Source organism: Lissotriton helveticus, chromosome 12 (genome assembly GCF_964261635.1).
Source record: "Lissotriton helveticus chromosome 12, aLisHel1.1, whole genome shotgun sequence".
NCBI classification, from domain to species: Eukaryota; Metazoa; Chordata; class Amphibia; order Caudata; family Salamandridae; genus Lissotriton; species Lissotriton helveticus.
Genome location: NC_136073.1, coordinates 654,569,886 through 655,424,515, shown reverse-complemented (window position 1 = coordinate 655,424,515; position 854,630 = coordinate 654,569,886). Strand labels below are relative to the sequence as shown.

The 854,630-nt window shown below is 45.3% G+C and overlaps 1 protein-coding gene across 1 annotated transcript; it reads right to left on the bottom strand.

Moving 5' to 3' along the window:
- Positions 1–69,847: 69,847 nt before the first annotated feature.
- Positions 69,848–683,135, bottom strand: LOC144798086 (uncharacterized). The gene is made up of 8 exons (XM_078668856.1): positions 682,981–683,135; positions 654,451–654,502; positions 448,514–448,701; positions 442,266–442,400; positions 432,252–432,377; positions 403,433–403,594; positions 271,964–272,074; positions 69,848–70,047 (listed from the first exon to the last, which is right to left on the bottom strand). The coding sequence occupies exons 1-8, from the start codon at positions 683,122–683,124 to the stop codon at positions 69,934–69,936; spliced, it is 1,032 nt and encodes a 343-aa protein (XP_078524982.1). The 5' UTR covers positions 683,125–683,135; the 3' UTR covers positions 69,848–69,933.
- Between the last annotated feature and the right edge of the window lie 171,495 nt (positions 683,136–854,630).

The window sequence follows — 854,630 nt, the reverse complement described above, 5'->3', positions numbered from 1 at the left end:
ATACTGGCATGCCATTGTCGTCTTTGGTTCTATTTGTCCCTCCCTCCAATGTTTTCTGATCGCTGCCACCGCCGCGGCATGGAGCAGGAAGTCACCTGTGGGCAGGTCGTATCTCTCTTGTAAGGCCCCAAAGGACAGCAGCTCTCCCTCCTCGTAGAGGTCCCCTACCATCTGAATTCCCAGCTGCTACCATTCTTCAAGAGCATACCAGTCACTCCCATGGGGGAGCGCAGTCAGCATCCCCAATGGGATCTCCGGAGCATATGGATGCAGACTCCTGATTTACGCTGGCTACGGTTCCAACATGACCTCAATGTATTCTCCTCTAAGGACAGGTCCCTTGTTAGAAGCCAAAACAACAACAGGTAGCAAGGGGTCAGCAACTATGCACGCTGAGTTAGAATCCTACGTGGTGAAATAGAAGGAAAAAGAAGAAGGGAAAGAACTACTATAGTGTTGTAAAAAATACACATATGGTCTCTCATCTCTGTGAAAAGATTCCCATCAGTCACCACTCGGATCCGCCCTTCATCATCTGGGATCCCTCTTCACCGAGGGTAGATTTTGAGACCCACTGTGGATTGGCAGTTGTTGTAAAGCCTAATCTTACAAGTGGTACCCAGTGTGAAGAGAACACATGATGTATAGTGTGGTGACTGAAAAGCAGTGCTCAAACTGAAGTGCAAAGTGAATTTGTGAAGAAAATATGAAGAAAATGTAAAATTAGGTAAGGAAGAGAAAAAGTAGTTTATTGGGATTCTCTTCAATCCTAAAGTAAAAAAGTGCGTAGTGGTGTAAACAAATAACCACTAATATGGATGTAAGGTCGACATGTTTCTGCAGACTAATTGGATCCGCATGGTATCTAGCTGCTTCCTCAGGACCATTACCGCTACTGCTTATAAAGAAAAAAGTGAAGAAAAGATAAAATATCACCTGATTTTTAGTGATACAATCCTTCTCCTGACTGTATAGTTCAAACCAGGTAGTGGATCCATTTCCAACGAGACACACATGTAGGAAAAAACAAAGGCACATACAGAATTGAATAAGGGTCACTGTATTGAAGCACATCTTTCTAACACAGTGTGATCTCTCAAAATGATCTCATTTCATGACAAAAGAGTGGTTTCTTATATATAAAAAATCAACCACACCCGTCTCCAGGCACACATATTGTCGCTGCTCACTCACCAAATCGGCAGGAGAGAAAAGTCCCACCTCACCTGGCTACAGCGCAGGTAAAACAGGGCACCGCTCTAAGTAGCGAAACAAACACATAAAAAGAAAGTTAGGACACACCAGGCGTCGCTCGTCTCCAACACAATCCATTAAGTCAAAAATTAATTTAAAAAGTGCACTTATTGATGTTCAAACAGTGTTACCACTTTGTATTGAAATCAACTATATGTATCACAACTATATAATGAAATCAATCCTTAGGGTTTACGCTCATTTACTAGTGACCATTACTAAAATTTACATAACAGCACTGATAACCAGGAGGGTAGATACTACTGGTTGCTAAAGCTATTGCTTCGTATGTCGACTGTAACCAGGCTCAGAATGCTCTCTTCGAAAGTCAATAAATGGGATGTACCGGATACATGACACTAACCCAGTCACAAGGGACTACGAGTATCAGAATGAACATATCTATTGCAGCTACTATTGTTATAGACACGGCAGGTGAAGAGAAATGCTGCAGTGACAGAGATTCATGTTGTACACACGCATCTCCCCCGCACTCTGCTCGCGTCTAGGCCGGGCCGAGAAACACCGCCCAAACGTAAAACGAAGCGTGTAATGTGCTTGCCTGTCCGTCGGTACCCCGGGCGTCCCTCTGGGCTGTCGTGGGAGGTACCGACGCGGCGCACAAATACACGTTTTATTTCTACAGAGTCAGCGTCTAAGAGTCGCGCGAGTGACGTCAGGGCGCGCGCGACGCGCATTTCATCATGGGAGAAGTAGTTTGTTCAACGTGAAAAAAACTACAAGTTAGTGTCACTTGTCTATCGTGGGTTGATGTATATTAGGTCTGAGGGAATAAAATCCCAATAATTACTCTCATCTACCGCAAAAACATTTGTACCCAATTTAGAACGTAATTATACTGTTCAGAGCAAGCAATTGCATAGCACAACAACCGCTGTGCTGAAAATTAAATATGTACATACATTAGAGTGTTAGGGCGCGCACGACGCGCATTGCATCATGGGAAAAGTAGTATGTTATACGTGAAAAAACTACAAGTTGGTGTCACTTGTCTATCGTGGATAGATGTGTTTTAGGTCCGGGGGAATAAAATCCCAATAATTACTCTTATCTACCGCAAAGACATTTATACCCAATTTAGAACGTAATTATACTGTTCAGAGCAAACAAATGCATAGCACAACAGACGCTGTGCTAAAAACTTAATATATTAGAATGATATGAGATACAGTTGCCAGGAAGCCATGGGAGTCGTCCGGGGATCAAAAGCCAAAAAAATATATATAAATTAGGCAAGGCAACAAACCTCCTTTCAAGATTTCTCTTAGGTTTGTGCAATATTGTAAACCGTTTTACCAGCATGACAAGCATGGCAGTCTTGTATTCTAACCCCAGAAGAATAACAACCAGACAGAAAGTTACAGTAGATCTAGATGTCACCACAACACCAAGGTTTATCGGAGTGACAACCATGGGATGTCCTCATTGAGTCCCACTCTATCAGTTTTAAATTTATACACCCATCTTTGTTCTTTTTTAAATAGGAAACTACTGATGTCTGTTATGTGGGGTGGGATCATGGGTTGTTCGATAACAGTCCATTTCAAGTCTGTGGGTAAGTGGCCGACCTCCCTAAGGATTGATTTCATTATATAGTTGTGATACATATAGTTGATTTCAATACAAAGTGGTAACACTGTTTGAACATCAATAAGTGCACTTTTTAAATTCATTTTTGATTTAATGGATTGTGTTGGAGACGAGCGACGCCTGGTGTGTCCTAACTTTCTTTTTATGTGTTTGTTTCGCTACTTAGAGCGGTGCCCTGTTTTACCTGCGCTGAGGTGGGACATTTCTCTCCTGCCGATTTGGTGAGTGAGCAGCGACAATATGTGTGCCTGGAGACGGGTGTGGTTGATTTTTTATATATAAGAAACCACTCTCCTGTCATGAAATGAGATCATTTTGAGAGATCACACTGTGTTAGAAAGATGTGCTTCAATACAGTGTTCCTTATTCAATTCTGTATGTGCCTTTGTTTTTTCCTACATGTGTGTCTCGTTGGAAATGGATCCACTACCTGGTTTGAACTATACAGTCAGGAGAAGGATTGTATCGCTAAAAATCAGGTGATATTTTATCTTTTCTTCACTTTTTTCTTTACAAGCAGTAGCGGTAATGGTCCTGAGGAAGCAGCTAGATACCATGCGGATCCAATTAGTCTGCAGAAACATGTCGACCTTACATCCATATTAGTGGTTATTTGTTTACACCACTACGCACTTTTTTACTTTAGGATTGAAGAGAATCCCAATAAACTACTTTTTCTCTTCCTTACCTAATTTTACATTTTCTTCATATTTTCTTCACAAATTCACTTTGCACTTCAGTTTGAGCACTGCTTTTCAGTCACCACACTATACATCATGTGTTCTCTTCACACTGGGTACCACCTGTAAGATTAGGCTTTACAACAACTGCCAATCCACAGTGGGTCTCAAAATCTACCCTCGGTGAAGAGTGATCCCAGATGATGAAGGGCAGATCCAAGTGGTGACTGATGGAAATCTTTTCACAGAGATGAGAGACCCTATGTGTATTTTTTACAACACTATAGTAGTTCTTTCCCTTCTTCTTTTTCCTTCTATTTCACCACGTAGGATTCTAACTCAGCGTGCATAGTTGCTGACCCCTTGCTACCTGTTGTTGTTTTGACCGTACTTAGGGATAGTAGCATTGATAGGTCGTAAAACCGTCCCTTAGACCCCCACCCATCCGTTTAGTTAATGTTCTTGTGCAGCTGCTGAGCTGCGGGTCTTTTTAATTCCCAGATCGCACTTAGGATCTTGGTTACACGGAAAAGACGTTGTGTGACGCTCCAGTTTTTCATCTCTTCCAACATAGCTTGTTTTGCCTAAAACAAATAAAGAAACATTTTTACTAAAGATGGCCACTTGCCCTGGGTTGGCGTTTGACGAAATGGAAATTCAGTCAATTCTGTCAGAGAACCCAAGTGTCCACCAGCTCAGGTCACCAGCGAAGAAGGTTGGGCCAAAATCTTGATACTGAAGAAGAGCCAGGCGAGGATCTGTGTCCATGGCATCTCCATGGCAGAATACCTTCGTGGCAATGGTGCCCCTAGTGGCCTTATTGTCACCAATGCTCCTCGCCTTTTTCTGGATGATAAAGACTTCCTACGCGATTGGTCTCTGATCGCTTGGAAGTGCACCAGAGATTGGTTGGTGCTTATCATTAAAACAGCCAAAAAAGCTGCCGACAAGATCTTAGTAGAGATCCAGCTTCTTGAGGGTCAGATTAAAACAACCCTCACAACTAAGATATTCTCTAAGAATCAGGATGAGAGCAACAAAGCTGGCAAAGAGTTTAGAGACTCTATCTTATTCACTAAACTCGAAAAATGTAAGAAAGATCTGGCAAAATTTGCCATGGATAAGGTTTACCCTTATACTAGCGACAATTATACACCTGTACCTTTCAATAAGAAAGGCCACAAAGGGGGCTCTACTTACGGCACTTCTGGCTCAGATACTGAGTCGAGTGACTCTGACACACCAAGCTCTGCCAATACATCTAACAACAGGAGAGGTAGAGGATACAATAGGAGAAATTGGGCTGGCCAGAATCAAGGCTACGGCCCACCACCCCCCCCCCACCATGGTGGCAACCAATGCCGTGGGGCACCCCTACCTTTCCACCGCCAGGTCCCTATGGACCCCCGCATTTCTATTCTGACTATACTCAGCAGCCTTTTTTAGGCTATGGCCAAGGGAGAACAAGAGGCCGACGCCGATCTCAACAGCAGGGAAAGGTTCAATGGAATCTACCTCCCCAGACGATGGACTTGAGGAACGGGAAGAAGATCCCCCAAGAAACACCAGGGACATCAGCGGGACCTCTCTCGTAATTAATTTGAGTTCCCATGTTCTGACAGCAACCGAAGAACATGTATTGAACAGAGGCCTTGGGTTTGTTGCTACGAACTCTGCGGATCCTTTCCTCACTAATGTCGAAATGAATCAATTCTTCAGGAAGATCCGTCTGCATTTTCTATTTGCCAACAAAGAGAGTCAGGATGCAAATGTTGAAACCCCTGATGACAACACTAGGTTAAGAAAACCCTCTAGATTCAATCCTACCACAATAGGTTTACCCGCAAAGGTCATGGCTTTTGAAGAAGCAGTGGATCACGATTTACAGTTGCTACTTCAACAACACCACAAACCTTTTGTCAACTTGAGCAAAAGGGAACAGGAAGCTCTGAACGGGTTGGCAAACAACTCATCTATCACAGTCAAGCCGGCAGACAAAGGGGGTGCTATAGTCCTTTTGGATACCAGCACCTACCATGATGAATGCCTGCGACAACTGAATGATAAGAAATCTTACCGCAAACTAAGTACAGACCCCACATCTAGACTGACCACTATCATCGGTACTATTGTGGAAGAAGCTTCTGCCGAAGGATGGCTCACGGACAAAGAGGCACAATATTTATGTGCCACTAATCCGGTGATGCCATACTTCTATGTACTGCCTAAAGTACATAAACCCCAGAGACCACCGCCTGGGCGCCCCATAATATCGGGCATAGGCTCCTTGCTTGAACCCCTCTCCACGTTTGTGGATTGCTTTCTCCAACCGCTGGTACTTGAAATGCCAACTTATTTGAAAGACACCAAAGCAGTACTCAGAGTTCTACCAGAGGTCACATTTGACACTGAACTAGACTTCCTGGTCTCTTTCGACGTGGAGAGCCTATACACCTCCATACCCCAAACTGAAACCTTGGAGGTGATAGAGAGTCTCCTCGCAGCCAGAGATTCAGATTCTATTACACCTACGAGACTGATTATGAATCTGGCCACCCTGGCCATGACGGAGAACTTTTTCATGTTCGAAGAGTCTGTGTATCTTCAGATTAGCGGGACTAGCATGGGCAGTGTTTTTGCCCCTAGTCTCGCTAATCTGTATGTGCACAGTTTTGAGCAACATCATGTGCTTAATGAGAGTAACCCCTTCCTTGAATGTGTGCGTCTATGGAAACGTTACATAGACGACATTCTGGTAGTGTGGCATGGCACAGTGAGTGATCTGACCGAGTTCCATAGGTGGTTGAACGAGAGGAATCCCTTTTTAAAATTCACTATGGAGTATAGCAGAAACCAGCTTGCTTTCTTGGATTTATTGATTACGTCAACCCCCACTGGTTTACACACAGAGATCTACCGTAAACCCATATCTAGGAACTCTTTGCTGAGCTATGAAAGCTTTCACCCTAAGGCACTTCTCAATAACTTGCCTTATGGACAATTCCTTCGAATCCAACGGAATTGTTCTACCAAATCTGCATTTGAGGAACATTCTCTAACACTGGAGAAAGATCTGATTGAGAAAAAATATCCTAAAAGATTGGTTAGGACGGCTAAGAAACGTGCCTCGAATAACACCAGAGAGGGTCTATTGGAACTACTGCCTACCAAACCGGCACAGAAAAGAATAACATGTGTCAACACCTTTAGCACGGAGTCCAATCGTATTCAGAAAATTGTGAAGAAACACTGGGCTATTCTCAACACCGGTAACAACACTGCTAATTTACTGCCCCCATTGTTCGCCTTTAAGCGCGGACGAAATGTGAAGGACCAGCTGGTCCATACCAGACCCAGAAACACAATTACCCGCACAATAGGGACTCTGTGGGACATGCCAGCAGTTACAGGCCACCATCCGTGTGGCAATTGCGTATCTTGTCCACTCACATCCAAATCCACACAGATTGACATCGGCACAGGTCGCCCCTGGGAACAACGAAGCTTTACCAATTGCAATAGTCACAATGTGATTTATCTCATTACATGCCCCTGCAACAAACAATATGTAGGGATGACTACACGTAAAGTTAAAACAAGAATTTCAGAGCACAAGAGCTCGATCAGGTGTTGTAAACAGGCAACCAGACTGACTAAACATTTTATGGAGGTCGGCCACTTACCCACAGACTTGAAATGGACTGTCATCGAACAACCCATGATCCCACCCCACATAACAGACATCAGTAGTTTCCTATTTAAAAAAGAACAAAGATGGGTGTATAAACTTAAAACTGATAGAGTGGGACTCAATGAGGACATCCCATGGTTGTCACTCCGACAAACCTTGGTGTTGTGGTGACATCTAGATCTACTGTAACTTTCTGTCTGGTTGTTATTCTTCTGGGGTTAGAATACAAGACTGCCATGCTTGTCATGCTGGTAAAACGGTTTACAATATTGCACAAACCTAAGAGAGATCTTGAAAGGAGGTTTGTTGCCTTGCCTAATTTATATATATTTTTTTGGCTTTTGATCCCCGGACGACTCCCATGGCTTCCTGGCAACTGTATCTCATATCATTCTGTGATGTATTCCTATAGGTTCTGTATAGATCCCCCTATTCCTGACCCTATTCTGGTTAACAAATTAACTAGCAGCCATCCCATGATGCAGAAACCGTTATCTGATTAAGCCAGACCACGGCACAGGAGCGCGTTATCTGATTAGGTCATAACGCTTGCCATCTAATTAGGCAAGCAATATTCCTCCAGCCCCTGATAAGGCATACGGAGTTCTCAAAACAAATCAAACCTATGACAACCTGGGAAAATCCCTGCGGCCATTGTTGTGATTTCTCAAAGAACTTCAGTAAAAGAATGTGCTAACGACCAGCTCGTATGACATCCTTATTGACGTATCTATGTCCATCCTTACGTCAATCTCGGCACCTTACAGGTATAAATATTACCGATATTGCCTTAAGCAAACACACGCGGTGGTGACGAGATCGGAGCAGCGAGACTTGCCGAAGCCCAGCAGAGAGCGAAGCCCACCGGCGCTGCCCCGCCTTCCTGACGCGCTGAGAACGAGACGCTGCTTTCTCCTGCCGAGAAATCCAGCTCCGGCGCTTCCTAGCAGCCCTCGCAGGCAGCTTGGAATATCGAGACCACAGACGAGAGATACCATCCCTCAACCATCCTAGATTCAAGGTACCGAACTGAATAACCCTTTGCAGAGAATTCTTGAGTCAGGCACTTGGCAAAACAAACTTAACTTAAACTGCTACTTTCTATCCCCGCCCACGTATTAGGCTTAGGTCAGGTACACTGGGGTAGGCGTAGTTAGAAGCACCAGTTGAGTACGATTAGTCAAATGATTTATATGTATGTATCTATTTTATCCATTTTAAAACACCATATGGCTTAGAAACCATATAAATGTTTTTACAGTATTATTTTATACTTCTGCTTTTATTGTATGCACTTTACTTAACCATAAGTATTGCAATAATATCGATTCATTTCTCTTGTACGAGAAAAGAGACTGATCAATAAATAACATCTTTTATTGAACACGCCCGTCTCTTCCTTTTCTCTACAATCTGGTGAAACTAAGAATGCACGTACTGACTGAGTAAAATAAGTTGTCTTTTGTTTTCACACGACTCTAGAGATATACTCTTGATTAGGGGAGAGCAAAGTTGTCATGTTCTATGGTTGTCAGAAACTAAATCCCTTCTTGTCTATCCAGGGAGGTTCAACTCCTCCTTGCCTATTCGAGAAAGTTTCTAGTGAACTCTGAGCTAGCTGGCAAACCCAAAACTTTAAGTCTAATATCGACAGTAGAAGACCTAGTTAACGTCTGGTCTAGGTCTATACTATTGGAGGTATTATTCCAATGCGCAGAGCCTATTGGGATAATAGGAACTACACTACATAGCGCCCAACGTGTTTGAAAAGGCGATAAAACTAACGCAAGACTTTAGAGTAACTCAGTCGTGCTTTTTCACTCAGACCCCTTTTTCCCATAATACTCAAAAGACGTCTGGAGTGGGTGAGAGGTAAAATCCGCCAAACCTCGCAGGAGGGAACTCCTATGTATGGTTCTTGGTTCAATCAACGTTGAAGGATACACTGTTCCAAAATATTGTGCATCTAATCTTTGTTTCCATAAGGAACCTGATCTGCAAACAAACAGAATAACCTTCCTGACAGTAAAATGCCAGAAAGTGATGACGAAAGAGAGAGAGCTAGATTAGCAGCTGAACTAATAGAAGCTGATAATACTATGCAAGAAGCAGACCCGGATATAAAACTCATCCCGGTCAACATAAGAAGATCTATAACGTTAAAACTTATAGACAATGGACTGACACCAAGAGGTGGTACAGTCATATTCGTAATTGAGGCACACGAATATCGGCAGACAGAGGTATTCTATTCATGGATAAACTTTCCAGCAGCAAATGCTGTAACAAAGGAGTTCCACTATTATAAAATAGAGGAACCTCCTAATGAGTACACTCCTTTCGAGGAAGTGGAAGTACCACTCAAATTCCAAGAGCACCTGCTCTTGTTTAATGGCGCCCTAAAACATAATAATCACATCACCAGGCTCGGTCCACTAGGTAGACCAGGAGCAACGTGGCCGGTCCTAGCCGGATACACACCACATCCAGACATCGAAAGAATGTCTGCAGCAGATGTTTTAGTACAGCTAAAACAATTAATTAAAATATATAGACAACTAGTCCAATATGTAATGCGGACTTCAACTATCCAACCAGTAATTAAAATTCCACAGCTGACCCCACATCAGGGGAACACAAATAAAATTACACCACAGAACATACAGTCCTGCCTAGGTAAAGTACCAGCTAAACGGGAACAAATACCATTCTGGTTAGCACAAAAAATCACCCAAATAGAGGCGGTGTTTCCAGACACCACCCCTGTGGATAAACACAGGATTCTGACTATCTGTCTTCCAATGGGAATCGCACCACACGTGGAGGACTGTGACACTTGGGGTACAGTCTTTGCTTCCATTTACACAAAAACACATGGAGTTCCATCCATGTCAGTAATACCAGATGAGCTAAAACAAATTCAAGACGAATACGGTCCAGAACCCGCTTTAACTCTCGGCATGAAATTACTAAAAGACTTCAAGCAGGTCTCGGCAATATTACTAGCCAACATAAAAGGAGAAGCAGCGAATGTGGCGATCCGCCAGAGGTTAAAAGAGACAGATATAGCAGACCAACCAGCTGAAATTGCCAGAATTATAGAAAAATACTATGAAGAACTAGGTAGAGATAGTTTGGGTGGAATACCAGTGAAGCCCCAACTAATTGAAAGTCCTGAAAAAATATTTATTAAAAATAATCTAAACAGTCAAAAGAAGAACTGGGATGGAAACAAACAATCCAATCCAAAAGAAAAGAGATTCCAGTCCAGAGGAAGGTCTCCTCGGCGGAGAGAAAGATCTCCGGACCAAGGACCCAAGTCTCCCCAAAGGGAGCCCTCTGTGAAAAGACACAACCTTAGAAATAGGGATAACATAAAGAAACCGGATAGATATCAAGATTTTGATACACGTCCCTCTCAATCTTTTCAGACTTCCTCGCAGAAATCGGAAAGAAGAGGACGATCGGAACCCAGGGAAGGGCACGTCAAGTCCAAAGACAAGGAACCTGCTCATCCAAATAAAAAATTACAGTTTCCAAAGAAGAAGGTAGCCAGTATTAAAGTATTCAACAATGCCGAGAATACTGAGGACACAGCTGAAAAACGGAGAGTGGGCTCAGACAATGCTAGACAGCGCAGCAGAAGTGAGCATAGCACGCAAAGTCCTTATGAATCATCTGGAGACAGTGGACACGAATGAATACATTCAAGTGGAAACTGCAGACACCAGAGTTAGCAAACCTCACAAAATATATGAAATAACTTTACGTATAGAAGGGGATAAGACTAGAAAAATAAGGGGCCTTTTTTGGGATAATCTCTCCAAGGGCAATGACATCCTTCTAGCTGAAAAAGATTGGCCACCAGAGTTTGTCAGGGAGTGCCCACATGGCGAAGAAATAATTATGCCTGCCTTCTCAAATCATATTCCAATTCATAAAAAATATACACTTGCAAGAAAGTGGGCAGTAGCTCAAGCTCCTGCTTTATATAAAAATCATGTGGGATGGGATGAGGAATCTCCTCCACACAAAATCCAGTTAAAATCTCAACCTACTGCACAAAGGCAGTATCCAATCAAGCAAGAAGCTAAAAAACAGGTAAAAGAAATTCTAGATCAACTAGAATACCAGGGGGTGATTGAAACTTGCACCTCACAAATGAACAACCCTTTGTTTCCTGTCTCCAAACCAGACAATTCATATCGTCTAGTTTTGGATTACAGACACCTTAACTCATGTTGCAAAACTTTTGCAGTACAAAACTCGCATAGTGCTGCACTAATGAATAACATAGTGCGCAAAAAATATAAAACAACATTAGACATCTCTAATGGATTCTTTTGTCAAAATATAGCACCAGAGAGCAGATACTTATCAGCGTTCTCAATAAATGGCGCTCAAAAAGAATTCTGTTGGTTACCCCAGGGGTACAAGAACAGCCCAGGATTATTCTCAGCGAGAGTAACAGAGTTACTACAAACATATGATGACGAAGCATTATCTTATGTCGATGACATATACCTAACAGATGATGACTTGGATACTCACTTGAAGAGAGTGAACACCATAATACTTGGGTTCGCAGCAGAGGGTTACAAATTCAACTTTAAAAAATCTAGAATTGCCCATCTAACAGTCCTGTTCTTAGGATATGAATTATCAAGTGAAGGCAAAAGCCTGGCTGACAATTTCCTAGAGAAATGTGCCGTACTCCAAGCACCTAGAACACTAAAAAACCTACAGTCAATTCTAGGTTTCCTAAATTTCGGAAGAACATACATTGCAAATTACGCAGAAAGGGTCAAACCCCTTTATGATCTAATAAAACCAGATTTAAAAAAAAACAAATTGGACTCAAAAACACACAGAAATTCTGAGATCCTTACAAACAGATATGTTAATTAAAACAAAATTAGAAACACGTGATAACACACGCAACCTTGTGATTCGAGTCATCCCAGGAAGATGCGGATTCACATACCTGACCTCTAACGAGGGAGAAAAGGTACCAATTGCATTCAAATCACACTTGTACACAGAAGCTGAAAAGAAATTCAGCATTAAAGAAAACATTGTTCATGCAGTTCAAACCGCAATAGCTAGAGAAAAAGATAAAGCTGACGGTAGACACATCACAGTCAGAACAGCAGAATCAGCCTTTGAGGCATTAACAACCCCGGGTAATTTACCAACAACAGCATTGAATCCGGAATGGATACAATGGGTGAATTCCATTACAATGGACAAAGTAAAATACTACTTTGATCCAGAACTAGAGGAACTAAAATATCTAGAATATGAAAGAATATTCCCTCTGCCAATCGACATTCTGCCATTGCGACAGTACGCTTGTGTAATCTATACAGACGGACATGCTCAACCATCCGTTTGGGGAGAACAAGCATACAACCCCACATGTGGGATTACAAAAGAAGTGTGGCGCGGAGGTATACTAAGACCTCTATTAACAAAAACACACTCAGTAGAAACTAATTCAGAACAGCAGACTGAAATAATAGCATTGAAAATGGCGCTAGATAATGCAGATCGCGAATTCCCGACACTCATAGTGTCCGATTCGTATTACTGCGTCAAATCATATAACAGCGATTTACAGAAATGGATTCAAAACGGTTACAAAGATGACACAGGTGCAACAATAAAGCAAAAACTGCTTTGGGAACAAATAGTTCTTTTACAGAAAGAACTACCAAAGACTCACGTGATACACTCACTGAGTCATCAGCGTGATGGCGTTCACGTTGCAGGGAATTCATTGGCTGAGAAAGCCACAGCGGTAGCAACTGAATCGGCTTCCGTAGCTAGAAAAAAGCGTGCAGTAAAATACATTGACGGTGAAACAATGCTGGCGGTGAAAACGTCATCAAAAGGCGACTGCTCAGCGTTACCGATCAGTTACCCACTCAAATATACATACATAATCGATGCGAACTCCGTTCCTTTTGCTCGAATCCCTGGAGTGGGGGATAGAGTGATTCCAAACATGGACAGGAGAGGCTTGTTAATAGCAGACGCACATATGGGCGAGGGTCTCAGACACCTCAAACTAAAAGATTCTCTGGAAGAATTACAATCAGTGTACTGGTGGCCAGGCATGAGCCTGCATCATACCATTTTTGTAAAAAACTGCCCAAACTGTAACAGAAATCGCAGTGGTGAAAGAAACGGTATATTACCTTGGAGTTTCACACCAGAAAGGATCAACAATAAAAAATAAATCCCAATATGAAAAATGCGTCGTATTAACATACAGAGACTACTTTTCACTTATAATGTAGACCCCAACTTTCGGCTGACGCCAGAACTGTTATATCAAGATTTGCAAGTCTATAATGGCATATACGCTAGAAGCATGCTACGTACTGACCAATATCTTCCCATTTGCCTCTCGGGTTTGTGAGGAGCGCTTGGCCAGAATGAGCATTGCATTTGCGGAAATCTTCTCACTTCCTTCCTGAGGGATACGGGATGGTGTAAAGAAAAAACCAAAGGCATAGAGCGATCTATAACAGCTGAGGTATTAGGTTCGGGAGCTGGGTGGGTCAAACATCTAATAAGTGTCCAACGTAGTCTAAATAACTTGCCAAGAAATTCTCTGAAGGGATTCAGTCCGTACGAATTATTGTTTGGAACTAGGATGTTAGTCTTAGATCTTGACAGTCAGACTTCAGTGGTGAAAGAAAAAAGCTTTGATATCAAAGATCGTTTGGCTATTTTACAGGACTTAAACGAAACAAGAAAAGACCTGAGCAACATAAAGTTGAAACAACAGCCAATAACCACTGAAGAAACACCGCCTGTCCCAGCAAGACCTGTCTGGATTCCAAAAATCGGGGATCTAGTCAGAGAAAAGATCGCGGTAAAGAAGGAATTTGGGCCTTCTTACAGAAAAGCAGTTCCTGTCTTGTCTATCAACGGGACAAGATCAGTTGTACTACCGCCGCTTGCTGGTAAAAAGGAGAACCGAGTTGTATCCATCGACCTGGTAAAACCACAATCATGTGGCCGATAACAAACAGTAGGCCAAGTGGACTCCCGATAAGTAGCAGAACACCGAGGTTTGCTACAAATACAGAGGTGCTAACTAAAAGGCTAATCACATTCAAAACACCTACATAACAACAACAAGGACTATGCAACAATGCAATGGAACTCACACCTCTGAATACCCAAATAAAGACATTTAGTAGAGACACATCAACCTACAATGAAGTAACAAATGAATATGCTGAAGCTGCAAGAAACAGTAATCCTGAAGCAATTGGAACAATTGATAGAACAGCATCCGGCTACTTCATAAACTTCAATGATTCCTCTGAAGACCTCAGTGAATCAAAGGCACAGCCATCAACAAAAACCCTTAAAGTCAGAGCTAAGGAGCTTTTGAAACAGCTGAAAGAAACCTATCTGATTTCTCCATGGATTGAATTTTGGGTGTCCTTTGGTGTATTTATCCTCATAGTTTGGCTCATCATGATACTATGCTTGGGACGCTTCATTGAGGGAAAATATGCAAAAATGGACACAGCAAGCCAGAAAATCAACTTGATCCTCAAGCCACACTCGTCTTCACACGTCAAGAAAAGAGAACTTTCTTCAGTCAACTTCACAGCCAATCCTATACCGGGTGGGGTAGCATGGGACAATACTGACTATGAAATTTATGGTCCGGTTGAAATCCTCAAATATCCACACCAAATCAAGATCTCGTTGAGTGACTTTGTAAAACCAAACTCATTTGCTGATGATTGGGACTTTGAAAGTATTAATGACATGATGTCTGATCTAGTGATGTCTGCTAAATTTACCAAACATGATTATTTGCAGGGTTCGTCTAATTATGATAGTATGTACTGCTACAACCACTATGGTAACCATTTTCTACATAAATCTGCACAACCTAGAAATGTTTTAAATTATAATCAATGGGAACATTGTGCAACCCCTCCAAAAGGAAGCTCAAGAACCGTTTATGACAAAAATTCATATTTTTCAGGGTTCAATACAAGTAAAGCTGAAACATTTTATTTTAAATTGTCAAATAAGACAGGAACAAAAACCATGCTTACAAACACAAAATTGATATATTCGGACTCATTTTTTGAACAGATGAATACATTTGGTTTTGATTATTGGAATAAAAATGTGGAAGTAAAAAGTGTTTGGGGTACAAAAGAATGGCAAGTACAAGGTATAGAATCATTGTTTAGAGCCTGCATGATCCGAGAACAAATTATATTCTTGAATGAAACTATTCAACAAACTACCCGTCTTGGCCTAGCCAAAATCAAAGACTTAAATAAACCGTCTATTCCAAATCCAACAATGAACAGCAATAACTATGCAAATGTAGAGATAGTCTTAAACTATGTATTAAACCAAAACAGAACAAATCCTGATTGGAAACAATGGTTAATCTGGCCCACAGATACTAATAACTGTCAAGACAGATTCCTGAACAAAACACAGGGGTTCACATTGACCAGGCCAGACCCTAGATATTCCCAAAGACAACACCCAGGGATAATCACCACCTACAGTGTGGGCAAACTCTGCCTTCAATGGCTACAAACTTCCACACTGACAGAGATTAAGCAACACCTAACTTTACTTACTGATGGTGCTGACTTGCGTGATTTCATTATGGGACCGCGCAAACAGCGTCAAAAACGCTTCATAGCAGCCTCTATATATGCAGCTTACAACGAAGCCTGGAAGATAATTCAAATTGAGACAGCAGAAAGTATACGGGAAATTGACCGTATCAATTTGGAAAAATCGCTTTCTGTAGTGGACAATGGGTTAATGACTCTGTCCTCCAGAATCTTTTCATTGGACAGTATTGTGTCTTCAGCAATCGACATAATATCGCAAGACTTACTGTTGTTACAACACGGTCAGTCTCAATTGCGTTCTATTGTACAGCTTGGCTGGACGTTACAAAATCTGCGTTCAGGCTATGTGCCTTGGCGTTTAATCAACACAACGTCACTATTCAATATCTTTAACCTTACTGATAAACAAATCAGTATGGCACAGAAGGGTGCTGATTATACAATCCTGAGCATTGAGAAACTCAAGAGATTACCATTGACAATGTCAGAACGACCTGTCATTGAATGGATAATACATGGGATAATTAATATTCCGATATCTACTTTCAGATTTCAATACTGCCAAAAATATATACAGGCTGGCATGTATGAAAAATTGGGAAAAGGGTACATTAAGACAACATGGAACTTGCCCTATTCACATGCATGTGTCAGTAATAAAGGACAGAAAGTGTTTCTTAGTGGCAATAATTGTGCAATGTCACTAAGCGGTACACTTCTGTGTAATGGAATTAGTTTGCATGGAGCCTGTGAAGGGAACTCAAATAACCTTTCATGTCACCAGCTAGGCGCACCTGCAACAGAGATAGAACCATTCTTTACAAGACTCTATAACGGGAGTTACATTCTAATTGTGGATCACAGATGTTGTAGTCTACTGCCCGGGGTTCCTTATCTCGTAAGTACGACTGCGAAGGTCATGTGCTGTGGACGCTTTTTGTTCCCCAGCTCCTTTCCAGACAGGGAGGCAAGGGCATGGCCTAACTTGAAAATTACTTCTATTCGAGTTGATACTTTAAGCAGAATGAAAACAGTGCTTCTTCAGACGCCGACCAGGCTCACGTCATTAAAAGAAACGTATGATCTCCTAGTCGCAAGGACGACTGCAGAGATTCATTCATTGTTATCAACTAATTCCCCCATACATTTCGCAGAAATCCTGAATGAAATCTTAAATATTTCTGATACCAGTGGAGTCTCAAATGTATTTAAGACAGTATTTTCGATGGCATTAACACCATTCAAATCCATACTGGGTATTTTTCCAGACCTCGTCCATTCGATTTTTGGAGGAGTTCCCCTCATTTTGGGACTAATTGCATGATTACTATTCTTAGTCCTCATATTTCGTTATGGCAAACCATGTCACAGACAAAACACCCGCAACAAGGGAAGAAACAATCCGAGCCATTGGATACCGGGACCGGATATCAAAAATCCTGGGACTATCCCTGCTTAGAGACCTGAACATGACTTGGTTTCTTTCATTTCGGCCGATATGGCAAAGATGTGTTTTACCTGTATTAAGGTGCATGCTGTGCGGAGAAGAATGCGTGTTGGACACCTGTCTGACGCTACAATCGGATGCGCCAATGGATGCAGAAACATTGTTGGGTCCGGTAAAGGCTCATGCATTGTGCTGCCCTCAATGGCTGCCAATCCTGATGACGGCATTCGTGGAAACTTCACCACTACGATTAAGGGGTAGTGAAGATCAAGATGAAAGCAGCATCGATCAGGTACAACCTTCTGTCAGCAATACTACTCAAAACGTCAATGGAGACAATCATGCAAATGAATGCATGGTTACATCCTTTTCCGAGTTAGTGGAACTCTCACAGGAAGCTGTTGACACCTTTTTCAGCAGTCTCAATGATATGATGTTCTCACCAGAGCAGAAATAACGACTCTTGAGCAAGCTAGCACACGGCGTTCCCGACACCTTGAATTTGGCCTTCAACTTTAATAATAAAGTAGCAAGATCAACTTTTCCTCCAGTCCACGGACAGCAATTTTTTTAGCAGCCCCAAAATATTTTTTATAATTTTTCGGGACACTTATCTTCTGCTTAAAGTAAGAACTATTCTTAGAGAACTAATTTCTGTTTTTAGAAACTTCATAGACATTAGCTGCCCGCTGGTATGTTCATAAATATTTTTTGAACTGTGATGAAGTGGACTCGAACTTTTCTTCTGTATTAAGAGTCATTTCATGTGTAATTCTCATATTCGATTACTAATAATGTATACATATGCGTGATCAATTTAGCATTATTCTACTGCTTGAGTGCATATAGTACATGTGACTATTTTTTTCCCGTATATTACATAATTTCGAAATGCATTATGTGTATTTTGGGGTGGTAAGGTATACACGATACTCTACAGTATGTTTTACTATGCCTAGATTCGTAAATATGGCCATAGTTAGCGTGGAGTGGGTGTGATGTATTCCTATAGGTTCTGTATAGATCCCCCTATTCCTGACCCTATTCTGGTTAACAAATTAACTAGCAGCCATCCCATGATGCAGAAACCGTTATCTGATTAAGCCAGACCACGGCACAGGAGCGCGTTATCTGATTAGGTCATAACGCTTGCCATCTAATTAGGCAAGCAATATTCCTCCAGCCCCTGATAAGGCATACGGAGTTCTCAAAACAAATCAAACCTATGATAACCTGGGAAAATCCCTGCGGCCATTGTTTTGATTTCTCAAAGAACTTCAGTAAAAGAATGTGCTAACGACCAGCTCGTATGACATCCTTATTGACGTATCTATATCCATCCTTACGTCAATCTCGGCACCTTACATGTATAAATATTACCGATATTGCCTTAAGCAAACACACGCGGTGGTGACGAGATCGGAGCAGCGAGACTTGCCGAAGCCCAGCAGAGAGCGAAGCCCACTGGCGCTGCCCCGCCTTCCTGACGCGCTGAGAACGAGACGCTGCTTTCTCCTGCCGAGAAATCCAGCTCCGGCGCTTCCTAGCAGCCCTCGCAGGCAGCTTGGAATATCGAGACCACAGACGAGAGATACCATCCCTCAACCATCCTAGATTCAAGGTACCGAACTGAATAACCCTTTGCAGAGAATTCTTGAGTCAGGCACTTGGCAAAACAAACTTAACTTAAACTGCTACTTTCTATCCCCGCCCACGTATTAGGCTTAGGTCAGGTACACTGGGGTAGGCGTAGTTAGAAGCACCAGTTGAGTACGATTAGTCAAATGATTTATATGTATGTATCTATTTTATCCATTTTAAAACACCATATGGCTTAGAAACCATATAAATGTTTTTACAGTATTATTTTATACTTCTGCTTTTATTGTATGCACTTTACTTAACCATAAGTATTGCAATAATATCGATTCATTTCTCTTGTACGAGAAAAGAGACTGATCAATAAATAACATCTTTTATTGAACACGCCCGTCTCTTCCTTTTCTCTACAATCTGGTGAAACTAAAAATGCACGTACTGACTGAGTAAAATAAGTTGTCTTTTGTTTTCACACGACTCTAGAGATATACTCTTGATTAGGGGAGAGCAAAGTTGTCATGTTCTATGGTTGTCAGAAACTAAATCCCTTCTTGTCTATCCAGGGAGGTTCAACTCCTCCTTGCCTATTCGAGAAAGTTTCTAGTGAACTCTGAGCTAGCTGGCAAACCCAAAACTTTAAGTCTAATATCGACAGTAGAAGACCTAGTTAACGTCTGGTCTAGGTCTATACTATTGGAGGTATTATTCCAATGCGCAGAGCCTATTGGGATAATAGGAACTACACTACACTTGTGGTGACATCTAGATCTACTGTAACTTTCTGTCTGGTTGTTATTCTTCTGGGGTTAGAATACAAGACTGCCATGCTTGTCATGCTGGTAAAACGGTTTACAATATTGCACAAACCTAAGAGAGATCTTGAAAGGAGGTTTGTTGTCTTGCCTAATTTATATATATTTTTTTGGCTTTTGATCCCCGGACGACTCCCATGGCTTCCTGGCAACTGTATCTCATATCATTCTAATATATTAAGTTTTTAGCACAGCGTCTGTTGTGCTATGCATTTGTTTGCTCTGAACAGTATAATTACGTTCTAAATTGGGTATAAATGTCTTTGCGGTAGATAAGAGTAATTATTGGGATTTTATTCCCCCGGACCTGATATACATCAACCCACGATAGACAACTGACACTAACTTGTAGTTACGTTGAACAAACTACTTCTCCCATGATGCAATGCGCGTTGCGCGCGCCCTGACGTCACTCGCGCGACCCTTAGACGCAGACTCTGTAGAAATAAAACGTGTATTTGTGCGCCGCGTCGGTACCTCCCACGATAGCCCAGAGGGACGCCCGGGGTACCGACGGACAGGCAAGCACATTACACGCTTCGTTTTACGTTTGGGCGGTGTTTCTCGGCCCGGCCTAGACGCGAGCAGAGTGCGGGGGAGATGCGCGTGTACAACATGAATCTCTGTCACTGCAGCATTTCTCTTCACCTGCCGTGTCTATAACAATAGTAGCTGCAATAGATATGTTCATTCTGATACTCGTAGTCCCTTGTGACTGGGTTAGTGTCATGTATCCGGTAAATGCCATTTATTGACTTTCGAAGAGAGCATTCTGAGCCTGGTTACAGTCGACATACGAAGCAATAGCTTTAGCAACCAGTAGTATCTACCCTCCTGGTCATCAGTGCTGTTATGTAAATTTTAGTAATGGTCACTAGTAAATGAGTGTAAACCCTAAAGATTGATTTCATTATATAGCTGTGATACATATAGTTGATTTCAATACAAAGTGGTAACACTGTTTGAACATCAATAAGTGCACTTTTTAAATTCATTTTTTACTTAATGGATTGTGTTGGAGACGAACGACGCCTGGTGTGTCCTAACTTTCTTTTTATGTGTTTGTTTCGCTACTTAGAGCGGTGCCCTGTTTTACCTGCGCTGTAGCCAGGTGAGGTGGGACTTTTCTCTCCTGCCGATTTGGTGAGTGAGCAGCGACAATATGTGTGCCTGGAGACGGGTGTGGTTCATTTTTTATATATAAGAAACCACTCTTCTGTCATGAAATGAGATAATTTTGAGAGATCACACTGTGTTAGAAAGATGTGCTTCAATACAGTGTTCCTTATTCAATTCTGTATGTGCCTTTGTTTTTTCCTACATGTGTGTCGCGTTGGAAATGGATCCACTACCTGGTTTGAACTATACAGTCAGGAGAAGGATTGTATCACTAAAAATCAGGTGATATTTTATCTTTTCTTCACTTTTTTCTTTATAAGCAGTAGCGGTAATGGTCCTGAGGAAGCAGCTAGATACCATGCGGATCCAATTAGTCTGCAGAAACATGTCGACCTTACATCCATATTAGTGGTTATTTGTTTACACCACTACGCCCTTTTATACTTTAGGATTGAAGAGAATCCCAATAAACTACTTTTTCTCTTCCTTACCTAATTTTACATTTTCTTCATATTTTCTTCACAAATTCACTTTGCACTTCAGTTTGAGCACTGCTTTTCAGTCACCACACTATACATCATGTGTTCTCTTCACACTGGGTACCACCTGTAAGATTAGGCTTTACAACAACTGCCAATCCACAGTGGGTCTCAAAATCTACCATCGGTGAAGAGGGATCCCAGATGATGAAGGGCGGATCCGAGTGGTGACTGATGGGAATCTTTTCACAGAGATGAGAGACCCTATGTGTATTTTTTACAACACTATAGTAGTTCTTTCCCTTCTTCTTTTTCCTTCTATTTCACCACATAGGATTCTAACTCAGCGTGCATAGTTGCTGACCCCTTGCTACCTGTTGTTGTTTTGACTGTACTTAGGGATAGTAGCATTGATAGGTCGTAAAACCGTCCCTTAGACCCCCACCCATCCGTTTAGTTAATGCCCTTGTTAGAAGCGCCTGCTGTAGAACTATATACGATAGTACATGCCTTTGCATCCCTGTCCCTCTCATGTGATCAGGGCCCCAAAACTCCATTGCAATCGCCTGTGTTAGAACCTGTAGCTGCCCTCTAACTTCGGTCACATCAGTTTGTCCAATGCTATCCGTTTTCTACCAGTTCCCCATAAAAATCCTATGATCATTGTTCTCAATTCTCTGAACAGCGTTGGTGGGACCCACACAGGGAGTGTCTGGAAGTAGTACAGTAGCCTCGGTAATGCCACCATTTTAAGTAAGGCTATTTTCCCCATGAGTGACAACGGGAGCGTGGCCCAGAATGCCATGCTCCCCTTTAAAGCTCGTATACATCGCCCTATGTTTCCTTCCAGGATGTCTGCAGTGTCATGATATATCCTGACACCGAGATAAGTGATGCACCTCGGCTTGTTCTAGATGCCCATGACTCGGATATGAGTCTGAAAGCATCTGTCAAAAGCCCTGGAATTCGCCACTGTCTCCTGAAATCTTCCATGCCTTCAGGACCAGAAGACCCTGTTCTACAAGAGGATGGATGTCTCCCTCTGGACCTAGGAGTAACTCTCTGAACGAAGGAATTAAAATAGGGAAGTCTATGCTCATTTCCAAGACAATTGGAAACCAGGCTTATGATCTTCAAAGGGGAATTATCACTACTATGCTCTCTCTGTAACGTCGAGTAAGAAGGAGTAGGCAAGGCAGCATTGCAAATGGCGGGAAAGCATAGGAAGCTAAACCTCTCCAATCTTGGAGGAAAGCATCTACCGTCAGAGCTTGAGAATCCGGTCTCCAGCTGAAGAACTCTTTCAGTTAAGTGTTCAATCGGTCTGCAAACAAGTCTGTCCTGAAGGGGCCCCATCTGGATTGGATATTCAAGAATATTTCTCTGTCTAGTCTCCAGTTGCTGGAGTCCTTGAAATTCCTTGAGAACCAGTCCGCAAAACAATTTCTCAAACCAGGAATGTGTTTCGCTATAACTGATATTCCTTTTTTCAAGCAGTATCCCCAGAAACCCTTTGCCAGATCCGAGAGACCATTGGAATGGGGTCCACCCAGCTTGTTGACATACCAGACTGTTGACATATTGTCCATACGTAACATTATACAGCAATTCACTGACTTCTGGGTGAAGCAGCAAATTGCAAATGAACCTGCTTGTAATTTTAAGCAGTTGATATGCAATTTCTACTCTTGATCTGTCCATCGTCCCCCTGTTGTGGAGTTTCCACTTCTCGCTCCCCGTCCTTCCAAACTTGCATTTGATTCTATTATTAGGTCTGGATCTTCCCCAAAAATGGCTCTGCCATTCCATACCTCTGAATTCCTCAACCACCAAAGGAGTTCCCTCCTTGACTCTTGGTCTAGAGAGATCATCTGGGAATACGATTGTGTTGATCTCAGAGCCCCTACTTTTAGCTTCTACAGTGCTCAATAGTGTAATGGGCCCGGGAAAATAGCCTGAATTGTGGATGATAGAAGACCCAGGATCCTTGCTAGAATTCTTAGGGGAAAAGTCTTTTTTGAGACTATCTTTCTTGGTTCTTTTCTTACTTTCCTTACTTTGCCTCCTGGTAATTTCAGCTCTGCTCTTATTGTAGCTACCACAGAGCCCATGAATTGTGTCTGTTGGCTTGGTATTGTACAATATTGTTTCTTGTTTATAATATACACTAGATGTTCTAAGAGTCATATTGCGAGGGCTTATGAAGGGAAACAGTCTGTTTTGATTGAGCCATTATAAGGATGTCGTCAAGATATATAATTAGTCTCACTCCCCTTTTCCTGAGCCAAGTAGTCAAGGGGCGTAATACCTTGGTAAAGCACCAAGGAGCGGACGAAGGTCCGAAACGGAGACTGCGGAATTGATAAAGCCTTCCCTCCCATTTGAATCAGAGGAATTTCCGATGAGGTTCCCAGATTAGGATTGTCAAATAGGCGTCTTTCAAGTCTCATCAGCCAGTCCACTTTCCTTAAGATGTCTCTTAAAAGATGTATTCCTTACATCTTGAAGTGATGGTAGATTACCCAATGATTTAAATCCTTTAGATTTATGACTGGTCTTTGTTCTTTGTTTTTCTGCTCTACCAGGAAGATATTGCTGACGAAGCCTAATTGTGTGCCCTCTACAATTGCCCCTTTTGTTAAAAGGTCCTTTAACTATTGAGAGACCAGTTTCTTGCCTTTAAGTGAGAAAGAAATATCCTGTGGGCAACTTGACTGTGAAGGGGTGTCGAGGAAATCTATCTTGTTCCCCTTCACTGTAGTCAAGATCCATGGATCTTGAGTTACTAAGTTCCAATTGCCAGAAAATTGGCGCAATATCCCTCCTACCCTTAGAGGGAAATCTGAATGGTCTTTCAAGGTTTCCTACCTGTGGAAAAAGAGGACTGTCTCCCTTCGCCTCTGAAGGGACATCCACGGTTCCTCTGTCTTTGAGGGTTGAAATGCTGGGTGTTGTAGGTATTTTGAAATTTTCCGCCCCGGTCCAGGAAGGGTCTTGAGGGAGGTAGTCCATGGCCACGGAAATGACCCCGCATTCTCCCGGCCCTGCCAAAAACCCTATTGTGAACAACCTTTTTAATTTCCTTTTGTGATTTTTTGATGGAGCAAAAGACTCCAACATATTTAGCCATCTCCTTTATAAATTCTTATCCGAAGAGTTAGACCCTGAGAACTAAGCACTCCATCTTTATTAGCTAGTTCAATAAGTTGCACATCAGGGGCGGGCGCCTCTTTCATCCCAGGCTTCTTGCAAAGGGTATGACAAATGTGCTGTTGTCATCTTCATTGTAAGCAACAGCTCCTTGGTCTGGGGGTGCTCCAGGGTTGTGATGTGCTACAAACGCTGGCATAGTGATTGGCCTTGCCACATTTTGAGCAGGTTTGCCCTCTCGCTGGACACCAGTCCTGTTCTCTGTGGTCAAAACTGCAGTGTCCGCACTTGCCAGCGGTCAACTTCCGGTGCCTTGCTTCTGGTTTGGGGAGGGTCGCATCTGCACAATTTCCACTGTCTCCTCTACAAGATTTCTGCATAGATGCCTCCTGCATGTTCCACAGTAGGACGGCTTCCATTTCATCAGCCCGCTTGTCTGACAGCTCGTGAGAGCGGGCTAGGCCAGGATTGCCAGAGCATTTGGCACCACAGCGCAACGTACTTGCTGCCCTGAAGGATCTGTGCCCTTATCTCTTCAGTCTGGCCGATGCTGGTGCACATGCGCACCAACTTCCGGAGGCGGTCGTAGAACATACCTACTGTTTCTGCCTTGGTTTGCCTGGTGCTGTTTGAAACGCTCATAATCTGGGTTCATATGGGGGTCGATGTATTTGTTGAGGGCAGCATTGGCAGCTTCATACTCGTGGACCGCTCCTGTATCGGGCAGCACCTCAAACAGCTCATAGAGCTCGTCTCTTGCGAAGTGCATTAGCAGGGAGCGCTTCACCATCCCATCTGTTTCTCTGGTCCCTGTAAAATAGTGGGTGAGGCGACCCACCCAAAGCTTCCATCTGGGCGCTGCAGTGGCAGGGTCAGCGAGCTGGCTAAAAGGGGACATGGGTGTTACTGCCACATGTGAGTGTGGACCCATTGGTGCCTGGGCCTGTGGCTGTGGAGGGTCTCCCATAATGCGTTGGGTCTCATCCTCTCAGGATGTGATGGCACCACGCAGCGCAGAGGGTGGGGTGGGCTTAATGATTGTCCTTCCTTGGGATGGTGTACCCTCTCCCTTTGTGTGCCCGGGGTGGGCCCCTTGTGAGCCTTGAGACTGACCTTGCTTATCTACTTTCTGGTGAGGGCTCTTTGCAGATGACTGGGCCTCCCTGCAATTGATCCTTCTTTTATTTTCCTCTTTGTCTGTGCTTTGCTTTGTTTTCTTTTTCTTTTCTTTTCTTACTTCACTTCCTTTTCTTTTTTTTCTTTGTCCTTAGTGTTTCTGTGTGTTCACTCTCTCACGCTCTCAGCACGGTGACTCTCGCTCCCTCAGAGCGTCCATCAGGCCTCCTGTCCCGGACTGTGGGGAATACCTCCTTCCCAGGCCCTGGAGCCCCGCTCTTGCATTGCGAGACAGACGCGAGCAGGCTCTTTAGCAGCAGGAGCAGGCAGGGATGTGGATCCTGGTCACAGATGCAGGCGCTCTCACAGGCGGTCACTCGTGGAGCATGGCTGCGCCCCAGATTGCTATCATGATGACAACGAGCAGGGCAGGAGAGGGCACAGGCTGCGTAGGACCTTCCAGCAGATGCGGCTACACGCTTGTAGCTGCGGCAGCACTTCACCGTGGCATGAGAAAAAGACGCAAGGGTCCATTTACCCCTCGTCGCCAGAGTAGCGCGCCAACCTGTTAGCAAGCTAGGACTCGCAGTGCGCAGCAATAAAGCACAGAAGTCACTGGATAGCACTCTCAGGCCGAAGGTCACGTGCGACCTCTGACCCATTTATTTATGCCTTCAAACCGAGCCCAGTCATGAGAAGTTGTGCACACTAACATTGTAGGGTACTGGCGGGGTGGCCTCTGTACACTGACTTCTGGAGCAGTTGCTGCCTGCCATTTTAGCAGTGTGGTGTTTCTGACGACCTGCTTAGGGATTGTTATCATTCAATTCATCCCCTTAGTGGAGTCGTATTTAAGTAGATACCCTCCGATATCTGCGGTCCAGGTCGGGTCCCTGACAGCATCAGGAGAGTGCGATTAGGGCCGGATTATGGGGCAACGCAGCTCCTCAGCTACATGTCTGCCATGTTGGCCATGCTCCCGACCATGATAGTTTGCTTTGATGATATTCTAGTATTGTATAAGGATCCTATGAAACATCCTAACTGTGTTAAACAAGCTCTACAATGATTACGAGATAATAAGTTACTAGCCAAACCTGAAAAATGCTTTTTGAGAAGGACTCATTTGATTATTTAGGTTATTGTTTGTCTTCCAAAGGAATTGCTTTGGTTAACCAGAAGATTTAAGCTAACCTTGATTGGCCCATGCTTTCTTCCCGAAACAAAACGCAGGGTTTTCTGAGTTTAGCAAACTAATATTACAAGTTCATCAGGGGTTTTCGAAACTTGTCTTACCTATTACTGATTTGCCAAAAAGAATATACCATTTAAGGGGATAAAGATGCTACTGTGGCCTTCACAAAGCTGAAAGCTGAATTCATTTGAGCACCTGTTCTACAACAACCTGATACCTTCAGGCCCTTCATTGTGGAAACAAACTCTTCAGGTCAGGCTACAGGAGCATTCTTGATTCAGCCGGACCAAGATAGAGAAGAGCTCCCATCTCCATTTACAGAAAGAATGGACAAACTTTTACTTGGCATACAACAGTGAGTAATTATTTGTACAGTTCACAGGAATCCTCAAATATTTTAGCAAGCGGAATGCCAAAATAGTAGACAACCTCGTTGGGTGTATTCCTTTCAACAATATGATTTCTTCCTCACTTACATTCTTGGAACTGAAACCCCGGTATATGACTCTCTCTCTAAATGTTATCTTGAAACAGATAATTTCCAAACAATGAAAAAAGTGTTATCACTGCTGAAAATTCCACATTTCTTAAGTCAGTTTGAGTGGAGATTGTTAGTGTCAGGTTACAAAACCTGGAAAAAATCACTTCCCCATGTTCAGATAAAAAAATATCACCTGCCTGATTTTTGTCAAAGGCAAGCTTTTCATTTCCATCAGAAAGTCCTAGAAATATATATTGTAGTTGTGCCATGATGCACTAATGCCTGCTGACTTCATTGCCGCCATTTGATAACTACACTACAATCATGGTCACACCAGATTCATTCACTAAGAAGAGCCATTTCTTTGCTCTTCCCATAATAACATCTGCTTCTGAAATGGCTGATGTTTTGCATTCTGACTTCATGGTTGACCCTTGAAAATCATCTCTGATAGGGGATCTCAATATATCTCCATGTTTTGGAAGTTTCTTTTCGTAAAAAAGAACTAGGCATTCAGAGGGCCTTAACTTTCAGCTTCTATCCCCAGTTAAAAGGGCAAAGATAATGACTGAATCAAACTCTTGAAGAGTTATTGAAGTGTTATATTTCTGCTACTCTAGACAAATAGAAATCCCTCCTATCAGTACTGAGTTTGCTTACCACAATTCACTCTATACCTCTACCAAGTGTATTCCTATTTTGCCCTAACTGGGTTTCATCCCCAAACACTTCTCATTCTCTTGGAAAGGGAAAACCCTGTCCCTGCAGTCCAAGACTCTTTAGAAAAATTGAGAAAGGGTCAGGAAAAAGTGCTTCATAATTTACGAAGGCTAATCGACATAGATGAACAGCTCATATTTACAAAATAGCCAGCAAAGTCTGGTTGTTCTCTCTAATCTACCATGATCTATTTGTTAGTCTAAAATCTCTCTGAGACATTATGGTCCTTTTGAAACATCTAAAATATGAAATCCTTCCACTGTATGTTTAAAACTTTCTTCCTCTGCATTCTTTCTTTCAGGTTTGCCACTTAAAATCTTATTTTTACCGTAATTATGCCAAAAGAAAACCTCCTCCTGTACCTGTTGACAGCCAAGCCCAAGAAATTTGTATCTTCCATTATTTTAAGGGGAAATTACAAACTTAAGAATGAAGATATTGTTGGGAAAAGAAGTCGCTGGAAAGCGTTGCGGGCAGAAAACGGACGGCAGCTGCTGCCGGTGACGATCAGGGAGAGCACACTGAGCCGCAAGCAGTTCTGAGTGAGCGTGACACCATAACGGCAGAAAACCGGTAAGCGGAGGCGGGCGGGAAGACCGCGACTACGGTAATACCCGCTACAGACCACGCAAGCAGTAACAGACATTGGCTCTTAGGGAGTGGATATGAGATCGGGTGATAAGCCCGCCACTACCGGCTACTCCTTAACTGGGGCATAAAATGGCGGCACAGAATTGAACGAGGAAACAAATGATAGCTAGCACAGCCTCACATTCATCGCCTAACAACCCCGGGATGAGATCACTGCTGTTCTCCCTATTCATGATCACGATACTGCACACAGCTCCTAAACATGAATGATTTGAAGAAGACGGTATTGTTTCATACCACACTAACAGGATAGCAAGCGCTAACAGCAAAATGGTGGCGGATAACTAAACGGGGCTGCAAAAAGGCGCGTACTGCTGGGCATGAAGGAAAATCCTACCAGATATGTGCATTCGAAAATGAAGAGCTGTGAGATGGGCTATGAACGTCGCTAATACATACCACGGCAGTCAGGGCTGCTGCAAGTCACAACATAGAGGTGTCGCAAAGGCGCAAATATGAAACATGGTGCCCTCGCATGATAGGAACCCAACTCCGATCCGATGCCTAGATCCTGGCAATTCACTATGACACTACGGCCTAAGACACCTGTGTACCACTGTGTTGCCTGGTGACGAGATCCCTATTTCATCGCTGGACTTCGGCATCACCCGGATGGTTATTTATATATTTGACCCTTCAAGCTAGATAAGGAGCATATGTAAAGGTGAAGTGCAAGAAGGGCCTAGTGATTTTAGGAGCCTAGGGACTAGCGACGAAACACAAAAGTGAAAATACCAACAGTAAATAAGTAAAAAACACCTGAAACCATGGGGAAGCCAGACAAGCAACAACCTAAACTTAATTTTGAATCAAGAAAACCACCCAGAGACGCGGCATCGCACTCAGACACAGAGATGGACCAGGAAACTGCTTCGGGAAATGCCATGGAAAATGTTCTCAAAGCAATACAGGTGAGCTTACAAGACATTAACGGGAAACTTGATCATTTAACCCAGCGAGTTGATTGCATGGCTGCAAAATTAGACAAGCAAGGAGAGAGACTAGACAGCGCCGAGGTCCGCATTGCAGCGGTAGAAGATCAGGCAACCACAACTGCGAATAAATGCGCAGGAATGGAAAAGGTGTTAGAAGTACTTAAGAATAAGGCGGAAGATTTGGAGGCAAGGTCGCGCCGCAACAATATACGCATAGTGGGTGTGCCGGAATCCACGGACACTGGTAGGCTGGAAAAGTATGTAGAAGACATGTTACGGTCAGTGTTTGAGGAGAGTAATTTTTCAAATGTCTTAATTGTGGAACGCGCACATAGATCCTTGGCGCCACGACCAACTCCAGGAACGGCACCACGTCCCATTATTGCGAGGATCTTAAACTATAGGGACAGGGACACAGCACTCCGTCTGGCAAGAGAAAAGCAGAACATATAGTATCAAGGAAACAAGTTGGCGTTCTACCCAGACTTCACCATGGCAGTACAGCAGGCTCGTAAGGAATTTTCGCAGGTCAAGACCAAGCTGCGTGAATTAAAGGTGGAATATGCCATGCTATACCCTGCACGTCTGAAGGTGACATGGGAGGGGAAAGCGACAGTGCTGCAAACTCCGAAATCTGCACAAGACTTCCTCAAGAAAATTATCTCCAAACGAAAAGAACGTCGACGGGAGGAACAGAACAACGACTCGGACTGAGGTGTTTTACATAGCTATGACGATGTAAGAACTGACAAATGGAATGGGACTGAGACGTGAGCAGATTTTAACACACGCAAGTAGTTGAAAGGTTTGTGCGCTTGATAGGTACTGGAGTGAAGCTACCGAGCCACGGCTGGTGTAATGGAGGATAGCAAATGTGACATATGAAGCTGGGAATGAAGCAGTGCACTGGTAAGAATACACAAACTGTGATTGCTTGTGACATTGCAGGCATGCTTCGTGCACTAACCCCTTTATGCTGCAGATATGAAGCAGGTAGCAAGCTAAGGTAACAGCATTGATTGCAAGCTGGTTGCATGTGCTTTGTTGTTGACAATATGAGGATAATACAAAGGACACAAGGCAGAAAATATTGGGTTTCTCTGTCACTGACTAATGTTTGCCAGAAGCGTATTGTCTGTTAATCGTTGACTGCCAGGTATTACGCTGCATTGATAATGTTGACTTGGCCACATCCACCACGGTGGATGCTGTTGTGCACCCATGGCTGACCCTCCAAAGGGTGCTCCCCAACTTGGTTATGTTTGTGTTGTGGGAAATGCAAGGGTTTGTCTTTGCATTATTGGGGTGCTAAAGTGGGAGGGGGGTGGGGGATAAGGGTATGTTCTACAGATCAGAATGTTTGAGATGCAACACCACAATCCAAGGCTGTTCTGTACCTAAATGTTGGAAAGATATCAGTGCCTCTAATATTTATGTCAAGACTGATGCATTGTCCGCCACAATTACTGTAAGGTCTAAATTCTATAAACAAAGGGCACGGCTGAGGACAAGTTAAGGCCGGTAGCCTTGAATCTTTTAACGTGGAATGTGCGTGGGCTAAACAATCCGAAGACGATAAGGCAAATGTTTGCATATTTGGATAGGTTACATGTCGATATAGCTATGCTCCAGGAAACCCATCTGGCTCCAAGCTCGTCTTGCAAACTGGGGAGTAAATGGGCGGAATCATCCTATCATTCGATGTACTCATCATATGCTAGAGGGGTGACTGTACTAATCAAAAAAGGCACAAATTTTTCCATCAAAACAACTATGGTCGATACAATGGGAAGATATGTCATTCTCATAGGGAGTCTGCAGGGACAGAGAATGATCCTTATAAATACAAATGGCCCAAACACGGATACGCCTGAGTTCTTCCATGATATTTGGCAGAAAATACACTAGGTGGAGGACAGGGAGATAATATGGGGAGGTGATTTCAATCTGATGCTACAGGAGCACTTAGACAGATCCGGGCCGGCTATAGAACCACACCGGAGAGCCCTGCAGAAAATGAATGACATCATGACAGAACTCGTACTATATGATTTATGGGGTATTAAAAATCCGATGGGTCAAGAAGCAACGCATACTTCTGCAATGCACAACAGCTGGTCCCGCATAGATTACTGGGTAGGCTCAAAAAATGTGTCACACTGGACCAACGTCGGTAAACCTCCCAAGGACGTTATCTGACCATAACCCTGTATTACTGTCCATAACACTTCCACATTACTTACCCCCACCATATAGCTGGCGTTTTAATGCAGGGGCATTGACTGACACAGTATACATGGATACGATAGGAACTGCCATATCTGAGTATTTTACTATTAATGAACCTACCACAGAAGACCCAGGTCTGTTGTGGGAAGCATTTAAGGCCACCCTTCGCGGGGTCTGCTTGAGCACCACTGCGGGTATATTGAAGGACATTTGAGGACAACTAGCAAAGAGTGAGGATAAGCTGAGAGAGTTAGAGCGCGCATACGAACACTCCCGAAGTCCGCAACTACTAGGAGATATTAGAGAGGTGATGACTGAGGACCAATCCCTAGCTGGAGATGAACTCATATATACGACGAAACGTGCTAAGGCCAGGACTTTTGGTGAGGGAGGGAGACCAGGCAGGGTATTAGCATTGAAAATATGCGATGGTCGCGCTGCGCAGACAGTGATGCAGATCAGGAGTGAGGACGGGGAGCTGCAAACAACAACTGGGGGAATACTGAGGGAATTTGTAAAAACGTACAGTGCATTATATAAGTCACGACACACTGCAAACCCGGAAGAAATTATGGCGTATATGGAAGATGTGGCCATTGTATGGCTTTCAGATACCCAGAGGCAGTACCTATCCCTCCCAATAACAGTAGAAGAGGTCACGGACATTATTAAATCGTTACCCAATGGGAAGGCACCAGGCCCAGATGGGTTTACATGTGAATTTTATAAAGCGTTTGTGGATTTGCTTGCATCGCATATCGTAGCAATGTACGGGGACGCATTTGAAAAATCGATACTCCCACCTACCCTGCGCGAAGCGATCCTAGTGGCACTGCTGAAACCGGCGAAAAACCCCATTTACTGCGAATACTACAGGCCGCTCTCATTAATAAATGTTGACTCCAAAATATTGGCCAAATTATTGGCAGTACGGTTACAACCGCTAATGACAGCACTGGTCCTACCAGACCAGTCAGGATTTATACGAGCGAGATCCACAGCGCATAATACGAGAACGCTCTTTGCATTGGCACATTATTTAACGCCATCCACTAAAGCGGCTGCGGTAATGCTGGATGCAGCCAAAGCGTTTGACTCGATAGAATGGCCTTACCTTATGGCGGTGCCTAGGCGAATGGGATTCCCTCCAATCTATCAGCAGTGGGTCCAGTTATTTTACACCAAGCCTATGGCCCGAGTTCGTGTTAACAAGTATATATCTGATATAGTCCCCATAGAACGCGAAACACGACAAGGCTGCCCACTGTCACTGCTACTATTTGTGCTGGCATTGGAACCTCTGGCCTGCAAAATTCCTCAGGGTCATCACTACTCAGCATTGCAATTTCTAGAGCGACCACTTCAAATTTCTATGTACGCAGACGATATGTTACTCTACGTACGAAACCCAGAAAGTAATCTAGCACCACTGATGAGAGAATACATTACATTTGGCCGACACTCAGGGCTCCAAATAAACTGGGATAAATCGATCATACTTCCCCTCACAGATAGCACGAATCCACACACGACAGAATTCCCTTTAGAGTGGCAACAGGATCCAGTGCAGTACTTAGGCGTGTGATTTCACAGAGACCCGGAACTTGTCATACGGGAAAATTATGGCAAGGCTGTTAGCACTATGGAGACCAAAATAGACTACTGGATGCAACTGCCCCTTGCGTTAGCGGACAGAATGGCAATAGTCAAAATTGTGGTGCTCCCAAAATTTTTATATTTATTCAATAATATTCCCATCACACAACCACCTGAAGTCTTTAGGCAAATACAGTCGCTACTCATAAAATTATTATGGGCAGGCAAACAAGCTAGGATCGAGCTACGAGCACTAACTCTGCCATACTCAAAAGGTGGTTTTAAAGTACCAGATTTCCGCCTCTATTATTTGTGTGCACAGGCCCAGTACGCCTATCATTGGTATCACCGGACTCCCTTTCTAACACACACAGCCATAGAGGAAAGCGATGCACACCCTATCCCACTAACAGCGATAATAACGCATAAGAGACCTGCACTACATGATAAAGACATTAATACTATAGATACAACGAACACTGCGTTGGCTCAAATAGGGAAATTGGCACATAAGGAACCTTTATATGCACCTGCCCTCCCATTACACCATCATCCCAACTTATCTGTTACGCAAGAGGAGGTGGGCATGGGGCTGTTACGCCAGGTGGGAATTGACACAATGGGGGAGCTCTATAGTGAAGGGACATTTAAACAATTACAGGACTTTGACTACGTAAAGAACCAGACACTCCTCTTTCGCTTCACTTTTCATAGCCTCCAAGGGGCTGTCAAACAACTCTACCCGACATATCCAGCGGAACCACTGTAATTGAATGCGCTACAATTAATCATTACATCACCGAATGATAAAAAGTTAATATCACGACTATATGCTGTAGTACAGGACGAGATAGCAAACACAACGCATAGTGCATGTGCAAGGTGGAACGAGGTGTTGGACACCCCGTTTACGGAGGAAGAATGGAGCACTGCCTGCTCAGTGACTGCCCTTTTAACTCCTAATTGCAACTTGAGAATATTACACTATAAATATTTGCACCACACTTACCATACACCAGCACGGCTTCATAAGTACGGTTTAAGACCAGATCCAAGATGCAAGAGATGTGGATGGGACTCTGCTGATTTCGTACATTTAGCGTGAAATTGCCCTCCTGTGCTTCAATATTGGGGGAAGGTTGTGCAAATGTTGAGTGATATGGTTGGGTTATCCATAGACTGTACAGTTCGCACATGTTTGCTAGGCCTATTGTAAAATGTCAGAGCTGCAAGAAGGAAATTTTGTTTAATCGCGCTATTACTGGCTAAAAGACGAGTTTCGCTAGCCTGGTATAGTAAAAATGTTCCGCAAACAAACCAATGGCTCCATGACATGACCTATTGTCACGAAACACTGCTCACCTATGAAGAAGAGCTACCGGCAAGATCACGCCCTGGAGACTATTGGTCACTTTTGGTGGCATATATGCAAAATAACACAAATGTATGAATATATATGAATGTACTGGGTATTTCCTTAGATAATGTACAAATGGCGATATACTGATGTCTTATCTACATAATATGTACAAATGACTACCATGCTGGGATGTGGGATGCGGTAACATGATGATCTGTATGGTTGTTTTTCTTGATTATGTTTTACTTTGCAAATTCAAATAAAAAGAATTATAAAAAAAAATAAAAAAATGAAGATATTGTTACAAGGCAAAACCTAAACCACTGAACATCACCAGTTATGTGTCATTTATGCATAAAGCATTACACGTTTTGTGAGAAAGAACAACATTAACAATCCAAACAATACTTTTGAGGACATGTGCCTGTTCCATCTCTACTAGTTTTTTCAGGGACGGGGTAAAAAAAAAAATAACTTTATGGGCTCTTTCATTTTTCATAACACTTTGTCTAACCTTTTGTAATGTTACATTTCTCTTCCCTTCGTTTTTCCATCCTCCTTCTTCCAAGACAATTGTCTATGAGCTGTTATGACAGACAAGCTCCATTCAAGGACTAGGGGGTACATTGTTGGGTAAGTTCACTGTACTACTTTTCACCCTGAAGATCAACCATTTCCTCACACTCACACACATGGATACCAATACACATAAGCATAATAACTCACTGCTCAACTACACTGGAAGTTCAGTCAGTCAGTAAAACTTTATTTGGATTGTTACAACCATAAAAGTATAAACTTTACATATTATAAACCTTTATCAAAACACATAACATAATATATTATTAAAAAACTGATGCAGCTCCTAATCCTTGCATAAAAAGTAACCCAGCTCCTTTAAGTGCCGATCAGATTTCTTCTTAAAAATATTAATATCACAATGATTTCAATCATATATACACCATCCTTCTAAAATACATTACATTACTATTAGTCTTTAAAATACACTCTCATATTATACTCAGTATCTGATGCACCTGTTACTCTATGCCCTGCAGAAACACCCTAATTGTTCTCATAAATTTCCCCAAAGCGCAGGCTACATCTAATTCTTTCAATTCCACTAGAAGATTAGCAGCTTGCATCCTATTCATAATTCTATATTTTTTAAATATCGGGCATAAAATCTCTTTCCGTATATCTTTAATCGACCTACAGTCCAAAGAAATATGAACAATATCATCGTGGGTACCTAACATACAAGTACATTTACCATCGCTATTTATCATGCGGTTTTTAACCCTATTATTTCCATAACAGGGGTTTATTCCCATTCTCACTTTTAGAACCTCACGTCTTAGGTGGTAATTAGGTAACCTATCCAAATAGGGATACTGTTGTACTTCTGATTCCTACACCTGTATCATGTGGACCACCGATGTTTTCCGCAAGAGATATTCTCGAACACCTGTTCGGGAGATGTCGCCTCTGTAACAAAGTAGGAGGACACAGGATATAGTTAGTGTAAGAGGTATTTAATACAACCTCATCCAACAGCCAGAGCATCTCAACTCATGTACAGAACACAGTGGAGTAGAACATAGAGAGGACATGGTTCCACGCTGGGCATTCCAGCAAGGGAACAAGTGACATCATTACACTTCTTCCTCTTGACATTTAAATAAGTAACAACATAGCTAAGAACAAGTAAACATAATCACGCAAGTGCAAAGGCAACCTGCGAACTCTCACACTCCTACGAAAACCAGCAGACTCCAGAACAGGAACCGAAGAGGGACCTCCAGAAGAAGACCTGTCATGAATAGAAGAATCACATCCAGCAAAATGAGAGAGTCGACTGTGGTTCCATATACGACCATCCTCTGTCTTAACAGCATTTTTGAAAAGTTTCACAATGGTTCTAGGAGCAGAAAACTTCGACCAATTTTGACATCCAAAAGGTGCTTTTATCTTAATTTTCTCCCCAACTTTAAAATTCATAACCTTGGCAGACTTTTTCTTGTCAACATACACTTTCCTTTTCATTTGCAAAGATAATTCTTTATCTCTCCAAGCTGCAATTTCATTGTTTTTAACACCTTTGTCAGACAACATCCATGCAGGACACAAACAAGTGTTGGGAGCTCTACCCTTGAAAAGTTCAAACGGAGTTTTACCCGTAGAAGAATGCGGGGTGAATCTGTAAGCGGTTATCCGGTTCTGTAACTCCCTCCTCCAATCCAAACAATTAACCTTTGCCAACTGAATACACTCCTTAAGTGTCCTGTTAAACCTTTCCAAAGCACCATTCGCCTCAGGATGATATACTGAAATTTTCTTATGAACAACTCCACACTTGACAAGATAGTCCTCCATGACACCTGAACAAAACTGAGGACCGTTGTCTGAAAGAATAGAGTTTGGAAAACTCTCCCTTTTGAACACAGAATCCAGGAAAGAAATCACAGACTGACTTGTGACCTCCCTTACCAAACTTACCTCCACCCAACAAGAATATAGATCTAACAAAACCAACATGTAAGGAGTCTGTCTTTCACCATGTAAAGGACCCACAATATCTATTGCCAACTCATCCCAGGGAGATCTAGGCAATTTTCTACAAATCATGGGTGGGCTTCTTGTTTTAAGCACTTTGTCACTGATCTGACAAGGAGTACGCTCCCTTACTAAACGTTCCACCATTATATCCAAACCCGGCCACCAAAAATTCTGACGGATGCGTTCTTTTGTCTTAGAAATTCCCATATGTCCTTCATGGGCCATGTCCACAATAACCTTTCTAATATTCAAAGGCGGAATCAATCTGGTTCCTCTCATAAGTAAGCCATCAACAACAGCTAATTCATTTGCCACCAAAGACCATGGTTTGTTAAGGGAAGAAGACTTATTCTGATGCAAAAGGCTGATAACACTCATCATTTCATCATCCTTTACCAACTCATCCTTCCATTCACCTTCCTTCACAGCTCCCAGAGTAACATCACAAACACTTAATTCACAATCAAAATCTACTTGCTCACCAACATCCTGACCACCAACCTCGCCTACAACACTCACCAATCTAGACAAACAATCCGCCGAAACATTAACAAAGTAGGAGGACACAGGATATAGTTAGTGTAAGAGGTATTTAATACACCCTCATCCAACAGCCAGAGCATCTCAACTGTCATGTACAGAACACAGTGGAGTAGAACATAGAGAGGACATGGTTCCACGATGGGCATTACAGCAAGGGAACAAGTGACATCATTAGCCTCTTTGAGACCTTAGATCTTTTTTGCCTTTTATTGCACGACCTAGCTGCAGTCATAACTTTAGACCCAGCCTTCCATACTCTTTCTTCAAAGAGGCTCTTGTTTCTTTTGCCCATGACAGCTCACTAATGGCAATATCACCTCTACGCCTAAACAAAAGGAGAGGCAGGGAGAGTAGAGTGACACTCTTATTCCCCGGTAATAGCCAATAAACAAGAAAAGAGTGACCAATGGTTATTTTCGACCACAAAAAGGAGCAAGTAAACGGCTTCACTTAAGACGTTAAAGAAAGCCCTCACTCACCACCTTAAAGAAAGCCCTCACTCACCACCTAGTGCTGACATGCTTCAACACCGGGCCCCACCAAAGAGACCGAGTGTCTCTTTGGTGTGCTGCAACGCCAGATTTACTGCGGAGCGGGTTGGTGAGTTCAGGCAGTGTTGTGAAAAGAAAAGAAACTAGTGAGTGGTGGATGATTAAAAACAGTCCGTAGTGTATCAAAATGTCTTTATTTTAATGATCACTAAGGACAGGATTATAAAAATGTATGTGTTGGAAATTTGTCCACAATTATTTGAGTGGTAGTTTCCTAAATATCAGTTGACATGTTTCAGCCATGAAACCGTGTGAATTTACCTGGCATTCATCAGGACTCTGCGTGTGCTAAACCCTGGCGGAATGGACGCGCTAAGGCCCACCCTTACCTAGGGGCGTGAAAGTGAAAATTAACAAAAAAGTGTGAAGTGCAAAAAATTAGGAAGGAAAGATTGTCTTCCTAATTACTCCTGGTTTAGGAGGCTTCCAGCTTAAGGGTTTCTGCACCTGAAAATAGAAATGACAAGGACATACAGACAGGACAAAACGTACATTCAGTAATGATGCTGATCACTTATGTAAATCCAAAGTGCTCCAGTGCGTGGTTTTAGAGACATTCGTGGTAAAATAACATTATCGTCATCACCATCATAGTCCCTGGGCTCTTAGATACTAAGTAATGGGTAGTGCTGTGTGCTACTCGTGCTATGCAAAAATAAGGTTGATTAAAAGGGGAGGATATCTCCCTTGTTGCTATCAAAGTAAAATGCAGGCACGATCGTGCTAACAGATTAAAATATCTCACTTTCGTGGTGTGAAGGATTCGCACCATGGGTCACAGGAGGGGGGTGGGAACGTAATTGGCACACCCTGTGATTTGTCAAAACAAAGTAAGTAAACGCTCAGTAAGTCGTATAGCATTAAATTAGTACTTTGCTTAGTAGTGAAATCGTGAACAGATCGCTGCCTCTACTCACGCCCTCGACGCTCGGCACCCGCTGTGTACCTGCATCTACCCTCGACCGGACCCCGAAGATATGGACGCGGGATCAGGAGAGCATTAAATGGATGTTTGCAGTGATCGGCTTCTGGGTGGGCATGGTCGAATTCTGTCGATGCCCACGTGTGGGCCAATCAAGGAGTTCTCACGTCATCTGACGTTGCATGGTCATGAGGTTTGTACAAGCCAATCAAACAGGCCCTCACGTGTTCTGACGCGAGGGTGTTGTCTGTTGGTATGGTGACCACAGGCTTTTGCACCGGGGCGGCCGTTCGCTTCAGTGAAATGGAGGCTTGGCCTTGTGCTCCAATCGGAGGTCCGTTGTTGCGGTGCCCGGGGATTTGTTTACATTCACGGGCAGTTAGGGATGTCAAATGCCAATACAGCGCGCAATAGTTTAGAAGGTCAAACTTTAATGGTGCTAAAGAGTTAATTAATTTACCTGATGCTGGTGTTAGATTATACCATGTTTAGGTGCTCGATTAAGGGCTTTCCAGTTTCCCATATATTAGTAGCCAGTGAGCCTTCGTGACACAGGTGGTGGGTCCGATATGGCAAATGGGAACAAGAACAGGGGGGGCGCAGTATCTGAAAGATGGAGTGAAGCTCATTGCGCTATGCTGTTCAACAGTTGCAGGGGTGCCTGCATAACAAGGGTGTCATTTTCACTTGATCACGGAGTTCCATGGGATATCGTCGTTTAATCCAAGGAGGTGGGTCCCAAGCCAATAAACCCACCGCTGTTCTTTTTCAAAAAGACGGTGATTGATGTTGTTGCCACTACTCACATGTTTGATAACTGTCCATTGAATGTCATTTGTTGTGTGGTTGAGTTCGAGAAAGTGTCTGCTCATTTTAGTAGTAGATTTCTTGCATCTAATGTTTGATCGGTGTTCACAGATTCTCTGTTTTACCCTTCTGCCGGTCATGCCTACATAGCGCAATTCGCAGGGGCACGTGATAAGATAAATCACGTTTTGGGTGTTGCAATTAGTGTGGTCTTTCTGTATCCATGTCTTGCCAGTCTCGAGTTCTAACGTTTTTGAGTGTGCCATCAGGTGGCAGACGCTACAATTTGAGCATGGGTAGTGGCCGACCACTTTTGATAGGCCCCAGATGTCTGTGACTGATCTTATTGTCTCTGTAGTTTTTGGTTTTGGTCGTGTGTGGACCAAGGCATCCTTCAGGCTACGTCCTTTCTTAAAGGAGAAGAGCGGTTTCTCCCACGTTTTGTTAGTGCTGGACAGTATTCTCCAGTTCTTATTTATTGATTTCTTCACAAAGTTTGACAAAGTACTGTGTGTGGTTACACATGTCAATGGGATGTCTTTTGTGTTGCTGACCCTATCCTCTAGGAGCGCTTCCCTTGGCTGGTTACGCGCTCTTTTATAGCCCTTGTTCAGGATTGCATTTGGGTAGCCAAATTAGCTTCGATGATAGATCAGCAGATTGAATTTTGAAATCCTGTAATTCAGAACAATTCCGTCGTAGCCTTAAATACTGGCCGTAGGGGAGGTTTTCTTTAAGAGGGCGAGGGTGAAAACTGGTGTACTCTAGGAGGTTGTTTTTAGCCGTGGGCTTATGGTGTGTCTTGGTGGTGAATCTTGTTCCTGTGACTTGGATTGTTACGTCCAAAAAGGTAGCCTCAGTTTTACTGGTGGCATAAGTAAACTTTAGGTTGGGTCAAGAGTATTGAGAGTCAAGAGTCAAGAGTACTTGATTGGCCCACACGTGGGCATCGACAGAATTTGGCCACACCCACCCGGAAGCCGATCACTGCAAACATCCATTTAGTGCTCTCCTGGTCCCGCGTCCATATCTTCGGGGTCCGGTCGAGGGTAGATGCAGGAACACAGCGGGTGCCGAGCGTCGAGGGTGTGAGTAGAAGCAGCGATCTGTTCACGATTTCACTACTAAGCTAAGTACTAATTTAATGCTATACGACTTACTGAGCGTTTACTTACTTTGTTTTGACAAATCACAGGGTGTGCCAATTACGTTCTCACCCCCCTCCTGTGACCCATGGTGCGAATCCTTCACACCACGAAAGTGAGATATTTTAATCTGTTAGCACGATCGTGCCTGCATTTTACTTTGATAGCAACAAGGGAGATATCCTCCCCTTTTAATCAACCTTATTTTTGCATAGCACGAGTAGCACACAGCACTACCCATTACTTAGTATCAAGAGCCCAGGGACTATGGTGGTGATGACGATAATGTTATTTTACCACGAATGTCTCTAAAACCACGCACTGGAGCACTTTGGATTTACATAAGTGATCAGCATCATTACTGAATGTATGTTTTGTCCTGTCTGTATGTCCTTCTCATTTCTATTTTCAGGTGCAGAAACCCTTAAGCTGGAAGCCTCCTAAACCAGGAGTAATTAGGAAGACAATCTTTCCTTCCTAATTTTTTGCACTTCACACTTTTTTGATAATTTTCACTTTCACGCCCCTAGGTAAGGGTGGGCCTTAGCGCGTCCATTACGCCAGGGTTTAGCACAAGCAAAGTCCTGATGAATGCCAGGTAAATTCACACCGTTTCGTGGCTGAAACATGTCGACTGATATTTAGGAAACTACCACTCAAATAATTGTGGACAAATTTCCAACACATACATTTTTATAATCCTGTCCTTAGTGATCATTAAAATAAAGTCAATTTTGATACACTACGGGCTGTTTTTAATCATCCATCACTCACTAGTTTCTTTTCTTTTCACAACACTGCCTGAACTCACCAACCCGCTCCGCAGTAAATCTGGCGTTGCAGCACACCAAAGAGACACTCAGTGTCTTTGGTAGGGCCCGATGATGAAGCATGTCATCACTAGGTGGTGAGTGAGGGCTTTCTTTAATGTCTTAAGTGAATCTGTTTACTTGCTCCTTTTTGTGGTCGAAAATAACCATTGGACACTCTTTTCTTGTTTATTGGCTATTACCGGGGAATAAGAGTGTCACTCTACTCTCCCTGCCTCTCCTTTTGTTTAGGCGTACTTAGCAGCGCAGAGCTGTGAGAGCTTTTCTTATCTAGGCCTATCCAAATTGGGTTTTTTAAGAATTGTATATCTATATTGTCTCACTACCGTGTGGTCACCATGTCAAACTTAGGACTAACGTACTCTGAGTCTGAGATAGCTGACATCCTGTCTGACACGAACCTATTTGCTGATCCTGCAGTCTCGCAAGCAATAGCCCACACCTCCGAATGGGAGAAACTTACGGAAGTCAAACGCGAGAGAATACGCACCATCCTCCACGGAACCATACTGGAGCAGTACCTCCTTAATAATACGGCTCCTAAAGGGCTACTAGTCACCAATGCCCCTAGGATCTTCCTGAATGACACCACCTTTAGGAAGGAATGGGCCATGATCGCGTGGCATTGTACCCGCGACTGGCTCGTCCTTATGATAAAAACAGCCCTAAGACTTTCTGAGACCCTACTGGTCGAAATTCAAGAGACTGAGGGTTGCTTCAAAACAACAATAACTGGTTTTATAAAGAAGCTGGATGAAATTAATAAAGACCTAAATGAGTATAAAGAGAACTTAACACAAGCCAAAGTCACCAAGTTTCAAATAGATTTAGCAAAATTTGAGTTTGAGAAGGTTTACCCTTACTCAGCGGCTTCTTTCACACCCCCTACACGGAACCCAAGTAACAATGATCAATCGAATGATGATTCATCCAATAGTAGTGGTTCAAGTACCGGGTCCTACAAACAAGGAAGAAGGCGAGGTAATAGAGGAAATCGCAATAACAGAGGGCGGACCTCTTATCACAACCAATCACAGAGATGGCTGGCACCACCGCAAATGATGGGAATGGGACAACAATTCCCCTTCCATCAGCCACCTTATCCCATAATGGGATGGAACCCGGGCTTCATGCCACCACAATTTCACTCCCCAGTATCGCCAGCCTTTTTTAGACTCGGCAGGAGAGGAAGAGGGAGGAGAAGAGGGTCCAACCAAGTGTCTTGGGAAGACAACGATGCGGTGAGCAATCACACCCGCAACAAGGACCAACAACCAGGAACGAGCAGCATGTGAGCTTAATAACCGACCTCTCTGACAAAGTTTTGTCACCGGTCGAAACCAAGGTTTTAAAAAGGGGACTAGGCTTTGTGCCTATGTCCCGTCCGGACAAGTTCAGACTCCACTGCGAGCTTGCCGCTTTCTTTAGGAAGCTGAAACTTAAGGCTTTCTTTGAGGGCAAAGAAGACCCTAACGAAGCCTTTCGAAATGGGGACACCGGCCTCAGACTGAGCTCCACTTTCAACCCCCCACTACACACAGTGCCGGCTGCTATCACTGCCTTTGAACAGGCAGTGTTTCTGGACCTTGAAACTTGCCAAAACCCAACTACTTTTAATAATTTCAGTACTGCAGAATACCATGCACTACAGGCTTTGCAAAATGACCAGAGCATTACAATTAAGCCAGCAGATAAAGGTGGTGGCCTTGTCATACAGAACACTGTCGACTATGACAAGGCATGTGAATTACTTCTGGATGACAAGAAAAATTACAAACCTCTGATGATAGACCCTACAGAAGATCTGAGAACACGAATTTCGGCACTGGTCAAGAGAGCAGAAGAAGACGGGCAAATCTCAAGAAATGAAGCAGATTTTCTCAGTACTAATGAGAGCATAACACCCTACTTTTACAAGTACATAGTAGATGGCGGAACCTTCATAGAAATGCACCTGATACATAAATTGCCACTATTGTAATTTTTCCCCTTGTCTAAACCCTTGGGCGGGGAATATGTGCACACCGATACGACACCCGCCAACACAATGCCAGTTCTAGCCAGAACTTTAAACATGAATTGAATAAAAGCACAGGTGCACCATAAATTAGAAAAGTGCTAAAACAACACAATTATCGCAAAAGCACAAATAGTGATGTCCAGAGGTCTGGTTTGTTTGGATGATTTATTTGTCAACAGAAAGAAAATGAACAGCCGACGCGTTTCGTCCCGAATGGGACTTCTTCAGGGCTGTATTTACAAAAAAACCCATAAACATACAATTAAAAACTTGGACCATTAAATAACTCAGCCGAGCACAAAATAGTCACAATTTTAAAAAACATTGTAAGAATGTCATACAAAGAGCAGTTTTTGTTGCTACATTCCTGAGCTTATCTAGTCAGCAATACCCCAAATAGACACAAATAGACATTGGTTTAAGGTACAGTACTTTAAGGATGAAACTCATTTATAGAACAAAAATACAATATAGACGGATACATATTTAGAATTGCATTTCTAGAGATAATCTCATGGATTGGATGGATAATAAGGAGTAAGTAACCAAGCATCGCTTTTCAATAAGGAAGGAAATGACAAGTGAAGTAGCATATGGTCACCACTAACGATTGAGAGGTAAAAGACCACACCTACCAAGAATCTTATATCAACTCCTTGGCGGTGTTTAGAGGCCAGAGGGTTGCAGTCCGTTTCGTAACTTCTGTTCAGAGACTGAGTAAAGAAGATAAATGAAAAAGTAAGAAGAAAGGGAAGGAAATTCTATTTAGAAAACACCTGACAAATTCAATGCTTTGCAAAAGGAACAGTATCAAGAAGACTGAGAAAAATGAGAAACGGGGGGAAAGGTGGAACGTACTGGGTGGTTGAGGCATCATTGATTGCCTTTCCTAATATTCTCGAAATAAAGATCGGGAGGAACTTACTGTTAGAATGTGTAAGATATAAGGGTCTTTAGGTAATTTCAATCCTATGGAGTCGTTTGTCCAGCTGGGCTAGGAAATATACTGTAAAGAAGAAATACAAACAATGTATGAAAAATCTAAATTAAGTATGTATAGTACTTGCTGGACAGACTGAGACAAATGAAAACAGTCCTCTTATTAGGGGACTGCTCTAGCAGAGTGGATAGCTAATGCGGTTGGTACAACGTGCTTGTCACATATGGATTATAAATATTATTTTGCGACTCTGGCTTACCTAAAACAAGCTATCAACGATGAAATAAAATTTAATTTCAGTCCAAATATAAGTGAGTATAAGTGGGGTGCACCAATCATGAAATGTGCACCTCAATCTAAATGAAAGAAGAACAACGACTTGAATTAAAAAACTGAGATAAGTAAGTTGGATAGCACAAAGAAGAGTTGTAATGAAGACACGTATTCACCTGAAAATGTCCAATCGAACCTTTCAATCTGTGATAGTAAAGTATATGAAGGTCTCTCTTTATTCCTCCACCAAGTTTCTAAAATACCAAACAAAATAATTTTGTACGCATTATTCAACATGAAGAACAGTAAATAAATATTATGAACAATATTGTTCCAAAGGTGAAAAGCCGGTCGATATTTTGGACGATTTATTGAACCCCAACTACGAAGAATGATGAAACAACTTAGAATAGAAAAGGCGCTTAAAATCAACTACAGATCATAATTAGCATAATATATCTTTATTATACGTATATTATGGGATAATTGCTAGTAACTCATAAAGATCAAAGGGTAATGTCGGAGAAAAATAAGAAAAACTCTCCACAATGGTGAGGTCGCCAAGGAACGAAAACAAAACTAAATGGACATGAGAGAGGATCTTGGGGCATATTATCAAGGGGGTTTATCTCCGCTTTTTTGGCTTAAAAAGCCAAAAAGTCGGAGATAAAATTATCTCCCTATTACCTAGCTGTCGCTAACACCAGTTAGCGACAGCTAGTAGGAGATAGTGACCATCTTGGGCCCCGCTTTGCATGTCAGTGATATTTATCACTAATGACATGCAAAGTGGGCGTGACAAGATGTTAGCGACTGGAAACAGTCGCTAACATCGCTATCTCCTATTACCAACTTTTGGAGATATTCGCGCTAAGCGCGAATATCTCCAAAAGCTAACACCTGCCCCTGAGCAGTTCTTAGCCATGTTATCCAGTGGTAGGTGGATAACATGGCTAAGAGCATTAGCTCGGTAATGCATGAATATCGCTGACTTTTCAGCGATATTCATGCATTTCGGCCGATTTTTTCGCTTAGGAGATAAACCTTGATATAGCAAGGCTCCTAAGTGATAAAAATCGCCGCAGCTCGACGATAAAAATATCCCTGCTAAACCAACATAGCGATAATTATCGCTAGTTGTTGGTAATATGCCCCCTTGCTCCTACAAATACTAAATTGATAGCTAATTTTAATAAAAAAGGGGGAAAGGGGAGCTGAGTTTTTGCAAGTTCACTTACCGCGGAAAAAGTAAGAGCTGGAGATGGAAGCCCAGACATGGTGTCCCCTCAGTCCGTATAGCGCCTGATGGAAAAGATCCATGTCTGCGCTCGTATTTATACCCAATTAAATTGATTAAGTGCGTTCCCCTGTGTGGTGTGGAACTGAGCTTGAACTAGATAAAGTGGCGTACGACGGCGGCCATCTTGAAATGGTGTAAGAGGCTATAACTTGATAGTAATATAACAGGGGATAACATCCAGATGGCGTTATAATAATTGATGATAATGTGTATATATGTAAAACTGACCTCCAAAAAACGTCTATCAGATGAATGCTTCTGTAACTTAATATAATGTATATAATCCGTGATCATATTGTAACTAGGACTAATAATCGTGGCGGCCATGTTGGAACAGTATACGAGCGTGTATAGAAAAATCAAGTATTATCGGCGGCCATATTCGAGTGGTGCATACGTCAAATTTGCACAACTTTATCATATTTTTAGGGAAAATCAAAAGGCAAATTGGGCATCCCAAAAATTTGTAATAATAACCTTAGGTTAATTTAGAAATTCGCGGTTGATCAAGATACATCGAAAATTAAACCTGTGAGGAATGGCTGAGATATGGTGGAAGGACTGTGCGGAGACTCAATCACTAGGTTCTGACAAAGGAAACAGTGCCATAAACAATGGCCATGTTACAATAGTGATGTGTAATTATTGCATTTGTGGATATAACTCCTATCTAACAAGACTCTATCTTTAGAAAACGGGGATTGTCGTTAATAGAAAAGTCAACGACAAGCCAAGAGGGAAATTTGTAGAAAAATATAAAGAGGAAAAAGAAAATAGAACATAGAAAATGAAATGCAATCCAGACCCCAGTGGCGTACCATATCTTTTCATTCACTTGTCATGAAGAAAAATGGAGGAGAAGGGAAAGAAGGGAGAGAATAGAGATTTCAAATATATCATGAAGAAGAGTAGATTATAAACATATATGCATTAATTTAATTCGGGAAATGTGCATGTTATGCTAAGAGAGACTGAACTTCTTTCATTCGTAACCAATAATTTCATTAATATGATGCATATAACAGATCTGTATAACATGCATAGATATATAACCGGCACAATACCCCACTGCTCTAGGTAGTTTGGAAAGTCAGCAAAAAATGCGGTGGACTATATTACATGGGAAAAACCTGTATACATTTAAACAGTTATAGCAGAAGATATACAAAAGAAGTGTATACATCATACTAGAGCAACAACCTGGAGCATGAGAACTGAACCTTTGGATACATGTTGGTCAATTCACGCCAAGAAGTGATGCAATTCATCATCGAAATTGTGACCAAATTCTAACGTTCTCAATCTGCAAATCCACATCGCTTCCTTCTTGCGTAGGGCTAATAGCCTATCCCCCCCCCTAGGATTTACTGGGATATGATCTATGCCCAAGAACCAAATGGTATCACTGGGTAGATGTTTTTCTTGCATGTGATGTGTCATCGCATAATTAAAGTCCCAATTCCTGTGTGCCCTGACGTGTTCCTGTATTCTAATTTTGAGTGCCCTCTTTGTACTACCCACATACATTTGATCACATGGGCATCCCAGTACATACACCACATAGGAGGTATTGCAATTTATATAGTGATCAATTTTATACCTATGTGTGGTGTTGAAACAGAACTCTTTTGTTTTATCTTTACCAAGGCCGCACATATTGGACCCCCTACAGGTATAAAAACCTGTTAATTTATTGTTGAGCCAATCCACCCCTTTCTCTCTGGTGATATAGCTAGGACAGAGGATATTTCTCAAATTGGGTCCACGTTTATATGTGATCCTGGGTTTTGCTGGTATAATTCCTTGTAAACTGGGTATAGAAGTGAGCAAGTGCCAGTGCTTCCGCAGAGTATTATGAATTCTCGCACTCTCGTCAGTGTAAGGTGTAACAAGTGCAATAGCAGGGAACTTGGTCTCCTATTTTTGACTGGAATCAGAGTGGATTCTCTAGGGACATCATTGATTCTTTTAAGTGCTTTATTTAGAATCTGGGGGGGATAACCTCTATCGCGAAAACGATTTGTGGTCTCCCTGATATTTTCAGAGAATGTTTCTGAGGTGCTGCAATTGCGTCGCATTCTGATCATCTCCCCGTAAGAGATGTTCTTGATAACATGGCGGGGGTGTGCACTGGTGAAGTGTAGTGTGCTGTTGCAACTGGTGGCATTCCTGTGGGTTTTGCTATTTACCTTGTTATTCTCCACAAAAAAGGTTACATCAAGAACATTTATTTATTTGGTGTTATATTCCATAGTAAAATGGACATTGTAAGGGTTATTGTTCAGGAAATTGAAGTAGGTCAATAGGGCTGGGACAGGTCCATTCCATAGCATAATGACGTCATCAATGTACCTGCCCCAAAATATCACTTGTTCTGACCATTCTGCAGCCCGGCGGTTCCAGGCATGTTCCCGCTCGAACCAGCCCATAAAGAGGCCGGCGTAAGCTGGAGCAAACCTGGAGCCCATGGCCGTGCCCTGGATCTGTTGGTACCACATGGAGTTGTATAAAAAGAAGTTTTTGGAAAGGATGATATTAGTCATTTCAATAAGAACTTCATTATGGTCCAAAAATCCTGCTGCTCTCTGTCCAAAGTAGAATTCAAGTGCTCTAATGCCAAATTCCTTTTTGATGCAAGTATAGAGACTCGTGACATCCAGTGTCACGAAGATCAAATTTTCGGCCCATGTCAATTCCTCAAATTTTGCTAGAATGTCCTTGGTGTCCTTTATGTAGGACGGGAGGTTTTCTACGAAGGGTTGGATATATGTGTCCACATATTCCGAAAGGCGTTCAGTGGGAGAATTTACCCCTGAAATAATAGGGCGGCCAGGTGGAAAGGGGCCGCCCTTATGGATTTTGGGTAATATGTATATACACGGAAAGGTGGGCTCTGAGACCATGAGGTATCTGCATTCTTCTGCACTGATTAATCCCTCTTCTCGCCAATCTGTGAGTCGCATGTTGATATGGGCACTAAGGGCGGCAATGGGGTTATTGGAAATCTTGGTATAGCAGGAGATGTCGGAAAGTTGTCGATCAATTTCCGAAAAATAATCTGCTTTTCTGATCAAAACAACATTACCCCCTTTATCCGCTTCCCGGATGACTATATTGCTATCTGTTTTGAGGTTGTTCAAAGCTAAGCGCTCTTCAACTGAGAGATTATGTCCGCGTGCATTAGGGCGAATGGGATGGTCCAGGAGTTGATGTAAGCCCTGTGTGACTTTCTGTTTGAAAATGTCAATGTTGGCATGGGTTCCTACCGGAATAAATTTGGATATTGGTTTTAAGCCACTATCAATTGTAAGTTTTTCAACTATACCCAATTCCGCACAAACCATATCACTGACAATAGATGTATCAAGTTCAACTGACATCATTGATTGAATGACTTTTATTTCGGTTGCTGTGTAGACAGAAGTGATATCAACATTACAATCAGTGGTCACAGTGGAAGGGTTTCTCACAAAATGGTCTTTTAGTTTTAAAGCACGGATAAATTTAAACAAATCAACAAAGATATCAGTATCCACACCCATATTATTTGGGCAAAAGCCCAAACCCTTATTCAAAACAGATATTTCTACAGTGTATAGGGCCCTATCCGAGAGGTTAACAACAATACTTTTTTCATTTTCCACAATGTTATTTACAGTCATATTCATTACTTCTTTGTCCTGTTCGACCTCGTCCGCCCCGCCACCGCCTCTACACCTTGACCTCTTCCTCTGTTGTCGTTCCTGCCAACCCCTGCCCCCCCTTCTGGTTTTTGTTCTTTTGGTCTCGCACCCAGCCTCAGTCTTTCCATTTCCAATAAAAAATTATTGGTAGTGGGTCTTACTTCCCCTTCTGTAGTGTCAGGTATGACATCTATGGAGATTGTGCTCGCAACTGATGACAAGGACGTTATACTGCTAGCGGAAGTTAGCTCTAAAGTTTCTTCCCTGCCTCTTTTGCCCTCCCCTGCTATTTTCACATTGTCGTATTTGTGGGCAAAGGTGTAAATTCTACCTTCTTTATAGTCCTTGTCATCACGTTTGATCTTTTTAATTTTTTTATCCCTAAGATAGAGTTGGTGACTTTCCAAGATTTTATCAAGGATCGTGTAGTTTTTCTTAACCACTTCCTTGAGAGGTGAATCCTCTATTTCCTTTTCTAATTCCTCAATCTCCTTTCTAAGTTTTTACCCTTTCTTTTCTGCATTGATAATTAAAATCTTCATCATGTTATATGAAGCATTTCTAAGATTGCCCTCCCAATCTGTTAGTTGTTCAGGATCTAAATCCTCAAAAGTTGGAAATATAAGGATTCTCAATCCTCGAGGGATTTTTTCGTTTTCAATGTATTTTTCTAAGGTGGTGCCGTCCCACCACCTTGACATTTCACTTTTTTTGAGATGTTCTAATCTTTGGAATTTCATCTTCAAACCCTCCGTATTGGGGCTTGAGATAGTACCTGGTTTGGGGTTTGTAGCAAATAAATCCTGAGCTAACTCTTGGCGTCTATCTTTAAACCCAGGCATATTGAAACCCTGGCAAAAATGCCCACGGTTTCACTAATTTAAATATAGGTCAAAATCTGAGGCTGATCAGTGCAAACAAGGTGAACAGGAAATACTAGTACATAGTAGATGGCGGAACCTTCATAGAAATGCACCTGATACATAAATTGCCACTATTGTAATTTTTCCCCTTGTCTAAACCCTTGGGCGGGGATTATGTGCACACCAATACGACACCCGCCAACACAATACCAGTTCTAGCCAGAACTTTAAACATGAATTGAATGAAAGCACAGGTGCACCATAAATTAGAAAAGTGCTAAAACAACACAATTATCGCAAAAGCACAAATAGTGATGTCCAGAGGTCTGGTTTGTTTGGATGATTTATTTGTCAACAGAAAAAAAATGAAGAGCCGACGCGTTTCGTCCCGGATGGGACTTCTCAGGGCTGTATTTACAAAAAAAAATACATAAACATACAATTAAAAACTTGGACCATTAAATAACTCAGCCAAGCACAAAATAGTCACAATTTTAAAAAACATTGTAAGAATGTCATACAAAGAGCAGTTTTTGTTGCTAAATTCCTGAGCTTATCTAGTCAGCAATACCCCAAATAGACACAAATAGACATTGGTTTAAGGTACAGTACTTTAAGGATGAAACTCATTTATAGAACGAAAATACAATATAGACGGATATATATTTAGAATTGCATTTCTAGAGATAATCTCATGGATTGGATGGATAATAAGGAGTAAGTAACCAAGCATCGCTTTTCAATAAGGAAGGAAATGACAAGTGTAGTAGCATTTGGTCACCACTAACGATTGAGAGGTAAAAGACCACACCTACCAAGAATCGTATATCAACTCCTTGGCGGTGTTTAGAGGCCAGAGGGTTGCAGTCCGTTTCGTAAATTCTGTTCAGAGACTGAGTAAAGAAGTTAAATGAAAAAGTAAGAAGAAAGGGAAGGAAATTCTATTTAGAAAACACCTGACAAATTCAATGCTTTGCAAAAGGAACAGTATCAACAAGACTGAGAAAAATGAGAAACGGGGGGAAAGGTGGAACGTACTGGGTGGTTGAGGCATCATTGATTGCCTTTCCTAATATTCTCGAAATAAAGATCGGGAGGAACTTACTGTTAGAATGTGTAAGATATAAGGGTCTTTAGGTAATTTCAATCCTATGGAGTCGTTTGTCCAGCTGGGCTAGGAAATATACTGTAAAGAAGAAATACAAACAATCTATGAAAAATCTAAATTAAGTATGTATAGTACTTGCTGGACAGACTGAGACAAATGAAAACAGTCCTCTTATTAGGGGACTGCTCCAGCAGAGTGGATAGCTAATGCGGTTGATACAACGTGCTTGTCACATATGGATTATAAATATTATTTTGTGACTCTGGCTTACCTAAAACAAGCTATCAACGATGAAATAAAATTTAATTTCAGTCCAAATGTAAGTGAGTATAAGTGGGGTGCACCAATCATGAAATGTGCACCTCAATCTAAATGAAAGAAGAACAACGACTTGAATTAAAAAACTGAGATAAGTAATTTGGATAGCACAAAGAAGAGTTGTAATAAAGACACGGATTCACCTGAAAATGTCCAATCGAACCTTTCAATCTGTGATAGTAAAGTATATGAAGGTCTCTCTTTATTCCTCCACCAAGTTTCTAAAATACCAAACAAAATAATTTTGTACGCATTATTCAACATGAAGAACAGTAAATAAATATTATGAACAATATGGTTCCAAAGGTGAAAAGCCGGTCGATATTTTGGACGATTTATTGAACCCCAACTACGAAGAATGATGAAACAACTTAGAATAGAAAAGGCGCTTAAAATCAACTACAGATCATAATTAGCATAATATATCTTTATTATATGTATATTATGGGATAATTGCTAGTAACTCATAAAGATCGAAGGGTAATGTGGGAGAAAAATAAAAAAAACTCTCCACAATGGTGAGGTCGCCAAGGAACGAAAACAAAACTAAATGGACATGAGAGAGGAACTTGCTCCTACAAATACTATATCGATAGCTAATTTTAATAAAGGGGAGCCGAGTTTTTGCAAGTTCACTTACCGTGGAAAAAGTAAGAGCTGGAGATGGAAGCCCAGACGTGGTGTCCCCTCAGTCGGTATAGCGCCTGATGGAAAAGATCCATGTCTGCGTTCGTATTTATACCCAATTAAATTGTTTAAGTGCGTTCACCTGTGTGGTGTGGAACTGAGCTTGAACTAGATAAAGTGGCGTACGACGGCGGCCATCTTGAAATGGTGTAAGAGGCTATAACTTGATAGTAATATAACAGGGGATAACATCCAGATGCCGTTATAATAATTGATGATAATGTGTATATATGTAAAACTGACCTCAAAAACGTCTATCAGATGAGTGCTTCTATAACTTAATATAATGTATATAATCCGTGATCATATTGTAACTAGGACTAATAATCGTGGCGGCCATGTTGGAACAGTATACGAGCGGGTATAGAAAAATCAAGTATTATCGGCGGCCATATTCGAGTGGTGCATACGTCAAATTTGGACAATTTTATCATATTTTTAAGGAAAATCAAAAGGCAAATTGGGCATCCCAAAAATTAGTAATAATAACCTTAGGTTAATTTAGAAATTCGCTGTTGATCAAGATAAATCGAAAATTAAACCTGTGAGGAATGGCTGAGATATGGTTGAAGGACTGCGCGGAGACTCAATCACTAGGTTCTGACTATAATCCCCATGTTATACGGATAAAGGCATAAAGGAAAAAGACAAAGGAAACAGTGCCATAAACAATGGCCATGTTACAATAGTGATGTGTAATTATTGCATTTGTGGATATAACTCCTATCTAACAAGACTCTATCTTTAGAAAACGGGGATTGTCGTTAATAGAAAAGTCAACGACAAGCCAAGAGTGAAATTTGTAGAAAAATATAAAGAGGAAAAAGAAAATAGAAAATGAAATGCAATCCAGACCCCAGTGGCGTACCATATCTTTTAATTCACTTGTCATGAAAAAAAACGGAGGAGAATGGAAAGAAGGGAGAGAATAGAGATTTCAAATATATCATGAAGAAGAGTAGATTATAAACATATATGCATTAATTTAATTCGGGAAATGTGCATGTTATGCTAAGAGAGACTGAACTTCTTTCATTCGTAACCAATAATTTCATTAATATGATGCATATAACAGGTCTGTAAAACATGCATAGATATATAACTGGCACAATACCCCACTGCTCTAGGTACTTTGGAAAGTCAGCGAAAAATGCGGTGGAGTATATTACATGGAAAAAACCTGTATACATTTAAACAGTTATAGCAGAAGATATACAAAAGAAGTGTATACATCATACTAGAGCAACAACCTGGAGCATGAGAACTGAACATTTGGATACATGTTGGTCAATTCACGCCAAGAAGTGATGCAATTCATCATCGAAATTGTGACCAAATTCTAACGTTCTCAATCTGCAAATCCACATCGCTTCCTTCTTGCGTAGGGCTAATAGCCTATCCCCCCCCTAGGGTTTACTGTGATATGATCTATGCCCAAGAACCAAATGGTATCACTGGGTAGATGTTTTTCTTGCATGTGATGTGTCATCGCATATTTAAAGTCCCCATTCCTGTGTGCCCTGACGTGTACCTGTATTCTAATTTTGAGTGCCCTCTTTGTACTACCCACATAAATTTGATCACATGGGCATCCCAGTACATACACCACATAGGAGGTATTGCAATTTATATAGTGATCAATTTTATACCTGTGTGTGGTGTTAAAACAGAACTCTTTTGTTTTATCTTTACAAAGGCCGCACCCCCTACAGGTATAAAAACCTGTTAATTTATTGTTGAGCCAATCCACCCCTTTCTCTCTGGTGATATAGCTAGGGCAGAGGATATTTCTCAAATTGGGTCCACGTTTATATGTGATCCTGGGTTTTGCTGGTATAATTCCTTGTAAACTGGGTATAGAAGTGAGCAAGTGCCAGTGCTTCCGCAGAGTATTATAAATTCTCGCACTCTCGTAAGTGTAAGGTGTAACAAGTGCAATAGCAGGGAACTTGGTCTTCCTATTTTTGACTGGAATCAGAGTGGATTCTCTAGGGACATCATTGATTCTTTTAAGTGCTTTATTTAGAATCTGGGGGGGGGATAACCTCTATCGCGAAAACGATTTGTGGTCTCCCTGATATTTTCAGAGAATGTTTCTGGGGTGCTGCAATTGCGTCGCATTCTGATCATCTCCCCATAAGGGATGTTGTTGATAACATGTGATCAAATTTATGTGGGTAGTACAAAGAGGGCACTCAAAATTAGAATACAGGAACACGTCAGGGCACACAGGAATGGGGACTTTAAATATGCGATGACACATCACATGCAAGAAAAACATCTACCTAGTGATACCATTTGGTTCTTGGGCATAGATCATATCCCAGTAAACCCTAGGGGGGGGATAGGCTATTAGCCCTACGCAGGAAGGAAGCAATGTGGATTTGCAGATTGAGAACATTAGAATTTGGTCACAATTTTGATGATGAATTGCATCACTTCTTGGCGTGAATTGACCAACATGTATCCAACGGTTCAGTTCTCATGCTCCAGGTTGTTGCTCTAGTATGATGTATACACTTCTTTTGTATATCTTCTGCTATAACTGTTTAAATGTATACAGGTTTTTTCCATGTATTATACTCCACCGCATTTTTCGCTGACTTTCCAAACTACCTAGAGCAGTGGGGTATTGTGCCAGTTATATACCTATGCATGTTATACAGACCTGTTATATGCATCATATTAATGAAATTATTGGTTACGAATGAAAGAATTTCAGTCTCTCTTAACATAACATGCACATTTCCCGAATTAAATTAATGCATATATGTTTATAATCTACTCTTCTTCATGATATATTTGAAATCTCTATTCTCTCCCTTCTTTCCCTTCTCCTCCGTTTTTCTTCATGACAAGTGAATTAAAAGATATGGTATGCCACTGGGGTCTGGATTTCATTTCATTTTCTATTTTCTTTTTCCTCTTTATATTTTTCTACAAATTTCCCTCTTGGCTTGTCGTTGACTTTTCTATTAACGACAATCCCCGTTTTCTAAAGATAGAGTCTTATTAGATAGGAGTTATATCCACAAATGCAATAATTACACATCACTATTGTAACATGGCCATTGTTTATGGCACTGTTTCCTTTGTCTTTTTCCTTTATGCCTTTATCCGTATAACATGGGGATTATAGTCAGAACCTAGTGATTGAGTCTCCGCGCTTTCCTTCCACCATATCTCAGCCATTCCTCACAGGTTTAATTTTCGATGCATCTTGATCAACCGCGAATTTCTAAATTAACCTAAGGTTATTATTACAAATTTTTGGGATGCCCAATTTGCCTTTTGATTTTCCTTAAAAATATGATAAAATTGTCCAAATTAGACGTATGCACCACTCGAATATGGCCGCCGATAATACTTGATTTTTCTATACACGCTCGTATACTGTTCCAACATGGCCGCCACGATTATTAGTCCTAGTTACAATATGATCACGGATTATATACATTATATTAAGTTATAGAAGCACTCATCTGATAGACGTTTTTTGGAGGTCAGTTTTACATATATACACATTATCATCAATTATTATAACGGCATCTCGATGTTATCCCCTGTTATATTACTATCAAGTTATAGCCTCTTACACCATTTCAAGATGGCCGCCGTCGTACGCCACTTTATCTAGTTCAAGCTCAGTTCCACACCACACAGGTGAACGCACTTAAACAATTTAATTGGGTATAAATACGAGCGCAGACATGGATCTTTTCCATCAGGCACTATACGGACTGAGGGGACACCACGTCTGGGCTTCCATCTCCAGCTCTTACTTTTTCCGCGGTAAGTGAACTTGCAAAAACTCGGCTCCCCTTTCCCCCTTTTTTATTAAAATTAGCTATCGATATAGTATTTGTAGGAGCAAGATCCTCTCTCATGTCCATTTAGTTTTGTTTTCGTTCCTTGGCGACCTCACCATTGTGGAGAGTTTTTCTTATTTTTCTCCCACATTACCCTTTGATCTTTATGAGTTACTAGCAATTATCCCATAATATACGTATAATAAAGATATATTATGCTAATTATGATCTGCAGTTGATTTTAAGCGCCTTTTCTATTCTAAGTTGTTTCATCATTCTTCGTACTTGGGGTTCAATAAATCGTCCAAAATATCGACCGGCTTTTCACCTTTGGAACAATATTGTTCATAATATTTATTTACTGTTTCTAATGTTGAATAATGCGTACAAAATTATTTTGTTTGGTATTTTAGAAACTTGGTGGAGGAATAAGGAGAGACCTTCATATACTTTACTATCACAGATTGAAAGGTTCGATTGGACATTTTCAGGTTCATTTAGATTGAGGTGCACATTTCATGATTGGTGCACCCCACTTATACTCACTTATATTTGGACTGAAATTAAATTTTATTTCATCGTTGATAGCTTGTTTTAGGTAAGCCAGAGTCACAAAATAATATTTATAATCCATATGTGACAAGCACGTTGTATCAACCGCATTAGCTATCCACTCTGCTGGAGCAGTCCCCTAATAAGAGGACTGTTTTCATTTGTCTCAGTCTGTCCAGCAAGTACTATACATACTTAATTTAGATTTTTCATAGATTGTTTGTATTTCTTCTTTACAGTATATTTCCTAGCCCAGCTGGACAAACGACTCCATAGGATTGAAATTACCTAAAGACCCTTATATCTTACACATTCTGACAGTAAGTTCCTCCCGATCTTTATTTCGAGATTATTAGGAAAGGCAATGAATGATGCCTCAACCACCCAGTACGTTCCACCTTTCCCCCCGTTTCTCATTTTTCTCAGTCTTCTTGATACTGTTCCTTTTGCAAAGCATTGAATTTGTCAGGTGTTTTCTAAATAGAATTTCCTTCCCTTTCTTCTTACTTTTTCATTTATCTTCTTTACTCAGTCTCTGAACAGAAGTTACGAAATGGACTGCAACCCTCTGGCCTCTAAACACCGCCAGGGAGTTGATATACGATTCTTGGTAGGTGTGGTCTTTCACCTCTCAATCGTTAGTGGTGACCATATGCTACCACATTTGTCATTTCCTTCCTTATTGAAAAGCGATGCTTGGTTACTTACTCCTTATTATCCATCCAATCCATGAGATTATCTCTAGAAATGCAATTCTAAATATATATCCGTCTATATTGTATTTTTGTTCTATAAATGAGTTTCATCCTTAAAGTACTGTACCTTAAACCAATGTCTATTTGTGTCTATTTGGGGTATTGCTGACTAGATAAGCTCAGGAATGTAGCAACAAAAACTGCTCTTTGTATGACATTCTTACAATGTTTTTTAAAATTGTGACTATTTTGTGCTCGGCTGAGTTATTTAATGGTCCAAGTTTTTAATTGTATGTTTATGTTTTTTTTTTGTAAATACAGCCCTGAAGAAGTCCCATCCGGGACGAAACGCGTCGGCTGTTCATTTTCTTTCTGTTGACAAATAAATCATCCAAACAAACCAGACCTCTGGACATCACTATTTGTGCTTTTGCGATAATTGTGTTGTTTTAGCACTTTTCTAATTTATGGTGCACCTGTGCTTTCATTCAACCCTACTTTTACACACTGCCGAAAACTCACAAAAATCGGATGCCCCCACCTGGACGTCCGATCGTGTCAGGGATTGGCTCCTTGTTGGAGCCATTATCGCGCTTCTGTGACCATTATTTGAAGCCGATAGTCCAGAGCACCCCAACCTACCTTAAGGACACCAAGAGCTTCCTTCAGTAACTCCAGGACCTCAGTTTCACTGAAAATGCAGTGACACTAATTACGCTTGACATCGAGAGCCTATATACCAGCATCCCCCAGGACAATACCATCAAGGTCCTGGGGGCGGCTCTAGAATCTGTCATCTGGAACTACCAGGCTTCAAAAAAATTCATCTTGGAGTGTGCTACTTTGGCGCTCAAAGTTAACTTCTTCTCCCACAAAGGCAACCTTTTCCTTCAATGCACTGGGACTTCAATGGGCAGCACATTTGCCCCGAGTGTGGTAGGCCTTTATGTGGCGGACTTTGAAGAGAAATACATCTCACAACCAGATAGCCCTTTCTCCACGTCCATCCAAGATTGGAGACGCTATATTGACGACGTCCTGGTCATATGGACCGGTGACGACGATCAGCTACAGGTTTTCCTTACCTGGGTCAATACTCTTGACCCCAACCTAAAGTTTACTTATACCACCAGTAAAACTGAGGCTACCTTTTTGGACGTAACAATCCAAGTCACCGGAACAAGATTCACCACCAAGACATACCATAAGCCCACGGCTAAAAACAACCACCTAGAGTACACCAGTTCTCACCCTCGCCCTCTTAAAGAAAACCTCCCCTACGGCCAGTATTTAAGGCTAAGACGGAATTGTTCTGAATTACAGGAATTCAAAATTCAATCTGCTGATCTATCATTGAAGCTAAAGGCGAGAGGCTACCGAAATGCAATCCTGAACAAGGGCTATAAAAGAGCGCGTAACCAGCCAAGGGAATCGCTCCTAGAGGATAGGGTCAGCAACACAAAAGACATTCCATTGACATGTGTAACCACACACAGTACTTTGTCAAACTTTGTGAAGAAATCAATAAATAAGAACTGGAGAATACTGTCCAGCACTAACAAAACTTGGGAGAAACCGCTCTTCTCCTTTAAGAAAGGACGTAGCCTGAAGGATGCCTTGGTCCACACACGACCAAAACCAAAAACTACAGAGACAATCAGATCAGTCACGGACATCTGGGGCCTATCAAAAGTGGTCGGCCACTACCCATGCTCAAACTGTAGCGTCTGCCACCTGACGGCACACTCAAAAACGTTAGAACTCGAGACTGGCAAGACATGGATACAGAAAGACCACACTAATTGCAACACCCAAAACGTGATTTATCTTATCACGTGCCCCTGCGAATTGCGCTACGTAGGCATGACCGGCAGAAGGGTCAAACAGAGAATCTGTGAACACCGATCAAAGATTAGATGCAAGAAATCTACTACTAAAATGAGCAGACACTTTCTCGAACTCAACCACACAACAAATGACATGCAATGGACAGTTATCGAACATGTGAGTAGTGGCAACAACATCAATCACCGTCTTTTTGAAAAAGAACAGCGGTGGGTTTATAGGCTTGGGACCCACCTCCTTGGATTAAACGACGATATCCCATGGAACTCCGTGATCAAGTGAAAACGATGACACCCTTGATACGCAGGCACCCCTGCAACTGTTGAACAGCATAGCGCAATGAGCTTCACTCCATCTCTCAGATACTGCGCCCCCTCCCCCCCTGTTCTTGTTCCCATTTGCCATATCAGACCCACCACCTGTGTCACGAAGGCTCACTGGCTACTAATATATGGGAAACAGGAAAGCCCTTAATCGAGCACCTAAACATGGTACAATCTAACGCCAGCATCAGGTAAAATAATTAACTCTTTAGCACCATTAAAGTTTGACCTTCTAAACTATTGCGCGCTGAATTGGCATTTGACATCCCTAACTGCCCGTGAATGTAAACAAATCCCCGGGCTCCGCAACAACGGACCTCCGATTGGAGCACAAGGACAAGCCTCCATTTCACTGAAGCGAACGCCCGGTGCAAAAGCCTGTGGTCACCATACCAACAGACAACACCCTCGCGTCAGAACACGTGAGGGCCTGTTTGATTGGCCTGTACAAACCTCATGACCATGCAACGTCAGATGACGTGAGAACTCCTTGATTGGCCCACACGTGGGCATCGACAGAATTCGGCCACGCCCACCCGGAAGCCGATCACTGCAAACATCCATTTAAAGCTCTCCTGGTCTCGCGTCCATATCTTCGGGGTCCGGTCGAGGGTAGATGCAGGTACACAGCGGGTGCCGAGCGTCGAGGACGTGAGTAGAAGCAGCGATCTGTTCACGATTTCACTACTAAGCTAAGTACTAATTTAATGCCATACGACTTACTGAGCGTTTACTTCCTTTGTTTTGACAAATCGCAGGGTGTGCCAATTACGTTCCCACCCCCCTCCTGTGACCCATGGTGCGAATCCTTCACACCACGAAAGTGAGATATTTTAATCTGTTAGCACGATCATGCCTGCATTTTACTTTGATAGCAACAAGGGAGATATCCTCCCCTTTTAATCAACCTTATTTTTGCATAGCACGAGTAGCACACAGCACTACCCATTACTTAGTATCTAAGAGCCCAGGGACTATGGTGGTGATAACTATAATGTTATTTTACCACGAATGTCTCTAAAACCACGCACTGGAGCACTTTGGATTTACATAAGTGATCAGCATCATTACTGAATGTATGTTTTGTCCTGTCTGTATGTCCTTGTCATTTCTATTTTCAGGTGCAGAAACCCTTAAGCTGGAAGCCTCCTAAACCAGGAGTAATTAGGAAGACAATCTTTCCTTCCTAATTTTTTGCACTTCACACTTTTTTCTTAATTTTCACTTTCACGCACCTAGGTAAGGGTGGGCCTTAGCGCGTCCATTCCGCCAGGGTTTAGCACACGCAGAGTCCTGATGAATGCCAGGTAAATTCACACCGTTTCGTGGCTGAAACATGTCGACTGATATTTAGGAAACTACCACTCAAATAATTGTGGACAAATTTCCAACACATACATTTTTATAATCCTGTCCTTAGTGATCATTAAAATAAAGTCAATTTTGATACACTACGGACTGTTTTTAATCATCCACCACTCACTAGTTTCTTTTCTTTTCACAACACTGCCTGAACTCACCAACCCGCTCCGCAGTAAATCTGGCGTTGCAGCACACCAAAGAGACACTCGGTCTCTTTGGTGGGGCCCGATGATGAAGCATGTCATCACTAGGTGGTGAGTGAGGGCTTTCTTTAACGTCTTAAGTGAAGCCGTTTACTTGCTCCTTTTTGTGGTCGAAAATAACCATTGGACTCTCTTTTCTTGTTTATTGGCTATTACCGGGGAATAAGAGTGTCACTCTACTCTCCCTGCCTCTCCTTTTGTTTAGGCGCACTTAGCAGCGCAGAGCTGTGAGAGCTTTTCTTATCTAGGCCTATCCAAATTGGCATTTTTAAGAATTGTATATCTATATTGTCTCACTACCGTGTGGTCACCATGTCAAACTTAGGACTAACGTACTCGGAGTCTGAGATAGCTGACATCCTGTCTGACACGAACCTATTTGCTGATCCTGCAGTCTCGCAAGCAATAGCCCACACCTCCGAATGGGAGAAACTTACGGAAGTCAAACGCGAGAGAATACGCACCATCCTCCACGGAACCATACTGAAGCAGTACCTCCTTAAAAATACGGCTCCTAAAGGGCTACTAGTCACCAATGCCCCTAGGATCTTCCTGAATGACACCACCTTTAGGAAGGAATGGGCCATGATCGCGTGGCATTGTACCCGCGACTGGCTCGTCCTTATAATAAAAACAGCCCTAAGACTTTCTGAGACCCTACTGGTCGAAATTCAAGAGACTGAGGGTCGCTTCAAAACAACAATAACTGGTTTTAAAAAACAGATGGATGAAATTAATAAAGACCTTAATGAGTATAAAGAGAACTTAACACAAGCCAAAGTCACCAAGTTTCAAAAAGATCTAGCAAAATTTGAGTTTGAGAAGGTTTACCCTTACTCAGCGGCTTCTTTCACACCCCCTACACGGAACCCAAGTAACAATGATCAATCGAATGATGATTCATCCAATAGTAGTGGTTCAAGTACCGGGTCCTACAAAGAAGGAAGAAGGCGAGGTAATAGAGGAAATCGCAATAACAGAGGGCGGACCTCTTATCACAACCAATCACAGAGATGGCCGGCACCACCGCAAATGATGGGAATGGGACAACAATTCCCCTTCCATCAGCCACCTTAACCCATAATGGGATGGAACCTGGGCTTCATGCCACCACCAAATTTCACTCCCCAGTATCGCCAGCCTTTTTTAGACTCAGGCAGGAGAGGAAGAGGGAGGAGAAGAGGGTCCAACCAAGTGTCTTGGGAAGACAACGATGCGGTGAGCAATCACACCCCCAACAAGGACCAACAACCAGGAACGAGCAGGATGTGAGCTTAATAACCAACCTCTCTGACAAAGTTTTGTCACCGGTCGAAACCAAGGTTTTAGAAAGGGGACTAGGCTTTGTGCCTACGTCCCGTCCGGACAAGTTCAGACTCCACTGCGAGCTTGCCGCTTTCTTTAGGAAGCTGACACTTAAGGCTTTCTTTGAGGGCAAAGAAGACCCTAACGAAGCCTTTCAAAATGGGGACACCGGCCTCAGACTGAGCTCCACTTTCAACCTCCCACCACGCACAGTGCCGGCTGCTATCACTGCCTTTGAACAGGCAGTATTTCTGGACCTTGAAACTTGCCAAAACCCAACTACTTTCAATAATTTCAGTACTGCAGAATACCATGCACTACAGGCTTTGCAAAACGACCAGAGCATTACAATTAAGCCAGCAGATAAAGGTGGTGGCCTTGTCATACAGAACACTGTTGACTATGACAAGGCATGTCAATTACTTCTGGATGACAAGAAAAATTACAAACCTCTAACGATAGACCCTACAGAAGATCTGAGAACATGAATTTCGCCACTGGTCAAGAGAGCAGAAGAAGACGGGCAAATCACAAGAAATGAAGCAGATTTTCTCAGTACTAATGAGAGCATAACACCCTACTTTTACACACTGCCTAAAACTCACAAAAATCGGATGCCCCCACCTGGACGTCCGATCGTGTCAGGGATTGGCCCCTTGTTGGAGCCATTATCGCGCTTCTGTGACCATTATTTGAAGCCGATAGTCCAGAGCACACCAACCTACCTTAAGGACACCAAGAGCCTCCTTCAGTTACTCCAGGACCTCAGTTTCACTGAAAATGCAATGACACTAATTACGCTTGACATCGAGAGCCTATATACCAGCATACCCCAGGACGATACCATCAAGGTCCTGGGGGCGGCTCTAGATTCTGTCATCTGGAACTACCAGGCTTCTAAAAAATTCATCTTGGAGTGTGCAACTTTGGCGCTCAAAGAGAACTTCTTCTCCTACAAAGGCAACCTTTTCCTTCAATGCACTGGGACTTCAATGGGCAGCACATTTGCCCCGAGTGTGGCAGGCCTTTATGTGGCGGACTTTGAAGAGAAATACATCTCACAACCAGATAGCCCTTTCTCCACGTCCATCCAAGTTTGGAGACGCTATATTGACGACGTCCTGGTTATATGGACCGGTGACGACGATCAGCTACAGGTTTTCCTTACCTGGGTCAATACTCTTGACCCCAACCTAAAGTTTACTTATGCCACCAGTAAAACTGAGGCTACCTTTTTGGACGTAACAATCCAAGTCACCGGAACAAGATTCACCACCAAGACATACCATAAGCCCAAGGCTACAAACAACCTCCTAGAGTACACCAGTTTTCACCCTCGCCCTCTTAAAGAAAACCTCCCCTACGGCCTAAGACGGAATTGTTCTGAATTACAGGATTTCAAAATTCAATCTGCTGATCTATCATCGAAGCTAAAGGCGAGAGGCTACCCAAATGCAATCCTGAACAAGGGCTATAAAAGAGCGCGTAACCAGCCAAGGGAAGTGCTCCTAGAGGATAGGGTCAGCAACACAAAAGACATCCCATTGACATGTGTAACCACACAAGGTACTTTGTCAAACTTTGTGAAGAAATCAATAAATAAGAACTGGAGAATACTGTCCAGCACTAACAAAACTTGGGAGAAACCGCTCTTCTCCTTTAAGAAAGGACATAGCCTGAAGGATGCCTTGGTCCACACACGACCAAAACCAAAAACTACAGAGACAATAAGATCAGTCACGGACATCTGGGGCCTAACAAAAGTGGTCGGCCACTACCCATGCTCAAACTGTAACGTCTGCCACCTGACGGCACACTCAAAAACGTTAGAACTCGAGACTGGCAAGACATGGATACAGAAAGACCACACTAATTGCAACACCCAAAACGTGATTTATCTTATCACGTGCCCCTGCGAATTGCGCTACCGGCAGAAGGGTCAAACATAGAATCTGTGAAAACCGATCAAACATTAGATGCAAGAAATCTACTACTAAAATGAGCAGACACTTTCTCGAACTCAACCAAACAACAAATGACATGCAATGGACAGGTATCGAACATGTGAGTAGTGGCAACAACATCAATCACCGTCTTTTTGAAAAAGAACAGCGGTGGGTTTATAGGCTTGGGACCCACCTCCTTGGATTAAACGACGATATCCTATGGAACTCCGTGATCAAGTGAAAACGATGACACCCTTGTTATGCAGGCACCCCTGCAACTGTTGAACAGCATAGCGCAATGAGCTTCACTCCATCTCTCAGATACTGCGCCCCCCCCTGTTCTTGTTCCCATTGGCATATCAGACCCACCACCTGTGTCACGAAGGCTCACTGGCTACTAATATATGGGAAACAGGAAAGCCCTTAATCGAGCACCTAAACATGGTACAATCTAACACCAGCATCAGGTAAATTAATTAACTCTTTAGCACCATTAAAGTTTGACCTTCTAAACTATTGCGCGCTGAATTGGCATTTGACATCCCTAACTGCCCGTGAATGTAAACAAATCCCCGGGCTCCGCAACAACGGACCTCTGATTGGAGCACAAGGCCAAGCCTCCATTTCACTGAAGCGAACGCCCGCCTCGGTGCAAAAGCCTGTGGTCACCATACCAACAGACAACACCCTCGCGTCAGAACACGTGAGGGCCTGTTTGATTGGCCTGTACAAACCTCATGACCATGCAACGTCAGATGACGTGAGAACTCCTTGATTGGCCCACACGTGGGCATCGACAGAATTCGGCCACGCCCACCCGGAAGCCGATCACTGCAAACATCCATTTAATGCTCTCCTGGTCCCGCGTCCATATCTTCGGGGTCCGGTCGAGGGTAGATGCAGGTACACAGCGGGTGCCGAGCGTCGTGGGCATGAGTAGAAGCAGCGATCTGTTCACGATTTCACTACTAAGCTAAGTACTAATTTAATGCTATACGACTTACTGAGCGTTTACTTCCTTTGTTTTGACAAATCACAGGGTGTGCCAATTACGTTCCCACCCCCCTCCTGTGACCCATGGTGCGAATCCTTCACACCACGAAAGTGAGATATTTTAATCTGTTAGCACGATCGTGCCTGCATTTTACTTTGATAGCAACAAGGGAGATATCCTCCCCTTTTAATCAACCTTATTTTTGCATAGCACGAGTAGCACACAGCACTACCCATTATTTAGTATCTAAGAGCCCAGGGACTATGGTGGTGATAACTATAATGTTATTTTACCACGAATATCTCTAAAACCACGCACTGGAGCACTTTGGATTTACATAAGTGATCAGCATCATTACTGAATGTATGTTTTGTCCTGTCTGTATGTCCTTGTCATTTCTATTTTCAGGTGCAGAAACCCTCAAGCTGGAAGCCTCCTAAACCAGGAGTAATTAGGAAGACAATCTATCCTTCCTAATTTTTTGCACTTCACACTTTTTTGTTAATTTTCACTTTCACGCCCCTAGGTAAGGGTGGGCCTTAGCGCGTCCATTCCGCCAGGGTTTAGCACACGCAGAGTCCTGATGAATGCCAGGTAAATTCACACCGTTTCGTGGCTGAAACATGTCAACTGATATTTAGGAAACTACCACTCAAATAATTGTGGACAAATTTCCAACACATACATTTTTATAATCCTGTCCTTATTGATCATTAAAATAAAGTCAATTTTGATACACTACGGACTGTTTTTAATCATCCACCACTCACTAGTATCTTTTCTTTTCACAACACTGCCTGAACTCACCAACCTGCTCCGCAGTAAATCTGGTGTTGCAGCACACCAAAGAGACACTCGGTCTCTTTGGTGGGGCCCGATGATGAAGCATGTCATCACTAGGTGGTGAGTGAGGGCTTTCTTTAACGTCTTAAGTGAAGCCGTTTACTTGCTCCTTTTTGTGGTCGAAAATAACCATTGGACACTCTTTTCTTGTTTATTGAATATCACCTCTACACCACTGGGAGATCTTTTGAAACACCCCTAACCCTAGGCGCTGCCAAAAGCGTATCAGGGCAGTGCTGGCAGTTACTACCCAAGAGGTGAGTCCCAGCTGTAATCTTGCCGCTTGTACCATTGATGCCTTTGGTAGTGAGAACAAGCTTTTCAGGATATTGCCCTCTTCTTTATCCCAACATGTTTTCCCACTTAAAAGAAGTACCTCTGCCCCATATAAAAATTGTGCAGGAATCATTGCTAAGTAGGTCAAAGCCTCCAGTTGGGTGGACCATTTCAGATTACGCATAAACCATATTCCCAGGTATCTATATTCTGTCACCCTCTCTAGAAGAACTGTGCCAAGGCACCAAGGGAACCTAGGGACATATTACCAAGGGCCTTATCGCCGCTTTAGCGGGAATTTTTCCCGCTAAATCAGCGATAATTTCATCGCCCTATTACCTAGCTGTCGCTAACACCAGTTAGCGACAGCTAATAGGCGATAGCGGGCATTTAGGGGCCCACTTTGCATGTCAGCAATATTTATCGCTAATGACATGCAAAGTGGGCGTGCCAAGATGTTAGCGACTGAAAACAGTCGCTAACATCACTATCCCCTATTACCAACTCTTGGAAATAATCGCGCTAAGCGCGATTATCTCCAAAAGCTAATGCCTGCTCAGAGCAGTTCATAGCCATGTTATCCAATGGAAGGTGGATAGCATGGCTAAGAGCAATTGCTCGATAATGCATGAATATCGCTTACTTTTCAGCGATATTCATGCATTTCGGCCAACTTTTATCGCTTAGGAGATAACCTTAATAATATCAAGGTTCCTAAGCGATAAAAATGGGCGATGCTCGGCGATATAATTTTGGCCGCTAACCAAGTTTAGCAATATTTTTCGCTCATGCTTGGTAATATGTCCCCTAGTCCTGCTTTTACCAAAACATAATGGGGCATATTACCAAGCAATAGTGATAATTATCGCTATTGCTTGGTTAGAGAGAAAATGTTACCGCTAAGCTGCGGCGATTTTTATCGCAGATAAACCTTGGTATTACCAAGGTTTATCGCAAATGCGATAAAAACGGCCGCAATGCATGAATATCACTGAAAAGTCAGCGATATTCATGCATTACCGAGCTAATGCTCTTAGCCATGTTATCCACCTCCCATTGGATAACATGGCTAAGAACTGCTCAGGGCAGGTGTTAGCTTTTGGAGATATTCGCGCTTAGCGCGAATATCTCCAAAAGTTGGTAATAGGAGATAGCGATGTTAGCGACTGTTTCCAGTCGCTAACATCTTGGCACGCCCACTTTGCATGTCATTAGTGATAAATATCACTGACATGCAATGTGGGGCCCAAGATGGTCGCTATCTCCTACTAGCTGTCGCTAACTGGTGTTAGCGACAGCTAGGTAATAGGGAGATAATTTTATCTCCGCTTTCTTGGCTTTTAAAGCCAAAAAAGCGGAGATAAACCCCCTTGATAATATGCCCCCATATTTTGGTCTTCTCCATATTCACTACTAGTTTTTTGTTTAAGCAGTATTTATTAAACACATTTCATTTTCTCTGGAGACCTATCGCTGTCTGGTCCACAATCACCAGGTTGTCCGCATATAGCGGGCAAGATATATGGTTACCTCCTACTTTTGGGCTGGCCCCTCTGACCTCTCCTAATTTAAATGGTAGGTCTGCAATAAACAATGAAAAAAGCAGGGGGGCCAGTAAACACCCCTGCCTCAGGCCATTTCCAATCTGGATCCTCCCTGACAATCCCCCCTCCTCATCCAAGATTGCCTGGGCCCAGTTGTCTGAATGCAGGGCCTGTATAAGGGCTAGCATGTCATCATGTATTTTATAATCTACCAGGGTTGACCACAGCTGCTCCCTGCTCACAAGGTCGAACGCCGCGCGGAAGTCCACAAAGCAGCAAAAAAGATTACCCCCTCTGCTCTATTGACTTCTGCGCGACCAACCGCCCAGAGAGCAAAGCAGTGGTCCACCGTTGAATGCCCTTCTTTAAATCCACCCTGTTCAGGGGGTACTATCAAGTTATCTTCTGCCCAATCTTTCAGTAGCCCTAGGATTCCTTTGGAGAATACTTTTTCCGCAATATCCAGAAGATTTATTAGGCGATAATTTTTAGGGGAATTTACATCTTCTTTTTTATGTATCGGTCTTATAATTGCCCCTTTCCAACTATCCGGCATAATTCCTGTATTTAAGATCCTCAAAAACATCTTTGAAAGGAATTCTGCCTACCACTCTGGATTGGTTTTTATAACAACAGCAGGTAGGTTATCTGGGCCATCAGCCCGTGTTAAATTTAATACGGCTATTATGGTCTTTATATGGCCTGGGGAGAACTGCCCAATAACGTCTTCCCGGACTCTTGGACAGCTGGTTACTGGTGTTTTCCCCCTCCTTGGCCATTTGCCATAGACTGGAAGTTAAACAATCATTGTCAAGTTTCATAATATTAAAAGATGCTTTATTTAGTGAAATTTCAAATAGTGGGCTGTCAACCACAGCAGCATATTCTTAAGGTGTTCTTGATCTTGAAGGCAGGTTGGTTTTTCACCAAGGGATGGACTTTCCTTCCCAGTCCAGCAGACATCCATTGTCTTTTTCAGTGAGATGGTAGAGAACATTCAGGATCCCTTTTACGCTTTCTTGTGGTGTCAAGGGGGCCTAGAAAAGGGCACACAATGTTTATTACTGTTGGTGACAATTCTGCTGTAAGGCTTAGTTAAAACTGTTATATAAAAAGCCTTAGAATACATCCACATTTTTTCGATTTCTAATATGCAGGATGAGTACTGGCCCAATCCCTAACATCTTAAATTTGTGATGAGGTAACTTTATTTGTTTTCTCTAGGTACATCACAAACTTCACACTTGTTCAATAGTTACATCATAAGCTGCCTGCCTGACTCCAGTGACATCATACCTACCTGCAGTGATATCGACCCCATCCCTCACCCTCTCTTCCAATAATGATAGGGCAGTGATCTAATCAACCTCTTAGGAAGTGGGAACACTCTAGCCTCTCTGATACTTATATCATAATACACAATTCCAGTGGTACAGAAAGGCTATTTAGGTCCCTAAAGCATACAAGATAAATGCTACATCAATCAATAGCTTAGATTTCATCAGCCACCTCCTTAGTTGGTGGATTCCTAGTTTCTCAATTGGTAGTGGTTCTGTTTTTCTGTGGTCTCTATTACAAGTGCCTTGTTAATTAACAATAACACCTGGTGGCAGATAGCTCGCCATTACCAACCAGGCAATGTTAGTCACACTCAGTGATTGCCGAATGTGATACAGATGATGACGTCATTGTTTTTTCCATTGATAAGGTTCGGCAAGTCAAAACGTTTGGTGCATATTTTGGTGCAGAAAGCACCAAAACACCATTATATGCCTCATTTGTGCAGACATGAGTCCCTTGCTCACTTTGCCACTGGATTCAAGCAAGCCGGGCTGAAGACGGCTGGAATGCCAGAAACCGGTCCCAGGATGCTTGTTTCCGGTCCAGGGAAGACATGGCTTGGCAGTTCGGGCTGGACTGTTCCCATAAGGCACAGGGTCAGACTGATTTGCATATAGCCATGTCTGAACTGGGGTGGCTGAGTGAACTAAAGAATGGTGATGGATTAAACCCAGATCAGTTGACTGGGGGTGAGTGTTTGATTTGTTCAAACGCTCCGTCCATCATCCCCTTTTGTATCGCTGTGTGTCAAAGCAAACACCCTTACATTATAGTGCAGGGGGTCTGCGTTGTGGTCAGCATAGTTTTCATGCAGAATAGGGTCACTTTGTGCACAAAACCTATGGTGAAATGCAATATTTTCTTTGTATGTGTGCTGTAGAATGCAGCACACATGCAAAGAGGAAAAAACAAGTAGAAATACAAACATTTCTCCTTGTTACTCCAGCCACAGGGAAGCACGTTATTCTGGAAGAAATTCATGTCTGCAAATCAAGGATTTGTGTCAAAATCCAAGGGTGGATGCATTGGAGAGCCGATGCACCACCTGTACGACGCGTCCTTGAAGCAAAATGACGCAATATATTAATATGTGCTGAGTTGTGTTACTTTGAGTTGCAACGGACATCAAACTGTGAATTGCATTGGAATTCCAACCCAATACTTTGTGTTGTGTCTGTGTTACAAAAGTAAGTAAACCCAACCCAAAGTGTATGTAAATTTGAGGGTTCACTACTGAGCATTTCTTTCCAAATTGTTGATGAAAATAGTGTATTGAAAGTGCTCCGGTCCATCAAAATTGGATGTATGATGTTACAACGCATACCTTTACAATGCATTTTTTACAACACAACATCCATTACAACGTATTCCATTACAACGCATGCCATTACAACGAATTTTTTTAAAACTACCTTTACAACGCATTCCATTACAACGCATACTGCCTTTACAACGCATACCATTACAACGCATAACATTACATTGCATGTATGGTAAGTATTGGATAGTGTAGGGGTAAAAATTACTATTCTAACTCCAGGGGGGTGCAACAGTAGGGTAAGTGTTGGATAGTGTAGGGGTAAAAATAACGATTATAACTCCAGGGGGGTGCAACAGTAGGGTAAGTGTTGGATAGTGTAGGGGTAAAAACTAATATTCTAACTCCAGGGGGTGCAACAGTAGGGTAAGTGTTGGATAGTGTAAGGGTACTATGCGTTGTAATGTTATGCGTTGTAATGGTATGCGTTGTAATGACATGCGTTGTAGTGGTACGTTGTAGTGTCATGCATTGTAATGGTTGGGTTGTAATGGCATGCGATGTAATGGATGTTGCATTGTAAAAGTTTCGTTGTAATGGTAGAGCGTTGTAAAAGTTGCGTTGTAAAGGTTCTTTCCCATCAAAATTGGTAAATAAATGCCTAGCATTCAAAGTCAATTTTACAGTGGAGTAGGCACTCATTGTCACTCCAAGAATGTTTCGGAATTGGAAATGTTGTGGCAATTGGTTCAGTTTTGTAGTGGAGCAATCATATTGTTCAAAATGGACATAAATTAGACAGATTTGCACACGGAAACCCTCTGTTCAAACCTCTGAATACTTTTTGGGGAACATTATTGCCGAATGTTTACTTGGAAATTAGAACAATTCCCAACAGGTATCAATTAGAAGACAGTTTCAAAAGGTGTATGCAATATGCATTACAAACAAAGAAAAGAACAGAAAGGAGTCTCTGCAGTTTTTTGAAAAAGGGTATTATTCACCACTTTAAGAGCAAGGCGGGTCTATTGCATAGTAATACAGTTAAACAGCACTGTACAGATCAAATCGTGTGACAACCCGATGGCACTTGGTGAGAGGTGATATATACATAAATATATACAGTGAGTGGTAGTGATAGTGCAAGTGCTGGGGTGAAACAGCGTGGTCGGCGCGTAGTGACAATTGGTGAAATTTGTAAAGTAATGGCTCCAAGGATCAAGTTGTAATCACTTAAAACAGGAATAGGGCAATTTTCCAGGAGTACAAAACATAATGGGCGCCAAAGAATTTAAGCTGTGTGGTCGACGGCGTTTCGATCACCGTCAGTCGGGATCGTCATCAGGACAGGGTTGTCGATGAAACAGTGCTGTGGGGGAAGAGAAGGGCTGGTCAGTTGGAGGGCAGGGAAGTGATTACGGGGTGGGAGGCGCGTGTGCGTTAGTTAGGAGCGGGAGGCGCGCAGGTGACTAGCAGGTCAGGAGACACTTGGCTAAAAGAGTCTAATGGTAGTAAGTGAACTAAGGGCGAGGGCTCATGGTGCTGAGCGAGCGCGGGAGCTATGCATTGATAATTAAGGAAGGTATCTCGTAAATAACTGGCGCGGTAGCAGGAGCGGTGGGATAGGTCAAGGACCCAGTAACAGAGGTGCTAATTTGGACAGCACACTTACATGGCCACCCAAGGCAGAATCGTGCGGGTGGAGATACGGGTGTTCAGTAATGGGTCCAATGCTGTATGGAGAGGAAATGGTTAAATACAATTTAGCATGGGAAAGGGGGGTCAGACGCTAAGGGTATCGTAAGCCCGTGAGGAAGCCAGTGATTACCTGAATAGCAATTCGGATGGCTTGGATCAGCGGGGGTAACCGGCGTCTGTGGAGAGGAAGGCAAGGCGGGAGTAAGTTGAAGGCCGAGTGTAATAAACTGGCCGAGCAAGATAGGATCGCACATAGAGTGCGTGTGTTGCCACGTACCTGAGTGAATCCGAACGGCGGGGCGATGAATACTATCGCGGAGGGCTGAAGCTCGCAATGAATGCGGAAGCAGAGCGCGGCTCGGTGACAACGCTAGGGATGAAAAGCTGCACTGCGCGCGCACTCGGAATGGAGGCGGGGCGGGGGGCGTGACTGTTGGTTGCAATGGCAACGATAGAAACAGGAAGAGTAATGGTGCTAGCCAGCGCGTGTGCGGTTCAAAGCTGGTCATAGCAGGGTGCGCGGAGACCGGGTCAGGGAGAAAAGCGGTAGTTGGTAAATTCGGGGTTACGTCATCCATAGAATTGAACTCCAAAATTACATATTCACGGCCACATGTTAAATAATTTAGACATTTTAAACATTTTAAACATCTGTTCCAACGGACAAAGTTGCATTTATAATAACAATGAAAGTTCTACTGGTACACCCGAAGAGTGGTGCAGTTTTTAGCAGGGAAGGTTGGGGTGAAGGAAAACTGATCCTTCTACCATAAGGTAACATCATGCCGAGTTGTAGGAAAAAACAGTATTTACATAAATAAAGACCATATTAAGCAAGTTCATATTATGCAAGTTCAAGCCACTAGTGTCAATAAGTAGACTCCATAATTAAATGAAAGATCTGCTTATACAATCATGAGTAACAATGGTGGGCAGCCAGGCAGTGTGGTTTTAAACTGGGGGGTTAATTACATAGAGATCTAAGGGTGGCTTAGTGTGAAGGTGGCCTAGTATCACATTTCAGATTAAGTGGAGCGGTCTGCATTCTGAGGGTATGTGTCCAAGAGGGTACATTTTAGACAGTAATCGTGTTATTCCACTCATCAAAAGTGTTAAGCCCATGATTGACAGAGTCCACTCGTGCAATCCATTTACATTCCGCTCTATTCAGAAGGGCAGTCATGTTGCCCCCTCTAATGGGTAGTGTGGGTTTTTCGATGACCGTCCATCTCAGGTCTGTGTCAGCATGTGATTTCTCCAAAAAGTGTGAGACCAGGGGAGCTGTAAGAACCTTACAGTTGATCCTACTTTTATGCTGGATTATCCTCTGTTTGACCATTTGGGTTGGTTTGGCCAATGTAGAGGAGGTCACAGGGACAACGGATTGCATAGATGACATTTTGGGTTTTGCAATTAGAGTGGTGTGTGAGTTGATGGGTTTGCCCATTATAAAGAAACTCTTTTGTGTTAGCAGTCAACTCGCAGACACTGCAGGATTGGCATTTGAAGTGTCCAAGTACTGGATCCAACCCCCAAGCGGCGGTGATGGTGTGTCTTTCCGTGGATGTAGAGGGCCATGTAATGGCTCGTACCAGATGGTTGGCGATGTTGTTGCCCCTTTGGTATGAAAATAGAGGTGGCTCCTGGAATTGTTCTTCAGAGCGTAGAATGGGCCAATTTTTCTTAATTATTTTGGAAATTTTGTTGCTGTCCGGGCTGTATACTGAGACAAAGGGGATTCTGGTCATGGTCTTTTTGTTGTCATTTGGTACCAGCAGATCCTCGCGATGATTGTACCAGGCCCGTTTCTTGGCTTTTGTGACCAGGCGTCTGGGATAGCCTCTGTTGGTTAGTTTGGTGACCAGTATGTCTGCCTCCCTGAAATAGTCTTTTCGCCATTTGCAGTTACGGCGAATCCTTAGGAACTGGCCGTAGGGTAGGCCATCTCGTAGGCCTCTGGGGTGGTGGCTTGAGTAGTGTAGTAGAGTATTACGTTCTGTGGATTTTCGAAAGAGCAGAGTACCCAGGGCGCCGTCTTCAGCATGAATTGTGACATCAAGGAATGGTAGATCATTATTTTTCCATTCACTGGTGAATTTTAAATGTTCCTGTGCAGTATTCAACCAGTCAACAAAGAGTAAAAGGGTGTCTGATGTTCCGTTCCAAATTAATAGAATATCATCTATGTAACGGCGCCACAGATGGATTTGGGGCCGGTACAGATTGATGCAGTTTAGGATCAAAGATTTTTCCATGTCGTGAACAAATAGAATAGCAAAGTTGGGTGCGAAGCAAGCGCCCATAGATACTCCTTTCACTTGTAGGTAGAAGCTGTTTTTGTACATGAAGTAGTTGTTCTGCAGGGCAACACGTAGGAGGTCCATGATGAAATCAGTCGGGATCTGGGTGGGTTGTGGTCTGGAAAGTAAAAGGTTTTTGATTACCTCGAGTCCTTCACGGTGGGGGATATTAGTATACAGCGACTCGATGTCCATACTAACCAATAGCTGGGATTCTTGATCAAAGGGTAGGTCTTCTATGGTGTTGATTAGGTCCATCGTGTCACGTATGTATGTGTCTGTGACAGGTACGAATTCTTTAATAATCGAATCCAAATATTTACCAAGAGGTTCCAGTACCGATCCGCATCCAGACACGATGGGGCGTCCAGGAGGATTCCTGGCATCCTTGTGTATTTTGGGAAGGACGTACAGGACAGGTGTTCTAGGATGTGGGTTATTAAGATATTCAAATTCCTTCTTTGTTATGATATTGAGATCCTTGGCTGTAGTTGTAATTGAAAGGATCTTTTGTTTTATATCTGTCAAGGGGTCTTTTGTTAGGATTCGATAATGTTCGGTGTTGGTGAGTTGACGTTCGATCTCCTGATCGTATTGCGTGTTACTGAGAACAACAATGCCACCCCCCTTGTCTGCGGGCTTGATGACGATCTCGCAATTGTTTTTGAGGGAGTTAAGAGCTTCTTTTTCTGTTAAGGGAAGATTGTAAGGAATGAACCGGGGTGTAGCTTTGAGGTCCATAACTTCCTTCATTACTAGTCTTTCAAAGGCCAGTATTTCGGGTGGCATCTGGTTGGACGGGGGGTTGAAAGTGGAGGGCAGCCGGAAGGGGGAGATTAGGCCCGTACTGGAGTCTGGTTTGTCGGCAAAGAATTGTTTTAGTCGGATTCTCCTGAAGAATTTGAGAAGGTTTGATTGCAACTCTAGAAAATTGGTTCTTACAGTAGGTACAAAAGATAATCCTCGGGACAGTAGAGTAGTTTCTTCGTGTGTCAAGATGTGATTAGACAGGTTGAAGATGGGGATTGTCATCTCGATTGTGCTTATAGCAGTATTTATTGAGGGGGGCCCCATTGGTAATAGCGGTTGCGTGTTTGGCGGTTGCCTGGTACTTGGGGTTGATATTGTCTTCCTCTGGTTGTAGGGTTTTGTGGTGGTGGTTGCCCTCGTCCTCGGCCTCGGGCTACAAAACCGGGTGGTAGGAGTGGTTGTGGTCCTGAAGTTGAGGCGGATGTAGAGGCGTCTGTATCGTCTCCCGAGCTGTTGGATGAGACGGAGAAGGTAACCCGTTGGTTATTTCTAAAACGTCCCCAGTTGCGTGTTCTGGGAGGGTTCTGTTGAGTGTTATAGAACTCCTCGTTTAGATAGGGGTATGTGTTCTCTACTTTGTAATTTTTAATGTCTTTTTCTATTTTGTTAACTTTTTTGTTTACTTCGAATGTATTGAAGGTAGAAATGGTATTGTTGATTTTTTCTAGTAGACTTTTGGCGTCAGTGATGGTGGTATCTGCTTGGATTTGTTTCTCTAGTTGGTCAATTTCCTCTAGTTCTAGACGGCTGTGTTCAATGGCCGTATCTATCCCTAGGACCATCCAATGCCTGGAGCATGTAGTCGCTAGATAGCTGAAGTTGGTTCTAAACTTTGGGTCCTGGGTAAAGATGGCTGGGGTGTTGCGGATTTGTAACCCTAGGGGGATAACTCCGGAACGCAGGTAATCCGTCAGCATACGTGCATGTAGATCAGTCCTGATCTGCTTCTTTTTAAGCTTTTCAAGTTTGTCCAGAAGGACACGAGAGGTGTTGGGGGCAGGGGTGGTGGAAGTCGAGAGTTGCGCTCCCGAGAGTAAAGAGGGACCGGCCAAGCGTGATTGAATGTATTCTTCTGAATAGGTGAGGGACTCCTTAGACATCTTGTGTAAGCCAACAGGTATTATACAGATGTGTGCCTATATTATTGAGGCATTAGCAGTGAAGTACACTGAGGTACTACTCTTGCAGCTGTGCAGCTGCTCCTAATATGTAAAAGACTAACAGGAGGGGACCCATAGGCCACGTTGGGATGGGTGTATACTGAAAATTAGAACAATTCCCAACAGGTATCAATTAGAAGACAGTTTCAAAAGGTGTATGCAATATGCATTACAAACAAAGAAAAGAACAGAAAGGAGTCTCTGCAGTTTTTTGAAAAAGGGTATTATTCACCACTTTAAGAGCAAGGCGGGTCTATTGCATAGTAATACAGTTAAACAGCACTGTACAGATCAAATCGTGTGACAACCCGATGGCACTTGGTGAGAGGTGATATATACATAAATATATACAGTGAGTGGTAGTGATAGTGCAAGTGCTGGGGTGAAACAGCGTGGTCGGCGCGTAGTGACAATTGGTGAAATTTGTAAAGTAATGGCTCCAAGGATCAAGTTGTAATCACTTAAAACAGGAATAGGTCAATTTTCCAGGAGTACAAAACATAATGGGCACCAAAGAATTTAAGCTGTGTGGTCGACGGCGTTTCGATCCCCGTCAGTCGGGATCGTCATCAGGACAGGGTTGTCGATGAAACAGTGCTGTGGGGGAAGAGAAGGGCTGGTCAGTTGGAGGGCAGGGAAGTGATTAAGGGGTGGGAGGCGCGTGTGCGTTAGTTAGGAGCGGGAGGCGCGCAGGTGACTAGCAGGTCAGGAGACACTTGGCTAAAAGAGTCTAATGGTAGTAAGTGAACTAAGGGCGAGGGCTCATGGTGCTGAGCGAGCGCGGGAGCTATGCATTGATAATTAAGGAAGGTATCTGGTAAATAACTGGCGCGGTAGCAGGAGCGGTGGGATAGGTCAAGGACCCAGTAACAGAGGTGCTAATTTGGACGGCACACTTACATGGCCACCCAAGGCAGAATCGTGCGGGTGGAGATACGGGTGTTCAGTAATGGGTCCAATGCTGTATGGAGAGGAAATGGTTAAATACAATTTAGCATGGGAAAGGGGGGTCAGACGCTAAGGGTATCGTAAGCCCGTGAGGAAGCCAGTGATTACCTGAATATCAATTCGGATGGCTTGGATCAGCGGGGGTAACCGGCGTCTGTGGAGAGGAAGGCAAGGCGGGAGTAAGTTGAAGGCCGAGTGTAATAAACTGGCCGAGCAAGATAGGATCGCACATAGAGTGCGTGTGTTGCCACGTACCTGAGTGAATCCGAACGGCGGGGCGATGAATACTATCGCGGAGGGCTGAAGCTCGCAATGAATGCGGAAGCAGAGCGCGGCTCGGTGACAACGCTAGGGATGAAAAGCTGCACTGCGCGCGCACTCGGAATGGAGGTGGGGCGGGGGGCGTGACTGTTGGTTGCAATGGCAACGATAGAAACAGGAAGAGTAATGGTGCTAGCCAGCGCGTGTGCGGTTCAAAGCTGGTCATAGCAGGGTGCGCGGAGACCGGGTCAGGGAGAAAAGCGGTAGTTGGTAAATTCGGGGTTACGTCATCCATAGAATTGAACTCCAAAATTACATATTCACGGCCACATATTAAATAATTTAGACATTTTAAACATTTTAAACATCTGTTCCAACGGACAAAGTTGCATTTATAATAACAATGAAAGTTCTACTGGTACGCCCGAAGAGTGGTGCAGTTTTTAGCAGGGAAGGTTGGGGTGAAGGAAAACTGATCCTTCTACCATAAGGTAACATCATGCCGAGTTGTAGGAAAAAACAGTATTTACATAAATAAAGACCATATTAAGCAAGTTCATATTATGCAAGTTCAAGCCACTAGTGTCAATAAGTAGACTCCATCATTAAATGAAAGATCTGCTTATACAATCATGAGTAACAATGGTGGGCAGCCAGGCAGTGTGGTTTTAAACTGGGGGGTTAATTACATAGAGATCTAAGGGTGGCTTAGTGTGAAGGTGGCCTAGTATCACATTTCAGATTAAGTGGAGCGGTCTGCAGTCTGAGGGTATGTGTCCAAGAGGGTACATTTTAGACAGTAATCGTGTTATTCCACTCATCAAAAGTGTTAAGCCCATGATTGACAGAGTCCACTCGTGCAATCCATTTACATTCCGCTCTATTCAGAAGGGCAGTCATGTTGCCCCCTCTAATGGGTAGTGTGGGTTTTTCGATGACCGTCCATCTCAGGTCTTTTGCCCTTCTGAATAGACTTTTGATGAGTGGAATAACACGATTACTGTCTAAAATGTACCCTCTTGGACACTAGGCCACCTTCACACTAAGCCACCCTTAGATCTCTATGTAATTAACCCCCCAGTTTAAAACCACACTGCCTGGCTGCCCACCATTGTTACTCATGATTGTATAAGCAGATCTTTCATTTAATTATGGAGTCTACTTATTGACACTAGTGGCTTGAACTTGCATAATATGAACTTGCTTAATATGGTCTTTATTTATGTAAATACTGTTTTTTCCTACAACTCGGCATGATGTTACCTTATGGTAGAAGGATCAGTTTTCCTTCACCCCAACCTTCCCTGCTAAAAACTGCACCACTCTTCGGGTGTACCAGTAGAACTTTCATTGTTATTATAAATGCAACTTTGTCCGTTGGAACAGATGTTTAAAATGTTTAAAATGTCTAAATTATTTAATATGTGGCCGTGAATATGTAATTTTGGAGTTCAATTCTATGGATGACGTAACCCCGAATTTACCAACTACCGCTTTTCTCCCTGACCCGGTCTCCGCGCACCCTGCTATGACCAGCTTTGAACCGCACACGCGCTGGCTAGCACCATTACTCTTCCTGTTTCTTTCGTTGCCATTGCAACCAACAGTCACGCCCCCCGCCCCGCCTCCATTCCGAGTGCGCGCGCAGTGCAGCTTTTCATCCCTAGCGTTGTCACCGAGCCGCGCTCTGCTTCCGCATTCATTGCGAGCTTCAGCCCTCCGCGATAGTATTCATCGCCCCGCCGTTCGGATTCACTCAGGTACGTGGCAACACACGCACTCTATGTGCGATCCTATCTTGCTCGGCCAGTTTATTACACTCGGCCTTCAACTTACTCCCGCCTTGCCTTCCTCTCCACAGACGCCGGTTACCCCCGCTGATCCAAGCCATCCGAATTGCTATTCAGGTAATCACTGGCTTCCTCACGGGCTTACGATACCCTTAGCGTCTGACCCCCCTTTCCCATGCTAAATTGTATTTAACCATTTCCTCTCCATACAGCATTGGACCCATTACTGAACACCCGTATCTCCACCCGCACGATTCTGCCTTGGGTGGCCATGTAAGTGTGCCGTCCAAATTAGCACCTCTGTTACTGGGTCCTTGACCTATCCCACCGCTCCTGCTACCGCGCCAGTTATTTACGAGATACCTTCCTTAATTATCAATGCATAGCTCCCGCGCTCGCTCAGCACCATGAGCCCTCGCCCTTAGTTCACTTACTACCATTAGACTCTTTTAGCCAAGTGTCTCCTGACCTGCTAGTCACCTGCGCGCCTCCCGCTCCTAACTAACGCACACGCGCCTCCCACCCCGTAATCACTTCCCTGCCCTCCAACTGACCAGCCCTTCTCTTCCCCCACAGCACTGTTTCATCGACAACCCTGTCCTGATGACGATCCCGACTGACGGGGATCGAAACGCCGTCGACCACAAAGCTTAAATTCTTTGGCGCCCATTATGTTTTGTACTCCTGGAAAATTGTCCTATTCCTGTTTTAAGTGATTACAACTTGATCCTTGGAGCCATTACTTTACAAATTTCACCAATTGTCACTACGCGCCGACCACGCTGTTTCACCCCAGCACTTGCACTATCACTACCACTCACTGTATATATTTATGTTTATATCACCTCTCACCAAGTGCCATCGGGTTGTCACACGATTTGATCTGTACAGTGCTGTTTAACTGTATTACTATGCAATAGACCCGCCTTGCTCTTAAAGTGGTGAATAATACCCTTTTTTTAAAAACTGCAGAGACTCCTTTCTGTTCTTTTCTTTGTTTGTAATGCATATTGCATACACCTTTTGAAACTGTCTTCTAATTGATACCTGTTGGGAATTGTTCTAATTTTCAGTATACACCCATCCCAACGTGGTCTATGGGTCCCCTCCTGTTAGTCTTTTACATATTAGGAGCAGCTGCACAGCTGCAAGAGTAGTACCTCAGTGTACTTCACTGCTAATGCCTCAATAATATAGGCACACATCTGTATAATACCTGTTGGCTTACACAAGATGTCTAAGGAGTCCCTCACCTATTCAGAAGAATACATTGAATCACGCTTGGCCGGTCCCTCTTTACTCTCGGGAGCGCAACTCTCGACTTCCACCACCCCTGCCCCCAACACCTCTCGTGTCCTTCTGGACAAACTTGAAAAGCTTAAAAAGAAGCAGATCAGGACTGATCTACATGCACGTATGCTGACGGATTACCTGCGTTCAGGAGTTATCCCCCTAGGGTTACAAATCCGCAACACCCCAGCCATCTTTACCCAGGACCCAAAGTTTAGAACCAACTTCAGCTATCTAGCGACTACATGCTCCAGGCATTGGATGGTCCTAGGGATAGATACGGCCATTGAACACAGCCGTCTAGAACTAGAGGAAATTGACCAACTAGAGAAACAAATCCAAGCAGATACCACCATCACTGACGCCAAAAGTCTACTAGAAAAAATCAACAATACCATTTCTACCTTCAATACATTCGAAGTAAACAAAAAAGTGAACAAAATAGAAAAAGACATTAAAAATTACAAAGTAGAGAACACATACCCCTATCTAAACGAGGAGTTCTATAACACTCAACAGAACCCTCCCAGAACACGCAACTGGGGACGTTTTAGAAATAACCAACGGGTTACCTTCTCCGTCTCATCCAACAGCTCGGGAGACGATACAGACGCCTCTACATCCGCCTCAACTTCAGGACCACAACCACTCCTACCACCCGGTTTTTTAGCCCGAGGCCGAGGACGAGGGCAACCACCACCACAAAACCCTACAACCAGAGGAAGACAATATCAACCCCAAGTACCAGGCAACCGCCAAACACGCAACCGCTATTACCAATGGGGCCCCCCTCAATAAATACTGCTATAAGCACAATCGAGATGACAATCCCCATCTTCAACCTGTCTAATCACATCTTGACACACGAAGAAACTACTCTACTGTCCCGAGGATTATCTTTTGTACCTACTGTAAGAACCAATTTTCTAGAGTTGCAATCAAACCTTCTCAAATTCTTCAGGAGAATCCGACTAAAACAATTCTTTGCCGACAAACCAGACTCCAGTACGGGCCTAATCTCCCCCTTCCGGCTGCCCTCCACTTTCAACCCCCCGTCCAACCAGATGCCACCCGAAATACTGGCCTTTGAAAGACTAGTAATGAAGGAAGTTATGGACCTCAAAGCTACACCCCGGTTCATTCCTTACAATCTTCCCTTAACAGAAAAAGAAGCTCTTAACTCCCTCAAAAACAATTGCGAGATCGTCATCAAGCCCGCAGACAAGGGGGGTGGCATTGTTGTTCTCAGTAACACGCAATACGATCAGGAGATCGAACGTCAACTCACCAACACCGAACATTATCGAATCCTAACAAAAGACCCCTTGACAGATATAAAACAAAAGATCCTTTCAATTACAACTACAGCCAAGGATCTCAATATCATAACAAAGAAGGAATTTGAATATCTTAATAACCCACATCCTAGAACACCTGTCCTGTACGTCCTTCCCAAAATACACAAGGATGCCAGGAATCCTCCTGGACGCCCCATCGTGTCTGGATGCGGATCGGTACTGGAACCTCTTGGTAAATATTTGGATTCGATTATTAAAGAATTCGTACCTGTCACAGACACATACATACGTGACACGATGGACCTAATCAACACCATAGAAGACCTACCCTTTGATCAAGAATCCCAGCTATTGGTTAGTATGGACATCGAGTTGCTGTATACTAATATCCCCCACCGTGAAGGACTCGAGGTAATCAAAAACCTTTTACTTTCCAGACCACAACCCACCCAGATCCCGACTGATTTCATCATGGACCTCCTACGTGTTGCCCTGCAGAATAACTACTTCATGTACAAAAACAGCTTCTACCTACAAGTGAAAGGAGTATCTATGGGCGCTTGCTTCGCACCCAACTTTGCTATTCTATTTGTTCACGACATGGAAAAATCTTTGATCCTAAACTGCATCAATCTGTACCGGCCCCAAATCCATCTGTGGTGTCGTTACATAGATGATATTCTATTAATTTGGAACGGAACATCAGACACCCTTTTACTCTTTGTTGACTGGTTGAATACTGCACAGGAACATTTAAAGTTCACCAGTGAATGGAAAAATAATGATCTACCATTCCTTGATGTCACAATTCATGCTGAAGACGGCGCCCTGGGTACTCTGCTCTTTCGAAAATCCACAGAACGTAATACTCTACTACACTACTCAAGCCACCACCCCAGAGGCCTACGAGACGGCCTACCCTACGGCCAGTTCCTAAGGATTCGCCGTAACTGCAAATGGCGAAAAGACTATTTCAGGGAGGCAGACATACTGGTCACCAAACTAACCAACAGAGGCTATCCCAGACGCCTGGTCACAAAAGCCAAGAAACGGGCCTGGTACAATCATCGCGAGGATCTGCTGGTACCAAATGACAACAAAAAGACCATGACCAGAATCCCCTTTGTCTCAGTATACAGCCCGGACAGCAACAAAATTTCCAAAATAATTAAGAAAAATTGACCCATTCTACGCTCTGAAGAACAATTCCAGGAGCCACCTCTATTTTCATACCAAAGGGGCAACAACATCGCCAACCATCTGGTACGAGCCATTACATGGCCCTCTACATCCACGGAAAGACACACCATCACCGCAGCTTGGGGGTTGGATCCAGTACTTGGACACTTCAAATGGCAATCCTGCAGTGTCTGCGAGTTGACTGCTAACACAAAAGAGTTTCTTTATAATGGGCAAACCCATCAACTCACACACCACTCTAATTGCAAAACCCAAAATGTCATCTATGCAATCCGTTGTCCCTGTGACCTCCTCTACATTGGCCAAACCACCCAAATGGTCAAACAGAGGATAATCCAGCATAAAAGTAGGATCAACTGTAAGGTTCTTACAGCTCCCCTGGTCTCACACTTTTTGGAGAAATCACATGCTGACACAGACCTGAGATGGACGGTCATCGAAAAACCCACACTACCCATTAGAGGGGGCAACATGACTGCCCTTCTGAATAGAGCGGAATGTAAATGGATTGCACGAGTGGACTCTGTCAATCATGGGCTTAACACTTTTGATGAGTGGAATAACACGATTACTGTATAAAATGTACCCTCTTGGACACATACCCTCAGACTGCACACCGCTCCACTTAATCTGAAATGTGATACTAGGCCACCTTCACACTAAGCCACCCTTAGATCTCTATGTAATTAACCCCCCAGTTTAAAACCACACTGCCTGGCTGCCCACCATTGTTACTCATGATTGTATAAGCAGATCTTTCATTTAATTATGGAGTCTACTTATTGACACTAGTGGCTTGAACTTGCATAATATGAACTTGCTTAATATGGTCTTTATTTATGTAAATACTGTTTTTTCCTACAACTCGGCATGATGTTACCTTATGGTAGAAGGATCAGTTTTCCTTCACCCCAACCTTCCCTGCTAAAAACTGCACCACTCTTCGGGCGTACCAGTAGAACTTTCATTGTTATTATAATTGCAACTTTGTCCGTTGGAACAGATGTTTAAAATGTTTAAAATGTCTAAATTATTTAATATGTGGCCGTGAATATGTAATTTTGGAGTTCAATTCTATGGATGACGTAACCCCGAATTTACCAACTACCGCTTTTCTCCCTGACCCGGTCTCCGCGCACCCTGCTATGACCAGCTTTGAACCGCACACGCGCTGGCTAGCACCATTACTCTTCCTGTTTCTATCGTTGCCATTGCAACCAACAGTCACGCCCCCCGCCCCGCCTCCATTCCGAGTGCGCGCGCAGTGCAGCTTTTCATCCCTAGCGTTGTCACCGAGCCGCGCTCTGCTTCCGCATTCATTGCGAGCTTCAGCCCTCCGCGATAGTATTCATCGCCCCGCCGTTCGGATTCACTCAGGTACGTGGCAACACACGCACTCTATGTGCGATCCTATCTTGCTCGGCCAGTTTATTACACTCGGCCTTCAAATTACTCCCGCCTTGCCTTCCTCTCCACAGACGCCGGTTACCCCCGCTGATCCAAGCCATCCGAATTGCTATTCAGGTAATCACTGGCTTCCTCACGGACTTACGATACCCTTAGCGTCTGACCCCCCTTTCCCATGCTAAATTGTATTTAACCATTTCCTCTCCATACAGCATTGGACCCATTACTGAACACCCGTATCTCCACCCGCACGATTCTGCCTTGGGTGGCCATGTAAGTGTGCCGTCCAAATTAGCACCTCTGTTACTGGGTCCTTGACCTATCCCACCGCTCCTGCTACCGCGCCAGTTATTTACGAGATACCTTCCTTAATTATCAATGCATAGCTCCCGCGCTCGCTCAGCACCATGAGCCCTCGCCCTTAGTTCACTTACTACCATTAGACTCTTTTAGCCAAGTGTCTCCTGACCTGCTAGTCACCTGCGCGCCTCCCGCTCCTAACTAACGCACACGCGCCTCCCACCCCGTAATCACTTCCCTGCCCTCCAACTGACCAGCCCTTCTCTTCCCCCACAGCCCTGTTTCATCGACAACCCTGTCCTGATGACGATCCCGACTGACGGGGATCGAAACGCCGTCGACCACACAGCTTAAATTCTTTGGCGCCCATTATGTTTTGTACTCCTGGAAAATTGACCTATTCCTGTTTTAAGTGATTACAACTTGATCCTTGGAGCCATTACTTTACAAATTTCACCAATTGTCACTACGCGCCGACCACGCTGTTTCACCCCAGCACTTGCACTATCACTACCACTCACTGTATATATTTATGTATATATCACCTCTCACCAAGTGCCATCGGGTTGTCACACGATTTGATCTGTACAGTGCTGTTTAACTGTATTACTATGCAATAGACCCGCCTTGCTCCTGAAGTGGTGAATAATACCCTTTTTCAAAAAACTGCAGAGACTCCTTTCTGTTCTTTTCTTTGTTTGTAATGCATATTGCATACACCTTTTGAAACTGTCTTCTAATTGATACCTGTTGGGAATTGTTCTAATTTTCAGTATACACCCATCCCAACGTGGTCTATGGGTCCCCTCCAGTTAGTCTTTTACATGAATGTTTACTTGGCTCATGTAAAGTTTGGTGCGTGGCCATGTCATTTCTGCTGGTCAGAAAGCACTATGGGTTTCGTTCCCCCCGGTCCATGTCCAAATGCAAGATTTAGAGATACCCACTTGCAACAGCTCCATAGAAGGAACTGATCCTCTACCGACCGAGCATTTGTTTTTTCAGAACAGTATAGCAGTGGCTTAACTAACAGAGGGGCATATTATCAAGAGAATTATCGCCGCTTTAGCAGCCGATTTAGCAGCCGATTTCGGCCGTTTTCGGCCGAAAAGCGGCGATAATTCGATCGCAGTATCAGCAAGGGCACGCTAACGCACGTTTCCTGGTTTTAACAGCCCTTTAAACGCCACTTTGCATGTCAGCGATGAATATCGCTAATGAAATGCAAAGTAGGCGTCCCCTTAGATATCTCCCTTGATATCCGCATTGACATGGCAGCGCCAGATTATCAAGCCTCAAGCAAACCCACGATGCAATAAAATAAACCACGCAAACAGCGGTTATCGCAGGTTTGTAACGCCTGGTCAGAAACTGACCTAGCCCTACTATTAATGGCAGGTGGAATGTACGGCTGAGGCAACAGGGCATTTTCAAAGAAACGCGATAATTATCGCATTTCCAGCTTTGCGCAATTCTGTTTCAAGCCGCTATCGCTGGATTTAATCGCCGTGGAGATATGCCTTGATAATAATGCGATATCTCGGGGATTAAATCCGGCGATACGCGGCGTTAAACAGAATCGCACAAAGCAGGAAATGCGATATTCATCGCGTTTCCTTGATAATATGCCCCAGGGAGTTTTCTTCCTGTGAGTCGAGGTCCTTGTGCAATTTCCCAACCAAGACTGCCAAGTCTCTCATGGTGGACCTGGATAGGAAAATGAGTAATGATCTTTTCTCTCTAATTAGGCACGATTACGAGTTTGGTTGGCCAACGGCACCAGACTAGTGGGGGCACGGCGTTGGCAGTCTCCAGACTGCCCGATTACATGTCAGGCGGTGGTACTGACCTGGGACCACCCCAGCCGCCAGGGAACCGCCTTTCCCTGGCAGTGTTGTGGTCGGTCAGGAGGCCACAATATGCTTGGGAGGACCGCTACGGTCCCACCAAGCATATTACAAGTTTCCTCTCAGCCAGAACTTTTCAGTCCACACCATGCAGGGAATGTTTTTGGCTTTCCCATTGAGGTGACTGTTTTTTAAGGTACCACCATGGGAACACCAAAAAAAGCCCACAAGACACAAGAAATACTCTTGGCAGGCGGCCTCAATGCAGGATTGGCGGAGGGCCGAGCTGGCACCACATCGTAAAACTCGTAATTGGGCGCTTAGGGTGGGGTGACCGTCACTATGACCCGAAAGTCTATGGTTTACACTAGTACAGCAGGCTGAGGATCAGCTTGTGAAATCTAGCCGTTTCCCCACCTCTAAATGCGAAGGAAGGACCGTGATTTTGACACAACGGTGTATTTACCATTTTATGGTGGATGCCCCATTGCACCAAACTGTAAATAATTCTTTATACGTATCTTCAAATGAACCCTGGATACAGCGATGCACATATTAGTTCTAGCTCTATATTATGGTCTAGTTTCTACAATGTTATATTGATTCACATTTTCCAATGTCCACAATTGTGCAACACTGCACTGATTTGTCCAAATTCAAATATGATGCAGTAAAGCATCTTACTAACTTGCTTTCGGAACACACATTAATGCATACAATTTCCCAATTTCCACTGGGTTGTGCTTATGACAATTTGACTGATGCTCTTTTTCTTTTTAACAGTGGGCATTTGTTACAGTGTGATTCACACTGAAAGTACACTTCTGGTAAGAGCTGTCACACGACGATTGGAACATGTGACATACAGATTTCAAACACAATGGGCCTCGTTTATGAGAAATGACGCATCGCTGCGTGAAAGCAGCAATGCGTCACTTCTCAGTTCGCACTCCTTGCGACATGATTGATGAGTCATATTTAACTGTATGACGCATCATGTCGCAAGGAGTTACAGATACGTCAGTATTTCTGACGTATCTGTAAGCGCAAAAGTCACGCATTGCTGGGGTGTGTCACAAAAGTGACGCAACTCCAGCAATGTGTCCTTTCACATGGGGAAAGCCCAAATATGAAAGAGCTTGCGTCAGTCTTAAGCCTGCTGTGAGGCAGGTGCAAGATTTTGACGCAACAGCGCCCTAAAAATGACGCAGTGAAATCTCATAGATTTCAATGCGTCACTATTACGAGGCTTTTTGCGGGGGAACACCCCCTCTGCATACATTATACCTGACGCAGGTATAATGTAGCGCAGGGGTTTACAAAGTGACGCATCTGCTTAGATGCGTCACTTTGTTAATAGTGCGCAACAGGAGGCATGTTTTACGCTGCCGATGCGTCCCAAAAAGAGACGCATCGGAAGCGCAAAACTGACGCAAGGCCTCATAAATGAGGCCCAATGACTTTAAAGAAAAACTAACAGCCAGTTTGAAGAAATGCTAGAATAAAAGTGATTTTCAAAAAAATAACATAAACTCTAATGTGATATAGCAGATTATTTCAAAGGAAATTTCTGACTGGTAACTTTTAAGGCACATTGGACTATTCAAATTGGCAATAAAAGGACAGGTGTTATAGATAAGTTGACAGGGTGCCGTAGTTTACAGCCTGATCAAGGTCACTGTGCTCCAGCGCATATCCCAATGCTTCCTATCAATCTGAAGCATTGCTCACTACATTGGAGTCTTAAAAATGGGGATGTAAACTCTTCTTCGGATTTCCCACCTGCCTATATCAGAATTTGACCCAAAATAAGAATTACAATTGATGTAATGAGTTTCGCTCCGATAAGACCTTCATAAAATGGCAGCCTCCAGCAGATAAGCCTGCCTGCCCTCAAGCCTACTTCGCCCTGCTCTTGACCTCTTTCCGCATTACAGCTGCTGCTTCAAACTTAGGGAGGCCTCTCTGACTAACAAAAGACCTGGGTGATCTGTATGGCTCGAGTGTGTGTGCTGGTAGCGTTGCAGAGCGAAGCGGAGACAGCGTTGTGGAGTCGGTGTGGACCCAGTGCATACTCACGGCCCTAGTCTCCCTCTCGGTCTCTGCCGTAATGAACCACAACAGAGAGAAACAGTGCAGGACAAGACCCCCCGGAGGGATAGCGGACTAACTGCCTGTTGTGTTGCACGCCGGGTTGGCGCCAACACTGAGGTGACTATGGTGTGGGCCTAAGGGGGCACAGTAAATGAGACACGGGAGGCAGGTTGTAGGTTGCTACTGGGACTCTCCTCCGTAGCCTCAATGGCGTACGTTTGCGCGTACCTTACTTTTATTTAATCTAGGTCACATGACCTTAACGTAACGTACGTGACTGTTATGTCACAGGCACAATACAACATTCCTCCCCAACAAATATCAAAACAACATTAGCTTCAGACCCCCAATACCAGACCAGTTGTCAAACCACACATTCCAGGACCAGCATCAATATTCAGTCAACAACAAATCAAGAACAGTCTTATGTGAAATAGCCCTTCAATCGATATGATGGTTCAGGATTTCTTCGCAGTCGATATTGGGACTGGCCTCGGTTTTGAGACCCAGCAACTTCAGCTTCAGATGTGGCTTAACAGCAACCAGACTAGAAATTATCACGAGAGACCTCCAGCCCCGCACTGCGAATGCCATCCTGCTGAGGGGAACTAGAGGTGCCGGATTCACCACCTTCGTCCAGGGGACCCAGCTCCATCACGTCCTCTTGACTTTCACCATCCTCTGACAGGGTGTCGTGATCAACCTCAGGCTGAACCTGGGATGCCGCTGACACCTCAGAGTAATATTTCTTAAAGTGGGACACATTTCGGTCCACAGTCTCTCTACTTCGGACTGCAATGATCTGGGTTCCTTTGACATTAACCACAGTCCAAGGCTTCTTTTCATATGGCAACCAAAACTTGCCAGTGGCGAAACAATTCCTGAGCAGCACCAAGTCCCCCCTTTCAAACTGTCGGGACTTGGCTTTCCTCTGCTGACTGACTTGGGCGTAGGCCTCTCGACGTCGGGCGTCAATCCAGGTGTCATCGGCGTCTTCGGCTGCCACTGCGGGTGGTGAGGTATTGAGTACGTGATCACCCGGCCCATGAGCAGGTGAGCAGGTGCGACACCAGTGGTGGTGTTGGGCGTCTGGCGGTAGCTTGTGAGAAAGGTAAAGATAGCCAGCTCTATTGACTGTCTCTTGTCGTGGGCAAGTCGGATTACTTTATTTAGAGTCCTTATGAATCTCTCCGCGTCACCGTTGACTTGGGGCCATCTGGGAGTGATTCGGTGGTGAATGCCAAGATCTTTGAGGTAGGTGGCCAGTTCTTGCCCCTGGAAGGGAGGCCCATTGTCTGTTCGCAGTTCCTGTATCAGGCCATGTGTGGCCATGATCTTTTCAATCTTCGGTTTTATTTCAGTGGCACTAGGAGCGACTATGATTTCAACCTCGGGATACATTGAATGTTCATCAATAGCCACAAATGTATGACGGCCATCAGAAAGACTGTCGAAATCAAGATTGACGCAGGACCACGGAGACCTCGGCTGAGGTTCCGCAATGACAGGAGCAGGATGAGGCATTTCCCCGGTCACTTCACATGACGAGCAAGAACGGACAGTGGCCTCCACCAATTCGTCCATCAGTGGGAACCACACTTTTGTTCGAAGACGGGACTTAGTCTTTACCATGCCTTGGTGCTTTATATGGGCAAGCTGGACACATCTATCCATTAATGACGTTGGGATCACCAGCCGATGTCCCCTCAGCAAGCACCCCGTAGTGTCTTCGGTGAGCTCGTCCCTGACGTGGTATAGGCTCTCCATGATCTGCTGGGCAGCTATCGTCAAGATCTTCCATTCTTCTTTGGCCTTGTGCCAATCGCCACTCTGAAGAGCCGCCTTAGCTCTTTACAGACAATCATCGTTGGACGTTGCTTCTGTGAGATCCCCCATGGAGAGGTGGAGGGGAAACGAGCGGGCCGCAATGCACCTGACATATTCTTCCGTGTCGGCCGCGTCTTCCATCTCCTTGGCCGTGGCCGCGCGGGTGTGCCGAGACAGGTAATCCACAGGATTGCGGTACCCTGGTTAATATTCTACCTTGCAGTTATCTTAAAGCTGCAACATCCACTCCTCAATCCGGGGAGGTGGTTTGGTAGATGTCCCTAAAAACAGAGCCACAAAGGGTTTATGGTCCGTCTGTAGTATGTTAGTCCATACATACATGTAATGATGTAGCCGAGGCAGATGTAGTAGAGTTAAGTTGTAGGTTTATTAAGCCATAGGTAGGATAACAGGAAGTATAACTCTGGAACAAGCAACCCCACCAGGAGCAGCCTCCGAGCTGCTCAGCCCATCTTTAACTGCCAACTCTCAAACCAAGCACCCAAGCGTTCCATACATGTCATCACATCAACATTCTTACCTGGAACACTCACACAGGCCCTTGAAAATGTTTCAATGACAATCCTGAAGGAAAACTTCAAGAACTTTGCAGCAAGTCAGAGTGCTGGGCAGCAGACATCATGCCCACCAAATTTGAGAACGTGTCGGGGCAACATGACAACAAAGGAAACCCACCACGAAGAATTTCGGCACTGTTCAATAACAGGGAAAGAAGAGGCATACTTCCCAGACGTTGAAGCTGAAGAGAGTCCGGTGTCCCTTTTCCTGAAAAGAAGAATATTTTGCCCAAACGATGTGTCCAAACGATGTGCCAAACGAAGCGGAGACTTGAGAAAACGTTCCGATACTGGAGAGAAAACGTTATTGAGTGGACAGAGACTGGCAGAATACACTAAATGCCTGCTCGTACAAATCCCAAGATGGCGGCACGCTCAGGAGACACCCACAGAGTGGCTCACGGCACGCTCCTGCTGCCAGACGTACAAGTGCAGCCACGCCAACCATGAAGGAAGAAGACGTCACAGAAGGTTGATGCAAGGCTCCGCGCGGCACTACATTCAAGGTAAGTTACACGAGCCATTTTTAAATTTTAAAACAAAGTCTAACTGCCAAATTGAGAAGCCTTGCAAAAACACACGAAGACGACTTTTAGATCACGAAGAACTCCACTCGCCATGTTGGCCTCCTCCCAATTAGGCAAAGATGATCCTGGTTAAGAATAAAGAACAACCGTGACAACTGTCACAGAGGCCGTTGACAAATTAAGCAGGCAGTCACAAGAAAATCTCTTCCATGTACAGTGCTAGTACTGATGAGAACACGCACACGAAAATGGTAACACATCCAACATCCTGTGTAAAAGGGAGTCATTTACCACGCACTTGTCCCAAAACGCAGATAGTCACCAAATACCTTGGTTTCACAGACAGGTTACGTGTTGGCACCGTTTGCTTCTAAAGGCATTAGAAATAGGATGTTGCTTTTAGAAATTAAAAGAGATGTTGTATCCTCTGCGTCACATAGGCAGCTTCAGAGATGATTTTCGACGCAGAGACCTTGTTACTGGATGACATGACAGCACGACTGGACTAGGGCTGCCTGGTGTGTACGGCACTGGTGGGGCTTCTTAACGTGCTAATGAAGATTACTTTCTTACTTTTGATGATGCTTGTTCCTCTAGCGTAACTGGATACTCCCAACTCTTTCTTGATGGCATTTTAGCGCAGGAAAGTCTCCTCCAGATCGTCGCCAAGAATAATGTAATATGTTAGTCCATACATACATGTAATGATGTAGCCGAGGCAGATGTAGTAGAGTTAAGTTGTAGGTTTATTAAGCCATAGGTAGGATAACAGGAAGTATAACTCTGGAACAAGCAACCCCACCAGGAGCAGCCTCCTAGCTGCTCAGCCCATCTTTAATTGCCAACTCTCAAACCAAGCACCCAAGCGTTCCATACATGTCATCACATCAACATTCTTACCTGGAACACTCACACTGGCTGAGCAGCTAGATGCAGTGAAATGCAGGAACGTAAATATACAACTCAGAATACTACACCGTCGCCACTACAAACGGCTTGCCGTAGACATACAGGTGAAAGTGACGACACCCCCAATGAATGGCAATGGCTTATTTCTCTGTTTGAGAATACCTCTGTTCGGTCTCGGTAAGGGACCGGCTTGCAAAAGCCACAGGGGCCCAGTCATCCTCCTGATGTTATCTTTGCAGCAGTACAGCCCTTAAACCCATGGGACCCGCATCCACCACTATCTGGGTCATTTTCCCCGGGTCGAAGAAGGCAAGCGTTGTCGCCTCTGAGAGCGCATTCTTGATTTCCTTGAAGGTCTTGGCTTGGTCCGGACCCCACTTCCAAGGAACCGAGTCCTTGGTGAGCTCTCTCAGCGGTAGTGTCAAAGCGAAGAGGTCACGGTTGAACCTGCCGCAGTAGTTCACCTTGCAGAGGAAGCTGCAGACTTCCGTCACGCTGGCAGGAGCTGCAGCGTCTTTAATATCTCAGACTTTTTCTGGATCTGGGTTGACTCCTTCTGTGGAAAAGGTGTAGCCAAAGAATTGTAGCTTTTTGTTCAGAAACTCACACTTTTCCCGGTGCAGGGTGAGTCCGGCGTCCCGCAAACGGCGAAGCACTTTGGTGAGGCGAGAGTTGTGCTCTGGAAGTGATTTCGCATGGGCCATGATGTCGTCACTGACGTTGATAATACCTGGGATGTCCATGATCAGCTCACGTATGATGTTCTGAAAGACCTCAGCGGCACTAGACACCCCAAAGCTCAATCGGGTATAGCGTTGAAGCCTCACATGAGTTGAGAAGGTGGTGATGTTTCGGGACGCTTCATCTAGCACCAATTGATGGTATCCGGACCGTAAGTCAAGCTTGGAGAACCAGCAGGCTCCGGCCATTTCCCCAATGAGATCATCTATGGATGGGGTGATGTGGCGTTCCCGTATGATTGCGGCATTAGGTAGTCGCATGTCTACACATATCCTCACCGCAGAAGACTGCTTGGGCTTCTGAGTGACAACGATGGGAGAAACACAGGGTGTGGGTCCCGTCACCCTCTCAATGAACCCTGCTGCCTCCTGCTTTTTAAGTTCATCCTCTACCTGGGGTCTCAGATGAAACGCTATCCGCCGATGTCGTAGCGCCACGGGCTGACCCTTGGGTCGATGTGTAGATGAATTTCTTTGCCCTTGAATCTTCCATTTCCCTCAAAGACCTCCAAGAATTCATCTAGTAAGTGTTGGATCAACTTGTGATGCACACTGAAAGCAAACGTCACCACTCCTAAGTCTTCCGCAGCACGGCACCCTAGCAGCATACCTTGGCCATCTTCGGTGACGTACACATTGGTGGTGATAGAGTTGTCTCCATGGGAGATGGACGTTTGGAAATGACCTTGTATTTTCAGAGGTGTGTCTTAGCCATAGGCAAACACAGTGATCGCTGACGGGCACAGTTTGGGTGCTGAACACACAGTTTGGTGGAGAGCCGAGGCCATGATGTTGATGGTGGCCCCGGTATCCACTATAGCCATGACGTCCTGGGACCCCACGCGAATGTTGCACTGCGGTAAACCTTGCGCTTTCCAGGTAGCGGTGCCAATCATGTGTACCTTGTGGACTACCCGCTCTTCTTCCTCATCATCGTCTATATCACTTGGTGTCCTTTCCCCCTCGGGTAGTGCGTTGACCACCTGCCGTGGTTTGCGATACCGTTTGGATCTCCATACCTTCTCAAAATAGTTAAATCATCCGCATCCCAAGCATCTTTGCTTGTCCTTAGGTCGTTGTTCCAGGCCCCTTCTTGCTCCACCTTGTTGTGGGCTTGGTCATAACCGCATTCACCGGCTCTGTCTTCACCGGGGCTTGGAGGGCGCCTCCATGTGTGCTGCACGTGCCTTGGACAGTTCCCTGGTGCGCCCCAGGGTCAGAATGTCGGTGAGGGACTTACCGGATTCCTCTAGAATTCATTCACGGAGTTTGGCGGAGGCACAACCCTGAATCACTTGGCCCCTTATCTCTTTCGTCTTGTCTTGGAACCCGCATGTGGATGCAAGGTTTTTGAGTCTTGCGTGGTACGTGTCCAATGACTATTCGGGGAGTTGGCGTGCTTGCCTAAATATGAACCTTTCATAGTCCTGATTGGCCATTGGCTCAAAGTGTCCATTTAGGGCATTTATTAATGTGTTATTAATGTGTGGTGATTCTTTGGCGTGGCTTCTACAAGCGTCTTAGTGATGTTATGTATGTCTTTGCCCCCGAGATGTAACAGCATCGCTCTTTTCTGGTTCTTGTGAACCTTAGTGCCCTCAAAGAATATTAGCAGACAGTCCACCGAATGTTTCCATTTTGGTGCCAGTGAAGAGGGTGACCCTTCAACTATGAACAGCTCTATGGGCGGTATCGTGGACATGGTTGGTGCTTTGGACCTTGTGAATACTCACTCAGTGGGCGCCTTGCCCTTTCGTGTCGCAGCTGCGCTGTGCTAGTAGCGTGGATGTTCTCTCCACCCTCTGCTGGGCTTCCAGCTGCCTGGGCATGGTGAGGCATGCACCCTGGTATGGTGCGTGGTGTCCTTGTCCTCTCCCTTGTAGGGCGTCTGCCCCTTCTGATAATTTGCGCTCACTGTTAAGCCCCGTTGCTAGGCCTGAGCGGAGGCATTTAACTGTGTTGTGTGAGACCCTGCGGGGCCTGTGTTAAAGCCTACTGTCTTCCCTCGTCTGCGCTCCACTAGGCCTGTGTTAAGGCCTTGATTTCTACTAGGCCTGTGTAAAGGCCTTGATTTCTCCCACGAGGTGCAGCGTGTGCCTTCTTTCCACGCCCCCAGCACTGCCGAGGTAAAATAACCACCTGCTCATCCTCTAGGCGGCGTGGCGCGAGCAGTCAAGGCTTATTTCAGAGGCGATGTAAGTTAAGCAGTTGTGACCACATACAGTAACCCAGTGACAACACTACAAATGGACACCACACAGGTTTTATATAAAGAATAAGTATACTTTATATAGAGTTATCATAAGACAAATAAACGACAAAAATAATCCACAGTACTATTAAGTTTCAAGAGTTCAGGTTAAAAAGGCTTAATTCAAGGTTCTGTGCGAGTCGGTAGCCTTGTCCGGCTACAACGTTGCTTAAAAGAACACAGAGTCTAACAAATCCAGCAGACCGGGGTGGTCTGAGCCCACTCACATGTTGACAGACTCAGTCACTGTACCTGTTCCTTGAGGCTGCCAGCACGGACGTGCGAGCCGGTTCTGGGGTTCGTCGCGGTGTAGAAAAATCAATCTTTGCAGGTCACGGTGTCCTTCCAGTCACGGTGCAGGCTACACCTCGTTGACGGCATCCAGACGGATCGGTGAGCTCAGAGCTTGCGTTATTCAAGGCGGACGTTGCTCGTTGCGGTGCTTCCAGCTTTACGGTGCGGCGACAGAGCCGGAGTTTGGGAGCTGCCATCGGTCCGTCCGGATAGCGGTGCCAGTCGAGCGGTGCGTCGCAAAGCGGTGCGCAACTCCAGTGCGATCACAGTACTCTAAGTCTGCAGCAGTGACCGCGTCGGTCCGACCAGTTCGATTCAGTGTAGCGAGGCGTTGCACATCGCGGTGTCTTTCCAGTCGCCATGTAGGCTACGGCTCGTTGACGGCATCAGGACGGAGCAGTTGAGCGCAGAGCTTGCGTTATTCGAGACAGACGTTGCTTGGTGCAGTGCCTACAGGATACCGGGCTGGTTGTGAGAGTCAGTCACAGCTCCCTGCCTCTGTAGCCACTTTTTTCCAGCAGCAATTCACAAAGGCTGGTGAAGTCCACTGGTCCTGGGACTTCGGTCAGGGGGCAAGCTCTCTTCCAAGCCCTTGGAGGTCTTTGCACAAGTTGAAAGTAAAGTCCACAAAGTTCTTTCTCCTCTCTTTGGCAGTCAGGCAACCACTGCAGGCCAACCCCCCAAGCAGCACTTCAGCTTGGGAATAGTCTCTCCTCAGTTTCTTCAGGTTCCTTCTCCTCGGCAGAGGTTTCATCTTGTAAGTCCAGAAGTGATCTAATTTCATGGGTCCCAATACTTATACCCCTAAATCCGAGGGGAGAGGGGCCTGTGCCCAGTTCAAGCCAGTTCTGAAGTACTCTGTTTACCAGACTTCTCCTTTTCTTTCACCACGCAGGGCAGGCACATCAGACGTCCCACAGGAGGTGGAGCCAGCATTGTGGAAGGCAAGTACAGCCCAGGAGCACTTTGTTGACAGTCTTCCTTCTCTTCTTTCAGTGTGCAGGGCAGAGACATCAGACACACCACAGGGGGTGGAGCCAGCATTGTAGAGGGAAGGCCCAGCCCTATTCCGGTCCCAGGTGCTACTCCTCCCTCCCATCTAGTTGCAGATCTCCCTATTCACCACGGGGCTGCCTCAGCCTGCCTCCTGGAATCCCCCATCCCTGTAACACACAACCTCGCAGAGGCAGGCTCAACTGGTTAGGCAAGCAAATACCTACTTTCTAAAAGTGGTATTTGCAAACACAGAATATTAAAATAAACTTCACTAAAAGATGTATTTTATTATTCTGAGTCCAGGCATACTAAACTCGAATTTCTACCATGTTCTCTGAGTCTGTTAGGATTATAAACTGTAATAATTCTAACAGCCCATTCTGGCCTATGGAGAACAGGTAGCCTTGCAATAGTGAAAAACTAAAATGGCTGTAATTCACTATTAGGACATGCCACAGACATCAGGGCTTGTCCTACCTTACTTACAATGCACCCTGCCCTTGGGCCTACCATAGGGGTGACTAATATGAAGAAAAGGGAAAGTTTAGGGACTGGCAAGTGGGTGCACATGCCCAGTCAGCATGGCAGTACCAGACTGCACGCAGGCTCTGCAATGGCAGACCTTAGACAGGTTTTACAAGGCTGCTTCTTTGGGTGGCACAACCAGTGCTGCAAGCCCACTAGCAGCATTTGGATTTACATGCCCGGGGCACACTCAGTGCACTGTACTAGGGTCTGACAAGTAAACCAAACATCCAATCATGGAACCACTAATCAATACATCAATTTAATCCAGGGGTCTCCAAACTGGTCCTGGAGGGCTGGATCCATGCCAGATTTTTGGGATATCCCCATTGAGATACATGTAGTAATTTTAATGGATGGATCCAGCCCTTCAGGACCGGTTTGGAGACCCCTGATTTAATCAATCAATCAATCATAACATTTGTATAGCGCGCTACTCACCCGGAAGGGTCTCAAGGCGCTTGGGGGAAATGGTCCGCTACTGCTCGAACAGCCAGGTCTTGAGTTGTCTCCTGAAGGCGAGATGGTCCTGGGTCAGCCGAAGGTGGATGGGGAGGGAGTTCCAAGTTTTGGCCACCAGGTAGGAGAAGGATCTTCCTCCGGCGGTGGCTCTGCGGATGCGTGGAACGGCGGCGAGGGCGTGGTTGGTCGATCGTAGCTGGCGGGTGGGAGTGTAGAAGGTCAGGTGGTCGTTGAGGTACTTGGGGCCCAGGTCGTGGAGAGACTTGTGTGCGTGGGTGAGGAGCCTGAACGTGATCCTCTTGTTGACGGGGAGCCAGTGCAGGTCCCTCAGGTGGCCGGAGATGTGGCAGCGACGGGGGATGTTCAGGATGAGTCGGGCGGCGGCGTTCTGGATGCGTTGGAGTCTTCTCTGAAGCTTGGCTGTGGTTCCGACGTAGAGGGTGTTTCCGTAGTCCAGTCGGCTGGTGACGAGTGCCTGGGTGACCGTCTTCCTGGTTTCGGTCGGGATCCATCGGAAGATCTTGCGGAGCATGCGTAGGGTGTGAAAGCAGGATGAGGAGACAGCATTGACTTGTCTGGTCATCGAGAGGGAGGAGTCCAGGATGAAGCCCAGGTTGCGTGCGTGGTCTGTTGGCTTGGGAGCGGTGCCCAGGGTGGGGGGCCACCAGGAGTCGTCCCAGGCGGAGGGCGATGGTCCCAGGATGAGGGCTTCCGTCTTGTCTGAGTTCAGTTTCAGGCGGCTGGTCTTCATCCACTCCGCGACGTCTTTCATCCCTTCGTGTAGGCTGGTTCTGGCGGTGTCGGGGTCCCTGGTGAGGGAGAGGATCAGCTGGGTGTCGTCGGCGTAGGAGATGATGTTGAGGTTGTGTTGGCGTGCGATGGCTGCAAGAGGTCTCATGTAGACGTTGAAGAGGGTGGGGCTGAGTGATGATCCTTGTGGTACGCCGCAGATGACTTCGGTGGCCTCGGATCGAAACGGGGGGAGGCAAACTCTCTGTGTTCTTCCGGCGAGGAACGAGATGATCCACTCCAGTGCCTTCTCTTGGATGCCGATGTTGCTGAGGCGTTGAACTAGGGTGCGGTGGCAGACTGTGTCGAACGCTGCAGAGAGGTCCAGGAGGATGAGTGCCGCTGTTTCCCCGTTGTCGAGCAGGGCTCGGATGTCGTCGGTGGCTGCGATCAGGGCGGTCTCGGTGCTGTGGTTGGCTCTGAAACCGGACTGCGAGGGGTCGAGGGATCCGTTCATCTCGAGGAAGGCGGCCAGCTGTCTGTTGACGATCTTCTCAATGACTTTGGCAGGAAAGGGGAGGAGCGAGATGGGGCAGAAGTTCTTGAGGTCGGTGGGGTCCGCTGTTGGTTTCTTTAGTAGGGCGCTGAGCTCGGCGTGCTTCCAACTCTCCGGGAAGGTGGCGGTGTTGAAGGAGGAGTTGATGATGTTCCGGAGTTGGGGTGCGATGGTGAAGTCGGCCTTGTTGAAGACGTGGTGGGGGCACGGGTCGGTCGGAGATCCGGAGTGGATGGTGTTCATTGCCGTGTGGTGTCTTCGGTGGTCACTGTGGTCCAGGTGCGGAGGGCGGTGGTGGGAGGTGTTGGTTCGGCGGTTGGGTGCGTGGATGGTGCGCCGAAGCTGTTGTGGATGTCGGCGATCTTGCGGTGGAAGAACGAGGCGAGAGAGTCGCAGAGATCTTGTGAAGGAGTGATGTTGTTGTTGCTGGTGCTGGGGTTGGAGAACTCCTTGACGATGCTGAAGAGTTCCTTGCTGTCGTGGGCGTTGTTGTCCAGTCGGTCCTTTAGTGATTTCTTCTTGGTGGTACGGATAAGCTGGTGGTGCTTTCGGGTGGCTTGTTTGAGGGCGGTCATGTTGTCTGTGGTCTTGTCGAGGAGCCAGGCTTTCTCGAGGGTGCGGCAGGTCTTCTTGGAGTCCTTGAGTTCGTCGGTGAACCAGGAGGCCTTCTTGCTTCTGGGCCTGCTGGGAGGGTTCTTCAGTGGAGCGAGGTCGTCGGCGCAGGCGATCAGGCACTGTGTGAAGTTGCGGGCTGCTTCGTTGGGGTCCGTTGTGTTGGCGGGTGGGCTCTGGCTGAGGGAGGTGGTGAGCTGGTCGGCGGTGATCTTGCTCCAATTCCTGTGAGGTACCTGTTGCGGGTGGTGGTGGGTCGTGGTTCTTTTGAAGCAGAAGTGGACGCAGCTGTGGTTGGTCCAGTGGAGTCCGGTGGCGTGGTTGAAGGTGATGTACTTGCTGGAAGAGAAGACGGGATCGAGCGTGTGGCCGGCGTAGTGGGTGGGGGTGTTGACCAGTTGCTTGAGTCCGAGGTTGGCGAGGTTTTCCAGCAGAGCGGCGGTGCTGCGGTCCTTGTTGTTCTCCAGGTGGAAGTTGAGGTCCCCTAGGAGGATGTAGTCGGCGGAGGGGAGGGCGTGTGGGCTGATGAAGTCGGCGATGTCTTCGCTGAATTGTGTGCTGGTCCCGGGGGTCTGTAGATGAGGGTGCCTCTGAGGGTCGTCTTAGGGTCGGTGTGCATCTGGAAGTGGAGGTGTTCCGCGGTGGCGAATGTGTCGTTGGCGTCGGTCGTGATGCGGATGGTATTCTTGTGGACGATGGCGATGCCTCCTCCGGTCTGGTTGACGCGGTCCCTCCTGATGATCTTGTACCCGTCAGGTATGGCGATGGCGATGTCGGGGGCTGAGGAGACGTTCATCCAGGTTTCCCTGAGGAAGGTGATGTCAGGTGATGTTGTGTCGAGGAGGTTCCAGAGTTCCACGGCGCGTCTGTGGACAGAGCGGGTGTTGAGCAGGATGCACTTCAGGTGGTTGCTGCTGGTGTTTGGCTTGGTGGGAGCGGTGCCGGTTCGGAGACAGGAGAACTTGCAGCTTTTGCAGGTGAAGGGTCCGTGGGTGCGTTTCGGGGTCGCTCGGCAGCAGGCGGGGTTCCGGCCGGCATTGAGTGCGTTGAGGGCGGCGGCGTCGTAGGTCTGTCGGGTCGTCTTGCAACGGCGAGGGCCAGGGGTCCTGGCGCTGGGCGCGGGCCAGGCGCAGACGGGCTTACCTTTGGCGCGCCTTCGGCGTGCTTAGGGCGCGCCCGCTGTGCATCAACACTGCGCGTTTGCCGCTCTGCCATATGTGGAGAGTGGGGGGGGGCGGAGCGAGGGAGGAGCAGCTGGGAGGCGGAAGCGGGGCGGCGAATGGGAAGGGCGACAGAGGGAAGGGGGTGGGGCCGCAGGGGGGGCAGCGGCGGGGAGCGGGGAGGTGGCGGGAAACGCGGTAGGGGCTGGGCGCAACAAGGGGCAAACCGAGGGAGAAAACACCAAAAATAAACAACAAGGAACAAAATTAATACAACAAGGGGCAAACAGGGGGAGAGATACACCAAAAATTAAACAAATAACGAAATTAACACAGGGATAATACAACGCAGCGCAAGCAGGGCAAAATGCAGCAACAGAGGACGAGGGTCAGGAGCCCAGCTGCGGGCAGCGGCGGCACTCGGCAGGCACGGGGGCAGCCTGGGCTCACTCACGGGGAGTGTGCGCGGTGTGTGGGGTGACCGGCCCAGAGGGTCGCACTCACACTGTGGCACTGGACAGCAGTGGCACAGTGCCCAAAGCATCTAACACCAGAAAAACACATGAGGCAACAGAAAAAATGGAAGGGAGACCAACACCAATGGTGCCAGGTCTAACACCAGCCTAACATCCACACTAAATTCTCATTTATGAGGAATGCGGAGCTGTACTATGTTCAAGTAATGAAAGTCTTGAAGGCCTCCCTTCCCACCTCTTCCCAGTGGTGGCAAACTAACTGAGCATCAAAGCAGATAAGACAGAGCCAGTAACGGAGGAGAACACAAACAGGGCTAAAAACGCTCCATGCTCAGGCGGCAACCAAGGAGGGATAGTCCAAGAAAAGGGTAACTCTGAACTAGCAAATGGAAACTTCATTGTCTATAATACAAGCACTCAGGTTTAACCTGAGAACAGCAATTGACAATCATCAAGGTAACGCACTTTCTGCTCTGAACAAGCCCGACTTAGGTTTACCCCTTGAACCAACTGTCAAAATTCTTCCAAGAAGCACAAGTCCCAACCTCAAAAAAGTTCAAACGCCCGCTGGACTTTGACTTCCTCATCTACAACTTACAAAGAACCGCGTTGTAATCGCATTGATTGTAACGCATGCAATGTGATTGCTGTTTCCCCTTCAACATATCCTAGACGCAGCCAAAAGCTTTTCTGCTAACAATGGTCTAAGCAGCAACCTAGATAAATCAAAGGTAATGCAACTAAATCCAAAAAAGAACACATCTAGTCACCGGTGGCATTTGGCTGAGGAATATAAGTACCTGGGGGTGATAATAGATAACACAGGCATGTTCAAGGCACAAAAAGAACCCATCAAGAGAAGAGGCAACTCAAACGTGGTAGCTTTAAAAACCATCAAACAGAAAACTCCCAGATCCAAGCCTCAACCCACTGCTCCAGGTACTACAAGCAAAACTTACCCCAACCATTACTTATTGGAGTGAGTGCCTGAGGGGAAGAGCTGTGGGCACTTTGGACAGCATAGTCATAAGTAAGTAAGTAAGTAAGTAAAATTGATTTGCACAATTAATTAAAATCATTGCAATATACACACTCATAATTAACAATTAAAAAAAAGAGAAAAAAGGACAGTTTTCAAGTCTAGTAAAAAGTCTATGAATTTGTGGGATGAAAAAGTGGCACTTGGGGGTTTAACCACTTGGATGCTAAGGCTATTTTAGATCTTTAATGCAATTTCCATTGAAACCAATGGAAACTCCATGACGAGCTGGGCTCGTCATGAGCGTCGAAGGGGTTAAAGCTCAGTCTTGGTCAGAAGGTGAGATCAGAGAATTAATTTCGGTGATAAACTTTACAAAGCGCGTCGCCATCTGAGGTGAATCGCCCCTCATGCATACATCGAGTGCTTCTTGGCATGTCCTGATGTTAAGAAAAACACAAATTGGGCGACGCCAAAAAATTCTTTGGGCTAGTAAGCGCTGGCAAATGCACAAGATGTAAATGAGATTTTCCTCTTCCTGGTTACAGAAGCGGCATCTAGAGGAGGCTTCTTTCTTCTATCCTTGGCCAAACTTGTATGCCATCAGTGGAATTAAGCCGAAACGGAATCTCATTAGTTGGAGTTTTACATGAGATTTCATGGAGGATGTAAGATAGGACGGTAATATTTTTGGGCCATACAGTTTGGAGGCCCAGGAACCATGGAAGAGCTTTAGTACTTGTTGTGCGTCGAGATCGTTTGATAGAATTTTTGCTTGTTTGGTTAAGAGCTTCGATTTCGCCTCAATGGGCAGCGAAATTGACCATATGTCTTTTGCTTTAAGCGATTCAAGGCAAAAGGTCAGATATTTATTCCACGATGTTTTGGGGTTGCAGAGCAGTGACCATATACAGCTCTTTAAAGTGTGGGGGCTAGCTTGTTTTGTTTTTAGGCAGTAGGCGATGTATCCTGCACTCATGATCCATCGCTGAGAAGATAAGGAGAATTCTTTTCGAATTTGAGCATGGGAGGTCGAGTTCGGCAATTAAAAAACCCTGCGGAAGCAAGATGATTGCGCTCTGTCTAACCAATTAATCATTTTGTCTATGAAGAATATTGCCCCGAAAGAGATTGTAGGAAGGAATTTTGCAGCAATCAGTTTTATTAGTGGGGCAAAGAGCTGGGAGTGGAAAGCACTCTTTCTTCTTATAAAAGCTCCATCGAGGCTACGAGCAACTGCCTGCATTTCAGTTGTGTGCACGGATGGTCTCCCTTTATGGTCGATCCAGACACCCAGATACTTTTATGCGGTGACGGTTTCCAATGGCTTCCCTTCGATAAACCACATGCTCTTTTTTGTTTTCAGGGAAGTTATTGGCATTACTTTGGATTTGGTGGCATTTATCTCTAACATATTGTTATTACAATACAAGGCAAGGGAGTCAAGCAGTCTTTGAAGGCCCACCTGGGTTTGGTCTAGGAGAATGGTATTGTCTGCCTATTGCAGGGTTTGAATTTTTCTTTGATCAGTTCCCGGGGGAAAGGCTCGAGAGCGGGACAGCCATTCAGGGAGGTCTGCAAGGTACAAGTTGAAGAGTAGTGGTGCAAGAGTGCAACCTTGTTTTAGACCTCTGCTTGTATAGATATTATTAGAGGATGACCATCTCGATGTAATTCTTACTTTGACCCAAGTGTCTGTATGCAGGGCTATTAATGCTTTCAATAGCGTCCGAGGAATACCCCATCGTGCCAATTTTTCCCAGAGTTTAGCCCGGATCATGCTATCAAAAGCTCTACGAAAGTCTATGAATCCCAGGTATAGCGATTTACCTTTTACGGCTAGAGTGGTTTCCATCAGGTGGGCTATACAGATCAAATTGTCTTCAATATGGCAGCCTCTTTGGAAGCCGGTTTGGGTAAAAGGGATTAAGTTGTTATTTTCCACCCACTTTGTTAATGCTGTTAAAAGGACGCTTGCGTATGCCTTCCCGTCCACATCAAGAAGGGCTATCATCCGATAATTGTCGGGATTAGACCGTGAGCCTTTTTTATGGAAGGGAACGAGTAGTGATCCTTGCCAAGAGGCCGGGATGGGGCCTCCCAGTATTGCAGCCTCAAAGAGGGGAGTCAACATCAAAGACCATTTCTTTGCGGAGGCTTTGTATACTTGAGTGGGAATTCCGTTGGGCACTGGGGTGCCACCTGAGCACATTTTCTTTATTATTCCCATTATTTCATTTGTGGTTATCTTGATGAGGGGAATTGTGTCATCCTGTTGGATTAATTGATCAAGGGTGGAGAGACTACTGCTGTAGGTGGCGTGCGGGGCTGTATAGAGAACTTTGACATAGGCCTCCCAATCAGCGGGGGAAATATTAGTTGCGGTAGAAGGTTTGGTGGCTTTGGTGGCCTTGTTTACCCAGTTCCAAAATTTTCTTTGGTCTTTAGATTTTATGATCTCAAAGGCTGTTGCCCAATGGTGCTCTTCTTCCAGTTTCTTTAGAGTGAACCTGGTCTTCCTGTACTCTTTTCTGACAGCTGATATGTCACGCCTCAGAGATTTATATTCAATTTCGTTATTGGCGTTGGTTCGTTGCAACTTATTTGATTTACTTTTTGTGATGGTTGTAATTTGTTTTTGCTCTAGTAAGTTAGTTGATGCCGGGAAGTCCTTAGGAGTGCTATTTGATGATTTTTGAGCTAGTTAGTCTCTGAAGTCGGTCAGTATAATTTCCCATAGGGGTGCCGTCAGGTGGCTAATGCCAGCCGGAGCCCATTTGTGGTTATCTTGATGAGGGGAATTGGGTCATCCTGGGGGATTAATTGATCAAGGGTGGAGAGACTACTGCTGTAGGTGGCGTGCGGGGCTGTATAGAGAACTTTGACATAGGCCTCCCAATCAGCGGGGGAAATATTAGTTGCGGTAGGAGGTTTGGTGGCTTTGGTGGCCTTGTTTACCCAGTTCCAAAATTTTCTTTGGTCCTTAGATTTTATGATCTCAAAGGCTGTTGCCCAATGGTGCTCTTCTTCCAGTTTCTTTAGAGTGAACCTGGCCTTCCTGTACTCTTTTCTGACAGCTGATATGTCACTCTTCAGAGATTTATATTCAATTTCGTTATTGGCGTTGGTTTGTTGCAACTTATTTAATTTACTTTTTGTGATGGTTGTAATTTTTTTTGCTCTAGTAGGATAGTTGGTGCTGGGAAGTCCTTAGGAGTGCTATTTGTTGATTTTTGACCTAGTGGGTCTCTGAAGTCGGTCAGTATAATTTCCCATAGGGGTGCCGTCAGGAGGCTAATGCCAGCCGGAGCCCATTTGGTCAGGAGATTATCCACTTCCGCTTCTATTACTTCCCGGTTTCCCTCAGACCATCTCAGGTTTCTTACACTCTGTAAGTTTGATTCCGTTCCGATCAGGGGAATATTCGGGCGGTGTAGCTGCCTAAGACCGATCTTACACGTTAAAATTGCGTGGTCGCTATCTGCGGAGGGTGTTACCAGGAACTGTCGTACTAGATGAAAATCAGTTAGTGATATCCATATATAATCCAGGGTGGCCATTCGGGAGGAGGATACATGGGTGTATGCAGCTGGTTGGTCCGAATCAATCCTTCCGTTTAGGATGCGCAAGCCTTATTGATTTAATATTGTTGCCAGTTTTATTCCATTGACTTCCTTCCTCTGATACTGAGATTTTATCTCTGGAATTGCCCACATATCATTAACTGAGAGAAGTTGAGAAGGTTGGGTGGTAGCAGTCTCCATTAGGTTGGTGTTGAAATCACCCATTATCAGCCATATATCGTTTGGGAATAAGGCTTCAAGATTGTTTATTACGGGTAGCATATTTCTCAGAGTAGACTCACGTCTTGTTTTTGAGGGGTGCAAGTAAACACAGCCGAGGATGATTTTTTGCTTTAATTTTCCCTTTTTGAGGCTCTTAGCCTCGATGCTGATGAAGATATAGTCGCCTTCACTATTATAAAGTGGTTCTAATTTTGCGACCAGTGTGTTCTTCATGGCAATCAGCACGCCTCCAGATGCATGACCGCCCGCAACAGATGGGATAGCGAGAGATTCGATGACGGTGAAGTCTTCCCAGATGGTGTTCTTCAGGGCCCAAGTCTCTTGAATGGCAAAGATGTCGTGGGTCTTCCGGAGATCCCTGGTTAATCGTCCAATTTTCTCTCTTGTTAGACCCCGGATGTTCCAAGAGCATATATTTAGGTAGTGGGCTATATTGTGATTAGGTTTGTTTTCGTTCGATGTTATCTGTGCACTACCCTAAGGCCTGGGAGAGCCAGGGCCAATCTTGGGATTTGTGTGGCTTAAGTACACATTTGGGCGGACCTCCTGCTGTTGTAGCTATTATTTGAAGCGGGTTCTCTATCCAGGGTGCAGTTTTTGGTTCCTGTCCGTAGCATCGGGGATAACTGCTGGTTATTCTTGTCCTGTTTTAGGTCTAGTCTGTTGTCGTCAATCATTAAGGATTCGGAGTGTTTTTTAGGAAAGTCGGGTAGTTAGTGATGGTGTAAAGGCTAGCCTGGACGCCATTCACTCAGTTGTTTTTTATTCTTCATTAATGTTACTACCCGATCTGGATTGTAAAAGGTTACCACAGTTGATTCATTTGTCTGTCCCTGTACGGGGTCTATAAAGGACACTGTTTCAATGTCCGCTGAGTTAACGCTTTCTAAACCTGGAAGGTGCAAGAATAGCTTTAGATTATTTCTTCTGTTTAGGATGTCCCATTTTCCCAGGGATTCATATTCCGGGTACAGTAATATTTTTTTATGTTGTTGCGACACAGAAAGAAATTCATGGTTGTTTGAGTTCAGTTTTTGTGGTAGTAGCTGATTTGGGCTAGGTGCTAAAGGGTCTGTCAATAGCTTTTCGTTGCGTGGATGCTCTAGGTTGTCTTGGTTAGTCGATATTAGGATCGAGGAGCAGGTGCCTGTAGGCAGGTCGCTTCCTATCGCAGGTTCATGAAGGAAGTGCATCGTATTATCGGGTCTAGACGCCTCTATAAAGGCCTCAGTGTAAGACTGTTCCTCTTCTATTTTTGGCAGTGAGAGTTCTTCAGTATGAGTTGTTGCTTTTTGACTTAGTTCCTGACCAATAGTTTTTTGGGGGGTTTTTTCGCCTAAAGAGGGCGAGGAACTTTTATTGAGGATTTTAATAGAATTTTCTTTTTGCTTGGGAAAATTACTATGAAGTTTTTTATTGTTACTGCTATTATTAGTTATTATATTTTCCTTTTGGTCTGATGAATTCTGCTCCTGGTGTACGATCGCTTTCGATTTTTCCGTTTTTTCTTCTCGGTGGTCGACTGGTTTTTCTGACTGGTTGATCGAATTTTTGGATGTCTCACTCGTATTTGTTCCGAGCCAGTGTAGTAATGCATTTCCCTTTTTTTTTGCTTTGTTTAATTTCTTTAATTTCTTCTTGTTCTTTCTACACAAGGAATTTCCTTCCTTCAGGTTTTGTTTAATCTTATTTGAAGGCGTAGGTGAGTTCAGTGAAGTAGGTGGCACTTCTTCAGTGATACATAGGGTAATCGTTTCTTGAGCATTCGATGGTTGAAAAGTAGAGATGATAACTTTGTCGGAATAAGAGACATTTCCTTGAGTACCTAAAATGGTTTCTTGAGCTGCAATGAGAGGCTGTTCGTGTTGAATATTTGATTTGGCATTAAATGGTAGTTGTTCTAATTTCGTGCTACTATTGTTGTTGTTCGAACAATCTGGATTATTTGAGCTTGATTTTGGTATTATAGGGATTCCATAGGTTTTATGTTGAGAGGGAGTACTTGGTTTCAGTGGTCTAGTCTGGGTCTTTATCCTCAGATCTTCAATTAGAGTGGACATAATTTCTGGCAGAGACTCAAGTTTTTTTAATAGAGGCTCGCAATTGCAGCAAATTTGAGCTTGGTTTAGATATAAATTTGTATTTTCAATTGGTTCTTGACTTGAATTCAAACTTGTGGGGTGGTTTTGAGCCACTTTTTTGGGCTCTTCGTATCAGCGAGTTTAACTGATCCAATTTTGAGTCTATTCCCATTATTGAGTCTGCTACTAGTTGTAGGATGGTTATCTGGGTGTCTAGTTTGTCAGCGTGCATATGGGCAGCGTTGGCCATTGAGTTCAAAGCTTGGTTGGTGGCTGTGAGAAGAGCTTCGACTTTAAGCATTCCAGGCCTGGCATGAGGGTCCCCTTGCCTAAGACCTGTTGTGAAGTGATTATTTTCAGTGGAGTGATTAAGGATGGAAGGTGAGCTGGTAAATGAATTAATTTGATCCTTTTGGAAATTTTTGTTAGCGTCTTGATGTGAACTACAGGCTTTAGTTCTGGTTTTATAGCTACTGATGGTTGCTAAGGGGGCCTTTAATGGAGTCACTTTGGTCGTCCCCTCAAGTGAGTCATTATTTCTAGAAAAAGTGAAGTGAATTACCCCGTTAGGGATCGGAGTGGATGTTTGCGACGAGGAGTCAAGACTGCATTTTTGAATGGGATCATTCAGTGGGCTCTTTAACAGATTTAACTCGTCTTTGTTGAGAGATAGCCTTTGCGAGGGCGAAAGCTTGAGTGATTGAGTCGGGAGTGAGTTGATGACATCCAGATTATAGAGTCGGCTAAGGTAAGTGCTATAGTTTTGTCTGTGTGTTGGTCTTTTTGCGTCTGGGAGATCGTGTGTTCTTTTGTCAGGGTCTAAATCGTTGGCAGGACTGTTGGCGTTCGACAAAACAGAGGAAGCAGATATAGCCGAGGAGAGCATGATTTTGGACGATTTATTTGGACTTAGTTGTGGAGGGAGTTTATCTGAAGGAGTTGAGGGTGGGATCGGATGAAGGGGGGAATAAGTGGCTGGTGAATTAACTGGATCAAGGACTGTGGTCTTGCGACAAATGATTGTTTCAGGATAGAGAGAGATTGGGTTGGGGGGAGCTGTCGGAGTAATTGGTTGGTGGAGGGACTTTATATTCTTGTCTCGTAGGAATTGAGGGGCTGAGTTATTTAGTTGGTCAATCCGAAGAAAGTGGTCTCTGATGTCGGCAGTGCCGTTGTTTTTTGGTTTAGATGAGTGTAGTGCAGTGTGTTTATCTAGGTACCTATATTGATACTCCTATTTCTGACCCTTGTCCGGTTAATAATTCACTAATGTCCATACAACGGCACAGAAACCCGTCTTCAGATTAGGTCATAGCGCATGCTGTCACATTAAGCAAGCACTATCCCTTCAGCCCCCTAGAGAAGCACACCGAGTTCTCAAAACAAATCAAACCTCCAACAGACCTGGGAAATCCCCGCGACCATTGTTTTGATTACGCTCGAGAACTCCTGCAAAGAATGTAAGAACGACCAGTCCTTATGACATTCTTGCTGACGTCTTATGTCCATCCTTACGTCAAACACGGCACCTTTCAGGTATAAATATACCGACGTTGCCCTAAGCTAGGACACGGTGGTGACGAGCTTGGAGCAGCGCTACTTGCCGGAGAGCCGAGCTGATGCAGAAAAGCCCACGGACGCTGCCCCTCCCTTTTGACGCGCTGAGAGAGACGCTGCCTTTTCTCCTGCCGAGAAATCCAGCCTCCGGCGTTTCCAGCCGCCCTTGCGGGTAACTGGGATATCGAGTCCTGAGACAGAGATACGAACCCTCCAGCCTTCTAAATCCCAGGTACTGAACTGACTAACCCCTTACAGAGAATTCTTGAGTCAGATTCTTGGCAAAGCAAACTTAACTTAAACTGCTACTTACTTACTCCCTCCCAAGTATTAGGCTTAGGTCAGGTACACCGGGGTAGGCGTAGTTAGAAGCACCAGTTGAGTACGATTAGTCAATGTATATATGTATGTATATCTTTTATCCATTTTAAGTATCATATGGCTAAGAAACCATATAAATGCTTTTACAGTATTATTTTATAATTCTGTTTTTACTGTATGCACTTTACTTAACTATAAGTATTGCAATAATAGCGATTCATTTCTCTTGTATGAGAAAAGAGACTGATCAATAAATAACATCTTTTTATTGAAGCACGCCCATCTCTTATTTCTCTACAAACTGGTGAAACTAAGAATGCACGTACTGACTGAGTAAAATAGTTGTCTTTTGTTTTCACACGACTCTAGAGATATACTCTTGATTAGGGGAGAGCAAAGTTGTCATGTTCTATGGTTGTCAGAAACTAAATCCCTTCTTGTCTATCCAGGGAGGTTAAACTCCTCCTTGCCTATTCGAGAAAGTTTCTAGTGAACTCTGAGCTAGCTGGCACACATACCTTTAAGTCTAATATCGTCAGTAGAAGACCTAGTTAACCACAGTCCTACGTCTATACTATTGAAGATATTATTCCAATGCGCAGAGCCTATTGGGATGATAGGAACTACACTACATGGCGCCCAACTGTTTGGATAGGCGATAAATCTAACGCAAGACATTAGAGTAACTCAGTCGTGCTTTTTCACACAGAGCCTTTTTTCCCATAAAACTCCAAAGACGTCTGGAGTGGGTGAAAGGTTAAAATCCGCCAAACTTAGTAGGAGGAGACTCCTATGTATGGATTTTGGTTTATTCAACGTTGAAGGATACAGTGTTCCAAAATATTGTGCATCTAATCTTTGTTTCCTTGAAAACCTGATCTGCAACAAAAAACCTTCTTGTCAGTAAAATGTCAGAAACTGAAGAAGATAGGGAGGCAGCTAGAATAGCAGCTCAACTCCTAGAGGAAGACACAAGTCTCCTACAGCAAGACCCGGGTGCAATACTCATCCCGGTCAGCATAAGAAAAACTATAACGTTAAAACGTATAGAAAATGGACTAACACAGAGAGGTGGTACAGTCATATTCGTGATTGAGGCACACGAATATCGGCAGACAGAGGTATTCTATTCATGGATAAATTTTCCAGCAGCAAACGCTGTAACAAAGGAGTTCCATTATTACAAGATAGAGGAACCTCCGGATGAGTACACCCCTTTCGAGGAGGTGGAAATACCACTCAAATACCAAGAGCACCTGCTCTGGTTTAAAGGCGCCCTAAAACATAATGATCACATCACCAGGCTCGGTCCACTAGATAGACCAGGAGCGACGTGGCCGGTTCTAGCCGGATACACACCACATCCAGACATTGACAGTAACAGTAACAGAACAGAACAGAACTTTTAACACAGTTAAAACAACTGATTAAAATACACAGACAACTAGTCCAATATGTAATGCGGACTTCAATAGTCCAACCAGCTATTAAAATTCCACAGCAGACCCCTCATCAGGGGAACACAAATAAAATCACACCACAGAACATACAGTCCTGTCTAGGTAAAGTACCCATTAAACAGGAACAAATTCCATTCTGGTTAGCACAAAAAATCACTCAAATAGAGGCGGTATTTCCAGATAACACACCTGTGGAGAAACACAGAATTCTGACTATCTGTCTCCCAATGGGGATCGCACCACATGTGGAGGACTGTGACACTTGGGGTACAGTCTTTGCTTCCATTTACACAAAAACACATGGTGTTCCGTCCATGGCGGTAATACCAGAAGTGCTAAAACAGATTCAAAATGAATACGGTCCAGAACCTGCTTTAACTCTGGGTATGAAATTACTGAAAGACTTCAAGCAGGTCTCGGCGATATTACTAGCAAACATAAAAGGGGAAGCAGCAAATGTGGCGATCCGCCAAAGATTGAAGGAAACAGATATAGCAGACCAACCATTTGAACTTGCCAGAATCATAGAAAAATCCTATGAAGAACTAGGAAGAGATAGTTTGGGTGGGAAACCAGTGAAACCCCAACTAATAGAAAATCCTGAAAAGGTATTTATTAAAAATAATCTAAACACTTCAAAAAAGAACTGGGATGGAAATAAACAATCCACTCCCAAAGAAAAAAGATTCCAGTCCAGAGGAAGGTCTCCTCGGCGGAGAGAAAGATCTCCGGACCAAGGACACAAGTCTCCCCAGAGGGAGCCCTGTGAGAAAAAATACAACCTTAGAAATAGGGATAATTTGAAGAAACCTGATAGATATCAAGATATTGATACACGTCCCTCTCGATCTTTTCAGACTTCCTCGCAGAAATCGGAAATAAGAGGACGGTCAGAACACAGGGAAGAGCTCATCAAGTCCAAAGACAAAGAACCTGCTCATCAAAGTAAAAAGTTACAATTTCCAAAGAAGAAGGTAGCCAGCATTAAAATAATAAAACATGCCGAGGATCCTGAGGACTCAGCTGAAAAACGGAGAGTGGGCTCAGACAATGCTAGACAGCGCAGCAGAAGTGAGCATAGCTCGCAAGATCCTGATGAATCATCTGGAGACAGTGGACACAAATGAGTACATTCAGGTGGAAACTGCAGATACCAGAGTTAGCAAACCTCATAAAATATATGAAATAACATTACGTATAGAGGGAGATAAGGGGTCTATTTTGGGATAATCTCTCCAAGGGCTATGACATCCTTCTAGCTGAAAAAGACTGGCCACCAGAGTTTGTCAGGGAGTGCCCTCATGGCGAAGAAATGATTATGCCTGCCTTCTCAAATCATATTCCAATTCATAAAAAATATACACTTGCAAGAAAGTGGGCAGTAGCCCAGGCTCCTGCATTATATAAAAATCATGTGGGATGGGATGAGGACTCTCCTCCTCACAAAATCCAGGTAAAATCTCAACCAACTGCACAGAGGCAGTACCCAATTAAGCAAGAAGCTAAAAAACAGGTCAGGGAGATCTTAGATCAACTTGAATAACAGGGGGTGATTGAAACATGCACCTCGCAAATGAACAATCCTTTGTTTCCTGTCTCCAAACCAGATGATTCATATCGTCTAGTTTTGGACTACAGACACCTTAACTCATGCTGCAAAACGTTTGCAGTACAAAACTCACACAGTGCAGCACTAATGAATAGCATAGTGCGCAAAAAAGTACAAAACAACATTAGACATCTCTAATGGATTCTTTTGTCAAAATATAGCACCTGAAAGCAGATATTTGACCGCTTTCTCAATAAATGGCTCGCAGAAAAATTTCTGTTGTTTGCCCCAAGGGTTCAAGAACAGCCCAGGATTATTCTCAGCAAGGGTAACAGAGTTACTGCAAATATATGATGATGAGGGATTATCTTATGTCGACAACATCTATCTAACAGACGATGACTTGGATACTCACTTGAAAAGAGTGAACACCATAATACTTGGGTTCGCAGCAGAGGGTTATAAATTCAACTTCAAGAAGTCAAGAATTGCCCATCTGACTGTCCTATTTTTAGGATATGAATTATCAAGTGAAGGCAAAAGCCTGGCTGACAATTTCCTAGAGAAATGTGCTGTAATCCAAGCACCTAGGACACTGAGAAACTTGCAATCAATTCTAGGTTTCCTGAATTTCGGAAGAACTTACATTATAAACTATGCAGAGAGGGTTAAACCTCTCTATGACCTAATAAAACCAGATTTTAAAAGAATCAATTGGACTCAAAAACACACAGAAATTTTGAGATCTTTACAAACAGACATGTTAGTTAAAACAAAACTACAAACACGCGATAACACACGCAACCTTGTGATTCGAGTCATCCCAGGAAGATGCGGATTCACATACCTGACCTCAAATGAGGGAGAAAAGGTACCAATAGCATACAAATCACACTTGTACACAGAAACTGAAAAAACAATCAGCACAACAGAGAGGTTCAAACTAAAAGACTAATCACAATTGATAAACCTACAGTAAAACAACAAGGACTATGCAACAAAGCCATGGACTTAAACCTCTTGAAACCCAAATTAAAATCTTAAATCAAGAAACACCAGTCTATAATGATGTAACCACAGACTATGCTAATGAAACTGTGGTAAATAAATAATTAATTACCGGTACTATTTTTGAATATAATGAATAAAACAGATAGCTCAATAAATAAGAGACAGGATTCGAGGTATCTTGAGTCTACAGGCTTTAATCAGGCATAAGGGACAGGAACAGGACAGCCTGCAATAGCACGGGATGGCAGCTGCACACCGACAAGTAACATGATACAGTATATATACTTAAACAAATACATTACATTCAATACAGTAGGCGTTTCTCGTAGCAGTCGCGAAAGATAAGGGCAAAATGATGTAACAAGAAGGCGTGTACAGGGCGTATACATAGACATGTGATGTAAACGTAACAGAAGTGTCATAAATGGGGCGGAAACATGGAGGGGGCTACCTGAGCAGCTGGGACCTTTAACCTAGTGGTGCGCGCAAACGGGCAATGACGTATTACCAGGGAGAACTGGGGGCTATGACTTCTGCGCTAGAAGAGGAGACTAAAGTCTGGAGTGTCAGAGCGACATGTACCTAAAGCATATCTAGTATCTGGTGTTTGGAGTACATATTGATAGAATCCAAAAGTTATCAGGGCAAAGGCTACTAGACACTAAGACTGGTGCGTGCATAATTCTACATGTATTGCGTGTGCTAGGAATATTCTATGAATATTAATACAGTATTTCTCTTATATGGAGACAGAAAGGCTAGACCATGACTGAAACTATTGATGCGATTCAGTAGTTTAGGAATGCAGAGAAGGAGGGCTGGACTGATAACTAGAAGCATAACATACTCTTGGCAGACTGGCAGGCAGAGCCAGGCCGGGCCGGGCACTGTGAGGCAGGAAGTAAGTGAAGGGTCAGGGATACAAGTGGGGGCTGTATCGCTCCTCGGAGAGGGTTCAGGAGACTGGAGCTGAATCTGATGTCCGGGCCCTTTTGAGGCCTAGAAACGGGGACAATTCAATGAATTAACGTGCACACTGTAAAATGTGGCAACATAGGTTTACATAGGCCTAATACTCGTTGTTTTCACGAGAACTGGAAACTGGCATACTAGAGATGGACACAACTGTAATTGCGTCTTTAATTAATCATAGGGGGATACATGCATATCGATCATGCACATATAGCATAAGATGGGGAACACGTAGGCACATACAACATGGCAAAATTTACTTTTCCACATTCCCTCCTTGTGCCCTACGTTTCCATCAGGAAACATCAATATTCATGATACCATCTATCTGTTCATATAGCATCATTTGCTCGTCTCGAATTGTCTTGGAACGGGATTTAGGACTAGGAATACAAGAGGTAGCACACATGCCGCAAATCGCAGGACCACATTGTATACAGAGGCAGCAACTGAATATAATCATTACTGCAATACCTAGGAATGACAATACTTTCCATCCCCAAGCAGATATAATACTCCAGAGCCAAACCGGACCATGTCCAGGTGCCTGGATTCTGGTGTAACTGATGGGCAATTTTATGAAGTCTGGTTATAGCTGAATAAACAGACGGTGCGTTATTAGGAATGAAAATGCAGCAACTAGATCCGATGACTCTACATGCTCCTCCTCTATCGGCCAGTATGACGTCAAGAACGAGACGATTTTGGAGCACGACAAAACGCATAGCAGATTGCTCTTCAGTTAAGTTACCTAGAGCGGAAGTAGTCTCATTCACTACTGCTTCAAGGGTTCTGGTTAACCTACGTATTAACTTACTATTCTGGACAGGTCCTATAAAGAAGAAGAAACCTTTATTGAAGTCTTGATATTGTTCTAGAGTAGTTTCAGTTTGATCGACAATTGGGGACTCGATCTCCCTTCTATGTCTAACGTGTACTAGATGTGTGTTTCTGTGATAATCGGATGGGGCTAGAAAAACTGGTGGCAGTAGGAAAGCAATATAACATGTTCCATCCCAATCGAGGGGCAGACGAACATATGCGGTCTGACCACAAACAAAATAAGAATGACGTGAGGCTTTGAAAATAGATTTCCCACTGTCACTATACTCGACAGTAGTAGTACAATCACTATGTCCTACATGTGCGGAACCATTCTTTCTGATACATAATTCGCCTTTGACTGGTAGTACTGAAATAGCAGGCAAATCTGGAGTAGTATCGGACTGAACATTCAGGACCATGAAATTCGAAGAATAATTACCTAGATCATATACTTCATTTTCTAGATCTAACCCTGTTCGATGGGAAAGACCGTGCTTGTCTGGGAAACATGTTCGATTCAGAAAGGACATATCATTTGAGGATGACGTTAACGTGGACCATGCTCCACACGAACCATTATGTGAAAACGGATAAGGAAAGAGTGGCAGAACTCCCTCGACCACACACCCAACAATTAGTGGCATTGCTGGTCTGGTGTGAATAGTGTAACATTCGGATGAATGTGTTATTACGCATAGCGAGACGATAGGATAGCTCGTGAGGAGGCAGATCACTAAATGTGTGCTCTACTGTAGCATTAGAAAACATATGTACATGTGAAATTGGAAAACATAAATATAAAGCATAACTTGTGCAGGTAACCATAAGACTCAAAAATAACAAGAAGAATAGAACAATAATACATCTCTTAGAGTTTTGATTACCTCTCTCACTGTGTGGGTCTGTCTCATACATGTCAGGAACCTGTCTAACCGTTTCACCCGAGAGGGACTTAGACAATTAAACTGGCTGACTTATTTTACTAGACCTCAATTTATCTTTATACTCCTGCTGCGGAGTTTTCTCTAACAGGGGAGGCTTGAGTTCAGAGTCTGTTTTTAGGCAGTCTTTAGGAATAAGGCAGTCCTTAATAAATGTCTTTTCTCGTAATCCATGGAATTTTTTAATATGGCTGAGGTGGACCCACCCCTTCCTGCCTTCAAGTTTCACCGCGGTCCTTGTTGTCAATAACACCATTCGAGGCTCCTTCCACCGGGGCTCCAGCGGACTTGAACGATCAAAGTTGCGGACCAAGACATGTTCTCCAGGAACGACTTCATGCGGTTTCACCTCGGTGTTGTCGGGAAATGCGGCGGCAACCTGTGAACGACAAGAGTGTAGGGCAGACATCAAGGAAGCTAGGTAATCTGTCAGCATATTACTGGAAACATCTGTAATACTACGGGGTCTAGGTGTACCCCACATGTTTGGAGGGCGGCCGAATACGACCTCATAAGGGGACAGACCTGATCTGGAATGTGCAACCATCCTCATATAGAATAAAGCAACTGGCAGGGCAACTAACCAATCTACACCTTTCTCTCTACAAACTTTATCAATGCGGATTTTCAGAGTCTGATTATGTCTCTCTACGAGACCGGCTGCTTCAGGATGGCGCACACAATGGAACTTCCACTGATACCCTAACAGAAGGGAAACATGTTTCATGAGCTCGGATGAGAATGGCTGGCCGTTATCTGAATACACGACCCTCGGTAATCCATAGCGGGGGAAATACTCACGAACCAACTGCCTGGCAGTGGTCGCAGCTGTGTAATCTGGAACTGGATATGCTTCTGTCCACCTGGACAAAGCGCATACAACTACGAGGACATACTTGAAACCTCGACATCGCTCCATCTGAATATAATCCATCTGGAGGACTTCAAAAGGGTGGTCAGGAGGTTGGAATCCCCCTTGTTCCACCGGGACACTTTTACCTGGATTGAACTGACAACATATCATACAGGTACGGACTTTCTGTTTGGCTGCAGCTCGTAAATGCTTGTTGAACCAAAGGTTCTGAATACTGTCTAACATAGCTTTTTCTCCTAGATGTGCTGGACTATGTGCGGTATTAATAATGACTTGAACCATAGAGTCGGGGAGAAACCATGTGGCTTTTCCCTTCGTCAACCATCCTTGATCTGTCTGGACCCCTCCTTGTTCGGACCATTTCTTGATTTCTTCGGGAGTAGCATGTGACTGGATATCTAGTACATCCTGTGTAGGGTCCTTAACAGTCATACAAGTAGTCTGATCTGGAGTGAGTGTCTGTGTCGTGTTAACTGGAATGTCTGGAGTCTGAGCTGTAAGCTTGGCTGTTCGATCTGCTAGATCGTTACCTTGGGAAATGATGTCAGTGACTTTCGTATGTGCCTTGCACTTCATGATAGCGATAGCTGTCGGTAAATGTATTGCATCTAACAGAGCTTGAATGAGGAGACCATGCTGAATCTTGGTTCCATGAGAAGTCATAAAACCTCTTTCTTGCCAGAGCACTCCGAAGTCGTGTACGACTCCGAATGCATATCGTGAATCTGTGTATATGTTTACTTTCAGGTTCTTGGCACGTATGCAGGCTTGGGTCAGAGCGACTAGCTCTGCTGCTTGAGCAGACAGGGTGTCAATACGATGTGTTTCTATAACTTCGGTTTCAGTAGTCACTGCATACGCGGCTACTAGTTCTCCTGTACTTGTTCTCATACATGAACCATCCACATAAAGTGTCAGGTCAGGATTAGGTAATGCAATGTCTGTCAGATCTTGTCTTGGCTTAGTCATAGTGTTAACAACTTCCACACAGTCATGTGTGGCGGGATTTGAAGTAACTGACGGTAACAGTGTAGCAGGATTTAAAATATTGCAGCGTCTGATTTCTATGTGTGGCTGGAACAGTGTCAGTTCATAACCTGTTAAACGTGCAATTGTCAAGTGCTGAGTCTGTGTTCGATTTAAAAGAACTTCCACGGAATGTGGAACTTGTACTGTCAGGGAGTGTCCTAACACTATGGAATCACTTTGTCTGATAGCTAGCGCTGTGGCTGCAACTGACTTGAGGCACGCAGGCAGCGCCTGGGCCACTGGATCTAATGTGCTAGAAAAATAAGCACAGGGCTTGTATTGTCCTGCTTGATCTTGTGTGAGAACAGATAATGCAGTACCATCACGTTCTGTAACAAAAAGTGTAAAAGGCTTACTGTAGTTCGGTGTTGCTAGAACTGGTGCTTGGCATAAGGCTTTCTTTAACTCATTGAAAACAAGTGTATGTTCTTGGGTCCAAGGGAGGACAGTCGATACGGCTGCCTCCTGCGTCGTTAACTGTATAAGTGGCTTGGCTAGAAATGCATACTGAGGAATCCATTGTCTGCAGTAAGAAGTGAGGCCAATAAAGGCTCGTACCTCCTTCTGTGTCTTGGGCTGTGGAAGACTCGCTATTAGCTGGATACGGTCAGGTGTCAACTGCCTACCCCACTTGGACAGCAAGTGTCCTAAGTATACCACTTGCTGGACACAGAATTGTAATTTGGAAGGGGACACCTTGTGCCCCTGCTCGGCCAGAAAATACAGAACCGTAAGTGACGCACACTCGCAGTCACGTTCAGAACGGGCTGTGATCAGTAGATCATCGACATACTGGAGCAGGGCAGTGTCAGTTGGCATGTGAATATTGTCTAGTTGTCTCTTAAGTGCTTGACTGTAAATACTAGGACTTTCTGTAAAACCTTGAGGAGCTCGTGTGAATTTATAGCTTCTTCCATTTAAACAAAAACCGAAAAGGTACTGGCTGTCTGGATGAATGGGGACACTGAAAAATGCGTTCTTGAGATCGATAACTGTGAAGAACGTAGCTTCAGAATCAATGGCTGTCAAAAGTGATGAAATATCTGGGACTACTGGGTACTGGGGTATGATACATTTATAAGTTATCGAAGGTCAATCACTAATCGATATACTGGAGGTGCATTTGGATCAGTACGTTTCAGGACTGGAATGATAGGAGAATTACATACATTGGAGTCAGTTTCTACAACTACTCCTTGAGCAATAAGCTCGTCAATAATTTTGGATAAGGCTGCTACAGCCTCGGGTGGCAATTTGTACTGTCTGATTCGTGGCAAAACTACACCTTGCTTTAGAGTCACACGATAGGGTGTGATATGCATACAACCTACATCAGTTAGACCTTGCGCCCATAAATGCTGTGGTACATTCAATAATCTTGGATCAAAATCACGTAATACATAATGACCTTTAAAGTCTCTTAAAAACAAACGGACCCCTTCTGGGGAGCAGCAAATAACTGCTCCTAATTCTTTCAATGTCTTAATGCCTAACAAATTTTCTGGACAAGATTTCGTGAGTAACAAATCAGTAGTTCGGGACAATGGACCGACTTCTAGAGTAACTGGTTTCGAAATTTCATTAACAATAGGCTTTCCTGAAAATCCAAGGGAAACATTTCTAGAGCCTGAGAGCGGAGCCCCTGGAACCTCGTCATGACTAATGGTAGTCCTACTTGCCCCTGTATCAATCAGAAACTTTCTGTCTTTCCCTAATACTTGACTGTGTACGTAGGGACCCTCTTGATCTACAGGTATCTCGATGAGAGGCAAGCCTACCTCCCTCTCTAGGCTGTTTCATGAATACGGCTGATAATCTGGGTACTCTGACTGTGCGTACTGGTACATCTGTTGTGTAACATGCTGTGTGGCAGCGATAGGCTGCGGTGCTGTAACTGTCTGTTGTGCATTCTGTGGTGGCTGGGAAGTCTGTGAAACTTGTTCTTGTCTAGGCGGACGTGGTCTTTCTTTAGTTTTACCAGTAGCTATGTTGTGTTTCAGAACTGCACACTCGTTTATAAAATGACCTGGCTGTTTACAGTAATTGCAAGTCCCTTTAACGTGAACTGCAGGATGACTAGCTTGATTCAGACCCCTCTTCTGACTGTCTTGTGGAACAGATTGTGCAACTAATACTTTCATTTTCGTATCTTTCATACGTCTCCTTTCGTGTTCTTGCTCTTCCCTTATTCTGTTCTGGTGATACTGGAGCATTTGTAACATTTGTGACGGAGTATTAGCTTGCCAGGTACTTTCGACTTTCAATACTCGATTTTTAACTTGTGGACTTGAATTTTCGACTAGTTTGGTAACAAAAAGATGAGGGTACGATTCACTACTTGTTTTCAGACCACTATTAATAATATAACATTTTTCAAATCTTGAATAAAAATCACTAGTATCTTCATCTTGTTTCTGTTTACAGGCTGAGATTGCATCCCAATCTTCCTTTTTCGTGGCTAGTAATCTTGGCAAAACTTGTATCAATAACTCGGGCAAATCTTTACATTTCGCCCCAAGACCGGTACCTGCTACTCGTGTGTTATCTTCAGCTTCTAGAGCTGTCCAATCAATCTTTTTCTCTCCCACCTCCCATTCTTTTTCCTTGAGCTTTTCATATACCCCTGCGGGCAACAGAACCTTTAACATTTTAATGATATCAGGATACGTGTATTCTCCCATACGGAGCATGTCCTTTAATTCACGGTGGAACCCTGCTGGATCTTTATCGTGACAGGGAATTAACTTCTTCATCTCTAAGAGTTCCATTTTTGTGATGGGGGCGTAAACAAATACTCGTTCTAGATCACCACCCGTTGTCCTAACTGGGTGTACTTCTCGTAACGGATTCTGTCTATCTATGTAAAATGATTTACTTTCTGGAGGTGAGACATGAACAAAATGCGGATTCAGAAACGTTCGATATTTGTGGCGCTGTTCTAGGATGACACTAATTAGATCGGTACCTAGACCTCTCCATCTGTACTGGAGTAACTCGTTCAAAACATCATGTAGTGGACCTGGATCAGAATGTTGTTCCTCATACAGGGTAATGAGGTGCTGGATCATATACATACCCACCAGTCGCTGCTCGGCTGGGGGCAATTTCAGAAACATTTGTGCCACTATTTCGTCTGGAAAAGTGGTAGAATCAGTAGTCCACCGGACTGCTGATCGGGCTAGTTCTTGTTCATGCATTGTACTAAGCTCACTATAACCTATCCGTGATTTCAGAATGTGATCGGTAGCTTGGAATACTTGTTCAAGAGAACCTTGTTCTGGTACAGGAGGAGGGAAAACTTTCTTGTGATCTAGGCGTGAATGTCGGTCGGGAAGTCTAGTTCTACCTACATACGCTATTCTGGAGGGATTCTCGTTGTCTACCTCTTCAGTAGGGGAGCCGTCTTCTTTCTCGGTTACTTGTGCTGCTTCCCGTTTCTCGTGTAACTTTATTATTTCCCTACGAATTTTCTTGTACATACTCTCTATACAATTTTGTGTCTTGTGTTTTCCCTCGGCTATATGGTCACTCCACCTAGTCAGGACTTTCATTTCTTCCGGATCTTTATCCGGATAATCTTGTTCCCTTATTAAACAATTTATTAAAAACTTTAAAAGCATGAGCTGGATCTCGACTTTTCTTTGAATCATAGCGTCGCGAACATTTTCTGGATCTACTCCTGTACGGATAAAACGATATATTCTGTCTAGATATTCTTTCATATTGGGCAGGGTGTCCAAATATTCGGTCACCCGTCTTACACGCAATGAATATATGACCATGTTACCATCGCCTGAAACTGGATCATAACGGCATTCAGTAAGTGCTCGCTTGATATCTGCAAATGTCTGAATTTTTGGCGAACGCTGTGACGCTCGTTCATGTAGCTCAAGTATCGTCATACGTCTGTGTTGAGGTGGGGTTCCAGGAGGACTTCCCCCCGCGGCTCCTAAACTAGAATCGTCGGTGTGTACTGTACGTGCTGGTAGAGTGACTGATGTAGCGGGTACATGTACTGTAGGCTGGACCGGGGGTACCGTAACAGGTGCTGCAACGGATGCCCCGGTGGCTGGAGGAACAGGAATTACATTATTTACGGGAGCAGGCGGAACAGGATTAGCATATTCTGGGACTGTGTCGTCCAAATAGGACGAGAGAAAAATATCAGCTGCGGTCGGTTTGTGATGTAGCTTAATCGGAACCAAGGGCGGCGGAAAATTACATGGTGCTTCCGGGGTTGCTTTTGGCAAGCCCTCGGCAAGAAGAGGATACATACCCTTAATAAGGGCATTTCTCTGTCTGTCTGACTGTTCTGCTCTAACTCGTTCACCTATTTCGATTAATTCCCTTTCTTGGGCTCTTTCTGACGATTCCCTACTTGATTCTGTTTTTCTGATTTCTTTTTCGGTTCTTCTATGAGATTCTTTGCGCCATAACTCGATGGCATCTTTCTGGGACTTTCTGGCTTTCTTTTTCCATAATGCTTCTTCTACGCGCATGATGCACTCGGCATCCCATGTACCCGATATGGGCCATCTATATTTCTCTTCTAATTCCTTGGTGTAATCCACCCATAAGTCTAGATATAATATGGCACTTAGGCCATGCTTGTGATACATAAAATGACCTGGACTGTCCCTAGGCGGGACAGGAACTGCTTCCTCGAGCAACCCTTTTCGGGTTTTTAACTGACGTAACTTGGAGAATAGAGGCATTCTAATCTTGAATCTGAACACAATACAATACACGATAAACACAATAATGACTGGAAAAACAAATCACTCATACCACGACATTGGAAACACATTAAACGACATTTAAAATAACAGTTCGGACAGAATACATGAATTTCTCGAGAACGGAACTTACTTACTTACTAGAATGACTAGATGCACTGCTAAAACAGTACGAAACTTACCGGTCCCATAAAGAGACACGTCAGGACCCGCATCCACCTAGGTGGACACTTCGTGTTGGATCTGTGTACCCAAACCCACGGACCAGAGACAAATTAATTGACCCTGTCTAGATACTACCCCAGCAACGGTACTCACCGGGCAGCAAGAACGGAAGGCCTCGGACTGGACTGGACTGCTACGACGACAGACTACGAACTTCAGACTTCAGTTACAGGTGGGCCTCCGGATACCTCGGACCTTGGACTCTCGGCTTGGGCTCTGGTCGGGACTCGCCGCGTTCCTCACCGCCTCGTCTGGATGCTGGACCGCAACCTCCGTCTCCTCCGTGGGCCTGAGGGATACTTGAAGCAGAAATATCTGCACGTGCACGGTATGGTTCCGTCACGGCTGCAGAGGATCAGGGGGCCTGCGTGGCTTCGCCGGCGCGTGGGGAAAGGGCAAGTCCCTATTCGGGCGCCATTATGTGGTAAATAAATAATTAATTACCGGTACTATTTTTGAATATAATGAATAAAACAGATAGCTCAATAAATAAGAGACAGGATTCGAGGTATCTTGAGTCTACAGGCTTTAATCAGGCATAAGGGACAGGAACAGGACAGCCTGCAATAGCACGGGATGGCAGCTGCACACCGACAAGTAACATGATACAGTATATATACTTAAACAAATACATTACATTCAATACAGTAGGCGTTTCTCGTAGCAGTCGCGAAAGATAAGGGCAAAATGATGTAACAAGAAGGCGTGTACAGGGCGTATACATAGACATGTGATGTAAACGCAACAGAAGTGTCATAAATGGGGCGGAAACATGGAGGGGGCTACCTGAGCAGCTGGGACCTTTAACCTAGTGGTGCGCGCAAACGGGCAATGACGTATTACCAGGGAGAACTGGGGGATATGACTTCTGCGCTAGAAGAGGAGACTAAAGTCTGGAGTGTCAGAGCGACATGTACCTAAAGCATATCTAGTATCTGGTGTTTGGAGTACATATTGATAGAATCCAAAAGTTATCAGGGCAAAGGCTACTAGACACTAAGACTGGTGCGTGCATAATTCTACATGTATTGCGTGTGCTAGGAATATTCTATGAATATTAATACAGTATTTCTCTTATATGGAGACAGAAAGGCTAGACCATGACTGAAACTATTGATGCGATTCAGTAGTTTAGGAATGCAGAGAAGGAGGGCTGGACTGATAACTAGAAGCATAACATACTCTTGGCAGACTGGCAGGCAGAGCCAGGCCGGGCCGGGCACTGTGAGGCAGGAAGTAAGTGAAGGGTCAGGGATACAAGTGGGGGCTGTATCGCTCCTCGGAGAGGGTTCAGGAGACTGGAGCTGAATCTGATGTCCGGGCCCTTTTGAGGCCTAGAAACGGGGACAATTCAATGAATTAACGTGCACACTGTAAAATGTGGCAACATAGGTTTACATAGGCCTAATACTCGTTGTTTTCACGAGAACTGGAAACTGGCATACTAGAGATGGACACAACTGTAATTGCGTCTTTAATTAATCATAGGGGGATACATGCATATCGATCATGCACATATAGCATAAGATGTTGAACACGTAGGCACATACAACATGGCAAAATTTACTTTTCCACAAAACAAAGAAAATTCCAAAAACGAAAAGGAATCCTGAAGCAATTGAAAGAATTGACAGAACAGCATCAGGCTACTTCATCAACTTCGATGATTTTTCTGAGGATCCAAGTGAACTTGAGGAACAGCCGACAACAAAAACTTTTAAAGACAAAGCAAAGGAAAGCTTTCATCAACTACATGAAACCTATCTGATTTCTCCATGGATTGAACTTTGGGTGGCACTAGGAGTATTCATCCTCATACTTTGGCTCATCATGATACTATGCTTGGGACATTTCATTGAGGGAAAATATGTTGCAATGGACACAGCAAGTCAGAACATCAACTTGGTCCTGAAACCACACAAGTCTTCACACATAGAGAAAAGAGAACTTTCTTCAGTAAACTTCACAGCCAATCCTATACCCGGTGGGGTAGCATGGGACAAAACTGATTACGAAATCTATGGTCCGGTTGAGCTTCTGAAGTATCCTCATCAATTTAAGATTTCATTAAGTGACTTTGTAAAACCAAGCACATTTGCTGATGATTGGGACTTTGAAAGTATTAATGATATGATGTCTGATCTAGTAATGTCAGCTAAATTTACAGAACATGATTATTTACAAGGTTCATCTAATTACGGTCAAATGTTTTGTTACAACCATTATGGTAACCATTATCTGCATAAATCTACTCAACCTACAAATGTTTTACATTTTAACCAATGGGAACATTGTGCAACTCCACCAAAAGGCAGTTCAAAGACATATTTTGATAAATATTCATACTTTTCAGGGTTCAACACAAGTAATGCAGAATCATTTTATTTCAAATTGTTAAATAAGACAGGAGTGAAAACCATGCTTACAAACACAAAATTGATATATTCAGACTCATTTTTTGAAAAAATGAATACATTTGGTTTTGATTTCTGGAACAATAACATTGAAACGAAAACGATCTGGGGCACAAAAGATTGGCAAGTGCAAGGTATAGAATCATTATTTAGAGCCTGCAGGATCCCAGAACAAATTATATTTTTGAATGATACAATTCAACAGAAATCCTGTCTTGGCCTAGCCAAGATTAAAGACTTAAACAAACCGTCTATTCCAAAACCAACACCTAACAGTAATAGCATTACGGAGGTTGAGATAGACGTATCCCATATTTTAAACCAAAACAGAACACATGCTGATTGGAAGAAATGGTTGATCTGGCCCACAGACACAAATAACTGTCAATACAGATTCCTGAACAAAATAAAGGGGTTCACATTGACCAGGCCAGACCCAAGATACTCCCAGAGACAACATCCAGGGATTGTAACTACTTATAGTGTGGGAAAACTCTGCCTTCAATGGCTACATACATCCACACTGTCAGAAATTAAGCAACACTTAACTTTACTTAAAGAAGGTGCTGACTTGCGTGATTTCATCATGGGACCACGCAAACAGCGTCAAAAACGTTTCATAGCGGCCTCTATATATGCAGCTTACAACGAAGCTTGGAAAGTAACTCAAATTGAGACAGCAGAAAAAATACGGGAAATTGACTGTGTTCATTTGGAAAAATCACTTTCTGTTGTGGACAATGGGTTAATGACTCTGTCTTCCAGAATATATTCACTGGACAGCATTGTATCTTCTGCAATCGATATAATAGAACAAGACTTACTGATGTTGCAACACGGTCAGTCTCAATTGCGTTCTATTGTACAGCTTGGCTGGACGTTACAAAATCTGCATTCAGGCTATGTGCCTTGGCGTCTAATCAACACAACGTCACTATTTAATATCTTTAACCTTACTGATAAACAAATCAGTTTGGCACAAAAGGGTGCTGACTATACAATTCTGAGCATTGAAAAACTTGAGAGATTACCATTGACAATGTCAGAACGACCTGTCATTGAATGGATAATACATGGGATAATAGATATTCCGATAACAACTTTCCAGTTTCAATACTGCCAAAAATATATACAGGCGGGCCAGTATGAAAGGTTGGGTAAAGGATACATTAAGTCCACATGGAACTTGCCCTATACACACACATGTGTCAGTAATAACGGACAGAGTGTATTTCTTAGTGGTAATAATTGTGAAAAATCACTAAGTGGCATACTTCTGTGTCAGGGTATTAGTTTGCATGGGGCCTGTGAAGGGACTTCAAATAACCTTTCATGTCACCAGTTAGGCACACCTACAACACAAATAGAACCATTCTTTAGAAGACTTTCGAACAGGAGTTACATTCTAATTGTAGATCACAGATGTTGTGGCTTGCTGCCAGGAAAACCTTATCTCATAAGCATGACTTCCAGGGTCATGTGCTGTGAAAGAGTATTGTTCCCGAATGATGCTCCAGACAGGGAGGGAAGGTTATGGCCCAGTTTAAAAATCTCTTCTATTCGAATTGATACTTTAAGCAGAATGAAGACTGTGCTCCTACAGACGCCAACCCAGTTGACGTCATCAAAAGAAACGTATGATCTCCAAGTTGCAAGGACAACGGCAGAGATTCATTCAATGTTATCAACAAATTGCCCCCTACACTTCGCAGAAATGTTGAACGAAATCTTAAATATTTCTGATACAAGTGGTATCGCCAGTGTATTTAAGACAGTTTTTTCAGGCGCTTTAACACCATTCAAAGCGATCCTGGGTATTTTTCCAAATTTCGTCCATTCCATCTTTGGCGGACTACCACTCCTGTTGGGACTCGTAGCAGGCATTTTATTCTTGCTACTCTTGCTTCGTTATGGCAAGCCATGTCACATACAAGACTCCAGCAACAATGGAAGAAACGATCCTGGCTATCCGCTACCGGGACCGCATAACTAAAGTCCTTGGCTTAGCCCGGCTACGAGATCTAAATATGACCTGGTTTCTTTCATTCAGACCCATCTGGCAGAATTGTGTTATGCCTGTATTAAGGTGCATGCTATGCGGCGAAGAATGCGTGTTGGACACCTGTCTTACACTACAATCAGACGTACCATTGGATGCAGATACTTTGTTGGGTCCAGTAAAGGCTCATGCATTGTGCTGTCCCCAGCGGCTACCTATCCTGATGACGGCATTCGTGGAAACTTCACCACTGCGATTGAAGGGTAGTGAAGTACATGATGAAAGCAGCATCGACCAGGTACGACCTTCTGTAAGCAGTTCTGATCAAACCATCAGTGAAAGCAATCATGCGCGTGACTGCATGGTAGCGACATTTTCTAACCTAGTCGAACTCTCACCAGAAGCTGTAGACTGTTTTTTCGAGAATCTATCAGAAATTATGTTTTCACCGGAACAGAGAGAATGATTTTAAACAAACTTGCACACGGCGTTCCCTGAACTCTGAATTTGGCCTTCAGTCTTTTGAAAACCAAGTGACTGTGAACTATTTTTTTCTCTTCTCCTCTGAATAGCGAAAACTTTTTTCCAATTCCAAAATATTTACCTTTTTGGCACGTATCTTCTGCTTAAAGTAAAACTATTCTTAGAGAACAGAACTTTTATTCTTAGGAATACTAGAGACATTACATTACCTCAACCTCTAGTTTATATGCAATTAATTGTGTTTATATGTGATGAGATGGTCTCGCAATTTTTTTTCTGTATCAAGAGCCATTTCATGTGTAATTTCGCAAATCATTCATGCCGATATAAAATGTGCATCTCCTTTTGAATGATTATACTGCTTGAATGCATACAGTACCTATACTCATTTCGTGCATTTTGCATACGCCATTTTAAAAAAAATATATATATATTTTTGGGGTGGTTCGGTATACACATGCACTATTAGTTATGTTTACTATTGCTTAGTTTAGTAAATATGTACATAATTTCGTGGAGTGTGTGTAGTGTGTTTATCTAGGTACCTATATTGATACTCCTATTTCTGACCCTTGTCCGGTTATTAATTCACTAATGTCCATACAACGGCACAGAAACCCGTCTTCAGATTAGGTCATAGCGCATGCTGTCACATTAAGCAAGCACTATCCCTTCAGCCCCCTAGAGAAGCACACAGAGTTCTCAAAACAAATCAAACCTTCAACAGACCTGGGAAATCCCCGCGACCATTGTTTTGATTTCGCTCGAGAACTCCTGCAAAGAATGTAAGAACGACCAGTCCTTATGACATTCTTGCTGATGTCTTATGTCCATCCTTACGTCAAACACGGCACCTTTCAGGTATAAATATACCGACGTTGCCCTAAGCTAGGACACGGTGGTGACGAGCTTGGAGCAGTGCTACTTGCCGGAGAGCCCAGCTGATGCAGAAAAGCCCACGGATGCTGCCCCTCCCTTTTGACACGCTGAGAGAGACGCTGCCTTTTCTCCTGCCGAGAAATCCAGCCTCCGGCGTTTCCAGCCGCCCTCGCGGGTAACTGGGATATCGACTCCTGAGACCGAGATACCAACCCTCCAGCCTTCTAAATCCCAGGTACTGAACTGACTAACCCCTTACAGAGAATTCTTGAGTCAGATTCTTGGCAAAGCAAACTTAACTTAAACTGCTACTTACTTACTCCCTCTCAAGTATTAGGCTTAGGTCAGGTACACCGGGGTAGGCGTAGTTAGAAGCACCAGTTGAGTACGATTAGTCAATGTATATATGTATGTATATCTTTTATCCATTTTCAGTATCATATGGCTAAGAAACCATATAAATGCTTTTACAGTATTATTTTATAATTCTGTTTTTACTGTATGCACTTTACTTAACTATAAGTATTGCAATAATAGCGATTCATTTCTCTTGTATGAGAAAAGAGACTGATCAATAAATAACATCTTTTTATTGAAGCACGCCCATCTCTTATTTCTCTACAAACTGGTGAAACTAAGAATGCACGTACTGACTGAGTAAAATAGTTGTCTTTTGTTTTCACACAACTCTAGAGACATACTCTTGATTAGGGGAGAGCAAAGTTGTCATGTTCTATGGTTGTCAGAAACTAAATCCCTTCTTGTCTATCCAGGGAGGTTAAACTCCTCCTTGCCTATTCGAGAAAGTTTCTAGTGAACTCTGAGCTAGCTGGCACACATACCTTTAAGTCTAATATCGTCAGTAGAAGACCTAGTTAACCACAGTCCTACGTCTATACTATTGAAGATATTATTCCAATGCGCAGAGCCTATTGGGATGATAGGAACTACACTACAGTAGAAGGAGAGTGGGTAGTGCGGGGTGGTTTATTGGTGTTTTTTCACCTTTTAGAGCTACCGTAGGGGCCTTGGAAGGCGTCTCGTCGGCCTCTTCCATTCGTTCAAGGCGCGGCGGGCGGGAGGGAGATTGGAATCCACGGCCTGCCTCTTGAGGTTACAGCAACTTTGATTTCTCACGTTTGGCAGATTTATGAGGGCGGTAAGTCGTTTGCATTTGGGAGCTGCTCCTAGTGCGCATCGTAATAAGAGCAGACGTTTCCTTTAGTTTCTGGGCAGTGTTATGGTAAAGTGTGATGTAGTTGGTGCCCACAGTTTAGTTGGAGTTTTCTATTTTCTGGAGCCTTACAGGGCTTCCATGCCCTCTTACTAGGGAGCCACTGAGGGGCAGACGAGCGCGAGCGGAGCTCACCGGGGGGGGGCACTGGCGGTGTCAGACCTAGTCGGACCTGCCTTAGACCTCCGCCCCGGGCTCTTACTTCGCAGCCGCCTCTATTGGCAGCTGCGCTCGCGTTTTCCTGGTCTAAACTAAGGCGGCCCAAAATCGCCCCTGTATACTCTCACCTCATTGGTAGCTTGGTTTGTAGACGCTGGGCCCCCCGGTGCAAGAGGTCCTCACAGGAAGGATGTGGTAGGGGCTGCACTGCCGCGGCCCACCCCTGGTTGCCACCTGGTTTCGGGCAGCCACTGCGTGTTACTGATGCAAGTTACTGGTGCGGGTTGCTGGGGGTTGCTGGCACGACTGTCACGGCTTCTTCACGGCCTTTTCGCGGCTTTTTTGGGATCCCGAAAATCTTTTTTTCTTTTAGATTCCGAGGGATTGGGAGCAGAGCGGAGCTGCCCCATAAAGCCGCGGTGCCCACAGCAGCTCACACGGGGCTCCCGCGGCTCGGTTTCTCAGCTCACACGGGGCTCGCACGGCAACGGTTTCTCTCAGCTCACTCGCTCTCCTCGTCCCTCACTCGCTCGCTCGCTCCTCGCTCCTCCTCCACCTCCGGAAGTAGAAGACTGGTCACAGTTTCCTCCTAGGATGCTCAATATCCGGCATCATCCCTCACCATAGTCATAGTCATAAGATCAGTAAGAATTATATTTAATCTAGCTAAATATGCCTCGCCCGCCCAAATCATGCTGGAATTTGGTCTGCAGATCCAAGAAATTGTCCGCAAAGGGGCCGTTGTTAAGTACTCGCACAAAATTAAAAGGGCCACCCTGGAACACTGAATGCCGACTTATGGAATGACATACACTCAAAGAAGGAATGTGCAGCAATGTCCTATTTGAGAGCTTCGATAAATCGTTTGGTCCTTGTGGATCTTTTGGAGGTCCCAGGGACACACAATAGCTTAAAAAAACTTGTAAACAAGGCAGTGAAAAGGTAGTCTCTGGTGGCAGAGAAGGCAGTGCTCAAAGAAAGGGCCCATGGATTGTTTGCCCTGCAGAACTACACCAAGCCATCTCCTCAATCATATTTAGGTGCTCCATTTACCAGGAGAACAAAGGAAAAATATCTTCATTTTTTAATGGGCATTCTACCGACTCTGCTGTACCTCCCACCCTGGAAACAAACACAGACACTGATTACCTGGCGCCTGTGTGGAAAAGCGGAATAGAATGTCTTACACCTATTGTGAATCTGTGGAAAGCTGCAATTTGATTGCCGATTGTTATTAAAGCCCATCTTTAAAATCAAGGGGATAAGATCCTGTAGGCAAGCAGTGAAAGCATGCTTTGGAGGTACAGATGTTCAGCAGATGTGCCGCTGTGTATAATACATGGAGACAGCGGGGGGAAAAATCCTAAGAACAAGTAGCTAGTAATTTCCCTAACTGCAAAAGATCCCCACAGTGACGCTGCTCTGGCAACAACAAGCAATTAAGCCCTGTCTAATTCAAAGCCATCCAGTAAGATGGACAGCCTTTGCTGTGTACCCATTGCCAAACAGCTCACTCCCCCATCCACCACATTTGGCTCCTCTCAGTTTTTATGTTTTTACACTTGTGCTCTGACCCATCACTTTGAACATCCAGAACTATCTGGACCTGGTACCATAAGCTTGCTGTACAAAGCCCTCCAACAAAACACCATCCCGGCTGTCCAGAGAACAATCATGTATGCTGTTGCCCTCCCTTTCTTTTAGAGCAACGAGCAGTGGCTCGATACTACTGAATTATGTATCGCTGTACCCTATCCCTCTTTTTTACTTTCCATTTAAGAAAAATACACAATTTTAAAATTCAACATTTCATTGCAATGGTTTTAATCAACCATGCAAATAAAGTTATCTATCATCATCTTACAATGCACAATGTACTTTATGTGCTAGCAACAACACGCAATTTAAAAATGTCTAAAATGAAAAATGGCGTTTGTGCTTGCCTTGCTCTTTTTTGCAGATTGGATTAACTCTTAGACAATGCACTTGTTAAGCTGCTATTTAAGATTGAAATTTATGTGACAATTCTAGTTAGCAAATGCACCTAGGGATTCAGCAAACCAGGCCTATGTTTATATTGCTCATTTTCCACATTGAATCAGCTGCCTAATGTTTCACATCTAATTAACCCACTCACTCATCACCAGCAGACTGGACTATGGAAACACTCTCAACGCTGGCATCAACAAGTCCCTTCTTCGCAAACTTCGGACAATACAGAACACCGCAGCCAGACTGGTCTTTGGCATCCCCCGGAACGAACACATCAGCCGACACCTGCGGAGACTCCACTGGCTCCACTGGCTCCCCGTGGAGAAGATAATCATTTTCACGCCTACAAATGCCTACACAATAACTGACCCAAATACCTCAACGACAGAATAAACTTCCACATACCCAAAAGAAACCTCTGATCCGCCAAACTCGCACTGACTGAAACCCCTCGCATCCATAGAGCCAGAGCAGGCAGAAGATCGCTCTCGCACAATGCAGCCAGAGCCTGGAACGAGCAACCGGCATACATCAGACTCGCTCCCAACCTGAACACCTTCAGGAAGACCCTCAAAACCTGGGTCTTCGGCTGAATGGATCTGCGCACCCCCTCCCCCCCAGCGCCTTGAGACCCTCACGGGTGAGTAGCGTGCTTACAATTTCCTGATTGATTGATTAACTTCGATCAAAATTTTCATTACACTCCATCTTAGGATTGAAGATTATGCTTTTAAGCTTTTTAGCTAACAGTTATGGTTTTAATTAACTAAACAATAAAATCTACTTACCTACTTACTGTGCAGCTCCCAACTCGAGGTCCTACCTTCAGGAACCTTTTCAGATCTTGGGCTCATGTATGGCCCTAGTGAGCGGTTGGCTCACACAAGTTGATAATTTAGTGCCATTCACCTCGGAATACCTGACGATGCCTCACTGGATAGCTCTATTCCCAGTGGGGCTCCAGCTGACAGGCTGGTAAATACTCATACTTAGCATACAACACTTTTTGGCAATCCAAGCCACCCTCCCTGGCAACATTGGGAAACCCACATCTTCTTGGTGCCTCTCTGTGCTAGCGCCGATCAGTATTTTAGCTATCTGCCTACGCATTTTGGGTCCTACTTTCTGGAGCATGACCAACCAGCACTTAGCCTTATCCGGGAACCGACCAATTTTTGTCTGCAGAACTGTATTTGCCTTCTCACGCAACCACTGCTCACTGGAACAACTATTACATCTCACATTCGTCACAACTATTATATGTCAGACACCTCCTCCCATACTTACTGGATAAGCATGTGGGGAGCGCTCTGGTTGGTCTTGAACAGTGGTCCTACCATCTGTCATCTTAGTGAGACTTGTGAGGTGGTGATCTAACCTCTGGCTGCCTTTGCCCTCACCTGCTCTCTCCATCCTGTTAAAGTCTAAGGATCATTGGGAGAAAAAGGGTGAGGGATCCCTGAAAAGAAGTAAGAACCTCCGATCCCTGGCTCCTTGAATAAAGACAAAGATGATCAGTCTTTGATGTTGGAAGCAATTGAAAAAAACAGAACATGTGCACTAAAACTAACACAGACCTGTTGCAAGTTGAGGTTGCTAACATTATAAAGAATCTTAAGAAACTGAACTTAAGGATTACAAACACGGAAAACAGAATTAGCACTGTCAAAGATCGCAACAATCTACATTCCAAACAACTCACAAAATCTGAACCTCTAATCAGCAGCCTAAATAACAGCATCACTGAACTGGAGAACTGCAAGAGATTGAGTAATCTCCGAAATCTTAACCTGACAGAGGGCACTGCGGATGGAGCCAGATCAAAAATTACATTGTAAGAGGAGTGGCCACTATTGACCTTGAACACCTCCTTTCTTAGAAACCTTGAACTAGAAAGTACCCACTGCATCCCATCATTCAAGCCCAGGAATTTGATCTCTCCGAGACCGCTGATATTTAAACCACTGAGACACCAACACTAAGAACTCATCCTGGCCCACATGAAAAGGTCAGATCAATTAAATGGCTAGGCGATAAATTCTCTATCTCAGAGGATTTTGCCAGAGACACAGTCACTTGAAGAAAATACTTTTTGGCATTAAGGAAGATGGTCATTGCTAAATATATTAGTTTTTATTTGTTGCCCCTCGAAATTACAATCTTCTTTTATTGCCTACCTATGCTTTTAAACCAACTAGCTGACCTCGACAAGTTGGTAGAGAGTAATTCATAATCCAGATGGAACATGATCCCAGTCAGTCCCCACTGTACACTCCTGAGCAGAACAGTACTCAGTCTGATGAGCTAACATTTCGTCTGAGTTGGTTTAATTGTTTCTTGTTAGCATGTCCTTCAATACCTGAAAAAATAGGGTCAATTAGGATGGCGGTCGGAAAACTATTCCGACTGCCGTTGTAGCGGGATTTAACCGTCTGCTGGTACTGCGGCAAAACCAGCGGTCAGATTAGGACCAAACGCCAGAAAAGTCAGACCACGGCGGACCGATGTCATGAAAGACCGCAGTTTGCGTGCTGAGCTGGTGAAAATCCATCAGTGGTGGTCGGATTTGCTGCAGAAAAACCCAAAACTGCCGCATGGTCACCAGACTGACCGCACGTGAAATGAGGATACAATTGAGGTGACAGCGGAACGAACCGCTGTTTCCGACTGCCGCAATCACACACATTGATGAATGGGAGAGACAGCGGAAGGGCTGTTGTATACCCACTGCCACGGTCACTCCAGAACAGTAATGGCGGTCGCCCAAAAAAAACACAACAAGGCTACCAAGTGTACCCATTAACCTGGCTCAGCCTAAAAAAACACCTAACACACTCCAATGACACATCCCCATGGCAAGTAAAAAAATACAAATCCCAGGTCAACCCACACAACACACCTGACATCAATACTTCATTTTGACACACCCACATAGCTGAGTATAGAACCAGCCCCTTCCCCGACCAGAATCATTTTCTCAACTCCACTACTGAAGGAACCAACCCCACAGCACAAATTGTATTAAGTCCCATAATTGTATCTCTTGTACCTTGCAAAGGTTTCTTTTTAAATCATGCAATAAAGATTACTACACAGCACAAAGGAGAGGCTAATCTGCACACATCACACCATCACACCAACACACACAAAAGTGAAAAGTTAAAATGCTTTACAGTGGTCCCAGTACCCGAGGGTAAATTAAATGTTAATAACTGGGCCTCTATTAGCGTTTAAAAACAAGGTTGGTGGATTTTATGCGGGTAAAATTAAGACCTCCTACATCCAAATGTCGTCTACATGTTTCAGCCAGTGCCTTAGATTAAGCTGGCTTACCTCAGGACCATCAATAAGTGTGGGTGCAAGTTTAAAAGTAAAATTAAAATGAAGTGAGTGTGTGGTTAGATTATGTGTCGCACTCACTAAGGTGCTATAAGTGCGCAAGGGGGATTCCCTCACCAAGCATATGCCAGCGTTTTGCAGCGAATGCTCCCTGGAGTGATTCGGCAGAGGGGTATGACCGATATTGTCGGTCAAGACCTGCGGGGTAACTGTTGTGCCATCATCAGTCTCCGGACCATACAGTTCTGAGTCCTGTAATCCGTTCACATATAGTTAGTCGTTCTTGATTACATATAAATCCTTGGGAATACGGACTAGCTATCTAGTCCTCTCTCTCTTACTTGATACACAAAAAAAGTGCATGGTGTTACCCATTCCCTGTGCAGGTTCTCATGCACAAATATACATACTTTGAACTATGGACTGGCTAATGGCCTTGCTGTTTGTCACTTTGGATTACCATTCCCTGTGCAGGTTCTCATGCACACATGTACATACTTTGAATAATGGGCGGGCCAATGGCCTTGCAGTTTGTCACTTTGGATGCCTATTTCCTGTGCAGGTTCAATATTAGGTAAAATAAAGCAAGAAACAAACGACTTTTTTCCTCAAAGAATAATAATAGCCTTTGATAAATTCTATCCTTCAATTTATCCCCACACATCTATACAAGGATGTTACTTCCATTTCAACCAACGTTTATGGGGACAGTTACAGAAATCTGCACTTAGAGGTCTATTAGGATGGCGGCGGAGGCACCACCGCGGCACTGGCGGTGCGGTAAAATGCAATTTTCCGCCCGCGAGTAGCGGACCTCACGCCCTCCATAATAGAATGGCCAAACATTGCCCATTTGCCATCCGCCGCAGTGTGACGCAAACCGCCATCAAAGTGCGCCCGCAACCGCGGCGGTGTGAGCCAATGGAGACTCACCGCTGTGGCGAATGAAGACCGCTCCGCTCTACAAATCAGAATGCCCCAAACAACCAGTCGCACCGCAGCGGAGAAACCGCCCAATCAGAGACAGTGGAAGCTCAACAGTGGAGCGCGAAACGAGAGTCCCGGTCCCTTCCACCCGTCACGACTGCAATGGACCCAGCCCTACACGTCTTTCCAGTGCTGTACCTGATACATCACCAGCAACTCATGAATCCTCGCGGACGCCGCCGCAGGTACGCACGAACATAACCCCGCATACAACACACAACTCATGGGCTGATACAGGGTCCTTATCCACATCAGACATCCTGGTGGGGACAGAAACACATCCACAAGTCACCCCTCCGCATCCAGGTCACACATTTTCCGCGATCTTGCAGCAATGTCCCTCCAGGACTACATGCGCACAATGCAGAAGGCAGGGCCAGCACCAGGCATGGGCAGGGCACAAAGACCACAGGGCCACACCTCTACTCTCCACACACTAGCCCCCCGAAGGGACATGCCATGTGCTCCTCCTGTGCACCCCCATGCACAACAACAAGTCAGGTGAATCCACACCCTGTACCACATACCAAAAGACTAGGGAGACATCCACAGCAGGAGTGGCTGCAGAGGAACACAGAACAGAAGCGCAGGGACAGGGCAACACACACACCACAACAACACCACACTCATGGCAAAAAAACTAAGTACAAGCACTAAATGAACACACACATACAAGGAACAAACATCCTACTGGACACACAGCCTGCCAAGTCACACAGACATATCCCACACTGACACACAGACACATACACAGACCACATGCCACCAGTAATGGAGCACAACAAATTGGAAAGCCAAAGTGAGGTGCTCCCAAATGGAAGGCCAAGGAGACAACCACCAAGCATGTGTACATCACATGCAAGACAAGGATCATAGAACAACACCCTCAGCCCATCAAAGCACACATGGCTGGCACAGTGAGTGAAGTCAAACCACAGTCACCTCAGTGCAACAACCCAGGGAGACAGCAAGGCAACCCATGTATAGGCACAAGGATGAAAGGAAGGCCCTGAAGTCAAACTGTGAACAGCCACACATTTGTATACAACTACTTCACATGAGTACGTCAGCAGCACAACACACAGGGCCCATTGACACACTCCATGACTGTCAAACTCTAGTAGGAATCTACACACACACACACACCCTCATACTTGCAGCACACAACACCAGTGTCAAACACACAGAAGGGTGTCTATAATTTCCAGTCTATACACAGACAAACAATCACACACACTGGGGGTAGCGACATACATCACACACACACACACAGGGATGCCAGAACAAATGTCTGGACAAAAACAACAGACAAACACATAACCCAACAGAAACACACACAGAACCACAACAAGAACAGACATGCCATGTGCAGCAAAACTGTGGAAAGGCAGTGGGAGCACAGACACAACAGGAGTGCACAACCTCATCAGTAAGGAACAATGCACAGACAACATACAACAAAACAGACAAGAAGCGCACCATCACAGATAAACACAGCCACATCAAACAAACAACAGATGCACAGGCCCAAAAAATAACCCTGGGCGTAGGACTACGATACGCTCATGGAGCGTGCATAGTTCGCGCTACTACACGCTTCACGAATTGCACGTAGCACTGTGCAAAAACACATAGGGGGCATTTTTTGCTTGCTCGCGGTCTTCAACACAAGTTGGCAACCGCGAGAGATCAAAATCAACATCCCGGCGAGACTTTTTCCTCATTCGCGAACAGCAAATTCAAGTTGCCGATCATGAGCGTGGAAAATATACCTCCCGGCGAAATTATCAACGCGGGGAAGTCAGGTTTCTCATTGCGAGTGGTCGTGTATGCTCGCGATGAGAAACTACCAGTCCGCGTTGAGAAAGTTGCCGCTCAAGTACATATCTACTCGAGCTGCAGAAAAGGATCGCTTGCACTGTGCAAGATGCCTTTTGCAATGATTCCACAGTGCGGACAAGCATCTGGCACTGTGCAATCAGTGAGAACAGCATTTTCCCTACCGCACTACGCAGTTCGCGTAGCTTGCGTACTGCGAAGTGCACTTCGCATAGCTACGCATAGCACCACTATGCAAACTACACCCAGGGTTACAAAAAATCACAACACAAACACAGCAGGACATCAGTGGATGTACACCAGGCAATGACAAGGCAACATACACCCACAGCACTGCATGCACAACAAGCAGTGTGTGCACACCCAGCATACCAGCCTCACACATATATGAATGACACAACATGAACCCACGCACCACTAATCAGCACAGCACAAGACAACATCACACCCAGGAAGTGAAGCAGTACCACAGCAAACACACATACACCCAACACAACACCCACCGATGCACAAGTCTGGGACAGAAAGGCGGAAACAATTTGACCAGAGGACTGGGCAGCACACACATTTCAAGTGCACATGAGCAACCATGACAGCTAAACAGCACAAGAACATCGCATATAACCAATTGGAGATATGCCCCCGCTAATCCAGGAGAGGGCTAGAACCGATTCTAGTATAACATCATTCATCCCCACCCCCGCAATGATAACTAGGGACCATCAATTAAGAGATAACCAGGATGGAGAAATCCTAAATATAGTTCAAGGTACTTCTAACCAGAAGGCTTGCAATACTAGGCCCCTAACCATCAATAGAACAAAAGAGCCAATAGACAACAGAAGTCATGAGGATGCGAACTGTCTCGTAGCACCTGAAAGCCAAAACAACACACAGATAGGCCCAGGTAGTTACAAAGAATCAAGCTTTTCCTTGAGCAGCCAGCCAAACGACATAAAAAGTTTACATCTACCCCTAGCAGCTGCCCCTTGGTGCTTAATTTGGGAAATTTACCTTTATTGCGGAAGGGGCAGATAGAATCAACATCTAAACTAATGCCCAAGCGCTTCATTGGCTAACCCAAAACCTGGAAAAGGCGGGGGTACAGGCAGGAACATCGCAAGCCAGTTGATCATGATGAGATTCAATTGTGCCTAGACCCGGTAGCTGAGCCAGGGTTAGTGGTTTCAGCCTTTTGGAAAATTCTACCATAAATAAAATCAACCTTAACAGGATCAAAAACAGTGGAAGTGGCAGTGGTTGGTTTGACTCCCCATGTACAAGAGAAAGAAAGGCTTTGTTGTGTGCTTTAAAAGCCAAGCCCAAGAATAATGATCAAATAAGAACGGTCCGGGCCTCATATAAATTGGCAAGGCAAACAAGAGAAAAAGAAATTAGGGAGGAATTATGGGCTGACCTGGGAAAGGCAGCCTCCTCTGGTAATATCCGTGAATTTTGGAAATTAGTCAATGCACCATACTTTAAAACTATCAATGACCCCACAACAGATGTAAATGTTGATGAGGAGTCATGGGTTACACATTATGAGAATATTTTTGCCCCAAATTCTGATATTAATAACCACCATCTGATTACGCAGGTAACGTCTTATGTACCGGTATCTTTTTCGCTAAATGAAGTACAAGTAGCGCTGAACTCTTGTAGCTCAGGAAAGGCCCCAGGACCGGATTGGGTTCCTATTGACTTTTTCCAAACCAACCCCGACTTGTGGATCCCTCTTTTAACCAATGTCCTAAATAGTATTGCCCTGACAGGCCCTCCACCCTTGTGGTCTTCGGGGGTTATTGTGCCCATCCATAAAAAAGGGGATAGGGCTGTCCTAAAAAACTACAGACCAATATCCCTGCTGGACACAACATCGAAGCTCATGGGGCGCCTATTTCTCTCTAGGTTAGAGAGCTGGGCTAGAGAAAATAAGATCCTGATATAGGCCCAGTATGGCTTCCAGCAGGGAAGGGGTACTGTGGATCAATGCTTGAATTTAGCATTGACCATCGAAAAATATACAACCATGAAAGCGGGAAAATTATACATGGCATACATGGACTTAAGCGCGGCCTTTGACTGCGTGGACCATGATAAACTATGGAATATAACGGATAATATGGGGGTTGAACCGGCTATTTTATATTTCATCAGGCAATTGTAAGCAAATGCAATGGCTTCAGTGCGATACACTAAAACTGGGGATTGCACACGACCTTTTAAAATTTCCCGAGGTGTAAGACAGGGCTGCGTATTGGCCCCATTTCTCTTCTCCTTATATACAAATGGAGTCGAGAAGGCGCTCAGATTTGCCACTAGGGATGTTCCCCTCTTCGAAAACCAGATGCTACCAATATTGTCCTATGCAGACAATGCTGTTTTAATTGCCAGATCGGCGATTGGGCTACAAAGGCCCATAACAGCATACGTCTCTTTCATGGACTCTTTACACCTAAAAGTAAATCAATCTAAGTCATTTATAATTATAGCTGGGGGTACTAAAAGAGACAAAGCCCCACATTTTAGAGCTGATACAGGAACAATCGAGGTCGTAGACTCCTTCCCCTATTTGGGCATCTTGTTTGACAAAGATCTGTCATAGGCAAAATTGATAGAAGGAAGGAGGTTGGTGATGGAGAGGGGTATTATTGCCGTAAAATCCTTTGCAAAGAAATTGGGTGCTGAACCTCTACTTCCAATAAAAAACATATACCAGGCTAGAGTAAAAGCAGCAGTAACCTATGAAGCGGTGGTTTAGGGCACGGTTGCACCCTTATCACTACAAATCACCGAAAACAAATTTTTAAAATTTGTAATGGGCATCCCCTCTTCCTTTATGAATGGGATTTGACATACGGAATTGTCCCTTCCCTACATATCGGATCAAATACGATTAGCCCCACTCCTCCTGTGGCATTCTATCTGGAAGAGAGACACACTACCTTTGACCAAAACGGTAATAGGGAGTTGTATAGCGATGGACAACTGGAAATGTGGCTAGCCTACGTGGAGTCAGTTTTAAAAGAGATAGGGCTCCACAAACTTTTCTATGATCCCCTGGCTTGTAAAAAAGTGTTAAGGTAGAAAGTCACCAACATGTTTGTGTTGATGGCTGAATACAAGCTTAGGGACCATTATAAAGAGAAACACGCAGCACAACTTTATCCTCTTAACCCACCAGCAAGGGAGGGAGATTTCTCATATTTAGTTAACATAAATAGTGCGCAACACAGATTCATTTTGCTAAGATTCCGTACTAATTTGATTCCCATTATGCTTGGTTATCCTGAGAAAACAAACAACCATTCTAAACTAACTTTGTGCCCGTGTGATACCTTATCACCCCAGACTGAAATGCACATAGTTTTATTTTGCGGGCTCTACGAGAGCGAAAGGAAAGCCTTTTTGAAACCGATTTTTTTAAAAAAAATGGGATTTAGGCAGTGTCAGGTAGCAATATTCTTCTTATAAAACACTGCCAGACTCTTTGGTTTGCTATTCAGTGGTAATATTCTTATGGGCCTGCATGAGGAAGAGGAAGGGGATGACATATTGCTCATTGAGCATGATCAGCAATTAGAAACGCACCTAGACTTGCTATATGAATTGTTTTATCTTTTATACTTTTTACTTTTATATATTCTCAACTTATTTTAGGATTGTGAAGAAACATTTGGAATTTTTAAAAATAATGTTTTTGTAATCATAACTTTTATCGATGTATTTATATGTGCTTTTATGCCATTTTCTCATTTGATCAAATAAAGAAGATGATGATGATGATGACAACTGGGGAAATGTCGTGAGTGGCACATTGATCCTGGCCAAAGAACTGCACCATAAAGCACAGTGTCACAAATGTAGTGATGGGGAGGCACACACACATGCAAACCAAGGGGACAGCTGACATCAAAGTGAAGTGTTTTTCATGTCAGTAGTGGACATGGCAGGAGTGTACCACACACACATAGAGGGAGTGCACACTCACAATGGGTATGCATCTGAAACACAGATAGGGGATGGTACGACACCACACACAACATGCCATACTGGAGGCAATAAAGCACCATGTGACAGAAATGCATGAGAAAACACAACCACAATGGCAGTGTGGATCAGCAGGTCTGGACAGTCTCCACAAACAGTATCAAGACACATGGATGATCAACAAAACACAACACTGACTTGCCAGTCACACATTCTGCATACTCACAATTGACAAAAAAAACCAAGTAGGAGTCAGCCAGAACTGCATGGCCACACCAACACACTGCACAGTTCACAACATAGAACTCACACATGTGCATATAACCACATCCACAGGGCTGAACTATCCAAACAACATGCACTCAACTCCTGGGTGAAATATGGGTGTAGTTGACAATGCAGGGGTACACACACATCAACACTCCCGACAAAGTCACCTCTTTCACACTGCACACTTCTTGACCACCCAAGAGCACACATTGAAAGTAAGCCATGGGACTAAGAAGACTGGTCATCACAAGATGACCACACATATACACTCTTTGGCACACATAAAGGAATAACACACATACATGATGACCCTGGCCAGCCTGCCTGCAATCCTGTTCATAGAATCCCACTCTGTGCTGGCAGTGCCCCCCAACCTGACATGTGTACAATATAGCCAACATGAACAGATTATGAAAATGACAACTGCATCACAGGTAAAATTGACATCAGTGCCCCCACAAGTATCAGGGTCAGGAAGAACTGAAGTCCCTGTCACCCCTGTAAAAAATAGAGTAAGTGAGCCAAGACATTGGCAATGTTGAAGTGACACACAGAGCATGTGGCACAGTTAACCATATACACATAGCAAAAAACTTTCTTCAGTAAGGGCACTGAAAAAACAGACAACAAAAGCAACTGGCTTTACTCACATATTGCACGGGTAGGCACCAAGAGTAGTGAAGAGCAAGGCACAAAATGCAGAGCATGTCCATGAGAAGCTGCACAGGCAAGGGCAAAACAGCAAGGCCAGTGGCCAGTCTAAGGTGCAGAGTATGTACATGAGAAGCTGCACAGGGAATAGGTGAACACAGCAAAGGGCAACAAGGCCAGTGGCCAAAACGAAGTGCAGAGCATGTCCATGAGAAGCTGCACGGGCAAAACAGCAAGGCCAGTGGCCAGTCCAAGGTGCAGAGTATGTCCATGAGAAGCTGCACAGGCAAGGGTTAAACAGCAAGGCCAGTGGCCAGTCCAAGGTGCAGAGTATCTCCATTAGAAGCTGCACAGGCAGGGGCAAAACAGCAAGGCCAGTGGCCTGTCCAAGGGACAGAGTATGTCCATGAGAAGCTGCACAGGCAAGGGCAAAACAGCAAGGCCAGTGGCCAGTTCAAGGTGCAGAGTATGTCCATGAGAAGCTGCGCAGGCAAGGCCAAAACAGCAAGGCCTTTGCCCCTCCAGCCCATGTTTACCAGGTGTTATCCCTACAGTGCCCTCTTACCCCTGCTTCACTGGGTTTGGAATGGGAGTCAAGTTGGTGGGTGAACCTGGCTTGGAACCCTTCTTAGGTGAACCCTTGGCATGCACCACCTTCTCAGTAGACACAAAAACAGTATGCTTCTCCTTGCAAGATGCTTTAGGGACAGGAGAGTCCTTAGCTGGGGATGCCTCTGAGGCATGTGAGCCAGAGGTCTGCTTCTTTGCATTTTGGCCCCTGGTGTCGCCTGACGGGCATTTATCTTTGCGCTCTGGGGTCGCTTTAGTCTTCTGTGGGGATGGTGTCTGCACCCTGGACTGCTCGGGCTGCTGCTGCTGCTGCTGTGTGCTTCGTGTGCTGTATCGTGACTTTGAGGTTTGTGGAGTGTGGTCACTATCGTCAGACGTGGCCACTGCCAGGGGGGTAGACAAAGGGACCAGAGATAGACTCTGAGTTTGTGCCAATTGAAGGGCTGTCTTCACTGTGGAGGACAAAGACTGGACAGTCCGGTGCAGCCAACCCACGTCTGAATGTATGCCCTCCATGAAAGCAACCACCTGTGCCAATTTTTTGTTGTGGTCTATGAATGCGTTGAGGAGAGCTGTCTGGCCTATACACAGCTGGCGCAAAAGGTCCACAGACTCAGCACTGATGGCAGCAGGGGGGATAGGGGCAGGGGAAGTGGTGCCCGGGGTGAAGGATACTCTTCTCTTCTTACTGAAGCGAACACGGGCAGCACTAGAGGAAGTGGCTGGGTGGGCACTGTTTGGTGTGTGGTGGAAGATGATGCAGAGTCACCGTTCCCTGTGCCCGCCAACATGGATGCATCACCACTGGCATCAAATGACGTTGCACTTTGCGTCTCAGGCTGTGATTCCTCTAGCAGACTCCTGTCCCCCTCCGAGCCGCTGGTCACATCTGTGTCACTGGGCTCCTGTGAAGCTGTTGTGTTTGTTTTCCCACCACTGGTGTACGTCCCCTGTCCCTCTGTGACCACAGGAGAGGCTGAGTGAGAGAGAGATGTAGGATCAGTTCAGTGGCAGCAACATTACAAACATATGCAAGCAACGCATCACAGAAGATGACTAAATCTACATGTAGCACACCACCCTGTGCAATGACATTGTGCCAACTTACTTTGACTCAAACAGTACGTGTAAACTGGAAAATCAAGCATAAGTGAGCCATGTGATGACCATTCAGCACAACACCCTGCTGGTGGCTCCGTTTAAACAGACACCCAAATAGTTCTGAGCACACCTAGGGCCATGATGAGGGCACACAACTTGTTGCCACTGACAGCTCTGGATGGAGCAGGAGGGGACAACACAGACTACAACATGACATTCCACAATGGCCATGAACCCATGCCACCCACCATGTAGTACTTTGGGGCCCAACTATTGGTGCACATTGGTGTCAAATGTCTAAGCCTCCCAAATCTGAGTTCAGGCAACGGACGCATTGATGAAAGCACTCTCTGATTGGACACACTGCCGTTCCCTTCCATGGGATTTCCCAGACTACCCCAATGCAGACGATACCTGAAGACCACAACTCAGAAAGCAATGGAAATGCACAGTACTCAAATTACCTTAGTAAGTACAGGTAGGGAAAATGCATAACAGCTGCACCTAGCCCAGCGGCCACTTACAAGCCACTGAATCACACTACCAACATCACATAGGCCAGCCCTGGCACAGGCTCTGTACACATGCAGCCACTCCCAGCCAAAGTCACCCTTCCCAGAATACTCACCCCTAGCTTGCTGCTGATGCTCCTTCAAACGTGCATCCAGCTCAGGCTGTGTCACAGCCAAGATGCGTCCCATTAGTGGTGTCATGCTGCGTCGTGCCAACCGCCAAGTGCGAGGGAGCAGCCCCAAGGTCATCTCCATCACGTTCTTTGCCAGCCGGCTGATGTCTTCCCACCTCTTGTGGCAGTGGGTGCGCTGTCGATTTGAGACACCCAGAGCCCGCACCTTGGCCGCAATGGCCCTCCACACGGCCTTACGCTGGTGTACCTTGAACTGCAGGCATGGGAGACAAGAGGGGGAAAACATCAGTGACACAGTGTTATGTACCTACATCTCTCAGTACAGTAGCATGATACAAATGCATCCCAAATCCACAGGTATGTCTAACATAGACAAGCATGCATCTCACATGAAACATCTGCATGGGCAAAGCTGATGTAAATGCATGCAGGTGTGAGGGGGAACACAGTCCCTGCACGTCTCCCACACATGCAGGATGCCAGCACTGAAAGACCTGTGTAGCCTGCCCTCATCTCCTGTCCGTTTTTCCGTTGGGCAAGACATACATCACATATCAACATGTGTTTGGGGGTAGACTCACTGTGTCCAAGACTGCGCAGCTCTCAATGTCCTTGCCCTATGAATAGATAACTGTGTCATGGATGTCACATTGAGGGACATGATCTCACAAATACATAATCCTTTTCATAAGGCTGGTTGTGTGCAATATACAGGGCTGAGTTGGCTCAGAGCTGGAGTGCAATGAGAAAAGACAGATGTAATACTCTGTAAGTTAAGTGATGTGTCCTTGTCTTTTTGGGCAGTGACTGTGCAGGCCAGGTGGGCTCACACTGAGATGTACAACAGGGGTACGCAGCCATTCAGCCAAGCAATCACTGTCCTGACTCTTGCATTGACAACTTGCTGTATCACTGTGTGGCTGACAAGACAACACAGGTCACTTGAATATTCATGTGCAGGAAGGAAAACCTGTGGAATAGGGTACACCCACCTCCTCCCTGGAGACAGCATGTTAGGCAGTGCATGACACAACCCCACACTCTCAGGCACATACTGCATCAGCCCAACTACAGGTGTGCCCCCCCTGTACTTCCCCCCGCTGTTGAAGACTTACCATGACATGTGGGGCACCATAGAGCCTTGGGTACTATGTGAGGACCCCCAGCTCCTCACTTGTGAAGGGACTGGCATCACTGTGGACATGAGACAGCAGCGGCGGAAGTGGGTGGTGAGGGGTCTCAGGCAGCAGTCTCTGGAGGCAGCAGCAGATGAGGGGTCCCTGGCAGCCATCCCAGGAAGCAGCAGCAGATGAGGGGTCTCAGGCAGCAGTCCCTGGAGGCAGAAGCAGATGAGGGGTCTCTGGCAGCAGCCCCTGGAGGCAGCAGCAGATGAGGGGTCTCTGGCAGCAGGCTCTGGGAGCAGTGGAAATGTGAGGCTCTCTCCCACGTATATATAGCCCCTTGGGGTAGTTTCAGTGGTGCTAAGCTGCTGCAATTGGTGTTCCAGGTCTGCCTTTTTCAAATGCATCCAATGACCGGCTCCGCGGTGGTAGAGCACGCTAACCGCGATTTTCAAAATTGCATCATGCTACCGCGATTAAGGTTCCCGTTGGGTGTAAGGGCATGGTCCATGGCGGTGACACACCGCAGGGGCCAAGCTGTAGCTGTTGTGATTTGGGTGCCACACATTCACATGAGGCAACACGATTTGGGTGGCGGAGCATGCCAACAGCCATTTGGGCATGTCTCTATGGCTATCACTACCGCACTTGTGTATTGGGGATTGTTGGGGAAACACTGCTGGGGCCAGGCGGTAGCTACCGCGATTTGGGTGCCATACATTCACATGAAAACAACAACAAGAATTGCCTCCACCATACTTATTAACTAGAAAAACTTAATACAAAGACCAAACCCAAAATATTTAAGTTTGACCCGGTATTTTTATTTATACCCTTCTACTTTAGGATTCTTTCAGGTCTATTTTTTCATGTTTCAAGCAAAAAAGGGGAAAGGGACTGTACATTCAAATAATTACATTAATATACAATGCTATTTACAAACATATATTACATTTCAAAGCAAAATAAATTGAATAAACATCATACATATCAAAGGGAACAATACATCAAACAAACAAACATCATACATTTATGTTTTTATCTATGTATAGAATGAATCTATATCCAAAAAAGAAAAGGACAAAGTCTTAGATGGGAACACAATCACCAGAAAAACGATTACTTCTTGTACTAGCACATGCCAGTTTCCACTCTTAATGTTATTATTGGTTCCCATAGGTGTGCCAACGCGTTTCAAATCCAGGGAAACAAGTTCCCGGATTCTCTTCAGGGCCTTGACAATTTTCTGTGTAAGATGTAAAAAAAACAATAACGTTTTATTTACAACCAAACGACCTTTAATCCATCTAAAAAATGCACTGCAAGGACTTTATGTGTACCTGTAACGGACTGATTTTACACCTTCCAGGTGTCAAAGGGAGGGTCAACTCGACCTTTCTATCTGTATCCTTATTATCAAAGTTGTTTATCGTTGATTCCACAGGGTTAATTATTCCCTACAAGGACAAAGGATATCATTTGTGTGAGACCACCTTTATTATTCATGGACATACCTCAGACTGGGACCAAGTAACAGAAATAATAAATTCATACCTCAACTTAACTGCACGAGGCTTCTTGTGGGAGCATTGTTTTATCCTGAAACTCGGTATTTTGGAGCGGGTTCTGTCAAAAACATGGTGCAATTAGAGCTGTGCTCTTAGCCAACATACTCGGTTTAGATATGCACAATAATCAGAATGACAACATGAGCCATATACCTCAGCGATAGTACAATCCGCTGAAAAAGCCCATTTTCATCGGCTTAAGAGTTATTTTGTAGTCCCCACAGAATACAATGACGAACTACTGGGATAAAAAAATTGGTACATTTGTAGGCATCTTGTATACGCGTCTAATATTTACTTCCCATGTTTCATTACATTAACCAACCGCGTACCTGTTCGTGACTTGGTGACGGCTCTTGACTCGACCACTGGCTATACCTTGACTCTCACTCGGTAACTGCCAAAATAATACAATGTGTTTAGCTATGAACGGTAAAAAAGCCGCGAGTAGCGCACGCATCTACTTTAGCAGAGGTTGACCGGTAGCAACATACCTTAAGCTCAACCTCCCATGTAGAACAAATCGTCAACAAATGGGGTGGCAGCCATCTTGAGAGGCCACATCTTAACACTACTCTTACTGATGCAAGGCATTATGGGACACGTAGTGTCGGACTGTGTTCATAGGCAGAATCAATGACTACACTATTAATATTACTTCAATTTGTGAGCCTGATGTTATAAGCATTTGAGCAAGTCCCGTTACGGCACTATTTTTACATTTTAAAACCAGCATCTCCCATTTTACCCTTAATGAGCAATTCTATATGCAAGTGAAGGGGACCGCCATGGGATGTCCTTATGCCCCAGAAATGGTGGTCCTCTTCATGGCACAATATGAAGAGAAATTTGTGGAGATGAATAACCCATTTGTGGACCACATTAATCAATGGTTACGCTATATAGACGACATCTGGCTCCTGTGGCAGGGGAGCCAGTGTCAGTTGTTGGCGTTCCATGAATGGCTTAATGCCAGACATGAAGATATAAAATTTTCCCTGGACTTTAGTAAATCTAAAATGACTTTTTTGGATGTCGAGTTAACATGCGCAGACGGGCATGCATTTAAAAACATCATTGTATAAGAAGGCTACTGATAAAAACACCATCCTGCATCATAGAAGTGCCCACCCCAGAAATTTCAAAGCGATTTTACCATACAGGCAGCTTCTACGAATTCGTAGAAACTGTACGGAGTTGAGCGATTACTATGATCATGCCCAAACCTTCTGTGGCGAAATGATACAGAGGGGTTATCCTAAAAAACTCTTCATTTAAAAGGGCTCGATTTACACCTCGATAATGTCTCCTCAAGACGAAAAAGAAATAAGAACTAGACAGACTAGTGTGTGTGACAACTTATGGCCCAGACACACACAAAATTAGACAGGCGGTACTTAAAAATTGGCACCTTCTGGAAGGGCTGGAATGCCCTTTTCCGCGACCCATTTTTGCGTATAAAATTAACCAAAGCATTGGGCAGCAAATTGTAAGGGCAGACGTCACAATACCAAAGGCCAAGAGCGACTTATTGTCCCTTTGGAATATGAAACCACTGGAAGGCCACCACAGGTGTGGGGACTGTGTGTCGTGTCCCACTACAATTGGAGGAAAAGAGTTTAACCATTCTGATGTCAATTGGAAACATCAATTTTTTTCAAATTGCAGGACGAAAAACATTGTTTTCGTGATAATATGTCCGTGTAAAAAGATTTACATTGGAAAAACAAATCAGCAAGTCAATCTCAGAATGAGCCAGCACAGGTCACAAATTAAAAAGAAGATCATGACAGCCCCAATGGTTGAACACTTTGTAGAGAAAGCTCATGGGGAAAACGATTTCAAATGGTCAGTTTTATTCGTTGCCAACAATATAAAATGCTCTGCTGATGTCGACAAAGTGCTACTACAAAAGGAAGCGTATCTAATTCTCAAATTCAATAGTACAGTCACAGGACTTAATAGCCTGTCTGAATTATCTAGAGTATAGGGCCCGTTCCAGTCTATATAAATTCACTACACATAATAAGTAAGATAAAAGTGAAGTGATTGGCCTGCCCACGACTATATTTTGAGATTATGCGGCACACAATGTTCCCAAATTCAATAGTACAGTAACGGGACTGTCCATGCTGGTTTTAAAATGTAAAAATAGTGCCGTAACGGGACTTGCTCAAATGCTTATAACATCAGGCTCACAAATTGAAGTAATACTGATAGTGTAGTCATTGATTCTGCCTATGAACACAGTCTGACACTACGTGTCCCACAATGCCTTGCATCAGTAAGAGTAGTGTTAAGACGCGGCCTCTCAAGATGGCCGCCACCCCATTTGTTGACGATTTGTTCTACGTGGGAGGTTGAGCTTAAGGTATGTCTCTACCGGTCAGCCCCTGCTAAAGTCGATGTGTTCGCTACTCGCAGCTTTTTTACCGTTTATAGCTAAACACATTGTATTATTTCGGCAGTTACCGAGTGAGAGTCAAGGTATAGCCAGTGGTATACAGCCTTTACAACGAAACTTTTACAACGAACTACCATTACAACGAAACTTTTACAACACAAACCATTACAACGCATAGCGCTGGGGGGGCGCTCTAGGATAGGGAATAGGTTTAATGTACTATCCAACACCTTCCCTACTATCCACGGGGACTGGAGTTGGAATAGTAAATTAAACTATTCACTATCCAGCGCCCAAAAGCATTATGCGTTGTAATGGTATGCGTTGTAAAACTTACGATGTAAAGGTAGGCGTTGTAAAAGTATGCGTTGTAACGTCATACATCCAAAGTGAATATTAGGCGCGTATAGAAGATGCCTACAAATGTACCAATTTTGTTATCCCAGTAGTTCGTCATTGTATCCTGTGGGGACTACAAAATAACTCTTAAGCCGTTGAAAACGGGCTTTCTCAGCGGATTGTACTATCACTGAGGTATGTGGCTCACGTTGTCATTCTGATTATTGTGCATATCTAAACCCAGTATGTTGGCTAAGAGCACAGCTCTAATTGGCACCATGTTTTTGACAGAACCCGCTCCGAAATACCGAGTTTCAGAATAAAACAATGCTCCCACGAGAAGCCTCGTGCAGTTAAGTTGAGGTATGAATTTATTATTTCTGTTACTTGGTCCCAGAATTTTTGGATATAGATTCGTTCTATACATAGATAAAAACATAAATGTATGATGTTTGTTTGTTTGATGTATTGTTCCCTTTGAAATGTATGATGTTTATTCAATTTATTTTGCTTTGGAATGTAATATATGTTTGTAAATAGCATTGTATATTAATGTAATTATTTGAATGTACAGTCCCTTTCCCCTTTTTTGCTTGAAACATGAAAAAATAGACCTGAAAGCATCCTAAAGTAGAAGGGTATAAATAAAAATACCGGGTCAAGCTTAATTAGTTTGGGTTTGGTCTTTGTATTTCGTTTTTCTAGTTAATAAGTGTGGTGGAGGCAATTCTTGTTGTTGTTTTGATATAATATGGTCCAGCCTACCCCATGCCCCACAAGGACCTAACTCCTCAGTTTTATAAAATACATTCACATGAGGCACCGCGATTTTGGTGGCAGAGCATGCCAACCGCCATTTGGGCATATCTCTATGGCTATCACTACCGCACTTGTGTATTGGGGATTGTTATTGACACACCTCTGGAGCCAGGCGGTAACTACCGCGATTTGGGTGGCGGAGCATGCCAACCGTCATTTGGGCATGTCACTATGGGTATCACTACCGCACTTGTGTATTGGGGATTGTCGGTGACACACCGCTGGGGCCAGGCGGTAGCTACCGCGATTTGGTTGGCGGAGCATTCAAACCGCCATTTGGGCATGTCTCTATGGCTAGCACTAACACACTTGTGTATTGGGGATTGTTGGTGACACACCGCTGGGGCCAGGCGGTAGCTACCGCAATTTGGGTGCCATACGGTGACATGGGTGTGGGGATTGTGGTGATTAGTGAAGCAGTGAGTTGACAGGGATGGTAAATGAAATAATCGACCACATAGATGTGGTGACCCAGTCCAACAGACAGATGCCATTCACAAGGCAGTATGGGGAAGGACAGTCCAAAAAGTACCCACACCAACTATAGATCTGCAATGTGTCACACTCAAGTTCCCGACCAATCTCAGGGTAACCTTTATTAATGTGTACTCCCGTCCTGTTAGCATAGGGAAAGAATCTGTAATACTGGCCCTGCTTGATACTTTTATTCCCACCGTTTCTGGAAATAGCCAACTGATTATTGCTGGTGATTTTAATTGTCAATACGAGCCCTTACCTGCTATTGGTAACTCTATTACTATAGAAGAAGACGAGCAATGGTCTATACCTGAGCTCCAAATCACTCCAATTAAGGTCTGGTCACCACTGGCTGTTCAATTGATTTAGATAACTATGGCCCCTTCAATGAGAGCCTGCAATGGCCGTACCCAGTCTGACCGTGAAGGAAAGGCCACGTTTAATCGTATTGGCCAAACATCTCTGATAGATTACATCCTGGTCGAGACAAGATCATGGCCTATGGTCACCGATTTTAAGATTTTATCTCGATATGACAGTGACCATAACGCTTTGGTTCTATATTTGAGACTACCTGACACTGGTATCTCCGACGGGAGTAAACCAAGCCAGAACAGTGAATTGAATCTCTCAAAAACAGGAGAAGGCTTAAATGGCCGGTGGTGAAACAATCTTTAGATAAAATGAGTGCCTTATATTCACTTGTATATAAGACCTTTATGGAGATTAGTGGCTGTATCGAGCTTGGACAAGAAGAGGTGGCAAATAAAATTCCTAAATTACACCCGGGGTCGGTGGCAGCACTGGCGGATTTACTTAACCCGGTAGTGACTAGGCATAGAACAAACCAGAAGTCTCAGTCATGGTTTAACGATAACTGTAAAATGGCGAAGTCTTTTTTGATTGAGTCAATTAAAGCTCCATCCTCGAGTCTAGTAAAACTGAGGAGGCAGGAATACAGGAAGGCTATTGCAGAGGCTAAGCAGCATTGGGAAAATAATAGGTGGGATAGTATAAAATGTGCCCTGGGTAATAGGAATATGCGGGAGTTTTGGGCAATTATGAGAATGGGCAGCAGTTATGGGTATGCTGCAGATGAGCCGAGTATCACACCCGAGAGATGGATGGAGCACTTTGGCGCGCTATATTAGATGGAAGTTGGCTCTTGTTTGAGCCAGGGGACCCCCCAGAATACTCACAAGGACCTTCAACATAGTTTAGAAGATAACCCCGCATTGATTACCTTTAAACCAGCCCTAGACACAAAGATCACACTGCTCGAGGTGGAGGGTGCAATAAGAAGACTACCCTCAGGAAAAGCCCCTGGCATTGATAAAATCCCCGGGGACCTTTATAAAGACCAACCCGAGATCTGGACTGCTTACTTTTGTCTGGTCTTTAATGCCATACTGCAGGGCTCCCCATACCTGAAACGTGGCTGGGGGCGGAAATTGTCCCAGTATTTAAAAAGGGGTGCCCACTAATCCCTGCAAACTACCGCCCGATCAGCTTGATCGATGTGAGTCAAAAACTGTTTGCACAGATTATTCTCGATCGCCTCCAGACTTGGATGGAGGAATCGGAGATAATGAGCCCCTACCAAGCCGGATTCAGGGAAAAAACATCTACAGTTGACCAACTTTTAAGATTGCAACTATTATATTGGAAAACAGTTAAAGTAGAGGGTGGCAGCCTCTACTTAATTTTTGTTGACCTCAAGATGGCATTCGATCTGGTACCCCGGGATACTTTGTGGGCGGAAATTGTCCCAGTATTTAAAAAGGGTTGCCCACTAATCCCTGCAAACTACCGCCCGATCAGCTTGATCGACGTGAGTCAAAAACTGTTTGCACAGATTATTCTCGATCGCCTCCAGACTTGGATGGAGGAATCGGAGATAATGAGTCCCTACCAAGCCGGATTCAGGGAAAAAACATCTACAGTTGACCAACTTTTAAGATTGCAACTATTATATTGGAAAACGGTAAAAGTAGAGGGTGGCAGCCTCTACTTAATTTTTGTTGACCTCAAGATGGCATTCGATCTGGTACCCCGGGATACTTTGTGGGAGGTCTTGGCGGACATGGGGATTCCAACCTATCTCCTTAATATTCTTAGGAGATTCCATTTCAACAATTTTGCGCAGGTTAGAAGTGGCAAGAAGGGTGCCTTGACTCCTAGGTTTGTGGTCAACAGAGGAGTGAGGCAGGGATGCGTCCTGGTGCCCACCCTTTTTTGTCTCTTTGTTAATGCCTTAATTGCCCATCTCAAAGGGGTCAAAGATATTGATGCACCTAAGATACGCGGTGAGCAGGTAGTGGCACTCATGTTTGTCGATGACACTCTCCTTCTGTCCAAATCCCTGATGGGAATACAGCGTGCCCTAGATAGTTTTGCCAGTTTCTGTCAGAAAAGGGGGTTGAGATTAACATCTCAAAAACAAAGTACATAATCTGTAATCCACCAAAGATCACTCGCTCCAATCCCTCTTTAAATGGCACTGCTCTGGATAGGGTCACGGTAATTCAATTCAATTCAATTCAATTAATTTATATAGCGCGCTACATACCCATAGGGTCTCAAGGCGCTTGGAGAAGGATGGGGAAATACTTGTCGAATATCCAGGTTTTAAGTTGCTTTCTGAATGCTAGGTGGTTCTGAGTGATGCGAAGGTGAATGGGAAGTGAGTTCCAGGTTTTTGCCGTCGGGTAGGAGAAGGATCTTCCTCCCATGGTGGTTTTGTTGATGCGAGGTACAGCAGCAAGGGCTTGGTTGGAGGAGCGTAGCTGGCGGGAGGGGGTGTAGAAGGAAAGTCGTCTGTTGAGGCATTCGGGTCCAAGTTCATTAAGTGCTTTGTGTGCGTGGGTTAGAAGGCGGAATGTTATCCTCTTATTGACGGGGAGCCAGTGGAGGTTTTTCAGGTGACCTGAAATGTGGTCTTTACGCGGGATATCTAGTATGAGTCTGGCTGATGCGTTTTGGATGCGTTGGAGTTTTTTCTGAAGTTTTGCGGTGGTACCGGCATATAGGGTGTTTCCGTAGTCCAGGCGGCTTGTAACCAGTGCGTGGGTGACCGTTTTTCTAGTTTCGGTGGGGATCCAGCGAAATGTTTTTTTGAGCATGCGAAGAATGTTGAAGCAGGATGATGAGACGGCGTTGACTTGTCTGGTCATCGAGAGTGAGGAGTCCAGAATGACGCCCAGGTTCCGTGCGTGGTCTGTTGGGATGGGTGCTTTTCCAAGGTACTCTGGCCACCACGAGTCGTCCCAGGCGGAGGGGGAGGTGCCTAAGATAAGGACTTCTGTTTTGTCGGAATTCAGTTTCAGACGGCTCTGCCTCATCCACTCGGCAACTTCTCTCATTCCTTTATGTAGGTTGGCCTTGGCGGTGTTAGGGTCCTTGGTGAGTGAGAGGATCAGTTGAGTATCATCAGCGTAGGAGATGATGTTGAGGTTATGCTGGCGTGCGATGGCCGCGAGGGGGCTCATGTATACGTTGAAGAGGGTGGGACTGAGTGAGGATCCTTGTGGCACGCCGCAAATGACTTCAGTGGCCTCAGATTTGAATGGTGGGAGGCGGACTCTCTGGGTCCTTCCGGAAAGGAACGAGGTGATCCATTCCAGTGCTTTTCCTTGGATTCCGATGTTTTTGAGGCGTTGTAACAGGGTGCTATGACAGACTGTGTCGAAGGCTGCGGAAAGGTCGAGGAGGATTAGGGCGACTGTGTCTCCATTGTCCAGTAGAGTTCGAATGTCGTCTGTTGCTGCGATGAGTGCGGTCTCAGTGCTGTGTTTGGCTCGGAAACCGGACTGAGAGGAGTCAAGGGATTTGTTGGTTTCGAGGAAGGCGGCGAGCTGGTTGTTGACAGCTTTCTCGATGACTTTGGCCGGGAATGGGAGGAGCGAGATGGGGCGGTAGTTTTTGAGTTCGGTGGGGTCAGCTGTGTTTTTTTTTAGAAGGGCGCTGAGTTCGGCGTGTTTCCAGTTTTCCGGGAAGGTGGCGGAGTTGAGGGAGCAGTTGATGACGTCTCGGAGGTGTGGTGCTATGATGGAATCTGCTTTGTTGAAGATGTGGTGAGGGCATGGGTCTGTGGGGGATCCTGAGTGGATGGAGTTCATCAGACGGATGGTGTCCTCAGTGGAGATTGGGTTCCAGTCATTAAGGATGCTCAAGGGGGGTGACGGTACGGCAGAAGGTAGGGTGGGTTGGCCTCCGGGTTGGTTGTCAAAGCTGTTGTGGATGTCTGCGATTTTGTCGTGGAAGAACGAAGCTAGGGAGTCGCAAAGGGCTTGAGAGGAAGTGATGTCGTTGGAGTTGGCAGTGGGGTTGGTAAACTCTTTGACAATGTTGAATAATTCCTTGCTGTTGTGGGCGTTGTTGTTAAGTCGGTCTTTGAAAGCGGCTTTCTTGGCAGTCCGGATCAGTTGGTGGTGTACGTGGGTGGCGTTTTTGAAGGCGTCCTTGGTGTTGGTGTTTGGGTCTTTTTTCCATGCCTTCTCAAGGGAGCGACAGAGTTTCTTGGATTTCTTAAGATCATCGTTGAACCAGGGGGCGTTTTTGCTGCCTATTTTGATATGACGTTTTTTCAGGGGAGCTAGGTTGTCGACGCTGTTGGATAGCCATTGAGTGAGGTTAATGGCTGCTTGGTTGGGGTTTGAAGAATGGGCAGGGGGGTGTTGAAGAAGCGATGAGGAGATCTGGTCGAAGGTGATTTTGTTCCAGTTTCTTTGCAGAGTAGGTTGAAGATGGTTGTGGACTGTGGTCTTTTTGTAGATAAAGTGAACGCAGCTGTGGTCCGTCCAATGGATAGCTGTGGTGTGACTGAAGGAGATATGTTTGCTGGAGGTGAAGATAGGGTCGAGTGTGTGGCCTGCGTAGTGAGTATTGGGAATTTAACAAGTTGTTTGAGTCCGAGGTTGGCGAGATTGTCCAGAAGGGCGGTGGTGTTGCTGTCGTTGCTTTTTTCCAGGTGAAAATTGAGGTCTCCCAATAGAATGTAGTCCTCGGAGGGGAGGGCGTGTGGGGTGATAAAGTCAGTGATGTCTTCACTGAATTGTGCACGGGGTCCTGGTGGCCTGTAGAGGAGGGTGCCTCTGAGAGTGGTCTTGGGGTCGGTGTGGATCTGGAAGTGAAGGTGCTCGGCGCTAGCGAGGTTGACGTCTGATCTGGTTGAGATGCGGATGGAGTTCTTATGGACGATGGCGATGCCTCCTCCTGTTTGCTTGATGCGGTCTTTCCGGATGATCTTGTAGCCTTCCGTGATGGCAATGGTGATGTCTGGGGCTGAGGAGGCGTTCATCCATGTTTCTGTTAGGAAGGCGATGTCCGGAGAGATGGTGTCTAGTAGATTCCAAAGATCGATGGCGTGTCTGTGGACTGAGCGGGTGTTGAGCAGGATGCATTTAAGGTGGTTGGTGTCAGGTCTCTGTTTGGTGTTAGTGGATGAGGAGTTGGTCTTGGTGCCGTCAAACTTGCAGGAGTTGCATGCGAAGTGTCCATGGCTGTGTCCAGGGGCAGCTTGGGCGCATTTGGGGAGTCGACCGGGGTTAAAGGCTAAGAGGGTGGAGGCGGCGTATGTAATGCGGGTGGGGTGGGTAGTACGGGGGCCAGGGGGTCTGGCGCCGGGCGCGGGCTTGGCGCGGACGGGCGTAGACGGGCTTACCTTTGGCGCACCTTCGGCGCGGCCGCAGCGCGTGGACGCTGCGCGTTGGGTCACCAGTCATAAATGGGGAGTGGAGGGGGCGCGGAGCGTGGGAGGGTCAGCTGGGAGGCGGTAGCGGGGAGGGTAGGCGGCCAAGGGAAGCACAACAACAAGATGGTGGTCGGGGAGAGAAAACGAAACTCAGGCGAGGTAAACAATCTGCAAATCCAAAAAAACAGTAAAAGCAAGAGCAGGCTGTTTCAATGTCTCGGTACTGTCACGCAAGATCAGATCAATTAAGTGCGGCACTAAGGTGAGATGCGCTATGACCGGCAGAGTGGGCTGACAATGGTAATATACAAAGCAGCAGGCTACGATACCAAACGCCGATAGCAGGACAGTGTAGTTCACAAGTTGCAGTAGCGGAGAGCAGGGAAAGCGCTTCAGGGAAAGCGCTCCAGCAGTAGGCGCTATGTTCAGGAATCAGGAGGCGTGGGGAGCGACCGCTATGGCACGAGTCCAGAGTATTTGGGCATTACCCTCAGTGATACCATGGAGTGGGGCCCTCAGGTAGCCAAGGCCAAACTTAGGCTGGTGCAGTTGACAGGGGGTGTTCTAAAATTGCACCAGGAATCGACAGCTAAACCGGTTGCTTCTGTCCTGGAAATGTATAAAGCTCAAGCCCGAGGAGCCATTTTGTACGGGGCAGAACTGTGGGGTCACTGCCGAACTGAAGATATCCTTAAGGCGGAAAACAGTTTTTTGAGATCTCTGCTGTCCCTTCCAGCTAGCACTCCCCTTATCCCTCTAAGAATGGACCTAGATATCAGACCCATAGACGAGGTGTAACCGGGGCCAGCCATCCTGCCCCGAGGAGGGCTCTCAAGTAATCACATGCGACCCCCCCTCTTTTCTCCACAGCCTCAGCAGCCCCCGGTATGGTCGGGACCTGAGAGATACAGCTGCGACGATGAAGAAGAAGAGGACTGGGGGCCCTTTAAGTGGACAAGAAGTCTGATGGAGGAGGAGCCTCGTACGGTACTTGAAGACGGCATCGACAGTCCACAGGTGTGTTACTACACCGGAGGAGCGGTCAGTGAGAAGGAGAGCGGAGAGGAGGGAAGCAGCGTGGAGGAGCGGAGAAGAGGAGAGGAGTGGCGAAGCGAGGAGAGCGTCCTAGACCCCGAGAGGAGCGAGAGCAGAGAACGGAGAACGGCGCCTCGAGACCCAGCGGAGTCAGAGGAGGACTCTGGAAGAACGGGACGAAAATCCCCAGGACCAGCTGAGCCCGGAGGCCAACACCACGATCCGCCCAGCCGTACGCCAGGAGGGGTACGGCTCACAGAGGTGCGTGAACGCTTCCTGGGGTGGTGGAGGAAGGGGCGAAGCCGGCCTTAAGTTCCCCGTTGTATAGATCGTTCTGAGCCCCCCATCCTCTAGTTCTCACTTATCCTCACAATCCTGTGCACTCGTTCCGCTGGGTAGAGTGACAATGCACCGGGGGTAATCAGCACGTCCCTCACTTTCCCCAGTCCCAGTGCACTGAATAGCAGCTTAGCTTGAATACTTACGTTTCCTCATTTCTGTTTGTTCCCTCGGTCATTCGGCGAGAGCGGACACCACGGAGCCTCCGGAGCCAAGCCGAAGGAGGAGCCCCGGCAGAAGGAAGGAGGAGGGCGTACTCCGGAAGACTCGCCCCGAGAGGAGCCGTTCACCCCGTAGGGGATCTTCAAGAAAGACATGTACTGATGCACTGCTCTCTAAAATAAATCGATCAGCAACTAAAACCCGTCTGCTTCCAATTCCTAGTCCCGCGCTTACACGAGGTAATTGGTCTTCGCCCTTTAGCATACTGGCGTAGACTATGGGTGACCCCTGAATTAAGGTACTTCAGAGAGGAAGTCAAGGAACTTATGAGACTCCCTGGAACAAACAAAATCCAATGGTTTGCTCACATAAAAAAAGGAGAGCAAGAGGCTGGGTTTCCCGTATCTTTGGAGTGAGCCTGAGGTAGCGTGTATGAAGGTGTCCCGAACAGACTTGGTGAAACTCCATCGTAACCAACAACTGGAGGATGTTATCACCAACTCTGCGCTGGGATCCATAACTTTAGACTTTTTGACTCACAAAGATGAGTATAAACTTGAGCCTTTTTTGGATGAGATTGTCCCCAGCCAAGCAAAGAAACTCTACGTCCAATTTATTTATTATTTATTTATTTATAAATTTGTAAAGCGCCTGGTGACCCGGAGGCATCCCCGCGCTGTAGAAGTGCGATATCCAAAAGGAGGGGGGGGGCCGGACGATTATTTGGGGAATAAGAAAGTCTTAAGTTTTTTTCGGAAGATGGCGTGTGAGGGTTCCAGTCGCAAGTGGCGAGGCAATGCGTTCCACCCTGACGAGGCTTTGACCGAGAAGCGGCGGCCGCCGGTACGAGCCTTCTTAAATTTAGGGACGATGGCTAGATGTTCGTCATCCGAGCGCAGTGACCTTGGGGCTTTGTAGGGGGTGACAAGGTCTTTCAGGGCGGCCGGGCCGGCGCCATTAATGAGTTTATGACTGGTGCACATTGCTTTAAAATCAATTCGCTGGCGGACAGGTAGCCAGTGAAGGGCCTTAAGGGCTGGTTTGGCAGAGGCTCTAGGGGGGAGGTCCATTATGAGCCTAGCCGCAGCGTTTTGTGCCCGTTGGAGTTTGGCTAAGGTGAACTCTGGTGCCCCAAGGTAGACGGCATTGCTATAATCAAGTCTGGCTAGGATGAGCCCTTGAACCAGCAGCTTCCTGGAAAGCGGGGGGAGGAGGGGGAGGATCTTGCGGGTAGACCGCAAGAGGCCAAAGCATATTCCAGCGGTCTTGGTCGCCTGGGTTTTCATGGTAAGGCTTGGTTCGAGCCAGACGCCTAGCGTTTTGACTTCAGTCTTAGGAGTGGGAATCTCGCCAAAGGTATCCGGCCACACCACGGCGGGGATTGAAGACCATTTGTTACCCAGGAGCATAATTTCGGTCTTAGCACCGTTCAATTTTAGGGAGGATTCGCACATCCAGGCATAAATGTCCTGGAGACAGTTCCGCAGGCTGTCTGGATGTTTGTCCAGCTGGGAAAGGGAGACGACCAGTTGGGTGTCATCAGCGTAGTTGACAACCTTGATCCCATGGGGGGTCACAACATCCTCCAGGGGGGCCATGTAAACATTAAACAGGGTGGGACTAAGCGAGGACCCCTGCGGAACTCCGCATGTGAGTGGAAGGGGGTCTGAGCGAGAGTTGCCGTCCCACACCTGAAAAGTACGGCCTGATAGAAAGGAGTTAATCCAGGCGTGTGCAGAACCCACAATTCCTGCCCTGGCCAGGCGATGGAGAAGGACACGATGGTCCACCGTATCAAAGGCGGCACTGAGGTCCAGGAGGATCACCGCCACTGATCCTCCTGAATCCAGAATGCGCCTTGATTCCTCGATGACGGAGAGGAGGGCTGTGTCCGTGCCCTGGCCGGGCCGGAAGCCGGTTTGAGATGGGCGCAGGATTTTGTTGGTCTCAAGGAATTGGGAGAGTTGGGAATTAACTAGTTTCTCTGCCATCTTGCTGATGCATGGAAGGAGTGATATGGGTCTAAAGTTAGACATGTCGTCAGGATTCAGATGGGGTTTTTTTAGCAGGGCTTTGACAACCGCGTTTTTCCAGCTGGGTGGCACTGTGCCTTGGCGTAAGGAGGTGTTGATAAGATCCCTGATGGTGGTGACTATGCTGGGGGCGGCAGTTTTTAATATTCTAGCAGGGGCTGGGTCAAGAGGTGAGCCACTTTTCATTTTGGATAACGTGGAGGTGACCTCAGTGAGAGAGGTGGCTCTAAAGGAGGACAGCTGCGGGCTGTTCGTGCAGACCTCAGTATCCGGGGGGTTGTGAGGGGTAGTCATGGGGAGGGAGTCCAGTATTCGTGTGATTTTAGAGTCAAAGAAGGAAGCAAGGTCATTGCTTCTGTCTGGAGGGGCATGGGAGACGCTAGGGGCCGATGGAATGTTGGGGAGTTCTTTGACGATCAGGTACGCTTCTTTTGAGGAATTGGAGGCGTTTTGGATTCTGTTGTCATAGAATCCTGCCTTTGCAAGTTTGAGAGCTGATTTATAGCGTCTTACTGAGCTATTGTAAAGGTCTTTGTTGCTGTGTAGCCAGTCTTTTCTCCATTGCCTCTCGGCCTTTTTGCACTCTTTGCGTAGGTCCCTAAGGTCAGCATTGTACCAGGGGGCTTGGCCCTTTATCCTGTTTTTAATCTCCCGATTTTTTATGGGGATAAGTTTGTCAAGAGTGGACGATATCCAGTCTCTGACTTGGGAGTCAGCGATGGCGGGGTCCTCAGAAAGACTGGGGATCGAAGCGTCTAGGGCTGTGGACCAATCTTCCACCGAGAGTCTAGCCCACGCTCTGTCTCTGGTGAAGGTGGGGGATTTTTGGGGCCTTTTAAAAGTTCCAGGGAGATGGGTCGTGACCAAAAAATGGTCAGTCCACGGGAGGGGTTGGGACTTGATGTAAAGGAGGGAGGGAATATTGGAGAACACCGGATCGAGAAGGTGCCCTTTCAAATGAGTGGGATCAGAGTTGGCGAGAAGCAGGCCCAAGGCCGCTAGGTCGTCGATGAGGTCGGTTGCCCCCGTATCGAGGGGATCCTCGAGATGGATGTTTAAGTCACCAGTTATGATGAAGTTAGAAGAAAGGTGAGCTGTGGAGGTGACGGTTTCCAGCAGGGCAGCCGTAAAGGGGCCCGAGTGACCGGGCGGCCGATACACCAGGAGGCCTGACAGGGAGTTGGTCGAAGACAGCTGAATCGTGAAGAGACAGCTCTCTGAGTCTTGGATCGCGCAGTCTTTCGTTCGACAGGTAAAGTGGTCCCTGTAGATAATGGCCAGTCCACCTCCTCTACCTAGGGGGCGAGGTTGAGACATGATGAGGAAACCCGGGGGGAGGGCCATAACAATGTCAGCGTTGGAGTGCTCCGTAATCCAGGTTTCTGTGAGTAGTATTATGTCCAGGTTAAGGTCAACAATAAGATGGTTGATAAGCAAGGCGTGTTTAGGGAGTGATCTGCAGTTAAGAGTTGAGATTTTGAGAACAGGGGGAAGGGCCGGGGGTTTTGGAAGTGAGAGATTGCTTGGTTTGCATTTATCGCAGCGAAGAAAGGGGACAGTAGGATCGAGTAGTACCAGGCAGGCGCTGTTTTTAGTGGGTCTAAGGCTGAGAAGCTCTCTACGAGAGTAGCTTAACTTGGAGGCGACTGGGACAGGCATAGTGTCTGGCCCACGGCCCGGTCGTGCGCGGACGGGCGCAGACGGGCTTGCCTTAGGCGCGCCTTCGGCGCGCAAACGGCGCTCCCGCTGCGCTCGTCCGCTGCGCGTCCTGTAGTTGCACATTTTAAGGGAGGGGGAGGGGGCGTGGCCTCAAAGTGGGCGTGGCCTAAAAGTAGGTGTGGCCTTAAAGTGGGCGTGGCCTTAAAGTGGGCGTGGCCTCAATGTGGGCGTGGCCTCCCTTCCTCGCCGGAAGTCGCTTTTACTCGTGCGTTTTGCGTCGGTGCAGCGAAGGAGTCGCTGTTCAAGAGCGTCTCTACCCGCTGAAGAAGCTGGCAGCCGGGTGAGTAAAGAGTTTTAAAAAGTACAGGGAATACAAGTGACACACAAGTGAATAATAGCAAGAATTTTTTAAAAATGAGCGTCTCCCGGCTTTCTGCCTCAGGAGTATAGCAGTTTCTGACTAGAAGCGCTGATGGCGGCGCTTAAATACTATGGCGGGTGGGCGTGGCCTCAATGTGGGCGTGGCCTCCCTTCCTCGCCGGGAATGGCGGTGCAAAGTCGCTTTTACTCGTGCGTTTTGCGTCGGTGCAGCGAAGGAGTCGCTGTTCAAGAGCGTCTCTACCCGCTGAAGAAGCTGGCAGCCGGGTGAGTAAAGAGTTTTAAAAAGTACAGGGAATACAAGTGACACACAAGTGAATAATAGCAAGAATTTTTAAAAATGAGCGTCTCCCGGCTTTCCGCCTCAGGAGTATAGCAGTTTCTGACTAGAAGCGCTGATGGCGGCGCTTAAATACTATGGCGGGTGGGCGTGGCCTCAATGTGGGCGTGGCCTCCCTTCCTCGCCGGGAATGGCGGTGCAAAGTCGCTTTTACTCGTGCGTTTTGCGTCGGTGCAGCGAAGGAGTCGCTGTTCAAGAGCGTCTCTACCCGCTGAAGAAGCTGGCAGCCGGGTGAGTAAAGAGTTTTAAAAAGTACAGGGAATACAAGTGACACACAAGTGAATAATAGCAAGAATTTTTAAAAATGAGCGTCTCCCGGCTTTCCGCCTCAGGAGTATAGCAGTTTCTGACTAGAAGCGCTGATGGCGGCGCTTAAATACTATGGCGGGTGGGCGTGGCCTCAATGTGGGCGTGGCCTCCCTTCCTCGCCGGGAATGGCGGTGCAAAGTCGCTTTTACTCGTGCGTTTTGCGTCGGTGCAGCGAAGGAATCGCTGTTCAAGAGCGTCTCTACCCGCTGAAGAAGCTGGCAGCCGGGTGAGTAAAGAGTTTTAAAAAGTACAGGGAATACAAGTGACACACAAGTGAATAATAGCAAGAATTTTTTAAAAATGAGCGTCTCCCGGCTTTCCGCCTCAGGAGTATAGCAGTTTCTGACTAGAAGCGCTGATGGCGGCGCTTAAATACTATGGCGGGTGGGCGTGGCCTCAATGTGGGCGTGGCCTCCCTTCCTCGCCGGGAATGGCGGTGCAAAGTCGCTTTTACTCGTGCGTTTTGCGTCGGTGCAGCGAAGGAGTCGCTGTTCAAGAGCGTCTCTACCCGCTGAAGAAGCTGGCAGCCGGGTGAGTAAAGAGTTTTAAAAAGTACAGGGAATACAAGTGACACACAAGTGAATAATAGCAAGAATTTTTAAAAATGAGCGTCTCCCGGCTTTCCGCCTCAGGAGTATAGCAGTTTCAGGCATTGCACACTACCCCTCAGGGCTTTCTCGTATAAATGGTCGGATAACAAATCACTAGAATGTCCAGCGTGTGGAGCAAAGGAGGAGTCTGTGCCCATATTTTCTTTTTTTGTCCGTCTTATAAGAATATCGGACATCGATGGCTTGTTCAATTATGTAAAAATTTGGGGCTTAAGCAATACCATCAGGCACTCAGGATTTTAAAATGTGACACTTCCCAACCAATTGTATTTTCTGTTTCTTGTTACTTACATGCCATGTGGAGAAGGCGCTGGTTATTTATCAAGAGCTAGTCCGGTGTTCAATGTTTTGCTTAGTCCTGTCCGCTGTGCAATATCTCCGTCCTGATCATGTAAAAATTTTAACTTGTATATACCCTTTTTATCTTTTTTAACTTCCTTTTTAGTCTCTATGAAATGTAATCTGTGTCTTTTTTCGAACTAAGTGAGTTATTTATACTTGCCACGATGCTTTTTATTGAGTGTTTCATGTATTTTTGCATCTTTTAGGGTCTTTGACCGAAATAAAGATTACTTGACTGACTGTTATGTTGTCCCATTTGGCTTTGTTTTGTGACACATCTGTATGTGCGTGGTGGAGGCTTACATCCTGCTTTGCGGGCACAAGACAGCGTAGTATGTCTACCTATCTGTTAGTTTGTTTGTAGTGATCAATTAGCTGCCATATGCATCTGGGTGGGAGGGAGAGCTCCATCTTGCTGAACTGTGGGAAACGGGTGCATGGTGTGAGTAGGAGTGCATGCCTCTTACCCCCAAACACCCTCACTGTGAAGATGACTACCTACCTGTGAGTTTGTTTGGTGTACTGCAATGGCTTCCGACTGCTTCTGGGTGGGGGTTGTGCTCCATCCCGCTGAGGTGTGGGACAGGGGGCATGGTGGGAGTAGTAGTGCAGGCTTCCCTCCCTCAAACAGTCCTCGCAGGGAAGGTGGCTACATACCTGAGAGTTTGTTTGTGGTGGTACAATGGCTTCCAAATGCTCCTGGGTGGGGGAGTGCTCCATCCTGCTGAGGTGTGGGACAGGGGGCATGGTGGGAGTAGTAGTGCAGGCCTCCCACCCACGAACAGTACAACCTTGGTCACTGGCTACCTACCTGTAAGTTTGGTTGGTGTACTGCAATAGCTTCCAAATGCTTCTAGGTGGGGGTGGTGGTGCTCCATCCTGCTTAGGTGTGAGACAGGGGGCATGGTGGGAGTAGTAGTGCAGGACCTCCACCCACAAACAGTACAACCTTGGTAACTGGCTACCTACCTGTAAGTTTGTTTGGTGTAATGCAATGGCTTCCAACTGCTTCTGTGTGGGGGGTGGTGCTCCATCCTGCTCAGGTGTGAGACTGGGGGCATTGGTGGGAGTTGAATTGTAGGCCTCCCACCGCCCAAACAGCCCTCCCAGGGAAGATGGCTACCTAGCTGTTAGGTAAGGGTGAACATTACAATGGCTGCAAACAGCATCTGGGTTGGTGTGGAGTGCTCCATCCTGCTCAGGTGTGGGACAGGGGGGCATGGTGGGAGTAGTAGTGCAGGCCTCCCACCCACATACAGCCCTCCCAGGGAAGGTGGCTACATACCTGTGAGTTTGTTTGTGGTGATAGAATGCTTCCAACTGCTTCTGGGTCGAGTGGTGCTCCATCCTGCTCAGGTGTGGGACAGGGGGCATGGTGGGGGTGGTAATGCAGGCCACCCACCCACAAACAGGACAACCTTGGTAACTGGCTACCTACCTGTAAGTTTGTTTGGTGTACTGCAATGGCTTCTAACTGCTTCTGCGTGGGGGTGGTGCTCCATCCTGCTCAGGTGTTGGGCAGGGGGCATTGTGGGGGTTGAAGTGCAGGCCACCCACCCCCAAACAGCCCTCCATGGCAAGATGGCTACCTACCTGTTAGTTTTATGTGGGTAATGTAGTGGCTGACACATGCTTCTGGGTGGTGTGGGGGGTGGGCTCCATCCTGCTAGGCTGTGGGACAAGGGGGCCTGGTGGGAGTTGTAGTGCTGGCTGCCTGTACACATGCCCCCATGATAATGTTGTTAGCTACGTTTGGGGTGAATGGGAGGGAGTGAATGTTGGATCTGTGATACATGTTTTTGAGAGTGTATGGTACAGATTAATGGAATTTGTCCTGGGAGGTGTAGCTTTGTAGTTGTGCAAGACAGTAAATAGCAGTGTGGTGGTAGTCATTTGTTTGTCCTTACCAGCCTCCACTCCCCCAGCTATTCCTGTGATACTCTCTGGATGCAGTATGGCAAGCACCTTCTCTTCCCATGCAGTGAATGCTTTGGGTGGAATGGGAAGGCCACCGCTAGTCCTGTCAGCCAGCTCACGGTTCTTACTCCTCTTCTGTTTGACAACCCTCTTCAGGTCATGCCACTGCTTGATGATTTTATTTTGTGCTTGGATGGTCCCTACTGCATTGACCTTCTCAACTATCCTTGCCCCCATTTGTGCTGTAGTGTAGTTCCTATTATCCCAATAGGCTCTGCGCATTGGAATAATATCTTCAATAGTATAGACCTAGGGCAGAGGTTAACTAGGTCTTCTACCGACGATATTAGACTTAAAGTTTTGTGTTTGCCAGCTAGCTCAGAGTTCACTAGAAACTTTCTCGAATAGGCAAGGAGGATTTTAACCTCCCTGGATAGACAAGAAGGGATTTAGTTTCTGACAACCATAGAACATGACAACTTTGCTCTCCCCTAATCAAGAGTGTATCTCTAGAGTCGTGTGAAAACAATAGAAAACTTATTTTACTCAGTCAGTACGTGCATTCTTAGTTTCACCAGTTTGTAGAGAAATAAGAGATGGGCGTGGATCAATAAAAGATGTTATTTATTGATCAGTCTCTTTTCTCATACAAGAGAAATGAATCGCTATTATTGCAATACTTGTAGTTAAGTAAAGTGCATACAGTAGAGACAGAATTATAAAATAATACTGTAAAAGCATTGATATGGTTTCTGAGCCATATGATACTTTAAAATGGATAAAATAGATACATACATATATACATTTGACTAATCGTACTCAACTGGTGCTTCTAACCACGCCTACCCCAATGTACCTGACCTAAGCCTAATACGTGGGCGGGAGTAGATAAGTAGCAGTTTAAGTTAAGTTTGTTTTGCCAAGGGACTGATTCGAGAATTCTCTGCAAGGGGTTATTCAGTTCTGTACCTGAGATCTAGAATGATGGAGGGCTGGTATCTCTTATCCCAGGTCTTGATATTCCAGCTGCCTGCGAGGGCTGCTTGGAAGCGCCGGAGCTGGATTTCTCGGCAGGAGAAAGGCAGCGTCTCGTTCTCAGCGCGTCAGGAAGGCGGGTCAGCGTCTGTGGGCTTCGCTCTCTGCTGGGCTCCTCAGCACGTCTCGCTGCTCCGATCTCGTCACCACCGCATGTGTTTGCTTAAGGCAATGTCGTAATATTTATACCTGAAAGGTGCCGAGATTGACGTAAGGATGGACATATATACGTCAATAAGGATGTCATATGAACGGGCTCGTTCGCACATTCTTTTGCTGAAGTTCTCGGTGAAATCAAAACAATGGCTATGGGAATTTCCCAGGTCGCTGTAGGTTTGATTTGTTTTGAGAACTCCGTATGCCTTATCAGGGGCTGGAGGAATATCGCTTGTCTAATTAGATGGCATGCGTTATGACCTAATCAGATAACGCGCTTCTGTGCCGTGGTGTGGCTTAATCAGATAACGGTTTTTGCACCGTTGGATGGCTGCTAGTTAATTATTAACCAAACCAGGGTTAGGAATAGGGGAATCGATACAGTACCTATAGGAATACATCACACCCACTCCACGTAGACTATGTCCATATTTACAAATCTAGGCATAGTGAATATCAGTAGCGTTTGTGTATACCGTACCACCCCAAAATACATTTATATGCATTCCGAAAATTGGATTTTATAAAATATACGAAACACAATCACATGTACTGTCACATATACTATAAGCACAAGCAGTCTAATAATGCTACTCATATGTTAAAATTTCAGCATAATCTAAATGCGAAAACCACACATAAAATGGCTCTTAATACAGAAAAAAAAGTGCGAGACCATTTCATCACAATCATAAATTTATGTATAACAGTGCTAGCATAGCGAATGTCTTGTGACTACCTAAAAATAGAAATTTAGTTCTCTAAGAATAACGTCTACTTTAAGCAGAAGATAAGTGTCCCAAAAATCGTAAATATTTTGGAATTGGGGAAAAAGTTCTTGCAGTCTGAAAAAAATTATGAGAAAAAATTTTCATATCGCTTTTCTTTAAAAAGTTGAAGGCCAAATTCAGCATGTAGGGAACTCCAAGTGCTAGTTTGCTCAAAGTTATTCCTGCTGCTCTGGTGAAAACATCATATCATTTAGACTGTTGAAAAAACTGTCAACAGCTTCTTGCGTAAGTTCCACTAATTCGGAAAAGGTTGTTACCATGCATTCATGAGCCTGAGCATGATTGCCTCCATTGATGTTTGGATCAGCATAGCTGACTGAAGGTCGTACCTGATCGATGCTGCTTTCATCTTGTACTTCACTACCCCTCAATCGTAGTGGTGAAGACTCCACGAATGCCGTCATCAGGATTGGTAGCCGCTGGGGACAGCACAATGCATGAGCCGTTACCGGACCCAACAAGGTATCTGCGTCCATTGGCACCTCCGATTGTAGTGCCAGACAGGTGTCCAACACGCATTCTTTGCCGCATAGCAAGCACCTTAATACAGGCATAACACAACTTTGCCACATTGGTCTAAATGAAAGAAACCAAGTCATGTTCAGGTCTCTAAGCCGGGATAGTCCAAGGATTTTAGTTACCCGGTCCCGGTAGCCAATGGCTAGGATCATTTTTTCCCTTGTCGTAGGTGTTTTGTCTGTGACATGGTTTGCCATAGCGAAATAACAGGATCAAAAATAGAATACCCGCTACTAGTCCTAAAAGGAAAGGAAGTCCGCCAAAAATGGAATGGACAAAGTCTGTAAAAATACCCAGGATGGCTTTGAATGGAGTTAAAGCACCCGAAAACACTGCTTTAAATACACTGGAGATACCAGTGGTATCAGAAATATTTAAGATTTCGTTCAGTATTTCTGCGAAATGTATGGGGGAATTAGTTGATAATAATGAATGAATCTCTTCTGTTGTCCTTGCAACTTGGAGATCATACGTTTCTTTTGATGACGTGAGCCTGGTCGGCGTCTGTAGGAGCACAGTCTTCATTCTGCTTAAAGTATCTATTCGAATAGAAGCAATTTTCAAATCGGGCCATAACCTTGCCTCCCTGTCTGGAGAATCGCTGGGGAACAATACATGTTCACAGCACATGACCTTCCTAGTCACAGTTATGAGATAAGGTTTTCCGGGCAGCAAACTACAACATCTGCGATCTACTATTAGAATGTAATTCCCGTTCGAGAGTCTCCTAAAGAATGGTTCTATTCGTGTTGCAGGTGTGCCTAGCTGGTAACATGAAAGGTTATTTGAAGTCCCTTCACAGGCTCCGTGCAAACTAATACCCTGACACAGAAGTGTACCGCTCAGTGATCTTGCACAATTATCGCCACTGAGAAACACTTTCTGGCCTTTATTGCTGACACATTCGTGTGTATAGGGCAAGTTCCATATTGACTTAATGTATCCTTTACCCAACCTTTCATACTGGCCTGCCTGTATATATTTTTGGCAGAATTGAAACTGGAAAGTAGTTATCGGAATATTTATTATTCCATGTATTATCCATTCAATGACAGGTCGTTCTGACATTGTCAATGGTAATCTCTCAAGTTTTTCAATGCTCAGAATTGTATAGTCAGCACCCTTCTGTGCCAAACTGATTTGTTTATCAGTGAGGTTAAAGATATTAAATAATGACGTTGTGTTGATTAAACGCCAAGGCACATAGCCAGAACGCAAATTTTGTAACGTCCAGCCAAGCTGTACAATAGAACGCAATTGGGACTGACCGTGTTGTAACATCAGTAAGTCTTGCGATATTATATCGATTGCTGAAGACACAATGCTGTCCAGAGAATATATTCTGGAGGACAGAGTCATTAACCCATTGTCCACCACAGAAAGTGATTTTTCCAAATTAATACGGTCAATTTCCCGTATTTTTTCTGCTGTCTCAATTTGAGTTACTTTCCAGACTTCGTTATAAGCTGCATATATAGAGGCCGCTATGAAACGTTTTTGACGCTGTTTGCGTGGTCCCAATATGAAATCACGCAAGTCAGCACCTTCTGTAAGTAAAGTTAGGTGTTGCTTAATTTCAGCCAGTGTGGACGTTTGTAGCATTGAAGGCAGAGCTTGCCCACGCTGTAGGTGGTTACTATCCCTGGATGTTGTCTTTGGGAATATCTAGGGTCTGGCCTAGTCAATGTGAACCCCTGTACTTTGTTCAGGAATCTGTCTTGACAGTTATTTGTATCTGTGGGCCAGATCAACCATTTTTTCCATTCAGGATGTGTTCTGTTTTGGTTTAATATATGGTTTACGTCTATCTCAACATCTATAGAGCTATTACTGTTCACTGTTGGCTTTGGAATAGACGGTTTGTTCAAATCTTTGATTTTGGCTAAGCCAAGACAGGTAGTTTGTTGAATAGTGTCGTTCAAAAATATAATTTGTTCTGGGATCATGCAGGCTCTAAACAATGATTCTATACCTTGTACTTGCCAATCTCTTGTACCCCAAACAGTTTTTGTTTCAATATTATTGTTCCAGAAATCAAACCCAAATGTATTCATTTGTTCAAAGAATGAATCAGAATATATCAATTTTGTGTTTGTAAGCATGGTCTTCATACCTGTCTTATTTGACAATTTGAAATAAAATGTTTCTGCATTACTTGTGTTAAACCCTGAAAAGTATGAATATTTATCATAAAATGTTTTTGAGCTATCTTTTGGAGGAGTAGCACAATGTTCCCATTGGTTATAATTTAAAACATTTCTAGGTTGAGCAGATTTATGTAGATAATGGTTACCATAATGGTTGTAGCAGAACATCTGATCATAATTAGACGAACCCTGCAAATAATCATGTTCTGTAAATTTAGCAGACATCACAAGATCAGACATCATATCATTAATACTTTCAAAGTCCCAATCATCCGCAAATGAGCTTGGTTTCACAAAGTCACTCAATGAGATCTTGAATTGGTGTGGATACTTCAGGATTTCAACCGGACCATAGATTTCATAATCAGTTTTGTCCCATGCTACACCGCCTGGTATAGGATTGGCTAAGAAGTTTACTGAAGAAAGTTCTCTTTTCTCGATGTGTGAAGATGTGTGTGGTTTAAGGACCAAGTTGATTTTCTGGCTTGCTGTGTCCATTTTAGCATATTTCCCTTCAATGAAATGTCCCAAACATAGTACTAAGATGAGCCAAAGAATGAGGATAAATGCACCGAAGGCCACCCAAAATTCAATCCATGGAGAGATCAGATAGGTTTCTTTCAGCTGTTGAAAAAGTTCCTTAGCTTTGTCTTTAAAAGTTTTTGTTGATGGCTGTTTCTTTGCTTCACTCAGGGCTTCAGATGAATCATCGAAGTTGATGAAGTAGCCGGATGCTGTTCTGTCAATTGTTCCAATTGCTTTTGGATTTTGCTTTGTTTCATTAGCAAAGTCTGCAGTTACATCATCATAGGTTGTTGTTTCTTGATGAAAAGTTTTAATTTGGGTTTTAAGAGGTTCAAGTTCCATTGCTTTGTTGCATAGTCCTTGTTGATTCACTGTAGATTTTCCAAATGTGATCAGTCTTCCAGTTTGAGCCTCTGTATTTGTAGCAAACATTGGTGTTCTGCTATTTCTCGGGAGTCCACTTGGCCTACTGTTTGTTATCGGCCACATGATTGTGGTTTTACCAGGTCGATGGATATGACTCGGTTATCCTTTTTACCAGCAAGGGGCGGTAGTACTACTGATCTTGTCCCGTTGATAGACAAGACAGGAACTGCTTTTCTGTAAGAAGGCCCAAATTCCTTCTTTACCGCGATCTTTTCTCTGACTAGATCCCCGACTTTTGGAATCCAGACAGGCCTTGCTGGGACAGATGGTTTCTCTTCAGTGGTTGTTGGCTGTTGTTTCAGTTTTATGTTGCTCAGGTCTTTTCTTGTTTCATTTAAGTCCTGTAAAATAGCCAAACGATCTTTGATATCAAAGCTTTTGTCTTTAACCACTGAAGTCTGACTATCAAGATCTTGGATCATCATTCTAGTCCCGAACAATAGTTCGTACGGACTGAACCCTTTCAGAGAATTCCTTGGCAGGTTATTTAGACTACGTTAGACACTTATTAGATGTTTGACCCACCCAGCACCCGAACCTAATACCTTTTCCGTTATAGATTGCTTTATGTCTTGGTTTTTTCTTTACACCATCCCGTATCCCTCAGGAAGGAAGTGAGAAGAGTCCCGCTATGCTATGCTCATTTGGCCATGCTTCCCCATAAGCTTGAAGGCTAAAAGGAATACATTAGTCAAAACGTAGCATGCTCCTAGCGTATATGCCATTATAGACTCGCAAATCCTTTTATAACAGTCCAGACGTCAGCCGAGCGCTGGGGTCTACATTATAAGTGAAAATTAGTCTTTTTATGTTAATATAACGCTTTTTTTTCATGATGGGGGCTTTCTTATTGTTGTTGTTTATCTGGAGTGAAATGCCATGGCAATAGTCCTCCCCGCTTGCCACTGCGATCTCTATTGCAGTCTGGGCAGTTTTTTACAAAAATGTGATGATGCAGGCTCATGCCTGGCCACCAGTACACTGATTGTAATTCTTCCAGAGAATCTTTTTGTTTAAGGTGTCTGAGACCCTCACCCATATGTGCGTCTGCTATTAACAAGCCTCTCCTGTCCGTGTTTGGAATCACTCTATCCCCCACTCCAGGGATTCGAGCAAAAGGGACTGAGTTTGCATCGATTATCTATGTATAATTGAGTGGATAATTGATCGGTAGCGCCGAGCAGTCGCCTTTTGATGACGTTTTCACCGCCAGCACAGTTTCACCGTCAATGTGTTTTACTGTACGCTTTTTTGTAGCTACGGAAGCCAGTTTAGTTGCTACCGCTGTGGCTGTCTCAGCCAATGAATTCCCTGCAACGTGAACGCCATCACGCTGATGACTCAGTGAATGTATCACGTGAGTTTTTGGTAGTTCTTTCTGTAAAAGAACTACTTGTTCCCAAAGCACTTTTTGCTTTATTGTTGCACCTGTGCCATCTTTATAACCGTTTTGAATCCATTTCTGTAAATCGTTATTGTATGATTTGACGCAGTAATACGAATCGCACACAATAAGTGTCGGGAATTCACGATCGGCATTATCTAGCGCCATTTTTAACGCTATTATTTCAGTTTGTTGTTCTGAATTATTTTCCACTGAGTGTGTTTTTGTAAGTAGAGGTCTTAATTTACCTCCGCGCCACACTTCTTTTACAATTTCGCATGTGGCCTTGTAAGCCAGCTCTCCCCAAACTGAGGGTTGAGCATGCCCGTCTGTATGTATTACACAGGCGTACTGTCGTAAAGGCAGAATGTCGATTGGCAGAGGGTATTCTTTCTCATATTCTAGATATTTTAATTCTTTCATTTCCGGGTCAAAATAGTATTTTACTTTGTCTGTAGCAACAGAATTTACCCATTGTATCCATTCTGGATTTAGTGCAGTTGTCGGTAAATTACATGGTGTTGTTAATGCCTCAAAAGCTGATTCTGCTGTTCTGACTGTAACCTGTCTACCGTCTGCTTGGTATTTTTCTTTTTCTACAGCTGTTTGAACCGCATGAACAATGTTTTCCTTAATGCTGAACCTTTTTTCAGCTTCTGTGTACAAATGTGATTTGTATGCTATTGGTACCTTCTCTCCCTCATTAGAGGTCAGGTATGTGAATCCGCATCTTCCTGGGATGACTCGAATCACAAGGTTGCGTGTGTTGTCACGTGTTTGTAATTTTGTTTTAACTAACATATCCGTTTGTAAAGATCTCCAAATTTCTGTGTGTTTTTGAGTCCAATTGATTTTTTTAAAATCTGGTTTTATTGAGAGGTTTAATTCTCTCTGCATAATTTATAATGTAAGTTGTTCCGAAATTTAGGAAGCCTAGAATTGATTGTAAGTTTTTTTAGTGTTCTAGGTGCTTGGATTACAGCACATTTCTCTAGGAAATTGTCAGCCAGGCTTTTGCCTTCACTTGATAGTTCATATCCTAAAAACAGGACTGTTAGATGGGCAATTCTTGACTTTTTAAAGTTAAATTTGTAACCCTCTGCTGCGAACCCAAGTATTATGGTGTTCACTCTTTTCAAGTGAGTATCCAAGTCATCATCTGTTAGATAGATGTCGTCGACATAAGATAATGCCTCGTCATCATATGTTTGTAGTAATTCTGTTACTCTCGCTGAGAATAATCCTGGGCTGTTCTTGAACCCCTTGGGCAAACAACAGAAATTCTTTTGCGTGCCATTTATTGAGAACGCCGTCAAATATCTGCTCTCTGGTGCTATATTTTGACAAAAGAAACCATTAGAAATGTCTAAGGTTGTTTTGTATTTTTTGCGCACTATGTTATTCATTAGTGCAGCACTGTGCGAGTTTTGTACTGCAAATGTTTTGCAACATGAGTTAAGGTGTCTGTAGTCCAAAACAAGACGATATGAATTGTCTGGCTTGGAGACAAGAAACAAAGGGTTGTTCATTTGTGAGGTGCAGGTTTCAATCACCCCCTGGTATTCAAGTTGATCTAGGATCTCTTTTACCTGTTTTTTAGCTTCTTGCTTAATCGGGTACTGCCTCTGTGCAGTAGGTTGTGATTTTAACTGGATTTTGTGAGGAGGAGGGTCCTCATCCCATCCCACATGATTTTTATATAAGGCAGGGGCTTGAGCTACTGCCCACTTTCTTGCAAGTGTATATTTTTTATGAATTGGAATATGGTTTGAGAAGGCAGGCATAAATATTTCTTCGCCATGTGGGCACTCCCTGACAAACTCTGGAGGCCAGTCTCGTTCAGCTAGAAGGATGTCATAGCCCTTGGACAGATTATCCCAAAATAGTCCCCTTATTTTTCTAGTCTTATCCCCCTCTATACGCAATGTTATTTCATATATTTTATGAGGTTTGCTAACTCTGGTATCTGCAGTTTCCACCTGAATGTATTCATTTGTGTCCACTGTCTCCAGATGATTCATAAGGACTTTGCGAGCTATGCTCACTTCTGCTGCGCTGTCTAGCATTGTCTGAGCCCATTCTCCGTTTTTCAGCTGTGTCCTCAGTATTCTCGGCATTGTTGATTACTTTAATACTGGCTACCTTCTTTTTTGGAAATTGTAATTTTTTATTCAGATGAGCAGGTTCTTTGTCTTTGGACTTGACGTGCTCTTCCCTTTGTTCTGATCGTCCTCTTCTTTCCGATTTCTGCGAGGAAGTCTGAAAAGATTGAGAGGGACGTGTATCAATATCTTGATATCTATCAGGTTTCTTTATATTATCCCTATTTCTAAGGTTGTATTTTTTCACAGAGGGTTCCCGTTGGGGAGACTTGCGTCCTTGGTCGGGAGATCTTTCTCTCCGCCAAGGAGACTTTCCTCTGGACTGGAATCTTTTTTCTTTAGGATTGGATTGTTTATTTCCATCCCAGCTCTTTTTTTGAGTGTTTAAATTCTTTTTTATAAATACCTTTTCAGGACTTTCAACTAGTTGGGGTTTCACTGGTATTCCACCCAAACTATCTCTTCCTAGTTCTTCATAGGATTTTTCTATGATTCTGGCAATTTCCGATGGTTGGTCTGCTATATTTGTCTCTTTTAAACTCTGGCGAATCGCCACATTTGCTGCTTCTCCCTTTATGTTGGCTAATAATATTGCAGAGACCTGCTTGAAGTCTTTCAGTAGTTTCATACCGAGAGTTAAAGCGGGTTCTGGACCGTATTCATCTTGAATCTGTTTTAGCACATCTGGTATTACTGACATGGATGGTACACCATGTGTTTTTGTGTAAATGGAAGCAAAGACTGTTCCCCAAGTGTCACAATCCTCCACATGTGGTGCGATTCCCATTGGAAGACAGATAGTCAGAATCCTATGTTTCTCAACAGGGGTGGTATCTGGAAACACCGCCTCTATTTGAGTTATTTTTTGTGCTAGCCAGAAAGGAATTTGTTCCCGTTTTGCGGGTACTTTACCTAGACAGGACTGTATGTTCTGTGGTGTAATTTTATTTGTGTTCCCCTGATGACTGGTCAGCTGTGGAATTTTAATTGCTGGTTGTATTGTTGAAGTCCGCATTACATATTGGACTAATATTCTATGTATTTTTATTAATTGTTTTAGCTGTGCTAAAAGTTCTGGTGCAGGCATTTCTTCAATGTCTGGATGTGGTGTGTATCCGGCTAGGACCGGCCACGTTGCTCCTGGTCTACCTAGTGGACCGAGCCTGGTGATGTGATTATTATGTTTTAGGGCGCCATTAAACAAGAGCAGATGCTCTTGGAATTTGAGTGGTATTTCCACCTCCTCTAAAGGAGTGTACTCATTAGGAGGTTCCTCTATTTTGTAATAGTGGAAGTCCTTTGTTACAGTGTTTGCTGCTGGAAAGTTTATCCATGAATAGAATACCTCTGTCTGCCGATATTCGTGTGCCTCAATTACGAATATGACTGTACCACCTCTTGGTGTCAGTCCATTTTTTATAAGTTTTAAAGTTATAGATTTTCTTATGTTGACCGGGATGAGTATTATATCCGGGTCATTTTGTAGCAGAGTATTATCAGCTGCTATTAGTTCAGCTGCTAGTCTAGCTGTCTCTCTTTCTTCTTCAGTGTCTAACATTTTACTGACATGAAGGTTATTCTGTTTGTTTGCAGATCAAGTTTCCACGGAATATAAAGATTAGATGCACAATATTTTGGAACAGTGTATCCTTCAACGTTGAATAAACCAAGAACCATACATAGGAGTCTCCTCCTGCGAGGTTTGGCGGATATGACCTTTCACTCACTCCAGACGTCTTTGGAGTATTATGGGAAAAAAAAGGGGTTCTGTGTGAAAAAGCACGACTGAGTTACTCTAATGTCTTGCGTTAGTTTTATCGCCTATCCAAACGTTGGGCGCCATGTAGTGTAGTTCCTATTATCCCAATAGGCTCTGCGCATTGGAATAATATCTTCAATAGTATAGACCTAGGGCAGAGGTTAACTAGGTCTTCTACCGACGATATTAGACTTAAAGTTTTGTGTTTGCCAGCTAGCTCAGAGTTCACTAGAAACTTTCTCGAATAGGCAAGGAGGATTTTAACCTCCCTGGATAGACAAGAAGGGATTTAGTTTCTGACAACCATAGAACATGACAACTTTGCTCTCCCCTAATCAAGAGTGTATCTCTAGAGTCGTGTGAAAACAATAGACAACTTATTTTACTCAGTCAGTACGTGCATTCTTAGTTTCACCAGTTTGTAGAGAAATAAGAGATGGGCGTGGTTCAATAAAAGATGGTATTTATTGATCAGTCTCTTTTCTCATACAAGAGAAATGAATCGCTATTATTGCAATACTTGTAGTTAAGTAAAGTGCATACAGTAGAGACAGAATTATAAAATAATACTGTAAAAGCATTGATATGGTTTCTGAGCCATATGATACTTTAAAATGGATAAAATAGATACATACATATATACATTTGACTAATCGTACTCAACTGGTGCTTCTAACCACGCCTACCCCAATGTACCTGACCTAAGCCTAATACGTGGGCGGGAGTAGATAAGTAGCAGTTTAAGTTAAGTTTGTTTTGCCAAGGGACTGATTTGAGAATTCTCTGCAAGGGGTTATTCAGTTCTGTACCTGAGATCTAGAATGATGGAGGGCTGGTATCTCTTATCCCAGGTCTTGATATTCCAGCTGCCTGCGAGGGCTGCTTGGAAGCGCCGGAGCTGGATTTCTCGGCAGGAGAAAGGCAGCGTCTCGTTCTCAGCGCGTCAGGAAGGCGGGGCAGCGTCTGTGGGCTTCGCTCTCTGCTGGGCTCCTCAGCACGTCTCGCTGCTCCGATCTCGTCACCACCGCATGTGTTTGCTTAAGGCAATGTCAGTAATATTTATACCTGAAAGGTGCCGAGATTGACGTAAGGATGGACATATATACGTCAATAAGGATGTCATATGAACGGGCTCGTTCGCACATTCTTTTGCTGAAGTTCTCGGTGAAATCAAAACAATGGCTATGGAAATTTCCCAGGTCGCTGTAGGTTTGATTTGTTTTGAGAACTCCGTATGCCTTATCAGGGGCTGGAGGAATATCGCTTGTCTAATTAGATGGCATGCGTTATGACCTAATCAGATAACGCGCTTCTGTGCCGTGGTGTGGCTTAATCAGATAACGGTTTTTGCACCGTTGGATGGCTGCTAGTTAATTATTAACCAAACCAGGGTCAGGAATAGGAGAATCGATACAGTACCTATAGGAATACATCACAGTGCTCTTGTGGCTAATGGTGTCTGTTGGACCAGGCTACCAAACAGTTGTGGTTCTACTCTGACTATCTCATCTACCATAACCCTCAACTCACTCTCTGTGAATTTGGGCATTTTATGTGTTGCCATGGTGTGCAATATGGTTGTGGGTGCAGGGGTATTAGTGGTGGGTGTGGGTGTGATATGTATGTTGTGTGATGTGCAGGGGGTTAGTAGTGCAGGTGTGGAAGCAGTGGTGGTGCTGTGTGTGGTGTGAGTAGTGATGTTGTGTTGTTTGCCTCTCCCTTGTGCTCTGGTGTTCCCTTTGTGCTCTGGTGATCTGCCCCTCAGTTGTGGAGTATTGCAAAGGATTGTGGTCAAGGAAGGGGCTGGTTTTATACTCAGCTGTGTGGGTGAGTCCAAATGGGGGAGTGCTGTCAGGTGTGTTGTGTGGGTTGTCCTGTGATTTGTATTTTTAGATTTGCTATGATGCTGTGTCATTGGAGTGTGTTTTCTATTTTTGGGTCGCATGGCTAGTTTGCTGTATGCACTTTGTGGCCTTATTGTGGAGTTTTTCTTTCGACTGCCATATTTGTCACGGAGCATCCGCGGCAGTGGCTATGCTGCAGCTCTTCCAACAGCTCTCCCATTCATCACGGTTTGCGACCGCGGCGGTTGGAAACAGCGGAACGTACCGCGGGAGCATCGGGGACATTCTAATTTCCCGTGTGGTGTTTGAGCTATCCTTGCGGTGGGTTGGTGTTTTTCCACTGCTAATCTGCCCGAAGCCGACATGTTTTGGCCATCTCGGCCCACTATGGGCGTTTTTTCTTTGCCCCATTCCGCGGCGGTCGGTGTATTTTGCCGGTTGATCCTAATTTGGCCACCGTTTTTTCCCCGGTACCAATGGGCGGTTGTTTTCTGCTTCCATAGCGGTCAGAGTGATTTTCTGACGGCCATCCTAATAGACCTCTTAGTGTGGAATATGCAACAAATATTTCCTTTGCATTCCAAATTAAAAATCTAACTGCCCTGGCTTATGTGCCAGTGACTGATGTGGCTGAGCATTATAGCATTTTAAATGCAAGCGGATTTTACCAACAAAATGAACAAAAATCATCTCCTCTCCTAGATTATTTTGAGGATACCTGGGTGGGGAGATTACACAGATCAGGCCATAGACGTGAACCAAAATTTCAAATTCCTTGGTGGAATGTATATCTAACTACACTTAACCAAGAAGCTAAAACAAACAATGCAGTTGAGAGTTGGCATAATGCCTTCCTATCTTCTACAGGACGAATCACTCCTACCCTACATAAACTATTACTTGCCATACAAAAAGAACAAAGTTTCCAAGAACTCAGAATACAACAATCTGTCATCCAATTAAAACCAAAACTATCTAGACAAACTACTCAAATGATCAGTATCTCCAACATTCCAACAGTAAGTTCAGCAATACTCTTCCACAAGAGGCTTTGAGTACCTAAATATGATAGCCAAAACTCTACTCTAAAAAATATGAACAATGTAATTGGACAATTCTGGCTTAAAAAAAAATATTAGAATAAAAACAGTGCATTCTTAAAAATCAATTTTTTTTAACTTTTCTAATATATCTTATAAATGTATATATACATATATAGACAAATTAATTAAACAGCAAAGCAACTAAACAACAACTACAATTAAATTAAAATCATTTCCCTCCCACAATTAGAAAATTTTAAAGCAGTTACCTTTCCCACTGCTCTAATACGAAAATGCCACATCTTCCAAACTAATTCAGGTAGCTCACAATCCATAGATATTAAAAAGGAACCCCAATAAAATGTAAAAATACAACTGTATCAAAAACGTAATTCTCCAGGTAAAAAGCGACAAGCCAGAAACCATGAAAACCCCGAAAAATAATATAAAATTAAGAACCGCTCCATGAAAACTGAAAAATGAAGGAAGTATAAAATAATTATTAGTTAATATAACTAATACACGCTTCCTTAAAAAAAAATCTAATTCCAAAAATCTTCGTCGTAAAACCTACAAAACAAAAGAAAACATTCCCACCCACACAAATGTACACATAATACACTTAATAACATGACTACAAACATTCACACAGTTTTAACTTAAAACGACATAAATAAATAAAATAGAAAAAATCTAACTAGGCTCCAAATACGGAACACAACGTTAACAATTAATAACTAAATAAACAAATACAAAAGGATATTACCCATCTAACGGGGCTGGTCACAACCTTACTCTTATAAAACCTGAGCCAGAAGCCTTTGCCTAGTAGTAATCCGGCTACGAAAGTATAAACTGTTCAAATCTTTGACAATGGAGTAAAAAGAGACATAAGTAACTCAAAACTGAGGAACTGACCGGAGGTGTCTTACAGCACTAGCGCTACAAAAGATGGGGTTAATATTACACAAAATCTTAAAAGGAAGCCAAATCTTTCAATGGAAGATGCAACACGGCTCACAAGGCACCCCTCAACTTACCACCCCAGGCTACCCCTTATGTTGTAATTTTTAAAACATTCCTAAATTGAGGACAACACTTCAGAATCTTGGGGGTCATCGAAGAATCAAGTTGTTATTTGGTTTTCAACAACTACCTGCTGTAGCTTAAGTATTCTCACTCAGGAAATAATTATGTTGAGAAGAGTGAGTTGGGTGGACAATACACTGAAAGCATGTGAAGGTGATTGCATCGTTGTAATTTTCCGTACCCCTGGGGCCTCATTTATGAGGCCCCTTGCTACATCATAACATCACTTCTTGTGACGTTCCATGGTGCAGAAGCCTGCGTGATAGTTATCAGGCAGCACTAAGCCACTTTTTTGGCTTAATGCTGCCTGATAAATATCAGTCCCTTTAACGCAGTATTCTGCATTAAAGGGGCGTGCAATGGGTGTTGCTGGGGGCGTTCCTAGCAACATCCATGGCCTTTTGACACTGCCCCGTTTTACGAGAAATCTTAATTCTGAGGCAGTGCCAAAAGCTTACGCCTCCCCAGGAGAGGCGTAAGGGAGGCGCAACAGGGAGAAGTATATTTATTTCTTCTCGTTTTTCCTTCATTCTGCAGCACACATAGAAAGAGGAAAAGCCTCTTGTGATTATTTTTGTACAGAAAGTTTTCCCTTCCTGTACAATAATAATCATTCCCGCAATGCAGGCACCCTTGCAAAGGTGCCTGCGTTGGTGCAGGCAGCCCATTGTGTGCCGGCGAAGGGAAAAAGGACAGGAATGCGCTGTATCTTATAGATACGGCGCATTCCTGCCCTATTCTTTTGGCGTACGGAAGCGCAGCAGGAAGGCCTGCTGCACTTCCCTACCGCAAAACCTCATAAATGAGGCCCCTGAAGTGGTAGGTTCCATTTTAGAAGAATTATCAGTAAAAGATACATGGCTATCCGTTTGCCCGGATGAGAGCATTATCACAGTCCCCCTTGGTTATTTTTATAGACCAAGAATGGAGCCTCCCCTTCTAAGAGGTAGACCCAACCCTAGCATTGCAACACAAATGCTACTGACCACTAGGAATGGATTTGCCCCGTTGGGAAGCTGCTGTGAGGTCGAGTGACTGAATGAGGAAGTTGTGCAACCAATTGAAAGTATAAACGTTACCCCTCAAATAATATTGTTGGTACTAATCTATTTGGTAGTATGTCACACGGCTCACTAAAATTTATGTCCTGGAATATCATAGGGGTTAAAAACAAGCTACACAAAACAGATTGGCTCAATAATATTCAAGACTGTACTTTGATCCTATTACAAGAAACTTGGCTCACTGAATGTTTTTTTATAAACGGTTTTAAAATTATTTTTACAGAAGCAACCCCATCAAGGGCGAGGAGAGCCAGTGGAGGCCTTGCAGTATTATCTGCGGTGACCTCCCCCTTCATTTTAAAGAAGTTTTAAACGAAATCACAGTTATTTCAGTTTTTTTATTTTTCCGTTAAAGGGAAGCTGCAATCCGTTGTGGTGATTGACTTTTATAATGCATTTTTTGATAAAACGAAACACGGGGTAATTGTCAAAATGGAAGAGGAGTTGGATGCTTTCCTGAAGGGGTAGGGGGAGATTTTATACTGATTTGGGCAGGGGATTTTAATTGTGAGGTATGTAACCATGGAGACACTCACAACATTTGCATTTCCCACTCCCCTCACAACCCTTATGGTGAGGCAATCAATCATGCTATGAACAAACATAACTTTGAAATAGTGGAGCTTGTTGAACATGGGGGGGGGGAATATGTAAATAAATCTTATGAAGGGGCTAGATCATCGTCATGCATTGATCACATTTTGGTATCAAGGAATTGCAGGCCCTTCGTGGAAAAGTGTAACAGGCTAGTTTATATAGTAATCATCATCCCCTGCTCTTAATGCTGACCCCAAACTTCTATCATACAGAGAAGGTGTTTGTCTCTGTTGGAGAAATTAAAACACAAGGCGAAAATGGGATCTCGGTCAAGTGGTCGGGGTCAATCCGACAACCTTTATGGACAACATAGTCCAAAATAACAACCTCTCTATTGATATATACTTGGACAAATCATCCACTAATATAGAGATAGTAACTGCTTTCCAAAATATTGCGGTACAAAAGGGGGTGGTGATGGACGGAGCATCTGAACCAATCAAACACTCACACCCAGTCAAAAGATCTGGGTTTAATCCATCACCGTTCTTTAGCCCACTCTGCCACCCCAGTTCAGACATGGCTATATGCAAATCAGTCTAACCCTGTGCCTCATGGGAATAGTCCGGCAATTGCAAAAACAACAAGTGATGGACTGAATGTGGATCAATGTCACACACTCCCCCAGTCAAAAGATCTGGGCCCAAATCCATCGTTTTTTTGCACTCCACACCACCCTGGGTTAGACAATGGCGATATGCAAATCAGCTCTGACCCTGTTGCCCCATGGGAACAGTCCAGTCCGAACTACAAAAGCCATGTCCTTCCCAGAACGGAATCAAGCATCCGAGGACCGGACCGGTTTCGAGGTAACACCTCTCTTCAGCCCGGCTAGCTTGACTCCAAGTGGTGTGGAGTGCCTGGGACCCACGTCTGGGCATCCCCAGCGCACTTAGGGCGGCAATTGCAAAAACAACAAGTGATGGACTGAATGTGGATCAATGTCACACACTCCCCCAGTCAAAAGATCTGGGCCCAAATCCATCGTTTTTTTGCACTCCACACCACCCTGGGTTAGACAATGGCGATATGCAAATCAGCTCTGACCCTGTTGCCCCATGGGAACAGTCCAGTCCGAACTACAAAAGCCATGTCCTTCCCAGAACGGAATCAAGCATCCGAGGACCGGACCGGTTTCGAGGTAACACCTCTCTTCAGCCCGGCTAGCTTGACTCCAAGTGGTGTGGAGTGCCTGGGACCCACGTCTGGGCATCCCCAGCGCACTTAGGGCAGCAATTGCAAAAACATCAAGTGATGGACTGAATGTGGATCAATGTCACACACTCCCCCAGTCAAAAGATCTGGGCCCAAATCCATCGTTTTTTTGCACTCCACACCACCCTGGGTTAGACAATGGCGATATGCAAATCAGCTCTGACCCTGTTGCCCCATGGGAACAGTCCAGTCCGAACTACAAAAGCCATGTCCTTCCCAGAACGGAATCAAGCATCCGAGGACCGGACCGGTTTCGAGGTAACACCTCTCTTCAGCCCGGCTAGCTTGACTCCAAGTGGTGTGGAGTGCCTGGGACCCACGTCTGGGCATCCCCAGCGCACTTAGGGCAGCAATTGCAAAAACAACAAGTGATGGACTGAATGTGGATCAATGTCACACACTCCCCCAGTCAAAAGATCTGGGCCCAAATCCATCGTTTTTTTGCACTCCACACCACCCTGGGTTAGACAATGGCGATATGCAAATCAGCTCTGACCCTGTTGCCCCATGGGAACAGTCCAGTCCGAACTACAAAAGCCATGTCCTTCCCAGAACGGAATCAAGCATCCGAGGACCGGACCGGTTTCGAGGTAACACCTCTCTTCAGCCCGGCTAGCTTGACTCCAAGTGGTGTGGAGTGCCTGGGACCCACGTCTGGGCATCCCCAGCGCACTTAGGGCGGCAATTGCAAAAACAACAAGTGATGGACTGAATGTGGATCAATGTCACACACTCCCCCAGTCAAAAGATCTGGGCCCAAATCCATCGTTTTTTTGCACTCCACACCACCCTGGGTTAGACAATGGCAATATGCAAATCAGCTCTGACCCTGTTGCCCCATGGGAACAGTCCAGTCCGAACTACAAAAGCCATGTCCTTCCCAGAACGGAATCAAGCATCCGAGGACCGGACCGGTTTCGAGGTAACACCTCTCTTCAGCCCGGCTAGCTTGACTCCAAGTGGTGTGGAGTGCCTGGGACCCACGTCTGGGCATCCCCAGCGCACTTAGGGCGGCAATTGCAAAAACAACAAGTGATGGACTGAATGTGGATCAATGTCACACACTCCCCCAGTCAAAAGATCTGGGCCCAAATCCATCGTTTTTTTGCACTCCACACCACCCTGGGTTAGACAATGGCGATATGCAAATCAGCTCTGACCCTGTTGCCCCATGGGAACAGTCCAGTCCGAACTACAAAAGCCATGTCCTTCCCAGAACGGAATCAAGCATCCGAGGACCGGACCGGTTTCGAGGTAACACCTCTCTTCAGCCCGGCTAGCTTGACTCCAAGTGGTGTGGAGTGCCTGGGACCCACGTCTGGGCATCCCCAGCGCACTTAGGGCGGCAATTGCAAAAACAACAAGTGATGGACTGAATGTGGATCAATGTCACACACTCCCCCAGTCAAAAGATCTGGGCCCAAATCCATCGTTTTTTTGCACTCCACACCACCCTGGGTTAGACAATGGCGATATGCAAATCAGCTCTGACCCTGTTGCCCCATGGGAACAGTCCAGTCTGAACTACAAAAGCCATGTCCTTCCCAGAACGGAATCAAGCATCCGAGGACCGGACCGATTCCGGTCTTTGAAAGATATGGCTGTTGTAGTTCGGACTGGACTGTTCCCATGGGGCAACAGGGGCAGAGCTGATTTGCATAAAGCCCAGATCTTTTGACTGGGGGAGTGTGTGACATTGATCCACATTCAGTCCATCACTTGTTGTTTTTTGCAATTGCCGCCCTAAGTGCGCTGGGGATGCCCAGACGTGGGTCCCAGGCACTCCACACCACTTGGAGTCAAGCTAGCCGGGCTGAAGAGAGGTGTTACCTCGAAACCGGTCCGGTCCTCGGATGCTTGATTCCGGTCTGGGAAAGATATGGCTGTTGTAGTTCGGACTGGACTGTTCCCATGGGGCAACAGGGTCAGAGCTGATTTGCATAAAGCCATTATCTGACCCAGGGTGGTGTGGAGTGCAAAAAAACGATGGATTTGGGCCCAGATCTTTTGACTGGGGGAGTGTGTGACATTGATCCACATTCAGTCCATCACTTGTTGTTTTTTGCAATTGCCGCCCTAAGTGCGCTGGGGATGCCCAGACGTGGGTCCCAGACACTCCACACCACACCACTTGGAGTCAAGCTAGCCGGGCTGAAGAGAGGTGTTACCTCGAAACCGGTCCGGTCCTCGGATGCTTGATTCCGGTCTGGGAAAGATATGGCTGTTGTAGTTCGGACTGGACTGTTCCCATGGGGCAACAGGGTCAGAGCTGATTTGCATAAAGCCATTATCTGACCCAGGGTGGTGTGGAGTGCAAAAAAACGATGGATTTGGGCCCAGATCTTTTGACTGGGGAGTGTGTGACATTGATCCCCATTCAGTCCATCACTTGTTGTTTTTTGCAATTGCCGCCCTAAGTGCGCTGGGGATGCCCAGACGTGGGTCCCAGGCACTCCACACCACTTGGAGTCAAGCTAGCCGGGCTGAAGAGAGGTGTTACCTCGAAACCGGTCCGGTCCTCGGATGCTTGATTCCGGTCTGGGAAAGATATGGCTGTTGTAGTTCGGACTGGACTGTTCCCATGGGGCAACAGGGTCAGAGCTGATTTGCATAAAGCCATTATCTGACCCAGGGTGGTGTGGAGTGCAAAAAAACGATGGATTTGGGCCCAGATCTTTTGACTGGGGGAGTGTGTGACATTGATCCACATTCAGTCCATCACTTGTTGTTTTTTGCAATTGCCGCCCTAAGTGCGCTGGGGATGCCCAGACGTGGGTCCCAGGCACTCCACACCACTTGGAGTCAAGCTAGCCGGGCTGAAGAGAGGTGTTACCTCGAAACCGGTCCGGTCCTCGGATGCTTGATTCCGGTCTGGGAAAGATATGGCTGTTGTAGTTCGGACTGGACTGTTCCCATGGGGCAACAGGGTCAGAGCTGATTTGCATAAAGCCATTATCTGACCCAGGGTGGTGTGGAGTGCAAAAAAACGATGGATTTGGGCCCAGATCTTTTGACTGGGGGAGTGTGTGACATTGATCCACATTCAGTCCATCACTTGTTGTTTTTTGTCATGGGAATAGTCCAGCCCGAACTGCCAAGCCATGCCTTCCCTGGACCGGAAACAAGCTTCCGAAGACCGGTTTCTGGCATTACAGCCATCTTCAGCCCGGCTTGCTTGAATCCAGTGGCAAAGTGAGCAAGGGACTCACGTCTGAGCATACCCTGCCACACTTATGGCGGCCAAAAGCGGTACAAAAGGGGGTGGTGATGGACGGAGCATCTGAATCAATCAAACACTCACACCCAGTCAAAAGATCTGGGTTTAATCCATCACCGTTCTTTGGCCCACTCTGCCACCCCAGTTCAGACATGGCTATATGCAAATCAGTCTGACCCTGTGCCTCATGGGAACAGTCCAGCCCGAACTGCCAAGCCTTGTCTTCCCTAGACCGGAAACAAGCTTCTGAGGACCGGTTTCTGGCATTCCAGCCGTCTTCAGCCCGGCTTGCTTGAATCCAGTGGCAAAGTGAGCAAGGGACTCACGTCTGAGCATACCCTGCCACACTTATGGCGGCCAAAAGCAGTACAAAAGGGGGTGGTGATGGACGGAGCATCTGAATCAATCAAACACTCACACCCAGTCAAAAGATCTGGGTTTAATCCATCACCGTTCTTTAGCCCACTCTGCCACCCCAGTTCAGACAAGGCTATATGCAAATCAGTCTGACCCTGTGCCTCATGGGAACAGTCCAGCCCGAACTGCCAAGCCTTGTCTTCCCTGGACCGGAAACAAGCTTCCGAGGACCGGTTTCTGGCATTCCAGCCGTCTTCGGCCCGGCTTGCTTTAATCCAGTGGCAAAGTGAGCAAGGGACTCACGTCTGAGCATACCCTGCCACACTTATGGCGGCCAAAAGCGGTACAAAAGGGGGTGGTGATGGACGGAGCATCTGAATCAATCAAACACTCACACCCAGTCAAAAGATCTGGGTTTAATCCATCACCGTTCTTTAGCCCACTCTGCCACCCCAGTTCAGACATGGCTATATGCAAATCAGTCTGACCCTGTGCCTCATGGGAACAGTCCAGCCCGAACTGCCAAGCCATGCCTTCCCTGGACCGGAAACAAGCTTCCAAAATATTGCTGCTGATATTTCCAATAATTTGAAATATAGGAAACAGAAACACAATGACCTTCATCCTATATGGTTCAACAAGCTGTGCTCCAAATTAAGTAAAGATTTGAAGGAGGAATTAAAAGTAAGACCTAGAAATGCTGACAGAGTTTGTATCCTCAGGAAACATTACAAAGAAGCAATAAAATCAAGGAAATTAGGGGCATATTAACAAGCCCATTATTGCCGCTTTAGTGGCCATTTTCGGCCGAAAAGCAGCGATAATGGCATCGTAGTATCAGCAAGGACACGCTAGCTCGTGTTTCCTTGTCGTAGCACCGGTTTTGCTTACGCCTTGCATCGCATCTCTGAGATGCAAAGTAGGCGTTCCAGAGCAAACCCACAGGGAATAAGTTGCTAACCGCACATCGTGGTATTTACAAAGCCTGCCCTGACACACATAGCGATGTCAAAACCCGCATTTACCGCTGTTATCGCTGAAAGCTAACATCTGCTGAAATTCAGACTTAGCTATATGTGTAATGGGGGTGGAATCTCCATGGGCTATTTACAAGCGATTCTCTATCGCTGCAGGAATATCGCTGGATTTCCAGCGATATTGCTGCATTTCGCCGGCTATTGCTGGATTTTTATCGACAGGGTGATAATCGTTAATAACGCGCTACCCAGGCGATAAAATCCTGCGATAGCCAGCGATAATTTAAATTTCGCTACTCGCGCATAGTGATATTTAGCGCCCATTGTTGGTAATATGCCCCTTAGAGATTAGGGAGGCTGCCTGGGATAGCTTGATCCAAGCGGCAGAGACCAAGAACTCTGCACTATTCTTTAAAACAATAGATCAACCACTATTTAAGGACTCTACATCCACTAAGGTTGAAACGGTAGTGAGTCCAGAAGACTGACTGTCCCATTTTGAGAACATTTTTAACATCTCACATGAGAGCATTGAGATAGACAAAAACTGTAAAATTATATCCTTAAGTGTTAATAAGATAGATCCCATCGTTATTGAGGAGATTAAAACGGCCTTAAAGAATAGTGTTAGCGGCAAAGCCGCAGGCCCTGATGGGGTTCCCAACGATATTTTTAAGCACACTGTTGATTTCTGGGCTCCCATTTTAGTTAACTTTTTTAATGCTAATATTAGTGGGACACTGCCTATAACCTGGGCTGAGAGTGCGATCATCCCTGTTTTTTTAAAAGGTGATAGAGGAAGCGCAAAATGCTACCTACTAATATCCCTTCTTGATTCTACGACTAAACTATTGGGTAGAATTATGTTGAACAGACTGGAATGTTGGGTAGAGGAGAAAAGTATTCTAACAGCAACCCAATTTGGTTTTAGAAGGGGTATCGGTACAGTTGAGCAATGCATCAACCTTGAGATGCTAATAGGTAAATATACGATAGTTAAGGAAGGCCAGCTTCACTTATGTTTTGTTGACCTCACCAGGCCTTTGATTTAGTGAATCACGCAAAGCTTTGGCAAACGATGGATGGGATGGGCGTCCCACAAGATATAATAAGCCTTTAATCTCAGCTATATGACCACCTAACTTCTAACGGGGAATGCACCTCACAATTTTAAGTTTCCCGTGGTATTAGACAAGGCTGCCTCCTCGCGCCTCTTTTAGTTTCTCTTTATATTAATGGTATCGACTCTTCATTACAAAATTTAAGGGCAGACGCCCCAGTCATCAGAAAACGTATAACCCCTGTTTTACTATATGCAGATGATGCAGGTCTAATTTCGAGGACTGCAAACGGTCTGCAAAGCCTGATAGATAACTTCTCAGATTTTATGACTGCAAAAGATCTAAAATCAACTTGAGTAAAACACTAGTTATGTCTTGCGGGAAAAGTAAGACTACGATTAGAAGACATTACGTCGATGGAGTACCCATCGAACGGACTACTACTTTTTCATATCTGGGGCTTCTTTTTAACAGTAATGGATCATGGAACGCACATATTAACATATGTAAATTAAAATTTATAAGATTAAGTGAGGCAATTTTTAGATTCTCTAAAAAAATAGGCCGTAAGCCAGTGCGCAAACTTTTTAAGCTATACGGAAGCAAATGTATAACCGGGGCCACTTATGGCGGAGCATTATGGGGTAGCACAGATAATACTGCACTACAAACCCTTGAAAATAAATTTTTAAGGAGGGTACTATTGGTACCAAACTCAACGGCCACCTTCATTGCTCACAAGGAACTAAACGCACCTTATATTGGCGACTCGATCAGTATGGCTGCACTCACATTGTGGTTTAGAATATGGTTCAAAGATGAGACGCATTTTACTAAAGACATAATAAAGGACTGCCTTACACTAGATCAATACAGGAAGATACCATAGTTTAAGCACATGTATAGCTTTTTATCTGAGTGCAATGTGATAGTTGATCCCAGCGACTCCAACACTATTGTGAATTATACCAAAGGGGAGTTAAAAAAGAGATTACTGGAATCCTGAGAATCTGTAAGAGAGGTGGAAGCAAGGAAAACATCACTTGTTAGCTCTTATTGTGAAGGCCCAATTTTAGCCAGCATTCAGCTATATCTAACAGCAATAGGAAATCCACAACATAGATTTTTTCTAACTAGGCTAAGGTTGAGCAATCTGCACTTTCAGGTCGCTTTCCCCAAGACGGGCAAGTGGAGTGCCATTCTACCCAAATGCCTGTGTGACCGTAAAATGCTTCTGTCCACCTTGCACTTTTTACTTTTCTGCAAATTTTACAGGGACATCAGAAGTTCACATCGCATTCACAGCGCATCCCGCATTTTGTACATTGCGGTGGGCAGTGCTGTAAACAGCACCCTCCACAATGTACAAAATGCATGTAGTGCATTTGCATGCACAACGTGGCAGGCATTGTGCGGTGCCTGCCACCTTGTGCATGTAAATGCAGGGGGGTACCATAGGTACCCCCCATGTGCACCCCCCACCCCCACAACACTCTGGGGGCCCGCAAGGGGCCCCCTATAGGAAGGACCACATGCCTTTCCATGGCAGCAACGCCGCCATGGAAAGGCTCTCCTCCGCATGCATCAGAATATGGATGGCGGTGTCTTGCAGACACTGCCACCGCATTCTGCCCCTTTTCCGCCCGGTGAACTCATCGACGGGCGGAAAAGCGGCAGACGGTCTTCCTGTCCGCCGCAGACCCCCAGCCATCCTGATATGGTGGGGGGTCATTCTGGCATGGATGGCGGGTGGATCGCCCCAGCCGGGTCGACGGGGGCTACAGCCGGCCCGTCGGGGGCAATCACCCCACCATCCTAATAGACCCTCAAGTATTTAATTGGGTTAGGTGCTGGACAGTAAACTTAATTATTTTACTATTCCCACTCCAGTCAGTATTTAAATGGTGTAGATGCTGGACACTAAACTGAATTCATTTACTATTCCCACTCCAGTCAGTATTTGATTGAGGTAGGTGCTGGACAATAAACTGAATTAATTTACTATTTCCACTCCAGTCAGTATTTAATTGAGGTAGGTGCTGGACACTAAACCTAATTTAATTACTATTCCCACTCCAGTCAGTATTTAATTGGGGTAGGTGCTGGAGACGAAACTTAATTAATTTCCTATTCCCACTATAGTTACTATTTATTTAACACATGTTCATACTACAACATATAGGGGTCGATTCCGATTCGGGAAACGAATCCGTATGACGATTCGAATTAGTAGCCGTTTCCGTACGAATCGTACGAATCCGTCCGAATCGCGTAGTATGATCCGTTGCGAGAAAATACGTCTGAATCATTGTGAACCATACAAAAATGAAGGGTAAATCCGTACGACATGGACCCGCACAGTGAACCGTACGATTCGTAAAAATGCCGTACGACCCGCCAAGTACGATCCGGACCGGGGAATGAGTACGCGATTCATAGGGTAAACATCGCGTATGAGCAATTCATATGGAGGGCAACACTATCACATAAGCACCGTACCCCTAAAATCAAGGGGTGTACGCACGGGGTCTACGCACCGTACACCTACGATCATGGGGTGTACGAACCGTACCCGTACGGTCCGTACACCTACAATCATGGTGTGTACGCACCGTACCCCAGGGGGGTCCGTTTCGTGCGCATTTCGAGGCGAAATCTGCTTTTACTGACGTTTTAAGCTCCCGTAGAAAAAGAGTCGTACAGAGTGTTGTCGATACGATTCGTACTTGCTGGGACGGAAAATGCGGCTTCGATCCGTAAGGACATCGCGTACTGCACGTTCCGAATGCGATTCATATGGATTAGTGAGTTGTACGGTCTTCGGTATGATTCGTACAGAGAACTGCTTTGGGTACACATCGTACTACATCGTACGTATGGGTACGGTTCTGCATACGATTCGTATGGGAAAAAAACTCCGTACGGCTATTCGGAGGGCATTTTACCGGAATCAGGCCCCTATTGTATAACATTAAAATTGATTTTTGGTAAAATGTTACAATTTTCTATTTTTTTTATTTCACATACATTTTTAAAAATGGTCCTACATTTTTAAAATTGTAAATATTATTTATACTACACATCTAGCAATTTTTGGGGTTCTTAACATTTTAAATTGTTTTACTTTTTCAAATAACCACACGTATATCCTATAAATCCAACATCCTGCTCATAAATTTTACTTTGAAATTCAAATATATTTTCAAAATAAACATTTTAATTTTTACAATTTATACAAATTAAAATAATATTTTTTAAAACACTCCCGACCCTTATCCCCAATAAACACAACATACCGCTCCTACATTTTTATTTGGAATTTGAAATTAAATTAAAATGTCATAAATAAATTTTTAAAAATCTAAAAAATGAAATTATTTTTCTTTAAAACACTCCCCACCCTTATCCCCTATAAACCCAACATCCTGCTCCTAAATTTTATTTTGAAATTCAATGTTAAATTGGAAATGCATACTTTAAATTTTCAATTTTATACAAATTATTATTTTTTTAAACACTCCCCACCCTAATCCCCTATAAACCCAACATCCCACTCCAGAATCTTAATTTGAAATTCGAAATGAAATTAAGACTTCATACTTTAAATTTTCAATTTCATACAAATTAACTAAAACAATTTAAAACACTCCCCACCCTATTCTCCCATAAACTCAACATCCCGCTCCTCAATTTTAATTTGAAATTCAAAATGTAACTATAAATTCATAAATACATTTTTTTTAATTTAAACAAATTCAATTATTTATTTTTAAAACACTCCCCACCCTTTTCCCCTATAAACCCAACATCCCTGTCCTAAATTTTAATTAGAAATTCGAAATTTTATTATACATTCATTCTTAAAATGTTATAATTTAATACAACTAAATTAATTTTTTTAAAACACTACCCACCCTTGTCCCCTATAACCCAACATCCCGCTCCTAAAACGAATATAAAAAAACTTTTATTTTATAAAATTACAAATAATTACTACATACCATTAACTCTAGTTTTGTAGGGAAGGATGGTGCACCAGAATTAGCAGTTCAAAGAGGCTGTTGTATTTTTGAAAAAAGTCCTTTATTATTTTCAATCTTTAAAAAGGCCTCAGCCAATTCTGGTGCACCATCCTTCCCTACAAAACTCGATTTCTGTCTTGACATTGGAGCTTTTTGTGACCAGCTCCGGATGTTAATGTGCACAATGTCATACTGACAATCCGACATTGAAATTTATAGTGCGAAACCTTGGTCAGCCACAGTTGTGTTGTTAACATAACATTAACTCTGTCATATTTAAAAATGCATACAAAAACAATATTTTGACATGTCAATATTTTTACTATCGATATTACTAACGTCAATATTTACAAACACACCTCAAAACAATATTAACTACATCGATATACAGAACATCGATATTTCATACTGTTGAATTTATGAACTCAATATTTCTGTACATCGATATAAAAAATTCGATATTTTGACTGTGCACCCCTAGTCACATGGGTAGATTTGAATGTGTGCAGTTGAGTAGTCATACAGTGTGAATAGGCTGACATTGTCATTAGTGTTGATGTGTGTGTGCCCCTGCAATGTCAACTACACACATATATGACCCAGGTAATGGGTGCCTGTTTGTTTCAATTGTTAGCCATGTGCTTCATATTGTGGGCACATGTAGGAGTCATAGGTTGGGCACTGTGCAGTGTGTCGGTGTGTCCTTGCACTCCTGGGGTACACCTACTTGTTGCTGCTGCCAGTTGTGAGTATGCAGAGTCTGTGACTGCCAAGCCTGTGTTGTGTTTTGTTGATCAGCCATGTGTCTTGTTACTGTTTGCGCTCACTGTGCAGATCTGCTCAGCCATACTGACATTATTTGTGGGCTTTCTCATGCATTGCTGTCATTTGACCCATTTTAGGCTACAGTATGGTATGTGGTGTCATGCCATCCCGTATCGGGGCTTATGATTCCTACTCCTTGTGAGTGACTCCTCTATGTGTTTGTGTACAGTACACTCCTCACCTGTCCACTGCTGATGTACACACCACTTCAATATCATGTCTTCCACCCCATTGCTTGCCAGTGTGTGAGCCTCCCCAACACTTCATTTGTTACACTATGCTTTGTGATGCTGGACTGTGTACAGGATGAATGTGCCACTCAGGACAGTTTCCCGATTAGTTATGTGTTATTTTCTTCTAATGATTTGCTGTCATGGTTAGTCATGTGCAGTGCAGTGCATATGTTTGAGCATTACAGTCCTCTAGTCATGTTGTTTGCATCTGAGTTTCCCTGAGTTGTGCATCTGTGGGTGAAGGCTAAGCTGTATGTGTGTTTGTTGAGGTACTGCTACCCTTCCTGAGTGTGATGTTCTCTGCGTGCTGTGATGATTTGTGTTATGGGAGTTCATGGTGTGGCACACCGTGTGTGTGCTACTGATTCGGTTGGTGTGCACACACGGCTTGGTGTGTATACAGTGTTGTCAGTGTATGTTGCCTTGTACTTGCTTGTTGTGCATCCCCCTGATGTCCAGCGGAATTTGCAATGTGATGGATTGGTTATGTGCATCTGTTGTGTTTTTGTTGTGGATGTATGCAGTGTTTGGCCTGTGTTGTCTTTTTCTACTGACAGCTGCTATGTGATGTTTTCATGACGTGTTGAGTAGTTGCTGTGTGATACATTCAGATGTGTGTTGCAGGTGTAGTGTGCATTATTTATGTGTCTGTCACATGAAGCAAGGTGCATTCTTGTTACCGGGCTTGTTTTGAGTGCACATTGATGGTTTGTCCTCCTATTTTTGACCTGCCACTTGCCAGGAATGTGCATGTGCATGCTTGTTGTACATTATGGTACCTTGTTCACTTGATGAATGGTGTGGTGTCTCTGTCTGTGTTAACATATTGTACCATTGATCCCAGTTAGTGTTCATGATTGATTTTTAAGGATGCACTTCTTGTTTGTGTTGAGGTAGGTGCATTGGCCCTGAGTGACAATGTTGTGTATTCTTGTTCTGTCTAGGGTCACATTGCCTTTCCACTGTTTGGCTGCCCAAGTGTGGGCTTGTTGTACTTCTGTGGATGTTGTTCGTGAGCTTTGTGTTTGGCTATCATTTTTGTGTCTGCATTGGTCCAAGCATCCCTGAGTGTGAGTGTGATGTTTGTGGATGCACCACAGGGAGTGTGATTGGTTGTCACTGAACTTACAGGACACCATTTTGATCATTATGTGTGTTTCTCAGAGGTGTTGAGTGCTGCAGGTGTGAGGTGGGTAGAGGATGGGTATGTGTGAAGGTTTTACTTGTGTTTGACAGTCAAGAAGTGTGACAATGGGCCATGTGTTTTGTACTGATGACATATACATGGCAAGTAAGTTGAGACAGATGTGTGGCTGGTGACTGTATGACTTCAGACACTTTCCTATCATTTCTGTGCCTATGCATGTCTTGCCTTGATGTCTCCCTGAGTTGTTGCACAGAAGTCACTTTGGTTTAATTTCACCCACTGTGCCACCCATGTCTGATTTGATGGCCTAAGGGTGGTGTGATGTATTCCTTCTCTTGCATGTGATATACAGATGCTATGTGGCTTGCTCCATGGTTCTCCAGCACTGGCCACTTTACTTTTGGCTGGCCCATTCATTGTCCTCCATTGCTGCTGGGCTATGGTATGTTACTAGGTGTCAGTGTTGGGTGTTTGTGTGTGACTTGACGGGCAGTGTAAACAATTCAGTGGATGTTCATAGGCAGTGTGAGTCATTTTGTGATCATACTCAGTTTGCTTCACATGAGTGGGAGGTAGGTGTGAGGAGAAGGATTGTCCAGGCCCCTGAGCTTCTGTGCAGGGTGCAGGGTGTTCCTCTTCACCCCTACCTTCCAAGTCAGGCTCCCTTGTTCTTTGGTGTGTGAGGTGCAAGGTCTGGCTACACCTGGCAAATAAATTGTGCAGGGGGGACAGGAGGAGCACACAGCATGTTCCCAAGTGGGTGTGCGAAGCTTAGTGTGGGAAAGGTGGTGGTGGGAGCCTGTAAATCTTTGCGGACTGCCCATGCCTGGTGCCGGCCCTACCTACTACATTGTGCACAGGTTTTCCTTTGTGTTCATCGCTGTGGTGACGTGACCAGGACATTGCAGTGATTTCACAGTTGATTGGTGACCCGTATGCGGAGGGGTGATTTTCTGACAGGTAGGACATGTATGGGTACACTGTGGGATATGTTCCTGTCCCCACCAGAGTGTCCGATGTGAACAGGAACCGTATGTCAATACAGGAGTTGTGTGTTGTGGTTGTGTGCGGAGTTGTGTTTTTGCTTACCTGCGGCATTGTCCGCAACGGAGCATTAATTGCTGCTAGTAGATGAGGTTCAGCAGCGGAATGGCTTGAAGAGCTGGATCCATTGCGGTCAGGACCGGGTGGAGGGGACCGGGAGTCTGCTTTTTCGCACCACTGCCGTGCTTCCGCCGTCTCTGGGTGGGTGGATTCTCCGCTGCGGAATGATGGGCTGTTTGCCCATCGCGATTTGTACAGCGGACAGGACATCATTCGGCACGGCGGTGGGTCTCTATTGACTCCCTCTGCCCCAGTGGCGGGTGTAAATTTCTGGCGGTTCACATCGCTCCACAGGGGACAGAAAATGGGCTATGTTTGCCCATTGTAATATTCAAGGACCGCTGCTGGAGTGTGGAAAAGGTCATTTTCTGCCAGCACCGCGGTTGTTCCTCCGCCCCTCATATTAATTAGCCTCTATATCCTAATATTTGTATGACCTTTGCTATATTTGCCGCCCTTATAATGTTGTGTTATGGAGCCAGCATATATGGAGCCAGCATCAGTTTTATTGGCCTTCAATAATGTTTGTTCACTGGTCATCAAGGGCAGGTGGTGCATGGTGTGTGTGACTGCTGCGAGCTGCCTTTGACTTCCTGAATGTCGATCATTGTCGATCATTATTTTAACTCTGGTTCTCACTGTTGTTTTAGACATGAGAGGCCCACTAGGACCTGGGTTTGGGTTTCCTGTTGAACATGGTTCCTTTCTAGCTATTGTACCTAATTAAGATGCATAGTATCTTCAATATGTGCATCTTTCTCAATGTTATTTTCATATTCTGTTTATATGTACAGCTTTGCAAGCACTTCAGTGTTGTTTTTTTAAAACTATAACGTGGTTGCTAGAACTGTTATCCTCCCAGTTTCTCTCCAGTTTCTATCTCCATGATTATATCTAACCAACAACTCCATTATTTTCATGAAGCACTTGAGGGGGCCCTTGCTTGGATTTCTCCACAGTCCCGACAGACCAACCTCTTCTCTTTTGGACATAACCAACCCAATCCGCGAGGTGCATTCCCGGTTTCAGATATTTTTTGGGTTTTGTTTTTGTTTCACTTATCAGTTACTCTCCTCTCACTTTTTAGTGTCCTTTTCTATCACTCCCTTCTTGCTTTCTTCCATCTCCCTTTGCCTTCTCTCATCTATATATGCCTCTAGCTCCCTAAGCCAGTTCTGCACGAAGTGGCCTATGACCCACCATTTTCTTTCAATCACTAGGTTCTAACCCAGTTCTATTATCCTCCATCAACACTTATATCAGGCTCATATTTCCTTAAAAAAAATAGTCTTCCTTGAAAGTTATCTTTCTGAATTGCGAGGGCCTCAACATCCGGTGAAGCATAGAAAAATCTCTGATTACTGTAACTCCCTCAAAGGGTGACATAGTTTTATTTCAAGAAACAAAAATAGGATATAGAGACATTCTGCATTGGTTGGGTCCAGGACTTGACTTGTTCAGCCGTAACATCAAAGCAAAATTGTGTTATCACCCTTATATAAAAAAAGGACAATAAGGGAAGGTGATATATTACCAGATGTCATTAAAGTCCGGCGTACAGGTTACTCTGTCACAAATGAGACAGATTTCCTGTCCATCATATTCCAAGTGACCTTGGATATAATGCACTTGTAATATGGCAGATGAGATATCTCTCATGTTTGTGATGGAGTAACCCGTCAGCCAAACTCTAAGGTGTCGATTCCGATCCGGTAAAATGCGCTCCGAATGGTCGTACGGAGAGTTTTTTCCCCGTACGAATCGTATCCGTAGACGTCCCGTACGTACGATGAAGTACGATCCGTACTAGGTGCCGAACTCCGTACGAGTCGTACAGGACTCCGTACGACTCAAATCTCCATACGAATCTCACTCGGAACCCGCTGTACGCGACATCGCGGCACGTTTTTACGACCCAGCAAGTACGATTCGTGTCGGGTACGCGCCGTACGACCCTTTTCCTACGGGAGCCGAAAACAGTCGTAAACGCAGAGTTCGCGCCGAAACAGGTACGGAACGCCCCCCCCCCCGGGTACGGCACGTACCCCCCATGATCGCAGGGGTACGCGGCGTACCCCTGTGGTCATGCGGGGTACGTGCCTTACACCCAGCGTACATGGGGTACGCACCGTACCCCATGTACAGTGGGTATACGGCACGTACCCCATGTACGCTGGGTGTACGGCACGTACCCCGCATGACCACAGGGGTACGCCGCGTACCCCTGCAATCATGGGGGGTACGCGCCATACGGTGTGTAGGTGATCGTGCGCTTTTCCGTACGAATCGACGTGTACCGTACGAATCGCGTACGGGTCGGCCGATCGGGATCGGAATCGTCCGGTCGTACGGCGTCCGTACGAGTCGTACGGAAACGGCTCGGGATACGATTCGTACGCCGGATTATTTTACCGGATCGGAATCGACCCCTAAATCAGGGTCTTTCGCAACCTCTGAAATATAAGCTGTACACATTTACGCACCCAATAATGATAATATTCAGTTTAGGATCACATTAAACTACAAAATCGCAATTCTCACATGTCTCCCATTTCATTTTGAATAGGGACTCTAACTTGTTCCGCTTTTACAAGTAATAACTTCAGCTTCAATTGAACCCATATAGATCTCCGATCACGCAGCTATTATGGTGACTCTAAGTGTTTCACCCCTCTAACGAAATCCTACTCATGGAGCATGAACAATGAAATCTTGGATAATGAATCTGATGTTCATGAACTAAACCAGGAATTAGAATTTTTCATTTAAGAACATTTAACTTTGGTCTAATCACCTGTTCTACTTAGAGATGAGCCTAAATGTTACCACAAAGTAAAGACAAATAAATCCATAAAAAGCTCTTTGGATGCCCTGTCTAGCAAAATCAAACAAAAATAATTACTATATAGACATTCTAAAGACTCCACTCTCCTGAATTCGATTAAAAACCTTAAATACGAATATAACAAAACCATTAGTAAACATGCTCACCTCTAGGTTCAAACCCAAGGAAACTAGGAAACTATTTTATCTAAACAAAGCTGGAAAATCCTTTGCCGTCTACTTTAAATTTTTCAAAAATATGAATCTAATTTCTAGGATATAAGCCACTACCTGACTAAGACAATAACCAAAGACATCATTAATGCTTTCAAGTTTTTCTATGCTAATCTAAACCCTCCTTCTACCTTCACCTTTCGGTTATCCTGTCTTGAGTTCTTAATCTCGATACCATTCAACTCCGTTTCAGAGTCTGACAAAGTCAAGCCTAATCGACATTTGAAAAAGAAAGAGATCTATTCTATTCCTGGAGGTAAGAATCCATGGCCAGATGGCTTTCCCATCTCCTTCTACAAAACCTTCTCATCTCTGATTATCATCCCTTTGAAGTTAGTTCTTAATCAGTTTGGTGTCTCTAGCAAGGTGTAGAGTACAGCAGCAGAAGTAACCATAGTAGTTATTTAGAAAGAGGGCAAAAATCCCTCCCAATCAAACAACTATAGGCTGATATCCCTGATAAACACAGAGGTGAAACTTTATGCTAAATTTCTGGCTAAATGTCCAGAACCGATCATTATCAAGCTGCTCTATGTTTCTCAGGTGGATTTTGTCAAGGGTCAACTTGTGCATGACAACACCCGTACTTTTAGTCAAATAATTGAAAGAGCTTCTCTTTCAAACTCCGCTGCATGTGTAATTGGCTTGGATGCTGAAAAAGCATTTGATAAGGTTGCATGGCCTTACTTAGAAGCCTGGTGATTTGTTACCTGCTATTATTAGAAGGTCTGTTATTGTTTCTCCTTATTATTAGTATGCATAGTTATCATTTGCGGTGTATCTGATTTTGTCGTAGTCAGTTTTTATAACAATGTGTTTGAGTCTTCCCTCAGTGACATCGCCTTTGACCTTCATGTTGACTTGGACACGTTTTTTTCTCCCAACTCCCTCTAATTGGTCAATATTTTAGGCTGGGGATTTCAACACACAATACGTTACTTTTTTTAGCGAGGCACATGTGCAGCCTAACTGATTCAGTTGGTGCAGGAATCCCACATTTCCCACACTACGCCTATGGGAAATCCCTAAATCCTCTAATTTTCAAATACTACCTTTTACTATTGGAGAGTGGTAATATAAAGGTTAACAAACAGACCTCCTATTTTATTGGTAGAGGGGCACACACTACTATTGACAACATTTTGATATACTCTGATGTTAGTGACCTTGTTCTTAACCTTGGAGCAATGTCATCCACTGTGAAATACCACAACCCATTAGTCCTATCCATGTTCTTGCATTCAGAAAGCCCTACAGTAATCCCTTGTGTTGCTAATGTTATCCCAGTCAGGTCAAACGGTGTCCGCATCAAATAGGAGGGGTCGACCCTCTGTTTGTTACAGAAGTTTCTAACTATGAACGTAGCTGAATTCAATTATTGTTTGAGTACTGAGGTGGACCATGGCAGGTTGTCTATGCTTTAAATAACATCTCTAGGTCAATTAAAGTCCTCTCAATCCAATCCCCTAGACCAGGGTTCTGAAAAGTCGGTTCTGGAGGGACAGATTCATACCAGATTTTAAAATAATTACATTTATCTAAAGGGGTATGTGAGAAGTTGGCCTGGCATATGCTGCCCACTATTCTAGTGGGCACCTTGCACCAGTCCAAACGACCCTTATTGATGGTAGGTTAAACACAACCTTTATAGAAAGCTATCCTAGTGGTATCTGTGGAGAGCATCCTTCAGGCTAAGTCTTGGAGGAATGTAAAGCAGCTTGTTTTACAAGTCTATAATCTCATGAATGACCAAATGAAAGGAGAATCTCACCATGTATTACCTACTGGCGGTCGCCAGTAGGTATATATAGTTAGGATTTTTTCCCTATGGGATTTTTGAAAATTCTATGTCTAATAACTTTGGCGTTTGTGGACGGAATTGGCTGAAATTTTCTGGAAAATGGAACATTTTGTTTCTGAGCAGCCCTTGGAAATTTGGGGGGGTTTCGTCAAGGGGGGGCCGAGAAAAAAGGGGGGTCCCAAAACGTGTTTTTAACATTGAGTTTTCCATAGGGCGGTTGGCCTCACTTTTAGCCCGAACGGCTGAATGGATTTCCATGAAACTTGGCAAAATTGTAGGGACTGGTAGCCCGATGTGCCTTTTCTAGGTCTCAATATATGTGCTCCAGTGGATTTTGAGAAATTAACGTTTAAAAAAAGATATATATCTGTAAGCGCGCTCTGGGCAGCGCTCCGGTCCGCGGACCTTAAGCGTACCGGAACTTCGCGTAGCTAAGCTGATTGGCTCTCCGGTGTCTGTCAACATTCTAAACAGTCTGGAGCGGCCGCCATCTTGTCTCTCGGTAGGATTGAGAGACAAGAGGAGGCCAAAACAAAGGCGAAAATGACCATAAGGGGGCATACTAGATCCTCCCTGACCCCCTAGGTTTAATGTGGAGGTTTTAAAAGGGCCCCGCGGGGCAAAAAAAACAAAAAAAAATTTTTGTTTTTTTTGCGTGGGGAGCGCCCGGTCCGCGAACCGGGAAGCGTTCTGGGCAGCGTACTGCAATGAAAAATGAATGATAGACTTTTCAAATGCTGTATGTTAATTGATTGTTCTTTTTGTTGATTATTTTTTATTTTCTTTATTTTTTAAGCATTTTTTTTAATGTGATTGTGTTTCATAATTTATTAAACTTTCTAACATTTCATTGTCAGAAATTTCATAATTATCATGGAATATACATTGTAGTCTCTGAGGGTGTAAAATGTCCTCATTTGCAAGGAGGTTATCTACTGCTTGTACACATTTCAGTAGTTCATTGTCCCAAGTTTCATCGAAAAATTCAATGTCAATTTGATCAATTGTATCAATCAATTCTTGGCTGCTCTCTTGCAGGTCCATTTCAAAAGAAACTTGGTTTTCGCCTTCCATTTTGCCTGAAATTTGGATTAAAAAAATATATATTAGTAGAGATAGGGCAATGTTGGGAATAATTTTAGATAGGCATTTTTTATCAGTGAATTTATCTTTGGGCAGTGTATAGTATCAGAGTGGAAGTAGGAATATAAAAAAGTGTATGTGATTTAACGTAAGTAAATTCATAATTATACAAGAGAAGCCTAACTCCATTCATAACTATAACAGAGAAGTCTCTCTAAATCTATAACTACTACAGAGGGATAGTATATATCTATCAGAAAAAGTTTACCATATTAACTTATAGTGCACAATATACTTCAGTTTTAAAAATAAAAACTTACCTTTAGAAAGAAGTTGAAGGAATTAGTGAAAATACTATTGAAATGTACAGCAAGAAGTAGTAGTCAAAATGGCTGTGTTTTCTTCTCTTCCTTTATATATATTCAGGTATATAACCAATGAAATGTCAGGTAAAAAAAGTAGAAAATGAAAGTAACATTTTCATTGGTTGTCAATTTCAACACTTCAGATGTGTTTTGTGAAGTAATTTACCTCAGGGTATTTAGAGAGGTCTACAGGCTAAATGACTAAATGGAATTCCAATCAAATTTGTGAAAATGGTAGGGATTGGTATGTAGTATGAGCTAATCTATATTTGGTGAAATTGTCTCCAGTGGCTTTTCTGTGAACTACTTTCCCACCTTTTTTGATGGTGCGCTTCCCAGGGAGCGACCCGGTACGCGTACCGTTGAGCGCCCCGGTTCGCGAACCTTAAGCGTTCCGGGAGTCCACCATTTTGTGTTTCGGTCGAATTAAGATACAAGATGGAGGGCAAATAATGTTCAGAATGGGTAGAAGGGGGCACGGTAGAGTTATCTTGACCCCCTAGGTTTTCTGAGGGTGGCTGAGGAGGCTTATATGTGCGAAAAAAAAACATTTAAAAAAAAAATTCGCGAGGTTAGCTCCCGGTTCGCGTACCGGGTAGCGCCCCAGGGAGCGTACTTTGTTGGAAATTAGTGAAAAATGTTAGAGTAAAATAATAATTGTGAGTGATCAGATGTAGGGTAGCTCTGAGAAGAGCTTTTGGGTTTATGGTACATTTAGGTACTTATAAGTAGGTACCAATGCACATTCTTAAATTCAGAGTGAAAACTCTGTTGCCCTCATCTGAGAAGTGAACTCCATCTCCTCTGTAGATATCTTGCATGTAGTAACGCAAGTTATTGTTGTACAGGGAGCCCATTCCATGGTCTCTCATGTAAGCTGAAACAGATTTGTTTACATGCTTCCTCGACTTCTCAATTTGTGGACAACATTGGTTTGACCACCTCCATTTCTGTCTTTGGCATATATTTGAATATACCAAGGCAGTCTGAGGAAAAAGTGCCATTAATTGCTCAAAGGTGTCCTTTAAAAGCATTTCCAGACCTACACCAGTCAAAGTGCCCAAGTCATTACCTCCACAGTGCACAATTAACAGGTCAGGTTTGGGCAAATGCATAAAGGTTTTCACCAATGGTATCAATTGGTGACATTTTAATCCTCTGTGGCCAAACCACTTAATTTCCACATCTTGTAAATTGAGGTTAGGTAATTTCCTGTTTTCAACGTACCTTTGAGCCCAGTGAATATAACTATGTCCAACAATCCAGACAGAAAACATGGTGAGAGAAGGTTCTCCTGCAGTCAGATGAAGTGTGGCAATGAAATGGCAGTTGAAAAAATGAGAGTTTAAAATGAAAAAAACTGTGGAGTTTCTGTGTTCATGAAGCAGTAACAGTGATTGGTGGATTTTGATTGCTGAAAACAGAAAGTTAGGGTGCACGGATGTGTTCTTTGAAAGATGTATTTTGAATGGTCAATAAAAAATCATTAAATGAAAGAATGCACTGGATATGCAGGTGCACTGAGAGTTCAGAGTTCAATTGCAACAAAGTTGTGTGAACTTGCAAACACCAGAAGTCTTCCAAGAGGTGGTTGCCATGCAGAAAAGACAGAAAGGGCAGAGGGGGGAAGGGTTTTCATTTGAAAAAAAGTGAGGGAAGAGTTTTGATTGGGTGACATGAGAAATATGTGTGAAGAATTACAGCATTTCTGTGCTTTTGATAGCTGCAGACTCTGGAGTGCATACCTTTTGCTCTGCTGAAGACAAATTGGTGTGTTTCTGAGAATGTTTTCAAACTCAAAGTATTTGCTAAGGTGAGAAAATATTTCTTTAATTTAGATAGAGAATAGTGTGCTTTAAGGAGAAAATTATGAATTATGTGGCGCAAATTGCTTGTAAATATGCTCCCACCTGTGCATGGAAAATTTAGATTTTGAATGTTTGTGTTACATAGCCATGTTAAAAGTGACCCAACCATGCAGGAAAGGCAATCAAAAAACGCTTTTATGTGTCTTAAGGACATTTTAAGTAATTTTCCCATGTGCAGTGTTTTGAAATTATGATTTGAAAATCGTTTTTGAGGTAAAGGAATTGTTTTTAAATTTATGACAAGGACATAATGGTGTATGCTTCTTTATAAGGCAATTGACTGTCCCTGATGTTATTTTCCCATTTTAATGTAAGACTTTTCTCTGTGGCGCAAATTGCTTGTAAATATGCTCCCACCTGTGCATGGTAAATTTAGATTTTAAATGTTTGTGTTACATAGCCATGTTAAAAGTGACCCAACCATGCTGGAAAGGCAATCAAAAAACGCTTTCATGTGTCTTAAGGACATTTTAAGTCATTTTCCCATGTGCAGTGTTTTGAAATTATGATTTGAAAATCGTTTTTGAGGTAAAGGAATGTTGTTAAAATTTATGTGCGCCATATGCCCCCAAATTTCTTTTTCAGGGGTGCAGCAGGGTGTTATTGAGACACCCCTGCAGCTTTGGAAAAATTCCTAATTTGCGATGAGCAAATTGTTAATCGCAAATTGCACCTTCATTTATATGAGCCTCCTAGCCCATGGAAATGAATGGGTAATTTGCAATTAGCAATTTGCTCATCGCAAATTTGGAATGGTAAAGAATCGCTATTTATTCCTTAAAATTCGCTATTTTGGAAATGCAAAATAGTTATATGATACATATGGCGGTTGATGTCTAAGAAGATAAGAAGCTTAGGGATACATTTATGATGACTGGCGCAATGAAGTTGACATCACTTACTTCATTGGTAGAGCTTTACATGTATTATGTCCTCTGTATTCTTCATCAAGCGTAACTTTAATCTGCAATCCTGAGTAGGCCTCACCTTAAACAAACCTCTGGATAGGCCACATCTTATTGTCATCCTGAATTAATCATTTAAAATGCTAGGGACAGATTTATGATAGGTGTATGCCTCTTTTGCGCCACTTAGAAAACACTGTCCATGGGGAAATGACTTAAAATGTCCTTAAGACACATGAATGTGTTTTTTTAAAACGTTTGCAATTTTTTTGGGTCACTTTTAACATGGTTATGTGACTCAAACAGTCAAAATCTAAATTCGCCATGCTCAGGTGGGAGCATATTTACAAGGAATGTGCTCCATGGGGAAAGGTCTTATAATGTAATATGGGAAAAATGACATCAGAGACACTGAAATGCCTTATAGAGAAGCATACACCATTATGTCCTTGTCATAAATTTGCAAACCATTACTTTTCCCCAAAAACGATTTTCAAATCATAATTTCAAAACACTGCACATATGGAAATGACTTAAAATGTCCTTAATTTAAAATTTGCTATTCCTTATTTTGCGATTGCACTGAAGGATTTGCAAATTTTACGATTCCTTAAATGCAATGTATCAAACAAAAAATATGTAAAAAATGATATTAAGGATTTGGAAACTACCACCAACTTCTAGTTTGTGGTAATTTGCGAATTCTTTTCAAAAAGCATTTTTTTCTAAAAAACAAAAGGTCCCATATGACGCCCATACATGTCCTTAGGGCATGTATGTGTGCCATATGCCCCCAAATTTCTTTTTCAGGGGTGCAGCAGGGTGTTCTTGAGATAGCCCTGCACGCTTGAAAAAAATCCTATTTTGTGATGAGCTAATTGCTAATCGCAAATTGCAACCTTCATTCCTATGAGCCTCCTAGCCCATGGAAATGAATGGGTAACTTGCAATTAGCAATTTGCCCATCGCAAATTAGGAATGGTAAAGAATCGCTATTTATTCCTTAAAATTCGCTATTTAGGAAATGCAAAATATTTTGATGATACATATGGCAGTTCATCTCTAACAAGATAAGAAGCTTAGGGATAGATTTATGATGACTGGCGCATCACCAGGGATGTGCCAGTCATCCTGCGCTGCTGTTCCGCCACCCATGGTGTGCTGCATTTACAATGCGGCGCAGCATGGGGAAAAAACGGCACAGATGCGTGACGCATCTGTGCCGTTAAGGTGGCGCATTGCTGGAGTTGTATCGCAAGTGCGATGCAGCTCCAGCAACGCTCAAGGGTGCACCATCTCCACAATGTTGCGTCAAGACCTATGTCTGCTTAAAGCAGGCGCAGGGTTTTGACGCAGGTTTCTCCTATCTGATTGTAAATGCGGCACACCATGGGTGGCAGAGCAGTGGTGCACGTTAACTGGTGCATGCCTGGGGATGTGCCATTTAACATAAATCTGCCCCTTTACATTTAAGTATGTGCAGGGGACACAGAGTCGGTGAGGCTTATCCAAGGTTAAGAAGAGATGAGTCCTGTTCAGTGAAAAATTAGACATAGGCTTCACCTGCTCAGCATCGCTGGACATGGCTAAATAATAGCTGCAAAATTTTACTCTTGTTAAACAATTTTACTATTATAATCTCTGAGATTTGTCTCTTACTCTGCAACATCTCATTGTTGTTATCTTTCTTTAAAGATAAAGACAACCTCAACATGAGCGACAATCTGCAATCAGTTGATTTTGACCTCATCATTGAACTTGTAATTGAAACATCAGTGGATGTTGATCCCTTGGATGATTTAAATCCTGAGGATGAAGAAGAGCGTGATGAGGATGCAGATTTGTCGGAATTATATGAAATAGGATGGGAAGCTGACCTGCTTGAGCCTATGGAAATATAAACATTTATTTTTAAAATTTATAATTAATAAAAAGTAAAAAGGTAAACCGTTTAATTTAAAAATAAAGACACCTTCAAAAGCAGGTTATGTGTAGTGTCTTCAATAAAATATTAAAATATGCTCATAAAATTAGATCAGATTCACATATAAAATAGCATAGGTAACATAAATATAAATGTCATTTCTTTTCTGGTATTTCTGTATTGTAAATTTGCAAGGACTAAAAAATCTTCTATTTAAAATGTCAAGTAGTGTGTTAAGTTTTTGATCACTGTTATTGTTTTACTGTTTGGTAATAATGGTTAATAACATTTTTTATTATATTTTACCACAGATTCAACTGCAGATCATTTCAAGATTTCACCATGCCTACAATAGAAAGACAGAGAAAGGCTGCAAAACGTCAAAGACAGCAGGTGAAAAAAAATATGCAGCAGTCCTCTAACAAAAAGATTTGTCAAGTCACGAAGAAAGCACCGGGTAAGAGCACAAAACAATTCATAAGAAATATGTGTAGTAAAAAAAATATTACTACAGAAAATGTTTCAGTCCATAAAACGAGAAGGAAATCAAATGGAAAGGAAAGGCCAATGAAAAATGTTACTGCTAGAGCAAGAGATAACTCTGTGCATGATAGTAGAAGGAAACAACAGTTTAGGGAGATTCGTAAACGAATGTTCCGCAACAGGATAATTGGCAATTTGTTAAAAAATATTAAGAAACGTCAACAGAAACTGGTTTTTTATAAGAGAAAAAAAAAAGTTGAGAAAGTTATTGATCAGGCATTTGAAATTAAACGTAAGTTATTTATTTTGATAATCAATAGAATTAGGAAGCTAAACAAGGCAATTTATGATTTCAAAAGAAATAGTAGATGGAAGAGAATAGTTAATCGTAGTAATTTTTGTGAAGTTTTTTCTGGAGAATGGATGCATAGTTCAAGCTGTGAGGCATTTTTTAATGAGGAGAGTTATTTCCAGGATAATGATTTGGTGCATGCAGTTGACACCAGTGGTCGTGCTTATGAAGTGAAAGATGGTTGTCCAGTTGAAAAAGAAAAACTTGTGACAACAGAGGCAGAAGAGGTGTTAGGTAATGAGGTTTTAGGAAGACGTGCTAAGGGTCCTGTGTACACCTGGAAGTGTAGTAGTATTTGCAGTGTGCGACAGGATTCCATCAATTTGCTTTGTGATTTTGTACGGTCATTTAATAAGAAAAGTTTGAAGCAGAAAATAAGGTTGTTGCAAGAATTAGATCCTTGCAGAGTGAGAGAAGTGACAGGTTTGCATGGTCATTCACTGGCTTGTCTTTCCAGGAGAGTATGCCAGAGTGTTTTTCATCATTTCAGGATGCTAGCAGTGCATCATAATAAAGTGAGGAAATTAGTTAGAATGTTGTATTATGCTAAGAGTCCAGCAATTATGCTTAAAAAATTATGTGCTGCTCTTTTGCATGGTTCTGAAATAGATGTGAAGAATATATGTGAAGAAATTGAGTTTTGTTACTTTGGAAGTAAAGAGGAGAATGTTGAAATTGAGCAAGAAGAAGAGGGTCATGTGGAAGATAGTGTACAGGTTTCCAGTACAGATAATTTCCAGAGGGAGATTGCGACATTTGAGGTGAAATCAAGTGAGAGGCCTAATTTCACTTGTGTGTGTTGTCGACGCACTTATTATAAGAATCAGACTAAGTTAGTGGATTTATATGCAAAAAGTGAAAGGGAAAATAATAGTGAATGGAAGGATTTCGCAACATACTTGATGGTAGAAAATTGTTTTGATTTGGGATTGGATCAACGTGTGTGTACTTATTGTTGTTGCAAATTAAATCAAAACCAGATGCCTGCTAGAGCAGTTCATAATAATCTGGAATTGGTTGAGATTCCTTCTGAATTGAAGGATTTAAATACTTATGAATCTATTTTGATTCAAAGTATCCATCACTTTCAGGCTATTGTAAGAATGGAGCCAAAGACAGGGAAATTGCCTCCATCAGATTTACAGAGAGGATTAAAGGGAAGAGTTGTTTATTTGCCTCTAGATTTGAAGAAAAACATTAACACAATTGGAGTAGAAAAAGTGGAAGAGGAACCTCTGGTTATCTTAGTTAATGGGGTTCCGACAAAGAATAAGAAAATATGGCAAGATTTAGTAGATGTTAGGAAAGTTAAAAAGGCAACATTGTATTTGAAAAAAAATAATAAATACTATAAGAATGTATATGTTGCAGAAGAGGAAGTAAGTGAGGAAGAGGATAGCGATTTGTGTGCTGGTCAAATTGAGAAAGTAGAACCCTCTACTAGTGAAGAAATATATGAACATTATAGTGTTCATCCTTTGCATTCCAAGGAAGTCATGGGGAATGCTATTGAGTTGTTTCAAATGAAACAAGCCAAAGGGAGTCCCATTAGTGTTTGGGAGGAAAGTTTGGAAGCTCGGTGTTTCCCACAGCTTTTTCCAACAGGTCAGGGAGGAAGATATGATGAGCGACCTCATCAAATTCCTGCTTCTGAATACCGGACTTTGCGATTGTATGCAGGAGATGCTAGGTTTCGACAATGCATTCCCTATTTGTTTCATCTCCTGTTTGAAAGCGATCTGTCTGGACTGTCATATGCAGTGAACCACATCTTGAAAAGTGGTATACACATGCAAAACATCTCGGCAAGTGACTTTATGGATAAAGTCAATGTCCAAGACAGTATTTTGGATTCTCACCTGATTAATCTCATGGCGTGTCAGCGTGGTACTAATGAGTACTGGTACCGTCGTCATGGTGATTTAAAATGTATGCTGAGGAACTTAGGTACTCCCACATGGTTCCTCACTCTGAGCTGTGCCGAGTATGGCTGGGAAGACTTACTTGAATTTCTACGAGAGGCAAATGCTAACGTAGATAACATCGAATTCAAGACACCTGGAGAACTGTGCTCTTTGGATCCAGTCAATGTATGTAGGTACTTCAATCATAGATTTGAAGCTATGATGTCTTTCATCATGAATAAGAAGAATCCACCTCTTGGAGAGGTGTTGGATTTCTTCTGGAGAAAGGAGTACCAAGCAAGAGGTGCTCCTCATATACATATGTTGCTGTGGATCAAGGATGCACCTAAATTTGGAACGGATCCAGAAGACTCAGTGATGAGTTTCATCCAACAGTATTCTACGTGTGCTGTTCCAAACGCAAAGGAGAAGAAAAGCCTAAGAGAAAAAGTTCTGCGTTTCCAAAGCCATCGATGTGGAAAGTACTGCCGTCGTAAATTCCGAAACAAGGACAAGTTCTACACTAAATGTCGTTTCGGCTTTCCACGACCGGTGATTTCTAAAGGGAGAGTAAACAGTTTGATGTCTTCGCTGCGACACAATGTCATGAAGAAATCACCTAAAAACACTTACAATTTGAAGAGGAACCAAGAGTCCAAGTACATCAACGACTACAACCTGGTGATTTTGTCCATGTGGAATGCTAACATGGATATACAGTTTGTGGCTGATAACTGTATGGCTGTGGCTCGTTATGTGACGTCTTACATCACCAAAAAAGAGAAGACAGAATTGAAGGATATGTGGGAGGACATTTCCCATGAAAAGAGCCTCAGCAAGAAGTTGTACAGTTTCAGTCTGAAGATGTTGTCGCATCGAGAAATTGGAGCGTACGAATGTTCTGACCGGTTGTCTTCAGCAAGTCTCTATGCCAAGTCCAGGAGTATCGTTTGGGCGAGTCTTGGTCTTGCAGCAACGCGTAATCGAGTTCTCAAACCTGTGCGGGAAATTGAGTATTTGGCGGAAAAGGAGCCAAACAGTACCGACATTTTGAAGACAAACATGTTGGATACATATTATCCAAATCGAAGCAGTCACCTCGAGAATGTTTGTCTGTATGAGGTTCTGCAAAATTACATATTCAAGAGGAACATCAAAGAAGATACTGAGAAAGGAGTGTATGCTGTAATAGGAAGTGAGGGATGTCTGGTCAAGCAAAGAAAATGGCACTTGGTAAACCATCGAAAATTGAGTGGTGAATCTCCTGAAAAAAAGGAGTTTTTCTATTTAGCACTTTTGCAACTTTTCAAGCCTTGGCGTGCAGAAGAGGAACTGCTTGGAGATTTCCTCTGTTACGAAGACTCTTTCAATGCCGCCAAGGAGACCATAGAATGTCCTGCTTTTCCCAAATATGTAGAAATGTTGAATGCGGAAATTGAGCAGGAAGCAACGATTGCAGCCGAGATTGCCAGAGACAGTTCTCAGGACAGTCAGAGTTCTGCTTCATTGAGTCAGGATCCACTAGGAGGACCTGTTATCGAAAATGAAGCTGCCACTGCTATGAATGAAGTGGAAAGAGCCATGGCACATGCTCAAGAGGATGCGGTTAACTTAGAAGAGTTGGAAAGACAACTCAACGTTGAGCAGAGGAAAATATATGACGAAGTTACCATGCAAATTGATCATGGATTAAGTCATGATAAGAAAGAGTGCTCATGTACGTCGTTGAAGCCTGTCCGACTGTACGTGAGTGGAGAAGCGGGAACTGGAAAAAGTTTCCTCATTAAAGCAATTTCATGCTATTTGCAGGAAAGGACAGAGTCATCGCTGTCTTGTGTTGTCACTGCTCCAACTGGACTGGCAGCACATAATATTAAAGGGATTACTTTACATCGTTTACTGATGCTGCCAGTGGAGCATGACAACAAATTACAATATCACAAGCTATCTGGAGATGCTTGTTTTGAAGTTTCAAGAATCTTGAGGAAAATGAAACTTCTTATCATTGACGAAGTAAGCATGGTTTCCAATGTCATGCTTGCCTTTGTGCATTTGAGGATGCAAGAAGTTCTCAAAACAGAGTATGATGTGTTATTTGGTGGCAAACACATCATTGTTTTCGGAGATCTTCTGCAGCTGACACCAGTGAAAGGGCAACCTGTGTTCAAAATGCTCACGCATGAAGATACCAGGAAGTGCCTAGGCAGCATTGGCAACGTCAATATATGGTTAAACTTCAATTATGCTGAACTGCATGAAAATATGCGTCAGGCGAAGGATGAAGTTTACAAGACTATTCTACAAGATGTTAGAATTGGAAAAGTGACCGAGCATGGGAAAGAAGCTTTACATGCACGATTACTGTCAAATTTATATCCAGAACAAGATGTTGTGCCTGAGAATATTTTTCAGAAAATTACTGAGAAGAAATCTGGAATATGTTTGATGCCAACTCTTGCAGAATGTGCCAAATTTAACAACAAAATGTTGCATTTAGAAAAGCAAGAGATTGTGAAACTGGAAGCTATTGATAGAGTAGAGCATATGGGATCAACAATTATTTTGTCTGAGAATCTGAAAACAAAATTGGATTCATTAGAGAAGAGTATATCTAAAACTGCAGGTTTTGAAAAGACTCTGAATGTGTGCTTGAACTGCCGTATAATTTTAAGAAGGAATTTACATGTTGAAAGAGGTCTGGTAAATGGATCAATGGGTAATGTTGTTGATTTTGTGAAATACAGAAATAGAGATGGAATTGAATTTTTAAAAATTAAATTTGATGGCATTGAGGAAGTACAGCTAATTGCTCGTTGTTCTGCTAGATTTTTGCTTGTAAAAGACTTATATGTTCGCCGTAAGCAGTTTCCTGTTTGCTTGGCATATGCGGTGACAATTCATAAATCGCAAGGTTTAAGTGTAGACAGTGCATTGGTGAATATTGGCAGTTCTGTGTTCAAGGAGGGTATGGCATATGTGGCATTGTCACGAGTTAGAACTTTATCGGGATTGTACTTGATTGAGTGTGATGTCACAAACATTTGTGCGGATCTAGATTGTGTTAAGGAATACAATAGGTTAAGAAGAGAGTATGCGCCACATTTGCCTCAGTATCCTTTGTTTGAGAAACGTGTGGTAGGCCGGAAACGAAGAAATGAGAACAATACTGGGGAGGTTGTAGCAAAAAGACAAAAAGTCAATGAACCTAAAATTACAAGCAGAAACAAAAAGGATTCTGTTGAAGATGTTGTTGGTTTTCAGTTTGAAAACAGTTCTGGTGTCAACTGCTATGCTAATGTAGTGGTTAATGTTTTGTTTTCTCTAAAAAATGTAAAAGAAGAGATTGTGGTCAATTCTGATCAAAGATTTTGCAGTTTGTTAAATTCTGTGTTAGAGAAATGTACCACTGATAGAAGAAACATAGAAAGTGTGTCTGAAATTCGAAATCTGTTAGACAGATGTTCAGGCCAAACACAATTCTCTCAAAATATTCAGCAAGATTGTCAGGAGTTTTTAATGTATATGCTTGATGTATTGCATGCTGAAGGTGTAGATGTAGATCAGCTGTTTGGGCTTTCTTATCAATGGCAGCATGACTGCGAGAACTGTATGGTATCAAGTACTACTAGTGTAGACTCAGAAAGATTTATATATTTAACTTTGCCAGACAGTAAATCAGTCTCCTTTAATAAGCTAGTAAAAGCAGCTGATCACAACATGGAGTGTAGCCAATGTAAATCTGAAATGATGTCCACATTATTTATACGAACATATGGCCAGTATGTCATTTTAATGTTCCAACGATGTAGGCCTGATGGAACAAAATTGACAACTTTAATTAAAAATTTTGTAGCTTCGCAGTTGTCAATATCAGGAAGGACTTTTGTAACTGCAGCAATTATATATCATGACGGCCCTTCAATAACATCAGGACATTACACAGCTTATTTAAAGTCTAGAAATGGCTGGTCATTCTGCAATGATTCTGTTTTAATTTTTTTTTAAAAATTGCCGTATGACCTTAAAAACTCTTACCTGGTGTTTTTAAAACCAAAATTTTAGGGAAATAATCTCGGGATGTGCTCTGTGGAATTTCAAGAAGTTCTAATGGCTCCTACACAATTTGGCCTTGAGGATAAGTGTAGTTCAGAGACATAACTTCTAACCATAGGACTGGACATTATGGAGAAATACGTGCACTTTGAATGAGTTCAGAAAAACTGTTTCTTTTTATAAGCTAATTGAAGCAGCCAATCAAAACATGGAGTAGAGGGAATGTAAGTCTGCAATGCTGTGTACTGTTTTACATTGCTTTGTGATTAAAAGTGATGTAGAGAATTAAATAATTGTAGTAGTCATAGAGGTAGTGTAAGTCTGCTTGTATCAGTGTCATAGGAAAAGTAGAACATGACTGAGCAAGAAGGGGAAGATATTACTATTCCAGGATTGTGAAAATGATCTTCAACATTTTAATTCTGAAAGTTGCGGAAATGCCAAATGACGGGATTGGCTTACAAGAAATCCAAGAGTTATAAATGGCTCTGACCAGATTTGGGCTTGTGGAAAATTGTGGTAGAGAGCAAGAAGTCATTTATTGCATGTAACGTGTTTTTAAAAACGATGGAGATTTTCTTTCAGAAAGTGGCGGGCTGAAAGTAATAACAGCACAAAAGAGTGTAAGCTGTTCATAGGACATCCTTGGACGTCATGGAAAGTAAGTTAACTTTAAGGAGTTCTGAATTTTGATTTCTGATGTTGTATGGGTTTTTTAAACATAATCATTTTGATTGTGTTTTTTTTCCCCCGCTGTTACATGATGAATACCTTCAAGTCACTGTTTTTAGTGAATTTTGATACATTCTGAGAACAGCAAAAATAAACCATTTAACATGTATAATTAATTCTGTACTGTTTGCATTTATGATGTATATGTAGAACTGTGTAGGAGGCATGGAGAAGGTGAGGCTTCTGTAAGTGTCAAAGTTATTGCATGCAGTGCTGCACTTCTGCGTATTCTTTCATATGCTAGACTACATCTGCACAATGAGATACCTAAGCAAAGGAAACACAAGTGATGTGATTGTGAAATGAGCAAAATAAATTGCATGTATTTCAATTACATCACCTGTGTTTCCTATCATTACGAATCACATTGTGCAGATCAAGTTTAGGTCTGTCCAGGGAAACATAGGAGTTTTGGACTTTGTTGAAGAGTGCAGTGGACATGACTCACTTCATTGGTAGACCTTCACATGTATTATGTCCTCTATTCTCTTCAACAACTCGAAATTTCATCTGCAACCCTGAGTAGGCCTCACCTGAAACAAACCTCTGGATAGTAGACATCTTATTGGCATCCTGAAGCAATTATTTAAAATTTTAGTGTGTTGCGACACTTTTCTGAAACAACAGCAATGCAAAAGATGCACCATGTTTTAAGATAGGCCTCACTTCATCTGCATCAAGATACTGTTAGTTTAAAATGTATATCTTTAGGACTGTGTAGGGGGCCTGGAGAAGCAGAAGCTTCTGTAAGTGTCAAAGTTTTTGAAAAACTGTTTGTCCTTCAATCTTTTCCCTTGTCTTTTCAAATTTTTAAATACATGTTTTAATATTTTTCAAATGTTTGTTCTCTCTTTCACAGATTGAAAGTATAAAAAGAAAAAGTGAGTAATTTAACGACAATTATAAGGTAAATATTTTGTACTGTTTTCGTTACATTTATATCACATTTAACTACTATTAGTTCCACTGCTTCATTTCTTTAACCCTCAGTTTCCTGCCTTTGCTACTTCCCTCATTCCTTTCTCTATTAACTACTTACTCAACTCCTTCCACTCTTTTTCTCAGTCCCTCTCTTCTCATAGTTCCTCACTCTTGTTCACTCACTGCGTCTCTATTACTCTTACTGTCTTTGACTGATCAGTCTATCACTACTTGTTCATAATGCTTTCTCTGTGTAGTTGAAGCACACTAAGGGGAATATTATGAACACAGCCAATAAAATTATTGCTCTTTTTATTGGCAGAAAACTGGTGCAAAAGTGGTTTTAGTGGCAGTTTTCTGCCACAAAAGCAGCTTTAGCGACACATTTCTGCCAATAAAAGCTGCAAAACTTGTATTGCCTATGTTGATGATATGGCTCTATGTTAATTACATTTCTTTGCTGTTTCAATTAATCTTTTTCTGTTATTTTTTGTTTTCTGTTTTCTATTTTTTCTCTCTGTTATTCCTCATGTTTTAATCTTATTTTGAACATTCACTCACATTCTCCAAGAAATTCTTCTTTGTTAATGTTATACTTTCTTTTTTTTCTTTCACTTCCTTATCTATTTTGTTTTTCACAATTATACCCTCTTCTGTCTTTTCTTCGGTAAATAGATCTATTAAACAGTATCTCTTCTTTACTCCCTATAGCTGTCTTTCTTTTAACATCACTCTCTGTTTCCTTTCCTTATACTTACACTTTTTTTTTTTTTTTAATTTTTTTGGTTAGCTCCCGGTCCGCGTACCGGGAAGCTAACCCGGAAGCGAACCAAAAGAAATAGAGCTTGCAAGAGTGCTAAACATTCTAGCAATTTTTTTGGAAAGGGAAGGTAGTTCTGAAAAGAACTTTTTTTTTTATATTTTTGTTGTTTTATATATATTTTTTTTTTTTGAACATTTTTTTGTTTTTTTGTATTTTTTGAACGATTTTATATTTTTTTTGGTTTTTTTGGGGGGGGGGGAAACAACAAAAAACAGGCGTTGAAAATGGCTCAACAGGAGCAAAATAAAATTACTGGGGGCGGTTAGGGCAATCATGGTGTTCATATGCCAGGTTGAGTGCATTGATGCTCATGTTGCCACAAGCTAATAATGCACGACAGTGCATACATAAGTGAATCATGTGCCCAAAATTTTCTTGAATATTTGGCACAGTTTCCCGTGCCTCTTCTGGTGTTAGAGAAACCGGTATTGTTGGTCTGGCCACAGGAGTTGGTCTTGGATTGTCGTGCATATCCCTTAATTCTGCCCGGCTGTAATTTAGGGGATGTTTCCTCGTCATGTGCCTGTGCATTGTGTGATTTCCAAAGCTATATTTTTTGTCCGTCCCTCTGGACAATTGTTCCTTGCATATCAGGCAGGTGACATACCTTACGTTGACCTTTTTTTGGCCACGAGGCATTGAAAAAAACTGCCAGATGAAACTGGCTTTCTTTCTGGAAACCCGGGGCAACTCTTCTAAAAATTGTGGTTCTTCTCCCTCCTCATCCATTTCTTCCTCTTCCTCCTCAGTGTTGATAAGGACCTGGGGAGGTGGTCCTCTCTTCCCATGAGGAGGTGGTGGTGGTGGTGGGGGTGCACCAGCTGAAGCAACCAATGAAGCCATTTTCACACAAGCAAAATAGGTCTTTCAACAAGCAAAATAGGTCTTCCTCTCACAATGATGAAAGTCAGAGTGAGGAAAGAAGGAGGGGTTTTCATCATTTGGGAAAATCAATACTTCTCAACCAATGAAAAGTGTTATTTTTAAGTCACCTGACCTAGCCTTCCATCATTATGAAACCAAAAGTGAAATGAACCAATGAAAAGTTTTATTAACAAGTCACATGACCTCTCACGCTCATGTTACGCGCTTCGGAACGCTCCCCGGTTAGCTTCCGGGTCGCTAAGCTTCGCGCCCCGGTCCGCGCCCCGGGACACTTCCGGGTGCGCTAACGCGATACGTCACAAGACGCATTTCGCGGCAACGCGATACGTCGCGCTTTCGCGCCGCGGATCGCTTCCGGGGAGCTGCGTTTCGCGCCTCGGTCCGCGCCCCGGGGCACTTCCGGGTGCGCTAACGCAGTACGTCATAAGACGCATTACGCGGCAACGCGATACCGTCACTATGTTGATTTCTTACCGGTTCGCGGACCGGGTCGCGGAATTAAATTGAGCTAACGGGAAGCTTCCCGGTTCGCGGACCGGGAGCGAAACAAAAAAAATATTTAAAAAAAATTATTAATAAACATATAAAATATATTTTTGGATTTAAAGAAGAATACAATTTACAGCTATAGATATTAGCTTTTAAAAAACCAATGAAATTCACTGAAAAAACCATAGGTTATAGACCATATATAGTTAGGAATTAGCATTTACAAAACCTTGAAAATTCACTGAAAAAACCATAGGTTATAGACCATATATAGTTAGGAATTAGCATTTAAAAAACCTTTATTTTACTCACACAAAACCATTGAAATTCCATATATAGTTAGTTGTACTAACTATATATCGCGCACCCGCAATCCACTGCTGATCATGTCACATATTACATCATTCATGACATGGTCAGTGACATCACTGATGACATCACTGATGACATCTCAAATGACATCACTGATGACATCACTGATGACATCTCAAATGACATCACTGATGACATCACTGATGACAACATCCAGTGACTGTGTGTTTCTGTAAAGTTTAAATATGTTTTACATATTGAAGAATGAGTAGATGTAGAAGTGTCTGGATGAAGGATTTAGTAGGTGCGTGACTGACTGTATGAGTGAGTGATTAAATGTGTCTCACTGAATGCATGGGTTAGTGACTAAACTGTCTTAATTTGTGCATCATTATGTCTGTTGTTCTGTAAACTGCTGCATGTGTTGATCAGTAGCTATATGAGTAACTATATGGGTTATTGATTGGTTGCCCAAGCATTTGTATGGGAGACTGAGTGTGTGTGTGGGTGGCTGGGAGGTGTATGACTCTGTGCATATATGTGTGAGCAGTTGATTCACTAGATGTATGGGTTCAAAAGTGCATGTGGAAACAGCTGTATGGGCAGTTGACTGTGTGCATGAGTGTATTGGTGAGTGAATGGATATCTCAGTGCTACATGTCAAAGTAAGTACATATGTAAAATACAGTACATGTGAGAGTTGACATATATAAATAACTGTGCATAGGAGCCAGTGAATGTGTGAGTGGCTGTATGCATCATTGTGAACTTGTATCCAGGATTGTATAAGAGAGTAAATATGTTTTAGTATATGTTTGAATAAGTAAGGTGTGTATAACTGTATAGTTGAGAAAATGGAGGTGTGATTGATTCTTTGCATGACTGACTAGGTGTCTGAGTAACTCCATGGATGAGTGACAGTCTGTGAGTGTATGTTTACACTGAGTGTATCTAAGGTTATATTAGAGTCTGAAGAGGTTCATCGTATCATCACATGAATGATGTCATCATTGATGTGATCAGTAATGTCAAATGAGATGTCATCAGTGATGTCATCATTGATGTCATTTGAGATGTCATCAGTGATGTCATCAGTGATGTCATTTGAGATGTCATCAGTGATGTCATCAGTGATGTCACTGACCATGTCATGAATGATGTAATATGTGACATGATCAGCAGTGGATTGCGGGTACGCGATATATAGTTAGTACAACTAACTATATATGGAATTTCAATGGTTTTGTGTGAGTAAAATAAAGGTTTTTTAAATGCTAATTCCTAACTATATATGGTCTATAACCTATGGTTTTTTCAGTGAATTTTCAAGGTTTTGTAAATGCTAATTCCTAACTATATATGGTCTATAACCTATGGTTTTTTCAGTGAATATATATATATATAAAATATATGTATTTATTCTAAACACATCCCTCAAGTGTCATTATGAAGCTAGAGGCAAAAGTACATTCAGTAAACTTAATATCACACAGTAAATTAGCACAATATATGTTGAGCCCTAGGGTCGTACCAACCCAAAGCAACCCTTGACCCTGTCACCAGGCAGGTCGCTCCCCTCACCGCCACACAGACCACTTTATGACCTGAGCCGCCTTGTGCTGCTGCCACTCCTTTTGGTGTGACTACTGCCTGTATATTTTCAGTAATTGTACCACTGTGCTCCCTCGATTTTTCTCTTTCTATTTGTCCAGCCTTGTGCCCCCTTGCCCCCTTGTGTTGCTGCCGCTCGTTTTGGGTTTTGTGCCCACTACCTGATATTACTGCCACTGTATTACTGAGCCCCCTCTGTTTTTCTCTTCAGGTTCCCACCCATGTGGCCCTTTTTTCTTGTGCCTCCTTTTTTTTCTGTGTCCCCTTGCATTCTGTGACCCCCGCCCACTCCCCCTTCAGGATTCCCACCGCTGAGAATCCTGCGGCCCTGCCCCCCTGCAAGCCCATTCGCCACCCTGCTCCCGCCTCCCAGCTGCTCCTTCCTCCCCCATCCCCTCATATGGAGGCCACACAGCGAGCGTGCCTAAGGCAAGCCCGTCTGCGCCCGTCCGTGCCTGGACCGCACCCAGCACCAAGACCCCTGGCCCCCTCACACACTACGATGCCCACCTCCGTTACAACTCCAGCACTCAACGCCGGACGATACCTCACCTGCTGCCTGGCCTGCCTAGAAACGCACCGAAGGACCCTTCTCCTGCCGGAACTGCTGCTTCACCAGCATCCGGCCCACCAACCCGCCCTCCGAAGAACCCAACTTCCTCAGATGCATTCTGCTCAACACCTGCTCCGCCCGCAAACACGCCGCTAAACTCTGGGACCTACTCGACACCAACACCCCAGACGTCGCCTTCCTGACAGAGACCTGGCTGACCCCTTCTCGGCACATGACATCGCCATAGCTATCCTGGAAGGCTACAAGATCACCCGCAAAGACCGCACCAACGGAGTAGGAGGTGGAATTGCCATCGTCCAGAGAAACACTCTCAAAATCTCGACAGACGACGATGACACCCTCAGCACCGCCGAACACCGACCGCAACACCACCCTCAGAGGCACCCTCACATCTACAGACCCCCCGGTCCCCGACCACAGTTCAGCGACTCCATCGCCGACTTCATCAGCACACACGCCCTCGCCTCCACGGACTACATCCTCCTCTGGGACCTGAACTTCCACCTCGAGAACAACAACGACCTCAACTCCTCCACCCTGATCGACAACCTCGGCAACCTTTGACTCAGACAACTCGTCACAACACCCACTCACTCCGTCGGCCACACGCTTGACCCCATCTTCTGAGCAAGCACCGACCTCTTCTTTGACTAGACCACCGAACTCCACTGGACCGACCACGCAGCACCCACTTCACCTTCCAGAAACCCACCACACACCACCACACCCAGCAGATGCCTCACCGCAGCTGGGGCAAGGTCATCGAGGACTAGCTAACCACCGCCCTCGCCCAGAGCCCACCTGCAGACCCAACCGACCAGACGCTGCAGCCTCAGACAATGGATCAACGACTGCTCCAACACCCTCGCCCCGCTCAAGAAGCCCCCCAACACCACACCAGCAAGAGAGCCAGCTGGTTTACCAAAGATCTCCAGGCCTCCAAGCGAACCTGCCAAAAACTAGAAAAAAACTGGACCGTGAAAGTACACCGGAAAGCTACACAGCCCACAGGAACGCCACCCGCCGACACCTCCAACTCATCAGATCCGTCAAAAGGACCGCCTTCAGAGACCGCATAGACAACAATGCACACAACAGCAAAGAGCTCTTCAGCATCGTGAAGGAACTCTCCAACCCCAGCTCCAACACCAACGACATCCAACCGTCACAAGACCTGTGCGACTCACTGGCCACCTTCTTCCATCGCAAGATCGCAGACATCCACAACTGCTTCGATGCCGTCACCACCCCGGCTACTGCCGACACCCCCGCTCCCACGACCACCACCCGCACCAACCGCCTGCTCGCCTGTACCAAAATCAACGACTACAACACCATCAAGATCATGAACACCGTCCACTCCGGATCCCCGGTAGACCCCTGCCCACACCACATCTTCAACAAAGCCAGCAGCTCCATTGCACCCCACCTCCAGAAAACCATCAACATCTCCTTCGTGACAGCGTTCTTCCCAGAAAGCTTTAAGCATGCAGAGATCAACGCCTTACTAAAGAAACCCAAGGCAGACCCCAAGGACCTCAAGAACATCCGACCCATCTCCCTGCTCCCGTTCCCAGCGAGGGTCATCGAAAAACTGTCAACAAACAACTGACCAGCTTCCTCGAAGAGAACATCATCCTGGACCCGTCCCAGTCCGGGTTCCGCAGCAACCACAGCCCCGAAACTGCCCTCATCGCCGCCACCGACGACATTAGGATCTTGCTCAACAATGGAGAAACTTTAGACCTCATCCTCCTGGACCTGTCAGCCACTTTAGACACAGTTTGCCACTGCACACTAAGAGCATGCCTCCACGACGCCGGAATCCAAGAGAAGGCCCTGGACTGTACCACCTCCTTCCTCTCGGGGAGAAGCCAGAGCGTCCGCCTCCCCCCCTTCCGCTCGAAGCAACCGAGATCATCTGCGGCGTACCCCAAGGCTCATCCCTCAACCCAACGCTGTTCAACGTCTACATGGCATCGCTTGCCCACGTCGCTCGACGGCACAACCTACACATCATCTCCTACGCCAATGACACCCAGCTGATCCTCTCGCTCACCAAGGACCCCCACACCGACAAAACCAACCTCCACGAAGAAATGAAGGCTGTCCCCGACTGGATGAGCAACAGCTGACTGAAGCTGAATTTGGACAATTCAGAGGTTCTCATCCTCGGTAACAACCCCTCGCCCTGGGATGACTCCTGCTGGCCGACGGCACTAAGAGCCCCCCCCACACCCACTGGCCACGCACGAAACCTAGGGGTCATTCTCGACTCCACACTCTCCATGACGAAGCAGGTCAACGCTGTCTCCTCCTCCTGCTTCAACACCCTCCACATGCTTCGCAGGATCTTCAAGAGGATCCCCACCGAAACTAGAAGGACGATCACCCAGGCCCTCATCAGCAGTAGACTGGACTACGGCAACGCACTCTATGCAGGAGCCCCGGCCAAACTCCTGAAATGGCTACAACGCATCCAGAACGCCTCCGCATGCCTGATCCTCGACAACCCCCGCCGCAGCCACAACATCACACCCCACCTGAGAGACCTGTACTGGCTCCCCATCAACAAGAGGATAACCTTCAAGCTCCTCACCCACGCACACTAGGCACTCCCCGACACCGGACCAGCGTACCTCAACAGCCGACTCAGCCTCTACACCCCCGCCCGCCATCTCCGCAGACCGCACCCTCGCCACCGTCCACCGCATTTGAAGAGTGACTGCCGGCGGCAGATCAGTCTCCCACCGCTCCGCCAAGACGTGGAACACCCTCCCCATCCGCCTACGGCAGACCGAAGACCTCCTAACTTCCAGGAGACTCCTCAAGACCTGGCTCTTCGAACAGTAGCAGTGTTCCCCCCCCCCAGCGCCTTGAGAACCTCACGGGTATGTAGTGCGCTTTACAAATGCTATGATTGATTGATTGATATATTAAGAAAGTGGTATAAGAACCACGACTTGCATAGACACAAGACCTAGAGCCTTTAGAACCGCTGGGGCCACCAGGAACCACCCAAGGTAGTGACACAGGGGACCAACGGGGGACGCGTGCAGTGTCTGAACACAGCCGTGGATCACCCTTAACTCCACTGGGAAAGTCGCGGTTGGAATTTTAAAGATAAAGGACACTTAGGAGAGGACTTTAAGCAAACCCCTTTAGACTTAAGAGGTTCTAGGGCCAACACCCATGCAAGCACCGGAGTACCCGAGTTACCTCACCCAGGGAAGCCGGGTGCATAGGTGTCTTTTGGTGTCGGATTTCGTCAACGTTTTCAATGGCGTTCTTCCGCAAAGTGCGGCTGCCGTCGTAGAGGAAAGTGTTTGGAGTGATCCAAGCCTGGATCAAAGATGAGAAGAACCTGAAAGCAGAGGGGACAGAGTCTGGGTCACTAGCCAGTGACAAGGAGCATGATAGGCGGATGCCCACCGATGTCTGGTGATATCAGGTAAAACAGGTGAAGCTTGATTCTTCAGCCATGAGGACCAGGAGGCATCGACGACAACCAGAATCTGTAATCCAGCTGTCCCACACCGGATGTCTAGTGCCGCGGTATTGGTGCCCGGATTGGACCCAACAAGCCTTGGCAACAGCAACCCATGCAGGAATCAAAGAAATGCTTTGGTGCAGACCAGAAAGGTCTGGGGGACTCACCACGTGGTGGAGAATCAGGGCACATCTGGACCAACAAGAGAAGCCCAAGGAAAATCAGAATGGCCTTCGTGGGGACCCACCAGTCAATGGACCAGGGATCACAAAGGAGCCTCAAGCAGAAATGCAAGAAGCAGGCTTACGGAACACTTGTGGCGTGTAGGCCCACAATCTTCTGTGCAGATGGTGCTTGGGGTTGGGCTACAAGTAACCTAAATCACAATTTCAGGAAAACTTGGGAAGTTAACGCACTAGCAAATGTGCACGATTACCAGGAGTTCCAGTCCCACATCACTCGTGAGGGCTGCGGGCCTCAGCTTTGCTGGGGACTCGGGTTGGCCTTTGAGAAGTCTGGAAATCCTCTTCCTGTGCTGCGGATACTTCGGAGTCCATCAGGAGCTTCGGAAATGCAGACCAGCAAATGCGTTGTTGGTGCCTGCTTGAGCAGGGGAGTCACACCTAGGCCCCAAGGGAGATTCTTCCATCCTCTAGTCTTTAGTAGAGCGCAGAAGTTCCAGGATTCAGTTTCAGAGTTTTGTCCAGGTGTAATCTAAAGTCCTTTTGCCAGGGGTCCCTTACTTATACTAAAGAAAGGAGTGGACATACTCTGGGGACCCACCTATGGGAGGGTTTGGAAAGAGGGGTGGCTACACCCATGTCCTTTGTCCAGTTTCGCACCAGAGCAGGAGCTGAGTGTCCCCGCTACCAGTTTAAACACGACTATGCACAGAGACACCAAATGTGCCCCCAGTGCACCCACCCAGCCCCAATACACTAAAGCCTGTCTGGGAGGTGGTTACACCTATCTGTGATAGGAAACCTATTGTCCAGGCCTCCCCTGATGGAGTTTCGTCCACCAGCATGAGGTCAGACGCGTGCCTGTGGCTGCAGCATTCATTTTGTGATGCCAGGGCTCGTTTAAACTAGTACCGGGCACACCAGTGTGTACATGTCTCTACCTCTAGAAGGGTGGAATTCGGGTAGGATTCCAAAGCGTTTGACACCAAACACGACATGTTTCCATGCAGCCATTCCAAAGTTAGCATTTACGACAAGGTTATAAAGCACTTAAGAGTATATGGTCTGGCTGCATCACAGAGCAGCCTCAGAGGATAGGCTCCGAATGCTGCAGAGGGGTCCTGCTCATGCATGGGCACCCTCTCACACAAAACCAAGCACTCTGCCTTCAGGATTGATAAGGCCTGCCATAGGAGTGAATGATAAGTTTATATGTGTCAGTGATTAAAGGTAAATAGATATAGGTAACCTATATTTTAGTAAGGGGTGCATGCACCACCTTACCCAGGCTGCAGAAGCAGTCCTGTGGTGTCATTTTGGAAGGTTTTTCAGGGGTGGCATAATGCATGCTGCAGCCCCTGGTATGCCTCTGTGTACCTATGCCCTTGGTATCTAAGGTACCATATACTAGGGACTCACAAGTACATGCAATCATTTTAGAGAGGAGGCGGCTAGGCTGGGGTCCTGGATAGCATAGCCCCAGCCAGACTAAAGTCGAAAAACAGTGAAACACTAGCAAAAAGTGGGGGTAACCATAGTAAACAGATCCTACTCTCCTACAGGGTATATGCTAAAAATCTGGCATGGATCAGGCCTACCAGGACCGACTTTGGAGAACTCTGCCATAGACCAAGAACTACAAAGAGATATGGCTGGTTTGATCATTCGTGTACCAAGGCATCTAAGCTCCAACAGATCGTCTTGGACAGTTCTCATAAGAACTACCTTGTTATCAAGCTATTAAGGAAGAACTATAACCTGGTATTAGCCACCAGAAAAAAGGTTCTCAGGGAAGAGGTGTGGTCAAACCTGGCCAATATCAACTACACAGCCCCTGATACTTCTCACACAGAATTTGTAAGTGTAAATTTCTCAATGGGCAACCATATTAATGTTTTACATTAGGGAAGGGTCCTGCTCCAATATATATTTAGAGACAAACCCAGTGCCTAGGTGTGCTACTTTTGCCAGGTCCAGTAACAAAGGACTTCCACATCCATACAATTCATACAGAATATGTATAAAAATATAGTAAGTGCCTCACGTAAGCCACCACAATGAGCCTGTTGGTAGTTACTCACCAAACGGATCACCCTTTCATCATTAGCAACTTTCCAATACAACCGGAGGAACCATCAAATGTTTTGATCAGTGGATAAACCACAGGAAATGTTGGTTTCCAGATACACTTTTCCTATTGCCTACTAGTAGGCATTCATCCGGAGATCATACGGTTAATATTTTTAATATTATAATTTCATGCTGGAATTGGCTTACACAGTGTCTCCAAGAAGAAATTTTATTTTCCTGTTGTCTGTCCACTTCTTTTATTACAGGTCCGGTGCAAACCTGGGTGACTATTGGTTATGGTCCTCGCGCCCTGATGAATTGTTTGCTAGGAAGTTAATGTTTGGCAGTGAAACATGTTAGCCCTTCTTATTGAAAGGTCAAAACATGTGATTTGGTTTTAATCTTAACTACGGGCATGGAATAAAGACATAAGCTATATGCCACATTCAATTCATTTCCAAATAATTTTACAAGGAAGACAGTGCAGACACCTCTTCCTCTGTGAGGACCCAGGGAGGCTGATGGGTGTGTTTGACTTGATAGGGGTGCACAAAAACAAAACAGCCTTATGTGATTCAGTATTGGTGTTGGTTTCTCCAGTTGTATAGTAAGTTGCCAATGAGGATGCAAGTCAGTTGGTGAGTAACTGCCAACAGGCTTATGGTGGTCACTTACGTGAGACTCTTCCTATATTTTTATACATAATCAGTATGAATTGTATGGATGTGGAAGTCCTTTGTTAATGAACTTGGCAAAAGTATCAGCTGATGCCCCCTTTTGAAAAAATTACTTCACCTGAACTGACATAATTTGTACCTCAACAAGTGTGGGTTGATCACTTTTCGGGCATTTTGAGTCCCATGACGGTAAAGTTTCTCTGGGCGTAGGTAAGAGTGCTAACCAACTCTGTAGCAGGTCTCTCGACATCACTTTGGGCAAGGTTCTTCTTGCCTTTGACCATAGTGTTGGGGGTGAGGCACATGGCCATAATAATGTCCCAGTTGATACTTTTAGAGCAATGGGTGAACTATGCTGCCCCATTCTGATTTGAATGTTTAATGCAGCTCAGAGGGTATGACTCCTTCTAATTGGGGCCAAATCAATCATAGTGCCTATTTTTAAGAAGGGGGACAGATCTTACCCGAAGTGCTATTGCCCCATCTCCCTTCTGGATTTCTTGGCTAAGCTGATGGGTAGGGTTCTCTTATAGAGATTAGAGAAGTGGGCCGTAGACAATTCCCTTATTTCGGAGGCCCAGTTGGGATTCAGGAAGGGGTTGGGGACAGTGGAGCAGTGTGTGAATCTAGACCATTGCTCATTGGGAAATACTCTAGGGCTAGGCCAGGGTCCTCTATTTATGTTTTGCCGACCTCAGCAGCACTTTTGATTTGGTTGATCACTCAATTCTATGGCTTGCATTGTGTCCACTTTGGCCCCCAGAGAACATTGTCCTTTTTTTGTCCAGTCTGTATGAGAATATGTCTGCCAAGGTCCACTATGGTCCCAATGGGAATGTTCCCCAACGTTAAGGGTTAAGAGGGGAATCAGACAGGGTTGTGTCTTGGCACCTTTCTTGTTCTCTCTTTTGATGAATGGGGCTGATGATGTCCTTCAGGCCCTGCAGGCCTTCGTGCTCATCATTGACAGATGTTCAGTTCCTGTGTTGTTGTATGCCGATAATGCTGTGCTGATGTCAACAACTCCCGTCAGCGTGCAGAGATGGATGGACAGATTTGTGGATTTCTTGGACCATATCATGTGGGAAAAAATGCAAAAGTGTAACACCTTCTAATTAGGGGCTATCCAATTGAGAGGGATAACCTATTTTGTTGTTCAGGAATTATTTTTCTTAGTAATGGTTCAGGGTCCCAACATATCCAAAATGCCAGATCGAGAATTTGTAGAGTCTGTGAGGGAGTCTTTAGATTCTCCCAAAAACTTGACAGTTCTCCTGTTAATGGAAGGATTAATATATACAAGGCGAGATGGCTGTCAACTGGCATGTGTGGTTGAGGCCTCTGGGGCTATACGCCCTGTGGTCCTCTCTAGGTTGAGGAGAATGTCTTTCTTGGTCGGGCTAATCTACCAGGAGGACCTACGTTTTGGTGAAGCCTATATTACTTCGGGATTCTGTATGGGTAGAAGCTGAAACAGATTTTACAAAATCAATCCTCTTGGATTGTTCAGCATGATACCATGATTTTAATATCCCTAGCTTTCTTACATCGATTAAACTTTAAATTGTCATTTGGTCTTCTATGACCCCATGACCCAGATAATATGCTTGTTTTCCATAAGGTGAGGTTAAGGTCTTTCCTAAGTGCTAGATGTGAAAACAGAGCCCTTGTTGAGTCAAAGAAACCTATTCTCATGTTTTACACATCAAATGCTTTCCAGGAGGTTTGTTAGCCATATTACTCTTTGGTGACTAATACCCAACACTGCTTCATAGGCTGCGTTTGGGTATAGTACATTTTCTTGATACCTTCCCCAACATGAAGCAACGGCCTATGAAAATGGTCCCATGCCCATGTGACGGTATTTCGAACCAGAGCACGCAGCAATTAATTTTATTCTGCAACTTTTATGATGACCTAAAGAGATATTACCTGAACCCGTTGTTTCTTGCACATAATGTTAGGAATTATATTGCTGTTTTACTACATCCGTTTGCATCTTAATGCTTCTTACATTTGGGGTGCGATTCGAACTAGGAAAAGTATTATATTCTAACTTGTAGTACGAGGACAGAGCGTGGATTTTTAGCCATATAGTTCCTGATATTGTACATTTCATCTCTGTTTTTGTGTTTTGTGATTCTTTATTGTTGGTCACAAGAACGTCTTACATTAGAATTTCAAATGCAATAGACATGTCTAACTGAGTCATGTTACACCATTAAATAGTACAATATAGAGAATATATGAAACTGAGGGAAGGGATGGTGGGAGGAGACAGGGGTAAGGAGGGTGGGAGGCCTGGAGGGGGGGAGAGGCTAATTTGTAGTAGGAGGGGTGCTGGCAGTTGTGTAGGGCTGTCTTTCGGTCCATCTGCCTTTTAACACATGGTGGGGCATATCTGTTTTTAAACATTTTAATATTATTTAATTTTGGTTTTTGCTCGCAGTATTTTAATGGCCAACTTTGTGCTGAATAAAGATTTTTAATTGAATTGAAGCCACACTCCATCAACATGGTCTTGGTGATTCTTTTACTACAATGGTCATAGCCTTATATGGAAAACCTTCTGCTAGAATCAGAATAAACTGACACGCCTCTGACTCTTTCATTGGACAACAACGAACCCTCCAGGTTGTCAGTTATTTCCACTACTCTTTCTCCTGGTGAACAGACATAGGGGTCGATTAGGATGGCGGACGGAAATGGGTACTGTCCGCCATGGTGGGGGAAATTTTACTCCCGGCTGCGCCGCGGAGATTCCGCGGTTGGGATTAGGATAATCATGTCACGAAACTCCGACCGCGGCGGACGGATCATAACCAACACCGTCCGCGGCGGACGGAACACATCCAACTCCGTCCGCGGCGGACGGAGTCCAATGAACAACCACTGCCGCGGACGGAAATGACCGCGGAAAATAACACATGTACCGCCATACCTGTGAATACTCCGTGGCCGCAATTAGGATAAATCCGCCCGTACCACGGAACGCACAGCCATCCACGTCCGCGGCGGAAAGAATGCAACGATAACCACAGCATCACTGCGGAAGGCCAACACGCACAACATCCCTAGCGGCAAACAAATGTTAGAAAGTGTACCGCAAGTCCAAAGCAAACATACGAACATTGACAACGCCCCCCCCATACACCAACACCAAGCACAAGCCACCATGACACGTCCCAAGTATCCAATAATGCACACTAGTCAACACGCCCACCTACCACCTGACTGCCAACAACCATTGAGACACGACTATAAAATGACACCCACACACTACCACAATCCTTTGCATCACAGCATTGCTGCTAGCAAGAGGCCACATTCGAGATACTACTAACTCACATAGAAGACACACAACCACCACCCTACCACACCCACCACACAAACACCCACCACACAAATCCTACACATCACACACCACACACCTGCACCCCCCAACTCACTCAACTCACACACTGAGCACCACACACCATGGCACCCCAAAAAAAACCTAAATTCACGGAGACAGAGTTGAGGGTAATGGTAGATGAAATAATCCGTGTTGAGCCCCACATCTTCGGGGCCCAAGTCCAGCAGACGTCCGTGGCGCAAAAGAACCACATGTGGGACAGGATCGTCACTCGGGTGAATGCGTCGGGGACTGTGCCGAGGACAAAGCATGACATTCAGAGGCGGTGGCATGACCGGAAGACCAGGGTGAAGGGCATCCGAGCTAAAAACTTTGCTAGAGCCAATCATACTGGCGGTGGCACACCCCCGGAGCCCATACCCTACACCGATTGGGAGGAGAAGGTGCTGGTGATACTACACCCAGAGAGCCTAGACGGACTTGACGAAGGAGAAGAGACTGGTGAGTACAAACCAAGCACCACGATCAGCACAACATGGTCAGGCTCACACAACTGAGAAGAAACATCTCCTACGCCCCAACCCATGCACGTTGGACACCAACTCACAAACATGTACATGGCTCCCAACAGGCCCCCATGTTCACGGGGAGGGTGGTGGTGGTGGAGAGTGGGGTGTGTGAGAGGCCCAAACTACAACTCCCAACAGGCCCCCATGTTCACGGGGAGGGTGGTGGTGGTGGAGGATGGGGTGTGTGAGAGGCCCAAACTACAACTCCCAACAGGCCCCCATGTACACGGGGAGGGTGGTGGTGGTGGAGGGTGGGGTGTGTGAGAGGCCCAAACTACAACTCCCAACAGGCCCCCATGTTCACGGGGAGGGTGGTGGTGGTGGAGGGTGGGGTGTGTGAGAGGCCCAAACTACAACTCCCAACAGGCCCCCATGTACACGGGGAGGGTGGTGGTGGTGGAGGGTGGGGTGTGTGAGAGGCCCAAACTACAACTCCCAACAGGCCCCCATGTTCACGGGGAGGGTGGTGGTGGTGGAGGGTGGGGTGTGTGAGAGGCCCAAACTACAACTCCCAACAGGCCCCCATGTTCACGGGGAGGGTGGTGGTGGTGGAGGGTGGGGTGTGTGAGAGGCCCAAACTACAACTCCCAACAGGCCCCCATGTACACGGGGAGGGTGGTGGTGGTGGAGGGTGGGGTGTGTGAGAGGCCCAAACTACAACTCCCAACAGGCCCCCATGTTCATGTGGAGGGTGGTGGTGGTGGTGGAGGGTGGGGTGTGTGAGAGGCCCAAACTACAACTCCCAACAGGCCCCCATGTTCACGGGGAGGGTGGTGGAGGGTGGGGTGTGTGCGACAGGAAACAGAAATGTCTACAAATCTATATGACCATGTAATGTCCACATTACTGACCAGCTCTATCTTGTCCCTCAGGTGATCGTCAACTGACTGGGGAAACCAGTACCCGGCCGCCAGCCTCGCCTCCCACACATACAGGACTCTCTGGTGACGAGGACACAGGCAGCTCCGGTGCGGAGGATGGAGCGGGACCAAGCACGCAGCCAGGGCCATCTGGCTCACAGGGACTCCCGGGACCGACCAACGTCGCATGTGTGACTCCAGCGACACCTGTCTCTGTGATCTGCACAGTCCCCACCACCACCAGTACCACCAGTACCACCAGTACCACCAGTACCACCAGTACCACCAGTACCACGACTCCTGCCTGTGCCACCCAGCATAACCCAGCGCACGACGCTGGTCCATCGGCCTCACACACAAGCAGGGTGAGTGGGCCACAAACACAGGCAACGGGACATCAGCCAATCAGGCGAGCCACACACCGCCGTGCAGAGGAAGGACAGCTACCCCATCCAGTGGCACAGTCCCTACAAGCCCTTGCCAGGTGTCAGGCGTCATACGACCTGTCCCAGGCAAAGGCTGATCGTGCACATCAGGACTCAGTGGACAGCACCAACATCCTGCGCGAAATCTCTGGCTTCCTTGGCCAGATGGTGCACATCATGGGCCAGCAGGCAACGATGTGGAGGGAATGGGTTGGCCGGAACAACCCCCCCCCCTCCACCAATTGTCGTAGCGCCACCGCCACCGTCACCTCCGCCTCCACCGCCACCGTCACCTCCGCCTCCACCGCCACCGTCACCTCCGCCTCCACCGCCGCCACCACCACCTGTGCCCCTGGCGACGGATGTGGCCCATCAACAACCTGCCCTCCCAGCTGACTCTGTTCCACCTCAGAGACGGAGGGGCCGGCCGAGGCAGGAAGTGGCTGAGAGCAGTGTTGGAGCGCCATCCACACGCTCCAAGAGGGGACGCCAATGACAATGTCACTGCCTGTGCCAGGCATTCACCCTGCTAAGAATCCTGTCCCACAGACAATCATTCCCACTGGTCTGCTGGACTACCCTGACACCCCCCAATGTGGTGTCAGCACGGACATTTCATCTGCCATTACCTTCAACTCCAACTCCCTCCACCCCCCTTACTTGTAAATATTCACCAGCACAAAAGCACAACCTGTAAATAAATTGCACTTACACACACAATGATGTTTTGCCTCCATGTTTATTCACATGATTGCCTTCAGAAACAGACGTAAACAGGTTCAGGGATCATAGTCGTACATGATCATGGCGCTGCGGGAGTGACCTAGGGAAAATCAGAGACAGCAAACACACGTCAGGAAACAGATTCACACACATCACAACACAATGCACAGCAACATTACACAAACGACAACCATCACAAAAGCATGGGATGAGAGCACACACATCATGGAGACTTGTATGTCCAAAGACATGAAGACACACATATGCAACCATCACAAACAACACCCAGCTGATGAAGCCCACATCCACACAACACCAGCAAACATACATGAGGCATTGTCAACCGCCACTAGAGGTAGTTACTCACATTCAAGGGAAGTAGCGATCTATGAGCGGCGCCTCTGGTCCACACCTTCCTCCTCACCACTATCCTCATCAGTCGACATGGGTGGGATGGGAGGCCGAGGAACTTCTTCGTCTTCAGGGTCCAACAGCAGTTCAATGTCATTGCGTACTGCCAGGTTGTGGAGCATGCAGCAGGCAATCACGATCCTGCATACTTTTCCTGGTGAGTAAGGCAGGGCCCCTCCGGTCTTATCGAGGCACCGAAACCTAGACTTTAGCAGTCCAAAGGTACGTTCGATGACTCTCCGTGTCCTTCCATGTGCATCATTGTACCGCATTTCACCCGCTGTTGTAGGATTACGTAGGGGACTGAGGAGCCAGGGCCGGTTTGGGTACGCCGAGTCGCCTATGTAGGGCAATGACAGACACAAACATCACAACAAGATATGGTGGGTACCCCATGCAACACAGAGATCACAAGAGTCCCCACTGCACACTCACCAACAAGCCACGCTTGACCGGGTCGCAGATTTGCCATGAGTCGTGGGACAATGCTGCTCCGCATGATGTGGGCGTCATGTGCGGAGCCAGGAAATCTTGCACACACATGGGAGATGATGTTGTTTGCCAGGCACACCACCTGCACGTTCAGCGAATGGAAGTGTTTGCGATTCCTGAAAACTTGCTCCCGTGCCCGTGGTGGAATGATAGCGATGTGTGTGCCATCAATTGAACCCACAACGTGAGGTATGTGGCCCAGTGCATAGAAGTCAGCTTTGACTGCTGCCAACTCTTCCGGCCGTGGGAAATGTATGTAGTCATTCTTGTACAGCATCATAGCTGTTAAGACATCCCGAAGAACCGTGCTGAACATGGCCTGTGACATCCCCCCGGCATGTCCAACTGTGTACTGAAATGTGCCAGTAGCAAAGAAATGTAGTACCGCCATGACCTTTGCAGTGGGTGTAATCGACCCAGGATACGTCCTACGTGGCTGCAGATGAGGAGACAATTGAGCCACAAGCTCCAGCAACCGACGTCGATCGAGCCGGAATTTCCGAATCACCTCCTCGTCAACCATATCCTCCAGCACAGTGTATGGGCGATGCACATTTGGAGCCCTCCTGTGTGGGAGAGAGATGTAACTTAGGTCAACTTACAAACGACGCATACGTGTACAACTCCATCACATGTGAACCTTACTGACAAAACTTCAGTCTTCACCCTAATGTTTAGTAGCCACATCACAGACACACATGCAACTGCATGCACACAAACGATAATTATACACACGCCATGTCATCAAGCACAAATGCCAACACCAATAATGTTGTGCATACGGTAATTACATGCATGGTGACACAACGTCCAAAACACATACACGGAATGCATGTGTACCACCACCACTGTAGTCACCTCGCCAGAACAAGACACTGACAACAGATGCATAATTTGGCCATACAGCGGTGATGTACTGTGTAGTTGTGAAGATGTAAGAACGTCTGTAGGGTCACACCCGACGTCAACACGTACAAATGCACATCTATTGCCCATTGTGTGCCGACCGATGGGCATAGTATGGACACACATGCTATATTGTATGACATATGACCTTTCCCTATCACGCTCACAACCCTCATGACGCAACTGCACACAACACATCACGGTGCAGCGTCTGACAAGATAACATAATTGGCGCCGCCATGGCGGTGCACAACTTCCGCTACTTCCCAAAGGCCATACGCGGCCAGCGTCCCTCTTCCCATTGGCTGCATGTGCAGGGACCGTCACGGGCACACATCGGCAACCGCACGTGCAAGCTTCAGGCACGGATGCTTCAGTTGCAACAATGTTCTATCACTGGCGCCTCCATGGCGGTGCACGTACTCAGCGGGGGAGGTGCAGGCCTATACACCCTGTAGATGTACTCAATGGACATGCCAGTTCATGACCCCCCTTACAGTCACATTGCATCATCCACCGTACACCGGCCGGAGCGGCCGGGCCTAGGACGGCCGTGGCCGGCCATGTCCACAACCGCCGTGCTAACTCACATAGAAGACACACAACCACCACCCTACCACACCCACCACACAAACACCCACCACACAAATCCTACACATCACACACCACACACCTGCACCCCCCAACTCACTCAACTCACACACTGAGCACCACACACCATGGCACCCAAAAAAAAACCTAAATTCACGGAGACAGAGTTGAGGGTAATGGTAGATGAAATAATCCGTGTTGAGCCCCACATCTTCGGGGCCCAAGTCCAGCAGACGTCCGTGGCGCAAAAGAACCACATGTGGGACAGGATCGTCACTCGGGTGAATGCGTCGGGGACTGTGCCGAGGACAAAGCATGACATTCAGAGGCGGTGGCATGACCTGAAGACCAGGGTGAAGGGCATCCGAGCTAAAAACTTTGCTAGAGCCAATCATACTGGCGGTGGCACACCCCCGGAGCCCATACCCTACACCGATTGGGAGGAGAAGGTGCTGGTGATACTACACCCAGAGAGCCTAGACGGACTTGACGAAGGAGAAGAGACTGGTGAGTACAAACCAAGCACCACGATCAGCACGACATGGTCAGGCTCACACAACTGAGAAGAAACATCTCCTACGCCCCAACCCATGCACGTTGGACACCAACTCACAAACATGTACATGGCTCCCAACAGGCCCCCATGTTCACGGGGAGGGTGGTGGTGGTGGAGAGTGGGGTGTGTGAGAGGCCCAAACTACAACTCCCAACAGGCCCCCATGTTCACGGGGAGGGTGGTGGTGGTGGAGGGTGGGGTGTGTGAGAGGCCCAAACTACAACTCCCAACAGGCCCCCATGTACACGGGGAGGGTGGTGGTGGTGGAGGGTGGGGTGTGTGAGAGGCCCAAACTACAACTCCCAACAGGCCCCCATGTTCACGGGGAGGGTGGTGGTGGTGGAGGGTGGGGTGTGTGAGAGGCCCAAACTACAACTCCCAACAGGCCCCCATGTACACGGGGAGGGTGGTGGTGGTGGAGGGTGGGGTGTGTGAGAGGCCCAAACTACAACTCCCAACAGGCCCCCATGTTCACGGGGAGGGTGGTGGTGGTGGAGGGTGGGGTGTGTGGGAGGCCCAAACTACAACTCCCAACAGGCCCCCATGTTCACGGGGAGGGTGGTGGTGGTGGAGGGTGGGGTGTGTGAGAGGCCCAAACTACAACTCCCAACAGGCCCCCATGTACACGGGGAGGGTGGTGGTGGTGGAGGGTGGGGTGTGTGAGAGGCCCAAACTACAACTCCCAACAGGCCCCCATGTTCATGTGGAGGGTGGTGGTGGTGGTGGAGGGTGGGGTGTGTGAGAGGCCCAAACTACAACTCCCAACATGCCCCCATGTTCACGGGGAGGGTGGTGGAGGGTGGGGTGTGTGCGACAGGAAACAGAAATGTCTACAAATCTATATGACCATGTAATGTCCACATTACTGACCAGCTCTATCTTGTCCCTCAGGTGATCGTCAACTGACTGGGGAAACCAGTACCCGGCCGCCAGCCTCGCCTCCCACACATACAGGTCTCTCTGGTGACGAGGACACAGGCAGCTCCGGTGCGGAGGATGGAGCGGGACCAAGCACGCAGCCAGGGCCATCTGGCTCACAGGGACTCCCGGGACCGACCAACGTCGCATGTGTGACTCCAGCGACACCTGTCTCTGTGATCTGCACAGTCCCCACCACCACCAGTACCACCAGTACCACCAGTACCACCAGTACCACGACTCCTGCCTGTGCCACCCAGCATAACCCAGCGCACAACGCTGGTCCATCGGCCTCACACACAAGCAGGGTGAGTGGGCCACAAACACAGGCAACGGGACATCAGCCAATCAGGCGAGCCACACACCGCCGTGCAGAGGAAGGACAGCTACCCCATCCAGTGGCACAGTCCCTACAAGCCCTTGCCAGGTGTCAGGCGTCATACGACCTGTCCCAGGCAAAGGCTGATCGTGCACACCAGGACTCAGTGGACAGCACCAACATCCTGCGCGAAATCTCTGGCTTCCTTGGCCAGATGGTGCACATCATGGGCCAGCAGGCAACGATGTGGAGGGAATGGGTTGGCCGGAACAACCCCCCCCCCTCCACCAATTGTCGTAGCGCCACCGCCACCGTCACCTCCGCCTCCACCGCCACCGTCACCTCCGCCTCCACCGCCACCGTCACCTCCGCCTCCACCGCCGCCACCACCACCTGTGCCCCTGGCGACGGATGTGGCCCATCAACAACCTGCCCTCCCAGCTGACTCTGTTCCACCTCAGAGACGGAGGGGCCGGCCGAGGGAGGAAGTGGCTGAGAGCAGTGTTGGAGCGCCATCCACACGCTCCAAGAGGGGACGCCAATGACAATGTCACTGCCTGTGCCAGGCATTCACCCTGCTAAGAATCCTGTCCCACAGACAATCATTCCCACTGGTCTGCTGGACTACCCTGACACCCCCCAATGTGGTGTCAGCACGGACATTTCATCTGCCATTACCTTCAACTCCAACTCCCTCCACCCCACTTACTTGTAAATATTCACCAGCACAAAAGCACAACCTGTAAATAAATTGCACTTACACACACAATGATGTTTTGCCTCCATGTTTATTCACATGATTGCCTTCAGAAACAGACGTAAACAGGTTCAGGGATCATAGTCGTACATGATCATGGCGCTGCGGGAGTGACCTAGGGAAAATCAGAGACAGCAAACACACGTCAGGAAACAGATTCACACACATCACAACACAATGCACAGCAACATTACACAAACGACAACCATCACAAAAGCATGGGATGAGAGCACACACATCATGGAGACTTGTATGTCCAAAGACATGAAGACACACATATGCAACCATCACAAACAACACCCAGCTGATGAAGCCCACATCCACACAACACCAGCAAACATACATGAGGCATTGTCAACCGCCACTAGAGGTAGTTACTCACATTCAAGGGAAGTAGCGATCTATGAGCGGCGCCTCTGGTCCACACCTTCCTCCTCACCACTATCCTCATCAGTCGACATGGGTGGGATGGGAGGCCGAGGAACTTCTTCGTCTTCAGGGTCCAACAGCAGTTCAATGTCATTGCGTACTGCCAGGTTGTGGAGCATGCAGCAGGCAATCACGATCCTGCATACTTTTCCTGGTGAGTAAGGCAGGGCCCCTCCGGTCTTATTGAGGCACCGAAACCTAGACTTTAGCAGTCCAAAGGTACGTTCGATGACTCTCCGTGTCCTTCCATGTGCATCATTGTACTGCATTTCACCCGCTGTTGTAGGATTACGTAGGGGACTGAGGAGCCAGGGCCGGTTTGGGTACGCCGAGTCGCCTATGTAGGGGGATGACAGACACAAACATCACAACAAGATATGGTGGGTACCCCATGCAACACAGAGATCACAAGAGTCCCCACTGCACACTCACCAACAAGCCACGCTTGACCGGGTCGCAGATTTGCCATGAGTCGTGGGACAATGCTGCTCCGCATGATGTGGGCGTCATGTGCGGAGCCAGGAAATCTTGCACACACATGGGAGATGATGTTGTTTGCCAGGCACACCACCTGCACGTTCAGCGAATGGAAGTGTTTGCGATTCCTGAAAACTTGCTCCCGTGCCCGTGGTGGAATGATAGCGATGTGTGTGCCATCAATTGAACCCACAACGTGAGGTATGTGGCCCAGTGCATAGAAGTCAGCTTTGACTGCTGCCAACTCTTCCGGCCGTGGGAAATGTATGTAGTCATTCTTGTACAGCATCATAGCTGTTAAGACATCCCGAAGAACCGTGCTGAACATGGCCTGTGACATCCCCCCGGCATGTCCAACTGTGTACTGAAATGTGCCAGTAGCAAAGAAATGTAGTACCGCCATGACCTTTGCAGTGGGTGTAATCGACCCAGGATACGTCCTACGTGGCTGCAGATGAGGAGACAATTGAGCCACAAGCTCCAGCAACCGACGTCGATCGAGCCGGAATTTCCGAATCACCTCCTCGTCAACCATATCCTCCAGCACAGTGTATGGGCGATGCACATTTGGAGCCCTCCTGTGTGGGAGAGAGATGTAACTTAGGTCAACTTACAAACGACGCATACGTGTACAACTCCATCACATGTGAACCTTACTGACAAAACTTCAGTCTTCACCCTAATGTTTAGTAGCCACATCACAGACACACATGCAACTGCATGCACACAAACGATAATTATACACACGCCATGTCATCAAGCACAAATGCCAACACCAATAATGTTGTGCATACGGTAATTACATGCATGGTGACACAACGTCCAAAACACATACACGGAATGCATGTGTACCACCACCACTGTAGTCACCTCGCCAGAACAAGACACTGACAACAGATGCATAATTTGGCCATACAGCGGTGATGTACTGTGTAGTTGTGAAGATGTAAGAACGTCTGTAGGGTCACACCCGACGTCAACACGTACAAATGCACATCTATTGCCCATTGTGTGCCGACCGATGGGCATAGTATGGACACACATGCTATATTGTATGACATATGACCTTTCCCTATCACGCTCACAACCCTCATGACGCAACTGCACACAACACATCACGGTGCAGCGTCTGACAAGATAACATAATTGGCGCCGCCATGGCGGTGCACAACTTCCGCTACTTCCCAAAGGCCATACGCGGCCAGCGTCCCTCTTCCCATTGGCTGCATGTGCAGGGACCGTCACGGGCACACATCGGCAACCGCACGTGCAAGCTTCAGGCACGGATGCTTCAGTTGCAACAATGTTCTATCACTGGCGCCTCCATGGCGGTGCACGTACTCAGCGGGGGAGGTGCAGGCCTATACACCCTGTAGATGTACTCAATGGACATGCCAGTTCATGACCCCCCTTACAGTCACATTGCATCATCCACCGTACACCGGCCGGAGCGGCCGGGCCTAGGACGGCCGTGGCCGGCCATGTCCACAACCGCCGTGCCCGGCCATGTACACAACCACCGTGCCCGGCCATGTACACAACCACCGTGGCCGGCCATGTACACAACCGCCGTGCCCGTCCATGTACACAACCACCGTGGCCGGCCATGTACACAACCGCCGTGCCCGGCCATGTACACAACCACCGTGCCAGGCCCGGCGGTTGTGTACATGGCCGGCCACGGTGGTTGTGTACATGGCCGGCCACGGTGGTTGTGTACATGGCCGGGCACGGCGGTTGTGTACATGGCCGGCCACGGTGGTTGTGTACATGGCCGGCCACGGTGGTTGTGTATATGGCCGGGCACGGTGGTTGTGTACATGGCCGGGCACGGCGGTTGTGGACATGGCCGGGCACGGCCGTCCTAGGCCCGGCCGCTCCGGCCGGTGTACGGTGGATGATGCAATGTGACTGTAAGGGGGGTCATGAACTGGCATGTCCATTGAGTACATCTACAGGGTGTATAGGCCTGCACCTCCCCCGCTGAGTACGTGCACCGCCATGGAGGCGCCAGTGATAGAACATTGTTGCAACTGAAGCATCCGTGCCTGAAGCTTGCACGTGCGGTTGCCGATGTGTGCCCGTGACGGTCCCTGCACATGCAGCCAATGGGAAGAGGGACGCTGGCCGCATATGGCCAATCGCAAGTAGCGGAAGCAATGCACCGCAAAAACAGGGCCAGTCATTGGCCCATTTCACGAACACGCTTCCAGGGCTGACCAATTGCTGGCGACGTATGCCACTGACACGTGCTGAGGGCCCTATATATGTGTGTTGGCCAAAATGACACTTCCTACCCTGGGGACCAGTGCTGCCTGTTCACCTCGACCTGCTGCTACTGCTGAGCTGACCACCGACTGCTGCCTGTGACCATCACCTCCACCTGCTGCTGCTGAGCTGACCACCGACTGCTGCTCTAGTGCCATACTCCGTGATCTTGCCATGTCGAGAGGCAAAGAGATCCGGTCTCGACCCTTCACCGCCGCGGAGCTTGATGTCCTCGTGGACGGTGTACTCCGCAACTATGGACGCCTCTACGGCGCACCAGGACGGGTGGTAAGTGCAGTGTGGGACATGTTGGTGTGCATGAGGGGGCCAAATAATCAGGCCTATTTCTATCTTAGCTGTGTAGTGTGGGCTAGGCATATGTTCCTGATTGTGCATGGCTGCTGACAGTTACGTCTTGCCCCTATGTGTGTGACAGACCAACTGTCCACTGACTTAAACCCTTTTGTCTCCCATCATGGTAGGTCAAGCTGCACCTTTGCAAGGACCTGTGGAGGAGCATAGCACGGGAAGTACGGGCATTGGGGGTGTGCAACAGACGACATACACACTGCCACAAACGCTGGGACGACATTTCCAGGCTGAGCAAGAATGTAGCGGAAGTAACACTGGGCATGATTCCAAGGACGCCCCGTCTGGCCCGACGCTCCATGACCCCTCTCATGCACCGTATCATTGCAGTGATGCATCCTGAACTGGCCGAACGTCTGAGTGCCGATCAACAGCAAACTAGCGGTGAGCATACTGTCTGTGTAGGAAACCTGTGAGTGCTATGCATGTATTGGTGCACAGACACAGTATTGAGTTCCGTGTTGCGTATGTATCTCTGTGATGCCATTTTGGTCCCATTGGGTGGTTCTCATTTGACATCCAGGTCCGCCATGTTGACACGCCACTTGCTTAGTAGTTGAGTGTTGAAGCACATCCCCTAGTGGTCCATGTCCCCATGGCAGGAAATGTGAGGATGACTGGTAGAGGTGGCCCGTGTGCAGGATGAGGGCTACTAAATCTTTGTGAGCTATGTAATTTGGCAATCCTGGTCCTTCTGTACGTCAGTCTGCCCATGACTCACACATCTTTTATGTGCATTTCAGCTATGACAGAGGACACTCAGCCACAGACGGTGGAGAGTAGTTGAGGAAATGAGTCCGGCTCAGACTTCGCACACACGCAGACTGACACAGAGGAGGCCAGCGCCGTAGAGGGGGACAGGACCGTCCCTGAGGACTCGCATGTGGAGACACCATCGTCCTCCTCGTCGGACACTCTTGGTGAGCCTGCACTGTTGTCACAGACTGGGAGTGGGCACTCATCACCTTCTGTCGGAAGACAGCACACAGGGCCCACACTTCCGCCAACTGCACCATGTACTGTTCGTGGCCGGAGTAGTAGGGGGAGCAGAGTGGCGTTCGGTGCAGGCACCGCTGCCCCTGCCACGGTGAGCCAAAATGCACTGTGTGCTGAGGCCGTTGATCTGCTGCGACAGCTGTGTGTGGGGCAGACCAATATGACAAATGCTTTCCAGGACCATGATAGGAAGTTGGGGCAGGTGGTGGCATTCATGGAAGGGATGCATGGCGATCTTGCAGGTCTACACAGGACAGTGCAGTCATTGGCAAGCAGTGTGTCGTCTGCAATAGTACAGTCGCATGAACAGGGTGCTACTTCTGTTTCCCCATCTACACCACTGGATGTCTCAGGGGGTAGTGATTATTCTGAGCAGGACTCAAATACAGGTTATTGCACTAGAAGCAGCGTCAGACAGCACGTCAGGGCACGCAGGGCACAGACCCCATCCCCTAGATCAGCTAAATCTGTTCACGTAGACAACATCAGATACACTGGAGTACACACACAGGATCCACAAGTGTTGTTGGGGGACATGCCTTCAGGAGCTACACAGGCATTCAACACAAAAGGTACTCCCAAGGCAAGGGATACTCACATGTCCATGGACTGTACCTTGGACAAGGCCAGTCAGAAGACAAAGGCACCTCCTAAGAGCAGGGAGACTCCCAAGGGCAGGCCCACAGCAGAGGAAAGGGACACTCCCAAGGACAGTGACAAGACAAAGGCACCTCCTAGGAGCAGGGAGACTCCCAAGGGCAGGCCCACAGCAGAGGAAAGGGACACTCCCAAGGACAGTGACAAGACAAAGGCACCTCCTAGGAGCAGGGAGACTCCCAAGGGCAGGCCCACAGCAGAGGAAAGGGACACTCCCAAGGACAGTGACAAGACAAAGGCACCTCCTAGGAGCAGGGAGACTCCCAAGGGCAGGCCCACAGCACAGGAAAGGGACACTCCCAAGGACAGTGACAAGACAAAGGCACCTCCTAGGAGCAGGGAGACTCCCAATGGCAGGCCCACAGCAGAGCAAGGTCCATCTCCCAAGGGCAGGGACACACACAGAGAGCAGGTGTCTACTGGAGACAGGTGCACCACAGACGACAAGTCTGCTGGCAGGAACAGGGCGGCGACCAGGGCACAGGCTACATCCAGAGACAACACTCCACCTAAGGATAAGGCACATCATACGGACAAGGCATCTAGCATGGACAATGGCGCAATCAAGGACAGGCATACTTCACCCCTGGCTGCACTGAGGCTGATGTTTTCTACTGAACGCCAAACAGATGTCTCCGTGGCGGAGTCCCCCCATACCTCCACTCCCATCCAGGCCAGTCAGAAGCAGAGAAGGGTGTCCCCTGTTGTTGCATCCCCCATTACACATGATTCCGAGTCCAGGCGGCAGGCACAGAGCAAACGACAAGCAGTCTCCAGCACGTCCCCAGAAACCAGATCCCCGGCTGCAGATGCTCCACCTATGGTGGGTGGTGATTCTTTAGAGTCCCCATCACTTGGCAGTCCTGTCCTGTCCAGGGTGCACTCACACATCCCTAAGAAACGCAGACACACACCATTGACACCTGCCAACCCCGATTTGGCTCAAGGTCAGCTATCCCCAGCTCCCAGGCCCACCCTGCCTCCTGGCCCATACAGCCCTGTGGCTCATCATTTCAGTTGTCCCAGTGGCGCTGGTGCAGTTGACTCTCATGTATCAGATGGTGGCACTGTGTCTGTTGTTGGCTGTCATGCATCATGTAGTGGCACAGTCTCAGTTGTGCCCTCTCCTGTTGCAGGTCCTGGCAGTGTATCTGGGTCTATGGCTCACGTGTCAGTTAGAAGATCTGTGGCTGTGTTGCACACTCCTGTTTCTGGTGCTGGCAGTCTGTCTGGGTCAGTGGGTCACGTGTCAGTGACTACATCTGTGGCTGTGTTGCACACTCCTGTTTCTGGTGCTGACAGTGTGTCTGGGTCTGTGGCCCATGTGTGTGTCACTCGGGCTGTGGCTGTGTCTCACACTCCTGTTGCTGGTGCTGCCAGTGTGTCTGGGTCCGTGGCCCATGTGTGTGTCACTCGGGCTGTGGCTGTGTCTCACACTCCTGTTGCTGGTGCTGCCAGTGTGTCTGGGTCCGTGGCCCATGTGTGTGTCACTCGGGCTGTGGCTGTGTCTCACACTCCTGTTGCTGGTGCTGCCAGTGTGTCTGGGTCCGTGGCCCATGTGTGTGTCACTCGGGCTGTGGCTGTGTCTCACACTCCTGTTGCTGGTGCTGCCAGTGTGTCCGAGGCAGGTAGTTCACGCAGTCCCCCTGATTCTGTGATGTGAGGTGCTGAACACTTCACTCAAATGTTATTTCACATGGTGTGTCCATTGAGAACTGCGTGGCACTCTTGTGGTTCCTGTGACGGGTTGGTAGGGACACGTACTTGTGCTGCCTCTGATGGACCTGCTCTGTACTGCACAATGCCCTGTTGATGCTCTATGCTCTGATACTGCATTCTGCCCTCTCGTTAACTGCCTCTGATGTACCTGCTCTGTACTGCACAATGCCCTGTTGATGCTCTGATACTGCATTCTGCACTCTCATGTGCTGCCTTTGATCAACCTGTTCAGTGCAATGGACTGTTGATGCACTTAGCCCCTCTCACGTTCTGCCTCTGATGGACATGTTCTGTGCAATGGACTGTTGATGCACTTAGCCCCTCTCACGTGCTGCCTCTGATGAACCTGCTCTGTGCAATGGACTGTTGATGCACTTAGCCCCTCTCACGTGCTGCCTCTGATGGACCTGCTCTGTGCAATGGACTGTTGATGCACTTAGCCCCTCTCACGTGCTGTCTCTGATGTACCTGCTCTGTTGGGCACAATGCCCTGTTGCTGTTCTGATACTGCATTGTGCCCTCTCACGTGCTGCCTCTGATGGACCTGTCCAGTGCAATGGACTGTTGATGCACTTAGCCCCTCTCACGTGCTGCCTCTGATGTACCTGCTCTGTTGTGCACAATGCCCTGTTGCTGTTCTGATACTGCATTCTGCCCTCTCGTTTACTGCCTCTGATGTACCTGCTCTGTACTGCACAATGCCCTGTTGATGCTCTGATACTGCATTCTGCCCTCTCGTTTACTGCCTATGATGTACCTGCTCTGTACTGCACAATGCCCTGTTGATGCTCTGATACTGCATTCTGCCCTCTCGTTTACTGCCTATGATGTACCTGCTCTGTACTGCACAATGCCCTGTTGATGCTCTGATACTGCATTCTGCCCTCTCGTTTACTGCCTCTGATGTACCTGCTCTGTACTGCACAATGCCCTGTTGATGCTCTGATACTGCATTCTGCCCTCTCGTTTACTGCCTATGATGTACCTGCTCTGTACTGCACAATGCCCTGTTGATGCTCTGATACTGCATTCTGCCCTCTCGTTTACTGCCTATGATGTACCTGCTCTGTACTGCACAATGCCCTGTTGATGCTCTGATAATGCATTCTGCCCTCTCGTTTACTGCCTCTGATGTACCTGCTCTGTACTCCACAATGCCCTGTTGATGCTCTGATACTGCATTCTGCCCTCTCGTTAACTGCCAATGATGTAGCTGCTCTGGTGCCCACTTTGCCCATGCTCACGCATACACTGTGATTATACCCCTATTTTGTACAATAAAGGTAGTCTATCAAGTCTCGTGGTCTGTCGTTGTCATTCCTGCTTGCGTACTACAAATGTGTATTCGTATTTGCTTCTCATCAGTGGTTTCGGTAACATGACACTCCCCCTCCCTACGTCACGTCCCTTGCTGGTATTCCCCTCCAGACAGCCAATGGTTTGTGCCTTACCTGCGTCGTCGTCGATAGTGGGCCATGACTAGGACGTGGTGGATCGCGAAGAGCATCGGGAAAGCGTGTAGCGCTGGGTCCATGGTGGTGGTCAGCTTGCGGTGGGTATCTCTGCTATGTCACCTACGTTCGCTGTGGGGATTCCGCCGTGTTCAGACAGGTTGTTTTTCCACTGCGGTTTTATGTGTATTTTCCGCCATCTTGATTTGGGGGACGGTCTTAGACGTCAGTACGTACGGCGGGGCCTCCGGATGTGTTCCGTCCGCCACGTGGTCGTGTGTAGTTCGGCGGCGGTGCGTGCTTTTCCGTCGCGGACGGAAATTGGACACGTTTTCCTATCCTGATATGGCGGACGGAGTATCCGCGGCAGGCGGACACGGAAAAGGCTTTTTCCGCCTACTCCAGGGCCGCGGTGGCTCTTCCGTCCGCCATCCTAATGAGCCCCATAATATCGAGTTGGAAATATTGAGTATCAGTAATATTGAGTCCAAAATCTCAGACTACATAAATATCAACATTCAGATTATCGTTGTCAAGAATATCGAGTTGAAGGTAAGTAATATCGGTTTTCAAAATATCGAAGTAATTAATATTGTTGTTAAAAATCTTGATGTTAAAAATATAGTTGTTTGATTTAGTGTTATGTATTTTAGTGAGTATTTTACATGTGTGTGTTCTATTTTTTGTGTAAGTATTGCATTTTTAATATATGTGTTTCATTTTTAGAAGTTATAAAAAAAATGTATAGTAAATTTTGCGTTTTAGTTCCGTAGAGGGTTGTGGATTTATAAGGGAATAGGGTGGGAAGGAATTTAATTATAATACATTTAATAATAATTTTTAGAAGTTATTAATTCATTTTAATGAACTTTTGTGTTTTTGTTCCGTTGCAGGTTGTGGGTTTATAGGGGAATAGGGTGGGAAGTAATTGAGTTATAATTAATTGATAAATACATGTGATTAATTAATATTTATGTTTTTAATATTTAATACTGTTAATTGTGGTAATTAATTTCTTATAAACTAGTTATTAATTGGTTATTTAAAATAAAATTATTAATTAATTATTCATGATGTTATTTGTGTCATTCTTTTTAAGAGTGGGTTGTGGGTCGATAGGGGAGTAGGCTGGGAAATAATCTAATTGTAATATATTTTTGTACATTTTTAATTATAATATTTATTTTAAGTTGTTTGATAGTGTTAATAGTGTGAATTAATGGGGCGTGCTCATGCACTGCGGCGAGATGGCGGCTTTCAGCTGAGCGCCGCTCGAACGCGGAGCTCTTCTGAAGACTTCAGCCTCATTTTGGGACTTTTATTAAAACGGATGCATGATTCTGACGCTTGAAGGGTCGGAGCAGCACATGGAGCCGTTCTGACCACATTTCCTCCATTTATAGAGCCAGCGGCAGCGGCGGAGATATTACCTCAAGCTAACGCGAATGGCTGCTATTTTGTAGCTGCCGCTCGCTGGATTCCCCTCAGGTAACCGGCATTTTTGGCTTTCAAACGCACAGCAACATGTTTTCCACTCTCTTCATCAAATTTGCTTTATGAACTGCCTGCTATAAATTTTGACTTTGCCAAAAATACTAATATCCCAATTATCAATATGCAAGGCTTTTTACAGTATATTGACCCTAGTATGTAGAGGCTGTTCATTTCAATAGGTTTTCTTTTGACTTCAACTTTTTCCAACAACAATACCAGTCAATGTGATATTATATATGGACATTCTCTATGATGTTGCTACTTTCTGCTCTTTTGAATTTCTGACCTCTTCCTCATACAAAAATAAATGTGAATACATTTTTCTCCTTGTCACACCTTCCAGCCTCTAAGATAATCAGTTCATTGCTTCACTAAATGTATGACAACATTGTTTTTCTTGGTTCTTTTTTCAACAAATGTTAGAGTGCGTATGGAGGGTGACATAATTTTTCTCTGATTCACGTCATTTTTTTCCGGATCCTCACTGATATATGATGTGTTTTTACTAAGCTTTTGGGCAGACTGAAATCTGTCTTAAAAGTTACCTCTCGCACTGCACATCATTTTAAGATGGCTAGTGAAGCTCCACTCTCGGTCAGAGCCTCGTCTTCAGGTACTAAGCCAAAGAGAGCTAAAAATGTTCCCCCCTCTCCCTTCTTATCTTCTCAGAACCCTGTTCTTGATACCATTTTGATGAGGTGAGGGGATTGAAGTCTCTTATGTCCACAACGAATGAAAAACTTCAGCAAATTGAAGATAGATGGATCAATATGGAAGCTAAGGTACTTGATATGGAGCAACGCATTAGTGATCTACATGATGTATCTACTAAGATTCCATTTTAGAGCAGGAAATTCAGCGTCTCAAACTTCACACTAAGGACATTGAAAATCGTAATAGAGGCAATAACCCACGTCTTTATGGTCTACCAGAAAATCTTGAAGGTCCGGATATGCTTATTTTCCTAAAGAGATTCCTGTCAGAACTTTTAGATCTTCCTCCAGAACCTTCATTAAATATTAAACGTGCACATCGTCTTGGACGTTTTCAATCAAATGCTTCCAGACCCAGAGGAATCATTATGTTGTTGGAATTTACTGATCTCAAGCATGTCCTTTCAGCAGCTAAAGCGAAACGTCACCTCATATGGTCTGGTCACACCATTTATCTATCACAGGATCTCTATAATGCCACTAAAGCAAGGAGAAAATAGTTTTTGGCTCTTTGTCCTCAGATGAGACAATTGAATATTCGTCATGGTATTCTTCATCCTTGCCTATGTAAAATTACTCACGAGGGTTCTACACGCTCTTTAGATGATCCTACTAAATTGAGGTCTTTTCTCTAAAACCTCTCAACGAATTTTGCAACTGGTTCTTCTCATCTTCTCTAAGTTTCTTGTATCTTTTTTTAGATCTCATTTGTTATGGCTGTTTATAATTCTACTCTTTTTTTATCTTCCTCTCTGTAGTTTCATCTGTTGTCGGTGCTACTGTGCTCCATGCTTCGGTCATTGCGGTTTCCTCTTAGATCTGGACCTCCTTCCTTGATCTATCTACTTTTTCCTCTATTCTTTCCTCCTCTCCCTTTTTTCTTTCTTTTTTATGTTTGTTCCTTTTATTTGTTGATGTTCCATTTGTTGCATGTGTCTATTAGTGCTGTTTATTGTTATATAATGTATCTTTTCCCTTCACCTCATATGTGGTGTATTTCTCCTTCCAGCTGTTTCCCTGAAGTGTACCATCTTCCTATATGTATTACCCATCCATCCATCCCTCCAATATGTGTAATATAATCAAGTGGAATGTTCGTGGTCTTGGAAACCCTTTCAACAGACCAAAGGTACTTTCTCATTCATGAAAATTAAGAGGCATATTATCAAGGGGGTTTATCTCCGCTTTTTTGGCTTTAAAAGCCAAGAAAGGGGAGATAAAAGTATCTCCCTATTACCTAGCTGTCGCTAACACCAGTTAGCGACAGCTAGTAGGAGATAGCGACCATCTTGGGCCCCACTTTGCATGTCAGTGATATTTATCACTAATGACATGCAAAGTGGGCGTGCCAAGATGTTAGCGACTGGAAACAGTCGCTAACATCGCTATCTCCTATTACCAACTTATGGAGATATTCGCGCTAAGCGCGAATATCTCCAAAAGCTAACACCTGCCCTGAGCAGTTCTTAGCCATGTTATCCAATGGGAGGTGGATAACATGGCTAAGAGCATTAGCTCGGTAATGCATGAATATCGCTGACTTTTCAGCGATATTCATGCATTGCGGCCGATTTTTATCGCATTTGTGATAAACCTTGGTAATACCAAGGTTTATTTGCGATAAAAATCGCCGCAGCTCAGCGGTAAATTTTTGTCTCTAACCAAGCAATAGCGATAATTATCGCTATTGCTTGGTAATATGCCCCTAAGTTCTCAGGTTTCTTTCATTCAAGAAAACATTGTAATGAAGCAGAATCACTTAAGTTTAAAAGAAAATGGGTGGGTCAAGTTGTTTACTCTCCTTCGTCTAGTGAGAAAGGGGTGTTGCTATATTGTTCCACTAGCAGCCCGTCCCGACGTTGTCCGGGTATGAATTGCTGCCGGCCAGTAGTATAATGTTTTGTAGGATTTCGTTTAGATAGCATTTCTTATCTGTGACAGGCCTGTGAAACGCTCCGATTCACAGTGCACTGCTGATGCACTTAAGAGTGCGCGTTCAGTAGTGTGTGAACTCGAGTTTCCCTACTTTATTTTTCCTTGCAATATTATATAGCGTGAACTCGACAACATGGCATGAGCACAATTTACATTACAGAAGAACACATTCATTTGTGGTAGGCACGGGGAGACAAAGCGATTTGCCTGGAATCACAGGATGTTGAGCTGATGCCGAGATTCGAAAGTAGTTCCCCAGCTCTAAAGTTCGCAATTCTAGAACTTGTGGCGGGAGGTGTGTCTAAAAGTGTATGTCGGTGCTGGCCATCAATGAGGGAGACCTGTGCATTTTTCAAATGGGTGGTGAAAAAATATGATTATGTTGCTGGGGATGTGGGCCGCCGTGCCACCAATGTACTTACCGGGGGAGGGTAAACAGCCATTATTCAGCAACTTTCTTTCCGCATACCATCACTCCGCATACTTTCATTACGAAAGTACCATGACTCCGCATTGCTATTATAACGCATGGCATTACATTTTATATGCTTTTACCACGCATACATTTACAACGAAATTCGTTGTAAATGCATGAATGGTAAAAGCATTTTTTTATGTTTGGATAAGGTAAGTATGGGTATAGGGGTATATGTTTTGGGGTACTGAGGTATATGTTTTGGGGTGTTTGGGTATTTTAAGGGTTCAGATATAGTTTTGGGTTATGGGGTACAGGGGTAGTTTTAGGGTTTAGGGATAGGTATGGGTTTTGGGGTACAGGGGTATTTTTAGGGTTTAGGGCTAGGTTTGGGTTTTGGGGCATAGGGGTATTTTTAGGGTTATGGGGTAGGTTTGGGTTTTGGGGTACAGGGGTATTTTAAGGGTTCAGGGCAAGGTTTGGGTTTTGGGGTACAGGGGTATTTTTAGGGTTCAGGGCTAGGTTTGGGTTTTGGGGTACAGGCGTATTTTAGGGAACATGGGTAGGTTTGGGTTTTGGGGTACAGGGTTATTTTTAGGGTTCAGGGCTAGGTTTGGGTTTTGGGGTCCAGGGGTATTTTTAGGGTTCAGGGGTAGGTTTAGGGTTTTGGGGTACAGGGGTATTTTAAGGGTTCAGGGCTAGGTTTGGGTTTTGGGGTACAGGGGTATTTTTAGGGTTCAGGGATAGGTTTAGGTTTTGAGGTACAGGGGTATTTATAGAGTTCAGGGCTATGTTTGGGTTTTGGGGTACAGGGGTATTTTTTGGGTTTAGGGATAGGTTTGGGTTTTGGGGTACAGGGTATATTTATAGGGTTAAGATGGGTTAGTGTTTAAGGCTGTAGGGGTATTTTAAGGAGTAAGGGTGGATTATGATTATGGGGTGCAGGGGTATTTAAAGGGAGCAGGATGGGATTAGCACACGATATGAGACATGGCATGAAGGGCCGAACGTACCACACGCCCCCAGCGTTTGTGACGCCACAGCACACTCCCACAGCACAACGCAGAAATGCCCACAAGGGACTACTTTGCTGGCACAGTTCTTTTACATTTTAAATGTATATGGTCTGCATAGCCTATGTCCTTCTGCTGCAACTGCCCTTTCCAACGCTGTATTGTGTGTTGTGATTGGTGCTGTGGTTCCTGAGATTACCCTCCTCAAAGGTTTGGGCCCTCTCTTTATTATATTAGTATGGATAAGTCATTGCATGTGCAAATTTTATCTACACAAAATGATGCTGATGGAAGATGGGTAATAGCTAAGGTTTTTATACAAAATAAAGAACTAGTTTTATTGAATATTTATGGCCCAGTCAGACAAGACGCATAATTTTGGAATGGCATTAAAATGTTACTATCTTCCATTGATTGTCCGAATATTATTGTTGCTGGTGACTTTAATCAATGGATAGATCCTTTCGTTAACAGACAATCTAAGTGTAAATTTAATCCAGACAAATCCCATAAAGCTTTTCAATCTGCCATTGCCTCTTGTTCATTATATGATGTTTGGAAGACTAGTAACCCTGATTCCCTTGAATTTACTTTTTTCTCCAATGTTCATCAAACTCGGTCTAGAATTGATTATATATTGGTTAGTAAATTCCTACTCCCATCTATTCAATCCTTGGAGATTGGATCTATTTTTATTTCTGATCATGCACCCGTCCTTACGGTTATGGACCTTTCCCTAAGTTCTCCCAAATTTGGTTGTTGGAAGCTTAATAATTTTCTATTAGCAGATAGCATTTTTATTATTGAAGCCACTGCTTTTATTAACACATTTTTCAAATGTAATAACCCCTCCGATACTTCTATTTCTTATAATCGAGATGCCTTTAAGGCCTCTTTCCGTGCCTTTACTATTTCATATGTAGCAAAAAAAAAATGAAAATTGGATGAAATAAATATACATCTTTACTACAACAACTCAAATTATTGAACACACTTATTTTACTTATAAATCTTCCTCTACTCTTCATGAATTGATTAAGGCCAAATCTGAACTTAACAAACTTGCTATAGTTGAAGCCTGCAATGTCCTTCTTAAAATTAAATCTAAATATCATGGGGGTGAACTTAAAGCTAGTAAGATGCTGGCTAATTATTTAAAAATCAGATCTGAACGTAAGTATATTGGACCCATTTTAAATGAATCATCAAAAAACCTAGCATCCTTGGATGAGGATATTGCGAGTATATTTCACGAATACTACCAATCACTTTATTCTGATGTTACGAATCCCTCTAATCAAAATTTAAATACCTTTTTTACAGGTCTTCCCACTCCCCCTTCCTTACATGATGAATTTGACTTATTAGAAAAAGAGGTTACTCTTAAAGAGATAACTCATGCCATTAAATCTTTTAAAAAATCAAAAGCACCAGGTCCTGATGGCCTTTCTGTTTAATGTTATTCTACTTTTTCCTCTATTTTTGTTCCCAAACTTTTGGCTCTTTTTAATTTACTCATTGTTGAATCTAAAGCCTCTGGTTCCTTTATGGAAGCCTTGATCGTTCTTATTCCCAAGCCCGATAAGGATCACTCACTATGTAAAAACTATCGTGCCATATCAATAATTAACTATGACTGTAAGATATTCGCTAAAATTCTCGCTTCTCGTATTGAGACTATTATCCCATTATTGGTTAAAACTGATCAAGCTGGTTTTGTTAAGGGCAGATTGGCTGCGGACAATGCTTGAATGTTTGCTAATGTTATTTCCTTTGGGAAACATTTAAATCCCCATTTTCAGTGTTGTCCTTAGATGCTGAAAAGGCTTTTGATTGAATTAATTGGCAATTTATGTTCAAAACACTTCAATGGTTTGGTTTTGGTCCAACTTTCATTTCTTATATTAAATTGTTATATTCTTGTCCCTTTCCAGAATTTTTGTAAATAACTTCTTCTCAAATGTTTTTCTTTATTTAGGGGTACACGTCAGGGTTGTACCCTATCTCCCTTTATTATTTGTTTTATGTCTTGAACCCTTCCTTGAACGTATTTGGGTTAATACACATATTTCTGGCTTCACACATAATTCCATAGAAACCAAAATGTCAGCTTATGCTGACGATATATTGATATATATGTCTAATTCCCACACTTCCCTTCCCCATTTTCTGGATGAGGTTCAGTTATATTCTAGTATTTCTGGATATAAATTGAACTTTTCTAAAACAGACATTTTACCTCTGAATTCTATGTACTAGCTATATATGTTAAATTAAACTAATTATACTTGGTGTCCCACAAAAATCAAATACCTTGGTATTTGGTTTTCTGCTACTTTGTCTACTACAATTAGATACACGTTTAATGCACTAATTACCAAAATTCAGTCACTCCTACTTTCTTGGTCCCCTCTTCACTTGTCATGGTGGGGTAGAGTAGATGCTATCAAAATTATGATTGTGCCTCATGTTCTCTATACATTATCTATGTTACCTTTTTGATTCCCCATTTCATATTTTCCACAAATTAATTCTATTTGTACAAAGTTTTTATGGAATAAAAAAATGCCCATGCATTGCTCCTATGAAACTTAAACGCCCCAAATTTGAAGGAGGTGTGTGTTTTCCTGACTTTAAAGTTTATCACTCTGCATTTTTGATTAGACCTTTTTTTGCCCTATCTTATGAATTTGCTGATATCCTTATACTCAGATGGATTATTTTTGAACGCTCCTCATTAAAGGATTTTTCTTTTCGTAATATATTATACATGTCTAATTGCACCTTTCTATTTAATAACCCTATTTTAGAATATTCCCAAAATTTACTATATAATATATTTTCTGATGACCTAGATCCGTTTCAATGTTTTTTATCCTCTACTATCTGGTATAATAAATGTGTCTAATATGAATGTAAATCATTCTATTACAAACGTTGGAAGGAGAAGGGTATTATTTTTGTTCATCAATTGATTCACCAAAATTCTATTATTCCCTTCTCTGAATTACAATTGCACTATCTTTTACCTGACAAGTTTCTTCATGAATACTTTTTAATTTCAATTGCTTTGCAATCTTACTTAGCTTCTCATAATTTCCCCAATGTCTCCCCCTCACTTATTCCATCAACACCGCTTTATAGTATTTCTCAACCTAAAGCCGCTCACTTTATAAGTTATTGTTATTGCATGTTACTGAAATACCTAAATCTCTGACAGAACTAGCTTTGGATAAAGACGTATCCTTATTGTTTCCTGTCTCTGTTTGGGATAAATTATAGTCTAAGTTATTCAATATTTATGTAGCTGCTCTTATAACTCATTTACATTAGAGCAGTTCTATTACTCCTGTTTTCATATCCAAGTTTTCCCCCAGCTCTTCGCCTTTGTGCTGGTCTTGTTACGAATGCACCTGTACCTTAAGACATCAACTTTATGATTGTTCTAATGTATTAACTTTTTGGCAATATATTTGGTCTACATGCATGAAAATCTTTATATGTCATATTACGTTATCATTGCAAAATGTTTTTCTAGGTTCCTCTTCACCTGGTATGGATGTCTCTACTCCTATTTCTATATTGTTTGACCTATTTATTGCATTAGCATTCAAAGTTATTTTGTCATGTTGGAAAGATAATTTTAAATGATCACATTGACTTGGTTGAGCTTTTTTTGTGATGAACACAGAATTGCTAATATTTCCTCTTCCATTCTCTCCAGGAAAATATAATCTGATCTTCGCTGGTTACCTTTTACATCTTACAACTACTTCTTCTCCCTCCTCTCCTATTTGATTTCTAATCATTTACTTCTTATTTCTCTTTTATGTTTACTTTCCCTCCCCTTCTTTTTTCTTTTCTTTTTCTCTCATCTATTAATTTTTCATCCTACATTTATACATTGATTGTTATATATTATTTGTAATTTGTTCACTGCTTTGATAATTTTTTTCTCTTTGTTTCTGTTTCTCCTTAAACAAAAAAATAGTGTGAATTAATTTATTATTGATTGTTTTTAAATTGCTTGTTCATTTTCATTAATTAATCATTAATTAATTATGTTAATAGTGTTATGTTTCACAATATAGTTGGTGTCAATCAGTCAGTTAAGTTAAGCTTTATTCGATTATAAAATAATCATAAAAGCAAATTTATAAAACAGTAAAATCACACATTACAGAAAGACGGGCAACCACAAAATTATGGGATAAGTTTTACAGTGAAAAAAATCTTACAACAGGATAGTTTTTCTACACTTGAAAGCAGATTTTAAAAACAACGAAACAGATAAAATTACAAATTCTTCACCAAGGGATTGTATGACTATGAATGCAGGACGGCATTGTCGCAGGCCTAGTGTTCTAAGCAGCGGGAGAATCCACCTTTTTCTCTGGACTGTATATAATTTACAAAAGAATAAAACATGCATGGTGGAATGTGCTAACATATCATCGCATGGGCAGTTAGACAGCTGCCTAGACCAGTCGTTAATTACTGGAAAGCTAAGCGACCTATGGACAATGCCCATCCTGAGATGTGTTAATAAAGTCTTTCGAAATCAGAGAATACAAAATTTAAATACAACTGAATCTTAAAAGTAGTCAGGATATTTTGGTGAGCAAGAACAGAGTTTTTTAATATCTCTGTAATTAATCTAATATTTTCAAAATATTGTAAACAGCTAAGTTTAAAAACTTTCCTATTTACTTTATTCAAGGTATTAGGGTTATCAAAATATTCTTGATGTACTAATTTACAAGGGAATTCCTTGACATACCTGAGCCAACTTATATGTGATACCCCATCTAACCCACAGACAATAAGTAATCATTTGACAATTTAAAATGGTCTTCTCTGAAGTCCAAATATGATGCCAGAGGAGGATTGGTTGAATGCCAATGACATCCGCTATATAAGATATACCTAACTCCGAGTGGCAATTGAAAGTAGAGACACTAACCGGGATGGCAAGCAGGTATCTGAGAAATCTGTTTTCAGCCCTCTGTAAAGATGTCACATTTACATGCCCCCAAATACCCGCTCCATAGGTCGCTATTGCAACACATTTAGCCTTGTAAATCTGAAGTATTTCTGAGGGAGGGCGTCTGCCCAATTTCTTGCTAAAATTAACCAGGGCTGCCAGTGACTTTGAGATCAACAGTCTCCTTAGATTAGCAGCCTGTGTCCACATGCCAGTATGATCAAATAAGACCCCCAAGTATGAAAAGGTATTGGCGCAGTCTAGACGATTCTTCTCTAAGAAGAACGAGCCACACTGTTTGCTCTGTGGGCCACATTTTAAAATGAATGTTTTGGAGGCGTTTACTGTAAGGCCCAAGTTGGACATATAGTTCACAAAACTAGATAATACCTTCTGGAGACTATTTGGAGTGCGGGCCACAAGCACCACGTCATCCGCATACATGAGCACAGGAAGTGGGCGCTTACCTACCGCCGGGAGGTCCTGGCACTCATCTCTCAGAACCCGGTCTAAGTTATTAATATACAAGGTAAAAAGAAAAGTGGCAGGATACAGCCCTGCCTTACACCTCTTCCGACAGCAAAGGAATCAGTGCTCTCAACCCCTATCCCAAATCGAACACTGGCGTAATTTAAAGGGGAATATGGTAGGAGGTAAATTTGTTTACATTAATTGTTTGTTAATTTATTTTAATTTTATTGCTTGAGTGGGAATAGTAAATTATTCCCCTATGCAATCCAACACTTTCCCTACTGTTGCACTTGCTGAAGTGGGAATAGTAAATTATTCCTCTCAGCTATCCAACACTTTCCCTACTATTGCACTTGCTGGACTGGGAATAGTAATTGTATCCCCTCTGCTATCCAACACTTTCACTACTGTTGCACTCGCTGGAGTGGGAATAGTACATTATTCCCCTTTGCTATCCAAAACTTACCCTACTGTTGCACTTGTTGAAGTGGGAATAGTAATTATAACTCTTCCGATATCCAACATTTCTTTACTGTTGCACTCTTTGGAGTGGGAATAGTAAAGTATTCCACTCCGCTATCCAACATTTTCCCTACAGTTCTTCCTGCTGGAGTGGGAATAGTAATTTTACCCCTATGCTGTGGCTATCTCTGGAGTGGGAATAGTAATAATTACCTCTACGCTATCCAACACTTTCCTTAATGCTGTACTTACTCGACTGGGAATAGTAAATTATTCCCCTACGCTATCCAACACTTTCCATACTTTTGCACTCCCTGGAGTGGGAATAGTAAATTATTCCCCACCGCTATCCAACACTTTCCCTACTCTTGCACTCCCTGGAGTGAGAATAGTAATTTTATCCCCTCCGATATCCAACATTTTCCCTACTGTTGCTGTTAATGTAATGTCAAATGTAATTGTAAAAGATTAAAAATGTTTTAATATTTTAAATTATTGTGTATATATTTTATTTTAATTTTACTGTTATATGTATATATATATATATGTATTTATAATTTTTAATATGTTTCTAATATTTGATAATTGTTTATAATAATTATGTGTTAATATTATTAAGTAAACTAATAAATTATATTTTATATATGTATGTTCAATTATTTTTAACATTATATTTATTATTTATAATTTCATTTTCTAATAATTCTAACTGTTTTTTTAATTATATGCATTATTGACTTTATTTTACATTATTTTTTAAACATTAAAAAAACACGATATTTTAAACAACTATTTTTTTTCTCAATATTGTATGTAGATAGGACTTTGATTTTCTGGACAACTATATTTTTGTCCTGATATTTTTGTACCTCGACATTTTTGTTGTCGATATTCTGTCAGTGATCCCTTTCTCCTGGCAAACCCCCCCCACCTAATTTACTAAACAATTGCCCTGACATCAAGGGCTTTACTTTCAATAACTCATGTTTCAAAATGCCCGCTTACGTAGATGATATTTTGATCTTCACTGAAGAAGCCGACACTGCTTTCCCAGCCATTCTGAACAATCCCCAAGATTTTCTGGCTATTCTTTTAATACTGATAATATAGAGGTTCTGCCCCTTAATCCCATTTGCCTACCTGATTGTAATGGTAACACTTGACTACATTGGCAATCAAAATATATCAAATGCTTAGGCATATGTTCAAGGAAGTGGCAGAGTGAGGTGTTAGCCGTCATGGCTTAATGCCTCACTCCACCACTTCGGAAACCCAAGGTTGCGCCACATTTACAACGATATGGTGCACCCGTGCGTTTCCCCCGCACTGGAGCAACACTTAGCAGTGTAGGGCCAATGCAGTCACACTTGCACCATAGTACAAGGGTGTCTGTGTGCATGCAGGAGAAGATTGTTTATGTACAGGAAGGTCCCCCTTCGTCTACGTAAACAATCTTTGAATGCCATTTTGTCACTTCTATGTGTGCTGCTTAATGCAGCACACTTGGAAGTCATAAAATGCCATTTCTATTTTTAAGATTGTTTATGTACAGGAAGGCATTTGACTTTTTCCATGTGTGCTGCAAATGCAGCACAAATGGAAAAAGTAAAAACATGGAGAAATAATGTCTTTCTCCTTGTTTCGGCAACTTAAGAAAAGGATTTCCCTGTTCTTAATTTTGGCGCTGCATCCTATTTAAGCTGCCCTTGTAAATAGGGGGCAGCGTCAAAATCAATGGGTGTTGCAGTGGAATGCCCATGGCAACACCCACTGCCCACCCCTTTCAAGCTAAGCATAGAGTGAAAGGGGGCCTTATTTACAAGGCAGCGTTAAGCCACGTTAAGTGGCTTAACGCTGCCTTGTAAATAAGGCACTGCCCCTATCGCCACCAAAACATCGTATAAAGTGACGTTGTGGTGGTGACAGGGGCTTGTGCATATGCCCCATAGTTTAACAGAAGTTCTCAAAATCAGTGAAATAAAATAGGGAAAAAACTTTAAGAAGGTTAAAGCTCTATTGTCTTTCTGGTCCTCCATACATATCTCCTGGTGAGCTAGATATGAAACTTTGAAGATAACGATTACCCCAGTAATAAACTTTCTTTCCAGTTTATTGGCAAACTTTCTTTCGAACTCTTTTTTAAACTCCATCCACAAAATCACTGTAGACTTCCTTTGGAGCAACAAGAAAACCAGAACCAATTTTAAAAACGTATACCTTAAAAAGTGCCAGGGAGATGGTAATATCCCAAACTAGTACACCTACCAAATGGCATTCCTTGCTACCGAAGGTGCACAGTGGCTTCGGGTAGGCAGTCCATAAATCAACCGTGGCTTAAAAATGAACAACAATTATGCTCTACTTTTCCCATGATTGCCATTTTAACTATGTTGGATCACAAGTTTGACAACTCACATCAAATTCTGGGAGACACTACCAAGACATTAAAATGAATTAATAAGCTTAGGTCACAGTTCATCAATAAATCCACTGGCTTGTCGTTATGGTGTAAGAAACTAACTCAGACACCTGAATCCTCTTCATTTTTCGTCATCTGAGCATCCAATGGTATATCCCTTAGTATGAACCTCTCCCATTCGCTAACCTTCAAGACAAATTTTCTCTTCCGAACACTTAGGGGCATATTAGCAAGGGCATTATCGGCGCTTTAGCGGGACTTTTTCCCGCTAAAGCGGCGATAATTTTATCGCCCTATTAGCAAGCTGTCGCTAACAACAGTTAGCGACAGGTTGTAGGCGATAGCTACCGGTTTGGGGCCCGCTTTGCAGGTCAGCGATATTTATTGCTAATGACATGCAAAGTGGGCGTAACCCAACCTGTTGGCGACTGAAAGCAGTCGCTAACACAGCTATCGCCTATTAGCAAGGCAGGCGAAGCGATAAAAAACTTTGCGCTAAGCACGAATAACGCCAAAACCTAACGCCTGCTCAGACCACTTCTTAACCTGTATATCCATGTCCCTATTAGCGTTAATGACTGAATATCGCTGTATTTCCAGCGATATTCACGCATTGAGCCGCTATAGCCGAATATTTTATCGCTTTTGAGATAAACGTTGCTAATAGCACGTTATCTTAGCGATAATATCCGGTGATGCGCAGCGATAAAAAAAATATTAGCTAAGCTCATTTCGCAATAAATATGGCTATTTGTTGCTAATATGCCCGAGTTCTATATTTCTTGCACATTAATGTAAAGATATTTAAACTTGGCCCTCTCTCACAACCTGCATTTCTAATGAACCTACCAAATGGGCTATGTTTAGGTCCCACCGCTTTAAGTTAAAAAAAGGACCAAGGTTAATACTTCATTCTAACAGGATTCAAAATAAATTGACTAAATACTTCAAGAACATTGACAGAATCCCACCATCAACTACCACTTGGACCTCAATTTGTAGCTGTACACTTCAGAATAAATTAATTCTCTCACTCACTCAAAGTATACTTTGTGTGACACATTTACTTTACTGAACTCCAAAGAAACTATTCAGACTAAACCTACTAGACACAGACCTGTTCTGGATTTGGCAAGATTCGAAAAGCACTATTGAACACATGCTGTTCTCATTCAAATGGCTTACACCCTACATTCCAGGTGCAGCTCAACAGCATTTGCAATCTATCTATTGTACTTGATTTTCCCACTACTGCACTTGGCACATTTGCTGCTCCTATCCCCCCCTAACTGGTTGGATGCAGACTTGCCTGTTTTATATCTACTTCTCACAATCATAATCAAAGTTATTGTCATTAAATTATGTATCATACCTGGTGGGTGTGGGTTATCTATCTTATAAGCACATACAAAATGATGGGGCTCCTTGGACAAATTCATGAGTACTGCTTTGGCACACTAAAATATCAAAGGTACACAGATTCATATGAGCCTTACCCTCACTTGGTGACTTTCCTTACGCTGTCACTTATATCCCGCTATCTCACTAAGCTTTTAACCTCCTCTGTTTCTACACTCTACACTTGCTATCCTACTTATTACTGTGTTTTCATACATTTGAAGAGGTGTTATGTCTTTCAACATGTAATTTCCTGCCAGATGCAACATTCACCCTGAAATATATTGGGGATACCCGGTGTCCCTCAGAACGTGAGTATGCATTTATGACCTACAAACAGTTCTGTCAGGTGAACGAAATCTCCTCAAGGGGAATTGTAAAATAATGTTTTTCATTAAAAAGACCTATTAATATTCCCTAAAGCGTGTGAAACTTCTACTCAAAAAACACAAATCTTTAGAGAAAAAGGATTTACAAAAACCACTGATACAACACAACCATTAACTTGTTTTAAATATATTATTTTTCATATAGCAAAACATGTACATCTATCTCTTTTCATATTTCTCTTTTCAACGGCTGTCCAGAGAACATAAAAAACAAAGTATCCCATTACCATATACATAGGGAAAATCACAAATCTCTTGGTGATCATATACAGAAACAGGAGACCTTGGAACCACATATAATCAAAATGTCCCAAAAAATGTTTTGTTCAGTGTATCCTTATATTTTCTTTACATATTCCAAGGATAGCTGACATAGGACATAACGTAATTTTGCCAACGTTTTGACCCTGTGACCAAGTGCTATTTACTATACATCATGGCAGGTCTTGCTCAGGACTAAAAAAGACCAAGGGGCAGCCTTAAATGTATTCAAAAGAAAGTCACACATGGCATGTCCCAAACGGTATCTATTAATTATGTAACATGACATCCCAGACCCCAGCCGGGGTTCACTCGATGTGGTGATGGGGTTAATATTACCCTCCTTCAATTGTAGTCCTCTTGGCCCAATCATGGCTTTATTTAAAATAAACAGCAGCAGCTCCTGTCTTGTCTGCAGTCTTCCTGCGTGTTGAGGGATCATTTATAGGCTCTTTTAATGTTTAATGAAAAACATTATTTTACAATTCCCCTTGAGGAGATTTCGTTCACCCGACAGAACTGTTTATAGCTCATAAAAGATCCACCATTCATTTCACAATAATTATAGATTCTCATTTTCTAATTTGTAATTTGTGACATGTACCTGTGTTCAGCCCTTTTCTGTACGAATCCATATCTTGTACACTGTTATGTACACAGACACCTAGTCATGCAACTCACAATACCATTGTTTTGGCAAAAGTATAATCTCTGTATTCTGTTTGTTTAACAAAAAATTGCTATTAAAACTTACTGAAATAAAAAAAAAATGATAATTTGACAGAAGGTCTTGGTTATCTCATTGATTACTTTCCAAACGTTTAATGTGATGCAAATGATTAATTTGAATTACATTGGCCCAGCAACATTGGCTAAAACATGCACAGGATTTAAAGGTATTTTTACTGGGGTGGTGCAATTATTGGCACTTCAAGAGTATTTCAGAATACAAAATGATGGGCTAATTGGTCCTGCATTACACTGAGACAGCCATATTTATTCAGATATGTATAATTTAAGCAGAAATGAGCGCCTCTCTATTTCTTGTTTGGGGAAACTAAATGGGAAATCGGAATTTTAAAAACACATGTGGATAGACACATCAAAGTAAATAGCATCACATTTAAAGGGGAAACAACCTTTACGACATGGTCATCACATTGCGTTACCTTTACAACGTGTCGTTACATTGACCGTGTTGTTACAACACAGTACCATTACAACGCAAGTCGTTACAACGACTTGCTCTAGATGGCGATCTAAACTAAGGAACAGTATAATTTACTATTCCAACACCTTCCCTACTGTTGCACACACTGGTGTTGGAATTGTAAATTATAACATTCCTAAGTCCAGCGCTCCATCTAGAACAAATCGTTGTAAAGACTTGCGTTGTAATGGTACTGAGTTGTAAAAGCACGCAATGTAATGCCTCACGTTGTAATGAGACATATTCCATTTAAAGTTAGTATTTGAAGGACTAGATCCTGCTGGTCAAAAATAGTTAAACTGTACCCATCAGAGTTAACGCCCACAACTGATCACATAATCTATGTTAGTGAGAATGGACCTCTGTTAACTTGGCAGAGGAAAGTCACCAGAGTCAGAGATCCCCTCATACATACACAGGTGTGTGCGTGGCTCTCTGCAGCTTGGTTGTGTGTGTGTGGTTTAGCGGACGTTTTCGGCCGCTAAGCGGCGATAATTCTATCGCTCTATTATCAAGCTGTCGCTAACTGATGTTAGCGACAGCTTTTAGGCGATAGCGAGCGGTTTGGGGCCCGCTTTGCATGTCAGCGATATTTATCTCTAATGACATGCAAAGTGGGCGTACCCAACGTGTTAGCAACTGAAATCAGTCGCTAACCTCGCTATCGCCTATTAGCAAGGCAGGCGTAGCGATGGAAATATTCCCGCTATCACCAAAAACTAACGCCTGCTCAGACCAGTTCTTAGCCATGTTATCCAATGCGAGGTGGATAACATGGCTAAAAGCATTTTGTCGCTAATGCGTGAATATCGCTGTATTCTCAGCGATATTCACGCATTTCGCCGCTATCGCTGGATATTTTAGCACAATGGAGAAAAACGTTGCTAATAGCATGTTTTCTCCGCTAACATGGTTTGTCGAGTTTTCGTCAACGGTGAGGGTCGACGTCGTGTTTTCACGAATTGCAAGGGTCGCTGAATTTTGGAATACCTGCAATCTATGGTATGGACTTTCGTCGCATATCAAAATGATGAATTAACGAAATCCAATCCCCTCGCCGGCTGAGCAAATTTGAGTCTTAATATCTCGGCACCAGTTACAAATGTGCATGCCTTGAAGATTGAGTAGTACGAAACCCAATTACCATCTCGGCTGCGTTAAATTGGGCTTCAAAAAAACGATATCATTAAAAAGCCACTGAGATTAGATGAAGTGCTTACCAACTGCTGACATGAAGCTTTGAAGTTTTTACGTTTTCTGACTCCACCGTGAGCGGTGGTATTGATGCTGTGAGTCTATTTCTATCCTACCCATGATTCCACCTCCATAATCTCAGGCGATAGGATATCCTTAAGTTTCATTATCCCCTGGTACTTGTTCAAACATGATGAAAAAGGTCCTGATGAAGGTGGCCTAGAGCCGCCGAAAGGCGCGTAGACCTGCTGCAAGGGCCGAAAATTACATCTTGGGGCCCTAACAATAGCATTGTGAACTTGCTAACTATAACCCAGTTCCTTTTCTTCATTTGAGTATGTGATTTGATTGTGGTATCAGTGCTAGTATGTGAGTAGGTTCATTGGTTTGGTTGTTACCAAGGGGTATTTTTCTTATGATATGGTTTCTTGTTATGTATATTTATGATTTATTTGTGTTATTTCTGACCTTAATTATGAAGTAAGAATTTCTCTCTTTGAAATAAACAGATACATTTTTTATGAACTCTTTAATCCAAAACAGTATTTATATGAATTTAAAAAAATGAAAAATAAAGTATATTTTTTTGAATAACTCTTGTTTAGAATAATTCCTTTCTGTCACCAACCTTTGAAATTTATAGATGTACACCAACAATTGAAATATATGGCCACCGTAGGAACAACCCTTTACATTATATGTGTTCTCCGCTAACATATCCAGCGATAGACAGCGATAAAAAAATCGTCGCTAAGCCTACATAGCGATAATTATCGCTACTTGTTGGTAATATGCCCCCAAAGGTTTTAAGCATTATTCATTGTGCAAAGCATAATACAGGGCCTCTCGTCCTTTAGCAACAGGCCAGTATTCATCAGACCAAATGGTATTTGAGGGACAAACAATCGTGAGTTGCTCCTTGTCCCAAGAATCAAGACAGCCAGGAGCAGAGGTCAGTCTTTAACCTACCTGGTACTCAAGCATTGGAATGCTCTGCCTATCAATCTTAGAATGGAGAATAATTTGATGGTTTTTAGGAAAAAACTTAAAACGTATCTTTTTCCTGAATTTTAATTCTTTAAGCCTGCACTCTAACCCCTTCAGCAAGCGCTGGGAAGCCTGTTTTTCTGGTAGCCATGTGCTTTATAAAACTGGTGAACAGAATAGAAAAGAACATACTTAGATGTCTTAGCAAAAGACATTCGGCTAGCTAGGCCCTCCACGCATGAGAATGTGCGACACCTTGTCATCAGCTAAAGTCCAGTACATCAGTGACGTCCCCTATGTATCAACAGAATGCTTTGAACATTCAACATGAACTGCAGACAACCATCTGCATGCTGCAACGTGATCAAACTGATGGCAGGGAGCAGGTCTGGCAAGCACATGCTTCTTGCACTCTATCTGCCTCTCTTCGGGCCTCATTTATGAAAAGTGACGCATTGCTGCGTGAAAACAGCGATGTGTCACTTTTCACTGCGCTCTCCCTGCGACACTAACGATGCGTCAGGCAAGGTGGTTCTGGGTAGGATTCTGCAGTGGGTTGACGAGGGAAAAATTCTGTCTGATTTTCAGGCAGGATTCAGATCAGGGACAGGCACCATCGAGCAGACATTCCGTCTCCTAATGATATATTGGAAGGTGGTGGTACTGGGAGGGGGCAGTTTGTACCTAGTCTTTATAGACTTGCGTACTGCCTTCGACCTGGTCCCACGGGCACTACTTTGGAATGTCCTCGATGGACTAGGCCTACCACCCTACTTGCTGCTTTTGCTCAGAAAATTCCACGAAGACAATTTCGCCCAGATCAGATGGGGTGTCCAGGGAGAAAAAAACATCTCGTATCCCAGTAGACAGGGGTGTCCGCCAGGGGTGTGTGCTTGCCCCCACTCTGTTTTCTCTTTATGTAAACGGAGTGGTGGAGCATCTCTTGGAACATCCAGCAGATGCACCCACCCTGGCGGGCAGAAAAGTTCCAACTCTCCTGTTTGCGGACGACACCCTTCTGATATCCAAAACACCTGCCGGCATTCAGAAATTGCTCACAAGTTTTAAATCTTTTTGTGACTCTAGGGGATTGGCAATAAATATAGGCAAGACTAAATTCCTTGTCCTTAACCCTCCTAAGAAATCCGTTACCCCTCCTGCCTTAGACTCTATCCCCCTTGAAAGAGTCAGGGAATTTGATTACCTCGGAATACGGCTCTGTGATACCATGAGCTGGAAGGCACACCACCAAAAGGTATTCCTGACTCACAAAAGGGCCACAGGAGCCTTGCTTAAGGAACAGCGAGCCTCATCCTTAAAACCAATCGGGGCATTGATAGATATCTACAGAGCGCGGGTTGTGAGTGCCGCCCTGTATGGGGCTGAACTGTGGGGCTTACAGAAAGTTGATACCCTGGCCCACCTTGAAAATAATTTCCACAAGGATTTGATGAGGTTGCCCCATAGTACTCCTACAATCCCACTACTGTTAGATACAGGCACTCGCCCAATCTGTGAGCAAGCTAATTTACGACCTTTGCTTCTCTGGTCCCGGATCTGGAACGTCCCCGAATTGTGTAGCTACGCTGACGCCCTAAAAGACCTTCTGTCGCTTCCAGGTTGCAGTAAGATACCCTGGTTTAGGGAAGTCAAACGCCTGCTTTATGAGCTGGATTTGGGTGACGCCTGGGTCAACAAAACCGCACCCCCCAAGCAGTTCCTGAAGAGGGTGTATTGGCTATGGGTACACAATAAGAGAATACACAATTCCAACCATTGCAAATCTGTCGCCAAGTTCTTGTTGGTCAAAGAGATCCCCTATAGGGAACCCTATCTGGACCTGATTCATAATTCTGGAGACAGATCACTGTATTTTAAATTTAGAGTGGGTGTGCTCCCCCTAGGCTCGTTTACCTCTACCTGGAAACCTCCACTTCAAACGCTTCCACATTGCCCGTTCTGTGCTTCAAGGGTTGAGTCCATCGCCCACTTACTGTTTGAGTGTAAGGCTTATGCAGCACCTAGATCGAAATGGCTAAAACCATTGTGTAGGAGCCTAGGAACAAGATCACACTCAGAAGCCCTACGCATACTATGCTCAGATGCCCGCCCATTTTTTGCATGTTGTATGGCAAAATTTTTAGGTTGGGCCTGGCGTATAAGAACCTCAAGGAAGCTGCTGCTTCAGTAAAGTGCCCCTTGATGAACTATATTCCGTATGGGTGTTCAAATGTTAATGCTACCCTTATTTGCGCATCTCGCTCTTATTGCTTTTATTGCTTTTATTATCAAACCTGAAGGTATTTTATATTATGTAAATTGTATTGTTTTATTTGATGCTTTGTATTGCTTTTAGGATATGTACTGTATCGAAATAAAGCTTACTTACTGAATATGACGCATCATGTCGCAAGGAGTTACAGATACGTCAGTATTTCTGACGTATCTGTAGGCACAAAAGTGACGCATTGCTGGAGTGTGTCAAGAAAGTGACGCAACTCCAGCAATGTGTACTTTCACTTGGGCAAGTCCCATGTTGTTAGTGCCTGCGTCAGTCTTACGCCTGCCATTAGGCAGGCGTAAAATTTTGACCTATTAGCGTCCAAGAAATGGCGCAGTGAAATATAGATTTCACTGCGTCACTTCTATGACGCTTTCTTGCGTCAAAACGCCCCCCTTGCATACATTATACCTGGGGCAGGTATAATGTGGCACAGGGGTTTACAAAGTGACGCATCTACCTAGATGCATCACTTTGTAAATATGGTGCAACAAGGCACATTTCTTACTCCGCTGGTGCGTCACAAAAAGTGACGCACCAGCGGCGTAAAAGTGACGCCATAAATGAGCCCCTTCATGTCTACACATCTGAAGGAGCGCACTCTGTGTCAGCTCCATGGGTCAGAGAACCTGTGGTGATGATGGTAAGTATGATGGCGAAAAATAGTAGCCTTTAAAACATGGGAAGGTTATTACATGAGCTTCGAAACAATTTGTGTGTTTAGTTTGCCTGACACCTCTCAGTACACACAAGCGCATTTGTACCTACCCCTGGTCCTCCGAGGTCAGTCTGGACCCAGCCAGGATGGATGGCGGTGCACAGGATGCCATCTGGTTTGTACCCCAATGACTGGCACTTAGTGAGCATGTTCAGAGCAGCCTGTATGAAACCGGAAATAGAGATAAGACACTCTATAAAGCATTAAGAGTCAAACAAAGGTTCGCATTTCTGAATGGCCATTGTTCATCCACACGTGTGACAAAGCCCATCCAGGATTAATCACATAACTATCCTTGTAGATCCTGATACCTGTCAGACCACTGAGCAACATTACCCGAGATCCAGTCACCCCCTGTTGTTTGAGGAAACTCCACTATGTTTGACTTTAGGTGCCAGCTAATAACATGAAGTCAATATTTTTAAACCAACATTGTCCAATCACATATCTGTGTTTGTGTATTGTCACTGTCATTGACCTAGAGTACTAACCACTCCCAACATTCAGCCCTTTGCCAGTCTTACAGCAGATCCCAGTACATTTGAACCCAGGTACCAGCATCACCTGAATCTAATCACATAAAGGCTTTTTGCAGAGTTCAAGTCCCCTAATCAGAAGTCACATTTTAACCATCTATCCAATGTTATGACTGCGTTCATGAAGATTTGTAATGCAAAACAATTGCTAAATATCACCACAAAATGCTAACGCACCTTTACACATCGCAGTCCCTTGTGGGAAAATGACCCAGTGTTAACGTGGAATTCACAACACTGCCAATGTCCGCAATACAACCAACACGACGGAAATAAAAACACAAGCCCCAACGCGGAAAAATATGCGATGTGCCTATAGCACAAAAACAGCAGACGGAATTGGCAACCAAAAAGAAAATCGACTGCGTAGTACGACGAATGCACCCTGAGCCACTGCAGAGGACAACATGTACCCCCCAATCCCCACGGATGAATACCCAAGAAAACACCGACCAGGGAGTGGTTGGACAGGGGAGACGGGCACAATGGCACACACATAAACATCAAGTAGTCCCACGTACCCCATGTGCCCATAGGGGCACCCACACAACACATCAACAAGTACCAACACATGCACATGTGTGAAACACAGAAAACATGCACATGCGTCATCCACACTGACAATGCTAGAGACACAACATGACCAGTAGCATGGCTGCAGTGCAATCACCATGACAATGTACATGGCATGACACTGAGGTGGCTGAGTGTGGACTACAACCAGAAAGGAGCAGGTCACACTCTGACACAACCACCTGCACATACAACCCTTGACGTCATCGGCACATCTGTGGACAGACCATGCCCAAGAGGCACAACACGACAAAGAGCACAAGTCACCCAAGTCTGCAACATCTCATCACCGTGGAAGCACAGAACTGACGGGCACACTGCCTGAAAGGACCAGTGGTAGACAAATCAGAGCCGCACAAGCGAATCAGCCACCGTGCCGAATACGCACATAAGGAGAAGTATACCTCGACATTGACAACATCCCGGTGCAAACAGCAACACCTCCACAACACACCACAGGATACAACTGGTGCCGCAAATGTGCATTACATGGCAAATCACATCTGACACAGCAGGAAAACTGTGACACGACAATGTACAAGTACAACCGGCAACCTGCATATGTGTTTTATTCACACATGCTGTGTATGTGGCCAACTCATACTGTCCCATAATTGGCAGGGACGGCCACAATGTCACGTGCTCATGAGAAGTAATTGGCAATGATGGTGTTCCGATGGGCCATCCCTGCTGCAGCTGCAGTGGGATGTGGGCCACCTGCCCCATCGTCACCATCATTGTCCGGTACTTCTGGAACTGGGATCCATGGGGCCTTGGTGCATACACAGATGTTGTGCAATACACAACATGCAACGATCATCTTGCACACTATGTCCGGACTATACAGGAGCTTTCCACCTGTGCCATCCAGACACCTGAAACGTGACTTCAACACGCCAAATGTGCGTTTAACGATGCCCCTGGTGTGTATGTGGACCACATTGTACTGCCTCTGGGCGGGTGTGTCCGAGTCTCGGAGGGGTGTCATCATCCAGGGGCAGAGTGCATATCCTTGATCACCTGTGACACTGCAGGGAGAAAAGAGTCAATGTTTGGTTCGGCAGGATGTGATGGTCGGCCCAATAACACAGGGACGCCTGTGCTGGCTGTGTGTGGGGTGAGTGTAAGCCAGACCTCAGGGAGTAGCTGGTGCTGGCAACAACTTCAACAGTCATCACGCATTCAGAAATGGAATGTCAGAGCAACAAGAGGGGATGACTGGAGCCACACAGGGTTAGTGGCCCCGGATGCACAGTGGCCGACACGGGCCCACTGCCATGGGACGCTGACCTGCGGGAGACTGGGGTAGGGTCACAAGTAATGAGCAGGTTTCCATGGATGTAAAAGGGGCTCGGCATGGAGTGTCTCGGTGGACAGTGGAAGGTGTACCCCCAGGGCATGCTACAGAGGGCACATGCCAGCTGTGTCCGGCAACATGAAGGATATGAATGCCACAGACACATGCCAGACACCAAGTCTGCATTTGCACGTTGCAGATGACAACCCCCCAGCCACTGATTCAAACACCAATGATGTCCTGCAGGAGGCTGACGGTCACTCACGGTGCACAGGGTTAGTGGCACCACGTGTCGTTGGACTGCCATGTGGAAATATGGCACACTGATCGAAGGGGGTGTGGCGCAGTGCCCACCGCCACGTACAAGGGGCCACTGCCATTCAGGACACAGTTCCACGTGTGGGACCTACTGTGATGAAGGTGACGCCGGTGGAGTATGTCACCGAGGAAGGAGTAGTGTGGGCCAGTGGCGAGGGGGCCAGCGATGGTCTTTGGAGGCTGCAGAGGTTGCGGGACTGGGGCTTGGCACTTGCCCTGGCACATGGTGGGCCCTCTTTGACACAAAACGGTGTCAGCAGGTGAGCAGTGCTGGCCTTGGGGCGCTGGGGTGGGCAGGCCTGGTCTGGGTATCAGCATCCTGGGGGCAGAAGGTGCACAGGGTCGTAGGCCCGCTGCACACGGCGTCAGCCTCATGGCGGACTGCGATGCGCTGCCCTGGCAGTGACATTGGCCTTTCTGGGAGAGAACCACACTCTGCGCCATGGGGTATTTGTCCACACCCCTGCACAGCCCTGGTGTACTCAGGGACCACCCACTGAGCTCACACACACAGGAGGGGACGCAGCGAGCGGCATTTCCGATATCGAGACTACAGCCTGGGGTGACATGATTGCGTCCACTGCTCACTACTCTCCGGTCACCAGCAGTTGTGGTCTGCATGGACATATTTGATGTGTGCATACCCACGTCTGTCCTGCACATCCACGCCTCACTTCTCGTTGTGTGCATTCCCATTCACGGGTCACTTGCATCCTTCGCACATGCCTGCACTCCGCATCTACATACATTCAGCTGTTGTGTGGCTGTGGTGCCATGACATGGCTGTATGGTGTGCAGGGTAAGCATGGGCGAAATCTGCGAATTCGCGGTCCGCGAAATCATGCGAAAGCGAATTCGCGAATTCATGCGAAATCGTGAATTTTTGTTTTTCGCGTGTTTGCGGGGCTTTTTGCGTGTTCGCTGGGCTTTTTGCATGTTCGCGGGCTGCTTGCACAGCGAAGTTACCCATGCTGTCGTGTATGGGCACAGCACCCCTGGTTCACCACTGCCACCCTCTAGTTCAGCACTGTCACCCTCTGGTTCACCACTGCCACTCTCTGGTTCACCACTGCCACCCTCTGGTTCATCACTGCCACCCTCTGGTTCACCACTGCCACCCTCTGGTTCACCACTGCCACCCTCTGGTTCAGCACTGTCACCCTCTGGTTCAGCACTGTCACCCTCTGGTTCACCACTGCCACTCTCTGGTTAACCACTGCCACCCTCTTGTTCTTCACTGCCACCCTCTGATTCATCACAGCACCCTCTGGTTCACCACTGCCACCCTCTGGTTCATCACTGCCACCCTCTGGTTCATCACTGCCACTCTCTGGTTCATCACAGCACCCTCTGGTTCATCACAGCACCCTCCGGTTCACCACTGACACCCTCAGGTTCAGCACTCACCACTGCCACCCTCTGGTTCATCACAGCACCCTCTGGTTCACCACTGTCAGCCTCTGGTTCACCACTACCACCCTCTTGTTCACCACTGCCACCCTCTGGTTCATCACTGCCACCCTCTGGTTCATTACTACCACCCTCTCGTTCGCCACTGTCACCCTCTGGTATGCCACTGCCACCCTCTGGATCATCACTGTCCCCCTCTGGTTCATCACAGCACCCTCTGGTTCACCAGTGCCACCCTCTGGTTCATCACTGCCACCCTCTGGTTCATCACTGCCACCCTCTGGTTCATCACTGCCACCCTCTGGATCATCACAGCACCCTCTGGTTCATCACAGCACCCTCTGGTTTACCACTGACACCCTCAGGTTCAGCACTCACCACTGCCACCCTCTGGTTCATCATTGTCACCCTCTGGTTCACCACTACCACCCTCTTGTTCACCACTGCCACCCTCTGGTTCATCACTGCCACCCTCTGGTTCATTACTGCCACCCTCTGGTTCGCCACTGCCACCCTCTGGTTTGCCACTGCCACCCTCTGGATCATCACTGTCCCCCTCTGGTTCATCACAGCACACTCTGGTTCACCAGTGCCACCCTCTGGTTCATCACTGCCACCCTCTGGTTCATCACTGCCACCCTCTGGTTCATCACAGCACCCTCTGGTTCATCACAGCACCCTCTGGTTCACCACTGACACCCTCAGGTTCAGCACTCACCACTGCCACCCTCTGGTTCATCACTGTCACCCTCTGGTTCACCACTACCACCCTCTTGTTCACCACTGCCACCCTCTGGTTCATCACTGCCACCCTCTGGTTCATTACTGCCACCCTCTGGTTCACCACTGCCACCCTCTGGTTTGCCACTGCCACCCTCTGGATCATCACTTTCCCCCTCTGGTTCATCACAGCACCCTCTGGTTCACCAGTACCACCCTCTGGTTCATCACTGCGACCCTCTGGTTCACCACTGCCACCCTCTGGTTCATCACTGCCACCCTTTAGTTCATCACTGCCACCCTCTGGTTCATTACTGCCACCCTCTGGTTCGCCACTGCCACCCTCAGGGTCATCACTGCCACCCTCTGGTTCATCACTGCCACCCTCTGGTTCATCACTGCCACCCTCTGGTTCATCACAGCGCCCTCTGGTTCATCACAGCACCCTCTGGTTCACCACTGACACCCTCAGATTCAGCACTCACCACTGCCACCCTCTGGTTCGCCACTGCCACCCTCTTTTTTGCCACTGCCACCCTCTGGATCATCACTGTCCCCCTCTGGTTCATCACATCACCCTCTGGTTCACCAGTGCCACCACCTGGTTCATCACTGCCACCCTCTGGTTCACCAATGCCACCCTCTGGTTCATCACTGCCCCCCTTTGGTTCATCACTGCCACCCTTAGGATCATCACTGCCACCCTCTGGTTCATCACTGCCACCCTCTGGTTTGCCACTGCCACCCTCTGGATCATCACTGCACCCTCTGGTTCGCCACTGCCACCCTCTGGTTTGCCACTTCCACCCTCAGGTTCAGCACTCACCACTGCCACCCTCTGGTTCACCACTGTCACCCTCTGGTTCACCACTACCACCCTCTTGTTCACCACTGTAGATTATGGGGGGAAAGCACACCTGCCCAGCCTCAACTGAGATGAATTAATTTGGAGCTGGTTAATGTGTCACTGAATTTGTGCTTCAAGTCTGGCACCTGCTTCCTTAGTTGTAAGTGCTTCCTGTTGCAGTTATTTTTTTTACAGGAGCATTGTGCCATACTTGTAACTATTCTCTGGTCAGATCAGGGTAAGAGAATAGTTGCAAGTAGGCAACTGAACTCTGGAGGGGCCCCTCAGGAAGCACTACAGGGAATGGTTACAAATTAGCTTGAACTTTTGCACCTGCTAAGTGCTTTATGTTGTGCAAAATTAGTTTTTCTGCAATTTCGCGAGATTCACGGGGCGCGAAATCGAACTCGCAATCTGCAAATTCGTGCAAATTTGCGGATTGCTTTTTTTGCGTGTTCGCGGGGTTTTTTGCGTCTTCGCGGGCCGCTTGCAGCGCAACAACCGCAAAGTTACCCATGCGGTCGTGCATGGACGCGGCCATTTTGTGCGCGTTGTGTATTTCCGGTTCCGGGTGCTAGCTGTGTGCTCGCGTTGTGCGCTTGTCGCGTTTACGGGTTCGCGGGCGTTTTTGCGTGCTCGCGGGGGAAATATCGCGCGAACTTACCCACGCGGTCCTCTACGGGCGCGGCCATCTTGTTTTTCATTCATTGCTATGGTTTTTGGGCATGCTACCTTTCTATCCATCTTACATCTTTGTTATCCTATGTTTTTCTGAACTTTTTTTGCTTTTATTTGCTTATTATCTATCTCTACAATTTCCTACATCTATATTTTGTGTTTTTTTAAACTTTTTGTTGCTTTATTACCTACTTTATTTCTTTCGCTCTCTCTCTTATTTTTTTTTAACACCTATTCTTCTTTCCTTCTTCTTGTGCCCAGGACCATGACTAAGGGAGCGGACAAGGGCAAGGGGAAGGGCCCAGCACCCTGTACCCGGCTCTCTTGTGGGCGTTTGAGGGGGGAGAAAGTCCAGGCCAGGGAGATCTTCTCTGCGGTGGAGGTGGCCGCCTTGATTGTTTTTGTTCAAGTCCACCTCCCTAAGACCGTGGCAGCAGGTGGGCGGATTGCTTCCGGTTACGGCCTCCGGGAGCATCGCCAGCTGTGGGAGAAGGTGTGCCGGCGCATGTGTAAGGTGTCTGGGGTACGGCGCACCTATCAGCAAGTGACGTACCGGTAGAGTGACATCCTGGACCGGGAGCATGACATGCTCGACCTGCTAGGATTGGAGATCCCTGGCTTTGGTAAGTAGCTATTTAATAACTACTTTTTTTCCTTCTGCTCTGTTATATTGCTAATCTATTTTTTCCTGAAGAGTACGAATGCTGCTGATTTGATTACATTGCAGGTAAATTAATGTTTAAATAGCTTCTGTCATTACAGGTGCTCGCCTGGTTATTGGCGTTGCTACTATGCTTACTTGTTTGCAACTTCTTAGTCATTTGAGAGCATTACTGCGTAATGCTAGAGACAGTAGACTCAAGTCTAGTCCTTCTTTGTACTCCTGCTGCTGCCACTTTGAAGAGATAGTGGTGGATTGATACGTTGAGTATATTATTTATTACTTGTTATAGAACATTTGTTAGTGGTCTGCAATCATGATGACGGACTTTGTCTGTCACGCGACGTCTCGTGCTGCTGAGTGATGGCAATCGTAGTAGAACCTTTTTGTTGTTGATGTAGTTAGTGAATTACATACCTTTCCTATTAGACGTCTGCGAATCCTGCAATACTGTACTACCATCCTCCTAGTTGACTAGATCAGATGCAATTGTTGTTAATTTGTTTCCCCTAAATAATTTTAGATTGTGTTCAAAGAAATCAAATATTTCCAAAAAAACAATCATCCAAGTTGTGTTTCTTTATTTCATGATCACCAGCAACTCCCAGGGGCAAGGCGCCGGTGGCGACTGAGACTCCGGTGGCAGAAGGTGGACAAGATCAGTCCCTAGCAGGCTCTACTGCTGGCCCCAGTAAGTTGTTCTATTCTTATATTAATACTTATACTTCCCTAACTTTTACAGCTCCTATTCATTACAAACTGTTTCCTAATTTGTCTATGTTTTACAAAATAGTCTTTGATCTTCTTCTAATGTAAACTACTTTCTACATTCTTATCCTGCCTCTACCATCACTCTCTGTGCTACTACCATTTACAATTATGAGTCGATCTGTGTAGGTAGCTAAGCTTGCCCATTCGGCAAACGGTGTGAAACAAAACTCTGATACAGCAACAGCTCTAGGCACTGAGTGCAGTCCTCTGGGTTGCCCTTGCTGTCTATTCCAGTCTTCTTAAGGTAAGTGCTTTGACAATTTCCAACAACAAAATGTCATTGTTTACACCAAGTAAAATGTAGCAGCGGCCTTTTGGATTTGAGAGGAGCACATCTCATACTGCTAGTGTTTCAGGGACTATTCTGCACACAAAGAAGTATGGACAAGATAAATAGGACATTGTTGATGATAGGTGCAGTTCTACTTTCGACATACCTCAGTCCGAACAGAAGTTGAACCCCCAATCCCCTGATCGACTATCTAGTGTGTCTGAACAATGATTTTACGACCCAGAAGAACAGAAGAAGACTACTGCCGAGTCCCAGCCTATCTGAGTCACTGAAAGAAACATGACTGCCAAGTGCAGTAGTTCAAACCTTTCCGCTCACTCACTCATGAACAAAAACCCAACAGTGTTTGTTAGTTTTAAAGTTTTATTTTCAATTAAGAAATGAAAACGTTATTTCTTTATTTTTAATAGCGTAGTATTCTGAGCGAGCAATGGTGATGGATGAAGAGGACGTTAAAGTTCAAACAACATTCCCATGAATGAAATTAGTATGACTCAAACTTAATATTAGTTAACAGACACATGAAATTATTAGAATAACTGTGCGGGAGCCCCCACCTTCTTTAAAGTACTTAAAGTACTGCTGGTGATGACTTACTAGTAGTTGGTGAATCGTCTGGCAGAAGGGCCATGGTATCTTCTTTCTGTAATGAGAAAAATGGTGCACGTTAAGCAAGCATTCATCAGTTGTCATAAGAAGAAGTGTAGCATTTAATGGAATAAGCATATAAAAGGTTAACACCCTCCCCAAAACCGTTACTTTTTTTCAATCCCAAAAATAAAAAATGTGTTATGTAACATTTTCTTCGATTACTAGACAAAATAGCGGGTTGTGTATGGCATCTGAAAATATGACATATTTTTCCTAGACGTCACAACATCTGATGCGGCACAGATGACCACCAGTGCAGGGGCCAGCAGTGCGGAGGGGTCCACTCTGGATGCGGCGGCGCCAAAAGGAGGAGCTGGAGGGAAGACTCAGCGGCGGCGGACGGTGGTAAGTTATTATACTCCTTACTTATTGAAATTATTTTGAGTAGGCTCGCAAAGGAGTGTATGATGTACTGTACAGTAGTACACAGTACACTAGTATAAGTACACTGTACTGTTAAGAACATTTACTAATTTAGAACTACTTTTTGGGCTATCGAAGAGAAGACAGTCAACCTTGACTTGTAATAGCATTAGCGGCGGTACTTCTCTGGTAACCAATGGCCCCCTCTATTTCACTACAACTCAGCTGGCAAATGTTTATTGTGAAGCCAAGTCATATCCGATGTAGTTTAGGGATGTGAAGAACGAAAAGTTAAAGAAGGGTGAAATGAAGGACGAGCGAGTCTTAATATTTATGACTGTAAAGAATGGTTTTGTTGAATGCAATTCAACATAAGAAGACGGCGGTTTCCAAAATATAATGAAAAGGGTGTTAGTTGGTTGTTGACAAAATAAATGTTGGTACATTTGAGACATTAAGAAGAATCATTGACGTACTTTGGAAGCCTGGATGTTATCTTCTTTATCCTCCTCGTCGATAGCAGAGGTGTATGATGTAGTAGAGCAGACGCTGAGTGGATGAAGTATGGCCAGTGGCAGTGCCACCCCTATAGAAAAGTAAGACATTCCTATCCCCACCTGCATGTACTGCTTAAAGTACTGCGAGTCTGCATCATCATGGCCTGTGTCTGTATTTCTTGGGTGAAAGCTGAGTGAGCTGCCATTGTGGCGGCTACCACAAGTTCACGTACCAGTAATTTCTTTTGCAAAACAAGAGAAAAAAAGTAAAAAAGGCCTTTTTTTAGTACTCTCTGACTATGTATGTAGTAGTGAGTCCACCCATAGTGCTGCTAGCGGAATTCCTGAAACTCACAGTAATGTCACAGTCTTACAAAGACGGTGGAAAGATACATGCCAAAATGTTATACTGTGTTTGCTACTTGCTGGTATTACTGAGTGTCAACTTTCCGTTGAATTATTTTGACTTTATGTTAAAGACTATTGGCTACAGTATTTTTCTTTCTTTCTTCATAGATGCTACTCCCAAAAAGCTCACCCACAAGGAGATAGCTGTCCGGGCCAGGGCCCGTAAGCTGGAGGCTGTTTGTGCCGAGTATCGGCGGTTGTGGGCTCGGGAGCATGAGGAGACATCAACCTCTACATCCTCCTCCACTGCCCCCGGGTCCACCAGCCAGAAGCCTCCAGCAAAACGGAGCCGTGGCCCGACAGCCTCCCGCCGCCGCCACCGCACAGCAGCAACAAAATCAGCGCCCCCCCCAGATCCTGGATGGTTTGTGTGTGCCGGCTACATAGAAGAGTGGACTACCTGGAGAGGTTGGCCGAAAAACATCAGCGCCAGCTCCAGGACCTCCGCAAAGAGCAGCGGGGCATGCAGCAACAGCTTGCCAAACTACGCCACCGGAGGAAGTGACTGTCCCTTGCCCCTTTTTTAAACACTGTTGGGGGGTTGGGAATTGGGTGTTTGGGAAAGGGGACTTTTGGACTTTTTGACATTGGTTGGGTTAGGGAGGGGAGGTGAGTTCGGGTAATTTATTTTATTGTTGTGCTGAAAACAACACGAATATATATTTCTTAATAATTATTATTCTTACAAAAACACAGTATAAGCGTTCCCAGACCCCAAAACCCACCCACAGAAACCTAGAAGCCCCCCAAACAGCCCCCCATAAACATGCAATACTGGTATATTCAAAACATGGCAAATTGCGCTGTTCACAAAACATTGCTGTTTTCAGCACTTCCACTACTTCGATCCTCTTGAAACTCACCTGGACAGTCACTTGTTCCAGCGATTCACAAGAATCTCAGCAAAGCAGAACAAAATCGAACCACTGCGCTCTTTGAAGAAGAAGAAGCAGAAGGGCTACGACTAGTTTTCACTCAGTTTTCACCCAAACACACGCGCCCGCAAAACACCCAAAAAGGCCAAAATTCTGGCAATTCTGGACCAAAGAACACCAAACCCCCCTAAAACATTGCCAACATCATTATGAAGAGCCAATGTTAGAAATGGGATCCCTGGCCGGCCAGGGCTTGCGCCAAAGTCAGTCAGAGACCACCACTTCCACGTCAGGGCAAGGAAGTTACGCGCCAAGATAACCCCTGCTCACCCCCTTGGTAACGTAGCACGAGCAGTAAGGCTCAACTCGGAGGAAATGTGAGTTAAGTGTTTGCGCATGCACCCCCAGCAACAACACCCAAGGCCCACCACAAAGGAAACTCCACACAAGGTTATGTATAAAAATAGCCTTTGTATTACACCAAACCACATTAGATAAAAACACACACTTTACAATGTGCCAACAGGCACGGGCAGAATTTACAGGGGATATGTACAAGACAGGGCCACCTGGACCACTGTCAGGAATCAGCACTTATATAACTAGAAATACTGTTAGAATTAGCACTTAGAACATAAGAGTATAAATCACTTTAGCACACAACCAGTAACTACTGGTAACAGGTAAGTACCACCTACGCAACCCTAATCACCTTAGGAGCATATTACGCAGGGAACCAGGACCTCACAGGGAACACCTGTACTAGGAGAAAACAACCAGCTAAATATGACCGTACATTTATGGGTATAGGCCTCGGAACAAAACACATGATGCATAAACATACATTCAGAGGTGTAAGAACAAGGCACATGATGCATCAAAACACATTCAGAGGGGCAGCACAGGAGAACACATGAAGCATAAACAACACATTCAGCGGTGTAAGATCAAGGCACATGATGCATCAAAACACATTCAGAGGTGCAGCACAGGAGAATACGCAGAAATTACCTTAGGACAGAACTTACATCAAAGTCCAGGTTGCGCCACTGCACCAAAACCTAAACGAAGCAGCTGCCCACTACTTGCTGGGCAGCTGAGGACAGGGACAGAACAGGGCCTAAACGCTGAGGGAAATGGATAGGGGGAGTCTGGAGGAGGAGTATAAAGGAGCATGATTGAGTTGTGAACTTGTGAACCTCAGGAAGGCAGACTGAGGCACCTTCAAATCAATAAGGAATATAAGATGAAGACAGTGCTGCTGATGGACTTGTTGTGATTAGGTGATTAGAGTTTTGTTGTGGTAAAAATTGCAAAACAAAGAAAGACACACAGGAATAAAAGTAAATAAGGACGAAAAAAGGAAGTCATTTTCAGGGCTCGGTGTCAGGGAAGTAGAGCTCGTCCTCAAACTCCATGAATTGAGACGGGAGTAGGTGACGTAACAGAGAAGAACTTCCGTCACCTAAGTCGGTGTCCTCTTGTTCCTGCGTGCATTCACATACTTTGTAATCTGGTGGTATCAAGTGCTGATTCATCTTGATCAGTGTTAACCTCTCCACATTTTTGGCCGAGAGGCGGGTCCTTTTTGAAGTTACAATGGCACCAGCAGCACTGAAAACACGTTCAGAAGACAGGCTTGCGAGTGGGCAAGACAAATAATTTATAGCCAGGTTGGTGATCAGTGGCCATAGATCCATTTTCCTGTACCAATACAGCAATGGGTTCGTATTAGCAAAGACCTGTGTTGGCTCATCCAGATAGGCCTGCACCATCAACTCAAGGTTCTCCACGGTTGCTCCACTTTGCGTACCATTTGTGGCCTTCTCAGCACTGGAACAAAGAAACCCTTTATGAGTTAGCCAATCCGCTTCCGACAATATTATGGCTGGGCCTGGTGCAGGTGAGGATGATGATACGCTTGCTGCTGGTGTCGTTAACGGCTGTGAGGGAAAGTGACTCCCTTCGCCCACAGATTCAGAAGTGGAACTTGATGCTGGATGCAAGACAAAGAACGAAAAGTCTGCCCTATGTGTTTTAATTTAAAGGCTCAATAAGAGTCCTATAGAAATAGCATGCACAACTTCGAGCTCACTTATCAACAACTATACATTGATTCTTGACACAGCTTCAGAATAGATATATTTTTATTTTTTTTATTTTCATTTTTCAATAGCAAAAGCATAAAAAAAGTGATAAAAAAGTGTACAAAGACATCATCATTTAAATATGTACATAACACAGTACTAAATTTGCAATTACGAAAAAATATACACAGCCCCTAAGCACCCTCTCAACTTTCATTCATATTTACGGACTCATTCCACTAGGACAAATTAACATATTCCATTCATCCATTCACATTCACACAATCCAAAAGACCTCATAACCTATCGTAGACAAATACACTGAGGTTGTCCTGCAGTACCCTCTCAGCAATTTGCTAGGAGGAGATGTAATATTGTTGTCAGGACAGATGTTCACTACGCCAACGCGCGTTTCGGTGCCAGATACGGTCTATAAAGGCACCTTCATCAGGGCATGTATACGAAGGAGGGGCACAACGGGGGCAACACAATTTATGCAGCCGTGACAACTCTTGAATTCAAGGACGGCATAGACTGGACCCTCTTCTCACTTTAGAAGGGCTGTCATAAATTTCATCCAATAAAAGTGCAGGTTCCAAAGGGCTCTATGGTTCTTTGGCTTTGTGGTTTAAGTGCTGCCTTTTTATGTAGTTAAATCTTCCAGCTGTTAGTGTAGAAAAAACGCATTTATTCAAGCGTATTTCAGCTTTAAGTATGAATCCCTTTTTCCCACCTGCCAGTTGATAATCATTCCGTGCGCAGTGGATGTATAAAACCAGTCGGGGAGCCCGCCTCAGCTGGTTCAAAGTAATCTTCTAATTCAATATTTCCGCGTCGGGTCTGGCGTCCGTAACCGTGGAGACTCAGGCGCTCACTTGATGCTGGATGGCCTGCTGATTCAGTTGGACTTCTGACGGCTCCTTGAATTTTATGCCGCTCTTTTTCGAACCGACTGGCTGACACAGCTAGCCTAGTTTGTACTTTGAAACATCTGCTTCATCAAAAGGAATGAATGCTTTGCTGGCCACTGCCTTTTTGTACCGTGGATCCAGAATAGTGGCACAAATGTAATGTTGTTCTGTATGTATGTTTTGAAGCCTTTCATTGGCAACTAGGCGGCTTAATAAGTTCTCCGCCAACCGATATGCATCTTGCTTTCCAACATCATCTCTGATGGTTGAAGACACGTCCTTCAGTTGGTGCTCTAGCATGACCATCTATGGGATAGCTTTGCTCAAAGAACAGTCCTCCCTGCTGACTTCACGCGTGAAGCCCTCAAAAGGACGAAGCATGTCTGTCAGGCTTTTAACTAGCTTCCATTCCTCCAACTCTAGCCTCTTGTCTTTATGATCAGAACCTAGTTGAAAGACATAGTCATTGATTACCATGCACTGCTCAGACAGACGCTCAAGCATGTAAAAGGTTGAGTTCCAACGTGTTGCCACCTCCTGGATGAGTCCTTTGACTGGCACTTTATGTTCATGTTGAAAACTCCTCAGCTCCTTCCGGGCCTTAAAAGAATGGCTGAAATGTGTGCAGATTTTTCGGCAGGTGGTCAGTAACTTTTTGACTGTGTTTTCAGTTTTCAAGAAATCTTGCACAACCAGGTTTATACAGTGCACCAAACACAGCACTCTGAAATATTGACCCTCCTGCATGGCCTTAACTATATTACTGCCATTATGCGTGGAAACATAACCAACTATGCGATTTCTTGGTTGCAGCCATTCAGAGACCTTACTGTTAAACTTCTCCAAAATGTTTTTTGCAGTATGAGTTTTCTCCATGGCAAACATGGCTAATGTTGCATGTTTCCGAGTAGCTTGAAAAACTGTGTCCAGGTCAACAACTGCACTTGACTTGTCTCTAACCCCTGCCAAAGACCCTGCAAAAGAGACCCAGTGTGCAGTGATGCACATGTAATCAAGGGCTTGGCAACTGGTCCACATGTCTGTTGTCAAGTGGATAGTGTGAACAGCACTCTTCTGCAAAGCTGTCCCAATCACCTCCAGCACATCTTGACGTAGTGCTGGAACCGCAACTCTGGCAAAATAGGACCGGCTAGGAACCTTCCATTTAGGGCAGACTGTTGCCACTAATTCTAGAAACCCCACCCCTTCCACGAAAGAAAAAGGGAGAAGGTCCAGCGCTAGCATTTTAGCCAGCTTTGCGTTATACAGACGGGTGGTTGCGTTCAAATGGCGCCTCCGACCACAACATTTGGCGAATGGTGGGCTGGATCATTTTACGTGATGATGATGACGTCTTCAAACCAGTTAGGCCCATTGATGTAGTTTTTTGCATAGGTGTCTCACCCACACTCTTAGTGTGCCTCATAGATGTTGCAGGGGTAGAGGGTGTGGGCGATACCACTGCAGTGCTGCTGCCAGCAGAACTGGGTGTACCAGAAAAAATGTCTGTCGCTTCTTCACTTCCCCCCTGCACTATCAGCCTCTCGTCATCATCAGATGCAATATCAAGGGATACATTTGGATTTGTTTTTCTTTAGCCTTCCTTGATCTTCCTCATGTGTGCTTCCTAAATGATAGTGTGGTGTTGCTTGAGATGACCTCTCTGGCCTTCGGTACCATAGTTGGTACCGAGCTTACCCCGACTAACTAATGTTTTACAAATCGAACAAACGACCATGTTTTCCGCCCTTTGGCTAACAGTAAAGAAGTCCCAAACTGGGGACTGGTGATGTCTGCTGAAGGTGGAGGTGCTACTTTGACTTTCAATGCCAGATGAAGTGGAGGATGGGCGTGGCTGAATTAGTTTCTGTTGTTCACTTACAGCACCACTACTTGAGGTCGAGCTGGATGGAGATCCATGCCGGCCCTTCTGACTAAAAAAGATGGGAGCTGTAGGTCGTGTTAGTGTTGTAGTTAATGGTGGTGGTACCAGTGCCACGCCGCCCATATCCCGCTCAGCAGCCATGCGGCATAGGGTTACAATGTCTGTCTGCTGCATGCCTGCTGGGGCTGGAGTGATGACTGTGATGACTGGGTCATCGTCAGACTGTTCATCAGCAGCAGAAGACACCACTTCTTGTTCGTCGTCATCACTCATAAGTGGAAGCTTTGCGGGAGCCTTCCTTTTAGGCTTAGCTACCTTTGTCGGCTCATGGCGTGACTCACTCTCAGACTGCATGGCTGGGTTCCAATCATGATCAAGGTCATCAGAAGGAAGGGGGCTTAAAGAAGAACTTGTAGTAGTAGTAGTATCCCTCCTCGACCTTTTTCTTGCTGGGGATCTGGAAGACAATGGATAATCATCATCAGGATGAGTGGCTTCCTCGGACGATACCTCCTCTTGAATATCAATTTCCTGATGTGCCCCTACTTCTGGAGGAACAAGCGTTGTAGGCAGTTGTGCCGCTCCATGAACCTCTAGTTGCACCTCTCCATGCACCTGTCCATGCGCCTCTCCTTGCGCCTCTACTTGCGCCTCTCCTTGTGTCTCTCCTTGCGCTTCTCCTTGCTGGACTACTTGCGCCTCTACTTGCGGCTCTACTTCCGCCTCTCCTTGCAGCTCTACTTGCGCCTCTCCTTGTCCATGTACTTACGCTTGTACTAGTTGCACGTGTGGTTGTCGTTGCGGCTGTGGTTGTTAAACACTCGTCAGCTGAGTTACACCCGGCGTTGACTGGGTGGTACTTTCTTGTGATGAGCCAACATCACTGGTCGATGGTGATTGAACAACCAAAGTGGCTGCCGCAGCAGCACTCATTGTCTTGGACCTAAGTTTGCGTGGTGGCACTGAGCCCAATGAAGCGGAGGTGCTGCTTCCAGCTTGGTCCCCGGCGGACACCGCTGTTGCTGCAGGCGTAGTTTTTTTTTCCCCAAAAAAAGGTGTCGGTGGGCACACTAGTCTCCTTGGTAGGTGGTGCCACTTGCTTCTTCTGCTCCTTCTTACTGGCAGTGGCACTGGAAACTTTTTTCGCTGAGGTGCTACGGCCAACTTTCTTTGGGGCCATCTTCTTGAGATGTCAGAACAGCAGGCCGCAGTTGCACGAGTTGCAGAGTTGTCTTGTCTGTGGCCACACGTGACGTCACATGACGTTGTGCTGCACACACCGCTGCAGGACTTCTTCCTGGCACTGGTGGTTCTCTTGTGCACCTAAAAGCAATGGAAGACAGAGAAACATCAGTTATACACCCCAAAAAGTAAATAAAACACTCAAAAATCACCACAATCCCATGCCATCCATGCCCTCAATGATGTTTAAATTCAAGACACCCCACAGAAAGACTAGGCCCATGCACCACTGAGTACCCCTGGGCATAATGGTCGAAAGCAAGGCAAACTGGGTGCAGGCCTGAGCACACTGCCTGCCTTCAAAATGGGCCCTTGACCCCCACCACATGGCCAGGCCCTGCCTGTACCAGGCCTCAAAATGGCCCCCACCCACATGGCCAGGCCCAACAACACCCCCAAAAAGTCGAAAAACACATAAAAATCACCACAATCCAATGCCATCCATGCCCTCAATGATGTTTACATTCAAGACACCTCACAGAAAGACTTGGTCCATGCACCACTGAGTACCCCTGGGCATAATGGATGAAAGCAAGGCAAAATGGGTGCAGGCCTGAGCACACTGCCTGCCTTCAAAATGGCCCCTTGACCCCCACCACATGGCCAGGCCCTGCCAGGACCAGCCATCAAAATGGCCCCCACCCACATGGCCAGGCCCCAACAACACCCCAAAAAATCAAAAAACACATAAAAATCACCACATTCCAATGCCATCCATGCCCTCAATGATGTTTACATTCGAGACACCCCATAGAAAGACTTGGTCCATGCACCACTGAGTACCCCTTGGCATAATGGATGAAAGCAAGGCAAAATGGGTGCAGGCCTGAGCACACTGCCTGCCTTCAAAATGGCCCCTTGACCCCGTCCACATGGCCAGGTCCTGCCTGTACCAGCCCTCAAAATGGCCCCCAACCACATGGCCAGGACCCACAAACACCACAAAAAATCGAAAAACACATAAAAATCACCACAATCCAATGCCATCCATGCCCTCAATGATGTTTACATTCAAGACACCCCGCAGAAAGACTTGGTCGATGCACCACTGAGTACCTCTGGGCATAATGGATGAAAGCAAGGCAAAATGGGTGCAGGCCTGAGCACACTGCCTGCCTTCAAAATGGCCCCTTGACCCCCACCACATGGCCAGGCCCTGCCTGTACCAGCCCTCAAAATGGCCCCCACCCACATGACCAGGCCCCAACAACACCCCAAAAAATCGAAAAACACATAACAATCACCACAATCCAATGCCATCCATGCCCTCAATGATGTTTACATTTAAGACACCCCACAGAAAGACTTGGTCCATGCACCACTGAGTACCCCTGGGCAAAATGGATGAAAGCAAGGGAAAATGGGTGCAGGCCTGAGCACACTGCCTGCCTTCAAAATGGCCCCTTGACCCCCACCACATGACCAGGCCCTGCCTGGACCAGCCCTCAAAATGGCCCCCTCCCACTTGGCCAGGCCCCAACAACACCCCACAAAATCGAAAAACACATAAAAATCACCACAATCCAATGCCATCCATGCCCTCAATGATGTTTACATTCAAGACACCCCACAGAAAGACTTGGTCCATGCACCACCGAGTACCCCTGGGCATAATGGATGAAAGCAAGGCAAACTGGTGCAGGCCTGAGCACACTGCCTGCCTTCAAAATGGCCCCTTGACCCCCACGACATGGCCAGGTCCTGCCTGTACCAGGGCTCAAATGGCCCCCACCCACATGGCCAGGCCCCAACAACACCCCAAAAAATCGAAAAACACATAAAAATCACCACAATCCAATGCCATCCATGCCCTCAATGATGTTTAAATTCAAGACACCCCACAGAAATACTTGGTCCATGCACCACTCACTACTCCTGGGCCTACTGGCTAGTGAGGCTTTACAGGCACCCCAAAATAAAAAAAACAACAACATATAACAGTGAGCTAAAATTCCATGACATAAATGAGAATTAAGTAAAAAGAAAATCACAGAAACAGTTGTATCATGCACCCATGACTAACCCTGGGCCTACTGGATACTGTGGCTAGCTACCCACCCCAATATATATTTTGTTAAAGTTGTGAAAAAAGTTTTACAACTGGAGTTGCCTCAACTGCAATGCCCCAAACAAACAACACCAACTTACTTGTAAAATCTCAAGTACCAAAAGTGATCCAAACTCCAAAGTCCAAAAAGTCCTCAAATACAAATATCCAGCAGCAGCCACAAAAAGTAATCCTTCCAGCTCCACAGCCAAATGAAAAGTGACCAGGACATGGACAAAGCACTGGGAGGAGCCTGCTGGACAGGAACAGGAAGTTGGAGACTCTGGGGCACTTCCTTCCTCCCACCCCACCCCACCCCCAAAAAATGGACTCCTGCACCAAAAAGTGCAGCCAAATGTCAATCTGAGGAGTTATTCTGATCAAAATCATCATTTTCACAAGGTTTATGCTTCCTGCGGTGGATTTCTTGTGCAGAATTGCAATTTTTGCAATTTCGGGAATGCGAGCTGTTCAAACCTCCCGCCGGAAGTCAGCTGCGCGCCGTCGCGGGCCTTTATGACGTTCTCGCGTTGTCAAACTCTCGCCGTGCAAGATGGCAAGCCGCAATAACGTAATTGCGTTCGAAAAACTCTCGCGTGATCACGCAGCAAGATCGAAAATGGCGCAGCACTCGCAAAAATCGGAAGAAAAACAACTCGCCGGACTCAGAATCACGGTAAGTCAACGCCGCGCGCGCGATATTGTATTTTTCAAGCGCGACCAAGCAAAATAATTCGTAGCTTGCGAATTTGCGGATTATTGGGTAAATTCACGCGATTCGCGGATCGCGAAATCGTCAAAAATCCGCAAATTCGCCTGTGAAACGGATTTTACGCCCATGCTTAGTGCAGGGGTAGGCCAGGATCACCATGGAGTGGTGATGTTGTGTCTGGTAGGTGGGCAGCCATGTTGTATGTGGTTTGGTCACATATGCATTCCCAGTTGTGCATTGTGTGCTGGTGGCTTTGAGGTGTGTGGTGTGTTTATTTGGCACTTACCAATGAGCAGTCCAGTTCCATATATGCCATCCTGGAAGTGATGGTTGATGGCGGACTGTCGGAAGTGTGTAGGAATCGTGCACACTGCCGGGGTAGTTTGCGAAGAAATTGGTGAAGAGTCCCCGGTAGTCCACTATTGCCTGTACAATGATAAAATGCGTGTGCTTTCTGTTGCGGTAGTGGTGTGCAGTATCCGCAGGGGGCACAAGTGGGACATGTGTGCAGTCTATTGTCCCCAACACGGCCGGGAATCTGGATGTGGCGTAGAAGCCTTGCTTGGTCTCCTGCTGTTCCAGTGCAGTGTTGGGTAAGTGAAGGTACTTGGGCATGGAGCTGAGGATGGCATCCAGGACAGGTGTGATGAACTTTGATAGGGCTGGCTGTGAGATGCCTACGACTCTGTCAGTTGTTGGGACCATCAACCTGTGGTTCTTTGGTTGGTGATGGTCCTGGGGGTGGTGACCCTGTTGGGGCTCTGAGCTGCATGATGAGTAGCTCCATGGCGTCTTTTGTTCTTCTGGTGTGGCTGTGTGCGGGGCTCCATTGCCTGCTGCATGTAGTCGTCCGGCTTTACACCTGCTGGAGGCAGGTGTTAAATCCCTGCTGCTACCGTGGCTCATCGCGTGGTTTTGACTCGCATCGCGGATCTGGCGGAGGTACATTTTGGGGCAGTTATCGCGGGAATACTGGCGATGTCCGCAGTTTGCACCAGTTTGTGAAAGGGGTGTTAAATCTATCTACACGTTTGATGCAGTAAGGTGGGGATAAATCTGAGTTACGTCCTTATGAATATACCCCTTTGTCTTATATTTTAATAATTGTGTTTGTTATTTGCATAACTGTGTCAATGACTCCCCCTCCATGGCAGGTTACAAAATCATGGTGCTTCTCTTTGTGGATGACACGCTCTTGTTGTCCAAAACCAGGAGAGGCTTGCAAATTGTGATGGACAGATTCAATGAGCTTTGTGTAGAGTATGTCCGGAAATCAACACACCTGACCTTATCTTAAGTGCTGGAACCACTTAACCTCTATGCACTGTTGCTAATGCGGTTCAACCTCAGGAACAACGTTAAACGTTTTTCAAATTTATCAACTTAATATACCAATCAATACAAAACTTAATCACAACAATTTCTTGATATTTGCTCAATGGAGCTTCAAAGATACTTTATGTTTAACACAAACAGTTTCACACATTATTGTATTCAATCACAATAAAACTGTTACACTTTTCACATGAATAATAACATAAAGAGAATTCAAAACATCATCCTAAACAGTTTCTTCTTTATGCCCAATGCATTTCAAGCTCAGCGAGCTCTTCGTCAGGGGCCTGTGGACTGAATGTGGTATTCATTTTAAACAACTATTTAATATGTAGGACATCGAAAATTCACAAGATGCAAGGCATCAAAGGTTACTAGAAAGTGTGTGATAGAAAAGAATGGTGGGCTAATGCTCGCAGGAAAACCTTATTCCCCACCTCTATGTGCTCCAAAAGATGTGAGAACTCACTGATATCGTAGCTATGGACCTTTCCTCAAACCTAAATCATAAAACGAATGTTACATATTTTCGGCGTTTGTAACCTCCTTAACCACATAGGTTGCCAACCTAATTGACCGTCTTACCTTGTTAGAAACGTTCTTATATACGAATCTCCTCTCGAGGGTCAGCCAACTCTCACTGCCTTAAACTATTCGGATTCCTGAAAGCATATAAGAACCAAAGTCTCACTCGACATTTACTCAAAATTCACCGTCTCATACCACCATAGTTTACAACCCAATCAACAACAGCTCAGGTCTCACCTTCGTAGCGAACATGCGTTTCTATAAAGCTCCTCAGACGGCAACCTGCCTCGTTGAAACTGCATCCGTGCCTACTCTGATAAACTCTACGGTTTCCACTAGGTGAAACGGCGTGATCGCGGGCGCCATGTTGAAACGTAGTTCGGCGAAACTGAACTAGTAAAGTGCTCAAAGCAAATCAAAAGCTGTGTTGAAATGGAAGAATGAAGAGAAAAAAGAGAAAAAGGGGGGAAGAACTTCTCAAAGACAATCAAAAATAACAATATATGCACAATATATACAATTTGAAGTACAGGGTTACTATATACAGGCATCAACCTATAGCAGTTTTTTGGGTAAATTTTTTTATAAAAAACACAATAGATCTATTTTTTCATTGAGTCCCTTCGGCTCTTGTGTTTCAAGGATTCTAATCCAATATATTTCTCTCTGGAGGAGGGATCTGGTTAGATCAACCCCCTCATGTGATTTAACTGTTTCCAGTATAGAGAACCTGATCTGGGATATGTTGTGGTTATTCTCATTCCAATGTTTTGCCAAGTTACTTTTAAGGTTTTTGTTTCTTATCGTACTTTTATGTTCAGAAATTCTGTTTTTTAGTTTTCTTTCTGTTTTTCCTGTGTCCATTTTTCCACATGGACACTTTATGTAATAGATTAAGTTTTTTGAGTTGCAATCCCCATCATAGTGTAGAGTCATTTCTTTTCCTGTTCGTGGATGATGCAGCGTTTTGCCTTCTATTACATTAGAACAATGAAGACAATTATGACATTTTTTCATGCCTTTGTGACTCTCTTCTAATTGTCTTATGGGTGTCATCAATAGCTCTTTCAAATTTTTTGATCCTGTATAAGCAAAAATGGGTTTGTTGTTGAAAATTCCATTAAAATCTGCCTCATTTTGTAATAATACCCAATGTTTATTGATGATGTTCTTCACTTTTTGTGATGATGTAGAAAATGTTGATACCAAAACGTGTCTCTCAATTGTTTTCTTAGGTTTCTGTATCAAGAGATTTTCTCTACTATAAGCCTGAACCCTGTCTCTCGCTTTCTCCAGGATGTCATCTGGGTATCCTCTTTCCTTATACCTTTGGTGTTGTAACATCAGATTGGTGTCCAGATCCTCTTCTTTTGAACAGATCCTTTTGATTCTCATATACTGTGACACTGGTAAATTATTCTTAAGATTTTGAGGGTGAAAGCTCTGAAATAATAGAGAATTGTACACATCAGTCTCTTTTCTGAATACTGTCGTTTCTATACGCAAATCTTGAATTCTGATCAAAACATCCAAAAAAGAAAGTTCTTTCTCACTGATGGTGTGAGTGAATTCAATATGCTCTATGCAGTGATTAAGTCTTCCAATCTCAAACTCGAGACTTTCCCTTGATCCGGACCACAATACAAAAATATCATCTATAAACCTGTTTATAGATGATATTTTTGTATTGTGGTCCGGATCAAGGGAAAGTCTGATGTTACAACACCAAAGGTATAAAGAAAGAGGATACCCAGATGACATCCTGGAGAAAGCGAGAGACAGGGTTCAGGCTTATAGTAGAGAAAATCTCTTGATACAGAAACCTAAGAAAACAATTGAGAGACACGTTTTGGCATCAAAATTTTCTACATCATCACAAAAAGTGAAGAACATCAACAATAAACATTGGGTATTATTACAAAATGAGGCAGATTTTAATGGAATTTTCAACAACAAACCCATTTTTGCTTATACACGATCAAAAAATTTGAAAGAGCTATTGATGACACCCATAAGACAATCAGAAGAGAGTCACAAAGGCATGAAAAAATGTCATAATTGTGTTCATTGTTCTAATGTAATAGAAGGCAAAACGCTGCATCATCCACGAACAGGAAAAGAAATGACTCTACACTATGATGGTGATTGCAACTCAAAAAACTTAATCTATTACATAAAGTGTCCATGTGGAAAAATGTACACAGGAAAAACAGAAAGAAAACTAAAAACCAGAATTTCTGAACATAAAAGTACGATAAGAAACAAAAACCTTAAAAGTAACTTGGCAAAACATTGGAATGAGAATAACCACAACATATCCCAGATCAGGTTCTCCATACTGGAAACAGTTAAATCACATAAGGGGGTTGATCTAACCAGATCCCTCCTCCAGAGAGAAATATATTGGATTAGAATCCTTGAAACACAAGAGCCGAAGGGACTCAATGAAAAAATAGATCTATTGTGTTTTTTATAAAAATTGTCACCCAAAAAACAGCTATAGGTTGATGCCTGTATATAGTAACCCTGTACTTCAAATTGTATATATTGTGCATATATTATTATTTTTGATTGTCTTTGAGAAGTTCTTCCCCCCTTTTTCTCTTTTTTCTCTTCATTCTTCCATTTCAACATTGTTTTTGATTTGTTTTGAGCACTTTACTAGTTCAGTTTCGCCGAAATACGTTCCAACATGGCGCCCGCGATCACGCCGGAGTATTGAGTAGTCCTTCTTCCGTTTCACCTAGTGGAAACCGTAGAGTTTATCAGAGTAGGCACGGATGCAGTTTCAACGAGGCAGGTTGCCGTCTGAGGAGCTTTATAGAAACGCATGTTCGCTACGGAGGTGAGACTTGAGCACTTGTTGATTGGGTTGTAAACTATGGTTGTATGAGACGGTGAATTTTGAGTAAAAGTCGAGTGAGACTTTGGTTCTTATATGCTTTCAGGAATCCGAATAGTTTAAGGCAGTGAGAGTTGGCTGACCCTCGAGAGGAGATTCGTAGATAAGAACGTTTCTAACAAGGTAAGATGGTCAATTAGGTTGGCAACCTAGATGGTTAAGGAGGTTACAAACGCCGAAAATATGTAACATTCCTTTTATGATTTAGGTTTGAGGAAAAGTCCATAGCTACGATATCAGTGAGTTCTCACATCTTTTGGAGCACATAGAGGTGGGGAATAAGGTTTTCCTGCGAGCATTAGCCCGCCATTCTTTTCTATCACACACTTTCTAGTAACCTTTGATGCCTTGCATCTTGTGAATTTTCGATGTCCTACATATTAAATAGTTGTTTAAAATGAATACCACATTCAGTCCACAGGCCCCTGACGAAGAGCTTGCTGAGCTTGAAATGCATTGGGCATAAAGAAGAAACTGTTTAGGATGATGTTTTGAATTCTCTTTATGTTGTTATTCATGTGAAAAGTGTAACAGTTTTATTGTGATTGAATACAATAATGTGTGAAACTGTTTGTGTTAAACATAAAGGGGCAGATTTATGTTAACTGGCGCATCCCCAGGGATGCGCCAGTTAATGTGCGCCACAGTGCGCCACAGCTCCGCCACCCATGGTGCGCCGCATTTACAATGCGGCGCACCATGGGGCAAAAACGGCACAGATGCGTGACGCATCTGTGCCGTAAAGGCGGCGCATTGCTGGAGTTGCGTTGCAAGCGCGACGCAGCTCCAGCATGGCTCGGGGGTGCCCTATCTGACCAATGCTGCATCAAGAACTACGCCTGCTTCAAGCAGGCATAGGCTTTTGACGCAGCATTGGCCTGAAAGTGACTGAGTGAAATCTTATAGATTTCACTCAGCCACTTTTGCGAGGCGCACCTGCCCCTTGAACGCCCACCCTGCGCCGGAACGGCCACAAGCGGCGCAGGGCTTTACAACGTGACGCATCTGCCTAGATGCGTCACGTTGTAAATCGTTCGTAGGGATGCGCCACGTTTACGCCGCCTTGCGTGACGCAACAGCGGCGTAAACGTGGCGCAAGGGCCTCATAAATCTGCCCCAAAGTATCTTTGAAGCTCCATTGGGCAAATATCAAGAAATTGTTGTGATTAAGTTTTGTATTGATTGGTATATTAAGTTGATAAATTTGAAAAACATTTAGCGTTGTTCCTGAGGTTGAACCGCATTAGCAACAGTGCATAGAGGTTAAGTGGTTCCTGCACTTAAGATAAGGTCAAATGTAGAGGCACGGTCAGGACAAACGTGCCACCTCCGTAGCACGCTTGGTATAAAGATTTCAAAATCATTGTGAAAAGAGTTCTTTACAGAGTTGTGGAAACAGGAGTGCTCCTTCTACCCAGTTTGCATTTTGAAATCAACACAACCAAGTTCATAACCTACGCCAAGAGAGGCAGAGTGGGGGGGTTATTAAAGTGGAAAATGAACCACTAGAAAGAGTGCGGGAACCACTAGAAAGAGGGCAGGAGTGTGACTACCTAGGCATTAGAAACCTTTTCCTGGGAACAGCAGATTTGAAAAAGTACTATGACATTGAAGCATAGAGCTGGAGTAATATGCAAATTTGTTAAAAAGGCTAATTGGGCTTCCATTCTACCAGTAGTGGACATTTATATGGCCCACACTAGGGGCGCAGCTCTCTATGGTGTGGAACTTTGAGGCCAATCTAATGTAGATTCATTTAAGTGTGGCAGAAAATAATTTCCTTTTAGTCCTTACTGGGCGAGGGAAGGGAACACCACTTGTACCACTATGCCTGGACTTAACCCCTTCTGTGCTCATGACGGAATGAGCACAAGTGCAAGTGTGCTCATGACGGAAACATTCCGTCATGAGCACACTTTCAAAAAATCCCTCTGCTGTAAGCAGCAGAGGGATTTTCCTTTTTTTTGCCTTGGGAGGTGGAGAAGAGCTTTTCCAATCTTCCAAAGCATAGTTTTAGTTGTATTTGTAACGACAATCACGCGCATGGTGCGCAGTCATTACAACGAAAACAAAACTGAAACTTAGTTTCAGTTTCACAGTTTCGGTGCTCTCGGGGCTATCTCAGCCCCTGAGCACCAAAACACATAGGAGAGGTATTGTTGGAAAGCGGATGGTACCACTCCCTAGTGGATTCCTGCTTGGGAATCGCCCCAGGAGGGTGATCCTCAAGCAGGAATCGACCCACTAACCACCAGGGAGGGGGCAAGGGCCTTTGCTCCCCCATTTGATTTTGCCTTAGACAGTCTTTTTGCCATCCCCCTGAGGAAAGATGCGGCGGTAGACCCCAATCTGGGCTACAAAAAGCACCCTAGACTGTAGAGATTTTTTTTATAGGCCTGGGGTGGGGGCTGCCCAGAATGCGTATGCCAATGCCCCCACCCTACCTCCCAAAAAAAGGTAAAGGACTTTCTGCCCCAACCCGACGAGGCAGATGGGGGCAATAGCCCCTGATCTGCCCGGGGGGGGGGTAAAGCCCACTATGCACTAGGGATTTTGTTTTTTAAAACTGAGAGGTGGGGACTGTCCAGAATGGGCATGCCAATGTCCCCCCCCCAAAAAAATGCTACAGTCTTTCTGCCCCCCATGAGGCAGATGGGGGCATAACCATAGCCCTTATCTTACCTCCCTGATCTCCCCTGGGTGTCTAGTTTTTAGAAATGTTTGGGTTTTGTAGGTTTCCCCAGATTGCCACTGAGCGTGGGACCAATATCACAGGTGCCCCCCCTTGCAAAACCAGGTAGTTTTCTTATAGATAGGGGGCATCTGCGTTTTTGGTCCCCGGGTCGGCAGCCATCCAGGGAAACCTACCAAACCCACACATTCCTGAAAACTAGACACCCGGGGGTGTCCAGGGAGGTATGGCTTGTGTGTACCCCCAAAGAGTTCCTACCCAGAATCCCCTGCAAACCTCAAATATTGATGACAAAATCCCATTTTTCTCAAATTTCTGTGTGGAAAAGTTATGGGATCACCTGGTTGACACAAATTTCCTTCCACCCAGCATTCCCCCATGTCTCCTGATAAAAATGGTATCTCACTCGTGTGGGTGGGCCAAGTACCCACGACAGGCAAGGGCCCAAAATGTATTGTGGAGACATCAAAATTACCTATCACAAAAAGATCTGGTTTTGCAAGCGGGGGTTCACATGAGTTTTTGGTCCCAGGCTTGGCGTCCATCTAGGGAAGCCTACCAAACCCACACATTTCTGAAAACTAGAGACCCGGGGAGTCCACAGAGGTATGGCTTGCATGGATCCCCCAACATATCCTTGCCCAGAATCCCCTGCAAACCTGACATTTGACTGAATAAAAATATCGAATTTTTCAAATATTTCTGTGTGGAAAAGTTGTGGGATCACTGGGCTGACACAAATTTCCTTCCACCCAGCATTCCCCCATGTCGCCGGGACGCCCCTTTGCTGGGGCATCTGTGCGCTCTATAAATCCGGATAACATAACATAACATAACATAACATAAAAAGGGCAATGCATTCATGTGGGTGGGCCAAGTACCTGTGACGAGCAAGGGCCCAAAACCTATTGCTGAGACGTCAAAATTACCTACCAAATTTGAGGGTTCCAGGGGATTTTGGGTAGGAAAACTTTGAGGGAATCAACACAAGCCATACTTCACTGGACTCCCCAATGTGTCTATTTTTCATAAATGTGTGGGTTCGGTAGGTTTCCCTAGATGGCCGCGAGCCTGGGGCCAAAAACCCAGGCCTCCCCGTGAAACTACGTCATTTTATGATAGGTAATTTTGAAGTCTCCACAATACATTTAGGGTCCTTGCCTGTAGCGGGTACTTAACCCACTCACCCAAGTGAGGCACCATTTTTATCAGGAGACCGGTGGAAACGCTGGGTGGTAGGACATTTCCTATTCCTCTTTGCATAAATCAGGTAAACTCCACCTAACCCATAGTCTTTGGCTCTTCTTTGGTCATGCTGAATCAAATCCATCTGCCCAGGTCCCAGTGACTCCGTGGGTTAACCCGTGTTTCTACAGCGAATCAAATCTAGGGCCATCTATGAAAAGCAGGCATACAGTGCCAGTAATTAAACATAGCTCATGTGACTGAATTATCCTACTTTTCCAAACAGTGCTATTTAAATAACTAGCATGGCTGCTAATCACAAATTGCCTCAAATACAATATAATTGAAGGTGTCCATATCATTACCTGACATGGAATGAGTGGTGCCTTCATCAATATTCATATTTTTACTTACAGCTCTAACTATTGTAATCATGAAAGAAGAGAAAGGTCTATCCAAAAAACAAGGAGTAAGACATACTAGTTCGATCCCGATTGAGAGAACAAAAGTTTAGTTACACAAATTAAAGACAACTGTAGACGTTTAATCTGTAGAGCAAAAGAGCATAAATTGTAGTGGGGAAAAGGGGGATTGTTGAGAGTAATTTTTCAACAATGCACAGGCATTTTGCGATGAAATTACCTAAAGGAAGAAGCTTGAGATCACAAAAAGTAAATGAACAAAAAGCTGCATTGCAGATACTGCAACTGAATAATCTTTAAAAGGACCGCCTCACTTGATCAAGAATAAAGCAACATTTTTAGATAGCGCTATTGTGAAGGAAGCAATGATACTAATGGCAGAGTCCATATTCAAAGATTTCAAAAACAGCCCTGATGATTTTATGTCTGCCATTCCAGGTGTGCAATTAGGAGCCAACACTATGGCAAGAAGGGTGTGAGAAGTTGGCCTGTTATATGCTGTTTACTAGTTAAAGTGGGCACCCTGTACCAGTCCAAACGACCTTTATGGTGATTAGGTTAAAAATAACCTTTATGAAAGCTATCCTAGTGGTAGCTATGGAGAGCAGCCTTCAGGCTAAGTCTTGAAGGAATGTAAAGCAGCTTGTTTGACCAGATCAGAACCTCCTGAGTAATTAAATGAAAGGAGAACCACACAAGTGTTATATAAAATATATGTACTGAACACTTTCTACCAAACCTCTTTATGAGATTAGAGCACAAGGCACACAATACTTAATCATTAGAACGACAGAAAATAGCGCAATACACAGCGGGCTCCAGGGGGAGACCGAACCATATACTAAAAAATGGTACAACAATAACTTCAATAGACACAGTGCCTAGAGCATGTAGAATTGCTGGGACCCCAAGGAACCACCCACAGGAGTGACACAGGGAGCCCACGGAGGATGGGTGCAGTGTGAGAACACAGACGTGTGTTCCGTAGAACTCTATGGGAAAGTCGCGGTTGGAAAATTACAGTTTAAGGACACTTCGGAGGGGACTTTAAGCAAACCCTTTGGAACATAGAAGGTTCTAAGGCCAGCACCCTTGTGACTACCGAGGTACCCGTGTTACCTATCCCAGAGGAGCCGGGTCCATGGGGTTAAAGTGGTGTCGGAAACCCTCGTCGTTTTCAATGGCATGATGCGAAGAAGTGCTGCTGCCGGGAAGATGAAAAGTGTCCGGTGGAATCCAAGCCTGGATCTGAGGTGAGAAGAACCTGAAAGCAGAGAGGACAGAGTCTGAGTCACTTCAGGGTGACCAGGGGCTCGGTAGACGAATGCCCACCGGTGTCGGGTGCTTCAGGTGTGAAGATAGGATGCTTGACACTGCAGCCACGGAGACCAGGAGATGTCGACGATGACCAAAGTCCAGAGGTTAGCTGTCCCATGAAGGATGTCGAGTGCTGAGGGGTCAGAGTCTGGATTGAACACCAACAAGCCTTGGCAAATGCAACCCACGCAGGCAGAGGAAACAAGTTACGGTGAGAACCAGCAAGGTCCAGGAGACTCTCAAAGCTATGAGGAGTTCAGGGCACATCTGGAGCAATCAGGAAAGCCCACAGGAAATCAAAGTTACATTCACAGGAACCCACAGGCCAACAGACCAGGGTTCGCGAAGGGACCTTGAGCTGAATCATGAAGTACCATCCCACGGAGCAATCATGGAGTGAGGCCAGAAGTCTTCAGTGGAAATACTGCTCGGGGTCAGGACTACACGTAGCGCAATGCACAGCCTCAGGGATTGCCGAAAAGCATATGCAGCGGCAAAAATACACAGTGCACAGGGGTTCAGGTTGAACGGTTCACACGAGGGATACTGGTCTCAGGATTGCTGAGAGAGCAGATCGATCTCAGAGATACTTCTTAACCCACGTCCTGTGTTGCCGAAGTCTTCAGAGTCCTCAGGAGCTTCGGAGATGCAAACCAGTCAGATGCGTTAAGGTGCCTGCTGCTGCAGGGGAGTAACTCCTTTACTCCAAGGGAGATTTTTCTGTCGTCCAGCAAAGTGTAGACCTTCGAAGTGTGTGGTTTCTGCTTGCAGAGTTTAGTCCAGGTAAAATCTAAAGTCCTGTAGTCAAGGTTCCTGCTTTATGCCCCAGGAAGGGGTTGGACAAACTCTGGGGACCCACCTATGGGAGGGTCAGGACAAGGGGTGGAATGTATGACGTTACAACGCATACATTCACAACGCATACCATTACAACGAAACCTTTACAACGCAGGATCCATTACAACGCATACCATTACAACGCATGCCATTACAACACAGGTGCTATTACACCGCATGCCATTACAACGTAAGTATGGGTAAGTATTTTTTTAAATTTTAATTAATGGGAATGTAATAGTAGTGTAAATGTTGGATAGTGTAGGGGTTAAAATTACTATTCTAACTCCAGGGAGGTGTAATAGTAGGGGTTAAAATTACTATTCTAACTCCAGGGGGTGTAATAGTAGGGTAAATGTTGGATACTGTAAGGGTTAAAATTAAATTAAATACTTACCCATACTTACGTTGTAATGGCATGCGTTGTAATAGCACCTGCGTTGTAATGGCATGTGTTGTAATGGTTCCTGCGCTGTAAAAGTTTTGTTGTAATGGTAGTGAGTTGTGAAAGTTGCGCTGTAATGGCTGTTTCCCCGAGGGGTGACTACACCCATGTCCTTAGTCCATTTTCGCGCCAGAGCAGGAGCAAATGATGGTTTGAGCTGGACTATGTGCAGAGACACTAAATGTGCCCCCATTGCAGACTTTCTGGCACTGTCAGAGTGCACCCACCCAGCCCCAAAACACTAAAGCCTGTCTGGGAGGTGGTCACAACTCCCTGTGACAGGAAACCTATTGTCAGACCTTCCCCTGCTCGAGCTCAGCTCAGCAGCAGGAGGGCAGACTCGTGTCTGTGGCTGGCAGCATCCATTTTGTGATGTCCAGATCGAGAAAGCTGGTACCGGGTGTACCAGTGTTTCACATAAGTCCCTCTAGTGTAGTGAAGGCAGGGCCTTGCGTGCACACATTGCTATGTTAGCTTAAGCTTAGTAGACTTTTAAACGCCATTTTGCAGCTTTTGCACACAACACTGCATGTATCTGTTATTGTAAGTTAGGCTGCTTGAATTCTTCACATGAGAAAGGCTTGTTTTCAACATCCCTAGACTTACATTGTGAGCTCAGTCTGTACAGTGTGTGCAGAAGCCTCCAAGGTTACCATAACAATGTAAACTGTTATTTGGGCTGATCGGCCCCGTTTAGACACAACATGCACACAGCTGCAGCTAACTGAAATCCTAGAGCCTTTACTATTGCACTGCATGCATGATTAGGACACTTGGAGAAAATACGTATCCAGAAGAGAGAGAGCTTTTTGCAGATCCTGATGTGATTCACCTCTACTGATCTTTGAGGTATGAGGTTCCCCATTCAAGCCTAAGAGACCTTCTATCATTATAAAACCTAGGGGCATATTACCAAGCAATAGCGATAATTATCGCTATTGCTTGGTTAGAGACAAAAATGTATCGCCGACCTGCGGCGATTTGTATCCCAGATAAACCTTGGTATTATCAAGGTTTATCGCAAATGCGATAAAAATCGGCCGCAATGCATGAATATCGCTGAAAAGTCAGCGATATTCATGCATTACCGAGCTAATGCTCTTAGCCATGTTATCCACCTCCCATTGGATAACATGGCTAAGAACTGCTCAGGGCAGGTGTTAGCTTTTGGAGATATTCGCGCTTAGCGCGAATATCTCCAAAAGTTGGTAATAGGAGATAGCGATGTTAGCGACTGTTTCCAGTCGCTAACATCTTGGCATGCCCACTTTGCATGTCATTAGTGATACATTTCTCTGACATGCAAAGTAGGGCCCAAGATGGTCGCTATCTCCTACTAGCTGTCGCTAACTGGTGTTAGCGACAGCTAGGTAATAGGGAGATAATTTTATCTCCGCTTTCTTGGCTTTTAAAGCCAAAAAAGCAGAGATAACTCCCTTGATAATATGCCCCCTAGTTCCTAGCTGGGGAGGGTGGTACACAAGGCACTATAGGTCCTGTTTCCACTAGCATTATAATATGCTTTCTCCCTTTGTGTTTTATGGAATTGTAACCATGCTGATCGTATTATTTTTAATCATATGCCTGCTTATGTCACCAATAAAGAGTAATTTTTAAATGTATTGTCTCCGAAAACCACAACCAAGGGAGTTGACATCCACAATGAGCTGCCAAAATATTTTATGAAACAAAATGTCCCATTGCAAAAGTTAATGGCAAAAACAACTGTGATTGTGCATCTGTAATAATAAGATGTAATTCTGGCTTCATTGCCAATTGTAAAGCAGAGTAAAACCTTTGCCCAGTTGGAGTAAAATCCTTTGCCTAGTTTTTAAATGCTGCTATGAAAGACAAATGGTTCCCCCCTCTTGGAAGGGGAGTATCATAGTTCCACTATTTAAGAAAGGAGACCGTGATCTACCAGAAAATGATCATCAGATTGCACTTCTTGACGTGGTGGGTAAAGTCTTTGCTAAATGCCTCTTGACCCAGATTAGTGAATGGGCAGAAGTCCAAAAAATCATACCTAGTGAGCAAACTGGATTCAGAGTGAAGCATTGATCGATCGATAATATGAGTAGGTAATAAATGAAAAATATGTCAAAGTTAGAGGGGGAAAGGTATACACAACTTTTATTGACTTCTCCACAGTATTTGATAAAGTAAATTGTCATTTGCTGTGGAGCAAGCTTTTTTAAACTTGGGCATGCCGGGCTCCCTTTTAGAGTTAATTTGTGCCCTCCAGACTGATCCTTGGTGAAGATATTTATTGGGTTGTGACGGGTTTATCGCAAGCTATCCACTGCAAGTGCATTAGAACAAGGATGCTTATTTGCCCCCTGTATATTTCAAACCTTCCTGATTACCTGGCCGGAAGTGAGGGCATTGCACCGGCAATTGGGAAAAAGTCAATTGTGTGTCTGCTTTACGCAGAAGCGGTACAAAAGGGGGTGGTGATGGACGGAGCATCTGAATCAATCAAACACTCACACCCAGTCAAAAGATCTGGGTTTAATCTATCACCGTTGTTTAGCCCACTCTGCCACCCCAGTTCAGACATGGCTATATGCAAATCAGTCTGACCCTGTGCCTCATGGGAACAGTCCAGCCCGAACTGCCAAGCCATGTCTTCCCTGGACCGGAAACAAGCTTCTGAGGACCGGTTTCTGGCATTCCAGCCGTCTTCAGCCCGGTTTGCTTGAATCCAGTGGCAAGTGAGCAAGGGACTCACGTCTGAGCATACCGTGCCACACTTATGGCGGCCAAAAGCGGTACAAAAGGGGGTGGTGATGGACGGAGCATCTGAATCAATCAAACACTCACACCCAGTCAAAAGATCTGGGTTTAATCCATCTCCGTTCTTTAGCCCACTCTGCCACCCCAGTTCAGACATGGCTATATGCAAATCAGTCTGACCCTGTGCCTCATGGGAACAGTCCAGCCCGAACTGCCAAGCCATGTCTTCCCTGGACCGGAAACAAGCTTCCGAGGACCGGTTTCTGGCATTCCAGCCGTCTTCAAGCCCGGCTTGCTTGAATCCAGTGGCAAGTGAGCAAGGGACTCACGTCTGAGCATACCTTGCCACACTTATGGCGGCCAAAAGCGGTACAAAAGGGGGTGGTGATGGATGGAGCATCTGAATCAATCAAACACTCACACCCAGTCAAAAGATCTGGGTTTAATCCATCACCGTTCTTTAGCCCACTCTGCCACCCCAGTTCAGACATGGCTATATGCAAATCAGTCTGACCCTGTGCCTCATGGGAACAGTCCAGCCCGAACTGCCAAGCCATGTCTTCCCTGGACCGGAAACAAGCTTCCGAGGACCGGTTTCTGGCATTCCAGCCGTCTTCAGCCCGGCTTGCTTGAATCCAGTGGCAAAGTGAGCAAGGGACTCACGTCTGAGCATACCCTGCCACACTTATGGCGGCCAAAAGCGGTACAAAAGGGGGTGGTGATGGATGGAGCATCTAAATAAATCAAACACTCACACCCAGTCAAAAGATCTGGGTTTTCCGGTCCAGGGAAGCCATGGCTTGGCAGTTCGGGCTGGACTGTTCCCATGAGGCACATGGTCAGACTGATTTGCATATAGCATGTCTGAACTGGGGTGGCAGAGTGGGCTAAAGAACGGTGATGGATTAAACCCAGATCTTTTGACTGGGTGTGAGTGTTTGATTGATTCAGATGCTCCGTCCATCACCACCCCCTTTTGTACTGCTTTACGCAGAAGGCATAATAATTTTAGACCTAAAGGTTTAAATGGTTGTCTGCAGGCCCGCCAAAAAATTGCTGTGGCTCACCACCTAAAGATCAATATTCATTCATTCATTCATAAATCTTTATTTCGGTAAGTTTACCACCATAAAAGATATACAAAAATCCATTTCATAATTATTAAAACAATAAAACATTTAAAAACATTTCAAGTCCATCAGAGTCCATAAAAATGTTCAATAGTGCAGAGTTTCACGTTTTTGCTACAGTAGAAATCAATAGCCAGCCTTAAGGCACTGACTTCTGAGAAACCACATTGCACCTAGATATTTGGCCACAGCAAAAACAATGGGTTCAGACGAGTCTGTTTTCAACACTCTAAACGCGGCCAGACACTCCACAAACCCCAAGTTCCTGCATACAGGGACGATCCATTTCTTGCGGGAGTCTTTGTAGGCCAAGCAGAAAAAGATTATGTGGAGCTCAGATTCGTTGGCCACTCTACAAGCCGGGCATAAACTAACTGTTGATTCGTTCCACTTGCCAGTTAAAACTCGGAGTGGAAGGGTCCCATGCCTCCATTGCAAGTAGAGTTTCCTGAGTAAAGCAGGGTATAGTTTGTCCAAGGCTCGTTCAAAACTGTAGATGTCCTAAAGCGTAGGAATGACTCCGTGAGTGTCCCCAAATTTTGCCGACGACAGAGTGCCGCTAGTTTACTGTCATAGTAGACCTTTGCCAGTCTCTTTTTGGGGATTAACGGGCATGTGGATGATGGATCAGACCAGAGTGTCGATAGGCCTAGACCCTCCAGCTCAGTTTTAATAAATTTAAGCCATTTAATTTTCCCAGCATTGGGCATAGCTAGCACCTCCTGTAGACCCTGCCTATAACTGATCAGTTCTGGGACTGCCCACAACCTACGCCAATAAACCAAGGGACGCAGTGCCAGTTCTTCAGTTAAAGGACGCAGCCCTAAGTCTAACCTCAGTGGAACAAGGGGCGTGCTGGGCGGGAGTCGTACCACCCGCCTAATAAACTTGTTCTCCTCTCTCGCCAATTCTGATGAAGCTACATGACCCCATAACTCACAACCGTACATAGCGGCCCCCCTTGCCTGTGCCCTATAAATCTGGAGGGGTGGGCCGACGGGTTTGATGGATGACCTGTTTTTTCCCATGAGCCTCATAACCCCTCCCGAGTACTGGGCCAATGTAAGTAGTGCTTTCTCTTGTTGTGTGCACCAAGTCATATTCTCATTTAACATGAGTCTGAGGTACTCAAAAGTGCGCACCCTTTCAAGTCTGGTCTGGCCAATGGTAGGGTTGAATCGTAGTTTGGGCGGGGGATTGAAAACCATAAATTTGGTCTTTAGAGTGTTGATTTCTAACCCGTGATCTGCACAAAAATCCACAAAGCCATTTAAAACACGCTGTATCCCCTTTGGGGACTTTGATAGCAGCAGGGTGTCATCAGCGAACATTATCGCCGGCACCCTGCTGCCTGCCAACTTGGGAGCATCAGAGTTGGCAACCCCATTGAGGTGGGTGATTACCCCGTTGATGTAGAGGCAGAACAGGGTTGGTGCGAGCACACAACCCTGCCTTACCCCCCTGTCAACGGGGAACCGGTTCGACAACGCCCCCTCCTTACCACACCTCACCTGGGCAAAGTTGGCGGTATGGAGACGAATAATCATCTCCAGCAAGCCCCGGGGACCCCCAGTTTGGCCAACACCTCCCAGAGTTTTCTGCGGGGAACCAGGTCAAAGGCCGCCCTCAGGTCCACGAATACAGTGTAGAGGCTGCCACCCCCCAACTGTACCGTTTTCCAGAAAATGAGGGCGAGCCGAAAGACCTGGTCTGTGGTGGAGATCTTCCTTCTGAATCCCGCTTGGAATGGACTCAGAATGTCATGTTCCAACATCCATTCCGTCAGACGATCCAGAAGTAGCCTAGTGAAGAGTTTCTGGGAAACATCTATCAGGCTTATTGGCCTGTAGTTGGCTGGGAGCAGAGGCGAGCCCTTCTTAAATATGGGGACTATCTCTGCCCCCAGCCAAGTTGGGGGGATCATCATGCCGTTCACAATAGCATTGAACAGCACCCTCAGATACGGTGCCCAGATCTTAACTTCATGCTTGTAAAGGTCGCCTGGGAGCTTGTCCAGGCCTGGCGCCTTTTCACCAGCGAGGCCCAGGATTGCCCTGTTGAGTTCTTCCAGAGTGAACCCGTCCATCTGGGATACGCTTTCGAGGGGTAGAGCCATTGCTGGTTCAAGTGGATTCCCCGATTGATCCTGGTCGGGCGTGCTGTACAGAAGTTTAAAATGGTCCTCCCACACGGCGGCTGCAATATTTGCATCTACTGCCGCTGTTGGTTCGGCTGAACCATGCTTGACGATCTGCCAGAATTTACGGGCATCTCGAAATGCAAGGGCAGCCGACATTTCAGGCCAGTTATCCTGGTCCCAATCTATTTTAGCATTGCGGGTAATAGACGTGTAGACCATCCGCATATCCCTGATCTTACTAGGAGTTTCCCGGTTTTTAAGAGACTCCAATAGGTCGGCCTTTGCCTTCCTGCAAGAAGCGTTGAACCATGAGGCTCTTCCCCCCTTATTCTTTTTCGTCCTAGCCACTGGGTTCAATACTTCTGCTAAGTTGGAACAAAGCTCGGAGTGAATATCCCCAAGCGCAGTGAACTTCTCGGGGGTGAGTGACTGAGGAATGAGGTCCACAACTTTTTCAAGGGCAGGGACGACTGCCGCATATAGCCTCTGGATATTTTTGGGGTTCTCCACTAGTCTTGGCCATCTAATTCTGCGTCTGTTGCTAGATGCAACTAGACTGACAGGAAATGCTAAATTTCCATCTGTGATAACCGTGGGCATTCCCTGGACAGCGATCCTCAGTGACAATACATTGTGGTCACTGTCTGTCCTTTTGACTATCGTAAAGTCCCTCACTTTAGCCCAATCCTTCATTGAAACCAGGATATAATCTATCCGTGATTCATACCCTGGTCTAAAGATCAATATATCTAAAAGTAAAATGAAGTATCCATGGGAGGAATGAGCAGAAATATGGAAACTTTGCTTGGGCTCTAGGTCTTTAATCCATCATTCTATTGCTCATCACGCCACCCCAGTTCGGACCTAGCTATATGCAAATCTGTCTTGACCCTGTGCCTCATGGTATCAGTCCAGCCCAAACAGCCAAGCCAGTTCCTCCCTGGACCGGAAACAAGCATCCTGAGACCGGTTTCGGGTATCACCCCTCATCAGCCAGGCTAGCCTGAATCCAGTGGCACAGTGAGCAAGGGACCCACATCCTGGCATTCCCATCCCACTTAGGGCAAAAAGTGTAACTGCGACAAATGATGGACGGAGTGCTGAATGATTCAAACATTCTCCTCCGGTCAAGAGATCTGGGTTAGATCCATAATTCAAAACCCCAAGACTGGTCCTAGGATGCTTGTTTCCAGTCCAGTTTGGGCTGAACTGTTCCCATTGCAGTACAAAAGGGGGTGGTGATGGACGGAGCATCTGAATCAATCAAACACTCACACCCAGTCAAAAGATCTGACTGTTCCCATTGGGCGCATGGTCAAGACTGATTTGAATATGGCTGGGTCCAAACTGGAATGGCATGGTGAGCAAAATAACTATGGATTTAGGCCCAGATCTCTGTACTGGGGTGCATGTATGACATTGTTCTGCTTTCTGACCCCTAATTGTTATTTTTAAGTTTGTCACCCTTAGTGAGACGTGTGCCCAGACATGGGTCCCGTGCGCTCCATGCCACTGGAGTCAAGCTATCATGGCTGATGGGGGGTGAAACCCGTCTGTCATAAGTCCGTTAACAAACTGCGGACCTTGTTGCCTTTTGACACGGACAGGGCATTTACGGATGTCTGATCGCCCTCTGTGCAGGCAGGTCTGGAGCCCTTTAAGAAGAAACATCAGGAAGAAACTGTGGGGGCGTGGCCCATGACGTCACCCAACGCCGAACTATCGGAGGAGCAGGCAGGCGACACAAGAGGGCCACACCTCCGGCCGAGGACGGAAACTGGAAACCCCGGAGAAGAAGAGTTTGTGGCTTGGATGGCTAAAGAAGACGGAAGTGGGATACTGGAGGAGACCATAGGAATTTCCATGGAAAAAGACGCCAAGTCCAGAGTTGTTGCCGCCTACGAGGACTTCAAGCCGGGAGGGCAACCGAACCACGTCTCGCCCAGTCACCCTCCAGGAGGGGGGTGGCTTGCCAAGGTACGGACGACATTTCAAGGGTTCACGGGGCAAGGGAGAGGGAGGGCTATGATATAGAGGAAGGTCACCACAGGGTCCACTGGGTGTCGGATTAGCAGTGAATACTTCCCTCACTCATGTTCCCCCTGAATAAGGAAGCATATGCTTCCTAATCACTGATCCGACATTTATTTTTTTCTTTTATTCATATCCGAGCTGTTCCATAACCAAAACTGAATCCCTGGAAGAAGGCGGAAGCAAGACCAAACTCCCCATACTCGAGAAGACTCTTGGTGACAACGGAATCAGCCCAATAAGGAAACCTCCCATATGATCAATGTGACACAGTCATAAATAAAAAAAGTGTGTAACTCTATCATTCCTAGTTTTTTTGCCTTCCATGCTGGTAGCGGTCCCAATACCCGACACGGTTATAGGATGCTTGCTCCCAGTCCAGGGAGGACCTGACCTGGCAGTTTAGACTGTATAGTTCCTATTGGGCGCAGGGTCAAGACAGATTTGCATATGGTTAGGTCCAAACTGAAATGGCATGGTGAGCAAAAAAACGAAGGATTTAGGCACAGATCTCTGTACTGGGGTGAATGCATGACATTGTTCTGCATTCTGTCCATCAAGTGTTCTTTTTGCAATTGTCACCCCGAGTGGGAGGGGTATGCCCAGACGTGGGTCCTGTGCTCTCCATGCCACTGGAGTCAAGCTATCCTGGCTGATAAGAGGTGAAACCCTGAAACCGTTTCTAGGATGCTTGTTTCCAGTCCAGGGAGGACCCGGCCTGGCAGTTGGGGCTGGACTGTTCCCATTGGGTGCAGGGACAAGACTGATTTGCATATGAATGGTTCCAACCGGGATGGCATGGTCAGCATAAAAACTATGGATTTAGGTGCAGATCTCTGTACTGAGGTGAATGTATGACATTGTTCTACATTCTGTCCATCAATTGTTCTGTTTGTTCTCGTAAGAGGGCGGCCACCTTAATGTTGGATTCTGGCACATCCACGGCGTTCCACTCGCTGGGACCCCCATGGAAGTCCATGTCCGACGCTCTCACTGCATCATTTCCTATGCGCAGAGGGCTGCTGTCGGGTACTTATACCTGCCCCACCCAGTTGCCGTCCTCTTTATTTCCCCGCCGGACACGCTGGCAGCCATGTCACGTCATGCTCCAGGGTCTGAGATGGCGTTCGTTTGTGGTGAGTTCGGCCTCTGGGGCATGTTTCTGCAGGCCCCAATTGTCCCTCATGTTGGAGGCAGTTGCTCAGCCTCCATTCTAGCTCGATGGTGTGGTTAGAGATTAGGGAGCAGTGGAGTTGCAGAGTTAAGGCCCCACGTTTGGTATATTGCAGGTTTCTGTGCAGGCCTCAAACCATCTCGGTAGCGGACAGGCTTGGTTGCTGGGTGGCGGGCTGGTAGTCTCGGGTTCCTTCCTGTCCTGCCTTGGTTTGTTTGTTTGCTGGTTTGCCCCCCTTTGGTGCAGCCGCAGTGGGCCCCGCAGGACCAGTGCATCTGCATCCCCGATTCATGGTGCTGCCATGCCCCAATGTGCAGGGGCGGATTGGCAAGGCGGGCATTCGGGCATGGGCCGAAGGGCCGGTGCCTCAGTGCCCTCTGTGGGCCGTTTTTTTCTCCCCTGTCCCAGTCCACAGAGAGTGGACTAGGAAAGGGGAGAAAAAAAAACGGCCCACAGAGTGCACAGAGACAGACAGAGAAAATGAAAGCAGCCTCGCTGTGCGGCCGGACAGTGATTGTCAGCTGTGGCCTCTCCTTCACCCCTGCCCTGCCAAGCAATCAAGCTGAGGCTGGACTGGGGAGGGTGATTGTTTGCAAGAATCGGCTTCCCTGGGGGCCAGGTGTTTCTCAGGCCTTTGAGCCATTTTCACCTCGGCCCCCCTGGGGCCCATGCAGCCCAGAAACGGTGTTAGTATTAACACCTCGCCCACAGCCCTTCACATTCAGGGCATAGTGGGTGAGGAAGAATGGGTCTTGCTGTGGGGGCCAGGTGATGTTTGGAATTTTTTTATTTTATTTATTTATTTATGCGATTTTATATAGCGCGGACTTTACCCGAAGGTGTCAGAGCGCTTCACACTAGGAACAGCAATAATACATGAGGAGAAAAATTACAAGTGGAGAAATTACAAAAGCAAACGTTAAGTTACATGAATCAAAAGTGACAATAGTGAGCAACCAAAATACATGAGGTAGCAATCGGTACATTACAGGAGGAAAAAGTGATATGTGTGCAGGTTACAAAAGCGTACAAAGTACAAGTAGAGATATAATACTGCAATAAATGGCAGACACTCCAGCACAAGAACAAATGTTACGTAGGCAATGGTGGCACTTGTGCAAGTATCTAAAGCAAACAAAAGTGAGAGGTAGCATACAGTGTGATACCAGAGAAAAGTGACATGTGCAAGTTACAAAAGGGTACCACACACAGGTACAAGGGTAATACTACAGTAAATGGTAAACACTCAAACTGCCAGAACACACTGGGAAGGCACTTCCCATGCACCAGCTTCACCTCAGCCTCCCCACTGGCTACCTGGCTACCTTGGATGACCCAGAAAGCTGTGTTTTGTGCTCCCCTGCCAGGACATTTTCCAGAGGCCTGGAGGGCTGATTAATTTACTAATTGCAGGGGCCTTACCTCTGTTCATGCGCTCCTGAGCTGAAGGTCTGGGGAGGGCTAAGTAGTTTAGTAATAGCAGGGGCTTTGCTGCTTTTCAGGTGCTCCTGTGCTGGAGGGCTGGAATAATTTTGTGACAGAAAGGGGCCTTGCTATTTTTTTTAGTTGCTCAGCATGTAGGCCATTGTCACCTTGGCCCTGTGTCCTGTGCAAGAACATTATCCTCCCACTTTCATTCCTTGTCTGTGCAAATGGTGTTTCATGAAAGGGCACGCCCCTTGAATGTGGGCCACGCCCCTTAAATATGGGCCACGCCCCTTAAATATGGGCCACGTCTCTTGAACGTGGGCCACTTTTTTCGTCAGTGCCCGGGCCGAATTGTGATCCCAATCCGACCCTGCCAATGTGGAGATGTCGATTGATTGTACTTTGTGGTGCAGCGGGGGACTGTAGCCGGTTTTTGGTGTGGGAGGGTTGTTTGTTCAGATGCCACATGTTCCGTGAGAGCGCAGGGTTTTGGGCATTCACAGGGCCTTGGCTTGCAATGATTTTGTTCCATTGGCCAACTGAGGCAGAGTGGCCTTGGCAGGGATTTGTCCCATATTTTGTAAAATGTTTTAGCCGGTATTGGAGCATGGCTTGGCTATATGTTTATTTCCAGCGAAAATGTTGTTCCACAGTACGGACATGGTGAAGAGACGATGGCATTGCTTCTATGTGGGTGGGCTATTGATTGAATGGTGTGCATGGCTTCATCGCTCAACCCGAGCGACGTGTTTGTGGAATATTGGTAGGGTTGCTTTGGATCACAGTGTGTAGAGTTGCTGTGGGGAAGGTTGTTTCACGTGTCTTCGGGGAGCTAGGTCCTCGCATTTGTCCATCCCTTTGCGGGTCATGAAGTGTCGAGCCACACAGTGGCACTGCTCTACAGTTCCTTGGCCTTTCCAAATTTCGTTTGGTTTTCGACTCACAGATGTGAAATTTTGCGGAGCTCTTTGGGTGGCCTATGGGGGCCATGCGCTTATGTGTTTGGCAGTGGTTCTACACATGGGATATGGTGTTGCGACATTTGCCGGTGTATGCCTCGAGCTAATCGGATACTGTGATGTTCGCGGCACAGGATCCGCCAGTTGCTGTCCAATAATACACCCCCCCCCACCCCACCCCGTGGCACGGCATAAACATTTTTCTTTAAAACGGCTGGAGGTCTATTGTAAATGGTGCATGCTAATTATTTTTTAAGGTCTGTCTTGTGCCACACAGAGGGGACGATTTACATAATAGATGAAAATACTTGTTTCATTGATATTTTGTTTCAGTTAGAAGAGGTGATTTGCCTAATATCTGATATGTCCCTGATAATTATCCTTAGATTTGACATTTGTTCATGTCCATCCTGTTTACATTAGGTGGGACGAGATGCCGAATATCTGATAATGTATCATTGACAGTTCGGTTGGCTCACGGAGCGAGGGATGCTTGGATGCTTTACTGGGGAGGTAGCCACTGAGGCCTGTTGTTCGATGTCTTGGATTTTGCTCTGAGGGTTGAATGTTTAGTTCCCGGTGTTTCAATGGTTGTGTGAGCAGATTGTACAAATGGGCAATGGTGAGTTCTTCGCGGGCCAAACCTTGCATGACACTTTTCGTTGGTTTAACTGACATGGCTGATACATTGGGATTTGTTGCAGGCATGTGCAGAGAGATGGTCGTTTTAGGTACCATGCAACACCTTTAAACTTAACCTGGTTTAGTAATCAGGCCATGGAGTGGCTGCTGGATTCTCTCAAGTGCAGCTGGGGGGAGAATGCTTCTGTAAATGCACTGTGCAGGGGAGATTAGGTACCAAGTACAGTGCAAGCGCTGTGTGGCCCAAAAGCAAATGGAAACAGTACTTCAGCACGGGGAAACTGACAGGAGAAGCACACCAGAGGAACAACACAAGGAAAAAGGAAACAGAGTGCTACATCCAGTAGAAATGTAGGAAAGTACATTTCAAGCACAGTAAACAATGAAAAGCAATTAACGTACGGGGCGAGATGTAAACCCCTTTTAATACAAAAGATTTAACAAGTAGAGTGCAACGCTGTGCAGGCGAAACCTAATCACAAGCATAGCGCAATCGCTGTGCAGACGAAACCTAAAAAGGAGGCATGATGTAGGTGCAGTTCTTTTAAACCAGCAGTTGTTGACTGCAGCATATATTGAATTAGTCCTCTCTGCATCATGAGGTGGGTGGTTTTTATGTAACGTTAATAGTATGGAGATGATCATAGGTGTTTTAATAATCTGTGGTCAGAGGTATGAAGCATTTTACTGCTCCGGCCATTTGCGAGAGGTAAAATGATTTTTAGCATGTGTCCTATTACTGAGTCACTTTTAGGAAGGGGCGTGTGAAGGGCGTCCCTGTTTGTAAGTGGTGTCATAATAACTGCATATTTAGCTTATGTTTTGAGGGTGAAATTGTTTTTGGATTTGTGCACGATGTGTAATGTATTGTCGCATGAGTAATTTACTTTTACTTTTTTAGTGGGATATTGTTGGTCCCTGCTGCGTCTGTAAAAAGTAGGTGGTGGTGAGTCTAGGTAATTCTGGCAAGTGAGTGGGGTTGTTTTGGAGTACAAATGTCGTTGTCATAAAGCCACATGTTGTTTATTACTTATTTTACAAAGTGTTTGTTGTTGTTGACTGGTTTGTCAAATTACCTTCATTAGTAAGGATTATGGCAAGCTGCAGGATTACTGCTCAGCAGGTGGTTGGTATGCTTTTTGAATCTTCCACTGTGCATGACTATGAGACTGACAGTGCATCTTAAGCAGAGGAGGAAGTGCAAGATTCTGGAAGTGAATTTTCTGTCCATGATGAATCATTTGATGATGAAGCTACTCTCTTTATTTTCTTATTTTTTTTATTTAGCAACACAAATAGATATTGTACAAAAAAAAGAAGACATATTCATATTCATATTCATAAGTGCAGGTTGTATATGTATCAAAAGTGATGACTCTTATTATTAATATGGATCATGTCATCGTATAAAAATAAAAATTAAAAATTAAATAAATAAACATAACATGCTAACTACATCAAAGAATATATGGGAGTATATAGTTTGTAGGTATCTTATAATAATTATCTAGTTCTATTATTCTTCCATCCCTCAATCGGCTCCCAAATTCTTTCTCCTCTTATCCTGGTTTTTTTCCCTTTACATGCGTAAATTGCCTTTTCTTGATTATAAATCCCCAAGTACAGTGTCAGCCATATTTGAAAGTTAGGGGGATCTGCCTCCTTCCAACGTGCTGCCAGGATTATTCTATACACCGCCGTCCCTAGAAAGAGGCAGGTTTCCTCCTCCTTGCTGAGCATAAGAGTATTATCATATCCTAGTATATATAACGTCGGTGATTCCGCTACAGCATGTCCGAATACTTCCTGCCAAAATTCCGCTATCATTTGTCTAAAAGATGTTAATTTCTCGCATTCATAGAACATGTGTATGAGATGTGCTGGACCTGTACCACATCGAGGACATTCAGAGTTTCCTCTCTTCCCCCATAAAAAGAGTTTGGAAGGTGTATAATATTAATTACATCTTGTCTTATATAGCTGAGCCTTTAAGTTTGAAGAAATAAATAATTCAGATAAGAGCTGGAGTGACATATCTATGTCGACGTTAGGATTGTTAAGTTTAATTGCCCATGTAGACTCAAGTCGCTCTACGTCATCCTTCTTACTATCCAATAACATATCATAAAATGTACCAATCCTGGATGATGATTTCCCCATACAATCCAATACGGGGATATTTAACAAAGAGATATTAGGTAGTTTTCTAGTGAGGATAGTATTGATTTGAATATACTTAAACATATCTGTACTCGGAATTAAAAATGTGTCTTGTAGATACTGAAACCTAGTTTCTGAGGCGCCCTGAAGGAAATCTCCTACTGTAATTACCCCCAAGTTTTCCCAGCGTCTGGAGATATCGTCGGTAGCCTGTGTTGGTAGCACAGAGGAGTTCCATAATGGTGTAAACTTATTAATTTTTGGGATTTCAAGTTGCCTCATTGTTTTCCTCCATATTCTCCAAGCACTCTTAATAATTTTAAATTTAACCTTTTTGTAATATGAGGGTTCTAATTGTCTTAACAACAAGGCTTTTGCCTTGTTTCCTAAGGCTAATTCGTATATTGATGGTATAACACTTTCCACGAAAGTTGAGTCTGCTGTATAAGTATTAAACAGGGGCGACATTTGTTGGAGCATAGTGGCCCATAAGTAAAGCATTATATTAGGAATTGCGAGCCCACCTCTATGTACCGGGAGGGAAAGGTAATTAATGGCCCTTCTGATTTTGCCGTAGTTCCAAATAAATTTGCTCATTTGATTTTCTATCATTTTAATGATTTTATCTTCGACTATAAGAGGAATTGCCCGAAACAGATATAGGAGCCTCGGTAGAATGTTCATTTTCAAAAAGTTTCCTCTCCCGACAATCGAGAGGTGTAGACTATTAACCCTTTTTAGGTCTTTCTTAATATTTTTTAGTAGGGGTTCATAATTTAGATCATTAATGTTCTCTATATTAGCTGATATACATATACCTAGATATACCGCGTTATCTACCTTCTTCGGGTCGTCAAACTGGACATTGTCCGTGCATATTACCATAGTTTTATCCCAGTTAAGAGAATATCCTGAGATCTGCCCGAAGGTTTGTGTAATAATCTCAATGTCAGCTATAGCCTCGGAGGGGTAGGGTGTTAATACCGCCACGTCATCAGCATATGCCAGAACCTTAGTATCATAAGGGCCTACTGTGACAGGTATAATGGAATTGCTTGCTATTAGTTTGAGAATTAATGGATTGATGTACATAGCGAATAGGATCGGGGAACATGGACATCCCTGCCTTGTTCCTCTCGATACCTCAAACAGCCTAGATTGCTGTCCCAACACCAGAAACCTGGCCTTGGGTTTGTGGTACATTGCCCTAATTGATTTAGAGAGGCAGGGCCCAAAGTTATTCTTCTCGAGCACTGCCCATAAAAAACTCCAGGAAACACAATCGAACGCCTTCTCGGCATCGAGCAGAATCATCGACATTCTGCCCCCCCGTTGCATTCATAATATCGAATAGCGATATAGGCCTACGAGTATGGTCTGTGGTGGACTTACCAGGGAGGAAACCGTGTTGCCACTGGGATACAAGATTTTCGATGACCATCCTTAGCCGATTAGCGAAGATTTTAGAGTATAGCTTGGAGTCCGAGTTTATTAGGGAGATGGGCCTATACGATAAAGGTAATTTTGGCGGCTTTCCTTTTTTAGGAAAGATAATCATATTTGTTACCTTCCACGAGTCAGGAGGAATGCCGCTTAGCTGAATCCCTATAAATAGATCTAATAAATATGGTGTTATACAGTCACCAAGAATGTTGTAGAGTTCCACTGGGATTTTATCGGGGCCGGACGCTTTTCCCGGAGATAGTTCTGCCAGTGCCAACACCACCTCAGTGTATGTGATATCTTTTTCGAAGTTTTCTCTACTGTCTTCATCTAGAGTTTTATTTGGTCCAATCTCTGCGAGCCATGTATTAAGAGTATCCCTTACTGCTTCTCGATCTGCCTTGTCCTCAGTCTGGTATAATTTCTGATAATATTGCTTAAAAATGTCTAATATATCTTCTGGTGTTGTATATTCCTTTTCATCTACATCTATACTAGAAATTGTGTTCTGAGATTGTTTCTTGCGGGTGTGACCTAGACCTAGACCTAGCTGCTTCCCCACTCTCTCCCCATCTTCATAGATTTTGTTACGGTTTGCCTGGTAGATCTCAGCCGCTTTCTGGGTAAGTCTATCATTTAGTGTGGTTTTTAAAATCAGCATTTTCCTCAAAGTGGATCCCCGTCCTCTCCCCTCCCTATTAAATTGGTGTGTTCCTCTTCAATATTAGCTAGCTCTTGCAGCTGTTGTTTGTTGTCGTTGTCAGCCACCTTCCTACGTTTCGCTACAAAGCTAATTGTTTCTCCCCTTAAGACCGCTTTAAAGCAATCCCAAACTGTGCCCCTAGGGGCGCTATATCTGTTACAGTCAAAAAAGCCCCTAGTCCATATTTTTATATATTCAACATAATCTTTATTTACCAGGAGTTTTCTGTCAAAAGTCCAGCTTGAGCGCGGTCTATTGAGATTTGCGATATCAAGTATTAAGGCCAATGGATTGTGATCCGAGATCGTCTTAGGGAATTTAGTTATTTGTACTTTATCAGCGCAGTCTCTGGTTAGCCACATATAATCAATCCGGACATACTTGGTATGCGGGTGTGAAAAGTAGGTGTAGCCAGGGTCAGCTTGATGTTTTAATTCCCAAATATCAATTAGATCTAAACTTTCCCTTAGTTGGGAGATGGCTTTAAACACTTTTGTTTTTCGTCCAATATAATTACAAGAATTTTGGTTTTGCCGCAATGCATTATGTCCCAGAGAGATATTAAAATCTCCACAAAATATTAACTTTCCTGGCCAGGAAGCTAATTCCAATTCAAGTTCCTCAAATATGGAGGGATCATCTTGATTAGGTGCATAAACTGCACAGATTGTAACACCTGCTGTTAATTCTATGATAACCCATCTGCCTGAAGAATCTGCTAATTTGCGTTTCGGCTGTCGAAGAAATGATCTAGCTAAGATAGCAACACCCCGGGTTCTAGATGTCTGAGTTGTGGTTACCAATATATTGTATCCAGGGATCCTTAGCGTGTCTCTTTCGGCCCAGGGAATATGGGTCTCCTGGAGACACAATACATCAAATGAGTTTTGATTAATTATCCCACAAAGCCGGTCCCTTTTGTTCCTATCGTTAAGTCCCGCCACGTTCCATGAACATATTTTTAGTTTATCCATAATCATATTCTTTTGTTTTAATTGACTTTGATGAAAGCATGCTATTAGATATTTTTTCTGGGTTTTATCTTTGCTGATCTTATGCTGAGCATTGAATTGCTTCTTTCTATTTGTTTTATCAATTTGGTTGCCTATTTTAGTGATTTCATCCCACCCATTTCCTCCCCCAAACCCCCTCGCTTTCTCCTCCCGCCGCCCCCCCTCCCCATCCCCCAATGTAAGGCACATAGACTCCGTTAGAGTCCGTTTTGGGATGTTGCCTGGTTCTTACGGAACCAAGTTTGTGGGCACCCTAGTAATTGGTCGCTCCAAGCGGTTGAGAAGCCCCGACCTATGTCCCTGCCTGTGGAAGTGAAGTACTTTTAAAAAAAAATTGTTATTTATTTATTTTTTGTACCCCCTTTTTCATTTTGTTTAATGTTGTGTAGGGATGTCGAAATGCTGTCTTACTTATATGCATCAAATCAATCTCCCTATCACTTCACTTCCTGTGCCTTTCATTCACATTAATTACCAGTTGCATATTGTCTCATTTTAGATATTTTACTTATGCTTCTTGTGATTGTTTCAATTAGATACATAATTTTTTTCATTCCTGTTTTTGTCTGAGTTTGTGAGTTCGCTTAAGTATGCTTCTGCTTGTATCTCGCTAGTAAAGCTTCTTGTGGTGCCGTTGATGATGATCTTTAATCGTGCCGGATTCTGCAAGTAGACGGTGGCTCCTATTTTTTCAAAGGGTGTGAATAACTGTCTCGGCCTCCACCTTCTTTCAACTGTTGCATGGGCAAAGTCTGGTCTGCAGAAGAACGTGAAGCCTTTATATTCTTTTTTATTTGTTGGGCAAGTAAGGTCGAAGATCGCTTCACGTAATAGAAAATTGCCACAATTTACAAGCATTGCCCGTGGGTACTGTGTATTTGCCTGTGGCCTTTTTGAGAGGGTCAGAGGAAAACACTGGGCCCGTTGTATTTCTTTGGCAAGATCCCAGGTATGCAGCTCAGGGAATGTTTCTTTCAATAATGATATTTTGTAACCCCATGGATCATTCCCCTCTGCATTTTCGGGGATCCCAAGGAAACGTAAGTTGTTGCGCCTTGCGCGATTTCCATGGCCTTCCACCTTGATCATTAAGTCTCTGACTATCCCCTCCTGCTCTTTCCCTTGTGTTTGTAGAGTGGACACATCTTTTTAAAGATTTTCCATACGTATTTCAACAGAGGTCATTCTTTCTGAGATCTCGAGGCACGTAGCCCCTACTTTTTGCACCGCCCCTTGTAACTTCTGAATGGCGATGTGGTTTTTCCTGTTATCATGCTTGACATCATCTTGAAAGTTTTTGATAGATTTAAGTATATCAATCAGGATGGGTTCTGATTGTGTTTTCTTTCCATCTCCGGTATCTGACTGCGGAGTCCTATCTGCTTTTGATTCAGCTACAAGCCTAAGGTTAGAGTTTGATTCGATGAAATCATGAGATGAAATGGTCCTAGACTTATGACCTGTCTGATCTGTGTTGCTACCTTGATCAGTAGTATCGTCGTATATAAGTTTATTCTGTCTCTTTAGTCTTTTCCGTTTCTTTTCTTGTTTTCTTCTTGAAGCACTGTCCTTTAGCACTAAGTTCATTTTTTCCAGCTCTGGTTCCGATAGTTCGTATTCTGATAGTTCGAGGGCTGAGGGTTCAGGAGATCCCAGGCTCGTCTCTTCTAGCCTTTTTAACTCACTTGAAGTTGAGGCACCAGTTTCATAGATTTCTGACTCTGAGCCAGAGCCAGACTTGGACTCGGACGAGTGATCTTTGGCCTGAGCAAGACCCTTAGTGTTACGACATGAGGATGGCCTTGACTCTGAAGTAGCATTTTTCCCTGTTTCATTTTCAGCCGTTAACTCATTTAATTGTTTAACTGCTTGAGCTTGTTGTGCCAGATGTAAATTGCCTGCGTCGTGCTCAATCTTTTGTCCATTCCCCCCCCCCACAAGTTGGCCTAAATCAGAGCCAGAATCTTTATTTGTTGTCATATTGTGGCTGAACACCTTATCCGTTTCTGCTGCTTTGTCTGCGTCCTTTTCATCCTTGCTTTCCATCGCTTCCATCGCCTCCTTCACCTCCCCTACTGGCGCAACTATTTGTGCAGGTATCGGAGCTGGGGCTGGAGCTGGAGCTGTATTTACGATAGTCTTTCCATTTAATGGGTTTAGGCCACTTATGTTATTCAAAAGTGTCTCTTTGTCCCTAGTTTTCTCATAGTTCTGATTTCTCGCCTTTGCCTGTGGGTTGCTTCCATGTGTATGGGTTCCAGGAATTTTTGTTTTAGTGTTTGTCTTCTTATCCGTGACAGTGGCCCCGCCAATCCCCCCAGTATCCGTTATTTCTTTGGCCAAAGAGCTAAATATGCTTGTAATCCGAGGTTGGTCGTCAGTGACTTGCCCACTGGTTTTTGCTGCGCTTTTTAGATTCTTTATTGCTTGCAGCCGCCTTGCCTTTTTTGTCATCAAATCTACTTTCTCTGTGATTTTTTCTGATTCCTGTAGGTTATCTGAGTTTTTGTAGGTGGGAACCTATCTCTCCTGTTATGTCGGAGTCGATATCCTTTGCTTTCTCGTTCCGCTTCTCTAGAATTTTAGTTTCCCCCCCCCCTGTCTTTGTCCCTCTCTCTTTCCTTTTCTGCCTTGACCCTAGAACCTCTAGTGTCGGGACCTCTAGTGTCAGGACGGGTATCCGGTCGATTCCCTGTGCTCTGGGCACTCTGTGCAGTCTGGGCGTTCTGAACATTCTGGGCATTCTGCTTGACAAGGGCCTGACCAGCTCCAATGCCTATGCTGATGTCAGTGTCAGTGTCAGAGTCAATACTGCCATGCCCCCCTGGTGCTACAGCTATGCTTTTTTCTGCACCAACATACTCCAGGCCGGATTCCAGACCAGCCTCACCATCCTCGCCATTCTTGCACTCCATGATTATGCTTGATTATACACTGCGTTTTAATCTCCCAGCCCTTTGCCGCAGCTCACCTCTTTTGATCTGTGTGAGTTTCCTCCTCCACCTCCACCTTAGGACACCCTCTCGTAGCGCTCTTCCAACCACCGCTATCAGCTGATTGCCATCCTGGAAGCGGGTAAAACAAAAGGCAGCAAATAACATTGACCTCCATAGAACTCTATAGAACTCCTGCTATCAGCCCCCAGCCTCCTGTTGCCGATTTCAAAAGTGTTCTCCCTTTCCTGTGGCCCCGGAGTGCAGAACGGAGTGCAGAAGCTACTCTCAGTGCGGATGAAGCTGCTCTCAGTGGACACCATACCTGTGGGTGACAACGTGGACTGGGACCAGGACCTTCGACCGAGCTCTGCTCTTCCCCCCATCCAAAGGGTTACCGCTGACTGCTTCACCGCTCGCCGCAGGTGCCGCTTCGTGCGGTCAGCGAGGGGCAGCTCGGTTCTCTTGTGTGCTGAGGAGCTGCTGAATTCCAGGCAAGGAGGCGGAGCAAGCGGTGCAGCGGCAGCAACCACAACTACACTGACCAGAAGGCTCAGCGTATCGCCTGCAAGTGCCGCCCCGCCCCCTGGTCACCACGCCCCCCGTCCGGCCAAAAGCGGGCGTTGCTGGAAATCTTGCGGGACACCATACCTGTGGGTGACGACGTGAACTGGGACCAGGACCTTCGACCGAGCTCTGCTCTTCCCCCCCCTCCAAAGGGTTACCTCTGACTGCTTCACCGCTCGCCGCACCCGCTTCGAGGGTGCCGCTTCGTGCGGTCAGCGAGGGGCAGCTCGGTTCTCTTGTGTGCTGAGGAGCTGCTGAATTCCAGGCGAGGAGGCGGAGCAAGCAGTGCAGCGGCAGCAACCACAACTACACTGACCAGAAGGCTCAGCGTATCGCCTGCAAGTGCCGCCCCGCCCCCTGGTCACCACGCCCCCGCCGCAACGCCCCTTCATCAAGGATCGGCAATCGCGTAGCGGGATGCGAGCGGGACGCCGAGCGAAGCCCGGGCAAAGGGCGGGCAGTCTGAGGCAGTCAGGGGCTGTCAAAGGCTGGGCTGGGCCACCCCCCTGTCATCTGCCATCTTTTGCTACAGAGTGAGTAATCCCTTGGGGGTTCAGAGGCCCACATGTCTACCCGTTCTGGGAAAGCTCTGAGAGGCGGGGTGAGGGTGCTGCAGGGTGCTCTATGATTGGCACGATGGACAAATGTATTACAAGAGTAGCCGCTGTCATTGAAAAGGAGATTGTGATGACGGAACGCCGCCTCTCACAAGAATCCTTCCCGGCCAGACGCTCCTCGCTAGGAGCAGTGGCACATGCCCTGTCTCCAACACCTACCCAGCCTGCCTCCACTCTACCTGGGATTTTTCCTGAGCCGCCACGGATTGAAGCAATAGGGGCAAGCATCGATAGGTTGGAAAGCATGGTAGTACAACCCTTGCCCATTAGCTCTAGTCCAGTGATTACAGGTCCTCTATCTATTACACCCCCTAGTACTTCTGCCAGTCTGGTGTGTCAATCGCTTCCTCAGGTCCTCTTACAGGCTCCCACTTTTTCATGTTTGGCACAAGCCCCCCTGGTTCGCACTAAGAGGAAAAGGGTTACTTGCACACAGAAGGGTAGCTTTATTTCACGCCACAAGCACCTGAGGAAGTATGTCCCAAGAGGTCCTGCCACATCAAATAGCCGTGGACTTGCAACATCGACCACTGATTCAGCCGGAGGAAATGATCCTCTGGTAACTGTGGCTGAAACCACACAGGCACACTTCATCGTTCCCCCACCTCCAAAATCTCCTCATGAAGCGCTTACCCCTAAGTTCGTTGAGAATTTGGTTAAGTCTTTAGTGTGCCCGCTTATCGACCAAGTGAAGAGTCTGGGGGATAGGCTTGAAAGGTTCGAACAAACCACGCGGGATAACTTTTTTTCCCTAAAAACTCTCATTAAACTACAGTCCAAACCTAGGGAGTCCATCGCGGGTGGGAATGTTGGGAAGGGGGATCTCGGGGGCTCAATTCAAGCAGCATTACCAACAACGTCTGTATACGCCGTAGCGGTAGGGAAAGATACGTTAACTGCTTCCGAGAACCCAGGTACTGTAAAATCAGGACCTATAATTCATACTGCCCAGGTCCATGCTAGTACCCCCCCGATAGTGAGGAATGCAAAGCTCAAACCTGATCAAAGGAAGTTGCAAGCGGGAGGGGCCCCTATTATCCCAAAACGACCGGTTCATCAAACTGACGATGCCAGGGTAGCTGCCCCGGCCTTAAAGGCAAAAGCAGCACTGAGCCATCCTGTAGTCTCTCCTCCTGCGACCATACCGCCGAAGGTGGTTCGAAAATGCCCCCCAGTTAATCTCCCCCCAGAGTGTCATCCATATGTTGCCGTCCTCATTAATGTTCCCGTCCTGAAGGATGCTCAGCCAGAAAACCATCAGGCACTGAAGAATAAAATCATCCACTAGCTAAAAGCCAAAAGACCCCTTCCCATGGGAGTGGATGGGGTGATTCTTGGAGTGCGTAGGGTAGATTGGATTGGACAGGGAAAGAAAACGTTTGAGGGTGATTGCGTGGTAGTCAACTTTCAAGACATGAGAGTTGCTCACGCAATATGTAATTCTGAGCAGGTCATGGGTGGACCAGGTATTGATGTGGTCGATTTAACATACTTCTACCCACGGCCGGCTATGAAATGTCCTGGTCAAATCCCTGGGGCTACTTATCATAACATCCTTGAGAGCCAATGGCACCCTGCAATACCTCTGTTCCAGCCACATGCCGTGTGGCCGAGGCCGAGTTGGGGTCCCAGGGGGTACTGACTTGCTGATTCTCTTGGGGAGGCACGGGGGGATTTAAAAACTGATGGAGTTTCCCATTCATCACCAAAGTTGACAGGTTCACCTACCGCAACAGGGAGGCAGGTAGCCTTAATGGCTAATCTGGAATTAGGTGTGGGGCGGGATCCAACTGAAGTTGTCATCGATCATCCCCCTTTGGCAGAGGTAGGGTTGGTTGGCACTGTCATGTCCAGTAGCGCTGCAGCTGTGACGGACCCACTTATTAGGGTTTTCAGCTGGAACGTGGCTGGACTAGTTAGGAAGTTGGCCTTGCCTGACTGGAATGCTCTTGTGGAGGAGTACTCCATTTGCATGTTCCAGGAGACCTGGAGCAGGGAGCCCCTGCATAAGGCGGGTTATTCATCTCATTTCACACCTGCTGTCTACCCGGAATTGGGCAGGGGGCGTCCCTCGGGAGGCCTTCTAATTTGGGTACCTTCCTCCCTCAATTGCACGGTAGAGGAGCATCAAAAATTCCAGGGGCCGAGTCATTCTTAACATTTTTAATATCTATGCGCGGGGCACAAAAGGAGGCAAACAATCACCCACTATAGCTCTCTTAGAGGGTCAGCTTAGATCCTCCCCGTATAAGCTATGTACCCTGGTCGCGGGCGACTTTAATTGCACCTTTGAGCCTCTTGGCTCAGAAGTCACCCAAGATCAGGAGGAGGATGACTACAGGAGGGGGATACCGGCTTTAGAGCTTAGCCCAATAAAGAGATGGACTGAGGTGGCACTCCAGGTCAATTCTCTCACCATGGAGTTTGACCTGAGGGCCCTCAATGGAAGGACTAGATCTGATAAAGCGGGAGCCCATACGTTCAATAGGCCCAACCACACGTCAAGAATTGACTACATTCTGCTTGACGTTCACCTATGGAGCTCGGTGGAAGATATGGAGATCATATCCTCCGTGGAAAGCGATCACAACTTGCTTTCCCTTGCCTTGTCTCCTGGGTGGTTTGAGGACATAGGGGGTTCATCTACATGTGTTATTGCTCCCGGTGAATCAGTTGTCTCAAACTGTGGTAGACGGCTGAAGTGGGCTAAGCTCACGCTCTTGGATGAGAAGATGACCATCATATCTCAGCTCTTAACCACAGCCTCAGATAATTTGGACTCTCTTGAGGGCGGGCCGGTGGAGCTGCATGACCGGTTTTGTAGTTTAACCCAGACCATAAGCAACCTGTTTATTGTCCCATTCAGTCACAATGGCGGGAAGACACATCCATGTAAAAGACAGGGCTGGTATAACCACAAGTGCAGGATAACCAAGACACTGCTCGTGGAAGCAGTGAAATCTAAGTGCCAAACAAGGACTAGGGAGGCTAGAAGGTTGTACTCACAGTGTTTGAAACTTGCCAAAAAGGAATGGGAGGATAACTTTTGGCAGGACCTCCTGACTGCAAGCAGGGGGAGAGACGCCAAAGGTTTTTGGGACCTGGTGGGCAGTAGGAATCGCCCTGATGACACCTTGAGGACCTGTACGATTCCAGCACAGACGTAGTTTAATCACTTTAAGGCACTCTACTCTGCTGTAGAAGGGTCACTTGATGACCCATTTTTCCTTCCCCCATTTGCACTGGATAGAGCCACTGACCCTTTTACTGCACGGGAGGTTATGAACTTGATCAAATCCCTGATACCCCTGAAAGCAGTTGGTCCTGATGGGCTGCCAGGGGATCTTCTTCGAGCCTATCCGGGAGAATGGGGCACACTGATTTCTGCTATCCTGAATGCCATTCTAGACGGAGGACCTGTCCCTGAGTCTTGGAAAGGGGCAGAGGTAGTCCCGATTTTTAAGAAAGGTTGTCGGGACCAACCGGGGAACTATAGGCCAATAAGCCTCATCGATTCTACACAGAAGGTGGCGGGAAAGGCAATTTTGGGGTGGATTCTTCATTGGGTGGATGAAAATCATATATTGTCTGACCTGCAGGCGGGTTTCCGTTCCGGTACAGGAACTATTGAGCAAGTGTTTAGATTATTGCTTCTACACTGGAAGATGGTGGAACTGGGCAAGGGCAGTCTTTACTTGGCCTTTATAGACCTGAAGACTGCCTTTGACCTGGTTCCTATGGAGGAACTCTAGAGGGTCTTGCAGGGTCTTGGGCTGCCCCCTTACATCTTACTGCTCCTCATCAAACTACATAATGACAACTACGCCCAGGTGCGATGGGGCCAGAACGGGGAAAAGACCGACAGGATCCCGGTTAATAGGGGTGTTCGACAGGGTTGCGTATTAGCTCCCACACTATTCTCCTTGTACGTGAATGGTGTGGTAGAGCACCTGCTTGAAGAACCAGCAGACGCCCCCTCCTTGGGGGGCGTGAGGATTCCAACCCTGTTGTTTGCGGACGACACCCTGCTTATCTCAAAAACTCCCCAGGGCCTCCAGAAGCTTTTGAACCGCTTTCAGGACTTTTGCTCAAAAAGAGGGTTGGTCATAAACGTGGAAAAAACCAAATACTTGATCATGCACCCTCCACGCAAGCTTGGTCGTCCACCAGTATTAAACTCTGTTCCCCTTGAGAGAGTCTCAGAATTTGATTATTTAGGGATCCGTATGAGTGATGTCATGAGCTGGTCACCCCATATTAACAAAATGACCCTTAGTCACAAAAGGATGGGGGGAGCTTTGTTGAATGAGTACCGCAATTCTTCCAAGCAATGTGTAGCTCCAGTAATTGACATTTACAAAGCCAGAGCTGTCATGGCATCTCTTTACGGGGCTGAGCTATGGGGCCTTGGTAATGTGGAGGTACTTTCCAAGGCAGAGAATACATTTCTGAAAGACCTCCTAGCCATTCCGATGAGCACTCCAACAGTTCCGGTGCTTTTGGACGCGGGTTGCAAAGCAGTCAAGGACCAGGCTCGCCTCCGGCCACTCCTCCTATGGGCTCATCTGTGGAGAGTTCCTGAATTGAAAACATATGCAGATGGGCTGTCAGAGGTGATGGGAATGTGCGGTTGGAACAAGATTAAGTGGCTGAGGGATATTAAAAAGCTCCTGGGAGACCTAGGTCTGGGGTCTTGTTGGACTACACAATCTGGCCCGCCAAAGACGACCCTGAAAAAACTATATTGGGAGTGGGTCTCTGCCCAGCTCATTAGTAATCCACGTCACTGCAATTCCACCACAGCTTACCTGAAAATAAAAGACGTTGTCGCCTTTGAGCCCTATTTGGACTTAATTACAATGCCTGCTGACCGGACACTTTATATCAAATTTAGAGTAGGCACCTTACCTCTAGGAGATTTGCTCTCAAGATGGAACACACCCGCGCAGGCATCACCATACTGTTCATTATGTTTAACTAGGCCAGAAACTGTGGCTCATTTCTTTTTTGAGTGCCCTGACTACACCCGCCCAAGAAGACATTGGCTTAAACCTCTTTGCAGGCAACTGGGAACTCGCCACTACACGGTGGCTCTACGGATTTTATTAACTGACACATCCTCCCCCATAGTTTGTGGTGTGTCCAAATTCCTAAAATGGGCATGGTTGATTCGCCTAAAAAGACTGTCTATATCAATTTAATTCCTTTTTAAATAATTTATTGTTATACAATTCAGAAATTCTTTTATCTACCCAATTTTAACTTGTACAGTTCTTTTTACGATGTGCTATTTTTATATATTTCTGTAATGCTTTTATGATATCTGCATATCGAAATAAAGCTATCAACCAACCAACCAACCAGCCATCCTGGAAGCGGGTAAAACAAAAGGCAGCAAATAACATTGACCTCCATAGAACTCTATAGAACTCCTGCTATCAGCCCCCAGCCTCCTGTTGCCGATTTCAAAAGTGTTCTCCCTTTCCTGTGGCCCCGGAGTGCAGAACGGAGTGCAGAAGCTACTCTCAGTGCGGATGAAGCTGCTCTCAGTGGGGGTAAACTGCCTGTTGTAGAGGAGGACACTGATGTGTCGATGGTGCAGCAAGAGGCATATGGATTGCAGTGTGGGGCTGCAAGCTATCCCATTGGAAGTACTGGACTCTGAGTGAATTGTGAGTTTTTTTGCCTATACATATTCAGTTGTTTATGGATGATGTATTTTTGGCTGGGATTGTTGAGCAGACTCATTTGTATGCTGAACACAAGGAGATGATGGACGGAGTGCTGAAACTTTTCAGACTCTCACCCCAAGTCACAGATCTGGGTTGAATCCATCATCATTCCTGTTTGCATTTTTAATTTGCATGCTGAACAGTTTTTGAGGGACAACAGTGACAGACTTAGGCTCCGCTCTGGAGCTGACTGGTTGAATCCCACAAATCTGCATGAAATGAAGAAGTTTTTGGGTGTACTTTTTTGATGGGCTTGATAAGGAAGCCTTCCCTGTCTTCATATTGGTCTACCAATCCCTTGATGGTAATGACCATATTCCTGCAGTCGTGATCGATATTTACTTTTGCTTTGGATGCTGCATTTTGTTGATAATGCTTCGCCATTGCCAACGAGATCACCCTGACTGTGACCATATTTTTAAGATTTGCCCTGTCCTTGATCACTTTGTAGATCAATTTTAAGAGATATATACTCCAGGGAAAGAAATCGCTGTTGATGAGTCTTTGGTTCTGTTCAAGGGACGTTCGGTTTTTAAGCAGTACATTTCTAGCAAAAGGGTACGTTATGGAATTAAGATGTATATGTTGTCTGAGATTAGGACAGGAAATGTATATAATTTTCGGGTGTACACTGGTAGTGATTCCACTATTGACCCCCCTGGCTGTCCCTCCACTTTAGGAGTTTCAGAGAAAATTGTGTGGGATCTTGGTGGAGGTCTTTTTAACAAATATCACCATTTGTTCCTAGATAACTTCTACACTGCTGTGCAATTGCTTAAGGAATTGTTCAAAGTGGACACTCTTGCTTGTGGCACAATCCTTTAACCATAACGGTTACCCAAAGGAGTTTGTTTGCAAAAAGCTTGAGAGGGGACAGTGCAGTCCCTTGTGCAATGAACTGCTAGCTGTGAAATTTGTGGACAGGAGAGATGGCTACATGCCGACTACCATCCATAATGAAAGTACTTCACCTGTGACTGTTTGGGGTTGGGTTGCTGAAGTGTGCAAACCTGTGCGTATTGTAGACTACAATAAGCACATGGGTGGTGTAGATAGAGATAGATCAGAGGTTGGAACCTTACACTGCTGTTCGTAAGGCTTACATTTGGTATAAGAAGCTGGCCATCCATCTCTTCAATTTAGCACATTTGAATGCTTTTGTTTTGTTCAAGGAGTGTTCTCCAGCGTCAAGGATGACTTTGGTTCAGTTTCAGGAGTCTGTGATAGGCAGCCTTAATTTAGTGGGGCAGGCAAGTGTTCGTAGAATTTGAGTGGTGGAGGATGTGGCTAGATTGAAAGATCGCCACTTTAATTCCTCCCACACCCAAAAAACAATCCCTGTAAGAGATGTAGGGGCATATTATCAACAACTAGCAATATTTATCGCTAAATAAGCTTAGCGACAATTTTTCTATCGCCGTGCATCGCAGGATTTTATCGCAGAGATAACGTGCTATTAGCAACGTTTATCTCAAATGTGATAAAATATCCGGCGATAGCGGCTTAATTTGTGAATATCGCTGGAAATGCAGCGATATTCAGGCATTAACACCAATAGGGTCTTAACCTGAATATCCAACTCCCATGGGATATACAGGTTAAGAAGTGGTCTGAGAAGGGGTTAGTTTTCAGTGATATTCGCGCTTAGCACAAATTTTTTAATCGCTACGCCTGCGTTGATAATAGGCGATAGCGATGTTAGCGACTGTTTTCAGTCGCTAACAGGTTGGGTACGCCCACTTTGCATGTCATTAGCGATAAATGTCGCTGACATGCAAAGCGGGCCCCAAACCACTCGCTATCGCCTACAAACTGTCGCTAACTGCTGTTAGCGACAGCTTGCTAATAGGGCTAAAGTGGCGATAATTTCATATCGCCCGCCTTGCTAATATGCCCCGTAGTGTCAGTTTGTGAAGAGGTATGCGGAAGGCGAGTTGTATGCACTGTGCTGATTGTCCTTCTAATCATGGGCTGTGTGTGCCCACATGTTTCAGATAGTACCACACTCCAAAGAGTTTCTGGGAGCAACCATGAGTCTAATAGTGAACTGCCTGGTCTGTATTGTTTTGTATTTGTAGTTCTGTTTCACGGTTGGCATTATAATGATGTATTTAGTTACTGCTGTTGTGTTTATAGTTATAGTTTTGTATCTAGTTCCAATTGGTTAGTACTTTCTTTCTCGTTAATAAAATTTGATGACGGTGTGAGTGGACTAGCATTTATTTGGCATGGCGGTGTGCATGGGCTGGTGCTTGGCTGGTGGTGTGCTTGGATTTGAGCTTGGCTGGTGGTGTGCATGGACTGGTGCTTGGCTGGCAGTGTGCACGGAGTGGCATTTGGCTAGCGGTGTGCGTGGACTAGTGCTTCACTGGCGGTGTGGGTGAACTGTCGCCTGGCTGGCGGTGTGGGTGGACTGGCGTTTGGCTGGTGGTGTGCGTGGACTGGGGTTTGGCTAGCGGTGTGCGTGGACTGGTTGTTGACTGGCGGGGTGCATGGCCTGGTGCTTGACTGGTGGTGTGCATTCGACTGGCGTTTGGAAGGCGGGATGTGAGCAGTGACTTGCTGCTGGTAATTACACACACACTGCTAGCCAAAAGCCACTGCACACACTACATCATTCGCCAGCCGGTGTGATTGCTATGTCAGTCATGTGGGCGTATGAAAGTGATGGGCCCTTGAGTGGCGCTGTCTGTTGATGTGAATGTTGTAATGTACTGGGCCCAGGGTGGTGGTGAGAATGGTCTAGTGTCTGTCACATATGAAAGGTGTGTGAATGGCCTTTAAAGAGGTTGGTGCTTGGCTGTGGCTTTATAGCTCACATGCTGTGAGTCATTGGCTCAGGTTTTTAACCTTTTAATTATTAACAGTACATTTGCTTTTTGTGAAATTTCTTGTTAATAACATTTTACGGTCTGAACCTTCACTCACCCTCGTGCAAAATCCAACCATTATGTGTCTGTACTTAAAAAATAGTTTGCTCTTGAAGTAATATTTGTCTTTTCTGTCTTTCTCTGCCAGGGTGTACATTGTCTCTTCATTGTCTGTTAACATGAGTGTTGTAACGTGCTGCACCCTCAGCTGGTGGTGTGAACATGTGTGTCAAGTATGAAAGGTGTGTAAAAGGCCTGTAAATAGGTTGGTGCCTTGATGTGGCTTTACAGCTCACGAGGTGTGAGTCATTGGTTCAGGTTTTTAACCTTTTGATTATTAACAGTGCATTTTCCTTTTTGTGAAATCTCTTGTTAATAAAATATACATTTTGAATCTTTCACTCACCCTTGCACCAAATACAACCAGTATGTGTGTTTACTTGAGGAACAGATGGAAAGGCAGTCACATTTGTCTTGTCTGTCTTTCTGTGCTAAGGTGTAGTTTGTCTCTAGGGAAAATCTACCAACTTTAGATATTTGTGTAAACTAAAACAAATGGGGAGTATTGGTTAGAGTGCCTCTTATGGATTCCCAAAATATTTTTACTCACAATGCCATGCAAACCTCAAAATGTGATGAATCACACATTTTCTTTGTGTTACTGTGTCATAATCTTCTGGTATCAGAACAATCACAAATTTCCTACCACCCAGCGTTCCCCCAGGTCTCCTGATAAAAATGGTGTCTTGATCGTGTGGGTGGGTCAAGTACCCGCGCCAGGCAAGGGCCCAAAACGTATTGTGCAGACATCAAAATTACCTATCAAAAATGAACCATGTTTTGCAATGGGGGTCACATAGGTTTTTGGTCCAGGGCTCGGGGGTTATCTAGTAAAACCTACCAAACCCACACGTCTGAAAACTAGACACCTGGGGGAGTCAAAGGAGGTATGGCAGGTATGGACACCCCTAAAGTCTCCTACCCGGAATCTCCTGCAAACCTCCAATTTGCTGAAAAAAATCCAATTTTCACAAATTTCTGTGTGGGAAAGTTGTGGGATTACCGAGCTGACGCAAATTTCCTACCACCCAGCGTTACCCCAGGTCTCCCAATAAAATTGGTACCTCACCTATGTGGGTGGGCCAATTACTCGTGACTGGCAAGGGCCCAAAACATATTGTGGAGACTTCAAAATTATCTATCACAAAACTACCCGAATTTGCGAGGGGGCACATGCGATTTTGGTCCCAGGCTCCGCGGCCATCTAGGAAAAACTACCAAACCAACAAATTTCTAAAAACTAGACACCAGGAGGAGTCCAGGGATGTGTAACATGCGTGGATCCCATAATGTTTTCCTGCCCAGAATCCCCTGCAAGCCTCAAATTTACCTGGGAAAAAAAATGACATTTTCTTCACATTTCTGTGTGGGATCACCATGCCAGCACAAGGTTGCTAGGTTTCCCTAGGTGCTGGCTGAGCTAGGGTTCAAAATCCACAGCTTGGCAAGTCAAAAAAAGGTCAGTTTTCACTGGAAAAATGTGAAGTGTCCATATTGCATGGTGGTCGGTTTCCTGTCGCGGGCACTAGTCCTAACCACACAAGTGAGGTACCGTTATTGTCAAGAGACTTTGGGAAATGGTGGGTGGTGGGTGGAATTTTGTAGATCCATGCAAATTCCAGAACTTTCCATCTCAGAAATGTGAGGGAAATGTGTTTATTTTGACAAAGTTTGAGGTTTGCAAGGGATTCTGGGTAACAGAACATGGTGACATCCACACAAGTTGCCACGTCCTGGATTTCCTTGTGTGTCTAGTTTTCAAAAATGTATGGGTGTGCTAGGTTTCCCTAGGTGCCGTCTGAGCAAGTGTTCAAAATCCACAACTAGGCACTTTGCAAAAAAAGGGTCAGTTTTCACTGTAAAAATGTGCTGTGTCCAAATTGCGCTTTTGATTGTTTCCTGTCGTGGGCACTAGGCCTACCCACCCAAGTGAAGTACCATTTGTTTAGGGAGACTTTGGGAAACGTGGGCTGGGTTGAATTTTGTGAATCCCTGCGATTCCAGAAATTTCTATCAAAGAAATGTGAGGAAAATATATTTATTTTTTTCCAAATTGTGAGGTTTGCAAGGAATTCAGGGTAACAGAACCTGGTGTGAGCCACACAAGTCACCCCATCCTGGATTCCCCTCGGTGTCTTGTTTTAAAAAATATATAGGTTTGCTAGGTTTCTCTAGGTGCCGGCTGAGCTAGGGTTAAAAATCCACAGCTAGGCACTTTGCAAAAAACGGGTCTGTTTTCACTGTAAAAATTTGGTGTGTCCGCGTTACGTTTTGGGCTGTTTCCTGTCACGGGCAATACGTCTACCCACACTAGTGTGGTACCATTTTTATCGGGAGAAATTAGGGAATGCTAGGTAGGTGGAAGTTTGTTGATCTGCGCAGATTCTAGAACTTTCCATCACAGAAATGTGAGGAAAATGTTTTTTATTTTACAAAGTTTAAGGTTCCCAAGGGATTGTGGGTAACACAACCTAGTTAGAGCTACACAAGTCATGCCATCCTGGATTCCCCTGGGTGTCTAGGGGCAGATTTATGAAGGCCTTGCGCCGCCGGTGCGTCACTTTTAACATGGGAAAAAGTGACGCACCGGCGGCGCAGGGCCTTCATAAATCTGCCCCCTAGTTTTTAAAAATGTATAGGTTTGCTAGGTGTCCCTGGGTGCCGGTTGAGCTAAGGTTCGAAATCCACAGCTAGGCACTTTGCAAAAAAAGGGTCAGTTTTCAGTGTAAAAATGTGGTGTGTCCACGTTGCGTATTGGGCCGCTTCCTGTTGTGGGAACTAGGCCTACACACACGAGTGAGGTACCATTTTTATTGGGAGGCTTTGCAGAATGTGGGGTGGGTGGAATTTTGTGGAACCACGCAGATCCCAGAACTTTCCATCATAGAAATATGAGAAAAGTGTTTTTTGGGACAAAGTGTGAGGTTTGCAAGGGATTCTGGGTAACAGAACCTGGTGAGAGCCACACAAGTCACCCCATCCTGGATTCCCCTCGGTGGCTAGTTTTAAAAAATGTATAGGTTTTCTAGGTTTCCCTTGATGCCGGCTGAGCTAGGGTTCAAAATCCACAGCTAGGCAGTTTCCATGAAAAGGGTCAGTTTTCACTGTAAAAATGTGGTGTGTCCACGTTGCGTTTCGGGCCATTTTCTGTTGCTGGCACAAGGCCTATCCACACAAGTGAGGTACCATTTTTATCGGGACACTCTGGGAAACGCTGGGTGGGTGGAAGTTTGTGGATACACGCAGATTCCAGAACTTTCCATCACAGAAATGTGAGGAAAATGTGTTTTTTTTAGCAAGGTTTGAGGTTTGCAAGCGATTCTGGGTAACAGAACCTAATGTGAGTCACACAAGTCACCCCATTCTTGATTGCCCTGGGTGTCTGGTTTAAAAAAAATTACAGTTTTTCTAGGTTTCCCTATGTGCCGACTAAGCTAGTGTTCAAAATCCACAGCTAGGCACATTGCAAAGAAAGGTTCAGTTTTCACTGTAAAAATGTGGTGTGTTCACGCTGCGTATTGGGCTGCTTCCTGTTGTTGGAACTAGGCCTACCCACACGAGTGAGGTAACATTGTTATTGGGAGACTTTGCAGCATGTGGGGTGGGTGGAATTATGTGGATCCACGTAGATCCCAGAACTTTCCACCACAGAAATGTGAGGAACATTTTTTGGGGGACAAAGTGTGAGGTTTGCAAGGGATTCTGGGTAACAGAGCTTAATGAGAGCCACACAAGTCACCCCATCCTTGACTGCCCTGGGTATCTAGTTTTCAGAAATGTATAGGTTTTCTAGGTTTCCCTAGGTGCCGCCTCAGCTAGAGTTCAAAATCCACAGCTAGGCACATTGCAAAAAAAGGTCAGTTTTCACTGGAAGAATATGATGTGTCCACGTTGTGTTTTGAGAAATTCCTTTCGCAGCTACTAGGCCTACACACACAAGTAAGGTAACATTTTTATCAGGAGACTGAGGGGAACACAGAATAGTAGAACAGGTGTTATTATCAATTGACTTTCTTTGCATTTCTGCCTTCAAAATATATGACAATTTGTGAAAAAAGAAGTCATTTTGAAAAATGACCTAATTGACATGCTTGTATGGGTACCCACAATTTTGGCAATGTGCAAATAGCCACTGCTTATAAACTCTATAGGGGATATTCTCAAGAACGCCAAAATAGGTTAACGCAATCTTTCATATCGCCGTCTATTGCAGGAAAATAATTCCGTTACATTCTCAACACGGTGGTAACATGCGATAGTGTCTCGATAATGCGTCAAATGTCAGCGATAACATTACCTGGATGGCGATACAAATCCAAACCCGAATGCAAAAAAACTTGCGTTGGGCCCAACTGCGAGGACAAAATCAGCGATAAGCTGTGCCAGGCCTGCAATCAATTCACACACGTCAGGCGGGAAAAATCACTATAAAAGCAGAACAAAAACACAAACAAAAACAAAACAACAGCGAAGCACAATGGAAGTAACCGAAGCAGGAACAGAGGATGACCAGAACCCCACAAGCCCCCCGGAGGCCCAGGCTGGGACCTCGGGGTCAGGGAAGGGCAAGGACAAGAAGAGGAAGACACGGTTCAGTCCGCAGGAAAACAGGATCCTTATAACGGAGGTGATAAAATACCATCATCAACTGTTAGTCACCTCCAATGTGTCATTGGCAACACAAAATGGAATATTGCAGTCCATCGTGGACAAGGTGAATGCAATCGGAGTGCTGAGGAGGACAATGGAAGAGGTCAATACGTGCTAGAATGATGTGAAGCGCAAAATGAAGCAGAAACTCAAAAACAACCAGAAGGCAGCCATGCAGACTGGAGTTGGGAGTCCAGCACCACAGGAGGAGCTGGACGAGATGGAGGAAATGGTGTCCACGATCATCAGTGTGGAGACGGTGGCAGGAGTTGGGGGACCACACACTGCTCGACAGGAACCGACACAACAGCAAGAGGGTGAGTAATGAGCAGAGACTTAGGGGACGGGGGAGATCGGCTCAATGGCCCACATGCGCAATTAAGCATAGCACAGTGCACACCCACAATGACTCTGGAGCATGTCCCTGATCCCCTTGGCACACCACAGCACAACTAGAAACTGCAAGTAGGCCCTCATCGACTATGTGCCCAGAGGGGGCCCTCCCCACACATCACTAATCTCACAACAAACCCATGCACATGTGCTTAACCCAGCAAAGCTGCGGGTCCATGACCCACACTGACAATGCAAGTGACACTGCATGACGATTGGCATGGCTGCAGTCCCATTATTATGACATGGTGCACACCACAACACTTAGGTGGGTGAGTGTGGACCACATCCATAAAGAAGAAGGTCACACTCTGACACATCCACTTGCACAAACAACCCCTGACATCAACAACACATCTGCGGACAAATCATGCGCAAGAGTCCCAACTCCCACCAAGAGCCCAATTTACCCAGGTCTGTAACATCTCAGCACTGTATAAGCACATAATTGAAAGGCACACTGTCTGAAAGGGATAAGGGCCAGCAAAATCAGAGCTGCAGGGGCAGATTTCCCACAATGAAGCACACACAAATAAGAAGCAGAGCACATCAACATTGATAACAATGTGGTACAAACTGCAACACGTTCACAACAGAACAGAGGACACAATTGTGCCGCTTGTGTGTAGAAACTGGCCAATCACATCTGGCATAGCAGGGAAATGTGAGATGATGATGTACAAGTACAAACACACATCCGTGATATTGTCGAAATGTCCACTGCCCCGCATCAAATAGGCAGCTTCTCCCAAATAGTCACAATGTACATTGTCATGCAGTCTCTATGTAAACTTGAACAATGCGTCAACATACATGTGAACACAATGTTAAACTGCATCTCCCTTTCACATTGCAGAGGGAGAATCAATACCTCCTGCAGAGCAGACCCAACAACTCTTCACTGATGACGAAGAGGACCTCTACACCTTCGACACCGACGCCTTCCAACAGCTCATGGACGCCCTCAGCACCCCACCCTCAGGAGCAGGGCAGCCCAGCTGCATCGAGGAGACATCTCCCCTGCACAGACCACACAGCAGGAAGCATCAACCACCACAGCTGTCTCCCAGGACTCACATGAACAACACATGGCCTTCCAACGATATGTGCTAGGGTGCCAGGAGAAGATGGCTGATCAAGTGCGGGGGGGGGTTTCATCGCATGACAGCCAAACTAGATGCCATTCTTGGGTGTCTGGGTCCCATCAGTTACACTCCCTAACAGACACCCACTGTCTGCTCCATGCTCTCCAAAGATCCATGGATTACACTGACTCAGAGACAAGGACAATTGTCTAGTCAGAATGGCTCCAGCGGTGCCATCCGTTAGTTGGGACACATGCGGAGGACCATGGAGAACATGGAGCAGATGCAGGCAGAAATAATGGCTGGAACGACTGCACACCAGCGTGATGTAGCTGGTATCTACCATGCCATGCAGACCCTCATCATGGCATTGCTGCCACAAGGCCTGGCCCAGAGGAATGCTGCTGCTGCTTCGACATCCACATCTCCGCCCCCTGATGTGTCAGTGCCACACAGTGCTGGAGACAGAACACCACCACCCACATGTGAGGCACATAAAAAATATCAGAGGACTCAGATGCAAATTATTCTGCCATACTGGTAAGCAGGAAGCAGTAGCATTCATCTCCGCCATATGGCGTGTTTCTGCTTGGGTCTGCCCTCTGCATCATCCCCTTCCAATGTCCCCTGGTGCACTCTGCAACACTCACCTTGGACCTCGACCTGGACTGCCATATTCTGTTTGGTCACCAATGACACAGCTATAAGACTGTGGACTGAACTCTTCCTCTTCCGATAAACTTGTCATTCAATGATAGACACTGGCTGGCCCTCCACTGGCCAACAATGTAAAGTGGGGTTTGCATGGCCCTGTACTGCTCCAGTTACAACACTCGACTGAATGTGCATTAAACATTCAAATTCACACAGATGTGTCAGGTCTATGATCATTCAAGTGTGAAAGTACGGATGAATGTAAAGTCAGCGATTCCCCCTTAGGTGCATGTTGCTAATTTTGTGGGACTTGAGTCATAGGGTGCAACATTACCGATTGCGGTCCGAGTGGTGCCGACATTACGACAAAGACACATGCATTAGTTACTTCCTTGTCGAGGCCAGAACGGAATCATGCCCAGAGCCCCGGGGTCATTGTTCACACCCCTAAGCTGGACTGGCATACGCCAGGCCAGCCCACTCCGCTTACGCTACATGTCCCAGGTCTTCCCTGTAGTGATCTGCTGGTCACATGTCTAGTTACTTGTCAGCATGCCATGGCCACTCCCTGAGGGCTGGTTTACACCTACACCACACGCATCCAGCACAGGCATCACAGGACACGTGACCCTGCCAATAAAATAGGCCAGGCACACGTGCTCGAGGCCATTTATTTTCCACTATCTTTCGGAGAGTATCCGTGTGATCATTATTTATGCATGAAGGCCTAGGGCCCTACCACATCACATTCCACACTGCCAGAGGTGACATGATGGCATCCGCACCACAAGACTCAATCATAAAGGGCCCATGACTTGCGGTGCACAGAGTTGGTGGCACCCGAGGCACTTTGGCCGGCACGGGCCTACTGCCACGAGACGGTGACTTGCACTGCACAGAGTTGGTGGCAGCCTTGGCACTTTGGCCGGCACGGGCCTACCGCCACGAGAACGTAACTTGCGGTATACAGAGTTTGTGGCAGCCGAGGCACTTTGGCCGGCAGGGGCCCACCACCATGAGATGGTGACTTGCAGTGCACAGAGTATGTGGCATTAGAGCCGAGCAATGTGCAGCCTGCGATGATGCGTAGGCCTCGATACGCTGTTCTGCTAATCAAGACCCGATTTGAATTGTGAGCCTAGCTGGACCGCGTGTACGCCGAAGGCAGCAGGCTGCACAGACATGAGTCCACGGCGTGGTGCAGCAGGGTACGCTGGGGGCCTGTGGCGCGGAATCCAGCGATCGGCTGAGGAGGTTGCACCGGCACATGGTTGGCCCTCTTGGAGACACGCCAGTGGCGGCAGGTGAGCATTGAGGCCAGGGTGCGCAGGGTCGACAGTCATCGCTGGGTGTCAGACCAGTCTGGGAGCCAGGGCTGGGGTGCTTGCGGAAGACGTAGGAATCATGCACACCGCCTGGAAAGTTTGCGACGACATTGGTAAACAGGCCCGGTGGTCCTTTTTTGCCAGCACATTGATGGAATGCATGTGGTTTCTGTTGCGGTGATTGTGTGCAGTGTCGGCAAGGAGCACAAGTAGTACATGTGCAGGAAGCCTGCTATGGCGCTGTTCCCTTGCTTGGTCTCCAGCTGTTCCTGGGCAGTGTGGGGGAAGTGAAGATGCAGGGGTATCAATCTGGTATAAACCCTGATGCTTACAGGTATGATAAATCCTGCCTAATGAGACCGTAACAGAAGTTTGTGTGGTCGTAACCTTCCTTTTCTTTCCTACGAAGGTTACGACCACATGTACTTCTGTTACGGTCTTTTTGTGCAGGATTGATCATACTTGTAAGCGTTCCAGTTTGTCCAAGTGCAATACACTGTACCAGATTACGTTTGTGACTATACGGACGCTTGACCATTGTCACCATTTATCCAACAAGTTTCTGAATATGGACTTTCGGAATATGGACTTGTGTTGGGGAGTTCCCGGACCATATGCAGTTAAATGGATCCACAAGTTGCCCTGATGAAGTTCCCCGATGGGAATGGAACGCCATGGCTGATGTTTTCGTGTTGTTAATTTATGATTTTGTAATAAAGAACTGTTTTTCCACTACTGTTGACTACTGGACTTTATGACCTGGCGCACATCCATTTTAGAAACTACAACCTTGGATCTGGAGAACAGAGGTGCCAGGCAACGGCTGGGTTTGGGGTTGGTTGTGCAGGAACACTAAGAATTGGGACTAGTGTGTGGTGCGGAAACAGGGGCCCGCTGTTGCTTTTGTGGACATGCATCCAAGACATGGGTGAGGAAGTTTTGTAGTGTAGTTCCTATATTCCCAATAGGCTCTGCGCATTGGAATAATAAATCCTGTAGTTTAGACGTAGGACAGAGGTTGACTAGGTCTCTACTGAATCTATTAGACTTAATTGTGAGTGCCAGCTAGCTCAGAGGTCACTAGAAACTTTCTCGAATTCACAAGAAGGGATTCGTTTCTGACAACCGCATAAACATGACAACTTTGTTTCCCAAGAAAAACAAATCAATCTCTAGAGTTGCGGAACAATAGATAGCTATTTTACTCAGTCATTCGTGCATGCTTCGTTTCACCCGAGGTGCTGAGAAAATAGAGAGACTGGCGTTTTCAATAAAAAGTATTTATTGAACACTCTTCTTTCTCAAGCATACAAAATGTACTGCTACAATCGTAATACTGGTAATAAAGTACAGAGTATATAATACGAACAGTATTATAAAGTAGTACTGTAAAAGCATGATATCGTTTCTAAGCCATTAATTGCCTTAAAACGGATAAAATACATACAGTGTTAAAATGATGGCTAAAAGTACTCAACTGGTGCTTCTAAAATACGTCTACCCCGGTGTACCTGACCTAAGCCTGGCACAAGGGAAGAAGTAAGTGAGGAGTAGTTTAAGCTTAGTGTTTTCTGCCAAGAATCTAATCAAGAATTCTCTAAGGGTCTAATCAGCTCCGTACCTTGGTTTAGAATGAAGGAAGTCTTGTATCTCTCTCTCAGGACTCGATTTCCCAGCAACCCGCAAGGGTAGCCTGGAAACACTGGAGCTGGATTTCTCGGCAGGAGAAAAGACAGAGTCTCTCAGTGCGTCAGCTGGAGGGTCGGCTTCCTTCGGCACTTGCTGCTGCAGGGCGTCGGGCAAATAGTTAGTCGATCTGCTCCAAACCACTGTGTGTCTGCTTGGGCAAATCTAGGCATATTTATACTATGAAGGTGCTGAGTTTGACATGTGATTGGACTTAATAACATCATAGAAGACTCAGTTCTTCGAAAACTCCATGATTTCCTAGATAAATTAGTATTCAGGCAAGGGGATGTCCCTAGCTGCTGAAGGCGGTTTCTCTAAGAAATCGTTGCTGATTCTTGGAACATAGTGGAAGTAGCCATGCCATATTTGGGCTGCATAGGCTCAGTCTAAATATGGTAATGATTTCTATGCCTATATAAGGATAGGATATTCCGTACCTATATAAGAGCATGAATCGGGAGAATTTACACTAGGGTCCTAGATTCATTTACAGCACCCACTCCACGATCTTAAGTTCAATAAAACTAAACCTGTAAGCACTGAACATATCTAAAGCTGGTGTATACAATCCCACCCAAAATACAACATACAAAATTCCATTTGAAATGGCTTGTTTGAATGTAATGAGTATAGAACAAGCAGGTCTTTATAGACATGTAGCATAGGATACATTCTATCATTGTAAAATATATTCATGAAATGTCTCTGAAGTTTTACAGAAAGGAAAAATAAATTTCCGAGACCATCCCATATCATATTTTATAAGACGTTTTTGTTCTGATTATTAGGCCAAATATAGTCATTAGGAAGTTTTTCAAAAGAAATCTTGTTCTCTAAGAACAGTTCTGCTTTAAGCAGATTACTCTGTGCCAAAAGTTCTATTTTTGGAAAAAGTTCAAATTGGTAGATTGTTTCGAAAAATGAAGGCCGAATTTCAGAGTTAAGAGAACGATGTGTGAAATAATCAAAAGTTATTCTCAGGAGTATCAGGAGAAAACATCAGATCCTCTAGGCTGGCAAAGAAACCGTCTACCATAGTAGGTGAAAGTGGAACCACTTCAGTTAGCAGATCAAAAGTGCAGAAGTGTGGATCATCGCCGTCAGCGTTTGATGCATTAGCAATGTCCGTAGTAGATGGTACCTGTATGCCTGTAGTTTCTCGTATCTCACCCTCAGTTAGACTTGCCGGTGAGACCTCAATGAATGCCGTCATCAGAATAGGCAGCCGTAGGGGGCAACAGGATGCATGAGCCGTTACTGGACCTAGTAAAGCGTCAACATCCGATGGCAGTACTGATGGAAGTGTAAGACAAATGTCCAACACGCATTCCTGTCCACAAAGCAGGCATCGAAGAACAGGTAAGGTGCAATCTTGCCAGATTGGTCTGAACGATAGAAACCACGTTGTGTTCAGATCTCTTAAACGAGCCAAGCCAAGAATCTGTGAAATTCTCTCACGATACCTGATGACAAGTTGGCATTGTTCCAGGGTGTTGCTGGTGGCCGGACTTGCCATATCGGAGCAGAAGGAATAAAAATAGAATTCCTGCTACTTGTCCCAAGATGAGAGGCAGGCCGCCGAACACAGAGTGCACGAAATTTGGAAAAATGCCAAGGACTGCTTCAAATGGTGTTAACAGTCCCGAAAAAATTGTCTTAAAAACATGTGCGATGCCGCTGTTATCAGACATGTTTAAGATTTGACTTAACATTTCTGTGAAATGTACTGGGCAGTTTGTTGATAATAATGCATGTATCTCTGCAGAGGAGCTTGCAAATTGCAGATCATATGTTTCTCTAGACGAGGTCAGTGGCACATTTTTTTGTAAAAGAATGACTTTCATTCTGCTTAAAGTATCAATTCGTATAGAAGAGATATTCAATGAAGGCCATAAGTCTGTCCCTCTGTCTGCCTTGTGTGTTGGATACAATACTTGCATACATAAAGTGACCATGGGTGACACTAACTAGATAAGCTTTTCCTGGCAACATGCCACAACAGCTGTGATCATTCAGCATAACGTAACGGCCATTGGATAGTTGCCTGAAAATTGGTTCTATCACTGTGGAGGGTGTCCCGTGCAGATGGCATGAAAGGTTATTTGCAGAACCATCGCAGGTTCCATGTAAAATAATACCTTTGCACAAAAGTGTACCGCTCAGTGAGTTCATACAATTATTACCACTAAGGAATACCTCTTTTCCCTTATTTCAACATTTATGTGTGAAGGTAAAGTCCAGGTCGACTTAATGTATTCTTTACCCAACCGTTCCTACAGGCCCGCTGGTATATGCTGTAGACAATACTCGAACTTGAAAATCGTCGCTGGTATCGTAATGGTGCCATGTATTATCCATTTGATGACAGGCTTCTCAGAAACTGTTAATGGTAATCTTTCCAGTTTTTCAATGCTCAGCACCGTTTAGTCTGCTCCTTTTTGTGCCGAAGATATTTGTTTATCTGTAAGGTTAAATACAGAAAACAATGACATTTTGTTGATTAGACGCCATGGCACATAGCCTGAATGCAGATTTTGCGATGTCCAGCCCAGCTGCATTATATAATGTAATTGAGACTGGCCATGTTGTAACATTGGCAAGTCCTGCTCTATTATGTCAATTGCAGATGATACAATGCTGTCCAATGAATATATTCTGGACGACAGAGTTGTTAACCCATTGTCTACTACAGAGAGAGTTTTCTCTAAATTAATACGATCAATTTCTCGTATTCATTCTGCAGTTTCTATTTGCGTCACTTTCCAAGCTTCGTTGTACGCAGCATATATACTGGCGTATATGAAACGTTTTTGACATGATTGGCGAAGCCCCATTAAGAAATCTCGCAAATCATTGCCTTCTTCAAGTAAAGATAAGTGTTGTTTGATTTCCGGAAGTGTAGATTTCTGTAGCCACTCAAGGCATAGCTTTCCTACACTATAAGTAGTTACTATCCCTGGATGTTGTCTCTGGGAGTATCTTTGATCTGGCCTATTTATTGTCAACCCCTGTGTTTTTTTCAAGAATCTATCATGACAGTTATTAGCGTCTGTGGGCCAGATTAACCATTTTTTCCAATCAGGATTAGTACTGTTCTGTTTTAAAATATAGGGTACGTCTACCTACTCTTCTGTAGTATTATCACTGTCAGATGTGGGTTTAGGTATAGACGGTTTATTCAAATCTTTTATCTTAGCTAGGCCAAGACAAGAAGTTTGTTGAACAGTGTCATTTAAAAACATTATTTGTTCTGGTATAACGCAGGCTCTGAACAGGGCTTCTAAACCTTGCACCTGCCAGTCTTTTGTGCCCCAGACAGTTTTTGTCTCGATGTTGTCTTTCCAAAAGTCAAAACCTAATGTAGACAGCTGAGCATAAACGTTTGCAGAATAAATTTGTTTAGTATTGGTCAACATTGTTTTCCTTCCTGTCTTATTCTCATTTTTTAAATAAAACGTTTCTGGATTTGTAACATTAAACCCTGTGACGTATGGAAACTTTTCATAGAACGTTTTTGAGCTGCCTTTTGGCGGTGTTGGACAGTGTTCCCCATTGATTATATGTATAAACATTTCTAGGGTTTGCAGATTTATGCAAATAATGGTGACCATAACGATTAAAACAATACATTTGTTCATAATCTGATGAACCTTGTAAGTATTCATGTTCAGTAAATTTAGCTGACATCTCTAAATCTGACATCATATTATTAATAGTCTCAAAGTCCCAATCATCAGAAAATGTGTTTGGTGATACAAAGTCACTTAAAGAGATCTTGAACTGGTGCGGAATCTTCAGAAGCTCTACCGGGCCATAGATGTCATACTCAGTTTTGTCACTTCAAACACTGGGGCGTATTGACGCCCCAATCCGGACGCACAGCATTGATTTGCGCATTACAATAATGCCACAGTAAATCCATTTCATCAGTTTTTATTCCAAATTAATCCATTTTTTGTACAATTTCATTCTCGTTGGTCTGTCACATGTAAGACACTTGTAGATGCATTTGTTTCCTTTAAACGCTGTAGGAATGCACGTGGCCTTATCCTAAAGCACGGAATGCAGCATAAGTATTTCTCCTTAAATAATCTCTTTCACCCAATGCATTTCGAGCCCATCACGGCTCTTCGTCAGGGGCTTATCTACAAATGTTTAAAACATATCTGTTAGGCTATATATTCACGATTAGTTATCAATTTGAGTATTATCCAGAAATTAAACAATAAAGATTATTGCATACAATTCATTTACGTTCTTCCCGCCAATAACGTTTTTTGCCCACTGAAATCAATTGTGCCTGAACAAATGCTGGTTACAACTTCTTCACTCGTTTGCATTTAATTAGACTTTCTCAACTTAAACGCCCTCTATTCTGTTCCTCTGAACGTGAATAAACTACCTCTTCCAACCCCAAACGTAGTCCCATACCTTAAATAAAACATTCTGGTTCCTGTTCTCCATCCGGTCGAAAACCATAATCTGTGCATTACTGCCTCACTCCATTTTAAACGGCTGAGTGGTAATCCCACCCCTTTCTCGTCATTTGAACTTCCGATTCCTCCCCTTCTATTTTTTGATATACTCAGTTTTGTCCCATGCTATACCACCAGGTATAGGAACGGCTGTGATGTTCACTGATGACAGATCTCTTCTTTCATGATGGGAAGATTTATGAGGTTTCAGGACCAAGTTGATTTTCTGACTTGCTGTGTCCATTGTATTATATTTTCCATCTATCATTCTTTCCAAGCTCAAAACCAGAATGAGCCAGAGGAGGAGGAAAAGTACTCCTAACACAATCCAAAATTCAATCCATGGTGAAACCAGATATATTTTCTCAAGTTGATGAAAGAGTTCTTTTATTTTTACTTTGAAAGTTTTATTTGCTGGCGTATCTTTGGGCTCACTGGAATCCTCAGAAAATGTATCAAAGTTGATAAAATAGCCAGAGGCAGTTCTGTCAATTGTTGGAATTGCATCAGGATTGATATTAATCTTTGAAGCTGCATCTTCCTTTGTCATATTTGTATAGTCAGAGGCTACATCATTGTAGACAGGTGTTTCTTGACGAACTGTTATTTGGGTCTCAAGAGGCATGAGTTCCATGTCATTGTTGCATAGTCCTTCATTTCTTACTGCAGGTTTATCAAACGTGATAAGTCTTTCAGTTTGAACCTCTTGAATAGTAGCGAGATTTGGTCTTCTGCTACTTCTTGGGAGTCCACTGGGTCTACTACTTATTATTGGCCACATGATTGTGGTTTAACCAGGTCGATGGACACAACTCTTTTCTCCCTTTTTCCAGCAAGGGGCGGTAGTACTACTGATCTTGTTCCTTGGATTGCCAAGACAGGTACTGTTTTTCTGTAAGAAGGCTCAAATTCCTTCTTCACCGCGATCTTCTCTCTGACTAGATCCCCAATCTTTGGAATCCAGACAGGTCTTGCTGGGACAGGTGTTTTTTCTTCAGTGGATGTTGGCTTTTGTGTTGTGTTACTTAGACGTCTTCTTGTTTTGTTTAAGTCCTGTAAAACAGCCAAACGATCTTTGACATCAAAGGGTTTTGTTCCACCACTGAAGTTTGACAATCGAGGTCTTCGATTATCATTCTAGTACCAAACAGTAATTCATACAGAGTATTTCCACCCAGAGAATTTCTTGGCAGATTGTTAAGACTACGTTGGACACTTATTAGATGTTTGACCCACCCATCACCCGAACCTAATACCTTAGCTGTTATGGATTGCTTTATGTCACGGTTTTTGCTCTCCACTACCGCATTACCTTCAGGATGGAAGGGACTAGAATACCGCAATGCAACGCCCAAACTAGCCATGGCCTCCTTGTAAGCTCGAGAGCTAAACGCAGGACCCTGTTCAGAATGTAGCGTGCCTATTGCGTATTTGCCGATAAAGACTCGCAAATCCTTTATAACAGTTCTGGCGTCAGCCGAGCTCTGTGGCCACATCCAAATAAATCTTGTGCAGGAATCCACTGTGACCATGATATATTTATAGTTGCCATCCCTTGTTAAGGGACCACAGTGGTCCAGGTAAACGCATGCGAGTGGTTTATCTGAAATAAGAAGGGGCGTCTGTGCAGGTCGTTTCACTGTCGAAACGTTTATTTTCTGGCATATTTCACATTCTAGAACATCATTTCTAGTTTGTTTCCTCATGCGCGGCCACCAATATCTCTGTTTTAATAATGATACTGTGGCGGAAACCCCTGCGTGTGCAGTTGCTAGTCCTTCATGTGCTGCTAAGATTAGTCCTAACCTATGTTCCATGTTTGGAATTGCCCTATCCCCCACTCCAGGGATTTGAGCAAAAGGAACATTATTCGCATCAGTTATATATGAGTACTTTACTGGAAAGCCTTTTGGGAGTGTCTTACCACTGTCTTTGACTGAAGCAGTGACAGCTTGTATTATTTTGCTGTCTATTTTTGTTTTTGACCGAGTGATCGCAGCTACGGGAGCCGTTTGCACAGCGGCCTTCGCGGCTTCATCAGCCAATGAATTCCCTGCAACGTGAACGCCATCACATTGATGACTCAGTGTATGAATCACGTGAGTCTTTTGTAGGTCTTTCTGCAAAAGAACTCCTTGTTCCCAAAGCGTTTTATGCTTAATTGTGCCATCTTTTGCGTCTTTGAAACCGTTTTGAACCCAGTTCTGTGGATACTTATTGTAAAATTGTACGCAGTAATACGAATCGCACACTATTAGTGTGGGGAATTCGCGATCGGTATTTTCAAGCGCCATCTTGAAAGCTTGTAGTTCAGCTCGCTGAGCTGTACAGTCTCCGAGTGATTGAGTTTTAGTGACCATAGGTCTGAATTTATCTTCGTACCAACAACCTTTAACGATCGCGCACGCAGCACTATAGGCTTGTTTACCCCCTACTGCGGGCTGCGCTGATCCGTCTGTATAGATTATACATCCGTAATGTTCTAGAGGTAGAACCTCGGTCGGCAGAGGACATTCGTACTCGTATTGTAGGAATTCTTGTGTTTTTAAGTAGGGGTCAAACACGTATTCAACGTCTGTTGCAGCAAGAGAGTGAACCCATTGTATCCATCTTGGATGAAAAGCTTTTGCATTGGGAATGCTTGCTTTTGTCACTGCCTCTATGGCAGGTACAGGTGTAAAAATCATTATGCGTTGACCCTGTGCTAGAGCTCTCTCCTTTGCTACTGCAGTTTGAACCTCCATCAGAATTTTTTCTGTAGAAGTGAATTTTATTTCCGCTTGTGTGTACAAGTGTGATTCATATGCTATTGGTACCTTTTCTCCTTCATTAAAAGTCAGGTACGTGTATCCGCATCTCCCTGGGATGATTCAGATCACAAGGCTGCGTGTAATATCACGTGTATCTAATTGTGTTTTTGCAAACATGTCTGTTTGCACTGAACGCAAAATTTCTGTGTGCGTTTTAGTCCAATTAGTTGGTTTGAAATCAGGTTTGATTAGTTCGTACCTGCCAGGCCCTTGAACCCCAAACCGATTTAAGGTCTATTGTTTCCTTCCATAACTCATAGCCCCCAGTAATTAATTGATCTAGGAAGGCCTTCGAATACAACAATTTTGTATCGGTAAGTCTAACCTTGGACAGTGGTTGTTTGTGAAATTTAAAATAAAAGGACTCGGGATTGGACTGATTAAAGTCAGTGAAATAAGTATACTTTTTAAGAAACGTTTCTGAACTCCCTTGTGTTGGTGCCGGGCAATGTTCCCACTGAGTAAAATTAACAGCATCCCTTCGGGAAGATGTCTTGTGTAAGAAGTGATTGCCATAATGTTGGTAACAGAACAATTCACCATAATTAGCAGATTCTAAATATAAATCCTCAGCATCAAAAGCAGCATAGTACTTCAAATCAGAAAACAAACTTTCCACAGCATTAACATCCCAATCATCAGAACCAATGTTTTGTTTCACCACATCCCCCATATTCACTCTAAGTACATTAGGAACATTAACGACTTCCGTTGGGCCATGAATTTGAAACCGAACTGCATCCCACGCGATTCCATCCAGAACAGGCCATGCTGTGATGTTAACCAAAGTCAAGTCTCTTTTTAATCTGTGTGTAGAATGTGAAGAGGAAAGTGGGGCCAAAGTTCCATTTAAATGAGTAATGCAAGTTCTCTCCTCGACATAGTGTCCATTCATAATTCGAAAAAAATAAAACACAAAACCAATTGACATAAAAAGGTAAACCGAAAAAAGGACCAGCCAAATGTATGTCCAAGGAGGTATCAAAAAATGTTTTTTAAACAGGCTAGCATAAACTGCAAATTGAGAGGGTTTTTTCGAGGCAAGGGAAGCAGAGTCAAATGAAAATCTGGATTCCGTGGCTAAACGAGCTTGCAGGTCAGGTATGGACAAATCAGTGGGATAGGCATAGTCTGTCTCATCAATGTTAGTTCCCGGTAAATTATTTAATAAAGGACTGGAAACAGCAGGCAATTCGATGGCCACTTCAGGTTCAATATTAGAAGCAGTGGGCATAATTGAATTTCTCACAATGGAAGGACAGGAAACAGCTGGTGTCATGCTAAGAAGAATCGGCCACTCTGTGTATCTTGACATTGTCAATAGAAATAAACCTGTTTTCCTTACGACCTGGAAGTGGTGGTAAAATGACTGTTCTTGTGCCCTTCACTCCAAGCACTGGGACTGGAGCTCGATAGGAGGGACCAAACTCTTTCTTGTTGTCGATCTTCTCTCGAACCAGTTCTCCAACTTGGGGTAGCCAGCCAACTACCGGGATCTGCAACGCATCATCCGATGTGGAGGGCAAATGTTCCTTTGCAAGACTGTCTCTGGTCTTTTGTAGATTCTGTAAAACATTGCAATGTTCATCTGCGTCAAAGGAAGTGGCGCGAACCACAGAGTCTAGACCGTCAAGGTCAGGGACGTACATCTTGATGCCAAAGAGCATTTCGTATGGGGTCCGCCCACCCAGAGACCTTCTAGGGAGATTATTAAGAGCACGCTGCACGCCATAGAGGTGAGCCAGCCAGTTTCTGCCAGTGCCTATAACTCGGGCTGTCAAAGATTGCTTTAAATCACGGTTCATTCGTTCAACTACACTATTACCCTCAGGTCTGTAGGGTGACGAAAACTTGACTTGGACCCCCATCGAAGTCATGGCATCCTTATACGCCTTAGAGGCGAAAGCCGGACCCTGATCCGAATGGAAGGTACCACAGGCAAAAATCCCTATAAAGATACGCAAATCTCTAATGACAGTCCGTGAATCAGCGCTGCGATGTGGCCATACCCACACAAAGCGTGTGCATGAGTCAACTGCTACTAAGATGTACTTATATGCAGTATCAGATGAAAAAGGACCGCAGTGATCTAAATAAACACAGCCTAGCGGTTTATTAGAAATGTACAACTGAGTCTGTGGCGGACGCGTAGCAGTTGAAGGTTTAATCTGCTGGCATATGTCACAAAGAAGGACATAATCACACGTCTGTTTGTACAGTCCCCGCCACCAGAAACGTAGTTGTAACTGCGTTACAGTGGCCGAGACGCCCGCATGCGCAGACGCCACACCTTCATGAGCCGCTGTAATCAAGTCTGCTCTGCGATCCGAGTTGGGAATCAGCCGTTCCCCAACATCAGGAATTGTCACAAAAGGAACCTTATCGGGACTTAAGTGGTATTTATACTTCGAAGGGAATCCCGCAGGATGTTTACTTCCCTTCTCAGAGGCAGCAATCGCTGCCAAGATGTCGCTATCAATCTTGGTTTTAGACCTAGTAACTGCTGCAACTAAGTATGTAGATACTGCTGATTTCGCTGCTTCATCAGCAAGCGAGTTGCCAACAGCGTGTACTCCTACGCGCTGATGACCGAGAGTATGAATAACAAAAACGAGTGGCAACTTAGCCTTAAGCTCTGCCACCCGAACCCAGATCATTTTATGTTTTATTGTGCTACCCTTTGAATCATGAAAATCATTTTGAATCCAAAAGAACAAGTTTTCATTGTAAGACTGGACACAGTAGTAAGAATCACTTACAATTAGAGTAGTAACACTTGGATCTGCGTACTCCAACGCTAGTAATAGAGCACGAAGCTCTGCCAATTGTGCGGTGCAATCGCCCAGGGGCAACGTGTGCACTTCCCTGGAAATGAACTCATCATTCAACATAGCACCGACCACAATGGCGCATGCGGAAACGTAGGCATGTTTAGAGCCATGCGCAACCTGCGCCGACCCATCAGTGTAAATGATGCAATGGAAGTCCTCCAAAGGTCGCATAGCCAGAGGAGCAGGATGAACGAATTCATACTGCAAGTACTCTTGCGACCGTAAGGAGGCGTCAAAAATAAACATGACATCCGTGGATGACAATGACGCAGCCCACTGAATCCACCGAGGGTGCAAAGCTTTTGAATTTGGTACACTGGCTTTCGTGACTGCCTCCAAGTGAGGACAGGGTGTTACCACTAGCATGCGTTTCCCCTGAGACAGTGCTCGTTCCTTAAGAATTGCCATCTGTACAGCAGTTAAAACCTTTTCCACTGTGGGAAACCGCAACTCAGCCGAAGTGTACAAGTGTGACTTGTAAGCAATAGGTACTGTGTCACCTTCATTAAAAGTGAGGTATGTGAAACCCACCGTCCCAGGAATTATTCTTATTACCAGGTTGTTTTGGTTATCACGAGTCAGTAAATATTTAGAAGCGAGCAGATCAGCCTGCAAGGATTGCAAAATGGCTGAATGCTCAGGCAGCCAGCATGATTTTGAGAAAGTTGGTTGTATCAAAGCATACAAAGGCTTGATACGCTGGGCATATTCCGGAATGTAAGTTCTGCCGAAATTCAAAAAACCCAGCAAAGACTGTAATTTTTTCAGTGTTGTAGGAGCGCGCAATTGTGCGCATTTCTCCAAGAAGTGAGGAGCCAAACCTCTACCTTCATTGTTCAGCTCATAGCCGAGGAACAACACCGTGTGTTCTGCAATGTGCGATTTTGCAAAATTAAATTTGTAACCCATATCAGCAAAGGTACAAATTATGGAATTCACTCGACACAGATGCATCCAAATCTCGTCGTCTGTGAGATAAATATCATCTACATAAGAACATGCATCTGGATCGATTCCATCCAACAGAGTGACTATTCTGGAGGTGAAGACTCCAGGACTATTTTTGTAGCCCATTGGGAGTCGCCGGAAGCGTTTTTGCACCCCAGCGGACGTAAAACTTGTCCACTGGGAGCTAAAGTCATCCAGTCTGTGGGCATAAAAACCATTGGAAATGTCAAGCGTTGTCTTGAAACGCTTACGCACTAGACTATCCACTAGGGCAGAGCCGTGAGTATTCTGTACTGCACAGTTACGGCAATGCGAGTTCAAATGCCGGTAATCCAATACCAAACGATATGATCCGTCAGGTTTGGTCACAGTAAAAAGGGGATTATTCATTGGTGACACACACGTTTCAATAACTCCCTGATATTCCAATTGTTCAAGGATTTCTGCGACGGCTGCTTTAGCTTCACGCCGTATGGGATATTGAGGCTGAGGCTGCGGCTCAGACCGCAAAGGAATTTCGTGGCAAGGGGACAATTTGTCCCAACCACATTGGTTGCGGTAGAGAGCCGGTGCAAGAGCCCGAGCCCACTCTTCTGCAAAATGCTGCGCATGCTCAGTCGAGACAGTGTGCGCGAAACTGGGAAGGATTACCTCCTCCCCTCGCGGCGCTGCGAGCACAAAAGGTGGGGGCCAGTCAGCCTCGGAAAGCAAAATGTCGTACGTAGACGAAAGGTTCTCCCAAAACACCCCTCTGACAGTACGCTGTATGTCACCTTCAATTAACAGGACAATTTCAAAAAGTCTTTCAGGGGGAGCTAATCTCGTATCGGCTGTTTCTATTACAACAAACACTTCAGTCGCTGTCACCCTCAGTAGTGGACGGAGCGCCTCTCTGACTATGGTAATCTCCGCCGCGCTGTCCAGCAAGGTCAGAGCCCACGTCAGATTCCGAAGCCGCGTTCTCACTATCTGTGGCATATCTATGCACTGTTAAGGCTGCGACTTTCTTTTTCGCAAACTGCGGACGCTTAGGCGTAGAATCCTCCTGCTTCACTGCGCCGTCCGTCTGGCGGGACTGACCACGTCCTTGTTGGCCACCACGTCCACGTCCACCCCCTCCGCCTCCACCGGTCTTCGGGGCCGATGTTTCCTGAAAGGAACGAGGAGAGCGTTGATCAGAACCCTGAAATCGATCAGGTGATTTAATCATCGCGCGATCGCGCAAATCATAAACTTTTTCTGTCGGCGCAGGTGCTTGTACTGCAGGAAAAGAATCCTGAGTCTGTGTATTCTTCTTCCCCTGTGTCTGTTTCTTAGGCCAATTTTGTTTTTTGGACTTGGGCTGGACATCTGTCACTGCAGATTGTCCCTGAGGTTGTTTTTTCTCCTTTACTGGAAAATATTTCAGACCTCTACTTGTGCGGCCAATTGTCTTATAAGCGGCCACCACAATCTTTGCTAACTGGCGGGGTTTGTCGGCATCGGGCAGAGCCACCAAAGCATTCGACACCTGAAAGTTAACTGCATCTCCTTTAACATTGGAGAGAATGAGATCACTTACAATCTCAAAAGAACCACACAGGCGCATACCCAATTCAACCGCTGCCTCTGGACCGTGATCATTCTGAACACGTCTAATTATTTCAGGCAGGGCAGTCATAGACGGGGTGCCGAAGCACCTTGTATAAACTGCCGCAAATGTTTTTCCCCAGCTTTCACAGTCAACAAGTTCAGGAGTTATATCCTTCGGTAGAGTAATCGTTAACATTCTATGTTTATCAGCAGGAGTAGAATTCGGAAAAACCGCCTCCAGTTGATCAAACTTCTCTGCTAGCCAGAATGGGAAGTCATCGTTGTCAACTGGACGCGCACCAAAAACCGAATTAACCATCACTGGATTGAGACGCATTCCGCCTCGATCCACGGGAGCGGCCGCACCCCCCTGGGGACCACCAGGAAGATGTCGACCGATGTATTGCACTAAAGCACGAATCACGGAAATGGAAACAACATGTAGCCTGCGAATTTCTGCTAGGGTACAAGCCCCGTGATTCGGGTGCGGGGTAAAGCCACCCAACGCAGGCCAATTCGTACCTGGAATTGAGAGCGGACCTAACCTCGCTGCGGACAAAGAGTGGGGGAGGGCGCCATCAAACCAAACTCGATGCTGCCAATGATCAATAGGTATTTCCAATGCCCTGTACGGCGTATATTCAGCCGGGACATCCGAGGCGGTGTAGGAGTGGAACAAACCAGAATTAGCGTCCACAGCCGGAAACGTAACCCAAGAGTAAAACAACTCGTAAGGAAACGCCGGATCTGCACATACCACGAAAATCACAGCCATCCCATCTACTGGGACCTGGTACGTCTGAAGATGGTTGCGTACCGCTACGCGACTATGCTGCGCAATAGCCACCGCCGCCATGACAACACTGGAAACAAGAAAACACAAAGAATACTTCGTAGCACAACTGGGTAGTAATTCAAAGAAACCGTTTAAGAAAGAATCAAGCTTGAATAAAGACCTATTTCAAAAAATAGGTAGGTTTCACCGACACCCCGTTTTCCGGAAACGGATGTGAAGGGGTTAAGGCATGAACGATAAACTACTCGAGTGTCATGATATAAGACCACCGAAAACATTGGGCGCCATGTCGCAGGGTTTCTGTACTCACACAGAACTGTGCACAGAGGAGTGGAACCTCGGCAAATTAGGGTGTCCCAAAACTTACCTTAGCAACCAACTCACCCCTTACCGAGCTAGCTACAGTGTCTCATTGGACATATCAAACTTCCAATGTTTAGACAAACCAGAACATGAACTTACAGTACCTCAGGGTACGTGGGACTCATGAACACTCTTTCGTTATATTATCATTACAAACCAGAACATGGAGTAAAGAAGACACATGTGCATTTGAAATGTTTATTTACTAATGCCGTCTTCTCAGGCGCAGTATCTTAGATAATACAAGTATACTTATTATCAGTAGCAAAATTATCAGCATAGTTACTAAGACATAAAAAGCGAATGGTGACAGCATGTTAACATGCTGTAATGAATAAGAGTTAACAACACTTATATCTCACCCTCCCTAACACATATATTATATTATTAGCTAAGAAGGTCTCTTTGGGTTGTTTTAGGGCGGGCCCATACCTTAGTGTCCTAGCATGAAGGAATCACATCAGCATACACCAGCTCTCTCTGCATGTGCACCGCATCAAGTGTGTTAACAATTCTCGTGCAAAGCAATATCAATCCCGCCTCAAGCCCAAGTTGGCAAAGGCTGCACTTGTGTTATGACTATGAAGGCGTGGAGATCAGACCTCATAACAATACCATATTGTGTTGCTCCTGAAACTTCAGCACTCTCCGTGCAGACATGGTTTATTAAACAAAACTGATATCAGAGCAATAACATATTATTCTCACATACACCACGGCAAACCACTAGGTTGAAAGCTAAGTCAACAATTAAGGGTCGTGTGCAGAAGATGCAAGAAAGGAAAAATGGCGTTTAAATCTCAAATGTACCTATGCTAACTTAACACGATATAAGGATATATAGGAGCTATACAACAAGAGGTTTAATCCTTTCTGCGTAATTCAGAACATAAGTTCTTCCAAAATTCAGGAAACCTAGAATTGACTGTAAGTTCTTCAGCGTTCTTGGAGTTTGGAGCAGCGCACATTTCTCTAGAAAGTTTGCTGCCAGGCTTTTGCCTTTACTTGATAACTCGTATCCTAAGGATAGGACATTGAGGTGGGCAATTCCTTATTTTTGAAAATTGAATTTGTGCCCTTCAGAAGCATACCAAATTATTATGGTAATCACTCTTTTCAAGTGCACGTCCAAATCATCCTCTGTAAGATAGATGTAATCGACATATGATAATGCCTCATCATCGTACATTTGTAGTAACTCTGTTACTCTGGCTGAAAATAACCCTGGACTATTCTTGAATCCCTGGGGGAGAAGGCAAAATTGTTGTTGTGTCACCATAATTGAGAAAGCGGTCAAATGCCTGCTTTCAGGTGCAATGTTTTGACAGAAAAACCCATTTGAAATGTCTAATGTGGTTTTATATTTTTTCTGCACAATGTTATTCATCAGTGCTGCACTATGTGCATTTTGTACTGCAAATGTTTTGCAACAGGAATTTAAATGTCTGTAATCCAAAACGAGACAATATGAATTGTCTGGTTTGGAGACAGGAAACAAAGGATTGTTCATTGACGAGGTGCATGTTTCAATCACCCCTTGGTATTCAAGTTGATTTAAAAACTCCCTGACTTGTTTCTTAGCTTCTTGCGTAACTGGATACTGCCTTTGTGCAGTAGGTTGATTTTTTAACTGGATTTTATGGTGAGGAGAATCCTCATCCCATCCTGCATGATTTGTATATAATGCTGGAGCTTGGGCCACAGCCCATTTTCTGGCATATGTGTATTTTTTATGAATAGGAATGTGATTTGAGAAGGCTGGCATAATTACTTCCTCGCCATGTGGGCACTCCCTAACAAATTCAGGTGGCCAGTCTTTTTCAGGTAGACGTATGTCATAGCCCTTAGAGAGCTTCTCCCAAAAGAGTGCTCTTATTTTTCTAGTTATGTCCCACTCCATCTGGAGTGTTACTTCATATAACTTGTGAGGTACACTAACCCTGGTATCGGCATTTTCAACCTGAATGCATTCATTCAAGTCTACTGTCTCCAGATGATCCATCAGGATCCTGCAAACTATTGTGACTTCTGCTGCGCTGTCTAGCATTGTCTGGGCCCACTCCCCGTTCTTGAGTTGTGTCCTCAAGATCCTCTGCATGTCTGATCTTAATGCTTGCTACCTTCTTTTTTGTGAATTGGGTTTTCTTATTTTTTGGAACGTGCTGTTCTTCTTTGGACTTCACTCGTTCTTCTTTCTGTTCTGATCGTCCTCTCTCGATTTCTGTGTAGAAGTCTGAAAGGTACGAGAGGAACGAGTATCAGTATCTTGATATCTATCAGGCTTTCTTCAAGTATCCCTATTTCTAAGGTTATACCTTCTTTCAAAGGGTTCTCGTTGGGGAGACCTATATCCCTTTTGGGGAATCTTCCTCTGGACTGAGAATATTTCTCTTTAGGAAGTGTCTGTTTAGTATTTTCCCACTTCTTTTTAGGAGTAGTGAGATTATTTTTATTGAATACCTTTTCAGGATTTTCAGTTAGCTGGGGTTTTAATGGTTTCCCTCCCAAACTATCTCTTCCTAGTTCTTCATATGATTTTTCAATATTTCTTGCAAACTCATTTGGTCTTCTGCTATATCTGTTTCTTTTAACTTCTGGTGGATTGCCACGGATGCTGCTTCACCTTTGATGTTAGCTAATAGTATAGCCGAGACCTGTTTGAAATCTTTCAGTACTTTCATACCTAGATTTAAGGCCGGTTCTGGACCGTATTAATTTTGAATCTGTCTGAGAACGTCTGGTATCACTGCCATGGACGGTACACCATGTGTTTTTGTGCAGATTAAAGCAAATACTGTACCCCAAGTGTCACAGTCCTCCACGTGTGGTGCTATCCCCATTGGTAAACAGATTGTCAAAATTCTGTGTTTCTCATGAGGTGTACTATCAGGGAATACTGCCTCAATTTGAGTAATTTTTTGTGCTAACCAAAACGGAATTTGTTTCCTTTTGGCAGGCATTTTACCAATGACTGGTTGTATAGTCTGTGGTGTGATTTTGTTTGTGTTCCCCTGGTGAGGGGTGTGCTGTGGAATCCTTACAGTAGGTTGTACTGTTAAGGTCCGCATAACATATTGAACCAATTGTCTATGTATTTTAATTAACTGTTTCAGCTGTGCTAGCAGTTCTCTACCTGTCATACTTTCTATGTCAGGATGTGGTGTATAGCTGGCTAGTACCGGCGATTTAGCTCCTGGTCTACCTAGTGGACCGAGGCTGGTAATGTGATTTTCATGTTTTAGGACGCCTTTAAACCAGAGCTGATGCTCTTGGTAAGTTAATGGAATTTCAATGTCCTCGTAAGGAACGTATTCCTCTGGAGGTTCCTCTACTTTGTAGTTGTGAAACTCTTGTGTTCCACCATCTGCTGGAGGAAAGTGAGTCCATGAATAGAATACCTCTGTCTGCCAATATTCATGTGCCTCTATAACAAATATTACTTTACCACCTCTCAATGATACTCCATTGTTTATGATTTGGTAAGTTAAAATTTTCCTTACGTTTACCGGAATGATTATAGCATCCGGGTCATTCTGTAGCCTATTTCTGTCATCTAAATCTGCTTGTGCTGCTGTTGTAGCTAATTCTTCGTCAGTAACCATTATTTTTACTGATTGAAGAGTTTGCAAGTTGCAAGGAAACAAAGATTAGGTGCACAATATTTTGGAACACTGTATCCTTCAACGTTGAACAAACCAAACTAATACATAGGATTTTTTGTCCTTCTCAGTTTTGGCGGATATTTAGCCTTTCACCCACTCCAGACGTCTATTGGAGTTTTTACGGGAGAAAGAGGTCTGTGTGAAAAGCACGACTGAGTTACTCTAGTATCTAGTGTTAAATTATCGCCTTACCAAACGTCGGGCGCCATGTAGTGTAGTTCCTATATTCCCAATAGGCTCTGCGCATTGGAATATTAAATGAATGGTGCCAACCAAATACAGTGGCTTACTAAATTGAGGAAGTTGGTTATGAATTTGGGGATGGCTGAATTTTGGTCCTCACAGTCTCCACCCCCTAAGGGGGCTGTCAAGAAAATTTACTGGGAGTGGGTTCTTGCTGAGGATCTCAAAAGTATAAGGTGGGGAGCTCTAACTACTAAATTTTTGGAACATAAGCCAACGAGGAAGTTGGAACCATTTTTGGACTTTATTCAAGTTCCAAAAGATAGATCTCTTTTTTTAAAATTGAGGTATGGGACACTTCCTCTTAACACATTTATGGAGGGCTGGAAAGGAACACAAGCTTTTCTCCCTACCTGTCCAAACTGTCCACGCGTGCCAGAATCCTTACCCCACTTCCTGTTTGCCTGCAAAGCATACCAAAGTCCAAGATCAAGATGGCTAAAACCAGTATGCAGGGAATTGGGAGCCAGAGACCTTAGGATTGCCCTACGTATCCTTTCCTCAAATACTACATCTCTGTTCATTGTCTGTGGGGTTGCAAAATATCTATCAAGTGCCTGGCTGATTCCGAGTAGGCAGTTAGATTCAAACAAAGTTTTGAATCTGCCTGTCTAGAAACCCCATATGTACTCTTGCACTTTGCCTCATGTTATCAGGGTTTTTTATATAGCAAATACTGTGTATACAGAAAATTTTTAACGTTTTTATAGTTTTTATACTTCTGTAATGGTCAAATTCGTCTAAATGTATGTGTGTTTTTATGTTTGATATGTTATATACTTTTATGATATGCAAATATCGAATAAAGTAATTCAACAACAAAGAATAATAAATCCTGTAGTTTAGACGTAGGACTGAGGTCGACTAGGTCTCTACCGAATCTATTAGACTTAATTGTGCGTGCCAGCTAGCTCTGAGGTCACTAGAAACTTCCTCGAATTCACAAGTAGGGATTAGTTTCTGACAATCGCATAAACATGACAACTTTGGTTCCCAAGAATAAGAAATCAATCTCTAGAGTCGCGGAAACAATAGATAGCTATTTTACTCAGTCATTCGTGCATGCTTCGTTTCACCAGAGGTGCTGAGAAAATAGAGAGACAGGAGTTTTCAATAAAAAGTATTTATTGAACAGTCTTCTTTCTCAAGCATAAGAAATGTACTGCTACATCGTAATACTGGTAATAAAGTACAGAGTATATAATACGAACAGTATTATAAAGTAGTACTGTAAAAGCATGATATGGTTTCTAAGCCATAAATTGCCTTAAAACGGATAAAATACATACAGTGTTAAAATGATGGCTAAAAGTACTCAACTGGTGCGTCTAAAATACGTCTACCCCGGTGTACCTGACCCAAGCCTAGCACAAGGGAAGAAGTAAGTGAGGAGTAGTTTAAGCTTAGTATTTTCTGTCAAGAATCTAATCAAGAATTCTCTAAGGGTCTAATCAGCTCCGTACCTTGGTTTAGAATGAAGGAGGTCTTGTATCTCTCTCTCTCAGGACTCGATTTCCCAGCAACCCACAAGGGTTGCCTGGAAACACTGGAGCTGGATTTCTCAGCAGGAGAAAAGACAGAGTCTTTCAATGCTTCAGCTGGAGGGTCGGCTTCCTTCGGCACTTGCTGCAGCAGGGTGTTGGGCAAGTAGTTAGTCGATCTGCTCCAAACCACCGTGTGTCTGCTTGGGCAAATCTAGGCATATTTATACTATGAAGGTGCCGAGTTTGACGTGTGATTGGACTTAATAACGTCATGGAAGACTCAGTTCTTCGAAAACTCCATGATTTCCTAGATAAATTAGTTTTCAGGCAAGGGGATGTCCCTAGCTGCTAAAGGCGGGTTTCTCTAAGAAATCGTTGCTGATTCTTGGAACATAGTGGAAGTAGCCATGCCGTATTTGGGCTGCATAGGCTCAGTCTAAATATGGTAATGATTTCTATACCTATATAAGGATAGGATATTCCGTACCTATATAAGGACATGAATCGGGAGAATTTACACTAGGGTCCTAGATTCATTTACAACAGTTTGATAGGGCTGGCTGTGAGACTCCTCCAACTCTGGCAGTTGTTGGTTGGAAGGTAACAGAGGCCAACAACTACAACACAGCCAACAGCTTTGTCTGCAGAGAATGTCGGTTGTCCGCTGTGTTGGTACCGTCAGCCTGTGGGCAATGTGGGTCAGGATGCGGAGGATGGTTGTCCTTTTGAGCTGTAGTGGGCAATGACATCCTCTGGTGTTAAGTCTCTGAGGCTGGTGCGTTTTTGGAAGGTCCACTGTCTTGTTCTGCGCTGCCTCTATGGTAGTCTGGGGGGGGGTCCAGGGGGTGGGGGTAGTCCTGGGGGTGGTGGCGGTGGGTGTTGTGGACCTCTTGGGTCTCCAAGCTGCAAGATCAGTGTCTCCATGAAATGTGTTGGTCTTCAGATGTGGCTCTGGGCTGGGCTCCCTTACATACTGCAGGTAATCGTCCTGCTTTACACCAGTAAAAGGCAGGTGTGAAATCCCTGCTGTTAACGCAACTTATCACCTGTTTGTGGATCGCATTGCAGATCTGGCTTGTCGTTGAGAATATCACGAAGTGATGTTTTTGTATGTTTTTGCATGGGAACGCCTACTCTGCATATCATTAGCGATAGTTGTCGCTCTCATCCGTGGCGATGTTTTTTGCGGTAGGTATTGCTGGAAAACTGGCGACATTGGCAGTGTGCACCAGCTTGAGAATGGGGCGATAATTCTTTTGCCACTTTTGCTGCGCTAAAGTGCTGATAACTCGGCCATAAGTCCTTGAGAATATGCCCCTATATTTTGTTCACATTTCCGAAATATATGGATTTCATTGGTACCTATTTTTCACGCTTTGCTGCATTTTTGCATTAGACGTGTTAGACTTCTATTGGGCTTATCCAAGTGTCCGTTTTTCTTTCACAATTATAATGTGCATTATTTATGGTCTGAAACTGCAAACAATGTTGGTACTGTGCTAATTGGTTAGACCCTATGTATTTCTCAATATCTATTATGACCTGAAGCAGAAAAAAGAATTCAACCTGTTTCGCCTGCCCCAATAAAGTAATGTTAGCATGTACAGCATTACCTTTCTCCCAATAAAAACGCCAGGTAAAGACACCAACATATTTATGTAAGATTTTAGCCCTAATAATGCAGTAACAATACTTAGTTTTTGAGTTTCACCTAATCATGGGAATATTTTATCTTGCAGTTCAGTCAATGCTGCGTAGTTTATAGTTGTATATTAATGATTTATAATAATAATTATGATTTGTAAAGTGCAAACTTATCACCCCCTTTAGGGGTTCAAGGTGCTGGGGGCCATCGGGAAAATTAAGTGAGCTAATGCCCAGAGTCACATGATGCTGAGACGCCGCCAGGGGTCGAACCATCAGCCCGTGCTGTGGAGTCAGCCACTCTGGCCACTGTGCCACACCTGTACAACTTTGCTATCCCCTTTTCTCTATTTCTATACATGGGATAGCCGATTCACATTTTCCTGGGGGCCAGGTGATGTGGTGTCACCTCCCACAGGGATTTACTGTCACCATCCATCTGTTTACAAGATTTCAAAAATGCTTGTGTGGATACATACTTTAAATTGGATTAAGCACCTAGGCTGGGCGTCTCTAAAAAGTTTGGATAAACAAGCATTGCTCAATCAGCCTGTGATGCTCATTCTGAGCCTGATCCATGGCTTCCCCTGGCGAAGAGAGGAACTGTACCAGGGCTGGAGGAGAGCCAGCAGAGGGCTAATGGTAGGAAGCGCTGCCACAAAGCAGGCCTAGGGAGCAGAGAGGAAGCCTGCCAGGGAGACAGAAAGATTACAGCACGGAGACGGAAAAGTGAGACAATGCGAGGCTAACCACGGGGCGCATGCTGCCATCAGCCCCTGTGCAGCTAAGGGGTGTTGGGTGTTACTGCAGGGTGAGAAAAATCACACCACGCTGCTCCAGCGTCCGCAGCACTGTGCCAGCAGACATGCTTGCTCTTCCCACGGTATAGAATATGCTGCTTACATTCTGCAACAGCAGAGATGGGAAGAAACAGACGTGCCAAAAATGCGTCCAAACTGCCTGCTAACATTTGTGGCTCCCACACAAAGTGTTGATGTGAAATAACAAGAGTTAGGCGCAATTTCACCACCATACAACCAAAGTTTTGGCGGCGATGAGGCAATGCTAGGGTTCGCCATTCTTAGGGAGCAAATAAATACATAATACAGTGCTTCAACGCCTTGTTGAGGTAGTAAGCTTTATATAATTCCAATATAATGAAATTACCATACAGCCACTACAGATAGCTTTGTCTGTCATACAACCTTTCAGTTTGTTTTAAAGAATTCAAACTTTGGAATGTGCACGCGTTAGCTTTGGAATTACGTACTAATGTGTAGTGGTATTCTCCACACGTAGGTTTATTTTGCCAGCAGTTTTTTAATTACATGAAACCACCCCTGGGGAGTGCAGTCTCCCAACTTGAGACGCCCGGTGGTATTTGTCCCAAAATGTGCAATGGCTAAACTGGGAGGTAATTTAGCCCAAGGTCACATATGGGGTCAGTGGCAACCACTCAGTTCATGAACTGCAATATCCCCAGGCCCTCTCCCTCCCTCTCTGGGCGACTACAGGAAAACGACTGCAGTATCCGCTGTCCAAGCAACTAATATAACGGGTGGAGTTTTATTTTATACGGCTGGGGCCCACTGTGCCTGCTCACTGAGCAGGGGTCCCCGGGTGAGTGGCTGGACAGTCCCTTTTAGAAAAGAGTTCACTGTTGCACAAGGATATTGCCTCGGTGTCCGTGAGATCTGCTTCGCCTTAGTTCACAATCCACAATACCCAAGTATACGTAGAGAGGACTAAAAAGCTGTTTGAGGGGCTGACACATTCCTCTGTTATCTAACGTCACCAGCGTGCAAAACAGGATAATAACAGTACAAGGCGAGCCCATCTATAACATAATACGCATAGGGCGCACCTTCACACTCCGGGGCATGTTGGTGCTATTGACAGTGATAAATCATTTTTTATATTGTTTTTACCAACACAATGGTACCTTTTTTATCAATATCGCAAGGATGAAAGCGGAGTGGACATGTCGCAGTTCGAACCCGTGACCGTAGGGTCAAACACAGCTGCCTGCAGTGGATGCGTTAGTCCACTGAGTCCCAACCCCTGCAATGAGATGACATAATCGCCTTTTTGGGTAACAGAATCCCAACCGGAAGAAGCAATCAGATGTTAGCGCACTGCAAACAAGAAATACAAAATACTTTACTAAGTCTGAGAATGTAACATGCCATGCTTGCTGACGCCGATGGAAGACCCATCAATGCCTTGAACCCCGTTAGCGCTCAGGAAACAACATCCTAAAACAAGAGGGGATATGCGCAATACAGGGAGAAATGCAGGGGAGCCGGGAGGTAGTTTGCGCAGGTGGTTGGGGAGCGGACGGTCACCTTCAGGAAAGGGAGGAGGGGGCTCTAGGGGCGCGAGGCAGTGGTGATACGCAGGGATGATACTGCAGTCCCAGGAGGCTGGACTGCATGTTAGCACGTTCCGGGTGCTGACCAGGTGTGAGCGTGACTGATAGTGTTGGCACCACCATAGGGACTCCAGTAGCGGGTGTTTTGCAGCATCTGTGGTGTCCGTGGCGGAGGTACTGGGAAGCAGGGAGGGGGAGCGGGGATGTAGGAAGAGGCTGCTGGTGTGTGACGAGGTTGTTTGCTTGTGTGTTGCCAGGGTGTTGCTGGCGGAGGGGGAGAGGGGATGTTATGCTTTCGTCAGGCGGAGCGAGATGTAGTGCTTTTCGACGGGCGGACAGGGTGGGGTTGTCGGTTCTCCGCCCTTGGGTTGTCTGCTGGGCTGGCTCCAACGGGCAGGCAGAGTGGATTCGGGAGCTGCTGCCTTCCTTGGGAGCCGGCACGGCCTGTGCTGATAAGCCTCTTCCTTGCCCGCTCCGCCGAAGTCCCGATGCAAGGTGGGGTCCGGGGAACAGGCATCTAAATTCCAGACGTGATCGGAATGCGGGAAGTGGCCTACATCAACAAGAAGAGGCCAGCGAGCCGCTCTTCCTCAGCTAAAGGGCATCACTGCTAATTAAAACAAGTGTGAGCGGAGGAAAACAGTAGTTATGTGCCGCTGCTTCGGGACTTCAAGGAAGTTACTATGGGATCAACAGCCAACAGAAAGCAAGATAAGAAAAACAGTGCCAGAGTTAAACGAATCACAAGCTGTATAACAAATGACACATACTTTCACCCTACATAGAGATTACTAGAGGTCTCGCTGAGACAGTGCATGCATGCACTGCCAAACACGAGACCTAAAAAGGATATGAATATTAAGCATGAGCGTAAAATCCGTTCCGCTCGCGGATTTCGCGGATTTTCGGCAAATTCGCAATCCGCGAACTCTCGCGAACTTGCCGAAAATTAGTAAAATCCGTGTAAAGCGGATTTTTTGCTTGGTCGCACTTGTCAACTAGAATACTATACAATTTCGCGGGAGTAAACACTTGCGAACACGTAGATGCGGCGGGCAGCGACAATCTCGCAATTGCGAGATTGCAAAATTTGCAATTTCGCACAAGAAATCCACCAGCAGGCAGTATAAACCTTGAAAATTATGATTTTTATCAGAATAACTCCTCAGGTTGACATTTGCCTGCACTTTTTCTTTGCAAGGAGTCCATTTTGGGGGGGGGGTTGGGTTGGAAGGAAGTGCCCCACAGTCTCCAACTTCCTGTTACTGTCCAGCAGGCTCCTCCCAGTGCTTTCTTCATGTGCTGGTCACTTTGATTTGGATCTTGACCTGGAAGGATTACTTTTTGTGGATGCTGCTGGATATTTGGATTTTTGCAAAACTGAAAGCACTCAGCAGGTGCAAAAGTTCAATCTTATCTTTAGTAACCATTCCCTGTAGTGCTTCCTGAGGGGCCCCTTCAGAGTTCATTTGCCTACTTGCAACTATTCTATGACCCTGCTCTGACCCTCACAGCAGGCTCAGAGAATAGCTACAAGTATACAACAAAGGTCCTGTTAAAAAAAATACACTGCAACAGAAAGCAATTACAGAAAAAACTGAAAGCACTCAGCAGGTGCAAAAGTTCAATCTTATCATTAGTAACCATTCCCTGTAGTGCTTCCTGAGGGGCCCCTTCAGAGTTCAGTTGCCTACTTGCAACTATTCTATGACCCTGCTCTGACCCTTACAGCAGGCTCAGAGAATAGCTACAAGTAGGCCACAAAGGTCCTGTGAAAAAAAATTGCACTGCAACAGAAAGTAAATTACAGATAAGGAAGCAGGTGCCAGCCAGACTGGAAGTTTAAATTCAGTGACACATTAATCAACTCAAAATTAATTCATGTCAGTTGAAGCAGGGCAGGTGTGCTTGCTTTTTTCACCCCCATAATCTACAGTGATAAACCAACCAGAGGGTGGCAGTGATGTACCAGAGGGTGGCATGGGTGTACGAGAGGGTGGCAGTGGTGAAACAGAGGGTGCTGTGAATCTGTGATGATGAACCAGACGTAGAAACAACATAGTCGCGGCCGTTGCGAGCCGACAAGTAAGTTCGCAATTGCGAACTGGTACACAACCCTCGCAAACTGGCAGAAACCCTTGCGAACACAAAAAAAAATCCGCAAATTCGCGAGAGTTCGCGGATTTTGCGGATTGCGAATCCGTAAATACGCAAGTTCGCGGATTGCCAATTCGCAAAATCCGCCCATGCTTAATGAATATCCTTGGCTTCCCTGGAAGATCAACAATGGTTCAATATGTATATGCTTCGTGGATTGTTTCTGGTTCATTAGACCAGGCTGTCCTTGCTAGCTACTGGTAGCTCTCCAGTTACCTGTTAGTAGCTCTCCTTTGTGCCCCTAAGACTTACAATACTTAAAACATTTATATACCAAAATTGAAAAACATTGTAATCAAGATAAAAAATGTGTGTATTTTCAGATTTCATGAACCGATTTGTGGAGAAAAACGGTTGAATTTCCAAAATATAATCAAATCTGACATTTCAGTGATAAATCATGAGCTGTTGGGGAGCCATCACTAATAATATTACCTTGGTGCCAAGTGCATTGCAGCTTATGACTGTTATGTATTACCCACCTAAAGGCCCTCTACATTGACATAGCCCCTTTTATATTACTACTTACAATCATGCCTGATGAAATAAGGTGATCTCTGCTGCAGTGGCGGCTCCTTTGCCAAGGCGGAGGAGCATTGCCCCACTGCCTTCGTTGTATGTTGATGCGGCACCCGAAAAGGATTTAGAATTTGTGTACTAACAGAAACCATGCCATGAAAACATGGATTGGCCTTGATTCTTAAATGGTTTTGACCCCTTGGGCTGCTTCAAATAAATATTGCCACCGGCATTTGGAATATATTTCCGGTTTTGGGATCTCGTTACTAAGGGCTGAGAACCAGATCATTTTTCAATTTTTTGGACTTTGAAGCACATCATTAATTGGTGGCTAACCTCACTTTTGGGGCGCTGTCTGACCACGATATAGGTCCCCCTTCTCCCTGTCCGTCCTGAGGAAGACCCGTAGCTGAGGTGTTGTTCCTCCCTTCACAGGGCAAGGGTCAAAACGTTGCTGATCTACCCCATTTCTTGAAGCCTGCACCCCTGTCCCCTTTTCTGTTAAAAAAAATTTGGGGAGAAAATCGTATGATTAAATACGTGGGGTAGGCTCAACATTAAGGGAATTGAACCTTAGTTTTTTGTCTAAAACATTGGATTGTCTTCTTCATTCATTTTCACTCTTTCACTTGAGCACGTACTCTTGCACTTTCTATTGCACCTGGCAGTATCCGCTCTTTCTCTTGTTTTTAAATTTGTATATAAGAATGTGAAATAAATTGTAAATTTATATTGCTTACAAATTTTGTATTGAAATTGATTTCGGGTATTACCAATAAGTTTTGAATACGCATTTGGCTCTATATGTTCTTTTCTTTTGTAGTTTTTCAGGATTAAGTCCCATGAAATAACTCAGACTTATAATGAGTTTGATAATGAATATGTGGTAAATGAATTATGTCCAGGACCACCCTGTTTACTATATTATCGAATACCCAGGTCCTTTGACTCTTTTTGGTTTATACCCCATTTTCTTAATGGTCCCACTGCCCCGGAGCAGCAATAGAAAGGAAAAAATAAAATGATATTAACTAACCTTATTATCATTTCATTTTGTTCTTCTGCTGCGGCAGCTTGTGTGAGGGGCGGGGCGGGCTAAAGAGCAGGGGAGGTGTGGTAAAACCCTCCTAAGTGCTCAATGACTGTTTGGTCGGTTCTCTCGGCTGCACAGACCAGTCATGCGAATGTTCCCCATTCTCCATGCAGGCTGCATTACAGTCTGCACAGAGAAAAGGCCCACCCTTACAGTCCCTGCGCTCAGACTAATCAAATTGCTACATTGCAGCGTTGTGATTGGCTGCGGGGAGCATGAGACCTGTTGCTTCCTGCTTCCTGTTTCTCACATGAAGCCTGGAAGAGGACGCAGAAGAGGCAGCAGCGGCCAGCCAGCTGGCCGGCCAGGGGTTAAGTAATTTTTTTTATAGGTACCCCCCCCCAAGCACCTCCTCCCCTTGCCACCAACCCACCTACCTGCTGCTTCCAGGCAGCACAGTTAATAAGGGAGTGAGGAGCACACGTGATGCGGTGTTTTCAATGTAATCAAATGGTGCTGCAACTGCTAAGGTTCGTCACGCCTGAAGAGAATGCTAAGTTAAGATGAGTACTGAACTCATCCAGTTGCGCACTGTGCACTTGGTGTTAATCCTACACCTTTGGTATTTGAATTTCTACACAATTTCAAACTTTGTTTAACAGTTATTTATTTTCATAATCTGTTACTTTGATAAGTTCAACATGAATTTCATCTTACATTTAATCTGCTTATTCCAAAAAATTCTTGTAATCACAATTCTTCATACAATAACATTTCATCAATGTTTCAACAATTCGTCATAAATGAACAATTTTCACTCCTGGCCCAATGCATTTCGGCACCCTTTTGGTGCCTTCATCAGGGGCTGATCTAGAAAGTAAAGAGAATATAGTGTGAGCGTTCTATTGTTGTCAAAGATGTATGGGGGGTGATGTTGTAAAAAATGATAACTTGTACCTGCTTGATGTATATGTTGTATCAGCTGCAAAGTAATTACGGTACAGCGTGTTAGACAGAATTTTTTTTATGTCAAATGATCGGTCTGGGTACTGTGGGATGTTAATATCTTACCTATTGTTGAGTATTTCCTGAATCTCAAAAGGCTGTTGAAAAAATGAAAAAAGGCCTATAATGAAACCTACTTTCAATTTAATTTAAACTTGAAAACGATAACATTCTGGACGAGTGTTCAGGATTCCTACCTGATCTTCTCTGTGTGGACCTGTAGAGGCATAAGGAACGCTTAGAGTGGTTGGATCACATTTTACACGTGTCCATAGCGTAGTATTTTAAGAAAGGGCATACCTGTTGTGTTTCGAATTGTCAACCTAAAAGAAGACGCATAACAAAATTAATGTTTTAGCAGTCCGGTCTGCTAACCCCAAAACGGGTGGCTCTACAACTCGAGGACATACCTGTATCTCTTGTTGTTTATGCTCGTAAGAGAGCCTCCTACGTTCAGTCAGTGTTGCCGGTTCGGCTTAAGGTCGGCGCCATTTGTGCGTTTTATTTATTAGCGTTCATCCAAATATCGGGTGCCTTTATTATCAAACGAAATCTCGTATTACAACTTTAGTATCAACTTAGGTGGGCATTGTGACACTACAAGATGGCGCTGCCGAATTTTTCATATTATGAACACCAATATTGACGAGATGCACGTCGTTTATGTTGATGAAACCAGTGAGTAAAAACCTCACGCACAAATGGCGCCGACCTTAAGCCGAACCGGCAACACTGACTGAACGTAGGAGGCTCTCTTACGAGCATAAACAACAAGAGATACAGGTATGTCCTCGAGTTGTAGAGCCACCCGTTTTGGGGTTAGCAGACCGGACTGCTAAAACATTAATTTTGTTATGCGTCTTCTTTTAGGTTGACAATTCGAAACACAACAGGTATGCCCTTTCTTAAACTACTACGCTATGGACACGTGTAAAATGTGATCCAACCACTCTAAGCGTTCCTTATGCCTCTACAGGTCCACACAGAGAAGATCAGGTAGGAATCCTGAACACTCGTCCAGAATGTTATCGTTTTCAAGTTTAAATTAAATTGAAAGTAGGTTTCATTATAGGCCTTTTTTCATTTTTTCAACAGCCTTTTGAGATTCAGGAAATACTCAACAATAGGTAAGATATTAACATCCCACAGTACCCAGACCGATCGTTTTACATAAAATAAATTTCTGTCTAACACGCTGTACCGTAATTACTTTGCAGCTGATACAACATATACATCAAGCAGGTACAAGTTATCATTTTTTACAACATCACCCCCCATACATCTTTGACAACAATAGAACGCTCACACTATATTCTCTTTACTTTCTAGATCAGCCCCTGATGAAGGCACCAAAAGGGTGCCGAAATGCATTGGGCCAGGAGTGAAAATTGTTCATTTATGACGAATTGTTGAAACATTGATGAAATGTTATTGTATGAAGTATTGTGATTACAAGAATTTTTTGGAATAAGCAGATTAAATGTAAGATGAAATTCATGTTGAACTTATCAAAGTAACAGATTATGAAAATAAATAACTGTTAAACAAAGTTTGAAATTGTGTAGAAATTCAAATACCAAAGGTGTAGGATTAACACCAAGTGCACCGTGCGCAACTGGATGAGTTCAGTACTCATCTTAACTTAGCTTCCAGGCAGCAGCCACAAAATGCTCTGCTGGTAATTTTGCAGATGGTTGCCAATAATGTAATCTTTTCTAATGTGTTCACAGTTACCGATCTAACAATATCAGTAGCTCAGGGCGATTTTCATTGAACATAAGTAGCTCCTATTACAGAAAATATTAAACACCCCTGCATTAGACCAAAGCAGAGTTGACTGTCTATGTTGTCTTACTAAATTGGCTAAGAAGGGACATACACTTTCAAATGATAAATAATATAATTTTGGCTTGTTCCTGTTTGCGATCTAGGTGTTAACACAACTGCAGGAGAAAGACACTTGTCTACATATCATATTGAAACTATTTGTCCCTGTCATTATCTCTGTGATATGCACTTTGAAGGGAATGACAGCCTACTGTAGACAATGGATATTACGTTTGGCTTTTCTTGTTACACCGCTCCAAGATTATGCTAATAGAGATACCATAGACCTTTGCCGCGGATTAGGGAAACAGAACAAACCTGTATAAGTTTTAAACAAACTTGTTTAATTGCCCCTTCTCTGGGGATACCCAAATTTAGAAAACGGTTCACTTTGTACTGTCATAAAACAGATGGGTTTCCACCAGGTTACTGGTGCAGTACCAGGGTATCATAAAAAGTCCAGAGCATAATATTCATCTGCACTTTGTACAGTCAGTACTGGGCTTTACCATGCTGGAGAGCTATGAAGGCTGCAGTTGAACTCTTAGAAGCTTCTGAAAATATTGTTATTGCTACTACTATCATTGTAAATGATCCCAATGCTGTGCCCAATGCTGTAGCTGGCTTTCTCTTCACCCCTAAAACTCAACATTTATCAACAGCCGGATTGTCCTCATACTACAATTTTGTATTATCTGCCAACCATAGTAATCTAGTCTGCCCTCAACTTCCTTATTGCCCACAACCCGGGAAGAAGAGCCTAATGACTTTATCTTGACAACTGACAACTTGACCAAGCTCTATATTGATCTTTCTGATTCACCAATACCCAACTGTAATTTTATTTACTACTCTCCATGACATGACCCTTGTAACTGCCCAGAGTGTGCTATCTAGTCATATCCCAATCACTTCCAATAATGCTCCTCACTACCTTTCTACTCCAGCAATTGCCTCTGTTCACATATTTTTTATTGTCAGATCTCCTGTGAAAAATGCCATATTTTTTCCAATATTGGTTAATGATTCACTGACTCTAAGTCCCTAAATTTTTTTTTTTATAATTGTTTTTATTGCAGATTCACTGTAAATCGGTGGCTAACACTCAGTTATTTCTGACGTGAGACACACTTAGTGCCTCACCTTATCATAATGTGGACACACGGCCCTTCAGCCCACATCCCGGAGGTTGGGCGGCAAAGTTCGATAGGGTTTCATTGACCTGTCCCACATACAATTCTGAGCAATCAAAGAGCAATCCGAGCCTCTGCTTTTTCGTGAACTAAACCCCCCCCTCTCAAACAGTCAAGAAACACGTTTTAACCTTCCTTTAGATCATGAACCCAGAACCCTGCAGCGGCCCCCCCTTCCCACCCGCTCCCCCTCTCAGCCATGCCACTAGCACACTACCTTGTTCCGCGTGACAAGTCACCCTTACCCCCATGCCGGCCCATGAACACCATAATGAATTACAGCTTGTCAACGTCAACGTCCTGTTCGCCCCGATGGCCCGTCCCGCTCCCGACAAAGAAAGCCCACCCTCACCCCCCCCCATCCAGCCCGTGGTATTGTCTCCATTTGGACCAAACTCTGCGAATTTTTTTGGGACAGCCCCTGGCTTTATAAGTCACCCTTTCAGCCGCCATGTAGAGGTCAAGCCCTCTCCTCCATTCCTGAAGGGTCGGCGAGTCCGGCGCCCCCCAGTGTTTTGCGATGTCCCTTTTCGCCACCACCAATGCTAGGACCAGGAAAATTAGGAGGGGGCGCGTCAGATCTAACTCATTGGTCATGCCCAACAAAGCTATCTTGGGGTCTTGTAAGATTGAGGCCTCTAGGACCTCCTCCAGTTCTTTGAATATCTGGGTCCAGTATGTTTGTATGACACTACAAGACCATATCGTGTGAAAGAAGTCGCCCACCTCGCTATGACACCTAAGACAACCTGGGTCCTCTATTTTCCCCATTCTACAAAGCCGTTGTCTGTCATAGTAAGTTCTATGGAGTACATTGAACTGAATCAAACGTAACCATGACTTGACCGCCACCTCCCGGGGGTGCATCAGAACCGTGTCCCAGTCCAAATCCTCCATCACTCCCACATCTGCCTCCCAGGTAGCCCTCAGCTTTGCTAAGTCACCCAACATATGGATAGTTAGTGTTTTATATGTCAGGGAGACCGCCTTTTCCGTCATCTGTTCCTGAAGGAGCCGCCCTTCCAGAGGGGCGTACTCGGGAATGTCTGTGAGTGTAATGTGTTGGGCGTTCCATGCGTGGCGTAGTTGTATATATTTAAAGTGTTGTGTGTTATGGAGCCCAAATTCCGACTGAAGTACCTGGAACGATTTGAGCTCTCCCTTGGCAATTACGTCCCCTATCGTGGAGATGCCTATGTCGTCCCACCTCTGGAAGCCCCGTAATTTGTGGAGTTCCACTAGCCACTGGCAGTGCCACAGAGGAGTCTGTCGTGTAGGCCTTTTATCCCATCCCATACGGCGGTTGGACTTTGTCCATGCAGCTATAGTTAAGGCTGTCGCCGGGAGGAGTGAAGTACTACGGGAGGATCCATATAGATATGATAGTATGTGTTTGGATGGCAGTTTCGCTCTTTCCAGAGCGTAGGTCGGGTGATCAGCCGGTGCATGGAGCCAGTCATTTATCGGTGTGAGATGTTCAGCCCAATAGTAAGCCTCTAGGTTAGGAAGCGAGATCCCCCCACTGTACTGATGCCTCTGGAGCGTCGACAGGGCCACTCTAGCATGCTTGCCCAGCCAGAGGAAGGAGCGCATGTCTGCATGAATCCTACGGAACACCGCCGCCGGTAACGGGTAGTATTCATTTTGCAGAGCATATAGGTATTTCGGGAGTGTGACCATTTTAAACATGGCTGCCCTGCCTAGGAGTGTCAACGGGAGCTTCCTCCACCGATTCATATCTGCCACCGCAGCAAGTATGATCCGTTCTAAATTCTTACTGAAGGAAAGAGGCTCATCCGCGGTTATATATATCCCGAGATATTGGAATCCCTCCGAGGTTGTCTGGAGATTGGCAGGTATAGGGCCCCAGTGATTCTGGCCCCTCGGGTCGTAGAGTACCGACTTATGCCAGTTTATTTTGTGTCCCGCCATATCACCATATCGTTCTATTTCCCGGAAGAGCTCCGGAATCGAGGTGTCCGGCTCGGTGACATATAGCAGAACATCATCTGCGTATAGTGAGATTTTTTCAGTCTGCGGGTCCGTGGCACTGCGCATAAAGCCGCGGATTGCCACGTTTTGCCGCACCCTGGCGGCAAGCACCTCTATCGTAAGGGTAAACAGGAGGGGGGACAGGGGGCATCCTTGTCGAGTGCCTCTCTGAATCTGAAACTCGAGTGAAAGCGTCCCGTTCACCCGTACCCTGGCTTTCGGGGCAGTGTAGAGGAGCCGCACCCATTGGATGAAATTCGGCCCAAAGCCAAACCTATATAGAACTGCAAAGAGGAAGGGCCAATGTACTGCGTCGAACGCCTTTTCAGCGTCCAGGGAAAGGAACCAGTGAGGGTCACTACGGCCTCTGACTTCCTGGAGCCAATTATGGGTTCGTCTGAGATTCAATTTAGTGGCTCTGTTGGGTAGGAACCCCGACTGGTCCATATGAACCAGACCTGTAATAACTGTCCTCAGGCCGGCTGCCAAGATGGTGGCTAGGACCTTCACCTCCGTGTTCAGGAGGGAAATGGGTCGGTACGAGGCGCATTCATCCCGAGGTCTGCCTTCTTTATATATTGGGACAATGGTGGCCCGAGTCAAGTCTGGGGGTAGTTCTCCTTCTTCCAAGGAACCTTCAAAGGGGCCCCTAAGGTGCCGTGTTAGGAGGTCCGCCGTACGCTTAAAGAGTTCCGCCGGGAAACCGTTGGGGCCCGGGGTTTTCCCTGGCCTCACTCTAGCGAGAGCCTCAGTAATGTCATCCACCGAGATGTCCGCCTCCAGGGCGTCCAAGGATTCGGGTGGCAGGGTCGGAAGGAGCGTTCCATCGAGGTACCGGAGCGCCTCTTCTGGAGTTGCAAGGTCGCGGGCTGCATAGAACGCCTCGAAATGCGTGGCAAAAGTTTCAGCTATCTCCATGTCAGTATTGACCTTGTCACCCCCAATGGTTCTAACACTATCTACCCATCTCTCCGCACTTTCTTTCCTGCTAAGCCAAGCCAGCAGCTTCCCTGACTTGTCCCCCACGTCATATAACCTGTGTAGCGTGGCGAGGGCCTGGGTCTTTGCTTCGTCATTCACTAATTCCCTGTATTGTTTATGTATGTCTAGCAGCCTCCGAAGGGTCTCGTCGGTTGCCCGCGCCAAGTGGTCCCTTTCCCTCTCTAGGATGTCCTGTTCCAATGCGGCCACGTCAGCCTGGAGTTTCCGTCTTTCCTCACCTAACCTGGAGTTTATCCTATCCCTAAGTACCGGCTTCATGGCTTCCCATAGGGTAACGCTTGAAACCACCGTGCCCATGTTTTCGGCCAGGTACACCTTAATGTCGGCCCGAATGCCTCTGAGTATGGTCGTGTTCTGTAGGTCACATGCCGCCAGGCGCCACGATCCAGGATGCCTACCCTGGGCCTGTCCCACCCCAACATACAGTGGAGAGTGGTCCGATATACCCCTGGCTCTGTATTCTGCAATGTCGTCCGCCTTCAGGTATTGACGGGACATAAAGACGTAGTCAAGTCTCGAAAACACCCCATGTGCCCCAGAGTAGTATGAGTACGCCTGTTGTGTTGGGTGGAGCCACCGCCAGACGTCCGTGAGACCTATGGTTGACATCTTGCTGCAGAGTGTGGTTTGGTGTCCGCTCCTAGCCACGTCGCCAGATCTGTCGCTACCAGTGTGCATGACATCGTTAAAGTCTCCTCCCACTATTTGTACTGTATCAGAGGCTTCTAGGAGTATATGTGTAAGCGCCGTGAGTGTACGGGGTTGTAGTTTGGACGGTGCATAGACCGAGATAAGCGTATAGGTGCGTCTGTTCCAGGTACCCTGCACTCCCGCGTAAGTTCCCTGGGGGTCTAGCCAGGTGTGTGTGACGCAGAATGGGGATGTTTTTTTAACAATGACTGCCACCCCTCTTGAGTCCGAAGTGTATCCCGCATGCGCTAACACCCTGTGCCTCCCCCGAGCGATGAAGGCGCACTGAGTGCCCTTGAGGTGCGTTTCTTGCAAAAAAGTGAAGTCTGGGTCCACCCTCTTAATGTAGGCATTTACTAGGCCTCTTTTAATTTCGGAGCCCAGCCCATTGACATTCCACGTCAGGATGCTCAGTCTCCTAACTCCCCCTTGTGGAGTGACTACGGTACTCGCCATTGGAACGCATGGGATCTACCATCGCCTAGGCCCCTGCATGTGTAGGTGAAGCGTGTGTTCAGTGCGTGCTGCTGTCTGTGTTCCATGAAAACGTATTTCCCCCAACTTACCCCCCCTGGACCCTCGTCCGAACAAACAAGAGAACTCCCTCTCCCCCCCCCCCCTCCCCACCTCCCTCCCCTTCCAGTGCTGTCCCTATACAGGACATGACTTTCCGCAGGAGTAGGCCTGTCGCCCACCCACAAACACCCTCCCTGTCAAGTACCCAGGGAACAACGAGTCAAGTAACTATTAAACTTGTATAACAAAGAAGCGTGTCAACTAGCGTGCTCTCCAATCCTCTGGCCGGATGCCAATCCCATGGTCCGTATACAACATTTTTCAAAGGACGTGGCAGATAGGGGACGTCTGCGCCCCACTAATGGCAATCAATGTTCCGTGTCCCTGTGGTTTACGATTTAGAGTCCTGTGTCTCCGATTCCGGTGCGCTCAATTGTCCAGAGATGTCCTGCTCCATCACACGAATCTCCTCCACAAGCGGGTGTGCAGATTGGCTTCCTCCCCCCAGGTCCTCTTCTTCAGACGTGTGGCCTGTCAGGTCTTCCTCCTCGCCGTCCTCCGATCGGGCGCGTGATCGTAACCTCGCAGATAGGGGGTCCATCCTGGCCGTCCCCGTCGGTGAAGCCGAGCGTCCTTTTCGCGTGGGTCCCCCATACCGGCCATGGTAGGGTGTCGCCTGGAATTGTCTCCTCGACTTCCTCGCAATTCTCTGTCTTTGCGCCTAAGGAAGGTCCCATTGGGCTGCACCACGTTGTGATCTTTCTAGTACGTCTCCGCTGACTCTTTCCCTGCTGTTCAGGATCGGGCGTTCCTCCAGCCACTGCCATGCATCTTCCGGGTGAGTGAAGAAGAGCGACTGGTCTTTATAGATCACCTTGAGCTTGGCAGGGAAAAGGAGCATATATGTGATCCGTAAATCTCTGAGCTTCGCTTTGACGGAGTCGAAGGCGCGGCGTTGTTTTTGCACCTCCTGGCTGTAGTCTGGGAAGACCATAATGTGAGCGTTTTCCAATCGTATCTCTCCCATCTTCCTCGCCTCCCTGAGGCGAAGTTAAGAAAGCGTGCAATGACAGGTCGTGGTCGAGCTCCCTCCGGAGGTTTCGCCAGAAGAGCCCTATGCGCCCTCTCAATGATAAAGCAGGGGGAGAATTGCACCGCAGGGAAGGTCTCCAGGAGCCACGTGCGTAGGAAGGAAACCATGTCCATCTTCTCGATCCCTTCCCTAAAGCCGACAAAGCGGAGGTTGTTCCGTCGTGCCTTATTTTCGGCATCATCAACCTTCCATAGTAGTTGGCGGTGAGATGCTTTCAGTTCCGCCATGTCCTTGCGTAGGGTGGTGATGGAGTCCTCTGCCTCACCTACTCGCGTCTCAGCTGAGCTGACCCTGTCAGAAAGGTTCCGGAAGTCCTGCCGCAGAAGTGTCACCTCCGAGCACACTTCCCCTATTTTCACCTCCAGTGCAGCCCTCGATTCCTGAATGTCTGTTCGGGACGCTTGAATGGCCTCCATAAGTAGCGCGGTGTCAGAGCGCGCACCAGACATGTCGCTGGGGCCTCCTGCGCCTGTACGCGGAGCTGTGAAGCTGTCCATTGTTCCCTGCTTAGGCACTTTAGGTGGCAAGTCCCTTTTCCCCATGATTCGCTGGGTCCGGTCGAATAACCAGAGAGGCTCCTGAGGCCCCACCAGTCGTAGGTCTCACCCGGCCACCGGGGGTTGTGTATTTGATGTCGCGCCCCCCCAGGGAAGTCAGGTGGGGGGAGGAGGGGTCCCAGCTCGGACCATGCACAGGATGCCTGGCCTACCTCTTGTCCCCCGGACCAGCTCTCCGGCTAGCCACGGCCCGAAGGACTGGCCGTCTTCAGCGTTTTTGGTCGGTGGCCCAACTGCAAGGCACTGGAGCCGGACAGAGCCCGAGGACGGGCAGGCGTGCCACCCCCAGAGAGTCACTTCAGGATCCAGGGGCCCTCACTCGTGAGGGGCAGTGGTACACCCTGTGGGTCTGTCCAATGTCGCCGGTCTCTCTCCCTCTGTGACCCCCAGGGCGGCCCCGGCAGCAGTACGCTCCCCCTGTGCCGGTCCCGCCTTTGGTAGTGATTGTAGGCGCCCCTCAGTTGCGGGGGGAAACTCGTCCGGGCAGCCGTCGCTGACGAGCCCACACTACCTGAAGTGGACGGCCGCCATGTTGGTGAGGTCGGCGAATCGCCAGTGCAGTCAGGGGGGTCCACCTCCTCGGTGTCTGCGGGCTCCGGGTGCCGCCCAGCTCCTCCTCGTCCTCGCCTCCGGATCGTCGCGGTGTGGGCACTCTCGGCGAGCTCCGGGACGATATCAGTCCCGTGTCTCAGGTACCGCCGCCATACTGGTTAGGTAGCGGAAATCCAAATGGGCTCCCTTTTCCCCCCCGCGGCCTTCGACGGGGTCGGCTCAGTGTGTGCACCCCCTCGGGCAGACTGGGGAGCCGCGCCACTGGCCTGTAGTATGTCCACGTGTCCAGGCGGTGGGTCCGGTCAGCTCCACTCGCAGGTCATCAATCACGCCACCATATTGCAGATCGCCGAGGTGCCAGGGGGGCACTGTCCGGCCGGCGCTGCTCCGTCCACCGTGACCAGATTCGCTTTCCGGCGTGTCCGCCAAGGTCAGGGCAGTCAGGGGCACCTCCGCTCCCGGTTTTTGTATCGTTTGGGTAGTTTAGTTAGTCGGATTACGAGGCATCCAGCAGGAGCTCCGGAGAAGCACGACTTAGCTCGTCATGCTGCTGGCCACCTTCCAGTCAGAGTTTAGACTAAGGTGAATCACAGTATGACGACTGTGCTAAATATTAGGGATGAACTCCTCAATATACTTGATCAAGGATTTCTCAGGTTCCTTTGACACCATTCAAGGTACTTTATTTTTGTATGCTTATTCAAAATCATTGCAAATCATGAAATTAACACAGCAACTATACAACAAAATACACCAAAGCAGATAATGAACAATGCTGTCATGGGCCCAATCTCTTTATAGTTCACTGTAAGCCAAGTGACACCATTGATCATCAGATGCTCCTTGGCAAACTGTCTGTTCAACAGATACTAGTGAAACTGTACTCTTATGGTGTGCATATTTCCTCTAAACAGTATCCATCAAATTAAAATGGGTAATTTCCTTTCAGGAACTAACAAAATATAATGCACTGTATCCCATGGCTCAACCTTGTCATCAGCACCTTTCAACACCTAATTGGTACCAATCAATCAATCAATCAATCAAGGGTTTGTGACGCGTGCTACTCTCCTGTGAGGGTCTCAAGGCGCTGGGGGGAGGAGGGTGGTGCAAGATGAGCCCATGCTATCTGATGATGGTGGCGAGGGGGGCCATGTAGATGTTGAACAGCATGGGGCTAAGCGAGGAACCTTGGGGCACTCCGCAGTTGATTTCTGTGGGTTCGGAGAGGAAGGTTGGGAGTCGGATCCTATGGGTTCTGCCTGCGAGGAAGGAGCAGATCGAGTCGAGGGCAGTCCCCTGTACACCGGTGCCGTGGAGTCTGGTTGCGAGGGATCAGTGGGAGACGATATTGAAGGCTGCGGAGAGGTATAGCAGGATGAGGGCCGCAGTGTGGCCCTGGTTGAGTGGCATGCAGATGGCGTCTGTGGCGTCGAGGAGGGAGGTTTTGGTTGCTGTGGTTTCACCGGAAACCTGACAGGGAAGAGACGAGGATGGCGTTCTCTTTGATGAAGATATTCAGCTGGGCGTTGATGAATTTCTCGGCGACTTTGGCTGCGAAGAATATATATTCAGCTAAAACAAAGTCCGCTGCAATATATGAGGCAGGGAGTGTGTGGTATGGCTAATGTTGCACCGTTACAACAAATAGAAGACTCCTTTTTTAAAAACTGCATGTCCTTACCGCAATCAGCCCCAAATCATATTTTACACTGTGAATTGGGGCTTCCTTATTTGGGAGACAACATAGGACTGACTCCAGTCTTATTGTTGCTACCAGTATGGCGGAGGTCTTCAGTGGATTTGACACAAACCATTGTCAAGGACTGTTGTAAATTAAATTATTATAAGAGAATTGGATGGTTAAATTACGTAGAGGTCCATCTGAAAGCGTTAGGGATGGGAGAATTATTTCAGGAGTCTGAGTCCTGCAAAAGGGTTTCAAAGGAAAGAATAACTGATTTATTCATTAAGAGATCAAAGTATGCCTGAAGAGAAAAGAAACGTATTTTGTCTAACTCCCTAGCTTTTAGCTCCTCTCCTCACTCCCCTGAATCTCTCACCTTACCTGCTAGTCTGCCTAGCCCCCTGTCCTTTGTGCCCTTTGACTAAGCACTCCTTCTCCCCTTGTTGGGGAAAGATCCAATATTTATACTCTGGAGTCTCAGCGTACCCACTGAGAGAGTCCACTGCGCCAAGTGAGCCACTCACAGCTGAGGTATGGTATGGCACCCCTTGCCAAAGCACTCCCTCTTCTCTTTTTTGGAAAGGATCCAGTATGTAGGCCTTGGACTCTCAGAGACCCCTCTGAGAGAGTCCACTGCGTAAAAGGGAGCCTCCCGCAACAGAGATAGGAAAGTGACACCACTTCCCCTGGGATCACAGCTTACTGGACTTTGGACGTTGCTTTAACTCATCTACTGGTTTGTGTCCTGTCGCTCTTCCCCTCCAATTTCTTTTCGATGTCCTTCACCCTCCCCTCCTCTTTCCCGCCTTCATTATGATCTACTTCCCCAGCTCCTTCCCCCTCCCCTGAATCTTTACCCTTGCTTGCTTTTCCCCTTTTGTGTTTGTGCTTATTGTTTATCTTGACCTTACAAGTAACTATGTTGCCATGCTCTAATAACTGTGTAACCTTTGTAACGATGTAACCTCTAACTACAATCTGATGCTCATGTAAAGCGCTCTGATACCTCCGGGTCTAGCCAGCACTATATAAAACCTTTAAAATAAAAAATAAAATAAAAAATGATTTGGTAGCACCAAGATCGGGGGAAGGTTTTCAGTATTCATCACGCATAAATAATGCGCAACACATATTTATCCTTTTGCATTTCCACATGAACATGATCCTGCTACTCCTGGGATACCCCCAAAATAAATATAAATTAGCAGACCTCTCACCCTGTTACCTGTAACAACTACGCAGTACAGTCAGATCTACACTTTGTATTATTTTGCAAGACCTATACAGAGAAAAGGAAAACATTTATACTGCCAATCCTGAGGTACCACAATTTTATGCAGTGTCGAGTGGACATGTACTTTTTAAAAACTCTACGGGACCCATTTGTATGCTGTTGTGTTGCCTCATTTTTGTGGGCTTGTCTTAGGCAGAGGAAAAATGTGGGAAGACATTTTAGTAGCCGCAGCTAATTAATTAATTTTAAATTCTGAACTGCTTTTTTCATAAACGTTTTTATATGAATTTACCCGGATCACAGCAACTGTTTAATTCTTATTTTAAATGTATATATATATATATATATATATATATATATATATATATATATATATTCACTGAAAAAACCATAGGTTATAGACCATATATAGTTAGGAATTAGCATTTACAAAACCTTGAAAATTCACTGAAAAAACCATAGGTTATAGACCATATATAGTTAGGAATTAGCATTTAAAAAACCTTATTTTACTCACACAAAACCATTGAAATTCCATATATAGTTAGTTGCACTAACTATATATCGCGCACCCGCAATCCACTGCTGATGATGTCACATATTACATCATTCATGACATGGTCAGTGACATCACTGATGACATCACTGATGACATCTCAAATGACATCACTGATGACATCACTGATAACAACATCCAGTGATTTTATGTTTCTGTAAAGTTTAAATATGTCTTACATATTGAAGAATGAGTGGATGTATAAGTGTCTGGACGAAGGATTTAGTAGGTGCATGACTGACTGTATGAGTGAGTGATTAAATGTGTCTCACTGAGTGCATGGGTTAGTGACTAAACTGTCTTAATTTGTGCATCATTATGTCTGTTGTTCTGTAAACTGCTGCATGTGTTGATCAGTAGCTATATGAGTAACTATATGGGTTATTGATTGATTGTCCAAGTATTTGTATGGGAGACTGAGTGTGTGTGTGGCTGGCTGGGAGGTGTGTGACTGTGCAGATCAATGTGTACTTGTATCAATGATTGTATAAGAGAGTAAGTATGTGTTAGTATATGTTTGAAAATGTAAGGTGCTCTATGTTTAACTGTATAGATTAGAAAATGGAAGTGTGATTGATTCTTTACAGGACTGACTAGGTGTGTGAGTAACTCCATGGATGAGTGGCAGAGTGTGAGTGTCTGTATAGGTGTATGAGTGCATATGATAGTGTTGTAAAGATGAGTGATTGTATGTATGAATGATTGTATGGGTGAATGAGTGAATGTGTGTGTAGACGTAAGAATCAGTGAGTGCGTATGTAGTAACTAGTATTGGTGTGTCAATGGTTTCAAAAATTATATTCTGTATTTAACACTCGGTGTAACAGAGGTTATATTAAAGTGTGAGGAGATGCATTGTATTGTCACATTAATGATATCATCATTGATGTGACCATTGATGTCAAATGAAATATCATCAGTGATGTCATCAGTGATGTCATTTGAGATGTCATCAGTGATGTCATCAGTGATGTCACTGACCATGTCATGAATGATGTAATATGTGACATCATCAGCAGTGGATTGCGGGTGCGCGATATATAGTTAGTGCAACTAACTATATATGGAATTTCAATGGTTTTGTGTGAGTAAAATAAGGTTTTTTAAATGCTAATTCCTAACTATATATGGTCTATAACCTATGGTTTTTTCAGTGAATTTTCAAGGTTTTGTAAATGCTAATTCCTAACTATATATGGTCTATAACCTATGGTTTTTTCAGTGAATTTCAATGGTTTTTTAATAGCAAATATCATAAGCTGTCGAATGTCAAGTATGTGGTAAGTAAAAACATTTTCGTGTTTATGCACACTGATCTGCTTTGAATGCTGCCCCCCCTCCCCCTCATTTCTATTAGGAGTACTCTCTCTTTGCAGATAGTGAAGGGTAGTTAACGCAGGCCTTTGCCCCCGTTGTAATCCGTCGTGCCTGCTTCTCTCTCCATTTGATTGATTGTTATCCAAGCATTTACTGTTTTAGAATTGGTTCTCTTTGGTTCATTCTCTATTTACAAACAAGCACAGAGTCGCAATACTCTGTTTAGTCTTTGCAGATAGTGAACAATCGTGTAAAAAAACAAAAAGAATCTAGCAAAATCAGTAGGCCACTAATGGGATCTCTTTTTGACCTCGCTAAAATAGAAACATTAGGAACAACCCCTCATGAGAAATACGAAACTAGTGAGATGAACTGAGCTCCACACCATGATGGCTGCAAGACAGCTCGGCTCCGCCACCCACCCCGCCCAAAATAATGATAAACTCTATGCAAATATTACAAATATATACAACACACCAGCAAAGTAACAGGGTAAAACATTTTATTAAATAACTATTTACATAACTATTTTGTACTTTTTGTTGCCCGATCCGGCTAGCTCAATCGATCGAGCATGAAACTCATGCACTCTGATAGTTCAAAGTTTTGAGGAGTGCTTGTAACACTGTCTGAAGCCTATTTGCACTTGCTACAGCTTCACTATTCTCAATGTAAGTGGGGGCTGTTTAAGGACGTGACTGCATTTGAAAACAATTTGATGGGGTGCCACCCTGAACCGCTTGACGGAGGCCCCCGAGGGACGGTGTGATGGCGCGGACTCGGAGGGGGCGCTTGGCTCCGGCCCCCTCCCCAAGTCGTGTTGCCCTGGTGTGACCTGAGATCGCCCCCGACATAGGTGGCCGGCTCCCGGGGTCAAGCGGAACTTTTTGCCTTTTGGTGACTCTTCCATTCTTGACCTTGTCCCACAATCCGTTTCACCTAAAGACACGCTGTAGTGGGGCGCCCCTTTACCGTTTCAGTTGCCATTCCGCCCGCTTTTGCTACACTGTGCCTCTTCCGCTATTCAGCTGTTTACCGCCCGCTCTTTCGACTACAGCGTCTCGCTCACCATGTACTTGAGTTGCTCCCGCTCTTGCGGTGCAGCGATAGGCGGCTGCCACAGGACTCTCAAAATGGCGGCCGGCTCTTCAGATTTGGGCGTGGTCCAATAAAATGGCCCTGCGACACCTTGGAACTCGGACGCTTGTCTGCTAGAGCTTGTGCTCCATTCTCGAAAGCGTCCCCTCAGCCTTGAAGATTCTACAAAAGTCTTGGGGGCCCCCGACTCCCGCAGGCTTCTGGTGGGGAGCGGCTGCCATGATTGCTCGTGGAATGGCCACGACGGAGCTACGAGATGGTGGTGCTCTCATGCTGACGCCAGCTTCAGTCTGAAACATCCAGAAACACTGTAGACTACCAATTCGATCAGTTCCGGTAGCGCCCCAACGTGACCCGGTAGAGAAGAACTTTCCCTCCCCTCTTTGACTGATGGTTCTTGTTGCCTGTCCCTTCTGTTGTCATTTAACAGAACTATTTAGCCTGCTGAAAGGGGTTGTGTTCCAACCGCTGGTTGGTGGAGACATTTTGACTATATTCTGGACCTGCGTTGTCGCGTAATGCGTCATATGATGCGCCGCGTTAGCGCATCCGGAAGTGCTCCGGTGCGCGAAGCGCAGCTTCCCGGAAGCGATCCGGGGCGCGGCGCGCAGCGCGTAACGTAAGCATAACAGGTCATGTGACTTGTTAATAAAACTTTTCACTGGTTAATTTTACTTTTCTTATTCTAATGATGAAAGGCTTGGTCATATGACCTAAAAATTACGCTTTTTATTACTTTCGAACATTATTTTTTCTTAAACATATGTTATAATGTTCCAGGCTAATGTACTTTCCCGGAAAATTTACAACTGTCCTGCAAGTAAAATATATTCCTTTTTCGAGAAAAAGGGCGTTTCTTCGTCCCATGACGGAGCCGTTGAGCAAAAGAGGCTCGGCCTGCTGTCTTAGTCGCCGATACGCCTGAATATCAGATTCTTATCGATCACTTTATGTTGCAGGAGTAGAAAACACAACAGCCCTTGACCATTTATCTTTACTGCGTTCCTGCGTATTATACCTTTTACCCTTCATGTAATTGGACTGCTTTATTTCACTTGCCTTTTACTGATTCTAAAACAGTGACTATTATTAAAAACTTTACCAATGTAAATACTACTACCATGTTTTCTTTTAAAAACCTTTATTGTGAAAATGTCAGTATACAAATACGGGCCTATAACCACGTGGGCCGGCCACGGAGCAAACTGTAATCGTATATGATGAGTAGACATTTACACTGTAGAGGAACGTAACGGGCGGGCCATTAGGTTGCAAGAACTAAGGTGTCTAACAGTTGCGGAATCGGTGGACGTACATTTTATAATTAAAATACGACAGGGCCAGTTACAATAAAATTATCTAGATATACATTTGCGGGCAAGTACCATGGGTGACGTTAATTCGAACTTTCAATAGTACAGTAATCAATAACACATCAGAACTTAATATCAATAGGGATGTCGAAATATTCAATCAATTCTCGTCCCTGCCCGCCATGTGCTTCAAAACTGCATACGTATCTCGTGATATCAAGGTTCTGCAACCAGTACACAACAAGGAGTTACGAGTCCCATTTATTCCGGCGCCATTTTGGGCGAGGACGGGCAGGTCCAGGATATAGTCAAAATGTCTCCACCAACCATCGACTATGATGATCTTCATATGCTGTATTTATTAGAGTAACACTCATCTGTCCACATGAAATTAATTTACCACAATCTAAACATGTCATTTTAATCTTTCCAAAGTTCTTCTAAATATTTGGGACCGTTTCCCTTGCCTCTGATGCTGTCAGTGCCACTTCTTTGGTGAATGTACTGGCAGGTCGGGGGTTCTCCTCCAAATCTCTCTTTTGTGCAGCACTATAATTAATCGGCGCCACCTCTCCATATGACGATGCATGGTATAGTTACCATAACTATATTTTTTTTCGGTTCCTCTGGAGAGTACATCGTGGCAGATGAGGCAGGTAACGTACCGGGCATTTACCTTTTTTGCATGTAGAGGAAAGGAAAAAAAAATTCGAGCGTCCGAGTTCTAAGGTGTCCCAGGGCCATTTTAGTGGACCAGGCCCAAATCCAAAGAACAGGCCGCCATTTTGAGAGTCCTGTTGCAGCCGCCTGTCGCTGTAGCATCAAGAGCGGCCGAAACTCAGCTGAATGGCAACTTAAACGGTAAAGGGGCGCCCCACTACAGCAGACGAGCCTCCACCTGGGGAGGCCCGTTCACGCCGCCTCCCCCCCCCCTTCGGGCACCCCACGCCGTTATTCGGAGCAGCATTGTAGGATGGCCACACCAGTGCGGCAACTTGCTAGACACCACCTCGGTGCCAACCGAATCTCAGCGCCTTGTGGTGTCTTCCATTCCGAAAATATTGTTGTGCTGCCTTCGGCCTATTCGCCGCAAGTGCGCATGCAACTCAGCTGCATAGCGAGTGAAACACCAAGGGGCCCCCACTGCAGCCGAGGAACCTTCATCTTGGGGGCGACGCACAGCATCACATTGCTTTCTAATGCAGTCAGATCCTCAAACAACCCCCACTGACTGACGCAAACTCACAGGCCAACGGAGCGCCCCGCGCCGACTTTCGGCGCAGCATTGTAGGATGGCCACACCAGTGCGGCAACTTGCTGGACCCCACCTCGGTGCCATCCGGATCTTGGCGCGTTGCGCTGCCTTTGGCCCTATTCGCACATCGGTCCGCTACTGACGCCACCTCACAGGCCAACAGGGCGCCCCACGCCGACTTTCGGCGCAGCATTGTAGGATGGCCACACCAGTGCGGCAACTTGCTGGACACCACCTCGGTGCCATCCGGATCTTGGCGCGTTCTGCTGCCTTCGGCCTATTCGCACATCGGTCCGCTACTGACGCCGCCACACGTGCCAACGGATTTTCTACGCTTTTTATACCCTATGCCGCATAACAGGTCATGTGACTTGTTTATAAAACTTTTCATTGGTTCATTTTACTTTTGGTTTCCTAATGATGGAAGGCTTGATCATATGACCTAAAAATAACACTTTTCATTGGATGAAAACTTTTTTTTTTTCCAAAACGATGAAAGCCCCACCTTGTTTCTGGATGTTTCAGACTGAAGCTGGCGTCAGTATGAAAGCACCACCATCTCGTGGCTCCGTCGTGGTCATTCCGCGAGCAATCATGGCAGCCGCTCCCCACCGGAAGCCTGCAGGAGTCGGGGGCCCCCAAGACTTTTGTAGAATCCTCAAGGCTGAGGGGACGCTTTCGAGAATGGGGTCCAAGACCTAGCAGACAAGCGTCCGATTTCCAAGGTGTCCCAGGGCCATTTCAGTGGACCAGGCCCAAAAAGGAAAGAGCCTGCCGCCATTTTGAGAGTCCTGTGGCAGCCGCCTATCGCTGCACCGCAAGAGTGGGCGCAACTCACCTGAATGGCGGATTTTGGCACAGTGTACCAAAAGCGGGCGGAATGGCAACTGAAACGGTAAAGGGGCGCCCCACTACAGCAGACGAGCCTCCACCTGGGGAGGCCCGTTCACGCCGCCTCACCCCCCCCCCCCCCGGGGCGCCCCACGCCGTTATTCGGAGCAGCATTGTAGGATACCAAAACCAGTGCGGCAACTTACTTGACATCACCTGGGTGCCATCCACATCTCAGCGCGTTCTGCTGCCTTGGGCCTATTCGCACAACAGACCGCTACTGACGAGCCACCCCCCGGGACGCCCCACGCCGTTATTCGGAGCAGCATTGTAGGATACCCAAAACCAGTGCGGCACCCAGGCAACATCACCTGGGTGCCATCCAGAACTCAGCACGTTGTGCTGCCTTGGAACTATTCGCACAAAACACAGCTACTGACCATTGTTGCTTCTTTTTTCCTAAAAATGTTTAAATGTTTTTACTGTTTTTGTTGCGTTGTATATATTTATAAGTTATTAAAGTTTTATAATCCTACTACTTTGTTGGAGTGCTATATATTTTTAATGTGACACATAATTGTAAAAACTTTGATGTACAAAGAGGCATCCCTGGAATCTTCCGCTTCAGGCTCGGTCCCCTCCCCAATCACAATACAGGATGGTTTTCAGATAGTAGGAACGCGTGTGGTGTGACGGATCTCATCGGGTGGGGGCCTTGATCTACTGTAACTCCTTTGAAGAGGGGTGATTCTTTACAGCTGGGGCCATAAACTACATCTGCAGGGCTACCTGATAGCCTGGGACCAGCCTGGACAATCGGACACAGAGGAAGAGGAGTGTCAGAGGGTGCGGTAGTGAATAGGGCGAAAGGGAGGTGTCGGGCGGGCACAGGGTGTGATTCTCAGGGAAGAGCAGCGCAGATGGGGGGAGGTTTATTGCCCATGCATAAGACAGAGAGCGGGGGTGACCAATGCCTGGGGGAGATGCTTGCGAGGGTGGGGAGCCATGCTAAGGATCGACAGCGTGCAGAGAGTGGGTCTGGTCAAGGCATCTAAAATGGCTGCCGTGCACGACAAAAGTGTGGCATTTGAAAAAAGGCAAGATGGCGCAGACAATGTTTATCAACACTTCCTGATTTCCTTCGAATCAAACGTTAACAGACGTTATCTCTCCCACACTACCGGTCCCCCTGGGCTTAAACGCCGAGATGGTAGGGACTGCATCCCGTGGACATAGGCCGAGACGTCACTCAGCAGAAAAAAAAAGAAAAAAAAAGTCTATAAACATACAATAAGTTAAAAGTCAATCATTCTTGTTTCCTTGTAGTACGCTCCCCAGTCCGCTTCCCGTTACGCGAACCGGGCGCACCCCACCAAAAAAAAACAATTTTTTATTTTTTTTTGCCCCGCGGAGCCCTTTTAAAGCCTCCACATCAAACCTAGGGGGTCAGGGAGGATCTACTATGCCCCCTTATGGTCATTTGCCCCTTCGCTTTGGCCTCCTCTTGTCTCTCGATCCTACCGAGAGACAAGATGGCGGCCGCTCCGTACTATTTGGAATGTTTACAGACACCTGAGAGCCAATCAGCTTTGCTTCGCAAAGCTCCGTAACGCGAAAAGTACGCGAAACGGAGCGCTACCCGGGACGCTGTCACAGATATATATCTTTTTTTGAACGTTAATTTCTCAAAATCCACTGCAGCACATATATTGAGACCCAGCAAAGGCACATCGGGCTACCGGTCCCTACAATTTTGCCAAGTTTCATGCAAATCCATTCAGCCGTTCGATTTTTTTTTTTTTTTAATTTTGCCCCGCGGGGCCCTTTTAAAACCTCCACATCAAACCTAGGGGGTCAGGGAGGATCTACTATGCTCCCTTATGGTCATTTGCCCCTTCGCTTTGGCCTCCTCTTGTCTCTCGATCCTACCGAGAGACAAGATGGCGGCCGCTACGGACTGTTTGTAATGTTTACAGATGCCGGAGAACCAATCAGCTTCGCTTCGCAAAGCTCCGTAACGCGAAAAGTACGCGAAGCGGAGCGCTGCCCGGAGCGCTGTTACAGATATATATCTTTTTTTGAACGTTAATTTCTCAAAATCCACTGGAGCACATATATTGAGACCTAGCAAAGGCACATCGGGCTACCAGTCCCTACAATTTTGACAAGTTTCGTGCAAATCCATTCAGCCGTTCGGGCTAAAAGTGAGGCCAACCGCCCTATGGAAATTAACATGGGAAAAACGCGTTTTGGGACCCCCCTTTTTTCTCGGCCCCCCCTTGACAAACCCCCCCCAAATTTTCAGGGGCTGCTCAGAAACAAAATGTTCCATTTTCCTGAAAATTCCAGCCAATTCCATCCACAAACGCCAAAGTTATTAGACATAGAATTTTCAAAAATCCCATAGAGAGAAAATCCTAACTATATATACCTGTAATATATATATATATATATATATATATATATATATATATATATATATATATATATATATATATATATATATATATATATATATATATATATGTATATATATTACCTACTGGCGGTCGCCAGTAGGTATATATAGTTAGGATTTTTTCTCTATGGGATTTTTGAAAATTCTATGTCTAATAACTTTGGCGTTTGTGGACGGAATTGGCTGAAATTTTCAGGAAAATGGAACATTTTGTTTTTGAGCAGCCCCTGAAAATTTGGGGGGGGTTCGTCAAGGGGGGGCCGAGAAAAAAGGGGGGTCCCAAAACGTGTTTTTAACATTGAGTTTTCCATAGGGCGGTTGGCCTCACTTTTAGCCCGAACGGCTGAATGGATTTGCACGAAACTTGGCAAAATTGTAGGGACTGGTAGCCCGATGTGCCTTTGCTAGGTCTCAATATATTTGCTCCAGTGGATTTTGAGAAATTAACGTTCAAAAAAAGATATATATCTGTAACAGCGGACCAGGCAGCGCTCCGGTTCGCGGACTTTACGCGTTACGGAGCTTTGTGAAGCGAAGCTGATTGGTTCTCCGGCGTCTGTAAACATTCCAAACAGTCCGTAGCGGCCGCCATCTTGTCTCTCGGTAGGATCGAGAGACAAGAGGAGGCCAAAGCGAAGGGGCAAATGACCATAAGGGGGCATAGTAGATCCTCCCTGACCCTCTAGGTTTGATGTGGAGGTTTTAAAAGGGCCCCGCGGGGCAAAAAATAAATAAATAATAATAATCGAACGGCTGAATGGATTTGCACGAAACTTGGCAAAATTGTAGGGACTGGTAGCCCGATGTGCCTTTGCTAGGTCTCAATATATGTGCTCCAGTGGATTTTGAGAAATTAACGTTCAAAAAAAGATATATATCTGTAACAGCGCTCCGCTTCGCGTACTTTTCGCGTAACGGAGCTTTGCGAAGCTGATTGGTTCTCCGGCGTCTGTAAACATTCCAAACAGTCCGTAGCGGCCGCCATCTTGTCTCTCGGTAGGATCGAGAGACAAGAGGAGGCCAAAGCGAAGGGGCAAATGACCATAAGGGGGCATAGTAGATCCTCCCTGACCCCCTAGGTTTGATGTGGAGATTTTAAAAGGGCCCCGCGGGGCAAAAAAAATAATAATAATAATAATCGAACGGCTGAATGGATTTGCACGAAACTTGGCAAAATTGTAGGGACTGGTAGCTCGATGTGCCTTTGCTAGGTCTCAATATATGTGCTTCAGTGGATTTTGAGAAATTAACGTTCAAAAAAAGATATATATCTGTAACAGCGCTCCGCTTCGCGGAGATAAAATTATCTCTGTATTACCTAGCTGTTGCTAACACCAGTTAGCGACCGCTAGTAGGAGATAGCGACCATCTTGGGCCCCACTTTGCATGTCAGTGATATTTATCACTAATGACATGCAAAGTGGGCATGCCAAGATGTTAGCGACTGGAAACAGTCGCTAACATCGCTATCTCCTATTACCAACTTTTGGAGATATTCGCGCTAAGCGCGAATATCTCCAAAAGCTACCACCTGCCCTGAGCAGTTCTTAGCCATGTTATCCAATGGGAGGTGGATAACATGGCTAAGAGCATTAGCTCGGTAATGCATGAATATCGCTGAGTTTTCAGCGATATTAATGCATTGCGGTCGTTTTTTATGGCATTTGCGATAAACCTTGATAATAGCAAGGTTTATCTGCGATAATTTCTGACGATGCTTAGCGGTAAAAAATTCGTTGCTAAGCATCGTTAGGGATAAATATCGCTTAACTTTGGTAATATGCCCCAACGTCTGTTAACGTTCGATTTGAAGGAAATCAGGAAGTGTTGAAAAACATTGTCTGCGCCATCTTGCCTTTTTTCAAATGCCACACTTTTGTCGTGCACAGCAGTCATTTTAGATGCCTTGACCAGACCCACTCTCTGCACGCTGTCGATCCTTAGCATGGCTCCCCACCCTCGCAAGCATCTCCCCCAGGCACTGGTCACCCTCGTTCTCTGTCTTATGCATGGGTAATAAACCTCCCCCCATCTGCGCTGCTCTTCCCTGAGAATCACACCCTGTGCCCGCCCGACACCTCCCTTTCGCCCTATTCACTACCGCACCCTCTGACACTCCTTTTCCTCTGTGTCCGGTTGTCCAGGCCGGTCCTAGGCTATCAGCTAGCCCTGCAGATGTAGTTTATGGCCCCAGCTGTAAAGAATCACCCCTCTTCAAAGGAGTTATAGTAGATCAAGGCCCAACTCGATGAGATCCGTCACAGCACACGCGTTCCTACTATCTGAAAACCATCCTGTATTGTGATTGGGGAGGGGACCGAGCCTGAAGCGGAAGATTCCAGGGATGACTCTTTGTACATCAAAGTTTTTACAATTATATGTCACATTAAAAATATATAGCACTCCAACAAAGTAGTAAGATTATAAAACTTTAATAACTTATAAATATATACAACAAAACAAAAACAGTAAAAACATATAAACATTTTTAGGGAAAAACAACGAAGTAGCGGTCGGCTGTGCGAATAGTCCCAACGCAGCACAACGTCCAGATTTCTGGACGGCACCCAGGTGATGTTGCCTGGGTGCCGCACTGATTTCGGCATCCGGCGTGGGGCGTCGCGGGGGGTGGGTCATCAGTAGCAAACTGTTGTGCGAATAGTTGCAAGGCAGCAGAACGATGGCACCAAGGTGATGTCCAGTAAGTTGCCGCACTGGTTTTGGTATCCTACAATGCTGCTCCGAATAACGGCGTGGGGCGCCCCGGGGGTGGGGGGGAGGCGGCGTGAACGGGCCTCTCCAGGTGGAGTCTCGTCTGTTGTAGTGGGGCGCCCCTTTACCGTTTCAGTTGCCATTCCGTCCGCTTTTGGTCCACTGTGTCAAAAGCCGCAATTCAGCTGAGTTGCGCCCACTCTTGCGGTGCAGCGATAGGCGGCTGCCACAGGACTCTCAAAATGGCGGCAGGCTCTTTTCTTTTTGGGCCTGGTCCACTGAAATGGCCCTGGGACACCTTGGAAATCGGACGCTTGTCTGCTAGGTCTTGGACCCCATTCTCGAAAGCGTCCCCTCCGCCTTGAGGATTCAACAAAAGTTTTGGGGGCCCCCGACTCCTGCAGGCTTCTGGTGGGGAGCGGCTGCCCTGATTGCTCGCGGAATGACCACGACGGAGCCACAAGATGGTGGTGCTTTCATGGTGACGCCAGCTTCAGTGTGAAACATCCAGAAACAAGGTGGGGCTTTCATCGTTTGGGAAAAAAAAAGTTTTCATCCAATGAAAAGTGTTATTTTTAGGTCATATGATCAAGCCTTCCATCATTAGGAAACCAAAAGTAAAATGAACCAATGAAAAGTTTTATAAACAAGTCACATGACCTGTTATGCGGCATAGGGTATAAAATGCGGAGAAAATACGTTGGCACGTGAGGCGGCGTCAGTAGCGGACCGATGTGCGAATAGGCCGAAGGCAACACAACGCGCCAAGATCCGGATGGCACCGAGGTGGTGTCCAGCAAGTTGCAGCACTGGTGTGGCCATCCTACAATGCTGAAAGTCGGCGTGGGGCGCCCCGTTGGCCTGTGAGTTCGCGTCAGTAGCGGACCGATGTGCGAATAGGCCGAAGGCAGCACAACGCGCCAAGATCCGGATGGCACCGAGGTGGTGTCTAGTAAGTTGCCGCACTGGTGTGGCCATCCTACAATGTTGAAAGTCGGCGTGGGGCGCCCCGTTGGCCTGTGAGATGGCGTCAGTAGCGGACCGATGTGCGAATGGGGCCAAAGGCAGCGCAACAATATTTTCGGAATAGAAGACACCACAAGGCGCTGAGATGCCAAGATCCGGATGGCACCGAGGTGGTGTCTAGCAAGTTGTGGCACTGGTGTGGCCATCCTACAATGGTAAAAGTCGGCGTGGGGCGCCCTGTTGGCCTGTGAGATGGTGTCAGTAGCGGACCGATGTGCGAATGGGGCCAAAGGCAGCGCAACAATATTTTCTGACTAGAAGACACCACAAGGCGCTGAGATGCCAAGATCCGGATGGCACCGAGGTGATGTCTAGCAAGTTGCTGTACTGGTGTGGCCATCCTACAATGCTGAAACTCGGCGTGGGGCGCCCCATTAGCCTGTGAGATGGCGTCAGTAGCGGACCGATGTGCGAATGGGGCCAAAGGCAGCGCAACAATATTTTCTGAATAGAAGACACCACAAGGCGCTGAGATGCCAAGATCCGGATGGCACCGAGGTGGTGTCTAGTAAGGTGCACTGGTGTGGCCATCCTACAATGCTGAAAGTCGGCGTGGGGCGCCCCGTTGGCCTGTGAGATGGCGGCAGTAGCGGACCGATGTGCGAATGGGGCCAAAGGCAGCGCAACAATATTTTTGGAATAGAAGACACCACAAGGCGCTGAGATTCGGTTAGCACCGAGGTGGTGTCTAGCAAGCTATGCAGCTGAGTTGCGTGCGCACTTGCGGCGAATAGGTCGAAGGCAGCACAACAATGTTTTCTGAATAGAAGACACCACAAGGCGCTGAGATTCGGTTACCACCGAGGTGGTGTCTAGCAAGTTGCTGCACTGGTGTGGCCATCCTACAATACTGCTCCGAATAACGGCGTGGGGTGCCCGAAGGGGGGGGGGAGGCGGCGTGAACGGGCCTTCCTAGGTGGAGGCTCGTCTGCTGTAGTGGGGCGCCCCTTTACCGTTTCAGTTGCCATTCAGCTGAGTTTTGGCCGCTCTTGATGCTACGATTCAGAAAAGGGGGTGGTGATGAACAGAGTGCCTGAATTAAGCAGACCACTCTTACCCAGTCCAAAGATCAGGGCTTGATCCATCACCGTTTTTTAGCTCACTGCACCATCCCAGCTCAGAACTTGGCTATATGCAAATTAGTCTGTTCCTGTCCCAGTGCATGATGGGAACAGGGCAAACCAAACTACCAAGCCAATTCTTATACTGGGAAGGAAACAAGCTTCCGGGGACCGGTTTCTGCCATTTAAGGCGTCGTCGGCCCGGCTTGCTTGAATCCTGATGGTGCAATGAGCAAGGGACTCACATCTGAGTATACCCTTCCACGCTTATGGTGGACAAAATGATTCAGAAAAGGGGGTGGTGATGAACAGAGTGCCTGAATTAAGCAGACCACTCTTACCCAGTCCAAAGATCAGGGCTTGATCCATCACCGTTTTTTAGCTCACTGCACCATCCCAGCTCAGAACTTGGCTATATGCAAATTAGTCTGTTCCTGTCCCAGTGCATGATGGGAACAGGGCAAACCAAACTACCAAGCCAATTCTTATACTGGGAAGGAAACAAGCTTCCGGGGACCGGTTTCTGCCATTTCAGGCGTCGTCGGCCCGGCTTGCTTGAATCCTGATGGTGCAATGAGCAAGGGACTCACATCTGAGTATACCCTTCCACGCTTATGGTGGACAAAATGATTCAGAAAAGGGGGTGGTGATGAACAGAGTGCCTGAATTAAGCAGACCACTCTTACCCAGTCCAAAGATCAGGGCTTGATCCATCACCGTTTTTTAGCTCACTGCACCATCCCAGCTCAGAACTTGGCTATATGCAAATTAGTCTGTTCCTGTCCCAGTGCATGATGGGAACAGGGCAAAGCAAACTACCAAGCCAATTCTTATACTGGGAAGGAAACAAGCTTCCGGGGACCGGTTTCTGCCATTTCAGGCGTCGTCGGCCCGGCTTGCTTGAATCCTGATGGTGCAATGAGCAAGGGACTCACATCTGAGTATACCCTTCCACGCTTATGGTGGACAAAATGATTCAGAAAAGGGGGTGGTGATGAACAGAGTGCCTGAATTAAGCAGACCACTCTTACCCAGTCCAAAGATCAGGGCTTGATCCATCACCGTTTTTTAGCTCACTGCACCATCCCAGCTCAGAACTTGGCTATATGCAAATTAGTCTGTTCCTGTCCCAGTGCATGATGGGAACAGGGCAAACCAAACTACCAAGCCAATTCTTATACTGGGAAGGAAACAAGCTTCCGGGGACCGGTTTCTGCCATTTCAGGCGTCGTCGGCCCGGCTTGCTTGAATCCTGATGGTGCAATGATCAAGGGACTCACATCTGAGTATACCCTTCCATGCTTATGGTGGACAAAATGATTCAGAAAAGGGGGTGGTGATGAACTGCAACAGGACTCTCAAAATGGCGGCCTGTTCTTTGGATTTGGGCCTGGTCCACTAAAATGTCCCTGGGACACCTTAGAACTCGGACGCTCGATTTTTTTTTCCTTTCCTCTACATGCAAAAAAAGGTAAATGCCCGGTACGTTATACGCTTCATCTGCCACGATGTACTCTCCAGAGGAACCGAAAAAAAATATAGTTATGGTAACTATACCATGCATCGTCATATGGAGAGGTGGCACCAATTAATTATAGTGCTGCATAAAAGAGAGATTTGGAGGAGAACCCCTGACCTGCCAGTACATTCATCAAAGAAGTGGCACTGACAGCATCAGAAGCAAGGGAAACGGTCCCAAATATTTAGAAGAACTTTGGAAAGATTAAAATGACATGTTTAGATTGTGGCAAATTAATTTCATGTGGACAGATGAGTGTTACTCTATAAATACAGCATATGAACATCATCATAGTCGATGGTTGGTAGAGACATTTTGACTATATCCTGGACCTGCCCGTCCTCGCCCAAAATGGCGCCGGAATAAATGGGACTCGTAACTCCTTGTTGTGTACTGGTTGCAGAACCTTGAAATCACGAGATACGTATGCAGTTTTGAAGCACATGGCGGGCGGGGACGAGAATTGATTGAGTATTTCGACATCCCTATTGATATTAAGTTCTGATGTGTTATTGATTACTGTACTATTGAAAGTTCGAATTAACGTCACGCATGGTACTTGCCCGCAAATGTATATCTAGATAATTTTATTGTAACTGGCCCTGTCGTATTTTAATTATAAAATGTACGTCCACCGATTCCGCAACTGTTAGACACCTTAGTTCTTGCAGCCTAATGGCCCGCCCGTTACGTTCCTCTACAGTGTAAATGTCTACTCATCATATACGATTACAGTTTGCTCCGTGGCCGGCCCACGTGGTTATAGGCTCGTATTTGTATAATGAAATTTTCACAATAAAGGTTTTTAAAAGAAAACATGGTAGTAGTATATACATTGGTAAAGTTTTTAATAATAGTCACTGTTTTAGAATCATTAAAAGGCAAGTGAAATAAAGCAGACCAATTACATGAAGGGTAAAAGGTATTATACGCAGGAACGCAGTAAAGATAAATGGTCAAGGGCTGTTGTGTTTTCTACTCCTGCAACATAAAGTGATCGATAAGAATCTCATATTCAGGCGTATCGGCGACTAAGACAGCAGGTCGACCCTCTTTTGCTCAACGGCTCCGTCATGGGACGAAGAAACGCCCTTTTTCTCGAAAAAAGAATATATTTTACTTGCAGGACAGTTGTAAATTTTCCGGGAAAGTACATTAGCCTGGAACATTATAACATATATTTAAGAAAAAATAATGTTCGGAAGTAATAAAAAGCGTAATTTTTAGGTCATATGACCAAGCCTTTCATCATTAGAATAAGAAAAGTAAAATGAACCAATGAAAAGTTTTATTAACAAGTCACATGACCTGTTATGCTCACGTTACGCGCTGCGCGTCGCGCCCCGGATGACTTCCGGATGCGCTAACGCGGCGCGTCATATGACGCATTACGCGACAACGCAGGTCCAGAATATAGTCAAAATGTCTCCACCAACCAGCGGTCGGAACACAACCCCTTTCAGCGGGCTAAATAGTTCTGTTAAATGACAACAGAAGGGACAGGCAACAAGAACCATCAGTCAAAGAGGGGAGGGCTAGTTCTTCTCTACCGGGTTACATTGGGGCGCTACCGGAACTGATCGAATTGGTAGTCTACAGTGTTTCTGGATGTTTCAGACTGAAGCTGGCGTTAGCATGAGAGCACCACCATTTCGTAGCTCCGTCGTGGCCATTCCGCGAGCAATCATGGCAGCCGCTCTTTATCGTTATTTTGGGCGGGGTGGGTGGCGGAGCCGAGCTGTATTGCAGCCATCATAGTGTGGAGTTCAGTTCATCTCACTAGTTTCGTATTTGTCATGAGGGGTTGTTCTTAATGTTTCTATTTTAGCGAGGTCAAAAAGAGATCCCATTAGTGGCCTACTGATTTTGCTCGATTCCTTTTGTTTTTTTACACGATTTTTCGTTATCTGCAAAGACTAAACAGAGTATTGCGACTCTGTGTTTGTTTGTAAATAGAGAATGAACCAAAGAGAACCAATTCTAAAACAGTAAATGCTTGGATAACAATCAATCAAATGGAGAGAGAAGCAGGCACGACGTATTACAACGGGGGCAAAGGCCTGCGTTAACTACCTTTCACTATCTGAAAAGAGAGAGTACTCCTAATAGAAATGAGGGGGGGGCAGCATTCAAAGCAGATCAGTGTGCATAAACACGAAAATGTTTTTACTTACCACGTACTTGACATTCGACAGCTTATGATATTTGCTATTAAAAAACCATTGAAATTCACTGAAAAAACCATAGGTTATAGACCATATATAGTTAGGAATTAGCATTTACAAAACCTTGAAAATTCACTGAAAAAACCATAGGTTATAGACCATATATAGTTAGGAATTAGCATTTACAAAACCTTGAAAATTCACTGAAAAAACCATAGGTTATAGACCATATATCGTTAGGAATTAGCATTTAAAAAACCTTATTTTACCCACACAAAACCATTGAAATTCCATATATAGTTAGTTGCACTAACTATATATCGCGCACCCGCAATCCACTGCTGATGATGTCACATATTACATCATTCATGACATGGTCAGTGACATCACTGATGACATCACTGATGATATCTCAAATGACATCACTGATGACATCACTGATGACATCTCATTTGACATCAATGACCACATCACTGATGATATCATTCATGTGACAATACAATGCATCTCCTCACATTTTAATATAACCTCTGTTTCACCCAGTGTTAAATACAGAGTATAATTTTTGAAACCATTGACACACCAATACTAGTTACTACATACGCACTCACTGATTCCTACGTCTACACACACCTTCACTCATTCACCCATACAATCATTCACACATACAATCACTCATCTTTACAACACTATCATATGCACTCATACACCTATACAGACACTCACAGTCTGCCACTCATCCATGGAGTTACTCACACACCTAGTCAGTCCTGTAAAGAATCAATGACACTTCCATTTTCTTGTCTATACAGTTAAACATAGAGCACCTTACATTTTCAAACATATACTAACACATACTTACCTTCTTATACAATCATTGATACAAGTACACATTGATCTGCACAGAGTCATACACCTCCCAGCCAGCCACACACACACTCAGTCTCCCATACAAATACTTGGGCAATTAATCAATAACCCATATAGTTACTCATATAGCTACTGATCAACACATGCAGCAGTTTATAGAACAACAGACATAATGATGCACAAATTAAGACAGTTTAGTCACTAACCCATGCACTCAGTGAGACACATTTAATCACTCAGTCATACAGTCAGTCATGCACCTACTAAATCCTTCGTCCAGACACTTACACATCCACTCATTCTTCAATATGTAAGACATATTTAAACTTTACAGAAACAAAAAATCACTGGATGTTGTTATCAGTCATGTCATCAGTGATGTCATTTGAGATATCATCAGTGATGTCATCAGTGATGTCACTGACCGTGTCATGAATGATGTAATATGTGACATCATCAGCAGTGGATTGCGGGTGCGCGATATATAGTTAGTGCAACTAACTATATATGGAATTTCAATGGTTTTGTGTGGGTAAAATAAGGTTTTTTAAATGCTAATTCCTAACAATATATGGTCTATAACCTATGGTTTTTTCAGTGAATTTTCAAGGTTTTGTAAATGCTAATTCCTAACTATATATGGTCTATAACCTATGGTTTTTTCAGTGAATTTTCAAGGTTTTGTAAATGCTAATTCCTAACTATATATGGTCTATAACCTATGGTTTTTTCAGTGAATATATATATATATATATACGTATATATATTGTGTTGGAATTTTTTGATAATTGTGCTTTTATGATCCGTTTTAAAAAGATCGAATAAAGCTGTGTGACTGACTGGCTGCGAAGGGAAGGAGAGATGGGCCGGTCGTTTGCAATCTTCTGTCCATTCAACTGACGTGTTACAGGAAATTAGGTGGAAGATTCATTCATGTGCTGAGATCCTCCCTCAAGATCTCCCTATCATTTCACTTCACACTTTAAAATGACTCTTAAATTCACAAACCACTTAAAAATGCACTACATCCATCTGGTGTTTGGGAAGTTGTACCCCTCTGATTACTTGCCTGATTACTTAAGTGCACACCTACAACCCACTATGTTATATCTTGTTAGTCAGAAACCTGCATCATATTCATGCCACAAATGACCTAATTGAACTAAGGCTTCAACATTTACTCAAGCAGAAACTACACTTTTGTTAGCTTATTTATTCTCTCTGTATCGCACTTGAGCTTGTTGGGGCTACCAGAAAGTGGTATGCAGCTCTTTAGAGAAAAACAGGTTCCAAAGCTAGGCATGCCAAGGAGCCAGTAGAACATTACAAAACCCTTTCACAATGGAAATACACACACTCCAGAGAACCTTGTGGGAGGGCAATAGAGCAAATGGGTTACAGAGAGAGAGAGACAGAGAGAGAGAGAGAGAGAGAGAGAGAGAGAGAGAGAGACTGGAACAGAACACTATAATTGTGTGCATATAATGGAACATGCTTGCCTTACCTTGCTACAACGATAGGAGACAATGGGAAGGATATCTTGAAGTTCATGACATAAGGTGATAGATGAGCCTCGAGTGGACATGTTGATCAGGGCTGCTTTCTGGCAGCTCATACCAATGTGGGCATTGTCCTTGGCAGCCTTCTTTAAGAGATGTAGGAATACCTGATTAGACAGAAATCATAAAAATAGTCATTTTGAGGCACAGAACCTCTAGAAAAACTGCTGATGCATTTCTGGGGGAAATAGCATTAGATGACTCTTAGGGGCATATTCACAAAAAATTGGCGAAGCGTGTCGTTAAACCAAGAAGGCTAATGAAATGCTTCATCACTTTAGAAGCACAGGGCTGCACCAAATTTACTAGACTATGGTGCAGCCCTGCGCTGGTGCTAATTTTGGCTGCATAGCGCCAACACAGGCCTCCTTGCACCATAGTGCAAGGGTGCCTGCTTTGAGGGAAAGTTGTTTATGTGCAGGGATGTCCCCCTTCCTGCAAATAATCAATTTTTAAATGTGATTTTGTATCTTATATACGTGCTGCTCAATGCAGCACAAATAGAAGTTTCAAAATGGCATTTTTTTAAACGATTGTTTACGTGCAGGAAGGGAGACCTTCCTGCACATAAACAATTGTAGGAAATTTGTTGTTTCCATGTGTGCTGCACAAGGCAGCACACATGGAAACAGCAAAAACAAGGAGAAATAAAGCATTTCTCCTTGTTTTGCCTGTTTAAGACCAGGTTCTCCATGGTCTACATTTTGGCGCTGCCTCCTGTTTAAACTGCCGTTGTAAATAGGGGGCAGTTTCAAAATCAATGGGTGTTGGGGTGGAACGCCCACCGCAACACATATTGCCCTCCCCTTTCACGCTAAACACAGCGTGTTAGAGGTGGGAGTCTCTAGTTGGCACTGGCTGGCACCACTGCCCAAATAGGGACCCTTCTTCCTAAGTCAGGGCAAGTGGTCACCCTCTTTGACAACCCCTGCTCAACCCTGTGGTAACGTAGCATGAGCAGATAGGCCTATCTCAGAGGCAGTGTGTGAAGCATTTATGACCACGTACAATAAGGCAGTTATGACACCACAAAAGGACACAACTCAGGTATATATATAAAAATAACATCTTTAGCTAACAGTTTAACTCAAAACTCTCAAAGCGCTTCAACAACTACAATTCACGCCAACCTGTAGGGAATCAAAGAGATAACAACATATTCACCAAAGCGTAACACTGACTGATTTCAGGGACGGGGCCTACGTGACATGTTGCCCACTAGGTACCTGTCGCTGAAAGGGGAGACAGCACACAGCCTCTCGAAGAAGCAGAGGCGATGACAGGCGGACTCCCAGCACCCACAATACGGGGCTGCAGAGGTCCGCAGAGTGCACCCACACTGATTTGGGCACTCAGGGACAGGCGGGCTCTCAGCAGCAGCAGCACGTGGCTGCGGCGGCCCAGGCCAGAGGGTGGTGAGGACTCTCGTCATGCAGCACCGTGGTGGGCGCACAGCGTAGCAGTTCTTTCTTAGCTGCGACGGCCCATAGGACAATACCAAAGGGGATGCAAAATTGTCAAGGGTGCAGGCGCTCAGCGGCAACAGCTCTCTCTTAGCTGCGGCGGCCCGCGGGACAAATTCTGTTGAGGCAAAGTAGCAAAGGGTGTGGGCGCTCAGCGGCTACAGCATTCCCTTAGCTGCGGCGGCTCACATGACAAGTCACGATGATGCACAGTAACAAAGGATGGTGGGCACTAACCGGCTGCCGCTCTCTCCTGCCTGCGGCGGCCCACGGAACAACTCACGGGGGTGCACAGTAGCAAATGGTGGTGGGCACTCAGCGGCTACAGCTCGCTCTCAGGTTCCGCGGCCCATGGGACAAATCACAATGGTGCACAGGAGCAAAGGGTGTGGGCACTCAGCGGCTACAGCTCGTTCTCGGCTGCGGCGGTCCATGGGACAAATTACGATGGTGCACAGTAGCAAAGGGTGTGGGCACTCAGCGGCTACAGCTTGCTCTCAGCTGCGGCGGCCCACGGGACAAATCACGATGGTACACAGTAGCAGAGGGTGTGGGCACTCAGCGGGTACAGCTTGCTCTCGGCTGCGGCGGCCCATGGGACAAATCACGATGGTACACAGTAGCAAAGGGTGTGGGCACTCAGCGGGTACAGCTCGCTCTCGGCTGCGGCGGCCCACGGGACAAATTACCATGGTGCACAGTAGCAAAGGGTGTGGGCACTCAGCGGCTACAGCTCGCTCTTGGCTGCGGCGGCTCACAAGACAAATGACAGGAGTGCACAGTGACAAAGGTGGTGGACAGTCAGTGGCTACAGCTCTCTCTTGGCTGCAGCGGCCCACGGGACAAATCACAATGGTGCAGGTTCCGGTGGCTCTCAGCAGCGGCAGCTCTCCCTCAGCTGCAGCGGCACACTCGGATCCTGCGGAAGGTTGGAGGGTACAGATTTAGGTGGGCTCTCAGCGGCGGCAGCTCTCATCTTAGCTGCAGCGTCCCCCACAGGTTTTAGCAAAAGTTCAGAAGATGCCCAGTCCGCGGTTCTTACAGTAGAACTAAAGGCTCCGGATTACTCAATGAGGGCCTCACCTGCAAGCAGAACTCCTCGCACGGGAATTCTGGCGGCTGACTGGGTGAAGTCTAATGTCCCTGAGACTTCAGCAGGAGACTCTCTCGATTTAGGCCCTCGAGTAGTTTCTTCAGCAAGATGGGTGAAAGTTGCAAAGTCCTTTCCTCTGTTCACTCGGACAGAGTTTCGTCTTGACATCCAGAAGGAACACACTTGGCCAAAGTTCCAGCGCAGCATTTTATACCTACAAAGTCTTTGTTCTCTAAGGTTGAAAATCACTGACTCCAGTCAGAACCAGTTCGGTGTGGTTGGGGAGCAATTGGTTTACGGGGCGACATCCTGCCCTTTCAGAATGAGGGGGTCTGCTATCAGACACCCAGTGGGAGGTGGAGCCATCATTCACCTTACCAGGCACGGCCCTGCTGGGATCAAAGAGTCACCCCTCCCCACGCTTGGAATACCGATCTCTCACTCCAGCCAGGTCTGACCCAGCTGGCCCTGCTGTTCCAAAGCCAGACGGCCAATATGCATACTCGCAACAGCCTGCAGTACAGCTTAAAATAAGAAACTACTGTGTTTTCAGGAAAGGTATTTCACAACATACAATACCTAAACAGCCCTTACTAAATGATTCAGAAAAGGGGGTGGTGATGAACAGAGTGCCTGAATTAAGCAGACCACTCTTACCCAGTCCAAAGATCAGGGCTTGATCCATCACCGTTTATTAGCTCACTGCACCATCCCAGCTCAGAACTTGGCTATATGCAAATTAGTCTGTTCCTGTCCCAGTGCATGATGGGAACAGGGCAAACCAAACTACCAAGCCAATTCTTGTACTGGGAAGGAAACAAGCTTCCGGGGACCGGTTTCTGCCATTTCAGGCGTCGTCGGCCCGGCTTGCTTGAATCCTGATGGTGCAATGAGCAAGGGACTCACATCTGAGTATACCCTTCCACGCTTATGGTGGACAAAATGATTCAGAAAAGGGGGTGGTGATGAACAGAGTGCCTGAATTAAGCAGACCACTCTTACCCAGTCCAAAGATCAGGGCTAGATCCATCACCGTTTTTTAGCTCACTGCACCATCCCAGCTCAGAACTTGGCTATATGCAAATTAGTCTGTTCCTGTCCCAGTGCATGATGGGAACAGGGCAAACCAAACTACCAAGCCAATTCTTGTACTGGGAAGGAAACAAGCTTCCGGGGACCGGTTTCTGCCATTTCAGGCGTCGTCGGCCCGGCTTGCTTGAATCCTGATGGTGCAATGAGCAAGGGACTCACATCTGAGTATACCCTTCCACGCTTATGGTGGACAAAATGATTCAGAAAAGGGGGTGGTGATGAACAGAGTGCCTGAATTAAGCAGACCACTCTTACCCAGTCCAAAGATCAGGGCTTGATCCATCACCGTTTTTTAGCTCACTGCACCATCCCAGCTCAGAACTTGGCTATATGCAAATTAGTCTGTTCCTGTCCCAGTGCATGATGTGATCAGGGCAAACCAAACTACCAAGCCAATTCTTATACTGGGAAGGAAACAAGCTTCCGGGGACCGGTTTCTGCCATTTCAGGCGTCGTCGGCCCGGCTTGCTTGAATCCTGATGGTGCAATGAGCAAGGGACTCACATCTGAGTATACCCTTCCACGCTTATGGTGGACAAAATGATTCAGAAAAGGGGGTGGTGATGAACAGAGTGCCTGAATTAAGCAGACCACTCTTACCCAGTCCAAAGATCAGGGCGTGATCCATCACCGTTTTTTTAGCTCACTGCACCATCCCAGCTCAGAACTTGGCTATATGCAAATTAGTCTGTTCCTGTCCCAGTGCATGATGGGAACAGGGCAAACCAAACTACCAAGCCAATTCTTGTACTGGGAAGGAAACAAGCTTCCGGGGACCGGTTTCTGACATTTCAGGCGTCGTCGGCCCGGCTGCTTGAATCCTGATGGTGCAATGAGCAAGGGACTCACATCTGAGTATACCCTTCCACGCTTATGGTGGACAAAATGATTCAGAAAAGGGGGTGGTGATGAACAGAGTGCCTGAATTAAGCAGACCACTCTTACCCAGTCCAAAGATCAGGGCTTGATCCATCACCGTTTTTTAGCTCACTGCACCATCCCAGCTCAGAACTTGGCTATATGCAAATTAGTCTGTTCCTGTCCCAGTGCATGATGGGAACAGGGCAAACCAAACTACCAAGCCAATTCTTGTACTGGGAAGGAAACAAGCTTCCGGGGACCGGTTTCTGCCATTTCAGGCGTCGTCGGCCCGGCTTGCTTGAATCCTGATGGTGCAATGAGCAAGGGACTCACATCTGAGTGTACCCTTCCACGCTTATGGTGGACAAAATGATTCAGAAAAGGGGGTGGTGATGAACAGAGTGCCTGAATTAAGCAGACCACTCTTACCCAGTCCAAAGATCAGGGCTTGATCCATCACCGTTTTTTAGCTCACTGCACCATCCCAGCTCAGAACTTGGCTATATGCAAATTAGTCTGTTCCTGTCCCAGTGCATGATGGGAACAGGGCAAACCAAACTACCAAGCCAATTCTTGTACTGGGAAGGAAACAAGCTTCCAGGGACCGGTTTCTGCCATTTCAGGCGTCGTCGGCCCGGCTTGCTTGAATCCTGATGATGCAATGAGCAAGGGAGCAAGGGACTCACATCTGAGTATACCCTTCCACGCTTATGGCCCTCCCTGGCCTGAGCATAAACATATCACACTCGCAGTTCCTATTGGGTTTCTAGGGCCAGATAGGGTGATAGAAAATATTCATTAACAAACAGACTATACAGATGTAAGCATTAGAGTTCTCCTTATTCACACAGTCATTTATATACATGGAACATTCGCGCTGTGGCACTGATTAGCAGTGACATGGCGCCCAGAACATCTACATCCAACCAACATACAAGACAGGAAGAGTCACAGGGGACGGAGACCCACGCCAATTATGCCAGGTCTAACACAGCGTGAAAGGGTGCCTTATTTACAAGGCATCATTAAGCCTCATTAAGTGGCATTAGCGCTGTGCTGTAAGTAAGGCAAGGCCCCTATCGCCATCACAATGTCACTAAAAGTGACGTTGTGTTTGCGATAGGGGCCTGTAAATATGCCCCTTAGTTTCAGTTAACAAAAGACACACAATTGATGGACGGAAAGCAGAACAAATACAAATATTCACCCCAGTCAAGAGATCTGGATTAAATCCATCATTCTTTTGCTCACCATGCCACCCCAGTTTAGACCTGGACATATGCAAAACAGTCTTGATCCTGTGCCTCATGGGGACAGTACTGCCCGAACTGCCAAGACAGGTCCTCCCTGGACCGGGTGAATGTATTACATTGTTCTACATTCTGTCCATCAGTTGTTATTTTTGCCTTAGTTTCAGTTAGGCAGCATTCACAGGCAGATTCCTATGCTCATAGTTGTTTATAGTGTGGAACTAAAAAGATTTAAGTCTAATCGCAAAGAGGCAGCGACCCAATTTTACTTTTTAAATATTGTTTACCAACATATAGTAATGTATGTTGGTGGATGGACCAAGAAACCGTTAGAGTTCTATTTGGGCATGTGTTTGTGGGTCATGTCTGTAAATTAAAAATAGATTATTTATACACACTCACAACGCACAATCAAAACCATTTCTAATTATTTATCTGATGCCTTCATCAGGGTATGGATAGGCTCCTAACCTTTCTATATAAACTATGGGGAAAGAAAAGGGGACTGAAGGAGCGTATTTACATGGGCATTGTGCCTCTGGTGTAGTGTGTTTATCTAGGTACCTGAATCGATATTCCTATTCTTTGCCCTTGTCCGGTTATAAATCAATAATATCCCTACAACGGCATAGAAACCCTTTTCATAATTCAGTCATAGCGCATGCTATCACATTAAGCAAGCCTACTCCTCCAGCCCCCTAGAAAGCACACCGAGTTCTTAAACAAATCCAAGCCTCCAGCAACCTGGGAAATCCCCGCTTTGTTTTGATTTCGTCCGAGAACTCCTGTAAAGCACTGTAAGAACGACCAGTTCTTAGTGACATCTTTATTGACGTCTTATGTCCAGCCTTACGTCAAACCCGGCACCTTTCAGGTATAAATATACCAACGTTGCCTTAAGCAAACACACGGTGGTGATGAATCTGGAGCAGCTACTACTTGCCCGAGAGCCCAGCTGATGCGAGAGCCCATGGACGCTGCCCCTCCCTTTCGACGCGCTGAGAAAGACGCTGTCTTTTCTCTTGCCGAGAAATCCAGCCTCCGGCGTTTCCAGCTTACCCTTGCGGGTGACTGGGATACCGAGTCCTGAGAGAGAGATACCAGCCCTCCTGCCTTCTAATACCCAGGTACTGAACTGACTAAACCCTTACAGAGAATTCTTGAGTCAGATTCTTGGCAAAACTAACTTAACTTAAACTGCTACTTACTTACTCCCTCCCACGTATTAGGCTTAGGTCAGGTACACCGGGGTAGGCGTAGTTAGAAGCACCAGTTGAGTACGATTCGTCAATGTATATATGTATGTATCTATTTTATCCATTTTAAAGTATCATATGGCTAAGAAACCATATCAATGCTTTTACAGTATTATTTCATAATCCTGCTTTTACTGTATGCACTTTACTTAACTATAAGTATTGCAATTGTAGCAATTCATTTCTCTTGTATGAGGAAAGAGACTGCTCAAATAATAACACCTTTATTGAAAACGCCCGTCTCTCTTTTTCTCTGCAATCTGGTGAAACTAAGTACGCACTTATTGACTGAGTGAAATAGCTGTCTTTTGTTTTCACACGACTCTAGAGATATACTCTTATTCAGGGAGAGCAAAGTTGTCATGTTTTATGGTTGTCAGAAACGAAATCCCTTCTTGTCTATCCAGGGAGGTTAAACTCCTCCTCGCTTATTCGAGAAAGTTTCTAGTGAACTCTGAGCTAGCTGGCAAAAAACTTAAGTCTAATATAGTCAGTAGAGACCTAGTTAACCTCAGTCCTACGTCTACACTACTGAAGATATTATTCCAATGCGCAGAGCCTATTGGGACTATAGGAACTACACTACATGGCGCCCAACGTTTGGTAAGGCGATAAATCTAACGCAAGACGTTAGAGTAACTCAGTCGTGCTTTTTCACACAGACCCTTTTTCCCGTAAATACTCCAAAGACGTCTGGAGTGGGTCAAAGGTTAAAAATCCGCCGGAACTTAGTAGGAAGAGATTTCTATGTATAGTTTTTGGTTTATTCAACGTTGAAGGATACAGTGTTCCAAAAATATTGTGCACCTAATCTTTGTTTCCTTGAAACTTGATCTGCAAGAAAAACCTTTCTGTCAATAAAAATGTCAGAAACTGAAGAAGAAAGGGAGGCAGCTAGAATAGCAGCTCGTCTCCTAGAGGATGACAATAGTCTCCTGCAGACTGACCCGGATGCAATACTCATCCCAGTCAACATAAGAAAAACTATAACTATTAAACTTATAGAAAATGGACTAACATCGAGAGGTGGTACAGTCATATTCGTAATTGAGGCACATGAATATCGGCAGACAGAGGTATTCTATTTATGGATAAACTTTCCAGCAGCAAACGCTGTCACACATGAGTTCCACTATTACAAAATAGAGGAACCACCGGATGAGTACACCCCTTTCGAGGAGGTGGAAATCCCATTAAAATACCAAGAGCACCTGCTCTGGTTTAAAGGCGCCCTAAAACATAATAATCACATCACCAGGCTCGGTCCACTAGGTAGACCAGGAGCAACGTGGCCGGTTCTAGCCAGCTACACACCACATCCAGACATTGAAAAAATGTCAGTACCAGAACTTTTAGCACAACTAAAACAACTGATTAAAATACATAGACAATTAGTCCAATATGTAATGCGGACTTCAACAGTCCAACCAGCTATTAACATTCCACAGCTGACCCCTCATCAGGGGAATACTAACAAAATTACACCACTGAACATACAATCATGTCTGGGTAAAGTACCCATAAAACGGGAACAAATTCCATTCTGGTTAGCACAAAAAATCACTCAAATAGAGGCAGTGTTTCCGGATACTACCCCTACTGAGAAACACAGAATTCTGACTATCTGCCTTCCAATGGGGATCGCACCACATGTGGAGGGCTGTGACACTTGGGGCAAAGTCTTTGCTTCCATTTACACAAAAACACATGGTGTTCCGTCCATGGCGGTAATACCCGATGTGCTAAGACAAATTCAAAATGAATACGGTCCAGAACCTGCTTTAACTCTGGGTAGGAAATTACTGAAAGACTTCAAGCAGGTCTCAGCTCACCCGCGTAGCTAGGGGGGTGCGGGGGGGGGCGGTCCGCCCCAGGCGGCACTGATTTGGGGGTGGCCAGTGTGCTGGAAGGATCATGCTGCTGCCTGGACGGAAGGGTTCAGCTGCTTGGATCAACTATGAGCGAGCTGTCAAGTCGCCAGACTGCAGGTGAGGGGAGAGCCCTGGGCTGTATTCACGCTATGTGCCCCTCCTTGGCCCCTGTCATCCTGGTGCCTGTGTGAGCGGCAAAGCCCACAGTACCGTGTTGGTTTCTTCACCCGAAGACAGTGCGCGCGACCTGCTCACGGCCTGCCCTGCGGAAGCATGCACGTTCCTGATACTGAGAGGTGTCAGGGGTAAAGAATGGTGTTTGCCTACACCGATGAGGTTTATTGGGTTGCAATTAAGAGAGGAGCCTGTGGAAAAAAGATAGAGAGCACGAAAAAGGAAGAAACAGAAGTATAACTGTAATTGAAATCCGCGGCCGCGTGACACTGGTGGCCGTACTGTAGTGGTATTGTTTGATTATTGGATGGCGGCCGCGGGAGTAAAAGGAAGTGCGTCCTGGCGTTGCGCGCGCTAGACGTGTGTTGATAGGCTGCGGCCTCACACTTCTCGCGCGCGCAACGCCAGGACGCACTTCCTTTTACTCCTGCGGCCGCCATCCAATAGCCCTTTAAGGGTGATAGGCCGCCCCCTCGCACTGTACCAGGCCCGTAACCGGTGCTTGCGCTGCACACAAAGAATGAAAGCAAGTCTCCAGGGAGAACCAGCGCTGCCATCTCCTTTCGGCTAAGTGGGGACGAGGTGCGCGATGTGTCCCTGCCTGTGTCCCTTTCAAGACGCTTTGCATTCACTCTCCCAATTCCCGGCGCCCCTCTCACCATGGTGCAGAGGGAGAAGCTGCAGTCTGCAGGAGAGGAAGCAGAGCTACCACCCAGCCCGTGCACTGCTGCTCCGCCTGCCATGGTTCATCCCCCAGAGACTGTCGGGGAGGAGACCGAGACAGAGACTGCAGGCTCCCGCAAGTTCCTGTGCGGCCTAGTCGAAGGTGAGCAGGTGGTGGGTAGGAGGGAAAAGAGTTGACTATGATGTCCCTTGCTATCTCCACTCTGCGCACGCAGCACACTCAGCTGGGCATTTTTTTACAAGTCTTTCCAGGTCCTAGGATGCATTCCTTTTAGGGAAGGCATAGGCAAAATACACTTTTTAAAGTTTTACTGCTGCTAGCATTTGCCCTTTGTGACCCAGTCATGGTCTAGCAATTTTTCACTGCCAATGCAATTTCTTGGTGGTTCTGAAAGCAGCAGTGGTGATCATAAGTCTAAAATAATGTAGGATTAGATTGTGGGTATATATACAATCGTTTGTCAGTAGGATCAGGTGATTTACATCAGTTTCATTTTCTTTTCATAGCTTGTCCTTGCTTAAATGAGTGTAATGTCTTATGTTTATCTGTGTACATAAACTTAATTTCTTCATTTTGCTTGCAAAAAAGTGTCACTCTTAGTGTCCTACATTTAACAGTTGAATGTCAGTCATAAGTACTCTGAAACCTTGAAAATGTCACACACAAGCACTCTTAAAACGTGGCAACTATGCCGTCTGTTTTCATGTTTAACAGTGCCCTTCCATTTCTGGTGCTTCGCAATAGTTTTAAGACCTTCATAGAGTTTCTCGTTCCTGAAATGGCTGTCATTTGTTATATATGTTTCCCTCAACTTTGTTGCTTGATCTTTGCTCGCAAGAAAGTGTCACTCCTAGTCGTTGAATGTCACTCATAATTACCCTGAAATTATGAAAATGTCACACATTAGCAATCTGAAACCTTGGCAGCTATGCACTGTGTCACTTTTCTCTTGAGTCTCAGACTGTCAGACCCGGCCTGGTGGTGCAGCCCTGTGCTGCTGTGGCCGTGGACTTGGGGGGCCTGGCCGCAGCATGTAGAAGCAAGCACAAATTAAAGTGCGTTCATTTATAGTAAGAGTAGGATTGAGTGCTATATGATAAGTAAAGCACTCTTAATCAGATGTTCTGTATAGACTTGTCATCTTTCATGTGAACATTTGCTGTTGTAAAGTTTTCTGATAACTTTGGATCTAGCTATTGCTACATAATAATTTCAAATAAATAAATGAAGGTTGCTGTGCTACTGTCTGTGTGTTACCTGTTCTGTGTGAGGGAAGCACACACTGCTGTTGCCTCCAACACATGGCTGTGTTGATTGATGGCTCTCTGATGGATGTCACATGCGGTTTTTCTGAGTCCCCAGATAGATTATGCAGTCAGTGTGTTCTCCTTTGTACTGCCGGTCACTGGTGTATTCAACTGTGTAGCCTTGGACCGTGTCATGTATGTGCACGTAACTTGCAAGATTGATCGAGGTAACTATTGGTGGCGATACTACGTGTCTCTCTGACCTCTTTCAAGTGCTCGCCGTACTTTTTCCCCAGTGCCCCTTTCCCCACATCCCCAGGGGCGGCAACCTGTGGGATAGCCCCGGGCGCCACAAGCTCTAGCTACGCCCCTGTCTCAGCTTTATTATTATCTAACATAAAAGGAGAAGCAGCATCTGTGGTGATCTGTCAGAAATTGAAAGAAACAGATATAGCAGAACAACCATTTGAACTTGCCAGAATCATAGAAAAATCCTATGAAGAGCTAGAAAGAGATAGTTTGGGTGGGAAACCAGTAAAACCCCAACTAACTGAAAACCCTGAAAAGATATTTATTAAAAATAATCTAAACACTCCAAAAAAGAGCTGGGATGGAAATAAACAATCCACTCCCAAAGAAAAAAGATTCCAGTCCAGAGGAAAGTCTCTTCGGCGGAGAGAAAGATCTCCGGACCAAGGACACAAGTATCCCCAGAGGGAGCCCTCTGAGAAAAGATACAACCTTAGAAATAGGGATAATTTGAAGAAACCTGATAGATATCAAGATACTGATACACGTCCCTCTCGCTCTTTTCAGATTTCCTCGCAGAAATCGGAAAGAAGAAGACGGTCAGAACACAGGGAAGAGCACGTCAAGTCCAAAGACAAGGAACCTGCTCATCAAAGTAAAAAATTACAATTTCCAAAAAAGAAGGTAGCCAGCATTAAAATAGTCAAACATGCAGAGGATCCTGAGGACACAGCTGAAAAACGGAGAGTGGGCTCAGGCAATGCTAGACAGCGCAGTAGAAGTGAGCATAGCTCGCAAGATCCTGATGAATCATCTGGAGACAGTGGACACGAATGAATACATTCAGGTGGAAACTGCAGATACCAGAGTTAGCAAACCTCATAAAATATACGAAATAACATTACGTATAGAGGGAGATAAGACTAGGAAAATAAGGGGTCTATTTTGGGATAACCTCTCAAAAGGCTATGACATCCTTTTAGCTGAAAAAGACTGGCCACCGGAGTTTGTCAGGGAGTGCCCTCATGGCGAAGAAATGATTATGCCTGCCTTCTCAAATCACATTCCAATTCATAAAAAATATACACTTGCAAGAAAGTGGGCAGTAGCCCAAGCTCCTGCATTATATGAAAACCATGTTGGATGGGATGAGGACTCTCCTCCTCACAAAATCCAGTTAAAATGTCAACCAACTGCACAGAGGCAGTACCCAATTAAGCAAGAAGCTAAAAAACAGGTTAGGGAGATCTTAGATCAACTTGAATACCAGGGGGTGATTGAAACTTGCACCTCACAAATGAACAATCCTTTGTTTCCTGTCTCCAAGCCAGACGATTCATATCGTCTAGTTTTGGACTACAGACACCTTAACTCATGTTGCAAGACATTTGCAGTACAAAACTCACACAGAGCAGCACTAATGAATAACATCGTGCGCAAAAAATACAAAACAACATTAGACATCTCTAATGGATTCTTTTGTCAAAATATAGCACCTGAAAGCAGGTATTTGACCGCTTTCTCAATAATGGGCTCGCAGAACATTCTGTCGACTCCCACAGGGGTTCAAAAACAGCCCAGGATTATTCTCAGCAAGAGTAACAGAGTTACTACAAATGTATGATGATGAGGCATTATCTTATGTCGATGACAAATATCTAACAGATGATGATTTGGATACTCACTTGAAAAGAGTGAACACCATAATACTTGGATTCGCAGCAGAGGGTTACAAATTCAACTTTAAAAAGTCAAGAATTGCCCATCTAACTGTCCTGTTTTTAGGATATGAATTATCAAGTGAAGGCAAAAGCCTGGCAGACAATTTCTTAGAGAAATGTGCTGTAATCCAAGCACCAAGAACGCTGAAAAACTTACAATCAATTCTAGGTTTCCTGAATTTTGGAAGAACTTACATTCTAAATTATGCAGAGAGGGTTAAACCTCTCTATGAACTAATAAAACCAGATTTTAAAACAATCGATTGGACTCAAAAACACACAGAAATTTTGAGATCATTGCAAACAGACATGTTAGCTAAAACAAAATTGCAAACACGCGATAACACACGCAACCTCGTAATCCGGGTCATCCCAGGAAGATGCGGATTCACACACCTAACCTCTAATGAGGGAGAAACGGTACCAATAGCATACAAATCACATTTGTACACAGAAGCTGAAAAAACATTCAGTATTAAGGAAAACATTGTACATGCTGTTCAAACAGCTGTAGCAAAAGAAAGAGACCAAGCCGAAGGCAGACGGATTACTGTTATAACAGCAGAATCAGCCTTTGAGGCATTAACAAGCCCATGTAATTTAACTACCGTGGCATTAAATCCAAAATGTATACAATGGGAAAATTCTCTTGCTACAAACAAAGTGAAATACTATTTTGGCACAAACATGAAAAGATTAAAAAATCTAGAATATGAAAGAGAATATCCTCTGCCAATCGACATTCTGCCCATACAACAGTACGCCTGTGTAATATATACAAACGGATATGCACAACCCTCAGTTTGGGGTAAACAAGCCTATAACGCCACATGCGAGAATGTTAAATATGTGTGGCGTGGAGGTAAATTGAGACCTCTGGTAACAATATCACACTCTGTAGAGAACAATTCTGAACAACAAACTGAAGTAATAGCGTTAAAAATGGCGCTAGATAATGCCGATCGCGAATTCCCGACACTAATAGTGTGCGATTCATATTACTGCGTCAAATCATACAATACCGACTTGCAGAAATGGGTTCAAAATGGTTACAAAGATGACACAGGTGCCACAATAAAGCAAAAATCGCTTTGGGAACAAGTAGTTCTTTTACAGAAAGAACTACCAAAGACTCACGTGATACATTCATTGAGTCATGAACGTGATGGCGTTCACGTTTCAGGGAATTCATTGGCTGAGACAGCCACAGCAGAAGCAACTAAGCCGGCTTCCGTAGCTAAAAAAAAGCGTTCAGGAAAATATGTAGACGGGGAAACGATGCTGGCGGTAAAAACGTCAGCAAAAGGCGACTTTGCTGCGCTACCCGTCAACTATCCACTCAATTATACATACATAATCGATGCAAACTCCGTTCCTTTTGCTCAAATCCCTGGAGTGGGGGATAGGGTAATTCCAAACACGAACAGGAGAAACTTATTAATAGCAGACGCACATATGGGTGAGGGTCTAAGACACCTTAAGATTAAGGAATCTCTGAAAGAATTACAATCAATATACTGGTGGCCGGGAATGAGCCTGCAAAACTACAAATTTGCATTTTACTGTCAAAACTGCAACAGAGATCGCAGTGGTGAACTGCCCGGAGTATTACCATTGCCCTTCTTTTAGATATCACAAGAATATCAATACGAAATACCCAGAAAAAATGCGTCCCATTAAAAATATTTAAGACTAGTTTCACTTAAAATGTAGACCCCAGCTCTCGGCTGACGTCTGAACTGTTATAAAAGATTTGCGAGTCTATAGCGGCATAAACGCAATTGGCATGCTACACTCTGACCAGGGTCCTGCTTTTAGCTCTCGAGCTTATAAGGAGGCCATGACCAGCATGGGGATTGCATTGCGGTATTCTTTTCCCTTCCATCCTGAGGGAAACGGGATTGTGGAAAGAAAAAACCGAGACATAAAGCAATCTATAACGGCAAAGGTATTAGGTTCGGGGGTTGGGTGGGTCAAACATCTAATAAGTGTCCAACGTAGTCTTAACAATCTGCCAAGAAATTCTCTAAAAGGTTTCAGTCCGTACGAACTATTGTTCGGGACTAGAATGCATATCCAGGATCTCGATAGTCAGATTTCAGTGGTAGAAAGAAAATGCTTTGATATCAAAGATCGTTTGGCTATTTTACAGGACTTAAATGAAACAAGAAAAGACCTGAGCAACATAAAGTTGAAACAACAGCCAACAGCCACTGAAGAGAAACCACCTGTCCCAGCAAGGCCTGTCTGGATTCCAAAGATTGGGGATCTGGTCAGAGAGAAAATCGCTGTGAAGAAGGAATTTGGGCCTTCTTACCGAAAAGCAGTACCTGTCTTAGCTGTCAACGGAACAAGATCAGTTGTACTACCGCCCCTTGCTGGTAAAAAGGAGAACCGAGTTGTATCCATCGACCTGGTTAAACCACAATCATGTGGCCAATAATAAGTAGTAGGCCAAGTGGACTCCCAAGAAATAGCAGAACACCAAAGTTTGCTACAAATCAAGAGGTTCAAACTGAGAGACTAATCACATTTGATAAACCTACAGTGAATCAACAAGGACTATGCAACAAAGTCATGGAACTTATATCTCTTGAAACCCAAATTGCAACAATTCGTCAAGAAACACCTGTCTACAACGATGTAGCCACAGACTATGCTAAGGAAACAAAGAAAAATCCAGAAGCAATTCCAATAATTGACAGAACTGCATCAGGCTACTTCATCAATTTCGATGACTTTTCTGAGGATCCGAGCGAACCTGAGGAACAGCCAACAACAACAAAAACTTTTAAAGACAAAACTAAAGAACTCCTTCATCAACTACAAGAAACCTATCTGATTTCCCCATGGATTGAATTTTGGGTGGTGCTAGGTGTACTTTTCCTCCTGCTTTGGCTCATCATGGTGCTATGCTTGGGACACTTCATTGAGGGGAAATATATTACAATGGACACAGCAAGCCAAAATATCAACCTGGTCCTAAAGCCACACAAGTCTTCACACATCGAGAAAAGAGAACTTTCTTCAGTAAACTTCACAGCCAATCCGATACCCGGTGGGGTAGCATGGGACAAAACAGATTACGAAATATATGGCCCGGTCGAGCTCTTGAAGTATCCTCATCAATTTAAGGTTTCATTAAGTGACTTCGTAAAACCGAGCACATTCTCTGATGATTGGGACTTTGAAAGTATTAATGATATGATGTCAGACTTAGTTATGTCAGCAAAATTTAAAGACCATGATTATTTACAAGGTTCATCAAATTATGAACAGATGTACTGCTACAACCATTATGCTAACTATTATTTGCATAAATCTGCTCAACCTAGAAATGTTTTAAATTATAATTAATGGGAACATTGTGCAACTCCACCAAAAGGTAGTTCAAAAACATTTTATGAGAAATTCCCATACTTCTCAGGGTTTAACACAAGTGAAGCAGAAACATTTTATTTCAAACTGTTAAATAAGACAGGAATTAAAACCATGCTGCCAAATACAAAATTAATCTATTCAGAAACATTTTTTGAAAAAATGAATACATTTGGTTTTGATTTTTTGGAGAAATAACATTGAAACAAAAAGCATCTGGGGTACCAAAGATTGGCAAGTCCAAGGAATAAAATCATTATTCAGAGCCTGTATGATCCCAGAACAAATTATATTTTTGAATGACACAATTCAACAAACAACCTGTCTTGGTCTAGCCAAAATTAAAGACTTAAACAAACCGTCTATTCCAAAGCCAACACCTGACAGTAATAGCACTACAGATGTTGAGATAGACGTATCCCATATTTTAAACCAAAACAGAACACATCCTGATTGGAAAAAATGGTTGATCTGGCCCACAGACACAAATAACTGTCAAGATAGATTCCTGAACGAAATACAGGGGTTCAAATTGACCAGGCCAGACCCTAGATACTCCCAGAGACAACATCCAGGGATAGTAACAACATACAGTGTAGGAAAACTCTGCCTCGAATGGCTACAGACATCCACACTGGCAGAAATTAAGCAACTCTTAACTTTACTTAAAGAAGGTGCTGACTTGCGTGATTTCATTATGGGACCACGCAAACAGCGTCAAAAACGTTTCATAGCGGCCTCTATATATGCAGCTTATAACGAAGCTTGGAAAGAAACTCAAATTGAAACAGCAGAGAAAATACGGGAAATTGACCGTATTAATTTGGAAAAATCACTTTCTGTTGTGGACAATGGTTTAATGACTCTGTCCTCCAGAATATATTCACTGGACAGTATTGTATCATCTGCAATCGATAAAATGGAGCAGGACTTACTAATGTTACAACATGGTCAGTCCCAATTGCGTTCTATTGTACAGCTTGGCTGGACGTTACAAAATCTGCGTTCAGGCTACGTGCCTTGGTGTTTAATCAACACAACGTCACTGTTCTCTATCTTTAACCTTACTGATATACAAATCAGCTTGGCACAAAAAGGAGCAGAGTATACAATTCTGAGCATTGAAAAACTTGAGAGATTACCATTGACAATGTCAGAACGACCTGTCATCGAATGGATAATACACGGAATCATAACTATTCCGATAACAACTTTCCAATTTCGATACTGCCAAAAGTATATAAAGGCAGGCCGGTATGAAAGGTTGGGTAAAGGATACATTAAGTCATCATGGAAATTACCTTACACACACACATGTTATAGTGAAAAAGGACAGAATGTATTTCTTAGTGGTGATAATTGTGAAAAATCACTAAGAGGAATACTTCTGTGTCAGGGTATAAATCTACATGGGGCCTGTGAGGGGACTTCAAATAACCTTTCATGTCACCAGCTTGGCACACCTACAACTCGAATAGAGCCATTCTTTAGACGGCTTTCGAACGGGAGCTACATCCTAATAGTGGACCACAGATGTTGTGGCTTGGTGCCAGGAAAAGCTTATCTAATAAGCGTTTCTTCCATGGTCACTTGCTGTATGCAAGTATTGTATCCAAACGACACTCCAGACAGGGAGGGAAAAATTTGGCCCAGTTTGAAAATCTCTTCTATTCGAATTGATACTTTAAGCAGAATGAAGTCTGTTCTTCTACAGATGCCTGTGCCCTTGACGTCATCAAAAGAAACGTATGATCTCCAAGTTGCAAGGACAACGGCAGAGATACATAACCTTTTATCAACAAATTGCCCCTTACACTTCGCAGAAATGCTAAACCAAATCTTAAACATTTCTGATACGAATGGTATCCAGAGTGTATTTAAGACAATTTTTTCGGGATTGTTGACACCTTTCAAAGCAGTCCTGGGCATCTTTCCTAATTTTGTCCATTCAATCTTTGGCGGCCTTCCACTCCTGTTGGGACTCGAAGCAGGCATTTTATTTTTGATACTCCTGCTTCGTTATGGCAAGCCATGTCACAGACAAGACTCCAGCAACAATGGAAGAAACGATCCTAGCTATACGCTATCGGGACCGCATAACTAAAGTCCTTGGATTAGCCCGGCTAAGAGATCTGAATATGACCTGGTTTCTTTCATTCAGACCCATCTGGCAGAATTGTATCTTACCTGTGTTAAGATGTATGCTGTGCGGAGAAGAATGCGTGTTAGACGTCTGTCTCGCACTACAATCAGAAGTACCATTGGATACAGATACTTTGCTAAGTCCTGTAACGGCTCATGCATCGTGTTGTCCCCAGCGGTTACCCATCCTGATGACGGCATTCGTTGAAACTTCACCACTGCGATTAAAGGGTAGTGAAGTGCAAGATGAGAGCAGCATCAACCAGGTACGACCTTCTGTGAGCAATGCTGATCAATACATCGATGATAGCAATCATTCTCATGACTGCATAGTTGTGGCATTTTCCAACTTGGTCGAACTTTCACCTGAAGCGGTAAACTGCTTTTTTGAAAGTCTGTCTGAAATGATGTTCTCCCCTGAACAAAAAGAATAACTTTTAAGCAAACGAGCACTCAGCGTTCCCTGAACTCTGAATTTGGCCTTCAGCTTTGAAAAACAAAAACTTCTGGAAATATTTGGAACTGTTTTGACTTCTTCCCTTGAAAAACGAAATAATTTTTTTCCCTGATTCCAAAATATATATATTTTTTTTTTGGCACTCATCCTCTGCTTAAAGTAGAACTATTCTTAGAGAACAGAGCTTCTATTTTTAGGAACTCTAGAGACAATATATTACCTCAGCCTCTAGCATATTTACAAATAACTGTATTTATATGTGATGGAATAGTCTCGCACTTTTCTTTTCTGTATTAAGAGCCATTTCATGTGTAATTTTCGCAAAATCATTCCGCTGATATATATGCATCCTTTTTTAATGAATGATTACACTGCTTGAAATACTGTACCTATACTCATTTTTCGTGTATTTCGCATACGCCATTTCAGATGCAAAAAATGTATTTTGGGGTGGATCGGTATACACATGCACCGTTAGATATGTTTACTATTGCTTAGTTTAGTAATTATGGACATGAATTCATGGAGTGGGTGTAGTGTGTTTATCTAGGTAACTGAATCGATATTCCTATTCTTTGCCCTTGTCCGGTTATAAATCAATAATATCCCTACAACGGCATAGAAACCCTTTTCATAATTCAGTCATAGCGCATGCTGTCACATTAAGCAAGCCTACTCCTCCAGCCCCCTAGAAAGCACACCGAGTTCTTAAACAAATCCAAGCCTCCAGCAACCTGGGAAATCCCCGCTGCTTTGTTTTGATTTCGTCCGAGAACTCCTGTAAAGCACTGTAAGAACGACCAGTTCTTAGTGACATCTTTATTGGCGTCTTATGTCCAGTCTTACGTCAAACCCGGCACCTTTCAGGTATAAATATACCAACGTTGCCTTAAGCAAACACACGGTGGTGATGAATCTGGAGCAGCTACTACTTGCCTGAGAGCCCAGCAGATGCGAGAGCCCATGGACGCTGCCCCTCCCTTTTGACGCGCTGAGAAAGACGCTGTCTTTTCTCTTGCCGAGAAATCCAGCCTCCGGCGTTTCCAGCTCACCCTTGCGGGTGACTGGGATACCGAGTCCTGAGAGCGAGATACCAGCCCTCCTGCCTTCTAATACCCAGGTACTGAACTGACTAAACCCTTACAGAGAATTTTTGAGTCAGATTCTTGGCAAAACAAACTTAACTTAAACTGCTACTTACTTACTCCCTCCCATGTATAAGGCTTAGGTCAGGTACACCGGGGTAGGCGTAGTTAGAAGCACCAGTTGAGTATGATTAGTCAATGTATATATGTATGTATCTATTTTATCCATTTTAAAGTATCATATGGCTAAGAAACCATATCAATGCTTTTACAGTATTATTTCATAATCCTGCTTTTACTGTATGCACTTTACTTAACTATAAGTATTGCAATTGTAGCAATTCATTTCTCTTGTATGAGGAAAGAGACTGCTCAATAAATAACACCTTTTATTGAAAACGCCCGTCTCTCTTTTTCTCTGTAATCTGGTGAAACTAAGTACGCACTTATTGACTGAGTGAAATAGCTGTCTTTTGTTTTCACACGACTCTAGAGATATACTCTTATTCAGGGAGAGCAAAGTTGTCATGTTTTATGGTTGTCAGAAACTAAATCCCTTCTTTTCTATCCAGGGAGGTTAAACTCCTCCTCGCTTATTCGAGAAAGTTTCTAGTGAACTCTGAGCTAGCTGGCAAAAAACGTAAGTCTAATATAGTCAGTAGAGACCTAGTTAACCTCAGTCCTACGTCTACACTACTGAAGATAATATTCCAATGCGCAGAGCCTATTGGGACTATAGGAACTACACTACACTGGAAACTGGAACGTCACTTTTTTTTACGTTCCCATGGCGCAATGCCCTGCACCATATTTACAAAGTGCCATGAAGCCACTTTGCGCGGCTTAATGTTGCTTTGTAAATATGGTACCCTTTAATGCAGTTTACTGAGTAAAAGGGGCATGCAGTGGTTATTGCTGTTGGCATTCCACTGCCAACACCCATTGCTTTTTGATGCTGCCCTAAAATTATAGTATCTATAAATCTGAGGCAGCATCAAAAACTAGGCCAGACAAAGCAGGTGTTAGATTGGCGCAATGAGGAGCAATTCTTTTAATTCTCCTAGTTTGTGCTTTTTCAATGTGTGCTGCAGAAGGCAGCACACATAGAAGTACAAAATCTCCATGATTGGTTGTTTATGTGCAGGACACCATTGTGCACATAAAAAAATCACCACGTGCACTATGGCGCAAGGGAGTCTGTGTTTGCGATAGGAAGCCATTTTTGGTAACAGCACAAGGGAAAACACAGGGGCATATGTACAAGAAGTTTCTGACGGTTTTGCAGCAACAATTTTATCGCCATATGTACAAGCAGTCGCTAACCTCTGTTAGCGGCAGTTTTCCTGCGAAAAAGTCCACTATAAAGATCGCCACTTCTGTTAGTGATAATGACATGCAAGGGAGGCGTTCCCATGCAAAAACACAGCTAACCCCACTTAGCGATATTTACAAGGGGATTCCTTAAGTCTGGAGAACCCAAAAAATGCCTCGAACTGCAGTTAGAGGTAGTTTTTAAGACCAGAAAATAGTTGGTCTTAAAAATGCAGATTACCCTTGGGGTCTCATTTCAGCAGGTTTTGTTGCTGGACAGCGCTGCAAGCAATGTTGCTGCGCTGTCCTGTGACAAAACTACAGGGCAGGACTGCGCACCATTAATAAGTGCCTCAATCATGAAAAGTGTTGCAGCGCTGCGACAAGACAGCGTTGCAACATTTTCCACTACCCCCTTCTTGTGACACCATGGATGCACTGTATTTACAGGACAGCGCTCCATGACGCAAGTAATGACAGACGTCTGGAATCCTGACGTATCTGTCTGCGCTAAAGTCACCCATTGCTGCGTCTTGTCATAACCATGATGCAACTTCAGCAATGCATGGGGCCAGCCTATCCCTGTCGCACTGTGTCACCCTTACTCCTGCCATCATGCAGACGTAAGCTACTGACGCAGTGCCGTTCTTGAGTGGTGCCCGGGTGTCGGCGCAGTTGGAGATCTATCGGTTGCGGTTGCACGCTGCTGTGTCATCGGCTGTAAGCATTGGCGGAGTGGTGGTGCTGAGGGAGTTGACGAGACGTACTTAGGTGGCCTTGAGCCAGCTGTGAGGGTGGCGATGATGGCGGTTGTGTACGGTGGGCATGGTGAAGCCATGATGTATACAATGATATTCAGTCCAGGAGAGTCCGGTGGTGTGGCTGTAGTTGAAAGTCCTGATGGCAGAGGAGACGTGCTGGACCATTTGTCCTGCTATGTGTCTTGCTGCGGTGACTAGCTGCGTGAGTCTGATGTTGGGAAGCTACCCCAAGAGGGGGTAGTGTTCTGGTCACTGGGGTTGTCCAGGTGGAACTTGAGTTCACCGAGTAGGATGTCGTCAGTGGATGGGAGAGCCTGGTGTGCAATGAGGTCTACAATGGCATCGGAGAATTGGTGTCCATGGCCCGGGGGCCTGCAGATGAGGGTGACGCAGAGGATGGGGTTGGCAGTGGTCCAGATCTAGAAGTTGAGGTGTTCCATGGTCACTGTTGGGTCATTAGATTGTGTGGTCAGTTGGAGTGTGCTTCTGTAGGTGACAGCAATGCCTCCTCCTGGACGGTCGGGGTGGTGAGGTAGTGGGAAGGGGGAAAAACTGGGTTTTTGGAGGGGGAAAGTTATGGTGGCCCAGGGGGAGGGGAAATAAATCAAGGAAAAGGGGGAGGAAAACACACAAGGGATGTGTGAATCATTCTATCTGATGTGAATGCAAATCTTTAAAAGATTGAGATTAGAAAAAAAGGGGGGCTTACTTATGTATAGGAAGCGGCATGGTAGAGATCACGATATGATGGAAAATCAATGACACAGGACCTGTGTTTGTGTTTAAAAAACAGACCATTGCCTAAAGGATAAATAATGTATGGATATTTAAAACATGCATGATAAAGAAATATATCTATTTATTGCTCACTTTGTATATATCTATATCTTGTTTTTATGTTTTGCTCGCGTTGAATATTCATTTTCAGTATTTGTTTTCTTTTTATAACTCTGCGTGGGTATTGAAGTCAGAGTTTGGCACAAGGGACTGATAAGTGACCACACTAAAGATAGCTTGCAACTATGTCTGCGTAGCTCTATAAAATAAAGATAGATCTAGATAAATTATGTGTCCCAAAATGGACAAATGAGGTAATTTAACATATTTATGCGGGCAAAACGAGGATCAATGAATGACGAAGTTACCTGTGCTTGGGCTACTTTGAGCAGTTGATGAAAAAGGGGCAGCCTTGAAAAAATTTTCAGTCCATATTTACATTCAGAAAATGAGGGGCAACTCATGCGAGGATTAGCGGGTATGTCGGCGTCGCTTTTAGGAGAAAAAATTTGTGTCAAGTTGTGCGCGGTGCAAAGGAAAAAAACAAATGAGTTTATCTAGGATTTAGATAGAAATGAGTCAATACTGGATGCCAGCATGAGTGATGTAATATGTGACATCAGCAGCGCATTGCTGGGGGGCGAGTTATAGTTAGTTATTCACATCAGATAGAGTGATTCACACATCCCTTGTGTGTTTTTCTCCCCCTTTTTCTTGATGTCTTTCCCCTCCCTCTCCCCCTCCCCCCTACCTTTTCCCTCCAAAAAAACCCTGTTTCTCCCCTTCCCTCCCCCCTTTGTTTTGTCTGTTTTGTTTTCTTACCTTTTCATGTTCCCTTTTCTTCTTTTTTCTTTCCTTTTTTCTTCTTCTCTTCTGTTTTGTATCACTACATCATATTATTGAGCACTGACGTCTAGAGGATTTATGTTTGTAATTTCCAACGCTGGGTGAAGGTATTAATCTGGTCCAGTTACGCATCTCTGGGACTCTTTTGGCAACACATGGTAAAATGTAGCACTTAGATCATAGAACTCAGTGGGGCATATTAACAAGATGTGCGTTAAAAAACGCACATCGCACATTTCACTATCGCCAGACTTTTTCGCCGTGTTAGTGCGTTATTATCAACACGCAACACGTAGGCGATAGTAAATCCTGCGATAGCCGGCGATAGTGCCTTGGTAATATGGGGGGGTGGATTCAGCTTTATGATCCACACCCCCATGTTATCAATGCCTAATGCCTGGTCAGAGCAGGCGTTGGGAGACCTGCGATAAACGAGTTTATCACAGGTCTTTTCCTCCCAACGCCTGCCTTGGTGATAGGGTGTTCCCACCTCCAACCACATTTTACATGTGATTGGACGTGGGAACGCCCACTTTGCATGTCATTAGCGATGTTTCTCGCTGACATGCAAAGTTGGCTTGAGGCAGGCGTTGCAATGCCCTTGTAAATAGGGCGCTGGAAGAATCGCCGCTTTCTTGGCGAATTGTGCCGAGAAAGCAGCGATACTTCAGCTTGTTAATATGCCCCAGTGTGTTTTTAGATTTGTGTTTTATATGGTTTTATCTGTCCTGTAGGATAAGGTTGTGGCGCTCCTGATGAAGGCGCTTAAAGTGCCGAAACGAGCATTGAGAAGATCCCTCTTATAGCCACCACTTTTTTCATTATGTTTATCTGTATACATTGATGTTTCATTTTATCATCCTCAGATTACATTGGTCTTTTGTGATTTATTTGATTTGTATTTCATTGAAATCATGTTGTATTGTATTTATGAATTGTCTAAGTATCTTTCGAATGAGTTTTTTAAAATAAGTAATGCATACATGTTTTAATATAGTTCTATTGTATTCACACCGAGTACTTAATATCATGTTGTCTTTGTTGTGGTGAGTTGTTAAATCATTTGAACCATTTGACTACCTAGGGATTTTGCTTTCAATTATATTATTGCCCTGCCCTAGGAGTTCTTGAGTAACTGAGGGGGTCCACAATATCTGCATTGAAGGACTGAAAACATTCAGTGACATTAAACTACTGGAAATCCAACATTTCATTTTCAAGCCATGTTACATTTTGTTCTTTCTCATATATATTCATACAAGCTGTCGGAGACAATGTATCTGGGGCCAGAAAAGTTTCCAGCGTCTGTTAGAGCCTCGCTGGCTGACTCCTATTGTTCATCTACAGTGGTGCTGCTGAGCACTTTCAGTAGAGCTGCGCAATCGCTGCCCTTTCTAAAGAAATCCCATGTTGTTCACGGTAGTGCACCCCTATCATCTGGGCAAGCACTTCCAATGTCTGAACAATGCACAAATATTCCTTTCCCTAAACTACCTTTGGTACCACAGGCAGCGTACACCCTATTCTTTTTCGAGGCAGTCCATCCCTACTAGTCTGATTTCTCCTTTTGTGCACTGTTCCTCCAGCGGGAATGCAAATTGTCCCTAGCCTCTCCAGGCACAGAGGGGTCAGCAAATAGGGGCTCTATCTCAGAGGGGCCAATGGACAGGGGCTCAAACACCTGTGGGCCAATAGAGGGAGGCTACTGGAAGGGCTTGATCTCAGGGGGCACTGCCTCATTCAACGCTGCTTCATACTCTTCCTCCATTTGTGCCCACTTCAGCCAAGCATCCAAGAAAGGAATGAAATGGGGCACTAGCTCTGTCTTGAAGTCGGCGACTCCTTCAAGCAACCACTGGTCATACGTCAGAGGCAGGGGCACCTTCCGGCAATGCTGGGAATGGATCCAGTTCTTCCGGCTGGCAACCTTCACAGCACTTCAGGTGGCAAGGAGCACCTGGGCAGGCCCCTTCCAGTGGGGCTCCAAACTTCCTTTCCTCTGGAAGTGCCTTGTTAGAACATAATCCCCAGGCAGAAGATCATACCCTGGCCCTCAGGTGCTGGCAGCAAGGCTTCGTGAATCTGTTGGTGAATAGAATACATATGTTTTGTCAACTCATACAGGTAATCCACTAGCATAGGTTATTGTGTCTGAAAAAACCTATGATGTCGCGCGACGCCCCAGGCATTTGCTGAAAGACCGAACACAACCCCGTAAAGTGATAATCCTGTCCTAGTGTGAGCCGTATGTCTTGTAGACAAAAGGCCTAATGGTAAAGCATCTGGCCACTTCAAATCAGTGCTCTTCTGAATCTTTGCTAATTTCAGTTTGAGAGTATTGTTGTACTTCTCAACCAAACCTGCTGACTGGGGTTGATTTGCAGCATGGAACTGCAGCCTAATGTGTAGGCCATCACAGAGCAATTGAATGACTTTCGAATTGAAGTGACTCCCGTTGTCACTCCAAATCAATTGAGGTAAGCCGAAACAAGGGAAGAACTCCTTCAAGAGTGCCTTCGCCGTTGCCAAGGCTGTATTCTCTTTAGTGGGATAAGCCTCAACCCATTAGCTGAATGCACAAACAACTACTAGCACGTATTTCAGATTGTTCACTTGTTCCATTTTGATAAAGTCCACCTGGTGGATCTTGAAAGGGAACGAAGCAGGTGCTAAATTACCGGGGGGTGTAATGGTGCCTTTCCCGTGGTTATACATCATGCATACCATACAGTATTTCACCAGGTGAACAGTGGTCTTGAGGATATTGTCATTCTGCCATATGGGGTCTAGCAGTTTGCATATGCCCTTGGCACTGATATGAGCTGGCCCGTGGGCAATAGTGACTACAGGGAGGACACAGGCGTTTGGTAGCATCCATCTATGTTTCCCTGACTTATGCGTCCAACACTCATCCTCGTCTAAACATGCTGTAATCTCCTGCCAGACTGCTAACTCCTCAATTGTTGCCTCACTTTAAAGCTCCTTTACACTGTCCAGTGTGACATCAAACATAGTGACTTGGGGCACCCACCTAGCAGGTCCCGCCACAAACATCTTTTTCATCTTAGTTCGGCTGTCTCCTTAGCTATCTGATTTGAAAATGCATTCCCTCCACCCACATCATCAGTGACTGCATTGTGGGCACTGTACTTTATTAAGGCCAATTTCTTAGGGAGTGTCAGGGCAGACAGGAGCCTAAGTAAAAGGGGGCCATTCTGGGTTTGTGTCTAATGAGAAGTGAGAAACCCTCTCTCTGTCCAGAGCCGCCCAAAATTATGGACGACCCTGAAGGCATACTGGCTGTCAGTATAAATATTAACAGCCAGTCCCTTGCTCACTTCACAGGCTCTAATAAGGGTGACTAGTTCAGCTGCCTAGGAAGATTGAAAGGGAACTCATGAAGTTTCAACTACAGTATGAAGTGTTGTGAGAGAGTATTATGCAGAGATGGTGCCATCTGGTAATTTGAAACGAGAGCCATCACCATATAGTTCCCCTTGGGGGTCAGATAAGGGAACACCAGTCAGGTCTAACCATCCCTTCGTCTCAACCTCTGTCCGAAAAAGACAATCGTGTATGTCTATTTCTTCACCCAGACCCTGTTGTAACAAGGAAAAATATTGGTATTTCTCCTGGTTACTTTCTTTTTCTAAGTGTGATGCATTCCACATCACATATAGGAAAATGCCTTTAAAGATTGTTTTTGTGCAGAAAGGTTTCCCTTCCTGCACAAAAACAACTTTGGATTTAAGGCAGGCACCCTTGCACCATGGCACAAGGGTGCTTACATAGGCACTAGGCAGGACACAGTGCACCAGCGCAAGAAGGTAGCAGAAATGCACCATATCTTTGTAAATATGGTGCATTTCTGATGTGTCTCTTTCCAACATCAAAAGTTGCTCTGCTGCACTCGTTGCATTAAATGTTAAAAAATTGTGCCAATATTTTAATGTGTATATTGATGCCAAGATTGCTTTTTTGGTATCAAGAATTATTTGCTTATACAGCTCATGGCCTAATCATAAGGAATAATAGGATTTGTTTTAAATGAAGTTCACTTGATTTTTTGTCTTTTTTTCAGCCCCATATCAGCAAGATAGTGCGACTACTGGCAAAGGTATCCCATTGGAGGGTGCCTTCCCCTTCAACAGACACAGGGTCCAAGTCACTCTTCACTAGATAACTCTAAAGTATGGAAGTGTTTTAGTGGGTAAGAAGTTGCCTGTGTTTATCAGGGAAGTCCATGTAAGAAAAAAAGAATTACTCCGATGTCTCTTTTCCGTTTGCAATGAAGCTTTAGAAGAGGAATCATTTTTCCAGTAAGAGCCACTCCGGTATTCAGGCCCACCATCTGCCATTCTTCCGGGTCACAGCTTGATTCCTCTATCTGTTCTGGCTGTGCCCCCAATTCCTACCACCCCACCATATTTCATAGATAAAAGGCATGTAGTGTGTGCCTGCTTTAAAGAATCCTTGCCAAGCTGCTGTTGGAGATTAGTTAGGGCAAATAACAGGATGGAAACTGGATCTGGTGCGAAAACTGTGGTATAGTGGTAAGAGAGGTTACAGCGCTGTCCAAGGCGATACCTTTTGAGGACATTGTGTTTGCCATTGTGTAGGCAATAGGGACTGTAGATGAGGTTGAAAGAATACTAATAGTAATAGCAGCTAATGATGATGAGTATGCAGGACCCAGGTATTCAAGCCAATAAGTTTCCATGGGTATCTTATTCTCAGAGTTTAGAACAGCAGTGCCTCCAGTATGCTTGTCCTTGTACTGCTAATCACCACAATTGACTGCCTGCCCTAGCAATCCCACTAATCTAAGATAAGCTCCAGGCGCGGTCAATCAACACCTTGGAGATTCCTTCCACTTGAGCAGTTTGGGCAGTCTCCACGCTTGTTCCTCGAGTGAAAATAGTATCAAGATCATCAAGCAACCACTGGTCGTACGGCAGAGGCAGGGGCACCTTCCGGCAATGCTGGGAATGGATCCAGTTCTTCCGGCTGGCCAACTTCACAGCGCTTCAGGTGGCAAGGATCACCTGGGCAGACTCCTTCCAGCGGGGCTCCAAACTTCCTTTCCTGTGGAAGCGCCTTTTTGGAACATAGTACCCAGGCAGACGATCGTGCCCTGGCCCCTCAGGTGCTCGCAGCAAGGCTTCGTGAATCTGTTGGTGAATAGAATAGAAATGTTTTGTCAACTCATACAAGTAATCCACTAGCATAGGGTATTCTGTCCAGAAAACCTATGATGTCGCGGGACGCCCCAGGCATTTGCTGGGAGACCGAACATGACCCCGTACGGTGATAATCCTGTCCTAGTGTGAGCCGTATGTCTTGTAGACAAAAGGCCTAATGGTAAAGCATCTGGCCTCTTCAATCCTGTGCTCTCCTGAATCTTTGGTAATTTCAGTTTGAGAGTATTGTTGTACTTCTCAACCAAACCTGCTGACAGGGGATGATTTGCAGCATGGAACTGCCGCCTAATGTATAGGCCATCACAGAGCAATTGAATGACTTTCTAATTGAAGTGACTCCTGTTGTCACTCCAAATCAAACGGGGTAAGCTGAAACAAGGGAAGTACTCCTTCAAGAGTGCCTTCGCCGTTGCCAAGGCTGTATTCTCTTTAGTGGGATAAGCCTCAACCCATTAACTGAATGCACAAACAACTACAAGCATGTATTTCATGTTGTTCACTTATTCCATTTCGATAAAGTCCATCTGGAGGACCTTGAAAGGGAACGAAGCAGGGCGTAATGATGCCTTTTCCTGGTTATACATCATGCATACCATACAGTATTTTACCAGGTGAACAGTGGTCTTAAGGATATTGTCATTCTGCCATATGGGGTCTAGCAGTTTGCATATGCCCTTGGCACTGATATGAGCTGGCGCGTGGGCAATAGTGACTACAGGGAGGACACAGGCGTTTGGTAGCATCCATCTATGTTTCCCTGACTTATCCGTCCAACACCTATCCTCGTCTAAATGTGCTGTACTCTCCTGCCATACTGCTAACTCCTCAATTGTTGCCTCACTTTGAATCTCCTTTACACTGTCCAGTGTGACCTCAAACATAGTGACTTGGGGCACCCACCTAGCAGGACCCACCACAAACATCTTTTTCATCTTAGTTGGGCGGTCTCCTTAGCTATCTGATTTGCAAATGCATTCCCCCCACCCACATCATCAGTGACTGACTTGTGCGCACTGCACTTTATTAAGGCCAATTTCTTAGGGAGTGTCAGGGCAGACATGAGCCTATGTTAAAGGGGGGCATTCTGGGTGTGTGTCTAAGGAGAAGTGAGAAACCCTCTCTCTGCTCAGAGCCACCCAAAATTATGGCCGACCCTGAAGGCATACTGTCTGTCTGTATAAATATTAACGGCCAGTCCCTCGCTCACTTCACAGGCTCTAATAAGGGTGACTAGTTCAGCTACCTGAGCAGACTGATAGGGAACTCGTGAAGTTTCAACTACAGTATGCAGTGTTGTGAGAGTGTATGCTGCAGTGGTGGTGCCATCTGGTAATTTGAAACGAGAGCTATCAACATATAGTTACCCTTGGGGGTCAGATAAGGGAACATCAGTCAGGTCTACCCGTCCCTTCGTCTCAACCTCTGTCCGAAAAAGACAATCATGTATGTCTATTTCTTCACCCTGACCCTGTTGTAACAAGGAAAAATATTGGTATTTCTCCTGGTTACTTCCTTTTTAGGTCGAGCTGGAGAAAGCAATGCGAAGCATTGCGTCCAGCTCGACAACTTATGTAGCCCGTCTCCTGGAAATCTGAGACAGGGGTCGGCCACGCGTGGCGATTGGGATCTTTGGACGCGCACGTCCAGGCCGGCGCCGTGCCCATCTCCTGCCTCAGATTCCCTGAAGTGTGCAAACACACACACACAGCACACTCACGCATGCACACACACACACGCACACACACACAAACGCAAGCACACAGCCCCCCCCTCACCTGGCACTTTAGTCGCGACTCCCCTGGTATCTCCGCCGCATCACCTGGCCTGTTCGAAGACAGGGACGCATTGTAATGAGCTCCGCAGAGTCACGGTGTCAGTCAGTGGTGCGGGGTGTCCTGAAGTCCCATGCGCGCCAGTCCTGGTGTCCGCGCGCGGCATCCGTCACTATCCGGCCGCCTCTGCCCGGCTAGACTTCTTCTGCCGGTGGGCGGTGCCTCGCCGCGCTTCCTTCCCCGTCTGCCGCGGATTGGCTCGGCCGCGCTAAGCACGCCTTGTTTGACGAGTAAACTCCCACGGCGCCAATCAACAATGCTATCAACCAGGCGGGGCGTGCTCAGGTACCACTGACTGACATCCCGCGTGCCTGCACTGCCAGGGAGACGACCGTGGGGGCATGATACCCACCAGTAGCGGTTGGTAACTTTTTTAAGTGGTGCGGAGGGTGCAGCACATACAAGTGACCCCCCCCGGCACCTACCCTCGCGCGTCATACACCCTGCACTTCACCGCCGAAGAGCAGCCCGATGCAAGGAGGGTGGTGGGCCGAGGAGCAATCCACTGCGTGCGCTGACATACCTGTCAGTGGTCCAGGCGGAGGCAGTCGAAGTCCGCTTAAGGTCCGGGACAGAGGTTTGTGGTGTTGTGAGCTTAGTGCGCTGGGGAGCCGGGTTCGATCCTCGCATGGGCTCAGCATTCTGATTCTGGGCAATTCACTTATCTCCCCGTGCATACCAAACATGAATGTGTCCTTGTGCTACGTAACTGGCTTTCGTGTAAAGCGCTCCGATGCCCGGTTGGCTGCTGAAAGAATTGATTTCTAGTCTCTCACACAGCGTTCGGGTGCTGTCCAGGCCGAGGCAGTACTTTAAAATGGGAAGCAGTGCAGATGTAACGCTGTCAGTGACCGGCTTTTAACACTCTAATTGCAGTTTGCATGACAACCCGAGGAACAAGCGCTGCCGATGCCAATAGGCCTGGCTCTTTTTTGTATAACTAAAAGTTCTTCTTCACTGAGAGCACAGACACTGAAGCAGGAACAAGGAGGGAGTGGCAGATGCAGGAAATGGGCTGGAGTAAAACCAGGACAAGTACTAGGGAGAAGAGTCGGAAGATACAGGTACGGATACAAAAGGCCACACAAACACCGAAGGCGCATACATTCAAACAACTGGGGAATAACATGTGCAGGTGGGGTTGTGCCTGTTATCTGCACGTTACTACCTGTGGGGCACTCTTTTGCACAGACAATTACCATCATCTATAGAGGTTTGTGGTGTTGTGAGCTTAGTGTGCTGGGGAGCCGGGTTCGATCCTCGCGTGGGCTCAGCATCCTGATTCTGGGCAATTCACTTATCTCCCAGCGCATACCAAAAATGAATGGGTCCTTGTGCTACGTAACTGGCGTTCGTGTAAAGCACTCCGATACCTACAGGTCGAGATCGCCCTATATAAATCAGCAAAAAAATGAAAAGCACATTAAAGTACTCACTGTTTCCAGCTATCAGCTTCATCACGGGGTTTCTCTTGGACCGGGTTGAAGCTGGTTCAAGGAAGGAGGGCGCAGGAAGCAGTATTTGAAATCCCGCCTCCGATTGTCATAGGGTGACTGTATCAGCAGTCATCCAGTCAGAGGAAGAGGCAGGATCCTAACACTAGAAGACTGTTCTGAATTTAGCAACGTCAGAGATCCGGGCGAGCCGAAAATCCGACCGCAGTCCTGGAAAAACCAGCTGCTTCAGGTAGCATCTGCTTGCCCTCACTACAGCTTCACAGACACACTCTGCACATGTGTGACTTGGGCGATATCGAAAACGGACGTCCACCACACATGCGCAAGGTGTGTTTGTACACTGCCTGCTGCACTGCTACCAGAGTGCCGTTCGCCATCTGTGGCCTCCGAGCCATAATCTCCCTTACCTCCGCCCCAATCTTTCAGGACTTCAATTTCAATTTCAATTTCAGAAGCTTTATTCGAATTGTAAAAACAAATTCATAAAAGCGTACAGATAAAATTCAGATTTACAATAAACTGTTCCGTGCTGATTCAGTGGGCGCATTTACAGTACATGATTAAAAAAAGTACACAATTTAATAAAAACATTAAAAACAAGGAATTTCATGATATAGTAGAGCGGCCTAGTGAGAGAAATCATTTTGAATTTTAAACGTTCTGCATATTGGGCATAGACAAGTACAAATTTAGATTTACATCGTGTTTCTATACCTCACGGTAGCTCTCAGGAAGGAAGATACAATTCCAATAATGCGTTCATTTTCTAGAGATCTTAGTTTATCATATGCCCCTCTACAAGACCTCAAGCCTCATGATACAAGTAGGGGTTTCAGCAATTTTTTCCTCGGATGGCTATAAAAGGTGCAGAAGAGAATACAATGAATTTTAGACTGATAAGAAACATCATCACAAGGACAGGGACTTTTTTCTTTTGACCAGTCGTTACACTGTGGGAAAGTTATCAGTCTAAAGAAAGTCTCTAAGCGAAAACAAGTCAGGAGCATACGGTTAAAAGGGGGGTTGTTCGATCAAGAGGTACAACTGAACCTCCTTATTAACAGTAATCAAGTCGTGGTCCATGACTGTCTTCTTAGATCTTTCTTCCCGCCATCTTTTTCTCTCTAAGTGTTGTAAGAGGAGTTTTTTAAGAGCAGTTCTAGACACGTTCACCATGCTATCTGGGTTCGAGAAATATTCAGGATGCCCAATTTCTTGCAGTAGGTCTTTAACATAGGTAAACCATTTGATGTTGGTGGCTCCCTCAGATGCCAAGCAATCCTTAATTATATCTCTATTCAAGGTGGTCTCTGGATTGACCCACACATTATGCCATAGCAAGACTGGAGATGATTTAATAGTGTCTGTAACATATGGCAAGGCAACTTCCATATGTGCCACATATGCTGCCGTACTCTTTGGGGTGGCCAATAGATATCGTAGAAATCGATTTTCAACTCGTTGGATGGTTTCCACCGACTCAATCCCCCAGAGTGCAGCCCCATATGTCCCAGCTGAGATACATTTGGCCTTAAAAATCTGGAGCAGTTCTCTTACTGGCCTTCCACCCAGCTTTTTGGCAAAATTCATCAGAGCTCCAGTGGCTCTAGTAAACGCAAGACCCCTGGCAATTACTGCAGGTTTCCATGAGCCCTTTCTCTCAAAATGTATACGAAGGTAGCAAAATCTGTCAGTAAGCTCTACCTGTCTACCGTCCAAAGCAATTGGACAGGGTGTTCTTCGGTTCTTAGGTCCGCATGACATAGTATATGTTTTAGAAACATTCATGCGGAGACCTCTACTTTTCATGAAATCTGAAAATTTCGACACCGCTTTTTGTAAACCAACCCTGGTCTGGGACATAATTGCCGCGTCATCCGCGTAGAGGAGTATGGGAATGGATGTCCCGTTTACTGTGGGATAATCATGGTAGACTTCAGTCAGGATGGATCCAACCTTGTTTATATATAGAGTAAAAAGCAGGGGTGCTAAAATGCACCCCTGTCTTACTCCTCTGCGGATTCGGAATATGTCAGAGCACTCACCCATCCTGCCAAATCTAACACGTGCACCAGCCCCATCATTCCTATCCCCCTTTTTGTAGATCGGAACTACTATGGCTTCCGACCAGGTGGTGATAAACCCGATGTTATTTGGGGAGTTGAGCACTCTGGTCAACAAAGGTGCCCAGAGATCAGGTTCACTTTTAAAAACATCTATTGGAACGCAGTCCGGCCCTGGAGCTTTCTCCGCCGCGGCTTTCTGTGAGTGCCTTAATCACTTCATCAAGATGGAAAAGGATGCCCAGAGGGAAGGAACTGCTCTGTGTCTCGGCCAACAGTGCCTCGGGCTTTTTTGATGTTATTCCTGGGAGGTCTATTTCGTTGTAAAGACCTTCAAAGTGAGTAACCCAGTCTTGTACTGTAATAGCTTGATCTATTTGGGGGCCCTGATGACCTTGGAGGAACGGGGCATTGACTGCCTTCCAAAAGGCAGTGTTATCCTTCAGCTCGGAGGCTGCGTGCAGGGCAGACCATGCCTGCATTTTTAGCTCTTTTTTCCTGGTCATTAGGGTGTTCCGATAGGCACGTCTGGCTAACTGGATGTTTTCTCTAGACTTTGGGCAAGAATGCAGAGCCTTTTTCAGGGCGGCAAGCGCCTTAGTACAGTTCCCGTTAAACCATCCCTGAGACCCCTTTGGTGGATTACGGGGTACTCTGGTCAAAAGTTGTTTTATATCTGAACAGATTTTTGTAAATGAGTCAACAATAGTGTGAGCATCGTCTTCAGAGGAAAGACACATTTTAAACTCCCCGTAAGCGTTCCTGACAAGCTTTTGTAAAAAATTTGTGGGTGTCACCTTTTCCCATTTGATGCAAAACCCATTTTTTGATGCCAGTATTGGCGTTAGATTATATATGAAGTTGCTCTTGTGGCTTAAATGACCATCCCTAGCCTTCAATGTTACAGCGATGGGATAGTGATCACTAAGGGCAGTATCGATGATCTCCCAATTTAGTACCACACCTGCATAACGGGTTGATAGGAGAGTAAAATCAATGATCGAATTGCACCCCCTCCCATTAAAAGTTGGTCTAAATGCTTTAGTGGGGGTGCAAAGTTCGTTAATGAATGACAGATAGAAATGAGCCGATATGGAATTATACAGCTCCCCTAGTTTAGTGTGTGTAAAATGACTCATGGCCCCTTCATTATCGTCTCCCACACCACACGAGCCCGCTATTCCTCGGGAACATAGGGGACTTTAAAAACGGTCTTTACCAAGTGAAACGTGAACTGTATATTTTTGTGTGCTACTTTTTTGTATAGTCCATCACACCTACAAGTCTCACATTTTGTCTGCAAGGCCCGCAACTTGGCCCATTTTCTTTTGAGCTCCTTGACAGGAGTCTCGTTCACACCTGGAAATCGCCATCGCTGCGAGAAACCGCTTTAAATGGCACTGATTTACGTTGAGGGCATTCTACACATTCCGTTTGATGTAACCAGGTTCCAAAATATATATGTCTGAGTGTGTGGTTTCACAGTGGGTTTGTTTGAGCACAGTTTTTGTCAATGTACGTATACTGCTGTAAAACCATTTCAAAGTGCAGTTCATCACTTACCAGCGAGTACACAAGTGAAGCCACTTTCTTAAAGCAGCACTCTCTCCCACCGCACCTCCACCTGCCACAGAGCTCTCAAGTTTTCCAGGTTCATGCATGAGTTGGTCATTCACTTCACGTTTTTTTTTGCTATGCTTTATGGGACAAGTCCTGTTTTATCACATTATACAGATAGAAATATGATTCTCAGTATACAAAGGAAAAAGCAAGCTTGGATGAGCTACCCACACATGGTCATTGGAAATGTAAGAGTTCTGCTGTGCTATCTAAAGACCTGTCTACCAGCTTAGTGACTAGTAGGGTAACATATTGTCCCTACCACTTAAGGTTTTTGGTGCGTGCCAGAGAGGTTATGGGACTATTTTTCAGTGCTGTTCTAATTTTGGCAGTCGCAATACAAATAATGTATGGGTATAATGTTGCCTTTGAGCTGCTTCTCATCCAACTGGTGCTAGTTTCTTAAAGAGCACAACAAAGCTACTTCATGGATATTGTTGGCAGCTGTGATGGAATAAAAAGTCAAAAGGTGGAAGGATGGAAGGATGGAACCGGAAAGGTAAGCGGGAGAGAGAAGGAGAAAACATAACTTTGTGCCGTGCTGTGTTATTGCATATTACTTATGGATTCCTAACATCTATCGCCATCACTCTATCTATCTATCTATCTATCTATCTATCTATCTATCTATCTATCTATCTATCTATCTATCTATCTATCTATCTATCTATCTATCTATCTATCTATCTATCTATCTATCTATCTATCTATCTATCTATCTATCTATCTATCGATCGCCCTCACTCTATCTATCTGTCTATCAATTGCCCTCACTCTATCTAGCTATCTATCTATCTATCGCCATCACTCTATCTATCTATCGCCCTCCCTCTATCTATCGCACTCACTTTATCTATTTATCGCACTCACTCTATCGCATCACCACAGTATCACTCAGCACCACCACAGCATCACTCAGGGGCACCACAACATCCCTATGTGCTACCACAGCATTACTGAACACAACAGCATCACTCACCGCCACCACAACATCACTCCGTGCCACCACAGCACCAGTCTCAGTCTGTGCAACCATTCAACAACAACTGGTTCAAATATGTTCTCTCAACGTTTCAAGCTTTATTACAAATGTCATAAAAAGATGTTAATATTTCACTTCTGTTCTTGGATTTTCATCACAATAAAATACACTGAACATAATCTTCACAAAAGTTATTTACAAAAGTTTAAGCTATTGCCATTATAAATTACAATAACTTTAATTTAAGTATTAATTATTTTGAAAAATGAAACGAAGGCATTGTTATTTGTGATATCAATACATCTAAGTCACGTAAATACAACACATATTACATTACAAATGCTATAGGTGTCACATTTGCGAAAGTTAAAAGTATTGGCATTGTAAATGACAAAGGTATTAATTTTGCTATTTTCAAAACAAACACATAAATAAAAAATTTGTCATTTACAATACCAATAGCTCAAACTTTCCTAATGCGAGACCTATTGCATTGCAAATGCTTGTTCAAAGTGTGATGCATTCCACATCACATATAGAAAAAGGAAAATGCCTTTAAAGATTGTTTTTATGCAGAAAGGTTTCCCTTCTTGCACAAAAACAACTTTGGCTTTAAGGCAGGCACCCTTGCACCATGGTACAAGTGTGCTTACATAGGCCTTAGACAGCACACAGTGCACCAGCGCAAGAAGGTAGCAGAAATGCACCATATCTTTGTAAATATGGTGCATTTCTGATGTGTCCCTTTCCAACATCAAAAGTTGCTCTGCTGCACTCGTTGCATTAAATGTTAGTAAATATGATCAAAGATGTGACAATATTTTAATGTGTATATTGATGCCAAGATTGTTTTTTTTGGTATCAAGAATTATTTGCTTATACAGCTCATGGCATAATCATAAAGAATAAGAGGATTTGTTTTGAATAAAGTTCACTTGATTTTTTGTCTTTTTTTCAGCACCATATCAGCAAGATAGTGAGACTACTGGCAATGGGATCCCATTGGAGGGTGCCTTCCCCTTCAACAGACACAGGGTCCAAGTCACTCTTCACTAGATAACTCTAAAGTATGGAAGTGTTTTTAGCGGGTAAGAAGTTGCCTGTGTTTATCGGGGAAGTCCATGTAACAAAATAAGAATTACTCCGATGTCTCTTTACCCTTTGCAATGAAGCTTTAGAAGAGGAATCATTTTTCCAGTAAGAGCCACCCCCGTATTCAGGCCCACCATCTGCCATTCTTCCGGGTCACAGCTTGATTCCTCAATCTGTTCTGGCTGTGCCCCCAATTCCTACCACCCCACCATATTTTATAGCTAAAAGTGTGCCTTCTTTAAAGAATCCTTGTCAAGCTGCTGTTGGAGATTAGTTAGGGCAAATAACAGGCTGGAAACTGCATCTGGTGCGCAAACTGTGGTATAGTGTTCAGAGAGGTTACAGCACTGTCCAAGGCGATACCTTTTGAGGACATTGTGTTTGTCATTGTGTAAGCATTAGGGACAGTAGATGAAGTTGAAAGAATACTATTAGTAATAGCAGCTAATGATGATGAGTTTGCAGGACCCAGGTATTCAAGCCAATACGTTTCCATGGGTATCTTATACTCAGAGTTTAGAACAGCAGTGCCTCCAGTATGCTTGTCCTTGTACTGCTAATCACCACCATTGACTGCCTGCCCTAGCAATCCCACTAATCTGAGATAAGCTCCAGGCGTGGTCAATCAACGCCTTGGAGATTCCTTCCACTTGAGCAGTTTGGGCAGTCTCCACGCTTGTTCCTTGAGTGAAAATAGTATCAAGATCATCAAGCAACCACTGGTCGTACGGCAGAGGCAGGGGCACCTTCCGGCAATGCTGGGAATGGATCCAGTTCTTCCGGCTGGCCAACTTCACAGCACTTCAGGTGGCAAGGATCACCTGGGCAGGCTCCTTCCAGTGGGGCTCCAAACTTCCTTTCCTCTGGAAGCGCCTTGTTAGAACATAATACCCAGGCAGACGATCGTGCCCTGGCCCCTCAGGTGCTGGCAGCAAGGCTTCGTGAATCTGTTGGTGAATAGAATACAAATGTTTTTTCAACTCATACAAGTAATCCACTAGCATAGGGTATTCTGTCTCAGAAAACCTATGATGTCGCGGGACGCCCAAGGCATTTGCTGGGAGACCGAACACGACCCCGTACGGTGATAATCCTGTCCTAGTGTGAGCCGTATGTCTTGTAGACAAAAGGTCTAATGGTAAAGCATCTGGCCACTTCAATCCTGTGCTCTCCTGAATCTTTGCTAATATCAGTTTGAGAGTATTGTTGTACTTCTCAACCAAACCTGCTGACTGAGGATGATTTGCAGCATGGAACTGCCGCCTACTGTGTAGGCCATCACAGAGCAATTGAATGACTTTCTAATTGAAGTGACTCCCGTTGGCACTCCAAATCAAACGGGGTAAGCCAAAACAAGGGAAGAACACCTTCAAGAGTGCCTTCGCCGTTGCCAAGGCTGTATTCTCTTTAGTAGGATAAGCCTCAACCCATTAGCTGAATGCACAAACAACTACTAGCATGTATTTCAGATTGTTCACTTGTTCCATTTCGATAAAGTCCATCTGGAGGACCTTGAAAGGGAACGAAGCAGGTGCTAAATTACCAGGGGGCGTAATGGTGCCTTTCCCTGGTTATACATCATGCATACCATACAGTATTTTACCAGGTGAACAGTGGTCTTGAGGATATTGTCATTCTGCCATATGGGGTCTAGCAGTTTGCATATGCCCTTGGCACTGGTATGAGCTGGCCCGTGGGCAATAGTGACTGCAGGGAGGACACAGGCGTTTGGTAGCATCCCTTCTATGTTTCCCTGACTTATCTGTCCAACACCTATCATCATCTAAACGTGCTGTACTCTCCTGCCAGACTGCTAACTCCTCAATTGTTGCCTCACTTTGAATCTCCTTTACACTGTCCAGTGTGACCTCAAACATAGTGACTTGGGGCACCCACCTAGCAGGACCCACCACAAACATCTTTTTCATCTTAGTTGGGCTGTCTCCTTAGCTATCTGATTTGCAAATGCATTCCCCCCACCCACATCATCAGTGACTGCCTTGTGCGCACTGCACTTTATTAAGGCCAATTTCTTAGGGAGTGTCAGGGCAGACAGGAGCCTATATCAAAGGGGGCCATTCTGGGTGTGTGTCTAATGAGAAGTGAGAAACCCTCTCTCTGCTCAGAGCCACCCAAAATTATGGACGACCCTGAAGGCATACTGGCTGTCTGTATAAATATTAACAGCCAGTCCCTCGCTCACTTCACAGGTTTTAATAAGGGTGACTAGTTCAGCTGCCTGAGCAGACTGATTGGGAACTTGTGAAGTTTCAACTACAATGTGCAGTGTTGTGAGAGCGTATGCTGCAGTGGTGGTGCCATCTGGTAATTTGAAACAAGAGCCATCAACATATAGTTCCCCTCAGGGCACAGATAAGGGAACATCAGTCAGGTCTACCCGTCCCTTCGTCTCAACCTCTGTCCGAAAAAGACAATCATGTATGTCTATTTCTTCACCCAGACTCTGTTGTAACAAGGAAAAATATTGGTATTTCTCCTGCTTACTTCCTTTTTCTAAGTGTGATGCATTCCACATCACATATAGAAAAAGGAAAATGCCTTTAAAGATTGTTTTTATGCAGAAAGGTTTTCCTTCCGGCACAAAAACAACTTTGGCTTTAAGGTAGGCACCCTTGCACCATGGTACAAGTGTGCTTACATAGGCCTTAGACAGCACACAGTGCACCAGCGCAAGAAGGTAGCAGAAATGCAGCATATCTTTGTAAATATGGTGCATTTCTGATGTGTCCCTTTCCAACATCAAAAGTTGCTCTGCTGCACTCGTTGCATTAAATGTTAGTAAATATGATCAAAGATGTGCCAATATTTTAATGTGTATATTGATGCCAAGATTGCTTTTTTGCTATCAAGAATTATTTGCTTATACAGCTCATGGCCTAATCATAAGGAATAAGAGGATTTGCTTTGAATAAAGTTCACTTGATTTTTTGTCTTTTTTTCAGCCCCATATTAGCAAGATAGTGAGACTACTGGCAAAGGTATCCCATTGGAGGGTGCCTTCCCCTTCAACAGACACAGGGTCCAAGTCACTCTTCACTAGATAACTCTAAAGTATGGAAGTGTTTTTAGTGGGTAAGAAGTTGCCTGTGTCTATCGGGGAAGTCCATGTAAGAAAAAAAGAATTACTCCGATGTCTCTTTACCCTTTGCAATGAAGATTTAGAAGAGGAATCATTTTTCCAATAAGAGCCACTCCGTTATTCAGGCCCACCATCTGCCATTCTTCCGGGTCACAGCTTGATTCCTCTATCTGTTCTGGCTGTGCCCCAAATTCCTACCACCCCACCATATTTCATAGCTAAAAGGCATGTAGTGTGTGCCTGCTTTAAAGAATCTTTGTCAAGCTGCTGTTGGAGATTAGTTAGGGCAAATAACAGGCTGGAAACTGGATCTGGTGCGCAAACTGTGGTATAGTGGTAAGAGAGGTTACAGCGCTGTCCAAGGCGATGCCTTTTGAGGACATTGTGTTTGTCATTGTGTAAGCATTAGGGACAGTAGATGAAGTTGAAGGAATACTATTAGTAATAGCAGCTAATGATGATGAGTTTGCAGGACCCAGGTATTCAAGCCAATAAGTTTCCATGGGTATCTTATACTCAGAGTTTAGAACAGCAGTGCCTCCAGTATGCTTGTCCTTGTACTGCTAATCACCAACATTGACTGCCTGCCCTAGCAATCCCACTAATCTGAGATAAGCTCCAGGCGTGGTCAATCAACACCTTGGAGATTCCTTCCACTTGAGCAGTTTGGGCAGTCTCCACGCTTGTTCCTTGAGTGAAAATAGTATCAAGATCATCAAGCAACCACTGGTCGTACGGCAGAGGCAGGGGCACCTTCCGGCAATGCTGGGAATGGATCCAGTTCTTCCGGCTGGCCAACTTCACAGCACTTCAGGTGGCAAGGATCACCTGGGCAAGCTCCTTCCAGCGGGGCTCAAAACTTCCTTTCGTCTGGAAGCGCCTTGTTAGAACATAATACCCAGGCAGACGATCGTGTCACCAAGCTTGTTCTTTTAGTAAAAATAGTATCAAGATCATCAAGAACTTCAAGAGTTTGGACCCAGCCATATGCAAATCAGGATTTAGGCCCAGATCTCTGTACTGGGGTGAATGTATGACATTGTTCTGCATTCTGTCCATCAATTGTTCTTTTTGCATTTGTCACCCCGAGTGGGGCAGGTATGCTCAGATGTGAGTCCAGTGCTCTTCATGCCACTGAAGTCAGGCTATCCTGGCTGATGAGGGCTGAAAGCCCGAAACAGGTCCTAGGATGCTTGTTTCCAGTCCAGGAAAGACCTGGCCTGGCAGTTCGGGCTGGACTGTTCCCATGGGGCACAGGGCAAAGACTGATTTGCATATGGCTGGGTTCAAACTGGAATGACATGGTGAGCAAAAAAACAATGGATTTAGGCCCTGATCTCTGAACTGGGGTGAATGTATGACATTGTTCTGCATTCTGTCCATCAATTGCTCTTTTTGCATCTAACAGCGCAGTCAACAGCTCCCTCAGTTACCCTCTCAGCTTGTGTTGTGATGACTCCGCTATGAGAAAAGAGTTTATGAAAACTAACTGTAGTATTAGAGCTTTACCTTGACTGCCCTGTCTCCATCAGAACCGAGTGGCATATTTAAAAGCACCTTGCCACAGCGGTGCGTCACTTTTTGTAACGCATCGGCGGCGCAGTGTACTGCCCCATATTTACAAGGCTACGTAAAGCCACCTCTTTCACGCATCTCTTTGCATGAAACCAGCATGTCATGGGTGTTGTTGTGGGTGTTACCAGCAACACCTATGCATTCTGCAGCATTTCTAGATTTACTAGAAATTATACACCTGGAAATGCACCAGAATGCTCTACCTTCCCACGTGGAGCAGCACACATAGAAAGCAGAAAACACCTCTTGTGATTGTTTTTGTGCAGTTAGGTGTCCCTTCCTGCACAAAAAATATCATCCCAGCAATGCAGGCACCCTTGCACCATGATGCAAGGGTGCGTGCATCGGCTCATGGCAGCCAATTGTGCTCCAGCGCAGGGGAGAGCAAAGGTATCCGTCATATTGTTGTACATATGATGCATCCCTTTGCTACCAAAGTAACACAGCGCAGCGCAGCACAGCCAAATGATGCGTTACTTTTGTTTTAGATATGCACCAAGTGTTTTCTGACCATAGCAAATTCTCCCAGCCAGAATAACTGTACTCCTTACTTTGCTGAGTACTAGACTTATCCTCAATATCCCCCTGTTTTGTTGATTTGAGGTCCTAAAACAGGTAATGGCGTCCCCCTCGTGCTTGGGCATCCTGGGGAGTCACCTCCATTGGAAGGGTGTCCTGGCGATACACTGTAACAAGCCTGGTGGGAGGAGAATAGAAGGCACCAAGACGAACACAACCAGGGCAGTGCGCCAAGCCTGTACAGGCAAAGGAGTGGGGGATACAACATCTCTTGTCCCACTCCTCTGACCTCACTACTCCGACTATCATTCTCCACCAGCGCATGTTGTTGGTGGGAGAGGTGTGGCGCCGCGGCCAGGGCGACTGCCGCTGGAATCTGGGGATCAGGGTTCGATCCCCGGCTCCGGCGGCAGGTTAGCCCAGCACCATGCGCAATAGCTCGCTTAATCTTCCCGACGGCCCCCAGAGCCTAGAGACCCTAACGGGTGATTGTGCGCTATACAAATGTGGATTATTATTGTTCAGTATCTACTTTATGCATGAAAATGTTTGAAGCTATAAAGAAAGTATGGCAGAAGTAGTAGATAAGCCTATGTTAACACCCTAACTTGTGAATTTCCCGTATTATTAGGTTTTTGTGCAATAGCAACTATTGAGATTTCTCTCAAGCTTAACTCCCCTTAATCCTAATTGTTTAGGGGCATTCGTTGTTATGTTTTTATTATAAGGGTATGACTTTTATAACAGCAGAGGTAAGCATAATTTAACCTGTTCCGTGCTTGCGTCGGCCAACGGCCGACGCGACCACTACCTTCTGGGTGCTGCGCACGACCGTTGGCCAACGCAGCCCTGCCCACTGAGTAGAACGCCCGCACCGCGGCGAAATGTCCGCCACGGTAAAAGGGTTAAGAAAAAGTTTTGTTCGTATACATGTTTACAAATATCACATAATGTTATTTGGCTTTATGTATTTTACATGTTTAATGCTGGTGAACATCCTATTGAGTGGTACATCTTTTAAGAGGCTGATGTAGAGTTATGATGTTTTACTCCATAAGGGCAAAACTCTGTTAAGATCTACCTTGATGCTATTTTTGGCAGATGTTTGCTTACAGCTGTATCATTTCCACCCTGACATCCAACATAACGTGTTGCTTGTGTGTATGTGGTACGTATGATGGCTGCGTTGCATTTAGTACGTATCTGAGTAGGTCTGTTTTTGTCAGCCATCATGAACCGTGGCTTTCATGGATGTCTGTGGTAGCTTTGATAGTTAGGGTGAAACCTCCAATCACACCGGAGTGCAGATTTACTAATATTTGTTGCATTGCAGCACAGTGCCAAAGTTTTTGATTCAGTGGGAAAGACAAAATCAGCATGTATCTACAAAGATATTGTGATGTTTTTCTCTCCTCCAGCACTGGTGCACTTTTGGATGCAATGCACCAGGGAGCCAAACTTGCACCATAGTGCAATGATAGGTGCTTTCTGTCGAAATAGGTTTTATACTAAAAGGGGACCCTTCCAATACAACTATACATTAATACTTTTCCCACTTTGTATGTAAGTCTCAGCCTTCTCAATCTCATCATCACTGAGTCTGAGGAAGTTGCAGACCTCACCCACCTGCAATGAGGAGAACTGGGCTGCTGCACTGCTTAAGCAAAGCGGAGCAGAGGTTTGTGAGCATCAGGTCCGTACTGCATAGAGGAAAGGGCAGTGCCAATGGGGTTAAAAGCATCATCTGAACTTGATACTCCCCCTATATCACATAAGGTCTACTTTCAGGTTAGAGAACAGCCTTTGAGAAAGCCTAGTTGTTTTTTAAAATAAGTTTAAGAAGAGCAGTTTTTGGTGTAGTCCTACCTTGGTCACCAATAGTGGGCCAACCACATTGGTCGTGTACACATGCAGCAAGTCTTCAGCATCCACTGTTTCAAGGGTGCTTGGAGGCATGATCCCGGCATTGTTAATAAGCACATTTAGACCAGCTCCTTTCAGGTGTGCCTCTAAATCCTTCGCGGCTTTGTTGACACTTGTAGGGTCTGTAGCTTCTAAAAAAAGAGAGCATAAAAACAGTAAAACTGGACATATTTGCAGTGATGCACAAATTAATTTGCGTGACGGAAAAATAGCCTTGCGCCACCATGGATGCGCAGCATTGGGGTGTGGAGCAGGGACAGACAGATGCGTGACGCATCTTTTGTCGGAAAGGCAACGCATTACTGGAGTCGTGTCGTAAGCACAACGTAATTCCAGCAATGGTCAGGAATGCCTATTCCGACCATGCTGCGTCACTCCTTACGCCTGCTTCAAGCAGGCAACAGGGTTTGACGCAGTGGCATCGAAAAGGTCACTCAGTGAAATCTTGTAGATTTCACTGAGTCACTTTTTCTAGGCTTCTTTGCGACGGAACGGCCACCCTGCATACATTATACCTGACGCAAGTATAATGTAGCACAGGGCTTTACAACATGATGCATCTCTATGGAGGTGTGACGTGGTAAATATGTGGCATCATGGCGTATTGTTTACGATGCAGCTGCATTACAGAAGTGCCGCAACTATGACATAAAGTTGGAGCAAGGGGCTTGTCAATCTGCCCCAATGACTCTGGTATTTTCCTGAGCAATGAGCAGAACAGTTACACGAGGGATTGGTGCTGATTAAATTGACATTAGTTTTACTTATCCATAACAGTACAATATTTAATGAAAGTACCATGAGGATCATTCTATGCAAGCATTTGCTTTTCTTTAGCGGGCATTTTTCAATTTGACTGGGTATGGCCTATTCAAAAGGATTGCTCTTTCAGAATGAAATTTTCCATTATAGATATATTAATATTTTAATATCTTTTAAGTAAGCAAAAGGTACTGCTGATAAACAATTACAAACTCATTGCAGATGCCTTGAACATCACAGGGAGTGTTTAAGACGTCCCTTCCAAAATGTTTAAGACGCCCCTTCCAAATACAAAATTGGTATGGTATGCATTGTTTTGCTACCAAATTCCGGACAAACAACACTTATATTTTACCACACCCTAACAGAAGTTGGTAAGCCATTCGCAAACCGAAATGTGAATAAATTGGTGGTTAAAGATGAGTGGAAATGCTTCAAGGCAGTGAGGGAAAGGGAGTCAGTAAAAGGTTGACAGCAAGGCCTCTTTTTATGACAGACATACTACTGTGTGTATCTCTCAATTTCTAAACATCTGTGCTTAGTAAAGGTAGCACTATTGGGCACATGCATCAACGGTAATTGCATTCGCAAACGGTGCGAATCGCAATTTTCGGCCGTTTGCGAATGCAATTATCAAAATTGGAATGCATCATGTATTTCGCAATTTCAGGAATCGCAATCATGTTGCGATTTCTAAAATTGCGATTGCATTTAAGAAATCGCAATTTCAGATTTCTTAAATGCAATGCATGATCATTTTTAAATTGCAATTTAGCTGTTTGGAAGTGCTAAATTAGCATGAGGTTGAACCTCATGCTAATTTACCGAAAATATTCAAACATGCACAAAAATGCATTTTTTAAAGTTGCATTTTACACACACACATGTCCTTGGGACATGTGTGTGTGTAAATTGCACTTAAGTTTAATTTCAGTGGTTCAGGGAGGGGTTCTTTGGACCCTCCCTGCACCCTTGAAATTGCATTTTCAATTTGCGATTCTCAAATTGAAAATCGCAAATTGTAAATGCCTTCCCATTGATTCCTATGGGCCTCTTGACCCATAAGAATCAATGGGAAGGGTTTTTCTTAATTGCGATTCGCAAATTGTGAATCGCAATTAAGGAAAAATAAGAAATCGCTAAAAAAATGCGAAGGATTCATGCATTGCAGTTTGCGAATTCTTAATTGCGATTCCCTAATTTTCGCTATTAAGGATTCGCAAACGGCAAGATTGATGCATGTGACCGTATGAGTTGCAATTGCGCTCTATGTCTGATAAGGGCAGACACTTGAGCCACTGAATCAAAATGCAGCTAACTGTAATAAATAACAGTTTACTTGGCCAGTTCAGGTCTTAAGATGGTTGATCACTGCTGTTAGGTGTACACTGATAACTCCTACTGAGAGAGAGCACGAAAGCCTGATGTTCTGTGGGACATTGCAACATGGCAATGGTATATCTTGTTCCAGGGTCCAGTGTTGACAAAGTCAGTAGGTCTGTTTTTTCTTTTTTATATCTGAACGTGATTCCTTATTAAATGGCACATTTGTGTGTCCCCGTGTGGATGAGTGAATGTGAGAATGAAAACATGGGTGGACGAATCGGTAGATAAGGGAGTGCATGGATAGATAAATGGGTGAGTGACTAAGCTCCATGATCAATTACTGGGTGACGAATAGGAAGCATTGATGTATGAGTGATCAACCAAGGCTGGGATGGAGACTAGATTTCTGTGATCAACAAGCCTGTGACCATCTGCTGGACCGTGCCTTGTCTACAGGATCACCCCAGGTTTTGCCTTAATTTGCTGTATCTGTTTTTGTCGGCTTTTAGGACTCTGTGGACTATACCCCTGATAAACAGCAGTGAAGTGCTTGTGCTGTTCTTTTAAAACATGGTACAATTGGCCTACACCTGATTGATAAATTTAATTTAATGATAAGCTCCTTGTAAAAGGTACTACGTGCACCTAGGGCCTGTATATTACATGCTACTCGTGGGCAGCTGCACTCATTGTGCCAACCCCTAAAGTAACCCTGTAAAACATGGTCCATGCCAATGCAGATTGTAGTACAGATTAAAATTGCCATTTCGAACTGGCAAAATAAACCTTTATAATATTTTTAACCTAAGGTAGTGATAGAGCGCGCAGGTCACCCGACTGTGAATTTACCATACTCACCTGGGCCCATAATCAATAAACGTATAATTTAATCAGGTAACGTTCGCTCTACTACCAGTTATTTTACTTACTAGATCCTATACCATTGACTTACCAATCCTTGTCACTGGTACCTGTAAACCTATTGGATCAGGGTGTTAGCATAATAGGAAAAATACTTTTGCACTCATATAATAACCACAGACTCATGAAGTTTTAAACTCTTTATCTAAGTTTCTTAAATGGTCATGATCCAAAGATTAAACATGAGTAGACTCTCAATAATGAAAATCAGAATCACAATGTAACTATGCAGAAAATGTAATAAACTAATTTCAATCATTTAGCAATAGGGAAGGTAAAGAAAGGGAACATGAAAAACGGATCAAAAAATGTTTAATCATTTAACAAAAGGGAGGGGAAGAAGGGAACATGTCAAACTTTAACAATAGTAAGGGTAAAGAGAAGGAACATAATATGCAAGCACTTTTATTCAAATATGTAACATTTAGGGAGGGTGAGAGAAAGAAACAAAACAATGATGAACCCACACAAATTTATATTTACCTAGGAATGGTGTGACGAACTAACCCTGGCCACAGGTCAGTTTAAGAGGACAGAACCCTGAAAGTTGCAGTCCCCAGTAGGCATGCAAGTGCAGATTCAGAATCAGGACAGGTAAAACAAGATTTGGATCAGGACAGGACCACCAAAGGTTAAGACCAGCACCCGCAGTTCAGTTGCAACGCCTGCGCTACTCCATCTCTGCAGCTAATAGTCAGAACCCCGATTGGGTTATCGATTTCACCGACAAAGTGCTTCGCCAGCACCTCAGCTTCCCGGACCCCGATTGGGTCAATGAATCTTCTGACAGAGTTCTCCGCAGCACTTCTGCTCTCAATCACCTATTAAGTGCGTTGGGTCAGTGACAGGTCAGCTATTCGGACAAGTCGGACAAATTAACTAGCTAAGCCTACCCTAGTTATACTGTTTTCCAGGTCAATGTACCATCTCCCAATGTTGCAAGTGTAAGGATACCCAATTTTGATTGGACAAAGAGTGAGGAGAGGTCATCACACCAGACCAAAAATGAAACTTTTGCCTTGAATATTCTAATAACGTTCCCGCCCATCATTTTATTTTTCTCACGTATGTTTTATTCCACCCGGCAGTGAATGTATCAATCATGATTACAATGTAGTCTATATTTCAGTTCAGTTTCCTTCACAGAGGTCAGACGTTGACTTTCCCATGAACATCTTCTAGCAGGTCATGCCTTGGCTGAGTTTCAATGACAAATGACATAGCTCCTTCTGGAGTTTTGACATGCGCAGTTTGGCTTTTCCAGATGGAGTAATAGAATCTCTTGAGCCCAAAGATTACGATATATGAAAATTAGAAAAGAAACAATATTAGAACACAGAATAAATTAATACACTGTATACCATGCATCTCTACTCTATACCCATTATTTTATATTTAACTATAGCATTAGGATTAAGCAGAACAAACAGCTTGGCAAAAGCAGCAGCGCAAGCTTCTTGCATGTGAAGACATAGAACAGCCATATTAATACTAGTGCGCAGAAGGGAAAAGATTCCCTCCAAAGCATAGAGTACGTCATGTCACGTGAGTATGACAGACGCATGCGCAATAGAAACCCTTGCATAGCAACAGCCATCTTAGATGCATGGTTAGCAAAACACATAAGCAAGCTTCTCTCGGACACCCAGTGTTTATGTAAAATGGGATTTTAGTAAGACAAACATGTTGATTAGTGTTTAACGTTATTCGAGGTTCATTAATACAAGCAAGTCGCTTCACGTGCGAATCCTTGCTCCATCAATCCCCTCTTTGATGATATTTTATATCATCACCAATTAATGAAACAGATGCCAACTTTTCACAATTTACCCAACTCAATCTCTTCAAACTTTCTATTTTGCTTCTTTTCATTATTATTATGAAAATTTTTCATTTTCTTGTATATTTTCCCTTTCATTTCTTCTCATTCTAGTTCATCAATATTTCTCTTTACTCCTCGCGTATTTATGGAGTATTTCTTTTTATGCTTCTGACATTTGTAACAGATTATTATTCCTAAAACTAGTAAGCCTATTCCCATTGGCATTAGTATTCTACCTCCAAAACTTTTCCCTACGTTAGAAAGCCAACAACCTATAGAGGAGAGACCATCAGTAAGTCTCTTCCATGCATTATCAACCTCCGGTGGTTTAAGCTCTTTTTCCAAATTAGTAATATTTCTCACATACTTTTTAATTTCAACACTTTGTCAGGTATATAAGTGCAACAATGTTGCGCTTTCAACATTCTACAGACTCCGCCCTCTTTTGCCAATATTGTATCAAGAGCAAGTCGACTTTGTAAAACCATTGATCTGATCGCAACCAATTCAGTATTGACCATTAAGAACCCTCAGCAGTGTCAGTTGATAACCGATCCACTACTGTTGACAATTTGCAGATTTTGTGTGTATTTAGAGCCACTCCCACTGTAGGTCTCAATGCACTAAATATATCACCTACTATTTCACCAAAACTAGCTCTTTTACTACGTACTAATCCATTAGTTTCTTCATTGTTTCCAGTGATTTTATCCACATGATAAATTTTTGGGAAGACTATTCCAAAATAACAACTCCCATACCGATGATCTGGCAATTTATAATAAGCCTTGTTTCCACATATATAATAAATTCCAGGAAACACAGGTTCAGTTCCATCTTTGAAACCCCAACCACCAATTACCTTATAATTGTGTTCACATTCACTGGAACCAATGAATATATTGTTATAATAACTAGTTCTTTCTCTATGGAGACAAAGTTTCCCTTTCTTTTCAAAATCCAGCAACATAGCAGCATGAGTCTTGCCATTTGGGGTAGACCCTATATTTTCAGCCCATTTAGGAATTTTATGATTCTTGTCATTTGCTTTTCTTTGGAAACTCTCTCTTCTTTTTTCTACCATATTCAAAAATATTTTTAAGCATGGGCGTATTTTGTGAATTGGCAATCCGCGAAATTGCGTATTTACGGATTCGCAATCCGCAAAATCCACGAACTCTCGCGAATTTTGCGGATTCTTGTTTTTTGTGTTCGCAAGTGTTTCTGCCATTTCGCAAGGGTTTTTTACCAGTTCGCAAACGCGAACTTACTTGTCGGGTAGCAACGGTCGCTGCCATGTTGTTTCTACATCTGGTTCATCACAGCACCCTCTGTTTCACCACTGCCACCCTCTGTTTCACCACTGCCACCCTCTGGCTCACCCATGCCACCCTCTGGCTCACCCATGCCACCCTCTGGCTCACCCATGCCACCCTCTGGTTCATCACTATAGATCATGGGTGGAAAAGCACACCTGCCCTGCCTCAACTGACATGAATGAATTAGGGGCTGATTAATGTGTCACTGAATTTGAACTTCCAGTCTGGCAACTGCTTCCTTATCTGTAATTGCTTTTGTTGCAGTGTAATTTTTTTTAACAGGACCTTTGCAGCATACTTGTAGCTATTCTCTGAGCCTGCTGTGAGGGTCAGAGCAGGGTCATAGAATAGTTGCAAGTAGGCAACTGAACTCTGGAGGGGCCCCTCAGGAAGCACTACAGGGAATGGTTACTAATGATAAGATTGAACTTTTGCACCTGCTGAGTGCTTTCAGTTTTGCAAAAATCGTTTTTCTGCACAATATATTTTATTTAATGTTCTGAAAAAGTTCCAAAATTGTAGTTGCAGCAACTGTAATGCCCCAAACAAACTTACTTGTGAAATTTCTAATCCAAAAGTGATCCAAAGAAAGTCAAAAAGGCCTCAAATCCAAATATCCAGCAGCATCCACAAAAAGTAATCCTCCCAGGTCAAGATTAAATCAAAGTGACCAGGACATGAACAAAGCACTGGGAGGAGCCTGTTGGACAGGAACAGGAAGTTGGAGACTGTGGGGCACTTCCTTCCTCCCACTCCCCCAAAATGGACTCCTTGCAAAAAAAAGTGCAGGCAAATGTCAACCTGAGGAGTTATTCTGATAAAAAATCATTTTCAGAAGGTTTATTCTGACTGCTGGTGTCAAAGTCAAAGTCAAATTTATTATGTTTTGGCTCTCGATGAGGGCCACATAAAAATACACATAAAAATACACACATAGTTAACATACAGATAATGTATAGATAACATCATACGACAAAAAGAATAGACACTACTTATCTGCAAGTAAGACAATCAACAACATCTCCCTGAAATTCATTAATAAATATCTAAAATCTCTTTAAAATATTTAAAAATTCTGGAACAGAACATTTCGTTAGGGGGGCAGTGAAGTGCAAGGAAGAACATTTTTACATTTACAATTCCCAATTGTAAAAAAATTGGTTTTAACCATTTTTGGCGCAAGGGGCGCAATACCGGACAAATAAACATTACATGATTACGATCTTGTACAGCATTATTACAAAAATTGCATAGAGGAGATACCCCATACCATTTTTCTAAAAGCGAATTAAGTGGAAGCAAATTGTGACGTAAAAGGTACCATAGTCTACGGACACCATGAGGAATATTCCAAATTAGATATTGTTGGGGTAATTTTGGGGTATATGTTGAAACCAGGGCTTCCCTTTCTTTTTGATTAGGTTGGGCAAGTATATCCGACTTGAAACAGAGTTCCCAAGACATACTTTTTAGTTTCAGCTTTAACTCTGATGGTGAAAGTAAGAATAACGTACTTTCATCCAGTTCAAGCAGCGATACCGCTTTTCTAATTTTTTTTACCAGCTGCGAGAACTCATTAAAGTTGCCCAGGAGTTCCTTTTTTAAAATTTTAAAAAAGGAACTCCTGACTGCTGGTGGATTTCTTGTTCGAAATTGCAAATTTAGCAATTTCGCAATTGCGAGATTGTCGCTGCCCGCCGCATCTACGTGTTCGCAAGCGTTTACTCCCGCGATGCGTGATCACGGGCCTTTATGACGTACTCGCGTTGCCAAACTCTCGCTGTGCAAGGTGGCAAGCCGCGATGACGTAATAGCGGTCGACAAACTCCTGCGGGATGCCGCAGCAAGATCCAAAATGGCGCAGCACACGCAAACATGGAGAAAAACAACTCTTCAAACGCTGAATGACGGTAAGTGAACGCTGCGCGCCGCAAAATTGTATAGTATTCTATTTGGCAAGTGCGACCAAGCAAAAAATCCGCCTTGCGCGGATTTGCGAATTTTCGGCAAATTTGCGAGAGTTCGCGGATTGCGAATTTGCCAAAAATCCACAAAATCCGTGAGCGGAACGGATTTTACGCCCATGCTTAATTATTTTCTCTTTTTCTTGTAATGAGCATGTTAAATTATTCTTGTCTGCTTTAGCTATATCTATTGTACCTATTGTTAGAAAATATTCACCCATGTAACGTGTTACATCACTAGTAGTATGTACAGGATTCAGGTTACTACGTATAGGAAGTTCAGAAAATATCACATCTGAATTAGAATAGTAATACTGTAAAGGTCCTTTCTTATAAAATAAGCTGGCTAAAACACTACTTGAAATTCCATATGTTAGTGGTAAATGGTGATAGGTAACACCTTCAGCTACTGAAGTAGGCAGTTTCATACAAACATAGCAAGCTTCTATTTCCATAGCTTCTACATAGTGTACTAACAGGTTTGCAAATACGTTTAAGTGAGTTCTGTTTTTAAATTCGGTATAATGCAGTCTTTCCTCATCTGATGCTTCTAAGTCTACCTTTTGTGGTCTAATGCTAAGTGCTTCCTCTTGTGTGTCTATTCTTGCAGGGGTATCTTTAGTTTGTAGCTCATCTGTATCTACTAGTGGTTGCTTATTAGTATCATTCTTCCTTTTTCTACTCATTATGTAAGGGATAGCTATTGTCAGTCCTATCCAAACTATGAATACTATTGCTATACTACATATACATACTCTGAAGCATGCTTTTAAACAATTTCTTTTCGGTCTTCCATTAACAGTACGATCAGCCATTTCTGACTAAGGAGATTCAACCCCTTTTTGTAACTTTTACACAGCCTTTTACCCTGTAAAAATTTCAGGTCGGTCTCACTTCTTAGTCAGTTTGATCAGCAATCAATTCTTCATCACTTTCATCACTTATTTCCAAGTTTTCAAATTCTTCCAACACAATGTAGGTCCATTCAGGGCCTTTGTATTTATTATTCAGTCTTTTTAATCGTGGACTTCTTCTTTTTGGTTGTATCACAGGTTGGTCAGCTTGACTTGATATTTCATTTACCTGTTCGGGTTCTTCATTAACTGTTTTTAAACGTAATTTCAGTCTTTTGACAAACCTAGGCCACATGTCTCCTTTTCTTAGTCATTTAGCTGGCACTGTGCTTTGGCCCTCTTCCAACGTTCTTTTATTTTCATTCAGTTGTGGCACATCTATTTCGATGTTTTCTTCTGTGTCCCTCTCTATCTGACTAGGTCCAGGTCTTATTACAGTTTCTTCTGCCTGGTTACTAATCTGGCCTTGTTCAGGTATTTGCAGTATTTGACTTTGACTTTGTTTTGATTCACCTTCTTCTTCCTGAACACCGTTTTCTACGCCTATCTGGTCCTGTTCGGGCTCTTCGAACTCTTGCTTTTCTTCCGCCTGAGCTTTCGCCCTAATACCTGTCTGTCACTCCTCAGACTCTGGAGTTCTTGGTGGGGTGTCGATTATCTGAGTATTCTGATCTATCCCTATCTGTTCCTCCTCAGAATCACTTTTGACTTGTATCTCTATGATCTGAGTACCATCTTCTAAACCTGTCTCATCCTCACTATTACTCTGACTGTCTAAATAAACTTGGCTTGTGGTTCTCACATATTCTGCAAGTATGTCGACCACTGGAATCCAATCATCTTGACTGGTGCTCAGTTGTTCCTCTTCAGCTACTTCAGGATCGATATCTTGAGACCCCTCAGCTGCACAACCTTCAGCTTCAGTTTCATCAGGTTCAGTCACTCTTTTTGTGTGACTAGCATGAATCCAATGTGGAACTCCTGCACATTTTACAGCTGTGGTGGTAACTAAAATCACTTGTCGTGGTTTTCCCCACCTCGGTGCAAGGCAAGATTTTTGAGTATGTTTCTTTAGCACTACCCAATCACCTGGGTTCAGATCATGTGCTGGAGTGGCTTGTCTGGTGACAGCGTCTTCCCCAACCTGGTGAGAGATAGAACGCACTTGGTCAGCCAGTTCTTTGCAGTACTCCAGTACTAAATCATCAGATATACTTATCAGCATATGTCCTGGCACCCATGCTTGCCTCATAGCTCTTCCCATTAGTCAGACCCTCCAGGATTTCGCGATTTCGCGATTTGCCGCGAAATCAGCACTTTTGTAAAAATGCAGCGATTTTTACTAAAGTGCCCGAGAAATCAGCACTTTTGTAAAAATGGCAGGATTTTTACAAAAGTGCCCGCGAAATCTAAACATTAGGAGTTTAAATAGAACTTAAGACAAATATTTAGCCTGGGAAACTTGATTAAAAATACTCATCTATACACCTCCCTCTCAATAGCACTATATGGCTGTTTTGGCCATTCTTAGGCGTACTTCTAAATCCGTATTCAGAGGCATGGGTACTGTCCCCACAAATAAACAAACAAATAACTAAAAGAGCTGGAGAGCCCTCCAATGATGGCATACAAAATTTAAGTCCCAATCAAAAACTTATTTATATTCTTAATGTGAGTATCGATAAACAGATAACACGTTTTGTTTTTTTGCTAGAGGAACTTCAGGACTGATAAGATGCTACTTATTAAGGCGGAACATCGCCTAACACAAGCTGGTTATTAGAGAAAAGAACGGTTATTTGTAGCTCAACTACTTGGAATCTGAAGGCCCCGTGGACTTAGCCAGAATACTGAAATGAGGGGGAAAAAAAAGGACTTAAATGTCCACAAGGAGGGTCCTAAAGCCAAGCTCCTGAGTAAACATAAAAAATGTGAGGACCTAGAATGTGTGTGAACTGAATCAGATACTGAACCTTACAATACCATCACACTGTGCCATGTGACAGCCTCACTACATCAAATTTGGTTCTGAATGACCGCACACCCAGATATGAAGAAAGGAGTTGATAATGGCAGCACTGGGAACTGCCAGAGTTTCAAAGTGTTCCCCCAAAGAGCAAGACCTGCACTGGTCCAGAACTGCACTACGATGATGAAAATCTATCTTGCCGTTAAGCTATCAAAGGCCTAAAGTGAAGACTGGCCTGGAGCACTAGGAAAACACTTTTCTATCTTTTTTTTTTTAAACAAAGCACTTGGTCAACGTTTGGTTGACAGTGCAGAATCAATAGGCAAATTTGCCAACAATGCTGCCGAGCAAAACCGAAAAACTAGACCATCCAGAATTGTTCAAATAAACTGCATTGCTTGTGTATTGCAAAATTATCTTTTCTGATAGAAAAGACCAAATAGGGCAAAATATGGACTATTTCTTCTACAAGGCCCCCCTGCAGTCACATCACCCAGATGAGCACCATAGACCAGCAAGCATGCATCCGTGACCACAGTAGCCTGAACGGATGCTGGACTAAAAAAGTAACCTCTCATAAGGTTGAGAAATCTCTATTTGAGACTCGAAACATCCTCGGTGTTACAGATAATGCCTCTTCAGGCACCTCTTGAAGGTAGCCATTTGGTGGGAGGCATCAATAGGAGGAACATGGCTATATGCCCAGCCGGCGCAAGACCTGCAGGAATGGGATATAAGCTTGAGATGCATCAAAAGCATCCTCGGAGGACGAAAACATTCTTTCATTAAGAGTTGTGCCGAATACTACCACAAAGGCCAGCCTGAAACTCAAATCAGCTCTATCATTTCACCAAGCTACCATGCCTGATATGCATACCCTTTATATCCAGTGCTTCCAGCACAGCGTCTCAATTTCTCGAGCCTTAACAGTGGACAACATTCCAATTAGCCCTTTCGGTCCACTTGGACATTAGATGGAGCCACCAAAATGCACCAAGAGTGTCGCAACTATCATGTGCAATGGAAGCGGAAAATGGCTAGCTGGTAATCTCAAGGTCCTAATCAATGACAGGAAAATGCATAGCTTGCTGTCATAGTAAAACCATCTTCCCTCAGAGATCCATTAACTTGCCTCTTTCTAACATCCCACTCTCTTCAGTGTTACTAGCAATGTTACTGCACAGCACAACGCAGACCACAAACACACACAGACCACAAACACACCAGGGACCAACACACACAGACCACAAACACACCAGGGACCAACACACACTGACCACAAACACACACAGACCACAAACACACCAGGGACCAACACACACAGACCACAAACACACCAGGGACCAACACACACAGACCACAAACATACACAGACCACAGACACACCAGGGACCAACACACGCAGACCACAAACACACCAGGGACCAACACACACAGACCACAAACACACACAGACCACAAACACACCAGGGACCAACACACACAGACCACAAACACACCAGGGACCAACACACACAGACCACAAGCACACCAGGGACCAACACACACAGACCACAAACACACACAGACCACAAACACACCAGGGACCAACACACGCAGACCACAAATACACCTGGGACCAACACACACAGACCACAGACACACCAGGGACCAACACACACAGACCACAAACACACCAGGAACCAACATACACAGACCACAAACACAAAAAACTAAGATATCTGTGTTTGTTGTAGGAAAAACCGCCAAATAAAATGCCGCTAAATTGCCGCTAAATTTCCATATTTGTGCCACTAAATTTCCATTTTTGTGCCGCTAAATTTCCTAATCCATGCCGCTATAACCTGGGGGGTCTGATTAGTATTACATGGGGACTCAAGCCTGTGTTCCGGTCTGGAATACTTCTAAGTCCCATCAGAACAAGTGGTAAGCATCTGGCCACTCCAATCGGGTAGACTCATACATCTTTCCCAGTCTTGACTTGATTGTGCCATTCAATTGTTCTACCACTCCAGAAGCCTCTGGGCGTTATGCACAGTGCAGTTTTTGCTTAATTTTGAATGCTTCACAGATTAGGTCAATTATTTCATTATTAAAATGGCAGCCTCGGTCTGATTCAATTGTTACTGGAAAACCGAAACGTGGTATAAGCTCTCTAAGTAGAAGTTTGGCTACAGTGATGCTATCATTTCTGCGTGTGGGGTAAGCTTCCACCCATTTTGAAAACAGGCAGACAATGACAAGAATGTACTTTAGTCCTCGACAAGGAGGTAACTGAATGATATCAATCTGCAATCATATAAAGGGACCCTCTGCCTTTCCAATCTTTCCTGGTAACACTACTGTTTTCTCTCCTGGGTTCATTTTTTGATAAACCAGACATCTCTGGCAAAGCGCTTCTGCTATGTTCCTGAATTTCGTATTGAACCATGATTGTCTGAACAGACGTATCATAGCATCTCTTCCCAAATGAGAATCTCAGTGAACCATCCTAGCCATAGGAGCAAGCATACAGTCTGGTAACACTGGCCTTCCATCAAGATATACAATGACACCATCCTCAACTCTTCTCTGACAACCCATTTCCCTCCATTCTTCCTTTTCCTTTGGTTCTGCTCCAATTTGCAAATCTCTCACTTCCTCCCACGTATTCACACCTTCTAGCAACATAAGTTGGCAGCTGTTTCTACCCACCTCAACTTTCTTATTAACAGCCATTTTATATTTTGCACAATGTTGGGCTAACTGGTCAGCATATCGGTTACCGGCTGTCACTTTGTCATTGCCAGATTTGTGAGCAGCACACTTGACCACAGCCACTTCTTTTGGTAATTGAATCGCTTCAAGTAAATCTTTGACATATTGATCATTTTTAATTGAAGTACCTGAAGATGTCAGAAACTCTCTTTGCAGCCATAGTGGGCCATTGTCATGCACAACCCCGTAACCATACTTGCTATCAGTATATATGGTTACCTTCCAATTTTTCCCAAATTTGCAGGCCTTTGTTAATGCAACCAATTCAGCTATTTGTGCAGACTTGACTCCAGGCAAATAGGATGCTTCAATTGGGCCTCCTAATGTACAAACAGCGTAAGCAGCACTTAAACCTCCTTCTTCATGCCTCATACATGAGCCATCTACAAATAGTTTGTATTCTGAATAAATGAATTGCTCTTCTCTTATGTCTGGACGTGGTTTTGTGCTATATTCAGTCAAGTCAATACATCAATACAATCATGTTCAATCTCTCCCTTTACTTCTGCAAAATGTTAATCAGGTAGCAGTGTTGCTGGGTTCAGAATATTACACCTGGCAATGGTTACATACCCTGCACCTACCAGGATTCTCTCATACTTAGTCAGCCGACTAGGTGTGAGATACTGGGTCTTAGTCCTGGTTAACAAAATTACAACTGCATGTGGAACGGTCACAGGATGTCCCATAATAATGGACTCACTCTGTTCCAGGCTCATGCAAGTTGCAGCCACTGCTTTCAGAGATCCAGGGAAGGCTGATGCCACTAGGTCTAATGTGGACGTAAAATATGCCACAGGACGTCTCATCAAACCATGAATTTGAGTTAGAACTGAAAGTGCACAATTATCTCGTGTATCACAGAAAAGTGCAAAGTCTTTTGAATAGTCAGGCATCCCTAATGCTGGAGCTGTACACAGGCATTCTCGCAATTTTACAAAAGCAGTCATGCTTTCATCATCCCATTCTACTGGTTCTTTTGCTCTTTTCTTTGTCATTTGTATCAGTGGTTTTGCTAGGACTGCAAATCCCACAATCCATTGCCTGCAGTAACCTACTACTCCAAGAAACATTCTGATCTCTTTCTGAGTTTGGGGTAAATTCATGTTTCTGATTATCCTGATTCTTTCTGAGGTAACCCTCCTGACACCTCTTTCTATCTGGTGCCCCAGATATTTTACTGACGTTGTGCAGAATTGTAATTTCTCTGGTGACACTTTATGTCCTCCTTCACCTAAATGGTTCAGTAAAGCAATGGTATCAACAACACAGTCATTTCGTCTTTTAGACGCCACCAAGAGGTCATCTATATACTGAACTAGGACTGACGGTCCAGGCAGTACCAATGACTCAAGGCACTTTTTCAAAATCTGATTAAAAATTGAGGGACTCTCTGTGTACCCCTGAGGGACACGATTCCAGACATAAACATGAGTGTCAAATTCAACTGAGAAAAGAAATTTGCTATCTGGGTGTAATGGAATCGAAAAGAATGCACGACACAAATCAATGACAGCAAACCATCCAGCCTCCCATGGTATCTGATACAGAATCACCGCAGGGTTTGGCACGACTGGACAGCATGGAACGACAATCTTATTAATTTTTCTGAGGTCTTGTACTACCCTGTACTTGCTGCTCGGTTTCTTTATACCAATTATGGGTGAATTACAAGGACTGCTCATTATTTCTTGTAAAATGCCTGCTTCAACCAAATGTTTTATTTCTGTTGCAACACTTGCTTTTATTTCTGACCTCATTTTGTACTGTCGAGTATTTGGGTAAACTGCACCTTCTTTCACTGTCACTTTTATTGGATCAACATTTGCCATTAATCCTACATCTTTTCCAGTAAAATCCCACACTTCAGGATCTACAGTTTGTCGCAATTCTTCTGGTAAGTCATCTATAGTGAACTTTTTATTTTCAGTTTCCTGTTTTGCTAACATTAGTTTATAAACTCCATCTTCGTCTGGGGTTTGAATTTCAACACCACTTGGTGTGCAGAAAATGGTGTAGTTCATATTGCACAAGTCACGACCTAACAGGTTTACTGGACTTGAATCACATACAACAAATCTATGCATTTCTTTAAAGTTCCCTATTATAACTTCCATTGGTTCTGTGACTGTGGTACTAATTTGTTTATTAGAAACGCCCACTACTTGGATCGCTTCTCCCGAGCGGGGTAGGTTTGGAACGTCTGCTGTTCTCACAGTAGAACGGGTAGCACCAGTATCCGATAGAAAGGTGACATCATTGCCTTCAACCTTTCCTTCAATGAATGGACCTGACTGGTCTACCGGCAAGGAGGCGCCAAGCACGCACTCCTCTTCCTCCCCTCTCAGGCACCGTCAGTATGGTTCTTCACTGAAAAATGTATCACTTGAAAGAAATTATGAGGTTGCTGAATCTTTCCTGTCACTTCCCTCCCAGTTTGTGGTATCTATACTCTGTTGTGCTTTGCTCCTGTCATTTGGTATAGGTAAAGGGGGTAACTGGTTTTGTATTACCTGCTGCTGTGTCTTCCATGGCACCTCATTCTGCGTCTGTGGATTCAAATCATTATTTTGCACATTACCATTTTGCACAGCCTTACACTCGTTGTTCCACTGCCCCAGCTTGCCACCCCCATGACAAGGGAACTTTCTTCTCGCTTCCTCTCTATTATATTTTCCCCTTGGCTTTCCTCCATTTCCATCACCCTGATTCTGGTTACTACTTAGTTGGTTTAACTGGAGCTCTTGTTGTTCTGCTAGTTTTACTTGTGCCCACATTACCTTTTCTTTTAACTCTTTTCGTTTATTGTCGAGTTTATCTTCACAATATTTAGCATATTTAAGGATTTTGTCTACGGGCTTTGCTTGCCAACAAATTTTGTGATCTTTAATCCATTGTAAAATTTCTGGTTTCAATCCTGACACGAACCGATAAATGAAATGCGTCATATCCTTCATGTCTATGTTATCTAATCCACTGTATTGTTTAAACACTTGCAATAAGCGTTCATAATATGCATGTACAGATTCATCTTTATTCTGGGTGGTTCTATCTATTCTAGTCCAATCTGTCTCTTTTGCAGGCACCTTCCCTTTGAGGTAGAGTATTACCTGGTTGTACTTCTTCTTAACGTCTTCGGAAGGAGCCCCTGTCTTTGGGTCTCCAGGGTACTTATCACTAGGCCAGTCGACAGCAATTTTACATTCTGTCCACAAATCTACAGGTACAAAAATGTCAAATAATCCATCTAAATCTTTCAAAAGACATTTTGAGACCTTTACAAATCTCTCGACTTGTCTGTACCATTCTACAGGTTTCTCACGAAGTTTTGGGAAGTCATTTGTAAATGACAAAATATCCTGTCGGGACCTTGGGACATGCACATAACCTCCACCTGGTACCTCTCTCATAGGACATAATTTTTCCACCTTTTCTGCTTCTTTTAATACATATTCTGAAGCAATTTGTCTTGATCGAACCCTTCCTTTTTCTTTGCCCATCTAGTTTTCCATTTTTCTAGTTCACCCCATTTTTGCAATAATGTCATCAGTTCCCTGATCTGTACCTTTTTTCCTGATACATTCATATTTTCTAGATCTTTGTCAGAATTTTCAACTCGATATTGTTTTTGTAATACTTTAGACTTGCCAATGTCGATTCCCATACTAGCTGCTGTGTCCATTAATTTTTCATGAAACACTCTTGTATTTCTAGTAATGCTTTTACATATAAATAATAATTCATCTTCACTAAATGTATTTAACCTTTCTAATCCCACATTTCCAGCCATCATTTCCTCCAATTCTACTTTTAATTTATATATATCCAATGGTTTTGGCTGTGATTTCAGTTTCTCTATTTCTTTTTTTTTTTGAAATTTTTTTTATTAGAGTATTTTGCAGTTATATACAAGGCACGGCTTCATTAATACAGACAGAATGAGGGTAAAAATATAAACAAAACATTCAAAGAGCAAACTAAAGACCAGTCAATAAAGTATCAACAGGCGAGGTAGATATTACAAAAAGCAAATTAGAACACAAAGATAGCCTAAATTGGGACATAGTGTACTTTCATGTTATATGACATTGATATTGTGCTTACACCGAGTTATTGTTTCCTTATCTCTAGGCAGGCCTATATTTCATACAATTATTCCTCCTTCCATCGAGTAATGGGATCCCATATTATCTTACCTAACTTCCTTCCTCTTTTTCCCTTCCTTGCATATATCTCTTTCTCCACTTTATGTGTTATTAGTAACTTAGCCAGCCATTTATGAAAGGTAGGCGGTACGGGATCAATCCATACAGAGGCTATACATAGTCTCATAATAGACATAGCGACAAACAAAAATTCTCTCCCACAAAAAGGCCGTACATCCTCAACATTGACTCCTAGTAGAATAGTTCCTGGGGTTAATACAATTTCGCTTTCTAAAATTTTGTTTATAAAACATTCAATTTCTTTTTTAAATAAATCTAGACGGGGGCATAGAGCAAATACGTGTTGCAAATCAGCATCCGAACTTCCACACCTATAGCACGTAATGCCCGCTAAACCTCCCCATTGTGCTATTTTAGCCGGTGTATAATACAAATGATAGAGTGTTTTGTAATGTTGAGCCTGTAATGGTGCTGAACATAGTAATGAGTTCCCCTTTTCTAAGGAGATACCAAAGCTTTCAGAGCTGATTTTAAGATTATCCTTCCATTTTTCGCTCCATTTTTGGTGGTCGTCTTGTTTTACTTTAATCAGTTCAGCATATAATCTTTTGATTGTGCAATCCTGCCCCCTTTGAATAATTTCCATAATAGCGTTACGCCTAAATCCCAAATCACCACCTTTTTTATTCCGGAGAAAACTCCTAATTTGGAGATATTTAAAAAATTGCCTAGTTTCTAAGTTGAATCTGTCTTGTAGATCTTTAAATTGGAGAACACCCTGATCCCCCTTTATATCTCCAATAGTTCTAATTCCCCTGTTTTCCCACTCTGCAATTATAGGTCCCGAGAAGATATCTTGTGGGAGGGTTGGATTATTTAAGAGTCTTGTGTATGAATTATATTTTCCTAGGCCAATTTTTTTAGCAAAACTTTTCCAAATTTCAAATGCTGCTATTATTGTCTTAAACTTTGTCCTCTTATAATAACTGGCCTCTGTAAATTTCAAGAAAACATCCTTCGCTTCCCTTCCCAAGGCTAATCCATAGATTGCTAATGATCCGAATTTACTCCACTCCTCTAATCCACAACGCTGTTCACCTCCCATTAAACCAGTCATGTTCTGTAAAGCCGCCGCCCAATAATAAGATTTTAAATCTGGGACTCCCCAGCCTCCCCTTTCTCTCGGCAATGTCATATATCTAAGGGCCCTTCTCGTTTTCCCTTTTGCCCAGATAAATCTATTTAGTATGCTCTCAAGTTTTTTAAATATTTTACTATAAAAAAAAAGCGGTATTGCCCTAAATAAATATAAAAATTTTGGAAGAATGATCATTTTTACTATATTAGTCCTTCCCACTATTGACAGGTGCAAATTATCCCATCTATCCAGATCTTTCTCTACTTTCTTCATTAAAGGGGTAATATTCCTTTCCACTAAGATATCCAGATCTGACATTATGATAACCCCTAAATACATGCCTTCTTGCACCACTCGGTTATCTAAACATGGGGTATATGAATTTTGTATTATCTGTGTTTTCGATGTATTTACTTTATATCCCGATATCTTTCCAAATTTCAACGCCTCAAATTCAAGATGTTCTAAGGTTTCAGATGGATTTGGAGAAATAACAGCAATGTCATCTGCATAGGCTAAGATTTTGCACTGCCCAATGACTGTTGTTACCGGAGTTATCATCTCAGATGCCTCTATTCTGCGTATAAATGGGTCGATATATATAGCAAACAATAAAGGTGAGCAAGGGCACCCCTGTCTAGTCCCTCTTTTTATACGGAATTGACCTGTGTTTCCACCATTCACCCGTATAGTCCCTACCGGTTCTAAGTAGAGAGTTTGTAAAGCTTTAATAAAGCCTTGTTTAATTCCTATTCTGGCTAAAGCATACCAGAGGTAGCCCCAGGAGACCCGATCGAATGCTTTTTCTGCATCAAGTAATATCACTGCAATCGGGTCTCCTGTAACTGACGCTACATCCAATAACGTTATTGCTTTCCGTATATGGTGGGTGGTGCCTCTCCCTGGTATAAAGCCATGTTGGCAACTACTAACAATTTTATCTATAACTTTTGCCAGCCTTGATGCCAATACTTTAGAGAAGACTTTTACGTCCGCATTAAGTAGAGTTATAGGCCTATACGAGCCTGGTTCTTCCGGATTTTTACCTTTTTTTAGTATTACAACCACCTCCGCACCCCCCCATGATTTAGGTGCTGTTTTGCCCAACTGTGCTCCTTGCATCACCTTTATCATTTCTTCTCTCAGACAATCCCAAAATACTTTATAGAATTCTATAGGTATCTGGTCAGGGCCTGCTGCTTTACCAGAAGGTAGGTTCCATACTGCCTCCTTAATTTCTTCTAACTGCAGCTGTCCCTCTAACCCATCTGCTTCCTCTTCCTCTATTAGATCTATAGGAGTCTCTCGGAGATACTCCATCATTTCTTCATTGTCTTTTATAGGGTCGCGACCCTGTAGTTCGTCGTCGTATAGCTTCTCGTAGAATATCCTAAAAACTTCTCTTATTTTATTCGGATCTGAATGAGCCGTACCCGAAATATCCCTGATTTCCCTCACTATGCCTACAGCTTCTTGTTGCCGTGTTCGAGTAGCCAGTATCCTACCTACTGACTCACTCAACTCATAGCACTTCTCTCTTTTAGTATTATAAATTTTCGCTGCCTTACTAGCAATTTCGCCCTCTGCTTCACCTTTAGCTTTGACTAAGTCCACCCAAGCTTTTTCCCGATCCTGCCCCGAAACCACGCTGTTTTCTAGACTTTCTTCTGCCATCAGAACCTTTAAAGCTAATTCTGAGTTCCTCAACTGTGTTTGTTTCCTTTTATAAGAATTGAAGCTCTTTGTTTCCCCTCGTATTCCAGCTTTAAGGGTATCCCAAACCACTCCAATTTCTGCTGTATCTCTATTAAAAGAAAAAAAATCAATGATCCATTTATTCATATGTTCTATATACTTTTCATCTTTCAATAACTCTCTTTCGAAGGTCCAGTTTGTATACTGTCTCGTACTTGTTTTTGTTGTTATAGTAAGTACCAGAGGGTTATGATCGCTGAGGATCCGTGGCAGCCTTTCAATCTTTGAGTTAGAAATATTAGTACTTGAAATAAAAAAATAATCTAGTCTTGCACATGTTTGATGCGGAGCAGAATAGTATGTGTAACCTTTATTGTCCATTCCCTTTTTCCCCCATACATCTGAGAGAGCATTGTTTAACACCAGGCTGTGTAGTGCCTGAAATACTTTTTTTTTCCTGCCGTTATACTTTCCAAAAGAGCCCAGTCCTAATCCGTCTGCTCCATTAATATTAAAATCGCCTCCCAGTATAATTTTTGGTGCCCATGTTGCTAACTCAACATCTAAAAATTGAAAAATATCAGGGTCATCCTCTGTTGAGCCATATACATTTACCAATGTTATCCACTCTCCATCAATAAAACACTCAACCATCGCCCATCTTCCCCATTTATCTTGTGCTTTCTTTCTGATTAAGATATTATTGTTCCTAGCTAGGATCGCTACCCCTCTTTTTTTAACCCCTTGACTCGAGTGAACAAGGACCTTAAATCCTAACTGCGACAGAGCATAAGCTTGTGATATCATAATATGAGTTTCCTGGATATATGCAAAGTCCAGATTCATTTGTTTCAACATTAATGCTATTTTCGCTCTTTTTTGGGGATCGTTTAGCCCACAAACATTCCAAGTTACAACTCTAACCCCCATTATCCTCATTCTCAAGTCTCCTTTCCCTCCTACACTCTCCTCTATAAATGATCCATAAGATAATACAAAATTTCATTATCACTAGCTTAGTGTTATTTATTGCGTTACATCCTTTACTTTTTCTCAGCCCCACCTGTTCCCTTTGACTAAAAAATGTCTTTTTTAAACTCCCTCTCTGTATTATTTGTCGTGCCGTGCCCTGTTCCCCCTGTGCTTCCCACCCCGCACCCCCTTCTCTTTCCCCTCCCTCCCCACCCTTCCCCTTACTGGCAAATAGGTCAATCCTGACCTATATGTGACAGCCGCGTCCTCCCAGGGGAGTTTCCCCCCGCCACTCCCCATGCTGCAACATTTTGAAAATAGAATCACATTTACTCAAAAAAAGGACAAGAAAGGCTCAGTTATCTCTTTGTGATAGAAGCTACTTGTTTTATAGTCTCTGTGCGATCCAATTGTCCATTTCGGTCCCTATGTCTTCTCTCTTCTTGAAGATAAGTCAGGTATTCTTGTGCAACAATTTCAGAAAAGAAAATTCTGAACTGCCCATTGAGGCCCACTTTGAGGCGGGAAGGAAACAGCAAGTAGGCTTCGCAGCCAAGATTCTGAAACGGTACTATAAGTTGCCGCATCCGCCATCTTCTCTCGACTGTTGTATGACAAAAGTCTGGACGGGCAAAAAAAGTAATGTCTTTATATGCACGTTTCTTCGTAGGTTTAGCTTTCATTATCAGTTCCTCCCTTAACAAATAGTTTCCTACATAAACGAGAATTGCCCTTGATCTTTCGCCCGCATTGCCTTTTTTCTGTACAAGAGGGAAACGGTGCGCTCGTTGCACTTCCTTATCCCAATCCCATGTACCCATCTCTGGGAACGCACCTTTCAATAGTTCTACGACAAAGGCTCTTGTATCTCCCCCTTCTTTGCCTTCTTCCACTCCTAACAGTCTTATATTATTTCTCCTCTGACGATTTTCAAAATCTTCCAGCTTCCATAATATATCAGATTCAGTTTTTCCCTGGGTCTGCCTAAATTCCTGAATCTCTGCCATCTCATCCTCCATTTTGCCAGTTCTTTGTTCTACCTCTGACAATCTGCCTGTTACTTCAGAGTACATGTCCTGTAAGTTATGGAGAGATTTCTGTATTTTTTTATTAGCCCGCTTGGCTCTTTGACTTTCCTGCCGTGCTTCTCCTTGTATTTGTCTCATTGTATCAAGTAAAATATCAAATTTGTCCTTATACGGGTCGACTTCAGCCCCCTTGAGTATATTAGATATTTCTTTTTGCGGCATCTTTCCCTTCTTACTCCTGCTCTTACTCTCCCTCTTATTATTTCTTACTAGAGTTCTTCCTCTAGATTTCAAATTACTTTCCTCTTCCATCTTTTTTGAGCAAAAGGAGTCAGCCTCAGACTCTAGGGCATCGCTCATTGAAGAATCCTCCAGCTCTACAGAAGAGGTGGGTGATGATTCCGACCCCTCTCCCTCCTCGTCCTCGTCCTCATCCTCCTCCTCCTCCTCCTCCAGCAACTCACTACAGTCACTATCCTCGCTGTACACTGGGCTTTTAGACAAAGATATAGTTTTTATTTCGCTCTCGCTCTTACTTCTGTACTTATCCTTATTCTTAGGAATTGCTCCTTGATTAGGTAATGGTACATTCTTAACTCCAGACTCTGTAACTACTATTGCAACCTGTGGGTTAGCTATGTTAATACCATTCAGTTCTTCTTCGGCACCAATAGTAATCTCAGCGGCAGTACATGTATCTAGGCCTGCATCTCCACCCTTTGCAGTTTTTACAGTTTTTGCAGTTTTTGCAGCTTCAGGCACCGATATAGATTCTTTTAGATTTTTACTCAGACCATCAGCCATAGCTCCTATTTGCTTTGATATTCCTATCTCCTTTGTGAGAGTGTGTTGCAAATAGAGCTGATCCTGCCCATTATTTAAGGATAACTTATCCCCCTGTACAGTGGCTCCCAGACCTCCACTCATTTCCATGGCCGTAATTTTGGGCAATGTCCCTATCTCATAAGTATCTGTGATCATTACCATTTGTATACTTTTCTTTCCATTTCTCTCGCTGTCATTGAGTTCCAAAATACTTTTACCATTATCCCCCCTTTTTAATTCCATTCCATTACTAGGGGTATTTGAACTATCTACAGTATCTGCGCTCGGATGCTCGGATGCCCTTCAACCCCGGTACCTGGCGTTGCAGTACTCGCTGTGTCTGTATCAGAGTCCCCAATTCCAGCACCTCCTCCTCCCTCGTGTGAGTTCTCGTCCGCTTGCCTTCCTTCCACAAATTCGGGCCCGCCCCCATCAGACTCTCCGCCCACGCCAGACTCTCCGCCTACTAAAGCTTCCTGGGGCAAACACTCTGTAACCTCCGTCAGAGCCGGACGCGCAGGCAAGCCCTCTGTCTCTGCGAGCGCCTTTCCTCCCCTTTCCTCACACACTGTTCCCTTTAGAGACTCTAGTTGTCCTTCCAATTCTGCCACCTCTCCATGCCTCGCAGGCACCGGAGTCACTGCTGTTGCTCCGACCGTCACTCCAACCGCAGCTCCAACTTCTAGCATTGCATTTTGCTGGGGCAGTGAGCCACCCCCGACGCCTTCAATTATAACAGCGCTGCATCCTTCCCTCCTCTGCGCCAGATCCGCGCCTGCTCCCGTCTCACAACTTGATGCAGCTGCCTCCATTTCGGCACACTTCAGGCTCCGCAGACCTTTTGTAGTTAATGATGAAGGTGAAGAGGGTGACGACCCCCTTGCCTGGAATGACTCGAAGATCAGAGGCTGGCGCAGAATTGCTTCCGTTGCAGAATCCAGAACAGGTAAATCCTTGCGTCGCTCCTCTCTCCTCTTCTGACTAGCCAGAAGGCGCTCCTCTTCACGTTTTTTAGCTGCCACTCTCCGAGTCTGAGCCCTTTGCTGAGCCTTTGTTTTCAGCTTCGGTGTTGGCGTATCAGGGTCACTAAGTGTTGCCAACTCCTCTTGCTCTTGCTTCTGCTTCTGCTTCTGGGTAGTCTTCAGCACCTTAGGGGCCATGACACGTTTGAAAGCCCTCCAAATCGCCTGGCACGATGCTAACTTCACCTTGACATTAGACAGTGCTTTAGACAGTGCAGCCCGCCAGCAGCTTCTCGGCGCGCATGATGGGCTTGGCGAGCTCCAGTCTAGCCTCCAGCTGCACCATGTGAATGTCTCTGCCTCCTCTGCCACAACCAACCAGGCGGTTGTATATTCCATATAATTTTCCACGGTGTATTCCACGGTGTATAGCCAATCCAGGGAATCCCCAGCCTCTCGTAAATCAGTTGCTGAAGTATTTTATTTTATCAAAACCGAGCCATACCAATGTGAATTAAGCGCAAATAGCCGTAGTTACAGGAGAGTGGCCGGGTGCAGCTACCCTCTACGGACTGTCGGCAGCCATCTTGCCTGGTCTGTTTCTCTATTTCTCGTGTCTATCTCTCTATTTCTTCTGGGGTTACTACTGTGGCACTTCTCGTACCTGAAGATGTCTCCATTTGTACTTCTCTCAAATTTAAAGGAGTGTTTTTTCTAATTGAACTACTCTCTAGTTCTCTTATAGGCAAATCCATTGAGGAAATTACTGACTCACATTCACTTGCTTGATCGTCTACTATTAAAGGTTATTTTCTTGGCTGTGCTATAGGTGTAGTTATAACAGGAGGTTTAGGACTTGCTTGTTTATCTCCATACAAGGGAACAACTTGACCAATAGTTACCGGAATTGTCAAGGCTTCGGGACTTGTATTTAATTGAGAAATCTTTTGAATTAACTCACTTCTCTGTTTATTTAATGCTTCTTGTTCTTTATCTTGTAATACCTTTTCTATGGAAGTATCATGTACCACCTGTGGAATAAGAGGTGGTTTCAGAAATGGTGCATTTGGATTTACAGTGCTTGGTTCCTCATTATAAGGTGTTGGATGTTTCATTAACAAATCCTCCATATAGTCATCATCTGACTCACCACTAGTCATTAAATGTTTTGTTTTCTCAGTCCTTTTACTTCCAGTGGGCTCTTCTAAAGTTAATACAGGATATAGTCCTTCTACTATCATGTTCTGTCTCCATTGTTTCATTTGTTTATCTCTAGTTTCCCGTGAAAACTTAGGGTAGAACTTACTCATCCCTTTGTCACTTCTGGGTCTGTCTCGTTCAAAAGCTTCAATCTCCCACTCTTCTAGTGCCTCAAACTGCGTTAGTCTAGGTCTGGGATGTAAATCATTCATTCGTCTCCTTAAATTGAACAAAATTCTGCCATTAAATGTGCCATCTAAGGGAAATGCCAAAATCCAGTCATCTTTAGTGTATTCCACCCAATTCTCTAACCATACACAAGTGTGGTAACCCCTGTGGAACATCATGAATGATGCGGACGTATTTGGTGGTGGAATAATAACTCCTTCTCTAGTTTTAATTGGTTTATCTTTTTTAAAGAAATTCTTAACTCTTTTTACGAATGGCATTTTTCTCTCACCTCCATACATTTTGTAAGGTCTGCCCCTTTACATCTGTTCTCTAGCAAACCCTAAGTATCTTCTATCAGGTCGAGTTTCTGTAATTCCTGGATTTAAATACCACATATATTTGGATTTTTTTTTTTAACTTGTACGATAACACACAAATTGTTTACAAAAATACTTCCAATACCAGCGCGTCTTTTATTTTCTTCAACCAATCAACAATGTGGTTTCAAATATCTTTAACCAATGATTGCGCAGCTTTTCTCGTGAGACGAGTTCCCACGCTCCTGTGCTCACCCCTCCTTTACAGTCCTTTGCCGTTTTAACTGCAGTTTTCTGCAGCTATAACGGCGATAATTGTATCGCCTGTCTTGATAATATGCCCCTTGGTCTTGTAAGTTGCTGCAAAGAACTGGTATGCCATATTTGTTTTTCTTCCCATAGGATAACATTGCAGCCTCTGAATAATGCACTAGATTTCAACTTTTCAGACGCAAACCTATTTCTCTTGCAAAAAGTACTTACTTGATCGGATTGATTCTGGTGCCTAAACATGTTTAAAAATATGTGATACTTTTATAAACTGGTGTGGATCTCCTTATTGAGTCGTGCATAACATTTATCAACTATTTTGTGTATTTGCAGATGTCTAACACCCCGCTCTGACAAGCCTAAGGCTGCTCGACCACACTACCGCTAAGAGGAGCAACTTGGGATTGCTAGAGCAAGCCCCAGTCCACTCATAAGGGAATTCCCGGACTCTTTGCACAGTATATCTCATTTTGATATACTACAAAAAAAGCCGGCTTCCAACAATACACCAACAGATTGGTCTGCAGTAAAATATAAAAATACCTAATTAACCAAATCGGACAAGAGAGTCAATATGCGATTTCATAAAGTGCAAAGCCATTTCAAGTACTGGATAATGCGCAAATACCTAGGTGAACAAACACAGTGTTACAGATACGTTAGGTGTATGAGCAATTACAGTGCAGAACAGTATACAGATACGTGGATGAACAAACATAGCGCTATACAAGTAGCAGGATAGCGCTATTCACTTTAGTTCCATTTATTAAAAAATATTCTACAGCAAGAACTTGTTCCGCTTACATCAAATGTTTGACAAAATAGCAGCTTACAGCAAATACTATATCCTATATGCTGCTAAGTAACTGGTGACCCCCCCAGGTCAAGACACACAGGACGCATCCACTTGCAGCAAATTGCAAGGTGTACCGGACAGAAGAACAAAATATGTTCATCTGTTTCAGGATCCATGTCTCATGCTGAACTCGTACCTGAGGTCGGCCCTTTACTCAATCTGGTTATAAGTGGTTTAAGTGATAGGTTGCCCATTCTAATATGAATATACAGGCTTTTAGATTGTGGAGGGGCAATAGAATCTATAAACGGTTCAACTTGCAAATGACTCTTTACCTCAAAAAACTAATTAACTAAATGTCCATTATTTCTGTTCATAACATATTGTTCACAGAAAAATACCCCAAAACAGTTCTTCAGTGCTGCGACCTCAGCTTCCTGGGTTATACCACAATTTTGGTAGGTCCAGCTCTGAGAGACAACTTGATGCAAACTTGAGCCAGGGAACTTTCAATGCATTAGTTGTGCCCAACAATTCCTTTTCGTAGTCCCTGTATTCAGTTAATTTTGGTGATGACTATAAGCGTACACAGTATTTCGGGGGCTTCAGTTTCACCACAAAAAAAATTCTATTAATACCAATAACAAAAAACAGGGGAAGAAGGGGAGTACTAGAACGAACTAAGATAAGAGTTCCTCTAAAAATTTTCCCTGCTGTTGCTAGTTTCTGGAGGTCAATCAATCAATCAATCAAGCAATCATCATAACATTTGTATAGCAACTTCTGGCTGATGTGGGTGTGTGGCTACGCTGAGCAGCAAGATGGCCGCATACTGAGGTGGCTCCGCCTAAAATCCGACAAATATCCACACACAAGACGTGGAACCTTAGTCACCACCAATGCGAAAACTGCAGCAGAACACAATGGACGGCAGTTGCTGAAGTGGAAAAGAGCCGCTGCACTCTAAAGCTGATTTCAAACTGATGAACACCCGAGCCCCTAAGCGGCCCAAAACGAGGCCGCAAATTGGAAACCGGGGACTCGAGTTGGTGCCGGACCCATGGAGACGGAGCAAGAAGCCGGGAGAAAATAGCGATGATCGCCAAGGCGGCACAACCAGGCACAGGTCAGACAAAGCGTTCTGTGGAAGCGTTACAAACAACCAGAGGTGAGAATTATGAGTTAAGACGCAGGGGAGCTTGCGGGAAAACAAATAATCTAGACGCAAAAAGCAGCACAATAATCCCTGGGAGGCCCCAAAAAAACCAGGGAAAATAGAAATAAGATACGCACCAGTGCATAGTTATGCTGCAGCCAGAAGCAGAGGCTCCAAGTCACTATCTCACATAAGCCGGGAAAGGAGCATTCTAAACAGAAGAGCAGCAGCACAAGGTTGACGGGGCCTAGAACGAACGCTGCGCAGGTTGCACCTAGCGAGCGAAAGTCAAGGGATTGAGCCGGGAGGCTCAAGATTGATGCACCGCCATCTTGTGTAAAGTGGCAAAGAAACAGAAAAGGATCGGCGGCCATCAGAGCCAAAACTAAACCTGGCCCAGAACTGCGCAATTACATCGGCAATAGTGTAAGGGCCCTGCCACTAGCAAAAGCAGCAAAGAAGCCTAGGCTGCACAAACTAGTACAATCACGTGACGAACAATATAACTGTGATCTGCAATCTGCCAAAAGATAAAAAGCCTGCAACACACGGCAAATTGAGACTAGGAGAGTAGGCGATTGGAAATACGATAACGGACTATCACAAGGCCCAGACGGTGTGAGTGACCGAGATCGTAAGTACAGTCTAAACTGCATCCTAGGCGCAACGGCTAATAAGAAGAGGAGACAATGTGTGGACTCCTACGGGGACATTTGACGAGCAGAAAGGCCAATAAAGGTCTGGGACATCACAATAATACACTGTGGATAGATCCGGCAAGATAATTAGACGCCGTAACGAGAGGCTGGCAGGGGCTCAATCAACAAGTCATCTGATTACTACAGTGAAAATGGGGAAACCTGACACGCGGCAACCTCGGCTCAATTTTGACAAGAAAACCAACAAAACAACAGAGGGAGACAATATCATGCCAGAATAGGTAGAGGATGCAACTGCCAGCCAAGTACCAGACGAGGATATCAGCACAATGTTCAAGGAACTTAAAACTAGTTTTAAAGGCATAGATTCCAAAATGGACACTCTAGCTGAGCGAATGGATAGAATGACAAAGAGAGTTGAAAAACAAGAAAAACGTCTGGACACACTGGAAACACTAGCATTGGAGATGGAAGACAATCAGGTGGAAACACGCAATAAATTGCTAAAATTTGATGAAGTGTTAAACGTAATAAAACTTAAGAATGAGGATTTGGAGGCCAAATCACGCAGGAACAACATACGAATTACAGGAGTTCCTGAATCAACAGATATTCAAAATATGGAGAAATATATAGAAAATATGCTGAACAAGCTGTTTGGACCATCACCACCCCCTTTTGTACCGCTTTTGGCCGCCATAAGTGTGGCAGGGTATGCTCAGACATGAGTCCCTTGCTCACTTTGCCACTGGATTCAAGCAAGCCGGGCTGAAGACGGCTGTAATGCCAGAAACCGGTCCTCGGAAGCTTGTTTCCGGTCCAGGGAAGGCATGGCTTGGCAGTTCGGGCTGGACTGTTCCCATGAGGCACAGGGTCAGACTGATTTGCATATATGCATGTCTGAACTGGGGTGGCAGAGTGGGCTAAAGAACGGTGATGGATCAAACCCAGATCTTTTGACTGGGTGTGGGTGTTTGATTGGTTCAGATGCTCTGTTCATCACCACCCCCTTTTGTACCGCTTTTGGCCGCCATAAGTGTGGCAGGGTATGCTCAGACGTGAGTCCCTTGCTCACTTTGCCACTGGATTCAAGCAAGCCGGGCTGAAGACGGCTGTAATGCCAGAAACCAGTCCTCGGAAGCTTGTTTCCGGTCCAGGGAAGGCATGGCTTGGCAGTTCAGGCTGGACTGTTCCCATGAGGCACAGGGTCAGACGGATTTGCATATAGCCATGTCTGAACTGGGGTGGCAGAGTGGGCTAAAGAACGGTGATGGATTAAACCCAGATCTTTTGACTGGGTGTGAGTGTTTGATTGGTTCAGATGCTCCGTCCATCACCCCCCCCTTTTGTACCGCTAGATTTGCCTACTATGTTTTTAATAGAGCGGGCGCATTGCACTTTGGGCTCCAAACCACCGCCGGGGGGACCGGCACGACCAATCCTGGCACGGGTTTTAAACTATCGTGATCGGGATACAATTTTAAGGTTGGCAAGCGAAAAAGGTTCCCTACAATACCAGGGAAACGGAGTATCACTGTATCCACATTTCACACTTCAAGTACAAGCTGCAGTGCCCACAGATAATTCATTCCGGCAAAGAAGATACTCCAACAACTCGGTACCAAAATTGCCCTGACATACCCTGCTAAGCTTAAAATTCAGGGACATGGACGTCCCACCTTCTTCACGGATGCAAAAGCGGCACTAAACTATGCGAAGCAGATGGCCAAAAATCAAAAACTACGGAAATCGGCAGCAGATGAACAAGCAGACAACAATCTAAGTGACAATGACTGAATCACAACAGCAATGGCATGGCGATCTGCAGATAAGTGGGACATTAAATATCTTATAAATTAATGCAAATAAGAGACATTGGGAAAGTCAATTTGTATAACACTCGAGGGGTTGGGTTCCAGAAACTTTGGAGTGTAAGACTTACAGTCACACATGTGAAGGCGCAGAGAGACATTTGGGACTATGGACCAAGGTCAAACATTGAGGGCTCGGCCACCCTGCGGACCAAGCAGGGGTGTTTGCCGGTGGCCTACGTACCCCCGTGGGATGAATCCCGTATATTACAAAGTTTTGGGAGTTTGGTGGGATTAATGTGGAGATTGAAGGGAAGAACCTGATTGGGGGTTTGGTGTGGGAGGGGGAGGGAGAAGGGGGTTAATTGTTATGCAAACCCGCTGCACCCTGTACACATACCATACTACAGAGAAAAGACACAGGACATTCACACACATACACCTATGCGATCAATGAAGGATGGTCAAAATGTCCAGATGATGTATTAAACTGCAGATGCGCCAATTAACATACATAGGAAATGGCTGATATGATCTCTACATTTGATACGTACTATGTAGCAACACCGTTATTACACACACATGCCTCAACTGGAATATACGAGGGCTGAATGATCGTAGATGACTAGATTGGTACACTCCTACATCACCAGACATGCAGTAGACTTTTGTCCCCTACAAGAAACACATTTAACAAACGCATCAGCCGCCACAGGATGTATGACATTACAACGCATACTTTTACCACGCATACCTTTACAACGCGGTTTTTACCACGCATACCATTACAACGCATAGCGCTTAGAGGTGCTGGATAGTGGTAAGTATAATTTTCTATTCCAACTCCAGTCCCCGTGGACACTAGGGAAGGTGTTGGATAGAAAATTAAACGTATTCCCTATCCTAGAGCGCCCCCCAGCGCAATGCGTTGTAATAGTATGCGTGGTAATACCTGCGTTGTAATGGTAGTGCGTTGTAAAAATTTCATTGTAAACATTGCATACCGCCGCCACACTGAGAATAAAAGTTGGGGGGAGATATTTGACTCCGGCTACTCAAAATATTCTTGTGGGGTAGCGGTATTAATATGAAGAGGCATACAGTGTAAGACACACCAAACAATAACAGGTAAGGGTGGGAGATACATCCTGATAAAAAGCAAACTATATAACAGCCCGTTAATAATTGTTAATAATTGTAAATACATCCGGCCCAACTGCGGACTGTCCTGACTTTTTTTAATCAAATGTGGCGTGAAATCCAGGCGATGGGGATCGCGGCACTTCTATGGGGCGGAGACTTTAATGTGGTCCTCTCTACAGTGGCAGATAGAAAGGGAGAACCCCGGGAACACCATCCAAAGGCAGTAGTAGTGCTGAAAGATATTATAGACGAACTCCAGCTCATAGACTCCTGGAGAGCATTACATCCAAATGACAGGGAAGGGACCTGCATAACACACCATCGTAACGCATGGTCGAGACTGGACTACTGGCTTACAACTAAAGATTTCCATGCATGGGTAGCAGAAGCCATACACCATCCGCGCACCTCTCAGATCACGTGCCTGTGCAACTCAAACTACACATACCCAAACTATACATTCAACCCTTTAGCTGGAGATTTCCATCAGGCGCATTACTGGATTAGGTGTTTCGAGAGGAACTAAGAACTGAAATACTAGACTACTTTACAATAAATGAAGGCATGGTGGACTCCCGGGGTATACACTCTGGGAAGTCCACCATGAGCTTCCACTCTGGGAAGCCTATAAGGTGGTAACACGATGAGAATGCATAGCATTAAAGGCGGGAGTGCTCAGAGATATACAAAACACCATTAAACATTTGGAGGGAGAAATCAGAGATCTAGAGCAACAATATTACATTACCACTTCCCCTACCACAATAGCACAGATCAGAAGCAAATTGACAGCATTTCAGGATGAAGCGGAAAGGGAAACTAAATATATGAACAAATATGCACAGGCGCGTAGATACGGGGAAGGAGAGAGGCCAGGGAAAACATTAGCAGGTCTTCTGCGAACACCGAGAGGCTTGACATACATATCTGAACTCCAAAATTTAATTGGTACACCTGCACGAACACCATTAGATGTACTATGTACTATGACACAATTTTACCAAACGCTATACACCTCCCAAACAAATCCACCAATGTCTGACATTATAGAATACCTAGACACAATAGAGTTAGTATGGTTTAACTGTTGACACCGAGAATATATGGACATGCCATTCACTGCGGATGACATCAGGCAAGTAATAAATGGCATTCCAGACGGGCACAGACGGCCACAGACGGTTTGACTGCAGCCTTTTATAAGGAATATGCAGATATACTAGCGCCAAGGTATACCAGGAAGCACAAGAAACAGGACTGTTGCACCAGACACTGCACGAAGCTACAATAGTAACCCTGTTTAAACCAGACAAAGACCCTACACAGCCAGACTCGTACCCCCCACAGTCCTTAATAAATCTAGATGCCAAGATTTATGCGAAATTATTGGTGAACAGGTTACAGCCAATGCTCCCGCTAATAGCTCTCTCTAACCAATCGGGATTCATACCCGGCCGCTCGACAGCACATAACCTCAGAACAGTATTAGGCCTTTTACATTATTTATCTCTACAAGTTCAAGCAATAGCAGCCCTTTTAGACGCCACAAAGGCGTTTGACTCCCTTGAAAGGAAATTTCTTTTTACGCTGTTAAACCGCATGGGACAAAGTCCACTTTTTTGTAAACAAATTCAATTACTGTATAAAACGCCGACGGCGACAGTCAGGGTGAACGGACACATTTCAGAGCCAATTACCACAACAAGAGGAACAAGACAAGGCTGTCCTCCTTGCAATCACCACCGAACCACTGACAGCCAGACTCTGTCAACATCATACACAGCGTAGTTTAGGATTCAATTCTAGGGGTTTACTTATATCAATGTATGCAGACGATGTGACAATATATTTAGTGAACCCTGCAGAAAATTTTGCACCAGTGATTAGAGAATTGGTTCGCTGTGGCGGGCTAACGGGAATTCAAATAAACTGGGTCAAATCAACAATAATACCGCTAACAGATGGCACCACTCCGTTCGATACAGAATTTCAAATACAATGGGCCAACGGTCCGATAAGATATTTGGGCATATGGATAACTAGAGACATGCAGGAGATATGGTCGGCTAATTATGGAAGGGTGATAGATTGGATGGAAGGTAAAATAACAAGATGGAAACATTTGCTACTATCCTTGGCAGGACGTATAGCAATAACAAATATGGTAATTCTCCCAAAACTACTATACCTATTTGTAAACATACCTATGCCCCAAAACACAAATTTTTTAAGAAACTGCAAACTAACATACTGGAATTGATATGGGCTGGTAAACAGCCCCGGATCTCCTGGAAATTCCTAACTCTGCCATTTACACAAGGCGGCCTAGGAGCACCTGATTTTGAATTGTACACATATTGCGCACAAGCGCAATTCCTCCACGACTGGCAGCACCCCACACCATACCAGCCCCATGTGGCAATAGAACTAGACAAGGTGGGCCCCCTCCCATTGAACACAGCACTCTATCAGCAATACAAACGTCCTAACCTGGAAATAGACACTGTCGAAACATTGATATAGGCATGGCAGGGGCTAGCAAGGAGGGCACATCAGAAGGTTCTATTTGCACCATCCATTCCAATAGGCGGCAACCCACTCAATGCGCCACTACTAGATAATGCGGCCAAGAAGAGAGCGATATCTCATGAACTAGTCAAAGGCAGAGATCTGTTTCCAGAGGGCACATTTCTAACACTACAACAGGTGTGCAAATCGGCACCACCCACTGCATCAGAAATGCTTTTGTATTATCAGTTAAGAGTGGCATGCAGGGTTAGATATAAAGAATTTATACTAATACATTCCACGCTACCGGCTCTAGAAAACATCATATCCACACCGTCTCCCTGCAAACTAATAACACGTCTATACAGTATCACACAGAGGGATTCCCCGATCACCGTAGCTAAATCCAAAACAGACTGGGAGGTGGATGCAGGCATCACTATAACAGAAAAACAATGGGTATTTTGTTGTGCTCAACTGGAACACCTATCGCCGAATTACCGTCTTCGGCTGATTCATTTTAACTATCTGCATCGATTACATCGTACACCAGCCCAGTTATATCGCATGGGACTTCACCTAGACACGTGTTGTTGGAGATGTGGATGCCAAAGGGCCACTATTATCCATCTAGCCTGGGAATGCAGACCGATTGCGCAGTTTTGGCTAACAGTATTCGCTCACATTGGAAGAATGACAAGCCATCCATTGACATGTACTCCATTGGTAGCACTGCTGAGATTTGTCCTAGAAGCCCCTAAGGGAAAGAGGAAACTCAAAGCAAGCCAACTACTCCTGGCAAAATGGCAGGTGGTGATTGTAGGAAGGTGGATATCTGACTATATGGTTACCCCCACTTTTTGAATGGTGTTTTTCTGGTTTTCGACTTAGTTGGCCTGGGACCCTGCTAATCAGGGCCCCAGTCTATCTACTTTCTCTATAAAAGGGACTCCATGTACTTTAGGTACATACCAGATTGGTTACTGGGTCACCCTTGTGAGCCCCTGTATAGTGTACCCTAGGTACCCAGGGCATAGGTGCACCCTAGGCCTACCAGGGGCTGCAGCATGTATTGTGCCACCCCTGGTTTGCCTTCCAAACTGACACCACAGGTCTGTTCACACAGCCTGGGTAAGGTGGTGTAATCACCCCTTACTTAGATATAGTATATACCTATATAGACACATATACACCTACAAGCTACTCCTAAGGCAGACCTCGACAATCCTGGAGGTAGAGTGCTTGGTTTTATGTGAGAGGGTGTCCTAGCATGAGCTATGCAGCTTTCGGAACCATATCCTTATAGCTGTTATATGATATACCATATACTCTTAAGTGCATTATAATCCTCGCGGTTAATGCTATCTTTTGTTTGGCTTTATCAAAACATGTAGTGTAAGGTGTCAAACACTTTGGAATGCCCCCCCCGCCAGTTCTGGCGGCGGGGGTAGCATTCCACCCTTCTAGAGCGAGAAGACATGTAGTTACTGGTAAACACGGTTAAAGTTAAACAGCGCCTCAGCATCACAAAATGGGTGCTGCTGCCACACACACGAGTCTGCCCTCCTGCTGCTGGACCAAACTCCGGCAAGGGAGGCCTGCACAATAGGTTTCCTGTCCAGGGAGGTGCTGGCACCTCCCCAGACAGGCTTTAGTGTATTGGGGCAGGGAGGGCTGCCTTCAGTGAATGCTTTCCAGACGCTGCCTGGGGCACACTAGGTGCTCCATGCATTTCCCAGTTCAAACCGGTTGCTGGGGTACTCTGCCCCAGCTCTGGTGCAAAACTGGACAAAGGGAAAGGGGTGTAACCACCCCCTTCTCAGGTCCACCCATAGGAGGGACCTTAAAGGTAGTCCAGCCCCTAAACTTAGTATAAATATTGGAACCCAGTCCCTAGGACTTTAGATTGCCCTGGACGAAACTCTGAAACATAAATCCTGGACCTTCGGCATTCCATTTCGACTGGAAGATGGAAGACATCTCCCTTGTGGTCAAGGAGTGACCACCCTGTTCAAACAGGCACCAACAGCAACTTTGCCTGTCTGCATTTTCGAGGCTCCCGCCGGATCCCGAAGAATCAGCGACACAGGACACAGACTTCCAACCATCTCTGACCCCGACCATCGCTCACAGCAAAGCTGAGACCCATGGCGGACACGAGAGACGTGGGACCGGAACTACTAGATATCCTGCATTTTGCAAGCTGCACTCACTTCACGAGGTATCTCGAAGTTGTGCATTGGAATCCTTGAAGCCCCAAACCCAAGCACCATTTGCACCAAAGCTCAGAGGCCCCCCCTCCACGAATATTCTGTGGGCCTTGCTTTTGCATTTCAGCTTGATGCGTCTTTGCGGTTCCTAAGCCATTGGCTAGTGAGCCCCCCGAAGACTTTCTTTTGAATCTAACTTGCTTTCCTAATTTCTCCAGGCTTGCTCCAGCTTTCCTACAAAGGAGAAGCACCACAGACCTTGCTGGTCTGCACCAAAGCCAATCTTGACATCCTGCATGGGTTGTGTTTGCCAAGGCTTGTTGGGTCCAATCTGGATACCAACACTGCAGTCAACTATATCCTTTGTTGAACAGCTTGAATCTAGCTTCTGGCTATTTTTGACACCTCCTGGTCCTCGTGGCCGAAGAGACAAACTTCAACTTTTCACCTGAAATCACCCGACATTGGCTGGCAGATTTCCATCGCCATCCTGGTCACTGGCAAGTGACCCAGACTCTGTCCCTTCTGCTTTCAGGTTCTTCGGATCTTCGATCCACCCTTGGATCCACCCGGACACTTTTCCTCTGGTCGCCTGCAGCACTTCTTTGCAGATCTCTATTGAAAACGATGACGAAACCCGACACCAAAAGACACCTATGCATCCGGCTTCCGTGGGTGAGGTAACACGAGTACTCTGGTAGTATCGAGGGTATTGGCCCTCCTAGTGTCTAAGTCTAAAAGGGTTCCATCGTAATCCATTTGGAAGTATCCTTAAAATTGTAACTTGTTTGTTTCCCATAGAAAGTCAATGGTACCCGTGGCTGTGTTTAGACACTGCACGCGTCTCTCATGGGCCTCCTAACCTTTGGTTGTTTAGAGTAGCGCCAGTGATTCCACAGGCCCCAGGTCTGCTTTCTAATTCTCACGTGGTTCTTATACCACTATTTCAGTATATGGTTTGTGAGGCCGCTAGGGCAAAACGTATACTGTGCAACTTATCGTATGCTAATTAAGTAACTTGTAATGTACTTTTACCTCTGACCTCATAAAGAGTGCAGAGGGGTTGTGTTTAGAATAAATACATACATATTTGATATATACCTTGTGTGATGTGCTTTCATTTGGTACTCAAGGGATTATAATTGGTAAAACAACTTGCTTAACTCGCCTAATGAAGTCTTAGCCTGATGACTGCTAGCCATTGCTAACCCTAGGATAGCTTTCCATAAGGTTTACTTTACAACCATCATCAATAAGGGTCGATCTGACTGGTGCAAGGTGCCCACTAGAACAAGTGGACATCATATGCCAGGCTAACTTCTCACAGTGATACAAACCCCCCAATAATAGCAGCGTGGGTGGGGGCAGCCACTTATTGCAAAGACCAAGGGGTCGATTATGATGACGGACAGACCTGCGTCCGTCCGCCACCCCGAGGTGGAGGGACCATCCGCAGGGGCAGCGGCGTTCCCTCCATTGAAATTAGGATGTGACCGCCACCCTGGCGGTCACATCCCGTATATTTAACATTGCGGAGAGTGCTGCTTTAAGCAGCACCCGCCGCAAAGTTAAAAAATGATGCTGTGCATTTGCATGCACAAAGCGGCAGGCCCCGCGCGGAACCGTACGCCTTTTCGTGGCGGCATGGAAAGGCATTCCTCCCAGGCCATCCTAATATGGCTGGCGGTGTCTGATAGACACCGCCACCATATCAGGCCTTTTCCGCCGAGGTCACAAGGCGACTGCGGCGGAAAAGCGGCGGACGGTCTTCCCCTCCGCCACGGTCCCCCCGCCATTGTAATATGGCGGGGGGAGGAAAGGTGGCGGACGGGCAAGGATGGCGGACGGATCGCCACCGCCTGCATGGTGGTGGCGATTAATCCGCCATCCTAATGGACCCCCAAACTGTCACATTATTGGGAGCTACTACCCAGCAGGTCCAAACCAAAAGATATCTGGGAACCCTTTGTAACCTGATTGGGAACGGGCGGGGACGTTCTGGATGACTAACACAAAAACACACGGCAGGACTGAAGGGGGTCTGGTGAATATTCGGGCATAGAGATGGTTGTAAATGACGGGTGAAAAACTGTCCAACAGTGTGCACAGCATCATACTGTGGACATTATTAATGCAGACTATGTAATGACATGGAAATGTTAAACTGTTTTCATTTGTATTACTGGTACAGGTATATGGTTATGCACATGCGATACCTTTGTCTTTATCCCTTTTTTCACCAAACACAATGTTGTACCAAAGAATTATAAAGATCTTTAATATGTGCAAAAATCTCAATAAAAAAACAACTTCTGGCTGATGTGGCCCAAACACCATGAGGCTTATTTACAAGCCCCTTGCGCCACTTTTGCATCACTTTTCCCATGTTAAATGCGACTCAAAAGTGGAGCAAGGAGCTTGTAAATCTGCCCCCATATACTGTGTCCTAGATGCAATCAGCTTGAGGTCTCTTGCATTACAAAAATTGATGGGCCTCATTTATGAGGCCTTGCGTCATTTTTACGCCGCTGGTGCGTCACTTTCTGTGACGCACCAGTGGTGTAACAAATCAGCCATGTTGCGTCATATTTACAAAGTGACGCGTCATATTTACAAAGTGACGCATCTAGATAGATACGTCACTTTGTAAATCCCTGCGCCACATTATACCTGCTCCAGGTATAATGTATGCAGGAGACGTTCCTACGCAAGTGTCGTAGAAGTGACGCAGTGAAATCTATGAGATTTTACTGTGCCACTTTTAGGACTCAAATGCGTCAATATCTTACGCCTGCCTCATGGCAGGCGTAAGACTGACGCAGGCACATTGAACATGGGACTTGCCCATGTGTAATGACCCATTGCTGGAGTTGCGTCACTTTTGTGACACACTCCAGCAATGTGTCATGTTTGAGCCTACAGAAACGTCAGAAATACTGACCTATCTGTAACTCCTTGCGCCATGATGCGTCATACTGTAAATATGCAGCACCTGGTCTTGCCTGATCAATCCGGATTTATTACTGCCTTTTCAACGGCACACATTCAGCATACGATTTTTGCTCTTTTTTTATCAGCCAGACCCTGATTTACCTGCGACAGCTACACTGTTGGGCGCTGCCAAGGTGTTTGTTCTGTGGAGTTGAGATTCATATTTGTGGTCCTGCGTAAACTAGGGATCCCCCACACTCCCTTCGCTAGATTCAGTTGCTATACATTGAACTAGCTGTCATGCTCCGTATAAATGGTAACACACTAGGCCCATTATCCATTTATAGAGGGATGCGGCGAGGATGCCTAGAGCCTCTGGCATGTAAAATACGCCAACATCACGTGGATACGACACTGAGGTTTTGATTGAGGCCTATCAGCATATCCCTCTACGCGGACGATATGGTCCTCTATGTGTGTAACCCAGGAGACTACCTAGAGCCATTGTAATGGGAATTTATTTGCAATTAACAATATTCTGGCTTAAGTATAAACTGGACTAAATTTGCAGTTATTCTGCTAACCCCCTGCATGCAACAATTTACATTAGAATTTCCCCTACTCTGGGGAACAGATCTGGTTAAGTAAATGGGATCTAGGCGCATCATGACCCAGAGCTGGTTGTTCGCGAGAAGTTTTAGGGGAGCACTGTCTAAACTAGAAGATCAGGTGGCCCGATGGATCCGATTGCCATTGTCCGTGGCTGACCAAATAGCAATTCAAAAAATGATTGAGCTACCACACTTCTTATATTTATTCCTCAACATACACAGCACCCTGACACAGCATTTCATCACAAAACTGCGTTCTCATCTGATTACACTCACGGGGGCAGGCCAGCAGGTAAGAATCGGCTGGAAAGAACTCACACGTCTGTATGAGGCCCTGCATTTTTATCATTAATACCTACCTTTGCGCACTACTGGCAACACCCACATGAATATCACATTGCTATCGAATCAGATGACACATAGCAAATCCTGCTGTCTGCCTTTACACCACAGAGGAGATTGGGAATCTCTCACTCCGTAATAAGCCCAGCTCAGAGCACAATAATAGCATGGCGTAAAATGGGGCAACATGCACACAAGACTCCACTCTATGCCCCTGTCCTCCCTCTTTTACACCATCCAGACATATCAGTCCCGCAAGAACAGAAAGCACAAGAGATGCTGGCCACAATTGGCTTACATACTGAAGGACGGGACCCTCTGGGGCCACATGGGCTACTTACAACCACCTGCTATGCCTTTCCAGAAATGAAGAGTCGGTCAGACAGTAGAGAATGCAAACTTACATTTATTCAGCATATACTCTGCAGAGGAGTCCAATCAGACCTTCACCCTAAGATGTCTGCTGAGGTGACTGACCGTCCAACAGTCTATGGTGGAGTATCATTCTTCCTGTGAAGCCCTCAACCACGCCGCTAATGGGAAACTACCGGCCTGAGCCGATCATGAACAAAGAGGCACAGTAGGATAAGATAACACCTGCCAGTTGGGTACATGGTATTGAGGCCTCAAGGCCACGGTGCTGGGTCTCAGCATCTCCTAAAGTGGGAGCAGAAACTACACATTCAGATAAGCATTGCCAGGGCAAACGGCCTATTCATTAGCAAGTTAGAAAACGGCCTTGAAAAGAAGAGAAAAATAATAACGAGATGCAGTGTTCTGCTGAGGCAAGCAACATGAGCAATGAGGCCTAACTCGTGCCCAGTCTAAGCAGCCTAATAGGAATTGCGAAATGCAAAATGGAGTCACACTTGCTAACTGAAGCCTGCACATTACGAGGATAACTCAGCGTATTGTATAACGTGAATGTAAATGCCATCTATTTAGCCACGCACTGCTAACCTAATATAACATGAAACATGTGCATTGCAGGGATGGGAAGTTTGAAACCTATGTATAACCACAATGACCCAGAGTCTGTCTAGGTTTAAGGGAACTGATGGCACGGGGTTCTAGGAGCTAGCGGCCTCCAACATAACTGTTAAACTACAAAAGAGCTGCTCCCAGCGGACAAAATCAAAAGTGAGCTAAGTGAAAATGTGTCTTAGTTTAAAATATTGGTATCTTACAAAAAGTGTAAGACTGGTCTCACACACCACCTGGTGTCATGCTTCATCATTGACCAGTCCTCGCCCTCCAAAAACTCGGTTTGATGGAGGGCGGGCATACACCTGACGACAGGGATGCACTTCTAAACTAAGTGGGGGCCCAAAGAAAAAGTGAATTAAAAATCCATTATAGGCTTCATATTATTTTGAATATTACCGGCGCCTATATGGTATACTAAAAACGTGGTCGGTGTATTGGGGTATTAATTGTCCCCACACCGATATTAAGAGGTCGACATGTTTCTGCCAGATGGCCCGTCTGGGTCCGCGGCATTCATCAGGACCTATGTGTGACTAAGGGGCGGGCTCCACCCAGTCCAAACTGTAGTTGGAGGGTGTCCACTATGTGGGCAGGTGGTGAATATGCTCCACTGCAAGGTGACCTTGGTAGTAGTAGCCTGAAATGAGATAATAATATACAAAAGAAACAATTACACAAAACTACATGAGGAAAGTGATAATGCATGATGTGCAGCGAGGGATGTATCTGCACATTCTCATTATTCCATGGTAATAATGCTTACCCTAAATATTAGAACTCATTTTTCCATAGGAGGGTGGAAGACCGGGGATCCTTTTGATACGAGGCTTTTTATAAAATGAGAAGGAAGAAGAGACATGAAATGCCCAGAATTATTACTTTTATAAAAAGTATAGGTGAAGTCCCAAGTATTTCCAAGATAGGAGTCCCAATCTCTAGACTCACTCTCATGTTCTCACACAAGCATACTCTTACTTTATACTGGGGTATTCTCCGCTGCTCCAACTATACGTCCTCCTCCTATCTTGGAAATACTTGGGACTTCACCTATACTTTTTATAAAAGTATTAATTCTGGGCATTTCAGGTCTCTTCTTCCCCCTTTTTTATAAAAAGCCTCGTATCAAAAGGATCCCCGGTCTTCCACCTTCCTATGGAACAATGGGGCATATTATCAAGGGGGTTTATCTCCGCCTATTTGGCTTTAAAAGACAAGAAAGCGGAGATAAAATGATCTCCCTATTACCTAGCTGTCGCTAACACCAGTTAGCGACAGCTAGTAGGAGATAGCGACCATCTTGGGCCCCGCTTTGCATGTCAGTGTAATTTATCACTAATGACATGCAAAGTGGGCGTGTCAAGATGTTAGCGACTGGAAACAGTCGCTAACATCGCTATCTCCTATTACCAACTTTTGGAGATATTCGCGCTAAGCGCGATTATCTCCAAAAGCTAACACCTGCCCCTGAGCAGTTCTTAGCCTTGTTATCCAATGGTAGGTGGATAACATGGCTAAGAGCATTAGCTCGGTAATGCATGAATATCGCTGACTTTTCAGCGATATTCATGCATTTTGGCCGATTTTTATCGCTTAGGAGATAAACCTTGATAATAGCAAGGGGGCATATTACCAAGCAATAGCGATAATTATCGCTATTGCTTGGTTAGAGACAAAAATTTACCGCTGAGCTGCGGCGATTTTTATCGCAGATAAACCTTGGTATTACCAAGGTTTATCGCAAATGCGATAAAAATCGGCCGCAATGCATGAATATCGCTGAAAAGTCAGCGATATTCATGCATTACCGAGCTAATGCTCTTAGCCATGTTATCCACCTCCCATTGGATAACATGGCTAAGAACTGCTCAGGGCAGGTGTTAGCTTTTGGAGATATTCGCGTTTAGCGCGAATATCTCCAAAAGTTGGTAATAGGAGATAGCGATGTTAGCGACTGTTTCCAGTCGCTAACATCTTGGCACGCCCACTTTGCATGTCATTAGTGATAAATATCACTGACATGGAAAGCGGGGCCCAAGATGGTCGCTATCTCCTACTAGCTGTCGCTAACTGGTGTTAGCGACAGCTAGGTAATAGGGAGACAATTTTATCTCAGCTTTCTTGGCTTTTAAAGCCAAAAAAGCGGAGATAAATCCCTTTATAATATGCCCCAAGGTTCCTAAGCAATAAAAATCGCCGCAACTCGGCGATAAAAATATTGCCGCTAAGCCAACATAGCGATAATTATCGCTAGTTGTTGGTAATATGCCCCAATGAGTTCTAATATTTAGGGTAAGCATTATGACCATGGAATAATGAGAATGTGCAGATACATCCCTCGCTGCACATCATGCATTATCACTTTCCTCATGTAGCTTTGTGTAATTGTTTCTTTTGTATATTATTATCTCATTTCAGGCTACTACTACCAAGGCCACCTTGCAGTGGAGCATATTCACCACCTGCCCACATAGTGGACACCCTCCAACTACTGTTTGGAATGGGTGGAGCCCACCCCTTAGTCACACATAGGTCCTGATGAATGCCGCGGACCCACACGGGCCATCTGGCAGAAACATGTCGACCTCTTAATATCGGTGTGGGGACGATTAATACCCCAATACACCGACCACGTTTTTAGTATACCATATAGGCGCCAGTAATATTAAAGATAATATGACGCCTATAATGGATTTTTAATTAACTTTTTCTTTGGGCCCCCACTTAGTTTAGAAGTGTATCCCGGTCATCAGGTGTATGCCCACCCTCCATCAAACCGAGTTTTTGGAGGGCGAGGACTGGTCAATGATGAAGCATGACACCAGGTGGTGTGTGAGACCAGTCTTAAACTTTTTGTAAGATGCTAATATTTTAAACTAAGAAACATTTACACTTAGCTCACTTTTGCTTTTTTCCGCTGAGAGCAGCTCTTTTGTGGTTTAACAGTTATGTTGGAGGCCGCTAGCTCCTAGAACCCCGTGCCTCCAGTTCCCTTAAACCTAGACAGACTCTGGGTCATTGTGGTTATACATTTTAGAACAGCAGTTTTGCTGTGGGAACATTATTAGGGGGTATACCTCACCTTGGTATAGGACTCACTGAAATACTCTGGATTGTGCCTTTCCAGAGGTACCATTTCGATACATTTTTTCAGGAGAGAATTACACACCTATTTGTTAAGGTGTGGCAAGCGTCACATTGCAAAGATGGACGCGGAATTAGCGTTTAATGAGGAGAAATATGCTGAGATCTTGAGAACACCATCACTACTAGCAGAAACGGTAGTAGCCCATACTGTCCAGAATTCCGATGAATGGGAGGCTTTGTCCAATAAGAAAAAAGAACAGATCCGAACAACTCTGCATGGAGCCTTCATGACAGAGTATCTGCAGAAGAACAGTGCTCCGAGAGGTCTCATAGTCACTAACGAGCCAAGACTATTCCTTAATAATAAGGAGTTCCGTGTGAACTGGTCAAGAATAGTGTGGAAATGCACTAAAGACTGGCTAGTCCTTATCATCAATACTGCCAGGGAACTGGCTGATGCATTAGTAGTTGAAATTCAGCAAAGTGAAAGCAGACTAAAAACTATGGTTCAGATTACAGTTTTCAAAAAGAAACTGGAGGAAATCAATAAAGACCACACTGAATATCAAGATTACCTCACCCAATCCAAGTTAACAAATCTCAAGAAAGATGTACAAAAATTCAGTAGAGAAAAAACATACCCGTATACTACTGATGAATACTATGAGAAACCAGCTCAACCACAACAAGCGAGGAAACAACATCAGCGCTTCCGACAGACACCACAGAACTGGACTTTTAGCTCTGGCGATGAAAGGAGCACAAGTGGTAATAGTAGTAGTGATGAGAGCTCCGATGACCGACAAGGTGGACGCAAACAAAACTATAACCAACACATGATGCCTCCATCGATGCCCCACATGGGATTTTGACAGCAACCCTTCTATCCACCAGTATTTGGTTTCCCCCAAGGCCCACAACCTTTTTTATTCCGAGGCCGTGGCAGAGGAAGAGGAAGGCAAAAAAGACGAAACACAAGGGTACAATGGGAGGATCAGACACCAGTAGCGATGGGAACAAGAAGCCGGGGGAGAGGGGACGGCCCGTCGACCAGTCGGGACTAACTAATATTGTGAACCTCAGTGACTACACTCTCTCATCTGATGAAGAATCGATCCTGAGAAAGGGCCTTGGGTTTTTTCCAACACCTGCCAACGACCCATTCCTATTACACACTGAACTGGCACAATTTTTCAGGAAGATAAAACTTCGGAACCATTTCGGTGAAGACAATGACACTCTGAGAGAACATATCAGTACCGGACTCAGGAAGAAATCTACGTTTAACCACCCACCCAGGCAATCCCGTGCCATATACAAGCATTTGAACAAGCAGTGCTTACAGAGATTGAAGGGGTTAACTTCAAGGGAGAAAAGGGATTCCAAAACCTGACAAACGCAGAACGAAAAGCCCTTGAGAAATTGAAAAACAACTCTGAACTCATAATAAAGCCTGCAGACAAGGGCGGTGCGACAGTTCTAATGAATAAAATCATGTACCGGGAGGAATGTAACCGTCTACTTTCGGATGCCATCAGTTACGAGAAGTGCCAAAATGACCCAACAACACGTCTAACTAATAAAATACAGAGCATGGTCAACGAAGCTCTGAATAATGATTGGATTACAAAACACGAAGCTGAGTTTTTGGTTAATGAATCGCCCAGGATCCCCAGATTCTATACTCTACCGAAAATTCACAAAGGGAAGATTCCCCCACCTGGACGACCAATAGTTTCCAGAATTGGATCTATTCTGGAACCATTGTCGCAATTCTGCGACTGGTTTCTTAAACCAATCGTGCAAAAGTCACAATCCTATCTCCGTGACACAAAGGATGTCTTGTGCCTACTAAGAGACCTAGAGATTGATGCCTCAGATGATCATTTTTTTATCACTATGGACATAGAGGCACTTTATACCAGCATTCCGCAAAGATGCACCCTGGAGGTAGTGGAAAATATCCTCCTTAACACCGAATGGAATTACCTGACTCCCCAACATTTTGTAATGGAATGCGCAGAGGTAGCTTTAACAGAAAACTTCTTTGAATTTGAAGAAACCTTATACCATCAGATTACTGGTACCTCAATGGGCAGTACATTTGCCCCAAGCCTCGCATGCCTATATGTGCATCAATTTGAGGAAGACCATATCTTCAATGACAGCAACCCGTTCACATCAGAATTGAAAACCTGGAAAAGGTTTATAGATGATGTCTTTATCGTATGGCATGGAAGTGAGGATACAGCTAAAGCATTCGTTGAATGGGCTAACTCAAAGGACCAACATCTTAGATTCACTCATTCTATTGAGAAGGAACATGCCGTCTTTTGGGATTTGGACATTTACATGAACACAGGGGGGATTAGTACACAAGTACATAACAAACCAACGGACAGGAACAGCTTATTGCTTTACGAAAGCTTCCATCCTAAAGCCCTACGGAACAACCTCCCGGTGGGACAATTTCTACGGGTCCGTAGAAATTGTACCGAAAAATAAACTTTCCTGGAACAAGCAGATGTGTTGGAAACTAAACTTCTAGAACGTCATTACCTAAGGAAAATGATCAAACAAGCAAAGAAAAGAGCCAAGAATATCAATCGAGATGCCTTACTGGAAACTACTGAAAAAGAAAAAACCAATAGACTTGTTTGTGTCACCACATACACCCCGGCATCCAACATTATTCAAAAGATTGTGAAAAAGAATTGGTATATTCTACAAAGCGCTGGAAAACGTTGGGACCCGCCTTTGTTTGCATTCAAACACAGCAGAAATCTACGAGATGAACTGGTACACGCAAAAGACCCAATAACAAGATCAGGTGACCAAATCACCCTATGGAATACACCAAGACCAACTGGACACTATGCCTGTGGCAACTGTGTCGCATGCCCTTTTACGATAACCACGAAAGAGGTGTACATTGGCAACACACGTCCATGGAAATTGAATACCTTTTCCAATTGCAACACAGAGAATGTGGTGTACCTCCTGACATACCCATGCAACCTACAATACGTGGGCATGACCACACGAAAAATAAAAACCAGGATCAATGAACACCGGAGTACCATAAGGTGTCGAAAAACAAACACCAAACTCACAAAACATTTTGTTGACCAGAATCATACAGACAATGATCTCAAAAGGGTGGTTCTAGAAGTAATGAGGAAACAGAAGAGTGATCTCACCAAACCACTACATATTAGAGAACAGCGATGGGTATACCGTCTGCGAACATGGATCAATGGCCTTAACGATGATATACCGTGGCTACAATTGGCCACATGAATTGACTGTCTTTGGGTTGCAGCACGATCCACATACAACTGAGTCTATCAAGAACACTAGACATGGCGATACATTTCCATATTTCTATAATGGTATTAAAAGACCTGTTATCTCAGTACTGCATTAATACCTGAGCCTGTCTCCTCCTACTTAAGTAGACTTTACAACTTTTGTCTCATACCTACATAGGCGCATGCACACTACATGCAGATCTGCTTCTTTTGTTATACACACTAACACAGCACATAACTGGTCTATTTTTTTGTTTTTAATGACCTCCATGTATATATGCACCTTAGGTGCTAGAAAGAGTCCTCATGAAACCCAGCCTCATTTGCCTCTAACACGCACGTGCAGTCGAGGCTATGATCGCGGTGCACAACCAGGTTTTGTTTACCCTAATAGCGAACTCCGGATAACATCCATGCGCGCATGCGCACTACATAAGCCGATTTTTTTAATCAATCGCGCATGCCCCAGCGAGTTGCTTTGATCCGCGTCTAAATCAATCGCGCATGCTCCGATTCTATGACACTACTCCTTTGCGCTTGCCAGACCCTGCAATACTCGCAACTCGCGTTCAGAATTATCACAGGTGTTCTAACTCGGAAACCAGATTCCGGAAGGGCCATTTTTGGCGAGTCAGGCAATTGCCGTGATTTCCTTTCGTACACATAAGTGTGGTCAGGCACCGGGTTTCATTACTCGTATTGGAGCGTCTTACCACAAATTAACTACAGCCGTTACTGATTAAGCTGCATACACACTATATATACTCCCCTCCCCTCACACACCATTCCACAACCATCGAGGAGAGGAGGAGGATGTATAGGTGGAGCAGCGGAGAATACCCCAGTATAAAGTAAGAGTATGCTTGTGTGAGAACATGAGAGTGAGTCTAGAGATTGGGACTCCTATCATGGAAATACTTGGGACTTCACCTATACTTTTTATAAAAGTATTAATTCTGGGCATTTCATGTCTCTTCTTCCTCCTCATTTTATAAAAAGCCTCGTATCAAAAGGATCCCCGGTCTTCCACCCTCCTATGGAACAATGAGTTCTAATATTTAGGGTAAGCATTATTACCATGGAATAATGAGAATGTGCAGATACATCCCTCGCTGCACATCATGCATTATCACTTTCCTCATGTAGCTTTGTGTAATTGTTTCTTTTGTATATTATTATCTCATTTCAGGCTACTACTACAAAGGCCACCTTGCAGTGGAGCATATTCACCACCTGCCCACATAGTGGACACCCTCTAACTACAGTTTGGACTGGGTGGAGCCCGCCCCTTAGTCACACATAGGTCCTGATGAATGCCGCGGACCCAGACGGGCCATCTGGCAGAAACATGTCGACCTCTTAATATCGGTGTGGGGACAATTAATACCCCAATACACCGACCACGTTTTTAGTATACCATATAGGCGCCGGTAATATTAAAAATAATATGACGCCTATAATGGATTTTTAATTCACTTTTTCTTTGGGCCCCCACTTAGTTTAGAAGTGCATCCCTGTCGTCAGGTGTATGCCCGCCCTCCATCAAACCGAGTTTTTGGAGGGCGAGGACTGGTCAATGATGAAGCATGACACCAGGTGGTGTGTGAGACCAGTCTTACACTTTTTGTAAGATGCCAATATTTTAAACTAAGAAACATTTACACTTAGCTCACTTTTGCTTTTTTCCGCTGGGAGCAGCTCTTTCGTGGTTTAACAATTTTGAAACCTTACAATACCATTAGTGATTTGTTTGGAGAGGAACTGTTTGTTAACTCCTTGGATCTCTTCTCTGGCATTACTCAAACCCCGCTATTGCTCCTTACATACATGCACTTATGGTTGGCCATCAAAACAATGTATCCGTCCTTCCCTCAGGAACCTCCAACAGCTTCATTCATTACAAATATAGCTGACAGCCCCCTCATGTGAGTAGCTCAACAGGAGAAATACAGGGAATCTGAACATGCTCTAGAGAGATGGACTACTATGCTGGACACACCTCTATCCATAGACAAGTGGGGTTTTTGCTGTATACTTACGAAGATGTTAACACCAAATTGTAATTGTCGTATTATCCACTTAAAAAAAATACAACAAATGTACTATACACCTGTGCAATTACACAAACATGGATTACGGGGAAATGACAAATATATACGATGTGGGAACACGCAGCCATTTTCTTACATTTTGCTTGGGCATGCCCCCCCCCCGGTCTGGCAGTATTGGAAGGAGGGGACCAACACTATAGGATCCATGCTATAAGAGTCAGTCCCCACTACTCTCCAAATCTGTCTACTGGGCCTGGTGAAGGCCCAGAGGCTGTCCAATCGCAGATTAACAGCTGTTGTCATCTTACTGGCCAAAAGACGTATTCTCGAAGCCGGAGGGGATTTGAATCCCCTCGAGCTCTGAGAGGCCTTTGTAAAAATTGAAATGTTGCTCTGGGGGCCTTTACCTGCCCGCAGAAGCAGGGAGCACTCCATTGTCTTCAATGAAGCTCCCAACATTCTAATGTTCTAATAGTTTATTATGTGTTATGAATATTGATGATAAAATCCATTTTAAAAATAGATAGAGTGCCAACTTATGCCCACGTAGACTTTGCAGGGAGGGGGGTATGGCAACCACATTCTGAGGCACACACGTCACACACATCCAGCACCGATAAAAAATATGAAGGCTTTTACGTAGCAAATGAAAATGACGGCTTCACAGCATCTGATGGATGATATTAGAGATCCGGTCCTCAGAACAAGCTTGTTGTCAATTCCAAAGCATCCCACAAAGGAAGCAAGGGGAGGGAAGTACAAGAAGCACACCCAAAACACTCACACAGGTTTAGACAGGGGTCAAAGAGAAAGCCCAAAGAACAGCCATAGTTGTGATACCCGCTCTCTATTTATGGTTAACGTATCCAAAAACTCTGTAAAGTGCTGAGAGGACACAAACTCCCTGATTGACAAATGCATTCACTGGATACCCTCAGTTCGAAAGTGCTAGTTGGAGATATATACTCAGATATTGTATGAGCGAGATGCTACCCTCAGCTGACCCCTAATTCAAACTCATTTCATTATATTGAACTCGGGCTAAAAATAGAGGAATTGGCAACCCCTCCTGTAAGCTCTTTAATCCAATTTAAGTACACCCGCCCATTAGGTCTCACTCTTATTACCCAATACAATAGCACACCAAGGGGTATATTCATAAACGTGTGCTAAATATCACCAAAAAATGCTAGCGCAACTTTACACATCGCAGCCCATGGTGGGAAAATAACCCAGGGGGCATATTATCAAGAAACGGCGTTAACATTATTGACGCTTTAGCGCCAGAAAATTGCCACTAAACCGGCGATAATGGGCTTGATAATACGCCCTTGTGAATTCCCATAGAAGCCCATGTTCTGGTGTGAACATGGGCTTCAATGGGAATTGTCTACGGCATATTATCAAGCCCATTATCGCCGCTTTAGCTGCAGTTTTCTGGCGCTAAAGCGGCGATAATGTTAATGCCGTGCTTGATAATATGCCCCCCTGTGTCAACGTTGAATTCACAACATGGCGGTACCATGCGATAGTCACCAGACAACACGTCAAATGTCCACGATAAAATCAACGCAACACCGCAAAAATGCGATACAAGAACACCCAAAAAGTTGCGATGAGACAGCACGATATAAAAAACAGCAAAAAACAGCGGAAGCCCTGCAAATCCCAAGCATCTGCCAGCAACTGACACACAATCCGACAATCATGAATGTAGACGGAGTGCTAAAGAGGCCAATGGAGGAGGCCAAGAGGTGCTGGCATGCTGTGGAACACCAAACCAGGCACAAAGCTGCTGCCAACAGGAAGGCAGCAACGGTGACAGGAGGTGTTAGTCCTACGCCACAGGAGGAGCTGGAGGAAATGGAGGGCACTCCTCAGTGCGTAGACGATGCAAGGCGGGAGTACAGACACAGCTCCATAGGACCTGACACAACAACAGGGTGAGGACCCAACATGGACTGGGGGGACAGGGGAGATGGACACAATGGCACACATGCACAACGATGTGTAGCACACTAAACACCAACAATTACCCAGAGACATGTCCCCCATCCCCGTGGCACACACACATAGCAATCACAGCACATCCCATGCTAATGTGGCACAAAGTGCAACACCCACAGTGCAGAACAGGGGACACAACTGTGTCTGCCTATGCGCAGAAACAGGCCATTCACGTTGGACAGAGCAGGGAACCTGGAAATGCATATGTACAGGTTCAACCTCACATCAGTCATGTAGGCCAAATGGAAGGCAAATCAGAACACACACGTGGGTGTCCATTACCCTTCAGGGATCACATACACCCAACAAAGGAGACCCACACTGCCCTAGAGACACATGCAGAGGCACATTCCAAGTACAGAACCACACCCAGAGCACGCACATATCAGTCACACACCCACGTTGGCTCTGCATGCGACGGACCAGTCCACTACCCTTACGAATTGAGTGGGTGACCACAAAGCTACATATACAAGCTCCAATCCGCTGCCTGCGGTGACATGTCGGCGTCCGCTGTACACATCACAATGTAATGTCATAGGGCACAGGGCCCTCATGCACACAACAAGACCACAGGGGCACATGCAGATATTATCTCGAACTGGCTACGGACATGTGCGCCCGGCCCCTTTATTGGCAGGGCCACATGTACAGTGATGCCTGTGCTGGATGTGTGTTGGGTGAGTGCTAGCCAGCCCTCAGGGAGTTGTTGGTGCTGGCAACAAATATAACAGTGAACACAATGAATACGGAAAACAGTCAACACCAGCATTACATGGACAACTGCGGAGAATCATGGAGGTAGCTGGAGCAAATCTAGAGGTCACACAATGAGCAAACAGAAGTGTCCGTGAGTTGCAGTGTGCTGAGTTAGTGGCACCTGGAGTGCTGAGCAGGGGACCAGGCAGAAGATGGCATCTACGACAGGTGCAAGCAACTCCATCATTGTGCCAGTACGACCATTTCGACACTGGCAGTTGGCGGTTGGAGTTGGTCCTGGAGGTGGTGGTGTATGCCTCCTGCGGTGAGGTGCCGTCCGGGACGGTCAGGACTCGATGTGATGTGTGAGCCCTGGTGGACCGCAGTTGAGGCTGGAGGCAGCGGTCAGCACAGGGCCACAGACACATGGCGTTGATGACCCCAAGACCACCGTCACAGAGGTCATCCAATATATCAGAAGAAGGGGTCACAGACGTGACCAGCGAAGAGTCAGTGGCCCCAGATGCACTGCAGCCGGAACAGACACACTACCACGGGACAGTGACTTATGGTGCAGTCAGTTGGGCCATGCGACTGAGCGGGTCCTCATCATTGTCCGAGGTGTATGTGGTGGAGGGTTGCGGGGGACAGTGGAAGGTGTCCTCCAGGGCATGATGCAGAGGGTGGAGGCTGTCTGGAAGCAGCAAATGGAGGAGTGGAATGCCAGGGCATAGTTTTCGCCACAAAGTCAGTATCACTGACATGATGGCGATGACAATCCCAAGTCCATGGACTCAGTCACCACTAGAGTCCAACGAGAATGTGTTGTAGGTCTCGGGAAACAGACTTAGTGGCAGGGGGCTGAAAGGGGATGCAGTCTGCGATGAGGCCTGTACAATGACAAGTTAGCCATAAATTAATCAAGGCTGAATTCAAAATTGTATGTGACCTATTCGACTGCAGTGTAGGCCTGAGGCAGCGGTCAGCAGGGGCCATACACCGAGTGTCGCCGGCTTAGGTTGGATGGCTCCACCGGCCTGCGTAGTTCAGGTTCAGTGGCACCACGTGTCGCCGGCTTGCGTTGAACAGGGTTAGTAGCACCACGTGTCTATGGCATGTGTTGCACCGTAAGATCTTCACATGGGTCTCTGTCAACACCAGACGAACCGTCACTCAGGCCCTAGTCACCAGCAAGCTGGCCTACGGCAAATCACTTTATGTAGAAATCTCTGTGCACCTCCTGAAGAGACTGCAGACCATATAGATTTCAGCAACCACCCTCATCCTCCACCTCCCAAAGCAAACCAACATCAACCTCCACCTCAGGAAGCTCCTCATTCAGAAGAAATATCAATTCAAAATACTGATTCACACCTACAGAGCCCTACACAACTAAGGACCAGCACACATCAACTACCACCTGAGCTTCCACCAACCCTCAAGACACCTGTGCTCTGCCTCCCTCTCCCTCACTCACACTCCCTACATCTGCCAAAGCAACAGTGGAGGAAGCTCCTGCCTCGTTGCGAAGGCCGGGAACGGCCTCCTCCTTCACCTCCGAGCCTCATCGTCTCTGATGGATTCAGGAAAGGACTCAAGACCTGGCTGATACCTTCCTAGCAGCAGGTTTCTCAGCACCTGGATACCCTTACAAGTGCTATTGATAGATTGATTTTCCCTATACCTCAATGAGTATTTGCACATTTGAATACTTGCAAAATGGCACCCTAACCATTGCACGTAGTAAAGTCCCTGCACTGGTCTTTGCGGACGAAACATTATTGGACAAAAAAAACCCTAGTGGAATGCAACTCTTAATTAATAGCCTTGTGAATTTTAGCATAGACTGCGGATTGGAGGTAAACCCATCAAAATAGAAACATATGATGACCAACCCACACAAATAATATAGGGAAAGATATTTATAGAAGGTAAAAATATCGAAAGGGTCTATGATTTCGACTATTTGGGTATTAAAAAAAACAGATAGCATGTCCTGTGTCAAACACATTAGTAAGAGTCGATGCATTTAAAAAGTTTTTAAATCAACAGCATCCAGATCAGTACAATCATAAAGGGAAATATATCTATAGGAGATGAAAATATGGAAAAGGTCTATGATTTCGACTATTTGGGTATTAAAAAAATGGATAGCATGTCCTGTGTAAAACACATTAGTAAGAGTTGATGCATTATAAAAGTTTTTAAATCAACAGCATCCAGATCAGTACCCAGATCAGTATCCCTGTCCTCCATATTTATAATGTCAAAGTTCTGGGTATAATTCACCCCCATATGAATGTGAATTGCAGGGCCCATCGCAGCTGGGAAATATGACAATACTTGAGAATTTAGGGGCATATCATCAAGACAATTATTGCTGCTTTATCAGCCGATTTCAGCCGGAAAGCGGAGATAATTGTATCGCACTATTAGCAAGGTCACGCTATTGCGTGAATCCTTGCCTCAGCGCCCTTTCCCTTAATGCCCAGCTTTGCATCTCTAATGAGATGCAAAGTTGGCGTTCCTACCCAAAATAACAGGAGAAATGTCGCTAACCGACTGCATGCTAAAGAGCATAGTGAGAAGAAAAGTAGCGCTAACCTTGGTTATCGCTACTTTCCTTACGCCTGCTTTCACATTGACTTAGCCATTATATCCAATGGAAAGTGGATATAACGGCTAAGTCCACCCTGCCCTATCAGCAAGGTATTGCCTGTCGTTGTGCAATTATCGCTGGTTTTCCAGCGATGATCGCACATTTTGTAGCTTTCCCTGGTATTTTTATCGCTTTTGAGATAAGCATCACTGATAGCGCGCTATCTCAGCGATAAAATACAGCAATAGCAGGTGATAGTTATCCTAGCGCTAAGTGCGCTTAGCGATAATTATCGCCCCCTCTTGATGATATGCCCCCAATTCTTGGGCACTTTCATTAATCTCCCTCAAAGCACACCACTGTTTTTGGATACAGGGATAAAGACGCAGCCTACAAATGCTAATCTAAGACTGCTACTATACTAAAATGGGGCAAACATCATTTACTATGCAGGCAATACATTGCGTAATGTTTACAACGGTACACTTACCACGTAAACGTCTTTACCAGGCGAATGCCTTCGACAAACAACTTTACAACGCAAGCTGCGAGAGACAGGCATGTCTTTACCACGCAAATCCCTTCCACAAACGACTTAAAAATATAAGCTGCAAGAGACAGGCACGTATGTACTTCAACAAGTCCTTTTTCACTTTTTACGATCGTCGTAGACGCGTTTTCACATTTGTTTCTGTGGTTGGTGGAAGTCAAGGTTGCTGGTGGAAGGCGTAGGGCAGACAGGTAAGAAACTTTTCTTTTTTATAGGTAATGTTTTATTCATTTAAAAGAAGCAGTTAAGCACACTTAACAAGAAAATGCAATATTAGCATTAAAGTATATATTTTTTTGCATATCACATACACCAAAGTCTTGCTTTGTTCAACACATGTGATTAATTATGCAGCATTTGCCCACTTGAGTTGTCCAGTGATATGAAATTATTTTTCTAATTGCATTGCCAGTTTTTGTTTGTACTAACACAATGGTGAGCCTTCCTTGCCAGAGGTAAAACACATAATATGCAGGATGCAGAAACATTTCCCATTTTGCTAAGAACGTGTTCCAGACACACTTGCATAAAATATAAAAATTTGATGGATTCAACAACAGTGATGGCATGTTTTGTAAGTGTGTGTGTGGGGGGATTGATGTTGTGCATCAGTATTTTTAACGAGGGTTAAACATAGAATGAATGTTAATAATTGGCTTTGATGTTTACCAAAATATTAAGATCATACTATGGTTAAGGCTCTGCTTTCTTAGGTTGAAGTACTTTTTGGATGAAGTACATGATTATTTTTAAGCAGGATGTTTAAGGATGTAAGGGTATTAGTTGGGGTATTTGTTTAATACCCAGATATTTTTCCGGGTAAAAAATCCCAGAGTATTACATTTGAGGAGTCATTGTGTTATTTTTGCAAATATTAACAATTATCTGCAAGAAAATAGTATGCTAACCTTTAGGAGCGGGATGTAGGGGTTTTGCGTGGGGTAGTGTTTTAATAACCAGGTATTTTTTCTGTGGGGGGGGGGGGAATTCCTGAGTAGTGTCATTCCATTGTTTTTGCAAACATGAACAATACTTTTAAAGAAAATACTACGTTACCCTTTAGGAGGGGGGATGCTTGGGATATAGGGATATTGGGTGGGGTAGTGTTTTAATACCCAGGTTTTTTTTTCTGGGGAAAAAACCCCTAGGTATTACATTTTAAGGGTCATTCCATTATTTTTGCAAACATTAATAATACTTAAATATTTAATATATAATATATAATATATTTAATATATATTTTATTTTAAAAATAACCTGAGTATTACATTTTAAGTGTCATTCCATTATTTTTGCAATCATTAACAATACTTGTCAAAAAAATACTACGCCATCCTTCAGGAGCGGGATGCTTGGGATTTAGGGGTATTGGGTGGGGTAGTGTTTCAATACTCAGGCATTTTTCTGTGGAGAAAAAATACCTGAGTATTACATTTTAAGTGTCATTCCATTATTTTTGCAAACATGAACTAAACTTTTCAAGAAAATACTACGTCATCTTTTAGGAGCGGGCTGCTTAGGATATAGGGGTATTGAGTTGGGTAGTGTTTTAATACCCAGGTATTTTTTTGGGGGGGGGGAAATACCTGAGTATTACATTTTAAGTGTCATTCCATTATTTCTGCAAACATGAACAATACTTTTCAAGAAAATACTACATTATCCTTTAGGAGCGGGATGCTTGGGATATAGGGGTTTTGGGAGGGGTAGTGTTTTAATACCCAGGTATTTCTTCCTGGAAAAGAAATATCTGAGTTTAATAATTTTATGAAAAAAATATTTTACAAATATATTACTAAATAAAAAAGCTCACTACATTTGTTAAAAAAGGGACATTTTAAAGCAAATTAGAACATAGGCAACAATGGACTAAAAATATTAAATTAAATACAAATAAAAACACCCAGTTTACAGTGAAATGATTTATTTATTGAGTAAATATAATTTTTTGTAATCTTTCCAAGAAAGGTTTCTGTTAATTTTTAAAGAAGCTCAACAAATAATTAATAGCAAACCCGATAAATTAAAAAAAAAAAAATCCACAGTTTGGCGATAAGTTTAATTGATAAAATAGTCCATTTTCAATTCATAGAAACTTCATAGACGGACGCTGTTTTTCGGTAGTTGGTGATGTGTTTCAGACTGCAATGGGTTGAAGACGGGGTGCGGTTAGGTTATGAACTTTATTTTCTTTAAATTACCTGTGGTAGGTACATTTACTGTAGGGAACGATGTGGGAGATATATTCAAATACTGTGGAGAGTATGTTTTACATTTTCAATTAACAACACTTTGATCCCCATGCAGCTTGCCACAACACACACACTTATGGACAATTTGTTTTTTGGCTATGGTACTGTTTTCAACAGATATCTTTGAAGAATACAGACACCTTCATTAAACCATATCTTGCTTAGCACTGCAAACTTAAATTCAAAATCTGAAAAATTGTAAACAGTGTATCCAGTTAAAAGCACTGTACCACAATAGATCTGCCAGAAATTCTGAAAAATTTTACAAGTTGGCAGGACTGCAAAATTTAAATGTATCTGGAATTAAGAAATTAAAAAAAAGCCAATGAATTCTTTTGGAAGTGGTGAAAACAGGTGATTAATCCACACAGTGATAGTGTTAGCTAGAAATGAAGAATATAGCAATACTTTCAAGATAGCCAGATGTGCCCATTAAAGGAAATTGTTGAATTTTAGAAAGAAGCCTTTCACACATCTCTTTGCTACGTCATGACATTTGAGGATTCAGATGACCTAAAAGTGACTGAGCAATCTTCATTTCTTGGAAACTTTGCTCTTTGTTCAAAATTTCCAATAAATGATAAACGTTTGGATGACTCTTACCAATTGATTTATTAGAAGAGTTATGCCATCCTTCGATGGAATTGTTTGTCTTTGCTCCTCCCTCCAAGCAAGTTAAGTAGCAGTTCCACCAGTCAATGGGTAACCTTGGCTTTCTAGTGCGACCTGACCTGCTCAGATGGCCAATGCAGGTATCCTCAAAATAATTTAAAAGAGGTGCCAATTTCTCTTCATTTGCTGTAAAATAATATGATTGAACAATTGCAGTGTAGAAGTCATTTACACATTCAGGAGGAACAAAACATAGAGCAGTTAGTTGTTTAAGTTCATATTGAAGTCTGCTGTCTGACACATAATCTTCAGCTAAGGATATTGTTAGAAATGGGGTTTTTGGTCGGCTAGGGCATGTGCCAAAGTCGGGCCGAAACCACCACTTTAGTCGGGATAAGGGAGTTACACTCCTAAAACAACCCCTGCTCACTCCCTTGGTAGCTTGGCATGAGCAGTCAGGCTTATCTTAGAGGCAGTGTGTAAAGCATTTGCACATAACCAACAGTAATACAGTGTAAGCACTACAAAAGGACACCACACCAGTTTAGAATAATATCCAATATTTTTAAATATTTAAGACAAGACCAAAAACGATAAAAATCGGCAATGCAGTACTTAAAAATCTTCAATTATCAAAATAAGCTTGAAAAATAGTTTTTTGATGTCGATAGCTCCATCCGGGGCTATCACGGCGTTGTAAGCAAACAAATCCAAACAGTTCTGGCAGACCCCGGCATCGCAGGCAAGCTACGGTGTCGGGAAGACCCACAAACAGTACCTTTTGGAAATGCAGGGCAGCGGCGACCTCTCGTTGAGCTTTCGAAAGCACGGCGTCGGTTCCAGAGGTCGGTGCAGGAGTCGTCTGGGCCCTTGAAGTCACACGCGTTGCAGGTCGAACTCCCCTCTGTTGAAGTCAGGAGTGCTGGCATCGGCAGGCGTCGGGTGCTGCTGTGCGAAGTGCAGCGGTGCGGAGTGCGGTGTCCTTAGGTCGCGGTGCGAGCAGCAGTTCGGTGGCGGTGTCAGATGGCGTCGTTGGTGAAACCAGGGCCGTGGTGCGAGATGAAGGTGGTGCTAGTCGCGGTGCCGGCAGGTCATGGTGCAAGCAGCGTCATCGTGGCTTAAGCGCTGAGTCAATGGTGCCGGTGTCGGTAGACCAAGGCTGCGGTGCGGGATGAAGGCGGTGCGTCGTGTAACTTTACAAGCTTTGCCCTTGGACCACGGTGCGAGCAGTGGTGTAGATTTCGACGTGGATCGGCGGCGGCGGCGATACCAAGGCGTCATCGCGAAGCAAGGCGGTGTGGAGTGCGGTGCCCACAGGTCGCGGTGCGAGCAGCGGCTCGGTTGCGGCATCAGCAGGTGTCGTTGGTGAGACCAGGATCATAGTGGGGCGTTGTAGTGTTGCCCTCTGCGGTGCCTTCAGGACATGGAGTCATCAGCGGCGTTGTGTAAGGCATTGAGTTGCTTTTTCCTCTGTTGCAGCATAAAACACACAGTCCCCAGTGCTGAGGGCAGAAGAGCTTGAAGTCTTTGCTGTTCCTGAGACTTCTTAAGCAGGGGGCAAGCTCTACCTCAAACCCTTCGGAGACACTCACAAAAGTAGAATGCAGAAAGTTCAGCTAAGTCTTTTCACTGCCCAAGACAGAAGCAGCCACTGCAGGCCAACACAGCAAAGCACACAGCAAAGTGGTAGTCCCTCCTCACAGCTTCTCCAGTTCTTCTTCTTGGCAGGCTTCTTGATCCAAAAGAGTTCTAAAGCTCGGGGGTCTGGGCCCCAATATTTATATCTCAAAATCCTTTGATCTCTAAGGCAGAGAGCTTCTGTGCCCATCCAGAAAAAGTTCTGCCTTCTTTGGTGTGACTTCCTGGCAGGAGGTGGAGACAAAATTGTCAGAGGCAGACCAGGCCCTTTGAGGTGCGAAGAAATCTCCTCCCCCTTCCCCAATTGTAGCCCAGGTCTATTCAGCCATTTCCTGACCAACCTAGAGTAGCTGGAGCCACTCCTGCTCTCCAGCCTTCTGTCATCCAAAACCCAGACAGCTAATCCACATTCCAGCAGAGGCACACTGGATGACTGAGCAAGAAAATACCTACTTTCTAAAAGTGGTATTTTCAAACACAGAATGTAAAAAATCATCTTCACTATAAGATGCATCTTTAGATTCTGAGTTCAGGCATACTAAACTTTAATTCCTACCGAGTTCCCAGGGCCAGGTATGTTTATAAGATGTTATAAACAAACTTCCCATTCTGTCCTATGGGGAACAGGTAGCCTTGCAATAGTGAAAAACAAAATTGGCAGTAATTCACTATCAGGACATGCCACACTCACTAGGGCATGTCCTGCACTGCACCATGCCCACAGGGGTATCTTGGGCCTACCTTAGGGGTGGCTGACATGTAAGAAAAGGGAAGGTTAGGGCATGGCAAGTTGGTGCACTTGCCAAGTCGACATGGCAGTACCAGACTGCGTACAGGCTCTGCAATGGCAGGGCAGAGTCACATTTACGGGCTGTTTGGGTGGGTGGCACAATCCAGTGCTGCAGCCCACCAACAGCATTTGATTGACAGGCCCTGGAACACGCAGTGCACTTTACTAGGGACTGACATATAAATCACATAGGCCAATCATGGAAACACCAATCCATAACACATTGTACCACAGGAGCACTTGCACTTTACCACTGATCAGCAGTGAGAAAAGTGCGCAGAAACACTAAGCCAGCAGAATCAAAACTGGGAGGTCAGAGAGAAAAAATCAAGGGTAAACACGACAAAAGATGCCAAGTCTAACACATGTCCCCTCCAGCTGAAAGTAGGGAGAACTGCCCAATATCCTGGGAATTTCTTCACTAAGGCAATAGAACCTGGACAGACCATTTGCATTGGTGTGTTCTGTGCCAGGGTGGCGTTCCACTATAAAGTCTATTCCCTGTATGGAGATAGACTACTTCAGGAGTTTTGGATTCTCACCCCTCATTTGCATCAACCATCTGAGGGGCCTGTAGGCTGTCTGAACCCGGAAGTGAGTCCCAAACAGGTAGGGCCTCAGCTTCTTCAGTGCCCAGACCACAGCAAAAGCTTCCCTTTCTATGGCACTCCACCTCTCTTCACGTGGGAGTAGTCTCCTGCTAAGGAAGACCACAGGCTGGTCTAGGCCCTCTTCGTTCAGTTGTGAGAGCACTGCTCCCACACCATGCTCTGAAGCATCAGTCTGCACGACAAATTCCTTGGAGAAGTCGGGTGCCTTGAGCACGGGTGCCGCGCACATGGCATCCTTCAGGGCATCAAAAGCCTTCTGGCAGTATTCAGTCCAGATCACCTTCTTGGGCTGCTTCCTGGAAGTCAGCTCTGTTAAGGGGGCAACAATGGTGCCATACCCCTTAACAAACCTCCTGCAGTACCTGGTGAGTCCTAGGAAGGCCCTCACCTCTCTCTGGGTCTTGGGGGGCTTCCAAACCAGAATGGAGTCAATCTTGGGTTGTAGGGGCGCCATCTGGCCGCTTCCTGCCTGGTGTCCCATGTATACCACCGAACCCTGCTCGATCTGGCACTTACTGGCCTAGATCGTGAGGCCTGCACTCTGCAGCGCCTTCAACACTTCACTGAGGTGCTGCAAGTGTTCTTCTCAGCTGGAACTGAACACTGCGATGTCATCCAGGTAGGCAGCACTGAAATCCTCCAGCCCAGCCAACACCTGGTTGACCAACAAACAATGGTAACGGTTTATAAGAGCGCACAACAAAAATTCAGGTTATAAGTATTCAGACAATATGTAGCAAGTGGTGCTCAGGAAGAGGTGGGTGGCTGGTTACCACAGCCTCCAAGGCAAATTAATGTTCCAAACAGATACTGTATTCCTCCGAGCACTCAATCAAGTATCAAAAAAAGTGTCTTTGTATAGTTTTCACTATTCAATTTAATGTCCAATCTTCCTTCAAATTCAAATCCAGTTCATATCAAACGATAATTCACAGCCAACACGTGTTTCGTCATGTCCGTGTAGGACGAATTGACTTCTTCAGGGCTGCAACCCAAATATATACAATCAGTTCTAATTCACATAAACCAAAATTATATACCAACTATTTATACATTTATCAGCGTAAATTAAAGTTTCCATCGAAAATTATTTTTTCAGCCTGTGTCAAATCTTATATACAGTTCAAGTAATTCCACACTTAATTTCACAAAGAAGGAACGTAAGTACCAAAAACATGAACTTCACATAGTTTGGTCTAAATCATTCACATATTAAAAAACAGTGTCCCAATTTACCTACGAGTCAGTGGTATTGGGTATCAGGTATAAGGCTGTGGTTCCCGATAACACCCATAGGTGCCAGGTCCTAAAGCTAATAATACTATTAATCTAGTCATTAACTCACCTATTTCCAGATAGATGTGTCAGGTTATTGGTATCAACACGTAATATATTTAGCGAACAACGGACTTCCTCCTATTTCCGTAGTTTATCTCGTAATAGCCAACTCCTATAAGTAAATCAACCAATAGTACTATCAATGCTCAATAATGCATCAATAATCTGTAACTCAATGTCATATATGGACCAATAATTAAACTCACCACTTTGTAAAGTGAAGAACGTAGTAAATTTCGTTCGCGTATAAGTATTCTCATAATCATCTATTTCCAGTTTGATAGCGTCTCATAGGTACCTACAGTAAATTAACATCGCTGTCATTACCGATCAGTAAACGTATGTCAGCTTCTAATCAAATCCAATAAAGTACCGACAACCAGCTGAACATATGTACCATGCAGTTCTCACCTTACGTATCAGTAATAGCAAGTACCCATATTATTTCCTCTTCTAATGGCTCCTTCTATCGTGAGTGTTCTCAACACGTGTTCGTGTCTAGTAAAAAAGAGAAAACACCCATGAAGACTATGCCTTAACTAAATCCTCCTTAAAGTTACAAATAGTTCCCCGCACTCACCGTTAGTCAGTCTGTAACGTTCCGACTTTGGCGTTCTGCACGGGCGCCATCTTTAAATGTCTATTTATAGCCATTCACACGGGCGCCATCTTGTAATGTCTAATTATATTTACAAACCCGGCGGATCAGCTATACAGTCAGAGTCTCGCCATATGTTGATGGGCACAATTGCAAACAATAAATCCATAATCTGGATATCGTCTCGTATTAGAATTTACAGTGCTGTCGAAACTTAATGGGATTTTAACTCCATATATTATAACCTTGAACAAATCTTAGATCGGTTTCTTAAATCATAGTATCAAATAGGTCCATGCTTGTGATGTATTTCACATGTATTATTATATACCAGACGATACTAATTATAACAAATTATGTGTCTTGTGTATCTTGTATTTTCTCTCTTCATACTTGGCTCCTGAACCTGTATACCACAGGGGTCCTCAGGTCAACCACAGCCCCTCCTGTTAACATTATTCACTCTTGTCAGTCATGTTAACAAATTCATAGCATAAAGACAATCCAGCGGGGTAGTAGGTTCGAAATCAATATCCATTTCATTTTTTATATCCGTATATACAATGCAAAGATATGTACTTGTGGTCTGGTTGACCAACCTCTGAATAGTGGCAGGGGCATTCTTCAACCCAAAGGGCATCGGCCAGAACGGTAATGTCCTTCTGGGGAGAAAATGTTGTCCTCTCCTTAGCCCCATCGGTTAAGGCAATCTGCTAGTACCTAGACGTTAAATCAAAAGTGCTGAGGAACTTGGCAGCTCCCAACCGATCAATGAGCTCATCAGCCCTGGGGATTGGGTGTGCATCAGTCCTGGTGACGGCATTGGGGCCGACGGTAGTCCACACAAAACCGCAGTTCTGCAGTGGCACCGGGTGCAGCAGCCTTTGAGACCAAGACCACTGGGCTGGCCCAAGCACTATTGGAAGGCTCAATCACCCCTAACGCGACCATCTTAGAGACCTCCTCTTTAATGCTGGTCAGTCAGCCTGTAAATCTTGTGCTTCACAGGAGGGCTGTCACTGGTGTCCACGTCATGGGTACACGGATGTATGTCATCATAACGCATGCTTTAACTACGAATGCCTTTACAACGCAGTTTTTACAACGCAAGTTGTTACAACGACTTGCGTTGGGGGGGCGCTGGATAGTGGAATAGTTTAATTTACTATTCCAACTCCAATCCCCGTGGATAGTAGGGAAGGTTTTGGATAGTAAATTAAACTATTCTCTATCCTGCAGTGCCCCCCAGCGCAATTCGTTGCAATGACTTTCGTAGTAAAACCTGTGCTGTAAAGGTACTGCGTAGTGAAAGTTGCGTCATAAAGGATGTTTCCCTGGGTACACCAGTGAGGTCAGAGAGAATAGAGGGGCAAACTGTCCCAACAACTGGTGACAGTCGCTCTGCTACTCTGGAGTCAGTGTAGGGGAGAGGATCACACCTTCCACTGATCCATTGCGCTCCTTGGTAGACAGGAGGTCCGGGAGAGGTTTACTCTCCTCTTCTACCCCATCATCTGTCGCCAAGAGCATGCTCACTTCAGCCCTCTCGAAGTGGGGCTTGAGGCGGTTCACGTGGAGGACCTTCAAAGGGTTCCTTGGAGTCTGCAAATCCACCAGGTAGGTGACATCACTTTTGCGCTCCACCACCTCAAATGGCCCAGTCCACTTGTCCTGTAAGGCACCAGGTTCCACTTGGGCCATGACCCACACATTTTGTCCAATTGAAAGTCGACCAGAGTGACATTCTGGTCATACCACTTCCTCATTTCTTCCTGGCTGGCTTCTAGTTTCGCCTGAGCGAGCTTCCTGGAGCAGGCAGTTTGGTTTCGGAAGGCCAGCATGTAACTAAACACCTCCTGAGGAGTTTTTCCAGGGCTGCCACCCAGCCTTCCTTCGCCAAACTCGGAGGTCCTCTCACAGGGTGTCCATACAGAAGCTCAAAGGGACTGAACCCAAGAGACCTCTGTGGTACCTCCCTGTATGCAAAGCGAAGGCACGGCAAGGGGACGTCCCACTTACACCTCATGGGTGCTGTTAGACCCATAATCATACCTTTCAAGGTCTGGTTGAATCTCTCCACCAGACCGTTACTTTGGGGGTGGTAAGGGGTGGTGAACTTGTAGGTTACACCACACTCCTTGCACAGGGATGTCATATACGTGGATATGAAATTGGTCTCCCTGTCAGAAACCATCTCTCTGGGGAACCATACTGAGGAAAAGATCCCCATTAACGCCCGGCCCACCACTGGTGCCGTCGTTGTCCTGAGAGGAATTGCCTCCGGGTGCCGGGTGGCATGGTCTATGAGACTAGGATGTACCTGGTGCCCATGGCTGTCTTGGCATCCAGTGGCCCCACAATGTCCATCCCTACCCTTTCAAAGGGCATTCCAACAACTGGAAAAGGTTGGAGAGCAGCTTTGGCCTTCTTCCAACTCTTACCACTTGCCTGGCAAGTTTGGCTAGACCTGCAATGTCCATCTGACTGCCTTCGCATTTGGGGCCAGAAGAAGTAGGTGACAAGCCTGACAAAGGTCTTGTCCTGCCCCAAATATCCTGCCAAAGGCACGTCATGAGCCAGACCCAGTAGGAAGGTCCTGAATCGCTGGGGTACCACCAGCGCACTGGCTGACCCAGGCTCAGTGACCTTAGGCTTGCTGTACAGCACATCATTCTCCCAGTAGATACAATGTGATCCTGACTGTTCACCAGCTGCCTGGTCTGCAGCCTGCCTCTTCAAACCCTCTAGAGAAGGGCACACCTTCTGCTCCTTGCAGAATTCCTCCCTGGTGGGACCCCCTTCGTGCTGCCATTGTGTCAGCTAAGAGATGTCCCCCAGTTCAGCTTCATGCGTCCCCCTCAAGGTCTGCCTCCTCCCAGTCCGTGGGAACTTTAGGGGCCGATTTCAAATGCCCCTTGCCCTTTCTCTTGGCAGGGACTTGAGCCACTGTTTCAGGCTCCAAGTCCCCCTGATCACCCTCTCTGGCCGTCATTGACCGAGTGGGCACTCATGCCCACTCTGGCAACCCAAGCAATCCAAGTGAGACCTGAGCTCAACTTCCTTCCATAAGGACTGCTCCAGGTCGTTACCTAGCAGACAATCTACAAGCATGGAAGGGCTCACAACCACCCTCAAGGAACCGGAGCCCCCCCCACTCAAAGGGAACCTGCACCACCAGACACTGGTGCTCTGAATTGTCTACAGCAATTACTTGATGGAATGCCCCCGGGACTACCTGCTTCTCAGAGACCAGGTGACACCAGACTGAGGTCACACTGGCTCCAGTATCTCTGAGAGCCGCTGCCCTTTTCCCATTGATGGTCACCCAGGTGCTTTATTTCTTTATGTTAGGAGGCACCTGGTTTCCTGGGACCATCTCACTGTCCTCTAGTGAGACGAGGGTCATTTCTGTGGGATCCCCACCCTCCTGTGGGTACTCTTTCTCCCTAAGCGCTACACTAGCCAACACCTTGGACTGCCCACCGGTGGGTAGCTGTGCCCCCTTAGGGCATCTGGGGTCCCCCTTCATGTGGCCCACCTGGTCACATGAAAAAACACTTGTGGGGACCGGACTCAACAGGCTTTCCTGATGAGAACTCTTGCTTCTTATCTCCGGGGGATGGGGACCTTTACCCTGAGTGTTATTCTGGGCCCTTTAGAGAGCTCCTGTGCTTTACCCTTGTCCCCCCACTTTTCTGCTGGAGACCCTGCCCACCTTTGGCTGAGCCTCCCCAAAAGCTTTCTTGTGGACCCAGGTACTCACCCAGCTGTCCGCCTCCATAGCAAGCTTTTTGGGGTCAGTCAGCTTACTATCAACTAGGTGCTGGGGCAGATCTGCAAAACATAGACTAGACAAGTGCTCCCATGCAATTCAATTGTAGAGCCCTTGATAATCCGTCACATTACTGCCCCTCACCCAGCCATCCAATGACCTGCAGAACGAATCCACACATTCCAACCAAGTGTTGGGGTCAGACTTTTTACTGGACCTAAACTGATCCCTGTACTTCTCAAGACTGAGTCCATACCTGGTGAGGAGAGCATCCTTCATGTCAGCATAGGTGAAGTTCTGCCCCTTACACAAATCTATCAGGGTATCCCTAGCTTCTTCCGGAAAGAAAGGCCACAACCCTGCCCCCCCCCAGTTCCTTTCAGGGACCACATTCATATGAATAGCTGCCTCACCCCCTTAAAACCACCTTTGTGCTGTATTTGCTTTTCAATTCCAGCTCTTTGAGCCCACGCTCATGGTCTAATACCATCCTCTGTGACTCCATCTTGAGCCTCTCAAGCTCTATCTCATGCCTCCTAGCTTCCCGTCTGTCCTCCAGCTCCTCTGGGGACAAACCACTGCTACCTGGCCTGGAGGGATCCCCCCTCCAAAAAGCACACCCACCCTAGCAATAGGCTCCTCAGCCTCTCCACTGAGAATGCCAAATTGCTCACTGGCATGTCTGGCTGCTACCCAGGCCCTCAGTGCCTTTTGTAGCTCCTCCTTCCTAGTGAGGCCTCTGACTTGGACTTATAGGTTTTTGCAAATCGCTTTCAACTCCTTCACGTTGTAGGATTCCAACCTATCCTCCTCAAAGGCAATTTCCATGGATGCAACAGATGATGCTCTTGATTCAGGAATGATGAAGGAGTAATTTCAAGCTAGCAAGGTCAAAAATAGGCCAAAAACAAAAGTATGTGGTACGTCATGCACTGCGATATGGTAGTAGTGCATACCAATCACTGAAAATAAAGTCCAAGCGCAAGCCCTATCCTCACCGCTGACAACCAATGTTAGAAATGGGATTTTTGGTTGGCTAGGGCATGTACCAAAGTCGGGCAGAAACCACCACTCTAGTCAGGATAAGGGAGTTACACTCCTAAAATAACCCCTGCTCACTCCCTTGGTAGCTTGGCATGAGCAGTCAGGCTTATCTTAGAGGCAGTGTGTAAAGCATTTGCACATAACCAACAGTAATACAGTGTACACACTATAAAAGGACACCACACCAGTTTAGAAAAATATCCAATATTTTTATATATTTAGGACAAGACCAAAAATGATAAAAGTCCACAATACAGTACTTAAAAATCTTCAATTATCAAAATATGCTTGAAAAATAGTTCCTTGATATCAATAGCTCCGTCCGGGGCTATCACGGCATCATAAGCAAACAAATACAAACAGTTGTGGCTGACCGCGGCGTCATGGGTCAGCTACGGGGCCGGGAAGATCCACAAACAGTACCTTTTAGAATTGTAGGGTGGCAGCGACATCTCGTTGAGCTTCCGAAAGCACAGCGTCCGCAGGCGTCGGTTCAGAAATCGGTGCAGGAGTCGTCGAGGCCCTTGAAGTCACACGCGTTTCAGGTCGAACTCCCCTCTACTGAAGTCAGGAGCGCGGCGTCGGCAGGTGTCGGGTGCTGCGGTGCGAAATGCAGCGGTGAGGCATGCAGTGCCCTCAGGTCACGGTGCAAGCAGTGACTCGGTGGCGGCGTCAGATGGCGTTGTCAGTGAGACCAGGGTTGCGGTGTGAGGTGAAGGCGATGCTCGTCGCGGTGCTGGCAGGTCACGGTGGAAGCATCGTCGTCGTCGTGGCTGAATCACTGTCGGTGGCTGACGAACTGGAGTCGTTGGTGCCGGCGTCAGTCGGCCAAGGCTGCGGTGCGGGATGAGGGAGGTGTGTTGTGTAACTTTACAAGTGGTGCCTTCGAACCACGGTGCAAGCATTGGTGTAAATTTTGGCGTGGAGTGTCGTCGTCGGGGATACCAAGGCATCGTCGCGAGGCGATGTGGAGTGTGGTGCCAACAGGTCATGGTGCGAGCAGCGGCTCAGTGGCGGCGTCAGCAGGGGTCGTCGGTGAGACCAGGGTCACGGTGCGGCATTGCGGTGGTGCCCTCTGCGGTACCTTCAGGACCTGCTGTCAGTAGCGGCGTCGTAGACGGCGTCAGGTTGCTTTTTCCTCTGTTGCAGCACAAAACACACAGTCCTCAGTGCTGAGGGAAGAAGAGCTTGAAGTCCTTGCTGTTCCTGAGACTTCTTGAACAGGGGGCAAGCTCTACCTCAATCCCTTGGAGAAACTCACAAAAGTAGATTGCAGAAACTGCAGTCCAGTCCTGTCACTGCTCAAGACAGAAGCAGCCACTGCAGGCCAACACAGCAAAGCACACATCGAAGTGGTAGTACCTCCTCACAGCTTCTCTAACTCTTCTGCTAAACAAACTTCCCATTCTGTCCTATGGGGAACAGGTAACCTTGCAATAGTGAAAAACGAAATTGGCAGTAATTCACTATCAGGACATGCCACACATACCAGGGCATGTCCTACCTTTCACATACACTGCACCCTGCTCAAAGGGGTACCTTGGGCCTACCTTAGGGGTGGCTGACGTAAGAAAAGGGAAGGTAAGGGCCTGGCAAGAGGGTGCACTTGCCAAGTCGACATGGCAGTACCAGACTGCGCACAGGCTCTGCAATGGCAGGCCAGAGTCACATTTACAGGCTGATTGGGTGGGTGGCACAATCCAGTGCTGCAGCCCATGAGGCACAGGGTCAGAGCTGATTTGCATATAGCCAGTGTCTAACCCAGGGTGGTGTGGAGTGCAAAAAAAGATGGATTTAGGCCCAGATCATTGTACTGGGGTGAATGTATGACATTGTTCTACATTCTGTCCATCAACTGTGTTTTTTGCAATTTTCACCCCGAGTGTGCTGGGGATGCTCAGACGTGAGTCCCAGGCTCTCCACACCACTGGAGTCAAGCTACCCAGGCTGATGAAGGCTGATAGCCAGAAACCGGTCCTTGGATACTTGATTCCGGCCTGGGAAAGACATGGCTTGGTAGTTCGGACTGGACTGTTCCCATGAGGCACAGGGTCAGAGCTGATTTGCATATAGCCAGTGTCTAACCCAGGGTGGTGTGGAGTGCAAAAAAACGATGGATTTAGGCCCAGATCATTGTACTGGGGTGAATGTATGACATTGTTCTACATTCTGTCCATCAACTGTGTTTTTTGCAGCCCACCAACAGCATTTGATCTGCAGGCCCTGGCACATGCAGTGCACTTTACTAGGGACTGACACATTTATCAGATAGGGCAATCATGGAAACACCAATCCATAACACATTGTACCACAGGAGCAGTTGCACTTTACTACTGATCAGCAGTGAGAAAAGTGTGCAGAAACACTAAGCCAGCACAGAGTAAAAAACGGGAGGTCAGAAAGCAAAAACTCAGGGGGAAACACGCCAAAAGATGCCAAGTCTAACAGAAAATTTCGGAATTTTTCCCCACTATGTCTGGGAAAAGTGATAAAAGCATCCTTGGATTGGTCTATCTGGATATAGATTAGTAATAGTATTTATCATTTGCAACTTAAAATCAATTTTTACTTTCTTAGGACTTTTCTTCAGAGTTTTAGATTGTATAACTGATAAAAATTAATTGGAAGTGGAAGATTGTCTGTCAGCAAACTAAATACTAAGGGGACTATTGTGTTGTTAATATTATCATGAATTGTGTAAATTTGGATAAAAGGATGGGGTGTAGACTTAAAAGTGCCATCCATCATCCACATTTCAGTATTATCAAGGGTGACCAAATTGCTTGCTGTAGAGAAGATTAGGAGACGTTTTAGAGGATTTTGATTATCATGCAAAAGGAATGTTTCATTAGTAAAAATGACAGTCAGTTCTGGGGAATGTTAAAATCGGAAAACGTTCTTGGTCTTAGTGCGCATGGATTGATTGCCTGTTTTGTCCTCTGGATCATGCACCTTAAATTAGGGATTGTGGGCATATTACTGGTAACATGCTTGGGGATGTTTTTTGCAACCTCCCATAAAACTGAGCCACAGGGTTAATTGGAGGTGGCAGCCAAAAATGTAATCTGCTTGAGATTTTCTCTAACCTCCATCTCCATTGCAGAGGCAGAGTGGTTATGCTCTGTGGACCGCTTCACTATGTCACCCAGAGTAACCACTCTTTGCAATGAGATGAGAAATATTCTACGCACCTCCAATGACTCCTGGGCTTAGTTATTCTTTCCTTGCAGTAAATGTAGCCACCAAATTTCAATAACCTGTTACCCTGCCTTGATTGTAAGTAACTTACTCAGTGACTGGAATCTCCTGTGGATGATTCTATAAATAAAGGAAGAGGATAAGTGCGTGTAAATTTTATGAAGCTACTGTTGTATTTTTACAGAGGATTTATGGTTACATAATGGAATTGAAAAAAATAGGTAATTTTTTAAATGGAAAAGAGGCAAGAGAAAGTTTAAACAACTCATTTTAAATGTGCTAAACAATTTATAGACAGTTTTAATTTCCTGTAAAAGAAAAGTTAATTATAGTCCTTTTTTAGAATACAAGTGAAATGTTTGCCCTTGTACGTGAGGTTTGCATTTCTTAGTTCTTTTGAGGTGAGGTTTTGTTTTCAAAAGTATTATTGAAAGTGCTGCTTTTGCTGGTACTCCCTTTTCACCTCTGATAGGTATTCCTGGTGTTCTTTATAGAGGTAGCTAGAATAAGAAGTATTAAGTAAAGGGTTAGAAAGTCTGTTTTAAAATGTCGTTTAATCTGCAAATTAAAACAAACATTCTTAAAGTTAGTTTAACAGTCTCAACATTTTCGATATTACTTTAGAAACCCCTAATGTTTAAAGATCATCAGAGTGAGATGTTTGCTCTTGCTGAAATAAAAAAATGAGTTGAGGCAAAATATAAGGTTGTGTTATTTGTACCTGAAGATTTGTTGTTTTTGTTTTGTTATTATCGGCAACTGATGTTTCAGGCTGTACTTCATTTTTCCCCCTAACGAATTATGGAAATGGCTTTCTATGAGATACCTGGTTAGAAAAACAAACATAAAGCTCAAGCACGTGTTTTAATTATAGTTTAGACCTATTCCATTTCTTTGTACTAGTTTACTGAGTAAAGATACTTTATTTTGGCTTTTGATTCAGTGTCCAACACTTTCCCTGTGTAAGTACCCGGCGGAGTGACTTTATAAAATCTGACCCCCAGACACTGGCCAACACCTTCCCTGAGGAAAGTACCCGGTGGAGTAAGAATATAAAATCTGAACCCCAAACACTGGCCAAAACCTTCCCTGAGGTAAGTACCCGGAGGAGTAAGAATATAAAATCTGGCCCCCATACACTGGCCAACTCCTTCCCTGAGGTAAGTACCTGTCGGAGTAAGAATATAAAATCTGACCCCCAGACACTGGCCAACTCCTTCCCTGAGGTAAGTACCCGGCGGAGAAAGAATATAAACTCTGACCCCCAGACACTGGCCAACACCTTCCCTAAGGTAAATACCCGGCGGAGTAAGAATAAAAAATCTGACCCCCAAACTCTGACCAACACCTTCCCTGATTTAAGTGCCCACCTTAGTTAAAATTTCTATAACTGCCTCTCAGTTACTGTAAAATATAAATGAAATGAATGATATAATTTAAAAGACAACCAACCATTCACTGATATACTCTTAGTCTGAGAAAACTTTGCAAGGAGACTGTTAGTCAAAAATATACACTCTTTTCCCACAAAACATTGCCCAGTACCTTTTTGTGTTATAAGTGGGAACACTGCTTGTGCTGCCACTGCTCATTGAGGGACTCCAAGCCCCGGAACTCTCTGCTCTCCCAGGAGGGAGGAGCCTGCATCCTGCGTGCGCTTTAAAAAACGCCCAAGACACCGCAGTGTGTGACGCGCCTGGACCAAGCCCGAGCCAAGGGCGAGCCCGTCCACATCCGTCACCGACAGGAAGAGGCAGGGCTACCCTTCTTGGATTTGGTACACAACACAAGGAGCTGAAGTGACTCGTGCGCATTCTGCTCAGCAGCCATGGTTCGTCCTATTGATTTGTCTAACCTGACCCTCCTGATTTACTAACATAACCCCTGGGACTATTGATTATTGACTTTGACATTGGGGGAATTGTTGTGGGTCTGTAGTGGTCTACCTCTGTAGTTTAATAGCTGTTAGTCTTACCCACTTGGTTTTGCTATAACTTTTGGATATAGGAAAAAGGAAACATCCAGGCGGGCTGCTAAATCGCCAGGTAGTGTCCACCCTCCCTCTTCCATTCTGAACTATATTACAGGTACAATGGTGGTATTGGAGAAACAGATTCTGAGTGTGGAGGAGTCTCTAACAAACTGCACCAATAACATCTCAGGTTTAATTCCTACTGAAACAGGTGCAACTGTTATTCCTACCCCTGCTCCTGGTCCAAGTCCTGATAGTTTTTTTTTATGTTTCAAAAACCTTTATTATCGCTTTGGCATTGTACAATTTGGTATAGACGTTATACATCGTATCTCCTCATCAGAGCCATTAATAACCCTTTAGCCATAATTGACAAGTCTCTGTAACTGTCCATATCCGGGAAGTTGTCTATCATATTAGTTCTTTACCATGTCCCAAACAGCCTCCGCCAGCTGACATCCTTTTATAGTGCTCAACAACAAAGGGAGAGCAAGGGAGAGGAGACACTCTCTCAGTCCCCAACCAATCGTTCATAAACAAAAAGAGAGAGAGGTCAGAACAATCTCTGATCAAACTTTCAGGGATTTTTAAGGACCACACGAAACGGAGTCAGAAATAAGGTTAGCACACCCAATTTGGGTGATGAAGAAAGCCCTCACACACCGACCTAGTCAGTGTCATGCTTCATCATCGGGCCCCACCAAAGAGGCCGAGTGCCTCTTTGGTGTACTACGACGCCAGATAGACTGCGGAGCGGGTTGTGTGGGGAGGGCGTGCTCTAGATTACAGTGAATTAATTTAAAAGTGCCTTAAAACGAGTATCAAAAACAAAATTTAATGAGTGATCCCTAAGGCACAAAGAGTATTAAGTGTCTGGATTTAGTTGCCAAGGATTATGGTTGGTTAAATACAGAATATACTCAAAATAGATTTACTTAGTCAACATGTTTCTGCCATAAGGGTGGTTGTTTACCAAGGCATTCGTCAGGACTAAACCCCGGCGGTATGGGCTCTCTAATCACCCACCCTAACCTGGGGACGTGAAAGTGAAAATTAAAAAGGTGAAAAAAGTGCTTAAAAAAGGGGGAAGAGTAAGTTACTCATTCCAAAAAAACTCCTTAAATTTTGGAGTATAACAGCACCTGTAAAGAAGAAGGGACAAACAAACAGAAGACAAACAACAACATAATTAATATATGCCCTTCTGAATTGTCATCGTGCTCCATGATGTGTGGCTTAGAAGTGGTTTACCCAAAGTAACCAATGTATTTACAGCACCTTCCAAATAGCCCCTATAGGAAGATAGCGCATAGCTCTGGGAAGTGCAGTGCTAAGGGTGTACTATTTACAAGGAACAGACTAAAATGGGGGGATTTTAAAAAACACAAATGCGTGAAATCCTTCTGAAGGGATCAATGGACCTCAAAGGTCTGTGCCCCTCAAGTTGGTATCTCTAGATAGAAATCTCACTTTCAAAATGGGCGCTATTGGCACCATGGGTCACGGGAGGGGATCGGAGCGAACCTGGCACATCCTAGGAGAAAGAGAAGAACCATTGCAGTAACCTGTGCAATTGTGGACACTTAGCTTAGATCGTCGAAGACGAGCGACCTCAGAGGGTCTACTCACGCCCTCGGTGCTCTCGACCCGCCGGAAACCTAGTTGCAGCCTCCAGACCGGACCCCGAAGATGGGAAAACGGGGCCAGCAATGCGGATCTTAAGGGAAACAGTCGCGTCTGCGCGCTGTTTCCGGGTGGGCGTGTTCCGCCGCAGAGCGAGGCTAGGAACGCACCCGCCCACCCTGGAAGGTGCGGTCCAGAGTGAGAGCGAGGCTTGGTTGCCGGCCGGCTCTCTCAGTGGACCAATTGATACAGCGATGCTTAGTGTGTAGAATCAATAGTAAACACGCCGTGTTAGTGCCATATGTTCGAAGGCAGGGGCGCTGGGCTAGTATCTAATGAAAGGAAATCGAGGCGCTGGCATTGCAATAAACCCCGTTACAGAGGCGGAGTGCACATGCTCCATAAATCGATTCGCCTACTATACAGAGCCAGGAGCGCTGATAGAAGGGTGCCTAGTGCTGGTAAATGGAATGACACATGTCATGAGCAGCGTTGCTGCACTGCTGCTTATTGATTAATCTAACCCCCTGAATCTGGGTTGTCCTTAGCTTTTTGTTTGTGTATCATTACCCCTGGTATCCGGGTCTGCCACTACAGCATGTACCAAGCCTGCATGTCATGAGCTGCTGCATATCGATCAATATAACCCCTTACTCGACCTAGTGCATGGCTGTGTCATTCCATTTACCAGCACTAGGCACCCTTCTATCAGCGCTCCTGGCTCTGTATAGTAGGCGAATCGATTTATGGAGCATGTGCACTCCGCCTCTGTAACGGGGTTTATTGCAATGCCAGCGCCTCGATTTCCTTTCATTAGATACTAGCCCAGCGCCCCTGCCTTCGAACATATGGCACTAACACGGCGTGTTTACTATTGATTCTACACACTAAGCATCGCTGTATCAATTGGTCCACTGAGAGAGCCGGCCGGCAACCAAGCCTCGCTCTCACTCTGGACCGCACCTTCCAGGGTGGGCGGGTGCGTTCCTAGCCTCGCTCTGCGGCGGAACACGCCCACCCGGAAACAGCGCGCAGACGCGACTGTTTCCCTTAAGATCCGCATTGCTGGCCCCGTTTTCCCATCTTCGGGGTCCGGTCTGGAGGCTGCAACTAGGTTTCCGGCGGGTCGAGAGCACCGAGGGCGTGAGTAGACCCTCTGAGGTCGCTCGTCTTCGACGATCTAAGCTAAGTGTCCACAATTGCACAGGTTACTGCAATGGTTCTTCTCTTTCTCCTAGGATGTGCCAGGTTCGCTCCGATCCCCTCCCGTGACCCATGGTGCCAATAGCGCCCATTTTGAAAGTGAGATTTCTATCTAGAGATACCAACTTGAGGGGCACAGACCTTTGAGGTCCATTGATCCCTTCAGAAGGATTTCACGCATTTGTGTTTTTTAAAATCCCCCCATTTTAGTCTGTTCCTTGTAAATAGTACACCCTTAGCACTGCACTTCCCAGAGCTATGCGCTATCTTCCTATAGGGGCTATTTGGAAGGTGCTGTAAATACATTGGTTACTTTGGGTAAACCACTTCTAAGCCACACATCATGGAGCACGATGACAATTCAGAAGGGCATATATTAATTATGTTGTTGTTTGTCTTCTGTTTGTTTGTCCCTTCTTCTTTACAGGTGCTGTTATACTCCAAAATTTAAGGAGTTTTTTTGGAATGAGTAACTTACTCTTCCCCCTTTTTTAAGCACTTTTTTCACCTTTTTAATTTTCACTTTCACGTCCCCAGGTTAGGGTGGGTGATTAGAGAGCCCATACCGCCGGGGTTTAGTCCTGACGAATGCCTTGGTAAACAACCACCCTTATGGCAGAAACATGTTGACTAAGTAAATCTATTTTGAGTATATTCTGTATTTAACCAACCATAATCCTTGGCAACTAAATCCAGACACTTAATACTCTTTGTGCCTTAGGGATCACTCATTAAATTTTGTTTTTGATACTCGTTTTAAGGCACTTTTAAATTAATTCACTGTAATCTAGAGCACGCCCTCCCCACACAACCCGCTCCGCAGTCTATCTGGCGTCGTAGCACACCAAAGAGGCACTCGGCCTCTTTGGTGGGGCCCGATGATGAAGCATGACACTGACTAGGTCGGTGTGTGAGGGCTTTCTTCATCACCCAAATTGGGTGTGCTAACCTTATTTCTGACTCCGTTTCGTGTGGTCCTTAAAAATCCCTGAAAGTTTGATCAGAGATTGTTCTGACCTCTCTCTCTTTTTGTTTATGAACGAATCCTTTTATAGTGCACCCATTCATCTCAGTGGACCCTCCGCACCCTCTATCCCTCCCCTTTAGAAGTTGCACAGGAGTATACGTCTGTCTCAGTCCTCTCAAGCCTCCGCCCTCTCCTCCCTTGCCATATCCTCCTCTCCAGCGCTTTCTTCCACGTCAGCACTTCTCTTGTCCAAAAGATAAGTAGTCAACGGTCCCCAAATGTCTCTAGGCCTAGACTTCATGGGAAGCAGCTCTGCATAATCATGTAATTGTTCCTGCCAGGTAGTTAAATCACCTATCCAGTCCTTAAACTTAGGCGCACGTCCCCGTCCCCATCTGCACGCCACTTGTCTTTTCGCCAGCAGCATGCCCAGTGCTAAATACTTCTTTTCTTTTGTGACTACAGTCGCAGTAAGGCCTAACAAGGCTATTAACGTGGAGGGGGTCAGTTGTACTTCTATCATTTCAGACATTGCAGCAAAAACTTCTTCACAAAACGTTTCCACCTGTGGGCACCACCATGCTGGGTGCATAAAATCTGCTCCCACCCTACCACATCTCTCACATCTGTCAGTCTCTCGCAGCCGGAATTTATATAGCTTAGCTGGTGTGTGAGATAGTCTATGCAGGAATTTGAAATGAATGAGTCTGAGTCTGCTATTTCCCATGACCTCTGCCGTCTGCAAGCAACTACTCTCCCATTGGTCATCTGTAAGAGCAGTCTCTAAGTCCTTATCCCAGTCAGTCATTGCCCGCATCTGTCTATGGGGGGCAGCGTTCCGTAACTGTTTGTATAGTATGGAGATGACATGTCTAGGCGTGTCTGCCTGTAAAAGTGTGTGGAGGGGTAGAAACGTGTCTGGTTCTTCGGGAAACTTTGGGGTAGTCTAGTGTATAAGAATATATCCATGTGCGTAGGTGCATGTTCCCTGAAAAATTGATCCTAATCGCGGAATTCTCCTTCTATGTAGAGGTCTCCCCACGCGACAGATCCTACTTTTTGTAATAATTGCTTATAGATCCCTTCGCAAGTAACTGTTAATAATGGGTTATCCATTAGTGTCACCTTGGGGAAATACATCAACTTCACCTCCATTTTCCGTACCATCCAGCGCCATGCTGCCACTGTACAGTCTACCGTGGAAGGGTCTCTCTCACGTTCCTTCATTGGAGCAAAAATGTATCCCTCTGGCGGTACTGGGGACATGTACCCATCCTCCACTGCCAAGTGCGGCATGTAGAGTGGAGGGTGAAACCAATAGGCGGCAAAGTGTGCCTGTGCGCTATAATAGTATTGCTCGAAGTTAGGGACATCATACCCTCCCTGACTATATGGAAGCATAAGTGTATCCAGGTTGAGTCTCGCTAGTCCACCTCCCCATATGAGCCTAACCATCTGCGCTCTTGCTGTGTTAAAAAAGAATCTACCAGGGTGGTACGGGATGTTTATAAATAAATAAAGGAACTTTGGCAGCACCAACATCTTTAGAAGCGATATGCGGCCAGCCATTGATAAGGGTAATTTTATCCATTTAGTTATGCTGTCCGTTACCTTGTCGATGATTTTCCCATAGTTAGTGCGCATCAGATCTTCCTTATCTCTTGTTATATATATGCCCAAATATTTGCAGTCATCTGCCTCCCATACCAGTGGGTAGTCTAGCTGATGTTGCACCGTTTGATCCGTTAGCGGGAATACCGCAGATTTTCTCCAGTTAATCTGTATTCCTGAAAGGGCACCAAATTTAGTGACCTCGCGCAGCACTGGGTTGAGGTTATCCTGAGGCTTTTTCACATACAGGGTCACATCATCAGCGTAGAGGGAAATGAGTAGTTGTCTAGCCGAGTAGGCCAGTGCGCTGTTTTGGTGGTGTTGCCTCAATTTCGCTGCTAGTGGTTCAATCGCTAGAGCAAATAATATAGGGGATAGCGGGCAGCCCTGTCTAGTACCTCTAGAGAAGGAAAAAGGCTTTGATCTGTCTCCATTTATCAGTACTGTGGCTTGCGGTTGGCTATATAATAATTTAATCCATCCTAAAAATGAGGATGGTATCCTTATGTATGTCAATGTCCCTATCAGGAAGTCCCATTCTACTGAATCGAACGCCTTAGTGGCATCTAGAAAAACGGCCACAGCCGAGCAGTGAGGGTCGATGTCCTGCATGACCTCCATTAAAGTTCTAAGATTGTGGGATGTAGCTCGATTAGGGACAAACCCTGCCTGATCTGGTAGTACCAAACGTTCCATCAACAGGTTAAGCCTAGTAGCCAATACCGTAGCTAGTATTTTAGTATCACAGATAAGCAGTGACAGGGATCGGTGTGACCCACATTGAGTCAGGGATTTACCTGGTTTTAATAATTAAGTAATTTGAGCCGCTCTCATGGTCTGTGGTAGACTGCCTTCCTCCAGTGCCTCATAAAACACTACCTTTAATATGGGGGCCAGTGTGTGTACATAGGATTTATAAAAATTCTGCCGGCAGCCCATCCGACCCCGGCGCCCGTCCTGTTTGCATGTGCATTATTGCCTCTACGATCTCATCCACCTCCAAATCCAGATTAAAAAATGTGCGCTGCGTTTCCCCCAGCCACGCTAGTGCAGTGTCCTCAAAGTACTGTTGTAAGTATATGGGGGAACCTCTTTGAGATGTATATAATTTGGTATAATATTCAGTCAATATTTGCAGCAGGTCTGGTAGATTCCGGTGTGATGTACCCTGCTCATCATGAACTTCTGCTATGTAATTAGCGAATTCGGGCGTGCGGACCGCATTTGCTAAAGCCCTCCCTGGCCTGTCCCCCTCTCCATAAACACGAGCCCTATGATGACTCCCTCGGAACCTGCATTCCCTTTCTGCTGCTGTTTCGTATTCGGTCATTTTAGTACGTAACTCCGCTTTCAGCTCTCCGTTCCCTGCATCTGTTGCTATCCGCCCTTCTAGATGTTTGATATCCTTCTCTAGTTTAGCTAAGTCATTGCATATGTCTCTTAGAATACCTCCCCCTTTGGAGATACACCAGCCACGGGCTGTAACTTTGAATGCCTCCCACACCGTCAGCAAGCTCGACACTGAGTGCATGTTCCTTTCAAAGAAATCTTGGATATCTTCTTCCATCTCAGTTCTAAATACGGGGTCACGTAGGTGCATAGGGTTGAGTCGCCAACCCAGATATGGGGTTTGGTAACTGGGGCTCACAGTGAGATCACGACCGGTGAATGATTGGGGTACGTCCTGGCCAAGTGTGTCACTGTATCTAGCTAATGTGCCATGCCCCTGGAAACTATGAGGTAGTCTAATCTGGCCCAAGTTCCATGTACAGCGGAGTGATGTGTGCCTTCCCGCGTTTCAGGGTGTGCATACCTCCATGCATCTAGCAAGGGGTCTTTCAGCACATGCTGCATGCCAGTGTAGTATGTGGGGGCAGCCCTTGATCGGTCCATTTGCTGATCTATAACTGTATTAAAATCTCCCCCCATATGATGTATGTGGTACCTATCAGTTGGATTTTGCCCCACAGTTGAAGCATAGTACGGGTGTCGTCTATATTGGGGCCATAACAACTAGCGACATAACATCAGACTGGTTTAGCTTCCCCCACATTAGGCAGTACCTCCCTTCAGGGTCAGTCTCCGTTCCTCCCAGTTGGAAGCGTGTCCCTCGTTGGGAAACATCCTTTACAACGCAACCGTTACAACGAAGTACCTTTACGACTCAACCATTACAACGCAAATTTTACAACGACTTGCGCTGGGGGGGCGCTCTAGGATAGGGAATAGTTTTAATTTACTATCCAACACCTTCCCTACTATCCACGGGGACTGGAGTTGGAATAGTAAATTAAACTATTCACTATCCAGCGCCCCCCAACGCAAGTCGTTGTAACGACTTGCGTTGTAAAACTTGCGTCGTAAAGGCATGCGTTGTAACGTCATACATCCCCCTCGTTTAATGAGGATAGCCACTCCCCATGAGTATCCTGAGTACGATGCAAAGCATCTGTGTGACGCCCACTTTGTAGCAAACTGGCGGGGTGGCTCTAGGGTCTAAATGCGTTTCTTGCAGCATTGCTACTTCGATATGGTGTCTGTCTAGATATCCCAATGTCTGCCTCTTTTTTCTGGGATTGTTCAGTCCCCTTATGTTCCAGGATATAACATTAAGTTTGTCCGTTTTCCCTACAGTGCCTGCCATAGCCAGTGTGTTTGGATATGTCTTGTACCTTCTTGCCACTTCATTTTATTAAACAAATAAAGGTCTATACTTTCTCTTAAAATACATCTCCCCCCACCCACTTTGGCTGCCCCAACTTGCCAAGCATGTATCCCACCCTCCTAACAAATGCACAGTAACAACCCTTCAGTTACTATCCTCAACTAGAGAAAGAAAGAGGGGCTCGCCCACGTACGAGAGTCGCTAGGGGCCCTCTCCGTGCCCACATCCCACCTGTATTACACCCATCCACTGCCACAGCCTATGCGGTGGGCTGTTTCCATGGGATGAGGGGAGTGTCCGGGCGTATCAGTTTAGTTAAGCATTAACAAGTGTTATACATCACCAGTTAAGGGCCGCTCAAGTCCAAGTGTTTGCTATATCTGTACTGCAAACAGCAAGAGTACTCCCTTCCATCATTCAGGGTTCTCCATGGGTGATTGAGATCTGGGGCACTGTCTCTCCTCTACTTCACCGGATGCCGTTCGTCGGCAACGTCAGAGGTACTCCTCCACCTGACGTGAAGAAGTGTTGTTTTCCGTGGTGTGTAACCCTTAACTTTGCCGGGTACATCATGGCATATGGTATGGCCTATGTCTGTAGCTTTGTTTTTTACCGCTGCGAACTTTCGCCGTGCCTCCTGGACGTTCTAAGTGAAGTCGGGGAAAAAATGTCAAAGTAGTGTTCTCATAGCAGATTTTCTGCTTCTCCCGGGCCAGCTGCAGCACTGCATCTCTGTCCTGGTAGGTGAGGAAGCTCATTATGATTGGTCTCGGTGGCGCTCCCGGTGGTGGTCGCGCCGCTAGCGATCTATGTGCCAGTTCTATTATCAGATGCGCTGAGAAGGCTTCCCTTCCGAAAAGCTCTATTAGTAACTTCTCCATAAAGTCTTGCAGCCGGCCTGTGTTGGTGGACTCCGCTAGGCCGAGGACGCAGACTTTGTTCCTCCTGGAGCGGTCCTCTAAATCTTCATTCTTGTCCGCATTTATTTTGAGTAGTTTATCCATCTGTAGCACGTGCTCTCTGTTAGATACCGCTCCATCCTCCAATTCTGAGACCCTGGTTTCAGCCTCCTTAATCCTCTCTTCATGGTGTTCTAGTTTATGCACTACTGAATCCATCCTTGCGTTCATAGTGTCTATCTTTGCATCGATGGAGGACAAGCTTTGTTTCATTCCTAATAAAAGTGTTTTCCAGTCTTCTTCCGGTTGTTCTGGTGGCGGCACGCCCTCTCGATCCGCTGACTGGGCACCCGGTGGTTTGCGGGAGTCAAATATTAGCTTTGCTTGTTTTGCGTTGTTTACGACCCATGGTGGCCGTTTTTGGACGCTCTCGGTGCAGGTTTAGGGCTGTGTCCGACTGTGCACGTTTGTAATTGCACTTACCCACTCCACCTACTCCAAGAAATTCAACTTGTGTATGGCGTCAGAGTCAACTGTCTGAGCTGTCTTTGCCAGTCGTCTAGTTCACCAGCTAATCTCCATAGACGTATGTGATGTAGGGTGCACTGCTGCAATGGTCACAATTGGGGTTCAGGTAGTTCCTGCTTAGCGTGCCGCATATGGACTGTGAAGATCTGGTCTGCAGCCGCCCGGCGGGAGGAGTCACCCCACAACAGCCTATTGCGCCTGTCCTGGGCGTTTCGCACCAGCTGCTTGGTCTCACTGTGATCTGATGGCTGCACACATAGTATGGATAGGCCTTCTCGTCGTGCTCCGCTCTACCCCTTTTTCCCCAATTTGCTGTGGTGCTGCTCATTTTGTTTATACCGCTGTTCCTCTTTCCCTGCCCGATTCCTTCCTCCGTCGCAGCAGTGCGCCTTCCCTGCCACAAATACCGTGCTCTGGCACCCTTACCCCACCGTCAAAAGGCGCGGCCCGCTTGAAAATCCCGGATAATGCCGGCGGGTGTGCGGCGAGGTCAGCGTTTGTGCCCTATGGTTAGTGCCACTCACCGGCTCTGTGGGTCAGTCGATACTACTGCTTTGGTTAGCTCCTGGGCGGGCCGTGTCTTCGCAGCCTGCACTGCCGTTGTTTCGCGAGTGCGGGGAGGGGTCTCGCGGCTCAATTTTCTGGATGTTGTCTGTCTCCCCGGGGCCACAAGCCTCTCCGAGCTGCCAGCGAGTGTAGTCCGCTGTCTTTTCCCCCCAAACATGGGGCCTTCAGCACGCAGTTTGTCTCTCCCCCAGCGGGGTTGCGGCTCTTCGTCACTGCTGAGCTGCGGCCTCGCGCGCCCCGGTCTTTCTTGCCTGCAGTGGCCGCCTCCGCTCTCCAGGCGATCGTTACATCGCTCGCCTCCAATTCCAGCAGCTTTTTCTCGTAGCACCTCGTCAGCTACTGTGTTATTTTGGCATTGCTGCGTTCCATGGGTATTCCGCTCTCCTTTGGGATGCAGATAGGATATATTTGATGATGAAGGATGGGGGTTATGAAGAATGTTCCGCCTGGTTCGGCAGGAGCCTTACTGATGCGCGGCCATTTCGGTTGTGCGCCATCTAGCGCCCCCTCCCAAGTCCTGATAGTTTGCTGGTAATTGGGCAGCGGGTCAGAAACGGAAGTAGAGAAGTGTCCCGAAAAATCCTCTAGCATAGCCCCTCCTGATACCCAATTTGCCATTCGACCCCCAAGTAAACGCTTTAAAACTCTGTCTATTGTATTGTCCCAAATCCCTACAGCATCTGTATCTATTGGAGTAGGTGGGGGTGGCCAACGTCCTAAGAAAACTTTACCTCAAAAACAATTGTTTACCAAAAAACCTAACAAAACAGAGGTAGAACAGCAGCATGCTGATTATGTAGCCCTGTCTGCCCTGGTACAGTCCTTGTCTGAGTCAGTTAGGATCGCATTTAGCTCATTGACGGAACAATTAAAAGGGATTGAGAGGAATATTCTTTCCCGACTGGACCTACGGGGTAACAATCAGTCACAATCAGTAAATCCCAAGCAAATTAGAGATAATAATCTTTCAGACCAACCCTGTACCTGCACCAATCCTATTCTTAATACTCACACAGTGCCTGATAGGACAGGGGATATGGCTAGTTCCATTGCAAGCACTAACCCCTCAGGGTGTGGCCCCTATTTTCCTTCACAGCCTTTACTACCCAGACCCGAGCTCAGTAATCGCCCCACCATGTCACACAACAGTTTTCATAATTCAATTCACATTGATCATGCAACTACTGACTCTATGGGTACCTTTCCTGTATCAAAAATTGAATGTCTAGAGCTGCCGCCTGCAGTTACACCCTATATAGTAATTTTATCTAACGTCCCGGGTGCTTCTAGCTCTGTACATGAATCATGGGGATCTCTCAGGAATAAATCTTGAAATTGGTTGAATGCAAGGTTAGGGCTTGGGGGGCAGTTTTAGCAGATCTGAAAATGATTAAGGGGGTTAAATGGATGGGAACGGGAAGCAAAACTTTAGAGGGCGATTGTGTGGTGCTCTGATTTACTTCCCCTAATCTAGTGAAACTAATCTTTGAGAGAGACAGTTTACCACCTCTTACCACAAAGCAGATTGGGGTCCTACCACTTGACTTTTTCTATCAACCTCCAGCCCCCCTCCAAATGTTGCCTCAAGCCATCCGTACACGTAATCTGGGGAATATGTTAGAGCACCAACACCCAATAGAAACCCACAACAGGTTTGAATGTCTTCCCACACTAAACTGTGTAGATTGACTAAAGACTACATAATTTAAAGACTGATAATTTAAGCTGGGAGAATAAGAGTGGCTTTGCGACTCTTTTGGTGTATGAGAGGGGGATAGCTACAGAGAGAGACAATGCGTGTGTGTCCCTAGATATTCCTGGGCCTTGTTTTGCGGATTACTCCCCAGTTTCGCAATTACCATCTGCGGTGGTTAAGACTCTTGTAGCAGCCCTCCCAGTTCTTTATTGGAATGTAGCTGGTTTATGCCATAAATGTATTACGAACCAATGGTTTGACTTCAAGTCTAAGTTTAACATTCTTTGCTTACAGGAAACTTGGGCAGTGGAGCCAATCCACTTAAATGACTTAATTTCATTTCACAGTCCAGCGATCAAGTCCAATTGTGAGCGACCAAAAGGGGGCCTGTGTATTTATGTGTCAAACATGTTGGCTCCTCTAAATACTACAATGATTGCTACATGAGTGTTTTATCAAATTGTGCCTCTTCAAATCTCTGCTCAAGTAACTCTGGCCATTGTTAATTTTGATAAAAATGCCTGTACATGGGAAACTAGTACCGTTCTCCATGAACTCGACCATGACCTGGAGAAAGCTTTTCCCAACAATTGTAGGGATCCAATTATCTTATGGGGCGGAGATTTTAACATAAATCTGATGGAGCGCAGTTCGCACTCTATTTGTATAGGTGCCTTATATTCATGATTTCCATGCATCTACATTTAATCATGACATGTGTGCAGTGTTTTTGTACAATAATATATGTATTCAGATGAATCAGTTAGACATACATAATGTAAATGTCATTATATGATTATATATGTATCCTGACGTCTGCATATAATGAAGCAGAATGATATTATATCCTCATACATTTAATTCGACAGGATTTAGTTGACATAAGCCGTAGGCCTCTCACACAGTATTTGTTTTCCTGAAACTCTCCTTGGCTTTAACAAAAGAAGTAATTAATTGAATAAATGTTTTGTACAAGGTAACTGTGACTGCACCCCTCTGCAGGCAATGGAATGTCAACTCGTTTGTTTCGAACGGAGCTGATACCGGGGCTGCTTTGAAGATGGCTGGGAGCGAGAAGGGAGGGTCAAGGGTCAAAATTGGCGTAATCAAATGGTAGCAGAGGATGGTTTACCTGTTAAAAGGTAAGGGAAACAGATATAAGGTGTAGGGAGAAGGTAAGAGAGAGGTTTGGATGCAGCAGACGGAACATCGGCGAAGAGTGGCGGAGACCGGAGGACATTGGCGGTGCGGTGGTGACGATAAAGGGCGGTGTGAGTATGAAAGGATCAGTGAGGAGTGGTAGATTGTGGTGTGTTGTTTTTATGTAAATGTTTTGCGGAGTTTGAATGTCTGTTGTGTGATTGAGGTTTAGTACTGGTTCGAACACGCGCGAATCACGTAATTTGGTAAATGGGCTCAAGAGAAGTCCAAGATCCCAGTATAGTATTGAATCGTAATTGTCTGATTAAATGTGGGAGTCGTGTAGCGCTGTTGACTGCTCACTTGTGTCAGGGAACTTTGTGTGAGTGTGGAAAGAAGTTATACTGAAAAGCCTCAGGTACCGGGAGTTGGTTTACAGAAATTATGTGATTAACGCCGGTTGGAAATCGCAGTGGATGCATGTTCTTGCGTGTGTGGTCTTTTGATCTTTAGTTGGGACGGACAATTACTTCTTGATGTAACTGAAAGTTATTTGTAAATGTGGCTGTAAGTTAGTGTGACTGTGGTAGGACCGGTTACTTGGTTAATAACTTTGGGTTATACAGTTACTTGTTGTAGAAGTGAATCTGTGAGCGAATGCACGGAGTGAATTTGTAAAGGCGGGTGAGCCGCTACAAGGAGTGAGTTGTGACGTCAGTGTGTGCCGCACTGGTATTGGTCGGTTGGTGTAACGCCGCGCTGGGATTGGTTGATTTCCCGTCATAATTGGAAGAAGGGATTGCGTATTCTAACTATCGATTTCCATGATGCGCTGTTTCCGGGTACTGAGAGATTTGTGTAGAGGGGACAGAGGAGTGGTGATTTGGGTTGGAGAAGAGGCTTCACCAGAAGACACCCCTGCACTCTATATGGCAACGAATGTGGGTTTGCATACCATCGTTTGGCTTCAGAATTGGCATAAGATTACAGAAAAGGAATGGGAGTTAGCTTTCCTTCATTTTGGGTCTTTTCGCATGGAAGTGTTGTTCCAACTGAGGGGGGTGATGAATGCCCTTAAGCCACCCCCTCGACGTACACAATTTGAAGCATTAGATGCTTGGATGAGAGCAGTCTTAGCAAAGAAAAGAGAGGCAACACAGGGACGAATGAAAAAGGCAATGAAGGCATATCATGATGCTCGGTGGGATGCACAGTTGAAATGATGGAGAGTAGACATCATAGAAGGAGAGCGTTTATATCCTCTCCGAATGTTAGCTGGTATGTAAGAAGGGAAGAGCAAGACAGAGTAGGACAGCGATACAGATGACAGTTTCCTGGTCAGACTTTTGGCAGATCGACCTCCACCTAGTGAAGTAAATTCAGAGCTGGAACGGTCAAAGCCATTGAATGAAACAGAGGGAACAGGTCAGGTGGGTCACGATGGACAGCCCCTAGGGTTAGACGAGAAATAGCTATGGTACGGATACCAGGTGGATCGGGTGGTCAGAGATATTCCAGTTATGAAGCAGACCAGTCTACAGAAACTAGACAATTGCGGATGCTTCATCAGTGCCAGTCACTATTGGACCAGTGATTCGCATATATTATCCAGAGGAGAGACGGATTGAGTCGACAGTGCCCAAGTGATAGGGAAGAGACATTATCTGGGGGCCGAATTACACAAATGTGAACTGGACTAGAGCAGCATCCTGCGGCGTATAGTACCCCATTACCTGCTACTGCAGATTCATCTCCATCCCGGATGGAAGGTAGAACAGAACAAAAGCAAACAGGAGCTTTGGCAAATTCCACATCTGATATTAGAATGTGGGTCCCACCAGTGAGAGAATCAATGATAGAAAGTGATAAAAGAGATATGATGAGAAGGGTAACATCAAGAGAAGTGCCCTTAGGGTCTAATGTTATTCATTTCGGTGAACATTGGCGAAGTCGGAGTTGTGAATGAGTTGGTGGTCCTAGTGTAAGGATAGAAGAAGGGGCAATACCAAAAAGATCACACAGTTGGGACAGAATAGACCAAGTAGGGGAAAGAAGTCAGACAGTCTTGCAGAGTGCTATAATAGCACCAATATTGGATGTAGTTTGATTGAAGGTGGAAATTGATGAGGTGGTTGAAGGAAATCTGACATTAGAGTGAATTGATAAATATGATGCAAGCGAATTACTGTTTGCTGCTAAAGATATTACCAAAAAGGCTAAAAGAGCATATGAAGCACTACAATTCGACATGGATTTATCAAAAACAAAAAACAAAATTGATGCAGGGTGTTTGTCGATTAAATTTTACAAAGGTTTGGAAGAAAAACGCTTAACAGGTTTGAAATCACACATTAGAGAATTGGTGCTTGGAATAAGAAGTTGGAAGGAATTGGACAAATGGGAAGAAAGGTGGTCTAAAAAAATGTGCTAGGCCTGGAATAGGAGATCCTACATCTTCGGTGGGGGAACAGGAACCTCAGGAAACTTCCCTTTGAGAGAGGTACAGAATGGAGGGTATGTGCATGTGCCATGGAGTAGAGGTGATTTGGCAGCATTCACAAATGATTTTCCTCGGCTGAGGGAAAAGCCAGCAGAGTGGTACAAACAAATCGATCAGTTTGTCAAGATCTCAAAGGTGTTATGGATTGATTTGAATACTTTGTTTGACATAGTGGTTCCGGCAGACATGTAAGATTGCAATTGAATGGCCAACAGCAGAACCCCCTCGAGATCTGGTAACACATGGTCCCTCACCTGATGTGATGGAAAAATATGAGCAAGCGATTACCTGGTTACAATCCAAGGTAGCTCTGCAAATTGTTGATTGGCGTAAGAACGATCGCACTACCCAAGAGCCAAAAGAATCAGTATATGACTATTAAGAGAGACTATTAACAGCATTTAAACATCATAGTGGATTGGATACCATAGACCAAAAGGATATGGGACAGTTTTTTTTAAAGTTTGTGTTAGGATTAAGATCTGACATTAGCTTGATGATACACTACCTGATTTGTTGGCAGAACAAGTCAGTGGATGAAATATTACGATATGCTAAGTATTGTAGTGATCAAGTAGAGGCAACCCAAAAGAAATTAAAAGATAAAGTATTGCTAGCTCAGTTGAGAAGCTTGGACTTTATGCAAGGAGGTCAGGAAAGAGGCAGAGGAGGAGGAGGTAGAGGTATGGGTCAACAGACAATAACCCAACCAGGTCAGGGAAGAGGCAGAGGCGCAGAGATGAGCACAAGTGAATGGGTTGCACAACAGAAAAGAGTGATAGCCTGTCATTATTGTCACAAGATGGGACATTGGAAATGCAAGTGTAGATCAAAACCTGCTAATCAAATACATCAGTAAGGAGACGGGCACTGTTATATGGCGTTTGGGATTCCGAATGAATTTTCCCGATTCATGCCCTTATATAGGTTCAATTCACATTGCCCTTATATAGGCTTAGAAATCCAGCCCTTATATAGGCATAACCCATGCTATCCAAATACAGGCATGGCTACTTCAATCCGTTCATCTACGTCACAACAATTTCTTGGAAAACCAGCTTAAGCCGTTAGAGACTTCCCCTTGCTTGAATATTGATTTCTCCAAGAACTCAGTTATTTTACAATGAACAACTATTCCCTATTCTGCAGAGAAATCCAGCTCCAGTGTTTCTGACTCCCCTTGCGGGGTGTTGGGAAATCGAGTCCCGAGACAGAGATACCAGACCTCCTTCATTCTAAAGTATGGAGCTGATTAGAACCTAGAGAAACCTTTGGCAAATTCTTAGCAAAAACTGAACCTATGCTAAAGACCATACTTACTTCTTCCCTCGTACTAAACTTAGGTTAGGTACATTGGGGTAGGCGTATTTTAGAAGCACCAGTTCAGTATTTTAGCCTGTGTTATTTATGTATGTATTTTTATACGGCTTAGAAACCATGCAATGCTATTACAGTATTATTTCATATTACTGTTTACGCTGTACGCATTATACTTTGCATTTTGCCTAACGATTGTAGCAGTTCACCTCTCTTGCATGAGAAAGAAGACTGTTTAATAAACCCTTTTTATTGAAACACCCGTCTCTCTATTTCTGTGCACCCTCTGTAGAAACGAAGCATGCACGATTGACCGAGTGAAATACTGATCTATTGTTTCCACAACTCTGAAGATAGTTATTCCAGTCCTAGGGAAACAAAGTTGTCATGTTTACGCTGTTGTCAGAAACTAATCCCTTCTTGTGTATTCAAGAAAGTTTCTAATGACCGCTGAGCTAGCTGGAACTCACTATTAAGTTTAGAATATTCGATAGAGACCTACTGACCTAAGTCCTACGTCATATCGATAGGATATATTATTTCAATGTGCAGAGCCTATTGGGAATATAGGAACTACACTACATGGCACCCAACGTGGGGCCTCCGATGGTTCGTCTAACAACTTAACCTGCCACCTGCAAGGTTCACCGGCTGCGGTGATTGATCCACTTTTTGGACAACTTTCAAATGAAAGTTACATAATGTTGAACGATCACAGCTGCTGTGGCATGTTGCCAGGAATACCATATCTAGTAACTGTGTCAGCCAGCGTCACTTGCTGTATGCAAGTATTGTTTCCAAAAACCAAGACAGACCGGGAGTCGCCTTTATGGCCTTCACTGAACATCTCTTCTATACGAATTGATACTTCAGTTAGAATGAAAGCCATTCTTTTGCAAAAAACTGTGCCACTGACCTCGGCCAAAGAAACGTATGATCTGCAAGTCGCAGGACTTCTGCAGAGATACATGCCCTCTTAACTACAAATTGCCCTATACATTTCTCGGAAATGTTAAGTCGTATCTTAAGCATATCTGATACGAGTGGTATTGTACATGTATTTAAGACGGTATTTTCTGGACTGTTAGCACCTTTTGAAGCAGTCCTAAGAATATTTCCAAACGTCGTGCACTCTGTGTTTGGCGGATTGCCTCTCATTTTGGGACTCACTGCAGGGATAATATTTTTGCTCCTACTGCTGCGATATGGCAAGTCATTACACGAAAGATGCCCAGTTCTCCATGGAGACAACTCTACTGGCGATGAAGTGTCGTGAGCGCATTGTTCAAATTTTGGGTCTACCTCGTCTAAGAGAATTAAATACCACGTGGTTTCTGTCATTCAGACCAATTTGGCAAGATTGCATCTTACCTGTTATGAGCTGCCTGCTATACAGAGAAGAATGCGTGTTAGACACATGTTTCACACTCCCATCAGCCATGCCAACAGATGTTGATACTTTGCTTGAACCAGTAACGGCCCATGCACTGTGTTGTCCCCAGCGGCTACCAGTTCTGATGACGGCATTCATTGAGATCTCACAGACGCAAAATGCTACTGCTAAGGTACGAGAAACAACAGGCACACAGGTACCATCCGATTCAAACATTGCTAATGCGACCAATGCTGACGGCAATGCTTTGCATCTATGTGCGGTTGATCTTCTTAACGAGGTAATCCAACTTTCACCTACAATGGTAGACAACTTTTTTTACAGACTTAGAAGATTTGATGTTTTCTTCAAATACCAACACTGACTTTTGATTTGGCACACAGTGTTCTGAGAGACTCTGAATTCGACCTTCATTTTTCAAAACAAAGTTCTAACTTTGGAACTCTTTTTTCTATGCTTATTATTTTTCCCATTTTTTTTCTCGTTTTTGGCATAAAGTAATCTGCTTAAAGTAGAACTATTCATAGAGAACTAGAATTCTTTGAAAAACTTTCAGAGACAATATTTGACCTTGTCTACATACAAACAGTTTTCGTGTAATCTGTCATGAAATGGGATCGGCATCTTTTTTCTTCTGTATTTACGAGCCATTTCATAAATATGTTTTCATGATTCATTCCGATAGCATTTTCAAATGTCAACTATATGCTTACAATGAAACATTGCTTTAAATGCGTACAGCACAAATGCTCTTTTCGTGTACAACCAGTACCAATGCATTTTTATGTTTTGGGTGGGTTTTAAACACTTGTTGTATAAATAGATTTTAGATACGTTTATACATGTTTAGAACTTAGTATTTAGTAAAAGTTGTACTTAAGAAAGTGGAGTGGGTGTTGTATGGCGTTTTAGACTCTGAATGAATTTTCCAGAGTCATGCCCTTATATAGGTACAATTCACGTTGCCCTTATATAGGCATAGAAATCAAGCCCTTATTTAGGCATAGCCCATGCTACCCAAATACAGGCATGGCTACTTCCATCCGTTCATCTACGTCACAACGATTTCTTGGAAAACGAGCTTAAGCCGTTGGGGACTTCCCCTTGCTTGAATATTAATTTCTCCAAGAACTCTGTTATTTAACAATGAACAACTATTCCCTAGGGGTTCATTCATGACGTTCATATGCCTGACTTCACCTCAAAGATGGCATTCCTAAACACCTTCAAGGTATAAATATACCTTCACTTGCTATGGCAAAGCACAGTGTGGTTCGGTGCAGTTCGACGACCTACTTGCCCGACGCAGCTCGCTACAGCAAGTGCCAAAGGAAGCCAACTCTCCAGCTGATGCACTGATAGGAAGCTGCCCTCCTCTGCCAAGAAATCCAGCTCCAGTGTTTCTGACTCCCCTTGCGGGGTGTTGGGAAATTGAGTCCTGAGACAGAGATACCAGACCTCCTTCATTCTAAGGTATGGAGCTCACTAGAACCTAGAGAAACCTTTGGCAAAAACTAAACCTATGCTAAAGACCATACTTACGTCTTCCCTCGTACTAGACTTAGGTTAGGTACATTGGGGTTGGCGTATTTTAGAGGCACCAGTTAAGTATTTTAGCCTGTGTTATTTATGTATGTATTTTTATATGGCTTAGAAACCATGCAATGCTATTACAGTATTATTTCATATTACTGTTTACGCTGTACACATTATACTTTGCATTTTGCCTAACAATTGTAGCAGTTCACCTCTTTTGCATGAGAAAGAAGACTGTTCAATAAACCCTTTTTATTGAAACACCCGTCTCTCTATTTCTGTGCACCCTTTGTAGAAACGAAGCATGCACGATTGACTGAGTGAAATACTTATCTATTGTTTCCACGACTCTGAAGATAGTTATTCCAGTCCTAGGGAAACAAAGTTGTCATGTTTATGTGGTTGTCAGAAACGAATCCCTTCTTGTGTATTCAAGAAAGTTTCTAGTGACCTCTGAGCTAGCTGGCACTCACTATTAAGTTTAGTATATTCGATAGAGACCTACTGACCTAAGTCCTCCGTCATATCTATAGGATATATTATTCTAATGCGCAGAGCCTATGGGGAATATGGGAACTACACTACAGCACATGAGTGAGGTCATACAACCAGTGACAAGACCTAGATCCATGTATGGAGGGGTGAATTACAAATGCAGGTTCCTCACCTCCCCGTATACCTGTATATAATCAGACCCAGTATCAGATGCCATTCTTTGAAATACGGGACCGATATGAACAAGATGAATGGTCCCTAGAGTATCAGAGGGGGGTGCAGGATGAGTGTTCCATTGCCACTATCTTGGAGGTTGATCAGAATGGACTATTTGTGGATGCGGATGTGAATGGACATCCTGTTACCTTCCTATTGGATATGGGAGCTGCACGCTCTACAGTGCGAGCAGATGTGGCCCCAAACCTTTCGCTTTCTGGACAATCGATTCAAGTAGTGGGAGTTAGCAACCAGAGAATGACCAACCCGTTGACTAACGCAATGCCAGTGAGAATAGGACCATTTAGAGATAAACACCAGTTCGTGGTCTGTAACACGTGGCCAGTCTGCTTGTTGGGACATGATCTGTTATGTAAATTGAACTGTAATATATCTTGCACTCCTAAAGGTGTGGAGTTCCAGACTTATGATGACGATTCAGATTTCAAGCTGGCAACCATGAGTTTGTGTGCAGAAATGTTTGTGGTTATTACCACTGCAGAATTGCCACATGATTTGAGAGATCCAAAAGTGTGGGATTTCTCTGGATAAGACAAAGGTTTGTTAAAGGAAGTAGAACCAGTTAAAATACAGGTGAAACCTAATGCTGAATTTCCATGTACCCCACAATACAAATTGTCAGCAGAGACAGTGGCTGGAATAACACCTGTTATCGAGTCAATGATTGCACAAGGCATTCTAAAAGAGATACAAGGAAGCCCCTGTCATTCGCCAATCATGGGTTTACAGAAGCCTAGCGACAAATATAGAATAGAGCAGGACCTGAGAAGAATTAATGACATAGTCATTCTCTGTTGTCCTGTGGTACTGAATCCAGCTGTCATACTTTTCCAAATACCATGTGAAGAAGAATCGTTCACAGTCATAGATTTGTGCCAAGCCTTCTTTTAAATCCCTTTGCATGAGAAGAGCAGATATCTATTTTCTTTTAGGCTGGACAATCATGTTTTAACATGGTGTAGAATCCCACAGGGGTGTACAGAAAGCCCCTCTATTTTCAGCTAGTGCCTGAAAAAGAATCTTGAAGGACTGGTAATGCCTCAAAAATCCACTTTAGTCCAATATATCGACGACCTGTTGGTCGCCTCTGAAAATGAAGATGCATGTGTAATAGATACAGTGGCTCTGTTAAATCATTTAGCAGAAAATGGACACAAGGTGTCTCCAAAAAAGCTACAGTATTATCTCCCTGAAGTTCAGTATCTAGGACATCGTATTGATTAAGGAAAGCAAAGGGTGTCACCAGATCACATTGAATTGATTTAGAAAATGGGAACTCCGAATACACAAAAAGAAGTCCGCATGTTTGTGGGAATGGTCGGCTACTGTCGACAATGGATCCCAAACTTCTCATTACAAGCAAAGCCACTGTTGAGATTGACACGGAAGGACATCAGTGATCCGGTACCATGGGGCGATGAATGTTTGAAAGCCTTCCATGAGTTGCGGGAAAGCATATGTCGTGCCCTGGCTCTTGGAATGCCAGATTATACCAAAGCGTTTTCGCTCTTTTGCTGTGAAAGAGAAGGTTGTGCACTGGTGGTCCTTGTCCAGACACACGGAGGTGCCCGTAAACCAGTGGCTTACTTTTCAGCTACATTAGATCCAGTAGCTTCAGCGTTGCCCTGATGTCTCAAATCAGTTGCTGCAACTGGTGTCAGCATTGAACGATGTGAAAGCATTGTGATGGGTCATCGCTTGGTGGTAAATGTTCCACATTCTGTAGAATTGCTCATAACCCGTACTAAGACTGAATATCTCACCAATAACAGATTGACCAAATATGATCAAGTCATTTTAGCATCCGAAAATGTTACTTTGAAACGTTGCGCTACATTGAACCCTGCAACATTGTTACCTCTCCCTCAATAAAATGATGATGAACTTTGTGAAGAATATGATTGCCTAGATGTCACTGACCTGTGCACCAAATCCAGACCTGACATTGTTGATGAACCTTTGTCTTAACCTGATTTGATTCTTTTTGTTGATGGTTCATGTTTAAGAGACAATGCATGATATCTGAGAGCAGCATTTGCTGTATGTACAGTCGAAGGAGTAGTAGAAGCTGCTCAGGTTGCTGAGATTATTGCATTAATTTGTGCCTGTACAATCGCACGTGGAACCAGAGTAACAATTTATACGGACAACCATTATGGGTTTGGTGTGGTTCATGACTATGGCCAGTCGTGGTCTCAGAGGGGGCTTCTAACATCCTCAGGGTCTCCCATAAGGAATGGTGAGTATGTTCGCCAACTATTGGACGCTTTACAGAAGCCCACTGTGATAGCTGTTGTTAAATGTGCTGCGCATGGAAGAGGAGAGGACTTTGTCACAATAGGCAACAATTACGCAGATGAAGTTGCTCAATTTTGCGCAATGCATACATGTGTTTTTAATGGAGAATATACATGAGAAAGCACAGAAGAGACCAAGCTCAGCATGATGTTAGCTGTAGTGGATACATGGGATGTAATGGAGCAATTGCAAGATGAGGTTCCCGAAGAGGAAGTGGAGTCATGGGTTAGAGCAGGTTGTGAGAAAAGAAGTGATGGAATCTGGGTGTCGACTGATGAGAGAGCAGTCCTTCCGAATAATATATTGAACCCAATGGCAAGACAAATTCATGGAGTGGTACATTTAGGGCGAGATGCTCTTGTATGAGTTTTCAAACAGACATGGTTCAATCCCTGCTTCAATGTGATTGCTGAGGAAGTGTGTCATAGGTGTGTTACTTGTCAACTGATGAATGCTGGGAAAAGAACAATAGTTACCATGAGTCATATTGGAAGATCAGGAGGTCCTTTTAATAGGATACAATTTGATTTCATTGAAATACCCAGATGTAATAGGTTGAGGTATGTCCTAGTGGTGATCTGTATCTTTTCACGCTGGGTTAAGGCATATCCAACTAGACGATGTGATACTATGACTGTGGCAAAGCTCTTGTTGCGAGAAGTGATGCCAAGGTATGGATTTCCGACCTCGGTGGAATCAGATAGAGGAAAACACTTCCATAGCGAAATCATGAAAATGTTGTGTGCTGCTTTACACATAGATCAAGCATTGCATTGCAGTTACAGACCCGAAGCATCTGGCTGAGTCGAACAGGTGAATGGCACAATCAAGATGAGAGTGGCTAAGGTTTGTTCATCAACTGCTCTGAAGTGGCCTGATGCTTGCCGCTGGTGCTCATGAGTTTGCGTAGCACACCAGATAGCATAGTGTAGGGACAGATCAGGGTTATTCCTAATGAAAAGAAACATTGATTCAGCATCGCTTTTGTGCAGCGTCGTATTGCTGGACTTGATCATTGTATTCCTCTTAAGCCGCATCACTTATATTCGAAGAATCAGCTCTGTATTGATTTTCTTATATCTATATTTGCTAATCTTGAGATGCGTTTATATTCTGTTATTTTTGGCTTTATAATAAATCTTCAACACAAGAAGGAGCCTGTCGTCTTTTCACGAAATAGATTGTGAGAATTGCTAGTTCATGTTGTTTCACCTAAACCACCTTGTGCGTTAAATAAAAGTCTATCAGTGCCAATTTCTGGTAATAAGGCAAGGGTCAAAATTGGCGTAATCAAGTCTCTGCCCTGTGTCCTCTAATAAGGAGTTTGGCATGACATCTCCTGATAACTGTGAGATTAGCCACTTTCTCCATTCAGAGTATGAGAATACTCTAAATGATTTACTTTTCAAACATAATTTGGGGTTCTGTAATGAACTTAACCATATACCAGTTACAGTGAGGTGTATCTACAATGGAAGGGGTGATAATTGATCGATTCTTGGGCAAAGTACTTAGTCCTACCTTTGCTGAAGTTTAACAGGCACTCCCTGGTCCACCGCAAGTTTGACTCGATTGATGTGGAGGGAGTTTGCCATTTCCGGCTTTGCGGGGAGGTCGGCGTTATAGCAGCCCGGCTCCCTCCATAAAAACAGATCCTCTCTGGGACGCGCAGCGGACGCGCGTAGGTCATTGCTGATGCGTGAGTGTGACCAATGCTGAAGTGTGATTAATACTTTTGCCTATTTGCACAATCCTTTTGCATAGATTTTTTTTAATTGTTAACTTTTAAGTAGTAGCAAACTGATCGATTCTTGGGCAAAGTATTTGTTCCTACCTTTGCTGAAGTTTAACAGGCGCTCCCCCGTCCACCGCGAGTTTGACTCAATTCGCCCTGGCTACTCGGAAGAGTGAACTACAGGATGAGGCATGGGTTAAATTAGATCGGGCAGCGGAAACAAAAGATCATAAACTCTTCTGGGACACTGTAAACAGTCCGTACTTAAAGAATGACAACATCCCCGAACTTACCTCGCATGTCAGCTGTCAAGATTGGATTATACATTTTACTGGGATTTTTAACTCTGATTGTTCAGATCCTAATGTTTTAACTGGAATGCCAATTAATTTTAAATGGGAGAAATTATTGTTTACAGTATCTTTAAATGAGGTGCAGGATGCTATAGAGAAAAGTAAGGGGGGGAAAGCCCCGGGCCCAGATGGGGTCCCTGTGGACTTTTTTAAATTTAAGATTGACATTTGGGCGCCTATTTTAACACGTTACTTCAATGCTGCTATTGTGAATGAACTACCTACCTCATGGGGTCAATCCATTTTGGTGCCTCTTTTTAAAAAAGGTTCAAGGGCTGAAGCACGTAATTATCGTCCAATTTCTCTTTTGGACTCGTCATTAAAAATATTGAGTCGCGTGCTTCTGGGAAGATTAGAGTCCTGGGTTGAGGACAATAAGGTCCTATCACCCATCCAGTACGGGTTCCGTAGGGGTATAGGAACCATGGAGCAGTGTGTGAACCTTGAGCTTATTATCGGCAAGTACACGAGAGCAAAGGAAGGGCATTTGTTCATGTGTTTTGCCGATCTAAGCTCGGCGTTCGACCTTGTGGAACACACACTGCTCTGGCCAACACTACTCGCTATGGGCGCACCCCCCGAAATAATTCACCTGCTGGCTAGAATGTACAGTAGCCTATCAAGCAAAGTTAGATTTGGACCAAATGGAGAGTGTACCCCCTTTTTTAAAATAGGTAGAGGGATTAGGCAAGGGTGCGTTCTCGCACCCTTGCTGTTTTCCCTTTTTATAAACCAGGTCGATCAGTCCCTACAAGAGTCCCATGCAGATGCCCCTATGATAAATGGCAAACAAGTACCCGTCCTCTTATACGCGGACGACGCGGTCCTGATTTCCAGGACCGCGAATGGGCTCCAAAAGTTAATTGACAAATTTAATGTTTTTATTAAAGGCAGAATGCTTAAAATTAATAAGGGTAAGACTATGACTATGACCTGTGGGAAGAAATTGAAGAAAAGTAAGTCATTTTTCCTTGATGGGGATAAACTTGAGGCTGTGCAACATTTCTGTTATTTAGGCATTACATTCTCTGGGGACGGGAGATGGGCAAACGAGCAATCTTGTATAGGTATGAAGATGATTAGAAACACAAACTGCATCTTCAGATTCGCCTCCAAATTAGGGGGGCGTAGAATAAGGGAGATGATTACCATTTATAACTCCAGGTGCATGTCCTCTGCCCTTTATGGAGCAGGGATATGGGGATATAATTCCCAGATTGCCCTCTCCATTCAGCAGGAAGAAAATAGGTATCTTAAACGCCTATTATGTCTTCCTGCTTCAGCTTCCAACGAAATTACACATAGGGAGCTGGGCATACACCATGCTACAGACTTGATTGCACTACGTCCCCTCTCCCTTTGGCGTTCTATCTGGGCCAAAGATGAAACCAAGTTTACCCAGGAATTAATTCTAGACTGTTTTAAACTGGACCAGCACTTAAAAATCCCCTGGCTAAAACATATTTTTCACTGGTATAATTCCCTTTTTGGCCAGGATATTTTTAAGGATACCCCAACAGAATTAGTTTTAACGAAGCGTGACCTTAAAACCACCTATATGGATCATGCTGAAGGGATTAGAATGAAGGGGTGCGCTACACAAAGTACCCTCAAACTGTACCTGGAATACAATTTAAATACAGGATTCCCATTATACCTTACATTTGTCAGTATTAACTCCCATCGTTTTGTTTTGGCACGCCTGAGGCTGGGTATAGTCCACCATTTGGTGGCCTTCCCTACTATAAAGAAGCCGGGGTCCTGCCCGTGCCCATGCGATGGAAAATCGAAACAGAGTATCTGCCACTTTTTACTTTTTTGCAATTTTTATACTGGTTTTAGAAAATTTTATCTAAAACAATTATTTTTAGAATACAGTACGTATGATATAAGAGCTGCAATGCAATTATTGTTTGACCTGTCGTCCCCTAACATATGTTATCGTGTAGCCACTTATGTTCTTAAATGTATTAGGCACAGGAAATCAATTATCATATGATCTCCGTTGGAAAAGACACCTATGATCAATTGTGAGCTACTGTCAAACCTTATGCATTTCTCTTATACGTGACCTCTGGTTTTTATCATGATTTTAGACCTTGTATTGACTGCTCTTCTGGCCTGTACCCCCCTGGACTTATACCTTTTAAATTTTTTTGTATATAATTGTTGATGAATATGTAATAGACTTTTACAGTTAATGCACTTTAGTTACTCTGGCATATTTTTGCACATACTATTGCACTTTATGCCCAGTTCAGGTCCTTCTTTGTTTGTATACAATTGCTGCTTAAATACGTGAGAAAAGTTGTAGACATTGCACTTTAGTTATCCCTTGCACAATTTGCACACACTACTGCACTTTATGATCAGTCTAAGCCTTCTCCTGACTGGTACTACCTTATCCAGCAAGTTTTGCACTACACTTTAATAATTGCTGCTAAATATAAACGTCCCCCTTTTCTTTGCATATTTTGCACATGTTATTGCACTTTAGGCCTGGAATAGGTCTCTTGTTTAAAGTACCACCTATCTGCATGTTGTACTAAATGTAAAAAAAGGGCTGCTATTTACAAGTGATTACTCTATGGTATATTGATGTGATATGTTTTGCATTAATTTGCTGATTGTCGTTAAGTGCTATGTCCAATCCTTGCCTATTTTGCACACATTACTGCACTTTTCGCCCTGTGTAGGTCTCTTATTTAGTATTATCCCCCCCGGCATGCCTTGCATAAAACGTGTAGACTGACGCTATATTTAGTGATTATTTTCTCTTTTAGATTTTATTTTTGCCTGTATTAATGCAATTGTTTTAGTAGTTTCATCATTCTTTATAAAAGTGACTTCAATTGTATTTATGAATGTTGCTATATGGTTGTATCTATACAAACCGAATAAAGCATTTTGAAACTGACTCAATTGAAGTGGAGGGAGTTCGGCGTTCTAGCAGCCCGGCTCCCTCCATAAAAAAGGATGCTCTCTGCGACGCGCAGCAGGCGCGCAAGTGGCGCACCAAAGGCAAGCCCGTCTGAGCTGGTCCGTGCCCATTCGTCGCCAGGAGCCAGACACCCTGCTCTTTTAACAGCACCTCTTGACAGAAGTATCAAGACAGCTTATACCAGTAATGATTTAATAAAGATGAAAGGGCATTTACAAGCAGGATGTAATTCACATAAATATATGGAAAACCCTAGATATGTAGAGGGACCTACTGGCAGAGCATGTAGATTTCAAAGTATGGACAGTGACTCTGTGCTCTCTACTCTAGGCCATGCCAATTCACCCACTAAAACTACAAGTGCCAGGAAGATAGAAGGGAAGCTAAATAACTCTAGCATACCCACATCACAAGAGTGGAAAGGCTTTCTTGGTAAGATTAGGTCACTGCCGAAACATGCCTTAGAATTATGGGACTGGTTGGACTCAGAGAAACCGGACTTTGGCTTCCTGACCGAGACCTGGTTAAAGCCAAGTTCCACCCCCGTAATCTCGGTGGCACTCCTTGAAGACTACAAGCTACAAAGGCTAGATAGATAACGTAAAATGGGAGGAGGATTAGCCATTGTCTATAGAGATTGGGCGACAGTTACTGTTTTGGAGGAACTAAGCAACGAAAAAATTGCTATCCTTGTCTTTCGGTTAGATCTCACCCCTCAGCTGAGTTGGAAGGGAGCTTTAGTCTATCGACCCCAAGGCCCCATTGCAGACTTTTCAAATAGACTGGTGGAACTTATAGCGCCGCATGCTATATCTACCAAAACTTTTCTCCTACTTGGAGATTTTTATATACCCAGTGAGTGCACGGACATTGCGGAAGCAATGGCTCTCCTCGCCGACCTTGCTGCTCTAGATGTAACTAAGATCAATGATGGTCCCACTCATACAGCCGGCCACACTCTGGATATAATTTTCACAAATTCACCTCGTATCACCTGTGAACCACCTCGAACAGTTAGCTGGTCAGATCACGCATTCATTGATTTTAAGATTTGGGGACTCAGAGACCTGGAAAAGACGGGTTCTGTCTCCAACTATTTATTCAGACAGTGGCATAAAGACACCCCTGAAAACCTTTTCAGCCGTTTTTCCTACCCCATGGGATGAAGAACATGAAAAGGTAGAGGAAGGGTTAGCCGTCGTTAATGCTTTAGCAAAAGCGACAATTGATCAACTTGCACCTTTGAAATCCTCTATGGCTAAGCCAAGACAGGTTCAAGCAGCTTGGTTTACTGCAGAATTACGTATAGAGAAAGGACACTGTAAAAATCTTGAGAGGCGATGGAGATGGTCCCATGATATTGGTGACAAAGAAAAATATAAGACTATACTTGCCCAATACCACAAAAATATTAATAATTGCTCGGAAGACTTTCATCGCTCTGCAGCTAAGCCAAGCAGGGAACGCCCCAAAAGTATTGTATCAGATCCTAAAGACCTTTACAAACCCTAAAGTGTGTGATCTAGAGGAATCCCCTTCCCCCCTTGATGTTGTACCAGCCAAAATTTCTATTAGCCTCTCAAAACAACTGTCTGCTCCTATCTGTTCCCATTTGAATGCATCATTAAAGGAAGGCCATGTACCTTCAGAATGGAAGGCAGCACAGGTCATCCCACTATGCAAAAACACCTAGGCCTCTATGAAAGATCTATCTAACCTGCGTCCTATCTCCCTCCTGACGCTCCTGAGCAAATTGTTGGAAAAACATATTAACAAACATTTATCGGCCTATGTCGAAGCGTCAAATTGCCTGGATGAGTCACAACCAGGCTTCAGGCCAAAATATTGTACGGAGACAGCCCTAGTGGCAGTCACAGACAATATTAGGCTGTCACTAGATATAGGACAATCCACCTTACTTGTGCTTTTAGACTTCTCTGCGGCATTCGACACTGTCAACCACCAAATTTTGCTCAGAAGATTAGAGGAGTCAGGGCTAAAAGGTAAGGCATTGCAGTGGATGACCAGCATCTTCTCTGACCGCTTCCAGACAGTTAGCTTGGGTCCCTATAAGTCCAAGTCTAAGAAGTTGTCCAAGGGAGCTTCTGCTTAAACCCTACTTTATTCAACATCTATAGTGCTCCCTTGGCCTACCTTATGAGGACATATGGATTTGTTCCAATATCCTATGCTGATGACACCCAACTTACCTTCTACTTTGATAAACACTCCACTACAGCTCAGACCAACTTCTCTGCCGGCATTTTAGCAATATCTTAGTGGATGAGTATCAACTATCTCCAAGTAAATGCTTGGAAAACAGAGATTCTTTTTTTCGGAGAAGCCACCTTGTTGTGGACTCCAGAATGGTGGCCTAAGAAGTTGGGTGACCCCCCGCCTCGAAGGCATCAGTAAAAAATCTTCGGGTGCGCATTGAACAGAGCTTAAACATGAAGGAACAGGTGTCCCATATGGTTAGCTCATGCTTTCATGTATTAAGCCTTCTGAGGCGTGTGTTTCCGTTTCTCCATGACAACACACGTAAGACCCTTATCCAGTCTCTAGTCATAAGTCGACTCGACTATTGTAATGCTTTACTGATATCGGACAATGAGGCTGCGTTGGATCGCTTTCAGGTGGTGCAGAACACAGCAGCGCGTCTGGTATCGAACGCCACCTATAGATCTCCGTCGAACTTGCTAGTACGGAAAATGCATTGGCTTCCGGTACGCAAGCTAATTGAATTTAAGATCTGCTGCATTACCCACAAGGCAGAATACACGGCAATGGGCCAACATATTTGACGGAGAAGCTTAGGGGCATATTACCAAGCAATAGCGATAATTATCGCTATTGCTTGGTTTGATACAAAAAATTATCGCTGACCTGCGGCGATTTTTATCACAAATAAACCTTGGTATTATCAAGGTTTATCGCAAATGCGATCTTCATGCATTACCGAGCTAATGCTCTTAGCCATGTTATCCACCTCCCATTGGATAACATTGCTAAGAACTGCTCAGGGCAGGTGTTAGCTTTTGGAGATATTCGCGCTTAGCGCGAATATCTCCAAAAGTTGGTAATAGGAGATAGCGAGGTTAGCGACTGTTTCCAGTCGCTAACATCTTGGCACGCCCACTTTGCATGTCATTAGTGATAAATATCACTGACATGCAAAGCGGGGCCCAAGATGGTCGCTATCTCCTACTAGCTGTCGCTAACTGGTGTTAGCGACAGCTAGGTAATAGGGAGATAATTTTATCTCCGCTTTCTTGACTTTTAAAGCCAAAAAAGCGGAGATAAACCCCCTTGATAATATGCCCCTTAGTTACTACACTCCCCTCAGAGATGGGCGATCCAGCGCAAAATCACTTCTTAAAGTCCAGCGCATTTTCAAAGCAAGGACCGAGGGGGAAGCTTTTTCTTACCTTTCCCCACGGAACTGGAACTCGCTCCCACTAACCCTGAGGCACTGTACAGACTATTTTCATTTTAGAAAGACCTTGAAAACTTTTTTATTCTACCTGTCTCACTAAGTATTAGCATTTCCCTATCTGTCCACAAGTGCTGAAATACTCCTCCAGGGGGGATTCAGGCGGTATATAAGCAAATAAATAAATAAAAGATACCAGCGTGATGGACTTCCTATTGTTCCCTTAGCGTTATTCAGCACTGATTTTTGAGTTTCGCATCAATGATATAGCAATCAGCAATCATTTCCCCCAAAGTGTTGCCTTGAATTTTGACCTTTTTGGCCAGTTACAAGATGCACAAAAAGTTACTGCACTAGAGAAAATTGTGATCTCCTGCCGTAATGGGTATGAGTTAAGATGGTCCCTGGTGGATCCATCTAACTTTTTTGTAAAACTAATTCAAAAAGAGAGGGAGGCTTTTGAAGCATGCCTAGAGGAAACTACAGAGGCACAAGAGTTTATTTTAGCATTCAATTGCATAAAAAGGGCATTGGCGAGGGGCTCCACGCAAATCAGAAAATATCAAAGGTGGGTTATTGTGGATGGTTTGACCCAGCTTGAACAAAAACTCACAGAAATTAAAAATTTGCCTTAGCTAAACACCCAAGATCCGTTAATGATGTCCGGGAATGCAGACTAGCTTATAAACTAGCCATTAAACAACGGAAAAGAGACTTGAAGGAGGAAATGTGGAACAGATTACTCGATGCAAGCCTGTCCAATGATAACACCACGTGTTATCAACTCTCCTTCCCTCAATTCCCCAGACTGCCCTTGAGCAGAGGCCACCCGCTGTCGTGACATCTTCATTGAGGGTTCTAAAATTCAGTTCACATCGGCTGCATGGATAGCACGTTTTACTAATTTGTATTCTCCTAAGGAAGAAATTGCAATCCCCCCCCCCCTATTGTTTCTGTTTAGACTGGACACGTGCCTCTCACTAACGTTTCCAATTCTACTGGACCTTTAAACAACTTGAGATACCCAGAATTGTCCTTGGACAAAGTTGTTCTGGCACTGAAAGCAAGTAAGGGGGGTAAAGCCCCGGGGCCTGATGGGATCCTCATTGACCTGTTTAAATCTAACACTGATCTTTGGGGCCCCATCCTTACCTTGCTTTTGAGAGCCTCCCGGGAACAAGGTTTTTTATCCAACTGGCCTGAGTCACTTGTTGTCCCTATATTCAAGAAGGGTGACCGTAACAACCCAGTGCAATACAGGTCTGTTTCTCTTCTGAATTATTTGGTAAAGGTGGCTGGGTGTATTCTTTTAGGACAACTCCAGGACTAGGCAGAAACAAAAAATATCTTTTCGGACCTACAGTACGGTTTTAGGGCTGGGCTTGGGACTGTAGAGCAGACCATTAACTTAGATCTTCTAATTGGTAAATACGTGCATATAAAAGGTGGCAATTTGTTTTTAGTTTTTGTAGATTTATCTTCTGCATTTGATTTTGTGGTTCATGATAAGTTAAGGTCAATCATGGCTAACATGGGCGTGGACTGTACTATTGTGAAACTTCTCAGAGATCTGTGCGCTCAAGGCAGGGGTAGAGTCCGCTATGGCCTCAATGGCAACTGTACTGGGCCATTTAAAATTGGAAGAGGGGTACGTCAGGGATGCGTACTGATAGAGCGCGCGAGGTCACCCAGCCAATGATTCCGCCGTTTCCGGCTTCAGGGCCCATATACTTTGAATTCACACTATTCATTGACCAGGCGACTTCACGGGCCGCTACCAATTGTGTGTGTGTTCCCTATTGTTATGACTCAGTGTACCCGACTTACCATCCACCGACACGGGTACCTATGGCTTCAATGGATCAGGGGCCTAGCTGTAAAAGGAAAGGCAGCAAAATGCAATTTCAAATGACATTCAATATTTGTTTAAATGACCACGGACAACTGGAAGTTTTAAAATGTTTATCTAAAGTTCGTTATCATCAAGCATGAGGTACACTAGAATGAGGCAATCAATAACCAAAATAATGTAAATTATATAGCTATAGAGAAATAACGACAGGGTAACCATTCAAATGCAATATGAAATGCAATTGGGAAAATACTATATAATCTCAGAAATGTTTAAGCATGAACAGACTATGCATGGGTCACTATAGGAGGGCCTATAAAGAGTAACACGCTAAACTTAAAGTAAAGGGACCTTTAAACAGTCTAGGTAAGGAGGTTCTAGACCATATCAGAAAATGACAAACAGCAATGCAAAATATAATCTCTAAAAGATTGAGAGACATGGGAACATATCATGAAAATATGCAGATGACTTTCGTTCAATAGTTTGCGGTAAAAGCATGGAAAATCAACATATGCAAAGGTGTCACTTTATTTTAGCAAAAGGTAGAAATATAGAAAGGTGCAAGTTTAAAGAACTTAGAGCAGTATTTACCTAGACTGGTGTGGAAACCAAACCCTGGCCACGGGTCAGTTTAAGGACAGGAAACCCTCAAGGAAGGATACCCCTCAAAGACAGCAGGTGCAGAATGGACACCCCGGACAGGACAGGATACCCTCAGATTAGGAAATCAGGACAGGACCCTCAGGACAGGACAGCAAACCCTCAGGACAGGACCGCACCCGCAGTTTGGAAGCAACGCCTGCGCTCCACCCTCTCTGCAGCTATCGATCAAGACCCCGATTGGGTCAACGAACTCCCAGCAAAGTGCTTCGCCAGCACTTTAAGGTTCAGTAGAACCTCAGTCTATGGTCAATTTCGGACAGAGTGCTCCGCAGCTCTCTGTATCTCCAGTCACCTATTGAGTACGATGGGTCAGTGACAGGTCAGCTAAACCAGACAAGTCGGACAATTCCCTAGGTAAACCCAGGGTAGAAATACTCTTTTGGGATGGTGTACCACCCCCCAATGTTGCAAAGTGTCAGAATCCCTCAATTTGGATTGGTCCTAAAGTAGGATTTGGGTAACACACCAATCACAATACAATATTTCAAGCCTGTATTTGCATGCTTGGGTACCGCCTAGTAAGATTGGGGTTCCCATGAGAAGCTACACGGCAAACAGTAGCACAATATTACATTGTAACATATAAGGAGCCACATTCGCTGTTCTCGCAGGGCAGAGGTGACTTTCTCAGGAACATCTTGCACATCACTGCCAACTGGCTGTGTTCCATCAGTCAAGGTCCACTGTGCCTCAGAGTTTGCGCAGGCGCAGAAGGGACCTCCAATATGGCTCTCCTCTCTCTCAGACCCCCATTCCCCGCGGTACATGAAAAGTAAGCGAAAACAAATTAATACATAATAATGTCATCATGAAAACACATCACAGGGTTTGTACTTCTAACTTATCATCAAGAAATATACTTATGCAATCTATATGTTAGCTACATGGAAACAATCACAAGAGCAGTGGCACGAGCAGTACCACATGATGGGCACAGCTATGTATTACGCATGCGCATAAATTTCCCTCCACTTCTGCAGACGCGTCAGGACACGTAAGTGTGGCTGACGCATGCGCAGTAACTAAAATACAAGCGGCGGCCATTTTTAAGTACACGGATTAAATGCATTAGAAATACACGTAAGCAAGCTTCATAAACTTTACTCAAACTTAATATAAATGTTAGTAAGACGTACATTTATTACCTTGTTACACATAAACGAGGTTCTTGAATACAGCAAGGTCGCAAAATATGCGAAGCTTTGCTTCATCAGTACTGGCCCCCTTCCTGTTTAATCTCTATCTTAATAGTGTAGGCATTTGTGGACCTATCTCAGGTGGGACATTGGCCTATACCAGCTCTTTTTTATGCCGATGGAGCAGTATCACTCCTATTGGCCTCCTACGTGAAGTTGACGAGTTTGCCCAGTTCATGCAAAATCTTGGGATAAAAATTAACATTTGCAAAACCTTCGCAATGAAGATTGAGACGAAGGCCACCCGCTGTCGTGACATCTTCATTGAGGGTTCTAAAATTCAGTTCACAGTATCATTCTCATATCTGGGCATTGTATTTAGTCAATCTGGGAATTGGCAAGGGGCAATCAAATCAAGGCGACTCCATTTTGTCAAAATGATAATGGCTCTACTAAATTTTTCTAGACAGCTTGGTATTAAACACCCAAAGGAATTGATGACAATTCATAAGGTCAAATGCAGATCCACTGCTATGTACGAGCCTGAGCTCTGGGGGCATGATAAACTCCAGCTTGAATAAAATGCTTTTTTAAGGACTCTCCATGCTCTCCCGAAAAATAGCCATACCTATGTGTGTCACTCCAAACTAGGAGCCCCTTACATAGCAGATTTGATCAAGATCCAGACAGTCCTAGTCTGGCATAAAATGTTGTCATCTGAACATACTACTCTTAATCGAGCCATAAATATTGACTTTTTAAAATCTTTGCATGGGTTTAGCATCCCTTGGCTTAAAATTGTGCACAACTTTCTGACAGACCTCGGCCATCACGAATACTACAATTTTCCTGAGAGTCTGGTCAGCATCCAAAGAAAAGCCTTGAAACTGAAATGCGTTTCATTATTGGAGGAAACAAGATGTTCTTCTGAAATTTGGAAACCCTCTGGGGGATATTCTCAAGAACGTGCCATAATCATCGCCAACCTAGGCTAACGCAATTTTACATAATGTCATCTATCGCTGGAAACTAACACCGTGTTAACGGCGTATTCTCAACACGCCAGCAACAGGCGATAGTTCCCCGATTACGGGTCAAATGTCCGTGTTAAAATTGCAGGGACGCCGATAAAAAAGGAAACCGGAACATGAAAAAAGTTGTGATGGGCCCAACAGTGATAAAAATATCAGCGATAATAGCGCCAGGCTTGCAATTCTCACGTCAGGCAGGAAAATTCACCAAAAAAGCTGCCTTAAAAAGAATCCCAAAGAACTGAGAAGTACCATGGAGGAAGCTGGAGCAACTACAGAGGCCAACCAGAACCCCACAAACCCCCCGGAAGACCAGCCAGTGACCTTTGGAAAGGAGAAGGGCAAGAAGAAGAATAACCCACGATTCAGTCCGCAGGAAAACAAGATCCTGATTACGGAGGTGATACTACTGTTCATCACGTCCACTGTGTCATTGGCAACTAAAAATGCAATATTGCAGTCCATCTTGGCCAAGGTGAATGCAGTCGTAGTGAAGAGAAGGGAAGTGGACGACTGCAAGACTCGCTGGAACGATGAGAAGCACAATACCAAACTTAAACTCGCTAACAACCAGAAAGCCGCAATGCAGACTGGAGGTGGGAGTCCAGAACCACTGCATGAGCTGGATGAGATGGAGGAAATGATGTCCACAGTCATCAGTGGGGAGAAGGTGGCAGGAGTTGGGGGACCGGACCCAGCTCAAAATGACCTGACCTGACCTAACAGCAACAGGGTGAGTAACGACCAGGGACTGGGGGGACAGGACGAGATGGGCACAATGGCACACATGCACAATTGAGTATAGCACAGTGCACACCCACAATGACTCTGGATCATTTCCCTGATCTCATTGGCATACTGCAGCACACATAGAAACAGCAAGTAGGCCCCCGTGGACAATGTGCCCAGAGGGGTTCTCCCCACACATCACCAATCTCACAACAAACCCATGCACATGTGCTGAACAACTGCGGGTCCATGAGCCAAACTGACAATGCAAGTTACACTGCATGACAATTAGCATGGCTGCAGTCCCATTATCATGACATGGTGCACGCCACAACACTGAGATGGATGACTGTGGACCACATCCGTAAAGGAGCAGGTCACACTCTGACATATCCACGTGCACAAACAACCCCTGACATCAACAAGACATCTGCGGACAAACCATTCCCAAGAGTCCCAACTCCCACCAAGAACCCAATGTACTCAAGTCTGCAACATATAAGCACTGCATGAGCACAGACGTGTAAGGCACATCACCTGAAATGGATAAGGACCAGCAAAATCAGGGCTGCAGGGGCGACTCTCCCACAATGCAGCACACACACATAAGAACCAGAGCACATCAACATTGACAACAATGTGGTACAAACTGTAACACTTTCACAACAGAACAGAGGACACAACTGCTGCCATTTGTGTGTAGAAAAGCTGGCCAATCACATTTGGCATAGCAGGAAACTGTGAGATGATAATGTACAAGTACAACCTCACATCCCTGATGGGTTAAAAATGTCCACTGTCCCACATCATATAGGCATCCCCTCCCAAACAGTCACAATGTACACTGTCATGCAGTCTGTCTGTAAACTTGTCCAATTTGTGAACATACATGGAACACACTGTTAAACTGCATCTTCCCTTTACATTGCAGAGGGACAATCAACACCTCCTGCAGAGCAGACCGTACATCTCTTCACTGATGATGAAGAGGACCTCCACACCATCGACACTGATGCCCTCCAACAGCTCATGGACACCCTCAGCACCCAACCCCCAGGAGCAGGGCAGCCCAGCTCCATCGAGGAGACCCCACCCCCTGCACAGACCACACAGCTGGAAGCACCCACCACCACAGCTGATTCCCAGGACCACCACCACATGGTATTCCAACGCTGTGTGTTAGATGGCCAGAAGGAGATGGCTGATAGGTGTAGGTGGGGTTTGACCTCATGGCAGCCAAACTAGATGCCATACGGTGGTGTCTAAGTTCCATCAGGGACCACTTACAGTCCCTAACGGACACCCACAGTCTGCTTCATGCTCTCTAACAATCCATGGCTGACATCACTGGAGTCATGACTCTGAGACAAGAACAACTGTCTAGTCAGAGTGGCTACAGCGATGACACCTGGGAGTTGGGACAGATGCAAATGATCATGGAGAACTTGGAGCGAATGCAGGCAGGAAGAATGGCTGCCTAACAGTTCGGCAGACATTCCACCTCTGGCCCCTGATGTGGCACTGCCACACAGTGCGGCAGACATTCCACCTCCGGCCCCTAATGTGTCAGTGCCACACAGTGCTGCAGACAAAACACCACCACCCACATGTGAGGAACATCACACATCAGAGGACGATGATGTGGATGATTCTGCCGTTCTGGTAAGAAGGAAGCAGTGGCATTCATCTCTGCCATATGGCCTGTTTCAGCTTGGTTCTGCCCTCTGCATCAGCATCATGCCCTGAAATAACACCTTCAACTGTCCCCCGATACATTCTGTGACACTCACTTTGGCCCTCGAAATAGACTGCCATATTTGGTTTGGTTACCAATGACACAGCAATCAGACTGCAGAGTAAACTCTTCCTCTTCCGATGAACTTGTCAATCCCTAAAGGACTCTGGCTGGCCATCCACGGGGCAACAATGTAAAGTGGGGTTTGCATGGCCATGTACTGGTCCAGCTTCAACACTCCACCAAATGTGATTAAAACATTCTAATTCACACAGATGTGTCATGTCTATGATCAAGCAAGTATGCGATTGAGGCTAGGCCTTTGTCTTATGCTGCAGTAATGAAGATACACACACAACAGTTGGCATGTATGAGCCAAGACCCTGAGCGGTCTTGCGCTCCTTTACTTTTCCATTCGGGCAAGCCTGCCCTCCGGGCGCATGCTACATTGCAACATTGCTGATTAAGGCCCGGGTGGCGCCGAGACTACAACAGAGACAGACGCCATCGTTATTTTTGTGGCCAGCCCAAAACTGAACCACGCCCAGAGCCCAGAATTGAACCATGCCCAGAACCCCGGGCCATTTCTTCACACTTCTCACACGCCTAGGCGTGGTCCGCTGCCGCGGCGCTGGAATGTCGTGCGCTTCAGAGTATGTCTCCAGACATTCCACCCAGGCTCTCCAGCGGCCTGCCTGGGATGGGGGTGGCCCGTGAATGTCAAGGGCTCCAGTGGCGTTACCGAGTACATGCTGTTGGCTGCTGAGGGGGACTTGTGGGATAGCCCCATGGGACGATGACTTGCAGTGCACTGAGTTAGTCCAACCTGAAGAGCTGAGCGGGTGTGCAGCCTGTGATGATGCAGTGGCCTGGAGGCTGGACGATGACTTGTGGTGCACTGAGTTAGGCCCACCTGAAGAGCTGAGCGAGTGTGCAGCCTGCGTAGATGCAGTGGCCCGGAGGCTGGAAGGTGACTTGTGGTGCATTGAGTTAGGCCCACCTGAAGAGTCGAGCTGATGTGCAGCCAGCGATGATGCAGTGGCCTGGTGGCTGGACGGTGACTTGTGGTGCACTGAGTTAGGCCCACCTGAAGAGGTGAGTGGGTGTGGAGCCTGTGATTATGCAGTAGGCCTGTTGGGCCGGACTGGAATTGATTTGATTGAGACCTGCTGGACCGCAGTGTAGGACAAAGGGAGCAGTCAGCACACACAGAACTCCACGATGCGGTGCCACAGGGTGCGCTGAGGGCCTGTTGCGCGAAAGCCAGCGATAGGCTGAGGAGGCTGCCAGGCTCTCGGGCTTGAAGATTGTTTGGACATGTGGTGGGCCCTCTTGGAGACAAGGCGGTAGCGGCAGGTGAGCAGTGAGGCTGGGTTTGCAGGGGAGGCCAATCACCGCTGGGCACCGGACGGGTCTGGGGTCCAGCGGGCTGGGGTGTAGCAGGCGCACAGGATCGCGCAAGCACCACCGGTCATGGCGGCGGCCTCATGTCAGGTTGAGGGGTGCCGCCTTGACAGACACACCCCTGCAGGCGATGTCGAGATGTGCACCGGGTGGCGTGTGACGTAGCCACCTCGTCGCCGGTTTAAATTTGGCCTTTGGAAATGGTCGGCCACATGTGTGTAGGCCAATGGTCCGGATATGGCCGACAGAGACACACACAGAAGGTCCACTTTCTTGTTCTGCGCTGCCTCTGTGGTAGTCCGAGGGGGTGGTCCTGGGGGTGGTGGCGGTGGGTGTGTGGCCCTCTTGGGTCTCCAAGCTGCATGATTAGTAGCTCCATGGCATCTGTTGGTCTTCAGATGTGGCTCTGGGCTGGGCTCCCTTTCTACTGCAGGTTTTCATCCTACTTAAGACCAGAAAAAAGAAGGGCTTAAGTCTCTGCTGCTAACTTGCCTTATCGGTTGTTTTTGGACTGCATCGCCGATCTGGCTGGTCGTTGACAATATCACAAAGTGGTGTTATCATGAGTTTTTGGACGGGAACGTCTACTCTGCATATTATTAGCATTGGTTGTCACTGTGAGCTTGGCGATGTTTTTTACTGCAGCTATCGCAGGTAAACTGACAGTGTGGGATGTTAGCGCAAGCTTGTGAATAGGGCGATAAATCTATTACCACTTTTGTGGCGGAAAAGTGCAGCTCAATCGGCGATGTGTCCTTGAGAATATGCCCTCTGTGTTGAGGAATCAAATGATTCTGACTAGTTACTATATGCAACCCTATTTAGACAATGTGTATAATCCGCGCCACAGTTTCGTGTTGACCCGTTTTCGGTTGGATACCTTCTACCGTTTTATTAGTTTTCCTACTATTAACAACTGGTCACCTGACCTGGGGAATTGCCCTGGCCCAGTGCATCATGGGAACAGGCGAGACCAAGCCAATTCTTCACCAGAAAGGAGACAAGCTTCCAGGGACCGGTTTCTGCCATTTCAGGCGTCGTCGGCCCGGCTTGCTTGAATCCTGATGGAGCAGTGAGCAAGGGACTCATGTCTGAGTATACCCTGCCACACCTATAGTGGCCAAAAACATTTTTCAGGGCTGAAAAAGAAATTCATCAAACCTTTGTAATTACAGCTGGGTTTTACACAATGTCGCCCAGCTTTTATTTATCTGCGCATGCTACCAAACTTATACACATGTGTAGTAATGTCACGATTTCTGCTGGCCGTTATTAATTATGAAAGCATCTGTGAATAGAAATTGAGTGATCACGCAGTTGACAAGTGTTTTTATATGCATGTTTCTTTTTTCTTTTTATTGAAATCCATATATTACAAAAATGTGCATCTTAATATTCATTCATCAAAATTCATCAATAACATCAAATTAGCAGGACATATAATTTAACATAGAACACCTAATCAGGAATTCAACAAGCTGACAAATCAAAAACTGCGTTTTAGATCCCACGAGATCAGACACATAGGGGCCCATTATGATGTCGGGCGGATTGCCCCCGCCAGGCTGGCGGTAGCCACCGCCAGCCTGGCGGGGGCAATACGCCCGACATCCACACTCGTTTTCCCCCCCGCCATATTAGTATGGCGGGGGGGACCTCGGCGGACGGAAAGACCGTCCGCCGCTTTTCCGCCCCGGTCGCCTTGTGGCGGGGGGGGGGGGGAAGGAATAATATGGTGGCGGTGTCTATCAGACACCGCCAGCCATATTATGATGGTTGTATTTAGGTGCCTTTCCGCGGCGGCGATGCCGCCACGGAAAGGCATGCTGTCTTCACTCTGGTGGCCCCCTGCAGGCCCCCAGAGTGAAGTATAGGTGGGGGGTGCACACGGGGGGTACCCCCCCTTCATTTGCATTTACAAAGCGGCAGGCACCGTGCGGTGCCTGCCGCTTTGTAAATGCAAATGCTGAAATGCATTTTTAGCATTGTGGCGGGCGGTGCAGAGAGCACTACCCATCACAATGCTAAAAATGCAGGATGTGCCCGCTACTGTGGCGGGCACATCCTAATACCCCCCACGCGACCCCCGCCCTTATGGCGGGCGGTCCCGAATTCCGACAGGATGGCGGGCGGACAAAGTCCGCCCGTCATCATAATGACCCCCATATTGTCTTAAAACAAAGTCCATTGCCACATATTACTATCAATTTAAACAGATCCTTGGTTCTTACATTCCCAAAATATAAACCAAGTTAAAAGATATATAAGAAATATATAACTTGATCGTATATAGTTTACTAAGATTGCAAATCTATTATAAACGAAATATCGTGCAACTACTTTTTTTCCCCCCTAAAAAGCATAAAAGTCAGGTTACCACTGATGAAAACTCGAATACCAATTCTGCAGATTAAGCATCACCATTAAAAAACTCAGCCCAAATCTTCTCAAACTTTTTGAGCCCGCCCGTTCATAAGACATACGCTCGTTCACTTCTTTTAACCTGTGCCATTTTCCGGACTCATTCATATTTTGATGGTATTAAATCCCATCGCCATCTTTAATGTAACAGTGATCTGGCGACAGCCATTCCGATATATAAGAGTTTAATCGTTTTGTCTGGTAGGCTGAAGTCTAGATCATAACCAAGTACTATCAACAGAGCATTGGGCCCACTTATTAAGATGCGTTCTGTTGCTAAATAATCAAAAATGTCGATCCTACATTTCTGGATCAGAGGACACTGGAATATTAAATGTGTCCAATTGGCAGAAGGGTGATGTGGCACCGAAAACACTGCCTCAATTGGTTTGGATAGGCCCTAGCTATAAAGCTAGGAGTTCTATACAGTAGCCAATTGCTGAAGAATAACATCCTCTGCCAATTAGCCCCTCTGATCGTGCTGAGATTTTATTTATTAAGTGTTGACCAAACATTTGCATTAATTTCCAGCTCCTCACATTTTTCCCATTTGATTATAGCCTTGTTTTCTATATCTTTCCCTTTGATTGAGGCTAGACGTTTTTTCCATTCCCCATGTTTCTTTAAAACTGTATCTTCTAATAAATCATTAACTAAACTTTTCTGATTGATAATCTGTGCCAAATCCAGATTACTGAAAAACTTCCTAAAAGCATTATATGACCCCAGGAGAAGAATATCACGGGTAATTAGTCAAGACATTTTGCTTATATTTAACCATCTATCATTCTGCAGGAAATCCGAAAGTTTCAGGAACCCTGCCTTAATCCAATTTTGAATGATTGTAGACAAATCTTTAATTCCTGCAGAGGTAAAAAGACCCGCTATCGGAGTTGAACTATTAATTACTAAAATAGAGTATCTTTTATAGAAAGCCTGACCTTTATGATAAAACCAATGTAAACACATATACCGTACTAGGGGGTCGATTACGATGGTGGACGGAAGGACGACCGCCAGCCTGGAGTAGGCGGAAAATGCCTTTTTACAGTTCACCAGCCGCGGCCAGTCCGTCCGCCATATTAGGATGGGATTCAGAAAAGGGGGTGGTGATGAACAGAGTGTCTGAATTAAGCAGACCACTCTTACCCTGTCCAAAGATCAGGGCTTGATCCATCCCCGTTATTTAGCTCACTGCCCCATCCCAGCTCAGAACCTGGCCATATGCAAATTAGTCTGTCCCTGGCCCAGTGCTTCATGGGAACAGGGCAGACCAAACTACCAAGCCAATTCTTCACCAGAAAGGAGACAAGCTTCCAGGGACCGGTTTCTGCCATTTCAGGCGTCGTCGACCCGGCTTGCTTGAATCCTGATGGAGCAGTGAGCAAGGGAATCATGTCTGAGTATACCCTGCCACACCTATAGTGGCCAAAAACGATTCAGAAAAGGGGGTGGTGATGAACAGAGTGTCTGAATTAAGCAGACCACTCTTACCCAGTCCAAAGATCAGGGCTTTATCTATCACCGTTATTTAGCTCACTGCCCCATCCCAGCTCAGAACCTGGCCATATGCAAATTAGTCTGTCCCTGGCCCAGTGCATCATGGGAACAGGCGAGACCAAGCCAATTCTTCACCAGAAAGGAGACAAGCTTCCAGGGACCGGTTTCTGCCATTTCAGGCGTCGTCGGCCCGGCTTGCTTGAATCCTGATGGAGCAGTGAGCAAGGGACTCATGTCTGAGTATACCCTGCCACACCTATAGTGGCCAAAAACGATTCAGAAAAGGGGGTGGTAATGAACAGAGTGTCTGAATTAAGCACACCACTCTTACCCAGTCCAAAGATCAGGGCTTGATCCATCACCGTTATTTAGCTCACTGCCCCATCCCAGCTCAGAACCTGGCCATATGCAAATTAGTCTGTCCCTGGCCCAGTGCATCATGGGAACCGGGCAGACCAAACTACCAAGCCAATTCTTCACCAGAAAGAAGACAAGCTTCCAGGGACCGGTTTCTGCCATTTCAGGCGTCGTCGGCCCGGCTTGCTTGAATCCTGATGGAGCAGTGAGCAAGGGACTCATGTCTGAGTATACCCTGCCACACCTATAGGGCCAAAAACGATTCAGAAAAGGGGGTGGTGATGAACAGAGTGTCTGAATTAAGCAGACCACTCTTACCCAGTCCAAAGATCAGGGCTTGATCCATCACCGTTATTTAGCTCACTGCCCCATCCCAGCTCAGAACCTGGCCATATGCAAATTAGTCTGTCCCTGGCCCAGTGCATCATGGGAACAGGGCAGACCAAACTACCAAGCCAATTCTTCACCAGAAAGGAGACAAGCTTCCAGGGACCGGTTTCTGCCATTTCAGGCGTCGTCGGCCCGGCTTGCTTGAATCCTGATGGAGCAGTGAGCAAGGGACTCATGTCTGAGTATACCCTGCCACACCTATAGTGGCCAAAAACGATTCAGAAAAGGGGGTGGTGATGAACAGAGTGTCTGAATTAAGCAGACCACTCTTACCCAGTCCAAAGATCAGGGTTTGATCCATCACCGTTATTTAGCTCACTGCCCCATCCCAGCTCAGAACCTGGCCATATGCAAATTAGTCTGTCCCTGGCCCAGTGCATCATGGGAACAGGGCAGACCAAACTACCAAGCCAATTCTTCACCAGAAAGGAGACAAGCTTCCAGGGACCGGTTTCTGCCAATATATCAACAATGCAAGGAGACAACCAGGAATGACACTGAGAAACCACTACACAAGAATAACTTGCTTTATTGCACATATTAGTGGTTGACTCCTAGAGTAGCCAGGAGCATGGGCACTGGATAGAACAGAACAGGTACATCTGAGGCAGCACATGAGAGGGGCACAGAGCATCAAAAGTCCATGGCAAAGAACAGGTACATCTGAGGCAGCACATGAAAGGGGCTAAGTGCATCAACAGTCCATGGCACAGAGCAGGTACATCAGAGGCAGCACATGAGAGGGGCTAAGTGCATCAGCAGTCCATGGCAAGGCACAGAACAGGTACATCTGAGGCAGCACATGAGAGGGGCACAGAGCATCAACAGTCCATGGCAAGGCACAGGTACATCTGAGGAAGCACATGACAGGGGCTAAGTGCATCAACAGTCCATGGCACAGAGCAGGTACCTCAGAGGCAGCACATGAGAGGGGCACAGAGCATCAACAGTCCATGGCAAGGCACAGGTACATCTGAGGCAGCACATGAGAGGGGCTAAGTGCATCAACAGTCCATGACACAGAGCAGGTCCATCTGAGGCAGCACATGAGAGGGGCTAAGTGCATCAACAGTCCATGGCACAGAGCAGGTACATCTGAGGCAGCAAATGAGAGGGGCACAGAGCATCAACAGTCCATGGCAAGGCACAGGTACATCTGAGGCAGCACATGAGAGGGGCTAAGTGCATCAGCAGTCCATGGCAAGGCACAGAACAGGTACATCTTAGGCAGCACATGAGAGGGGCTAAGTGCATCAGCAGTCCATGGCAAGGCACAGAACAGGTACATCTGAGGCAGAACATGAGAGGGGCACAGAGCATCAACAGTCCATGGCAAGGCACAGGTACATCTGAGGCAGCACATGAGAGGGGCACAATGCAGTATCATAGCAACAACAGGGCAGTGTTCATAACAGAACAGAAACATCTGAGGCAGCACATGAGAGGGGCACAGAGCATCAACAGTCCATGACAAGGCACAGAACAGGTACATCTGAGGCAGCACATGAGAGAGGCTAAGTGCTTCAACAGTCCATGGCACAGAGCAGGTACATCAGAGAGAGCACATGAGAGGGGCTAAGTGCATCAGCAGTCCATGGCAAGGCACAGAACAGGTACATCTGAGGCAGCACATGAGAGGGGCACAGAGCATCAACAGTCCATGGCAAGGCACAGGTACATTTGAGGCAGCACATGAGAGGGGCACAGAACATCAACAGTCCATGGCAAGGCACAGGTACATCTGAGGCAGCAGATGAGAGGGGCTAAGTGCATCAACAGTCCATGGCACAGAGCAGGTACATCAGAGGCAGCGCATGAGAGGGGCTAAGTGCATCAACAGTCCATGGCATAGAGCAGGTACATCTGAGGCAGCACATGAGAGGGGCACAGAGCATCAACAGTCCATGGCAAGGCAAAGGTACATCTGAGGCAGCACATGAGAGAGGCTAAGTGCATCAGCAGTCCATGGCAAGGCACAGAACAGGTACATCTGAGGCAGCACATGAGAGGGGCACAGAGCATCAACAGTCCATGGCAAGGCACACAGCAGGTACATCAGAGGCAGCACATGAGAGGGCACAATGCAGTATCATAACAGCAACAGGGCAGTGTTCATAACAGAACAGGTACATCTGAGGCAGCACATGAGAGGGGCACAGAGCATCAACAGTCCACGGCAAGGCACAGAACAGGTACATCTGAGGCAGCACATGAGAGGGGCTAAGTGCATCAACAGTCCATGGCACAGAGCAGGTACATCTGAGGCAGCACATGAGAGGGGCTAAGTGCATCAACAGTCCATGGCACAGAGCAGGTACATCAGAGGCAGCACATGAGAGGGGCTAAGTGCATCAACAGTCCATGGCACAGAGCAGGTACATCTGAGGCAGCACATGAGAGGGGCTAAGTGCATCAACAGTCCATGGCACAGAGCAGGTACATCAGAGGCAGCACATGAGAGGGGCTAAGTGCATCAACAGTCCATGGCACAGAGCAGGTACATCTGAGGCAGCACATGAGAGGGGCTAAGTGCATCAACAGTCCATGGCACAGAGCAGGTACATCAGAGGCAGCACATGAGAGGGGCTAAGTGCATCAACAGTCCATGGCACAGAGCAGGTACATCTGAGGCAGCACATGAGAGGGGCTAAGTGCATCAACAGTCCATGGCACAGAGCAGGTACATCTGAGGCAGCACATGAGAGGGGCACAGAGCATCAACAGTCCATGGCAAGGCACAGGTACATCTGAGGAAGCACATGACAGGGGCTAAGTACATCAACAGTCCATGGCACAGAGCAGGTACATCAGAGGCAGCACATGAGAGGGGCTAAGTGCATCAGCAGTCCATGGCAAGGCACAGAACAGGTACATCTGAGGTAGCACATGAGAGGGGCTAAGTGCATAAACAGTCCATGGCACAGAGCAGGTACATCAGAGGCAGCACATGAGAGGGGCTAAGTGCATTAGCAGTCCATGGCAAGGCACAGAACAGGTACATCTGAGGCAGCACATGAGAGGGGCACAATGCAGTATCATAACAGCAACAGGGCAGTGTTCATAACAGAACAGGTACATCTGAGGCAGCACATGAGAGGGGCACAGAGCATCAACAGTCCATGGCACAGAGCAGGTACATCTGAGGCAGCACATGAGAGGGGCTAAGTGCATCAACAGTCCATGGCACAGAGCAGGTCCATCTGAGGCAGCACATGAGAGGGGCTAAGTGCATCAACAGTCCATGGCACAGAGCAGGTACATCAGAGGCAGCACATGAGAGGGCACAATGCAGTATCATAACAGCAACAGGGCAGTGTTCATAACAGAACAGGTACATCTGAGGCACCACAAGGACGTGTGTCAAGCGCCCCGTCCCATGGACATTAATAATGCAAGGGTGGTTACAATGGACAATCTAGACACCAAGTACAATGACATGTGAGTGATGGGAACTACACCTCACAGCACAGAATCTGGTGGACTGCTTGACCTAGTAGCCTCGGACACAGTGGCAGGATCTGATACAGGATTGGGAGATACAGCCACAGCTCTAGTGACTGACACATGAGCCATAGACCCAGACACACTGCCAGCACCAGAAACAGGAGTGTGAGACACAGCCACAGCTATAGTGACTGACACATGAGCCATAGACCCAGACACACTGCCAGCACCAGAAACAGGAGAACATCTGAGGCAGCACATGAGAGGGGCACAGAGCATCAACAGTCCATGGCAAGGCACACAGCAGGTACATCAGAGGCAGCACATGAGAGGGCACAATGCAGTATCATAACAGCAACAGGGCAGTGTTCATAACAGAACAGGTACATCTGAGGCAGCACATGAGAGGGGCACAGAGCATCAACAGTCCACGGCAAGGCACAGAACAGGTACATCTGAGGCAGCACATGAGAGGGGCTAAGTGCATCAGCAGTCCATGGCACAGAGCAGGTACATCAGAGGCAGCACATGAGAGGGGCTAAGTGCATCAACAGTCCACGGCAAGGCACAGAACAGGTACATCTGAGGCAGCACATGAGAGGGGCACAGAGCATCAACAGTCCATGGCAAGGCACAGGTACATCTGAGGAAGCACATGACAGGGGCTAAGTGCATCAACAGTCCATGGCACAGAGCAGGTACCTCAGAGGCAGCACATGAGAGGGGCACAGTGCATCAACAGTCCATGGCAAGGCACAGGTACATCTGAGGCAGCACATGAGAGGGGCTAAGTGCGTCAGCAGTCCATGGCAAGGCACAGAACAGGTACATCTGAGGCAGCACATGAGAGGGGCACAGAGCATCACCAGTCCATGGCAAGGCACATGTACATCAGAGGCGGCACATGAGAGGGGCACAGAGCATCAACAGTCCATGGCAAGGCACAGGTACATCTGAGGCAGCACATGAGAGGGGCTAAGTGCATCAGCAGTCCATGGCAAGGCACAGATCAGGTACATCTGAGGCAGCACATGAGAGGGGCACAGAGCATCAACAGTCCATGGCAAGGCACAGGTACATCTGAGGAAGCACATGACAGGGGCTAAGTACATCAACAGTCCATGGCACAGAGCAGGTACATCAGAGGCAGCACATGAGAGGGGCTAAGTGCATCAGCAGTCCATGGCAAGGCACAGAACAGGTACATCTGAGGTAGCACATGAGAGGGGCTAAGTGCATCAACAGTCCATGGCACAGAGCAGGTACATCAGAGGCAGCACATGAGAGGGGCTAAGTGCATCAACAGTCCATGGCTTAGAGCAGGTACATCTGAGGCAGCACATGAGAGGGGCTAAGTGCATCAACAGTCCATGGCACAGAGCAGGTACATCAGAGGCAGCACATGAGAGGGGCTAAGTGCATTAGCAGTCCATGGCAAGGCGCAGAACAGGTACATCTGAGGCAGCACATGAGAGGGGCACAATGCAGTATCATAACAGCAACAGGGCAGTGTTCATAACAGAACAGGTACATCTGAGGCAGCACAAGAGAGGGGCACAGAGCATCAACAGTCCATGGCACAGAGCAGGTACATCTGAGGCAGCACATGAGAGGGGCTAAGTGCATCAACAGTCCATGGCACAGAGCAGGTCCATCTGAGGCAGCACATGAGAGGGGCTAAGTGCATCAACAGTCCATGGCACAGAGCAGGTACATCAGAGGCAGCACATGAGAGGGCACAATGCAGTATCATAACAGCAACAGGGCAGTGTTAATAACAGAACAGGTACATCTGAGGCACCACAAGGACGTGTGTCAAGCGCCCCGTCCCATGGACATTAATAATGCAAGGGTGGTTACAATGGACAATCTAGACACCAAGTACAATGACATGTGAGTGATGGGAACTACACCTCACAGCACAGAATCTGGTGGACTGTTTGACCTAGTAGCCTCGGACACAGTGGCAGGATCTGATACAGGATTGGGAGATACAGCCACAGCTCTAGTGACTGACACATGAGCCATAGACCCAGACACACTGCCAGCACCAGAAACAGGAGTGTGAGACACAGCCACAGCTATAGTGACTGACACATGAGCCATAGACCCAGACACACTGCCAGCACCAGAAACAGGAGAACATCTGAGGCAGCACATGAGAGGGGCACAGAGCATCAACAGTCCATGGCAAGGCACACAGCAGGTACATCAGAGGCAGCACATGAGAGGGCACAATGCAGTATCATAACAGCAACAGGGCAGTGTTCATAACAGAACAGGTACATCTGAGGCAGCACATGAGAGAGGCACAATGCAGTATCATAACAGCAACAGGGCAGTGTTCATAACAGAACAGGTACATCTGAGGCAGCACAAGAGAGGGGCACAGAGCATCAACAGTCCATGGCACAGAGCAGGTACATCTGAGGCAGCACATGAGAGGGGCTAAGTGCATCAACAGTCCATGGCACAGAGCAGGTCCATCTGAGGCAGCACATGAGAGGGGCTAAGTGCATCAACAGTCCATGGCACAGAGCAGGTACATCAGAGGCAGCACATGAGAGGGCACAATGCAGTATCATAACAGCAACAGGGCAGTGTTAATAACAGAACAGGTACATCTGAGGCACCACAAGGACGTGTGTCAAGCGCCCCGTCCCATGGACATTAATAATGCAAGGGTGGTTACAATGGACAATCTAGACACCAAGTACAATGACATGTGAGTGATGGGAACTACACCTCACAGCACAGAATCTGGTGGACTGTTTGACCTAGTAGCCTCGGACACAGTGGCAGGATCTGATACAGGATTGGGAGATACAGCCACAGCTCTAGTGACTGACACATGAGCCATAGACCCAGACACACTGCCAGCACCAGAAACAGGAGTGTGAGACACAGCCACAGCTATAGTGACTGACACATGAGCCATAGACTCAGACACACTGCCAGCACCAGAAACAGGAGAACATCTGAGGCAGCACATGAGAGGGGCACAGAGCATCAACAGTCCATGGCAAGGCACACAGCAGGTACATCAGAGGCAGCACATGAGAGGGCACAATGCAGTATCATAACAGCAACAGGGCAGTGTTCATAACAGAACAGGTACATCTGAGGCAGCACATGAGAGGGGCACAGAGCATCAACAGTCCACGGCAAGGCACAGAACAGGTACATCTGAGGCAGCACATGAGAGGGGCTAAGTGCATCAGCAGTCCATGGCAAGGCACAGAACAGGTACATCTGAGGCAGCACATGAGAGGGGCACAGAGCATCAACAGTCCATGGCAAGGCACAGGTACATCTGAGGAAGCACATGACAGGGGCTAAGTGCAACAACAGTCCATGGCACAGAGCAGGTACCTCAGAGGCAGCACATGAGAGGGGCACAGAGCATCAACAGTCCATGGCAAGGCACAGGTACATCTGAGGCAGCACATGAGAGGGGCTAAGTGCATCAACAGTCCATGACACAGAGCAGGTCCATCTGAGGCAGCACATGAGAGGGGCTAAGTGCATCAACAGTCCATGGCACAGAGCAGGTACATCTGAGGCAGCAAATGAGAGGGGCACAGAGCATCAACAGTCCATGGCAAGGCACAGGTACATCTGAGGCAGCACATGAGAGGGGCTAAGTGCATCAGCAGTCCATGGCAAGGCACAGAACAGGTACATCTTAGGCAGCACATGAGAGGGGCTAAGTGCATCAGCAGTCCATGGCAAGGCACAGAACAGGTACATCTGAGGCAGTACATGAGAGGGGCACAGAGCATCAACAGTCCATGGCAAGGCACAGGTACATCTGAGGCAGCACATGAGAGGGGCACAATGCAGTATCATAGCAACAACAGGGCAGTGTTCATAACAGAACAGAAACATCTGAGGCAGCACATGAGAGGGGCACAGAGCATCAACAGTCCATGACAAGGCACAGAACAGGTACATCTGAGGCAGCACATGAGAGAGGCTAAGTGCTTCAACAGTCCATGGCACAGAGCAGGTACATCAGAGAGAGCACATGAGAGGGGCTAAGTGCATCAGCAGTCCATGGCAAGGCACAGAACAGGTACATCTGAGGCAGCACATGAGAGGGGCACAGAGCATCAACAGTCCATGGCAAGGCACAGGTACATTTGAGGCAGCACATGAGAGGGGCACAGAACATCAACAGTCCATGGCAAGGCACAGGTACATCTGAGGCAGCAGATGAGAGGGGCTAAGTGCATCAACAGTCCATGGCACAGAGCAGGTACATCAGAGGCAGCGCATGAGAGGGGCTAAGTGCATCAACAGTCCATGGCATAGAGCAGGTACATCTGAGGCAGCACATGAGAGGGGCACAGAGCATCAACAGTCCATGGCAAGGCAAAGGTACATCTGAGGCAGCACATGAGAGAGGCTAAGTGCATCAGCAGTCCATGGCAAGGCACAGAACAGGTACATCTGAGGCAGCACATGAGAGGGGCACAGAGCATCAACAGTCCATGGCAAGGCACACAGCAGGTACATCAGAGGCAGCACATGAGAGGGCACAATGCAGTATCATAACAGCAACAGGGCAGTGTTCATAACAGAACAGGTACATCTGAGGCAGCACATGAGAGGGGCACAGAGCATCAACAGTCCACGGCAGGGCACAGAACAGGTACATCTGAGGCAGCACATGAGAGGGGCTAAGTGCATCAACAGTCCATGGCACAGAGCAGGTACATCTGAGGCAGCACATGAGAGGGGCTAAGTGCATCAACAGTCCATGGCACAGAGCAGGTACATCAGAGGCAGCACATGAGAGGGGCTAAGTGCATCAACAGTCCATGGCACAGAGCAGGTACATCTGAGGCAGCACATGAGAGGGGCTAAGTGCATCAACAGTCCATGGCACAGAGCAGGTACATCAGAGGCAGCACATGAGAGGGGCTAAGTGCATCAACAGTCCATGGCACAGAGCAGGTACATCTGAGGCAGCACATGAGAGGGGCTAAGTGCATCAACAGTCCATGGCACAGAGCAGGTACATCTGAGGCAGCACATGAGAGGGGCTAAGTGCATCAACAGTCCATGGCACAGAGCAGGTACATCTGAGGCAGCACATGAGAGGGGCACAGAGCATCAACAGTCCATGGCAAGGCACAGGTACATCTGAGGAAGCACATGACAGGGGCTAAGTACATCAACAGTCCATGGCACAGAGCAGGTACATCAGAGGCAGCACATGAGAGGGGCTAAGTGCATCAGCAGTCCATGGCAAGGCACAGAACAGGTACATCTGAGGTAGCACATGAGAGGGGCTAAGTGCATAAACAGTCCATGGCACAGAGCAGGTACATCAGAGGCAGCAGATGAGAGGGGCTAAGTGCATTAGCAGTCCATGGCAAGGCACAGAACAGGTACATCTGAGGCAGCACATGAGAGGGGCACAATGCAGTATCATAACAGCAACAGGGCAGTGTTCATAACAGAACAGGTACATCTGAGGCAGCACATGAGAGGGGCACAGAGCATCAACAGTCCATGGCACAGAGCAGGTACATCTGAGGCAGCACATGAGAGGGGCTAAGTGCATCAACAGTCCATGGCACAGAGCAGGTCCATCTGAGGCAGCACATGAGAGGGGCTAAGTGCATCAACAGTCCATGGCACAGAGCAGGTACATCAGAGGCAGCACATGAGAGGGCACAATGCAGTATCATAACAGCAACAGGGCAGTGTTCATAACAGAACAGGTACATCTGAGGCAGCACAAGGACGTGTGTCAAGCGCCCCGTCCCATGGACATTAATAATGCAAGGGTGGTTACAATGGACAATCTAGACACCAAGTACAATGACATGTGAGTGATGGGAACTACACCTCACAGCACAGAATCTGGTGGACTGTTTGACCTAGTAGCCTCGGACACAGTGGCAGGATCTGATACAGGATTGGGAGATACAGCCACAGCTCTAGTGACTGACACATGAGCCATAGACCCAGACACACTGCCAGCACCAGAAACAGGAGTGTGAGACACAGCCACAGCTATAGTGACTGACACATGAGCCATAGACCCAGACACACTGCCAGCACCAGAAACAGGAGAACATCTGAGGCAGCACATGAGAGGGGCACAGAGCATCAACAGTCCATGGCAAGGCACACAGCAGGTACATCAGAGGCAGCACATGAGAGGGCACAATGCAGTATCATAACAGCAACAGGGCAGTGTTCATAACAGAACAGGTACATCTGAGGCAGCACATGAGAGGGGCACAGAGCATCAACAGTCCACGGCAAGGCACAGAACAGGTACATCTGAGGCAGCACATGAGAGGGGCTAAGTGCATCAGCAGTCCATGGCACAGAGCAGGTACATCAGAGGCAGCACATGAGAGGGGCTAAGTGCATCAACAGTCCACGGCAAGGCACAGAACAGGTACATCTGAGGCAGCACATGAGAGGGGCACAGAGCATCAACAGTCCATGGCAAGGCACAGGTACATCTGAGGCAGCACATGAGAGGGGCTAAGTGCATCAACAGTCCATGGCACAGAGCAGGCACCTCAGAGGCAGCACATGAGAGGGGCACAGTGCATCAACAGTCCATGGCAAGGCACAGGTACATCTGAGGCAGCACATGAGAGGGGCTAAGTGCATCAGCAGTCCATGGCAAGGCACAGAACAGGTACATCTGAGGCAGCACATGAGAGGGGCACAGAGCATCACCAGTCCATGGCAAGGCACATGTACATCAGAGGCGGCACATGAGAGGGGCACAGAGCATCAACAGTCCATGGCAAGGCACAGGTACATCTGAGGCAGCACATGAGAGGGGCTAAGTGCATCAGCAGTCCATGGCAAGGCACAGATCAGGTACATCTGAGGCAGCACATGAGAGGGGCACAGAGCATCAACAGTCCATGGCAAGGCACAGGTACATCTGAGGAAGCACATGACAGGGGCTAAGTACATCAACAGTCCATGGCACAGAGCAGGTACATCAGAGGCAGCACATGAGAGGGGCTAAGTGCATCAGCAGTCCATGGCAAGGCACAGAACAGGTACATCTGAGGTAGCACATGAGAGGGGCTAAGTGCATCAACAGTCCATGGCACAGAGCAGGTACATCAGAGGCAGCACATGAGAGGGGCTAAGTGCATCAACAGTCCATGGCTTAGAGCAGGTACATCTGAGGTAGCACATGAGAGGGGCTAAGTGCATCAACAGTCCATGGCACAGAGCAGGTACATCAGAGGCAGCACATGAGAGGGGCTAAGTGCATTAGCAGTCCATGGCAAGGCGCAGAACAGGTACATCTGAGGCAGCACATGAGAGGGGCACAATGCAGTATCATAACAGCAACAGGGCAGTGTTCATAACAGAACAGGTACATCTGAGGCAGCACATGAGAGGGGCACAGAGCATCAACAGTCCATGGCACAGAGCAGGTACATCTGAGGCAGCACATGAGAGGGGCTAAGTGCATCAACAGTCCATGGCACAGAGCAGGTCCATCTGAGGCAGCACATGAGAGGGGCTAAGTGCATCAACAGTCCATGGCACAGAGCAGGTACATCAGAGGCAGCACATGAGAGGGCACAATGCAGTATCATAACAGCAACAGGGCAGTGTTCATAACAGAACAGGTACATCTGAGGCAGCACAAGGACGTGTGTCAAGCGCCCCGTCCCATGGACATTAATAATGCAAGGGTGGTTACAATGGACAATCTAGACACCAAGTACAATGACATGTGAGTGATGGGAACTACACCTCACAGCACAGAATCTGGTGGACTGCTTGACCTAGTAGCCTCGGACACAGTGGCAGGATCTGATACAGGATTGGGAGATACAGCCACAGCTCTAGTGACTGACACATGAGCCATAGACCCAGACACACTGCCAGCACCAGAAACAGGAGTGTGAGACACAGCCACAGCTCTAGTGACTGACACATGAGCCATAGACCCAGACACACTGCCAGCACCAGAAACAGGAGAACATCTGAGGCAGCACATGAGAGGGGCACAGAGCATCAACAGTCCATGGCAAGGCACACAGCAGGTACATCAGAGGCAGCACATGAGAGGGCACAATGCAGTATCATAACAGCAACAGGGCAGTGTTCATAACAGAACAGGTACATCTGAGGCAGCACATGAGAGGGGCACAGAGCATCAACAGTCCACGGCAAGGCACAGAACAGGTACATCTGAGGCAGCACATGAGAGGGGCTAAGTGCATCAGCAGTCCATGGCAAGGCACAGAACAGGTACATCTGAGGCAGCACATGAGAGGGGCACAGAGCATCAACAGTCCATGGCAAGGCACAGGTACATCTGAGGAAGCACATGACAGGGGCTAAGTGCATCAACAGTCCATGGCACAGAGCAGGTACCTCAGAGGCAGCACATGAGAGGGGCACAGAGCATCAACAGTCCATGGCAAGGCACAGGTACATCTGAGGCAGCACATGAGAGGGGCTAAGTGCATCAGCAGTCCATGGCAAGGCACAGAACAGGTACATCTGAGGCAGCACATGAGAGGGGCACAGAGCATCACCAGTCCATGGCAAGGCACATGTACATCAGAGGCGGCACATGAGAGGGGCACAGAGCATCAACAGTCCATGGCAAGGCACAGGTACATCTGAGGCAGCACATGAGAGGGGCTAAGTGCATCAGCAGTCCATGGCAAGGCACAGATCAGGTACATCTGAGGCAGCACATGAGAGGGGCACAGAGCATCAACAGTCCATGGCAAGGCACAGGTACATCTGAGGAAGCACATGACAGGGGCTAAGTACATCAACAGTCCATGGCACAGAGCAGGTACATCAGAGGCAGCACATGAGAGGGGCTAAGTGCATCAGCAGTCCATGGCAAGGCACAGAACAGGTACATCTGAGGTAGCACATGAGAGGGGCTAAGTGCATCAACAGTCCATGGCACAGAGCAGGTACATCAGAGGCAGCACATGAGAGGGGCTAAGTGCATTAGCAGTCCATGGCAAGGGACAGAACAGGTACATCTGAGGCAGCACATGAGAGGGGCACAATGCAGTATCATAACAGCAACAGGGCAGTGTTCATAACAGAACAGGTACATCTGAGGCAGCACAAGAGAGGGGCACAGAGCATCAACAGTCCATGGCACAGAGCAGGTACATCTGAGGCAGCACATGAGAGGGGCTAAGTGCATCAACAGTCCATGGCACAGAGCAGGTCCATCTGAGGCAGCACATGAGAGGGGCTAAGTGCATCAACAGTCCATGGCACAGAGCAGGTACATCAGAGGCAGCACATGAGAGGGCACAATGCAGTATCATAACAGCAACAGGGCAGTGTTAATAACAGAACAGGTACATCTGAGGCACCACAAGGACGTGTGTCAAGCGCCCCGTCCCATGGACATTAATAATGCAAGGGTGGTTACAATGGACAATCTAGACACCAAGTACAATGACATGTGAGTGATGGGAACTACACCTCACAGCACAGAATCTGGTGGACTGTTTGACCTAGTAGCCTCGGACACAGTGGCAGGATCTGATACAGGATTGGGAGATACAGCCACAGCTCTAGTGACTGACACATGAGCCATAGACCCAGACACACTGCCAGCACCAGAAACAGGAGTGTGAGACACAGCCACAGCTATAGTGACTGACACATGAGCCATAGACCCAGACACACTGCCAGCACCAGAAACAGGAGAACATCTGAGGCAGCACATGAGAGGGGCACAGAGCATCAACAGTCCATGGCAAGGCACACAGCAGGTACATCAGAGGCAGCACATGAGAGGGCACAATGCAGTATCATAACAGCAACAGGGCAGTGTTCATAACAGAACAGGTACATCTGAGGCAGCACATGAGAGGGGCACAGAGCATCAACAGTCCACGGCAAGGCACAGAACAGGTACATCTGAGGCAGCACATGAGAGGGGCTAAGTGCATCAGCAGTCCATGGCAAGGCACAGAACAGGTACATCTGAGGCAGCACATGAGAGGGGCACAGAGCATCAACAGTCCATGGCAAGGCACAGGTACATCTGAGGAAGCACATGACAGGGGCTAAGTGCATCAACAGTCCATGGCACAGAGCAGGTACCTCAGAGGCAGCACATGAGAGGGGCACAGAGCATCAACAGTCCATGGCAAGGCACAGGTACATCTGAGGCAGCACATGAGAGGGGCTAAGTGCATCAACAGTCCATGACACAGAGCAGGTCCATCTGTGGCAGCACATGAGAGGGGCTAAGTGCATCAACAGTCCATGGCACAGAGCAGGTACATCTGAGGCAGCACATGAGAGGGGCACAGAGCATCAACAGTCCATGGCAAGGCACAGGTACATCTGAGGCAGCACATGAGAGGGGCACAATGCAGTATCATAACAGCAACAGGGCAGTGTTCATAACAGAACAGAAACATCTGTGGAAGCACATGAGAGGGGCACAGAGCATCAACAGTCCATGACAAGGCACAGAACAGGTACATCTGAGGCAGCACATGAGAGAGGCTAAGTGCTTCAACAGTCCATGGCACAGAACAGGTACATCAGAGACAGTACATGAGAGGGGCTAAGTGCATCAGCAGTCCATGGCAAGTCACAGAACAGGTACATCTGAGGCAGCACATGAGAGGGGCACAGAGCATGAACAGTCCATGGCAAGGCACAGGTACATTTGGGGCAGCACATGAGAGGGGCACAGAGCATCAACAGTCCATGGCAAGGCACAGAGCAGGTACATCTGAGGCAGCACATGACAGGGGCTAAGTGCATCAACAGTCCATGGCACAGAGCAGGTACATCAGAGGCAGCGCATGAGAGCGGCTAAGTGCATCAACAGTCCATGGCATAGAGCAGGTACATCTGAGGCAGCACATGAGAGAGGCTAAGTGCATCAGCAGTCCATGGCAAGGCACAGAACAGGTACATCTGAGGCAGCACATGAGAGGGGCACAGAGCATCAACAGTCCATGGCAAGGCACAGAGCAGGTACATCAGATGCAGCACATGAGAGGGCACAATGCAGTATCATAACAGCAACAGGGCAGTGTTCATAACAGAACAGGTACATCTGAGGCAGCACATGAGAGGGGCACAGAGCGTCAACAGTCCACGGCAAGGCACAGAACAGGTATATCTGAGGCAGCACATGAGAGGGGCTAAGTGCATCAACAGTCAATGGCACAGAGCAGGTACATCTGAGGCAGCACATGAGAGGGGCTAAGTGCATCAACAGTCCATGGCACAGAGCAGGTACATCAGAGGCAGCACATGAGAGGGGCTAAGTGCATCAGCAGTCCATGGCAAGGCACAGACCAGGTACATCTGAGGTAGCACATGAGAGGGGCTAAGTGCATCAACAGTCCATGGCACAGAGCAGGTACATCAGAGGCAGCACATGAGAGGGGCTAAGTGCATTAGCAGTCCATGGCAAGGCGCAGAACAGGTACATCTGAGGCAGCACATGAGAGGGGCACAATGCAGTATCATAACAGCAACAGGGCAGTGTTCATAACAGAACAGGTACATCTGAGGCAGCACATGAGAGGGACACAGAGCATCAACAGTCCATGGCACAGAGCAGGTACATCTGAGGCAGCACATGAGAGGGGCTAAGTGCATCAACAGTCCATGGCACAGAGCAGGTCCATCTGAGGCAGCACATGAGAGGGGCTAAGTGCATCAACAGTCCATGGCACAGAGCAGGTACATCAGAGGCAGCACATGAGAGGGCACAATGCAGTATCATAACAGCAACAGGGCAGTGTTAATAACAGAACAGGTACATCTGAGGCAGCACAAGGACGTGTGTCAAGCGCCCCGTCCCATGGACATTAATAATGCAAGGGTGGTTACAATGGACAATCTAGACACCAAGTACAATGACATGTGAGTGATGGGAACTACACCTCACAGCACAGAATCTGGTGGACTGTTTGACCTAGTAGCCTCGGACACAGTGGCAGGATCTGATACAGGATTGGGAGATACAGCCACAGCTCTAGTGACTGACACATGAGCCATAGACCCAGACACACTGCCAGCACCAGAAACAGGAGTGTGAGACACAGCCACAGCTATAGTGACTGACACATGAGCCATAGACCCAGACACACTGCCAGCACCAGAAACAGGAGAACATCTGAGGCAGCACATGAGAGGGGCACAGAGCATCAACAGTCCATGGCAAGGCACACAGCAGGTACATCAGAGGCAGCACATGAGAGGGCACAATGCAGTATCATAACAGCAACAGGGCAGTGTTCATAACAGAACAGGTACATCTGAGGCAGCACATGAGAGGGGCACAGAGCATCAACAGTCCACGGCAAGGCACAGAACAGGTACATCTGAGGCAGCACATGAGAGGGGCTAAGTGCATCAACAGTCCATGGCACAGAGCAGGTACATCTGAGGCAGCACATGAGAGGGGCTAAGTGCATCAACAGTCCATGGCACAGAGCAGGTACATCAGAGGCAGCACATGAGAGGGGCTAAGTGCATCAACAGTCCACGGCAAGGCACAGAACAGGTACATCTGAGGCAGCACATGAGAGGGGCTAAGTGCATCAGCAGTCCATGGCAAGGCACAGAACAGGTACATCTGAGGCAGCACATGAGAGGGGCACAGAGCATCAACAGTCCACGGCAAGGCACAGAACAGGTACATCTGAGGCAGCACATGAGAGGGGCACAGAGCATCAACAGTCCATGGCAAGGCACAGAACAGGTACATCTGAGGCAGCACATGAGAGGGGCACAGAGCATCAACAGTCCATGGCAAGGCACAGGTACATCTGAGGAAGCACATGACAGGGGCTAAGTGCATCAACAGTCCATGGCACAGAGCAGGTACCTCAGAGGCAGCACATGAGAGGGGCACAGAGCATCAACAGTCCATGGCAAGGCACAGGTACATCTGAGGCAGCACATGAGAGGGGCTAAGTGCATCAACAGTCCATGACACAGAGCAGGTCCATCTGAGGCAGCACATGAGAGGGGCTAAGTGCATCAACAGTCCATGGCAAGGCACAGAACAGGTACATCTGAGGCAGCACATGAGAGGGGCACAGAGCATCAACAGTCCATGGCAAGGCACAGAGCAGGTACATCAGATGCAGCACATGAGAGGGCACAATGCAGTATCATAACAGCAACAGGGCAGTGTTCATAACAGAACAGGTACATCTGAGGCAGCACATGAGAGGGGCACAGAGCGTCAACAGTCCACGGCAAGGCACAGAACAGGTATATCTGAGGCAGCACATGAGAGGGGCTAAGTGCATCAACAGTCAATGGCACAGAGCAGGTACATCTGAGGCAGCACATGAGAGGGGCTAAGTGCATCAACAGTCCATGGCACAGAGCAGGTACATCAGAGGCAGCACATGAGAGGGGCTAAGTGCATTAGCAGTCCATGGCAAGGCGCAGAACAGGTACATCTGAGGCAGCACATGAGAGGGGCACAATGCAGTATCATAACAGCAACAGGGCAGTGTTCATAACAGAACAGGTACATCTGAGGCAGCACATGAGAGGGACACAGAGCATCAACAGTCCATGGCACAGAGCAGGTACATCTGAGGCAGCACATGAGAGGGGCTAAGTGCATCAACAATCCATGGCACAGAGCAGGTACATCAGAGGCAGCACATGAGAGGGCACAATGCAGTATCATAACAGCAACAGGGCAGTGTTCATAACAGAACAGGTACATCTGAGGCAGCACAAGGACGTGTGTCAAGCGCCCCGTCCCATGGACATTAATAATGCAAGGGTGGTTACAATGGACAATCTAGACACCAAGTACAATGACATGTGAGTGATGGGAACTACACCTCACAGCACAGAATCTGGTGGACTGCTTGACCTAGTAGCCTCGGACACAGTGGCAGGATCTGATACAGGATTGGGAGATACAGCCACAGCTCTAGTGACTGACACATGAGCCATAGACCCAGACACACTGCCAGCACCAGAAACAGGAGTGTGAGACACAGCCACATCTATAGTGACTGACACATGAGCCATAGACTCAGACACACTGCCAGCACCAGAAACAGGAGAACATCTGAGGCAGCACATGAGGGGCACAGAGCATCAACAGTCCATGGCAAGGCACACAGCAGGTACATCAAAGGCAGCACATGAGAGGGCACAATGCAGTATCATAACAGCAACAGGGCAGTGTTCATAACAGAACAGGTACATCTGAGGCAGCACATGAGAGGGGCACAGAGCATCAACAGTCCACGGCAAGGCACAGAACAGGTACATCTGAGGCAGCACATGAGAGGGGCTAAGTGCATCAGCAGTCCATGGCAAGGCACAGAACAGGTACATCTGAGGCAGCACATGAGAGGGGCTAAGTGCATCAACAGTCCATGGCACAGGGCAGGTACATCTGAGGCAGCACATGAGAGGGGCTAAGTGCATCATCAGTCCATGGCACAGAGCAGGTACATCAGAGGCAGCACATGAGAGGGGCTAAGTGCATCAACAGTCCATGGCACAGAGCAGGTACATCTGAGGCAGCACATGAGAGGGGCTAAGTGCATCAACAGTCCATGGCAAAGAGCAGGTACATCAGACGCAGCACATGAGAGGGGCTAAGTACATCAGCAGTCCATGGCTAGGCACAGAACAGGTACATCTGAGGCAGCACATGAGAGGGGCTAAGTCCATCAACAGTCCATGGCACAGAGCAGGTACATCAGAGGCGGCACATGAGAGGGGCTAAGTGCATCAGCAGTCCATGGCAAGGCACAGAACAGGTACATCTGAGGCAGCACATGAGAGGGGCACAATGCAGTATCATAACAGCAACAGGGCAGTGTTCATAACAGAACAGGTACATCTGAGGCAGCACATAAGAGGGGCACAGAGCATCAACAGTCCATGGCACAGAGCAGGTACATCTGAGGCAGCACATGAGAGGGGCTAAGTGCATCAACAGTCCATGGCTTAGAGCAGGTCCATCTGAGGCAGCACATGAGAGGGGCTAAGTGCATCAACAGTCCATGGCTTAGAGCAGGTACATCTGAGGCAGCACATGAGAGGGGCTAAGTGCATCAACAGTCCATGGCTTAGAGCAGGTCCATCTGAGGCAGCACATGAGAGGGGCTAAGTGCATCAACAGTCCATGGCTTAGAGCAGGTACATCTGAGGCAGCACATGAGAGGGGCTAAGTGCATCAACAGTCCATGGCACAGAGCAGGTACATCAGAGGCAGCACATGAGAGGGCACAATGCAGTATCATAACAGCAACAGGGCAGTGTTCATAACAGAACAGGTACATCTGAGGCACCACAAGGACGTGTGTCAAGCGCCCCGTCTAATGGACAATATTAATGCAAGGGTGGTTACAATGGACAATCTATACACCAAGTACAATGACATGTGAGTGATGGGAACTACACCTCACAGCACAGAATCTGGTGGACTGCTTGACCTAGTAGCCTCGGACACAGTGGCAGGATGTGATACAGGATTGGGAGATACAGCCACAGCTCTAGTGACTGACACATGAGCCATAGACCCAGACACATTGCCAGCACCAGAAACAGGAGTGTAAGACACAGCCACAGCTCTAGTGACTGACACATGAGCCATAGACCCAGACACACTGCCAGCACCAGAAACAGGAGAACATCTGAGGCAGCACCTGAGAGGGGCACAGAGCATCAACAGTCCATGGCAAGGCACACAGCAGGTACATCAGAGGCAGCACATGAGAGGGCACAATGCAGTATCATAACAGCAACAGGGCAGTGTTCATAACAGAACAGGTACATCTGAGGCAGCACATAAGAGGGGCACAGAGCATCAACAGTCCATGGCACAGAGCAGGTACATCTGAGGCAGCACATGAGAGGGGCTAAGTGCATCAACAGTCCATGGCACAGAGCAGGTACATCTGAGGCAGCACATGAGAGGGGCTAAGTGCATCAACAGTCCATGGCACAGAGCAGGTACATCAGAGGCAGCACATGAGAGGGCACAATGCAATATCATAACAGCAACAGGGCAGTGTTAATAACAGAACAGGTGTAGTGTAGTTCCTATTATCCCAATAGGCTCTGCGCATTGGAATAATACCTTCAATAGTATAGGCCTAGACCAGACGTTAACTAGGTCTACTACTGTCGATATTAGATTTAAAGTTTTGGGTTTTGCCAGCTAGCTCAGAGTTCACTAGAAACTTTCTCGAATAGGCAAGGAGGAGTTGAACCTCCCTGGATAGACAAGAAGGGATTTAGTTTCTGACAACCATAGAACATGACAACTTTGCTCTCCCCTAATCAAGAGTGTATCTCTAGAGTCGTGTGAAAACAAAAGACAACTTATTTTACTCAGTCAGTACGTGCATTCTTAGTCTCACCAGATTGTAGAGAAAAGGAAGAGACGGGCGTGTTCAATAGAAGATGTTATTTATTGATCAGTCTCTTTTCTCATACAAGAGAAATGGATCGATATTATTGCAATACTTATGGTTAAGTAAAGTGCATACAATAAAAGCAGAAGTATAAAATAATACTGTAAAAACATTGATATGGTTTCTAAGCCATATGAAGGTTTAAAATGAATAAAATGAATACATACACATTTACATTTGACTAATCGTACTCAACTGGTGTTTCTAACTACGCCTACCCCGTGTACCTGACCTAAGCCTAATACGTGGGCGGGAATAGAAAGTTACAGTTTAAGTTAAGTTTGTTTTGCCAAGTGACTGACTAAAGAATTCTCTGCAAGGGGTTATTCAGTTCTGTACCTGGAATCTAGGATGAATGAGGGATGGTATCTCTCGTCTCTGGTCTCGATATTCCAGGCTGCCTGCGAGGGCTACCCGGAAGCGCCGGAGCTGGATTTCTCGGCAGGAGAAAGCAGCGTCTCGTTCTCAGCGCATCAGGAAGGCGGGGCTGCGCCAGCGGGGTCTGCTCTGCTCTGGGCTTCGGCAAGTCTGGCTGCTCCGATCTCGTCACCACCGCGTGTGTTTGCATAGGGCAATATCGGTAATATTTATACCTTTAAGGTGCCGAGATTGACGTAAGGATGGACATAGATACGTCAATAAGGATGTCATACGACCTGGTCGTTAGCACATTCTTTTGCTGAAGTTCTCGGTGAAATCAAAACAATGGCCGCAGGGTTTTTCCCAGGTCTGTCATAGGTTTGATTTGTTTTGAGAACTCCGTATGCCTTATCAGGGGCTGGAGGAATATCGCTTGTCTAATTAGATGGCAAGCGTTATGACCTAATCAGATAACACGTTCCTGTGCCGTAGTGTGGCTTTATCAGATAACGGTTCCTGCATCATGGGGGTTTTCTGCCTCATGGGATGGCTGCTAGTTAACTTGTTAACCAGAATAGGGTCAGGAATAGGGGGATCGATACAGAACCTATAGGAATACATCACACAGGTACATCTGAGGCAGCACAAGGACGTGTGTCAAGCGCCCCGTTCCATGGACATTAATAATGCAAGGCTGGTTACAATGGACAATCTAGACACCAAGTACAATGACATGCGAGTGATGGGAACTACACCTCAAAGCACAGAACCTGGTGAACTGCTTGACCTAGTAGCCTCGGACACAGTGGCAGGATCTGATACAGGATTAGGAGATACAGCCACAGCTCTAGTGACTGACACATGAGCCATAGACCCAGACACACTGCCAGTACCAGAAACAGGAGTGTGAGACACAGCCACAGCTCTAGTGACTGACACATGAGCAATAGACCCAGACACATTGCCAGCACCAGAAACAGGAGTGTGAGACACAGCCACAGCTCTAGTGACTGACACATGAGCCATATACCCAGACACACTGCCAGCACCAGAAACAGGAGTGTGAGACACAGCCACAGCTCTAGTGACTGACACATGAGCCATAGACCCAGATACACTGCCAGCACCATATACAGGAGTGTGAGACACAGCCACAGCTCTAGTGACTGACACATGAGCCATAGACCCAGATACTGGAGTGCGAGACACAGCCACAGATGTAGTGACTGACGCATGAGCCATAGACCCAGATACACTGCCAGCACCATATACAGGAGTGTGAGACACAGCCACAGCTCTAGTGACTGACACATGAGCCATAGACCCAGATACTGGAGTGTGAGACACAGCCACAGCTCTAGTGACTGACACGTGAGCCATAGACCCAGACACACTGCCAGCACCGGATACAGGAGTGTGAGACACAGCCACAGATCTAGTGACTGACACATGAGCCATAGACCCAGACACACTGCCAGGACATGTCCCTGTACAGTGACCAACAAATACCATGCCAGCATCTGAGACATGAGAGTGGCAGACACACACAGTGGCAGTACCTGAAACAGGAGAGGGCACAACTGACACAGTGCTACTACATGAGGCATGACAGCGAACAACAGACACAGTGCCACTATCTGACACATGAGAGTGAACTGCAGCTGACCCACTCGGACCACTGAAATGATGAGCCACAGGGCTGTATGGGCCAGGAGGCAGGGTGGCTCTGGGAGCTGGGGACAGCTGTACTGGAGCGACATTGGGGTGGTCAGGTGTCACTGGTGTGTGTCTCCGTTTCTTTGGGATATGTAAGGGCACACTTGACATGACTGGACTGGTAAGTGGTGTGGCCTCCTCAGAATCATCACCCATCAAAGGTGGATCATGTGCTGATGGGGGTCTGCTCTCTGGGGACGTGCTGGACCCTGCTTGACGTTTGCTGTGGCCCTGCCTTCTGCCCTCTGCATCATGTGTAATGGGGGATGCAACAACAGTGTACTCCTTCCTCTGCTTCAGCGGGGTGTGGATGGGAGTAGAGGTATGGGGGGGACTCCACCGCTGACACATGTGTTTTACGTTCCTTCACCAACACCAGCCTCAGGGGACGCAGGGGTGATGTATGCCTGTCCTTGGTGGAGATCGTGTCCATGGGAGAACCCTTGGCCCTGGGAGGTGCCTAGGCCGTAGGAGGTGTCCTGTCTCTGGAATGTGCCTTATCCGTGGGCGGTGCTCTGTCCGTGGGAGTTGGCTTGTCCTTTGTAGTGTCCCTGTCCATTGTAGTGTCCCTGTCCTTTGAAGTGTCCCTGTCCTTGGGAGTCCCTGGCCTTGGGAGGTGCCCTGTCCTTTGAAGTGTCCTTGTCCCTGGGAGTGTCCCTGGCCTTGGGAGGTGCCCTGTCCTTTGAAGTGTCCTTGTCCTTGGGAGTGTCCCTAGCCTTGGGAGGTGCCCTGTCCTTTGAAGTGTCCTTGGGAGTATCCCTGGCCATGGGAGGTGCCCTTTCGTTTGAAGTGTCCTTGTCCTTGGGAGTGTCCTTGGCCTTGGGAGGTGCCCTGTCCTTTGAAGTGTCCTTGTCCTTGGGAGTGTCCCTGGCCTTGGGAGGTGCCCTTTCCTTTGAAGTGTCCTTGTCCTTGGGAGTGTCCCTGGCCTTGGGAGGTGCCCTTTCCTTTGTAGTGTCCTTGTCCTTGGGAGTGTCCCTGGCCTTGGGAGGTGCCCTTTCCTTTGTAGTGTCCTCCCTGGCCTTGGGAGTACCTTTTGAGGGGGATGCCTGTGTTACATGTGAATCCCTGTCCCCCAACACCCCTTGAGGATCCTGTGTGTCAACTCCAGGGTAGCTGATGTGTTCTGTGAAAGATTTCCCTGTCCTAGGGGATGGTGTCTGTGCCCTCCGTGCCCTGCCTTGCTGCCTGTGGCTGCTTCTAGTGCAATACCCAGAAAATGAGGCCTGGTCAGAAATGTCACTCTCCCCTGAGACATCAAGTGGTGTGGATGGGGGAACTGAAGTAGAACCTTGTCTATGCGACTGTTGAATGGCTGCAGACACTGTGTTGGATAATGACTGAACTGTTCTGTGGAGACCAGCAACATCGCCATGCATCCCCTCCATGAATGCTACCACCTGCCCCAACTTCCTATCGTGGTCTAGGAATGCATTGATCATGTTGGTCTGCCCTACACACAGCTGTCGCAGCAGATCAACTGCCTCAGCACAAAGGGCACTTTGTGTCACAGGGGCAGGGGCAGCGGTGCCTGCACCGAAGGCCACTCTGCTCCCCCTACTCTGGCGAGCACGAGCAGTACTTGTTGCAGTTGGTGGCAGTGTGGGCCCTGTGTGCTGTGTACCGACTGAAGGTGTAGATTGCCCACTCCCTGTGTCTACCAACAGTGCTGACTCACCACCACTGTCTGAAGATGAGGACGATGGTGTCTCCACATGTGAGTCCTCAGGGACAGTTCTGTCCCCCTCTCCGGGGCTGCTCTCTTCAGTCTCAGTCTGCGTGTGTGTGATCTCGGATCCGGATGCATTGCCACCACTGAGCTCCATCGTTTGTTGGTCAGTGCCCTCGGCCAAAGCTGAAAGAGAGAGAAAAGAGGTATACCTAAGTGCCACACTCACGTACTGAAAGTTACAAAATCAAAACTTCCTTGACTGCTGACCAACATGTAGCACCCATCCTGCACACGAACCACCCCTACCAGACATCCTCATGTCAAAGAACCGGGGGTGCCTGTGAAACATGTACATCAAACAAACAGGGCAAGTGCATGCAGACCACCACACATGTGATGCCATGGGACCACAGACCTCAACGGCATGTCCTGGGCCCCTGCACTACAATGCAACCGGTATGTCCACCTGGCTGACATGGATGCTAACGCTCACTCCGCTAATGGCACCAACATGCAATTGCAGCACAACATACACACCATGGATGTCACTACTGTGTCTGAGCAGCAATACATGCATGCACACACAAGTCACAAACACATTCAGTGTGCTTACCGCTAGTTTGCTGCTGCTCCCCTCTCAACCAGGCGGACAGGTCAGGATGCGTCACAGCTATGATACGGAGCATTAGAGGGGTCATGGTGCGTTGTGCAAGCCGGGATGATCTTGGAATCAGCCCCAGTGTCATCTCCGCCACATTCTTGCTGAGCCTGGAGATGTAGTCCCAGCACTTCTGGCAGTGTGTGTGTCATCTATTGCACACCCCCACTGCCCGTACATCATGTGCTATGGTCCTCCACATGACCTTGCGAAGGTGCAGCTTGACCTACCATGATGGGAGACAAGAGTGGAAAGTCAGTGGACAGTTGGCCATTCACACAGATAGGAGCATTACGTATCTTTCAGCAGCCATGCACAGTACAACACATGTGAAGGTCCCACAGCACACCACCAAGATTGCAGAAGCCAGGAGTCAGTGACCACCTCATGCACACCAATATGTCCCCCACTGCACTTACCATTTGTCCGGGGGCACCGTAGAGCCGTTCATAGTGGCGGAGCACACCGTCCACAAGGACATCCAGCTCCGCTGCGGTGAAGGGACGAGACCGGATCTCTCGCTCTCTCGGCATGGCAAGGTCCAGGACTGTGGCACAACAGCAGCAGTTGGTGGATTGCTCAGCAGCAGCAGGTAGAGGTGATGGGTGCAGGCAGCAGTTGGTGGATTGCTCAGCAGCTGCAGGTAGAGGTGATGGGTGCAGGCAGCAGTTGGTGGATTGCTCAGCAGCAGCAGGTAGAGAAGATGGGTGCAGGCAGCAGTTAGTGGATTGCTCAGCAGCAGCAGGTAGAGGTGATGGGTGCAGACAGCAGTGGCTGGAAGCAGTGGATGTGTGCTGCTGAAATTCACACATTTATAGGGCCCTGAGCTGATATCAGTGGCACACGTCTGCAGCAATTGGTTTTCCCGGGCTGCCTCATTCAAAATGAGCCAATGACTGGCCCTGCTGTGGCGGTGCACGGCTTCCGCTATTTTTGAAATCGCTTACGCGCCCCGCGTTACCTGTTTCCATTGGCTACATGTGCAAGGACCGTCACGGTCACAAACCAGCAACCGCATATGCATGCTACTGCGATGGTGCATCATTTGAAATTAATCACTCACTGGCTTCACAATGGCTGAGCACGCATTCCGCGGCGGCGGGGCAGGCTAACACATACATTTGAATGTGCAAGTGGAAATGGCAGTTGGTACCCCTCCTTTCAGTCACATTGCAGCACCCACCGCAGACCGCCGGGTATGGGCGGTCACCCACCGCCGGGTGCGGGCGGTCACCCACCGCCGGGTGCTGGCCCTGTGTATTGATGTTACCCTGGCATGGATGGCCATGGCCGGTCACCCACTGCCGGCCCTGGCCGGTCACCCACTGCTGGGTGTGGGCGGTCACCCACTGCTGGGTGTGGGCGGTCACCCACCGCAGGGTGCGGGCGGTGGGTGACCGCCCTGTGTATTGATGTTACCCTGGCATGGATGGCCATGACCGGTCACCCACCGCCGGCCATGGCCGGTCACCCACCACCGGCCATGGCCAGTCACCCACCGACTGGTGCGGGCGGTGGGTGACCGCCCTGTGTATTGATGTTACCCATGTATGGATGGCCCTGGCCGGTCACCCACCGCTGGGTGTGGGCGGTGGGTGACCGCCCTGTGTATTGATGTTACCCTGGCATGGATGGCCCTGGCCGGTCACCCACCGCTGGGTGCGGGCGGTGGGTGACCGCCCTGTGTATTAATGTTACCCTGGCATGGATGGCCCTGGCCCGTCACCCACCGCTGGGTGCGGGTGGTCACCCACCCCCTGGTGCGGGCGGTCATCCACTGCCGGGTGCTGGCGGTGGGTGACCGCCCTGTGTATTGATGTTACCCAGGCATACAGCCAGGTTCTGAAACTGGGATGGTGCAATGAGCTAAAAAACGGTGTTGGATCTAGCCCTGATCTCTTGACTGGGTGAGAGTACTCTGCTTAATTCAGAGACTCTGTCCATCACCACACCTTGTTGTAAATAATTTTGTCCACCCTAAGCGTGGAAGGGTATACTCAGATGTGAGTCCCTTGCTCATTGCACCATCAGGATTCAAGCAAGCCCGGCCGAAGACGCCTGAAATGGCAGAAACCGGTCCCCGGAAGCTTGTTTCCTTCCCAGTGTAAGAATTGGCTTTTGTAGTCTGGTCTGCCCTGTTCCCATGATGCACTGGGCCAGGGACAGACTAATTTGCATACAGCCAGGTTCTGAAACTGGGATGGTGCAATGAGCTAAAAAACGGTGTTGGATCTAGCCCTGATCTCTTGACTGGGTGAGAGTACTCTGCTTAATTCAGAGACTCTGTCCATCACCACCCCTTGTTGTAAATAATTTTGTCCACCCTAAGCGTGGAAGGGTATACTCAGATGTGAGTCCCTTGCTCATTGCACCATCAGGATTCAAGCAAGCCGGGCCGAAGACGCCTGAAATGGCAGAAACCGGTCCCCGGAAGCTTGTTTCCTTCCCAGTGTAAGAATTGGCTTTTGTAGTCTGGTCTGCCCTGTTCCCATGATGCACTGGGCCAGGGACAGACTAATTTGCATACAGCCAGGTTCTGAAACTGGGATGGTGCAATGAGCTAAAAAACGGTGTTGGATCTAGCCCTGATCTCTTGACTGGGTGAGAGTACTCTGCTTAATTCAGAGACTCTGTCCATCACCACCCCTTGTTGTAAATAATTTTGTCCACCCTAAGCGTGGAAGGGTATACTCAGATGTGAGTCCCTTGCTCATTGCACCATCAGGATTCAAGCAAGCCGGGCCGAAGACGCCTGAAATGGCAGAAACCGGTCCCCGGAAGCTTGTTTCCTTCCCAGTGTAAGAATTGGCTTTTGTAGTCTGGTCTGCCCTGTTCCCATGATGCACTGGGCCAGGGACAGACTAATTTGCATACAGCCAGGTTCTGAAACTGGGATGGTGCAATGAGCTAAAAAACGGTGTTGGATCTAGCCCTGATCTCTTGACTGGGTGAGAGTACTCTGCTTAATTCAGAGACTCTGTCCATCACCACCCCTTGTTGTAAATAATTTTGTCCACCCTAAGCGTGGAAGGGTATACTCAGATGTGAGTCCCTTGCTCATTGCACCATCAGGATTCAAGCAAGCCGGGCCGAAGACGCCTGAAATGGCAGAAACCGGTCCCCGGAAGCTTGTTTCCTTCCCAGTGTAAGAATTGGCTTTTGTAGTCTGGTCTGCCCTGTTCCCATGATGCACTGGGCCAGGGACAGACTAATTTGCATACAGCCAGGTTCTGAAACTGGGATGGTGCAATGAGCTAAAAAACGGTGTTGGATCTAGCCCTGATCTCTTGACTGGGTGAGAGTACTCTGCTTAATTCAGAGACTCTGTCCATCACCACCCCTTGTTGTAAATAACCCAGGCATGGATGGCCATGGCCGGTCACCCACTGCCGGAAATGGCCGGTCACCCACCGCTGGGGGCGGGCGGTCACCAACCGCCGGGTGCGGGCGGTGGGTGATCGGCCATGGCCATCCATGCCAGGGTAACATCAATACACAGGGCGGTCACCCACCGCCAGCACCCGGCGGTGTGTGACCGCCCGCACCTGGCGGTGGGTGACCGCCCGCACCCAGCAGTGGGTGACTGGCCATGGCCATCCATGCCAGGGTAACATCAATACACCGGGTGGTGACCCACCGCCCACACCCAGCGGTGGGTGACTGCCCGCACCCGCGGGCTGCGGTGGGTGCTGCTATGTGACTGAAAGGTGGGATACCAACTGCCATTTCAACTTGCACATTCAAATGTATGTGTTAGCCTGCCCCACCCCCGCGGAATGCGTGCTCCGCCATTGCAATGCCAGTGAGTGATGATTTTCAAAAGATGCATCGTCGCGGTAGTGCGCACATGCGGTTGGCGGGGTGTGACCGTGATGGTCCTTAACCATGCAGCAAATGTTACGCACAATTGCAGTATCAAGGATCATCTTCTGTGTTGGGGGAAGGAGTACCCGGATGGCGTGTGTACACACACTGCATGTATCCGCACACATGTAATGTTCATAGTTGTACATGTGTGTCAGGACATGTCCGGAATGCGGCAAGAATCATTATGTCATGTCAATGGCCCATGTACACGTGTCTCATTTATGCCCATTAGTTGCATGTGTGGTCATACTATTGACCTTGCCAGTGGTTAACAAAGGCCAGTGATGTAAGCCCAAGTTGCATCATATGTGCATGGCTATGTGTTGACGTCTTGGTTTTGAGGTCACACGTTTCTATTTCTACACATCTACACAGTACATCAAGGCTGTGTACCCACATTCTGAAGCTGTCGTGAGTGTGTGGTTTGTGTGTGCAAGTAGCAATGATGGGGTATACATGCATTCTGTGTCTGCGTATGTGTGTCGCCTGTTGTATGCCCATGCCTGTCATGTGAGGATGCACAGCATTGTATGTGGGGTCATGGGTGCATGAAGACAAGGAGGGTGTGTTCCATGTTCGTGTTGTGTGTGCACGTCCATGTGTGTCTGTGGGGATGCTTGTCCACACTTGGGCCCTCAGTCATGTGATGTTGGCTGTTCTTTCAACATGTGTGCACGTAACATTGGACATGTTTGCACACAGGATGTTGTTTGTGGGTGAACATTGTGTGTGTAGTTAGCTGTAGTGCCTTATATTTCGGTCACGTCACACATACAATCAGTGTCTGCAACATGTATTATTTGTATTGTGTTGGTCAAGATGTGATAGTGTGGCACAGCTGTGCGGTGTTGGTCAATTGACATCTGCTCCCATCTACTCCCACACAGGAGAGCTCCAAATGTGCATCGACCATACACTGTGCTGGAGGACATGGTTGAAGAGGAGGTAATCCGCAAATTCCGGCGACGGAGATTGCAGGACCTTGTAGCCCAATTGGCACCTCATCTGCAGCCACGCAGGCCATATCCAGGTGCAATTACACCCACAGCAAAGGTGATGGTGGCACTTCACTTCTTCACGACAGGCACTTTCCAGTACACAGTTGGTCATGCTGGGGGGATGTCCCAATCTATGGTCAGCATGGTACTGCGGGATGTGCTGGATGCCATGATGCGTTACAAAGGATGATTACATCCATTTTCCACGTCCGGCAGAGCTGGCTGCAGTGAAAGGTGACTTCTATGCCCTGGGCCAGATCCCACACGTAATGGGTTCCATTGATGGCACACATATTGGTCTGATTCCACCCCAGGCACGTGAACCCGACTATCGCAATCGGAAGCCCTACCATTCTATCAATGTGCAAGTGGTGTGCCTGGCTGACAACATCATCTCCCATGTGTGTGCCAGATTTCCTGGGTCCGCACATGACTCCCACATCCTGCGGAGCAGCATTGTCCCCCAACTGATGGCTAATCTGCGTCAAGAATGTGCATGGCTTGTAGGTGAGTGTGCTGTGATGACTACTGTGTTGTATGTGTGCCATGCTGTTCCCACCAATCCTGGTAATGATGTATGTGTATGTCATCCCCCCACCTAGGCGACTCTGCGTACCCAAACCGCCCGTGGCTGCTAAGCCCCCTACGGAATCCTACTACCCCAGATGAAATGCGCTATAATGAGGCCCATGGGAGGACACGTCGGGTGGTGGAACGTACATTTGGACTGCTGAAGTCTAGGTTTCGCTGCCTGGATAAAACCGGAGGGGCCCTGCCATACTCACCCGGCAAAGTATGCAAAATAGTGATTGCCTCTGCATGCTCGCCAACCTGGCCTTACGCAATAATATTGAACTGATCATGGACCCTGGAGACCAACAGGTTGTTCCGCCTCCCATACCACCCATGTCCAGTGATGAGGATAGTGGGGAGGAAGAAGGTGTGGACCAGAGGTGTCAGCTCATTGCTCGCTACTTTCCTTGAATGTGAGTAACTTCCTCTTGTGCTGCTGGTCAATGCGTGATGTATGTTTTCTGGTGATGTGTGGATGTGGTGTGTGAATGCTGCCTCTTCTGGTATGTTCTGTTCGCAAATGGGTATGGGAGATGGTTTACATGCAATTCTCCCTGATGTGTGTCCTGTGATCCGCTTAATTAGTGATGAGTGTGGTTTGTGGGATGTTGCAGTACGGTGTGGTGTGATGGGTGTGATTCAGTTTCCTGACCTGTGCTTGTTGTTCTCTCATTATCCCTAGGTCACTCCCACAGAGGCATGATTCTCAAGAAAATTGATCCCTGCACCTGGTAATGACAACTACTAAGACAAACCTGTGTTTAAAACATGGAGGTCACACAGCATTGAGTGTTTACGCGGTGTTTATTTACAGGGTGTGGATTACTGTTAGTGCATATTTACAAATAGGTGTTGGGGGGAAGTGAGAGTTGAAGGTCATGTCAGATGAAAACACCGTGGGTACACCACATTGTGTGATGTGCACCTAGTCCAACAGACGTGTGCCAATGCTTGGCATTGTGGGGCAAGATAGTTCGCAGAGTGAATGCCAGGCTCAAGGAAGGGTCAGACTGATTTGCATATAGCCATGTCTGAACTGGGGTGGCAGAGTGGGCTAAAGAACGGCGATGGATTAAACCCAGATCTTTTGACTGGGTGTGAGTGTTTGATTGATTCAGATGTTCCGTCCATCACCACCCCCTTTTGTACCGCTTTTGGCCGCCATAAGTGTGGCAGGGTATGCTCAGACGTGAGTCCCTTGCTCACTTTGCCACTGGATTCAAGCAAGCCGGGCTGAAGACGGCTGGAATGCCAGAAACCGGTCCTCGGAAGCTTGTTTCCGGTCCAGGGAAGACATGGCTTGGCAGTTCGGGCTGGACTGTTCCCATGAGGCACAGGGTCAGACTGATTTGCATATAGCCATGTCTGAACTGGGGTGGCAGAGTGGGCTAAAGAACGGTGATGCATCAAACCCAGATCTTTTGACTGGGTGTGAGTGTTTGATTGATTCAGATGTTCCGTCCATCACCACCCCCTTTTGTACCGCTTTTGGCCGCCATAAGTGTGGCAGGGTATGCTCAGACGTGAGTCCCTTGCTCACTTTGCCACTGGATTCAAGCAAGCCGGGCTGAAGACGCCTGGAATGCCAGAAACCGGTCCTCGGAAGCTTGTTTCCGGTCCAGGGAAGACATGGCTTGGCAGTTCGGGCTGGACTGTTCCCATGAGGCACAGGGTCAGACTGATTTGCATATAGCCATGTCTGAACTGGGGTGGCAAAGTGGGCTAAAGAACGGTGATGGATTAAACCCAGATCTTTTGACTGGGTGTGAGTGTTTGATTGATTCAGATGTTCCGTCCATCACCACCCCCTTTTGTACCGCTTTTGGCCGCCATAAGTGTGGCAGGGTATGCTCAGACGTGAGTCCCTTGCTCACTTTGCCACTGGATTCAAGCAAGCCGGGCTGAAGACGGCTGGATTGCCAGAAACCGGTCCTCGGAAGCTTGTTTCCGGTCCAGGGAAGACATGGCTTGGCAGTTCGGGCTGGACTGTTCCCATGAGGCACAGGGTCAGACTGATTTGCATATAGCCATGTCTGAACTGGGTGGCAGAGTGGGCTAAAGAACGGTGATGGATTAAACCCAGATCTTTTGACTGGGTGTGAGTGTTTGATTGATTCAGATGTTCCGTCCATCACCACCCCCTTTTGTACCGCTTTTGGCCGCCATAAGTGTGGCAGGGTATGCTCAGACGTGAGTCCCTTGCTCACTTTGCCACTGAATTCAAGCAAGCCGGGCTGAAGACGGCTGGAATGCCAGAAACCGGTCCTCGGAAGCTTGTTTCCGGTCCAGGGAAGACATGGCTTGGCAGTTCGGGCTGGACTGTTCCCATGAGGCACAGGGTCAGACTGATTTGCATATAGCCATGTCTGAACTGGGGTGGCAGAGTGGGCTGAAGAACGGTGATGGATTAAACCCAGATCTTTTGACTGGGTGTGAGTGTTTGATTGATTCAGATGTTCCGTCCATCACCACCCCCTTTTGTACCGCTTTTTGCCACCATAAGTGTGGCAGGGTATGCTCAGACGTGAGTCCCATGCTCACTTTGCCACTGGATTCAAGCAAGCCGGGCTGAAGACGGCTGGAATGCCAGAAACCGGTCCTCGGAAGCTTGTTTCCGGTCCAGGGAAGACATGGCTTGGCAGTTCGGGCTGGACTGTTCCCATGAGGCACAGGGTCAGACTGATTTGCATATAGCCATGTCTGAACTGGGGTGGCAGAGTGGGCTAAAGAACGGTGGTGGATTAAACCCAGATCTTTTGACTGGGTGGGAGTGTTTGATTGATTCAGATGTTCCGTCCATCACCACCCCCTTTTGTACCGCTCAAGGAAGGGTGAAGTCAGTGGCGGCCCCTCTTTGAGCGGGTGAATGGTGCATTGCCACTGCTCTCAGCTGGATCCAGCCTCAGACGGTCCCTCCGTCTTGGAGCCGGAGCGGAGCCAGCTGTGGAGGCAGGTTGTTCAGGGACGACCTCCCTGTCAGTGGCCTCAGGTGATGGTGGCGGTGGTGTTGGGTGCCCTGTCCCGCTGGGCACTTGGGGGAGGGGGAGGTGGTGTGGCGTGGCGCGGGATAACCACTCCCTCCAAAGAGCTGTTTGCTGCCCCATGAGTTCAACAATTTGGCCCATGCGGGTGTCCATGGACCGCAACAGCTGGCAGTTCTGTAGCGAGTCTTGGTGTGCCTGATCCACCTGTGCCTGCGACCGCTCATAGGAGGCTTCGACTCTGGAGATGGCATCCAGGGTCTCGGTCCCAGGATAGGCTGGGTCTTGTTCTTGACCTCGCCTAGCACCTGCACTCCTGTTTGTGAGCTGTGACCTCACCTGTGTCCTCCCCCGTCCACTCTCCCTGCTAGCCTGAGATGTCGATGGCGCATCATCGGACGATGGGTCAGGCAGGGTGGCACAGGCAGGAGTGGTGGTGGTGGTGGTGGTGGTGGTAGTTGCACAGCTCACAATGGCAGGTGTTGGTATTGTGACACTGGCCAAGGTGGTGGAGGCAGGGATGTCCTGGTAGCCTGATGGCCCTGGGAGTGTGCTTGGGCCAGCATCGTCCTCTCCACCCGAGGTGTCCATGGAATCTTCACCGGAGAGTCCTGGCTGTGAGGGGGCGACTGGTGCTGGCGGTTGCTGGTTTCGCTTGTCAAGTTGCGATCACCTGAGAGACAAGAATTTAAGAATCAATGCTCTGGACATGACAGGTTTGTTGTTGTTACATTACAAATTACTATGGAATCAGGACATGGTTGTTGGTGTCATCATGTTGGTGTGGTAGACAGTACTGGGCATTATGGTGGTGTGGAGGTGGGGAGACAATACTTGGATATGTGTGGTCCGTCCTGCTATTGGATGGTGCCGCTGTGAAGATGGCTACCTACCTGTAGGTTTGAAGGCGGAGATGCACTGGTCAGCAAATGGTGGGCGGACTCCATCTTGCTCTGGGATGGGACACGGGGGCCTGTTGGGAGTTGTAGTGCTGGTCTCTCACACAACCACCCACCCCCCCCTCCCTGTAGACATGGGGGCCTGTTGGGAGTTGTAGTTCTGGTCTCTCACCCACCCACCCACTGCACACTCCCTGTAGACATGGGGCCTATTGGGAGTTGTAGTGTTGGTCTCTCACCCGCCCACCCTCCCTGTAGACATGGGGGCCTGTTGGGAGTTGTAGTGCTGGTCCCTCACCTGCCCACCCACCCCCACCCTCCCTGTAGACATGGGGGCCTGTTGGGAGTTGTAGTGCTGGTCTCTCACCCGCCCACCCACCCCCACCCTCCCTGTAGACATGGGGGCCTGTTGGGAGTTGTAGTGCTGGTCTCTCACCCACCCATCCCCACCCTCCCTGTAGACATGGGGGCCTGTTGGTAGTTGTAGTGCTGGACCCACCACCCTACCCATCCCCACCCTCCCTGTAGACATGGGGGCCTGTTGGGAGTTGTAGTGCTGGTCTCTCAACCCACCCTCCCTGTAGACATGGGGCATGTTGGGAGTTGTAGTGCTGGTCCCTCACCTGCCCACCCACCCCCACCCTCCCTGTAGACATGGGGGCCTGTTGGGAGTTGTAGTGCTGGTCTCTCACCCGCCCACCCACCACAACCCTCCCTGTAGACATGGGGGCCTGTTGGGAGTTGTAGTGCTGGTCTCTCACCCACCCACCCACCCCCACCCTCCCTGTAGACATGGGGGCCTGTTGGGAGTTGTAGTGCTGGACCCACCACCCCACCCACCCCCACCCTCCCTGTAGACATGGGAGCCTGTTGGGAGTTGTAATGCTGGACCCACCCCCCCAACCACCCCCACCCTCCCTGTAGACATGGGGGCCTGTTGGGAGTTGTAGTGCTGGTTTCTCACCCCCCCACCCCCACCCTCTCTGTAGACATGGGGGCCTTTTGGGAGTTTTAGTGCTGGTCTCTCAAGCACCAACCCACCCCCACCCTCCCTGTAGACATGGGGGCCTGTTGGGAGTTGTAGTGCTGGACCCACTACCCCACCCACCCCCACCCTCCCTGTAGACATGGGGGCCTGTTGGGAGTTGTAGTGCTGGAACCCCCCACCCTCCCTGTAGACATGGGGGCCTGTTGGGAGTTGTAGTGCTGATCTCTCAGCCCCCCACCCACCCCCACCCTCCCTGTAGACATGGGGGCCTGTTGGGAGTTGTGGTATTGGCTGCTTTGACAACATGCAAACCTGGGAACGTAGGAGGCAACATTTTTGGTTGGTCATGGTGGGTGCATTTGAGCCCAGGACTTCACACTTGGGTGACTGTGTGGTCCACATGCATGGATTGGAGCCTGGGAGATGTGTCTTGGCAGTTGTGCAAGGGAGACCATGACAGTGTGATAGTGGTCATTGGTTTGTACTTACCAGCCTCAGGTCCCTCTTCTATTCCTTCCAGGCTCTCAGGGTGCAATATGCCCAGCACCTTCTCCTCCCATTCGGCAAATGGTATAGGCTCCGGGGGAGTGCCGCCGCCAGTGTGTTGTGCCCGCAGGTGGTTCTTGGCCCTGATACCTTTCACCCTTGCCTTGAGGTCGTACCACCGCCTCTGGATCTCGTGTTTGGTGAGTGGCACGGTCCCTGAAGCATTCACTCTGGTCACTATCCTGCCCCACATGTTGGTTTTGGTTGCCAAGGTGGTCTGCTGGACTAGGGTACCGAACAGATATGGTTCGACACGGATGATTTCATCCACCATGACCTTCAACTCACTCTCTGTGAACTTGGGGTTTTTCTTGGGTGCCATGGTGTGTGATGTGCAAGGTGTTGGTGGGGTGGGGTTGGGTGTGCAGGTGTGTGGTATGTAGGGATGGTGTTGTGGGGGATTGTGTGGTGGGTGTGTTGGTGTGCAGGTTGTATGTGTGTTTATGTATGTCTGCTGTTTGTGCTATTCTACCTCTTTCTTCCAGCTGTGCTGTGATGTAAAGGATTGTGGTAATGGGAGGGATTCATTTTATAATCTGTGTGGTTGTTGTGTCCCAATGGTTGTTGTCAGTTAGGTGTTCTGTGGGTGTGGTGACTTGGGTGCTCTTGTTTGTGCTGGGGGGGGTGTCACTGGGGCGTGTAGTTGTTGGGGTGGGTGTTACAGGTGGGTGTGTGTCCTGTTTTGTGTGTTTTCTATTTACTTCCGTCCGCCTCTTTTTAATCGGTTTGACGGCAGAGGTGATGTTCGTTTGGTCCTTCCGCAGTCATGCTCCGTTTGTCGAAGCTTTTTTTCCGCGGCGGTCGCGGAAGGTGGTGAGTTCCGTTGGGATGGCGGGGTTATCCTAATCATGCGGCCGGACCCTCCGCAGGTCTGGCGGCGGTTGGGCCTGTTTCCGCGGTAAATGCGTCCGCGGCGGAGGGTGTTTCTGTGGTACTGTCCGCTAGCGGCGGTCTTTCATGTGATCCGTCCACCGCGATTGGTGTTTGATGACAGAAATATCCTAATCGCTACCGCGGATTATTCGCGGAGCGGTCGGGAGTATTTTTGCCGCGACCATGGCGGACGGGAAAGTTTCCGTCCGCCATCCTAATAGGCCTCTAATTTAGGTGATCTAAAAATTGATAGTGGGCAGTGGATCTGATTTTCTTTACAGATTAAATTCATAATTTTTTTAACAAATAAACCTGAATGTAATTCCTGCTTAAATCTAGACATATATTGTGCAAAAAATGCATAGTAAAATTCCTTCAAATTAGGGAGAGCTAACCCGCCCTCTGCCCGCTCCTCATATAAAGTGCTCAGTGCGATTCGGGGGGACCTTCTTGCCACAAAGAAATGATGTAAACATAGAGTCTAATTTCATAAAAAAGGAATTGACTAAAACACATGTAATTGCTGAAAAGAGGAAGTTAAAAAGTGGAAGCACTGACATTTTAATCAAAGCCACCCTGCCTACAATAGATAATGGGAGAGAGTCCCATCGGGTAAACAGATCTTGAACTTTCATAATAATGGAACAAAATTTAAATCATATAATTCTGAAATCAATGGTGAGAAGGAAACCCCTAGATACCTCTTCGGATTTGTGTTTAAACATGAAATGATATTGGGGTGCAGATCCCTAGATGCCCAGCTGACGCAAAGTAATATTTCTGTTTTTTAAAAATTAATTTTATACCCTTCAAATATCTGGTAACGTTAAATAATCTGGAAGACCTTTACCTGCACTTCCTTCTCTGCTTTATAATAAGCATGATGGCATCTGCATATAATTTTATTTTGTCCAAATTTGGCAGCGGAGGACAAATATCCATGTTATTCCTAATAGCTATAGCTAGGGGCTCAATAAAAAAGGCAAATAGCACCGGGGATAATGGACATCCCTGTCTGGTCCCCCTTTTAACTTCTACTTGGCCGGCCTTAGCAGCATTAATAATAATGTTGGCCTTGGCATTCAAGTAAAACTTGTCAACCAGCCCCGTAATTTTTTAGGGGATTACAAATTTGCCCAGGATACAGAATAAAGATTCCCTGATCACCAGATCAAATGCCTTTTTGAAGTCTAAAAAAAGCACTAATACTGGTATCTTCTAGGTGTCAAAATAGTCAAGTGAAATAAGGAAAATATCCCTTAGGTAACGTATTGATCAAAGAACCACAATTTGGGAAACTAATCACTCAGATATACTTTCATGCCCATTCATCTCAAAAACTCATTTCAAGATTTGGCCACATATAAAAAGGAAACCTACAGGGTAAAAATCAAATGACATGGATTTGTTATGCATAACACAGAAATTGTCAAGATAAAAGCACAGAAATATCCTATCAATTAATACAAAATTCATAAAATCACAAAAGCTAATAATCCATTAAAAAACAATATGCATGAAAATATAAAAGGAGTGAAAAGACAAGAGTTAGACCAAACAACTTAGTCTTAACTAGTTACACATCCGTTATGATACCATCTCAAAGACGTGGGCTTAAGCACTCTATAATTGGCTTTTTGAACACCACTGTCCCCAAAGCGGATTGTGTATGGAGGTATAGTGCCTCCACTAAAAAATGTGTGTTTGTGCCAAGTTGCCTTCCAGCAATATAACCATTTTGATCATGGTGAATTAAATATGAAGCAATTCCATTAAAACAATTAGCTAAAAGTTTGGGTATTATTTTGTAGTCCGAGTTTAAAAGCGTAATGGGGCGATATGAGTTTCACTATTTTTACCTTTTATTGAAAAGCTGATTACACTTCCTTCTCTAAATGACAGAGGAATAGGCCCACCCTCTAAAATTGAATTTATAACTAATGGTAGATAATCCCCAATTACACATACAAAAAGTTTTTAAAAATTTGTCTGGCAGACCATCTGGGCTGCAGGCTTTACCATTTGGAAGAGTTTTAATTGACCTCCCCTAACTCATCTTTTGGAAAAGGACTCACCATGCGTCCTTTATCCACATCCGATAGCCCAGGTAATTCATATTCCTGAAGAAAATATTCCAATAACGATATATCAATTGGTAACTGTTGGCCATAGATATTCCTATAAAGTTGAACCATTATATCTCCTATTTCTCCCGAATCCTCAGTACGAGAACCGGAAGTGGGGCATCTCAATGCCGATATTTGGTTCTTTGCGGCCCGTTCCCCAGCCTGCCATGCCAAAAATCTCCCTGTGTAATTGCTTTCTTCATAAATCTTTTGCCTTTCCTGCTAGAAAAGGGTATCACTTTTAGCATAGTATAATTCAATCAAGTTCCGCTTAGCCTTATCCCACTGACATTTATTTAAGGCCGAGGGATTAGAGAAAAATCTATCCAAAGAACCTTGCACTTTTTGCTCTAGCACCCGCTTTACTTCCATCCTTTTCCTTGAATTCTCTGCATTTTTACCTATTACTAGGCCTCGAAAGAGGGGGGATTCACCAATCTCTGCTGCTTTGTCTAAAGTAACTTTGACACCTGGCGGGACAGTGGGGGAATCTACAGAAGTTAGAAAGTACCCTATTTTTTTTAAGGCTAAACAGGGCAGGTCCTTGGTTGAAGAAGAGCAGGAGATGGAAGGTAATGACCTTCTATTCGTGGATAATTCTTTGGATTCAGGCCCGGAAACTTTCAACTCCAAGACTGGCAGTCATCTGTCCCTTCCCGCCCTTCCATCCTCAGGCATGTTAAATCCATCAGTTGGAGGAGGGCCCATGGATCACTTTACGCTGGCGGCCCCAGAAGTGTCCATTTTGACTTCATCAGAGGATCCCATGCAGGTTGACTCAGAGGGCTCCCAGGTGGAGGACAGACCTAACGCAAATCAGATTAATCCTTCTCTAGGCATTAGCTCTTTTTCTATGCATAGGGACGCAAAAGGTCTTCTTAATTTAATTTTTGAAGAAAGTTGTGAGATAAAAACCACGCAATCTGCTGAGATCGTAGCAATCCATGCCCGATTGACAAAGATTGAGGGAAATCATGGCTCAGATCCCGGTATGGCTCTTGGAGGCCGAGATTTCCCAATTGGAGGATCAAGTGTCATCTATGAACCTCAAAGTTTGCACCTTTCAGTGCCAGAGAACCACGCTGGAATTTAAATTGGAGGAGTTAGAGAACCATTCCAAGCGCTCAAATTTTCAAATCCTGGGCATCCCTCAGGGCATTGAGGGTTAGCAGACATTGCAATGGGTTGACTCATTCATATAGGAAAATGTCATCCCGGAATTTGATGGTGATCTGACTATAATGAGAGCCCACCGTGTTCCAGCACACCTCCCACCTAATGCTCAATTTCCACGGACTATCTTGGTTAACTTCAGGACTTCAGGGTCAAGGAACAGATCTTATCAAGAGCCATTAAACAAAGACAGTTTTCCTCTACAGAAGTGCCTTTATGCCGTATATTTTCAGACATGTCAGCCTCCTCAGCAAAAATGTTTGTCAAAATGTTGCATTTGTTTAAGGCACAAGGGGCCAAAACTATGCTAGCTCAGCAGAGTAAGCTGAAGGTGTTAGTTAAGGGTAAATTCCAGGGGGCAGATTTACAATAACTGGCGCATATCTGCATTTCAGCAGGGATGCACTAGTTATTGAGCGTCATGGCTCCCCCACCATGGATGCGCCTCATTTACAATGCGGCGCACCATGGGGCAAAAATGGACAGATGCATGATGAAATGAAATGAAATGAAAATTGTACTTGTAAAGTGCACTTATACCCCAACTGGGGTGTCCTGGCGCTGTAATGCATACCGCTGTGGAACCCTTCCTGGCTTTTCCCTGTGAAATATCCAGTCCTGGGCACCCCCAAGGTGAAGCCAGGCATCCCAGCGCTGTTAGGGCCATTGTGGAGATTAAGCAAGCTATTGCCCAGAGTTGCAGAGTGGGACCCATGATTAGAATAGGTGCCGAGGCGAGAATTATCAGGTCCGTGGAAATTAAGCCCAAGACCCACCGAGGCGGGAATTGAACCCTGGTCCCAGGCCAGACCTCTGCATCAGGGTCTGCCGCTCTACCCATTGAGCCACACTTCTCTGCATCTGCTGCCGTAAAGGCGGCGCATTGCTGGGGTTGCGTCACAAGCGCGACGCAGCTCCAGCAAGGCTCGGGGGTGCCCTATCCTTCAAATGCTGCGTCAATCCTTGCGCCTGCTTCAAGCAGGCGCAGGGTTTTGACGCAGCATGGCCTTAAAAGTGGCTGAGTAAAATCTTGTAGATTTCACTCAGCCACTTTTAGGAGGCGTTGCTGCACCAGAATGCCCCCCCCCCTGCGCCGGAACGCCTACATGTGGCGCAGGGCTTTTCAACGTGACACATCTCCCAGATGCGTCACATTGTAATACCCCGCAGCATGGTGCTGGCTTTGCGCCGCCGCTGCATCACAAAAGTGACGCAACGGTGGCATAAAAGAGGCCCCCAGATCTTTTGCAGTGTGCCAGATTCACAGGAGTTATTGCAATAGATCTCTATGGAGAAACCCTAATGGCTTTAAATTAGTCTTCAGTTAGGCGGTTTTGGGGCACCTTTTTTTTTTGTTTGTTTTTTTAGGAAAAGCAAATAGTAATTTTTTCACAGAGGATTATTATTGTTTATTCAAGGTAGGCTTCTTTATTCTTTTTCTTCTTTCTCAAGATGTTTTCATGCTGTTAAAATATTGCTTCTTTGTTTAGGAAGGGAAAGGTAGGGAGGGCAGCGGGGGCAGGGCTGTTCAGCTGCACTAGGCACCAAGTAATTGTGCCAGTAGAAGGGTGGGTGGGTAGGATAGGTTGTCTGGTTCCGAGCAGGGGCGGCCATCTGCTCCGGTGACATCTAACTCATAAAAACTGTTAAAACGAAAACCTCTTAAAACTGTACATAGTTCTAGTTCAATGATTGATATTGCTGACCCTTGGCGAACTGCATTTCCTACGGAAATTGCTTACACCTGTTTCTCAGGGAGATTTCCCACTTTTTCACGTATTGTTTTTTTTCTTATTTCCGGGAATTTGGTCTTTTTACAGCAGAGAATTCTCCAAAATGGGTTTTCAGACAATGCACCATTGGTCTTAGAGTTAGCATTGGGTAAAAGCAGTACAGTCTTTAAAAAGTGGATGTTAAACCGACAATATTTTCTAGAAGAAAACTGGGTTTCTTCTAGTAAAATAAAAATCTCAGAGTTCTTTGAGCGAAACCATGTCTCCGCACCATTCCACGTGGTATGGGATTCGTTCAAAGCTTATATACATGAGGGCGCTAGAGGGCGCACTGCGGGATGGCTGGCTAATACGACAGCTCCGCCGGACAGATCCACGTCCAGCATATTTTCCCCGCGAAAACGGCAGATAAATTGAAACTAATGCCAAAATTGGACATCGGAATGTCTCGGGCAGCTATGGAGTGCCGACGAATATAAAACATACCGCGGATAGGCACAAAAAGCCTCGTGGAGCCTCCTGAACGCCCTGGACGGAGCTCAACAAGATGGCGGCCGCTACCCCAGGGACCAGATGACAGCCGCGTCCTCCGACAACGGCAAAGCGACTGACTGCACCCGACCCTGACTCGGAGGGCGCTCGTGCTGCTAACAGAGATCATCACCGTATCTACACTGCACGCGGGCAATTTTTGAACGCCGGACTAAATACACGGAGGCCCACTCAAAATGGCGGTGCCCGGTACACGGCCCGGTACACGGCCCGGTGTTCGGGAATGAACCGACAACCTAGCTGCACGCCAACATGTCAGCTGTCGACGGTTAATGAGCGAAATGTCACCACTGCCGGCGCATGCGATCGGTAAGTGATTGTGGGTGCTGCGAGGTGCTGAGCTGCATTGACACTGGCGCTGAGTCACTTTCCTGAGGCCCTACCCTCTATCTACTTGCTCCATCGGGCCTAAGCACTATCTGTCACCCAAAATGCACCTGTACGTGCAATGACCATTTGCAGCCCTGTTATTTAAGCACTGCTGAACGGGCTTACAGCGCTATCTGCATTGCGACTGACAAGATGAAGAGTGGCTGAATGCAATGGACTATGAGTACATGGGGCACCCGCGGCAACTGAGAGCGGCCATTTTATGGGCATGATAAATGTGCGCCGAAACCAAGTGCACAGACCTGGCGCATTGAAGTACAATAGAACGTGCTAGGCTCTGGGAGGCGAGCACCGTTGGGGCCTCTACGCAAATAGGTACCGCACGGAAGAGACCAACTCGCAACCCGATCTGTGGTGCTACGGTCCTCCCATGTAGCCTTCTACCAGGCCATTGCCACCAGCTCATCCTCTGTGTCTCACGGAATGCAGACACCCCAGGCATCCTTCTGCGAGACAACTGGGTCCCATGCCCGAATTATCAAGTGAGGAACGCCATCCCAAGCCCACTTACGTGCGCTGCAATATCCACTGCCTGGTTACCCATTAACGGTAAAGGAGGCCTCTCCATACGGCTGCAGTGCTACCGCAAAGACTGCCACCAGCTACTAGTGTTGAAAACATTGCATTATTTAGGGTGCCACTGCATCAGTGCTGGAACCGTAATAACGTGAGCCAACTGCGGCAAAGCCACAATCACACAAGATGGGAAGCCTGATAAGCAGCAACCGAAGCTGACTTTTGAATCGCGAAGATCGGTGCGAGGCCCCATTGCTCAATCAGATGCTGAAGCGGAAACGGATAACCCTCCAGAAAACGCTATGGAATCCATTCTGAAAGCAATCTAAACCAGCCTTCAAGATATAAACGGTAAACTCGATCACCTCACGTGCCGCGTGGACAACATGGCGACGAAACTAGACTGGCAGGGAGAACGGCTGGATGAAGCTGAGAATAGATTGTCGGCGGTGGAAGACGAAGCGCGCACCAGCACATCTAAATGCAATGGGATGGAAAAAGTGCTGGAAGTGCTCAGAAGCAAAGCGGAGGATTTGGAGGCACGGTCGCGCCGAAATATTGTCCGCATAGCGGGAGTCCCTGAATCAACGAATACGGGCCATATGGAGACCTATGTGGAGGAACTTTGTCGTGCAAGCTTTGGTGCGGAACACCTATCCACACTTTTTATAGTTGGAAGAGCCCACAGATCGCTAGCACCCCGTCCACCACCGGGAGCACCACCTAGGCCAATAGTAGCCGGAATATTGAATTACCGGGATCGTGACAGTATACTGCGAATGGTGAGGGAAAAAAAGCAGGTGCACTACCAAGGCAACCAGCTGGAGTTCTATCCGGACTATACCATGGCGGTGCAGCAAGCGCGCAAAGAATTTGCAAATGTCAAGGCGAAACTGAAAGGAATGCAGGTGGAATATGCAATGCTATATCCAGCACATTTAAAATTCACATGGGATGGCAAACCAACGATCCTAAGTCCACTAAAGCGACCAACCGAGGTTATTGGACGCTGAACTGTTCTGTATAGGGTTACAATAGAGAACGTCAATGGCCACAGCACATACATGACATCTTCTAGAATGACTGCTATATAATGCTGTTGGTTGGGAGGGTGATGCGGAGGACACTGTGCGAACTGACAGGTGAACTACGTGACACTTAAGGGCACAGGGGCGTCTACACGCGACCCAGACCCCATACTCAAAGGTCTCAATGACACTATCATTGCTGCTCCGGGAGGTGTTGCCCTGGCGTGCCGGGGTCCTCATGCTCAGCCACTGTTTTCTCTATAGATGTTTGTTGATCTGCCGCTGCTTCATTAGGACTATTTATACAGGAAAGGCCTGCTGGGGTATATTAAAGGCGACAATGCATGGCCAGCATACTGGTTAATTATGGTCTCGTGGCCTGCGGGCTCGTGACGATGCTCAGTGTAAATGTGGTAATCCAACAACCTTAGTTTTCCTGCAGGAGCTATTAGCATCCGGTAGATGATGGGCGGAGGGATAACTCAATGAATATGTCACTCAATGCACTCTACCGACTCTCATCATATACTGAGTCGGGTTGTAATGTTATACTGTCTATAATTCTGTTCTTACTGTTATTATATAAGACGCGGAATACCTGCCTTTGACTGACTTATGATCTGTCCACATCCATTAATTTGGATGGGGTTGTGCACCCTAGGCAGACCCCCACATGGGCGTTCCCCACACGGACTCAGTCAGTCAGTCAGAATCTTCTTTATTCGGTTAAAACATTTTAAACCATCAAAGAACAGTACAGCATTTCATCCAACAATTTTCACATTTTAAATAACTGGATACAAACTAAAGGTAGCACTTAGGGGCCGATTTTGATGGCGACGGACCTGAGTCCGTCCGCCACCATAGAGCAGGAGGGAACCTCCGCATTGCCTGCGGAGTTCCCTCCTGTGCAATTAGGATGTGACCGCCACCCTGGTGGTCACATCCTCTATTTTTACCATTGCGGCGGGTGCGGCTTCAAGCTGCGTCCGCCGCAATGGTAAAAATGCATACATTGCATTTGTATGCAGAAAGCGGCAGGCACCGCGCGGTGCACCCCCCACCCCCCCTTCACCTAGGGGGCCCGCAACGTGCCCCCGCAGTGAAGTTACACATGCTTTTCCACGGCGGAAAACCCGCCGCGGAAAAGCATTTTTTAAAGCCCATCCTAGCCTGAGAGACACCGCCACCATATTAGAGCTTTTCCGCCACGGTTGTAAGCCAACCGCGGCGGAAAAGCTGCGGACGGAAACCAGGACCCACCAGCCATCCTAATGTGGCGGTGGGTCTTTGGTGGGTCCGCTGCGGTTTTTCCGCATCATAATAGGCCCTTTAGTACATCACAAAGTTACAACCCTGGTTAAAATAAATACAGTTAAAAACACTTTGTCACCCACAGACTCTTGATCAGAAAGCACCCAATTACAGGGGGGTTATAGCAGAATTAAATGTCGGAATTTGTAAAGCGCACAGCTACCTCCACCGGAGGTGTCCCGGCGCTGTCCGTATACCGCTTAGGAACCCTTCCTGGCTTTCCTGGGAAATATCCACTCCTGGGCACCCCCCAGGTGCAGCCAGGCATCCCAGCGCTTTTGGGGCCGTTGTGGAGACCGGAACAATGGGACAATAAATTTACTACGATGAGGCACATAGAACTTGCAAAAAAAGATCATGTGAAGGGTATTCTGAACAGAACAATTGTCACATGGACACAGCCCCAATGTCCCCACTTGTGCAAAGCCTTTTGGGTAGGATAGTAACCATGGGAGCATATTGTACTTAAATCTTATCAGCACAAAGCGATGGAACGGCTTGTTTATATAAGTCAGGTACGGCTGAATGTCTTTAGAGGTACTCAACATTATAAAACTCCTCACAGAGGGTTTCACCAGTTCCTCTTCTTCTCTGTAACCTGTTCAAAAACAGGGCCTTTACTGCTTTAATAGCACTTTTACTCAAAGCCACAGGGTTCGTAAACAGTTCAGGACAACCCATTAACTCAGTTTGAGTTTTAATATATCTAATCCAAGGGATGTCCAGGGCCCTGTCTAGAGACAGGCAGTTTTGAATAATTAACTGATTTAGATTTGGTGTTTGCTGCGCCCACACTCTAAGCAACCCCAACAACGGGGCCAAGGCAATCTGATCTGCAATATAACCCACCCCTAAATCTTCATGAACATTAAAAGCAGCTACAGTTTGGGGGAGCGACAACAATTTTCTTAAAAATAAATTTTCTGTGGTTTGGATCTCAGACATGTTCAAATAACCCCAAACTTCACTCCCGTAGAGGACCATGGGTACACACTTTGCATCGTAGATTTTACAAGAGCAGGTAAGGTTCTACAACCTAACAGTGCACCTGTTGCTTTTGCTAATATGTTCTTTTTCAGGGCACGTTGTGCAACCCACGACCTTCTCTCATCAAAAACAACACCTAAATACGGGAATGTGGGTACTTTAGTGAGAACCTGACCTTTACAGAAAAAATATGTTTTCTTTGCTTCCCACCACCAATTGTCATAGCATGCGATTTTTTAAAATTTGTTATTAGATCTAGAGAGTCCATAAAATTAATAAAACAATCTAAAAGAGATTGCAGCCCTCTTGCCGTTCTTGCTAGTAAAACAGCGTCATCCGCATAGAGTAACGCTGGTATTTTTTTTTAGCCAACTCATGGAATATCTTTACTAACTAGGGTTAAAGCATCACCTAGATTATTTATATAAAGCGTGAACAACAGGGGCGCCAAAATGCAGCCCTGCCGTACCCCCCGCTTTACAGGCCATGCATCAGTAAGACTTCCATCCTGGTTGTAGCGGACTGCTGCACTGGTATTATCATGGATTTCTGCTAGGAAGAATATTAAAACAGGGTCCAAGCCCATGTCAGCTAAGGAAGACCATAATTTTTGCCGGTTTACAAGGTCAAACGAAGTCGACAAATCCATAAAAGCTAGGTGCAGATCTCCCTGCTTTGCGACTGTATATTTCCCTATAAGAAGATGTAAATTTAAACATTGGTTGGCAGTACCTCTTCCTTTTCTGAACCCATACTGCAGTTCCAAAAGAACATTATTTTCTTCCAACCAGTCTGTCAATCGATTTAGAACAGCTTTTCCCATAATTTTCGCAGCCGAATCTAGGAGTGAGATCGGCCGATAACATGTCGGATCTTCCCTCGCTCCCTTTTTGAAAATTGGGACAATAACTGCTCGACCCCAGCTCTCAGGTAGACCAACGTTAACGGCTGCGTTAAAAACAGAAGTTAAAATCTTTGCCCGATGATTCGGGTCCGCCTTATACAGGTCCGCAGGGACCCCATCCGGGCCTGGGGCTTTCCCATTTGCAGTGGTCTCAATTGCCTCTAATATTTCCCCCTCAGTAAACATGATTTTTTCAATCTGTGTATTTACCCCACTAGTTGAAGCGGGAGGTATAATTATCTCAGCATAAAGACCACTAAAATGCTCCACCCATTTTTCTGGTGCGATAAGACAGTCCTTGTTTATATTATCTCTCTCATTAAACAATGGACTGTTTATCACTTTCCAAAATTGAGCGCTACTTTTCAGGACGCTTGATTTCGTCAGTTCTTCCCAAGCCATGTTTTTTAACTAATTTTTCCTCTGTTTTATAGCATTTTTATAGGCCCTTCTTGCTATAGCAATCCTATGTGGGTCCCTCTCACACTCTTTCAGAGCCTCTAATAGTGCAACATGCGTGCTGCTACAGGCCTGATCAAACCAACCTTCCAATTTTTGCTTTCTGGGTCTGTTTTTCCTAGTTAGTTTATCTGCTACATAAGTTGTTAAACAGTTAAAGTCACCCTGAATTTCTGATGGGTCTGAAAGAACACCTGTACATACATTCAGTTCCTCCGCATTACACCTATAGAGATCTTCTAGGAAGTCCGCAGGGGTAACAGCTTCCCACCTTATTCTCCTCCCCTGACATATAGTAACTATATTTGAGTTTTTGATAGGAACCAACACATTTTCCCCTTTAAGAGCCCAGATATTGATATCCAGACTGAGGGGGTTGTGATCACTAAAACCATTTTGCGTTACAGTAAACGAACCTATACTCTCCATCAGAGGGCATGAGACAAAGATATAGTCCACAATGGACTGGTGTCCTTGACCCACAACGGTCGGAACAGGACACGAAACGTCCCCTTGTGATAGGGCAACCAAATAAAACTCGGATAAAAGACTCTCGAGATACATCCCGCTTCTGGTGTGCTCAAAATGAGTAGCACCCCACGGGTCAGCTTCATGATCAACGTTTTGTAAACACTTAAGGGGACAGGTATGAATATTAAAATCACCAAGAATTATGAGATTGTAGTGTACCTCGCTACCCATATTATAATTCTCCAGAAAAACTGACAGTGCTCTCAAATGTTCCATTTCATCAGTCCTGGTGAAAGAATTATAAACATTTACCACCAGAATTTTGGGCAAATTTTCCCCATCCTGTCTAACTGCCAGGATATTTGGAGAACTTGAATCCACTAACTCCACTCTATACCGTAGTTTAAGGCTAAGTAATAGCAACAACCCACCCCTGGATCTCCCCATTGGTGACGTTATTGCAAATTTATTAAATGTTTGATAACCGTCCAGATAATAGCCTTCCTCTGAGTCCCAGGTTTCCTGCAGTGCAATTATGCGAAAAGGAGATAACGTAGCCTCCCAGTTTGGATCCCCCCTCATTGAGCGCAGCCCAGCAACGTTCCAAGATAGAAACGCTAGCTTATTCTTAGTCAATTTGGATCTATAATTGTTACCTTCTTCAACAGCCCCTCCATTTAATGTCACAACGCTAGTAACTTCAGAGAGCTCCATATCCCTTAAAGTATGAACAGTTATTTTGTCCAAAGGCCCCTCCCCTACAAATTGCACCTCGTGGTTGGCTCTATCAGAGACCACCTCATTTGGGAGAGAAACCAAACGTGGGTCAGAAGAGAGAGCTGTCATACCTAATATTTTATTACAGAGTCGATCCTGGGACTCCAAATCTGTGGGTGGGCATACATTACGATCGACACCCGGAGTGGATAATCCCAGGACTAGCGTCTCCGCCCCACAGAGTCAATCGTTCATATTTAAGTCACTTAATGCCTCATACCTATTGGTCAGTTCAATAGGCCCATCAAAGGGAGCTGGCTGTATAGTTTTTCTGCTTCCCCCATACCCTCCAAAATTTTTGGGGGGATAGAAAAAGCCCAAGGAGAGAACATTTACATAATCAGGATTTATCCTAAGAGAATCTGCCTGTTTTAGAATATGATCCACCAATATTGGGCAGCCGAAACTTACAACTACACAGTCACCACTAAGAGTTTTCTTTGTTTTCCCCACCCAGGGTACCCTTCTCACCATTTTAAAGTTATTAAACAAATGTTCGCCCAAAGCGGTTTTGACAGACAAATATTGTTGGGCCTTATTTCTAAGGGTAGTCCAATGTTCCTCTTTCCCATCATTTGTTTTCGGAACGTTTGCTAAAATTATTGAATAAGGACTAGCTTCTGGGGGAAGGTGCAGCGCTGCTTCACGAGGAAGGTCCCGCACAGAGGAGCTTATTCTCCTTGGTTTATCTAAATGCTCTTGTTTTAAACCTTGACTTTCCCCCCCTGCCACCTCCAACACTGGGATAGTTGGGACTGCAACTTGGGGGACAGTGACTATCATGGGATCTACCAGGTCATTTACCCTTGTTGTTATTACACTTAGGGAGAGTGAATCAGGTTGATTTTCCCCCTGCATTGGCACTTCCTGTTTAGAAAGATGTTTTTCTATAGTATCGAGTCTTCCACCTATTTTTGCCAATTCATCCATGACTGGGGTAGGAAAAACCTTCAACCGTTCTTCCAATGTTATAATAAAATAAGCCATATTATCCACCATCTTATCATTTACACAGTTATCTAGCTCCGGGCCTTCTTTCCCTCTACCTTCCATAATTTGTTTGGTAGTGCTCCCATCCTGTTTACCCCTCCCAGACATAATGCCTTTGTTTTTACTATTCCTAGATTGTTTAGCTTTTCGCCAAGTACTTTTTAGGGAATCGTTTGCCTTTCTTTTCCCTGGCGCGTCATTTTTGTTAGTAACTGAAGTTGACCGTAGCTGCCTAGTACATATAATTTTAGGAGAGACTAATAAAGTAGACACATGAGAGGAATCGGAGTCAATAGACAAACTGACATCAACAACAGCCCCATTTACAATATTAGATACAGGAGGAGCACTCGTGTCCGGAGGGAGCTCATCAATTTCTACAGCCAAAGGAATGTGGGATAATAGTTCTGACGATAGCCTCCTCTCAAAAAGTTCAATTTCTTTGGCTACAGTAGTTTCAGCGCGTGTCAGGAAAGCATCCAAGGTCCCCACCCCCCACCCCCAGAGCTTCCTTTAGATAATGATTTGGCCATGTCAGAAAATATATTAGTCCTAGGTAGTTCCACACAAAAGTAGCAGCCAGATATGGCAATCCTTAAGCAAAGTTATAGTAATATAATAGGCTCACCCCCTTGTGGTAACGATGTCAGAGGGGGGGCCCGGCCCGGCCTCTAAGGGCCACAGAGGGCCCGCCCTTTGCCCGGGCTTCGCCCGGCACTCCAGCGACGCGGGAGGAGCTTCGTTCTTTTGTGCGCCTCCGGGCGCGGCTGCCAGCGTCAATGGGCGGGGCCTGGAGGGATTGTGGGGGCTGTAGTCCCCCCGCTCGGCGGCCGCGGTTTGTAGGCGGCAGCGGGGGGGACCAGATGCCCAGGTGCAGCTCTCCCAACAATCTCCCCGCAAAGAGCGGCAATCTCCCCAAAAACAAGGCGGCTGCGTGCTTCTATCCCTCAGAGTCAGCGATTTCTGCAAGGCTCTCCCGCTCCTTAGCGGAGCTTTGTTCTTTTTGTGCGCCTCCGGGCGCGGCTGCCAGCGTCAATGGGCTGGGCCTGGAGGGATTGTGGGGGCTGTAGTCCCCCCGCTCGGCGGCCGCGGTTTGTAGGCGGCAGCGGGGGGGACCAGATGCCCAGGTGCAGCTCTCCCAACAATCTCCCCGCAAAGAGCGGCAATCTCCCCAAAAACAAGGCGGCTGCATGCTTCTATCCCTCAGAGTCGGCGATTTCTGCAAGGCTCTCCCGCTCCTTAGCGGAGCTTCGTTCTTTTTGTGCGCCTCTGGGCGCGGCTGCCAGTGTCAATGGGCGGGGCCTGGAGGGATTGTGGGGGCTGTAGTCCCCCCGCTCGGCGGCCGCAGTTTGTAGGCGGCAGCGGGGGGGGACCAGATGCCCAGGTGCAGCTCTCCCAACAATCTCCCCGCAAAGAGCGGCAATCTCCCCAAAAACAAGGCGGCTGCGTGCTTCTATCCCTCAGAGTCGGCGATTTCTGCAAGGCTCTCCCCACACGGTTTATGAGTTCTTGGAAGTTTGGGGAGGGGAAATGGCTTCTGCAGGATTGGGCTGCTGATGTGGGTGCGGGGTGGAGGGAGTGGGGACATGTTTGTGTTAATGGACCACAACACTTTAGATGCATTGCTGAAATCCGAGCTGAAAATATTGTTTGTGTTGCAATATATGTATGTACACGTTGCTGGTTCTGCCGTATAGGAGGACATCGAATTCACAGTGTTTGCAGCATTATCACTCACTACTTATGTTGGACATGTCTGCCAGTACACCGGGTAGACTAACTCTCAATTTGCTCACATGGAATATACGCGGATTTACTAATCTGAAGAAAATCAGACAACTCTTTGCATGTATGGACAGATGGCATATCAATATTGCACCACTGCAAGAAACAAACATTGCCCCACGTACTCACACGCATATTGGCTGAAGATGGGCAGAAACCACTTATAATTCTACATACTCCTCATACTCCAGGGGGGTCTCGATACTGGTAAAGAAGGACACAAATTTTACAATAGAGAACACTATAACTGACAGCCAGGGACGCTATCTCATCATTACAGGCGTACTCCGTGGACAGCGCTTAACGATCATTAACACATATGGGCCAAACATAGATGCACCTGACTTCTACCATGAAATATGGCAACACTTGCATGGGAAGACAGGGCGTACATTGATATGGGGTGGAGACCTGATTTAGGCGCTGAATGATGAGGTGGACAGATCAGGGATGTCGGTTGAGCCCCACTGGAAAGCTAGGGCTAAAGTAATTGATATTATCGCTGACTTACAATTACATGACATCTGGAGGGTGCGAAACTCAGGGGTTCGTGAAGCAACACATACGTCGGCAGCGCATAACAGCTGGTCCCGCATTGATTACTGGCTAGGCTCCAAAGTAGCTCTATTATGGACCTCAGGCATTAAGCATCTGCCTAAAACTCTGTCCGACCACAATCCTATTATATTGTCCCTTCAAATACCGCATTACACGCCACCGCCATATAGTTGGAGGTTCAATGCCGCTGCACTCACGGATTCTGTGTATGCCGATGCTATAGCCACGGCGAATAAAGATTATTTCCAGTTAAATGAACCAGCCACAGATGACCCATGTCTGCTATGGGAGGCTTTCAAAGCCACGTTGCGAGGGATCTGCATAGGCACAACACCGGGGATCTTACGTGATGTAAGGGCACAATTGAAACGATGTGAGACACGGCTCAAATCGCTTGAGGCTCAATACGAGCGAACTCAAGATTAAAACATATTGGGGGAAATACGAACTGCACGAACCAAATACCAATCGTTTGCTGATGACGAGACTAGATATATCCGTAAACGTCCTAAAGCTAGAGCGTTTGGTGAAGGGGGCAGACCAGGCAGGGTGCTAGCCACTAGGATCTGCGAGGGACGTAGGTCCCAAGCGGTGCTGAAGATACGGGACGGGACCAACTCTAACTGTACAGATCCGATGGGTATCTTACAAGGTTTTGTAACAACATATAGCAAACTGTACAAGTCATAGCCCACTGCAACATCTGTCGACATATTTAAATATCTTGAAGATGTAGCCATCGCTTGGCTTTCAGACACACAGCGGGCCTATTTATCCCTCCCAATAACTGTAGAGGAAGTCTCCGAGATAATCAAGTCATTGCCAAACGGAAAGGCCCCTGGGCCCGATGGGTTCACTTGCGAATTTTACAAAACATACACTGACTTGCTGGCACCCCGATTAGTTGCGATGTTTGGAGATGCCTTTGACAAAAATATACTCCCCCCAACTCTGCGAGAAGCGGTAGTGATAGCTCTCTTAAAACCAGAAAAGGATCCCGAGATATGTGATTCACATCGCCCTTTATCACTTATAAATGTGGACTCGAAGATCTTGGCCAAGATACTCCCTACACCACTGCAACCTCTCATGACAAACTTGGTCCTTCCAGACCAATCTGGTTTTATACCATCTAGAGCTACTACGCATAATACCCGCACACTGTTCGCCCTCTCTCATTATCTGGTACCGAGCACCAAAGCTGTGGCGGTTATGTTAGACGCCGCTAAGGCTTTTGATTCAATTGAGTGGTCCTATCTCATAGCGGTACTCAATCGGATGGGTTTTCCTCCGATATTTATCCAGTGGGTTAAGCTTTTATACACATGCCCAGTGGCTCGAGTTCGGATCAACGGGTATGTTTCTGACTAAATTGACATAGAACGTGGTACGTGGCAGGGATGCCCATTATCCCCCTTATTATTTGCCCTTGCCCTTGAGCCCCTTGCCTGCAAGGTACGACAACACCACTACCCATCTGCATTGCAATTTCCGAACAGACCTCTGCACATTTCGCTTTACGCGGATGACATGTTGTTGTATGTCCGTGATCCTGAGATATACCTCGCACCATTATTACGAGAGTATATCAAATTTGGAGGACACTCTGGACTCAAAATTAATTGGGAAAAATCCTCTATTATTCCCCTCACCGACACCACATCACCTCACGTCACTGAATTTCCGCTTGAGTGGCAAGAAGATCCAGTCAGATATCTTGGAGTATGGTACCACAGAGACCCAGAAGTTGTTATCAGGACTAATTATGGCAGGGTGCTGTCCTCCATAGAGGATAAAGTGAACCGCTGGATACAACTGCCATTATCCCTTGCTGATCGAATAGCAATTGTTAAAATGGTTATACTCCCCAAGCTCCTTTATCTATTCAACAATATTCCAATTCCCCCCCCAGATAGGTTTTCAAACGAATATCCTCAGCAGTAGTCAAGCTGATATGGGCAGGCAAGCAGGCGCGTATTGAATTACAAACTTTGACCTTACCATACTCCAAAGGACGGCTCTGTGTGCCGGATTTTCTTTTATACTACCTCTGTGCACAGACACAATATGCCACATACTGGTATCACACGATTCCATACATGGCACACGCAGCTGTAGAGGAGGGGGATGCACTGCCCATAACGTTAACCGCAATTATTACACATAGACGACCACCCCTACACGCTAAATATATAAACACCATTGATGCTACCAATGATGCATGGCAGAGGCTCGGCCAGCTAGAACGCAAGCTGCCACTTTATGCACCGGCTCAACCATTGCATTTCCACCCTGCGTTATCTGTTACAAATGAGGAGGTGGGCATGGGCTTGCTGCAACAGGTGGGGCTGGACACAATCTGTGACCTATACCACAACGGGAGACTTAAAACGATGCAAGATTTGTCATACATACAAAATCAGACACTGATGTTCCGCTTCACCTATTACAGACTGCATGAGGCACTCAAAAAATTATATCCACACTATCCGGAAGAACCACCGCAACTAGACACCTTACAACTAATACTGAGCTCCCCCAACACCACGCATTTAGTATCCTGTTTATACACCGTAGCGCAACATGGAATAAACTGCAACACTCACAAGGCCATGGAACACTGGAACAATGTGCTAGACGACCCACTGACAGAAGGAGACTGGCAGATTGCATGCTCTTTGATTCAAATGTTAACGTTTAACGGCAATTTGCGAATGGTACATTTTAAATATTTGCATCAAGCGTATTATAAGCCTATGAAACTTTACAGATATGGGCTGAGTGAAATCTTATAGATTTCACTCAGCCACTTTTGCGAGGCGCACCTGCCCCGGAACGCCCACCCTGCGCCGGAACGCCCACAAGCGGCGCAGGGCTTTACAACGTGATGCATCTGCCTAGATGCGTCATGTTGTAAATCGTTCGTAGGGATGCGCCACGTTTACGCCGCCTTGCGTGACGCAACAGCGGCGTAAACGTGGCGCAAGGGCCTCATAAATCTGCCCCTTTGACTCTAAACCTACAAAGGTGTTCCCTGTGTTCCTTTCAGTGGCTACAGAAGATGGAATGCCACTTTGACTAATCTACGGACGTTTTCTTTCCCTGTCAAGAAAGTGACTGAATCTGCTTTGTGGGGTACTGTCTGAATCTTTTGACCTGCATCTTCAAGGCAAACTGTAAGTACTTTTCTTACTTCTTCACCAGGGCACACACGCTTGTGAGCGGGTACACAGACCATCCACTTTTTTTTTAACTGTGTATTACTGGATACGGTACGTGCTACCGCCTGTTTGCTATTTTGCCATTTTGGATTCTACTGCACTATAAACGTACAGTTGTTTGTGCTTGGCGTGCCATTTGTGTGTTTTCGTTTTTAAAGAAACAGGAAATATTTGCTAACGTCTTACCCGCCATCACTGCGACTCGCACTCTGTCTTGAGTCTTCAGCGTGCGCATCAGAATTCTCGTGTGTCAGCTGCACGCACCCTGGAATTCGTGCTGTTGTTCTTGAAGTGCTTACTGTCTCCATGTCATCACCCAGCATGGCGGCCATCTTAGGTGTACTCTCACCGCCCGGCCATACCATTGGAACCCTCTTGTATTGGGAATTTTTTAATGTCGTCTCTTCTGTGATAAGCACACATTGTTGCACTGATGACGTACAGCTTATTCGAATTATCAGCAATTAAAAAACGTGCAAATCTTCTTGTGTGTCACGTCTGTGATAAACGCACTTTTGTACTACTTAACAGCGTTAAAAAAAGAGAAAGATTTCCCGCATTCTCCTTTCTTCTTATAATATTAAACAGCGCAATTTCAAATGTTTTACAAACATCAAAAAGGCACAAAACAAAGAAAGGACTTCACCATCCTTTTTGTCGAATGTCTGACATAATATCGATGTCGAAAATATCGACTTCAAAAATATCGGAAGCAGAATACCGATGTCAGGAATATCGAAGTCCTATCTTCATTAAGGTAAGTACAAAAATATCGGGCAAAAAATATCTTTTTTTATGTTTAAAAAGTCATATAAAATTAAATAAATAATATATATAATTAAAATAAACATAGTTAAAAATATGTTAAAAATTGTAAGTGATACATATAATGTAAAAAAATAAACATATACATATAAAATATAATATATATACTTACTTAATATTATTTACCAATAATTACCCTGATAACTTATAAATTGTTAAAAAACATTTTATAAATTATAAATACATACATACACATACAACAATAATATAAATAAAAATATCAAAACTATACATAACAAATTATAAAAAATGATTTTAAATAAATGATACACTACATTAACTAAAACAGTAAATATTTGATAGCGTAGGGGTAAAAATACTGTTCCAACTCCAGTGAGTGCAACAGTAGGGAAAGTGTTGGATAGTGTAGGGGTTAAAATTACTATTCCAACTCCAGAGAGTCCAACAGTAGGGACAGTGTTGGATAGCGTAGGGGTTAAAATTACTATTCCAACTCCAGAGGGTGCAACAGTAAGGAAAGTGTTGGATAGCATAGGGGTAAAAATTACTATTCCAACTCCAGAAGGTGCAACAGTAGGGAAAGTATTGGATAGCGTAGGGATTAAATTTACTATTCCAACTCCAAAGGGTGCAACCGTAGGGTAACTGTTGAATAGCGTAGGGGTTAAAATCACTATTTCATCTCCAAAGGGTGCAACAGTAGGGAAAATGTTGGATAGCGGAGGGATTAAAATTAATATTCCAACTCTAAAGGGTGCAACAGTAGGGAAAGTGTTGGATAGCGTATGGGTTAAGATTGCTATTCCAACTACAAAGGGTGCAAAAGTAGGGAAAGTGTTGGATAGTATAGGGGTTAAAATTACTATTCTAACTCCAGAGGATGCAATAGTAGGGAAAATGTTGGATAGCGTAGGGGTAAAAATTACTATTCCAACTCCAGAGGGTGCAACAGTAGGGAAGTGTTGGATAGCGTAGGGGTCAAAATAACTTAATAATAATTAAAATCATTTTTTTGTAATTGTTTTAATTTAATTATTAAATTACAATAAATTAATTAACAATATCAATACATAATTATTTAAAAATAATTACCAACTAATAATTAACAATTAAAATAAATACAATTAAATAATAATTATTGAAAATGTATTACCAAATAATAATAACATAAAAAAAATCAAAACCCCCCAAAAACAATTATGAAAAAACATTTAGCAATTAATAATTAATCAACAACAATTCATTGATAAATACCAATAAGTTACCCCGGGCCGGATGGACTCCCGCAGGAGTTCTACGCCGTTTATCAAGATACGTTGGTGTCCCACCTTTTAGAAGTGTACGCTGAGGCGGCGGATAAGGGTTTGTTTCGCTTTGAAACCGACGTTTTCACCATTGTGGTGATCCCCAAGCCTCAGCCTCCCTCAAGGAACTGTTCTGACTACTGTTACCCTGATAACCTATAAATTGTTAAAAAACATTTTATAAATTATAAATACATACATACACATACAACAATGATATAAATAAAAATATCAAAACTATACATAACAAATTATAAAAAATGATTTTAAATAAATTATACACTACATTAACTAAAACAGTAAATATTTGATAGCGTAGGGGTAAAAATACTGTTCCAACTCCAGTGAGTGCTACAGTAGGGAAAGTGTTGGATAGTGTAGGGGTTAAAATTACTATTCCAACTCCAGAGAGTCCAATAGTAGGGAAAGTGTTGGATAGCGTAGGGGTTAAAATTACTATTCCAACTCCAGAGGGTGCAACAGTAAGGAAAGTGTTGGATAGCATAGGGGTAAAAATTACTATTCCAACTCCAGAAGGTGCAACAGTAGGGAAAGTATTGGATAGCGTAGGGATTAAAATTACTATTCCAACTCCAAAGGGTGCAACCGTAGGGAAAGTGTTGAATAGCGTAGGGGTTAAAATCACTATTTCATCTCCAAAGGGTGCAACAGTAGGGAAAATGTTGGATAGCGTAGGGATTAAAATTACTATTCCAACTCTAAAGGGTGCAACAGTAGGGAAAGTTTTGGATAGCGTAGGGGTTAAAATTGCTATTCCAACTACAAAGGGTGCAACAGTAGGGAAAGTGTTGGATAGCATAGGGGTTAAAATTACTATTCTAACTCCAGAGGATGCAATAGTAGGGAAAATGTTAAATAGAGTAGGGATTACAATTACTATTCCAACTCCAAAGGATGCAACAGTAGGGAAATGTTGGATAGCGTAGGGGTGAAAATTACTATTCCAACTCCAGAGGGTGCAACAGTAGGGAAGTGTTGGATAGCGTAGGGGTCAAAATAACTTAATAATATTTAAAATCATTTTTTTGTAATTTTTTTAATTTAATTATTAAATTACAATAAATTAATTAACAATACCAATAAAGAATTATTTAAAAATAATTACCAACTAATAATTAACAATTACAATAAATACAATTAAATAATAATTATTAAAATGTATTACCAAATAATAATAACATGAAAAAAATCAAAAACCCCCAAAAACAATTGTGAAAAAACATTTAGCAATTAATAATTAATTAACAACAATTCATTGATAAATACCAATAAGTTACCCCGGGCCGGATGGACTCCCGCAGGAGTTCTACGCGGTTTATCAAGCTACACTGGTGTCCCACCTTTTAGAAGTGTACGCTGAGGCGGCGGATAAGGGTTTGTTTCGCTTTGAAACCGACGTTTACACCATTGTGGTGATCCCCAAGCCTCAGCCTCCCTCAAGGAACTGTTCTGACTACTGTCCCATTTCTCTTATCAACTCAGAACTCAGTGTTTGCCTCCATTTTGGCCAGCCGCATTCGACGGCATTTGACCGCGCTGGTTCACCCGACCAGTGTGGTTTCATGCCCTCTCGTGACACCAGACACTGTCTCCGACGTCTCCATGTCGCACTGGAAAACAGTCCCCGATTGACTCAGTATCAGTCGCTCCTCCTCGTCGATTTTGAGAGAGGCTTCGACTTGGTGGACTGGCGATATCTCGAGGATATATTGACTGTGATGGGATTGGGAGAACACTTCCGTAGCCTGGTTAAAACTCTTTACAGTGGGCCGCGTGCCCGGGTATTGGTTAATGGGGTGCTGTCGCAGCCCTTCTCCATTAGGAAGGGAACCAGGCAGGGATGCTCCCTCTCACCCCTCCTTGGCGCATTGGCAATGGAGCCCTTTGCCTACCTTATAAGGTCAGATGAGCAAATCATGGGGTGGAGGTGGCCTGGCTTGGGGGAAGACAAAATTGTTCTGTATGCGGTTGAAGTCCTGCTCTTTCTGGCCGAACCAGCACAATCGGGTCCTCGGTGCCTTGGCGCTTTGTCTCTCTTCGAGCGAGTATCCGGTCTCTGTCTAAACCCTGCTAAATCTGTTATGGTCCCCCTTCATGTTTCGAGGAAATGCTTTGATTGGCAGACTACAATACCCCTCAGGAGGCAGTCCTTCAAGTACCTTGAGATTTGGGCGGCCCTTCTCCCAGACCTTGCCTGGTCGCTCAATGTTACCCCCTGGTGAAAAAGGCCCAAACCGACCTCCTCCACTGGCAGGCGCTGCCGCTTAACCCATGGGCAGAATGGCCTTATTTAAAATGATGATTCTGCCCAGATTCCTGTACGTACTTCAGAATGGGCCCCTGCTCTTCTCAAGGGTGTGGTTCAGGGAGATCGACGGTCTCGCTATCAAGGTCCTCTGGGGGGTCAGAGACCCCGGTTGGCTCTCATCCAGTGCCAGATTCTGCCCTATGACAGCGGCCTGGGGATGACTAACCTGTTCCATTACTACCTGGCGACCCGGCTCCTCACTATATATGAATGGTTTGACGGGGCTGGTCTGACCCAGCGTACAGACTCGAGCTACACTTACGGGGCCTACCCAGCATCCAGGGGATACTATACGGATGCGCCATCGCTAGAACGGTCACATGTGGGGTGCTCTTGGCGTGGCGGGCCTCCTTGCGCCACACCTGCTGGTCGGGCACCCTGACGCAATACACCCCGTTTAGGCAGGGCACTTGGCTCCTAGGAGTAGCTCGTGTCTCTGGCTTTAAACAATGGGATCTCATCGGGATCTCCCACTTGGGAGATGTTGGGGAAGAGACAGATTACGCACCTTTCAGGACCTGCAACGTCGGTACTCCTTACACTCTTCACAGTTTTTCCGCTACTTACTTACTTAGGGGGTGGTTCCGCATCTACCGCTCCCTTACAAACCACACTCCCAACACACTACACCGCCTTAGAGTCCTCTGGGAGGGATGGCTTGGGACCTTAAAGGACGATGATTGGAGAGATGCGCTGATGTCCCCTAAAACATTATTCTTGATTTCAAAATTCTGTCCCTCCGATATTTCCAACTCGATATTCTTGTAGGTCGAAATAAAAAACTCGATATTTAGAATATTTACCCTTTTTGTCTGCCTATATTGAGAGACACCTTTGACATCCTTAAGTGCTGGAGAAGCAAAGAGATTTATTTTTCTCTCTCTTTATCCTTTTCTTTTTCTATCTGTTCACATATATTCCGTTCATTCTCTTATCTGGTTTTCTTCCTGGTGCTAACCGTTTTACTTCACAGGTATCCAACTATCATGCCGAGTGTTACCGCTCCAGTGCCTTTTCTGCAAGAACCAGACCGTTTAAGGCTGATTTGGGTGCTATTGACAGCCAATGGTTCAGACCTGAAAGAAAAAAAAACCTTATGTATTATCATTTAGGGGTTGAAGGTCAGAATGTATTTGATCATTTACCGCCTTATGATCCTCCTGAAGGCAAAGATCCAGATGAATTTGAAATAGATGTAGCTCAACTGGATAAGTACTTCAAAAAACAAAACATATTGTAGTACACAGGTACAAATTCTTTTTAACAGAATGCAGAAACCTAATGAAAGTATTGACAGTTTCAGCCCAAACTTGAAAGTTCTTGCTTTCAAGTGTGAATTTGAAAATGTTACTTCACAACTTGTAAGAGATCAGCTTGTAGCCAGATGACATTGTAAAAAAAAGAAAGAAAGGTTGCTTACATGTAAGGATCCTTCTTTAGTCAAAGCAGTGGATATTGCTAAAAGCATCGAAAGCTCAATGGAGGATGCAAAACAATTCAAACTGCTATGTCTAACACCACTGTTTCAGGTGCTGTCTCCACCAAACCTCCTGTCATCAAACGTGATGATACCAGAAGGCAAAATGTGTTTAGAGATGGAAAACGTTGTGGGCAAAATAGATCGTTTAATCAAAACATTTGTTGTTATAGGTGCAGATCACCTTTATATGTCTCATCTTTCAAGAATTGCCCAGCTGTTAACCAACAGTGTGGACAGTGTAGTAAGATGGTTCATTTTGCCAGGGTTTGTATGGGAGCTAGAAGGAAAAGAATAAGGTGTGTCTTGAATGAGCCTGGTAGTCATGATGACGGTGATGTTACCAATCAAGAATACATTGTAGTGGTGAAAGACTGTATTGAGAAATTATTCTTGACCCTGAAGTAGATGTTACCATTGAAAGTGTTCAAATTTAACTTCTTGTTGACAAAGGAGAACGTATTACTATTGTGTCACAAGAGAAATACTTTAAGTTCTGGGCGACGAAAAGTTTCATTACCACCTGATGTACTTAGGGTGGCTTTTGAAGGCAGCAAAATCGATTTGCTAGGTTATTTCTGGGCTACCATCAATATCTTAGGAGAATTCATCAAGGGCAAGGTGTACGTAGCAATAAGGGTATCAATGTTCTTGGATTATTGCATCAAGCTGAATTTGGTTTAACCATTAAACCAGGCCTAGCCAAACCTGTTTTCATTGATACACAGCCTGTGCAAGATCGAGATCAAATCAAAAAGGACATTAATTCTTCGTCTACCACCGATATAACAAACAATTGGGTGCACAAGTTTGGGAAGGTGTTTCAAGAACGTTTAGGCAAAGTCACTGGCTTCCAATATTTTATCAGGGTAAAAGAAAATGCTAGTCCTGTTAAGCATAAATTGCATAATGTTCCTCTCAGCATTAGGGCTGATTTATCCCAACACTTAAAAAACCTTTATGATCAAGTCACAATTGAAAAGGTTAAGGCTACTCTATCGCTTTCGCCCATTTTTCTGCCAAAGAAGAGGTCTGGGGACTTGATGATGTGTGTTGACTTAAGGAGTTTAAATGAAGCCATTTGGGTCAACAGTTTTCCTCTTCCACGTATTGAGGATTTGGGGGCAGATTTACAAGAACTGACGCGACTATGCATATTAGCAGAGATGCATTAGTTAATTTGCGTCACGCAAAAAATCCCTTGCACCACCATAGATGCGCCGCATTTACAATGTGGCGCACCGTGGCGCAAGGATTGACAGATGTGTGATGCATCTGTTGGGGTAAAGGCAACGCATTGCTGGAGTTGTGTCGCAAGCTCAACACAACTCCATCAATGCTTAGGAATGCCTATTCCTATCATGCTGCATCACTACTTAAGCCTGCTCCAAGTTGGCGTAAGGTTTTGATGCAATGGTGTCGTAAAAGTGACGCAGTGTAATCTTGTAGATTTCACTGCAACACTTTTAACAGGCTTTCTTACGTCGGAACACCAATTTTGCACACATTATACTTGATGCAGCTATAATGTGGCGTAGGCTTTACAACGTGACGCATCTCCCTAGATGCGTCACGTTCTAAATGTGTTGCAACGTGGCGCATTGTTTGCAACGCGGCAGCGTCATTAAAGTGACGCAACAGCGCCGTAAAAGTATCACAAGGGGCTTGTAAATCTGCCCCTTGATTGCTAAAGTTGGATCCTCCTCGTTGTACACAAAATTGGACCTCAAGGCTGCTTATCATCAGGTGGAATTAAATCCTCAATCTCACCACCTTACAGCCTTTGTTACGCCTGATGGTGTTTTCCAGTTTTGCCGCCTAACTTTTGGTTTGGCCTCTGCCGCTGCCATTTTTCAGAGACTTATGACCGAAATGTTTCATGATAACCCCCACGTTGCTATGTTTCAAGATCATATCCTCATTTTCTCAAACACAGAGGCTGAACACAATCTAGCTATCAACCAAGTTTTTACCATTTTAGAAAATAGAGGAGTAACCTTAAAGAGAAGCAAATGTACCTTCAAAGTGCAAGGTGCTCCAGTCAAAATTGGCTCCCATAATACAGGATTTATTTCTGGATGTATAATATCGAGGTATACCACCTGCTTCATGGCAAGAGACCGATATTGTAATCTTCCCAAAAAAGGGTAAACCACCAGAATTACCGGGCTCGTATTGACCTATTGCACTAATAAACTCGGACGCAAAGATTTATTCAAAAGTTTTAGCCAGTAGGTTACAGAAAGTGATAGCCCAATTAGTGTTGCCTTGGCAGCATGGTTTTATATAGGCAGTGGAACTATGGATCATATCAGACGAGCAATATCGTTATTGGATATCTCCGAGGCTAGAGGTGAAAAAAATGGCTATAATTTTTTTAGATGCCGAAAAGGCTTTCGATCGTGTGGCCTGGCAATATTTATGGGATGCTTTACTGGAACAAGGATTTGGATCGCGAATTTTAACAGCTATTCGAGCGATGTATTATAACCCAATAGCCAAGCTACAAATTATGGGTAATACATCCGCAGCCATAAAAGTAGCCAGAGGGACAAGGCAAGGGTGTCCATGCTCTCGGATTCTTTTTGCCATCTATTTAGACCCGTTTATCAAGCGACTACTTCTGAATCCCATCATTAGACCTTTAGTAACTAACGGATATGAAACTAAAGTACTGGCATATGCAGACGACATTGCCGTCACGACGTCCGAGCAGAGCTAGCAATTAGAGAAATCGAACGAATGGCGGAAGAATTTGGAATTAGATCTCGATATCTATTAAACAAAAGTAAGATCAACGTCAGGTTGAATCCGCAACTTACGTGGGGATAAAGGTAGGAGCAGATCTGGAAAAAATATGGCCAAATAATCTTGATCACACATTAGATGAAATTGGAATGGACTTAAGGTGGATAGAGAAAATTCAGCTAACCATGGTTGGGAGGATTAATGTTTTAAAAATGAAGGTTTTTCCAAAAATCTTATATTTATTTTGATCAATTCCCCTGGAATTACCGGTACTTGCTAATCGAAAAATTGAGTCAATGTTTTCAAATGTTGTATGGCAATATCAAAAAGTTAGACGATTACACATTTTTTTAACACTTCCTCAAGACAGAAGTGGGTGGCCAGCTCCAAAATCTGCTATTATACTATTGGGCAGTGTTTCTACAACAAATGGTCCCTTTGTTAAAAGATCGGATTTTGAGCGAAAATGATTTGCCATCAATATATCATTTAGCTATCGGCAATGAGGCTTCGGGGTTATTTCTGAGGAAAATAGAACCTATTTATTATTAAAAAAAATGCTTTAAGTGTTTAAAAGCTGCCTGGGGGGTGTGGAGGAAAGTTACAGGCGTCTTGAAAGTCCAAAATATAATAGATTTACTCCACTATGGGGCTCAACATTGTTTCCGGCCGGGATGGATGACGCTATGGCAAGAGGATGGGCAATGGTTGGGATGGATAGAATTAGCCATTTGCATAACGATAAATCGGAGATCATAACATTTTAAAATTTGGTTAGACTTAAGGGGATAGATGAAAGAACTCAGGGGCATATTTTCAAGAAACAGTGTTAACATTATTGCCGCTTTAGCGGCAGAAAACTGCCGCTAAAGTGGGGATAATGGGCTTCATAATACGCCCTTGTGAATTCCCATAGAAGCCCATGTTCTGGTGTGAACATGGGCTTCTATGGACATTCTCTACGGAGCAAGTATTTGTGCCGGTAGAAAGGTGGGTGGGTGGGATAGGTTGTCTGGTTCCGAGCAGGTGCGGCCATCTGCTCTGGTGACATCTAACTCAAAAAAACTGTTAAAATGAAAAACTCTTAAAACTGTACATAGTTATAGTTCAATGCTTGATATTGCTGACCCTTGGCGAACTGCATTTCCTCCGGAAATTGCTTACACCTGTTTCTCAGGGAGATTTCACACTTTTTCACGTATTGATTTTTTTCTTATTTACGGGAATTTGGGGGTATATTACCAACAACTAGCGATAATTTTTGTCTCTAACTTGTTTAGAGACAAAAATTATCGCCGCACATCGGCGATTTTTATCGCAGATAAACCTTGCTATTAGCAAGGTTTATCGCAAATGCGATAAAAAACGGCCGCAATGCATGAATATCGCTGAAAAGTCAGCGATATTCATGCATTATCAAGCAAATGCTCTTAGCCATGTTATCCACCTCCCATTGGATAACATGGAGAAGAACTGCTCAGGGCAGGTGTTAGCTTTTGGAGATATTCGCGCTTAGCGCGAATATCTCCAAAAGTTGGTAATAGGAGATAGCGATGTTAGCGACTGTTTCCAGTCGCTAACATCTTGGCACGCCCACTTTGCATGTCATTAGTGATAAATATCACTGACATGCAAAGCGGGGCCCAAGATGGTCGCTATCTCCTATTAGCTGTCACTAACTGGTGTTAGCGACAGCTTGGTAATAGGGAGATAATTTTATCTCCGCTTTCTTGGCTTTTAAAGCCAAAAAAGCGGAGATAAACCCCTTGATAATATACCCCTTGGTCTTTTTACAGCAGAAAATTCTCCAAAATGGGTTTTCAGACAATGCACCATTGAGGTAAAAGCAGTACAGTCTTTAAAATGTGGTCGTTAAACTGACAATATTTTCTAGAAGAAAACTGGGGGGCATATTACCAACAACTAGCGATAATTTTTGTCTCTAACTTGTTTAGAGACAAAAATTATCGCCGCACATCGGCGATTTTTATCGCAGATAAACCTTGCTATTAGCAAGGTTTATCGCAAATGCGATAAAAAACGGCCGCAATGCATGAATATCGCTGAAAAGTCAGCGATATTCATGCATTATCGAGCAAATGCTCTTAGCCATGTTATCCACCTCCCATTGGATAACATGGTGAAGAACTGCTCAGGGCAGGTGTTAGCTTTTGGAGATATTCGCGCTTAGCGCGAATATCTCCAAAAGTTGGTAATAGGAGATAGCGATGTTAGCGACTGTTTCCAGTCGCTAACATCTTGGCACGCCCACTTTGCATGTCATTAGTGATAAATATCACTGACATGCAAAGCGGGGCCCAAGATGGTCGCTATCTCCTATTAGCTGTCACTAACTGGTGTTAGCGACAGCTTGGTAATAGGGAGATCATTTTATCTCCGCTTTCTTGGCTTTTAAAGCCAAAAAAGCGGAGATAAACCCCTTGATAATATACCCCTGGGTGTCTTCTAGTAAAATACAAATCTCAGAGGGGCATATTACCAACCAATAGAGATAATTTTTGTCTCTAACTTGTTTAGAGACAAAAATTATCGCCGCACATCGGCGATTTTTATCGCAGATAAACCTTGCTATTAGCAAGGTTTATCGCAAATGCGATAAAAAACGGCCGCAATGCATGAATATCGCTGAAAAGTCAGCGATATTCATGCATTATCGAGCAAATGCTCTTAGCCATGTTATCCACCTCCCATTGGATAACATGGCTAAGAACTGCTCCAGGGCAAGTGTTAGCTTTTGGAGATATTCGCGCTTAGCGCGAATATCTCCAAAAGTTGGTAATAGGAGATAGCGATGTTAGCGACTGTTTTCAGTCGCTAACATCTTGGCACGCCCACTTTGCATGTCATTAGTGATAAATATCACTGACATGCAAAGCGGGGCCCAAGATGGTCACTATCTCCTATTAGCTGTCGCTAACTGGTGTTAGCGACAGCTTGGTAATAGGGAGATAATTTTATCTCCGCTTTCTTGGCTTTTAAAGCCAAAAAAGCGGAGATAAAGCCCCTTGATAATATGCCCCAGAGTTCTTTGACCGAAACCATGTCTCCGCACCATTCCACTTGGTATGGGATTCGTTCAAAGCTTATATACATGTTTTTATATAGAATAACTTTTTGTACTTTGTTTGAAACTCGTATTCTGGTTTTTAAACTTTGTCATAGATGTTTTTTTGTAGCTTTTATGATTCACTTTGTGATTTGAAATAAAGCTTATTTTGACTTGACTCGTGTTACAAGTAATGTGTTTCCCCCTACTCAGTGACACAATTTATTCCTTTGGTATCTTCTCCTCCTCTGCTACATGTACATGTCTATCATACATCATACACTTAAGTTGTGTAAATGTATTCCACAGAACGGTTTTTAAGGTTATCAAGTATGTTTGACATTTCACTATTGCAAACATATAAATAAAACGATGCAAAACAATCTTTACATTGTCTCTGTGATCTGTAGTAAACTGTTTTTTCAATGAACTTGCCACTTTCTAGACAAAAGTTCCAAAAAGTATAATTAACAAATATTGGGGCATATTACCAAGCTATAGCGATAATTATCGCTATTGCTTGGTTAGAGAGAAAATGTTACCGCTGAGCTGCGGCGATTTTTACCGCAGATAAACCTTGGTATTACCAAGGTTTATCGCAAATGCGATAAAAAACGGCCGCAATGCATGAATATCGCTGAAAAGTCAGCGATATTCATGCATTACCGAGCTAATGCTCTTAGCCATGTTATCCTCCTCCCATTGGATAACATGGCTAAGAACTGCTCAGGGCAGGTGTTAGCTTTTGGAGATATTCGCGCTTAGCGTGAATATCTCCAAAAGTTGGTAATAGGAGATAGCGATGTTAGCGACTGTTTCCAGTCGCTAACATCTTGGCACGCCCACTTTGCATATCATTAGTGATAAATATCACTGACATGCAAAGCGGGGCCCAAGATGGTCGCTATCTCCTACTAGCTGTCGCTAACTGGTGTTAGCGACAGCTAGGTAATAGGGAGATAATTTTATCTCCGCTTTCTTGGCTTTTAAAGCCAAAAAAGCGGAGATAAACCCCCTTGATAATATGCCCCATTGTTTTTAAAAACGTTACAGGGAATTTACTATTAATGATTGATAATGCTTATATGTGTTAAATCTATGTACTTACTTATGTCACTAGATGGCAGTGTTAGTCTAAAAGAGAATTAGTTATCTCTGGTCACAGACAACAGTGGGAACACTTTTGATGTCGGCGAAACACTGACATCTAAATGGTGGACAGCCCTTTATGTAGGTTATTAGGAGGGTGAATGACAATTATAAATAAAATAAGTTTCAGAATCTACTTTTCTCAAAAAGTAAAATCGTGACTAAATGTATATTTTGAAAAACTGTTTAGAGATGGCAATTGACCTTCTTTGAAAGGTATTTCTGCCATCTTGCTTGGGGAAACGTTTGTAGGGGTCACAGAAAGTGATGAGAGACAAACGTTCTGTGATGATGCTGGCAGAACCATCAGAATGATTTCAGGTGGATGTACGTTGTTAAAACGAATGCTTTTACTACACATGCCTTTACAACGCAGGTTTTTCAACGCAAGTCGTTACAACGACTTGCGTTGGGGGGTGCTGGATAGTGAATAGTTTAATTTACCATTCCAACTCCAGTCCCCGTGGATAGTAGGGAAGGTGTTGGATAGTAAATTAAACTATTACCTATCCTAGAGCGCCCCCCAGCGCAATTCGTTGTAATGACTTGCATTGAAAAACCTGAATTGTAAAGGCACTGCGTGGTAAAAGTTGCGTCGTAAAGGATGTTTCCCATGTCACCTGGAGTGTTGACAAGCAGTTTGCCACGATTGTTCTCTTGCTGGCAGTTGCTGCTTGTGCCTTGGGTGTGCCAGCTGTACCTGCCTTTTAAATACTTCGACTCTAAACCTACAAAGATGTTCACCGGTGTTCCTTTCAGTTGCTATAGAAGATGGAATGCCACTTTGACTAATCTACCGACGTTTTGTTTCCCTGTCGAGAAATGGACTGAATCTGCTTTGTGAGGTACTGTCTGAATCTTTTGACCTGCATCTCCAAGGCAAACTGTAAGTACTTGTCTCACTTCTTCACCAGGGCACACACGCTTGTGAGCAGGTACACAGACCGTCCACTATTTTTTTTTAACTGTGTATTACTGGATACGGTACGTGCTACCGCTTGTTTGCTATTTTGCCATTTTTGATTCTACTGCACTATCAACGTACAGTTGTTTGTGCTTGGCGTGCCATTGGCGTGTTTTCGTTTTTAAAGAAACAGGAAATATTTGCTTAAGTCTTACCCGCCATCACTGCGACTCACGCTTTGTCTCGAGGCTTCAGCGCGCGCATCAGAATTCTCGTGTGTCAGCTGCACGCACCATGGAATTCGTGCTGTTGTTCTTGAAGTGCTTACTGTCTCCTTGTCATCACCCTGCATGGCGACCATCTTAGGTGTACTCTCACCGCCCGGCAATACCATTGGAACCCTCTTGTATTGGGAATTTTTGTATGTCGTCTCTTCTGTGATAAGCACACATTGTAACACTGATGATGTACAGCTTGTTTGAATTATCAGCAATTAAAAAAACTTGCAAATGCTTCTTGTGTGTCACATCTGTGATAAACGCACTTTTGTACTACTTAACAGCGTTAAAAAAAGTGAAAGATTTCCAGCATTCTCCTTTCTTCTTATAATATTAAACAGCGCAATTTCAAATGCTTTACAGACATTAAAAAGGCACAAAACAAAGAAAGGACTTCACCATCCTTTTTGTCGAATGTCTGACATAATATCGATGTCGAAAATATCAACATCAAAAATATCGGAGGTAGAATATCGATGTCAAGAATATCGAAGTCCTATCTTCTTTAAGGTAAGTACAAAAATATCGGGCAAAAAATATCGTAAAAAATATAGTTTTTTTAATGTTTAAAAATCATATAAAATTAAATAAATAATACATATAATTAAAATAAACATAGTAAAAAAAAAAAAAAATTATAAGTGATACATATAATGTAAAAAAATAAACATATACATATAAAATATAATATATATACTTACTTAATAATATTTACTATTAATTACCCTGATAACTTATAAATTGTTAAAAAACATTTTATAAATTATAAATACATACATACACATACAACAATAATATAAATAAAAATATCAAAACTATGCATAACAAATTATAAAAAATAATTTTAAATAAATTATGCACTACATTAACTAAAACAGTAAATATTGGCGTAGGGGTAAAAATAATTGTTCCAACTCCAGAGAGTGCAACAGTAGGGAAAGTGTTGGATAGTGTAGGGGTTAAAATTACTATTCCAACTCCAGAGAGTCCAACAGTAGGGAAAGTGATGGATAGCGTAGGGGTTAACATTTACCATTCCAACTCCAGAGGGTGCAACAGTAAGGAAAGTGTTGGATAGCATAGGGGTAAAAATTACTATTCCAACTCCAGAGGGTGCAGCAGTAGGGAAAGTATTGGATAGTGTAGGGATTAAAATTACTATTCAAACTCCAGAGGGTGCAACAGTAAAGAAAGTGTTGGATAGCATAGGGGTAAAAATTACTATTCCAACTCCAGAAGGTGCAACAGTAGGGAAAGTGTTGGATAGCGTAGGGGTTAAAAGTACTATTTCATCTCCAAAGGGTGCAACAGTAGAGAAAATGTTGGATAGCGTAGAGATTAAAATTACTATTCCAACTCCAAAGGGTGCAACAGTAGGGAAAGTGTTGGATAGCATAGGGGTTAAAATTGCTATTCCAACTCCAAAGGGTGCAATAGTAGGAAAGTGTTGGATAGCATAGGGGTTAAAATTACAATTCTAACTCCAGAGGATGCAATAGTAGGGAAAATGTTGGATGGAGTAGGGATTAAAATTACTATTCCAACTCCAGAGGGTGCAACAGTAGGGAAAGTGTTGGCTAGCGTAGGGGGTCAAAATAACTTAATAATAATTAAAATAATTTTTTTGTAAAAAAAATAATTATTTAATTAATAAATTACAATAAATTAATTAACAATACCAATAAATACTTATTTAAAAATAATTACCAACTAATAATTAACAATTAAAATAAATACAATTAAATAATAATTATTAAAAATGTATTACCAAATAATAATACAATTAAAAAGAAATCAAATCCCCCAAAAAATTAATTATGAAAAAACATTTAGCAATAATAATTAATTAACAACAATTCATTGATAAATACCAATTTATTACCCCGGGCCGGATGGACTCACGCAGGAGTTCTACGTGGTCTATCACGTTACGCTGGTGTCCCACCTTTTAGAAGTGTACGCTGAGGCGGCTGATAAGGGTTTGTTTAGCTTTGAAACCCATGTTTTCACCATTGTGGTGATCCCCAAGCCTCAGCCTCCCTCGAGGAACTGTTCTGACTACTGTCCCACTTTTCTTATCAACTCAGAACTCAAAGTGTTTGCCTCAATTTTGGCCAGCCGCATGCGACGGCATTTGACAGCGCTGGTTCACCCCGACCAGTGCAGTTTCATGCCCTCTCGCGACACCAGACACTGTCTCCGACGTCTCGATGTCGCACTGGAAAATAGTCACCGATTGACTCCGTATCAGTCGCTCCTCCTCGTCGATTTTGAGAAAGCCTTTTGAGAAATTTCGAGCAAGGACTAGCGATATCTCGAGGATGTATTGACTGTGACGGGATTGGGAGAACACTTCCGTAGCCTGGTTAAAACTCTTTACAGTGGGCCGCGGGCCCGGGTATTGGTTAATGGGGCAGTGTTGCAGCCCTTCTTCATTAGGAGGGGCACCAGGCAGGGATGCCCCCTCTCACCCCTCCTTTTTGCATTGGCAATGGAGCCCTTTGCCAGCCTTATAAGGTCAGATGAGCAAATCATGGGGTGGAGGTGGCCTGGCTTGGGGGAAGACAAAATTGTTCTGTATGCGGTTGAAGTCTTGCTCTTTCTGGCTGAACCAGCACAATCGGGTCCTCGGTGGCTTGGCGCATTGTCTCTCTTCGAGCGGGTATTCAGATTCCTGTACGTGCTTCAGAATGGGGCCCTGCTCTTCTCAAGGGTGTGGTTCAGGGAGATCGACGGTGTCGCTATCAAGGTCCTCTGGGGGGTCGGAGACCCCAGTTGGCTTTCACCCAGTGCCAGATTCCGCAATACGACGGTGGCCTGGGGATGCCAAACCTGTTCCTTTACTACCTGGTGACCTGGCTCCTCACTATACATGAATGGTTTGACGGGGCTGGTCTGACCCAGCGTAGAGACTCGAGCTGCACATACTGGGCCTACCCAGCATCCAGGGGATACTATACAGATGCGCCATCGCTAGAACTTTGCCCACAGTCCCATGTGGGGTGCTCTTGGCGTGGCGGGCCTCCTTGCGCCACACCTGCTGGTCGGGCACCCTGACGCAATACACCCCGCTTAGGCAGGGCACTTAGCTCCTGGGAGTAGCTCGTCTCTCTAGTTTTAAACAATGGGATCTCATCGGGATCTCCCACTTGGGAGATGTTGGGGAAGAGACAGATTACGCACCTTTCAGGACCTGCAACGTCGGTACTCCTTACACTCTTCACAGTTTTTCCGCTACTTACAGTTGCACCATGCCCTCCATTACCACATCTCAAATGGCACTTCTCTGCCTGAATACAGTCCACCCAAGGCCCAAATTATGACCGGCGACCTGGGAAGAGGGGAGGTTCCGCATCATCCACTCCCTTACATACCACACTCCCAACACACAACACCGTCTTAGAGTCCTCTGGGAGGGATGGCTTGGGACCTTAAAGGACGATGATTGGAGAGATGCGCTAATGTCCCCTAAAACAATCACAGCTTCGGCGAAGCTCCGCTTAGTCCAAATCTACTACCTCCATGCTGCCTATCTCACACCGCTGCGCCTCCCCCATGCAGAGCTCAGGCCAGATGCGTCTTGCCCCCGCGGCACTCACTCACAGGCGGACTTTTACAACATGGTCTGGCTCTGCCCTACAGTCACTCGTTACTGGGAATTGGTGGTTACACAACTCAAGGAGGTCCTGGGCTCGGGGGTTCAGCTTGGCCCGTTGAATGTGCTCCTGGGAGTGACTGAGGGATTGGATGGTTCGGGACTGACAAACTCTTTCTCAATACAGCCCTAATGGTGGTCAAGAGGGACATTGCGGTGAACTGGCTGTGCCCAACGGCGCCCACCTTGACCAGTTGTCGCCGAGGGGTGGACTGGTGTGCGGCACAAGAGAAAACCATGTATGCAGCCAGAGGATGCCCTAAGAAATACCGTAAAATGTGGGACAAATGGGTGGGTGCGATAGACGACTGAGACTCCTCGGGCGCACAGTGACATGACAGGTGTTCCCTGTTTCCTGTTCCCCATACACCGGTGAACATTCAAGATGTACCGTTTGTCCTACTGTCGTCATGTCCTTGATGTGCATTGTAGCTCCTATTTTCTGCTGGTCGTATGCCTATGTTTTTTCTTCTTTTTTCTTTATGCTCGTCTTTTATTAAAATCAATAAAATTGGTTATAAAGAAAATACCAATAAATTATAAATAATCAAATTTAATTACCAATTAATAACTAATGAACAATAAATTAATCTAAAAATAGTAATTATTAAAAATGTATTACCAATTAATTGATTAACAATAATTTAATTATCAATGCTAAACACTGAAATAAATAATTACTTAATTACAATTAAATAACTTCCCACCATATTGCCCTATAGCCTCACAACACACTTCAATAATAAATTGATACACTTAATATAATTACCAATTAATCAATTAATAAAAATTGATTACCAATTATTAACTATTTACCATATAATTAATTATCAATACCAATAAATAAAAATTAAATAATTACTTAATTACAATTAAATTACTTCCCACCCTATTCCCCTATAAACCCACAACCCGCTACAGAACTAAAACGCAAAATGTATTTAAAAATATTTAATAATTCCTGAAAATTATTTAATTAATTTACTATAGTTAAATTACTTCCCACCCTATTCCCCTATGAACCCACAACCCGCTACGGTACTAAAACGCATATTTTACTTAAAAAATGTATTACTAACTTCTAAAATTGTAATACATATATTTTAAAACTAGTACAATAATTAACAAAAATGATAAAAAGAAAAATATAAAATACATAATAAAATACATAACACTAATATTAATATCGATATTAGTAACAGCGATATTTTTGCTATTGATATTACGAACTTCGATATTAACAAAAACGATATTTCTTACCTTCAGGTCGATATTCTGGTCGTCGATATTCTTGATTTCAATATCCTCCAATATTTCCAACTCGATATTCTTGTAGGTCGAAATAAAAAAGTCATGTCATAGAATGTTTACCCTTTTAGTCTTCCTATATTGAGAGACACCTTTAACATCCCTAAGTGCTGGAGAAGCAAAGAGATTTATTTTTCTCTCTCTTTATCTTTTTCTTTTTCTATCTGTTCAAATACATTCCGTTCATTCTCTTATCTGGTTTTCTTCCTGTTGCTAACCGTTTTACTTCACAGGTATCCAACCATCATGCAGAGTGTTACCGCTCCAGTGCCTTTTCTGCAAGAACCAGGAGAACCACCAATGGAATGGAAATTGTGGCTCAGATCGTTTAAGGCTGATTTGGGTGGCATTGACGGCCAAAGGTTCAGACCTGAAAGAAAATAAAACCTTATGTATTATCATTTAGGGGTTGAAGGTCAGAATGTATTTGATCATTTACTGACTTATGATCCCCCTGAAGGCAAAGATCCCGATGAATTTGAAATAGATGTAGCTCAACTGGATAAGTATTTCAAAAAACAAAACATATTGTAGAACACAGGTACAAATTCTTTACCAGAATGCAGAAACCTAATGAAAGTATTGACAGTTTCATCACAACATTGAAAGTTCTTGCTTCCAAGTGTGAATTTGAAAATTTTACTTCACAACTTGTAAGAGATCAGCTTGTAGCCAGATGACATTGTAAAAAAAATAAAGAAAGGTTGCTTACATGTAAGGATCCTTCTTTAGTCAAAGCAGTGGATATTGCTAAAAGCATCGAAAGCTCAATGGAGGATGCAAAACAATTCAAAACTGCTTTGTCTAACACCACTGTTTCAGGTGCTGTCTCCACCAAACCTCCTGTTATCAAACGTAATGATACCAGAAGGCAAAATGTGTTCAGAGATGGAAAACGTTTTGGGCAAAATAGATCTTTAATCAAAACATTTGTTGTTATAGGTGCAGATCACCTTTACATGTCTCATCTTTCAAGAATTGCCCAGCTATTAACCAACAGTGTGGACAGTGTAGTAAGATGGTTCATTTTGCCAGGGTTTGTATGGGAGCTAGAAGGAAAAGCATAAGGTGTGTCTTGAGTGAGCCTGGTAGTCATGATGACGGGATGTTACCAATCAAGAATACATTGTAGTGGTGAAAGACTGTATTGAGAAACAGAAAACGCCTCTCCTTCTTGACCCTGAAGTAGATGTCACCATTGAAAGTGTTCAAATTTAACTTCTTGTTGACAAAGGAGAACATATTACTATTGTGTCACAAGAGAAATACTTTAAGTTCTGGGCAAAGAAAGGTTATACTACCACCTGATGTACTTAGGGTGGCTTTTGAAGGTAGCAAAATCGATTTGCTAGGTTATTTCTGGGCTACCATCAGTATATTAGGAAAATTCATCAAAGGCAAGGTGTACGTAGCAATAAAGAGTATCAATGTTCTTGGGTTATTGCATCAAGCTGAATTTGGTTTAACCATTAAACCAGGCCTAGCCAAACATGTTTTCATTGATAAACAGCCTGTGCAAGATCGAGATCAAATCAAAAAGGACATCAATTCTTTGTCTACCATCGATATAACAAACACTTGGGTGCACAAGTTTGGGAAGGTGTTTCAAGAACGTTTAGGCAAAGTCACTGGCTTCCAACATTTTATCAGGGTAAAAGAAAATGCTAGTCCTGTCAAGCATAACTTGCGTAATGTTCCTCTCAGCATTAGGGCTGATTTATCCCAACACTTAAAAACCCTTTGTGATCAAGGCACAATTGAAAAGGTTGAGGCTACTCTCTCGCTTTCGCCCATTGTTCTGGCAAAGAAGAGGTCTGGGGACTCGATGATGTGTGTTCACTTAAGGAGTTTAAATGAAGTCATTTGGGTGAACAGTTTTCCTCTTCCACATATTGAGGATTTGGGGGCAGATTTACAAGAACTGACACGACTATGCATATTAGCAGAGATGCATTAGTTAATTTGCGTCACGCAAAAAATCCCTTGCACCACCATAGATGCGCCACAATGTAAATGCGGCGCAAGTATTGACAGATGTGTGACGCATCTGTTGGGGTAAAGGCATTGCATTGCTGGAGTTGTGTCGCAAGCACAACACGACTCCAGCAATGCTTAAGGATGCCTATTCCTATCATGCTGCATCCCTCCTTATGCCTGCTCCAAGATGGCGTAAGGTTTTGACGCAATGGTGTTGTAAAAGTGACGCAGTGAAATCTTGTGGATTTTACTGCGTCACTTTTACCAGGCTTTCTTACGTCGGAACACCGACCCTGCACACATTATACTTGGCGCAGCTATAATGTGGCATAGGGCTTTACAACGTGACGCATCTCCCTAGATGCGTCACGTTGTAAATGTGTTGCAACGTGGCGCATTGATTGCAACGCCGCAGCGTCATTAAAGTGACGCAACAGTGCCATAAAAGTGTCACAAGGGTCTTGTAAATCTGCCCTTGATTGCTAAAGTTGGATCCTCCTTGTTGTACACAAAATTGGACCACAAGGCTGCTTATCATCAGGTGGAATTAAATCCTCAATCTCACCACCATACAGCCTTTGTTAAGCCTGATGGTGTTTTCCAGTTTTTCCGCCTACCTTTTGGTTTGGCCTCAGCCGCTGCTGTTTTTCAGAGACTTATGACCGAAATGTTTCATGATAACCCCCACAATGCTGTGTTTCAAGATCATATCCTAATTTTCTCAAAAACAGAGGCTGAACACAATCTAGCTATCAACCAAGTTTTTACCATTTTAGAAAATAGAGGAGTAACCTTAAAGAAAAGCAAATGTACCTTCAAAGTGCAAGGTGCTCCAGTCAAAATTGGCTCCCATAATACAGGATTTATTTCTGGATGTACAATATCGAGGTATACCACCTGCTTCATGGCAAGAGACCAATATTGTAATCTTCCCAAAAAAGGGTAAACCACCAGAATTACTGGGCTCGTATCGACCTATTGCACTAATAAATTCGCCGTGGAACTACGGATCATATCAGTCGAGCAATATCGTTATTGGATATCTCAGAGGCTAGAGGGGAAAAAAATGGCTATAATTTTTTTAGATGCCGAAAAGGCTTTCAATCGCGTGGCCCGGTAATATTTATGGGATGCTTTACTGGAATGAGGATTTGGACCGCGAATTTTAACAGCTATTCGAGCGATGTATTATAACCCAATAGCCAAGCTACAAATCATGGGTAATACATCCACAGCCATAAAAGTAGCCAGAGGGACAAGGCAACGGTGTCCATGCTTTCTGATTCTTTTTGCCATCTATTTAGACCCCTTTATCAAGCAACTACTTCTGAATCCCAACATTAGACCTATAGTAACTAACGGATATGAAACTAAAGTACTGGCATATGCAGACAACATTGCCATCACGACGTCCAAGCAGAGCTGCCCTTAGAGAAATCGAAAGAATGGCGGAAGAATTTGGAATTAGATCTGGATATCTATTAAACAAAAGTAAGACACAGATCATCTGCTCAAAAAAATGCAATATTCTAGATCAACGTCAGGTTGAATCCGCAACTTACCTGGGGATAAAGGTAGGAGCAGATCTGGAAAAAATATGGCCAAATAATCTTGATCACACATTAGATGAAATTGGAACGGACTTAAGGTGGATAGAGGAAATTCAGCTAACCATAGTTGGGAGGATCACTGTTTTAAAAATTAAGGTTTTTCAAAAATCTTATTTTTATTTCGATCAATTCCCCTGGAATTACCGGTACTTGCTAATCGAAAAATGGAGTCAATGTTTTCAAATATTGTATGGAAATATCAAAAAGTTAGACGATCACAACATTTTTTAACACTTCCTCAAGACAGAGGCGGGTGGCAAGCTTCAAATCTGCTATTATACTATTGGGCAGTGTTTCTACAACAAATGGTCCCTTTGTTTAAAGATTGGATTTTGAGCAAAAATGGTTTGCCATCAATATATCATTTAGCTATCGGCAATAAGGCTTTGGGGTTATTTCTGAGGAAATAGAACCCATTTACTATTAAAAAAAAACTCTTTAAGTGTTTAAAAGCTGCCTGGGGGGTGTGGAGGAAAGTTACAGGTGTATTGAAAGTCCCAAAATATAATAGATATACTCCACTATGGGGCTCAACATAGTTTCCGGCCAGGATGGATGACGCTATGGCAAGAGGATGGGCAATGGTCGGGGTGGATAGAATTACCAATTTGCATAATGATAAATCGGAGATCATAACATTTTTAGATTTGGTTAGACTTAAGGGGATAGATGAAAGAACTCAGGGGCATATTATCAAGAAACAACGATAACATTATCGCCGCTTTAGCGGCAGTAAACTGCCGCTAAAGTGGAGATAATGGGCTTCATAATACGCCCTTGTGAATTCCTATAGTAGCCCATGTTCTGGTGTGAACATGGGCTTCTATGGGCATTCTCTACGGCGTATTATCAAGCCCATTATCGCCGCTTTAGCTGCAGTTTTCTGCTGCTAAAGCGGCGATAATGTTAGCGCCGTGCTTGATAATATGCCCCATAGTTTAAATATATTCAAATCTGGAGCTGGCTGAAGATGCTACCGCAAAGAACTTTTAATTATGCTTCTATGCCAGTTTTAGAAATGGTTTTTCGGGAAAAGGACCGGAGAGGGGATTACTATATTATTTTGTTGGGAAATCTCCCAGATGATATAGGGAAAACTGAGACCAAATGGGCAGAAAAACTAAGGGATGAAGAAATAGATCTGGATAGGTCACTAGAATTAGCACAAAAAAAATTCTCTCTGACAATCTAAAACCCTAGCACCATAAAACTATATTTAATTTGTGTTACACGCCCGCAAAATTATTTCATTGGGGGAAAAGAGAAGATGATACATGCCCTAGGTGTCAGGATTGTCCTGCAGATATAACACACATGTTCTACACATGTAGCAAACTGACAACCCTTAAAACTGGTATAGAAGAATTTTGGACACAGTTAATGGGCAAAAATATCAAGCTAACTGCACCATTAATGCTATTCGGGTATGATAATAGACTGGGGCTATCATCATCACAGATAGATTTTGAGTTTATAACAGTGGCAGTAACTAGGCTGCTGATAGCAACAGCCTGGAAGGATGTGGATCCGCCTAGGTATCTCGCTTGGTTTTATCGACTCCTCAATATACAGGCTGAGAAGGTCAAAAGATATGGACACCTATGATTAAATGTCTAGAGGATAGGTGATAAGCTGGGCTTGGGGATCTGAGGGAAAATAAACTGTATATCAATGTAAATAGTGTAAATAGGGAGAGCTGTATAGTATAGGGGACCCATACTGTAGATATTGAAAATTAAATCTAGATTGTGTATATAATTTAAAGGACCTACTCGATATAGGATGGATTTTGTTTAGAGCTCTCTCTGGACTCATATAAATAGGATACTTATAGGATGTGTTTATAATGTAAAGGACTTATTTGATATTGGATGGATATAGGATGGACTTTGGTTAGCTCTCTCTCTGGATTGATATCAATTGAATACCTATAGGATATGTATAAAACTGTATGAAATTGATAATATTTGATGTATTAATGTATCTTCCATTCTCTATTTTTTTGTTGTTGTTTGCCTTGCTCAAATAAAATAAAAAATAAATAAAAAAACAAAGTGCAAGAAGTAGAATATTTAGGTCATATTATCTCAGAGCATGGCATAAAACCCAGACCAGGCTTACTCAAAAGCATTGTGGAAGCTCCCGCCCCACAAAATAAAGAACAACTCATGTCTTTTCTTGGGTTGTGTTAATTTTATGCCAAGTTCATGAAAGATTGCGCTAAAACTACAGAATGTTTCAGGGCTTTGTTGGAGGAGGGAGTAATTTTTTTATGGTATGGTCAGAGGAGTGTGAAAAGGGTTTTCAAACCATTAAGGATCATATTGTTAAAGCTCCTGCCTTGCAAGCATTTGTGGAGGGAAAACAAACTGTTGTCACGGTTGATGCCTGTGAGTATGGTTTGGGGGCTGTACTCTCACAGTATGTGGAACGCAAAGAGCACACAGTGGACTTTGCTTCCAGAACGCTTCGTCCAGAAGTACTCTTTATAAAAAGAGCTTTTAGCATGTGTCTGGAGTGTTGAGAAGTTTAAACCGTACTTGTTGGGCAGATCTTTTGTGCTTAAGACTGACCATCGCCCTTTAGTTGACATCCTGTCTGGCAAGAAAATAAAATTCACTACTGCTCATTTACCTAGATTATCTGCTAAGCTTTTGGAATACACGTTTAGTGTAGAGTACATTCCAGGTGGAAAAAAATGTAGAGCAGATTGTCTGTCTAGGCTCCCCATTGCTGATACGGAGGAGCAAGATTGGGAAACAGAAGTTGAGGAGTGTTTTGTGGCTTGCATTAAGTCAGAACAGTTTGTCTTTTACTGAGGATGATTGGGTGTCTGAGGTGGACAAAGAGGTTGTGTTCAAAGTGGTTGTGTCTTTGACTAGGAAAGGTTGGCCAAAGGAGAAGTGTCCCTCACCAGAACTACACATGTTTTGGAAGGTCTGTAATGAGTTACCTGTTGAGGGTGGCAAAGTAGTTAGAGATGATAAGCTTGTGCCTCCAGAGTGTTTTCGGGAAAAGATAATCATGGCTGCGCATTCAGGTCATCTTGGTGCAACCATTACAAAGAGGAAAGTTAGAACCGATTTCTGGTGGCTAAGGATGGATTTTCAAATTGACCAGGTAGTCAAACAATGTGTGTGATGTAATGCCAGTGACAAGGTTTTGGTTTTGGAAGGTGTGGTTGAGTCTCCTGTGTCTCCGCCTGGGAGAGCATGGCAGAGATTAGGTATGGATTTTCTTGGTCCTTTCCATATTCTGCCTGCTGATACGAGATACTTTCTGGTTCTTATTGACCATCTGTCCAGGTGGGTTGAAGTCGAGCCTATCTGCATTCCAAATTCGAAAAGTGTTATCAATTGAGAAGTCTATCCCGAGGAGATTCTGAAGGACAATGGTGTTTAGTTTGTTTTGCAAGAAATTAATTTGTTTCTCTGTTCCTGTGGAGTTAAGCATACCAGAACTCCGCTTTATCATCCTCGGAGTAATGGCAAAGTGGAATGGTTTAAAAGGGTTGTTGTCGAGTGTGTTCAAGCTGCTTTCAGATCCAAGTCGTGTGTTTTTCAAGCTGTATAAGATTTAGGGGCCGATTATGATGGCGGAAGGACCTGAGTCTGTCCGCCACCATAGAGTAGGAGGGACCGTCCGCAGGGGCAGCGGTGGTCCCTCCATACAGATTAGGATGTGACCTCCAGGGTGGCGGTCACATCCTCTATTTTTAACATTGCGGCGGGTGGAGCTTCAAGCTGCACCCGCCGCAATGTTAAAAATGCATGCACAGCATTTGCGTGCACAAAGCGGCAGGCACCGCGCGGTGCCTGCCGCTTTGTTCACGCAAAGGCAGGGGGGTACCATAGGTACCCCCCATGTGCACCCCCCACCCCCCCTTCACCCAGGGGGCCCGCAACGGGCCCCCAAAGGCAATCTCCGTATGCTTTTCCACGGCGGAAAAGCCACCGTGGAAAAGCATACTTTCTACGCGATCGTAATATGGCTGGCGGTGTCTGATAGACACCGCCAGCCATGTTATTGCTTTTCCGCCGCGGTCGGAAGGCGACCACGGCGGAAAAGCTGCGGACTGAAAAACAACCCCCCAGCCATCCTAATCTGGCGGAGGGTCTTTTTCAGTCCGCAGCGGATTTCCCGCATCCTCCGGGCCGGTGGTGGCTACCGCCGGCCCGGAGGATGCGGGAAATCCGCAATCCTAATGAGCCCCTATGTTTGGTCTTACCGCACTTCTCCTCATGTTGCCATCAATTTTAGTCCCTTTGAACGCATGAGGGGAAGAAAAGCTTCTACTCAGGTTTATCCATTTTGGATGATCAAGACTTTCCATCATGGTTGTGATATGAGGTGTGTGTCGGAGTGTGCGTACAAAAAGTATGTTGAAGCAAGTTCAAAGAGTTGTGAGTCCACCATTAGCAAAAAAGCTCATAGCCTTAATGTCAGGGACTGGGCCAGTATAAAAAATCCAGTCTCTGTCAGAAAGGGTCTCTCTAAGTTTTTGGAATCTCAACAAATTGTGGAAATGCGCAAGAATGCTGTGAAATTGTACAATGGGAACTGGTGGAGCATTTCTCGTGTTGCTAAGGATCCATGTTTTCTCTCTAAGACGATTAAAACAGACAAGAATGTTTTGAGGGGGGATGGTGTTATGAAAAGCACCATGGTCCATGTTAGACCAAGCAAATTACATGATTTTATTTGATTGCTCCTTTGTGTGTTTCAGAAGCTCTCCTGGATATGTTTTTCTTATATGGTTCATTTGCTGTATTCACTTTTTCCCTTCTGTATCCGGTTCTCTTAACTTTTTGTGGATATAAATATATTTTAAGAATTGTTTTATTAAAAAGAGGGAGGTGTGGTGATGCTGGCAGAACCAATAGAATGATGTCACCTGGAGTGCTGACAAGCAGTTTGCCACAAGTGTTCTCTTGGTGTCAGTTGCTGCTTCTGCCTTGGCTGTGCCAGCTGGGACGGCTCTTTGTACCTGCCTAATAAATACTTCAGGTCTGAACCTACAATGGAATTATTCAGGCAACCAATAGAAATATGCTCATTACAATGGAATGCATGGAATGGGCCATTTTATGTGTTCAAAAAGATTTGGGTAGTAATAACAAGCGTGGTAAAAAGTAGCATGGTAAATAGCAGCGTAATAATGTATGCGTTGTTATGCTATGCGTGGTAATTATATGAGGAGGTAAAATCATACAACCCTAAAATGGTTATGGTACACAAATGAAATACAGCTGGGAACTTTTAAACATTGAGACTAAGACTGCGGGAGTTGCACTCCTCTCCACCCATTTTTTTTTGCTCTCCCCTATATACTATTATCCTAATCACCATAGGTACATTTTCTTTTTTATTCTTTATCTTGTTTAGAAGGTCATTTTAGAATTATTGATCTTTGTACTTTCTCTTTTACTGTAAAGATTTTAATTAATTGCGCAGTCAATAAAAACCATGTCAGAAATACAGCCATACTGCATAGCCTAGGAAGACATCATCTCCCTTGACAGGCAAAGTAAAATCCCCTGGATCAGAAGAGTACATGTGATGCTTACATTACTCTGTTAAGACAAACAGTGAATTAACAGGGCAGGATCTGATTAAATAACAAACGATCATTAAAAGAACAGGACTGAAAAATATATGACAGAGCAAGAGCTGACCAATTCCCGACTTGAGAAATACCTGTCGCTTTTCTGGATATTAAATGCACCCAATTTTATTAAAGTTACCTTGATTATATCGCTCTCTCAATGGATAGGCAACTGTATGTGAAATTCAGATTTGGTACTTTCCTAATAAATGGCATATCTTCAAGACGGCAGAGACTCGATCACCAGTCTTGCGCTTATCCAGTTTGCAACATGACAGTTGAAACAATTTTGCATCAAATGTTTTTTTGGCCAGCCAATAAAATCCCTAGGAGGAAGTGGATAATTCCAATCTGGCATTATATGGGAGTGACTAAGGGGCTGATTATGAGTTTATCAGTCCAGCAATCACCGCATCGGTAGTTCGACTGCCCAATTACAACTTGGGCGGTCAGACGGCCATTGTACCACTGCAACCGCCAGGGATCACAGATCCAAGGCGGTGGTGAGGTGGTCTTAGGGATGTAATATGCTTGGTGGTGCCCTGAGGCACCGTCAAGCATATTACGACTTTCCTCACTGCCAGCAGTCTCATGGAGGTTCTTCTTCCATGAAAATGCTGGCAGATAGGAAAGAAAGTTGCATTCAGGGGGGCACACATTGTGCCCCCTTGTAGTTTTGAACCCCCAGTTCATGCACATAAAGAAAAGCACAACTTGGTGCATTCCTTCTTGTGATGGAATGTGAGCTGGCGGTCCTGCGGCGGTGCACTTTAAGGCTCAGTATGATCCTTTAAACTGCACCTCCCTGGGACCGACACAATGACACTTGTAATTTGGTGTTTGTAATCAGGGGATAGATTCAATTAAGGACCCTAGAGGCTGGAATCTGTAACCTTAAAAATAAAAAAATAATACCTCTGTGACGATGGATTCGCAGTTTACTTAGTATCATGGGTCTAACTATCTTACCCACGTCGATTTCAGTAAATGATTACTATAACTTTAAATATTTTACACTTAAGGTAGATATACTACACCACATTTACTTGTCTTTACGACAATGAACAGCACAACAAGACTGGTTCTTTTCAAATATTCTTTTTCTCTTTTTTTTCTTTCAAAAAAGTTTACCTTCAGTTTTTCAAGAACAAAATTTGATTCTTTTTATGCTCTATTTATACATACACTTTTCAGCATTAAATTTTCATATAACCATTTTTCTGTAAGCCATGAACAATATTCAAAACCAGCGCAATATACATATATGTTTTTTTATGCACAAAATCATTCAAGAATATATGTCATATTTTATAGTAATCCTATTCTTTTTTCATATCTCTACCGGGATACATAAAACTGGTATTCCTCGGTGGTCTTTCACTGAGCGGTCCTGTAATAAAAACTAAGCTCAGAGTGTCTTTCAAACATTTTTCAAAGTTTAGACCATCTTATTTTTGCTAAACTTGCTAGATCCTCTTTATTGCCCCAATTTTGTACTGATACTCTGAGTCATGTGAAAAAGGAAGTGAATTGTGTCGGTGCCGATGCGTTTCGACCTTCGTACTGGGGACCAGGAGGATTTCTAGGAAGGTCTTCCTCAGGGCTGGGGCTGTGATTGTAGGATTATAGTGATATGAAATTCGTAAAAGGAATGAAAGGAAATTAAGTGTGTGTGCTTAAAAATTAAAAAAATATTGAACATGACCTCTTAAACGGTCCTTTTTATCGTACCTAATGTGCACGGAATATCAGGGGTCTTGTTCCTCCATCCCTTCTTTGAGGACACTGAAGTCTTACATCTTCTTTTTTGTGTTTTCCATTCGCCTAAGAATTTAATTACACAGTATTAGACATCTTCACACTTAAACCTGTGTGTATCTGGTTATATTTTTGACTAATCTGTACATTGCCTAACCCTTCTCCATACTTTGTACGATCTTTGTCCCAATGGCCACCTGCAATTCTATGCCGTGTTTTATAAGCACATGCATTGCTCAATTCTCAGGCTCTCCTTTGTGCTCATATTGCTATCGAAGTGTTCGTGAGCGCACTGTTTATTTTTATGAAACGTATCCTATCGTGTGTTAGTTCTTTTCATGCTCCCGGGAACATTAGTGGTAACATGTGGAATTTCTTGCTGACTTTCACGAGTGCTTGTTTCCTGTGCTGTTACGTGTGCCGTTAGGGGTAGAGTGACCTGTATTTAAACGTTTTGCTCTGTCACCGCTGCCTTCATTCCTAATGCCCCCATCGGGTTACCTTTTATCGGTTTTCTTGCTGCTGCTGGTTAACGGAGCGGTTTAAGATCCGGCTTTTCGAACTCAGCTCCAGTGCTCCTTTCCGCGGTTCTCTGGTTCAGGGTGCATCCCGTTAGTTTTGCCAGTTTCGTTATTAAAGAGTTGATTGATTACGTTGTAGAATTGACGTCTTACGTCAGTCTCAGGCGGCTGCCTGTCTTCCTGTTGTTTTGATTACCATGTCAACCAACTTTATTCAGTGTTCTTCGTGACTTTGTTACAAAGGGCTTTGGACTTATGATGATGTTCCTTTTATTATTTTATTGTACCGATTTTCCGCTGGAACATATTTTGTGACACGCAAAATAGGAAGCTTTTTTTTGGGCTTTCATAATTATGAGATTTTTTAACAGTGGTGGCTTTGCTCAAACCTCAATTTAACCTTGTCACTTAGACCCTATGTTGTAAATATATTGTTTTAAATGGACCCTCTCGGTATCGTTGAGGTGGTTAATGAAAACATCAGTCTTTTTCATTTTGTTTTCATTGTTGCTAATGTATATTTTGGTGGTGGCGGGGGGAGGCAGATGATTGTACTTCCGCTTGTTCATATATATCCGCGACCATTATAGTCATAACCTTTTCAAGTTTTTGATGTTTTACTGCTGGTCATGTGGCTACAGGCAGTGCATGATCTCGGAGAGTTTGTTTAAGCCATTTTCTGTGGTGCCAAGTCTCAGTATCATTTTGGCTTCTTGATTCATCAATTGTGTGGCTGACATTCGTCCTTTAATATGTTTAAGGACTGTCCACTTCATATCGCTTAATGTATGTTTTTGTTCCAACCAGTGTTTCACCATCGGTGCTGTGAACACTTTACATTTTATCCTCAATTTATGTTGTGTTATTCTTGTTTTTACTGGTTGAGTAGTTTTTCCAAAGTACGCCATGGCGCATGGGCATGTAACACAGTACACCACGTTCAGGGTATTACAATTTGTAAATTCCTCATGTCTGATTATTTTATTACCGTACGTGAACTCCGTTCCTTCCATGGTGATACTGCAAACTTTGCAGTTCCCACATCGGTGGTGGCCTTTAACTGGTGGAAGAGATAACATTGATTGTAAGGACCGTTGTTTTTTTTCTTTTTGGTGTTTGCTCTGACCAGATGTTCTTTGATGCTTCTGTTTTTTTTCAAAGCGAATATTGTACATTAGGTACGATAAAATGGACCCTTTAAGAGGTCATGTTCAATATGTTTTAAATTTTTAAGCACACACACTTAATTTCCTTTCATTCCTTTTACGGATTTCAGATCACTATAATCTTACACTCACAGCCCCAGCTCTGAGGAAGACCTTCCTAGAAATCCTCCTGGTCCCCAGTACGTAGGTCGAAACGCGTCGGCACCTACACAATTCACTTCCTTTTTCACATGACTCAGAGTATCAGTACAAAATTGGGACAATAAAAAGGACCCAGCAAGTTTAGCAAAAATAAATTGGTCTAAACTTTGAACAATGTTTGAATGACATTCTGAGCTTAGTTTTTATTACAGGACCGCTCAGTGAAATATCACCGAGGAATACCAGTTTTATGTATCCTGGTAGAGATATGAAAAAAGAGTAGGATTACTATAAAATATGACATATATTCTAGAATGATTTTGTGTATAAAAAAACATATATGTATATTGCGCTGGTTTTTAATATTGTTCATGGTTTACAGAAAAATGGTTATATGAAAATGTATGCATGAAAAGTGTATGCATAAATAGAGCATAAAAAGAATCAAATTTTGTTCTTGAAAAACTGAAGGTAAACTTTTTTGAAAAAAAAGAGAAAAAGAATATTTGAAAAGAACCAGTCTTGTTGTGCTGTCCATTGTCGTAAAGACAAGTGCATGTGGTGTTGTAAATCTACCGTAAGTGCCAAAATATTTAAAGTTATAGTTATCATTTACTGAAATCGACGTGGGTAAAATAGTTAGACCCATGATACTAAGTAAACTGTGAATCCATGGTCCCAGAGGTATTATTTTTTGATTTACTTGTAATCTGGTGGGGAGGCGGCGGTGAGTTTTGGTGGTGCACTAGCGTGGCGTGCTGCCTGCACAGCCAAAACTCATAATCAAATCCAATGCAAAGTGTTTGTAAATCTGGGCCTTCAATTAAGTTTACTAGAACCAATAATACTGACCTTTTTATATAGGTCAAGAAAGAAAATTGATATACAGCCCCACACAGGAATTAGAAAATACTTTCAGACGTGATATATTCCTTCAGAAAGGAAGAACCATTTCTGCTTGTCTGTGCTGACAGTTCTAATTATGTGGTAACAATAGAGAAGATTAGTGAGCTAGTGAACACCTACCTAGCTGAATCACCTTCAAGTTCGAATTCTTGGCGGCTAGTTCATTCAATGTCTGAAATATATAAGCAAGTAACATTTCATGGTGAAAAGAAGTATACATGTATGACAGGTTGGAAATAATATATTTTTCTTTTTCTGACATATTTTACAACCTTTCATTTGCTTTCTAAATTTTCTCAACTGTTTTTTCTAAGCCACAACATTGATATTTTCGTTTCTTAGCTATCTTCCAATGTTCAAACAGTTTTTTGCAAAACAAAAATGTTAAACCGAGGTAAGGCACCCAGTGCGCAATTTAGAGGTGAATGGAGCTCAGGGTCCCAGGAACATAGATCAGCTATATAAATATGATGTTCACATATTCAATATGAAACAATTCATAATTCTGTTACAAAACAGAAATAGGAATTTAAAAATATATTTTTCTCAGTGTAATAACATTTCAAAGTCATATTTGAAAATAATGTGCTGTTCACTACTTTGCGCCGGGAGAGGGGGGGCGTTGAAGGGTATAAGAGTGTTACATGGGTGTTCCAATGCAACCAACTAGGGGTTTAGACGCAACAGTAGATAGAAATTTGTGGCAAAAAATAACATCTTGAGGTTGGCATTACCTTGGAGAACTGTTTTTATTTCTCAACATCTCTCTGACTTTGCATGTATGCTGCACTTTACAGGACACATTCAAAGGCGGATAACTTTTAAAGTTTGCCTAGGTGTAGTATTTTGTACTGAAAAGGTACTCTTCCAGCACACAACCTTATTTTACAGGTAAGAACAAAACCTTTACATATAAAGGGTTTATACTTAACTGTCACATAATAACATTTCCATTGTAACAGCATGCATGTGCGTGGTAACATTTTTACAGGTAAGTATAAACCATTTATATATATAACCCTTGCCATCCAAATGTTTTACATACCCTAAACCCTTCAAATAGTCTTGCCATCGAAAGACCCATACTCACACTAAACCGTAAATATTCCTTTGCCAAAAAAATCTATGTCCATCTTAAAACCTTAAAAATGCCACTGTCACCCAAAAACCTTTACCTACCCTAAAACCTAAAAATATCCTTGCCACCCAAAAAACCGTACGCACCCTAAAATGTCCTTGCCACCCAAAAACCCTTAACCACCCTAAACCCTAAAAATACCCTTGCCACCCAGAAATCCATACCCACTCTAAACCCTAAACATAATCTTGCGACCCAAAAACCCATATTCATCCAAAACCCTAAAAATACCCTGGCCTTCCTAAAACCAGACCCTAAAAATATCCTTGCTACCTAAAAACCCATATTCTCCCTAAATCCTCAAAATACACTTGTCACCTCAAACCCACAATCCTCCTAAACCCTAAAAATACCCTTGCCACCAACCCCTCTAAACCCTTAAAATACTGTGGTACCCAAAAATCCTTACCCACCCTAAACCCTAAAAATACCCCGGCCTCCCAAAAACACAATCACTCTAAACTCTAAAAAATACTTTTGCCATCCAAAAACCCAAACCTACTCTAAAAATACCATTGCCACCCGAAAACCCCTAGCTACCCACCCTAAACACTAAAAATACCTTTGTCACCCCAAAACCCATACCCACACTAAAACGTAAAAAGGGGAGGGGGCGTGGCCAAGACGGCGGATGGGTAGGATGTCTTGATCCTGTCTCTCCATCCCCGTCACCATCTAAGCCGATTATTAGCCCATAAATAGCCCTGCAGGAGTGAAGAATCACACTGGGGTGCTGGCAACTCCGATCCTGGGTCCGGTGAGCCGACAACCATCCCAATAGGGATGAAAGAGAAGCCCGAACTGGTCAGAGGAGAACCGCTGGAAACACGGCTGAGCGGGTCAACACACACGGATCCTACTACAACAGGTCAGGGCAACAGGTGAGCAGAGCAGGCAACCCCCAGGGACACGAGATAATCCACTAAGGTGAGCCGAGACAAGGTGACAGAGAGCAGAGGGAGGAGACTGCGATCCAGGGCCAGGAGATGCCCCAGGGCTGGTGAAGACGAGCGAGGGTCACAGCGAGCAGAGACGCAGACTGAGAAGAGGCCCTGGAACGGAAATCGAGCGACCTGAGGCCTGGTCCGACTTACCATACTCAGGGCCAGATGTACGACCTTTCAGTTTAGCGATTCCTGAATTGCGCAGAATTGTGACTCGCAATTTGCGACTCGCTAAACTGAAAGTACAACAGTGTCTCAGACACTGTTTGCAATACTCAATGGGGGCAATTTGCGACCCTATTGGGAATGACCAGTACTCACAGGGATGGTGGCCTGCAGGGTTCAGCAGACCACCATGTCTGTGACTGCTTTTTCAATAAAGCTGTTTTTTAAAAAAATGGGCTGCATTTAAAAAAAAAAAAACTTTACAGTTTTATTTTTTAAGGGCAGGCAGTGGTCCCGTTTGCGAATGGTTTACCACCTACTTGAAGTAGATGGTAAACTGCAAGTTTTTTTGTGACCGCAAATGCGGTCGCAAAACAATAGTCCATTACAGTTAGACTCGCTACTACGAAGGCACACCCTCGGCATGCCCCTTCGTAATAGCGCATCGCAAAACATATTTTGGGATTCACAAATAGGTGAGCGACTCACAAAATATGGTTTGTACTTGGGGCTGACGAATTTTGCAGTCGCAAATGGGCCGCATTCACATTTGCGACCGCAAAAAACAATCGTACATCTGCCCCTAAGAGACTTAGACGACCCGGGGCCAGCCACCAGCCACTTGAGCAGCGGACGAGCGGAAGTGATGATCCATATGGAACAGAGATAACCACAGATGTCACACTGAGGCGGGTGACCGGAGCAGTGAAGGAGGGGCCCGCTTAGGGAGGAGAGCCACAGCCTGGAGCCTGACGACTGAGAGCAGTGAACAGAGTAGCCATCCCAGAGGGAGAAAGCAGACACCCAGCAGACGAACGGAGAAATCACACGAACGGAGAAATCACATACAGCGATACATGCGCAGGACCTGGGGGCTGAGATAGCAGGCTCACATGGAGGCAATCACTGATGCACTGGGGCAGAGCGTCCCATGGGAGCTGCAATACAGCCAGATTCTTGGGCCCGCGGAGAGTGACCTATACTTACCCAGGTGAGTGCACTGTAGCAGCCGCAGCAACTGGATTGTGACCCCGCAGGCAGTTGGAGGCTGAGGGAAGGAAGCTCACCCACCACTGTGACTCCAAAGCTTAGAATTAACTGTGACACGCCGAGGCTGGATATGAAACTGAAAGATGGCCTCTGCCTGTGCCAAGAAGGACTGCATGATCAAAGACATGCAGAGATGAGTACCTAACACACACACAGCTTGGGGGGGCGGGGGGAAGGGAAGGGATCACGGGCCATACTTTGGACCCCCTTTCTCTTATTCTCTGAACCTGGAGGACTGGTCTTCCCAAGGAACTATGATACAAATTGTATCTACCTACGTTTACACATTGTTGGGGTTTTCCCTTTTTTGTAGGGGAGTATATTAAGGTTCACCATGGTTGCCCACTACATCTCACTTGATACTTCTTCCCAAATGACCGACTAGCCTATCCGCATTGGACAGGCCCATATGAACGCTGAATGTCTGACACAATATCAATGTCGAAAATATCGACATCAAACATATCGAAGGCAAAATATCGATGTCAAGAATATCGAAGTCCTATCTACATTAAAGTAAGTACAAAAATAGGGGGGGAAAAATATCGTTGTAAAAAATATAATTTTTTATAATGTTTAAAAATAATATAAAATTAAATAAATAATACATATAATTAAAATAAACAGTTAAATATATGTTTAAATTTATAAGTGATATATATAGGGGCCGATTCCGATTCGGTAAAATCCCGTACAAATAGCCCTACGGAGCATTTTTCCCGTACGAATCGTACACCTTCAACGTCCCCGTACGTACGATGAAGTACGATTCGAACCCAAAGCAGATCTCCGTACAAATCGTACGAAAGACTATACGACTCACAAATACGTACAAATCACATTCGGAACACACAGTACACAACGTCCGTACGGATCGAAGCAGCTTTTTCCGACCCAGCAAGTACGATTCGTTACGACAGCACTCCGTACAACTCTTTTTGTACGGGAGTTTAAAACGTCCGTACAAACAGATTTCGACTCGAACCGCGTGCGAAACGGACCCCCCGGGGTACGCGAGTACACCCCATGTGTGCAGGGGTACGGTGCGTACCCCCATGTGTGCAGGGGTACGGTGCGTAGGGGTACAGTGTGTATCCCCTATGTGTGCAGCGGTACGGTGCGTACCCCAATGTGTGCAGGGGTACGGTGCGTATGTGAATGTGTGGCTCTCCGTACGAATTGCTTATACGATGTTTTCCGTACAAATCGCGCTCTCGGTCTCCGGTCCGGATCGTACTTGTCGGGTCGAACGGCATGTTTACGTTTCGTACAGTTTCACTTTCAGGGTCCGTATTGTACGGATTTTCCCTTGCTTTTCGTACGGTTTGCAACAATTCAGACGTATTTTTTTCCTACGGATCGTACTACGCGATTCGGACAGATTTGTACGATTCGTACGGAAACGGCTACGAATTAGTTTCCCGAATCGGAATCGACGCCATAATGTAAAAAAAATAAACATACATATAAAATATAATATATATACTTACTTACTTAATAATATTTACAATTAATTACTTTAATAACTTATAACTTGTTAAAAAACATTTTATAAATTATAAATCCATACATACACATACAACAGTGATATAAATATAAATATCAAAACTATATATAACAAATTATAAAAAATCATTTTAAATAAATTATACACTACATTAACTAAAACTGTAAATATTGGGTAGCGTAGAGGTGAAAATTACTGTTTCAACTCTCGAGAGGGCAACAATAGGGAACATTTTGGATAGAGTAGGGGTTAAATTACTATTCCAACTCCAGAGAGTGCAACAGTAGGGAAAGTGTTGGATAGCATAGGGGTTAAAATTACTATTTCAACTCCAGAGGGTGCAAAAGTAAGGAAAGTGTTGGATAGCGTAGGGGTAAAAATTACTATTCCAACTCCAGAGGGTGCAACAGTAGGGAAAGTGTTGCATAGCGTAGGGATTAAAATTTCTATTCCAACGCCAAAGGGTGCAACAGAAGGGAAAGTGTTGAATAGCGTAGGGGTTAAAATTACTATTCCAACTCCAAAGGGTGCAACAGTAGGGAAATTGTTGGATAGCATAGGGATTAAAATTACTATTCCAACTCCAAAGGGTGCAACAGTAGGGAAAGTGTTGGATATCGTAGGGGTTAAAATTTCTATTCCAACTCCAAAGGGTGCAACAGTAGGGAAAGTGTTGGATAGCGTATGGGTTAAAATTATTATTCTAACTCCAGAGAGTGCAACAGTAGGGAAATAGTTGGATAGCGTAGGGGTTAAAAATACTATTCCAACTTCAGAGAGTGCAACAGTAGGGAAAGTGTTGGATAGCGTAGGGGTTAAATTACTATTCAAACTCCAGAGGGTGCAATAGTAAGGAAAGAGTTGGATAGCGTAGGAGTAAAAATTACTATTTGAACTTCAGAGGGTGCAACAGTAGGGAAAGTGTTGGATAGCGTAGGGATTAAAATTACTACTCCAACTCCAGAGGGTGCAACAGTAGGGAAAGTGTTGGATAGCGTAGGGGTTAAAATTACTATTCTCAACACTAAAATAATTACTTAATTACAATTAAATTACTTCCCACCCTATTACCCTATTACCTCACAACACACTTCAATAATAAATTGATTCACTTAATATAATTACCAATTAATGAAAATGAATTACAGATTAATACAAATTAATGACCAATTAATAATTATTTAACATAAAATTAATTATTAATACCAATGAATAAAAATTAAATAATTACTTAATTACAATTAATTGACTTCCCACCCTATTCCCCTATAAACCCACAACCCGCTACAGAACTAAAACACAAAATGTATTTAAATATGTAATAATTCCTAAAAAATATTTAAATAATTTACTATATTTAAATTACTTCCCACCCTATTCCCCTGTAAACCCATAACCCACTACGGTACTAAAACGCCCAATTTAATAAAAAAAATTATTACTAACTTCTAAAAATGTAATACATATATTTTAAAACTAGTACAATAATTAACAAAAATTATAAAAACAAACATATAAAATACATAATAAAATACATAACACTAATATTAATATCGATATTAGTAACATCAATATTTTTGCTATCGTTATTACTAACTTCGATATTAACAAAAACAATATTTCTTACCTTCAGGTCGATATTTTGGTTGTCGATATTCTTGATTTCGATATTTTGTCCCTCCGATATTTCCAACTCGATATTTTTGTAGGTCGAAATAAAAAACTCGATATTTAGACTGTTTACCCTGCTGAACACAACTAAAGGGACTTATAATCAGCACTCTAGGTATAGCAAAAACACCAAAAAAGGCATCAAATGGATGAGGGATTTCTAGCTAATATCACAGGGACAGCAGGGCAAGGTAAAAAACCAAGGGGCATATCATCAAGTGCAATATCAGCTTTTTTCAGCTAAAGCGGCAATATTTTTATCGCCCTATCAGCAAGCTGTCGTTAGCGACGGCTTACTGGAAATAGCCCCCGTGTCATTGCCGCTTTGTTACGCTGTCAAACAACCATTTGAACACTTTCTAGCACCAATGGGGCTCGTTCTGTGAATCAGCAGGATGTAATTGGTTGATAACATGCCCTCACAAGCGTTACTCTGTTAATAAAGCGTTAATAAAGCTAGAGTGGGGCACAGGTCTTGAAACTCTCTGCACACCTCACAGCCATGTTTCTGCTGAGGGAAGGTGCGAGGGGAGGGCACGTCTAAATAGTGGTTGCCTCTGAGTAAGGAGGGCAGGAACACAATCAGCCTATCTTCATGCAACGCTGTTGTGAAGCGTCTGCTCACACTCTTTCCTGTGGCAAAAAGTGGCCCCCTAGTCTCTCTCTAACAGCCCCGAGGTTGTTGGACACAGTAACCCAACAAATCTAGCACTCCAGCACTGACGACTCCTTCATCTCACCAACTCGAAAACAGACGGCGGTGAGCAGACCTCACCTGTGAGGTAAAAGAAAAAAATGGGAAATTGAGATGGTGACTGCTGCTCCTCCTCATCACCAACTATGTAGTGGCGAACAAATACATAAGACATTCTGTAGCTCAAGTAAAGGTGAGATTATTTCAGTATAAGCATATGCTGTCACTCCAGGAAACAGCTGTCAGCATGTAGCTCGGTCCCAGCCCAACCACCATAACCACCCCCGTCATATCGAACACCGACCCCAACATTCCATGATGCAGGACATAATACATTTGCCAGGTTCCTAAGACCACTGTGAGATCATTGTGGTGTGAGAAGGAATCTTACGATGAAGCATGCCACCTCAGGGTGCATGAGGGTTCTCGCCCTTAAGGAAGACTTTTCCTGTTGATGTACAGGTCAAAGCATTGATTGCCAGCAAATCCTTACATTTTTTTATTACAATTATTAGGCCCGGGTATATTGTTGTGTTTGTTAGTATCACATTCTATCCCCTTTCTGCCCTGATGAAAATTTTATTAGTGACCGAAGAGGCAAGTGGGTCATCTTGTGCTTGTTATATAAAGCCTTTACTGTTGTCATGGATGGAGCAACATCATGATCTATTAATATACAAGAAAGGTTTTTGTACAATGCACATCCTGAGCTAAATTATTTCAAGTTGTTCTCAATGTGATGATCAGTGAAAAGGAAGAAGAGGGAAGAAAAGTAATTGCCCGGGGTGACTAGGGGGCATATTACCAAGGGTGGCGATAGGCAATTATCGCCGGTTTAGCGGCCGTTTTCGGCCGCTAAGCGGCAATATTTGTACCGCTCTATTAGCAAGCTGTCACTAACTGATGTTAGCGACAGCTTTTAGGCGATAGCAAACGGTTTGGGGCCCGCTTTGCATGTCAGCGATATTTTTATTGCTAATGACATGCAAAGTGGGCGTACCCGACCTGTTAGCGACTGAAAGCAGTCGCTAACGTCGCTATTGCCTATTAGCAAGGCAGGCGTAGCAATGGAAACATTCCCACTATCGCCAAAAACTAACGCCTGCTCAGACCAGTTCTTAGCCATGTTATCCAATGGGAGGTGGATAACATGGCTAAGAGCATTTCGTCACTAATGCGTGAATATCGCCTTATTCTCAGCGATATTCACGCATTTCGCCGCTATCGCTGGATATTTTAGCACAATGGAGAAAAACGTTGCTAATAGCATGTTTTCTCCGCTAACATATCCAGCGATAAAAAAAATCGTCGCTAAGCCTATTTAGCAATAAATATTGCTACTTGTTGGTAATATGCCCCACAGTTTGGTCAAGCTGCGAAGCTGTTATTAAATACAGGGTCTGTGGGTCAGGGCCTCGAAACTAGTTTTGTCCCTGGGTGTAACAAAAGCTTTTAACTGGCCTGGACATGTTATGCAAGTGCATTCAAATTTTCCTTTGTGTTTTATAGAATGGGAAAACAGCAGTGGAAACCCCGTTCTTTATAAAAACAAGTACATCTTGTGCAAAGACAGTGCAGCTTCCCTCTTTCAAAGGTGATGTACGGCTAGAGGGCATCAGCACAAGCAGGTACACATCAGGCAGTAGCAGTGCAAGCTTTAGTTTCTCCCAGAAAAGTAACAGTATGGCAGTAGCAAAGCAAGCTTCAATTTCTCACAGAAGGCAAAAAGTGCAATATTCCATTTCCTCAGCACATATCCAGTATCGCAGAGTTGTACAAGCTGTAGCAGCTCATAAAAATGCACAGTTAATGCATGAATGACATATAGCTTATGGACAGATCTCTAGAGTGGCCGCTTAAAACTCTAGATTGGAGGCTTAAGTCAATGTTTAGGTAGGTGAGTGAGTGAATATGAGAGCTTGACACATCCTCACATAGATAATATTCCACATCAGCATTCTAATAACCTGGCTGCTGTCACTCTGAGACCTGTTTTTATTGATACATTGTTTTTCCACATATTGCAAAATTTCAGTAATGTAGCCTGGGCTGGTAATGCTACAGAGTGAGAAAGTGCATATTATCATGTCTTAGACGAGTGCCTATTGATGATCCACATTTTGCAGAGAATCTTGGCAACTCTGCTTGCAACTGAGGGCCTGCAATCAGATTTCAGAATACGAAGCACCTTTTGATGGCAGCGTGTTCCCAACAGTCTACAGACGGAAGCTAGCCAAATCCTTCTTGCAACACTATGCAGAGGGCAAGCCAAAGGTATGTGGCAAATTGTCTCTGTCGCTAGGGGGCAACCTGGGCAGTGCTTTGGTATAAGAGTGGGCCGCCTTCAAGCTGATGTAAATGAGTTCACAGGAAGGGAACCGTATCTAAATTGAATATATGGGGGCAGATTTATGTTAACTGGCGCATCCCCAGGGATGCGCCAGTTAATGTGCGCCACAGTGCGCCACAGCTCCGCCACCCATGGTGCGCCGCATTTACAATGCGGTGCACCATGGGGCAAAAACGGCACAGATGCGTGACGCATCTGTGCCGTAAAGGCGGCGCATTGCTGGAGTTGCGTCGCAAGCGCGACGCAGCTCCAGCAAGGCTCGGGGGTGCCCTATCTGACCAATGCTGCATCAAGACCTACGCCTGCTTCAAGCAGGTGCAGGCTTTGGACGCAGCATTGGCGTGAAAGTGACTGAGTGAAATCAGCCACTTTTGCGAGGCGCACCTGCCCCGGAACGGCCACCCTGCGCCGGAACGCCCACAAGCGGCGCAGGGCTTTACAACGTGACGCATCTGCCTAGATGCGTCACGTTGTAAATCGTTCGTAGGGATGCGCCACGTTTACGCCGCCTTGCGTGACGCAACAGCGGCGTAAACGTGGCGCAAGGCCTTCATAAATCTGCCCCAGAGTTTCTTGTCCTGTGGAGTAGTGATAACATCCATATATTGTTCGTAGGTACTTGTCAGTTTAAATTCCATAAATTCTAATGTGGCTGAGAACTGCGCTAACCAGTTCCAATATTGAGTTTTAACCAAACCTTTGCTGGGCAATAGCTGAAGATCTTTAGTGTCCCACGAGCTCCGCAAGCCTATCGCTGTAAGCAATGACTTAACGTTGGTAAACCACCCAATTTTCTTAAATCGGTCTAACGTATAAACTTCATCAAGTGCTGGGACATAGTGGGATAGCTCTGGGTTAGTTTCAAACGCATCCAAAAAAGCAGGGGGTGAAGCCTAGCTTTCTCCCTGATTTAGGGTCTGCCCATGTCTAACCTTAATGGATGGAGCAGCGCACTTTTGAGGAGGGAGAAAAAAGATCTTAGGAATTTAGGGGCATATTACCAAGGGCAAGTATCGCCGCTTTTTCAGCGAATTGTGCCGAGAAAGCGGCGATACTGCTAGAGCCCTATTAACAAGGGCATTTTAAAGCCTGGCGCAAGCCCACTTTGCATGTCGGCGATTAACATCGCTAATGACATGCAAAGTGGCCGTTCCCACGTCCAACCACATGTAAAATGTGGTTGGAGGTGGGAACACCCTATTACCTAGGCAGGCGTTGGGAGAGGGAGACCTGCAATAAACTCGTTTATCGCAGGTCTCCCAACGCCTGGTCTGACCAGGTGTTAGGGCATTGATAACATGGGGGAGTGGATCATAATGCTGAATCCACCCCCCCATATTATCAAGGCACACATTAGCGGGTAAAAACAACGTTTGTTTTCATGTGCTAATGTGCCATATCGCCAACTATCGCCGGATTTCAATTCGCCTACGCGCATTGATAATTGCGCGCTAAAACGGCGATGAAATCCGGCGATACGGGGATGTGCGTTGTGTGTTTACTAACGCACTTCTTGGTAATATGCCCCTTATTCTTTGTGACTATGAGGCCTTCCAAAATTTGAACCCCCAGAGTTCAGCCCCATGTACGGCAGAACCCACTACAATATGAACGTAAACCTGGAGTTGGGCAGCTATTGGTTTAGTTTGGGTAGTCCTATGCTCCTTAATCAGTGCCCCAGTAGTCTGCCTCAGCTGAAGGTTCCACTTCGTAACATGATTTTTCCATGCCATTTTCTCAGACAGGGTTACGCCCAGATGATCAAAAGGTAGCCACTCTCTCAAGAGGAATCCCCCCCCAGCAGCAACTTGCCTTTGAAAGTTATGTGGGGATTCTTCAACAATAGTTTGGTTTTTGAGGTATTTCCCTCTAAACCTCTTAATCCACAAAAGGCCTAGTATATCGATCCAAAAGCAGCTGCAGACCGCTAGGTGTTTTAGAGACTATTAGCATGTCGTTCACAAACAATGGAGTTGTCACTTTGTTCCCCCCCTAGCACTGGTGCATCTTTATCAATATTTTACGCAACACAGCAAGGCACCTTGCTGCACTGCTGGTTAGGGAGAGGGCAGGAATTTGCTAAATCTATCATGATATCCTGTTTTCCTGCACTCTGTCTGCGCGGGCATACAAACTGCTGCCTACCGTCAACGCAGTCACCCTTGCATCATGGTGCACGGGTGCATGTGTTGCAGGCAGTATTATTTTTGTGTAGGAAGGGACACCTTCTAGCACAAAAACAATCCTTTGAGGCTTTTTTCTCCCTATATGTGTGTGGCAGAATGTAGCACATGTAGAAAGAGGAAAAAAGTAGGAGAAATAAAGATATTTTTCCTCATTTAACATTCTGGCTCAGGCCCAGGTCTACCAGTATTGCTAAATCTGAAAATGCTTAGGAATCCATGGGTGAATGTGTGGGAAAATCCACACTCCACCCATGGAACACCTCCATGGGCAGAGTAACGCAAGACAGCAACTGCACTGGATTGCGTTACTCCGGTTTACCAAGCCACACAGAGACACGCAAGGTGGCCTAGCGTGGCTTGCTAAATCTCATTTAGGTTTTCCGTTGCCAAACTTTGATAACTATACCCCTCCAGTAACTACACACTTGCTAGGCACACATGTGTCCACCTCTTTTAAAAGGTGAAAGCAAGGGACAGTGTTTTAAATGTATGTGGTTAGGAAATGACACCTACAAGGAGTGTACATGTTCTTGGGCTGTAGTGTAAATGAGACAGTGCCAGTAGGAGAGGGTTGACCCTGAACCCCCTGAATAATAGACCAGAGGTCACATAAACTTGCTGCAAGCCTGTGCACATGTCAGTATCAGTTGCAGAGTAAGTACTCTGTGTCCTAAAGTTCTCTCAGATGAAGCATTCAATGTACAGGAATATAATAAAAATAACCATAAACAATCAGGAGTGTTGTGTTCTTCTTTTATTCCTAAACGATTGCCCAGCCAAAACGTGTTTCGTCTGGGGAAGTACCCCTAGACGTCTTCAGGGCTGAAAGGATATACAATCGAACAATGTTTGAGCCAATATGAACCTGATAATGGCCATACGATTCTGTGCAAGGCAACCAGTGTGGCCGAGTGAGCACCCTAGGTGACATACCAGTTTGTGTTACAGAGGGAACACATATACATGTCAGGTGCTAGGTACCGGTGGATGGTCAAAAGGGAGCATGAGTGAAGGACCCAATGTTACGGCACATAGCATTTGAACAGTGACACTGGAGTGGTGTTGTGAAAAGGGTGGAAAAATAGACTTTGAAAGAGGGTACGGAGAGGGAGATGAGATGGAAATGTGAGAGAAGAGTGAGCGGACCACCTGTTTAGACTGTGGGGATGAGTTAACAGGAACAGAAAGCAGTGAAAGAGCACAGGTGAGCGTGGAGGGCAGAGGTAACGAATGTGCAGGGTGGGACTGAAAAAAGGTCCAAAGCTTTTCTCTAGCATCACCAGGTCTCAGGGAGGACCCACCCTAATGTTCTCTCACGTAAAACCCATGATTGCTCTCAGTATGATTAACTATTGTAAGTAATGGGACCATTCTCCATCAATACCCGTTGTCGGGTTCATATTGGCTCAGACATTGTACTATTGTATATCCTTTCAGCCCTAAATAAAGTCTAAGGGTACTTCCCCTGACGAAACACGTGTTGCCTGGGCAACCGTTCAGTATTAGAGGAACACAACACTCCTGAATGTTCATCTTTATTGTTATTATATTTTTGTTTCATCTGAGAGATTTTAGGACACAGAGAGGCCTATTTATGAGCCCTTGTGTAGTTTTACACAGACGGTGCGTCACTTTTTTTGACGCACCAGCAGCGTACAAAATGTACCACGTTGCGTCATATTTACAAAGCGAGGCACATAGGTAGATCCGTCACTTTGTAAACCCCTGCGCCACGTTATACCTGCGCCATGTATAATGTATGCAGGGTGGGCGTTCTGATGCAAGTAAGCCTCGTAGAAGTGACGCAGTGACATCTATAATTTGTCACTGCACCACTTCTAGGACACAAATGCATCAATATGACGCAGGCACATTTAACATGGGACTTGCCCATGGGTAAAGACCCAGGGGCCTATTTATGAGCCCCTTGCACCTCCGGATCATCACTTTTTGTGAAGTTCCATGGCGCAGAAGCCTGCGTGATATTTATCAGGCAGCACTAAGCCACTTTTTTGGCTTAATGCTGCCTGATAAATATCAGTCCCTTTAACGCAGTGTTCTGCGTTAAAGCGGCGTGCAATGGGTGTTGCAATGGGTGCAATGGGTGGAACAAAGCTCCCGGGCGCTTGGATCACCAACAAGGTGTAAATCCCAGTTTGCCCCCCTGCACGGCCCTTGTTGCTGTCCCCTCACCGGACCTGGCAAAAAGAGGTCTGAACCTGGATTCAAATGCTGCGTCATCTGCAAGAATCTACATAACTAACCGGACAAAAGACCGAAGTCCAGAAAACGAAACTGAAAGTCCCTGGGCCAGGACACTAGGATCACCGACACTCTGTGGAAATCCCTTCTTGCCCCCCCCAGACCACGTCTGCCACTCCTTCAGCACCGGATCACACAAGAAGGGGAAGGAAGCATCACCCACTGCTACTACCATCCGCTAAAGCCATTGGGAAACTGGACTAAGAAGCGAAGCCCCAGAAGGAAACGGAAAGTTCCAGGGGCTCGTAGGCTCCAACCGACCTGCCAATTGGCCGTGGACACCCTGGCGGCTCAAAGAACACTGGAAGAAAGAAGAAATAAAAGGCAGAGGGACCAATAAAGTGCTCTGACCCCCACTGCCCGCAGAAGAAGGATCGCAGACCAACAATAGAAGAAATGCGCTCCTGACCTCTACTGACGCTCTTTTGTGGGGGGAAGAAAAATAAAAGCACCGAGGCTCTCACCTCTGGGCGAATCCCCCGTGGGCCCCACTTTCAAGAAAGGAGCAGCAAAGGATAGAATCGACGCAGAGACTCCGGGACAGGATCGACCCTCGCAGCCCTCGGATGCCTAACTTTAAAATGGCCACCCCGGCCAGACTCCACAAGCCGGATTCACAATACCGCTGTGCCAATAAGTGAGTACAAACAGAGAGGCACTCGGAACCACTGTGGGACAGTCTTCCACCCGTCCCCAGTGAGGCGCAACCCCCCCCTGCAAACTAAGACCTGAGCCCACACCACTCACCTGTGCCTGTGCCTGTCCCCAAAATGACCGCCATGCCTGCTAATAGGCAGGAAAATGAAAACGAATGCCTCACCTAGAACTGGGTCTACACATATAGATTTGAGGATAATCGACCTGTCCCTAGTGCAGCGCGTCCCCCGCCCCCAACCGCTGCAACCTGTAACCTACTCCTCCCCTCCCGAGGTGCAGAGCTCTCTGGTGCCAACCACAAGATGGCCACCTAAAACACCTACCAGACCAGACAACCACTTAACCAACACCACAGAATGGCACTTTTCCACCTCGGACAGGAGCTACATGCCGCTCACTGTTTGTATCTGGTCTGATACCTCCCTTATCTCATCTGGTCAATACTGACCACCTTTGAGTGGAAAACACCACAGACTAAACTCTATGATGCTCCGAAACCACCACCAACAGGAAGAAGGTAGTAAGACCGAACGCACCCACGAACTCCATCAACTCACCCTTAACTTCTAGAGGGACGCCCAGGAGCATAACTCTCAACTGAGGCGACCCCGCAATCCACACCACCAGCACCCCATTCCACCGCAACCCTAAGTTTGCCCTCCTCTAATAGCCCATGTAAGAACCACCCGAAGCTCTCCACACTTGAATTCCTCCTTCTCTCACCTGCTACTTTTCAAAGACTCTTTGGAAATAGTTTCCTGCCCTCCAGTACGGAGCCCGCCCCTGTACCATACACACACTATGCCTCCCGACACGACAGCCCACACCGCCCACTCTTCTACAAACCACGTAACTCTGCACGGCCCGAACGCCTTCGCGATCAGCTTCTCACCTGACCTCTCACCCAAAGCGAAGAAGAACTTTAAACAGAAACTGATCCAACAGCATCCCGAGTCACTTTTCGCAGACACCTACCACTGCCCCTCCAAAGGAAAGGTAAAAATGGACCTTATCTTCCACACTTTGAGACATGAAGCATGGAAATCCATCCTCAGATCGCACCTCAACATTTCAAAACCCACCAACACCTCACATAGCTGCAAACTAACATTATCACTCCCCTATTGCTCAAGGCGTACTGGAAATACCACGGAGACCATCTACACCAGGTGCACAGCCAAACCAGCCATTTGAACTCAGCTACCGCTTCAGAACTCACTAACAATAGCACTCGCCCCTCAGTATGTAGCTTCCCCCCACCCCCCCCGGGGAGAGCACATCCCCTCCACTTCCCCAATTATTATTATTATTATTGAGTCTTGTATAGCGCATGGTTACCCTTGGGCATCCCAGCGCTCGTCCAGAGTACGCACCAAAACAGCAGAGCACTAAGCAGGGAACAGATGAGTCTTTAAAAGTTTGCGAAATCGCAAGGTGCCTGTTTCAGAGCGAAGGGCATGCGGAAGAGAGTTCCATAACGCTGCCACGTTGACGGAAAATCTTCTGCCGCCAGTCCTGGCTTTTTTTACTTTCGCGACTTGCAAGAGATGTTGGTGGTCTGAGCGGAGGGCGCGAGAGGCCTTATAAGGTTGGACCATGCTCCGCAGGATAGGGGGCCCTTTTCCCTGCAAGATTTTGTGAGCCATGCAGAGTGCTTTAAACTTCACCCTCTCTCTCACAGGGAGCCAGTGGAGCGCCTTCAGCGCAGGTCGGGCTGACTGCCGCCTGGGAAGGTCCGTCAAAAGCCTGGCTGCAGCATTTTGCACTTGTTGCAGTTTGTTTAGAGTGGATTCTGGAGCCCCCAGAAACAGCACATTGCTGTAGTCCAGCCGTGAAATGATGAGACCCTGGATTAGTAACCTCCTAGTGGCCATCGGGAGGAGGGGTAGGATCTTCCAGGCTGACCGGAGCAGGCCGAAACACACGCCTGCGGTCTTTTTTGCGTGTCTTGAAAGATAAATCCTGCTCCAGCCACACCCCCAAGCTCTTAATCTCCTGTTTTGGGGTAGGTGGCGCTCCCAGGCAGCTAGGCCAGCTACTAGGGGACAGGGAGGGAGGGGAGTTCCCCAGCATCATCAGTTCGTTTTTTGAACCGTTAAGTTTAAGTGCTGAGTTGCACATCCATGTGAAGACCCTGGCTAAACATGTGTGCAGCAAGTCGGGTTGGTTCGCCGGCTGGGGGAGCCCAACCACCAGCTGGGTATCATCCGCATAGCTAATGATCTTGATACCCAGTGGCAGTACCACACTCTCCAGTGGGGCCATATAGATATTAAATAGTGTGGGGCTCAACGATGAGCCCTGTGGCACACCACACTGGAGGGGAACCGATGTTGACTTCTCGTGGCCTTCCCAAACCTCAAACGTCCGATCTTCTAAGAAGGACGCGAGCCATTTTAGGGCTAACCCGGAGACCCCCACCCCCGACAGCCGCTGGAGTAACACCTGATGGTCTACGGTGTCAAATGCCGCACTAAGGTCCAGGAGGATCACTGCCACCGATCCCCCTGAATCCAGAATGCTCCTGGCATTCTCCACGACTGCCAGCAGGGCAGTGTCCGTCCCCTGGCCAGGGCGAAAACCCGTTTGGGAGTCACCCAAGAGAGAGTTGGATTAAAAAAAACGCGAAAGGCGCCTATTCACAAGTTTCTCCGCCACCTTGCTAAGGCCGGGAAGCAGGGAAATAGGCCTAAAATTAGCAAGGTCAGCGGGGTCCAGGCTAGGCTTCTTCAGGAGGGCCTTAACTACCGTTCCTTTCCAGCTGGGAGGCACAACTCCTTGGGTGAAGGATAGGTTCAAAAGGTCCGTCACTGGGCCGCCGATGGTAGAAGCTACCTGCTTCAGGTATTTCATCGGTACCGGATCTCTCGGAGACCCACTCTTCAGGGTCACCAAGACCCCAAGAGCCTCGTCCACAGTGACTGGACCAAAGGAGTCCAGTTCAGCTGTCCTCACCCCAGGCTGAGACCCAGGGTTGCATTCGGAGGATTGCTCCTGCGCTAACCGAGGGAGGGACGCCAAGATGTTTTCAATCTTAGATTTAAAGAACGTGCCTAATTCTGAACATTTTTCACGCGGGTTGTCATGAGTGACCGGAGGTTCGGGGGTTCGCAGAAGTTCTCTGATGACCTTAAACGACTCTTTCGAGGAATTGGAAGAGAGTCCTATTCTCTCCTCAAAGAACTTGGATTTCGCTGCCCGGATGGCGGATTTGTAGATGTTAAGTGTTGCCCGGTATTCTCTCCGGCTCACTTCGCCCCAGTCCCTTCTCCAGATCCGCTCCTGCCTCTTGCAACCCTTCCTCAGAGCTCTGAGCTCTGGCGTGTACCAGGGAGCTGAGCCCACTCTCTTACCCCTGGTGAGTAATCTTTTCTTAGGGAGGATAGCATCGAGCGAGTTGGTCAACCAGGTGTTTAAGTTCGCATCAGCGACTAGCGGGTCAGGCCCGGGGGGGGGGACATGTCGCCTCCAAGTGTACTGCCCAGGTGTCCACTGGGAGCCTAGACCAGGCTCTTTCCACCGTGTATACTCCAGGTGTAGATACCACTGGGACATCAAACTGCCACAGGGCCGGAACCATAAAATGATCTGTCCAGGGCAGAACCAGCGCGGGCAGTACTTTAAGGCGTTCCGAGTTCGAAAAAATGGGGTCGAGCAAGTGTCCCTTCCCGTGCGTTGCACCTGAATTGACCAGGTTAATCTCGAACGCTTTCAGATCACCCTGAAGATCTACTGCCAGAGAGTCAGAGGGGTCCTCAAAATGAATGTTAAAGTCGCCTAGTGCCACAAAGTTGACTGTGGAAGAGGCAAGAAGCGCGACCGTTTCAAGAAAAGAGTTGAGGAAGTTGCCCATGGTCCCAGGTGTGCGATAGACAAGGAGGCCTGCCAAGGAAGCGGTATGCGACAACCGTAGAGAGAATTGACAGCTCTCGCAGTCACTCATCCCTCCATCATGGACCTTACAGGTTAACGTATCCCTGTAAAGGATGGCAATTCCACCTCCTCGCCCTACTGGTCTATCTAGGTGAGATATAAGAAAACCTGGTGGAAGTGCTCTGACCATATCCGGGCCGGAGCTAGAAGAAATCCAGGTTTCTGTTAGAAACAAGACATCCAACTTGTGGTCGAGAATGAGGGAATTAATTTCTGTCGCATGACTAGGGAGGGACCGACAGTTCAACAGGGCCATTGACAACAAGCAATTGTCTTTGGCCATTACCAGACCCATATTACAGGCCCCACAGGGCAGAAACGGTTGCCCTCCCTCGTGAACATACCTACATGCGGCGAGTTTCAGTGGCCGCCAAAGCATGAGCTCATCCCTCGTGTACCTGATATAAGCCGGAGATGGCAACCATGAGTCGGGCAGGGGGACCGGCCCTATGCCCGTCTGGGCCCGGACGGGCACAGACGGGCTGGACTCTGGCGTGACTCCGGCGTGCTCCCGCTGCGCGCGAACGCTGCGCGCTGCCATGGCCGTATTAAATACCTTCGGTATTCACGCCGCCTAGTACGCTGCCCTGAATGGCACTGCCGTCAGGAAAATCACCCCCAAGATGGCGCTGCAAATACGAAGCAAGGGAAGAAGGGCCGCCAAATGCGGTGATGACACAATTATTGAGCAAGTAAGTGGGTTAAAAGCAGGGTAAAATTAACAAAGAATTAAATAAGATACAAAACGGGTAATTTAAAAGTTATTCAAAATCCGAGTCTAATGGAGATAAATGCGCTACTGATCAGCGCGCTGCGCTAGAATTGTGTGTCTTGCCTGGTCAGATGTCCGGATCCCAAATCCCAACCCACCTTAAATACCTTCGGTATTCACGCCGCCTAGTACGCTGCCCTGAATGGCACTGCCGTCAGGAAAATCACCCCCAAGATGGCGCTGCAAATACGAAGCAAGGGAAGGAGGGCCGCCAAATGCGGTGATGACACAATTATTGAGCAAGTAAGTGGGTTCTCACCCCCACCTGTCACCCACATCTCCGATACCCCCTAGCTACCCGCACGCACGCCTCCTCGCAACACCCCACACTCCTCCCACAGGGAGAACAGGAACCATCTACTGCCCCATCAGCTCTCACCACCACCCGCCACCTACCACTCCGATACTACCTAGCAACACCACATGCCCCCCCCACAAGACATCCCCCTCACCATCCCCCTAAAGAACAGGACCCCCTACTTCCCACCCTCGGCTCTCACCCCCTCCCACCACTTGCTGGTTCTCACCCCCTCCCACCACCTGCCCCTCACCCAACCCACTACGAACAACCTGAGCACCCACCTCCCCATACCCACAGGCAACAAAGTTCCTACGTCCCAACTAGGCCCCTCACCACACGACATCCCCCTCACCACCCCCAGAGAGAACAGGACCACCCTACTGCCCACCGCTGGCACTCATCCCCATCCATCACCTGCCAGCACAACACACGACATCCCCCTCACCACCCCCATAGAGAATAGGACCCTCTTATGTCCACCGTTGGCTCTCACCCCCTTCCGTCACCTGCCGGCTCTCACCCTCACCTGCAACCTGCCCTCCACGTTCTCCTCCTCACACCGAACAACCTAAACACCCATCCCCCTGAACCCACAGGCAATATAGCACCCACACCCCAACAAGACCCACCACCCTGCACTCAGGGCCCCGCCCAGACCCCACACAGACAACACAGCCTCCACTAAGCTACCAAACACCCAGAGATTCTCCCCCCTCAGGCCCAACACACCCGTACAGGTCCAGTCCCGCTACCTCAACGAATTAGAGACTGAGCAGCGACTTTCCTCGCTGGAAACCCAGATAACTACTATAATCCGGGTCCTTAGTGAAATCCTAGCCAACCTCGCAGCGCCCCAGCAACTGCACCACACTCACTCCTCCATCACTCAGACACAACAAAGACCGTCCACTATCCCCCCCAGAGATGGGTAGCTAACCCCCTCCCAAATCTGACACAGAGACCGAAAAGGACTAGAGACGCTATGTCTGAGTGCGATATGGCGGATCTTGCCTCTTCGTATGAGAATCCTATGGCTGTCAGGTGATCACCGGACTAGGAAGAGACCAAGCCCCCCCTAACTCACCTAGGCCACCGACCACACGCACTAACATCCCCACGGCCCCCCTTACGAAGAAACACAAAACAGAGATGACCCACACAAACTGCATGCTCATAAACTGCAGATAAGCCAACAAACATGCCACAGAACTAGTAGAATCCATCCTCACTCTTGACATAGCATTCATCACCGAAACCTGGCATAATGATCCCTTCCTTCCACTCCTGAACACCCTCATCCCCCCAGGCTTTACAATCGCCAACAAAGATAGAAAAGACCAAAGCTGAGGAGGCTTAGCAATCATCCACAGAGACAATATTTCTGTGATGGAAACAGAATCATCCAACTACAACACCTTTGAGTGCCTAACTGTTAACATCAACACTTGCAACAAAAAACACTAACCTGCCACCTTATCTACCACCTGCTGGCAACTCCACCACTTTCACTGAACACCTGTCTGACCTAATTGCCCACTGCTCACTACGGGACGTGAACAACCTTATTCTGTGCGACCTCAACCTACACTGGAACGAAGATAATAATCCGCTAATCCAAAACCCGAGCGAGTTACTATGCAATAACAACCTCACGCAACACTGCATAGAAACAACTCACAACAAAGGAGCAACCCTAGATGCCATCATAGCCAATTAAGACACAGTGATGATAAACCACACCCTGCCCGTAGATTGGTCCGACCACCACCTAATCCTCTTCCACCTCACTCAGCCAGCCACTTTACAACCCCCCACCCAAGAACAGACCAAATGAACCAGAAATCTCACTCAGATCAACTTGACTGACCTGGAGGAAAAAGTCAACTCTCTCCTCACTACCTCCTCGGATGATCTATCCACGACAGAACTCACTGACCACTACAACGAGTTATCCCTGACATCCATTCTAGATCAGATAACCCCTCTGAAACTAAAAAAACTAGGAACATCCCATCCAGATCCTGGTTCAATACGGACATCAACAATGAAAGGAGACAACTTAGAGCCATAAAAAGACTGGAGAAACAATCCCTCCGCTAGCCTTCTCCAACAACTCAAAGCAGCTCGGAGAAAATGCCACTACTAAAAAAACAAGCCTTGCCCGCATGGACCTGAACAACTTCAGACCCATCTCCAATCTCCCCCTCCTATCCAAAATCCTCGAGAAATGCGTCCTATCACAACTGACTCAACACATGGACAACATCAACCTTCTTGACCCCCACCAATCGGGATTCAGAAAAGGTTTTAGCACTGAGACAGCGATCCTCAATATCACAGATGACATCCACAAGTCACTAGACTCCGGTCAATGCTGCCTTCTCATTCTCCTCGACCTATTGGTAGCCTTTGACACGGTAGATCACCAACTTCTCATCAAGGCCATACAAGAAAGGGTTGGTGCCAATGAGAAGGTCCTCCGCTGGTTCACCTCTTTCCGCCAGAACCGCTCGCAAAACATAAAAATCAAAAGCTTTACCTCTGACCTCCAAGTCAGCAGAGGTATGCCCCAAGGGTCAGTGCTCTCGCCACAATTGTTCAACATATACATAGAACCCCTCACCACCATACTTATGGTGCAGGCAGCCCATTGTGTGCCGGCGCAGGGGAAAAGGACAGGAATGCGCCGTATCTTAGAGATACAGCGCATTCCTGCCCTTTTCTTTTGCCGTAGGGAAGTGCAGCAGGAAGGCCTGCTGCTCTTCCCAAAGGCAGAACCTCATAAATGAGGCCCCCAGGGCCTTATTTATGAGGCCTTGCTACAGTTTTGCCCTTCCATCGGGTCACTTATTGTGACGCATCAGCAGCGTAAAACATGCCTCCTGGTGTGCACTATTTACAAAGTGACGCATCTAAGCAGAAGCGTCACTTTGTAATTCCCTGCGCTACATTATTTTTCAAATTTAACATCAAATTTTATTCAGCAAAGTTCAATATAATACAATATATAAAAAGATAGAGTCAGGTGTAGTAAAGAACATCATATGCAAGTAATAATATATATATATGAGAAATATATAAAAAAGAAAGAAAAAGGGGGAAGTGAGGAAGGGTAAAGAAAGCAACAAGGGGGGAGGAGGAACAATGGAGAGGAAAATATATATACTGTTATACTCTTAACTCTACTATAATCCTTAAAAAAGATAACACATGAAACAATTTCTATATCCATAAAAGATAATGTTAAGTAATATCTAAGGGAATAATAATGAGAAATAGTTTAAATAAGCAAAGACAACAAGTAAATCATGGAGGTTTCTGAACTTCATCAGAGGTTTGGACTAATGGAGCACTTTGTGAGGCAATATAAGTTAAATATGTGGATATAAGGAGCCATAAAAGGTTTGATGGAGACATAAAAAGGGCTAATGTAATAAGTGTCAAGTCTATGATGAAAACAGACTGCATTCTACCAGGGTATAAAAGTGACTGTCAGCCTGTTTCCAATTAGACAGGATTAAGTGAAGAGCTACCGCCAATACCAAATCTATGATTTTAACATTAGAAGGAGAGTGGGGCTAGCACGGTGATAGGTAGCCTAGAAAAACATTAGAAATGGAGAAGGGAATGTTTGTTTTAAATATTTTGTTTATTTGAGACCAAACTGAATGCCAAAAACAATTCACAGGGGGACAATCAAAGAGCACATGGTGTAATTCCGCATTTGTGCAAGAGCAAGACCAACAAATAGGGGTAGAATTTGCAGTGAAGGAGGCTAATTTTGCAGGAGTAAATAAAAGACGTTGGTAAACAAAATAAAGGGTTTGAGACGTATTAGAAGCTCTGGAAGTTTTGTGAATTTTGAGCCACAAATTATCCCAAAAGGGAGTTTCCAACATTCCAGGAGATCACTTTCCCAAGCCAATTCAACCTTTGTTTTGCTTCTATCAGGAGATGGGAAACAGCCACTACAACGAAGCCGTTTCCACGAAAGCACTACCCACGCATGCTTTACAACGCATGCGTGGTTACCACTATTACCTTTACCACGCATTCCTTTACTACGAAATACGTAGTAAAGGAATGTGAGTTAAAGGTCGGAAAAAAAAGGGGGGCTGGGGGCGGGTTCCCCCCCCCAAAAAAAACCGAGAGGGTTTAAAAAAAAGAAAACTTACCTGAAACACGTTCTCCTTTGCCTCAGTCCTTCATGGAAACAGCCTCCCTAACAGACGTGATAACGTTCGTGCGTCTACGTGCTGAATCAAAAATAGAGAAAGGACCACTTAAAGAGTTAGAAGAAGGAGACTACCGTCGAAAGAAAATGTAAGTATATTTTTTAATTATAATACTTTATTAGGTTAGGCTTAATTAAAAATATATATATATATAGATTTGAACTACATAATCAAGCATGCAGTCGGTTTAACATGAAAATGCCAATATCATGCATAGTTAAACAACGAAAAACGTTGTTAAACTATGCGTAGTAAAGGCATTTTCGTGGTAAACCATATGCGTGGTAATGGCATTCCGTTGTAACGCATGCGTGGAAAAGGCATGCGTTGCAACGGAATGCGTTGTAACATCATATAACCTCAGGAGATAGAGATAAACACTTATATAACGATGAAGCAGAGAAGGAGCTTGATAATAAGGGAAAAAGCATGAAACAACTGGACGAGGGGGGTAATGATGGTAAGGATTGAAGGGATTGACAAAGTGAAGGATACAAAAGATCATATCGAGTTCTATAGGAAGAAGGTAAGGCAAATTGTGTCTGAAGATCCGGAAAAGATAAAGGGATATTATTTTTTAATTGTGAGATCCAAAGTAATCCCTTATTTCTCCAAGATTTCCAGTAGAAAGTACGATTATTAATGCGAAGTAAAGTGTTATGCCAAATGGGTTGTTGATCCAAAGAGAAAAGAGAAGGATAAGAAGAAGGTATTAGTGGGGCAAGAATTCTGCGAGTGTGAGAGATAACTGGGCTATGAAGAGAAGAAATATTGTTGGTAAAGGCAAGAGATACCTCAAATTTAAAAGGGGTTAGAAAATAGTTTTCTATAGACAACCAACCCTTCGCTACATTACACCTGCGACAGGTATAATGTATGCAGGGTGGGCGTTCCCACGTAAGTAAGCCTCGTAGAAGTGACGCAGTGAAATCTACGAGATTTCACTGCGCCACTTCTAGGGTGCAAATGCATCAAAATGTTACGCCTGCCTCACAGCAGGCGTAAGACTGACACAGGCTCTTACACATGGGGCTTGCCCCACGTGAAAAGACACATTGCTGGAGTTGCGTCACTTTTGGGACACACTCCAGCAATATGTCACTTTTGCGCCTCCAGATATGTCCAAAATACGGACGTATCTGTAAATCCTTGCGACATGATGCGTCATACTGTAAATATGACGCATCATTGGAGGGCGCAATGAATAGTGACGCATTGCTGTTTTCACGCAGTGATGCGTCGCTTTTCATAAATGAGACTCCCAGTACTTACTCTGCAACTGATACTGACGTGTGCACAAGCTTGCAGCTCTTATAAAAAGTTTTGAATGCTCGTGCACCTGGCGCTGTGCAATCCCAGACCCGGTGCTGCCCCTATTGAGGGCTGCTAGTGAGACAAACTCCAGAATACCTGCAGGGACACGCAGGGATGGATGTCTTTAATTCCATGCACTGCTTACATCAGAGTTCTTCAATCTGTGGGGCGCGCCCCCCTGGGGGGGCGCGACGCCCTCTCAGGGGGACGCACACTCCACCTTAAGATCTCGCATTTCATTGTTTCCAAATTAATGGGGCATGACATGCCCTTTAGTGATTTTGAAAGAAAGCTAATTCCGCGTCTCTGAGAGCTGAAATGCTTTCAGCTGTAGTGGGAGGCAGGGGGCCTCCTCTGCTATGAAACCAAAAGTGAAAGAACAGACTGTTTGTTTGCTTTTGGTTTAATAGCAGAGGAGACTCTCGGAATTAACCCTCTCAGGATGGTTAGCTTTTCGAATAAAGGAGGCAAAGTTTCTCTTAAATTACGCATAGCTGCTAAGGTTTCGGAGTGCTATAAGTGAAATTTCCATAATTTTACTGTAATTAGGAGTCACATTTTAAGGCCAATGAGTGACATTTTCCCATGAGTAAAATCAAGTAATGAAGATGAGAGAAACATTTAAATATTCATAAATTAAACCTATTTGAGCATCGAGAAACAGTGTAATTTTAGAGTAACTGTCGTAATGTGTCACACACTGTACGACCAGCACTCACTCACTGCAGGCAGTGACCTGATTGTGTTTTTCCAATGAATTTACGGACACTCAGCTGCAGGTGTCTTAGTGCAGTGTACACTGTCTCACTACTTACTTCACCTTCTGAAAAAGCCATCTATCTCTATGCTTTGTGGTGTCTGGCTTCAAGATTTTCTATAAGGCTAGGGGCCAGCATTGTCATCCACTATCCTAAGGCTTCACCAAGAAGAGACACCCGAGGCAGCGGAGCAGCTACACGTAGGGGCTCAGCACCTCAACTCGGCACACATTAACCTCTCTGTTCCATTGGCCACGAAGTGATGGAAATTTGAGTCTCACGGACCTGACTCAGAACACGGACGCCGAGGGGTAGCAATTCCCCACTGGCAGCAAGCAGCGACTGTGCCTAGTACTGTCGTTAACTGTCTCCCGCAGCAATCTTAGACAGCCCTGATGGCACCGGTGGGGTCGGGTCCCGGTAGAAGCCGCTGGATACTAGCTCTCCCAAAGGAAAGCAATAATTGTGTGCCCCAGCCAACGTGGAGTTGGGTCCAACGTAGCATGCGTTGCAAGCTGCACTGACTGTCATATGTAAATCCATGATTGCCAGCAGTCAACTTTAAACTGCGAGGCGGCCCACCAGCTCCTGCCACAGGAAGCGGGAGCCAGACCCGCCTCAACTCAAATGTCAGTCAACTAACTCCAACAGACACTCGGTAGCAATTCAGCTCTCACCCATCCAGGCTCCTCTGATGTCAGTGATATCGTAGCGCTGTCTGGTGTCTTTGTAACTTGTGTAGCTGAGATGAGCTATAGCTGAGCCAGAGAGCCCCCAAGCCTGCCAGAAGCAGCGTGCAGTGTGATCTGCCGCTAGGATGGTGCTTTATTGTAACAGCACTTCCAACTTGAAAGATGAGGAGGAGCTATAATGCGTGACTTTGCATTTCAGTGCAGTGATGCGGATCACCGCACTGAAAAGCTTTAGGTCCAACGCCTGATAAGTGGTACTTGGCCATGCTTATTACATAAGTATGGGCATGTCATACACTCACGGTTTTCTTTCACAATTACAAAAGTGTACATTTAATGTAGCCATTTTCATTCTTCATTAATTCATTGTTCTCATAAAGAACAATTTTGAGACAGACCTTTCTGTATAATAGGCTGCTAGTCACATGGTTTTGCAGCAGAGGTACCCTCACGAGAAAGTATAATCAATTAAGCAACTACCATTTTATTTTTACTAAGTGAATGGAATTCAAGGGGAAATTGTGCTGGGAGCCTCAGGAGGCAAATAAAAGAAAGTGAGAGCTATGAAGAATGCTATTCTCATCAGTGACAAGGCTGACATCCTTTGAGTATGTGTCCCTTGACCAAGAATTTGTTTTTCAACATCCAACTTTAAGCAAGAGAGAGCAAAGCAGAATAGGGGGAAACAAAAAGGACAATAAAGCTGTGAAGAAGGAGACAAAGGAATAAAGTAGAGATGAAAAACCGCCTGCAAGAATGAGACAGAGGAAGGAAAAACAGGGTGGAGGAAGAAGGAGGCGTGTGTTGTTTCATTCAAGACCAGGCAGTCCTGATGTACAGCTGCGGAAGAGATGTAATAAAAGCTTTGGCCCCTGCGCTTTTATTCAAATGTATTAAGCACTGCCTTTGGCATCCAACATAAACCCTTTTAGACTCTAACAATCTTTTCTACTCTCTGCATAGACCCACTCCCTGGAGGCTCACACATCCGTCGCGACTGGTGAGGGTAAACGTGGAGGGTGGTGGAGAAGGCAGGGGGACGGAATTGGTGTTATTTACTTATTTAGTTTGATCTATTCTGTCGTCGGTCGACATCACCACTCCGCCACCGCATCACCGCGCTTACCTGCGCCGGCTGCCGCTGCGTTTACATGCACTGCAATGCTGCCAGTTCACTGTGCAGCTGGGCCCAGATCCATTTGATCACCACAAAGTCTGTCAGATAACATTGCTCTTAAGTAAAATAGGCAACATCATTCAGTTTTTATTAGTTCTATTTTTTTTTAAACATAAGCCTGACATGTGTCCTAAACCCCCACTCAGAGCACAAGTCCTAAAAAAACAAGTGGTGGGGACTAATGAGCATAAGCAATGTGCATTGTTGTCACATGACATCAAAGGAAAAGATGTCATCACCCTGTGAGATCCTTTGTTTTAAAAAAAATGTGCTAGGCTTTCCTTCCTTGCTTGCCATGTCCACCTCCTTTGATAGTTAGCCACGTTTTATCAAGACAAAGCATTCAGTTGTATTGGTAACGCTCAACAATTTGAAAAGGTAAAACAAGTCTGGGAGTGAGTTGCTCACTTCCATCCACAATGTTTATGAAGAGGCTGGTAGGTATGTGCCTGGCTTTAGGGTAATTACTTAGGAGGTGAACGGGCTGCACCAGATAACATTGTCCCATCATGACTCAACTGCATAAGTAAAACCCTAGTAAATACAATTTGCGCACAATCTGAGAAAATTGTGATTTGAACTATGTAAAAAGCCTCTCTTATTTAACGAAACCCACTCACAAACCAGCACTTTATTAAACACTCTTACTGTTTTTAACAATTTTTGCTAGATATGGCCTGGAATATGTGAATGGCGGTCGATTATGTAGTGTACCAGATTCCAGGGATTTCTGTCAGTGATGGAGGGGCCGACCTTTAAAAAAATTCAGCTGGGGGGGCTCAACATAGAAAAGTTTGAAGACCTCTGGCTTACATCAACTCAAAATGAGGGCTCCTCCTCCTACCTGGCATTGTGGTGAGTCCGGGGCTCTGCAGGTGGCAAAGATCTGCTCGGGGGCGTTGGGCTTTGCCAGCAGCTGCCGGACAATTTCCAGCCCAATACCCCGGTTACAGCCGGTTATAAGAATGGTGCGAGCTAGTGGGGACATCTCCGTCCAGCTGAAAATTCTGCTGACTGAAGCTGCTGTAAGTGGAAACATTCACAGTACACCATTTCCCGCCTCTGGCGGTCTGCGTCATCTTGGCTGAGAACCTTCCTCACATGACTCCGTTGGCTGTTCTCCTCCCCACTAGCTGCCTCGCCTTGTTTCCGTGTCTTGACTTGGCCAGACTAAAAGCTAGAAGCAATATTTACCAATCTTCCAATGTAAAGGCCTGAAGCCGCTGTGGGCAAGCGTTCAGTTTACTTTACTAATCCTGCCTTTCACGTGACACTGTCGACCCCGCTCCCTCCCTCCCGCTCTCCCTCCCACCCGCAGATTGACAGGTGTTGCTTCACACTCTTGATGTGGCCCCTTCAGGTGTGTACTTATCAATGATGCAGGAGGAGGGCGCCGGTGCTGGTGTAGGCGGAGACCCGCATTGGGCGGACATCCTTTCGGCACCAAGGCTGCCATTGCTGGGAACCCCCCGGAGCTCTGTGAAGTCCTACATTTTTTAACTGTTTTTTGGGGGTTGCGGAGGGCGGCGACTGGGCTGACTTCGCGAAATGGCGGCCGACCCTCTGAAACATGAAGCGCCTTGTGGCGGCGGGCTTGGGTTGCCTAATTGCGCGGGGGTCCGGTCTGGTGAGCGTGAGCTTATGGTCAGAGATATCCTGGAAGCTCTGAGATCCCTGCGCGCATCCCTGGCCCCCGATGTCCCTGTGAGTCCGCCACGGTCTGCCGCCATTTTGAGCAGCCGTTTCTTCTTGCCGCCCTTTTGTTTCAGTGACTCCATTGCCTCGCCCCCCTCGATTGCTGCAAGTGTTGCTGCCGCTGATCGAAGATCATTTTGTGTGCCGGTGACTTTGGAGCTCCCTGTTTTTCGAGGTTCTGACCCCGGGGACTTGGACATTGTGCCGCGGCCCTGTTCGGCTCGGATGCCTGGAAATATTGGTGGACTGCCGCCTGCACCTGCTCCGATGGCTTCGCCTTTGTCTACTACAGAGACCCCCTCGCCTTCCCAAGCGGCGAAACTGAACTCCTGTTCTTCATCACCCGTGCTGCGATTGCTGATGCATTTAAACTCTCTGCTCGGACTTTTGCTCACTTGCGGACCGATTTACCCCCCATGTCTACGTGGTAGTCAACATTTTTTTCGACTGTGTGCTGGTCTTGTATTGAGTATCTCATTTTACACTGTCATGTGGTGGGTGGGATTTGTGGTTCGGAAGGGATGGGGGTGATATGCACGACTCCTGGTTGATTATGGGTATACGACTTAGTGGCGCAGTTGTTTGTACCCATAGAGCGGTGGGTGGTCCCCTCCTCTGTAAGTTTTATGGCGCTTGATGGGGTGTCGTCCTGGTCTGTTTTTGCTGCGATTGTCTGGTTGGGCGGAGGGCGGCGGCCAACCATATTGATTTCTGTTCTTATGCTCCTCCCTCCTGTTTTTTTTATTTCTGTTTCTTTTTGTCTCGTTCTTCTCTCTTTCCTTCTTGCTATATTTCGGGTTCTGGTTTAGGGCGACAGGCACGCTGTCTGAAGGGTAGGCCATAGCCTTCTACAGGGGTGCAGGGTGGGATGGGTGGGTTGGGTTCTATTTGTTGTTTGTTTTATGGTTCTATGGCCCTTTTGTATCTCTTTATAGTAATGCCGCGTCTGTCCCTGCCTCCCGTGGTGTGTTCGGGGTGGGGTGTGTGGCGTCGTTAACCCTCCTTTTATGGTTCGGTTGCTTTTCTTCTCGATTGCTGTACCCTCACTGGTGCTGATACTCCTGTTTTCTCCTGTACTCCCGCCACGGGACGCCTGTGTCGGCGTGTCTTCTTTCTTTCGTTTTTGTATTTCATTTCTTTTTCTCATTGTTCCGTCTTGTCCTCCTCCCCTCCCCCTCTTTCCCCCCTCTTCCCCCTCTTTTCCTCGCCCCCGTCCCCCTCCCTCCTTTTCCTAAAGGTCACTATGATGGGTTAGTTTTGATGTAAGGTTTCTCCGATCCCTCTGTTCTGGCTTAGCTGTGGTTTGGGTGGTGGGCATGTAACGATGATAATGTTCAAGTGTCGATTATGTCTAAATTATCCCGATCTTCCTGTGTAAATTGTGTTGCCTCTCCTGTATTGCGGCCCCATACCCCCTTATTGTCGCTGAGGCTGGTTCTGGGACTTCGGACGTCTCTATATTGAAAGTGAGCCTGTCGTACGCCTTATCCCCATATTATAAAATTAACCTTTTTTGCTCCTGTGTCTTGGCCCTCTGGTTCCTAGGATTATTCCCCCTTTTTACGATTGTATTGCCTCTGCTTCTTGCTGATTGACTCTGTAATGTTTGCCTTGGAACTTCTGATTGCTTTACGTATTGAGGCCGGCCGATTTGGTTGTAAGCCTAGACTTGTATATCCTTTTGACGCTAATAAAGGTTTTCAAAAAAAAAAAATGATGCAGGAGGAGCACAGGTGACTCAGAGGCTATCTGAATAATGCTGCATTTCCCCCCATCAGCAGTCATGGGCTAATTTTTCTTGCTTGCATAACGGTCTGTGGCATATTTGATTTTTCACTGAGCCGGATGGAAAATCAAACCACTATTCCTCATCTGAACCAATGATGCATTTATTTTTTAGAAGGCAGGGAGCGCGTGTGCACCTCACTCTACGGCATCTTTTTAAACCACAAAAATTTGAACCATCATTCACAGGACTTAAATCCATACTTGACGCAGCGCAACGAAGCAAGGGGCCTCATTTATGAGAAGTGACGCATCGCTGCGTGAAAGCAGCGATGCGTCACTTCTCAGTGCGCCCTCCTTCCGACATGATTGATGCGTCATATTTATAATATGACACATCATGTCGCAAGGAGTTACAGATACGTCAGTATTTCTGACGTATCTGTATAGCGCAAAAGTGACGCATTGTTGAAGTGTGTCACAAAAGTGACGCAACTCCAGCAATGTGTCCTTTCACATGGGGCAAGCCCCATGTGAAAGGGCCTGCGTCAGTCTTACGACTGCTGTGAGGCAGGCGTAAGATATTGACGCATTTGCGTCCTAGAAGTGACGCAGTGAAACCTCATAGATTTCACTGCGTCACTTCTACGACCCTTTTTTGCGTCAATACGCCCCCCTTGCATACATTATACCTGGCGCAGGTATAATGTGGCGCAAGGGTTTACAAAGTGACGCATCTACCTAGATACGTCACTTTGTAAATTTTGTAAAATATGGCGCAACACTGGTGCGGCACAAAAACTGACGCACCGGCGGCGTAAAAGTGACGCACAGCCTCATAAATGAGGCCCAAGATAACTGACTGTACTGTGTCAAATGCAGAGGGCAGGAATGTGACGTACCTATCAAGATGTGGCGCATTCCTCCTCTCTCCTTGCACTGAGGCACTTCTGGCTGTCTAGCATCAATGCAGGTACCGTTGTGCCATGGGGCAAGGGTGCCTGTGTTGACAGCATGATTGTTTTTGTGCAGGATGGGGCACCTTCCTGCACAAAAAATATCCTCAAAGGTATTCTGCTCTTTCTAAGTATGCTACAGAATGCAGTACACTAAGGGGCATATTTATTTACAATAAAGTAGCGAAGCGTGTCGTCAAGCCAAGAAGGCTAACGACACACTTCGTCACTTTAGAAACGCAGGGCTGTACAATGTTTACTAGAATATGGTGCAGCAGCCCTGCGTTTACCCCTGAGCTAGCTCTAAACTAAGCTGCCTAGCGCCAAACCAGGTACCCTTGCACCATAATGCAGTGGTGCCTGTGTTGAGGGGAAGATTGTTTATAAACATTTTTTGAATGCCGTTTTGTAACTTCTATGTGTGTTGCTTAATGCAGCACACATTGAAGTTGCAAAACTGCATTTTTTGTAAAATTATTATTTATGTGCAGGAAGGGGGAACTTCCTCCACATAATAAATCATAGGGAGTTTGCTGTTTCTATATGTGCTGCACAAGGCAGCACACATGGAAACAGCAAAAATTAGTAGAAATAAAGCATTTTTCCTCGTTTTGCCTATTTAAGACCAGGTTTTCCATGGTCTTAATTTTGGTGCTGCCTCCTATTTACGTTGCTCTTGTAAATAAGGGGCAGTGTCAAAATCAATGGGTGTTGCGGTGAAACTCCCACCGCAACACCTATGGCCCTCCGCCTTCATGCTAAACACAGCGAGTGCATGTTTCCCTAATTCAACGACCGTTGGAAGAAGATGTGAAGCATACCCCATGAAAATGAAGTCGGATACTCAAATGGAGCCTAAATGAAAACGGTGACTCCAAGAAAAAAAGAAAACACTGTGACCTTTGTACAAGGAGCAAGTCTTTTTAAAGCTACTGTTCGGGCTGTTCCAGTAAATCTGACTTAAAGATTGTATTGGCTTTGCGTCAAGTTGTGCGACACAAGGGCAATGCAATCCTATGATAAATCTGTGCCTTAGTCCTGGAAGACTGGTGGTGCTGCATTAGAGGTAGCCATAGTGCCAGCAGGCTGTGGAAATCCTATCCACATGGGGCCTCTTTTACAAGAAACAGATGCATCTCTGAGTTACAGCAACAATGGACCAGTTTACTTTCGCCTACAGCAGAAACTCTTGCGCCACCATAGATACGCCATATTTACAATGCAGTGCACCATGGCAAAGGGTTTTTGTCGCATTGCTGAAGTTGGTGGGAAAACCAACGCAACTCCAGCAATGTGTCACAAAACAGAGGCAATGCGACAGTTTACATGAGTGCATTGCCTATTGAATGGGGACCAATGTTGATGCATACAAGTGTGCATAGTGCCCACTTGTATATGTGACATCAGCACATAGTGTCACAAATTGTGACATTAAGTGCACATACCTACCTCCTGTGGCCCACTTACCTTGTGACTTGATTGTATATTGCAATCAAGCCACTACAGCTGGTATGGTCCCTTGGGCACAGCCATTGTGTCATCTGTACGCCTGGGTTTAGCAGGCATAGGGATAGTGACACATTGGCAGCGCAGCGGCCTGAAACAGGGAAAAAAAACGTGGTGAATACCAATGCAGCAATTTTACGGTAGGCATTTACGATGGAATACCTACCTTGCATAAATCAAAATATAACTTGGCACAGCCAATTTTGATGCAGGCAAAAAACAACTGAACCTAAAAATGTGATGCATTTGCATCTATGTAAATATGGAGCAAATGAAGTGCCACCATGCATCAAAAAAAGTGATGCAATGGTGCACAAGGTGGCAAAAAAGGTTGTAAATAAGCTTGGCCATAAAAGTCATAAATGTCAGACTGATTTGAAGTAGATTTTCATTTTTGGAAAGGTAGATCACATTGAAATTGGTAGCGTAAGAGGGAAGTCTTTAGAAATCTCTATATGCTTTTAGATAGCGAGTCTTTATATTAACCCATTTCATGTCAATTCCTTTGCAACACAAAACAACATGTGTACCATGGACCAAAGTTTAAATAGGGAGGGCTTACCTCAAAATCCTTATCCAGGAGTTCTCTAGTACCAGTACTTAATTTGTAAAACTAAGAGAGAGAGAGAGAGATAGATAGGTTGGCCAAATGGCAGGGCTGCATCGTTTTGCTAAAGCCTCATGCCTCTTTCTTCTACCACCCTACACTGCTTGTCTCTCTCACTCCTGCATGCTATTTGTCACCTTTGCTTTCTCTTCTTGTCTCTATTTTCACAACTTTCTCTTCCTCCTTCTTTCTCCCCTTCCTGCTTTTCTCTGGATGAAAAATAATTCCAGTCTTCCAAAATGCATGCTGATCCTACCCAGAGAAGAGCCTGTCACAATAGCATCAGGAAGAAAGCATGTGACAAATATGATGAAATGTAATATTTCCATGCTACAGCGTGGCTGCTGTTCAGCATGGCTAAATGTTAGGGACGTTATGCACCGTGGCGTACAGTAGAGTGTAGTGGTGTAAATAAGAGTGGTGTAGAGCAGAGAGGCGTGGAGTGGCACAGAGTGTTGTAGACTGGAGTAGAGTGGCATAGAGTGGAGTGGCATTGAGCGGAGTGGCATTAAGATGAGTGGCATAAATTAGGCTGGCCTAAAGTGGAGTTACAGCAGAAAGTGGTGATGAGCAGAGTAGAGTGTCATAGACTAGAGTGTGTAGGGTGGAGTGGCGTGCAGTGGAGGGGCATAGAGTAATGTAAAGTGGAGTGGCTTACAGTAGAGTAATGTAGAGTAAATTGGCGTAGATTGGAGTGGCATAGAGTGGAGTGGTATAGTGTGGAGTGGTGTAGAGTGGAATAGGTAAGAGTAGAGTGATATAGAGCAGAGTGGCTTAGAGTAAAGTGGCATTGAGAAGAGTAAAGTGGCGTGCAAGGCGTGGAGTGGCATAGATTAGAATGGCATAGAGTAGTGAGGATTGGAGTGGCATGGCATAGAGTGGAGTGGCATTGATCAGAGTGGCGTGGAGTGGAATAGAGTGGCAAGGAGTGTCGTAGAATGGAAAGGTGTAGAGTGGAGTGGAGTGGTTTAGAGTAGATTAGTGTGGCATGGCTTAGAGTTGTAGGAAGCTGGCTCTGTATGTACCATACCAAAGTGGGGTATAGTGTGCAGAGTGCAGTGGAACCCCAAATGTAGGCAGAGGTAAAAGTAGATAGCACCTTACTCTTTTTGTGGTAGTGAGGGCGAGCAGTTAGGATTTATCAATGGGTAGTGTAAATCATTTTTTGTACACACTCAATCAGTAAATTATGTCACACACTCAAAGACTAAACTCAGATCAATTTGATGTGTATACAAATATTATTTAGTTATGTTTATTTCCTAGAACCAAGCAAGGCTGACACAGGTAAGTGTATTTGATCATTTTCAAGGCGGGTTGAACAATACAAGCAAGCTGAATTAAAATGACGGTGTTACAGATTTTTAAATCTTTTCAATACAGTGAAAATTACTGTTAGATTACATTTGATTACTGTACAGATTACTTTCTGGATTACTTTTTCCTACTAAGTGTGATACACCTAGATAGCACACTGAGACTTTCCTGGAGAAAAGGTAAGTAAGCATCTTTTAGTTATTTGCATTTTTTCAAAGTTCTATACAAAACCAACTCCACACACAACATTTTTCAAGGAAAAACAATATATCCCTTTGGAGGGAAATTAAGTTATCGGTTAATAGGTAAGTACTTTGGTGTGGGAGTGGTATTAGAACCAGGGTTCCCCCAGGGTCAAGGATGCACTCTCAAAGCACCCTCCACGGCACTAGGGCAGTCGGGTGCAGAGTGCTGAGGCCCAATGTTATCCAACGGGGGAAAATGAGCCTCCGGTTGGTGGCTGGTCATGAGCAGGCCACAAGGGTGTTGGAGCAAAGCTCCTGGGGTATAGCTCAGGACAAAGGGGGCTCAGATTTATCACCCAAGGTATACCCGCAGTGGCGCAGGGGTGGCTGGGTGCAGGGTGCTGGTTTGGTGTCGGGTGCCCTGTTGATTTCAAAGGGGATTCTCCGGTTTCAACAAAGACTGCATCCTCGAGACGAAGGTCTTCTGGAGGTGACCACCAATTGGAGAGGTAAGATGGGATGCCTGAGGATGCTGGGACACCATTGGTTGGGCCACCCAAGGCCATGGGACTTCGGTTGCAGGGGTGCCTTTAGGCATCAGGTTTCCCTTACCAGCTCCGGTTGCGGTCAGGGGGATCCTCCAGAAAGAGGCTGCAGGCTTCACTGGGAGATTCGAGGCAGGTCAAAGATCACCAGATCTCATGTCAGGATCGCTGGGGAGACCTCCTCGTAGTATTGGGCCACTCGAACTCGGCCCGTGGGCGTCAGGTGCAGAGTGGTGCAGACTCTTAGTGTCAAGGACCCCACAAGTCTTACCTGTGACCTGTAAGGCAAACCTGCAGAGACGACATGGACCACCACCACCGTACCCACCTACCTTCCAAGCTGGCTATACACAGATTGAGGACGCTGATGGGCACGGGGAAGTGACCCAAAAAAGATTGCTGGATGGACCGGGGAGCGTGATGCTGTGTCTCCCTCTGTTTATGGACGACAACCAACGTAAGGACTCCCAGTGTGGCCATAGAAAAATCAGCAAGGTAAATGTCAAAATAAACAATGCGCTCCTGTGCGTTGGCTATGTATATGTACAACTAAATCAGCAAGGCAAATGGCAAAACAAACTATGCGCTCCTGCGCGATGGCAATGAAAACGTACAACAAAATCAGCAAGGCAAATGGCAAAACAAACTATGCGCTCCTGCGCGATGGCAATGAAAACGTACAACAAAATCAGCAAGGCAAACGGAAAAACAAGGAATAGACGCACCAAGGTAAGCCAGCAAGACTACCGGTGCAAGTAAGGCAGGGCGTCCTGAAAGCAGTGGTTCCAAAAAGGCTCTTAGCGAGAGCGCGTCTCCGAGCAGTCGGGTACTCACGCTTCCTGGAAAGACGGACTCGAGAAGATCAGCGTGGCAGCGTTGCGAACGTCTCGGTGAAATGCGGGCAGGAATGCTGGCTTGCGGCTTCAGGAATCCAGAATCCAAAGCGCAGAACGGGCAGAAACCACAGTTCTTAAGTGGTTTCCCCCGGAAGCACTTCGACGATACCGGCGGCCTCCGGAGTACAGCTAGACTCCCTGAAACTGGAAACGAGGAATGCGCACATCACCCGAGTCCGGAGTTGAGCCCTCTCCATCTGCATCCAGGAAACGCTGCCACAAGGTAAGGACGGAACATGACAGCACTACCCACCAAAACACAGCCCCCACCCCACCGGACGCCTCACACAGGAGTGGCAGGGCACGGGCGGAGGGGATGGTAAAGATGACAGGCCCTAACCAAACGGGGAGCGTTGCGCACATGAGACAAGGGTTCCCAGGACCGCTCCTCCGGACCATAACCCTTCCAGTCCACCAGATAAAGGTGCTTGCCCTGGGAACGACGGGAGTCCAGGATAGCCCCCACTTCGTACTCAAGATGGTCATCCCGAAGGATGGGAGCGGGAGGAGCGGAGACGACACAGTCAGGGTGGACGGCACGCAGAAGGGAGACATGGAAAACAGGATGCACTTTCATGTGTGAAGGCAGTGTGAGTTTCATGGATACTTTATTGATCACACGCTCAATAGGAAATGGACCCACGAAGCAGGGTAGCAGCTTCTTGGGACCGTGCACGTTGAGATTGCGTAGCGAGAGCCACACCCTGTCCCCTACAACGTAGACCGGTTCCTGTATCCGATGCCGGTCGGCTTGGTACTTGTAGGTCTCCTTGGCCTTTGCCAGCTCAAAACCGGCCTGCTGCCAGAGGTTGCGGAGCATGGAGTGATACGCCTGTACGGAAGGCAAGGAACAAGATGTCTCCTCCTCCCAGGGCACCGTATGTGGATGCTTTCCTTGAAGACAATAGAAGGATGACATGCCTATAGCCAAGTGGCTGTTATTGTTGTAGGCGTATTCCACCATCCATAGTACATCCGCCCAGTCTTTATCAGTCGCCAATAGCAAACAGCGCAGGTACTGTCCATGGTATGATGCGTCCTCTCGGCCTGGCCATCGATCTGAGGGTGATAAGCCAATGATAGACAGACGTCGATGTCCAGGGTAGCGCAGACTTCGTTCCAGAACTGGGACACGAACTGAGGACCCCTATCTGGGATCAGAACGGACGGAAGTCCGTGAAGACAAACAACATTGTGCAGAAATATCACAGCTAGTTCCGCTTCCTATGGCAACTTCTTCAACGGGACAAAGTGTGCCATCTTGGTAAGATGATCCACAATGGTTAATATCGTAGTATAACCGGATTTGGTAGAGGGCAGTTTCACCACGAAGTCCATGGAAAGAGTGTGCCATGGGCAGGGAGGAACAGGGATTGGATGCAGCAGACCCACAGAAGAACCAGGCATGTTCTTTCCCTGTGCGCATATCGCACAACGAGCTACGTAAGACTGCACGTCTTTTTCCATGGTGGGCCACCAGAAGTGCCTCTGTAATAGGTCCAGGGTTTTACCACAACCCGGATGGTTGGACAATGGATGGTCATGACCCCAGTACAGGGCTTGTTGTTGATTGGCAACCCATGGTAGGAAGTATCGATCCCCTTTGTACATGAGGCCGTTCCGTAGGGTAGTACCCTCATTTTCTTTTACCAAGGTTGTAGGATTCATCTTTCTCAGCTCCTCCCTCAACTGAGTCAGGAAGGCTGAAGACCAGACCACCCCTTGGAAGCAATCGTCGGGTATGATCGGAACAGGCGTAGCCGTGGGCGCGTTCAGTTAATCTTCTTCCAGGCGGGACAACGCATCGGCTTTGGCGTTCTCTCTCCCGGGACAGTATGTAATCACGAAGTTGTATTCATTGAAAAACAGGGTCCAACGGAGTTGTCTGGTCAAGGTACGGGCGGAGCGAAGGAACTGTAGATTCCGGTGATCGGTATAGATGGTCACCGGATGTTTGGCGTCTTTTAGGTAGTGACGTTAAACCTCGAATGCTGTTTTAATGGCCAGCAGCTCCCGATCGGCTACAGCATAGTTCCTCTTGGCTGGTTGCAGTTTTCTGGAGTAAAAGGCTACCGGATGCAGTAGACCTGTTATGACGTTTCTTTGCGAGAGTACACCTCCCAAGGCGTCTTGTGATGCATCGGCTTCCACCACATAGGGCTGTTCGGGGTCTGGAGGAACCAGGATCGGGGCCGTAGTGAATCTGCTCTTTAGTTCCTGGACGGCTTGTTCCGCTGTGGTATCCCAACAGAACCGAACACCCTTTCTTTTTTTTTTTTTCTTTTTTTATCCTCATTTGTGTGCATTGCTAACACCCTTTCTTAACAATTTAGTGATGGGGCTCACAATGCCAGAGAATCCTGTGATAAAACGACGATAGTAGTTTGAGAAGCCCAGAAACCTTTGGACCTGCTTCACCGTGGATGGCCAGTGTATGATAGCCTCCACCTTCTTGTTGTCCATCTGGATGCCTGCAGGAGTGATGATGTGTCCTAGAAATTCAACAGCAGTAACATGGAAGACACTCTTTTCTAGTTTTACATATAGACCATGCAGTTCTAATTGCTGTAGAACGGTTCTAACGTTTAGAACTTGTTGGTCTGTGAATAGATCAGAATATCGTCGATGTACACGATGCAGTATTGGTCGATGTAGTCTCTTAGCACTTCATCGATGAAGAACTGGAACGCCGCTGGGGCGTTGCAGAGTCCGAAAGGCATGACCTGGTACTGGAACAACCCGTATTTGGTTCGGAACGCGGTCTTCCACTCGTCACCCTTTCGGACTCTGACAAGATGGTAGGCCCCCCGTAGGTCCAGCTTGGTGTAACAGGTTCGATATCAAGGGAAGCAGGTGCCTGTTCTTTATGGTGATGGCGTTTATGACTCTAAAGTCTAAGGACGTCCACAAGTTACCCTCCTTCTTAGCCACGAAGAACAGAGGAGAGGACACCGGTGATCTGGAGTGTCGTATGAATCCATTACGGAGATACTCGTCTAGGTATGAGCGGAGGTGCTCGTTTTCTTTCTCCGTAAGGGAGGGCAAGTGACTGGACACGTCAAGCAGGAAAACGCAAAAGGGACCCACGCAGCACTCGGTGAGTGTGGAGGGGTGATCTTCGGTGCACGAGCTGCTCGGGGCTGGGGCTTCTCGAACCCCAATGCACAGCTTCGAGGGTGCCTCAGGAGCTGCACTGTCAGCACTTTGCAGTCTTTTCAAAATAGCCGGTCCAATGTCTCACGTCGCGTCCACAGGTCTCAGCTTTGCTGTGGCTGTGGATTGGGCTGTTGGATGTCTGGGAATTCGGTTCTTGTCAATCTCTGTTGCTCGAGCTCGGCGGGAGCTGCAACAAAGCAAACCGTTGGGCACTGGATGGTGCCTGTTTGCGCACGGTGGTCACTCCTTGACCACAAGGGAGATTCTTCAGTCTTCTACGTTGAGTGGGATGTCGAAGGGTCCAGAGTTTTGTTGCAAAGTTTCAGTCAAGATTATCTAAAGTCTATGGGCACAGCTCCTACCTTTATTCCAAATCAAGGGGCTGGATAACCTGCTAGGTCCCTCCTATGGGTGGGACCCAGGAAGGGGGTGGTTACACCCCTTTCCCTTTGTCCAGTTTCACACCAGAGCTGGGGCTGGAGTGCCCCAGCACCGGTTTGAACTGGACTATGCATGGGGAGCCTTGTGCGCCCCAGGCAGTGTCTAGTTTCACTCGCCCTGCCTGCCTCAATCCACTATCTCCTGTCTGGGGTGGTGTAACACCTCCCTGTGACAGGAAACCTTTTGTCCAGGCCTCCCCTGCTGGAGTTTCGGTCAGCAGCAGGAGGCCAGACCCGTGTCTGTGGCAGCAGCATCCATTTTGTGATGCTGAGGCTCTGGTTAGATTTAATTGCGTTTAAGTAAAGTAACATGTCTTCTCCCTGTAGAAGGGTGGAATGCTACCCCTGTCACCAGAACTGGCGAGGGGGTAGTATTCCAAAGTGTATGACACCTTACACGACATGTTTTGATAAAGCCAAACCAAAGTTAACAATAACCGGGAGGATTATTGTGCACTTAAGAGTATATGGTATGGCAATACCCTGGAACAGCTATAAGGAAATGGTTCCGAAAGCTGCAGACAGGCTCAGCTCATGCTAGAGCACCATCTCACATAAAACCAAGCAGTCTGCCTCCAGGATTGTTAAGGTCTGCCATAGGAGTGACTTATAGGTGCATATGTGGAGAAGTGTGGCTCACTGGTTAGAGGAGGCAGACCCTGAAGCAGAGGTCAGACTCGGGACCAGGGTTCAATTCCCGACGCGGCAGGGTCTTGAGCCCAAATATCCACGGACTCGATAATTCTCGTTTCGGTGCCTACTCGAATCACGGGTTCACACTCTGCAGCTCTGGGCATTAGCCTGCTTAATCTCCACTACGGCCCCCCCGCGGCGGGATGCCTGGCTTTCACCTTGGGGAAGCCAGGACGGGTTCCCAAGGCAAGGGCCGAGATGCCTACGGCTAATCGAGCGCTATATAAGAACGCATAATAATAATAATAATATGTGTCCAGATATAGGTTTAGACATAGGTATACTATATCTAAGCAAGGGGTGATTACACAACCTTGCCCCAGCTGAGTGATCAGCCAGTTGTGTCTGTTTGGATGGCCAGCCAGGGAGGGCAAAAGATATGCTGCAGCCCCTGGTAGGCCTTGGATGCACCTATGCCCTGGGAACCTATAGTACACTGTACAGGGCTGATAAGGTGACCCAATACCCAATTGGTGATGTACCTATAGTACATGTATGTGAATTTAGAGAGAGAACAGCAGGCTGTGGGTCTGATTAGCAGGCCCACAGCCTCATTAAGTCGAAAACCAGTGAAGCAAAAAGCAAAAATTGGGGTGACCATAGGAAAGCAGACCCTAATCTCCTACAGTGGTGCACTAGCCATGGGAGGCCTAGTATCACCCGGAATTGAGGCACGTCGATTACATCGAAGGAGATTTTCTTGGAGTGGTGGTTCTCAAAGGTCATGGCCACTTCCTCTGTCCGAAACCGAATAAGGCCGGAGGTGAGATCCGTACCATCCACAGCCTTGACGGTTTCTGGCTTGGCCTTTTGTACGGCGCTTATTCCCAGGTTCTTCATATATCGAGTATCAATGAAGTTGCCAGTTGCTCCTGAGTCCAGAAGCGCGGTGACACGCCATTCCTGGCCGTTCAGTGCTCGCAGAACAACCTCCACACCCAGATGTTGAGTGCCCCGAAGAAAGGCAGGGGTCGCGGTTTCGTCAAAGGAACAACCCAGTAGGTGAACCCCATCGTCTACTGGATTTCTTCATTTCCCAGCTTGGTCCCTCGGGATACGGGCATAGCAAAAGGCCTCCTGCCTCTTGCTCGTCCTGGCTTCACTGGACACTCTCTCACAAAGTGACAGTTTTTGCCACAATATAGGCACTGGTACTGTTTTCTTCGTCTTTCCCTTTCTTCTGTGGTGAGAGGCCCCCTGATACCACCTATTTGCATAGGTTCAGGTGTGTCAGTAGAGGACGTTGTTTCTTCCTTAGGATTTTCTTTGTAGGACAGAAACCGGGTGTCGCTTCCTTTTGCCTTCTCGGTTTTCCGTTCCTGTAGCCTGTAGTTCACCTTCACGACCAGGTCGATGAAAGGCCCGATTTCATCCGGTGAGTCGGGCATCTGTGCGATCAGGTCCTTCAGTTTGTCGCGCAGTCCTCTGTAAAACACCGACACCTTCTTGGATTCGGGCCAGCCTGCCTCAATGACCAATCTGCTGAAGGTGGTGATGTAATGAATTAGTTCCATGTTACCCTGTTTTAGGTTGAGCAGTTCATTGTCTGCAGCTTGAACAAAGGTATGACGAGCGAACATTCGTCTCATTGTCTCTTTGAATACAGGGAGATTATACAGCATAGGGTCATCGTTCTCAACCAGTGAAATGGACCATTGAGCGGCGTCACCTCCCATGTAGGAGAGTATAAATGCTACTTTGGAGGCGTCATCAGGAAAGGCCGCTGCACGGGCCATTAAGTGGATGTGACATTGATGGATGAAGACGCTATACTTGGAGCTTTCGCCATAGAAACGTTCGGATGGCGCCAACTGGACGGGGTGTGGTGTCAGTACTTGGATGGTGTTTTCAGTGGTGGCAGAGCTGGAGGCTCCATCAAATGTAAACGTGGGAGGACGGATCAACCCTTCTTGTCTACCTCTGGGGGTGGAAGACTTACCACAAGGGTTAGCGGTACCAGCAGCCACATGTCCTTGCAGGGCTACCAGGTCTTGTCGAAGGATAAGGTTTTCTGTCTAGATCCCTGCTAACAGGGCTGCTATGTCCTGCAGAGTGATTTCGGGGTCACCCATATCGCCCGGGCAGGATATGTTACGTGGCCTTTGGATTCTGTCCGGGACCCCACAAGTCTTACCTGTGACCTGTAAGGCTATCCTGCAGAGACGACATGGACTACCACCACCGTACCCACCTACCTCCCAAGCTGAATATACACAGATTGAGGACGCTGATGGGCACGGGGAAGGGAGCCAAAAAAGATTGCTGGATGGACCGGGGAGCGTGATGCTGTGTCTCCCTCTGTTTATGGTCGACAACCAACGTAAGGACTCCCAGTGTGGCCGTAGAAAAATCAGCAAGGTAAATGGCAAACTAAACAATGCGCTCCTGTGCGTTGGCTATGTATATGTACAACAAAATCAGCAAGGCAAATGGCAAAACAAACTATGCGCTCCTGCGCGTTGGCAAAGTAAATGTACAACAAAATCAGCAAGGGATATGGAAATGCGCTCCTGCACGATGGCAATGTAAATGTACAACAAAATCAGCAAGGCAATGTAAATGTACAACAAAATCAGCAAGGCAAATGGCAAAACAAACTATGCGCTCCTGCGGGATGGCAATGAAAATGCACAACAAAATCAGCAAGGCAAATGGCAAAACAAACTATGCGCTCCTGCGCGATGGCAATGAAAATGTACGACAAAATCAGCAAGGCAAATGGCAAAACAAACTATGCGCTCCTGCGCGATGGCAATGAAAACGTACAACAAAATCAGCAAGGCAAACGGCAAAACAAAGAATAGACGCACCAAGGTAAGCCAGCAAGACTACCGGTGCAAGTAAGGCAGGGCGTCCTGAAAGCAGTGGTTTCAAGAAGGCTCTTCGCGAGAGCGCGTCTCGGAGCTGTCGGGTACTCACGCTTCCTGGAAAGATGGGCTCGAGAAGATCAGCGTGGCAGCGTTGCGAACGTCTTGGTGAAATGCAGGCAGGAATGCTGGCTTGTGGCTTCAGGAATCCAGAATCCAAAGCGCAGAACGGGCGGAAACCACGGTTCTTAAGTGGTTTCCCCGGAAGCGCTTCGACGATGCCGGCGGCCTCCGGAGTACAGCTAGACCGCTGACTCTCTGAAACCGGAAACGAGGAATGCGCACATCGCCCGAGTCCGGAGTCGAGCCCTCTCCGTCTGCATCCAGGAAACGCTACCACAAGGTAAGGACGGAACATGACACTTAGCTTATGCTAGAGCCAGAGTCTATGGGTGAAGCAAATTCGGTGCTCATGGGAGAGCAAGTCTTTTTTTTTGGAAGGCAGGACAGGTCCTCTGGGTTTTTGGAGTTTGCTGGCTGCAGGTCACATCAGGATTTCACTTCTGCAGGTTCGAGGTGGTGACAGGCCGGTAGGGCTGGGGCCAATTCAGAGGGCCTCCTCCTCTTCTTAGCTTTAGCACGGCTTCTTCGGTCCATCTTTTTCTTTTCTTCTTGGGCGGTTCTTGTCTGAGGAGGCAAGGATCCGGGGTGCCCCTAAATACTAGATTTAGGGGTGGTACAGGTATGTAAAGGTTGGGACCAATGGGTCCCTTCCTTGAGGTGGATACACCCCCTATATGCCACACTCTAGTGGCAGGGGGGCATATCACTCTAGTTGTCTGGGTCCCCCCAGCTGCAAGATGTTGAAGAGCACCAAAGAAGGTGAGCAGGTTGTATGTGAGGTTGCGGCCCGGGACAAACCCTGTCTGTTCTATACTGGCCAGACTCGGGACCAGAGGAGCAACGCGATTTTCCTATATTTTGTCATAGATTTTAGTGTCCACATTCAGTAGTAACAAAGGGCAGTAAGAGGAGCACTCCTCTGGTGACTTACCAGGCTTGAGAATGGCGACTATCATAGCCTCCCTCATTGTTTGAGGCAGTTCCCCAGCCTCGTAAAACTCCTCGAAAAGCTTAACCAGGTGCGGAAGGAAAAGATCTGCAAATTCTTTATAAAAGGAAACTGGCAGGCCGTCCTGTCCTGGTTCACTGCCAGATCTTATATGACATAATGCCTCTTGTATTTCCCAGGCTTCAAAGGAGGCATCAGGTACTCGCTGTGTTCATTAGTGAGCCAGGGTGATTTTATGTGTTCCAAATAATTCCGGATCGCGCTGTCCTCTGCCCAGGGGCTAGAGCGATACAGGGAGCCATAGAACTGCTTAAATTGGTTGGCCATGCCTTCTGGGTCCACCAACATTCCACCCTCATCTGATCGAACAGCCGTTATGGACGACGCCTCTCTTCTATTCCTTAGTTGTGACGTGGCACCCGGTCGCTCCCCCTCACCATAGCTTTTTGCAACCGCATATTTCCCCATATGCCGAACTCCGTTATCTGCGGTCTCCTGATATTCCGCAAGCGTTTTTTGCAATTCGTCGTCTCCCTCTACTACCCCATCACAACCCAGTGTGGTTTCCAGCTCAGCAAGTCATTTCTCTAGCTGTTCTAGCCTGTTCCTGATTGCACGAAGTACCCCAGAGTGTTTAGATATAGCTACACCTCTAATATAGACCTTAAATGTTTACCAGACGGTGGAAAAGTGTGCACTGAACCTAAATTGTTCATAAAGAAGTCCTCAATCGCCTCAGCCATCTCAGCCCTGAATGCCGTGTCTAGTAGTGAATATGGGGTAATCTCCAGGTAATCAGGGCAGGTCATCCCTTGGGGCTGCGCAAAGCCAAGAGCACAGGGGAGTGGTCCGAAAGGGTACGAGGGTGTACTTTACGGTCCCTGACTTCCAAGTACACTTTACGTGACAAAAAACAGTAATCTGTTCTCGTATGAAGTCCATGTGGAGCAGAATAGTGTGTGTACCCCCCTTGCTCTGGGAATCTCGCCCTCCAAACATCTAGCATATCTAATCGTACTGTTGTGTCTGTGATAATTTTTGCTGAGGCCGAAGTGCGATGTTCAGGACCCCCAGAATGGCCTAGAGTTAGGTCGAGCACATAATTAAAATCCCCTCCCACTAATAGTGGAAGAGCTGCGTCAATCAATCAGGGATTTATATAGTGCGCTCCTCACCCGTGCGGGTCTCAAGGCGCTGGGTGGGGGGAGCGGCTCCCGATCAGTCGAAGAGCCAGGTCTTGAGGTCCTTCCTGAACGTGTGCAGCATCGGGGAGCATATGATGTTCACTAGGAGCATGTTCCAGGTTTTGGCTGCAATGTAGGAGAAAGCTCTACTGCCGGTTCTGTTTCTGCGGATGCGGGGTATCTCTGACAGGGTGAGGTTGGCAGAGTAGAGGTTCCTCTTGGGTAGGTGGAAGGATACTCTCTCATTTAGGTATTTTGCTTTGATGTTGTTGAGGGATTTGTAGGCATGGGTAAGGAGTTTGAAAGTGATCCTCTTCTTGACGGGGAGCCAGTGGAGGCCTCGTAGGTGTTGGGTCATGTGCTCCTCACACGGTGTCCCTAGTAAGAGTCTGACTGTGGTGCTCTGGATGGTTTGGAGTTTGTGTAGAAGATTTTTGTTGATTCCGGCATAGAGGGTGATGCCGTGGTCTAGTCTGCTGGTTATGAGTGCGTGGGTGACGGTCCTTCTGCAATCGGGGGGATCCATTTGAAGGTCTTACGGAGGATGCGAGGCAGTTGAAACTAGTGGAGGCGACGGCGTTGATCTGGCGGTTCATGGAGAGGGAGGAGTCAAGGATGATGCCGAGATTCCGAGCGTGGTCTGTAGGGGTGGGTGAGGTTCTGAGGGCCACCAGAATTTGTCCCAGGCGGAGGTGCAGGGTCTGAGAATGAGGACCTTGGTCTTCTCTGCGTTTAGCTTCAGGCAGCTGTCCTTCATCCAGGCTACCACGTTCTTCATTCCTTCCTGGAAGCAGAGTCTAGTGTCTTCGGGATTCTTCATGAGTGAGAGGATGAGTTGGGTGTCGTCGGCGTAGGATACGATGCTGAGCCCATGCTGTCTGACGATGGCGGTGATGGCGCCATGAAGATGTTGAAGAGCGTGGGGCTGAGTGATGATCCCTGGGGTACTCTGCAGTTGATTTCCGTGGGTTTGGAGAGGAAGGGAGGGAGTTGAATCCTCTGGGTTCTGCTAGAGAGGAAGGATTGGATCCAGTTGAGGGCGGCTGCTTGTATTCCCACGTTGTGAAGTCTGGCTGCGAGCGTGCGATGTGATACGTGTCGAAGGCTGCGGGCGGTCTAGAAGGTGAGGGCCGCAGTGTGTCCCTGATCCAGTAGCATGCGGATGTCTTCAGTGGCGGCGAGGAAGGCGGTCTCGGTGCTGTGGTTGCTGCGGAATCCAGACTGGGAGGACTCCAGGATGGAGTTCTCTTCGATGAAGGCGGTCAGCTGGGCGTTTACGAGTCTCTTGGTGACTTTGGCCGCAAATAGGAGGAGAGAGATTGGCCAGTAATTTTTCAGGTCCGTTGGGTCAGCCGTAGGTTTCTTGAGGAGGGGTTTTGCCTCCGCCCGTTTCCAGTCATCTGGGCAGATGCCTGATCTGAGGGAGGCATTGATGGTGCGTCCAAGTTTAGGTGCGTCATGGTGGAATATGTGCAGTGTGCAGGGGAACGTTGGGGCTCCTGAGTGAGTTGTCCTCATGGTCGTGATGATGAGTTTTACGGTAGTGGGATCCCAGGACGTGATGGTTGGCTCATCTGCAGCTTTGGGTAGGGGGGTGATATTCATCGTTGGTTCGCTGAAGTTGTCGTAGAGGGCCTTGAACTTCAGATGGAAGTAGGAGCTGAGCTTGTCGCAAAGTTCCTGGAAAGTTGTGACATCCGTGGCTTCGCAGGTGGGTTTTGCGAACTGCTGTATGATGTTGAACAGTTCCTTGGCATTGGTCACGTTGGTCTGGACTTTGTCTCCTATGAAGGTCAGTTTGGTGTCTCTTATGCGCTGGTGGTATTCCTTTAGGGGGTTTTTGTGGTTGTTCCGTGCTTCCATGGTTTTCAAGTTTCGCCAGGTTTTCTCTAGGCGTGTGCAGAAGCGTCTGGCTTCTTGAAGTTCTGTGGTGAACAAGGCGGCCTTCAGAGGGTGTTCTTTGGCAGAGGGATGGGGAGGTGCGAGCTTGTCGGCACAGCAGAAGACCCAGCGGTGAAATTCCCTGGCTTAGGAGTTGGTGTCGGTCGTGGCGACGAGGTATTTTGACAGAGGGTGGTGTTGAGGTGCTCCTCTGTGACCTTGCTCCAGTTCCGTCGTGGCAGGCGCAGGGCGGGTTTGGGTGCGGTGTTGGTGTTGAAGGTGGAGTGGACACTGTGGTGGTAAGTCCAGAGGGGCTGGGTGGTGTGGTTGAATCGGATGTTTGTTCCTCCCGCGAAGATGGGGTCGAGGGTGTGACCCGCTCTGTGGGTGGGCGTGTTGACAAGAAGAGTGGTGGAGTCGAGGTTGTTGCCATTGTCGAGGTAGAAGTTCAGGTCCCCGAGTAGAATGTAGTCCATAGAGGTAATGGCGTGCGGTGTGGCGAGCTCAGGGCTGGAAGTTGCAGGGCGGGTGCGAGGTCATGGTGGTCCGTAGATGAGGGTGCCGCGTAGCATGGTCCTGGGGCTTGTCTGGATCTGGAAATGGAGTTGTTCTGTGTTGAAATGGGGGTCACTTGTGCTGGATCTGGAGAGTCGGAGGGGGGTCTTGTGTGCGATGGCGAGTCCTGCGTATACACTGGGAGAAGCAACAAGCATTTGCAATGCAATAGGTCTCGCATTAGGAAATTTTGAGCTATTGGTATTGTAAATGACACATTTTTTATTTCTGTGTTGGTTTTGAAAATTGCGAAATTAATAGCTTTGTCATTTACAATGCCAATAGTTATAACTTTCGCAAATGTGACACCTATAGCATTTCTAATGCAATATGTGTTGTATTTACGTGACTTAGATGTATTGCTATTACAAATAACAATGGCTTTATTTTTAAATAATTAATACTTAAATAAAAGTTATTGTAATTTAGCTTAAATTTTTGTAAATAACTTTTGTGAAGATTATGTTCAGTGTATTTTATTGTGACGAAAATCCAAGAACAGAAGTGAACTATTAAAATCATTTTATGACATTTGTAATAAAGCTTGAAACATTGAGAGAACATATTCGAACAAGTTGTTGTTGAATGGTGGCGCTGAGTGATGCTGTGGCGTTCAGTAATGCTGTGGCAGTGCATAGTGATGGTGCCCCTGAGTGATGCTGTGGTGGTGCTGAATGATGCTGTGGTGATGCGATAGAGTGAGTGCGATAGATAGATAGAGTGAGTGAGTGTGACAGATAAATAGAGTGAGTGAGGGCGATAGAGTGAGTGAGTGTGATACATAGAGTGAGTGAGTGCGATAGAGTGAGTGAGTGCGATAGATAGAGTGCGATAGATAGAGAGAGAGAGTGCGATAGAGAGAGAGAGCGTGATAGATAGAGAGAGAGAGCGATAGAGAGAGATAGAGAGAGAGAAAGCGAACGATAGATAGAGAGAGAGTGCGATAGATAGAGAGAGAGAGTGTGATAGATAAAGAGAGAAAGAGTGCAATAGATAGAGAGAGAGTGCGATAGAGAGAGAGAGAGTGCGATAGATAGAGTGTGATAGAGAGAGTGCGATAGAGAGAGAGAGAGAGAGAGAGTGTGCGATAGAGAGAGAGAGTGCGATAGAGAGAGTGCGATAGAGAGAGAGAGAGTGCGATACAGAGAGAGAGGACAATAGAGAGAGGGCGATAGAGAGAGAGAGAGTGGGCGAGAGAGAGAGAGGGCGAGAGAGAGAGAGAGAGCAATAGAGAGAGAGCGAGGGCGAGAGAGAGAGAGAGAGAGCAATAGAGAGAGAGTGATAGAGAGAGAGAGGGCGATAGAGAGAGAGGGCGATAGAGAGAGAGAGAGGGCGATAGAGAGAGAGAGCGATAGAGAGAGAGAGAGGGCGAGAGAGAGAGAGAGAGGGCGAGAGAGAGGGCAATAGAGAGAGAGAGGGCGATAGAGAGAGAGAGAGCGAGAGAGAGAGAGAGAGGGCGAGAGAGAGAGGGGACAAGAGAGAGAGAGAGAGAGGGCGAGAGAGAGAGGGCGAGAGAGAGAGGGAGAGAGAGAGAGGGCAATAGAGAGAGAGAGAGGGCGATAGAGAGAGAGAGGGCGATAGAGAGAGAGAGGGCGATAGAGAGAGAGAGAGAGAGAGCGAGAGAGAGAGAGAGAGGGCGAGAAAGAGAGGGGACAAGAGAGAGAGAGGGCGAGAGAGAGAGGGAGAGAGAGAGAGGGCAATAGAGAGAGAGAGAGGGCGATAGAGAGAGAGAGGGCGATAGAGAGAGAGAGAGGGCGATAGAGAGAGAGAGAGCGATAGAGAGAGAGAGGGCTATAGAGAGAGAGGGCGATAGAGAGAGAGAGGGCGATAGATAGAGAGAGGGCGATAGATAGAAAGAGGGCGATAGATAGAGAGAGGGCGATAGAGAGAGAGGGCGATAGATAGAGAGAGAGGGCGAATGTGTCATAAAGGGGGGGACTAAACGTGGTTGCCACGTGTTTGCATCAAAATGTTTACGTTAAAAATGATATACGGATGCAGCAGTTATGTGAGTGCTGTTTTTTAAACAACAAACCTTTCAGTTGAGTAATGCATGTTAGTATTATTTATGAAAGGGACAACAATTAATACATTAAAAGGTACATTTTAAAGCAACTTCGTCATGCAACACAAACAGTTTTTAGGTGACTGTGAAAACGCACACAGGCTTTGTGCTATCAAAGTGAAGGGAGACAATGGGTAAATGTGAGCCGACCAGATACTGTGTGCCCTGGTGGATGGAAGCAAAAAGTCCAGAAGGCAGCTTTCTGACCAGAAACGTGTGCGTGTGGTGTGAGTGTATTTTTTTATTTTTGTTTAAAAGAAAAATAACTGAGCAGCTTTAGCAGGCTCAAAGGTTAGACCAAAATTGGTAACAGATGACACAAGAGAGAGGTTAAAGGGAAGGAGGGCAGGTGTGCGTGCCGTAGGCATGCGCAGTTTTCTTCACAGTTCACTTAACAGTGCCCCTTTATCTGTAGGTGCTACAGCAGTCTTTCTTCAAGGTGTCTCCAAAAAACCTCAATCTGAGACCTTTTTCTCGGGAGGACAGAGGACTCCTTTCCCAGCTTGTCTGGAGGGATTTGTTTTGCCTCTCCTAGGCTCTGTCAAAAGGAACCCTTGTAGACAGAAAGAAGAAAAAAACGCGAACAACTACAAAAGCAGATAAACCCTACCATCTAATTAAAATTCCCGACTCCCACATAGCTCCAACACCAACGCACACCTCTCCGGCAGGAGCTGTCGCTGGGAGGTGGGAAGTGGGCGGTAGAGAGTGCAGACTTAGAAAAGCTCACTGCATCACTCTCTTCCTTGGATTTTAGCAAAACAGTATTTGTGATGGAACACGGATGAAAAAGGCACACAGGACACACACAGTATCTGTGACAAAAGAACAAGCTGCAAATAATACGTAGAAACTGCCACACATAGGCTGGGGCTGCGGAGAGAACACACGCAAGACCAGGGTTGGCGAGCCTGGGACCAGGATGCCAAACTTCCGAGGCGTGGAACGCAGGCGAGAGAGGCGGGCTCTACTTTGATAGACAGGAGCCTGCGAAGTTCCGGGAGATTCCTCGCCTCTGTAGCAGGCTAGCGGTGACGTACCTCGTCTGGAGCGCGGCACCTTGGAGGCAGAGGAAGCCCACAAGAAACCAGGAATTCCGGCAGTGATGGAGCCCGGTGAGTGGGGGGGGGCGGGGGTGGGGAGTGTGTGCGCGTGTGTAGCTGTGCGTGTGTATGCATATGTGTGGCTGTGTGTCTGTTAGCTGTGCGTGTGTATATGTGGGTCTGTGTGCGTGCACCCTGATGCATTGTGCCTGCGTGGGTGTATGTGTGTGTGTGTGTGCACATGAGTGAGTGTGGCTATGTGTGCGTGCTATTGAGAGCGGCGAGAGGCTGTCTTGCTGTGAATCTGACACAGGAGATGTGCACGGCGCCGGCCTGGGCGTGCGCGCCCACGAAGTGAAATCGCCACGTGCACATCCCCTGTCCCAGATTCCCGAAAACTACAACAATAGATACTTCGCTGGACGCAATGCTTCGCATTGCTTTCTCCAGCTCGACCTAAAAAGGGAGAAGCATAAAGGGCCTTGCAAAAGTGAGGCTTGTCGTAATTAGGACCATACAGATTGATAACCAGTATATCTATTTCCTTTCTCCTGCACCTGGAAATAGTGTACCTCCCGTCACCATCAGTAACCTCCAGGACAATGTTGAATCCTGATTTCTGGTTTGCCCATTCGAGGACCCCTCTGGAGTGAGAAGTAAACCCGTGGCATGAAACGAACCCTGCAGCGCTTTTTGTGTTAACATCGCGCTGTCCGTAGGCAAATGAGTTTCTTGGAGGAGGGATATGTCGACCACATGCCATTTGAGGTACGCAATCACATTCCACACCTTGCGATAATTATTATGGCCTTGGACATTCCATGTTAAGAATCTGATTAGTAGACCTTCCTGCTGTGTAATTGATTATGATTACAGGTAGCTGTTGTTAACAATGTCTGTAGCACTATGTCAACCTCCAACAAATGTAGTAAGAACTTATGTCATGATCCCTTCTCAACAGTGGCTCCAACACAAAATACCCCTTAATCGCCACTGGTATCTGCCAGTGGTGATTATGTGTCATTTCAACACTATTATGGCAGGTTACCTGCATAGTGTCAACACATTGTATGATCTCTCAGACCATCCAGGGGTTGGAGGCTCTATCTGCCTGTAGCCTATTGCACATTCTGCATTCAGTGGCTGCAGTATCAAGGGCCTATCTATCTTAAAGAATAGAGCTGCAGTTGTCCCCTAATTTCAGGGCGGTAAAGGAAAGGATTCCCTGAATTAATTGACACACTTACTCCCTCAGTGGGGGAGCTCGTCATCTGGCTCCACTGACCCCACACTCCCGCAGCTCAAGTCACCATGTAACTATACTAGGAGAATCGCAAATACAATACATCGCTGCTTGGGTGTAGAGACAGTGATACTGTTTACGTAGGGAACTGCCAACTCCAGAATCATACACCTGGGACTCACTGAAGACTCTCCCAAACTGCTAATTAAGTACCATCATGACCCGAGCAACGTTAGTATACAGCAAAACTCCCCCACTCCCTCCTCCCCTCAGCGCAGTCATTCCCACTGTAAGCGATACTTGCGGTGCACTACTAATCATTTTCGTCGATAGTGCCTCCCTCAGCCCCCTGCAACAGTTCCACTGTAGGTGCTCTTTGTTGCTCCTTGATGTAGTCCTTGAGCGCTTTCTGTAGGGACTTGGGATCCGTGAAGATCTTCGATACACCATTCATTGTGACTCGCAGACGCGCTGGGTAGAGCATTTCGTAGTCCAGTTCCTGAGCCCGTAGCGCTCTCTTTGGTGGGGAGAACTGTCTCTGAGCTTCCTGAACTTTGGCCGTGAAGTCAGGGTATAGCGATAATGTAGCACTCTCCTACTGCAAAGACCCAACATCTCTGGCCTTCCCTCAGGCCACATCCCTGTTCCCCATCGTCACCAGTTTGCGTCCCCAGGGAGGCACTTCAGAGATCCGCCTTCACTTATTCGCAGCGCAGTTTAAGAAGCAAGTCTGAGTTTTCCTAGGAGCACGCCCAGGGATCTTCCAGTGCCGATAATCGGGTGAGAGGGGGAGCGGGGGGAGGTAAAACAGTCCCAGCTCCACCCTGCAAGAACTCCCCAGTTTATACCAGGTTAGGTTTGTAGCTGTGGGTGTACCACGTCATGCCTCTGGGTATTCCCAACTCTCAAAGCTTTTGCACCGAGGGTTCAGCCCCCGTGCCACTCCTGTCACTCCACTACCACCACCGCCACTACCAGTTCCAGGCCAGTCAAATGTTGCACAATGGTTCAGGTGCCCCCCAACTGCACGCAATCTCATTAATGAAACCTCAAATTACCAGCAGCTATATGGCCCGATCAGGCGTCCAGATCCCAGCCTCGATCCCAGCCTCGATCTGCACCGCTACTAGTGCCTCATGCTCATGACTCATGGAGCTCCGGCAGGGCCTGGACGTGATGCAGTCTCTATTGCCAAAGGCAGTCTCGTGTAAGGCCATTCAGGGACAGTTCCAGGCCTCCCACGACTCACCGTCTCAGTAGGGGGTGCTTCAAGTCACCCTTAACTAGGCTGGGATCACCGTTCGGCACTGCAACGCCCCAACTCAGGCCCACCAGGCTGCAAGCGCAGAGCAAGAGGGATTTGTAGGGGCTGGAAGACCACTCGCATTCTCCGTTCACAGGCGATGCGGAGCTGAGGTATCAGTGCTCTCAGCGGGTCAGGTGCTCCTTTACGAGTCGGTGCGCTCCTCGGAAGATCGTCTCATACCAAAGCAGGGCTCAGGGCGACACTCAAGGGCACATGTATCAAAGTAATTTTTAGTCGCAAATGCTGCGATTCGCAAAAAAGCAGCGTTTGTGACTAAAAATTCGCAAAACTGTATGTATGATGGAAATCGCATAGCAAAATTAAGGAATCGCAAAATTTGCGATTCCTTAATTTTGTGTAAGTATTTAGGGAATCGCAAATTGCGATTCCTTAAATGCTATGCATCAAGCATTCAATTTTTGCGATTTCTCCTTAAGAAATCCCAAATTACCACCAACTTCAAGTCGGTGGTAATTTGTGATTTCTTTCACAAATGCACTTTTTGGCATTTGTGAAGGTGCCATATGGTGCACATACATGCCCTTAGGGCATGTATGTGCGCCATATGCGCACACATGTTCATTTCCGGGGTGCATCAGGGTGTCCTTATGACACCCTTGCACCCTTGAAATTATTCTCAATTTGCGATTCTCAAATTGCGAATCGCAAATTGAGAATGACTTCACATTCATTCCTATGGGTCTCCCGGCCCATAGAAATGAATGGGAAAGTATTCCTTAATTGCGATTCGCAATTTACTAATCGCAATTAAGGAATTTTAAGAAATCGCAAAAAAAATGCGATTTTCTACATACATCCCTATTTGTAAATCTCAAATAGCGATTTCTAAAAAATCACTATTTTAGATTCGCAAATCAGGATGTTGATACATCTGCCCCATAGCTCCTAGTCACCTCCTGGTGCTTGTAGCGCCGCAGTTCCGCATCAAACTCGGATGATTCAGCACCAGCTGGCCTCCGACACACAAGACGTCCTCGTTAGCCCTTGTTAAACTGCAGGAACTGCCAGGATAGTGCAGGATTGCCTTATGGTGTAGCGAACTCTACTAGGTCACGGCCATCTTGTTGAGCAGCAAGCTCCGCCCCCTCCTTGTCACTCTAGTTTACGTCTCAATATTCTCAATATTGCAACATAATACATCATTGGTCAAATAAGCCACTCCTTCCATTGATGAGGGTCTGTAATTCTATCACCTTACACCCTGCTAACCTTGTTTTCTTCATCACCCTCAGGCAAACATAAATACAAGGCCATTAATAGTCCTATTGACCTATAGATGTCCTTCACCAACAACACCTCTGTGCCCTTAATGGGCAATTCGTGATTTATAGAAACCCCACTTCATAACAGTGTCACGAAAACCACTTAATACCACCACTTCATGTACACAACAAAGAAAATCTTATAAAAGTTGTTACGTTCAATGGAGAAGAAAAATAAACGCTGTGAGAATTTAGAACCCAACAAGCTCTTGACATCTAAACCCCATACAGCCACCAGGAGAGTACACTTTGTCATAGATACACAGCTACCCACAGCTCAAGCCACACTCCCAGCAAGCACATGCTTGCTGACTTGCCTGTGGCCTTGACTCCAAACTGGGCTCACAGCTTGTCTCGCCCAGCACGCCGTCCCTCTGGTGCTCTTGGTTATGACCAATGGACACGGTAGTCACGCGACCATCTTATCCTCCATTCTCTGGTCTTCGCTCCCACTCCGTCAGAACTCCGACTTCCAATATTGCATCTGTTGCCGCCTCTATTTCCGTCTGTCGTACAGCATCCTCCGACTTCTCCTGACCCGGCACACCTCTCCACGAAACCACCAGTCCTCTGTTGCGGTCCAATCGTGACCTCTGCCCTGAATTCAGCAAGTCAGTACAAGAACATCCAGGTCACGCACAACCAAAACAATAGAGCGCGTACCGTCAATGCCCCCTGGGCGTCTTTCTCACTCTGACTGGTGTACACTGTCACAAGGGCCAGAAAAGCTAAAGCCTTGGTGAGGTGGTGGCCAAGAATACCTGTTCACCACTGACCCCCAGAAGTACAGCCTAGGAGACTGTTTCCAGACCCTCAAAAGTTTCATCCGAGTCTGCTGGAGTTGGAATGCACTTTGGTGACCCAAGAATATTAGCAACAGTTAAAGGCAAGAGCTGGTTCTGTTGTAACTGGACACCAGTAGACCACTGACCACTGGTTTTTGGCTGGGCTTTTCCTGTACTTTGAAGGACATCAACCCCTGTGGCCAAAGTTGCCCAACAGAGTTTGTGGACTAAGGGGAAGCACCAGAAGACCCCCATTACTGGCTCAGAATCCATAGAACCTAAAACTGGACTCGAGACTGCTTTGACTGTAAGGTATCTGTTTTACTCAAGCTTATTGGTTCCATTGGCTAGCTCCCTGCAGGATTTGGTCACAACAAGAGTGCCCTTATAGGTGTTTTGGATTTAAATGTCATGGCTAACCCTCAATTGCTAATGTCAATCGATTACAATGCTAAGTGAAAATCTGTGATTTGTTGTTTCTTAAAAAATGCATATCTTCTGAACCTTTCTGTGGATTTTTGTCATTGAGGAGTCTATTTAATTATCAAAATATAACCCATGTTTATACATTGGTTTCGGATATTTATATTGTTGCATTTTCTCTTATTCAACTGTTTTGGTACTTCCTAAAGCTTTACAATTGTCCCTTTGATAAAGCCTTACTACTTAGATCCACATCTAAATGGGGTTGATCTAAGGTTTTCCAAACAATCCTAACTGGACCCCATACAGATTTGTTCCCTTATTACACAGTGAGGCCGCACAGCTACACCATTTAACAAACCACGGGCCATATTATCAAGAAAGGGCGATACATTATCGCCGCTTTTATCGACAGGAAACTGCAGTTAAAGTGGCTATAATGGGCTTGATAATATACCCTTGTGAATTCCCCTAGAAGCCCAGGTTCTGGTGTTAACCTGGGCTTCTATGGGAATTCACAAGGGCATATTATCAAGCCATTATCGCAGCTTTAGCGGCAGTTTCCTGTCGATAAAAGCGGCGATAATGTATCGCCCTTTCTTGATAATATGGCCCCTCTTTCCTCACAGGGGTCCTGAAGGACAGTGATGCTTTTACTACCTAAATTGACTGCAGGAGTTTGGAGCCAGCTTTTAATGAGCCTCTGGGTCTCCCTCTCTACTCTGTCTGATTCCACAGATAAAGTGATTGTTCTGGGCATGTTTGGTCCTGTCGGTTTTCTAGCCTTAATGAAAATAAACATTCTTGTTAACCTTCTGTCCCTTCTCGGAATATGGATAGTTACAATGGGTATTGTCTCACACAATTCCAATGACATTAAATCCTTAGATGTTCGTTCCCTCAATTCAGTATCTTTTTTTTTATAAACTGATTTTACTGGATTTTTGCACAAGAGGTACAACATGGCATACTAGGTTTATGGTAGAAAGTGTTACAGCAGCTAACCACAGTAGCGGCCATAAGGGTGGTATAATATCATGGAATAGGGGCAACACATCAAGACATGTCTCCAAAGGTGGGGTACCTAGGCAAATTGTCCCAGCCACTTCCCTCATACATGGCTGTGCTTCAGGGGGCATGCCCTGGCCTCGTTGACAGGTCGCTCTTAGTGTGTGCTCTAGGTCACCCCCGCCTCCGTTGCAAGAGGGTGGGAGGGGCAGTGTTCTTTCAGCAAGTTGCAATCTCCAGCTTGACTACTGTGAGGGCTGTACCCAAGAATGTTTGATCTGCTCTCGAATACCCCCAGCAGGAGCACAAAGGATGAAATAGTGACTTCCCAACCCAGTCAATTCATCCATCACACCAGTCCAAAACTCCTGATTCCTGGAGCACGACCAACACATGTGGTAAAAGTAATCAGGAGCACCCCCGCCGTGGGGCTAATGTGTTTAGAATGGAGACCTGCTCTGCGCAACCTAGCCAGGGTAAGGTAGGCACAATATAGATAATATGTCTGAATCAGGCACAGCCTGGAGAAGATGTGATGGTCTTAGGTGCCATTATTTTGTCCCACCAATCATCATCTTTAAGGTGACCAAGCCAGCCTTCCCAATTGCCTCTAAGGTAAACTAGGGTACCAGGGCAGTGATTATCAATGTGTGGCAGATTTTGGAGACCTCACCATTGCCCAGTATACCCATGAGAACCCAGATACCCAGGTATTTAAAACTAAGATGGTGTATAGGGATATTATCTTACCAATCAAACCAATCTCCAGTTGGAGCCAGAGGCACTAGCACTGATTTAGAAGAATTCACCCAGAGGCCTCTCTGAAACACTGAAGGAGTAAGTGGCAGAGAGTTCTGCTTATCGTGGGATGTCGTCAGCATAGAGGGCTATGAGAACCTCATGTTCTTCACTCCATGTCCATCCGCGTATCTGAGCATCTCCACGAAGGAGGAACGCCAATGGTTCTATTGCCAGGGCGAAGAGGAGAGGAGACGGAGCATCTCTGTCTAGTCCCTGTTCTAACAGAAAAGGGTTTGGAAAGTACACAGTTAATCTGAACCCATGCTGCGGGGTTAGAGTACAATGCCCGGATGAGTCCAAAGAAGTGGGGTCCGATCCCAGCCCTGTTCTGCATGTGTCTCAAATATCTTCAGTTAACAGCATCAAAGCCTTTTTGAAAATTGATGAGTAGCAAGGCCAGACTGGCTAGAAGGAGATGACGGTGGGCCAGGAACACATGGAGGCACCGAAGGCAATGCCTCATACTCCAGACTGGCATAAAGCTGCATTAATCTGGGTGTATAAGGACATGTAGGACCTGCTTAAAATTGGTGGCCAGAAGTGTGGCAAAGATCTTGACCTCACTGTCGATGAGGAACATTGGATGATAATTGGCACTGGCGGTTGAGGGGATTGAAGGGATTTGTGATGGCATCTATATCCGAAGGAAAGGTGCTGTTCTGCGCTACCTCATTATAAAAAGCAAGGAAATGGAGAGTCAGAATGTACAGGAATGTCATATAGTACTCTGTGGAGAATATGTCAGGACCTGGATTCTTTCCGGTGGCCACTGCAGAGGTAGCCACCCCAACCTACTCAGCAGTGAAGGGCTCATCCAGCATCGGAGCCTCAGCACGTGTCAGGAAAGGGAGAGGCACGTCATTGAGAAACAGGGTTCGCCAGAGTGGACACCGCATACAGATGCATACAGTATTGGGTGAATGTTTGTGCGATCTCCGGAAGAGTACAGTAATTATTACCAGAGACAAAGGGGATTTTAAGCACCATCTTGTTTACCTGCGGACAAAAGGCCAGCCAACATAGCAGCTTCCTGTTCTTGACACCCCCCCATCCATAGAACCTGCCCATTGTGGCACACCAGAGGTACTTGGCAGCCTCTAAAGATTGGAGACAGAGCTTGTCCCGCCAGAGGCCCAATTGCCGGAAAACCATGCAGCAAGAGTACACAGTAAGCCATTCCCCCAACCGGAGGGCACAGGCCTCTAGTTGAGTGATATGGAGGGAACAAGCTTGTTCTTGCATGTGGATTTGTGCTTTGTCAAATCGTCTAATGATTGCTTTGCTGGTGGCCCAAAGTGTGCCAACAGAGTCGCCGTAACCTTCATTGCATTGTAAATAAGCTTATAACTCGGCTCCAAGGTCCTCAACATAAGGACGTGGGCCATCTCTGGGGGAGCTGAGGTAAATGAATAGGGGGGCATGGTCTGATATACCAGGATAGGATCTGGGCATTGATATGGCGTGACAATCTAGGGCTGGATTGAAAACAAGGTCTATGGAAGAATGAGTATGGTGTGCCACGGAAGTATATTTGAATTGATATTTTGGGGGTTCCATATCCTCCGATCATCACAGAGACCCAGAGTAATTGCCCAGTCTGAGAGATGATGGGCCCCGATATGTCAGGATACAGTGAGGGGACCCATCACATCAATATCATTGATAAGGACTTCTTTGAAGTCTCCACCTATGAGCATCACTACCTGGGTAAGTATCTTAAACAGGTCGCAGAGATAAGCATCTAGAGTCACTGTGGGTGCATAGATGCATACATGGTTAACAGTTTCACTTTCAACCTTCACAGTGATCTCAATGAAACGGCCCTGGGGGTCTTTAATGTCTTGGGTGACAGTCATAGGAAAAGAGAGATGCAGTAGGATCACTACCCCGGGAACCCTAAGTAAAGCCCACACGGCATTGCTGCTGAACCTCCCTGGTATAATAAGGAAAGAGGAGAAGCTTTGCGTCACTGCAGCAGATGTCAGGGCAAGAGCGGGTCTCTCTCAAAATTGCATCTCTGTCCTTTTAGTTAAGGATCGGGGGTGATCATCAGCCTGGAAGGTGCTCCCGCGGGGGTTTGTGTGTCTTATCATTTGCAAACCAGGGGGATAGTTGGTCCATGTGCATCCAGGATTTGATCCAAGTTTCAAGATATTCGGCGACTTGTTGCGGTTCACTGTCCTACTGAACGCCTATCAGCCATACGTTATTGTGCCTGGATCAGTTCTCAGCGTCTTCAGCGCAATGATGCTGCTCCACTGTGTGCGTGAGAAGGCTTGTGACCTGGGATTTTAAAGTGGTGACTTCGTCTTCCACTGTGGATAAGCGGGACCTAGCCTCCGTGATTCTGGCCATGGTGTTGTGCAGGTGCTGACGAGGCAGGACAAAGTCCACCTGTTCTTCTCTGATCTTGGCCTCCATAGCGGTCTGGGAGAAATGGATGACGTGCAGGATCGTGGTGAGATCCCTCTATGATGAGGATGCCTTTTCGTACTGGTGCCCCCACTCTGACCATTCTCGTCACCCCAGACGTCTCTGCTCCCCACGTCCTTCTCACCGAAGACCTGGCCATCCAGGTGCCACCATGATGGAATGGGGCAGCTTTCAGGGGTCCGGCCACTGCATGTGAGCCCAGGGTCGACCGATCCCAGCCCCACGCTGAACCATTTCACAGACACCAGATGGTCCAGTTGGGTAGTGCAGGAGTGCCTGATGATGTGACAATGGAAGTGGATGACGGAAGAGTCTTGAGCACTCTTAAGAGTGCAACCACCATCTTGACGCTCCAAACCACGCCCCCCTCAATTCAGTAGGTTATTGAATATTTTAATAAGACTGATGAGGTTCTTACTAAGAATCTAAAAATTAGTCAAGAAAAGTCATACAAGCCAGCGCCTACATTTAAGGTAGGAAATGGAGTGTGTTTATAATTCGTTCAGTTACCAATTAGAATTAAAACATCCAAACTCTCTCCATGGTACTTTAGACCTTTTGTAATAACCTGCTTTTTAGGCCCAGTAACTGCTTGCCTATACCTGCCTCATTCATGACAAATTCATTCTTCCTTTCACATTTCACTTTCAAAACCCACTTATTATTCTTATTTGAGAAAGTGAGCCTCGTCTTCCAGGTTAATTATCACAGAAGGAAACAAGGAATATATAATCAAGGAAATTTGTGACTCACAAATCTGTAGTAGTAAGCTTAGGTATCTAATTGATTGGGATTGGTATTCACTGTGTGAAAGGTCCTGGGAAATAGATGTTCGCCTTTATTTCACCAAATTGATTAAATCATTCTGTCACCTACATCCAGGCAAAACAGGTCATATTAAGGTGCGAGAGTAAAGGGTTTCTTTCTTCACTAACCTGTTTCCACAGCTCTGTTCTGCTTCCGTTCTGACCCACTTTCACATTACTTTTCCTTGGTGTTTGTTGAGCTGAGTGGGCGGATCCTCTGTCAAATGCGCTAAAGCATCCTGGGGCAGTCATGTTCTGTTTTTTACAATCCCATTGGGCCGCGGAGGATTGGACAGCGTGTCCATAAGTCTGATTCTGGAAAATTGCACATTCACCATAAGTATTAATTTATCCTTGGCCAGTTATTTAGAGGAGGTAAGGGGCTGATTTAATTTTGGGTGGATGGCAATTTGTTCTCCCAAGGCAATGGAGTAAATCACTCCTTCACTCTATTGGAGGGACCACCTGGCACATTTTTAAATGACAGCAAAATTGGCTGCCATTAATAGAGCATTCGCAGGAACCACTGTCACTGCTTTTTCTGATAATGCAGCAGAGCTCCATAAGCAGGGCAGAGCCATGTGCCACATAGGTTCCTGTTTTTATTTAAAAAAGAAAATCCCCAAACAGGATTTTCTTTTTGAAAATAAAAAATGGAATGATCTTCTGTCCATTGGAGTCCTCTGCCATGGCGAGGGGAGTATTTAGCAATTCTCACTGTCCCTTTTCCTGGCAGTGACGGGCAGTAAAAACTGACATGTAATTCCTATCATCTAAACTAGGTTGGCAGAATGGCACGTCCGCATCCAAAAGACCTTACTCCACAGGTCTGTCTGGCTGGATTAATCATGGTGGAGAACGAGTAGTTTTCGCTGTGATTAACAATAAGGTCTGCATGCTATTAAATTCAGCCGGAGGACCTCATTCTTGGAGATTATACTCTGTCACCATTGAGCCAAAGTACCCCTTATTCCTAAAACTAAATTGGGCTCTTAATCTTTTTTTTCTTTCAGGCATGCTGATCCCAATCCAAGATGGCTGAATCACTTTCTTGGCATGTTGGTATGTTGGTAACATTTGCCTAACTAAACAGAACAGAACAGCAGGGCAACAGCATGGCGTATTTTTGATTATTGTGTTGTTTGATCTCTTCCAATATTTTATGGGTGTTCATTCTCGACTTCCAGTTCTTTTTCTCTGCTTTGTTTGACAGTCCTGACTCTAGCAGGACACCTTGAGTATTTTTCCCTCTGGGTGCTATTTGCTTGCTCTTTTAGAACTGTGGGATATATGTACACGGAAGTAGCGGAGCGGGGCGTTAGCCTCCTTGGCTTGAGTCAGTAGGGTAATGTATTGGCTCGGAAGTTAAAGCCATTCCATTGACTGCTTTTACTGGCTCTGGAACAGCCTTCTTAACAAATAGCATTTTTAGCTGACAGGCTAATGATTTCATTACAAGACCGGAGGCTGACATTATGCATTGTACCTTTAATGCAGACCCAAGCAGCAGCATACATCACAATATAAGATGTTCCAATTAGAACAAAGGCAACAGATAAAGTCCATGAGGCAATAACAATCAGCCTCTTTTAAATGCGGCTCACAATCAGATACGTTGGGCTTTACTTCATCTCCTTTCTTTGTCTTATATTGTATTTATTGTATTTTAATCCTTTTATCCCTAGGGTTGTCTTTGATGCGGTTAAAACCCCATCCACTCCCCTCGCACAGCCTTCCCATTACCGATCTCCAATTTATGGAGATTTATCACCCTAAATTCCCTATCCTTTGTCTGAGCGTGTTCTTCAACATCCGATTTTACCCCCCACATTTAGCGCGTTTAATCTGTCTTCTGAAAGGTCATTTTACTGTTTTATCGTATTTTTATTAGCGCGAGCGCGAGTTGTGCAAATGTATGCCCCGTTATGGAAATTTATGCCTGTTTCCTTTATAGGCTAACAAGGTAAGTATTGCCCAAGATTTAACAACTTCGAACCTCTTGAGCCGATATGCTCCTCTTCGGTTATCTCATCTCCACATTGATCCGGAGCGGACCGTTAGAGGAAAGACCACTGGCAGAGGCGGCATGACGCCGCCCTGTTGCCAAGTGCTTTTCTTCTCTCCTCCGGCCCCCGCTAAGCCGATCGGAGCAGCGGGAGAGTTCCTATGGCAACTGGGGAAGCTTGACGCTCGAGCATAGCGATTACCAGCACAGAGAAGACGGTTGGCCCAGATTTCTTTCCAAAGATTTTATTAATTGAAAATATTATTAATTGAAATAATTGACAAAAAAAAACGAGAGTCCACCATTTTATTAATACTCTATTAACCATTACCTCCCTACAATGTCCACCACGGACTCAGATGAGGGCTCTGCCCCCACGGTGTGGTAGCGTTCTAGTTGTTCCTACACAGGAACAGGAAGCAGCTAGGCAGGAAGCGGAAGGCGGCCATGCTTGTTTGCTGGCGCCGACCGCAAAGACGCAGCTCAGCCCCGGCGCTCCGATTAAAGATTCAAATTCAACTCAATACACGTGTGTGACTCACATCATTACAATGGCGACGAGTCGGGATAAGTGAAGACCCGGACACACGCGCGACGTATGCGCGAACACCCGCATTACGCGTGAGAAGCAGCAGAATCCCCGGAGCGCGGCAGAGGAGCAGAGAGAAGCAGCGTTTTGGCGCGAAGGATACACATAGCGTCCCCCAGCCTAATAAAGCACAAGTAAGCCTGCAGAGCCCCATAAACCACCCTGCCCAGCAAGAATCAAGCCCACTCAGCGCTGAGGGCACACAGGGTCAGAGGAGGACAATCCTGTGGGATATAAAGGCACATATCTAGGTGCAACCCAGAGAGACCTCACGCAGGGTCCGGGCACCAGGCGGTGAAGCGCAAACTGGCGGAGACAGCAGGCCCATCGAGTCCAGGGGCAGGAGGAGCACCGCAGGCGGCAGCTGACCTCGCAAAGAGCACGCAAGAAGAAGACAGCGAAGGAGAGCACAAGGAAGACGGCGGAGAGGAACAGGACGCTCCAGGCAGTCCGACCAGACGAGCAACTTCCACAGCCACAGTCAGGAGGAAAACACCAGCAATGGCGAACCAAAGCACGTCTCTCACCCAGCTGGTACCTTTCCTGACGAAGAGCGGAGAGCCAGAAAGGAAATGGGAAGACTGGAAGAGGTACTTCCTTAATTACTTGGAGGCACTAGAAGAGGAGGGTGACACCCCATTCACAAGCAAAAGAAAGAAGAAAATTTTGCTCCACAACTTAGGCCCAGAAGGGCTCAGGATATATGACACCATCGTAAAAGGTGAGAGGAACGCAGGGGACCCTGAAGTGTTTGCTCATGCCATTGAGGACTTGGACGCACATTATAGACCCGTGGTGTGTGTCGCCATTGACAGGTTTAACTTCTTTCAGAGGAAGCAGAAAAACGGCGAGTCAGTAGATGAGTACGTGGTTGCGTTGAAGAAGTTGGCCCTCACTTGCAAGTTTGGGGGTTTGCACGATGAACTCATCAGGGACCAAATCATTATGCATACCTCCAGCTCTCACATTCAGGAGAAGTTGTGGGTTAACGGCGACGCTCCCCTCAAGGAGATCTGGGCGATGGTCAAGAAGGCCGAGCTGTCGAAGAGGTGTGCTCAAGCAGCGAAAAGGGATGCCCAGGAGTCGCAAACGGTTTGCAGAGTAATGACGCCAAATAGGAATGACCGATGGAAACAGAATGAGTCACGGAGGAACCAAGGTGGAGGCAGAGCGGACTTCGCGGCCAGACCACAGGTGGACAGTAAGTCACGCAAGGCAGGGAAAACACAATGCTACCGGTGTGGCAGCGGCAGTCATCTAGGGAACGACAAGGCGTGCCCTGCCTTCAGAGCTAAATGCTCCTACTGCAACATCTTTGGACACTATGAGAAGGTATGTCGCAGGAAGCCCAAAAACGCCGTCGTAAGGTTGGTGGACCAGGAACAACGAGACGACTCCAGCGACCAGGAGGACACGGTTGAAGAGGAGGAATTCCTGTACATTGACGTACAAATATTGGAGATGGATAGCTCCAGTTCGGACAGACCCAGGTTAGATATGCACATAGGTGGAGTACCTTTGGAGATGATTGCGGACAGTGGAGCGCCCATATCCATCGTTCAGAAAAAGGTGTGGGAAAACAGCTTCGCGAACAGAATCAAAGATTCTCTGCTACCCATGGATGTGAGGCCGGTGACGTACACAGGACAGAAGATTCCTATGTTAGGGTACTGCCCGCTCATGTTTGAATTCAGAGGAAGGCACGCTCAGTGCAAACTGTATGTCGCGGAAAAAGGCCCGTCCGTACTGAGTTGGAAGGACCAAGGTGCATTAGGAATCCAGCTCAACCCGGGAGGCATCGAAAAAATTCTTCTCATGGACATGGCTGTCAAAGAGAATGTACAGTTGTGGCAGACTACGTATCCGAGAGTCTTCAACGGGCAAATTGGTGAATTGAGCAAATATACTCACCTGATCAAGCTTAAAGGAGGTGCGGTGCCGGTGGTGCACAAAGTGAGGAACATCCCGTTCCGCAGCAGAGAGGCGGTGCAAATAGAACTGGAAAGACTTGAAAAGGAGGGAGTCATCAGGGCGATAGAGAGCGCGGAGTGGCTGTCCCCCTTGGTTGTGGCCCAAAAGCCCAACGGTAAGGTCCGTCTCTGCGTGGACCTGAGGGAATTGAATAAAAACATTATCATAGATAAATTCCCCCTGCCACGCATCAGTGAAATGTTGGCTAAAACCAAAGATGTCACATGGTTTTCCACGGTGGACCTGTCATCGGCCTACCATCAAGTTAAACTTCACCCTTCATGCACCCACCTCACGTCGTTCATCACGCCGTTCGGGTGCTATGAGTTTGTGAGGATGCCGTTCGGCCTTGCTTCAGCCGCGGCTGTGTTCCAGAAGATCATGCACAAACTCTTGAAGGATCTGAAGGACGTACTCTTCTTCCAGGATGACATCTTGGTGATGGGGAAGTCAAGGCAAGACCACAATGTGAAGCTTCACAAGGTGCTACAAAGACTGCAGGACAATGGGCTAACCGCTGAATGGACCAAATGCAACTTAGGAGTCCAGTCGGTTACATACCTCGGACATGAAGTGAGTGGACAGGGCATAACGCCTAAGAAGTCGAACATGAGGGCCATCATGGAGGCACCCACTCCAGAAAGGAAGGAGGATGTTCGGTCATTCCTAGGAATGGCTGAGTATTACAGCAAATTCATTCCTCACTTCGCTACAAAGACACACTTCATTAGACAACTACTCAGGGAAAGAAATACATTCCAATGGGGAAAGGAGGAACAGACAGAATTTGACGCACTCAAGCAAGAAATGAGCAAGGCTATCCCCCTCAAAGGTTTCGATCCAAGTGCCGAGTCCATCCTCACCACGGACGCCAGTGACCGCGGCCTAGGGGCGGTCCTGATGCAGAGAGAGGAGTCCGGAGAGATATCTACCGTCAGTTTTGCCTCCCGCTCGTTGGCTCCCAATGAAGAGAAGTTCAGCGTGGTGGAAAAGGAGATGCTAGCGGTGGTCTGGGCGGTAGAGAAATTCAGGCAATATCTGTGGGGAGCCAAATTCCTAGTCAAAACGGATCACAAGCCTTTGGTCCGTGTCCTGACGTCGAGCGGGCATGATCATGCCACACCCCGTATTGCCAAGATGACCCTTCGGCTTTTGGACTTTGTCTATGAGGTGGAGCACATTCCGGGGCCTCAGAACAAAGTGGCTGACTTTCTTAGCAGAGCGGCGGCCATGGAGGGGGCAAAGGACGAAGAGAAGCACGAGTGGGAAGGCTATGTGGTAGCCACCATCCGGGACACCGAGGAAGTGATAAGTGCCCAAGACTGGGAGTGTGCCTATAAGGAAGACTCAGATCTGGATGCCGTGAAAGGATACGTCGTCCATGGCTGGCCTGAAAAAAGACATCTGAAGGAAGAGCTGAAGAGGTACTGGGAAGTCAGGGAAGAACTGTCAATAGCGGACAACCCAATGTTCTTACTACGTGGAGACAAGGTAGTTCCACCCCAAAGCATCTTGGAAAGGCTGATGTCCTTACTCCATGAAGGGCACCAAGGGATCACGAAAACGAAAGCGTTGGCCAGGCAAGCTTACTGGTGGCCGGCCATTGATGCGCAGGTCGAACGGCACGTGCGCACCTGTGAATCATGTGCAAAGTCGGACAAATCACAGAGTATGCTAAGGCCGCCATTAGGGAGATTCCCAGTTCCGGATGGCCCATGGGAAATGTTGTCAGTGGACATAATGGGGCCAGTCCTGGACAAGGAAGGCATTGCAAAGTATGTGGTGGTAGCAATTGACAAGTATTCAAAATGGCCAGAGTTACAAGTATTGGAACAAGTGGACACGGAAGCGGTAATACGTTTCTTGCGCACTACATTCGTCAGTGAAGGCATTCCAAGGATCATCATCTGCGACAATGGTCCCCAATTCACATCTGAGAAGTGGGTCGCGTTTACCAACAGGAACGGCATTGAGGTGAAGCATACCCCGATCTACCACCCGGCTGGCAATGGACAGGTGGAACGCTTCAACCGTGTAATAATGGGCACCATACAAGCAGCCATTGAGGACGGTCTAGATTGGGAAAAAGAGCTAGAAAAGATGATTTGGGCATACCGCATCACACCAGGGAGCACCGGATACAGTCCCTTTAAGATCTTGAGAGGTAGGGAGGCATTCACCAAGGACAACGCGGCATGGAGGAAGTTGGTTGTACAGAGAAGGTGGTCACCGGCGGTGGTCAGGAAGAATCTGGAGAGGGCACAAGATGTCTACACTGCTCATTTCAACAAAAGACAGAACACTCGCAGTACGGAATTGGACAAGGGAGATTGGGTGAGGGTGAAACTCGCCATCAGGAAAAGAAAGGGGGAAAGCAAGTTTTCCCCACCCCTCAAGGTAGTGGAGCCCTATGCCCGGTCTGCCCTGCTGAGCGATGGAAAGGTGTGGTCGATGGACAGAATGGCAAGATGCAGCAAGATAGTGAAATGGGAAGAGGAAGTAGAAGAAGGAGAGGAGCAGGTTGTCGAGGAAGGAGAAGGTGAAGAAAGCGAAAGGCAAGAAGAAAGCGTTGGTGGAGGTGGAGAGAGACAAGGAGAGAACGTCGAGAACGCAGAAAGGCGAATGGAAGGTGAAGAAAGAGAAAGGAAGGAATCGACAGAAGGAAGAAAGGGAAGTGCAGGAGGTAGTGAAAGGAGAATGAAGATCAGGGAAGTGGAGAGCACGAAAGAGCGCATGGAAGACAAGACTACAGAAGGAGCGAGAAGCAACGAGGGAATGGAGACTCGAGTAGGAAGAAAGATCAAGGTACCGGAGAGATTCAGAGACTTTGTGATGGACTAGAAGTAAGACTTTTGTAAATATTGTTGGGTGCATAAAGGGGGGAGATATGTGGTAGCGTTCTAGTTGTTCCTACACAGGAACAGGAAGCAGCTAGGCAGGAAGCGGAAGGCGGCCATGCTTGTTTGCTGGCGCCGACCGCAAAGACCCAGCTCAGCCCCGGCGCTCCGATTAAAGATTCAAATTCAACTCAATACACGTGTGTGACTCACATCATTACACACGGCGAAATTAGACAATGACTCTTTTAAAAAGATGTTGCATATGGAAATGAAATCCTATATGCTGGAAAGCCTTTCTCACTTCATGTCCCATAAACGTCGCACTGACGAAGAGCTAACACACCCTTTACATGATGAGTCAGATTTAGGAGGTAAGAGGTTAAAGAAAACTAAACATGGAGACAAGAGCATGAGCATGGGAGGTCTTGGCACCTCACTGAATAAAGGAGGTCCTAGCACCTGGTGGAGTGTCAGAGGTCTTCGCACCTCGAACCATATAGGTGTCCTTGGCGGCACGAAAGATACAGGTGTCCTAAGAGACACACATAAAAGAAATGCTCATTATGGCACTGAAGATGGCGATTCAGACGATTCTGAATTTGTTCATGAATATGTCCTCGATCTCAACGAGGAGGACAAGGATTTTAGAGACACATTGGAGGATGCACCATGCTCCTCAATCCTTTGGAAAGGGAAACTCGCAACATTTTAAGGGCAGAATGTTCAAGACCTTCTCTTGGGGATAAGGCCTGTTACACCCCCAATCTGGACCCTGATTTGATAAAATTCCTCTTCAGACTAGGGCGAGACCCTGGAAAAGGAATAGAAAAATCTTTTAAAAGCTGTCAAGATCATCTCCTCGACGTCCTTGGCCCTCTGACAAGGATCCTTGACTCGGCCGAAGAGAGCCATACCCAGGGTACTCATCTAGATACAGAGATGATAAGGGGATGGAGCCAGAGGGCTATCATACTCTTAGGCAATGCAAATGCAAGTATAAACGCTGAAAGGCGTAGAGTTGTCCTTACCAAGATCAACTCAAAATTCAGCGACCTCGCTGATAAGGAACCCTCTAAAAACCATAATGGACTTCTTTTTGGAGAAGAACTAATAAAATCACTGGGCAAATATGTTTCCACATTTACTGCCCTTGACAAGGCACAACAAAACATGCACAAAGTCTTCAACACCGGTAATACCCTTTTTGGAAGGGCCGGAAGACGGGGCCTATCTTCTGGCCGGTATAACCAAAGGGCCAATTTAAGAGGACGTGGGTTTGGCAGAGGCTACCAACAATTCAACAGCCCACAATTCTACCCCCAGAGAGGTAGAGGACAACGAAGCAGGGGATTTAGATTGCGTGGATCAAATAATCAAAACAATTCCTCAGGTAAGTGTCCCCCCCCTCCCCATTCTTTCCCCTTAAAGGTGGGCAGCAGGCTCAAATATTTCCTAGAGAATTGGAAATTAATTACCCAGGACCGTTGGGTCCTACATACAGTAAAGGGCTTTTCAATAGACTTATCACATACACCTACCCAGGAATCCTTCCCAAAGGAAATTCCCCTGTTACCAGACCAACAAAGTATAATAGAGGAGGAGATTTCATCAATGATTCAGAAAGATGCAATTCTGGAGGTTCCTATCGAACAACTGGGCTTTATAAGCAACCTTTTCCTAGTCGAAAAAATGGGCAAAGTTTGGAGACCAGTCATAAACCTGAGAGAATTGAACAGATTCCTTACTTACAGACATTTCAAGGTGGAAGGCATCCATCTTCTCAGGGACTTACTTCTAGAAGGAGATTGGCTAGTCAAACTAGATCTGAAAGACGCAAATTTTACCATTCCTTCGGCAGAAATCCATCAACTCTTCCTTCAGTTTCTTTGGAAAGGTCACCTATACCAATTCCAGGCACTTCCATTTGGTCTCTCTTCTGCCCCTTGGTGCTTCACCAAGGTGATGAGAACCGTTGTCTCTTATTTAAGGTCAAGGGGCATTCGTCTAATCATGTATCTGTACGATATTCTCATTATGGCCCAGGATTGCTCACAACTGAGTCAAGATCTGAAATTTACGATGAATCTCATAGAGAGTCTAGGTTTCATCATAAACAAGGAGAAATCATGCCTGATTCCCTCAAGATCTCTAGAATTTCTTGGGTTCACGGTCGACACAATCCGTTGCCTCCTCCTTCTTCCCTCAAAGAAAATTTCAAAGATAAAAAAGCAAATAAAACACGTTCTCAGATGTGAGGACCTGTCCCTTAGGGACTTGGCCAGACTCCTAGGCCTTCTCTCGTCTTCCATCCAAGCCATCTTTCCAGGTGCCCTCAATTATCGAGCTCTTCAGAGAAACAAAGCAAGAGCTCTGAGATCCGGGCTTTGGTATGGGTATCGTATCTGCCTAGACCAAGATTCTTGTTCAGAACTGAATTGGCGGTTGAACAACCTAGAGGCATGGAATGGGAAAACTATTTTTGGCTCAATTCCAGAATTTGTCTTGGAATCAGATGCCAGCCTTCATGGCTGGGGTGCCTGTCTTCTAGGTCAGAACACCGGGGGTCTCTGGTCTAGGAATGAATCTCTCCAACATATAAACTATCTAGAATTAACAGCCGGGACTCTACGCACTCATGAGCTTCAGACATTCCCTTCAAGGGAGATCTGTCCTTCTGAAGATGGACAACATGTCAGCGGTGGCTTATATCAACCTCTAAGGAGGCACCAAATCTGCGGACCTCTCAGACCTAACCAAGAAGCACTGGATGTTTTGTCTGGAACACAAAATTGCTCTCAAAGCGGAGTACCTTCCAGGTGTGGTCAACACCTCTGCAGATTGGAACTCGAGATTCCTCATAGATTTCAGCGATTGGAAACTGGACCCTTCCGTTTTCAACACCTTGAACAAAATTTAGGGACCTCTGGAGGTAGATTTCTTTGCAAGCAGACTGACCTCCCAACTCTAGATTAATTTCAGCTGGATGTCCGACACGGGCGCTCTGGCAGTCACCGCCTTCCTTCAATCCTGGAAAGAAATCCGAGGATATGCTTTCCCCCTTTTCGCAATGATTCAGAGGGTCCTTCAGAAAGTTAGACTAGAACAGTGTCTCCTCCTTATGATAACCCCCTTCTGGCCTTCCCAGGCATTGTTTCCGACCATCCTAGAACTGACTTGCAGTATTCCCTTCTTGATTCCTTCCCTAGAGAATCTCCTTACAGACGTAGACGGTCGAATTCATCCTCTAATTCAGAACAGGCGTTTGTCCCTTCTTGTCTGGAGAGTTTCAGGAGATCTAACCAAATCTCAAGGCTTTCAGAAACGGCTTCAACTCTCCTCAGAGAGTCTTGGGCACCAGGTACACATTACAGATACAATAGAATCTGGAAAGTTTGGGTACGTTTGTGCTTGGAAAGGCACCTGGATCCCTTGGATGCCCCTATTGTTGACATAACCAACTTCCTTGTTGAACAATTTGAAAGGAGACTTAGTTGAAGATCCATCAACTGTTTTAGATTTCTGCCGGTCATACCCTTGTCTATTGGTAAAAATGTCATCATCTGTAGAATTATGAAAAGTATATGTCTAAAGAGGCCTCCCAAAGCAAGATAGGAAACGCTTTGGGACGTTAATTTGATTCTTAATCTCTTTAACAATTGGCCCTCCAATTCTCTCCTTAACAGGATGAATCTTTCTATTAAACTAGATACACTCTTATGCCTCGTTTCTTGCAGAAGATCTTCCGATATCAGAGCTTTAGATATTACCTACCGTTCTTACAATATGTTTGGTGTCAAATTCGACATCCATAAAAGAACAAAGACTATGTCTGATTCTATATTCTATCCTTGCTTTGACCTTTATCGCAACCTCTGTGTTGTTGAATGCCTGAAAGAATATGATCTTAGAATTTCTGACCTCCGTCCTTTAGGTGTTAATCAATTGCTTATTTCCTTCGTTAAACCCCACAAAGGAATTAGTTCCTCTTCTATTGCTAGATGGATCAAGACTGCTATGAACTTAGCTGGTATTGATTTAAATACATTTCAAGCTCACTCCCTTAGAGGTGCTATGGCCAGTATATCCCTTTGGTCTGGAGGTAAGTTGGACGACATCCTGAAAGCTGCTGACTGGTCTAATCCCAGTACCTTTGCACGTCACTATTGTAAACCTATTCAACACATGTCTGATGTTGCTTTAGAGAGCTACCAACATGCATAATGTAGCCTCCAGTCTTGTAATGAAATTGCGATTCTCATATTAACATGACTAGAGAATCTGGATTTCATTAAAGACTCGGACGCTGACATTATCCCCCTCTCCCACCTCTGGTGGCATTCCAATTAACAATGTTATCTTATACATCTTATTGTAATGCTTTTTATTCTATGTTTTATCAATTCGTATTTATGAATATTAGAGTTTTTTTTACCTTTTATCCTTGGACTAATTTCCTTATCTTTAAGATAATCCCTGGTTTCGTGTTTCTACCACCTCATCTTGGTTGGATTTTACTTCATGGATTCCTTCAACTTCCTCCTTCTTCGGTTCTACTTACGAAGACTATTCCGAAGTTTGACGTCTCAAGTTTCAAAGAACTTATCTGTTTGTTCATTTAAAAGAGGCTGATTGTTCTAGCCTCATGGACTTTATCTGCTGCCTTCGTTCTAATTGGAACATCTTATATTGTGATGTATGCAGCTGCTTGGGTCTGCATTAAAGGTACAATGCATAATGTCAGCCTCCGAGTCTTTAATTAAATCCAGATTCTCTAGTCATGTTAATATGAGAATCGCAATTGGTCAAAGAAATTACTGGTAGCTCGGCATTCAATGAGGGCCACCACCTGTACTTGTCTGCTGTCCGGCAATGTCAGAGTTATGTTTACATTGATATGAGCTATGCCCCCTGTTTTTCCTTCTAAAAAAATATTTTTATTTAGAAGTACATGTCAAAATATAAATAATACATCAAAAAAGAACAATAAATCAAATTATTACCACACAATAAATTACTATAAAATGTTAACTTCTTAGATTTCTAAACACAAAATCATAATACATATATCAAAAGATACAATATATGAGATACTCATAAAACCTGGAAAGGAAATAATAGGAAAGGTGGACAAGGGAGGTGATAATGTAGATAGTATACAATATGTATTAAACCATTTATTATATATAGTTAGAAGACAGAGATAATATCATACAAATCCACAAATGTAACATTTCAAGTGAAGATATTCCTACTAACTCAACAGTTTCCAACAGATGGACATTAAGATCAAATTAAAATATTAGTATAAATGGCTAAAGCATCAACAGTCCTAATGATAACAGTACAGCATGAATAAAAATAATGTTGATGATGAATTATTAAGGAGGCTAAAAAGGAAGGGACTCTCATATTGTATTTCCTAATTAGAAGGAAAAAACTTTAAGTTCACCTTCTAAAGTGAGTAAGTGATCCAACAGTAGAATGCCTGCTCCCTCCAATATATCCCAGGAAAGAGTCTGTTTACCTAATATCAGCGTTATACCATATCCAAATCCTAAGCATAGATTGCATAATAGGGTTAGTAGTTTGTAAAGCAGGTGATTTGTGAGAATAAAACATCTGTAAACCTGAAGTTACCTGTACAGATTGTCTTACAATGAGAACCCATAGTGGTGGATCATCCTGTCTGGGCCAAAGATAATCCAGTTGAGATGAATGGAAAGCTGTATAGTAATGCTCAATGGACGGTAAACTAAGGCCTCCATTTCGCCTGGAAGCAATCAATTTGAAGTTTTGAAGGCAAAGGCAACATACGTAAAACATAAGCGAAACAAGGCTCTATAATAATTTTTGCTGCCTGTACTCTACTCCAAAAGGACAAGTTAAGATGGAACCATTTCTCATACCCTGACTTCGTTTTGGCAATCTGTGGATCTAAATCATACGTTCTAAACCTGTGTTGATATAAATTCTTAGATAATTCAGGCGATCTGCCTTCCTCTGAAAATTCTAGCCTAAAATAGCTGCTTTTGTTGTACCCCTGGACAATGGGAGAGCTTCACTCCTATTCTAATTGACTATTGTTAGACCTGGTATAATTGGCGTGAGTCTCCCTTCCATTTTTTACTGATTGCCTCCTCTGTTTTTGACCTGTTTTTGCTGGTTAGATGCTATTCAGTGCCACAGTGCAAGTGTTCCCTATGTTAAATTGATGTATTGATTAGTGACTCAATGATTGGGTTATTTGATTTACTTGTCAGACCCTAGTGCAGTGCACCATGCATGCCCAGGGCTTGTAAATCAAATGCTGCTGGTGGGCTTGCAGCACTGGTTGTGCCACCCACAGAAGTAGCTTGTAAAGTGTGTGTCAGGCCTGCCATTGCAGAGCGTGCATGCAGTCTAGTACTGATTTGATGTCTGGGTACTGGCAGATCGCCTTGACTGATGGGGCCAAAGAGAGCTCAGCATTCTCCACACCAGATGGGCACTACTAATTCAAGGTTATACCCTTTGGGATGAAGAATGCCCCTGACACCTTTAAGAGGTTGGTCAACCAGGTGTTGGCTGGACTGGAGGATTTCAGTGCCGCCTACCTGGATGACATTGCAGTGTTCAGTGCCAGTTGGGAAGAACATCTGCGCCACCTCTGGGAAGTGTTGATGGCACTGCGAAAGGCAGGCCTCACGATCAAGGCGAGTAAGTGGCAGATCGGGCAGGGTTCCATGGTGTACTTGGGGCACTAGGTGGGGAGCGGCCAGGTGGCGCCCCTACAACCCAAGATTGATACCATCTTGGCATGGGAACCCCCAAAGACTAGGATGCTTGATTCCGGTCCAGGAAAGACATAGCTTGGCAGTTTGGGCTGGACTGTTCCCATGATGCACAGGGTCAAGGCTGATTTGCATATGGCCATGTCTGAACTGGGGTGGTGTGGAGTGCAAAAAAACGATGGATTTAGGCCCAGATATCTGTACTGAGGTGAATGTGTGACATTGTTCTGCATTCTGTCCATCAACTGTTGTTTTTGCATTTGTCGCCCCGAGTGGGATGAGTATGCTCAGACGTGAGTCCCATGCTCTCCACACCACTGGAGTCAAACTATCCTGGCTGAAGACGGCTGATAGCCAGAAACCGGTCCCAGGATGCTTGATTCCGGTCCAGGAAAGACATGGCTTGGTAGTTCGGGCTGGACTGTTCCCATGAGGCACAGGGTCAAGGCTGATTTGCATATGGCCATGTCTGAACTGGGGTGGTGTGGAGTGCAAAAAATGGATTTAGGCGCAGATCTCTGTACTGGGGTGAATGTGTGACATTGTTCTGCATTCTGTCCATCAACTGTTGTTTTTGCAACCTTCAAAGACTTATACACAGGTGAGAGCCTTTTTAGGACTCACGGGGCACTACAGTAGGTTTGTCAAGGGGTAGGCAACATTGTTGCACCCTTGACTGAGCTGACTTCCAGGAAGCGGCCCAAGAAAGTGAACTTGACTGACATCTGTAAGAAGGCTTTTGACGACCTGAAGACTGCCATGTGCACACCACCCGTGCTTCAGGTGCCCAACTTCTCAAAGGAATTCATTGTTCATACGGGCGCTTCAGAGCATGGTGTGGGGGCTGTTCTTTCACAGATTAATGAGGAGGGCCTAGACCAACCTGTAGCCTTCATCAGAAGGAGGTTACTTCCACAGGAACAGAGGTGGAGTACAATTGAGCGTGAGATATTTGCTGTTGTCTGGGCACTGAAGAATTTGAGACCATACCTGTTTGGGACTCACTTCCGGGTTCAGACATACCACAGGCCCCTCAAATGGTTGATGCAGATGAGGGGTGAGAACCCAAAGTTGTTAAGGTGGTCCATTTCCCTACAGGGTATGAACTTTACGGTGGATCACCGCCCTGGTACAGAACACGCCAATGCTGATGGTCTGTCCAGATGTTTCCGCCTTAGTGTAGAGAACTCCCAAGGAGAAGGGTAGTTCTCCCCCCATTTCAGCTGGAGGGGACAGGTGTTAGACCTGGTATCATTGGTGTGAGTCTCCCTTCCATTTTTTACTGATTGCCTCCTCTGTATTTGACCTGTTTTGCTGGTTAGATGCTTTGGGCACCGGGCCACTGCTATTCAGTGCCGCAGTGCAAGTGCTCCCTATGTTAAATTGAAGTATTGATTAGTGACTCCATGACTGGGTTATTTGATTTACTTGTCAGACCCTAGTACAGTGCACCATGTGTTCCCAGGGCTTGTAAATCAAATGCTGCTGGTGGCCTTGCAGCATTGGTTGTGCCACCCACAGAAGCAGCTTATAAAGTGTGTGTCAGGCCTGCCATTACAAAGCCTGTTTGCAGTCTAGTACTGCCATGCTGACTTGGTAAGTGCAACCACTTGCCAGTCTCTAAACCTTCCCTTTTCGTCATATCAGCCACCCCTAAGGTAGGCCCAAGGGCAGGGTGCATTGTAAGTATAAGGTAGGACATGCCCTGGTGTGTGTGACATGTCCTAATAGTGAATTACAGCCATTTTAGTTTTTCACTATTGCAAGGCTACCAGTCCCCATAGGCCAGAATGGGCAGTTTTGATAATAACATCTTATAATCCTAACTGACCCTGGGAACATGGTAGAAATTCGAGTTTAGTATGCCTGAACTCAGAATGGTAAAATACATATTTTAGTAAAGTTGGTTTTAACATTCTGTTTTTGAAAATATCACTTTTAGAAAGTAAGTATTTTCTTGGCTAACCATCCAGCCTACCTCTGCTAGCTTGTGTATTGTGTGTCTGGTTTTATGAGTGACAGGGGCTGGGGGATTCCAGGAGACAGGACGAGTCAGCACAAGGCTGAATAGACCTATCTGCATGTAGATGGGTGGGAGGAGTAGCACCTGGGTCTAAATAGGGCTGTGCCTGCCTTCCACAATGCTGGCTCCACCCCCTGTGGTGTGTCTGATGTCCCTGGCCCACACTGTCAAAGGAAAGAAGGAGTCCTATAGACAAAGTTCTCCAGGACTGCACAGAACTGATTTGGACTAGGTACAGGCGGATGTACGTTGTTACAACGCATGCTTTTACCACGCATGCTTTTACAACGCAGGTTTTACAACGCAAGTCGTTACAACGACTTGCGTTGGGGGGTGCTGGATAGTGAATAGTTTAATTTACTATTCCAACTCCAGTGGATAGTAGGGAAGGTGTTGGATAGTAAATTAAACTATTACCTATCCTAGAGCGCCCCCCAGCGCAATTTGTTGTAATGACTTGCGTTGAAAAACCTGCGTTGTAAAGGCACTGCGTGGTAAAAGTTGCGTCGTAAAGGATGTTTCCCGGTACAGGCCCCTCTGCCTTCAGAGGACAAAGGATTTTGCAGTATAAATATGGGGACCCAGACCCCCAAGACTTTAGATCACTTCTGGAACAACAAGACAAACCTCTGCCAAGGAGAAGAACCAAGGAAGCTGTAGGAGTTGTACTGCTCCCCTGCCAGTGTGCTGTGTTGCTGGGTTGGCCTACAGTGGTGTCTTCAGTGCCAAGGAGAGGAGAAGGAACTTTTAAGGTACTTTCATCATCTTGCAGAATATTACTCCAAGGGCTTGAACTTGAGAAGCGTGCCTTCGTCAAAGCTGTTACACTACGCAATACCGGAGAAGCGTGCCACCACCACGAGTCGTCTGAATGAGGTCAACATCTGCATTTTTGGAGGCTAAATAGGAAAGAATGTATTCCTTTTAATGTAAATAGTAAAGTCATTTACATTGATAGACACAATGTGCATAGGACTAGTTGTCATGATGCTGACTGGAAATGTTAAAGTATGTTTGAATTATGTGAGAATAGATCAAAAGGGTAAAAAGGGAAAAGAAGGTTGATAAATGATGTGGGAATGTGGCAATGGAAAATTACTGAGCAAAAAACTATCTAGAGCATAATAAACCTGAAACCAATATGTGTAAATAGAATCACAAAATATTATTAATATGTACCTCTAAATGGTGTAAGTACACTGGGGCATATTACCAACAAGTAGCGATATTTATCGCTAAATAGGCTTAGCGACGATTTTTTTATCGCTGCCTATCGCTGGATATGTTAGCGGAGAAAACATGCTATTAGCAACGTTTTTCTCCATTGTGCTAAAATATCCAGCGATAGCGGCGCAATGCGTGAATATTGCTGAGAATACAGCGATATTCACGCATTAGCGACAAAATGCTCTTAGCCATGTTATCCACCTCCCATTGGATAACATGGCTAAGAACTGGTCTGGGCAGGTGTTAGTATTTGGAGATATTCGCGCTTAGCGCGAATATTTCCAACACTACGCCTGCCTTGCTAATAGGCGATAGCGACGTTAGCGACTGCTTTCAGTCGCTAACTGGTTGGGTACGCCCACTTTGCATGTCATTAGCGATAAACATCGCTGACATGCAAAGTGGGCCCCAAACCGCTCGCTATCGCCTAAAAGCTGTCGCTAACATCAGTTAGCGACAGCTTGCTAATAGAGCGATAGAATTATAGCCGCCTAACGGCCGAAAACGGCCACTAAATTGGCGATAATTGCCTATCGCCCCCCTTGGTAATATGCCCCACTGTTCTAATTGCTATAAAGGAAGAAAAAAAACACTACAGGTCAAAGAATGTGGGGGCATATTACCAACAACTAGCGATAATTATCGCTATGTTGGCTTAGCGGCAATATTTTTATCGCCGAGCTGCGGCGATTTTTATCGCTTAGGAACCTTGCTATTATCAAGGTTTATCTCCTAAGCGATAAAAATTGGCCGAAATGCATGAATATCGATGAAAAGTCAGCGATATTCATGCATTACCGAGCTAATGCTCTTAGCCATGTTATCCACCTACCATTGGATAACATGGCTAAGAACTGCTCAGGGGCAGGTGTTAGCTTTTGGAGATATTCGCGCTTAGCGCGAATATCTCCAAAAGTTGGTAATAGGAGATAGCGATGTTAGCGACTGTTTCCAGTCGCTAACATCTTGGCACGCCCACTTTGCATGTCATTAGTGATAAATTTCACCGACATGCAAAGCGGGGCCCAAGATGGTTGCTATCTCCTACTAGCTGTCGCTAACTGGTGTTAGCGACAGCTAGGTAATAGGGAGATAATTTTATCTCTGCTTTCTTGGCTTTTAAAGCCAAAAAAGCGGAGATAAACCCCCTTGATAATATGCCCCTCGATTCTTTCGTTGATGGATCTCAACCTCAAAGTGAGACCCAGACTGTGCAGGGGACGAAGGAAAACCACTCTTGGTAAACAGATTATGAGAAAAACCACGCCCTGGAGTTATCAAGTCCATCCAGGAGAAAGTCTGCATATACAAATACACTATGAGATATACATGGTGTATTGAACAACAATGTATGAGAAAAGGAAATGAATCATATCCATCAGAGGTAATAATTGCAGTAAAACAGTAATACAATTATATTAATACATAGCATGTATATATACTCATCTAACCAGAAGAAGCAACAGTGGACAACTTATCATCAGTGACTTTATCAAAATGTGGATGACTTTGGAGGTGATCTTGATTTGTCTCTGGTATTTTCCTGTGGGAGTACTTCTACACAGCAGACCACTTTATCTCTGTCAGACTGTTTATTAAAGGTACAGTTGTGTAATCTACCAGTACGGTGGCAATGAGGATCATTCTGTAATTGAAGTTGACTATTCATAGTTGTTTCGGTCAGGGGTGGTGGTGTTAAGTCCATGTGTTGATCCTCTAAATAGTCCAGGAAGCGTACCAGATTGTCAGGCTCTGTGTAATCCCTCTATTTCCCATCCATTGTGATCCACATTGTAGGAGGTTCTAAAAGACCATATTTGAAATCCCATTTTTAAGTCTAGGCCTAAGTTGCAGTAACGCTTTTCGTTTGGCATTGGTTTCTGTGAAGAAGCCTGCAGCAATAAATACTTTATGGCCTTCCAAGTCCTAGGGACCATGTTTACGAGCAGCTGTTAGTATTTGACGGACCTGTTCATGATGCAGGAGGCACACAATAATTGGTCTAGGTCTAGATTCAAGAGTTGAAGTTGAAGTTCTTAACCAAATCATGTGAGCTTTCTGCAACTAAAGGGATGCTCAAAAGATATGTTCAGTAGCCGCGGTAATAAAGTTAGTAGCAAGTCTTCACAACCTTATTCATTTCCATTTTTTCTGGAATTTGATAAGAGCAAAAGTTTTTTCATTAGACCATGTCTTCCAAATCTCTTAATTTTTGATTTTTAAATGCCAGAAATCTGGACCCAAATACGCCACATTATCTAATCTTTCTTCCAAAAGGGTGGTTTGTTTATCTAGAGCAGGGGTACTCATAGTAGGGCCCGTGGGCCGCCAGTGGCCAGGCAAGCCTTCCCTGGCGGCCCGAGGACCTTGAGACATCCGTGTTTTACATTTTTTTTAAGAGTGTCAGCAAACACCCCTGCGGCAGCCCCACTCAGAGACCTGCTCTGTGGGGGCCGGGCGATTTGGGGCATAATCAGAGTGGGGCTGCAGGGGCGCTAAGAAGTGAACAAAGCCTCATTAACATGCGAATGGTCTTTGAAAGACCTGTGAAGTGCTCGGGTGCGGCTGTGTGTGTGTGTGTGCCCGGAAGCTGTCTCAGCCCGGGCACACACAGGTAGGGTGAGATGAGAGAGGGGGAAAGAGGGAGTTAGAGGGAGGGAGACAGAGGGAGGAAGGGAAAAGAGAGAGACAGAGGCAGACAGAGCGAGGGAGGGAAAGGGAGGATGAGGGAGGGAGAGCGAGGGAGGGAAAGGGAGGCAGACAGAGGAAGAGCGAGGGAGGGACGGAAAGGAGGGAGGGAAAGGGAGGGAGAGGGAGTGAGGCTGAGGGAGGGAGGGAAAGGGAGGCAGATAGAAGGAGAGCGAGGGAGGGTGAGGGAGAGGGTGAGCGAGGGAGGGAAAGGGAGGGAGAGAGAGGGAGAGCGAAGGAGGGAGTGAAAGGGAGGCAGACAGAGGGAGAGCGAGGGAGGGAGGGAAAGGGAGGCAGACAGAGGGAGAGCGAGGGAGGGAGGGAAAGGAGGGAGGGAAAGGGTGGGAGAGGGCGGGAGAGGGAGGGAGGGAGGGAAAGGGAGGCAGATAGAAGGAGAGCGAGGGAGGGAGAGGGTGAGCGAGGGAGGGAAAGGGAGGATGAGGGAGGGAGAGCGAGGGAGGGAAAGGGAGGCAGACAGAGGGAGAGCGAGGGAGGGAAAGGAGGGAGGGAAAGGGAGGGAGAGGGAGGGAGGGAGGGAAAGGGAGGCAGATAGAAGGAGAGCGAGAGAGGCAAAGGGATGGAGAGGGAGGATGAGCGAGGGAGGGAGGGAAAGGGAGGCAGACAGAGGGAGAGCGAGGGAGGGAGAGGGAGAGCGAGGGAGGGAAAGGGAGGATGAGGGAGGGAGAGCGAGGAAGGGAAAGGGAGGCAGACAGAGGGAGAGCGAGGGAGGGAGAGGGAGAGCGAGGGAGGGAAAGGGAGGATGAGGGAGGGAGAGCGAGGGAGGGAAAGGGAGGCAGACAGAGGGAGAGCGAGGGAGGGAGGGAAAGGAGGGGGCGAAAGGGAGTGAGACGGTTGGAGAGGGAGGGAGGGAGGGAAAGGGAGGCAGATAGAAGGAGAGCAAGGGAGGGAGAGGGAGAGGGTGAGCGAGAGAGGGAAAGGGAGGATGAGGGAGGGAGAGCGAGGGAGGGAAAGGGAGGCAGACAGAGGGAGAGCGAGGGAGGGAGGGAAAGGAGGGAGGGAAAGGGAGGGAGAGGGAGGGAGAGGGAGGGAGGGAGGGAAAGGGAGGCAGATAGAAGGAGAGCGAGGGAGGGAGAAGGAGAAGGTGAGCGAGGGAGAGCAAGGGAGGGAAGGAAAGGGAGGCAGACAGAGGGAGAGCGAGGGAGGGAGGGAAAGGGAGTCAGACAGAGGGAGAGCGAGGGAGGTAGAGGGAGGGAGGGAAGGGAGGGAGAGTGAAGGAAGGAAAGGAAGAGAGGGAGGGAGAGGGAGGGAGGGAAAGGGAGAGAGGGTGAGGGAGGTAGAGTGAGGGAGGGAAAGGGAGGCAGACAGAGGGAGAGCGAGGGAGGGAAAGGGAGGGAGAGGGAGGGAGAGTGCGGGAGGGAGGGAAAGGGAGGCAGACAGAGGGAGAGCGAGTGAGGGAGAGGTAGAGCGAGGGAGGGAGGGAAAGGGAGGCAGCGGAGGGAGAGCGAGGGAGGTAGGGAAAGGGAGGCAGACAGAGGGAAAGCGAGGAAGGGAGGTAGAGGGAGGGAGGGAGAGGGAGGGAGATCAAGGGAGGGAAAGGGAGGCAGACAGAGGGAGAGCGAGGGAGGGAGGGATAGGGAGGGAGAGGGAGGGAGAGCGAGGGAAGGCAGGAAAGGGAGGCAGATAGAGGGAGAGCGAGGGAGGGAGGTAGAGTGAGGGAGGCACTGAGGGAGGGAAAGGGAGGGGGAGGGAGACAGAGAGAGGGATGGGGACAGAGGGAGAGGGAGGGAGGGAAAGGGAGGCAGACAGGGAGTGAGGGAGGGAGGTAGAGGGAGACAGGGAGGGAGGGAAAGTCAGGGGGAGGGAGACAGAGGGAGAGAGAGGGAGACAGAGGGAGAAGGAGGGAGACAGATGGAGAGGGAGGGAGGGAAAGGGAGGGAGAGGGAGGGAGGGAGAGGAAGGGGTGACAGATGGAAGTAAAGGGAGGGAGAGGGAGGGAGAGAGAGAGGGCTGGAGAGGGAGAGAGAGAGGGAGGGAGACAGAGAGAGAAAGAGAGAGAAAGAGAAAGAACGAGAGAGAGAGAGAGAGATGTGTGTATGCCAGGTCTGGTGGCTCAGTGTACGAAGGCGTCTGCTGCAGGGACCTGTGATCAACCTCATGGTCACAGTTGTTTTTTTTGTTGCTCTAGCCCACCCCTCCCCCACTGACCCCGCCCCCACTGGTGCGGCCCTCGGACACAAACCACACTGTAAATTTTGCCCCTGAGAGAAAGTTTGTGAGTACCCATGATCTAGAGTTTCCACTTTGATATGAAAAGGGGTTAGGTCCATCCTTATTGACTTCATTTCTGTCACAAGAGCTGACATTTTGACATCCATAGATCACAATCGTTGTCCCCTTTTGAAATAAGGTCTATAGAAGCAGTATCTTGTGGGACAGTACTAGAAGTTCCAAAGTAAGAGTGTTCCCTAATACTTGTGTAAAAAAAAGGCTTTCTATTGTTGGAGGGCGGTGTTTTCTTACTCAGCTTAATTTGACCCTGGGGCGATTCTACCTCCAAATAAAAAGACACTTGTGTGAAACATAAGCACTGTAGTTGAAGTGGCACTTTTATTTTAAGGCATTTTTAACCAAGAAAGTCTCAAAGGCATAATCACATTTCAGCAAACATTTTCATAAAGATTTCAATAGAAGCTCTGGTGCCAGAATGACACACTGAGAGATACACCTTAAATGATAAGCTACATAATGCTAAAACAATAAGCTGTTCGATCTATATTTCCTGCAAGAAGAGAGAGAGAGAGAGAGAGAGAGAGAGACAGAGAGAGTGAGAGACTGAGAAAGGCAAAGATTTCAATCTACTATGAAGGGCTACCACCTCAAATAAACCAGGACCCAAGATAGTTTTTCGGTCGACCGGGAACACACCAATGCCTGCAAGATGCTGCGAAAGGGTGGTTCCCTGAATGAGGGGGGATCACATTCTCATGGAACCGGGAGACCAGACGACCACATACGTACGCGACGATCACGCCGAATCTAAGGCACTTACTTTGCTCTTTTCCCAACTTTACTGGATCTCAAATTGAAAGGACGATTTACCAAATCCAACAATTTAACTACCGTAAAACCTTCTGTGTGTACACCTGCCAGAACGGATGAGACGCTCAACATAAGAACACACTGCGCAAAGCCCTGAAGAAGTCCGGTTTCGGACGAAACGCGTTGGCTATTTTTATCTGCGAGTGTATGAACAAATAAAGAAAAGAATAAAACGAAGAGAACTGACTTGAGCTAATTTCTTGGGAGAACAGTTGGACTTTTTTCTTGATACAAAACGAATGTTGTTTGAGTACTGAAAATTGTGCTTGTTATACAGTTATTTGGTGTGCGAGGTCAATTTGTGGAACGGGATCACATTCTTATACTGTTTAATGTGGGACTACAGATCACGGGGTTGGAACATTGACGTGCACTCTTAAACGCAAGTCTTCGGAAATATTGAAAATGTAAAAGTGACATGATGCAAAAAAGTGTTTTCAGTGGGGCAACTTCTGCTAGACCGTAAATGAGAAAGAATTTTGATATATTTATTATAAACATTTTTTGCATCTTCTCGGAACTGCACAGAAAAGCATAACTTTCTAAAAGGTCACAGGTTAGGTTCTCATGCCATGATGTTGTCTTGGTTTACTTTAAGCAAGCAGAATTACAGTAAATTGAAAGAGCAAGTATGCCCCCAGCAACAGGTATCTCGTGATGTTCCTTTTAACTTGAGGACTTCCATGTTTTTGTGGTTAGACATCTCTGAATAGGTGGGAGAGAAGTTGAGCACATCTTGTGCAAGGAGAGAGTGGGGGCTCGGGGACTGAGCTGAAGCTTTGTGTCGCAGATTAAATAAGTTGAGCATAGAAGCATTTTGGGCCTACTATATCAGAAAGGCAAATTGAGACAGTATGGTCTGGCTAACTTAACATGTCCCTATGTTCTGGCTGGCAGGGCCTATATAAGGGTTTCATGCTGGGACCCTGCTCTATTTCCTTCCTCTTGTTCATTTTTTAACAAAACTCTTAAGGTGTACTTGGCTGGCCCTTCATTACTTTAGGGTATCCACAGGTATCATTAATGTAGGAACATTTGTATTCCTCAGCCTGTTGTGCTCTCAATTCAACATATTCTCCTTCGAGCCTGTCAACCAGATTCTCATAAGTATGAGCGACTGGATCTTCTCTCACTGTATCTCTACCCAGGGAAGTGGATGAGCTGTAGGTACGTGTACTTCAGCGGTGGTCTGTAATACGTGGGAGGCAGGTGTGGTGAGCTCTATTATTTCTACTTTTGTTGGCCCATCCCCGTCCCCTGGTGCACGATCTGCTCGTATTGTCTTCCTGTAAATCCCTGGCCTTGCATAATTCATTCCTACCACTTTAGTGCTAAACCTCTTTATACAGTGGCTCCCTATGGGAAAGACGCAACACAGCAACAACAACACTCCTACTATTGGAATTATCAATTTCAGGATGGCTGGCAGCCATGAGGTCTCCGGCTAAGATCGAACCAGTCAGGGGCAATGTCTGCTGGAGCGCCCCCCTCTTCGACCATCTTTATTCCTAAGTTCGTCAACTTCTCAATAGTCTTTGTGATAGATCCATTCTCTGCATCGTTTGCTGGCACGAACGTGCCGCAGGATTTGTCGATCCTGTGGCATACTCCACCCTCCATTGCTGTCAGCATGTCTAGAACATAGCGATGCTCTAGCACCATGAGTCTCAAGGGGCGTAATTCTTCCTTGATAGCATTCAGTCTGTCCCTTGTGCTGTTAATAGCCTTCATGCCTTCATAGCGCGTGACCTCGATCCTTCGTGCATTTGCTCCTGTCTGAAACAGTGGAACAAGGCCCCAAAGAACTGCTGAGCATCGTTGAGCAGGCGGAATTCTTGAGTAATTTCTTTACATGGGTTGTTGGCAAAATATTCAGCTGCTCGCCGGTGATGATGGAGAAAGGTGATGTCACCAGTCATCGGGCGTGAATGGATGTGGGAGACATTGGTGTCTGGGGCGACCAGGGGCACTTCATGCAGGCTCACCAAGGTGCAAAGGCCATTCCATTGAGGAGGCAGTTGGAGGTAGAGGTGTTCTCCACAAGCCCAGTAGTAGTCCATCAAGCTGGAGGTGCCATACTGCATATCGAAATAAAAAATAGTGTTGTTGCAGTCTGTGTTACGTCCAACAGGTACAGAGCCATTACCTAAGAAACAAAGAAGAGGATATTTCAGTTTAAATGCTTTTTTAGATATGGACGTCTTCTCCCCTCCCCAGGTGCATCTCCTGCCTTCCTGAGCCCATATTCCGTCACTGTCATCCTCAACCTCCCAGTCAATCCCGTCTTCATAATCTGAATCTATATGGGGTGGCCCCAAAGATGCCACTTTGCATAACACAAAGCCGGGGCCATTCCACTTGTTGTTGTAATAGATATGTGACCATAGGTGCAGCACTGTTCTATAGCGGTAGGGGCAGGGATCTGCGGGTGTGTGTGTGTGTGTGTAGCCCGCAGTGGGCTGGGGGCAATGTAGTTGAGATCCATCCGCACTCCTTAATGATGTGTGCTTTATAGTCCATGTTTGTAGCTCCTCCCCTACGCATATCCGGTATTATTTCCTCAGGGGCTGTTGGGTCAGGGACAACTTTCATAATGTTGTACTTGTAGTCCCACATCGCGGTGTTTACAAAAATTGTGGACATGTCAGCTGCAAGGACCTGGACCTGCTCCTTCAGGCGACAGAGGTACGGGTGTAGAAGGCATTTAGCAGTGCTGGTTGGGACTTCTTTGGGAAAAATCAGTCTATCTGCGCCTACTGCATGGGCAATGTAAGAACAAACATAGCAGGATTTGTTTGTTACCATTTTCCCCACTGTTGTCATATCTTTATACCATGAGTTGTCTAATAGGGAAGAGTGGACCCAATGATCCCTTATCAGCTCTTCTAAACCTGGTCGTGGTGTGGGTCCTTCTGTATTTAAGGAAGATGTTGAGATGTTATTCGCGTGCGGGGTTTGTGAGGAGACCATTGGAGGGAGTGAGTTCTGTGGGAAACAATAGCGAATCGTCGGGCTCTGTGGTGACGGGAAGGGCGTCGGCGGAATGCTGGTGGTGGCTGTATTTTGAGATTAATGGTACCATCCCATTCTGTGTTGTTCTCAATTGTGGGAGGAGTCGGAGGCCTAAGGTGTGTACTAGTATATGTGTTGCCAATGCCTTTATCAGGGGGCTTGGCAATTAATGTGGTGCTTTGAGGGTCTATTCCAATATGGGTGTCTACTGGTACTGGGGGCGGTGTTGCAAGAAACCTGGTGGTGCTGGCAGTTTCATGTTGAGACACTGAAGCTCTTATACTGATACAATGAAAAATGATAATGTACCAACTAAGTGTTGTCAGTGCCACTACAACAATAGTACAACAATGTAAGACAGAAATACATAGCTTTGCATCACGACAACGGCATTCATGAATTTCCACACGGCTGTTGGCGTCCTCGTCTTCGATGAACATGTCCCCGTTCAGTGGTAATAGTATCATGTCGTGTCCTGCTATCCCACTGTCTGGTATTGTGGTGGTGCCGGATCGATCCTGATGTCGCTGCAGTGGATCCATGCCTTTCTTTCAGCTATATGGACTGCTGTAGGTGAGGAGTCGATGATAGCATAGGGTCCTTCAAAGCGTGGGTCCTTCCAACGTCGGACAGTTTTCCGGACAAATATCAAAGTTCCAGAATGAATTGGTGGGAGCTCAGGATCGGTGGGGCACTTCGCCTTCCTCCTGGATACCTGAATAAAAAAGAACTGCGCAACGCATGTTAGTGCACACAAATAGTTCAGTTTTTGTAATGTCTGAAGACGCATCATTATCTGTTTTGGGCTTAGCGGATGGCATTGCTACATTTATGGACCGTCCGGTGACAAGCTGATGGGGCATGAGGTGGTGATCAGAACTTGGAGTATTTATAAGTGCAAAGAGGGCAATTGGTAGGCAATAAAGACATTTCTTTCCAGTTGTGGCACTTATCTTACTTATGTTGCCTTTGAGAAAAACGTTGAGGCGCTCACAAATACGGTTGCTTTGTGGATGATATGCCGATGTCAATTTATGTCATATTCCTAACATTGTTGTAAGGAAGGAAAAGATGGTGTTTGAAAAATGGCTTCCGTTGTTGGAACAGATCGCGTCAGGCAAAAACCAGAGGTAGATGACCTCACGAAGCAGGAATGTGGCTGCTCATTTTGCATCGATCCAGCGTGAGAATGGGCAGATTACTACAATGAGATATCGATAATTTTGGCATCTATCAATCATGTCAACATAGTCAATTTGAAGTTCTTTAAAGGGGCCTTTGGCTTTTGGTATTGTGGCGGCAACTGTTGTCATAGTGGGGTTTGGTGAGTACTGTTGGCAGATGAGACATTGATTGATAAAAAGTTATATTTGTTCATTGGCATTGGGAATTGTTAGACCTGGCATCATTGGCGTGGGTCTCCCTTCCTCTTTTCGCTTCCTATCTTTTATGTTGACTGGATTTAGATGCTCTGCTATGGGCACTGGGCAACTGATAATCAGTGCCACAACGCGAATGCTCCCTGTGTAAAGATGACTGTATGAATTGGGATAACCATAATGACTAGGTCTGTGTAGCATGTTACAATAGCGAGTTACCCGCCATTTCACTGTTTACCATTGTGAAGCTATCCGTTCTCATAGGCCGGAATGAGCAGGCTGAGGATTACCTTCCATAATCCTATCTGACCCCAGGAACTTGATAGGAAATTCGAATTTGATATGTTTAAGCTCAGGACAGTGAGATACACCATTTAGTAAGGACCATTTATATATCCCATTTTCGAAAATGCCTCTTCTGGAAACGAGGTATTTTCCTGCCTAAGCTTTCCTGTATGCTTTGCTAATATGTGTATTAGCCATCTGGTTTTGGAGCAGCAGGGCCAGCTGGGTCAGACCTGGCTGGAGAGAGAGATCGGCATGCAGAGCATGGGGTGACTCTTTGATCTGAGCAGGGCCGTGCCTGGCAAGGTGAATGGTGGATCCACCTCTCACGGGGCGTCTGATAGCAGACCCCCTTATTCTGAAAGGGCAGGATGTTACCTCGTAAACCAAGTGCTCCCCGGTCCCACCGAACTGGTTCTGGCTGGATTCAGTGATTTGTTACTTCAGAGAACAAATACTTTTTTAGGTATAAAACACTGCGCTGAAACCTTTTTCAAGTGTGTCTTCCTTCTGGATGTCAAGACGAAACTCTGTCTGAGTGAACAGTGGAAAGGACTTTGAAACTTTCACCAAGCTTGCTGAAGAAACTCCCCAAGGGCCTGAATCGAGGGCGCCTCCTGCTGAAGTCTCAGGGACATTAGACTTCACCCCGTCAGCCGTTGAAGTTCCTGTACGAGGAATTCTACTTGCAGGTGTTCCTGTGCGAGGAATTCTACTTGCAGGTGAGGCCTCCGTCGAGTAATCCGGAGCCTCTAGTTCTACTGTGAGGACCCCGAACTGGTAACCCTTCGCTGAATCTGTGTGGGCCACTGCAGCTAAGAGAGAGCTGGCCTCGCTGAGAGCCCACCTTAATTTGAACCTTCAGAACTTTCGCTGAATCTGTGTGGGCTGCTGCAGCTAAGAGAGAGCTGCCGCTGCTGAGAGCCCACCTTAATTTGAACCTTCAGAACCTTCGCTGAATCTGTGTGGGCCGCTGCAGCTAAGAGAGAGCTGCCGCCTCTGAGAGCCCGCCCTAATTTGAACCTTCAGAACCTTCGCTGAGTCTGTGTGGGCCGCTGCAGCTAAGAGAGACCTGCCGCCACTGAGAGCCCGCCTTAATTTGAACCTTCAGAACCTTTGCTGAATCTGTGTGGGCCGCTGCAGCTAAGAGAGAGCTGCCGCCTCTGAGAGCCCGCCTTAATTTGAACCTTCCGAACCTTCGTTGAATCTGTGTGGGCCACCGTAGCTAATAGAGAGCTGTAGCTGCTGAGTACCCACCGCTGTGCTAGCCTGGTCGAGATCATCCTTTTTCCTGTGGGCCGCTGCAGCTAAGAGGGAGCTGCTGCCGCTGAGTGCCCGCACCTTGGCAACTTTGCATCATTGTGATTTTTCCTGTGGGCTGACGCAGCTAAGAGAGAGCTGCTGCCGCTGAGTGCCCGCACCCTTGCCAACTTTGCATCGAGATTTGTCCTGTGGGCTACTGCAGCTAAGAGAGAGCTGCTGCCGCTGAGTTCCCGCACCCTTGCCAACTTTGCATCATTGTGATTTGTCCTGTGGGCCACCGCAGCTAAGAGAGAGCTGCTGCCACTGGGTCCCCGCATCCCTGCCAACTTTGCATCCTCGTGATTTGTCCTGTGGGCAGTCGCAGCTAAGAGAGAGCTGCTGCCGCTGAGTGCCCACACTCTTGCCAACTTAGCCTCATTGGGATTTGTCCTGTGGGCCTTTGCAGCTAAGTGAGAGCTGCCGCTGCTGTGTGCCCGCATCTTGTTCACCATCGTCAAAGATTGTCGCTATCGTCTCGTGTGCCGCCGCAGCTAAGAGAGAGAGCTGCTGCCACTGTGAGCCCACCACGGAGCTCCATGATGTGAGTCATCACCACCACCAGCCCGGGCCGCCGCAGACGCGTGCTGCTGCCACTGAGAGCCCGCCTGTCCCCGAGTGCCCGAATCATTGTGGGTGCACGCTGCGGACCATTACAGCAAGACTTGTGGTCGCTGGGAGTCTGCCTGTCGGCGTCTCTGCTTCTTCGAGAAGCTGCATGCTGTGTCGCCTTCCAACGGCAGGTACCTGGTGCGCAACAGGTCTCGTAGGCCCCGGCCTTGCTCTCAGTCAGCGCCATGTTCTGGTGGATACGTTACTGCATTCTTAAGTCCCTACTGATTTACGTACATTGTTGCTTGTTAAAACGCTTTGAGAGTCTTGAGTTAAACCTTAGATAAAGACACTGGGGCAGATTTACAAGCCCCTTGCGCCTCTTTGCGCCACAATTGCGTCACTTTTTTTGACGCAACGGCGGCGCAAACAATGCGCCCTATTTACAACGTGATGCATCTGGGAGATGCGTCACGTTGTAAAGCCCTGCGCCATAAGGAGGCGTTCCGGCGCAGGGGGGGGGTGTTCCTGCGCAGGAACGCCTCCTAAAAGTGGCTGAGTGAAATCTACAAGATTTCACTCAGTCACTTTTAGGCCAATGCTGCATCAAAACCCTGCGCCTGCTTGAAGCAGGCGTACGGCTTGACGCAGCATTGGACAGATAGGGCACTCCCGAGCCTTGCTGGAGCTGCGTCGCGCTTGCGACGCAACTCCAGCAATGCGCCACCTTTACGGCACAGATGCGTCACGCATCTGTGCCGTTTTTGCCCCATGGTGCGCCGCATTGTAAATGAGTGGCGGAGCTGCGGCGCACAATAACTGGCGCATCCCTGGGGATGCGCCAGTTATTGTAAATCTGCCCCACTATTTTTCTATACCTACTTGAGTTGTGTCCTTTTGTGGTGTCGTTACTGGCCTATTGTGCATGGTCATATATGCTTCACACACTGCCTCTGAGATAGCCTAACTGCTCGTGCTATTTTACCACAGGGTTGAGCAGGGGTTATCAAAGGGGGTAGCCCTCTTGCCCTGACTTAGGAAAATGGGTCACTATTTGGACATTGGCACCAGCCATTGCCAACCAGAGTCCGCCATTTCTAACAGGAATTAAGCAGTCTGTTTGTAGGGATGTGGACATTTTATTGCGAGAAACATGTGTGGGATGGTGTAGCTGATCTAATGCTATTTGCAATAGGGCCTGGGGCATGACAGGCTTTCCTGTCATGGTCTGCCCAAAAACGAAATTAGCTGGATCCTGTTGTAATCCCCTCTTCTTCCATAACTCTTTCTCTTGATGTGGTGCACTTTCCTGTATTTCCAAGGTGTAACTGTGCAATGTGATCATATTGTTGTGTTTTGTCAATAGTGTATGATGTTTGTTGTTCAAGGATGTCTTCTTCTGTATCTTTCTGCTCTGTTGTCGATATGTTTTGGGCAAGGAGGATGGAGACGGGCTGATTTTCTGGTGCTTATGCAGCTGGGGGTCCTCTTGCCACGGCTTTAGCTGCCCAGTCTGCCAGAGCGTTACCTCTGGAGACAAAAGTCTTGGCCATTGGTATGTGCTTCACATTTAACTACTGCAACCTCAGCTGGCAGAGTAAGTGCATCTATGAGTCCCTCTAGTTAATATTTGTGGATGACAGGTGTACTGTCAGATTTGAGAAATCCACACCTTTTCCAGCGTAGGATGCTGGAATGTGTTGTTGTTGTGACACATGCAGAATCAGAGTAAACGGTGATGCAATCATCAATCTCATGGTTTAAGACTGTAACTGATGCCACTAGCTGAGCTGCTTGGGTTGAATAATGTGAAGATAATTTAATCTGGTGTACAATGTCTAGGAAGTCAGATGAATCATTTTGCTGTGCTTTAACCACTGCAGCTCCTGTGTACCTAATCCCTGTGTCTTGGTCAATTGTTGAAGAGCCATCAACAAAGTATACAGTACTTGTTGGCAGGTGGTCTTCTTTTGCTGCTCCTGACTCATCTGGTGAATATGTGGCGCAATCATGAGGGTCATCATCTGAAGTGGCAATGGGGTGGGCAAAGAACGTAGCAGGATTCACTGTATGGCATTTGACAACTTTCAGGGAAGGTAATGATAATATGACTTCATACCCTGATACTCTTTGTGTAGTTAATGTTGAATAGGCTTTCTGTATTATTGCAAAAACTGCGTGCTCAGTGTACAGTGTCAAGGAAGAACCCCTGACTATGGGAGTGCTTTTTTCAACAGCGAAAGCCGCCAATGCTTGTTCACATGGGTAGTGCCCCTTCATTACAGAATCTATCATGCCACTGAAGTAGGCAATGGGCATGTGGCCCATAGGATATTTTTGTGTGAGGATAGCTGTCATGACTTGGCCGTTGCAGTGGGTGAACAGGTAGAATTCTTTGGTGTAGTCAGGGGATCCTAACTCTTGTGCGTTTTTTATTTCATCTTTTAACTGGGTGATGGCTATTTTCATTTCAGGTGTCCACTCTAGCTTGTTATGTCTATGCTTGGCCATTTTGACTACTTACAGTAGCGGGCAGTGATTTTTGAAAAGTCAAAGAATTACTGATGTACATAATTCACTAATCCTTGAATTTCTGCATGTCTTTGACTGTTTGATGTTCGGGGGTGCTTTTTATAGCTTCAACTCTGTCAGGGGTGACGCGTCTTCCTGATGCTGACAGTAATTGTCCAAGGTAGTGACCTTCTTTCTGGCAGTATTGAAGCTTTTGTTTGTCTACCTTGTACCTTCTTTGCACTAATGTTGTGAGCAGAGCAACTGTATCTTTTCTTTTCATTGCTGTTCCATAGGACTGCAGAGCAATATGTTGTCGCCATCTTGTAGCAGGGTGCTGTCACATTGGAAGTTTGCTAAATCAGTTTTGACAACTCGGTTGAAGACATTGGGGGATTCACAATAGCCTTGAGCTAACCTTCGCTATGTGAGCTGAACATTTCTGAACGTAAACGCGAACAGGTATTGACTGTCGGGGTGTAATGGGACACTGAAAAAGGCATTTTTCAGGTCAATGACCGGAAAATATTGGGCGTCTTGGGGAATATTGGTGAGTATCACTGAGGGGTCAGAAACGATGGAGAATTCCGGAACTACGATGTTGTTAAGGGCCCACAGGTAATGTACTAAACGCCATTGGTTCGTCTTGGCCTCATGGACAGGAAAAAGACACGTGGTGCAAGGCGAAATGCTGGGATTCATCACTCCTTTATCTAGTAAGGCTTGTATGGTGGGGGCTATACCTTCCTCTGCTTCTCTAGAAAGAGGAAATTGCCGAACGTTTGGTAGTATGGCACCTGGTTTCATTGTTACTTTGAACAGGGCAACAGAGTGAATTAGTCCCACATCATTTGGTCCAGTTGTCCAAAGATTTGGGAGAACCTGTGCTAAATCCGCTTCACGTGTAGAGTCAAACTGTTGCGGAACAGTGGGTGTCCTAATTTCCACCGTTACTGAGAGAGGTAATTCATTTAAGTAGACAATTTCTGTTTTTGAATAATCTTTAGGATCGCCAAAGAGTTGGTCATCTGAAATGTTTATCACCAGTTGTCCAGGCTCAATGAAAAAACGTACGCAGGCCCAGGTGTGGGCGTAGTTGTCTATTGCTTGGAAAGCCCCATATGTGGATGTATTTTCAAGAGCATGTATGTCTAAGATCATGTGTCTGTTTGGTACTTGGGAATTCTGGGACTGTGGGTGGAAGAGGAACTCTTTTGGGAGCTGGACAGTGCAGCCGTGCAGTTCTAGTGTGGTAGCAACAATGATGTGTACCACAGTGGAGAATGCTTGTTCATCCACTGGGCGGGCTCTAATTTGATCTTTCAAGGAGGAGTCCACAGTGAGTCCCATCATCCTTGTCAAAGGTGTACCGGGAATGGAGTAAATCATTGTGCCGTTCTCATCAAAATGGAAGGTCGTATTTAATTTAGCCATGAGGTCACGCCCTAATAGATTTAATGGAGAGTGTGGTGAGTAGAGCAATTTTTGTTCCACCAAGTGACCACCTATCTGTATTGGTTCTGTCTTTGTGAAAGGGACCCTTGATTTTGCCCCAGAAAATCCCTGTGTGTCCGCAGCCTGATCCGAAATGGGCAGTGTTCCTCCCGTAAAACAGGAGTAAGTAGCACCTGTGTCAATAAGAAAGCTATATTGTTTATTGTTTATCGTGACAACGAACAGAGGGTCCTCTTCATTTTTCATTGTGCATGATAACACTGGGCACACAAGAGTTGTCTGTGGGATGTCCTAACCAGTGTATCCTTCTGATTGATACTGCTGGATGGTGCCTTGTGCAAACGGGTTGCTGGATGAGATCACTGTGCCTCCCTGGGGCATAGATGTTTGTGTTTGGGGCATTGCCTGGTACCCAGGTGCTTGTTGCTGCTGCACTGGGATGTGTAGTTGCTGGACTGGTGCTTGCAGTTGGGCTACTGCAGGTGGCTGAATTTGCACTTGTTGCTGCATGGGTTGCTGTTGGGTTGGCAATGGATAGGAGTACGGTGCTTGGGGCTGAATTGGCTGTTGGTGCATCTGCTGTTGTTGTTGGAATTGAGGGGGTCGTCGCTGTGAGGGCCTTATGACTTGTTGGCCTTCGTTCCGCATTTTAGTGTGGCTCTCTCTCATAATGTGGCCCTGCTTTTGACAGTAGTAGCAGATAAGGGGTCCTGGTTGTGACGTGAATCACTGCGGTCCCATTCCTCTACCTCTACCTCTGCCTTGGATGCCTGTATTCTAGGTCTCATCTGTTGGTTTCCATAATATGATTGCTGTTGTGTATTGCCATATGACTGTTGTTGCACATAGTTATAGGGGGGCTGCACGTCTGTGGGTGGTGCAGCTATATGTGTGTTACCTGCTAATGCATTTAGAGCATTTTGTGGAAAATTGGTAACAGCAGTCATTTGGTTGACTGGTGAAGCGAGCATGACAGTATCTGGAAGATCTTTTTTCTTATTAAGTTCTGCTGCACTAGTTTGTTTTGCGGCTGCATTTTCAATAGCTAATTGTCTATCCTTGTATTTTTCCTGTTTCTTCTTGCAAAAGTGGATAATATGATCCTGTATATCAGGCCATGGTTTAGCTTCCATTGATACAATTCCATCTAACTTGTCCTGTATGTCAGTGGGTAGTCCTTTTGATACCATGTGGTAGAAAAGCCTACTGTTCCCTCCTGCTGCGTTCCATTTGTCTCCTAACTCCTGATGCCATTTTTCCTTCATTCTTGAAATGAAGTCAGATGGATACTCATTTGCTTGCATTGTCTGTGACATGAGAGACCACTGTCCGGGACATTCGGATATTTTATACGCAGTTGGGCCCAGACGTGTGCTCTTATTTTGTTAAATATCTCCCCATCATATTGTGTTTCAATTATTGTGATTTTGTTAGCACTGACACTTTTGAATATGTCTTCTGCTTCCTCCCCGTGATGGAGATTAGCAGATTCTTCATATCACCTATTCCTAAATTGACACCTGCAGTGTTCTTTTCCAGGGCCGCTATCCATTTGCCAGTGCCCTCTGTCAGTGGGGGGAGCTTTTTCCTCGAATTGTCTTTTTCCATTTGAGACCATGGAACATAGACAGGCAGGGCATTGGCGTTTTTGAATAGCAGGGGCATCTGGCATGTCACCCTGGTGGCTGGAGCCTCTAGTGATGCATGCAGGGTAAGGTCGTATTCACATGCATGCTTCTGCCATACTTTGAGGTTCACGGCCCCAATCTTCATCTATCTCTCTACATAGGATGCAGTCTTGGGCCGTGGCCAGATGCTGTGGGTGGAAGGTCCCTCCTCTAGGCCATGGAAACGTTTCTTCGTTAGTGCAGTCTGGCAAATTATCAGAGAAGGGTCTGACATAAAAGTCAGACTCCTCTCTAAGTGTTACTATGTCATTAGGTGTTAAATTGGTATGGGGTGATATCATTGATTTGCCTAGCAGTATCCAATTGCGTTTACTTCTCTGTCTGACAGAGCACAACGATGCTGTACCTGTGACATCATATGGTATGTCATCCGGCCTACCATGTGTCCCTAAAACTCACAATTTCTCTAGTTCTGTCTTTTTCCTCCTTTTACTTTTTGCTCCCTCTATGTCATGGGGCAGTGTTTGTTCTGTGTTTGTCATTAAAACAAGGGTAGGCTTTGATGATGGGGGCGGGAGAAAGGGGTTCAGACTATTAGTATGTACTTGTGTCTGGGGCATGTTTGAAATGCGCTCTTCAGTCCTGTGTGGCCCTGTCGTACCCTGCGTTATTTTAGGAACGTCTGTGTGCAGTGTCTGCTGTAACTGTGTGTCTGCATCATCCTGAGGCTGGGGAACTGGGATTGTTACACCGTCCAACAACTGTGTAAGTTTCATAAGGTGTTGGCAGGCTTGTTCTACTTTCACTGACATGCGCCTCATGGCTGCATCATCACCAGTGGGGCTAGGCAACTGACTTTCAGGTATCTCATTAGTGCTTTGGTCATCGAATGCAATGCCATTAGTACTTGTATTCAAATCAAATCAAATATCTTTATTCGATTGTAAACATTACAATCATAAAAGAGCAGTTCATCAACAACAAACAGTTAAAAAACAGTCTGAATAATTCATTTGTAAAGCACAGGTTTCTTCAGACAATGTAAAAGACAGAAGCAACAGGCAGCATAAACAGTTTAAAAATATATAAATAATTTCTATGCAATAAAAAATTAAAAAATGCCTAGGGCATTAGCAGCATAATTATCCCTCCATGCTTTTCCTGAAGGTGATTGCTAGTTTCAGGAAACTACAGACAAATAAATTGCAATCGCATTTCAGTAATTGAAGGTAATAAAGTGCTGGTTTTATCTGTGCAAAATTCAGTTTTTTAAGGCAAGGCTTTAAATATAACTGCCGGGGTGTTATATAATAAGGACAGAAAAATAAAAAGTGTGCCAGGTCTTGCGGAGACTTTCCGACGCAGCCGCAAGCTGGCAACACCTCACCCCGATGGGCCCCACTTGGTACTGCCAGTAGGAGATGAAACAGGTCAAAACGGAACCTTGTTAACAGATAACGTTCGTAGCCGGTCATAGGCCATGATAGATATGGTTCCGTTTGTAGACAGGTTTTGAGTAAAACGTGTTTCCTTACACTGTCCTTCTGCAACTCAACCTCCTCCCTGGCAGTATACCTGGTTGTCATCATAGCATTTTTTACAAAAATAACATCAGATTTGGTAATGAGGTTTGGGGTTAAAAACAGATCTGGCCGGCCAATTGCAATCAGGCAATCATTTATGTACTTCAGCCATGGAACTTTGAACCTTCCATCCAATGTTAAGGCTTCTTTTAGTATTTCATGAGTGAGGGGTATGTCCTTGTTAAGCCAGCAGTTCAGCCAGCACAATACGGGGTTCACTGCTATTCTGTCACTTAAATAGGGTACACCCAACTCCTCATGTACCGAGAAATTTCCAGTTCCCCTTGGCAGCCTTAATATTTTCTTCAGGAAGTTATTTTCTGTGACCTCCAGGTCCTTCATCTTATTATAACCCCAGAGCTCACTTCCGTAACAGGCAACGGCGACACTTTTTGCCTGATATAGTTTAAGCAAAGCTGACACCGGGCTATTTCCAATTTTTTTCGCAAATCCAAGTATGGCCGCATTAACACCTGTTACCTCACCCTTCTTTTTGCAGACAGCAGGGCCCCAGGATAGCTTGTGATCAAGGAGGACCCCAAGGTATGAAAAAGTATTAGTGGTAGGAATTTTTTCCCCGTTTATACAAAAAAGATTAGATTTTCGAGAACCCTGGCCTGTTTTCAAGACATAGGACTTAGAGTTATTAATACTTAGGCCTCTTGACTCCATGAAGTCAAAGAAAGAATTTAAAAGTTTCTGGAGACCATTTGCTGTCCTAGAAATAAGGACAGCATCGTCTGCGTAAAGCAGCACAGGGACTCCCTTGCGGCCTACAAGGGGGTAATCGGCTCCTGTTTTTAGCAAGTACTCCTCCAACTCGTTAATGTACAAGTTGAAGAGGAATGGAGCCAGTATACACCCCTGTCGAACACCCCGATTTATTCTAAATTCCTCCGTTACTTTCAAATCTTGGATGTAACGAACATTGGCTCTTGTGTCGGTGTGTAGGTCAACCAGAAAATTAATTAAATTCTTTTCTACGCCCATCTTTAACAGGGTAGCCCATAATTTTCCTCTATCCACACAGTCAAAGGCGGACGATAAGTCCATAAAGGCCATATAGACAGTTCCTTGCTTGGCCAGGGTATATTTACTTAAAATCAAATATAGGTTCAGACATTGTGTAATTGTCGAGTGACCAGGTCTGAAGCCATATTGAATAGGGGATAAAATATTTTTATCAGTTGCCCATGTGGTTAACCTGTTCAAGATTATACCACCTACCACTTTAGCTACAGAATTAATTAGAGAAATTGGCCTGTAGCATAACGGGCTGCTGCGGCCGCCCTTTTTAAATACTGGGACTATGGTCGATAACCCCCACGCCCCTGGGCACCCCGAGATCACAGCTGCGTTTACTACGGCAGTGAGAACTGGGGCCCAAAAGGAGATACTAGATTTAAAAAGGTCCGGTGGCAAGCCATCCGGGCCAGGAGCCTTGTTACTAGTTAGTCCTTGGATGCCCCTTTCTACCTCACTTACTGAAAAGCACAGAGAATTCTTAGTTGAAATTAAAAGGGCATTTTCTGCCCGTTGCTCGTTACTCTTAAAAATTGTACTAAAGTGGGTGACCCAGTCCTCCGCTGAGATGTTAGTGCCTAGAGCTATATCACTAGAATTATCAAACAAGGGTTTGTTGATTATTTGCCAGAATTTATTACTGTTCCCCAGCACTCATTGGTCAAGGAGAGACTCCATGGTACTAGCCTTAATTTCTTTTTTCCGGATAGCTAGTGATTTCTTATAAATCAAGCGCATATTTTTAATTTGACCATGATCTCTAGGGTTAATTTTTAACGCCTTTTTCAGGTCTCTGCTTGCCTTAGAACAATTATGGTCAAACCATTTAGGAGTATTTCTGAATTCACCCCTCACCGGTGCTGTCAACATAGATCCTACTATTGACGCTATGGCCTCAAAATCTGCCAAGATTTTCTCGGGAGGTGTAAGTGATGACATGCATACTGCTAATTCCTCTCCACATAGCTTATTTATTTCAGTGTACAAATCTGCTTGATTTACCATTGACCACTTCAATCTGCTTGTATTCATATATTGCTCACTTCTCCATTTATTGAAGTGCTCCTTGGTGAATACAGGTGTGTCTTGTTCACTATTCCTAGCATGCATGTTAACAATTGGGTGATCTAACAGCAGGGGTCTATCCTCACATTGGGAAAAAGCAGCTGAAGGCAATTGCTTTTGTTGTTCACATTGTGGGCTTGGGGGGTGCTGGTGTTTAGTAAGGGACAAGGCGCTGAAATCAGTGGGAATAGGTTCCGAAGAGGGCTGATGTGCGCGATCCTTCATCCATTCATTTATTTGCGAATCGGTTATTATTTCAGGTGAGTCTTGCCTTCCAGCCCTATGTTCCTTATGAAAGCCTGGCGGCTGATCATTAGGTGGGAAGGAAAAGAGTTGCTGCTCGCCACTGAAGAATGTGCGAGAAGCAGGGAGTGAGGTGTAGAGGTGGAATGCGAAGCATTGGATAGTCTATCGCAGTCTTCGTCCTCTTCTAATTTTTGCGCTGCACTATTGTGCGCTGGTGTGAGTTTTAAGGTAAATAGTGCGTCTTTCTGGCCTGGCAGTCATGCTATTGTGGTCTCTATTGTTGAGTTCTGGGTGGTGAGGGATGGTGGACTGTGGGTGTGATCCATTGACTGATCACTGTGTGGAGGAAGGGTGTATTCTGGGCATATGCCAGAGTGGCCTATGGCTGTTTTGTCATTTGATCTGGGCTCTAAGTCTGTATTGATAGTTCTTTCAGGATACATCCCACGGAATTTCTGGTATTTGATGCTAGGTCTGTGTCTGAATCTACGGGAAGGGCGGGGTACATTCTGCCTAGATGGTACGCCGGTGGCGTGGGCATTAATGTGGGCTCAGCTGTTTCTATGAAAATGTGAAATAATGCTAGGGTATTTTTACGTTTTTTGTTTGGACCCGGAATACCTTGCTTCCAGGAATGAGGTGGCATGTTCTAGTGCTGCATCGTCAAACGTACCTTCAAGCGTCCAAGGGTGAGTCAAATCTTTCTTGTACTTGTGGAGCTCTTTATAGTAATTAATTATGTGCTGTTCTTGGTCTGTAAAGTTTTGCAATACGTATTGTAATGGGGTAGCCATAGTAATGTATTTAGTGTATAAATGTAGGAAAGGCTTCAATGAAAACAGGCGTAGTGCTGTGGGGGCACGCACCATAATTATGCTCTATCTTTCAAATACTTTGATCAAGGTCTCTCACAAGTTCTTCTCCTACTGCCTGAAGGATGGTAAGGTATATACTCTCTTTTAATTATTGTCCCTGTGGTCCTGAATATACCCCTTCAGGAGAGCAATCAGGGAACTGAAGCTGGCTGCTCAAACAGGCAGCTGCAATCTTACATTGAAGTGGGTTTCTGGGCTATGAACTGGATAATAATGTGGGTATCTCTAAGCCTGGAGCTACTATGATAATATGTACATTGAATTTATCCAGTGTTTTGTACATTGTACTGCTTAAAATTCTGTTCATGTGTCTGCTAGTGTAAAAGCACCAATTGCAGGAGGACAATAGGGGCGCAAATATGTTTAAGGAGTAGTTGTAGGATGTAACTGAAAAGCAAAGGTGGGTACTATTGTGAGCGTTAATTGCTGTTGTTGGGCGTAGTCTAGACCGAAGCCTTGGAATATAGTGAGGAGGACAGCGCTTGTTAGGGGTGTTGACGGAACAAATGAGGATGGCTAACCTGTTGAAAGGCCAACGACGTGGTGATTGCCCAGATATACACTAATTTGTGGTGGTGTGTGGTTGTCTGATGCTTCGCTAATTTCCTCGAGTTATCAGCAGTATTGCAGTGTACATGGAGAGCAGTCCTGTGAATCTACTGGGTAAATTATGCTGCTAGAGCTGGATGTGGATGATGTGGGTGAAGCTGGAAGACTCTTATGTGGCATATTGGATTCCTCTGAGGATGCCACGGAGTAGGCGGAGTCGGTGGAGGATTACCCGTCGGTGTAAATTATAAATGGGGAAAGCAAGGGTACAGAGGGTGTGGTGCGGGTTGTGTGGTCTAAGGAGGAGGTGGGCAAGTAATTAGGCCAGACCAAGTCAGGGCGAGTAGTATCAGGGGGTGACTGCGGATGGGTGTGAGTTGTGCCTGGGGGTGGTAATTGAAGTAAATTGAGTATAAACAGGCGGAGGTGGGTTGTTGGGGTAAAAGTGATCCCTAGGATGTCCCGCGGCCACCGAGATCATCTGCGGCATACCCCAAGACTCATCACTCAGCCCAACCCTCTTCAATATCTACATGAGCCCCCTCGCCACCATCGCACGCAAACACAACCTCAACATCATCTCATACGCCGACGACACCCAGCTGATACTCTCCCTCACCAAAGACCCAGCCACCGCCAAACTCAACCTCCAGGAAGGAATGAAAAATGTCGCAGAATGGATGAAACTCAGCCATCTGAAACTGAAGTCAGACAAGACAGAGGTCCTCATCCTCGGACCATCCCCATCTGCCTGGGACGACTCCTGGTGGCCCGCAGAACTAGGCAGCACACCGACACCCACTGACCAGGCACGCAACCAGGGATTCATCCTGGACTCCTCTCTCACGATGACCAGGCAAGTCCACGCCATCTCGTCTTCATGCTTTAACACCCTACGCATGCTCCGTAAGATCTTCCGGTGGATCCCTACCTGAACTAGAAAGACGGTCACCCAGGCCCTCGTCACCAGCCGACTTGACTACGGGATTGCCCTAAAAGCATGAAGCACAATCAAACTTCAGAAAAGACTCCAACGCATACAGAACGCATCCGCACGACTCATTCCTGACATCCCCGCCACAGTCACATATTAGCCCACCTAAGAGACCTGCACTGGCTCTCCGTCAGCAGGATCACGTTCAGGCTCCTCACCCACGCACACAAAGCGCTCCTAGACATAGGCCCCGAATACCTCAACAACCGCCTCACTTTCTACACTCCAACACGCAAACTCCGCTCCGCCAGCCTCGCTCTCGCCACCGTCCCACGGATCCACAGAACCACCGCTGGAGGAAGATCATTCTCCTACCTGGCGGCCAAAACGTGGAACTCCCTTCACGCCCACCTACGTCTGACCCAGGACCACCTCACATTCAGGAAACACCTCAAGACCTGGCTTTTCGAGCAGTAGCGGCACTTCACCCCCCTCACCCCCTCCAGCGCCTTTAGACCCTCACGGGTGAGTAGCGCGCTCTACAAGTGTATTGATTGATTGATTGATTGAATGTCACTCTGATATTCCGTGAGTGGGGTTATGTGGTCTTGAATTGCGTTGTATACTGCCACAGCCCTACCAAGCACTAAATGGAGCACCATTTAAATGGTGTGGCGGCGGTCAGTGTCTACAACAGGGAGACAAGGTGCACAGGAGGGCTCCCCCCTCTTGCTACCACTTGGCTGAGATAGACAAGTGGGAGAGTGAGGGGCCAAGGGAGGTGGTGGCCTGATGCATGGGTGGTAGAGAATAAGTTAGTACGACCTAGCGGGGGTCGAGCGCTAGTGAGGGGGGATAAGTGTATGTGATGCAAGACCCCAGCAATAATAACTAGCGGGTCTTCCACTGCTAGTGCGGTGGTAGTGAAGACCAGCAACGAAAGACAAGGGGCAGTAGAGAGCAAAAAGAAGAGAGCATTAACAATTGACAAGGCAATGGGGGGAACAGACAGTGACCTAATTATGAAAATCTCGCTAACAGGACATATGTAGAAGGGGGTACATAGGGATAATGGGAACATAGAGTGACCAAGTTATTAAATCTCACTTATGCAATCAAGAGAGAAGAATGCACATAGCACCAATGTTTAAAGGAGCGTAGGAAGCGAGAGAGAGTGGAAGGAGAGAGAGAAGGAGTCACAGAGAAAATGCGCAGGAGGGAGGCAGGCCTAGGGATGAGAAAAAAAACAATGGAGAAAGGTTAACGCATTAGAGAGGAAAGGGTGAGATGGTAAAAAGGGAAAGGAAGCGAAAGAGACCGGGGAGTAGAAACGCACAGAAAGGGAATCGTAAGCAGTTAAGAGCCAGGGGCCTCATTTATGAGGCCTTGCGTCAGTTTTGCGCTTCCGATGCGTAACTTTTTGTGACGCATCGGCGGCGTAAAACATGCCTCCCGTTGCGCACTATTTACAAAGTGACGCATCTAAGCAGATGCGTCACTTTGTAAACCCCTGCGCTACATTATACCTGCGTCAGGTATAATGTATGCAGAGGGGGCGTTCCCCCGCAAAAAGCCTCGTAATAGTGACGCAGTGAAATCTATGAGATTTCACTGCGTCACTTTTAGGACGCTGTTGCATCAAAATCTTGCGCCTGCCTCACAGCAGGCGTAAGACTGATGCAAGCCCTTTCACATGGGGCTTTCCCCATGTGAAAGGACGCATTGCAGGAGTTGCATCAATTTTGTGAAACACCCTAGCAATGCGTGACTTTTGCGCTTACAGATACGTCAGAAATACTGACGTATCTGTAACTCCTTGCGACATGATACGTCATACTGTAAATATGACGCATCAATCATGTCGCAAGGAGTGCGCACTGAGAAGTGACGCATCGCTGCTTTCACGCAGCTATACGTCATTTCTCATAAATGAGGCCCCAGGAAGTGGCATTGGCGCGAAGAGCGAGGCACCCGAGAAAGGCAGGAAACCAAAGGCAGGAAACCACCGCGAAGGGTGGGAGGAAGGGCAAGTCAAGTGTCAGTGTGAAGTGAAGTATGCATTCTAAACAGTATTATTTGTAGCTAAACAATAATATTGTTTGCAGATAAATACAGGCAAAGAGAAAGTTTGCAAATAGAATGACCCGGAAAGACAAAGGGGTTGGCAACCGCAGGGCCAGAAACATACAGCTATTTATGGAAGGCGAAAGGCATCAAAAGGCGACCTGCACACAATGGCCACCAGAAACAATGGGGCAGATTTACAAGCCCCTTGCGCCACGTTTACGCCGCTGTTGCGTCACGCAAGGCGGCGTAAACGTGGCGCATCCCTACGAGGCATTTACAACGTGACGCATCTATGGAGATGCGTCACGGTGTAAGGCCCTGCGCCACATGAAACCTGCGTCAGGTTTCATGTAGGCGTTCCGGTGCAGGGGGGGGGCGTTCCGTCGCAGGAACGCCCCTGAAAAGTGACTCGGTGAAATCTACAAGATTTCACTGAGTCACTTTTCCAACGCTGATGCGTCAAAACCCTGCGCCTGCTTGAAGCAGGCGTAAGGCTTGACGCACCACGTTAAAGATAGGGCAAGTTGGAAAAGTGCTGGAGTTGCGTGCCGCACGCAACACAACTTCAGCACTGCGCCAACTTTACGCCCAAGATGCGACACGCATCTGTTCATTCCTGCGCCATGGTGCGCCGCATTGTAAATGCAAACACAACAGTGATGGACAGAATGTGGATCAATGTCACACATTCACCCCAGTCCAAAGATCTGGGCCCAAATCCATTGTTTTTCCACTCCACACCACCCTGGGTTAGACAATGGCGATATGCAAATCAGCGCTGACCCTGTGCCCCATGGGAACAGTCCAGTCCGAACTACAAAAGCCATGTCCTTCCCAGAACGGAAACAAGCATCCGAGGACCGGCCCGGTTTCGAGGTAACACCTCTCATCAGCCCGGCTAGCTTGCCTCCAGTGGTGTGGAGTGCCTGGGACTCACGTCTGAGCATCCCCAGTACACTTAGAGCGGTAATTGCAAACACAACAGTGATGGACAGAATGTGGATCAATGTCACACATTCACCCCAGTCCAAAGATCTGGGCCCAAATCCATTGTTTTTCCACTCCACACCACCCTGGGTTAGACAATGGCGATATGCAAATCAGCGCTGACCCTGTGCCCCATGGGAACAGTCCAGTCCGAACTACAAAAGCCATGTCCTTCCCAGAACGGAAACAAGCATCCGAGGACCGGCCCGGTTTCGAGGTAACACCTCTCATCAGCCCGGCTAGCTTGCCTCCAGTGGTGTGGAGTGCCTGGGACTCACGTCTGAGCATCCCCAGTACACTTAGAGCGGTAATTGCAAACACAACAGTGATGGACAGAATGTGGATCAATGTCACACATTCACCCCAGTCCAAAGATCTGGGCCCAAATCCATTGTTTTTCCACTCCACACCACCCTGGGTTAGACAATGGCGATATGCAAATCAGTGCTGACCCTGTGCCCCATGGGAACAGTCCAGTCCGAACTACAAAAGCCATGTCCTTCCCAGAACGGAAACAAGCATCCGAGGACCGGCCCGGTTTCGAGGTAACACCTCTCATCAGCCCGGCTAGCTTGCCTCCAGTGGTGTGGAGTGCCTGGGACTCACGTCTGAGCATCCCCAGTACACTTAGAGCGGTAATTGCAAACACAACAGTGATGGACAGAATGTGGATCAATGTCACACATTCACCCCAGTCCAAAGATCTGGGCCCAAATCCATTGTTTTTCCACTCCACACCACCCTGGGTTAGACAATGGCGATATGCAAATCAGCGCTGACCCTGTGCCCCATGGGAACAGTCCAGTCCGAACTACAAAAGCCATGTCCTTCCCAGAACGGAAACAAGCATCCGAGGACCGGCCCGGTTTCGAGGTAACACCTCTCATCAGCCCGGCTAGCTTGCCTCCAGTGGTGTGGAGTGCCTGGGACTCACGTCTGAGCATCCCCAGTACACTTAGAGCGGTAATTGCAAACACAACAGTGATGGACAGAATGTGGATCAATGTCACACATTCACCCCAGTCCAAAGATCTGGGCCCAAATCCATTGTCTTTCCACTCCACACCACCCTGGGTTAGACAATGGCGATATGCAAATCAGCGCTGACCCTGTGCCCCATGGGAACAGTCCAGTCCGAACTACAAAAGCCATGTCCTTCCCAGAACGGAAACAAGCATCCGAGGACCGGCCCGGTTTCGAGGTAACACCTCTCATCAGCCCGGCTAGCTTGCCTCCAGTGGCGTGGAGTGCCTGGGACTCACGTCTGAGCATCCCCAGTACACTTAGAGCGGTAATTGCAAACACAACAGTGATGGACAGAATGTGGATCAATGTCACACATTCACCCCAGTCCAAAGATCTGAGCCCAAATCCATTGTTTTTCCACTCCACACCACCCTGGGTTAGACAATGGCGATATGCAAATCAGCGCTGACCCTGTGCCCCATGGGAACAGTCCAGTCCGAACTACAAAAGCCATGTCCTTCCCAGAACGGAAACAAGCATCCGAGGACCGGCCCGGTTTCGAGGTAACACCTCTCATCAGCCCGGCTAGCTTGCCTCCAGTGGTGTGGAGTGCCTGGGACTCACGTCTGAGCATCCCCAGTACACTTAGAGCGGTAATTGCAAACACAACAGTGATGGACAGAATGTGGATCAATGTCACACATTCACCCCAGTCCAAAGATCTGGGCCCAAATCCATTGTTTTTCCACTCCACACCACCCTGGGTTAGACAATGGCGATATGCAAATCAGCGCTGACCCTGTGCCCCATGGGAACAGTCCAGTCCGAACTACAAAAGCCATGTCCTTCCCAGAACGGAAACAAGCATCCGAGGACCGGCCCGGTTTCGAGGTAACACCTCTCATCAGCCCGGCTAGCTTGCCTCCAGTGGTGTGGAGTGCCTGGGACTCACGTCTGAGCATCCCCAGTACACTTAGAGCGGTAATTGCAAACACAACAGTGATGGACAGAATGTGGATCAATGTCACACATTCACCCCAGTCCAAAGATCTGGGCCCAAATCCATTGTTTTTCCACTCCACACCACCCTGGGTTAGACAATGGCGATATGCAAATCAGCGCTGACCCTGTGCCCCATGGGAACAGTCCAGTCCGAACTACAAAAGCCATGTCCTTCCCAGAACGGAAACAAGCATCCGAGGACCGGCCCGGTTTCGAGGTAACACCTCTCATCAGCCCGGCTAGCTTGCCTCCAGTGGTGTGGAGTGCCTGGGACTCACGTCTGAGCATCCCCAGTACACTTAGAGCGGTAATTGCAAACACAACAGTGATGGACAGAATGTGGATCAATGTCACACATTCACCCCAGTCCAAAGATCTGGGCCCAAATCCATTGTTTTTCCACTCCACACCACCCTGGGTTAGACAATGGCGATATGCAAATCAGCGCTGACCCTGTGCCCCATGGGAACAGTCCAGTCCGAACTACAAAAGCCATGTCCTTCCCAGAACGGAAACAAGCATCCGAGGACCGGCCCGGTTTCGAGGTAACACCTCTCATCAGCCCGGCTAGCTTGCCTCCAGTGGTGTGGAGTGCCTGGGACTCACGTCTGAGCATCCCCAGTACACTTAGAGCGGTAATTGCAAACACAACAGTGATGGACAGAATGTGGATCAATGTCACACATTCACCCCAGTCCAAAGATCTGGGCCCAAATCCATTGTTTTTCCACTCCACACCACCCTGGGTTAGACAATGGCGATATGCAAATCAGCGCTGACCCTGTGCCCCATGGGAACAGTCCAGTCCGAACTACAAAAGCCATGTCATTCCCAGAACGGAAACAAGCATCCGAGGACCGGCCCGGTTTCGAGGTAACACCTCTCATCAGCCCGGCTAGCTTGCCTCCAGTGGTGTGGAGTGCCTGGGACTCACGTCTGAGCATCCCCAGTACACTTAGAGCGGTAATTGCAAACACAACAGTGATGGACAGAATGTGGATCAATGTCACACATTCACCCCAGTCCAAAGATCTGGGCCCAAATCCATTGTTTTTCCACTCCACACCACCCTGGGTTAGACAATGGCGATATGCAAATCAGCGCTGACCCTGTGCCCCATGGGAACAGTCCAGTCCGAACTACAAAAGCCATGTCCTTCCCAGAACGGAAACAAGCATCCGAGGACCGGCCCGGTTTCGAGGTAACACCTCTCATCAGCCCGGCTAGCTTGCCTCCAGTGGTGTGGAGTGCCTGGGACTCACGTCTGAGCATCCCCAGTACACTTAGAGCGGTAATTGCAAACACAACAGTGATGGACAGAATGTGGATCAATGTCACACATTCACCCCAGTCCAAAGATCTGGGCCCAAATCCATTGTTTTTCCACTCCACACCACCCTGGGTTAGACAATGGCGATATGCAAATCAGCGCTGACCCTGTGCCCCATGGGAACAGTCCGGTCCTCGGATGCTTGATTCCGTTCTGGGAAAGATATGGCTGTTGTAGTTCGGACTGGACTGTTCCCATGGGGCAACAGGGTCAGAGCTGATTTGCATAAAGCCATTATCTGACCCAGGGTGGTGTGGAGTGCAAAAAAACGATGGATTTGGGCCCAGATCTTTTGACTGGGGGAGTGTGTGACATTGATCCACATTCAGTCCATCACTTGTTGTTTTTTGCATTGTAAATGCGGCGCATCATGGGTGGCGCAAGGATGAACTTGCGTGCCGTATCTTTCCCGGCCCCAATGTTTATAAGAAAGAGGTGAGCAATGACACACATACTACTTTTGCTGCCACACCCAGTGGCAGGCTTTGATAAGAAAAAGGTGAGTAGTGACACGCACACTACTCTTGCTGCCACACCCAGTGGCAGGCTTTTATCAGAAAAAGGTGAGTAGTGACACACACACTCTTCTTGCTGCCATACCCAGTGGCAGGCTTTTATCAGAAAAAGGTGAGTAGTGACTCACACACTCTTCTCGCTGCCTCACCCAGTGGCTGTTTTCTATCAGAAAAAGGTGACTAGTGACACACACACACTACTCTTGCTGCCACACCCAGTTGCAGGCTTTTATCATAAAAAGGTGAGTAGTGACACACACACTACTCTTGTTGCCACACCCAGTGGCTGGTTTTTATCAGAAAAAGGTGACTAGTGACACACACACACTACTCTTGCTGCCACACCCAGTTGCAGGCTTTTATCATAAAAAGGTGAGTAGTGACACACACACTACTCTTGTTGCCACACCCAGTGGCTGGTTTTTATCAGAAAAAGGTGACTAGTGACACACACACAATACTCTTGCTGCCACACCCAGTTGCAGGCTTTTATCATAAAAAGGTGAGTAGTGACACACACACTACTCTTGTTGCCACACCCAGTGGCTGGTTTTTATCAGAAAAAGGTGACTAGTGACACACACACAATACTCTTGCTGCCACACCCAGTTGCAGGCTTTTATCATAAAAAGGTGAGTAGTGACACACACACTACTCTTGTTGCCACACCCAGTGGCTGGTTTTTATCAGAAAAAGGTGACTAGTGACACACACACAATACTCTTGCTGCCACACCCAGTTGCAGGCTTTTATCATAAAAAGGTGAGTAGTGACACACACACTACTCTTGTTGCCACACCCAGTGGCTGGTTTTTATCAGAAAAAGGTGACTAGTGACACACACACAATACTCTTGCTGCCACACCCAGTTGCAGGCTTTTATCATAAAAAGGTGAGTAGTGACACACACACTACTCTTGTTGCCACACCCAGTGGCTGGTTTTTATCAGAAAAAGGTGACTAGTGACACACACACAATACTCTTGCTGCCACACCCAGTTGCAGGCTTTTATCATAAAAAGGTGAGTAGTGACACACACACTACTCTTGTTGCCACACCCAGTGGCTGGTTTTTATCAGAAAAAGGTGACTAGTGACACACACACAATACTCTTGCTGCCACACCCAGTTGCAGGCTTTTATCATAAAAAGGTGAGTAGTGACACACACACTACTCTTGTTGCCACACCCAGTGGCTGTTTTTTATCGGAGAAATATACGATAAACCACTGACCAGAGAGGGGAAAGTACTCATACCACAAGTACGGAAAATATAGAAGCCAGAAAGCAAGAGCGTAGGTAACAGTGGTTACACACAAGTGGGACTGTAAAAACTGTTAGAGGGTTCAGTCATGGCAAGACGGGAGGCTGTAGGAAACAGGGATCCGGAACAGAGGGGTACCGTACCTAGTCGGAGCTCTCCCCACCGCAGTCACAGCGACGCTGGAGCAACTCAAGGAAAAAAACGAAAAAAGTCCCTGACTTACCCAGGGCAGCGCCGCTCTGCGTGAGAGAGAGGAACCGATGGCAACCTCTGGCAGGTGTCCAGGTCCACACAGCCTCGAGAAGTCCACACGAGGACGTTGGGCACCAGCTGTTGGAGGGCGGTGTTTTCTTACCCAGCTTAATTTGACCCAGGGGGGCTGCTACCTCCAAATAAAAGACACTTGTGTGAAACGTAGACACTGTAGTTGAAGTGGCACTTTTATTTGAAGGCATTTCTAAACAAGAAAGTCTCAAGGGCATAATCACATTTCAGCAAACATTTTCATATAGATTTCAATAGAAGCTCTGGTGCCAGAATGACACACTGAGAGATACACCGTAAATGATAAGCTACATAATGCTAAAACAATAAGCTGTTCGATCTATAGGGCATATTACCAAGCAATAGCGATAATTATCGCTATTGCTTGGTTAGAGAGAAACTTTTACCGCTGAGCTGCGGCGATTTTTATCGCAGATAAACCTTGGTATCACCAAGGTTTATCGCAAATGCGATAAAAAACGGCCGTAATGCATGAATATCGCTGAAAAGTCAGCGATATTCATGCATTACCGAGCTAATGTTCTTAGCCATGTTATCCACCTCCCATTGGATAACATGGCTAAGAACTGCTCAGGGGCAGGTGTTAGCTTTTGGAGATATTCGCGCTTAGCGCGAATATCTCCAAAAGTTGGTAATAGGAGATAGTGATGTTAGCGACTGTTTCCAGTCGCTAACATCTTGGCACGCCCACTTTGCATGTCATTAGTGATAAATATCACTGACATGCAAAGTGGGGCCCAAGATGGTCGCTATCTCCTACTAGCTGTCGCTAACTGGTGTTAGCGACAGCTAGGTAATAGGGAGATAATTATATCTCTGCTTTCTTGGCTATTAAAGCCAAAAAAGCGGAGCTAAACCCCCTTGATAATATGCCCCTATATTTCCTGCAAGGAGTGAGGGAGAAAGAGAGAGAGAGAGAGAGAGACTAAGAAAGGCAAATATTTCAATCTACTATGAAGTGCTACCACCTCAAATAGACCAGGACTCAAGATAGATTTTCGGTCGACCGAGAACACACAAACGCCTGCAAGATGCTGCGAAAGGTTGGTTCCCCGAATGAGGGGTAGATCATATTCTTATACTGTTTAATGTGGAACAACAGATCATGGGGTTGGAACATTGACTTGTGCTCTTAACCGCAAGTCTTCGGAAATATTGAAAATGCTGAAGTGACCTTATGATGCAAAAATGTGTTTTCAGTGGCGCAACTTCTGCTAGACTGTAGATCAGAAAGAATTTTGAGATATTTATTATAAACATTTTTTTGCATATTCTCTGAACTGCACAGAAAAGCAGAACTTTCTAAAAAGTTACAGGTTAGGTTCTCATGCCATGATGCTGTCTTGGTTTACTTTAAACAAGCAGAATTACAGTAAATTGAAAGAGCAAGTATGCCCCCGCCAACAGGTATCTTGTGATGTTCCTTTTAATTTGAGGACTTAGGGGCATATTATCAAGGGGGTTTATCTCCGCTTTTTTGGCTTTAAAAGCCAAGAAAGCGGAGATAAAATTATCACCCTATTACCTAGCTGTCGCTAACACCAGTTAGCGACAGCTAGTAGGAGATAGCGACCATCTTGGACCCCGCTTTGCATGTCAGTGAAATTTATCACTAATGACATGCAAAGTGGGCGTGCCAAGATGTTAGCGACTGGAAACAGTCGCTAACATCACTATCTCCTATTACCAACTTTTGGAGATATTCGCGCTAAGCGCGAATATCTCCAAAAGCTAACACCTGCCCTGAGCAGTTCTTAGCCATGTTATCCAATGGTAGGTGGATAACATGGCTAAGAGCATTAGCTCGGTAATGCATGAATATCGCTGACTTTTCAGCGATATTCATGCATTTCCGCCGATTTTTATCGCTTAGGAGATAAACCTTGATAATAGCAAGGCCCCTAAGCGATAAAAATCGCCGCAGCACGGCGATAAACATATTGCCGCTAATGCAACATAGCGATAATTATCGCTAGTTGTTGGTAATATGCCCCTTAGATGTTTTTGTGGTTAGCCATCTCTCGATAGATGGGAGAGAAGACGAGCACATCTTGTGCAAGGAGAGAGTGGGGGCTCGGGGACGATCTGAAGCTTTGTATCACAGATGAAATAAGTTGAGCAGAGAAGCATTTTGGGCGCACTATATTAGAAAGACCAATTGAGACAGTATGGTCTGGCTAACTTAACATGTCCCTATGTGCTGGCTGGCAGGGCCTATATTAAGGGTTTCATGCTACAGGTGCAGGGCAGGAATTTATGTGGGGCATTTTATATTTTATATTGTAAAACGGGACCCTGCTCCACTATTAGGTTTGCCACTGTCCATACTGTTAAACATCAATGTTGGAGAAGACAAGAAATAAGTGCAGAATAGTAACAAAATATGATATCCAGTTGCCTCACAAAGCAGTTAGGTAGTAACACGGTAAACACAAATACATATTGGATGTGGACAGTCTTCTGGGATTCTAAAAATTATGGCTGCATGTTTTCAAACAGGGGTTGCTAAACAAACAGTGTATCAGAAATGCCACCCAACTTTCCCCTGCTTAGCCAAGTTCCCTCCACACTCTATGCTTATAGGTATTCCCATATTCTGTAGCAGAGTTTAAACAGTCAAATGAAGAGAAATAAATACGTCTGGGTTGAAAGTTCTCATATGCTTCTACTGCACCCTGTGAGAAGTACAACAGCAAATTCAGAAACACACAGCAGCCTTTCCACTTCAAGAAAGGGAATTTCTCTTAACTCTTTAGAATCTGGCTGTATTCTGACATAATAAGTATTTTTTCACATACTCTCTCAGCTACAAAATGGTGCTCTAATTTTCACTCCACAAGCTCTGATGACAGGAAAATTCCGGAGCTTTCCCTCTGCCAGTGTGATAAGGTCAACCAGAGTAATTTTATTTCCCTGAAGCAGCCTCCAGTGAAAAAGCAAGGAATGTCACTAATCTCTTGAACAGCTGACTGTTTCCTGACAGAATGAGTTGTGATGCTCAGCTCAGCTGAAGGAACAAACCAGCTTCAGGACTTCATTCAAGGACTCAGTTTAACTGTAAGTTTTAGGGGCAGATTTACAATAACTGGTGCATCCCCAGGGATGCGCCAGTTATTGTGCGCCGCAGCTCCGCCACCCATGGTGCGCCGCATTTACAATGCAGCGCACCATGGGGAAAAAACGGCACAGATGCGTGACGCATCTGTGCCGTAAAGGCGGCGCATTGCTGGAGTTACGTCGCAAACGCGACGCAGCTCCAACAATGCTCTGGGGGTCCCTATCTGTCCAATGCTGCATCAAGCCTTACGCCTGCTTCAAGCAGGCGCAGGGTTTTGACGCAGCATTGGTCTAAAAGTGCCTGCGTGAAATCTTGTAGATTTCACGCAGGCACTTTTGCGAGGCGCACCTGCCCCAGAACGCCCACCCTGCGCCAGAACGCCCACATGTGGCGCAGGGCTTTACAACGTGACGCATCTGCCTAGATGCGTCACGTTGTAAATGGGTCGCAGGGATGCGCCACATTACGCCGCTGTTGCGTGACGCAACGGCGGCGTAAACGTGGCGCAAGTCCGACATAAATCTGCCCCTTAGGGGCAGATTTATGTTAACTGGCGCATCCCCAGGGATGCGCCAGTTAATGTGCGCCACAGTGCGCCACAGCTCCGCCACCCATGGTGCGCCGCATTTACAATGCGGCGCACCATGGGGCAAAAACGGCACAGATGCGTGACGCATCTGTGCCGTTAAGGTGGCGCATTGCTGGAGTTGCGTCGCAAGCGTGACGCAGCTCCAGCAAGGCTTGGGGGTGCCCCATCTTAACAATGCTGCGTCAAGACCTACGCCTGCTTCAAGCAGGCGCAGGCTTTTGACGCAGCATTGGCCTGAAAGTGACTGAGTGAAATCTTATAGATTTCACTCAGCCACTTTTGCGAGGCGCACCTGCCCCGGAACGCCCACCCTGCGCCGGAACGCCCACAAGCGGCGCAGGGCTTTACAACGTGACGCATCTGCCTAGATGCGTCACGTTGTAAATCGTTCGTAGGGATGCGCCACGTTTACGCCGCCATGCGTGATGCAACAGCGGCGTAAACGTGGCGCAAGGGCCTCATAAATCTGCCCCTTAGTGTCAGAAAGAACCTCAAAGTTACAATGCTGCTTTTGCTTTTATTTTGGCTCCATGGAAACTTGCTGACAACTGTCTGGGTAATTCCTTCTCCCATGGAGTCACAGAGCTCTATGTAAAGGTGACCATATGAGTTGGTGGCCAGACTCCACCCGAGCTACGCCCCTTGTTATGTATTAGGCAAAAAGTTGGAGATCTCTTAGGGGCATATCATCAAGACAAGTATCGCCGCTGTTAGCAAGGTCACGCTATCGCGTGGATCCATGACTCAGCGCCCTTTCCCTTAAAGCCCTGCTTTGCATCTCTAATAAGATACAAAGTGGGTGTTCCTCATATAACGTGAGAAATGTCGCTAAACGACATTTCTCCAATTATGTAGCCTCACGCTAACCTGCCGCGCGATAAGAAAAGTAGCGCTACCCGCGATTATCGCTACTTTTCTTGCGCCTGCTTTTCATCTGACTTAGCCATTATATCCAATGGAAGGTGGATATGATGGTTAAGTCTGCCTTGCCCTATCATCAAGCTATCGCCAACAATGTGTGATTATTGCTGGATTTCCAGCGATAATCGCACATTTGGCAGCTTGCGCATGGAAATCTATCGCTTTGGAGATAAGCGTTGCTGATAGCACGCTATCTTGGCGATAGAATTCAGCGTTAGCCGGCGATAATAATCCTCGCGCTAAGCGCGCTTAGCGATAATTATCGCCGGCCCTTGGTGATATGCCCCTTGGTTAGTCTTTACTCTTGAATCAGGGATCTCTATCAAACTCAAGGGGGCATATTATCAAGGACCGGTGTTAAAATTATCGCCGATTTATCGGCAGGAAACTGCCAATAAAACGGCGATAATGGGCTTGATAATATGCCCTTGTTAATTCCCATAGAAGCCCATGTTCTGATGTTAACATGGGCTTCTATGGGAATTAACAAGGGCGTATTATCAAGCAGATTATCGCCCTTTTATTGCCAGTTTGCTGCCGATAAAACGGCGATAATTTTAACACCGGTCCTTGATAATATGCCCCAAGAACTCTAGTTTTACCTCTGGGTTAATCTGGGTTTGTACTACTGCTTGCTCCTTTCTACCTAGCCTTTCCTCACCTAAATTGGGTCGAGTTCTACAGTCTTTAATACAAGGGCCACTCTTGCCACAGTACAGTCATAATTTTTTCTATCTCCTTTTTTCACATTCCACTTGGGAGAAAGATGCTTGGATCCAAAAACCCTTGCATAGTTTTGGGGCCACTATTACATTTGATACCATCCTCTTCTGTGGAAGGTTTGAATCTGACCACTATTACCTTAGAGTCTGTCCTAGATGTATCTACCCCACGCTCATATAACCAGTGGTTTAATTGTACCTTCAATTCAACGAATTACTCACATGTGTCCCGTAAATTAACCACCAGGGCTAACACATCCTTTAATTCCCCATGGAGACTCTGATAGAACAAGGTGGCTTGTTTGGCTTCTGGACATGCTCTTTTCACTATTAGCCTTTTGAACATGCTGATGTATGACAGAGGATCTTGTGTGCCTTGACGTGGGGTAATCAACTCTCTGTTTAAGGAAAGCCCATGTGTCCTCCGGTCAAAAAGCTTTTTCATCTCTACACAAAAAGCCATAAAAATCTGGAAACATTAAAACAAGAGATAACGCAGGGAGAAGTAGTGGTGGTTATTAGGAATGTGAAGAAAGGGAAGGCTCCTGGCCCGGATGGGCTTTCTGTTGAAGTATATAAGGTGTTGGCAGGGAGTGTGGCACCCTTATTAATGAAGCTCTTCAATGACATTTTTTGGGGAAACGCGGCCCTCCCTGAATCATGGAATGAGGCGAACATCATAGTTATTCCTAAACCTGGGAAATCACCGAAATATATGGATTCGTATAGGCCGATTTCGCTTTTAAATAGTGACTACAAGCTGTTTGCTAAGATCCTGGCAGATAGGTTGGCTAGAGTTGCCCCACATCTTATACACAGAGATCAAAAGGGCTTTATCAAAGGCAGGTATTTAAAGGAGTTAACTTTTTCCCCTATAAGTAGTATAGATGTAGCAGTTACACAAAATCTCCCCTTGGCGGTAGTTGCTTTGGATGCCGCCAAGGCGTTTGATCGTGTTAACTGGGTGTATTTGAAAGCTTTAATAGCACATCTACATATGGGGGTTAATTTTGGCACGGTCTTGGCACGGCTATATCATTCACCTACCTCGAGGGTATTAGTAAACGGGACATTAACCTCGCCAATAAAAGTAATGAGGGGCACAAGGCAGGGATGCCCCTTATATCCTCTCTTGTTTGATTTTTATATAGAACCTTAAGCGTGTCGAATTAGAGAGGCAGAGTTGATTCCATCTTTTGAGTTTCAGGGGTGGGCCAGAAAGATCGGGCTATATGCAGACGATATAGTTATTTCAACCCCTAAACTACATCAATCATTGAGCTGTATAGATACTATAACGAAGAAATTTGGGGAGGTCTCTGGATATCGTTTAAATAGGGACAAAATTGAGATCATGTCCTGGAACTTAAATGCAGACGATATAGCATGCAAAACAGAGATAAGATATTTGGGGGTCCGAATAACACAAGACATAAAGGAACTTACTAAAGTTAATTTTGCTAAAGTTAGGAAAGAAATCTCCCAGGCTATGAAAGGCTGGATGCACCTGCCGCTAACATTATATGGCCGAGTTAATTTGGTGAAAATGATGGTTTTACCTAAGATAACTTTTCTTTTCGACTCTATACCACTTTTGTTTGAGAAGGAGGAGCTCACAAAGCTGCAAAGTGAGATTGGGTCTTTTATTTGGGCATCCAAAGGATCGCGTTTATCTTGGAAAAAGATTAGGAGAAAACTTTTGAAAGGAGGCCTGGCAGCTCCCGATTTTCAGATCTACTCTTGGGCTTTTTTGTTGAGGAACTGCAGAATGCTTTTGGGTACTCCAGGGAGTTCAGCCATTGATACACTAATGTCAGCACTGCTTAGAACGGAAATGATCGATCAGAATGGTTTTATGTACAAATTTGCCGACCCGAAGTACTTAAAAAAAATAAGGTTAAAGGTACTGAAAGACTCAGCAATGTTATGGTACAGAGTCAGGAGGGCAACAAAGATACCATATTTTAGCGCAATGGCACCGATTTGGAACACACCAGGAGCTCCGAGCTGGTCCGAGGATGCATTGGCAAGGCCATTAAAAACAGAGGGCCCTCAGAGATGGGGGGATCTGTTTTTAGAAGGTAGCTTAGCACCGTGGAGGTACTGTGAAAACAAGTGGGGCCATAAGTTCTCTAAGTTTAAATATCTTCAGATACAAAGTTGGGCTGTCGGGAAGGAACATTTTATCGGGCACTATAATGTTTTTGAAGAAAAGCTAGCTTTGGAGACCTCAATCAAAAAAGAAGTGGCGATGTGGTATTGGTCAATAGTGGAAATAGAAGATGGACCTTTTACATTGCCTGAGACCCTGTGGGGAGAGTGCTTGCCGAGGATCGCGACTGAGGACCAATGGCAAGTATCTATGATGATTCTTTACAAGGTGGTAAAATCTGCGAATTTAAGGAGAAACCACTTGTTCACTCTCCACAGGGTGTATTGGTCACCAAAAAAATTGGCGAAATTCAAGGATGGCGGAACAGTGAGGTGTTCCAAATGTAGTGCCCCGAATGAAGACGACTTGCATATGTTTGTTACATGCCCTGCGATAGAGGACTTCTGGAAAGCAGTGAGTAAATGCTTGTCTGCCGTATTGGGCCAACAACTGGAGGTAAGCCCTGAACTTGTTATGATGGGAAGAGCTGACTTACAAGGTAAGGGCCTTAACGACAAAGCAAAGCAGGTGTTTTTTGGCATACTGGTGGCTCGGAGGTAAATTTGTAGGATGTGGGTATCTGTTGACCCTCCATCAGACTTGAATTGGTTAAGAGCTATGAGAGCTATAGCAAAGCTAGATATGGTTGGTCGGAACGAGAAGAGATACAGATTTTGGACTCCGTTCTTACAACAATATGGGTGATGGTGAGGGGGGCTAAGACTTAGGTGAAATAGAACAATAAAATCCTATGATTAAGCCTCTCCAGAATCTCGGCGGAAGGTCTGCTTAAAGGAGGAAGGGTGAGCGTGATATACTTGCTCCCAACAGCACTATTTCTACCATATGAGATGAAATTACCCCAGGGTGGAACCGCGATGGTACGGGGTGAGGAGAGGCATATGAGGACAAGAAAAAAAACAAAACATAAAATCGTACAAAATTGTGTTGCGTTCAATTATGGGAACAACTGACAGCATTACCCTGTAGATATGACAGAACAAAATTGGTTATACTCTGGGTGTTGCTTTGCATAGGAAATGTAGTTTGCACTGACTGAGAAATATGGCGTACTTCTAGCGGTCCCCATAGAATCTCCCTGGAGCCGCCCCCGGAAAAATAGGGGGGTGTACTGCGTGTATGGTATTTGCTGGTGTGGTCCGAATTCCAGCTTCTGGCTCGGCAAGAGGAGGCGAAGGAACGGAAGTGTGATTAGAGGATGTACTACCTGAGGTATGTGAGGGCGGAGGAAGTATCCCTTACTACCAGTGGGACCCTTTTTCTTTTTATGGGACAACACTACTACCTCCGTATGTACAGTCCCTAATTCCTTGCGGAATTCTTGGCTTTCTGCTCATGAAGCTTGTACTTTAGCTTGCAGACTGGTTATTGTTTCCAAAATGGATGTCAAGAATACATGATCTCCATCCATCGCTCAAGCTGGTAGTGTACAGTGGTATGCAGTGGTGCATGACTTACTGTGGTCTTTGCCCTTGCTCTTGAGTCAGCATGCAGGAAATATCAGAGCTAGTAGGAGTGCTGAGATCAACTGGCAGTGCTGTCCTGAAGGCACTGAGCTGCTGGCCTGGCAGAGTGCAGAACACTGGCATGATCCAACGACTTGTGGTGCTGCTTGAAGTCCTGATTGCCGATCAAATGGATGTGGCCAGGGCGTGGCTATTTATACCTTTCCAAGATGGCATCCACCAGCTAATAGTCTTGTGTCCTATTGCTTAGTCATCAGGCAACCGCCTGATTGTTTAGCCATAGGCAACCTCCTGTTTGCTTAGTCATCAGGCAACCTAATCAAGCAAACTGAGAGCATAGCTCTACACATACAATTTCAGTGCTAGTACTGCAACTAAAGATACACATGGTGCCAGGGTTACCTTATGTATACATGTACACATTAAATCATATGTGTGGAATTGGACAGCCTCCATGAATGGACTACGTTGGTCCAGGATTTCATGGTAGGACGAGATGTAAAATTTCCTAGGCAATCGGTAGCGGATATGCCCATGGCAGGGATTTTCTGGAGCGGTTCCAGATTTTCTATTTTAATCTGGAGTGTGGTTCTGCCTTTGGAAGTAAATGGCCTTATTACCAAATGAAGAAGACCCTGCAAGCAATGCAGAGAATATCAGCTCTTGGCAGGTTGCCACACTAAGGCAATTTAGACATGGATCAACCTCTCGAAACACCCCAATGCCAAGAACTCTTGGTATCAATTAATAACCTCAAGATACAAGTACAGACCTGACTTCGGAGAATGCTTCACTTTTATAGTCATTGGCCATCTTGCAACAAGACTCTCTGGATCCTTCCTTGGCTGGTCTAGCAAAGATGAAATTTGATGAAGACCCCAGTAAACTAAAAGGCTTTATGGACACTTGCCAGGTCCACTTCACCTTTAAGCCCCACATTTATGCTTCTGATCAATCAAAATGGGGTTTATAGTAAGTAACATAATTGGGAATGCCCTGGCATGGGTGTTACCCCTTGTTACAGATGCTAGTCCTCATTTTAATATGTTTTGGCTTTCCTTGCTCAATTCAAGAAGGTATTTAATCACCATGATCATAAATTCTCAACCCAAGAAGAGATTTTGGAGCTTTTGCAAGGCTCTATGGACTTCCATTCTTATATCTTCAAATTCAAGGCCTTAACCAGAGAAAATCTTCCCACTCTTTTTTGTGAGGGTTTACAAGATGAAATGAACTTGCCAGGATTGCTACGCCACCTGTTCTTCAGGATCTTATCCAAGTAGCTCTCCAGTTCAATACCTGTTTTCAGGACCGACATTTGGAATGTAAGAAGCAATCTTCGTAGAATCCTACGTATAAACCTCCACCATTTAAGACAATTTTCAAGTATTCTGAACCTGAAGACAAGCCCATGGAAGGGGGTTATTCTAGGGGTCCTCTTACTGAAGAGGAAATAATAATAAAATACAAATTGGGATTATATATGTATTGTGGTGAGGAAGGCCATCTTTTTAGTTCTTGCCCTATTTGACCAGCTTGCTCCTCTCAGAAGTTTGAAAATAAAATGCTTGTCCCAAGTGCATGCAATCGAGGTGAGTACCAATCAGGTACCCTTGCCTTCTCATGTAGAATCTTCCAGTTTCTGTGTTTTACTAGGTGAGTTTTTACTTCAGCTTAAACCCCTAATTTTTCACATGTGGTGCTTCTAAAGAATATGCAGACATCTCGTGGGCCTCACACCATCGAATTTTGGTTACCAAAACTGAGATTTTAGTGCCTGTTAAAACTGTTCATAACAGGGGGTGGTGATGGACAGAGTATCTGAATTAAGCAGAACACTCCTACCCAGTCAAAAGATCAGGGCTTGATCCATCACCGTTTTTTAGCTCACTGCACCATCCCAGTTCAGAACCTGGCTACATGCAAATTAGTCTGGCCCTGGCCCAGTGCATCATGGGAACAGGGCAGACCAAACTACCAAGCCAATTCTTCACTGGAAAGGAAACAAGCTTCCGGGGACCGGTTTCTGGCATTGCAGCCGTCTTCGGCTCGGCTTGCTTGAATCCTGATGGTGCAGTGAGCAAGGGACTCACATCTGAGTATACGCTTCCACACTTGTGGTGGCCAAAACGATTCATAACAGGGGGTGGTGATGGACAGAGTATCTGAATTAAGCAGAACACTCCTACCCAGTCAAAAGATCAGGGCTTGATCCATCACCGTTTTTTAGCTCACTGCACCATCCCAGTTCAGAACCTGGCTACATGCAAATTAGTGTGGCCCTGGCCCAGTGCATCATGGGAACAGGGCAGACCAAACTACCAAGCCAATTCTTCACTGGAAAGGAAACAAGCTTCCGGGGACCGGTTTCTGGCATTGCAGCCGTCTTCGGCCCGGCTTGCTTGAATCCTGATGGTGCAGTGAGCAAGGGACTCACATCTGAGTATACCCTTCCACACTTGTGGTGGCCAAAACGATTCATAACAGGGGGTGGTGATGTCCATCACCACCCCCTTTTTGAAATAATTTTGTTAAAACTGTGGCAAGAACTTTAGTGGCTTCAGGTCTAGTAGTAGAAGAAACTATCACACTGGATTTAATTCTCTCTCACCATTATCCAATAATATTAGGGATTAATTGGTTTCTAAGACATAACCCATAAATCACTTGGGGGCATATTATCAAGGGGGTTTATCTCCGCTTTTTTGGCTTTAAAAGCCAAGAAAGTGGAGATAAAATAATCTCCCTATTACCTAGCTGTCGCTAACACCAGTTAGCGACAGCTAGTAGGAGATAGCGACCATCTTGGGCCCCACTTTGCATGTCAGTGATATTTATCACTAATGACATGCAAAGTGGGCGTGCCAAGATGTTAGCGACTGGAAACAGTCGCTAACATTGCTATCTCCTATTACCAACTTATGGAGATATTCGCGCTAAGCGCGAATATCTCCAAAAGCTAACACCTGCCCTGAGCAGTTCTTAGCCATGTTATCCAATGGGAGGTGGATAACATGGCTAAGAGCATTAGCTCGGTAATGCATGAATATCGCTGACTTTTCAGCGATATTCATACATTGCGGCCGATTTTTATCGCATTTGCGATAAACCTTGGTAATACCAAGGTTTATTTGCGATAAAATTCGCCGCAGCTCAGCGGTAAATATTTGTCTCTAACCAAGCAATAGCGATAATTATCGCTATTGCTTGGTAATATGCCCCTTGGTCTGCTAAAACTTTGGTTATTTGGTTCATAGTATTGTGTTACCCACAGTACTATCAACCAGCATTCTCTTTAATGTCCTACACTTTTATCTGACAATCCAACTCAACTATAGCTCCAATTGCTACTGTTAGACTTACACAGAATACAACTTATGTGGCACTTTCTTTTCTGTCATTGTAGCCCTGAGGAAGTCATTGGGTGATTTGTCCCCAAGACGAAACACGTGTTGGCTGTTTGTCTGTTTGGCTACTTTGGATGATCCCAACTACGCAGGATCATCGTCTGAAATCTGTGAACCCAAATCTACACATAAAGAAAATAAAGACTTTCCTTGAATGATATGATTTGAAGAACTGTCTTTGGAATGACATCTTTCTTTAAATATTGTATTTGATTGCTCAGGAATTAAGTGTGCTTTCAATTATTTTCTTCTGTGTTCACAGAAGAATTTTTCTGGCACGTTAGTGGTCGTTGCCTGTATGTTCCTTAGAGCATGTGTTACTAATAATCTGTTCTTCCTACTCTAATTGGTTTTGCGCTAGACGCTACCCAACCACGTATCGCAACATTTTGTCCTAATTTGGGGTTTTGCTGCATACCAATTGTATTAATCTGTTTAAAAACTTGATCACATAATGAGCTCTAGAGCAGATCGTGGGAAGGTTGCAGAAGACTTATTCAAAAATCTAAATGCAGGCCTACCTGTCAGCAAAACAGTTACTCAAGGAGCCCCAAAAACCAATGAGGGCCTGAGAGCAAAATTTGTACGATTGGAAAAACTTAGAAAGTTTGAAATCTCTGAATGGTGGGATGGTGCAACCCTTAAACAATACATTAAGCTAAATAGGGTCCCACGGGGTCTGCAAGCACAAATATTCCCTACTTATGACGACTTAGAATCAGACCTACTTAAAGCATGGGAAAAAGAACTTAATGATAACAGCTTCAGACTTATGAATATCCTCATTGAGAATGCAGATCGCAAGGTGACAAAAACGGCCATGGAGATAGACACTCTTGAAAAGGAAATTAGTGACCTAAACATGGCTGAGACAACTAAGAAAAACTATACTATCCTTGAGGAAATTCTGATCAAATATGAAGAGGATATTAAACAACGTAAGGCCCGTAAAATTAGACGGGATGAAATAGACTATGCTAATGGCAGGATCTTTACTTTCGCCAAAAGATTTGACGAATGAATCAAGAAAGACCTACCCAGATCGGATAATAAATCGTCATCAGCCAGTTGCACCAGTGTGGGATCCACCAGTAATCTTTCAAGTAGTGGGGATGAGGGTCTTAACAGTGACCCTTTATCAAACCTACCCGACAATTCTTTTTTAAAAGAAGTGCAACGTATCAGAATGGGCAACAAGGGGAACGAAATGAGACCCAAACAGGACCCAAAGGGAAGACAAAGAGAGGAAAGAGGGGAGGGAGGAGATGCAAAAGGAAGGGAGAGAGTACAAACACGATCGTGGAACAAGAACAAACAATGAACATTGAGGATGTTGGGAGTGTACAGGTAATTAATCTGTCTAGTAAGCCATTTTCAAAACAATTGATAACAGCACTCCAAAAAGGTATGAATTTTTGCCCCACGTGGATGTATGAAATTGCTGATGTTAAAATTTATATCTTCAAATTTGTACGCCATTTGAAATTAAAAAAGTTATTTGAAAACAATCCAAAACCTGTTGCATCTAAATTACATGAAGTTACTTTTGGAGAGATGTCCATTCAGGACGTACTTAATGTTACCACCTTGTTATCATGGGATGAAGATGTGGATGCACCTGTTACTGTATCACAAGTGGCGTCAGATTTGGAACAATGTACAAATTTGAGCATTAATAGCGGTTTAAAGAACAAGTCTCGCTGGACTCCACAACTTTCTAGTGGCAATAATATTGACCTTTTTCATCAAAAGGTGAATATGGAACTAGATAGTTGGGACAAACAAATGATTAAACAAGGTTAAATACCTAAATCACGCAATCTGACTTTTAAAGAACGGCAGGCTCTGAAGGACCTATCTAGTGACCCTGCCATTATAGTTAGGGAAGCAGATAAGGGAGGAAATATGGTCGTAATGGACCGAGACAAATATGATCTAGAGATTATGTCACAACTGAATAATCGGAGTTGCTACAGAAAGTTTGATAACAATCCTATGACAGCTTTTGTTAAGACTATCAATACAGAGTTACAACGTTGGCTCAATTTGGGCCTTTTATCTAGAGAGGAATTCCTGTATCTTAAGACGGACAAACCTTGTTTTCCGTGCTTATATACGCTCCCAAAAGTGCATAAAGATATGAAAGCTCCCCCCGGCAGACCAATAATATCTGGAGTCGAGGGGCCAACAGAGAGGATTGCTGCATTTGTGGATGGCTTCTTACAGAATTTTGTGATCAACCTCCCGTCATATATTCGTGACAGTAAATATATTGAATGATCTAAACTGGGAGGAAGGTATGATCTTTGTAACAATGGACGTTTGTTCATTGTATACAAACATCTTGCATGAACATGGTATACAGGCACTTAAACACTTCTTGTTTCGACGCCCGATAGAACTATTGGAACACTCTGAAATGCTCATTGATGGCATGGTTGATCCTTAAGAACAATGCCTTCTTGTTAAATAGCGAGTGGTACCTACAGATTTGTGGGACCGCGATGGGTTCCAGATTTTCTCCGTCTTTTGCTTGTCTCTTTATGGGATGACTTGAGGCGGGGCATATCTGGGGCCCATCTGGGTCTAAGTGGCAGGAATATATCCTGTATTATGGCCACTACATAGATGATTGCTTAATCATCTGGACTGGCACAGAAGAGGTGCTGTTGGAATTCTTTGATCATATGAACAAAAACGCATTCAACATGACTTTTACTATGATGTCAGACCCAAACAAAATCGTTTTTTTGGACTTGGAACTTATTCATTATGATGGTAAGATACAGAGCAAAATGTACAGAAAGATTACCTCCTGCAATTCCATCCTGCATGACAATAGCGCCCACCCTAGGAGTCAGATTAATGCTATCCCCTTTGGGGAGATGCTAAGAGCTCGCAGAAATTTTAGTAGAGAGGAGGACTTTATATATAACCTGGGAGATATTGCAAATAGATTCCAGAAACGCGGTTACTCTGGTGAATCTATTGGCAAAGCCAAAGAGAGAACGCTGAACATTAGACGCTCTGAAACTTTGAAGACCAACAATAAAAAAAACAAAAATGGAGAAAGTAAGGTACGTGTGGTAACCAATTACCATCCATGGTCACATAAAATATTTATGATCCTGAAAAGAAACTGGCATCTGCTTATGGCAGATAAAACTCTGACTAAATATATTTCTAAATCCCCTAGTATCACCTATAGAAGGGGCAAGACTATTCAAAGTATCATCAGCCCGAGTTATCCAATACAACCTAAAACTAAGACAATGTGGCTAAGACAACTAAATTCAGGCTCACATGCATGTGGTAGTTGCAGCATGTGTAGGTTTGCAAAAAAAGGGGTCAAAGATTTCGAGTACAATAATTCACGGAAATACAGAATAAATGAACACATTGACTGCTTGACCAAATATGTGCTCTATATACTCGAATGCAGGTGCAAGAAGATCTATGTGGGGAGTACGATCTGTCCGCTGAAAGATAGAATGTCTGGACATTTCCGTGCAGTAAAAAACCTGGATATTAGATACCCAATTGGATGCCATGCCAAAATGTGCCCGGAACATAGGGGATCACTCGGTTTCCAATTCTTTGGTATTGAGGTTGTATACAATGATGCCCGAGGTGGGGATAGAATGCTCAAACTGAGACAATGTGAGGCACGCTGGATTTTGAGGTTACGTGCTGTTGAGTGCGGAATTAATGTAGACCATGAATTTCATTATTTCCTTGATGTATAGTTTAATATCTGTATCTGTATAACATCAGATGGAAATCAATGACAAATGTTTCTGGACTGTATTCTACTGAAGATCAAACGGATTATGTCGAAATACTGCTTATCTACTGATTACATAGTATGAAAAACTTTGATGAACCATCTACACTGTCTTTATAAAATGTAGGATGTATATTGTATTAACTCCCTAATGCACTTCTATATAATGCTTTTTAATAATCGACTTATCTGTACTGTCATTTGCCAGACCTTATGAAAACCTTTTTGACTGTTAGGATATCTACAGTTAGTAATGTAATATGTTTATAGTACTATATAACATTGTGCTCTACATAGTACTTTGGCTCTTTTTTCCTCTTGCTCTCTTACCTCTTATCTGACTCTACTCATCTTTCATTTTTATGGTGTAATTTCCCTTATACTAATATTATATCCTAACTCTTAGGGCATACACAATTACTCCTCACTCATTAAGAATAGTGGTCCAAAATTGGATCTAGTGTAAGGTTCATACGGAACTCTTCAGGCTGCTAAATAGTACATATAATTATTTCCTGCCATTAGAATGACCTTATATTACCTTTATAGTGGTAAATTTAATGACCCCTTTACGGTTTGGGCATAAAAATTCACAACCCTGCCAGACCCAAGAAACTAATGATAGAATTATAGGCTTAGTCGGCATATAATAATGAGTTTTCTCATTTTAAAAAAAGTCTTTAAATAATTGTGAAACAAATAAATTTCTGTAATAAAAACTCGTTATACGATAAGATTTGTGAAGTTAAGCTGTGCGCTTATAATAGAACTTTATTCGGTCCCTGTTCGTTACTACTTAAGAGAAAGATCACCATCATACTGTTCTAAGATGGCGCTGGTGTTTATCGTCTCTTCTCTCTTAGATATATGATATACAATAGTCCGTCTTTTATATTCACATACGGGATACCTAAGGCGGAGCAATCGTCATTTAAACCTCTGCTATCAGATACTCGGCTCACTAATCTATGGCGTTCGAATGATGGCGGGAGCACTCTCCGGGACCTGGTAAGGATTAGAACTAATAAAGGGTTCTTGATCGTGGCTACTTGAGGGATTTACCGTTTATTCTCATTAATCTGATTTTCTTTCGATATTTGCACGCCAGCTTTGTCAATTTGGCGCAATTTTAATTTCCTCACCTTTTGACCCACGATGGCGCTTATAATTCAGCGCAAAATAAAATAAGATAAAAAGAACGTACCATTGGATTTAGTTGTGGCGAGACTGTCGTCTTTTAAGACAGGGTACTTTTTGGAATATGCCCATGTATTTAAATAAACATGCCGATTTCTTTTGAATACTGCACACTTATCACTGTAAATAGACAACCTTATATTTTGACTTATATTTTTCAAAATTTGTTTTTTTGATCTAGAATTTTATATCAACTTGTTACTTTGGACCTGTATTTCCAGTCCTTCCAAGGTAAATATACCGACTGGGTGAGATAATCTCCCAGATGGGATCGCGTTGTTGTTTTAAATTGGTGGTCATAGCAGAACTTACCAAGAGGGTGGTATATCGATAATTCAAGTGATTGCATGCTTTAAATCAATCCGTCTTACTTGTTACGATGGTCTAAATACATTTTAACTTATCTTAGACCTAACTGATCCCTGTTCTGATTACCGATTAGTCCAACTTAAGGTATAATATAGCTGGCCAGATACTATGCTCTAAAGAAAAACATTCTAACAAGCACCGGTATATGTGGTGCGAGATGTCTCTTAATATTAATACTTGTATATTTTATTTTATATGTTGCTTTATTGCAGAAACCCATTTATTTTGGCTATGACTAGACGTTATTTGGAACGTTCTATACACGACGGACCTAAATTGTCATTTTGAGGTATTTGTTATTATGATTGAATATATGTATTTGGGAAATACATCATGATGTTCCCTCCACCCTTTTGGTTTTCGGTTATGCGAAAGAACCAATATAAATAATAGACTTGGGCTTTGGCGTAATGAGGCTACCAAATACATTACCCATTACCAGATTAGTCTCAATGTATTTTTATTGTTCACTGCATCACTTTCTCTCAGTACATCATCACCATATGGGACCGTATACTGACACGTATTTTATTTTGAAAATAGATCTGCCCTTGGGTGTAATGAGGCCACCCATTGAATTACCAATTATTATATTGGTGACCATGTATCTTACTGTTCGTTGCATTTCTTTTTCTTTTTTTCAGAATACCATTATCATATGGGATTGTATACTAACACGGTGAAGCCATTTCTGATGAGATTATGATAGGAGTTTCTAGGTGAGTCCTATAGATCTTTTGACTGACCCATCCTGCACAATCATCAATGACTACGGGATTTACTATACGTTGGATGAGAAATCTAAATCACCGATATGCTGTACTAATATAACTCCCTATGTAGGCAAATCCTATGGCCTTGGTATAGCTGTAGAATTAGATAATGATGCCTCATGGTGACCAATGGTTTCTAACTTATCTCTTTCAACTCTGGTGACCACTTACAATTATCTGCACTTTCCTTCTCACTTTTAGCTCTTTCGTTCTGATCGCACTTTTTACTCTACTTATAAACACTCTTGTGGTGTGTGCTCATTTGGTGTTTTTCAGTTTGTTAATGGACCATAACCTTCACTAACTGGGTCTCAACTATAGCTCCAATTGCTACTGTTAGACTTACACTGAATACAACTTATGTGGCACTTTCTTTTCTGTCATTGTAGCCCTGAGGAAGCCATAGGGTGATTTGTCCCCAAGACGAAACACGTGTTGGCTGTTTGTCTGTTTGGCTACTTTGGATGATCCCAACTACGCAGGATCATCGTCTGAAATCTGTGAACCCAAATCTACACATAAAGAAAATAAAGTCTTTCCTTTAATGATATGATTTGAAGAACTTTCTTTGGAATGACATCTTTCTTTAAATATTGTATTTGATTGCTCGGGAATTAAGTTTGCTTTCAACTCATTTTGTGGCTCGGCTTTCCGAAGTGATGAGACCTATTTTAACTTCTCAATGTCTTTCAGGAATCTTATATCAAGGGACTACTCCCTCATCATCTGTTTGACTGTGCTACTGAACTCTTGCCGGATGCAATTGTTCCTTATGGAGACATTTTCTCTTTATTGTCCTCAGAACGGCAAACTTTAAAAGAATATCTAGACACAAAAGTGGCAGAGGGTCTCATCACTACTCCAAAGACCTCCTTTAGGGTTTCCCTGTTCTTTGTGCCAAAGAAAGGAACTTCTGAACTTCATCCTTGCATAAACTATAGAGGTTTAAATCTAGTAACTATAAAGGATCACTACTGTCTGCCCTTGATATCAGATATCATGGAAGCTGTTCAAGGAGTTAAAGTCTTTACCAGAGTAGTCCTAAGAGGGGTATCTCACCAGATTAGAATTTAAATGGAAAATTATAACACACTTTGGGCATTTTGAGAATCAAGTAATGCCATTCAGTCTTTGCCTTGTCCCGGAAGCCTTCCAACGCTTCATGAATGCTCTCTTCTCTAATCTCATTGTTCAGACCATGATAGTTTGCTTTTTTATTTACACAAACTTATTGCATTCTGTTATATAAAATAGTCAGTAGTACAATAGAATGAGGTTCATCTTAAAAACAGATATACTTGTGTACTATCTATCACACATTAGTATTTTGAGTACTTTAATCTGTAGTTAAAAATGTGTCAGAAAATATGCAAATACTTACCATGAACCCAAAACAAATCAGTTGCTTGAATGTTAAACCCCACCTACCCGGATTCCAACCCAAACTCAAAACTACTTGTGTGTCATTTAGAGGCTAACAATGTGAATAGACAGAGGAAATGGGGAGGGGAGGGAGAGATCAGAGGTATCTATGTGGATTTGGTGTGACAATAATGAACCCAGTGAACCCTGGTGATAGTGGGGTCACACACTTGCAATCATCAGGATACGATTATTACTAAACCAACAGATGTCTGTTCACTGGGAGATTTGGATCCCCCAAGGATCCAAATCTTGTACTCTAAAGCTCTCCAATAGCAAATCCCATTCCATGGATATTGGGGTTTTGGGGAGTCCCCTACATTATTCATGTCCACTGGCAGAGGTCTTCCCATTAGTCCATTAATCTCGGGATTGTTGGGAATTCCAGTATTTGATAAGAATCGCTTTGCCTGTAGTAGTGCAAGGTTTGCAAATCGCACACTTGCCTTAGAAGAGTGGTTGCCAACATTTTTCAACCTGCGGCTTCCATGGCTTATTGGCCGTTGGCCGTGGCTCCCCGTTATATGACATATTTTGGGTGGGTGGATGGGTGTAAGCCAGCCTCAAGAGTACTTCCACTTTTTTGAAATTAATTGGGATAAAGCTGATGAAGGTATTATAATCATAGATGTAATCCTATCCTATCAACTGCGGAGCCCCATGCAGTGCAAATGACTGATTAGAGGACACAGGGTTCTTGGAGAAGTGAACTGTTACTGCATTGTGATGAAGTGCTGTTTAAAGAGGTGTGCCTTTAATTTGTTCCTGAGTCCGGCTCTTGCCGTCAGCTGTTACACGATCAGCAGTCTGTGTGCGAAGAGTGGACACCGCCAAACACCGTACACCTATCACCGTATGCTGTCATCAGCTGACACTGCCATGAGAGAAGCAGAGCAGCGGTGCACAGGAGCAGCGGAGCATCAGAGCAGAGCTCCGGAAAAAGATCAAGGAGCCTCCCGGACTACTCGGCGTGCTCCTTTTCCCCCCGCAGACCTACAGTCCACACAGAGAGGCTTGTAAGCGGCAAGGAGGAAGGAAGGGGGCAAGAGTGGGCAACAGTGCGGCCAGGTCTGCTGAGGGAGCTGGACAGCGGGGGACAGTGAGCTCGGCAGCCATAAGGTGCAGCTGGGGAGTGTGAGCCCGGTGAGTGCCTTTAGGCAGCCCAGCTAGGTTGGGTGCGCTTGCAGCTCATCAGAGTACCCTGCTCACTTACCCTTTAACCCCCTATACCGGCCGTACAGTTCAAAAACTCTAAAAGCGCCCAAAAGCATAAAGTGATGCGCTCAGGGAGAACTAGAGGAGAGCAGGAGGTAGTTTGGTGGAGACATAAACAGCAAGCCGAGGCAGCTTCAATTAAAGTGGACAATGTAGCCAGGGGAGTCTTTATGGAGGGGCTAGGCATAGAGGAGCCAGGCATAGTGGTACAAGGGGAAGGGTCAGCACCCTTTCATGTTAGATCCCCAAATTGCAAACAAAATGAAAGGGTGAGGAAAACAGACTTTTTGAAGAACCCAGTCGACGTATTACCTACATATCGTAAGGATATGCACATTAGGGAACTACAAAGCACGATACAACCACAGCCACCTGAGAATTTCAAATGGGCCCCCATCGCAGCTATGAGTAAAAAAGAGGAGCTGAAACTTCCCCCCCGTGGGGGTCTAAATACAAAGAAACCCCTGTTTAACTGGGAAACTTAGGCCTTAAGCAGTGACTGGCTACGAGAGAGGGAAAGTAGCGTGTTAGTGGCCTTGCAAAAGGAGACACCAGTAACACAGGAAGTAGGCGACAACAGGACTCCACAATTGAATAGAGAATCTCCAAACAGGGGTAGGGTGCCAATGGGGCCAACGGTACTAACGATTCCAACAAACCCAACTTGCTTAGGTAAAGAAAATCAGACTCTAGCAGAGGTGCATCAACAAACGGATAACAACATGGTGAATATAGTTAACATGGAGGATCCAGAAGGAATAGCCTCTATATGAAAATTAAATCTGGGAATGGACCTATCGGGCACCTCCGAGGGTTGATCAATCAATACAACACCTGCAGAGAAAGAAGCTCAATCAGAAAACGTTCATGATCAATCTCAGAGAGATTTCAAGGTTGAGGGAGCAAATTTGCTGGGGGTACAACCATCTGGCTCCCCATTAGTGGGCTTCCCGATTATTTGCACTCACTTTGGCTGCCCAAGTAGTCAACCGATTGGGGAAGAAGGCCTGGAAAGAAACACTCTGGAGATCTTACTTAATTCATTTCAATCGGTTGTCAACGCTTTGACGTATCAATCAAGGAAGTTAGATATCTTGGTGGATCTTTTAAACACAATGGCGCTTTATATTACAGCTATTGATACAAAATTTGGAGTACTGAATCAGCTGGTACAAAGGGCCCAGGCGGAGTCGAAGGTGGTGACGCAGCACACTAGCACACGTGACTGTAGCCCAGTTCTGGATAAACTGTCCTCTCTTCCTTGGATGCTTGATCAGGTTCTTGCAGAGATAAAGGGGCAGCTACAAGCTGCCGAAGCTGTGGCGATCCCCTTAGGTCAAACAGATATCAACAGGAGGGAGATAGAGGAAAGGAAAAAAAATCTGCCCGAGTAAGTGAACAGGAGAAGAGGTGCCCTCGGGAGGAATCTTCCAACTTGAAGAAGTTACAGCGGAGGAAGGAAGTTGATCTAACTCTGCAAAGTAACCGGGTCATAAACGTAGACCGTAGTAAAAGGATCTCAAGCGACCAGTCATTGTTCAGTACATTGGGTAGGAATGGGTCAGTGGCGCAGGAAGCATCAGAACTAGCGTCACAGGGGGAAGTGGTCAAGATAACTAAGCTTTCTAAGAGACAGCGCAAAAGACTTCGGAAAATCCATAACAAAAAAGATATGGAGAGCACTTCAGGACTTCAAGGGTAGGTGTGTCCAATTTTTCTTCCACATATAGCTAATCTAGTGGCGTTTCCAGAGAAAAAGGATGAAGATGCTGTAGTGGAAAACAAAGGGGAAAGGGAAATCGTGACGATATCAGCTTGAGCTAAAGGAAAAACAACGATGAAGGAAAAGGATCGACAAACGGACGAGATCCAACGGAGGTCAGTCCAGGTAAGCCCAGAAAAAAATGAATTAACAAGTCAAAGTAAAGTAGTTAAGTCAGCGGGGCACCGGGAAAGAATGCGAAAATCTCCTGAAGTAGAGAAAGGCATTGAGGGCAATGAGGAAAAGGAGATCAGAATGCGAGTAAGGGAAAAATCACTAAGGAATGAAAAGGACAGGGGGAACTGATGCATTGGCCGTCAGTAGTCTCTCAGTTGGGAAATAAGGTCCCAGATGAACTAGTGCAGGTCAAGAATACACAGCAGGATATAGTTTGTACCACACAGCAGGGTCAAAGAGTGTGGTAAATTTTCCCCAGCCCGTCGAGTGTTCACTGTAAACTGATTTTTTTTCCAAAATATAAATCTAGGGGGCATTATGAATAAATAGAGGGTCCATGAGTCGAATGACCAAAGCAAAACCGGTGTTACATCACATAGACTCTGCAGACATACATTCAGTTATATTCGTAAACATCCAGACATGGAGATATGAGGAACCAACATTGATTACATGGGCCACACCAGAGGTAGCAGACCAAGTATGGGTGGAAAAGGAGAAATTTGAAAAATGGGGCATTGAAATTACTCGGGAAAAGGAGGAACCTTACCCACAGTTTTTATATATGGATGGTTAGGGATCTCGTCTTAAGATGGAAGGAGTGTGGTAGGGGATGTCAAAACCAAACGAAAAGTCCATTAATGCGTAAGAATAAGCGTCTTAAGATGGAAGGAGATGAGTGTGGTACGGGACGTAAAAACCAAACGAAAACTCCATTAATGTGTAAGAATAAGCGGCCTTTGGGGCTAACAACGATCTTAAAGGGGACAAGAGTCGTTCAATTACACCTCAATGGGACAATTTAGCCCCTCAGGCAGATAAAAACTATATGGACGCCATGGTGACCGAAGATATACATCCAAAATCTGATTGGTCTTGGCTCCCGAGTGTCCAGAGTGCCAGGTCAGACAAAGATCTAAGTACTGACAGGATAAAGCCCCCATCGTAGACCATAAAGTAAACAAAGTTGACATATGTTCATGGAATATAGAGGGACTGGCAGCAAAGGTGGATGATCAGGAATTTCGAATCTTTATTAGAAGGTACCAGATATTCCTCTTGCAAGAGACATGGGCACAAGAGGAAATTAAGCTTCCGGCATATTTTTGTTACAGTACACCAGCTATCAAAATTAAATCAAAGTGGCAAGCAGCAGGAGGTCTGGCTTTATACGTAACAGTGGATCTAAAAATAAAAATCGAAGAAGTGGAGATTGATCATCCGAACATACAAGCAATTAAGGTTTGGCCTCTTAGTCCAGCAAACAGGATCCCATTGTTGATAAAAAACGTACATACACATCCCCTCCGTAGCAGAAAAAAAGAAACTATCGATAAGATACTGAGTCTACTGTCATCACAAAGCATAATGAATCCAGTACCTCGGATCCTCTTGACGGGAGATTTTAATATGAATCTCTTCCAGGTGTTGCCTAGGGATCAAATATATATATTGTTCAAATCTGCCACATTCCGGCGACTGAAGTATTCGAACAACCATCTGATCGAATGGGTAAAGAAGTGGTGAGAAACCTCGAGCACCATGGTCTTCGAGTATTGAATGGCCCGATGGATCCAGACATTCCAGCTCAAGCGACTCAATACACGGCAAAATCGAAAGCCGTTATAGATCATTCTTTCTCCATTCTCCATTATATAAGACATAACAAGCTACCAGGTGGGCAATAGGCTGGAAAGTGATCACCAGCCACAAATGATCAGTTTTAGGTTAAATATTTCTCCACACGAACAAATTGCCCCAGAGATGGGTCAGTCCATCAGTCTTAATTATAAGAGGCTACACTGGTCAGTAAGTAGCTTAAAACATATCGAACAGCAAGCAAGAGACCTGTGGGAAGACTTAAACAAGACTGATCAAAATCTTTTGACCCTTTGGGAGAAGTTCACAACCCGTCTAGTAGAGAAAAATGCTGTTCAGTCAAAAGTCAAGGTAACAACTAATACTTATATTACAAAGAAGATGTCCGTGCAGCTCAAAACAGCGAAAAGGAAATGGAATCATGCCCTGAGGGTTCTAACAAACAACACGTCCTCCAGTGTCAGGAGTGAGGCCTTACCATAATTAAGGTATCTCTATAAAAAAGAGGTTTGGGCACAAACAAAAGCTGAATTAGATCTGTACTGGTGTAAAATCAATTATGCAGCTAAAAGTAAAGATGTAAGAGAGTTTTGGTGACTGGTAAACCAAGCTAATGGTAGGAAACAACAACAAGTAACATCAAATGTATTGGAAGAATCCTGGGAAAAGAATTTGGGAACTACGTCAGGTGGCATAAGTATCATAACAAATCTAGTTGAAGATGGAACAGGTGATAACTCATGGGAAAACACGCAGTTAGAGATCCAGCACAACAGTGGAGAAAATTATAAGTCTAGTCGCCGGAGTGGTGCTCTGGGCCAAATGGCCTCCCTCAAGTACTATATAAGGAAAATCGTCAATATTGGGCAAAGACACTGACCCAATTATTTAATTATGTTCTGATGAACGAAGAAATCCCCAATAAATGGAGGGGCTCAATTTTTGCCCTGATTTATAAAGCTGGTCAAGCCTCAGACCCTGAAAACTACAGGCTAATAGCTTTAATGGATTGTGAAGCAAAGTTTTTCGCTAAATGTTTGCTGGCAGAGTTAACGGCTAGGGTGGGTGCCAGTAATCTGCTGCCAATTAATCAAACAGGGTTTATCAAAGGCATGGGGACTATCAATAACATTCAAATGTTAGGTCTTATAGTAGAAATGGCTAGGTGCCGCTCATTGAATTTTCATCTGTGTTTTATCGATTTTTGTTCTACCTTGGACACTATAAAAAGGAACATTCTTTGGAACAAGTTATCAAAAGTGGGAATTGCACCTAGGCTGCTGAGAGCGATTCAACTGCTGTACACTAATACCTGCATGAGAGTAAGGTTACGCCAGGGTACAGCAGTGTAAAAAATAATTATAAGGAATGGTTTGAAGCAAGGATGTGTACTGGCTCCAACCTTGTTCAACCTTTATCTTGCTGACATCTCTTCAGGGTTGCACAGTATTAACTCTCACTCTCCGTTGGTGGCCGGTTTTAAGGTCTCCCACTTATTGTACGCCGACGATATTGTATTAATAAGTTATACAAAGGTGGGGCAGCAGAGATTAATTAGCAAAACTGCTCTTTATGCTTCATCTCATGGGTTTAAGGTCAACTTAAAGAAGACAAAAACTATGCTGGTGTCAAGGGGAACAGCTGCACGACCTACATTGAGCATAGAAGGGTCAGTGTTAGAATTGTTTCAGAGTACAAATATCTGGGAATAATACTAGACGCAAGGGGTTCGGGTAAGTTCAGTATGCCACACCACAGAAAAGGAATAACTCATTAACTGCAGTATATGCTAACCTCCAGAATAAATTAAAAGGGCTTTCCCTCAAACGGTTACTACAAATTTATGTCAGTTAAACATGTTCCATCTCGACATATGGTGTAGAGATTTTAAAAGGATGTGCTGATAATGTCATAGACAACTTGTGACAGGTACCTACCATCGCCTGTTAATCTCCCTCAGCAGACATCACCAGCGCAAATTCGACTTGAGTTTGGGCTTAACCGTTAGAATTTAAACAGCTTAGGGGCATATTCGAAAATCTCTCATAAACTTAGAGGGGATAATAACTCCACGCTAATGACAGCGGTCTGGGAGGCTATATGTGATAGCAAACATAAGCAGGCCCATGAATATTTCAAATTGGCTATAGACATGTTGAAGGCTGAACAGTTATGGGCTTTACCGCTCTCACAGGTGGCATTTTACAAAGTTATAAATGGGTGCAGTAAAAAAATGTCTTCACTACTGGATAGAGCAGTATTGGCAAAGAGATTCCATGCGTGGACAGTGACTGCTTCCTATGGCATGTTTAAACCTCAGAGTTATCTAGGGGATTTGAATAGCCAAAGGGCTAAGCTGAAGTTTATGAGACTCCGATTTGGCAATAGCCAATTTCGTGGAGAAACCCAGCTTTTACAATTACAAGAGAGAAGACATCTGCTATATCATTTGTAGCTGCCCAGCTTTAATAGTTGAACGTAGAAGACTGCTGAGGCTGGACTTTAATAGACAAGCAGTCATAGCCTGCTTGCAGGGAGAATGTTTACAATTCAGAGGCAGATTTTTGAAGTTCATAGAAATAGTAGAGAGGAAACTGATTAACAGTGGGTAAGGAAGGGATCTTAGCATTTATTAATTGATGAAAAGTATTTTTAATTATGTGGTTTTGAAATAAGAGTACAGGATTGGATACGAATGAAATGTAAGATAATTGTACAAAGGTGTTTTATTGTAAGTTTTTATTAACTGAACAAAACATTTTTTCACGTTTTTTTTCACGTTTCACGTTCCTTTCTTGAGCAGGGTTTGGGGTAGTGAATTCCAAATGTGGAAACACATGATCGCAAACCTCCATGTTAAGGAAGTCTAACAGTAATTAGACCTCAACAGGCACAGAAGGCCTTCTTCTACCCTACCCTAGGTCACATAAAAAAAACATCCTGGATACTGTATCAGGGTACTAGTAGGAGGGTAACCCAACATGAAGGAACCAATTAGGGCTGATCAGCCTTTGCTCTTTCCATGGGCCTCATTTATGAAAAGTGACGCGTCGCTGTGTGAAAACAGCGATGCGTCACTTTTCACTGCGCTCTCCCTGCGACATGATTGATGCGTCATATTTATAATATGACGCATCATGCCGCAAAGAGTTACAGATACGTCAGTATTTCTGACGTATCTATAGGCGCAAAAGTGACGCATTGCTGGAGTGTGTCACAAAAGTGACGCAACTCCAGCAATGCTTCCTTTCACATGGGGAAAGCCCCATGTGAAAGGGCTTGCGTCAGTCTTACGCCTGCTGTGAGGCAGGCGCAAGATTTTAGATCTCTTAGATTTCACTGCGTCACTATTACGAGGCTTTTTGCGGGTGAATGACCCCTCTGCATACATTATACCTGACGCAGGTATAATGTAACGCAGTGGTTTACAAAGTGACGCATCTGCTTAGATGCGTCACTTTGTAAATAGTGCGCATCAGGAGGCATGTTTTACGCCGCCGATGCGTCACAAAAAGTGACGCATCGGAAGCGCAAAACTCACGCAAGGCCTCATAAATGAGGCCCCATGTGTGATAGGACAGAGCTTTTTTTAGTATTCTTGGATCATCTCAGAGCAATACTGGAGCTGATATCATACCCACATACCTGCACCTGACTTTGAGGAAGCCACCCCTCCTCCGGCAGCAGACGGGTCACTGTTTGCCTTATCGGAGAAAAGGGCAGCGTGTCTCTAAGCACCTTTCAAGATGGCTATCTGAGTCCTGCACCCAACTCCCATCCCTGTATTTCTTGCCCATGCATAGCTGCAGCAGATGAGGCGCCCATCTTTCTCTTTGCTGAAAATCAGATCAAAGCAGGAACCACTGCTGCAGGCACGAAGGACTAGTATTATTCACTTCTGTATGATTAATCAAGAATGCTCTGCTGCAATCTATTGGAAAATAAGGTTTTATGCTTTTACTGAAAAAAACTCACATTTCTGTGACGTTAAATGGCAATTATCACTTAAAAATCCAAAATCAGAAAGCCTTGGTGCTTGGCACACCGGCTAGTTTTGAGGGTGCACTGGCGTGCTGTGGTGCAAAGATTGCAAACCACTTCCTTAGAACCTTTAAGACCTATGGTAATCCCAGTATACAACAATCCATAGTATCATGACAGGATAGACCTGTGACCTCAATTAGTACTTTTGATACACGTGTCCAATATTCTGATGATTGGGGTCAGCCCCACAGTATGTGGATTAAGTCAGCCCCATCCAGTTGGCAACGGGGACATACTGTTGGGTGTAGTGAGTAAATTTTATATCGCGTTTGGTATGCTCGGTGTAAGATGGCAAATTTAACACATTTGAATCTCGAATTACAAGACACCAGCTTGGGGTAATCCAGTACCCTTGCCCATTGCTTGCTTCAAGTTGATGGTAATTTATCCGTGCTTTGAAAAATGCACCAAAATTAATTTCTCAAAATGCCATGTAGCACACACATGCCATATGTGCACACTTACCTTTTGTGGGGGGGCAATTCAGGGGGGCCTTAGGCCCCTCGGCACCCTTGGATTTGCTTTCGCAATTTGCATTTACCAATTTATTTTAGCCCAGCCAACACGAAACACGTGTTGGCTGGGCCAAAGAAGATAAGAAAATAAAGAAAACGAAAGAAACTCATGTGCATTGAACTTTTTACATGAATTGTTATATAATTTGATGTGCGTGCAGGGTATTGGATGTAGGGTCCCAAAAGTAGGTAGTAATTGGGCCAGTTCTACCTATTCTTTATGGATATCTTGAAAGTACAAAATCATATCATTGGCATAGAGTGAGACGGTATGGATTATGTTGCCCACGGGAATCCCCCTATGCCCTGCTTCTTGTCTATGTTGTTGTGAGCAGCTGGCCAGGTATATGATATCCACTGATGTAAGAGGTCTTAGACAACCTTCGAAAGCTCTCTAAGTGGTAGCTGTGTAGAGCAGCCTTCAGGCTTATTCCAGAAGGAGTGTAAAGCAGCTTGTTTAACCGCATGCGCGCTAGCGGTTTTCCCGCTGCGCGCTGCGTTTTTCGAAAAGCCGCGTTACATGATGAAAAGCCGCGTTACATGACGAGCTCAGCTCGTCATCAGCGTGCGAGCGGCGTAACTCATGACGAGCTGAGCTCGTCATGAGCGCCGAAGTGGTTAACAATAATGCAATCTTATAGTATAGATTAAGTGAAAAGAACCACACAAAGTATTTAAAAAAATAAGTATTTACTATATAACACTCTCTAGTACATTCCAGTATCTCCTACACAGAGATAAAAACAATGCACAAAATACTTTAGCAAACACAGTAAATAGCATGAAATACACAGTGGGTCCACTGTGTATTTCATGCTATACACTAAGAAAGTGCTACCAGAATCATGACTCGGATCAAGACAGGGTCGAGAGGACAAAGAAATGCTGGGGACCCAGGACCCACCTGAGGCGAGTAGATAGGGACCCCATGGAGAGCGTGTGCAGTGTGGAAACACGACTGCATGCTCTGTGTCAACTCTATGTGCGAGACGCGGTTGGATTTTTCAAGATTAAGGACCCTTCCCAGTGGACCCTGAGAAAACCCTGTGGAAGACAGAAGCTTGGAGAAACACCCGTCCGAGGATACCCTAGTACCTATGTTACCTACACCAGGGAAGCCGGGTGCATATGTGTGAAGTGGTGTCGGAAGCCGCAGTCAAACCCAATGGAGGACTTCAGGAAAGTGCCACTGTGGAAGAAGGAAGAAGTGTCTGGTGGAATCCTAGGATGTATTATTAATGAGAGGTACATGCAAGCAGTGGGGATAGAGTCTATGTTATTCAGGAGTGACCAGGAGACTTGAAAGACGAATGCCCCCCAATGTTGGGTGTTGCAGGATAGGTGATGAGGAGCTTTACATTGCAGCTGTGAGGTCCAGGCATCCCTGAGGAGGACCAGGAACCATTCATGAGCTGCTCCACGAAGGATGTTGAGTGCTGAGGGGTCGGCATCCGGGCGGGAGCAACAACAAGCCTTGGCAAATGCAACCAATGCAGGAATCAAAAAAGGAGCAACGTCAGTGCCAGCAACGTCCTGGGGCCTCACCAAAAGCAGGGAAGACAGGGCAGGCCCCAAGCAATCAGGGGAAACCAAACAAAACAAGTGTGAGCCTTAAGTGGGCCCAAAATCCCGGAGGCACTGGAGTCGTGAGAGAACATCAAGCAGCTCACCAAAAGATGCAGGCCACAATGCACAAAATGTGATGTGGCTGAAGATTCTGGTCACTGGAGATGCTTGAGGTTGGGGCTATTTGGAGCCCGAAGATCTTCTTGTAGGGAAGCCATCAAGCCTTTGCAACTGCAAGTTGGACGCGGTGCACAGGGGTTCAGTTATTGAAACCTCTATGAGGGATACTGGCCTCAAACTTGGTCGGAGGGTAGGGCAGGCCTCAGGAGTTGTGAAAAACCACCACCTGTGATGCAGAACCTTATGGAGTCCAGAGGAGATCAGGGTCAGCAGACCGGTTGACTTAGTTGCAGTGCTTGCGAATGCAGGGGAGTGACTCCTTCACTCCAAGGGGGATTCCTTCAAGTGTCTTTGATGCTTCACAGGCCTTGGAAGGTTCCTGTATGATGCACAGTCCCAGACGATGCAGCAGACCGGAAGGGAGACAAAGTCAGGCCCAAACGAAGTCCAGAGTACCCGGACGGTAGAAGTAGAAGTAGTGTCTGATCTGAATCTTATCCCACGACGAATCTAGGGACCTAAGTCCAGGTAAGTCCTTAAGTCAATAAAAGAGATAAGACCCCACTAGTTCCAGGGAACAGGGTACTACAGACAATCAAAGTCAAAGGGAATTTCCCTGGACTAACTTTATGGAGAATAGTGTTGTATTCTAAATGACATTTAACTATAACACAAGCACATTATTCAAAAAGAATTTTTCGCCACCAACTAAAATGTAACGTTTGTATGTTTTCTTTATTAAAAAATCTTTTTCCTCACTTGACAGGGTATTATCCTTAACATAAGGACCCCAAGGACAAATTAAAATTTCAGAAAAAACTGTTTCTTTTCTGAAAAACAATTAATATACACCTTTCTTTTTTTTTTTTTTTTAATAATATTTTATTGATCAAAAGCAGAGGTAGTATTCATCAAAGCAGTCACAGTCACAATCTTGACACAGAGCACGTTCATTACAGCAGGAAATCACAATCACAGTTACAGGATGACATTAGGCCTGGTCAGTTGCATGTCTGCTGAAGGGGAAGTACACAATTCGCCTCTATAGGTATTCCATCTTCCCCATTTCTTATCCCAAACTCCTGGGCACCCTCTGATCTTATAAACCGTTTTCTCGGACAGCATGCATACATCCATAGCGGCCACCCATCTAATCAGGAGCGGTATAGAAGGTGAGCCCCATTGCATGGCTATCTCACGCTTCAGTAAGAGGAAGCCCAGAGCCGCCCATTGCTGTTCTATTGCAGTGAGGTCTGTGGGGTCCCACACGTTGAGAAGTGCACATTTGGGGACCAGGGGAACAGGTTTTCCTATTGCATCAGTCATTTTTCAAATGGCGCGTTTCCAGAGGTCTTGGACCGCTGGACATTCCCACAGAATGTGGTAGAAGGTACCAGTTAGGCCACAGTTACAGAGACAGTGATCAGATGTGCGTTTGCCTATTTTGGCTAGAAGAGGACCAGACATGTATGTTCTGTGTAGTATTTTTAGCTGTATTAATCGGAATCTATGATTGATAGCTGATTTGCGCGGGGACATCAATGCTGATTGCCACTCAACCTCATCTAAGACTCCGATGTCGATCTGCCATCTATCTCGCAAAAGGTGGAAAGTGTTTGGCATGTTGTTACATAATTTGCGGTAGGTGCAGGATATCGCTTTGGCTTGAAGGGGTTCTGACAGAAGTCTGTCTTCGAGGGGCGAGGACTGTGGGAGTGAGGATAGGTCTGGGACGTTTGTGAGTATGGCGTGTTTAATTTGGAGGTATCGGAAAGTCTCAGAGTGTGCCAGGTCATATGTGTTTTGTAATTCCTCAAATGTCAACAATTTTCCCTTGCGAAGCATGTCGCCAATTGTAGATATGCCAATTGTGTCCCACTTATCGAAGCCTCGATAATGACATAAGGTGCCTAGCTTGTATGAGGTCCAAAGTGGGGTGGACAACGTGAGGGTGTTAGTCCATCCGAGTCGCTTGTTCGCACGGTGCCAAATGGATAATGTATGGGACATCGGGCCTATATATCGGGTTCGGGAATGCTTGCCGTTTATAGCCTCTAGGTAACCACCGCGGCCCATCTGGTATCTCTCTAAATGAACAGCAGGGTTCGTGGGCGAACCGTGGATCCATAAATTGGTGGCAACCAATTGAGTGGCCCAATAGTAAAGGCGGACATTGGGGAGGGCAATACCTCCATCATACCACCCCTGCGTGAGTGAGATGAGAGCAATGCGGGGAGAACCGCCATCCCATAGGAGGAGGCGGAGGTCTCCTTCGAGTGAGTTGAAATAGGAGTCAGCTACGGGAAATGGGCAATTTTGTAGGGCATACAAAAAGCGAGGGAGTGCTAGCATTTTAAAAAGGGCTGCCCTGCCCGGGAGAGAGAGGGGGAGTGTTCTCCAATGCGAGATGTCTTTATGGAGTCTCTGGAGTGGGCCTTTTAGGTTGCGGTCATAAAAGATTTGGGGGTCCGGGGTGACAAAGATTCCCAGATATTTAAATCCGTCTCGAGCGATTTCAATCGAATAGCCTCGTGGGAGAGGTGGGGGTGGGCCATGTAAAACATAGAGTACCGATTTAGACCAATTAATAGAAAAGCCCGAGTATTTGCCAAAGTTGGTGATAACATGTAGCAGACTATTGAGGGAGGACCTGGGGGAGGAGACATATACGAGGATGTCGTCTGCGTACAGCGAGATCTTGTTGATCGTGTCAGCATTCCATTGAAGGCCTCGGATAGAATTGTCAGTTCTAATCCAATGGGCCAGGGGTTCAAGGGTGAGTGCGAACAACAGAGGAGATAAAGGGCAACCTTGTCTCGTGCCTCTGTGCAAGGGAAAGCGTCGGGACGTGTGTCCGTTGACGTAGACCTGACACCAGAGATCGGTGTATAGTAGTTGAATCCATTGTATGAATTTGGGACCAAAGCCATAGCGGAGTAGCACCTCAAAGAGGTATGACCATTCGATAGAGTCGAAGGCAAGTGTTGCGTCTAGGGAGAGGATAGCTGCGTCCTCCTGAAGGTGTGGGATCCTGCTCATGACATTGTGGACTCGACGGAGGTTAAGCGCAGTATTGCGGCCTGGTAGGAAGCCCGACTGATCTTCGTGTATCAAGGCGGGGAGGACAGTCATGAGCCTGGTGTCAAGAAGTTTAGCGAGGACCTTTACTTCGGCGTTGATAAGAGAGATTGGTCGGTAGGAGCTGCAGTCAGCGGCCGGTTTATTGGGTTTGCGAATGACAACTATTGAAGCCAACCGTTGGTCTAGCGGTAGGCATCCAATATCGCGGCTCTCTTCAAACATTGCTTGGAGGTGTGGGAGGATCTCCCCCGCCATGCCCTTCAGGAACTCAATGGGGACACCGCTGGGGCCCATAGCTTTGCCCGATTGGATGGCAAACAAGGCATTCCCAACTTCCTCTGTCGTGAGGTCTGCTTCCAACTCCCGCACGTCAGGCTCGGAAAGAGTGGGAAGTTCCATTTCGGCTAGGAGTAGCTTTGATTCTCCAGCATTGTAGTGAGCTCTGGCTGTTTAAACCCCTTCTAGGTGAGTGGCAAAGGCCTCCGCTATGTCACCCGGATCTGTGACAGTAGACTGATCTGGCAGGGTCAGCTCTGGGATCCAACAAGATCCCTGTTCCCGCTTTTTGAGCCATGCGAGCATTTTACCAGCTCTGTCCCCCAGTTCGTAAACGCGATGGCGGGTTTTCAAGAGCTTGGCATGCGCTTTTTCAAGAGCCAATGTTTTATATTCTATTTGTTTTGCGCGGAGGCGGGCAGCTGTCTCATCTGTGGGGCTTGTGTTGTGAAGAGATTCTAGGTTGATAAGGTCTGTTTCCACTTGTACCAGGTGCTCATTTTGTTTGCGAATGTAGCCAGATTTGAGGGCTAGAGCCTTACCTTTGATCACTGCCTTGTATGCTTCCCATAGTGTTATGGCCGAAGTGACAGAGCCCACATTTTCGGCGAAAAAGTATTCGGTATGTTCTAGCAGGCAATCCTTTATGTCAGGGATTTTTAAGAGCCAGGGCGCAATGATTATGGGGCCACGTGTTTTTTGACGGTGGTGTGTGAACTTTACAGTGAGTGGGGAGTGGTCGGAGATCCCTCTGGGGAACCCTTCCGAGTGACGAAAAAACTCCAGATCAGTAGTGGGAGAGAATAGATAGTCTATACGAGAGCTGCTGTTATGGGCATTGGAGTAGTGTGTAAAATATGAGGTAGTCGGGTGGGACAGGCGCCAAAGGTCTTCGAGCCCCATTGTTTGTGCGAAGTCAGATAGGTCCGAGCTCGACTTGTGTGAGGGACGTTGGGGGTGCCGATCTTGGGCGTCATTCATCGTCATATTGAAATCGCCTCCAATGAGCAATGGACCCTGTGGGAGATCGAGCATTAGCCGTTGTAGGGTTTGTAGTGCGGTGTACCAAGGGCTGGTGGAATGTAGACTGAAATGATATTTAGTGGTTTGCCTTCCCAGTTGGCTTCCAACACAGCGAAGCGACCAAGGGGGTCGGCCCACGTTTTTGTGCATGTCAGGGCCACATTCCTCCGAACCAGGATACCGGTCCCCCTAGACCCAGAGGTGAAGCCTGCGTGTACGAGTAATCTATAGCCTCCCCGGTGTAGTGCTTGGCATGCGTTGCCCAATAGGTGCGTTTCCTGGAGGAGAACCAGGTCTGGAGAATGGCGTTTGAGATATTGCATGACCACTCCTCTTTTTATTCTATTGCCAAGGCCGTTAACGTTCCATGTCATGATGGTGAGGGACGTTGTCAACGGGGATGTCATGGTGGCTTAAAGAATTGAGATTGTGCACGGATCCATGGTTTGTGGTGCAACGAGTGTAGCTTGTATGGAATGATTCGTAAGGAGGGGACTACGGTGGAGTATTTGCGAGGCCTAGAATATCCGAGTTCTGGGCAATAGGCGCACTGAGATAACATGTAGTGACATGTAGCTGGGCTTGTATTTGGGGAGTCACAATAGGTAGCGCGTGAGGTTGTGGCCTGCTGTGGGACACGCTCCGCGATCAAGAATCCTCTGCGGTGTGTGAACAAAAATAAAAACAGAAACAACAACAGAACCCATGTCGGTTCCTTCATCAACTTCCCAACAACCCCCATCCCTCCCAAACCCACCCTCCTTACCTGTTTCCCCCCACCAACCCCCCTCCCTGCCCCCCTGCCCGCGGACTTGAAACTATCCACACCCCAACTAGGCAGAGTGCCTGTCGCCCACCCAAACATTGATGAGGTGCGTGGAGAGCCGAAGGTGCCCTCGTCAGCTATTGACAGGATGATATCGTCTAGTGCAATTAGAAACAACAAAATTATCAGTAGCATTCACATATTAGGAATTATTAATAACATGTAGGCCCAGGTCAGCCCCACGCCCAGGGTCTTGCAGATCAGCACGGGCGAGGGATAGCGACTTAATGCACCACTTATCGTATCTAGAAGATAGTATTTAACTATTAACGTGAAAAGGAGAAACAGCGTCTGTACAAGTCCACATCTGTTTGGAGCGCATCTTTTGTCCCCTCTACACGTTTGGTAAATGGCTTCCGGGGCCGAGACCCGCTCCCCCTGTGAGGGCCCTAGGAGAGTAAGCAAACCCATCCGAAAGAAGGCAGTTAGAACAGTATCAATAATAGGCCACTCGGAGACAGCCGGCAGAGCAACCCCTTACAAGAAGAGAAAACATCAAAAGGATACATTGGAGTTGAGGCTTGCTCAAGTATGAGGTGGACTGTTGTCCAGTTTAAGGGTTCAATGAGTTACTTGGTTCGGTGTAGGCTGAGGGCCAAAGCAGCGAGAATAGCACTGCCAGGAAGGTAGGATATAGTGGCTGAGGGCCGTCCTGATGAACTTGGAAAATCCCAGCAGCAGAGGTATCGTGACGGAATTATGCAAGGGCGGTGACCCCCTTCAGAAGTCAGCTTGTAGTCTCATGACGGATAGGAGCAGCGTCACGAACAGTGAGGAACCAGTCGGCTCGAGGAAAGGAATCCGATTGTTGGATTAGTCCTGGACTCTTGGGCCACTACTCCTCCTGTACATTGTCTGTGAACAGGTCTTGACTTTCCTGCGGTATCACTTCGTCAGGGCGTTCTGCGGATTTCCTACGCTGATTCTGAGTAGTCGTCGACTGACGCCATCCCTCGAGCCAGTCCCACACCTCAGCGGGAGACTCAAAGAACCAGGTCTTGCCTTCTGATTCAATACGGAGCTTTGCAGGAAACAACATGGAGTATTTTATGGATTGTGCACGGAGTGCCTTCTTCACTTCCAGGAAGCTGCGTCGGCGAGCTTGCACTTTCATGGTAAAGTCTGGGAAGATCGTGATCTGTGCATTGTCTATTCGTAAGGGTGGTCCCGCTCGGGCCGTCTGGAGGATGACATCGCGGTCACGGAAGTTGAACACTCTGGCCACAATAGGGCGGGGGGGCGCCCGATTTCGGTCTACCCCCCGGGACCCTGTGGGCCCTTTCTATGGAGAAATAGTTGAAGAGGTGCTTTGGTTGAAGGTGCTGCAGGACCAATTTCTCCACAAAGAGATCAGCAGCCGGTTCCTCAAGGCGCTCCGGAACACCCAAGATGCGAAGATTGTTGCGCCGAGCGCGTCCTTCGTAATCATCAAGGAGCACCTCCATTTGATGCTGTTGTTTTTGTAGTTGAGTCACCTGTTGTTGCAGTGTAGAGGTATCATCGACAAGCGCCAGGGTTTTGATTTCAATGTCTTTCACTTTAGAGTCCATTTTTCGAAGGTCTGCACGTAGCAGTGTCACCTCCACGTTTACCGAGTCGATGCGGGTCTCAAGTGAGGAGCGGACCCCTGCGATTGCCTCCATGACATCCTCCAGGGTGGGGGAGGGTCTCGATTGCGGCGGGGGGGGGACGCTGTTTTGAGGGTAGCATCTGGAGCCGTGTCTTTGGATTCCCCTTTGGAGTCCCACAATAACTTGTTGAGTTGCCTCTGGGTGGACGGCCGAATTCCCTTGTTGGAGGCCATCTTGAAACTGGGCCCAGAAGGGGGTCCCGGAGGTGGAAGGCTGTGGGGCGTAATCACTGGAGGAAGAGGAGGGGGGAAGCTTGCGTTTTGACCTGGGGGGGACAGGAAGAGTATTCCACTGTACTGCGGTCCCAGTTCCAGGGGGGGGGGGGGGCTGCGATTTCCTAGAGCCCGGGTGGAGATGAACTCAAGAGTCTTCTTAATGGCGAGGAGCGGGGGGTCCGGAGGATCTACTCACTGTGAGGTCAGCAAGCAGGATATAGGGCGGGAGCAGGTGACTCCTCGAGCAGTTGAAGGTCTCTGGGGGAGACGAGCACCACAGCGTTGGGTCCCCACTCTTGCCAGGCGTCTCCAGTAATGCAGGCGCACTCAGGTGGAAGGTGCAGCAGGTGGGCTGGAGGTGTGAGCGTCTGGCGCAGCACGCTCCAGCAGGCCCTAGGTAGGTGTCGTGACTTCAGCGTGGGCCCCACTGGGTTACAGCCTCTGCAGTAGGGACAAGAGGAGGGTAAGAGGTGGGCTATCTGGTGCAGCTGGAGGCCCAGTCGATCTGTCCCAGGGCGGGGGGGAACCAGGAGCCACAGCTGCAGGACAAGGGTCTTCGGCGGTAGGCCCAGAGCCGGGGACTCGCCCAGATGCCGGCGCCGGGCGGGTGGGGGAGGCCGTTGTATGCTGCTCCGCTCTTACCCTGTAAAAGTCGCAGAGACGTGGAACGGCTGTAGTGATGGGGGATTGCCTCCCCGAGACTCGACTGGGCAGTCCGCGAGCCGTGAGGACCCGCCGATGTGTGGGGCGGCCTCGGGGCGCTACTCGAGATGCCAGATAGTTGCGGCCGCCATCTTGGGCCGGTGAGGTCCGATCGCCGGGATCAGATCGCGGCAGCTAGGGGGAACCAGCGGGCATCTGGAGTCCAGCGGGCGCTCCCTGAGCGGCAGCGTCCTATCCCGAGTCGACCCTGGGCATGGAGTGAGCACTAGCAGAGATCTGGAGGCAGGTTAGCTGTACGGGCAGAGGAGTCGCCTCAGAGTGAGACCATTCACTCCGGCATCAAGCCACGCCCCCCCAATATACACCTTTCTTAATACAATAGAAAATTCATAAAACATACATCAATACAAAAAAAAAGGTTTTACAGTAAGCATGAACAACAAATGTCACACAGTAAATACATATAACTTGATTAAAAAACAGACAGAAAACCCCTTCTTTTCAGTGGAACAATGGATGTTAGTCCTAAATAATCCGATCCAATAGCCTTATTATCATATATATGAGCATTCCAATGTCCAAGATTGGCGTATTTATGGAAACCACTCGGCTTTGCTTGGATTCTATAAACAAAGTGCGGCGACGCGTTTCGGTGTTTTAGCCTTGGATATGGTTACTCCTTCCTCAGAACAAAAATGATTGGGGTCAACATCACCAAGTTTGGTGGAATCCTTCTTTATATTAGATTTCGTGTTATCAGGCTCCTTAATAGGAAAATGTGTCCTATTATATCCGAATAAGGGCTCATCGATCATTCATCTCACTAGTTGTAATTAAAATCGTATCCTTATGGGCACTCTTATATTCTATTTGATCATTTTATTTGCAATTCTCGTATGTTTTAGCTGCTTCCCTCAAAGCTTCATTATGTTACTGCAAATTTTGGTACAGGATTCCGTAATCCTTATGTCTGTTAAATTCACCACGGTGTCACCTTGGGTATCCACTTTCAGATTAATCAACAAGGGGGCATATTACCAAGCAATAGCGATAATTATCGCTATTGCTTGGTTAGAGACAAAAATTTACCGCTGAGCTGCGGCGTTTTTTATCGCAGATAAACCTTGGTATTACCAAGGTTTATCGCAAATGCTATAAAAAACGGCCGCAATGCATGAATATCGCTGAAAAGTCAGCGATATTCATGCATTACCGAGCTAATGCTTTTAGCCATGTTATCCACCTCCCATTGGATAACATGGCTAAGAACTGCTCAGGCAGGTGTTAGCTTTTGGAGATATTCGCGCTTAGCGCGAATATCTCCAAAAGTTGCTAATAGGTGATAGCGATGTTAGCGACTGTTTCTAGTCGCTAACATCTTGGCACGCCCACTTTGCATGTCATTAGTGATAAATATCACTGACATGCAAAGTGGGGCCCAAGATGGTCGCTATATCCTACTAGCTGTCGCTAACTGGTGTTAGCGACAGCTAGGTAATAGGGAGATAATTTTATCTCCGCTTTCTTGGCTTTTAAAGCCAAAAAAGCGGGGATAAACCCCCTTGATAATATGCCCCAAGGTTCTTTGAACTGGATGCGTTCTTCTAGTGCTCCACCACGTACTTCACCGCAAGTCCGTTTATTTCTCGGACCCGCGGTGAAGTACGTGGTGGAGCACTAGAAGAACACATCCAGTTCAAAGAACCTGATATATCAATTCCATCCTTTGATGATCACAAATCCTGAATACCTTGAACGATTTGTGAATCATCACCAAATTCCCAAGACCACCCATATTTTCCACTAAATTTTATTCGATCAGACAGTTCTTCTCAATAATTCTTTTTAGTTCAGCAAATTCTTTCTTATTTCCCTTGTTCTCGACAAAAATATTATCTTTAGTTCTACATCTAAAATGTACTTATCCTTATAAAATGCAATTCTATCTACTGGTGGCAACTATTGGTACATTGTTGACAGTCATATTAGGAAAAAATGATACAACATAAACACATCTTATACCTAAAGCAAAACATGGTATATTTACTATGGTATCTAAGTTATCCTATACATCTAATCTACTAAATATGTACTGTCTATACAAAGTGTGTTTCCACACTTGAATGACTTTCAGTCCTTTGCCCCTTCTTTTATTTTAACTACTTGGAAATGGCTCATCAAAAAATCGTCTTCGTCTTGTGTGCTAAACCCAGAATTGTTTTCTGTAATACTGTTATGGTCACTTCAAGTAATCCCTGAATTCATGTGTAAATCAGCCCTATCTATAGGTTCACAGTCCTTGTTTGGATTTTCCTGATCATCCTTGCCTCCTCTAGTGTCAGATAAGATAACTCTCAGTATTTCTGAAGTTTCTTCTTCTTTGACCACCTCTCGTACAGTCACTCTCAGACTTTCCTGGCTATCCGCTTCCTCTTGTATATTAGGAAGTGCCATATATGTCCATTTCAGTGACTTGTACTTCAGATTTGGTCTCTGTGTCTGTTGTCTTAGTTCTGTAGTACTTTCTAAATAGTTGTCAGGTGAAAAATCATTACGTCAAATTCAAATTCAAATTCAAAGATGCTTTATTCGGTTTGTAAAAGAAATTCAACCATATAGCAGCATACACACAAGAGAATTTTAACACCATACTAAATTAAACTATCTCAAAAATAATCATGCATAATAGCACTCATGGTAAAAACATTTTAACAATATTAAAAATGCATAGTCATAAGATCAACAAATTTGGCAAAAAAACGTAACAATCCTACGATCTTTGGTTATGTGCAAATATACAAATTAAAGTGCTAAGTATTATCTCGAGATTAGTATATGTGCAAATTAACAATTCTAAAGTGCATATTCAATTAGCAGCACCTAAACTGACTATTGGCTTAAAATAATAATGAATAAACTGCAGGTAATAAAATAATTCTACACAAGAAAATATTGATAGCAGCAATTAGTCCAACAACAATATATGTGCAAAATACAATTATATGATTCAGCAGCATCGAATTCAAAGTGCACCATGGTTTTGTGCAAAATGCAAATACGTAGTTCAGCAGCATCAAGTTTAAAGTGCATAGTACAATTAACAACTAACAAAATTCATACAATAATTGATTTCCTTGCAGAGATGCATTTTAAAATATAAGTAGCCACATAAAAGCATACATCTGAAGACTCTAGATTAAATACTAGTGACATTGCTGTTTGTAGATGATGCGTATTATATTTTAAAAAGATGGGTTTCAAGTAATATTTCCTTAAAAAAGTATAAAAAGTACAAGATAGTATAAAGTGACATGTGCTCTGCTTTGATTTACCATCACATGGGCATACACAAGTTCCAGGTTTTTTGGGCACGGGAAAAGCCACAAGATGATGCGCAATTCCTAGGCGGAGACGGGTTAAAACAAAACGGTGGGATGGAATACTAACTGTTGCAAAATAAGTTTGAAAGCCAACATTAATATTATATCGTTGGTAAAAAATGAATGTACTCTGTTTAGTATATTTTTCCAGCCTGGTCTCTTCAGCATATTTCATAAACGAGACCTTCAACTCCCGTTTTGATAAAATAGGGTCCATTGTTAAATCATTATAAATGTCCAGTCCATAAACAGTTTTATACCAATAATGTATATGCTTCAGCCAAGGAATGTTCGATCGGCAATCAAGTTTAATACAATCTGTTATTACGTCCTGTGTGAACCTGGTTTCCTCCTTTACCCATATTGAGCGCCACAGGGATAGAGGACGAAGGGCAATTAGATCATTAATGTAGTACATATCTAATTCCTTGTGTATTAACTCTGTTGAAGCCATAACTGGAGCACAAATTAATCTTTTTAAAAACGCATTCTCCCTCACCTGGATAGATTTAGTACACTGTGCATCATACCCCCATACTCCAGCCCCGTAAATAGCAGAGGAGATGCATCTAGCGTTAAAAAGGGTTAGCATTTCACGTATTCTGCGGTCCCCTAGTTTCGCTGCGAATCTAAAAATACAGTTTGTATTCCGGGTCATTTTGAAAAGGACACTATTTTGTTCATTTGTCCATTTCCCATTACCCGAAAAATTGATTCATAAATAGCAAAAACTATTAACAGACTCTAATTTCTCTCCATCTAAGAAAAAAGGTTTGTGTTTTCTAGGTTTCTTACCACAAACCATGGTGACGGTCTTCCCTTTGTTAATTTTCAAATTCCTGTTCTTAATAAAAATGTGAAATTGGTCAATTAGTTGTTGTAGACCATTCTGTGTCCTAGAAAGGAGGACCGTGTCGTCCGCATATAAAAGGACAGGGACGGGGTTACCATTTATAGTTGGAGCATCTGCATTAGTCAGTTTAAGAAATGTATCCACATGATTAATAAAAAGTGAAAATAATAAAGGAGCTAAAACGCATCCTTGACGGATGCCTCGCTTGACTTCAAAGAAAGGGGTACACTCTCCATCTACTCCAAACCTTACTTTGCATGATAGATTACTATACAGGCGAGCTAGCAGATGGATAATTTCAGTAGGGGCACCCATAGATATTAATATGGGCCAGAGCAGTGCGTGTTCCACCAGATCGAACGCGGAACTCAAGTCGGCAAAGCATAGATAAAGATTACCTGATTTTGCTTTGGTATACTTGCCAACTATGAGTTCCAGGTTCACGCACTGCTCCAGTGTTCCTAATCCCCTACGAAACCCATACTGCACTGGGGACAGAATGTTGTTCTCCTCGGCCCAGGCTTCCAATCTCACTAAAAGGACTCGACTAAGGATTTTAACTGTCGAGTCCAAAAGAGAGATTGGACGATAGTTCCTAGCCTCTGACCTGGGTCCTTTTTTATGAAGTGGTATAATAATTGATTGGCCCCAGGTTAGTGGTAGATCATCTTCCACCGCAGCATTAAAGTAGCGAGTTAGGATTGGTGCCCATAGTGTTATTTCATGCTTTTAAAAGTCAATGGGTACCCCATCGGGCCCTGGGGCTTTACCTCCCTTACTTTTTTTAATTGCATCTATCACTTCATTCATGGTAAAAAACAACTGCATTTTCTTCCAGTTAAAACATAAAATCGACCCATCAATTTTAAGATCCGAACTAAAATCTCTGAGAAATGTACAATCCATGCAAGACAACTGACATGGGAACTAACCTCAGGGGTATTTTCATTCTTTAAGAATGGGCCATTTATTGTTTCCCAGAAAAGTTTATGGTTTTTAGTTACAGCGGCCATATCAAGTTTATTCCAGGCCTCGTCCTGTAGCTCCCTTTTCCTAAGTGCCAGGACCAATTTATAATTGTTACGTTCTTCTCTGACTCTTTCTTTATTTCTAGGTCTAGCATTCAATACATTTTTTAGTCTTTTCAGAGTCTCCGCACAACCTTTATCAAACCATACAGTTTTGTTTCTTTTAACCCTTCTGTTTCTTTTTAACAGGGAATTTTCAACGGTACATGTAATTTTCATAAAGTTGGAGAGAACATCATGCGCTATCACATTAGGAGCAAGGCAATATTCGACCTCTCTGGTACATTTACAAATAATATCCTTTGTTAATTTATTGGGGTCAATTTTGATCCATTTAATTCTGGTTCCATTTGGTCTCTCAGCGGAAATCCCGTGAACAGCTTTACTACTCACAACACTTTTTTGACCCCAGCCCATTAGTTCCATAGAGATGCTGTTATGATCACTCACCGGCTGCTCTATTACCCAAGCATTGGTAAAAATTAAACCACTAGACACCAGAATGTGATCTATATTAGTATGGGCATCTCTCCCCCTAAAGGTTGGACAAATTTCATTATTTTTGTTTTTTATACAATCAAGCAGTTCCAAATTAAACTTGGCTATTAGATTATTCAATGCGCTGCCATAGTTACTGTGCGGGAAATGGTTAACATAAACACTGTCACCCCCTACATAATCCTCGTGATGACCACATATCCCCTTCCGGGCGTATCTGCAGGCTTGAATGTTAAAATCACCTGCCCACAGAACTATATAGTTATTCTTAGAAAGAGAGATTGCAGTTTCAATAGCACGTTCAACTTCTGGGACAATCCTATCACGTTTGGGGCCCACAATGTTATTATAAAAATTCACAATTATTAAATCCCTACCATGGCTATGTTTTAGGCGCAATATAGACGCATGCTGACAGACTATAGAGTGTTCCCCAGGAATAAATTCTGTCAAGTTAGTTGAAACCATAGTCAGTAAACCTCCCTTAGCTCTACCAGCTTTCGAAGCCACTGCTGCCACATTGTAGGAGCTGTAACCTTCAACTTCTATTAATCCTGTATGCCATGTCTCTTGTAGACAAATAATGTCATAGCCACATGTGATGAAGTTGTCCCAAAATGTAGTACCTAATTTGGAATTAATTCCAGCTATATTCCAACTGTTAAATACAAGCGAGTCAGCATTACTAATCTCTGTACTTTCAATGTGATTAGACAAAACTGAAACTTCTAAACTTGCAATCAGAGGGACATTAGCGTTGTCATTGGTTACAGTTGATTCATTATCTGCAACATTGCCTATACATAACTCAGTACATGATGAAGCTACTTGCGCCTCAGTTATATTATTTACCCAGTTATCATCACCCTGCTCTTTACCCTGAGTCATTACGTCTTACACCATGCTGTACACTCTCACAGTCTGTTGTTCTTAAATCACCAGTTTTACAGTCTGTTTCTCTTGTGTTACCAGCTTCTGGTTACTTAGCACCTGATTCTGAATATGTATCCAAAATCTGCAGTTTATTTCTCAGTGGCCTGTCTTGTTGATCAGGTATATGTGTTTTCCCATTGCTTGTCCCATTAGTACTTTGTACAGATTTAAATCTGTCCTTCTATCATTTGTATTTCTCATGGTCTCTAGTACTAGGGGCAAAACATCTAGCCAGTTCAAGTCAGTGGAATCACACCTTTTTGCTAATTTGATTTGCATTGTGCCATTCACCTGTTCACCAATTCCAGAAGCTTCTGGACAATAGGCACAATACAGTTCCTTTTTAGTGCTCAGTATTTCACAAATCAGACTTTGTTGGCAAAATCAGTTTCCCTATCTGTGTGTGCCTTTCCATGATACATGTGTGCAAAATGGGCAAACATACTGTTGGGCATACCAGCTCTTTTATCTTGGTAGGCCCAAACATCATTCTTTTCTTTTTCTGTGCAACCTTCTCTTACCCATGTTTCCTTTTCCTCATCACTTGCCTGATCCTGCACTTTCCTCACTTCTTCCCATGTTTCTACTGTGTTAGTAAGCATGTGATATTGGGAAAAAGTGTCTTTCTTCACCCATGTCTGATTCAAAGAACAATCTTGTTTTGTGCAATATTTTGCCAATTCATCTGCAAACCAATTCCCTCTGGTAATGTAGGCAGTTTCAAATTTGTGAGCAGCAGGAACTGCTAATGATCCCCTATCAGCTATTCGTTTTTTCTTCTTTCTCCACCTGCTTCTCCATTTTTCAACGTTCTTTCTTTTTCTCAGCAATTCTTTAATTTTAGATTTTCTTCCAGCTTTGTTTACATTTTCTATGCCCTTCTCCGTGAAGTTTGATCTATATAGTTTTTGCAAATCCCTACATTTGGAGATTTCTACTCCTGTCTCACTGGTAGCTTCTTCAAGATTTCCCTGCAAATTCTTACTTTTCAAGGCATTGCTTCTACTCATAAGGATTATCTCTCTATCCTGGTGACATTTTAATCTGTTCGTACTCACCTTTCCAGAATATGATTTACCCATTTCCACCTTTAATTCTGCAATATCTATCTGTTGGCATTCTGCATCTTTTCTATAGCCACTTTGTACCCATTCTCCCAATTCCTCATTTTTCAAACCCAAAGAGGCTTCATTTACTCTTTCTCTAGGTTTCGCTCCCTGCAACCATCCAGTCTGTTTTTCAGCTATGATCTCAGTTCCATTCGCGTAAGTCAGAGCTTTTGTCAGATCTGTCATTGTATCTAATTCGTACACACTAGGCAGTTTATTCCTGACACTTTCAGATAATAACTCTCTTTTAAGATCTGGTTTTACCTCATTTAACGATATGTTCAGTGAATGTTCTTTCTCTACCTCACCTTTGCAAACAGAAATTTCAGAATCTATATTCATTGGGACTGTTAAAGCTTCCATATTCATAGGTAGTTCTTTTAAACTTTCAGACAAATCTCGTGTTTTGACTGCTAATTCGTTTTCTTCTTCTTTATTATTTGACCTATTTATCACTTGTCTTTCTTGCCAACTACTCATTGGAAGGAGATCTGACTTTGTTACTGTACTATTAACTTGAACAGGTTCCTGTCTATTCATTGCATTACTCTCCATGGGGACTGGAACAGTTTGGAACACTTTTGTGCTTTCTGCTGGCAGTACCTTTGGCACCACTGTTGCAGACTCCCCTTGATATGGAGGTGATCTGTTATCCAGAATGTCATCTAGCAATTCATCTTTTGTGTCACTGTTTCTACAGTCTAAAATTTGAACATGCCTCTCTTCCTTTCTCTTTTTATCTCCTGTAGATCCTACCATACTCCTGACAGAAACAAATCATTTGGTACATCTACCTGCTCCCATCTACATATTTTGTCCTCAATATTCTCATTCTGATATTTATCCAAACCAAAATCATAACCTCTTCCTGATCTTTGTTGTTCTCTCTTATACACCTCTCCTTCCCATTCCATTAACACTTCAACTTGTTCAGGTCTAGGTGTAGGCTTAAATGTCATCATTGTTTCTCTCAAATTCCGCAAAACCTCTATGCTAAAATAACCTTCTGGAGGAAATGCAAGCTCACCATCACCTTTCGTGTATTGCACCCAATGATCGACCCACAAACCAGTGAGACGGCCATATTTCATTAGCATGTGAGATACAGGCGTTCCCATGGAAAAACTAATTTCCATTCTGGTTTTACTACAAGCTTTTCTTTCACAAACAATCTTTTTACCTTTCCAAACAGTGAAACTTTCTTCTCTTTACCAATATAATACATTTTTCAGTTAATTTCCTGTCTTTCAAAAGATTGCGCACTCTTCTGTTGCTCCTCTGTATCACCAGCCTATTCAGGCACGGTTTACACTAGCGTACCAATTAGAACAAGATACGTCTTCTTAGTGCTTAACCAATAGTTTTTGCTGCTTTACTGATGCACCAATCAGCCCTTACTCTGTCTTGGTCACAAGGACCAATCCCTTCGCGACACTTTTGACGTCACCAGCGCTCCGGCTTCTGCAGCGATGACTGACCCCTCATTTACAGGATTTTTCAAGAAGCCGTATTTACAAGATATTTTACAAAATCAGTTAGTAACTTACAGAAAACAATACCATTTGCCTGTTTCGCTAATAAAGTGATAGAATTTTTCAATTACACAAGTATTCTATAACTGGAGTAGACAACGCTTACCTCCACAGAATTTTAGACTCATCGATAAAGTAGCACTACCCTCTACCTTACCCTTCTATCAGGCAATAACGAACTCGTTTCTCCAGGAAAGCACATACAGAGATCTTTTTCACCTCCTTAGAGACAATCACCAGAACGTGTATTGCAATTTCATTTACACACGTTCATACAGAAATCCCTAGTCAGATATACATGAACTCTGTATCACCAGTAGGCAGTGTTTACTTCTAACCCACCACAGAATTCCTCTTTCGTTAGTAAAGTAGATGCCACTCCTTTACCCTTCTTTCAAGCTCGGGTTAAGTCCTACTACTCTCCCAGCAGTAAGTTTTAATCAGGATACGCAATGATCCCTGTGCTTGAAGGCTAAGATTTCATAGACTGTCTCACTATACATTTATCCTTTCTCACCTAATGTCCCTAAACAGTGATATGCGACAATACCACCACAGTATACGACGATACTCCTTTTTTTTAAACAGACCAATGCACTGTGCAACTTTACTTGCCACACTTCCTCTGCCTGCAGACAGAGGCACTAGCTTCACGCAACACTTAGAAGCCTTTTCAGAACTACATATAACTTAATAGAAACTCAACAGATGTTAGTCATAATTCTGTACATCAAACTCTACATACATTAACTTTTGAATATAGGGGTTCTAAATACACTAAGCTAGTAAAAATAACCATTACTAATCACCAAACTAGTCAAGAATAACCTTTACTCTGCTACCAAGTAATCTGGTGCAGCGCTCACCCAGAAATATCACCAACCCAGGGTCCAGGTCACTCCGGTGGGGCCCATAACACCGAAGTACAACACACCTAGTCTCACACACACACACTTTACCCCAGACCCTTGCAAATGTATATACACAAAATGGGTTGAGTGTATTCTTTCCTATGACAGGATACCTCTAAGCACAGATTTTTAACACCAACATTTGTTTTCCTCAATAATCCTACTAAACTAATCTATGCATCAATGTACCCCGCCAATTAGGTCGATGGACCAATTAGTTGAGTAAGTTGATGGTGATTGTCAAGACCAGCTTAACCTCACTACAACAATACATTGATTTGCATAAATAATTGACTCTAAAGAATCACAAACACCTGAAATCATTTAAAAGATTTTATGTAATTAATTTGCATAAAAGAAAATTAGCATTTATTCTATCATTGTTAATTCTCACTGAGCATTGCTATTTATTCAGGCAATAAATCATGTAAAACTGTTTAATAAAAATCATGAAGAGAAAATTCAGGTTCACAATAATTGCATTATTCTCTAAAATAAAACATCAAATCTTAGTCAATGCAATTGAAAGTGAAATTCTGCATGAAAAGATCAGAGAAACCATAGTTAAACATGCATTTCATTCTAAAGATTTTTACACTAAAACCTGCCTACCCAGCATCTCTAAAACCCCAACTATACTTACTAACCCAAGCCTCCTCGGACGCAGTCTCTCACCCAGGCTTAGTGTCCCGCAACGAATCTCCAACATACAGGGGTTTATCAATGAGCAGTCTGGCATAGTTTCAGGCTCCCAGCATCTCTGCAAACAGCTGCAGTGCAAAGAGCATCTCCCTCTGCGATCAGCTCCAATGACAATAAACCCCAATTTTGCTCTGATATGTATACTGAATTTGCTGGCTTTCTACCCTCAAATGTTTCAAGCCTTGTCGTTTTCTCTTTCTCTGATTGGTCATGAAATTGCAATTATTAGCTTTCAGGATGTTCGTTAATCAACAATGTGTTGCTTAACTTTCAGGATGTCTATGAATAACTTTCTGATTAAAAGACTGACAGATACAAATTCGACTGTTCATGCATTTCTTAACTTCCAGGATGTCCGTGAACAACTTTGTTTGCAAACTGATAAATACACGTTCGACATTCCTGTTTTCCTCATCAGGCCTTTTTTAAATGTTCATTTTCAGTGATTCAGCTATTTCCATGTGGTCATTTTTGAAAGGCACTATGCTTTTGTCCTTGGCAGACATTCAGCTGTTCTCATGGTTATCACTTTGGCCCGCAGCCACCTCACCAGCATTCATATCAAGTGGCCTCGAATCATAGTTAGCTGAGGTTGCAAAGTGATCTCAGTGAAGACAGAGCATGGACGAGTTTCTTTCAGCAAAATGATTTAAGCTTTTTGTACCGCGCAGAACAGGGAAAAACTAAGCCATTTTGGAATTGGCAACCCACCAAAACTACGATAAACAGAAAGAGAAAATGTAAATACACAGAATATATGTGTTTTCTGCCCCCCAACCACCAGTGCTAATATTTACCCTTTAAACTGTTACCTAGCAGAAAAGCATCACACTGCAAGCCATTAAAAATAAAGCAGAAAAGCAACATGCAAATGCACAATGCACATTACGACATAGACATGCATTATTACACCACTTAAATACAGAAACTAGATTAAACATGCATTTTATATCACCAATTAATATGTTATTCAAACCTGTTAGTGCAAAGCATTTCCCACATGTAATGTGTGTTTTTATTAATACACAGCCATCAAAATTAATATATTACTTTGTTATGGGGTTGATTGATCTGAATGGGGTACACACAAAATCTTCGGTATCTCGCTCCATCAATCCCAACCTACCAGCTAATTATCGTCCCATTTCACTGTTACCATATTTTGGGAAGGTGCTAGAACATCTAGTTAATAAATGCCTCACTGTCCATCTTGAGAACCATAGTCTTCTAGACCCTCATAATCGGGTTTCCGTGCCCCTCATAGCACGGAAACTGCAGTTGTTGAGATTACTGATAACATCAGGCTTGCACTGGATAAAAGAGAATCAGCAATGTTGGTTCTCTTGGACCTGTCGGCAGCCTTTGATACCATCTCTCTCCCACAGCATCTTGAAACATCGACTGTGGGAGGTGGGAATCAGAGGGAAGGCCCTGGACTGGTTTGAGAACTATTTGACTGATCGCTCTACAACCGTTCTCGTAGACTCTATAGCTTTGTGCAGTCGACCAATCAGTGTAGGTGTCCCTCAGGGCTCCATCCTGAGCCCTATGTTGTTTAATCTTTATCTAACACCTTTAGCTGGTATCATTCGATCATACAGTTTTGAAACCGTGTTGTATGCTGACAACACCCAATTGCTTGTCACCTTTGGTCCTGACTAAGTTGACACAAAATCTTGTTTCAAAAACTGTATGGTCCAGGTGAGTGATTGGATAGGTAGGAATAAACTACAACTAAATGGTAGTTCGACTGAGATCATCCTTTTTGGCAGAGCAGAGGAACTCTGGGCATAGGATTGGTGGCCCTTGGAATTGGGCCCATGTCCTCTCCCCAAGCTATCAGTCCGTAACCTTGGAGTCACCATCGATAGCTCATTGTCCATGAAAGCCCATGTCAACCAGGTTCGTGGTGCCTGTTATAGTATCATATGCGTAATTTTCGTAGAATCTTTAAGTGGCTACCCATTGAAACCAGGAACCCTCTGGTGCAGGGTCTTGTAATCAGTTGACTGGGTTATGGGAATGTTCTGCTGGTGGCACTTAATGAGGATCTTCTTTCCAAGCTCCAGATCCCCCAGAATACTGCTGCCAGACTCATTCTTAACCTGCCTTCCAGATCGCGGTCCGCCCCTAATCTTAAAACTCTTCATTGGCTTCAGGTACGGCAAAGAGGCCATTTCAAAATCTTATATCTTACACATAGGATAATGTACGACACCGGCCCAAGATATTTAGCTAAAAAACTTAACTGGTATATGCTTGGAAGATATTTAAGGTCTGGTACCAAATCGTACCTTGTACGGCCTCGCATTTGTACTTCTCAAAATGGCGGCCGATCATTTTCCTATCTGGCCCCTACGCTTTGGAATAAGTTACCATCACACCTCCGGTCCATAGTTGACCATGGTCGCTTTTGCAGAGAACTAAAAACCTGGGGGCATATTATCAAGGCGGGCGATATGAGATTATCGCCGCTTTTGAGGCCGTTTTCGGCCGAAAAGCGGCGATAATTTTATCGCCCTTTTAGCAAGCTGTTGCTAACAGCAGTTAGCGACAGCTTGTAGGCAATAGCGACTGGTTTGGGGCCCGCTTTCCATGTCAGCGATATTTATCGCTAATGACATGCAAAGTGGGCGAACCCAACCTGTTAGCGACTGAATGCAGTCGCTAACATCGCTATCGCCTATTATCAACGCAGGCGTAGCGATGAAAAAATATCGCCAAAACCTAACGCCTGCTCTGACCACTTCTTAACCTGTATATCCAATGGGAGTTGGATATTCAGGTTAGGACCCTATTGGCGTTAATGCCTGAATATCGCTGGAATCACAGCGATATTCACGCATTTCGCCGCTATCACCGGATATTTTATCGCTTTAGAGATAAACATTGCTAATAGCACGTTATCTCTGTGATAAAATCCGGCGATGCGCGGCGATAAAAAAATGATCGCTACGCTCATTTAACGATAAATATCGCTAGTTGTTGATAATATGCCCCCTGGATCTTTCCTCAGTAAGCGTGCTTTTACTGTTCCTGTTGCTGTCCTTTTTGCTGTTGATGTTGCTCAGCGCCATGATACCTCCCCGGTGATATGTGCACTTAACAAGAACATTTGACATTGACATTGACATGTGACCAAGGCTTTTTTTGTAGAGGAGGTAAGTAGGCATGCATCTAGGGATGCATTATCCAGTTTTTCTAACTGAGGAACAAGCTGAGCTGAGTAGGCCGAATAGAATTCGACGGGAGTCAATTACATGCCAATTCCTTCAGGGCTCCTTTGATTTCATTCGTCCTAATAGGTGCAGAAAGGTCTTCCCTGTCTGCTACCAATACTGTGGGTAGGCACGCCTGATGCAGAAACTCACAGAGCTGTAAAGAGCCGGGAGTAGGGTGTGCAGAACATAATTCTGTATAGTAATCCTGAAATGCTGTATTAATCCCAAACTGCGTATTCGCCCTTCCCGTCGGGATATTTACCAGCAGGACTGGTGTGGGGGAAAGATCTTGATATATCATACGTGCCAATATTGGACTGGATTGATCTGCGTCTGCATACACTCTCTGTGCATGTTGGCAGTAGTCCACTACCCAAAGATGTTCTAGTTCCGCAATCTGCACCCTGGCCTCTTGTAATCAAGGCACTTCATCTGTGTTGTCTGATGCATCTCTCTCAAGGGGACCCATTGAGTGTTCTACCTCCCAGAGCTCATGGAGATTCTCCCTTCTAGCTCTTACCACTGAATTAATCACAGTTCCTTGACTTACTACCTTGAATGCTTCCCATTCTATAAAGGGTGAGGAGGTAGTGCCCGTGTTAGTTGCAGTATCTATTGCAGTAGTTGCAGTATCTATTGCAGTCACCAGAGATTCATTGAAGACGGTGCCCTAAAAAAGAACAGGCTGTTGCCTCCTTGTAGACATCTGAGCTGGTACCCAGCCCCATGACAGCGAAATTTCCAAGGGATTGTGATCCGATATGATCTTACCTAAATAAGAGGCATGGATTATACGAGGTTGGAGGTGCGTTGGAAATAGAAAGCGGTCTAATCTTGTATGCAGGGCATGTGGATGTGAGTAAAAAGTATATTTTTTCATACCTTTGTTTCGACCACCCCACACATCAGTCAAATCCCAACCATTTACCATTGTTTCTACATGCTGGCTTGATGGGTTGGTGTGGTACCTGGCAGTGGGGGGTGTGATCTATCAAGTGTAATATCCTATACTGCATTAACATCTTCCCCCAATTCACAGTGGTATGGAGCTCAATCCATCAGTACAACAGACAAATGTGTATAAAAGGCTTCTTGCTCTGTATTGGGGGCACAGATATATCAAAATACTATCTTGTCCTCATTCAGGATTCCTCTCACCAGAACATAGCCACTCTGGGTATCTACCTTCAAGTCGGCACTTACCTAGAATGTAGCAGAGTACGAATTGTGAAATAGCTGGCCAGCCCAATGTTTATACAATTCGGAGGCCTCCGTAGTGACCAGGTGGGTTTCCTGGAGAAAGGCAATATTGGCTTGGCGTCAGTGTAGCTAGGCTAGTATCCTATGCCTCTTTTGTATGGAACCCATACCCCGCACATTCCAGGTTACAAAATGTTAGCGTTTCGTCACTGATGACTGTGACAATAAGTTCATTCCCTGACACAGCATACCCACAACCAATTCCTCTTTTCTAATGTTAGCGATGACACAAACAAACATATTAGAAAAACTAACTACCAATACTCGGTCCAGTGATTGTGGGTCGTCCGACCACATCTGTGGAAAAAAGGTAACAATGCAAATATTAAGAACCAGGTACACCTGCCATGTGGTGCAACAGCCAAACCAGTAAGACATACTCTAGTGGCTGAGCTCAGTCCAAGGAGCAAACAAGGGCTATCGGCCCTAGGCCCCAAACCCACACCGGACAATGATAGACAATATTACAGTGCCATTGGGAACTGACCGAGGGCCGTTATTAGGTGTTTTGCCACCCTAGGCGAGAATTGAACTTGCTGCCCCCCTCCCTTTTACTACCATCACGCTCTCCCCCTGTCATCCAGGCTAGAGAGGCACACCCTCTACTGCTGAACACTTCTCTGTTTCTCTCATTTACTATCAGGAAACACGATCACAACAGTCAGTCCTGCAAACGACCTCAACAAAAGGCCCAAGCCAGACCGTTACGGTAGCCATACACTCACAGAACTTTGTACACGGATGCCCATTAGAGCCTTGTGTTTAAATACCACCGAGGCGTCAAGTGCACCTCGTTTTCAAAACCAGAAACAAAAAAAATAGTAACTTGCATTTTTCACTCACCCAGTACCTGTCCTCAGTACCCCTCAGTGAACACAGGCTTCAATGCTCACTCCGTCAGTACCTGCCCTCAGTACCCCTCAGTGAACACAGTCTTCAATGCTCACTCCGTCAGTACCTGCCCTCAGTACCCCTCAGTGAACACAGTCTTCAGGGCTCGCTCCATCAGTACCTGCCCTCAGTACCCCTCAGTGAACACAGTCTTCAGTGCTCACTCCATCAGTACTTGCCCTCAGTACCCCTTAGGGAACACAGTCTTCAGGGCTCACTCCGTCAGTACCTGCCCTCAGTACCCCTCAGTGAACACAGTCTTCAGGGTCGCTTGGTCAGTACCTGCCCTCAGTACCCCTCAGTGAACATAGTCTTCAATGCTCACTCCGTCAGTACCTGCCCTCAGTACCCCTTAGGGAACACAGTCTTTAGGGCTCACTCCGTCAGTACCTGCCCTCAGTACCCCTCAGTGAACACAGTCTTCAACGCTCACTCCGTCAGTACCTGTCCTCAGTACCCCTTAGGGAACACAGTCTTCAGGGCTCACTCCGTCAGTACCTGCCCTCAGTACCCCTCACTCAACACAGTCTTCAATGCTCAATTGGTCCGTATCAGTCCTGAGAGACCCTCGGTGAGAACCAATCCTCAGTGTCCTTCGCTCAGTGCCAGTCTACATAATCCCTCTCCAGTGACAGTCCTTAGTGCCCCTCTGTTAGTAGCAGTCCTCAGTGCCAGTCTTCGGTACACCTTGCTCAGTACTAGTCCACAGTGCCCCTCTGTGAGTACCAATCCTCAAGACAGTCTGTGAGTACCAATCCTCGGTGCCAGTCCTCAGTGCCCTTCACTATCATTCAAATAGTGCCAGTCCGCAATGCCTCTCCGTGGGTAGCACCCCTTCAGCACCTCTCGCTCAGTGACAGAATGTGCATGTTTGTGAGATGTCTTGTATCACCAGTACTTTTTTCGAGTTCATCAATTAAGCGTGCTAAAGCACACTTCCTCTTCTGATGCATTAGGTAGTGGTAGTCAGCAGCGTGCATGGCCTATACACCATAGACTAGAGCGTTTACATTTTAGTGTATATATAGATTTTTTTTTGTTTTATAACGGACTGAACTAATGTATTTCTCTTCTATTTTATTATCAATTCTAATTTGTTTAGTAACATTGAAAGAGGCACTGGCTAAAATTTACAAAATGTGGTTATTTCTGGCGGAATTATTTGGAGTTCTGAGCTTTCCGTGCGAGCGTAGATCGTCCAGTCCAAGTTTTTGCTTTACACTCAGGGATTTGTAGTCCTTTTGAAAACCTCGACTGGACGATCTACGCTCGACTCGAGCCCTGCCCCCCTCCCACCTAACACACCATAAATCCAGCAGTTTTGTAATTAATCAACTGCACATTCAGCCCTCCTTTGCATGTACTTTCACCATATGCATATCGCCACAAAATAATTACCCATATCATACACATGCAGTCCTTGAATTTGCTGAAGTGTTTGTGCTTACTCTGAAAAATTTGCCTACAAGAAGCTAGAGCCTGTTTTTCTTATACCCGATGCATAACAAAGATTTATCTAGACTCCTGTTATGTTTTACACATCAACAATCATGTGAAGGTGGCGTGGTCAACGAATATGGCATCACAGACGTGCCACGTTAAAGCGTGTTTATCTGATCAATCCGGTGGCCCTGGTTGAGCAAAGTCCCCGCAGGGTGTGGCATTACACCCATGCACCCCGCCTGCATTTAGGGACGAGCCTCTGCCCTCTGCAGCGGGCTGGCGGACGATCCTGAGACTGGGCCGCAGGTACAGTCTGGTGCTGCACTGTACTATCGGGGGTCGGCGTTACTCGGGGGCAGGCTGGAGTGCCCGGCAGCGAGATGCTTGCGCTGAGTGCCGAGAGGTGGCATCTGGGCTATCGGTGGGCTGATGCCCAAGCCGCTGGAAAATGAAGGATAGGTGAGGCTGAGGCAGGGTCTGTGCTGCAGTGGAGGAACAGGGAGGCTGCCCGTGTGAGTTCTCAGCAGGCAGAGCGCCGACAGGGAACTGCGGCGCTCCGTTCTTTATACAGTGCCTCTGCCCTATTCAGAACTGCCTCACGCCTGGAAGCGGGTGTGGATGGCTCCCAGGCACAAACAGACAGGAGTCGGCTGCATCAGGTGCCGCTGGTAAGCCCGATATGGCCGCACGCGGCCCTGTGAACCGGCTTCAGCATTGTGTTACCCCCATCCCCTGCCACCTTCTTGTATCTGCTGGGGACAGGGCCGTTTCTACCATTAGGCAAAACTAGGCGGCCGCCTAGCTTTACTTTCGCAGGTTCAAATAAATAATTCCCCCTTTTGCCGCCCTAGCCTTATTGCCGCCCTAGGCGGCCGCCTAGTCTTGCCTATCGGTAGAAACGGCCCTGAACTGACCAACACAGTCCAACAGAAGGGAATGCGTAGCAGTATCGCCGGGAAGCATTCAGTCGCAATCCTTGGGGTCACATGGTCATATAATAGCTAGGATATGCGCATGACAAGGTGGTGCATTGTTTTTATTAGGTCAACAAGATTTTATTAGGTCAACAAGACGTACTTAGAGCTCCATAAGGTTATTGTACCTAGGTCCCTTTTATAGTTTGTCTGCAGTCTGTGGGGTAACTGCTGGGAACAGCGCTACACTTCCCTCTGTATCTGGGAAGAACTGGAGCTGACGAGGGGATGCAGCGTCTGCTGAGTGGTCACCAACCCCAGTGGCGCCAGCTGTCCCTCAAGCACCTGCAGCGAGGAGGGGCCCCACCGGCCTCCACAGTCCCAGTGAGCAATGAAGTCTCCCTATGCTTTGTTTTTAATTATGTTGCATCTGGTCGTTCCCATCTTTGGGAATCAGGGAAGTGTTGGTCCAGCCAGTCTTGAACTTTCTCCAGGGTGAATGTGCCTGTTGATTACGTAGCACTTTGAGCTTGGCCAGGAAGAGAAGGGTGTAAGTGAGGCTCGCGTCTCGAAGTCGCCTCTTGGTTTCTTGAAAGGAGGCCTACCTCCACTGGACCGCAATCTGAGAAGAAAGAAACTCTTACGTTGTCTACCATGATGGGTGCTCGGTCTCTGGCTGACTGCCAAAGGCCATCTTGGTCTCGATAATTAAGGATCTTGGCCACTATCAGCCTCACAGAAGCATTGGGGATTGGCTGCTTGGTAGGGACTCTATGGGCCCTCTCAACTACGAACATGTTCGAGAGCCCGGTGTGAGCTACAGCAACCCTGAACCACTCCTCATGAACTGGGTCTCACGAGTTTCATCCACGCCCTTCGGAAATTCAATAATGTGGCTATTATTGTGGCATGCCCTTCCCTCCGCATTGTCCTGTAGGAGATCCACTCGACACTGGACGTGGGCCACCTGTGTAGTAAGTTGTTCATGATCAGGAGATAATGTCGAGAGCACCACTTCAGTTGCCATGACCCTGTCTGACAATTTACAATGGTCATCCTTTAACAGGCTTACATCTATGGTGATGACCCCCAGTTGTTGTTCTATTACTTGACATTATTCCCTGATTTCCTGCATAATGAGGTGTAGTTTGTCCAGAGGAGGGATCACCCCTGAAGAAGGCAGGAAGTGTCCCGATTCTTAGATGGGGAGCCATCCAGCGGAGGCGAATGGGAGCGAGTTTGTAATATTGGTCTGTCTGTTTTTGTCTGAGTACGCCTCATGTTTTTGAGCCACCAAACGCTGCCACCCAAAGGCTCGAACAAGAGAGGGCCTCGGTGGCCAGCAAGGAAAGTCTCTGGGATGAAGACACAGGATAATACCACCAGCTCCTGGGGAAGTCCGCTCAGTACCGGTCACAGCAGATGGGGGGTTCCGGCAACTGTCAGATGACCAACAAGTCTTTTATGACACCACTGACTAGACTGGTGGGTTGCACCCCCTACTGAGGGCCATGGGCCAGGGCAGTGCAGGCTCTCTCCTCAGGAGCCATAGAGTCTGTTTCCCTGTGACGTTCATATGGAGTGAGACAATCAGCCCAACTAATTCAAGGACACAACACTGTAGATAATAAGTACTTTGTCAATATACACAGTCAGGCCCCCACCTGGGCCCACAGGCACAGCGGCCCAAGGTTTTTCCAAAATGTTCCTACACTCAGCCAGGTGCACAGATACTAATAGGGAAGGCTTACAACAGCGTGCCGGGGGGAGAGTATAAAATGGAATGACAGGCAACGGGGATTGCAGGGTACAGTATAGGCCTCCTTCCTCACCCATAGCCTAAATATAGAGGCCCCCCTAACATCATATGCCAATCTGGGACAAGGCTCCTAGACCATGCAATGCTAGGACGAAGAGGCACAAGAGCATTCGCAGTGGTTAGGTCCCAACAGTCTGTCCTGTAATGGCAGCTCTCTGGGGGGCACCATCACACGCCCTAGGGGTCAGGAGTGTGTTGTGCGAGTCATGCACGGGAGCAGGGCGCTCAATGGAACCTCCGTCCGCTACCTGTTCAGTGGGCGGTGCGACACCCGGCATACACCCCATCACTCAGGCCATCAAAGTACTATTTCACCTACCACATCAGCCACCCCCGGCCAGTTGCAAGAGCCCCAGCGGCCACTGTGTACACTGCGGGACATTGCCAGGCACCGATTCGGGGGTTAAAATTTGACTGCTATCTTGGCAGCGCGGTGTGTCTGTCAGTTCTACGGCAGGACAAGACTTCCCCGCTGCAGGGCCACACGTGTCCCTTCTCCAAGTCGAGCCTCTGATGAATCAGGTCAGTGGAACTAAAGCTACAGGACCTTACTTCTGGAGCAGGTCCTGCCTGCCATCTTAGCAGTGTGGTGTGTCTCCCGCCCTGCTCAGCCGAGCGATTGTTATCATTCAATCAATTCCCCCCCTTAGTGGAGGTCATATTTAACTTAATGTCCTCCGGTATCTGCGCTCCAGGTCGGGTACCCGACGGCATCAGGAGAGTGAGATTAGGGCCGGATTAAAGGGGTGGGGGAGCTCCTTAACTAAACGTCTGCCATGTTCGGGTGCTGGCCACGCTCCCGACCATGATAGTTTCCTTAGATGATATTCTAGTATTTTCTAAGGATCCTATTGAACATCCTAACTGTGTTAAAAAAATCTCTACAATGATTCCAAGATACGTAATAAACTCCAAAAACTGCGGATGACCCTTAGTTCAGCACCTCAATCCCCGTTCAATAAATGTAAATGTGCTGTGCATTACACTTCCGAAGTCTGCCGCAGTTGGGCTCCACTGGAATCCAGACAAGAAATATTATGAAAATGGAAGGTGCACCAGGAAGAGAAGTCCAAACGTTAATAAGGAAGGGGCATATTACCAAGCAATAGCGATAATTATCGCTATTGCTTGGTTAGAGACAACAATTTACCGCTGAGCTGCGGCGATTTTTATCGCAACTAAACCTTGGTATTACCAAGGTTTATCGCAAATGCGATAAAAATCGGCCGCAATGCATGAATATCGCTGAAAAGTCAGCGATATTCATGCATTACCGAGCTAATGCTCTTAGCCATGTTATCCACCTCCCATTGGATAACATGGCTACGAACTGCTCAGGGCAGGTGTTAGCTTTTGGAGATATTCGCGCTTAGCGCGAATATCTCCATAAGTTGGTAATAGGAGATAGCGATGTCGCTAACATCTTGGCACGCCCACTTTGCATGTCATTAGTGATAAATATCACTGACATGCAAAGTGGGGCCCAAGATGGTCGCTATCTCCTACTAGCTGTCGCTAACTTGTGTTAGCGACAGCTAGGTAATAGGGAGATAATTTTTTCTCCGCTTTCTTGGCTTTTATAGCCAAAAAAGCGGAGATAAACCCCCTTGATAATATGCCCCGAAGTTCTTTAGGTTTCTTTATAATAAAGCATGCAGTCAGACATCAGCCAATGCGTTAGTTCTTTACAAAAGAACTTCTACAGGGCTGAAATGATTGACACAAGACAGCACGTAAATATACACAAATACATATGATAAAAACCACATAAATACACATAGAAAACGACATCACATGTATAAATACAAATAACACCAAACACATAACAACAATTATATATATAAACATATATATAAAAAATGTATATACAACATATATTTAAAGCAAATCCTTGTGACACCACACTATTTAAACCTAATACCGTCCAATCCGAAATATAAACCAAAACCTAATATAAACTATAAATATAAATAACCAATGTAAACAATACCACAATGTACACAAATCCTCAGTACAACAAAATTCAACATACCAAAACAACATATTAGCTACACACGTATATACATAAATACACTTTTTTGTTTAAAGACATTAGATATGAAAGAAAGAAATAATCGGAAATAAGTAGAAATATAGTAAAAAAGAGTATGAGGGAAGATTGGAAGAACAAGAGGGAGAGGGGTGAAAAGTAAAAGAGGAAGGAGATGCTCACAAAGAACCAAAAAAGCTATCAGGCTTGTTATAGAATCATATTAAATTTCAATACGCTGTCCAGATTTGAGAAAGGCGGAAGGATATATCTGTATAAATGAGGAGGTAGAGCATGAAGGAAAAGCCCTACGAAATTATCAAACCAATGAAACTCAACAATTCACAAACAATATAAAATCTGAAGTTCTCTCCAATATTGGTAATTAGCAGTGGTCCTATCGGATTCAAGTGGCAGAGCGATATTGGTTGAATCCCTACTGGCAACACCTTAGTAAGAGTTGCAAAATATTGATAGCAGTTCAGCATTCTAAAAAGTCAAAGCACTAAAAGTCACTTCATAGCAGACTATTTATAAATGGGCAATGATGATTTACAACGGCAGAGGGCCTAGCAACTTGACAGAAAGCTATCGATCAAATATAATCAGCTCTATCTGTAGTTTGAGAGGGTAATTTGGTTGTGTGATACAGAAAATATATTACAGGAAATCCCATCTGGAGGCCTCACAGTCAGAGTTCCGGTCGATCAATTCCGGCCCAGACTATCTAAAAAAGAAAATAATATAAATTGCACTAATTTTAAAACCTCATAAATAGCACATCTCGAAAAGAATAGATACAATATATACATAACCTAAATCATAAGTTAATGTGAAATTCAAAAGGCTGGCTCATGCGTTTAAAAGAAAGCGAAATACTAAGACACAGCGCACATCTAAAACGCTTCATGCGTCTGCTTGGGTGTCATGGACCACAATCCCATATTGGCATCCCTTTCATCCTATCAATTTGAATGCCTAGATGCACGATCTCAAAATATGCGTGCCCACAATATATAAAAAATCTGGTGCGCACATCCGTATATTACATGAGGCGTGTTCAATATCTCGCACACGAACACCATGAATGCGTCCTTATCATTATCAAAGTAGTATTATCTTGACATATGCTCTGTTACACTCCAAAGAGGTTAACAGACTAAATAGCACTACCCCGGGGCCATTCAAGGATTAACAACTATACCTGCAAGGCTCATGTGCCTAAAAATCGAAAACCACGACAGCGGTATTACGGGGGGAGAGCAATTTGTATCAAGCAGCTTACCAGCAGGGTCCCGGAGACGTAGAAGGCAGGTATGCCGCGCAAGGTGTAATTGAACGCCACCAGTTATCATAGATTTAAAAGCTCACTTCAGTGTGGCGTTCAGACGGAAGTGCGTCATGACTATAAGTGGATACAAGGTGACTGTAAAAGTCCGGGCGCCATATTGGAATGGAAAATATCCCTACGATGCGGCTTCTGTGCGGATGTATGACATTACAACGCATGCTTTTACCACGCATGCCTTTACATCGCAGTTTTTACAACGCATGCTGTTACAACGCATAGCGTTAAGGGGTGCTGGATAGTGAATAGTTTAATTTACTATTCCAGCTCCAGTCCCCGTGGATAGTAGGGAAGGTGTTGGATAGTAAATTAAATCCATTCCCTATCCTAGAGCGCCCCCCAGCGCAATGCGTTGTAATGACATGCGTTGTAATAGTTGCGTCGTAAAGGCACTGCGTGGTAAAAGTTGCGTTGTAAAGGATGTTCACCCTTCTGTGCAGATAGAAGAATGTGAAAATAGATGGAATAATGAAATGAAAAAAAACTTACAATTAAAAAAAAGAGAAATAAAAAAAAGAGAAACTAGTGGGTAAAGCATTGTATCAAGACCATCAAGAGCATGCAAACGATTATCATATCCCAGTATGATATGAAATCGTAATAACCTCCATTGCACAAAAGATCAAAAAAACCAAAGTAGAATGCTTAGAACCATATTTTAATATTGTGCACCAGACTGATTCGAACACACACTCCATTCCAGTGTGAATGTAGACTAAAAACAGGCTCATTACCTCGAACGGGATCCATGGTTGCTAAACTGGTTAGTGGGTGCCATCTTAAAGTGGCAAATCACTACACATGATGCGTATAGATAAAAAGTGTAACCCCACTTGGAGTCTAGTGCAACTGTCAATCTAAAAATATAAAAATGAGAAAAGAGTGAAAACAAAATATAAAATAACTAATAAGAAAATCGTCCAATGACTCACCATTTCTTTGGCAAGTAAACAAAAAGAGCAAAACATGTAGGTGAACTGCCTATCCACAGAAATTACACGGGACTAGTGATATACGCGTTCTTAATAGATAAGCCAAAACAGGTCATACAACAGGTTGTCAGCAAGAAGGCACAAGACACCAGATCATTATAATAAGGTCAAAAAGTGATGTATGTAGCCATAGTTAGCATATTATATCAGCACATCATGAATGAGATGTTGCTAATGTAAAAAGATCAAAACGCAAAACCATAGGCTAATCTACCCGCTTTAAAATTGGGTAAGTAAGACCTGACCAGAAAATCGAAAAAGAAAAATTAAGATGAGAAAAAAAAAAGGAAACCAACAAATGCAATAATAAAAAGATATTTTGTAACAAATTAATCCAAAAATGATAGAATCAACATCAGCAGTTACATCCAGTAAAGTTACATACATGTGTCCCTACTCCAATTCCACCTATTCATCTACGTGTACTAGGATCAAATTACTTCATATGAAATGAAGCATTTACCCATCTGTGTTAGGGCCAAGTGTAGTTGTCCGCAATCGACAAATCCACTTGGATTTGGCTTGCCTGAGTTGTAGCTCCCTATTGCCCCCTCTTTTCCTTATTCGGACATGATCAATGCTGTGAAACCAAAAAGTGGCATCTCCATTGTGTTCCTTATTGTAATGGTCAGTTATTGGATATCTAGGCTCCCTGCTGAGTAATGGTCTCTGATGTTCCTGGATGCGCATTTTCAAACAGCGTGTGATGCTTCCGACATATATTATTCTGCACTCGCACCCAGGACATACACCACATAGGAGGTGTTGCAATTAATAAACTGCTTAATGGATTACGTTCTTGGACTGTTGTAAGATAAATTCTTGGTTCTGTTCCACCCCATGGGGCAGATGTTACAACTCCCACAGGTAAAGAAACCCTTGGGTTTACATGATAACCAGGTTCCGCTTGTTTGCGATGTAACATAGCTTGGACTTAGATTTTTCTTCAAGGATGTCCCCCTCCTGTATGTGATAGCAGGCACATCAGTAACACAGTCCTAAAGGCCCGGGATATCAGTAAGTAGGTGGAAGGCCTTAGAAATCTTATCACTATGTGTGGTATACTGTGTGATGAATCTTGCCTTGTCCCTGTTCTTGGATGTAACCCGGGATATTACCTTGTCCTGAAGTGTGAGTTCCACTATCAGTTGAAAGTATCCTGGTTTCTGCTCTCTCCAAGACCTTACTGCTGTATTCTCTTTTTTGGAATCTCTTTCTTGTTTCTCTAAGATTAGATAGGAAGGTCCCTCCTTCACTGCAGTTCCTCCTGATGCGTGTGAGCTCACCAAAAGGAATATTTTTTTAAATTATTATTATTTTTTGTTTAATTTCTTTTTATTAGCGTTTTCAAAAACAAAATAGAAACACAGTAAATAACTAGCCAGTATGCTAGCAATGCATGTTCAGGAGTGAAGCTGCACAGTCGGAGCATACCGTACATTGTACAATATGTTCCCGTCCCACCAATAATATACAAAAGTATGCAGATTATCACCACATTGCGATACCAATCAGGAGATAAACATATGGAGAACATGGCCACAAGTCCGGGGCATCACCTCGTATCATATACTTAGCAGGTAGATAAATTATAAAGAGGGACAGCCACAACATTTCACACCGGCCCATCACAGCAATCCCGTATCCATCAAGGTGTCCCCATCTGACCCCTGCCTCTCCCGAGCCCAGGTGATAAACGGTTCCTAAATGTCTCTGGGTCTTGAGGTGGGGGGCATTAATTCCCAAAATATGGTGAATTGGGAGTGACCATACGTGACGTCCCTGATCCACTCCTTAATGGGAGGCACCCTGTTCCTCCCCCAGTGCACGGCAACTTGACGCTTGACAAAAAGGAGAAGCAGCGCATCCAGTTTACGCATCTTAACGGGTTTGTCTTTTAATTGCTCAGCAATCCACATTTATTAATGACAATGGCCTATATGGATCCAGTTCAGTCTCAGACTTCCCAGGTTTTAATAAAGTGATGAATATCGCTTCACGGATGGTTGGAGGTAGGATACTAGTAGTTTGAGCTTCCTCATACAACGCCCTCAAACGTGGCCCTAGTTCCTCCACGTAGGCTTTATAAAAGGCGGTGGTGAGACTGTCAGACCCGGGAGCCTTGCCTTTGGCTGAACCAGAGTAGCTCCAGGGAATTGAGGAAGGACTGCATGCCCTCCGGGCATGTCTCTTGGGTGGCAGTATAGAGTTTAGAATAGAACGAGGAGAATTCCTCCAGGATACCTGCCTGTCCCTTAATGGCATCACCATGCATGCTAGTTAGCTCGGTAATGTAAGCAGTGGATCGTGGGGCCCGGATCATACTCGCCAAAATCCTTCCTGGCCTGTCCCCCTCTCCATATCTCAGCGCCTCGGCATATTTCCCAAGGAACTTAACCTCACGTTTCGCTTCCTCTTCAAAGTCGAGCAATCTGGCCTTTAACAGGACCAGCGTTGCAGAGTCGTTGGAGGAATAATATTGGGTTTCTAGTCCCCTGATTTGAGTCTCTAGGGAGGCAAGCGATTCCGGATAGCCTTTAACACCCCAGATTGGCGAGCGATGCACTTACCCCTAATGACGACCTTAAATGCCTCCCAAAGGGAGGCCTCCGGGTCCACCAACCTGAAAAAGAGGGTGAAATAGTCAGTGATATCTGTTCTTATTTCTTCCTTAAATGCCTCATCTAAGAGTGCATGTTGTGGTAATCGCCAAGAGTACAGGCGTGATGGGGACTCGGGGAGCACCAATTGCAAAAGACATAGGGCATGATCTGACAGGTATCTAGGGAGATGAGACACCCCTTTGGTCCAGGTAGCGACGTCGCGTGACACCAGCCAGAAGTTCAATCTGGACCAGGCATCATGATGTTCGGAAATACAAGTCCCCTCCCTAATCGCTGGGTGTCTACAGCACCAGATGTTGATTAAGTCGCCAATCCTATCTGAAATTATGGCATTTAGGGTTGCGCTAGCCGACGGATGTAGGGCCCGGGACGCACCTCTCCTGTTCAAGTCATCATCCAGAATCACATTGAAATCTCCCCCCAAATAATAGTGCTGCAGCCAGTCGCCCTAACTCTAGACCAGATGTCATGAAAGAAGTTAGGGGAGTCCACATTTAGGCCGTGTACCGCAACAATCGCAATTGGGGCACCACCCAATGTGCCAAGGATAATAATGAATCTGCCCTCCGGGTCTCTGTGTAGTTCCCCCTCCCTCCATTCCAAGCCTAGCCTGATCAGCACCATCACACCTCAGGAGTAGTTGGAATATATGGAGGAGTACATGTGGCTCCATCGGCTATGCTTCAGCCTAGGGGAAGGCTCAACATTAAGATGGGTCTCCTGCAGCACACATATGTCTATATTATGTCTCCACAGGTATGCAGGCACAAGCCTGGACTTTCTGCCATCATTCAATCCTTGAATGTTCCATGTTAAAAAATTCAACCTAGTGGCGAGGTTACTAACTGTAAAAGGTGCAAGAAAGCAATGGTACAAGGGCAGTGCAATTTAATCTTCGATCTCCCGGTGCAGACAAACAAGCAGCAAAAAGTCATACTGGCTAAAAACATAACAACAAATCCCACCCCCAAGCCGCCACCCACTCCAATCGCACAATCAGGTTGTAGGTAACCCTCCCGCAAAAACATTAAAAACAATTTAGCATAAGGGAATCCTCCCATAGGAGTGTAGGACCGCCGGCGCGCACCCCTGACAAGACAGGGTGGCCAAGATACTGCAGAGAATTAAGCCAATATAAGGAGACAAATTCAAATAGACCATCCACTTAGCATTAGGACCTGACTGGGATCCAGACAGGTCATATAACTCTCTCCAGGCTGGTGCATCTCAGCTCCTTCTGGCTTGCCATAGGACCCTCTCAGTTCTCCAAGCAGGCCTCCGCGAGGTAGACCACTAACACCCAGCCTGGGGGAAGCACGCCTAAAGGAAACAGATTGACATGGGGGTACGTGGTGCATCAATCAGAAGCCAACAAAGAAAGAATCACACATAGGTCACCCAACATCAAACACAATACGAGATAACCAGATCATGGATTATGGCATAAACGGAAAGGTGTAAATCATTGTCACTTAGCTGGGTCTCTGCCGAGTCCGCTGACCTGGAGCCTTGCTTAGATTGCTTCCCGCCGACGTCTTTTGCAAATTTGAGGGCGGATTTAGCATCTGTAAAGAAGTGTGTAGAGCCATCATATGTAACCTTAAGCTTGGCTGGATACAACAACGAGTAGGGGACCTGGGCCTGCAGCAGGAGTCGTTTTGCGGACAGGAATTTACCCCTCGCCGTCTGCACCACTGGTGTGAAGTCTGGGTAAAAAGAGATGTGGTTTCCTTTATGTCTGATTTTCCCCTTCTCACGTGCCAGAAGCAGAATCAGGTCGCGGTCTGGGCAATTAAGGATCCGGGTCAGGATTGGCTGAGGAGGGACTCCGACCTGTGGTTTAGGGCCCAAAGCTTTCTTGACTGTGAAGACAGCGGAGAGGTGGGTGTCAAACAGCTCCCCAAGTAAATCAGCCACATAGGGCTCCATCTTGACAATAGCTGTGATTTCTGGTATGCCTGTAATACGCAAGTTGTTGCGGCGAGACCTCGCCTCCAAATCTTCGTCTTTAGCGTGATTCAGCCCCAACACTCTGTCCATCTGCAGGAGTTGTTCCTTTGTTTCCACTTGAAATCCATGAAAATCTGAATTTTTATTTTCAAGTACGTCAATTCTGTGTTCATGGGTCCCTACCTGGGTCTTGACGGCATCCAATTGAGTAGTGAGCGCGTCAAGCTTGGTGTCGATATTGCGCAGGCTTGACCACATTTCAAGCATCAATGTGCGGAGGTCTTCCCCTAGATCCTCCGTCTACTGCTCTGCAGGTCTCTCCGCGCCGGCCTCAGGGAACGATTCCGTAAGTCTAGTCGCCCTCTGCAGGTCGAAGTTTAGCTTTGGCTGCTTTGCTCACTCCCTGTAGCTTTTGTCAAGCACACATGGGTGAATGTATAGTCCCAGCCCCCAGGTAAGCACAGGCGGGCCACCAGTACCACAACCAGAAAGCAAATGCACTTGCAGAGATTGGCACACTTTCCAAATGAAAACTGCTCCTATGGGAGTTTCCAATCTATGTGACCTCAATATCATCAAGGGGATTCACCCTGAGCATCCCTCTGACATGATCGGCATGGTCCTGGCACTAATGCAAGGCCCTCCTCATTAAAATGGCCGCCGAATGGATCCCAGGTCCACAGGTTCCAGATAGCACTAATGGCTCAACCAGTTTCAGGGCGCACATTAACTAAGGTCCCCTGTAGGCGTGGATAGCTATCACCGGCTGTGGACAGGAAGGGTCTGATTTCCGATCCAGTGTGCACTGCCAAATGTCACCAAGCAGAGCCCCTGCGCGGCCAGGCTTCAAGATGGTGCCTCCAGCTCACAGGGCAATGCAACACCCTTTCTCCACCGTGCCTCACCTTTGGAAACCGGGTAGCACGTAGCGGGATTCTCAGCGGGGCAACGCAGCTCCGCGGCGTGTTCTGATGCCGCCTCCAGGGCAACCAAGTTGAAGGGAGCTCCTCACAATCGCCTCGGCCATGGCCCTCTAATCACCAGCCGCGCGGGCTCGATTACGTGGTCCACCCGCCCGCTCAGCGACAGGACGTGATCGCGCCGCCGGCCTCTTCTTTGCAGAGCACACAACTCGGTTCCAGATTGTGGCACAAAGATGCGAGCTGCAGCGATCAACTCCACAGGTATTCCGCTGTCAGTAGGTAAATATTGAACTCGCCATTAGCTCTCCTGATTTAAGGATAATTGAAGGATTTTTTCTGGGCCGGCGGCGCTCACTCACAGAGTGGCCATTCCGCAGCTCAGCAGGCCACGTCCCTCCACCAAAAGAAATATTATTGATAACAGAACTGGAGTGGGCACTGGAGGCATGCAGTGTGGCATTATACGCCGTCTCCTTTCTATATCGAGTGCTTTGTATTATCCCATGTTCAACATGCCTCCAGTGCCCACTCCAGTTCTGTTATCAATAATATTCCTTTTGGTGAGCTCACATGCATCAGGAGGAACTGCAGTGAAGAAGGGACCTTCCTATCTAATGTTAGAGAATCAGGAAAGAGATTCCAAAAAAGAGAATACAGCAATAAGGTCATGGAGAGAGCAGAAACCAGGATACTTTCAACTGATAGGTAACTCACACTTCAGGACAAGGTAATATCCCGGGGGACATCCAAAAACAGGGAAAAGGCAAGATTCATCACGCAGTATACCCCACATAGTGATAAGATGTTTAAGGCTTTCCATAAACACTGGCACCTACTTACTGAGATCCCGGGCCTTCAGGACTGTGTTACTGATGTGCCTGCTATCACATACAGGAGGGAGACATCCTTGAAGTCACATCTACGTCCAAGCTATGTCACAACACCACAAACAAGCAGAACCTGGTTATCATGTAAACCCAAGGGTTTCTTTACCTGTGGGAGTTAGAACATCTGCCCCATGTGGAGGATCAGAACCAAGAAATTCTCTTACAGAAGTCCAAGAACGTACTCTATTAAGCAGTTTATTAATTGCAACACCTCCTATGTGGTGTATGTCCTGGGTGTGAGTGCGGAATAATATATGTCTGAAGCATCCCACGCTGTTTGAAAATGCGCATCCAGGAACATCGGAGAGCATTATTAAGCAGGGACTCTAGATATCCAATAACTGACCATCTCAATAAGGAACACAATAGAGATGCCACTTGTTGGTTTCACAGCATTGATCATGTCCCATTAAGGAAAAGAGGGGGCAATAAGGAACTACAACTCAGGCAAGCTGAATCCAAGTGGATTTGTCGATTGCTGACAACTACACTTGGCCATAACTCGGATGGGGAAATGTTATTTCTTATGAAGTTATTTGATCCTAGTACACCGTAGATGAATAGGTGGAGCTGGAGTAGGGACGCATGTATGTAACTTTACTGGATGTAACTGCTGATGTTGATTCTATCATTTTTGGATTCATTTGTTGCAAAATATCTTTTTATCATGGCATTTATTGTTTCCTTTTTTATTTATTTGTTATTTTCTCATCTTAATTTTTCTTTTCTCTTTTCTGGTCAGGTTGTACTTACCGAATTTTAAAGCGGGTTCATTAGCCTATGGTTTTGCGTTTTGATCTTTTTACAATAGCAACATCTCATCCATGATGTGCTGATATATTATGCTAACTATGGCTACATACATCACTTTTTGACCTTATTATAATGATATGGTGTCTTGTGCCTTCTTGCTGACAAACTGTTCTGTGGCCCGTTTTGGCTTATCTATTAAGAACGTGTATATCACTAGTCTTGCGTAATTTCTGTGGATAGGCAGTTCATCGCCATGTTTTGCTCTTTTTGTTTACTTGCCAACAAAATGATGAGTCATTGGCCGATTTTCTTCTTATTTATTTTATATTTTTGTTTTCACTCTTTTCTCCTTTTTATATTGACATTTGCACTAGACTCTAAGCAGGGTTATACTATACGCATCATGTGTAGTGATTTGCCACTTTAAGATGGCACCCACTAACCAGTGTACCAACCATGGATCCAGTTCGAGGTAATGGAGCCTGTTATTAGCCTACATTACACATTGGAATGGAGTGTGTGTTCAAATCAGTCGGTGCACAATATTAAAATATGGTTCTAAGCATTCTACTTTTGTTTTTTTGATCTTTCGGGCAATGGAGGTTATTACGTTTTCATATCATACTGGGAAATGAAGATCGGGTTCGTTTTTAGTCGGGTGCATGGTCTTGATAAAATGCTTTAACCACTCATTTCTCTTTTTTTATTTTTATCTTCAGTTTTTCTTTGTTTTATTATTCCATCCATTTTCTCATTCTTGTATCTGCACAGAAGTCGTATCGTAGGCCTTAGTTAGGATATTTTCCATTTCAATATGGCGCCCGGACTTTTACGGTCTCCTTGTATCCACTTCCGTATGAATGCCACACTGCTGCGAGCTTTTAAATCTACGATAACTGATGGCGTTCAATTACACCTTGCGCTGCGTAACTACCTTCTACGTCTCAGGGTCCCTATGGTAAGCTGCTTGATACGAATTGCTCTCCCCCCGTAATACCGCCGTTGTGGTTTTCGATTTTTAGGCACATGAGCCTTGCATGTATAGTTGTTAATCCGTGAATGGATAGCAAATGGATGGATCGTAGTGCTATTTAGTCTGTTAACCTCTTTGGAGTGTAACAGAGCGTATGTCAAGATAATACTACTTTGATGATGATAAGGACGCATTCATGGTGTTCGTGTGCGAGATATTGAACTTGCCTCATGTAATATACGGATGTGCGCCAGCTTTTTGATATATTGTGGGCACGCGTATTTTGAGATCGTGCATCCAGGCATTCAAATTGATAGGATGAAAGGGATGCCAATATGAGATTGAGGTCCATGACACCTAAGCAAACACATGAAGCGTTTTTGGTGTGCGCTGTGTCTTAGTATTTCGCTATATCTTAAAGGCACGCGCCAGCCTTTAGAATTTCACATTAACTTATGATTTAGGTTATGTATATATTGTATCTATTCTGTTCGAGATGCTCTATTTATGAGGTTTTAAAATTAGTAAAATTTATATTATTTACATTTTTAGATAGTCTGGGCTGGAATTGATCGACTGGAAGTCTGATTGTGAGGCCTCCAGATGGGATTTCTTGTAATACATTTTCTGTATCACACAACAAAATGACCCTCTAAAACTACTTATAGTGGTGAATATATTTGATCTACAGCTTTCTGTCAAGTTGCTAGGCTCTCTGCCGTTGTAAATCATCATTGCCCATTTATAATTAGTCTGCTACGAAGTGACCTTTAGTGCTTTGACTTTTTAGAATGCTGTAACTGCTATCAATATTTTGGAACTCTTACTAAGGGGTTGCCAGTAGGGATTCAACCAATATCCCTCTGCCACTTAAATCCGATAGGACCACTGCTAATTACCAATATTGGTGAGAACTTCAGATTCTATATTGTTTGTGAATTGTTGAGTTTCATTTGTTTGATAATTTTGTAGGGCTTTTCCTGCATGCTCTACCTCCTCATTTATACAGATATATCCTTCCGCCTTTCTCAAATCTGGACAGCGTTGAAATTTAATATGATTTTATAACAAGCCTGATAGCTTTTTGGGTTCTTTATGAGCATCTCCTTCCTCTTTTACTTTTCACCCCTCTCCCTCTTGTTCTTCCAATCTTCCCTCATACTCTTTTTTACTATATTTCTACTTATATCCGAATATTTCTTTCTTTCGTTCATATCTAAAGTCTTTAAACAAAAAAGGGTATTTATGTATATAAGTGTGTAGCTAATATGTGGTTTGTGGGTTTTTGAATTTTGTTAAACTGAGGATTGCGAGGGGCAAGATGGCGGCCGCATAGCTGTGGCTGGAACGGTGCTGCGGTGAGGCTGCCGACTGAAGGAGCGAGAATGAACTTTCGGCTTAACCGGACGCCGACTTACTACTTATCGTGGCTCGGGAAATTGGAGCAGTGGTTGGGGGCTCTTGGAGGCATGCTGGCTGGTCTGTCCTGTCACTGATCGGCGGTCCGAGTGTTGCGAGGACTGGTGGCCGTGCTCTCGGCTCTCTCTCCCAGCTCGAAACTAACCCTGGGCGTAGTTCGCGGAGCCGCACTCCGCGGAGCTACGCGAAGACGCACTTGCACTCCGCGACCTACGCGTAGCTCCGCGGACATGCGTAGTTGCTTGCTAGACCCGTTCGCGCGCCGTTTTTCGTCTTCGGGAGCGCGGTGCGCGTGTTCGGGGCGCTGCCTGCATGCTCGAGATAGCTAGCGCGCTAAGTTACCCAAGAGGTTTGTCCCGCCCGCTTGCGTTCCCTTATTTCCTGTTCCGGGTCATAAGTAACGTGTTCGCGTTGTGTAAGACATGTTCGGGAACTCATCTTCTCGTTCGCACTACAAAAGTGCGTGATTGCGTCAAATATCGCGCTAACCTACCCAGGCGGTCGCGACGGGCCAAGGTAAGCCATTGCCGCGCACGCGATAATGTTATTCAGCGCGCGAGAACTACGCTACGCACCGGATCGCGGAGTAATCGACAGCTTCGCGTTCTCCGTAGAACGCGGAGTTGCCGAAACTCCGCAAGCTCCGCGAACGGAGCGTAGTTCTTCGCCCAGGGTTACTCGAAACGCCGCGGCCCCCTCGGAGGGCGGAGCCTGGTGCGGAACCTGGTGCAGAGGCCGCTGCAGCGAGGAAGCTCAGAGCCCAGGTCAGAACGCCAGAAGAGGAAGCCGTTTGGGTGCTCGTGCAGGCTGCGGAAGGGAAGTGGAGCATTTGAGGAGATAATAGCCCCGAAATTAAATCAAAATTCTAAAGCGGCTTCAAAAAAGAAAAATCTTCGAGAAGATGGCGCTACTAAGGTGACAGGGGGGCAGACACAGACGCCGGATAACCCCAAGGAGAAACAGCAGCCCCTGACCCGGACCCGGCAGGCTACAGTCTCAATAGTTGAGATGCTCACAAAACCCGGTAAGGAGAAGGTGGCGGAGGCAGCAGGGGGTATGCCTGTATCAGCAGAACTGATTGCGGATGAGACTGAGGCACTACAGATAGCCCAGGATGTATGCACTGCCAGCGGGATTGTTAATTTGGAAAATGATGATGATTTACAAGTTGAAGTGGTGACGCAGGGCAAATGAGAGGTGCCTAAGGGGTCAAAGGAAGGAGGGGAGCCCGGCGGCTCCGCTGCAGAACAAGGAGATTCAGTAGGGGCAACATCCGGCCCTCCAATACAGGCACAGGCTCAGTGTCCTACAGATGTCATTGATGCTGGCGGAAAGGAATAGCTAGCTTTATTGGAGCAGGGAGAGATCGGCAAAGTCATTGGAACTGGAGCCGGGGCTGGGGAGGGGGCCCAAAGTGAAGCTTTTTTCTCGGCCTCTGATGGCTTGGAATGGCCCGAGGAGGAGGGGGATGGTGACTGTAGCTCCCTTGGGGACTCTGAGAGTGAACCAGAGAAGGAATATCCGGCAACTGCATTGAAAGCATCAGCAGCTGCAGCGAAGGGCCAGAAAGATCCCCGATGTGAGCTGAGCTGGGACCACTCCGCCTCATTATCCCTACAGGGCAGTCCGGGCATTGAGAGAGCGCAAATGTCTCTATTGGAAACAATCCATCAGGCCATCATAGCCCATAGGGAAGAGACACGCCAGGAAAATCACAAATCACAAGCAGCTATGAGGAAAATGAGGGGCGTGGTCAGGAAGCTGTCTAAGGCCTGCATAAACACCGGGGACAGAGTGCAAAACTTGGAGGACAGGATTGTCTCAACAGAAGCTGAGGTGGAGGTCGCGGTGGCCAAGGTTAATGCACAAGGCTCTCAGGTTGTAGACATCCAATGAAAGCTTGAGGAGATGGAGAACAGGCTCCGTAGAAACAACCTGAGGGTTTTGGGAATCCTGGAGGGATCCGAGGGGTCCGACATCAGGGCATTTATCATCAAGCTCTTTGAACAGGCACTTCCCGAGCTAGAGAGTTAGAATTGGTCCATTGAGCTGCAGAGAGTTCATCGTACCCCTTTCAAGGTTAAAAATAATATGAAAGAGGGGGACAAACCCAGGACGATTTTGATCTTTTTAGGAAACTTTATTCCGCGACAAGCTATCTATGATCTAGCAAGGCCTAATGCTAAACGAGGATGCAATGGGTTCTCATTTTTCGTGCGGCTAGATTTCTACCACACAACGGTAGAAAGACGTTGGCGCTTAAGAGTTCTGATTAAGCCATTTCAGGACAAAAAGATGCAGGCATTTCTAATAAACCCGGCACAGTTGAAGATCATTAACAAAGGGAGGACATTGTTTTTCTCATCTGAGATCAAAGCGAAGGAATACTTGGACTCCATAGGAAGCTTGGATGGCTATCGCTCTCAAGATGATGGAATAGGCTGCTGGCTATTGGCTGATGCTGAACTTTGCACTTGACTTTTTTGTAGACTTGTCATTTTTTTTGAGCTCCTAACGTATGGTAATTGTTGGATATATTGATATAGGCAGCTCTCACCGCACGCACCGTGCTCCATCACACGCACAGACTAGGTCTGAGCGCCTCACAGAGTAGGGTGGTTGGGGGGTGGCGGGGCAGGGGTTTGGCGGGTAGGGGGGTGGGGTTCGGGGGGGGGAAGGATGGGGAGGGGGGTTGGGGCAAAAAATGGGAAAAGGAGGGAATGGTGCAATATGAAAAGAAGACAAAAAGAGCAAACAAATGTAAAAATATCTGATCAGCTTCTTGTTGTAGGTGGATTTGTTCAAGTAGATGGCGAACATTAGAATATGTACAATGAATGTGGGCGGCTTGAATGACTGGAAGAAAAGGCAAAGACTAGAATATGTGGCGAAGCACAATAGAATAGACGTTCTTTGTCTGCAGGAGACCCATCTCCCTTGGGCTAAGAGAAATCTATTACTTTTAAAAGGCTTTGAGCTGGTGGCTTGCTCAACACAGTCCTCAACTATTAGGGGAGTCGCTATTTTAGCTAGAACCGCTTTGGGAAAGGCCAGGAAAGTGAAAACGGATAGTAATGGTAGATGGGTAATCGCCTAAATGGATCTGGGTTTTACACTATGTGGGATATATGGCTCGAATGAAGATGATCCCGAAATTTTTGATGTCTTAGAAGTAGAGTTAGCTAGGTGGCCTACCCCCTTAGTAGTTACAGGAGATTTAAATATTTCATCAGATTGGGGTAATGGAGTATCCTACGTAGGACTGAAACCCAGAGTTTTTAGATCAGTCCAGGCCCTTATTTGCTCACATGGGCTGCGGGATGTATGGCGAACTAAAGAACCGCAGAACCCTGGTTATACATATTTCTCAAACCCTGCTCAGAAGTACTCACAACTAGATTACCTTTGTATCTCCTCTTCAGAAATTGAGAAGGTGGAGATTATTAAACTCCCAAGAGCGATCTCAGACCATAACCCGTTGTTGTTAATATATGATCTGGGGAGAATGGAGAGGTCTAAGCCACACTGAACATTTGAAAGAAGATTGTTGGCAGATGACAGATTTGTAGACCACCTGAATAAATGGGTGGGAGAATACTTTGCAGCAAATAGGTATAGTACATCACGGAATGGGGTCTGGGAGGCTTTTAAAGCCACTTTAAGGGGAGAGATGATTAGCTGCTCTGCCAGGCTCAGAAGAGAGGATAGGGCGGAGGTAGGGAAACTTATGGGCATGCTATCTACCGAGGAAGAGCAACATATCAGAGATATTGCCTCCGGTGGAGAAGGTAAAGAAAGCTATAATGTATTGGTGGCAGTTAAAGCGGCATTGCAGAAGGAGGTAACACAAAGAGCAATTAGGGATTTTCAATCTTCTAGGGCAAAAAGATATGAGACAGGAGAGCAAGCTGGTAGAGCCCTTGCCCTGCGGCTAAGGCAGGAAAAATCAGAAAATCATATCACTTGTATTGAGGAAGATGGAAATACCTATACGGAAATTAAGGATATACTGAAGGTATTCGAGAATTTTTATAAAAAAAACTGTATGATGCGGGAGATACTGAGAGTTACCAGGGGGAGGAGTACCCAGATAATGGTCCCTGTTTGAATAGTGTAATCAGTGCGGATCTTGATAAAGATATATCACATGCCGAGGTCCTGGCTGCATTGCGGGAGCTAGCCCCCGGAAAAGCTGCTGGCCCAGACGGGATCCCTCTGGAGGTATACAAAGCAATAGAACGTGAGATTGTTCCAATGTTGGTCGACCTTTTTAATGGGATTGTATACTCAGGGGCAGTACCTGAGTCGTAGAAAGAAACCAACATTATAATCTTTCACAAGAAGGGGAAACCAGCAGAGAAACCAGGATCCTATTGGCCAATATCGCTGATTAACACCGATACAAAGCTTTATTCAAAGATCTGGGCTAAGCGGTTGGGCAGGATCATTGGCGGTCTTGTCTCCCCGTGGCAGCATGGGTTTGTTCCAGGTCGGGGCACAACAGACCATACATGTAGAGCTATAACCTTATTTGATGCCCAGGATGCCAAGGGGGGGGGGGAGATCGCCATGATTCTGCTCGACGCAGAGAAAGCGTTCGATCGTGTGGATTGGAGCTTTCTCTGGGGAATATTGGCAGGAAGGGGCTTTGGGGAGAAAGTCATTAGTTCGCTCAAAGCCATGTATGTGGATCCGGCTGCTAGAGTTACGGTTATGGGGGAAAAGTCGGACAAATTTACTATAAAGAGAGGGACGCGCCAGGGCTGCCCCTGTTCCCCTATCCTCTTCTCTTTGTATATTGATCCCCTTATCCAGAGAATATTAGAGAGCCCAAGTATCCCTCCGGTGATTTTTAACGGCCATGTCAATAAGCTACTAGCGTATGCTGATGACCTGGCTATACTCACAACGAACCACCAGCAGGCATTACCAGTTCTGGTACAGATGGCGAAGGTTTTTGGTGAGGACTCTGGGTACCTCCTAAATGAATCCAAGACACAGATAATCTGCTCAAAAAATATTGTGAAATCCGATTCTAGATTTGTGGACTCAGTGGTTTATTTAGGGGTAAAAATTAATGCATCAGTCAGTAGAATAGTAGAAGAGAACTACCTCCCCTTAATTAAATCTATAGAGACCGAACTGAAAAGAATTGATGTATTGCATCTTTCTTTGGTAGGCAGGGTTAATGCTATAAAAATGTTAATGTTCCCTAGAGTGTTGTATCTCTTTAGGGCTATACCCCTTCTCATCGACGATAAAATAATGAAACAGTTGGAGTCCGTTTTTATAAGGTTTATATGGCAGTATGGCAAGATCAGACGCTCTACCAACCTTTTGTCACTGCCGAGGGAAAGGGGTGGTATGGCACTCCCAAACCTTAGATTGTACCACTGGTCTTGCCTCCTGATCCAAATGTCTACTTTGTTTCTATCTGATGTCAGATCCGCTGGGGAAAATTCAAATTCTGGGATCCAGGGACTACCCCCAATTTATTAGATGCTGTTGGGGGGGAAAGCCACCGGCCTATTGTTGCGCAAAGTTGAACGTAGGTTTTATAAGAAGGCACGCTTTAAGACTTTATATGGGGCTTGGTCCGTCTGGAAAACTATTCTGAAATACTTTAATGCCCCGAAAGTAAATTCTTATTTACATCTGGAAAACTCATGTCTGTTTCCGCAATTGAGGGCAGATAGGAATCTCCAGGCGTGGAACCGAATGGGGGTTAAGACTATCGGAGATGTCATGGAGGGGGATAAGATTATAGGGTTCGAGGACCTGCAAAAGCGGTTTGGCAAGCCCGCTAACCAGTGGTTTCTTTATGGACAAATTGCCCGTACTCTAAAGGCCCTAAGACCTAAACTGAAGCCCAGGATAGATATCCCCGTTGTTGAGGCCCTGGCTAGAGGGTGCAGAAAGATTAAAGTAATTTATGACCTTCTGGTAGTGAGGATTCAGGATGACATCGGGAAATTGGAAAGTGCCTGGGCTACTAAATTGGGAAACCCCGATGTCGATTTAGACCTTGCTCTTGATTTAAATAAAAAGCTTTTTCGGGCTTCTAACCTACGGGCACAGCATTACAAAACAGTTTTTAATCTGTATCATACTCCGGCTAAATTATTTGCATGGGGCGCTAGGTCCGATGATTGCTGCCCTAGATGTAACTCAACCCAAGCAGACTTAGTACACATGTTTGTCACCTGCGATAGGCTGGATCCACTTAAGGATGAGATCATGAAATTCTGGGAGGGGTTGCTAGGTCACAAGATCGATTTATCCCCTACTCTGGTATTAATGGGTACAGATTCAAAACTGGCTTTGGAAGAGGATGAAGAAGCCCTGGTTTTTATGTCAGTAGCGGTGCTTCGTATACTGATTTCAGCTGGTTGGAAAGATGCAATTGCACCCTCCTTTCAGATGTGGCTCTCGAGACTCATGGGTATTCAGAATATTGAGTCATGTTTATATGAACTCAAAGGAGTTAAAAAACGGGAGATGGGAAGACGTCTTTGGGCTCCTACTGAAGGACTGGACTTTTAACAGTACCAGCGGTGCCAGGGAACAACACCTATAACCTTCATGGGATACCTGTTTCGGCGCACAAATTACAGAGACACGAGATACTTCCTTCGGCGTCAAAGATCAGCGTTTATTACTGCAGGGAGGCAAAAGTCACAAGAAGTACAACAGTGTGTAGGTTCTGAGAGTCTGCTTCAAATTGAGTTTGTAGGTCGCTCTCTTTTATACAGAATGTTGCCATTGCATAACATGTGGACAAAAGATTACAATCCGGTTCCCACAGTAGACTTCAAAAGGGTCGCTTTCATGTGTTCAGAATCCCGGAACATCATTACAATAGCAATGCCGGTTCCCAACTGTAAAAGTACATCTTCCCACCATTAGGCACACCCATTAGAGTTGTAAATGACGAAGAAGAAGAGACAAGAGCAGCTGCAAGGAAGTCAGACACGTGTAGAGAAAAGAGTGTGGGGGAAATATCGGAAGCATGATCGTAGGATCAAAGAGTTGGATCCCATCGTCTGCAAGGCTGTCACAATAAGCCGGCACGACCAGATTACCCTCAAGCTGAGCCATTTGCCTTTGCTGTGTCATTCCTCCGGCCATAAAGATGCATGAAAGGAATATGCGTCTTCCGCAAGGCTTGGGAACTAGAGGGTCAGGGGGCGAACAGTTATCTGCTCGCTGACTACGTGAGGGCAAGAAACAAAATGGATGCCGTATCTAAAATGGAACCCGAGGGTTCAGATGAAGAACGCGTAATATTAGACGAACCCTGGCAGGTAGCGTAGCGAAAATACACACACCTGCCGAACTCGTCATCTACGGTTCGTAGATACCAAACTCGTCCATATTCGGTAATGCCCAGAACATCGTAATAATTTTTACGGAACCTCAGACGGTCCTTTTGCCCTCATGTAGGCAAGCACTAGTCGGAATCATAATCGATTTCGATACTCATCAGATCATCCAGATGTTGTTGATACATTATTCTATCCTTCAATGCCTCTTTGGTGACAACGGGCTGTCTTATACACGTCGTAGCACAAAGGCCACATAAGGCAGGACCACATTGCACACAAAGACAACATGAGAACAGAAATGTCACAACAACCCCTATGATCATCAGAATCTTCCAACCCCAAGTTGATATCAGACCCCAAAACCATTCCAGGAGCGTCCAATTTCCTTCGTCCACGTGTATGGACTCCGAAATTTTGTGCAACTTAGAGATGGCTTGATAAACCCTTGGAGCGTTATCAGGTATGAATACGCAGCAGCTCGAATGGATGACTTTACAAACCCCACCTCTATCTGCTAGAACGATATCTAGAACCATACGGTTCTGCAACGTCATTAGTCTATCCGCCTGGAGTTCGGCTGTCAAATTACCAAGGGCATTTGCAGTTATGTTGGCAGTTGATTCCACTACACGAGTTAACTGCCTCAGGTTCCTGCTATTAACCATCGGTCCCCAGAACGGTAGGAAACCCTTAAAGAAGTCTCCCGCTTCTTGTCCGGAAGTATCTTCTTTGCTAACCACACCTCTCACAATTCTATTTCTGTGATAATCAGAGGCCACAGTGAAAGTGGGAGGCAAAAGATTCGCAATATAGCAGGTACCCGAGAAGTCATGAGGTAACCACGTATAGGCTCGATCATAACATACAAAGTAAGTACCCTTGGCAGGCAGGAAGACAGGGGAGGAGAGCGTCGGTAAGACATACGTCTCGGTACAAGCACTCTCCCCAAACTGAGCTCTCGGATTTTGACCAAGACCTTTCAAGCAGAAATTACCAAGGTGAGGTACAATCCATATCGGTGGCGAGCTTTTAAGCTGCCTCTCACCCACTGATAAGCTGTACTCAGCCTCACTTAGTTCCTTATATGCTCGCACCTCTTCCTCTGGGATGAGCGATGCGTCAAAAATATCTCTATCTAAGTCTGTAATAGCTCTCGCCAGAGTCTTGTGGTACGGACCAGGACCAGAGTTTGCTGAGCGTGGTTCTCGATGGGGGTAGGAATCTAGTGCGCTACGGAACATAGTTTGTAATGCTCGAGCTGACCCTTGTGCACTATAAGGCAGAACTAAGTACGGAATACCCTTATCCATGGTATGTGGCATTAACCCACACACCCAACAGTTGGTAGTGTTTACCACTAACTGATGCTGATGCAGGAGTTGGATAAAAGAGTTGTTTCTGAATTCCGCACGTCTGACTTGTTCATGTTGAGGCAGAAGATAAAAGGAATGTGGAGAGACAGTAGAAACGAAATATAGATCACGAGATGGGAGAGTAGATGTAGCAGGAGACAATAAGAATTGGGACCCGTAATATGCTCCCCCCACCAGCAACATAGATATAGTCAGGAACAGTATGACCACCTGTAAGAAAAACCATTTCGTACGAAATATTTTATGCAATGCAGATCTTTGCGCCAAAATTTCCTCTCTTTTCGACAGCTCAGACAATGATGATTCCATCCCCTAACGACCGTCCGCGACGTTCTTGACGCACTTCGTTCTGAGTAGCGGTTATCAATTTCCAGGAGTTCCCAGAAATCGATAATAGAAACCAACCTTGTGTCGATAGCTGCTAAACAGAAGGAAGTACCCGCACGGCCTTACGGTCAACCTGGATGGTAGGTTCTAGCTAAATAATGTTCTTGGCTGTACGAAAAAGAAAAAGATACACAATATATAATGTCCACTGTTTTCAGAGCAATGTAGAACCTAGAAACAAAAAAAATCTTTTTATTTGTGGCTTGTTCGTGGACGAAGAAAATATCGGCTACTTCCAGGGTGAGTCTGATCTTCAAACAGTGGATTGGACGGCAAAGGAGTGTTCAATTGTTCAGGTGATTGTTCAGCAGTCAAATTTTCCAAGGTTGACGTGGAGGAAATTGTTTGAGGGGAATCAACAACGGTGTCAGATACAAGCCGAGCTTCGTTGAATGGAACAAAATGTTGTGGAGTGTCGGTCTCAGATGAAGAAAGACCTCTTCTCATCCAGGTGTCCGACGGCAAAGGAAGCGGGACTCTTTTTGTGTGGGTAGCATGTACCCAGTTCCGACGTCCGTGTAGTCGAACCGCCGTCCTCGTAGCCAGATGAACCTGAAACGGGCCCACAAATCTTGGTTCAAGGTTTCGTTTTCGTCCGTAGTTCCGTATGAGGACCCAGTCCCCTGGTTGAAGTCGATGACCAGGACCCTCTGTTTGTGACGGCAGAGCCTCAAAGACCTGTTGATGAATCAAACTCAATTTAGCAGTCAGATCATAGAGATAATCGATCAACATAGGGTATTCAATTCTGTCAAAATCTTTAGGTCTTGGGACTCCCCATACATTAGCAGGACGGCCGAACACAATCTCATATGGGCTGAGCCCTACTCGAGAGTGTACAGTTGCCCTGGTCGACAGGAGAGCTAGAGGCAAAGCGTCGGGCCATGATAAACCAGTTGTTGCCTGAATTTTAGCCAATTTCAGTTTTAGAGTGCCATTATATCCTTCCACCAAGCCTGCTGATTGTGGATGGTTTGCACTATGACATTTTTGTACTATCCCTAAACCGCGACACACACTCTTCATCACACTCCCAACAAACTCACTTCCGTTGTCCGACCATACAACCCGAGGCATTCCGTAGCGGGGAAAATATTCTTTGAGCAAAATTTTTGCCGTGGATAAAGCCGTATTATCCTTAAGGGGGTAGGCCTCAATCCACCTAGAGAATGCGCACACCACAACCAACACATACTTCAAGTTATTACATCGGTCCATGTGGATAAAGTCCAACTGGATGACTTCGAAAGGGTATGTAGGAGGGGCAAAATGGCCAGGTGGAGTGGGGGTGCCCTTACCAGGATTGTGCATCAAACACACCATACAATTCTTAACCACTCTCTCGGCACACTTAGTAATCCCATCATTCTTCCATACATGAGACAACAACTTGCATATGCCTTTCGTGTTGATGTGCGCCATACCATGAGCCATTGTAACAACAGCGAGCACATACGCATCCGGTAACATCCATCTCTGCTTCTCTGATAGATCAACCCAACATCCATTCTCATCCAATCTTCCCGTGCTCTCTCTCCATTTAGTCCTCTCTGTCTCAGTGGCTTCATTCTGTATTCCTTTCACACTTTCAAATGTGTCTTCACACATACCAGTCTCTGTTGGCCATCTCACTGAGCTCGTAACATACATTCTGTTCGTCAAATCTTTAGCCGTCTCTTTAGCCGTTTCATCCGCAAACGCATTTCCACGACCCACATCATCTGTTACTTTCTGATGTGCGCTACATTTGACTATGGCCACTTGTTTAGGCAATGTGAGTGCATCTAAAAGATCATTTACAAGCTGACCATGTTGAATCTTCGTGCCATGCGACGTAAGGAATCCTCTCTCTCTCCACAATCGTCCAAAACTATGTGCCACACCAAACGCATACTGGCTATCTGTAAACACATTCACCCGTTTATCTTTAGACAACACACACGCTCTCGTCAATGCGATTAACTCGGCAGCCTGAGCCGAATTCTGACTTAATCTTGCGCTTTCCACAATCGTTCTCAATGTTACTACAGCATACGCAGTTGTCACATCACCATTCGGCAACTTAAAACAGGAACCATCCACATACAAAGTACCATCGGGATCTGTCAATGGAGTATCTTTTAGGTCAATACGACCCTTAGTTTCCTCCTCAGTTCTGAGATAGCAGTCATGTACTTCTTCACCACTTCACTCTGTGTCGATCGGCAGCAATGTTGCTGGATTCAACACATTACATCGTTTTATCCGTATGTGACTGGCCAGCAACGTCAACTCATATCCAGACAATCTTGCGCTTGTCAGATGTTGAGTTTTCGTTCGATTCAATAGAGTGTCAACTGCATGCGGAACCATTACCGTAAGCATATTATCCATGACTAGACCTGCGGACTGTTGAATGGACGCCGCAGCTGCCGCCGTTGCCCTTAAACAACTTGGCAAGGCTCTTGCTACTGGGTCTAAAGTCGAAGAAAAATAGGCACATGGGCGTTGTTTGCCGCCAAAAGGTTGTGTCAGAACACTCAACGCACAACCATCCCTCTCGTGAACGTATAGTGTAAACGGCTTACTGTAGTCAGGAGTGCCCAACACAGGAGCCGAACACAACGCATCACGCAATTCCGAAAAACTTTTCCGACACTCTTCAGACCAAGGCAATGGGGATGGAACATCCTTGCACGTAAGGGCTATCAATGGTTTCGCCAACAATGAAAAATTTGGAATCCATTGTCTGCAATAGGACGTAATACCTAAAAAGGCGTGAACATCTCTCTGGGTTTTTGGCACAGTCATTCGGGTAATCGCTGCAATTCTCTCTGGGGTCAACCTTCTCCCTTCTCTTGACAATAAGTGACCTAGATAGGTAACTTCTTGACAACAATACTGTAGCTTTGAAGGCGATACCTTGTGGTGTAAGTCATGTAGATAGTGTAACAAAGATACCGTAGCTGTTTTGCAAATAGCTTCTGTATCAGCTGCCACTAAAAGATCATCAACGTATTGAATCAAAGCTGCACCCGTTGGTAAAACAAAGGCATCAAGCTGACTTTTAAGTGCTTGGCTGTAGATTGACGGACTCTCACAGTAGCCCTGTGGAGCGCGTTTTAGCCTAAAACTGCGACCACCTAATGAGAATCCGAATAGGTCTCTGCTTTCCTCGGCAATCGGAATACTAAAGAAAGCATTCTTTAGATCGATCACCGTGAACCAGGAGGCAGATGCCGGAATCATTGTTAGTAAGGCTGTAATGTCGGGAACCACAGGAAATTGTGGAACCACTATTTTGTTCACCTCTCTTAAATCTATAACGAAACGATACACAGGAGGTTTAGTTGGGTCAGTTCGTTTCAGAATTGGCAATACAGGGCTATTACACACGTTTCCACGAGTTTCTTCAACAACACCTTTTCCAATGAGATCATGAACGATTGCTAACAGCGCTCGTTCACCCTCAAGAGAAATACGATATTGAGGTAAACGTGGTAATCGCGCATTTGGTTTCAATTGAATCACATAGGGTGGAATGTCCAACAGGCCCACATCGTTGGGACCTGTAGCCCATAAGGACGCAGGGAGGGAACTCAATTCCGGTGGGAATTTATCGACCGACAAATACATGGGAGAGATCACTCTCCGTCCCAGTGTAAGCTCCACTCCTTCGGGGGAACAATACAATGTTGCATATAGTCGTTTCAACAAATCCAGGCCCAAAAGATTCTCACCACAACCTGTAGATAGAATCAGTGGAGCCGTTAGCTCACAAGGTCCAATCATAAGAGGCAAAGGACTAGAGACTGGGTTGCTAACAGGGGCGCCAGAGAATCCAACGGAAACGTTTGTTAAGCCAGACAAAGGTGCGCCAGGGAGTTTCGAATGCATGATGGAACTTTTTGTCGCACCAGTGTCTAACAGAAAAGGCTCAACTACACCCGATGTAGCCACTGCAACGTAAGGCCCACTCTGATCGACCGGAACTGACACTACTCCCTCTCTTTGTCGTTGGCTGTCCTAGTAATGGTCATTTACAACAGTCTCATGCTCTACGTAATAATCATCCACATTATACTGTGCAGATCGAACTGACCCCGCATTTCGCTGGTCAAAACAATTATTCGCATCCGATTGATTTTGATGGCGATCAATCTGATTTTGGGATGAACCACGACCTCTACCACGTGGTGCCTGTTGAGGACCACCACCACGGTTTCCTCGTGTCGACACACCATTCAGGCGGTCCCGTAAGGCAAGACAATCATATTTTAGGTGTCCCTCTTTCCTACAATATGCGCACTGATTATACCCAAGTGAAGATCTATAATCAAAGTTGTCAGAGCGCGGCTGCATCCTATCGGGCTGTGCTCGTGGTCGATACTGCTGTTGTGAATCATTTTGGTTTGATCGTGGAGGGTATGCTTGCTGCAACAAAACCTTCGTTTTGAGCTCCTTCGTTTTCTTTTCTACACGATCACTTTCTTCCTTTTCCCTATTCTCATAATACTGGGCCGTTGCTAGTATTTGCGCAGGGGTTGAAACTGCCCACGCACTCTCCGAATTCTTCAATTTGTTGCTTAGTTCAGGCAACAAATTCGACACAAATTTGTCAACAAATAACCGCTGGCCTCCCTCAGCGCCCATGTCCTGGCCGCTGTGGTCGACAAACGCTTCCTCAAACCTTGTAAAGAAATCCGAGACACTCTCGTCTTTCTTTTGCTTACAAGCTGATAACTTATCCCAGTTCACCTTCATCGCTGGCATGAGAGTTTTCATGAGCGTAATGATTTTCTGAGGCAAATCTAAGATCAACTGGTCAGGCTTAGCCCCACCAACTTGTAGTCCATCAGCCGCTAGCAATGCAGCCCAATCACCCCCTAATTCAACTGCGTGATTGGCTTGACGAATTTTAGCCCAAACTGGTTGCGGTACAACATTACCGAACAACATGTCGATATCGGCAAGGTTCATAATAGAAGCTTCCACCAGTTGTGATAACTCCTTATAATAACCAGCCGGATTTTTACGCGGGTCGGGCAAGGATTGCTTCACTTGCAAAACTTCCGATCGTGTCCATGGAAGATGTATCCATACCCTCCGAAAATGCGGTAGAACCACAGGGTTAGCTTGCGGATCTCCAGGCACCCAAAGTGGCGGAACCTCTCTCATAGGATACTGACCAGGAGCCGCTTTCCAATTCTCAGTGGTATCATCTGAGGACACCCGAGAATGTGCTGTGGATCTGAACGCTAATAAGCGTTCCACGGCACGTCGTACATCTTCACCTACGATCATACCGTTCGAAAAGTGACTCTGAAGTTCAATTATGTCGGACGGTACATTATCTACATCATCATTATACCATTCTTCCCTCAAAAAGTTACACATCTCCTCAAACACGAATCTCTGCGTAGGCTCATTAAACTGAGAGAACGTGTCAAAGACCACACGTGGAGTGTAATTAGCAGGATGTTTTATCCACCTATGTGCCATGGTTACTAACGTCTCTTTCTCCCTACCACTAGGGATCTGACTCCGTCTTTGAGGAGTTTCAGATAAATTAGACGAAAATAATGGACCAGAAAGAGGTGAATAAAGGGTAGCAACAGAGTTAGGAACACGCTTACGAACAGAAGGAGAAAGAAAAACAGGGGCAACAACACTGGAGGTGAAGGAAGGCATAGTAGGAACGGACAAGGTAGTCGGAGTAGCAGAAACAACAGTCTGCGAAGGTACAGGTACAGGAGCAGTAGGAACAAGGACAGGTGGTTGAACAAACGTAGGGTTAACAACGGGCTGACCCGCAGCCGCTGGAGCAACAAGAGGTACAACAGGAGCAGCTACAGGAGCAGTAGCACCCTGTACATAAGGAGGTGGTGATTTCATCAAATATGACAACAAGGAATCCTCCTTCAAATCTTCTTCTTTCTTTTCTAGATTATTCGGTAAAACCGGATAACATTTATCTATTTTCATGTGATGCAATCTAGTAGAGATTTCCATTTCCTTTTCTTCTTTGTCCTGTTTACATTCT

Coding starts and splice junctions, on each gene's coding strand:
- LOC144798086 (XM_078668856.1), bottom strand. CDS start 683,124: ATGTCCCCACTAGCTCGCACCATTCTTATAACCGGCTGTAACCGGGGT. Junction 654,503..682,980: donor CGGACTCACCACAATGCCAG/GTAGGAGGAGGA, acceptor TATATATTTCAG/ACATTGAATGAACTAGCCGC. Junction 70,048..271,963: donor CTGACCTCGGAGGACCAGGG/GTAGGTACAAAT, acceptor GCCCTTTTCTAG/GCCCCCTTGACACCACAAGA.